The 1090242-nt window shown below is 36.5% G+C and overlaps 142 protein-coding genes, 6 long non-coding RNA genes and 97 other non-coding genes across 311 annotated transcripts in view; 166 read left to right on the top strand and 79 right to left on the bottom strand.

Moving 5' to 3' along the window:
* The window catches only part of LOC143450564 (MORN repeat-containing protein 5-like), a 2146-nt gene extending 1627 nt beyond the window's left edge, over positions 1–519 (top strand). Inside the window, exon 4 of the mRNA XM_076951164.1 lies at positions 74–519. Within this exon, the coding sequence (XP_076807279.1) occupies positions 74–381 (308 nt within the window). The 3' untranslated portion in view covers positions 382–519. The remainder of the gene's footprint in view (positions 1–73) is intronic.
* Positions 520–627: 108 nt separating this feature from the next.
* LOC143450563 (uncharacterized) lies at positions 628–5071 on the bottom strand. The gene is made up of 7 exons (XM_076951163.1): positions 2486–5071; positions 2233–2346; positions 1999–2126; positions 1712–1845; positions 1331–1596; positions 977–1105; positions 628–847 (listed from the first exon to the last, which is right to left on the bottom strand). Exons 1-7 carry the CDS (start codon positions 3131–3133, stop codon positions 710–712), a joined length of 1557 nt encoding a protein of 518 aa, XP_076807278.1. The 5' UTR covers positions 3134–5071; the 3' UTR covers positions 628–709.
* A 97-nt stretch (positions 5072–5168) lies between these two features.
* LOC143450565 (protein lifeguard 4-like) lies at positions 5169–9777 on the bottom strand. Of its 2 annotated transcripts, none has more exons than XM_076951165.1 (5): positions 7926–9777; positions 7439–7547; positions 7019–7171; positions 6759–6909; positions 5169–6676 (listed from the first exon to the last, which is right to left on the bottom strand). In XM_076951165.1, exons 1-5 carry the CDS (start codon positions 8029–8031, stop codon positions 6455–6457), a joined length of 741 nt encoding a protein of 246 aa, XP_076807280.1. In that variant the 5' UTR covers positions 8032–9777; the 3' UTR covers positions 5169–6454. The 2 variants fall into 2 exon arrangements, with proteins under 2 accessions (XP_076807280.1, XP_076807281.1); XM_076951166.1 differs by having other exon boundaries at positions 5169–6661.
* On the bottom strand, positions 8080–15889 carry LOC143450562 (glycogen debranching enzyme-like). Its single transcript, XM_076951161.1, has 2 exons — positions 14855–15889; positions 8080–14738 (listed from the first exon to the last, which is right to left on the bottom strand). The coding sequence occupies exon 2, from the start codon at positions 14358–14360 to the stop codon at positions 9807–9809; it is 4554 nt and encodes a 1517-aa protein (XP_076807276.1). The 5' UTR covers positions 14361–14738; positions 14855–15889; the 3' UTR covers positions 8080–9806.
* Positions 15890–21019: 5130 nt separating this feature from the next.
* On the top strand, positions 21020–21109 carry Trnai-uau (transfer RNA isoleucine (anticodon UAU)). Its single transcript is given in 2 exon segments — positions 21020–21057; positions 21074–21109. It is a non-coding gene; the product is annotated as a tRNA-Ile (tRNA).
* Positions 21110–21245: 136 nt separating this feature from the next.
* Positions 21246–21335, top strand: Trnai-uau (transfer RNA isoleucine (anticodon UAU)). Its single transcript is given in 2 exon segments — positions 21246–21283; positions 21300–21335. It is a non-coding gene; the product is annotated as a tRNA-Ile (tRNA).
* Positions 21336–21470: 135 nt separating this feature from the next.
* On the top strand, positions 21471–21560 carry Trnai-uau (transfer RNA isoleucine (anticodon UAU)). Its single transcript is given in 2 exon segments — positions 21471–21508; positions 21525–21560. It is a non-coding gene; the product is annotated as a tRNA-Ile (tRNA).
* A 135-nt stretch (positions 21561–21695) lies between these two features.
* On the top strand, positions 21696–21785 carry Trnai-uau (transfer RNA isoleucine (anticodon UAU)). The gene is given in 2 exon segments: positions 21696–21733; positions 21750–21785. It is a non-coding gene; the product is annotated as a tRNA-Ile (tRNA).
* Positions 21786–21919: 134 nt separating this feature from the next.
* On the top strand, positions 21920–22009 carry Trnai-uau (transfer RNA isoleucine (anticodon UAU)). The gene is given in 2 exon segments: positions 21920–21957; positions 21974–22009. It is a non-coding gene; the product is annotated as a tRNA-Ile (tRNA).
* A 135-nt stretch (positions 22010–22144) lies between these two features.
* On the top strand, positions 22145–22234 carry Trnai-uau (transfer RNA isoleucine (anticodon UAU)). The gene is given in 2 exon segments: positions 22145–22182; positions 22199–22234. It is a non-coding gene; the product is annotated as a tRNA-Ile (tRNA).
* Positions 22235–22368: 134 nt separating this feature from the next.
* On the top strand, positions 22369–22458 carry Trnai-uau (transfer RNA isoleucine (anticodon UAU)). Its single transcript is given in 2 exon segments — positions 22369–22406; positions 22423–22458. It is a non-coding gene; the product is annotated as a tRNA-Ile (tRNA).
* A 134-nt stretch (positions 22459–22592) lies between these two features.
* Positions 22593–22682, top strand: Trnai-uau (transfer RNA isoleucine (anticodon UAU)). The gene is given in 2 exon segments: positions 22593–22630; positions 22647–22682. It is a non-coding gene; the product is annotated as a tRNA-Ile (tRNA).
* Positions 22683–23043: 361 nt separating this feature from the next.
* On the top strand, positions 23044–23133 carry Trnai-uau (transfer RNA isoleucine (anticodon UAU)). Its single transcript is given in 2 exon segments — positions 23044–23081; positions 23098–23133. It is a non-coding gene; the product is annotated as a tRNA-Ile (tRNA).
* Positions 23134–23268: 135 nt separating this feature from the next.
* Positions 23269–23358, top strand: Trnai-uau (transfer RNA isoleucine (anticodon UAU)). The gene is given in 2 exon segments: positions 23269–23306; positions 23323–23358. It is a non-coding gene; the product is annotated as a tRNA-Ile (tRNA).
* Positions 23359–23493: 135 nt separating this feature from the next.
* Positions 23494–23583, top strand: Trnai-uau (transfer RNA isoleucine (anticodon UAU)). Its single transcript is given in 2 exon segments — positions 23494–23531; positions 23548–23583. It is a non-coding gene; the product is annotated as a tRNA-Ile (tRNA).
* Positions 23584–23718: 135 nt separating this feature from the next.
* On the top strand, positions 23719–23808 carry Trnai-uau (transfer RNA isoleucine (anticodon UAU)). The gene is given in 2 exon segments: positions 23719–23756; positions 23773–23808. It is a non-coding gene; the product is annotated as a tRNA-Ile (tRNA).
* Positions 23809–24169: 361 nt separating this feature from the next.
* Positions 24170–24259, top strand: Trnai-uau (transfer RNA isoleucine (anticodon UAU)). The gene is given in 2 exon segments: positions 24170–24207; positions 24224–24259. It is a non-coding gene; the product is annotated as a tRNA-Ile (tRNA).
* A 135-nt stretch (positions 24260–24394) lies between these two features.
* On the top strand, positions 24395–24484 carry Trnai-uau (transfer RNA isoleucine (anticodon UAU)). Its single transcript is given in 2 exon segments — positions 24395–24432; positions 24449–24484. It is a non-coding gene; the product is annotated as a tRNA-Ile (tRNA).
* Positions 24485–24619: 135 nt separating this feature from the next.
* Trnai-uau (transfer RNA isoleucine (anticodon UAU)) lies at positions 24620–24709 on the top strand. Its single transcript is given in 2 exon segments — positions 24620–24657; positions 24674–24709. It is a non-coding gene; the product is annotated as a tRNA-Ile (tRNA).
* Positions 24710–24843: 134 nt separating this feature from the next.
* Trnai-uau (transfer RNA isoleucine (anticodon UAU)) lies at positions 24844–24933 on the top strand. Its single transcript is given in 2 exon segments — positions 24844–24881; positions 24898–24933. It is a non-coding gene; the product is annotated as a tRNA-Ile (tRNA).
* A 134-nt stretch (positions 24934–25067) lies between these two features.
* Positions 25068–25157, top strand: Trnai-uau (transfer RNA isoleucine (anticodon UAU)). Its single transcript is given in 2 exon segments — positions 25068–25105; positions 25122–25157. It is a non-coding gene; the product is annotated as a tRNA-Ile (tRNA).
* A 361-nt stretch (positions 25158–25518) lies between these two features.
* Trnai-uau (transfer RNA isoleucine (anticodon UAU)) lies at positions 25519–25608 on the top strand. The gene is given in 2 exon segments: positions 25519–25556; positions 25573–25608. It is a non-coding gene; the product is annotated as a tRNA-Ile (tRNA).
* A 135-nt stretch (positions 25609–25743) lies between these two features.
* On the top strand, positions 25744–25833 carry Trnai-uau (transfer RNA isoleucine (anticodon UAU)). The gene is given in 2 exon segments: positions 25744–25781; positions 25798–25833. It is a non-coding gene; the product is annotated as a tRNA-Ile (tRNA).
* Positions 25834–25968: 135 nt separating this feature from the next.
* Trnai-uau (transfer RNA isoleucine (anticodon UAU)) lies at positions 25969–26058 on the top strand. The gene is given in 2 exon segments: positions 25969–26006; positions 26023–26058. It is a non-coding gene; the product is annotated as a tRNA-Ile (tRNA).
* Positions 26059–26193: 135 nt separating this feature from the next.
* Positions 26194–26283, top strand: Trnai-uau (transfer RNA isoleucine (anticodon UAU)). Its single transcript is given in 2 exon segments — positions 26194–26231; positions 26248–26283. It is a non-coding gene; the product is annotated as a tRNA-Ile (tRNA).
* A 136-nt stretch (positions 26284–26419) lies between these two features.
* On the top strand, positions 26420–26509 carry Trnai-uau (transfer RNA isoleucine (anticodon UAU)). The gene is given in 2 exon segments: positions 26420–26457; positions 26474–26509. It is a non-coding gene; the product is annotated as a tRNA-Ile (tRNA).
* Positions 26510–26644: 135 nt separating this feature from the next.
* On the top strand, positions 26645–26734 carry Trnai-uau (transfer RNA isoleucine (anticodon UAU)). Its single transcript is given in 2 exon segments — positions 26645–26682; positions 26699–26734. It is a non-coding gene; the product is annotated as a tRNA-Ile (tRNA).
* Positions 26735–26869: 135 nt separating this feature from the next.
* On the top strand, positions 26870–26959 carry Trnai-uau (transfer RNA isoleucine (anticodon UAU)). The gene is given in 2 exon segments: positions 26870–26907; positions 26924–26959. It is a non-coding gene; the product is annotated as a tRNA-Ile (tRNA).
* A 135-nt stretch (positions 26960–27094) lies between these two features.
* Positions 27095–27184, top strand: Trnai-uau (transfer RNA isoleucine (anticodon UAU)). The gene is given in 2 exon segments: positions 27095–27132; positions 27149–27184. It is a non-coding gene; the product is annotated as a tRNA-Ile (tRNA).
* Positions 27185–27318: 134 nt separating this feature from the next.
* Positions 27319–27408, top strand: Trnai-uau (transfer RNA isoleucine (anticodon UAU)). The gene is given in 2 exon segments: positions 27319–27356; positions 27373–27408. It is a non-coding gene; the product is annotated as a tRNA-Ile (tRNA).
* Positions 27409–27535: 127 nt separating this feature from the next.
* Positions 27536–27625, top strand: Trnai-uau (transfer RNA isoleucine (anticodon UAU)). Its single transcript is given in 2 exon segments — positions 27536–27573; positions 27590–27625. It is a non-coding gene; the product is annotated as a tRNA-Ile (tRNA).
* Positions 27626–27761: 136 nt separating this feature from the next.
* On the top strand, positions 27762–27851 carry Trnai-uau (transfer RNA isoleucine (anticodon UAU)). The gene is given in 2 exon segments: positions 27762–27799; positions 27816–27851. It is a non-coding gene; the product is annotated as a tRNA-Ile (tRNA).
* A 127-nt stretch (positions 27852–27978) lies between these two features.
* Trnai-uau (transfer RNA isoleucine (anticodon UAU)) lies at positions 27979–28068 on the top strand. The gene is given in 2 exon segments: positions 27979–28016; positions 28033–28068. It is a non-coding gene; the product is annotated as a tRNA-Ile (tRNA).
* Positions 28069–28203: 135 nt separating this feature from the next.
* Trnai-uau (transfer RNA isoleucine (anticodon UAU)) lies at positions 28204–28293 on the top strand. The gene is given in 2 exon segments: positions 28204–28241; positions 28258–28293. It is a non-coding gene; the product is annotated as a tRNA-Ile (tRNA).
* Positions 28294–28428: 135 nt separating this feature from the next.
* On the top strand, positions 28429–28518 carry Trnai-uau (transfer RNA isoleucine (anticodon UAU)). The gene is given in 2 exon segments: positions 28429–28466; positions 28483–28518. It is a non-coding gene; the product is annotated as a tRNA-Ile (tRNA).
* Positions 28519–28653: 135 nt separating this feature from the next.
* Trnai-uau (transfer RNA isoleucine (anticodon UAU)) lies at positions 28654–28743 on the top strand. The gene is given in 2 exon segments: positions 28654–28691; positions 28708–28743. It is a non-coding gene; the product is annotated as a tRNA-Ile (tRNA).
* A 135-nt stretch (positions 28744–28878) lies between these two features.
* On the top strand, positions 28879–28968 carry Trnai-uau (transfer RNA isoleucine (anticodon UAU)). Its single transcript is given in 2 exon segments — positions 28879–28916; positions 28933–28968. It is a non-coding gene; the product is annotated as a tRNA-Ile (tRNA).
* Positions 28969–29329: 361 nt separating this feature from the next.
* Positions 29330–29419, top strand: Trnai-uau (transfer RNA isoleucine (anticodon UAU)). The gene is given in 2 exon segments: positions 29330–29367; positions 29384–29419. It is a non-coding gene; the product is annotated as a tRNA-Ile (tRNA).
* A 135-nt stretch (positions 29420–29554) lies between these two features.
* Positions 29555–29644, top strand: Trnai-uau (transfer RNA isoleucine (anticodon UAU)). The gene is given in 2 exon segments: positions 29555–29592; positions 29609–29644. It is a non-coding gene; the product is annotated as a tRNA-Ile (tRNA).
* A 127-nt stretch (positions 29645–29771) lies between these two features.
* Positions 29772–29861, top strand: Trnai-uau (transfer RNA isoleucine (anticodon UAU)). Its single transcript is given in 2 exon segments — positions 29772–29809; positions 29826–29861. It is a non-coding gene; the product is annotated as a tRNA-Ile (tRNA).
* A 135-nt stretch (positions 29862–29996) lies between these two features.
* On the top strand, positions 29997–30086 carry Trnai-uau (transfer RNA isoleucine (anticodon UAU)). Its single transcript is given in 2 exon segments — positions 29997–30034; positions 30051–30086. It is a non-coding gene; the product is annotated as a tRNA-Ile (tRNA).
* Positions 30087–30222: 136 nt separating this feature from the next.
* Positions 30223–30312, top strand: Trnai-uau (transfer RNA isoleucine (anticodon UAU)). The gene is given in 2 exon segments: positions 30223–30260; positions 30277–30312. It is a non-coding gene; the product is annotated as a tRNA-Ile (tRNA).
* Positions 30313–30448: 136 nt separating this feature from the next.
* Positions 30449–30538, top strand: Trnai-uau (transfer RNA isoleucine (anticodon UAU)). The gene is given in 2 exon segments: positions 30449–30486; positions 30503–30538. It is a non-coding gene; the product is annotated as a tRNA-Ile (tRNA).
* Positions 30539–30665: 127 nt separating this feature from the next.
* On the top strand, positions 30666–30755 carry Trnai-uau (transfer RNA isoleucine (anticodon UAU)). Its single transcript is given in 2 exon segments — positions 30666–30703; positions 30720–30755. It is a non-coding gene; the product is annotated as a tRNA-Ile (tRNA).
* Positions 30756–30890: 135 nt separating this feature from the next.
* Positions 30891–30980, top strand: Trnai-uau (transfer RNA isoleucine (anticodon UAU)). Its single transcript is given in 2 exon segments — positions 30891–30928; positions 30945–30980. It is a non-coding gene; the product is annotated as a tRNA-Ile (tRNA).
* Positions 30981–31115: 135 nt separating this feature from the next.
* Positions 31116–31205, top strand: Trnai-uau (transfer RNA isoleucine (anticodon UAU)). The gene is given in 2 exon segments: positions 31116–31153; positions 31170–31205. It is a non-coding gene; the product is annotated as a tRNA-Ile (tRNA).
* A 135-nt stretch (positions 31206–31340) lies between these two features.
* Positions 31341–31430, top strand: Trnai-uau (transfer RNA isoleucine (anticodon UAU)). Its single transcript is given in 2 exon segments — positions 31341–31378; positions 31395–31430. It is a non-coding gene; the product is annotated as a tRNA-Ile (tRNA).
* Positions 31431–31566: 136 nt separating this feature from the next.
* On the top strand, positions 31567–31656 carry Trnai-uau (transfer RNA isoleucine (anticodon UAU)). Its single transcript is given in 2 exon segments — positions 31567–31604; positions 31621–31656. It is a non-coding gene; the product is annotated as a tRNA-Ile (tRNA).
* Positions 31657–31791: 135 nt separating this feature from the next.
* On the top strand, positions 31792–31881 carry Trnai-uau (transfer RNA isoleucine (anticodon UAU)). Its single transcript is given in 2 exon segments — positions 31792–31829; positions 31846–31881. It is a non-coding gene; the product is annotated as a tRNA-Ile (tRNA).
* A 136-nt stretch (positions 31882–32017) lies between these two features.
* Trnai-uau (transfer RNA isoleucine (anticodon UAU)) lies at positions 32018–32107 on the top strand. Its single transcript is given in 2 exon segments — positions 32018–32055; positions 32072–32107. It is a non-coding gene; the product is annotated as a tRNA-Ile (tRNA).
* Positions 32108–32243: 136 nt separating this feature from the next.
* Positions 32244–32333, top strand: Trnai-uau (transfer RNA isoleucine (anticodon UAU)). The gene is given in 2 exon segments: positions 32244–32281; positions 32298–32333. It is a non-coding gene; the product is annotated as a tRNA-Ile (tRNA).
* A 135-nt stretch (positions 32334–32468) lies between these two features.
* On the top strand, positions 32469–32558 carry Trnai-uau (transfer RNA isoleucine (anticodon UAU)). Its single transcript is given in 2 exon segments — positions 32469–32506; positions 32523–32558. It is a non-coding gene; the product is annotated as a tRNA-Ile (tRNA).
* A 135-nt stretch (positions 32559–32693) lies between these two features.
* Trnai-uau (transfer RNA isoleucine (anticodon UAU)) lies at positions 32694–32783 on the top strand. Its single transcript is given in 2 exon segments — positions 32694–32731; positions 32748–32783. It is a non-coding gene; the product is annotated as a tRNA-Ile (tRNA).
* A 135-nt stretch (positions 32784–32918) lies between these two features.
* Positions 32919–33008, top strand: Trnai-uau (transfer RNA isoleucine (anticodon UAU)). Its single transcript is given in 2 exon segments — positions 32919–32956; positions 32973–33008. It is a non-coding gene; the product is annotated as a tRNA-Ile (tRNA).
* Positions 33009–33370: 362 nt separating this feature from the next.
* Trnai-uau (transfer RNA isoleucine (anticodon UAU)) lies at positions 33371–33460 on the top strand. The gene is given in 2 exon segments: positions 33371–33408; positions 33425–33460. It is a non-coding gene; the product is annotated as a tRNA-Ile (tRNA).
* A 135-nt stretch (positions 33461–33595) lies between these two features.
* Trnai-uau (transfer RNA isoleucine (anticodon UAU)) lies at positions 33596–33685 on the top strand. Its single transcript is given in 2 exon segments — positions 33596–33633; positions 33650–33685. It is a non-coding gene; the product is annotated as a tRNA-Ile (tRNA).
* Positions 33686–33821: 136 nt separating this feature from the next.
* Trnai-uau (transfer RNA isoleucine (anticodon UAU)) lies at positions 33822–33911 on the top strand. The gene is given in 2 exon segments: positions 33822–33859; positions 33876–33911. It is a non-coding gene; the product is annotated as a tRNA-Ile (tRNA).
* Positions 33912–34047: 136 nt separating this feature from the next.
* Trnai-uau (transfer RNA isoleucine (anticodon UAU)) lies at positions 34048–34137 on the top strand. Its single transcript is given in 2 exon segments — positions 34048–34085; positions 34102–34137. It is a non-coding gene; the product is annotated as a tRNA-Ile (tRNA).
* Positions 34138–34272: 135 nt separating this feature from the next.
* Positions 34273–34362, top strand: Trnai-uau (transfer RNA isoleucine (anticodon UAU)). The gene is given in 2 exon segments: positions 34273–34310; positions 34327–34362. It is a non-coding gene; the product is annotated as a tRNA-Ile (tRNA).
* Positions 34363–34497: 135 nt separating this feature from the next.
* On the top strand, positions 34498–34587 carry Trnai-uau (transfer RNA isoleucine (anticodon UAU)). The gene is given in 2 exon segments: positions 34498–34535; positions 34552–34587. It is a non-coding gene; the product is annotated as a tRNA-Ile (tRNA).
* A 135-nt stretch (positions 34588–34722) lies between these two features.
* Trnai-uau (transfer RNA isoleucine (anticodon UAU)) lies at positions 34723–34812 on the top strand. The gene is given in 2 exon segments: positions 34723–34760; positions 34777–34812. It is a non-coding gene; the product is annotated as a tRNA-Ile (tRNA).
* Positions 34813–34946: 134 nt separating this feature from the next.
* Trnai-uau (transfer RNA isoleucine (anticodon UAU)) lies at positions 34947–35036 on the top strand. Its single transcript is given in 2 exon segments — positions 34947–34984; positions 35001–35036. It is a non-coding gene; the product is annotated as a tRNA-Ile (tRNA).
* Positions 35037–35171: 135 nt separating this feature from the next.
* Trnai-uau (transfer RNA isoleucine (anticodon UAU)) lies at positions 35172–35261 on the top strand. The gene is given in 2 exon segments: positions 35172–35209; positions 35226–35261. It is a non-coding gene; the product is annotated as a tRNA-Ile (tRNA).
* A 135-nt stretch (positions 35262–35396) lies between these two features.
* Trnai-uau (transfer RNA isoleucine (anticodon UAU)) lies at positions 35397–35486 on the top strand. The gene is given in 2 exon segments: positions 35397–35434; positions 35451–35486. It is a non-coding gene; the product is annotated as a tRNA-Ile (tRNA).
* A 127-nt stretch (positions 35487–35613) lies between these two features.
* On the top strand, positions 35614–35703 carry Trnai-uau (transfer RNA isoleucine (anticodon UAU)). The gene is given in 2 exon segments: positions 35614–35651; positions 35668–35703. It is a non-coding gene; the product is annotated as a tRNA-Ile (tRNA).
* Positions 35704–35838: 135 nt separating this feature from the next.
* On the top strand, positions 35839–35928 carry Trnai-uau (transfer RNA isoleucine (anticodon UAU)). Its single transcript is given in 2 exon segments — positions 35839–35876; positions 35893–35928. It is a non-coding gene; the product is annotated as a tRNA-Ile (tRNA).
* Positions 35929–36064: 136 nt separating this feature from the next.
* Trnai-uau (transfer RNA isoleucine (anticodon UAU)) lies at positions 36065–36154 on the top strand. The gene is given in 2 exon segments: positions 36065–36102; positions 36119–36154. It is a non-coding gene; the product is annotated as a tRNA-Ile (tRNA).
* Positions 36155–36290: 136 nt separating this feature from the next.
* Trnai-uau (transfer RNA isoleucine (anticodon UAU)) lies at positions 36291–36380 on the top strand. The gene is given in 2 exon segments: positions 36291–36328; positions 36345–36380. It is a non-coding gene; the product is annotated as a tRNA-Ile (tRNA).
* A 135-nt stretch (positions 36381–36515) lies between these two features.
* Positions 36516–36605, top strand: Trnai-uau (transfer RNA isoleucine (anticodon UAU)). Its single transcript is given in 2 exon segments — positions 36516–36553; positions 36570–36605. It is a non-coding gene; the product is annotated as a tRNA-Ile (tRNA).
* Positions 36606–36741: 136 nt separating this feature from the next.
* Trnai-uau (transfer RNA isoleucine (anticodon UAU)) lies at positions 36742–36831 on the top strand. Its single transcript is given in 2 exon segments — positions 36742–36779; positions 36796–36831. It is a non-coding gene; the product is annotated as a tRNA-Ile (tRNA).
* A 136-nt stretch (positions 36832–36967) lies between these two features.
* Positions 36968–37057, top strand: Trnai-uau (transfer RNA isoleucine (anticodon UAU)). The gene is given in 2 exon segments: positions 36968–37005; positions 37022–37057. It is a non-coding gene; the product is annotated as a tRNA-Ile (tRNA).
* A 135-nt stretch (positions 37058–37192) lies between these two features.
* On the top strand, positions 37193–37282 carry Trnai-uau (transfer RNA isoleucine (anticodon UAU)). The gene is given in 2 exon segments: positions 37193–37230; positions 37247–37282. It is a non-coding gene; the product is annotated as a tRNA-Ile (tRNA).
* A 135-nt stretch (positions 37283–37417) lies between these two features.
* On the top strand, positions 37418–37507 carry Trnai-uau (transfer RNA isoleucine (anticodon UAU)). Its single transcript is given in 2 exon segments — positions 37418–37455; positions 37472–37507. It is a non-coding gene; the product is annotated as a tRNA-Ile (tRNA).
* A 135-nt stretch (positions 37508–37642) lies between these two features.
* On the top strand, positions 37643–37732 carry Trnai-uau (transfer RNA isoleucine (anticodon UAU)). The gene is given in 2 exon segments: positions 37643–37680; positions 37697–37732. It is a non-coding gene; the product is annotated as a tRNA-Ile (tRNA).
* A 362-nt stretch (positions 37733–38094) lies between these two features.
* On the top strand, positions 38095–38184 carry Trnai-uau (transfer RNA isoleucine (anticodon UAU)). Its single transcript is given in 2 exon segments — positions 38095–38132; positions 38149–38184. It is a non-coding gene; the product is annotated as a tRNA-Ile (tRNA).
* A 135-nt stretch (positions 38185–38319) lies between these two features.
* On the top strand, positions 38320–38409 carry Trnai-uau (transfer RNA isoleucine (anticodon UAU)). The gene is given in 2 exon segments: positions 38320–38357; positions 38374–38409. It is a non-coding gene; the product is annotated as a tRNA-Ile (tRNA).
* Positions 38410–38545: 136 nt separating this feature from the next.
* Positions 38546–38635, top strand: Trnai-uau (transfer RNA isoleucine (anticodon UAU)). Its single transcript is given in 2 exon segments — positions 38546–38583; positions 38600–38635. It is a non-coding gene; the product is annotated as a tRNA-Ile (tRNA).
* A 136-nt stretch (positions 38636–38771) lies between these two features.
* Trnai-uau (transfer RNA isoleucine (anticodon UAU)) lies at positions 38772–38861 on the top strand. Its single transcript is given in 2 exon segments — positions 38772–38809; positions 38826–38861. It is a non-coding gene; the product is annotated as a tRNA-Ile (tRNA).
* A 135-nt stretch (positions 38862–38996) lies between these two features.
* Positions 38997–39086, top strand: Trnai-uau (transfer RNA isoleucine (anticodon UAU)). Its single transcript is given in 2 exon segments — positions 38997–39034; positions 39051–39086. It is a non-coding gene; the product is annotated as a tRNA-Ile (tRNA).
* A 135-nt stretch (positions 39087–39221) lies between these two features.
* On the top strand, positions 39222–39311 carry Trnai-uau (transfer RNA isoleucine (anticodon UAU)). The gene is given in 2 exon segments: positions 39222–39259; positions 39276–39311. It is a non-coding gene; the product is annotated as a tRNA-Ile (tRNA).
* Positions 39312–39446: 135 nt separating this feature from the next.
* Positions 39447–39536, top strand: Trnai-uau (transfer RNA isoleucine (anticodon UAU)). The gene is given in 2 exon segments: positions 39447–39484; positions 39501–39536. It is a non-coding gene; the product is annotated as a tRNA-Ile (tRNA).
* Positions 39537–39670: 134 nt separating this feature from the next.
* On the top strand, positions 39671–39760 carry Trnai-uau (transfer RNA isoleucine (anticodon UAU)). The gene is given in 2 exon segments: positions 39671–39708; positions 39725–39760. It is a non-coding gene; the product is annotated as a tRNA-Ile (tRNA).
* A 135-nt stretch (positions 39761–39895) lies between these two features.
* Trnai-uau (transfer RNA isoleucine (anticodon UAU)) lies at positions 39896–39985 on the top strand. The gene is given in 2 exon segments: positions 39896–39933; positions 39950–39985. It is a non-coding gene; the product is annotated as a tRNA-Ile (tRNA).
* Positions 39986–40120: 135 nt separating this feature from the next.
* Trnai-uau (transfer RNA isoleucine (anticodon UAU)) lies at positions 40121–40210 on the top strand. Its single transcript is given in 2 exon segments — positions 40121–40158; positions 40175–40210. It is a non-coding gene; the product is annotated as a tRNA-Ile (tRNA).
* Positions 40211–40337: 127 nt separating this feature from the next.
* On the top strand, positions 40338–40427 carry Trnai-uau (transfer RNA isoleucine (anticodon UAU)). The gene is given in 2 exon segments: positions 40338–40375; positions 40392–40427. It is a non-coding gene; the product is annotated as a tRNA-Ile (tRNA).
* Positions 40428–40562: 135 nt separating this feature from the next.
* Trnai-uau (transfer RNA isoleucine (anticodon UAU)) lies at positions 40563–40652 on the top strand. Its single transcript is given in 2 exon segments — positions 40563–40600; positions 40617–40652. It is a non-coding gene; the product is annotated as a tRNA-Ile (tRNA).
* A 136-nt stretch (positions 40653–40788) lies between these two features.
* On the top strand, positions 40789–40878 carry Trnai-uau (transfer RNA isoleucine (anticodon UAU)). Its single transcript is given in 2 exon segments — positions 40789–40826; positions 40843–40878. It is a non-coding gene; the product is annotated as a tRNA-Ile (tRNA).
* Positions 40879–41013: 135 nt separating this feature from the next.
* Trnai-uau (transfer RNA isoleucine (anticodon UAU)) lies at positions 41014–41103 on the top strand. Its single transcript is given in 2 exon segments — positions 41014–41051; positions 41068–41103. It is a non-coding gene; the product is annotated as a tRNA-Ile (tRNA).
* A 134-nt stretch (positions 41104–41237) lies between these two features.
* Trnai-uau (transfer RNA isoleucine (anticodon UAU)) lies at positions 41238–41327 on the top strand. Its single transcript is given in 2 exon segments — positions 41238–41275; positions 41292–41327. It is a non-coding gene; the product is annotated as a tRNA-Ile (tRNA).
* A 5497-nt stretch (positions 41328–46824) lies between these two features.
* Trnai-uau (transfer RNA isoleucine (anticodon UAU)) lies at positions 46825–46914 on the top strand. Its single transcript is given in 2 exon segments — positions 46825–46862; positions 46879–46914. It is a non-coding gene; the product is annotated as a tRNA-Ile (tRNA).
* Positions 46915–47049: 135 nt separating this feature from the next.
* On the top strand, positions 47050–47139 carry Trnai-uau (transfer RNA isoleucine (anticodon UAU)). Its single transcript is given in 2 exon segments — positions 47050–47087; positions 47104–47139. It is a non-coding gene; the product is annotated as a tRNA-Ile (tRNA).
* Positions 47140–47495: 356 nt separating this feature from the next.
* Trnai-uau (transfer RNA isoleucine (anticodon UAU)) lies at positions 47496–47585 on the top strand. Its single transcript is given in 2 exon segments — positions 47496–47533; positions 47550–47585. It is a non-coding gene; the product is annotated as a tRNA-Ile (tRNA).
* A 135-nt stretch (positions 47586–47720) lies between these two features.
* Positions 47721–47810, top strand: Trnai-uau (transfer RNA isoleucine (anticodon UAU)). Its single transcript is given in 2 exon segments — positions 47721–47758; positions 47775–47810. It is a non-coding gene; the product is annotated as a tRNA-Ile (tRNA).
* A 360-nt stretch (positions 47811–48170) lies between these two features.
* Positions 48171–48260, top strand: Trnai-uau (transfer RNA isoleucine (anticodon UAU)). The gene is given in 2 exon segments: positions 48171–48208; positions 48225–48260. It is a non-coding gene; the product is annotated as a tRNA-Ile (tRNA).
* Positions 48261–51309: 3049 nt separating this feature from the next.
* On the bottom strand, positions 51310–53675 carry LOC143450639 (uncharacterized). Its single transcript, XM_076951270.1, has 5 exons — positions 53446–53675; positions 52610–52691; positions 52133–52254; positions 51796–51873; positions 51310–51706 (listed from the first exon to the last, which is right to left on the bottom strand). The coding sequence occupies exons 1-5, from the start codon at positions 53506–53508 to the stop codon at positions 51602–51604; spliced, it is 450 nt and encodes a 149-aa protein (XP_076807385.1). The 5' UTR covers positions 53509–53675; the 3' UTR covers positions 51310–51601.
* Positions 53676–54258: 583 nt separating this feature from the next.
* LOC143448846 (lipid droplet-regulating VLDL assembly factor AUP1-like) lies at positions 54259–57962 on the top strand. 2 transcript variants are annotated; one of them, XM_076948761.1, is made up of 10 exons: positions 54259–54896; positions 55534–55692; positions 55890–56037; positions 56229–56392; positions 56504–56579; positions 56685–56825; positions 57120–57240; positions 57321–57413; positions 57489–57601; positions 57711–57962. In XM_076948761.1, the coding sequence occupies exons 1-10, from the start codon at positions 54859–54861 to the stop codon at positions 57840–57842; spliced, it is 1185 nt and encodes a 394-aa protein (XP_076804876.1). In that variant the 5' UTR covers positions 54259–54858; the 3' UTR covers positions 57843–57962. The 2 variants fall into 2 exon arrangements, with proteins under 2 accessions (XP_076804876.1, XP_076804877.1); XM_076948762.1 differs by having other exon boundaries at positions 54269–54896; positions 57714–57962.
* Positions 57963–58157: 195 nt separating this feature from the next.
* Positions 58158–73220, bottom strand: LOC143448845 (VPS10 domain-containing receptor SorCS1-like). Its single transcript, XM_076948760.1, has 27 exons — positions 72847–73220; positions 72147–72294; positions 71697–71767; positions 71136–71238; positions 70787–70948; positions 68580–68644; positions 68101–68192; positions 67614–67741; positions 67284–67370; positions 66363–66545; positions 64386–64520; positions 64100–64208; positions 63685–63862; positions 63218–63325; positions 62763–62889; positions 62491–62630; positions 62198–62356; positions 61692–61869; positions 61293–61494; positions 61027–61178; positions 60826–60955; positions 60554–60669; positions 60285–60434; positions 59978–60077; positions 59643–59760; positions 58957–59111; positions 58158–58749 (listed from the first exon to the last, which is right to left on the bottom strand). The coding sequence occupies exons 1-27, from the start codon at positions 73008–73010 to the stop codon at positions 58712–58714; spliced, it is 3498 nt and encodes a 1165-aa protein (XP_076804875.1). The 5' UTR covers positions 73011–73220; the 3' UTR covers positions 58158–58711.
* A 2347-nt stretch (positions 73221–75567) lies between these two features.
* LOC143449305 (regulator of G-protein signaling 12-like) lies at positions 75568–95727 on the bottom strand. The gene is made up of 26 exons (XM_076949449.1): positions 95560–95727; positions 93958–94093; positions 93774–93866; positions 93188–93531; positions 92912–93040; positions 92696–92799; positions 90563–90762; positions 90191–90347; positions 89752–89840; positions 89509–89573; positions 89035–89239; positions 87723–87769; positions 86404–86496; positions 82948–82969; positions 82507–82736; positions 82173–82297; positions 81169–81286; positions 80685–80894; positions 80535–80580; positions 79633–79703; positions 78593–78905; positions 78223–78389; positions 77951–78047; positions 77675–77776; positions 76717–77375; positions 75568–76631 (listed from the first exon to the last, which is right to left on the bottom strand). Exons 1-26 carry the CDS (start codon positions 95665–95667, stop codon positions 76617–76619), a joined length of 3945 nt encoding a protein of 1314 aa, XP_076805564.1. The 5' UTR covers positions 95668–95727; the 3' UTR covers positions 75568–76616.
* A 1159-nt stretch (positions 95728–96886) lies between these two features.
* On the bottom strand, positions 96887–100906 carry LOC143450197 (DCN1-like protein 1). The gene is made up of 7 exons (XM_076950645.1): positions 99516–100906; positions 99218–99422; positions 98874–99042; positions 98660–98790; positions 98328–98410; positions 98098–98194; positions 96887–97767 (listed from the first exon to the last, which is right to left on the bottom strand). Exons 1-7 carry the CDS (start codon positions 99516–99518, stop codon positions 97691–97693), a joined length of 765 nt encoding a protein of 254 aa, XP_076806760.1. The 5' UTR covers positions 99519–100906; the 3' UTR covers positions 96887–97690.
* Positions 100907–102720: 1814 nt separating this feature from the next.
* Positions 102721–113810, bottom strand: LOC143449454 (arf-GAP with coiled-coil, ANK repeat and PH domain-containing protein 2-like). 3 transcript variants are annotated; one of them, XM_076949664.1, is made up of 27 exons: positions 113628–113810; positions 113392–113449; positions 113174–113232; positions 113015–113075; positions 112758–112811; positions 112340–112398; positions 111898–112081; positions 111750–111794; positions 111500–111595; positions 111299–111373; positions 110823–110923; positions 109898–109946; positions 109503–109664; positions 109370–109420; positions 108953–109184; positions 108685–108818; positions 108350–108438; positions 107947–108133; positions 107770–107824; positions 106360–106440; positions 105728–105787; positions 105105–105177; positions 104847–104964; positions 104622–104730; positions 104387–104498; positions 104201–104259; positions 102721–104003 (listed from the first exon to the last, which is right to left on the bottom strand). In XM_076949664.1, the coding sequence occupies exons 1-27, from the start codon at positions 113678–113680 to the stop codon at positions 103708–103710; spliced, it is 2712 nt and encodes a 903-aa protein (XP_076805779.1). In that variant the 5' UTR covers positions 113681–113810; the 3' UTR covers positions 102721–103707. The 3 variants fall into 3 exon arrangements, with proteins under 3 accessions (XP_076805779.1, XP_076805780.1, XP_076805781.1); XM_076949665.1 differs by lacking the exon at positions 106360–106440; XM_076949666.1 differs by lacking the exons at positions 105728–105787; positions 106360–106440.
* A 3151-nt stretch (positions 113811–116961) lies between these two features.
* LOC143449599 (sphingosine 1-phosphate receptor 2-like) lies at positions 116962–120669 on the bottom strand. Of its 2 annotated transcripts, XM_076949863.1 has the most exons (7): positions 120322–120669; positions 119840–120130; positions 119541–119665; positions 118208–118367; positions 118019–118121; positions 117761–117929; positions 116962–117548 (listed from the first exon to the last, which is right to left on the bottom strand). In XM_076949863.1, the coding sequence occupies exons 1-6, from the start codon at positions 120632–120634 to the stop codon at positions 117764–117766; spliced, it is 1158 nt and encodes a 385-aa protein (XP_076805978.1). In that variant the 5' UTR covers positions 120635–120669; the 3' UTR covers positions 116962–117548; positions 117761–117763. The 2 variants fall into 2 exon arrangements, with proteins under 2 accessions (XP_076805978.1, XP_076805976.1); XM_076949861.1 differs by having other exon boundaries at positions 116962–117929.
* A 1924-nt stretch (positions 120670–122593) lies between these two features.
* LOC143449306 (attractin-like protein 1) lies at positions 122594–138071 on the bottom strand. Of its 2 annotated transcripts, none has more exons than XM_076949451.1 (29): positions 137937–138071; positions 136101–136162; positions 135920–136009; positions 135550–135663; positions 135005–135121; positions 134858–134889; positions 134622–134739; positions 134206–134329; positions 133864–134113; positions 133469–133637; positions 132310–132464; positions 132014–132089; positions 131697–131761; positions 130673–130765; positions 130382–130503; positions 130076–130196; positions 129776–129970; positions 128057–128239; positions 127594–127737; positions 127356–127446; positions 127220–127269; positions 126974–127068; positions 126815–126884; positions 126484–126665; positions 126128–126183; positions 124418–124496; positions 124179–124274; positions 123962–124047; positions 122594–123346 (listed from the first exon to the last, which is right to left on the bottom strand). In XM_076949451.1, the coding sequence occupies exons 1-29, from the start codon at positions 137982–137984 to the stop codon at positions 123127–123129; spliced, it is 3303 nt and encodes a 1100-aa protein (XP_076805566.1). In that variant the 5' UTR covers positions 137985–138071; the 3' UTR covers positions 122594–123126. The 2 variants fall into 2 exon arrangements, with proteins under 2 accessions (XP_076805566.1, XP_076805567.1); XM_076949452.1 differs by having other exon boundaries at positions 130673–130756.
* A 1936-nt stretch (positions 138072–140007) lies between these two features.
* On the top strand, positions 140008–141991 carry LOC143449308 (actin-binding Rho-activating protein-like). 2 transcript variants are annotated; one of them, XM_076949454.1, is made up of 3 exons: positions 140008–140406; positions 140497–140689; positions 141568–141991. In XM_076949454.1, the coding sequence occupies exons 1-3, from the start codon at positions 140259–140261 to the stop codon at positions 141773–141775; spliced, it is 549 nt and encodes a 182-aa protein (XP_076805569.1). In that variant the 5' UTR covers positions 140008–140258; the 3' UTR covers positions 141776–141991. The 2 variants fall into 2 exon arrangements, with proteins under 2 accessions (XP_076805569.1, XP_076805570.1); XM_076949455.1 differs by having other exon boundaries at positions 140028–140406; positions 141594–141991.
* Positions 141989–147367, bottom strand: LOC143449307 (growth hormone-regulated TBC protein 1-like). Its single transcript, XM_076949453.1, has 9 exons — positions 147178–147367; positions 145537–145697; positions 145340–145386; positions 145144–145231; positions 144854–145026; positions 144253–144413; positions 143891–143999; positions 143603–143788; positions 141989–143315 (listed from the first exon to the last, which is right to left on the bottom strand). Exons 1-9 carry the CDS (start codon positions 147261–147263, stop codon positions 143184–143186), a joined length of 1143 nt encoding a protein of 380 aa, XP_076805568.1. The 5' UTR covers positions 147264–147367; the 3' UTR covers positions 141989–143183.
* A 4524-nt stretch (positions 147368–151891) lies between these two features.
* On the bottom strand, positions 151892–156347 carry LOC143449012 (negative elongation factor A-like). Of its 2 annotated transcripts, none has more exons than XM_076949030.1 (12): positions 156138–156347; positions 155824–155992; positions 155560–155721; positions 155162–155379; positions 154953–155093; positions 154367–154550; positions 154138–154252; positions 153851–153945; positions 153390–153646; positions 152901–153119; positions 152569–152703; positions 151892–152402 (listed from the first exon to the last, which is right to left on the bottom strand). In XM_076949030.1, the coding sequence occupies exons 1-12, from the start codon at positions 156345–156347 to the stop codon at positions 152241–152243; spliced, it is 2067 nt and encodes a 688-aa protein (XP_076805145.1). In that variant the 3' UTR covers positions 151892–152240. The 2 variants fall into 2 exon arrangements, with proteins under 2 accessions (XP_076805145.1, XP_076805146.1); XM_076949031.1 differs by having other exon boundaries at positions 153851–153942.
* Positions 156348–156382: 35 nt separating this feature from the next.
* Positions 156383–158462, bottom strand: LOC143449013 (T-complex protein 1 subunit eta-like). Its single transcript, XM_076949032.1, has one exon. It carries the CDS (start codon positions 158383–158385, stop codon positions 156760–156762), a length of 1626 nt encoding a protein of 541 aa, XP_076805147.1. The 5' UTR covers positions 158386–158462; the 3' UTR covers positions 156383–156759.
* A 3000-nt stretch (positions 158463–161462) lies between these two features.
* Positions 161463–175904, bottom strand: LOC143448693 (uncharacterized). Of its 3 annotated transcripts, none has more exons than XM_076948538.1 (12): positions 170888–175904; positions 169887–170633; positions 169530–169660; positions 169251–169377; positions 168159–168234; positions 167807–168007; positions 167664–167717; positions 165099–165166; positions 164832–165032; positions 164567–164691; positions 162552–164280; positions 161463–162392 (listed from the first exon to the last, which is right to left on the bottom strand). In XM_076948538.1, exons 1-12 carry the CDS (start codon positions 171074–171076, stop codon positions 161973–161975), a joined length of 4068 nt encoding a protein of 1355 aa, XP_076804653.1. In that variant the 5' UTR covers positions 171077–175904; the 3' UTR covers positions 161463–161972. The 3 variants fall into 3 exon arrangements, with proteins under 3 accessions (XP_076804653.1, XP_076804654.1, XP_076804655.1); XM_076948539.1 differs by having other exon boundaries at positions 169530–169654; XM_076948540.1 differs by having other exon boundaries at positions 169530–169651; positions 170888–175903.
* A 2639-nt stretch (positions 175905–178543) lies between these two features.
* LOC143450338 (signal recognition particle 14 kDa protein-like) lies at positions 178544–179422 on the top strand. The gene has a single exon (XM_076950846.1). The coding sequence runs from the start codon at positions 178588–178590 to the stop codon at positions 178933–178935; it is 348 nt and encodes a 115-aa protein (XP_076806961.1). The 5' UTR covers positions 178544–178587; the 3' UTR covers positions 178936–179422.
* LOC143450337 (protein TEX261-like) lies at positions 179366–181899 on the top strand. The gene is made up of 6 exons (XM_076950845.1): positions 179366–179506; positions 179642–179721; positions 180200–180353; positions 180510–180577; positions 180737–180854; positions 181061–181899. Exons 1-6 carry the CDS (start codon positions 179437–179439, stop codon positions 181174–181176), a joined length of 606 nt encoding a protein of 201 aa, XP_076806960.1. The 5' UTR covers positions 179366–179436; the 3' UTR covers positions 181177–181899.
* A 5102-nt stretch (positions 181900–187001) lies between these two features.
* Positions 187002–188576, top strand: LOC143450339 (lysozyme g-like). Its single transcript, XM_076950847.1, has 4 exons — positions 187002–187472; positions 187713–187826; positions 187919–188004; positions 188117–188576. Exons 1-4 carry the CDS (start codon positions 187397–187399, stop codon positions 188387–188389), a joined length of 549 nt encoding a protein of 182 aa, XP_076806962.1. The 5' UTR covers positions 187002–187396; the 3' UTR covers positions 188390–188576.
* A 1131-nt stretch (positions 188577–189707) lies between these two features.
* On the bottom strand, positions 189708–203333 carry LOC143449861 (NACHT, LRR and PYD domains-containing protein 12-like). The gene is made up of 15 exons (XM_076950188.1): positions 203222–203333; positions 202686–202737; positions 202403–202459; positions 202011–202220; positions 197203–199004; positions 196780–196941; positions 196376–196537; positions 195785–195946; positions 193569–193727; positions 193209–193370; positions 192966–193127; positions 192621–192782; positions 192048–192209; positions 191723–191884; positions 189708–190775 (listed from the first exon to the last, which is right to left on the bottom strand). Exons 1-15 carry the CDS (start codon positions 203225–203227, stop codon positions 190740–190742), a joined length of 3618 nt encoding a protein of 1205 aa, XP_076806303.1. The 5' UTR covers positions 203228–203333; the 3' UTR covers positions 189708–190739.
* A 3645-nt stretch (positions 203334–206978) lies between these two features.
* On the bottom strand, positions 206979–216288 carry LOC143450040 (angiopoietin-related protein 2-like). The gene is made up of 7 exons (XM_076950437.1): positions 215949–216288; positions 208892–209264; positions 208662–208825; positions 208011–208107; positions 207846–207942; positions 207567–207701; positions 206979–207360 (listed from the first exon to the last, which is right to left on the bottom strand). Exons 2-7 carry the CDS (start codon positions 209172–209174, stop codon positions 207171–207173), a joined length of 966 nt encoding a protein of 321 aa, XP_076806552.1. The 5' UTR covers positions 209175–209264; positions 215949–216288; the 3' UTR covers positions 206979–207170.
* LOC143450041 (C-type lectin lectoxin-Phi1-like) lies at positions 214656–215891 on the top strand. Its single transcript, XM_076950438.1, has 2 exons — positions 214656–214937; positions 215160–215891. The coding sequence occupies exons 1-2, from the start codon at positions 214714–214716 to the stop codon at positions 215401–215403; spliced, it is 468 nt and encodes a 155-aa protein (XP_076806553.1). The 5' UTR covers positions 214656–214713; the 3' UTR covers positions 215404–215891.
* Positions 216289–217633: 1345 nt separating the features above from the next.
* Positions 217634–217723, bottom strand: Trnai-uau (transfer RNA isoleucine (anticodon UAU)). Its single transcript is given in 2 exon segments — positions 217634–217669; positions 217686–217723. It is a non-coding gene; the product is annotated as a tRNA-Ile (tRNA).
* A 1144-nt stretch (positions 217724–218867) lies between these two features.
* On the top strand, positions 218868–221062 carry LOC143450501 (uncharacterized). The gene is made up of 3 exons (XM_076951070.1): positions 218868–219286; positions 219541–220027; positions 220509–221062. Exons 2-3 carry the CDS (start codon positions 219588–219590, stop codon positions 220858–220860), a joined length of 792 nt encoding a protein of 263 aa, XP_076807185.1. The 5' UTR covers positions 218868–219286; positions 219541–219587; the 3' UTR covers positions 220861–221062.
* A 1401-nt stretch (positions 221063–222463) lies between these two features.
* Trnam-cau (transfer RNA methionine (anticodon CAU)) lies at positions 222464–222535 on the top strand. Its single transcript has one exon. It is a non-coding gene; the product is annotated as a tRNA-Met (tRNA).
* An 8-nt stretch (positions 222536–222543) lies between these two features.
* Trnah-gug (transfer RNA histidin (anticodon GUG)) lies at positions 222544–222615 on the top strand. The gene has a single exon. It is a non-coding gene; the product is annotated as a tRNA-His (tRNA).
* A 373-nt stretch (positions 222616–222988) lies between these two features.
* Positions 222989–228174, bottom strand: LOC143448312 (uncharacterized). Its single transcript, XM_076947991.1, has 11 exons — positions 227905–228174; positions 226901–227120; positions 226144–226730; positions 225812–225929; positions 225548–225701; positions 225217–225359; positions 224341–224979; positions 224042–224229; positions 223884–223959; positions 223703–223768; positions 222989–223586 (listed from the first exon to the last, which is right to left on the bottom strand). The coding sequence occupies exons 1-11, from the start codon at positions 228074–228076 to the stop codon at positions 223163–223165; spliced, it is 2787 nt and encodes a 928-aa protein (XP_076804106.1). The 5' UTR covers positions 228077–228174; the 3' UTR covers positions 222989–223162.
* Positions 228175–228241: 67 nt separating this feature from the next.
* LOC143448313 (stabilizer of axonemal microtubules 4-like) lies at positions 228242–232327 on the top strand. The gene is made up of 9 exons (XM_076947992.1): positions 228242–228463; positions 229050–229196; positions 229361–229483; positions 229970–230081; positions 230555–230655; positions 230864–230967; positions 231211–231367; positions 231690–231874; positions 231999–232327. The coding sequence occupies exons 1-9, from the start codon at positions 228294–228296 to the stop codon at positions 232205–232207; spliced, it is 1308 nt and encodes a 435-aa protein (XP_076804107.1). The 5' UTR covers positions 228242–228293; the 3' UTR covers positions 232208–232327.
* A 123-nt stretch (positions 232328–232450) lies between these two features.
* On the bottom strand, positions 232451–236805 carry LOC143448315 (uncharacterized). 4 transcript variants are annotated; one of them, XM_076947995.1, is made up of 8 exons: positions 236633–236800; positions 235391–235578; positions 235160–235273; positions 234536–234670; positions 234048–234143; positions 233560–233663; positions 233279–233444; positions 232451–233197 (listed from the first exon to the last, which is right to left on the bottom strand). In XM_076947995.1, exons 1-8 carry the CDS (start codon positions 236700–236702, stop codon positions 233150–233152), a joined length of 921 nt encoding a protein of 306 aa, XP_076804110.1. In that variant the 5' UTR covers positions 236703–236800; the 3' UTR covers positions 232451–233149. The 4 variants fall into 4 exon arrangements, with proteins under 4 accessions (XP_076804110.1, XP_076804109.1, XP_076804112.1 ...); XM_076947994.1 differs by having other exon boundaries at positions 233560–233666; positions 236633–236797; XM_076947997.1 differs by lacking the exon at positions 234536–234670 and having other exon boundaries at positions 236633–236805.
* Positions 236806–237504: 699 nt separating this feature from the next.
* On the bottom strand, positions 237505–242053 carry LOC143448314 (uncharacterized). The gene is made up of 10 exons (XM_076947993.1): positions 241371–242053; positions 240593–240694; positions 239924–240006; positions 239684–239745; positions 239459–239566; positions 239246–239356; positions 239082–239171; positions 238819–238995; positions 238573–238694; positions 237505–238502 (listed from the first exon to the last, which is right to left on the bottom strand). Exons 1-10 carry the CDS (start codon positions 241479–241481, stop codon positions 238215–238217), a joined length of 1254 nt encoding a protein of 417 aa, XP_076804108.1. The 5' UTR covers positions 241482–242053; the 3' UTR covers positions 237505–238214.
* Positions 242054–242184: 131 nt separating this feature from the next.
* LOC143448311 (uncharacterized) lies at positions 242185–250350 on the bottom strand. The gene is made up of 21 exons (XM_076947990.1): positions 250180–250350; positions 249761–249854; positions 249346–249506; positions 248940–249124; positions 248778–248871; positions 248019–248196; positions 247661–247781; positions 247439–247533; positions 247179–247352; positions 246786–246950; positions 246561–246668; positions 246220–246317; positions 245870–245972; positions 245588–245691; positions 244954–245131; positions 244550–244737; positions 244251–244365; positions 243998–244142; positions 243496–243637; positions 243154–243398; positions 242185–242835 (listed from the first exon to the last, which is right to left on the bottom strand). The coding sequence occupies exons 1-21, from the start codon at positions 250244–250246 to the stop codon at positions 242593–242595; spliced, it is 3003 nt and encodes a 1000-aa protein (XP_076804105.1). The 5' UTR covers positions 250247–250350; the 3' UTR covers positions 242185–242592.
* Positions 250351–251589: 1239 nt separating this feature from the next.
* Positions 251590–251671, bottom strand: Trnas-uga (transfer RNA serine (anticodon UGA)). Its single transcript has one exon. It is a non-coding gene; the product is annotated as a tRNA-Ser (tRNA).
* A 1429-nt stretch (positions 251672–253100) lies between these two features.
* Trnas-uga (transfer RNA serine (anticodon UGA)) lies at positions 253101–253182 on the bottom strand. Its single transcript has one exon. It is a non-coding gene; the product is annotated as a tRNA-Ser (tRNA).
* Positions 253183–253865: 683 nt separating this feature from the next.
* Positions 253866–259945, bottom strand: LOC143450480 (uncharacterized). Its single transcript, XM_076951046.1, has 4 exons — positions 259804–259945; positions 256518–256577; positions 256010–256140; positions 253866–255480 (listed from the first exon to the last, which is right to left on the bottom strand). Exons 1-4 carry the CDS (start codon positions 259883–259885, stop codon positions 254173–254175), a joined length of 1581 nt encoding a protein of 526 aa, XP_076807161.1. The 5' UTR covers positions 259886–259945; the 3' UTR covers positions 253866–254172.
* On the top strand, positions 258838–258911 carry Trnar-ucu (transfer RNA arginine (anticodon UCU)). The gene has a single exon. It is a non-coding gene; the product is annotated as a tRNA-Arg (tRNA).
* Positions 259946–269757: 9812 nt separating the features above from the next.
* On the top strand, positions 269758–281050 carry LOC143449262 (phosphatidylinositol 4,5-bisphosphate 3-kinase catalytic subunit beta isoform-like). Of its 2 annotated transcripts, none has more exons than XM_076949378.1 (26): positions 269758–270357; positions 270548–270726; positions 271788–271919; positions 272011–272116; positions 272320–272423; positions 272781–272888; positions 273143–273322; positions 273551–273688; positions 273928–274056; positions 274207–274294; positions 274432–274562; positions 274657–274752; positions 274850–275014; positions 275185–275330; positions 275620–275713; positions 275904–276025; positions 276299–276442; positions 276763–276898; positions 277099–277244; positions 277365–277474; positions 277587–277717; positions 279067–279188; positions 279350–279467; positions 279596–279751; positions 279898–279999; positions 280119–281050. In XM_076949378.1, the coding sequence occupies exons 2-26, from the start codon at positions 270580–270582 to the stop codon at positions 280266–280268; spliced, it is 3201 nt and encodes a 1066-aa protein (XP_076805493.1). In that variant the 5' UTR covers positions 269758–270357; positions 270548–270579; the 3' UTR covers positions 280269–281050. The 2 variants fall into 2 exon arrangements, with proteins under 2 accessions (XP_076805493.1, XP_076805492.1); XM_076949377.1 differs by having other exon boundaries at positions 269761–270357; positions 273925–274056.
* Positions 281051–281855: 805 nt separating this feature from the next.
* On the bottom strand, positions 281856–285577 carry LOC143450875 (ADP-dependent glucokinase-like). The gene is made up of 3 exons (XM_076951618.1): positions 284184–285577; positions 283389–284002; positions 281856–283178 (listed from the first exon to the last, which is right to left on the bottom strand). Exons 1-3 carry the CDS (start codon positions 284328–284330, stop codon positions 282500–282502), a joined length of 1440 nt encoding a protein of 479 aa, XP_076807733.1. The 5' UTR covers positions 284331–285577; the 3' UTR covers positions 281856–282499.
* Positions 285578–286531: 954 nt separating this feature from the next.
* Positions 286532–292247, top strand: LOC143450873 (adenylosuccinate lyase-like). Its single transcript, XM_076951617.1, has one exon. It carries the CDS (start codon positions 290349–290351, stop codon positions 291792–291794), a length of 1446 nt encoding a protein of 481 aa, XP_076807732.1. The 5' UTR covers positions 286532–290348; the 3' UTR covers positions 291795–292247.
* LOC143450876 (RNA polymerase II subunit A C-terminal domain phosphatase SSU72-like) lies at positions 292220–297890 on the top strand. The gene is made up of 5 exons (XM_076951619.1): positions 292220–292404; positions 292526–292669; positions 296732–296871; positions 296944–297062; positions 297163–297890. The coding sequence occupies exons 1-5, from the start codon at positions 292331–292333 to the stop codon at positions 297262–297264; spliced, it is 579 nt and encodes a 192-aa protein (XP_076807734.1). The 5' UTR covers positions 292220–292330; the 3' UTR covers positions 297265–297890.
* Positions 292663–294921, top strand: LOC143450877 (uncharacterized). Its single transcript, XR_013114787.1, has 3 exons — positions 292663–292988; positions 293414–293586; positions 294667–294921. It is a non-coding gene; the product is annotated as an uncharacterized LOC143450877 (long non-coding RNA).
* Positions 297891–301323: 3433 nt separating the features above from the next.
* Positions 301324–302987, top strand: LOC143449249 (glutamate-rich WD repeat-containing protein 1-like). The gene has a single exon (XM_076949364.1). It carries the CDS (start codon positions 301384–301386, stop codon positions 302743–302745), a length of 1362 nt encoding a protein of 453 aa, XP_076805479.1. The 5' UTR covers positions 301324–301383; the 3' UTR covers positions 302746–302987.
* Positions 302950–306641, top strand: LOC143449250 (EF-hand domain-containing protein D2-like). The gene is made up of 5 exons (XM_076949365.1): positions 302950–303220; positions 303403–303528; positions 304321–304468; positions 304787–304912; positions 305082–306641. Exons 1-5 carry the CDS (start codon positions 303057–303059, stop codon positions 305211–305213), a joined length of 696 nt encoding a protein of 231 aa, XP_076805480.1. The 5' UTR covers positions 302950–303056; the 3' UTR covers positions 305214–306641.
* A 3615-nt stretch (positions 306642–310256) lies between these two features.
* On the bottom strand, positions 310257–311891 carry LOC143449628 (uncharacterized). Its single transcript, XM_076949895.1, has 2 exons — positions 311618–311891; positions 310257–311416 (listed from the first exon to the last, which is right to left on the bottom strand). The coding sequence occupies exons 1-2, from the start codon at positions 311689–311691 to the stop codon at positions 310645–310647; spliced, it is 846 nt and encodes a 281-aa protein (XP_076806010.1). The 5' UTR covers positions 311692–311891; the 3' UTR covers positions 310257–310644.
* A 4327-nt stretch (positions 311892–316218) lies between these two features.
* LOC143449445 (uncharacterized) lies at positions 316219–317656 on the bottom strand. The gene is made up of 2 exons (XM_076949656.1): positions 317416–317656; positions 316219–317215 (listed from the first exon to the last, which is right to left on the bottom strand). The coding sequence occupies exons 1-2, from the start codon at positions 317487–317489 to the stop codon at positions 316933–316935; spliced, it is 357 nt and encodes a 118-aa protein (XP_076805771.1). The 5' UTR covers positions 317490–317656; the 3' UTR covers positions 316219–316932.
* Positions 317657–332992: 15336 nt separating this feature from the next.
* LOC143450708 (ubiquinone biosynthesis O-methyltransferase-like) lies at positions 332993–335035 on the bottom strand. Its single transcript, XM_076951362.1, has one exon. It carries the CDS (start codon positions 334805–334807, stop codon positions 333917–333919), a length of 891 nt encoding a protein of 296 aa, XP_076807477.1. The 5' UTR covers positions 334808–335035; the 3' UTR covers positions 332993–333916.
* A 10038-nt stretch (positions 335036–345073) lies between these two features.
* LOC143449783 (uncharacterized) lies at positions 345074–346071 on the bottom strand. Its single transcript, XM_076950109.1, has one exon. It carries the CDS (start codon positions 346055–346057, stop codon positions 345167–345169), a length of 891 nt encoding a protein of 296 aa, XP_076806224.1. The 5' UTR covers positions 346058–346071; the 3' UTR covers positions 345074–345166.
* A 1878-nt stretch (positions 346072–347949) lies between these two features.
* LOC143450002 (uncharacterized) lies at positions 347950–349318 on the top strand. Its single transcript, XM_076950379.1, has one exon. It carries the CDS (start codon positions 347956–347958, stop codon positions 348841–348843), a length of 888 nt encoding a protein of 295 aa, XP_076806494.1. The 5' UTR covers positions 347950–347955; the 3' UTR covers positions 348844–349318.
* A 1336-nt stretch (positions 349319–350654) lies between these two features.
* Positions 350655–351858, top strand: LOC143449673 (putative methyltransferase DDB_G0268948). The gene has a single exon (XM_076949967.1). The coding sequence runs from the start codon at positions 350720–350722 to the stop codon at positions 351605–351607; it is 888 nt and encodes a 295-aa protein (XP_076806082.1). The 5' UTR covers positions 350655–350719; the 3' UTR covers positions 351608–351858.
* Positions 351859–355233: 3375 nt separating this feature from the next.
* Positions 355234–358713, top strand: LOC143449502 (toll-like receptor 7). The gene is made up of 2 exons (XM_076949732.1): positions 355234–358407; positions 358485–358713. The coding sequence occupies exons 1-2, from the start codon at positions 355424–355426 to the stop codon at positions 358711–358713; spliced, it is 3213 nt and encodes a 1070-aa protein (XP_076805847.1). The 5' UTR covers positions 355234–355423.
* A 104-nt stretch (positions 358714–358817) lies between these two features.
* LOC143449500 (ATP-dependent translocase ABCB1-like) lies at positions 358818–371045 on the bottom strand. Its single transcript, XM_076949730.1, has 25 exons — positions 369502–371045; positions 368970–369169; positions 368573–368716; positions 368393–368497; positions 368112–368283; positions 367626–367750; positions 366721–366934; positions 366358–366540; positions 366132–366248; positions 365607–365819; positions 365243–365423; positions 364751–364933; positions 364336–364551; positions 363850–364028; positions 363417–363627; positions 363012–363161; positions 362632–362737; positions 362254–362394; positions 361918–362074; positions 361609–361806; positions 361240–361352; positions 361028–361121; positions 360720–360866; positions 360409–360578; positions 358818–360184 (listed from the first exon to the last, which is right to left on the bottom strand). Exons 1-25 carry the CDS (start codon positions 369589–369591, stop codon positions 360133–360135), a joined length of 3861 nt encoding a protein of 1286 aa, XP_076805845.1. The 5' UTR covers positions 369592–371045; the 3' UTR covers positions 358818–360132.
* A 147-nt stretch (positions 371046–371192) lies between these two features.
* On the bottom strand, positions 371193–372781 carry LOC143449503 (uncharacterized). The gene is made up of 3 exons (XM_076949733.1): positions 372232–372781; positions 371907–372056; positions 371193–371493 (listed from the first exon to the last, which is right to left on the bottom strand). The coding sequence occupies exons 1-3, from the start codon at positions 372648–372650 to the stop codon at positions 371343–371345; spliced, it is 720 nt and encodes a 239-aa protein (XP_076805848.1). The 5' UTR covers positions 372651–372781; the 3' UTR covers positions 371193–371342.
* A 1105-nt stretch (positions 372782–373886) lies between these two features.
* On the bottom strand, positions 373887–375472 carry LOC143450216 (uncharacterized). Its single transcript, XR_013114664.1, has 3 exons — positions 375261–375472; positions 374886–375069; positions 373887–374490 (listed from the first exon to the last, which is right to left on the bottom strand). It is a non-coding gene; the product is annotated as an uncharacterized LOC143450216 (long non-coding RNA).
* Positions 375473–378403: 2931 nt separating this feature from the next.
* On the top strand, positions 378404–380012 carry LOC143450735 (uncharacterized). The gene is made up of 3 exons (XR_013114767.1): positions 378404–378591; positions 379108–379194; positions 379902–380012. It is a non-coding gene; the product is annotated as an uncharacterized LOC143450735 (long non-coding RNA).
* A 1207-nt stretch (positions 380013–381219) lies between these two features.
* Positions 381220–381301, bottom strand: Trnas-uga (transfer RNA serine (anticodon UGA)). The gene has a single exon. It is a non-coding gene; the product is annotated as a tRNA-Ser (tRNA).
* Positions 381302–389021: 7720 nt separating this feature from the next.
* On the top strand, positions 389022–393396 carry LOC143450080 (lysosomal amino acid transporter 1 homolog). The gene is made up of 8 exons (XM_076950488.1): positions 389022–389304; positions 389385–389478; positions 389761–389887; positions 390078–390274; positions 390854–390940; positions 391259–391339; positions 391562–391666; positions 391850–393396. Exons 1-8 carry the CDS (start codon positions 389090–389092, stop codon positions 391964–391966), a joined length of 1023 nt encoding a protein of 340 aa, XP_076806603.1. The 5' UTR covers positions 389022–389089; the 3' UTR covers positions 391967–393396.
* A 2558-nt stretch (positions 393397–395954) lies between these two features.
* LOC143450278 (cGMP-specific 3',5'-cyclic phosphodiesterase-like) lies at positions 395955–413863 on the top strand. 2 transcript variants are annotated; one of them, XM_076950757.1, is made up of 19 exons: positions 395955–396216; positions 400888–401032; positions 402324–402491; positions 402693–402851; positions 403061–403150; positions 403344–403603; positions 403715–403778; positions 403895–403942; positions 404222–404356; positions 404671–404814; positions 404970–405116; positions 405225–405353; positions 405598–405707; positions 406363–406551; positions 407473–407617; positions 407794–407952; positions 411328–411409; positions 411607–411749; positions 412666–413863. In XM_076950757.1, exons 1-19 carry the CDS (start codon positions 396197–396199, stop codon positions 412861–412863), a joined length of 2535 nt encoding a protein of 844 aa, XP_076806872.1. In that variant the 5' UTR covers positions 395955–396196; the 3' UTR covers positions 412864–413863. The 2 variants fall into 2 exon arrangements, with proteins under 2 accessions (XP_076806872.1, XP_076806871.1); XM_076950756.1 differs by lacking the exon at positions 395955–396216 and adding an exon at positions 400161–400740.
* A 1226-nt stretch (positions 413864–415089) lies between these two features.
* On the top strand, positions 415090–423189 carry LOC143449563 (uncharacterized). Its single transcript, XM_076949815.1, has 9 exons — positions 415090–416874; positions 417237–417475; positions 417670–418615; positions 419241–419450; positions 419550–419698; positions 419842–420025; positions 420210–420423; positions 420584–420768; positions 422793–423189. The coding sequence occupies exons 1-9, from the start codon at positions 416785–416787 to the stop codon at positions 422922–422924; spliced, it is 2349 nt and encodes a 782-aa protein (XP_076805930.1). The 5' UTR covers positions 415090–416784; the 3' UTR covers positions 422925–423189.
* A 139-nt stretch (positions 423190–423328) lies between these two features.
* On the top strand, positions 423329–424782 carry LOC143449564 (uncharacterized). The gene is made up of 2 exons (XM_076949816.1): positions 423329–423693; positions 423786–424782. Exon 2 carries the CDS (start codon positions 423788–423790, stop codon positions 424754–424756), a length of 969 nt encoding a protein of 322 aa, XP_076805931.1. The 5' UTR covers positions 423329–423693; positions 423786–423787; the 3' UTR covers positions 424757–424782.
* A 6689-nt stretch (positions 424783–431471) lies between these two features.
* LOC143450757 (general transcription factor IIF subunit 2-like) lies at positions 431472–433638 on the top strand. The gene is made up of 5 exons (XM_076951427.1): positions 431472–431743; positions 431865–432019; positions 432131–432318; positions 432424–432567; positions 432813–433638. Exons 1-5 carry the CDS (start codon positions 431586–431588, stop codon positions 432942–432944), a joined length of 777 nt encoding a protein of 258 aa, XP_076807542.1. The 5' UTR covers positions 431472–431585; the 3' UTR covers positions 432945–433638.
* Positions 433639–433696: 58 nt separating this feature from the next.
* Positions 433697–436197, top strand: LOC143450754 (uncharacterized). Its single transcript, XM_076951421.1, has one exon. It carries the CDS (start codon positions 433698–433700, stop codon positions 435792–435794), a length of 2097 nt encoding a protein of 698 aa, XP_076807536.1. The 5' UTR covers position 433697; the 3' UTR covers positions 435795–436197.
* On the top strand, positions 436148–438015 carry LOC143450756 (protein farnesyltransferase/geranylgeranyltransferase type-1 subunit alpha-like). Its single transcript, XM_076951426.1, has 9 exons — positions 436148–436279; positions 436348–436433; positions 436521–436644; positions 436712–436802; positions 436887–437018; positions 437113–437258; positions 437357–437419; positions 437489–437663; positions 437731–438015. Exons 1-9 carry the CDS (start codon positions 436236–436238, stop codon positions 437827–437829), a joined length of 960 nt encoding a protein of 319 aa, XP_076807541.1. The 5' UTR covers positions 436148–436235; the 3' UTR covers positions 437830–438015.
* LOC143450755 (uncharacterized) lies at positions 437938–447222 on the bottom strand. Of its 4 annotated transcripts, none has more exons than XM_076951422.1 (10): positions 447085–447219; positions 443817–443911; positions 442825–442986; positions 441969–442168; positions 441653–441772; positions 441358–441487; positions 440550–440592; positions 440238–440434; positions 439455–439732; positions 437938–438572 (listed from the first exon to the last, which is right to left on the bottom strand). In XM_076951422.1, exons 3-10 carry the CDS (start codon positions 442976–442978, stop codon positions 438375–438377), a joined length of 1320 nt encoding a protein of 439 aa, XP_076807537.1. In that variant the 5' UTR covers positions 442979–442986; positions 443817–443911; positions 447085–447219; the 3' UTR covers positions 437938–438374. The 4 variants fall into 4 exon arrangements, with proteins under 4 accessions (XP_076807537.1, XP_076807538.1, XP_076807539.1 ...); XM_076951423.1 differs by lacking the exon at positions 447085–447219 and adding an exon at positions 444143–447023; XM_076951424.1 differs by lacking the exon at positions 443817–443911 and having other exon boundaries at positions 447085–447222.
* Positions 447223–447445: 223 nt separating this feature from the next.
* On the top strand, positions 447446–448569 carry LOC143449515 (protein CWC15 homolog A-like). The gene has a single exon (XM_076949749.1). The coding sequence runs from the start codon at positions 447532–447534 to the stop codon at positions 448198–448200; it is 669 nt and encodes a 222-aa protein (XP_076805864.1). The 5' UTR covers positions 447446–447531; the 3' UTR covers positions 448201–448569.
* Positions 448570–448632: 63 nt separating this feature from the next.
* Positions 448633–453750, bottom strand: LOC143449514 (ubiquitin-like-conjugating enzyme ATG3). Its single transcript, XM_076949748.1, has 7 exons — positions 453563–453750; positions 451634–451796; positions 451241–451389; positions 450014–450124; positions 449581–449736; positions 449294–449421; positions 448633–449110 (listed from the first exon to the last, which is right to left on the bottom strand). Exons 1-7 carry the CDS (start codon positions 453635–453637, stop codon positions 448960–448962), a joined length of 933 nt encoding a protein of 310 aa, XP_076805863.1. The 5' UTR covers positions 453638–453750; the 3' UTR covers positions 448633–448959.
* Positions 453751–455812: 2062 nt separating this feature from the next.
* LOC143448982 (uncharacterized protein C1orf50 homolog) lies at positions 455813–458380 on the bottom strand. The gene is made up of 5 exons (XM_076948978.1): positions 458220–458380; positions 457482–457603; positions 457296–457373; positions 457050–457190; positions 455813–456670 (listed from the first exon to the last, which is right to left on the bottom strand). The coding sequence occupies exons 1-5, from the start codon at positions 458233–458235 to the stop codon at positions 456491–456493; spliced, it is 537 nt and encodes a 178-aa protein (XP_076805093.1). The 5' UTR covers positions 458236–458380; the 3' UTR covers positions 455813–456490.
* A 487-nt stretch (positions 458381–458867) lies between these two features.
* Positions 458868–463242, bottom strand: LOC143448981 (hydroxyacid-oxoacid transhydrogenase, mitochondrial-like). 2 transcript variants are annotated; one of them, XM_076948977.1, is made up of 13 exons: positions 463223–463242; positions 462364–462483; positions 462253–462293; positions 461753–461781; positions 461488–461592; positions 461257–461360; positions 460964–461160; positions 460687–460870; positions 460512–460613; positions 460263–460412; positions 460086–460164; positions 459836–460015; positions 458868–459727 (listed from the first exon to the last, which is right to left on the bottom strand). In XM_076948977.1, the coding sequence occupies exons 2-13, from the start codon at positions 462414–462416 to the stop codon at positions 459569–459571; spliced, it is 1383 nt and encodes a 460-aa protein (XP_076805092.1). In that variant the 5' UTR covers positions 462417–462483; positions 463223–463242; the 3' UTR covers positions 458868–459568. The 2 variants fall into 2 exon arrangements, with proteins under 2 accessions (XP_076805092.1, XP_076805091.1); XM_076948976.1 differs by lacking the exon at positions 463223–463242 and adding an exon at positions 463042–463191.
* Positions 463243–463465: 223 nt separating this feature from the next.
* LOC143448980 (uncharacterized) lies at positions 463466–471194 on the top strand. 5 transcript variants are annotated; one of them, XM_076948972.1, is made up of 21 exons: positions 463466–463591; positions 463824–463972; positions 464094–464281; positions 464510–464626; positions 465603–465694; positions 465838–465981; positions 466378–466523; positions 467613–467719; positions 467886–468007; positions 468158–468256; positions 468366–468411; positions 468563–468778; positions 468857–469002; positions 469121–469259; positions 469359–469490; positions 469756–469923; positions 470011–470102; positions 470225–470308; positions 470390–470454; positions 470615–470751; positions 470894–471194. In XM_076948972.1, the coding sequence occupies exons 2-21, from the start codon at positions 463842–463844 to the stop codon at positions 471010–471012; spliced, it is 2490 nt and encodes an 829-aa protein (XP_076805087.1). In that variant the 5' UTR covers positions 463466–463591; positions 463824–463841; the 3' UTR covers positions 471013–471194. The 5 variants fall into 5 exon arrangements, with proteins under 5 accessions (XP_076805087.1, XP_076805090.1, XP_076805086.1 ...); XM_076948971.1 differs by having other exon boundaries at positions 463482–463681; XM_076948974.1 differs by having other exon boundaries at positions 463482–463972; positions 465904–465981.
* Positions 471195–472807: 1613 nt separating this feature from the next.
* LOC143450350 (beta-1,3-galactosyltransferase bre-5-like) lies at positions 472808–476990 on the top strand. The gene is made up of 3 exons (XM_076950860.1): positions 472808–474199; positions 474528–474648; positions 474840–476990. Exons 1-3 carry the CDS (start codon positions 474072–474074, stop codon positions 475668–475670), a joined length of 1080 nt encoding a protein of 359 aa, XP_076806975.1. The 5' UTR covers positions 472808–474071; the 3' UTR covers positions 475671–476990.
* Positions 476991–480627: 3637 nt separating this feature from the next.
* On the bottom strand, positions 480628–482487 carry LOC143449666 (myeloid-associated differentiation marker-like protein 2). Its single transcript, XM_076949960.1, has 3 exons — positions 482234–482487; positions 481896–482085; positions 480628–481683 (listed from the first exon to the last, which is right to left on the bottom strand). The coding sequence occupies exons 1-3, from the start codon at positions 482456–482458 to the stop codon at positions 481250–481252; spliced, it is 849 nt and encodes a 282-aa protein (XP_076806075.1). The 5' UTR covers positions 482459–482487; the 3' UTR covers positions 480628–481249.
* A 1108-nt stretch (positions 482488–483595) lies between these two features.
* LOC143449479 (uncharacterized) lies at positions 483596–485427 on the top strand. Its single transcript, XM_076949694.1, has 4 exons — positions 483596–483896; positions 484093–484260; positions 484456–484545; positions 484686–485427. The coding sequence occupies exons 1-4, from the start codon at positions 483762–483764 to the stop codon at positions 484887–484889; spliced, it is 597 nt and encodes a 198-aa protein (XP_076805809.1). The 5' UTR covers positions 483596–483761; the 3' UTR covers positions 484890–485427.
* A 256-nt stretch (positions 485428–485683) lies between these two features.
* Positions 485684–492481, top strand: LOC143449424 (uncharacterized). 4 transcript variants are annotated; one of them, XM_076949629.1, is made up of 11 exons: positions 485684–486087; positions 486253–486385; positions 486513–486656; positions 487594–487718; positions 487829–489580; positions 489937–490083; positions 490337–490474; positions 490573–490691; positions 490774–491931; positions 492003–492170; positions 492347–492481. In XM_076949629.1, the coding sequence occupies exons 5-11, from the start codon at positions 489541–489543 to the stop codon at positions 492464–492466; spliced, it is 1890 nt and encodes a 629-aa protein (XP_076805744.1). In that variant the 5' UTR covers positions 485684–486087; positions 486253–486385; positions 486513–486656; positions 487594–487718; positions 487829–489540; the 3' UTR covers positions 492467–492481. The 4 variants fall into 4 exon arrangements, with proteins under 4 accessions (XP_076805744.1, XP_076805743.1, XP_076805746.1 ...); XM_076949628.1 differs by lacking the exon at positions 485684–486087 and having other exon boundaries at positions 486094–486385; positions 487829–489163; positions 489398–489580; XM_076949631.1 differs by lacking the exon at positions 485684–486087 and having other exon boundaries at positions 486094–486385; positions 487918–489580.
* LOC143449425 (protein LZIC-like) lies at positions 492391–495269 on the bottom strand. Its single transcript, XM_076949632.1, has 4 exons — positions 494475–495269; positions 493442–493574; positions 493055–493249; positions 492391–492930 (listed from the first exon to the last, which is right to left on the bottom strand). The coding sequence occupies exons 1-4, from the start codon at positions 494573–494575 to the stop codon at positions 492784–492786; spliced, it is 576 nt and encodes a 191-aa protein (XP_076805747.1). The 5' UTR covers positions 494576–495269; the 3' UTR covers positions 492391–492783.
* Positions 495270–500252: 4983 nt separating this feature from the next.
* LOC143448881 (cubilin-like) lies at positions 500253–506683 on the bottom strand. The gene is made up of 13 exons (XM_076948802.1): positions 505444–506683; positions 505151–505332; positions 504893–505043; positions 504188–504369; positions 503755–503896; positions 503438–503616; positions 502719–502863; positions 502388–502572; positions 502129–502276; positions 501666–501850; positions 501248–501395; positions 500899–501077; positions 500253–500669 (listed from the first exon to the last, which is right to left on the bottom strand). Exons 1-13 carry the CDS (start codon positions 505511–505513, stop codon positions 500523–500525), a joined length of 2043 nt encoding a protein of 680 aa, XP_076804917.1. The 5' UTR covers positions 505514–506683; the 3' UTR covers positions 500253–500522.
* A 2408-nt stretch (positions 506684–509091) lies between these two features.
* Positions 509092–516287, bottom strand: LOC143448880 (cubilin-like). Its single transcript, XM_076948800.1, has 20 exons — positions 516141–516287; positions 515915–515985; positions 515389–515480; positions 515049–515182; positions 514709–514889; positions 514325–514476; positions 513931–514109; positions 513697–513847; positions 513351–513538; positions 512984–513131; positions 512504–512697; positions 512018–512153; positions 511757–511929; positions 511511–511649; positions 510912–511096; positions 510664–510811; positions 510378–510565; positions 510087–510240; positions 509834–510006; positions 509092–509741 (listed from the first exon to the last, which is right to left on the bottom strand). Exons 1-20 carry the CDS (start codon positions 516187–516189, stop codon positions 509541–509543), a joined length of 3036 nt encoding a protein of 1011 aa, XP_076804915.1. The 5' UTR covers positions 516190–516287; the 3' UTR covers positions 509092–509540.
* Positions 516288–516724: 437 nt separating this feature from the next.
* On the bottom strand, positions 516725–522830 carry LOC143448879 (cubilin-like). Of its 2 annotated transcripts, none has more exons than XM_076948798.1 (20): positions 522627–522830; positions 522360–522460; positions 522105–522196; positions 521731–521864; positions 521457–521628; positions 521214–521365; positions 520719–520894; positions 520413–520563; positions 520091–520293; positions 519884–520031; positions 519507–519706; positions 519105–519240; positions 518831–519006; positions 518505–518655; positions 518262–518437; positions 517926–518073; positions 517658–517848; positions 517422–517569; positions 517174–517343; positions 516725–517101 (listed from the first exon to the last, which is right to left on the bottom strand). In XM_076948798.1, exons 1-20 carry the CDS (start codon positions 522679–522681, stop codon positions 516922–516924), a joined length of 3060 nt encoding a protein of 1019 aa, XP_076804913.1. In that variant the 5' UTR covers positions 522682–522830; the 3' UTR covers positions 516725–516921. The 2 variants fall into 2 exon arrangements, with proteins under 2 accessions (XP_076804913.1, XP_076804914.1); XM_076948799.1 differs by having other exon boundaries at positions 520145–520293.
* A 1012-nt stretch (positions 522831–523842) lies between these two features.
* Positions 523843–531269, top strand: LOC143450264 (cubilin-like). Of its 2 annotated transcripts, XM_076950736.1 has the most exons (20): positions 523843–523913; positions 524230–524330; positions 524954–525045; positions 525234–525376; positions 525614–525785; positions 526136–526284; positions 526478–526656; positions 526883–527033; positions 527270–527466; positions 527547–527694; positions 527810–528012; positions 528094–528229; positions 528381–528556; positions 528789–528939; positions 529027–529235; positions 529495–529639; positions 529742–529929; positions 530048–530189; positions 530273–530436; positions 530823–531269. In XM_076950736.1, the coding sequence occupies exons 1-20, from the start codon at positions 523862–523864 to the stop codon at positions 531042–531044; spliced, it is 3120 nt and encodes a 1039-aa protein (XP_076806851.1). In that variant the 5' UTR covers positions 523843–523861; the 3' UTR covers positions 531045–531269. The 2 variants fall into 2 exon arrangements, with proteins under 2 accessions (XP_076806851.1, XP_076806852.1); XM_076950737.1 differs by lacking the exons at positions 530273–530436; positions 530823–531269 and having other exon boundaries at positions 530039–530160.
* A 1774-nt stretch (positions 531270–533043) lies between these two features.
* On the top strand, positions 533044–534389 carry LOC143449860 (uncharacterized). Its single transcript, XM_076950187.1, has 3 exons — positions 533044–533092; positions 533837–534008; positions 534236–534389. Exons 1-3 carry the CDS (start codon positions 533044–533046, stop codon positions 534387–534389), a joined length of 375 nt encoding a protein of 124 aa, XP_076806302.1.
* Positions 534390–535352: 963 nt separating this feature from the next.
* On the top strand, positions 535353–536654 carry LOC143449859 (uncharacterized). Its single transcript, XM_076950186.1, has 4 exons — positions 535353–535501; positions 535682–535779; positions 535891–535982; positions 536504–536654. Exons 1-4 carry the CDS (start codon positions 535438–535440, stop codon positions 536652–536654), a joined length of 405 nt encoding a protein of 134 aa, XP_076806301.1. The 5' UTR covers positions 535353–535437.
* A 166-nt stretch (positions 536655–536820) lies between these two features.
* Positions 536821–541901, top strand: LOC143450039 (cubilin-like). The gene is made up of 9 exons (XM_076950436.1): positions 536821–536983; positions 537197–537345; positions 537935–538113; positions 538355–538505; positions 538841–539034; positions 539109–539256; positions 539387–539571; positions 539713–539848; positions 541436–541901. Exons 1-9 carry the CDS (start codon positions 536916–536918, stop codon positions 541480–541482), a joined length of 1257 nt encoding a protein of 418 aa, XP_076806551.1. The 5' UTR covers positions 536821–536915; the 3' UTR covers positions 541483–541901.
* Positions 541902–549116: 7215 nt separating this feature from the next.
* On the top strand, positions 549117–550925 carry LOC143450265 (uncharacterized). The gene is made up of 4 exons (XM_076950739.1): positions 549117–549195; positions 549507–549607; positions 550260–550350; positions 550539–550925. The coding sequence occupies exons 1-4, from the start codon at positions 549144–549146 to the stop codon at positions 550637–550639; spliced, it is 345 nt and encodes a 114-aa protein (XP_076806854.1). The 5' UTR covers positions 549117–549143; the 3' UTR covers positions 550640–550925.
* On the top strand, positions 550778–556590 carry LOC143449858 (cubilin-like). Its single transcript, XM_076950185.1, has 17 exons — positions 550778–550805; positions 550924–551095; positions 551446–551594; positions 551780–551958; positions 552198–552348; positions 552584–552780; positions 552861–553008; positions 553124–553326; positions 553408–553543; positions 553695–553870; positions 554103–554253; positions 554341–554549; positions 554809–554953; positions 555055–555242; positions 555361–555502; positions 555586–555749; positions 556153–556590. Exons 1-17 carry the CDS (start codon positions 550778–550780, stop codon positions 556393–556395), a joined length of 2781 nt encoding a protein of 926 aa, XP_076806300.1. The 3' UTR covers positions 556396–556590.
* Positions 556591–559499: 2909 nt separating this feature from the next.
* On the bottom strand, positions 559500–566652 carry LOC143449857 (cubilin-like). The gene is made up of 20 exons (XM_076950183.1): positions 566105–566652; positions 565879–565949; positions 565341–565432; positions 565001–565134; positions 564663–564843; positions 564279–564430; positions 563888–564066; positions 563654–563804; positions 563308–563495; positions 562928–563088; positions 562461–562647; positions 561972–562107; positions 561705–561877; positions 561459–561597; positions 560870–561054; positions 560623–560770; positions 560337–560524; positions 560046–560199; positions 559793–559965; positions 559500–559700 (listed from the first exon to the last, which is right to left on the bottom strand). Exons 4-20 carry the CDS (start codon positions 565050–565052, stop codon positions 559500–559502), a joined length of 2748 nt encoding a protein of 915 aa, XP_076806298.1. The 5' UTR covers positions 565053–565134; positions 565341–565432; positions 565879–565949; positions 566105–566652.
* Positions 566653–566790: 138 nt separating this feature from the next.
* On the bottom strand, positions 566791–568650 carry LOC143449458 (cubilin-like). Its single transcript, XM_076949672.1, has 4 exons — positions 568517–568650; positions 568273–568448; positions 567849–568018; positions 566791–567776 (listed from the first exon to the last, which is right to left on the bottom strand). Exons 1-3 carry the CDS (start codon positions 568590–568592, stop codon positions 567977–567979), a joined length of 294 nt encoding a protein of 97 aa, XP_076805787.1. The 5' UTR covers positions 568593–568650; the 3' UTR covers positions 566791–567776; positions 567849–567976.
* Positions 568651–568795: 145 nt separating this feature from the next.
* Positions 568796–572880, bottom strand: LOC143449457 (tolloid-like protein 1). Its single transcript, XM_076949671.1, has 13 exons — positions 572626–572880; positions 572357–572457; positions 572103–572194; positions 571727–571860; positions 571453–571624; positions 571216–571367; positions 570726–570901; positions 570421–570571; positions 570099–570301; positions 569892–570039; positions 569515–569714; positions 569113–569248; positions 568796–569014 (listed from the first exon to the last, which is right to left on the bottom strand). The coding sequence occupies exons 1-13, from the start codon at positions 572678–572680 to the stop codon at positions 568824–568826; spliced, it is 1911 nt and encodes a 636-aa protein (XP_076805786.1). The 5' UTR covers positions 572681–572880; the 3' UTR covers positions 568796–568823.
* Positions 572881–573529: 649 nt separating this feature from the next.
* LOC143450261 (cubilin-like) lies at positions 573530–581262 on the top strand. Its single transcript, XM_076950731.1, has 20 exons — positions 573530–573909; positions 574221–574321; positions 574956–575047; positions 575236–575378; positions 575616–575787; positions 576139–576287; positions 576481–576659; positions 576886–577036; positions 577273–577469; positions 577550–577697; positions 577813–578015; positions 578097–578232; positions 578384–578559; positions 578792–578942; positions 579030–579238; positions 579498–579642; positions 579744–579931; positions 580050–580191; positions 580273–580436; positions 580822–581262. Exons 1-20 carry the CDS (start codon positions 573858–573860, stop codon positions 581041–581043), a joined length of 3120 nt encoding a protein of 1039 aa, XP_076806846.1. The 5' UTR covers positions 573530–573857; the 3' UTR covers positions 581044–581262.
* A 4849-nt stretch (positions 581263–586111) lies between these two features.
* LOC143450013 (cubilin-like) lies at positions 586112–592475 on the top strand. Its single transcript, XM_076950397.1, has 13 exons — positions 586112–586278; positions 586459–586556; positions 586668–586759; positions 587286–587428; positions 587594–587765; positions 587980–588128; positions 588718–588896; positions 589138–589288; positions 589623–589816; positions 589891–590038; positions 590169–590353; positions 590495–590630; positions 592014–592475. The coding sequence occupies exons 1-13, from the start codon at positions 586215–586217 to the stop codon at positions 592058–592060; spliced, it is 1758 nt and encodes a 585-aa protein (XP_076806512.1). The 5' UTR covers positions 586112–586214; the 3' UTR covers positions 592061–592475.
* A 639-nt stretch (positions 592476–593114) lies between these two features.
* Positions 593115–602257, top strand: LOC143450262 (cubilin-like). 4 transcript variants are annotated; one of them, XM_076950733.1, is made up of 22 exons: positions 593115–593203; positions 593292–593499; positions 594599–594682; positions 594998–595098; positions 595743–595834; positions 596027–596169; positions 596408–596579; positions 596934–597082; positions 597269–597447; positions 597690–597840; positions 598087–598283; positions 598364–598511; positions 598627–598829; positions 598911–599046; positions 599188–599363; positions 599596–599746; positions 599834–600042; positions 600302–600446; positions 600548–600735; positions 600854–600995; positions 601077–601240; positions 601644–602257. In XM_076950733.1, exons 3-22 carry the CDS (start codon positions 594631–594633, stop codon positions 601851–601853), a joined length of 3108 nt encoding a protein of 1035 aa, XP_076806848.1. In that variant the 5' UTR covers positions 593115–593203; positions 593292–593499; positions 594599–594630; the 3' UTR covers positions 601854–602257. The 4 variants fall into 4 exon arrangements, with proteins under 4 accessions (XP_076806848.1, XP_076806849.1, XP_076806850.1 ...); XM_076950734.1 differs by lacking the exon at positions 593115–593203 and having other exon boundaries at positions 593254–593499; XM_076950735.1 differs by lacking the exons at positions 593115–593203; positions 593292–593499 and adding an exon at positions 594224–594501 and having other exon boundaries at positions 599909–600042.
* Positions 602258–605414: 3157 nt separating this feature from the next.
* LOC143449711 (cubilin-like) lies at positions 605415–613097 on the top strand. The gene is made up of 20 exons (XM_076950020.1): positions 605415–605585; positions 605826–605923; positions 606041–606132; positions 606244–606386; positions 606582–606756; positions 607546–607694; positions 607803–607981; positions 608988–609138; positions 609286–609479; positions 609556–609703; positions 609819–610018; positions 610174–610309; positions 610471–610646; positions 610837–610987; positions 611132–611337; positions 611488–611632; positions 611724–611911; positions 612033–612174; positions 612355–612518; positions 612671–613097. The coding sequence occupies exons 1-20, from the start codon at positions 605522–605524 to the stop codon at positions 612848–612850; spliced, it is 3081 nt and encodes a 1026-aa protein (XP_076806135.1). The 5' UTR covers positions 605415–605521; the 3' UTR covers positions 612851–613097.
* Positions 613098–613827: 730 nt separating this feature from the next.
* On the bottom strand, positions 613828–619062 carry LOC143449856 (cubilin-like). The gene is made up of 15 exons (XM_076950182.1): positions 618846–619062; positions 618513–618610; positions 618346–618436; positions 617998–618132; positions 617726–617897; positions 617114–617268; positions 616481–616659; positions 616224–616374; positions 615849–616054; positions 615614–615761; positions 615204–615403; positions 614820–614955; positions 614478–614653; positions 614191–614341; positions 613828–614003 (listed from the first exon to the last, which is right to left on the bottom strand). Exons 1-15 carry the CDS (start codon positions 618907–618909, stop codon positions 613828–613830), a joined length of 2238 nt encoding a protein of 745 aa, XP_076806297.1. The 5' UTR covers positions 618910–619062.
* A 96-nt stretch (positions 619063–619158) lies between these two features.
* On the bottom strand, positions 619159–627312 carry LOC143448751 (cubilin-like). Its single transcript, XM_076948605.1, has 16 exons — positions 626974–627312; positions 626728–626825; positions 626507–626598; positions 626156–626283; positions 625883–626054; positions 625388–625542; positions 624939–625117; positions 624683–624833; positions 624288–624490; positions 624066–624210; positions 623722–623918; positions 622687–622822; positions 622401–622576; positions 622096–622246; positions 620366–620550; positions 619159–620113 (listed from the first exon to the last, which is right to left on the bottom strand). Exons 1-16 carry the CDS (start codon positions 627035–627037, stop codon positions 619961–619963), a joined length of 2385 nt encoding a protein of 794 aa, XP_076804720.1. The 5' UTR covers positions 627038–627312; the 3' UTR covers positions 619159–619960.
* A 1159-nt stretch (positions 627313–628471) lies between these two features.
* LOC143448754 (tolloid-like protein 1) lies at positions 628472–631640 on the bottom strand. 2 transcript variants are annotated; one of them, XM_076948609.1, is made up of 6 exons: positions 630627–630668; positions 630339–630416; positions 629833–629968; positions 629488–629663; positions 629201–629351; positions 628472–629014 (listed from the first exon to the last, which is right to left on the bottom strand). In XM_076948609.1, the coding sequence occupies exons 1-6, from the start codon at positions 630651–630653 to the stop codon at positions 628839–628841; spliced, it is 744 nt and encodes a 247-aa protein (XP_076804724.1). In that variant the 5' UTR covers positions 630654–630668; the 3' UTR covers positions 628472–628838. The 2 variants fall into 2 exon arrangements, with proteins under 2 accessions (XP_076804724.1, XP_076804725.1); XM_076948610.1 differs by lacking the exons at positions 628472–629014; positions 629201–629351; positions 629488–629663 and adding exons at positions 630862–631067; positions 631237–631387; positions 631494–631640 and having other exon boundaries at positions 629867–629968; positions 630627–630774.
* Positions 631535–634062, bottom strand: LOC143448755 (uncharacterized). The gene is made up of 7 exons (XM_076948611.1): positions 633846–634062; positions 633509–633606; positions 633341–633432; positions 632994–633127; positions 632724–632895; positions 632128–632280; positions 631535–631672 (listed from the first exon to the last, which is right to left on the bottom strand). Exons 1-7 carry the CDS (start codon positions 633907–633909, stop codon positions 631663–631665), a joined length of 723 nt encoding a protein of 240 aa, XP_076804726.1. The 5' UTR covers positions 633910–634062; the 3' UTR covers positions 631535–631662.
* Positions 634063–634158: 96 nt separating this feature from the next.
* Positions 634159–641865, bottom strand: LOC143448752 (cubilin-like). The gene is made up of 16 exons (XM_076948607.1): positions 641506–641865; positions 641260–641357; positions 641039–641130; positions 640687–640814; positions 640414–640585; positions 639920–640074; positions 639472–639650; positions 639216–639366; positions 638821–639023; positions 638599–638743; positions 638255–638451; positions 637682–637817; positions 637399–637574; positions 637094–637244; positions 635354–635538; positions 634159–635102 (listed from the first exon to the last, which is right to left on the bottom strand). Exons 1-16 carry the CDS (start codon positions 641567–641569, stop codon positions 634950–634952), a joined length of 2385 nt encoding a protein of 794 aa, XP_076804722.1. The 5' UTR covers positions 641570–641865; the 3' UTR covers positions 634159–634949.
* A 1138-nt stretch (positions 641866–643003) lies between these two features.
* On the bottom strand, positions 643004–648580 carry LOC143448753 (cubilin-like). The gene is made up of 15 exons (XM_076948608.1): positions 648423–648580; positions 648090–648187; positions 647923–648014; positions 647576–647709; positions 647306–647477; positions 646697–646851; positions 646062–646240; positions 645806–645956; positions 645440–645636; positions 645169–645316; positions 644752–644957; positions 644363–644498; positions 644021–644196; positions 643734–643884; positions 643004–643546 (listed from the first exon to the last, which is right to left on the bottom strand). The coding sequence occupies exons 1-15, from the start codon at positions 648484–648486 to the stop codon at positions 643371–643373; spliced, it is 2235 nt and encodes a 744-aa protein (XP_076804723.1). The 5' UTR covers positions 648487–648580; the 3' UTR covers positions 643004–643370.
* A 321-nt stretch (positions 648581–648901) lies between these two features.
* On the bottom strand, positions 648902–657598 carry LOC143450590 (cubilin-like). The gene is made up of 16 exons (XM_076951196.1): positions 657356–657598; positions 657111–657208; positions 656890–656981; positions 656539–656666; positions 656266–656437; positions 655769–655923; positions 655320–655498; positions 655063–655213; positions 654668–654870; positions 654446–654590; positions 654102–654298; positions 653068–653203; positions 652782–652957; positions 652477–652627; positions 650214–650398; positions 648902–649956 (listed from the first exon to the last, which is right to left on the bottom strand). Exons 1-16 carry the CDS (start codon positions 657417–657419, stop codon positions 649804–649806), a joined length of 2385 nt encoding a protein of 794 aa, XP_076807311.1. The 5' UTR covers positions 657420–657598; the 3' UTR covers positions 648902–649803.
* A 1483-nt stretch (positions 657599–659081) lies between these two features.
* On the bottom strand, positions 659082–664889 carry LOC143450715 (cubilin-like). The gene is made up of 15 exons (XM_076951370.1): positions 664705–664889; positions 664425–664522; positions 664258–664349; positions 663911–664044; positions 663641–663812; positions 663032–663186; positions 662389–662567; positions 662133–662283; positions 661767–661963; positions 661496–661643; positions 661079–661284; positions 660690–660825; positions 660345–660520; positions 660057–660207; positions 659082–659869 (listed from the first exon to the last, which is right to left on the bottom strand). Exons 1-15 carry the CDS (start codon positions 664766–664768, stop codon positions 659694–659696), a joined length of 2235 nt encoding a protein of 744 aa, XP_076807485.1. The 5' UTR covers positions 664769–664889; the 3' UTR covers positions 659082–659693.
* A 332-nt stretch (positions 664890–665221) lies between these two features.
* Positions 665222–671522, top strand: LOC143449548 (uncharacterized). The gene is made up of 3 exons (XR_013114585.1): positions 665222–665338; positions 668537–668728; positions 671181–671522. It is a non-coding gene; the product is annotated as an uncharacterized LOC143449548 (long non-coding RNA).
* Positions 671523–671854: 332 nt separating this feature from the next.
* On the top strand, positions 671855–672860 carry LOC143449855 (uncharacterized). Its single transcript, XM_076950181.1, has 3 exons — positions 671855–672097; positions 672228–672378; positions 672736–672860. The coding sequence occupies exons 1-3, from the start codon at positions 671963–671965 to the stop codon at positions 672858–672860; spliced, it is 411 nt and encodes a 136-aa protein (XP_076806296.1). The 5' UTR covers positions 671855–671962.
* Positions 672861–673753: 893 nt separating this feature from the next.
* Positions 673754–676752, top strand: LOC143450152 (PDZ and LIM domain protein 7-like). The gene is made up of 8 exons (XM_076950588.1): positions 673754–673912; positions 674052–674206; positions 674284–674387; positions 674499–674652; positions 675526–675709; positions 675877–675997; positions 676392–676507; positions 676661–676752. The coding sequence occupies exons 1-8, from the start codon at positions 673820–673822 to the stop codon at positions 676733–676735; spliced, it is 1002 nt and encodes a 333-aa protein (XP_076806703.1). The 5' UTR covers positions 673754–673819; the 3' UTR covers positions 676736–676752.
* A 21-nt stretch (positions 676753–676773) lies between these two features.
* On the bottom strand, positions 676774–684787 carry LOC143450150 (uncharacterized). The gene is made up of 12 exons (XM_076950587.1): positions 684518–684787; positions 682559–683046; positions 682004–682144; positions 681182–681846; positions 680724–680964; positions 680369–680460; positions 679957–680059; positions 679716–679875; positions 678822–678932; positions 678565–678675; positions 678256–678450; positions 676774–677911 (listed from the first exon to the last, which is right to left on the bottom strand). Exons 1-12 carry the CDS (start codon positions 684638–684640, stop codon positions 677564–677566), a joined length of 2778 nt encoding a protein of 925 aa, XP_076806702.1. The 5' UTR covers positions 684641–684787; the 3' UTR covers positions 676774–677563.
* Positions 684788–688799: 4012 nt separating this feature from the next.
* Positions 688800–693898, top strand: LOC143448558 (uncharacterized). The gene is made up of 15 exons (XM_076948360.1): positions 688800–688952; positions 689043–689656; positions 689778–690108; positions 690277–690366; positions 690481–690653; positions 690803–690924; positions 691007–691131; positions 691206–691267; positions 691345–691578; positions 691671–691794; positions 691859–691977; positions 692070–692155; positions 692292–693094; positions 693181–693387; positions 693575–693898. The coding sequence occupies exons 2-15, from the start codon at positions 689268–689270 to the stop codon at positions 693758–693760; spliced, it is 3051 nt and encodes a 1016-aa protein (XP_076804475.1). The 5' UTR covers positions 688800–688952; positions 689043–689267; the 3' UTR covers positions 693761–693898.
* Positions 693899–694196: 298 nt separating this feature from the next.
* On the bottom strand, positions 694197–703335 carry LOC143448559 (receptor expression-enhancing protein 1-like). Of its 2 annotated transcripts, XM_076948361.1 has the most exons (10): positions 700602–703335; positions 700322–700359; positions 700089–700161; positions 699939–700015; positions 698693–698813; positions 698412–698619; positions 698047–698217; positions 697666–697764; positions 697302–697387; positions 694197–695750 (listed from the first exon to the last, which is right to left on the bottom strand). In XM_076948361.1, the coding sequence occupies exons 2-10, from the start codon at positions 700351–700353 to the stop codon at positions 695649–695651; spliced, it is 969 nt and encodes a 322-aa protein (XP_076804476.1). In that variant the 5' UTR covers positions 700354–700359; positions 700602–703335; the 3' UTR covers positions 694197–695648. The 2 variants fall into 2 exon arrangements, with proteins under 2 accessions (XP_076804476.1, XP_076804477.1); XM_076948362.1 differs by lacking the exon at positions 697302–697387.
* Positions 703336–706031: 2696 nt separating this feature from the next.
* LOC143449773 (uncharacterized) lies at positions 706032–708864 on the top strand. The gene has a single exon (XM_076950095.1). The coding sequence runs from the start codon at positions 706101–706103 to the stop codon at positions 708567–708569; it is 2469 nt and encodes an 822-aa protein (XP_076806210.1). The 5' UTR covers positions 706032–706100; the 3' UTR covers positions 708570–708864.
* On the bottom strand, positions 708863–720824 carry LOC143449772 (uncharacterized). Of its 2 annotated transcripts, XM_076950093.1 has the most exons (14): positions 720118–720824; positions 718145–718263; positions 715567–715803; positions 715099–715302; positions 714305–714603; positions 713926–714154; positions 713261–713759; positions 711813–711931; positions 711620–711702; positions 711239–711472; positions 710866–711019; positions 710356–710562; positions 710001–710109; positions 708863–709819 (listed from the first exon to the last, which is right to left on the bottom strand). In XM_076950093.1, exons 1-14 carry the CDS (start codon positions 720238–720240, stop codon positions 709673–709675), a joined length of 2763 nt encoding a protein of 920 aa, XP_076806208.1. In that variant the 5' UTR covers positions 720241–720824; the 3' UTR covers positions 708863–709672. The 2 variants fall into 2 exon arrangements, with proteins under 2 accessions (XP_076806208.1, XP_076806209.1); XM_076950094.1 differs by lacking the exons at positions 718145–718263; positions 720118–720824 and adding an exon at positions 716001–717576.
* A 2262-nt stretch (positions 720825–723086) lies between these two features.
* LOC143449778 (rhodanese domain-containing protein CG4456-like) lies at positions 723087–726319 on the top strand. Its single transcript, XM_076950103.1, has 4 exons — positions 723087–723164; positions 724762–724907; positions 725227–725374; positions 725632–726319. The coding sequence occupies exons 1-4, from the start codon at positions 723127–723129 to the stop codon at positions 725711–725713; spliced, it is 414 nt and encodes a 137-aa protein (XP_076806218.1). The 5' UTR covers positions 723087–723126; the 3' UTR covers positions 725714–726319.
* Positions 726320–726417: 98 nt separating this feature from the next.
* LOC143449776 (uncharacterized) lies at positions 726418–731221 on the bottom strand. Of its 2 annotated transcripts, XM_076950099.1 has the most exons (10): positions 730911–731221; positions 730695–730837; positions 730273–730453; positions 729908–730071; positions 729458–729614; positions 728826–728977; positions 728395–728487; positions 727800–728000; positions 727377–727501; positions 727136–727293 (listed from the first exon to the last, which is right to left on the bottom strand). In XM_076950099.1, the coding sequence occupies exons 1-9, from the start codon at positions 731049–731051 to the stop codon at positions 727381–727383; spliced, it is 1353 nt and encodes a 450-aa protein (XP_076806214.1). In that variant the 5' UTR covers positions 731052–731221; the 3' UTR covers positions 727136–727293; positions 727377–727380. The 2 variants fall into 2 exon arrangements, with proteins under 2 accessions (XP_076806213.1, XP_076806214.1); XM_076950098.1 differs by lacking the exon at positions 727377–727501 and having other exon boundaries at positions 726418–727293.
* Positions 731222–731360: 139 nt separating this feature from the next.
* Positions 731361–735953, bottom strand: LOC143449777 (beta-1,3-galactosyltransferase 5-like). Of its 2 annotated transcripts, none has more exons than XM_076950100.1 (7): positions 735656–735953; positions 733522–733635; positions 733194–733349; positions 732948–733087; positions 732778–732868; positions 731771–731912; positions 731361–731701 (listed from the first exon to the last, which is right to left on the bottom strand). In XM_076950100.1, exons 1-7 carry the CDS (start codon positions 735929–735931, stop codon positions 731439–731441), a joined length of 1182 nt encoding a protein of 393 aa, XP_076806215.1. In that variant the 5' UTR covers positions 735932–735953; the 3' UTR covers positions 731361–731438. The 2 variants fall into 2 exon arrangements, with proteins under 2 accessions (XP_076806215.1, XP_076806216.1); XM_076950101.1 differs by having other exon boundaries at positions 731789–731912.
* On the top strand, positions 734650–742239 carry LOC143449774 (rho guanine nucleotide exchange factor 26-like). Of its 2 annotated transcripts, none has more exons than XM_076950097.1 (16): positions 734650–734893; positions 735255–735428; positions 736710–736863; positions 737501–737621; positions 737913–738030; positions 738133–738245; positions 738958–739118; positions 739187–739345; positions 739495–739624; positions 739761–739844; positions 739956–740039; positions 740131–740285; positions 740399–740507; positions 741249–741362; positions 741451–741504; positions 741574–742239. In XM_076950097.1, the coding sequence occupies exons 3-16, from the start codon at positions 736787–736789 to the stop codon at positions 741754–741756; spliced, it is 1662 nt and encodes a 553-aa protein (XP_076806212.1). In that variant the 5' UTR covers positions 734650–734893; positions 735255–735428; positions 736710–736786; the 3' UTR covers positions 741757–742239. The 2 variants fall into 2 exon arrangements, with proteins under 2 accessions (XP_076806212.1, XP_076806211.1); XM_076950096.1 differs by having other exon boundaries at positions 736707–736863.
* A 1116-nt stretch (positions 742240–743355) lies between these two features.
* Positions 743356–750153, bottom strand: LOC143449423 (gamma-aminobutyric acid receptor subunit rho-2-like). Its single transcript, XM_076949627.1, has 14 exons — positions 749933–750153; positions 748622–748710; positions 748400–748522; positions 746678–746745; positions 746353–746476; positions 746041–746143; positions 745883–745965; positions 745635–745802; positions 745395–745547; positions 744720–744781; positions 744431–744586; positions 744292–744371; positions 744045–744174; positions 743356–743641 (listed from the first exon to the last, which is right to left on the bottom strand). Exons 1-14 carry the CDS (start codon positions 749941–749943, stop codon positions 743465–743467), a joined length of 1527 nt encoding a protein of 508 aa, XP_076805742.1. The 5' UTR covers positions 749944–750153; the 3' UTR covers positions 743356–743464.
* Positions 750154–752420: 2267 nt separating this feature from the next.
* On the top strand, positions 752421–763101 carry LOC143450487 (uncharacterized). 3 transcript variants are annotated; one of them, XM_076951055.1, is made up of 22 exons: positions 752421–752928; positions 753115–753266; positions 753489–753684; positions 753769–753878; positions 754008–754084; positions 754321–754438; positions 754623–754727; positions 756536–756649; positions 756893–756991; positions 757172–757261; positions 757417–757790; positions 757948–758218; positions 758289–758406; positions 758587–758839; positions 758959–759235; positions 759407–759535; positions 759616–759720; positions 760096–760272; positions 760655–760821; positions 761271–761357; positions 762172–762294; positions 762415–763101. In XM_076951055.1, the coding sequence occupies exons 1-22, from the start codon at positions 752706–752708 to the stop codon at positions 762443–762445; spliced, it is 3396 nt and encodes a 1131-aa protein (XP_076807170.1). In that variant the 5' UTR covers positions 752421–752705; the 3' UTR covers positions 762446–763101. The 3 variants fall into 3 exon arrangements, with proteins under 3 accessions (XP_076807170.1, XP_076807168.1, XP_076807169.1); XM_076951053.1 differs by having other exon boundaries at positions 752422–752928; positions 753067–753266; XM_076951054.1 differs by having other exon boundaries at positions 752424–752928; positions 753067–753266; positions 756893–756982.
* A 2101-nt stretch (positions 763102–765202) lies between these two features.
* LOC143448842 (transmembrane 9 superfamily member 2-like) lies at positions 765203–772721 on the top strand. 2 transcript variants are annotated; one of them, XM_076948758.1, is made up of 16 exons: positions 765253–765398; positions 766410–766579; positions 766941–767105; positions 767188–767303; positions 767459–767570; positions 767802–767929; positions 767999–768095; positions 768175–768348; positions 768433–768516; positions 768615–768762; positions 769907–769964; positions 770130–770286; positions 770360–770514; positions 770668–770779; positions 771050–771221; positions 771465–772721. In XM_076948758.1, exons 2-16 carry the CDS (start codon positions 766577–766579, stop codon positions 771605–771607), a joined length of 1824 nt encoding a protein of 607 aa, XP_076804873.1. In that variant the 5' UTR covers positions 765253–765398; positions 766410–766576; the 3' UTR covers positions 771608–772721. The 2 variants fall into 2 exon arrangements, with proteins under 2 accessions (XP_076804872.1, XP_076804873.1); XM_076948757.1 differs by lacking the exon at positions 766410–766579 and having other exon boundaries at positions 765203–765398.
* LOC143448843 (transmembrane 9 superfamily member 2-like) lies at positions 772658–779068 on the top strand. The gene is made up of 15 exons (XM_076948759.1): positions 772658–772883; positions 773552–773716; positions 773795–773910; positions 774044–774173; positions 774254–774381; positions 774516–774612; positions 774700–774888; positions 775313–775417; positions 775504–775651; positions 776586–776643; positions 776722–776881; positions 776959–777110; positions 777347–777458; positions 777678–777849; positions 778396–779068. Exons 1-15 carry the CDS (start codon positions 772770–772772, stop codon positions 778461–778463), a joined length of 1914 nt encoding a protein of 637 aa, XP_076804874.1. The 5' UTR covers positions 772658–772769; the 3' UTR covers positions 778464–779068.
* A 250-nt stretch (positions 779069–779318) lies between these two features.
* LOC143448844 (uncharacterized) lies at positions 779319–780442 on the top strand. Its single transcript, XR_013114485.1, has 3 exons — positions 779319–779515; positions 780003–780097; positions 780309–780442. It is a non-coding gene; the product is annotated as an uncharacterized LOC143448844 (long non-coding RNA).
* Positions 780443–780549: 107 nt separating this feature from the next.
* Positions 780550–792901, bottom strand: LOC143448840 (prominin-1-A-like). 9 transcript variants are annotated; one of them, XM_076948753.1, is made up of 23 exons: positions 792742–792901; positions 792339–792450; positions 791982–792061; positions 790020–790228; positions 789223–789407; positions 788870–788959; positions 788452–788657; positions 788058–788199; positions 787734–787893; positions 787246–787398; positions 786963–787089; positions 786011–786102; positions 785580–785726; positions 785362–785449; positions 785137–785223; positions 784737–784874; positions 783850–783999; positions 783431–783520; positions 783222–783343; positions 782818–782865; positions 782647–782685; positions 782208–782252; positions 781040–781570 (listed from the first exon to the last, which is right to left on the bottom strand). In XM_076948753.1, the coding sequence occupies exons 1-22, from the start codon at positions 792829–792831 to the stop codon at positions 782243–782245; spliced, it is 2565 nt and encodes an 854-aa protein (XP_076804868.1). In that variant the 5' UTR covers positions 792832–792901; the 3' UTR covers positions 781040–781570; positions 782208–782242. The 9 variants fall into 9 exon arrangements, with proteins under 9 accessions (XP_076804862.1, XP_076804863.1, XP_076804868.1 ...); XM_076948749.1 differs by lacking the exon at positions 782208–782252 and adding an exon at positions 782106–782123; XM_076948754.1 differs by having other exon boundaries at positions 782647–782682.
* A 2583-nt stretch (positions 792902–795484) lies between these two features.
* On the bottom strand, positions 795485–797044 carry LOC143448839 (claudin-19-like). The gene is made up of 3 exons (XM_076948746.1): positions 796654–797044; positions 796316–796480; positions 795485–796093 (listed from the first exon to the last, which is right to left on the bottom strand). The coding sequence occupies exons 1-3, from the start codon at positions 796865–796867 to the stop codon at positions 795759–795761; spliced, it is 714 nt and encodes a 237-aa protein (XP_076804861.1). The 5' UTR covers positions 796868–797044; the 3' UTR covers positions 795485–795758.
* A 1448-nt stretch (positions 797045–798492) lies between these two features.
* On the bottom strand, positions 798493–811133 carry LOC143448838 (claudin-3-like). Of its 2 annotated transcripts, none has more exons than XM_076948745.1 (3): positions 810846–811133; positions 799932–800096; positions 798493–799491 (listed from the first exon to the last, which is right to left on the bottom strand). In XM_076948745.1, the coding sequence occupies exons 1-3, from the start codon at positions 811063–811065 to the stop codon at positions 799217–799219; spliced, it is 660 nt and encodes a 219-aa protein (XP_076804860.1). In that variant the 5' UTR covers positions 811066–811133; the 3' UTR covers positions 798493–799216. The 2 variants fall into 2 exon arrangements, with proteins under 2 accessions (XP_076804860.1, XP_076804859.1); XM_076948744.1 differs by lacking the exon at positions 810846–811133 and adding an exon at positions 800424–801011.
* Positions 803986–807405, top strand: LOC143448837 (protein inturned-like). The gene has a single exon (XM_076948743.1). The coding sequence runs from the start codon at positions 804425–804427 to the stop codon at positions 807029–807031; it is 2607 nt and encodes an 868-aa protein (XP_076804858.1). The 5' UTR covers positions 803986–804424; the 3' UTR covers positions 807032–807405.
* A 2563-nt stretch (positions 811134–813696) lies between the features above and the next one.
* On the top strand, positions 813697–821412 carry LOC143448211 (uncharacterized). The gene is made up of 3 exons (XM_076947828.1): positions 813697–813846; positions 817359–817433; positions 819876–821412. The coding sequence occupies exons 1-3, from the start codon at positions 813697–813699 to the stop codon at positions 819954–819956; spliced, it is 306 nt and encodes a 101-aa protein (XP_076803943.1). The 3' UTR covers positions 819957–821412.
* Positions 821413–821557: 145 nt separating this feature from the next.
* Positions 821558–822959, top strand: LOC143448210 (ADP-ribosylation factor 4-like). The gene is made up of 2 exons (XM_076947827.1): positions 821558–821877; positions 822072–822959. The coding sequence occupies exons 1-2, from the start codon at positions 821650–821652 to the stop codon at positions 822363–822365; spliced, it is 522 nt and encodes a 173-aa protein (XP_076803942.1). The 5' UTR covers positions 821558–821649; the 3' UTR covers positions 822366–822959.
* A 401-nt stretch (positions 822960–823360) lies between these two features.
* LOC143448209 (vigilin-like) lies at positions 823361–835735 on the bottom strand. 2 transcript variants are annotated; one of them, XM_076947825.1, is made up of 32 exons: positions 835620–835735; positions 835124–835206; positions 833046–833108; positions 832578–832741; positions 832236–832454; positions 831826–832032; positions 831542–831634; positions 831293–831415; positions 831093–831176; positions 830902–831024; positions 830641–830748; positions 830400–830504; positions 830141–830245; positions 829913–830026; positions 829669–829773; positions 829447–829560; positions 829233–829343; positions 828923–829030; positions 828488–828706; positions 828088–828174; positions 827837–827971; positions 827459–827677; positions 827150–827288; positions 826602–826652; positions 826385–826500; positions 826152–826304; positions 825993–826079; positions 825708–825851; positions 825359–825538; positions 825088–825192; positions 824759–824887; positions 823361–824666 (listed from the first exon to the last, which is right to left on the bottom strand). In XM_076947825.1, exons 3-32 carry the CDS (start codon positions 833071–833073, stop codon positions 824568–824570), a joined length of 3774 nt encoding a protein of 1257 aa, XP_076803940.1. In that variant the 5' UTR covers positions 833074–833108; positions 835124–835206; positions 835620–835735; the 3' UTR covers positions 823361–824567. The 2 variants fall into 2 exon arrangements, with proteins under 2 accessions (XP_076803940.1, XP_076803941.1); XM_076947826.1 differs by lacking the exon at positions 826602–826652 and having other exon boundaries at positions 835620–835733.
* A 438-nt stretch (positions 835736–836173) lies between these two features.
* LOC143449533 (PAS domain-containing serine/threonine-protein kinase-like) lies at positions 836174–850819 on the bottom strand. The gene is made up of 22 exons (XM_076949771.1): positions 850593–850819; positions 844267–844413; positions 844038–844161; positions 843699–843822; positions 843239–843415; positions 842984–843124; positions 842705–842839; positions 842131–842227; positions 841805–841944; positions 841569–841690; positions 841429–841494; positions 840848–841239; positions 840341–840733; positions 839828–840006; positions 839475–839666; positions 839161–839264; positions 838893–839055; positions 838590–838692; positions 838094–838190; positions 837832–837965; positions 837399–837536; positions 836174–836990 (listed from the first exon to the last, which is right to left on the bottom strand). The coding sequence occupies exons 1-22, from the start codon at positions 850606–850608 to the stop codon at positions 836773–836775; spliced, it is 3402 nt and encodes a 1133-aa protein (XP_076805886.1). The 5' UTR covers positions 850609–850819; the 3' UTR covers positions 836174–836772.
* A 4390-nt stretch (positions 850820–855209) lies between these two features.
* Positions 855210–860001, top strand: LOC143450641 (L-threonine ammonia-lyase-like). Its single transcript, XM_076951272.1, has 10 exons — positions 855210–855566; positions 855699–855834; positions 855988–856058; positions 857117–857288; positions 857410–857525; positions 857722–857884; positions 858218–858340; positions 858441–858625; positions 858756–858923; positions 859578–860001. Exons 1-10 carry the CDS (start codon positions 855559–855561, stop codon positions 859732–859734), a joined length of 1299 nt encoding a protein of 432 aa, XP_076807387.1. The 5' UTR covers positions 855210–855558; the 3' UTR covers positions 859735–860001.
* A 1141-nt stretch (positions 860002–861142) lies between these two features.
* LOC143448372 (anaphase-promoting complex subunit 4-like) lies at positions 861143–868089 on the top strand. Of its 2 annotated transcripts, XM_076948086.1 has the most exons (18): positions 861143–861970; positions 862159–862431; positions 862707–862859; positions 863260–863377; positions 863555–863645; positions 863842–863952; positions 864435–864572; positions 864767–864864; positions 864955–865114; positions 865187–865299; positions 865401–865500; positions 865982–866096; positions 866256–866446; positions 866525–866615; positions 866770–866878; positions 866966–867116; positions 867274–867429; positions 867755–868089. In XM_076948086.1, the coding sequence occupies exons 2-18, from the start codon at positions 862215–862217 to the stop codon at positions 867845–867847; spliced, it is 2205 nt and encodes a 734-aa protein (XP_076804201.1). In that variant the 5' UTR covers positions 861143–861970; positions 862159–862214; the 3' UTR covers positions 867848–868089. The 2 variants fall into 2 exon arrangements, with proteins under 2 accessions (XP_076804201.1, XP_076804200.1); XM_076948085.1 differs by lacking the exon at positions 861143–861970 and having other exon boundaries at positions 862009–862431.
* A 117-nt stretch (positions 868090–868206) lies between these two features.
* Positions 868207–871757, top strand: LOC143448374 (sialate:O-sulfotransferase 2-like). The gene is made up of 8 exons (XM_076948089.1): positions 868207–868646; positions 868816–869000; positions 869318–869447; positions 869531–869712; positions 869794–869995; positions 870102–870391; positions 870511–870723; positions 870837–871757. Exons 1-8 carry the CDS (start codon positions 868498–868500, stop codon positions 871184–871186), a joined length of 1701 nt encoding a protein of 566 aa, XP_076804204.1. The 5' UTR covers positions 868207–868497; the 3' UTR covers positions 871187–871757.
* A 994-nt stretch (positions 871758–872751) lies between these two features.
* Positions 872752–886327, bottom strand: LOC143448373 (sodium/myo-inositol cotransporter-like). The gene is made up of 17 exons (XM_076948088.1): positions 885926–886327; positions 885367–885438; positions 883903–884067; positions 881795–881899; positions 879413–879518; positions 879204–879284; positions 878882–879036; positions 878563–878646; positions 878137–878272; positions 877827–877934; positions 877441–877591; positions 876929–877097; positions 875196–875411; positions 874967–875055; positions 874703–874758; positions 874381–874619; positions 872752–873293 (listed from the first exon to the last, which is right to left on the bottom strand). Exons 1-16 carry the CDS (start codon positions 886019–886021, stop codon positions 874423–874425), a joined length of 1986 nt encoding a protein of 661 aa, XP_076804203.1. The 5' UTR covers positions 886022–886327; the 3' UTR covers positions 872752–873293; positions 874381–874422.
* A 4534-nt stretch (positions 886328–890861) lies between these two features.
* LOC143450399 (signal recognition particle receptor subunit beta-like) lies at positions 890862–893811 on the bottom strand. The gene is made up of 8 exons (XM_076950924.1): positions 893617–893811; positions 893244–893338; positions 892456–892533; positions 892293–892378; positions 892004–892140; positions 891519–891573; positions 891291–891411; positions 890862–891137 (listed from the first exon to the last, which is right to left on the bottom strand). Exons 1-8 carry the CDS (start codon positions 893753–893755, stop codon positions 891048–891050), a joined length of 801 nt encoding a protein of 266 aa, XP_076807039.1. The 5' UTR covers positions 893756–893811; the 3' UTR covers positions 890862–891047.
* A 1766-nt stretch (positions 893812–895577) lies between these two features.
* LOC143449648 (uncharacterized) lies at positions 895578–898888 on the bottom strand. Its single transcript, XM_076949920.1, has 6 exons — positions 897512–898888; positions 897234–897411; positions 896672–896839; positions 896348–896555; positions 896055–896196; positions 895578–895960 (listed from the first exon to the last, which is right to left on the bottom strand). The coding sequence occupies exons 2-6, from the start codon at positions 897383–897385 to the stop codon at positions 895746–895748; spliced, it is 885 nt and encodes a 294-aa protein (XP_076806035.1). The 5' UTR covers positions 897386–897411; positions 897512–898888; the 3' UTR covers positions 895578–895745.
* A 914-nt stretch (positions 898889–899802) lies between these two features.
* Positions 899803–904905, bottom strand: LOC143449943 (protein C-mannosyl-transferase DPY19L1-like). The gene is made up of 13 exons (XM_076950290.1): positions 904503–904905; positions 904202–904380; positions 903789–903942; positions 903347–903503; positions 903096–903225; positions 902781–902963; positions 902461–902609; positions 902146–902272; positions 901727–901935; positions 901374–901518; positions 901155–901281; positions 900878–901062; positions 899803–900722 (listed from the first exon to the last, which is right to left on the bottom strand). The coding sequence occupies exons 1-13, from the start codon at positions 904822–904824 to the stop codon at positions 900606–900608; spliced, it is 2184 nt and encodes a 727-aa protein (XP_076806405.1). The 5' UTR covers positions 904825–904905; the 3' UTR covers positions 899803–900605.
* Positions 904906–910696: 5791 nt separating this feature from the next.
* Positions 910697–914737, bottom strand: LOC143450497 (gap junction beta-2 protein-like). The gene is made up of 10 exons (XM_076951063.1): positions 914435–914737; positions 913487–913577; positions 913196–913308; positions 912924–913064; positions 912694–912798; positions 912374–912484; positions 911952–912158; positions 911578–911699; positions 911395–911498; positions 910697–911297 (listed from the first exon to the last, which is right to left on the bottom strand). Exons 1-10 carry the CDS (start codon positions 914465–914467, stop codon positions 911254–911256), a joined length of 1071 nt encoding a protein of 356 aa, XP_076807178.1. The 5' UTR covers positions 914468–914737; the 3' UTR covers positions 910697–911253.
* Positions 914738–918198: 3461 nt separating this feature from the next.
* LOC143448552 (uncharacterized) lies at positions 918199–920484 on the top strand. Its single transcript, XM_076948354.1, has 2 exons — positions 918199–919866; positions 920093–920484. The coding sequence occupies exons 1-2, from the start codon at positions 918244–918246 to the stop codon at positions 920438–920440; spliced, it is 1971 nt and encodes a 656-aa protein (XP_076804469.1). The 5' UTR covers positions 918199–918243; the 3' UTR covers positions 920441–920484.
* Positions 920485–920578: 94 nt separating this feature from the next.
* Positions 920579–924224, bottom strand: LOC143448554 (integrin-linked kinase-associated serine/threonine phosphatase 2C-like). Its single transcript, XM_076948356.1, has 11 exons — positions 923408–924224; positions 923232–923254; positions 923045–923099; positions 922862–922939; positions 922565–922685; positions 922386–922492; positions 922206–922299; positions 921797–921884; positions 921583–921704; positions 921135–921336; positions 920579–920954 (listed from the first exon to the last, which is right to left on the bottom strand). Exons 1-11 carry the CDS (start codon positions 923475–923477, stop codon positions 920793–920795), a joined length of 1122 nt encoding a protein of 373 aa, XP_076804471.1. The 5' UTR covers positions 923478–924224; the 3' UTR covers positions 920579–920792.
* LOC143448553 (transcription initiation factor TFIID subunit 6-like) lies at positions 923533–928127 on the bottom strand. Its single transcript, XM_076948355.1, has 12 exons — positions 927930–928127; positions 927650–927721; positions 927397–927565; positions 927102–927274; positions 926793–926924; positions 926393–926572; positions 925845–926027; positions 925589–925663; positions 925373–925498; positions 924956–925138; positions 924570–924728; positions 923533–924300 (listed from the first exon to the last, which is right to left on the bottom strand). The coding sequence occupies exons 1-12, from the start codon at positions 928125–928127 to the stop codon at positions 924277–924279; spliced, it is 1674 nt and encodes a 557-aa protein (XP_076804470.1). The 3' UTR covers positions 923533–924276.
* An 82-nt stretch (positions 928128–928209) lies between these two features.
* Positions 928210–929829, bottom strand: LOC143448555 (cytochrome c oxidase assembly protein ctaG-like). Its single transcript, XM_076948357.1, has one exon. It carries the CDS (start codon positions 929716–929718, stop codon positions 928708–928710), a length of 1011 nt encoding a protein of 336 aa, XP_076804472.1. The 5' UTR covers positions 929719–929829; the 3' UTR covers positions 928210–928707.
* Positions 929830–933520: 3691 nt separating this feature from the next.
* Positions 933521–935943, bottom strand: LOC143449604 (uncharacterized). The gene is made up of 3 exons (XM_076949870.1): positions 935502–935943; positions 934529–934582; positions 933521–934376 (listed from the first exon to the last, which is right to left on the bottom strand). The coding sequence occupies exons 1-3, from the start codon at positions 935897–935899 to the stop codon at positions 934193–934195; spliced, it is 636 nt and encodes a 211-aa protein (XP_076805985.1). The 5' UTR covers positions 935900–935943; the 3' UTR covers positions 933521–934192.
* A 636-nt stretch (positions 935944–936579) lies between these two features.
* LOC143448207 (GREB1-like protein) lies at positions 936580–958245 on the top strand. Of its 2 annotated transcripts, none has more exons than XM_076947823.1 (42): positions 936580–942573; positions 942834–943017; positions 943286–943456; positions 943871–944007; positions 944159–944304; positions 944471–944613; positions 944869–945057; positions 945200–945421; positions 945679–945966; positions 946160–946389; positions 946660–946747; positions 947163–947338; positions 947822–947948; positions 948222–948338; positions 948432–948580; positions 948809–948935; positions 949147–949237; positions 949388–949471; positions 949718–949877; positions 950041–950144; positions 950219–950369; positions 950478–950612; positions 950855–950920; positions 951012–951124; positions 951229–951419; positions 951512–951590; positions 951666–951745; positions 951855–951949; positions 952055–952167; positions 952750–952890; positions 953014–953071; positions 953156–953267; positions 953342–953448; positions 954229–954399; positions 954491–954710; positions 954853–955006; positions 955303–955447; positions 955579–955676; positions 955819–955950; positions 956191–956359; positions 956477–956618; positions 956693–958245. In XM_076947823.1, the coding sequence occupies exons 1-42, from the start codon at positions 942544–942546 to the stop codon at positions 956872–956874; spliced, it is 5817 nt and encodes a 1938-aa protein (XP_076803938.1). In that variant the 5' UTR covers positions 936580–942543; the 3' UTR covers positions 956875–958245. The 2 variants fall into 2 exon arrangements, with proteins under 2 accessions (XP_076803938.1, XP_076803939.1); XM_076947824.1 differs by having other exon boundaries at positions 942802–943017.
* Positions 958246–961340: 3095 nt separating this feature from the next.
* LOC143448206 (transcription elongation factor A protein 1-like) lies at positions 961341–965706 on the top strand. Of its 2 annotated transcripts, none has more exons than XM_076947821.1 (7): positions 961341–963110; positions 963203–963374; positions 963557–963687; positions 963789–963903; positions 964386–964597; positions 965102–965248; positions 965393–965706. In XM_076947821.1, exons 1-7 carry the CDS (start codon positions 963042–963044, stop codon positions 965471–965473), a joined length of 927 nt encoding a protein of 308 aa, XP_076803936.1. In that variant the 5' UTR covers positions 961341–963041; the 3' UTR covers positions 965474–965706. The 2 variants fall into 2 exon arrangements, with proteins under 2 accessions (XP_076803936.1, XP_076803937.1); XM_076947822.1 differs by having other exon boundaries at positions 961345–963110; positions 963557–963666.
* Positions 965707–972312: 6606 nt separating this feature from the next.
* On the top strand, positions 972313–973785 carry LOC143449672 (uncharacterized). Its single transcript, XR_013114604.1, has 3 exons — positions 972313–972473; positions 972863–972955; positions 973163–973785. It is a non-coding gene; the product is annotated as an uncharacterized LOC143449672 (long non-coding RNA).
* A 7860-nt stretch (positions 973786–981645) lies between these two features.
* On the top strand, positions 981646–992589 carry LOC143449006 (uncharacterized). Of its 3 annotated transcripts, XM_076949020.1 has the most exons (11): positions 981646–983105; positions 985528–985551; positions 985692–985784; positions 987524–987717; positions 988698–988838; positions 990387–990490; positions 990652–990808; positions 990950–991070; positions 991257–991405; positions 991589–991745; positions 992115–992589. In XM_076949020.1, exons 1-11 carry the CDS (start codon positions 982100–982102, stop codon positions 992141–992143), a joined length of 2175 nt encoding a protein of 724 aa, XP_076805135.1. In that variant the 5' UTR covers positions 981646–982099; the 3' UTR covers positions 992144–992589. The 3 variants fall into 3 exon arrangements, with proteins under 3 accessions (XP_076805135.1, XP_076805136.1, XP_076805137.1); XM_076949021.1 differs by lacking the exon at positions 985528–985551 and having other exon boundaries at positions 981652–983105; XM_076949022.1 differs by lacking the exon at positions 988698–988838 and having other exon boundaries at positions 981652–983105.
* A 3178-nt stretch (positions 992590–995767) lies between these two features.
* Positions 995768–997571, top strand: LOC143449118 (uncharacterized protein C6orf62 homolog). Its single transcript, XM_076949193.1, has 6 exons — positions 995768–996462; positions 996566–996702; positions 996796–996885; positions 996980–997175; positions 997249–997364; positions 997431–997571. Exons 1-6 carry the CDS (start codon positions 996387–996389, stop codon positions 997497–997499), a joined length of 684 nt encoding a protein of 227 aa, XP_076805308.1. The 5' UTR covers positions 995768–996386; the 3' UTR covers positions 997500–997571.
* Positions 997265–998297, bottom strand: LOC143449853 (nuclear receptor 2C2-associated protein-like). The gene is made up of 3 exons (XM_076950180.1): positions 998292–998297; positions 997956–998111; positions 997265–997859 (listed from the first exon to the last, which is right to left on the bottom strand). The coding sequence occupies exons 1-3, from the start codon at positions 998295–998297 to the stop codon at positions 997527–997529; spliced, it is 495 nt and encodes a 164-aa protein (XP_076806295.1). The 3' UTR covers positions 997265–997526.
* A 1331-nt stretch (positions 998298–999628) lies between these two features.
* On the top strand, positions 999629–1001904 carry LOC143449116 (ribosome-recycling factor-like). The gene has a single exon (XM_076949192.1). The coding sequence runs from the start codon at positions 1000775–1000777 to the stop codon at positions 1001612–1001614; it is 840 nt and encodes a 279-aa protein (XP_076805307.1). The 5' UTR covers positions 999629–1000774; the 3' UTR covers positions 1001615–1001904.
* A 56-nt stretch (positions 1001905–1001960) lies between these two features.
* On the bottom strand, positions 1001961–1003897 carry LOC143449852 (equilibrative nucleobase transporter 1-like). The gene is made up of 3 exons (XM_076950179.1): positions 1003266–1003897; positions 1002537–1002737; positions 1001961–1002343 (listed from the first exon to the last, which is right to left on the bottom strand). The coding sequence occupies exons 1-3, from the start codon at positions 1003807–1003809 to the stop codon at positions 1002159–1002161; spliced, it is 930 nt and encodes a 309-aa protein (XP_076806294.1). The 5' UTR covers positions 1003810–1003897; the 3' UTR covers positions 1001961–1002158.
* Positions 1003898–1005776: 1879 nt separating this feature from the next.
* On the bottom strand, positions 1005777–1011759 carry LOC143450251 (alkaline phosphatase-like). The gene is made up of 11 exons (XM_076950711.1): positions 1011136–1011759; positions 1010180–1010293; positions 1009930–1010051; positions 1009182–1009356; positions 1008785–1008960; positions 1008119–1008326; positions 1007825–1007977; positions 1007475–1007654; positions 1007094–1007246; positions 1006695–1006839; positions 1005777–1006135 (listed from the first exon to the last, which is right to left on the bottom strand). The coding sequence occupies exons 1-11, from the start codon at positions 1011203–1011205 to the stop codon at positions 1005871–1005873; spliced, it is 1761 nt and encodes a 586-aa protein (XP_076806826.1). The 5' UTR covers positions 1011206–1011759; the 3' UTR covers positions 1005777–1005870.
* Positions 1011760–1014900: 3141 nt separating this feature from the next.
* Positions 1014901–1020840, bottom strand: LOC143449969 (alpha-ketoglutarate-dependent dioxygenase alkB homolog 3-like). 3 transcript variants are annotated; one of them, XM_076950328.1, is made up of 6 exons: positions 1020325–1020422; positions 1019983–1020091; positions 1019878–1019912; positions 1019451–1019691; positions 1016808–1017017; positions 1014902–1016248 (listed from the first exon to the last, which is right to left on the bottom strand). In XM_076950328.1, the coding sequence occupies exons 1-6, from the start codon at positions 1020336–1020338 to the stop codon at positions 1016072–1016074; spliced, it is 786 nt and encodes a 261-aa protein (XP_076806443.1). In that variant the 5' UTR covers positions 1020339–1020422; the 3' UTR covers positions 1014902–1016071. The 3 variants fall into 3 exon arrangements, with proteins under 3 accessions (XP_076806445.1, XP_076806443.1, XP_076806442.1); XM_076950327.1 differs by lacking the exon at positions 1020325–1020422 and adding an exon at positions 1020622–1020840 and having other exon boundaries at positions 1014904–1016248; XM_076950330.1 differs by lacking the exons at positions 1019878–1019912; positions 1020325–1020422 and adding an exon at positions 1020622–1020779 and having other exon boundaries at positions 1014901–1016248.
* Positions 1020841–1021393: 553 nt separating this feature from the next.
* LOC143448732 (uncharacterized) lies at positions 1021394–1030896 on the top strand. 6 transcript variants are annotated; one of them, XM_076948581.1, is made up of 19 exons: positions 1021394–1021712; positions 1021993–1022246; positions 1023566–1023615; positions 1023952–1024132; positions 1024620–1024762; positions 1024972–1025144; positions 1025947–1026073; positions 1026209–1026303; positions 1026652–1026774; positions 1027381–1027681; positions 1028106–1028203; positions 1028398–1028586; positions 1028657–1028768; positions 1029057–1029226; positions 1029333–1029403; positions 1029486–1029596; positions 1029809–1029906; positions 1030059–1030236; positions 1030382–1030896. In XM_076948581.1, exons 1-19 carry the CDS (start codon positions 1021475–1021477, stop codon positions 1030505–1030507), a joined length of 2838 nt encoding a protein of 945 aa, XP_076804696.1. In that variant the 5' UTR covers positions 1021394–1021474; the 3' UTR covers positions 1030508–1030896. The 6 variants fall into 6 exon arrangements, with proteins under 6 accessions (XP_076804696.1, XP_076804695.1, XP_076804697.1 ...); XM_076948580.1 differs by having other exon boundaries at positions 1025944–1026073; positions 1027381–1027678; positions 1028103–1028203; XM_076948582.1 differs by having other exon boundaries at positions 1025944–1026073; positions 1029057–1029205.
* On the bottom strand, positions 1030837–1035225 carry LOC143448735 (microfibrillar-associated protein 1-like). Its single transcript, XM_076948588.1, has 10 exons — positions 1035029–1035225; positions 1034419–1034522; positions 1034025–1034188; positions 1033580–1033733; positions 1033287–1033501; positions 1033012–1033120; positions 1032501–1032673; positions 1032166–1032325; positions 1031738–1031827; positions 1030837–1031534 (listed from the first exon to the last, which is right to left on the bottom strand). The coding sequence occupies exons 1-10, from the start codon at positions 1035123–1035125 to the stop codon at positions 1031352–1031354; spliced, it is 1449 nt and encodes a 482-aa protein (XP_076804703.1). The 5' UTR covers positions 1035126–1035225; the 3' UTR covers positions 1030837–1031351.
* A 7531-nt stretch (positions 1035226–1042756) lies between these two features.
* On the top strand, positions 1042757–1046216 carry LOC143450591 (pseudouridylate synthase 1 homolog). Its single transcript, XM_076951197.1, has 10 exons — positions 1042757–1043103; positions 1043235–1043296; positions 1043676–1043861; positions 1043953–1044055; positions 1044150–1044278; positions 1044793–1044968; positions 1045077–1045215; positions 1045307–1045442; positions 1045573–1045675; positions 1045888–1046216. Exons 1-10 carry the CDS (start codon positions 1042923–1042925, stop codon positions 1046116–1046118), a joined length of 1446 nt encoding a protein of 481 aa, XP_076807312.1. The 5' UTR covers positions 1042757–1042922; the 3' UTR covers positions 1046119–1046216.
* Positions 1046217–1047457: 1241 nt separating this feature from the next.
* LOC143448734 (TBCC domain-containing protein 1-like) lies at positions 1047458–1049924 on the top strand. The gene has a single exon (XM_076948587.1). It carries the CDS (start codon positions 1047499–1047501, stop codon positions 1049272–1049274), a length of 1776 nt encoding a protein of 591 aa, XP_076804702.1. The 5' UTR covers positions 1047458–1047498; the 3' UTR covers positions 1049275–1049924.
* A 35-nt stretch (positions 1049925–1049959) lies between these two features.
* LOC143448736 (RUS family member 1-like) lies at positions 1049960–1053965 on the top strand. Its single transcript, XM_076948589.1, has 10 exons — positions 1049960–1050146; positions 1050333–1050392; positions 1050497–1050629; positions 1050727–1050772; positions 1050929–1051059; positions 1051607–1051719; positions 1051998–1052256; positions 1052571–1052699; positions 1052780–1052884; positions 1053100–1053965. Exons 1-10 carry the CDS (start codon positions 1050000–1050002, stop codon positions 1053216–1053218), a joined length of 1242 nt encoding a protein of 413 aa, XP_076804704.1. The 5' UTR covers positions 1049960–1049999; the 3' UTR covers positions 1053219–1053965.
* Positions 1053966–1053989: 24 nt separating this feature from the next.
* LOC143448730 (peroxisomal ATPase PEX1-like) lies at positions 1053990–1059007 on the top strand. The gene is made up of 2 exons (XM_076948578.1): positions 1053990–1054127; positions 1054231–1059007. Exon 2 carries the CDS (start codon positions 1054237–1054239, stop codon positions 1058260–1058262), a length of 4026 nt encoding a protein of 1341 aa, XP_076804693.1. The 5' UTR covers positions 1053990–1054127; positions 1054231–1054236; the 3' UTR covers positions 1058263–1059007.
* LOC143448737 (aspartate beta-hydroxylase domain-containing protein 2-like) lies at positions 1058974–1060534 on the top strand. The gene is made up of 3 exons (XM_076948590.1): positions 1058974–1059522; positions 1059599–1059767; positions 1059861–1060534. Exons 1-3 carry the CDS (start codon positions 1058974–1058976, stop codon positions 1060103–1060105), a joined length of 963 nt encoding a protein of 320 aa, XP_076804705.1. The 3' UTR covers positions 1060106–1060534.
* Positions 1060535–1060659: 125 nt separating this feature from the next.
* Positions 1060660–1069072, top strand: LOC143448733 (uncharacterized). Its single transcript, XM_076948586.1, has 12 exons — positions 1060660–1061059; positions 1062714–1062859; positions 1063866–1064050; positions 1064798–1064986; positions 1065206–1065299; positions 1065389–1065574; positions 1065779–1065904; positions 1066004–1066105; positions 1066317–1066435; positions 1067037–1067157; positions 1067395–1067580; positions 1067788–1069072. Coding segments are annotated over exons 1-12 (1872 nt in total). The 5' UTR covers positions 1060660–1061058; the 3' UTR covers positions 1068205–1069072.
* Positions 1069073–1073014: 3942 nt separating this feature from the next.
* On the bottom strand, positions 1073015–1084229 carry LOC143450030 (uncharacterized). 5 transcript variants are annotated; one of them, XM_076950427.1, is made up of 19 exons: positions 1083857–1084229; positions 1082660–1082844; positions 1081718–1081906; positions 1081405–1081498; positions 1081127–1081312; positions 1080798–1080923; positions 1080597–1080698; positions 1080267–1080385; positions 1079544–1079664; positions 1079076–1079306; positions 1078715–1078934; positions 1078307–1078451; positions 1077885–1077941; positions 1077184–1077370; positions 1076816–1076965; positions 1076203–1076313; positions 1075871–1076010; positions 1074883–1074964; positions 1073015–1073753 (listed from the first exon to the last, which is right to left on the bottom strand). In XM_076950427.1, exons 1-19 carry the CDS (start codon positions 1084001–1084003, stop codon positions 1073601–1073603), a joined length of 2745 nt encoding a protein of 914 aa, XP_076806542.1. In that variant the 5' UTR covers positions 1084004–1084229; the 3' UTR covers positions 1073015–1073600. The 5 variants fall into 5 exon arrangements, with proteins under 5 accessions (XP_076806542.1, XP_076806537.1, XP_076806538.1 ...); XM_076950422.1 differs by having other exon boundaries at positions 1073611–1074964; XM_076950423.1 differs by having other exon boundaries at positions 1073611–1074964; positions 1079082–1079306.
* Positions 1084230–1086248: 2019 nt separating this feature from the next.
* On the top strand, positions 1086249–1088278 carry LOC143450031 (equilibrative nucleobase transporter 1-like). Its single transcript, XM_076950428.1, has one exon. It carries the CDS (start codon positions 1086682–1086684, stop codon positions 1088203–1088205), a length of 1524 nt encoding a protein of 507 aa, XP_076806543.1. The 5' UTR covers positions 1086249–1086681; the 3' UTR covers positions 1088206–1088278.
* The last annotated feature ends 1964 nt before the right edge of the window (positions 1088279–1090242 follow it).

The following is a 1090242-nucleotide window of genomic DNA, read 5'->3' as shown; positions in this document are numbered from 1 at the left end:
AATCGTAACCTTCCCATAAATATTTGCCTACTAGATTCGAAGCATTTATATATTTTTTATGTTCTACATGCAGCCTTGCTACAAGGTGAAAGACTAAATTCGTTTCTACGCAACGTGACAGAAGAGGAACATGACTGGATCATTCAAAAATGCAGAGAGGGTCGTGACGGGTTTGTCGGCTGTCAGCGCAAAGAAGATTATGACGACATAAAGGCGTTAAGTGAATCTATTGGACGACTGGCCGCGAGCAAGAACGGAACATTCTCGAAAAAGTTTCCAGCAATCAAAAAACAACCAAAATCGATTCTGGCCAAAACAAGTCCAGGAACTAGCGGAGAAGTAAAATCTTCCGGCCGCAGGAAAAGTGTGACGTGGAACTAGTTACTTGCTAAATTTCTCTTGGCATAATTTATCTTTTAATCAGTAAACAATTGCTTTAGCCTGGTTTGAAATCGAAGTAAGAATAAACCAATAACAATATGCGATGCTTTTGAAAAGGTGAAGTACCTAAGCTGTAACTGTAACTTTAAGAGGTGCTTTTTATTACCGGAAAAGCAAATACTATATTTTTCCTGTATGCCGCACTGACGACTTATATATACCGATATATATAATGCCCAATCGAATTATACAAAAATTTTATTTTACTGAAATACAATATATAAAAAATACGCAACATTGAAAGCAACACATTTTGTCAAATTCAAATTTATAGCAATGTCCCTGATTGGGAAACTACGTAAAGTCTGAGCAAACCAAGAAATTTCCTCGCAAATGAGCATTTGAGATGTTGGTCGTTGTAAATAGCTTGGTATGCAATTTCTCCCAGTTTTTCTTGAGAAACAGCCTGAAAAGAGAAAAAATATTAAAGTTGTCAAAAATATATACAAATTCCATAAAAGTAGTTTCTCATAAACACAGCAAGTAGCAACAAAACTTGAATTAGGTTCCAATTTTTATTGTTTGAATTACTCACCTGTTTCCTCAAGTATTTAATAACATTTTCCAGATCCATTATCGCATTTCTTTCTGACCTAATATTATACAGGTCATGGAATAATGACGTAACTTGTTCACGCTGGTTGTTGAATTTGTCTTCTAAAATCTGCAACGTCAAATGAAAGTTGTGTTATTGTTTTTAACAAAACAAATTTGAAAGGAAAGTCAATAAAAATTGAATATAAATGAAAACTGATGGCTACAATATCAGTTGAAAGAGCAGGGAATTTAAGTTTAATATAAAACAACAATAAAATATACAATTACAAAATCACGAAAATGGATAAAAACACAGTTTTAAGAATCTTTTTCAGATCCACATAAAACTTACTTTGATATTCTTTAGCGCCTTTTGGTGTTCATTTTCCAATTCGTTAAATTGGGTTTCTTTTACGGATAAGTGTTCATGGCAACGATCTCTTAAAGCGTCATGTTTGGATGACGTGGTCGCTGCGTCATCGGGTGGCGCACTTTTTGTCAAGGTTTGCTTTTTTGTTTCGTTTTCCAATGATTTCAGACGTGGTCTCACTGCAGGCAAAAGTTTCAAGGCGGCCTTTTCCATTTCGTATAAGATTTCCGTTGCTGTACCTGGGTAATCTATAAAACGTTTGTGCAGTGGTTATTTATACTGCATAGATTTTTGTAGTTTTAAAATAATATAATTATTTATAAAAATATCCACGGCATATCTTGTTCAAGGTTTAGCATTTACCTTCTTCGTAATCTGATTGGTCGAGCGAGTTCTCATCTGACAAGCCTACGGGAGATTTGCGGCCTTCTGATTGGTCGAATTCGCTCGTCTCTCCGCATAGAGAGGAACTGGCAGAGAAGGCGTGATTTCGAGACCTGAATGAAAAAGAACAAGAAACGTCATGAGAAGAAATATTTCATCGTACATTATAGGAATTGTGCAAAACGTCTGAAGTTGTGATTGCCACTTATAAAACTTGAAAATATGTTCGCTTATTCGAAGAACATTCGGTAAAACTCGATACATACCTTGCATCGCACAGTTTCCTTCTTAACACAATGACTTCCATTTCAAGATTGGGGAGAAGCATCACTTTTTCTTCCGCCTCTTTTATTTTCCCCAGGCAAATACTCACCAACTCGTTTGCTTGTTTAAGCTGAATCGGAAAGAAAAAAAGAAGCTCATAAACGGCCGGGACTAAATCAGCAGCACATCAAAGCATATAGTTGTAAAATATCTAGCCATGTATTTTGAAAGCTTACCTGTTTTTCATAATGCATCTGTTGTTCTTCAAGTTTACGCTCATAAGTCGTCTGGTAAGCGGACAATTTCCATCGCAAATTATTGATAATTGAGTCTTTGGTATCATCAGAAATCTAAAAGGAAAGTTTACTTTAGTTTAATAAAAGAACGAAATTATATATATATATCGATGTTAAGGCAATGTAGGCGTAATCTCAACACGTTTTAGTTTGTCATAGACTGGATTCAAAAAGTATAGAAAACATCGCGTACCTCATCCGAAAATAAAGTTTTCCTTGGCTGTTTAACATCATCAAAATCATCCAGTTTTGCTCTTTTGTTTAACTCATGAAATCCCTTTCGACTCCGACATTCCTCCCTGTTCTTGGTTGGAGCGAATAGCAGCCGGGATCGAGCCCGCGAAGAAGATAAAGGTGATTTTTGATTAGAAGGAAGGTTCCAGACGGGAGAGGATTTCTCCAAATGCAACCTCGAGCCACAAACGTCATGAAACAATTTGTCCTTCACAGCATTATTTGCTAATGGCGTCGATGTCTTGATCCGGCTTGGCGAAAGTTTCTTTGAAGTGGCGATGTAGTCATGGGAATCTTCGGTTGATGTCATAACCGGTAACACATTTACCCATTTGTTCTCTATGACGTCGGCGCGTTTTCCGAGAGACGGCTCTTTGGAGACTGGTGGCGACTCTTGCAAACTCCGAAACCTCAATTTCCTTGCACTCTCCATCGATCTCTTCCTCGCCCCGTTGCACGTTTCGGCGTCAGCGATGACCGCTCTTGCTTTTGGCGACTTCACACAAGAAGGACTTTGTGACGTCATAATAGGGTATTGCGCTCTGTTTCTCCTCAACAATTTCGTTCCTCTCACAGAAGTTCCAGGTGACCTAATTACGCGAGACATGGTACAGCTAACTGCTCTGCGGTTGTAGCGAAGTTCTGTTTTCGATTTTTACAGCTGAAAAGCCTCAAACTGCTGCTGTAGTATTCCAACACAAATGAACGCTGGAATCCAAGTGTGCTCGACTTTATACGGTTTTCTTGTTTACGAATCAATCCGCTTTCTAACGTCTTTCCAGGGTTGATCAAACTATTATTCCGAAGTCTTTTCGCGCCTGTACTGATAATTCAGTCCGAAAAGTTGTTTACGTATTGGCGCCGTGTCCAGATAAAACGTTCAAATCTAAAGTCAATTATTTTTATCGCGAACGAAATATTTGCTCATTGCAAGGTCGTGTGGTCGCCGTTCAGAGTCGGCGATAGGTTATCTGGCTGTCGGCTTACAGTTCTCTGGTAAAACGTACAGGGCAGGGAGTAACGGCAATCCGTAAACTGCATTGTAAAGTGAGACATCCGTACTATTGATCATACTTAGCTCTAAAAGTGAGGAAACGAAACAACGTTGCTTTAGCATTTTGCCCTTCGACGGACTGCGGGAAATTTTTTTTAACGTAATTTGCAAATACTGAAAAGAAGAATACTGGCCCAGAACACACTCAAGTGTCGTGGATTTTTTTCAAACACTTCCAAGTTTTTTATTATTAGGTTAATTTAAGCAACTATAGATAGAGCAATATTGAAACGAATTACAGCACATCGACATTGACTGTAGTGATAGTGTCGTCACAAACAAATTATTCCATTAAGGCAAGCTTTTTCTAAAATTCCCTCAAGATATAGCTTTGTAGCTGTTATGGTAAACAAATTGACGTATGTTTGTAAACAACATTTGTGTTAATGCCTTAGTAAATAATTGATTTCCACTACTAGACCAATTAAAATTACCTTGCAGGTCTGTTCTGGACGACAATTCTCCTGCGTAAACCAGCACGTTTTTGCCAGTAGGCTACTGTGCTATGTTTAACACAGATTGAAAACCAAAAACTATGAGCCGATAATTAAGTTGTTCTATTTGTAGCAACATATGCTTATATCCTATGCCCAGCACAGATTCGTTTGTAACTATCTATGCAATCATTGCGCCATCTGAAAACAATGTGACATCTATTTTTGGAGCATATACAGGGATAACTTTCTTTCACACGAAGTGATTGGGATTACTGGTTATGCTATATGTAATCACTAATCAGCTTCAAGTTTTATGGTAATCAACTAATCACTATTTGTGAACGGTTTAAAGTCTTTTTGGCTTTGTCCTATTTTCCAGGGTATTAGCGCATGCTGATACAGCAGTTAATATTTTCGACCCCCAACGCCCCAATGATAAAAAATAAAATGATTGATTAGTCTAAAAACTCATTAGCGTACGTATTATTGTCTATCGCGATATTTTCCAAACTCGTCTAGCAGGGGCATAACATGCAGCCTATTGTGACAGCAGTCGCCTGAATGGTATAAGGTAAGTGACGACAAATTGCTAGCCTGCTTGAGTTAAGGTCATTCGCCGGTGTCCTACGACACAAAGTTATACTTATGAAGCCACCAACTTGGAACTTCTCAAGAGAACTTGACCCAGAAGGTCGTTCTTAATGTAGGCGTAGGTTGGCTATAATTTCAACAACACTTGTGCCGGAACATCTTGCGGGTTCAGTTGCCATATCGCGCTGATTAAAGGCTTAACACGTGTGTCATAATACCGAAACGCAACTTCGTGTTAAAGCTGAAGAGGCCGCCATCTCAAAAGACCGATAAAAGAATGTAACCGAACTAGGATCAAAACACGTAGCGCCAAGATAGACTTAAATGTACATCGCTTTGATTCAAATATCAAAGGAATCGGCTGCATTAACCCTCTTTCGTAAGTTTGCTCATTGTAATCTTGATTTTGCGGCGTTTGTCAAGCGATGCAGGTGTGCTTTGTGCACAAAGCTAGAATGCGCGACAAAGAGTAAGTTTCATAAATTTTTACGAACTGTTTTAAATTGCATCTGATGCACAGACAAGCTTGCGCACAAAGGACAAATCACGACATCACCATAACACTTTGTACAGCATTTAATAATTTAGACAAAAGCCATAATTTGGGCAAAAAATAACGACATTTGCTGTCATCACCTTATGATATAAATAAACTTCTACTACCACAATATTACGAGCGGAAAACGTGAGCAAAAGGCTGTCACTTTTTTTCTACAACGAGAATCGAAGGTGAATTGATGGCTTGTTTTAAGCCAAAATGCAAGCAAGAAACTGGTTTAATCTGTGCAGAAAGGGTAATAACCAACCAGTAAAAAGATTTAAGTGCAGAGAACCACCGCTCACAAAACTCATACATCCCCGTCACAAGTAAACACGGGCATAGTTAAAAGATATATATATCACATGGAAGGAACGTAACATCAATGTTTACAAAACTACTACGTGTCACGAAGGCAATATAACAGGTCATAATATAACCTTCATTAGGCTAAATCTCTCACTTTTACGGACAAAAAAAACAAGTTTTACAGGAATGATGACAATTGAACACCTAAAGAACAAAGGCGACATAAAGTAAAGTACGTTCAGCCGAGAAAGACCTTATGCAGAATCTTGTGAAATAATTGATTTAATGACAACTTGGTTCTACATTGAACCATTAAGGAACTAAGCAAGCATGCGTAAGCCATAAACCCAAATAGCCCCCACATAATAAAAGCAGTATCTACATGATTAAGAGGGTTTGCGTTGGAGATGAGCCCATGCGAGACCAAACCTGAACAGATTGACCGCTTGTGTAGAAGATTCGGGCGAATTCCAATACAACGTTTTCTATAACTTTCTGACTTTGATAAAAAATGTCATCTAATTTTTTCGATTAGTTCAAGTCGGGCAACATTCCTTAATAGGCTTTTGTGCCAATCCAATTTAGGTTGTCAATCGTCATAGTTTTTTGAAACAAAGCAAATTGTTTAAACAATATCGCCGAGTTAAAAGTCAAATTAAATAACATGAAATTATACTGTCTGGTGCTGATACGAATCGGTCGTATCAGTTTGCATGGTATTTGTGATTGTACAAAGCCAGACATTTTTCTTCACGGCGCATCCCTAATTTGCATCAATAAGAGGAGCAAGTCACAACAAACCAGGTTTGAAAGAAAGATAAAGCACAAATTTCTTGACCAAAGTTATGTTGGAGTCTTTTGGTGATGTATTCTTACAGGTGTAGCTAAATAAACCGATAACAATGATATAACAAAGCAATTCTATCTTAAAAATGTTACCAAATTTCAAATTATGAGAAATCCATAACTGTCTTCTAAATGGGTATTTAAGGGAAGAATTTAACGCTCATTCATCTTTCCAAGGATGCGGAGAGTCTCAAGGAACAGGTTGATCACATCAAGGTAGAGACTGATGGATGCGATCATGTAATCTTCTGGAGAAAGCTTCCGCATCAGCATGTGCGTGTCAAAGATGATGAAGAAACAGAAGAGGAGGGCACCAGCGCTGGCACACACCAACTCAAAGGTGTCATTTTGAAAGAATATCTGCGAATAACATAACTACCAGATAAAATGTTACTTACCATGTATGTTTAAATGTTTATGTCCACTATTTGCTAAATTAACCATTGCTTTAACTTACTCCCATAAAACCAGCAATTATAAGAATCCAAAGGCCAGAAAACAGGCCTGCTGCCCACGACGAGTAATCCCTTTTGCTTTGCAAAGTGTAAGAAGTCAAGCAGACAAACACAGAGAGTGTCAATATGAAAGCTTGTAGGACGATTTCAACTCTACATAGTTATGAACTCGTCAAATTTTTAAAAAACTTGCTTTAAATTTCATGATCAAATAAAAATGGTTTTACTAATGGGTGCAGTAGTAAGCAACAAAGAAACCTACTTGTAAAACGTTACAACTGTGCCTACAGTGTACGACTCTACTAGTGTAAATGCAGCCAACAAGTACATATTGGTTGGATGTTTGTCTTTTTTCACATGGAGAGCGATTATCAAGCCGAAAGATGCCATGAAGCATAACATCAGCATAAACTGACTGTGAAGCAAAAAATAACTTTACCAAAATGAACTCTTTAGGCACCAAAATAAAACTGATACCTGAGAAATAAAGCTAAGAAATGATGCAACATGCAAATCCATACAAGTCATAGCTATACAAAAGAACACAGATATTTTGGAAATAGCAAACTGATACCCTACATGCATCATATATATCCATGTCAATATACTTTATACCGGGACATTTCCGAGTACATCAGTTTAAAGCATATACCACCCGACTTTGCACAATTTTGTGACTTACTTTCCTTGGGCAAATTCCTTAAGCGGTTTGACTGCAATGAACAAGGCACAAACGAGTGTTGTACAAAGCAACTGTGCAGTTAGAATCGTATAAACTTTTCGGATAAAACCTGCATAATTTAGAGTGCGCTTAATTAGCTGCTTTAAGAAGAATATTGCAATAGTCACAAAAATGTCACGCTACAGAATTTAAGAACTTTCAGGAAAAACGAATTGGTTGAAAATTAATATTTATTCAAGTCATTAGAAATTCTGTCACATTTCTAGTTCTAGTTTGTTCTATATAACACACTCACACACAATACAATGGTTATCTTATGCTGTCAAAGGCAGTCACACAGAGGCAATAAGCAAAGCAAATAAGTGCGAAGAGCTGTCAAAAAGTAATGAGCCCTGCTCAAATAATCTTACTTTTTCACAGGCAACTTTTTACTTTTTGTTTTTGCAAAAATTATAACGGTGTAGATAAGTTTGTAGTTGGTACAAACCAATTCGAACTCCAAGTGTTGCTTGCTTTACATTTGTGCCGTATGCAAAGTCGTCTTCGATAGAATCTGCTGGAAATCCACTCGCACTTGCCATTTCTTCTTTCATAGAAAACCTTGTTAATTATATCAGAGTAATGGCTTACACAAAACTGTCCTAATCCAAACAAAATAATAAGTGAGTACATATAGCCAAGTTAAGTGAAAAAATATATATGATCTAAATATACTTTCTAAGGATATAGCAAGGTAGAATACGACAGCAATAAATATAAACACGCACGGTTGTATAAATAGAAATAACTGCAATGTTATGTAACTACATCTGGTAGCATCATGTGATTTCATTTTGAGACCATAAAACACACGCAGATAAATATAGTATCATATCAGGTTAATCATTTGAAAACGTTCAAGAAGCATCCAACATATAATGGCGCAGAATAATCAGGACATTTCTAAATTGCAACAAAGCAGGAATTTTATACAATTTTTGACATACAAGAATACTTGCAGGGTTAAAGAGCTCCAAAACAGTTGATTCACGGCATACGTGAAAGCAGTACCACAAAAGATTAGAAAATACAATACACTGTAACGTGAATTGCATAATACAAACATACTATAGCTCATATACAAAATTTTGTACTCGTTTTCTACACAAAGCTAGTATGATTAAAAAGGTTGCATATTTTACTAACAATCTAATGTACCTTGCAGTGCATTAATTGGTATAAAATACTTCAATTTGGTAGTGGAGCTACTATTAGAAATATTTCAATATACGAAACATACTTTGAGTAGTTTACACAAAGAAAATTAGGCAGCTCAACAATTACAGAATTCGGACAAACAGATAACCATGAGTTTACATGGAAGTTTGAAGAAAACCACAACTATACATAATGTTGTGTGCTTTACACGTCAAGCAGCCTTTCATAAAGTCAAAACAGTATATAATCTGGCATAGCATTATAAACAATATAAAATTACATTAATCTCAGCCTCCTTAACGCATTGCTCTGTGCTGTAACATTTAACACACTCTAATGGAAGCAACTTGACCTGCACATTTCACGTATCAAAGCATAAACTAACAAATACAGCTATATTTTATATGTGTACTAAAATTATATCAAACACAGTAAATATATAATGAACTTGTAAGTAATTGTTCAATTAATTACGATGACACATGTTTGAGCTATCATTATGAGGTTCTGTTGCTTCTAGCGCTTGGTACAGGGAACACAAAGAATAAATGAAATGGCCCCAGGCTATGTCTATATCCTTGAAAAGTGGTTTCTGCCGATACATCAGCAAACTAAATAAAATAGTAATAAATAGTCAAATGTTTACGAGCATATATATGCACGAAGATGAAGACAACGCATTTCATACATTTCATTTCATATTTCATTACATATCATGTTCTACTTTTACAAAGATCACATCGCGTAAAGTGAATGCCTAAAAAACACAGACAGTCATCAATTTGGTGCAGAATGCTTTCAGTTAATCAAGAGTTGTTGTTATAAATTGGTGAGCTATTACCGGTGCGCATAATTTATTTCTGGATTTAATGTTTATGTAACTTTAAAGATATTTGAAAAATATACTAGTCAACAAACTGACAAATGCAACAATCAGACAAGAACGTTCATAACAAAATTACATAAAGTGAAGTGCATATTATGATGCTATACACAGGAACACATACAAATCTATAAGATACAATGACAAGAAAAACGTCATATAGAATACGATGTAGCATATAATATATGCAAGGCTACAAAGAAAACATGCTTTAATGATGATATATTGGAATACACAAAGTTTCGCGTAGGGTTTGAAGTTAGTTGCTTTGTTGAATCTTGGGTCAACTTACAACTGGGACATGTCACAAAGCAAGTCAAGAAGGGTGGCATGTGACCATGCTTGGATCGGGCATGAATCTCTGCAATAACTTCCATTACTGTTTGTTAACTCTGGAAGTCCACACCAAGGAGAGTTCTCCAAGTATAGTTGATGATTGACTATGAAGCTACGGATAAAATCAACAGTTTCTTTCAGCTTTTCCGGGCCCAGCTTTCGAGCAAAGTGCAGTTTTGCTCGCAGGAAATACCCAACTGGCCACAACCATTCTGGACCCTGGTGGTAGTTGAATCCATGCGCAACGGATCGATCTTCAGAGTCGTTCCCGTTGTCGTAGTCTCCCCTATACTGCATGTCATCTGGGTCAAGCGTTTTCATGCCTAAAGGTCCAAGAAGTTTTGCTTGCGCAATTTCCAGCGCCCTCCAAGCATGGTCAACATCAAACATTTCTGGAGCGTAAACCATTGCAACTGGAAAGTTAGGTCTTAGTTGGTAGTCACACCAGGGATGGCTGGCACCAATTGTATCTTTGTATATGTAACGCTTATGAACTAACTGAGACGAATCATTGTCACCGACGTAAAAATGCTGCTCGAAATTCTCAGCGATAAGACCGTTCCACTGAGACCATGTCAGCTTTGCCTGAACTTTGTCCTTATCCTTCGTGAACACACCATCATACGGATACTGCCCAGAATTGTTGGCTCGTTGCAACCATGAAACTGCTGATTTACACAATCCTATCAATTCTACAGCAGAACCATCACGAGGAGTTGCGGGAATACCTTTCGTTTTCGCTCTCTCACTTTCTCCCATTTTGTCCATCCATGTACCACAGTTGTGTTCATTTCCGCCATAAACAAAACCTGTTTTGAGATCAATTCCCACTTTAACATCAAAGCCTTCATCTGACATGTTAGCATCAATGCCTGTACCAGCATTGCGTTCTCGAAAGCTAATACCATCCACGTGTCTTTGCAAGACTTCCTGAATGACATCATACAAACGCTGGGTCTGCGTGCCAACCGGTTGAGGTTGAGAGTCATCGGTGGGAAAAAATCGTGCAACTGGGAGCTGCAACAACTGATAGCTGTCACACTCACAAAGGTCCTGAATGCACTGGAGCCAAAACCAAACGGCATCACGACAATTGTACCTCGAGATCTTACCCTCTCCAAGCAGATTTGGTATTAAACCATGTCTTATGCACTCTGCGAATGCAAGAATTAAATTTCTTGCATCTCTGTGCTGGCCAGTGACAAGTTGAAGACCATGCATCGCTATAAAAGTGTCGCGTCCCCAACACCTCATGATTCCTGAAGAAAAATGCGGAAGTCCAGCAGCCATGGAAACCGCTTTACAACCATCTTCTTCAGAGTTGAGCAGTCCAGAAACATCAGGATGAAGAGGGGGCAGATTTGCTCCCCTTATGCAACCACACAACGCGACGGTGCCGAGCGCGAGGGATTTTATGAAAGTGCTTCCATCCTTAACAAAGAGAGACATCTGATTCCAACAAGCCCGAAGCAATTTCTCATGGGTCAAAGATATGACCAATTCAAAGTAGGCTGGCACCAAATACCGTGGTATTTTTCCCAATATCTCAAAACACGATGCATACCAATCTCCAAGTGCACTGGTTTCTTTGTGCTTCTGCAAACGCATTGATATATAATCCATTAACCAATTGCCTTCTCTTAAATTTGTACATATTGGATGGCCAACATCATTTCCATCCCTAATCCTCGCTATCGGAAAAGCAATTCCAGCAATGCCACAGTAACGTAAGTCCTCCCAACCAGGAATGCCATAGGCTCCGATTCCTAAACCGTCTGAAAGTTCCTCTTCCTTGCAATGAAACAAAACCCTGTTCAACACATGCAAATCTAAGCCAGAAACGATATCGTCAAAACCAGATTTCTCATCGTGAGAAAGAGCAGAGATAATTTTGCGAATACCATTTATGCCTTTATCAGCACTCTCGAGCATTTTAACACGAAGGACAATGACACTGCCGGGAGGAAAGTCAGTGAAATGTACCACATGCGCAGTGCCACCCTTTGCAAGCTCGATCTCACAACAGGTGCTCATCCCACATGGTAGATCGGTTTCAACGAATAAATTGTAGTTATCAAGACCATTAATCAGTGACTCTTGTTTCGTAAAGGTTTTAACATACTGAGAGGTGACAAGTGATGGTTCCGTAGGTTTAATTTCAAGAGCTATTCCCATAATATGCCCTTCTACGGTTAAAGAAGGAACATCCTTCCAAACTTTCTGAACCGATCCATGACAATCATTAGAATCATGAAATGACGTGTGAGCAATCATGACATAGCTGTAGTGGGATTTTGGGTTGTGTCGCGTCACGGCAACTACATCCTGGGTACGTTGATCAATAAATACCTGATTGAATCCATTTAAAGCCATGGTCTGATGCAGCACATTCAATAGTCGCTTTGCCTTTAACACACCAGATTTATTTCCAGCACATTCAAAAGAGTAGCTGTTTGGGTTTGGTGCCCATTTCTTGTAGAAACGTTGCTCTTTGACAACATGTATGTGGTGTGGTGTCATCTCATCATGGCCTCGATTGCTGCCGCTAGCACAGCAAGCCATGGCAACTAGGGCACCAGTTGGAACAAGGTCGTGAACACTTCTTTTCAAAATCATACTCTCATTATCATGCGTGATGTCACAAAAGAGAGCATGAGCACGAGAAGGCTTCAGTAACTGCTTGGATGGCTGCATGAAGGACGACATTGGCTCCCCACCATACATATAGACAAGGCGACCCAGTTCATGTGCGTCCCAGGCATTCAGAGCTTCACGGATCAGTGAGGTGATGCCAAGTCTGTTGACGAAAATGTTGTCGACGTCTTCACGTCCAGTGAATAATTCTGCAAAAACATACAAATCTGGTCGAATTTTCCTTGCCGAATCAAGCATGTATTCAGCAACGTGAATTGGAGTTGAGTGACAATTGTCAATGCGAATTCCATGGAACACACCGGCCATCTCTTCTGTGTACTGCTTCATTCTTTGCCATAAAGTGGGACAGCTTTCGGAGGAAGATCCGTATCTTAGTTTGACACTATCACCCCAGCAAACCAATTCCCTTCGAAAATAAACCTTTCCTGGGTATTCGGCAAAGTTTTTCAGCACATCATCACCCATAACCCAGCCATTGTGCGCCATAATAAATTTAGCCTTATCATCAACATTAACTATATTTGATTCTTCATCATGAACACTCGTATCAGGAAAAAAATGGTTAAAGTAAGGTGTACAGAGAGGACTTGTTTTGTTGATTTCAATACACTTTGGGCCATTATCAGCCAATCGCTCATAAGTGACTGTGGAAATGATATTATTAACTGCAGCCTTCATATCTTCTTCAACCACTTCCTTATTGAGCTTATTCAGCCAGACAAGAGTGCTCCTGAATGCTTCCAAACTTTCAGTAGCGTTGAATGAGCCGGCACAGAATTGTCTTAACGCAACTTCAAGGTCAATAAAGCAATTCCGACGTTTGAACGTTTTATCTTGTATGATGTTAATCTTGGCAGTCTTATCATGATCTCTAACTTTGTTTGAGGCAGATTTCAATTCATGTTCAAATTTAGAAACCTCTGCATCTACATCAACTTGGTAGAACTCCCACAATTTCAAAGGAGGAATCACTTTCTTCAACAAAATGTCTCTCAAACGTGACAGATCTTTGTCATTGGAAATCTTGCTATCAGGAAATGCTTCTCTGTATTTTCCTTTGGCAACATCCAATGACAAATGCAACACCGCCCTATCGAGTATATATGCAGGACGCAAGTAAGGACAATTGGACAAGTTAAAGGCACATTCTGGATTTTCTTGCAGCCAAGGACTATTTGTGGCAGTGTGATTCCAAACAACGTCTGTCACGCTAAGCATCATCCAATCTTGGCGCAATTCTTCAACTAAGCTTTTTACATCTTCAACGGTTATTGGAGACTTCAATCCGTTGGCAAAACTTGGATTTAATGCCAACTGATCCGCAAGAGAGTAAGAAGAATTAGAACAACCAAGCTTTTGTATTGGTGTAAAATGAATTGCATTGTAGCCAGACTCTTTGCTTACTTTCAATCGGTCTTTCCATTCTGTGAAAGGACCAAGCAATTTTGGTAAAACGGTGTGCATGCAAATAGCATCTAACGGCAATAGGTGATTATCAGGCCCTATCAAAAGAGAAGGATCCACAATGAAATACCCACTGCCTGCCTTCTTGTTGTCATACTGGAAGTAATATTCAAATGACCCAGCGGAGTTTAATTTTACCGGCGCAAAATAATTAAGCTGATCACCAGACGACTTTGATTTTGCATTCCACTTCAACAGTCTGTATTTACACCTTTCATAAGTTTCACCGCTATTTGGAACATTGCAAAAAATACTGACATTATGCGACGCCAATGTTGGACCAAGCATGAAATGAAGAATCCATCCTTTTTGCAAGCGATACAGCACACTATCATTGTGTTCACCATTAACCAGTTTCAAAATGCGAATTTGTGATGACATTTCCATAATGGTTATTTGTCGGTTATTTTGACATCACCTAGTTACACCTGAATAACATTGCATACAGTTTGAATCAAACAACCTACTCACAGTAAACTGGCAACCAAAAACCATTTTTGAACTAAAAAATTTCGCATGCAGACTCAGATTTATATAGGCTATACAGTATAATATATCAGTGCTTAAGGCAGACAAAAAATTAAAACGGCACATGATCAGTTTGGTGATCTTTGCCATGCTGAATGAGATATGTTTAGAAGTTTATCATAAGCCTTTTTGAAGTTTTGTTTGGGGGCGCAAACAAGCAAAACCGACATCAAATTTGTGTGACAATCTCTTTGGTTGCTCTGCCACTTTTTTCATTGATTTTGTTTCGCACATGACCTACATATAAAGCTTGCATTTGCACAGGAAAAGTCACACCGAAAAAGTTAGAGTTTATGTTGTACGCCACGACAGTATTAAAAGTCTAAATATTTTCCTCTGCAATTAATTCTTACTTATAAATGGAGCCGATTCAAAAGCTGTTGGCTTCGCCCTGTTTACCCGTGTCATTACCAGTGTTAGGTTACAATTGCCAAGAGATGAAACTAAAGGGAATTTAACTTCACTTGCAATCTTTGTATGCAAGTTTCTTGTGACGCCACCCCAGAAAGCCCAAAGTTGATATTTACGCCAGTGGCTTAACAGTATTGGCTCGGAGATCTTCGCCATGTCATACAAACTTTCTTAATAGAGCTGTAAAAAACAACCGCTTGATTATAATTGTATAATATTTGATTTGGCACATAAGGTTAATTACAAATCTAGACATATCAAATCATTGCTAATACAAAAAAGTTAAAAAACGGATACACCTAGACCATACGTGTCAAACTCTCGGCCTCCGGGCCACATCCGGCCCGCTTTACAATAAAACTTGGCCCGCAATGTTATTTTATACATTGAACTATTTCCGGCCCGGGAGATTATTGTACAGTATAACTTACTTTTTTCAAGCAAGAAACAAGATTATGACAAATCGCACAATACACTAGCACAGCAGTTGCCCCACCATACGATACTATTTATTCTGACGCTTGGAATCTGGGCTGCTTTTTTTTTTATTGTTTGTTAATCCTTCAATGCTTTTGCAAGGAGATGAATGAAACATAATAACGTAAGAGAAGAATAATCAAAAATAGTCCAGTCAAAAATCATCAAAAACATCAAAAATTTGATGTTGTTTCGCTGCCTGTTTCAATTCATGTACTCGTGTCACGAAACGTTCAATCAAGCTTTATCCGTAAGGCTTGCGGCGTTAAATAAGTTTTGAGTTTTGGCCCCTGGTGCGATTAAGTTTGACACCCCTGATCTGGACCTATATACATATTGAACGCTCCATTTATATTTGGTAAGATTTAAACACAGAAATCCACTTTTCAAAAGTCCATTTTTGACTATTATAACTATAAGTTTGATAGACCCTTTCCGAGTTACAGCCGCTATCTTGTTTTGAGTGGCAAAAATTATGATTGCCTATACTTAGCAATGGGAATTTTCAACCCATTTTAAATTGCAAATGTTCTGGGCATCAGCTTGCAAAGGTTTCGCTCAAGCGAGTAGCATATGAATTTCTTTATACGATAAAGAAAAATATATTGAAAAAAGGTGGCCTAGTTTTTATTTTATACTTGAGCTATATACTTGAGTAAAATCACGAAGCACTATTGATATATCAATTAAACCGATCTCTTAACAAACAAACCTTTCAAAATAGGGCGTCTTTTTTATTAAAAATCAATTAATGATATTGCTTATGTTTGTAGTAGTTAACTCCGACCGTAGTCATCATGTTAATATCAAATGTTCCACTATAAACCCGCCTGCTGTTATCATTACGATTGCAAGTTTGCAACCACAAGGTATTTGAAATCAACTCCAAGTCTTTCTAAGCTAGTTTTCTTTATCTTGTAAAGAAATTCATATGCTACTCACCTGAGCGAAATCGTTGCAATCCAATGCCTAAAACGATTACAATTTAAAAAAGAATCGAAGTGAGTTGACAATTTCAAAAAAAAGTTGTTTGACAATTTCCATTGTTAAGTATAGGCGATTCAAAAATTCTTGCCACCCAGGCAGTAACTCGGAAAGAGTTTATTGCTCATAATAATCCCATAACAACACATACCAAAATATAAAATCATAGATTAGGTTTTAGAATGCTCCTCCTCAAATGTAAAAAAACTTTGGGAGGGAGTTTCAACTTTAAGCAAGAACAGAAAAAACCTTACACTGCAAATTACATATGCATTCATCAGAAAATAAAAAAGACAGCCTCAATAACTGAAGCTTGAGCAGTAAGAACCCTACGACAAAGTTTCTAGGACATCTGATGATGTTATGTAGGCTATGATATTTGCATGTTTATGTGCCAAATTACCAGAACGCATACTTTTTGGCCATTTTAGACAAGATCTTGGGTGCTTAGAAGATCTAAAGGTTGCATTTCAAGTGTGCACTTACAAGTAATCAGATGTGGGTTTTGGTGCTTTAAAAAAGCTCCTGTAACATCTGTCTGCTTTAAACCTAACAATGAAACATGTATTTACATGAGGTATGTAAAGATAAATAATTCATATAAAAATGCATAAAACATGTGTTTACAACTGATTAAATACATATACATACATATAATTTGAGCTAACTTAGAAACACAAAACTGATGTTATGCCACTAAGGCTATTCTTTGCTTATATTCCGTAATTTTTTATTTTCCAGCATAAATTTATATTAGGCCAGTAGCGTTATTTCGTAGTCATTGATTCATCGATTCCGCACTTGGATAAATTGGTTAGGCCTACTTAGGTACAGTACATTTCCGCCATGACAGTTCAGAAGTTGATAAATAAGTAAATTAATGCAGACGGTCGACATTGCTCACTTCTCTTATTCCTTTAAAAACTTATGACTGTCTTCGACTTCAAAACGGCTACTTCTGTACTTACTGTCAATACTGTAGATGTAGATTAGTTAGGCCTATTTAGGTACAGTACATTTCTGCCATGACAGTTCAGCAGTTGATAAATAAGTCATAACACAGTTAGGCTAGGTCACAATTACCACAAAATGTTACAAGTCTGAAACCCAACGCAATGCAATCCCATGAGTCGCTCACGTCTTTGCCCAATGTTGTAAGGACTCGGGACAATGACTTGACTTGACTCGAGTCATGTTTTTTCATTTTTTTGAAAGGTATTGACTCGAGTCACTACTCAAAATGACTTGAGTCAGAAAAAAATGGTCTGGTTACAACCCTGTTGCTTTCCAATGCCAATGCAACTTGATCCAAACTGAACTGAATCCACTGAACAGCTGTACACGCTACCTGCATCCAGACATCGCCTGATCATTATTCATTAAGCGATAAGGCATAGGCCTCTAACTGCTGAGGACATTGGGCTAAGGTCAATGTTTTATGGTTGTGTACTTGTGTGTACATATGTTTGTGTGTGTACGTGCGCGTATGTGCCAGAGTGGAGGCCAGCTTTGTGGCGTCGTGCTAAAACCTTTCCCCTGCCAACCTGAACCTCCTTTGTGACGTCATAAATTTATCTAATTACGGTTTTGACTCAGCAGAAAAGGAGCAGTAGCCTGACTAGCCGCTGGCGCAGTTGACCGAGTTGGTATATTGAAAACTCTGTGCTCCATTTCCACTCACGGTTAATTCGGTAGTTTTCAACAAAAGTTGTGATGGGTAAAATTTTCGATCGACTGCTATATATAGTTGTTGGATTGGTTAAGTTTAATAAATAAGCTTATTGTATTTTTAAAGGCATTGATTCCAACTGTGTCTGCACTCGTTTTCTGCTGAGTCAAAACCATAATTAGAATGAAATCTAAGACGTCACAAAACTGACCAGATTTTGGTTTGAAGACAGGTTTTGGTATCACATTGGTGACACATAGCACGTTTGTGCTTTTCACTACCCACTTTGTGTCGAACACCAAGCGAGGGAGGTGAGGATTCCGTTTGTAAAGTCTTTAGTGAGTTTAGTGTGACCGGACCCGAAAATTGAACCCGAATCTACCGCATCGATGGCGAAGGTCAATGCTTTTATTCAAACAGAAGAATCCTTCTGCTTTTTGGCTTATGGAGAACTGTCAAGTAGAACTGAGTGAGATAAAAAGGATGATTTGCTGGTTAGGCTACGTAGGTTGACGTGCGATGAAAACGTTAATTGTTGTGAAATGAAGTTTATCCCTACGGGTAAATGGTATGCGGGGCCGGCCTTAGGCCAATCCGAGTGATGCGATGCAGTTTTCGGAGCCCCGCACTGCTTAGCACCAAATCAAAAATACCAATTTAGCCATCATTTCGCGCAAATCACGGTGTTGCTAATCAATTTGTTCTCGAAAAAAAATGTTTTGGTAAAAATATATCACAAAGCAGAGCTTTGATGGGAGCAGGTTCGCAAAGAGTAAATACTTGTTTTAGGCCCTATGGCCTATACGTTATCGTTGGCATTACTGCACTGTGTTGTTTATAATCGGTAGAAATCTCCGTCGTAAGTCCTTGCATTGGGTCCCGCGCTTGCTAAGGATGGTACGACAATCTTTATCCTTGGACTGAGTAAAATCTTTGCACGACTTACCCCGGCGATAAATCGTCATGAGCGATGTATCTTCATCGCTCGGGCTCCGGTTGCCGAGCTAGCCTTTGTGCAAGTTCTGATCGCCACACATGTCTTTGATTTTGTTTCGTATCTTATTGCTCGAATTCAGAACTGTTCACCCAAGCAAGCAGTGCCCTTAATGCCTTTCCCAAGGACATTACAACGATAAAGCCACTGGGTATCGAACACGAAACAAATCAACTTATTGCGAGCGCTCGACACGTAGAGAAGCAAGAAGAAGTTTACGAAACAAACTGGTCTCCACCTTCAATCCTCTCCTTCATCATTTATCTTTTCTTAGTGCCAGAAAGACTGTCACTCCAGTATCTGGTTGGTTAGTCACAACAGGTGCTTTTCTCAACATCGATCTGGACAAACCTCTTGAAACACAGATCTATGGTCTCTCGAGGCCGAAGGATGCTTATATGATGATAGCTATGACATACTAGGCCTACACAGTATACTCTACGCGGAGAACATAAATTATTGTAATAACGCAGAATTTTGTCTTTAGTTATTAGCGTCATTTAGTTATTAGTCATTTTACAACAAGATTGATTGATACAAAACAGATCTTATGCGCGGTTTGTAGAGTTTAACATTTTAAGAGAAACGTTAATGACTAACACACTAACGACAAAATAAATTATATAGTAAACAAAGCCTTCCATAGACTTTGTTTCCCTCAATTTAACAATCAGCAAGATATAGCGACAGCTTTGATTTTCATTCCTGATACGCTTTTTCAAATCCGGTAAGGCATATCAAAAACCTACAATTCTGACAAACAATATGGTTTTAAACAATGGCAGAAGAGCAATACTTTATCGATGAACGCCAGGATATTAAACTTTATGTTTGTAAACTTTATTACTTAAGCGGATAGGCCTGCAGCAGTATATCGTCTTTTCACAGTAGTCTATATATATACCTGTAGGCAAAGTAGTAGTAGCTACAGCAGATTAGGTCCATGTCTCGTCAGGTGAGATATGTCTCATATTGACATTAAAACTGTATTTGTTAAATCTTGTAAACAAATACTATTGTCTAGATTTTCTTACGTCTTCGCGGCGCACAAATTTAGTCCACGAAACCTACTCACATATAGTTTTCGCACACCCGGTTTGTGTTGAAAATTAGAGGGATTGTTCTTAACTAAATCGTCTTGATATATAGCCTAGCTTGCTGTATAAGCAAAGATATAACGCAAGTGTTCGTTTGGTGATGCATTTAAACCAGGGGTCGGCAACCTTTTTGAGCCGCGGGCCAATTTGATAAAATAAAATATACTGGCGGGCCGTAACTGCCGGGACAGCTTTTCTGAAACGCGAATATCTTACCCTTAAATCAGGGGTCGGCAACCTTTTGCTAGTCACGGGCCAAATGTCGAGCGTACAACTCTTTGGCGGGCCGGAATTTTCATTAATACTATAATTGCTAAATGCTAACACTACAGTTTGAAACTCAATAAGACACGGCGGGCCGTATTCTTGTGATAACTAATTAATATGTCTCGGGCCGGACGATTTCGCATGGCGGGCCGGATCCGGCCCGCGGGCCGTAGGTTGCCGACCCCTGATTTAAACAGTTCCCGCCTCCTATAAAAACGATTAATTCGTTATAAACAATGTTATAAAAAATTGGATAGCGATAATTTCATGAGCACAAATGATCAGTTTTTTAAAAGATAACTTTATTAAATTAGTGCAAACTTACGTGCAAACAGAGAACTTTTAAAACTGAGGACACTGGAGTTCATTTTTGCTTACGATTTGCTGGCTATGTGTTGTCAACAATCTGCAAGAACACTTCCTATGACTACTTGATTAATTAGCGGTTGGTATCATCGACTTCCTTTCACAACACAAGAACCGTTTAATTCAAGCAAACTTAATTAGTTTAAAAATCTTGGCATTTTAATGGTTTGTAAACTTTTACAAAAAATACTAAAATATGCCACATATGTCAAAATATATTGCTGGTTTCATCGCAAAAATCATCATTTGCCGAGCTCCAGTGGCGCAATAGGTTAGCGCGCCGTACTTATAAGACAGTACCGGAGTAATGCGGAGGTTGTGAGTTCGAGCCTCACCTGGAGCAACGTTTTAACACATTTTAATTAGTTTAAAAGTCTTGGCATTTTTAATGGTTTGTAATTTTTGAAAAAAAATACTAAAATATGCCACATATGTCGAAATAAATGGTTAGTTTGATCGCAAAATTCATCATTTGCCGAGCTCCAGTGGCGCAATCGGTTAGCGCGCCGTACTTATAAGACAGTACTGGAGTAATGCGGAGGTTGTGAGTTCGAGCCTCACCTGGAGCAACTTTTCAGCACATTTTAATTAGTTTAAAAATCTTGGTATTTTAATGGTTTGTAATTTTTGAAAAAAAATGCTAAAATATGCCACATATGTCAAAATATTTTCGTGGTTTGATCGCAAAAAGTATCATTTGCTGAGCTCCAGTGGCGCAATCGGTTAGCGCGCCGTACTTATAAGACAGTACCGGAGTAATGCGGAAGTTGTGAGTTCGAGCCTCACCTGGAGCAAAGTTTTAACACAATTTAATTAGTTTAAAAATCTTGGCATTTTAATGGTTTGTAATTTTTGAAAAGAAATGCTAAAATATGCCACATATGTCAAAATAAAGTCGTGGTTTGATCGCAAACAGTATCATTTGCCGAGCTCCAGTGGCGCAATCGGTTAGCGAGTCGTACTTATAAGACAGTACCGGAGTAATGCGGAGGTTGTGAGTTCGAGCCTCACCTGGAGCAACTTTTTAACACAATTTAATCAGTTTAAAAATCTTGGCATTTTAATGGTTTGTAATTTTAGAAAAAAATGCTAAAATATGCCACATATGTCGAAATAAATGCTTAGTTTGATCGCAAAAATCATCATTTGCCGAGCTCCAGTGGCGCAATCGGTTAGCGCGCCGTACTTATAAGACAGTACCGGAGTAATGCGGAGGTTGTGAGTTCGAGCCTCACCTGGAGCAAAGTTTTAACACAAATTAATTAGTTTGAAAATCTTGGCATTTTAATGGTTTGTAATTTTTGAAAAGAAATGCTAAAATATGCCACATATGTCAAAATATTTTCGTGGTTTGATCGCAAACAGTATCATTTGCCGAGCTCCAGTGGCGCAATCGGTTAGCGCGCCGTACTTATAAGACAGTACCGGAGTAATGCGGAGGTTGTGAGTTCGAGCCTCACCTGGAGCAACTTTTTAACACATTTTAATTAGTTTAAAAGTCTTGGCATTTTAATGGTTTGTAATTTTTGAAAAAAATGCTAAAATATGCCACATATGTCGAAATAAATGGTTAGTTTGATCGTAAAACTCATCATTTGCCGAGCTCCAGTGGCGCAATCGGTTAGCGCGCCGTACTTATAAGACAGTACCGGAGTAATGCGGAGGTTGTGAGTTCGAGCCTCACCTGGAGCAACTTTTTAACACATTTTAATTAGTTTAAAAGTCTTGGCATTTTAATGGTTCGTAATTTTTGTAAAAAATGCTAAAATATGCCACATATGTCGAAATAAATGGTTAGTTTGATCGTAAAACTCATCATTTGCCGAGCTCCAGTGGCGCAATCGGTTAGCGCGCCGTACTTATAAGACAGTACCGGAGTAATGCGGAGGTTGTGAGTTCGAGCCTCACCTGGAGCAACTTTTTAGCACATTTTAATTAGTTTGAAAATCTTGGCATTTTAATGGTTTGTAATTTTTGAAAAAAAATGCTAAAATATGCCAAATATGTCAAAATAATTTCGTGGTTTGATCTAAAACAGTCCCATTTCCCGAGCTACAGTGGCGCAATCGGTTAGCGAGTCGTACTTATAAGACAGTACCGGTGTAATGCGGAGGTTGTGAGTTCGAGCCTCACCTGGAGCAACTTTTTAACACATTTTAATTAGTTTGAAAATCTTGGCATTTTAATGGATTGTAAATTTTTGAAAAAAAATGCTAAAATATGCAAAATATGAAAAAATAATTTCGTGGTTTGATCGCAAAAATCATCATTTGCCGAGCTCCAGTGGCGCAATCGGTTAGCGCGCCGTACTTATAAGACAGTACCGGAGTAATGCGGAGGTTGTGAGTTCGAGCCTCACCTGGAGCAAAGTTTTAACAAAATTTAATTAGTTTGAAAATCTTGGCATTTTAATGGTTTGTAATTTTTGAAAAGAAATGTTAAAATATGCCACATATGTCAAAATAAAGTCGTGGTTTGATCGCAAAAAGTATCATTTGCCGAGCTCCAGTGGCGCAATCGGTTAGCGCGCCGTACTTATAAGACAGTACCGGAGTAATGCGGAGGTTGTGAGTTCGAGTCTCGCCTGGAGCAACTTTTTAACACATTTTAATTAGTTTAAAAATCTTGGCTTTTAAACGGTTTGTAATTTTTGAAAAAAAATGCTAAAATATGCCACATATGTCGAAATAATTTCGTGGTTTGATCTAAATCAGTATCATTTGCCGAGCTCCAGTGGCGCAATCGGTTAGCGCGCCGTACTTATAAGGCAGTACCGGAGTAATGCGGAGGTTGTGAGTTCGAGCCTCACCTGGAGCAACTTTTTAACACATTTTAATTAGTTTAAAAGTCTTGGCATTTTAATGGTTTGTAATTTTTGAAAAAAAATGCTAAAATATGCAACATATATCGAAATAAATGCTTAGTTTGATCGCAAAAAGTATCATTTGCTGAGCTCCAGTGGCGCAATCGGTTAGCGCGCCGTACTTATAAGACAGTACCGGAGTAATGCGGAGGTTGTGAGTTCGAGCCTCACTTGGAGCAACTTTTTAACACATTTTAATTAGTTTAAAAATCTTGGCATTTTAATGGTTTGTAAATTTTTGAAAAAAAATGCTAAAATATGCAAAATATGAAGAAATAATTTCGTGGTTTGATCGCAAAAAGTAACATTTGCCGAGCTCCAGTGGGGCAATCTGTTAGCGCGCTGTACTTATAAAACAGTACCGGAGTAATGCGGAGGTTGTGAGTTCGAGCCTCACCTGGAGCAACTTTTTAGCACATTTTAATTAGTTTAAAAATCTTGGCATTTTAATGGTTTGTAATTTTTGCAAAAAAATGCTAAAATATGCCAAATATGTCAAAATAAATGCTTAGTTTGATCGCAAAAATCATCATTTGCCGAGCTCCAGTGGCGCAATCGGTTAGCGCGCCGTACTTATAAGACAGTACCGGAGTAATGCGGAGGTTGTGAGTTCGAGCCTCACCTGGAGCAAAGTTTTAACAAAATTTAATTAGTTTGAAAATCTTGGCATTTTAATGGTTTGTAATTTTTGAAAAGAAATGTTAAAATATGCAAAATATGAAGAAATAATTTCGTGGTTTGATCGCAAAAAGTAACATTTGCCGAGCTCCAGTGGCGCAATCGGTTAGCGCGCCGTACTTATAAGACAGTACCGGAGTAATGCGGAGGTTGTGAGTTCGAGCCTCACCTGGAGCAAAGTTTTAACACAATTTAATTAGTTTAAAATTCTTGGCATTTTAATGGTTTGTAATTTTTGAAAAGAAATGCTAAAATATGCCACATATGTCAAAATAAAGTCGTGGTTTGATCGCAAACAGTATCATTTGCCGAGCTCCAGTGGCGCAATCGGTTAGCGAGTCGTACTTATAAGACAGTACCGGAGTAATGCGGAGGTTGTGAGTTCGAGCCTCACCTGGAGCAACTTTTTAACACATTTTAATTAGTTTAAAAGTCTTGGCATTTTAATGGTTTGTAATTTTTGAAAAAAATGCTAAAATATGCCACATATGTCGAAATAAATGGTTAGTTTGATCGTAAAACTCATCATTTGCCGAGCTCCAGTGGCGCAATCGGTTAGCGCGCCGTACTTATAAGACAGTACCGGAGTAATGCGGAGGTTGTGAGTTCGAGCCTCACCTGGAGCAACTTTTTAACACATTTTAATTAGTTTAAAAGTCTTGGCATTTTAATGGTTCGTAATTTTTGAAAAAAATGCTAAAATATGCCACATATGTCGAAATAAATGGTTAGTTTGATCGCAAAAATCATCATTTGCCGAGCTCCAGTGGCGCAATCGGTTAGCGCGCCGTACTTATAAGACAGTACCGGAGTAATGCGGAGGTTGTGAGTTCGAGCCTCACCTGGAGCAACTTTTTAGCACATTTTAATTAGTTTGAAAATCTTGGCATTTTAATGGTTTGTAATTTTTGAAAAAAAATGCTAAAATATGCCACGTATGTCAAAATAATTTCGTGGTTTGATCTAAAACAGTCCCATTTCCCGAGCTACAGTGGCGCAATCGGTTAGCGAGTCGTACTTATAAGACAGTACCGGAGTAATGCGGAGGTTGTGAGTTCGAGCCTCACCTGGAGCAACTTTTTAACACATTTTAATTAGTTTGAAAATCTTGGCATTTTAATGGATTGTAAATTTTTGAAAAAAAATGCTAAAATATGCAAAATATGAAAAAATAATTTCGTTGTTTGATCGCAAAAATCATCATTTGCCGAGCTCCAGTGGCGCAATCGGTTAGCGCGCCGTACTTATAAGACAGTACCGGAGTAATGCGGAGGTTGTGAGTTCGAGCCTCACCTGGAGCAAAGTTTTAACAAAATTTAATTAGTTTGAAAATCTTGGCATTTTAATGGTTTGTAATTTTTGAAAAGAAATGTTAAAATATGCCACATATGTCAAAATAAAGTCGTGGTTTGATCGCAAAAAGTATCATTTGCCGAGCTCCAGTGGCGCAATCGGTTAGCGCGCCGTACTTATAAGACAGTACCGGAGTAATGCGGAGGTTGTGAGTTCGAGTCTCGCCTGGAGCAACTTTTTAACACATTTTAATTAGTTTAAAAATCTTGGCATTTAAATGGTTTGTAATTTTTGAAAAAAAATGCTAAAATATGCCACATATGTCGAAATAATTTCGTGGTTTGATCTAAAACAGTATCATTTGCCGAGCTCCAGTGGCGCAATCGGTTAGCGCGCCGTACTTATAAGGCAGTACCGGAGTAATGCGGAGGTTGTGAGTTCGAGCCTCACCTGGAGAAACTTTTTAACACATTTTAATTAGTTTAAAAGTCTTGGCATTTTAATGGTTTGTAATTTTTGAAAAAAAATGCTAAAATATGCAACATATATCGAAATAAATGCTTAGTTTGATCGCAAAATTCATCATTTGCCGAGCTCCAGTGGCGCAATCTGTTAGCGCGCCGTACTTATAAGACAGTACCGGAGTAATGCGGAGGTTGTGAATTCGAGCCTCACCTGGAGCAACTTTTTAACACATTTTAATTAGTTTAAAAATCTTGGCATTTTAATGGTTTGTAAATTTTTGAAAAAAAATGCTAAAATATGCAAAATATGAAGAAATAATTTCGTGGTTTGATCGCAAAAAGTAACATTTGCCGAGCTCCAGTGGGGCAATCGGTTAGCGCGCTGTACTTATAAAACAGTACCGGAGTAATGCGGAGGTTGTGAGTTCGAGCCTCACCTGGAGCAACTTTTTAGCACATTTTAATTAGTTTAAAAATCTTGGCATTTTAATGGTTTGTAATTTTTGCAAAAAAATGCTAAAATATGCCAAATATGTCAAAATAAATTGCTGGTTTCATCGCAAAAATCATCATTTGCCGAGCTCCAGTGGCGCAATCGGTTAGCGCGCCGTACTTATAAGACAGTACCGGAGTAATGCGGAGGTTGTGAGTTCGAGCCTCACCTGGAGCAAAGTTTTAACACAATTTAATTAGTTTAAAAATCTTGGCATTTTAATGGTTTGTAATTTTTGGAAAGAAATACTAAAATATGCCACATATGTCAAAATATTTTCGTGGTTTGATCGCAAAAATCATCATTTGCCGAGCTCCAGTGGCGCAATCGGTTAGCGCGCCGTACTTATAAGACAGTACCGGTGTAATGCGGAGGTTGTGAGTTCGAACCTCACCTGGAGCAACTTTTTAACACATTTTAATTAGTTTGAAAAGTCTTGGCATTTTAATGGTTTGTAATTTTTGAAAAAAATGCTAAAATATGCCACATATGTCAAAATAAAGTCGTGGTTTGATCGCAAACAGTATCATTTGCCGAGCTCCAGTGGCGCAATCGGTTAGCGCGCTGTACTTATAAGACAGTACCGGAGTAATGCGGAGGTTGTGAGTTCGAGCCTCACCTGGAGCAAAGTTTTAACACAATTTAATCAGTTTAAAAATCTTGGTATTTTAATGGTTTGTAATTTTTGAAAAAATTGCTAAAATATGCCACATATGTCAAAATAAATGCTTAGTTTGATCGCAAAAATCATCATTTGCCGAGCTCCAGTGGCGCAATCGGTTAGCGCGCCGTACTTATAAGACAGTACCGGAGTAATGCGGAGGTTGTGAGTTCGAGCCTCACCTGGAGCAAAGTTTTAACACAATTTAATTAGTTTGAAAATCTTGGCATTTTAATGGTTTGTAATTTTTGAAAAGAAATGCTAAAATATGCCACATATGTCAAAATAATTTGATCTAAAACAGTATCATTTGCCGAGCTCCAGTGGCGCAATCGGTTAGCGCATAGTACTTATAAGACAGTACCGGAGTAATGCGGAGGTTGTGAGTTCGAGCCTCACCTGGAGCAACTTTTTAACACATTTTAATTAGTTTGAAAAGTCTTGGCATTTTAATGGTTTGTAATTTTTGAAAAGAAATGCTAAAATATGCCACATATGTCAAAATAAAGTCGTGGTTTGATCGCAAACAGTATCATTTGCAGAGCTCCAGTGGCGCAATCGGTTAGCGCGCCGTACTTATAAGACAGTACCGGAGTAATGCGGAGGTTGTGAGTTCGAGCCTCGCCTGGAGCAACTTTTTAACACATTTTAATTAGTTTAAAAATTTTGGCATTTAAATGGTTTGTAATTTTTGAAAAAAAATACTAAAATATGCCACATATGTCAAAATAATTTGATCTAAAACAGTATCATTTGCCGAGCTCCAGTGGCGCAATAGGTTAGCGCATAGTACTTATAAGACAGTACCGGAGTAATGCGGAGGTTGTGAGTTCGAGCCTCACCTGGAGCAACTTTTTAACACATTTTAATTAGTTTAAAAATCTTGACATTTTAATGGTTCGTAATTTTTGAAAAAAAATGCTAAAATATGCCACATATGTCGAAATAAACGCTTAGTTTGATTGCAAAAATCATCATTTGCCGAGCTCCAGTGGCGCAATCCGTTAGCGCGCCGTACTTATAAGACAGTACCGGAGTAATGCGGAGGTTGTGAGTTCGAGCCTCACCTGGAGCAACTTTTTAACACATTTTAATTAGTTTAAAAGTCTTGGCATTTCAATGGTTTGTAATTTTTGAAAAAAAATGCTAAAATATGCCACATATGTCAAAATAATTTCGTGGTTTGATCTAAAACAGTCCCATTTGCCGAGCTACAGTGGCGCAATCGGTTAGCGCGCCGTACTTATAAGACAGTACCGGAGTAATGCGGAGGTTGTGAGTTCGAGCCTCACCTGGAGCAACTTTTTAACACATTTTAATTAGTTTGAAAATCTTGGCATTTTAATGGTTTGTAATTTTTGAAAAGAAATGCTAAAATATACCACATATGTCAAAATAAATTCGTGGTTTGATCGCAACAAGTATCATTTGCAGAGCTCCAGTGGCGCAATCGGTTAGCGCGCCGTACTTATAAGACAGTACCGGAGTAATGCGGAGGTTGTGAGTTCGAGCCTCACCTGGAGCAAAGTTTTAACACAATTTAATTAGTTTAAAAATCTTGGCATTTTGATGGTTTGTAATTTTTGAAAAGAAATACTAAAATATGCCACATATGTCGAAATAAATGCTTACTTTGATCGCAAAAAGTATCATTTGCTGAGCTCCAGTGGCGCAATCGGTTAGCGCGCCGTACTTATAAGACAGTACCGGAGTAATGCGGAGGTTGTGAGTTCGAGCCTCACCTGGAGCAACTTTTTAACACATTTCAATTAGTTTAAAAGTCTTGGCATTTTTAATGGTTTGTAATTTTTGAAAAAAATGCTAAAATATGCCACATATGTCAAAATAATTTCGTGGTTTGATCTAAAACAGTCCCATTTCCCGAGCTACAGTGGCGCAATCGGTTAGCGAGTCGTACTTATAAGACAGTACCGGAGTAATGCGGAGGTTGTGAGTTCGAGCCTCACCTGGAGCAACTTTTTAACACATTTTAATTAGTTTGAAAATCTTGGCATTTTAATGGATTGTAAATTTTTGAAAAAAAATGCTAAAATATGCAAAATATGAAAAAATAATTTCGTGGTTTGATCGCAAAAATCATCATTTGCCGAGCTCCAGTGGCGCAATCGGTTAGCGCGCCGTACTTATAAGACAGTACCGGAGTAATGCGGAGGTTGTGAGTTCGAGCCTCACCTGGAGCAAAGTTTTAACAGAATTTAATTAGTTTGAAAATCTTGGCATTTTAATGGTTTGTAATTTTTGAAAAGAAATGTTAAAATATGCCACATTTTTTAAAATAAATTCGTGGTTTGATCGCAAAAAGTATCATTTGCCGAGCTCCAGTGGCGCAATCGGTTAGCGCGCCGTACTTATAAGACAGTACCGGAGTAATGCGGAGGTTGTGAGTTCGAATCTCGCCTGGAGCAACTTTTTAACACATTTTAATTAGTTTAAAAATCTTGGCATTTAAATGGTTTGTAATTTTTGAAAAAAAATGCTAAAATATGCCACATATGTCAAAATAATTTGATCTAAAACAGTATCATTTGTCGAGCTCCAGTGGCGCAATCGGTTAGCGCGTAGTACTTATAAGACAGTACCGGAGTAATGCGGAGGTTGTGAGTTCGAGCCTCACCTGGAGCAACTTTTTAACACATTTTAATTAGTTTAAAAGTCTTGGCATTTTAATGGTTTGTAATTTTTGCAAAAAAATGCTAAAATACGCCAAATATGTCAAAATAAATTGCTGGTTTCATCGCAAAAATCATCATTTGCCGAGCTCCAGTGGCGCAATCGGTTAGCGCGCCGTACTTATAAGACAGTACCGGAGTAATGCGGAGGTTGTGAGTTCGAGCCTCACCTGGAGCAATTTTTTAACACATTTTAATTAGTTTGAAAAGTCTTGGCATTTAAATGGTTTGTAATTTTTGAAAAAAAATACTAAAATATGCCACATATGTCGAAATAAATGCTTAGTTTGATCGCAAAAATCATCATTTGCCGAGCTCCAGTGGCGCAATCGGTTAGCGCGCCGTACTTATAAGACAGTACCGGAGTAATGCGGAGGTTGTGAGTTCGAGCCTCACCTGGAGCAACTTTTTAACACATTTTAATTAGTTTGAAAAGTCTTGGCATTTAAATGGTTTGTAATTTTTGAAAAAAAATACTAAAATATGCCACATATGTCGAAATAAATGCTTAGTTTGATCGCAAAAATCATCATTTGCCGAGCTCCAGTGGCGCAATCGGTTAGCGCGCCGTACTTATAAGACAGTACCGGAGTAATGCGGAGGTTGTGAGTTCGAGTCTCGCCTGGAGCAACTTTTTAGCACATTTTAATTAGTTTAAAAATCTTGGCATTTAAATGGTTTGTAATTTTTGAAAAAAAATGCTAAAATATGCCACATATGTCAAAATAATTTGATCTAAAACAGTATCATTTGCCGAGCTCCAGTGGCGCAATCGGTTAGCGCGTAGTACTTATAAGACAGTACCGGAGTAATGCGGAGGTTGTGAGTTCGAGCCTCACCTGGAGCAACTTTTTAACACATTTTAATTAGTTTAAAAGTCTTGGCATTTTAATGGTTTGTAATTTTTGAAAAAAAATGCTAAAATATGCCACATATGTCGAAATAAATGATTAGATTGATTGCAAAAATCATCATTTGCCGAGCTCCAGTGGCGCAATCGGTTAGCGCGCCGTACTTATAAGACAGTACCGGAGTAATGCGGAGGTTGTGAGTTCAAGCCTCACCTGGAGCAAATTTTTAACACATTTTAATTAGTTTAAAAGTCTTGGCATTTAAATGGTTTGTAATTTTTGAAAAAAAATGCTAAAATATGCCACATTTGTCGAAATAATTTCGTGGTTTGATCTAAAACAGTATCATTTGCCGAGCTCCAGTGGCGCAATCGGTTAGCGCGCCGTACTTATAAGGCAGTACCGGAGTAATGCGGAGGTTGTGAGTTCGAGCCTCACCTGGAGCAACTTTTTAACACATTTTAATTAGTTTAAAAGTCTTGGCATTTTAATGGTTTGTAATTTTTGAAAAAAAATGCTAAAATATGCAACATATATCGAAATAAATGCTTAGTTTAATCGCAAAATTCATCATTTGCCGAGCTCCAGTGGCGCAATCTGTTAGCGCGCCGTACTTATAAGACAGTACCGGAGTAATGCGGAGGTTGTGAGTTCGAGCCTCACTTGGAGCAACTTTTTAACACATTTTAATTAGTTTAAAAATCTTGGCATTTTAATGGTTTGTAAATTTTTGAAAAAAAATGCTAAAATATGCAAAATATGAAAAAATAATTTCGTGGTTTGATCGCAAAAAGTAACATTTGCCGAGCTCCAGTGGGGCAATCGGTTAGCGCGCTGTACTTATAAAACAGTACCGGAGTAATGCGGAGGTTGTGAGTTCGAGCCTCACCTGGAGCAACTTTTTAGCACATTTTAATTAGTTTAAAAATCTTGGCATTTTAATGGTTTGTAATTTTTGAAAAAAAATGCTAAAATATGCCAAATATGTCAAAATAAATTGCTGGTTTCATCGCAAAAATCATCATTTGCCGAGCTCCAGTGGCGCAATCGGTTAGCGCGCCGTACTTATAAGACAGTACCGGAGTAATGCGGAGGTTGTGAGTTCGAGCCTCACCTGGAGCAACTTTTTAACACATTTTAATTAGTTTGAAAAGTCTTGGCATTTAAATGGTTTGTAATTTTTGAAAAAAAATGCTAAAATATGCCACATATGTCGAAATAAATGCTTAGTTTGATCGCAAAAATCATCATTTGCCGAGCTCCAGTGGCGCAATCGGTTAGCGCGCCGTACTTATAAGACAGTACCGGAGTAATGCGGAGGTTGTGAGTTCGAGCCTCACCTGGAGCAACTTTTTAACACATTTTAATTAGTTTGAAAAGTCTTGGCATTTAAATGGTTTGTAATTTTTGAAAAAAATTACTAAAATATGCCACATATGTCGAAATAAATGGTTAGTTTGATCGCAAAAATCATCATTTGCCGAGCTCCAGTGGCGCAATCGGTTAGCGCGCCGTACTTATAAGACAGTACCGGAGTAATGCGGAGGTTGTGAGTTCGAGCCTCACCTGGAGCAACTTTTTAACACATTTTAATTAGTTTAAAAATCTTGGCATTTAAATAGTTTGTAAACTTTGAAAAAAAATATTAAAATATGCCACATATGTCAAAATATATTGCTGGTTTCATCGCAAACAGTATCATTTGCCGAGCTACAGTGGCGCAATCGGTTAGCGCGCCGTACTTATAAGACAGTACCGGAGTAATGCGGAGGTTGTGAGTTCGAGCCTCACCTGGAGCAACTTTTCAGCACATTTTAATTAGTTTAAAAATCTTGGCATTTTAATGGTTTGTAATTTTTGAAAAGAAATGCTAAAATATGCCACATATGTCAAAATAAATTCGTGGTTTGATCGCAACAAGTATCATTTGCAGAGCTCCAGTGGCGCAATCGGTTAGCGCGCCGTACTTATAAGACAGTACCGGAGTAATGCGGAGGTTGTGAGTTCGAGCCTCACCTGGAGCAAAGTTTTAACACAATTTAATTAGTTTAAAAATCTTGGCATTTTAATGGTTTATAATTTTTGAAAAGAAATGTTAAAATATGCCACATATGTCAAAATATTTTCGTGGTTTGATCTAAAACAGTATCATTTGCCGAGCTCCAGTGGCGCAATCGGTTAGCGCGCCGTACTTATAAGGCAGTACCGGAGTAATGCGGAGGTTGTGAGTTCGAGCCTCACCTGGAGCAACTTTTCAGATCATTTTAATTAATCTAAAAATCTTGGCATTTTAATGGTTTGTAATTTTTGAAAAAAAAATACTAAAATATGCAACATATATCGAAATAAATGCTTAGTTTAATCGCAAAATTCATCATTTGCCGAGCTCCAGTGGCGCAATCTGTTAGCGCGCCGTACTTATAAGACAGTACCGGAGTAATGCTTAGGTTGTGAGTTCGAGCCTCACTTGGAGCAACTTTTTAACACATTTTAATTAGTTTAAAAATCTTGGCATTTTAATGGTTTGTAAATTTTTGAAAAAAAATGCTAAAATATGCAAAATATGAAAAAATAATTTCGTGGTTTGATCGCAAAAAGTAACATTTGCCGAGCTCCAGTGGGGCAATCGGTTAGCGCGCTGTACTTATAAAACAGTACCGGAGTAATGCGGAGGTTGTGAGTTCGAGCCTCACCTGGAGCAACTTTTTAGCACATTTTAATTAGTTTAAAAATCTTGGCATTTTAATGGTTTGTAATTTTTGAAAAAAAATGCTAAAATATGCCAAATATGTCAAAATAAATTGCTGGTTTCATCGCAAAAATCATCATTTGCCGAGCTCCAGTGGCGCAATCGGTTAGCGCGCCGTACTTATAAGACAGTACCGGAGTAATGCGGAGGTTGTGAGTTCGAGCCTCACCTGGAGCAACTTTTTAACACATTTTAATTAGTTTGAAAAGTCTTGGCATTTAAATGGTTTGTAATTTTTGAAAAAAAATGCTAAAATATGCCACATATGTCGAAATAAATGCTTAGTTTGATCGCAAAAATCATCATTTGCCGAGCTCCAGTGGCGCAATCGGTTAGCGCGCCGTACTTATAAGACAGTACCGGAGTAATGCGGAGGTTGTGAGTTCGAGCCTCACCTGGAGCAACTTTTTAACACATTTTAATTAGTTTGAAAAGTCTTGGCATTTAAATGGTTTGTAATTTTTGAAAAAAAATACTAAAATATGCCACATATGTCGAAATAAATGGTTAGTTTGATCGCAAAAATCATCATTTGCCGAGCTCCAGTGGCGCAATCGGTTAGCGCGCCGTACTTATAAGACAGTACCGGAGTAATGCGGAGGTTGTGAGTTCGAGCCTCACCTGGAGCAACTTTTTAACACATTTTAATTAGTTTAAAAATCTTGGCATTTAAATAGTTTGTAAACTTTGAAAAAAAATATTAAAATATGCCACATATGTCAAAATATATTGCTGGTTTCATCGCAAACAGTATCATTTGCCGAGCTACAGTGGCGCAATCGGTTAGCGCGCCGTACTTATAAGACAGTACCGGAGTAATGCGGAGGTTGTGAGTTCGAGCCTCACCTGGAGCAACTTTTCAGCACATTTTAATTAGTTTAAAAATCTTGGCATTTTAATGGTTTGTAATTTTTGAAAAGAAATGCTAAAATATGCCACATATGTCAAAATAAATTCGTGGTTTGATCGCAACAAGTATCATTTGCAGAGCTCCAGTGGCGCAATCGGTTAGCGCGCCGTACTTATAAGACAGTACCGGAGTAATGCGGAGGTTGTGAGTTCGAGCCTCACCTGGAGCAAAGTTTTAACACAATTTAATTAGTTTAAAAATCTTGGCATTTTAATGGTTTATAATTTTTGAAAAGAAATGTTAAAATATGCCACATATGTCAAAATATTTTCGTGGTTTGATCGCAAAAAGTATCATTTGCTGAGCTCCAGTGGCGCAATCGGTTAGCGCGCCGTACTTATAAGACAGTACCGGAGTAATGCGGAGGTTGTGAGTTCGAGCCTCACCTGGAGCAACTTTTTAACACATTTTAATTAGTTTGAAAATCTTGGCATTTTAATGGTTTGTAATTTTTGAAAAAAATGCTAAAATATGCCACATATGTCAAAATAAATGGTTAGTTTGATCGTAAAACTCATCATTTGCCGAGCTCCAGTGGCGCAATCGGTTAGCGAGTCGTACTTATAAGACAGTACCGGAGTAATGCGGAGGTTGTGAGTTCGAGCCTCACCTGGAGCAACTTTTTAGCACATTTTAATTAGTTTGAAAATCTTGGCATTTTAATGGTTTGTAATTTTTGAAAAGAAATGCTAAAATATGCAAAATATGAAAAAATAATTTCGTGGTTTGATCGCAAAAATCATCATTTGCCGAGCTCCAGTGGCGCAATCGGTTAGCGCGCCGTACTTATAAGACAGTACCGGAGTAATGCGGAGGTTGTGAGTTCGAGCCTCATCTCGAGCAAACTTTTAACAGAATTTAATTAGTTTGAAATTCTTGGCATTTTAATGGTTTGTAATTTTTGAAAAGAAATGTTAAAATATGCCACATATGTCAAAATAAAGTCGTGGTTTGATCGCAAAAAGTATCATTTGCCGAGCTCCAGTGGCGCAATCGGTTAGCGCGCCGTACTTATAAGACAGTACCGGAGTAATGCGGAGGTTGTGAGTTCGAGTCTCGCCTGGAGCAACTTTTTAACACATTTTAATTAGTTTGAAAATCTTGGCATTTAAATGGTTTGTAATTTTTGAAAAAAAATGCTAAAATATGCCACATATGTCAAAATAATTTGATCTAAAACAGTATCATTTGCCGAGCTCCAGTGGCGCAATCGGTTAGCGCGTAGTACTTATAAGACAGTACCGGAGTAATGCGGAGGTTGTGAGTTCGAGCCTCACCTGGAGCAACTTTTTAACACATTTTAATTAGTTTAAAAGTCTTGGCATTTTAATGGTTTGTAATTTTTGAAAAAAAATGCTAAAATATGCAACATATATCGAAATAAATGCTTAGTTTAATCGCAAAATTCATCATTTGCCGAGCTCCAGTGGCGCAATCTGTTAGCGCGCCGTACTTATAAGACAGTACCGGAGTAATGCGGAGGTTGTGAGTTCGAGCCTCACTTGGAGCAACTTTTTAACACATTTTAATTAGTTTAAAAATCTTGGCATTTTAATGGTTTGTAAATTTTTGAAATAAAATGCTAAAATATGCAAAATATGAAAAAATAATTTCGTGGTTTGATCGCAAAAAGTAACATTTGCCGAGCTCCAGTGGCGCAATCGGTTAGCGCGCCGTACTTATAAGACAGTACCGGAGTAATGCGGAGGTTGTGAGTTCGAGCCTCACTTGGAGCAACTTTTTAACACATTTTAATTAGTTTAAAAATCTTGGCATTTTAATGGTTTGTAAATTTTTGAAAAAAAATGCTAAAATATGCAAAATATGAAAAAATAATTTCGTGGTTTGATCGCAAAAAGTAACATTTGCCGAGCTCCAGTGGGGCAATCGGTTAGCGCGCTGTACTTATAAAACAGTACCGGAGTAATGCGGAGGTTGTGAGTTCGAGCCTCACCTGGAGCAACTTTTTAGCACATTTTAATTAGTTTAAAAATCTTGGCATTTTAATGGTTTGTAATTTTTGAAAAAAAATGCTAAAATATGCCAAATTTGTCAAAATAAATTGCTGGTTTCATCGCAAAAATCATCATTTGCCGAGCTCCAGTGGCGCAATCGGTTAGCGCGCCGTACTTATAAGACAGTACCGGAGTAATGCGGAGGTTGTGAGTTCGAGCCTCACCTGGAGCAACTTTTTAACACATTTTAATTAGTTTGAAAAGTCTTGGCATTTAAATGGTTTGTAATTTTTGAAAAAAAATGCTAAAATATGCCACATATGTCGAAATAAATGCTTAGTTTGATCGCAAAAATCATCATTTGCCGAGCTCCAGTGGCGCAATCGGTTAGCGCGCCGTACTTATAAGACAGTACCGGAGTAATGCGGAGGTTGTGAGTTCGAGCCTCACCTGGAGCAACTTTTTAACACATTTTAATTAGTTTGAAAAGTCTTGGCATTTAAATGGTTTGTAATTTTTGAAAAAAAATACTAAAATATGCCACATATGTCGAAATAAATGGTTAGTTTGATCGCAAAAATCATCATTTGCCGAGCTCCAGTGGCGCAATCGGTTAGCGCGCCGTACTTATAAGACAGTACCGGAGTAATGCGGAGGTTGTGAGTTCGAGCCTCACCTGGAGCAACTTTTTAACACATTTTAATTAGTTTAAAAATCTTGGCATTTAAATAGTTTGTAAACTTTGAAAAAAAATATTAAAATATGCCACATATGTCAAAATATATTGCTGGTTTCATCGCAAACAGTATCATTTGCCGAGCTACAGTGGCGCAATCGGTTAGCGCGCCGTACTTATAAGACAGTACCGGAGTAATGCGGAGGTTGTGAGTTCGAGCCTCACCTGGAGCAACTTTTCAGATCATTTTAATTAGTTTTAAAATCTTGGCATTTTAATGGTTTGTAATTTTTGAAAAGAAATGCTAAAATATGCCACATATGTCAAAATAAATTCGTGGTTTGATCGCAACAAGTATCATTTGCAGAGCTCCAGTGGCGCAATCGGTTAGCGCGCCGTACTTATAAGACAGTACCGGAGTAATGCGGAGGTTGTGAGTTCGAGCCTCACCTGGAGCAAAGTTTTAACACAATTTAATTAGTTTAAAAATCTTGGCATTTTAATGGTTTATAATTTTTGAAAAGAAATGTTAAAATATGCCACATATGTCAAAATATTTTCGTGGTTTGATCTAAAACAGTATCATTTGCCGAGCTCCAGTGGCGCAATCGGTTAGCGCGCCGTACTTATAAGGCAGTACCGGAGTAATGCGGAGGTTGTGAGTTCGAGCCTCACCTGGAGCAACTTTTCAGATCATTTTAATTAATCTAAAAATCTTGGCATTTTAATGGTTTGTAATTTTTGAAAAAAAAATACTAAAATATGCAACATATATCGAAATAAATGCTTAGTTTAATCGCAAAATTCATCATTTGCCGAGCTCCAGTGGCGCAATCTGTTAGCGCGCCGTACTTATAAGACAGTACCGGAGTAATGCTTAGGTTGTGAGTTCGAGCCTCACTTGGAGCAACTTTTTAACACATTTTAATTAGTTTAAAAATCTTGGCATTTTAATGGTTTGTAAATTTTTGAAAAAAAATGCTAAAATATGCAAAATATGAAAAAATAATTTCGTGGTTTGATCGCAAAAAGTAACATTTGCCGAGCTCCAGTGGGGCAATCGGTTAGCGCGCTGTACTTATAAAACAGTACCGGAGTAATGCGGAGGTTGTGAGTTCGAGCCTCACCTGGAGCAACTTTTTAGCACATTTTAATTAGTTTAAAAATCTTGGCATTTTAATGGTTTGTAATTTTTGAAAAAAAATGCTAAAATATGCCAAATATGTCAAAATAAATTGCTGGTTTCATCGCAAAAATCATCATTTGCCGAGCTCCAGTGGCGCAATCGGTTAGCGCGCCGTACTTATAAGACAGTACCGGAGTAATGCGGAGGTTGTGAGTTCGAGCCTCACCTGGAGCAACTTTTTAACACATTTTAATTAGTTTGAAAAGTCTTGGCATTTAAATGGTTTGTAATTTTTGAAAAAAAATGCTAAAATATGCCACATATGTCGAAATAAATGCTTAGTTTGATCGCAAAAATCATCATTTGCCGAGCTCCAGTGGCGCAATCGGTTAGCGCGCCGTACTTATAAGACAGTACCGGAGTAATGCGGAGGTTGTGAGTTCGAGCCTCACCTGGAGCAACTTTTTAACACATTTTAATTAGTTTGAAAAGTCTTGGCATTTAAATGGTTTGTAATTTTTGAAAAAAAATACTAAAATATGCCACATATGTCGAAATAAATGGTTAGTTTGATCGCAAAAATCATCATTTGCCGAGCTCCAGTGGCGCAATCGGTTAGCGCGCCGTACTTATAAGACAGTACCGGAGTAATGCGGAGGTTGTGAGTTCGAGCCTCACCTGGAGCAACTTTTTAACACATTTTAATTAGTTTAAAAATCTTGGCATTTAAATAGTTTGTAAACTTTGAAAAAAAATATTAAAATATGCCACATATGTCAAAATATATTGCTGGTTTCATCGCAAACAGTATCATTTGCCGAGCTACAGTGGCGCAATCGGTTAGCGCGCCGTACTTATAAGACAGTACCGGAGTAATGCGGAGGTTGTGAGTTCGAGCCTCACCTGGAGCAACTTTTCAGCACATTTTAATTAGTTTAAAAATCTTGGCATTTTAATGGTTTGTAATTTTTGAAAAGAAATGCTAAAATATGCCACATATGTCAAAATAAATTCGTGGTTTGATCGCAACAAGTATCATTTGCAGAGCTCCAGTGGCGCAATCGGTTAGCGCGCCGTACTTATAAGACAGTACCGGAGTAATGCGGAGGTTGTGAGTTCGAGCCTCACCTGGAGCAAAGTTTTAACACAATTTAATTAGTTTAAAAATCTTGGCATTTTAATGGTTTATAATTTTTGAAAAGAAATGTTAAAATATGCCACATATGTCAAAATATTTTCGTGGTTTGATCGCAAAAAGTATCATTTGCTGAGCTCCAGTGGCGCAATCGGTTAGCGCGCCGTACTTATAAGACAGTACCGGAGTAATGCGGAGGTTGTGAGTTCGAGCCTCACCTGGAGCAACTTTTTAACACATTTTAATTAGTTTGAAAATCTTGGCATTTTAATGGTTTGTAATTTTTGAAAAAAATGCTAAAATATGCCACATATGTCAAAATAAATGGTTAGTTTGATCGTAAAACTCATCATTTGCCGAGCTCCAGTGGCGCAATCGGTTAGCGAGTCGTACTTATAAGACAGTACCGGAGTAATGCGGAGGTTGTGAGTTCGAGCCTCACCTGGAGCAACTTTTTAGCACATTTTAATTAGTTTGAAAATCTTGGCATTTTAATGGTTTGTAATTTTTGAAAAGAAATGCTAAAATATGCAAAATATGAAAAAATAATTTCGTGGTTTGATCGCAAAAATCATCATTTGCCGAGCTCCAGTGGCGCAATCGGTTAGCGCGCCGTACTTATAAGACAGTACCGGAGTAATGCGGAGGTTGTGAGTTCGAGCCTCATCTCGAGCAAACTTTTAACAGAATTTAATTAGTTTGAAATTCTTGGCATTTTAATGGTTTGTAATTTTTGAAAAGAAATGTTAAAATATGCCACATATGTCAAAATAAAGTCGTGGTTTGATCGCAAAAAGTATCATTTGCCGAGCTCCAGTGGCGCAATCGGTTAGCGCGCCGTACTTATAAGACAGTACCGGAGTAATGCGGAGGTTGTGAGTTCGAGTCTCGCCTGGAGCAACTTTTTAACACATTTTAATTAGTTTGAAAATCTTGGCATTTAAATGGTTTGTAATTTTTGAAAAAAAATGCTAAAATATGCCACATATGTCAAAATAATTTGATCTAAAACAGTATCATTTGCCGAGCTCCAGTGGCGCAATCGGTTAGCGCGTAGTACTTATAAGACAGTACCGGAGTAATGCGGAGGTTGTGAGTTCGAGCCTCACCTGGAGCAACTTTTTAACACATTTTAATTAGTTTAAAAGTCTTGGCATTTTAATGGTTTGTAATTTTTGAAAAAAAATGCTAAAATATGCAACATATATCGAAATAAATGCTTAGTTTAATCGCAAAATTCATCATTTGCCGAGCTCCAGTGGCGCAATCTGTTAGCGCGCCGTACTTATAAGACAGTACCGGAGTAATGCGGAGGTTGTGAGTTCGAGCCTCACTTGGAGCAACTTTTTAACACATTTTAATTAGTTTAAAAATCTTGGCATTTTAATGGTTTGTAAATTTTTGAAAAAAAATGCTAAAATATGCAAAATATGAAAAAATAATTTCGTGGTTTGATCGCAAAAAGTAACATTTGCCGAGCTCCAGTGGCGCAATCGGTTAGCGCGCCGTACTTATAAGACAGTACCGGAGTAATGCGGAGGTTGTGAGTTCGAGCCTCACCTGGAGCAACTTTTTAGCACATTTTAATTAGTTTGAAAATCTTGGCATTTTAATGGTTTGTAAATTTTGCAAAAAAATGCTAAAATATGCCAAATATGTCAAAATAAATTGCTGGTTTCATCGCAAAAATCATCATTTGCCGAGCTCCAGTGGCGCAATCGGTTAGCGCGCCGTACTTATAAGACAGTACCGGAGTAATGCGGAGGTTGTGAGTTCGAGCCTCACCTGGAGCAACTTTTCAGCACATTTTAATTAGTTTAAAAATCTTGGCATTTTAATGGTTTGTATTTTTGGAAAAAAATACTAAAATATGCCAAATATGTCAAAATAAATTGCTGGTTTGATCGCAAAAAGTATAATTTGCCGAGCTCCAGTGGTGCAATCGGTTAGCGCGCCGTACTTATAAGACAGTACCGGAGTAATGCGGAGGTTGTGAGTTCGAGCCTCACCTGGAGCAACTTTTTAACACATTTTAATTAGTTTAAAAATCTTGGCATTTTAATGGTTTGTAATTTTTGCAAAAAAATGCTAAAATATGCCGGAGTAGACCCGATCCCGTTCGATCTCGGAAGTTAAAAGCAACCTCGTGGAAATCTGGTTGAATGTTTTGGGTTAGCCACCCATTACGCAGGCTTATATTGTTAAATATTTGCACCTGAGTGCTTTGAATCATCGAAAGTTATGGCAGAAAATAAACCCGTTTCTTATTCGGACAAAGTTAAGAAGAAGTTAAGACCTATGGAGTATGCAAGGCCAAATTGCCTAACGTTTAGAGTATCTTATAGTACCAAAAGGGAAGATCTTTGGAAAATTTTTGAAAAGATTAACTTTTCTTTAAAATTACTCGTTGGCCTAGTGGAGAAGAAAGGTGGCAATATCGATATTACCTGCAAGTCGAGAGAGCATGTTCTGGATTTACATGAAAAACTTCTTAATCTTGAAGAAATTCGGTAGCTAAAGCTGTATGAACCGGATAAGGTATATGTTCATATATCTTGGATTCCTACACCATTTCCTATTGAAGCCTTGAAATCATTCTTAGAAGAAAATCATGGTAAAATCATTAAATGTTTCCCAAAAAAAGATGCAAAGGCTTTGTTCAGTGGTGTTTATATTATGGAAATAGCTAAAGATGAACTGGATCAAACACCAATACCAAGCTATTTAAATATTCTTGGGGAAGAACTACTAGTCAAATACCATGGACAGTTGGCAACATGCCAGTACTGCAACAAACCAGGACACAAACACATCAACTGTCCTGCCAAAAATAACTCTGAATACCCCCCACTGGAAAAGAACAATCAGCCAAACCCCAGAAGAGGTATGGATTATTATAGAAACCCCCTCACTAGACACCAATCACCTGGCCACACTCACAATGAAGAAAACCATAAAAATTCTATAATGAACACAAACAAGGACAATACTGAAGATGGAAAGAACAATGACAGCAATGAACCTGATACAGCAACCACAAAGAAAGGGGAAGAACAACCTAGGGACTGGTTTGACATGACAGAAAACAATCTAACAGAAGTACATATGAATGAAGACAACTCAATAGAAAAGAATACTGAGAGGAGGAGTGACAGGAAAAGATCCTCTCCAGATGAGGCATCTGAGGAGCCCTGCACAAAGGTTAGCCATAATGATAATACATACATAGTCAAATGTCTAACATGTAACAATGAAGAACATATCTTGGATGAGTGCAGGAAATGGCAATGTAGTAAATGCCCTGAAGATTATATAGTAATAAATACCTGTAATGACAGAATTAAACAGATAATTCCAGAAGGAAACATGCATGACTTTCCTTGTGATGTGTGTCAATGTGAATTAAAATACCTATCTTGCTGTAAAGCACACACTCATGTATCAGAGTATGGTAAGAACTTTGTTGAATGTGCAACCTGTAATGCTTCATTGTGTGAGTGTTTATGTAAGAGCTACAACCTAATACCCCCTATTAGAACACAAGGCAAATGTGTGAACACAGAATGCAATTTGTGTGTTATACATTGTGACTGTGAAGAGGTGGTTTGTAAGGCCATAAGCCCCTCTCAATCATACTTTTGTAATTGTGGCTATAAATACACATGTGAGAGTATTGAAGGGATTAAAGATTATATTTAAATAGTAATTATTGTATTCGTTTTTTCCGGATTTAGATACCTTACGTTATCGTTTATTATGTTTCTTCTACGTATTCTCAGTCTTAATTGTAATGGATTGCGAAAGCAAGACAAACGCGCCTTCGTTTATGACTTGCTACGCACCAAAAACGTTGACGTTGCCTTGTTACAAGAAACGCACTCTAGCCCGGGGGACGAAATACAGTGGACAAAAGAATGGGGTAAGCGTGCGCTGTGGAATTCAGGAAACACGCAATCAAGAGGCCTGGCTATACTAATAAATAACAAGCATATAGAGGTTAAAAGCGTAAATTTTGACAATTTTGGGAGAGTATTAGCCACGGATATTAGTGTTTTTGGCGAAAGTATGCATATTGTAAACGTTTACGCACCAGTACGCGGAAGTGGCAACGAATGCAACACGCAAGATCGGTTTTATGACGGCATATATCCTTATGTGCACAGTAAATTACCAACACTGTTGGCGGGGGATTTCAACTGCGTCGACGACCGACAAAAAGATCGCAATAACTTTATGGCGCACCAAGTTAAACGGTATGAGTCGAAGTCCCTGAAGGATTTGTGCGAAACCTACGGATTGAAAGACCTCTATAGAATATCACGACCGAACGGAAAAGATTTTACTTAGCATGGCAACGAAGCGCACTCAAGGCTGGACCGCTTTTACGGTTCAGACGAGCTCACGCACATTAATCATGTCATTGAACCTTGCGCTGTAAGTGATCACGATGCGATTCACGTTGATATCAAATTAAACATTTCCAGAAACTACGGCAATGGCTACTGGAAAAACAATGTCACCGTTTACGAAAATGAAGACCTTACTCAAGAATTAAAAGAAAGCTGGCATGATTATAAAAATCTGCAAGTTCTTTACAAAAATAAACTCGATTGGTGGATTGATACAAAGTACCGAATAAAAGAACTGGTGCAGAAACACTCGAAGCGAATTCACCAAAAAAAGAATCAGCGAGAACACGAATTAAACGCAAGCCTCAATGATTTGCGCCAAGACTTAAATGAAGGCAAAAAAGTCATGACAGAGTTTCGCAAAACAAAAGCCGAACTAATTACTATCCACAAAGAAAAACGAAAGAAAATTAGAATAATTGCTCATGCAAATGAACTTGACTACGGAGATCGCCCGACAAAGTTTTTCTACCGCAAGCTGAAAGAACATCATAGAGCGACCTACATCGAGTCGCTGCGCACAAATCAAAACATTGAAGCAAACACGCCGAAAGAAAAACTAGACGTTGCGACTGATTTTTATAAAACCTTATACTCGAAACAAAAACTTGACAAACGGAGACAAAGCGCGTTCCTACAGGATATTGAACAAAAAATAGATAGAGACACCACAGAGACCTTAGATCTAGAAGTAACTAAGGACGAGATGCTTTTCGCCGTTAAATCCATGAAAACTGGTAAAACACCGGGGCGCGATGGCTTAAGCATAGAATTCTACAAAACGTTTTGGAGCCTTGTAGGCGACACGCTGATTGAAGTAGCGAAAGAGTTTTTTGCTGAATCACAACCACCCGCCGAGTTGACTCGGGGATTGATAACTCTGATATTTAAGAAAGGCGAACGGACTGATATAAAAAATTATCGACCGATAACATTACTGAATGTCGAATATAAAATATTTAGCAAAATGATGACGTTACGATTGAAAAGCTTAGTACCAAAACTTATCAATGACACGCAGTTTGCTGTGTGTGGCAGAGATATAAACGATGGAACAGCGCTGCTTAGAGACTGTATTGAATATATTAAAAACAGAAACACCGATGGATACATTGTATCTCTTGACATCTACAAAGCATTTGACTGCGTCGACCATGAATTCTTGGTTGAAATTCTGAAAAAATTCGGGTTTGGTGAAATTTTTACGAAAATGATTACAACTACGCTGATAAATAATCAAACATGTGTAATGATAAATGGGCACATAGGGGCAGATTTTCGCGTCGAACGCGGTTTACGACAAGGAGATCCATTAAGCTTGTATTTGTTTCTGTTAGCAATGGAGCCGGTTATAATAGCTTTAAACAAGAATACAGCTATACAAGGTTTACATCTACCAGCTTCAGGCGGTAAGGTTGTGAAAACTATTGCATACGCTGATGATACAACCTTGGTGCTCCAAGATGAACAATCGGTGTCACAGGCCTTTGTTGTATTAGGTGAATACCTTACAGCGACGGGAATAAAAGTGAACTTCAGTAAAGTAACGGCTTTGAAACTAGGTGGGAAGCAAAGCAAAAACTCTCAGCTTCTCACGCTTTCCTGGGTCGATTCGATAAATGTTTTAAACGTTCCTTATGGTAAACCTCAGGCAATTACTGATTGGCTCGAAAATAAGGTGCGTAGCATGCGTTTGAAGGTATCGAATTTCTCAAAATTTAGATCGACGTATGATGGAAAATCGCTCATTGTAAAAACACTATTATTGCCCATTTTTGTGTATGGTTCTAGAGTGTATGATCTTGCGCTTCAGCAACGCCGAAATGTACGCAAAATTGTTGAAAATTATGTTTTTAGCACTGGTGCAAGATTAAACATGGAAACGATAAGTAAAACCAGGGAAAACGGTGGATACGACTTTATCGACATTCCATTGTATTTAGATATCTTGAAGTTAAAAGTTGTTAAAAAAACATTACAACGCTCGAAAGCAAAATAACAGCATACACTTACCGCTGTATTTCCTTGAATATTACATTGGCTTTACTTTGTGTAAAATGCTGGCAATGCCTGTAAATAATTCTGTGCTGCATGCTTCACAACCCACGTCATATTATAGCAACGTAGTTGATATCTTGAAACGTTACAGCATTACCATAGATGAAATTGCTGAAAAGACAACCAAACAAATTTACAGGAGAATTGTAAACGAGAGAAATGCACAAGTACTAGTACCTATGTTCCCCATAAATATGCAAAACATGTGGACTGGCATTCACAATAAGGTACTACCAAATTATTTAAAAACTTTTGGTTACAAGATGGTATGGAATGTGCTACCCTTATGTATTAATGAGCGCATAGCACGTATACAAAAAACATCAAGATGCCCATTATGTGACCTTCATGATGAAGATGTATATCATTTGTTTTATGATTGTGTATGTATACAACCCATATGGGATTATGTAAACGTGGTAATATTTAACATCAGTGGTGTTTTGATGCCGAAAGTTTCTCCACAAATGTGTATTGCCTTGGACTTGAGTTCACTAAAACAACTTTGTGTTTGCGAAACCAATTTGAATGCAACAATATTATTGTTAAGCATTTCAAGGTACTGCATATGGCTATCTAGGAACAAAGTGATTTTCGAACAAGAACCGTTTCTCTATCAAGAGGTGATAAACAGAATAAAAGCCATGTCAAAAGCGCGCAATAGCGCAGAGAAAAGTCGCCAGACAAGTGTTCACAACACAGTAACACAAACCCTTTGGAATAATATGTGCTCAAATTAATTTCGATTGTGACAGTATCAAAAGAAGTATTTATGTACAAAAGTGTGTTGCATATCGAATAGTGTTTTCGTGTATTGATCGTGCATTGTCGTGTTAAAACCCATAAAAGGGTTAAAAAAAAAAAAAAAAAGACAGTACCGGAGTAATACGGAAATTGTTAGTTCGAGCCTCACCTGGAGCAACTTTTTAACACATTTTAATTAGTTTAAAAGTCTTGGCATTTTAATGGTTTGTAATTTTTGAAAAAAAATACTAAAATATGTCAAAATAAACTACTCGTTAGATCGCAAAAAACATCATTTTCCGAGCTCCAGTGGCGCAATCGGTTAGCGCGCCGTACTTATAAGACAGTACCGGAGTAATGCGGAGGTTGTGAGTTCGAGCCTCACCTGGAGCAACTTTTTAACACATTTTAATTAGTTTGAAAATCTTGGCATTTTAATGGTTTGTAATTTTTGAAAAGAAATGCTAAAATATGCCACATATGTCAAAATAAATTCGTGGTTTGATCGCAAAAAGTATCATTTGCCGAGCTCCAGTGGCGCAATCGGTTAGCGCGCCGTACTTATAAGACAGTACCGGAGTAATGCGGAGGTTGTGAGTTCGAGCCTCACCTGGAGCAACTTTTTAACACATTTTAATTAGTTTGAAAATTTTGGCATTTTAATGGTTTGTAATTTTTGAAAAAAAATGCTAAAATATGCCAAATATGTCGAAATAAATGGTTAGTTTGATCGCAAAAATCATCATTTGCCGAGCTCCAGTGGCGCAATCGGTTAGCGCGTCGTATATACTTATAAGACAGTACCGGAGTAATGCGGAGGTTGTGAATTCGAGCCTCACCTGGAGCAACTTTTCAGATCATTTTAATTAATCTAAAAATCTTGGCATTTTAATGGTTTGTAATTTTTGAAAAAAAAATACTAAAATATGTCAAAATAAAATCGTGGTTTGATCGCAAAAAGTATCATTTACCGAGCTCCAGTGGCGCAATCGGTTAGCGCGCCGTACTTATAAGACAGTACCGGAGTAATGCGGAGGTTGTGAGTTCGAGCCTCACCTGGAGCAAATTTTCAGCACATTTTAATTAGTTTAAAAGTCTTGGCATTTTAATGGTTTGTAATTTTTGAAAAAAAATACTAAAATATGCCACATATGTCGAAATAAATGCTTAGTTTGATCGCAAAAATCATCATTTGCCGAGCTCCAGTGGCGCAATCGGTTAACGCGCCGTACTTATAAGACAGTACCGGAGTAATGCGGAGGTTGTGAGTTCGAGCCTCACCTGGAGCAACTTTTTAACACAATTTAATTAGTTTGAAAGTCTTGGCATTTAAATGGTTTGTAATTTTTGAAAAAAAATGCTGAAATATGCAAAATATGAAAAAATAATTTCGTGGTTTGATCGCAAAAAGTATCATTTGCCGAGCTCCAGTGGCGCAATCGGTGTTCGCGCTGTACTTATAAGACAGTACCGGAGTAATGCGGAGGTTGTGAGTTCGAGCCTCACCTGGAGTAAATTTTCAGCACATTTTAATTAGTTAAAAAATTTTGGCATTTTAATGGTTTGTAAATTTTTGAAAAAAATACTAAAATATGCCAAATATGTCAAAATAAAATCGTGGTTTGATCGCAAAAAGTATCATTTGTCGAGCTCCAGTGGCGCAATCGGTTAGCGCGCCGTACTTATAAGACAGTACCGGAGTAATGCGGAGGTTGTGAGTTCGAGCCTCACCTGGAGCATTTTTAGCGCGGTTAAAATAGTTTAAGGATGATGGCGTTTCCATGGCTTGCAAATTCTTGCAAAGAGCACGACTAAATGTGGCACACAATAAAACTTCCAATGTCAAAAGTCTTCATAGATCCTTTAGTTTAGGGTGTAGAGGCCAAGGTCCGCTAAAACTTCATTCAGTTTTTGGTAGGCTACTACATTCTGACTCGCACAGATAAAAGTAAGTATAGAGCAATTATAATTGCTCCTCAGCTGGAGTAATTTAAACTCGTTTCAAATATTTAAAAAGGAGGTGTTCTTTTCAAGTAAATTTGAAATTCTTGCAAAAACCATACTTAACTTTGCCGAAAAAAACTTCCAAAGTCAAAAGTCTTGATAGAATCTTGCGCAACGGAATATTTTACGTAACCTAATCGCTTACAATTTCAAACACGCACTGGCGTACAAGACTATTGTTTTGTTCTTACGTGTCATAACAAAAAGAAACTAAAACAAGTGGAGGTGTCCTTCACATATTGCCGATATCATATTTATCCCGGATCGAATTTCGAGACCTTCTTTTCAGAATATCAACGGATTGCACTCTGGACATTTTTGTTGTTTACTCTTCTTCATTCGAGGTTGGAACAAAACGTTTTGTACTTACCGTATGTCCACATCCGCATTTCTGTTTAATATGATCAGACGAGTTTCAAATATACAGTAGCAAACATTAAAACAACTGAAAGCCCAGATACCAGTGAGGAATTTGTTCAGTTTTTAGCACCATAGTTTAACTATAGCATAGAGAAAGGTAAACATAATCCAACAAAAGATAAACATATAGCAGCTGAAATACATTACAATTTATTTTCGATTCTAATGAATACATGAACAGTTAAACTTATAATAAATCTGATTTTTGTCGACAATCTTAACGGAAACATTCATCAAAATGGCAGCGAGGGATCTATAGTTGCTTTCTCTTTATATTTAATTCAACTGGCTTAAATAAATGGAACAAAATGAAAGTCCAAACCTTCACGATCTACCCTCCTACGAACTAGCTGCTACAACTACTTCATTTTCGGAGACGCATCCGAAACCAGCAGGTGATCCAGGAACCTGTGAAGCAACTTCCCCAGTAGAAGTGCAGCAAGTGCTGTTACAGACGGTGGTATCATTTGGGACCACACCTATCCAAGTGACGTGTAACAGCTGTCATAACACTGTTTATACCAACGTAGATACTTTCATGAAAAGTTCCGCCATTCTTCTGACCGTCCTTTTGTGCTGTATTGGAGGTTTGCTGTGTTGTTGGATACCTTTTGTGTTAGACAGTAGCTACACGACTAGGCACACTTGCCCTGTTTGCAAGGCAACGCTTGGATTATACAATCCGTAACTTTTAATGCGGAACGGAAGGATTTATTCAATATGCATGTTTCGACAATTGGACACCACATATACTTGCAATGGCAAAGAGCAATAGATAAAGCACCATATTAACTCTGCCAAGGCTGTCACGTTTTTTCATGATTGTTTGTTTTCTGCACATTTTCTTGTTTGTACATTACCGCCATAAAACTGCCAACTGCCATAAAACTAAGATATTTTCTCCGGGAATAAATAAATAAAAATAGCAAATTGTCAATAATCACTATTATTTAAAATGCAAATATTTGCCTGTCTAGCTTATAAGAAAGCACAAATTATAGTAATCGCTTTGTCATGCTTATGGAAATACTTTACTTACTTCAACGCTTCTGACAAATGTTTCGGTCAGATTCGTATTTCACTTCCTGCAAATGGATAAAGTTGGTATTCTGGTTTTATCATTTTTCTTTGGCGCCTCATTTTTATCGTCGTTGTGAAACATTACTATACATCAACTTAAATTCGACTTCAATTTCACACTGTCTAATATCATGTTTTTCAGTCTACAGAAGATTAGAACGCGAAGCCTTACTAACAAAACCAAAAAAATCTAAATATTATTGATAAATATACAATATAAATCAGCAAGCTTAAGAAAATGAGCCCCAGTTTTTATTTAACATCTTTGCCTGATTTTTTGACTGTGTATTGTTTAACCCTGCGAACTATTTATGATATTTTCGTCTTATCTTTTTGAGTGTCATACCGCTTTATTATCGTTGTGTTTGGACTTCAATTACTGTCCTATCGTACTGGTACTGCGCCACCTTTGGTACAAGCATACCACGATCCTTGTGTAAAACACGTTTTCTAATTAATCACTTACCATTAATATACTGTACGTTGTACATTTAGTAGTCTTATGCTATGAAGAAGGACTATAACGTAAGATCCGAAGTACGTTAGTTTTCAATACAATATTAATATTCCTGCACTTGTTGTCATTATTGATACGAAAACTGACTCAAAAGTGCGTATAAATACCTGGAAAGCTTTTTTATGACAACTCAACACAAACTGTGATTGCATCTTTACAGTTGTCGGAGGTCCGTGCCAACTCTACCATTACTGGACGTCGTGGACGAGTAAAGACACACCAGAAGAAGCTGGTGATTTTGAGCCAAGAGGATACGTGTGTGGGGGAGCAAAACCGATAGCCATACAAGTGCGCCGTATAGTGGACAGAGCTGTATATGATTCGACGAACAACTTGGTAAAAATCTCAGTTGACAGCGGTTTCTTCTGTTTCAATGCGGAACGGCCTGCAGAAAACTGGAGATGTGATGACTTTGAAGTGAGCTACTGTTGCCCTCTTTTTCTCCTACCTCGAGAAGCTTCGTAAAACATCGATGATTGAGAGTAGAGAGATCACTGCCTTTTGTTACGCTTTACTACCGTAACTGTAAAGACAATGTAGACACCTATCACAGCTCAATTTTGGACACTTGGAGTAAACTATTTGTTCCATTACAACTTAAACAATTATTTAATCAACATTTTAAAGTTTCTCTGGCAACTTCCTTTCAAGACTTTATCACAAATTCTCTCTCTGCTTGACTTCTAACAACCCAAGTCCTACTTGTGATACCCTTCAATACGCTTAGAGTGAAAAGCCGTTTTTACATCAAACCAAGAAAAATAAAATGTTTGTATCAAATAAAAATATAATTTTTCAAACAAAAAAACACAGTGAACTAACAAAAATAGAAAAATCTCTCAAGAACAACATTACTGCTCACATTAACCAGTATAAAAAATTTAGCTTAAGTATGCAAAATCTAACGCAATGTACACAAAATACAAGGTGAGAAATTGTGATAAACTTTGGATTAAATGGCAGTGAAAAAGCGCTTATAAAATATATACATTGTATGATGATACTTGTAACATTTCCATATTTCAATTGTATGTTGACAAAATAGTTGGTGAGGATAACTTAGGTTTGTATTTCTTTAAATAAGACTCCGACTGCATTTTTGAAATCATTAATCTCAACTTCAAGAGCACAAACATTCTGGAGTACTTCAGTCAGATATTTTAACTAGAAAAATGATATTTTCATCAGATTAAGAGTAAGCCGACTACTGCCTGTAAACATACTCGGATTAATTTCTCGCTGAAGGTTCTTACCTTTACTTCAACTTTTTTGTTTGTCTCTTGATGCTTGAGCAGAAGCCTTTGTTCAATTTGTTGGCTCATTTCATCAACCTTGAACAATCAGGAATTTGTTAACGTTTACAAAAATAAATAAATAATAAATAAATTAAAATTAAGCAAAAATAAATTTACACTAATCCCAAACAATATATTTATATAAACCAGCGCACGAAAAATGACCATAAACAGAAACGTAATCTTAGAATTATATGTCAAGAAGCATTACACTTTTTAATATTTAATAAGTTATGGTATTTTTAAGCAAAAGAAACCCGCAGGTGACTTCAGATTATAGCACCTAGCAACATACCATTTCCTTCATCCGGTTTCGAAATTCTTCAACCATGTGCTTGTCTGCCTCCCTCTTTTCTTCCAGTTCGTGCATTAAAGTTTCAACTTTCTTCATTACAACATCTTGAGTTCCACCGGATTCTGTATTTACAAAAGTTAGTTTGTTCAAAAACATTACAAACCAGAAGTGAAAATTTCGTTGGATTTGTCAGTTATGGCTTAATGGGTACATTTCACTAATATCTGACTCAAGAAAGATTTATTTGATGCACATATTTTAACGTTTGAAATTAGAAAAGTGAAAAAAGACTGCCCTAAATTCAAATGTATGTCACGAAAGTAATGCAACAAAACATCAATTGAAATCAGGATGATTTGTGTTGATGAAAATCACTACCATATCAACGTATATACACATTTGTTATGCAAAAAATTCAAACAAACTCACTATGATGTAAACAATCTAAAGAAAAGTTTAAATAAAATACATCTTAACCTGCTTCGTGAGTTGAAGAGACCGGTGTGCCTGCACCAGCATCACCACAGCCATCAATCAATTTTTTCTCTTTGCTGATAACCTAAGTCAAAATATAAATCACAGGATTACACTGGCGCAAAAAATTGTTTGATTATAGCTTCTTTTCACATGTATATATACCTTAATTACTTCAACTAACAAGACCTTATTTTGTTATTATACAATACATGCATAACTGTGTTTTTATCTTGAGGAAGAGTACATAACATAAGCATGTTCTGTATCTACGAAAATTGCTTTAACAAAAGGAGTTTGGTATGATTCATTCATAGAGCATGGTTGAAAATCTTTATCTTCAGATTGAAAAAAGTTGTAGGCCAATGTTAAATTAGTGTTTCCTTTTTCTATAGGAAGATCGCTTTTCTCCCAGAGTGCAACACCATTTCGGCCAAAAAATATGGAGTGTGCTCCTGCGATACCATGCAGTCTGGCACACATGATAACCGTAGGATACGTTTCAACTACTTTATATCAGATTACCCAAACTGTAAAAAATTCTCATTTTGGTTTCTGCATCACGCCACATTCTTACATTTCAGACATTACCGGTAGGCCTAGGCCAGCGGTTCTTAAACTTTTTTGAGCGCGACCCAAATCTGAGTTTCATGATCACCTCACGACCCAAACCTATGTCGCGACCCATTTTAATGTCCTATAGACCTATATTATATTATATTAACCTATGTCGCGACCCACCTATGTCACTATGTCGCGACCCATTTTCTGACCCTCCGCGACCCATGTTTGGGTCGCGACCCATACTTTAAGAACCCCTGGCCTAGGCCTATACTTACCGGGACTGGTTTCATTTGTGTATCTTCAGCAGTGTTCTCCTTTTTATCTGTTTCTTTTGACATTTTGAGATTAATCTAGAGTTTGAATTCAAACTTTAAAGAAAAACAGCTGTCTAAACTGTAATATACTGTACCGATATTCCTCACTAAACCCCTAGAAATTAAATCCTTAAATTTAAGACTTTCACCAGTCACACAAACCATTAACAACGGATTTAAGTGATCAGAAATTCCGCCACACATTAGTAGGCTTGTGACGTGAATAAATTTGGCACTTTACATAAATTTTGGAAGGTTGTGGTGCAGCCAATCAACAATTTCTTCAATTAAGCTAAAATAGATACTCTTTTAGTTTAAGTAGAACAGTAGAAAGCAAATGGACGCAATTCACCATATTTGTTTTAAAAAATTTCGTGAAATAAAGAACACAGCTTGGAAACGCATTTTGGGATAAAGACGTATGACGCTGTTTGACTAAACTGCATAACGAAATTTGCACAATGTTATTGATTTGGCAACGCTAATAATTGCTGATACTAACGATTTTTGCGCGCCATGCTTGCCAATGTTATTTGAGGTCAAGTTTTCGCGCTATATACGCCACAAGGATGGCCGCCGACAACTGGCGAAAAAGTGTGTGGCGCCTCGTAGTAAATGTTGTTCAAAGCAAGCAAACAGCTGTGCTGCAGGCCGCAATAGGCCGAGCGTAGGCCAGTTCAATTTGTTGTTCAGTCCAGTTATTAATTTGCTCCGACATACAAGGCTACGTCACTTTATCAGCAAGGTGTTTAGTATCTGCAGCAGTGCAGTGTTGGCGACTGTCAGACTGTATCGTGTCGTGTCCTGTCGTATATTTGTTCGCTATTAACCTAACTGTGTTGATATGTCTGTAATGTTGCGTAGGATAAGCCTATTTCGGGTCTCGTGTAGAAGTGCACAGCCCGATGACGTCATACTTTGAGCAGTTGGGGTGTATAATACAAATGCATTCTCTGTTTGTGCACTTCTGCATTAGACCCCCTATTTCAGTATTTACCACTTATGCAAGCGTGTTGACATTTTTGTATATTCCAGTATTCTAAGAATAGAACTTATGGACCAAGACACTTCGGATCTCTTATTTTTGTACTCTCTTATCTGTGTCGCGTATTGAGGTGTTATTACGTCTTAACATCTCTAGCCTAATACATCAACCTACATTCTCATTCAGGCCTTTACACCACTGCGTTAGTGCCTTGGGAGTGCAGGAGTAAACGAGGCTCAGCACAGAAATGCTTAGGTTGCTATAAGATTTTACGCTAGGTGAATGGTGATTGCTAACATTCCAAAGAGTCCCGATTAATCTACAGCACAAGTCTTAGCCTAGTCTTCCATCAGCCATACAATTGAGAAGTTTTACAAAAGATAATCACAATGACCTTGAATCTGGAAAAGATTGTGAAAACTGACAGGTATGGCATTTTTTGGTTTCAAAGTATAAATTTTTAAACAGGCTGAAATGGCGTTTAAACTGGATTATAATGCTTGTATCCCTCACTGGCAACCTGTATGGAAAGTTTGTATGATACACTGGATATCTCCGGCGTGGTAAACGAGCAAATATTGATACGCCGCTGGTGTAAATATCAGCCTCAATCTTTCTGAGGTGGCGTCATAAAATCATGTCACAAGAAACAGCCATACTACAAAGATTGCAAACGCAGTGAAATTTCTTTAGTTTCATCTCTTGTCAGTGGCACAAATAAGCAGGGCGAAGCCAACGTCCTTAGAATTAGCTTCATTTAATGAAATAGGAATTAGTTTCGGTGGAAAATGATTATTGTTTTAATACTGGAGAGGCATAAAATAGAGGCCTTGATAATTGTTTGTTTATTTATTATACCTTGACCTTCAAACACATTAAAATGCGTTGTTTATTTATGATAAAATGGCGTGAAGATGAAAAAGTACAGCGAGCACTTTGTTGAGTCACGTTTGTACAGGTGCTACACTTTCCATTATGGCTTGTATTCGATACCCACCTATTTCAATAGCCTCTTGGTATATTACAGTGTGAGTAAGTTCATTACCATGTTTTTTTATATAAAGGATTACTACTGGAGCTCAGACGATATCATCGTTTATTCTCTTTCTCTATTTTCCGATTGGAGTTATCTTGGCGGCATTTCGAATTTGTTTAACCATCAACTTCTTGTGTGCGCAAATATTATTTAATTTGCTATGTTTCCGCGACAATATGATTCGAAGGTACGTTTTATGCAGAGCTGTAGACTTAATAAAATACTGAATTATTGCCAAATTAATTAAGCGTACATACAAATTAAGCTGATTAATTATCTTTTATCATGATAAAATGTGGTCCTGAAAAGTTATGAAACCCTTTCAAGAATCAACCGTAAACATACATAAATACCAAAGATATTTTATATAATTTCCTTTTACAGGGCTTTCGAAAGATTATATTTCGCTGTTTTGGGAATTGTGCATGTACAGCCTAACATGAAATTGCACCAAAGACACTGTATGCTGGTTGCAAATAAATTGACTAATATTGATGGTGTTTTCCTTAGCATTTTGTGCAATTGCAGTTATGTAAGTCATATCACGCAAAAGTAGAAAATTACCCTAACATTAACATTTTAACAACTGGTTTGCATTCTGAATCTTTTAAACAGGTGGAGTCCCTTCACACATTATACAGCAGCCTAGCATGTTGAAAAAATGAAGAAGTTTGTACAAAATAAGTGTTTATTATGAGGTTTGAATGGAATTGTTTGTTGTAGGCTTGTAATGAGAAGCACACGAGTGTGTTGAGATGGTTGCTTCGAATAGTAAATCTACATGAGAATCCGGAACAGCGAATGTCACTTCTAGAAACTGGCAATACTTCATTACTTGTGCAACCGGAATCATATCCAACATGTGGCGCCGCATTACTGAAATTCAGGTCTCTGAAGACTTTCATGTTTTGCCTTTGAATTATGTTGTAATGCGTATATATTCGTATTCGCAACATTAACTTAAGCGTCAGTACTTAAATAGCTAGTATATTTTACAGAAGCGGTCTGTTTGATAATGAAAAGCAGATTCAACCAATGACAATTAAGCTGAAAAGACCCTTTCCGATATCAGGGGTTTGTTTGTTATTTCATATTTTGCTTACAGAAACAGGAAAAACTATTCAATTTTATGTCCTTGAAAATGCTTACTCTGTTAAGAAGATTTTTTTGTGATTTCAGGGCACATTGGGCAGTAGTTGGGTGCAAGACTTGCTGTGGACGTATTTCTGTCCTTTATCAGTTTACGAGGTCAAAGTTCATCCAGTTATTTGTAAAGAATCTGAAGAAGCTGCTGATTTGTTTAGAGATCGAGTAAGAAAGGTAAACGAATGGTACAATAATACTATGGTTGTCATCATGTATAATAATCATCAAATATAAGGCACAACTGGGGAATCAGAACTTTATTATCTGCCGACGTTTCATTAACCCGGTTAACCTGAATGGGTTGATGAAACGACAGCAGACAATAAAGTTCTGTTTTCTGTTATGTGGCGTACCTTTGATGAGTACTGGACATAGTTAAGGTTTTGTAAGAGATTTCACACTTGCTATTTTTTGTTGGACATTTTTAGCACCTTGATAGGCGCAACTTACTCAGTTCGTTTTATTTAGAGTATGTCACAAGCTCTTGGTATCCCATGTTCAAATTATGATGCTTCTGATGTTGAAGAGTTAATAAAGCGGAAAAAGTTTGAATCACGTCGCCCGCAGCAACATTTGGAAAGTCGACAAGGTAATCAGTTAGCGTCTGTGCATGAACCATCCATGCGCCATGTTTCAAGCAAACTCACAGTGGTTCTCAATCTTGTGTAGAATCTGCAATAAATCCTAGGACAAAGATGATGGCAAAACAAGTGAAAGATATTCTTCCACACGTGCCACTACCCATCATTCTTAGTGACCTTGGTATGTGAACAGCATTCTATAGTACATAGTCATTTTACCACTTCCTCTTAATCTCTCGTTTGTTTCGCTTAACAGTGAAGACAAAATCGGTAGATGTCACAGTTGCCAACATCCTAGAGGGAGTGGTCAAATTTGTTCCAGAGACCAGCATATCTTCTCCATCAACCAGTCAAGTTGTTACAAAACAGGTAAAGTTCCTGTAGACTTGTGTCTTTGTATTTCATTTTTTCAAAGTTTGTAGCCATGGGTATGATACACGGGACTGATCAGAAAACTAGTATGTCACCCTTTTCTTAGCAGCCGTCTCCTTCCAAGGGGGCTGGTTTCAGTCGGAATGCTGGTGAGCGTCACATGACCTTGCAAGAGAAGAAAGAAGCCTTTCTGAATAAGGCACGCGAAAATTACTTAAAAAAACATGGACTTCAATAAATGCTACTGTGTGTGGTTTTAAAGTTGCAATAATGTGGGGAACCTTTTATATCTGTTTTAGCCGTCATTAAATGTGATGTGGTGTGCAAAGCTGTTGAAGACAACATGTGAGATTGTCAAGGGAAGTTACTTAAGTATATATTAGCTGTCTCAGACATGGAAAACTTCTGCTGATCTGATATCTTCCTGCTGTGGTTAAATCATTAGCGAATACACTTTTTTTTTCAAAAGATACTTTTTTAAGTCAGTCTAGCTGAAAAGGGATTGTCAAAAAAGCATATACACTATTTACAAAGCATAAAAAATAGCACTCGGTATGGGTACATTGTTGCATATCACTATCAGCAAGACGTTAAAAGAAAACTTTTGCTTCATTCTGCACAATCAAATCCAGCATAATAGTATCAGTACCGGGCATATGTCATACCATAAAATTCATTTTGTTATTACGAAAATAGAGCAACCGTAACGTTATTAAATGCAACACTAGCAAAAATAAACATTGTAAAAATGCCCACAAGATATAAATCTAGAATCAAGAAAATCAATTGCTACAAAATGGTAAAAAGAATTTCCCGCAACACAAAAGTTTGTAAGAATTAATGATCACTCGTAAAAAAATGGCATGAGAGATTATAAAACTGGTTACTCAGCGGTCATGACATCAAAATGTCAGCTGATTATACAATTATCACATAAAATCTCAATTTAAAAAGCCTGAGACAAACTCATACAATCTGTAACATTCCTATGGATCAGGTCTTGCAGAAATAAATACAATGCCGCATTAAGAAGCACCAAGTGTCCTCAAATACAAGGCAATGAAGAAATTTGCTTTGAGGTCGCACATACTTCACTGTTGCTTCCCGTCACCCACGAAATTGCAGGGTGCCATCTTGGGGAGAACCTGTTTTCCAAACACAACGCTTTACTGACTTGACAAATGTACACACTTAATTCCTACATAATCATTAGTCACAAAATAATAAGTGCTGCTTGTGCTTCACCAACTGTTATAGGCATAGCACAATCATTTTGGTAGTTTGAATATTTCAATTGATATAACTCTTGAAGAATGTGTTTTCACATATAAGTTTTATAAAACGTCTCGTACTTATTGTCTCCATATTATCGAGGTCATCATCGATAAATTCTTCGTCATCAACGATTGGCGCACAGTCATTTGGTCTCGGTCTGACTATATGTGAAGAACGCAGTGATATGTTTCCTGTGTTGCGCATGGTGAAATATGCCTTCCACCTCGCATTCCTGAAAAGGTATTTATTTGCATTTTAGAGAATGCAATCGACAGAGCTATATACACATTATACAGGTACGAATTTGAGCACTCGAGCACAAGGGCAGGTGACAGGGACCAAGTACTCAGCATCCATTCAGCATAGGCACTCGAATTATTTATTAAAAAATGAAGATTACAGAATAATTTTTTAAATACTTCATTCTTAAACAGAGTAGGCGAAATAATGATCAAAAGGGCAACAGTATTAAAAGAAACTTCAGATAGATGACCGGTTAAAATGTACTGTAGCTTAAGCAAATAGACTGACAAATCTATTTAAGAAAGATTATTATTCGATAACAAAATAACTATAAAAATTGATAAACAAGTACCAATTCAAGTATTTAAAAAAAATCAAGCACATCCGAGTACTGGCAAATTAGTACTCAAGTACCACAGAAATCGAGTAAAGTACTGCAGTGGCGGAGTAAAGTGACAAAGTATAATAACTCATCTCGTTAGAAAACTTATAAAAACAAGAAAACTTTAAAGCTACTTACTTTGCATAATGGCGGACTATGAAAATTCCTCCAACTACAACCAGCAGCACAATGAGTACAATAAGTACGATGATACCAGCACTGACTCCACCACCCACATATAATTCTTTGCCCTCATCTGGAATAATCAGGAAATTTTATGCATGAAATTTCACAATCAATACACTGCTAGCCATGTAAACTACTGCTATCATCTCAAGAAAATTTTTCTGTTATCTTTCGATTAAAATTATTCAGAGCCATTTGACCAGGTTTCATTTTAATTATACGAAACTCAAATCTAAAGATAAAGTTTTAATCTGAACAGGAAAAAATTTGCTACAAATCTTACTCACCGTTCCGAACCACAGGTTCACCAACTGTTATAACTAAATTTCTGTCCACTGTGAAAGTGAAAGGTTTCTCTGCAATTAACTTCTGCAAACTAGTTGCGGCCTGTTTTAAAATTTTAATTTAAGTACAAGGTATGCGATTTATCATCAGTTAGAATATTAATATTATTTCAGCATTCATTTCTGATCCTCCACAAAATGTTGTCTAATAAACAAATAAAAGCCTAAAGTTTAGGCTTTTTATTTTCATTGTTTAGGCCCTAAACAATCCAAACTATTCTGAAATGAATACATTGATAGCCATTTTTACCTCTAATAGTTGACTGCTTGTCGGTATTCCATTCTGTTTCGGAGATAAAATGAGCTTGGCTTTAAGCGGCAATATTGGTTCCACGTAAACATGGAAGTTGTGTTCATGTATTAAAGACCTGGATGTCAGCACTAACGCCATCGCTGGAATCTAGATAATGAAATGATGTGCATTAGATCACATTTTGCTACAAAATTTGATCTGTTGTCCAGTCAGTTTGCCATCCTGTCACTGAGTAACAAGTCTTTAACTTATGAATTGATTCTCACGTCAAAAATTTTTCCGATCAGTAATTCCCGAACGTCTCTTAACCAATCATGTGTTATCATGGAATCTGTTACTGGTCTTGACGGAAGAAGCGGCAAAACTATAATCTCCACATAATCTGTTACAAAGTTGTTGGTTAGTAAGTTGGAAGTTATTACTGGGCTAATCACATAAATAGGCATAAAACAGCATTACAACTTAGCCATGATAACACAAACTGCCCCCCCTCCCAAAAAAAAATCCATTCAATCCAATGATATTTTCTACCAAGTACCTTTTACTGCAACATTTCCACTTCCTTTAACATAACTAATTGCATTTGTCGTTGTTACTGCAATATGGTAATTTCCTGCCTGGGTGTGTTGAAGTGCAATAAAGTTTGTTGATCGAAGCTGAAGAAAGTTCTGTAAAAGAAAGTCTTGTTTATCACCGAAGCCAGAGTTGGTAAGATTACTGATACGTTGATAAACGGTACCTTACTGTCCATTTTCCACACATAATCAATATCGCCAACAAATGACTTTTGTGATCTTAAGCCATACTTCGTTAATACAATCGCTGTAGCATTATATTGCCGTTTAACTTCAACGACAGGAGGATGAATGATTTCAACTTCTTCTAAAGGATCTGTCAAATAACCTTCCAAGTCAAAAAGTGTGTCAGAAGAAACAGAACAATGTACTCAAAGACAAAAGCTCAAACAGCTCGCGACGGATCTTTGACGGGCAAGAGTTAACTTACACCAAAACGAAACAAACATAAAATCGGCAACTGATGAATCGTTGGGGTCAAACGCTAGCACTTGGTAGGTGCCTGGATGAGCTGGTTGAACCAAAATGGTGTTGTTTGGGCCAACAAGCTTCACAAATCTAGATCCAGGACCTGATGTGTTCATTTGGGAGACATGTTTCACTAACCATTGCACTTTGGAAAGGCCAGACAGCTTGGAAAATAAAACAAGCATAATAAGACGTTTATTTAGTTATTCCGCATATTAAAAAAAATTCACAAGGACATCGTTGAACCACAAAAGCTAGAAATGCCAAGAGTATTAACTGCATCAGGTTTAAATATTATTTCAAGACACTATGATACATCAAAATGGGAAACACGGCAGCAACCAAAGTAACATATACTAACCATGGCTGTAAATGCAAGACGTTGACCCATTTTGACAACATTTGTGTTGTTAAGGAGGTGAATTTCAATTTTGGAAGTTGGTGTCGCAGGCGATACAGTTGTTGAACTACACGGCACCAGTTTAAACAACTTGTCAGACAGATCAATAATGCAATTATCACCTGGTATTCGGCGCCATCTATAAATACAAAGTAGCCGTGTGTAGTCAAGCAACTGTGAATGGTCGTTGTAGTTGAGGAAATTTCTTTAATGCTTGAGAAGTTTATTTTCTCCGGACATTTTGGAGTCTAGCATGACACAATTTGCCAATACAACGAATTTCACACCAGTTCTTACCAGGACAAATTAGTTCTGCCTGCAACTAACCTGCTAATTTGACAATTAGCAACTGTGTCCGCTAGGCGACAGCAAATAACAAAGGTCAATTGACTAAAAAAATTCTGCTAAATTCTCAGTGATAGTATGCATGCAGGAATAACAACAAGTTAACGCAGAATCATTCTTACCCAGAGCTGACATTTCTCATTCCATTCACACAGGGGCTGACATCGTCGGCTGTGCCATAAATCAGGTCATCTTCGTCTTCATAAACATCACCTATAGCGTCGATTTTAGGATTTGAGTTCACGCAATCCCCGGTCATTTGTAAAACATATCCATAGTCACTGCATTTAAAGAGCAGTTAAGAGCAAAAGTTGATTGACTTTTATGTATTTCACGAAAACATTTTATCAAAACTAATTTTAAAAAACTCAGCATGTTAAAGGCTTTAAAAACTTGAAAGAATCAACAGCGCTACCATTCGTAGTCCAGTTCAGTGCAATGGCAAGGCTCTTTGGATGTATATCGTTTGTATTCGGGCCCGATCAAACATTTGGGTGTTTTAATTTTCTCAAAGACTTGCACCATGCCAAGATGACATTGACTAACTTGATTACTCTACGTAACAGAAAAAATGGAATCAAAATGAATTAACTGTCCCAAGAAGTACAGTGCTTACGAGTTGGTAAAGAGAAGTATTAATGAATCATGCTGAGTCAGAAAGAAAAACAAGCCCCAGGGGCAACCAACCGAGCTTGGGACTTGCATGGTCCAGTTTGTATAGTCATGTGGGTAGTTGCAATTCCCCTGAACCAAAGGTTTGAAATCTAGTGCGAAAAGTTTCCATGGATCGGTGTAATGTTTGTGTCCAAATAACCTACAGTCATGTAATTTTGCTTTTTATCAACTGATACTGCAAGACAAAGCCCAATAGGCTAGTATTGTTTTAGTAACCTAACAAAAATAAAACATCAACAACTACAATTAAGACTTATAGATAATAATTAATCAGTTGGAAACAGTGATAGCAAATAATACAGTAAACGTTATTATTATCCTATCCTTGCAGTCAAGTTTAAAAACTAAATTTATGACAATATATAATCATTAAAAGTAACTCTAAAACAGTTAAACAAACCTGCCGACCCCAACTATACACAACTATATTCTGCATTTTTTAAAACTGTTTCATCAATTTTACTCACGTGAATTTGTGAGTGTATTCACCAGGTTCTGTGAGCAGCCCGTCAACGTTTATTGGTGTTTTAGAAAATTGATGCTTTGTCCAATTGATGCCCACATCTGAGCTAAAGCTGCATCACAGAAAAACTTGCCATGAATAGAGCAAAACTTTTATTGAGAACAATTTGTGTTCAGCTCACACCTGCTTATATACCGTACTTATATAATATATTACATAATAAATATTTTTTCATATGCTCCTATGACTTACTTCTTGTTGCTTAGTTTTATTCAGTTACTTAAACGTTAACAAAATAAATTTTAAACAAAATACAAGGAAATTATTTTAAATTAATTTCAAATTAAATCAAATCAAAACTAATAGTTATTAAAATTTAAATTAACTTTAAAAAATCATACTTTAACAAATAAACATATTCAGAGATAAAATGATATTTTACGATCATTACTTCATCATTTATTAACTTACTACAAATCCTGAACCGGTCTGAGGAAAACCATCTCCACAGCAACCAGCATCGCTCCATGATCTCCAAAAGCAAAAAGATGTCGCCTTTCCAAAACCTTCTTCCAAGTGACACCAGCATTTTCACTCACATAAACACTGACACGAGTAGGAAGATTGGCCAGGGTTGTCCCGATGCTGCCTGCGATATGACAACAATGTTAAGTTTTTTTGTCATTGAATGTGAAAGAAACCAAATTGACATCGAACAAATTAAAATATCGAATGAAAATTTCAACTTTAAACAGAGTTGGACTAAAATTAATGCTGGTTCTAAAAAAATGACGCATGGAAGAGAATAGATGTGTAATCGTCATCAAAATACAACATTTCAGAACAAGAAGTCAAGGCTATGTTACACAATAATACAATTACCAACCATGTGAAATAATTAAACCAGGAATTGAGTCCTTGCTCAGCATGAGAGGTATGAAATAGCCAGACCTGGTCTTTGTCATAAGACAATGAAGATTGAGATGACAGTTAGCCTGAAAATAGCAACATTTTTATCACTGCACCTTCACTTTTTACATCTCCAATAATTACAGTGATGGCATATATCCAAGCAACTTCATTAAACATGAAAAATAACGGATAAAAATTTTTCTTGTGATTCTGCACTTGTAAAGGTCTTTTTTACTGATACTCCATCAATAAATCCTTACACAATTGCTAGGCTGATCTGAGGCTTCGTATTTCAAGTGTGACCAACTTCTACCATTGTCCCATGTAATCATGGTCACGTTAAACGAGTTTGATGTCATCGTATTCGCGATGAACGTTCCAGATACAGACTTAACCTGTCAAGAAGTAGAACAACTTTTAATCGTAATGTAAAATGGATACAATCATGAAAATCTTTTAAGCTTCTGTTTCATTTTGTGTTACAGTATCATGCTAGGCAGACTGCCAGAAAAAAGAGTCAGATTACATTACAGTCTGTAGTAACCATTATTGCAAAATACACAGCAGTGGTCCTAAACTCAACCGTTAAACTCCCATTACATGTGTTGTCCTCTAAAATTCGGAGGTTATTTGGCATAAGTAACATATTAGCATTAATGAGAAACAAAAAGAGTTATAAAAGTCCGTATATAAAAGAATAAAATGAAGTGTGGTAACATAATGATATACATTTCAAAAAATTGATCACAAAGAAAGCTGTAGCCCTCAAAAAATGCAACAGCTTAAAAAAAGCATTAAATATTAGGAAAGGTTTACCAGCGATGTCAGGTGGCAAATCACGTCTTTCAAAAAAATTCCTACACCACTTCAGCAAATTTTTATGATATAAATTTTCACAAAGCTGTGAGAAAATCAATGTCTGCTCTAGAAATTCTGTCATGTCCAAAGCATATTCCCCGCCAAATGGGCTGGCAGTAATAGACAGGGCATTGCTATAAACAGGATAGGTAATGTCTAGACATTTTAAACCGTGAGAGAAAAGCATTCCAGGATTAAATATTTACCATCCATACATATTGATCAGATAACCACATCAAACAACCTTTTATCCAGCAAAGTTTAACCATCATGGCGTCATTCCCGACACAACAACAGTATTATATATATGTAGGTTTGCAGCATTGTCTTCTAATAGTATAGCGTAGCAAATCAAATGTAGAGAAATCACCAGGCATAGTATATAATTATATAAAAAGCATTTCAAACATTTTTTCTGTTTAGTAAATTGCTTTTTACTAAAAATGGAAAATTATGTATGGCCAAAGGTACTCAAAGCTATGAGTAGCAGTTTTAGCAAATTAGAACAAGTTATTGGAACAATGCTGCATTTAGTAACTATTTATGATCTATTCATGATCATGGAGAAATCATTTAAGAGCAAAAATGACATCAAAAGAAAAAATCAAAACTACTTTGCATTGATGCCAGATGTGACTTACTTTCAGGGGCAAAATGGTCCACATCTTTAATTAACAACAGGTCAGACGAACCATTTTGTCACAAGAGTAACAACAAGAACCCTTGTCACCAACATATTTTGTGCGATGTAAAATAGTAAGGCAACTGTTTAGTGATTCGACTAGATCGTCGTACAATTGGAACAGCAAATGATAAAGGCTAAAAAGCCAATCGAAACCTCGACTCAAAATTAAACGTGCGAGATTTATCGCCATGAAGCAGTTGCATAAGGGGCTTTAAGTAGCATAAATAAGAGCATTCTTTAAGAAGAACTATAGCTACATCGAACACAATGACTCAACACAAAAGTTATTTTCCTGCTTTAAGTGTGAAAATAAAAAGATGACAGATAATTGGAAATAATTTGTGACTATAATATCATGATGGAAGTGAATTGGCTATACTTAAGCACATTATCCACATATTTCAGCATAACCAACCCCAAAATTTTGTTCTATATGGTAATTTTATGGGAGAAAGAAATCGTTGCATACTTTAGCACGTTATGAATATGTATGTCTTTAATAAGAGTAAAAACTCTGCTTTTAAAAGTAAGAAAAGAATTAGTCAACTTGCAGCTGTATTACTAGCGATTTCTTACATATATTAGTACAACAAACCCACAACTGAGAATTTGAGTATATTCACTGCTATGTTCAGTTGTGCACTGTTTGCATACATTGCTGCATAACGTAAATAAAATCTTAAGAAGCTCACACCTCATGAATGTCAACGCTGAACACCATGTCATCACCCGTCTTTCGATCAAAATATCTAACATTTGCAAGAGATAGGGCAAACTTCTTCCCTTCCACATCTGATGTATATAAAGTTGTTTTTGCATTCTTGTGGTTGACACCGGCTATAACAGTACCGCTGTCCGAACTAATGATATGGAATTCCTGTTCAGAGTAGCATATATATTAAGTAGTATGTTACACACACATATTATACACATAAGGCAGTAATGCATAAAGCACAAAAGTTATGAGGTAAATTTAATTACGCCCATAAATGGTAAACACCTAAAACCAAAACAGAGCCAGCCTCATAAGACCACAAACTCATAAATTGCAGTCAAATTTTTATAACTCAATTTGTTTATTAAGTTACAGAAAGTTTATTGGAGAAACTGCTGCATAAACTTATTTCATGTTGCAAATGAAATTATGCAACAACAGTAAGCTTGTATGTTAATAAAAATTCTTAGTAACAGCCTGCTAGAAAATATTTATAAGTGCTGATTCTTGTAAAAACAAAGAAACCATTAAGCAAAGTCCATGATATAATTGAATTAAGGTGCTGAAAGGCGTGTAGCAAGTGAACAATATGGTCCTTTCAAAAGCCATTAAAACGAAAGTCCAGTCAAATAACATTGTGTGTAATTATGGGCAACAAGGGTAATTGTGCGTTCAAACGTTTGCTATTTATGACCTTTTATGGCTTACACCAGTCCATTGTAACACTACACTAGTATGGAATAACTGACTGCCCTTTATTAAACAACTGAGGCACCGCTGGGTTGATTTTATTGGTAATATTATGATAGTAAGCACAAGAGAAAAGCTTCACGAAAAGATTGTTTAGACAAAGAAACAAAGCCTAGTTATATGAAGTTAATACATTCTATTTCAACTTACAGTTTGTTCATGGTGCCCGGGAAATTGAGCTCTGGTAAAGCTTCTTCTCATGTAGGAGACAAACATTTTCTCACGAGCCCCAGGTTTCTGTGGAAAAATAAATATAATTTACGATGAAAATGTGGATATGACTTGATGCCCTATGGGAACATGCTCTAATTGATTACGGTTTTCGCGATTAAAAACCATATGGCAAGGAAAAGTGTACAAAACCAAATGCTAACTCAAGATGACAGAACTACAGCATGTAATGAAAACCGCAACACAAATTGAACAACCAAATATGTCAGGCATGTGGGAGCATTTCTGAGCAAACATCATGAATCTAACCTGCACAAATACGTAGTTATCTTGCACAACCAATGATTCCTTATCAATGGCACCAACATCATCACAATGTTGTTGAAATGGTGTTGGTTCACAGTTGTTAATGTAGCAAGACTTAATGAGATATACCTCTGCATGTAACAAACATCAATAGGTTTGATGGTGATCACGTACTTAGTATAAAATGATGTGGTTCAGATGACAGACTAACATGATCTTGATAAGCAAACAAAGCAAAGACAGCACTCCAGCACACAAATGTAATGCAACTCGTTGCTGTGTTATAAACTTTTTTAGTTACTGAAAACTCTAATCTAGAACTGATCACCCAATGCCAATTGTTTTTCAAAAATCATAAGTAGATGAACTATTGGCGGAATTAGTTACTCAAAATTGGAAGTTAAAGTAATTCCTTGCTTCACAGAAATATTTACTTTGTACATTTGACATTGTTTGCAAAAATTTAATAAACTTAAATGATTAAACTTACTTTCGGGAAAAATTTCTAAGTTTCTGTATTCAAAATGCACAATTTCCTCAGCACGTGGAACAATGTCTACATCTTTTATGTACCAAAAATATCTATATGAAACAAAAAGTTATAGAAAAATTAAGTGGTAACATCAAACAATCTTGAATGACTATTGCAATTAAAATGAAAATCAGTATGATGATAGATGTTTTCCACATTGTGTCAAGTAGTCTAACCTAATAGAATGACAAAGGCGCAGCTTTGTAAAGGCTGAAATATTTACTAGAATGGAAATTAGCAAATACTGGACACGATTCAATATATGACGTAGTTGATAAGAGCAAATGGAGGTTTAGTTAAAAAACTTTCACAAGTAACCATGGTATAGCCTATGTACATGGTAAAATAAATAACTGAAACCAACTGCATTGCTTTAGATAAAAAAGATAGTGCTTCCATGCAATAAAATTTCATTTAACAGCATAAAACTATTTTACCTGTCGCTTGTCACACCTTCATGTAGAAGAGTCCATGTCTCACCCAAATCCTGAGACACATACAGCTGGGAAAAAAAACAGCAGAATGTGAACTACAACCTTCTAAGACTAAGATAACAATCACAGTGATACAAGAAAGGTTAGAGGCTATGGCAAAAGACATACATGAAAAACTTTCACCATGAAATTTTTGATAATAATTATATTTCATGTTATATTGTTATACTCTATGATGTGATTTACAATTTGCATGCAGACATGGTGAAAACTACTGAAAAACCGTAACCAAGTGGTTTGTGAATAGGAATTAAACATAAGACACCAAATGTGCATTTGACCTATCTAATTTATCACAACAGCAATATATTTGGTATATAAAGGCTACTATGTACGTACAGCTCAAAGTCAATGCAAATAGCCTGTTTTAAATGCATCTCATTAAATGAACTTGTCATTTCAACCAAATTACACAATACCCTCTTGATGTCACGTAGTCAGAAGCAGAGGAACATATTGTTTCAATATGAAATGAGGAGTATAAACATATTTCACTAATAACCAACATTAAAAAATTCCATTATATAACTGCATTTTGTTAGTGTTACATTTGGTAATTATCAATAGATGCATTCGATTTATCTTTGTCCATCATCTCACATCTAACTATATTCAAGGTACATATGATACAAATATATTTGTTTTAACTACACAACATTTTCTACTTAGGTTACTCCAGAGTGAAAAAAACTCCAATAATATTTCCATTTGCTCCAAGTAGCATGTGTGGTCAAAAAATTTCCTTTAGTACTTTATATAGACCAAATAATCAATTTCAACAAATGTAGCAAGAACATTAAATTACAACACTGACATCATACCATGGATTAAATCATAGCAAAGCTGTCTTTGAAAATTTATATACAAATAGAATTGAAAATGAATCACAATGAAGCTGCCATGAAAGTGATGTCATAATCATGATTTTCTCCCAACCAGAAACTATTTCACAAATGCACAGACACAGCATATTCTTCAATAAATATTTATCAAGGCTTGAATTGACAAATTTGACAGATTAGTGCTGAAAATATTTACTAAACTAACAAAGACTATTTTGTCTGGCAGGTTATGACACCACTGGCACAAAAGAACAATTTAATAATCTATTCCAAAAAATTGGTTTAAAGTTATAGTTTTAACTTTTTTCCAGATGTATGATATTTCCTTGATAATAAAAAATACTAATAGGTCATAATATAATGCAAATACAAGCATAATGTCTTGAATCACATTAAAATACTGTCAAGTAGTTTAAAATGCTAAATAGGCTTAATATATTACATATATAGCATAAAAGGTTTGATAGATTTTTTCACAAAATCACAAACTTAATAAACATCAGAAATTCAATTTTGGATTTTAATATTAAACTTGTGAATAATTCCATGAGACAGGTAACCATCAAGAAGAGATGAATCACTTCACATGACATATCTCACCCACACTGAATTATAAACGAAGGTAAAGCAATTAATAACTTCCTACATTCCTTTGTAATTTCCTGTATTGCCTAAAGGGTAGAGATCAATGACTCAGGAGTGTCTTTAAGAGTAGTGTAAGTTACAATTGGTGTCTATTGCTACAGGAATTGTTGTCTATTGCTTTTTTGTTATGTATAATATGTATATACTGTTATATAACTTACGTGAAATTATGAAAACTGACCCTGAACTAATTTATATTGTTTTAAGACACATGTGTTTAACATTCAGGAAAAAGTCATAACCAATTTATAGGCACCACTTGCAAACTAGGGCAAACTTGCAAATACAGATAATTCATTCCATTGCATACCATAGGCTAAGCAATACGACAGATTACTTTTAATGCATACTATTGCTTCGCAAAATTATATAATTCCCTTCATCAGGTTATAAAATATGCGACATTGCTTCACCTTAATAATACCCAAGGTAATGAAAATAACACCCATGTTAATTCAGTTTAATTGTGTGCACACCAAAGGTAAAACGTATGATATTAAGTTTATATCAATAAAACAGATATTACGCCATTGTGTGAAACACTTTCTGTGTCATTAGGTGCTGGTTGAGATAAAAAGGTCTTTTGTATCCTTATTATGTATCGCTACATTTCAAGAACATAATACCGAGACATGTTAACAAGAAAAGAATAACAACACAAACCGAAGTGGCTTCTTTGTCATATCCAAGTACCCAGTCTTGCTTTGATGGATGGAATTCAACTTTTTCAAGTGCAAAATTGACCTCGAAGCTCCGATAAGTATCTCCCTCATCCCTTGACACCCACACTCGGTTAACGCTTTTGTGAGACTCGGCAAACATAATCTTTAAAGAAGAAAGCGAAATTACTTAACTGTTGTAATATGTGTGCAAATGTAGAAGATTTTGACAAAATACCAATTCTTTAATATGATATTTTGTAACAGAATATGATGCTCTTGTATGTTTTCAGGTTAATGTGCCATCATTAAAACAAACATCATTAGTTAATGACATTTGTTTAACGATTCACCTTTGATTTGTTAGTTGGGCAGATAAAGTAACTCTTCAAGATAACATCCGTCTTATTGAACTTAGACCTTTCTTCGGAATAATTATTACCATAGTCAACAGATCTGAAAACAAAGTTTTACAGGTTTCCAACACAAGTACAACTTTAACAAAATTTTCATTTGTCGTCCAATTCCAACTAAATCGATTTTTTTCGTTATTGGCATAAATGTCAGCAATTTATTTATTAAATTAGTTTAAGTCATGGAAGGACAGCCAACTTAGGGCAGTGGTGGGATTGAAGCGGTTCACATAGGATTCTTGAAACTTCATAAGCGCAAGGTATCATTTTTTAAAACATTACTTACGCCTACATAAATCACAATCTGTTTTTTATTGAAGATCACTGCTGTTAACAAATGAACTGGTTGTTAAAATGCTTGAATCTTACCATTCATCTCACCACTTGGAGTAAAACAAATTGCCGCTCACAAGTATAAAGTGTAAGACAGCTAAAACAACACAATGAACACCTTTGACAGAAACAACTTAACACAAATACTCCATTACAGAGTTAACAAACCTCCACAATGAGCTGTTGCTTACTCTTCCTCCACGGTCGGAACCCTTTGTTCTCGTAAGAATAAAGATTACCTTTGAAAGAGAATAAAGATTACTTTGTACATCATTCAGATCGGAAAGTTTGCTACTTTTTTGGGGAAAATTCCCCTAAGGAAACTAGTCCTATAGAGTACAGCTGAGCATTGTGAGGGTCTTCCTGCACGGTGGAAAAATTTCTAAACCCGGTTTGGAAAGTTAGTTAGGAATTCGTTATTTTTGGGAGAGATTCTTTAATGTAAAAATACCAAAGAGCAAAACTAAGCTTTCTGTGTGTTTTAACTCGCTTGCACAAATGCTGGCAAATTTCGAGTCTGGTAATTTAAAAAATGTGTCCAATGCAAATTAATTCACAAACTAAATCTAATAAAAAATTGTTACATTTTTTTTTGAAACACAGTATAATAATTCACACCTTGCTATTCTTGCCAGACCAGTGAATCAATGCCTGATTATGGTTGGTGTAATTTCCAAGACTGAAAGGCTTGGATACAAAACTATCCTCAGAAGCTGTATTAATAGGTTGAGATCGCCTTCTTCTTGAATGCAAAAAACGTTGATATCTACAAAACAAAATAGAACATGATTAACACCCACATTGGAAAGTTTGCTTTCAGTGCAACAAATAAACGCAAGAATTAATCTTATCTCAGAACTTGTACCAAACCACTGTAATATTTATATTACGGAATATCTTGCTAATGGACAATTTTGCATCGCATAATTTGTGCATACAAGCCAACTTTTTGCACCAAAGAAATCCAGAACGTTATACAAACTTTTTAGGAGAAACAGAAATTATACAGAAATGTATACTTTATCATCTAGGCTGCAAAGCTTGCAGAGTGAGTGGCTGATATGTGATATCTTTTAAAACAATTGATACCTAGTCTACCAAGATTATAACTATGGAATGTGTTGATGGCGAGCTTCCAACCTAAACTAGAAACATTGTAGCCTACATCGGATGTCTGAGAAAATTGAACGATAGGGTGCAGATAGTGTAATTGTTGTTAAAATATAAAGATAAGATAAAAATGGATGGCAAATTAACCAGCTGGACATTGCAATTTGTCCAGTCCCACATTGGGGGTTAGGCCTAGAAATTAACCCACCTAACTGAAGCTTCATGGTGATCATCATCAGTAGATGATATTAAGGTTGGTTGCTTGCGTTCACGAGATTCAATTTGTGTTGATGAAAACATACGACCTTCAAAACGAGGCGTACAGCTTGCAACACAAATTAAAATAAAAATTGTCCTTGTCAATAGATTCATCTTTAGATCTTCAAAAAATCTCAAAAGTCTGCGGAAGTTCTTTACAACCAGTATAACTCCAAAATCCTAAATTCCGTTAACGATTCGCCCACAGTAAACAGACTGACAGATTGAAACTCAAAATATACCGTAAGATCAAATACTAACACATCTCCCAGTTGGTGCACCGTAGCGTAGCGTTTCACTTAGAAAATTTTAAACAAAACTGTTCAAAATAAAAAAATTTGTTTAACAAACTCTTGTCTTCATAATTTGGGTTACTACCTACCATGCAATAACAAAACAAAACCCTAATTTCTACCAAACTAATGCTAACGTTGTACGTCCAACTGCCAAACCTTTTCTTTCGTTCTCATGAAACAAATCAGTTACAAAAAAACAAAATTGTGGCTAAATTTTATGATGTTTATGTGAAAAGGTTTCAGAACGTATTTTGAAAAAAAGTATCGTATCGTATAAAGTACGGTATCGTGCCAAATAGTGACACCCTGCCAAATATTGACCCTCCTTTGTGACGTAATAAATTTATTCATTCAATACGCAATAAGCGCTATATACAAGTGGCCTACAGAACTTATAGACCAACACTTGTGACTTGTATACGGTATTTTGTTTGCCAATATACATGTATTCGCAAAAGTTACGGTATCATACTATTCAGCCACTGAATAGGCCAATAGGGGCAAGTTTTCTGCTGAGTCAATTCCTTTATGATTTTATTCCGTCACACACGGGTGTCAATATTTGGTAGGGGTCACTATTTGGCACTATAACGGCTACACAGTGTAAATTTTTGCACGATCAGAGCCGGAGTTACGAATAAGTTAAACGGGTTACTAGCCTAAGGCCCAAAGCCGTTGAGTGGAAGGGCACTTAAATTTATTTGCCTTGTAACATGTCAACTTAGACTTTTGTAGAGCAAAGATTGGTAGGCTATGTGGGTATGGTATGATAATGTTCATCCTAGGACTGAGGAAAGTGTTTGCACGACTTAAGCCCCGCGATGGTTCTTCATCGCTTGAGCCCCGGTTAGCCAGCTATCCTTGGTGCTAGTTCCGATTGTCACACATTTTTCATTTGTTTTTTTTTTATCTTTTACATCGTAGTGTTCGAACTTGAAGCAGTTCAACAGGTCCACTGAACAGGAGCAAGCATCGTAAATGCCTGAATTGTCCAAGGGCATTACATCGGTAGTGCCACTGGGTATCGAATACGGAACCCTGGCCGCATTATTGCAAGCCCTACCGGGGCTTATCCAAGCAAGGCTACCGAGCGGACGATTAATGTACAGAAGTCATAGAAGAACGAACAGGGGCCCACGAAGGCCTATAGCAGTGTTGTAATGAAGCGAGTCACGTTTTTTAATGACTGTACTTAAACTCGAGTCGAAGTTCAAAATGACTCAAGTCACGTTATGACAATTATGGCGGCTAGAAAGGCAATTTAAGGTAACAAAAACGGACAGTTTTCAATAAAAATACAACTTTCTGTAAAAAATTTCAACAAGACTAATTTATAGACAGTTAGGACGTTATAGCACCAATTTAGTGTGACCTCAAAATAATTTTTACATTAAAGGCGTTGTCTTGACTCGAGTCTCAACTCAAAATGACTCGACTTGGCATTAGTCAAAAAAAACTTGGCTGCAGCCCTGGGTCAAAAGTCCACGTTTTTGCTAGGGGCCTGGCCTATCCATTTTTTAAATTAAAGGGTGGAAAGATGACTCAAGCATAGACTCTGCAAGCCAGGCTAATGGCAACGTTTTTGTCCTGCAATGATATCCGACGCCGGGCCGGATTAAGCCCTGCAGCACAAAAATTGTGCGAAACCAATTAGCCGTTAAACTGTAGGCCTTATTTGAATACGTTCAATGCAGTGTCAAATGCAACTGTTTATAAAAAAACAAACAATTTTTTTAGTTGTCTTTTGCACATATTGAAAGGCATAAAATTGTATTGTAATAGTTGGTTCTTGTCTGCATGTTTATTTGATCAGATATTGGCAAAATTTTGTTCAGTTATATTAGTGCAAGAAAAGTATATTAATTTTTCTGCTTTCCATTCTGCATACTTTAACCCCACCTTTAAACTGGCCTTACCCAGTTCAACACTTCACTCTATACGTCAGCCAGCAATTTTCCCATCAATCCAATTGTATTTAACGTAAAGATAAACCAATAAAATAAACGGAAAAGTAGCATTAAAACAAATACAAACACACTAGACATAAGTGAGGAAGTCGTAAAACTTTTACAGTTATCAACTACAACACATTCAAGCATCGCAAGGCGAATTAATGCTGTTGATTTTAAGTGATCCGATCATTATCAAAGTTGAAAGAAAAGTTTGCAATTTATAATCATCGGCCGGGGATATTTAATAAAAATTTGAATGTTTTTAAACAAATAACATAAAGGAGAAAGAAACAATCCAAATGTGTTCAAAGCGACTTGGATGAAAATTACCAGCAAGTTCGACAGAGTCTCACAAATAACACCACTTGATACAAATTGAACAACTTATTTCTGAAATGGTATTTTTGACTCTTTTACACAACGTGTAAAAAGTTTAATTTTATTAACACATCTGACAATGCTATTTTTGAAAGCAGCAGGAAAACTTGATTTAAAAATAATTGGCAGACGACCATGCAATTATGCATGACAAGTCGGTTAAGAGTGTTCACACGCTTTGTAGCAATCAACCTGAGCAGAACGTATACGACAAATCGGTCAGGAAAGAGAAGTTACAAACGAAAAAACTTTTAACAAAAAATCACGACACATTCTTCCATCTGTGCTGCTGCTGCTTATAATAAATACGACTTAAATTCGGGAAGGAACATTGAAAAATAGCGACTGGTTCACAAGAATAAACAAACAAGATTCGTGTAAAAGCAATGCCAGGATACATAAAACAGGAAGTACGTCAAATATAGAAGGAAGTGTCGCCTTCAACTAAGAATGACAGGACGCAGCGACACCGGATGGGGGAACTACGTTATATTTCCCCTCCTATTGCGTGCAATATCGGCAGTCGGCTTTTGTGCGCAAACTTGCGTTTACAATACGCAATTTCCGTTTTGCGCCAGTAAGTTTCGAAAAACATACAAAAGTGACCTTTGCGTCACTGGTAATAATGAAATCCGACGTAGCATAAAACTAAGATTATGACGTAACAAACACAACATCCGCAAATCTAAGAAAATGTTGATGACGGTATCACAGTTGCAAAAGAGTATTTTTCAGAAACGCTTTCTTACGCATAAGTCCATGATATTATGACGTATAAGATACTTCGCATCACAAAAGAGACGGCAGTGTTGCTTCGGGAAGATGAAAGAAAATGGGAGTGATAAATAAACGACGTGCAAAAGTAACCAAGCATTGCAATATGTTACGTTTCCTTCATAAAACACTTTGCGGAATGTCAACCAAATCGACAGTTTTTGGCAAAATCGACAAAAATAATTTCTTTCGTGATTTCGGTATTCTGCGCATGCGCATTCGTCGTCTTCTAATAGAACTTGAAGTATTACGCAGGGACGTCTTCGATACCACGTGATTGGATGTAACACTAGGCTACTTCCGTTGTCAAGTGTTGCCAGTTACACCATAATCGTCTACAAAAGAAGAGCAAAGTTTGAGGACAATAATTCAACTACGTGGAGGAAACGGTTTAAATATGCTAATGACGTCATAAGGCACCTTGTCGTTTTGAACAGTTTTCGTTTTTTTCGTCAATGGAGTTGGGGGTGAAAAGTCAGCCATCGGTAATTCCCCCAAATTCCCGTTAGCCCCAGCGTTAAATCGTGCGGGAGGCGGAGTTGGTAAAGGCTTTAAAGTCAAATCTGGGTCAAAGTTGCCAGAGCTCAACAACGATTCCGGTTCTTCCACAATGGTCGTGTCGTTCAAATCGTCACAGGGGTCAGGGGTCAAACGTACCTGATTGGTGACCGAAGGAGGCGAGGGCTTAAACGAACTCAATGACCTGGGCGCTGCATTCAGTTCAACGTAACACTTCTTAGCAGCGAGCGGTTGATTCCCACTGGCGGATGTTCTCCGTAGCGGCGGATGGTCGTTAGAGGCGTCAGAGTCTCTTTTCAAAGACTTAATAACTGACGTCACAGCGTACGGTGAAGGGTCGGAAACTTCTACACTCCGTGACGTCACGCTTCCATTTTGTGAATCAGAAGGCGATGTGACGGAAATGACGTTTTTATTGTTGTTGTTGTTGTTGGAGTTTAAGTTAACCGGGATTGGTTTAATTTTCAAAAAGTCCGGAAGCTCAAGGTCGGACTTGGAAAGAAGTCCCCTCTGATCGTCCATTTTACTGCTTTGTAAAACCGACATCAGATTGATAAGTTCTGTGAATGTAGAGTGAGGTAATTAGTAGGTTTCTTTTGAAAAAAAGTCGCCTCGAAATGTGGTGACATGCCGGCGTATCTTGGATAGAAATAATTCGGAAGGGAAAACAACACCACGTCAAATTGTGTTTTATGAGATCAGACATCTACCAAAATATCATCGCTAATAATACTTCTACACTACTGTCGCACGTAGCAAAGTGGTGATCCCGCTACAAACATAATACGTGATACAATAATTGTACGGTATTTTAGGCGCAACAGCAAAACAAACGCGAGATAGCTTGGATAATTCTTACCTTCAGTCTCACGCCTATCTGGTTGAGAGAGTCTATTGGAAGTTTTGTGGTTAGTTTTTTGCTGGCATGGCTGATCTTTCAAAGGCTTTCTGCCAGGCTCGTCTGCAAACAAAAACTCGTTACAGACAAATGGTCGGAAACACACATGCTGTTGATGGCACGACACAGACACACGACAATGTAATTACATCCAACAACTCCCTACAGACAGCTTACAATAAACAAACTCTTGTGAGTTGGAAATGGCTGATCAAAATTATGTCCAACGGCACAAACCTTTTTTAATTATGTTGTTCTTTTTGTCAACCACTATCCGCAAGGCGTCCAGCGTCGACACGGGTTCATCAAGCTTCAAGGCAATGCCTTCACCGCTCTATGACGTCATAAGAGCGATGGTTAGGACACAAATTACATACTGTCCTTTTTTACGAGAATTAATTGACAAACACGAACATAGACCCTGGGCTTTATAATTGCAAGTGGCGACACGAAACTAAAGCACGAAGCGCAGTTCGCCGACACGTCACAAGTGCTAATTTGCGACTTACAGCCTTAACTTGAACTTCTTCCAAGCGTAGATTGTATTTATGCAGCACGGGCCGCAGAACTTCAGCTATGGATTTGGTTGGTCGTGCCTTGACGCCTACAGACCGTTTCACTGGCAACATGTCGAGACGGAAGAGTGCACGTCGCTCTATAACGATCGATTGTGACGCTACAAAACAACAATTGTGACGTAATAATATTGTCGCAGCCCAGTAATTTGAGCCAATGGTGATTAAAACCTATGGTATGGTCAATATTGTAGTAGTTAATAAATAAGTCATTAATTAATGTACTAGACTAACAATAAGCAAATGAGTTAATAAAAGTTATTTAATCGAGTTAACGCACAAATTAATATCGTTGGATAGTTACCGAGAATTGATACATCGAGATCAAGCGAAAGTGGCCGCCTTTGATGGCCCTCGCCCTGAGCAGCATAATCATCGACTAAATAAACATCAACGGCGGACAAACGGACCCCTCTGTTTTGGCAGAGCGTCTCCAGAGCGTCGGCCACAGACGTGCTGCCTGATCTTTTGGCGTACAGTACGGTACTGGTGTTGTCCCACAGTGTCACCCTGCAAACCCTGCTGGGGTCTGGAAAGTCTGGAATGGACGAAGGCAGGGATGACGTTCGCGTTACCGGGGAATACCCAGATACGCCGGATTCTGAGCCCGATGAATCCTAGAAAGCAGACGTTTATATTAAATTGCGAAATCTTGCATGGGGGCTTAGTGGTTTCGCAATACGCGTCCAGAAAAATTCCAAGCTCGGTTAAATGTCAGGATTGTAAAAAAAGTAAGGCAATGCTCACACCACGTGCTACCGAGTAACCAATTAGAAAGGAATTCGACAAATGCTAAGATTGTGAAAAATATTCATAACTTGTCGCTGTCGCGAAGAACGCGGAAATCATGACGTAATTGCCTTTACGCGAACCTCCCACTGCACGTCTACAGGCAGGAAAGAAAATACAATTTCCATCCGAATAACGGAAACAAGTTATAAATAGTTCTTACACCAAACGTACGCAACATAACAGCGCTGGTCAAGCTTTGTAAATATTAATCGGATGTCGAATATACACAGGATGTGGTTGAATTCCTAAAAAGTTTTGAGTGTCTAAACTCTAAACTAAGCCGTGGTCAAAGTCACAATTACAAGGACGCAGTTGGGAAAATGAGAGTGTGCATAAACGAGAAATGCACATGTCAATATGAACGAGGAAGGGTGTAGTTTATTACGAATAAAGGTAAAACCCACGTAGAATACTTGTTGCGCAATTGGCTTTTCCGGACTAGTAGGAAAGATAAGACCACAAGTAGTTTCAACACACGTTACACATCCATCAAATTGCACATGCTACATCAAACTCACGCGTACATCGTGTGTTGGTACAACTTTATCTTACCCTGTTGGTTTGTCGGTTGAAGGTATCAATGGACGCTTTCAGGTCCCGCTGGTGTGCGCTTTTTGAGCGGTCTATAAAAAGCAGTGGCGATTACTCGATATAGAATCGATCAAAAGCGACCGAATTACACACAGAGGTTTAGTGTTGCAAAATTTTTTCCTGACTCTGCCGACGTGTGGTAACAACAGTGTGTTAGCACATGTCCGAATTGCTTGGGGGATATGTAAGCGACACGGTAGCGCAATGATTTCAGTCATCAACTGATGTTCGTTTATCTATTTCCGTGCTCCCTTTCCGAATAACGTTATGGAAATACCGTTTGACTTGTTATATGAAACACCCTTCAATTTAAACCTCATTTGAGAGAGCTAAACAAATGTAAAACGGAACAGGTTATATTGGGGTGCTAGAATACCTACTGATGCGGCTTGTGTCAAGCAACCGCAGAAAAAAAAACGGCTAGACAATTTACGGATTAAATTAAGAACGAAAGCGTCTGAATACAGACCTCGTGCCCTACCAACGTGTATATTTTTAAAACGGGGAATCTAGTCTAGGTATCAACTTTCGGAATTTTCACGCACATAAACGTAGTTTGTATTCTAACTAATGTTCTATGAAAAATAAGGTGTGTTCTTGCCCGCTTCTGGTAACGGGAATCTAAATATAGCCTTGCCGGCATATTCGTTTCCAAGAAAATGCGAAGCTTACACCAAAAATTAGCTCCGGCTACCTACAAAATTATATTGTACAGTTGTACTACAGCTAGTAATCTTGGACAGTTTGCAATTAAGATGTCAATGGATTTGCTTAGCAAGCAATTTGACATATCTTGAAATACAAGAAAAAATTGTGCAACACCCAGCATAAAAATCAAACAGTTTTGTTTAAAGTGGACTTACTTTTAAACCCAAATATTCCCTTTTTCGAACCTTTGAGCTTCTTACTCTAAAACAAAAAGCGATTTCAATGCATACAAAATCACTCCACACAGGCAAACGACATGGAAGAAAGTTGTAAAAAGCATATTCACTAAGACCGATAAAAAGTACCTTTCTTTGGAAAGTTCCATTGCTAACGTCGGACTGCGTTCTTGACGATTGTGAATAGGACTGGCTGTCCTGGCTGACCTGGTCCGAGCTGCTCCAGTCCGGGTTGTCCAACGGAAGGGGCCGTCCCTCCATCTCGCTCACCATGCACTGGCGGTAGAGGTTGGACTTGAGAAAACGGCTGTAACTATCCAACCTCATGAGTGTGTACACCTTGAAGGATAAAACCAAAACAAGTTTTTTGTAAATAATTTAGCGCTGGGTTAAGTGTCGAGCTACATAATAAACAAGCAGTGATGCTTTGTTATGATAGGGTTTTAGCAGATTATTTTTTGACTCATTTTTAAATACGTGTTTATGGTATAATGACAGTTAACTACATTTTTTACCAAAGTATAAACAGGATGTTATGTAAGTTTTAATAAAACACATCCATGCAATTAGCTTGCAACACAATAGGACATTTTTAGACTTTGTTACTATTAACCTGATGTTGCTGGTTATGAAACACATCCGGATGGGGTGGTAGCGACAACGCTTCCTCCGCTAATTGCTGCCCCCTACTGTCTATATTCACCGGCATCGAGGCATCAGCGGCCATGAATCTAAAGACATCACGTTGTCAATGACACTTCATAAGCAGATGAATGAAAATAGTCAATACGATGTCGATGGACAAAAAAAGTTTTTTAGAAACAGAATACACATAAGTGCATATTATATTATATACTATATATTAGTGTGACTGCATTCGCGACAACTTTCAGTCGAAAATAGCCATTGTTAGCATGGCCATAACCGAAATTTCAGCAGACCACCAAATCAAGCACTACCCATATGGTTCACAAGTCTTTAACTTTTAGCTAATTGCCATAGGAGAAATGAAAAGAAATAAAAAGAATGGCATAGCATGGCCATTTCCTACATACGGGAAACAATTTGCCATTCATCAGTAAGAATGAAAGGTCGGCAATTGCTCTTTTGACGTACTTGGCTGTGGTCTGCGACCTACTTTATTTAATCACATCACTCAGTTCCCACTTTTTATAGTTTAACTTGCTTAAAATAGACATGAAATAAAATAAACGCTCTCTTTAATGTATGATGCGTGCTACTGAGAAAAGTATTACTCACAAGAACATAAATATAGTTTATAAAATAAAGCTTGCAAAGAATAAGTGCCGTGTTCTATGGTGAATTAATGTGCTGACTAATTTATAGCTATATCGATTCATAACCGCTTACAACTAGAGATATCAAAACCAGGTACGGCACAAAGTTGTTACGCGTGGCTGAAACAGCTGCTCTTCAATAACATTTTCAATCAATATTCATCACCGCACTTAAGAGGGTATCAGGCACATAGAGGTTTAAACTACACAAGTAAACCACAAAACAAGAGATCTACACTGCATTCGGCACCAAGCAAAATAACTTTATTTAAGAGCTGGGGAATGTGGTTCTAGGAAGCCAAGATTCCTGGCAGCTCACCTGTTATAAATCGACATTATTTCCTGCTTCAGTTGTTCTCTGTCGTCGAGTGAAAATCGCCGCAGGTTTTCACAAGCCTCCCAGAAGAGAATGTTTTCCTCTGAAAACTCCTTGCGTAAAAACTCCTGAAAATCAATATTACGTTGACCAATCGATTTTAACAACTTTTAGATAAAACATGTGCTGTGGATAAGAAAACATTTAAAGTAAAGCAGCATCATGGAATTTAAAAGAAAAACCAAAAAAAAATCACATGTCCCAAATTTTCATTTTAAAAAACTTCACAGCAAATAAATTTGAAAAGACCTTACAGCAAAATCGGGCAACACCATACCTTGAAATATTTCACACCAAGTGGATCATCAAGAAGCCTTTCAAATGAAACCGCCCAATGAGAAATTCTTCCAGCAGCAACATCATTCACGTCGGTCGCCGTGGTCCCACGTAGAGATGACCGATGGGAGGTGTTGTAATCGAAAGTGCCAGCCACCAGGCCATTGATGCAGCTTGGCAAGCTGGCGTTGCTCGATAAACTTTCAACACTTGATGCGTTGCCGAGAACATCTGCCAACAAATATTTTGGGCTAACAATGAACAATACAATGAACTAAATAACATTATACAACTAAGCACCGGTTAATAAAGAAATTACAACACACTCGGCAAAGCAGGTGACAGATGCAAGAACTGTCATTTTTGGTCTGCATTATAAATTTTTCACGTCATTCCCAGAGTTAGTACAAAAGATTTAGAAAAATCAAAAAATCAAACTCACCATCGTCGGGAACAGCAACATTCTGCAAAGAAGCAAGTGGTGAGGCGCGTCTCATGATAGGTGAAACATAACCACGATTTAAGCTCATGGTATGAGGTTTTAGTGTTGCTGTACTCATTGTTTTTTGATTTTTTGCACAGTATAAATAACACAGTTTACGTTTAAAACTTTGTGTATGTTTACATTCCTTTTGTCCAAAGAAATTATTGCTGTGGAGCGGAGAAAATTTATGATCATTTCAAAGTCAAATTCCTCAAAAAAAAATTTTTGTAACGACTACTTTAAATTATTCCAGTTTGTTGCATAAATCCTGCATTGCGGCTTAACTGTAACCTGAGCGAAGTTGATTTGAAAATTTTGGCTACCTTATATAAAATCTTTGTATTCATAAATCACCTATTCTGGTCTAATGACGACGGTAGCTTCACAGGCACAAGCTTTGTGTATGTGTTCTACTGTGCGGTTCATAGATACTTTGTTCTATTTTAATCACGTACACAATTTTAAATGAAAGATCCAATGACTTCCGTTTTGGCTTCAAATACCCTATAGGGGTAGAGATGTGCTATTAGCATGATACGTAAACTGAATCAAATTTTCTATTAAGTAAAATGAGCCCTCGACAGGTTTAATGATGTCACACAACAGAACAATGCATTAAATGCATACTTCCGTAGAGAGCTGGTCTGTAAAGTACGTAATATGTCGTCATAAACTCAACATCAATTCACAAACTATAAACACAATGATATCATAAACTGCCTCTGCTTCCTAGAAGTTTCACAATAAGACCTCACCAAACAACATGTTTACAACTTCCTGAAATATTGTGTGGTAACTTGATTCACAATTTTTGACGTCAAAATAAAATCGACACACGCAGCTTATTTCAGTGAATGGAGACAAAACAAAACTGAAATAGCTTCAGCTGGTCTTGACAGAAATAATTCACCTCAGCTAATGACCATCTAATATACAATAATGAGGCAGACCAAAATGGTGCAACAATGTGAGTCACAGGATAAAAAAATAGATCATTGCACGAACTGTTGCACATTAAAAACGAGTCAGGTCATACATGTGTGTGATAAAACTCTATCATGAGACAGTTTTGACTGGGCCAACTACCTCAGAAGCTAAACTTTTTAAATGCTACATATCGGAAATAAAAAACTTTGCCTGCCAAAAGTATTTTACATGTCACGTACAACAAAATGTTTCACTAAAGTTTTTATGTAACTTGATAGACAGACATATGAAAAGCTTGCCTGCAACACGCATTATGCGCTCGAAAGTTAACTTAGGAATGGCTCAATAGCGATTAGTGCAGAGGAATTACCCATTAATCACTGGCCAGTAATGGGTTGCACAACACAAAGTAGATACAAACATGACAAAACATGTCTCACATCCGGGATGATCTAACAAAACACCACTTCCTGCTATTGGGCACTATTGTCCACTAGAACAGGAAGACCACTGATTGCAAAAAGTCCCTTTTTAAGCCTTTCTTCTTCTTGAAAACAGGGTAAACAACAACATCCTACCCAGGAAAACTTTCCTTGTTTACTAAAAGTATTTTTATGATGTCTATCATCGTTAAGGACAATATCAAGGACAACATATACTCTTCTATTTGCTTACAACTATGCAAATAAATCTACCAACACGCCAGAACTAGTGTAGTTCTACGTTTGCTATCACTGTACTGTTTGTTCAATTTAAAGGAGAAATGATATTAACACATTGAGTTTAACTTTTATTGCTTTAACCTCAAATAGGGAAGTTACTCATCGTTTGGAATTTGTATGACTGTGAAAACCTTCTGTTTGATCAAAATTTAAAAAGAGCTAGTGTCCATTACCGATAAAGTATAACACTGGTGAGTGCAAACAACACCAAAACAGGACCTAAATCGAAACTCTGTTTTAAAGACAGGAAGCGGCAAGTTATGGTTTATAAACAAAAGCTGAGAAGATTTTTAGCCTTCAGACTTTCCATCACCTTTCGGTTGCTCTCATCACCTATTTAACTAGAACAATAAAGTGGAAACCTCTACAAACAATGACCGACATACTCACTATTGAGAGGATCTACTAAGATAGTTCTTCCTTAATGCTGCATAATAACCCACATTTAAGGTGTACACATGCGTGCAATAGTTCTCAACATCAAACTAAAATGACCACGTGTATATCTTTTAATGAACTGTCAAGTTTTAGAGTAGCTAATCTCACAGTACTATTTTTAGATTTGCCGTTCATCTAGATTCTAGAAAGACATGTCTTTATGCTGAAATCACAACTACCGGTATAAGGTGGTTACCACCTTCATCATTTTACGAAGTTGAACTACGCAGCTAGTAACCGGCAGGCATGCAACCACCAACTATCGAACTGGAAGTCTTATTTTACAAGTCCTGCAGCAAGCTGAGCTTTTTTTACAATCCTTTTTTCTTCCATCTCAACAGTAATGCTGTCAGTTTCCTGTAACCAGCCATTTTATCAAATAACTCTCAGACACTGTAGTGAAGTGAAATGTTTATATGAATGAATGAAATTATTTTTAACTAACTTGTATAATGTATGAAATTGTTAAACTTAATAAACCTACAAAAGGAGTTTGTTAGAGAAACATTCAGCTTTTTAACAAAGTCATCCTTCCACGTAAAGTTGCTGTAATTACAGCAGGGCACCCAATTATTTATCTTTTCCTCCGATAATTTTAAGTAGTGTACCTTGGCCATCACTAATCTGCTTTTTAATTGCCACGACAAACCCATATTAATTTAACGACGTTCTTATCGAACAGGACAATAATTACAAATGTCCGGAATATGAAGTGGATTTTAAGTGCTGCATTGCTTCGGTACTTACACCACTGATAACAGTACTTGTTGGCAAGATTAAATAAATAAACAAAACGTTTCATCAATATTTTATGGTGGTTATTTCGACACAAGAATATTGTTGTGAGCATTAGCCTGGTAAATAAAAAAGACAAGATAGCAACTAATGTTAAAAACGCACATAACTTAAGAGTACGACACATTGCTAGCATAAAAACCAACAACAAACGAAAAAATTAAAACCTGGCACAAGAACTAAAAACTGGACAAACTAAACTAACTCACACACAATCATTGTGTGTCATAACTACCAGATCAACAAAAAAACTGACCTTTTATCTGAGTGATAATCATTAATGACAAAATGAAATTTTGAACATGTTAAACCAACATGCAGGAAATGTGTCATAGTTCTTCCATGGTTACAATTGTGAATTTCTGGCACTGCACTAAAGCTAAGCATGAGGCAGGTTTATTACATTTATTTGTTTGTTTATTTAACACTTTAATTCAACTTTTCAGGTTTAGAATGAACGTGTTTTTGCAAAAGTAATTGAATTTCAAGAATAAGAGCTGCTTGTGGGAAATGTAAACAAAAAAATTCATACCTCAGTTGATCGGCTTATTCCTTTCTCTCGAGCAGCAAATCGATTTGGAAAAAACCTTGCATTTTTCTTCCTGTGGTGAATGAATCTGTCACCCTGCACAATGCAGTAAAAAAATTATTCTATATTAATTTATTAGTTAATTAACTAATTGATCTGTATTCACTAGTTAAGTTGTGATAGATGTTTCATGTAATATCAAATAACGTTTATTACCAATACTATGATTAATCAAAACAACTTTGGATTTCAACACTAAAATTACAGAACCTCACTTCCTATGAAAACATAAGAGAGCACACAGAAGTAATTATTTCCATAGGATGAAAAAACAGTATACAATTGATATATTATTGCAATCAGCACTTATTAATGTTTCCGACCAATTAACTCAAGATAAACAGAAAACCGTAACGGCAATAATGTAGAAATATGAATTGTCTTTTAAAATGGAGTCATATATACATGGCAGGATGAAATGGTGGATATATTGGTAACATGCTGGGGAGTTGACATGCGGGGTTGAAAAAAGAAAAATATGACTAATTTCTGAAACTGAAATTGGAAACAGACACTTACAAAAAAGTATAAATCAACTCATCAAAAATCAACAGTAAAAAATAAAAAAGTTATTTGTTTGGGCAAAATTTAATAACATCGGTTTAGCAACAAACATACTTAAGTTTTTCTTTGAGAAAAAATACAACAAATAAATCCCTTCCAACATAAAGATAATTTGAAAGATTCAACAACATAAATTAAAAAATAAACAATTAATTTTGATTGCTGGTACTTGAAAGGCAATCCTTGAAAATACTGCACAAGCAATGAAAATGAAAAAAAACAAATGGAAACACAATGGCAAGGCTCAATCACTTACCAGACTGGACAAAAGTGAATCTTAAGAAAGGACGATAAAGTTTAGCGAACCAGACATTTGACTGTAACTATGTGACTACTCAACAGCACCATCTGGTGGAAAATCGCAAAATGATTTGACAAAAATGTTATTACAATCTACTGTTGTCCTTAGTTTAATTTATATATTTGTAGAGCGAAATGTTAGACAAGTTAATATGACATGTCACATTTTTTCTGGAGAATTTAAAATAATAAAAAATTGAGCAAGGTTGTTATTACATAGTGGTGTTTTAAATTCTTGTTTTTAAAATTGTACTTGAGTGAATTTATATCTAGCCCACATATGTATCAGCCAAGTAATAAATTTCTCTGTACAATTGTCACAATAATAAAGAGTAGACATTCACAAAAATGCCTTCTCTAAAAACAGAAACAGCAGAAATTGATGTCCGTCAACTAACCTCATTTCGTAAAGGATATCGATCCATATTAAAAGGTGGCTTTAAATCTGAAATTAAACAAATGAAATAATCTTTTAACGCGATTGGAAAAGCAAACAATGGATATTGTTTCATATAATTTTCATGTTTCCTTTGGTTTCCTTGGTATAGCACCCAGGTGAAATTAACAGGTATGATATACAGTGGGACCTCGTTAATCCGGACCCCGATGAACCGGAATCCCCGCTATCCGACACAAAACTGCCGGGAACGGATTTCTTCCTATGCATTTTACCCCTTTAATCCGGAAACCCCGCTGTCCGACTCCGACACAAAAGTTTTGGAACAAATGTGCTAAATCAATAGCAATAAAATCCGATAAACCGGATTATTAACAGTTAAGCGAAAATGATTCACGATTGTCCTAATACAGTATGTTAGTTTGTTGACGAAACAATAGCCGATTATTATCTACGCATAATTACGTTGCGTTGCATAATGACGTTGTAGCAGCGGTGACGGTCCTATTCGTTGTGGCAAGCCACTTTGTCAGTTACAGCTGAGTAAGCCGCACAGCTTTTTAGTCATACTATGAAATACTGTACAGTATTTTAGAAACGAAAAAATAAATTGTTCATCAACACTAACAAACAACGCTTCCGCGGTCGCAAAAAAATACGTACATTACATCGGTTGAGTCCGGCAATCTATTGAAGACAAACTGCTGCGACTCAATCGTGCTATCAGTTTTTGATATCGCATTGCGCAAAGATTGGAAACAGGTCAAAGTAAGTTCAAGACTGCTGGTCCCGCCGGAATGCTTCGCCATGCAAGAGCGGTTGTCAAACCGATTTGCGGCCGCATGTTCGTCACTTCTGGCTTAGAACATTCGTCTTTAATACGGTGGTTCTGGGGTTCGACACTGGGTCGGATCATATAAAAAATATAATTTTATTTTAGTTGCTGTCCAGCCAGAAAGTCGGTACTTAGAATTGGAGTAAGGTGCACACTGCGTTTTGAACACGGTACTGCATTTGCAAGATTGATTGATTTTTTACTTTCCAATAATCCGGATACCCCGCTTAACCGACATTTTTTGACGAAACGAAGTGGTCCGGATTAACGAGGTCTCACTGTATATCATACCTCTATGTATTCACTTCAAACACTCTTAATCTTGAAAATACTTCATAATTATAATTACAATCAGCATAATCATAATCAACTAAAACAGTTAAAAATAGTTGCCACGCAACAAAACAACAATCTAAAAAAGGGGAAATCTTACAAAAACAAAAAATTAAACCAATGATAAAAAAACTTAACGCAACACCTTGTTTTCTGTACTTTCCCATGCTAAGCTTGTTCATCGGTGGGGGTACGCGTGAGCTGCTGTTAATGCTGTGGGGGGCAGCAGGAACTCGAAACTGGTTTTCATGGCGGATTAGATTTTGCTGGTTTAAGGTCACGACATTTTTCTCGGGAGCTTTCCCGCCGCCAGTGCCAGCTGGACCCCCACGCACGCCACGTTGGTTGACCTGAGTAATTGTTTGCAGTAAAAATTTAAAGTCTCATATTAAATGATCAAAATATCCGCAAACACTTTTAATTACAAGCAAAATATATGCCTAGTTTTAAGGTTTAATATTACAAACAAGATTGCATATAGGTTTACAAAACTTAATCGCCCCGGAAAAATATAAAACACGAGTAAATTCCGAAAGGCAGAAATGCAACAGAGGTATGTATGAGTATTGGGTAGTTAAACGTGAAAAATATGTTTTGGAATTAAAATCCTGATAACTACCATTGGTCGCCTTCTTTCCATGGAGTTCGAAGCAGAAGATGGTCTTGAGCCGAATGAGGTACTTCCTGTTTGCAAAAAAATAAAAATAGAGAAATCAGGAAATTAGAAAATAACCTGATGAGATCTCGATAGGAAACTTGCAATTGAAAGACCGGCAATGTTACTTGTTTTAATGTAAGCACTGAAGGAAGGCAAAAAATAAAACGAAGTTTTCCAAATTAATTCATTGAAGAGAAAATCTACCTTGGTTTGACTTTGGTGGAAGTTTTCCCCCAAACTCGGTTGAGAATAAAGATCTGGGATTGAGACGGGACTGATCATCATTCGGTTGTCTTGAGAAAAATGAAGTCAGTTATAACAAAGACGACAGACGCATATTAATTTCATCAAAGGAATAAGATCAACACAAGAAAAAGATCAACAACATCGGAAGAGAATCATTACTTGATGAAGTAAGACCAAGGCCGTTTAGTCAAATATGGAAAGAATATGAGAACTTATTGACTTATGGAACTATCCAAGTCATTTTAAACTTTCACATATGATGGTATTGTTCTATTCTTGATATAGAACAAGTCCCCATGACGTAAATCGATTGTGTTTAAACAATCACTGCATTGTTAAAATTCCAGCAATGCTTTGTGGAGACATTACAAAAGTCAAAAAGCAGCCTCTAACTTACGTTGAATTTTTTTGTTCCTTATTGGGTCTTTTATCATCACTGCTAGTCCACGCGATTCTTGTACAAAGTGGCAAACTGGATTCGCCTCGTGTTAAATTTGAATGTCTGTAATCGACAATGTGAACTGACGTCCTTGAAAAGTCATCAGAGTTGTCAGCTGCAATAGAAATCACATATTAACATATTTTGTACGACCAGCCATCTGTCAAGAATCTTTTCATTTTCATCCAATGTCAACATGTTGTAATTATTGATAAAAAGAAACCTTTGAAGTAGATTCCATTTGAATCTGATGCAAATATTTATTCAAGGTGTAGGTACAAGGGAATTATCTAAATGTAAATAAAGTTTCTATTGCAGGTGCATGTGTACCTATTCCAGAGTCCAAAGTAGAACTACTAACAACACTTAAGTTCTTTGAATCTACAATTGGATTTCCTTTCGGTGAACATTTTTCTGAATTGTCCGCTGGGACCATGTACAGCAGACGTATAACTGATAGCAAGCTTTTAGGATTGTTCGGGAACTCTGAGCAATCTCCACATTCATTTGTTGAGCAAGCAATTCCAAATCTATCATAGATAAAAAAATTTAACATCATACCGTATTTGTTATGTATATGAAGCTTGGAGGTTTAACAAAAGGGTGAAAAATAAACAAAGAAAATTTGACAAAGGCCAAAAAGATCACATCAATGACTGACATGAGAATGACATATTATGTACATTAGGGTTATGACTTAAAAAAAAAATTTTTAATTTTGTGTGTCCTGTAGTTACAAATGATGAACTTTTATGTCCTGATTTGAAAACTCACAAAAGTTAAGACTGTTTAAACAAAAATCTCCCGCACCAAATTTTTCCAGTTTTCAATGTAATATATATATATATATATATCGACTAATTTGAATTTGCCTGACATAATTTTAATTGCGAAGATTTGAAATTTTATTTTGGTAAATTGTGTGAGCAGTTATAAGAGATGGCAACAATGCAAAGCTAAAATTAAAATCAATTATGAAAGAGGAGAATAATTTCTGTTTACACTTTGATGGAAAAAAGATTGGCAAACATGAATATCAGGTAGTATGCTTGAAAAATCCATCAAGAGAAATCAAACTGGGTGTTCTAAAATTCGAAAGTGGAACAGCTCAAGATATTTTCAGCAGCCTAGAAAACCTACTAGATGAATATGATGCATGGAAAAATTTGAAAATGATCATATGTGACACAACATCTGTTAATACTGGACGGCTGAATGGCGTTGTTGTGAAACTGCAAAATGCAATGATCAGCAAGGGTTTTGATAAACCACAGTATATTGGTTGCAAACATCATATTCTTGATAGAGTCTTAAAGCATGTATTATAGTTCTTCAATCTAACGTCTTCAACAAAACCAACTCTCAACTACAAATGTGTAGATGATGTGATGAAACACTACGAAAACTTGCAGCAATCCTACAAGCCAGAAATGGAGATTGAAATGGTTGAAAACCCAGGATGGATGATTTTAAGTTTCTCTTTGAGTTGTGCAGAGCATTCCGCTTCTTCAAAGAAAATGGTAGATTTCCACTAATCAAATGGCATAAATTTCCATCTCTACACAATGCTAGATGGAATTCAAGAGCCATTTATGCTATGATTGCCTACTTCCTCATCCCTAGATGGAGATTAACTCTGGAGATATCATGCTCATTCATTGCAAATGCGTGGCAGGAAGCCTCGTTTTCTAACAAAAGGTTTAAAGATGGAATATACCAAAGATTATTTGATGCTATCTTTGAGCTCGAATGTCCTGCAGCCTTAAAGTGCCTTAAAACCCATTGGAATTTGGATAAGTCCGTTGTAGATGACCCACGACCACGCACTAACATAATTGCAGAAAGGGGAGTCAAATTGACGGAAGAACTTTACCAGAAGTGCAAAAAAGGACAAATATTTGAACATTAAATTTGTAGCAAAAATGAAGTTTTGAATTGTAAATTTTTTTTTACATTTGGACCAATGTCAAAAATTAAAGTCAGTTTGTGCGGGATATTTTTTACGATTTGAACGAAATAATTATAATTTTCTAAATTTATACCAAAATGTTCATTGATTCCTGCTACAGGCAAAAAAAAAATTTCCTAGTCATAATCATAACCCTAATGTACATACTCATACCACATGTATAGACAGGCCCATTAATTAACCACCGCTTTCAAAACTCTTACAAGCATAATTGAAATATGTCTACAAAGTCATAACGCAACCAAATCATGCAAAACCACAGAGCAAAGATAAGCGAGAAAAATTGGGATTTTTATAAACTGGAGTAGTCCGTGTTATCATTTCATAGATATATCATACATTGTTACAGTGCTCAAAAAGTAATCTCCACTTACTTCGGATAATTATAAATGCAATAGCTTTTTATCAAATCATAGGGAAGAGTAGAGATTATATTAAATCACAAGCCATGACAAAAGTTAAGCAAACCAAAAAATTAAAATACCATAACTGACCTCTTTGCCTTATCCTCATGGGCAGAGTGAGAAGTAATTGCAGGGTCGACCATGAAGATGTGACAACATGTCTTCTCTTGAAAATCAGAGGAGCGTTGAATATCCTACCGAGGTAAATATAATCATTATTTTTAATTTCCCTTGCATGTATTGCCCACAAACAAAAACTATTTTGCTCGATAAAACAGTTCTAAAGAGTGTCAAGATCACATTTACCTGGCCTGTTACAATACAGAAAAATCTTCCATCATCCGGACAGAGAGCGCTAAATCTAATTTTTTCCGACTTGTACACGGCAATGGTGTCTCCGTCAGCATTTGACAATCTTACACAAGACTGTGTAACCTGGCACAAAATATTTCAAATCTCAAACAAAGGGTAGAGTTAAATTCAATAAAGTATCACAGAAAACTTGTCTCAATGAGAACAAGTTGGCAAATACAAATCACAGCAGCACTAGCAGTAACAAATCAAATATAAAAGAACACCTACTTTCAGGAGCACTCTTTGATGGATATGTTGTTCCACTCTCAGCTGCTGTACGCAGCCCCTTATTGCATCTAAACTTGCTTGTGGAATTAAGGCAGACTCTGTTAAGGGCATTTCGACTGTGCCCAGGTATGCGACAATAGACTGACGCATCACCATATCTGGAATTGAGGTTGTTGAACTCGAATTGCGAAGCATTGACTTGGAGTTATCTTTGGTAAAATTCTTCATATTTGTTGCACCTGGGGGAGTGATGATGTTTTGAAATATCACGCCAGAATATAAATCTTCCAATACTTTGTCCATGCGACTGAAGTCTGGAGTGGTAACTTCACCTTGTGTGTTCTCTGCAGCATATAGAATAAAAAATTTGTTTTATTCGAGCGTATATGTACATGATTACTCTGCGGTATGATAGTATGCTACTACAAATTGGTCAGGCTGGTATAATATTTTAATTTATTACATCGCACTGCTACAAATTATGATGAAAATTCTACAATTGCAATAGCTACAGTATATATATCCTTCAACACTTGGTATGAATTAGCAACGCTAAAATTGTTAGAAAAAGTTCAGCCAGTTTAACCTTCTTTTGAGCTGGAGAAAATAGAATTTCTTGTTGATGTCAGTACGTCCAATGTTTTTGATACTCCAAGAAACAGGGTCCCTCCAGATATACCTTTCCAAAAACACAACATGTACACTTTAAAATTTTTGTTGCGTTATGAGCTTTGTTCCATAAAGATTAGTAAACTTATCAAAGTTCTCACCTATCAGTCGTACTACTTCTTCGTGAGTTTCAGTTGAAACATCTTTCCCATTTACCGATATCACATAATCACCAACAGACAATCCGATTTTCTCCGCCGGGCTGAATTTTACTATCCAACCAACAAAGCAAGGTGACTATGATAGAAATATTGACATTGTTGAATTTATATAACACATGCCAATACACGTGCAAGATAAGTTAGATTTGAGACTAGAATACTTTTCCACAAAAATGATGAGTACAGTGGCTGTAAGTTTGGCTTGCACAGACGTTAAAGTAAAAAATGTAATATTTTTGAAACACAACAAAATTGGGATCATGTTAAATTTTGCCACACACACACACACATTATAGGCTTTAGGTTCTGTAAATATAGGTTGAAAATTTTTCTAAGATTGTTTTGAGAAAAAATACCCCAGCTTTAAGCATGGAACACTGCATCATCATAAAGACATTTTTTTATTCTCAGAAATGTTTTGAAAATCGAAATCTTTATCCTCGGATTGAGACAAGCCTTTGCATGAATTAAACTTTGCAACATTCCTTAACTGCTGGAGACCCAGCCACCGAACTTGTCTGAATGCAGCTTCATGTGGATGGATTCTTCTCATAGCCTAAATTTAACTTGGACTCTCTATTTTATACTGGAAGAGTGAGCAAAGCTACCAGCTGAGCAATGTTTTCTTCTAAAAATTGTATCTACCAAATTATGTATAGATGGTAGTTCACAGATTTAAAACAGATAAATGGTTTGGACTGTTAAGTTTTAAAGTTGTGAGCATTAATGGACTGCTAAGTTTCATGTTTGAGAGCATAATTTTTATTGTCCTTGTGACAGCTTCGACTGGAAAGCATGGCAGTTTTCGACAAAAAATGGTGCGTGCAAAGAGGCAAATTTTGGCGTGATAGCACTGAAGACTCAATTCTTTGTTCATTTATTATCAATTTGTTTTCAAACAACTTTTTTTGTTTGTTTATTGATTATAAACGGGCGTGAAGATAAATAAGTTTAGTGTGCACGTTGATGAACCTTGTGCATGCAAGTGCCACACTTTCCACTGTGGTCACTACAACAATCTGATAGTCCCAACTAGAAAGTACATCATTTTTTCGACGAGAATTCATGCATGCAAACACGCAAATTTTGGCGTGACGGCATTTACTGAATCCTTAATTGTTTGTTTATTTATTGTAAATTGGCGTTCAAATAACCAGTTTTTCTTTGTTAATTTATTATATATCGGCATGGTGAGTAAAATATTCGGCATAAACTTTGATGAATTTTGTACATGCAGGTGTCACAGTTTCCGCCATGGCTGATAGTATTGATTCCAATACTCTGATAATGCAACTGCGCTACAACCCCAAGAAATTATGGTTTAAATAAAAAAGTGCCAAGTAAAAGGCCCTAGTGTAATCATAGCAACTTTCGCCAATGTCCCTTCAGCCCTTAGAATGGAATCTAAGCTGGTAAACATCGAAAAACTTGCTTTGTTTAATTATTGTTTATATATCAGCAGGCCTAAATACCATTCAATCAGTAGGCTAACATTTTAAAATTTTGTCTATGCTAGGCTAGCCTATGCATTATTATGCTCACTTGTCCAGAAAGTGTAAATCCATAACCATTTCTTCCACGGGTAATTTCAATTATGCGAGTGGACGATTGTGAAGATATTACTTTCTGTGGCTCGTTCCGTGCATACATAACTCACAAACAATATACATTATTTCAATCTTATTGTCGCAAGCTGACGACAAAAACGTGGTATAATTCCGTCAACTATTGGCTTAATAGGCTACCGGTACAGGGCTGTATACTAGTCATTTTATTATTCGCTATATAAATTTTATTATTATTTATTAAATGTAGGAGACAAAAAAATAACAGACAATTATTGAAATTAACCTTTTTTAATACGGATTACTGTACTATCACCAACTGAACTTCGCAACCGTAACGCCATATATCCAACGCCTAAGCTAATTGCTTTTGCACCCTGGGACATCATGCAAGCTACAGACAAAAAACGTTACTACCTGCGCTTAGATTAGGCCAAGCCAACATGATTTAAATGGGATGTGTATGTTACATTAGGATAAATTAAAATTTGATAGGGTCGCTAGGTTTGCAAGCTTAATTTTGTTTGCATAGACATCTCACACCTCAATGTAGTCATCTACTCATGGTGATGGTGTTTATTGTTGGTTGGTGGTGTTGGGCCCAAAGTTAATAAATAATGTTTTTCGATTAACGTTAATCGAACAGGAATTGAACCTTAAGCTAACAAAATCAAAGTACTACTTGGGCAGTGAATTTGAGAAAATAAAAAAATAAAAACAACTTAGCTGGACAAGCCACCAGAACCCGCAGTGAAGCGTATCAGTATTAGCAAGTTTGCTAAACTTAAACCCGGAGCGGGGTAAATACGTGGATCCTATGCAAAATCGAACCAGTAAATTATAATTTTGTGAAACCTGAACCGGAGTTAAATCGTTTTCAACTGCGATTCGACTCCCTGATACAACCTCTTCCTGCACTTTTTGGCGTCAGGGGGAACAATACATCCTTCGGCCTTCTACAACTTCTAATTAGTTACTTGATGACTCAACTTTCACGAAACTGAACCAATCCAGACTCATTATGTATCGAGTACAAGTAGATACGCATTAATCAAAAAACTTTCGTCACAATATTGTGTTCGAAGTGCTACACTTCAATTCTGGGTTCACGTTTTTTTAATAGGCTATACTCTGGAAAACCTGTTACTTACGACTATTAGGGCCAATTCTGAGTGAAATTCTACCAAGGAAATAAATTCTTAGACCTATTATTTCCTTTGCGTTCCAATGTTAACAAGATGTGACCTGTGCGAGGAAATTTTAATGCTTGCCTTATGGAGACAAATCCATGATCCACACAAAAATAGTGAAAAGCGTAACTGTAATTAAACAATTTAATGCGACTTTGGTAAAGGCAATCAATCGATAAATAATCCTAGCTAAATACGGCTTTTTTAAATGTACATCAGGTTTGTATTACAATGTTATGGAGATTAAGAAAACTTCATGCAATTTTAAATCAGACCGTTTTCAACATATCTTCCTATGCAACAGGTAATAACTCAAAATAATAGAGATTTAATTTAAAGACATGCTAAGCCCGAATTAAAGTAATACGTCTGAAACAAAGGTTAAATATTTTAACAAAAGCAGAAACTAATCTGCAAGAACTTTGGGATTAAGCTCTTTGAAACTGTCAGCAAAAGAAAAAGAGATGAAACTACTTGTTCGTGAAATAAACATTCATTTTGCAACAAAAATGTTTTCATGGAAAAGCAAAATTGTACAATGTATACACTATACTTTCGTGGAATATATTTACTTATATTCCATCTTTATGAAAACTGGAAGCAGTGGTATTTGCAGAGTACTGATTAGACATTCTTCTATATCCAGCAATTGTTCCTACGCTTAAGTATTACAAAGAGCTGTGTTGCAGTAAAGCGTGCTAAATAGTCATTCCTGGTGGAAGTTTGTCCAACAATTCACAAATAAAATCACGACTACTGCTTGCCTTTACCACAAACGCACACCTGCATAAGGATGCGTTTCTAAACCAACAGTAAATGTGGCTGTCGCCTCATTGAGCGTCATTTTCAACTTGGCAGGATTGAAAATGCAATAAAGTGCATCCACATAAATTTATCACAGCGTTATTATTTCTGTCTTCAGGACATGCTATTCTCCGCTTGTACTATCGGCTTTGCCCATTCAACAAAATCATCAATAAGAACTGGCCACGCACCTGTTTAAAAACAACAAAACAAGTAACATACCAAAATTATAGATTCTTTTTATCAGCAAAACTTTGAGAAGATTTACCATCAAAGTGCTTATAAGTTACAAGGCACAAAAAACGTATGTCTAGAACAGTTATCTGGCATTTTTTGTGCAAATAATGCTAAGTAAACATGAAAGAGTAAATAGCTTAATTAAATTATTAAACAACGAAGGTTTTCCATCGTTTAGCCTTAGTTCAATTTCCAAAATGTAAAAACAGAACATAAAAAAGTAAACAATAGATAATTCAATTTAATTGGTCAACATGAGAAAAATCAAGTTATTCGTTACCAACCTTCTTCGTCATAGTTGGACATATCATCAGAAATCATCTGTGAAAAGTCAAGTAGAAGATTCCATGTGTCACGTGGTATGGCTCTTTTGTAATGTTCCTTAAAGTATATCGATTACATTGATTTCAATGTTTAATTGTTTACAGAGCTGATATATGGGTTATTAGAATATAAACCCAAAGCTTTAAAATGATAACATAGACAGTTTAAACACATTATTTATTTGTCATACTAATAAATATTTAGTCCAAAGATTGAGGAACTTGAATCGATCACTTAATAAAATGTTCCAGTATGCAACTGCCATGTCCAAGTCTGAAAAATTAATTATAATTTTCAATGCTATTAAGTGGACTGATGGGTGAGTTTATGCTTACATTTATCAGGACTTGGTAACTGATAAAAGGTTGCTTTTTGTTGCTTCAAATGTTTAAAAAAGGAAAAAACACATCAGGATCAGATAAAAAGAATACAACAAACAAATTAAGTTTCAATCATGTTTGACACAGTTGATAAAATATCACTTCAAGATCTAATATCATCACAAGTGCTAACGCCACCTACCCAACCCTTTTTGTCCTGGATTCTTTGCAAAGTTAAACGTGAATTGATAAAAGTCTCGAAACTTTGCTTTATTGGTGATTTCATTTGCAAGAATGGGTAACTTCATTCTTAACTTGGAAAGATCATCGCAGCTAAAGAAACCAATGAGGTATGTGGTATTACTTGATAAAAACATAATATACAAAAAGAAATTTAGACGAGAAGAGACTCATACCCAAGATCTGTCATTCCATCGACAAACTCCTTTCTGGTGAATTCACATTGAGTCGCTGCATGAAATTTCCACGCAATTATGAGCACAATTCGACTGGTGGGCTCAACTTGCAATTCGTCACAAAATCGAGAAATTCCTTCTACGCCTATTTTGTCAACTTCTGCTGGATCTAAACAAAAAGTGAAGAAAAGTTTTTGCATTTATAACCAAAAAAGTTCATTGAAATAAAAATTGTCAAATTGATTGTGTTGCTGTCATGGAAAATACTTCAGAAACGTGCAATAGGAAACAAAACATATTATAACATAATATATTATATACGAACATAAACATTCAATATATACCTCGTAATGAATTATACAGCGATTCCAGTTTATATTTGTCTAGTTTCTCTCTCACGTATAGCTCAGGTTCAGTAAAGAAACTATCCGAAGCAATATCAATCCTCCAATCATGCCTTGCCAAACATGAAATCGCTGCTTTTTCACTCAAGTTGGTTAGTTGCATAAACTGACGAACTTTTTCACGCTGTGACTGCTTCAGTTTGTGCTGATATAAAGCAAAATGTTAAATATTCATGCTGTTGATGCATATTTTAATGAAGTACCGATGTCACGCTTGTTTGCAAGCATGTTATCATACCATTTTAATGCTGTTGTTAATAATGTGCCTTCGTCTCCTAAAACTTGCTAAAGATGTATCAGACCAAAACCAACGAAAAACAAAAAGACTAATCCATTGAAATACTGGTTTGTTCCACAGTGTACAAAGGCTATATGATTAATTTAAGAGTTTTAAACCCAATCTAAGTGAATCTATAACAGACTAAAATTAAATCACAGGCATTCTGTTATTCAAAAGATAGATAACAGATATGCTAATTGTGAACCAATGTATAGGGTACAGTCCAGACTTCAAAGTATGTCAGGTTTTGAAGAAAATTTGTGCATGCAGGGGCTACACTGCCCAACATGATGACATACACTGCACTTCAAATTTTGTTCAGTACAAATTGGCATTCAAACAACAAAATTTGTATGTTTGTTATAAACCACTGTACAGATATAAAAATCCAACATGCAAGTTGATGCTTGTTGTTATGATGCATTATCTATAGCGGGGGTGTTCAAATGGCGGATCTCGATCCGGACCCGGATCTTTTCAACTTTTTGTGTGGATCTTCCAATGTAGTCTTGAAACAATCTTGCAGCTGTAGCACACTTCCCTTTCGACTTTTACAAAGTTATTAATACTTTGTAGGCCCTACAATGTAAGGTAGGCTACATTTACATAAATAAAGCAACATCAAAATTAAAGCATGTCCAATATGTTTACTATTCGTATTTAGTGGATCATCATGTTGTCAGGTTTGACTGTGGTGGATCATGGCAGAAATCATTTGAACACCCCTGATCTATAGCAAACAAAAATATTCATCCTCAGACAGAGAAATTCCTAATTGCAAAGCTCGTACAAGTGCATTCCACTATGAATAAAATTTTTAAGTTTCAAGCAGTCTTGTTTAGAAATTGTTCATACGAGGAACACTAACCAAAGTCAGCCATTGGCCACTATGGCACGTATGCACAACACTCATCAAAGCGCACACAAACTTTTTATGTCTACACAGATTTTATAATTAACATTGAAGGCAAAGTTTGTTTAAATGTCAATTTTTAGCTAATAGCCTTTCAGCCTAATAGTTAAGCTTGCAAATATTTGATAGGTTATTAGATAAGAGTTAAGGTTCATAATTAGGAATTCACACACTTAAGGGGCAACAGTATCGATTTAAAATGGGCAAGAGTTGTGCAAGATGTGGTGGTAATGGACATGAATTTAGAATAACTCATTGTTGTGTGGCGTATGAGATAATAATAACAATAATTAATAAAGTGAAGGTGCGTTTTTTGCCATTGTTAAAATTTAATTCAATCATTTTCTTAAGACGATTTAGTACGACTTGATATTAATACATTGTGTAGAAAACAAAGATTTGATAGTTTCAGTATAATTTAGTCCTGCATTATTGCATCCATAAACTTGATTTGAACTGAACTTGAATTTTCTGTAGCGTGTGGTGTACGCATGATCAATCCATTATTGATATTTTGAAGTAAGACACTAACAACTGGAAAGCTAGGAATTTTCAAATTCATCCGGTTTCAAAATGAAATAATTGATTTAGACCTACTGCACTGTAATTAGTAATTGTGTTTATTCTGCCCTTGCTTTCGTTGTTAATTAGGCTTATCAGCATCATTTAACTAACAAAAAACACGATATAACTTTCTTCACAAAGTAGGGATGTGCAATACAAAGTATGGAAAAAAAAAATATTCCAAAATATTATAAATAAATCTATTCTGAATCCAATTCTAAAATAGGTTGAAAGTTGATTTGATAGCTTGGCGATGTGTGCCGCTTACTGACTTGGTGATCGCCACTACCAACTAATTACTAAATACGTGGTAATGATGTTACTCCGTGTAACCAACAACGATACTTTTAATGTTTTCACAAAAGCGAACATCGATGCACCATTAAATTACAGCAAAAAACAGGCAGCTAACACCTGTGTGAATGATATTTCTTTGACTGAAAGTAGCCTATTGAATTAAACACACTAGGCCTAAATGTGATATTGAATTATGAAATAGCAATCTGTTAGCAAGTATTAAACAATACTCGATCAAGTCCGAGTATTGAAAACATGCCAATACTCGAGTAATTGGACTCAGATTCGACTAAGCCCTTCCCTGGAATGGTACACAGTTTGACTAATTCAATCTCGAAATCCATTAAAAATTGAGTGCACAGCCTTACAGCATTTCTTCCCAAGTCATGTGCACCACTGCAACTCACAGCACACAATATTGAGTGTGCCTGTGCCAAACTTTGCAGTCTGCCCAACTTGAAAGTACAGCAAGTGTTGACTTAAATTTTGGTGTGACAGCGTGGACCGAAGCTTCAATTTATTGTTTACTTATTACAAACTGGCGTTTAACCAACCAGCTTTTCTTTGTTTGTTTATTATAAATGAGCCTGAAGAAAAAAAATGGGTGTGAAAGTTGATGATCTCGTGCAACCGCCACACCTTTCATTAAGTAGGCCTAGTCGGCAGTCTGTGCCGCTGCTGTAACCCACATTATAACCTAATTCAGTAATTAGGCCTACTAAGGTATATAAGCGATCATGTTTTATTTTTATTACACAATGAGCCCATAGGCTACATACATCCACAATTTAACAATACACCAATATGACACCGCACACAGTGACGGTGTTCGTACCATTTCCACCTACAAACTGACAAACGCGAATATTAAAACAGCGGAGCGGGCGGACCTGCGGATAAAGGAAGGACTGTTTTTGTGATGGAGGGCAAATTCCAACACTAGCTAACCTGACATCAAATTAAAACTAACGAAAAACCACCTCAGGTAACAAATTTGTTTTCTGCCGCACCAATTTAGCAATAATTGCTTAATCACACAGCTGTAATAATGACCTCACAGAAATGTCGTTTTGTTAATGGATGAAAACAGCAACCTGGGCAGAAAGCAGGTTAATTTCTTATGTTTTTGTTTATTCACGATTGAAAGGATTTTTTGCACGCGGTTAATTTCTGATTTTGTTGTGCTGCAGTGCGGACCAGATGGGGGACGCTGATAATGACGGACGGGTAATGACAATGGCGGTAATGGACATTGATGGGAAACAGTGTTTCCATAAAAAAATACTAAAGCGTCAGACTGACTTGATAAACCTATCACTGCTAAAAATAACGAAAATTATTTCCGAAGTATCGCAATATCCGCAATGTATTTTTGAGAAGACCTGGAAATATGATAAATGGATTTATTTGCAGTGAAAATATAACAACGACAACGGGAAGCCTTAATCCCAAAATATGAAAGAAAACAAAAGGCTATGGGCAAGAAAACCCTTAGGATACAAAACTTGCTGAAAAGTTGTTCTTTGTGAAAGCAAACTTTAACATGTTTAAACTTGATGTCTGTAAAATTGCAATTTTAAACGCGAAATTAGCAACAAAGCTGACAAGGCTTCAACAACAAATTATATTTTGCGTAAAAAAGCAGCATTAACATTAAACATGGTCTTGGTCAGTGCAAATACTTAGTTCAAGTCGGTTAAATACTGTTATTTCGGCAGCAACAGATTGCGAGCTAATCAAACTATAACGGAAAAAACATAAAACTGAAATGAAATGTTTATTGCACTTCATACGAACTATCACCACTCAAACTCAATCAAGAGAATGTTTAGAAGTGCGTGCAGCTCGATTTGGACAACACATGCTTATAATGCGATGTGTAATAATTACGAGGTCAAACACCTGACCAAATGTAAAACAAAATCGCTCGTGTCAAAGAACATTAAAACTAAGCAATGTCGGTCCAATGCGTGGATGTGGAAAAAGACGACTGTTTTACGTTTCTCTGATACATTGGGCTATAAAAGTTTTCCATCTTAAAAACTTTCAAAATGAAAGGATGGAATCAAAACATGACAAATTGATCGGCCGAGGGTGTCTATGCCAAATACAGCCGTATAGATGCACGTGTACAAAAGGGGGCCAATGCCAGGGAGCTGGTAAAAAAAACAAACAATGCGAGTAGAGGTGGCGCTGAAGATATAGTAAGATTATAGGTTTTTGCAAGAAGTGTAAAAGTTCACAACACAATCTTAGTAACTTTGCATCATATTTTTAAAAAGCTGCAACGGTTGTAGGTAAGTTACGTCATCGCTGACGTCATCACGGCACGTTTCCTAAGTATTCGATTCCTGCGGCCATAGTTCGTACACGCGCTCACACTGAAGACTCAACAGGGTCGAAGTCTGTTCCGTTCGGATTCGAATCGATCAAAATGATTCCGTCCATGTTCGGTTTGCAAGCTGCCGGACCCGCGACCGTTTGGTTATTGTCCTGTTTTGCATCCTGCGCGATTTCATCCGCAGAAGTTTTATTCACAGCCTTGTTTTGCGAAATTAAATTCGCTCCGAGGATGTTGAATGTTTTTGCGGCGTCCTGCACCTCCGGCGAATGAAGAGCGGACGAGGCGCGTTGAGTGAAGTCACGAAATACGTCATGGTAAAGAGCGTCGGCTGTTGAAGGAAGATTATATTTTCACTTTAGAGGGAGCAATTACGAAGGTTGTTTGTTTGGCGAAATAAAGCAATCCACTTTGATTAATCCCTATCTATACTTTAAAACGGAATGAAATTAGCAACAAGCGGCGTGGATTAAATAATTACCATCAAGATAGACTTGCTGATGTTTGCAGAAAGAAATTTTTACTCACTTTGGTAAGTTGATGAATCATCTTCCTTCATTTGATCATTCATTTTCTTCAAACGAATTCTATGAAACAATAAAAAATGACATTCAAATTCGTATGATCCATATTGCAAGCAATAAAAAGCGTTTTGATTCATTATTTTAACAACACAACTACAAGTTAGTATAACTACTACTACAAGCTACTCACAAAGTTACAATGTCTGCTTTGGTCCCATCAACAGCAATATCCAATGCTGTTTTATCAGAGGAATCCTGTACATCCAAATCCATGTTACGTTTCAACAACTGGCAGGCAATTCCTGTAATTTCACAGCATAACGTATTCCATTAACTCTGAGCTAACTGTAATAACTATGGCCCAAAAAATGTTGCCCACGAAATCCAGGTCACCCCAATTCACAATCACAACACGAAGTAGGCACCTGTGTGGTTGTGCAAAGCGGCATAGTGCAGTGCAGTCCTGTGGTTCCAATCTTTTTCGTTGATTTTGGCTCCATTGACAAGCAGATACTCAGAAGTCTGTATTGATCCCTGTGGAAAAATGATTTCAACATCACCAAGCCTTTACAAAGATGTTAAGACACTGTAAATGAAAAAAGCGTGGTAGAAAAGGGTGAGAAATACTGCAAGATTTCCTGAATGCTTACAACACAGGCAGCTTGCATAAGAGGAGTTTTTCCTTCATCTTCGTCATTCTGCCAGTTTAAGTTGGCGCCATTACATTTGGCAAGTAGCATGACAGGGAGGTTTGACGCTTCTGTTGCTCTGCGACAGATGTATTTCAAAGTCAAATAAGTAAGCGATAATAGAATACCTAGAAGTTGTGGTAAAATTACACTACATCCGCACATTTGTAGACTGGTAGGTTAACTATACAAAGTTGTAAACATCAACACGAATCTCACTTGAACAGCAGCAGATCGGGATGAAGTTTGCTGATGTCATAAATGTCACTGTCTTCAAAATCCTTGCTACTCTCTGAAAAAATAATCCTTGATTTAAAAAACAAGAATCTTTAAAAAAGTGCAGTCCTGAAATACACGATAAAAAATAAAGTAGGTTTTCTGATTAACTTTTTCACTACATTGGAGTAACATGACCATAAAGCAGTCAACAATGAGTAAACCAAACAAGTTTTAAGTAGCATTATTACTGATAAAGTGGAGTTAGGTATTTCTTAAGCCATGCATTAAGACTTAGCATTCGAAAGATAAATCATAACGTCAAGAAATTTACACTCGTTTTGCCACAGCCGATCTGAGTCGCATTAATTCATTATCAAGGTGATATGAGACGCCTAAACGATGCATATTGCATATAGATCTACCATTTACAGAATTAAGGTTAGATGACGAAAAAACGGGATTGATTGACATCATTAAAGTGGACATAAAATAGATATATATGCAGAATCAAGATGCCTCAAGATAATAAACAGGTGTTAGGTACTGAATAAGGAAAATAGTCAACATGCTCCTAAGACCTAGTATGATGTGATGAGAAACTAAAAGTTAAAAACAAAATATACCAGTCCGAGTCGATTGTCCAAACACAATGACATCATCAGTTTCTTTACCTTCAAGCTGTCCTGTTGCATAACAATAATGTTGAAAGGGAAAAGTAAAATAAAAAGTGCAAAAAGTCAGCAATATAATAAATGGCACGTTTCACGTTCATGCACATCAGGCAAGCAGAAAAATCATGCAAGACTGACTCATTGTACAATCCGCTGATTCATCTACGACTATGCAGTAACGTCATCACATATCCTTCACAACTTGTTCTTCAGTTTTACAGGAATATATTTTGCATTATATGCCAAAATTTGTTTCGAAATGCGTAATTTTAAGACTAAATGTTCACCGTGAGCTCAAACCAAAAGGCAGAAAACTTTATGCATTGTTGTTATCTTAGCATATTTATAAATACCGAGAACAAAAACATTTTCACCAATGAGTACATGCACCCTACCAGCTTATGTCAGCCTATCTACCGAGTAACACTGAAGTTCACTGACACTGACAGCTGAATAAAACCAATACAACCACTTATGCCAATTGCTATTGCAAGACAAAAAAACTTTCATAATACAACAGCCAAGATTCGTTGTGTGGGGCAGCAAGCTTTTCAAGCAAGCTAATAAGCCAACCACCAACTTACGGTTTTCAAAGTACGAGAAAAGTGAGTTTAGTTCGTCGTCAAGAAAGAGGGACTTTCGACCATTTTTGTTTCTAGTTTCCGCTGAATACACAACAAACATTTCACAAACACTTGAACTGGTTTTCTCTCCGTCAATATTAAATGCTTTGAATTAAGTACAACACAGTACAGTATAGAGTTAATAAATATGATACTGATAAAAGCCAATGCCCTGATAAACGTATTGGCTCATTATTACCCTGCCATTAAAGCGTTTATCGAAGCTTATCTTGCAGCGAAGTTGTTATTTGTGCTACTTCTCGCATCCAGTTGCAAACACAACTTCAAAATTGTCAGGTTAAAGTGAAATGCGTTGAAACATTTGCAGAAAGAGCATAAATAAAAGCAAGCAGCAAATAAGAGCGTGCTTTACACCATGCCCAAGGTGCTACCATGCAGAATGTTGATCTTTAAATTCTTTATAAATTACCACCAGTAAATGATATCAACATTTAGTCATAAATATATCAAAATCCAGTCCACAACCAATACATTAAAGTGAGGGGCAAGTGCAAAAACAAGTTAATCTTAAATCTAGTAGAGCTGTTCATAAGCATAGTTCCAAATAAAAACTGTTTTAAAAATATTTAGTGCTCAAGCAATTATACTACCGTAAAAGTTTGTTGCAAATTTATTAGCAATGACATTGGTGGTGGCAATTATGACATCACAAAGTAAAATTTAAGTACGTGACGCTGGTGTTTGGATCAAGTACAAGTAGAAGGTTTCATATAGGCAACAAAAATAGGTAATATAATTAATATGTATTTAACTGAATGACTGGAATATGTTGCGTTAGTTAGGCCTAACCATGTATATATTACCTGGTACATGCCAGGCTACAGCTCACTGAGGTCAGTCATGGTCATAGTTAGCTTAGTCAGTCGTGGTCATAGTCATAGTCATAGCTAGCCTAGTTCGGTATCGGTTATTTCTCGTTAAGACAAAAAAGCTTCAGCAGTACATGTAACGCCATCAATAAACTTTCTATGCCGAAAATAAATGCCAACTGCAACAAACTGCGCAGCTGTGAGGGCATATACAATGCAAACATATCAGATACAGTTTTCAACTATATTCGGCTTTGATTCAAACATAGGCCATCACTTGTGTTCATTTCACATTATGATGTCAAAATCGCTGCCAAACCCATCATAATTAGAAACAAATCTTTCACATCACCATTCGGGCAATGATTGTTAAACTGCTAAATTTCTTTGAAAAGTTCTTAGCCCGGTATGGTATGCTTATCGACAATTCTTTTTTGGCCTAAGCTTAACCTGTCTTAGCACTTGCCTCCCACTTCACAGCCACTGCGCATAGAATATCATAATCACTTATATTCTAGGAAGTGAAACTAATGCATCATACCTGATCTTCTGCCAGGGGAATCTGATGTAATTGCTGTAAAATCTCTTCTTTGACCCTAACATTTAATCCTTCTTTAAAAAGCGTTGCTGTGACATATGTACTATGTACATTATATAGCACCATGGGCACTCGCTGAACGACGTATCGAAATCTAAGTTAGCTCAGCACAGAACTAACCATGGGTGACTGAGTGGATTCAGACGATTTCACATTTGGTGATTTTTTTATTCTTCTCCGTCGACTGACTGTCCATCGTGTCAACTTCTGTCCACTTGGTCCATGCTGTAGGTCAAGAGCAGAAGGCAACGTCATCGCAAACTTGCACTCGGCGTATTTTGCTCTGATGAAGACATTTCTGTCTTTGCTGCAAAACATGAGCAACAATCACATCCCTGTGGGTTTGCATTTACACAGTTACCAATCAAGTAAATTGTCTGCAATATGGTTTGTAGAAGCATGCATTGTGCAATGTACATGTTACATGCATCATACTCGTAATGCAAACATGAAAACCTTTTAAAAGAGTTACAAATATATTATAGCTTAAAATTTTAGGGCAATTTTGTTTTCTTGAACTCACTTTGAACAGTTAGGCTTGATTGCGTCGGCAGATGAAAGATTCGCTGTGTAGATCTCGTTAACTCGTTCATTTCCCAAACTGAGCATAATCTAGGTACCAAATGGCATATAGTAAAACGTGCTACTATTGTAAACTGTATAATCCTAATTAATCTTGACAATAATGCTATTTTTCTCCTACCGTGATACAACAGTAGTTAACTTCAAACAACAGCATGCCACGATAATGGCTTTGCTACCAGCGAAAATCTCAAGTTTATAAGTTTAAATTCAACAGCAGATAATAATCTTTTGCCATTAAAATTTCCCAGCCGTCGATTTTCAAAAGCTCATTACCTTTAAAACTTCTGGTTCCCAATCGTCCAGGGTCAACGATCGAACTTTTGAAATATGAACTCCGAGACTGCGATGCACTCCACTGCAGTCAATGCAAAGTGTAATTCCAAGGCTGATGCTGGCCCAGCGTGGGTCTGAAGAATGGTTACCACGTGAAGCAAAAGTTACACAAGTTAGCTCACGTAATGATTGTTACTTGTACGTAAGAAGTACTAATCACAAGGCTAGAACAACTTCATTTTGGCAAAGAAACAATTTATGTAGCCACCTGCTTTGCCGCAGTCGGCACAGACTTTATTCCCTGTCACTTGGTACAATTTAGCAATAACGCTTCCATCTCCGTCCTCGAGGAAAGATGTTGGATTAGGAATGTCGGATCTTGCTTCAGTTTTCTTCGACCCGATTTCACTCAAACTGTTTGTCGATGAATTTGAAGGAGTACGAGACAGAGGTGTGTTCACATTGACGAGGGCTTTATTAATTGGAAGAGAGCTCGGTGGCTAAAACGTTAATCATTTAGAAGTGAATACGTTTTACTGTATTAAATCTAGAAAATTTTCTTGCTCTTGAAATTTTAGTTTAATAACAGAACAATGACTATTGAAAGGATTGGTTGATACAATTACATCTAAATTGGTTAACTTAGTAGGCCTCTTGTTGAGTACAGTCATTAAAATAATCTTACCACCGGACATGCATCTTGGACCGTGTCTTTAAAAGCCGCACCAATACTGGTCTATAATAATGAAAAAGTTCACGTTAAGTGTTACTTAAGCAAGATTTAACGCAAGACTTTTCCTGAATTTGAGTTAACGTACTTGTATTGCGTTGATCCAAGCAGTTTTTGCACCCTCTGATTCAGCTTGAAGCAAAAAGCTTTTGCCCGGTAAGATGATTTCAAAGCAGAAGCGGCGTTCGATTTCATCAAAGGAACGAACCGTGCAGAGGCGAATGTCATCCACAACCACTGTCAGGTCATCCTAAATTGGTAAAAACATAATATCTGTCTTACATGAAAACAAGCGGCGTAAAAAGAATCTCCTTTGATTAAACGTTTCCTACTGACTTTGATTGTTCTTATCAAATCAATAAAAGTGTTAAATAAATTGCTGGTTTCATGCTAGAGCAAGGATTTGAGTTATGAGCTATGCATAATGTATATATAATGCAAACAATATTATGTAGATCATTAGACCGACAACATAAGACTGACCTTTTTCTTTTGATAGAAGAGTTTGTTATCTCTAATGGTAAACCAGCGCCTGTGGGTATAAAATTTTTGCATGAATAATAACATGAAATATCAAGCAGCTGCCGCAACTAGTAACTTAAAATGACTACCGGCAACAAGAAACGAGACCAAACTAATGTTTGCAAAAAATAGATCATGATGTGTGCAATGCTTGGGGAAAGGACCGACAGAGATGAGACCATATAACATTTCAATGGAGCTGAGTAAGAGCTTTCAGTAATTACTCGTGTGAGTGAGAACAGAATAATTCACGGTAAGTAGTCTTAAATCTTGTATGCCAAATACACTATAAACACGGTGGCCATAAAGCATGCTCAATAAGTAGTTTTCAGTTTTCATAGTTTGTCTGGTCTGTCAAAATGAACTACTGCACTTTTTGAGCGAAACACCTTTAACCTTTTGTGTGGACTACAAGCATAGAAACATAGCAAAGTACTGCACTAAACAATAAAGCTTGGTAAATACTAAACAGCCTAAGAAGTTGTTGTTTGTTTTACAAGGAAGCATGAACAATGGCTACCTAAATAAAGCTGTTAACTTTCAGAGAAAAGAGATTCTCTCTGAAAGCTTCGCATTGGAAAAGTTTCTGCCTCATGGAAAGGAGAATAAACTTCTTCTTTATGAGAAAATGAATTAAGTAGGCTTTCCTACTTTAATTTCCTATTTGAACCGAAGCACCACCATGATACCTTTCAAACTTAATCGATTCCTGGTCGTTACTGGCCTGTGTTATACCGTGCCACCACATAAAACGCCTCACAGAAGCAAAGTAACCGTTTTCATAATTTCTATATATACATACCAAAGAAATGTATGCTTAATGAGTAGCACGTTAGTGGCGCTTACAGTTGAAATAACGAATTTAAACTTCTATAATATTTCTTACCGGTTCCAAGTTTTCAAAGCATTGCTTGCTCTTTTAAACAAATGCCCCTCGATGACCAGAGTATCATCCACACATCTCATGTATATTCCACTATCACCAGTCTGATGGAAAAATTTGAACATTTGACAGGAAAAATACTCAAAATTACAAAGAAGAATTACTACTTTTGTGACTAAGCTTTCCTGCTTACAAACAATAAATAAATAAATAAGAAAATCTATTTCAAAACGGGCAAATAAACATTGCAACTACTGTATATATTAATATCGAAAATCAAAACCTAAACGAAACTGTATTTGCAACTATAGAGAGTACTTATGGCTCTTGACCAGAATACTACAGACCACTTTAAACTCCTATTCAAACAGGGCTCGGCAGTGAAAACATCAAGTTATCCAGACAATGAAAATCAAACAATAAAAAGATCACCATTAAAACGATGCCTTACAACCGGATTAAATTTCAAGTGAACATACCATGGATTGGTGGCGCTCTTGCTCAACCAGCATCGATTTCTGATCTGCGTACGTCTGACGGTTTAATTCTTCTAGCTGGAGGTCATGCAAGAATCAAAATTTATAAATTTCACAGTGATTAACTTCAACTCACATGACATACAGTAGTGGCTGGCTCACGTATAAGCGACATAAGTTGTAGACTCTAACTTGACAGTATACCTGTTCAGAAATGCTCTTCATGAACGGTTCAAGCTCTTTCATCAAATCATACCCTTGATGGAAGAACGTGTTGAGTGCATGCATGTAAGAAAGCATCTGTAACATGAAAATTGACATTTACACTCATTAAGTCTACTTAACCTGTTTACTTATCAAACCTGGAAGTCGCGTTCTATCAAGGTCATATAATCAGGATATCCATTGAATAAAAAAATGACAAATATTGACTTTCTACACGATGTACACCAACCTTATCAACAGCTTGGAATTTGCTATTCTTCTGTAGCATGTTGATCTGAATAAATAAATAAATGCATTGCTTTATGACTGAGTTATCGTTTACTCAATGTATAGAAAGCATATTTAAAGTATGTCTATCCTGTGCTGTCAATACACACCTGAAATACATAATCGGAGGCAACACTTCGAAAACAACTTCTGGTTGCTGCCAAGTGAGTTGATGCGTGATCAATTTCATGAGGTTTGAGTCGATTGACAGCTGCATGTTTCGACAGTGAGTTGGAATAATCTTCTGACACTTTATCGAATGCTTTTTTTAACTCTCGAACATTTTTCACCTCTCTACAGCACAAATGAAAGATCGATTAGGCAATGTTTGTAAAGCATAAGTTTTGTATATATATATATATCTTTTCAATAACATTATGCATATATGCATGCATACAAATTAATACTATTAAAAATAATTTAACTATCATTACATAGTTCATCCAAACACTTAATTATGGTTTGGTATAGCCTCAACTCCAAACAAATTTTAATTGCACAAAAATAAAATGAGCTTTTCTGAATTTATGAAACTCTTTTCCTACTACTTACCCTTTTAAGAAGGTGGTTAATTGCGTTTTGATTGATCTCTGAGCTTGATCGAACAATATCTGAAGCAATTAGAAATGGTATTTAATAGAAGTAAATGTCACATTTTTTTCTGTCTTTTACAAGATGGATAAAAGTTGTGAGTAAATAAACAAGTAACGTTGATCTGTAGTCAGAAATATTATATCACACGAAAAAGTTTGTTTCAATAAGTAGTTAATTTCTAAAAAGCGACTCGCAACACCTGCCCACATGATTACATCATGAATTGATTCTTTCAGGAAACTACTGCATCAGCGTGTCGGTACAGGACAATACTTCACATTGTGTCCATGTATGACAAAAACTTTACATTCATCAGTGCAAAGCACATGAGGAAATAGGCACAAAATTTTTGAGAAAGCGAAAGATATGGACTTACCGTATGGTAATCTGCCAATTCCACCATAACATTTGCAAACCGGCTAAGTGCACCCTTTAAAAATATGTTTATAACATGATTATTTGCGAAAAATAATAATTATTCCTATTTTAAGGATTTCAATGTACCAAAACCATATCTTATGCAAACTGGACACTGGTACATTACATAACTAAGCCAATACCAATGTATCAAACGTCATGTTTTAAAGTTATAATGGCAATAACTTTTGACTAGTTTAACTTTATTAAGCATACCTGAACAAATGGGTCGTGTTGTGACTGAGCTGCAACATCTTTCAAACTTGACACAAATACACTGCCAGAAAAAAGGACAGACATGAATTCACAATATGTCAACATAAAGCACTAAATACATACATGCATGAAAATGGATTTAACTAGTCATGTTCTTACCGACTGACATTGTTGTAAGTTTTTCCTGAATCCACCATAGTCGAACATGTTTTCGTTATCTATATATAATTGAGAATTAGATCGGAAACTTGTATGATGTGATGCAAAACTAGGAAGTGTTACAATAATTAATCACGCCCATGACTTATATCCACTGTGGTGAAATAATTGCATAACAATATATGGTATATATACCAACGCAATGATACTTTTGCTACCTTTTCAAGATGGCTTTCTAATTGTGTTATTTCAACTTCTGACTGATGAACTGTATCTCTGGATAACAAAAAGAATACTAGAATTCAATAATTGGTTACGAAAAATTTGTTGAGCAAACAATAATGCAATAAAAAATACTTACAATTACAAATACAATTAAATAACAAGTTTGAAAATAAAAAGTAACCGATGCATATGAACATAATGCTTTACATATATTGGAGACATAAATTACCGAAAGAACGGAGAATCTTTGATGCATTCTTCAAAATCAAGAAGAACATTCATTTTAACTACTGTGGTTGAAGTTATTTTACAAAGTCTAATACGTTTACCACATGCAGTCCTTGGTTCTTCCAGTTGACAATCTAACACTATACCTTAAACTACTTTATGTATTACGATTATACATATTTACAAAGCTACAGAATTAAGGGAGTATTAAGAAATAAAAAAGCAATCAAAATCACAGAATCGTAGCAAACTAAATATGTAATGAATTGCTCATTAAAAAGCTATCTTACAGATATATGATATACTGTATACTTCATGATTATATGTAGTTTAGCATAAATTTAAATGTGCAAATACTTTCAGAAAAATTATTCGAGCTGGATTATTTTAGTCAATCCTGATATGATCACAAGTTTTTACAAATGTTAGCTAAAAGTTGTTATTTGTATAAAATCTACCGAAAAAAAAATATTATCATCAGTGCGATGTTATAAACACAATATGAGCACTGAGGGTTATGAGGTGAGTTATGTGAGTGTTGAAATTTGTTTTTTCCTGACGGAACATGGTGCAAAGTTGTTACAAACTAACAACATGGTTAGTACCAAGAAGTTTTTTATAATTGCACAAAAACACTCAATATTCTAGACCAGCGTGGTCCAACTTCTTTTCATCGCGGGCCAAAATCAGAATTTTTTTTTATCTTGCGGGCCAATGTTTTTAAATTAGAACTGAAGAACAATGTGACACTGATATTAGAACTGAAAAAATTGTTACGCATTACAAAGGATCATTCACAAAGTTTTTTGTCAATTACAATAACACAGAAACAAAAATTGAAGTTATGTTGCCAGATTGAATCAAAGCTGACTATCAGTTCGCGGGCCAAAAAATCGGTGCTCGCGGGCCAACTTTGGCCCGCGGGCCTGCAGTTGGACCACGCTGTTCTAGACTGTACAGTATTATGCCACATGCACAGAAGATATTTCATCAAAAACTGTCTTACTTTGCAGTCCTGCCAGTATACAAATTAACATGAACATTGAAAATGTGTATATATTTAATATTCCATACGCCAATACTGTTATAAGTTTGTGTGTAATGTTTGTCACTGCACGTTATATGTTGTATTATATGCAACTGTTAAATATATACGAACTTACTGTAGCAGCCTGGCATAAGCTACACCAGACTGGTAAGCTATGATCATTTAATGAGTTAATTGCTTTAGTCTGGTGGGTTTAAAGATTGTCTCATTTTGCAGTTGAGCGTTATCGTTACGACTGTTGGGGTTAAAAATAAATTAAATAAGCAAATGACAAGTCAACATTTCCAGGATGTGGTGAAGTGAAGTGGTAAGAGCGCCTGATCAGTTGTCAAGACTGGTGAAGTATCAAATTTTGGTAAAAAGATAAAATAGATAATAAAAACAAAAAAGTACACGTGTGACGATGTCTGTTGGGATGTGAAAAATCATCGCCGATGCCGAGTCTTAGTCATATGTGAAGACTTTCCTCAGTTCGAGAATAAAGATTCAGACACTATGTCACGCAACAACCTGAAGGGCTTAGGCTCTGTGCGTAGTGTAAATTCTAGAGAAAGATAGACAGATAAGAGAGTTTCGATTGCACAACAACTTCCAAAACGAACACCAAAAAAATATCACAGCATTTAAGCGTGGCTCATTGAAAGACCTTACTACTATCGTCCCGACTGGCATTAGAAAACACGATAGTTTTTCGATGAAAAAATCGAGTATGAAAACATACCAATTTTGGGGTGATCATGATGGCATGCACTGAAGCATCAATTTTTGTTTGTTTATAATAAATTTGCATCTAATAATTTTTCTTTGTTTATTTATTCAAAAATTGGTGTGATGAGTAAAATATTCGGGGTAGATGTTGATGAATCTCGTGCATGCAAGCTACTTTTTTCACTAAGGGCTATCATAGTCACTTTTAGCTTAGTCTACCGTATCTACAAATCAGCAGAATGGGAGGAAATGACAAAAACTGCACTAAACACGATCGCTTAGCAATACTGCTAGAGGCAGACTTGTTCAAAGATTTTATGTAATTCCAAGCTATAACATTCTCACAGTACACCGTACCCTTCATAGGCTATAGGCTACTACACCAACAACTTTTACACTGAAACCGGCAGACCGCCCTCAATGAAGTAAATGAACGAGTAACTATTCGCATGCCTATTCTCCTAACTAACCTTTCCGCGTATCTTTTGCACGCGCGACCCCACTAGGGCCACCTTCATCATAACTTGCGTAGAACTCAGTCAAGCAGAACTTTGCGGACACTTTACGCACCATATCTCTTACGACGAATGTGGTTGGGATAGGTCGATGTTCGAGATACCAAGGTTTAGTAAGATTACAATACCAAAGCATCGTAATCTTTGCTGTAAGTAAGTAACCACTGCTTGTTTGAACAAGTGCTTTTCCTGGTGGACAATTGTTCCTTTGTTTTATTTCACAAACGCAAAAACGTAATGTAGGACGCTTGACGACCCACGCTTTCGAAGACGTTATCTTGCTCTGCAAAAATAGACTGCAACAGTATACTTACGAAGACAATCCACATACTTTAACACCTGTGGCGCGTGAGTTTTGGGCGTATTGCGCGTGACGTCATAAAATAATAATGCGTATATCAAGTGAAAATTATTTGCTTTGTATGAAGGTATTTTTTGCAATGCTACAATAATGTATGACTTACTTTTCGCCATCAACTCTGGGAGTTAAATTGTATAACTTCTAGCCATAACTTTGTGGCAGCAAAATGAAACGGAAATATACTCACATGATGACGTTAAGGAAAAATTTTTCACAGTTTCAAATTAAGTTGTGAGCGGGCCCATTAGTTATAAAAAGATTATGTAGAGTCGATGCTTAGGCCAACAGAGAGATATGGGTCATATATTCTTACTGAGTCTCTTTCCGTTTGCCAGAGTCAAGAGCAGTTTTCCGAAAAGTGCTTTAGTACTAGCAGTAGGGTCATTTTTTCGTTTTCACCAGACCAAGTGCGGTATAGTTTTAGCATGTTTTAGGCTAGAGTTAATGATGTCAAAAAACGGAAATATAATGCTATTAATGCTTGCGTTGTGATACTGAATGGCGTGACAGATATAAATAACGTATATTTATCTACAACATCTTACACGACTTTAAAACGTGTATTTCCGTAAAAGCATCTGCATGAAAAGCATATTTTATCCAAAGTGGTTTCATAACTGTTATTCTTTTTCAGACGCTGCAAATAACATTGTTGTCCTGCATCAAAATGTGAAGCTGAATTCGCAACGCCCTCAGGTGACAGCAACCAGTTCAACTTTATTAATTTTTTTACCAACGATACAAGCACATCTTGAAATATCTTACACCACAACTTTAAACTTTAAATAAAAATGAAACCTTTAAAGAGACTTTTTCGAAAATGTGCGAGTAATGCTTTAGTCTAAACTCTAAAGGATAGATGACTGTACAGCATACACTTTTAAAACATTGAGCAACTTTATAAAGAACGATTCAAAAAAATTATTGGTCTAAAATTAACGGGTTTGGAAATCCCCTTTATGCTCTTCCATCGCCTTTTGTCTTCATCTCAATCTTGATAGTGCTCATCATCTACCTTTGTTGCAAGAACCAAATCGAGAGAAAACGAGGTAATTAATTCAACGATTGTTTAATTTACATTTGCCGTTGACGCGTTCGATTAAAAACATGTTTGTTTCTTTTTCAGAAGTTCGACAAAATGAAGAAATGAGAAAACGCGAGAAACGTACAGTTACAGCTAAATTAGATGTCAAATATGCTAACACAAGTTTAAATATTTTTCGATTCTTTGATGCCGTTAATGTTGACATTGATGCCGTTGTAGCTTACACTTCATGTTATGTTATGTACCTACAACAACATTGAATAAAGCAAAATTTGTTTCAAAAAAGATAATTTAAATTTAAAAATTAAGAACGATAGCGCTGGATATATTCGCCGTTAATACAATGCATCAACATATGCTTGACAAGTGTTCTAAAACTTGACCGTTTAACTACAGATTTAGACAGTGTACTAGCAAGCATGAGACAACACGAAAACAATTGAAACTTCGCTTTTACTTTCTAAGCGGTAGCAGTTTCAAGTGGATTTCCTTTTGGTTGTCGTTCTCGTAGTTGTCCGCGTAAAGCCTGTGCTTTCTTTCTGCGTAGATACCCAGGAGAGATTAAGTCAATGATTTCTTCCCGAAAAGTTTTATCTCGTGCGCTGTAGATGAGGACGTTGTATAGACTGTAAAAAATATAGAAAATTTAAAAACAAATTTAATGTTAGAAAGGAATTGATTCACTGATATCTATAAACTAGGTACAGTTGTACACCTGTTGGTCCCGGTGATATAAAAAGCGAAGCTATAAGCCCGGCCTTCGATTTCGCATGAAAGATCGCTGAAATAAGTCACCAGCATAACAACAAAAGAAGGAGCTGCCATTGAACAAGAAAGTATAGGCTTGAAGGCAGCTGAACAATAACCATCCATTATATCATTTACCTGTGGCAGGGACATTCACCTGTGCATGCAATGAATACAGCCTGCATCAAGATGACTGTTTTTAAAATTGATATTGTTTGCCTTCTCATGATCTCTGACATTCTGGAATTATCAGCATCGTCTTCTCCAATTCTGCGTCGATTTCGCACAAAGGCAATGGATACACCGCACAAAGCTAACTGTCAAATGGATGAGAAAAAATTCTTGAGAAAGAGATTTTACAGAAACGACGACACGGGTTAAACGAGCAGGAGCTAACAACTGAATATGAACACAGCAAGGTAACCAGAGGTGGGCAGTCGGTACTTCGAAAGTACCGTCGGTAACGGTACCGGTACTTGGCAAAAAATGTTCCAACAGTTCCGGTATTCGGTAGTATTTTAAACAAGTAGTTCGGTACTCGGTACCGGTACTATTTGTGTTAAAGATGCTGCTGATGCTGCAAATGCAATGTTTGCCGCTATTATGCCCCGGTGAAGGTTACTCCAGGTCAAAACATATGTGACGTTAATCGCTTGCAATTTTATTTGACATTTCTAGATTAAAAAAGATCAACAGATGCTAAAATTAGTATTAAGGATTAATTAGCATGTATTTTTGAAAACATACTTGTTAAAATTTTTAAATTATCACGTGAAAAGTACCGAGTACCGGGACCAACTGAAAGTTCTTGAAAAAAGTAATTCGGTACAGAGATTCGGTACTTTTTTTCAAGAGTACCGACAGTACCGATATCGGTACTGAAAAAGTACCGCAGTACCGCCCACCTATGAAGGTAATGCATCCAATCCAGGGAAAACATTGTATTAATATAAGCATTGAAGATCACAATTTAGATCACGGATAGCCTATCTTAAAATGGATGTAATGCAAATGAAAAAATAAATTAAGAATGCTTGGATTATTAACAAATTTGTATCTGAAAAAATCCGCAAAGTCACTAACCTCAACCTCCACTAACTTTTTTGCAGTAACGTTTTTAAAAATCGCCATTATTATTACGTCAAACATAAATAGCTTAGCCTACAGTCGATGCGTATATTAACGGGTGCATAAGCTGTTATAAGTCAAAAATGAAGCCATTAATTAGGGTTTTACTAGGATAGATCGGTCTTCGTGAACTAGTTTCACAATTTGAATACAAAACATTTGGATAAGCCTATATAACCGCATCTGACTTCAGGTTAAAATCAGCCCACATGTGACGTCACACTTTGCTACTTTATTAGTAATATAAAGCTAAACAAAGAAGCAGCTTAAGCAAAAAGTTGGCAGTAAAGTTCAAAAAAATATGAATTTATAAATCATATAGACAAATACATTTCCTTTTATAGTCACTTTATAAGAATTACCATCGAAAGGGTCGGAATCGCGTATATAGTGGTCCCACCAAGAACACCAGATTTTTCCAGTAGGCCAGCAGGAATGAAGAGAAATGCCGACGCAAAATAAATGCAAAGAAAGTCAGGAATCCCAGCTAAGGAAAACACTTATGGCTGAAGCAATGGTCTTTATAGGACCGACTTAGGGCAAATTATTTTTAGTTTAAGTGCACACTTTTAACCCAAATTAAGGTGCATTTTAAGAGTCTCTCAACGAAGTCAGACGTTTGTAGCAAAGACGTTTATAAGTTCTGTTCAATATTATTTACCTATCCCGGCTGATGCAAAAATAGAAAGTATCCAAAGAAGAAGAAGAGATGTGTACAAAGACTTTCTACTCAGGCGTCTGTATTGCAATGGCTTAATGAGAGCGTAAGCCATTTCCGTTCCCATGCAAAGCAAATGAAAGACCGAAGAAATAGCACCAAACAGAAGGAATAATCCTCCAATAAATGCCTCCGGTGATTGCTTCAACTCAAACCATCTTGCACCGAGTTTGATTGGAGTAAGATTCATGGACCAGATGACGTTGTAGGGCATCAAAAATAACGCCTGAAACCCTAACATAATAATTAATTATCATCAAAAATAAGTTTTAAGTTTATCAAAATCATAAAAGCTTGGAAATTGTGCCACTACAAGCTAAATAATAACTTAATCAAGTATTTATGATGTATATCTTAACGTCACTGCGAGCGTTAGGCTGATACGTTTATATAAACAATATTGTAAAAATATTTCGATATTTTACCTGCCATTGCATCAGCAACAGCCAGCGATGTTTTGTAAAAGTCCAACCGCGAAGCCTTTTCTTGTTTCCAACGTTTGAAACCAACTAATATGACAAGAGAATTTCCAACAAGTATCAAAAATCCAAAGACAATCATGAAGAAAAGCAAGACAACCGTTCTTCCTACTCCACAATGGTGACAATGGAAAAGTGTTTGATTGAAACAGTCAAAGAAAATCTCACGTAATGAGCCCACGCAAAATGCCGGAATAGGACACGCTATGGTAAAATTATGATATTGGGCGTCAAACGAGATTTGACTTTCATTGTTCATAATTAATTGCTAAAAGACTAAGATATTTTAATTAGTTTTCTCCTTTAGTTTCGTCTTTTTTTAAGGTTATGAGAAAATATCCCTTCACATAAGCTCTTGCCATTTTGTTAACATATAGCCCCTACTATAGGAAATGTGTATATATAGGCCTGCCAAAAAAATCAAAAAAATAAAAGTAGGCCAACTTAAATTAAGGTAGTATCAGCACAAGGTAACATGAAAATATATCACTATCAAATACGACAAAAATCAGGCATCACTCGAGATGAATGCGTTATTGATATATTTCATTAACTCGATGAATTGCTTTAGGCTAATTTTCTTTTTGTTATAAATGAGTTTTTCGAAGCATGATCCCTTTTTTATTCGAACTGAACAAACACAAAATCCGTTTTGAAGAGCATTCAATTCATTGCTAGAAAATTTCTGTCTCACTATAACTTAAAGGCTTGTAAATTTTTACTATACCCTCTCAACTAGCTTTTCATTTATTTCCCAAATGTCAATTCTCAATGTTATAATTTTTTGCAATTATAAAAATATTTTATATTTTGTACAATTTTCCAATATTACAAACACAAGCACTTTTGAAATATTATCATTTTTCGGGGGAAATGTCATAACCTACGTTAGGTTATCTAGCACAGTAATCAAGGATAATTATACTTAAACATCTATAAGACATAATTTTAATTATGCAATTTATTTCTACTAACATATTTTACGAAAGCACTTCGTCGCTACAATAGACCTTAGTAGCCTAATCTTTCAAATGCAATCTTTCAAAAGAAACTTGTCTAAACGTATCTGCTTTCCAGGACGCCAATCCGTACCTTCTAGTACTGCGATTTCCACCAACTATATAGGAACTGGTATACAGCTTTATGTAAATCAAATGCAAATTTTCTCATTCTTATTTGGACTTGTCAACTGTTGTTGTTTTATAGCGTAGTCAACACGATGTAGCCTACTGTTGCTGCTAGTTTCGGGAAGTGTGCCGCCATGTTGCATCTTCAACAGAAAAGTATTTAAATCGAGAAAGACCGTTGAATAAAGTTTGAATAAATTTGCCTAGTCTTCCTGTTAAAGTCTTCGTTCTGCAAAATATTTGCAAGGCAAGGTCAAATGAGGGTTGTGTGTTGCCGCCGGTAAAAATCATCAATATACCCTAAAATCATACGAGCTTTGTGTGTTTTTTTCCATTGTCTGTGAGCATGTTTCTTGCTATGTTTGCTAAGAGGCGAGGTTAGGGTTTTTCGCGCCCGAGGACAGAAACAGTTTTTGCGCCTCCACTTTGTCAAGATTATTGGGAAAAACAAACACCGAGGATGTGCGTTATCATGGAGTTTTCTGAACTCTCGTGCTTGGTTCACAAAATTTCACGTCTCAGAAATTGCTTTAAACAAAATGTATTCTAAAATGCATACGTACAATAGCTGGCAATTTACGGTGTACAAATTTGTAACGCAGTATACAACGAGTTTGGAACGTCGTATAACTCACCTATTAGATGTTTTACTACAGTAGGTCATAGTAATCGTACGCAAGAAAATGCGATGAACACAAAGGCATAAAGATTGCTTCCAAAGTTGTGTTCGTGAAGGGGCATGGGGCTGTGTTTAACCGTCTTTAATCATGACTGCGACAGATGTGAACCGAAATGACAAAAACGAATCATATGTGACGTCATAATCAATGTCAAATTTTACTTTTAATATTCTAGTGTGGGCACCTAGAAACTTTTTATGTAGTTTACTAGAGAATCATGCTTCATTTCCACCAACACATTTGCCATTTTGTACAAGTGTTATAAAAAATTCTGACCTCATTTGGCGCCCCAAAATGGCTGCGGCCGGGGACAGATGTCTTCACTTGCCGCCTTGTCTTAGCCATAACAAGGCTAACACCGTTCTTTCGATCTTCACAGTCAATGGCGAAAAATAAAAGATAAGACCATACTACAGCAATTTTTGTATCACTGTATTTGCATGAACGTTTGATCCGATAAAATACAACATTTCAAATTACAAAAATAATAAAAAGGACAGGCACAAACACCCCTTAAGCACCACTGCGTTTATATCACACGTGGATACAGGGGTCATTTACACGAAAAAATTGCATATTCTTTGCTTAGACATTGTAAACTTGCCTTTAAACGCAAACTGTACCGCACTGAAATATAAGCACGCGTGAAGAAGCATGAAAATGAAGCAAGGTCAACAATGACAGGCGTTTAAAACTGAGCAAAACAACAGAAAGGATTAAATGTGAAAAAACGTAGAAAGGGAAAGAAAATTATTCGGGAATTCTTCAACCCAAGGATAATAAATATAAAGTGCATTATATACGATAGTATAAAATCGATTAATTTCAAAGCAATTAGACTATTTGCATCGATTAGTTATATGAAGAACCAAAGCATACAGTGGCTGAAAACGTTCTATTCAATGGTCCACACAAGAATTGTAGTAGAAAAACGTTTGCAAAATCTACGCCTCATTTTGCATGTTCATTGCGGGATTGTCAAAACCATCTATAGAACGATTAGGCCTCATTCTGTGAGTAACACGCGACACGGCGCTCTGAAACACGCCGCTTAAGTTGGAACTGCTTCCGGGCGATGCTGCTTCATCTGGTCCTGGAACCTGAATATTGCGAGGCTTCTTGATCAAAGCGCTTCCGAGTACCAATTCTCGAAGCATTTCAGAGCTGATAAACCAAAAAGATTACGTTTGATACTGAACTGAGTGTGTTTGTGTTTAATGCATGGTCAATTTATAGGTGGATCTGGATCGATTCAACCCACAGACGATAAAACCCAGGGTCGGGCTCAGCAGGGCAATGCGACTGCGTTGGGCTACGCGCGCTGCTTCGGAATAAAAGAAAAATAGCTATTTAGCTTTTATATTGCACAAATCACGGTGTTATTTTCTATTTTTTTCTCGAGAGAGAAAGTTTTGGTGAAAGTAAATTACGAAGCAAAGCTGTGATCGAAGCTGATTTGCAAAGAGTTGATACTTGGTTTACGATATTATTAAGTTGTTTCATTAACTTATTTAAAATCAGCTATGGGCCCCGCCATTAATTCTCGCATTGGGTCTCGCGCTTGCTTAGGCTAACCCCGACTGAACTCAGGATGATCCAACCAACGTTCATCAGTTGAATCGTTTTGAGGTTGAATTGACCAACCACTGTATAAATATCCAATGTTACAACTACATTGGTGCAGATGAGCCAGTGATAATGTACAGTAGGTAGCATGTTTTCAAAGTAGTTTGCGCAACCGATGTAAGTCATAGATAAACATGCACGAAGATAACTTACTCTCCACAGGACGGTAAACACAGCACTGCAGAACAGATCATCGCTTCTCCATTGCCGCAAAACTCTGCCGATAACGTACTTGCTTCCTACAACGATAAATTACATCGAATTACTTCATAAAACTAATGAAGAATGTGAGTAAATCACATTCCTGCCTCACTATAGTTATCATGCAATGGCTGAAGTAGAGAGTTCGTTTGTATCAGAGTGTAAATACCTTGTCGTCCTCCTTCACAGCTTGATCGTTCATGTAATCAAAGTTCACCACCGCCATGGGTCGGGCCGCTAACCTTTCCATTTCGACGCGGACGTTCTGCAAACAAATGTATGTTTGACGCAAAGAAAGAGCAAAAAGTCACGCAAATGTATCGCGTTGCATTGAGGGTTTGATTCACGCATCCAACTTATCCTGAACAAAAAGATATGCATTATGCACACGATATACATGATCCGTACCCTTCTTCGCCTCATATTCATTATGATGTTGTTCCCTTTCCAGACTATCAGGGCAAGTAGTAACAAGGACACAAAACATCTGACCAAAGACAGGTTTCATTAATACAGATATAAGATTAACGCTAAGTAGATGTTTTTTATAAATAGTGTTGTAACTACCATGGGTATTATACATTATGATACATATACAGTGGGACCTCGTTAATCCGTACCCCGAACAACCGGAATCCCCGCTATCCGACACAAAACTGCCGGGAACGGATTTCTTCCTATGCATTTTACCCCTTTAATCCGGAAACCCCGCTGTCCGACTCCGACACAAAAGTTTTGGAACAAATGTGCTAAATCAATAGCAATAAAATTCGATAAACCGGATTATTATTAACACTTAAGCGAAAATGATTCACCATTGTCCTAATACACTTATGTACACTGGGTAGTTAGTTGACGAAACAATAGCCGATTATCTACGCATAATAACGTTGCGGTCTTTATTGATTCAAAAGTACAGTACTGTACAGCATTGCGCTTTGTAAAAAATTTTAGCCGCACAGCTTTTTAGTCATACTATGAATTTTATGAAATACTGTACAGTATTTTAGAAACGAAAAAATAAATTGCTCATCAACAGTAACAAACAACGCTTCCGCGGTCGCAAAAAAATACGTACATTACATCGGTTGAGTACGGCAATCTATTGAAGACATACTACTGCAACTCAATCGTGCTATCAACTTTTGATATCGCATTGCGCAAAGATTGGAAACAGGTCGAAGAAAGTTCAAGACTGCTGGTCCCGCCGGAATGCTTCGCCATGCAAGAGGGGTTGTCAAACCGATTTGCGGCAGAATGTTCGTCACTTGGAGAGCATTCGCCTTTAATACGGTGGTTCTGGGGTTCGACACTGGGTCGGATCATACAAAAATATAATTTTATTTTAGTTGCTGTCCAGCCAGAAAGTCAGTACTTAGAATTGGAGTAAGGTGCACACTGCGTTTTGAACACGGTACTGCATTTGCAAGATTGATTGATTTTTTACTTTCCGATAATCCGGATACCCCGCTAAACCGACATTTTTTGACGAAACGAAGTGGTCCGGACTAACGAGGTCTCACTGTAAATTTACAGTCACTTGCAAGTAAACACTAAATGTGCAGATTCTATAGATTAAATCAAACACATTCGTAGTAGCAATAATAATAATTAAGCATGCTGACTGAAATACGCAAGATTGTGCGAGGTTAAAGATGTATTCCATTGTGCAAATAACCAAGCATGATGGGATATCGAATTATGACAAAGTTATCTTCAAGACAAGTGATTTTGCACAAGCAACGTTAAAGTATTGCAGTCGAACAGTGAAATATTTTTTCAAAAAAATGAAGCATCTGCTACTACGATGTACACTAATGTATTAGTTATTCTATTACCGTAGTTACTTTTGCTTATGTCATATTAAGAATTTAAAGAAGAATAAAGTTAGTTGTTGATGTGCTGCATGATAACGCCCAAGATTAACAAGCTTAATTCCTTTATTTTTTTATGTTGAGAAGTAAGCCAATGATAGCACAGAACTAATTTGTAAATAAGACACAGCATATACACTATTACACTTACAATGATCAGCCATGGTATAACACTTATGTGGCGTGTAAAGACAAATTATGGACACACCACAAGTTTTAATCAACAACCAAAAATATCACTTACACTAGAAAAACTGCCACCAATAAGCCTATGTTGGTCGGATTTTGTACAAGCCAAACCTTTGAAAACAAAGAAATTACAGGAGTCTAAATCGCTATTCCTAACTCAAGGCTGCAGGGGTCCCACACTAAGCAACAGTAACAACGTTAACTTAACATGGTACATTACAGGAATGTAATTCAATCCTAAAAACAAATAAAAGTTACCATAGTTTAGATGTCTATGTTAAAGACTCGACTTATGTATAATAAATTCCATACCGTAACATGCAAAATAAAGACATTACTTCAATAAGGTATAGTAAAAAGTCATGGCAATACAAGCACAAAGGCTAGGACAAGAAAAACCCGCAAACTTACCGTCACTGTGTTTCCGATCATTATATTGGACACGAATATCCTTACACACGGCCGATATGTTCCACCAAAGTTGAAGTCGTTCTGGTACAAAGTCAGGCTAACATCGGTGACATTTGTGTAGTTGCCGAAAATCGTGTCATTTCCGTGGAAGGTAACGTTGCCATAGAAATTGGCGTAATAGGCTTAAAACAGTAGGCAATGGTTTTTAATTTTTTCTATTGAATTCCTAAACACCTCAACATTTGTGATATAATTCTTTTGATTATGTACTTACAAAATACTGCAACACATTTTTTGACAAATCGTAACGACACAACAACAATTCGTTTACCCGTGGCATTTGTTGCAATGATAACGTTAACTGGCACTGAACTTTCAACGTTGACACCGACGCTGGTCTCCTGAGTAATAAGAATGAATCAAAATGATGAGATTTTTAATTTAAAGTATTAAACAAGATTCAGCCAAGCGCGGAAAATTGACCACTCACTATCGGGGGACAGTTGTCAAAATTGACTTGTCTGGGATATGCATTACTGGAGCTTTGAAACGGATAAATATACTTGTTCATGACGGCGATGTGGTCTGAAACGCAAAACAAAAGCACTGTAGCGTTGGTAGAGACAAAAATTAATGATGACCAGTTGATATTGTTATGTAGAATCTTCACGGTGTTTATGAAACGTATTGCGCCAAAATCAAAATTTGAGTCCAAAAATGTTGTTGGTGAACTTACAAAAACAGGTGTCGTTTACTGGGTCGCCACCAAATCCATTGTTGTTACATCTGCAAAACCGAATCGCAAGCACAGTAATATGAGGCATCAATGGCATAAGAATGCGCATTATTGTAGTATAAATATCGAAGCTTACCGGTCACAATTCCGGCCAACAACACCTTCAACTTGGCATAAGCAGCTTCCAAATTCAGAACAACTGTCTGCGTGGTCATTGCATTCGCACTCTGTAAAACAGATGAATTTTTGCTTGGACTTTTACGAGTAAAAGTGTGGAAAGAAATCCTGGTTTCATTCAATCAATTCATTCATCAATTTAATCAATTATTCTTTTCTTAAAAAATGTTCAAAAAAAGATGATGAAAGCAATCTACCTGTGCAGTTCTTTCCATTGGTAGGATCTCCATAGAAGAATGCATCACATTTTTCACAAGTCGTTCCAGTGGTACCACGATTGCACTCGGTGCAATTAGTTGGTGCGCTAGGTTCACAAGTACTGTGACCATTGCACTGGCATTCTGTTCAGTAACATGACAAAAAAGATTTTATGAAAAAAAATTTCACAGCAATTTTTCAAGGTTGTCGTCATTGAGTTCAGCTGACGTAAAGATACCACTACACACTGAACGTATTTTACATAGTATCAAAACAGTATTTTATACTGACAAAAATTATCAGTATTTACTTACAGTATTTATTGTATTTTATACAATGTCTATGCAAGGTCCAGACAAGGCTGACATTGAATAATTAAGAGTTTTAGACCCAACGCTCCTTAGTTAGTCACTGTTTGTGTAACAGTAATGACCGAAAAGTTAACAAAACTTTCTCTTTTACCAGGACATGTTAAGTAGTTCCACTGTTCTGTGGGGCAACTTGACGCATTCATCGGGGCTTGGCTTGACCCCATCAAGCAAGTACCGTACCCAGTATCGCTCCCCAAGTCACACCAACCACATCTTTCATCCTTAAAACAATCATCACAATTCTGATACTGCAAGCATGGATCCATGTCGTCATCTGGATGATAGAAGCAGGTGAAGTTAAAGGCTTTGAAATAACCAGAAGTTTTTCAAACATTAAAGTTCGATTCAGCGCACAACTTTTGCTGATTTTGTCCTTAAATTTAGCACATTTCTGAGAGAGTCCATAAAAAAATCATGATTTATTTGAGTGCTACATCATATTTAGATTTGTAGGCCAGTACTACTACATTAATCATATAGAAAAGTGAGTTTTTGGTAATAAATAGGACAGGACATTTCAACGGTTCCACGACATATGGCCGCGGGAAAATGACCGCGAACAAACTCACCGGGGACAACTGAACGTGACGTAAATTGACCGCGAACAAACTGCCTGTGACGTAAATTGACCGCGAACAAACTAACCGGGAACAGACTGACCGGAATGAAAATTGACCGGGAGGTAAATTGACCGTGCAAGTGCTGAATTATTGTGTTTAAGTTGATGGTAGTATATGATATATAAAGTAAATATTTGTTTGTAACTATTTCCTTTGTTTTTAACAAAATTTTTTTTTTATTTCAATACACATTGAAACATTTATTGAAATAAACAGAAATATTTCTGGAAATACGAGTAACAACATTAAAAGAAGTTCACTGCAAAACACATATGACACTACATATTAAGGGCACTAAAATTTACACAAACTGTTATTTGACAAATCAGTCAACCTTGACTGCAATACACATACTTAATTGGCTGAGATTAAAGCTGATGCGCGACTAGATAGTGAATTAGAATTTTGACCTTTTGACGGCCAATTTGTCGACGGTTAATTTGATCGCTGGCCAATTTATCGACGGTTAATTTCATCGCCGGCCAATTTACGTCACGGTTAATTTGATCGCCGGCCAATTTGTTGCCGGTCAGTTGTCCACTACCAGTTGTCGCCGGTGAGTTTGTTCACGGCCATATGTCGTGATCCCCATTTCAACAGAGCAGCATCAACTGACCACCTTAACTATTACCCTAGAGCAGAGGTCTTTAACCTTTTTTAGTGAAATCACCCCTTTTTCGGAGTTCTGGGTCAAAATCGCCCCTATGATTATTTTTCTACGAATGTATTTGCTTCTTGCGACGCACAATATGCTTTAAAATTATTCCAAAAAAGAAAGAACAATCAGAAACAAAGTAAGTATGACCTTATGCAATAATAGCGTGGTAAATAACAGATACATAATCATAAAATCACAACTTGGAATGGAATGATAACAGCGTCTTTCACCCCCTTCACTTAAAAAATTGTCACAATTGCCCCCGTTGAATAACCCTGCACTAGAGTGTTCAGAAAGAACGTGTAACTTAGACTCAACACCAATACATACAACTCAAACCATGAAAAAGAAAACGTAACTTCCGGGGTTTGACAATTTCTACTATTTAACTAAAAGTTATCAAAGCTTTAACTTTGACCTAAAACGTTGAAATTATTAACAAATTAGGTGTCTTACAATGCTATGTCTACATATGCTCTCACAGGATAACAACAGTGAAACAACCCAGCAGTGAAAAACCTTATTATCTTACCTTCACAACTGTTGTCTGAACCTTCCCCAACAAATGATAGACATGAGCCATAGGGATAATATATACGTTTATAATCAACAGGGAAACATGTGCTGGTGGTTTCACACCAGGAGCAGTAAGAGCGAAACCCACACTCAGAGCAAGATGTGAGATCAATGCATGGCGTGTTGCATCCATTTTGAAGGGTTTCATTTCCTGATAAGAGTGAAGGACACGTTATTTTCCATGGTTTATTCCAAATGCTTAAAGCCATCAATGCAAGTCTTTTGTGTAAAACATTACATTGGATTTTATTTTTACCATTTTCTAAGGGTTGGCATAAACTTGAACTATGATTCCAATCACAGCCAGCATCGTTGCAAGTGGCACAGTTGTCTAAAGTTGGGCAGTACGGTGTCTGTTCAATTGAACTCACTGCAGACTAAAGTTGTAAAGTTAGGGTTAGTTTTAAAAAATGCTATGAACAACAACAATAGATAAAACTACTACGAGCGTGTGTGATGACTTGTTTATTTTCCTAAAACTAAGAGAGTTAACTAAGGAAAGTAAATGTTTACAAACATCTCCCATAAACATCAAGCAATTCCTTGACATAATACAACTCACACAAGAGGCACTGCTCGAATAGAAGCAGACGGAACCGTTATGACAACATGAGCAGGAGGAAGAAAAACAATCATGTCTATCTTTCAAAGAAGTACAGAGTTCTTCACAACTGGTGGACTGATCTAAAAATTAATTGTATCAATAATTAATTATCAAACTCAGTGTCTGTTGCTTTGTTGTTGAAGTATTATTGAACAGCGTTTACAGTATTGTATTTATATTTATTTATTCATTTATTTTATTCTCAGTATTTCAAGTTGCTAATTCAAAGTGGTCCTAATGAACAACTACCTGGACAAAGTAACTTGCATTCCTTATCCCAGAAGCAATGGCTTGAATTAACACAATCATCTTCATGTAAAACTTCACAGAGATCTGAATGATCTGAATGAATGATTACTGATGTATAGCATATAGTACACACGCAAATTTCTTGAAGTGAGAAGTGATTGTTAAAACAGATTAACCTTAAATCTAGCAGTTGTCAGTACGTATATTGAAAAAAAAATTTTCAAACAATACTCTGTGGTATAGCGGTTATTGCCAAAAATGTATCACAATTTTATCAGTAATTACGACAAAGGTGGCGGCAGTTACTATGCCGCAATGTGAAATGAACATGCTGGATGGCTGGGGTTATCAAGAAGAATAGCAGTGATAAGCTAGCTACCACAATATATGGAGCATGGACCCCGCATGTAAGCGGTCAGTTGCAGTTGTTCATTTTCAGCATAGAAATGTCACAGGTGACATCATATGTACTAGTATTCGTGTCCTTATAGTAATTACTGGTGATGGGCAATTACAAGTGCAATAACTGTATAATAATATAATGACTACCCAACACATTCCTGTGATGCACTTAAATACTAATAAATTATGCCTACATCTTGTCTCTTCCAGGAAAAGTTCTTGTCGTACGTGACCAAACAAGAGCGTCGGGCGCAAGGATTTCACAATGGTTGCAATAAATATACAGTAATTGTCTATGTTATAATCGCCTTATAAAACCCAAGTAACATGGACCAACTAATTTGTGTTTTTTCGTGACACGTTTTTGGCAATAAGTGCACAACCGCTAAATATTATTAAGTAATTCTTCGTCCCGTTAACGTACTGTCAGCTTGTTTTTCATTTAAAATCAACTTGTTTGATCACTTGGCTCTAACCTAATGTGCGGATGTTGCGGACACAAAATAAAAATCATGAAATTATCCTAAGCTTACAAGTACAGTGCAAAAAATATCTAAAACCTGAACAATGACCACAAGCAAGCGAAAGGATTATGTTTTACACAAGAAGATTGCACACTTACCAAATTCATAGAAAACAAAATCGCCCAATATCGTTCCGTCATAGCCACCATAAATCAGCATGCTTCTGTAACGATGAAGCATTGCAATGACTGCAGACGCTATTGGTAACGTATTTCTATTTCTATCCATAACTAATTACTTACTAAGTATAAACACGAACATTATAAATGTGCACCCTTGCAGAATTGCTAGTACTATACTTCTTATGTATGTTGTATTTGTTTGGAGTAGACAAGAATAAACAAGATCAACCATTAATGTATTTTATTGCATAGAACACTGTATTAAGTCTCTTTGAATATAAAGCAATACATACTGATTGTTCAGTTTTGCAACTGTATGTCCATATCGGTCACTATCATGTACAGTGATGTTTCTCCAAACTTTGCAACCTGCAAATAACAGTTTGCATATCACCAAAGTAAACAATTTTTCTCACGTTTAGTAAGTCTTGCCGATGAATATCAAACTCAATATTTGTACAATACACAATTTTCACAAAAAAACACTTAATTTCATCAACATCAACTATAGTAGACTTTATTCAACTAAACAGTCAAACACAAACTGCTGACTTATGGCTAAAATATGCTAGCGGCTCACACTACAAACCTATGTCGAATGCTGTGTCTTGTAAGTTGTTGCATACTGGGCCATTGCAACTTTCATCATTTTCATTAATCCTCCCACCATAGACAGTTAGATGCCCATTGAGGAAGGTCATGGAATGAAGATAACGGGGTTCTGTGGATGATGGTAAAACTTTCCTATAATAGAAAAATCTTACCGTTATCTTACGAAGATATGTATTGAATATCTCTATCAACTACAGTAAAAAGATTAAAATAAAACTATACTTACGACTTTTTAGGTGTGTGTAAAATTATGTAATATGGTATAGATGGCAATAGAAATTTGTTAACTTGAAGTTAAAGGGATCCATTAAAATTACTTAGAGCAACCTAAAGTTGAGATAATCGATTTTACCACATAGACATTCTGACCAGACCAGGGTACTTTTGAGTTATTTGAAATGTTGAGTTAAACGAAGTTGAGACCACAAACTTACACTTTATTGCTAAATATAGTAACTATTCTAAGGAAATGATAGTTCCTAATAATTATTCACATAGATCGAATGACGTATTTTATATTCCCATCGATGAATTCCATGTTATGTTTGCCAAATAGAAGCAGTATAAGCACGATAAATGTTATCTAGCAATACGATACTCGTCTAGTTTTATGGTCAATCATTGGTATAGAGTTAATGTTTAACCATTACGTAAGCTCATATTTACGTAAGCTCATATTTACAGAAGCTGCACACAGACGTTAAGCTGGTGATAAACAAATGGTACTGTGACCTCATTATTCCTAAATATGGTGCAAATTTAACCTTATAAATGACTTAAATTCTACAATCCGAAAACATTAGGGTCAATTGTATCAGAATACACCACGCAGATCTTTCAACATACAAAAGGTAAATAAAAAGTTCAATGCTTACATCTTAAATACTGACATTCAATACAATTTAATACAAAATCGTAACATGATGACCATATCTAGACAGTCACACAGGCTAAGATAGGGTCTGATTTGCATTCACAGCAAAATAAGGGCATTTTAGAATGATTCATCAAAATTTAGTTTGCTTATTTTGAATGTGATGTGACTAAGCTTTTAATCAAAATGTATCACACAACCCATAGCGCGATAGTTTACTTAGCATTCTATATTTACAACAGACGTGCATTGTAACACATACCAAGTACTCTTGTTAACGTCGAACGAATAAAGGTTATTTCTGCTTCTTTCGTAGTTGAATCCTCCATGCAAATAAATAACATTTTTGAAATTGTCTAAGGCAGATGCATGTGCATAAGTAGGCACTGGTTTGGCACCATTTGTTCTCACTTCTGACCACACCATTTCATCTGTAGATTAACTGCTGCAGATTAATTGACTTACAAGCTAATAATGGGAGAAAATATGCCTCAGGGGTTTAACTTCCAAAGTGTAATGTGCTCTATGTGACCAACATATGTATATCTGCTTCGTTAATAAAAATATACGCTATTACAATTAAAATGTGTCAATTGTGTTCCTATGTAATTATTCTTCTAAGTCTAATTTGCTCAGGCTTGTTAAATCATTACACACCTAAGTCAAGTTGAAACACAAAAGGACTGATGCCCCATTCAGGATGATAACCGAAGAAAACCAACATAACTTCTTTACTGCCATTTACAGTGGTTACATGGGCAGAGTGACCCATGAGAGGGGGAAGAGCTGTTCCAAATGTCGAACTCACATTCATTGAACTCCACTGTCTTAGACTCAGGTCGTATTTTAATGACTCGTTTGTGATAGTCTGGTCACTAAATGCACCACCGTACATAATCAGGAACCCCTGCATGCAGTTAGTAGTTAGCATTAAAATCGCAAAAGCATAGAGTAACGATCGATATTAGTCGTGGGTTGTTGAGATCGTTGTTAACTCACATTCCAAGCAACCAAGGTATGGTCTCTTCTGGTCGGTGGTATCGTTCCGTTAACTTTAACCGCTTCTACTGCAACTAAGTTTAGTGATGTGACATTACTGGGGTCAGATGTCGTGAGATTGAATCTAAGATTAATAACATAAAAATATCTTAATTTCCTACATGAATATGCTTTTAGCTTTCACTTACAAAAGTAAATACTGTAATTGTGCAAACAGTGCTGATATGTTTTCCACGAGTTTCGTTTTGCGATGTTGACTAAAATACGGGTATACTAACCTAAGTAATTCAGCGAAACAGGGCATTATGGCCATTAAAGGAAGCAACGTTAAATACATATGAAGTTAAAGACAAAGTTATATGAGTAAAATATTATTTACTAATGCTGAACTTTCTAATGTAATTAACTCAAAGTACCTTATAAAAGTCTGCCATGTTTCAGTTTGGTGAAAAGTAAATCCACCAAAAATATAAATAAATCCATCAGCTATTGCATTAGCTGCTGATGCCCGCCCTTGACTTCTCCATTGGTCATCTGCAAAGATATCTTTCTTTATAAATCGGCTGAAAGTCACTGCACACACACTAACAAAACCTACAATGATTTGTAATGATATAAAAATCATACGCACAAGTTGAAAAAACTACAGTACCTGTGTCACACGGTATGGTACAATTATCCACCCTTTCAAAAAATAACTTCGATTAGTCTATTTAGTGTTTATAAACTTGCATGGTGTTGCAAAATATTTCTTGTCATCTCATAGATAAATAAAATATAACTAAGTGGTTAATCTTACTCATAAGAAATGCTATATTCCCGTGAAGAAAAATCCCTGCCATCGTTTAAGAACTGCAAAGTAACTGAACCACTGTTGGATATAACTTCAGGTGTATTAGTTGGCATAACATTACCACTGCAACATATAAAAGCATTTTTATAATATTTGCGTTTAAAACTAAGTAGAATTTTTTGTATGATGTTTCTTCTTGATAATAATTTGTCTATTTCTCATATTTTCTTCAATAAAATAATGTATTATAGATCAAAAATCACAAACATTGGTCCACAAACCCAAAAACCAAGAAATATTTTCAAGGTATGTGCCTTTGAACAGAAACGGCCGAGTATACAAACAACAAAAGAATGAAAGCGGTCACGTGGAAAGTTCTCATTCAACTTAAATTCTATTTTTGATTCGATCCTTTCATGATTTAACAAGCAAGACTACCTATAGGATTTGAAGACTACTAACAAAACAGAATTTAAGAGCAATGGAACAGTACACATTCAGGTAAATATAGTAGATATAATGTATAGTTGTATAGAGTATACTGTACTTACTGAAAAGTAGCCAGCAATGGTCCATTGACACCATCTCCATCAAAAACATTCAAAAATTCACAGTCGCATGGACCTGAGATTTGATCAAAGCGAACACGTAGAGTTGATGAATTGCTGCACACATTCAAATTATTTCATGTAAATAAATATAGTCAGGATAAAAGAGACATTTGTAGAAGCATAAAGAGGTGGAAATTAATTAGATTGTATTGAAGGCGAGAAAGATGATCTTACAAAAACATTTGCCGCATGGTTGCACATTAATGTTAATATTTTATTATTTTCAATTTAATTACAATTAATTTAATTCAATTTAATTACACATTAATATTTTCAATATGTGTTGTACTGGTGGTCTGTATAAACCTACCTCATCTCAGTTGGCTTTATAATGCCCAGGCAATCCAGGGCAAAATGCAGGTCAGAACCGTCCACAACAGTTCCTGAAGTTTCATTTGATCTATAATTAATTATAGATCAATTATAATTGATATTGGAATTTAAAGTTCTGCAGTAACGTTACGTAATGAATAACTTCACTATCAACTTACATGAATCTTCCTTCACAATGCTGGCATTTATTGCCCACATACCCTTCACTGCATTCTTTTGCCTGTTGGAATAATTTGTACATAGTTAATATTACTTACACAAGAACATATTACATAACATAATAACTGTGTGCATTATTAGCTTAAAATAAAACAAATACATTTAGTTTTCACCATGGAGTGACAACTTTTTGGTAGAATAGTTTTAAAGAGTTCTAGATAAACTTAAAACATAACGATGCATAAAATATTTGTTTTGATTATATGTTTGTTTATGAAATGATACAGTTAACTTTTGGAGTTTTAGTAACCATGCTAACATCTGTGTAGTGATGTCACAATGCACTTACTGTCCATCACTTCCGCATGGGAAATATCAAGTAATAGGAAATAAAATCCTGTACTAGTATTAACAATACAGGCTATAAACAAGCTTTGTATGCTGTGTACTATACAATAACACTGTAGAATAAACAATGAGTATGGCTATTTCAAACTACTCTCTTTACTGGGTACATGAAAATCCATCCATTCAGTACCCCAACAATGCATTATTAATATTTTAATATAGATCTATTTTAAAAATTTATGTTATTTAAGCATTTATGGAACACACCACAGGAGCAATGAATTCTTAAATTAGTTATTATTAGGGCAACCAGTTTTTTGACCTAAAAATTTTAAATTTTGACCTTAAAATTTGTAAATTTTGACCTCATTTTGACCTAAAAAGTTTAAATATTGACCTTATTTTGACCTAAAAAGTTTAAATTTTGACCTTATTTTGACCTAAAACGTTTAAATTTTGACCTCATTTTGAAAAACGCTATACTGATAGTCTCTACACTGTCTACAGCAACTTTCTAATCTAAAGCTGCATTTAAAAATGACAAAATGCTTTTCTAGTGTTGACTTTTTTTTCGTTTCTGCGTATTAAGATTGACAACTTGCAGTTTCAAATGCAATGCCGTCACATCGTGACGTCACCAAACGCGCTGAAAAGCCTTCCCTCTCTTTGTGGCTTTGGTTCTAAGTAAAATTTGCGGGACTGGAATTGTTTGCGGTACAAGAAAAGAGAAAAACGGAAGAATAATATTACAAAATGGTTACAAAATTACAAGTTTAATAGATTTTGACCTAAAAAAAAGACCTAACGAAACAATTTGACCGTATTTTGACCTAACGTAACATTTTGACTTTATCTGACCTAATAACTTCTATACCACACGTCGTACAAAGCTGAAACTTGTTTTGTGCTTGTTTCATAGCATTCTGAGCAGGTAAAAAAAAATTGACCATATTGACTTTTGGTTGCCCTAGTTATTATGATTAGCACACAGTTCAACGACGCATGCATGAATATTTGATGTACATACATTTACCATGCTGGTGAAAAAGGAATTAACGTGATTGCATGATATGTATGGGTTCATTTATGAAAATACTCTCAAGGAATTTGGTACAGGTGCAAGTTTGTATGTATATACAGGATACTATTTAATGCCGAAATTGTCCCTAAACATTTGGAAACTTGACCTAAACTCTTCACAATCTTTACTGTTGTACAGGTTATTTGGAAATAAAACGTCAAAATAACACCTCATTATCTACGATAATTTTACAAAGAGTTCTAGAAAACAAATATAAACAAAACACATCCATGAATGCTTCACTTATTTACAGGCATTTTGAGCCACCTATAGATATTTCAGGAATCGAGACATCAAGAATTTGGAAACTTGTGATGGTTAGCATGAATTGTATCTGACAGGTTCATAAACCTTCATCATATACATAAAATATACTCAAATTACAAACGAAAATTTCATAACTGACCTGTAATGATCCCACTGCAACAAACAGAACAAAAATTATCCTCCACATATTAACAGACTGTAGGATTTCTTCCTGTTAACATCACATATATATTGCACAAAGATATATCACTAACCTGCAAGGAAATCAAGAAACACTGTGATTCAATACACGTCTATAATAATATCTCCCTTTAGTTATTACTAGGGCGATTATTGTTTGACCTAAAAAACGAAAGTTTTTGTCCTAAAAATTGAAAATTTTGACAACTTTTGTCGTATGAAGAACTCATGTAGTTAAATTACGCATTTGTACAAAAAGTTTTTTTGTAGTAAAGAAGGGCAAAAATCTGAACACAGACCTAGCCTATTCTGAAAAGGGAAATGAGCTAATTACAAATCACAGCCAAAAAACTGCAGCTAAGACACAACAAAAACGGTTCAATACATTTTTCTCAACCAAAGATACATGAAGTATCTAAAGCAAAACCGAAGCAAGAGCTGCACCTAACCTACAGCTGCCTAAAAATGACTTAGGACCTACCAAAAATTTTACACGTTTTGAGATGTGTTGAGCATCACAGCATATTAACCTAATTATTTTACTTAATGGTTCATGATTCACAATAAGTAGACAATGGACCATTTATAACAGTATAAAGTAGGCTACAAGGTGTAAAATGTAAAATGACAAGTTCACTGACAGTGCAACCTCTACGACACCACGACAATACAGTTTGTAAACAATTTTGACTTTGTAAACAATTTTGACAATTTTTGACCTAACGCTATAAATTTGACCAATTTTTGACTTTTTTTGACAAGTCAAAAAATAATCGCCCTAGTTATTACACAATAACAGTTATATTCTTATAAATATATATGATAGCCATCCGACAGGCTATCATACTTATTTTCAATAAAAGTATCCAAGACACAACATAAGTTTCAGTGGTCAGTCATAAAGTCATGTTGCCAGCTGATGTGGGCAAAGCAGCAAGAGGTCAATTTGTCAAACTCAGGTAGGGAGGAGTTTATAAACACCAGACTGATCACGTATTTCCATAAATTCATGTCGTCATGAACTTAGTCTGGTAACTAAAACACTGAGGTAAAGCTGTATACACACACACACACACACATATATATATAGCCTATACATGTCATTTTGTGTCGCACACAACCACAACATGTGCCGACATTTCTAAACATTATCAGGAAGATCGAATTTCATTTGAAACAAAAGATGGAGAACAAGTCTATACAAGAAATCAGTAGAATAATAGGCCATGAAAAAATAGTAGTAATGAGAAAACGGATTAGGTATTTGGATTCAGAAAATACAGAATATAGCCAGCAATCTTATATCACATCACTGCAGAGCTGCATATAGCTCCGGGACAATAGCATGATTAGGTATAGCTTGCTTTACTACAAGCACAACGGCAATCTGACAAAATCAAATTTTACGGTAATATGTAGACTGCTAAAATATTGGCTTAACTTGGAGCTGCAGGTAAAGGCAACCTGTTGTCACCAGTACTGACCTGAAAGGTTGAAAGAGAAAAATCTGAGTTAAATGTTTTAGCCTTCCATAACCTAACCCATAAGACAAAACATAATACCATAATTACTCGACAATTTACCCATATTGAATTATGGCATTCTGCCTTTATTTTAGACGATTATCCGAAATGCGAAAATTTGTTTTTTCACTTCAGATTATTGTTATACATACTGCATTACTACGACATAACTGTCCTATACCCTACAAATACGCATTTAGGTATATGGTATGGGTATAACTGCATCACAGCACATCACCGATGGCTCTTGGGGGTTTTCTCTCCTTTCAGCTTTGATAAATAGATTTAAAACATAATTTCCTATTAACAATCAAACCAAAACGAGCCTCAAAAACATTCACCTATCCCGTAACTAACATGTAAAACTACCTATACAATTAGAAGGACGTATGGCATTTTAAGAGTGATCGATCTCAAGTGGCTGCATATAGCCATATACTGTACTTCCTTTCTTTCTACTACGGACCTGAAACCTCAACTTGGTTGTAATTTCTTGCTCTGCGCTTCTCTCATTCCAGGTTCTTCAAGCATCCAGCTGTTTACGTTGACGTCATAGGTTGAGACCAATCACAAATGCAGCTGGTTTACGCTGTTCCATTTCGGGAAAGGCATGCATGTCGCGTACGTGTTTATAGTCAAGTAGAGTATCGGTTGTATTGCATTTCTGAATATGCCTTACAGTCGAAGGTTATCAAACAGCTTAACAACATACTTTAAAGAGATGTACGAGAACAGTGCAAATTAACCAATAGTTCCGAATGAGTAAAGAAACTTCGGATCGAGAAAAGTTTGTGAAAACAGGTTCAAATGACTTTGGTGTGTCGTTTCTTGCCGAAAGATGGAATACAAAAGCGGAAAATTTTATTCAGAAACAAAAAACAAATCCTTTTTCTGGTCGTTATGACGGTAAGTTGCAATTTAATATCTTTCGTATTTCAATATCTGTTAATAACCAGTTTTTACCAATCTTTACCAAGGCCATCACTTTATTTAAAGGCAATGAAAGAGTTCGTTGGATCAAAGGTGCCAAGGAGTACGCCCAACCGGTAGGCCTGACTGCTGAAAGAGGAGCAAAAGCTAAACGTTATATATCCAAGGATATAGAAGTTTTATGTCATATCATAGAGATAATGGGAAAACCGGATGACAACGGAAATATTTGTACCACCTTTGGAGAATTGTTTGAACGGTGAGCAATACATCCCAGTTCTTGCCAGAACACAATTAAACTGGAAAATTGCTTGAAATTGTAGAAGCATACCTTAAACTTTGCGAAAGTATGGTTGTTTTTCTGTAGTCTCAGTTAACTTGACAGTGTTGCAGTAGTTGCCTCATCGAACTAGCAATCAAGTGATCAAAGTCCGAACTTGGCCGTTCGCACAATCGTTACAATGTAATAGCCTTGGGCGGAATGTTAACGACCTTTGCTATCGTGTGGTTCGGATCACTCAAATGTGGAGATTGGCCGAATTTTATGACGGATATAATTAAGTCGGTTATGAATTTGATTATGCATAATTAAGGTTTCTAAAATTTAGAACATGTGCTACAATTATTGTAGTAAGCTAGGGCTAGGCTATTTAGCCTAGTCTCAACAAGGAACGCGTTCTTATATCAATAGAAATTGATGACTTTTATCACAAGCAGAATTTCGAAATGGCTGGAATAAGCTTAATTATTATTCAAAAAAATATGTTCACATATCTTTTGCAATGTCAACTCAATATAGGACTGAATTAAGAGTGCAGCCAAGTTAGGTTTTTCAAAGGCTTGGTTTGGCTTGTGTGTATTTGCGTAAAAACATGACATGACATGTGTTGAAGTGAATACTTTGGTTGACTTGACTCGAGTCATCATCCAAATTAACTCAAATCGTCATAGAATCATTTTCTTATTCATAAAACATTTCACTTAAAAATCACACAACAATTAACACATACGAATGGTAAGGAACATCAGATCGCACGATAAATTTTCTCATTCTTTAGAGCTTAGACCAAGACTCCAATATCATACCATAGAAATGTTTTAGTTCTCTTATTTAAACCAATTATCTTTTACCAAAAGGCGTAGCATTTGCCGCTATGTTCCAGATACACCAATATATCAAATAAAGTGGTTGGCACTCTTCTCCGTGCGAGAAAGTACAACTTGGTGGATTTTTCTGGAGAGATGCTCTGGCAGAGACGGGACGACGATGTTGTTATCACTTTGCTGCAATGAACCCAGCTGCTGTATATCACAAGTTTATTTCCCACGAACATTCTCACTGTGACTTGTCAACATTATCTAATCATATTTATGGAATTGTACTAATGTACAACGTATTCGTATAATGCTTAAAATGCAACGGTGCCATTTCATGATTTTGTAGAAGCTGGCGACATGACCATTCAGTGCCACGCTAGGGGCTGGTGACGCCAGCATGGTTGTGACTCTGTCTGCTACTTGCATTGATCGCAGAGTGCGAAATTAGATTTACAAATGATAACTTATTGGAATAATTTTATTAAGATAATTCACTACAAGCAAGCAATTGTGCGTAGAAACCTGTTGGAATAATCACAATGCATAAGACAAGGGCAGGAAAAGTTCAATTTGCGAAATGATGGTGATTACGGTTCACTAAAATGATTTGAGATATTTTTATTAAATTATACAGCTTGCACAGGAAAGATAAATTAGTTTAAGGCAGCAAGCTAAGATCAGATTGTAAACGCGGTGTCAACGGATTGCCAGCAGAAATAAAGCAATTATATATGATAACTAATATCAGTAATAAAGATGATTTAACATAGAAGCAGAACTTGTACAAAGTTTGTTTGCTGATAGCTGAAACGCAAAAACGAACTACTACGTACATGACCAGTAGTTCATGTTATTGGGTAATTGCACTTACTGCCACAGTGGTACGAAATATCTTAAATGACAATTCTGCCAACACGACTTACATTCAGAGAAGCCATTAAATAATATTAGGTTTGAACGAAAAACAGATCAATAGCTTAATAAATTTCCGTTGGTGAGGAAACGTTTATCGCAAGAAACTAATACACTTTTGCAGAGGTTTTACGAAATGAACTTATGTATTGCCATGGTTAGATACAATGGTTGAGATGTAGCCAAATGCAAGAAGAATTATGTAGAAAAACCAGCAGAACAGTTAGTGATTGAAAATAAAAAAACTTCAGCACACATTTAAACAGATGATTCAAATTAGTGCATACGTGTGCAACTGTATTACAGTATCGAAGACGTTTTGCAATGGATTGATTTATGACTGGTGTTGAAAATGGGGGAGGTGTGTCTGAAAGCTACATCATCAGGCTGAAATAATGACTTTAAAATGCAAATAGGTGACATCAACAAAAATCACAGTACAGTCAAAGTAATTGATTTTATAAAAGTCAAGAATCTTTTAAATGCTTAAAAACTTCTGAGGTCAAGAATAATCTTTCCTTCATTTGCCATAAAGTGGGAATGGATTGCACATAAAAGCCTCACACGGAACATTTCACATTTAGTACGTGTGAAATAAGTAAAACAAATAGTGTATTGCATATGCCAGTTATGCCTATTGCTTAGGTACGATAAGTTCAAGAAATGTTATAGAGAAAAGTTATCTACTGTAGATCGGTCTTCAGTGTAATAATAACCCAGAAGCATAAATTTCTTTATTGCTATTACCGCGAGGGCCGACTTTTTCTTTGTTTTTGAGAATATTTTTCATCTTCTTCCTCAATTAGCTCCCTGTTTTTCTCCCGAAGTTTTTTGAGGTCTGCCCTTGTCAAGGGGTTTGTTTCAATGAAGCATTGCTACAAACAGCAAACGTTTTATCATAAACGTCTGTCATAATTACATTGTTGTATGTAGTAAGTCCCAATAAACCTTACAAGAGTTTAATAACAATAAAACAATTTGAGCAGTATAGAAATTATACAGTACTTTAGCACAATTTACTGATAACTAAGTTTTCTTCCAACGGATTAAATTGTGTGGGAAAATAGAAAACACGGTTTAAATTGTTAAATGTAAACAGCTACACCGGGTTAAAAAAAAGAAAATTCTACAGTTTACTGATGCAAAAATCTAACTTAATCACCTGCATAAAAAGATGACAATCTAAGATAGCGCTGTTTTTGGATACATCCTTGAAAGTCTGCACAACGTCCGGCATTCCTTTGCATGACAGCACAGCAGGCTTTATGTTGTAAATGATACAGAGCGCCGCGCGAATCAAAACTTTGGAACCTTCGAAGAAGAGACAGTCCCAAACTCGAAGCACTGTCTGTGAAAGTGATTTCGGAACATGTGATTAATGTTGGGTTTTAAAATAAATACAAGCCATAATGTCACTGGATTAGGGATTAGAACAGCATACTGCCCATACCTCAGTCGGAACAACATCAACGAAGAGACAGACAAACCACTTTGAAGCAACCAGCGTCCATGGAACTTTGTAGACGTCTATTTTCTGTTGGACTTCTGGAAACTTTTCTCTGAAAACAGAAAAAAAACTTAACTGTCATAAACTTATAAACTTTTATGAACTCCTTTCAACAATTAATAGCCCAACGTATTGTCTTGGTTATCACCTGTGGCTTACTTACAAATAAACTTTACATAAATACAACAAGGTTATCCCAGTATTTTCACTTTATATTATAGTACATCTAATGTTCAAGGCAAAACAGAACAAAATGGCTTTAACAAACATCAAAGTCTGGAAGACAAAAATCAACCGCAGCAAACCTAACAAGGTCATCAATAACATTCATCTCAGCTCTCAACCCGATCATAGATTTGGTGTAATAAGCTGGTAGGATATCATCAATAAGCGCACACAGAAGCCAAAAGCACTGCTCAGGATCCTTTACGACGATCAATAACAAGGCGGCGATGTAATTCATTCCCTAAATGAATGTAGAATTGCCATGTGTTTACACACACCACAGTATAGAAACAATGGACTAAACCTACACTTTGACTTTGGAGAGTGCTAACAGAGAGTCAAAATAAAGTAACTAGAAAATAAAGTGTTTTTTGGCTTGTTATTGCGTAACCATGTCCATATGGGACAAAGGTAAGATTTTACATCAATAATTTTAAAGTTTTCCGATAGTTTTGAAATTTTGAGTTTTTGGACAATTGTACAGCATAAAATAAAATTGAATAAAAAGCCAAAACGTTTAGCCTGGATTCTTATTACTGAGTTTGAAATATTTTGTTGTTAAGATCAAGGCAGGGAATCTGTCCTTTAATGTTGACATTAACAAAAACTTCTTCAAATTATAATAATATACACTAATATTAACCCAAAAGCAAAACCATACGTTGAAAGGCACTTGGTTACCTGGCAATAACCAATGGTAGGCGAATGCCGTCCAAATGCTGTTAGTATATTTAGGAGATCTTTTTGCTTGCTTTTGTTAGAATCGATGCCATTCTTGAAATGTATATTGTCCGGGAATGTGCGGTCCAAGTCGGTTTTAATTGATTCGGTTAATTCTTCCTCAAAGTCTGCATCTGGGAATATTGCCGCACTGACTTACAGTGACACATAGGCTAATGCTGAGTAAAACTTGCCAGCAATCATGGCTTACTATGGGAGCATTATGTTGTTTCTGAATGATTCAAACTTACCTTGATTGGGTTGTTCTAGCAAGGTTTGATAGAAATTTTTCTGGCTTTTCTTCATTTTCTTGCGAGCTCCACTAACGTCCATCCATACCTACAAGTGCAATTAATGCAACTGATAATACTTTTAAAATAAATATACCAAATATCACAACCATTAAGTCAGTCACATAATATATTAATAATTGACACACCCACTTACCCTAGCTCTGTACCTTTCTGGAATGCCTTTTCTGCAAAATCTTTTCACTAAAAAATAGCACATTACGTTTGTATTGTTAGTACTTAGGCAAAAAGTTTGTATGTAGATTTCCATTAAGCAAGTATACATTAATGTTTTCACAAAACTTTCCACCAAGTGCTTAGTCATAAAATTCCTCAACAACAAGCTCTACCCACCCACGCGATCTGGTTTCACTTTACGCTTTGTTCCATTCTTCATCATTTTATCCCATTTTATGGTGCGACGAGCTAACACTGCCAAGTATTCTGATTCAAAGTTTTCAAACGCTTTATAATCGAAGTCATTTCCTCTTTCGAACCCATATGGATCCACTTTGCTAAAATTGTTTAGAAAACGTAAACTCTGAAAAGCTAGCCAGTAAAGAAATCAAAAAGTAAGTCACAAAACGAGTATGCTGCACTAGGGATATAGTTTTAATAAAAATCTACCAAAACAAGGCAAGTTGTAAGCAAAGCTGGGCACGAAAATGTTTTTTTTTCTGGAAACAATCACGCGAGGTGCTGAATGCTCTTTGCGGTTTACAAATCATAGAAGTTTTGACTGCACCTTTATATTAATTGTAATTTTCAGAGGATGGTGATGTAAAAAGCAAACACAATGACCTAGTCGCAAGGGACTATACACTGCAAGTACAGGCTAGATTTATAAAGCATGCTATCAATAGAACATTTGACTTTATCAATGAAATAGTGTCAGCCAAAAACAGAATGAACGTTTTCCAACTGGTCACAAAAAACAGCAACCCAAGATAAAACAGATTTATGCTAGCTTTGGAGTCTCATATTAATACTGTATAGCAGTGGTTCCCAACCTTTTTTGGTGTCGAGGCCGAATTTCAAACTTCATAGTACGTATGGAGCCGCATGAAAAGACTCAAGTAATTATAACGAAAATTTTAAAGCATGAAATCATGTACCAACGAATAGCAACACTAACAAGAAAAATAACACAAATCAATTTAATGTCCAACTTGACATTGGCTTTGAGCTTTAACAACTTTGTCAAATCGAGGCGCAATTGTGGTTTAGGATTCAGGAGGCGGTTTATGATTCACAATAAGTAGACAATGGACCATTCACAGCAGTATAAAGTAGGCTACAAGGTGTAACTGTAAGATGTAAAATGAAAAATTTGTAAACAATTTTGACCTAACGTTATAAATTTTGACCAATTTTTGACTTTTTTTGACAAGTCAAAAAATAATCGCCCTAATTGTTGCCAATAGATTTTTTATTTTTTTGTGGGATTTTCAGGGGTCATTGAGAGCCGCAAGAAAGCTACCTTGGAGCCGCATGCGGCTCTAAGAGCCGCGGTTGGGAACCACTGCTGTATAGGCTATGAAATATAATAAAATTAAATAATTCCAATATGATAAATAAAAAATATAATAGAAATAAAAATGAATTCCAAAAAAAATAATTTCAATAAGACATCGTGGATTTAGAACGATTCACTAACGCGTCAGCTAGCGATCTGCTTGCGCTGCCCCTGGAAATCTCAAACTTTTCATTAAAAACACTCATGATTACAATTGGAAACAAGTTCGGCATTACAACATGCAAATGCCTTGTTTATCGAAAATGCGCAGAAAAGACAAATATAGCTTTTACCGTAATGAGTGCGAGCAAGCCAATTTCTATTTTCATGAGCGTGCTCATTTTTTATTCCAGAATGTGAGTGGAAGCGGCACTCCATTTTTCACCCATGAGCTTCACTCCCTTTAAACGAGCACTGCCCGGTTCTGGTTCCAGCGCTCCCATAAAACAATCTTTTTAAAGACATTTACACACACTCACCTTAGTGTTCCAACAGTATTTTGTTTTACAGCTTGAGTATATTTTGCTTTCAATGAATTCATGTTTGATGTGCTAGCCATTATCATTGACCAGTCCTATTGCAAACCACAGTGGTAATTTGTATAAATTAAAACACCATGATGTTAGCAGGTGATTTACTGTAAAAGATATTAAAAATTAATCTTAGTAAAAAAGACATCAGTAGTAAGCCACAGTACCAAAAAGTCACCCTAGTTAGTCAAAACAGTAAGGATATGCTGCACGTAAAAGTCAGTATGCAAAAGTTTTAATTCTCCCAACTACTTCAACAAAAATTATCAAATTTATGACCCTATGAACTTTCTATCTGCCTTGTCTTTGTATAGAGTCTGTTTTCAAATTTAGATTCTTCGTGGTCTAGGCCTAGATAGCTTCATGGTCCTGGTCATTTGACATCACTAAGTTTAACATTTCTGCAAAACTAGGCTAGCAATGAGATTAATGACACCATTTATTCAAAGCAAGATTGCATGTAAACGTTCTGTACTTTTGTCAATGAAATTGAAGTGGTGGCTGTGTATATAGCAGGGGTGGCCAAACCTGCTTCACGTTCGAGCCATGTTGAATAAAACCAAAATTTTCAAGAGCAGCAACATAATAAATTAGAGTATTTATTCACAAAAGTTGAAGCTTGTAACCATAACCTAAAATAAGCCTTTTTCACTCGGCAGCAATGCAGATTTCTATGGCGAGGTCAAGGAAGATAGTTGGGCTTATAGACTCGCCCTAGTGCATACCCAGAGTGATCTTTGCCAGATCTAATCCAAGGGGACTGTAGGTTGGGAATTGAATGCTCTGTTTTTGTGTCCCAGTGCCCCTCACATTTCATTTGCTGAGTAACTGCTAGTGTCACTATCCTACAGAAGAAAATACTATATTTTAATGTAATCACAGTTTAATAGGGACCTCTCCAAATACCGCTAGAGCACTAAGAGAAACATAGACATCGGAAATACAAAAGAATTGGGCATCAAGTGTTTTTATTTCCGATGTCTATGAAGAGAACTAATAGGACGAAGAGAACTAAGGGAACCTAAGATGTCTATGATATTCTGCTTGCTTCAAGTCTTAAGGTAACTAATAGGACTAAGACTTAGAGAATTAAGAGAACTTAGTTTTTTAATCCTCTTAATTTTCTTAGTCCTGTTAGTTCTCTTAATCGTCTAAGGTCTTTTAGTTGAACGCCACGATGCCCAGAAGAAGTTTAACAGCGGAAATAAATTGGGCACGACACCGGAAACCTTGTCGTCCGATTCCGACACGGTAATTTCGAAGCGGATATGCCAAATCAGTAGAAAATAGCAATCGCAAATCTGGCTTACGACAAATGTTACATATTTACATACACCCATTTTTCATTCTTGTCAAACTTTAATCTTTGTTTTAGTCAACTTTTGTTCAATAGCCTAATGCAAAATATCTTACGTATAAGTTGATTTAACTGTGATATTATTTCGATTATCCGGAAAGCCTACTAAACAGATATTTTTGACCAAACAAAGTGGTCCGAATTAACGAGTTCTGGCTGTACTAAAAAATTGCTCAAACTCTTTTTACTTGTCTCAGTTATGTGACCTCACACGTCACTATCGTGCGACGGTGACGCATAAGTATTTGGCGTGTTATGGCAACTGTGTTTGAATATCTCCTAATCTTTTTTATAATAGCAATTATAATAATAAACTTTTGTATATCGCCCTATAACCGATAAAATGGGCCCAAAGTCGCTGTCAATAATTAACAGGTAAAAATTAAATAAAATTTAAATTTATTAAATAATAATTAATTACCGATAACAGCAGAAAATTTCACATAAAAATAATCATACTTAGCATTGCGCGAATTTCTTTACGACTCACATTCCTGTTACGTCACGCGCCAATGTTAGATGACGTCATGTTCCATATGCTCCACACTCACATTCAAGACTCAATATGGCAAGCTCGTTAACAGGAGTTCGAACGATGTGAAATCATCACGTGCAAGAACTCTCTTCAGTCCGAGGATAAAGATCGTGCTACCGCCATAACTAAGCTCTTGTCTGCTCCGTGGTAAACTGCGGGTTTGAATCAGAACTCCGTCAGACATTTGTCTCTAATAGTTAAACAAGTACTTCTGTGGACTACCGTACGTAGATAGTTCTTCATATCTTCACTTGACTTCACCAGTCGTCTCTCGATGACCAAAGCCAAGCTTTTCAAATATTATAATAAAACTGTAATATGAGTGTATGAATTTGGAAATGTAAAATACGTTAATATTTTATCGTGCTTGCGTATACGAGGAAGTCTTGATTCCTCAGCTGTTATTATCCTTAAACATCTAGCTCCCCGAAGCGACTATCTCGATAATCCTTTTGATGTCTCCCTATAGTAGTCTATGGTCCCACGCACCAACGACCACCAACCAAACGTGTCTGAAACAATCTCATGCGCAACAACTGCATTTAATTAAACCAAGCCTTCATCTTCAACGGCGTGTTTTTCCAAAAGAAAGTGACTTTGAAAAGCACATAACTTTTTCATTTATAATTTAAAATTAAGCAACTTGCTATCGGATTGGTTGGCTGTTTTCCAAATTTATTGCATCATTCCTTATGTCGGCTCAAAATTCGCCATGTCATGCATGTTGGCTTAAATAGCCTACACGAAACGGTTCCACGACAATTAACCGTGGGAAATTGACCGCGAACAAACTCACCGGGGACAACTGACCGGGGGACAACTGACCGTGACGTAAATTTACCTAGAACCAACAGACCTTAAATCATATTATCACTTAAATCATATAATTTGAATAAACAACAATGCTAATTTGCGTAAAAAATAAAAATAAAATGCGTAGCGGTTGATTTGTGTCGCCGGCCAATTTGTTGCCGGTCAGTTGACCCCGACCAATTGTCGCCGGTGAATTTGTTCACGGTCAATTGACGTGATCCCACACGAAACAGACTTCGTATTAGTAATGAACAGTCTTGATAATAAGTTATTGTAGGGTAGTAATTGTTAATTTGTTTGTTTATTTGTTAATTTAGCTAACTTGCTCAAGTGATTTTAAGTTTACCTGTACTAATAAATTACAGCAAACCATGTCGTTCTCATACAATTGCTACAGACCTGCCGCTGCGTCGTCAATAAATGAATAAGTACAAACTGGGCCATACGAAGAAGTTTTACTTAAATAGTCATGCAACTTAAGTAGATTTTTTCAACTTTGGCAACTTACTTGTAAGTAATTTTGACCATAGTCAATGCATACCCATACAGAAAGGTATGTACTTATACTACGTTATTATATTTATTTCTTATATTTATATATAGATATAGAAACTTATATTTCCACCCTACCAGGCATTTTTTGTTATTACACCGGTATAGATCATCAGATTCACCCTTAACTATAGAAAGATCCTGACTTATTATTATTATTGCATTTAATCATGTATATGTACAGTTGTGCATCCAAATACGTACCAATGCGTTACTTGATACCATATCCACCATTTTCATACGTTGATTTTAAAAGTCTACTAGCAAAATTTATTACTTTGTAATAGTTATTCTTGTTTAAAAATGTGATTAATTTATATGAGAAACTATTTTTTTATGCCACGTAAATTACAAGACATGTTGTTTTTGCAGCATCAGTGCTTTTAGTGTCATTCTGGATTTCCATGGTTGAAATGCAATGTAAATATGTTAGTATAGGAAGAACATCATTTGTTGGTATTGCTTTTAGTTGCTGTAAAGGTGTTGGTGCCTCGATTTTGTGCTTTACATAAGAAATGAGTATAATGTAGTGTTGTTACTTCTCCAGTTCAATAAAAACAACTTTTGTTCCTCGGTTTGTAGATGCTGTGTTGTTAATTATCATCTGTATTGGATGATTAGCTTTAGAAACATTTTCTATTTTAACAGTAAATTATGAAAAAAAAACGATACGCTATTGCGTACTTGGCACCACAATTTGACGCACTGCTAGGGCCAGTACCCAAGCAGTGCAAAAGTGCCTAACTGCCAAATTCACTTTTGGATGAACATTGCACCCTTATCATTAAAAAGCTGTTCTCCCAATGAAAACATCTTGACCTTGGCACATGAATCTCATTCAGACAAAGTGAGCAAGAATGTTAAGCATAGCCTAGTTTAATTGCTCTGTGCTAAGTAGGGCTGGGAATTCAGCCGATTTACTTCAGCTGGATGGCATTAGCTGCCATCAGTCGCTAATTGTCATGTCACCTTTGTTAATTGCAGGCAAAACTGCTATTTAATAATAAGAAATGTGATGAAAAGAATTGTATCGGCAATTAATGTCATGCTAGATCACAAAGTGATCAAGCATTAAAATACAACAGAGCAGCAAATTTCTTTGAGTCAATGGATTACCAAAATTGTTGCTCCAAATTCTCTCTTACATGACCGCTTTCGACTAACAAGGTCTTTAGTAGGTAAAAGCTATTAGCTGGCCAATTTTTCCCAGCCCTAGTACTAAGTTACCGCGACACAGTAACGTTTTTCTTTGGATGCTTGGTCAAAAGAGTATTGTGACAGCAAACAATTAATGCAAGTATTAATTATTATTCTTCCTTAACACAGTAAGTTCATATATACTATAGGCATGAAATTTTATGGATGTTGTGTATATTCAAACACCGTCTGATCAACATTAGACACAGTTTTACTGAATGTACCGTGTTTGAGCTTTCATTTTACTACAACAAGCAATAATGAAAAAACACACAGTGATTCCTCACTTACACCTTGCACAAAAACTGCAGAATAATGATGCAAAGACCCAATCGGGAAAGAAATGAAACAATCAAAGAAGCGATGATGCAAAAAGTAAATTGTTGATTGCAATATGTTTAGGTGCTCAAAAACTAATCGAGACTAAAAAATTAAAAGCACATCAACAACGAAGTTAAAACATGCAACCACATGTGGCAGACAGATGATAGAGTGTCAAAAACAATAGTTTAAGATGGAAACCTAAATTTTACTGCGCTTGTCTAGCAGTTGCTTATGCTACGTATTCATGGCAGATGGAGTCAAAGCTGCTCTGAAACGCTGGTGTTTGGCAGACTGGCCAGTTCTATAATTCATTTCAAAAACGGTTTCAACAATGACCGGAAGCAATCCAACACCACTGGGGTTCTGAATACTTTGCACCTCTTCAGATAGGACGACCTGAAAAATATTTGGGTTATAAGTATCACACAGAAGTACTTTAGCCTTACATGCATTATACTTGGTTAAACAGCAGTAATGTGCTTAGTAAATGGACATCACAAAGCCTTGGACACAATATTAAATGACTACCGATAGCTATTGACCAACTCAACATCTTGCTTACCCTCACTACATCACCCTGTTCTGGGTGGGGGTTTTCCCTGGACCCTGCCATGAATCCAAGTATTAAGGCCTTTTCTGGTCGAGACAGACGATTGGCAGTTTGGAACATTTCCTGAGCTTCAAACATTTGTTCTCTCTAAAGAAGTTGAATAAAAAAAATTTGAAAAAGTACACAAAAACTAGCGTCGAGGTCTCATGCATTTTATAATGGAGCTTGCACGACCAGCAAGATTTCTAGTCGCTTCCATGCTTAACATGAAAACATCTTCGATTAATATGAAGTAAAGCAGTCAGATTTAGGTAAGATTCATTTCTTAAACAGAAAACACTCACAGTGAGCGTCAATCCCTTCTTGGGTGGAGGAGGTGCAAGCTGTTGTGGTTGTTTCATAAACACTGTTTGTTGCGCCACTGCTTGTTGCGGCTGTTGCTGAGGTTGGATTTGTTGTTGTTGCTGCTGACGAGTGATTTGCCCACGATAGAAAGTTTGACCAGTTGGCTGAGCAAAGTTCTGTAACTGTGCTTGTTGGCGGGGCTGTTGATGGTGTTGCACCTGAAGCATAGCAAAAACTGACATTGCAATCTTGTTAGTGCCAATTGTTTACAAATGGTAGGGTTAAGTTTAAGTTAGTTATAAAATCACATGAACTTTAACTACCAGTATAAAAACATAGTCAAAATCATGATGCCACACTGCACATTAGATATTACTAAATAGTAATCATATGAGAGATAACAACAACTTCAAGTATCATTGGCCAATGATGCATTTTGAAAATACAGTTTGAAGTGATGATATTTCAGTGACAATAATTTTACTAACCATGACTGTTGGTGCTGTTCTGATCACTGCAGCAGGCTGCTGCTGTTGAGCCATGATGAAAGTGTTAGGCGCATACATTCGAGTACTGCCTGCAGCCTGTTGAGGTAACTGTTTGTAGGTTGCATTTTGAAGGACATTTTGTACACCACCTTGCTGTGGTATCCTATGTTGTACCATGGCATGATGGACGGCTGTAGACGGTTGCGATGGACGAATGGCTGGTAAAGGTTGGACCACCGTTCGTTGTGGTGATACCACTGAAGGAAACAAAGTGAAAAAAGCATTTCTGGGTGAATTCTATTCCAAGTTAAGCCATTAACAGAAATGTAGCCAAACAAACACTTTAATGAACCAATAATCATCTGATACCCTAACATTCTCTAAAACTAGAAGAACTAATGACTAAAGGTTTAGCACAAAATTAAAAAGTACAATAAGTTTAGAACATACTAGTATCTTACCATGGCTGACAGATGGTGGAACTGCAACATCTCTTTCATGGTGTTTCTGTGCTTCTTTAATTGGTGACTGTAATGTTGGTGCAACTGACTGGCTGCTAAATTAATTACAAAGTAATTTAGGATAAACATAAAAAATTAAAAAGATAAGGCCAGCAATGACCAAGCTTTCCTTGTCCATTATTAAGGACCATGACCGATAAAATGAACCCACACAATAAGAGTTGGCAATGCTGGGAGATGAACACATGCCTTCAATAGGATTATGGCTCACTATATACAAAACTTACAATATTGGTGATCTTATGTCTTCTTGGCTTGATGAAGTGGAATGAATAGGGGAGGAAATTTCGCTTTCACTCGACGTTGCTTTACTTGTGTCCAAAAATGAGGCCTGCTGTGGAGCTGTTAAGTAATCATTTTGAGTTAAATCACAGTTGATTACCCTGCAGGAGCAAAAATACCGCCCAAACCGCATGCACCTACTAGTTTTTTGCAAACTAAGGATTTGACAGTCACCTTCAGGTTGTATTTCGTTCGGTGGCATTTCTTCGTCTGTTGATGATTCAGGTTCAGTTGATTCAGCCGTGCTTCGACGAGTATGAGACAAGGGAGCGACTTCTAGACCTTCTGTGACTTCATCCCCTTGTGATGTCACAGAAGCCGCAGGCGGTAGGTCATCTGCATAGTTGGCCGGCTTTTCCTTAGAAACAACAATCTAAAATGTAAGCTACAAGAAACAGCCTACTCCAACGACAGCTAGGAAAAGTGATGTAATACGCGATGGAAGTAACTGAAATGAGCCGCACGCTTCCGAAAATCAAGAAGGAAATAGACGTAGACCTGATAGATCAACGCGACATACTCCGGGAAGTAAAGACTGCTATGTTTTTTACAACTGTATAGGTTTTTAAGTGTTTGGTACTTAATGGGGAAGGGGCTCCTACTACCACCCCATCCGTTGAGACTTGTGCCTGCTTTGGACGACAATGACTGAAACATCAGACATGAACAATTACTGCCAATCGACAGCAAATAACTTTTTTAAACAAGGCGTGAATAAAAACTGGGTACTAAAGCACGAGGTACTTTTTGCAAATCTTACCTCTTCTTCTTCTTCTTGAGATTGTGATGCAACAACGCTCTCCTGTTGGGCAAGCTTCTTTCGCCGCTTGCTATCTCTCACACCTATCCCACTTCCACCAATCGGTTGCTCAGAAATATCAAGGAGCTTTGTACCTCCGGCCTACACAAAGAAGTATCGTTTAGTAAATGTTTTGATAAAGTACGAAGATGAATAGTAACGGCAAAAACCTGTTGTCTTCCGGAGACTCTTGAAATGTTCCTAGCTGAGCTCGGAGTTCCTTGAGTTGCTCTAAAGTTTTCTGTACGACTCAGTGGTGCTTTTGCTTGTGTACGTCTGGACGATACCACATCTGAAGAACGTCTGGCCATGTCACGATGTTTAACTGGAAAAGATTTCGCTCCACCGCTTGTTCCTCCTTTTCGCATTTGGCTGACCGCTTCACTAGCTGTAGTATAATATACAAACACTTAATAAAAGGTTCCACACAACCAAATAGCTGCCATGAGACGTCTGTCTCAGAAATAACAAAAAACTATTTGTAATGGCAGCTATTGGATGTAGTATATATAAATATAATTAGCTTTAATAGAATCACAACAAGCAAGTAACCCGTGTTTGGTCTTACATTTTTGCAACAAATCCGCACGTAGTGACGCAGATTTTGGCTTGCGCTTTAGTGCAAAATGTCTATTTAGCGGAGGCAGGCTACCAACTAAACTTTGCAATGAAGTCTTGTTCACCAGTTGGCACTCCAGTGGCAGGCTGGCAAAGGTATCAGCTTCTTTAACTGCAACGGCAAAGACAGAATATATACATAGGCCTATATAATGATAATGTGCCAGCGTATAGTTTCAGGAAAATTCTAGAGCAAACGTAACCAACGACTCACCTTTCTCTGTGAGCTGTTGAATGACATTCTGTGCAATGTGGCTTGATCGGAGGTCCAGGTTTAAATTAAATTCCATTGGATAAGTTTTGACAATATTTGCAATAAGCTTCACCCACACATCGGAATCAATCAAGGCTATTTCGACTATTCCCTCAATGGTATGCTTCATCTACATAAACATGAACGTAAATTCAGGCAAGAAATGACAAGAACACTCTTTTCAAGAAACGAACTTCAAAAGGACGCTGACCAAATTACAATTTATCAGTGACTTAAAACAGTAACACAGTGAATTAAGAGTTAAAATAAATGACCTCCTCCAAGTTTCTTCTAGGCAGATGAAGAATGCCCATCAGCAATTTTAATTTCACTGTAGTTGTTAGAACAGGAAAGCATCGATAAATGTTGTCAATTGTAGTGGATTTTACTATTCCACTTATACTTGATGGAATCCATAATTCTTCAGCAGATCCAAGCTTATTGTGCAGCCAGAGAGCTGTATCGCTGTCACGTACATGTGCCATGCTCTATTTGTACCAATCCTTAAGATATATTATACCTAAAGCAAACAGATGACATTACAATATGCACACTGCAGAAGATTATAATGGTAACTTTTGTTTAAGTAATACCAAGAAAGACAGGAGTTGCAAACCATGTTTCGTAATTGTTAACAAATAATTCCGTGCATAAGAAACATAGGAATATAAGCACATGTAGACTAAAATAACCTGCCTATCTTAACAATTTTTTAAAACAATATTACATCAATGTTCAAGGTGGTGCGTTACGCATAATGCAAGAAATTGTTCTAGTCTATATTGAACTGTAAATGTCAATTTATAAAAAAATTCAGTGTCTCTTCTTATTGCTCACTATAAGTTGGGATACGCTTCACAACATGCAATTCAGGTAACCCAATATGAAATTTGAGCTTTAACGAGGGCGTCCACGGCCTCTGCCTGGGGCTGGCTGGTCACTCTGCCCGGAGCGAGGATTTTTAACGGTTTCGTCGACAGACAGAATTAAACAAGCTGCTTCAGATGCCGCTGTTAAAGCATTGATTTTCACTATTGAAGGTTCCCACACACAGGCTTCAAAATTATCAGCAATATCTTCATTGTTGATGTCAACTCCGAACCACTTTCCATTATCTTTAGCATGAACCTGTCGTAACTTGTTGAGAATATTTGTAGAATCAAAGCCTGCATTCTCACATAACTGTCGGGCCGTAACCTCCAAGGCCTTTCCATAAGCAGAAATGATGAGCTGTTGCTTTCCTTTGACAGTGCGAGCATAGTTGCGAAGGTACTTGCTGATTTCCATTTCAATTGCTCCTCCTCCTGCAACAACGGCATCGTTCTTGATGGCCCGGCGCACAATCATGATTGCATCATGAAGAGACCTTTCTGTTTCCTCCATGAACTGCTCGGCTCCGCCACGGAGAAGAATTGTGCATGTCTTTGCCTGTGGACATCCTCTGAAGAAGTTAAACCTTTCTCCACCTACTTGCTCTTCCTCAAATTCTTCACATGTCCCGAGAACATCGAGTGTAAGCTGTTGGACACTGGTCTGGATACTGCCGCCACAAGCCTTCATGGTTCGCTTCAGATCTTCTTGTGTAACTCGTCCAGCACAAAACATGTCACGATCAGCAAAATATTGAGTAGCAACATCACCGATGGGCAACTTGCTGAGGACTACATTAGCACCACTTTCACATATTAGTTTCATTTTATCGTAAAGAATTTGCCATTCTGCATCAACAATTTCCTGGTAATCTTCGACATTGTTGACTCTGATTTCTGCATTTTCCTTTTCTGATTTCAATTCAAGTTCAACGTTGAGTAACGCGATCTTGGGGTTTTTGTATTTTTTACGCTGCATCTCAAACCCAGCATAAGAAAAGGTTTTCTTGAAAGCCACACCAGCAACTAAATTGGAATCTTCCAACGCACCACCAGATATCTTTTTAATGCCAATCATGTTTAGAGGAAGAAGATCATCAAGCATCATCACTGCGTCCACAACCATTGGGGCAAATAGATCCTTGTATGAAGCAATCAATTTGGAGCTCAATGCTGTTGCTGCACATTTCTCCAAAAGTTCTCTTTGCTCTTTTGGATCATCTTTTTTAATTTCAACTTGAATCTCTCTGATCTTTTCTATCGCCAGTTGAGTTGCTCTCCTGTATGCCCGAATAATAATTTGGGGATGCACACCATCTTCAACATAAGACTTTGACTGCTTCAAGAATTCAGCAGCAAGCAAAGTAACGGTGGTGGTGCCATCCCCAACCTCCGCATCCTGAGATTTTGAAATATCAACTAAAGTTTTTGCAGCTGGATGAACTACGTCGAGCAGGTTTAATATCGTTGCACCATCGTTAGATATTGTGGCCTTTCCGTTGTTTTGGACAATGAGTTTGTCCATTCCCCGCGGTCCAAGAGTGGTGCGAATTGCTTCGGCAATTACCTGGCATGCATTGATGTTGCTCACAAGCTGAGGGATGCCTTGCGAACTGTCAGTACCTTCTTTTAAAAGAATAATTGGAGCCTGCATTTTCAGATTTAATTTGAAATTTAATACAAATTGTCACTTGAAAAAATTACTGCCTAAAAGATTGAGCCAAGTTATAAGTATACATGTATTAATCAACAAAAGAAAGTGAAGATACTCACTTTTGAGTTTAAGGAAAGTCAAACAAAAAACACATTCATAATAAACTTCACCCATCGTCCGTATCGTGAGAATGTTATAAAATACTTATTGGGAGTATATTTGCACATATTAATTTTTCTTGGCCTTAGCAACTGACATTGTTTTTTCACTAAGTCAGTATAGGTGCACAAATTTTCCAAAAAGCTTGCATATACAGTATTCCATGTGTATATACTTCACAAAGTTAAGAATCCCGTATATAAGTTAAGATGTCTACCTTGCATCCAAGCTCTCTCGAAACTGGGCTTAGTGACTATTTCACCGGCGTTCATTTACCGAAGTTAAAAAATCACAATATATGATATAGGCTATAGGAATTGGCAGATTTCCACCTGTAAGTTCATCATTTTCAAGTGAAGGAAGAAGATAATTCTGTAGTGTAGTGGTTGGCATCGAGGCTAGTATATTGGTGGTTTAGTGTTTGAATTCTGCCAGGATTTGGCTTCTTTCTTTAAATTTAGTTTAGAAGTAATTCAGTCATAAGAGTTGAGATTTTGGGCCTGAGGGAATTAATCTTAGATTCATTTATAAAGTTTGGAAAAACAAAATGTTATTTTAAGTTGGTTGCCAGAGTTGACCCAAAGCTTCGGGTTCGTCTTAATATTCTATATTAAAAGTACAGTGGGACCTCGTTAATCCGTACCCCGATGAACCGGAATCCCCGCTATCCGACACAAAACTGCCGGGAACGGATTTCTTCCTATGCATTTTACCCCTTTAATCCGGAAACCCCGCTGTCCGACTCCGACACAAAAGTTTTGGAACAAATGTGCTAAATCAATAGCAATAAAATCCGATAAACCGGATTATTATTAACAGTTAAGCGAAAATGATTCACGATTGTCCTAATACACTATGTACACTGGGTAGTTAGTTGACGAAACAATAGCCGATTATTATCTACGCATAATTGCGTTGCGTTGCATAATGACGTTGTAGCAGCGGTGACGGTCCTATTCGTTGTGGCAAGCCACTTTGTCAGTTACAGCTGAGTAAGCCGCACAGCTTTTTAGTCATACTATGAAATACTGTACAGTATTTTAGAAACGAAAAAATAAATTGTTCATCAACACTAACAAACAACGCTTCCGCGGTCGCAAAAAAATACGTACATTACGTAGGTTGAGTGCGGCAATCTATTGAAGACATACTGCTGCGACTCAATCGTGCTATTAGCTTTTGATATCGCATTGCGCAAAAATTGGAAACAGTCCTAAGAAAGTTCTAGACTGCTGGTCTCGCCGGAATGCTTCACCATGCAAGAGCGGTATTTCAAATCGATTTGCGGCCGCATGATCGTCACTTCTGGCTTAGAGCATTCGTGTTTAATACGGTGGTTCTGGGGTTCGACACTGGGTCGGATCATACAAAAAATATAATTTTATTTTAGTTGCTGTCCAGCCTGAAACTCGGTACTTAGAATTGGAGTAAGGTGCATACTGCATTTTGAACACGGTGCTGCATTTGCAAGATTGATTGATTTTTTACTTTCCAATAATCCGGAAACCCCGCTAAACCGACATTTTCTGACGAAACGAAGTGGTCCGGATTAACGAGGTCTCACTGTAATACATACCGTACTTTGGTGTGGCGCAAACTTTAGCATTGTATTTATTAGGGTATTTATAGGGCACACTGAACGTAAATTTTCCAACAGAGCGTTTACCAAATAACCGAATTGTCCTAGGCCTACTTTGAAAACTAGGTCGCCGGGCGGTAAAATTAAGATCCAATTCGCTGGACGTCATTGACCCAAGGGAAAGTGTATAGGCTTTGCATCACAGACATGAACGAAAATCATCAATATGCTCACCTAACTTTTAGAACTAATGCAGAAGCGCACAAACGCGTTTTGCGTTTGTATACTAGACCCAAAAATTCTTGGGTTTGCAACTGCCTGCCAAGCCAAACTCTGCAATGTAGTTTGGCCGCTATACCTGCGGTACAGGCAACCGTATTGGACTGGTCACCGTCAGACAATTTCTGCAACTTATTAATTTCCCATTAAGGAAATACAACAAAGCAAACACGTGGTTGCCAATTTTCAATACAAAGTAAGCTAATTTTCTTTAAGCATGACATATTATGCCCTCATACAACAAAAACAAACCCTTCTCAAACGCATGGCAACCAATTCTTGTAGAGAAGTTTCCCGATTCAATCCAAAAGAACACGTTATTTTATGTTTCATAGTGTTATTGTTAACGCGTGTACATGTTAAATTTCAGGTGGTTTCAAAGCTTAAACTATAACATCGGCAGTAAATAAACAGTAAATAATTGTTTAAATTAAGTTTTTTTGTTTTGTAAAAAACTTTTAACTTTTTTTACTTTTATTCGTTTTTGAAATTTAAACCTTAAAACAAAACAACACCATGAATTATAAACTACTAGATAAAATCTCCATAAACACCTTTTTCACCACTAGATACATGTGAACATGTCATCATTTGTTTAAATTTTGATCAGTGCTTTTACGAAAGTCATTTGGAACAATGATCGAAATTTATTTGAACAAGTTGCAATATTAGTTAGAAAACCATTTCTAACGCGAATTTAGCTAGGACACTGACTGCTTTGCTTCCACAATTTTAACTTTGTTTTACAAGTTTGAAGATTTTTACAACATATGCTTACCAGTAAACAATAGATGAATAGAACAACACACAGTTACTATCAACCATTCTACCCGATGTGCAAAACTTGCTATTTAGTGTATACAGCACGTATATTTCATTTTCACATCCACAAACCTGAGAAATATGAGTTTAATGGCCGTGCCAGATTTTACCAGTAATTATTTTTGAGCACGTTTTAAGCCTTTTCTGCTTTGTCAGTTTTCCACGTTGATTAACGCATGCTAACAACAACTGGCTTGACTTTTTCAACCCCACCGCGCTTTTGACGAAAAGAAAATGATTGCTTGATCGATTTTTTTATTGAAAACTTTTATTGCAATCCAAGAATAGGTAAAATGGGAAGAGTTGCATGAAAAAGAATCTATCAATTATAATTAATTTGTAAGGTGAAAACATATTATGAGTAGTTTATAAGACGCAAATGGACCAGGACCATCAAGCCTTCGGAAAACTTGTAAACGGTGTAAAAGTAATCAGTTGAGTTGACAAAACAATATTCTTCGAAAAGCAACAGAAAACTGAAACCAGTGTGAAGAACGCTGGTGTATTAACTAAGTGCAAAACGCAAGTCAAACAGTAAACATGGCATAATTATGTTCTGTAAGTTCATAAAAACACGATTTAATTTAAAAAAGCACAGCAATCGCAGTATCCAAAGAAAACTTCATAGTTCCATTAACTGCAAACAGTGCTAAAATATCTTAACACTTAATGATATAGAAGTAACCACATAAATACAATGGGCCCTACACACTTAGGTCTCAATAAAACTGTTTTCAGTTATAGTTAATTAACAGTAGTTGTCAAAGTAAGGAGGAAATCTCCTGGGCCCGCGATAAGTTTGGTGTAGAGGCATAAAAACCGGTCTTGGAGGAGGAAAAAATGGCCGTTCATGATAAATGGCCTCTGGCAACAAATGAGAAGGTGGCATCCGAAACTTTGCCTGGCATGTTCGTGGTAGTGGGTTTACATGCCCATGTCTTGGACAGGGCTGCCAGTCCATGTAAGGCATATTATTTCTCTGGTCTTGTGGGATTTGAAAATTTTTCCTCTTCCCTCTTGTAGATTTCCTTATAGTTTTCTTCTGTGGCTGCCTAGGGGAATTGTAGTGGATCATTGGTGGCCGTGGAAAATGTGCTCTGTGTTGTGGAAAACCTGCAGATTCTAAATCTTCTGCTTTAACCAGATAATCATTCTCGTAACGGCATCCCTTAAAATACAAGTTAACTTAATACTTTATAAAATATAAAAGTCTGCATTCCTACCAAGTACGAACAATTATGCAATCAATTTCTGTACTCTACGACACCAAAGACATATTCACAGCTTAATTACTGACATGTCACAGAAACAGCTGCATGTTACTCACATGTTGAAGATCACTTGTAAACGTCTCCGTGATGTCTTCTGAAAGAAATATGTTTTTACTATTGCCTGGATTGGCTTCAGAAAAATCGCTGGCTCCAAAAAAATGTGTGTCATGCTCCACGTACTGATGAGGTTTGTATAAAACAGATGGATCAACAAACGGTCTTTCCATTTCATATCCACTCATTGCACTACGTACTTTGGACGGACTGACAAATGGTCTGATTTGACGTCCATCTTCAATACAGTATCTTTGTCTTTGAGTTGGTCTATGGTGTTTGGGAGTTGGTGGGGATAAAAGTGGAGTATTATGCTGGTAGTTGCATTCAACGCGTCTGATTCTTGGTGGAGTTTCTTTGGTTTTTTGCATATGCTTGATTGGAGACCTGTAGAATTCCAAATATGATGGCTGTTTATGGTTGCCAAAACATGTGTCGGTAACCTCAAAATATTGTTTTCTGCTGTTTTGATCATAGACTGAAGCAGCAGCCTTGCTTGATTGGGCTATCACTGAAGATTTTTCTACAGTCCTATTTTTATCATTTGAAGTTGATGTGACTGCATTTCGGGTGTTATTCACTTTTGTATCTGTATATTGGCTGCTGCTGTTGGGCAATTCCTTAATGCCGCTTATTCCTTCAACTTCTGAGTTGAAACCTGAGGACCTGCTTTTCTCCTGTTCAATTTCCGTATCCTCATTTACAACAGAATCGTCTTCATTTTGAAAAGTACGACAATCTTTGTCAGGTGAACCAGTAGCAAGAACATCCTCATCAGACAGACAGGCTTTGAACGTTGGTGGTGTTTTTACATCATCATCGCAATCCATGTTGTTTGGCGATTCAACGTAAGTGGTGCTGAGAACGGATATCGTTTTGTCAACTGAAGAATCAATCAAACGTTCGTTTAACACAGGTGGTGAGTGTATGGCAGATTCAGATTTCTTGTCTGTACTACCCTTGGAAACATTTCGAACTGCTTCCGCATTGTCATCAGTTGTGCGGGGTGGACTGTTTAAGCAACTGATGACATCATAATCAACACTGTTGCCTGCACTGTCTATATTATATGCTGGTGGCGTTTTTATACCATCACTGTTGTCAGTTTCTTCTCTTGGCCGAACAGTTGAAGGCAAAGTCGGCAAATTTTCCAGAAAATTTGATTTTTCTCTACTTGCCGATATCTGCTGTTCAACAGTTGTCTGAATGAGGATATTGTGCTCTACAGGGGTTGCAGTGACTGGTAAACCCTTGTTAAAAGTCGTGGCACACACGTCAGTGAATGGAATGGTGTTTGCAGTTAAGTCCTGGACGAATTCTGGTTGATCAGTTATGGATGTAACAAGTGCTAGAGGAGTGTCGTCTGTAAATGAAAGTGGCAGTTCTGTCTCAGGAAATAAAGGGGTAGTAGACATAATTGGAAATCTGTTGACTCTGGTGCTGGAAACTTGCGAGCAGTAGTCTAGATTTGGTTTTCTGATAGGCGTGCTGCTGTACAAAACAGGAGTAGAAGTCCTTGGCTCATCAAAGTCAAGTAAAGGTGGCGGAAGAAAATCAGAATGTCTTTGAGCGGGGGTCAAGTTATTACAAACAGGAGCTAGCGGTGATTTTTCAAACGTAACATATCTTTGCGCCATCGTAGGAGGTTCATCGCGTCTTATTTTGAACTGACACCTCCGCTGAATGCAGCTTTGTTTCTTACGGCCTGAGCCGCCAAATTGTTTCATGTCTCTGCAGTTTAAATTTTGAGTATTAAAAGATTTCGAATTTTCTTTCCATCTATAACAGTTGTAACTTTTACATTTTACATATTTACATATTCATATTCACACTTACATTATTATTCATACAATATTCATATTTGCACTTTTACATATTCTTTCACTTGCAGTTAAATTTTTAGATTTATTTCTTTAGTGCAGTGTGTGGCGGCTGCCGTTTATTGCAATTGATTAGAAATGGAAAATAATAATAGAATAGGGTCAAGCGCCTGCAACGTGTGTAAATTATTAATTACCTGCAGTGTATGCATTTTCCACAGTTTGGAGCCCGACACGCATCACATTTTTTGCATCTCGTTGATCGATAACGCGTGTTTGGATTCCAAGCCAAGAATGGTCTAGTGTTAGTTTTCATTGCAAACTAAAACAGAACAAACATGTTTTGTTCATTATTCCTAATCTAGGGCACTACCAACATGTTGTGCATGAATGTATCTGTCATTTATCCTATGGTTGCTGATAAAATAGAAATAAGGAGTCTGTCTGACTAATTTTATTTACCGATATCGGTCGATAAGGCTTCTGTCTCGATAGTCTTCTTCTCATCATTGTATTTGCTTTCAGTGATTTAGTAGCAGTTGAACACAGAGTTTGATTCGCATACCATTGCTTTTTCTCATCCGCAAGAAATTCCCATGCAGTCATCAGGATTTTGTCAGACGTTTCTTCATCCAAAAGAAGATCGGAGCACGTTGATTTAACCTGGATGACATATTAATTTACTGAATCTGACAGATACGCTGAGTGACTTTGGAGCAAAAATCTTACTTCTTCTTTGAAAGTATTAAATCCATTGCTAGTTGATGTAGCCGGCGTTTCTCCCAATTGCTGAGTTCCTGAAAAAAAATCTTCCACTTAAAACCTTCGGCTCCATTGAAATGGGCATGAATGACACAATCAACACTACAAGGAAGACGTCTCTTAATAATTCCATGTGCATTACAAGTTTCTTTAATTTTCTTGGTATGACTTGGAGGAATATTGTTTTTAAACTGTTAAACTTTAACCTGCAAACTTTTGTAACAGATTTGTCAACTCTTTGCGGATGTGAAAAACCTGGCACTTCACCAAGTCGGTTAAAGAATCAAAAGAAAAATGCGATATATGAAGAACACAATGGACTTATATGGTGTGCAATGACTGACGATTGCACAAAACATACAGCTTCCTACGAGTCAAAAGGACCATGATTTACCAACACTATGATTTTAATAATCAAATTCAAATCAGAGATGATTTTTATGTTGATAGATTGAAAGCATTTCACATTGGATGTACCATTAACAATAAAGAGATGTGTGTACCACCTACTTTGCATCTAATTACATGAAAATGGGCATGTTTTACAAAATATGTATCAACTTTAATTGCAATGCTTCGTCATCCATGGAATATGAAACTAAGGGTAAGCCTGATTTCCAACAACCGTGTTCATTTGCATAATTATCCTTGCTGCTACCAATGAAACGTTGACATTCCTCAATAAGTAACCAAATTAGAATTTATTCCTTCGGCAACCTGTTATTCTAATAACAATGTCGAATGGTAACTACGTAGTGTATCTATAAACTTTTTTTGAACAATTTTTTATATCCTTAAGATGAATATCATACACAGTATCCATTAGGGCTGTGAACGTTTGGATATTTATATAGCGGCTAAGAGCTCAAAGCTGCAAAAGATTTTGTTAATCACAAACCAAAAACGTACAAGGTGGAGAGAATTTGGAGCAAAATTTTTGATAATTCATTGACTCATGAAAATTTGCTGCTGTTAATCATTTTTATGCTTAAATACTTTGTTTTCCTGATAAACTTTGTGGTCTAGCATGACATAAGTTGCTAATACAATCTTTTTCATTACATTTGTTTATAATTAACCAAAGTTTTGCCTGTATTCAACAATGTGGCATGACAATTAGTGACTATGGCAGATAACGCATAATGCCATCCGGCTAAAGAAAATTGGCTAAATTCCCAGCCATAGTAATCATGTTATATATACTTTAAATTTTTGGAAAATTTTTTGTCATCTGCGAGCTCTTTCCCTTTTAATTTAATGCCATATGAATACCGTGTATGTAATGGCAGATTGGGAATGATGCAGTGCCAGAAAAAATGCGAATGCGCGATAAACTTAATGGTACATTAACACAATAACTGAAGAATAACACGTAGCCTACGCATTTTACAGGTTTATTGAACTAAATGTTGCAATTCCTGGTTGAAAGCATTGTTTCATCACAGAAGACTGTGTGTCAACAATGGTATAGGCAGTACCATTCATTTAGGCAAACTTTAACGCATGCAAAAGATAGGAATTATGCCGGAACCAAACAAAAAGTGAATTGGCAACAATTTTATAGGTGAATTGTGTTATAAATGAACTCATTACAGACGAATTTATAAATCTTAATAGACTGGCACAGTAGGCAACGTCAATTTATAACATAATATCTATAACTATCAGTTAACTTCTACAATTGCTTAACTATAAGTTTAATTTTTGCACAAAGATTTCAATGTTTGTAAGGAAACTAAACAAACAGGAGCAAAGTTGGCAGAACTTAATAAAGTTTGACATGTATGGATAGCTTTGACAGCTGGTCTTATTAAATTATATGATCGATTTATCCGATTAAAAATAAACTCTTGTTTCAGACCGAACGCAAGAGTTTGCAAGCAGTTTCGGTCACTAACTCATAAACTCAAAATTTCGAATAACCCAAAACAACCCATCCAGTTCTGGCAAAATGCCAAACAAAATATATATATGTCAACTACTTCCCTTCAAAACTCTTCGAAAGTGAATCGCATCACAGACAATTTAAGCATTTTTGTTGGTTCAAAGCCATTAACTGTGCTTCTTATCTCAAAATCACTTCAAAATCCCTAGCTGTGTTATAACAAAGAGTCCACATGGGCCCATTTCATGTTTACATGGAGACAATGTTATTAAAATAATGTCAACCAAAGCTTAGACTCTATTTCGCCAGTTTAACAATGTTTTAATAGCTTGAAGTAATTCAATGCATCCTTTTATCTTTGAGTTTTATGCAAAAGACATCATTGCGAAAACATGGCACTGACGTTTTTACAATCATTATCCAAACTTGCAAATGCCAACTATTGTAACAAAATACTTATTTAAATGTGAAAATAGCCATTAATACCCTGTTCATGAAGCCATCAAACATCTTTCACAGGCCTAATATATTCGGATGGGCTTTATTACAGCCATAGTGTGACAGCCAAGCAGGTTCAGCAGCATTTGAAATATGACATAGCAAAACACATTGATAATTTCAAGACATAGAATGGATAAATATCGTACCTGTTGAACTTGTCGATATATCTTTGTTTTCAAAGTTTTGTTCTTCATCTTTATCTGAACATACGTGTACAAGGAAATTACTTTTAAACATTTCACAGTGATTTTATGCATAATTCACTAAATATTTTCAAAGACCATCCCACCATTAGCTCTTTCTTCTGTGGAAGAAGTCGTTTCCTGTGCATAGGAGCATGAAGATCTGCTGAAGTCATTCATTTTTCTACATTTTGCATACTTTGCCGTTAATACTTTCATAATATTTTTCTTCTTTCTTTTCTTCCGTTTCCTCTCCCTGGCTGGTTGACTTGGTACCAATGCTTGCGGAAAATTCTCTGCACTGGATTCTAAATGGACAATATTATTACTTTTTTAACTAACGCTGTGAATTTAGTAGAACTTTTCTTGCAATTGCAAACTTTGAACTAGTGCAATTAAATCTATACTTCCCCGACAATTACAAAGAAGACATTAATCTCATTAATTTAGTTGAATTACCATTTTCTGTTTTCATTCCTACCAGCGGCAGCTTAGCTTCAAGGCTCCAATCTAATTGGTCAGTTAAAAGTGCATCCTAAACATTAACAACAATCAATAACCACAACTGATAAAGACATGCTTGGTACCACACAAATAAAATTGTTAAAATTTAAGCAAACTCTTTGTCAAAACAGACAAAAAATATAACAAATTTGTTTCAGCTGAATAGGAAGCAGTATAAATCAATGCTGTTACAGAGCAACCAGCAGTGGTCGGCTTTCCAAGTCCATATCATACGTCTGTTCAACCTTATCACGAGTTGACCTTTTAGGGTAGTCACAAAAGATAACATTTTGATAAACATCAGGCCCATTGTATGCATGGTTGGATACATGTTTTCCCTAAGTTACGTGTGAAATCATGAAATACGTATATGCTATACATACATTTGAAAAATATCTTAAAGGTTTGGAAACATAAAAAAAAACTATTTTTACGAAAAGTAGATTTTCAAACTCTGAAAACTTTATGGACATAAATGAGAAGGAAAATTTCCATAAAACACTTTTTTTTACTCCTTGTTCCAGCCTACAAGATGAGTATGTAATTGAACAGCTGTATATGAATTGTTGTATATGAACATCATATGCATACAAATAAATAAGAAAATCACAATGAAAACTTGTTTTAACAAATTATTGCACGATTTATTGAACTGGTTTCAAGAGCACAGAGATACATGTACATGGTTCCTGGTTTACCATGCTAAAGTACTCCACATAAGTCCAACTTGGTGGTTACCAAAACGATTAATAGGCAACATTTATATACTGAAGTGAAAGACAGCAAGCAGTAGTGGAATTTTACAACAAACTTATATAAAGACAGCTTTTTGCTTAAAGGCATAGTTTGTAAATCGACACTAACAACAAATTCCTTAAAAACTTTCGTCTCTTTTCAACCTAAAAACCTGAATGAGTCATAACAAAATGGCCATTTGTTATGAGAATAACAAACAATGATAACAAACAATAACAATAACAATGATGATTATGATTATGTTATGATTAACGAAATCGGCAAATAATATAATCAACTGCAACCACTTACTTTTTTCGGTATCACTTCTCCAGCTTTGCGAAAGCGGCCAGCATTGTAGTCAAAGCTTCGGAGAGATGTTTTATCCCCAATAAAATTTTGAAGTTTCAGCTTCGATCGCAACCTGACATTAGTGGGGCTGAAATATTTTAAGTAAATGTACAGTAAAAAAGTTAATTCTTCAAAAGCAATTAATTTTAAGTGATATATTATCAAAATAAAAATGGTCAAATGCATTTACGCACTTCCATATAGCAATGGTATCTTATTTGTCAAGATATTTACGCAAACCTGTAATAATAAACATCAAACTGTCCAGCTGATTTGCCTTGCTGTCGAACGATTTGTTCAAAAAACCAGCCATCTCCTAGATCTGGGCACGGCAGTTTTCCAGTTCCATAATATTGGGCATTCTTCTGAAACTGAATGAGATTAATTGTCTGCATTCAAATGGCCTGATTTCCATAATCAACCACACAAAAACACAAACTTAACACAAATCAAGCACAAAAACACAAATTTAATCTTCAGTATAATTGAATCTTGTTTAAAACACAAATGAGTAGCATTTATGCGTTGAATATACAACCAGTACTCGATAAAATTATGAATTTTTATGCGTTTATGATATTTAGTAGTCAGCCTCACTCTGTGGTTTGACGAAGACGTTGCCCAATGCATGGAAGTCGAATTTCCATCAACTTTTGCAAGGTTCAAGGCAGACAAACCAAGCAGTCTCATGAAACACATTTTGGTATTGACCAATTTCACTCTTTTTTTGCTCTTGACTGGCTTTTTGTCTTGTTTTTCCAAACGTAATTGCAAAGAGAATGGAAGAGAAGAGTAGTTGCTCTCTTGTACAATTGGCTTGCTGTCAATAAAGAGACAATTATATGGCCTCCTTGCTTCGGTGGCTTCATCTGGCTTGGTTTGCTTATCGTCTTCTGATAGCACAACGTTTTCCTTTCTGTTTTCCATTTCAATAAATGTGGAGTTTACGTTAACTTTGTTCGCAGCAAGAAAAGCGTTATTGTCCTTGTTTACTGTTGCCACATCGCAACTATTGCTGGTAAAGACATTGCTGAATTCACTGTCTTCGCCATGGACGGCAGTGTCACAATTATGGTCTTTCATGGTTTTTCTTTCGCATTTTGGTTTTCTTTTTCTGGCATCATTGCTTCCTTTATAAACGTCTAATGAATCACTTCCATGGATTACGTTATCTGAACTGTAGTCAGTTATATCATCACTGGAACCACTTCTTACAGTGTAACATCCATTGCTGTCAGTAATTTTGCAGAAAGTAAGACTAAGTTTTCTTTTCGGTGACTCGTTTGGTTTAGTTTTTGTCTCTTCTGAAGCATCGTCTGATAAAAATGTACGTTGGTTTTCATCCTGCAAACAAATTTTTACACAAAAAATGAGCATAAAAATGATGAAAAAGTTTGTAAAAGTATACAGAATTTCCAGAATACTGTGATCAAAAACCTACAGTTGATATACGTAGCACTGATCATAGAAACACAATTAAAATAACAATAAAGAGAACAAAAATATTTAAAACAATGGCTTTTACACTACAATAGCACTAATTAATACATTCAAATATATGTAAGACAAATCATCTTATAAGTTATAATTATTAGTACCTCAGCTTCAACACTGTCCTGGCAACTGTTTTTCACCGACGAAGCAACCTTTGATTTAATCTTTGGAGCATTTCTGTTTTTTTTTGACAACTTCTGTATCCTCTCTTTTGATCGAAGAATATTTTTAATTGAATTTTTTGGACTTCTTCCATTATATTTGACTTTTAGTCCTTTTTTACATTTCGCCATGTTAAAAAGTCATTACTAATTTTATACAATACACCTAAATTTAATGACTTATTACAATTAGTTTACCGCATCACAAAATAAGAGAGCACTCAGAGCACTTATGGGAAAACCACAGCTCCATGCGGGCATTCTCTTCCTTAATATGGTGCTCAATTACACCTCTTGGGAAAGCGATAGATCGTTAGAATAATACAAGAAGTATATACTGTACATATTGTGTCTGGTTCTGGTTTAGCATTCCATCTTTTATTAGCAACACCATTTTCATGTGTTCACTTATGGTATGAATATAAAATATATTTATATATATCAGAAAACTAATGAAAAACACAGCTTCCGTGTCTGTCACTATTGTCATGAACTGATTAAAGATTCCAAGTTAAGAAGTTTAATCACACATTCTATCAAACTGTTATGTACTGACGTAAATAACTATCGAACACTTTTCGTGAAAGCTACAAAGTGAAAGGTTAGCGATAACAACTATACACAGCATCAAATCACAATAAATTTAAAAGAGGAAGAAGTGTGGGCATGTATCCTGTTCCTGCACTAACCATTACCAGATTGATCGATCATTTTAAAACAACCATTTCTAATAATAGAAGTTGTTTAAATGGGTGCTTCCGCAGCACAGACAGCGCATACAATAATGCAACAATCTGTTGGATAATTATTATTGACGCAATTTAGCCTGCAGCAACAAATGTAGGTATTTGCGGAGCCAAAAGAAAATTACTCATATAATGATTTAAGCACTTGTACCGTACAAGACACAAGTTATATTTTTGAAACATACAAGAGTGCAAGGAGTCGAAAACAAATACTTGTTTATGGCTGGATATGCTGTTATAGGCTCCACAAAAATACACACGGGGTAACTCTTTTGTCTCAAGAGTTCCACATTGAATAAACTGTCGCCTATCAGCGGTTAATACGGCTGGAAACAGTAAATATTTGTAATGCTTTACAATTTCCTATAATGAAAGCAGTTTAATTACCACTTGGTTACGTACATTATCGTAAAGTTAACATTCAAACGAGTAACTGGTATGATGTGACAACTTTGGGGGTTCAGCACAGACACTGCTGCTATATACTAAGAGGTTTCCTTTGACATTGAATTAGCATCAAAGACTTTTTAAAAACTACAAAAAGCTTCATACAGAAGCGTCTTCTTAAAATTGTCCAACAGTACCGCAATTTACATTTTGTCAACAGGAAGTCAGTTAACTACATTTAACAAAAGGCATAGACCTAAGCTAAGTTGCACACCACAACATTTTCAGTCTTTAACAACAATTAACAACCACTGATGACTGTCGTAACCCGCAACTTCCTTGTCACGTTACCAGAGTCATACCGCAATGAACACAAAGGGGTGGAAACAAGAATGCTGCTGAGTAAAGTGTTTTCGACGGCAAGGTGTCAAAGTTCACGGCTAAACAAGCTTATCTATTTAATGTTGAAAAGTAGCTTATACAGTCAAATTTTCCAAAATCAATGCCACTAGGAGATTATAAAAAAGTTACCAATTGAGGCAAACTGGTGAATTAGGCAAATAGGTAAAAACGTTGATATGGGCTTAACTAAAAAGCAGTGTGTGTTTTTTTATCTTTTTCGCAAATACGCACACTAATACAATTCAAATTCGTTCATTAATTGAGTTCTTTTAGACCATACGTGTCAAACTCCTGGCCCGCGGGCCACATCCGGCCCGCTTTACAATAAAACTTGGCCCGCAATGTTATTTTATACATTGAACTATTTCCGGCCCGCGAGATCATTGTACAGTATAACTTACTTTTTTTAAGCAAGAAACAAGATTATAACAAATCGCACAAGACAGCAGCACAGCAGTTGCCCCATCATACGATGGAGTAAATCGATTTATTCTAACGCTTGTAATCTGGGCTGCTTTTTTCTTTGTTAATTCTTTAATGCTTTTGCAAGGAGATGAATGAAACATATCGATGAAAGAGAAGAATAATCAAAACTAACCCAGTCAAAAATCGTCAAAAACATCAAAGATTTGGTGTTGTTCTGTAGCGGCCATGGGGTGTTTGTTTTGTCGCTGGTTGTCGCCCTCACAATGCTCCCAGCACGTGTTGATTTCGGCACTGCTCGTTCGTTTTACCGACACATTCCGTTTTGCACCGCTTGTGCACAGGACGCATGAGTTTGAGTAAAGGTTAAACTCAGAACCTCGTGTTCATTTATTTTAATATATGAGCGAAGGAGACAGAGAACAGAATTAGCGACCTTCTGAGACAAGGAGTCAACAACGCAACAACTCAGCAACGCAACAACAGCACGACCTTCGCCATAGTTCCGCCGCATGTTCCAATTCATGTACTTGTTCCACGAAATGTTCAATCAAGTTTTATCCTTACGGCCCGCGGCGTTAAATAAGTTTTGACTTTTGGCCCTTGTTGCAATAGAGTTTGACACCCCCGTTTTAGACCATAAGTTAATTACGCTCACATGTACGCATGGATCATGACAAAATGCTTAATTAGACAAACAAAATGCCTGTCGAGGAACCAGCGCGAATGTTTGTAGCCTGGTTGCGTATTCATTGTTGATAAACTTTATCTATCATTAATTAACAAGTAAGTAACTATGTAGTAGATAATGATCAACTTGACATTAAATACAGATTAACAAAACTGATCAAAAATTGTACATAGAGCAACCAACTTCACGTTTTGAATAAGTATATAGTTAGGGAGCCGGTAAGCAACTTCAACCAGGCTGTCAAAAGCAACAAAATATTTACAAAGTATATAATTGAGTTGACAAACTATGCAAAAACAAAGTAAATAAACTAATAAACTAGAATGTACATGATTGTGCCGAGATTTTGTAGCGACCTACAAAATGTGATGAATCGATGGTTTGAGATGATGCTTCAGAAGAGACTAAAACTAAACCAAATGAGTCGCCGAAAAGAAAACTTAGTCTTACTTTCTGCAAAATTACTGAAAGCAAATTATTATTGTTTCTGTCTCACCAGCCTTTCTGTAAATGAAACAAAATCACGTGCACACAATCAACTTAGGTAGCTGCTGCAAAGTCATAACCAAGTCATCAAGCTCGAGTCGCAAGTCAAGTCATATGGAAAATAACACTCAAGTCAAGTCATTTGGCAAATAACATTCAAATTAACTCAAGTGATTTTGAAAATAAGACTCAAGTCGAATCAAGTGATATCTGAATCCAAGCCATACAGAAAGCAAAAACACCATTTGTTAAGAAGCGTTTAAAACGTTTCAAGATTTGCTTCATTTCGCTGCACTGAATGCATTCGTATAAAAAAACTTCACTTCATTTCAAGTTACACCTTAATGGTATGGACGAAAGTAAGAAAAAAATATTGTTTTTATATAAAAAAATCTAATCAACATGGACTGACTCGAGTCAAGTTAAGTCTTTTGAAATATTGACTTGAGTCAAGTCTCTTTTAAGCTATTTCATAGAAAGGGACTCAAATCGAGTGAAATCTTTGCAAAAGGTGTCTACAGTCGAGTCATTATGACTCTGGGAATCGGACTATTCAATTTGAACAGCACATCCCTAATAACCAAGTCAGTTTTGCCTGACTCAAGCCAACCTAAGTCATGACTCAAGTCACGTCAAAGCTGTTAACTTTATGCCGTTCGCTGTCAATAACACCACATAGTAGGTGACCAATACCCATAGCTGTAGCGATTCTAGTCCAGTTGATACTTTCTCTTGAAAAAATCTTATGTTATTCCATTATCATTGCGTAATCATCTTCAATGCCGTCACATCTACCGACCACCATGATGTTAGGCAAATATGCGAGTCATCTCAGAGACTCAGACAGCTGAGTCCAGTGAAGTTGAATTACTTAAACGCAACTCAGTCAATGATGACATAATCAGGTCAAGTTTCAGACTTGACCCCATCCATTGTCTAAAACGAATGAATTTGAGTTACATCAGACAGTTGAAGTACACACGACAGCAAAGAATACAGCTTTACGAAACAAAAAGGAATACTTTCATAATGTATTACACTTCTCTAAAAGAAAGTACCAAGAGCCTTTATTTGGAAAAGCTTCGCAAATATTTTACCAGTATACAGTATTTACATGAACACACCGCATAGTTAAGTTTTAGAAACTAACCAGGTACTGACTTGATTCGAGTCAGAAAAAATGACTTGGTTACAACTCTGTCTAGTATTATACAAGTGCAAACCATCTGAAGCACTTGTTTATTAGATATCTTCTACCAAATTGTGACTACCATCACTGAATACCAATCGTTAAAATTCGACCAACTAACCAAAATAATTCCCACATAATAGTCAAAAACAGATATTTACTGTACATGGCTATGTTATTAACTTCATGCAGTCAAGTAAATTTTTAAAACACATGCCGGAAATAATAGTTCTGCCGCGTTATATAGTAGGCCTATATACACATATGAAAAGTTTCAAAAATAAACGCTATTTATATTTTTAAACTTAATAAGACTACTGCCGTTGTTGTCAACTTGTCATCATATAACTAAGAAAATTTTGCTGCAACATTGGGTTCATGCTCTTTTGGATGCGTTTATCATCACAGAATTTACTTCCACACGCGCAATCGATCTCCCATGGTATCACAACTTGTATTTTCACGAGTCAAGAGAGAACGCATGTCGTATAACAACTAACAACAAGTAACGCGCGCACATACACAACAAAAGAGAAACAATAAAAGAAAACGAACAGCAGAGAGCAATTCACCAGAGAGCTATTCTGCTGCGATGCAAAATGGAGATACGCGTTGTTTCGATTTAATTTCTGCATTGTTTTTGTTCAATTTTATTCTACGATAAAGCAAGGTGCTAATGATCACGTAATCCTTACGATTGTAGAAAATTGCGATAATAATCTGATAATTGCGACAATAACAATCCGAAGTTCAAGCGATGAGGAACCTTCGACGGGCTTAAGTCGTGCAATAAGTCCTATGATTAATGTGTTGTTTTTTGTATTGTTTATTTTTCGCCATTACCTGTGCAGAGCGAAACGATGTGGTAAAAAACACAATAAACCATACGCTCACGAACAGATAAGGAGCAGGAAAAGATTAAAATTAAGATAATCATACCAACTTACCTTATAGGCTACTTAGTATTTATGTGACTCCACAACTTTAGACACCAAACAAGACCTGCTTGTTTTACTTTTAGTTTTAACCAAGTAGGCTATTTGCGGATAATATGACATACAAATGTGTGTTTGTTACTTTATTTCGTTTTGATTGCATGAATGCATAAATTGCCGTCCAAGTTTCGAAGGCCAGAGATGAAAAGACTTGTGATAATAAAGGGATAATATAGTATACAAATCGAATAGAATAAGGAATTCTTATTTTCAGACGTCTGCTTTACGAAACATGACGTCAATGATAGATAACATTGCGTACCGATAACTTTCTGTTTTCCGTTTTAAGTCCTGACATAAATATCGCGCCTGCCTATCTTGCGTGAGTTACGCACAGCTGTTCAATGCATTCATTTTCTACTGAGATCAACCCTATAACATAGACTTCTTTATGCTGTAGCTGTGCCAATGTTTTGTCTAAATGTAATTGTTCAAAGAAACTTCAATATAATCAGTATATACAGTTGTCATTCCTATGTAACCACTGTTGAATTCAATTTGAATAAGCTTTATTAGAATAATAGACAACTTTATTGTCATCTTCACAAGGTAACAAAGACTTCGGTCCTATAATATAGCAGTGGAAAACAAGTCATTATAATATTTATCACTGCTAACTGAAGCTAGTAATCAGACAATAAGCCGTCAAGGTGAACAATTAAATCTGTGGGTGAAAAAAGTTGACAACGACCTCATGAGATTCATATATCATTAACCGCAATAAACATTTCGACAAGTACTTATTGTAGTGAAGTGGGTCAACTTCTTAAGTTCAGGTGTCATACATCCATTTTCCATTACAGACTCAACGTCAAGTTTTTACAAAGACGTCACCTGCATTTTGTTGTTTAAAATACTTAACTTGTGCTTAACGTGAAACTAATACTTAACGTGAAATTTTGGGTTGATTTGCTAACGTGGAAAATTTGACTTTTTATACAAGTATCCAAACTAATTTAAGTTTCAAAAAGAAAATTCCATGATAATTTACTGAATATGTGCAAAAAATTCGTAAGAAGATGGTATTAATTTTTATGCGAACAACATCAAGACGAATATTTATAAGCTTGATAATGCCACTCACTCTGATACCGGTGACATTTTGAGAAAACGTAAACCACTGTGGCATATGCCTTGCCTTCAAACTGTATCTCCACGTCAAAAGTTCCCCCAGTGAGATTTCCAGATAGCATGTTAAGTGGTGGTGAAACTTTACTAATGCAACGCATACAGAAAGGCTGTTCTTTGGAGAAATGGTTAATGCAACAAGTTTTTTGCCGATTTGTTAAGCGCATATATCATGTGGGCTTTTCACGCAGTATTGCAGTATTAGACCTAGTTGAGCTGTAGCCGTGACAGTGCAGTTCGTATGAGTCACACTCAGAGGTAGGCAGTCGTTACTTTGAAAGTACCGTTGGTAACGGTACCAGTACTTGGCAAAAAATGTACCGACTGTTCCGATATTGGGTACTATATCAAAAATGTAGTTCGGTACTTTGTCGGTATCGGTACTTTTTGTGTAAAAGATGTTGCTACAAATGCAATGTTTGCCGCTATTATGCCCCCGGTAAAGGTTACTCAAGATAAAAACATAAGTGACCTTAATTGCTTGCAATTTTACTTAAGATTTCAGTAATTCGGTTGTATAGTACCGCGGTTCTGCCCACCTATGGTCACACTCTTGCAATCACACATGCCTTCATGAAGCCCAACAATGGCAATCAATATCATTATAAGCATGTTTGGCTTTGATAAAAAACAAAAATATTTATATGTGCTACATTTATAGACTCAAAATGGTCTGTGTTTGAGCGGAGGTTCTGTGACAGACCAGAATCGAAAGTGTTACGGTTGCACGCACGAGATTTATAAACGTGCACACCGAAATTTGTCAATTTCACACTTTATTATAATAAATAAACAAATTGTGTATATTTATTTATTAGTCATAATACACAAAACCATGAGTGCAAAGACGCATATTAGGTATGAAGGCATGCACTGAAGCTTTCAATTCTTTGTTTATTTATTATAAATCGGCGCAAGGAAAAAAAATTTAAGCATCCTCGCTGATGAGTCTCGTGTGTTTAGTTGCCAGACTTTCCACTATGGTCTACATAAAAACGTGTGTGTATTGGAACTTTCGCCAAGTTTCAGTCAAACAAAGACTTTCCTCAAACCAATGAGAAAGATTTGATACGATACCTTACCATATTTTAGTCTGTACACAACCATACTATAGCTCTGTAGCTAATGAACTAATATATTCTTCTAATAGTGGTAAGGCTGAGTTATTTGCTTATTTGAAGCTAAAATAAGGAAATATGGTGTTGCTAGAAAATGATGCATTTTTAACTGAATTAACCACTTTGTATCAAAAATGTCGCAATTCTGGAACAGTGTATGTAACTATGAAAAAGTATGATGGAAGAACAAAACCAAAACCAAGGAAAAACAAAATCAACGTAAAAGTGAAGGTGCAACCTTCAGCTACGGGTGAAGGATTATGTCTGATCCGAGCCACAAATGGTAAAAAGAAGCTGAGCACAGTTGTAAATGCAAAAGACATTAATCGCTTTCAAATGGCATACACAAGTGTTCTGAGAGCAAATTTGGACGGGCTTAAAAAGCATGGAAAGAAGAAAGCAAAGACAAAAGTTGCTGAACAGTGATTTGCATGCATTGTGTGGTGACCATCAATTCAGTGATTTTTAGTTGAAAGAGAAAAACGAACCCGCTAGCGACATCTTTATTGTTTTGTTATGCAATGTTACATATTAAACACTTGGCGTTTCTACTGTATTAGGCAGTAAAATAAATTGTGTTGCATTATTTCATGTGAATAATACGCTTTTATCAACCAACTGCCAAATGCTGCTGATTTTTTCATTTCAGCCACATATAAATTAATTTCTTAACCAGCAGAGAAAAAGGTTGCAAGACTTTTGTGTTATTATCAAGATTTAGTTGAAACATGAAATTTGTTGGAAACACAAAATGTGTTTTAATGTATGAGAAAGGGCATTCCTGTATGTTTATTTTATTTATCGGTATGAATTTGATTTGTCTAATAGTCTGGTATGTGCTAAAGAAAGTATTTGAGAATTGAAAGGTTGGTGTTTTGGTTAATGGTAATTGATTGATTATTTGTATTAGAGACTGTATTCTAAAAAATGTGGTTTTTGTATCTTCTATCATGGGTGTCCATGGCAATGCAAATTTTATTTGTCACCTTGGCTATAGGTAAGGATTTATTTATATAGCGTAGGTTTTACATAAGTATGATTAATGAGGGGTGATAGAATCAGAAAAATTACTGGAAATACTTAAGATGCTTTATCATGTACTTTGCGTAACTGAGTTTTCTATGTTTTGCAGCTGCTGCTCTGTATTATCTTGCAGAGATTATAGAAGAGTACACTGTAATGACAAGAAAAATAGTCAGAGTAATGCTTATTGTAAGTACTTTGTAATTTGAAAGCACCACCCACTATGGTGGTGTTGTTGACTCAGTTGGGTGCGTTTGAGTGTTTTTTTTATTAAGTGTATGGTGCTGTACAAATGCATATCATTATTTTATGTGATTGGGGACGGCTTGAAAAAACTTAATCTTCTTAAATCTCAGTATATGTTATGTTTGCCAACAAACATGGTAACAATAATAAAAATCACCTTTGTGGTGAAACAGAAAATTTCTAACCTTTTGTTTTGTTTGTTTGTTAGTTTATTCAGTTTAATGACATGAGCGCGATGCAGTTTTTATTAATGTGTTTGGTTTAAGTTAACTCCATAGGTGTGCTATCATTCCAGGTTTATTGCAGTTGCACTTTTTACAATGACTGCTGTCAGCAGCAAATTATTCTTAGAATTTTTTTGGAATAGAAGTTTTAGAGTAATTTAGCTTCTAGGTGTTTGTGATGCTTTTTTACGTTTCAGTCATCAGTGGTTGTTTACTTCGGACTGTGGATTTTTGAAGGATTTCCATTTACACTGGTTGGAATTGGTCTGTTCACCAATGTTGTAGAGTTCGGTCTTTTACGAACATTTCCATTTATTGAACTAACTTCCCCAAACTTTATTCTTACTGTAGGTAGGTGGAAAACAATTGTGCCATTTGTTTCTTAGACGGTCCAAGCTAGACCTTTAATATAAAGCATTGCTGGAAGTATTTGAAATGTATTTTTGCATTAAGTCATTCTTAACTGGTCACTGTCTTGAGGAATAATTTGTTTTAATTATTTTCCAGTTCTTGTATTTGTCAACCACTACTTCGCGTTTCAGTATTTCAGCGATGTTTATCACTCGTTTACTGAGGTAAGTTTTTTTAATATATTTGGACTTCTGGGGTTTATCCACAGTCCAGTTACGATTGCATAGTAATTAGAGGTAACTAGTATCCAGGAGGCTTGGCTAAGATTTCTGCACTTTTTGGATGCTGCATAAGACTACGGTACATTTGATTTTGATTTGCAGGTGCTATCGTATTTTACCTTGTGCTTATGGCTCATTCCATTCACTTTTTTCATCTCACTGTCAGCGAGTGATAACGTTCTTCCGTCAACAATGCAACCCTTGCTGTCAAAAAGTGATGGTGAGTTTTTTTGTTTGCAGTCTGTGTTGGGCAATATACCAATACCAGTACCCTAGATACATTTTTTACCCAAATACTGGCACAGTTACCAACGTAATAACTGCTCATCCCTGTTTGCAGTAAAGCATTACAAGTTGATAGAATAAAACTGCTATGCCAGTTGGCTATATTGCTTTGATAAAGTTTGATATTTTTGGAAATTTTAGATCACGATGTCTTGTCACATTACATGATCAAAGGAAAGAAAAAGCGCTCTGTTTTGCTGACAGTATTCGAAGGTTGCAAAGACTTGGTAGTTCCTTCAAGGTCAAAAAGGTTTTAGAAAGTTTTAAGAAAACTCTCAGCAAGCATAAAAGTTTGCCGCACTTGCACAAACATTCTTCATACAAATCGTTCGAGCAATTTGACTAAATTTACGATGAAAAATTATTGAAATGAACTTTACAAAAATGGCAATTTATGAATTATTATTAGTCCATTGATGCAGTATGTAAGTGAGGACAAACCTTAAAAAGGTATTTGCGCAAGGTACTATGTCATTACAACTGGTGGTATGAGAACTGGTGGAATTTGTGCAAATAAACATGTTTTGGCCAGACAATATCTGAAAGCACCCAATGGTGTGCTTGTTAACACTGGCTATGTAATTGTTGGTGTTGTTTGCTTTATATCAATTAATCACTACACAGAGGGCTTGGATTTTTAGAAGTTTTTATTTAATAATTTTTATTTATAAATAATCTCTCAACCTGGCTTAAAACACCATGCATTGCATTTGACAAAATATAACCTATGTGTGTTATTTATATCTAACAATGCAAAGTACAAATAAAAGTTTATGAGTTTGAAGTATAATATATCTTAAAACTTACGGATTTGTTAGTGTTGCTGTTTGTTTTTTTAATTTTCATTGAGTGAATGTTAAATTATATGAACGTGTACCTCCTACTTCTGAACCTATACCTTGGTTAAATGCTCAAAGACAGTATGTGACGTGCGATATGATCAACTAACCAAACCTAAGCAGCCTGAAGTTTTTGTTAATACGTTACCAAGCTGTGTGAGTGTTAACTTCGTCATCGAACTTGTAGTTCATCCAAACGCTTATATGGACATGGATAAATGTTGAAGAAATACTTCGTGATATGTTCTAATTAATTAGCTATCCACACTTGGACGACTTGAAGTATTTGTTGAAGTTTGATACATTGTAAAAACCCCTACCTATAATATAGTGATGAAAGGTCTTATCCATCAGGTGACCAACACCTGCTTCGCTCAAGTCTGCATTATGTCTTAGGAAAACGTCATGTGCCCTATTTAATCGATTGCAAGCCGCGACTTAAAAGTTTTTCTTAACATTTTTTGCGGCTTACATTTTTTCGTAACCGAATTTTTATCCGTTTGTGATATTGTCGTAGAGAGGATTTTGCAAAGACTTGCAGTAGCTTATGTTCCAGTGAGATTTAGTGACTTACTGTACCTTTACCTGCCGCTTACGAACACGCGGCGTAAATTAACTTTTAGCACCGTCACACGTGGCATACAATCAAGTAAATACGGTTTTGCCGTTTTTTTTTTGTTCCATACAATAGCTTGGCCTGCTAAACTCTCATGGAATATTTACATTAAAAAAATAAGCAACCAATATGACCCCTTCTAATTTTAGCCTACATTTAGGTGATCCTTTTAACAAAAAGGCTAGCACTATACTTTTGACTCCACACAGTCCATGGCATAAAACAAACGATACAAAAAAATCCATCTCTTCTCGTGCATTCAAAGCAAAACATCTTCATAAGCGAACGTAATGGAGTGATATCACTTTTCAATTACGTCGGATACAACAACAAAGATAAGTGTCATTCGCGTAAGCAACTACAGATCCCGATACCATCACATTCAGATCCTCGTTCCAACGCTCTTCCACGCGCATGGGTTACCGCCGACTGTGGGATAAAAAATAAACTCACAATAGCAAAGATTGCTATACTGCTGCTGGAACAACAACACCCGACGAACTGGACATAATGCACTTCTTTAACCCTATTCTAACTAGGCTTGGCTTCTCCCGCACACTGTCATAGCAAAACGTGGCGTACAGTTGCATTGTTTGCTGTAGAAACTTGAAATTTGGTGACTTTTCCTAAAAAATGTTCAGCTATCTGTCCATGTTTGTTTGATAAAGTTGGATTTTGTAATTTTTAAGATATTGCGATATTTTCATAATTTTTCTCTGCTTTGCTCTGCTCTCCGCATTGAAGCGTATTACTCATTAACGCACCAATAACTCGACTAACTATTCTCTTTCGTTCTCTTCTCGCGGTCAGCTGGTTTTCCGCACAGCGGGGACGCGACGTAACAAGAAGAATTTCTAGAAATGTGTCACTTTTAGAAATACTTAATTTACACTAAATTCACTTTCTTTAGTTTTACAATTAGGATGTATACAGGAAGCCAGATGATTTTTCTACTAACCTGTCAAAATCCGATCAGTTTACGACGTATAGTTTTCTAGTAATTAACGATTGAAAATATGTGTGCGGGGTCGGCCACACCTAGTTTTTTAGTAAACTCGCGAGCCTGGTTAGGATAGGGTTAAAGGGTAATCCATAAACATTGGCGAACCAAACCCTTACATTAAAATACGTTCGGTTCTTCGATCATTACAAAAAAGTGCTGAACATAATGATTAGCATGAAGAACTCTTTGACTGATGAGGGCTAACTTAATTTACCTGTTGAATTATTTATCTGACTCTATTGTTGCGTGCGGTTAAAATACTCTAACCTCTTGTCAACCGAAAGATTTTAATATTACAACAGAAATAGCTCACAAGAAAAGGTTTTGTTATAGGTGCTGTGCACTTTCTCAATATTACGAATAACCAACAACATAAATAATACAACTGCCCATAAGAAGTCTGTTGCATGAGTTGCACCACTCAGGCCGCTAGAAGCACATAGGTCAAGAAAGTTACCACGTATTGATAAGGGTGCTGCAACGCAGTGTTCGATTTCGTACTGTAATCGTTCACTTGATCGCGATAGGTGGAGCCCTTGCTCCATAGAAAACACTACCCAATGTATTTTAATTCACTGTCATCTATTAAATAATTAACTAAACATTTTAGAGAAAAATTTGTTGTAACAAAAAATGCAACCAGGGCCACGTGGATGCGATTAGGAAGATTTCCGCGCAATCTTCAAACAATTAGACATTTTGCAGTAGCCTACACCTGAAGAAGCAAGCTTATGCTTGCGAAAGCTCTTGTGGTAAAATATAAATAAAGTTAACCTTCAAACTGCCAAACTATATCCAAGAAATAGAAGCATCGAAGTTCGTTAAGACTTTCCAACTGGGACTCATCATGACACCGTCACTTGATCGCCGTCTTCGCGGTTGTCTTCGAAGGCAAAGTATGATGCAAAAAAGATTTAAGTGTTAATTATGAATTTAAATTTGTGGCTATTTCACCGTATGTAGTCACGCAACCCGTTGTTAAAGATAGGGGGTTATGCTAGGAAAAAGGCCATGCAAAAAGCTGATTTTAGCTGTGTGATGTTCTATTGCAGTTAGAATTAGATCAAAAGGTAGATTTAGGTTACTAAGATATAAAATTTAAGTTAGATTTACGAGAAACTGTGAAAAATAGCTTCGAACGCACGATTTTTCCGGTAAAATAGTGACAACATTTAAATTTAGGCTAAAAATTTGTCAAGCTACTATACAATTTTCAATACAAAACACCACATGAACTAGACATTAGCTAACAGTAAGTTTTTAATGCAATATGAAAATTTCTGCTTTAGCCATTTTTGCAACAATTTGCTGCAGTAGCTAATATCTGTAAAATACCAACTTATTATGACAATGCTGTTACCGTTCGTCATGAAGGTTGTTAACCACAGAGCCTTCTAAAAAGGAACCGAAAAGTTGCGTAATGTTTCGCAATAAGGAAAGTTAAACTGTAGGGTTGCATGGACCAATTAAACTGTAGCGGTGTAGCCAACAATTGCTGACTGTAGAGCGTTGAAAGACCAAACCCATTAAACTTTGGAGTCAGTTGCCATTACTCATCGGTTTCTTTTCCTGTTTATCACACACCGGTTCCTGTTAGCTGCATTACACAAAAGGTCAAAATTATGTAAAGCGCCTAATTCAAAAAAATTAGCGGACCAAAATTTTCAAAGTTTGGATTACGAAGTTGAGCCTTTTGTTGAAAATATAATAAAATTTGTATAATATAATATAATAATAGAAAATATAATGTATTTGTATTGGATAGTTCCCTTGAACTCGTCAAATATTTGCCCCCCCCCAATTTTCTTTCTGGCTACGCCACTGCTATCAAGCCACTTTTCAAGTTGTGTTCGACACGGTGGGGCGGTGAGCTGTTTTATTTGGGGTAGGCGGCTACACGCGCCGGCTGGTTGAAAACATGGACGGACAAACCTTAAGTTTTATAGTAGGCTGGCAAGTGACTAAATACATGGGAAATGCAGGGCTGTGAATTATTTGTTTTTGGTGTTTTGAGTTTGTAATGGAAAGTAGGTATATGGCACCTGAACTTGGGAGTTTGATCCACTTCACTACAATAAGCACTTGTTGAAATGTTTATTGCGGTTAATGATATGTGAATCTCATAAGGTCGTTGTCAACTTTTTTCACCCACAGATTTAATTGTTCACCTTGACGGCTTATTGTCTGATTACTAGCTTCAGTTAGCAGTGATCAATATTATAATGACTTGTTTTCTACTGCTATAATATATCACCAAAGTCCTTGTGACCTTGTGAAGATGACAATAAAGTTGTCTATCTTGACACAGAACTTATCCAAATAGAATTGAACAACGGTTGCATACGAATGACAACTGTATATACTGATTATATTGAAGTTTCTTTGAACAAGTACATTTAGACAAAACATTGGCACAGCAACAGCATAAAGACGTCCATGTTATAGGGTTGATTGTAGTAGAATGAATGCATTGAACAGCTGTGCATAACTCACGCAAGATAGGCAGGCGCGATATTTATGTCACGACTTAACATGGAAAACAGAAAGTTATCGGTACGCAATGTTATCTATCATTGACGTCATGTTTCGTAAAGCAGACGTCTGAAAAAAAGAATTCTATATTCTGTTTGATTTGTATACTATAATATCCCTTTATTATCACAAGTTTTTTTGAAGTCGAACTAATCAAACCAAAGAAATTATTACGAATGAAGAATTGCATACCAGGTCTTCAACAGAAAAAAATTCATGTTAGTCAATCCAGATTGGCAATATCAGATTTCCCTTCCAATATTACATCTAAAACGAAATATCGATTGCCAACTGGTGTTCTTCATATTGCGGTACTCTTATTTCAAAAGTTTCGGTTTGCACCAACGCCAACGCGCTGTTTCGGTTCTTCTATGTGTTGGCCTTAATTAATCGACTTGTTTGGTCTCAGAACACACCGCTGGGTCTTACGTGGATTAATCGCGTTCGTTTGCAATAAGCAAACATTTGATAAAGCGGCCTGTTCATTCCTTGCACCTGCTCCAACCCAACTACCACTGCAGAAACTATACGTGCTCGTAGGAAAATTTGGAATGGTGGGCAAGATTGTGTCATTTTCTGTTTCCACTAAACGAAGTTGAGTCGCGAGAACGCACCGCCAAGGCTGGTGAATGCTTTCTAATTTAACATACTGCAGGCACTTCATGGCAGAAACTGCTCAACATTACCAACCATTTGTGTCATTTCCAATTACCACAATACCATCGAAATAATACAATTCAGCATTTACCGAAAGTTTGCCAATGTCGATCTGATGTTTTGTATCGTAATGTAGGCCTATGTGTGACATATTGATTTATCTAATCCTAAAAGCTGGCTACTGTTACTGGCAGACGTCTGGTTCGTGAGCAATGGATTTCGATGTTTCGGTTCTTCAAAACATTAATGATTGGTTTCGTAATATAGACTAGTTCCATACAGCCCACGCAATAAACTCGATTGCACTAGATGTCAAGTGTTCCAGGGAGGAACAGAAACTAATAAAAGCGGAACCGGTACTTGCACTTAAAAGTATATTATAGAGTTAAACTGCTTATAAAGTGTCAGCAAAGCGAAAGGTTGTCACAGAAGGTGTGGCTTTGAATTCGATTTGGGTGGAAGAACCTAAGCTAAAGTATAAATCAGCCACTGTTTAATTTAGTATATATCTGAAGGTGATGCGTCTTAGCTAAAGCATTAAGCCCTATTTTCGTTAAATTTGGTGGCAAAAACTAACAATAAAACAAATTCTTTTTATTAGGTACAGTATTTATCTTTCAAAAGCACATCGTTAGCGCTCGACTAATAGACTAAATCTGCAATGAGCAGGCCCAGTACCAAACAGCAACAACTATTTCTACTTAGGAACTTAAAAGAACTGTGTTTCTTGTAATGAAAATGTTTTTGTGCAGCTATTAAAAAGCTACTTTTACTCAATACATTTAACAAGAGGTTTTATACTTTACTTTTCTTTGAGTACCACAACAGCTATGGGTGACATTGGACGTCTAAATCCGACAGGTGCCTCACAAACAAGTGCAAGAGGAGATAACCTTCCCTACAGCGGTTAGTGTACTTGACAATGACATGTGGGCGTACTGATATAATTTAAATTGCTTACTGCCAAACCACCACTCATACAAAAGCTTATATATAGAAATAGGTTGTGGAAATATTGCCGTAAATAGTTGTAACGATTTCATTCTTTACTAACCGTTAACTCTTCATTAACCAACGAAGATCAGACAAAGACCTATACTTTACGGCTACCGACCCTAACGGTTCTCAAACCTTTATTTAACAAAGGTGTGCAGGCATCTCACAAAATGGCTGAAACAGACCTTCCAAGGATGAACCAGTACAAGCCCATTATAACAACAGCAGCTCGCCAATTCAATCAAGACCCGGCTGTCGTAGCTGGTAAGTGCACAGCATTAACAACCTATTAGAATGTAAGCATTGGCGCATTAGATTTTAGGTCTGGTTGCGCTACCAAAGTTGTTGATTTGCAGGTATTATCAGCCGAGAAAGTCGGGCAGGTGCTGGACTCTCATCAGCTGGAACGGGAGATTATGGACACGCGTTCGGTCTTATGCAGGTAAGAGCAATATCTTTGTCAGTCATCGAAGATCGTGACGTAATTTTTTACTGGAATACAGGTTTATCAGATTAGCCGATAGTTAATGCTTTATCTCCTATACTCTGTACAGATTGATAACCAATGGCACACGCCTAGGGGAGGACCTTACTCTCTTGATCATCTTATGCAAGCCACAGAAATCTTAAGCGACATGCATAGTTTGATCAGAGGCAAGTTTCCCAACTGGAATGCTGATCAAGTTTTGCAAGGAGCTCTAGCTGCCTACAACATCGGTCAGCAACGAGTCGACTCCTGGCATAACATCGACGCCCACACCACACACGGCGATTACTCAAATGACGTGATCGCCAGAGCACAGTTCTACCGGCAAAGAGGTTACTAATTTCAGAAGTCTACTTCGGAAACTTTAACGAATTAGATTATGACAGTTGACAAATAACTATAATTCTGAATGTTTGAAGCTAAATTCTGTTAAGTATACAAAGCAATAGATTTGGTTTGAGATATAAAAATCGATACAATCATTGAATGTTATAAGTGTAATCTTTAATAAATGAACAAGAAATTCACTTGAGTTTGATTTTCGACATTATATTTCGTTCTCACTTTTTCCTGTGCACGAACAGGAATTTTCCAGGTTTAATTAGGAAAGTATACTAACTAAAAACTAAGTACACAAACATACTAACTGATAGGGAACTACATTTGTCACGTATTACGCTACCCGTTATTTTACGAAAATCGCTTCAATGCAATTGAAGTAAACACAAGTTATCGTTACGCAATATATAAGTTAAGAAGATACCACCGCAGTCAGTATATAAAGACACTGCAATTGTTGAAAATAGTACCCGACGATATGGATATCGCTTAAGGCTATGACTTGTATTCTTCAAGACGGAAATGCAGGATTGCGACACATTTGATATCATTAACAGTCAACTTTTATAACAATTTGAATGAACACCGGAGTAGTCTGCAATGCTAACGATATTGAAGCAGAATTTCAGAGCTGTTGTTAGTTTGTTCTTTTAAATCAGTAAATTTCAAATATGTTGTTAATTCTTTTAAGATTACTATCGAAATATTGAACAAGAAATTAATAAGAAAACATTAACATCTGCGTGTACGAAATCGGAGCAAAAATTTTGACAAGCATTTAGCTTACATCTATAAACCTATGCATTTTCTTTATATTTATTTAAACTTGTTCAAATAGTCTTAGAATGAAACTAGACACAGTATACAGAAGTCCATGACAACTGACCAACAAACTTATTATGTCGGGACGATATATTCGACGACTGCCCGCTTTAGTTTTTCAAAATAATAATAGTTGGTTTTAGCTGCGTCATGCAATGAATACGATTGCACAAGGCATCAAGTGCACCAAAAAGGTACCGGAGTCACATCGGCGCACATAATTTCCGTGTAAAATTTGAGTGTAAATTGCAGGATGCAGTGGCAGATCTAGAGAGGTACAGAGCAAAGGGAGAAGTGATCATACCCCTACAATCTGGAAGTGTTTCATGGAAGTTATAATGCAAAAAGTTAGTTTCGCTGACTGGCTTTGCAATTTTCCGTCGGTCGCACGTTTTTATAACTGACTGTAGGTGGACAGTACCGGATTACTGTACCACGGTACTTTTTCAGTACCGATACCGGTATCGTCAGTACTTTTAAAAGAAAGTAACGAATCTCTGTACCGAATTAATTTTTTCAAAAATTCCAATTGGTCCCGGTACTCGATACTTTTCACGTGATAATTTCAAAAGTTTAACAAGTATGTTATGCTGGTAGAAAAGCAAGATTATTTTGATGCTTGATGCACTTGAACGAAACAGTCTATATTTGTCGAACTCGTCAAAACTGCTGCTTATCTTGCCATTTTTAATCTTACGCTTTATTGGTTTTTATGGTTACGCATCACATTAATTGCGTGGTCTACACGTATACACAATACAAGCTTTTGCAATTTCAAAATAACTCCCGTTCTATCCATTGTTTGTAGCGGGGCACGCTGAAAACGACTGTAATGACAATGGCGGAAACGGAGAATAGCCATTGACGGTAACAGTGCAACATCAGTGAAATGCTGGGACATAAATATTTTTATTTAATCAGCTACAATTAGCCCCAAACTATATATGCAAATGGACATGATAATGTGGGGATAATTAAAATGCCAGTTATATAGATTATTACAATTTACTATCACGACCGCCACAGTAATAACAAAACCGCACAATAAAATTTCTGATAAACTAATTTTTGATAAATAACTCTATATGACAACAACGCATATGATTTTCTGTAAATTTACATAATTACACCATAAGCAATCTATATAAATAGGCTATAAAAGTTGCCGAAGAAAAACATACAGGCATTCACTATATTCAAAACTGGAGCACATTATTTTGACAAATATCTTGATTATATTCGCTTCGATATTCACCATAGATTCCTTTATGCATATAACAAGTATCAATTATAGTTTATATCCAAACCATAAAGTATGTTTGGTGAAAAGTAAATTTTAAAGAAGAAAAGTATTAAAATCATGATCATATGCAAAATCCGATGTAATTACTGTAAAAAAGTGAAAATAAATAAACCACCTGATTTTAGATATTCATTTCAAGATAAGAAACTAAAATGCTTAGTTAAAAAAACTTTTCCTTGTTTGATAATGATGAGATGTGGAACTTAGCTATGTTCAAAAGAGCAAATCATTGAGAATCATAGTTAGAAACATCCGGTCTTTCCTGAAAAATTGGAAACAATAATTTAGAAGTATGTCAAAATAAGTAAGTATATTAGTAAGTAAATAAAGTAGTAGCAGTAAAGTAAATAAGTAAGTTCACAGTCAAAATAAGTACAAAATAAAATAAGCCACTTCTTATCTCCACAACAAAACATGGTATAACATAGAAACTGTACCAATACTTAGCTAATGCTAAAACTTAATCAGAGTTGATTGATCCATAGTCCATACGCAAACGACTCTGGTCAACCGTATAGTGGTTGATTCAACCTCGTAATGAGGTTTATGTGAGCACAAAAGCCTTAAGTCTTTTAAATAAACTACAGTAGATTCCGATCAGAAATTGGGAGACTTATTTTACTAAATATTGCACTAACACTTTAAAGCTTTATTTTGTCACCATGGAAGGCATGTTTACGAAATTAGTATCAATATATGATGTTATTTCAGTTATTGAGTAGGTAGATAGATACATAACAGCTGTAATTCAATTAGCAGAGTGACGCTCATTATTAAGTAATGTATATTCAAAGCATAACTCCTTTTAAGTAGAATTACAAACTGTTTTAGCGTGGGACAAAACATTCAAACATAACAAATGTCAGAGTATAGGCTTTAATGCAAACCTTGTTATTTAATTATAACAACAGTTTTGTATTTATAGACCTCTTTTAAATATGTTATGGCATGTTACCATTTTCTTTTAACTCGATTTGAAAAGAAATGATTTAAAAGCTTTTCTTCTGGTGGAACAGAAAAGTTTTTACTAAAAATCCATTATGTAAATATTCGAACAACTGTAGTTCATGCACATAACAAGTATTGTTCACATTGAGCTTAAATTAATGTCAGCTGCCAACATTAGCCTTGCCTAAGGTAACAAAAAAGCAACTGCTACAAACCAGAAGTAAACACACTTAACATAAGCTATAACCTACAACTTCTTACAGGTCTTGGCAGACGTTTGATTGCTGTGGAGATAGCTGCTATTCCATCTTTCTTGATCTTGGAGTAACTCAATCTAACTTTTTTTATTTTATGAAGACATTCCACCAAAGCAAAAGCGCCTTGATCCCCCAAGGGGTTTTGCGACACGGTCAAAAATTCCATCTATAAACATATATTCCATCTATAACTTCTTTAATGTATAGGCCAACAGCTTCAAAGAAAACGTATTGGCATGAAGTTTGTCAGTAACAATTTCTATGACAAATTTACATGCGTAATGGTTTAAATGAATAAAAAATAAGCAATTTTAGCAAAATTTTCTTACTGGTGTTGAAAGGCGCCCTATAGCTTCGAATAACGGACTGATATCATTGGATGTGAGGTGGCAACTCATGACATGTAACCTTCTTATTTTGTGAAGACATTGGGACAATGAAGCAATACCTTCTGCACCAAACTCATTGAAGTTTACCCAAAGTTCTTCCAGCTATCAAAATATTAAAATATTTCATGACAATATGACGCTATATGATAGCACATGTCATATAATAATCACTAGAAAATACCAACTTTACAAAACTCCTTAAGAAAGGGTAACCAACAAAACATTCAAAGTATGGTTCAATTTTACAAATGAGTGAGTGGGTGGTGTGTGATGTTTCCTATTCAAGAGAATAATAATGCCAAATATATTGTCAAATCAGAAATACATCAACAGATTGATTCGAATATACATTAATTACTTCAAAAATATTGATTAATCTTTCTAGATGGCCAGTATTTCTCGGAATGATAAAGAGCCTTATTTATTATTCTTGAACTCATGAAAAATCAATTAACATGCAGTTGTATTTCACATAAGTGTGCAGTACATAGAAAGAGATAGATATGATCGTACCGGATGAGGCAAGCTCATAATAGCGCTTGAAAGAGCTTTGATTCCAACTTTGCTTATGCCGCAATTTGCAACATTCAGAGTTTTAATGTTATGCAAACATGTTGACAATGACAAAGCACCGGCATCACCAAGCTTGTTAAAGCCAAGATCAATCTTATCAAGCTGAAAATAGTTAACAGCGCATAAATAAAAACTTTTGCAGTGAAACTTTTATAATTGTGATAAGCGTAAAATAACTTGTCTACAAAAGCAAATTATATATGCAGCACTTTCTGGGTAGTATTATGTTTATTGTTTATGAATTGGTGGAGTGTTTACTAGGTAATGATGCTTTCGTTTACTTACCGGATGTAAGGCCTTACAAATAGAGAGTGACAAAGCTTTAATGCCAATACTTGTGATTCCACATTCTGAAAGATTTGATCCCTTAATGTTGTGAATGCATTTCGACAAATTAACTGCTCCTTCGTCACCAAAGTTGTTTCGGGACAAATTAAGATATTCCACCTTAACCATTTCAGATCAAATAATGTTCCAACTTTATTTAGGAGTGGTCACAAGCAAGAAAAAATTCATAACTTAAATCACCGGTTGTTTTAAAGCAGCAATGGCGTTTGAAATATGTAAGATTGCTTCTTCTTTCAAACCACACTCATTCACATACAGCTTCTTAATGTTATGAATGCATCTTGACAATGATATACCCCCTTCATTACCAAGTTTATTGTCGTAGATGAATACTGTCTCCAACTGCGTGAAAAGAGATATTACCACACTTTGTATTTTGAATTTTAAGTAACTCACAAATGTGTAATGAAACAAAATAGGCCACAACAGAACATGCATTATGCACATTAAAAAACGATTCCAACTACTAAAAAATTATGATATGTGTAAAAATATTGTTGGTCATAAACAAAAGTTTACCACAACTGAATGTGTTCTTACCGGTTTAATAAGATTTTTAATTGCTTCAGATAAAAATGCTGTTCCATTTGCTGTGGTACAACATTCACTGACATTAAGATTCCTGATGTTGCAGATGGATGATGATAAAGCATACGCTCTTTCATCTCCTAACTGATCACGCATTGCTAGCATGTCTAACTAAAAACACAAATGCACCTTACATAGTAAGTTTAAACTGAGGGTCATTTAGTGGTTAAGAAATACTTGTCAAAATACATCCTTAAGACATTTTCAAGCAAACAAAACAAACTTGTCACTATTTATGACATAAGTGACGGCACATGTCGAATGTGAACAATGTCAAAACCATGTGCAAGATGGGGTGTTTGAATCAAGTTTGAATTGCACGTTTCAAGTAAGCAACAAAAATAGGTAAAGTTTGTACATACTCACTTAACCTCCCTTGCAGGTGGTGTATTATACCGGTGTTGCAAACATACCATTTTTTCTGATTTGAGTAAAACCGAATCAATTTGAGTTGTAACTTGAGTCAAGTCGAGTCAATTTTAGTTGAGATTCGAGTCAAATTAAAACTGTGATTATAATTACTGCTATTATACTATGCTTTGCGTTAACTTGGTTGTCAAAATATCGTGGCTGTTTCCGAATTAGCGTGGTGAATATTTTTTCGAAAATTGTAATTTCTTAGAATAATATTTGACTTTGTACCTAAAGCTGCATTTTTTGCCATATGACAGTCACAAGGTAACTTGAGTTAATTTGAGTCAAGAGAAAATATGTCACTATGTGACATATATATGGGTTGCTACTCTTGTGAAGGTAACATCGGTGATAAAGCTGTAAAGTCTAGCAGGGCTTTCCTGCCGCTTCACATTACATATATGATCCACCCAACGAGTCGAACTGTTGTCTAAATTTTCAACTTGCTCTAATGGTTGCAGTGTAGCTGGATGGGTTTCGTGATTATAGTCATCGAGCCTGATTCGTTACCCTGGGGAAAAGTTTTCGATGGAGCTGATAGAAGCCTTGTTCATCTACAAGCGGGAGAAAGAATGGCTTTATCATCGAAAAGACCAGTAGGTTAAATGCCCGCAAGGATGGGAAGATTGTCCAGCAGTGTGGACATCCAATCACAAAACGCCATTTATGAAAGTGTCAATTTGGTGGTTGTGTTTACTGTGATAACAGACAAGTGCGAAGCACTCGGTGGTGGAGTAGACATGAGCAAGAGCTGCTGTAGGCGGTAAGCTCTCGAGTCTCCTTTGGTTTTCTGAGACTTTAAGCATGGTCCACAGCAGCTAGAATTGTTACACCAAGTTTGCGTATGAATGGGACATCTTAATTATGATATCAACCAACGTGAATTAATAATTTATAAGTCAAGTTAATCAACAGCAAAAGAACTGTGTGGTGTACAGTCAGACCCCTTTAGTTCGAACTCTAAACAACCGGAATCTCCACTATCTGACACAAAACTGCAGGGAGTGAATTTCTTCTCATGCATTTTACCCTTTTAATCCGGAAACTCTGCCGTACGGCTCCAACACAGTAGTTTCGGAACAGATGTAATAGACAGTACATCAATATAAAAAAATCCGATAAACAGATGGTGAGGTGTGCAGTGAAAAAGATTGGTTGTGAATGCAAGTTTTTGTGCGTTTGTAGATGACGAAAACAATAGCCAATTATCTACACACAATGAAAGCAGCAATCTCACTCATAGGACTTGTCTAATAGGCTTGAATTTCAAGTACCTTGAGCCTGCAGTCACAGTTCAATAGTATGGTCCGACATGAAAAATTTCGCCCTGCTATAGTTTTGATTGTGATTATCCGGATACCTTGCTAAACCGACATTTTGTGACGAAACATAGTAGTCCCAATTAACGAGGTCTGACTGTTTTATAATTACTAATTTCGTAAACATGATGTCCAATGAACTTGGGTATTGTTGTTTCCTAATGGCTATTTTCAACTTAAAGTTGAAACCGGTAAAAGGCGGAAAAGATTGCCACCATCATAATTTCGACATTAGACAACAATGACCTAACCATGCTCAGCAATTTGTACAAAAATAAGAACAACTTATGTGAAATGAATCGGCTAAGCCTATCTTTGGTTTATGGGTACAGCTTGAATCTTACGTGAAATTTCCAATGCGATTCCAGCTGCGATTTGAGTATGATATTGCGGTTAAATATCACAGATTACCGAACCTTTAACCAATTCACATACCTGTTTGGACAAACTCTTGATTCCCTGAGATAATATTTCATATCCACGTGTTGACATTTCCGATTTACCCATGAAAAATACTTTTACATTTCCAAGGCATTTAGTTAGGCACTGAACTTCATTATCATAAAACTTTCTGCCGTTGATGCTAAAATGATCCATCTAAAAATCATAAGACATCAAATTTATATGCAAAACTGGATATTTGATATGTGGTAAATGTTAATGATCACTCAAACATATGCACCACCCATATGATTTCGAAGTTAAAAGAACTTGAAGACAGTTTTCATGAAAAATCTCTGTAGTAAAAAGCAAACTCTCTTATTAACAAAATTCTTCATCAAACTGATAGCATATATAGAAAAGTATCTCCACGGAAATAGTAAACTAAACAGATAATATACTGTATCTTCATTTCTCACAAAAATTGGGTTAATAACATGGCTATCGCTAATCATCATGACATGAATAAAACTTATTAACTTTCCACAAGTAGTTATCAACATTACTAACTTTCCAATTCATTATTGACTTATTAGTTATTACTAACATATAAAAAGATCAAATCTATAGCTGAAAAACTCCTACTGGTTCTGTCAGTAGTTCAATTGCATTTGACAAAAACTCAATTCCAGCAAAGGAAATGCCAACGTCATCCAAACTCAGTGTTTTTATATTGTGAATACATGTTGACAAATCTCTTGCTTTACTGTCTTCCAAACGGATATCACTCAGACGTAACTCATCCATCTACAGTAAAAAAAATTGCGCATCATTTTAATTAATAATTCTTATGGCATCTATGGTAGAGTTTATAGTTTTAAAAACTTTAAATTATTTTATCATAACTGAGTATCATTTTCAAAAGCGTTCACCATAAACGATTATGTGTTACCTGCTTTCTCATGCTCATCTTAACATATTTTTCAGCATAAAAACCATGTATGATGCTAACAAATATTTAACTTAATTTATCTCACAAATGTGCTTACTGGGGCTTCCAGACGCCCAATGCTTTGTCCCAGTTTAGACATTTGCTGCTGAGTAATGACACACTTAGATATCGAAATAGTTCTTATTATAGGCAAACATCTGCACATCGCTTCCATATCCATATCTGAAATATTGCTTTCAGGAATGTCTACTCTTTCAATCTGAAAATGTAACAAAAACAAAAATTTCATCAAAGCATGTAAACTAACTAACAAAAATTTCACTAAACATGTAAGCTAACGATCCAATACATAAAAATATTAGTTCAAACATGAAAAATCCAATACGTAAAAATATTATGCAAACAGCTCTGTTATAAATTAATATTTAAATCATATGTTGTAAGTTAATATGAAATCAAAATGTGCATATACATATTAGCACCGATATGCCAGGTAACATGTGACTTACATGAATCTTACCTTAATGTTTGTGTTTTGTTGCATTGTTGTAGCCATCTCATGAAAAATACGATGACAGCTACCCTCTAAATACGTAGCATTTAGCGACACAGTCAACACCCAGTAGTCATTGTTTGAGCGAAGATGGTAATGAAAATTTGAAATATCACTCGGCAGAACGGCATTGAAAAGTGAAAGTTGTTTGGGCAAAACAAAAGACACAGCATTATTGAAATCATGTAAATTTGCTTCTTTCAGCCATCCACAAATGCTTAAATAGTCGGAAGAATTTCTACCACTGTGAAAGCAAATGGGTGTAAATTGAAGCAAAAACTCTTTCAACATGTCTTTTTTTTGAAAGAAACTACCACCATCATTGAGAGAGAAAATTCTTCTTAAACGTTCTGATGTTTCTTCAGCACAAAAGCCATAAACAAATTTTGCAACAACTTCAAATCTATTTTCACCCAGTTTGGTTACCCAAAGTTGAAATTCTCTGGTTGTCATGAAAAAAATCATCTTTACTGCAACAAAGAACTCCATCCAGATCAGGTGCGCAAAATAGCTCCTCTTGTCACCATCTAGAATCTTCACCCCAACTCGCAATTTGCTATGAAAGTTTACAGAAGTATTTAGGAAGGAATGCAAGGTGTTAGTGCTGATTTTCACTTCTGCTAAATCGTCTTCACTGAAGACAATCTTTTGTTTCTGGAAACCATTCCAGGCTAAATCTGCAAGCTTAGAGACTTCACTTTCATGACCACGCATGTGTTCGGACCTCACAAATCCATCCAGAGCAAATGCCATGATGCTAGTCATCGATTTCAAGCTGGCTTCTTCACCCTCAATGATGCATGAGTGGATGCAATGCATGGTTAAAATGCAATTTACTGGCACATAACAATACGCTGAGATATCAGGATTGTCATCCAAATACTGGATAACTTGGCCACTTCTTTCACCACAAATTTTCTGGCATAGTTCTTTCTGGGAGGCTTCACTTAATCCTAAGACAGTGACAAGAAAACGTGGAATGTAATTATGATGCAGCTCATAAAACTGCCTTGGCCTTGAAGTGAAAAGTTTCTTGGCTCGTGGTAGCAGCCTACCACACATAATATTCTTGATGAAGGTTTCAGCAGTTGCTTGCCCTGTTAGATAAATATTTGATGCCCAATGTTTCGGTTTTGTGATAATGGCTTCGTCAAAGCCGTCAAAAATCAGAACAACGTCATCACACTGGTTCAGACGTTTCAGTAATTTTTTATCTGATGCATCATGGTGCTCCCAATCACATAAACTGCTTGTCATAAGAAACTGAAAAAAATTGCATTTTGTTGTGAAATCGACATCACGAAAGGCAATGTGGAAAATATATTTTGCCTGAACATCCATGTCTCCTTCAAGAATGGCTTTTACCAGAAGCTTTGTTAAAGTAGATTTGCCAATACCAGCTTGTCCAATGACTCCAACAATGTTGCCATAAGTTTGAATATATTTCTCATGATCATGACCCATTACTGAACCAAACTTTTGGGTGGCTTCTTGCGATGCAGAAAACTTTGCAGCTACAAAGAGTTGGTTTGGATTAAGGCTGTTACTGGACACATGACTGGAGTGAGGATTGTTCACAAAAAATCTCGATAAGAAATCTATTCTTCGATGGAAGTGACCTAAATCCTGTAAAGCGACAACATGGAGAGGTAGTCGCGATATCTCAAGGGAAACTGCTTCAATATTTTGATTGAGGTCAACTGGCATTTCCAAGGGACCATAAGCAAGAATTTTGGCCCTGTCTTTTAGAGTTTCTTCCAATTTATGATCTGTTGAATCAAAGAACAAAAATTCAATGGTGAAAATGAAGTATACAAACTGTTTACAGAAACACTTCAAATAATGAAAAACAACAAACAAACCAAAGTATGTGTTTGTGTTTGATCATCCCATCAACTTCCTTACACAATAATCACAAATAAACTCGCTATCTCTCACTCCTTTGAGATATTTTGAATTCACATAAACCGCATTTCATTTGTACAAATTTGAACAACAACGTCCAGCCCCGGTCCGCTGGCAGTTAAGTCGTACCCAGGCCAAACTGGATAGTAAAAGTTTGATGAAATGAGAGTTGGCGTCGGTGGTTAATTGGCGAAGTTGGGCTTTGCTGTCACCCCACACACCATTTATGGTCCGCCCAATTAGCTGCAAAGAAGTTTGAGCCCTTGATTTGTTCTAGCAACTTAAATGGGGCTGGTAAATATTAGTGTCTTGATTTTAGTCGTTGGGCTTGCATATTTGCAGAAGCTGACAGCTTTGACTGGAGCAGGTGGGATGGCTCCATTGCCGGACAAGCGAAAGAATGAGTGACGTTGACAGCAAAAGGTCCGAAATGACAGAAAGACACAGGCAAACCGTTGAAGCAAACTTTAAGGTCATGTTTTGCTTCTTTGTTTTTAAGGTGAAAAGCTATTGATATTGTTTTGGTTTTGCTGAGTTTCAATCACCATTTATGGAGGTAAGACGACAAGGTAGTCATGTCCTGGAAAAAGGTCCCTTCTACTGTTTCCTTACCGAGTACACAAGTTTGACAGATTATGGGTAATTGGGTATAGATGTTAAAAATAAAGGGTACAATCCTTTTGGGATGCCGTTCTTGTTCTAGCCTGTTTCGCTGACCATGACTGGTGGTGAAGGTAAAGCCCTGGTTGTAAACAAGCTCCATAATCATATGGACCATGTGCCTGTTGGGAGCAGACAGAGCAGCTTGCAGGGAAAGCCGCGATGCCCTAATGTGATGTAGATAGCTGTAAGGTCTAGAACAGTGCTTCTCAAACCGGGCCACTTGGCTCACTAAAGGGGGAATTTTTAATTCCAGGGAGGAAATTTTCTCTAGAGGAATTGGGGAGGAAAAACTGTATATGAAAAAAACTTTAATTTTATTTGTAACAGAAAAATCTTCTCGAAGAGGTTGTTTAGATGTCTACAATAGTGCGCGAGGACAAGCTACTTAATTGCAGTGACTGACGTTATAAACGTGTCTGTTTGGTTCATAATGGCTATTGTTTTCTCTTTATTGTTAGTAAGGTACTTATAGAACTAACTAGTAAGCTAGTGATGAAAAAAAGAGGAACACACGATATTTGCGGAGACCTTCGAGCAAAACTCACACGCTTTTCTCCTCGATTTTCTTTATTAACTTCCCAACATGAGGCTAACGATTCTCACTAACAATGAGCAACGATTTGTTTGTAAATTTGTTTGGTTATTTTGTAAGAGCGTTCTTTTGCAATTTTGAATTTTATTCTTGAGATAAATCTTCAAAAGACATCATCCAGGGACAATATTCAGGTAGTGTAAAATTTTGGAAATTATTTTTTTGTGATTGTTTGGGGGAGGGGGGGGATTGACGGTGTTTTGGTTGGTAAGGGAGGAATCGGAAAAAAACTTTGAGAACCACTGGTCTAGAAGTACAGCACCAACCTGTTCTTTAGTCTCGAAGATTTTGTTGCGCTCATTGCCAACATACTAACGGCTAATTGTTACGCAAAATAAGGAATAGAACTGAGATCTATCCATTGACAGTATACTAATTATGTAGATTACCTTTCTCTGCATTTAATACGACAATGAGTGACAAAAAACAATATAAATAAACTAAGACCATCTCAACCCATCCGTAAATTCAGACAATACCCAAAGTTGAAGTTGACTAAAATTTCACAATACAACAGTAGAAAGTTCTCTGAGGTTGTTCGTTATGTTAGTTGATTCCATGCCAAGCCGCAATGTGTACATAAAATGATAGTTTCATGTCACCATGTTTATAAGTTACTAGCCATGTGAAATACAGCTTATCTGTATTCTATTTCATATGTACAATTTAGTCCAATTTCACTTTCAGATTTATCACAAGCTTGGATATCAACTAATTTTGCCGGTGCATGTGATATTTTAGCCTTAACTTTAAAAATCCAACTAAATTGGCTTGCTCAAATATACTATGATTGTTAACTTAATTCGACCGATTTAAGACTTCATCAGTTCTCGTCACAACAAATTATATTTCTTTCAATGTTTGCTATGTAGTCTTGAAAATCATGAAATTTAGACCAGTTTAATGCAGTTTACCTCCCCTAGCTGAAATTACAGAGTTAAACTGAAAGCTGAAATCTTAATGAAATTTTTCTCACAATTCATCTTGTCTGTTTAATAGCGTAACTCTAAACACACATAATTTTGCAGGTCCAGTTTTGGGCTGCAATATTTTGGTAGTGTGAAGGTATCAAATTATGTAAATCGACCGTCAGGTGGTGATCATTAGAATAATGCAGATAACATTGTTGAAAAATAGGTAATTTAAAAATTCTCAAAATAAGTCAAAAATAATATGCAACTTTGTAACCTAAAGAGCTTCATAACAAAAGTAAACAATATTGGATTCAGCTTATCATTACAAGTCTTTAACTAATCTCCTTAGACCAGACCGAAACAATTCATAATTATTTTTAAGGACAAGTGCACACTATTACAAGCAAAAAGAATCTTTATATACTATAAATAATAAATCAACTTTTTCTGTAGCAATAGCATACATACAACTAAAAGTTTATAACACATGTTATGGCTGATAGCAGATAATTAACGTGCTAGTTCGTAAAAAGTAAATAATCTATGAGGTATTGTCAAAACTTATCTAGTAACAGCAAGACTATTTGATGCAAATGTGGTTTGCATTATGACTAAGTACAATGTACTAGCATTCATCTATCTATCAAACTATAGTATGATATCATAAACTGCAAACTATCGCAAGCATTTTATGGACTCACATAGTTCTTCATCATTCACAGAGCTCGGCAATTGACTTGGTTCATTGGGCTGAACACTTGTAGTTTGTTCCATGTGATAATGAGTGGTACGATTGTCATGGTAATGCACAGTGCGCTGATCCTCGGTATGAAGCGGGCCTTGAATGTGTTGATCAATACGAACACTGCGATGGTCTTGCAAATGGTATTCAGTTCTTTGTTGCCTCTGATCTTTATTGTTATGAAAAATAGAAATACTAAAAATGGAATTTGTCTAATCATCCCAGCCCTGTATAAAATGTTGGTCCAGCACTTCAAATAAAACATTAGTTAACCAGCGTATTGGTTAAATTTGTTTTTTTTTTCCAGTGAATTTATACAATCTTTGAAGTTAAGTAGATATGTCTGCTTACCTGTATGATGATACGTATCTCCAATGTGGACAGAACTTTGCTGTATGTTTATGGAATCTGTCAAGAAGACAAATAGGCTTATTTACTCAATATTTTAGATTTAGTAACTTAACAGTAGTAGGATAATAATGATGCCTTTGCATGATTTTATTGCAATTATAATATTTGTATTTCAATGGTATAATTAATACATTAATACTATAATTGTAAACATTGCCGCCACAAAGCAGTGTATTATTTCCAGTCTATTACAAATTCACTGAAGAAGCTGATCACTACTTACTTTGACTATCATCATTGCTGTTGTTGGCAGATGTACTTGGGATATTATTTGCCTGGAAAAATATATAAAGTGTGATCATTAATCATTGGGTCCAAGTGCAATATGGCTCTTTTCATAAAGTACACTGCGTAGCATCAAATAAATATTTTGTTATATTTAGTAAAACTGATATGCTGCAAAATAAACTAATTTTTCTGAAACATTAACCCTGCAGTTGCTAACAGTTAAACTCCATTTTTATGCATTTATGTTTCATCTTTTTGATGAAAATTACCACTAATAGCAACTACCAACAGATGGCTTAGTAGTTAGGGATTTTGAAAATTATTACACTGTAACAAGTATATATATTAGTAAGAGTTGTTGTAATAGGTAATAAAGAAATTTTCTTGATGTATATGAAATAAAAATATACACAGAAAAAGACTTCATTTTAAACTGACATTGATATAATATCGATACAACCGAGCAGCAGAAATAAATCCAGCTAATCACAAGCATGGTGTCAAGGCTCAAAACAACTCAACTCTTCTCACCTCCATTTCCAAGCTGTGATAGGCTCACTTAAAAAGTCCACTTGTGCTATCTATGAGTTTTACCTTTCAAATTTTAATCATATTTCGCGCATAAAAGCCATTGTTAACACCTGCACCAATAAAAGAAAAACAAGCGTTGAAAGTTGTAAAGCGACACGAATATCTATTACAAACGTTTTTTGTGTTGAAGCAATGATGTTTTACTCCATGAAATTGCACATGAGCTCCACTGATGCCCAATGATTAATTATGTTCTATGAAAGCTTTTTGATATTATTGTTTACCATTGGGTACATCTTTTGCGAAACAGTAAGGCAGGAAAAAAGGCACTAGCAAAAAAGCGACGTTAGACGGCAATGAGACTGCGCACGAGAATAACGATACCCTACTTGAAATAACTGGCTTAAACTCATCTTTGATTTCCATTTAAATCTTTGTATCTTACTCCAAACTTCCAATGCAGATATAGTTGCCAATTGAATTTACCAGCCCTGTGTTAAAAAGATGGTATAAGATATCCTTAATGCACATTTCTATGCTGTGATCGATCTCGCTTTAATAACAGTCATTTAACATCAAGAAACAACAAATTCGCCAATTAAAACTACATTGTCAATGCAGCTTTTTCATCAACGTTAATTACAAGTAGTCTCTCTTACACACTGGCTAAACAAAACATAGCCCATTTCTGATAAGAGAGTATAAAGCCAAGAAGAAATTTAAAAAGAAGTACGCAGAAAGTGAGTGGTTTGGGCTGCGCTTTACGTAGTTAATGATTAACTAAGTTAATGATTAACTAAGTTAATGAAAAATAACTAGTGAAGTTGTTGGTTGTATGATAGAATGATGATCAAAAGTATTTAGCTAATGGAGGCTTGTTTTAATTAATCAATTAATAGCAAAAGACAATTTTGAAACTACCAATAGTTTGGTTGCATGCCGAATAAACATGCTTAGCTAATAAAAAACCTTTTACAAGTATCTCAGTAAAATTCATGACTACATGAAAAACTTTTACACAGTTCTGGTGCATACATAATTAAGAAATAATGTACTGGTATCGAGGTGTATTTACCATAACAAATATGCGATTCAAACATTTAATCTTAATGCAAAGATCAATCATCAGTAATCACGAAAGGTAAATCTTGATTGGACAAAAAAATTTTTACTGGAAACTAATGACATAACATTCGTAATGCTAGGGGCTTGTTATGCCGATCAATGATTAACTGGTTTCAGCCGGAATCTGAAGCATAAAAGAAAATCAACTGCCTACAATTTTGTAATTAAAAGTTACATTCAAAGCTGAAAGCAATCCAATATCAAAACATCATCTAACAAGTTCAAAAATTGATGTTACACGACAATGTAGCAACTGTTTTACTTAACTAAGTGCATTAAATCTAAAATCACAATACAATTGTAATTAAATTTTACACTACCGCACTTACCAGACTTGCATAGTATTTAAATAGATATTTACACTTGTTAACAATATTTTCAATGTAACATTAAAATGTAATACTGCGCTGCCAACATACAAATTGATGTGTTTGTGACAATATTTTGTAGTTTTTTGGAAAATTTTAGTGTTTCATGTTTTAGGTCATGTTTTTGCTTGTTAGTACACATTTTAAAGCACCTCATTTTGCACCTACTCTTCCCAGGCATGAAACACTGCATCTTTAAAATACCTATAGGAAAATGGCAATTGTAAGAAGTTTTAGTTTGGGTATTGTGCCTGACTGAAAAGTTCGTTGTGAGCTGTTCAAGTTTTTGTTAACAAATTAGGTTTGGCAAGTGTTTGGCTGATGTGACTGGCCATTAGCAGTATAAGACATGGGAGAGTTTCCATGTTACACAGTTAAAATAAAAAACTTGATGAAATGATAAGAGCAGGGAAATTGGCAATATGTTATTCGTATGACATTTATGAAATACACATTTTTATGCCATGAGTTGTGAGTTAAGAGCTCCAGGGGAAGCATTTACATTTTAGTGCCATCCCAATGATCCTTAAAACCACGCATTGTTGCGTAGATTGCCACACGTGCTTTTATTAATTAACTCGTACTTGCTGCATTCTTTCATTGATTACTACTATTTCTACGTGTGGTTTCTGTTCTGATAAACCATAGTGGAAAGTGGTGCACCTGCATGCATGCATGCACGAGGATTATAATAAATAAAAAAAAAACTGGTTGCTTGAATGCCAACTTATGATGAATAAACAAAGAAGTAAGGTTTCTGCGCACTCCATCACGCTGAAATTTGTGTGTTTGCAAGTTACAATTTCTTATCGAAAACTGTCGTACTTTTAAGACAAAGAAAAAACGTAACTTTACTTTGTGGAGTCAACTAAGCAGCCACATATGGCCAAAATTGTAAGTTGTTCAAAATGTAGAAACTTTAAGAAGCTGAACTTAAGCAAGTTTTCTTATTAATCAATCATTCAATCATATTATTTTTTGTCAAAAGCGAAAGCGGTATTAGCTGTAATGTTCATCATGCCTATACTGGTATGTTTTGACACCCCAAAAAAAAACCGTAAAATAATGAATTTTCTCTATAAAAACGTCTTTTGTATTACATCATTTTCGCAGAGGCGTCTTTAATAAAATCATAAAACTTCTTACAAAATTCATTTTTCCAAAAATCACCACAAAATTACTGAGAATTTAATGCAGTTGTTTTTATTTTAGATCACGCATGCTAAAATACCCATCTGACAGAGCACGGCTCACAAGTGTAAAGTTTAAAAGATAACTTGAAAAGAAAAAAAAACTTTCCTCATTCAAAATCTGTTAAAGAAATTCACATTGTAACTAAGACTTAGGCGACCTACCGGTGTTTCATTAAAAAAACATACGTTTGAGCTATCTTTCACAGCTTCTTGTGAATTTAACTCAACTGCTACAGCCTATACCAGGGATGTCCAACCTGCGGCCCACCTGAGATTTTTGTGCAGCCCGCTAGTCATTTTCACTCCAAGTAGTATTTTGAACTTTGAATCTTAGCCTAATTAAAATGTACCAGTCAGCTCTTTATGTATCCATTTTTCTTGAAATTTAATAGGTTTTGCGGCCCATTGAATTATTTCAAGTGACAATGCGGCCCACTATAATGAAAGGTTGGACATCCCTGGCCTATACCATGCAGACTTAGGCTAGTAAATAGCCTATAGACCTATGCTAGCAAATTTAAGTGCTAGCCTAAACGTAATCTGAGTCTACTTTCTAAATTTCATCTAACTTCAATCGTGACCTACTCACGAAGAAATAGTCACTATCAAAACTACATTACTTAAAGATTAAATAAAGGAATATAAACCTTGGAAAACAGCAGCAAGAAATTTTGTAAAAACCCTGATAAAAAAGGATCAAACTTGACTTAAATCCGTGGTAACGAAGTTGGGCAATCCCCATATAAGAAACTTTTTCTGTTAATTGTCAGTCAGTTAATTTGTGAAATCTACCTTGTAAATCGCAAGAAATCCTCTTGAGCCAAAATATTGATGACATCAAAGAATTATTCTCGCAAGATTTAAAATTGACACAAACATTTGGTACAATTTCGATCCACTGTATTTACATGTACATATTGTATCATAATTTTCTTAACAATCCTTAACACTTAAATGTGCAGATACACCATACAGTTCATCAGTCACCAAACCTCATCAGCTATATGCTATATCATCCGAAATCTGCTGCGCGCTTTCTCATGATCTAACAAGATATTTCGTACGGCTTCGTCACTACTTGACATCTCAGTTTATTGACAAGCGCTTTGGAAAAGCGTGGCGATAACCAATACGCTACACAAGCAATTCAATAAAGACACATCATATTATGAACCAATAAAAATGCATTACAGTTTCGGGCATTTCGTTTTCATGTACAGTTCAAAGTTTGCGGGGTTGGTTAAAACCTATCTGTGACTTAATTCAATTGCAACGAAATTTCATTTTCGTTTTTTTGAGAGGTGTATGGTACCCCTTCCACGCATGCCAAATAATTCCTTGAGCGAAACCAGTTGACTCACGCCTCCAGACTCCATTGAGCGCCGAATAGAAGCAGCCGCCGAACCACCAACCTCCACTTCCACCATAGTGAGTTGCGCAGTTTAGGTCATCCCTAGTATAAGTTGTAAAAAAATCCAACCAATAAATATTTTTACCGCTCGTATAACTGGTTACTGGTCAATTAGGCCTACTGGTTACTTGCTTTTCCAACTAATTTGTTACCGAATACAAGACATGTTTGAGAAGGTTAATGTGTTTTACGCTTATGAAATTAGGTGTCAGTAGCATATTTGTTTGTGAAAGTTAGATGATGTATACCGGGAATCGTTATCTCTGTCAGCCGTCGAAAATGGCGATCCATTATGAAATGTCTCTAAACTGTTTCCTGCATTTCCGTGGTATCGAGAAACATGAAGCGGATAAAAATCTTGAGCGGATCCGACCGAAAACGAACTGAAAAAACAATAATTTACTTTAGAAAGTCGCGAATAACTAACGAAAAGTTTCGCTTCGCATTCATAAAGTTTTATTATAAATATAGAGAAAGTGAATTTTTAGTTTTTAAAGATTATAAAGTCGCAAGTATTCTTTTTTTACCTATAATGAGCGTAACGCTTGTATCCTTTGAAATCTCTCAGTGCGATCTTGAGTCTGCATCCCCCTCCACGCGTCATCTCGTGGATGTTGTCAAGTCCTGTTAGTAACAAGACAATAATCTGCAATAATACACTTCAATTACGCATTACTCCTACTTCATCTTACCAAGCCAAAATTCTCCATTAAGTTGACCAAAACCGTTCACGTAGTCGTTCCATCCTCGTTGGAAATTAACACTTCCGTCAACTCTTCTTTGAATTAACTGTGCAACATTTATACATACGTTTCAGCGAAAAGCTATTGCATAATGAGTATTATTACACTTTATTACGCCATAGAGTAAGTGAAAAATAATATCAGAATGTCGATTTACGTCATACCAAAGACAACTTGACAAATCGCAGTTCATATTCACTTAAGTTTCAGGTGAACGATTTAGCAAATTTTCTAATTATAGGTGGTTGGAAACAGCAAGGGATTTGTATGAGAAAGGTCAGTGCCACTGCGTTAGTTACTAACTCGTCCGATTTAGTTTACACAGCGCCCTCACTGATTGCGACTGCCACAAGTTAACGCAAAAGAAGCTGAACAAACGTGCGAATTATTTTTTACCCGTTGAAAACGCTGTGCAACGTGCGTTCTTTAAATGAAAAATGCTTGAAGTGGTGTGTGTTTGTTGCCGAAATGATCGCCACTTGCGTTTCTGATTTTGCCAAAAGCCTTACAACCAACTTTGTCTTCTGTCGGTTTTCTATGACCAGTTTAACTCTCTCCGTGCTTCGACCTCCTTAAGTTTACGGAAACATGTTCACTCACCGTCCATCCATTTTCGCAGTACACTTCAACACCATTGGTCAAACTTTGCGGACCGTTGCGTTGTGACGTAACACATGACGTAATACCAGCTACTGTTGTCGTAGTAACAGTAGTTCTTATCGCAGTCGTAGTATCGAGATGTAAAAGAATTAGCTCCTCGATTTCTGAAAACAAATGTTTTAGTTAAAAATGGCGACTATTAACTTGATCTTTATTCCACGTCAACCCACTTGCCAGCCTGGTCATTATCTCGGCACCCAACGGTTCCAGAAGACACGAGTCTTTTTTCATCTCCTCTTCGACTCCTCCGGATTCTAATATGGTTTCTTGATCTTGGTTAACTCCGATACTTGCCGATTTTCTTGATCCTTCGACATCATTTTTGTCTCCAGTCTCCATCGTGGAGTTATTAATGTCATTATCACAAACAGTAGTTAGCACTTGACGACATTGTTGCGAGTAAACCATTATGACGTAACAAGCCAATGATAACAGAAGAGTCAATCCTCTCATGACTAACAATGAAGATCCACTCTTGAAGCTGACGATCTAAACCCCACCAAATTGCTGCTCTGTACACGGTCGCGTCCAATGTCATGTGGTCTGAAAAAAGATCTTAAACTTAAAATTTTTGTCACCAAGATGCCCTTTTTCTTACAGAAAAGCGGTTTTTCAAAAAAGCAAATAGAGCAAAGAAAAACATGAAAAAAGAAATTATATTGACCTAAAACCGTTTGAAACCGATATTGTCTTATTTCTTTTTCTGGACAGTAATAGCAACGGGGCAGTTTGCGTCACAAACTTGATTGTTTCCGGGAAAAAGTCAAACAAACTTTTTCCACAAAAATTGTATTAAGGTGAAAGTCTGCTTAATGCATCTGGCCTCTTGCACCTTGTATTTATTTTGATAAAATATGGTTCGACGAAATCTAACGCAAAACGATGTTATGTTAGCTCCTTATAAGAAGGATCTATTGAAATTATCGTATCGTGTTGTGTTTAATCTTGGCAATAAGACATTTGTTATCGTTTTCTTAAGCTTCCTGCTTCGTTTTCAAGTTTAAGTATTAAAGAAGTTTTAAGTTATATACACATATCTTCCTTGGACTGCGCAACAGACGCCTTTTTAGTATTAACTGCAAACTTACACAAGTTCAGTTATATATAAAATTGGTCTTTTACAAAAGTTATGCAGATTGTCAAGTATGGAGTTCATAAAAGACTTAGAATCGCACTGACCCATGCATAAGAATGGTTTCATAATTCCCTCTGCTGCCAGCTATGTAAAAGACAATGAGCAAAATTGCCTATATGATAGTTTTATTAAACTCGTTGGTGATCTCCATTTGCGGATAGCAGACAAATATTAAAGAGGTCCGACTATATTCGTAAACTTTGAAACTGGTCGTAAAGTATAACTCCAGGAGGAAGAAAATTGTTAAATAATTGTTTGTGATCTTGTTTGCTTATAGTAAAAAGAACTTAATTATTTCTATACGTTTTAGGCGTCCGCTATTCTTGGACTATATGTCAAAACCACATTACAGTATTTGTACGTCCTTTTCTGCTTGCCTGCTGGATAGGCTAGCCTCGTGTATGCGTTGGTAGTATGCACGTCACAAATCGCACTGGCGCATTTAAGGAAAGATAAATCACAAAGACTAACTCACCGTCGCAATCTTTCTGCCTCAAAACGATTCTTTATTAATCATCGGGAATTACAAGACACGTTTTAATTTGTCTACATCTTTTGCCTCACTATGTACACTGCAATCTTCAATAAAATTCACAAGTTTACCTTCTTTCTTGGAGTTTGTCTTCACCCAAAACAAACTTCAAGAAACCAAGCCCAGTGCCGTTTTTTCCACTCGCTTTGCATGACACTGACCACACACAACAGCAAACTACAGTATTGTACATTGATAAAAGGTCAGAATCCAGCGTTTATGTCATAAGTTTGCTGGAAGATCCTAAGCATGCATGCAGGACCGAATTGATTTGCGAAAAATTGTTTAGTCATTGTACAAGCTGTTCGTATGAAGTTCGTACTTCAATCAAACAAACTTTTATTTTTGATTATTATCTACGGATCAAAGAAGTTTGCTTTGCTTGAAAAACAATCGACCAAGTTTGGTGTCAACTTGAGAATCTGTGACAGTATCGTGTCCGTGCTCACATGTTGTTGTTTTTCTTCGATTAAGCAGCGAGTTATGAAAAAATGTATTACTCCTGTTCAAATATTACACTTACACGTTCACATTTTAGATCTTCGACATAAAGTCAGAAGAAATTTTGAAAGAAATATTCTTGGACGCTGCATTATATACAGGTACAATTATTGCATTATTGGATTTGGTAAATTCTTTTCAAAAATAAACGCCGTTCGCTATGTGTAGTCCTATACTGCGATTTCAAAATTCCTTTTCATTTTATGTATACACTTCATATGACATCAATTTTAAACCTAATTCGAGAACACATACAGTAGGTAATTCCCAGCGGAATTAATTCAATATTCCTATTGGGTTTGAATGTGCACATTATTGCTCTATTTCCTTGATCAGTTCGCTATTATGAGAACTGATTTTTGCGACAAGATTGCAACAATTGTTTCCTGTACTGCTGGATTAGTTTGAAACGGGATGAATCGCTTCCGCCATCGCTGAACAACTTTTGGACTGAAAATTTTATTGGCTTTCTGCAGGTTGCCTTTACAAGCCGCATGCATATCCTACATCGTGAAGCTGCATGAATATAAAGTTCTACAAATATAGCATCCAAACACCATAACAAAATATTTACTCTGCCAAACGTTTTTATATGGAAATATATTCTACCGTTGTGTATTTCATATTGATATATTTTCCACCGGTATTCCAATTACTCAGACATATCTCCATAAAATCTCCAAACGTTTGAGCGCTTCATTAATTAACCTGATTTCTATAGACTTGACTTGCACTTGGAACACATTTCAAGGCTTAAAAGCAATGCATTGCAAGCCAGCATGCGCAATCAAGTTAACATGATAGTTAACATGTGTTAACACGATATCAAGACAGACATTGCAAAACCTTTTTGTTGGATTGCGTTGAAATGATGTACATGGGTTCAGCATTTTGCAAAACTTTACAGTCACGGTCGTGGAAATATTTTTCCAGCAACCTATTACGTCAATGCACGATGCTATTTGTCGATATAAAAAACATTATAAGTGGTATTTTCTTGCAGTTCGACACTCCCGATAACATCTAAATTTTGTAATTTTTTGCAAACTTTTTCGAATTGTTTTCGTGCTTTTCAAAAAAAGGAAAGATTTTCATTGCAATAGGGTCGCATGATCTCAGATATTTTAAATATATCAGCTTATCAGCCCAAAATCAATCTTGCCTTGAAGAAATCGAAAAAGAATGATTTCACCACCAGGCATTTTACAACATTCTTTTCCCGAGATATTACATAACCCAGACAATAAAATAAAATAAAAAATAAAAAATGGCAATCTTTGTAAGTGTTCGTTTCAAACGTGTATGAAACTCAAGGTTTCGCTCTGGAAACACGTTCAGATTCTTGGTAAACGTCATTGTTTCTACAAATATAATTAGCACAGTGATAAATAGTCTGTTAAATGTAAGTGATACAATAGTTAGTTAAGTTTAGGTTTGTAATTAAAGGTTGGACACAAATTTCTTATGAGGGATTACAGACTGGCGGCAAAGCAATCATTTGCAGAATAAAGAAGCAGTCTTAAACGTCTGCTCGAATAAAAGCAGAATTTTCCAAACAAAATTAAAACATTGCGACACCGTAAACCTTTTCGTGTATAAGCGGTCAGCATAGGGTGCTAAAATCATGAAAAGAATATGTTACAGATAACTTGTCACATTTTCAGCATCTCACTCTTTCACATTCGCCTTATAGCGATAAAATAAATGTCAGAAAAATTTATGGCAAAGTTTTCGACGATAGAAGTATGAGCGATGTTGCTTTGACGGTATGCACACTCAGCTTATCTCAGAATCATCAGCAGAAAAAACACGCATAGCCTCGAGGTAAAACCACTGCACTATAGGCCTATGGCGTGTTTATTATCTCCTTCAGATAACGACGTATGTTAGCCTATACGTTTGCTTTCACCAATAAAACATGACGTATATGCACTATATACTTAACTATATTGTACAAACACTGGATAAAGAAAAGATTTTGCTTTCAATTAACAAGCCAATAATCGAGCTTAACTGTATCATTTAAGTCTTTACCACCAAGTTTATCGAAACATTTTTTGCAGCAACCTGCTACGTCAATGCATGATAGTGACGTTTATCGATTAGTATGAAAGACATGCACGCGGCGTTTTGTTGCTTTTAACTGTTTTAGATAAATCAAAATTTTTCTTGAAGCTTCTTTGTGAAGGAATAGCATCACACCCGCACGGCTCCAATGACTTGTTTTGCGATAACTTTTGGGTCTTCATTACGTCATCGAATTAGCGATTGCTTTGAGCTCGGCTATATATAGAGAGGTCCAGTACTTGGTGGGATTTTACATCATCAGCTTCGAGGGACGATCTTGACTGTCAAGCATGAGGGGAGTAGTTGACAGTCATGAAAGCTTTGAGTCGTAATTTCACTTTCTTCACGGGAATGTCCATGCTCGCAGAGTGCAAAAAACTTCCCTCAGAGCCAAAAGCACAACTTGGAAAAGGTCGCTGGTCAAAAAATGGCATCAAAAGAGCAATATGGTTCATTCAGTAAAATTAACTTTTGGGTCTAATTCGGTCTTCAAATAAAATATCGAGTTCGGGTTAACAATATAAGGCCCGTTTACAAATCTGATTACGCTTGCTGGTTGCTTTTGGTTTGATGCCAATCGTAGTTGAATTTGTGTAAGTTCGAATTGTGAGGGCTGATCAATAGACGTTAAAAACCAGGGATGTCCAACCTTTTATTATAGTGGGCCGCATTGTCACTTGAAATAATTCAATGGGCCGCAGAACCTATTAAATTTCAAGAAAAATGGGTACATGAAGTACATACTTTTGGAGTGAAAATGACTAGCGGGCCGCACAAAAATCTCAGGCGGGCCGCAGGTTGGACATCCCTGTTATAAACTGTCCGGTGTCGGGTTCTCTACGTCTCTCTATCGAAAATTTGACGTGTAAAAACTCGTCAATTGGAATTATTTGTGGCAATGGCGAAGTGTCACCAACTGGTTACAGGAATTTAAAGAAAATCCAAACCATTAAAGCTTTCAAAAACGACAAGGTGCTCAAGACAAGGTATCAAAAACAAGAAAGATAACTCTCGTTAATAAGATGCCAGTTACGACATTACTGTTGCTAAGTCGAAAGAGAAATTTGTTACTGTATGACTGCATGGTCTATATATGCTATATGTAGCTTTATTACTTGCTTTGATCTGGATTATTGTTAAAATAAAAGCCAAGCTTTTCCCTACAAAGCACGACAAAGAAAACTATATATAGGACAATAGTTTACTGTTTAACCCTTTTCGGTTGTGTCACTATTTTCCGTTCATTCGCGCATGCTAATAACAACTGCTGCCTTGATTTTATCATCTCTAGCGCGCTTTTGACGAAAAATATTATGATTGATAATTAATTAATTGACTGTTATAAACACAGTGGCTAAAGTTACGAAGTACACTTGTTTACTGCGGTTTTCCATCTACGCTTGATAATGAACGCCCACGATGTTTCGCGCGATAATCTGCCATAAATATTTCCATTGCCGGAGGATATTGCGTTTTCTGAAGCAGATTTTTTAGGTTTTGGCACGATATAATATCCCTGCCGATTTCAACCATCAAAATAAGAACAGTACCTAGCTGTACACAAGACGCAATGGGGGCTGATCTATTTGCAAGACATTTTGACTTTGGTGGTTTTATATAATCTATACAGTTCTGAGTGTTTATAGTGAAACAAATTGAGAACTCAGAAATGCTAAAGGCAGGTAAAAATAGAGGTATCTAATGAAACCTTAACTTCGTTTCAGGAGGATATTGTAGTTAATTACTTCAGCAAAACTATGTTGTTTAAAATTACGCTTTTGAGCCTGGTTACGCTGAATTGTGTTCGAGCAAATGCAGTTTGCCCGCCACTCTACATCATCGAAAAATGTAACAACGAGGCAATAAAATATCGCTATGAGCTGACTCCCAGCCTGCAAAGTTGGTCGGCCAGTCGGAGTGTCTGTCAAAACTTGGGTGGCGACCTTATAGTGGTAGGAGCGAAAGACTTTGCCGCCAGAAAGTAAGCTATACGAATATCTAAAGGCGGCCTGTTTGCGCGTTTATACATGAAATACATGGTAACTGATTGTCACTACTAAAAACATTGTCACTACTAAAAACCTTCCATTGTCACTACTAAAAACAAGTAAATCTGTCGTTATTTTTATGAAATTAGCAAAATTTTTATGGTTGTCAAGAATCAATGCCTTAACTTAAAGTAAAAACGTCTTCTTCTTTTTAGAAAAATTTTCAGCGAATTGCCTGATGTTTGGATTTGGATTGGGCTTCACGACCCCGAGAGAGACGGAAGTTGGGAATGGTTGGATGGAAGCCAAGATAACATTCATTGGGCTCCAAACGAACCCAACAACTTTAAAAGTTACAGTGAATACTGCGGAGAGGTGGACCTCACCCGTCTCTACAAGACCAATGACTACTCCTGCTATGCCAACCTCCGTGGACTCTGTGAGATTCCGATGAATTAGTCATGTCCATATAAAGCCTGCCACTCTGACGCCTACAGCCCAATACGTTACGTCCTTTAGCGATTCTATATTAATCATTACGTCACACTTAAGTTTTTGCTCGTGGTTTCTTCGCTGCTTGTGTTATGCCCATTTGCCCAGCAGGCATTGAAAACTTTCTAGACTTAATCTTTTATATTTATATCACAATACGACAAACAACACCGACCGTGTTAATCTTCTATATATAGCTTAGTTATACACCGGAATTGCAATTAATAATGGTCGTCGTATGCTTATATTATAGTGGGCTATATATATATCCATTCATATTCTGAAGCGTTCTTCTCCCCTCAGTATACAAGTAGCTTCAGTCTTCTAATAACAGACCCTTACGGTTGAGAATTATACATTTGTCTGCAATATTTTGCACTGTTGCCCACTTGTATACTTGGAAACTGTAATTGTTGTGCGGTGGAAAAGTAATAAACCAACCAATAAACACGTCATTACCGGTAGAACCGAATACCTGTAAGAATTTGTATGACATCTTAACACGGACTTACCAGCTTCCAATCTGGAACAATCAGTTCATCTCAGCACAGCTCATCCATTCCGCTTTGTACAAATAAAGACGGCCAAGCATTGGGCGATTAGTTGAGGGACGATTCATATAGAAATGTAGCCAATGTAGCTAACGTAGTTAATGTAGCTAATATATATAATGTAGCCAATATAGATTTAGTAGCCAATATAGATAATGTAGCTAATATAGGCCTAGATATTGTAACCATTATATATAAAGTAGCTATTAAATAGCAAAATGTAGTTAGTGTAATTTGTTAGCTCCTTTAGTTACATTAGCTACATTTTGGTATATACCGTAGAATGGTCCCTAGTCAAGCATTCGACAACAACCCCTAAAACATTTATTCATTACAAGTCTTTTCAGTGATGGTACTTTGTTTATAAGTAGACTATGCAGCATTTTCCCTCTTGTGGACATACGCGAATACAAACAAATAAACCTCGCATTTTTCAACGAATCCAAATGTCAAGCATTTTGTTGAAAATAAAATGCTTTCAAGAGAATACTTTACCACACACATAGCTAAGAGGAATATTTTATTTGGCAGTCTTATGCACAAGAGAATGCGTAATCTAATTATAATCATTGTCAATCAACTATAACTTGGACAACAACCATTTTGCTTTATTTGCTTCTTTTGAATTAGAGGACTCTAACGAAATTTTAAGACAATATAGGCCACAAGAAAGCTTATTAATCTGCCTGTACGGCATGTCACTGCAACTGAGAGTATGGTAGCCTATTCCAGCGCAGCCTTACAACAGAGATTAATTACTACAGAAATTACAATAGTGATCAAATAGATTTTTTTAGGAACATAAACTTATTTGTATAAGTTATATAACTTATACAGAGTGACTATTTCACCGTAAGCAGGCCACGTAACCTACAATTGAAGATAGCGGTTAGGTTAGGACAACGGGTATTCAAGAAGTCAATATAAGTTGTTTAGGGCTTAATTGAAGTTAGACTTAGATTAAAAGCTAGATTTATGCTGGGTTTAGGTTACTGTGTTATAACATTTAACTTATGGTTAACAAGAAGCTGTGAAAAATAGCTTTGAACACACGATTGTTTCAGGTAAAATAGTGGCAGCCTAACTTATTTGCGGTCACCATTTTGATGAAAAAGAACAGAAACCATCCAGAAACACAGGCTATAGGCCTATGCATGACGTATTATGCAGGATTTTTTTAACGTAAGATGGGCACAGCAACATTAGAAAATATTCCCGACAACAGATATTGAAATGATCATTATTGTTTGTTTTTAGGTCCAAAAAAGCAAACGTTCAAGCAAAACCGAGAGTAAAGTTCCGGTTCGTGAGAACACTTAAAAAAGGTGACGCCCGTGCCGGACGTTCGGGTTCTGCACATCTCTAGATTACAATGCACATAAATGATTGTACATAAATTTTCGACTTAAAACAAATTAGAGATACTAACAAAACGTCAGAACTTGGTTTGTTTGTAAGTGGAGAAATGTCTGTATATAGTTTAAAATCAACGTTTTGACTTTGAGCTTGTGAAATTGCTTAATAACGACACTAATACAATTTATTATAAAATTATCATGATAGATGAAAAGTGGTTAAAATTTCATTGTTGTGATGTTAAACAAACTGGTATGTTATGGTGTTATTAGTATTTCCTAAAAACTGTATGCTCCAGGTGAGGCTCGAACTCACAACCTCCGCATCTCTCCTGTACTGTCTTATAAGTACGGCGCGCTAACCGATTGCGCCACTGGAGCTACGTACGACACGTAATATGATTTTGAGAATCGAAATAAATTTACAAATTTTTATTGACTTGAATTAACTAATTATCAGTTGCGAGTTTACTTGACAAGCTAATTTTGGTACTGCACTTTGGGTATTAAACACTTCGTACTTTATTTGTTCTTAGGGCGACGTTCTAGACCAGGGGTGGGCAAACTTGTTCAATGAAAGAGTCACTTGCGGAAAAATATAAACACCAGCGAGCCGCAAAATCAGTAATGATTGTCAATTTGGTTATTATATTATTAGTAGTCATTTTGGGATATTACTTTTTAGCTAGAAGACCCATAAAAAACATGTCGGCGAGGCGCACTTTAAACAACCTTTGCCATTGACTATAGAGTATAGAATCTATACCTGAAAACAATGTCGGATTCTATGTCTAGTGTTACGTCATAAACGAAATGCTGGCCTAAATAAAGAAAAAATAGACAGAAACGTTCATAAACGGTACTCTTGGTAGCCTTTACAATTTTTTTGGAATTTTACGATTCGACTAGAAGAGCCACAAAAAACATGCCGGCGAGCCGCGGTTTGCCCACCCCTGTTCTAGACAGTCCTTTCCAACAACATGAAGGTTGTGATGGGCATAAATTACGGTTGACTGTTGAGTAAGGTATATTTGCTTGTTTATTATTTATGGTTTCATTGTCTGCTTGTTCATTTATTTGTTTATTTGTTTGATTGCTTAGCGTAGACTTAACAACCGTTATCGTAGTTATTGTGAAGACATAATTCAAACTTTTGAATTTGGTCCAATAAGCCAGTGTTTTATTCCATGATGTAATCCAACTGCGATAGTACTAGTATTTTGCTGAGTAAAAACCATATTCAGATTAAATGTATGACGAAAGAATGATGAAACAGGTTTTGGCACCACACCGGTTTATGTTAACTAACTGAGTAATGTACTGTAATTGTCCCCGACCGAAATAAAAAATCTCATGAATGAGTTACTTGCGGTCACATGGCGCGACTTTACTTGGACTTTGATCTGATTAGTTTACGTGCCTGAGAATAGGGAAGTACAGTACAGTAGCCAGACGCAAGCGTTTTGTCTAGTAACGCAGTCGAAGTTTACAATTTACTAATGTAAGTTTAAACGTTTTGAGATGTGAAATGCGCTTCAACCAGTTTTAGTTGCAGAAACTTTGTCAAAAGGGTATTTATTATGCTAATAAAATGACACCACTGACTTTGTTGCTTTTGCTAGGCCTAATACTGTGTTATAGATCTAATGAAGTCACTTTGAGCACTTTATTTCAGATAAATACGTTTTGGAAAGTTAGCTATTTACTTGCAGTAGCCTTTACATTAAACATTTTTTGCTTAGTGCTGCACGAATTAGGGTAAAAATTGTCAACGAAATTTAGGTTACCAGTCAGTTACTTTATTGTACCAAATGACTTAAAATTCTTGTGTACAGCAAGGCTGCTGGTACAGAAGCTTGCGCGCTTGTTTAAGGGCGAGACAATCAGGAATGACGTAATCAACTTTATCGTTCGACAGTGCTGAAGTCCGACCAGATGACGCAGGTACAGGAAAGTGCATGTAAATTGTAGATTGTCTTTTAACAGTCAGGATAAAGCTCTTCTGCTGTTTGCGCTTCGTTACTCTTGGCTAAGGTTTTAAAGCATTGTCGTACTGCCGCGTAAATGTTAAATAGCTCGGTCGGCAGGCATTTATTTGTTTATCTGAATACCAAACGGCAGCAGTATGTTGTATTTGTGTTTCGTACAAGCCTTTCAAGACAGGTCCAATTTGAAGGATTTTTGTTTTTAATTTACAGAGTTACAGCAATTCAATAATTTATTGTGCACGAGGCTAACTCTCGTAATGAAGTTAAGAATACCGTACGAGTTACGGTTTTTAGCTCCATTTTGCTTGTTGACTGTCCTGGTTGTATGGAATGGAATTTTCGACGACTCGTACAATCTAAAGGAAGCTGAGGCGCAAGCAAAAAAGTTGCCAGAAAGCGCTGGGACTTACTGGAACGTTGTTCTCTTGTTCTTTGCTGGAACTTGTTTTTACAGGTTCATTGATGCCTGGCAGTTGGCACGTGACAGAAAAATCACTCAAGTTGACTTATATTTTGTGACAGTGCTAAGTGGCTTTGCATTGCTCCAGTATGCCTCGAGCTACAGTCTTTTCAATGCTTTCGTTAATCCGGAAGGAAATGCTATTTTGATTAGTCGAATGACTGCTCTTAAAGACTGGAGCGTATTGCCGGTGTTTGGATGGGTCGTTGCTTGGAGCCGCCATGTCAGAAGAGGCTGGTAAGATTAATTATTTTTCAGATGTTGTTCTCTAACAACTTCATGGTTTCCGTGGCGCATACTATATTTGCTTAAGTTCATCTGCTGCAGGTTTTCATTGTAGAACATAAGGCAATAGCGTTGCGTACAATCGTGTTCTTGTTTCATTAATTGAATAACAAACGGAAAAGAAAATTTGGGTCTTGTACAGCTCGCTTCTCGTTTCAATTATATTACTACGTTGGTGCATACCGCGCTTCGTTGCATACTCATCGTTTGTAAACGTCGTTTGCGGTTTGTACACGCTCGCAGTTTGCTGACGCTGTCAGTAAGACTGTTACGTAAATCAGCGGAGACTGCCAACTCGAAATCGACTACGAAGTCATAAATCAAGTCCTGGCTGTAAAAACGCTGTGGTCGCTGAATGATCTTGTATTTGCTAGGGGTGTTAATACAAATCACATTTATTCCATTAACAATTAAATATCTCGTATATTTACAGGATGCCCGGCCTAAACTGGACGGTGTGCATTGTGGCTTCACTGAGCTTCTTTGTCTGCGTCATACACCGATTTTCGTTTTATTTTCTACTCGGAGTTGGGTTAACTCTCAGTTGCATAGCACTCTACGAGACTTACAAAGTACACTTCTACCGCTCGCAGGTCGGCGTGCTTTTTTACGTATTATTGTTTTTGCATGTTTTCTTTTTCGTCACTCGTCTATTGGATTTTGTCACCGACGACTTCGGTTGGCTTTGGACATACATGTTTATGACGTCATTTGCATTAATTGTAGCGCTTGCTAACAAGCTCTACGTCAGGATTTTAATAGAAGTCAACGAACATAAGTATTAATTTCTGCCGTCCTATCGCTTGTGAACGTATTAGTGTTTTTTTAGCCAACGTATCGGTTTATCCCAAAACTTGCAGTCGTGTTTGTTTTTTGACATAAAAGTAGATGATTTGAAAACATTTGCAATGTATGGTATTTCTAATTTCAATTTTTTTTCGACCTATTTATCGCTGTGTCGTCTGAACAAAAAAGGTGCATTGTGGATTTACACGTGTGTTTTCTGTTAACGTTTTAAGCTTACGCCATTGCCGAAAGTCATAGAATGCTGCCTCGTACAATTGTAAGAGAAATTTATTAGAAAATTATGGCAAAATTAAACGTAGACAGTGCGGTCGATAGTTTACAAAGAACAATTCCACCTTCATCTATATAAGAAAGCAACTGCTAAGCACAATATAAGAACCGAGTTCATTAATTTTCTTAAACCGAGGCCAATTCAAAAATCGTCTTCATTCTGGTCGCTCAGGGGTAAGCCCCATTGTACGACTTAACCTGGAACTGTTCATTTCGCCTATGTAAGGTACAGAGGCGAGGCTTAAAACTGTTGATTTCACTATCACGAAGTCTTGTTTACTTTCTGTGATTAACTCATGATAAGATTTATTTAAATAATTGTCTTCTGTATTTTTTTACTTGAATGCAACAATAGGTTAGAATTATTACCATCAGGGTTAAACCAATAACGACTGAAGTAACAAAAGCAGCCAGAGCGAGTTTCTGAGTACCTTTTATGCAAGCCAATTTATGTTGTTGGTACAATCAAGCAACAGGAAGAAGTGATCAGAGCATGACGTCATGTACAATCGTTGGACAAACTGCCGTCGACGAAGCCAATAAAGTTTAACAATATAGAAAATAGCCAAGTTTTTACAAAATCATGATTTCTAATTCAACGACCAACATAATTCACTGTCATGCTATGAGAATTGCTTTGTTACGCTGTTTTTCTGTTGAAGTACGTAGGAACACATCCATTTGGACAGCAGCAAAAAATATACCGCCATTAATAGATGTGGACTGCCAGAGTGAAAGTTTACCGGTTGATTCGAATCAAAGAAATATAAGACAATAGTAAACAAATTCTGTTATTGCCACCGGCAAAAAATATGACACTAGGGCTTATTTTAGGAGATCCTTAATATACTTTATACCCCTATTTTAGGGGATTTAGGCGTGATCTTCACGTAGCTTCAGGTCCTTGCACTTTCTCGCTTTCGGCTAGGTCTTATTTTAAAAGTAAGGCTTATATTAAAATCATTCTCGAAATTCAGGCTAGGTCTTATTTTTTGGAGAAACATGGTAGGTTTGTGACAAGTTGTTGATTTGAATACCTCACAATCGTCGCTTACGTCACAATTGTAAATATATGTGTACACTTGCACAGAATAAAAAGTTAGGTTTTTAAACAATATTGCAATAACCAAGTCCATAAAAACAACAGTCTAATAGCACTTACAGCAATGTCGAGGGAATTGTTTCCTTGTGACTAACAAACAGACAAAGCATTAGTCATTCAGTGAGTACTAAAATGAAACTAGACCCGTCGTCTGGAAAAAAGCGTGAAGTAACAGAGGTTTTAAATGGAAATAAGCCTGTTGGGCGGTCAGCAGAGTGGCGCAGCGGAAGCGTGCTGGGCCCATAACCCAGAGGTCGATGGATCGAAACCATCCTCTGCTACATACCATGCTGTGATCGTATAGTGGTTAGTACTCCACGTTGTGGCCGTGGCAACCCTGGTTCGAATCCAGGTCACAGCAGCTCTTTGTTTTTTAGCTGATTTGCGTGTATGATTAATAAACTGGAGAAATCGGGAGGAAACGCAAAATTCATCGTCAAACGATTATCCTAGAAAATCAATCAATTATAAATGCAATTCGATATAAATGTCTGATAACTGCACGACCGCACTACATAGTGGTTTGTGTACTACACGATACATTATTGGGCATCGTGACTTTTTGTCATTACAGCGGGAATACTTTACCTTCTAAGAAGAAATGTGCGTAACATTTCTATGTTTCTTGTGTTTATGATGTGTCCATTTTAACTTAAAGTATGTCACAGCTGCAGAAAAAGCGATAAAATACTGCCTAGAAATAATAAAAGAAATTTTATTGCGAAAATACGGCGAAGTCAAATACGCGAAAAAAAAACGCACGAAAAATGTTGGTGTAGTGTTGCGCTCTGGCGTGCATCTGTTGACATCAGCCCATCTGTGTATCACAGTATGTTCATTTTAAGTGAAACTTGGCAGTGATGCGTTTAAGCAACGACCAAGTCCAAATGTATTCTCATGTGATGACGCTATTTCTTAGGTGGGTTCCAGAAATCGTCATCGTAGTCGTCATCACACGAAGGGATGTCATTGTCCGATGCCATAAAAGCGTCCACTACAGATTGCAGCATTGGAGAAGCTTTGGAATGAGTTCTCACGTCGTTTACTCGTGACGTATTACCGTCAACTCTTCTTGTTGATGACGTTGCTTGTTTTGATTGGTTCGTATTAGTTCGGGCTCCCAGCGGTGCTATTTTGTAATATGTATTTTCGTCGCTTGAAGTGCCATATTTATCCGATGACGTCGATTTGCTGTTGACGTCATCAACTTGTGGCAAGCGAGCGTTGTCAGTCAAGAAGTTTTGGGTTTCATTTTTGCTTGTGAAATGTTGTCTCAATTTAGGGGCTGACCCCAACTTGATCGATGACGTCGTACTTGTATTTGAAGGCCGCCTTAAAAATAACAACACCTCAGTCCAACTTTACCCTCCATGTTTGTGAATACATTTACAACGCCCCCTTACTATAACTAAATTTTTACAGAAATTCTGTACTATTAAAATAATTACGTATGCCAGGTAGGTGCCGCTTCTTTCTTAAGAGCGTTTTCTTGAACCGGAAGACTACGATTCGTTCTAAACAAGTAAAATTCAGAATGAAAATTACAAGACTTACATAAAATTATGCTAAATTAAAGACATGTCTATGTGATAGGAAAACTATTAAAGTCATTAACAATCTCTTACAAACCTTCTTCGGCCTACAATTACTCTTCCAGGGCTAAAGATTTCTGAATTCTTATTTTCTACCTTTAAGTACCGGCCAGCTACAAATAACAACGGAATAAGTCAATTGACAGATATTTTGAAAGCAGATTATCCTAAGTTTCTGCAAAGTCAATTCTTCACCTCTTTTTCTGCGATCGTCGTCCTTGCTTAGTCTACGTCCGGCACGCTTCCTGCTTCTTGACAAGGTTTCATTTATTACGACGCAAGAAGCCGTCCGTTTTTCCCATCGTTTCAATAGCGCCTCCATGCGTTGATTTTCTCTGCGAAAACTTTCCTTAGTTCGACGGATGACGCCCGGAAGGGGTCGACTGAAACAAAGGATGTTTTCATAACATGTAAATCACCAAGGATACAATGATCAGAAAGTTACGACACAGTTACTTTGTTAACTTTTGTTCACGAAAATAACGTAATTATACCTTCCTGAGCTGCAAGGGGCGTCCCCGAAGCTGAGATCCCTGGCACACTCTGCAGGAGGAAAGTCGGACTCTATTGACGTCATAGAAGTCGTTGATGTCGTGGGCTCACCAGACGTGACTGATGACGTTTCTGAAGTAGTGGGTGTGTTGTGGGCGTCGTTTCTTCCGCGGGGATTTTCCGATTGCAGGCAGTGAAGTCCACAATTCCCATGTGGCGTGTGGAGTGCTGCTGTGATTACTTTTGTGGCCGACGGTAAAGGATTGACATTTTGATCACCATGGCGTGGTGTCGACGCGACGTAATCATCACGCTGGTCTAAAGTCAGCCCTTCATTCTTCTGGGATTTTACCAGAAATCTTCCACTGATGTCAGTCTTTGGCGTGAAGTCAGATTTTGGAACAACCCCAGTAGAAGGTGCAACAACATTTGAACCAAAGCCTCGTCCGTGGTCCAATCCGCCCTCTTCAGCCAGGAGAGGTTCATAGCCGTCGCCGGCTGCCGCCCTTCCTGGGCAGCAGCGCTTGATAAAAGCCAAGATGCATCCAAGTATTCCCTTTCCTGCTTTCTTTGCATATTCTCGGGTCTTGTCGGTAAAACCGACGCTTCTGCGTCTCGCAGTGACAAACACGCGATTAGCGCTGCAAAATATAAATTAAAATCGTCAAGGACAGTGTTTGTTAAAATATATCAACAAGCAAAAACAGGTGGTTGTCCTACAAATAGTAACAGCAGATGACGGGGCAATTTTGTTGAAACTTGCAACCAAACAAATGTTTTGTTAGGCGCGTATAAAGCTATTTATATGAACCGTTAACGTCACATTTTCCATTAATCCAATAAAAATCAGTTTTTCAAAAAACCATGCAAATTATTACCTTTTCGACAAGGCCTCCGCTTTCAGTTTTGCAAAATCTAAAGCACTGTTGACACTTTCAGGTGGCTTACTTGGCTCATCAGGTGACATGCCGACTTCCTCGTCGGAAAAGCCGTCCCTGTTGGAAACTTTGCTCTTCTTCCTCTGTTGATGTAGAATAAAACTTGTCATATACCTGTAAAACTTGTGACAACTTGTAGACAAATTGAAAAACTTGGAACTACTTTCAAGCAATTTAAATAAAATGTTAGGAAGATGTTATGTTGGTCAATAAAAACTCTGGCCCATACCAAGTATTGTGACGTCAATTAATATACAGATGACATTTTTACCTTTTTCTTTTTAAAAGGGCCACTGCTGGGCACTAGTATATAAGGACCGGGGTTTTTAGTTTTCAAAAATCGAAACCAAATTGCAATCCTACGCCATATCGATCTTTCAGGGGCAGTCTTCACCGTACGACTTCTTCCGAACTGTTCCTTTTGTCTTCATAAAGCAAAAGGGTGCGGTTAAGAACGATTTTTTTAACTACTACAAAGCCTTGCAGATATTTTTGGTTCTGCGAGAATAAATATATTTAAGCTTTTGCTATTCACCTCTTGTAGTTTCTTTTCTTTATTTGAATGCAACAGCAGGTTAGAATTAACACCATCAGAATTATACCAACAACGATCAAAGTAACAACGGTACCCTTACCGAGCTTCTCAGCGCTTTCTGTGAAAAAGAAATAAAGCGAATGTACATCGGCAAAGCAAAATTTCTATCTACCGCTATCACTTATAGTTGTGGAAATGATTATGAACTAGCACCTTTTAAAGTGCATATAAATTTGGATTTAACAACGTAATGTCTGTTTAAAGTCTATATCAATGAAGTCAGATAGCGTCCAATTTTACAGTCGTTCGTAATTACCCATACCCTAACTTACTGTCAAAAAGGCCTGTTATATGATCCAGTAGCGTAGCATTTCCGTTTTCATAATCTTTATCGCTTATTCCATACCAACTCCAGTCGTCAAAATCACGATAAAAGTCTTCATCTTTGAGGAAATCGGAGCTTCCAGGATCGATTAAACTCAAGTCGGGTTGGCGAGCGTAGTCGTCGCCATCTTGCGAGCCGTCCGGCCATTCCGGCTCGTCATCATCCCAACCAGTCGGTTCATCGGTGTCAGGTTCCAAAATAACGTTGTCGACATCGTCTTGAGGAGTTTCACTTTGCAAATCTATACCTTTCTGACTACCAGAGGCCCCTATTACGTCCATCTGGTCTTTACTTAAACCAGCTTTTTCTAAAGCATCGATGATTGACAGCTGTTTCGGCAGATCACTTGCATTGTCGTCTAAAGGGGGCAGTTCCTTCCGGATAACAATTTCCACTTTGGAAGAGGCCTGGTGGCCTTCGAAACGAACTTCGACAGCGAAGTGCTTGACGATGAACTTGTGGGGGGTCGTGGACTGGTCATCATACACAACATCGTCAACATCGTGGACAGACACCAGACATTCGAGATTATTCCTGTTGGCAAGTTAAAGCAAAGTTTGCGCAAATACATGAACGCAGCGTATTTTTTAATTTGTTTATGTTCAAGCCATTACACATGCACGGTAATTTGAGTTCAAAGTGGAACTTATGCCTTTTTATATTTAAGGTAATACTTCAATTTCAAAATTTTCAAAGCTGTTTACCTGCAGGAAGAGAGAGGTACTCGTACGCTGGTCTCCAGCAAACGATACCAGTTGATAACCACATTCCAAGTAGTCTGAGACTGGGCTGCAAACCACTTTTGTATACGAGCATCGTTCTGCCGACGGTGGACCGAAACTTCCAGAGTGTATTCGTGGATGTCGCTTTTAACCTCTCCCGCTCCACCTAACGGACGCAAAACCCTGATGCAAGGAGCCGATGCTGTAAAAACAATCAGAATTTCAAAAATGGCATCAAAACCGAAACAATGACGGTCGTAGGTGTGACTTATAAAAATATGGTATTTAAGAATTTCATATGCGCGAAACCTAGGTTATACCCTTATTTTGTATAAAAAATAATCTTTTAGAAAATGATGATGCCTCTTTCACAAAAGCTAAAAGGAAACTTGAGTATCACCACCGGGTCAACTAAAACATATTATTGAACAAACCATTGCTTTCAATGCCAGTTTAAACAAGATTTGTATAAAAGTGGTTGCTTTTGTTCAAAAGTTTGCGTATAACTTCATGTTGGTTATTTTTTTAGTTTAAACGGCTAATTCAGCCACTGCATGGTGGTTTTCTAGTGCTCGGTATTTTTTTTATTGAGCTCCAGATCTTATTTTCATTAATTAAGAAATTCTGGACTGATATGTTAATGCACCGTTAAATTTTATTGCAACTTTTGTCCGAAGAAGCTCACCGTCAAATCACTAACAGCACCAACGCAAAGTGTCTTAGAAAACGTGATGATAGTAGGTCTGTTGTAATATTAATACAACAACACCCGGCACAATATTAGCTTTCAAAAAGCATATTCAGCAGATACATGCTCTTACACCTGTAACCTTTCGGTCATGAACGCCTATTAAAAGCACGTACGTAACAACAAAGACTAGATATAATTTTATACTATTTATTAAACAAGTTTTCTTTGATATGAGTAAGGCAAATTACAAAAGACATCACGTTTAGTACACATAAAGCCCGCAATCTGATCTTACCTTCGCAAATCCAATCCCTTTGGATTGATGCTGCGACGGCTGTTTCAACAAGCAGAACCAAGCAAAATGTTGGCAAAACAAGTAGAATGTTTGTTATGGATTTCAACTCTTTCATTTTATGAACTTTGCAGCAATACCGAGAGATAGTACAAACAAGCGTATCTATCGACATGTATCTAGCATTTCCTCCAAACAAAACAACTCAATATATCGTGCCAACAAAGACAATGGATAGCTTTATCATATCACAGAATCAATAGTGTCATAATCAAAGTGTTATTATTTATTAACAATGGGGGAAATGTTTTTACTGTTATTGGCTTGAGCATTGTGATTTTATGCGTAATTCAGTACAGCAAGACAAATTGACGTATAACCAGTTATAAAACATGGGTAAGCTACGAACTGGGCCATGCACTTACCTAATAAAATGTAGTAATGGTGCCGACAATAATCAACTGAACTTCTACTCAACGTCCTATTCGTCTTTCTACGGAAAAGAAGATTTCCAGCCTACATCGCCAAAGCCAAAGGGAACCGGCTACTTGGCTAACTCTAGGTAAGATCATTCTAAAACCTAAGATTTTCATAAGCAAGTACCTGTTACACCAGATTATGAATATCCTTAAATACTGCCAAGTATGGGTATACAGAAATAATTTTAACTTATGTTCTTGCGTTCATTGCTGTTCCATTCAGCAACGATTGTTAAAGCTTTCTGCAGCAGTCAGATCAATATTACCGGTATGCTTGGTAGTACCTTGACTTCAAGAAAGATACGATAACTTCAGCTATGCAGCTAATGTTGTTAACACCAGCTGCTGGTAAAGTTGGTTACGTCTGACCCGATTACTTAGTCATTATTATATCGGTCAGTAACTTCATCTTCGCCTAAATACTGTCAATAAATGAATGGATAATTAAGTAGCATGTGATTAACTCCATCTACAATTAAGTAACAGAATAAAAACAAACACAACGGGAGCCATCTTCTCGTTTTAAGTAAGTAACTCCCTGTAATTACCTTCACTTCTGTTTGGTATCGCCTGACCCACGTATAGGTACTACAAAAACACATGGAGCTGTGCAAGTGGCGCATGTTGTTCTCATGCATGTTATGTAATTACAGTATTACTATTTTGTAGGCCCGGTTTATACTATTCAAGGACGATCGATAACTTTGACGCGGAAAAAGTGGGCGCTTTGCTTCAAGATAACTATGAGACTTCCTACTACAGACAGTATAAACCCTATTCCGTTGGTTCGAACGGAAATGATCAGCTGCCAATGCGGTAATTTCGCTCGGTTATCATTATAAGTCAGCAAAGTTCTTTTAATACTGATCTTTTTGGGTATGCTGGAACACAATGAATATATAGCCTACCTATGCAAGCTGCTGATTGCTTTTTGAAAGCAATTTGAACCGTTTGCTAGCATGTATAAAACTGTTATGCAGAATCATACGAAATGAATCGGGTTTTACCCAAAAGAACCCTATTACCACGGCTCATTCGAAGCTAGTTGAAAAAACCAGAGAGGAGACGATGGACGACAGAAAATACAAGCCGTTATTGCACAAGTATGCCTATCTTGTAATTCTGTATTGGCCATTTGCCGCCAGTTTCTGTATTAATATTGTTGATATAACTGCCGGTATCTTTTTTTGGCTCTTTCAGACTTTGATTTTGTAGTCTTACAGTGGCTTTATGGACACCTTCCGGACTACTTTTATAGATACTCTACTAAAATGTAATGTAACTAATGACTAATGCATTAACTAAATATCAAAACGTAGTCATCATAACTAACGTAGCCAATGCAATTAAAAAAGCGACCACAATTAGTTACATAAGCTACTTTATACTGTAGCTTTGGTATGTGCTAACTGCTATGCACTGTAGTAACTGTAGGTCCTTCTTCATAGTTCCTAAGTACTGTAACACAATGATGTGTGCCGTAAGAGTGCTCGGTGTTTGTGTCAAGGTAGTGTAGATTTTTGCTGAAATTTCCGTTTGCAAATTTTTCTTGCATGTAAAAAGCTCTGCATGCTAACCACATGTGTTAGGTTGCAGGGCAAAAGGATCCCACATCTCGACGCTGGCTCTATGGACCTGACAACCGAAGCCAGGGTTTGTTACAAAGGCGAACAAATCAGAAGAATGAATACACATTTGAAGGTAAATAAAATATTAGGCGCTCCTACAGCTCCTGCCCACCCTCGCGACCTTTTTGAGAAGAAAAAATGGGTTTCGAAAAAGTGAAAGAGATAAAATATAGGTCTGTGTTTATGGCGTTGATTTTTTTCTGACATTTCATGCATTTTAATGTTTTTCGCCAAATCGAGAATAATGCTACCAATGTTCCCTCTAATTTTTCACGAGTCTGAGCAAACACACTAACTCCCTGAGCGGTCCCTTGGACAGCTGTGAGCAACATCAGACGTGCCACGTGCGCACTGTGGCCATTATTATGCGTTTATTTTATTTTCAATTCAGGTTGGATTTTTTTCTTGTGCGCAGCACAGATTTTTTGTGCGCGGAGACCGTGTTAGCAGTGCGCATTTGCGCACGCGCGCAGCTTAGAGGGAACATTGAATGCTACCTTCTGCCCAAGCGCGTTTGGTTAAAACCAATTGTTGTTATTTTTCCAGGACGTAGGAACCATGCAACCATCTGGATTTACTCATCACCACCATGTTGATCCGGTACAATATTTGCCCAAAGCGGCATACGGCGGTGAAAAGAATAACAGGTTTTACAATCTGCATGTTGCTGTTCTATTTGCTGTAAAGCGAGTTGTATTTTTACCACATATGTAGCGTTGGACTACACAGCGCTGCAACCCTTTAACAATAGCGTGTTTGCACAACTATTTGCTTGTTGTAGGGTAATAAAAAATTTTGAACTTGATGGCAGCTAGAATAAGCTCCATTACCTAAGCGCAATGTTTTGTTTTTCAGGCCAACGGACATAAGTCAACATCAAGAAAAATTTCTCAATTGGCCAACGCTAAAGGGATCTGAAAGGAACCAAGGAATCTGCAAGAGAGCACAGCGAGATAATGGTAGAATAAATTCATGTGATTTTGCAAACATTTTTGCAACAAAAAGATGTAAGCGAGTTAGCATCGCGGCCTTAAGAGAGCTATTCATTCCACAAAGCAAACTTTAGGCTGCTTTTGTCAGAACACTGGCTTACTTAAACAATAGGGTTTGCTCTTTAAGGGGGCTGGCACGATAGTTTGCATTACCTTAACGTGACCGTACTTTTTGTCATAGTTGATCAAAAACATTTTACAAATGTTTAGGTTACAACTATGAAACAGCGAGACCACGCTTCGTCGAACGAGTTCCAGAAAGTTCCTTCACTACAGTGCATCAAGTGCCCCCTCCAGTGGCGCGTAGGATACAGAAGCAAGATCCGTGCGAGTATGTCAATATGACAAACGGGCTAAACCATGAGACGTAAGCTTAAATTATTGCCTGTATCAAATGTATCGTGACATTTTTAGCCTTACGCATTTTACGTAGTGTACAGTTCAGTTCTGTATACAGTTTACAAAGATAACAACGTAAAGCACATGTTTATCAAACAATAATAAAGACTTCTCTAAGTTACCTTATACCTTAAAACATTATCCCAAATAATGATATCCCAATTATCTTTCTACCTCCAGCCGCAAGGATTATTTGGGTTTGCATATTGATTTTTGAGAAAAAGCTTCATTCTTGAGTTTTACTCGTTTTTGAAAACAAGGCTGATAAAGTTCACCTAACTATTACATAGGCTTTCCAAAATTTGGTTTAAAGCCGAACGTCAACCGCGAGATGGCGCCCATGAGCGTAGGATTGTTGGGAGAAAAGAAACGTCCGGATACTGCACGAACAATGGTCGTTATGTCGAAATGAAGGACGATAAAAACCGTTTCGCTACTCATTACGGCATGAAGTTCGGCAAAATCCCACAGAAAGGTGAGAGAATTATATTTATTAATTATTTTTAGGTTGTCTGTCAAACAACCTGTAATATACCATCAACAAATATGCATCCGGCAGTTTTCCTTTTATGTTCCAACGATTTTCCGAAAATTTTTAGTTCAGTACCAAGGCTCTGCAGACCCGAGGGATTGCAAGAAACCAACAAATGGGTTTACAAAAAGTACGGTCGTGCAGTCGTTCGGTGACGGTAAAGTATTTCGAGAACATAACTTTGAAGCCTTCCATCCGTTGGTGTCAAAGGTCATTAAGAAAGAGAACCCTTGTTACGTTGACAATACGAAAAACTTGAAGCTGCGAGTGAAATAAAACAATTGCAGCCGTTTGAATTACGTAACAAAGAAATATCCAGCGAGATAGGGAAGGGCGTGTTACAGCTGTCGTTCTTGTGACGTAGTCTAATTGATGATAAGCAGGCAAACTGGGGTGACACGTAATGGATGAGCTTTACTTACATCAACTGCTGCTAACTCTTATCTTGTCGAGTGTCGGCCCTATTGGCACTGGCGCACAGACCGCTGGGCTAAAACTGCTAAGTAAAGACATCAAACGTGTTTCAAACGATTTTTTGTATTCTATTAGCCAGGGAACAAAACCGAACAGTTTAACTTACAGTGAACTTAAAATAAACGCTCGAAAAGAAAGCAGCAACAATTCTCCAGTTGCCAGTCAACCTCACGATCTTTGACAGGTTCCCTGGCATTTTGACGTCACACTACGATTAGACTGACGTTGTAACAAACAAAAACCAACGAAGGTGTGATGAAATAACATGAGTAACCTAACAAACATCCTCAAAACAGGTGCTACGATGCTACCGCTGCTTCGAAAATACACCCAATACCAATAGGAAACTCTTACATACTAATGATGCTGTTCACAACATGGTTATTTTTAACGTGGTTATTGCTTCAGGAATTTAAGTGGAAGAGCTTGGTAAATCAAACACAAGCATTTTGAAGCGACAGACTGCATAAATATTTGGTTACAGCGCGCTTGTTAAATTATTAAGCCCAAACAAAACGAGATGTTAACCAAACTTAGCCGATGGAATCAAACTATACAGAGATCTTAACCAAAATTGCTAACGTTTAACAAAGGGGAGGGTATTAAGTTGTTATGCGGGCAAACACTAGACACATCTACATGCGGCTACAAAGCAAAGAGGCATACTCAAAATTACTGATTGAAAACACTACAACAATGTGATGGAATCAACGCCCCTTCACCCAGCCAGAGTAAGCTACAATATTACTGTTTCTCATTCTCATTCTCAGCAGTACCGTTGACTTTGACCATCTGCAAAGTAACAAGACAAGTTGGGCGAGGTTGCCATTGTGGGTCGTGCCATAGCCCAGAGAAAAGAGTTGAAATGCTTACCTGCCCCTCTATATCCTGCTCTCCTTCGTTCCTAGCGGGACGTGGGCCTCTTGGCCTGTTTGGACGGGGCCGACGACGTCGTGGGGGTTTGTCCCCTTCCTCAGTTCGGTTCTCAACAGCACCTGTAGCACCATCGCTTTCAGCGTTCTGCTTATCTCGAGGCGGCCTGTTTAAAGGTAAAACATAAATCCTAGCTGAAATTTAATTTACAGCTATTAAGCAGAAACCGCTGCCGAGTGACACACGACATTTTCACTCAGCAGGTTGAAGTTTCTACTCACCCACGACGCCTGTATCTTGGCCTGCGTCGACGAGGAGGTCGATCGGAGGCTTCATCACCTTGCTCTTCCCGATCTATTCCGTTCTCTTGACCTTCCTCTCCTTCCTTCTGCATAGTTTACACTTTAACACGACTGAGCATTGGAAAAATCATTATGCCAGTTTTGGGTCTTGTGCTACTGCTGAAAGTTGGTGTGTTTGGAACGACAAGCACATACCCAACAAAGTACAGCAAAATACTGCCAAAAACAGTCATGAAGCTGCCAATAACTAACCAGCATACTATATCTGCTTAAAAATAAACTTAATATACACAATATGATCAAATAAATCTGGCTGCTGACAATATATACGGCACACGCTAATTTTAAAAACTTTGAGATCAAAGCTATTGGCAGGAGGGCAAAATTGGTCATTCAGACATTACACTTTCGGTTACCTTAATTGAAAATCTTTTTAGCTGTGAATACAAACCATGCAGGAAACTTACCGGCTGTCTACGAGGCCGACGAGGTCTTAAGCGACGTGGTCGACTCGCTTTCTCACCACCATCGTGTTCATCTCCTTCAGTCTCTCCCTCCTCATTCTTTTGACACAAAAAATGAAAATGCTCGGAACATAGATTAAAGATATGCGCTTCACACCAGCATTCATACATAATTGATGGCCAACAAACGGAAGGTTGCAAATACATTCATGCAAAATTCATGCTATATTGATCACACATGTACTGGCTAGATACATATATCTATGAGCAATACATAAATACAACAACCTACATTTGCAAATATACCATCAACAATTTTCTACAACCACAAACCATATTACTTTATATACTATTTTGTTTCTTACTCTATCATTATGCTATTGCCGAATGACAACCATCTACTATTTTTTGGGTGAACATTTTGATTAAATATCATTTGCAATAAATGATAAAATTTCCAAAACGTTAAACGGTTACAAACTAGAAACTACCTGTGGTGGCCTTCGAGGGCCTTGGCGAAACCATGGTGGGGGTCGCCTGTAATAACGACGGGGGCGTGTTTGACGCACTGGCCTCTCAGTTTCCTCACCTTCCTGTTCGTCGTCTTCATTTGCCTCAGGAATTCGCTGAGTTATTTACCGAAACTATCAACCTTTAAGCTAACACCATGTCTACTATGCTACAGAATCTAAATGAAGCCTTTGCTTACATAAAACTATTTATTGTTCAGTGAAATGTGACCATATTTATTTGCACCTTTGGTTTTATACAGAAGCTTTTATTCGTTATTATTGATTAATAAAATTCAACCTATTGTTGCAAGCGCATAGAATGCATCCAGTAATTGATATTACATGGAACCGCTGGCATGCAAAACTGCCACAAGTCAAATAATGAAGCATGCTACGTAATAGAATGAATTGTGTTTTCATAATATGGCATATCAATTCACCGAACAACTCCATACGGCATGCCTTGGTAAAGCAACTAAGGTATACTGAACCTACTGCATGAACACCACATTTTAAACCTCTAAATTTTTGCACTTTTAGCTCAGCCCTAAAATCCTACCACTTACTCTTTAATAATTAATTAATGGCAGCAAAATAACTTACATCTTTGGGGCGTGGCCTGAATCGAGGTCGGAACCTGCGGCGATCAGCAGCATATTTGCTTCCCTTGACTGGTTCACCATCTGGACCAGTTACATTAGCTGCCTCTGGCAGTCCCTGTTCAAATGTAGCTTTACAATCAAGTTCGTTACAAAAAGTCTATAATCCGTAACTTTCATATAAATATTAGAAAATTCATGCTTTACATTGATTAATTATCAAGCTAAAAATTACCTTTTCGCCTTCAACTACATCAAATTCAACCTTTTCGCCATCTCCAACACTGCGAAGATACTTGCGAGGGTTATTTTTGATGATAGCTGTTTGGTGAATGAAGACATCCTCTTTGTTGTCGTCGCGGTTTATGAAGCCATAACCATTTCGAACATTGAACCACTTCACCACACCAGTGCAGTGATTAGCTGGAAACAAATAAATTGTTTATTATCTGGTAGTGGTAGAAACAAAAATGATTTTGACTTGATTGTTATATAGTAATAACGAAAAAGTGTTTTGATTATCGCTTATAAGTCACAAGAAAGGTATCACAAGTAGTACACAAGATCATATAAACACTAGACTGATAAATACAGGTCCTTATCATCAAAAGGATAAATACATATCCTATTGATGATAAATTGTGCGTGCAGAAACACGAAAGCGTGGCAGCCTGCATTAGCACTCTTCTTTGTTAAATATGCTCTTGTTAAATAGCTGAAGTTATCTCATGATTCACACCCAACTTCTACACGTTTATGCCGATTTATAATCACCAGACCAGGTGAAGTTGTTCTTTTGAATGCCAATTTATAATAAAGATTAGAGGCTTCAGACCACAACATTATGTTAAAATTTTTCGTTCTCGAAAATTACCATACTTCCCAGTCGGAAACTTATCTTACTTACTTCTAATTAGCTTAGCAAAGGTAGGGTAAAGGTGTTGGTGGTTACATACGCCATGTGTGTGCATAGACCACACTTTCTACCGTTAAAGACATAACAAACATTAAAGGCTACAATTTCAGGTCTTCCAATTCCATAAACATCCAGAATAATACAGTAGCACTTGTAAGTTATTGACATCAGCATGAGCCAGACTGGAAAGTTTGCTAAATGCGCGGGGGAGATAAAAATTAATTGCATGTGTAATGGCTATTCTTTGGTCTTGTTGTGCGGGGGTTGTCTTACCCAAAAACAGCAAACTTTCCAATCTAGGGTATGGCTGGAATAGGCTAGGTCTATTAACCAGTGTAAGTATAGGCATTGTTATTTAACTTATTGGTACAGATATTAAGATTTCCCGTACGACAAAACATTTAGCCGTACCAAAGAGACTAGTCTAACTTCAGTGGGTTAATTAACTTAGTTTTCACATGACCTCTTTCAGTTTTCAGGTCATTTCCAGTATGTCAGTCTTTCGTGATTGCTAGTCAAAAAATACGTTTAATTATAAAACTGGATTAAAACACAACATACCGAGAACTTTCTTCTCGGCGAGAACCACGGTATCAGAGGCTTGGCCGGGCTGTTCGGACTGCTCCGACATGATGGTATAAATTCGATCTTAAAATGATGTAAATCTTTACTTGATGTTAACTCTTCTCCCGTATTTGATGGAATGGCGGCACCCGTTTGTCACGTCACAAATGTGCTTCACAAAATCAATGGCACGTGACAATGTGGTATCCGTAATTTAAAGTTAAAATATTTGTCCAAATACTGAAATGTTTTATTAAATAGCAAACATTGAAACTGATTTAAATATGCTTCAAGTTTTGATTTCCTTGCTACTAGCTCTATATTTTCTTATAAAAGCTTTAAATGTACAAACTCGGGCAACTGGAAAAATACTTATTTTGCAAAAACTTTTATCCCTGTTGATTTGTTAAAAATTAAAATTACGTCATTTCGGAGACAGGCATGCAAATTTCAAAATAATACACGTTTTCCGTGAAGCGTTGATTGCGGGAATGATAATCAGGAATGCGAAATGCGACTTGCGAAACTATTGCTGTGGCGAAATCGTTTCAACGGATAGAGCGTGAAAATGTGCTAAGTAGTCTATTAACTTGCTTCACTAGTAATTTTCGTAAACACGCTCTTATCCATAAAAATCAGGTTAGTTCAGGTAGGCCTACCAAGTAACAATATTGTAGTGTATAGGCCTACATAGTAATATCAAACTCCTCTCATTTAAATAGTTGATAGGATACGATCTTCAGTCAAACTTACTTGGACCTGCTAAATCTCGTAGGCAAAAATAACTGCTATTCCATATTTAGTAACTTCTTTAGCTGCCGAATAATGGTAATTAAGTTCTATATTTCATTAAGATTCAGTAAGGCAACTTCTTCAAAAGCATTTATTCTTGCTAAAAACACTGTAAAACGACGCAAGTCCTATCTTGTCAAAATACAGACGGCTGTAAAAAAATACATTGTGTCTTTGCAACAAGAATAACTAAAGCGAAAACAGCTGTGGATGTGTTAATTTGTGCAAAGGCATAAACGAATGTGATTGGTGCAAAACATGTCAGATATAATTAAAATCGTCAACAAAAAAGGATGAACACAGCAAAGAAAATACCAACGCATAAATACGTGGCAGGAAATTGTGCAAGAATGATACGTTTTCGGGCTAGTTGTAAATTTAATGCCGACACCAGCAGCTAATTCTGAAGAGCGATTTGAAATACTCATGATTAAGCTCACACTAATCAGTGTAGTGAAACTTATTTGTTTCATAATTCAAGACAAGTGAAGTACATAATTTAAAATAAGTGAATCACAAAACAAAAATTATATCAAGTAATGTTCTTTATATAAGTAATTTCACACAAAAATTTATCTATATTTCGCGCATGTACGGCGCAGACTGAGTGGCGCGAATCACCAATACGAAAGCAACAAATGAAAACGTGTGAGATAACAAACCTTGTAACATGTGAGACACAATGCTTAATAGAACGAAATAGAACTTTTGAAAGACACGACATAAAATTTCGCAAATTATAATTGACTTAAGAATTCAGTAAGTAGGCCTGGCCTCGACGTTCATGTCAACACCACGGGCGCCACATCTGTTCAACTGGACGGTTGGCGACTACCATTGTAGGGCGCTGCTGCTGCATGGTGGTAATAGGACTGGAAGCGGCTCTCGGAGCTCCTATTGGGTACATTCCCGGAAGTTTGTTTCTCACGCTTGTCCTGTTACTATGACTTTCACCAGCCCCATACGTGGACTCTTGTTGTGGTGTTGACGTTAGAGGGCGATGACGAAAAAACGCACCATCACGTGATTTGACACAACTCTGTCTTTCGACTTCAAAACGATGGGATGAAGTTGTCTTTGTTACAAAAGAAAGTTAGAGCAACAACCAAAGCTATCTTGAGGTTTATGACGTAAAAATTTATTACCCCGTTGCGTCTGTTTCTTATGCTATCCATCGGTGCTTTCATCACTTCCGTTTCGTAAAGTTTCTTTCGCTTTTCAGCTACCAGCCCTTCTTCTATGTAGCGGAGAAACGCACAGAAAGAATCTGTATGAAAGCAAATATAGTCACTGTGTGACTATTCTGCCTATAATAGCCTATAGGCTCTGTAAACCCACTTCCTTGCTAGGTACAAGGTAACCGCATGAAGTACAGTTAACTTATAGCCTACCTTCAGCTACATAACTCTTCTGTGAATAGCCCTCGCTTGGTTTGGAATAGTAATCTGACGTCACAGGACCTTTTGATAATGGAGAGTGTGTAGCTGGGCTTGACCTTTTGCCATGGGGCGTTGATGTTAAAGTTGGCATAAATCCCGGATTATAACGGCAACTGGGTTTGGTCCCGTCTAGAAGAACCCAATGAGGAATTATAGCCTGCAAGTGCCATAAAATATACACCGATATATCACAAAGACTTTCAGATCATTCGTACCCAAACTAGGCTTCCTGACGACTTGTTTTTCTAGCTGACGAAGGAAGGAGTTGTACACCACCAAAGCATTGGGCTGGTTTTGCGATAGATCTGTTAAATAAAAAAACGTAAAATCTTGGTGTGCACCTGCTGAACGCACTGAAGAGTGGGAAGAAATAAAAGACCTATGCCAAAAGATTTTTTGTTGGTATTAGCTTCGTTGTTGGTCAATTTGTCCTTGTAGATTTTCTTTTTTGATATTCGTGAAACTTGCTTTCTAAGCATACTTCTTCTGTCTGAATGGTCATGAAATAAAATCATAGTTAACGGGTCAGACCGGTATAACGCTGCAAGCTGTAAGTGCAATATCTGCACAACAAAAATAAATCTCAAATTACCTTTAGGGACAGGTCGATCAGCCACCTGCTTGGATGCAAATCCGTAAGGTGGGGTTGAAAAGGTCGACGAAGAGGTACCGAAACAAAGATCTTTTGGGCAGCAGTTCACTGAAAGAGCAATATTTATCTTTTAACAGTGGTTCTTAGCTGCAGAACACCAGCAGTAAAGACGTCGGCTATTTAGCAAGTTGTTTTAGATAAATTTAGCGACTATAGACAACTTACGGGTTATTCTTGACGAATTCGCAGGAACCATGGTGAGTCCTTTGCCAGATCCAATTGTGGCACTGCAGAAAATAAAAAAAAGTTATTACTTTAGAGCCGCCTTGCAAAGTATTGCTCGTGAAACCTACAATACGCCTTAAAAAGCACATAACAAGTTTGAAGCACAAATTTGAAAAAAAGTGCAGGTTTAAAAAGGTTTCATTACATGAATAAACAAGCATTGTCAACGTTATGCAGTACCTTGGTGGAACACAATTTGAAGACATGCAGGAATTCTCGTTTCTGGTTGTGGTCTGTTGTGATGATATATCGTATGGTGTGGTCTGAAAAATATTTAAACCTACTTTTTCTTCGGTATATGATAAGCAACTTGGGTTATGCCGGATACAGTTAATAACCAGTTCATGCATCTTGCATCAGATGGATCTTTTAAGACTCCAAGGCCATTTAATAATTATTTTACATTACTGTAACGACGACAGCAAATTATCAATAATGATTTGTGATAATATTGTGATAATAACCAAAGGTAATATACAGATTGTGTAAGACTTACAATTCTCATACTTATGTGTCGTTTTGTTGTTTTGTTTTGTTTTGTAACAAGCTTGTTACTTCTTACTGGCATACGCTAACAAACTTATTTTTGGCAAACTGAACGCATGCGAGAAAGGCACAAATATTACGTCACAACAATGGTACAGGAAATGATTGTGGCTCGTGTTACGCTTTGCTAAAACGACACATAAGTATGAGAATTGTAAGTCTTACACAATCTGTATATTACCTTTGGTTATTATCACAATATTATCACAGATTAATCATTTTACATGAAGTCAAATTTTAATAAGTTAACCTTATCATTGCAACAATATTAAACAACATATCAAGTTAATGTTCATTACTCACTGATCTAGATCTCTTCGGTATAGCTACGGCATTTTGACCTGGCGGACAAGACGCGATGCGCTTTACGGGAATATGGGCTCTCCCAAGGTGATTAGATACATCCTACAGCAAAAAACATACTCTGTGGATCAGCAAAACTAGTTAGGCCGGTAGTACACAGAAACAGCAATGAGGAGATCATTTCAATTTTAACTGGTGAAGCAGTTTTTAACCTTTTTAATCTGTTTTCCCATTTACGCCAACTACCAATCCCAAATTTCCCTCCTTTGGTTTTTAACAGTATTTTGGCTGGAGTTTAAGTAAACCTTACTTCTAAACATAATTGAATGTAACCATCCAAACACTTCAATTTAACGAATTTCTTATAAGCAAATCATTACATTTCTGACATGTACCACAACCGCAAAATCTACGCAGCTTAGCAATACATAATACTCGAATTTTCTTAACATCAATTCAAATGTAAGTTGGCCACACCTCTTTGGGTGTATGAGGTGATTGGGCAGTGGCTACAGTGCAAAATATATATTAACGTATATAAAAATATTAAAAATTACAAAATATTTAAAAAATATTAAAAATATTAACAAATTAATATATACATATATATATTAAAATATATGTTAACAGTAAACTGTAATTTTTAATTTCCCACCGATTAAGGACAGCTGGAATAGGCTATATTGTGTAATTTTTATTCACTCCCAGACTGCGTTTGACATTTTTCCATTACAAAAGTTTAAAGTTACCAGAAAAATTTCTAGATATAGATACTTACCTTCTGTGAAATAAGCGCGAGGGACTTGGCCGCTGAAAATGAATTCCTTTCGTTAAAAATCTGGTGTAAGCTGGCACGTTTCTCTATGCCTGCAACTGTACTCACAACCATCGTCTTTCTATATTTTTACAATTATGGTCTTCGTCTGTTATAGCGTTGTATAATTTTATAGCTACTCCAACCTGCAATATATATATTGCGGTCACGAAACTTCAATAAAACTATCTTTTAATTGTAGCGATATATCTGGAAAACTTTATGAAGTTAACCACCAACTGGGTACATCAAGGTAGCTAGAATGTAAAAGGCGCGTATCCGAAGTAAGGTCTTCGTGACGTAATAAAAAAAATTCTGAGTCTTTTCTGCGGCCTGTTCGTAGTGCCCCAAGAAAGATGCGCTAATTTCAGAAGTTCCAAGGTGGAGACGTGTCAATAAATGTATCAAACGGACATCAAAGCCAAACTGTGGTACTTTAGGATGGTGGGCAGTTAATTGTTTATGTATTATCTTCAGTATAATGAGTGTACTTCAAAGTTACACAATAGTCTACTGGGCAAACTTAAATTACAGTATATCTGTTTAAAATTATCGACCTAATCAGCAGTGCTGCCAACGAACACTGCATTGCTTGTTTGAACACGTAAAGGCAAATTTCTGTATAGGAGGTAAACTTAATGTTGTAGCACACATTCTTATTTAGCTTTCCTCTCTGTTTACACTATTAATTGTGCGTTTTAGATCAAACTTCCAAAGTGTAGCCTAATTGATGACTGACGTTGTACTCTGTAGTCACTGTAGTGTACATGCTAGGATGTGTGTTAAATATAGACCTATTTATTATAAGCAACAGCCAAGTGTAGGCTTCAAAATAAGTAAAAAGCGTGGCGAAATGCGCAAAACCTGGACGTGTTTTTATATTAAGAACAAAATAAAATCATCACTGGGATAAGTTCAAAATGACCTGAATATTTCTGTCAAAGCAATTTTGATTTATGGTATTGGTCTTGTTCAATTCTTTGATAAATTTCATTCCAATCTTTTAGGTATTGTTTGAATGTTGATCTTATTCCTTTGATAAAATAAATTTGGCCCCGGATAATCATATTCACGTATATAGCAATAAAATACCTAGTGTTAGGCATTAGATAAGTTACGAAACTAGGCATTAAGTTTTAAAAAAATAAAATTAACGTGTAAAGTCAAGTGCAGTAGCAATAGTTTGTTACGCGTTAATCATGAAATACAAGTAAACAGACAAAAAAGCGAAGAAAACAGTTGGGCATAGTGTTACACTAGCAGCCGAATTCCCCAATTGTTTGTTAATTTTCAAATGCTGGATCCCTGCCAGCGCTGACTGGAAACCAGCGTTTGCGTCCAAAGACACTCTGTTTTGGTTCTCATTTGTACGTAAGTCTTGATATTCGTCACCAAAATCTGGTCCACCGACCAAAGCTCCAAACAATACCTGCAAAATTAAAGACAGAACCAATGCAACCAGCAAATATCATGTATTCAGCTGTAATTGTTCTAGAATCTAGAATCTAGGTCACTTACATATAGTTACGATGTAGCCCACACGGTTATAACTCTAATCTAGTCTTCCCTGTGTTTAACCTTCGTTTACGTTATAGCTATAATCGCCACAAGCGAAATTTAACTTCTAGTTTAACCGTTCTACATAATCTAGCTTTTTGTTTTGGGCAGCGTAAAACTTCTGTGAAGTAACCATTTTTTACATTTTAATTAGAAGAGTACGTCATTATACTTATTAAATTTCACTTACATGCGGGTTTGGAACGTTTAGTGTTTTATAACCCAGGCCGCAGGTTTCGTTCATCGAAGGACAAGAGCTTGCCTTGTGGTAGGGTTGAGTGGGTGATTTCGCTCCAAATCCAATCATAAAACTCTGGTCATTTATGTTTCCAAGCAAATACTCGATCTGTTGAACTCCGAGATCGCGCCAGCGTCGGGCGTTGCGATGTTTTGGAAATTTTTTGAACGCCATTATGAGTATGAAGGCTGCATTTGCTGTGATCATAAACCGCGAAGTTGGAGGATTTATACTAGTGTTAGTGAGTTACAGAGTATCATATGTAGATTGTATTATAGAGTTCGGTCCATTTACCTGCATATTTTGCCGGGTATTTATCGTTGAGGAAAAGTAGGCCACCTTCTGTTCTTCGAGCTGATGTTAGCAACCAGTCGCAGAATTTTGCGATGTCTTTAGATCCTGTGTGAGCCGCGCCAAGTAACAGTTGCACTCCGACCTGTGCAAAGAGGAATTATGCAAATTTATAGACTGCGAAATTTCATGCTAATCAAAAAAGGCTTTTTGACTCACCATTTCTAAACAAGAAAACTAAGTAGAGACGAACTATATAAATAACGGAATAGACAGAACATAATGACATAAAAGGTCCATCAAGGATTAAGGTCAGGTATATTTTTGCAATCCTGACTCTAAATTGTCCCTGTCATGGTCTTATTAAAAATCGTGGCGCTTATAATATTGACTCCCATAATGATGTAAGTTCACATAAAATTACGTTTTGGAAAATTTAGCCAAGGTACAAGATACCCAGTTTAATAATGTCGGCGATAACTGCAGTGCATTAAAGTTTTCATACTGTTTTATTGTCCCATGAAAAGTCTTTGGGGTCGGTGGGCAGCTGATCGTAATACCCTGTTGCTTCCTTGAAGTAAAACGGACTCCTGGTATGTTGATACAGCCACGTTGCAGCCCAGGCCAGCTCGTCAATGTACCCGGAGGATCTGCGTATAAATGACGGGTCTGAAGTATGGTCAATTGTCTTTTCTGTTCCATGTGCAACGTTGCATTTAGAAAGAAAGGCTTAAAGTAAAAAGGAAATGTTTCTTTACGGGTATTCTCGTTGTGCGTCGGTGATGGTATCGCTGTAAACACCCAGATTTTTCTTGACGACGAAGTTGTACAAATAGTGCGACTGATTGAAATACCTCTCAGACACGAGTCTATCTGCAACATAACATCATTTTTCAAACTCCATAAATCGAATTACAGTCAAAGAACAACGTTACAAACTACAGTTGCGTAGCCTATATATAGCCATGCGTTAGACTAGTTAAGTCTTACTTCAAACACGACGTTTTCAACCAATAGAGACTGCTGCTGGTTTATTTAATAAAAATCTCTCTGATACCTTGCCCTTTAAAAGCCATGGACGCAGCTGCAAACGCCGCCGCCATTTCTGCAGCCACCTCGGTTCCTGCCTCGTCATTTCTTATGGAATACACTGGTCTTTCCACGTCCATGTTTTCTGGACTGCCCCAGTACGTGTCTTCAATATATGAGTCTCCTACCTGTGCCACCAGGGTGGTGTTAGGTTGGCTGTGTAGGAAAATAATTATTTTTGAAAAAGTATCTGTAATTTTTTTTTACAACGCAAACAGTGAAATATGTCAATTCTTCCTTGAATTCAGATAACGTTGGACAATAAGAAATCAAGAAAATCCAAGTCACTTATCCTGTTCAGTGTACTAATTACTACAAATAGGTTAAAATAAGTATAGTAAATGCGTCGATTCAAAAAGAGAAAAAACGTACTTGTTATCTCGTCTGTAAATATGGGCTTTAGTGATGTAATTCATTCCCCATTGAAGAGTGTTTAACGCGTCTTTGTAAGTTCTTGTGTTTTTGTAGGCATCCTGGAATTCTATAAGGCCCCAGGAAAGCATAGTCATCGTGTAACATAGGGGAAACGTGTACTTTATATATCCAGGGCCTGCAATGCAATGAACGGCTGTTAAGGTGGGCCCGACACAAAGCTTTGTGCGTTCCTGGAGTATAACCATGTTTGAACGTTTCGTTGCTTAGACTTGCGGTGTACCGCTGCACCTCATAATGCTGTAACCGACAGTACATTTGATGATAATAAGGAGATATTAGTTCTTAGCAGAGTTGAAACTAAGTCATCAAACTCGAGTCTCAAGTCAAGTCATTCGCCGTTTAAGGCTCAAGTCGTTCGGGGAAAAAGTCATTGGAGTCAAGTATTTGGCAAGTAAGACTCGAGTTAAGACAAGTCAATTATGATATCTAAAGCTAAGCCAAACAGAAAGTAAGAACACTCCAGCATAACTCTAAAGTGAAGGTAAGTCTTGGCAAAGAGTGACTCGAGTCATTACGACTCTGGTTGTTAGGTTATATTTTCGAAATATGTGACGGCATAATATGAACTTACCATCATAGTAACCACCATCCAATTCCACACCCACGTTCTTGCCATCGTGAACCGCAGAATCTCCTCGCCAAGGTATTCGGTTGGGATAAGGTAATACACCTGACCTGGTAGAAACAAATTCACAAGTTTACTGGTAGGAAAAACTGACCGAATTTAATATTATTATTAATTATCAATATCTCCCCATTGCTGTTAATTGTCTTACTTAAGAACCAGACCTCGCATATCCGTTGTTGTTAGGCTGCTCATGATACGTTCAATTTTAATTTCTAAAATTCTAACCTCTGGGCTTCATAAAATAATATTGATTTCTTAATTGCGTCGCGGTAGTCGATTCCAACGACCGGTGCGAGCGTAGGAGGAATTGTAGGAGGTGGAAGCGTCACTACAAGTGTAAACTTGGTGGTAAATTTATTTTAACACATAAAAGAAAAAGGCAAGTATAAGGAGATGTATTAAAAGAAGGAATTTCTTGACTTAAAGCATCAATGTGTAGTTTTACGCTTTCTAAATGCGATTACCGCTATATGACACAAAGGCTGTAAGCAGGAGTTGTTATCTTTGATTTGTTGTGAAGAGAAAAATCGAAAATCTAGATATATGTGACTCTCGAAACCGGTTAAGGTACTTGCCTTCGTCCAGAGTAATTTGACCTGGTTTATCAATATGTGGCCGATGTATCGGTCCAAAAATATCTAGATCAAGTAAACCGGCCAATGCCGACTGGAATCTGGTAACACAGGCAAAATAGGTTATAGGCTTGGTTCACACTAGTCAAAATGTTGCCCGTATAGATTGTTATGAGCCCAAATACACTAAATGACGCTAGGCATATTAAATACTTATGATGGTTGTACTAAATGACACTTCTCAAAAAGTATTTTAGTCACAGTTTGCGCAGTTTAAATCTTCAGTTATCTGTTGTCCAAAAATCTCTCGTTTCCCGGCCCTAACATATGTCATGTCTTCTTACCCCGCATTGTAGTCAATCGCGACGCTGCTCTGTTGCTGATTCCCGCGCTGGTCTTGAAACAGATCTTGGGAGTTCGGCCCGCCAACCAACGCTCCGTATAGAATGTGTCTGTTGAAGTAAAATTTGTTAAGAATGGAAATTATGACTTAAGTTTCTTGTAACCGTTTTACATAAACAGTTACCAAGTTTTGAGGAGTTTCATCCAAAGGAAAAAAATTGTCTTACGCGTTTGGTGTACCCTCGTTGAATGCATCGCCGCATTCCGCCGGCGGAGAAGGGCAGTAACTTGATTCGTGAAATATCTTAGTCGGTGGATTCTCGCCGAACCCGACTACGAAGCTTCTACCCGTCCTTCCGAGAATGTAACCAATTTGTTGGCGTGCGAACACCCTGTTATTGTAAAGTTTAAGTGAATGTTGTTTAAAACGCGCAACCCAACGATCATCACTACAACATACCGTATACCTGTATACCGTGACTATAGTTATGGATGTTATGAATTTTCTCGAAATACAGAAGTCAATAATACTGTTTGAAGATGACAACAATACAACTGCTGAAACGATCTAAATACCCAAGCTAAGAATGATAAGTGTGGAACAGAAAATTCAGTTTTACCTGTAATTGCCTTTTTCTTTTAGCCCAAGGTCAGCCGCCATGAGGCAGATCATAGCTGTGTTTGCCGAATAACGGAGCGAACCCCACTCTTGGACATATAGGAGACCTCTCGGTGTGTGTTTCGACTGGCTGTTGAAGTTGTTTATCTTCTCTTTTTGTGCGTAGTCACAAAACCTGTCAGTAAGCGATGTTATGAAACGAATAGTTCGTTAAATTTCGCCGCGATTTTTCACGCTAGCTGTGGCCTTGTGCCTAATTACCATTTGGCAGATGTTCTGTACGTCGGTTTCTTAGTCAGTTCTGCCAAAAGAATTTGTACTCCGGCTCGTTTGTCTCTCCAGGAAAACTCTGTAGCCTGAACGTAGTTAAGACAACTTTAGAAGGTGTACAGAGCACACGCAACTTTTTGCTTTGATTAAGACGAAACCGCCGCAGCATGTGTAACCTTTATTCTTGAAAATTAAAAGCCGAAGATAACTCACCAAGTTTTTTAGTTTGCCTCGCCCATAATATATTTCCGCTTCCGTCAGGTAGCTTTTGTCGCCAGTTGTTTTGTATAGCCACGCTCCAGCCCAGGCGAGGTCGTCAACGTATTTGTCTGATCTGCCAAAGTTGTAAGAAAGCATCAGCACAAGGAAAGCTTCTGTGGTTCCTATTACTTTCAGATGTCATATTAAAACGCTGTTTAACATTTAGACTATAATTTTAAGTTAAGGCTGTAAGTTCTCGATGTTTTAGTTTTGCAGATTTAACATTTTCAAAAACACCTAACATATCTTCATATTGATAGGCGTGTGAATTATACACTAATGTTATACAAATTATACATTATTGCCTTACTGGTAGGCTTCTCTGGCAGCTGTAATAGATGTACTGTATATGCCCTTGTCCGTTATTGCAAATTCGTACAGTTCCTTTGCGTGTGCTAGCAATTTCTCGGCATACGCTGGACTGGTAGGTTCGAAAACAATGGCAGCTGCTGCCATTGCGGCTGCTGTCTCTCCCGCCAAGTCGCTACCTTCAAAAATTGTTTTGAAATGTTTTAATATTTTTGTGGTCTGATTTTCAGCTTGGTCAAAAGCTTTTGTGTTTGGCACAAGTAGTCATTGACAATAACGATCTTTTGATCTCGTTGTGGATAAAAATTGATCTATGTGTTAATAATATTAATTGTTTGCTATCTTTGTCTGCAACGCTTAATCGTTTTCCATTTTTAAGTGCAATTACTTCGATATATGGGGTACCAATATTTACTTCGTTATTTTCACCATAGTTTGAATTTATACTTATCCTTTTTGGAAGGACAAAGGTTAACGCCCAAAACCTGTTAGTTTAACTATAGTAATAAATGTGATCCCTATATGCTGATGTTGACTTGGCTCAGCTTGGTATACTGTATTTTGAATCGACTTTCACACTTGGTATGTACTTTAATCTTGCTTGCTAACGGCAGCTATATATTACTCCATTAACTAAAACTTCGCTAAAGTTCGCCATATTTGGGTTCAAGGTTTTCTAGTAAGATTTGCCAAGCTGGCTTGTGTCCATTATGATATTCTTGTACATTTAAAAGGGCCGATGTAAAATCTGCCGCTATACCTGGTCTATCTTTGGTGATGCTGTAAGCTCTTCGTTTATAATTCATTGTTTCCGGTCGCCCAAAGTAAGCGTTGTCTGTGCTCTTGTCTCCAACCTGTATGCAAACAGGCCTATTTACATCTGAGAGGAACTTTCTGTACACCACGGTTATACCGGACTTACTTGACCATAAAAGACGTCTTCTTTCGGATGACATTTTATAAAATAATCAGTGGCCCATTTTATGGCGGCCAATACGTAATCCAATTGACCAAGAATCTCATAAGCCCGCCTGTACCGTATGACTCCCCATGATAGCACTGTTGCCGTGTACGCCATCGTGTAGCCATACTTGACGTACCCTCCACCTAACACGCAACGAACAGAATGAATCATTGAATTAATGCAATAACTCGGGAATGTATCGCTGCTGGTTTTTACGCAGGCATCGTGAAAGCTTTATAGTTCTATAGGTGTATGCATGTGATGAATCCCTAACTTGTAATTTATTAAAAGTGCTGTCCTAGATATATGGTTAAGTGTTTAAGTTATCCTATAGTTGAAGTCCAGCTGAAACTTCTTATCGTACCGTCGTAGTATCCTCCACTTAAATCGATTCCAACATCATCTAGCCCATCGTCTAGCGCGGAATCTCCTCTCCATTTGACGCGTTGATTATCCGGTAACCTTCCTGATCTTTGCGCCTCGTAGAATAATAAACTCTTGGCAAGCGCCTCTGCGTAGTCGAACCTTCAAAGTGGCAACAATTAGTATTAGCATACACAGTGGCCCTAAGTTTTTAAATATCACCACACCACCAGGGTATTTATGACACTGCATCGGTTCTAGCTTCGATGAATAATCTTATGCAAATAACTGCAGAAAATGTAGCTTATATGCTGTATGTGTATTTTGTAGCCTACTTGCCACTGTTTTAGGTGACCTGTTGTAAATGTGGCCTACATGCCATAAAACCACGATAATGGAGTTATAGGTTCACTTACGGTGGAGGATTCAAATATACGGTGTCGTTCGGTAGATTTAGAATACTCATTACGTCATCTTGGTTTTCCTTAAACTGCTCCACGACGGTTCCATCTGTGAAAAGCAGCAGGATAAATTTTCACTTTGCCAGTGTACGAAGAAAGAGTCAACACTATAAACTATACCATAATAGGATTATATACAGTATAGCATAAAGCCAGGGTTGAAAAAATATGTATCACTATAATATAAATATAAATCTCTCTTATAATATAAATCACTACAAGTTACAACACAGGCATAAGCTATATACCGATGATTGCGTCACAAACATTGTCTAACGCTAACGTACAGCAATATAGCATTCGTTTCTATTAGTTACTATTATTGATTTATCAAATTTGAAATGCTCTGTAAATAGGTATTAAGAAAGTCTTACCAGAATTTTGGGCTAGCGCATTGCATATGACCAACGGTATAAGCACAATTACTGCGGTATACTTCATCTTTCTTGCATGAAACTGATCAGGACTTATGTCTTAGTCTAATATACTGTAATAATATCGCAGTACACTTTAGGCTTTGTTTGTGAGTACTGTAGTTTTATCTTGCTATTTGTGAAACTGAAATGGTTATATAAATAGCGTCTATTTCACTGGCACAGATTGTCATCAAACATCAAAAACCTTGTTTCTATTGGTCAAACGAATCATTTGATTTGAACGTTTTAACATGTTAACATATAGGCTATACGTTAGTGTTTATATTCTATAGAATCTCTACCTCTCTTTTATAAACTGAACAAAAATCCTTCCTCTAATCTGGGCTACCTCGAACAAGGCAATCTGCTGATAAAGTATGGATCAATATTTCATTTTAATAGTATGACTATAAACAGTTGAACACGTTATTGCTGATTGCCTTTACAAATATGTGTCCGTTGGTAGGTAAACTTTTGGTTGGACCAACATATTTCTTGAGTTTTGTTTTCGCCCTTCTGCTCCCCGCTTGACTCAACTTCTGCTTTTACCAGTAAAAAGGACTACGGCTCATAGCTCGTATAGAGCGTTTGAACTAATATCAACATCTTCCTTTCTGTTGATTTTTCTTATACTCATACTTCGTACTGTCGTAATGATAATTAATAAATACGTCATACGTATAAAACAACATGTCAATTAGCTAATATTCTTTCGAAACAATCGTGACGCGGTGAAAATATCTATTTGATTTTAATGCTCCGAATTATGTCGCGCAGAAAACGTATTTTCTAGCCTCGGGCGGTAACTTGCTCGACCACTTTTGTAACTATATGAAGTGATCATGATTTTTGCGAATCTACAATCAAGGCGATTATTTATATACTGACGGTTCGGGAGCCATGTTCGAAATAATACAATTTTGTTTGGAAAACATTTTTCTGGACACGGTGGATTCAAACTTGCGATTGCGATCCTATTGGTCGTGAAGTTTTGCGCCTTACAGTTCTTAAATATTTTTATTTCCAAGGTACCTCTGCAAATATCATATTCTTTCTTTGACTGTAATGTAGCCTCTATAGTTTCTATGAACTTGAACCGGTTAGGATCAACGTGGTCCGTGAATGAGTATTTGCTATGTAAAAACACATCTTCAAATACTGTACAAATGTTATAAATATTGTGCAAGCATGTCTATGGGCTAGGTTGTCCTTCTAAGAAACCCAGAGTGAAATGTTGCTTCCAAAATGTATTAGGAACTTTGCTACAATCGTCTTTTAACTCTTAGAAAGACTTTCAGTAACACATATGCTACTTCAAGAAGGCCTGCTGTTCCTTTCGTTTTCTACGGTTTACGAAGAATTAAAAAGCGCTGCGAGCAGGGTTCGAACCTGCGCGGGAAGATCCCATTGGATTTCAAGTCCAACGCCTTAACCACTCGGCCATCACAGCTCGTTCTTACGTGGTTGTGATGTTTTTGTAAATACCGCGTTATCGCGCGCAATTTCGGTTTTCAACAACGTTTTTAATAAATTTCTCCACTTATGCGCAGTGTAAGATATCAATGTATTATAGGCTTGTTAATAAAGTGATGGGTATTGAAAAAACATCGCTTGCTATTGTATGAATTATTGAGAAAAACTACCGGCTACTACATTCTGAAACTTTTTCTTTCAGTGTAGGCCTGTTGAACGTCAAGGATTCCCATTTTGGTATATATGGTAGGGTTACCATATTTGAAAAAGCAAAATTCCGGACAATGCATGACTATTTTCATGAGACCATATATATGCGCTACCTCTTACTGCTTTGCGATGTTTTTCCGATTCCAGATGTGTGTTTAAATCACCATTACCTTTGTGCACGACAGATATATAGGTTCCTGACGTGCAAACCAAGCATTCTGCCTCATAATCATTCCCGCCTTTTCTAAAACATGGATGTTTTTTTTGCATTTCGTTAGTGAATGCGCACTTTCGTTTAGAATTAGCCATTTGAAATAATATCTTTTTTTATTAACAATAAATACAACCCAACTAAAAATGCATAATCTAAAAAACAAAGTAATTAGCCACCAGAATAACTGAACCAAATGGTTCCTGACATTTTAAGTAAATCACTAGGCTTCCTCCTCTATGACATTTTAAGTAAATCTCTGATTATATGTGCGAAATCGCCTGCTTTTATAGACTGTTGGAATGTTCTAGTAATTTTCGCAGCATGTGATCTATATCTAACCAATTCCGATTCAGCACAACGGTCAATAAGTTCAAGAAAGTTCCAAAGCTCCAGAAAGTTCTAAGTGGTAAACATCATTGATAAGGAAAACTCTCTGTTACATCATAATTCCGTACAACCTCGTAGTAAAAAAAATGCACACGGTACGAAATAACAATGTTCTGGATTGGCAGTGTGCACAGTACGATTGCTGATGCAGTAAAATGATACCAGCAAAGATAACGTCCAAGGCATTAATATCAAAGTAGTAAGTGAGATAATAGCCCATGGAACACCAAAAGACATGTACAATGTTTAAAGTTAAACATAATTTACAGCAGGTGTGTCCAACTCAGACACTTCGCGTGCCACGTGTTGGACACCCCTGATTTACAGGATTATTCCCGCAATTCTAATTCCTCCAAAACGCCCATCATAAAATTCCGGACATTTGAGCATTTTTTTAAATTCCTCCCGGACGCAAAATTTAACCCTACATTCCGGACATGTGCGGAATTTTCCGGACGGTATGGCAACCCTAGGTGTACCAGGTCACAAAAGTCGCTGCAAGCAGGACTTACTCAAGGAGTTAGTTTGTGATGGCCAATAGAAATTTTAAAACTTTAATACCATTGCCGCCGTATTTGTAAAGAATTAAAAAAAGCGCTGCGAGCAGGGTTCGAACCTGCGCGGGAAGATCCCATTGGATTTCAAGTCCAACGCCTTAACCACTCGGCCATCACAGCTCGTTCTTTCGCGATTGTGATGATTTTTAAATACCTTTGAAAACGTTTTATATTTAACCCTACGACTTTGTTTCGCTTCATTAAATACCCGCTAACCGCATTGCTACAAACCATCGGCAACAAATTCTATTAATTGGCTTATTCATAAAGTGGGTGTTGTACAAAAACAGTGCTAACTATGACATACTAAAAGTTTTTTTTTTAAATGCAAGAAAGCTGTGGCCCTTAGCATTTTGAAACCTTTCTTCAGCATGTACTATACAGTAGTTATAAATTTTATCTTTTTAATATATGGTATATTTGTATAAGATAATTTGTGATAGCAAATAATTTTGAAACTTTACCCTGTAAATATGCAGTACCTTATATATATAGTATGCTATAAATTATATCGTTTAAAACAATCCCATAATTTATTGCTGGGTAATGACTCGGTTTGTGAAAAAATCGCCACTATATGATTGTAGTGTCTTCATTTTTAGTTCACGTTCGTCTCATCACAACCTTATGATGATGCTACTTGTATGTAAGACGTGTCTGGTTGTTAGTCAGTGATTTTTATTATCGTGAAATATTCAACCTCGTCATTCTTGTACGTTATTGCACAATCTACGATCGGCTTTCAGTTAAATGTTGCAAAAATAAACCTGGAAAAATCTAATACGAGTAGCTCAGCAATAATGTATAGTGTAGGTTAATAATTTATTTTCTGAAAAAAATTTCGTCTTGAAAGGGAATCAGTTGCTAAAATGCAACAAAAGGTACTTCGACGGTGGCGTAAGGGTCATACAATATTAGCACTGTTTTGTCAATTTTGCGCTGCAGGAAAAGTGTAGCATTTTCCTAAAATCTCGTGGAGTTATTTTCTGAGTTATTTTCCATTTTGTAAGTGCAAGAAAAACAGCTTCTTTATCGCTTCTCTCATTTTACATGATCGCTCGAACTACAGCGCTCATTTTTCTTTCGTCACATTCCGGCCTTCGGTTTTCTTCAATCTTCGTGGAATGTCACCCTTTTCCCAGTCCCTTCTTTCAGTAGTGGGGTGTCAGAATCCGTTCGTGAAATGTTCACCAACGTAGAATTTCTGAGTTGGTAGCACGTCACGTTGCTGGTACTTTGTTCTAACATTTCATCTTGGTCGCTATGTTCCATTGTATAGATATTGTTGTTATTGAGACCAGCGAGTGAAGAGAGTTCGGTTGGATTTGCGTCTGGAATTTCCGGATGCTGCTTGCTTGGCGGGTTTCTATCAGGGCCCGGATCATCTTCCCTTCTTCTGCGGGAGTGCCTCATGATCGATTTCGGCGGAACTTCAACAACGCATACGCAATGAGCGTCGGCGGTCGAACTTTCAGAGAGCGACAAGCAATTACCGTTTGTAGCATTCACGCGGTTGAGCCTGACTTCTGAAGGTCCTCTACGACGGCCTTGAATCAACATTATCACCACGCCTAATATCACTCCGAGCGGCAAGTAGATTACCACGGGGGCGTAGTTTAGGTACCAAGGTGGAGGGGGCGCCTTTTTCATTTCTGGAACCTTTCGGACGGCGATGAAGGCGGCGTTGAAAGAAGGGATGCCAAAACTCCCGCTAAGGTTAGAAAAAATGTTCAAGGAAAACTTCAACTCTGCCCTGCTGCCGTTAAAACCCATCCATGCAATCTGCGAATGCTGGCAAATGTCGATTCTGTGTACGTGGGTTCTGTTGTTTCCCTGAACGAATGTCTCGTTATTAATATCAGTCAATTGATAAATGCCACCCATTGTAGTATTGTCGATCCGAGTGACGTTTTTCGTCGAAGGCGGCGTTGTGGTGACAATTGTGTTGTTTTCATCATTCGTGGCGTTTTCTCCCACCAAAAGCGCTCCTCCGTATGCGGTCAGTGACAGGACGCCACATTTCCGTACGTTCAGATTATGCATGTGCAGAAATCCGTACCTTGCGTTTTTCGGTTTTACCAAATTCCATGTACACTGCATGTGTGAACTTAATATGTCGTTGGCGTACGAAGGACTAAACATGGGACTGCTAATTTTCATGTCATTGGCGACCGTACCACCGCATAGAAAATACAAAAGCTTTGCGTTCAGTGTGGGTTCGGCATGAAAAGCAGTAATATTCACAAAAACTGAATCGGCGCTCGACTGGAAAGGCAAGAGCAGTTGGAAATCGTGAAACCCATGCCAGTACAACGTTCTAATGTGTTCGGCGTTGGGCCCGTCGTGGATATCGATCAGGTAATCATTGCTTTCGAAACCTCTGTACATGATGTCAATGTCAACAAACGCGATACCAATCTGAAAAAAGTACAGTAATTATATTTTGGTTCTTCTGTTTCAGTAATAGCTTACTGTAAGAGGCGTCAGATGACGAAATTGGCATATACAATAAATAACTTAAATATGTTTAACTGTACAGGACAGCATTACCTCTAAGCACCGTTACGCCAGAAGTACGATATACGGTTAAATCAGCTAACTTACAATTCTACAAGCATAGCCAGACCCATGGGGTACGCTATATAGGCTACGCCTGAAATGGCTAGGGACAGTAGCTTATAGGTCATTTCTCACAAGTACATTTCACGCTATTTTAACTTGGCCAGCTCAACACCCGCCAATAAGTCACGCCAACGTTAATAAACGCAAAGCCCACTCGTGAGAACACTCCGTGTGTACCCAGCGTCACGGCTTACATTTATAATGAAATAATAAACTCTTTTATTAGATAGAAGCTAACGTTATGTCTGCCTTGTTGAGTTAATACGCGAGGTTAAGCTTAAATATATTTCGCTCCAAAACGTAAAGTGCAAGGACATTTACTTACAGTTAGGAAAGGGTGCGGAGCTCGGATCTTCCATTCACAAAATACCTGACGCCAAGTTTCATTCGCGCGTGGAAAAGGAATGCTCTTTGCTTCAAACGACGCTATTAGGTCTCCTCCGCACGGTGGCGGTGCTGAGAAAAAAAAATGTAAAAGGTGAAAGATTGAAAATGGCTCCACTATTTCTATTACGACATTCCAAATCTAACTGGAAATTTAAAATGACAACACATAAATTCATCATCAGTAAACCACTAATTCTAGAATAACGATCAATACCAGGTCTACATCATACAGTCTACTAAGAGATTGCATATAGCCTTTGAAATTAGTTCAAATGCTTTTTATTGCGTAAAAACACAAAACAGGAAATTTACCCATGGCAGTGTAAATCTTGTGCATAATGTTTCACTATAAGTCTATATGTAGGTTCACGAGAAAAATCGTTACATATAAAACAGATCGCGCAGCACGTAAACCTGTTCATTACAACTACAGAAAGCGAACATACTTTTCGAGGCTGCACCAGAGCCGTCGAAAGATGGAAGAACATCAAATGGTGACGTCATTGCTGTAAAAGATGAAATAAGTATATTATATTAAAATAAGCTCAGTAAAAGTACACAATTGTAATATATATAGTAGCCAGAGCAAGTTAAAGTGGATAATTTACGTCGGCTAATTTACATTGAAAATAGTTATGCGCATATCTGCACGGCAATGGGCCGGAGAAAAGCTTTTAGCAAAAGTGGCTATTCGACGGCTTGTGATAACACCGGGGCAACACGCATACGACAAACGTACCCGACCGCTAAATTGGTCAATTGCTTATCTAATCAATCATATAGCAAGAAAACCTGTATAGCTTTTCGATTCCGTCTAGTCTGAGCCGTTCAGTATGCTACGGCTGGTTTAGGGTTGCAAATATTTACAGTCGAGCCATTGCCTTTAATTCTACACAATTATGGTCTATGATTTCACGGGTTGCTTTTCCTCTATGAGGCCAGCCGCGTCAAAACAAATCTTCAAAAATAGACCAAGACGTAAGAAGCATCCGATATCTCTATGAATACCAGACAACGGAACGCAAGCTATTTGTTAATCTATAAGCAAGATATTTTGGTAACTTCCTACCATATTTTCGTTTACGGCGATTGGTTATAATAAGCCCAACGATAAATCGCTAAATAGAGCTGTCTTCGCTAAAAAGTAGCCAATCATCCCGCGTTCAGGGTTGACAATGGATTGCGGCAAACTATTTGGCTAAACCCAAGCCGTTTCCACAAGTTTAAGTTCTTAACTTATCGTAAGTTTGTATTTAGGCTCTGATGCTACGTGCCCTTGTTCACAGCAGAACGAATGGATGCTAAATGGATAAGATATAAACCATCCTTTGTAACATTGGCTTAAATACTTCGGCAATTTAAGCACCGGTATAACAAGGCATTATGTGAGATTTACGTAAACTCTTGCCCCACACGGGTTCTGATCGAACAGAACAAAGCATATTGTTACAAACGAATTACCGAAAGTCGGCGTTCACAAACTTAACAAAACCAATTTACCTTAACAAAATGCAAACATCAAACCAGCAAACATCACGAGAAGTTACAATTGTATGACGTTTAAAACAGTTTGATATAGATAAAAAATCCTCTTTTCAAAATCTATATGCAAGCATGACTTAATGTTTTACTCACGAAACTGCAAATGTGTTTTTCTATGCAAATGATGTTTTGGAACATTTAATGTAACTCAAGCGTAATAAGGACGTTAAGAGAAGTATTAAGTTGCAGAAAACGATGCACACGTGCAATTTGTACATGTTAGCGCCTACTATAATCGTCTCAGTTTTGTTTACAATCCATCACCGAGACACGCAAAAAATGCGATTTTTCCTCTTACTTTTTTGATATTATGCGGTTTACTTAAAATAATCAGCCGGAGGGCTATTTAGGTTAAAAATATTGCGGCCGTGAAGTAAACCTGCGAAGCGGCCTAATTAAACACCTGCAAAATGAAACATTCCGAGTTAACTTTCTTGATACTGAGATTTATACGCGAGCATTCACCAAGAAATAAGATTTTGTAAAGTTCAACGCATGGTGCGCGTGCATGAAACAGATGCAGGACTAATGCCGTTGTTTAAACTACTTTGACTTTGGCGTCAGAAGTGTTATGAAATACATTCATTTTTCATGAAAAATTTTGCGTTGGAGCTTCTGGCAATTTTGCCATCAGTTTCATAAGTTTTTTGGCACAATATTTACGGTAAAAGTTTCTTATTAGGAGTTCGTTAATTATCCATGTACTTATTCTAAGCCCAAGTTTACTGAGCAACGACTAAATTAATCGTTTCAAGTTTTGTAAACAACAAAATTCGAATTTACTGCGAAATTTTGAATAATGCTATTTCATACGTGCATGTCGCATTTAAAACCAAAACAACCAACTTATTAATAAGCAAGAAAAGTTTTCCTTACTTTAAGTTTGGTCCTTTGCTGAAATACAGTTGCTTACAAGAAAAAAAAGTTTACAATATCGTATTTATAATTAAAACGAACAGTTTTATTTAACGTAATATTTGCGTGATTAGGAACCATAAAGCGAATAGGAAAACAAGAAACACTTTATAACGATTGAAACAAGTTTGCATAATAGGCCTAAACGTTGCAAGCCAGGCAAGTCTTCTTTCGAAGAATTTAATTCTTTACTGCCCGGTTTAATTAAGACGCAGTAAAAGCCTCCTTGGCAACCAACTCTGAAACTATTCTTAATCTCGTGGAACGAGGAGGTTTAAAATACGCAAATAGAGAGGCATGTTCGCGGTTGTCTCTGTGGCGCAATGGATTAGCGCGCTGGACTTCTAATCCAGAGGTTCCGGGTTCGAGTCCCGGCAGGGATGCCTTCTTTTTGAATTTCCCATATTTCCAGCTACACCCATTTTATTATATTCAATGAAATTTTGCTACAGAATTACCTTGCAGTAGGTAGGTTAATTTGCTGTTTACTCAAGGTACACAAAAAATAAAATTTTTGTAACAGGCCTATTGGTATTACCTATGCATTCATAATTCTTCGGTGAAATGTTAAAGATTTTCAGCTGGAACCACGTTGCTCACCATGGGAAGTATTTAGATTTTTGGATAATTTTGGCCATGGGAGAAAATATGAAAGAACTAAAAAAAGCTGGGAGCGTGTTGAAATCTCTTGTTTCTCTGCATGTACTACGACAGTAGCTCACTCATAAATGCTACACATAAAAACGACAGTTACAGTATTTAATCAATCTGTGATTAGCCTACAGCCCTACATGAACTTCGTTCCGGTTTTCAGTGGGTTTTTATCCTCTTATTTTTGACCCAAGTGTATTCCAGTTTTCATTATGACATCACAATATATTTAATATTGTGTGCAAGTCTAAATCTACATAATAAAGTGTGATGACACTATAAAAAAGCCTCAATTATGTAAAGTAGTAAACGGCCGGTAAATGCATACCGGTATCAACAAGTGAATTTTTCCAAACATGTAATAAGTGCGCTGTAAAGTTTTGTTTCAAAAGCTTGAGTTTAATATTCAGAACTCGATAGCTAGAAGACGTGCGATTTTTATACAGGATTAATGACAGTTTGTTTTGAATTTTTTCTCGCAAAGTGCTGAGAAAATTAAGACATCTGCTATTACCCGAAAAAATTACGTTGGGGGTGATTTAAAAACCTTTGGGACCAACAAGTAAAAAAAAACGTTGAAAACTACTGACGTAGCCTATAAACTCATGGATTCTGTGATCTTACCTTTTCCAATTGACATGGCTGAAATAATAAAAATTGCTCTGATCACTTTACAAAAGGCGATCCTCTTCCAGTAAAACTCCATTTTGACTTCATAATGTCGGTATTACATTACACCTTTAACCACATTACCAGTATGATACAATACACCTGTTGAGCAAAATATTCGTAAGAGATGTAAAAGAACTGCAAACAAGCAAAAAAGAACAACTTCCAGCAAAGTAAACCACGTAAAATCAATTGCGAAATGCAAAACCGCTGCTTTAAGGAAAAGCTTTTTTCTCCAAAACGATCTTAAAGTCGCAGCTTCAAGACTTTTCAATCCTATCTGCTGCGGTATTAATTGTTTACATGAACATTCCAGAAAAGTTACATAAAGGACAGGTCTGAAACAGTGTTTTAACAGGAATCAGGTCTTACTGTAGGTAGGTTTTAGCACTGTATACAGTAGTTTGTAAATGATGTTTTATTAAACGCAGGTAGTCTTGAAATTAACGAAACGTAACATACACGTAATCACAAAGAAATCCCACGTCAAGGCTACGTGAATCTGTCTCAACAACGCAGCGCGATGTAATTAATTCTGTCCAATTACTTCCTTGTGAAAGTGAACAAGATAAGATGGCATTTGTAGGCTACAAATTTTTACCAATCTCAAAAGACACTGCGTACGTGGGAACATAGATCATGGAAGCTTCATCAGCAACGCATTAAAATAAAGCAACCTTATCGATACCGATATGTATTATAGGCCTATAAGGTTAAGTACACGCTGCTATTTGCCTAAATCTATTTTCGTTGTTCTTGATGCCGACTTGCTAAAGTTAGCGTTGACAGGCCCGGCTTTCAGGCTGATTTTGCACTGGTCGTTAGACTATTAATTTTTTATGATGTTGGTTATTGTTACGCAAGTGCAAGTGTAACAGAATACATTTCCGAACACGCAGTCTTTTCAAACAGAGCAGAAGAGAAGCTGGGCTACATGGCATTTCGCAAGATTTCAATACATAAAATTATCATCAATTTCCTTACATATCTTAGCTCAAGATTAGATTAGATCAGGGGTCGGCAACCTTTTGCGCTTAAAGAGCCATTTTAACCGACATTCCACAAAATAAAAATCACTGGGAGCCGCAAAACTATTTTCACAATAAAACGAAAACGACACTCTGTAACAAAACTGTCATGTGTCGCATTTATAAAAGCAGTTAATTCAGTAAGAAAGCAAATGAATTTGTCCACGAATCGTTGAACGTTCTGTTTTCTTCAGACACTTTTCTTTTCTTAGATTTACTCATAGTTGGTTGGCTGTTACAGCCTGCGCACTCTCTAACTAGTCTAACTGCTGCTAGCAAACTGCTAAAAACAACCTTTATGTTAATCGACTAATTATGACGTCACAACCAGAATAATTATGCTTTCATTTACTATAATGTGCTCAGTGAGATAAAGACGCGAGTGTTCTTCTGTTTGTTTCTACTGTAGCAATAAATTAATAAGAGCCTAATCAGAAGGATGAAAGAGCCGCATGCGGCTCCGGAGCCGCAGGTTGCCGACCCCTGGATTAGATCATGCGGGCAGAAGCAGGCTATGACATGGCATATAATGGTGTAGTTAGAGTCTACACCATTATGTTTATTGTCTACACTGTGGACAGTAAACACAGAAAAATATGGTTATCAATAACCTACCGGCTCTATCGGGCTTTTATTAACACCCTACATATTTTTGACCTACTGTTGATTGCCTGCTACAGCGCGGCGGGGATGGACTCGCCGGAATAATCGGGCATAGCTCATGTCATAACTCGGTAAACTTGCAAAAGGGCGAAAAAAATTCGATGCTTTCAGCGCTAGACTTTTAAAAGCTGTGACGCGTGTACAATAACAAACATCAACTCTATGAGGTAATATTGCACGACAGATATTCTGCAGCAGTAAGGCATTACAACGTAGGGTACTACGGCCATACTGTTTTGATATGACCTACGCCGGATATAGTTTCATCAAACGCGTAAATATTTGGCAACACCTGTAATGTAATAAGGGGTAGGCGACCTTTTGAACAAGATACGCAAAGCCTTGAGGAGATCATTTCCATTTAAATAAACAAACATTGAATGAACCCAGTGCGTAAACTAAGTTACAACTTACACCACCGCAAATGTTTCACTTGATATGATGAAGTTGACTTTTTCACAACAAAGAAACTCTTGTGTTCTGCACAAAATGTTAGTTAAAGTGCTGTATATACCAAAAGACATGAAGGTGCCATAGGAATTATCATCCTCAAAGGGCGAGTTTATTAACTAATAACCACGTTCGTTCAAAAAAAATCAAACACACGTAGAAAAAGTGTTAGTTTCAAATACAAAATAATGTTGATATTTCCCAGAAGTCCAAAACATTTTGTCAAAACTGGGTATTACCCTGACGAACTCCAGACTGATAGTGACCTTCAGATAACGCAGTTTAAGACGGCATAATGCCAACATGTGACCTTGTGGGCTAAAATAGCTTAGCTAGCCAGTTATCGTACAGTATAGTTTGCGTTAAAATGCAAGGTTAGTAATTTGGGAACATGAAAAAAATGCGCTGGTATTCGAAACACATATTACGAGTATGAGACCACTATTACAATTCTTTTCATCACATGTTCCGCACTCTAAACTCCTCGTATTAAATAAGGTTTTAAAAATGGCAAGATTAGCAAAAAATCCGATCGATCGGACCTTGAGAATTGGGTGGCTCACCTCACTGACGAACAATTGCGTTGGTAAAGCGCCAATTTGCCCAGTTTTGCTGGACTTGAAGCGGTAATTTAAAACGCGGTCTTGAAAAACTCTCGAATAGAAGCTTGACATATTGCAAAACCATCGTATTAAAGGTTTAAAAGTTTTTTGGACATTTTTTATAAACTTTACACTTTATGGCTGTAATACCACAAAAGTTTTATTAAGTAAAGTTTCAGGCAGGTGCGAAGGTGTAGAAAAATCGCAAATTTGATATATAATCTTAACTTATCGATACGTCTGGATTAGAAGGAGATAATTCGGGATAAAATGAAAACACTTACATGGGTTTACGCTTGTACACTTGCATGCAATTTCGGCTTTAAAAGAGCAGCTTAATTGTGCTTAACCAAAGTTCCGGATTTACGCCTGATTGCCTTGCAATTACCGATAGTCCTAGGCCATTTAAAACCTTTGCTGAGCCAGTAGGAAGGAACGCTTGCATTAACAAAGCTGAACTTGAAAAGTTTTACCACATCAGATAAAAAAACTACGGAATAGCTTTACCTTTTAACACAGTCAAAAGCGAACAATTAACCACAAGATCTTGCCCGTGACCAAACGTATTAGTTTATTTGTTTTGTACACAAAACGTCAGCGCCATTATGACGGTACACTACCTGTCTGTGACGTTGTCAAACAAAAGTGGTCGCAATCAACGCTTCGTGGGCAGGTGTCGAAACTCGCGAGCAAGTAAAGCTCGGATTTTGTAGACAATTTCGCTTGAAAATAATCGGCTTAAAAAACAAATAATAGTGAAAACTAATGTGTTACACATTATAATAATAATCCTGTCCAATACATTAAAGACAACTTGTAGCTAATCTACGTCTGAGTGTTACGATTGAATGGTAACACGAAGGACGAACTTTCCTTCAATAAGAAAGGTGGTTTATAGAGCAGATAAAGCTGCATTAATTATTCAAACGATAATTTTATCTTACACAAAATCGGGTAGTTCGTGGTTTAGTAATCGAAAGATTTCAACAAAACTGATCAGAAAAAGGCTGGATTTGTTTTCTAAATTAATCCTCTTTTCTGAATCACTGATGACATTTAGGTCCATTGGGAAGCTTGCTGCAGCGGCATTAAAGATTACTTCACGTAAATTTTTACCTGATATCAATCAAAGTTAAGCTTGCGCAAACATTCGATATAAAGCTGCAACAAACTTGATGTCAAATTAAAACGCAATTAAATTTAAAAATCTTAAGCAAGATGAAGGCCAATGAGTTCAGAGTTCAGCTTAAATTTCCCTAGGCGTTTTTACTGACCGATCTGATTTGGTCACAAGCATTTTAGACATTGCCAAACCATACAGACGTCGGTATATCACTTGATTTGCAGATTAATATGGTTTCTCTAAAATTTGAAATTTGACAATATACAAGTAGGCTTTCACTTCGGTCGAACAAAACTACATGTATTGTTTTTTCTAATCCCATTTAATCTATCCAGCACACACCACGAATAAACTAACTCAAAAACTGTAAAATACAGCTGGCTTGGGCTAGGCCAAGCTGTTCCTTGTCGACTCAAAAAGCAGACAAAGGTTTCCAGTCATTGGTTAGCGTTTCTTGAGCCTGAACAAAGTGACATATTTAATTATTAAACAATTTCACGCCATACTTAGTATCAATTCCAGCGTTTGACAACACGTTACACGGCATACAATAAGTAAACACACACTGTTTAATTAGAATAGCCTTCCCATTGTTAGTGACTTGCTTTACTCACGTATCTTTGCTATACAAAACCTGAATAAAAATACAAGCTGCGGTAACCTGTAAAGTTTGATGGTGCATTCGCCATATATGCTGGTTAATTGAAAGTGATTGCACAAACCAAATGTTTGTCTGCAATTTTACTTGTGACGTCATACAGTTTGCGCAACGCCAGATGTTTAGAATTGCTTACGATGTCGATAAAGTTCCTTGTTAATTGGTTTTAAGTCCGACATGAGATAAACATCTTATACACCACTCAAGGACATTACAAGGCCACTTTTGGATCTCAATGGGTTTAAGAAAACATCACATTGAGGATAACCGAAAAATAAAGTTTCTTATCAACAACGTGGACATGCCATCACTCAACGCGATTTCTCATAAAATTTCTGTGTCACTGCATACGTAAAAACGTTCGTTGTATTTGGTTGCGATGGCAGAGTAGAAAAGAATTATTTACCTACTTTACCACCCAGATTTCGGTTGAGTAGTCAATCTTTTAACAGTTTCTATGTTCAAATACTGTAGCTAACTTTCCAACTCCAAAATGAAGTTACAAACGGAAATCGTTCGACAAGCAACTTCTCTATTCTATCTTCAGCAAGCCCTTCTCATCAGGACGTTTACGTCAGATGAAACTGCAGGCGGTGTTCTCACATTCTTAACTGCTGTTTGTCATACTCATAACATTTAAAAAATTCTTGAATACTCTCAACCTCACCCTGTGACCTATGCAACGAAATTACTGAATACTTCTAAAATCAACTGCGAAAAAATCAACCAAACGGCCATCACGTACACTGGTACAGTGACATTGGCATAATTAGACTCACAAACATTGAAACAAATGATTCTATTTACCCAAAATGGTTTTGCTCAGCAATGCTACAGTATTTAGCCTACACAAATAGATAATTGGCGTTACTCTAAGCATCAAACACTTTAAAAGTGTTTCAGAGCAAGTTAAAGTTCCTAACTTCTCAAAAGTTTCCGGGATTTTTCTGAATGTTGGTAACCTGCTTTGTTATAGTAATACAGCTTAAAAATCACTTTCAATTATCGTAATCACAACAGAAACCTTTTACAGGGGGGAGAAAATGGTTTTGTTTACATTTAGCTCACAGACAATAAACATCATATTACTGTAGCTTACATAGGCTACGTAGCCAAAAGTGTCTTGAAGGCCGGATATAAGGTAGCTACCATTCGTGATTTAAGTCTTATTATATCATGATTATTTTAAGGAGGTATCGTGGCATCTTAACAAAGCCTTACTTAGTGCTCTGAATCACCGTGTCTTTTGTTAGAAAGCACAATGCCCTTTCCTATGAATCATAGATGCCCTTTCCAAACAGTTGGGGACTTTGAGCAGTAAAAATTTGCTGCACGAACATAAACTTCCTTGCAAATTACGAAGCAAGGTGCAGCGTCTTTTTACCACATAATCGATTTCAACGATTCGCTTGATTGGGTTTCTTTGACGTTTCCCACACATTAGGGCCTAACAATTGTACCTTAATTGACGCGACAATCACTTGACGTAACCAACCTATTGTAGTATTGTTTATCTCATAAAGGGAGCCCAGTGGGGCATTAAATTCTTCTGAATATGAGCGCTGTTTCATATACTCTTTTCTATTTAATTCATAAATTAGAAATAAAACTCATTCGATGCTAAGAGACCAACGCACCGAGGGACCTCAAAGAGATGAAGACAAAATGGAATGGTAATTTCCCCGCTAAAGAATGCGCTAAGTGCAACATGCTTACACAAGGCAAGACCTTTGTAGCTGAGGTCAAAAGGAAATCATAGCGATTTATTGATAAGCCGGCCTATCAGCACCAATACTTTGTCAACTTTTTTCCGTAGGCCACCTAGCAATGCGCCACACGCGGATTTAAAACGTTTGTGTTGGTTTGTCCGTCTATTTACAGCATATTGTGTCACACTAATAGTGCAGCAGAATTTTTAAACGTGAACATGCATGATATTACATTATCGGAAGATCGCTACAGCCGGAGTATCAATGCTACAGTGCGACGTGGAAATAACACTTCCTCATTTCATTCAATAGTATTTACACGACAGCACATTTAAAAACGCTTCGATACACTTGGCGTTTATACGAAGTACTATACAATTATCAGCATGCAGTTTATTGAATTAACAGGGGCATATGTTTCGTACTCACTTCACCTGTAACAAGTTATAATATTCACAGTTACACCCTTTTCTAAAATTGCAAAACGCTACAGAAGGAAGACATTTCAGCTCTAAAATTCGAATTTGCCTGTTTGAAAACAACCACTTGTCCGCCTAATAACAGACTAACTTAGTATGTGAGTTGATTCAGAAAATATCTACAAAGGATTAGCCATTTTGCAACGTTTAGCCCAAAATCTGAACTTCTGATCATGAAGGACAGAACAGAGCTAACATTGTGCTACATCCTGTTTGACAACAGCTAACTGTATGAACTTCTCGTAGTCGAAGCCTTCTGTTCAAGTACCTGTTAGTTTCGGGATAAGGGTTCACCACGGTCTAATGGTTACGCGTGATCAGCTCCAGAAAAAGTCTTGTCACAAAATGCTCTAACGCGTCATCTTGCGGTCGTTAATCAGTCAACAACAGTCGTGTAGGTGAGAAGAATAGAAGCCGGTTAGAACCGCTAGTTTTGCTTCCTAAGTTTATCGTTTACCTTTAAAGTGCAGTCTAAGTAGTGCCTAATACTTGCGACCTGAAATGACCGATGCTTTAAATATATCTCAATCAATTCCAATAAAACTATCGCTTTGATACAGACTTATTAAGTCAAATCGGCTTACTATCTATTCACATACGCACTTTTGATATTTAAAACCCATTAAAACCTAATACAACGCATATTACTTTGGTACAGTAGGGTGGCATTAAATTTCATAACTATAATTGCTTATAATTAGCTAAGCCATTATGAAAGCCCCGTGTAAAAGCCCGCCAGTGTGTGCTACTTTGTATTTGAAGCTATAACAGCATATACTACTTAAAAGCATGCTGAGCTCGTAACACGCTTCAACTGCACTTCAATTTTTTGTAGCTGGCAAGCAATTTTTGTAGCAGGTTTGTTACCTAACTAGGAGTGACCGAAGTAAAATAAAAATGCAAGTTTTCTGGAAAAATGAATGCCTTCATCGATAAGAACCGCGGCCGATTAAACGATATCGACACTGATAAGCGGGAAGTGTAGCGCTATCGGTTAAACCAGGGGTGGGCAAACTACGGCCCGCGGGTCCATTTTCTGCGGCCCGCCGGCACTTGCAGAAACTCCTACTCATCACTTATTGTTTTAATTAAACATGTTACATGACAAAATATTATTCCCTTTACGAGTGTGTTTTTCTCTTCACTTTCAGTGCGTAAACACACACACGTCAGTCGCGCATGTATTGCAACATACACTTCTCACGCATTGCTTGATTCAATTGTTTGATCATAAAATACAATTACGGTAGCGGCTACCGTAGGCCTACCGTAATACCGTAAGGCGTCAGTCGCGCATGTATTGCAACATACACTTCTCACGCATTGCTTGATTCAATTGTTTGATCATAAAATACAATTACGGTAGCGGCTACCGTAACCGTAAAACTGTGAACAGTTGCACAAGTCTCATTAAATTTTGTGATGATGATTGCATAGATTTAAACGTAACTGAGTGTGGAATACAAAAATTGTGTTTAATATGAATATGCGTTTATTTACACACCGGGTAAATTTTCCTACTTTGTATTGAGAATGTGCGGCCCGCCGGCTGCAACATTTTTTCAAATGTGGCCCTCAGTACAAAAAGTTTGCCCACCCCTGGGTTAAACCGTTAAAGGGAAGTGAGGTCAAATATAAATCCCACCGATGTGGTAAATGGCATCGTAGGTATTGATAATACTGATGTGTGCATATACATAGGTTGGCAGTACCGCGGTGCTACAGTACTGAATTACTGTACCACGGTACTTTTTTAGTACTGATACCAAGTTTCTGGAAACATTGCATTTGCAGCAACATTTAGAACACAAATAGTACCTACCAGTACCTAGTACCGACAAAATCGCGAACTACTTTTTTTTAAATAGTACCGAATACCGGAACCGTCAGTACTAAGCATACCATATTTTTGTGATTGAAAACCGGGACGCTTCAGAACAACGAGCCTTATCAGATAAATGTGATTCACGTATTACTATTTTCCTACTAGTCTACTATTACTGAACTAACGAATGCGCTGACAATCAACCCACTACTGGACCAACTACCGCTAGAATGACGTAGGCCTAACAATAACTTTCACATTTAACACAATGTAACAAGAACATCCATCAGGCAACATCTTCAGCAAGTTGGCTAATCAGACCAACTGAAGCATGCTAATATTCGTGTAGTGTAGGGCAATGTTGGCTGACTATATGCCAATGCGGGACTTTTTGGTTGACTGACCGGGATGCCGAGACAAATCCTTAAAAATCGGGACTGTCCCAGCTAAAACGGGACGTATGGTTACTCAATACTCAGTACAGATTTTTCTAATTACCGGTACCATTACCAACGGTACATTCAAAGTACCGACTGCCTACCTCTGTGCACATATAAAAAGAGGTTAATTAGACACGAATGCAAAATCGATGTGAAAAAGAGTGTGGAAAAGCGTCAATAATTTTATTGACTATTAATTTTTGTCTGGATGAAAAGAAGTAGGCTACAGTAGTGCGTTAAGTTTCGATAAACAACGATTACAAAAACCAAATGCCACAAAACAAATCTGAGGACTTACAATTCGTTCGATTACTAGTTTTTGTAAACAAGCCCTCCTTAAACACAGTAGTTCAGTTTTTGCATTTTGATAATATATTTATAAGCATCTCCCACCCAAAACATTCCTAATCTTTCGTAATATGACAGTAACTAAGCAAATTAGGTAAAGCGTTTTGTAACGCCTTGATAATAACAGAGGCAGTTTCGCATGATGATACTTATTAATGCAGCCCACTTCAAAGATATTTATATTCGGCGCCCACGTCATCTTATATGGTACCCAACTGTAACCTTGTTTCCTGTGTATGCTGACCATTGATGGCTAAGTTGAGGAAAGTGTGGTACCGTATAGGCCTAATTCAACCGGACTTAAAGTTTTCAGATTTATATAAACATGAAGTATTTGTATTGTTCGGGTACACTTCGGGAAAAATTAACTATTATCTCGCCAAATTGCAAGAAATAAATTCTTTTTCATTCACATATTTTATGTTTTGTGTGCGTCGCAGTTTTATTTGTTATTTCTGGCTATTGATGCGTGACGACCAGGAAGTAAGATGATGGTAAACAACTGCCAGCCAAGTAGCCGACTGCACTACTGCAGCGGGTTACTCTTCTGCTGTATACTCATACTGTCTTGCTGTGGCTTATTTAAACGGGTAATATTAGAAAATACAAAAGTGAATAAGCTATTTCACAGGCAGATTATATTGATTACTGATAAATCTGTAGAAGTTAGTTTGAGGTTATCAGGATTTTGTGATAATTTTGGACTTTAACCTAAGATCAACAAAACAAGACAAACCATCGAGTAAAGGTGCTCTAAATGTAGGCTAGGGGTTTTCTGTCTCTGAAATCAACGCTATTTCCAGATTGTGCAATGACTTTTTCACTCGATCCTGATAAATGTTCCTTTAGTTTACAATCTTTGTACTTTTGTTACACTATTGACCTTTTAATCACATAAGTATACACAAAATTTTCTTTCTTACATTATGTTAAGCAATGGCTAGGTGGTATCCAGTTTGAAAGGTCAGCACTTAAGGCTATATTGCATTGATGCTGTGTTGCGTTTTATTCTAAAGAAACGTGACTCGAACTCTTGCAGGCTTCCCGTGCAGCAATTTGTTGTGACACTTTCTGACTTAACTGCTGCTTTTAAAGACTGACCTTCATGTTATTACCTGTAACTGTCCCAGTTGAGATGTTTAAGTTTTCAACATTTACATGAGAAGTCTTTATTTCAAGTACCGGTAAGTCACGACTCAAGTAGCCCAAGTTAAAACTGCAACATGCTGACACTTAAAGTTTTTTCTGAAATTTATAGTGCACCAAGTTAGTCTGTGTAGGTTGTGAAAATTTTAACAACCATTTCATTAACTGAATATGTAAATATATATATAATTTCGTACGGCAATATTTTCATGATGCATAAATTTGCAGTCTTGCAGATAGCTTAAAACCAAGGTGCAACTATGTATGGCTATGACGAAGAAGAATCAATCTATGATGAATGGGGCTATCATAGCTCACTCAATGTGTCAGTCGATTTTCTTCTTCCAACAGGAATTTATATTCCAATGGACATACCCAGAAATTCAACTATGCATGATGTTAAACAGGTGTCTCGTACATTTTCTTTTTGCTCGCTATAAAATCATTACTTTTACTGCAAGTTTATTTGTATGAGTGCTCAGTCTATATATTGTCTACTATATTGTATTGTTTATTTTTTGCCATTAACTGCGGAGCGTATATATATATATGTAAATGAACAAAGAATAGCGACGGCCGTATATTTTCCAGTGACTTTTTCACCAAAAGCCGGAATATTTTCTAGTCTGGGACAGTAGTATAGTACGGGTTAAGAACTTGTACTGTATATACATCTATAGTTCATTATGGCTGCAGTAGTTTATTACATGTAAGCATGTTTTGTATTATGTATTTCTGAAATCATGTCTATAAATATTAATTCAGCTAAACATTGATTGAATAAATGGTCTAGTCCAGGTTTTCTCAAACTGGGTGTTGCCATCACTTTGTGGGTACCTTGAAAGCGTTTGGGCGTTGCATAGACTTCAACGGTTCAACCAGTTCAAATAAAAATTCTTTCTGGCAGTGCACTTCTCTGTGTCTCTTTACCAATATACTCTATATCCCATAGCCAGAAAACTTTAATCTCGTAAGATGCATCCTAATTAAACAGTTTTTGCAATTTATTCAATTTTATGTAAATTTGTTACCCATACTTTCAAAATGATCCAAAAATATGGGAATTACTGACAAATTTAAATTTTTGAATTGTTATTGCATGTGTAATTGAGATTATCTCAGTATTTTTGCCTTCCAACTTCGATACTAGAGCGAGTACGAATGGTTAAATTGAGAGTCTGCACAAATACCGTGATTAATGGCTTCCAACATTACCACAGTAAATGTTCTTGTCAACACTTGCAAATTTTTACAACTATGACGGTCCACAGAAATTTTTACCTCACGAAAATGGGTTGTGAGTGAATGAAGTTTGAGAATCCCCGTTCTAGTCTATCTAGAATCTAGTCTATGTAAGGTGCTATTGATTTAAGCAAAACATAGTGAACATAAGGTTTTATATTTAGTATAAATTCAACCATCGTAGATTAAAAATCCATGAACTTCATGTTACTTCTCTGTATCTTAGCTTCTATGGAAGGAGGCTATTCTTTATCCACTCTTCAGTAAGCTAGTAAGTCCAGAAAGTTACACATTTGTTTACATCACAAACTATGGACTCCAGGAGGAGATAGTGGATGAAACAAAACACTTGAGTGAGGTTTGTAAATCCATTTTTCGCCGAGTGAAGTTCAGGTAAATGTATTTAATTAAAGTTTATTTTTTTAAATCACGTTCTTTATTGAGTTTAGTTTGATCTCATGCATGAGTTGCCTGTACTAAGACTTATACAAACCCAAGGAAATATTGAAGAAAAACGAATAGTACAAGAAATTCATCAATTAGCTGGGATAAAAAGTGCGGTATAGTTAGTATTTATTTGTAAAATAATAGCTTTATGTTCATTTGTTAGTTTGTTTTTGTGGTATGCCATGATTTCATCATGTTATGTATAAGCCACAGACTACAGTATGAATCTTCCGCTTTCGAAAATTTTTCTTCAATTAAGGCTTGTTTTGATTTTTCATTTTGCTTATCACTTCCATTTTTTTGTTGTTTAGATGATAATGACTTAAATATCGACAGTGAATGCATTAACTTCCGAAAGGAAATGCGAGAACTGGCTGTGGATGTATCAAAAGAAAGAGACAATTTACATTGGAAGGTTTGATACATGTGTTTGTTCTATGTTTTATCAGCTACTTTCGCTTTCAATTAAAAGGATAAAATAGAGTTTTCGCCTTTGTACAAGTTTTTTCAATCTGGTTAATCATTAACTACAATTTTGGTTGCCAAAGTAGTTATCACCAGTTTCTTTCGATTTAGTATTATAAATAACATTAAATTTATCTTTATTCATATAAAGGATATTCATATGATAATACACATATCTAAAATTGTATGTTGTTTGCACATTTATTAATACTTGGTGTGTTTACACATTTAAAATCATTTTGCTCATTTAAATATCGGCGAAGCTTCCGGATTAAGCGCATGTAACAATGGGTAATTGTTTTTGTAGGATCTACTCGAACGTGAGTATCCTCCCACAATTGTTCCGCACTTAAATGAAAATACGCATTATCTTCGGGAGTTTGGTTTAATTCAACTAAGATATGAAAATGTAGAGGTACGTGTTGTTTCTTACTTATCATTAGTTGTTACTGTTTGCATGCAAGGTAATTGCAACGCTGTTGTTTGTATTTGCTCATGATGCTGTATTTGATGTTTATCAAGACAACAAAACTTAGTTTTATTTCTTAGTGTGAAATTTATTGATATTTGCCTGGCGTTTCATTTTCAACTCAATAGTTCCAATTGGTAAACTACTGGCCAGTATGGCACATTTCGTTTTTAATGCTTTGTCCACAATTTGAAAAACAGACATCGTTCACTATAAAAGTCAACCCAAAGTGGATTGCGACAATGCTGACAAAGGAAGCACTTTACACTTGGCTGTCAAAAACAAAGATACGGCTTCCATCCAACAATCCTGATGATTATGTGCTCGAAGGGCAAGCCAAAGAATACATCGTCGGAGATTACCCGATTTTTAATTTTAATGTATGTAATAAAGTGTCTGATTTAGTTTCTCTAATCTAAAGTGACTGCATTTATTGTCTTATCAGTACCATTTAAATATCTAAGTGTTTTGCACTTTCTTCCTTTTCAGTGCTTATGTAGTGCATTAATATTAATTCTTCCAATATATATCTGTGCGTGTCTTCAAGTGCTGTGTACAATGCATACATCTTTAAGTTGCAACTAAGAATCATCATACTAACATTACAGTGCTTGAGAGATGCCCTAGTGAGCAAGCGTGAAGCGTTATCGGTCGCTGCAAAAGCCCCTCCATCTCTCACACTCATACACGTGGCAACTATTCGAAAGATACTTCCTGAGTCATCAATGGGCATCTTACAAATGCAGGTGGCTTGTTTGCTTATGAATGCGTCTACATGAATCAATGCTGCAAGTGTATTAAGTTTATTCAACTCAACTTTCCCATTACGTCACAGATAAATGAATATGTAAATCACTGTGTCGTGACAATTTATTTTATACTGCTGCTCTATGATTTGTTGAACTGTTGATTTAACTAAACAGGAATTTTGGAATATAGTAAAATTACACTTATGAGGTTGTCTGAATCTTACAACTTACAGCAGGCCAGCATAGCACCACCCGTACCTGGGAAAAGGCGTGGCCAGACATGGTCTTTATGGCAAATAGACACTCATTTCTGTGTCAAAGTTCTAAGAGCTGGGAATGTGACTGGAGTGCAGGGAGATAAGAAGGTAGGTTTAAGTCTTGCCGAACTCCTACGTAAATGATTAAATTGAGTGATTTCAATGGTGAACAAGATAGATTTGTCACTGAAATATTTATATCTATTTTTCCACGCATGTGCTTTCAATTTTTTTAACAATGATGTTTTCCATTTTTAGCTGATTGTGCACATTGGAGTATTCCACGGTCTTGAAACCCTGTGTGCAACTGCATATACAAAAGAACCCACAAAAGAAGGAGCTGTTGGTATGTGTTCTTTGCTCGGTGCAACCTTGGGTTTGGTTTTTACCTAATAACATTGACAAGGGCAAAGTTTGAAACAACTTACCCAAAACACAGAATGCCATTTGAATAAAACCCGTCATCGATAAATACTGTATTAGGCAATGAGTACATCTGGAATGAAGATTGCTACTTTGACATCAATACCTGCAACCTCCCACCTAGTGCCAAACTGTGCATGGCGATATGCGCTATTAAAGGCAGGACTGGCGGAACAAAGAAAGATAAGAAGGTTTGTCTCAAACTGGTGGCATGCAACTTCACCGCCATTGCAACCTTACTACGATTTGGAATCGTTTATTTTGATTATGGTGAATTTTTTGCAGGACAATAACATCAAAGCCCTTCTTGCAACAGCGACCCCATTAGCATGGATCAACATGCCTCTGTTTGATTATCGCCAATGTCTCAAGAGCGGCATAGTGAGTTGTTTAAATAATACTACGGTTTCCAATTGGATCTAGACCCACAGAAATTGAAGTTTAGGACTAAAAATCCCCACACATACTATTTCTTCAGCTTCGTTTGAATTGTTGGAAGTGGAATCAAGGTGAGACTCTCGACTCAAACAATTTGAAGCCAAGAGGAGTTGTGACAATGAATCCGGATTCAGATGAAGCTCCATTCCTTGAGATTCAGATGGTGGATTATAATGCAAGTGTGGTGTATCCTCCTCACGAGAAGGTACATTTAGTGCAATGGTTTTTAACAGCATATGATGATGTTATGAGAAAGTATTGATAAGCAACGGCCATTTTATGTCAAATTACCAATTCATGTGTGTTAGCCGTTTTGCGCAGTGTTCTATTAAAAAGAAATATGAGCAAGCTGACATTAATGTTTTCTCTTTAAAGGTGTTGGAAGAAGCCGCCCACCAAGCAAGTGCCCAAGCCAACGATGTCTTTCCGCATCCCGCAAAGTCTCATCTGCTCCAACTCAGTGAAATTATGAAAAAAGACAGATTTGATGATCTCTTCGATAACGAGAAACATTTATTATGGTAAACTTTTGCTGATTTAACCTAAAAAAACCTAAAATATCAATTTAAAGTGGATAAAAAGCTTTTGTTAAACCAATGTCACTAACTAATTATTAACTAGTATAAACTAATACGTAACTTAATTAACATAGAATACGTATAATAGCAGGGTTAACGTGTATTTATTTAGTTTACTGGCAAAAACTTGGTGTGATTGGATATCCAACACTCTGGCTTTATTATACAATTCGACAAGCTACTGTTGCTTTAAGTTTAAAAGTGTCCTTATACCTTATTCTTCTTATATTAGGCATTTGAGGCTGGATTGTCGTGAATTGTACCCAGAAGCATTATCTAAAGTGTTGCTTGCCGCTAAGTGGAACTCATACAAGACTGTAGCTTTGGTAAGTAAATTGTAATGTAAACACTCAGTGCTAGAAAGGCTATGACCTTATTTACTTTATCTTATGTCTGTAGGGCATTGCAAAAGTAGGCCTGGGTCACAAGCACAGTATATTCTTTGCAGTTGTCTCAGCTTATTCTATTCAATTAGTATAAAGAATCCGGTAACATTGTGCTTCATCTTTATGTCAGATCCAGGCAATGTTACAAAGTTGGCCACCATTACCCTCTGAACGTGCAATGGAATTACTTGATTTTCAGTTTGCCGATCAACGAGTCCGTGACTTTGCTGTGCAATCTTTTGAAAGCTTGAGGTGAAAACTTAAACTAGGAAGTCACGAAAAATCAATTTTTGGCCAATACCAAGACAATAATTAATTACCATATTTAAAGTTCTTGTTGCTGATGATGATGTTGCTCTGATATCAGTATAATTTGTGGCTTTACTGAAGCTATACTAAAGGCCATCATTAATATAAGTTCTGTGTGTACTTGGTTTAGGCACTTGCAGTTTTCGCTTAAACTTGCTGTAAGGGTTAAAATACAGTAAGATCAAAGCTAAGTAACAACGCCAATGCATCTTGCAGGAACGATGAGCTTCAGCAGTACCTAATGCAGCTTGTCCAAGTTTTGAAATTCGATACATTCTTGAACAGTAGCCTGGTGCAATTTATCCTCCAAAGGGCCTGGCAAAACAGGAGAATTGGTCACTTCCTTTTCTGGCATTTGAAGTATGATGATAAGATATTATTACCTTTAAGTTCTTTAGTGATGTATGTAATTAACGAAAACATGAATGTTTCTTTGTATCAAATTAGCATCACATGACAATTGCATCCCTTAAACCGCTAATTGCCAATATTAATGAAGCTTTCGTCATGGCGATATCTATTTTTATTTTAAACAATTGGTGGTCGGTATGCTGTAATATGCAAAAAAAAATAGGGTCAAAGTTACTGAAAAATTTACTAAGTACGTACTACACTTACACCGGCTGTAATTTCAAGTTCTCTTTGTTGATCAAAACATGATTCATTTTGTGTATTGTAAGGGCTGAAATTAACACGGAGCCTAACGTTCGTTTATCGTTGATTCTCGAGGCTTATCTCTATGGCAACATCCACCATATGAAGGAGCTTCACAAGCAACATGAAGCATTGAATAAAATGAAGACGCTCAATGAACGGGTATAGAATGATTAATCAATTGTGTCAGGACTGTCCAGTGCGTCATTGTAAAGAACATCGCAAAGAAGACGCACCGGTCAACAAGTGTGTCATTTCAATGTGACACCATTTGCGATTAGTTTTTTATATTTAGAACCTTGTTATGCGTAGTGACACCTTTGATTAATTATGCTCTATTCACTTTATATCAACCCTGTTAGGTTAAGGATTCTAAGTTCAGCCAAAAAGATCTGAAAACCCGAGCAAAGAAAGCTCTGACTGACACCGCAAGCCAGGACTCATTCGCTGAAGCTTTAACCAATGTCGAATGTCCCCTTCACCCCCATCTTTATCTTGAAAAATTAGAGTAAATATTTGAACTGTTTCATTTCGACTTTTTTTCCAGTTTTAAGAATGTTATTGCTGAATGTTCATTTTCAATTAATAAACTTCCAAACCATGCTCTACATAGATAATTTATTTTCAGTGTGGAAAGGTGCAAAATTATGAACAGCAAAATGCGCCCTCTATGGCTTGAATTTCAGAATAGCAATGTGCCTGGCAAAAAGATCAGCGTGATTTATAAGAATGGTGACGGTAAGTTGTCTTCGTTTTGTTAAGAAAATACGTAACAAAACTCATCTTAGTCTGTAATATATTGCAATAGGTATAGATAATGCTTATTCTACTGTAAATGCTGTTCCAACAGATCTTCGACAGGATATGCTCACACTCCAGATCATCAAGATCATGGACTCTTTGTGGAAATCTGAGGGTTTGGACCTCAAAATGATTCCATACGGTTGCCTAGCAACTGGAGCCGCATCGGGAATGATTGAGGTGAAGTTCTGCTGTTTTTCATGTTTTTTTGCTCAAGATATTTATCCACAAAACATAATCCTGAACGATGATGTTTGAACTGCTTTAGAAACTTTCAACTATCTGCATTCCATATGCATATATAATATATATATATAATCATCCCAATGCGATCCCATCCCATTATTCTGGGATCTTTGGAGGTAAGGCAAAGGGGGCGTGTTGTCTCAGTCATTTGTATCTTACTTTCACTGACTGTTCCCACGTTATATTTGCTTTGCTGTCATTTTTCTTCACCATGTTCGTTCTGAGATTGGGCAGACAGAGAAAAGTAAACAGTGAACAGTCATTGTTAATTTAAAATAAATTTTGTACTCAATAAATACTTTGGTTACTGTTAAAGGTTGAATTATGCCTAGGTAAGAAATGTCTCAAGTCTGACATCAAGTTTAATATCAGTTTTATTGTTTAATATTTCGGGAGATTAACTGAAAATTTAGCAACCGATAGCATGCTTCTACCAACCACAATTTGCTGTTTTACTGAAATGGTTACATTGGGGGCGAGTTGTCACAATTTTGAAAATCCACCCCTGATTTTTTGACACAAGTATAATTTATTCGTAAAAATGTAGAAATCGAGTGTATGTATAATCTCAAAACAGAAAGAAGCGTCCTATATACTCTCGCAACAGTAAATGCTGCTGGGAGGAAAACATTTCCTGCTAATTTTGAATAACATAGAGCAAAATATACTAAAAAGGCTTCCCAAATATTTTAAGGCATTAAATATGTATTATGACAGCTGGTATATCGATTTGTAGTTACAAAGGATGTGCAAGTGCCCCATAATTATGGATTTTTACTTGTTTGTTTATGTTTTGCCGTTAAAAATAATGCGATTTTCTTTACATAGCCTATTACAATGCAGGTAATATTATGTGACAACAAGCCTCGACATGTGGCGAGTTGTCATAGAATTTTAAGTTTTTACAAGCTTGATTTCTTAAAATCTATTTCGAGTTTCGAGAAATTTTTTTTGGTGTCAACACACAAGGTACATGGGCAGCGTTGAAGTGATAACTAGATCACTGCTGTTGCATTCATTAAAAGCACAACTGAAAAAATTCTAAAGTTGTCACCACACGACCCTCTTTGCATTATATAATTGTTGGGATTTTGTCAATGATGGAAATTTATTTTCGAGAAAGCATTAGTGACCGCACATCCCCAAGCTAAACATAGTTAAGCACCGGTGAGATAGTGTAAGCATGCTGATGATATCTGGTCTTTTTGACTAGACAGCAAACATTGCATGGAAATAATTACTTTCATTTCAACAGCCATGTGTCTGCGTCATGTTTTATTCAGGTGGTAACCCACTCGAACACGATCGCCAACATACAGAAGAGCAAAGGTGCAAAAATGTCATCTGCGTTTCGCCATCAAACTCTTTTTGAATGGATCGGAGAGAAAAACCAAAATAAGTCAGAGTATGTTTGCTCATCTAATACATAAACATATATAATGTATTGCATTAGCTTAAGAGTAATAATTAAAATATGTTGTAGCAATTGATAAAATTAAGATTATAGTTTTCATCACGGTAACGATTTAATCTCAGGTGGTTTTAATATAAATGTTCAATTTTAAGCTTGGAGCAAGCAATTGAAAATTTTACTTACTCGTGTGCTGGGTATTGTGTGGCCACTTATGTGCTCGGTGTGGGGGACAGGCATTCAGACAATATCATGGTCACGGAGAAAGGACAGGTAGGAATGGTATTTTATGGTCTCTTTAAATGTAATTTAATAACAAATGTATGTAATGTAAATGACTCGGAGTTCAACAGTTTTGGTGTTCATTTGGTATGAATATGTTTTTTTTATTGTTCTTACAGCTATTCCATATCGATTTTGGTCACATTCTGGGTAACTTCAAGTCCAAATATGGCATCAAACGGGAGCGGGTCCCATTTGTGCTCGCTCATGACTTTGTTCATGTGATAAATAAAGGAAAGACGAATGAGAAAAAAGAATTTGCAGTTTTCAGACAAGTAAGCATGTTAATAAAATCAACCCGCTTACATTGTATTTATAGGCTTATTAAATTGACTCTGTTTTAAGCATCGTAGTTTCCATGCAGTTCTTTCTTAAGATAACAAACGGAAAGGTAAGGTAACCATTTGTTTATGATTTGCAGCTTTGTGAGCGAGCATTTATCATTATTCGTAAAAAAGGATACCTCTTTATCACTTTATTTGCGTTGATGCTTCATTCTGGTTTGCCCGAATTAACATCATTGGTAAGTTTTCAATAGTCAATGTACTGTACAGGATCAGAATAAAATCATTTATTTTTCCTTCGCTTTTATATTAAAAAGCCTGTCGTAGTATTAATGCTATTGTTTGCAATTTCTTCCAGGAACATCTGGAATATTTGAGAGAAACACTTGCGCTTCATCTCACCGAGGAAAAAGCACTTCAACAATTCCGAAACCAGTTCAAGAAAGCATTGACCGTTGCTTGGTCCACCTCTGTCAATTGGTTCTTCCATAATGTCCATAGGGACTAAGCCAGTGTTACAAACCGTTACTAACATAGCAGTAATTAGAGAGTTGTTATTAGCATCACTAGAAATAGTTTGTAAATGGTATTGGCATTTGAAAAGTACTGTTACTGCCTTTATTTATCACGTCCATTAGTTTATTTCATGTCAACTTCAGTTGTGTGTGTAGTAGAATGCATTATTTTGTAATGTGCAATCATTTGTATACAACGTGATAGAAAGAACGCCTATGTAGAAATGTCAGCTGACTTCAAGTTATTTGTAACGGTGTTAGGTGCATTGTGATGAAAGTTTTTTTGTCAGTGATTATTACTTGACCTATCGCATTTATTGTGTTTTTGTAAACAGAACTTATTATCACTCTATGTAGGCAATATCATAAGGCTTTTATTGCTACTTGGAGGCATGTTTATCAACTCGTACACACCAATGCACTTCCAACTATACTACAGCCAAACTTTGTTTCGTAAAATAGTAATTCCTTCGTACTCTGCTTGCTTCTAGTTTAATATAAAGTAAAAGTTGCCTGTTATCTGTTGTATAAGCAACAAACCACTCATCCTCTTTTGTAGCTTACAATGATTGATTTACTGGTCTGACTCACTTGAAATATTAATCGAATTGTTCATTTATATATGCATTATGAAGTGTGGTTATTGATGTAATGAAAATGCTAGTATTTCATTTTTAGGCTTAGATATTATGTTTTATGGTTCGATTTACTGCAGCAACCTTTGAAACGAAAAATGCTTCATAGTTAATGGTAAATAAAGTTATTATTGAAGTTATCAGAGTGTGGAACACCCTTCCCGATAGACCAGTGGTTCCCAAACTGGGGTCCGTAATGCAGTTTCAGAGGGTCCGCAATCAGAATTAGTCTTTAAAGCAGTTTTAGAGGGTACACGACATGAGAGTTGCGCTATCCAAAACCAAACCAAACATCGATGAGTTAATTGCAGCAAAACAAGTGCACCCATCCCATTAAACGCTCACCGTATTTGATAAGTTTGCTTTTTCTTTCATTGGTGTGGGTTTTGTATTTTTTCTATAGCATTCTTGGATTTTTATAGGGCCCCGAAATATCAAAATAATTGCAAGGGCAAACTTTTATTAAAAGTTTGGGAACCGCTGCGATAGACGTTAATGGAGTGTAAATTGTTTTTTGATTATTTATTGAGATTACTATAATGGCAATTATGGCACTCCAATATTCCTGCATGGGGCTCCTGAACTTATGTATATGGATGGATTTAGTGAACTGAAGACAAGAAGTTTTGGTCCAAAATCAAATTTCAACAATTTTCAAGCACTTGTTCACCTGGCTTAAGCATTGACCTGGAAATTGTCAATTAGACATCTGCTAGGGTAATTCCCAAGCTAAAAAGCAGCCCCAGCCATGGATTGTTTTTCAAAGTGTGACGTTTAGTCCATTAATTTCATAGAAATCATAACACTCAAGGTTTTATGAATCCTGCAAAGTTTAAATGACTGCTAATGTAATCGTTTAGATAAATTTAAATGGCAGTAATGTTGTAAACGTCCTTTCATGCCGAAACTTGAATTGAAATTTGAATGCAAACATAACCGCAATAATACATCATCAATTGTACTATTTTATTTACTATATTTACCTGAAACTGTGCATAAATCTTGGTCCACCGTCAAGTACGGAACAAAAAAAGGATGCATAATTTCATAATTCTATCACCCTACTACATGACGAAATGTTGTAACAAGAATGTATAACACACAGTAAAGGCAATAATATTTGCTCCACCCTATGCAGCTACGAACATGCAACTAGAAACCTGAAACTTTCAGGAAAAGAAATCTATTTTTCACACCACCCTTCTCCGTTGTGACAGCAACAATTTGTTATGCATGTTATAAAATGCTGTTGCCAATAAAAACAATAATACTGATTAGTGTTTACCAGTTCAATAAAAAAACAACTGATTCGACATACACAAAATGTTAAAAAGATTAAGATAAATACAGAAATTATTGCATGGTTTACGTGAAAAAAACCAATGGACATTTATAATTCAGACTGCATAGAATATTAGAAGTTGAATTATTTGTTTTCTGCTGACAACAAAGTTGATACATTAAGTAAAGTTTTGTAAATATAACGTTTTTCCAGAATACCCTGCTTTGTTAGTTTTTAGCAAAAGAACATAATATATCAGAGACAATTTAATAAAGACGTGTTGCAACTTGCAAGCAATCTGAAAAACTTATATCTGGTATGCAAGTCCAGCTGATGAAATGTTGTCACCGCCACCAGCAGTCTGATAAACGTCGGTACATACAAGGTTAGGGGAAATGCAAATGAGAACCATTTCCCCGTCACCATAATCCTCCTCCCAACATGACACGGGTCGCTTTGGATCAAATGGGACCCTACTTGCCGCTTTTGCATCCGATGTCGTTGAAAATGATTCATCAAGCAAGACTTTGGACTTTGCAATATCAACAAACTTTGTACCACAAATATGCCGATTCGCTGTCAGTGAAGCGTGAGCCGCCGCTGACATTGTATTTTTCCATGCAGATGATTGTTTTGTCATGATAGCTTGAAATGCTAGTGTGTGAATGTGCAAGCGTGACACCTTGTTATGGGCTTTGTGAAGCAACTGATAAACCTGACGCATTTGGTCTAGCACAGTCGCAACACGGGGGTACGTCTCAGATATCATTGTTATGTTGTTGAATTTTAGAAAGCTTAATAAATTAGGAAGTTCCTGTTCGTTCATTCCAACTGAGTCCGAATATGGCAGCACATACTCCATCAAATCAGAAACAAGCGATTCCTCAACAAATGAAGCAAACTCGAAATGAACCAAAGTTTTTCGGGATGCTGCGTCAATCAGCAAGTTTTGCAACACGTCAAATCTTGCCTGCCTCTCACCCGATCTGAAACAATAATTCTTTAAATTACAAAAGTGTAAATAACACTAGTTCTGAACAAACAATGAAACACCAAGAATAGGAAGGTTGACAAAACCGCAAAAATGAAATCTAAAGATGGTTTTTTACAAATAACAAAGAACTAAAATCTATGGAAACAACTTCAGTATATACAGTATAGTGTAAAGATGGAAGTTGATTATCTTTGTAAGTTACCGAAATGGGAAATTGTCCAGCATTTGCAATCCTCCTACAACTAAAAGAGAAGGTTTGAAATCTTTATAAGCTTCCATAAATGGCTCAAGTGTTTGAATAGTTGGGTTAAAATGGTCAGAGTGTACAATGTAGCGATTGGCTCGAGGTGAAGTGTGTTGCTCCCATTTTTCCCCAGTCTTGTATTCCATAATTAAATGAATATCACTGTGATCAACATCCGAGCCCACCATTTTAACACCTGGCTTAAGCAGTTTCTTGAAGTGAGGTCCAGACTGAACCGCAAGCAAAACGTCTGCCCCTTCCATGGCAAATCGATTTGCCATTACAGGTGCATTGCCTCCCATGGCTGTTCTAAAACCTTTTAAAGACCTCGCTGTATCAACCATATTATCAAACAGGGTGGTATTACCAATGAACCTCTCGGCGGCTGCTCCATACTGAAAAAAGTATAAGAAGCCTTTGGCCAATTCTTTCTCATTTTGTATAGTATTATAATGTTCGGGTTCACAAGGAGGCTTAATTGACATTGCATCTAGCAAATCAATGGCATCCACAAATACATCCATGCAGCCACCAAATCCTACAGCAACTCGAGTTGAAGCATCGACTTCAACCTGTTAAAACAACAAACAACACCAAATAAGAGATTATTAATTATATTGTATGAAACATGCAATGCATTGCACAAAATATTTATATTTCGAAAAACCTCATTTGACTAGAAGAATTTTTAAGCATTTTTCTGAACAAATTGTTTTATTTCTAGTACAGTACATGCAAAATGTTAAATCCTACTTTTTTTTCGGCCTTCTGCAAAGACTGCAAAATGTTAGGAATTTCATGATTTAGATCTTGGTGTCCACCCTTTCGTTGCATAAGAATTGCAATGAACACGGCAAGTACAGAGACAATTCCTCCTACTTTTGCAAAGGAATTGGCCATATTGTCTGCCTAATCAATACAGCAAAGGCCACCCTACGTCAAAACAGCTGCATATAACAGATTTATATTAAGTTGAACAACAATTGTATAAACATTTAAATTTTCGAACGGTATGTCATATAATATGGTGATCAGTAGGCTATATACATATACAAGCTATGTCAGAAAAGTTCCAGGAGTGGTGTCACAAAAGAACTATTTAAAACCCAAACTACAAGCTATCTCCTTCAAAGTAATCTCCTGGAGTCTAGTGCACTATCCCATTCATCTCTGTCACGTTTGCATGCACTCCTGGAAGAATTCTTCCGGGATTCTCCATTGTTCTGTCGTCACAGCCTTTTTAATGCCGTAAACATCTTTAAAGCATGTTCCCTTAATGATCCCCTTGGGCTTGGGGAAGAGGAAAAAATCACATGGAGCCAGGTTGCGTGGGTAGGGAGGTTGCTCCGGCACAGTGATGTTTTTCTGTGCAAGGAACTCTCAGATACTAAGGGCAGGTGCGTTGTCATGGAGAAGCACGTCCATGAGTTGTCTTGCCACAACTCTCGCTCTTCTCGCGCACTGAACGATTCAAACACTGCAGTGTCTCTTTCCAGACATGCTGGTTGACCATCTCGCCTTGTTCAAGAACTTGCAGTGGACGATGCCTCTCACATCGAAGAATGTGATTAACAAGAGCGGTGCTATAGGACAACTAGACCTTGGGGTCTAGTGAAGAAGTAGCGTAGTTATTTTCGGTAGGCAAACACCTGTGGTTGCCGGTGAAGAGTTGTAAATCGAACTCTTCCTGGGTCGAATATAACATCAACCAGATTACCTGAGTTGTCATATAACTTTTTAAGAACTTCCTCAACGCTGAATTATCACTTGGCCATTACAGTGTAGTGGCTTGGGAGCCACATCCAATACCATTATATGAATTGTGGAAACATATGCGTCATTTAGTTACTGAAACATTGTTCATGATAAAACTGCAACTAGCATTTCTGCAAGCTGCAATCTGGCTGCAGTTGCAACTTGATAAACCTGCAATCGTGATGTAATATTTGGAAACTTGCCCTAAATAACTTTATGTGAAAACGCCGTTTAGTACGTTACCAGGTGATTTCATAACATCCTAGTTTTAACTGAATGTAATTCCCATTGCCAACGCTTTGCTTTTATCGTTCACACATTCTGAAATGTTCGTGTATATTGTGTTGAATATTTCCGTTCACATCGCTCCGCTTTATAAACTCGAACTGATACGCGAGTAAAACCGCAGACAGAGAGATACTGAATCGTACGAACGTATTACGTTAGTCGTGTTAAAATGTAATTCGTTAGACTTGTTTTAATTGGTGAATGCTAAGTTTGTGATTGTGTAATATTAATCGGAACCTGTACAGTTCCTACAATAAAGGATTGTTTCTGATAAACTGTATCTGATTAATCGTAAGAGCTTTCGGCTAGTAACCGTAGTAACACGTTAAGGTTAGAGAATTCTAACCGCACGCAACCACGGAGTCAGATCATTAATTCGGCAGGTAAATTAAGTCCGAATAACATAAGTTAAGACAAGCAGCAGTGCCTCCGCAACAGCATTATAATTTTATTTTATGTAGGCTAGACAAAACCCATGAACAAATCTTTTGATATCCATACGCACTATGGTGTTGTAAAGAAACAAACAATGATCTCAACCAGTCAATGCCGCACTAAAGCTCAAAAATACGAGTGGGTCGCCACTAACGCACAATAACAGACAATCAGTAGCATGTGACAACTTGACAAATACAATTTCTACAATATGCCAAAAGCACGTACTGTAGGAAAACGTGTATTATGATGTTTACCTCAAACAGATACTTTCGTAAATTGAACTTTCAGATTTAATATTTCAGCAGTTTACTTTACTGCGCAATGGTTGGGGCATCGGTTGTAAAAGTTTCTTAGAAACAAAACTTCGGATAAAACGTAATGAATAAAAAACAGTTTATTTCTGCATAAAACTGCCACAATTTTTTTTAAATTTTTCTACATTTGATGTAAAATAGAGTAGTAAAACTTCATATTGTTTTTGGTATAGTGATATTCTTTATCCTCGGACTGAGGAAAGCCTTTGCACGACGCATTGGTTTTCCGTCCTGTATGATCCGCCAATTTCGGTTCCTTGAAAACAAAAGTTGTGGGCAAATTGGTCATAACTACTCATTAGCTGCCTGCTGAGTGTGCTGTTGTTTTTTAAGTGTGTCAATATGGATTGCCTATGCCTACGTTTTTCAATCTTTAGTTCTTTGTGTATTTCACCGGCAGCCGGTTACCGAACTTGGAAAAAGCTACTTGGGTAAACGGCTAGCCGGTTACGCAATTGGTATCTATTTTCTTCGGTAAACGGCGGCCGGTGGAGTAGACACATCTACTGACGCCGTTTATCGAAGTAGGAAAACAGGAATACGTTGAACGGCAATTACGCTAGTCAGTGAATTGAAATGTATGCTAGTTTCAACATAGAACCACATACTAATTTTTCCGAACTGTAAGTTAACCTAAAGCTAATCACCTCTGAGCCAAACCCTTACTTCTCTTAATTAAATTACTAAGCTAGCCTGCGAATTCAAATATACACTATTTTTCAACTAAAAATCAAATTTTTTGCAAATCTAAATTATTTTAAAACTAATCCCCTCCGACCCAAACTTTTACTTCTCATGACTAATTTAAATCAAATTTGAATAAAAAAATAACATAAAATAACAGCAAAAGTCAAACCTGAGACCTATAGCATACAAGCCCCAATGTTTATCACTACGCCACCGCAATGCCTTATTCTTACCATATAAAACGAGAGTCATAAACCCATCAGCAAACTTCTGCCAGTCACCTTATTGTGATTCGGCAACTTTGGTGAACGGACGCCGGTGAAATAGTCACTTTGTTTGAAATCGGGTAAATCACGTGTCTGTTTTTATCCAACTGAGGGGAAGGGCTCCGATATGACCTCAACCAGACTGCAATGTATAACATGAGCACAACTGAAATTTTTTTCTAAAACGACATTGCACACCAGGGAAAACTGGTGTCTCCAAAAAAACAGGGAAACACTGATTTTTTCCCTGATTTCTATAGTGTAGGTTTGCATCTTGCCTGCACAAACGACAAATGTTTTCTGATAAATTAAATATGTGTTATTGTATTGTGTACTAAGGCTCTAATCGTACTCAAATCATAATCATTATAATCGTAGTTTTGTATGGTAACATATTTCCTCTCAATAACTGTCTTGGAAAATATGAATAACTTAAGTTTTCTTTTACAACTCATGAAATAATCAACAGCTACAATTCGAGATTAACTAGTAGTTTGAAAAAGGCCATCGGAATTTTTCTCACCATGTTCGATAACTGAACAATTCTACCCTTCCCGTTTTCCTTGTACAATATTTATGTGTTCATTGCTGGTGTGAATTTTATTTCGTCACTTCCCTTTAAAAGGTGCCCCGAGTGTGTCACCTTGGCAACTGATGACGTGTACCTAATTGCTCAGTTTTTGTTCGCAGTGGTGCTGAGGCCAGTTGATTAATGTTACGGCTGGAGAAGCTTTTATTCAAAAACCGTTCTTTTTTGTTCGTCTGTGGTTTTGGCCGTCTTTTGAGATGCCTTTTGTGTGTAAGAAATAGATCAACCCCTTTTTTACAGATCGGTTTGTTATAGCAAAAAAAAACAGTCAAATTTAGGAATGCCTGAGAAATAGTGATGATATAGACTTAGGTGCTTTACGGTCCGCCTAGCCGGTCTAACCTACGACCGGCAGATTTTATAAAACTCAGAAGACAAGTAATCTGGTCACTGGTGCATTTGATCAGTTCATTATGCTCGTCTGTTGCTTTCACAGCATCTACATTTGCAATGGTTATAGCCAGTAAGGATTCACAAACAAAAAACTGTGATTTCTGAAAAGAGTTGAAGACACAAAATCGTTTATGGCCCAAAAAAAATTAGCTACTGATCATGCACACAGTGTTCATGTCTTAATCTTTGGCAAAGATACAAGGAATAATTTATTGTATTATGGGGCGATAAATGATTGGGTGCCATAGGCTGAACCCATCCCTGGCTTCTTTATCCTTTTTTTATTCCTTCCAAAAAAATGGGAAAACATCAGCAGACGTTTGACAACAACATCAAATTTTGTTTGAATTTTTTTGAGTGTATTGTAGTAGGATAAATGTTGTATAATTGTTGTGTAGTCTAGGACAAATTTGATTAGTTGCATCAAAAGATTTTTTCACTGAACAACTTTCAGGGTTCAGGCTCTTTCTCACAATGGGCACAGTTTCTTTACTAATCCAACAGAGGGCTTTCTACTGTTTCCTGTATCCTTAAAACAAAAGTTTTTAGTCTAATTTTCACTGAACACTTGTTTTTCATCAGCTGATCTTAATAAGAATTACAACCAAAGAGATGCTACAACTAAAAAGATGCTCAGTTGCATACATTTCTAGAGATGCTAATTTCATAAGTAGGATTGCCGTAAATATTTCTGTACTTATCATCGCTATCATAACAGATGGGGTGATACAGCAAGTTTTTAATCACAATATATAGATGTGCTTGACATATTTTCGATCCCCTCCCTTTCCTAATATTGGAATAAAGCATTTGAGGTCTTAAGTTTGTCTTATAATTATCTACTAAAGATAAGTTTACAAATTAAGTGGCAGATCACTCCATAACATCGAGTTACTGCCTTTACTCCCACATGATTTCATTGAAAATCCGCCACAGTTTCCGGTCAAAAATGTTTCTAGTTTCTAATAATCTAGCTTCAATTTTTCTAGCAAAAATATCCACTCAAATCAATTTTTCTTGCCTTAACTGTAACTTAAAAGTAAAAAGCATCATTTTCTGAAACAGCTAAATAGTATACAATTTATCATCCTTGTACAGTAGGAAAAGCTGAGCACTTCACCTCAATGCACTAAATTTATTTTGCTAAATGCAATCAGCCAAATGATAACAAAGTTACTTTCTGCATTTCATTGCAATTATTGTGCTACTGGTTTGGCATATATGTTATTATGTTTTCATCTGTTTATAAAAGTGGTTGAATGGATGATATTAGCAGATGAAAATTTTGATTTCATATCAAAGAATTGAAGCAATTTTGTAATTACAGCCAGATCTCTCGATAACGGGAATCCCCAGTATCTGACACAAAACTGCAGAAAACAAATTTCTTCCCATGCATTTTACCCCTTTAATTCGGAAACTTCCCTGTCTGACACCAACACGGAAGTTTTGAAACAGATGTGCAAATCAGTAGAAAAAAAAAGATAAACCGGATTGCGAAGTGCGGATCGAAAAAGATTGGTTGTAACTTGTAAATGCAAGTTTTTTGTGCGTTTGTCAGAGATGATGAAAACAATAGCAAATTATCTGCTGGTATGCACAATGAAAGCTGCAGTCTCACTCTTAAGACTTCTTCATTATGCTTGAGTGTCGTTTCCATTGTTTGTTTACATTCCTGACATTCCTTATGAAAAATTTTGCCCTAATATTGTTTGAACTCTGATTATCCGGATATCTCACTAAACTGACATTTTTTGATGAAACAAAATGGTTCGGATTAACGAGGTCTGACTGTGTTACCTACCTATACCTGTAGGCTTTTTAGGTTTTTAATAATATTTTTTTTTCAGGTCGGTTATTACATATATATGCTCATTGCTCAGCTTAATGGCCAAGTGGTTAAAACGTTCACCTGTCATTCGTTACATCCATGTTCAAAATGCATGCTGTAGAGATTTTGATTGCACATTGCATATCTATTTAATAGCAAATAAACAATAACTCTATTATGACACATAATAGTATGTATCTATATACATGTGTGTTGGTGAGTTATTCTTTGGAATGTGTATCTGTGATAAATATATTGACTTTGACTAAATAGATCAAATTATTTTAATAGCAAATAAAGGTTTGGTACTAGTACTAGTGTTGGTATAGTTGGTATAATTTAGAAATTAATATTAAAATGGACTTGGAATTTAAAAAGTATCGCTCACCACTTGTGTCTCGTTATGCTTCCAAAGAAATGTCTTTCAACTTTAGTGACTTTAAAAAGTGTTCAACATGGAGAAAATTATGGACGATTCTAGCAAAGGCAGAGCAACAACTAGGCTTGGAAATAAGCAGCAAACAGATTGAAGATATGGAGCAGCACATTGAATTGAACGAGGATGACTTCAGAGTCGCTTCGGAGGAAGAAAAGATTCGTCGACATGATGTGATGGCGCATGTGCATGCCTTTGGAGTGAGATGCCCCAGTGCTGCACCTATCATACATTTAGGTGCCACTTCCTGCTATGTTGGAGATAATACTGATCTGATTGTAATGCGAGACGCCATGGATATCATATTGCCGAAATTTGCCCGCTGTATTCATAGGCTAAGCAATTTTGCCGAGCAGTATCAAAGCTTGCCCACTCTTGGATTTACCCACTTTCAACCGGCTCAGATTACAACAGTTGGTAAAAGGGCCTGTTTATGGATTCAGGATCTTTTGACAGATTTCCAAAATGCTGTAAGAATTCGAAATAATCTTCGTTTTCGTGGCACACAAGGTGCAACAGGTACCCAAGCTAGCTTTTTAGCTTTATTTGATGGAAATGCTGGCAAAGTGAAAGAACTTAACAAACTTGTGACAGAAATGGCTGGTTTTTCAAAATGTTACATTATCACTGGGCAGACATATCCACGAAAAGTGGATTCTGACATTTTATCTGTATTGTCAAGCTTAGGTAGTTCTATACACAAAATCTGCACTGATATTAGGTTACTTGCTAATATGAAAGAGATAGAAGAACCATTTGAAAAGAGTCAAATAGGCTCCAGTGCAATGGCATACAAACGGAATCCAATGAGAAGTGAGAGGTGTTGCTCATTGGCTCGCCATTTGATTACGCTTTCTTTTAATCCGTTACAGACTGCTGCAGTGCAGTGGTTTGAAAGAACGTTAGACGACAGTGCCAACCGACGAATTTGTATTCCTGAGGCGTTTTTAACAGCTGATATTATCCTAAACACATTGCAGAACATTTCTGAAGGTTTGGTTGTTTACCCAAAGGTGATTGAACGTCACATTAAGCAAGAACTGCCTTTCATGGCCACAGAAAATGTTATAATGGCAATGGTAAAATCTGGAGGGGATAGGCAAGAAGTTCATGAACACATTCGAGTGCTTTCTCAAGAAGCAGCGGCAGTGGTCAAACAAGAAGGGGGTGAAAATGACCTTGTTGACAGGATAATGGGAGACTCATATTTCACACCCATCCACGGTCAAATGCAATGTTTAATGGACCCTAGTTCTTTTATTGGTCGGGCATCACAGCAAGTGACAGAGTTTCTTGAAGAAGAAATAAAACCAGTGCTTTTAAAGTATGAAGACTTCCTTCAAGAAGTAGCGGCTCTTAATGTGTAGCTAACTAGCTTTCAGTGTTAACAAAGTCAGGAACTTGCCTGTTGTAATTCTGTCCATAAAGCCAGGAAACTGATTGAATGATGGATTAGTTTACTGTGCTAAAATTACTGAAAGCTTAATATTATGCTGAACTGTAGATGTGTAACTGAGATGTTTTGGCTTAAAGTCTGCGGAACAGACAGAGTATCTGACAAGAACATACCAGTTATACCATACATAATGTTGATTACTGGAAGTCCATATGAATTATGTGATGTCTCTTGCCACATTGTTTTGTTTTTTTGATGGGCTAAATCAGTGCAAATGAAAAAGTATGTTTTGAGACAATGTTGACAATGTTCTTTGTTTCCTATGTCTGTGTTTGATCACTGCCTTCCTATGTAATACTTAGCACAACGCTTTATGCCAGAAAAGTGCATGCTTCATTCATTTCTGACAAATTACCTTTTGCAGGTGTTTGTTTGTAAATAAATTTGTGAAATAATTGTGCAAGCAACCTTTGAAAGTGCAAAGACTTTTTGTCTGATAAAGCAAACATGCCAAAACTGAGATTTGCTGTTGTCTGTTCCAGCAACATGAACAGAAGCATGGAAGCCCACCGGTTTTTAAGGTTAGTGAAGTCACAGCACTGTATTTTTTTTGTATATCACCTTTGAAAAATTTACAGTAGGTGTAATCCTTTTTGTTTTGTATGGAAAGCAGTGAAAAACTGATCGTTACAAATTTTACAGCAAGAAAAACTTTAACGTTCAATCATTTGGAACTGGAAACCAAGTAAAGCTTCCTGGACCTGCTGCCGACAAACCCAATGTTTTCAGTTTCGACTGGAAATATTCCGACATTCTTGAACAACTGAAAAAGAAAGACATAAACCTGTATCCTTTCTTCTTTAATTTCATTTTTTCTTGCAGGATATGAGCATAGGATGGACATTGGCATTAGGAAAATATCAATGTTTTTCAGCTACTGTTTGGTTGGGGTTTAGTTTAACATTGGTTGTGATTTAGCTGTCCTTTTCAAGCAGTCCTGTTTGTGAGTTGTTGCAGATTATGAAATGGAAATTGTCCTATAGCTATTTACTGCCACCTGGATAAAGGTTCACTAAGCACTGCACTACAAATTTTTACGCAATTATGCAGATGGATATTTTGACAAATGCAGATGTTGGATGACAACTGCTTTCTGACCCAGAATGTATGTTATTTAATGGGTGTCTATCAACAGTGTTGTAATAACTCAAGTCATTATTTTCTGTGACTTGACTTGACTCGAGGCAGTTGTTTAAAGGGACTCAATTTGACTCAAGTCACGTTGGTAAATATTGGAGCCTTAGGTAACAAAAACAAGTATTTTTATAAAAATTTGTACTTCAGTTTTCTGGAAAAAGTAAAAACAAACTAAATTTGATACAATCTTGATGAATGGTGACCTACTTAGCTGCACACGCAGTGTGACGTCAGCTAACGTTTGAAGTTTGCGTCATTGACTGTAGTCAAGTAAAGCATTTTGGTTACAACACTGGTTACCTTCTTGGTGTAAATGACCGTAGCTGTAGTGTTATTGCATTTCGATTTATGTGAAGGAGTATTCAGTTTTGAGTTAAATTATCTCGTTGCTAGATTTCTCTTCAAGGAAGTGGCAAGATGAACTGTCAAACAACGTCACTATTCATACCATATCCCACTCTATCAGTAATGTTTGGCGTTATTATCATGTTATGGCAAGCAGAAGCATATGCGCGTTGCCGCACGGTGTTTGTTGGACCTGCCTATAAACAAAGTGTCCTGCCTAGGTAAAATTACACGCACGCGTTTGTCGTGCTGGGGTGCGAAACAATACGCTTTATTTCTGTCGTTTGTCAGAAGCCAACGTCGGAAATCTTGCAACATAAAAAAACATTTATTATTGCTTTAAAAATTTTTTATTTAAAACTATTTATTTATTCTTTGCAATATTTATTACATTTTTTCTTGAGAATTGTCCACAATTAACTGCGTAAGGCAGTAAATGTGACACAGCTTTGTCTCGAGTCATATGATGACAGTTGTGACATCAAAGAATACTAAACAGCGATGTTTTGGCTACTGGGAGTGTTCCAGTGTAGCGTGTAATGGTAGGCTTAGTTGGAATACGTCCCGGTAATGTTTGATTTGGCCGAAAACGTTCCAATTTTTATACAGGGCATTAGCAATAGCAGAGAGAATCAAAACTACTAACTCCAGCTTTAGGCGGCTACTGCTCAGTAAAAGATAATGGTTTAGTGATAACTAACAACCAATGAGTGCCCATGTAACGTTATTGCTTTGTCTTCGTCTATGGTTAAGCATGTATGTTGCGGCTTAAAAATATGGTAAACTTATGTGCTGGTCACTTGGAAGTTTGCAACTCTTTGATCCAGGCTGTTTTATCCATACTTAGCAGTGGAATGCCTTTCAGGTTTAACCTTTTCCTAGTCAATTGAGAGGTGAAAAGCGCCAAACTATTTTTTATGTAGGCTGCCGTAATTTTCCAGAAAAAAACATGCGTCTGAAGCTACTTTACACAGCTACTTTTTTGATGTAAACGTTACAACATAGCAACTTTAGTGAAATCTTAAATAGCTAAAGCCGATTTTTTGCATAGCCATTCTAGCCTAACCGCCTACATGATATCCTCACCGGGAAATAGTGATTTTTTTTAAAATGTAAGATGTCACCTCACAAAGCTTTACCTGTGAAAATACGCGCCATTGCCTAAGTTCATCAAATTTACAGTTTAAAAAAATTTATAAAAACAGGGCGGTGCAATGTAGTAAAATGCAGAAACTTGATTCTTATTTGTATTGTAATTAGTTTACCATGTTTAGATTTTAACACACTTTATTTTTTTGTAGGAGGCAGCATTGAAACTTTTCGTCTCCAACCAACAGTGATCATCGTAGTTCAACGCCAGTACATATTGCTGCATTCAGAGCTATAAATAATACCAGCCTTGGCATGGTAGGATCATTTCCAAACCTGTTTTTGGTTTGGTAGTACAAGCTAGCTGGGTTGAAAAGCAAAATGCTTCTTTATCGTTGTTGGCTTAGTTTGTTTTAACAAATGCCAATATGTGTAGCAATGACAGGGTATTTTCGCAAAGTTTCGAATAGCTTTGTACGCATAAATCATTACAAAAAATATGGTCTACATCAAGAAAAATCGTCACCAGTCATTGGTAATTGTTACCCCCATTAACTTTTGGAACAGTTTGGAGGTTACACTAGGTTGTATTGAACGAGAGTCAACATATAGCCTTGTGACGTCACACCAGACGCCACACACTAGGTTGTTGGCACTATAACTCGTAGCAAGAGAGAAGAAAAGAATGGTTTGCTCTCGTCGTCAACAACCAACTCCTGTTTACAGTTTTAGGGTGTGACTTTAATTGCACAACCGTAAGCTGCATTTTCAGCCTGTTGCAGCTTGCCGGTATTCAATTATATCAGCAAAACTTTGGGCTAGGACGCTACCATGTGGACAGTGATTGATAGATTGTTTCACGATGATTGCCAGTGTTCTTGCTGGAATGTCTGTGGAAGACGGCTTGTCAAGGCATGTATTTATAACAAGATTTCACAAAATATTTTAGACGTTGCAGGTGACGGTGTACGTCGCTCGATGTCTTCTAATTCAGATGTTGACAGTTCTGTCACGTGACAGACTGGCTAGTCTAGCACCAATGGAAGACAACACAAAGGATACTTGTCGTCAAAATGGTACATGGTTTTATTTTAGAAGCTTGTAGTTAAGCTCAATAAAGTCACAAGAAATGGCAATTTGAGGTTTGAAAAGGTGCAACGTCGTAGCTTGGTATTCTAAAATCCCATCCTTCACTTTGTTTTAGAAGTAAAAATTTACCTTTTCAAAAAATTGGCGGTAGGGCTACATTATTTGCGTGAAAAGAGCGACATCTAGCGGTGATAATTTTCTAGAATAAGTACCGCTAGGTAGTTTCACAGACCCAGGCTTAATAAGATTTACATAAATAACCTTTTTTCGAAAATTAACAATGCGATGCTTATGATTGAAACTTAACGAGTCGGGCTTTCGCCATCGGGTCCAAAAATGGAACCGGATGCTGTAATTTGGAAAGACTGTGTAAGACGTAGGCTCCCAACCTTTTTGCTTTGTCGTATTTCGTTAGCGCATTTTTCGTACCCCTGTACTTCGCAAATAAAATCAATAAGTCAAAAAAGTAAACTTTGTAGCCCCCATTCGGGAGCCTGTAGTTTAAGTTAAGCACTTAATTGTCATGGAAGCATCATCTAGATTTACTTAGCAATCTTTTGCCTCACACAATCCAAGTAATCATGGCCTATTTTTCAGGGTCGAAGCATTGCTGCAATGTTCCTGGACAAGCTGTTCCATGTCTGTTGAACTTTATTTTGTAGCGATTGAATTTTTGAATGCAGAGGAAGTCTTCAAAAGTTGCATTGTTTCGTGCCATTTCTTCCCGTCGATTGTTGTAAATAGTACGTTTCGTCAATAGCTATATTTCGTAGAATGCCATTGCGTTCACCGTCGTTAACGAATTCAGCAGCAGGTACGAATAAATACTTCGAAGGCAAAATATATGCTTTATCATTCACTTGAATGTAAACAACCAATTTTTTTTAAAAATGGCAAAGTTGTGAAAGTTTTGCAGGATGGGTCACGTACAGCCTTTCTGGTGGTTTTGTAGGCATTTGGTTAGCCGCTAGGTGGGGCTACTCACCGAGCGCTTTACTTCCACCTGTTATTTCTGAAATACTAGACTAACTAGAGGCTTAGGAAATTTTTCTGATTTCCCGATTTTTTCAGGACAAAGAGTTTTGTAAAAAATATTTAACTATACAACATCAAGAGTAGCCCAAGACTGCTTGTGGGTTGTGTGTGTTTTAATATTTGCAAAACAATTTCCTTAACTAAGCATTGTAGCTATACTCAAAACGGCGTTCTTAATATGCTGGATCGAAACCGACGCATCAAGGATCGGCCGCAAAGATTCCAGGACTCAGATCAGAGATTCGATATTGTCATCTCTCTTGAAGAACGTGTATACGACCAGATAATGGAAGGTAAGAAGATGACGACGTCTTCGTTTAAAGCCGGTACGGTTTCTCGTATCAATTGTTTTCTGTTTGTTTTAGACTTCAACACCAAAGAAGCGGAACTCATGGAACCGGTTCACGTTATTAATTTTGATATTCCCGATAATCACGAAGAAGCAACGATTGGTGCTTTTGTCATTTGCGAGCTGGCCAAATTGGTGATTTGCTTTGACAGACTACGTTGTTTTGATATAAGTTACTGTAGCTTCGATGATACGTTTTTTCGGTTTCGTTGATCGCTTCCATCTTAATCCCCAGGTTGAAGAGTCGGATGATTTGGACAATGAAATAGACGAACTTTTGCAAGAGTTTGAGGACAAAACAAAAAGGCGAATCATACATTCTGTTCAGTTTTATTGAGCCATTGTCTTCTGTGGTTCGACATATTGCAAACCGGCTGACCGATATGGTCATAATAACATTTCTTGCGGAGCAGCATCTGAAACTTTTGTATCTTATTCTTCTTTTTGTAGCAGTAAGTTAAAATTGCGTATGTGGATTTTACAATGGGACTTCCGACAAATCTACATACAAGCATGGATCCTTAACCTTTCCCAATATCCTAATAGGGTTATCATTTTGAAATATTTATCATCTATTTTAATTTGCAGTGGTTTGGTCCAACGTGGATCTTTTGTCAAAGTAGTCGAAAATTCGGTCCTAGATTTTAGGCCTGCATAATATAAAATAAAACGGTTATTTGTGCTTTCCACACGTCCAGATTTCGCTAATTTTATATGTTTAGCAAATTAAGTTTCAACATACTGTTTTGTTGTGAGTTTGAAACACTTTATGTTGAATCTAATTTTGGGCGTCAGTTTTTGGAATAGGTTGTTTGTACTGTATTTCTGTCTTGGGCAGTTTCGTTGTATAATCGTGAAAATGACTGCACCACACATTTATTTGCAGTTATAATTTTGTCTTGAATTTTAGTTGTTTTATGCGTTTCTTTTTAATACTGCTCATAAAAAATGGTATACGTGTAACTTGTTCACGTACTTTCGTTTTGTTCTGTGGTTAGAAGGTTGATCGTGATTTAAAATGATCATTTTTCGAGACCAATAACGTGAAAATTTACGATACTTATAGGAAAGAAAACAGCTGGCTATGGTATCTTCATCTAGAAAAAAACTTAAAGTGCTACACTTTTTCGCTTAACACAGAAAGATTAGAAGTCGACTTTAAATACCACAAAGTTGCAAACAAAACAACTAGCGCAGGGAACATAATTTATTAACAATGTACGAGAACTAACATATATGTACAACATAACAACAACATATTGAGCCTATATACTTCATGAACATACATTTCCTTGATTAGAGTAGAAAACAGACGTAAATTTTAAAATCAAAGTTGTGCAAATATTTATAACGGCTCGTACAGAAGTAGATGCAAGGAAAAAGGACACGAAATTAAGACCTTATACAGACAAGACAAGCAAACAATAATAGGTGCAAAGGCATTGTTCAAGATAGCAGGTTGTGGAGATCGTAGACGTTGCGAAAAGAAAGGTGCAAAAAATAGCAATGACTGATTGGATAACAGTGGAAACAGTAAAAAATAAGTAATAACGGGCGTGGAATAGGTAGATTGACTATACACAACTTTTAACAAAAACGATAAACCGTTTTCGCAAGCTTTTTTATTATGGGTTGGATTCAATTGCTTAATGAAAAGTGCTTAGGCGATTGAAAACCTGGCTAAGAAATAGCCTACTATGACGCAAGTTCGTCTGAACTACGATGGCGTTTGTCATGTGAATGCAGACCATCTGGAAAAAACAGATATCAAACAGATGGCTATAGAATTTGCATCTCGAACTGAAATACGTCGAAATTTGTTTGGAAACTTTGACTGATTACAATTTGCTTTTTCTCATGTAGTATTTGTATGCTTTCGTCAGTAACTTAGTAGAGCGTAATTTGCTTTTTTCAATAAAATTAACTGTTTAGAATTTACAATCATGCATTAAATTGTTTTTAAAGCATAGGCCTATGTATGGTGAAAAGGTCATTGCACAAGGCATTATAACCTATTTCTTATCTTTTTCTCAGAGTTCATGGTTTTATGTGCTGTTAATTGAATACTTAATTTTGGTCATAGTTCATTGCCTACTGTATACCTTACTAATGTGTGACGACTGTGTCAGCTATGTGCAACCGAAATGCCTTACTGAACAACAGTTTTATATCGATTTTAAACGATACTTTGTCGTAATTAACCTGTTACACATGGCCAAGGTTAACATAGTTTTTATGAAAAAAAATCAATCAACTGAATCCATGTGAGTGCTTGCTGCAGTTTGGGTTCGCCAGTAGAAAAAGCAGATCAGCATGTAGTTTAACGATAATTTTTCTCTATTTTAGCCAGCACCGGCTATAGTTTTCTGGACGAATAGTTTCTGTTTGTGGAAATTAAAACGTGGTTTTATTTTAGGGTATTTTTACTACTTTGCATACTTACCAAGGAAACCTTTTTACTAGGCGCGAAACCCTTAGTCATTCCGCGTATGACTCACAGGCCGCACAAACCCTTAGCTGTTTCGCGTATGGCTCACAGGCCGCAATTGGATATAGTGGATCTATATTGCCAAATGCTTCATTGCGCCTGCGAATGCAAACAACTTATTCCCACGGGCCATGGGTACTCGGGCCATGGGTATAAGTGGGTATAATTTGTTTTTTAAAATCGTAGAAGATTTGCCTGTGTAAAGTATTTTGAGAATAGGTCTCCGTGTTTCATTTGTAGTCTGGTTCGTTTCGTTTTTTTTTTGGCTCTGGCGTAGGTTGTTGATGGGTGTTCACCTCGAACGGTGTTGAAACTTTCTTATTTTTCTGACGTTTTTTATCTGCTCCAGACGATTAAACTAAATCCCAAACTGTATGTTAAAGCGATAAATCTATAGATATCTTACACAACACACTACAAAGCTACAAGACTTCCGTCATCTCGACAGTCACTCAGTCAGACAGTTTGCCTACCGGTGCGGTATGACGAAGGTCGTGGGCAGAATAGGCTTAGTACCACGAGTAGGCTGGTTTAATGTGTTGATAGTGCGACGCCGTGATTAATAGGATTTCTCAGGAGCGCAGAAGTAAAGGAAGTCCCGAAAACAATGTGCTATAGGCTAACCTTGTTATAGCAAAACATAACAAGACATAGGCCCATGCGCTACAGGCCTGTATGCAGATATGTCTGTATGTTCTATAGTGCAGTAGTGGGAAGTGTGGCACCTGCACGCTGAAATTCTTTATATTCACGTCGATATTATAATAGATGATAAAACTGATTACTTTGAGTCCCAGTTTGTAATAAATAAACAAAGAATTGAGGTTTCAGAGCACGCCATTTCACCAAAATTTACGTCTTTGCACGCACAAGTTTTAGTCAAAAACTGCCTTACTTTTCAGTCGGCCTGTGTTCACAAACTAGGTTATCAACGAAAGAAAAAAGCAGAAAAGTCTGGAAGCTTAAAACGTACGAAGTGTTAACTAAGCTAACACAATGGAAGGTTAGCATGGCCAGTCGGCCATCTTACCTAATTTAGCATAAAAGTTCACAGATGCTTAACAACATACCAATAAAAACAAAGACATGATGGTTATGTTAAAAACAAGCATGAGATGTTAATGTAGCCATAGTGGAAAATATGGCACCTGCACACAGGAGATTCATAACGTGTGTACACTTGACTTATTTATCTTACAGACTGCAGAATATGGCAGGAGCACACCCGAGATTTTTTGGCCGAAACAGTAGAAAACATACTGGGAGAATCTCTCTAAAAAAAGGAGAAATTAATTTTTTCTCCATTTTCTATTGTAAAAGGCTTTACCGTGCCTACCACAACCACCGGCCTGGCTTGGGCCACAAGTTGCAGTGGACACCAGAATTTTACTTCTCCACCCACGAGATCTTGGCAAAAAATGCCATACTCTGCAGTCCAGCTTATCTTCACACCAATTTATAGGCTAATAAACAAAGAATTGAGACTTTAGGGCACACCATTGCATGAAAGTTTGCAGTTCGTGTCTTTGGACGCTTGTTTTTTTTTTCGAAAATTGTCATGCTTTTCAGTTAAGAGTATGGTAAAAAGAACAACCTGAGTGATACAATAGTGCCTTTTAAATATGATTATAATTGGTGACTGTGACTGCAAGTTGAAGCATAAAATTAAAAACGTCAATGGCCACAAAAAATAAATAATACGTATACTATACAACAAGGAGCTCCCGGTTTATCAAATGTACAAACATATTAGTAATTTTTAGAGACTACAAAAAAACAATCAGGTATTTACTTATCTGACGCGCTTAAAGAAAACTTTCGAATAAGGTTATATATACGTTGCTGTTATGATACCAAATTCGTTTGTTTTTCATGGTAATTTTTCTCATAATTGTATATTGTAGACGAGTATATATTAAAGTAATGTAAAAGAGTGTTTATAAACTGGTGAATTGTGTAAATACAAAAATGGATGACTCTGGAGTTGTTTGCAATGATAATCAACAGTTTGTTGATGCAGAAGATGTTGAGATGGAAGAAGACAGTGACAGTGAAAGCAGTATGTCTGGAGAAGAAGAAGAAGATAAGAAGAAGAAGAGTTCAAAGGTTTACCTGCCCAATCAGCCACTGGAGAAGGGAGAGCATTTGGTCCACGATGAGTCATCTTATGTTTTATACCATCAAGCACAAACTGGCTCGCCTTGCCTGAGCTTTGACATAATTCCCGATGATCTCAAAGAAAATAGACAAGACTTTCCGCTCACAGCGTACATAGCAGCTGGAACTCAAGCTGAACAAGGTCGACCGAATCACCTTATTGTGATGAAGATGTCTAACTTACATGGGACCAAAAAGCAAACGGACAGCAGTGACTTGGAAAGCGAGGATAGCGATGATGAGGATGAAAAATCAAAACCGGAATTACTCACAGCAATGGTTATTCATCATGGTGGGGTGAATCGAATCCGATGCACAAAAATGGGTGATACACATTTAGCAGCCACATTTTCAGACAGACGTTCTGTGCATATATGGGATTTGAGTAAGCAGTTGTCAGCTGTTGAAAACACAGGCCTTTTGGCAGACTTTGTTGCTGATCGTAAAAAGAAAGCTGTTCTCCCACTTTTCACTTTTGCAGGTCACATGGATGAGGGTTTTGCTTTGGATTGGTCTGGCACCGTACCAGGCCAACTTTTGAGTGGTGACTGCAAAAACAACATCCATTTATGGAAAGCAAAAGAAGGAGGGACTTGGCATGTCGATCAGCGACCATTTCAAGGTCATACAGGCTCGGTGGAAGATATCCAGTGGTCACCAAATGAACGTAGTGTTTTTGCTTCTTGCTCAGTAGACCAAACAGTTCGAATTTGGGATGTGCGAGCGAGCCCAGCCAGAGCCTGCATGCTTACAACTAAAGCGCATGATGCGGACGTCAACGTAATGAACTGGAACAGGAATGATCCTTTCATTGTAACTGGAGGTGACGATGGTCTTATAAAGGTGTGGGATCTTCGTCAGTTCGACAAAGGCATTTCAATCGCCAAATTCAAGCATCACACTGCCCCGATAACATCTGTAGAGTGGCATAAAACCGACAGAAGTGTTTTTGCAGCATCAGGTGCTGACGATCAGCTTACACAGTGGGACCTCGCTGTAGAGACTGATGATAACGGCTCCACTCAGTCACTATCGTCAATTCCACCCCAGCTTTTGTTCATACACCAAGGACAGAAAGATATCAAAGAACTTCATTGGCATTCTCAAATACCAGGCCTTATAATTAGTACAGCCTTAGATGGGTTTAATGTATTTCGTACAATCAGTGTGTGAATTGCTCTAAAAGTAAGGTTTTATTTGAATTTCCTTTTATTAAACCTTAAACCCTTGTGCCATGTCAGTTGGATTATATTGGCTATCTGTTTAATTGATCCATTTTTGTTGCAACAAAAAACTCATTTGCTTCACACAATTTTTATTGCGATTTAATCATACAACGCCTTTACTTACCTTAAACTTTCCAGTTGCTATGTTAAAAAGGTTGTCAAGATGGTGCTTTTTAAATATTTTGCAGACGATAGACTTACCATAGGTACTGGTAGTGAACTAGTTGCTGTATATAGTGTAGTTGTTTTTGTTGTAAAATGGCTGATGAATTATCTGCACGCTTGGCTCGAAGACAGAATATAATAGAAGGAGACGAACCGGCTCCTGCCGAGAATTTGGAACCCAAGTGCAATGAGAGGAAGGAAGATGATAAAAGCACAACTGACGCGGCTGGTGGTGAATTAGCTGATAAACTAATGAGGTTTGTTGAGCGTTAACTAATTCAGTAAAATGTGGTCTTTAAGCTTGTATTTGTATATTGTGATTTATGAAGGACTTGGCAGCATTTGGTCACCTAAAATATGGTCGTAAATCAGCAAAAATCATTAAATGAAAATAGAATTTTTGTGATATTTCAACTTTAAAGCTTGTTTACTGTTCCAGGCAAGGCAATATAAATGAAGGAAAGGAGGCTACAGCAAATCCATCTGCTCAACATTTCAATCCTTACACAGAATTTAAGGAGTTTTCAAGAAAACAAATCAAAGATCTGGAAAAAAAATTTAAAGGGTGGGTTTTTAAGTTCTATTGAAAACGAATTGGTCCAATTGAAATCTTGAAAGGGCTATTGGCTATTGTTTTTTTCGAGAAATTTCAGGTTAAGAAGATATGCTGTGTGCATGTTTACATGATGTGTGGTGTACAGGTGAAGTTAATTTTGAAGTTATGATTCAGATTAAAGTTTGATTTACACATTCCAAACACACTCCTAAACGCATATTTAAGTTATTGCACACCCTTGATGAACCATTCTGTATAGCTTAGGCTTATGTATAGAAAAAGCATACATGACTTATGCTTATGCATGTTAGTTTGCTGAAAGTTGAAAACCCAATTTATGTCAAAACAAACAAAGTAGGCCTGATGTGACTCTAACGCAAAAATTTTCTGTGTATTATTTTGGATGTAGCCACCTAATAGAATCAATACATAAAAGCTTAGAGCAATAACCTCATAGCTGTAGCGTATTACATAGCTGTAGCGTATTACATAGCTGTAGCAGCTAGTCAAACAAGGAAATACTTGAAGAGCAAACAGTGATGTCGACAACTCAGTCACAGCACTTCCTGTTTCAATTACTTGTTGCGTATTCCCTGATTTGATTTCATATACGTACAAATTGCTTGATTCACATTTCTCATTACCTCATAAGTCTAATAAAACAGTGAAAATTCAACCATGGCAGTTGTGCACAGCTGTAAGCATTTAGATTTTGCAATACGACCGGTTAGCCCTGACGCCGTGAAATTAATGTCAAAGCTACAATATTAATACAACCACCAATCATTATTTCTCACTTAGCTTCGATGAAGACAGGGATCATTTTATAAATTTATTGGAGCTGAAACGAGCGATGGAAAAACTTGGTGAACCTCAAACACATCTCGGACTCAAGGCCATGATCAAGGAGGTTGATGAAGATTTGGATAACCAAATAAGTTTTCGTGAGGTAGTGAACTTTTGTGTTCAACTTAGCACCATTTATTTGGAGATAAAAATATCAATTTTTTAAAATGTGAAGAGAAACTTTTTAAAACCTTCCTGTTAAAGAATTAGTGTTAAGTCAAGTCACAAACAATTTAATGCCCTATTTAAAGCACATTGTCTTGCTAACCTTGACTATCAACCGCTGCGATTATGCACATAAGTGATCAACACTGGGTAAAGCAATTGATAAGTGCTTGGGAGCAGTTATATAAATATCGTTTTCTTCAGATTGTGTTGTTTTGAGTTACACGAGCTCTAACGCTTGAAATGATTTCTGTAGTTTTTGCTGATTTTCCGCAAAGCAGCAGCTGGAGAACTTCAGATCGAAGGATTAAAGAAATTGGCTTCCGATATTAATGTGTCTGAAGAAGGTGTATCGGGAGCGAAAAACTTCTTTGAGGCAAAGGTATGTCATTGTAATAGTTCAAGATAATCGAAAAACTTGTTTATATTAAGTTTAATATAAAGACAAACAATGTGGTTATATTATAAAGTATGGCATTAACTCTAAGTTGGTTTCAATATTAACAATTTGTAACAATCCTGACAAATTCATTCTGTTGTTGATGATGCAGGTGAACCAACTCAGTGACTCGAATCGCTTCGAGCAGGAGATTAAGAAGGAGCAGGAGGATAGAAAGAAGCAGAATGAGGAGAAGAAACAACGTCAGGCTGCTTTCAAGGAAAAAGCAATGATGTTTCAGTAAAATGGTAAACTTACAACATCCAAGTATTTTTGGTGGCTGGTACTTTTAGAAAACTTTTCACCCTCATCTCGGAACTTTGAAATTATTCAGTCTTCCATTTTGAAACTTAGATATCTTTTACAGAAACTTGACCAGTTGTAAAATGTACATTTTTTATGTAACATACATTTGTAAATATTTTTCGCTACTAGGTTTATAACAGTGCACTGTATGCATTTTATTAATAACTAATTTCTCTTATATACGTAGCATTGTGTACTCCTATTTTTTTATTAGACAAGTTATTTAGTGTTTTTTATACAAGATATCCTATTAAAGGATATGGCACTGCAGTTTTTACAGTTTTGTATTATTCAAACTTACTCGTCAAAATTTTTACAAAAACTTACCCTACTTTTTTTAACATAATATTTAGTTTTCAAACCTTGACTGATGTGAGATTTTGACTTTGTGTAAACTTGGCCGCAATCATTTAAAAATGCTCTTTGAAACAAACTATGTTATTTTATCTTGCCGAAGCAAAAGACGAATAGAATTGAACAGTGAAATACGGAAATGTGGTATCATTGGCAAGACAACGTCATCAAGCTGGTTTCATTGACCGCTTCCGTCTGTTAATAACTGAATTATTTCGATGTCGTGTGTTAGCAGAACGTCAAAGTTAATGGCAACTGTACCAGGTTTATTTCAATTCATGAATGTGGCGATATTTTCTTTTAAGTATACACATTAAGTAGCTTACCAGCTTCATATCTGTTTGCATACATTAAAAATCGCTCATCTGTTTATCAGTAGACTTTCAACAAGTGTTTTTAGTCGCGTTTGTTGTTACTCGCATTTGTATTATAAAGCAGTAGTCGTTCGGTTCCACAGGTAGCCAGTCGCACACATTTTCTGTAATTTATGTAGAATTTTGGCACTTAACAATTTTTGGTTTATTTTCATTTTGTTTTTGCTGAAGCTTCTAAACTCCATATTTTGCATTTGTATGATTTTTTCATTTCATAGGTGTTTTCCTAACATCTGTAAATATTTGACCCTTACTTTTAATTTGTTGTCATGGGTCATTTTAGTCTATTCAAAACACTGCACATGACAATCACTGAGTTGCAGTATTCTCATCGACAACACTGTTTTCATCCCTTTCCTATTTAGAGCTACGTATCTAGAATATTTACATATTATCATAAAGAAGTTTTTATTCATAAACTGTACATTTCGAACAAAGGTAGCATGGCCTGGTGTTGTTTTTTGTGTGTCCCTGAAATTGCTGCCAGTTATATTTGGCCTGAATCTTTCATTAATCAGCCGCCACTTAGCTACCTGTCATAATTGCATGTGAAAAGCCATTATGTTTATATTTACTTCCGATGTTAGTGGAATTAAAGGTCACTTTGAACGACGAAAATACATAATTCTTCTACTATATTTCTTTCTGGCTTATTGCGGTTATTCTTTCTGTGCAAGCATGGAAAGCTTTCGTCGAAGACTAAAATCTTCCCTGCTTACGTACAAGCTAGTCAATTAGCAACTAGTTTAAACGGAGATAACGACTAAAGACCTCAAAGTTCCTAGTAGCGCGCCCGATGAGCAAGATAGAAAGAGGAACAATATCCCAATGAAATGTGGCATTGGGTGGTTTAGTTAACGGTTTACTGTGGGACATATTTAGTTCTGTTTAACTATAGCTTCTAGAAAAAACTTTTACCTGAAACTATGATAAACCAGTAAGTTTTGTGAAAACCCTGTCTACGAAATATAACCGCACTTTTTGGATCGTCACAGATGATACTGCCAGCGGCTTATAGCTAGATATAATTTCTACCAACTTATGAAGTTAGCCGTTAGTCTATTTACTTATGTAGTTTTTCGTCGTAGAACGGCTGGTAGCGAAATCGCTGCGTTCAGGCCAATACGTTGCTAGCGTGACTTCAGCCGTTATTTTATTTACCTATAGCCTACCAACTGTAAGTAATTTCCTCGGGGCTCTTATTTGGGGAATTACCTTCGTTTATGTGCGCAATTGAGCCAACACGCAAAACTTCACTTTCGCCCGTAGAAGCGAAATCGAAACTTGAAAGTACCGGTACTTCAGTCTTTCAGCAGCGGTGTCATTGCCAAACAAAAGCGATCACTGCACAATTGGTAGTTGGGCTACGATTGGGACCTTGTGCAGCAGCTGAATATTTACGACGGTGGTCGGACGATTCAACCCACGGACGATTCAACCCACGGACGATTTAACACAGGACCATTCAACCCAGGACGATTCAACCCACGGACGGTTCAACTCGCGGACGATTCAACCCGCGGACCATTCAACCCGCGGACGATTCAACCCACGGACGATTCAACCCGCGGACCATTCAACCCGCGGACGATTCAACCCGCGGACGATTCAACCCACGGACGATTCAACCCCGGACGATTCAACCCCGGACGATTCAACCCGCGGACGATTCAACCCACGGACGATTCAACCCCGGACGATTCAACCCCGGACGATTCAACCCACGGACGATTCAACCCCGGACGATTCAACCCACGGGCGATTTAACCCATTTACAAAAACGTCTACGCAGTTCGTTATCAGGTACGGATGCCGCTTTTACCACTATACCAATACCAACCACGAAGGAAATACACGCACCTGGCTCACAGACTTTCGGCAAAGGTTTGCACTTATGCAAATGAGCCAGATAAATTGATGTATCTGCGTACAATCGCTCATATGTGCTAATTAATTACCGTTTGTAGTACCCTTTTCAGCTTTGTGTTTTATACGTGCTGTGTTTGTGTTCAGGTTCATGTTCTTAAGCTTGCCTGTAAATAAAACAACTTTCTTTCTAATTAATCGATGTATAAACAGGTGTCTATAAAAATATCTGTAATTTGTGTACATGAAAAAAAATAAATACACACATTTACGTACGTGGGTCGAAAGCATTTTGTCTTTTCAAAAACTTCAAAAATGTTAACTTAATGCTAAAAGGAGAACATTTTATATAATAACCGATCTACACGGGTAAATACAAAAAATAATAGCAGGCGTAGACAGAAATGTACGCAAAGTAGGCCTACTGTATAGGGCAAAATAACAATATTCAAGGTTTTACTGGAAAGCAGAAAACAATAAGTGTTTTGATGTACAACCAATGCTAACAAGAAGTGGTAAAAGAAAAAAAGGAAACACAAAAAGCTTTATATTAGCTTAGGCCTATATATTAGCTTTATTTAGCTTACATAATATTGGCTGCAAAGTAACTTGGTGATAACCTAAGCCAATAGTACGTGAAAGGTCCGCGGGTTGAATCGTCCTGGGTTGAATCGTCCTGGGTTGAATCATCCGTGGGTTGAATCGTCCTGGGTTGAATCGTCCGTGGGTTGAATCGTCCGGGGTTGAATCGTCCGGGGTTGAATCGTCCGTGGGTTGAATCGACCTGGAACCATTTACGACGATTACCGTTATATTGCGTAAGACATTTGATATGTAATAATAAGGCGATAATGTATCAATGACATTATGTTTATGAAAATTTGTCGTCACCGGTTTCATATTTTTACAAAATTGACTTTATGGCCTAAGCATCCGATTTTCTATTAACGATCGTGTTAAAATGTTGAGAGGTGTTTAAGTCTTTTATGAATAATACTTTACTAATTATTTTTAATTTTACTGCTCTTCGGTATAAGTTACATGTAGTACAGGGAAGGACTTATCATGCTTTGACTTATGCAAGCAAGTTGCTGTAGCCTATATCAGGTATGTCCAAACTATGGCCCGCGGGGCAAATGCGGCCCAGCACCTGTTTATTATTATTAGCCCGCGTCCATCATCGTATTCACACGTAACTTCATACCAAAGATAAAGAAATACGACACAAACTTTGGAAGTTTAAGTCTAACAAACTTTATTTCAATATGGTTTACATAAAACTGTTCAACTTCACACTATTCAAGTGCAAATAATTTTTCGAAACATTTAGTGGTGATTATTAACTTGCATTCGTTAATTGTAAGATGACCTAAGTTACGGTACGTTATTGAGCAGATATTGCGTAGAAATTAAAAAATGATATATAACAAGAGCTTCACAATGCTGTAATTTTATCTGGTTCCACCTGTAACGAGACCCTGTAGTGCCTGTACACTGCAGTTAAGTGCTGTTATGTGCTACATCAAATATGGCAGAACCAAAGGAACTTTTCGAATGCACGTACATAAAGCAAAAATCTTCATTGTTATATAATTCAAAATCAGAATATAATCAAAATATACTGAAAACCAGAATGACTGACAAGCATTTATGTAACTTCTTCGCATCGCGTCACTGCTCCCGCGAAGAACGTTGAAATATTTCCATCCTTTATCCGACCATTTTGCATTTCATTAGATTAATTCTTCTATGGCTTTTTATTTTATATAGCGCTGGGCGGCGTAAACTTTGCGTTCGTGGTACCTGTTAGAGTTGTAGGGGCAAGCGAGTCGCTACATTTGTGCGATTTTTTATTGCTTTGGATGATATTTTTCTCGGTCTATTATTTAACACTTTCAATTAGAAAATGAATATTGTCGCCAATACCTTTGCTGATGTTCTTTACGATAGTTAGTGCGTTGTAGGAAAGCAGCGATCTTCACACATAGTGAGTGGCCCGGACACTGCTTAGCTTTTTAGCACATGGCCCTCAGTGAAAAAAGTTTGGACAAGCCTGGCCTATAAGACGTATATGCCACCTATCTCAGTCGCAACGCGGGACGTTGGAACGCCGCCTTGTCGACCACTTGTGGCTAAAAATCAGCCTTTAAAGTTTCCCCTCAACAGTTTTGTTCGAAGAGCGGAACAACACAAAAGTAGCTGTAAGTAGTCTAGTCTAATCTAAGTGTTTGCTGCTTACAGAAGGCAAATTGCCATTAAAGTATTACGTTTAGTTTGCTACAACTTAGCTGGTTATTGCGTTTGAAATATTATATGAATACGGCCGTTGTCTGTGATCTGTCTATCTGCAAGTACCGCATAGTTGTATCTATACCCTGACACCAGGTTTCTGCAATTACTTTAAACAAAGAACTTAATGCCATGAAATTGTTGATTTGCAGAATATTCTTGGGTGGTTATTTATAGAGCAACGGAGCAATACTTCTGCTCTTACCATTTTCTGAACAAAGTATCTGTTTATACGATGTTGTAGACAAATACTCTCCCATGTAGAAAAAGCAACACACTGAATGGGGTAAAACATCAGGATTGTATGAATGCCTCCAGGTTACAAAACGTATACATTTTATTTCAGCCAAACCAAAAAGCAGTATTATTCTTATCAACCTTGTATTTACAAAATAATGCTGTCGTTATCGTTACGGTTTTATAAAAAATATCATTGTAAAATAACACTGTGTTCGATGAGGCGTTTCAAATATTTCATCCGAGCAATCATAACCGAAACCTGTTAACCGATAAAATAACAACGCCAAGTACCATCGCCTCCTTACAAAATGCAAAGCTGACCACGTAAACCAGAGTCACAAGAGCAAACCCAATCAGCCAAAATACTAGTTGCAGGAAAAATAGAAGAATACAAGCTGTTATTCCAAGTACTACGCTAACAATAAGTACGAACAACCAGCTGTCTAAGTCAGCCAATATCATGCACAAATTTGCTACCGACTGTAAGAGAGACGGCACCAAGTAAAAGAAAACAGCGCCCAAAAGTATCCAGCTTATCAATGGCTGAGTTGGCCTGGCGAGTTTTGAATGAAGACGTTGGGCAATTGTTATCGAAACCAATTTTTGTACGAAGACAACGACTTCGTATGGTATACGCATGACAGACGCTTTTACGGTAGATTTACCGGTTGATAGTAGGGGATAAACTAAATTGTAAAGTGAGGTGAAGCAACCATAAGGCAACCGTTGAAGTTGGTAAATTTTATTCAAGATTTGGTCAACATACGACCCTGAATTTTGTTCTCGATCCACGTCAACGTGTTTCGGTTCCTCTTTTGTGTCTTCTGGTAAATCTTCATCATTATTATTCGGGTTACCAACCACACCGTTTTCTCCGATGCCAGGATCACAGCGTACGTCAGTACTTTTGTCGGAAGAAAGAATGCTTTCATGTTGATTTCTTAAGCTTGGAAGATCCTTCTCCATTATTCCTTCATCTTCACTTGTAGCATTTTTGCTTGACGAAAATTCCACGATTCTGCATTCATGACATACAGGAATATGGTTACCAACTGAGAATACTATTGCTCAGTTTTACATTATTTGCCCTAAACACACGTCAAGTTGGTTGTTTGTTGTGGTGCTAGCTATTCAAAATTGAAACTGTTAATTTTGTCTGCTACCAGCTTGTTCACATTTACAGTAATAGGATCTTTTACACAATTGTACTTTTACCCACCTGTTTGTAGAAATTTCCTTTGTTGAGCCTAAGCAAAGTAAACTGAGAACCAAAATCAAAACAGAATTCTTCATTTTTCTTGTTTTTATTCTGAAACTGTCTGAAGCCAGGGCAGAACAAATTAGAGAGATGAGTAATATATATATATAATATATATCATATGGGTCATTTTAGTCTATTCAAAACACTGCACATGACAATCAATGAGTTGCAGTATTCTCATCGACAACACTGTTTTCATCCCTTTCCTATGTAGAGCTACTTATCTAGAATATTTACATATTATCATAAAGAAGTTTTTATTCATAAACTGTACATTTCGAACAAAGGTAGCATGGCCTGGTGTTTTTTGTGTGTCCCTGAAATTGCTGCCAGTTATATTTGGCCTGAAGCTTTCATTAATCAGCCGCCACTTAGCTACCCGTCATAATTGCATGTGAAAATCCATTATGTTTATATTTACTTCCGATGTTAGTGGAATTAAAGGTCACTTTGAACGACGAAAATACATAATTCTTCTACTATATTTCTTTCTGGCTTATTGCGGTTATTCTTTCTGTTCAAGCATGGAAAGCTTTCGTCGAAGACTAAAATCTTCCCTGCTTACGTACAAGCTAGTCAATTAGCAACTAGTTTAAACGGAGATAACGACTAAAGACCTCAAAGTTCCTAGTAGCGCGCCCGATGAGCAAGATAGAAAGAGGAACAATATCCCAATGAAATGTGGCATTGGGTGGTTTAGTTAGCGGTTTACTGTGGGACATATTTAGTGCTGTTTAACTATAGCTTCTAGAAAAAGCTTTTACCTGAAACTATGATAAACCAGTAAGTTTTGTGAAAACCCTGTCTACGAAATATAACCGCACTTCTTGGATCGTCACAGATGATACTGCCAGCGGCTTATAGCTAGAATGCTAGATATAATTTCTACCAACTTACGAAGTTAGCCGTTAGTCTATTTACTTATATAGTTTTTCGTCGTAGAACGGCTGGTAGCGAAATCGCTGCGTTCAGGCCAATACGTTGCTAGCGTGACTTCAGCCGTTATTTTATTTACCTATAGTCCTATACCAACTGTAAGTAATTTCCTCGGGGCTCTTATTTGGGGAATTACCTTCGTTTATGTGCGCAATTGAGCCAACACACAAAACTTCACTTTTGCCCATAGAAGCGAAATCGAGACTTGAAAGTACCGGTACTTCAGCCTTTCAGCAGCGGTGTCATTGCCAAACAAAAGCGATCACTGCACAATTGGTAGTTGGGCTACGATTGGGACCTTGCGCAGCAGCTGAATATTTACGAAGATTACCGTTATATTGCGTAAGACATTTGATATGTAATAATAAGGCGATAATGTATCAATGACATTATGTTTATGAAAATTTGTCGTCACCGGTTTCATATTTTTACAAAATTGACTTTTATGGCCTAAGCATCCGATTTTCTATTAACGATTGTGTTAAAATGTTATGAGATATTTATCAGGGTTGTCCAAACTATGGCCCGCGGGCCAACTGCGGCCCGGTACCTGTTTATTATTGGCCTGCGGCCATCATCGAATTCACATGTAACTTCGTACCAAAGATAAAGAAATACGAAACTAACTTTGGAAGTTTAAGTCTAACAAACTTAATTATTTCAATATGGTTTACATAAAACTGTTCAACTTCAAACTATTCAGGTGCAAATTATTTTTCGAAGCATTTAGTGGTGATTATTAACTTGCATAAATTCGTTAATTGTAAGGTGACTTAAGTTACGGTATGTTATTGAGCAGATATTGCGTAGAAATTAAAAAATTATGTATCACAAGAGCTTCACAATGCTGTTATTTTTTCTGATTCCACCTGTAACGAGACCCTGCAGTGCCTGTACACTGCAGTTAAGTGCTGTTATGTGCTACATCATATATGGCAGAACCGGGATCACCTCAATTGACCGTGAACAAATTCACCGGCGACAACTGGTAGTGGTCAACTGACCGGCAACAAATTGGCCGGCGATGAAATTAACCGTGACGTAAATTGGCCGGCGATGAAATTAACCGTCGATAAATTGGCCGGCGATCAAATTAACCGGCGACAAATTGGCCGTCAAAAGGTCAAAATTCTAATTCACTATCTAGTCGCGCATCAGCTTTAATCCCAGCCAATTTAGTATGTGTATTGCAGTCAAGGTTGCCACTCGTAGGGTTTTTTGGCCCCTTGTAGGGTGTAGGGCAGGGGTGGGCAAATTTGATCAATGAAAGAGTCACTTGTGGAAAAATATAAACACCAGCGAGCCGCAAAATCAGTAATGATTGTCAATTTGGTTATTATACTATTAGTAGTCATTTTGGGATATTACTTTTTAACTAAAAGACCCATAAAAACATGTTGGTGAGGTGCATTTTGACAACCTTTGCAATAGAGTATAGAATCTATACCTGAAAACAATGTCGGAATCGATGTCTAGTGTTACATCATAAACGAAATGCTGGCCTAAATAAAGAAAAACTACACAGAAACTTTCATAAACGGTTCTCTTGGTAGCCTTTACATTTTTTGAAATTTTACGATTCGACTAGAAGAGCCACAAAAAACATGCCGGAGAGCCGCATGCGGCTCGCGAGCCGCAGTTTGCCCACGTCTGGTGTAGGGTGACCCTACGGGTTTTTCACCTTTATTCATAGATTTCCTATTGTTACATGCATTTTCCCGGTCTAGACGAGTTGTTTGATCAGATTATGAAACAATGCGTTCTATCTCATGTAGTAACAATGGACTCATTGTAATAACAATGGACACTTTAGTTAAGTAAATTCTCAGATTGAAGCTGTACGTCAGGACTTCTGGAACGTCCATGTTCGGGTGTTAAATGGCGACGCCAGAACCAATAACAAAGTTGAAGGTCACCACAATCTAATAAACAAGATGTTATCAATGCAACACCCAACCATTTGGAAATTTATAGAAGCTTTGAGGAAATTGCAGAACATAAACAAAAACAAGATTGAGGCGCTCTGTGCCCAAGGGCCTCCTGCCAAAAGGATAAAATACAAGGATCTGGATGCGCGACTTCAAACCATCGTTGAAGATTTTGCAAACCGTGACATATTAGATTTTCTCAGAGGCATCGCCCACAACCTACAATTTGCGCAATAAACTTCCTTATTTGTCAAATAACAGTTTGTGTCAATTTTAGTGCCCTTATTATGTAGTGTCATATGTGTTTTGCAGTGAACTTCTTTTAATGTTGTTACTCGTATTTCCGGAAATATTTCTGTTTATTTCAATAAATGTTTCAATGTGTATTGAAATAAAAAAAAAATTTTGTTAAAAACAAAGGAAATAGTTACAAACAAATATTTACTTTACATATCATATACTACCATCAACTTAAACACAATAATTCAGCACTTGCACGGTCAATTTAACTCCCGGTCAATTTTCATTCCGGTCAGTTTGTTCCCGGTTAGTTTGTTCGCGGTCAATCTACATCACGGTCAGTTTGTTCGCGGTCAATTTACGTCACGTTCAGTTGTCCCCGGTGAGTTTGTTCGCGGTCAATTTCCCGCGGTCAATTGTCATGGAACCGGCAGAACCAAAGGAACTTTTCGAATGCACGTACATAAAGCAAATATCTTCATTGTCATATAATTCAAAATCAGAATATAATCAAAATATACTGGGAACCAGAATGACTGACAAGCATTTATGTAACTTCTTCGCATCGCGTCACTGCTCCCGCGAAGAACGTTGAAATATTTCCATCCTTTATCCGACCATTTTGCATTTCATTAGATTAATTCTTCTATGGCTTTTTATTTTATATAGCGCTGGGCGGCGTAAACTTTGCGTTCGTGGTACCTGTTAGAGTTGTAGGGGCAAGCGAGTCGCTACATTTGTGCGATTTTTTATTGCTTTGGATGATATTTTTCTCGGTCTATTATTTAACACTTTCAATTAGAAAATGAATATTGTCGCCAATACCTTTGCTGATGTTCTTTACGATAGTTAGTGCGTTGTAGGAAAGCAGCGATCTTCACACATAGTGAGTGGCCCGGACACTGCTTAGCTTTTTAGCACATGGCCCTCAGTGAAAAAAGTTTGGACAAGCCTGGCCTATAAGACGTATATGCCACGTATCTTAGTCGCAACACGGGACGTTGGAACGCCGCCTTGTCGACCACTTGTGGCTAAAAATCAGCCTTTAAAGTTTCCCCTCAACAGTTTTGTTCGAAGAGCGGAACAACACAAAAGTAGCTGTAAGTAGTCTAGTCTAATCTAAGTGTTTGCTGCTTACAGAAGGCAAATTGCCCTTAAAGTATTACGTTTAGTTTGCTACAACTTAGCTGGTTATTGCGTTTGAAATATTATTTGAATACGGCCGTTGTCTGTGATCTGTCTATCTGCAAGTACCGCATAGTTGTATCTATACCCTGACACCAGGTTTCTGCAATTACTTTAAACAAAGAACTTAATGCCATGAAATTGTTGATTTGCAGAATATTCTTGGGTGGTTATTGATAGAGCAACGTAACAATACTTCTGCTCTTACCATTTTCTGAACAAAATATATGTTTATACGACGTTGTAGACAAATACTCTCCCATGTAGAAAAAGCAACACACTGAATGGGGTAAAACATCAGGATTGTATGAATGTCTCCAGGTTACAAAATGTATACATTTTATTTCAGCCAAACCAAAAAGCAGTATTATTCTTATCATTATCAACCTTGTATTTACAAAATAATGCTGTCGTTATCGTTACGGTTTTACAAAAAATATCATTGTAAAATAACACTGTGTTCGATGAGGCGTTTCAAATATTTCATCCGAGCAATCATAACCGAAACCTGTTAACTGATAAAATAACAACGCCAAGTACCATCGCCTCCTTACAAAATGCAAAGCTGACCACGTAAACCAGAGTCACAAGAGCAAACCCAATCAGCCAAAATACTAGTTGCAGGAAAAATAGAAGAATACAAGCTGTTATTCCAAGTACTACGCTAACAATAAGTACGAACAACCAGCTGTCTAAGTCAGCCAATATCATGCACAAATTTGCTACCGACTGTAAGAGAGACGGCACCAAGTAAAAGAAAACAGCGCCCAAAAGTATCCAGCTTATCAATGGATGAGTTGGCCTGGCGAGTTTTGAATGAAGACGTTGGGCAATTGTTATCGAAACCAATGTTTGTACGAAGACAACGACTTCGTATGGTATACGCATGACAGACGCTTTTACGGTAGATTTACCGGTTGATAGTAGGGGATGAACCAAATTGTAAAGTGAGGTAAAGCAAACATAAGGCAACCGTTGAAGTTGTTAAATTTTGTTCAAGATTTGGTCAACATACGACCCTGAATTTTGTTCTCGATCCTCATCAACGTGTTTCGGTTCCTGTTTTGCGTCTTCTGGTAAGTCCACATCATTATTATTCGGGTTACCAACCACACCGTTTTCACCGATGCCAGGATCACAGCCTACGTCAGTACTTTTGTCGGAAGAAAGAATGCTTTGATGTTGATTTCTTAAGCTTGGAAGATCCTTCTCCATTATTCCTTCATCTTCACTTGTAGCATTTTTGCTTGACGAAAACTCCACGATTCTGCATTCATGACATACAGGAATATGGTTACCAACCGAGAATACTATTGCTCAGTTTTACATTACTTGCCCTAAACACACGTCAAGTTGGTTGTTTGTTGTGGTGCTAGTTATTCAAAATTGAAACTGTTAATTTGTCTGCTACCGGTTTGTTCACATTTACAGTAATAGGATCTTTTACACAATTGTACTTTTACCCACCTGTTTGTAGAAACTTCTTTTGTTGAGCCTAAGCAAAGTAAACTGAGAACCAAAATCAAAACAGATTTCTTCATTTTTCTTGTTGTTATTCTGAAACTGTCTGAAGCCAGGGCAGAACAAATTAGAGAGATGAGTAAATAAAACTAAAACTAAAACTTGGCAGCTAAACCTGAGTTTCAGAATAGACGAACGTAAACTATTCTAGAACAATATGGGAATGTCGAGATCTTGAAATGGATTGATTTTATATCTGCTTCAGAAAAACGACCTGGTGGTGTTGGTGCAATGTAACCAACATACTTCTTCCCTCGGGGAATCACCGTAACGTATTTTGTACAATGTACACTGTACCACAATGGCAACGGGTACATTTACAGACAAAGTTTACCAAATGTGAAATATGACTATTACATCAAGTTACCTTAAGAAGTTATATGTAAACAAAGACATAATGTATTCACATTGCGCAACTAGACCTCGTGGTCACCGACGTAGGCTACTACTTCCAGCAGCACTTACCCATCGGTTGCGTAATACGTCATTCCCAAAATATGAAGTAACCCAATTTAACAGGCCATTGTAATGACAATTTACCATTGCTTATACATAATAGTCAATACCAACTTCTATAAGATATAGTCATAACAGCCGATCCTGATTTGTTTCACTCAACATTATCAACTTATTGAATCTTTTCAACTATTAAAATCTCTCGCCATATGGAGTTGTTTGGTAAAGCTTGCCTACACCTGCCACTCGTCTTCTTGGTTAATTCATTCAAATGTTGAAACATAGCAAATAAATAGCAAAATTAATATTTTAGGGTACACTGTAGATTAATTACTTAAAGCTATATTGAGTATTTTCTAAACTAATTACTTGGCTAACTTATTTAGAAATTTTACATATTTAGTAATCCTTCTGATATAAATTAAGCGGATGAAGTACACTTATTTTTTATGAACTGCGCGTCATACAAAAACCATACAGTGCTTCCTGCAAAATTAATTTTAAGTGGAAGAAAATGCTAAGACAAGTCAACCAAAAGCCAAATAAAAGCTTCAAGAAAAGAGCAAAGAATTTTTCAATGATGTTTATAGCGGTTAGAGCAATTACCCACAAAATTTACATACGTGATAACCTACATACTTAACTATCTTGGGCAAAGTCGAGAAAAAAATATACCTCAGCATTCTCATATTGCAATGGATGCAAAATAACAACCAACCAACCAAGAATGCTCAATCCATAATTAAGACGTTTGCTTCACAAATTAATTACGTAATTACACAACAATCAGCACAAAGCGTGAAGACGTGAGGGCAAAAAACGTCGCGATAACGCTTCACAGGTTGTGTAAAGTTTAGGAAAAACTGTTCGAACCCAAGTTAAAATGCTCTACGAAATCAATTCACTGAATAAGGTGAAACGTAAAGCGGACCTTATCAGGATGATTGCATGGTTATCACAAACACTATACAAGAAAGCAGTCTATAGAAATTATAAATATTACATAATGGAAACAATAAAGTGATGTGGTCGGAAAATCAATTTTCGTTGCTAACGTTGGTTGCGCGTAAGGGTGTTCCCCACCAAATATTGGCTTTCTATCGAGTCAAGTCGAGTCGCTTGGAAAATAAGACTCGATTCAAATCAAGCCAACTGATATTCGAAACCAAGCTAAACACGAAGCAAAAACACCATTTATGTCAACCATAAACGTTTAGGATTATTATTTATTCCATTTGGTTGCACCTTACGCGCTCGTAGATAAATAAATTTATTGTGGTTAGAGTTACGATGAAAGTTCGAGTCGTTTCAAATATTAACTTGAGTCAAGTCAAGTAATTTATGTACTTTTTTAAAAAAATTCCCCTTAAAGTTCCCGCTATGTTCCCTTAAAGAATTGTTATGTCTAGCTGTAACCGACATTTTATCGGATTTTATTCTTACTTAAAGTAATGGTCTATGAATAAGCAATAATAAATTGTACGTAGAACAAATAAAAAGCGAAAATAATATGAAAACTTTTATTAGTCAATTGTTTAGATCGATACTATTCAACAATTTTCAATGTACTAGACTTGAAGAATCAATAATACTTGGAAGTTTATAGCTATACTGTATAATACGAGTGAAAAAAACAGCTCTTTTGCTCGTTCTTTGTTTTATTTTGTGCAACTTCCAACATTTTTTTTCTAATAATAAATTGAAAATAATGCTTCTCGTGGACAACATGCTCATTTATAGGGATGGCAATCCGGCCAAAGAACCGGTCAAAATCTCACATGCGTTTAAAGGCTCGGCCAGCGTGAGTAACACTAAACAAAGCTTTGAATCATGTTTGAGATCAATGGTAGATCCGGATAACTCTATAGAAGCGTTGACGGCAATTCCATAAATCCCCTCTTAAAACATTTAACTACTTGGAATTGATATTTCAAATAAGCGAAAAGTCAAAAGGGGATTTTACTGTATTTAGAGTTGACAAAATGTGACGTGTGTGATTTTGTGTATACCTACGTTATTTCCCATTTAAGTAGGACTACATTGTGCAAAAGTCAATCCAACAGCATAGGCATAACTTACTGTTGCTAGAAACAATAAATAGTAAACTTGAACACGCGTTTATCACTTAAAAAAACATATTTGGCCAAAAAGCAAGCGTATTCAACCAAAGATTACTAAGTAAGGGTTAGAAACGAAATGACGTCATCATCAAAAATTTGTCGATAACTTCATATCCAATACATCAAAGGAACATAAACTCGGTACACATTTGTTATTTAAATATTTGTATTTTTAGTTATTTTTACTGACAAAAAACAATCTAAATAAATTTTGTTTAGCCCCTGGAAAGAGGTCACTTGTAAAGACTTGTCACGTTTGGATGGCTTGTAGTACAAATGCTGTTTCACTTTAATTTGAGCGTTATTATGTTGGGTTTACACAGCAGTTGAGTCGTTGGGTTTGGCAATATGCACTTTAGCAAAATACAAAAAATATTGTAGAAGTTAAGTTTAAGTAAAACACAGTAGTTCATTATTTAAGGTAGCAACTGTGTTAGTGTAAACCCGACGGTTATCAGCCAAACAATTTTAAACACCATTCACATTCTTTAGGCTACCGGTAGCATTTCTGCATTTGTTTTCTAGTTTCAAAGTTTTTAGAATTGATTCAAAACATATAAGTTACCTACTATTATGGTTGCAACTGATGCTGACAAAGCAAGATGTGTCAGCAGCCGTTCAACAGTGACGAGTCTTCAAGATTTTATCAGTTTCCAATCCTTACTTAGTAATCTTTGATTCAACCCCTTCTACTTCTAAAGGGGTAAAAAGGACTTGGAATTTTTGTTGAAATTTGTTAAATACTTGCTTTGCAATTACATCGCTTGCATACAAATAATGTTGTTACCGGCCTTTTTCCTATTGCTGGTTCGAACTTGTAACTAATTATATCAGATTGTATTGCAAATGGTAAAAACAAGGCAAGACAACACAGCAGTGCTGGTATCGATAGAAAGATCACTCGCAGTACAACGGGCGAGGCGTAACCAAATTAATAAGTGCTTCTGGCTGAAGGCAGACAAGTCTGAGGCACGACAAACCAAGCGTATCAGAAAACAACGTTACACTGTTACATAATGTATTAGTTAAAGTGGCAAAGCATAACAGTGAGCTAACCGAGCGTATTGTTGGGGTTGTGAACAGTTGTTAATTATTGTTTGATCGATTGTTCACTAATCTGACTCCAATGATATCGCATTCATTAACCCCTGATAGCCAGTTAAGCATCACAGTACCAGAAAGAAACTGTCAACGTCTTGAACAATTAAATTATTTATTATTGGTTCTCAACGAAACGGTTACTGTTTCCAGAACACAGAATAAAGCTGCATTTGGCAGACTGTAAATTCTAGACTGGCTTAGCAGAGCTGAGCTGATGCGCTGTAGTACGAATGACGAAATTGGGAAGTAATCAAAACGCATAATCCAGACACGGCCAAAATATAGTAAAGCGCTTATTGTAAAACACACGAAATAAAACATTGATAACATTATAATATCATCAGATATGCACTTGAATTCCGTAAGGAGAAGGGCTAATTATGACAATTAGCACAACAGCTGTATCTAATCGGCCTGAGGCAAACATTTTCAAAACAAGCAAAACAATAATGCTTCCAAATGCATGTAGTACTATATGCAGCAAGTCTACCAAGCAACAAATATACGGTGTTATCACAGAAACAAGTTATACGTTACGGGACATGGAAGCAAATATGGTAAAATATTTCCACTCAATGCAAAACTCTTTTTCTTCGTTTAGATTCCAGACTTTTTTCACTTTGCTCTCAATCGCCTTCAACAAATCAAATTCACCCTGATCGTTGGGAACGACATTGCCAAAGATTTCATCCAACTCTTTTTTTCTCATTTTGAGATTTTGTTGCCTTAAAGCGGAGTGTAAATACCCACAAGCTTTTTCGAAAGACATTTGTTGTCGAAATGAAATTGTTTCTTTACGTTGCTTGGATGGAAATGGAATTTGTTTAACCCTATCCTAACCAGGCTCGCGAGTTTACTAAAAAACTAGGTGTGGCCGACCCCGCACACACATTTTCAATCGTTAATTACTAGAAAACTATACGTCGTAAACTTATCGGATTTTTACAGGTTAGTAGAAAAATCATCTGGCTTCCTGTATACATCATAATTGTAAAACTAAAGAAAGTGAATTTAGTGTAAATTAAGTATTTCTAAAAGTGACACATTTCTAGAAATTCTTCTTGTTACGCCGCGTCCCCGCTGTGCGGAAAACCAGCTGACCGCGAGAAGAGAACGAAAGAGAATAGTTAGTCGAGTTATTGGTGCGTAAATGAGTAATACGCTTCAATGCGGAGAGCAGAGCAAAGCAGAGGAAAATTATGAAAATATCGCAATATCTTAAAAATTACAAAATCCAACTTTACCAAACAAACATGGACAGATAGCTGAACATTTTTTAGGAAAAGTCACCAAATTTCAAGTTTCTACAGCAAACAATGCAACTGTACGCCACGTTTTGCTATGACAGTGTGCGGGAGAAGCCAAGCCTAGTTAGAATAGGGTTAAAGATATCTTCGTAGCCATTCCAACATTCTTTCAGGATCCATTTTCCTCGCGGATTATTCCGAAGTTCAAGATCATATAGAAGCCAGTTTAATCCAACTGTAGCTTTGGATGACTCGCAGTCATCGACACCAAGGGGATACATTTCCTGATCAATGTAACAAAACAGTGCAAGGCATCCGTTCGGTTTTAATATGCGAGATACTTCACCAAAAAATGCCTCTAAATCGAACCAATGCACTGACGTCCCACAAGTTACCAAATCTACGCTGTTGTCATCAAACGGTAAATTCTCTGCTTTCCCAACCAAGTATTTGATGTGACTGAATTTGTTTTGTTTTCGTGCAAACTCTATTTGGTCCTCGCTGGCATCCACTCCGACAATATTCTTGAAATAAGGAGCAAACATGTTGGTAGATTGAGCACTCCCGCATCCAACGTCAACCATTAAGTCAAAGGTCGAAAATAAATCACTGTCCGGTCTATGATTTCGTAAGTATTTTATGATGTTTTCTATCATTTTGTCTGGATATGTTGGTCTATATTTCTGATAGAGATCAGCTATATCTCTGCCTGTATAAAGTTCATCCATTGCGAATCCTTATTCCAAATACAGACAGAAAAAATCAACTTTAATCGAACTCAAAATTTATAAACCTTGTTCTGCGTAACACGAATAATTAACACTGCTCAATTCCATTCGTGCGCATGAATAACCAGGTGTGAAATGTTGTCTAACGCTTTTAAGTTATGGTCAAACATAAGCACATTTGCTTTGCACCTTTTATTTAGCCTGCAGCACCATTTTATGAAACATCAGACACGCGTCGGATCAACCCAATCAAAAAGATGTCTAACTGGTCTTACAGATTAAGCCACATTAAAAATTCAGTTTTTTTCACGATTTTAATACTTGAATGTCACAAGCGTTTTGCACTATTTTGTTGCATTTGCTTCCTTGAAAGCTTAATAATAACTTTGCAAAGATGTTTTCATTATATCGTTTGCTGATTTATTATTAACTATCCGCCATTTTATTTTGTACCCTTTTGTCATAATATTTTGATTATGATAGAAAAAATGATTAAATTTTAAGGTTCATAAACCCACTACTATAGCGGAAACAGTCCCAAGTCATGCTTTCTGCTTACCCCTCTCTGCACGGAAAACATTGGGACCCTACCTTTGGAAGAAATAGTCCTGTACATTATAGACGATTTACCATACTGTTATTAACTACATACTTGAATCGATAACAGTAAGGTGAACCCTAAAATCTATCTAACAAAAACAAAATGTAACTAAACATTTGCGATTTTGTGGAAAGCGTGAAAATGTCATCAGCGTACGTTTTCTGTTTATATTTTTGTATGCATGCCTACTAATTAACTGTGGCTTAATATTCAGACAAAACTATTTACTTTGGTATTAGGTCCACTTCGTTAACATGTAAATAAGGTCGTCAAATTCTAAATCAAATTTTGCAAAATTAAAATTTTGTGTTCTTAGTTAGTCTGTGCACAGATCATGTAGGAATTTAAACATTTTTTTGAGACACGTTTTTATAGCTACAAACTAGTTGTAGTAGTTTTAATAGTTTTAGTTTAGTTTTAGTTGTTTAACAGGTAGTTTTAAGTCCGATTTTACGCTTCGTTACAAATTTGTACCTTTCACTGTTTGTATAAAAAGGCGCTGCAAACTGAAGTGGCGAGTGAAGCAAATGCGCTTTTCTTTGCATACGATACGTTTGATTAATTATTATTATATGTCACGAAGTGACCATTTCACCGTAAGTAGGTCACGCAGCTCGTTGTTAAAGATAAGCGGTTAGGTAAGGAGGATGGATATAAGCAAAAATTTAATTTCAGCTATTTAAGGTTTTATTGGAGTTAGGTTTAACTTAGACGGTGGATCCAGGTTAGGCTTAAGTTACTATGTAATAACATTTAACTTAGGTTAACAAGAAGCTGTGAAAATTAGCTTCGAATGCACCATTTTTCAAGTGAAAGAGTGGAAGTTTTGATTATTTTGCAAGACTTAGACATCATGAATAAAATTGTTATGGATAAACGCAATGGATAAACTTTGTACTGATATCAGAATAATATGCAGGCTAAAGAAAGGTGCAAAGCAAATATGCTTGTGTTTTCCCATAACTTAAAAGCGTTAGACAACATCTCACACCTGATCATGCATGGGCACGAATGGAATTGAGCAGTGTTAATTAATAGTGTTCCGCAGAACAAAGTTTATAAATTTTAAATTTGATTAAGGTTGTTTTTTGTGTGTGTATTTGGAATAAGGATTCGCAATGGATAAACTTTATAAAGGCAGAGATATAGCCGATCTCTATCAGAAATATAGACCAACATATCCAGACAAAGTGATGGAAAACGTCATAAAGTACTTACGAAATCATAGACCGGACAGTGATTTATCTTCGACCTTTGACTTAATAGTTGATGTTGGATGCGGGAGTGCTCAATCTACCAACATGTTTGCTCCTTATTTCAAGAATATTGTCGGAGTGGATGCCAGCGAGGACCAAATAGAGTTTGCACGAAAACAAAACAAATTCAGTCACATCAAATATTTGGTTGGGAAAGCAGAGAATTTACCGTTTGATGACAACAGTGTGGACTTGGTGACTTGTGGGGCGTCAGTGCATTGGTTCGATTTGAAAGAATTTTTTGGTGAAGTATCTCGCATATTGAAACCGAATGGATGTCTATCCCTTTTCACTTATAACTGTACAAAAATTTATCCACTAAATGCCTATAATGAGGAATCATCCAAAGCTACAACTGATATAACCTGGCTTCTATGTGAACTTGAACTTCGGGATAACCCACTAGGAAAATGTATCCTGAAAGAATGTTGGAATGGTTACGAAGACATCTTTAAACAAACTCCACTTCCATCCAAGCAACGTGAAGGAACAATTTCATTTCGACATTTAATGTCTTTTGAAGAGATTTGCGGTTTAATTCACTCTGCCATTGGGCATCGAAATCTTATAAAAAGAAGAAAAAAGTTGGAGGAAATCTTCGGCAATGGCGTTCCCAACGATCAAGGTGAATTTGATTTGTTGAAGGCGATTGAGAGCAAAGTGAAGAACGTCTGGAATCAAGACAAACAAACAAAATTTTGTATGGAGCTGGAAATCTTCACCATTTTGGCGTCCATGTCCAGTCTTTAGTCTTGTTTGGGTCGTAAACGATAACATGGTTATGATACAATTTTTATTAGACCTACAAGTCATTGATTGCATTTGCAAGAATAACGATACACTTTCTGTTCGTTAAATTTTACTGCATTTACTTTATCACTTTGTTGTATGTGATTGGTAACGAAACATAATTGGTAATATAGTGGTGACATTTTTTGTTCCCCACCAATCAATCTATTGTTTCGTTAAACAGTAGGTGGAAATTTGCAACTGCACGAATATCAGATGTTAAGAAGAGTAAACCCCAAGCTTGAATTAGTCCAGGAAGCAACATATTGACTCATACGCGTAGACAGCGGCATAAGTACATTATGCTCTATTGAGTCATGCTTGTGCTTTTTCACTTACATTCTACAAACGTGAAAAGACTGAGCTATACCTTCCAATTTAATTAGGTGATAGTGATTTTCTTGCAACAAAAATTGATGTCAGAGGTAGATGAATATTAAAATAAAACTCCATTCCACAAAAATTATCAATTTGAATAGTTCAAATTTAGAAATCACTTACAGAAGATATTTATCGCTTAGAGTTTTAAACACAGCAAGTAGTTTGTAGAACAAAGAGTGCAGTTAGTTTGAAGATGTCGCTGAGTTATGTTCGGCGTAGAAGTTTTATATTTAATAGGCCGCAAAACAAGTTTAATTAGACCTAAAGATGATAAGCAGAGTCAATTTTCAACGTTTTCCGATTAGCTGTTTCGCCTAAGTAGGTCTAAGGACATGTTTGTAGTTTAATTCCTTAACTAAGTCTATACTTTGGTTGAACGACTTTTGTCAGTTTAACGAATTTGGCTTGATCTCAGTTGGCCAAAACTTCGTTAAATTTACCGTTTATGTAAACTTTGCCAAACTGTGTTCAGGTCACGCAAGAATTCATGCGTTTCAGCAACCAACAGAGAAAAGGGTAAAATCTCAAAAAACACTGTGTATTCATCCTTGTTCTAACGGAGTTATTTGGTCTGAAGTTCTGATATTTGTAGAAGAATATGGCTGTATTGAAGGGTATAGTGCGAAAAAAGAAATGTGGGAACGCACATTTTTAAAAATAATAGCCAAGTGTGAGAATCCCCCAAAAATAGCCATTTTCAGCAGTACTTACCAGAAGAAAAAATGTAAAAAGGCCGTTCTCAAGCTTTTCCGTCCCACTACACTTCTGTCTCTAAGTTAGTATTTACGGATATAAGGTTGAATAAAGTCTAAATTAACAATTAAAATTTAAATCACTTACACAAACCCACTATAACAAAATAATAGTTTTAGAATCAACAATACTGGGAGGTTTATAGCTATACTGTATAATATGAGTGAAAAAATCCGCTCTTGAATTCGTTCTTTGTTTTATTTTGTGCAACTTCCAACACTTTTTTTCTAATAATAAATTGAAAATAGTGCTTTTCGTGGACAACATGCTCATTTATACAGATGGCAATCCGGTCAAAGAACCGGTCAAACTGTCACATGCGTTAAAAGTCTCGGCCAGTGTGAGTAACACTTAGCAAAGCTTTGGATCGTGTTTGGGATAAATGGCAGGTCCAGATAACTCTATAGAAGCGTTGACGGCAATTCCATAAATCCCCTCTTAAAACATTTAACTGTTTGGAATTGATATTTCAAATAGGCGAAAAGTCAAAAGAGGATATTTCTATCTTTACAGTTGATAAAATAGCACAGGACTATAAAACGCGAAGTGCGTGATTTTGTGCGTACGTTATTTCCCATTTAAGTAGGCCTACATAGTGCAAAATCTAAACCAACAGCATAGGCATAACTTACTGTTGCTAGAAACAAACAATAGTAAACTTGAATAAGCGTTTATCACTTAAAAAAACATATTTGGCCAAAAAAGCGTATTCAACACCTTCTACTTTTAAAGCGGCATAAAGGAGCTCATGAAAGTGTTTAAACTCAGCAGCAACTAGGAATTTTTTCGACAATTGTCGATAGTTTTGTTGAAATTTGTTAAATACCTGCTTTACAATTACATCGCTTATATACAAATATTGTTACATGCTGTATTATTCGAAGTGGTATATTACAACAGCTAAAAGTAAGTTATAGGCAAAGGGGTAAATTATAACAGCTGTGTTAAACAGATGAAATAAAACACAGATAACATTATAATATCATCAGATATGCACTTGAATTCCGCAGGGAGAAGGGCTAATTATGACAATTAGCACAACAACTGTATCTTACCGGCCTGAGGCAAACATTTTCAGAACAAACAAAATAATAATGCTTCCAAATGCATTTAGTATTATATGCAGCAAGTCTACCAAGCAACAAACATCACGGAGTTATCACAGAAACAAGTTAAACGTTACGGGACATGGAAGCCAATATGGTAAAATATTTCCACTCAATGCAAAACTCTTTTTCTTCGTTTAGATTCCAGATCATTTTCAGTTTGCTCTCAATCGCCTTCAACAAATCAAATTCACCCTGATCACTGGGGAAGACATTGCCAAAGAATTCCTCCAACTCTTTTCTTCTCATTTTGAGATTTTGTTGCCTAGCAGCGGAGTATAAATACCCACAAGCATTTTCGAAAGACATTTGATGTCGAAATGAAATTGTTTCTTCACGTTGCTTGGATGGAAGTGGAATCTGTTTAAAGATATTTTCGTAATCATTCAAACATTCTTTTAGGATCCATTTTCCTCGCAGATTATCTTCAATTTCAAGATCACATAAAAGCCAGATTATTCTAGCTGTAGCTTTGGATGACTCGCAGTCATCGACACCAAGGGGATACATTTCCTGATTAACATAAGAAAACAGTGCAAGGCATCCATTCGGTTTTAATATGCGAGATACTTCACCAAAAAATGCTTCTAAATCGAACCAATGCACTGATGCCCCACAAGTCACCAAGTCCACGCTGTTGTCATCAAACGGTAAACTCTCTGCTTTCCCAACCAAGTATTTGATGTGACTGAATTTGTTTTGTTTTCGTGCAAACTCTATTTGGTCCACGCTGGCATCCACTCCGACAATATTCTTGAAATAAGGAGCAAACATGTTGGTAGATTGAGCACTCCCGCATCCAACGTCAACCATTAAGTCAAAGGTCGAAAATAAATCACTGTCCGGTCTATGATTTCGTAAGTAGTTTATGATGTTTTCTATCATTTTGTCTGGATATGTTGGTCTATATTTCTGATAGAGATCAGCTATATCTCTGCCTGTATAAAGTTCATCTATTGCGAATCCTTATTCCAAATACAGACAGAAAAAATCAACTTTAATCGAACTCAAAATTTATAAACCTTGTTCTGCGTAACACGAATAATTAACACTGCTCAATTCCATTCGTGCGCATGAATAACCAGGTGTGAAATGTTGTCTAACGCTTTTAAGTTATGGGCAAACATAAGCACATTTGCTTTGCACCTTTTATTTAGCCTGCAGCACCATTTTATGAAACATCAGACACGCGTCGGATCAACCCAATCAAAAAGATGTCTAACTGGTCTTACAGATTAAGCCACATTAAAAATTCAGTCTTTTTCACGATTTTAATACTTGAATGTCACAAGCGTTTTGCACTATTTTGTTGCATTTGCTTCCTTGAAAGCTTAAAAATAACTTTGCAAAGATGTTTTCATTATATCGTTTGCTGATTTATTATTAACTATCCGCCATTTTATTTTGTACCCTTTTGTTACAATATTTTGATTATGATAGAAAAAATGATTAAATTTTAAGGTTCATAAACCCACTACTATAGCGGAAACAGTCCCAAGTCATGCTTTCTGCTTACCCCTCTCTGCACGGAAAACATTGGGACCCTACCTTTGGAAGAAATAGTCCTGTACATTATAGACGATTTACCATACTGTTATTAACTACATACTTGAATCGATAACAGTAAGGTGAACCCTAAAATCTATCTAACAAAAACAAAATGTAACTAAACATTTGCGATTTTGTGGAAAGCGTGAAAATGTCATCAGCGTACGTTTTCTGTTTATATTTTTGTATGCATGCCTACTAATTAACTGTGGCTTAATATTCAGACAAAACTATTTACTTTGGTATTAGGTCCACTTCGTTAACATGTAAATAAGGTCGTCAAATTCTAAATCAAATTTTGCAAAATTAAAATTTTGTGTTCTTAGTTAGTCTGTGCACAGATCATGTAGGAATTTAAACATTTTTTTGAGACACGTTTTTATAGCTACAAACTAGTTGTAGTAGTTTTAATAGTTTTAGTTTAGTTTTAGTTGTTTAACAGGTAGTTTTAAGTCCGATTTTACGCTTCGTTACAAATTTGTACCTTTCACTGTTTGTATAAAAAGGCGCTGCAAACTGAAGTGGCGAGTGAAGCAAATGCGCTTTTCTTTGCATACGATACGTTTGATTAATTATTATTATATGTCACGAAGTGACCATTTCACCGTAAGTAGGTCACGCAGCTCGTTGTTAAAGATAAGCGGTTAGGTAAGGAGGATGGATATAAGCAAAAATTTAATTTCAGCTATTTAAGGTTTTATTGGAGTTAGGTTTAACTTAGACGGTGGATCCAGGTTAGGCTTAAGTTACTATGTAATAACATTTAACTTAGGTTAACAAGAAGCTGTGAAAATTAGCTTCGAATGCACCATTTTTCAAGTGAAAGAGTGGAAGTTTTGATTATTTTGCAAGACTTAGACATCATGAATAAAATTGTTATGGATAAACGCAATGGATAAACTTTGTACTGATATCAGAATAATATGCAGGCTAAAGAAAGGTGCAAAGCAAATATGCTTGTGTTTTCCCATAACTTAAAAGCGTTAGACAACATCTCACACCTGATCATGCATGGGCACGAATGGAATTGAGCAGTGTTAATTAATAGTGTTCCGCAGAACAAAGTTTATAAATTTTAAATTTGATTAAGGTTGTTTTTTGTGTGTGTATTTGGAATAAGGATTCGCAATGGATAAACTTTATAAAGGCAGAGATATAGCCGATCTCTATCAGAAATATAGACCAACATATCCAGACAAAGTGATGGAAAACGTCATAAAGTACTTACGAAATCATAGACCGGACAGTGATTTATCTTCGACCTTTGACTTAATAGTTGATGTTGGATGCGGGAGTGCTCAATCTACCAACATGTTTGCTCCTTATTTCAAGAATATTGTCGGAGTGGATGCCAGCGAGGACCAAATAGAGTTTGCACGAAAACAAAACAAATTCAGTCACATCAAATATTTGGTTGGGAAAGCAGAGAATTTACCGTTTGATGACAACAGTGTGGACTTGGTGACTTGTGGGGCGTCAGTGGATTGGTTCGATTTGAAAGAATTTTTTGGTGAAGTATCTCGCATATTGAAACCGAATGGATGTCTATCCCTTTTCACTTATAACTGTACAAAAATTTATCCACTAAATGCCTATAATGAGGAATCATCCAAAGCTACAACTGATATAACCTGGCTTCTATGTGAACTTGAACTTCGGGATAACCCACTAGGAAAATGTATCCTGAAAGAATGTTGGAATGGTTACGAAGACATCTTTAAACAAACTCCACTTCCATCCAAGCAACGTGAAGGAACAATTTCATTTCGACATTTAATGTCTTTTGAAGAGATTTGCGGTTTAATTCACTCTGCCATTGGGCATCGAAATCTTATAAAAAGAAGAAAAAAGTTGGAGAAAATCTTCGGCAATGGCGTTCCCAACGATCAAGGTGAATTTGATTTGTTGAAGGCGATTGAGAGCAAAGTGAAGAACGTCTGGAATCAAGACAAAGAAACAGAATTTTGTATGGAGCTGGAAATCTTCACTATTTTGGCGTCCATGTCCAGTCTTTAGTCTTGTTTGGGTCGTAAACGATAACATGGTTATGATACAATTTTTATTAGACCTACAAGTCATTGATTGCATTTGCAAGAATAACGATAAACTTTCTGTTCGTTAAATTTTACTGCATTTACTTTATCACTTTGTTGTATGTGATTGGTAACGAAACATAATTGGTAATATAGTGGTGACATTTTTTGTTCCCCACCAATCAATCTATTGTTTCGTTAAACAGTAGGTGGAAATTTGCAACTGCACGAATATCAGATGTTAAGAAGAGTAAACCCCAAGCTTGAATTAGTCCAGGAAGCAACATATTGACTCATACGCGTAGACAGCGGCATAAGTACATTATGCTCTATTGAGTCATGCTTGTGCTTTTTCACTTACATTCTACAAACGTGAAAAGACTGAGCTATACCTTCCAATTTAATTAGGTGATAGTGATTTTCTTGCAACAAAAATTGATGTCAGAGGTAGATGAATATTAAAATAAAACTCCATTCCACAAAAATTATCAATTTGAATAGTTCAAATTTAGAAATCACTTACAGAAGATATTTATCGCTTAGAGTTTTAAACACAGCAAGTAGTTTGTAGAACAAAGAGTGCAGTTAGTTTGAAGATGTCGCTGAGTTATGTTCGGCGTAGAAGTTTTATATTTAATTGGCCGCAAAACAAGTCTGATTTGACCTAAAGATGATAAGCAGAGTCAATTTTTGATGTTTTCCGATTAGCTGTTTCGCCTAAGTAGGTCTAAGGACATGTTTGTAGTTTAATTCCTTAACTAAGTCTATACTTTGGTTTAACGACTTTTGTTAGCTGAACGAATTTGGCTTGATCTCAGTTGGTCCAAACTTTGTTAAATTTTCTGTTTATGTAAACTTTGCCAAACTGTGTTCAGGTCACGCAAGAATTCATGCGTTTCAGTAACCAACAGAGAAAAGGGTAAAATCTCAAAAAACACTGTGTATTCATCCTTGTTCTAACAGAGTTATTTGGTCTGAAGTTCTGATATTTGTAGAAGAATATGGCTGTATTGAAGGGTATAGTGCGAAAAAAGAAGTGTGGGAACGCACATTTTTAAAAATAATAGCCAAGTGTGAGAATCCCCCAAAAATAGCCATTTTCAGCAGTACTTACCAGAAGAAAAAATGTAAAAAGGCCGTTCTTAAGCTTTTCCGTCCCACTACACTTCTGTCTCTAAGTTAGTATTTACGGATATAAGGTTGAATAAAGTCTAAATTAACAATTAAAATTTAAATCACTTACACAAACCCACTATAACAAAATAATAGTTTTAGAATCAACAATACTGGGAGGTTTATAGCTATACTGTATAATATGAGTGAAAAAATCCGCTCTTGAATTCGTTCTTTGTTTTATTTTGTGCAACTTCCAACACTTTCTTTCTAATAATAAATTGAAAATAATGCTTTTCGTGGACAACATGCTCATTTATGCAGATGGCAATCCGGTCAAAGAACCGGTCAAACTGTCACATGCGTTAAAAGTCTCGGCCAGTGTGAGTAACACTTAGCAAAGCTTTGGATCGTGTTTGGGATAAATGGCAGGTCCAGATAACTCTATAGAAGCGTTGACGGCAATTCCATAAATCCCCTCTTAAAACATTTAACTGTTTGGAATTGATATTTCAAATAGGCGAAAAGTCAAAAGAGGATATTTCTATCTTTACAGTTGATAAAATAGCACAGGACTATAAAACGCGAAGTGCGTGATTTTGTGCGTACGTTATTTCCCATTTAAGTAGGCCTACATAGTGCAAAATCTAAACCAACAGCATAGGCATAACTTACTGTTGCTAGAAACAAACAATAGTAAACTTGAATAAGCGTTTATCACTTAAAAAAACATATTTGGCCAAAAAAGCGTATTCAACACCTTCTACTTTTAAAGCGGCATAAAGGAGCTCATGAAAGTGTTTAAACTCAGCAGCAACTAGGAATTTTTTCGACAATTGTCGATAGTTTTGTTGAAATTTGTTAAGTACCTGCTTTACAATTACATCGCTTATATACAAATATTGTTACATGCTGTATTATTCGAAGTGGTATATTACAACAGCTAAAAGTAAGTTATAGGCAAAGGGGTAAATTATAACAGCTGTGTTAAACAGATGAAATAAAACACAGATAACATTATAATATCATCAGATATGCACTTGAATTCCGCAGGGAGAAGGGCTAATTATGACAATTAGCACAACAACTGTATCTTACCGGCCTGAGGCAAACATTTTCAGAACAAACAAAATAATAATGCTTCCAAATGCATTTAGTATTATATGCAGCAAGTCTACCAAGCAACAAACAGCACGGAGTTATCACAGAAACAAGTTAAACGTTACGGGACATGGAAGCCAATATGGTAAAATATTTCCACTCAATGCAAAACTCTTTTTCTTCGTTTAGATTCCAGATCATTTTCAGTTTGCTCTCAATCGCCTTCAACAAATCAAATTCACCTTGATCACTGGGGAAGACATTGCCAAAGAATTCCTCCAACTCTTTTCTTCTCATTTTGAGATTTTGTTGCCTAGCAGCGGAGTATAAATACCCACAAGCTTTTTCGAAAGACATTTGATGTCGAAATGAAATTGTTTCTTCACGTTGCTTGGATGGAAGTGGAATCTGTTTAAAGATATTTTCGTAATCATTCCAACATTCTTTTAGGATCCATTTTCCTCGCAGATTATCTTCAATTTCAAGATCACATAAAAGCCAAATTATTCTAGCTGTAGCTTTGGATGACTCGCAGTCATCGACACCAAGGGGATACATTTCCTGATTAACATAAGAAAACAGTGCAAGGCATCCGTTCGGTTTTAATATGCGAGATACTTCACCAAAAAATGCCTCTAAATCGAACCAATGCACTGATGCCCCACAAGTCACCAAGTCCACGCTGTTGTCATCAAACGGTAAACTCTCTGCTTTCCCAACCAAGTATTTGATGTGACTGAATTTGTTTTGTTTTCGTGCAAACTCTATTTGGTCCTCGCTGGCATCCACTCCGACAATATTCTTGAAATAAGGAGCAAACATGTTGGTAGATTGAGCACTTCCGCATCCAACGTCAACCATTAAGTCAAAGGTCGAAGATAAATCACTGTCCGGTCTATGACTTCGTAAGTACTTTATGATGTTTTCCATCATTTTGTCTGGATATGTTGGTCTATATTTCTGATAGAGATCAGCTATATCTCTGCCTGTATAAAGTTTATCCATTGCGAATCCTTATTCCAAATACAGACACAAAAACAACCTTAATCGAATTCAAAATTTATAAACCTTGTTCTGCGTAACATTAATAATTAACACTGCTCAATTCCATTCGTCCGCATGAATAATCAGGTGTTAATTGTTTTCTAACGCTTTTAAGTTAGTGGCAAACATAAGCACATTTGCTTTGCACCTTTTATTTAGCCTGCAGCACGATTTTATAAAAACATCAGACACGCTTTGGATCAACCCAAACAAAAAAACGTCTAACTGGTCTAACTGGTCTGTTTCCGTTTTGCGTTTTCGAAGCGTTTTCCGTTTTGAAGTGTTTCCGCTTGTAAGCTATTCTGTCACATTTTTTCCTTGAAAGCTTAATAATAACTTTGCTAAAATCTTTTCATTATATCGTTTGCTGATTTATTATTAATAATACTCAAATTTATGTCATCTGATATTGTACCCTTAAATTGTTACAATTATTTGATAATGAAACAAAATATGATTAAATTTTAAGGTTAATAAATCCAATCCACCACTATGGCAGAAACCGTTCCAAGTCATGTTGTCTGCTTATGTTACCGGCCTTTTTCTAGTGCTGGTTCGAAGAGACCTGCAGTTAAGTATAAGATCGTATTTCAGAAATGGCAAACACTAGGCACGTCTACACAGCAGTACAGGCAACGTTAGAATGTCATCATCACTGATCGGCAAGCGCTTCCGCTTGAAGGCAGACAAGACTGCGAAATGACAAATTAAGCGTAAAACGTAACACTTACCTCTCTCTACAATCTACATGAATAACATTGGGACCCTACCTTTAGAAGAAATCATCCTGTACATTATAGACGATTTAGCATTACTGTTATTAACTAAATACTTGAATTGATAACAGTAAGGTGAACACTATAAACACTATAAAATCTATCTAATAAAAACAAAACGTAACTAAACATTTGCGATTTTGTGGAAAGCGTTAAATTGTTATCAGCGTACGTTTTCTGTTCATATAGTTGTATGCATGCCTACTAATTAACTGTGGCTTAATATTCAGACAAAACTATTTACTTTGGTATTAGGTCCACTTCCTTAACGTGTTAATAAGACCGTCAAATTCTAATTCAAGTTTTGCAAAGTTAAATTGTTGTCATTTTGGTTTTTTTGTGCACAGGTTATGTAAGAATTCAAACATTTTTTGAGACATATATTTTATAACTAAAACTAAAATGTAATAAAGTTGCCAACTGTTTTTTTACACTTTAAAACAGTTCGATTTCTACACTGACTGCTTGCAAAATAAAGATTGTTATTGGGGATCTCAGTCGAAGCATTGATGCAACAACATTATTGAGTAAATTATCATTATATTCAAACATTATTATGCAAACACCGCATACAAATAAAATTGATTTAGATATTTCTTGTATCTGTAATTAATATGGCGTTTTGCGATAAATAAATAGCTGATTTTTATATTAAATACAAACGTACATATCTTCGTCCAAAGCTGCAGACGATATAGATTTCCCACTCATTGATCTTGAACTTCTGGATAACCCACAAGGAAAATTGATACTCAAAGATTATAAAATGGTTATGAAGGTATCTTTAAACAAATCCGTTTATCATCCAAGCAAAGAGAAGAAACAATTTCATTTCGACGTCCAATGTTTTTTGAAGAAATTTGTGGTTTAATTCACTCTGCTATTGGGCATCGAAATCTTATAAAAAGAAAAAAAGAGTTGGATGAAATTTTTGGGAAAGTCTATCCTAACGGTCAAGGTGAATTTGATTTGTTGAGGGCGACTTAGAGAAAATTGAAGATAGTCCGGATTCTGAAATTTTAAAGAAGAAAAATAATTTTGTTTCGAGGCGAAATTTTTCTACCTTATTGGCATCGAGGGCCACAGTTTAACTGCACTTTGTTAAAGAAAAAAAATCATTATATCTTTTTACTCAGTCTGCTTACAAGTAACCTACTTGAATGCATTTGCAAACACAGCGATTTTGTTAGTTTTGGTAGTTTTAAGTCCGATTTTAATCTTCGTTACAAATTTGTACCTTTCACTGTTTGTATAAAAACGCGCTGCAGACTGAAGTGGCGAGTGAAGCAAATGCGCTTTTCTTTGCATACGATGTAGAAACGTTTGATTATGTGACGAAGTGACTATCACACCGTAAGTAGGTCACGCACCACGTTGTTAAAAATAGGCGGTTAGGTTAGGAGGGTGGGTATGCAAAAAGTTGATTTTAGTTATTTAACCTTTCATTGGAGTTAGATATTAGCTTAGAAGGTATGTCCAGATTAGGCTTAGGTTACTGTGTAATAACATTTAACTTAGGTTAACAAGAAGCTGTGAAAATTAGCTTCGTAAACACGATTTTTCCGTTAAAATAACGGAAGCCTTGATTATATTGCAAGACTTGGACATAATTAAAAATTTGAAGCACTTACACAAACCCACTGTAAGAAAATAGTAACGTTATGTAGAGTAGTGTAAATATAAATGTTAAAATTGATTAAGTATGTTTTTGCACTTGAATTTATGTTTAAGGATTCGCAATGGATAAACTCTATACTGATATCGATAGAACGATCACTCGTTGTACAACGGTCGAGGCGTAACCAAATTAACAAGTGCTTCTGGCTGAAGACAGAAAATACTGGGGCACGACAAACCAAGCGTATCAGAAAACAACGTTACACTGTTACATAACGTATTAGTTAAAGTGATAAACCATAACAACTGTATGTTATCGGTATGAAGCAAACATTTTCAAAACAAACAAAATAATAATAATGCTTCCAAATGCATTTATTATTATATGCAGCAAGTCTACCAAGCAACAAACATCACGGCGTTATTACAGAAACAAGTTAAACGTTACGGGACATGGAAGCCAATATGGTAAAATATTTCCACTCAATGCAAAACTCTTTTTCTTCGTTTAGATTCCAGATCTTTTTCACTTTGCTCTCAATCGCCTTCAACAAATCAAATTCACCTTGATCGTTGGGAACGACATTGCCAAAGAATTCCTCCAACTCTTTTCTTCTTTTTATAAGATTTCGATGCCCAATGGCAGAGTGAATTAAACCACAAATTTCTTCGAAAGACATTTGTTGACGAAATGAAATTGTTTCTTCACGTTGCTTGGATGGAAGTGGAATTTGTTTAAAGATGTCTTCGTAGCCATTCCAACATTCTTTTAGGATCCATTTTCCTCGCAGATTATCTTCAATTTCAAGATCACATAAAAGCCAGTTTATTCCAACTGTAGCTTTGGATGACCCGCAGTCATCGACACCAAGGGGATACATTTCCTGATCAATGTAACAAAACAGTGCAAGGCATCCGTTCGGTTTTAATATGCGAGATACTTCACCAAAAAATGCGTCTAAATCGAACCAATGCACTGACGTCCCACAAGTTACCAAATCTACGCTGTTGTCATCAAAAGATAAATTTTCTGCTTTCCCAACCAAGTATTTGATGTGACTGAACTTGTTTTGTTTTCGTGCAAATTCTATTTGGTCCTCGCTGGCATCCACTCCGACAATATTCTTGAAATAAGGAGCAAACATGTTGGTAGATTGAGCACTCCCGCATCCAACGTCAACCATTAAGTCAAAGGTCGAAGATAAATCACTGTCCGGTCTATGATTTCGTAAGTACTTTATGATGTTTTCTTTCATTTTGTCTGGATATGTTGGTCTATATTTCTGATAGAGATCAGCTATATCTCGGCCTTTATAAAGTTCATCCATTGCGAATCCTTATTCCAAATACAGACACAAAAAACAACTTTAAGCGAATTCAAAATTTATAAACCTTTTTCTGCGTAACATTAATAATTAACACTGCTCAATTCCATTCGTCCGCATGAATAATCATATGTTAATTGTTTTCTAACGCTTTTAAGTTAGTGGCAAACATAAGCACATTTGCTTTTATTTAGCCTGCAACACGAGTTTATAAAAATATCAGACACGCTTTGGATCAACCCAAACAAAAAAACGTCTAACTGGTCTAACTGGTCTGTTTCCGTTTTGCGTTTTCGAAGCGTTTTCCGTTTTGAAGTGTTTCCGCTTGTAAGCTATTCTGTCACATTTTTTCCTTGAAAGCTTAATAATAACTTTTCTAAAATCTTTTCATTATATCGTTTGCTGATTTATTATTAATAATACTCAAATTTATGTCATCTGATATTGTACCCTTTTGTTACAATTATTTGATAATGAAACAAAATATGATTAAATTTTAAGGTTAATAAATCCAACACTATGGCAGAAACCGTTCCAAGTCATGTTGTCTGCTTATGTTACCGGCCTTTTTCTAGTGCTGGTTCGAAGAGACCTGCAGTTAAGTATAAGATCGTATTTCAGAAATGGCAAACACTAGGCACGTCTACACAGCAGTACAGGCAACGTTAGAATGTCATCATCACTGATCGGCAAGCGCTTCCGCTTGAAGGCAGACAAGACTGCGAAATGACAAATTAAGCGTAAAACGTAACACTTACCTCTCTCTACAATCTACATGAATAACATTGGGACCCTACCTTTAGAAGAAATCATCCTGTACATTATAGACGATTTAGCATTACTGTTATTAACTAAATACTTGAATTGATAACAGTAAGGTGAACACTATAAACACTATAAAATCTATCTAATAAAAACAAAACGTAACTAAACATTTGCGATTTTGTGGAAAGCGTTAAATTGTTATCAGCGTACGTTTTCTGTTCATATAGTTGTATGCATGCCTACTAATTAACTGTGGCTTAATATTCAGACAAAACTATTTACTTTGGTATTAGGTCCACTTCCTTAACGTGTTAATAAGACCGTCAAATTCTAATTCAAGTTTTGCAAAGTTAAATTGTTGTCATTTTGGTTTTTTTGTGCACAGGTTATGTAAGAATTCAAACATTTTTTGAGACATATATTTTATAACTAAAACTAAAATGTAATAAAGTTGCCAACTGTTTTTTTACACTTTAAAACAGTTCGATTTCTACACTGACTGCTTGCAAAATAAAGATTGTTATTGGGGATCTCAGTCGAAGCATTGATGCAACAACATTATTGAGTAAATTATCATTATATTCAAACATTATTATGCAAACACCGCATACAAATAAAATTGATTTAGATATTTCTTGTATCTGTAATTAATATGGCGTTTTGCGATAAATAAATAGCTGATTTTTATATTAAATACAAACGTACATATCTTCGTCCAAAGCTGCAGACGATATAGATTTCCCACTCATTGATCTTGAACTTCTGGATAACCCACAAGGAAAATTGATACTCAAAGATTATAAAATGGTTATGAAGGTATCTTTAAACAAATCCGTTTATCATCCAAGCAAAGAGAAGAAACAATTTCATTTCGACGTCCAATGTTTTTTGAAGAAATTTGTGGTTTAATTCACTCTGCTATTGGGCATCGAAATCTTATAAAAAGAAAAAAAGAGTTGGATGAAATTTTTGGGAAAGTCTATCCTAACGGTCAAGGTGAATTTGATTTGTTGAGGGCGACTTAGAGAAAATTGAAGATAGTCCGGATTCTGAAATTTTAAAGAAGAAAAATAATTTTGTTTCGAGGCGAAATTTTTCTACCTTATTGGCATCGAGGGCCACAGTTTAACTGCACTTTGTTAAAGAAAAAAAATCATTATATCTTTTTACTCAGTCTGCTTACAAGTAACCTACTTGAATGCATTTGCAAACACAGCGATTTTGTTAGTTTTGGTAGTTTTAAGTCCGATTTTAATCTTCGTTACAAATTTGTACCTTTCACTGTTTGTATAAAAACGCGCTGCAGACTGAAGTGGCGAGTGAAGCAAATGCGCTTTTCTTTGCATACGATGTAGAAACGTTTGATTATGTGACGAAGTGACTATCACACCGTAAGTAGGTCACGCACCACGTTGTTAAAAATAGGCGGTTAGGTTAGGAGGGTGGGTATGCAAAAAGTTGATTTTAGTTATTTAACCTTTCATTGGAGTTAGATATTAGCTTAGAAGGTATGTCCAGATTAGGCTTAGGTTACTGTGTAATAACATTTAACTTAGGTTAACAAGAAGCTGTGAAAATTAGCTTCGTAAACACGATTTTTCCGTTAAAATAACGGAAGCCTTGATTATATTGCAAGACTTGGACATAATTAAAAATTTGAAGCACTTACACAAACCCACTGTAAGAAAATAGTAACGTTATGTAGAGTAGTGTAAATATAAATGTTAAAATTGATTAAGTATGTTTTTGCACTTGAATTTATGTTTAAGGATTCGCAATGGATAAACTCTATACTGATATCGATAGAACGATCACTCGTTGTACAACGGTCGAGGCGTAACCAAATTAACAAGTGCTTCTGGCTGAAGACAGAAAATACTGGGGCACGACAAACCAAGCGTATCAGAAAACAACGTTACACTGTTACATAACGTATTAGTTAAAGTGATAAACCATAACAACTGTATGTTATCGGTATGAAGCAAACATTTTCAAAACAAACAAAATAATAATAATGCTTCCAAATGCATTTATTATTATATGCAGCAAGTCTACCAAGCAACAAACATCACGGCGTTATTACAGAAACAAGTTAAACGTTACGGGACATGGAAGCCAATATGGTAAAATATTTCCACTCAATGCAAAACTCTTTTTCTTCGTTTAGATTCCAGATCTTTTTCACTTTGCTCTCAATCGCCTTCAACAAATCAAATTCACCTTGATCGTTGGGAACGACATTGCCAAAGAATTCCTCCAACTCTTTTCTTCTTTTTATAAGATTTCGATGCCCAATGGCAGAATGAATTAAACCACAAATTTCTTCGAAAGACATTTGTTGACGAAATGAAATTGTTTCTTCACGTTGCTTGGATGGAAGTGGAATTTGTTTAAAGATGTCTTCGTAGCCATTCCAACATTCTTTTAGGATCCATTTTCCTCGCAGATTATCTTCAATTTCAAGATCACATAAAAGCCAGTTTATTCCAACTGTAGCTTTGGATGACCCGCAGTCATCGACACCAAGAGGATACATTTCCTGATTAACATAACAAAACAGTGCAAGGCATCCGTTCGGTTTTAATATGCGAGATACTTCACCAAAAAATGCGTCTAAATCGAACCAATGCACTGACGTCCCACAAGTTACCAAATCTACGCTGTTGTCATCAAAAGATAAATTTTCTGCTTTCCCAACCAAGTATTTGATGTGACTGAACTTGTTTTGTTTTCGTGCAAATTCTATTTGGTCCTCGCTGGCATCCACTCCGACAATATTCTTGAAATAAGGAGCAAACATGTTGGTAGATTGAGCACTCCCGCATCCAACGTCAACCATTAAGTCAAAGGTCGAAGATAAATCACTGTCCGGTCTATGATTTCGTAAGTACTTTATGATGTTTTCTTTCATTTTGTCTGGATATGTTGGTCTATATTTCTGATAGAGATCAGCTATATCTCGGCCTTTATAAAGTTCATCCATTGCGAATCCTTATTCCAAATACAGACACAAAAAACAACTTTAAGCGAATTCAAAATTTATAAACCTTTTTCTGCGTAACATTAATAATTAACACTGCTCAATTCCATTCGTCCGCATGAATAATCATATGTTAATTGTTTTCTAACGCTTTTAAGTTAGTGGCAAACATAAGCACATTTGCTTTTATTTAGCCTGCAACACGAGTTTATAAAAATATCAGACACGCTTTGGATCAACCCAAACAAAAAAACGTCTAACTGGTCTAACTGGTCTGTTTCCGTTTTGCGTTTTCGAAGCGTTTTCCGTTTTGAAGTGTTTCCGCTTGTAAGCTATTCTGTCACATTTTTTCCTTGAAAGCTTAATAATAACTTTTCTAAAATCTTTTCATTATATCGTTTGCTGATTTATTATTAATAATACTCAAATTTATGTCATCTGATATTGTACCCTTTTGTTACAATTATTTGATAATGAAACAAAATATGATTAAATTTTAAGGTTAATAAATCCAACACTATGGCAGAAACCGTTCCAAGTCATGTTGTCTGCTTATGTTACCGGCCTTTTTCTAGTGCTGGTTCGAAGAGACCTGCAGTTAAGTATAAGATCGTATTTCAGAAATGGCAAACACTAGGCACGTCTACACAGCAGTACAAGCAACGTTAGAATGTCATCATCACTGATCGGCAAGCGCTTCCGCTTGAAGGCAGACAAGACTGCGAAATGACAAATTAAGCGTAAAACGTAACACTTACCTCTCTCTACAATCTACATGAATAACATTGGGACCCTACCTTTAGAAGAAATCATCCTGTACATTATAGACGATTTAGCATTACTGTTATTAACTAAATACTTGAATTGATAACAGTAAGGTGAACACTATAAACACTATAAAATCTATCTAATAAAAACAAAACGTAACTAAACATTTGCGATTTTGTGGAAAGCGTTAAATTGTTATCAGCGTACGTTTTCTGTTCATATAGTTGTATGCATGCCTACTAATTAACTGTGGCTTAATATTCAGACAAAACTATTTACTTTGGTATTAGGTCCACTTCCTTAACGTGTTAATAAGACCGTCAAATTCTAATTCAAGTTTTGCAAAGTTAAATTGTTGTCATTTTGGTTTTTTTGTGCACAGGTTATGTAAGAATTCAAACATTTTTTGAGACATATATTTTATAACTAAAACTAAAATGTAATAAAGTTGCCAACTGTTTTTTTACACTTTAAAACAGTTCGATTTCTACACTGACTGCTTGCAAAATAAAGATTGTTATTGGGGATCTCAGTCGAAGCATTGATGCAACAACATTATTGAGTAAATTATCATTATATTCAAACATTATTATGCAAACACCGCATACAAATAAAATTGATTTAGATATTTCTTGTATCTGTAATTAATATGGCGTTTTGCGATAAATAAATAGCTGATTTTTATATTAAATACAAACGTACATATCTTCGTCCAAAGCTGCAGACGATATAGATTTCCCACTCATTGATCTTGAACTTCTGGATAACCCACAAGGAAAATTGATACTCAAAGATTATAAAATGGTTATGAAGGTATCTTTAAACAAATCCGTTTATCATCCAAGCAAAGAGAAGAAACAATTTCATTTCGACGTCCAATGTTTTTTGAAGAAATTTGTGGTTTAATTCACTCTGCTATTGGGCATCGAAATCTTATAAAAAGAAAAAAAGAGTTGGATGAAATTTTTGGGAAAGTCTATCCTAACGGTCAAGGTGAATTTGATTTGTTGAGGGCGACTTAGAGAAAATTGAAGATAGTCCGGATTCTGAAATTTTAAAGAAGAAAAATAATTTTGTTTCGAGGCGAAATTTTTCTACCTTATTGGCATCGAGGGCCACAGTTTAACTGCACTTTGTTAAAGAAAAAAAATCATTATATCTTTTTACTCAGTCTGCTTACAAGTAACCTACTTGAATGCATTTGCAAACACAGCGATTTTGTTAGTTTTGGTAGTTTTAAGTCCGATTTTAATCTTCGTTACAAATTTGTACCTTTCACTGTTTGTATAAAAACGCGCTGCAGACTGAAGTGGCGAGTGAAGCAAATGCGCTTTTCTTTGCATACGATGTAGAAACGTTTGATTATGTGACGAAGTGACTATCACACCGTAAGTAGGTCACGCACCACGTTGTTAAAAATAGGCGGTTAGGTTAGGAGGGTGGGTATGCAAAAAGTTGATTTTAGTTATTTAACCTTTCATTGGAGTTAGATATTAGCTTAGAAGGTATGTCCAGATTAGGCTTAGGTTACTGTGTAATAACATTTAACTTAGGTTAACAAGAAGCTGTGAAAATTAGCTTCGTAAACACGATTTTTCCGTTAAAATAACGGAAGCCTTGATTATATTGCAAGACTTGGACATAATTAAAAATTTGAAGCACTTACACAAACCCACTGTAAGAAAATAGTAACGTTATGTAGAGTAGTGTAAATATAAATGTTAAAATTGATTAAGTATGTTTTTGCACTTGAATTTATGTTTAAGGATTCGCAATGGATAAACTCTATACTGATATCGATAGAACGATCACTCGTTGTACAACGGTCGAGGCGTAACCAAATTAACAAGTGCTTCTGGCTGAAGACAGAAAATACTGGGGCACGACAAACCAAGCGTATCAGAAAACAACGTTACACTGTTACATAACGTATTAGTTAAAGTGATAAACCATAACAACTGTATGTTATCGGTATGAAGCAAACATTTTCAAAACAAACAAAATAATAATAATGCTTCCAAATGCATTTATTATTATATGCAGCAAGTCTACCAAGCAACAAACATCACGGCGTTATTACAGAAACAAGTTAAACGTTACGGGACATGGAAGCCAATATGGTAAAATATTTCCACTCAATGCAAAACTCTTTTTCTTCGTTTAGATTCCAGATCTTTTTCACTTTGCTCTCAATCGCCTTCAACAAATCAAATTCACCTTGATCGTTGGGAACGACATTGCCAAAGAATTCCTCCAACTCTTTTCTTCTTTTTATAAGATTTCGATGCCCAATGGCAGAGTGAATTAAACCACAAATTTCTTCGAAAGACATTTGTTGACGAAATGAAATTGTTTCTTCACGTTGCTTGGATGGAAGTGGAATTTGTTTAAAGATGTCTTCGTAGCCATTCCAACATTCTTTTAGGATCCATTTTCCTCGCAGATTATCTTCAATTTCAAGATCACATAAAAGCCAGTTTATTCCAACTGTAGCTTTGGATGACCCGCAGTCATCGACACCAAGAGGATACATTTCCTGATTAACATAACAAAACAGTGCAAGGCATCCGTTCGGTTTTAATATGCGAGATACTTCACCAAAAAATGCGTCTAAATCGAACCAATGCACTGACGTCCCACAAGTTACCAAATCTACGCTGTTGTCATCAAAAGATAAATTTTCTGCTTTCCCAACCAAGTATTTGATGTGACTGAACTTGTTTTGTTTTCGTGCAAATTCTATTTGGTCCTCGCTGGCATCCACTCCGACAATATTCTTGAAATAAGGAGCAAACATGTTGGTAGATTGAGCACTCCCGCATCCAACGTCAACCATTAAGTCAAAGGTCGAAGATAAATCACTGTCCGGTCTATGATTTCGTAAGTACTTTATGATGTTTTCTTTCATTTTGTCTGGATATGTTGGTCTATATTTCTGATAGAGATCAGCTATATCTCGGCCTTTATAAAGTTCATCCATTGCGAATCCTTATTCCAAATACAGACACAAAAAACGACTTTAAGCGAATTCAAAATTTATAAACCTTTTTCTGCGTAACATTAATAATTAACACTGCTCAATTCCATTCGTCCGCATGAATAATCATATGTTAATTGTTTTCTAACGCTTTTAAGTTAGTGGCAAACATAAGCACATTTGCTTTTATTTAGCCTGCAACACGAGTTTATAAAAATATCAGACACGCTTTGGATCAACCCAAACAAAAAAACGTCTAACTGGTCTAACTGGTCTGTTTCCGTTTTGCGTTTTCGAAGCGTTTTCCGTTTTGAAGTGTTTCCGCTTGTAAGCTATTCTGTCACATTTTTTCCTTGAAAGCTTAATAATAACTTTTCTAAAATCTTTTCATTATATCGTTTTCTGATTTATTATTAATAATACTCAAATTTATGTCATCTGATATTGTACCCTTTTGTTACAATTATTTGATAATGAAACAAAATATGATTAAATTTTAAGGTTAATAAATCCAACACTATGGCAGAAACCGTTCCAAGTCATGCTGTCTGCTTATGTTACCAGCCTTTTTCTAGTGCTGGTTCGAAGAGACCTGCAGTTAAGTATAAGATCGTATTTCAGAAATGGCAAACACTAAGCACGTCTACACAGTAGTACAGGCAACGTTAGAATGTCATCATCACTGATCGGCAAGCGCTTCCGCTTGAAGGCAGACAAGACTGCGAAATGACAAATTAAGCGTAAAACGTAACACTTACCTCTCTCTACAATCTACATGAATAACATTGGGACCCTACCTTTAGAAGAAATCATCCTGTACATTATAGACTATTTAGCGTACTGTTGTTAACTACATACTTGAATTGATAACAGTAAGGTGAACCCTAAAATCTATCTAATAAAAACAAAACGTAACTAAACATTTGCGATTTTGAGGAAAGCGTGAAAATGTCATCAGCGTACGTTTTCTGTTCATATAGTTATATGCATGCCTACTAATTAACTGTGGCTTAATATTCAGACAAAACTATTTACTTTGGTGTTAGGTCCACTTCGTTAACATGTAAATAAAGTCGTCAAATTCTAAATCAAATTTTGCAAAATTAAATGTTTGTCGTCTGAGTTAGTCTGTGCACCGATCATGTAGGAATTTAAACATTTTTTGAGACACCTTTTTCATAGCTACAAATTATTTGTAGTAGTTTTAATAGTTTTAGTTTTTTAATAGGTAGTTTTAAGTCCGATTTTACGCTTCGTTACAAGTTTGTACCTTCCACTGTTTGTATAAAAACGGGCTGAAGTGGCGAGTGAAACAAATGCGCTTTGCTTTGCATACGATACGTTTGATTAATTCAATATGTGACGAAGTGACCATTTCAACTGAAGTAAGTCACGCAGCTCGTTGTTAAAGATGGCGGTTAGATTAGGAAGATGGGTTTGCAAAAAGTTAATCTTATTTATTAAAGGTTTTATTGGAGTTAGATATTACATGAGACAGTAAATCCAGGTTAGGCTTAAGTTACTATGTAATAATATTTAACTTAGGTTAACAAGAAGCTGTGAAAATTAGTTTCGAATGCACCATTTTCCGGTTAAATAGGGGAAGTCTTGATTGTATTGCAAGACTTGGATATCATGGATAAAATTTATATGGATAAACGCAATGGATAAACTTTGTACTGATATTAGAATGATATGCAGGCTAAAGAAAGGTGCAAAGCAAATATGCTTATGTTTGCGTAATGCTTGAAAGCGTTAGACAACATCTCACACCTGATCAATGCATGCGGACGAATGGAATTGAGCAGTGTTAATTAATAGTGTTCCGCAGAACAAAGTTTATAAATTTTAAATTTGATTAAGGTTGTTTTTTGTGTCTGTATTTGGTATAAAGATTCGCAATGGATAAACTTTATAAAGGCAGAGATATAGCCGATCTCTATCAGAAATATAGACCAACATATCCAGACAAAATGATAGAAAACATAATAAAATACTTACGAAGTCATAGACCGGACAGTGATTTATCTTCGACCTTTGACTTAATGGTTGACGTTGGGTGCGGGAGTGCTCAATCTACCAACATGTTTGCTCCTTATTTCAAGAATATTGTCGGAGTGGATGCCAGCGAGGACCAAATAGAGTTTGCACAAAAACAAAACAAATTCAGTCACATCAAATACTTGGTTGGGAAAGCAGAGAATTTACCGTTTGATGACAACAGTGTGGACTTGGTGACTTGTGGGACGGCAGTGCATTGGTTCGATTTGAAAGAATTTCTTGGTGAAGTATCACGCATATTAAAACCGAATGGATGTCTATCCCTTTTCACTTATAACTGTACAAAACTTTATCCACTGTATGCCTATGATGAGGCCTCATCCAAAGCTACAACTGATATAACCTGGCTTCTATGTGATCTTGAACTTCGGGATAACCCACGAGGAGAATGGATCCTGAAAGAATGTTGGAATGGTTACGAAAATATCTTTAAAGAAATTCCATTTCCATCCAAGCAACGTGAAGGATCAATTTCATTTCGACATTTAATGTCTTTTGAAGAGATTTGTGGTTTAATTCACTCTGCTATTGGGAATCGAAATCTTATAAAAAGAAGAAAAGAGTTGGAGGAAATCTTCGGCAATGTCGTTCCCAACGATCAAGATGAATTTGATTTGCTGAAGGCGATTGAGAGTAAATTGAAGAAAATCTGGAATCAAGACAAAGAAACAGAATTTTGTATGGAGCTGGAAATCTTCACTATTTTGGCGTCCATGTCCAGTCTTTAGTCTTGTTTGGGTCGTAAACGATAACTTGGTTATGAAGTATTTTTCATTCGACATACAAGTCATTGATTGTATTTGCAAGAATAACGATACACTTTCTGTTCGCTAAATTTTACGGCATTTATTTTTATCACTTTGTTTTATGTGATTGGTAACGAAGCATAATTGGTTGTAGTGGTGACATTTTTTGTTCCCCACCAAACATTCTGTTGTTTCGTTAAACAGTAGGTGGAATTTTGCAACTGCACGATTATCAGATGTTAAGAAGAGTAAACCCCAAGCTTAAATTAGTCCACGAAGCAACATATTGACTCATACGCGTAGACAGCGTCATAAGTACATTATGCTTCATTGCATCATGCTTGTGCTTTTTCACTTACATACTACAAACGTGAAAAGACTGAGCTATACCATGCGATTTAATTATGTGATAGAGATTTTCTTGCAACAAAAATTGATGTCAGAGGTAGATGAATTTTAAAATAAAACTCCATTCCACAAAAATTATAAATTTGAATAGTTTCAAATTCGGAAATCACTTACAGAAGAAAATTATCACTTGGAACTTAAAACACAGCAAATAGTTTGTAGAACAAAGAGGGTAGTTAGTTTGAAGATGTCGCTGAGTTATGTTCGGCGTAGAAGTTTTATATTCAATTGGCCGCAAGACAAGTTTAATTTGACCTAAAGATGATAAGCAGAGTCAAATTTTTAACGTTTTCCGATTAGCTGTTTCGCCTAAGTAGGTCTAAGGACATGTTTGTAGTTTAATTCCTTAACTAAGACTATACTTTGGTTGAACCACTTTTGTCAGCTTAACGAATTTGGCTTGATATCAGTTGGCCCAAACTTTGTTAAATTTATTGTTTCTGTAAACTTTGCCAAACTGTGTTCAGGTCACGCAAGAATTCATGCGTTTCAGCAACCAACAAAGAAAAGGGTAAAATCTCAAAAACACTGTGTATACGTCCTTGTTGCAACGGATTTATTTGGTCTGAAGTTCTGATATTTGTATAAGAATATGGCCGTATTTTGAAAATAAGTTTGAAAATGATAACCGAGTGTGAGAATACCCAAAAATAGCCATTTGCAGAACATCAGAGACTCGCGGAATCCACACAAACAAAAATACGTCTAACGGGTCTTACAGATTAAGCCACATTAAAATTTTTATCTTTTTCACTGTTTAATACGTGAAATGTCAATACTGTGAAATTTAATACTATTTTACACTGTTTCCGCCAACGCTATACGCATCGACAGCCACAGTTTAATTACATTTTGTTAAAGAAAAGAAAATCATTATATCTTTTTACTCAGTCGACTGACAAGTATTTGAATGGATTTGGTTTTGTTTGTTTTGGTAGTTTTAAGTCCGATTTTACTCTTCGTTACGTGTTTGTATAAAAACGCGCTGAAGAGGTGTCTGCTGAACCGAATGCGCTTTTGGTTGAGAGGATGGATATAAGCAAACGTTCCTTTATACGAAGTGACTATTTCACCGTAAGTAGGTCACACAGCTCGTTGTTAAAAATAAGTGGTTAGGTAAGGAGGATGGATATAAGCAAAAATTTAATTTTAGCTATTTAAGGTTTTATTGAAGTTAGGTTTAAATTAGACGGTGGATCCAGGTTAGGCTTCGGTTACTATGTTATAACATTTAACTTAGGTTAACAAGAAGCTGTGAAAGTTAGCTTCGAACGAACGATTTTAGTGAAAGCCTTGATTATAATGCAAGACTTGGACATCATTAAAAATTTTAAACATTTACGCAAAACCATTGTAACAAAATAATTATGTTCTGTAGCGTAGTGTTAATATAATATTTTAATTTGATTAAGGTTATTTTTGAACTTGAATTTATTTGTAAGGAGTCGCAATGGATGAACTTTATAAAGGCAGAGATATAGCCGATCTCTATCAGAAATATAGACCAACATATCCAGACAAAGTGATGGAAAACATCATAAAGTACTTACGAAGTCATAGACCGGACAGTGATTTGTCTTCGACCTTTGACTTAATGGTTGACGTTGGATGCGGGAGTGCTCAATCTACCAACATGTTTGCTCCTTATTTCAAGAATATTGTCGGAGTGGATGCCAGCGAGGACCAAATAGAGTTTGCACGAAAACAAAACAAATTCAATCACATCAAATACTTGGTTGGGAAAGCAGAGAGTTTACCGTTTGATGACAACAGCGTGGACTTGGTGACTTGTGGGGCGTCAGTGCATTGGTTCGATTTGAAAGAATTTTTTGATGAAGTATCTCGCATATTAAAACCGAATGGATGTCTAACCCTTTTCACTTATAACTGTACAAAACTTTATCCACTGTATGCCTATGATGAGGCCTCATCCAAAGCTACAACTGATATAACCTGGCTTCTATGTGAACTTGAACTTCGGGGTAACCCACGAGGAGAATGGATCCTGAAAGAATGTTGGAATGGTTACAAAGACATCTTTAAACAAATTCCATTTCCATCCAAGCAACGTGAAGAAACAGTTTCAGTTCTGCATTCAATGTCTTTTGAAGAGATTTGTGGTTTAATTCACTCTGCTATTGGACATCGAAATCTTATAAAAAGAAGAAAAGAGTTGGAGAAAATCTTCGGCAATGGCGTTCCCAACGACCAAGGTGAATTTGATTTGTTGAAGGCGATTGAGAGGAAAGTGAAAAATATCTGGAATCAAGACAAACAAACAAAATTTTGTATGGAGCTGGAAATCTTCCTTATTATGGCATCCATGTCCAGTCTTTAGTCATGTTTAGGTCGTAAATGATAACATGGTTATGATACAATTTTTAATCGACTTACAAGTCATTGATTGCATTTGCAAGAATAACGATGTACATTTTGTTCGCTAAATTTTACGGCATTTATTTTATCACTTTGTTGTATGTGATTGGTAACGAAGCATAATTGCTTGTAGTGGTGACATTTTTTGTTCCCCACCAACCAATCTGTTGTTTCGTTAAACAGTAGGTGGAAATTTGCAACTGCACGAATATCAGATGTTAAAAAGAGTAAACCCCAAGCTTAAATTAGTTCAGGAAGCAACATATTGACTCATACGCGTAGACAGCGGCATAAGTACATTATGCTTGTAGAACAAAGAGTGCAGTTAGTTAGTAGATGTCGCTGAGTTATGCTTGGTGTAGAAGTTTTGTATTTAATAGGCCGCAAGACAAGTTTAATTTGACCTAAAGATGATAAGCAGAGTCAGTTTTTGATGTTTTCCGATCAGCTGTTTCGCCTAAGTAGGTCTAAAGACATGTTTGTAGTTTAATTCCTTAACTAAGTCTATTCTTTGGTTGAACGACTTATGTCAGCTAAACGAATTTGGCTTGATCTCAGTTGGCCAAAACTTTGTTAAATTTATTGTTTCTGTAAACTTTGCCAAACTGTGTTCAGGTCACGCAAGAATTCATGCGTTTCACCAACCAACAGAGAAAAGGGCAAAATCTCAAAAAACACTGTGTATAGTGTATACGTCCTTGTTGTATTGGAGTTATTTGGTCTGAAGTTCTGATATTTGTATAAGTATATGGCTGTATTTTGAAAATAAGTTTGAAAATGATAGCCGAGTGTGCGAATCCCCAAAAATAGCCATTTTCAGAACATCAGAGACTCGCGGAATCCACACAAACAAAAATACGTATAATGGGTCTTACAGATTAAGCCACATTAAAATTTTTATCTTTTTCACTGTTTAATACGTGAAATGTCAATACTGTGAAATTTAATACTATTTTACACTGTTTCCGCCAACGCTATTCGCATCGACAGCCACAGTTTAATTACATTTTGTTAAAGAAAATAAAATCATTATATCTTTTTACTCAGTCGACTTACAATTATTTGAATGGATTTGGTTTTGTTTGTTTTGGTAGTTTTAAGTCCGATTTTACTCTTCGTTACGAGTTTGTATCTTTCACTGTTTGTATAAAAACGCGCTGAAGAGGTGTCTGCTGAACCGAATGCGCTTTTGGTTGAGAGGATGGATATAGGCAAACGTTCCATTATACGAAGTGACTATTTCATTGTAAGTAGGTCACGCACCTCGTTGTTAAAGATGGCGGTTAGGTAAGAAGGATGGATATAAGCAAAAATTTAATTTTAGCTATTTAACCTTTTATTGGAGTTAGGTTTAGATTAGACGGTTGATCCAGGTTAGGCTTCGGTTACTATGTTATAACCTTTATCTTAGGTTAACAAGAAGCTGTGAAAGTTAGCTTCGATTGCACCATTTTAGTGAAAGCCTTGATTACAATGCAAGACTTGGACATCATTAAAAGTTTGAAGCATTTACGCAAACCCATTGTAACAAAATAATTATGTTATGTAGCGTAATGTTAATATAATATTTTAATTTGATTAAGGTTATTTTTGAACTTGAATTTATTTGTAAGGAGTCGCAATGGATGAACTTTATAAAGGCAGAGATATAGCTGATCTCTATAGGAAATATAGACCAACATATCCAGACAAAGTGATGGAAAACATCATAAAGTACTTACGAAGTCATAAACCGGACAGTGATTTATCTTCGACCTTTGACTTAATGGTTGACGTTGGATGCGGGAGTGCTCAATCTACCAACATGTTTGCTCCTTATTTCAAGAATATTGTTGGAGTGGATGCCAGCGAGGACCAAATAGAGTTTGCACGAAAACAAAACAAATTCAGTCACATCAAATACTTGGTTGGGAAAGCAGAGAATTTACCGTTTGATGACAACAGCGTGGATTTGGTAACTTGTGGGACGTCAGTGCATTGGTTCGATTTAGAGGCATTTTTTGGTGAAGTATCTCGCATATTAAAACCGCATGGATGCCTTGCACTGTTTTTGTATTCTTGTCAGAAAATCTATCCTCTTAATGCTCATGACCAGTTATTATCCCGCGAAACAGCCAAAATATTTTTGCAATTGTACGACCTTGAACTTCAAGGGATTTTGCAACGAGATTGGATCTTCGGAGAATGTCTTGGCGGTTATGAAGATATCTTTAATAGAATTCCTTTTGCGTTGAAGCAGCATGATGGAAGGTTTCCCATAAGACACCAGGTATCTTTGAAAGAAGTTTGCGGATTCTTGCATTCTGCACTTGCCTATAAAAATCTACAAAAAAGAGAAAAGGAATTGGTAAAGATATTTGGCGATTTCAATCAAGAACCAAGTGAAGATGAGCTGTTGAGCGCAATAGAGCGGAAAGTGAAAACGATTTGGAACTTGAAGAGCGAGACAGAGTTTGTCGTGGAATTAGAGATGTTCATTATCCTTGCATCTGTTGGAGGAAAAAATTAGCGAAATGATCAAATTTCGGTCAGTTTGTTCCCATAGCGACCAACAAACATACCCTTCTCACTTTTTCATACCGTAAACTTACTCGCCGTCAGCTACATTTAGCAATTTTCCGGTTTAAAGAATCACGTAGCCACTGTGTAAAACGTGCATTAGTTTGATTTGGTATATAAAGCCGCATAAGAATGACATGTTTGGTACGAATTAACCTTTTAGCTGTTATAAGCTAGTTGGAAACCCATTAATTCTCACTTAAATTGAATTATGTGCAAAGTCGATTAAATACAAAGTTTCAAAAAAACTTGTTGTGTTTATTATTGTGTTTTACCTTTTTTTTATTATATTGTTTATAAACTCTGTGGCGTCACGAGTCGTTGTTGTAGTGATATCGAACCTGGTGTTACCCTAATTTTATCGTAACAAATACATTGACCGAATGCACCACAGCCATCTGCTCAGGCATTACGAAGTGATTTAGATTCTGTTGAGCACTTAAAATAACTTACTACATTGTACTTACAAACTGTGTAGAAACACGTTCCGGCAGCGGAAAACTGCAGCTTTTACGCTGTTAATTGATTTTGTTAAAACTTTATACGCTCGTGGAGTTTCGTCTACTGTTGTATAGTCTCGTAAATTTTCTATCGACACTTATCCGGTCCCTGTATAACGCGCATATGTGGTATTGCGCAACATATGGCCGACAGGAATGGTTGTAAAAAATTATCGGTCAATTAGCAACATGTCAAAAGTAATGAGCCTGAATAAGCGAGCTCATGTATCAGGAATTGTATAACTAAGGCTATATATGTCCATTACGTAAGCAAGACAAATCAATTAGCTTACACTGTATTCTTTTCGGTGCATGTCGCATTTGTGTTGCTCATTTTCCAAATATAGTCCGAGGAAGAATAAACAAGACGAAGTCGATACTATTGCGTCATTAATCGCCGCTTAATTTACAGTCAGGATTATTTTTTCTCACGTCTCACGACATTGCCAAAAAGTTAAGAAAAGCTGTAAAGTCTAACTCTAACACTTTACGTGAGAATACATTGCTCGTACGGCAGAAAAGATGAAATATGAGAAATAGATTTTTGCCGACAAAAGTTTCCAACTTTGCGTTTAATAGATAAAATGCCCCAGCGAAGCACGCGGAGACATAAATAATTCGTCGACGTATTTATAGTTGTAGACAACTGAAAACTATAGGTGTAGTATAATGTAACTGCATAATAGCAAAATTATCATAGACTACAGGACAGCAAAGCAATGCGCTGCTTAATCGCGTTTGTGTTTACCGGCGTCTTTATCACTTGCTGCTCGACAAAGAATCAGTTTGATCCTTGCGAGACTGGTCCACGAATTCGCGGAGGAAGTGTGTCCGACCTGGTTTCTTCGTTTTCAAATTACCTGGAGACTTTCAGCGGAAGGAGCTTGCTCGATCGGGATTATTTTGTTGTAAATTGCTTCGAGAAAGGGTTAACATCGGTCCCTCAAATGCTGGCAAGAGATGTTGAGGTGCTCGATCTATCCTATAACCTGCTAAGATGGATTTCAGCCAAAGACTTTCTTCGTTACTCAAAATTGACTTTTCTGAATCTGGCAGGGAATTGCGACGCACTTGGCTCATCTTCGTCACATCCGTTTTGCGTCGGTGACTTTTACATCGAGCCAGGAGCACTACGTCACCTCACGAACTTGACAGTGTTGAATGTTGCCGGAAATTATTTACGCGAGTTTCCACAGCAACTGCCGCCATCCATACTCGCCATGGACATTAGTTGGACCGATCTTAATGACGTGTCGTTACAGCTTCAGCACATGCACAAACTGGAGACCTTGCGTGCCGTTGGAAATTGCCTGATTTTGGTCAACGCACACAGGTGCGTTAGGAACTTCACGATAACGCAACGACCATCTGCCGCATTAAAGAACTTGCTGTTAGAGATGAACAGCTGGAACGAAATACCCAGGGCACTGCTTAGCCACGAACTCAAGGATTTTTCCTTTGGGTTTAACCCTGTATCCCGATTACGAAAAGACGATTTTGCAAACGCAACGAAACTGCAAAAGATTGAGGCGCCTTATATGGGGTCTATGGCAAGCACAAGACGCCTTGTTGTAGAGGACGGCGTGTTTGATCCGCTTACTTATTTGCAGAGTTTAAATCTCTCTGGCAACTTGATCTTGTTTCTTCCAAAAAACGTTTTTAGCCATAACCACAACCTTGAAATTTTGGACATTTCTTACAATAGTCTAACGAAAGCAATAATTGAACCAAAGTTTCTGACCAATTTGATAAATCTTCGAAGCCTGGATTTATCGTTTAACGTTGCTAACATTCCTTCCATAATATCAGTCGACCTGCTACGCTTAGGAGAGGTATTTTCTACTTTACTTTCACTGGAAGAGCTCTTCCTTGGGACTGCAAACATTCCTGTGACTGGTCACAGCGCGTTCTCTTTACAATTTCATAAAATTGACAGTCAATCCTTCGCAAGTTTATCAAATTTATCTCAACTGTCAACGATCGACATTTCCTACTGCAATGTTCATCATATATCATTCGATGCGTGGTCTGGATTACGTCATCTTAGCTCCTTTCGAGCTTCCCATAATACCTTGACTTTCGATAGAAACACAGTTAACGGTATTAGAAGCGCAAAGCAAGGACGTGTCTTTGGCTACCAGTTGCTGCATTCACCAAACTCTATGAAAATTCAACAGTACAGGACAAAGCAGATTAATTCAGCTAAGAATGCATTTGGCTTACGGAGCGGCGATAGCAATGTTCTAGATTTGTCAAATAACCGAATTGTGACCTTTTTCGCGGAGCCAGAGCCGTTGTTAGCAAGAACTAAAATGCTGGATTTGTCTTATAATCGTATAAGAGTAATAAGGGAAAGCGACCTGAGACACCTCAAACATTTGTCCGCAATCGACTTGTCTAATAATCCTCTTGTACGGGTGGATTCTTTCACTTTTAGCACTTTTTCCAACTTAAAGGAAATACGCTTAGTAGGAGAGTTTGTTCAGTTGGCCAATTTATCGTTTTTATGTCATTTCAACGTTTCCAGCAAGGTTGCTTTAAGATGGAAAATTCCGGTTCTTCAATCAGAACTAGCAAACTGGCTTGATGATGAGAAATGTTTCGTGAGATCTGTGACTAGCCTTAGCATTGCCCAAAATCCTCTGCGGTACCGAGTCCACGTTGGACAAGAGGCATATTTAAGCATTTTCCCGGACGTTAAAAGACTTGATCTCAGCTACTGCAAGTTGTGCTCACCGATCCCCAACATATGGTTTTCCGGCTTACATCATCTTGACAGTTTAGACCTGAGTTTCAATAACCTGGTCCAATTTCCATCCACCGCTTTGCATAGCTTGATGAACTTGAGTGCATTAAACTTAAATTTTAATAACATCATTGAATTGAAAGGGAACATTTCGTTTCTCTCTCATTTGAGGGTTTTCGCGATTTCAAACAATAAAATCAACTTCATTCAAACTGGATTCTTTTCTCGTCTGCGACTAACGAAGCTTGATCTCAGTTTCAATTACATATCGCGACTTGATCCAAGTATTCTCAACGAAAGCATGTTGAAGTCACTTTCGTATTTGGACATAAGGTGGAATGAACTCGACTGTTCCTGTTACATATGGGACAAATTTTACCTCTGGTATATTTCTGATGAAAGTAACAGCACTGAACTTCCTGGATTTCTTCCCGAATGCACAACGGACATTGATGAATATTTTGGCGGTTGTGTGGCTTGCCATTCGCCGTTGAATTTGCGTGGACGTCCGGTGTCTCGCTATGGTTTTAATACGTCGTGTGATTTGGAAAAGCATTTCGCCCAAATGCTTGCATTTACCATATTCTTTGTGATGTTCTTATTTTGCGGTACTATTGGTTATAGCAAATGGTTCAAGAGATTAATATTTCGAAAAGTTAATGAATATTTCAGAGTTCAATCATTGAAACCAGACGATGCTTTTTCAAGAAAGCAAACCCGTAATTACCAGAGAGCTTTCGTGTTCTTTGACCACAACAATAATGAACTGGGTGATTGGGTGGATAATAAACTGGTACCTGGGATGATAAACGGAAATCCTTCCGTTGAACTTCTCTTAGCCGGTCGTGACATCGGCGTCGGTTCTTCTTCTACTGAAAATCTTCTTCAACTTGTAACAAGCAGCCGCAAAACCATAATGATATTTTCTGGCAACTTTTGCAAAACTCCAGTTTGCCGGTAACTATTATTAAGACTTCTTGCAATATCTAGAAAAACTTGATATTAGCCTTGATAACTTGTCGATATTTTGGCAGATTTATATTGACGGCGCTTCAAGAACTTCAATATTCAGCGGGAAAAAATCAACTGATATTAGTGGAGTGGCATGGTGAAGAAGCAGCTCGCGTTCCAGAATTAATTCAAAGAACTTTCAACAGAAAATATTACAATTTCCTGAGATTTAATCAAACAAACGATGACGAAGCGATGTTCTTTGAAACTCTTAGAACTGCTTTTGCGAGCAGCACAATATTGGATGATTAACGCGTAGCGTTTATGTTTACTTTTACGTGTTAGTTTTTCTACATTTTTTGTTTTCAGTGATTATATAATGTACCTAAGACTCAGCTAGACGTCATGCAAACAGACGCATTAAAATGTTATGTATTTTTACATATTTTTTTATAGAAGTATTTTTGCATGCACTGTACAGTGATCAAAATATCAATTACGTACCGCAACAAAAGTTAAAAATACATAACTGGAAAATCATTGGAAGCAATTCAACCGTGAAAGAAAGTAAACGACAAAGCTATAAATAAAAACATGTTTAACACTCAGTCGCTGATTGCAAAAATTCAGTGACGAAACAGCCACAAGCATACCATTGTTGAAACTGACATAATTGCTAACAATAACATATGCACCTGTGCTTATGCTCAAACTGTATCTAAGCTACGGAAGTTTGAAACCGCATTTCTGACATTTCGCGTAAAATAAAAACACGCAGAAAAAATATGAAAATTCATGATGATGAATTTTATTTTTGTATTTGAAGTTACACCATTAATGCCCTTGAAGTTGGGATCGTTCTTGTTTTTCTTCATACGACCACTGATCAGCATGCTTTGTTATTAAGCAACCCGCCAGTACCGCTGTGGAAACTGTTATTAAGAAGTAAACGAGTATACGCCTGGTCTTTTGATGCCTTATTTTAGCACATTACGTCAATTTTATAACATATTTTTATCGTGTTTCATCCCAAAACTCCATAATAAGCCTATTTGGACGTTATTAGTGGGGTTAGGTTGTGAATACCAGCCTATACCGGGAAGGAGATTGATCGGTTGTTCGCAAGTTGTGGAATAATTTTCATGCCTATCTCACTTGCATGGAAGGTTACCCTTGTTTTAGGAATTTTTTGCTTACCCTGTTCTGTTCAGGAAACCAACTTCTGGTCGTGTTTCAATGAAGTTTTTAATAGTTTTGGAATTCTTTCATTGAACGCTTATCTGGTCCGTGTATACTGTAAGAGTGCAAAGAGTCACAAGCTATATCTTTTCTATGTTCACTACAACAAGTGATAAAATAAAAATATCTAATAATAACCTGCATTCATTCGTTTATCAATGATTGTTGTTTAACACTGATGTATTAATCTTATTTTTTGCTTTGTCGGACCTGACAGTTTTGAACGAAAATATATAGAGGTATAGCCCTACCAGTACGTATCACACCCAAATATTATGGTGCTTAATATTGTTTTATGATAATTAACCCGTTATAACCGATAACAAAAAGACCATTAAACATGCAAAATTACACTGCATAGCCGTGACATCTCTAGCACTTTGGATTGGCAGAGGCAAGCTGAAACTTGACACAAACCCAATGGTTCTCATGATGCTGAAGACAGAGGAAATCTTGAAACGATATGAAAATGCTCAGGAAAAATCAACATTTCTATGAATGCGTCGTCGTTTTGCCATCGACGAAAAATTGAGAGCTTACGAGGCTGGGGAAAAACAAAGACAAGAGAAGTATTCGCTTGTTTAGCTTTTAACATATCTTGTTGAAGAATTTTCTTGCTAGATTCGAATTAGTTACGGTCAAAATGTTAAACTACACAATTTGCTTATTTATGGATAAGTATATAGCTTATACAGAATTACCAATTTTATCATTATAAAAACACAATGTAATCAATCGCAAAGCATGAAACAACGTAGATGTAGTAACCTGTAATATTGCCCCTTATTTTCAATCAGCTCCTTATGAGTACCGGCTTCCACAATCGATCCGGAATCGATCACCACGATCTGATCGGCGTTTTTCAACGTGGCCAATCTACGAGCAATGACGATGCTTGTTCTTCCTGATCTAGCTGCATCCAGCGCTTCTTGGACTGCCTAAAAATTTGTGAGGAATCAAATCCACCTTTAATTTAATACGAAATGTAGCGTATAGTATGACTGAAGTGAGATGAATAAAACAAAAGGACGACGAATGAAAAGAAATTCTTGTGAAAAAAAAAGTATTTGCCACCAAACCTTTTCGTTTTCGCTGTCGACGGCGGATGCCGCTTCATCCAGGAGAAGAATTTTCGAATTTCGTATAAGAGCGCGTGCAATTGCAATTCTCTGTTTCTGTCCTTCAGAAAATTTTTCTCCTTTTTGACCAAAATTTGTTTGCAAATTCTGAAATGTGACAATCGAATAAATGCACTAAACCGTTGCGTCCTATAGTTTCAATTAGAATTACTGCACAATGCACATGACAATCATAATATAATCCACATGCCTTTAATTCTTAAATATATATTGACTAGCAATCGAGAGTGCCATGCAGCTCAACCTACTTCTGGTAAAGCAGAAACAAATTGATTAACATTTGACTTTCTCGATACTTCTTCTAATTGTCCATCTGTTGCCTGCGCTTCCGACTCCCCAAAGCTATCCAGAAACAAGCGTTAGCTTAAACATCGTTTTAAATACCTTTAAAGCTTAGTATCATGAAGAAATTTCTGAAATGCTTAATACAAAAAAGGTAAATTTCAATTGTTTTAGTTACAGAATATTTTCTCTTATGCTCCTATCAAAGAACTCAGGCTCCTGTGACACGAAGCTCAGTTGCATCCGAAGCCATGACACGTTGAGTTGCTTGATGTCAATCCCGTCAAGAAGCTGGGACCAATATAGAGAGAATTAAACTAACCTTTTAATGGGTTGTTTTTTTTTAAATTCTGTTGTTATTCCGATTACCGGTGTTTTGTATAACCTATACCTTGTGAATTTGTCCCTATGACATACCTTGTATGATTATCATGTACCTATAAGGCTTGAAACTGTTTCTACTGAAACTCGTTGGATAAAGCTTTATTAAGTTGAGGAACATTTTGAATATTGGATAGATATATTGTTTAAGTTGATGTGTATTTACCACTTGGCCCTTTTCGGGATCGTAAAACCTTTCAATCAGGTCAGCTATGGCGGTCTTTTCACATCCCGATTCCCCAACCAGCGCCAAAGTCTGTCCAGGTTTCACACAGATGTTAATTTCTCTTAGCACAATCGCGCTGGGTTGGCATGGATACCGAAAGGAAACCGACTTGAAAATAATTTCGCCTCTACAGTGTTCCTGGGTCGAAAGGAAGAAATCTCAGCATAAAACAAAAACATGCTTAGCTCGTGACCACCATTAGGCTAACGGTACTGCGACAGGTTTTAAATTCAACTCACATAGACTCACCGGCGATTTTCCTTCTGGGCTGTATGCATCAATCGATGGAACACGATCAAGCAAAGCCAAGAGCCTGGTTGCTGACAATCTTGCTTCCGCATAATCAGGAATGAAAGAAGGAATTTGTCCAATCAACGTGTATCCGAATATGAGAGAGAACATTACTCTGTGACATCACAATGCGATGATAAATGTTTCTTTATTTTGCTTTTTTTGGGATTAATTTTCAAATAATGGATTAATCGTTTTCAAAGCAGTAAACTTCCACTTGTAAGAAAGTCATTCAGACAGAATAGCTTTGAGATTTTGTATTTTTTTACACAAAATAACTTACACTTCACTTACAAGAAAACCTTATTAAATTCTAATTGTCCATTTTTAAGGAGTAAAATCGCCAACGCAAATACGGCCGCAAACACGAACAGGCCAGCAGCCTGGCTGAAGCCATAGCTGGCACCAATAACGATTGATTTCTTCAAACTGTTCCTGTTCAAAGTAATAAGTTTAGCTTGCACTTTGTTTCAATTCAAAATACAGAATATATTTCAAGACTTGAACTGTTCTACTTAAAAACGCAAACTATAAATGTCTCTGATGTTAAATACAAAAACGCCGCAAAACGGTAACCGTTTAATTACTGATGGTGGCTGAACCGTGTTATTCCGGTATGCAGCAAAATAACAACAAAGTTTAATTGTTATCAGCGTATATTTGATCACTTACCTTCCAGCCTCATTGAGTTTTGTTTGATATAACTCCACAACATTTTCTTCGTTTGACAATGCCGCCACTGTGCGGATGTTAGATATTGCTTCAGATGCCAAGTGCCCTGAATTTGTATCAATGAAAAACAAATGTTACTTGTATACAATTTATATTCAAACGAGTCCACTTCGTACATCCAACACCGTTGAAACGTTTTTGTCAATATTTTCACGTATGGAAGTTATTGCAAAGAAATAAATACAAACTAAATGTAAAAAACATAACTAATCAACGGAATATATTAAGCAAACAATTGTTAAAAGATTTTAGTGATAAAGTAATTACTGCTTAAATATATTTAAAGTTCCATTGGGTAATGATTCAAGATTTTTCTGCACCTGCTTTGTCAAACTCAATGGTTTCTAAAATAGAAGCTCTGGTGATAACTTTTGTCGAAAAATACTCCGCTAAGACGAGGATAGGGAAGAGTCCGGTTGTAAGAAGTGAAAGTTGCCATCCGTATGCGAAGGAAATCACAATCCAAGACACTTAAAAATACAACAATGCTGAAATCAAAAACGAAAACCTGTCAAACAGGCTCAAACTCAGTGGTGAAACCGACGTTATTTAACCGAATAATCCATGGCAACACAGTTCATAAAAATAATGAAGGACATATTTTTTCGCCAACTTCATGGTGGCTTTTAACTTGCCTGAAGCGACCACAGTGGTTATACTGGGACTCCAATGAAGATATTTAAAACGTTTCGCTGAGAGCAGATTGCAGGTCAACATAGACTCACATAAGGTTGCTAAATTACTCAGAATGAATCCCAGCCTTGCTCCAGTACAACCATGCACACGCGCCCCATCTACTTCCAAACGTCTGCACAATGTTTCTGTGCTGTGGGCGTCTTTGTCGAAAAAATTCATCTCCTGCCGCAAGATGGCGCGAAATGTAAGTACGCGCATGCGCGCTACCAGTTCCATTCCAGATTTTCCAAAGCAGGCACCCTGCAAAATTTTTCGTCCTAATTTTTTTTTGTCGTGGACACACTTTCAATACTAGCTTTTATCCCACTGAAACCAAGTCTATTAGTAGTCTTCTGTAAAAAGTTTCGTTTGAGTTTTATAAAACAACGATAGTACGCTCAACTAAGTCAAAAGTTATAACGCTATAGTGTTCATGAAAAACAAACTTCAGGTTTGTGTGATCATGTTTACGTTGTACTGTACCTCTGCAAGCAAAGCAAGAAAGCAGACAAGACCAAAAATAAAATAAGAGAGTCCGATAAAGGAGGCATCCAATTCCTGTTCGTTTATTTTTGCTATCGCTGTAAGTTGAAAGATAAAAGACCACAACACTGTCTGCAGAGGATCTATGGCACCAGCAATGAATGCAAAGATACATCCACCTTATAAATAAATAAAAAAATAAACCAATTTATATTTTGGAAATCATAAAGATATGAAAACATGGGCAAAATACCGATTTCTTTTTTTGACAAGAATAATTTCTGTGATTTGCGAACAGCTGACTGACAATATACGCACAAGACTTGCTATTAAACCTTTGGTTTTTCCTGAAAATGCCAAAATTGTGCGCTTAACTAAACTTGACGCCATGTATCAAATTCTTGCTTCCTTGTTTGCTTGTTCATGTTAATTACACTACTTCCAAGCTATAGCCAATACAGCAAGCACCAGTACCGGTAAGTTTACCTAATAAGTATGGCCATTCTTGTTTGTTCATTCGAAGAAAACGCCGGAAGCTGAACGTTGGAAGTTCATCTTTGTCACCGTCAGGTTCTTCTCTTTTGTCTTGCAGCTCATCTCGTACTGTTGTGCCCTTGCTGCTTTGTCTGTAATGCTCAGTTAATGTCTGCTGCTCATCATCAGGCGAGTACGTGTCATGCAAGTCCAACTGGAATCTTTCGGCTTTGTAAGTAATAGGGAGAGTTATTATTACCAATTAGTTAAATGTTATAAAATAGTTTGCGGTTTCGTTACTGACCCTGACATGTCACATTTTTGAGAAACACGCTTCCTAAATCTGTACGTTTACACGTTGTCATATTCGTAACTATGCAGTATGTCACATGTCGACCTCCAGTGTTTTAAAGTAAATCTTCGTTACCTTTACTCCGGTCAGCTTGGTGTCCTGCCTGCACTTGGACAAGTTTCTTATAGAAGCCGTCTGGAATTTGCAGAAGATCTTCGTGTGTTCCTTGCTCTTTTACCCTTCCGCCTGCGATGACGACGATCTTGTCTGCATCACGTATCGTGGAGAGACGATGCGTAGCCACTATAGTGGTACGGCCTGATGTTTTTGCATAAACAACTTAATTATTGAATAATTTTAGGCTACTGACTATACAGTAGAACAATGATTTTGTTTATCGAAATTGCATAGGGACTTCGTTTTGCGCACAAGAGATAAAAACTGCATCTTAAACTTAAGCCGGTATTTGTGCTAATTGTTTCAAATGTTTGTATTCTGTTTGATTTAAGTTTTCATGTACAAACATAATCTTTTTTCTATCATAAATATCGTAGAGACTTTTGTAAACGGCTTTGTGGCAGTAGGAGGAAAAATTAAACACAATTGTACATTTTAATGTTTTCTTACCAACAGAGGCTTTATCTAGGGCTTTCTGTATTTCTGCTTCGTTGTAAATGTTCAAAGAGGAAGTCGCCTCATCGACAAGTAAAATCTTCGGATTTCGAACAATTGCTCGCGCGATGGCGATTCTTTGTTTCTGTCCAGCACTCAGTTGATCTCCATTTTCTTCTAGTAAGGTGTCAAATTTCTAAAACAAGAGTTAAAATGTAAAAATTCTCTGATTTGTGTGTGTGTATGTGTAGAAATGAAAGTGAAAAGAAGATTACAGTAAGTACAACAAAAATATGAGTTTGTTAAAACATTTTGCTTGATGGCTTTTTTGAATATTGTGATTATGCGAGCGGTATGTTTGTAAAGGAGTTGTATGTACCTCAGGCAACTTCATGATAAAGTTAAAGGTATTCGCTTGTTTGGCTGCTTCGTATATTTCGTCATCAGTGATGTCATCTCGACCCCAGCGGATGTTGTCAGCAATTGTTGTGGCGAAAAATACCGGTTCTTGGGGCACGAATCCGATCATTCGTCGCAACTGCTTTAAGCGAAGCGACTTGACGTTTTTGCCGCCTATCTTGACATCTCCATGCTTTTTAAAATTTTGTGGTTTAACTATAAGTTTATGCAGTGTAGGCCTATATATAGGCAGCTGTATACAATGGGAAATCGACTTTTTCTCGCAAACAAATGAACTTTTTCATCCTCTTTATACTTTTGAAATCGACTACCAATAAAAATGATATATCAGCTTTTATAACTACTCTCCATTCTGAAACTAAACCATATGTTGTTGTTAACATAGATCTAGCAATATTTGCAACATAACTGTGTGATGAAATTTGAACGGAAAGTTTTTTAAAACTTAGACATACAGGTAATCACAAACAAAAGCTGTTTTTACCTCAACATCGTAAAACCTTTGTATGAGCTGAACAACCGTGCTTTTACCACATCCTATTTGGCCGACCAGCGCCAGCTTTTTGCGGCTGCCAACAGTAAATTTTAATCCCTTTAACACCTATCAGAAAGAAATCATGCAAAACTTTAATATAAAATGAAGAATTTTTAATGCCTCTTATTTCAAAGTGAATTCAAGTTGTTTAATATTATTTTGTCTTTTTCCTTACTTTAACATCTGGACGAGAAGGAAAGCTAAATGTGACATTGTCAAATTTGATTTCTATGTTTTGGTAATCAGGTATTTCCCCTGTTTCAGAAAACACGTCGATGACTGGAATTCGGTCAATGATTGCATATAATCGGTCAACTGCTGAATGAGCTTCGACAATGTATTCCAAGTCAGTGAACGCCTGCAAATATTTGACAATAATAGGGCATTGCAAATCCTTAAAATGCAAGAGCTATATAGATATATAGACGAAATTCCATCTGTCAGCTAATTCAATTTCCTGGGTTTGCACCGTGCAGTCTTTATTGTTAGCCTACAATATATGTGTGCATATAAGAAACTATACCTTACTCAGACTTACTAAACGGGCTCCGTATACTGCTGTAATCACGTTGAATACGCTGATAATGATATCACCGACGGCAAACTGGCCCTCAAATACTAAAGTCATGCCAAACCAAATGGACAACCCAAACATAGAGAACATGGACAAGCTAGAAAGGCCGAGTACTGCGCCTACGGTTAAACTGCGATAGATTCCAATTTTTTTGACGTCCTGGAAGTTTCCCGCGTATCTACCATAAGAGTTTCAACACAAAATCTAATCATGAGGATTTGTTTTTATAATAGCGTATAGCCTACTGTATAAAAACGGTAATGCCTTTTACTCACCATTCAGAATATGACAGAGAAAATGATTATGCTCGAGTGATTTTAAACCTATAGGACGACAAGCTTCCACAATTTGAAAGAAGATACCTTCTCTTTCATATTCTGAATGGCGAGTAAAAATCACTACCAATAAAACACAGTGGAGTGTAGTCTAAAACATTATATATCTTATATATGTCTTCCAACTGTAACATTTTTGGTTTTTAAAGGTGGAGAGGCCATTAGAAATATGGGGGGCGGGGCTATGTCCACCCGGACCTACTCTTCAGCCATCGTGCTTTTGTTTTCAGCCACCTGCTAATTCTGAGTTAAACAAGTCCTTCTATGAAGTAAAGCTAGTGTCAGAGTCAAGAGGTATTTAGATCTATTACGGCAGCATACTATATAAAAACATTGTACAGAAGACCAGGGCTGTAAATGAAACTATTTTTATGACCCATTCCAGCATCTCATCCCTCGAGAACTCCAAACGCAAAAATATAACAACCAAAGAAAAAAGAATTTCCAGATGATACAGTATATATGTACGGAAATAATCTATCAGTGGTGAACCTTCTTTAAAAGCCCATCACGTTTCATCAATCCAATGCTCACCTTTCGACTTCCCTGTCTTGGCACCCGAAAGCTGCTACGGTTTTTATTGAGGAAATTGCTTCTTCGGCAACTGCGCCGGCTTTTGCGTACGCTTCCAATTCTTTCTTTTTTAAACCGTCCATAACCTAAACACACGACAGAAATATTGCTTACAAAGCTTTAAAAAAAACCTTTTACCCAGTACGCTACGAATTATACTGGTAAAGAAAATAACAAAATGAAAATACCCCAAAAGGAGCTCACAAAGCCTTTGAAATTCTAGGACATTTGTCAGCACTCATATAAGTTATATTTAAAAAAATAAATGACCAGCCTACAAGTTGCAGTTGAGTGTCATGCAAGAGTTTGGTAAATTTCCTTTCCCATTTTTACAAATACCATTTTGTTACTTTCCTCTGGAAAATTACGTTATGGTTTCGTTTCTGGTATTTTCATTGATTACTGATATTTCCAGTTTCAATAGAACTAAAACGGCATCTCTCTTACTTTAAATAAGACCATAAAGGCAAGAAACATAACCGGAGTAAATGCCAATGCCAACAGCGCGAGTTGCCATGAGTAGTAAAAACCTATAACTAAGCCAGCGATTGTCATGAAAGCATGTTGCAAGAACCTGGATGTTCTTGTAGCAATGGTGGTTTCTACAACAGTGATGTCTCTGGAAAGAATTATCAAAGCTGAATAGAGATGTAAGATGCACTTCCAGAGCCTATATTTAGAGTAATGAGCACATCACTTAAAACAGTGATTCGTAAATTGAAACTAACCTTCCGAGGGTAGAGATTAACTCTGAAGAGGAAGTGATGTCATGAAACTTAATCTCTTGCCGTAGAATAGAACGGAAGTACTTCACGCGAATCATTTTTGTTTGTCTGCATTGTCACAAATCAAGGAGGTTTTTTGCCAAATAACAAAAACAGTTTTCAAGTTTTAGAATTTTTCCTCACCTGACTGCGAGTAAGCTCCAGGCCAACATTTGCACAAAACCAGCTACAAACATCGCTGCTGCTATAACGAGGAAGGCGTAAACCATTTGAAAACCGGACGCTTCAAACGACAGTAGCTGTGGGCCCAACGTTTTGTTCCATTGACTACAATGCAAATCAGTAATCATGACAAAGTTTGGCCGGTAAATAACGCATCTACATGTGGACCTTTAATCCTTTATTTATATAAAAATAAAACTTAAAAAAACTCGTTTTGGATAGGAAAAGATAGAAAGCATTAACAACGGAGAATTTTCTTTTTTGCTCGTTTGAGTCATTTTGTGTTGTCGTTGCCATCTTGGAATACATCAGCTCGTTTTCGCGAACAGATTTTAGACAAAAATTCAATTGCACAAACCTTTCATTCAGTCTTGTCAAGTTGTCTTTGAAACAAATGGAATACTGAAATCCGCAAGATTGGTATCGTTCGTGAGTCGAAAGCAAAGTTGAGATCTTTCCCAGAACGAGGAAAAGTAAAGGCTGACCCAATCCGGCCACAGCGCTTCCCACGGTACCAGTAGCAAACAAAATCCAGTCGAAATGATCAGCGAACCGGAACTGCAATGACGCACATCATCAATACTTTTGCGTGTGTAAAAAGTAATGACAAGTTGTAGTTTTGCAATACCGGCGTGAAGCTGGTTGCCAATTTCCTGGTTCCTTATTTATTTACTTGTTTGCAGATAAAGTTGGTTACATGTTACATATAGTTACTTATTCATCTTATTATTCTTAAGTAAAGGTATTTATCGATATTGTACAAGTAACTGAATAAGCATAACTGGAAAACCAGTATCCAGTTTCAGACCAGTATTGCAATAACAGTACCGTAATTTAAAAAAATTCACAACAAAGTAAAGGTTTAATATTTGATATTCATAAGATCTTACCACATTCCAATATGAAATATTTTGTTGTCGTTTTTCTTTCTGTGACTTATCAATCAACGGTGTGGTTGCATCATCATTAACTTCAGTCATTGCCAAATTTTTATCTATATAATACTACTCACTTAGGACAGGTAGTCTGATTTTTTATTGTGGCGCACATAAAAAGACTTTTCTAAGCCTCAACTATAAACGCAGTTTAAAAATTCATATTTTAGCTGCTGCAATATCAACTGTTGAAGAAATGCATGTGATTTCGAAAGCTGTTTTGTCCCGGTAATAAGCTTTTAAACGCACATAGTACGACGTTTCTTTTTTATAATAAAGGTTTTGATGGTATTGCAGGTCAGGGATTTGGAGTAATTTCGGCACGTTTGGAGTAGCTCGAGCCAAGTATAGTTCTATCCCGTGATCGCTCGCACTGGAGCTAACACGAATTACAACTCTTAATCAAGAATTCTGTCTCTTGTTCATTGCTGTCTGCTGTTACACTGTCATTCACGCTATAACGCAACACTTAAATAACGCTTTTCCTGTATATATTCAACAAATCGTTTCAGTGCGCAGAGGTAAAAAGTACACTTATTAAAGTACCAAAACTATAACTTAACCATAAGTGTTTGTTCAGCTTATGAACAGTAACTTCCGACATTTTGCCCTTACAAAGCAATTTTTCAATATTAGTTTAACGTTTATATCACTGCGTTGTAAATTTATTGCCTATACATCCCTTTCTTCTCCATTATGTTTTGACGCTTTGTACAGTATTGGTTTTCTCTTCAGCAAAATGTGACTGATTTGGAAAGGGTCGTATGGTAACTGATTTGTCGTATTGCAAACACTATGAACCTTTTACACTGGATTTTGATTTATCAGTTTGGTAGTTCTATCTGAGTAATGACTTATACCTAATGTAAAGTGAAATACACTAAGAAACATTTAGCAGCAGCACATTGCTCAAGATTTATTTAAGCCTTAATAGACTTTAGGTCAGTTTCCACTCAGTCGCTTAATTATCTGCTTCCTCAGTTGAAAGAATTTGCAAGCAAAAAGCTTTCTGATTAATCAACTGTCTAAGCATGCGGACTTGGTTCGGCTGTGACGGTTACGTCACGACTCACGAATCATGAGTTGTTTTGGAAATGCTGAAATTTTATTTTGGGATATTGCAATTCAGTTGTTGACCAAACTTAAATTCTCCTTAATGACGTTCAGATAAATTACCTCGCTTGAATTGGTGTGCCATATATATACTGCTGTAATGTTTACAATCTTTCCTTTACCCTTTACTCTTTTACTCTTTCACTTGTTACGACTGCGCAATGTAACGTTCAGTAAGCTTAGGTGAAAGTCTTTGTGTCTGATAATAAATAAAATGGGAACTTTATCATTTAGTAATATGAATAGACAGAATTCAAGCAACTAAACAGCATAGTCACGCCGTTTGAGAAATGAGAACTCATATCATCGAAGCAAAAGCAAAAGAAGTTATCAACCACCAATCGTCCTCGCTCATATTGTAACAATAGGCGCCAGTGTACGGTGTACGGTTATGGTGAATATATTTGTTGTGTAATACTTCACACAAGTAATACAGCAACGAATAATTATTTGTCATACGACTATGGGCTTGCTATGTAGGCTACACACGACAAGTGATACCAAGGACCAAAACGTATAATGCTCTGGTTAAATCCGATTATGAGAACCGTTTATTATTATTGATCAAATGAGTTTTGTAAATGATCTGATTTGAGAAAGCAAAGGTAATAAAACAAACAAAAAACCGAATGCGGAAATTAATGCAAGCTTGTGTTTTCCGAGGAACAAATGATGTTTGAGATTTAGAATAGATACCATCCGAGAAGCGCAAAAAACAATGCAATTAAAATCAAAGGGTTAAGGAGATCAAGAGAGTTGCTGAAGTTTTCCAAATCCCAAACATCACTTCTTAAAGGTTGATATTCGGTTTGTGCAGCAACATCTACAGTGCTTCTGTGAAACCAAAGATTGCATAGTGAATGTCGGTGTCATAAGCAGTAAGCAGGCTATATAGCAAATCTTCATTCTAGTTTACAACTTCTTATACTAACTTCTAGCAAAAAGCTATATAGCTAGCCCGTAACGTCTAGGAATTATTTTTACTTAGTTGGTTCAAATCAATTTTAACCGCAATAAATTAGTGTTAGGAATAAGAAGCATGCCGCAGAAGCGACAAGGCAACAGTTGCTTAAATATACCCCAGCCTATAAGAGGATTGCGACCCATAGAGAAGGGTACCCTCGAGTTATTACTTTTTGCTGAAAGCTTAAAATTTTTCAAAATATAGTAGTGTATACAATCCAAGATGTCATAGACCTACTACAATAGTAATTGTTTTCTGTCGGCGGCCATATGCTAAGACTCACGTCTCAAGAGCAGAAATCTCTTTCTTCAGCTCTTCTTGGACTTTCATGACTTGTTCGTCCTCGCCTTCATTTTCGTTCTCTTCATGACCGTCTTCAATTATTTCTTCTTCTTCTTTCTCGCTGGAATCTGATTTACTTCCGTTTATTGGTCTGTGCATGAAACGTTACAGAAAGAGAAGCAACAAATCAGAGTTAGTCAATTACAGTCACAATAAGACCAAAATTAAAAAAACAACTTTGGAACTTATACACAGCAATGTCATACGTTCTAAATAAAACATTGAAATGGTTATAATAACTTGGGTTAAAGTACATATTGACGTACCCGTGAGACAAAGTTTGACCTTCCCGAAATTCTACCACAATGCCATCGTTGATCGAAGTAAAATCTTTGCAGCCCTTGCTGATTGGATGAACCCACTGAACCGGAACAAAGTTCAAGAAACCCTCACGTTCCAGGAGGCGGTTTAGGTACAGCCTTTGATTGTACCAGGTGTACCAGTTTCCATTTAACTTAAACACTTTTAGTGTACCAAATTTTTCTGGCTCAAACTCTTTATTCAAAATGCCATCGACCGCGTCCTGGATGAGAATTCCGCTCCTCAGTTCCGGGGCAACGAACTGTCTTGTGAAGCGGATGTCGCTGGGACGGAGAAAGATGTATTCGTGGTTTATTAGTGTTGATTCGGGTTGATCCTGAACTAACATTTCTAGATCTTCCACACTCATGGGACTCAGCTCCATGCTTCAGCTAAAAAAAGAAACTTTTCTTCTATTCCAAGCGTTTGAAAGAGCAGGACTCGCAAAGGCTCCTGCCTGATGCCGATCAAAAGAACACCTCCCGCAGCAAAAGCAACAAAAATATGTCGACTGTTACAGGAGGGTTTTGACAATATAAGGCTTCAGTTTAAGTCATTTTGACAGGAACTTGCAAAAACTGACGCTAGACTACCAAAATATCGTAATATCGACGTATGATGAGAAATAAAAGTGCTTATACATAAACGTAGGCTACATATACAGCTTTGGTATAAAGGGTTTGGTGATTCGAACTGAGTAGTGAAGGAATTTCAGCATACCAATCAATATGGTGAAACATTGCAAACACTTTGAAGATGTGTAAACTTGATGATTTCACAGTTTAATCGGTTTTTTAAATAACTTAAAATTGAAATTCAACCGAAGATTTTTGCTTCTTTGTGTGACATTTGGTTTTACGTCAATTGTGACAGAAAAAGAATAATGACATAATCGGAGACGTAAAATTTTGTGATGCGGTTCCGATACTGTTTTTACGTTTTGATGCATCATCCTTTCGTAGTGTTACAACCTATTGTGCGTATTATCAATTTCCGCTTAAAAACATTCACCCCTGCATAAATCTACGTCATAATCAATTGACAATGACAACAGGCTACTGGCTGCAGTCAGCTGGTGTTCGTTTTTTAAGGCAAGCACTATCATCAACCGACTAAGACAGTTCTAAACCGAACGCTGTCGAATTGATCTTGAAAGTTACACACTTAAATTTATACTAGAATCGTGGTTTAAATTTCCATTAACTTCAGTTATCGAAAGTGGGAGTTACCCCATTATGACGCTTTTAGCCTCGATTACATACAAGAAAAAAGTTGAGCGCACTTTTTCTTTGTTTCATTGTATTATAATTGGCTGAGTTTATCGTGGTAGTAGCTGTTATGATGTGGCGCGCTTGCAAGCCTTCATAACAGCAAGCCTTGTCCTTCTAGTACCAGTACTTTGTAGCCTACCTACCTACCAAGTACAGTACCAATGAATAGAGAAAACGTGTTCGAATATGTAGTAGGAAACGTTGTAATTTAATCTTAATATAAAATTTAACAAGCTATAGCACCGTTCCAGTCTATTCGTGTAGTCACGGTCTCTCAGGCTATTTTCACCGAATAGTCATAAAGAAGGTTTTATTTGCACATCGAAATCACCGTAGAATAATAAGCAGGCCTACTTTGTTCAAGTAACGGATAAAAAATCTCACAAAACATAAAAATTTAAATAAATAACATTTTCCAATCAACAGTATATGTACGTCATGGTTTGGCTTAAAAAACCTGAAAATACCAAATAAAATTGTTTGTGCTATAAAAAGAACAAAGAATTCAAGTTTGTAGCCAGTTTGTATTATTTATTCCTACGAAAATTTAAACGTAAAGATTTGAAACAAATTTTTCTTGCAGTTCATCTTTCTTCTTCTATAACCCACATGGTTTATTAAAAATTTTATTGTTATCTAAAAAAATATTCGAAAATGACGTGATGTGTTTACGGTCCACCTTGAACTTATACATTACATAGCTTAAAACTTCAAAATCGCACAGGCAATATATTACGTCAAATAGATTATAAAAGCATACAGCGAGTCAAAGCGTAAAATAAAAATCTGAAAATTTGGAAAAGCCTTTGTGTATGTTACAAATGTAGGTGAAATATACTGTGGTCTTCGTTGTCACGTGTTCTCTTCACTTTACTGCTGATTCTTATATATTTTAATTTTCCGTTGTAACTTGGAAACGGTTGAAGCAGATTTCATAGCGGTGAATGGTTTTATCTGAAAAGAAAATAGGTTAATTGAAATTTATATTAGAAGATAGCTTATAAATGTGGGCTACAATGCTTAGATTTAAGTCATTAATAATCTGAAGTAAGTTTAGTAATGACTTGATAGAAACACGCCACCTTTCAATACATTCTTAGACGTAGCCGTAAAGCATAGAATACAGTATAAATTCACAAACGTGGGTTGATATTATCCCATATTTGCAACTTTGTTTCTTGTGTATGAGGTGCGTGTGCGTATTAGACTATTCAATTTAAATTTATTGACATGGCTTGATATTATTTTATTTGAAACTCTACCTTATTATCCGAAGCTCAATTTTTGCAAAATAAACTGTTGGATAATATCGGACGCACATTTTACAAGTCAGTTATATTTGAACTTACTTTGTGTGTACATCAGTAATTCGTCATCGATCCAGGGGTGCCGGTGACCGTATTTACTTGTGGCACGGTACAAACAGTAGGCTGAGGTCTATTTGATAAAGAATTACACTTTCTTTTGTAACAATAGACCACCAACATTACGATTAGACATATTAAAGCGATTACTCCAGAAACTATTCCTCCTCTGAAAAGAAATTTAAACAGTAGGTTATTAAAATTTTCTCTTTGTAACATCATAAATAGTTGTATAATCTACCTCTGACTTGGATTTACGTTAACTTAGCCCTATGGGTAACTTAAACTCCAATTGATAAAATTCATCCCTAAGGATAGACTATAGACTATTTTTTTAAGTAATATTTTTCATAAACTTACATTATTTGTGCTTCTGTCGTGTTGTAAGAATTATAGTCGATTTTTCTGTTTGTTGTGTAGCTTTCCGCCGGCACCAACAGCAACAAAACCAAACTACCGATGCAAAGTGTCGCTTCAATGTGCCTTTGTTTGAATAGGCCTACAGCCATTTTTGCTAAGAAAAATAATGAGTAAAATGCAAAGAAATAATTTAAATTCAGTGACAAGCAATAGAGAGCTGAAGGTTACTTGTGAATGCGGTCTCCTGCTTTGGCGCTGTTTATAAAGGGTCAGAATGTTTCCGAAAACAAATCATTCTTTTACCAGCACGTGAGCCGTATTTTCTATTTATAGACTTCATCTACTCATGAGGTGGTATGCGTAGCCTATTTCTGATCGTTAAATCAAGCATCAATATAGACTACGCTAGAAAAGTAAATATCATGCATAAAATAGCCATGCGTTGTCATTTTTACAACTGGTCGTCCAGTAGCACGATATGATTCAGAGTTATATTTATACGTTTTAGAGGATAATTTAATTGAATTGCAATCTTGGTGAATAGTGGAAAGTTTTTAGAGAGCTTAAGTAACAGTAGGCTACATCTATGCTTGTTTTAAACTTAAATGCAGAGATACTAAAGTTTCAAAATACCCGTGCTTGAGTTTAAAAAATCAGGCTTTGAAGACGCCCTTAATATCATAACTACATGTATTTTCACGCCATATTTACTGATACAAGAACTGTAGGCTATAAGATGTTAATAGATAATACAAGTGGTCCAAGTGGTTGCGCTTTATTTTACAAGTGGCTTTGCTAGGCGTTGTTCTTATAAAGATTAGGCCAGAAGTGTTTTCAAAAACAAATCAACTTTACATGCACGTCGAACGTCATTTCTTTTTAGAAGCTTTATTTTTTCATGAGACAGATAAGCCGTAGCTTAATCGTGATCGTTAAATCTAATTTATATAGACTACTGTAGAAAGGTAAATATCACGCAAAAATAACTACCGTATGCGTTGTTTATCAAACATTTTTACAACCGGTATTTCAATAATTCAAAATGATTCAGTGTCAATGTTTACACATTTGAGGATTACTGTGTAGGCCTATCATTCAATGTGTTGTAAGCTTGTTATGTTGCAAAACTATGTTTATTTTATATTTATTATGTTGGTAGACATGCTGTTATAATGTAGTGAGTAATTTTCCTTTATTTTTCATTGTGACGTTATTTACCAGAAAAGCTTCTACAAGTAGTAGGCTACTAGAAAGCTAAATTGCTTCACAAATTTTAATCTGATGACGTCTATTCATTATTACATTTCATGTATCTGTTTTCAGTGAAAAACTTTTATAGAAACTTGAAGAAAAGTTACATCTAACCTCTTATTTTAACAACATCTTTATGAAGACATGACGCCTAACTCAATAATACACGGTTATGAACAAAATTTTCTTTGAATAAAGTACAAACCTAATGATTTTTTTTGAACACGGTAGGCTATTTAGGCTGTTACTGTTGCCTTCTAATATTTTTTAAGTTGAGACTTAAGCCTGTTTGAATTGTAGTTATTTTATTAAATTTCTGAAATAAAGCCTGTGTTTATAGTTTGTTTTCGAAACGCTACGCTGAAATGTGAAAATTCCATTATCAGTCCCGTTTATATGGTTTATTTTAATTTTTAGCCTTTCCTTGCTAGCTGCAAACGTTCAACTGGTGTCAAGATAATCGACATTTTCTAAATAGGTAGGTCGCAACTCGCAAGCTCCCATCAAGATTGCAGACAAAACAAACTGGAAAGTAATATGTGTGGTAGTTTTTGAGGAGATATCGCGTGCTAAATCAATTTTGGTGTTAAATGGCGTAGCCTAGGCTATGGCCTATCACACCACCTGCAAACTTCTGCGAATCAGTTATAAAATATTTTATATAGGCTACCGTAAACATCGGGGTCTAGTATACTAGTGGTCCACAGGTTGCTTTTGTATACTGGACCTCATGCAGCTACTGAAATTGTGACGTAATCTGGTCTTGCACTTGTATACTAGATGAAAACATTGTATCTCTTATTTTTTGTCATTGATTGTGAGGAGCGAAAAGAATGATGCAAAGTCGTCTTTCCAATCTTCCGTAAAGTGTAAACTGTAGCCTACCTTTTTAAAGGTTTTGCTGTTTTAACTTTACACTATTTGAATTATTCATGAGTGTGTCTGTATGCCATAGCCTAGTGCAGTGGTTCCCAACCTTTTTCTTGCCATCGACCCCTTAGACCAGTGGTTTTCAACCTTTTTCATACCACTACCCATTTTAACAACCCAATGTAACTAACAACCCCCTTCCAAAAATTTTGATACGTGATTTGCTTTTGATTTGCTCGTTGAAAACCGGTAAACTTGGCTCGGTAAACTTGATTCTGTATATGAAATAAGCTATTAAAATGTTCTTATTTTTTGTGAAATAGCAATAAAAAAATCAAGTTTTATTTTTTTATGTCTAGCAAATGTTACCTTGCTCTTAACAGTCGCTTTTAAAATTTCCTCAGGCTAGGCTAGCTACTGTAAGCTACCTATGATTGATACCGGGAACTCAATAGTAAGCCTACACTGGTTTGCCTAGGCTATCATCTGCTGCAAAAGTAATAGTCTATCTCGCAACTTGCTTCCTGGCTGCTCACTGTTTGAACATTCCACTTTTATTCAACTGTTTGAACATTCACTGTCAACAACATTCACTAATATCATTACAGTTAATTTTTTATGGTAATTAATTGGCATTCTCGTAATAGTGATTGGTATTGGGACTGGGTAAAACCTGGACACGACGCAATCCGCGGATCGTCCATCGACGGTTGAAAATGGACGCTTTTACGCAAAACCGACGTTTTCCCTTAATCGTCCATGGACGGTTGTTGAAATGGGCTTGCACGCACGATTGCAAAGATGCAATTTTTGGCTTGATGGTGCGCACAAAAGCCTCAGTTCTTTGTTTAACTATTTTAAATTGGCGCTCAAATAACCGGTTTTCTTTTATTTATTATAAATAAATAAATAGGAAGATAAAAAAGTTCAGCGTGCACTTTGATGAACCTTGTGCGTGCAGGTATCCTACTTTCCACTATAGATGTTTTGCATATCAAGGCCAAATAGTTTCATTTTCATTCCATCTTAACATAAAGGATCTAAGATTAAAATTTCAACTGTTGACAGATTTTTTATTAAATTGAAACAAAAAATGACATGGATTGAAGTATTGCCTGTTACTGCTGCAATCATGGGTTGTGGCATGGTCATGATGGGTTCCATTATCTGCCTGCAGCGTTCTCAATATCGAGGTTTTATGGATAGAAGGGTAAGACTAAAGTGCTTCAAGTTGTTTCAAATGCTATACTACTTATGTAGCTAAATATAAAATTGCAAAGACTGAAGTACTGCCATATTGATTCATTTCCAGCGCCAAAAGGAATCTCACCAGATATAATAAGACTTTTTGCAACTGAGCTTGCATTAAAACAGTAATATGGTTGGATAATTGTTTTCCTCGGACTGTGAAAAGTTTTTTGCACGCCCTAAACCCCATGAGAATGCCTCATCGCTCAAGCCCTGATTACACCAAGTTAGCCTTTGTGCAAGTTCCAATAGACCCACATATTTTTTACCTGATTTTTTATAACGTATTGCCCAAAGTTAGAATTGTTCACTAGGTCCATTGAAGAACAGGAACAAGCATCGTTGATGCCCTGCCAAAGGACGTTACAGTGGTAGCATCACTGGGTTGCATTATTGCAAGACCCGCACTTCAACCACTCGGCTACTGAGACGAAATGACTTATCGTTGTTAATAAAAGTATTTGTTTGATATTTTCAGGTACCTTATGGAGCTCATGTATCCCGATATACTTGCCATGGCCGTTTAAACGAAAGAGATGAACGCTTGGCAATTCACCCTACAGAGGTAAAAAGGTTTATTTCGCATATTTATTCACACTTTTTGACAAATTGAGTGCTTTGATATTATCAAACATTCAGTTTTCATACAGTTTACAGGTTTACACTGCATATATTTTTACTTGTGTGGCGTGTAATGTTGTCTATTGTGCTCTAAGTCTAGCCTGCTCAATTCAGCATCAGTTCATTAATTTTCTGTTTTTCAAGACCTGTTAATTCAACCTCAAGCGGTTTAGACAGTGACTATTTCATCATATGTTGGTCACACAGCCTGTTGTTAAAGATAGTCAGTTATATTAGGAGAAGGGGTTGGCAATAAGTTGATTTTATTTATTTAAGGGTTAATTGAAGTTGAATGTAGCTTAGGAGGTGATTTTGGGTTATGTTTTGATTACTGGGTTATAACATTTAAGTTAGATTAACAAAAATCTGTGAAAAATAGATTCGAATGTGCAATTCTTTCTGGTGGAATAGTGGCAGCCATCTGTTTAATGTTTGTAAGCGTAACCTACTTAAATCCCTAGCTAAATAGGCTTAGGATATGATGAAGTAATTGAGTAGAAAATAGTTCAATGGTTGGGAGACTATGGAAACATTCTGCAATATAGTCTTAACTGAACCATTACATACAACAGATGTCTTACCAACATATATATACACACATAGTAGATTCATAAGCAAATGGTCAATTACAAATATTTTGTAATGTTTCAGGTCAATTGGATTCATCCTTTGTGGAGGCCAAGCAATTATAAATGAAATCTTGGCGTTACCTTCTTTATTTTTGTTATTTGCATGAGAAAATAAACACTATATTATCCATGGCACTGAACTGTTTTCTTGTTAAAAAAGTGCAGTAAAGTTATGCAGCATGTATACGACGTACGTTGAAATTGGTGAGAACATAAAAACATATATATAGGTTAGTTACTTTTTGGCGCAATTGTTTGTGGCCCACAATTTGCAAAAATAAAGTGACATGGTGTCAGCGATCACGCAAGTAAATTAATCGACTATTTATTTACAAACGATGGTTACGCCATGATGCGGTGCAGTGTTCTTTAACCGAGTGAATGAAGAAACTGGAACCCTTACATTCTGAGATGTCTAAAATAAGGAGCCCGTGAGGCATTACGCTATCTTTTCAGGTTTTCATGATGTTTTCGACTTTATAATGCAGCTAAAGTTATAAGCATCGGTGCAATTTTTTAATACCGTTAACGGCTGTTCTGTATAATTCAACATATTTGGACCAATATATAATGTAAAGAACCGCTTAGACAAGTTTTTACGCTTACAAACGTAAATGGATTGAAAAACTTCTAAAAAAATTGAATAAACTTAAAAAGATTGGGAACCACTTCTCTAGTATAACTCCCGGCTTTTAGAAAATGGTTAATGGTATACAGCAGGGCTTCCCAAACTTTTTTGCTCGCGACCCCTTTCAAACTTCGGAAGTTTTCCGCGACCCTTCACGTTTAAATTGATTAGCAGTGCGAAATATACATTAGTCATTAGTGACATTTATTGAGATGCAAAGACTGAATTCAAGCAACCAGTACTCAAAGCCTACTTACTACTTTACACATATGTAGGCTACTGGAAACAAAAAAGCACACACATTTATTGAGTGTGATTGGTGCGACTGCTTTCTGCTACAAAGCAAGTCCAGCCGTGGCTCAATATATGTTAATGCTGGTCTCAAGGCGGTTTCAATGTTGATTAGGCTGGAACGATATTTTGTTTTGATTGTATTTTGTACTTCGTGTAAAATTGGTATACGCTCTGCGACCCCTTGCGGGGTCGCGACCCCCAGTTTGGGAAGCCCTAGTATACAGTAACTATAGTTTCGCAATAGCGTGAAAAAACCGTTTGTTGCTATTGCAGTGAAGGTACTCAGTGATATTTTAAAATTGAGGTAGAAGCGAAGGTGTGGTACCAACTTTGCCGATTTACATGAAACGCTGCACAAAGCAATCTTCAAATTATAATTAAAAACTTAAAACAAATTCTAAAACACTGAAAGAAAAAGCGCTGCGAGCAGGGTTCGAACCTGCGCGGGAAGATCCCATTGGATTTCAAGTCCAACGCCTTAACCACTCGGCCATCACAGCTGTGAGAACGAAAAGCGCAAATATCGTTTTTATACTTAGTACGTGAGTATAGTTTTTTTCGTTCTAAACATATTCTTTCTTTTAAGTATCTATGAAGAAAAGATTGATCTAAGTTTTTATTACTTTCTTTATATTAGCAAAGGCATCAGCGAGCGATTTTAAATTGTTAGTGTGATCTACTCAAATTACACTCATTTTATATTAGAAATTGTAAAGGCTTTCTGCAGAAACTCAAACTCCTACGTCAGGCCAGATCAAAGTTAAGAAACTTGGATCGTTTGTTTTCGAACAACCCATTGTTTGTTGCGCTGGTTTTAAATCGACTTGTAAAAAATATGGTGATATGAAACGTTGCAAAAATGCTTTATGAAAGCATACCAACAACTTACGAACACCAACTTTTGTAGTTTAGATACCTCGGTAAAGCCTGCAAATCAATTCTTCTATCTTCAAAGCCTTCAATTCCACCTTGTTCTACGTCATAGTTTGTGTCATGGCAGAAAGTGGTGAATACTGCTCAGGGTTCCACGACATATGACCGCGGGAAAATGACCGCGAACAAACTCACCGGGGACAACTGAACGTGACGTAAATTGACCGCGAACAAACTGACTGTGATGTAAATTGACCGCGAACAAACTAACCGGGAACAGACTTACCGGAATGAAAATTGACCGGGAGGTAAATTGACCGTGCAAGTGCTGAATTATTGTGTTTAAGTTGATGGTAGTATATGATATGTAATGATACGTATGATACGTACAGCTTCAATCTGACAATTTACTTAACTAAAGTGTCCATTGTTATTGCAATGAGTCCATTGTTACAACATGAGATAGGCTACAACGCATTGTTTCATAATCTCATCAAACAACTCGTCTAGACCGGGAAAATGCATGTAACAATAGGAAATCTATGAATAAAGGTGAAAAACCCGTAGGGTCACCCTACACCCTACAAGGGGCCAAAAAACTCTAAGAGTGGCAACCTTGACTGCAATACACATACTAAATTGGATAGTGACTAGATAGCGACTAGATAGTGAATTAGAATTTTGACCTTTTGACGGCCAATTTGTCGCCGGTTAATTTGATCGCCGGCCAATTTATCGACGGTTAATTTCATCGCCGGCCAATTTACGTCACGGTTAATTTGATCGCCGGCCAATTTGTTGCCGGTCAGTTGTCCACTACCAGTTGTCGCCGGTGAGTTTGTTCACGGTCACTTCTCGTGATCCCACTGCTCAGCGCTGAAAGCTATTTGTTTAGGTTTTTAATTTGGCGAAAAAAATGTATGGAAATAATTTAACCTACTTGCTGAACATATAGGCCGAAATATTGCTTTGTGTCCTTTTAATTTAAAAGAAAATCCGTTAACTTTGGTAATACATACGCATTATGGGGTGATTGGGATGGGATCACGAGAAGTGACCGTGAAAAAACTCACCGGCGACAACTGGTAGTGGACAACTGACCGGCAACAAATTGGCCGGCGATCAAATTAACCTTGACGTAAATTGGCCGGCGATGAAATTAACCGTCGATAAATTGGCCGGCGATCAAATTAACCGGCGACAAATTGGCCGTCAAAAGGTCAAAATTCTAATTCACTATCTAGTCGCTATCTAGTCACTATCCAATTTAGTATGTGTATTGCAGTCAAGGTTGCCACTCGTAGAGTTTTTTGGCCCCTTGTAGGGTGTAGGGCAGTGTTTCTCAAACTTTTTGCGATCGCGTACCACTCGTTCGTTTTTTTTGCTACACTGCGTACCACCTGGCTCCTGAATGACTTATTTTACTCAAATGTACCGGTATTTATTAGTTATTACCGTTATTACTATACCATAACACCAATGAATAGCAAGAAAACACAATTTAATTTGATAGAAGCAACTGTTTCTTCTGCACAAGCTTGTCTATCCGGGGCAACACATTACTCACAGCACATCGAAAATCATGTTCAGCGGTACGCGGTACCACTTAAAAAGCTCTCGCGTACCACTAGTGGTACGCGTACCACAGTTTGAGAACCACTGGTGTAGGGTGACCCTACGGGTTTTTCACCTTTATTCATAGATTTCCTATTGTTACATGCATTTTCCCGGTCTAGACGAGTTGTTTGATGAGATTGTGAAACAATGCGTTGTAGCCTATCTCATGTTGTAACAATGGACTCATTGCAATAACAATGGACACTTTAGTTAAGTAAATTGTCAGATTGAAGCTGTACGTCAGGACTCCCCTTCAGCACTTTTAATTCAACTTCACCCTTCATAATTCAGCACTTGCACGGTCAATTTACCTCCCGGTCAATTTTCATTCCGGTAAGTCTGTTCCCGGTTAGTTTGTTCGCGGTCAATTTACATCACAGTCAGTTTGTTCGCGGTCAATTTACGTCACGTTCAGTTGTCCCCGGTGAGTTTGTTCGCGGTCATTTTCCCGCGGTCATATGTCGTGGAACCGATTGGGATGGAGGAGGCATACTTTCCACCCCACAATCTCGATCAATTGTTTAACCAAATGACTATTTCTCCGTATGAAGATCACGCTGCCTGTTGTTAAAGATAGACGGTTAAGTTAGAGAATGGGTATGCAAAAAGTTGATTTTAGCTATTTAAGATTTTATTGGAGTTAGATTTAGATTAGAATGTAAATTTAGGTTAGCTTTAGGTTAATATGTTATACGATTTAATTTAGGTTAACAAGTAACTCAGAAAAGTAGCTTCAAACGCACGATTTTTTTCCGCTAGCAGCCATTTTTCAAAAGCAAAAAGGCGTTTTAGGTCTTCGGTTCTTTTTGTTTACGGTATTTTGTTTTATTTCTTACATTTATATGAAAAAAAGAAATACAGAAATATTTAAAATTGAGTTTAAAAATGAAAAGCTATTACTGTGTAGCAAATAGGCTACTATAAAAGTTAAAGAATCTCGCTAAACAACCGCAAAGGCAACGCGACAATCCCAGTATCACGATTACGATTTTGACACGGTCCAGAATATCTCTGTATTGCACATTTATTTGCAAAAAAAAAGAAATACAGAAATATTTAAATTGTGTTTAAAAATGAAGAACTTTTACCGTTTAGGAAATAGGTTGGAACACGGTCCAGAATATCTCTCTATTGCACTGTATATCATTCTATTTCACTACACGTAATGACCAACTCGACCATTCCGGTATCCAGATGACAACCGCCATATGCCTAGCACGAAACAAGTAATTGAACCCCACCCAACACGACAGTTAAGTCTATTATCAGCTGGCCTGCAGTAAGCCTGAACTGGCGCAATAGATATCGCAATGTTCTTGACACGAACACGACTGGGAGAAATGACATACAACTTTATGAGTTGACCAGCTTGCAACCTGAAAATCATGCTTTGAAAATGTTTGTACATAAACAACTGGCGCAATTATAGGCTTGCACTTGTTCATACCTGCGACTTTTTGCAACTGAATTTCGTTACTCTACTCTGTTAAATGCTGTACTAAATGTATACTGTATTAAACGTATTACTCTGAAAATCTTGATTTTCTTGTTAGTTTTATTTTGTTTTAACTTGGATGCGTATCATACACAAAAACTATTTTAGAAAACAAACAACACATTCAGACAATGCATAAATTATATTGCGGGAAAATTTGGTGCGAAACTCCTTCATAGAGGGCGATTTTTCAGAAAAGATTGAAGACTACTGGTCTGAAGTCTAAATATATTAACCTCTATAAGTCTATATGATGATTTACACAACTGCTAGAGCTTCCGGGGTTTAAAAGTATTAGCAACCTATAAGGTCAATTATTAGGTAATAAACTACTGTAAGTTTTAGAGCAGAAGCAATTACACAGAACAGTTTATAACAGGCAGCAAAAAATATTTATTGCTTAATTTAAGTGTTTTTCTACCGAAAACAAAAATACCAACCTTTCTAAAACGACAATGCGTACATTACCGTAACTATAGGTCATGCAGCCCATTGCTATAAGGCAGTTAGGTAGGTAGGTAGGTAGGCAGTTAGGTTAGATGTTAGAAGAATAGGTATGCTAAAAATTGATTTTACTTATTTACGGTTTAATTGAAGTTAGACTTAGAATAGAGGAAACATTTCAGTTAGGTTAACAAGAAACTGTAAAAAAACTTCAAACATTGTTTTCCGGTTAAATAATGACAACCATAAGATAAAGGCTGGGATTGATGTTATAGATTTAAATAATATAAAAATCAGTTAGGTTAGGTTTTGGATGCTGCAGTAAAACATTTCAGTTGAATTATGAAAAATTTTTCAAAAAGCTTAAAAAGTACGTTTTTTCGTTGAAATAAAATAATAAAATAATGAAGATAATTAAATAAAAATTTTACAGTTTGTCGCGACAGCTCGTAATTTTGAACGTGACAAAAATTTCTATTTGCTGCTGACCTGACCTCATTTACGTCATAAATTACCGAGGAGATCGCTTGCATAGGCTGGATGTATGGATTTGTTGCATCATTACGTTACGTTTTGTTCTTGTAGATTGTTTATTTGCGCAGATTCTGATATACACATTCTTAATATTAACGACTTCAACTTTTTGACTTTTTAAGTTAAAATTGTCAATAATTATTATTTAACAGCAATTTCCAGCAGTCACTTCGTTTGTTGTTGTTTAACATATATCCTAATCTCATTTTTTTGTAAGAAATTGTAAAGGTAATTTTTAGAACGTCAAGAAACTTTTGCATTGAGTCAACGCAAAGTTTTGAAAATTGTCTCGTTTGTTACGTACACTACCGGTTCTTTGTTGAGCTGGTTTTAAACGCGACATGTACAAAATTGTATGGCCTCATTCAAAACTTAGCCATACATAACAATTTCCATTCCTGTTGTTTTTAACTTAAAACGGTTAGTTCGACCTTTGTACGGTAAACCTCAGTTTAAAACAAGTTCTTGTCTTGATGTTTTAAAAAAATTATACAATTAAACTTGTGCACAAAGAAAGATACTTTTTAAGTTCGTAGGCCTATAAAAAAATCTTCTATAGAAGATTTCTATAGAAATACATCAAATATCATCTGATCACATCTTCCATGTTGGTTGATTAAGCTCAGTGTTTTATGTTTGCTAGACATCATATAAGACGGGGCTTTTTCGTGAATCCGATTTTACATTCATTCAAACAGGTCAAACCTGTAAAATAATTGTTTTGCATTTTGAAATATTAGGCCTATGTCGGTTACGAGGTCAGCAATATTACCACGTTGCTTCACCTAGATAATGGTTGTAATCTGTTTAAAATTATACTAATTAGTGACGCTAGTACCACGTTACACGGTCACAAACATAAAAAGCTATTAACGTACTAGTTATATAAATACAAAATTCCTCTTAAAAGATATCGCCAGGCAGGGTTGCATTTAAGCCGATTATATATTTTTAAACTTGTTAAAATTGGGCCCCGAGCACATGCTAAATCAGAGCCGTTGATTTTTCCACTAGCACGTTTCGGAGTACAGTGACACATTTAACCAGGTAGTGCAGGACAGTCAAACCAGTTTCGTTTGTTCAACTAAATAATCTTAGTCTCGATCTTTTTGTTTATTTCTCTGGTCATTTCCTGTTCAGTTTCAATGACTTTAAGCCGGGCATTGTCATGAAATATAATTAACGAACAAGGGCGATGTTTGTCGTCTGGCGTGGCAGGTTTGTTTTAGTTGTTGTCGAGCAAGCGTTAGATTGTGGAAGTGAAATGCTCGATAGCCAAGTTAAGTTCATGATTTTGGGTGAAACTTGTTACAGAAATACCAAAAGAACCAAAATTATAGAAACAATCCATGCTAGCACAAATACTGCGGCAGTTTTTATCTATGCATTGAAAATGCTTGTAAATAGTAGGACTAGGCCTATCAACCGAAACATGTGCTTGTAAATATTATATATCTGTTAGCTGTATTCAGCTGTTTTATCAATAGGCTATCGTTATCTTCCACAACATAATTTTTGCTGCCATCTTTTTCCGCGTATCCGGTTAGTACAAGGGTGTAAAATTGAAATGAAAGAATCGTGTATGTACAAGTCAGTTGTGTTTCGCTATTACCAAACAATCAATACTAGCCTGTGGCGGTCCCTGCCGATCGACCCAAATGACTCCCGTAAAAACTTGTAGTCTAACTTCTCTGGGAAGTAGCGTGTCGTTCTCGTCAGCACTTCCACAGAAACAGATCGGTCCACTCGTAGAAGTAAAAAACTGTAGGCCTATTTGATCACTCGCCAACTGAAAAAATAAAATAAACGAATCGGTCTTATGCCAAAAGTCGAACGGAAAATTATACAACGCAAAGTATAATAAACTATAATTAATGAAGAAAAGTAAAGAATTCTGTAAATCAAAGAAATTAAAGTCAATTGCTCATGGTATGAGGGTATGATGGTGCTAACCGCCACAAGCCCATGCGTAAATCAATTATATAAGCGGCCTTTAGATATAGGCCTATTTAGCCTATTTGATTTGGAAAGTGCTTACATATGCAAGCATAAGTTAATTGAAATCATTTTTTTGTTTTTGCCACGCTTAATGTCATAGTTTAGCATGGTTTTAGGGCGGAGGAGATTTTTGGCGCTAAAGGGTTAAATAATTATTATGCTGGTTGTCACTATTTTACTAGAAAAATTATACGCTCTAAACTATTTTCCCCAGTGTCTCGTTAACCTAACACAATGTTATAATATAGTAGCATTTTAATCGAAATTTAACCCCAACTAAACCCTAAATTACTAAAATCTTTTGCATACCCATTCTCCTCTCACTAACCCAACAGCCTATCTTAAAACGGGCAGCGTGACGCCATGACCTACTTTGCGGTGTCAGTTCCTTTATTGTTTACATTTAAAGGCTTTGCCATTTGATTTTTCGATGTACCGGCCCGTTGCTAAGATATGACCTACTTTTTCCTTTTGATTAATGGTCAATGTAATACATAAAAGAAGCTGCCCACAGGCCACATCCTATCTCATAATGTGGCGTCGAGCTTAATGTACTTTGAGCTGTCATCACGTGATTGAATTGTTTTGTTTACTTATATTTCCAGCTGTTTTGTAACAAAGAGCTCGTGATCGACGACCACTTTGTAACAGGAAGCCTAACGTTCGATGTGTCTTGCGCTTTACCTACTTTAAGCAGCTTCATCTGTAATTAGGTCGGAGAAAAACAAGAAAGCGTGAGTGCCAAGAAAAAAGGGTCTTTTGATCGAGTTATTGTGTTTATAAGCACACTGGAACCGTCTTGCCTTGATAAACTGATACTGTACCGGCACAAAGGATTTGTACAGGAAAGGAAAGGATTTGTACAGAAGTGCATACTGCTCAGCCATGTAGGTGTTTGTGATGTCAGAATTTGGTAGCATTGGTTTAGTACGCATGTACGAATAATGTGTACTTGAGACTAAACAGTAAACTTGAATAAACGATCATAGTTCTGTAGTGTACTACAGTACTAGCTTATCATTTCAAAGGTAAAGCTGATTATATTAATAGGCATATATAGGCCTAAACAATATGAACGACTTAAACTGCTGATTATAAACTTTAGACTCTCTTGATATTTAAGCACCACAGCTTGTGTATATGATTATTAGGGTCTAGTGCAAAAGTGCACAACCAAATGACATCACAATTTAAGTAGCAAGAGTCCAATCTACAAATTATTGCATCGCGTTGTTGTGCACTAGACTCATATTTTCTATTTCTGTATTTGTAGATACAACTTATAATTTGTATATAAAATTTCTGTATATAGAATACATTTAAAATTATGTATCCAATAAAACCACTGAGTGCTGTATTTGAGGCAAATTATATTGCAACATTTGGCAATGAAAGTGGTAACAACAACTTATCCTGTTTAAAAGAAAATCCTATTCCATGGGTGTATGATATATTTGACGAGTGCATCTATAATACGAAAGAAGAAGTTGGATTTATTTTAGGACTGATTTCAATACTTTGTTGGATTTGTGCCTCAATACCGTAAGCTGAAATTGATGACTAGGGCATATTGTTATATTGGTCTACTGACTATGTACTCGGCGCATGTATGTTATTTGCAGGCAACTTTATGAGAATTACAAAAATGGCAAGTGTGAAGAAGCGCTCTCCATTTGGTTTTTGTTGTTGTGGCTATTTGGCGACAGCAGTAACTTGGTATCTTGCTTTTTATATACTTCATATTTTTAATTTTGCGAAATTTGTTATTTTATCATGTTTAAGTCTAATATCCTAAAAAGTATACTATTGCATTACCTGTATGAATCATGTCAAACAACTTTAACAAGTAAAACCTATGACTGATTAGTTGCATATATTAAGTACCTACAGTCTAATAAATTTTCCAGTAACATGGAATACACAATTTTCCAGCTACATATGAATATTTTACACAAAGATAGTAAATGCTTTAGAGTTAAACATTTTGTTTCATTTCAGGTGGGTTGCATTTTGACAAATCAATTCCCGATCCAACTTTACACTGCTGTGTATTATGTTTCTATGGATCTCATAATGATTGTGCAGTTTTCTTACTATGCTTGGAAACATCGCCGAATAGCAGAAGGTGTGTTGGTACTGTTACATTTTAAAGCACGTTATGATAAGTCACTAAAATTTTTGGATTGTATTTTATATCACTGGTAAGTTTATTTCATTTATATACTTTGTTTAAATTTAACGCAATAGTGGCATGTTTATTGCAAATTTTCAAAATCGTTTGGGATTTCTTTCTCTTAAACATATACTTTTTGTAGATCGACATGGTATTATTAATGATGCCATGACTTCAGCACAAGGAAGCCAAAGAATTCTCTGTTGTGTGTGTTTGATGGTATTCTTGCCGCTGACCATGATGCATTTTGAACGTAATTCAGTCGACTCTTATTCCAGCAGCAATAGGATTGGTAGAACTTTGCTTTCTGTGGGCAAGGATCCTCCATTTATAGAATGGGTAACTCATATATGACAAAATGATTAAACTCATTGCTTATCATACATTAGTATTAGCATGAATAGTATCGGAATGTCGCTCAAGTTTGTGCAATTTGCATTCACCAATTTTATAATAATAATTTAGTATTTTATAAATCACTATTTGTTTTGGATTTTGACTTAGCTTCTGTGTGTTGAAGTTAAAGTTTTAATTACAGTTCCCCATGCCAGATTCTTAACCTACTTTAAGCATTTGTAATATCTGTACCATGGCACAGAAAGTATGCTTGATGTTTGTCTTCAGTGAATTTAAGTTGTTGCGTTAAGTTTTGTTGTTGCAATCACACCATACTTTGAAAGAGTTGTACTTGCAAAACCTTACATAAGTTAAATTCAGTAAATATTTTCTGCTGAAAATATTACAGCATACGCTGTTACAGCAAATTAGGTTGTGCACCTGAGGCACAATTGCAGGTCAAAGCTGTTGTAGTTTAGCTAACTAGGCTAAAATAGTGCAAACTCTGCACTTTTGTGGAAAAGTTAACGTTACCACAGTGAGATGAGATTATGTAAACTAATTATGTAATCTTTAATACAGACCACAAAGACAATCATTGGATATGCTATTGGCTGCATTTCTTCTTTGTTTTATCTTGGATCGAGATTACCTCAGATTTTGAAAAATGTAAGTGTCAGTAGGTGCATTTTTCCTATTTAATTTGAGCTTCCATTCACTGTGCTAATACGTTCACAGCTTATATGACAATTCTAACCCTCTAGCCCTGTACCCAAAAATTGTAGGTTATATTGGTTGGGTTTGAACTGTCGCGATGCTGGTTCTCAGCAAGGATACACGATGAATTAATTATTTATTTGTAATATGGGCGTTAAAACTGAATTTTGCTAAACAGGAAATGATTTGCACATTTTATTACATTATACTCAATGATCACATCGCATTCCGATCGGGGCCAGCTGTTAATTAAATTACAAAATTTTGCAGTATCGTCGCGGAGAAACTGAAGGAGTATCATTTATGATGTTCTTCCTCGCTGTTGCCGGCAACACACTTTATGGAACATCTGTAAGTATTGTTTAACATACAGTTCTCCGTTGCTGATATTGCCAGTGACCGGCAAAATGTATCAGGACATTATTACATGGATTACATCACGACATTTGGGAAGAAAGAAGCAAAATTTTTTGAATTTGCTAAAAATCTGCTTGTTCTAGTTAGAAAATGCATTAACTTAAATTGTTTGTCTTGAATTGTTTTAAATACAATTTCTCTAATCTTGTGTTCCAGATTCTATTACAGGACCCAGACCCAGGACACACATGGGGTGAATTCATAGTTTTTCATCTTCCCTGGTTGATTGGATCTATTGGAACCCTCTCATTGGACTTTGCTGTATGTTTAATTGTTAATGGTTGCTTATGCTGTTGGTTAGAAATATTGTATATGTAGTATTTTCGTCAGTCGCGGTGGATCGCTTTAATTTTTACAACTACCCATCAGTCAGATTACTTTTGTTCTTTTTCAAACTACTGTAACTTAACATAATTTTTTATTAAATTTTTTGAATTTTCTTAGATTTTGAGCCAGATATTCTATTATAACAAACGATGCGGCCGAAAACGAATGGTTAATGTTGGATTACTTGATGAATCATCAAGTTTTGAGGAAGAAAACCAGCCAACGTTTGCATGAGGTGCCCGCTTAACAGTACGGTGGTACATGCGTCTTCCATTGTGTTCATTGTCCTCCATTCCAGCCATCTCTCATTCGCAAATCAGTTTCCCAAACACTACCACTTAAAACAACCAACCATCAAAGGTTTTCGTTGTCATTCTTCTTAACTTTACTGTCATCTATACATCAAGATATCATGAAGTGATTTTGCACACGCAAAATACACAAAGCTCTTTTATATAACTCCAACTTATATCGCTGTTTCTGTCTTAGTTTCTGCCAATTTCATGAACCTATCTTTCACGGTAAGGTCAGCTTTTAACTTTTTATTGACTACTTTTAATAATTATTTATTTATGTACTGCTGCTTTGAAGAAGAGGCGTTTGTATTTATTCCCACACAAACTTACATTTTTTCAACCACAGCAATCCTCAGCCTAAAGGCTATAACAAAGTTAAGTGTCAAAGTGTAAATTTGACTGTACCTACACGAACAAACATCATTTACAAACCAAGAAAAAGGTTTCGTTTACAGCGTGTCATTTTGTATATGTTTTAATTACTAATTTGGATTTTTTGTGTTTGCTGCGTTTTATGCAACTTGAGGTGGTTTTATCATTTCAAGTTAACGAAAAAATGACAGAAATAACAAAATATTCTGTAAATACTGGTGTCTCAATCTGGTGTCAATGTTTTAACAATATTTTTACTCGTTGCCACTTTACTACTTCAAATTCGATTCTCTGAGCTGTGATAAGATTGAGGATATACAGCATCAATAAACTAGTCCCATTCTTTCATTGCATATTCTTTATCAATCAATCTATGCGAAATCATACTAAACTTAGTAATTCAAGTTTTGTAACTGAAGTATTGTTACAAGTTTTTTGTCGCACTCTGTTATAAAATGTTTAGTTGCCTTACCTTTGACACCTCATTCTGCATTTTCATGACGTGCGCCTTCAATTGGTTGCATAAAGCTGTAAAATTTCTGCAACGTAAAAACATCAACGCGAGAATACAATAAAATCTCGTATGTTCCGCTGTGCAAGGGGTATAAGGCATCGCAAAATTTGACGACAGTTTCGAATTTTTAGTGAAATTTCTGAGTTAGTTTTGGGAATAGTATTTCCATAAATTTCCCAAAATGCGTGATTCGGATTTTTTATTGCATGCTTAAGATTATTCTGGTATAAGCTTTAAGGTATTGACTTTGTTTTAAAACTTCTTGTGACGATGAATTAGGCGTTTGATGCTTTCTAGTTTTCCCACAAGTGCCACTTCGAGTGCATGGTTTCAAACAATTGTGCAGATAAATACCAGATTTGAATATTAGATAAAACCTGTCGTTATTGCATCTTTATAACGTATGCATTTTCATCTGCTGAAATCCAGTTCTCATTAATAAACGACCAAGCTTAGTTTGAGAGACTAGTAGCTTGAAATTCTTCTGGATGTTGTTGTTTGTATCGAAAGTCTACAGTGCAGTCTAACGTACATGTGATGTTACGCGTATTATTTTATGGGCAATCTCCTTTCCGGTCGATATGAAATCACCAGTGTTTGTCGCTTTCCCGTTGTTGAGATCGTTCCGTGGATTCCATTAAGGTGATAAAAAAGCGGGAACAACGGAAACGATAAACAATATATGTATCAATTATATAGCAGAAGCTTGTCAAAGCAACCAAAACCTTAAAAAAGCAACAACGCGCTAGCAGTGAGTCAGTGACTGTGACGAACGCATCTTCATATTGCTTAGATAATGACGTTGTAGATTTTCTGAGTTTTATAAACTGCATGCATTGCAGCCTACACGGGTAAATATTTCAGAAGCAATTTCGCTTGAGCAAGCGAATGTCGTCACGTCTATTGTTATGATGTGTCAGAATCAGCCAGGCGTGAAAAAACGAACATGAACCTGTAAAATCTGATTCCAATGGATCGGCCAAAGTGCGCCGGATTGTACAGGTGTGCGACTTAAAAGGACAGGAATTCAATCACATTAGTCGACCGTTGTCTGATGAAAATACGCGTCTCTAGTTCAATGTATCTTGCTATTGATTTTATTGTCCTTGGGAGTTTTAGGGCCATCGGTTAAGACGACTTCATTCTCTGTTGCAGACATCTCGTATCATATTTTTTTGATGTCACCCAGCAGCCTAATAAAGTGGTTATGGAAAAGTATTTATCTAGCTGAAAGTTTTGGTTAGGAGAATGGGTATGTAAAAAGTTGATCTTAGCTATTTAAGATTTTATTGGAGTTAGATTTTGATTAGAATGTGGATTTAACTTAGGTTTAGGTTACTATGTTAACCACTAAAATAAAGACGAAGCTGGTGTTAAGAGGAAATATTAAGGAACGAATTATAATTTTATTAATTTAATCATCTATAAAATCGCTTTCTAAAGCTTGTTGTGGTGTAGTCTATTTAAGCAGACCCAAGATGCAAAAATAAATATTGTAATACCAATTGCATTGTAGCTAACTTGGGGTTAGTGAAGGCGTAAACTGCACAACGTGTGGTATTAAATGGGACCTAGTTCAAGGTATTTTGAAGGGATTCAGCAAAACGCAAGTACTGTATTAAGTAGGCCATTACATTGCTTTAGACGTACAGTGCCTTCATGTTTCCTACATTTTATGGAAGAAGCTATACAGACCAGGTAGAGACAGACATACAACGGAGACAGATTAAATTATTTTTAACGGCCTACTATAATTAACCCACGAAATGTAAAGCTTCGTAGCTTTTTAAGCCTTGGCTATAAAGTTATGATTAGCCTTTGTATATTGATTACAGTTTCGCTGAGTGTCGCTCTCCAGTCTCCAGAGATAACCAATGACGACTGCCAGAAGACTTTGTTGCAAACAAACAGAGGACGCAAGTGAGGTCCTAAAATATTTTTCGCCGAAGATCACAAATGCTGATTGACTTGCTTTGATGTAGACCTACCTGAATAAGTTGAACTCAACTCGGGGTTTTCAATCCTAAGCTTGGTTACCGTTGTACGTACAACTGATGTAACGCGTGTGCGACTGACGTAGATCAGTGAAGGAGCTTGTCACTTGGAACGGTGGCTTTGCTGCCAGCAAAGGTCAGACTTCCGCCAAATCCACGTATTGCGTGGGAAAGGGCTTAGACTGGTGGTTCAAGCTTTGGCTGTTTAACAGAACCTAACAGTCGCGGTTAAGCAATCCTGGTTAAATATTGCGAAGACGTCACTTTGCTGTCAATGCCTTCATGAACGGATCTTTAAATACGTTTAAAACCAATGTTTGCAAAAAAGAGTTTCACAGGGCAAATGGTTTGCTTGTTTGAGTTTGAAAGTCGTAGTCAATTAAATTTGAACGTAGGTTATAATTGACATCAGCCAAGCAAGCAGAAATTGAAAGCGTTGATAATGGCCACAAGTAGGCTATAAACAAACTGAATGCAGACCGTCCTTTAATTGTTTAAGTTGAGCACTTGATCCTCAAATGCACTTAGTTTAATGGCTGGACACTCATTCCATGAAATTAATGTATGAAAAGAACTGTCCAATGCCCATTTTGTCAGTATTTGAATGGGGCGACCTGCGCTGTGTCAAAGTTTGAGAGTCTTTGACATATTTCTGGACAGATAACGGTCCATTTGGTTTAAGTGGAAGCAACGAAGGTATTTTGGGATTAGTTTGGAATATTTTAGCAAATATTTGTCTTAACTCAGCACTACGCTTCTTATAACAAACTGTCTACGGGCGTGCGCTATCAATCTAAGTATGGTAAGCCATATCTAAGAGGACAAAAGTCCAGAAAAGATAGTCTGCTGGATCAATGAAAAGATTTTCTTAAGAAATCCATGTAAGCAGTAGACTAAGGTTATTGGCTTGCTGTCATCCAATAACAACTATTACGAAAAACTGCAGCTAAATGTGGGCTGAAGTTAAGCTTTTCGGGTATTGATTTGGTTTTATTTAACTATCGTTACAACGCTTGAAAAATTAACTTGTTTACTTTTCCAGATTTTTGGCATTTATTGAAAATATTTTAGTAGTTGCTGAAAAATTTGTTCATACTAGGATGGGCAAAGAGTGTGTGAGTTAGTTTTCTTGGATGAAGCGCGCGAGAAGCCAAAACGCGATCATTGTAACATTGCCTGCTTTGTACAGCTTCCAGACAACAAGGTTCACACGCAGTGAAGGCCGAAGCCATAAATATTTAAACAAATCTTTCACAGCTGGTAACTGCTTCCAAGTTGCTTCAAGGCGATGGAAAACAACAATAAGAGGTAACGCATTCTCTCTATTTCGCTTCTCTGTTTTGGAAGTAAGGCCTAACTGTTCGGCTTGATTTATTAGGCGTTAGACGTGTGACAAGTATAGGCTGTATCCAGGGTAAGCAATATGCATACAACATTACCACTGAAGTGTTACCGCTTCGCCTTTCCTTTTTTAATCAAAGTGGTCCACTGCAGTGAATTATTTATAAGTTGGACGCAAAATGCATTTAGAGTTGTTGTCTGCAATCTTATGCACCAGGCCCTGTGCACCTGCCAAAGAATATAGATATGTATTTAATTATTTACACACGTTTGGGCACACGAAAACAATTAACGGTAAAGCTTGGGCGTATGAGGCAAATTCAGTTATTCTAGCTATTCTTCCGTGATTGCAAGAAATGGTCCGAAGACCTCAGATTTTGTTTGCCTCGGAAATTGATGCGTCGTTCGTTCAATTGAATCGCAGCTATGTGACCGGTAGCCTACTGCACAATGCACATCTTTTATTGTACAGCCTGCTATCGTCATTTTCTGTGATGGTGAAGAAACGTCGTTGTGCACAGATTAATTCTTCTGATATAGTCGAAGAGTCTGCGGTCAGTTATTTTCACCGTTCACCGTTCAACTTTAGAATTTAATTTTTATCGAAATCATGTCAAGTTCCAAAGTCCAGAAGACAGCACACACACTGGCTATTTAATACTTTATTTGTTATCTGCATGGCTGGCATATTTCCAGCGGGAGTCAAAGCTGATATTACATCGATCGACGAATTGAAGCTGACATTTCTAATACACATACCCATGCCATTATTAATGCCTTAAAGTTATATTGCCTTGTGGCAATAATATATGTTTTATGAACCTAGTAAACACGAAATTTTATAATTCACCAGCTCGTAAATGTCAACGGTATAGTCAAGCCCGAAAACATAACCTATTCAAAAACCGATTTGACGGAAATTTGCCCAGGTTAATGTCGTCAGATATTTGGTTTTTTTATTTTTTATTTTAATGAACTGGGGATGACCTAAAATAAAAAGTTATAATTCTGTTCCAAATCGAATGTTTTTGCTTTAGTATAAATTTTCGCTTCCATCTTATCACTTAGTATAATAGCCTAATAATCCGATTTTACAACAGTAATAGAACCACCATATTGTACACTTGGATTATGGCTTGACAGCCACACATGTTATGATCGATAGTTTTAGCGAGTAGATTGTAATGGTTGCTTTGCAATTGTTTCGTCACCATTTTCGCTGTTCAATGCTGAGCACTATTGCGTTGTGAGTCTATCTATCAATCTATGAATATAGCTCAGCAAATAGGGTGGTTATTTTAGTCAAGATATTTACTTAGACTGTTATTACAAGCTTGTATTATTAGATTATCTAGTGCGGCGTTTTCAAGCGTCAATTTTGCGTTGTTCTCCGTTGGAAATGACGCAGTGGTCGCTAAGGTTACCCTAAATATGCTTTGATAAGGACACGCTCTTGCAGTCTGCTGTTTGCAAATCTCCGTGCTAATTACAAGCATCTGCAATGAATAAGAGCAATGTTAAATTAGGATTTGCTTTGGCAAAAACTTAAATGTTATAACTTAATTTCCTCTGAAGGATTTTTCGCAAATCACAAGTGAATGGAAAAGAAGTGAATATGTCCGTGTGGTCGATAAACTTGACTAAATTGTCATTGCCAAGGCTTAGGTGAAATTACAAACGATTTGTCATATTCGAGCCAAGGTCAGAACTTTTACTTCACTTCAGTTGAACCAACACTACACGTCGCCGAATAACCGGATTTCCTTAAGTTTACAGCAAAATTATTTGACTTCGTGTTCAGTGACAGCATAGATTCGATTTAACGTATACTAAAATAATGCTAAAATATACAAGTTGCGAAGTGTTGATCCTTTTTATTTTCAATTGTCACTTCTCCGCTGGCATGCTGATGACCCCAGAATGACAAAAATGAGCGGGTTACCAATTTAGATGGAAACAGGGGGGATAACTGCATAGACGTGATGTTAAAATATCGAAAAATATGAGACCAAGTCTCAATGAAGTAAATATGGATCGATAACGGGTGATTCCACCTCGCTAGAAACCCACTATATTCAACGTTATGCTCCGTTGAGAAATGTTTTTATCATTATTGTTTGTCGAAGCTATAAGCACCTGGCATATTTAGTGTTTAAAAGATAATTTCCTTCCCGCAAAGCCTAATTTATCGATTTGCAAATGTCTTTTGGGTGTAGTTATTGCAAAAGAAAACTGCAAGGGGAAAAGTTGATATACATTATGTGGCTCCTAATTATAACGCGTTCTTGTTAATTTGACTTGTACCTAGTATGCTGAACTTAGGGAGTTGCCTTGGGAACTTATTATGAGGTTTTGTGTTGAAGACTCCTGATTAAGCTCACGTGCTCTGACTCGAGATAAATCTTAGTAGATTTGATAATTAACGTCACTGGCAGGCTTAATTGTAGAAATGGAAAATCAAAGTCAGCTTATATGGAATCATTTTTAACGATTTAAAATCACATGATTTTCGAAATTATTTAGCACCATTGTACAACAACATGAAGCATGTGACATATGACAAATGTATGAAATAAAAGTTGTTATAGTTTTTTCAAGCGAAAAACGGTCAAAAAGTATTGTAATTTAACTCTTCAATATTTAAAAGCAATATTTATTGCTCTTCAATATTTATTCACAGCTCTTCTTTCGAAGACCGGTAATTTTGATACAGGTTTTGGTATGTCGATGTATATAATAGCAAAGAGTATATTGATTTTTTTCCAGATACATCGCGTGGATAAGTGAAAGTTTGTTGCGTCACAAACACCACAACAAATGCTACACATGGCGCCTATATTACGGAAATATCTCTGTGGTTGGACTTAAATGTTTTTGTATGTTTGTGAAGAAAAAAAAAATGGTTTCTTCTGGGATTACTTAAAAATATTTCTGTAAAAACTAACTGTAACCGCATTTTGATTTAACATTCCATCAAGCATAAGGAATTTTTCCAAGATGCGCGATATGCTATAATGTTACTTGGGTACTGTGTAATTAGAAAGACAATTCGACTTTGTCGAAAAGGCCATTACATGGTTTTGCGTAAATTGTATTAAATCATTTATGACATTGACGTATTTTTGAATTGACGCCGAAACCCCTTCGGCACAGCCTTCGCAGAGTCAGAGTTGTATAAACGTCAGGCAGCAAATTGATCGCCATATTCTTGCTCGTAAACTTTATTGCCTTTCCTTGTGCCGCTCTCACCACATCTCGTGCTTATATTTGCTCTCGTTTTTGATTTATGGGAGTCCTATGACGTCCTTCGCAAGTCCGTTAGCCCTCGCACTGTTGTAGTCGGTTAAAGAGAAAAACACCGCTTGTGGGGATGTTTCAGCTTTGTTTGATTTTGGGGTTTGTTGCTAAACTCAAGTTAAGTTGGTTTTGTTTTTCAAACGTATGTTTTGTTTTCAGTTGGAAAAACAGTGCACTCCGTTTATCTCCATACGCGTACAAAACATGTAACACATATCATGTGCTACCTCATAAGTGACGACGCAATACGCTAACCAACGACATTTATATATATTTGAATGTGATTTTCACCACGTGGTGTTTTTTATTATGTCAATATTAATCACATATCTTCCACGTAACTTTTTTTAGTTTTAGTACTTGCAATATACTTTCTACAGAAAGCACCCAGCGTCAGATACCATTCATCCAGCCTCACCTTCTACTGATAAACTTGCTGATAAATAGAAATTATAGGGACTTGTTTCTATTTTCTATACTTTAAAACTATAGATAATTTGAGCTTTTAGTTTTGCGAAATTTTCAAGTCGTTGCATCTTTAGTGTGTAACGCTTGGGGAAAGATGTCGTCACTTGGACTTTGAATGTAATTATCTTCTGCTTGTATAATTTCTCATACCAAGGGTCTGAGAGCTGTGTAATCGTAGCTTATATCTTGCCTTGCATGATGATCAATAACACAACACTGTGTCAAGCATAGCCTAACCCCTATAGGCTACTTTAACTGTTTCTGGAGTAAGACAAGTAAACCAAATTCCGCCATGGCCAAGATGAATGAAGTGGAAGGATTTTTGGAAGATCATCCAGAGTTTCTGGCCCAGTACTTGCAACGGAAGATGCAAAAAGCAGTTACTAATTACTTGGAATATAACCCTAAATTTCTTAGTGAATATTTACGAAATCGTCCTACCAGAGACTTGAATGGTTTATCAGCTAAATCTAATAAACTTGTGAAACCATGTCGACTTGAAGACACCGTTAAGCAATCCAATGAACTGTCTAAAGTTCCTCGAAAGCTAATTGTCAAAAATGTTGTCAGCACTCCAGCTTCACAAAATCGTTCCTCGTCTTCCAGCAAGTTGAAATGGAACGACTTGAGGTCAAAGGCGAGTCGAAACGCGTTTGTTCTGCACGGTCAGACAGAAAAATCTTGTTCCAAGCCCACAAAAAAACGCTCTCATAAACGTGGTCTTCGGTAAGACGTCACTTCCCTTTCATTTTCAATGAATTTTGCTGCAAAAAATCCTTCATCATTTTTAACCTCTTACAAGACCATTCTAGCATTCATCCATTTTTTTAATTTCTTCTGTGTAACACTGATTAAGGAACATTTTTGTTTCAGTGAAGACGCTCGATTGATCGATTTAGCACGAGAACTCGCCACAACTGAAGATCCTGATAAGTTTTGCTTCAGCGCTCTACGTCACGTCGCCGAGCTCCTAAACGCGGAAAGATGCAGTTTGTTTTGGATGCGAGATAACGCAAAGGTATGTTTTGACATTTCCGAGGGTTATCCTTTTATCACTAAATATAGGCATCATTAACCAAACTCGAAAAGAGCACTACAGCATTTTCGTGCAAACCAGAGCGAAGTTGATAACCTGTCAATAACTTGTTAGACTTTACCTATTCATGGATAAAGTTATTTATGAATTTTTTTTCTTACATATTTCAAGCGCGAAGTTGTTTAGCAGTTAACAGCTTACGTATAATACGTATTATTTGCAAAAAAAGCTGCTTTTTTACGTAGCCCATCGATTACGACCACCAATGCAATTTGAAAGCATTTAACTTGATATTTAGATATAATTATGACGTCATTTTGAAAAGCGCGATGAAGTTGTTTACGAAGTTGATGTAAAATTTTAGAAATAAAAGTTAAGTTTGACTGTTTGGATTTGTATCAATTGGAATTTATAAAAACTTCTTCAAATTTAACAACAGTGTAAGCAAATAACCAAATTTATTTGCAAATAAGTAACCACAGGCAAAAACCGATAATCAAGTTCATCTGTTGATAGGCAAACGATTAAGCTATCAGGTAAAGGGGAAACCAACCAACTTCACATTCTGTATAACTATAAAAAATATGTAAAGTAGAACCAAGTAACCAAACTAGCTTGTGTCCGTACAAAAAAATAGGTTGTTAGTGAGGGGAAGCACCTAACATGAAAGCATGGGGAATCACGGAAGACGAAAACGCAACAATCGCTTTTCATGACTTAATTTATTTGAAGGTTTGACAAGCTTGGCGATTTTCAAACGGTGGCCCGCAACCGTAATGTTGACGTTAATCACCAGGATTGTACGGATTGACTGCGAATGTGTTTTGTTTAGTTAAAACTGTTATTGAGATGGTTATAGATATATTACGAATTTAGTAAGCAATATTATTGCCAAACTTCTTTTTTCAAACGAATTTGGGCCAAGAAAAAATAGTCTGTGGGCTATGGCTAAAAACGTTCTCTAAACCGGTGACATTTATTTGATGGGAAACAAGTTAAAACAGCTCTAAAAGAACCAAGACGTAAAATTAACATTCGCCTATCAGGCAAACACCCTTTTCTGTTATATTTTGCATTCAATTGGTCAATAAGTTGAAAGTAAAATAAAAATATAATAGATAATGACACCTACACAATACACATTGTTTACTGCACATTAATAATGATTCAACATGTGTTTACTATGGCTAAATGCCAAAGTACTACAGCTGATCGAGTAGTAGTTGAGACATTGCAAATGCACCATAATATGTTACTTCGAACCTGTGCTTAGGGTGATGGCAAGGAACTTGCTTCACGCCTGTGGAATATAACTTCCAAGTCTACCTTTAAAGATGTGGTTTGTGATGCTAAAAATGAACTGGTTGTACCAATAACTGTCGGAATTGCTGGGCTAGTAGCGAGTACCAAGACTCCCATAAATGTTGCTAATGCCTATGAGGTAATGTTTTATGTAAGGTAATGTTTTACGTTCTGTGCTGTATTACTTGTTTAGGCTAAATTCGGATAAAAATATCTTAAAATAAAGCTTATCTTACTATTTATTATAGACAGTATGTTACATACTATTGCTTATGAAGTCATGTGCATTAGCGTAAAGAGAATTGCATTGTTAACAGCTTTGTTGCATAATGTTTTGTAGCACCAGAATTTTAACAAAACAATCGACAACAAGACTGGATTTGAAACCAGAGACATCTTATGTCATCCCCTGATATTAGAAAAAGAAGATAGGGTTGTGGGTGTAGCAGAAGTTGTAAATAAGAAATCGGAGGAGCCTTTTACAGAAAAAGATGAAGAGGTTAAAGCTGTTTTTGATTTCTTTTCCTCGTTGTTGTCTAATTCTGGTAACAGGATAACCACATTTTGTATCAAAGGTTTTCCAATAAAATAGAAAAGAGTGCGTAAGATTATAATTTTCTTTTCACATGTGTAGCACTTGCAGTATGATGTGTTGATATTTTTTGTATCTAGGTTTATGTACATGTATTTAGTATTTCAATTTTTTAGGTTCTGGATCATTTTGTTGTTCTCTGTGTACTTGCAATACAAAACAGTCGACATTCAAGTCAAATAAAACGGCTACAACAAGCAGCAACGGTAAACATTGACTGCGATGTTTTTTGATGTATTGAAATACTGGGTTTTGTGTAGACACAGATAAACATGAGTGTTAAATTTGAATAAAGGTTTTAAATTTGTGAGTCCATTTTCAAGGCTTCACTTTTGAATTGTGCTTAATGTTTGTCTAATCGTAACATAATCACTGAAATTGATCTTGTTCTTTATGCAGCTACAAGAGACACTTTCGGGAAGAATCGCGAAGTTGTGGCCGAGTCGATCGTATGACGATGTCAATAAGGAGGTCATTCATCAAATATCGGAACTAATCACCTGCGAGCGATACACGTTAGCAATTGCACTGGTTGACAACTGTAATATCGAAGGTTGTTTGCAATTTGCAAGATCCTACGACATGCTTATACAAAAATCAAAGGGAGGTCTCTTTGATGACGACGAAGAAGAAGTGAGCAACAAGGTTGATGTTATCAAGTGAGAACTTAGATACACATATTTCGTTTCCTGACAAAGAGTTTGTTTTAAGCTTTGCAAACATGACATTTTGTGTTTATTTTGCGGTTTTGTGCGATTTTTTACTTTCAGGTTAAAAAAGAATGACTGGATATTTAGTCACAAAGTTATTCAAAAAGTTGTCGAAACCAAAAAGGTAAAAAACAAAAATTCCTCTTGACTGATTCTGGTATACGTAGTTGAATGTTTCAACACGTTTTTTTAACTTGAATTGTAGAAAACTTTATCTTAATAATTCTGTTTATTCTATAGATGTTAAACATGGGAAAAATTACACCTTTCTCAGAGTTTAAGTTGGAGGTATGTTATGTTCAGTTATGTTATGTTACTCAATGATATTCAAGGTCTGATAATATTATGACAATTTGGTAAGCCTCAAAGTTGCATGTTAAATATTAAAAATACATCTCAAAGATGTAACTTGTGATGAAATGTTGTGATATTAAATCCATTTGAAAATGGAAAAGCAAAAATTTTTTATGATTTTATAGAAATTGTAAATGAAAAGAAAACTGTTGAAAACCAAGCTAAAGTATAGCCTATAATTATTATCAAAGATGGTTTACAATTTGCTTTCAGGATGCCAAGAAAGAATTTAGCCTTAAATCAGTTCTTTGTGTTCCTTATTATGACGAGGCAGATAGATTGCTTGGGGTTCTGCATCTCGCAAATAAAAAGAAGGGATTTGATGAAAATGATGAAGCAATAATTGAGGTCTAAACTTGAATTTAACCAAAAAGTAGAAATTCTTCATTCGCTCGTTATTTCCTTACTTTTTTTCTCAGTAATTACAATTACAATTACAATCAAGTACATTTAATATTGTGTTAGTGCTATAGAAAAAATTGAATTGGTCCCATGCACATTTTATATCATGTGAAAAGATTCTCATTGCCATGCTGTATATTTTCGTTTAGGCTATAAACGTTGCAGTAAATGTAATATTTTGCATTCAATAGTGGAAGTCTAGGTCAAAGCATAATTTGACGTCATAAGATAAAACGTAATCTGTTATATGCTTTTTGTAGTCAGTGCGCCCGTACATCATGAATGGACTCTTGTTTGCCAACGGATTTAACTCCATCGTAATAAACAAAGCCAAGACTGATGTTGCCGACGATATTGTACGATTTCACACCAGAGCTTTCGCGGAGGAAGTGGACCGAGTGATTGTAAGTGCAGAACCTATTTGAATGAAATTTCTTTTAACATTTGTACTGTATATTAAAGTGTTAAGTATGTTAACTTTGTACGCTAGATAATGACGCTTACCCTATTGCCAATGTGGTTATCAGACTACTGCACAAATGCAAAGTATTTTTAACAGAACGAACCCGTCCCAGAGGGGGAGAAATACAACCTTTATCAATTCTCCTTCTCTGATCTTCCGATGACGAATGATGAGACGGTGCTTGGAGCGATGAGGATGTTTGAAGATCTGGACGCATTCAATTTATTCAAAATTCCGAAAGAGGTAAAAGCATAAGCTGGAAGATAAGTGAGTTTATGCGAAAAGGAAGGTTTTGGAGGCATATTTTTACTAAATTCAAACCAAGTCCACGCGTGTCTTCTTCTGTCGCAGAAAATGATGCGCTGGGTGATCTCCGTTAGAAGATGTTATCGTCCCGTATCCTACCACAACTGGCGACATGGCTTCAACGTTGCACATACTATGTTCCTGATGCTTGATCGACTTAAAACGGCCACAATGGTGAATGAAATAATGATTTAAGCTATTTTAAGGCCATGCATAGCTCCTATGTGGTCAATTATTTTCAACGAATTTGCTAAGTTATTAATTGTTCAAAAGCCCGTGTTTTTTATGTGCACTCATACTTCTATACTTGATACCTTTCATTCATCACAATCCACTTTGCTGCGTGCGCTCTTTAGCGCCCTCTTACGGTTTGTCTTTTTATCTTCTGCTTAAAAGTGGTGTCACGCGCTATTCACAGACTCCAGGTATTTCTGAAATTTTCACCCCAATGGAAAGATTCACTTTGGTCGTCGCTGGTTTCTGTCACGACATCGATCATCGAGGAACGAACAACGCTTTTCTGATAAGGTTAGCCTCACAAAATTAGTGCGCTTTCGTCAAAATTGTTTGAGTTCTGCAAACTTTGCCGCAGTAGTATGTTGTACGGTGAATGCCCATAAGAATTGCATTGATTTTTCCGGGAGTCTGCTTAGATCAGGGGCGGGCAACTTCTTCGGTCGGCGGGCCTGATATGAGAAAATGAAGTACTTGGCGGGCCGGATTCCTGAATAGATTGGAACGCAGCTTTGTCTTATTAATGTTCATGGTCGAAAATGTTTGCTCATAAATGTATGTAGACCCGAACAGAACAAGTAGATTTATGGCCATCTTTCTCAGGTTGGCAAACTTGGACTTATTCAGTGACGCAATACAGGGATTGCGGTAGAATGTGGCCGCAGGCCACATTATCATGTAAGACCGGAAACTGTCTGCGGGCCGCTCAAAATCCCGTCGCGGGCCGGATCCGGCCCGCGGGCCGTATGTTGCCCACCCCTGGCTTAGATCATGGCAAGATGTGAAAGTAACAATGATGCGCATTCACTCAGGCTAATCACCCTGGTTCATGTGTACACTGTATACTTTTGTGTGTTAGGCTATAAGGTTATTATTACTTTAGCGTTATTTTTCTAAAAAACACATTGAATGCAAGCTGACCAGAGTTTGGTTTCAATTTTTACCGCAGAGCCGGAGCGCCACTTGCGGTGCTGTACAACACGTCAACGCTGGAGAATCATCACTACGATACGTGCTTGAGAATTTCGAGCATGGAGGGAAATAATATTTTCGAACATTTTACCGAGGACGAATTCAAAGCGTCTTGTGAACTGATGAAACACGCAATTCTGGCTACAGACCTTGCCCTGTATTTCCAGTGAGTTGGTTTGGCAGCTTTGAGATCTGAAAATTTGTCTACGACCGAATTTGAATCATTTTACTCTAGTATAGTTACTGGTTATATGTTACGATAGGCGAAAAAATTGTGCCATGCTTTTACAGTAAAGTAAAACGTGTAAACTGATGACAAAATCAATTTAATTCAGACAATCCCATTTGACGGTTATATATGGCTCCGTATGTACAAGAGCGGTTAAAATTATTATAAATTGAGTTTTAAGTGTCACTTGACGTCATGTTTGCAGAGCGAATGACGCCCTCGTCTTTGCGTCAATAGAATAATTTTCATCAAAACTTTTTGGCAAACAACAGAAGTCATGGTAACCTCATTGTTACGATGTGATTAATTCCAAAGCGAATACAAACGTGAAAAGCCCCATCAAATGGCAAAAATCATGTTAAGGAGAACAATGTAATTACGTTAGTGTGCCGAAGTCATAAATCTTTGTGTCATATTCTGTCAATCCCATTGTTGCTAACAGTATATGGATTATCGCGACCCTCTGAGAGACACTCTTTGTTTTAATTTTTCGCTCGGTTTTAGTTAGGCCGCCACTATTTCACCGAAAAAATCGTAGGTATAAAGTAACAATTTTTTCCAGTTTCTTGTTAGCCTAACTTAAATTTTTAACATGTAATTTAAATCTAACCCTCAATTTAACTTTCAATTCAAGTCAAACTTTGGTCAACCCGCGTGACCACCAATGAATTATCACGACCATTTAACGATGGACCAAAGTATGATTGACTTATCAGGGTTCTTTTCTGAAGTCATTTTTGTCGTCTTATCTTCAGCCTACGCATATCTGGTACCGTTATCACCGAATTCTTCATCGACTCAAGAAACGTTACGGTCTTACATGATGAGACAAATCACGTATTATTTTGTAATTGACAGGCGAAGAAATACGTTTAAGGCTATTCTGGAAAAGCAGGCGGCGGAACGAGATTTTTCCGGTGACAACCGGATGCTACTGATGTCCATGATGATGACAGCTTGCGATCTTTCGTCCATCACTAAGCCATGGGAAGTGCAACAGAAGGTAAGCTTGGACTATTTTGAAATCGTCTTTGGCGAGTTTCGAGCCTGATACTATCACTGCTAAGTTAACGTCGGCAAACTTTCTGTTTTGTTTATCTATTTGCACGGACCATGTTGATGTTAAAGGCCAAGAAATGATTAATCATCGCTGATTAAATTATTATCAATTGACTTTAGATGGCGAAATTAGTGACCAGCGAGTTCTACGACCAGGGCGACCAGGAACGGAAATTGTTTGGCACCGAACCTATGCCCATGATGGATCGTAGCAAGTCCGACGATCTACCCAATATGCAAATCGGTTTCATTGACGGAGTTTGCTCTATGGCGTATGAGGTGCGTCACAATGGAATGGCAGCGTACGCATAACATTGTTTACAGCGTTTGGTCGATAACACAAATATATGCTGGTGATTATGTTCTGTGGGCCAACGTAGAGATGTGTGCTTTACGTAAACGTGTGGACGATTTCTTAGAAAACTGTTTAAATTTTAAAAGGCAGGTTGTCAAATCCTTTTTGCCAAACGCTGTTGTGTGTAACGATCCTTAAACGAAGTCTGGATTGTCAGTTACAATGCGGAGGTGATAAGCAAGTAACACTATATAGCATTGTTTCCACTGATTACAAAGGTATCACACTTTGTACTTAGCGAGACAGACCAAAGCATAAAACTCGTCTCTGGCTTGCTTTGCTAATCTTTATTTACGAGCGGAAATGCGCATTAATTTGGAACACAATTCAAGGGAACAAGAGATGATAAGGCAGAAAAGCTTGTGGTGTATATTTTTTCAACAAGACTGCCAATTGATAGTGTTTTCTTGAACTTGGAGCAAGGTGCGGACCTTCCATTTCTGCTGGGTTGCGATAGCTATTTGTACCCAAAATGGCACTAATGTTTACTGAATCGTCTGCTCGAAAATAAATGATTTATAGGATATCCGTTGCAACTGGGTATAGGCCACTGATACTTTTATTCTAAAAATATTACAAATTTGCCAAAACTACTATGTATTTCAACACAACTAAGACAAACAGTAATTTTTCGAACCTCGTATAAAACATACTTCCTTGCTGCTGGCTATAGACAGAATTGAGGGACATGCCAGTCGAATTCCCCCGGCGGATATCGTCTTATTGATTTTCTTGTTCAATAAGACACGCCAACGTTACCAGATCGATAAGCGAAGCCTGTTTATGGCTGTTTGCTCACCCACATTCAAACGAGACGTTGTATTCATTATTCGAGATTATCAAATCGATCGTTATGGGAGTTTTACGTGACTTTTAATGGTAAATTAAGTTTCAGGTACTCTTTGATTTGATAAGTTAGGCGCAAGAACCGACCAGCGGCCGAAAAACTCGCAGTGTTTATATTAAGTTAAAAATTGGCTAGTCCCAAGGCTCCTGGGTGTGGTGTGTGTGTGTGACAGAGAGAGGGAGTAGTCGTTCGTTTCTAGCAACGACCCGTTCAATTTAGCCTTAGAGATTAAGTGTGTGGAAGTTTTGTGGACTTTTTTCAGCATTCCTGGGTTAGATTAGTCAACGAGAAATCTACATTACTTTGTTACTGCACTGTGATGGTCTTGTATTTGTTTGATGATTTTATGTTCAAGTGATACAAAACAGAGGATTTTCGATGCAAGTATTTTAAACCAGTTTATTTTCAGCAATTTCTATTGCATTTTAACAGGGTTAGGGTTTTAATATTCAGGAAGACAAATAGACTACGATTTGGTATCTAAATAATTTGGATTGACTTGTTTTCTTCATTCAGAAATGAAGATAATTTTCAGGTAAAGTAGGCTATAGCATCAATTTTGGATCATCTCGGTACTTACAGCAATGTGAAACGTTTTGTAATGCGATATAACAAACAAATAGGCTATAGTGTGCGGGAAAATTCACGAGATTTAGTCACGCGATCCTGTACTTTGCTTAGAAAAGATTTCTATTTAAAGGCAGAAGCGCTATATAAGCTCGATCGTTGTTTATCAATACACATGCCTGCGCAGATCAAGTATGACTGGCCAGACCCCGCCTGTTTGCTTAAAATAAATCAACGTGACTACACTGCCGTTGGGCTCATTCCAGTCCGCATCTAGGTTGAGCGAATTGTCGTGAAATATTCATTTCTTATAACCCGGTTAACAGCGGGTTGAGCGAAGTGAGCTAAACTTGTTCTTTAATGAATTAAATTTAACCTTGGAGGTTCTATCTATCCTGCTTTTGCTTTTATTAATCATACTATTCAGGTTAGCACGGTTCTTCCACCGTCAAACTTGTTCTTGAAATCCCTACACGAGCTTTCAAACAGTTTTATAGCGCTTTTGAAACCATGAAATTTATTATGTGGTCGTATTACTGCGAACCGTAAATGTTAACGAATTTTCTAAACTTGTTCTTCCATACTCGTAAAATTTATTTTTGCCGTAACACCTTGTTTGACTTTTATATTTTCGGCTCTTGCCATTTCGTTTGTAAAATGCGGCTGCGCATGTGTCGGAGTTTTTGTTGATACAGGATATTGCCAGAAGTCAGATGGAAATTATTTCACTAGGATATTAGGACGAGGGGCGTTGGGTCATGGCGCCCTCCCGAACCCATTTTGGGGGTCGGAGGCGTTGTTATGTTTTCGTTTCTTTTCGTTCATCACATGTTTTTTGTTTGCGACTATAACTACATAGCATAGGCTATTTATTGGGTTATAGCTTATAAGAAGACATATATAATAGGGGCTTGGCGAGTTATACGTTCATTCAAAACCATACATACAACTCCCTCCCTCAACACAATCCTAAATACGTCACCGAACGCTTTATGTTTATTTTTATTTTCTTTAGTTATTGTTTGCATGGTTTTTATTACAACGAATAAGCGTCGTCTTTACTGATTCAATTTTGAATTAACGCTGTGGAGAGCGCCAGGCAAAAATGCTGCCAAATAAATTATGAAGAGACTGTGTGTTAGTGTTATTGTCGAAGCTGCCAATCTTCACAATAATACGGCGTTGTTTTCATATGGCGTCATTAATTATTATTTGTGCTCTTGACGTTTGTTCTGGCCACGTATAAAAATCTTAGCCCAGCTTTCCTTGTTGTCAAAAAATTAACCCCTTGGAAAGCTTTCACATACAATCATAATGTTTGACCTAGGCTCGTCCTCTCGTCCATATCACAAAGCAGCTTAGCAAATACTTGTCATGTAACTTAGTTTTCTACGAAGTCCTTGTTTTGTTTGCGTCTGATTTGCGATTTAAGTATAGTTCATGTGCCCAACCAATAGCATTTGAGGTTTTTTACTTTATAAACCTTTTACCAGAATTGACTGTGGTATGTATCACTACGTCATTGTTTGCGTTGTCACGTGCGTGGTGGTTAACGATATTAATTTATTGCTGTAAAGTTATGGTAAAAGCAAGCTCATTTGTACTTTATTGTTGTTTGGGACGTTGTTTTTACCAATTACGCCTTCAGTAACGTAAGAAGGTTCTACAGGTCGAGTAAGGACTGATTGTAGGCACAAATTAGTTCTATATTCCTTTGGTGTCGCGTTGGCGACGATTTTTCAAACCATCCTGCAAAAATAGGGAAAATTCCCATTGTCAATACATGCTTCAAAATATGGCATGCCTGTTATGGAAAGGTCAATGCCAAAACAGCAGTCGTTAAGTTTCAGTTTATTTTCCTTTCAAGCTTTCTTTTTCTTTGCAGATGATGGCCGATTTCTGTCCAGAGTTCTCACCACTGAGAGACGGAATGAAAGACAACAGACAGCGTTGGCGCGAGAGAGCCAGTGAGTTGCATTTATTCTTATAGAATATATTTACTTGGATGACCGCCACATCTAATGTTGACTATCTAGTTGCACCTACTTGTATTTAACAAACGCCTTTGAACCTTGGGTTTGCTTTTGGAGTTTCAAAATATTGATTTTGAAACAAATGCTCTGTTTGAATCAATCACGTTCAATCGCTTCTGTTTTTCCTTTAGTTGAACAAGGGAAGCCGGATCCAGACGCACCCAAGGAAAGGAAGGAAGACAAGAAAGAATATGGGGACCTGTGGGTGAAATACTGGAACATGGACCCAGAAAATTATATCTGGGGTATCGACCCCAATGAAAAACCGCCAGAGGTAAGATTTTAATTAAGAAGATGTAACAGAAAAGGTCAAAAATTTATAAAAGCAATTAAAGGGCATTAAAGAATGCCGGAATAAGACGAAACATCTCCCCGAGACTCCTTTTTAAACATCACTTGTGCGCGGGCTAACTGAAGACATTGGTCTATAAGTTATTATTCACGTGGCGCTGTAGGTATATTCTAAGTCATTTCGGTTAAACTGCGATTTCCTTTGATATAATTCTATGTATTTTTATCGATTAATTATCAAATGTTTTGAGTATATTAGGGTTGCCATACGTCAGGATGTTTCCTGACATGTCAGGGAATTTAGTGTTCAAATCTGCGTCAGGGAGAAATGCTAAAATATGCTTAAAAGTCCGGAATTTTTTAAAATTGTATTTTAGTCCAAGTTTTTCTAGGTTGCCACCTCTTTTCCAACTCTTTCTAACTTTTTTCTGTATTGCAATGCAACATTTCTTTGCTGTTTTTGTATTATTTCCTGTTTATCCTTCTTTCACAAAAAGCAATGGCGACAATGTAGGCCTACTTTGGTAATATTCTAAAGTTGGTCAATGTAACTGAGGTAAATTTGTCAGGGATTGCGCATTATCAAATATGGTAACCCTATAGACTATAGAGTATATGGACTTTGGTAATTTCATTGTTGTTGCCAACAAATGGAAACGACCATATTTGTTAAGATTTTTTTCATAATACTGTGCTATATTAGGTAACCAATGCAGTTGAATTGCTTATTAATTTTATGCAGTCAGTTAGCGTTTTGATACCTTGTATTTCAAAGCATTACATATTATTATAGACTATGGTTTAGGAAGTTTAGGACTTACATGCGCCTCTTAGGTCTCAGACTAGTTGTCGTAAACATATAACTTCAAATCTTTCAAAAGAAATTATGTTTTTCAAAGGTTGTGATTGAGCGTGTTGTGTTTTCCCCGAAGAAAAAGGCAAAGTCGTCGTCTGCAGTCAACTCCCAGATTGACAATGATAATTCCGAGAATAAAACCAAAAAACGGCGGAAGAACAGAGTGGCGTCCGAGAACGCGTCACAGTCTCCGAAGCCACAGGAGGCGGAGGGGAAAAGCAAAACGTGCCGAATCATGTGAAAATTATTTGTTTTTGCAATCAAACTTTTTTCTTCCCGAAAGTCGCAACTGCATCCCAAAAAAAGGAAGCGAATGCCAACCCGCTCGGTTGTACGGTATAGATACGGGATTGTGCTTTTGTCGTATTTATAAGCAGTATAGTGGAATTCATTTAGGCAAAAATTCAGTCGACTGTCCACTCAATGCCATCGAGCTTCAACTGAAGCGCAACTTTGGTTTTCAGTTATTTATAAAACTGCCTCTGAGATATAGAAAATTGGTCGTCTGAAAGATTTTTGAAAAAGTGTACCGTTTTATTTTGCATTTGCACCTTATTTCCGTCAATCTTCAAAGAGCATTCGACATGATAGATCAGGCGTAGTTCGATCGCGTTTGAAGACGCTATAATGCCCAGACTTTATTTTCTATGTTTTTAAACAGAATTGGTGCTTATTGGAACTTAGTTTTTGTTTATCGTGGTGTTTTTATCAGTGTTTTGTCAGTCATGTCGTTTTTTAAACTTAAAGCACCTCGTATATATGGAGCATGTTTGCGTATACTATTTATAGTACCACGTAGGTTATCATTACAATATAAAATAGCTTTAAAATTTTATTGTATTTTAAACTGAGAGCTATGATTACTAAATTATGCTACAATGAGTTTAACAAGTTGTTAAGACACCAACAATATGTAGGTTGGTATTCAACACAAAATATTGTATGTTGATTTTCTGAACGCGTTTGCATCGCTTATAGCGTATTAGGACCACGGCACCATATATTCTTTATCCTTTCATTTTTTGTCTTGTTTCTTTTCATTATTATTCGCTCGTTGGTGACTACTGTAGTTCCCTATCTTAAAAACTTGTTTGAGTAAATATTTAGCCCATATTTGTTTTCTGTTTTTGTCCTATGTATTTTTCTTCATCGTGCTGAATTTATTTCCTTGTATCTTCTTAACCAACTGTGTTTAGTTAAATTCTTTTACATATTACAGCTCTTCGATAGTTGTCTTCAAACAGCATATTTTTTTGTAGGTTTTGGAACAGGAGGGCCTATAGCCTAGGCCCTAGGTGATATAATTTAATTTCCAGCTTTTATAAAGCTTACAAGACCGTTGTTGATTTGTTGTAACTTAGAATTGAACCAGTTAGTACAGTTCTCCAAGTTTCACTCATCTTTATTTGAGTTGATTGATGTATTTTAATAGATTGATATTGTCCGAACAAAATTCAGAATTGGTAAGTATTTCTGGACTGCAAACGGAAGATAAACGGCTTGAAAGCTCCAGGCTAGGTTTGCAGTAGTTTTGCCAATGGTTCACATTGGCCTGATTGGTCTCAATCTGTAAAAGTGACATATTTTAACGACAGTGATGTTTTAACTGTGATAAACGCTGTTTTTCGTATAATTTAAATGGTAAAAAGTTTGAAATATGGTAGTTTTTTCAAGGTACATCGCCATACTAATAGCTATTACAGGCTAGCTATTTTTCTCCATGGAACATATCATACGATGTGAAACAGTCCACATCGCTTTGCCCACAAAAAACTTGTAGCCTACTTTATGAACATATTCGATTGAACCGTACAAAAATTTGTTTCTTCAAAAAATTTCAAAGAAACCTCACAAAGTCAACCCATTAATACAAACAAAACTAATGAAAAGAATAAGTCGCTACTAAATACTTAGTAATCACGTTACTACATAGTTTGACTAAACTGTATTAATTACAATATCATTGTAATTATAAGTTTATGTAATTGTAAGTATCATGTCTGGAACACACGTAAAATTTCATCGTTTTATATGTACAACTACTTTAAATTTGCTTTTAAATAAATTGCTCAAAATTGCTTTTAAGTCTGCTGTGTCAGCCAGTTCACAAACTTGAAGACTGAGCTTGTTGCAAACAGATTACTAACAAAAAGCGTTAAAAAGGTTATCGTCAGAAAACTAGATCGTTCAATCTCAAAATCCATATGGTTTGCAACTTTCAAAGAAAACACTGATTGCCACCATTTTCCAGTACTGTCATTTTCTTTGCCGTCACTTTCCAGTACCGCCAATTTCCGCCTCTCCTAAGGTCTTATGACGGGCCTTTCAGCTATAAGATATCTATGTCATTATCCAACTTAAATGTTGTGTTGTGAAAATATAACAGACATTGCGGGAATTTTAAAGCACAGAAATCAGCGAGTGAGTAGCGGCTACTCATTCGCTGATTTCTGTAGTGCCAGTAGCCTAACCCCTGGCGCCAATAGCCACTGAGGAGAGAGATTAGGCTAGGTGACCGTGGATATGCCGACATGTTGATCTGAAAAGATCAGCTCCAAAAACAGTATGGAATGTAAGTTATTTATGCGCCTAACAACGTAATTTTCAAACACTGCTGTGCACCAGTAGGCAACAAAAGGGTGAAAAGTGTCTACCGGTATATGCGCAAGTGTACACCAAATACCGCTGTTTTGGAATTACGTAGCTTACAAAGAAGATTTCTTGACCTATTTTGTGCACCAGACATGTCCTGTGCACAACACTTTCTTTCTATACGGGCTGGCAAAGCATGATAGCTTATGTTATGGCAGTGATGTATGATATCAGTTACTAGGTTAGTTAGTCTGTCATGCTGATTAAGTTGAGCAATTTATATCGAATATCGGTAGCTCATAGGCCTAGCCTGAATTAGAGGTTGAGGTGCAGTTTGTAATTGCAATAAAAAGGCCTGTTGACTGCTGTCCTGTCCATAGTGCAAAGTGTGGCGGCTACACGCATGAGATTCATCACATACACGCTTAATAGCGTACGCCTGACAGTACTTGTCAGTATCACGCCGATTTATAATAAGCAAACAAAGAAAACCTGGTTGTTTGAATTCCAATTATGTAAAATAAACAAAGAATTACGGCTTTAGAGCACCCAAAAAATTTGAAAACTGTCGTGCTTTTTACTTGGGACAGCAATGTGAGCCCCATTCCCGGACTGTAGAGTAGCCTATGTTATGACCTCGAAACTCAAACACTAAATTCAAGTAACTTAGGTTTCATTAAAAACAGAACAGAACAGTCCTAAAACAAATAGAATCAGTTAGGCAAAACGTGAAAGCTATATAACACTTATATATGAACTCATACTATTGAACAGCCGACCCACCGACACTGCGCTTACTACTGAAGTGACGTTCTATCGATGAGACCAACACATTTAAGGCGGAGAAGCAATTAAGGCGATCAATCAAGGAGGCGTGATCAAGCGCAAAGCAAACTAGTGTAAACAAAGGAATTTCACCGGCGGAATGTCACCACAGCCTATAGCAGTTTTTGCCAAAACCTCGGGTCTGCAGGTGCGCACTTTGCTGGTGTGCATTGGGACTCGTGGCCCAAGGCTGTCTGGTGTTTTTTTAGAGACATGTCTCAGAGATTTTTAGAGATGTCTCAGACATCGCTTTTCTACACTAATTTTGCAGTTCAACTTGGAGCAAAAATATGTCTCCTTTTTTGAAGACACCGGCTTTTCCCAGTGTGCAATACTGTTTTGTCTCATGTGTGCTCTTGCTATATTCTTCTGTCTGGCCCATTCTCAGCGCGACAGGCTAACCCTCCAACTGTGCGATCTAACCTGCTGATTATTATGCTGCAATCGGAAAAAGAATTTGACTGGATCAGTCTAAAAAAATCAAAAATTGTTGGCGATAAACAGGACCTATCCTGGCAGTTAAATAACATGACTGATAGTGTTAATTGTAAGCAACTTAAAAACTGCTTCTAATTAATCAAATGTTTGCGGCAAACACTATGAGAAACCCCATACTATGGTGTATAATAATGCAGTGTTCAGCTGTTAGCTAAATAAAAGGTTAAGAATAAGCTTGACAATCTAATAGTTAGCAGTATTCTGGTGGACTAAATAAATGTGTCAATGTAGCTGAAAACATTTCATCATGAAGAATTTCCACAAACGGCAAAGAAAATCTTCCGGTCTGAATACCAGTGTTTCTACATACGGCAAAAATAACATACGAATTTTAGAGGTATCTTTGGATTCTATAGGCCTATACACTTAAAATGGGATTGTTTCCCTGTGTCATTTTATTTTTTAAGTGAAGTTATGGCAAAAGCTACATCTTAATTTAGATCTATATAATATGTTTACTGTTCACGTGTTTTATTATATATATACATACTATGCCATTATATTAAATGTTTGATCGGCTGTGTTATGGTGTGAAGGCCATGGTTACTTGTAATGAGCACGGACACTGTTTTACATAATAGATAAAATATATTTACTGGAATATTGTATTGTAGGTAGCTTACATGTAGGCTATGTGTGTGTATACATGCACTGCTGCACATTCACCCACTTAAGGTCTAAATTCTTCTTCTTTGTCAGACCAACACAAACTGGTTGAACATTCGAGGAGACTTGGGATTTAAAAAGAATATATTCTCTGACTCTGATGACAGTGTTTGTCAATCAAAGGATGAATTTAAGTCAGTTGGAAAACTGTTTCCTGGCAAGAAACATGGTTTGTTTTCTGATTCTGATAAAAGTTGCATCATTACTACTAGTCCAGTTCAACCCACCAAACAAAAACGTGTGTTTGCCAAAAGAGGGCGTGAAAAGAAAAGGTAACACATGAACATATCTATAAAAGTCAGTACTGCTCTGACAAAACTTATTTATTATTATTATATATATTTATATGTATTATATTATTCTAAAGTATTATTTGTATTTGGTCTAGTTAATAAGCTCACATCTGTAAACTGAATCTGATTCTTCTTCCTGCACCTTAATTTTATCATGTTTTGCAATTTTTTAGAACCAGAGAGCAGAAGAATCAAAGAAAACCTCGGAAGCAAAGTAAAATTAAAGAAGAGATTGACAACAAATTAACAAGTTCAACTCAGAAAGAAAATGTTATCACCAAGCTGCTTCGTAACAGTGTTTCTATGTCACCATGCTACGTTGATTTGTCCAAAGACAAACACATCATTGATAAGTTAACAAAGGGGATTAATGGCCTTGAAAAGTCAAAAATATTAGTTAGCTGTGTTAAAGAAAAAGCTGAGCTAGAACAACTTCAGGCTAAACCATCTTCACCAACTGTGAAAAAATCTGACAAACAGAGTTTCCCTCAAAGTTCTTCAGATTTGTCCAGCGCTAAAGATGAAGCACTCGATCAGATTTTTAAAAGCTCCAACAGCTTTTCTGATAACTTTAAAGGCTTCTCAGTACAAGTTGATTGTGATGATGCTATTAATGGTTTATCTTGTTCTATGGAACAAACTCCAACATCCAATAAAAGTTCATCCCATCATTGGCCATTGCTGAATGAAAACTTCGCAAAGCATGTCACGAAGTTTCGTGGACGCAGAAGAAAAAACATCAGTTTTAAAATAACAGACGGATTTTCAACTTATATCTTATCTGATGCACCAGCCGAAGCCAATGATTGGATTGCTTCTTTCCATCAGTCAACTGTAAATGCTCGCAATGAAACTACGTTTATGTCTACCTCAGTTATAAATTTTTTTGACAAACCTTCCGAAATCAGTGCTTTTAAAAAAAACAATATCATTCAATCAACGCCAATCGTACCAAGGGCTTCGAATTCAAACAACACTCCAGCTGCGCTTCATCTGAGCCAAAGCGTTATTCATCACCCAAGCACACCATCCTTTCTTCCCCGCCAAAAGTTAAAGAGTCTTGTGCAGGAATTTGCCAGTCCTTTGCTTACATGCAGCAAAAGTTGCCGTATCTTTGAGGTATTATGTTACTGGTTGTAGTCATTTTTCTTCCCTTGAAATTGCTACCATGTAAAACTTACATATGTATACTCACTTGACAAACCTTTAACTAGGTAACAAATCATAATATTTAGTCTTCTAAGGTATTACTTACAACAGGATCAACAATTTGTGAGGTCATTGAAAAGAGTTACCTTGACCTTGACCAGTGACCAAATATTTTGCTCATGGGTACAATATCGTGGTTCCAGTTAATTTAAATTACTATTAGTGATTATTTTAATGATTTTTTTGAACTTACTTTAGTTTTGCAAATATGTATTTATGTTTTTAAATTTCTGTTGTGACATCATAATAACTCTTTGTAAAGTTTTTTTTATCCTTTTTGCCTAATTTGATAGTTTTAGCAAACAGCATGGATTGCAAAAGCAAAAGAAATTCTCATTGCTTTTACAGTACTCAATTTCAGTGTGGTGATTATGTTCTGGTCAGTTATGAATGATAAGAAATATCACTAACGATGAATTTAAAACTGACCAGCACATAAACAAAGTTTTCTGGGAAATGCATGTGACAAATTTATTGTTATTTCTACTTCAGGTAAAGGCTAAGCATACCGATTGAAACTTGTTTCTTGGTTTAGGAAACAGATGTCATTCCTGGAAAACCTTTGGTTGAGAAAAGTATTTGCAATAGTAGGGACCAAGTGCTCTTGGAATGCAATCAGACAGAACCGGTTTCTTTTCAAACTCTGTATCCGTCTGCCTCTTCCTGCACTAAACTAGGCGAAGGGGTCTATGGTGAAGTTTTTCGATGTTTATCAAGTTCAGTTAGCCGCCACATTGCTGTGAAGGTAACATTAATGAAGTAATTACATGAAAATACTGTACATATAATTTATGGTTAATGTTCGAGTCAACCGATAACTTTTTAGAATGTTTGTACACTTTAGGTAATACCGGTGGAAGGGAGCAAGGAGATCAACGGCGAAAAACAGAAAACGTTTGCACAAGTTTTACCCGAGATTATCAATTCTTGTGAACTCTCTGGTCTCTCAAAGGGCGTCACCAACAGAACAGATGCATTCATTTCATTGTTCAAGTATTGTAGATTGGGCTTGGTTTCAAACTTTCAGTAGACTGCTTCGGGTTGTGTAAACATGATTTTGCTATCGTAAAAAATGCAGAAAGAATAGATTGAAATTGCGCTTGTCAATTGTCATGAAAGTATTTATTTTGCAACAGGGTTCACTGTGTCATTGGTCAATACCCACCTCACTTCCTTGAAGCTTGGGATGATTATGATGCAAAGAGGACCTCTGAAAACGATCGACCCGATGTATTTGATGAAGATCAGCTCTACATTGTGTTCGAGTTTGCTGATGGTGGCATAGATATCGAGCATTTTCAATTCCGTAACGCCACGCAGGTTAAAAATGTTTACTTTTTGGAGAGGCATTTTTTCCAACCTAGCACATTTGAAATGCATGTAATGCATTGTTTGCAATTAAAGCAAGCTTATGTTAATTACACTGAAGATTATGAAGTTTGATGTTGCACTCAGTATCATTTGCTATTGGTTAAAAAATTTAAATACTGAGTTTTCAAAACAGGCAGTCACACTCGTTCAGCAAACGGTAGCAGGACTCGCTGTTGCTGAAGAAGCATATCAGTTTGAGCACAGAGATCTCCACTGGGGAAATATCCTTATCAGATCGGATGGTAGCAATGAAACTGAGTACACGTGTTGTGGGAAAACCAATCAGATATCCACCTGCGGACTAAGGGTTCACATCATCGACTTCACTCTGTCAAGAATATCTAAAGGTAGTATGTAGCTTTATGTTGTGTTTATCGACGCTCGCTTAAACAAACTATTATATTCCTATTTTGTTTCATTTCAGTTCGTAATCCATGAATTCTATTTCAGTTCGTAATCCAAGGCCATTTTCTTGGTACAACTGTTTTACAAATGTTGTGTTTGTAGGAGGATTGTGTCTCTATCAGGATCTGTCGTGTGATCCGGACATTTTTAAGGGAGATGCAAGCCAAGATTATCAGTTTGAAATTTATCGGATGATGAGAAGCGAAGTTGACGAGGACTGGTCTGTCTTCAAACCTAAAACAAATGTATTTTGGATTTATTATCTCCTTGATAAGTGTTTGAATAAGGTGAGTAGGACAATTAACATTTGGATGTTTTTAGAATATTTCCTTGACAGTGTGTTTGGTGAAAATAGATAACATTTGGATGTTTCCATCCGTCTCTTCGTAGTAATTATAATCCATTCAAATCCTTGTTACAGTTTTCTGGTACCCTATCGTAAACCAAGAATATTCTTACCATTAACATGTGTTAGAGCAGGGGGCTTGATTCACCGTGATACATATACGGTTGTGCTAATTCAACTTCTGTGTTAAATCAGGATATGTGGGAAAAAATGTCCACTCATGCGTTTAGCTGACAAACGCATTACCATTAGGTTGCAATATAAGTCCAACTTGTGTTGGGGTGGCTCTAAAATACACAGGTTCGCTTGGACGACTTCGATGTTTTGATCGTTTGTGGACAACTTGAAACCGTTACTAAAGCTATAGAATATGTTTTTTACTGTTACAGCTATAATTTCAACGCTCAAGCAGCTGTAATAAACACTTGCCAATAATTTTGCCAGCTCCTATATGACGTACTTGGACTCTGTCAGTTTTTTTTAATGGTTCGACTTTGGCGACCGGTAAGAAGTTTTAAGAGACCGCTACTTTCAAACACTGACTGCTAATTTTCTGCTGTAATTGCACCAATATAAATTTTGAGAGACTGTTGAAGAAAGTTAAGAGACTGTTTTGGCCCTCAAAATCGCTTTAAAAACACTGGAATCCATTGTTAAAATAAACAAACGGAATTAATTTTATATATAGAAGATAGAAAGTTCGGTCTGCTTAGGTTTGGTATAAAATATTTCGGCTATTTTCAGTTTAATAAATTTTATAATATATTTCTTACTAAAGTTTTCAAACGCACCTTCATGACAACTTACGTGTAGCTTTTCAAAAATTTAATTAATTAATTTACCCACATGAGAGTTTTAACAGCAAATATACCCTCCACATAATAGACACGAAATACCACGTGCTGGTAAACGTTAAGACCCGGTTAAGAAGTACGTACTGTTCTAAATTAACCGTCCATGCTAATTTGTATGTATTGGAGTCACCCCTTGTGTGCGGTACTAGTCTTATTAAAAGCGACAGCCCGTAACCGAAACGTTACAAACTCGTTTCTTATGCGAGAAAAACAACAGAGATGCTAATACTGTGCGTGGAGGTATTTCAACGCCTGTTGTTTTCGTCGATTTTATGTTCTCGTGTAATTAAACCCGTTTTAGGGACTACGATACACGATGCGTTACTGGTTAAATTTTTCCTTTGATGAGGTTTTACGATAACTGGTACTACAAATTTACATGAAATTATTCTCTATCCTATAGCTATTGCGCTATTCAGACAGAACGTGGAGAGACAAAAACCGCAAACATCCCACGCTTCGCTACGGATTCGATTGAATTTACCATGAGAGTGACTATTTCACTATAAGTGGGTCACGCAGCCCGGTGGTAAAGTTAGGAGAATGGTGTACAAAGAGTTGATTTTAGTTAAGTAAGATTTGGTTGAAGTTAAGATTTAGATTAGGAGGTTGATTTAGGTTAGGTTTAGCTTACAATGTCATAACATTTGAGTTATGTTAACAACAAAAAAACGACGAAAAATAGCTTCGAACGTACGATTTTTTCCCTGTGAAATAGTGTCAGCTTTAATTATACCAGACTCGTTCAATGTCGTTGCAAATATTTACGTTGATTGAAACATTGAACATGGTGTAAATGGCCGACTATTTGATCTATGGCCTTTGAACGCATTGGTATAACGTTTGTCTTTTGTAACTTCCATTACTCAACTATTTCGTTGCCACCTTCCATGATTATTGGTCGGCATATCGTTTGATCGGCTGCCCGTATCATTTTTGACAACTGACGCATAATGTTTTCGAAACCAAGCGTTCAGAATTCTATTTTGGTCATCCCTAATTTATAGTGATTAAGTTCTTGTTTTTTTTTACTTTACCAAAAATCATTGTTGTGACTTCGTCGCCGCAGTGGAAATAAGGGGAAAGCTGAAATAACCTATTTGCTGTTTAGATCAAATACAAGAACAAGAGAAGCAAAATACACACTCAGGCTTTAAGTCGTTTAAAGAATCTTCACGCAAATGTTTTACAATACAAATCCTGTCTACATTTGCTAAGAGAAAACTTTTTTTTCAAAGCCTAGCACTTGTGGGTTTCGCACTGTTTTATCTAAGTTGTTTGTGTGAGTCTATATTTTCAGTATTCTTGGATTAAACGTTCGATGTGTATTTCACAAATAAAGTCAAAATTTTATTCTGCTTTTTTCGCTTATTTTACAACAGTTTTTTGAACTGCTTATTTGTTCCGTTTTAAAGAAGCCATTCAATAATTTATGGTGAATTGGTGATAAAATTTTGCACTTACGTAAAAGCTCATCCTTATTTAAAATACACGACAAAGATTTTCGCCTTGTGTTTGTTACATGTGCTGTCGAGGGAAAAACTCCCAACACTCTAAGAAAACCTTATCAGTGGTGTTCTAACGTTCCAGCGCGGCCGGTATTCTGAGAGGTATTCCCGTTTCCATAAATAGTTTTTATGGGAACAGACAGAGCCGGAGTAGCCTACATGAATTGCAGGAAGGAGCGGCTTTCAATTGTCTAAAAATATCACTTTATATGGCTGTAGTTATATGTTTATTTATGGAAGGAAGGGAGACATATTCAACGCCTAACGCTAAAACCTCCGCTGTAAACAACTGTGCTCATTGAGACATTTCCTCATTTTTTCGCGTGTACGGTTTATTTCTTGTGCTTCAACACCGACATACAGTAGAGTTGAAACCAGACGAACGTTTGGTTTCGCTTGTACTTAGCGAGGTATCAGCCTACACTGTTTGTCATGTCTGAATTGTGCAGCAGAGGCGCTGATACACGCTATCAATAAGCAATCGAATTGAATTGCTTGCTACAGGTCAGCCAAACCAAACAGCTACAAGACTGTGTTAAGGCGTAACTAGAGTAAGCTTTCATTTTGTTTTTGTCAATCAACTTTCTGCTGTTCAGAAATGGTAAATGTTACCGCCATAGAAGATCTCTTGGAACAGAAGTCAACAGACATTCAAGGCAGCGGCTTGCAGGCCGAATTAACAGGAAACGTACTTACAGGAATATTGACCGCTATATCATTCTACCTCCTGCTTTCTCTGCTCGCGTACGAGTGTAAGACAGGTCCAGCTACTAAAACCACAATAAGATTCTTCTGTATCACGTCGTCAACTTCGTCTTTTCTCGCTTGCCTATCCGAGCAACTGGAGCTTCAAGGCGGAAAAATTTCAGACAATTGGTGCAGCGCGTACACAGCATTGGTCGCTACCTTCTACTGCGTAGGGACCTTGAGCACGTATACGGTCCTCTGGTTACGACAGCGATCGTTTTACACGGATAAACTGCTGAAGAAATACTCTGGCAAAGTGTTACGCCGCGTAAGTGCGATTATTATTGTTGGCATTTACGTTACCCTGATCGCCACTGTGCTCACGCTAACGCTTAGCTATCGACTAAAAAGCACTTCTGCAGGTGGCTGTATTTTAACTATGGAAGTCGAGGTTTCATCGCTGGCAGTAACTTCTTTGATAGGCGTTGCAATTAGCTATGTAATTTTCCAGATTTGCTTGCTTTTTTTACTAGTTTACCCTTTAGCAAAAAATTCGAAGCGACAGGTGTCATTTTCCAGCATATTTGAAAGCGTCAATAATGACATATTCAAAGTTATTAAAAGGTTAGTCGCATGCTCCGCTGTTTGCATTTTATCCGCCATTTTAGCGGGAACTTTCACTGGTGTTTGTATTTTATACGCTCCCGATTCTTATTGGTCATTATTTGTGCAAACAGATCTTATCGTTAATACCGCAGCGTTGTTTTTTTCATTTTGTAACTGGCGCAGTCGAATGTTTCCTTTCAAACGTTTCAAGGAGACAAAGCGTCCATCTTTTTTGATTGAGTGTTCCGTTGAGCATACCAAAACTTCATTTTGACGATTTTTACTGCAATAAAAAGTGCAACTGTATACTATATGGCCCAAGTCATAACAAAGAAAAAGCAGAAACTGTTTGACCTTATGGTGACTTTACAATCCCTTATTTAAGTTCCCATCCGCCTACCCGCACTGTAAGCTTGAAGTGTTAGAAATTCGCCTGATTTCTAAGGCTGAAGTATTAAGAAAAACATAAACTTCATTTAACGTCTACCTACCTCTTTACCACTATGACTAGTTATCTAATATTGCTAGGGATATGCCGAACCCGAGCCCGAACGTCTGGCACGAACATCACCTTTAGTAACTGTTCTCACGAGCCCGAAGTTTGTTTTTTGGTTTTACCCGAACGTTTGATTGTTTGACCAAAAAGAGAAAAAAGTGGCAATTTTTCCAATATTTGCTACCGGGAATGATTCTAATCTTGCTGTACCCATCTTAAGTCAAGAAAATTAGCGCATAATACGTCACACGTGCATACACAGTTACACTAAGCAGTGTTACTAGAATGCTTCTGTTCCTATTATTTCATCTGTAAGAAGTACGGAGACAGAAGATTTTTAGGCTTTGAATATCGACAAAGACCTTTATGCTTTCACAAATCAGCATCTCGGCTGGTTTTATTATAATTTCATAGATTCAGGCTCGCACAAGCTTGTTCAAAAGCTCGAACTCACACTCGCTTTTTTCGTTTTTTCCACAACCCTGAATATTGCGGTTAGTTTGTAAGCAACACCCTATTGCAAAAGGCTTATGCAATTCAAAGACAAAAACAAGTTTTTTCCGAAAAAAAAGAATTTTTTGTTCATATACAGTACTTTCGAAAGTAAGCCAAACAATGTAGCAGGTGGCTGCTTTTGGTATGAAGACGTCAATACAAAACAACGTCTCCGTCCTGGCCTTCTGCTATCCGAGGTGTCTACTTTTCTCTGCAGGCAGAGTTATGATTTCGAGCTCTACGTATTGGTAACAGCCTACTAACTATAATAGTCTACGTATAGCCTATATTTCATGCTGCGTAATATTTTGGGCAGCAATATGAATACAAGCCACAACTAAAAAAGCAATATATACTACATAAGTTCGGAAGTTCTTTGCAGTCAAGAAAACTTTGCTGGCAAGCAAAATTCTGCTTGAAATTAGGTCGCTTATAACTCACGGATAGTTTGTTGTAGTAAATATCCCGTTTGTTATGTTGTCACGATACTTAGATATGTTCTTATTCTACACAGGTATACAAGAAGTTAACAAAATCATTATTTTACCATTCACTATTACAGTGGTTGTGGTCGGTAACCACAAACGCATCCTTCATTGAACGTCGTTTATGAAAAATGACATATTCAAAATTTAATGACGATTGAGCTTTGCTTGGGTCCTAGGAAAGTGTTTGTACAAACACTGGTTTCTTTAATGTTTTATTCTCAGCAGCTCTATTTATGAACAAAAATTATAGATTACGCAATCATATAGCCTATAGACATAAAATAAATTACAAATATAGGCATTAAATAAGTCTAAACTAATTTAATGTTGATGTCATTGTACACTGTACAATATTTTTAGTGGTAAATGTAGAATTGTGGATGCTAACTTATAGGCCTAGTAGCATACCATGCAGTCTTGGCTGCTGCCTCTAACCTGTAGTCCAGCAAAGGTAACTGTGGTAAAAACAGGAATGCTTCACCAGTTCGTGTGCTGTCTTCTGCGACATTCCTATGCTGAAAATCAACATCACCTGCTACTAATCACCTACCTATGGAGACGTATTCCATCTAAATTCTAAACCGTTTTAGCTAGCCTACCACTACTAACATACCTAACTTATTACATATCACAGTCATCAAGTAAATTGTTTTATATTGTGACACCATAGCGTCAACGGTCTCCGTCATTATAAGAGGCCAATTTGTGATACAATTTTGGCAAAAACTACTTAACTAGGCCTACTACATATTATTAAAAAACCTTTCAGCGGTATTTTTATTGACAACTATTTTTTGATTTAAGGCCAACCTGATTTTGGACTTGCCCTCACTTTACATTCCAATTTTTATGGAAAAGCTTTGTATGGTATCTATTCAAAATATAAACATACTTTGAAAATTTAAACTACACTCTCCCAAAATTGTAAAAGCTAACAAAAGAAATCTGCATTGTAAAAAATAAGAGAAATAGCCAAATGTCATCAAAAAGTATCACGTGGCTTAAATCTTAATTCAAGCGTTTTAGTATGCAAAAGGTCTGCAATAACGCTCAATTCATTTTATCTCAAGCCTTTGGCTAATGTTTCTAAAAAGGTTGGTTTACTCAGAAATCGCTGCTTGCTGAAAATTTTATTTCACAAGAATTTAAACATATTTCTAGACTAATTAAAACCAACCACACCATGTAAGCTTGTACAGAGAATCAGAGACTTAAAAAAAAATTTTGAATATTTATTCAAGGAAAGCATAATTAATGTTTGCAATTTTTGTTGCCTAGTGCTGTGAAACATTTATTTCGAAGATGCTATGATAGAATGAATTGCTATAGCTACTCAGCCTCCTGTAGTAGCTCTCAATAGCATTAGTGGCATTAAATACTGTTTCTCATTGTAATGCTAATAAATTGGTTCTCCACGAAAATTAACAGTCAATTTCACTACTCTTCTACCCGACATAAGAATGGTTTTCGACAGATTTTATTGTTTTTCTTTCCTAGTTTGGCTATTTTCTAAAGTGTAATTAAAGTTTTGTACGAGCGATTAAGACCCAGTTGCAATTTCCAATTTAATAAATATTTCAGTTCATTTTTTTCATTCATCTTTTTGTTTTTGTCTTTAATGTGGGGAACGAAAAAATTGTTCTGACACAGGTGGTCGCAAACATATTAGCAGACAATAATTTCCACAAATTGGATGGACAAATGTGACAAGGCCTCGAAGGCAAACACGTGCATTACAGACTAATATGAGAATGTGAAAAAGTTATCAGCGCCAGCACGGCCACCAAGCCAAATTACAAACACATTATTTAAACATAATTTAACATAAAACACATAATTTAAACACATTTAATATAAAACAAAAGTTACGCTGATAGTTTGGCAGGTCATAAGCGTTGTGTCACCGTCAAGATGGAACCGGCCTGTGTGTCTGGATGGAAGAAGAAAAACCCCACTAAAATGTAAAAGGTTTTACTAGACAAAGTGCAGATATTAGCAACCACGACCCAATATTTTAACTCAGTTCTCTAGTTTGTCGGGCAAATGCACTGCATTGACTCTTAATTTTGAGATGTCTATGAAAAATATTGCTGGTAAACATGCAACATCATGGAAGAATTAAATTAAGGCCAATATAGACGGCCGTAATTTTGCGTACCTTGCATTCCTGGAGAAAATTCCGCTCGTGGTATCACCTCATACCTCGAGGTGCTGAGGTGAACTTAATAACCGTTTCCGACTACAAAACGTTACGTCACACACCTACAATTAAGAAAACCTCTATTGCACTTACGGGCTATGGAAACCACAAAATTCCTGTCCTCGGTACGTGTACGGTACAAACGAAGGTTGGCCCCAAATCAAAAAACGTAGAGTTTGTTATTGTTAACTGCAAAGACTCACAATCAATCATAGGACTGAAGTCTTCGAAGCTGCTTGGCCTGATACAACGGGTGTCCACCGTCTACAAGACAAATGCTTATTCCACTCTCCTGCACGAATTCAAAGATCTTTTTAATGGTCTTGGTTGTCTTCCAGGTGAGCATGTCATAAGAGTTGACGCAGAAGCTGTTCCGGTAGTCCACCCTTCAAGAAAGGTTCCATTTGCCATGAGAGAAAAACTGAGAAACGAGTTAATACGCCTCGAAGAGCTCAATGTAATTGTAAAAGTAAATGAACCTACTTCTTGGGTTAACTCGTTAGTAGTGGTAAATAAAAAGAACGGCAACTTACGCCTGTGTCTTGATCCGCGCAACTTAAACAGGGCAATCTTAAGAGAACATTTCAACCTGCCAACGAGAGAGGAATTGACGTCCCAGTTTGCCAATGCGAAATACTTCTCTAAGTTAGATGCTTTGTCAGGATTTTGGCAAATGAAGCTAGATGAAGGCAGTTCGAAGCTGTGTACGTTTAACACGCCGTTTGGGCGATATCGCTTTTTAAGACTGCCATTTGGCATTTCCTCAGCTCCTGAGGTGTTTCACAAAGCCGTCCATCTAATATATGCGCATCTGCCTGGCGTCGACACATCAATGGACGACATTATTGTATGGGGCACTACCAAAGAAGAACATGACAAGCGACTTCGAAACGTACTGCAAGCAACACGTGATGCCAATCTTAAACTAAACAAAGACAAATGCATACTAGGGGTTCAACAATTGACATTCATGGGTGATGTGTTAAGTAAGGAAGGTCTGAAACCTGATCCACTAAAGGTTGATGCTGTCAACAACATGCAAAGGCCTTCTAACAAAAAGGATGTACAACGCTTCCTGGGTATGATAAATTATCTCGGCAGGTTCTTACCATCACTCTCAATCAAAACCGCATCTTTGCGCGCATTGACCCACTACAAAAGTGAGTGGAACTGGGACTCCACACATGAAAGTGCGTGGAATGAGCTCAAACGATTAGTCTCGGAAGTACCAGTTTTGAAATTCTTTGATCCCAAGGTAGCAATAAAAATATCTGCAGATGCGTCCAAGGAAGGCATCGGGGCAGTACTCCTGCAGTGGCATGATTCGGATTGGCATCCAGTAGCGTATGCTGCAAGAGCAATGGTACCTGCAGAAACAAGATACGCACAAATTGAAAAAGAACTCTTGGCAACTGTATATGCCTGCGAGCGCTTTCATCAGTATATCTATGGACAGTCCATTGAAGTCGAAAGTGACCACAAGCCATTAATGCACTTGTTCAAAAAGCAACTCAACAACTGCCCCTTAAGAGTGCAACGACTCATGATTAGACTACAAATTTATGATATTACACTAGTCTATAAACCTGGTAAATTCATGCACACAGCTGATACGCTATCAAGAAGTGCTACCAAGCCACAGACATCTTCGACAGTTTCGTTGGTTGAATCGCATGAAGACATGATAATAAGTACTCTACCAGTAACCAACAAATTCCTAAGTCAACTGAGAGAAGAAACAGCCAAGGATGAACAGCTGACAAACCTCATCCAATACGTACAGCAAGGTTGGCCATCTAGCAAGGCAGGCTGTAAAACATTAATCTCAGAGTATTGGAATTACCGAGATGAGCTTGCAGTAAAAGATGGCATCATTCTGAAGGGAGACCGCCTCGTAATACCAAAATCACTAAGGAAATCCATTCTTGAGATAATACATGAAGGACACCTGGGCGAGGAGAAATGCAAGAGGCGAGCAAGAGAAGCGGTGTTTTGGCCAAGGATCAACAAGGACATAGTCAACAAGGTCTCCGGCTGTGCAACCTGCGCTGCATACAGAAATCAGCACCAGAAGGAGCCTCTTTTACCACATGAACCAACAATGCTACCGTTTGAAAAAGTAGGTATTGACCTCTTTCAATGGTGTAACACTACTTACCTGGTTGTTGGAGACTACTATTCAAATTACCCTGAAGTATGTGCATTACCGTCAACTTGTTCAAAACAAGTCATAATGAGGTTAAAACAAATCTTCTCCCGCCACGGAATCCCTCAAGTCGTCTTCAGCGATAATGGCCCCCCTTTTAATTCCCATGAATTCAAAGTGTTTGCAGAAACCTGGCGTTTCCATCACAAGACATCAAGCCCTCACTATCCGAAGTCAAATGGCCTAGCCGAGAAAACTGTACACACAGTAAAAGACCTACTGAGAAAAAGCCACGCCTCAGGAAAAGACTTCAATCTAGCGCTACTGGTGTATAGGAGTACCCCTTTGAAATGCGGATACTCTCCAGCGCAACTCTTGATGGGCCGCCGCATTAGAAACAATCTATCGCTCTGTAACAACTTGTACAATCCTGAACCAGGTGTTGAACGGCCAGTCTGGGCAGAAAAGCTGGAACAAAAACACTATTATGACAAAGGAGTAAAAAGTCTTTGTGAGCTGCACGTAAATGATGTCGTATTCACATATGACCACAAGACCAAACGCTGGGGAGAAAAAGGAAAAATACTGCGAAAGGTCGGGTTGAGGTCATACCTCGTTCAGTTGGACAATGGGGCAATACTGCGTCGAAACAGATCTCACCTGCATAAAAGTAAGAATGAAATGGGTACCTGCAAGGAAGCTTCTTCAACGGAGGAACAATCACCACCAGTGGTCAGCAGTGAACTGAATACCATAGTTCCTTTTACCTCAAATAATTTTGTGGATGGACCGCCTCCTACTAACGTGGTGTTGCCACGACGGTCTCGGCGAACTCCAAAACATTCTCGTCGACTCATTGAAGAAATATAGTTTTAGTTGTGTAGTGTGTTGTGTTGTGCTTTTCTATTCCCTGTATAAGGGGAGATGTGATAATGTTTGAGTCAAATTGTTATTGTAATCATGCAATTGTTCATTAAGGAAACTATGAGTTAATTCTTGTTATTTTATGTGATTTCCATGTTTAACTTTAATCATTTAATGCTATCATTTAATTTAAGTACTATTCCCTTTAAGTTCGTGTGAAGCTAAGTTTTGTCATTGGGATTGGCCAAAGAGGTCATTCGTATCTAGTAGAGAACGTGTTGTGTGTACGCTCTGTGTGAGCCGATATTACAATCATCAACTTATTACAGTTAAATAGGAGAAAAATACTGTATTAGTACTTTTTTACTCTGTAACATGTCTGAAGCATTGGGCAATTTTTAATCTGAACACAGAATGAGTGAAACTCATGATGGTGGAGATACTGGAGATTCATGTTTAGAATTGTCTGGAGCAAAACACGATGTCTGGTTGGTCAAAGTGCCCAAATACCTTGCAAATAAATGGTTGAATGCCCCGGACGGCTGTCCAGTGGGAAAACTGCGAATTACAAAGTAAGCTAAAGCTTAATATTAAATCTCCATCAACTGGTATTTAACATGCGTGCCTGACAAACTACTAACCTAACTAACTAACTAGTAACCGTTTTGTAATTAAATGTAACCTTGTTATCAGAAATGCTGGGCGCACAGAAGTAAATTACTCAATGGACAAAAGATTAGAGCTTGTTGGAGAAGCTTCAACAAAAAATCTTGCTACCGATCATAAATTTGTTCTACAGGGAGCTGAGAGACAGAGCTTGGCCGTTTTTTCTACAACTAATGCCAAAGGTATGTTATATCCATTATGTGTACCTGTAGTATTTCAGGCCTATATATTACTCGTTTTTCTGAGTATCTCCTATCGCATTGGCTATGCTTGTAATAAATTATGGCATTTAGCTGGTGAAAAAAGGTCAATGGAAGGGCGCGTCGTCCAGAAAGTGGATTGTCGACCTGTTGTAAGCCACAATTATATGAAGTTGAAGAGAACTCAAATGATTGAAGCATGCAAACCTAAAAGGATTACAAAGCAGCTTGAATCTGCAGTCACGACTGTGTATAAGCCAGTGAATGTTGTTAAAGAAGAGGTAAGAATAGTATGGTTTTTATTTACTAATATTTTCAACTTTTGATAAAATGTTTGTGCACTTTGTTTCCCTGCTTTGGTTTACAACTTATTGATCTCTTTGTAGTTGGCATATAAAGAGCAGAAGAAAAGTGAAGGCAAGAAGATTCGAGTGGCCAAAGAAGAACTTGAAGGGATGCTGTTTCAAGCATTTGAGAAGCATCAATATTATAATATTAAAGACTTAAAGGACATCACTCAACAGCCGGTGGTATGTGTGCTTTAACGGCTATAAATGTTTCATGTGAAATTTATAGGCATCAGACGTCTGTAATTTGTACCTTCTGGCACCATTTAATGTTTTCGTTAAAATGTTAATTGAAGTTAAATGTTAATTTGATGTTTTCGAACAGAATAAAACTACCTGCTTACTAATGTCATTATAACATATTGTGCCAGAAGCTTACCGATTGTATATACACAGTTTCTCAAGTGTTTGTTTTTTCACTTTGGCAGGCATTTTTGAAGGATGTGTTGAAAGAGATTGGCTTGTACAATAAACATCCTGGACATCGTCACATGTGGGAGCTGAAGCCGGAGTACAGACATCACAAAGTGGAGACAAAGGACTCTGATGACTCATCATGAAAAAGCGTTGTAACTGTGGACTTGTTTAGTAGCACTGGAGCGCGAGATATGTCTAATCAGAAAAAGCATTTTCTTTTGGATTAATATTAGTCAATATATGATGCGTGATGTGTCAATAGTGCACATGTTTAAAACAGGTTTATTTCAGATTCTTGACATTAAGAAATGTAGAATTTTTAGTGGCTGAAATCAAACGTTGAAACGCTGAAATCAAACCTATTTGTAAATCAAACGTTATTTTATTCTGTTTGTTGGCATTGTTATTGTCAAGCTGTTATTTACTGCCATAGACTTGGTTAACTCTGACGAACTAGATGGAGGGCACATGACAATAGAACTATTATTGCAAAGTATAGTGCGTGTAATATATCATTATACTGAGCACTTGTTGCAAGATTGAAAAAATTGTTAATTTATATCCTGAAAATAATAGTTGAATTTGTTCTAGTTTGGTCTGTTATGTATAAATACATGTTATCTACAAGTTGCCATGTTTTATTGTGATTGTGATTTCAAGGCTTCTAAAATAATCAAATCTTTTCTAGAATAATCAATTAAAAGGATGCGACTTTTATATGTTTGCAATGATGTTTCGTCACCATTTGTTTAAGACCATTCTCATTTTTCGATGTTTTTTTCAACTTATGCGAACTGGTTTCCTGCTTTCAATAATCTTATAATACGTTACTTTTAGGTAACTGTTAGGAGTAACATTTACAGTTAAAAAGACATTTTCATAACTGCTGTCATAACATGTCAGACCGACAAGTGGATGAATTGAACAAGTTGTTACAAAGTGAACAGAAACTCGAAAGAGACAAAGGAATCGTTCACTTAAAATCTTTTTTGAAAAGTTCAGAAAAAGATAAAATTGCCCAAGCGCTCCTGGCAAAATTTCAAGAGAATGCATCCTCATCCAATGACTCAACTCCGTGGGAAGCCTTACATGGATGTTTGCTAGGAGTAAGATGCATCATTGACAACTCCATTCGTCAAGATGATGGTGGGTCTGTTGTGGATGAAGCCATAACAGATTTCTTTCATGGTTTCGCTCTTAAGTGCCTCGCCAACCCGGAAGTAAGAGTAAGGACCGAAGCTGGAGAATTACTTGGTGCTCTTTGCAAATTGAAAGGGAGTGAAGTCTATAGCAAGAGCAGTGATGTTGTGCTGAATCTTCTACATAAAGACCTAAAGCGAGAAATTGAGGGTGATCTTCATGAGGAAGGTGATGGTCGTGGCAGTCCTACAACATCCAACGCTGCTAACATATTTCATGAATCAGCCGGATGGAGGTATCTTGAAACCAGCATGAAGTGTCTTCAGTGCATGATTGAGGGATGTGGAAAGACCTTTAATCCTTACATTACTCAAGAGCTTCTCAACTTACTTTTTTCTGCTCTCAACCACACGAATCGGTTTGTAAGGGAAACTGGATACAATGTTTGTGCCGCCATTGTTCGTTGTGGCCAAACTGACGGAGTCGCAACTAGTGACTCTGTACTGAAATATGGTGATCAGTTTTCAAAATACCTTGGCAAAGGCTTAGCAGATAACTGGTCTCAAGTAAGACTAGCTTCTTCAGTTGCAGTGAGAAATTTCTTGTTGTCTTTTCCTGGTACCCAGGAACAGGAGAAATTCTTTCCAGACCTGATACCACGGATGTGCCTCAATCGTTACTACATAGCAGAAGGAGTTCGCATTTATTCGCAAGAAACTTGGAGACAAATATCTCATGGTCACGGCAAGGACATTGTGGAAAAATACATCTCGTTTGTTGTTGATTACTACATAGAAGCAACTCAGGCAGACAATCATGCCGTACGAGAGGCCGCCTGTGCTTGTATTTCTGAACTCGCTACCAAAATAAAACCAGAAGCTGTGCGAGATCATGTGAACCGATTGCTGGACGCGTTGTTGGAGTGTTTCCAAGATGACAGCTGGCCCGTGCGTGATGCTGCTTGCATCGCTTGCGGTAATTTTATCCTTAGTTTTGCATCTGAAGCAAAAGTGAAGCGAGATTTACTTTACAGTCTCTTCTTGGAAAATTTGAAAGATCCAATTCCATCTGTGAGAGAAGGTGCAGGAGCTGCCGTAGCAAAATATACAAAGGTTTATGGTGATGAGCTCTTGCCAATCATCATCAAAGAGATCCAGGATGGATTAGAAGAAGTTTCAAATCAGCCTGAAAACAGTGGCAGATTTACCGGTTTAGATAAGCGTCCTGCTCAATTTGGTGTTGTCAAAAATCTTCACGAAACTTCAGATCCACGACACACTGATCAGCAAATGTACTCTTGTGGCTCGCTTGCACCGAAAATGGGCAGAGGTGGGCGAGGAGGATGCAGTGATTGTAAATTTCGGCGCCCGTCAGAACCCTGGGAGCGTTCGGATGGTTGCCTTTACCTGATTGCGGAACTGGCAACATATTATCCACAGAAAGTCACCACACTTCTACCATTTATTACAAAAGCTTTAAGTTCCAAGCAATTCTCCCAGCATGTTGTGTTTTTGGAGACCACATGCAAATTGCTACCCACACTAGCTTCCAGGATCGGCAAGCGAGCTTTTAAAATGCACATCGAAACCTTTTTCGATGCCATTTTTTATGCCTTGTCAAGTGACGTCCAGCTTACTGTTGCAGCAGCACAAGATTGCCTGATTGGGCTCGCCAAATTTCTTGGGGCAAGTATTTTACGTGGTCGCATTGAAAATTATAATCCGCATCTCATCGAACAATATGATCAGATTGTGATGCAGCGTACCCAGTCTCCGACATTTATGACAGGGAAACATTCCCCAACTGTGATGTCTGGTCATCTGCCTCCATCGTTCTCGTTTGCTCGGACATAAACTTTACAAAATTCATCATTTCATGTTTCTTGTGAATATGCCAAACGCTTATGTCTTACGCAAAAGAGTTTTTCACCGTATGCTATATTTAGCTTCGCACTGCACTGTTATGTGTTTGATTTTTAACTCATCACTGATTGTTCTGTTACAATATTTGAGAAAAAATTGTACCAAAGTTAGAACTTTGCCTTGTTTTAATTATCTTTCTACTATAATAAGGAAATTTTATCCATAGATTTTAAATCTTCTGTATAATATGATTATAATTTAAAGTGATTTCAAATCAGACTGTAAACTGAAATCATTTCACAGCTATAGCACAGTATGTAATGTGATATTAATTATTGTTTTACATTTACATTACAAAGTATACGACTTAATTTGTTCCTTTCCAACATGCAGATATGTTGAAATAATTCCTAAATTAGGGTTAATGCAAAAATGTCTTCAAGTTCAGATGAGGATGATGACTACAAATTTTACAGGTGAGTTGTTGCCAAAATTGTAAATCTTGTATTTAACTGTAGAATTTAAGTTTTCCAATTGTGTACAGGGACAGGCCAGAATGGAGTGATGTAAAACCAATTCCACAAAATGATGGCGTTGCGCCTGTTGTGCAGATAGCTTACAGTGAAAAGTGTAAGTATACCGTTATGTGTATGTTGCTAAGTTTGTGTGCATGGCTGTAGAGAATTGGGCAAAATTGTAACTAAAAATTCATTACAGTCAAAGATGTGTTTGATTACTTCCGAGCTGTTCTGGCTGCAGACGAAAAGAGTGAGCGTGCTTTAGAATTAACACAAACGGCCATTGATCTAAATGCTGCAAACTACACTGTATGGCATTACAGGTGAGGGGCAACAATAACACTTTTGTTTATTTGTATAAGGTCTGTTTACAATAATTTTCTTGTTTAGACGTGTTATTTTGAAAGCTTTAGACAAGGATGTGAAAAAGGAAATGGACTTTCTATCCGATATCATAGTCGAACAGCAAAAGAACTACCAGGTAATGAGAATAGAATGCGAGTTTAATTGCCAAATTTTGCCAGACATTTGGAGACACCACCAGACAAATTTCAGTCCTTTTTAGGTTTGGCACCATCGAAGGGCATTGGTGGAATGGAGTCGAGAGCATTCTGAGGAGCTTGAGTTTACTTCAAAAATAATTAACATGGACCAAAAAAATTACCATGCTTGGCAACACAGACAATGGGTGATTAAAGTAAGTTGAAGGCTTCGATCAATATTTATTTAAAGTCAATAAATCATATTTTACAACTAACAAATATTAAGTAATGCTTATCTATTTGCAAAAGGAATTTGACTTATGGGAAGGTGAACTGGACTTTGTAGACACGTTAATAAACAACGATATGAGAAATAATTCTGCTTGGAATGAACGTTATTTCATTATTCAACACACAACAGGATTTACAGATGAAGTTGTTAAGCAAGAGATAGAGTAAGAAAGTGATATCAGATGATACAAAACCTTCACAGCACACCTAACTCACATTAACTACAGAAAATAGGATTGTTGTTAAATTCAGTCGTGTTTAGGTACACCACTAAAAAGATCGATGTCATTACAAAGAATGAAAGCGCATGGAGCTATTTACGGGGGTAAGTTAAGTGACTCCTCTCAATGGCGTAATTTTTGCTCAGGTGGCTTAACTGTAGAATGTTGTGTAGGATATTGCAAGATCGCGGCTTAACCTGGAGCTCCGACCTTAGAACCCGCGCAACTTCCTGGAGGGCAGAGGGCTTGAAATCTCCACACTTAGCTGCATTTTTAATAGACATGTACGAAGAGGATCTTGAAAATAAAACTTGCAACAAAGAAAAAACCCTGGATGTTGTCAAGGAGGTATCCTGCACTTTTTTTTTATATAAAATGTAACATTAAGTTCCTTAAATATATCTTTTTTTCCTAGCTATGCCGAGAATTGGCAGAAGAGACAGATGTTGTGCGTAGGAAATATTGGAACTTTGTTTTTCAACGTATGTTAAGAGAGTATCAAGCAGTCAGCTGAAGAAACTCAAAAAGATTTGCCCCTGTAGCAACTGTCTCTTGATTACTAAGCTGTTTAGATATCATGCTGTACTGTATCTGCTAATGATCGAATTGGTGGAAGCGAAAGTACGATTGTTGTCTTGGTTTATTTGGCACAGTGAATATAAATAACCCAATAGCAATAATTAATAAAAATATCACAGTGTTTTGTTAAGAAAATTTCCACAGGAAATATCGGATTCTTAGCTAGGTAACATACAAAAGAAGTATCAGATTGAATGAAAATATGTTGTGCGGGCAAGCAAGGCAAACAAATTGTCGATGCAATAAAGAATGTTATGTGACGTTAATCAATATAGACTTTTAAGACAATCATAGCATTAATCTTGACTTGGCAACTCCAAATACTTTCAACTTCACCAGTCCATTGGCAGTGACTGTTTTAGCGTTTCCTAAACTATACAAACACAGCTATGTTACGTAACTTGGGCAAGATCTAAACGGGATTATTATTAAAACTCCTATGAGTACAGAGAGATACACAAAATTGCAAAATAGCTCAAGCTACTCTGTGCTTGGGATTACTGCTTCGATGTTGCGCTTTGCCTGGTTAGGGATAGGCGACGACCTTTCAAGTCCAGTGAATGTCACAACTGGTTGACCTTTAACATTGAACTTGGCTTTAGGTGGAGGTGTCTTTAAACTTGACTTCCGTCTGCCACTGCTAGGTGATGTGGTACGAGCATTTTTATCTTGATTTGCCTGAACAAAATGAATAGGAATCATGCCCTGCTTTAAATTGTGAATCCATATTTATAATAATTTAATGAATATCCCCTCAACCATAAAGAGAGACGAAGTGTAAAAACATTCAACTTAAATTCACAAACGAGTTGTCAGCAAGTATACCAAACAAAGAATTGTTTAATAATATTTAGCCGTTAAGCAATTATTGGTAAAAGCAGAAGGTGCCAAGGTACATCTCAATCTTGGCTAGACTAGTCCAATATTGGTAATAGCTAAAAGGACATAAACGCTAGTATATCTACTGTCACCTGTGACATTTCTATGCTGTAAATAAACATCAAATGCAACTAGTTGTTTATCTGTGGAGGACACATTTATTTTTTCAGTTGTTAGCCGCACCTTTTTTATCATGTTTTGCACTACAGGGCTTCATTTTTTTAAATCTGGTAAAATAAATTATTTCAACTCTCACGACACGAAGTTATAAAATAGAGAGTATATTGTAGAGGCTTACTGTGCTGTAGCAAGTGGCTTAAATTCAATTTTCGGCACTATCATATGAGGCTTACAGTCAAGTAAATATGGTAGCCACGCTACCAGACTTGTTCAAACGCCAACTATTAAGCATGTTGACTTTACATTGTGATGTCATAATCACCACCACGCATGTAATATATAGCTCCATAGCAGTTGTTTCTTCCAATTCAGTAAACTTTAGCCGGTATGCTTGCTGTCAACTATTGTCTGGTTTAAGGTTGAATTATTTTTGGACTTGCCTCTGGACCTCTTGCAGCGTTTCATAAGCACAAAGTGTCCGGATCTACGACTTGTAGCAATTTAACAAATCAATTATTTTGTCAATGGCGTAAGCTACATTAACATACGATTGTAACTCACCTTCTTCACATTGTCATCTGATGGTGTTTTCCGTTGAGAAGTTCTACCTTGGTTTAGTATTGTTTGGCTGATGGTGCTTGCAACAGACGGAGGCTTATACTTTAGTGGTTTTGCTTCTTGACCATCTCCGCTCAACCAAGCTTCCTTCACAACTTTCCGGATGTGAGTGCCAGGGAAGGATGCTGGATTTCGTGTTTGAGTTTGAATATTCTGGGATCGAGGCGGATTTTGCATCTTGCCGCTACTTCCACCTCGAACACTTGTATATCCGACGAAGTCTAGATTTAAGTATAGTCGCATTTTATTATACAAAGATAAGATGCGAATTCCACAATCAACAGTTCTTACTTAGTGTATACTATCAAAACAATTGCTGTTTTACACAATATCATAGATTTTCTGGCTCATGTTTCCTCATATAGTGGGTTTGGGTTGCGAACTAAGTTTGGTTAGCGAGATCTCTTGCTTTTGGTCATGCAAGTTATACATTAATTACAAGTTCTTAATCTGCTACCAGTACATTACAGTTGTTTGCTGTTGTTTGTCATTTGACAGTGACTATTTAATGAAAAAATTATGCTTACGAAACTTATGAGTTGCAAGCAAGACAATGGAATTATTTTTCATGTGTAATTCCAAAAATTACTTTGCTGACTCTTTTACTTACTACAATGAAAACCTTGTACTTTCTCATGAATAAAAGTCAGCTATAATTTTAATACTAACAAACTTTGAATTAGGTAATAAATTGATTCCAGTAGATAGATAGATGCAAGTATCTACCTGAATCACTTCCTGGGTCAGTAAAAGCATCCCCTCCCTTGTAAGTCTTCAAGAAAGTCCTTATTGGATCCTTTCGTGGAACATACAGACCCAAACGAGCAAACGATCGAGAATCCATAAAATGGGTGCAATTGTATCGAGCCCCAATGATAAATGAATGGGGGGTTTCACCCATGTGACAAGGAATGGGTAGCAAGCTGTAGAAATGCGTGAATGAGTGAATCGAATTAAACAGCAAAAACACCACTCACCACTGCTTAGAATAATGTTTCATATGAACAAGAATCATTAAAATCCAGATTTCAAACCCACTCTTTGTTAAGATGAAGTGGTCTGGGCTTTGCTTCTTTCATTCCTAAAAATATTGTTTAGGTTCAATAATTATAATCAATGAGATATTTGGAGAATCTTTGAACCTACAAAATTAGGCAGAAAACAAGCATACTCGTCTTGTTTTTGTTTCAAACAAACACAATTGTGATGTGACAAAGGGCTCAGGCTCAGATCAATGTAAGTGGTTGAACAGTTTGAATCATGAATAGTATCATGTTGCTTTCAAAATAACTGATTACGACAGAAGTTTCCTTGACAAAGTCGCAAAACAAATGATTGTCGTGTCATGAAGGGGTAGTCCATGAAATACATTAAACAATAATGGAAAATATGACATTTTCAAAGCAGTTAAAACGTATGTAATATGCACAATGTCACAGAAATGTCATTTAATGGTATGTCATTGAGCTAAACTGTTTGATTTACAATCACCAGACATAATAGGGATTAACAATGTTTTCTTTGTACGACTTAATCTGGCCATTACGACAAAGTTTTAACAACTGAATAATCCATTTGCTGTTTATTCAGAGCTGTTGTAGGACAACAAAAACGACTGTTAACAATTGACTTCAGTAAATCGAGTGGTGTCTACAGTATTACTCGGTTCACATACAACCAAAAGGAGTTCACAATGCTAACGGTTTAGTACTTGTTACGAGAAACAATACACAAATTCACATGAAGAAAGTCTAAATATAAAAATATTGTCACACAAAAACTAAAAATGCTACACCCAAATAATTGTGATTACCGATTAAATCAATCTACTATCATTTAAGCTTACTTTTCAGCTGTAGTTTGGTGTTTGCATCGGTAGATGGTATGGCGGACATGGACTGTGTTCTATGCTTGTTGCGTAACTTACTTGCTCTTGTCAAGCGTTCTTCTTTAGCTGACGCTGGCCTGTTACATGCCTGTGATAGTATCATTTTTGGATCAATCTGTTTGTTTTTATTTCATCCATTTGTTAAGCCAGTGTTTAAAACAGAATCACTTCACGTGATTTAAAACTAACGTGTATATACTTGATATGTGATCGAAAAAAAATGACATAATGCCAGCAAGCGCCATTCACATACCTGCAGGTAAATGTGTTTTTTGTTGGGTCTGTAATACATTTCACCATTGATCACAACTGGTGCACTTTTGGTAGATATCCCCGACAAAGGTCTTGAGGGAGCAATTTTGCTTTGCTCTGACTACAAACAGAATCACATCATGATACTTTTGATAGAACGGTTTAATTACTCAAGGAAGCTGGCTTATATAACTGCAAATATTGCATGCTCAACAATATTGAACTTAAGTTGGTTTGTTATCGGTACATAATACGTAGCCAATACACATAAAAACAGGTTTTGTATGTACATTATATTAGTATAGTTTCTTTCATACTTTGTGGCTTGGAAGGAAATTCTCAGTAAACACCGGAGCTTCACCATTGTGATTGCAAATCTTTTCGTTAATTTCATGGACCCAGTCTGGCGTTTTAGTGGTGTTTTTTTGACCAAGTTGAGACGACAGAGCTCTATGAATGGTACTTTCAAAATCTGGCCGATCAAACGTATATGGAGATGGTGGGTGACCTTTTCGCCCTGAACAGTTAACGGAAATTTCAAATGCAGCCTTCCACTAATCTACAGTATGTAAGTATTCTTTATACTTAACACTTAAATTAGGATATATATGTTTATCAACTATTATTTAATTAATTATCAATAGTATTTTCAGGTGTGTTTTTACGTTAATACTCAAAAGTCGTCATTTACAAAACTGTTGAACTTAGGATTTTCATAATAATGATTACCATTAACTGGACTCAAGACATAGATGGGTGGTAAAATTACTGCCATGTCTGAAGACAATGATCAACTCAAACACACTGATTACCATAATTAATATAAAAGTAACTGAACATGACTTATAACGATTAAAACCTTTGCACTTTTTCTGTATGTTCAAGTTTATTCCTTGGCGTTCTGTTAAGATGTCTGTGAAGCTACAACAGATGATAATTGGAGGTAAAAGTTTTTAGTGTTTTCTTAAATACCATGACCCTTTTTAATGGTTTCATGAAGCACATGCTTTACCATGGCATCCATTTGTTGCCAAAATACAGACAGACAATTGAAAAGCCTGTTAAGCTGATTTAGCCAAAACACTGAGACACAGACCCTGTTAAAAATGTAAAGAAACACAAAAAGAGTGACACTTAATGATAAAACAATCAAACCGCCATCAATCATCTTACCATGCCTGGCGTGTTCTGCCAAATTCTTTTTTGTCCCAGTTAAAGTTAAATCCAGATATCTTTTCAAAGCTTGAGCTGTTTTTGCGTTTTGAATATTACCAGGAGATTGCTTGGTCCATTTCACCTTTGTTTGTGGCGGCATTGTGAGTGTCATAGCTATGGCTGAAAAAAACACATTAGCTAGATTTATTGTGTAATAGCTGTTATTGACAAACAGATATTTTTAAGTTAGTAGAACATTTCAGTAACCTAATTGTCAGATTTCAAAATCTAAGATCTGCCGAAGACTGAATAACTTTTACATGTAAAATTTCATTTCAAAGAATAACAATTTGACAATTCTATACACAACAAAATTATAAAAAAGATGTAGTATGTATACAAATACAACCAAACGTTATGTTAACTTATAATGATAATTATATGAAACAGGACTTCAACATTTACGTCCGCAACCCCGTTTTCAGGGACAAAATCTCTTATATAACTTGGACCTCTTATTCTGTATAAACTTCTAAGCCACACCAGTACTTTTTGAACCAGATCCGTTAACCGAAATAATCACCAGCAAATAGTTTAATGAAAGAAAAACATGATAATTTTTTATTGATAATTGCCTATCTAATAATTTTAGAAGGTCTTTTGGTTAGCATTATACAAAAGGTAAAGGTTAACAATCTTTTTTATATAAAATGCAAATGGTAATGTATAGGCCTATGTGTATATCTGTCCCAGGTCAATATGGCATGCTGCTAGTGAGAGAACTGGATGTTAAAATATTTGAATCTCACCAATGCTTACAACCCCTAAACAAATTTGGATTTGCAACCCATGGTTATAGAAGCCCTGAATTAAAAAACATGATTATCATATGCAATAACAATCAAAATAATAAATCAATTTACACATGTGTACAATACAAAGTATATGCCTTACATATACACACAAAAACAATCCATCCAAATAAAAATCATAAACCACAAACAGCAGACCTTGAAATCCACACAAGTGCTTTATGAGAGGGTCATAGGTTCACAATCATACAACAGTCTAAGTTGTCTTTGCTTTGTTTTCGTGCTTTAAAATCCTACAAATTTGAGAAAAACTTAGTAAAGTGGTTATTTTAATATCAAGCATGGTTAGCTAAAGCACTGCACTGCACTGGCTTAATGTGACAAGAGCTCTATATTCATTGGTGCTACTAAACAAGGCATGAATGATGTTTCTTTCTGGTCAGTGGTCCTGGTGAATAGTTCAAAATTGAAAAAAAAACAATATAAAAATCACAGAAAATGTATGTATGCCTCTCAGAACTTACACAAAGACAAGCTTGGCTACAAATGGGGCTCAAATGATGAGAAACCATTACAAAATCCAGGACTTTACTCAGTTCAAAGCTTCTGATACCATTTTTAAAAACTTCAACAATTCTATCGTCTTAACAAGGACAAGGCATTAACCATACACTCCTATGTTCAGTGGCCATAATGAACGATTTTAAATTTGGTCACAAACAAAAAAATAAAACAGGAAAAACGCATTTATCAAAAACTCCACAGACAAGCTTAAACAACAAGGAATCATGCCTAGTTCTAAGTCAGACAGAGACTTTCCTCAGTTGGAGAATAGATAATTTGTGGGCTGTGGCACAGTGGTTTGCGTCAGACTAGTATGCTAAATGTTTGGGGTTTAAATCCAGCTAATGTTTGACTATTTTTCAGATTTAGTATCGAGGTAACTCAGTCCTGACTTAAGAGAGATTGGGTCTGAGGAGGTTAGCTTTGGATTACTTTAGACTTTTGAAAAACTAATATGTCATTTTAAGTAGAAAATTAGCTAAATTCTACTTTATGGGCCGCAAGTTATCAAAGTAAGAAAATACTACTTGCTTAATTAACTAGCCATTTACTGAAGTTGTTTTTCTCCAAATTCATAAACTGTGGCAGCCTGACCATACTGAAAAGTGTGGCACCTGTATGCACGAGATAGATCAACATGTACACAGAAATTTTTTTCTTCACGTTGATTGATAACACTGCCCAACAAAAAAAAATTTTTTTTGAGATGCCAGCGATGTTTCAACGGATTTAGGGTAATTTGAGGTCGCTGATTCCGAATTTGGCATTGGTTTTGCTGAATTGGTTCTAGTTTTCGAGATATAGTCATTTTCTTTATTTCAGCATTTTTCACTATTTCTGGCATTAGTGACAGTGTTTTAGCTATCACGTCATTGTTTGTGTTTGGGTTGAAACCTCAGAATAGACTCAATTGTGATTCTTATTAAATAAACCTGCCTTATTTGTTGATGTACTGATAAAAATGCGCTAATTTCTCCTGATTTCTTGAAATTTTTAATGCACTGAAGGCAAGAATCGCTGACCTTGAACAAGTTTGCTTCTTTCGAGTTGCAGGTGTATAAAGCGTTACTCTTCTTAAAACTAGTTAGTAAGGCGACCGGTTGAGCACTGCAAAAGCATTCCCGTACCTGCGTTTACATCAGTACCAGATTTTCAAGAAACAGATATTGAGGAAAAGCATGAAAGGAAACATAGTGAAGCAAATGGTGACAGTTTTATTGATTACAAAGAAAGTTCTTCCACTCTCGAACAGTTCACACAAAAGGAATTTATCAGAGACCTTAACTTATCAAAAGAAGCATCTGAGGTTTCAGCTTCCAGACTGAAGGAGAAGAACTGTCTAAAGGCGGATGCAAAGATAACAGCTTACCGGACTAGAGAAGAGGAACTCCTTCCTTCTTCAGTCAAGATGCAGACCTTGTATATTGAAATGATATAACTGGACTTCTCATCAAAATGAAAATTCCTAGACTACAAACAAGAAGACTGGCGATTGTTTATAGACAGCTCTACCAGAAGTTTGAAATGCATTCTGTTGCATAATGGCAACTGCTATGCATCTCTACAAAACTGAAAGAAGAGTATGAAAACGTTCAATTAGTTGTACGGAAGATCTGCTATGCTGAGCACCAGTGGTCGATTTGTGTTGACTTAAAGATGGTGAAATTTTTTGCTTGGGCAGCAAAGTGGATAAAATAATTATCCCTGCTTTATGTGCTTGTGGGACAGCAGGGCAAAAATCCAGCACTGGGTAAAAAAGGCATGGTTCACAAGAGAAGACCTGAAAGTAGGTAAAGCAAATGTGATTAAAGAACCTTTGTTTCAAAGAAAGAAGATCATTTTACCACCTCTCCATGTCAGGCAAATGTGATTGTTGTAAAAGTTTTTGTAGACGTTTTCCAAAACTGACAATCGAAAAATTGAAAGCAGGCATTTTTGATGGGCCTCAAATTCGCAAATTAATCAATCATTCAAATTTGGAACAAGCATGAACAATGTGGAATTCAAAGCTTGGTCTTGTTTTGTGTCTGTGGCGAAGAACTTTTTGGAAACCACAAAGCAGAAAACTATCCAGAGCTGGTGGAAAATATGCTCGAGGCCTACCAACAGGTAGGGGCAAATATGAGCATTTAAGTGCACTATCTCCACAGCCATTTGGATAAATTTCCTGACAATTTGGGAGATTTTTCTGAAGAACAAGGGGAGAGATTTCATCAGGACATAAAGGTGATGGAAGAAAGATACCAGGGCAGATGGGAGAAAAACATGATGGCAGACTATTGTTGGTGTTTTCAGCATTATTGTACTGACGTCCGCCATAAAAAAAGTCATACAAAAAGTGATTCACCAGCAACTATATATAAAAATAGACTTATTACGCACTGATTGATTTAGTATTGTGATATTTATGCATTTGACTATATTACTGGCTATTGTCCAAGTGTATTACAGTTGGCTGAGACCTGAAACCTAGTATTGCGTTATATGTGGTATGAGTGGAATTTCCGAAAGTGAAAAATCTAAATATCTCAAAAACTAGAGCCAATTGAGAAAAATGATTGCCATTTTTGAAATCAGCGACCCCAAATTAGCCTAAAATCGTTGTCAAATCTTTGGCATAAAAAATCGTGTTGACCAGTGTAATGAAAACAAAAAAAGCTGGTTCTTTGAACGCCAATTTATGATAAATAAACAAAGAATTAAGGCTTTGGTGCACGCCATCACGACAAAATTTGCGTCTTTGCTGGCACGATTCTTCGTCGAAAACTGCCGTACCATAATTTTCAGAACTTATGAGCTGGTGAAGCCCGGTCAGGGCAGATGACACAAAACAGACAGCGACATAAGATCTCACCATGTATTTCTATAACTTCTAACTTGCAAATTTAAACAAAAAACTCACCTCCAAGAAGGACCAACACAACATCACCAACATACAATCACCTTTTGATTAACAATAACAACAGACTCCACTCCACAATTCACAATTCTTGTCTTCTGGTGGAATTTTTTAGCTAGTAAAAGAAATCTTAAAAGCCATTACAATTTAACACAAAAAAGGGTTTATATTTTTTAAAAGACAATATAAATTTACAAGAAAAATATGTAACTATGATCACTTAAAAATATAAAAATAAAAAGTATGTTACTTCAAAATTTCAAAGCAATATAGAGTGCCTTACCAAAAGTATTTTAGGGGTTTGCACTTAGCAAAAAATTATTGGGCTTTACTGTGAAAAAAATTCCCCAACTCATACCTGCATTTCTTTTTAGTGGCATTAGCGTTGTTTGAAGTTTGTTCCTGGGAAATTCTACTGGAGTTTTTTGAAGTAAAAAACGATTAAAAGTTATGACTACGGCACACAGGGCAACTTTTGCTCCTGCAAAAGGTGGGTCATCTCGCGGTGAAGGTGATTTGGGCAAATTATCTAAACAATATTCAAGTCGCGATTTGCCCAGCCATACGAAACTGAAGTACAGACAAACAGGTCAAAATGCTCCTGACGATATTCGTAGCCGAGATCTTCGTTACGACTTAGAAGAGAGGGAGCGTGTTTCACGTTCAGACAAACGTTCAAGTGATTCAAGCAGCAGCAGATCTTCACGAGATAACCAAAAACGCCAAAGAATTGATCATGTCTCTGCATCAAACTTGGATGCTGATGATCCTGTGGACAGTGATAGCGGAAGTGATTCTGATGATTCTGAAGATGATACTGCCGAGTTGATGGCGGAACTTAATCGGATTAAAAAAGAGAGAGCGGAGGAAGCTTCCAAGCGGGAGCAGGAACAAAAGGAAGAGGAGGAGAGAATCAGAACAGAAAACATTTTAAGCGGTAATCCACTTCTGTCTGGAGGAGGAAAGACTTCTTCTTTTGCTGTGAAACGGAGGTGGGATGATGACGTGGTATTCAAAAATTGTGCAAGAGGAGAATCGGATAAAATCAAACAGCATTTTATAAACGACACACTTCGATCTGAATTTCATAAGAAGTTTATGGAAAAATATGTCAAGTAGATCTTGTTGGTTTACATTTCTTTTTGGATCTAATAATTTAGAGACTTCTCGGTCTTGATCAACTGTTCATTTCTTGTTCGATTTCACATCATTAAGTTATAGCACAGTGGTGGATTCTCCTTATTACAATAATGTATGTTGATTGGCTATGTTGATTTAAAATAATGCTTTAATCCAAGATACCAGCTAAATAAAGTATTGATCATCCTCTTCAATTCCTACACATTACAAAGTTATTGCCAAAATGGCATTTTCCTTGCATCTAACTCCAAACCTTGTTCATGTGGTCATGTGTTATAACTGCCATGTACATAACTATTGTATGTTGTTACATATTGAGTGAACATAAAACATGTCTTATTTTCAAAATTGGTGTGATTTACTGAGTATTACCATATGTTTGTATGACTCTCAAAGAAACATTCTCCCATAAACATTTTCATGTACATAAAGCATTTATTTGATGATGCCAGATAAATAGACGATAACAGAAATAAATCATGTTTTTAATTCGGTGCTTCACAAAGTGTTAAGTATTATACAGATAACGAGCGAACACAAGACAAAACAACACATAAGCAGAGTCACGCAAAGCAGCAATGAACAAGTTTGAACCTCAGTCTCAATGTGTTCAGGAAAAACTTGAATGCAAAAATGCACCGCGAATACGTACATACTGAGAGCAAATAATAAGTTACAATGCAGATTCACAGGTTGCTAAAGTAGACAATATTGCGTCAAATGATCCGAGTGAAAACCTTACAAGGAAAAATGCCGGGTATAGTCGTACTCAATTGTTGGAATGACTGCCTGAACAAACTTTAAGAAGACCAATAGGTACATGTCCACATGCAGTTCTCCACCGCCATCCTCTACAGTTTGCATTATTTTTTTCATTACATCAGCATGGCTGCGAAAAATAAGAACTGTTCGATGCCGCATCAGTCTCTGCTATTCATTAGTCATTATCATCACAAACTTTCTCCTAGTTTTGTTTTATATAAACCATTTCCATTTTGAAATCTTGTTTAAAGGCAAGTCAAGATTACATCTTAACTATTACAAAGTGAGACAGCTTTCTCACCAAACTTACCGGCAAGGATGCACAGAACACATGTTTGGTGGGGGTAGGTGGGGATGGGGTTCAATCGTTACAGTTTTATTGACATGATCCTGACTGATATCTTCATACATTTCAGTCATTGAAAGCGGCTTTCTATCCTACAAAAGTCATAAAAAATATACTGGTAGTGACACAGTTTACTTAATTAAAAAGCAATACTGGAAAGGCAAAGTTGTAACTGCACTATATAAATTTCAAAATTAAAGGATCTACATAAGGCAAGTACAGCATTACTGCAAGTAAAACTTGGAAAAAACCTCATTATATCCAGACAGCCATAAGCGTGGGGTCTGATAATATTTGTCGTAAGTAATATGGAGATCATATGTCCGTGTTTGAAGAATATTTCCTTCATCATCTTTTGGCAATGATGCAGCATTCACTTTTTTTACAGTGAGAAGATCTAGGGTAGCCTAATAACAGATGCATAAACTGAAGTGAATCACAAAAAACTGACGCAATGATCATTTTGCAAAAACAGCTAATATTGTCCATCACTAAAATGTACTTGTACTCTGTTTCCTTGCTAACTCATACACATACGGTTAGCTTCAAGTAGTTACCTAACTGGTATAGATTAATTGTTCATCGTTGGTGAAATTGAGATATTATTTCAACAACAGAAAAACATTTCTGTTACTAAAAGACCGTTAGAACATAGATATAAATGACTTCATTAAGCTAAGTTACATTGTCTTTAGAATCAAGCATCTCTGCAAAGTCATCCATATCTAAAGCTTCTTCATCATCATCATCTTCACCATCTATATCTTCAATATCTTCCTTGGTTTGGAAAGATTGCTAGAAGATTACAGACACAATTTCACTATGTTTGTGTTGTACAACAACAAGTATTACAGGCTAAGTGTTTTAACTAAAAATGCCTTAGAGCTAATAGCCTAAGCCAATGCAATTTTATATTTTTTGTCCTCAACCCTCCTTATATTGTAACAAGCCACGTAAAAGGCTTGCAATCTATCCATGGCTTATAGCTATGTTAATCCAAGTAAAACCAGGAACATGTTTTTTACAGTAACTATATTAAACACTTACTGTGTTTCCTTGGGCATTTGTGCAAAGATGTTACTTTTGGACACAATTATACAGTATTTGGTCTGGTGATTGGCAAATTTATCTTTGCGATGGGTTTTTTATTTTTACTTGTTTGCCTTTTTTTGTTTTCACTTTCACACAGTCACAACCATGTTTCAAACAAAAAGAGAAGTATCTTTTTGTATCAGCAATAGATTCATCCGCAGCATTGAAATGATGATTTGGTCCAACTCGGTGGATTAAATCCAATTATCATTATGCTCAGGAAATATAGATACACCAGCCCTATACTTAAACTTCTATCCTATGCCATGAGAGCTAAGTTACCCAAGTATGTAATATAAACCCACCGAGGTTGACTGTAGTGCGTCGTAAGGACTGCTATTTAAGTTGCTGCTAATACCATATATCAAAAATACATGTAAGTAACCCCATAAGGTGGTTGAAACGCATTAGTTTTTTCCAAACTCTCTTTAGTTGGTTCAGAAATCTGGCACAAAGTCGCAATGTATTGTCCACAGATTGAATTCAATGCAAAATATACCAATTGAAAGGAAGTTGAGAGCAAATCTCTGACTGATTAATGAAATTAAAAGTATTCACATAATTCGGGTTTGGTGACCCAACCGATCTTCGACCTTAGCATTCACTGTGTAACATATATATACAAGTAAATATGCTTTTCACCGTTGCAAGTGATATCATCTTTTAGCACATAAAAGTAGCAGATACAAAGTAGTTCACTCCTGTAAATCATTTAATAGAAGTAGTGCTGCTACCACGATTGTTACTGGTAGTGTAACTGCGCAGCAGCAGTGTGAAGCATATTACTTTAAATAGAGCAAAACGTTTTATTTACAATACCTCAGACTCTTTACTGAGTGTCATGTCTTTTATTTCACCCTGCATCTTCTCAAAGTCAACATTATGATGAGTATCAACCCATTCTCCGTCAATGATAGCTTCCTGTTCATCATTATACTCCATTTGCTTGCAACGTCTGTGACAGGGAACTGAAGACAACAGAATAGTTGACTGATTTAACTTTTCTACAATTTATGACGAATAATGTAAAAATCATTGTAGTTTGCAAAAGGTGTAACTGGTCAATCAACCTTCTAGCACATAATTTCTCTGCTAATTACTATACTATGTTATAGATTTACTACAAATTAACACATAAACTATGTTTAATCTCAAGGAAATCATACAATATTCACAGAATGGTTCAAAAGTGAAAGATACTGGTAATCTTACCATGCCTTGTAAGAAGATATTGTTTATCAGTAGGAAGATAGTCTTTAGTTTTAGAAGGATCCCCTGGAAGCCATTGCCATGTTGGACAATGATGCACAAGAAAATCTCCAGCAATAACAAATTCCTCAGGAGTTAAAACACCAGTTTCCTTAAATTTGGACTCCTTTGCAGAAGGTAATCAGATAATGTCATTATTGTTGTAATATCAACATGAAAGCCATAGTAAAAACTGTGGCACCTGTGTGAACGGGACCCATCAACGTACCAACATAAACCCGAATATATTCGGCAAATATTAACAAATTAGCAATATTCGTACAAATAAAGGGCACTATTAAACTTCAGTGGAATTTTTCACAACAAACTTAAATCATGTTAATTTGTTCATCGCTTTTTTGCTTTCATTAAATCAGAGAAAACTAAAAATGTTTATTACACACTTTTATTGTTGCAGTTACCGGCAGTTAAGCAAAAATGGATCATGAGTTTAAAAATTTTTTGTCGCTGCATGAGCGCTTCACTTGACCACATTTAGTTGACACACAATACTGTTAAAACAGAAGATTTTATTTTGGTACAATAAAAAAAGTTATAGCTGTGATGAGAAAGTAGCAGTTGGTGTTTGGGTTGCAGTAAAAGATATTTATATCACAACATTGCGAGTACGCCATACTACAAATCGCTTCCGATCAAAACGGTTACACAAGAAACATCGGTCTCCACACTTAATCATCAATTTGAACAATGTATACAAAATTAAGCGCCCACTGAAAATTAACAGTTTAACTTTAATGAAATACAGTGGAACCACGGTTAACGACCACCATGATAATGTGACAACTACAAATCACGACCACTTCAAAGCAGCATAAAATATCGTGCTATTGCTATGTATAACATTCCATTTCACAACGCGACCACTTCGGTAACCAGACCACGACCACAACGAAGTTTGCAGAAAACAACTGATTGAACGCCACCAAACACAACCATTAATTCATTATAACAGAAAAATTCACAAACTTTTTAACTCGCAATTGCTAAACCAAAATATTATAATCAATTGCAGCTGCATCGTAAGAATCTAAGACTGTATTTTAGTGATTGCTTGCGTGTGTGCACACACACAGGTTAGTGCAAGGTATACGCATACGAATTTTGGTGTGAAGCCAGAATCCGATTAGAAGGTACGGCAGCTTGACAAAAAATCATGCGTCGAAAGACGCAAATTTTGGGTCTAGTGCAAAAGTGCACAACCAAACGATGTCTTAATTTGGGAAGTGGTGTTCTTATATAATAGAACATGATGTGGTTGTGTACTTCTGCATTAGACCACAAATTTTGGCGTGATCGCCCAGTTTGCAACAAAAACTGTGCACCTGTATGCGCGAGTGTGCAGTAAATATCCCTTTTTGAGAATTACTTAGCTTACAAAAAAGCTTTATTGAACCATTTTGTGTACCAGACATGTCAGGTGCACAACGCTTTCAATCACTCATTCAATCATGCTTTAAATACTTTCTTTGCATAGGAAGTGATTCCATGCACTGAAACCTTAATTCTTTGTTTATTTATTGTAAATTAGGATTTAAACAACCAGCTTCACTTTGTTTATTATAAATCGGCATGAAGATAAAAAATTCGTCTTGCACGTTGATGAATCGCCTGCATGCTGCTCCCACACTTTCCACTACGGGGGCCTAAAATCTTTGTTTATTTATAATAAATTAGTGCAAAACAACCAGATTTTGTGTTTATTTCTTATAAACCGGCGTGAAGATAAAGAAGTTCGGCGTGTACGCTGACAAATACCGTGCGTTCAAGTGGCACACTTTCCACTAAGGATCATATCAAAATCAGGTTTCTATAAAGTGAGATAGCCTATACATTTAAGTTATTAATACTAGCTACCAGCTACCAATAACAAACCTTTAACACAGCGGTGAATTTTTCAGCAACGTTTAATGCACTGCTCTTAACCGAATTGAAAACATTTTGCATCATCGTGCTTCGCAGACAGCAAAATTCCAGTCTCCAGAAAAAGCTGTGTACTTAGCTAATAGCTGAACTCATTAAATGTCGTAAGCCTACCAACCTGTAAAGGCAATTCAAGCAACCAATTAACCTGTGTATACACTATTTTTACATCATCTACATCAAAGACATCTGGTCACTTAAAGTATATTCAATAACCCAAACACAATATTATTGTTATTTCATGTTCTGAGGTTTGTAACCGATAGGAACAGAAAAAAGCGGATATTCTGTGTTTCGTTCCTTAAACACGGATTTTAATCGGCTTCAAAGTCGGCGTTTATTGCTTGGGGCCCACGTCATTTATTTAGTTAAGGTATCCCAAATTGCAATCTGTCAAACAGCGACATTAAATACTCGATCCAAATAAGTCAAAGAAGATGAAAGTGTCCGCAGATATTTCCCGCTGTGATTAGAAAGCAAAATTAACAGTGGATTGCTGGATTCGCTGCAGAGATAACATTATTATTGCTTGAAGTGCTCTATGGTTGCTGGCTGACTGTATCATTTACTTACCTGGTTAAGTGATACTTTTGTTCGAATGATAAAATAGCCGATTGGTTCCAGAACTGTCCTCGCTATAAATGCTCGTATTCCTTGTTCGATACCCAGTGGCGTTATAACATAGTAATGTTCTTCGGCAAGGTATAACGACACTTGTTCTTGTTCAGTGGATTTTGTGGACAGTTCTAAATTCAAGCAATACGTACAGTACTGTATAAACAAACACGTTATAAATGATGTGTGACAATTCTAACTTGCTCAAACAATTGCTCAGTAACCGAGGTTTGAGCGTAAAGGAATCGTCGCCAGGTTTAAGTTGTGTAAAAACAAAGACCTTCCTCAGTCCAAGGCTAAAGGTTATAAACTAACAAGCCAACTAAACTACAGCAAACAAAATATCTTTATTTCTGCAGAATTGCTATCGCTGCTTCGTGAAAGCCCCACCAACAGACAATCAATCATTTTATTTTTCGTCAAAAGCGCGGTGGGGACGAAAAATCAAGCCAGTTGTAACTAACACGCGCCAATGAACGGAAAAAAGTGAAAAGCCGTAGAGACTTCAACGTGCTCATAAAAAATTAAGGTAATAAATGCTGGTAACAACTACCACGGCTACTAAATCCGTAACCAGAGGTGGGCAGTAGTTACTTTGAAAGTACCGTCGGTAACGGTATCAGTACTTGGCAAAAAATGTACCGACGTTTCCGGTATTACAATATTTTTAAATAGTAGTTCGGTACTTTTTGTGTAAAAGATGTTGCTGCAAATGCAATGTTTGCCGCAATTATGCCCCCGATAAAAGTTACTCCAGGTCAAAACATATGTGACGTTAATCGCTTGCAATTTTACTTGACATTTTTTGATTAAAAAATATCAATAGATGCTGAAATTAGTATTAAGGATTAATTAATATGTATTTTTGAAAACATACTTGTTAACATTTTGAAATTATCACGTGAAAAATACCGAGTACCGGGACCGACCGAAGTTTCTTGAAAAAAGTAATTCGGTACAGAGTTTCGGTACTTTTGAAAAAAGTACCGACGGTACCTGTATCGAAAAAGTACCGCGGTACCGTATTTCGGTACTATATTACCGCGGTACTGCCCATAGCTAGTTAAATCAACAAGACATAAGTTGATAAAAACAAAATTACGCAGACGTGCAGGTGATGTGTTCAAACAACAGATGATTGAAATTTGCTGAAAGTGGGGCCTGCGTATACAAAACGTTATAAAATATGAAGAAGGGATAAAATCAAGTGAAGCTTTCGTATTATTGAAATTGAAACAATACATTTAGCTCCTATTGGAACGTCTATGACTTCTATAATTAACACTTTTCTGCGAACGTGATTTTCCAGGTTCGAGGAAACTATCGTATAAGGTAGTCGACTAAAAGTAAGCTTGAATTTCGCTATCGAATTTCATGTTTTATGACATAGTCAGATTGAATAATAATCTTTGTATGCCTATGTGTAATATCAAAACGTAGCAGTCAGATCTGGATTTATTTTACTTTGGTCACTAAGTTTAGTGGCTAAGCATTTTTATAGCAGCATTGTTTAAAATCTTGCACGTCTTTACTTTTAGTTGTTCGATTTTACCAGCGTTTTTAGTCTATCTATAGAATACGTGCATGAATGTTGGCGCTGTACTTCACTTCCAACGGTTTATGGCGTAAACAAATCATTCGATCCAACACAGAACAATTCTAACAGTATCCAGTGCATCAGCATCTCCAGTTTCCAAATGTCACTCTTTTTATGATATACATACAACAAATTTCTAAGTAAAAGAAACCTTTACAAACATGAATACTCATATATAACACACCTTATATATATAAAATTCATGCCAAGTGCAAAATAACGTTCCATGTAAGTCTTGTGTTCCGAAATATCTAATATAATATATCAGGTGAAGTTATTATTTTTTGTGACAGGGTTAAAAAACCCAGCTTTATTGTACAACATAGGCGATTGTCACTTCAAAATTTTTTTAATTACAAACACCCAATCCTAGAAAACATACTTTCAATTAAAAACTGAAGCTGAGCATGTTAAAGGCGTTAAGCAATTTAAAAAATGAACGTATTTCAATAACTGCAATAACATAAGAGCACACAATTCGTGCTCTATTGTAGGTAGCAGAGAGTTTTTTCAATTTAGCAAGTGCATGTGCAAAAGAATAATATATTTCAAACAAATATCATTTTTAAGCACTTAATTATACGATGAGTGAATAAGAACGTGCTGTGAGTTTTATAGTCGATAAAATTATTGCATATAATGACCATTACACGAAGCATAACACAAAGCTAAGACTCTTGTCCGGGTCCATCATAAGTCAAAGCAGTGTGGAATTGATGCTTGATAAGCTTTTCAATCATAGCATTATCTTCCTCTCTTTTAGCAATGTCTTTATATAGAGTCCAGGTCATGTCAAATTCCAGTTTATAACATCCCAGAGACTCGTGTGGGCAGGTGGATCCCCACTCCTGCAAGAAGAGAAATAAACAGTAAAAACATGCAAATTTAAACTGTGAGAACAATGAAGCCAGTGCCCGATTTACAAATAGGCTACGTAGGTGGAAGCCTAGGGCCTCGAAATTCAATTTTGAAGTTTGGGATTGATGCCGATTTAATTGCTTTAGAGAACCTTACGTCGTATTTTTAGGGCAGGGGTTCGTCTTTTGGGAATTTTGACACCTTTGGTATACCATTTTGTACCAAAGACATCCCAAAATTAAGAACATGCAAATAGTGTCTTGCACGCACAGTCGAATCTGACTTCAAAAATAAAATAAGGGGCATCACAAATGGAATAGCCTAGGGCCTCTCATGGTCTAAATTCGGCCCGTAATGAAGCAAACTTACTTCAGGAGAAAGCATGGAAAAGTATGTCTGTCCCGATGATCTTTTGTACAAATAGTATAATTTTCCAGGAATCTTCTTGAAATTACACGCTGCATGATGTAAGTCTGCATCTCTTTTAGTCTCTTCTAATACGTTACGAGCCTACACAGTACATACCGCCACATAAGTTAGACAACCTAATTGTGACAGCAAACCAGCCCCACTAAACAAATTTAACGCTAAGTGTAAGTTTTCTTCCGAATCAACCTGTTCCTGCAGGTGTCTCATTTGCTCAAGGATTGTGCGTAATTTGCTGCTTGCAGCTGCTTGGACAGCAGCATCACACTAAAAAGGAGAGAATATATAAAACTAACACAATTTAAGATACATACATTTTCTTAATTAGATTTCAAATATTCAGCTGATTTCAAATCAATTTATGCTTATGTATACTTGCTGAATTTGTTGAGCAAGTTCAACTAGATCTTCTGGATTTTTTGGCTTTGATCCTTCTACTAAATGTGCTTGACCACGGAACTGTCCACAGTTGACTTGAATCACTGCTAAACGATTATCTAAATCCAAAAATCAAAGTTATAAGCACAGTTTTGATACTTATTACATTATAATTGAATTATGTCGAATAAAATGTGTGGGTCTAGTGCAGAAGTCCAAAGCAAATAACGTCACAATTTGGGTAGCAGGGGTTTAGTACACAAATGCATTGCGTGGTTATGCACTTCTGTGTAAGACCCAGAATTTCTGAGCAGTTAAAATGCAATGTTGAATTTATGTTATCAGCATAAAACATGATGGTCTGTAACTGTAATCAAGACCTCCAATCTACCAGTGTAGATATAAGTATTACAACATACAGCACATCCAGACATCATGGAGTAAAACCAACTCTTCAATAACTACATTCAGGTATTTAGCCTATTATTTTATTTACATCAGTTCAATTTGAATTAAGTTCAAAGACTAAAAGACCAACTACCCAATGCTTCTGTGTACTTGTAGTCTTAGGTTAAGTCAGTTGTACGTCCCCTACACACTGGCGGACTAGTACAGTACAGAAGACAGCAGTAGGCTTAACTGACTGAACTGTCCTATTCTGCAATCCCCAATAAACTTAGCCTGCACCAGTACACGTAAATGTATTAACGTAAGGCTATAAAATCATATGCTTACCTGATGAGCTGGCCATGTCGTTGTTACAGCACAATTTAATGTCAAAATCAGGAAGAACGCTTTATAGCTAGTTAGCCACCAATTAGCGTCACAGATCAACAACATGTACAGTACAGCCAGCACATTCGCATTCCCACGTCGGTGTTTATTTTTGGTTACATAATGTGCAGCATTGCGTAACTAGGGTATTATGACGTCATTTTCACAGATTTTGTCGCGCAGGATTTTTACAACAACAACGTTTTGTTGCAAAGCTCGTACCTAACCACTTAATTAAATTGGTAAGATGCTTACACTCCGCGTTTGGAGGAATAATGTGAATGAGGTTTATTCAAGTTCTTAACACGGTTCGCTTAAATAAAAGCAGAAAGTTATTTGATGATACTTAGATATAACCTGCCGTGATAATTATGTTTTAAGGTATATTTTTCTGTTCTTTGCCGCCAATGTTATCAACTGTTGTCTTATAATATGCCTGAATTAAATGCAACGTAATAATTAATAACATTACTAGAAAACAAAAATAACCACCATTATAGTAGATGGCACCTCGAGAGAGACCTATTTTTGAAAAACATTACTTAATAATGTGCAGATTGGTCACTGCACAAAATGAATTTCCAACATATTACTGTACTCACATCGATATTGGTAAATTATGATAATTTTTATTGCACTACAGGTACATAAAGCAAAGAAATGTACAGTGATTAAACACGTTCCACCATCGATTTTATGAATGCAGGTACATGGAGATTTAATCCAGTTATCAAATTCACAGGTTTGTTTTAAAACACAAGGCAGCCCTATCCTATTGCTGTTTATATTGCATATTAATAATGGTGGTTACCAAACATCAATTTTTTCATAACTGTCAGTGTCAAGATACTTCAAAATTTTAATCAAAGACAAACTTGTTGAGGGTAATGGCTAGTGACATGGTTAAAATATCTTTTGAAAAAGGATAGCTAAAAGTGAAAATTATGTAAGGTACAGTAAATATGAAGGATGCAACAATTACTTCTTTTCACGTTAACATAATGATCTATTATGACAATCTTCTACAAAAAGCTTTTTATAGTCCAGTAAATAGTTTTATCGGAACGTGAACTTGTTAACGTAAAAACTTTGTCATACTTCAGAACTGAAAGCCATACAAATAGTTAAATGCTTACAAAATTTGCATATGAAATACTTTGATAAAATACTTCAAAATGGAACTCAGCACACTATTGTTAGAATTAAAAACGAAAAATTCATAAAGCAATCCTATGGCTCAATTACCTAAGACATATTTAATTATTTATACTGCAATATACACCTTAAAAAAAGACTAAAAACTATGAAAATTAATAAATTTTTAAGGACTCTTGTAACATTTGGGTTAAATCATCTCGAACAAATTTACGAGGCGATATTTTTGTCACTCTTTCCTGTGGCAGAGTTCCATCTACTAAAGCTGATATATCATCTTGCGTAAATCCAAGATCTGATATGCCATTAGGTATCTATGTCCAGGCAACAAATAATAATCATTAAATTCACTATCTACATGAAAACAATTGCTCAAAAATTATATAGACTTGAAATCACATAAAAAAATGAAAAGCTAATACCTTAAGCTTGTCCATATACTTAAGAAGGATGTCTGATAGCACAAGGCCTGCATCTGATCGCTTTGTATTTGATGTATCGGCACCAAGCAAAGAAGCTGCCTCTATATGCCTATCAGGACATGCAGGAGCAGTGAACCGGAACACTGCAGGTGCTGTGATTATTACGGAGAGACCATGTGGCTGCGTGTAAATCGAATATTATAATTAAGTCGTGACTCAAGCAGACTTCATACTGTAACAATGCACTCACAATCAACGGTTGATTTGGGTCATAGTCTGGGGATGTATAACTCTTTACCAAGCCAGAAATTGGATAAGACATTCCATGACTGCAAATAGATAAAAACATACTAATTATTTATGATCTGCTTAGCTGGTAGCTACTTTATACCTTGTGCTTTGCATATTGCGTCATCAGAGGACATACCAAAGATGAACTCCAGCATTGCCAAAGCCAATGCCTGCAAAGGCGCTAGCTAAATGCATCTGCGACCTGGCATTTAAGTCATCTGGATTGTTAACGGCGCTTTCCAGAAATTTACTGGTAATTGACAAAGCATGCTTTGACCAAACATCACTGGGAAAAAAATGAAGAAAATTATTACCAGTCTTATGCTTTAGTAACCTGAAACTTTGCTGTTTGCATAAAGCATACTTTACATCATATTTCGGATACCTGATTGGGTTGCTTCCTTGATAAGCTGGCCTCAGTGCAGGATCTGTAGGACATGGTGTCCTTTCATTGTATGGTATGGCAGTGAAAGACTCCAGTGCATGGCTACATAAATTTTATGCAAAAAGCTCAAAAGCCTGCAATGTTGTTTTGACCATTTTTCACATTATTAACTCACCATAAAACATCGAAACCTGAATAGCAAGTCACACGGTTTGGTAAATGCTCTAAGGTCAATGGGTCGACAATACCCAATGTGGGTTTCAAAGCACGATTTGCTATTCCTGTTTTGGCTTTCAGTGGAAGATAATCGAAAATCGAAGCTCCTGTTGTTTCACTTCCAGTTCCAGCAGTCGTAGTTACTGCACAAAATAATTTGTATCAAATGCTTTTATCCTTAACAAATTTTTATGTGCATATTAATGCTAATATATCATACGGCGTAAAATGTAAACCTGCAATCAGTGGTTTCAATGGAGTAAGGATAGGCTTTGCCTTGCCAATGGGAGCATTCACAAAATCCAATAAATCTGCATCAGGGTGGCAAGCATATAAATTGGCTGCTTTGCACGTGTCAATCACGCTACCACCTCCTACTGCCAGAAACGAATCAAAATTTCCACGTTTTGCAAAATCAATTGCATCAGCAAAGCTGCACATGTAATAACGTAATACATTTATTTAACACTTAACATAATCAGTATACAACTGTTTTGAAAATTATTGCACAAATAAAAACACAGTTTGCCTTTGATCAGTCGGTTCAACCCTCACTCCAGAATATATCTCATAGTTGACCTTATTCAGCTCCAAAGATTCTCGAACAGTTTGTACAGGCGGCAAAGTTTCCAACTTTGAAATATATTTATCCAATTATGACAACAATTTACATCAATACATGACGTGAAAACATCTACAATGATGACTGATTCTTATACCAACAAACAGGATTATTTAACCACACTGTATAAATGCTTACATTTTTGTCGGTGACAACCATGACTTTTTTGGCTTTCATATTTACCAAGTCTTTCCCAACTTCTTTGCTAACACCAAGTCCATATCGAATGTTTGAACAAGCCATCTTAATTTCAAAACAAAAAGTTATTCCAAATACCCAAGTGACTGAGCATGTGCTGTAACGTTGAAGCCTAAGAGATTACGCTTAACAAGTAATAAATATATAAAAACAATTCATCAATTGTTTATCTAGTTTATACAATTTAATAAATACTTTGCATTACCTCCACTGCATATTCTGTTTGAGGGGAGCCTGCAAAATAATCAAATACATTTTTTAGCAATTTATGGGGAAAAGTATAAAAGTAGTCACAAACAAGTACAAAACTTTTTAAAGGGCATGTCAAACCATAATAACAAATAAAGAATTTAAGATGACAAGTGGTACGTATAGCTCAGCTAAAACTTTACCCTGTACAAAAATATCTTGCACTCTTGCATGCTTGATTTTAGTCTTAATAGTATACAGTTCAAACTTAAACTGACGTTTTATGTCTCCAAATGCTTAACCATTTTTAAAGGGATTCCAAATTTGGGAAATATAAATATGCTGCACAGCTAAGTATAGTACATGTTAGACTTTGTACATCTGATATGCTACACATGTGGCATCTCAGTAAATACTGTCTAGAAAATAGAAATCAAGACCTGGTCAATATTGGATTACAAATCTATTCATTACCGTAACAAACAAAGTTACATTAATTTATTTGAATGATATTACCTGCATTTGAGAAAAACGCAGACTGAAGTGAAGTCACAGGTCTGTAAATAAAACAAAAATGTACCTTAAAGTTTAATTATTAATAATACCTTTCATGACAATTGAACTTACCCAAATCTTCTAAAAACCTTTGAAATGGAAATAGGATTCATGGAACGCAACATTCTTTTTTGTTACTTTGCGTGCAACAGTTCAAACCAATTATGATCAAGGAAATTAGCTTGTGGTTGTCTGCAAACAAGAGGCAGAAAATTACTGACAAACACCATATCTTTGAACAGTATCCGAACTGGGCACAACGTTTTAACTCTTACTATAATAAACAGTGATGGGTAAATCTGCCTGATACCATGCTTAATTGCACTATGATGGAAGCTTCTAACGTTTTATAACCCAACGTAGAAAAATTATTGTATTTTTGAATAGTACGTGTCTTTCTATGTGGAAGCCATGTGTTGAAAGTCTAAAAAACTTATTGCGACATGTTAGAACTCTTGTTGCGCAATAAAATTTACAGAATATTTTCAGTGTGTTTAAAAATGTGAAATGTGTCCAGAATTAATCTGACCAATTAAATATTATTATTGGAAGCAATGACCATGCAGCTGACCTGCTGGCCCAAAGTTTCTTCAAAAAAAACTGAATGCTTTACTCATGCAGTGTCAAAATTTTTGACTAAATTTTACTAAATTCATGATGAAGCTTTCCTAGTAACAGCAGCTCTTACTACTTGATAACAGTATTAGTACAAACACAAGCAATCACTCCAACTTTCTCTCGCTATCATACCAGCACACGTGCCTACAGAATTAGGCCATCGCTGCATGCAAAGTTGTTTCTGCAATTCCTTGAACTTTCAACAGTATTGTTTCCGGACGTTACTAATTTGACCAGAATAACCGTGTATCGGTGTAGCAAGCGCTGAAGTGTATGACTGAATGTGTGCTGTAGTTCAAAACACCAAAAGTACCGCACCCTCTTTTTCCATTCTACATGCAGTCTTCGTGACCAGGTTTGCCTATTAAATTTGTTCGTGACGTTGAAAGCAAACAAAACTCAGGCACATCTTTGCACATCGTTTTGCTACTAGTACGAACTTCGTTGGTGACGATTGTCAAAAATAAACAAACGCAGAGAACTCAGTCATGCGTAATCAGAATCCATTCATGCGTATCAATTTAAATAGGCATAGACAGCTTGTACTTTATAGGGTATTGTTTGCACAGTTTGTCAAGAAGTTTCTGTTTTCTTTGCTACCGGTACAGGCCTACGCCCTATCCTATAGTATTGCAAAATTTTTTAATTGTTGAATACGATAAGGCACTTCATAGGTGGCAAGGTATCACTTTGCTAATTATACTATAGGCTATGCTATGATGTTTGAGTAACATGTTATTTGGAACTTTTTCATATTCTCTCCAGTCTACCAGTAAGTTAACTGGAAAACATGCTGGCATGTGCAATTGTGCACGTCGTAGCAATAGTGGTTTTTAAGGTTTTAGAAAAAAAAACTTTTTTTGATTCTTTTGTGTTTATACCACCGTAATTTACCTTTTTAAATTGTAATACAGTAAAGAAACTTTCATGTGATGAACAAAGTCACTGACAATCCGCCTGTCGTCTTGGGGAAAACATTCTATTGTGTTAGATACTATTTTAATACATATTTAAAAGCATTTGATGGAAATGTAGAATGTGCTATGAAGAGCCTGTTGCAAAGGTAAGTAGGCTAATACGCGTATCTATTTTATAGATATTGTATCATACTTCAAATGAAGTGGAAGACTGGTAATATCATTTATGACAGTATGAATCAACTTTTGTTATTTTTAAAATTTCAGAAAAGATATATCATTTGATACTCCATTACCATCATTTAATGAAATGAAAAGGGAAAAAGCTGTGTCATGGTCTGTACATTTTTCTGATGCTAATAGAATGGATCAAGTTTTACTCGAGTTAAATTCCTTGAAGGATCTTCATCGTCTTGTTAGTTTAGCAGCAGTACTTGAAAAGCTGCTATTATGTGGTATGTGGTAAATATGCTTGTACAGAATTACCTCAAGAGATATCTTACTGCAGTGCATGGACTTTTAAGTTGAAATTATTTTAAATCTGTATGTTTTTGCATGTAGTTTTTATTGCCCTAGCTTACATATGCTGATTACACATTGTATAATATATAATATCATAGCTTTTGTTTGCTTAGACTTTGTTTGTGAGAAATAGGTATTAATACATATATAATTCTTCAAAGGAATAACTTTCCACAAGAATGCAATGGTTTACGACACACCCTGCTGCAACTCTATTCTTAGCAGAGCCAATACATTTCGAAAACATTGCAAATTCTGTGACTTAACTGTCAAAATTGGTAAGGTTGAATGTTTATGTTTTCCAACCAATTTCTTACTACTTTGTATGGTAAAATTCAATAGATGCTGTTGTTAACGTTGTTTGTTGAGTTATTAGCCATGAAATGAACACAACAATAGTGGATAAATAATGCTAATTTAGATTTACCTGAATGGACTTTTTTTTGAGTTACAACCACCATCTTTCTTGAGTTGCAAGGGTTTTCAATAGATGATGCTTAGCAATGGAAATCATTTCATACCAATTGAATTTTAAGTTGCAAACCTCCGTGCATCAGACTGTGAAGAATTCACTCTGATGAGCAGCATATGAATTTCTTATCACACTGTAAAGAAAAAGTTATTTCGGAAAATGTTGCCTAATTTTAGGCTGCCTAGGTTTTCATTTTGCAACTGCACTTTTAATTTTAAAAAGTTGACCCCTTGAGTACAAATTTGACTTCTTGGTATCAGCTGTGTTATATAACATTATATTTTCCTGCACTTGCAAAGTTTAAAATACTACAGGCATATACGAACTGAAGCACTATATGCACATGTTCAGCTTGATGTTATGTAAACGTTGCATGCTATGCTAACTATATATTGTGACATCATACCAAACTAATCTGGTGTGAAAGGTTTAAAGTGTGATAAATAAAAACTAGGCAACATTTTTTCAATACCTTTTTGTTTTGTAAAAAAATTCATAAGCTGCTCACTTTCAAACACATTTTTACAATCCGGGAGGCATAATGCTTGTAGTTTAATAGAATCAGATTGCGCTAAAGATTTTGATTGCTAAGGAAGGCTAATTATAAATCTTGCCACTTACACAGGGTGGTGGTAAAAATTTAAAAAGGTTATTTGAATTGAGTGTAATTTAAAGTTTGATTTTTATAGTTAGTAATTTGGATTAAGTAATTCAGTTCTTTGAATTTAGTGACTTTAAAATCTCAGCTATTGTTATGATTTTTTGTTTTATGTATTTTCTAGGAAATGACATCATACAGGCAAACAAGACTATCCTTGCTGCTTCTTCTGATTATTTTGCCCAATGTTTGAATGACACTTCAACATTTTTAGAAGTATGTAAGCATAAAAACATACTGGTAGTCTAATATACTCGGAGCATTTATTTAAACTACAAAACAATTTAATGTATGGCCACATATCAAGGATAGAGGATGGTTTGTCGTGGCACTAGCTGTATACTTTGCCTAAATAACAGATACCAGAAACATCTACCTCAGTATTCGAGATTTTGCTTGACTTCATATATACTTCCCATATAAAGATTACGTCTGAAAATGTTGATACGTTGTTGAAAGCTGCTGTTACTTTTGAGCTACCTAAGCTCCAACACCTTTGCAAGGTCAGAGATCTTTGTACCCAAATTGAATCACATGTATTTATGTTGATGTTGTCTGAACCGTGTTAACTAAATTTTAAAGTAAAGTAAAAACAGGATATAGTTTGGCACTCTGAAGGTTAACTTTATATTTTTCTACACGAGCTTTCACAAACATAAGCTTGCTTCTTCAGGTGAACTGCAAAAATCAGGTTTTTTGTTCAAAATTCATTGTTTTTCGCAGTACATCTGAAGAAGCAAGCTTATGCTTGCGAAAGCTCTTGTAGAAAAATATAAAGTTAACCTTCAGAGCGCCACACTATATCCTGTTTTTTATTTTACATATATTTAGGTACTGTATACACACTTTAAGCAAAACCAATGTTTCCTGTGTTGCATGCTGCATTTGATTGCTCTTAGATTTACATAAACTTTGCCAAAGCATCAAATCAGTTTCCTTTGAAAAATTTTGATCCGACGATAAAGAACAATGTTATGATGCAAGATGATGCTGAAATAATAAATGCTCCTCTTCCTATTGTCCAATTCACAAGACGAGCTGAAAGGTGGGTCTGGCATGACTGTTTATAGCGAAGCATATGACTCAAAACTCAATTACTTAATTTATATTCACATACCACACTGCTGTAAGTAATTATGTAATTTTTGCAACTACCGTGCTACTGATAACACATATCGTTTTATGATACTGCACAGTATTATAGTTGTTTCTTGGCAAAGTCGATTCATATCACAAATAAACACTTATGGATCACTATTATTGCAAAATTTACATCTTTTTGACGACAATCCTAGACTTGCACCAGAAAAACATTGTTTATTCCAAGATAGCAATTTTCCATTTAAACTTTTATCCTTGTTTTGTGTTATAAATGCAAGGTAGAAAGACAGGAAAAGTTGCTTACCAGCACTGTTATAAATTGGGCTTCTTTCCTAACAGGCTTTTCCTCAAACTCAATTACACATCTTTAATGGATGTAATGTGTGACCTAATTTAGTGCAACGTAAACGATATTTGATCTATGGTTGAAAAATTTACTCAGACAACAAAATTAAAACTAGTTATGAGTGTGACTATGCCATTAAATTTCACTCGACGAAGTGACCAAATGCAGCCATAACTCAGTTGACAACCCTGTTCTATTTGATCGAAGCTTGAGCAGTAGTTTTTTCAAGGGATTCATAAAAGCTTTTGTTTGATTTAACAAAGATTTTGTTACATCACACCGCAAAGTGCAAACACTGTTTTCTGGTTCTGCCCAGTTTCAGAAAGTGACAACGTCGACAAAGAGTTGAGTGCAGGTTTCAGCTGCATTTCAATTTTTCAATTTTATTGTTTACGCAGTGAGTGCAGAGAAGTTTAAAACCTAATTGGCAATGTTTTATGTGGATAAAATTTAGGCTATGTAATAACGCAATATATGCCAAACGTTCATACCAGTAGCTGTGTTACGTTATGTCTTTTATGTGCAACCTAGTTGTTTACATTTGATAGTTATATATGATGATAATGAATTTCATTCACCAAATTTTTCATGTTTTTGTTTTTAACTTAGATTGTACATTTTGCCATAAAAATCGTGTCTGTTGCAAAAGGAATATTTTCAATTATTTTTAATGTAATTTAATTTCAGAAAGGCAAAAACAGCAGCATATGCAACCATTGAAGCTTTTGAAAAGCAAAATGAAGATTTTAACGTGATAGGAAATGCAGCAGCTACTAAAAAGCTGACATCCAAAGGTAGTAAGGTGCTTGTAAAGTAACACTGCTAAAGATGAATGTCATGTTCACGCGATGTTTTCCGTGTGAATTTACTGTTTTCATAGATTATATGCATGCTGTTGATGTGATGCACATCATGCAATGCAGTCGCTCTTTGTTCATAATACTGTGATTAACAATATAGATCCCGAATACTCCATTGATGATGAAGATTTTGATGAAAGTGATCCCCACCTCTTGCAGCAAAATGAATTTTCAGATGAGAGTAATTTTGTGTGCCCCACTTGTGGTGCAACATTTTCTCAGGTAATGTTGCCAAAATATGACACAAGCAACTTGGAAAGTAGAGGTGTATTTTGTAGACCCATTGCTTTTTACTATTAATTGTATCAATAATGTATTCATGGACTTGTAATTCTTTGATAAACAAGTGGAATAATTTAACCACAACTTCAGAGACTGACATACAGCTTACATTTGCTTTGCCATGATGATGAACCAGTTTTTCAATGCCTGCATTGTGGCCAAGCTGAAACTAGTGCTGATACGCTAAAGGTGAAGTTGCCTTAAAACTTGTGGCTATTTAATTTGTTACTCTCTTGATCTCAGATAAATCTACTGTATGTATTTTTGCCAAAAGCTTTATCAATGTTTGTTATTGTAGGTTCATATGCAAGAGAACCATGCAAAAACCGAAGATAACTCAACAGGTTCATGCTTTTTATTCAATACACTGTTTATCTAGATTTTTGAAACTTTGACAGCTCTCGGTAGATTTAACTTTTTGCTGCTTTTCAATATTAGTAAGAAGCAAAAAGTTGTCATGGCATGTCTCACATTATGCACTTTGCTTGTTTCCAGAAAGATCATTGGATGATGAAACAAAACCAGCGTGCAATATTTGCCTAAGAACCTTTTCTAACTTGCGTAACCTCTCAGTTCATTTAAAAACTCACCAAAAAGCTGCCACTAATGAAAAGGCAAGCACCAACCGGCCTAAAATTCACCCGTGCACTGTTTGCAAGAAAACGTTTCGAAGCAAAAGTCATTTGGGGCGACACATGATTTCCCATACTGGTTTGTGGTAGAAACATGAAGGTTAAAATTAACGCTTGGCGTTGACTCAACATTTTGTGCAAAACTAATGAATTGCAGGTGAAAGAAAGCACTGCTGCACCACTTGTGGTAAATTGTTTCTGAAAGCTGACCATTTAAAAAGACACGAACGAATCCATACCAGCGAAAGGCCATTTACCTGTGAGAAATGTGGAAAAAACTTTAGAGACAAAGACCATCTGAAGGTTGTCTCAATTAGACTAAAGTTTTATATTTTTACTCGATTTGATTGCTTTAAGTTGTAAAAAAATAATTTGTTCATCGATCAGTTGGTTTCTCATTAAATTAAATGTCCTCTTTCAGCGTCATCATTTGTCTCACTCCAACGATCGACCTTACTTCTGTGAGATCTGTGGAAAACAGTTTAAGGACAAGAGCACACTTGTGTCTCATCAGAAATGTCATTCATCCACTGCCATTGCATGTGAAATTTGCAGAAAATGTATGAAATGTGTTCATCGGATGGGATTGCGAGTGCATAATTGTATCAAACAATTTAGTGTATATATGTCGTTTTCAAGAAACAATAAATGTTTTGCAGTATTTAAGACACAGGAAAGGTTGGAGGTCCACAAAGCAAAACACGCAGAAGCAAAGCCTCATGTTTGCGAAGTTTGTGGAAAGAAATTTCCGTTTCATGGACGCTTAAGGAAACACATGTTGTCGCACACTGGTAAACTTTAATACACAAAGAGTTTCTATTTTGAAATGAGCAAATGCTTTGAAATTATCTAACAACAGTGAAAAAGATTAAATTCCAATACGTGCCAGACGTGAATAGGATTTGGATAGTATTTGTCAGCTACTGCTACACAACATTTCGCCTACCACTCTCACATGCTACAATCTACTGTAACCTTTTTTATTTTAATCAATGCATCAGGGGCAATGCAGTGGGTTAGATGTAAATAAAACTTGTTGTTTTGCTGTTTGGACAGGAGCGAGACCTTTCCACTGTGAAACTTGCGGGAAACAATTTCGAGACTCACATTCACTTCGCTTGCATCAGAAGAAGCACACTGGAATAGGTCTTCATCCTTGCTCAATTTGTGGAAAGGAGTTCACCAATCCTTTTCACCTCAGGAGGCATGAACGTGTCCACACAGGTGCTTAGTTTTTAGTCGGCTTAGAATCTAGCTTAATGTCTTGTAATTTTATCCATTTCTTCCGTCCATTTGTATGTGTCTACTAAGGTGAGAAACCATTCCAGTGTGAAGTTTGCAAGAAAACTTTCACAAGGCTTGATAATCTGGATGCACACAAACGATCATGTGTTGTCAAACAGGTAGATTGTAGATGTACGATCAACAGTACAGTAGAGATTAGTGAAATTTTGGTATAATATCTACCTGATACGTTATACTTATAAATGGAAAAAAACGGTCCAGATCTTTAAATTTATTGCAGAGTTTTTCTCTCGCTGTGTCTAACACATCTTGGAATCTTCCAGACATCTTAGATTCGAAGGATCATACTGAACAAATGACTTCAGTGAGGAGTTTATAGAAGGTGGCATTTCTGTCTTGGTACGGCCTGAAAACTAATCTATCTTTATTCTTTACGTTAATTCAGGATACCGCTTCTGCTTCACTAATTCTTACTCAGCAGTCACAGGCAAACCTTCACTGTATATCCAAGTATGTTAAACTGCGTACAAATTTATTTTCAGATTTACAGGGAACTGTAATTTAATGGTTGCAAATGATTTCTCGTTTTTATATCTAAAGTTAACTGTACCTCCTTTGTGCTAATCTGAATCTCTGATTTCAGTGTATTCTTTTAAACTGTTATTTACAGAATTAACATCACAGAAAATCCAATCCCACAACATCTCACTGATCCTGACCCAGTTGTAAATTCGTCTGTTTTGCCTCAAACATTTTCAGATCCCGCTGTCAATCATCACGCACAACTCGCCACTGTCCAGCGTTTCGGTTGGTATCATTTTCAAGTTGTGAAATATTAGAGCTTTACTTTGCAGAAGTGGAGTGATTAGGGCTGAGTAGTTCCATCAATCGAACACTCGATACTACATAGTTTGCGATATAAAAATGTATAACTTTTTCCCCTATTTAGACCAACTTACACCCGAGGATTCTGGTCATCACAGCGCGAGCTTGCATAATGCCCAGTTGCTTAACTTTGATGTTAACGCTGCAGTCAACTCATTTATTGGCTTTGGTTCTAATATATAACTTCCAGCCGTTTTACCATCAATAGGGCTGCTGTATTGCCGGTATTTCATTGGACGCGTATTCTTTGTGATTTCAACCGTCAATGTGAATTTTTAGAAACGTTTGCTGTTTGCTATCTGACACTTTTTATCTTTTTCTGTTTATTATAATAACAATTGCAATAATTATTGCTAAGCAACTCGTGTTTTGCTTGTTATTGGCGTTTTACTTAACCCGCACTTGATGCTGTTAATTTGAAAGTAATTGTAAATGTAATGTTTATATTTACTTTAACCAGACAGACTGCAAATTTGGTGCCCTCTGACTATGGCATTCGTTATAGATTCAAAATTTTATAGGGAAATATACCTCCGGACCACAGTTCTACGTCAGTGCTTGTCAAACAAAATTTTTCACGACCCAAAGTCAAATTGATTGGTAAAACAGTTCCACACAATGTCTGCTATTAAAAAAAGCAATAACCTATTAATTATTAAAAATACAGATACTAAAATAGAAAAAGCTTTTTCAGACAAAAGATAAGGCCTATTCGTAAGAAACGACCCATTCATCATCAGTATGCTGAAAGCCAAGCCAGTCAAATTTATGGGTTAAAACCCACAGTTTAAGAAAGACTACCCTAAAGTTGCTATTATTACCAAGCCATGCCACATGAAAGTTAAGAGCATATTTTACGTATCCTTCAGCACAAACAATGTAGCCCTAGATCAGCGCTTCCCAGCCGGGGAGCTCTTAAGAGGGACGCGAACCATTTAAAAATATTACTATTTCTGGTAATTAACTAAAACGTTTTTTAAAATTAACTGATAATCTACAGTTTTCTATTAATTAGTCCGTGAAATGGAAACTATGAATCTGCCCATTAATAAATAAATCTATCGTTTTTATTTCAATGTTTTTTTTTGCCGATCTCATGAGAAGTGGGCTGTGGGCTGAAAAAACCTTGCCCTAGTCGTTTTAAGTCAAAAATTTCTCACATAGTTTCAAACCCAATCCGGGTGACGTAAACCTTACACACTGTTCGGTAGGCCGATAGCCCCTGCACACTTTTTGGTAGGTTACGAGTAACAACCTCATGGGAAAATAGCATTTGTTGAAATTATTTGGTCCCAAAAGAATGGTATTATATCATAATCTTAAACTGAAGAAAGTCTTCGCGACTTAATTTGGCAATCATTCCTCATGACAAGTTACAAGTAGCGATGATTCCCCATCGCTTGAGCCCCGTTGCTGAGATAGAATTAAAGAACACCCAGGCAAGTGTAGAGGGGGTCCAGACCTACGACTTTTGATGGGGCCTGTTATTTGCAAATTACATTCATTTTCACGTCTCTCTAAAGGAAGCATGTGAAATAAATAATGTGTAATAACGCACCATAAGTAAAAAAATGTACAACTATCCGTACTTGCACAAAGGCTAGCTCGGTAACCGGACCTCAAGCGATAAGAAATCATTGCCAGGGTTAAGTCGTGCAAAAACTTTGCTCAGTCCAAGAATAAACATTAATTATCATACCATACCATGTATAAATAACACAAAAGTTAAAAAGGATTGCACAAGAAATACGATTTTCTGTGTTTTTATCGATTATATTCCAATAGCGCGATAGCCAGTGGCGGATGAAGGCGGGTGCTGCAGTATCAGACCCACTGGCAAAAATAAATCCTTTGGAATACGTATGCCTGCCATAAAAAATAAGCATGTTCACCACAAAAATCGGTAAGTACAGTGAGTGGTATGTTTGTCAAATCTTTACTAACGTTTATATTATATCTATGGTTGACATGCGGCAATTGCATTCAGTGTGCAGACTTTGTAATTGCATCAACGGTTACTTAAGGCTTTAAGCTCTGCCGGTAACCTAGTAATTCAAAGTTATCAGTTATCACTCCGTTTTTCAGTAAAGATTTAAAAAGTCGTACTAGTGGAGCCGATCGCTGACAATTTCACCGGTGACAGTTTTAAAATTGTTACCGGAAGTGATAAAAATAATACTGAAAAATGTCACTGAATGACAATTTTAAATTGTCAGTGCGTGGTGGAGCAGCCGGTGATAAATTTAAAGGCTGCCACTATTTCACTGGAAAAAATGGTGCGTTCAAAGCTCTTTTTCGCAGTCTCTTGTTAAACTAACTTAAATGTTATAACATAGTTGCCTAAATCTATATTCTAATCTAAGTCTAACTTCAATAAAAAGCTAAGATTAACTTTTTGCATACCCATTCTCCTAACCTAACCGCCTATTTTTAACTATTGGCTGCGTGACATACTTCACGTGAAATAGTTGCTGTTTAATTTAAATTGTCAAATTTAGCGGTAATTAGGTGAAAATTTATCAAAACTTTTTGGTAAATTATGACCAAAATTGTCACTGAAATTAACACTGGGTGAACAAGTTCAAAAATGACGATCAATATCATCAATAATAATTAAATTTATCATTCAGATAACATAGGTTGGGTCTAGTATACAAGTGCACAACGACAGGATGGTTTTGTACACTAACCCTCAGCTTCTTCAATTGTGACGTCATCTGGCTGTGTTGACATAAATTTGGTTTTAACCGCCAAGCCTAGATATTTATATGTGTAAAATCTACTTTTTTGTTTTCTAAGAATATTAGTCACTGAATGTTTTCGTAAATTCAGCTGTTTGTAGCCTATGCATTATTTTAACTATATGCTACAAAGATTGAAATATAAAATTTATTAATTCATCATTTCCTATTTCAGTGTTGCCAATCCATTATGGATAATGAGCCATAATGGAAAGCATGGTACGCACACTCACAAGATTTGTCCATGTGCACACCAAATTTTATTTTTGTGTAAGACAATTTATAATTAATTAATCAGCAACAAAGAAAGTGAGGTCATTTAAATTAGTTGACTGATTACTTATTTGTTAAGTTTTTTATACACTATAAACCATTGACTCAAGCTGTTCAACATTTTTCAAATGTGTCTGCATAGATAATGCTGTGCACATGATATTAGGTGTTTTATTTTCTTGTAATCTGACATTGTGAAGGTGTACAGTTTGTGACAGTGGAGTCCTGATGTCGCAGCACAAGGTTTCAGCTGCTTTCAAATGTAGCTGCTTCGCCAAGAAAAAAAGTCTTTTTCTTATAGTATTAGTTTTTGGATTGCTTGGATATATATTATGGATTTTAAAATGGAACCAACGGTAACAGTCAAATATATATATTGCCATATTGATTACTTTTAAATAGAAGTTTGTCAATGTAACCTTGTCCAGTTTAAAGAATATGTTTTGTAAATGATCTTAGATTCGTTCATGTACCTGCTAGTAAAAACTAGAGAGCCTTTATAATTACGGAATTTTTGACGCCTTCTTATTTCAGTTTTGTATAATGTGTGAGGTCAAAGAAGTATATTGACAAAAAAATGTGAAATCCTTGTTTTTTTGTTCCTGTTATACATTATTTGGTGCCGTTTAAATTTTAAACAGTGAAGTCACGACATTTTAACTGACAAAGATGTATGTTCTTCAGGTTTGATGACAGAGAACAGGTTTCTTTCAGACTTCCATATCGATATCAGAAGAATGTTTTTCCCGAAAGTGAATTCGTTGTCACTTATATCCATCAACCACAACATTTAGTTTCAACCGAGGTATGTACGATTTCTTTAACTGTGTAAGTGAACATCCAAATAGTGTTTGACATATTTAGCAACTTTTAAACACATCCGTAATCTAATTGTGCTAATCTGATATGCTAATCTAATATGCTCATGTAAATGTTGTTTTGCATTGCAGCATTTTCAATAATTGTATGTATACATAAGAATAATTTTTATTGCAGGAGAAGAAGAACTTCGTTACATTTTTTGTTAAATCTGCACCGAGAAACTTTAAAAGACGAAAAATAATTCGACAGACTTGGGGATTATATTCATCCTTGGATAACTTAAATTTCACCGTCATTTTTCTGATTGGATCTGTTCCAAACAAATTTCAAAACAAAATAAACCTGGAAAGTGAATGTTTTGATGATATCCTACAAACTACTTTTGATGATACATTTAGGAATCTAACTATTAAGACGTTGTCTGCATTTAAGTGGATAACACAGAAAATGGCCAAAAAAAGCATGTTTTATGTAATTTCTGATGATGACTGCGTCATTAACCTGATGGAGACCGTAAAATTTTTACAAACAAAAGTTGAAAATGGAAAGCCGATTGACAACCGAATATATTGTGGTTTCCAGTATGAATCCATAAATGGGGTTATTCGGGGTAAGCATCGCTTAAGCACGTCTTGGTCCCAATACCCTGCTCTTCGCTACCCAAGTTTTTGTCGTGGTGTCATGGTTATATTAACATTTCCAATGATTGTTGACATCTATGAAATGTCAAAGGTTACCAATTATACAGGTTTTCCCTTGGAAGATGTAATGGTTTACGGGATTTTAAGGCACAAACTGGGACATAATGGCAATGACATTTCTGCTGTTATTAATGGTGGCCACCCTATTATGTTTTACCCATGGGATAACAATAATAAATCTCTTCTGATAAAGATGAAAAGAATGTGGAAACTTTGGTTGCCAGAAATGCTAAATGTTACTACTGTGATCAAAAGGAACATCACTGACAAAACATGCCCAGATTACTTTTTGCCTGCTGGTTAATACAGATAAAACATTGTTACATATATATCCACTGCAATGGTTTACCAGCAGAAGTTAAACTATGCAGAGCTCACAAAATCCTTGATTTATTTTTACCTGTGATACTGTCTGTAGTAAATGCATAAACTAATGTTATGAAGTTTTACATGTAGCTCCGTCCCCTATCTTCGGTCAATCTTTGTCTAGTACTGATCACATACAATTGTAAATCATGTGTGCATTTTATGCCGAGTTGTGTATGAACTATTTATTGCAAATTTTAGCTCATTTATCCAGAGTGTACTTTTGTATGAAGTTGTGTAACACTGTGATTTTTGCACATATGTACCTCTTATCATGTTTGTAATACAATTTGCATTTTTCCGTTGTATGTGGACTCCAACGGTTTGGTAAATTTTACCTCTGCAATAGTTTGCCATTTTACATACTTATGACTGTAATTTCTCAGTGTTACTTTTTATGTGAAATAAGGGATCATATTTATCTGCAAAAGTTAAACAAGATAACAGAATACCATAATTACCTATCTTCAGAATGGCCATTTCTTCTTTCACTTTATATGGCAACTGTTTGAGTGGTTTTGTGTGATCTTCAATTGTTATCACATCTTTTATTTTGCAGTAAAACCATTTTAATCAAATGACAAAAGATTCTTATTAGCCTGTAAGTTGTTGTTCACAAGTGTGTTTATAGTTCAAAGATGTCTTGCGTTTCTGTTGGTATGCTCTTTGATGCCTTTAGGTTAGGTAAACCCTATGAATAATTCAACATAATCATGTGCCAGCAGAACATTCATTTCACGTTTAGTGCAGTGATGTCACCGAACGTGCAGCTTTTTCAATCATAATTTCCTGCTTATTGTCGTCTTGTCGGTACGTTATATGAAAGTTTTTTTGGCGTGGTTATAAATATACGCCCCCACAAACTTCACTAATGACTTGCAGTTGTTATATTTCATATGTATACAGCACTAGTTTATACCAAAACTACGAGTAATGAAAGAGTGTACGTTGATTTTGTTCGAATTGTGTTATTGTATGTGCTGTCATATCCATAAATGATACAGTGAACTACTGGAAAATACGCTTTTAACTGACATTTAAGCTTTTGTGGTTTCCTGAAAGATTTCTATGGCATGTTATTATACCAATGATATAAAATGTGTAAGTTTTGCTTAGTTTACTTATGCCACGTTATAAAAATAAATAAATAAAACGAAAAGTTTTCTTTGCAGAAATTCTCACAACTATGTGGTAACTGTAACGAACCAAAGCTTAACCTATACGTCTATGCGTAATACATCTAGCCAACGTGTCCCGGGTCGTCGTATTAGTGGATTATTTTGTCGGGAGAGCGCTAGGCTTGCAATAATGCGGCCTGTGTTCGATACGCATTGGCGCTACCATTATAATGCTTGTGGGCAACAGGGTGAGAATCGACGACGCTTGCTCTTGTTGAGCGGTCGTGACCAACAGTTCTAAATTTGGATAATAGAATACAAAAAATGCGCGTAGAATATCTATCGTAACTTCCACAACGGCTAAGGTTCGGTATCCGGAGCTCAGCGATGATGAGTAATCGCCAAGTTTAACTCGTGCGTAGACTTTCCTCAGTTCGAGGATATACATTATGACGTGCACATTACGTATCAGTTATATCACACCGGGATGCTAATTTTTCACCAATTGAATGTTTTGCAAACAACAGAGTTAAATGTCGTTTTGCTTCCTGAGATTATTGCGCTATTTAAATAGTCTGCAATTTTTAGCACTTCTCAGAGAAATGTTGCGTTGATTTGATCCACCCAGTCATACTTCTTATTATGATATTGTTTGTGTGTATGACAATCGGAATTTGCATAGGGCTAGCTTGGTAACCGGCATTTGAACAATGAGGAATCATCGCCGGCTGTAAGTCGTGCAAAGACATTTCTCAGTCTAAGGATAAAGATTATTATACCGTTACATTTGCAACTTTAATATATACACGCTTAATCAGAGTTCAATTGTGAAATTATAAACGTGTTTCTGTAAACTAAAAATTGGACATCAAACAACACCACAAGACAAAGCATTCCAAGTGCATAGTAGCCATAGTTAATAACCTAAACAAGGGGTTCTACCAGACGTCTATAGCTATTGCATGCAGCCGGAACTTGGACAACCGTCACCAGTGAAAGAAACATCACATCAAGAATCGCATTGATGCCGAGCTGTTCTTAATCATCGTTGAATTGTGATAATATGTGTTATAATACATGTGTTTCCTGGTTTGTTTTGATATCGCTTTTGCTCATAAATTATGGCCAACATATAAAAAACTATGTCTTATCTTCTCGTTTTTGGTTGACATTACCTTAACACGATATTGAATGAAATCCAAGACCGATTTTGTTTCTCTTCTGGCCAGAACCCTGAAGTAACAAAAAGATTACCGATCCCTGGTACAGATAGGGATGCAAATTTTATAATAACTAATCCTAAGAGAACCGAATCTCAAAAGATTCGAATCTAATTTTCGTGTAGGCCTACTTCCGAATCTTTGGAACCGGTTTTATTTAATAATTTAAAGTGTTCATTGGAACATGTTGGGTTGTTGTCATTTACTGTTTCACATTCCGACACTATGCGGTGGGTACGTTAATTGTCATGAATTAAACCGAGTGTTATGTCAATTCGACAATTGCTAACTTGCTTGAACCATAATAATTGTCAGCCTATTTCAAAGGCAAAACCAAAGCACTGCGGGTGCTTATGTTTTAACTTTTATGCTGTTCTAGAATAGGATTCGAAATTTTGGATCCGGAATAAACCATTGTAGATTATTTTAGAATAATCCATTATTCTGGATTGTAGTTTACATCCCTAGGTACAAGATAGTGCAGGGGTGTCAAACTCAATCGCACCAGGGGCCAAAACTCAAAACTTATTTAACGCCGCGGGCCGTAAGGATAAAACTTGATTGAACGTTTCGTGACACGAGTATATGAATTGGAACAGTCAGCGAAACAGCACCAAATTTTTGTTTTTTTTTGACGGTTTTGGCTGGGAATAAATCGATTTATTCTATCGCATGATGAGGCAACTGTCGTGCTGCTGTATTGTGCGATTTGTTATAATCTTGTTTCTTGCTTGAAAAAAGTAAGTTATACTGCACAATGATCTCGCGGGCCGGAAATAGTTCAATGTATAAAATAGCATTGCGGGCCAAGTTTTATTGTAAAGCGGGCCGGATGTGGCCCGCGGGCCGGGAGTTTGACACCTATGAGATAGTGGATACAGATAAATGTTTGTTGCGTTTGTAATGGGGACTTCCCTAAATCGATGCTAATCAAAAAATAATGACGCTTGAAACTGGTAAAATCACTGTTGTAGACTGTAGAGCATGCTTGGATGGCAATCGTTTAATTCTAACAAACCTACAAAAAAACAACAAAAAAGCACTGAAATAATATTCAGAAGAACATGGAAGTGATTACCAGGTTAATTTAATAACGGCATTTGTCGCTATCCATAAGATGTAGGCTACTGAAAGCTTTAATAACAATAGTTTAGCTTTGCAGATGGAACTTTGAACAGCAGTCATTGACTGTGAACTTTGCTGTCTTATGTAGACGCATGCATCAAATATATTACGTCAACATACAAGTTCACGTCTGTTCATTTTCAGGAAAAGGTCTCGTCTCTCCACCGTCCTCGGCTAAATCTTCGTATTTCCACTTCCTGAAACACCTGCATTCAACGCCACATTTATTACTGCCACATTTCCTACATGAGTAGAAACAACCTGGGCAATTTTCACGCAAGCAATCACACAAATCCCGGCCATCAGCGGTTAGTTTTCCTGAGGCATCATAAAGCGTTCTTTTTTGCACTTTGAGTGTTGATGCTCGTTGCCTTGGAGTGCGCAAATTCATTTTTGGTTGCGAACTTTGTTCACTCACCTGCTTTCTCGAAGGAGTTCTTGTTGGTAAAGCAGAATTTGAATTTTCCAATCTCTTGTTAATGACTTGTTTCTTTACCGGAACAGACTTTTTCCTTGGTGACATGTCTGATTTTCTGCTGATTCGATCGCAATCTATATCCTATAGTTGCTTATGACTGCGGTTTAGTTGTTCAGTAGCGTTTTGTTTTCAAAAGCTAGACTCTTTCTATGCGTTTGCTGAATACAGTTCACCTGTTCAAAATAAACCCCAATCTGCTGATTGATAGATGAATAGGCTAAATAAAACAAAGGCGGTTTAATCTGTACGCGAAGGCCCTATGCTGCATGGCCCTGAAGCTAACAGACGCCGGCAGAAACGCATGAATCAAAAGATCGTGGGAGTAGTCAAAAGATAAGTAAGCTGTGAGTTTGCCTCCCTCTTCCTAAAAAGCTTAGCAGTGAATTGGCGAATGCATTTCAGTAGGCCTAATACTAAAAATGCGTATCTATAGCTTAAGCAGGAATTTAACTTTTCGGTGTTAAGTTTAGGTTGCAAACATATAAATTGAAAATTATTTTAGGCCTAGGCCTATACATGCTAATTAGTTTACTTCGGTGCGGTACCAAGCTTGTTCCGGGCTTTGTGACGTAAAAATGTCTTATGACTCAGTGCAAGTTTTCTGATCACAAACTCAGTATTCCCAGGTAAGTTTGTACATATTATTTTCTTGTTTGTAAGTTAAGTTGGTAACCTTGTAAGTTTTCCCTGAGACCGAGGGCAATCTCTGAAGTTTTCGATCAGAAAACTTACCCTGATTCGTGTCAAACCTCTACGTCATAATGCTTGGAACAAATTTGGTATGACTCTGGCAATCACACTAAGATTTCTATTAGTTTTGGTTTTATCTTTTGTTTAAGGTACGATTTAGGAAAAATTTATCTCCTCTGCAAGAATAAAAAAGGTACCGGCTATATTTAAATTAATAACGTAAACTACATTAAAATATTTGTACATGGAAAACCGTTACGACAAAATGGTAATCAGTGATGAAAGCAAACTATTAAGCTATTACAAGAAGACCAACCAAGGAAAGTTAATATTTTGAAAATTCTAATTTTTTTCTTTCTTCATTGACCGATTTGTTTTTTGAACATTTGAAAATTAAACATGTCTTTTGAAACAAGATTGCCATTTATGCACGTTGCACATGAACGATAGCTTGTAGGCTATAATCTGAATATGACGCTGCAGTTACGCACGCTAATTGTGACAACGGTTTTCTACTCGTTCCAAGCCTTAGTTTATTATGAAAATATAATATAAGCTACAGCAATTATTTTTAACAAAACTATATCAAGCCTAAGCAATGCTGGCTACGTTTTACTGCTAAATGTCTAAATGTCAGTAGCCTAATTGCCATAGGCAATGACGATTATGTGTAAAATATGTCATCTTTTCACAACACATGTTATTTATCATAAACAAAACTTCTAATCATATGAAAACACCTAAATCAAATAATGAGGAAGCTTTGTCCATCAAACTAGACTCCGTTGACTTGAGGCTGAAAATCCCTACTCTATTGCGGTAGTGGAAATGTTTTTAGGCCACTGCGATGACGCGAAGTATTGGTGTGGATAGGTCACATGTAAGTTTATTTCGTGGCGTTTCCTCCAAGAACATCTCGTTGATAATAAGCTTCAATCGCGTACAAACCGGCGGTGACAAATCCGAAAAATACAGAAGACAAGCGGGTTCCGCAGGGGTGGCTGTCGAAAGCAACGCACTTCAGATAACAGGTCAGTACAACGGCGGCAAGAAGATAATTCAGGAAGGAGAAAGTGGACCATATGAAATCGGTCACATCGGTATGCTGAAACTTTGTAGGGAGAGGTGTTGAGCGGAATATGAGGATAACTACGCTTCCTCCCCAACTTAAGATGTATGAGACTAAAACACAGATTCGTGCGGAATTGCATCCGTCTGGATGGTAACACCGGTAATCGGACGCATCCAGCAACGCGAAGGACAAGCAGCCCGATACACAGACGCCAACTTTTAGCAAGCCCATTTTCCCCCATAGAAAATCTAAAAAATAGCCAAGTTTAATAGGTTGTTGAAGGTTGTTGTAACTTTGCTTGGTTTTAGTAATGCACTTTGTATGACAAAATTAGCCAAAAGGCCTACCTGTTCCAAGAACGCGCGCGTCCAGCGACGTAAATACAACTTCAAATCCTGACTAGTTGCTTATACGTAAAATAAAAAGCAATCAAAAAGAATATACTGCAAAGAAAATATACCTAAACTTTTTGGAGCCTTTCCTTTTAAAAGATAAACTTCGCCAGCATAAACTGCTGTGTAAACAAAGCCAACCAATCCAGCAGCTATACGCTCTTCAAGGTGCTTTCCCCAGTAGCGCGTCATCGCCAGAACTGCGCTGGCGATCAAGCACATGAAGAATAAACCAACCGAAAGACATGCATTCGCGGCCTGCAGCATAAAATTTAAAATGAAATGGATTTAAATTTCAGAATCATCCTTCTAATCAGCTAGACTGCTTCATAGGCCTAATTGGGCTAACTTCATTTCATAGCTTTCGAACTATGTTTTCTGATAAATACACGAAGCAAATGTTTACCTCATACGAAATAGCTTTTGGCAACTTCTCCTCTAGGTTAGTAATGAAGAAAATATAAGATAAGGTAGACAGGACCCAACACAAGATGTAAACGGCCAAAACAACGATCACTCTACTGTAACCGCTCTCAATAACCAGGGCAAACGTGATGCAGCCTAACATAACAGCTGCGGCCTTGACAATGCCTTCTTTGCTGGTTAAGTAAGCTACTCCGGTAGTTGCCATTATGTTGCCAAGTAGCCTATAAAAATAGAGAAACTGCAAACACAAACGCACCAGATTTTAATTTTGGCATAAAATCTAAAACAGTCCAACCCGAAATTGTGCCTTGCGTCCTGCGCATTAGGCCTACATGCAAATATCTTAGTAGCCTACATTTTGTGTTTGATGTAAACTATAACTAAAATATATACTTTTATACAGGGGATTGCGCTTTGAACCTGTCACGTGTTAATTTCTGTCGATTAGCCTAGTTCTATTCTAACAACACCCAATTATTAGGTTTAACTTTGAACCTTCGCAAAACAACGATACTGGGCTTATAACGGGCTACTTCAGTTTCGTTTGGAAACATTAGATAAAGACAATTTAATTCCACTGGGCAAATACTCCCACTTTTGCTGGTGGATTTCTTGAATAAGAGAGCTTGGTGTCAAGTGTTTAGAGTGTTTCTGACGCGCATGTTAAGCTGTTTCACAAGTGGGTTTTGCGAATAGGTTTAATAAAGTTTTTAACCTTTTTTTTATTTCCATCGAAATTTCTGTTAAAACTATGCTTATTTAGATTAATTATATAAATGAACCTTGGTTTTCGAAAAATATTGAAAATAAGATTGATTAAAACGTTGTTAATGAAATATGTTTGAAAGTTGCTTGGATATTTCGTATAAAGTAACGTAACACCAACTATATTTTTTGTCAAACTATGATAACAGTTTAATCTTTTACGTGATTTAGTTTTTTGTACATATTCTTACATACAAACAAAACATATATAGATCTGCGCACATAAACGTTCTATTGTGCGTTCGGTCATTTTTTGTTTGAGATGTCGCAATGACATGAACTTTTGTCATGACGGACATGAAGCTATAAACGTCAGGTTGAAGCATAACGTGATATGATAATTCACAGGATAAAGTAATCATGGACTGCATTTCTTCTTCTTCTCGAGATGACAAACTAAGTGCTTCACTTTCAAGCTAATTTTTAACGCATGAATGACACCGCTCGAAATTTTTAACGCATCCAAGCTTCAAACGCCACAAAGTTATAAAGCACAAACATGATTTGACATATTTTGGTGTGCATTGTTGCGTTCAAAATTTGCTACGCTCATCGTGTCACCAAGCATGGCAAAGCGTCTGAACAAGGTTTGTTGCTATCACAACATACTTGTTGTTAGGGCAAAAAACTGGAAAAGGTTGTTGAGCAGCGTAAGATTTTTGCTTGAAACTGCAACGTTACAGCCTATACTTGCTTTGTCTGTACAGTAGCTACAAAGCCTACAAAGGATAGAAGATTCAAATATGGGTCAATTGCCAATTGATACAGAGACGTGGGGACCTAATACCGTTACTCAACCTTATCATCAAGCTAACGCCATTGACAAGCCAGTTCAGTTGCATTCTCGCTATGTGACTGCACCAAACAAATTTTACAAGGTAGTAAATATTAACTTATTGCAATAACTGGTGGTTGTGCATTTTGCTTGTTATATTTTTTTTCTTGTGGCAAAATTAACTACATACAGCCCAGTATAATGAAATTCTAATCTAAACCATGTATATTACCGTCTTTGTGAATTATTAGTAGCCTATACATTAGATAGAAAGTTCTAATGAAGTTTGTTTGCCACAGACGACTGCTGTTAGATCCCATGGAAGCTTTCGCCGTAGTTGCGTCAGTTTCTTCGTCGGTCTCGTCGTTGCCAGCCTTGTGGCAATCTCTATCTACTTTGGAAAACTGGCCATCCACCAAACAGACGAAGTTCAAAGACTAAAGTCGGAGTGTCTCAAACTGGGCCAGGCACGTAAATGTCTAACGGTCAATATTAGTGAATTGTCTGTGGCTAAATTGGCATGACAGCAGGATAGTTATAGGATCATCATTGTCGTTTATGATAACATCCGTAAAATTGACAACTTGAATTGAAAGTACGCAAAACTTCTGGTTTATTCTGAACGTGGCGCAAAACAAAATGATGTTGGTTTATTTCTTTAGAATCTTGACTTTGTTATTGAGATATCTCTTCAATATGCAACAAGCATAACTGGTCCAAACATCATGGAGGGTGAACTTGAAGAAACAATAGTAAAGATTTTCTTTTTTTTATAAAATATGCCGTCTAGGAGTAGGAAAAATTATAACCGCTTCTAGTGTGTATTAACCTCAATGTAAAATTGACGCCATTTCGCCACTAAGTTTAAATTTCCGACTATTTTGACTTATAGATAACCGAAAATAAATGGCGAAAACTGATTGGACGGTTTGACATGTGCTTTGATGAAGATACAAAGACCAATGACATGTCCCGTTACAACTCCACGAATTCTGAAAATGTCGACCTAAACTGCATGAAACGAAAACTGGCCGACATGATGGCACTGTTGATGTTCCGTGAAAACAAAACCCTACACAGTACAGATTCTTTGTAAAGCTTGATGTATTTTCAACGTGTTAAATATTTTCTTGTAATGTGCTGGGTAGGCTGCCGAACTAATTGTGTAAATTAGATGATGGAATAACTTGGAAAATGCTTTACACTGCAAATAATGTAGTATCTCTGTAACTGACAAAGGTTTTTAATGAATGACGATTGCACGCACCGGCGCCAATTGTCAATTGGCAATATTCTCATTTGCCTAGAGTTAAATGAATATCAATCATCTATAGTTGTGATTACGGAATATAAGTGAGATATTTCAATAGTATTATGAACCCCGTTATAGTCGGCTTTGGTGAACTAAAATCATAGGTTGAAACAATCTTCTACAAATGCACAGTCTTTTACAAGTATTATCTTCTTTCGCTTATACTATTTAGATTGCATTTGTATGAAATATGAATTCTGTTACAGCCATCAGATGACGGTAATACTGCGAAGGCTTAAGACTTACGAACCTGTTCTTGTCATGTGAAATGTTTTTCTTCAACATTTTCCTCGTAAATGTTCAATATATATTAATAACTGTCGCTCATCTCTGGATCAATGCCGTTTAATAACTTGTACAGTATTATAAAAATGCTTTGAGGATACGGAAAAACAAGAGTTTAACATTTAGGCCTACACCGAATAGAACCGCGCAATGCCTGTTTGTAAAACAAACATTACACTTTTGCGGTGGTAAATTGCTGTCAAAATCGTTACGCTTCAGTAACAACGAATCGTATGATCGAACATCGACTACTGTAAAAGTCTTTATAGCAGTGATTAGTCTATGGCTATGGTTCGAGGCAAGACCAGATTGGTATAGTGGTCATTCATGTAGTAGGAATGTCACTATATCAGTCATAAAACTTGTCGCGTTTAGATCATTGTGTAGATGCAAAGCTGTCAGGTAAAAATTCCCTGGTCATTGCGAAGCGCATACACAGCTCAGGTTCGCATTGACATGCACTGTGTGTGTGGCTAATTAGCTTACTATAGCAAAGAAATCTGAAGCTTTTACGCGTAAACTAACCGGAAACTGAAGGCTGCGCTGGCAACAGTAACCACCACCAGTACGTGCTTTGAGCAAAACATTCGCAGTGAAAAGCAATAGTAGAGTAAGCCGATGTTGGGCGAATTACGATAATTGCTGACTCGTTTTTTAACGATAGCGAAGAACTTGAAAGCCGGATATTACAAACTAAGTCAGTTACAGTAGGCTATATTCAGAGTGATAAAACATCTTTAACATGAAACTGTTTGTATTGCTTACTCCGTAACACAATTAATTGCCAGTAGAACGTTTTGCTTACTATGATTAGAGCCTTTTCCTGTACCTTTTTTGCAATGTGCAATGATGTTACATTCAGAAGAGTTGGTGTGCCAGACTTGCCAGCGGTTGGTGAATTTTTACTTCAACACTTTCACCCGGACGAACCCATGTTTAATATGCTGGAAATGTCACTGGATGACATCATTGTCTCTGACCATTTTACGTTAAAGGCAAGCCTTGCAATCCATTTTTCCTTTGCGGTCGAACACGTATGGTTTTATTAATTAGTGTATAACAACCATTATTCATATTCCACGTTGTACTATATGTATTTAAGTAACATCTTCTGCAACCAAGGATGAACTTGGACATGATGCAGCAATAGGCGCATTTTGTGGAGGAGAACTTTGCGGCGTTGTTATCTGCGTAGTTGGTAAACAAGACTACGAGGGAACAGTTTTAAATCCGCACAATCATCCCAAGAGCTTGATTGAAGGAAGAGTAAGCAATTATTTTAAACAGATTAGTCAAACTGTCCTTTTACAAATGTCTCAATGCATTAACGAAGAGCAAGTGCTGCAACAAGTTGACCTGAACCCAGCTATGTCCAACCAGAACGCTTAACAGGACCAAAAAGTGACCTCACTTGTTAATGACGGCTGCGCGTTTATTATTAACTTACGACTTAGTTTAAAACAAAGTGGCCTATCAGCAAAAATCAGTTCTTAGATTGTGCAATAATTGAGCAGGAAGCATATTAGCACAAGGTTGTAGGATAAAATCGATTTGTTTCGGTCAATTTCTGGAGACAAGTGTGTTTTCGACAACTGTTTTCTGCTTATCATGTGATAGAGTATACAACGTAGTGGTGTAGTTGTCTTTACTTTGCGAGTGTGTGTACATAACTGGGCCGTATGTGGTCCGCAGGTTGGATATAACTGCCTAAAAATAGCAAAGAGTTGTCAGTTAGTGTACCGAAGGAAAAATGTTTCGCTGTTAAGTGGTTACCCAACCGACACAAAGCGTCATTTGGACGTTGTAAAGACGTTCGCGAGGTCAAACCATCATCAGTCTAACGGAGCATATACCAGCTGGGTAACCAGCAATTATATTGTATTGTGAAAAATGTGCTGTGAAAAACACAATTCAGTCTAATTGTGACATAGGTAGGCTAAATGCTCCACATCCGTCATATAAATAGTGGCAAATTTTCCATACATTTTGGGCATGAACTGCTTTATCACTAAATGTTATTAAACAGTAGGGTATACTTTCTGACAATTAATACTTTGATAAAATGTTAGCTTGTCTTAGTAGTTCTTTCTTCACTTCTTTGCTTAATGTGGGTCACCATGCACAATATTAGTTTGTTTAATGTGTTCGGTTCAACGTTAGACAATTTTTAACTAAAATGGTCGAATATTTGTGATTTATGCAGTTCTATGAGGAGATGTTGAAAATAGCAGCTGATCATTTAGAATCGGAGGATAACCTTATAATCGAGTATTTGGCGGTACACCCTGATCACAGAAGAAGGGAAATCGCAAAAAAACTAACAAAAAAGTAACAAAAAAATGTTAACCTATGATTTTGATTTTCTGAACTTCATAGATTCAAAGGTTGTGACATAAGCTGTGTAAATAGTAGAGATTATCTTCTTTCTTTTGTGTTAGGTGTGAACTGCTTGCAAAAGAATACAACTGTAAACACGTTGTTTGCATCGCAACATCCGTTTACACTCAAAATATTCTCCGTAATTTAGAATATTCCGTGGCAAGAACCGTGCTTCATTCGGACTACGTGGATCCTAAAACCAAAGAAAAACCATTTAAAGCATTTCTACCGCACTTAGACACCAGAATTATGTACAAATACACAGTTCCTTTACTTCAATAAATCATGCAGCAACGTTTGGAACGTTTTTCGTGTTTGTTGTTACAACACAAGTTGTAAAGATCTTGGTTTATACACTCTTTGAGTAAAACTTTTATATTCTAGTCAATGTTGCTTGATTTTGGCAAATATATTTTGTACTTAACTCAGAAGTTCATATATATTTTAAACTTCTCTGCCAACTATCAGCTCGCTCTGTTCCTTTTTATCGCGAATAAAGTATCAAAGTGTGACGTCGTACGAAGGCTGGTGTTGTTCTTGACCAAGCCTGTCGCCAGTATTTCTTGATAGAGATAGATAGGTAGACCAAAACGGTCTCTCAAATTACTTCAACGGTTTCCCATAAATTATTCTTTTGCAACTACAACAAAAAATTAGCAGTTTGTTTATAAAAGTTTCGATCTTTAAACATTTCTTGGCGGTTGCCAAGAAATGTTGCCTGTAGCTACTGTGTATGTCAACTAATGTTAGTTCAGATCGTGCCACTTCTTAACGAAGGCCCAACGTCCGTGATACAGCTCTAATTTGACATTATTTAACTTTTGAATTACGCAAGTTGTAAGTCTGATGTCTGCTGCTTGTACGAGTTGACTTTATAACCTGCAAGCGAAACTTTTTGCCCTGTTCACATGTGACGTCATGTAAAATTGCCAATGAGAGAAATAAATGAATAAATGAGTGTACGTGTAAACTTGTTACTTTAAGAACGTCTTTAAAAAAAATGTCATGATGAAAAAGGCTGAATTACCCTTTCTGTTGGCGCCGCCGCTATAATGGTACAAAACTGACCGATTTTGATTACAATAGAGTATCTTTTAATTGGAGTTTGCACAATTGAAAAAAAACACTACTTTTTAGCGAGCTCCTGTTTTCACAAACTATTTTTGATGAGAGGATGCAATTAGGTTTTGGTGAAAAAAGAGGAAGAACGAGTAAATCACCACTAAATTTAATCTGATTTAATCTATTCCACCTGCTATCAAGTAAATTTTTGAATTTAGCATTTAGGGAATTTCCCATCTTCAAAAACAGTCCTAAACTGAAAACCGATAGTTCATGCAGTAGTTGCATAGCCTAGTATATATTTTAGTATATTATGACGAAACCTGACAGTAGTACGTATTTCAGTATTTAGTTGTTTAAGCACCAATTTATAACCAATACATAAAGTAATTGTTTGCAAGCCATTGTTCACAAATTTATTGTCGAAAATTGCCACATTTTACAATCTAGACAGTAGTGACTGTCACAAAAACAAAATAATTGCAGAAGTGATGTAACTTTTGTACACAACAACTGTCACGAAAACCTAGACCTAACTATCAACCAAATGATTTTATTATGCTCAGGCTTGATGTGAACATGCTCTGTTTATTGTCGACACCACCAATCTACATAAAGGCCAAGGTCTCATGAATCTAATTAAGCAAGTTTTAGTGGCAAAGTTTTGACCCAACTTAAAGCTTTGTACATAGGCTGCTCAGGCCTCAACATGACACAAGTTTGGAAGACTGAGTGGACAAAAGTTAAAGGTATGGGTTAACTGCTGTGCCTCGCTTACGATAAAAAGAGGTTAATACAATGATTTTAAGGCGTACACTCCATTTTTTGATTCTCTTCTTCAAAATGTAAATAAGAAATAAAAGTTATAAAGTTAATCAGCATTGCTTTTAAAAGTAGATAAATTTTGATTTATACATATGCTTTTATAATTCAATAAACTAGCATGTACAAAAAGCTGATATGCCAAACTACATTTTTGTGGTATGTTGTTTCCTGTGGACGAGGTACCTAAAAAATTAAAAAAAATTACTTGTAATAAACTTTTGACCAATAAGTTGTTTTTGAAGCAAAGTGGCATGAGATAATATATGCATTGTATTTTAAGGACATGCATGGATAAAACATGAGTGCCATGATAATATGAAGATATGTTACAACTGCATCGTTCAGTGTTTTAGCGAAGATGGCCCAGTATTGTCAAATTTTCCCTGGTGTTGGTATAGCAATCAGATTTTTATTTGCTTGAAAGAAGGTATTATATGTGATTGAACAGTTCTATTGGACATGGTATATATAAGTGAGTCACATTAGCCATGTTCATTACGAGATAGCGTCAAAGCAATTAACGTTTCAATCACATGGAAATGGTTTCTGTGCATGTTGCTCTTGTAATTAGAACTACACCAAGTTATCCAGTGTACTTCAGGACTTGTTGGTGGTTCATATATATAAACTGTATTGTTTTCATTCTGTTATACATGCATTTAGTGGGCAAGTTTTTTTAGTACTGCAAGCTTTGGAGGTTTCTTGGAATCAGTGTAAACCGGGTTGTGAAAAATCCATAGATGATGTTTTAGATACGTGTAAACAATTCAAGAGGTCTTTGGAAAACCTGAAACCTAAAAATCAACAAATATGCATTGGTAAATTTTCATTTAAATCTGTTTATAGATGAATGTTTATTCAATTTGCAATGTATACAGTTTTCCCTGTAACAGTTGGATAATTTTTATGCATGCAGATCTAGAAAAACAATGTTTTAGGTTGATTAATCTACTTGTTGTCATATCATTAACAAAGAAAGATGTTGAACTTCATTTGGGCAAGATAACCGAGTTAGTTAATCTATGGAGTGATGTGGTGAGTTTGGCCTACTATGCTTAGCATTATATGACATTATTCATCGTTACACATGTAACCTGCTGTAACAATTCTACCTCAGGGTCACATGCCTTCAGTTCTCATGAAAATATTGATATGCAAGCAGCAAAAAATGACAGATCATTCTTTTCTTGAGAAAGAATGTGTCTCCAATCCTTTTCTGACATATGTGATGGCTTACACCACTTTTAAAGAAGATCAGTTCCAGGAGGCTCTTTTATTGTGTACCAAGTTTTTTGATTCAAACCATGACATACCTAACAACATTAACATTCCACTTTTGTATAATATCATGGCGTGCTGCCATACGGTTTTGAAAAAGCCCTTAAGCGCAATAATGTATTGGAGAAAGGCAGTTCTTTGTAAAGATGGTGCACACTTGCTGCCTATCATCTTCAATCTTTATCAATCATATGTCCAATGTGACATGAAAAAAGCTGCCATTAAAATATTAGCAACTTTATCCTCTGCTGCTAAAATATCAATGAACAAAGAGGCTCCTGCATCTACTTTAATGATTACGCTGAATTCCATGGACAACACTAAACAACCAAGACTGAAACTTATACATTTTAATGGATGTCCGGAAGTGATTGACTTAAATAAAGCAAAATATCTGGTATCAGCTGGTCTGGCTAGTAGTGCATGTTATGGAAATTCGATTATACAATACTCAGAACTTATCGACAACTTAAAGAGAAGACACAACTCTTCTTCTACTTTATTTACCTCAAATTATCACTTAGCAATCCACATACCAAAGATGGTTCAGTTAATTGCTGAACTTTGCTGTTTGTTCTTAACAGAGGGAAAATTTGAAAATGTTTTAGAGGTTGAATGTCCAGACTTACTTTACTGCACAAACTATTTTAAAAGCAAGCAAGCAAATGTTTTACCCAGTGCATTGAAAAATGGGAAGTTTAATTCCTCTGAAGATGACTCTATCAACTTGTACAATGAAGCTGCAATGCAGTTTTATCATTGTTTAAGTATTATGTTGTGTAAAATCTCAGTGCATATCGGCCAAGACTACAGCAAGGCAAAGAATGAGATTAGGAAATGCTTACAAGTTATGGACACAGTTCCACCATGCAGCCAATGTTGCGATGACCAAAAAGATGGCTTGGCTTATTATGCTCTTGCAAGAAAATTATCTGTTATAAAATCAAGATTATACTTCAATGATGCCCTAGTTTTGTCAAAGCTGGCCAATTACAAGGTGATGAGTTGATTATGATTTAAAATTTATACATGATTTTAGTAATATAACTTCAGTGCATATGTTTGCAGGAAAATGAACTGCTGAAATCTTTGCAAGCGGCCCTTCAGTATGATTCACGTGACATAAACATGCGCTGGAATGCGGTGATGCTTTTATGGAAAATTGGACAAAAGCAGGAAAGCATAAAAACCTGGTGCAAGACAAGAAGTATTGATTACAGAAAGCCTATAAACGAGGTATGTTAACTATATAACAGGTTTCAACCGTGGGTTATGCAGATTCTACTAGCGAAGTCCATTCTATAAAATATATATGTAAGTAAGGTATTGGAAATAAACATTTTTCATGTGTAAAACTGCCTTACTACCTAATACTCATCTATAAATCTTTTGAAATGTATTGTTTTTTTCAGCTTCAGTGTATTTACCAAGAGAAACTTTCCATACTGGCCAAATGTACTACAATTGCACGAAAGGATTTATTACAAAAAGATATTTCTATTTTGCAAGAATTGTTTTCAATACTAAATTAAAATTTACATGCATAATGTGTACAATAACACTTACTTAGTTGTATCCTAGCGAGCACATACAGTTAGTTAAAAATAATAAATCAGCAGAGCACGTCTTTAGAGCAGTACAGTTTAACAGAGAAACTGATGGTATTGCATTTTTGCATTATAAAATCAATGTCAGTTGCTTTGCTAATTCACTTAAGTGCTGACAACCACTGTGCATATAGAAATAACTAGTTTACATTCACTTGACACAGAAACCAAAAGCCAGCTAATATTTATCGCAGTTTATAAACTGCTGGGTAAAATAAAATAGTGACAGCAAATTAGATATATCAAAAATTTTTCTGTGACTGTTTCACATTGCTTCCAGCGACAGCCAGCACCTCATCGGCTTTGGGCTGATTACTTAACACTTCACTAAATTCGGACAACGATGATTTTCCATGTTGTGATAAGAATAAATGCTCATCTGATGTAAGCTGGAAAATTGAAAGTGACATGGTGATATCACAGTCGAAAAAATTATAACTTACAAATAATTGTCACTGTTAAGGAATGTTATACGAAACTTATCATAATGTGAAGTGCAGCAAAAAAACATACTTCTTCGCCCAGCTTTTTCACTGCGGTTAGAATTTCCAGCTTTTGTTGTATGTAAGAATCTTTCGGAAGTTTTCCCACTTTGCAATCCCTTTCAATTGATGACAATCTTGTACGCAGCTGGCCAGGCTCTTTCTTTGCAAACAATCGTATCACTTCAGGTGTCTTGAATGCTTCAGATATGGCAGCTTGAATGGCCTACTTGCAAATTTTAAGTATTTTATATCTTATACTGTATACAAATAGCTTTAGGTTAAAGTTTCCTTTCAGAAATGGGAAAAATACGAAAACAGTAAACATGCATAAAAATAAGTGCGCTTTAAGCACTTACTTAACAGTCTAAATATCTGAACCAGTACAAAGTTTTAGTAAACATTACATGTTCTCTACCAGCTGCATTGCATTGACTTCATTAACCAGGGAAATATCTCCCTTGACCATCTTTTCAAGAGCTTCTTGAACTTCTTTTAACTGCTCCATTGTTTCATTTTTCATTTCTTCATACTCATCTTCTAGATCTTCTCTTGAAGTATAAAATTTTACTTTAAGAAAGGGCTTCTCAAACTTATTAGTTCTGCGACCCAATTTTAGAAAAGAAATCTTTATGCAACCCCTTAATGGGCAGCCTACACATCAATAATATTAAAACATAAACGTCTAATTACAAATCTCAAGTGGTATTTTTGTCTCTGGCAAAATCATGCAAACACACACAATACACCAAAGTACAGTAACTGTAGTAGCCTACAGTAATAAAAAAACCACCTAATGAAAAGAGTAAAATGAATAAAAAATTAACAAAAAACAATTCAATTTATAAAAATTAAGTAAGTCACCACCTAGTACTTGGTGTCAGCTGAGATCCTATTGTTTTCTACATTATCAACTTTGGCCAAGTTGTTTTCGTCTATTTGTTTAAAATGCCACCATTTTTACAAGTAGTGAGCCGAATAATTTGCCTAAGTTAGTCAGACATGTAAAAATTTAGCCAGCCAGAATACATAGCTAACTTTAAATCTTCCACGATTACTGTACAGTTGTTTTGCCTCACTATCTACAATCGTTAAGTATGTGCCATAACACCATTGGGCATAACGTGTGATAATGGAAGTGTGATTATGGAAGCATTATTTTGTCATATTACTTTGTGTTTATCAGGGCGATGCAAAACAACAAAAAATCGATTTAGTTCTGGACACTATGGCATCTTGAGAGTTCTTGTTTTTCATTTCTCAAATGCTCAGCTTCCACACTGAAATGGATGAGCTCTCAAGTTTGTGTAGTCTGCATATTATGTGTTGTTTGCTTAAGTCGCCAGTTTGCCACGATTTCTATATTTGTGGAGGTGGCCACTTATGCAATTTCTACTTCATAATACTGTAATGGCACAAAATATTCAAGATATACAATATGAGTTTCTTACTTCGATTCTTCTAGGTCTGCAAGCTGATGGACAAGACGATCAATCTGATCCATAAGATTGTTCTGCAATATTTTTGACTCATTTTTACCACGGGATGCCATTTCCAAGCTCCTAACTTGTTTAAATCATTGGTATTGGCTTACACTAGTTGAACAAGACCATATACAGAAGTAAATTATATATGTTTAGGTTGATACTCTAGTAGCACTGTTGGGCTAATCAGGATCTATATTTTTGGACTGAGTGAATTCTTAGAACGATTTAAATTTGTTTTTGATGGTTAATTGCTTTAGCCCTAGTTACCGAGCTTGACCTTGTGCAAGTTTTGTTTTGTGCCTTTTACATGAATTTGGAACTGCTTACCACCGGGATGCATTTCATGCGATATGTACACCAAACATCAGTTTGGTGTACATGTCGCAACGTTTTTTTGCTCCGTGGGACGCCAGGGCCAAACCGAGTTTACGTCGACTGCGTATAGTAATTCACGAGAAATGCACTCTGGCTTAACCAGAACTATGCCTTTTTAGGGCATTTGGCCTACATTGTCCATAGTGAAAGTATGGAACATGCACGTGGGAGACTCGTCAACGTTCACGCCGATTTATGTAGGCTAAAAACCAAAACAGGCAAAGTTGTTTGCTTGAACGCCAATTTGTAATAAATGAACAAAAAATTAAGAATTTGTTCACGCCATTACACCTAAATTTGTGCCTTTTTACGCACGGTTTCTCGTCTTAACCTGCCATATTTTTCAAGCGGGTACATCGGAAGAAGTTTTAGGTATTGCAATTGAAATGTGTTTGTACATAATTACAAGCCCTGCACTCTACTGCTCTATTGTACTGTACGCCCCTTGTGGTCAAAACGAACTGCCGAAGATTTTCGGCTTAACTCTCATAGAATGCACCCTGACTAGCTTATCGCACAAAGCGGAGCGGAAAGTATATAAGTGTGGTACCTCAACGCCGTAACCAGGGAAAAATTTTTTCCGAAGCAAATATTTCAAGTAAGTCAAGGTACCGGTATGTTGTTAAATGTAGTTTATATCGTTGGTTTAACATTAAAAATGTTTTGTGCTAGAATGCCAGAAAATTTACGAAGGCAATTGCTTCATTTGCCTCAATATAGCTCAACCTAGCGACCTTCATTAATTGCTCCTTAAAAAATTGCAATTTTTAGGTACAGTCATGTGCCGACCATTAGGAACACGAAAAGGAGAATCATGCCTCCTTTGGAATGGGAGGAAAATCTTTGCAGTTTAAAATCACTCAAGCGTAAAATTTTCTCTTTCGCTTTCTGAGTGGTGATTGAAAACGTTCCAAAATTTTGATTTACATTGCTGTGCTCGACATTGTCGTCGTCAACAAATCTAATGTATTCGACGTGGGTATAGAGTTGCCTGATCGCATGGCCAATTGGATTACTTTCTTACCGTGCTGTACGCACTTTTTGTTTTTTGGTGCTTTTCATTCCTGGGCGCTTAATTAGGTTACTTTTACACGCCGCATTCTAGGTTGTTAAAAACAAAATCTGGCCAGATAGCATAGGTCTGTAATGAAATGGTTGCATATGGTAGCTGAGCTTGACAGGTTGACCCACTTCACTACAATGTTTGCTTGTTGAAATGTTTATTGTGGGTGATGATATATGAGTATCATAAGGTCGTTGTCTGCTTTTCTCAGACTTAATTGTTCACCTTAACGGCTTATTGTCTTATGAAGATGACAACAGAGTTGTCTAACTTGATACCGAACTTCTTCAAATTGAATTCAACTATGGTTACACAGGAACAACAACTGTTTAAACCGATTATATTGAACCTTCTTTGAACGGATACATTTAGACAAAACATTGTCACAGCAACAGCATAAAGACGTTCATGGTACAGCATTGATCTTAGTAGACTTTTTGCATTTTTCCGCTATGTATAGTCCTGATAATAATTTTTATAATAAGAATGCACAGGATAGACACGCACGATATATGTATATCACGACTTAAAATGATAAGCAGGAAGTCATCAAACTGCAATGTTACGGTTGACTGAGCCGATGTTCGAAAATTAGAACTCTATATCGTATTTGATCTGTATATTATAATATTATCACAGGTCTAATGGCTTAAATTATCTTACGCGTAACATATACGAAGCAGGTGCTACAAAATTACACTCGAAATAAAAAATTTCTATGCGCACCATACATTTGTAAAGTTAAAAAATCATTGAAAAAATGTGACCAACAGCATCAACATGGTTTGGAGCCTATATATTATGTTGCATTGTTTATATTTCGCCATTAACTGTGCAGAGCGAAAGTTAGGATGGTATCTGTTGTAGTTGTAGCGCAATACAACACATGCTCATAAATAACACAAGGGAACACAATTTTTGTTGACTTCGATCTAACAATTGTTTTTGACTAACTTTTGGGCGCTGATTCCAAAAATGACATCAGTTTTTCTCTATCACGTCAAGTTTTTGAGCTAGCCACCCACCGCTTTGTCTCATAACCCACAAAAAAGTACAACATTTAAGACATTTGCGTTCATTGTATAAATCATTTTAAGAACTACAAGCAACTGAAAGTAACTCAATGGTTTTCAAATAAACATTTGTAAAGCTCTATTCTGTTCCTTAAAACGGATATTGCTTCTGCAGGACAAATAAAGTGCGAGTTTTAGGGCAAAAATTTACGCTTGTAGCTTTTCCTGGCATGTTCAAGCTGTGGGCATTCTCGTTTAATACTCCAGCAATAGTCAGCCAGCATTTGTAAGTCCCATCTTCCCTGATATCTTTCCTCCATCACCTTCAGATCTTGGTGGAATCTTTCTCCTTACTTATCGCTAACCGCAGCAAGGTTTTCCCGGGAATTAGCAAAATGGCTATGCAAAAACTGCATCTTGATGCTCACGTTGCAGCCGAGTTCTCTGTAGCTTTCCAATAGCTTCAGAACAATTTCGATATAATTCTCTGCCCGTGCATTCCCGAGAAATCCCTTGACAAGGTTTTTATATGATAACCACGCATTTTCTTCCAATTCTGACATTGAACCTCTGAAACGTTCATCTTTGTTGAGTTGCCGTTGAGCTTTAATTTTTTGCATTGACAGGCCAAGAAAAGCCCAAACGAGGTAATTAAAACAGTTGCTTTCAGTTGTCAATGCTTTAAAGAATTGCCTCATTAGGCCGAGCTTTATATGCAGATGTGGGAAAATAAATTTCTCTCTGTCAACAAGTGTTTCATGTAGAATATTGGGATCACCAGGTTTAAGGTCAGATCTCGGAGGCCGGTTCCTCTCCACCCAGTGCTGATCTCGAGCTTTGCTGTCTCACATACACAAATAGCAGGGGTACTTTGTGTATCCGTGTTGCTGACCAAGAAGAAAACATAACATTTTAAGGTCAACACATATGATCCAATTGTGCTTGTGATATTGCAACAATTCAATGACTCTTTTTATGTTTCCGTATTCTTCACGAAGACCAACTGAATGTGCAATTGGTACTGCACCGTATAAATCGCTATTATAGAGAAGGACGCACTTTAAGATCCTCTTTGAGCTGTCAATGAACATTCGCCATTCAATTGAGTTGTAGATCGGAATTCCCAACTCCTCCAGTAAACCCTGTACCGGTATATTATGGCAATACACAAAGCTACTGTCACTTCGAAAGTATGGTAAAAACGCACTTTCTCTCGAACGAAAGTACGATACCTTCGCTCCTTTTCCAAAAAACATTCCACGCTTTTATGAAACTACAACTTCAAAACGAGGCAACTCGTGTTTTGAGCGCAGTTGACAAGCTTTTTAAACGTGTGGTGTAACCGAGTCGTCATTTTTTTAAAGGCATTTGACAGTTACTGATGCAAAATTGCACAATAGTGTGAAATGTTATGAACCAGGAACCACCACTCATCACTCTGCAAGGATAGGAACAGATATTATTTTATTGCTTGTCTGTTTTCCTGGAAAGTACGAGTACATACATGGTTGAAAGTGGAAAGCAACTAACTTCAATTTTACCATTCTTATCTAGTTTCGTTGGATGATTGCATCCTCCAACCAAAAATGGGGGAAAAGCATCGACCTAAATCGATGCCTGTGCCTTTTTTGCTTAATAATTCAGTTGATTCTTCTTGTATATAACTTACAATATGATTAGCCTGTGCATTCCTATTACAAATGGAAAAACAATACAGCTAAAGTCGTGAAAAGTTGCATATTTTGGATGTATGCTGTAGAGCAAAAACTTGACGTGATAGAAGAAAACTGGCGTCATTTTTGAATTCAGCACACCGGAATTAGCCTAAATCAAGTGCAAAATCAAAGTCAACAAATTTGTTCAAAATTGTTCCCCAGTGTAATTAATTAGCAGGAAAAAGTGGCAAAGCCCAAGGGCTTAAAACATCCAAGATAGCAGTAAGATAATTGTGCTTTTAGATGGTAGGTTAGCATGGCCACCAAACTCACAAAATAATTTCTAAGTTTAATGAAATTAAGGCCAAAATACAGCAGGCAAGGGAAACCTTTTTGACTACTAGGGCTGCTTTGAGTGTTGAGTTTTTACAGACAGGCCTGGTCATAAGATCTTATAATGTCATAATTAGTTTGAGCTGTTGACTGGTCTCAAAGTTGCATTTCTCAACCTAAAAAACTTTTCATTGGTAGGTATTTCATTGCTGCAAGTATTGCGGCACAGGACATCTTCCTGCCAATCAATTTGAAAACTTCTTTTTTAAGCTTGCACTTATTTGCATATTGGATGTAGACAATGCAGCATTAATATATGAATGTGTTTGGAAAAAGTTTAATTAATGTAAGTAATGTTGACTCTTTGTTCATATGATACATTGCAAATTTATATGGTACCCAATTTTGTCACTGTGGCTTATTGCTAGGAATAGGATTTCTTTGAAATTTTGGGTTGTTCCTGGGTTACTTTCTAACAAAATTGGGTTCCGCATTTTGTTTCAATTTGGCAATCCTACATGATTGAATATGCCAGTTGTAACCTAGGTCTAGTAATACTTAATAGCTTCTGATGATATTCAGCTATATTACCTGAAAAATGTTGCATGAGATTTCTTGAAATATTGCTTTTGAATGTAACAGATCATCTTAAAATGCATTAATCAAACTATGACTTTAACGTATATGAAGTATTATATCAAATTAGAGATAAATATCTTCGTATACTTATTGCTTTTAATCACAGAAATATCTCTTAGAAAAGTTATCAATATTACCTATTTAAATTATGCTTCAAGCATGTATCCAGCTTCTTCATTGACTATTGAATTTTACAAACTTTATACTGTTACTAGGTCTATACATATATGTATATATATATATATATTAATTTTTCAAGTTTTTTAGGCAAGTTTTCCTTTAAACTTTCTGACTTCTATGCTTTATTTGCTTCAGTAAAGTATAGCAACAGCATAAAAATTAGGTTAGATTATGGAGCAGCTGGGTAGATTATATTGCCATTGCTTACTATACATTGACCAGGATTCCTTCATTTTATTATGTATATGTTGGTCTTACAACAGAGCTTTTGTCAAAATAATAAGCTTGTTAAACTTTAGTCAATAGTTTTGTTACATATATTCCAGAATCTACTATATACACAAAACAGTGACTTTAGTTATAGAATGTGAGAGAAAAGATTGCTGTATAAACAGAGCTATAGTTATTAAGTTAAATTTTAACTGGCTGTAGATCATCTACTGTGTCATACGGTTCTAATCATTACAGCACATGGTTCAGTAAGTAAGATTTTAAAACAATTATTATTTAAAGCAATAATTCATCAAAATATTCTAAATAACAAAAATTTGTCGGTTTAAGTCTTTGACGGTAATTAGTTACCTTCAGCATTTTAGCTTGTAAACATCAATTACAAAACAATCTAATGAGTCAACGTATTTACTCTTACATGTTCCGGTTTCATATAAATTACACGCAAAATATGGTTCTCAATTTATATAGCTAACTTTCACAATATGGATTCAACATTTTTAAAACAGTGCTATGTTTTTTATTAGATTTGACGGTACATGAGTTGGAACCCCTTGCTGCCAACACTCGAATCGGTGTAATAATAAAGTCTGATTGTGTTGCTTGTTGACTGGATGGTTGGCGCTGTTGGACTTCCTTTGTAACGTTGAGTTGTGTCATCTTTGTACACCTAAACAAATTGAGATGATACATTATCTTGGTATGATATCAGAATATTTTCTCTTCAGAATGAGGAAAATTTATGCATGACTTAAACAAGGCAACGAATCCTTGTCGCTCAGTTCTCAGCATCCGAGCTTGTCCGAAATTATTTTGTGGTGAAACTATACCTGTCAATGCAGTTGTGGATCAGAAGTTGTTTTTACAAGCTTTTCATTTTGTTGTTTATATTTGATTACCTCCAAATAGTCACAACAGTTTTCAGTGTCAATTTCAGAGAATGCTAGTTCAATTGCTGTTCCAGGCGCGGAAGTGAAATAGTAATTACATCGTGTGTTGTGCGGGGAATGGCCAGGATAGTTGGGACTTGAAAAGCTTGTAGGCATTGTGCTGTTGACGTTGATGTACTTGATGCACACTAAGTCATGAAAAAATATGAGTAATCGAACAAGCAATAAGTTATGCAAAATAAATAAAAAATGTTTAAGTGATGATATACATGCAAAGCCTTTAAACTTGCCAAGGTTATCGCTTTCTTTTGTTTTTATTGCAATTTTGATTGTAAAAAAACTAATGCAGTTTGAATACCTGCAGCATAACTTGCTCGAAAACCATCTCTTGTGCCACTGTCATCGGAATGAAAATAAACCCTTGCAACATTACTGCTACTTGTGAAAGACTGAACGGTATTTATTTGGCCTCGAACATTTCCAAGTGGTTTCAGCCCATCCATAATCTAATAGCAGTGTAAATTAAGTTTTTATTAAATGGTTTTTACGAAGCTGTACTTAGCCTCAGTCTTTTGCAAACCTATTGTGTAAAATGTATTAATGAAATTGTTTGTGAATATTTTGGGAATTATGCAGGTGATTTGCCGTTTCACAGGATACAGTAGCTTTTGAGTTTAGTTTGGCGACCTTTCATTTGTAACCACTTTTAACTTTGTTTGGAAGTAGCCAAAAGTAGTTCCACTTGTGGACATCGTTGCTCAAATTTCTATGTTTACCTGTATGTAGTCACAGCAAGTTTCTGTTTCGCCTTCTGTTATGTTAATCAGAACTTGTAAACCATCTGGTGCTTTGACTGTCCACAAGCAATCCAGATTATCAGCATGATCGACAGGGTAGTTTGGTGTAGATAGGGTGTTTGTACTTCGAATTGTTGCGCTTTTTTCGCTTCCGCAGTTTTCACCTAATGATTTAGTTTGTGGCATAGATTTATTTGGATAGTACTTTTTGACTAATATCACATAGAACTAAATATGGTACTGACAACACTAACATTCATTAGTGCTATACTTATTAATTTACATATGCAATGCTTTACAAAATCAATTTTTCCAATTAAGATTTAAACACCGTTTACCACACTTTCTCATGGTATGATGTACAGTATATATACACTGCAGATACTTTTGAAGTTAAATGTACTTGACAGAATATCATTATGCCTGATTTGCTTCAGATTACCTAGTTTAAATTTTGCTTTAAATCCTTTAGCTTCATTTGCTGAATCAGTGGATAATCGAACTCTTAAATTCCTGCCATTTGAAACCAGGGTTATTGGTGATGAAAGAGTTCCACTTAATTTTCCAATCACTTTCAATCCATCAAAAATCTACAAAACGTGTAAAACTTTGAATAAGCCAACCTAAACAGCTCTTAAATTGTATGACATGTTTACGTGTAACAACTTTGTTATCAAACATAAAAAGGTTCGGTGCCATACCTGGACAAAGTCACAGCATTCTTCTGTTTCAAGTTCAGTGATAGTTAGAACGATCTGCTGGTCTGCGTATGCGCTAAATACCCAGTCACATTTCATGTTGCTTAAATACTGTCTTGGATAACCCGGTGAGTTGAAACTCTGGTAATCGTTTGTTGCCACCTTTGTAAAGCCGCATCCAGGTAAAACTGTTGATACACATTTCATGTTTATGTGTAGGTATTCCTAAATTGGTTATGATTGAGGTTAATGATGTTACAGTTTTATGTTTTGTCTGTTAATGGCTGTTTAGGTAGTGTTTTGTGCAGATGCATTTCAACAACTTTATATTTACATTGCCTGTATCTCGTCCGAAAACCATTGCTCGGAAGTGTGGAGTCTGAAATATAGACTAGTGTTAGAAATTGTCCAGTTGATGCCACGTTTGTGTGGGGAATCTTGCCGGCCAAACGTCCAATCTTTTCTCTGCCGTCGTACACCTAAGAATCATTTGTAATCGCTAATTTATAGCACTTGCCTATTTACCTTTGCTATCCTGCTTGCAATGCATGTATAGTATACTGGTATTATGCATGCAGTGCGTATATAGCCATAGGCCACATACGCAGTTTTTCAGTTATGTAGTGCAACGGTATCACGTCAATTAACTGTGAACAAATTAACCGGCGACAATTGGTCTTGATCAACTGACCGGCGACACAAATCAACCGCTCTGGATTTTAACCGTACAATTGTATGAAATAAGTAGTCCAAATTAGCATTGTTGTTTATTCAAATTATATGATTTCAGTGATAATGATTTATATCATTTGTGAACCGTGACCTACTTGCTAACCATGTTCTTCCAACTAATATACTACCATCAACTTAAACACAATAATTCAGCACTTTCACGGTCAATTTACCTCCCTGTCAATTTTGATTCCGGTCAGTTGGTTCTAGGTCAATTTACGTCACACTCGGTTGTCCCCGGTTAGTTTGTTCGCGGTCAATTTCACACGGTTAATTATCGTAGAACCTAGTGCAACATGTAAGTTACTATTACTAACTAACCTCAATGTAGTCACAACAAGCTTCTGTGTCCACTTCCATAGTAAGTTCAATTCTGAATCCCGGCTGTGCTTTAAAAGTGTATGTGCAGTTGAGGTTATGTTCAGTGTTGTTGGGATAGTTGGGCGAGGTCATTACGTTCGTTGCTTCATCCATAATGTCATATTCTCCACCACATGAAACTGGAAACCGAAAATTGACAGTGTTGTTATATGTTAGCTGTTGCTTTATGTTAAATCACGGTATAAGAATACTATTAGACGAAGTTAACGAAAACGAAAATATTTATATAATTAATCGCGGCCATTCAAGATTCTTACATTCTTTGTAAAACGCCCTAAATCCGTCTCTGGCCGTATTGCTGTTGGAATGGAAGTAGACAAATAACTTATGTTCGGAATATACTTTTGGTGTTGAAAAGGTCCCCTTCAATCTCTCCAGCAACTTTGTTCCCTGGTAGATCTAGTTCAGCAGTTCATAATGGCTTTTTTTCAGTTGAAATAAAAAGGAATTCTTCATGCCATTACAAAGGTAACAAAAAGCTTATACTGTAGTTGCAAATGCATTGCAGCACTTCTGCATATCCAGCGGAATTTTCTATTGTTCGCTGGTTTTAAATTGTTGTTTGCCATAAGTAGCAGGCTACTGTTGTGTAGAATTGCGTCATGTCTATCAAGCCCACGTGGAATGACTTCGTTTAAATTGTACTTAATTTATGTAACGAAATACGTAGCCTATCTTGTAGTGACTTACGTCAAGATAATCACAGCATTCGTCTGTTTTTCCTTCTGCAATCGTCAGATCAACCTTTTTTTTAGGTGATGCTTTCAAAACCCAAAAGCAGTCCATGTTGTGTGGGTGAGGATCGGGGTAAAACGGCGTGGAGAAGTGGCTTACTGTGTCGCTCGCGTTGAGTATTCCCCCGCAGTTTAACGCTAAAAATAAAAACAGTCATAAAATAGCAGTTAAAAATATAAACTTAGTCATAAATAAGTTATATCTTTTTCAATCGAGTATCTTTGAGAACAGTGCATTTGCAAAAATTAATCGTAAAGTTTCTAAAATGCCTGGTTTTGTTGTTTATAACGAAGCAAAAATTGTCCTGTGAACGAAAGGAGAAGTTCACCAATCATTAAATTAAATCAACGACTTTTTCGACTGCGGTTCTGCTAATTCATGAAGTAAAATATAGAGTATGTGCATTTGCAACCTTGGGGCCTCTTGTCGCTAAACATCAAAGTGAAAGCTGCTGACCGCTTATATCTGTTTGGCGATAAATACATGACAACTATACAAACTTAATTCTTGAAAGACAGTTTATAAACAATGAAGTATTTCCACGACCGTCCGAATCGCCATGATAAACAGCGTGACATCGTTAAAGCCGTCTCAATGAATTTATGTAATCATAAACACAGCTTTTTTAACTCGAAATTCTCGGCAATTCTTTGGTACCACCTGTTCGAAAAGTAGCCCGAAAGCCTGTGTAAGCCACGCTGCCGTCGCTTCGAAACTGGACTCGCAACATTCCAGTCGAAGACACCATTGGATATTCACCGGTACGTTCTCCCTTAAATCTGTCTGCAATCAGCGTGTCACCATCGTATATCTATGAAACAGGAGTTTTGTTTCATAACGTCATATAATTTTATAGTTTGGCTTAAGTCGAGTCAGCGGAACGTCTAATTGCATATAATTTACAAACAACTCGTGCACCTCTAAATGGTCGCAGCATTGTTCGGTGTGAAGATCTGTCAAGGTTATCAAAACTTGAGCGGAGGAATTAACTGGCACTTTGATTGTCCAAACGCAATTGAGATTATTTGGATGCCTGTTTGGATAGTTTGGTGACGTAAGCACTTGCTCGTTCAGCGTCGCCGTCAGGTTTTCCTCACATGCTTTGAATAGTAAAAAATAATTGTATCTTGTCTATTTTCTCGTTACTTTCACTGTCCAAAGAAAAATTTCTAAAATTATACAAACTCTATTGCTATTCTTGAATTGCTTACCTTGTCCGTTTATACGCTGAACAATTAGCAGCGAAATAAATACTGCCGAAAACAAAACCGTCACTGCCATGCTCCGAAAGGGTTATAGCAGAATGTTAATAAACCTACTGTAAAATATTAAGTTGCTAAGTATAGGCGGTGAGTTGCCAAATTTTCACCGTTCGTTTGGTACGGCAAGACACGTTTTTTGGCAACTACATAGAATGAAAAGGAAGTATTTTCTGCCTCCGGCAAATACAATATATGCGAAACATTATAATTGTTGTTGAAGAATTGTCTCAAAACTTACCCTTTTTCTTAAAAATAAAAGCGCATAAAATTTACGAGAAACATAATTGTATTAAACTTACGATTTATTTTATACTGTTTCGTAAATTATTTTGTGCTGCTAGAAATGTTAGCTTTTGTTTATTTCAATTAAACGGTGCCAAATTTTACTGCATCTTGCTGTATATTCGGCTTAATTGGTCAAACGAGTTAGTGGTGTGTATATATGAATAGGAAATTAGTAACTGGACACAGAAACCGAAACTAATTTTTCCACGATTATGCGAGTTCTCGGAAAGAACTGCCTAATTTGACTGTAGATTAAAGATTGCCTTTAATTGTCGGTTACGTTTTGAGAATTGGAAATAAGTATTAAATTTTTCTACTCCCCAATGTTTTTGATTCGAAAAGTCTACTAATAAGATGTGCGCTAGGCGACATAATTTCTTCTTCCCCAATAAGTTAGTTGCCTGTTCTTCGTTACTATATGTCGTTGTTACGGAAACTTATTTACCGTATAGCCTGCTTGCGGTAACTTTGTTTCTAACGACATCGATTACGATTACTGCTTGGCCTTAAGGCATTATTATGAATGCTAGTATCACATGACTACACTGCAGGCTAGGTGATTCATTAATTAATGACTTCAAAAAATTTCCCTTGACGTTTTGCACGTCATGCTGCCTACGCGAATGCCGAGCTGCAGGTTATGGCATAAAAATGTTTACATCAAAAGTTTTGAATTCTAGGCTGACATCGGACCTCGTTAACTTTAAGCATGAGCAAATATGACTATCAAGATAAACAAAACAATTAGAAATCTTGCTATAGTTAATGACTACCGGTATTAAAAAGAATGTTATGAAATTCTTTTTTTGCCTCGCTAAATGTCTCGTATGACGTTTGCTTCAGATAGAAAAAAGAACGCGGTTGGATTCATACATTTTATTTTCTAAGTCTTAAAAAAGCTTGACCTAGGACCTACAAAAGTATAATATTATTATCAGAATTTTAAAAGTATCAATGTTATATCTCGCACATTAACTCGTTTTGATACGTCAACATATTGGCTATTAGGCTACTACAGCCACCTCTGGGCTAATACAACTGCATCAGCATTCATATGATAAACATTGATAGCGCCATGACGTTCGGAATTTCTCTTTAATGTTGCGATGAATATAAGCTTGTTTCTCATTGCTTTTTAATCTGTTTTCTAGCCCAAGTATTCTTTTATTGTAATCTGGTCCTCACCTCTTATCATTTGTTTTATATCAAAGGTTTCCACATCTGTAAATACTCAGTATGCTTATAAGCTTATAAAAGCGTAAATACAGTTAATTTTAGAACTAGATCGGGCATCTTACGAAAAGGTAAGAAATTCTAGTGTGGGCCAACTAAAATGAAAACCTTTTCTCGTTTGTAACTTGCGTATTCTGTTGCGCTGATCTAATTGTTACATACATATAACTACATAGTTTTGTTCAATTTCAAAGCTTTGAAGTTGGCCTCCGCTTTGTCGTTCCATGAAAACGGTCATATCGCCTCGCTTTTTGTAACTTGATGGAACTTTAGTGTAAAACAAATTCATGTTTTGATAAATTAAAAAACACTGCAAGGACCTTTTACTCCAAATATTGAGCTCAAATTTAAAAAATGAAGTAAAGAAAAATTATTTTATAGGTAACAATGCGCAACATGTTTTTGACGATAGCTTTTTTTTAGAAATAAAACTGCGATATGCAGTGATGCGTATCGATGACTTGCAGGTTATCCAACACTCATTCTAAAACTTCTGTAAAAGCTATACCAAAGGTTTTGGTGCAAAATGTTGATTGAATTGATGTCAAATATTCTAAGCCTAGATTGAAGATCACCTACAGGCCACATATATATAGGCCAGCTAATCTGTAACTTCTATCTCAAGGATATCTCTGTTTAAAGTTAATTTAAGCATATCCTGTTTTACATTTGTAGCTCCATAGTACGCCTTGTGGCCTATGCAATTGTAAAAACTAGTAGTAAAAAAATGTCGCCGAAATTGCTAACTTAGCAACCATAGTTTTAGAATTGAGGCATTTAAACTTTGCCCTTTATCTTAACAGAGCGTTCCCTTGGCATCTATTTTAGGTAGAAGTTAATTTTTTTATAATATGCTACAGTGCTAAGCTAATGCAGTATTACACAACCCGTGCTCAGTCATTCAATTTCAACGACTTGGATTTTTCTTCAATTTCGTGTTGTACAGTAATGACCACCGAATTGCCTACGGGTTTGCAACGGCTAAATCTTCAAAGTAAACCTTTTTCAAAGCTTATGAGATTCCAGCAGTGGATTTTACATTCTTAAGGAGATCTCGTCTGAAAACAAACAGACGATTGGTGACTATAGATTGACGAACATTGGCATTTATAATGATTAATAGAAATGGGTTGTAATAAATTCTTGCTCCTGCTAAAAAGATTTGTTTCAAGTTGAAGTGAAATTGTGGTTGGATCCATTCACTTTGATTAACTGAATCACGAAAAGGCGTTGATTAATTAGTAGACCAGATATATTATTGCCTAAGTTCTGAATGTGTCAACCTTATCTGTTATCTCGTACGTGAGTTTATGCGTCAGCACAGTTACAAGATATAAAAGTTAACGCCGTGATTTTAAAGAATAAAATACCAAATATTCATAAATATAAAGAAGTTTATCGCTTTTCAAAGTGAAACCGAAATAGGAGAGGTGGCGTTGTTAAAAATTCCAAATTAGTTAAAAATTTACATGAATAAAGATAAACTTGAAAAAAAATTATAAACAGCGTTTATAGAATTTAAGCGCAAAGATCTATCGCTCATCTAAGAAACAGGTGTTGTCATGATATAGGTTTTGTATATTTCACAACATACGATTTCTTGATGCATGAAAACAGGTAGTCCAAGAAAAGCTCTTAGAAGCATCTCGTGTAATATATTCATAGCTTTAGCTATTATTATTTCGATCGCCAAATACCACATGTTTGTCGATAATAATTAACTTATGACTCTCTCTGCCGAGCGAATTTGGAAAATACCACAGAAAATTTATTTTTGGACTTAGGTACTTACCAGTTTTCGAACGACAAGCATCTGTGATTTAAGATTAACATGTTTGCCCTTTTACATAGCGACTGCACTCTTACCAAAAATTCTGCAATTGTGTTTGCATAAAAGTTTCTTTTTGGTCATTTAATCGTTACAGGCGATAAACCATCAAAATACGAAGCGATAACTGCATCTTACAAAAACACTTCTCAGCTCAAAGTAATGTCATAAATTTTATATTTCTACCCGGAGAGACGCGCCATTTTCAAATGTTTGCTTGATTAAAGATTTATATAATTAATAGGTAGTTTTTGGATTTTGCTTTCGTAATCGGTTTTGTATGATTTTAGTATTTTGAAGTTTTTTTATGAATGTTTCTTGCTAGCGCACCCATTTGCAGAGAAAAATGTGGTCCTTTGTGCAGGTTTATAACAATACTAGATCGAATAATGCGAAATAATCAACTCGTTATATATTTTTCGGGTACTACAATAAAAGTCCAAAGCATGTTAGTTTTGTAAATATATTGTGAAGTAGTCTTTGTGTTTTTGCAATTTACTTCATTGTTTTTAGCCTATACTAACAATAGAACTAGCGAAGCATACACTCTAAATCTTTATTTAACTGAAATATTTGATAAGAAATGATAATTTAAATAAGACTGTTATGGAAGATATTATTGCAGTGATCAAATGGTAGGCGGTTGAAACGAATAAAATGTTTAGTTTTGAATGTTGCAAATTCATTTTCCAATGTCAAGTTAATCAACACGTTTAACTAGCTGCATCATGTTCGGCATTCTCGCTTTTTCGTATCTCATCCGAAATCCATTCGAGCTGGATTTTATAGGAGCGTGATAATGCAGAGTCATCTTATTTCGTGGAGATATCAACGTTGCAGTTGTTGGCGAACCACTAGAGGAGCCCGTGTAGTGATAGAGAGTTTGGTTGCCGGCAGTTACCTAAAATGCACGTGGTTGTTTTCATTGCGTTTTCTATAAAAGAACTAGTATTAAGTTTATCGGTATTTGTTACGGCATGAATTAAAACTTACGTTAATGTAACCATCACGTATCGAGATATTATATAAAGTCAACTGTATTTTCGATCCAAAGGCGGTGACGAAATTGTAATGACAATCGGTTGTTTCATTTTTGTCGAACATTTTTGTGAAAATCCCTTTATCACGTCTGCCTGACCCAAAAATGTTGATGTCCTTTTGGCAAACTGCGTCAAATAAACACAGTTTTAATGGAAAAACGTACGAACATCAACATGTACATATAGAACATTAGTTGAAATATAACCTTGCTTAATAGTCGCGACGAAATGTTCTTTTTCAGGTGAACTACAATCATCCGTGTAATAACAAACACGTAGTGTATGTGTAGATGTTAAAAAGTTTCGAGGAACACTGGAGTTTTGATGTAACCATCCTATTCTACTACTGCTATCCTGAATCTAAAAGTAAGCTTATAATATGTGAACTTGTTAGGCCTATAAACATAATGTGTTAGTTTTAACTTGCCGTTTGTTCTTTTGCTCTAGTTATTAGGCATCACTTTTGAAATAGGCTATAGGCTACAACCGGTTACAACCTGTAGGAAGCTGTTTGCGGTTGAAAATCGAACACTTTCGATTGTAAATTTAATCCTGTAATCGCGAGATGTGTAAATGTTCCAAAAGTGATGCTTGTTACTAAGACACATGGAAGTGTTCATAAACATTTTTTCGGTCGAAATCGTTCCACCAAAAGCTTTAACATCATTCCATCCCATATTGATTGCTGCATAAGAAAAGGTATGCTGAACTCAATTGACGTCGTTAAGCATCACGATAAGTGAAACGTCTCATAAAGGTTAGATTTGATTAAAATTTATTCACTTTCTTTGTATGTTGCCTGAAATCCTTTGAATTCTCCATCAGCCTTCTGACGATATTGTATTCTTACTAGGTTAGTTGACGATACAAGGGTAACGTCTAGAAATCGCGGTGTAGCGTACGTCCCCAGAGGTAACAGTTTATCATACACCTGCATGAGTTGGAGAAAGTAACGCGGCAAATTTACAATTATGTAGTAATAATGCACTGCCTTTTTTGTACAGAACTACTCTATAAATGTTTGATCTTACTCGAATGAAACTTGAATCTTGAGTTCCTTGCGAGTCAAAGATGGTTAGAACAATCTGCTTGCCTGGAGACGCTGTTATTATCCATTCACATCCGCATCTTACAATGTGCCTGGAAGGATTTCCCGGTGAAAAAATATCTTGATAATTCGCGTTGGCAATCAGACTGGAGCCACAATTTGGAGTAACTGCAGTTGTTGTTTTTGGTTAAAGATTATTTACAGTAACGGTACAGTATTGTTTGAAATGAAATGCTATTTAAACACTAGCGTATAGCAGGTATTATACAACTTAAGCTTATGTGCACAGTAATAGGCCTATAAGTTAGCTTACGTGTTTGATTAAATGCTTTATAGGCCTAGTTGTATTTTGTGTTAAAGTAAACAGGGAAAGTTCATCGTTAATGGTGGCGTTTGGTTGTTTTCGTTAAAATACGTACGCTAAATTAAGAGGATTCAATTTTTAATTACACAAGTATTGAGTCGAGTTTCTCTTAAAATTGTCCGTCTCATTATATTTTTACATGCGGCGACAAAAGCACATGACAGAATACAGCTCATAGAGAATAGATGTGACATATTCTTGCTAAATGTCAAACTTACATTGGTTAAACTCTGTGAGAAACATGCTCCCTTGGATGACATATCGCAGTTGAATTTCGTTGTCGATAGAAGTCAAGCGATGTATATATGGTGGACCTGTGAGATCAGCGCGTCCAAGACTGATGTTGCCACTAAATACCTAAATAAGTAGACCTATTGCATTTTCGATGTTTTGGCATACAGTACGAATTTGTTAAAACTGCCTAAAGTTTGGACAATACGGTTCATTTCCTGAAATATTGTCACCTCTAAGTAGTTGCTTTTTAGCTCATATGTTTTTAACGTCAAATGAATCTTCCTTTCCGGTGTAGAACGAACGGTGTATGTACAAATGTGACGTCTATTTATCGACGGAAAGTAGGCAAATTGAACAGTTCTTCTGACAGAGTTAGCCAACAATATTGTAACATTACACATCTCTGAGAAGAATAAAACATATAGTTTGTCTCCTGATCATTCGTATTGTATTTTAATGTACCTTTTCAGACTAGTTATTGAAAAATTTACCTTGCTTAAAGGATACGACAAATCCAACCGATCCATTTCTACTGTAATTCTGGTGAATTAACAGTTGATTTCCATTTGAAGCAAAGTAAAAGTTTTTATCGTAAACACTGTAAACCCTGTTTCGGTTTTCAAAAACCTAAATGAAATTGCAAACATATTGTTAAAACAAGAAATTTGCTGTCTTTCAAAGAAAAATAGACAGCTATAAGAAAATGCACGCAAACAAGTTCGGTAATCGGGGCTCGAGCAGTGAGAAATTATTACAAAGATTAAGTCGTGCAACAACTTCCTTCAGTCGAAGGATAAAAGTTTCTGCACTACGCCACACCAAATAAGTTTGTCTATAGTCCAGTATAAAGGAGGTAGGAAAAACAAAAAATGCAAATCATTTCATTTAATAAAAATTTTTTTAGGCCTAGTGCTAATCTTATTGATCTTACAAATTTTCTCCAGTTAAATCGCTGCATTATCAAACTTGTTCTTTACCTCAATTCGTTGGCCATTCCTCGATTTGCCATATTTTCGGATCTTGGAATTCATTTTAAGCAAGATTGCGTAACCAGGTGAAGCGGTGATATTCCACCAGCATGGAAGAATGTTATTGCCGCCAACGTGGAAAGCTTCTCCGACAATTTCCTGCCAGTTGTTGTTAGCAGCGAAACTGCCGCCACAACTGTTAGCTAAAGCATGATAGCGCGATTGATTGATATCTTATTTAATCCACAGTAATAGGCCAAATGTTTCTTTTTTATGCAGTGATGTAGACTACTAAGCAAAAGTCAGTTCATTTGCCAATCACTTCATGCTGTAAGAACTTTTCATTTTTTATAGTCTACAGTTCCTTAGATTGTTAACGCTTATATAGGCTACATAGAATGAGTCTTATACATTAGATTTGTATGTGATACTGATACGAAGTTCAGGTTCAGTATTGTATTGTCCCGAGCCCCAACTGTTTCACATTACCTGTTGCGAAGGAAGCGTGAAAGCCGTTTCCTATTTTCGTTGAATTGCTCTGGTAGTGAATTATCAACATTCCGTTTTGAGATTTAATTGAGTCTTTTCTGGAGTCTGTTTCTTCCAACATCCTTAATCTCACAGGTCCATCAAATACCTATATTTGGAGCAACAGAAAATTGTTACTTCAATCTTTTCTATTAGGAATTTTCAGTTTGTTTCTTAGTGATGTCATTGCTTGCTGAAAAAATATGAAACCGATGGAGTAACTTATGAAAGAATTTGAACATTGCTGATTTTTTCTTGAAGTTATATAATTTATAGGTTATGCATGCTGGTGAGCTCTTACCTTTTCTTGCTGTTAAAGTGTTCTTACCTCCATACGGTCTGCGTTTTCAAGATGAATTTTGTCAAAACGCAAAAAAACTTGTTCGCCTGAAGGCGCTTTGATAGTCCAAATACATTTTATTTCTTCGCCAAATACTGTACCACTGCTGAGTTGTTTGAATGTTGGTGGAAATGTTTTCTGCATTGACGTGGTGCTCTTGAGATTGAACCTACACACTGCACAGGGTATCTTATTGTACGCTCAGTGTGACTGTTTTTTAAGTTTCCTGTTAGGCTGAACATGTTTTCTTGGCAGCTCATAGATGTAACGCATTTAACACGAGTTTTTATAGAAATCAAAAGAGTAACACGATTGTGGTAATGTATTTTTATACCTTTTCTATAGCGAAGTACGAAACCTTTACTGGTAACACTTTCATCTGTATGGAAATTGACATTGACACTGTTTTCATGGCTATCTAGAAGAAACGTTCGTTTTACTTTTCCGGACAACTTTGCCAGGATGGTCGAGTTTGGAAAAAAGATCTATGAGAGAATAAATAATACGTTAAACCAACTTAACCCAGATTTCTCCTTATAACATTTATGGAAGCAATCAAGAATCATACTGTAACAAAATCACAGCATTTTTCGGTGTCAACGATGATTTTCATTTCCAGTTTAAAGAAACGCTTGGGCTTGATTGCATACGTGCAGTCATAATCATTTTCTCCCATTACATTAGGGTAACCGGGTGATCTTATGGAATACCATTTCCATTTTTCTACCAGCCGTTGTTGTTTGCAACCTGTTCAAATTTTGACAACAATCAACAAAGCAAAATGATTTTGCCTATGAACTGAGTATCAAACTCATCTGGCAGATCAAGTAGTTGTCAGACACCAACATGCAAGAGTATGTTTTATAAACCTTAAATAATAATCAAATGAGGCAAGTAAAGCCATCGTTCGAGTTCAAATAGTGAAAAGCAATTGCAAATTGAAAAATAAGTAACTAACTTACCGCCTGAAGGCCGGTTAAAAAGTTCTTCGTTACATCCACTGATCAACATTTTTAACAAGGATGATGGTTTTGTTATGTCCTGTAAAAAACGAGGCCATTTTGAGATCGGGCAGGTTCCTGGTATCTTCGGTGAACAACTCCCTGGAATCGTTCTGCAACGTTGAACTTAGTCTTAGACCAGATACGCATAACGTGTGTATAGACTTATCCTGTACAATGCGAAAGCCAGATGCGCACAAAATCATCAAAATACTTCTTTAATTTACTTTGTAATAGTTCCTTAACTTTTTCAACACATCTTGTTGCAAAGCCTTATGAGCTGTTGTTTTAGGTCTTGCTGTTGCTACGCGGTACTTTGATGTACAAAATGCGTATAAAGCTTACTTGTCACAAACCCAGTGATTTTGAACAAACCACAATATCGGCGGCAACTCCACGACATTTTCGAAACCGGCATTTCTCAATGAACTATTGAAACAGTTTATATACATTTCGTATGCTGTTGCATTTTGTTTTAGACACATTTCATCCTCATTAGGCCATCCGTTAATGGATTGTTCTGAAACTTTTGATCAAGCGAATAAAAATTTAATATTAATATGCGGCAATATGCGTTTTTTTTCCGGAAGTAAGAATGGGTTATTTTCTACGTATTTCTTTGAATTATATCGAACCGGAAAGCAGACTAAGAGTTTGCCTTGTCGACCTAAAAAAATGAGCTTACCGGTAGGTTGGGTTGCTTTAGTCTTGTATCCATCCATACATTGCAACGTTATAGGATAAAGCGACGAATTGGTTCTAAAAATCTCTTTAATATGCGATTTCCAACAACTACGTGTAAAACGATATTTGCTTTCACTGTAAAATTAAAATCAAAAATCTATTTTAAGCAAATAGCTTTCATCTTTTTCAAAAATTTGACACACACTTTAAATTTCAATTGGATTCTGATCAAGTTACACACAAAAATGCTGACTACATAACCTTTCTTTGCCTATTTCTGCAGTTACAAAAACTGTTAATTGACATGAAATTTAATTATTAGAAATAATTACATAACTTACGCGCAAACATTTTCTAAAGTTGTTTGAAACCATTTTGTATCCAGCACGACAAACTTGAAAATGGAACTCCAAGCCTTGACAGGGTATCCTGTCTGAAATTGTTTGGACATATTGTAAGCAATTGTGTGGCCATCTTTGTCTTTCATGAAAACATTATTATGTTAAAGATTTTCACTGTTTCACCGTAATTGCACGTTTGAAGCTATTTTTTCACAGTTTCTTCTTAACTGTAGCTTGCCTGTAGTAGCCTAACTTAGTAACCTAAACCTGATGACGAAAATCTACGATCTAATCTAAATTTAACTTCAATTAAAGTCTAAATAGCTAACACCAAATTTTTGCATTCCCATTCTCCTAACCTAACCGCTTATTTTTAACAACTGGCTAAATAACCTATTACAGTAGCCTACTTACGGTGAAAGAGCCACTTTTGATTTCTGATCCTTTCGTCTTCAATACAAGTTATAAAAAGTCCTGAAACAAAACTTACGTTTAAAGTAGGTATTAGGCAACTATTTAGTCTTACTTTGTTAGATAGGCACTCAGACATGTAATCATGCGCCTTCATCAGCTTGGGCTGCAGTTGATAATGGCAAGCTAAGAGAAACAAAAACATTGTAAGTTCTGACGTTAGCTTATGTATCTAGCCTATATCTCATTTTAACCTACACATTTAAAGCAATTAAAAAAGAGTCTAAACCAATCATTTCCTCAACCACCAAAAGCATTCCCTAAATATCATCACAACTTACCATTCACTGAAGCAAAAACAAAAGGAATTATTAAAGTGACAAACAACATTTTCAATGGATCTTTTTTATTTAGAAATTTTCCAAACAACTGATTTGAAGAGCATTTGCTATAAAGTATACCGTCAAAGCTTCACCACGCACTTTTTGCTTTATTGTTATAGGCAATGCAATTGGTTTTCATTTGCAAACTTTTGTAATAGTAGGGAGTTTCCAAAAATCCGGAAACGTTTTTAAAGTAAGTTGCAACACTTCTTGTTCACCCGCCTATTGCTTCCTAAAATACGCTTACATCATATGTGGTAAGTTGAAACGATCGTTTCAACCTTTAAACTTTCGTGGCAAAATGCAGTTTTGGCTCACGACTAGTTTGCTATAACCTAAAACGCATCAATAGAATTAGCCTGTAATAACAACTTTCATACCAGTGATGGGCAAAATATCAATTAATCTTTTACACAGTGATGTGTAACGTCTCTGCTGTAGGCCTATACTTAAACACAGTCTCTGTATAAAAATGAATACAACTGCTGTATTCAAGTGATGCTAAAGCAAATAATAACAAGGCAAACAAAAACAAGTACACATTGATTTTTAATCACATGTCCAACAAGTCATTGGTCTATATTATTGCAAACTTATGTTGTTTCATCTGCTTGCGCATACATACTCTTCTGCAAGTTCCGAAAAGTTTTCCATTAGTAGGTTATTTCATATCGCTTATAATCTGAAACGTGGTTCTAGTTCGTTGTTGCTCGCCCAACAAAATCACAAGATTCAAATTTTAAACATTTTTGTACTGAGCTACAAAGCCTTCAGAAGGTGAACGGATAAAAGTCAATCGATGCAATGTCAGTTTGTTTCGGGTCGACCGTACTGTTGCGTTGTAGTAGCTTGTTTGGTCAGAGAGACTGTGTTGGTAGTATCCTTCCAGACTATACAACGTCTCATTGCCTTCTAAGATCTACGTAAAATCAACAAAGTGGTGTCAACGGAATTAACTCAAATTAATCGAATTTAAAGTTTAACTTTTTACTTTCACGATGTCGTTCCTTATTTTTGTTTTATCCGTTACTGTCAGTTCAATTCTAGATCCGGTTTCTGTGATAAAATTATACTTGCAGTCGACAATTAACTTATTTGAGTTTATGTCGGGAAAGTAGATTAGCTGCGTGCTTGGTCCGACCGCGTAGTCTTCTACACAAACTAAAAAATAAAGTAAACTTGATGAAAACTAGTAGTGTGTAAAAATCGATCAAAAGTCACGTAAACAATATCACTTACTCGTTTTCACTTCTGCTGTGAAGGTGTTGTTTGGAAAACCAAAAATCGAATGAAAGTACACACGAAGAACGGAAGTGGAAGACTTGATTGTTTGTGGAAAACTATGATTTCCGTTTAATTTTGCCACAATTTTGGTATCATCCATAATCTCGAATCGTCAAAAATATTTACGTTACCAAATTTAGCGAGTCTTAATAAACCTTAGGATGTTACCTTTATTTCCAAACGCATTTTACCTGCAAGAAGCTATCTGAAGTTTGTAAGCTTGCTTGTGTGACAATTAGCTCAACGTGTTTGTAATATTTTCCCGCCTGAAAATTCCAAAAGTTGTCTTGTTCACCGCTACAATGTTTCGATGAGCAGCGCATATAAGACCACCCGCTCATGTTCCCAGGCACTAGGCGAGCGTTCCATCCAGCGTTGGCAACTTATAACAATATCAAAATTTAGTTAACCGTTTCATTGACGTTAGATCGTTTCGGCATGTGCTATAAAATATCCAACCTTCGTTGAACGTTGCGAGAAAACTTCTGTGACCACGTGCAGAACCTTTATTTCTAAATCGTAATCTCAAAACGTCTGCTGATGATACGAGTGTTACGTTACTTCCTGACCCAGTGTATTTTCCCAAACTGAGCATCTGATCAAAAACCTGTAATGTTTTGATGGTGTGTTAGTAACAACTCACAAGTTTAAGGTCCAACGTTACACACTTTACTTCAAATCCTCATAACTAGAATATCTGAATTAGCTGACTGTCTTTTTAATAATCAAACTGAGTTTTTTTAACATTATGTAAGCGTATAAAATGTACAGGCAATTTAAATAAAAATATCATACAAATAAGGCGCTGGTCGTATCCATTTCGAAATCAACAAGATTAAGCATCACATTCATCTTAGTGGCTGCGGTGATTATCCATTCACAGTTGGTGTTTTCCATGTTCGGATAACCAGGAGATAAGAAAACTTGAGAAGAAGAATTGGCAATCAATACTGTCCCACACTTTGGCGTGACTGCAGAATACACGGGGTTCAAAGCGGTCAGCGGCTTAAAAATACTTGTTTTAAGTAAAATTCTTACATTGTCGGTATGTAGCGAAAAATCCTCTTGTTTTTGCAGTCTTTGCCCTGGCTGCAGTGTAATGCAGTTGCAACGTGCTTCCGCTCGAAGTCAAGTGTATGCTTTTCTGGAGACCAGTGACGCGGCCAAAGTTGACGTGACCACTTTTAATCTAACAAAAGAAGCAAAAGTCGGATTGATTGGAGAGAGATCACTGTAAATATATTTCGTATTGCGGGTGTACTAGAAATTATTCTAATAAAGGTATATCTCCATTACTCCAAATATCTGCAACAATTAGTAAAATGCAAGGATTATATCATGAAATTTGTTTATAATTTCTTCACATTCACAAATCCTGTTTTAGTAAACGTTTTCAAAGTCATTCGTATCTTCTTGCCAGGTTGGGCGTGCAAAGTGTAAGTGCATCGTTGGTAAATATTGAAAGGAAAACCTTCGTAGTCAGGCGAGGCAAGCTTCATCGAAGCGGAACCGGTGAGATTGTAAGTGACGTTGCAAGGAACTGAAAAAGATGAAAGTTCATCGACGTTGACGGCAACGTCAGATATTTGGTGACGTATTTATTATATGTTATTGCCGCGTCAATCTGATACCACACACGTTGTCTGTATGAGGCTCTTAATCCAAATGTTCGCCACTCATGGGATAAAAGTTGAATGGCTAGATTGCTTTTGCTGGACACGTACATGTGACTTTCGTTAAAAAAGCTTTGTAGGGCGGATAAACCATCAAAGACCTGGTTAAAATTAGCAATCAGTTTGCAAGAAGTTTACACAAGAACCTCTTTCAGAATTTAACAAATTGATCTAAAGCAAGTCCACCGAAATCGCAAAAATTTATTACATAATTATTTCCATATAAACATAAGAAAAAAGCATAGATTTTGTTTGCAGACAAAGTTAAGTAACATCGTAGCATGAGTAATGCTGGCCTTAAAGTTTTAACACTTAGAAACCGAAAATCTAACGTACGGTAACTACTTATAGATAATCTTAATTTTACCTGCACTTTTTGTCGGTGGACAGATGGTTTTGCCGTGACAATGGACGATATGTTGACTACTACCGCGTAGCCTTCACTTGCAGTTATTTGCCAGAAACACCGTAAAGCTTTGTTACCTTTCTTCGTGAGTTTACACGTCGAAAAATGCTGCCATGCGTCAGATGCATTGCGTGCATTCCCACATGGGGCTCGTCGTGTTGCTAAAAACAGGTGTTTCGAAATAAGTTAATTTTTAAGTCAGTTTGCAGGAAAAACACGAGCGGGTTATGAATGCGAAGTGTATTTTAGATGTACAACAAACAGAAAATTTTTCCGAGCCAATCGATTTATACACAGCTATACTGTTTTGAGTATAGAGAACCAGATCTTGTTCAAACCTGTTCCATAGTTTGCTAGAAACCCGTTTCCGTAAACGGTAGAATTGGTTTGGTACCGCAATGTCAGCATCCCGTGCTGAGACCGTATGGGAACTCCTCTTGCGTTTGTCAATGCAAAACTACCCAGGTCGATGAGTCCGTCGTGTATCTGGAAATGAAATGAAGACATCACACGCATTGTCACGACAAAGCAACATCCATTCTTACTGTTAGCTTGTCGCAGCATGTATTCATGTAAATCTCTTCAAACACAAGAAGCACTTGTTCCCCAGGTGGTGCAGTTACAACCCATGTGCATTCCAGTTCTTTGTCGAACGTTGGCAGTGTGTCTTGAGATGCGTACCCGTAGAAAGGCGGATACAACTTTGGACTGTAATGGCGTGCAGAAGCCACACGTTTATACTCGCAAACTGTTAAACAATATAAAACCGTATATTATGAACATATTATACTATTCTTGCTTTCATTCTTAAACTGACAGCAGCAGTAGTAAAATTTCCTGCACACTGAGTTGAATAAACATCCTCACCATTTCTCCAGCTTGCTCGGAATCCTTTACCTCCGATGTTCTCATCAGTATGATATTCCATGTAGATGAAGCTTTCACCGGGGTAACTCCTGAACGTTCTTTTCACATTGCCCGAAAGTTTTGCAATAAGTTTATCGTTTTCGCTAGTAACCTGTCATAAGCACAGAAGTGCATGTTAAACACCCTTACGCGAAGTTTCAGAAAAGAGTGTGTGTTATGTGTGATTTATGCATGAATGGGCATTTTTTTTTCTGAACAATCCGTGAATATATTTTGAAGGAGCATCAGTAATCTCTAATGCCATACCTCAAGAAAATCACAACATTCTTCGATGTCCACTTCAACAGTGATCTCCAATGTAAAGCCAAGCTGGGCTTGAAATTCGTAGGAGCAATCAACGTCATGAAGTTGCTTAGGATAACCTTGTGATGTCATTACATGAGTTTGTGTTCCATTGGCTTTAAGCACGTGCCAGCACTCCTCTTTAGAACACGTCGAAAAGTTTACGTCAAAATATGTAGAAAAAGAACGGTGTTTTCAAACGAAAACGGCACCCAGAAAACGGCCGATTTAAAGTCGTGATTTGCATAATGAACGATCTGTCGTCATATAAATTAAAAATTTTGAAGCCAATTTCAAAGCAGTTTGAAAGCATACAAACTAATCGAATGATTATTAATTATTATAATATATATTAGTAATTAATATAATTATTTTTATTATTATGACTTATTATCTAAAGCTTTTTTAGTTGCAGCGTGTTCTTATAGTTAAGTTCTAATCTATTCCAATGTCGCTTACCTGCAGACGCGCCCGGGAATACCTTTGCGTTACAATCCATCAAAATACGACGAAGAGGAGTGTTGGGCTCGGTAAAGGTCGTCATTCTTCGAAGCCAGGAAGCGGGGTGACACGTGAAGTTAAACTTTGGAGAACAACTTCCAGGAACCGATCTATAAGGAAGTGAACTTGTTTCGAAAACTTGCAAACATCTGTTTCATTTTGAACAAAATTGAGTTCAATGTGACAAGGTTGTTCACCCACCTGTCACATGCCCAGTGATCTTCCACAAAAGCAACTACAGATTCTACTTCAAACTGCTGCCTGTCTTTCTCTTCTTGCAATGAAAGTGTGAAGCAATCTTCATACTGGCGCCTGAGTGTTGTATTTCTATGAAGACAACTTATTTCAGTGACAGGACCGACGGCATTTCCGCCTGCAAGAGAAAGATGTTTAAGCAAGTTGGTTAAAAGTTGTTTTAACGTTTTGATAAAACGTGCTGGCTATTTTTGAATTAGGTACATTTTATTTAGCTTACCAGTTGGCTGCTGTATGTGTGATGCGTATTCATCAATACATTCGATAGTTAATGGTTTTATCGTTGACTCTGGTCGGAAGATACGCTCAATGTTCATTTTCCAACAACACGCATGGTCATTACCATAAGATGGACTAAATGTGCAAAAGGCAAAATCAAAATTAAAAGAAAGCTTGCATTTCACAAATTGTATGTCCTGTATGTGGCCTTAAAATTCTTCAGCGTATGTTTTTTGTTGGAAATCAAGCTCAGCAACCAGGGCCTTAGCAAGCGCGCTAAGCATCGCGTGGCCCGTGGTCGCATCGCTCGTATTGATCTAAAGCCTGCACTGTTAACAACGATATCTAAATATTCACGAATAACTGAACTTGTACCTGCAAAAATCTGCTTCTGTGGAATGAAACCAGTAGCTATCCAAGACCACAAAATCAACGATTGATTCCCACGACTTGTACATTCTACCCGCCTGTACACGTAGACTTGTTACAATGCATAAATGGTTTTCAAATTGAAACTTATTTAATGCCATGTTATGTCTCTAGATTTATGCTATCTATCAAGCACGTCTCTATAATCATTTTTAGGGTTGTTTATCGCAAAAACATTAAAGCTTGGCCTTTGTTAGTTACCTTCTTTGAAAGACATTTAGCGAAGTAAGGTCTCAGCCACCTCGTTTTCTGTGTTTTCGTTCGTTGTCGTCTCGATTGCAATTCTTCCTGGAATCGGCAACCTAATTAATAAGGTATTAACAGGTTATACGTCATGCTGTCTTTTTTAAATTAATGGCACCGTATTCTTAGAGATTTTTTTTACATTATCTATATGATTAAACACCTTTTCCAGAAAAAGGGTATCTTCTATTAACCTGTCTAAGGTAAAAAAATACTACACACTACCTTCAACTGCGGATAGACAGGCTAAAGCAAGCAAGGTAATGACAAGAACCTTCATCTTCGAAAGCCCTCAACTTAGTGCAAGTGTAAAGTGTTATGAGCTCTATTATTTCGCAGCACATGTACATGCATACACTTTTCTATAATCAATGCACTTCTACCGAATGCCACTGTAAAATAACCAGTAAGACTTCTTCCCTATAGTCTTACTTCAAAACACTCTGTCGTAATGAACAATACACAGCAATCCGATGGATTATGGAACGTTTACTGATCACCTCATTGAATTTGGGTACAACTCTGAGGCAATTTTCGCTAACGTTAATTCCAGATTTCTAACTTATGTTTGATCTGATTGCTTAACGCCTATCCCTGTCACTACACGCTTCGTGGGTTTTGAGATCTGTGCTGTATGATGAGCAAACGAAAGGGAGGGAAGAAGAGAAATTATTATTGAAATCATAATCGACAAATTGTTCATGGTTGACAGTTTTGCAGGGCAATTACGAGAAATTCAGACATGGTTGTACGAATACTTGCTTCAGATATTAAGCCAGCTAAATTAAGACTATAGGGCGCAAAAATTTTTGGATGCAAAAAAAGCTGTCATTTTTAACCAGTTCTTGAGAAAATTATTGTTGTCAATATTGTTACGTTTTACAGTGCAGTACAGTACAGTCTCTAGTAAGTAGGCTATTTCTTATGCAAGCTTTGTAAATGATCTGGTGATGCATAGAATTCCTGCAAATTTGAATAGAGAGTTGTATACAGCGATTGCGGAAATAATTCATTGTGTTGGCAGCAATTCAGTTCTTGCAATAATGATTCGATAAATAAAGTAGGACAATTTATAGCAAATAAATTGATTTCTCACCCTGTTGATACTTCCGTTCGACTGTTTTTGACACTTGGGAAATTTCGGTCATTTTGGCTCGAAGATTACCAATCCAATAGAAATCGCCATCATCAACAGCTTTTTAATTGGTTCCACTTTGCAATGTGGAAAATACCCATATAAGCCACGAAAATTATTTGTTGAAAGCTTGGTTATAATTTAAGTGCGTTTCTTTGAAGCCAATAAAAAGGCCGACGCTGGTAACATGTAAAGGGTAGGTTATACAGAAGCATAAGTGATATTATAATATTGCTAACCATGAATATTACCACTTGTTGGTTGTGTTTGTTTATTACTCAAATTTGTTTCAGAAGTCAAGTCGACTACTGAGGGAAAGTTCAATATGAAGGTTTTTGCTGCAATTGTGCTATTGCTTATTCTTTCAACTTGCCATGGTAAGTCTTTTTATCGGTTTTCTTATCTTGGCAATCTTCTATATGTATGGTTCTAGTTAATGCATATTTACAGTTACACCACAATTTTGAAACAACGCCACAAACATTGTTGTAAAGCTATAATAAACAACATTTTCGATCACCCTTTTCAAAAAATCAGCACAATCGCCGGTTTTGATGAAATAAGTATCTGTTCTGATGTTCAAAATACTTTATAGCAAAAGTTATTAACAGACGCTACAGCGCTTTGCTGATAGGTTGCAGGTTCAATCTACTTATGTTAAACTATATGCTATGGTACAACATTCGTTTGCAGCTTGCCGTTTTCAGCAATATGTGAGCAATAGAAGAAAGGACATATCTTACCGGACTCGCAAGTTAAGGCCAAAATTGGTTAACTGTTTTTCGAGCAGCAAGGTAAACTTTTTCAACCATATTTGAAGAAAATTTGCTAAATTTGTATTATGTAAATTAGCAAAGTATTACGCCTAAAACTAAACTAGGTAAACTAAACGAGTTTGCTTTTAAAAAATAACGGCTTGTTCTAAATCATTGGAAGGCTCGGGCACTGGTTGTACTGTCGAGTCAGTGTAAACTGTTTGCGTGTTATTTTCAGTCATGGACTTCAGCTTTCTACGTTGGCTCGTTCCTTTTGCTATTAATTTAATTGTAGTCAGTTTTATTTGCTACAAAGCGAGATATAGGCTACTGTAGTACATTACAGATGGAAAAGAATAGTCAATTTTCATTCGAATTCTTGGTTTGTAACAATAAAGTCCACTGTACATTACGTTTTTCTCTATCTGGCTATATTTGTTAAATGAAGTCAAAATTTCTTGACTATTTGGCCACCATGTTTGTAGATATGTGGGTTACATTAAAAGATTATGATGTTGTGCTATAACTAAATCAAACCAATTACTGTTTTGAAAAAGTAAGTTAATAGATTTAAACTTGTCTGACTATTACTACACGCTAAAAAGTGAAACTTTATATTTAACACCGTACTAGAAAAAACACTGGAAATATATTGTATTTAGTTGGGAAAGATGTATAAATCTTGGGAATCGATCGTCGATTTTGTGGTCCTTGACACGGAATGGTTTACGAAAACTGAAGACGAAACCTGCGGGTGAGTAAAATTTGAAAATAAATTTTGCATAAGCTATGCACTGTATGTTTAAAAATAAAATTTCTTGACAATAAAAATTTGTATTGTAGAGGAGGTATTAATATGATAAATTATTTTTAGAAATTTGTTGAAACTTTTCTGGGGAGATTCGTTTTGGTTGAAACTTCAGTTTTCATTTTTTCTCTCAGTAAAGCAGCTGGGCGCAACACCCCCACCTGTTGGAAAGAAAGCGTCAAACAATTGCTTCGACCAAACTCAACTCTGTTACAGATTACACTTAAATGCATGAAACAAAGTAGACGGAAAAAAATAAAGCAGCAACAAGAAACAGGTTATTGGTTTTCAAATCATCGACGTTAATTAGCAAAATAAATTATAAATTCGAATAAGTTCATATTTCGATAGCCTAAGGATAAAATTGCAATAATGGATCATTTATTTGTGACGCTTTGCGTAAATTTCAGTTTTCAAGTTTTAAAAAACAAGTAAAAGTTTTATGTTCAACCTAATTTATTTGATTGACTTCTACTCAGCATGTAAATATGTTGAATAATTTGATGTTTAATAGTGAAGGATGGTAAAATGTTTTTTCGGAAGACGTGTTTGCAGCAAAATAAGATTTTAGACAAAAAATACAAGAAATGTATTCAGCGCCAACGTAAAAGAAATGGTGACGACAAAAGAAGCATTGATTTTGATTCGATACTTGCTTTCGTGGAAGATCACTGGATGTGTGACAGGTTCTAAAACGCGCTTAGACTTTCTTTTTACATAAGAATCGTCTGTCATTTACTCAATAGCTATATACCAGGAAGTATGCAACTAAAATTAAATGTAACTTTCAACAAGCACTGTAGTATTTTTAAAATATTTGGGTTACTTCACGGTTTTCGATCATCTTACATCATAATATGTACTCTGCAATAATTTATGCATTTTAACTGTATATTCTGTATAATTATGTAACTTATTAGTATCAACTTGATTATTCTCGAATTTCACGGTTTCTTTTTATTGGACGATATCACTATTATTCATCATATCAGAAAAAAGAAGTTGTCGCCTTAGCATTTGTGTTCATGTTTTCAAGTTCAATTCCGGGAAGCTGTACTCCGAAAGGAAATATTTGCCAGCCTCCCAGTTGGCTTCGACGTTTGCCGACTTTCCTTAACTACATGGGGCCACTAAACCAGCCTTTGTTTTACTGCAATAATGAAATATTTCCCCGTCTTTCAAATGGTGAGAAATGAGATGTAGTGTTGCATGTTATCACTTTATCAGGCTAGATCATCTACAAGAGCACAACTATTTCGAATATAATCCAATCAAAGTTAAAGCGTCGTTAAAAAAGTTTGTTAAGCAAAAAAGCTTTTATGGTAAGCTACATTTCTCATTCGCCTCTTAGCTCACAGAAAATTTATTTTATTTCTAGAATACTGTAAGCATTGGTTGCCAACTTTTGGAACCCGAAAAGCAGTCATAACCTCGCCTGGTTTTCCAAGTCAGATAAATCATGAATTTGACTGTGTATATCATCTCGAAGCTCAATATAAGTTTGGACTGAAAATAAAAGTGGAAGTCGATACCGAAAGTTGTTGTGATTTTGTTACGGTAAGGAAACACAAATTTGTAATTTTGAGGAATCATATTTCAGTAAAAACGTTTAAGTGTAGCTTTAATGCTAAGTGAAAGATGTCTGAGTGAGATAAAATTAGACCTGCAATTAATGGGTGGCGTTTTAATGCTAAATGCAGTGTGATTATAATACTAGCTTTTTATTGCTAAAGCTACCGTGAGTTTATTGTAAATTTTTTTATGTTAATTGGAATCATTTAAGCTTTACCTAAAAAATTCAACCATTCTTGCCGAACTGTCTGGTAATGTAACAAGAACTTTTGAAGTTGATTCCGCCACAAGAGATATTTTTGTCCGATACCACACTGATGAGAGTGGAGCGAGCAAAGGTTTTCGAATTACTCGCAATAATGGTAAGTTTAATGATAAAGTGTATACGTAGTTTTTGTTATGGGACTACAATCAAGATTTTTTAATCGTCCATGGCCCTCTGCACTTTGAATAGAAAGTTGAATTATCAGAAACAACTGCTTGTCAACATAATTATTTAAAAAAAAGAAGTTTACGTCAAAAATTAATTTCGGTAATTGTAATTTTGATTTTTTTCCGTTTTGTCATTGCATTATTGTATTTTATTTCCAACGCGCAGTATGCAAATACCAACACATGGCAAACGATCGTGTATTAATGATACACGCGCCAACATACGCATACCCGCGTGAACCAATCCTTCAAAAGTTTGGTGAAGAAATGGATTGTCAATGGACAATAACAGCCCAAGCAGACCAACAAGTGTCCTTGTATCTTCACAGAATAAAAATGAATGTATCTTACGAACAATTGGAAGTGGGTGTCTGATGATTAATTTTATTCAAAACTATTGTAAATTTGACAATTAAACCTAAAGTTTCTACATTTTTAAACAGATACTTGATGGTTCTGTGAGCCTTGGATACTACACGATAGCAAAAGCAAGCGAGATACCCGTGACGTCCCAGCATGGAAGTCTGACGATAAAATATCACTCAGACTCAACTGTAAGCGGGAACGGGTTTCGAGCAAGTTATCACCCAGGTTGGATTGTCTTCCGTTCTTACAGATCTTTTTGTAACAAATGAGAAATTCTTTTGACCATTATGATAAAATTTTTGGATTGAAATTTTGACAGCATATTATATTCTTACTTTAGCATCTTATTCCTGTGGCGGTAATTACAACGCCTCAGACTCTTGGCAGAACGTTACAGTCAAGCAAAAAAGTCGCGTTGGATACTATCCGATTCTGTGCTTTTCTAAAATCACTTCTTCACCGGGCTACGCCGTTATACTCAATATTTCTTCGACAAACCGTCGCGAACATCAGGACAACTGGTATCATTATGACTGGGTAGAAGTAAGTTGTTTGTGGACAGTGTTATCTTTGACTTCAACTGTCGAAATAAGGTGAATAACTTACAATAATTCTCTTCAATAGATCTACGATGGACCAAAACTACTGCAAAAATTTAACAATGAGACTCACAACTATGTATCGAGTGAAAATCGTTTAGCGATAAGTTACAGTACTCATGACTGGAAAGGATACGGTTATCGGGCTTTTTTCAAGCAAGGTAAGAGATAAGGAAAAATAGAGAAAGATTAGGTTGTTGTACCGTGCATTTTATGTAATGAAAAACTCTCATTTATATATATTTGTTAAGAGTGTTAAAGTTAAATTATAAATTTCTTTTAAGCAGACCATTGAAAGTCTCTCATTTTCAGTTCCATGCAACGTCACTTACAATCTCATCGGTTCCGCTTCGATGAAGCTTGCCTCGCCTGACTACGAAAGCTTTCCTTTCAACATTTACCAACGATGCACTTACACTTTGCTCGCCCAACCTGGCAAGAAGATACGAATGACTTTGAGAACTTTTTCTAACTTCGGATATGTTCAGGTAAAGAAACGTATGAATAAGTCTTACTAAATTTTGGTCGACGTAATTCAATTTTTTTAAATTATGTATAAGTAATTTAAATATTTCTGTCTTTCTTGCTATCTCTATAATGAAGTAGTTGTTTAAATTAACTATATTGCGATTACGCTCTATGAATTAAAACAAAAACACCATCAGCTTAAAATCTTACTCTAACTGAAACATTTTACATTTCCATAGTTTTCTGTTGTAGATATTTAATGGCGACATGTATTTTGGTCGTGCTGATAGAGTTAATAAGACATATCGACTGACATCTACCGGCAGCACAATCCAGCTTCATTACACAGCACCGAAGTCTCACTCTGCTACTAGTCGCGGTTTCGTGACAACTTACAAACAATGTGAGTTCTCATTTGTCAATAACAGCAAAGCGCTTATAATATGATATGATTCTTTTTCATCGAAATGAAGATGTCTTTATGTTTTAGGGAGATCTGAATGTAATTTCGTCTTGGTTGCCAACACTTCTTTTCAACGTTTTTCTTCACCTGGTTACATAGAAGATCTCTCAGCTAGTCATAGTCTTGGACTGTCATCTGAAACATGCGATTGGATAATCACCACTTCTTCCGACAAACAAATCTTACTGAAGATTTTTGACATCAACTTAGATGAGAAAAAACGTGAAGCTTTATATGTAAGTCGATTGTTATTTGATTTTATAACCTATTATCACTATGAGCGATGTAACGTTATTAGTCGATTTGATGTTTCTTCACGCATTTGAGAAGTCAACTGCATTGCGGGTAGATCGCAAAGCTTTTCTGGAATTATTTACTTCTTTCTTTGTATCAGTAAAATGCAAATTAAGAAATTAAAATTAAAACGGCTTTTATGCCGAATTTATGTTAGTACTTCTTACAATACGCCGACTAAAAAACCTATTTTGTTTGTAGGTCTACGACCAGATGATAAGTTTGGGCAAATACAGTGGATCAAGATCAAACCTAACCCTTGTATCAAGTTCAAACGTTGTGAGAATACGACTTAACCGTCGTCAATTGTTTGCTACAAAAGGATTCGTTGCGTCATGCAAAGAAGGTATTAAAAACCTGTTGACCTTTGTAAGCCTTGTTTTGAGCCTATAGGTGCTTTCCAGTTTTCAAAATTAGGTACAAGGTACAATTTTGTTTTGCTATATAGTGGTCAATAGCGGTTGGAATGACCCTGGTGCTTTTGGAGGGATAATTTCATCTCAGACAATGTGCAACTCATCAAGATGTGAAAGTGACCAAGATAGCTTCTGGAATTTGCAGGCCGGATATAATTTCAAACGCATTGAGTTGAACATCATACAACTTCACTTCAATAGTCCAACAAGCTATTTGGAGGTGACTACGCCATGTGTAGACTTCACGGAAATTCATTTTCGTTACAAGTTATATAACTAAATGGATATTTGGAGATGCATTTTCGCAAGATGTCTTTTATTGGCAACAGTTTGATTAGGTAATGGAAAACTCAAAGACAGTTGCTAAGCTGGAAGGTAATTTCAGTCTACCTCAGCGTTTCATATCATCGAAAGATGTTCTTCGAATTTATTTCCATTCAAACGATGGATTGGACCAGTTTGCTGGAAATGTTACAAGAGGTTCTGTATAATTTACATTTGTGATGCAGATCTCCTTCTATTCACTTTACAGTTTTTAATAATTTCCAATTATCATATATTAGTTTGTAGCCGGGAGCTTACTGCAAGATCCAAGAACAAGACGATTTCATTTCTCAATAGAAGGACACCTGAAGAAGTCAATTGTCGGTACAACTTTCTGACTTCACCAGAATCCCGAATTCAAATTTATATTTTTATCCATCTCCACTTTTTTGCTCGTATACAAGTAAGCTTAAGCTCACCAACTTAAAGACCAAGCAAAAACATAGCCAGACTATGATTAAAAAATGTATTGCTTGCATGAGTTTAAATCTAAACTGACTAAATTTAACGAATATTCTCATTCCTATCACATTAGGTTAAATCTTGCCTTGATTTTTTTTTGCAAGCTTAGTTTTCTGATGTTTGTACGATTTAATGGTTATGTTGTTCTACAATTGCACATCATTATAAAATTACAATCATTTTAACATTTTGTTTTTATTTATTCTAATTTTAAAGTTTCTATTTTTAAACATAATCAAATAGTTATAAAAACGGTTGTAATAAAATATTTAAACTTTAATATTTTAGTACACTTTATTGATTACGAAAACATTAAAATACTTTCAGGTCTTAGATGATGACAATTTCCTCTACAATTTCCAAGGATCATATCTTACCGCCTACGAGGAAAAAGCTGTTGTTGTACTGACGTCCACCTCAAACACGCTCACTATTCTTCACAACATGGAGTCACGTTCTTACTCTAGTGGATTTTCAGTCACTTACAAGAAGTTAAAACCTTCTAACAATCCATTGTTACCAATGCAAGTCAAATCGAAAGATACTTGAAATACAATTCTTACACAAGTAGACCAAAATTAATTTGTCAACTCAAAACAATACGCTTGCGTAAATTCATCTGTAAATATTTCAAGTGATTATTTTACTTCATAAGCAAAATTGAATTTAGTTTATCTCAACATAAAGAATACAATCTCACTGTAAATAACAATCTAATCATAAAATTGTATTCTTGCTTGGATCGGGAACATTTGTCTTGAAATATTCCCATTATACAAAATATATACGTATCATAAAAATTTTTTTTGTCAAGAATAGAAATCCCTGTTTCAGTTTTAAAAGGAATCGCAGACGATGTTATTATATTACGCAGACGAAAACTGAAAAAGAGTAGATCTAAGTTATTTGACAATCAACGAGTGGTAAAAACTGCCCATTTCAAGCCCAGAGAGGTTTTTCATCAGCCAAAACGAAAACAATGCCATACACACCAAACAACAAGTGGCCCGCATTTTGCAACTAACTTTAATACTCGGTTGTTGTCGCCACTGAGGTGTTATACACACTTACATAATGTAGACACGAGAAGAGGAGGTGATTTTTTTCTATCGTACTGAGAAATAGCAATTAGAGTCTACACTCAGAAAATCTTCAGTAAACGCAATGAATTGTGATTGGCAAAGGCTATTTTCAGTGATCATGGCAATTCTTACGCAAATAATTTAAGTTAAACAATTTTTATAATATTTGGAATTCCACAATTATTTTTTTCAATTTTTTTAAACATTTAGCTCCAAAATAACCGGAGTGAGAACAGGACATTAACATAACATTCACATATTTTATGAACTAGCCCCATTGAATAGTAATTAGCAAACAGATCGTGAAGCAGTCACGTTATTCAACTTAATGCTTTACAAATACTGTATATATACCGTATGTTGTATAGTGTATATTTAAGAACACATAAACTGTATATTCATCCATGTCCATATGAAATGATGACGTAAACACTGAACCCTGCCTGCTGACCTCTCTTTTCAACTTTGTAACGTCGTTTCCTGTTGTGCTTGGTCTGCGAAGGTGTATAAGATTTTCAAATAACAGCATTCCGTTGCTTGACACGAAAGCTGTTTTAGTTAGAGAAATTTAGCAAAGAGCAGGTGAAACTTAATCTTCTGCAAAACTATAAATATTTATGGATATTTAAGCATGGTTCTGAGAATTGTTACATGTAGCAGAAATATCTCAACACTTTAAGTATTTGGTAAATAAACATGAAGTAGAAACAGTTTTAATGATTTACCATTTGTTGTTATTGTCCAGTTTAGTGATTTATACTTTCATAAATGCGGTAGTGTAACTAGTTGTATGCAAAATACTATGTTGCTTTGAAAACCCGAGTATAACTTATGTTTTAATTATAAGTGCTGTTTCACCAAGTTTGGTTTTAAGCGAAAGTTGTAGTTTCATTGTCGCAATTCAATTTTTGTTGTTGCACTTATATAGTGCAAGCAATATTGCTCTACGTTTTTGTGTGCTGAAAATGTTTGGCCAACACTTTTAAATATAAACCAAGTAGCCAAGTTAAAATTTGCTACAATTGGCAAAATGAAAATCCCCTGAGCAGTTGTAAAATATTCGGAAATATTTAGTTCAGTATCTTTTATGCAAATGAAATTTAACATCAAAAATGTTGTTATTGTATTTAGGTCGCTTGATCTAAATCAACCGTCGGCGTTAAAGAATCGCGCAATAACCAACAACATAAGTTTTTACATAAACCATCAGTTTCCTTTAGTTAAAGATTGAAAATGAATCTTGAAAAATGGATTCTTGTTGCTATTGCTTTGATGTTTTAATGTTACAACTAGTAATAGTAAGTCTACATAAGGCATTGCATCGTTTTACTTAACTTTTTCTTCTTAAGCTTTTGAATTTTTTAAAGTTTTTAACATGTTCTTCCCAGTGCTTTTTTAAAAAAAAATAGCAATGAAAACTTACGTTGGTTGATTGTAGCTTGCAGGTTCCAACAACGTGTGAGAAGATGAGGAAAGGACAAAGCCTTCAGAACTCGGAAACTGAGACCAAACATGGTTAAGTGTTTGTCGAGCAAGGTACTATGATTATTTTAAGTTGATAAGAAATAAAGTTGATGATGTTTTTTAGCAGATACACTTTAGAAATTTTGAAAATAAACAATGTTGTCGCGAAATTTTGTATTTTTTGTAGGCGGGAAAGATATTGTTTCTTGGGAATCAATTGTAAACTTTGCAGTTCTTGATACAAAATGGTTCAAGAAAACTGAAGACGAAAGATGCCGGTGAATGTTTGTGATAGTTTGAAATCGAACGCTCTCAGTAGGAGTGCGCAATAGTTGCTGTAATTAACATTTATTTTATAAAAATGTTTTATTGGTTAAATTTTAACTGTACAAAAGAGAGAATTTACATACCAGCTAAACTTAGAAATAAACGCAAATATTTGTGGAGAAAATTGATGCTCTATACTCCTTATTCCACACAGTAAAAATTCTGGTTGCAACATATGCCATCTGTTGGAAGGAAAGTTTCAAAGAAATAATTCGAGCAAGCTCAACTCTGTTACCGATTGCATTCGAATGCATAAAACAAGGAAAAAGAAAAAAAAATTAAGAAAAACAAAGAGAAAGGTGAAATGAAAGCTTTTAAATGCAGACAAAGGCCAAAAATTTGTAAATTTTCCGTATGTAAATTGATTTGTAAACGTCTAACTTGGAAGTGTGTTCTCGCCAATTTCTCAATTGGCATCTCCAAAATTTCAGAACAAAACTTTATTTTAGTTTTTGTGTTTATATCTAGAAAGAAAGGGCATTTTTGCCTTTAGGAAAACCTGTCTGCAGCAAAATACAAACCTATATGTTGAATACAAGCATTGCGTTAATTCTTTGCATGAAAACCGTTTAACAAACACGAGAGCTATTGACTTTGATCCCATAATTGATTTTGTGGAAAACCACTGGATGTGTTACAGGTAAACAAACAAACTTATGCAAGATGTTGCCTTGTCAAAATTAAAAATAAATGTTGATAAAAAAGGAAAAAGTTTTTGCAGTTAATATATACCCCGGAAAATTTATTTTCACGTGTTCATGCGTGGAAGCTTACTTTCTGTGCTTACATTTGGTCAGATAACGAAATCATAAACTAAGCATGTAATTTGTAGAAGATTTTTAGCTTTGACTTTGCTTTCAACATTAGCTCAATACCTGGAAGCTGTTCTCCGAAAGGCAGTAACTGCCATTCTCCAGACTGGCTTCGACGAACATCTACTTTTGTATCTCGAAGGACGCTAATACGTCGGCAAATGAAACGAAGCAATAATGAAATATTTCCACGTTTTTCATTTGTTTAAGAATATGATGATGCTTTGCTTATTGAAAATGTTCATTTAGTTACAGTATAAAAAATTGGTTTGTTATAATTCTCATATACGTATTAAATTTATACATTATTGATCGAAAATATATTAACAGCTGATTGTATTGTCACGTTGCTGCTGCTTTGAGTTATACCAAGTTGAAATATTTTACTGTATAAATAATCTTTGATGATGTTCATAGTTCATACAATATCAACCATTTCATTTCAATTTAATAAATCAAATTTTATCGTCCAAGTATGTCCAAATCAATTTTTTGGAAGGACTGCATTATTGTTAGGCAATAGCCGGTAAAACAAAGACATTCCCCTATGAAGAATAATTGAATTGCTATACTGTATCTGTTGAAGTAAATCTTCGAAAATTTAGTTGAACTGCAGATTAATTTACACATGATTGCCCATTCCTGCCTTGATAAACAAATAAAACTATATAAGAACTTTGTTTGCAGATGAGTTTTCAATTGGTTTGACTTTTTTATCAAGTTACATATATTTTTTAACACATCAGTTTAGGAGTTTGGAAGGAAACCATTTCATTTTTTATATAGATGATTTTAATTAGCTATAGGCATTATCTTGACATTTACATCTTTAAAGTCTTGTAGAAATAAAACAGCAATGGCGGAAATTGTTATCTATTTTAGAAACCACAAAGTGTGCTATTACCAATCAATAAGATTTAATATCATAGGTTAATCAATTGATAATTAATTAATAGTTATCGCTAGAAATTGTTTTATTTTATAGGTCACTATAGTCGGAAATAATTGACGTCAATTTCAAAAGCTACGAAATTGATTAATACCAATATTTGGCTATAATTTTCCGGTTGGAAATCACCCACGATACCAAAAATACACAAAGCCCTTTAGCGCGACATCCTTTACATGCTAAACAACTGGGTTAAGCTGCAGCCTTACTCATGATTGAAGAAGGCGCTGCATTCAAAGCGGTGATCGCGCAGTGAAAGTTATATTTATCACTTCAAGCTGTTTCGTGACCAAAACTGAAGATCGAAAATGAAGCTTGTTAAATGGATTCTTGTTGCAATTATTTTGACGCATTATCTTGCAACTTGTTACGGTAAGCAATATGTGGTTTATTTGTATCAGCATGCAATATCATGTTTCATCACAATGTATTTTAAACCATATTCTTCAAATTAAAACGTTATAGACTTTTTCAGCAATTAAGTGTATAAGTTTTTAACGTTTCTTGCAAAGTGCAAGAATATGATATAACATTTCGTTAGTTTAATCATAGCCTGTCGTTTTCAACAACTTGTAAGAAGACGACGAAAGGACATTGCTTACCGAACTCGAAAGTTGAGACCAAAAATGGTTGATTGCTTTTCAAGCCAGGTTAGATAATGGAATATTTTTTGTGCAAAAACGCACTGTCTGTTTTGGCAAACATCATTAGCAACTCTTGCAGGGAAACTGGTTTTCAAGAAAGCTCCAATTTAATTATAGGTTGGAGACATGTATAAATCTTGGCAGTCGATCGTAGATTTTGTGGTTCTCGACGCAAAATGGTTTAAGAAAACTGAAGACGAAATATGCGGGTAGATATTGTATTTTTAATACACTATAATGAAATGTACGTCTTATTTTTACCAGCTTTTAAAAATCATTTAAGAAAAGTTTTGTTTGAACTGTTTAACGTATTAATCGTTGTTGTTTAGCCTGGCCTTAACTACTACAGTTAAGTGTTACATAGTTTCTGTACAATTATAGTGTTTAGGATTTTTCTTGGAGCTCTTTGAAACGATTGCTTTAAAGTGTAAGCCAATATTTAAAAAAGGGTGAAACTGGTGCTGTTGGAAAACTAAGATAGAATTAAGCAAAATGCAAAACTTTAGAAAAAAGAAATTTTTGAATTATATTTGAAACAGGGTGTAAGAAACATCTTCAGTGATTCGATAAAAAGAGTTGTAATTTTCCTACAAAATCTCTTGTTTCAAAAATGGGCAAATTTTACGTTCAACATCTATTATATAAAATAACATGTGTCCACACCCGGCTCAGAATTAAAATTATATGCTAAACATCAGAACTTATTAACTATACAGTAGTTATCTTTCAGAAAAGCTGCAGAACGCAACACCGCTACTTGTTGGAAAGAAAGCGTTAAACAATTGCTTCGACCAAATTCAACTTTGTTGCCGATTGCGTTTAAATGCATAGACATAGAGCAAAGAAGACGGAAACAATACAAGTCAAACCAAGGAAATTAGTTACATAGCAATTTTCATATAACACTTTGTTTTAAATAACATGCAATACGGAAAAGGAAATGTTGAAAAACAATAATTCAAAACTTTTAAATTTATATGAGCATAAACATGTAGTAATTTCGATTTTGTAAATAAGGCGTTATTTTTTTCGATGCAGAAAGAAACGGTAGTGCTCTTTTTAAGAAGACCTGTCTGCAACATAATTCAACTCTAGATGAGGAATATAAGACTTGCATTCGTTCAGTACATGACAGGCATTTTATGAATTTGAGATGCATCGATTTTGATTCTATACTTGGTTTCGTTGAAGATCATTGGACGTGTGACAGGTAAACAAATAAACTATGCAGCGTTGGCAGCCTTCTCTCCAGCGCAGTATGTAACTAATCTATAATAAAAAAGCTTGTATTTACGAGAAAAAGTACTCACCTATGAAACAGAACGCATATGCGTTACATATGCCCGCCGTACGTTATTGTTGAAAATCAACCGCAAAACTAAACAGTTAGCTAGCAGCAAATCAAACTTCCCTTGCTTTTCAGCCTAATACCTGTAAGTTGTTCACCGAAAGGTGGTACCTGCTATCCTCAAAAATGGCTCCGACGTATTCCTGACATGGTATCAGCAGGGACGCCACTATTCTGGTCTGTGTATGACTGCAATAATGAGATATTTCCTCGTCCTACAGATGGTGAGAGATCTGAAGAAGTTGTTTCAACTTGATAACTTGACTTTACTTCTTGTAATTTCAGCATTGTGGTGAACAAAAGATTCTTGAGTACTAAATGAATGTTTAAGCTGCTATTGGCTTATGAATGTGTATATGATGGTGATCATATATCATGGTTATTGCATGTGTTTTTGCTTCAGTGAAAGATTTATATGCATGCATACTTTTATTCCCTGTTGCTGAAATGCATGTGTGACGTATCTGAGATTTGATACATGTAGAACCCCGACGTATTTCTACAAGTCCGGATTATCGGACTCATTGAAGGGTGTATTCAGTCCAGCTTCACATCCGGCTTTAAATCAAAAAGCAAAAACGAGAGTAGTAACCTATATGCTGTAATCACGAATGTATTCAACGTAATCTGTCCTTTTCTAAATGCACGACACACACAAAAGAAGCCCATGCCAATTACATCATAATTACTTCACATAGACATTAACATCTTAAAGCAAAACATAAAATAACAGACGGGTGGCGGTGTACGACACACACTTAATGTTTCCCAAATAGTGCTGCTTATCCGATTAAGTCGTTTTCTTCTTTTTAGAAAACTGCCATCATTGGTTACCCACCTATGGAACTGCGGAAACAGTGTCAACTTCGCCTGGTTACCCAGATCAGATAAATCATGAATTTGATTGTTTGTATGATCTCCAAGGTCAGGCAAATTTTGGACTGAAAGTAAAAGTGGAAGTTGATACTGAAAGTTGCTGTGATTTTGTTACGGTAAAAGCTAGTTAGACTGAACCAATTTTTGTTTAACTGAGCCAAACTTTTCCTTTCAGTTTTATATTTTACTTTTGAATTAGCATAAATGATGATGATGATAGTTTATATCGATATGTGTGGTTGATTATTTCAATTTCTTGAAGGCTCAAGATAAGTTTACAAACCTATTTATTTTAACTAAAATTGCTGTATCAAATGCGAAAACAATTTGCATTTTCGCAGTTCACTTGTTTTCTAGCTGTATCGTCAGGACCGAAGCTTGCTCGCCAAACTTTCTGGCAATGTTACAAGAACGTTTGAAGTTGACTACAACATGGGTCATATTTTTGTCCAATACCACACTGATGAGAGTGTGGCAAGCAGAGGTTTTCGAATCACTCGAAATAATGGTGAGCTTTATAATTAGCAGCCCAATAATGTTCGTTTTTTTTAAAATTATGTGTGTATGCATAGTATTATGTAGCATCAAAGAGTGACACAATAGTGATTCTTGGCACGCTTCTAAATTTTCAAACATTTTATTTCACATAAACACATAAGCTTTAACGATTAAAAAAGTACATTGGTTAATTGCGACCAGGCATAGTATGAATAATTAAGGATGGACTTTTGGCAAGAAAACCTAAATGTAGCTAAACGCTTTGATAAACTATACCGGTTATATCTAGGCTATATAAGACAAATAAATAGACATGTACAAAGACTTAAAACTTTTAATGTTTAGTTTGCATGTATCAACATATGTCAAACGATGGAGTTATGATACACGCCCCGACGTATCCCTACCCATTTAAACCAATCCTGGAAACGTTTGGTGAAGAAATGGATTGTCAATGGTTAATAAGAGCTTCACCTGGCGGACAAGTTTATTTGATACTTCATATTATCAAACTAAATATCTGCTGCGAACAACTCGAAGTGAATGAATGCATGTGTAAAAAAGTATTTTAAAATGTAACCTGTTATTTAGAACTTTAACTTTTTTGCACTAGATAATTGATGGTCATGTAAGTCTTGGAAACTACACTATAGCAAGAGCAAGCGAAATTCCATTAATGTCCAGACACGGAAGTTTGACAATAAAATACAAATCAGACTCCACTGTCAGTGGTAACGGATTTCGGGCGAGTTATGGCACTGGTAAATTCTCCATCATGATGAATTTTTTTGTTTTAGTATTTTTTCATTCCTAAGTAAATAGCTCAGAATATTAAACTTTACTAGCTTTAATATTTAGAAAAATATTGACAAGGATTTCTTTATTACCAAGTTTATCACTCCTGTGGTGGTGATTACAACGCTACGGTCCACTGGCAGAATGTCACAGTCGAGCAAGTCCGTGACAACTTGCAATATTTGGAGCGTTGTATTTCTCGCCTTTGGTCTTCTCCTGGCTACGTCATCACACTCAACATTTCTTCAACTAGCAACCACAAACCCTCTGACTGGGTGGAGGTAAAAAAACATATCTCAGTGTAGGATTAAATTTTCAAACAATTAAACTTTGCGTTCAGCTACTTGCAATCAAGTAAAATAAGCGTTAAACAATAGTGAACTCTTTTACGCTTCTAAATAGTTAAACCTTATTCTTGACAGATATACGACGGCCCTACACTGATACAAAAGTTTACTAACGATACATACAAATACATGTCGAGTGGAAATCGTTTGGCAATTAGTTATCGTCCTCGCAGCACGGTATGGTCCGGTTATCAGGCTTCATTCAAGCAGGGTAAGTTACTGAACACTGTAACGACCAAGCGCGTCAAATGCCGCATTCCACTAACTGTGTCTTCGCCCGACAGTGATGTTTTTCGCTGAAACGTTTTGATAAATATTTTTTCCGATAACGCGAAACATGTGTAACTTATGGAAGTTTGACAATTAAAACGCTGGTTCAGTCGTTTGTTCATCTAAAACTACAGACAATGTCGGCTGATGCTGATTTACTTAGTTAAATGCTTTACCTAGGCTTCAGCACAGTATGTTGCATTAATACATAGTATACAGTATAGTAGAAAATTGTACTGTACTGTACTGTACTGTACTGTACTGTACTGTACTGTACTGTACTGTACTGTACTGTACTGTACTGTACTGTACTGTACTGTACTGTACTGTACTGTACTGTACTGTACTGTACTGTACTGTACTGTACTGTACTGTACTGTACTGTACTGTACTGTACTGTACTGTACTGTACTGTACAATACTGTACTGTACTGTACTGTACTGTACTGTACTGTACTGTACTGTAAAAAGTTTAGTATTGTCCACTATACAAAGTGTGTTTACAGAATGCAGAAACACTGCAACGTTGCAAAGTGTTGATCAGCTTTGTTTAAATCGTAAGTTAGCATTGTAAAATCACATCCATTCATGTTTTACATTTAGCACGGCATGTGTACGTTGAGTTTATGGACTTTTGCAAAAGTAGCACACGTTTGCTAGCAGTGTATACATTAGACGACAGTTGGGCAGGAGCTGCTATCATGCTAAACTGTCGTTACACAATGATATTGCCATAAGTAAATGAGCCCTCAGTCCTTATATTAGTGCATGGCGCACAGGCAAGTTTTTCGTGACTTGCATGACCTGGTTTGGGTAAGAAAAAGCAAACTGTTTTTTTTTGTTTTAGAATTTAAAATAATACAACAAAAGTTAAGATTGATGTCATCTTTGATCAGATGACCGGGATACATTGTAGCCTACTATGAAGCAGCTGCGTGCAGAAGATGGCCCTTTCTTGAATTTTATAATGCTCTTGATATAACACTGATCAACTCTTAGATTTCGTTCAGAAATTGTTGCATCATTGGCTAAAATATCATACTGCGTCTGAAATACAACTCGTGTCTGAACTCTGAAGAGCTTTCAAAAGGAGTTATCTTCTGAGTGAAGAGCGCTGGATGACAAAATAATATTTCAGTCGGCCAGTTATATAGAATGAGCAGAAACTTGTGCATTAAAACTCAAAAAGAAAGCATAACTTTGTCCATGCGAGTGCATGTGTCCTATTTAACGCTAATTTACGATCAGTACGATCATTCTGATCAGTATAAAGCATTCTCAGAGTTAACGACGTTTTCGCGAGCTTACTTTTTCAGTGACAGCAATATTCAGAAGTAATAATATAATAATAATGTATTAGTAAGTCTAAACCTTGCCAACGTATAAAAGCATAAAATTATATAAGTTATTTTATTTACTTTTGTTATTTTTTTACACAAAATATTTTTGACACGTCTGCATAACATTAAACTTGGGCTCTAACTTCTAGTCTATAAAGTTACAAATACTTTGCACTTTTTTGGTTTAGTGCTTCGTAATGAAGCTGAGATGTTCTCTTCTCGAGGCCAGTGGTAGGTTCATTGCTATACACAACGAAGACAACCAAAGCTTACCATGTAGCTTTTCAAAATCGTAGTCAAATTTTCTGAAGATTGAATCCAGTAAGCCACGTATTTGTTGTGGCTGCAACGAGCTTGGTTTTATCTATTTTATCAATTTCATTGTTATTCAAAAAGTTATGTAAAACTATACTGAAAAATTATAAACACAACTCTTTCAAGTTTTGAAATAAAATACTTCATATATCGACCTCTCTATTATTTTTTCTGCTATTAACATTTCCTCTTTTTTCATTTCCAATGGATCTCATTTGTGTCGGAAATTTTGATCTTATTGCGCCCAAGGTAGCACTAAATATAGTTGAACATAATTCATCAACAAATTTTAGACAAAATTAAGGTAATTGCACTTTGAATATAAACTTTGACAAGTAAATTGTGATGTGGATATTTTGGGCAGTAAAGCGTTTTGTAACTGTAATTATGTAATTGTATTAAACTATAATGTTTAAATGTAAGAGATGTGTTCAAGAAGGGAGAGCAAAATACAATATGCAGTTTATCAGCGCAGTCTGGAAACATGGTAAGTTGGTGTGTTCTAAAATTTCCAGCTATATCGGAAATAATTAATCTTAGCCTATTGCACAACTGAGTTATACTGAATCGGTGAGGACAATAAGCACAACGTTGTTCAAAGGCTTACCGAATATTAGACTACTTTTTGGATCAGTTTACCTAGCTATATGTCAATTGCAGCCGCATATAAAGAACCTATCGAAACAGACAAACCTCATGCTAAAAGCCTAACAAAGCCTCAAAGTGCGATGCATGCGTTTTACATTTGCTGGCGCTGAGTTTAGTTTGGTGCAGGGGTTGTTCTCTAGCTGTACGCAACAGTGGAAAAATAAGTAAGATTTGTCATATGTTTAAGTTTAAGTTTTTAAATAACATTCTTACATTGTCGGTATGTAGCGATAAATCCTCTTGTTTTTGCAGTCTTTGCCCTGGCTGCAGTGTAATGAAGCTGCAACATGCTTCCGCTTGAAGTCAAGTGTGTGCTTTTCTGGCGACCGGTGACGCGGCCAAGGTTGACGTGGCCACTTTTAATCTAACAAAAGAAGAAAAAGTCGGAGTGATTGGAGAAAGATCACTGTAAATATCTTTCGTATTGCGGGTGTACTGGATGGAAATTATTCTAATAAAGGTAGGGGAGACCAGGGAGTAGTATAGTGGTTCCACCCCAGGACTCTTACCACCACGCCACCACCACGCCACCACCACGCCACCACGCCTCCAACTGTGAAGTAGGTCACTCCAAGATTAGTCCATTCAAGTAATTAGGTCATATGTAAAAAGAGATAAGAAAAGTGACGTCATAATTTTGGTTCCATAGCGCCAGCACACGTAAAGAAAAAAGATGTTAGAAAAGTACAAGTATAAAAGTGACGTCATAGTTTTCTGTTTTTTGGTTTATTAAACGTTTCTTAATACATTGTTAAGGCACGTTTAATAAAAGAGAGAAAAAAAATGATCGTATAAACAGGGGACACAGAAAAAGTAAACACGAGTACTTCGATGTTCGGAATAGACGCAAATTACAGTAAGGCGATGCATTTCGTGAGTTTGAACCAGGATTCGTTCTAGAACTGAAAACACATAGGGGTTTACAATCTTTAGTTTACAGTGACATTAAGGTGTTCGGTATTTGGTTCGTAAGTCATTTCACATCCTTTGCACTGGAACGACTTAAGTCTGTCGTTGATTCGTATTACGGCGAATGAGGTACAGGCACATCGCATAAGGGCTGCCGTACAACCTTTACAGTAGTTTGGTTCTTTAAAATTCGGGATTGTTCTTGATGAGCTCTTGTTTCTCCGGATTCGATTGTGCTGTCCGCATGAGCAGGGGATCATGCGTGTTAGGTTCGGTGGGAGATCGGAAGCATCGTATGGAATTTGTCCGTCCATAAATCCCTGTGCTTCGGGTTCTTCTGGTTGTTCGTCTGATTCTCCACTTCTATTCTTTCTTTTGTTTCCACGGCTATCACTTTGGTCTCGCTCCAAGGGTCGTTCCGAGGATCGCTCATCGGGGTCTAACTGCGGGCTTTCTTCTAGTGGGGTTTCCGCTCCCGCTCGGCTCTTCTCCGTATCCTTGGTGTACTTTCCTCGTAGTAGTTCGATTGTTCCTGCCAAGGCAGAAAATACTTTTTTACTATCGCTGGGGGGTGGTGGTGATCCCTCCTCGTCGGCTTTTACTGTCTGAGCGGTCGTCATCGGGATATCTCGTTCGTTTCGTTCGTCTTCTCGCCTTCTCTTTGGGCATTCCTTGAATTTATGTCCTTGTTCTGTACAGAAGGAGCATGTTTGAATTTGTCCGAAATAGCTTACCGCACATCTGATTTTTCCCAGGTACAGGTACGATGGGAGTTGGTGTCGTTCCAACGTTTTCTTGTTCACTTTGTAGATCCTCCTTCCATCTTTGATGCCGTATTTATCGACGCCCAAGCGTGCTGGGCCTTGAATCTCATATTCTGCAAGGATTGCATCGATGTGTTTTTGTGGGTAGTGGATCGGTACCCATCTGATCGTGAGGTCTATCCTTTCGTCTCCGTGGGCTATGGCATACTTTACTTCCGGCCTCTTTCGAAGTACTTCTGCAAGTCTAATAGCATTGTTTTTTCGGTCTAGCGTAATATTTACCATGTTTCCCGGTCTCTGAATTATTCCTTCGATGTAATCAAAGGATATCTTGGATTCTTTTAGCATCTTGTAGATGTCTTCCCTCTTGCTATCGTTGGTCAATTGGATGGTCACCTCGCAATGGTTGCTGTATTCTTCAGCCACATCATTGTTCCATTGTCTTTTTACTCTGTCTGCGTAGGTGAGGGTTTCGGCCATTCTTCACCTATGCTTCACAGAGATCTAATTCTTCACTTTTTCTTGGCACCTTTCTTCACTTCTTGACGGCTTTCTTATTTCCTTTGCTGGAAACCATGTTGTTGTTGTTGTGCTGCGTCCCCGCTGGTCCATAATCCCCCGCTGGTCCATAATTGATTTTGTGTTTCACGGAGTGACGTATTAATTGCGGAGTACTCTATATGGCGAGTTTATTGTTTGAGGTACGATTCATTCTATATACTTGGCCGGGTGAGGAACAATTGTTTTATCTTTTGACTGAAAAATAAGTACTTTTAGTGAACCCCTGGCTAGTTTTGATTTTGTTTATATTTTACTGCTTTTCAATATATATAAAACATGCGGATAGTTTGTGCGAGTCACGGAATTGCAGTCATAATTTAGTCAACCATTGTCTCTAGAGCCAGGTAATAGCTGACAAACTTATTTGTATCACTTATAAAAAAACTACATTTCATTGTGAATGATTTTAGAAGATATTCATTTTATTTTATTTGAATTAATGATTCTATAAAACTGGAGGATAAATTTATTCAGATACGTCGAAAACTTGCCTTGTAGTATTTTCTGAAATTTTCCAAAGGTTCTTCTCATGTTTTGAGCATGTATTCACATTCACATTCAACATAATTATTTCATGGTTCAATTTGCATTGTAAAACGGCCTATAGATAAACCGGTTTCTGCTTTGTTGAAAATTATCAATGAGTTTTATTGCTTACAGATTAAGAACAGTGTATATCGAGAGAAAAGTTGATAAGAAAGTGATAAAACAGTTCACAACTATCACTTTTGTTAAAGTTTTCTTTATAGGTTATCTGTTTGACTGGTGTGAAGCTGGTTACCGGTACCCTGATTACTTCTGAGGTTAATTATTCACATGGCTTACTCATATAATTACTTTCTATCTGCTTTAAACCCTTAATTTAAAAGAAAATTGTAAAAAATTAAATCCAAATAGATTTATATCAATTTAATTGGAATCGATTTGACAAAATTTTAATACTTTATGGTGTAAACACGATAAACCGTAATACGCTTCATGTTGATTTATGTCTATTCTACACTTTTTTCCTTGGATTTAACGTTTAAATTATTAAACATAGAACACAACGATTATAAAATGTATCATAACCAAATAGTGTTTAGGAAAAATATGTTTATTTTTAATGAGTTTTAACATATTGAAGTGTTTCATTTTTGTACTTTGGTGATAGAATTTGTTAATTTTGACAAAATTTTAACATTTTATGGTGTAAACACGATAAACCGTGACACATTTCATATTAATTTATGTCGGTTCTACACTTTTTCCTTATGGTTTTAACTTTTGAATTGTTACATATATAACACAAAGATTATAAAATGCATCGTACCAAACAGTGTTTAGGAAAAAATATGCTTATTTTAATGCATTTTAACATTTTATGGTGTAAATACGTCAAACCATGACACGTTTCATATTGATTTATGTCTATTTTATACTTTTTCCTTGGATTTAACGTTTAAATTGTTAAGGACAGAGTAAAAAGATTATAAATTGTATCATACCAAACAGTGTTTAGGAAATATATGTTTATTTTTAATGAGTTTTAACGTGTTGAAGTGTTTTCATTTTTCACTTTGGTGTATAGAATTTGTTAATGTGACAAAATTTTAATATTTTATGGTGTAAACACGATAAACCGTGAGACTTTCCATATTCATTTAGGATTTGATTTGATAAAATTTTAACACTTTATGGTGTAAACATGATAAACCATGCCACATTTTATAATGATTTATGCCTTTTCTACACTTGTTTCCTTGGATTTAACGTTTAAATTGTTAAACACAGAACATAAAGATTATAAAATGCATCGTACCAAACAGTGTTTAGGAAAAATATGTTTATTTTAATGAATTTTGTTAAAACGTAACTTATAAGTTAAGTTGGCTTATACGAAGAATCAATCAAAAACAGTTTACACTTGCTTTTAACCGCATATTTATTTTCCAATTTTGTGGTGTTGGAATCATTTCTTTCGGTTTGAACGCGTTCTTTTTTTAAGAAAGTCGAGTATGTATTAATATGATCAGCGGAATAAGTTTAAATGGCTTGAATAATTCAACCAAAGCAAGAAAATTTTATAGTTTTTCTATACCTAACGAAACACGGTCTTAGTTTTATTTCATCCGTCGATCGATGTATTCCAATAGTTTGTATTTTTAGTGATGATCGTATTCCTTTGAAAAGCGAATAGCCTAAAGCTATGTTTTTCGGGGTTATATACTTAAGACTTCTTCGCATTACCCAATTACACGAGCTATAGTTCAGTATAAATTTATATCTCAAACTCTATTCTTAGGTTAAAAGTTGGATAATGGAATAAAACGTTGACAACTTAAAGTTGTTTTAAAATTTTTTTCCTGTATGAAGTGGTTGAACACTGTAAATTGTTTTGTGTAGGCGTTACTGTAGGCTATATTTCATCATATGTATTTGGATGTGATCATAGGCGCTTTTTCACTTTTTTAAACCATTCAGCGATATAAATATTTACATGATTACATCATATTTACTCATACTATCTCGATAAACAATGACATTTAATCGCTATAAACTAAACATAGTTCATTACCATATCTCAATAACTAATACACAACCAAGCCTATGCATATAAAATAATACATTTCATTGCTTTTTTCACAACTAATATACAAACCATTTAACGCATATAAGGGAATAGAGGTTCTTTTAGAATATGAAACAGTAGTTAACATAATTGTTCATCGAATATGTCTCTAAAATCTGACCTACATTCTGGAAACAAACAAATCACAGCTGGGCGCGAATGGATTGGTTGCAACGCATTCGAATGCGTTCACCACAACACCACGACACCACGACACCACCACACCACCACACCACCACATCACAACACCACGATCGCGCAATAATCTCCCCTTTTGACCTGTGCAACACACTTGTTTCAACCAGACAGGTTTGGACTTGCCTTCATAATCGGGTCAAAACAAATCACATCTGGGTGCCAGCTATTATTTATTCTTCTCTTACATCTGGAATCGAATGGATTGGTTGTAATACCTTCCAATGCTTTGTTTCTAAAGTCTGGCTTATTTCAACCCAAGCTGGAATTCATAACCAGGTCATGTTAGCGTGTGCAAATACGATTAACGCGTTCTTACTCTAGGCTTTTCTCCATATGATTCCAGGTGGTAATTCATACGGTTCATCGTTCTGTATACTTTACGCTGAGACTATGATGTAACTGATATCGAATATCCACAAACCCAAGATTTTTTTTTTTTCTCTTTTGTTACACCCTTCCTCTAGAAACCTAAAACATGTTTACCACACGTTGGCGCTATGGAACGAAAACTATGACGTCACTTTTACACTTGTACTTTTCTAACATCTTTTTTCTTTACGTGTGCTGGCGCTATGGAACCAAAATTATGACGTCACTTTTCTTATCTCTTTTTACATATGACCTAATTACTTGAATGGACTAATCTTGGAGTGACCTACTTCACAGTTGGAGGCGTGGTGGCGTGGTGGTGGCGTGGTGGTGGCGTGGTGGTGGCGTGGTGGTGGCGTGGTGGTAAGAGTCCTGGGGTGGCACCACTATACTACTCCGGGGCTAGTTGGAACACGGGGTTAGTTGAAACATCGCTGTTTTTGTACTCCCCAAACATCTTTGTAAATCTTTACTGCCTCTTAGTGATTGACAACGATGTTATCTATTCGCCATGTTAATTTTATTGGTCTCAGAGCAGAAGCATAAGAGTTGTACACGTTTTTCTGTTTTTTACACTTTGAACTAAAATTCGAGCTTGTTGGTAAATATAGTGTAACATAGTGCTCTAGAGAGATAAGTGAAAGTTCATTAGTCTATTTTGACCATAGTTGCCATGGTACCAGAAAAGGCACAGGCAATTAAATTAAACGAAAGGGAGGGAAGAAAAGAAATTATTGAAGTCGCAATCGACAAATTGTTCATAGTTGACAGTTTTGCAGGGCAATTTCTAGAAATTCAGACATGGTTGTACGAATACTTGCTTCAGATATTAAGCAAGCTAAATTAAGACTATAGGGCGGAAAATTTTTGTGGATGCAAAAAAGCTGTCATTTTTAACCAGTTCTTGAAAAAATTATTGTTGTCGAATTTGTTACGTTTTACAGTGCAGTACAGTACAGCACAGTCTGTAGTAGGTAGGCTATTTCTTTTGCAAGCTTTGTAAATGATCTGGTGATGCATAGAATTCTTGCAAATTTGGATAGAGAGTTGTATACAGCGATTGCGGAAATAATTCATTGTGTTGGCAGCAATTCAGTTCTTGCAATAATGATTCGATAAATAAAGTAGGGCAATTTATAGCAAATAAATTGATTCCTTACCCTGTTGATAGTTCCGTTCGACTGTTTTTGACACTGGGAAATTTCGGTCATTTTGGCTCGAAGATTACCAATCCAATAGAAATCGCCATCATCAACAGCCTTTTAATTGGTTCCACTTTGCAATGTGGAAAATACCCATATAAGCCACGAAAATTATTTGTTGGAAGCTTTGTTATAATTTAAGTGCGTTTCTTTGAAACCAATAAAAAGGCCGACGCTGGTAACATGTAAAGTTAGGTTATACAGAAGCCTAAGTGGTATTATAGTATTGCTAACCATGAGTATTATCACTTGTTGGTTGTGTTTGTTTATTACTCAAATTTCTTTCAGAAGTCAAGTCGACTGCTTAGGGAAGTTCAATATGAAGGTTTTTGCTGCAATTGTGCTATTGCTTATTCTTTCAACTTGCTCTGGTAAGTCTTTTTGTCGGTTTTCTTATCTTGGCATTCTTCTATATGTATGGTTCTAGTTGATGCTTATTTACACTTACTCCACAATTTTGAAACAATGCCACAAACATTATTGTAAAGCTATAATAAGCAACATCATCGATCATCCTTTTCCAAAAAATTAACACAATCGCCGGTTTTATGAAACAAGTTTCTGTTCTGATGTCCAAAATATAGCAAAAGTTATTAACAGACGCTACAGAGCTTTGCTGATAGGTTGCAGGTTCCAACAACTTATGCTAAACTATATGCTATGGTACAACATTCGTTTGCAGCTTGCCGTTTTCAGCAATATGTGAGCAATAGAAGAAAGGACATATCTTACCGGACTCGCAAGTTAAGGCCAAAATTGGTTAACTGTTTTTCGAGCAGCAAGGTAAACTTTTTCAACCATATTCGAAGAAAATTTGCTAAATTTGTATTATGTACTATTATGAATTTACCAAAGTATTACGCCTAAAACTAAACTAGGTAAACTAAACGAGTGTGCTTTTAAAAAATAACGGCTTGTTCTAAATTATCGGAAATTATCGGGCACTGATTGTACTGTCGAGTCAGTGTAACCTGTTTGCGTGTTATTTTCAGGCATGGCCTTCAGCTTTCTACATTAATTGGCTCGTTCCTTTGCTATTAATTTTATTGTAGTCATTTTTATTTGCTACAAAGCGAGATATAAGCTACTGTAGTACTCTACAGATGGAAAAGAATAGTCTGTACACAAACTCTATCAATTTTCATTCGAATTCTTGGTTTGTAACAATAAAGTCCACTGTACATTAATTTTTCTCTATTTGGCTATATTTGTTAAAGTAAGTCAAAATTTCTTGACCATTTGACCACCATGCTTGTAGATATGTGGGTTACATTAAAAGATTATGGTGTTTTGTTATAACTAAATCAAACCAATTACTGTTTTGAAAAAGTATGTTAATAGATTTAAACTTGTCTGATTATTACTACACTCTAAAAAGTGAAACTTTATATTTAACACCGTACTAGTAAATCCACCGGAAATATATTATATTTAGTTGGGAATGATGTATAAATCTTGGGAATCGATCGTCGATTTTGTGGTCCTTGACACGGAATGGTTCACGAAAACTGAAGACAAAACTGCGGGTGAGTAAAATTTGAAAATGAATTTTGCATAGGCTATGCACTGTATTTTTAAAAATAAAATTTCTTGACAATAAAAATTTGTATTGTAGAGGAGATATTAATATGATAAATTATTTTTAGAATTTTTTTGAAACTTTTCTGGGGAGATTCGTTTAGCTTGAAACTTCAATTTTCATTTTTTCACTCAGTAAAGCAGCTGGACACAACACTCCCACCTGTTGGAATGAAATCGTTAAACAATTGCTTCGACCAAACTCAACTCTGTTACAGATTACACTTAAATGCATGAAACAAAGTAGACGGAAAAAAGCAAACCAGCAACAAGAAACAGATTATAGGTTTTCAAATCATCGACGCTAATTAGTAATTAGCAAAATAAATTATAATTTCAAATAAGTTCATAATTCGCTATGATAGAAATGCAATAATGAAGCACAATATTTGTGACGTCTTGCGTAAGTTTCAAGTTTTTAAGTTTTAAAAAATTAAGTAAACGTTTTCTGTTGAACTTAATTTATTTGACTAACTTCTACTCAGCATGTAAAGTTTGTTGAATGATTTTATATTAAATAGTGAATGAGAGCGAAACGTTTTTTCGGAAGACATGTTTGCAGCAGAATACGACTTTAGACAAAAAATACAAGAAATGTATTCAGCGCCAACGTAAAAGAAATGGTGACGACAAAAGGAGCATTGATTTTGATTCGATACTTGCTTTCGTGGAAGATCACTGGATGTGTGACAGGTTCGCAAACGCGCTTAGACTTTCTTTTTACATAAGAATCGTCTGTCATTTACTCAACAGTTATATACCAGGAAGTATGCAACTAAAATTAAATGTAATTTACAACAAGCACTTTAGTATTTTTAAAATATTTGGGTTACTTTACGGTTTTCGATCATCTTACATGATTATATATACTCCGCAATAATTTATGCATTTTAACTGTATATTCTGTAGAATTATGTAACTTATTAGTATCAACTTGAATCTTCCCGAAATTCACGGTTTATTTATAATGTACGATAATATTGTTATTCATCATATCAGAAAAAGGAAGTTGTCGTCTTAGGATTTTTGTTCATGTTTTCAAGTTCAATTCCGGGAAGCTGTACTCCGAAAGGAAATATTTGCCATCCTCCCAGTTGGCTTCGACGTTTGCCGACTTTCCTTAACTACATAGGGCCACTAAATCATCCTTTGGCTTATTGCAATAATGAGATATTTCCCCGTCTTTCAACTGGTGAGAAATGAGATGTAGTGTTGCATGTTATCAGGCTAGATTATCTGCAAGAGCACAACTATTTCGAATATAAGCCAATCAAAGTTAAAGCGTCGTTAAAAAAGTTTGTTAAACAAAAAAGCTTTTATGGTAAGTTACATTTCTCATTTGCCTCTTACCTCACAGAAAATTTCTTTTATTTCTAGAATACTGTAAGCATTGGTTGTCAACTTTTGGAACCCAAAAAGCAGTCATAACCTCGCCTGGTTTTCCAAGTCAGATAAATCATGAATTTGACTGTGTATATCATCTCGAAGCTCAATATAAGTTTGGATTGAAAATAAAAGTGGAAGTCGATACCGAAAGTTGTTGTGATTTTGTTACCGTAAGGAAACACAAATTTGTAATTTTGAGCAATCAAATTTCAGTAAAAACGTTTAAGTGTAGCTTTATTGCTAACTAAGGAAGCTAAGTGAAAGATGTCTGAATGAAATAAAATTAGACCTGCATTTAATGGGCGGCGTTTTAATGCTAAATGCAGTGTGATTATAATGCTAGCTTTTTATTGCTAATGCTACTGTGAGTTTATTCTAAAATTTTTTATGTCAATTGGAATCATTTAAGCTTTACCTAAAAAACTCAACCATTCTTGCCAAACTTTCTGGCAATGTAACAAGAACTTTTGTCGTTGATTCCGCCACAAGAGATATTTTTGTCCGATACCACACTGATGAGAGTGGAGCGAGCAAAGGTTTTCGAATTACTCGCAATAATGGTAAGTTTAATAATAAAGTATGTACGTAGTTTTTGTTATTGGGCTACTATCAAGATTTTTTAATAGTCCATGGCCCTCTGCACTTTGAATAGAAAGTTGAATTATGAGAAACAACTGCTTGTCAACATATTTATTTTTAAAAAAGAAGCTTACGTCAAAAATTAATTTCGGTAATTGTAATTTTGATTTTTTTTCCGTTTAGTCATTGCATTATTGTATTTTTTCCAACGCGCAGTATGCAAATACCAACACATGGCGAACGATCGTGTATTAATGATACACGCGCCAACTTACGCCTACCCGCGTGAACCAATCCTTCAAAAGTTTGGTGAAGAAATAGATTGTCAATGGACGATAAGAGCCCAAGCAGACCAACAAGTGTCCTTGTATCTTCACAGAATAAAAATGAATGTCTCTTACGAACAATTGGAAGTGGGTGTCTGATGATTAACTTTATTCCAAACTATTGTAAATTTGACAATTAAACCTAAAGTTTCTACATTTTCAAACAGATACTTGATGGTTCTGTGAGCCTTGGATACTACACGATAGCAAAAGCAAGCGAGATACCCGTGACGTCCCAGCATGGAAGTCTGACGATAAAATATCACTCAGACTCAACTGTAAGCGGGAACGGGTTTCGAGCAAGTTATCACCCAGGTTGGATTGTCTTCCGTTCTTACAGATCTTTTTGTAACAAATGAGAAATTCTTTTGACCATTATGATAAAATTTTTGGATTGAAATTTTGACAGCATATTATATTCTTACTTTAGCATCTTATTCCTGTGGCGGTAATTACAACGCCTCAGACTCTTGGCAGAACGTTACAGTCAAGCAAAAAAGTCGCGTTGGATACTATCCGATTCTGTGCTTTTCTCAAATCACTTCTTCACCGGGCTACGCCGTTATACTCAATATTTCTTCGACAAACCGTCGCGAACATCAGGACAACTGGTATCATTATGACTGGGTAGAAGTAAGTTGTTTGTGGACAGTGTTATCTTTGACTTCAACTGTCGAAATAAGGTGAATAACTTACAATAATTCTCTTCAATAGATCTACGACGGACCAAAACTACTGCAAAAATTTAACAATGAGACTCACAACTATGTATCGAGTGAAAATCGTTTAGCGATAAGTTACAGTACTCATGACTGGAAAGGATACGGTTATCGGGCTTTTTTCAAGCAAGGTAAGAGATAAGGAAAAATAGAGAAAGATTAGGTTGTTGTACCGTGCATTTTATGTAATGAAAAACTCTCATTTATATATATTTGTTAAGAGTGTTAAAGTTAAATTATAAATTTCTTTTAAGCAGACCATTGAAAGTCTCTCATTTTCAGTTCCATGCAACGTCACTTACAATCTCATCGGTTCCGCTTCGATGAAGCTTGCCTCGCCTGACTACGAAAGCTTTCCTTTCAACATTTACCAACGATGCACTTACACTTTGCTCGTCCAACCTGGCAAGAAGATACGAATGACTTTGAGAACTTTTTCTAACTTCGGATATGTTCAGGTAAAGAAACGTATGAATAAGTCTTACTAAATTTTGGTCGACGAAATTCTATTTTTTTAAATTATGTATAAGTAATTTAAATATTTCTGTCTTTCTTGCTATCTCTATAATGAAGTAGTTGTTTAAATTAACAATATTGCGATTACGCTCTATGAATTAAAACAAAAACACCATCAGCTTAAAATCTTACTCTAACTGAAACATTTTACATTTCCATAGTTTTCTGTTGTAGATATTTAATGGCGACGTGTATTTTGGTCGTGCTGATAGAGTTAATAAGACATATCGACTGACATCTACCGGCAGCACAATCCAGCTTCATTACACAGCACCGAAGTCTCACTCTGCTACTAGTCGCGGTTTCGTGACAACTTACAAACAATGTGAGTTCTCATTTGTCAATAACAGCAAAGCGCTTATAATATGATATGATTCTTTTTCATCGAAATGAAGATGTCTTTATGTTTTAGGGAGATCTGAATGTAATTTCGTCTTGGTTGCCAACACTTCTTTTCAACGTTTTTCTTCACCTGGTTACATAGAAGATCTCTCAGCTAGTCATAGTCTTGGACTGTCATCTGAAACATGCGATTGGATAATTACCACTTCTTCCGACAAACAAATCTTACTGAAGATTTTTGACATCAACTTAGATGAGAAAAAACGTGAAGCTTTATATGTAAGTCGATTGTTACTTGATTTTATAACCTATTATCACTATGAGCGATGTAACGTTATTAGTCGATTTGATGTTTCTTCACGCATTTGAGAAGTCAACTGCATTGCGGGTAGATCGCAAAGCTTTTCTGGAATTATTTACTTCTTTCTTTGTTTCAATAAAATGCAAGTTAAGAAATTAAAATTAAAACGGCCTTTTATGCCGAATTTATTTTAATACTTCTTACAATACCCCGAATAAAAACCTATTTTGTTTGTAGGTCTACGACCAGATGATAAGTTTGGGCAAATACAGTGGATCAAGATCAAACTTAACCTTTGTATCAAGTTCAAACGTTGTGAGAATACGACTTAATCGTTGTCAATTGTCTGCTACAAAAGGATTCGTTGCGTCATGCAAAGAAGGTATTAAAAAGCTGTTGACCTTTGTAAGCCTTGTTTTGAGCCTATAGGTGCTTTCCAGTTTTCAAAGTAGGTACAAGGTGCAATGTTGTTTTGCTATATAGTGGTCAATAGCGGTTGGAATGACCCTGGTGCTTTTGGAAGGATGATTTCATCTCAGACAATGTGCAACTCATCGAGATGTGAAAGTGACGAAGATAACTTCTGGAATTTGCAGGCCGGATATAATTTCAAACGCATTGAGTTGAACATCATACAACTTTACTTCAATAGTCCAACAAGCTATTTGGAGGTGACTACGCCATGTGTAGACTTCACGGAAATTCATTTTCGTTACAAGTTATATAACTAAATGGATATTTGGAGATGCATTTTCGCAAGATGTCTTTTATTGGCAACAGTTTGATTAGGTAATGGAAAACTCAAAGACAGTTGCCAAGTTGGAAGGTAATTTCAGTCTTCCTCAGCGTTTCATATCATCGAAAGATGTTCTTCGAGTTTATTTCCATTCAAACGATGGATTGGACCAGTTTGCTGGAAATGTTACACAAGGTTCTGTATAATTTACATCTGTGATGCAGATCTCCTTCTATTCACTTTACAGTTTTTAACAATTTCCAATTATCATAAATTAGTTTGTAGCCGGGAGCTTACGGCAAGATCCAAGTATAAGACGATTTCATTTCTCAATAGAAGGACACCTGAAGAAGTCAATTGTCGGTACAACTTTCTGACTTCACCAGAATCCCGAATTCAAATATACATTTTTATCCATCTCCACTTTTTTGCTCGTATACAAGTAAGCTTAAGCTCACCAACTTAAAGACCAAGCAAAAACATAGCCAGACTATGATTAAAAGATGTATTGCTTGGATGAGTTTAAATCTAAACTGTCTATATATTTAATGAATAGCATTATTTCTACCACATTACGTTAAATCTTGCCTTGATTTTTTTTGTAAGCTTAGTTTTCCGATGTTTGTCCGATTTAATGCCCTGTTGTTCTACCATTACACATTATTATAAAATTACAATCATTTTAACTTTTTGTTTTATTTCGAATTTTGTTTTTACTTATTTTAATTTTAAAGTTTCTAATTTTAAACATAATCAAATAATTATTAAAATGGTTTTAATAAAATAATGAAACTTTAATATTTTAGTACACTTTATTGATAACGAAAACATTAAAACACTTTCAGGTCTTAGATGGTGACAATTTCCTCTACAATTTCCAAGGATCATATCTTACCGCCTACGAGGAAAAAGCAGCTGTTGTACTAACGTCCATCTCAAACACGCTCACTATTCTTCACAACATGGAGTCACGTTCTTACTCGAGTGGATTTTCAGTCACTTACAGGAAGTTCAATCCATTGTTACCAATGCAAGTCAAATCGAAAGAAACTTTAAATACAATTCTTACACAAGTAGACCAAAATTAATTTGTCAACTCAAAACAATACACTTGCGTAAATTCATCTGTAAACATTTCAAGTGATTATTTTACTTCAAAAACAAAATTGAATTTAGTTTATCTCAACTTATAAAATACAAACTTACTGCACATCACAATCTAATCATAAAAGTGTATTCTTGCTTAGATCACGAACATTTGTCTTGAAATATTCCCATTATACGAAATATATACGCATCGTAAAAAATAAAGTTTGTCAAGAATAGAAACCCTTGTTTCAGTTTTAATCAAAAGGAATCGCAGACGACGTCATCATACATCAATTACCTCAACCTGTATTAGAAAACGTGCCAACTGTTAAGCTGTCTTGAGTCCTAAATAAATTCGTAAATAACAGTGTGCAGTTCTCTAAGTTAGCAATGCCCATTGCATATAGAAGAAAGTTTTTCTTAATAAACATTTAATTTATTTGTACAGTATAAGCTTTCAGACATAGATGTAGACTACATATGCAAGGAGACACGTAACTCATAAAAAGTGAATAGGGATAAAAACTTAGCTGACTGGTGTACAAGAAACACAACTAATCTGGAAAAACAAAAAAGAGTGGATGGAAGTTGATTGACAATCAACGAGTGGTAAAAATTGCCAACTTCAAGCCCAGCGAAGATTTTCGTCAGGCAAAACAAAAAAAATGCCATACACACCAAACAACATGTGGACCGCATTTTGCAACTATCTTTAATACTCGGTTGTTATCGCCACTGTTAACGTTAACAGTGACAAGATGGCAAGAGGAAAATGACCAAATCTCACCATGTAACTTTTCAAAATCGAAGACAAATTTTTTGAAGGTTGAATTAAGTTGTTGCAACGACTTTTGTTTTGTCTATTTTATCAACGTCATTGGTGTTTAAAATCATATGTAAAACTATTGAGAAATTATACACAACGTCTTTAACCAGGACGATAAAACACTCATTTAAATGTAGGCTTCTTACAGTCTACTCTGGACATTTGGACATTTGGACATTCCCCTCATTGAAACTTAAAATCACAAGTATCTACATAGAAAGTTATATTTGTAGCCGTAAAGACGATTCATGGTGTATCAGTGATTTTTAAGGTTAAAAATTAGATGTGAGGCATTTTACATTAGACTATAACTCTTTACGCAGACTGTGAAATTTACATACAAATTCGTTTTCAAACATAGTCGTATAATAGAGGAAATCGTAATTTGTTTGGAACATTTCAATGATCGTTATTGCAAAATAATGAATATATAGCAATTGGACAATAATTGCAAACAATTGCAAAATATGATCTAGTAGCCGTAATTATTTCCTGTCAAGTGTAGTTGAAAACTTACAAAATTATTCCACTTTAACCTTTGACCGTTGGCAGAAGAAACATTGACCACGCATTTACCAGAAAGCCATCTTGTTTTTTTACAGGTATTCTTTTAACTTTTAAATTTCTGACAACAGAGTTAAGAAGGTATTCTTATACCTATAGATAAGCTAACAAACAAGCATTAAAAACATTGGTTTTTCAGAACAGAGTTAAGATTTCCACTTTTAAGTAGATTTTATGATCAGAGTTGAAACGTAAGGATGAAGCTTGCTAAATGGATTCTTGTTGCTTCCGTTTTAACATTTTGTTTTAAAACTTGTAACGATCAGCTTAATGTTAGTTGGTTATTTTCATAAACATTTTCGTATTATGTCAAGTTTTCTATAACTTTACATAAATTTCTATTTATTTTAATTTTTGCTTCAAAAGTATATAAAATCTCGGTATTTCATTCGTAACTTGCCGGTTTTAGCAACGTATAAGAAGAGGACGTTAGGAAAGAATTTATCGAACCCGCAAGCTTAGACCAAACCTAAAAGTTGCATAAAAGTTTCTTTTTTGTGTCTTTTTGGTCATTTAATTGTTACAGGCGATAAACGATCAAAATACGAAGCGATTAAATTATTGCATCTTACAAAAAATCTTCTCAGCTCAAAGTAACGTCATAAATTTTATATTTGTACCCGAGGAGACGCGCTATTTTCAAATGTTTACTCGTTTACAGACAGATTTATATGTTTAATAGGTAGTTTTTGGATTTTGCTTTCGTAAACGATTTTGTATGATTTTAGTATTTTGAAGGTTTTTATTGAATGTTTCTTAGCGTATCTATTGCAGAGTAAAATGTGGTCTTTTGAGCAAGTTTGTTCTTTTGTTCGTAACAATGCTAGATCGAATAATGCGAAATAATTTAATCAACTCGTTTTATATTTTTCGGGTACTACCGTAAAAGTCCGAAACATGTCAGTTTTGTAAATATATTATGAAGTAGTCTTTGTGTTTTTGCAATTTACTTCATTATTTGCTTTCACGCTTAGCAAAGATAACGTTCTTAACCTGTATGATGTGTTGTCGTTCACTTTTATTTATACAAAGAAAAAATTTGTCTGTCGAAAAAAGCGTCTTCCAATTTGCCCCGTGTTTCTTCGTGAAATTTTAACTTTACTTTTCAAACAAGATCTCTGCCGAATCCAAGTGGCCTTTTCCGCAGACTGTGCTTCGGAAACTATTCAAATACCTGTGCCTATGGCCGCATTTGCTTAAAAACATAGGTAATATCTACTGTTATTAAACACAAAAACTTTTTTGTGTGACCCCACCTACGTCCATAATTAGATTATGTTTTTGGCATGTTTATTTGCGTTCTGCGGTACATGTAGAAAAGCTGACAGAAAACTTTGTTGGCCATAAGTCTTTTATAACGAACTTTAGGTTGTTCAAGCAATACTTTGTGGCACAAAGTTTTACAAGCGGCACAAAGTCCTTAGCTGTTTCCTATAGTTGCAATAAATAAGTTTATTACGGGCAACTTGCAACCAACATCTTAGCCAGCCGCTTCACCCATGAACGCGAGCTTTCGTTGTCTGTAGCCTATACTAACAATAGAACTAGCGAAACATACACTCTAAATCTTTATTTAAGTGAAGTATTCCACAAGAAATGATACTTTGAATAATACTGTTATGGAGGATATTATTTGCAGTGATCAAATGGTAGGCGGTTGAAACAAATAAAATGTTTAGTTTTGAATGTTGCAAATCACTTTCCGGTGTCAAGTTAATCAACCCGTTTAAGTAGATGCATCATGTTCGGCATTCTCGCTTTTTCGTATCTCAGCCGAAATCCCTTCGAGCTGGATTTTATAGGAACGTGATAGTGCAGAGTCATCTTATTTCGTGAAGATATCAACATTGCAGTTGTTGACGAACCACTAGAGGAGCCCGTGTAGTGATAAAGAGTTTGATTGCCGACAGTTACCTAAAATGCATGTGGTTGTTTTCATGACGTTTTCTATAAAAGAACTAGTGTTAAGTTTGTCGGTATTTGTTACGGCATGAATTAAAACTTACGTTAATGTAACCATCACGTATCGAGATATTATATAAAGTCAACTGTATTTTTGATCCAAAGGCGGTGACGAAATTGTAATGACAATCGGTTGTTTCATTTTTGTCGAACATTTTTGTGAAAATCCCTTTATCACGTCTGCCTGACCCAAAAATGTTGATGTCATTTTGGCAAACTGCGTCAAATAAACACGGTTTTAATGGAAAAACGTACGAACATCAACATGTACATCTAGAACATTAGTTGAAATATAACCTTGCTTAATAGTCGCGACGAAATGTTCTTTTTCGGGTGAACTACAATCATCCGTGTAATAACAAACACGTAGGGTATGTGTAGATGTTAAAAAGTGTCGGGGAACACTGGAGTTTTGATGTAACCATCCTATTCTTCTACTGCTATCCTGAATCTAGAAGTAAGCTTATAATATGTGAACTTGCTAGGCCTAAAAACATAATATGTTATTTTTAACATTCCGTTTATTCTTTTGCTCTAGTTATTAGGTATCACTTTTGAAATAGGCTATAAGCTACATTCGGTTATAACCTGTAGGAAGCTATTTGCGGTTGAAAATCGAATACTTTCGATTGTAAATTTAATCCTGTAATTGCGAGATGTGTAAATGTTCCAGAAGTGATGCTTGTTACTAAGACACATGGAAGTGTTCATAAACATTTTTTCGGTCGAAATCGTTCCACCAAAAGCTTTAACATCATTCCATCCCATATTGATTGCTGCATAAGAAAAGGTATGCTGAACTCAATTGTCGTCGTTAAGCATCACGATAAGTGAAACGTCTCATAAAGGTTAGATTTGATTAAAATTTATTCACTTTCTTTGTATGTTGCCTGAAATCCTTTGAATTCTCCATCAGCCTTCTGACGACATTGTATTCTTACTAGATTAGTTGACGATACAAGGGTTACGTTTAGAAATCGCGGTGTAGTGGAAGTCCCCAGAGGTAACAGTTTATCATACACCTGCATGAGTTGGAGAAAGTTACGCGGCAAATTTACAATATGTAGTAATAATGCACTGCCTTTTTTGCACAGAACTACTCTATAAATGTTTGATCTTACTTGAATGAAACTTGAATCATGATTTCCTTGCGAGTCCAAGATGGTTAGAACAATCTGCTTGCCTGGAGACGCTGTTATTATCCATTCACATCCGCTTTTTACAATGTGCCTGGAAGGATTTCCCGGTGAAAAAATATCTTGATAATTCGCGTTGGCAATCAGACTGGAGCCACAATTTGGAGTAACTGCAGTGGTTGTTTTTGGTTAAAGATTATTTGCAGTAACGGTATAGTATTGCTTGAAATGAAATGCTATTTAAACACTAGCGTATAGCAGGTACTATAAAACTTAAGCTTATGTGCACAGTAATAGGCCTATAAGTTAGCTTACGTGTTTGATTAAATGCTTTATAGTTGTATTTTGTGTTAAAGTAAACTGGGAAAGTTCATCGTTAATGGTGGCGTTTGGTTGTTTTCGTTAAAATACGCTAAATTAAGAGGGTTCAATTTTTAATTAAACAAGTATTGAGTCGAGTTTCTCTTAAAATTGTCCGTCTCATTATATTTTTACATGCGGCGACAAAAGCACATGACAGAATACAGCTCATAGAGAATAGTTGTGACATATTCTTGCTAAATGTCAAACTTACATTGGTTAAACTCTGTCAAAAACATGCTCCCTTGAATGACATATCGCAGTTGAATTTCGTTGTCGATAGAAGTCAAGCGATGTATATATGGTGGACCTATGAGATCAGCGCGTCCAAGACTGGTGTTGCCACTAAATACCTAAATAAGTAGACCTATTGCATTTTAGATGTTTTGGCATACAGTACGATTTTGTTAAAACTGCCTAAAGTTTGGACAATACGGTTTATTTCCTGAAATATTGTCACCTCTAAGGAGTTGCTTTTTAGCTCATATGTTTTTAACGCCAAATGAATCTTCCTTTCCGGTGTAGAACGAACGGTGTATGTACAAATGTGACGTCTGTTTATCGACGGAAAGTAGCCAAATTGAACAGTTCTTCTGACAGAGTTAGCCAACAATATTGTAACATTACACATCTCTGAGAAGAATAAAACATATAGTTTGTCCCCTGATCATTCGTATTGTATTTTAATGTCACTTTTCAGATTAGTCCTTATTGTTGAGAACTTTACCTTGCTTAAAGGATACGACAAATCCAACCGATCCATTTCTACTGTAATTCTGGTGAATTAACAGTTGATTTCCATTTGAAGCAAAGTAAAAGTTTTTATCGTAAACACTGTAAACCCTGTTCCGGTTTTCAAAAATCTAAATGAAATTGCAAACATATTGTTCAAAACAAGAAATTTGCTGTCTTTCAAAGAAAAATAGACAGCTATAAGAAAATGCACGCAAACAAGTTCGGTAATCGGGGCTCGAGCAGTGAGAAATTATTACAAAGATTAAGTCGTGCAATAACTTTCTTCAGTCGAAGGATAAAAGTTTCTGCACTACGCCACACCAAATAAGTTTGTCTATAGTCCAGTATAAAGGAGGTAAGAAAAACAAAAAATGCAAATCATTTTATTTAACAAAAATTTTTTTAGGCCTATAGTGCTAATCTTATTGATCTTACAACTTTTCTCCAGTTAAATCGCTGCATTATCAAATTTGTTCTTTACCTCAATTCGTTGGCCATTCCTCGATTTGCCATATTTTCGGATCTTGGAATTCATTTTAAGCAAGATTGCGTAACCAGGTGAAGCGGTGATATTCCACCAGCATGGAAGAATGTTATTGCCGCCAACATGGAAAGCTTCTCCGACAATTTCCTGCCAGTTGTTGTTAGCAGCGAAACTGCCGCCACAACTGTTAGTTAAAGCATGATAGCGCGATTGATTGATATCTTATTTAATCCACAGTAATAGGCCAAATATTTCTTTTTTATGTAGTGATGTAGACTACTAAGCAAAAGTCAGTTCATTTGCCAATCACTTCATGCTGTAAGAACTTTTCATTTTTTACAGTCTACAGTTCCTTAGATTGTTAACGCTTATATAGGCTACATAGAATGAGTCTTATACATTAGATTTGTATGTGATACTGATACGAAGTTCAGGTTCAGTATTGTATTGTCCCGAGCCCCAACTGTTTCACATTACCTGTTGCGAAGGAAGCGTGAAAGCCGTTTCCTATTTTCGTTGAATTGCTCTGGTAGTGAATTATCAACATTCCGTTTTGAGATTTAATTGAGTATTTTCTGGAGTCTGTTTCTTCCAACATCCTTAATCTCACAGGTCCATCAAATACCTATATTTGGAGCAACAGAAAATTGTTACTTCAATCTTTTCTATTAGGAATTTTCAGTTTGTTTCTTAGTGATGTCATTGCTTGCTGAAAAAATATGAAATCGATGGAGTAACTTATAAAAGAATTTGAACATTGCTGATTTTTTCTTGCAGTTATATAATTTATAGGCTATGCACGCTGGTGAGCTCTCACCTGTTCTTGCTGTTAAAGTGTTCTTACCTCCATACGGTCTGCGTTGTCAAGATGAATTTTATCAAAACGCAAAAAAACTTGTTCGCCTGAAGGCGCTTTGATGGTCCAAATACATTTTATTTCTTCGCCAAATCCTGTACCACTGCTGAGTTGTTTGAATGTTAGTGGAAATGTTTTCTGCATTGACGTGGTGCTCTTGAGGTCGAACCTACAAGCTACATAGGATGTCCTATTGTACGCTCAGTGTGACTGTTTTTTAAGTTTTCTGTTAGGCTGAACACGTTTTCTTGGCAGCTCATAGATGTAACGCATTTAACACGAGTTTTTATAGAAATCAAAAAAGTAACACGATTGTGGTAATGTATTTTTATACCTTTTCTATAGCGAAGTACGAAACCTTTACTGGTAACACTTTCATCTGTATGGAAATTGACATTGACACTGTTTTCATGACTATCTAGAAGAAACGTTCGTTTTACTTTTCCAGACAACTTTGCCAGGATGGTCGAGTTTGGAAAAGAGATCTATGAGAGAATGTATAATACGTTAAACCAACTTAACCCAGATTTCTCCTTATAACATTTATGGAAGCAATCAAGAATCATACTGTAACAAAATCACAGCATTTTTCGGTGTCAACGATGATTTTCATTTCCAGTTTAAAGAAACGCTTGGGCTTGATTGCATACGTGCAGTCATAATCATTTTCTCCCATTGCATTAGGGTAACCGGGTGATCTTATGGAATACCATTTCCATTTTTCTACCAGCCGTTGTTGTTTGCAACCTGTTCAAATTTTGACAACAAACAACAAAGCAAAATGATTTTGCCTATTAACTGAGTATCAAACTCATCTGGCAGATCAAGTAGTTGTCAGACACCAACATGCAAGAGTATGTTTTAGAAACCTTAAATAATCAAATGAGGCAAGTAAAGCCATCGTTCGAGTTCAAATAGGGAAAAGCAATTGCAAATTGAAAAATAAGTAACTAACTTACCGCCTGAAGGCCGGTTAAAAAATTCTTCGTTACATCCACTGATCAACATTTTTAACAAGGATGATGGTTTTGTTATGTCCTGTAAAAAACGCGGCCATTTTGAGATCGGGCAGGTTCCTGGTATCTTCGGTGAACAATTCCCTGGAATCGTTCTGCAACGTTGAGCTTAGTCTTAGACCAGATACGCATAACGTGTGTATAGACTTATCCTGTACAAAGCGAAAGCCAGATGCGCACAAAATCATCAAAATACTTCTTTAATTTACTTTGTAAAAGTTCCTTAACTTTTTCAACACATCTTATTGCAAAGCCTTATGCGCTGTTGTTTTAGGTCTTGCTGTTGCTACGCGGTACTTTGATGTACAAAATGCGTATAAAGCTTACTTGTCACAAACCCAGTGATTTTGAACAAACCACAATATCGGCGGCAACTCCACGACATTTTCGAAACCGGCATTTCTCAATGAACTATTGAAACAGTTTATATACATTTCGTATGCTGTTGCGTTTTGTTTTAGACACATTTCATCCTCATTAGGCCATCCGTTAATGGATTGTTCTGAAACTTTTGATCAAGCAAATAAAAATTTAATATTAATATGCGGCAATATGCGTTTTTTTCCGGAAGTAAGAATGGGTTATTTTCTACGTATTTCTTTGAATTATATCGAACCGGAAAGCAGACTAAGAGTTTGCCTTGTCGACCTAAAAAATGAGCTTACCGGTAGGTTGGGTTGCTTTAGTCTTGTATCCTTCCATACATTGCAACGTCATAGGATAAAGCGACGAATTGGTTCTAAAAATCTCTTTAATATGCGACTTCCAACAACTACGTGTAAAACGATATTTGCTTTCACTGTAAAATTAAAATCAAAAATCTATTTTAAGCAAATAGCTTTCATCTTTTTCAAAAATTTGACACACACTTTAAATTTCAATTGGATTCTGATCAAGTGAAACACAAAAATGCTGACTACATAACCTTTCTTTGCTTATTTCTGCAGTTACAAAAACTGTTAATTGACATGAAATTTAATTATTAGAAATAATTACATAACTTACGCGCAAACATTTTCTAAAGTTGTTTGAAATCATTTTGTATCCACCACGACAAACTTGAAAATGGAACTCCATGCCTTGACAGGGTATCCTGTCTGAAATTGTTTGGACATATTGTAAGCAATTGTGTGGCCATCTTTGTCTTTCATGAAAACATTATTATGTTAAAGATTGTCGCTGTTTCACTGTAATTGCACGTTTGAAGCTATTTTTGCACAGTTTCTTCTTAACTGTAGCTTGCTTGTAGTAACTTAGTAACCTAAACCTGATGACGAAAATCTACGATCTAATCTAAATTTAACTTCAATTAAAGTCTAAATAGCTAACACCAACTTTTTGCATTCCCATTCTCCTAACCTAACCGCCTATTTTTAACAACTGGCTAAATAACCTATTACAGTAGCCTACTTACGGTGAAAGAAATAACCTATTACAGCAGCCACTTTTGATTTCTGATCCTTTCGTCTTCAATACCAGTTACAAAAAGTCCTGAAACAAAACTTACGTCTAAAGTAGGTATTAGGCAACTATTTAGTCTTACTTTGTTAGATAGGCACTCAGACATGTAATCATGCGCCTTCATCAGCTTGGGCTGCAGTTGATAATGGCAAGCTAAGAGAAACAAAAACATTGTAAGTTCTGACGTTAGCTTATGTATCTAGCCTATATCTCATTTTAACCTACACATTTAAGGCAATTAAAAAAGAGTCCAAACCAATCATTTCCTCAACCACCAAAAGCATTCCCTAAATATCATCACAACTTACCATTCACTGAAGCGAAAACAAAAGGAATTATTAAAGTGACAAACAACATTTTCAATGGATCTTTTTAATTTAGAATTTTTCCAAGCAACTGATTTGAAGAGCATTTGCTATAAAGTATACGGTCAAAGCTTCACCACGCACTTTTTGCTTTATTGTTATAGGCAATGCAATTGGTTTACATTTGCAAACTTTTGTAATAGTTGGGAGTTTCCTAAAATCCGGAAACGTTTTTAAAGCAAGTTGCAACACCTCTTGTTCACCCGCCAATTGCTTCCTAAAATACGCTTACATCATATGTGGTAAGTTGAAACGATCGTTTCAACCTTTAAACTTTCGTGGCAAAATGCAGTTTTGGCTCACGATTAGTTTGCGATAACCTAAAACGCATCAATAGAATTAGCCTGTAATAACAACTTTCATACCAATGGCACAGGCTAGAGAAATTATCAATTCAATGTCGAAAATCGACGAAGTTGAACATTTCTGTTGAGTAAATGCAAGAAGCTAAAATTTTTGATTACTTTTTCTCCTTTCTGTTCTATACTGTAGGCTGCGCTAGGCTATACAGATTCCAGTTTTTCGAAGAAACTTGCCAAAACAGCTTTGACATTTAGTAAACATTTTATTTAAACAGTTCACGTATTGACACGTTGTTTGGTGGAGAATTTCCTTTTGCTACCCCGAGGGAGTTATCGAAAACGCAGATATAAAAACATTGATGAAAACAATTTGAAAAGTAGTTACTAGTTTGTCTCCAAATGGCATTTTCTGGCTGCAAAATTCGGTAACTTTGTTTTGTTTTCATATTTTTTATTTTTAATTCACTTTTTATTATCCTGCATAACTTGTAGTCAAAGATAATTTTGCCAAGGGTTAATAATAAAATTTACAGTACAAAATATTTTGTGTCATGTGACCGTGAAAAGATCTTTACCGTTTATTCATGGTATGAAATGAACTTTGTGAGTGAGTTTTGAGTCTCCTGATTTAAAATTTGTATATGAATTTGCACGAATACATTTTTTCATTGAAATTAATTTTGCATTACGAAAACAAGGCCACACGATGCTAGTTAGGTAACGTTCCTGGAAAGGATGTACAGAAATTGTATACTTAAAACTCGATAGGTTTAACAGCAGCAAGTAATGGGCAAAATATCAATTAATCTTTTACACATTGATGTGTAACGACTCTGCTGTACACTTAAACACAGTCTTTGTATAATAATGAATACAACTGCTGTATTCAAGTGATGCTAAAGCAAATAACAAAAAGAAGAACAAAAATACACACACATTGATTTTTAATCACATGTCCAACAAGTCATTGGTCTATATTATTGCAAACTTATGTTGTTTCATCTGCTTGCGCATACATACTCTTCGCAAGTTCCGAAAGGTTTTCAATTAATAGGTTATTTCATATCGCTTATAATCTGAAACATGGTTCTAGTTTCTTGTTACTCACACAACAAAATCACAAGATTTAAATTTTAAACATTTTTGTACTGAGCTACAAAGCCTTCAGAAGGTGACTGGATAAAAGTCACTCGATGCAATGTCAGTTTGTTTCCTGTCGACCGTACTGTTGTGTTGTAATAGCTTGTTTGGTCAGAGAGACTGTGTTGGTAGTATCCTTCCAGACTATACAACGTCTCATTGCCTTCTAAGATCTACGTAAAATCAAATAAGTGGCGTCAACGAAATTAACTCAAATTAATCGAATTTAAAGTTTGACTTTTTACTTCCACGATGTCGTTCCTTATTTTCGTTTTATCCGTTACTGTCAGTTCAATTCTAGATCCGGTTTCTGTGATAAAATTATACTTGCAGTCGACGATTAACTTATTTGAGTTTATGTCGGGAAAGTAGATTAGCTGCTTGCTTGGTCCAACCGCGTAGTCTTCAACACAGACTAAAAAATAAAGTAAACTTGATGAAAACTAGTAGTGTGTAAAAATCGATCAAAATTCACGTAAACCTGTAATGTTTTGATGGTGTGTTAGTAACAACTCACAAGTTTAAGGTCCAACGTTACACACTTTACTTCAAATCCTCATAACTAGAATATCTGAATAGGCTGAATATCTTTTTAATAATCAAACTGAGTTTTTTTAACATTATGTAAGCGTATAAAATGTACAGGCAATTTAAATAAAAAGACCATACAAATAAGGCGCTGGTCGTATCCATTTCGAAATCAACAAGATTAAGCATCACATTCATCTTAGTGGTTGCGGTGATTATCCATTCACAGTTGGTGTTTTCCATATTCGGATAACCAGGAGATAAGAAAACTTGAGAAGAAGAATTGGCAATCAATACTGTCCCACACTTTGGCTTGACTGCAGAATACACGGGGTTCAAAGCGGTCAGCGGCTTAAAAAATACTTGTTTTAAGTAACATTCTTACATTGTCGGTATGTAGCGAAAAATCCTCTTGTTTTTGCAGTCTTTGCCCTGGCTGCAGTGTAATGAAGCTGCAACATGCTTCCGCTCGAAGTCAAGTGTGTGGTTTTCTGGAGACCAGTGACGCGTCCAAGGTTGACGTGGCCACTTTTAATCTAACAAAAGAAGCAAAAGTCGGATTGGAGAGAGATCACTGTAAATATATTTCGTATTGCCGGTGTACTAGAAATTATTCTAATAAAGGTATATCTCTATTGCTCCAAATATCTGCAACAATTAGTAAAATGCAAGGATTATATCATGAAATTTGTTTATAATTTCGTCACATTCACAAATCCTGTTTTAGTAAAGGTTTTCAAAGTCATTCGTATCTTCTTGTCAGGTTGGGCGTGCAAAGTGTAAGTGCATCGTTGGTAAATGTTGAAAGGAAAACCTTCGTAGTCAGGCGAGGCAAGCTTCATCGAAGCGGAACCAGTGAGATTGTAAGTGACGTTGCAAGGAACTGAAAAAGATAAAATTTCATCTACGTTGACGGCAACGTCAGATATTTGGTAACGTATTTATTATATGTTATTGCCGTGTCAATCTGATACCACACACGTTGTCTGTATGAGGCTCTTAATCCAAATGTCCTCCATTCATGGGATAAAAGTTGAATGGCTAGATTGCTTTTGCTGGACACGTACATGTGACTTTCGTTAAAAAAGCTTTGTAGCGCAGATAAACCATCAAAGACCTGGTTAAAATTAGCAATCAGTTTGCAAGAAGTTTACACAAGAACCTCTTTCAGAATTTAACAAATTGATCTAAAGCAAGTTCACCGAAATCGCAAAAATTTATTACATAATTATTTCCATATAAACATAAGAAAAAAGCATAGATTTTGTTTGCAGACAAACTTAGGTAACATCGTAGCATGACTAATGCTGGCCTTAAAGTTTGAACACTTAGAAACCGAAAATCTAAAGTACGGTAACTACTTATAGATAATCTTAATTTCACCTGCACTTTTTGTCGGTGGAAAGATGGTTTTGCCGTGACAATGGACGATATGTTAACTACTACCGCGTAGCCTTCACTTGCAGTTATTTGCCAGAAACACCGTAAAGCTTTGTAACTTTTTTTCGTGAGTTTACCCGTCGAAAAATGCCGCCATGCGTCAGATGCATTGCGTGCATTCCCACATGGGGCTCGTCGTGTTGCTAAAAACAGGTGTTTCGAAATAAGTTAATTTTTAAGTCAGTTTGCAGGAAAAACACGAGCGGGTTATGAATGCGAAGTGTATTTTAGATGTACAACAAACAGAAAATTTTTCCGAGCCAATCGATTTATACACAGCTATACTGTTTTGAGTATAGAGAACCAGATCTTGTTCAAACCTGTTCCATAGTTTGCTAGAAACCCGTTTCCGTAAACGGTAGAATTAGTTTGGTATCGCAATGTCAGCATCCCGTGCTGAGACCGTATGGGAACTCCTCTTGCGTTTGTCAATGCAAAACTACCCAGGTCGATACGTCCGTCGTGTATCTGGAAATGAAATGAAGACATCACACGCATTGTCACGACAAAGCAACATCCATTCTTACTGTTAGCTTGTCGCAGCATGTATTCATATAAATATCTTCAAACACAAGAAGCACTTGTTCCCCGGGTGGTGCAGTTACAACCCATGTGCATTCCAGTTCTTTGTCGAACGTTGGCAGTGTGTCTTGAGATGCGTACCCATAGAAAGGCGGATACAACTTTGGACTGTAATGGCGTGCAGAAGCCACACGTTTATACTCGCAAACTGTTAAACAATATAAAACCGCATATTAACAACATATTATACTATTTTTGCTTTCATTCTTAAACTGACAGCAGCAGTAGTAAAATTTCCTGCACACTCAGTTGAATAAACATCCTCACCATTTCTCCAGCTTGCTCGGAATCCTTTACCTCCGATGCTCTCATCAGTATGATATTCCATGTAGATGAAGCTTTCACCGGGGTAACTCCTGAACGTTCTTTTCACATTGCCCGAAAGTTTTGCAATAAGTTTATCGTTTTCGCTAGTAACCTGTCATAAGCACAGAAGTGTATGTTAAACACCCTTACGCGAAGTTCAGGAAAGAGTGTGTGTTATGTGTGATTTATGCATGAATGGGAATTTTTTTTTCTGAACGATCCGTGAATATATTTTGAAGGAGCATCAGTAATCTCTAGCACCATACCTCAAGAAAATCACAACATTCTTCGATGTCCACTTCAACTGTGATCTCCAATGTAAAGCCAAGCTGGGCTTGAAATTCGTAGGAGCAATCAACGTCATGAAGTTGCTTAGGATAACCTTGTGACGTCATTACATGAGTTTGTGTCCCATTGGCTTTAAGCACGTGCCAGCACTCCTCTTTAGAACACGTCGAAAAGTTTACGTCAAAATATGTAGAAAAAGAACGGTGTTTTCAAACGAAAACGGCACCCAGAAAACGGCCGATTTAAAGTCGTGATTTGCATAATGAACGATCTGTCGTCATATAAATTAAAAATCTTGAAGTCAATTTCAAAGCAGTTTTGAAAGCATACAAACTAATTGAATGATTATTAATTATTATTATTATAATTGTAATTAATATAATTATTTTTATTATTATGACTTATTATCTAAAGCTTTTTTAGTTGCAGCGTGTTCTTATACTTAATTTCTATTCCAATGTCGCTTACCTGCAGACGCCCACGGGAATACCTTTGCATTACAATCCATCAAAATACGACGAAGAGGAGTGTTGGGCTCGGTAAAGGTCGTCATTCTTCGAAGCCAGGAAGCGGGGTGACACGTGAAGTTAAACTTTGGAGAACAACTTCCAGGGACCGATCTATAAGGAAGTGAGCTTGTTTACCGCAAACATCTGTTTCATTTTGAACAAAATTGAGTTCAATGTGACAAGGTTGTTCACCCACCTGTCACATGCCCAGTGATCTTCCACAAAAGCAACTACAGATTCTACTTCAAACTGCTGCCTGTCTTTCTCTTCTTGCAATGAAAGTGTGAAGCAATTTTCATACTGACGCCTGAGCGTTGTATTTCTATGAAGACAACTTATTTCAGTGACAGGACCGACGGTATTTCCGCCTGCAAGAGAAAGATGTTTAAACAAGTTGGTTAAAAGTTGTTTTAACGTTTTAATAAAACGTGCTGGCTACTTTTGAATTAGGTACATTTTATTTAGCTTACCAGTTAGCTGCTGTATGTGTGATGCGTATTCATCAATACATTCGATAGTTAATGGTTTTATCGTTGACTCTGGTCGGAAGATACGCTCAATGTTCATTTTCCAACAACACGCATGGTCATTACCATAAGATGGACTAAATGTGCAAAAGGCAAAATCAAAATTAAAAGAAAGCTTGCATTTCACAAATTGTATGTCCTGTATGTGGCCTTAAAATTCTTCAGCGTATGTTTTTTGTTGGAAATCAAGCTCAGCAACCAGGGCCTTAGCAAGCGCGCTAAGCATCGCGTGGCCCGTGGTCGCATATCGCTCGTATTGATCTAAAGCTGGCACTGTTAACAACGATATCTAAATATTCACGAATAACTGAACTTGTACCTGCAAAAATCTGCTTCAGTGGAATGAAACCAGTAGCTATCCAAGACCACAAAATCAACGATTGATTCCCATGACTTGTACATTCTACCCGCCTGTACACGTAGATTTGTAACAATGCATAAATGGTTTTCAGATTGAAACTCATTTAATGCCATGTTATGTCTCTATACTTATGCTATATATCAAGCGCATCTCATAATCATTTTTAGGGTTGTTTATCGCAAAAACATTAAAGCTTGGCCTTTGTTAGTTACCTTCTTTGAAAGACATTTAGCGAAGTAAGGTCTCAGCCACCGCGTTTTCTGTGTTTTCGTTCGTTGTCGTCCCGATTGCAATTCTTCCTGGAATCGGCAGCCTAATTAATAAGTTATTAACAGGTTGTACGTCATGCTGTCTTTTTGAAATTAATGACACCATATTCTTAGAGATGTATTTTTTCATTTTATGTATGATTAAACACCTTTTTCAGAATAAAGGGTATCTTTTATTAGCCTGTTTAACGTAAAAAAATACTACACACTACCTTCAACTGCGGATAGACAGGCTAAAGCAAGCAAGGTAATGACAAGAACCTTCATCTTCGAAAGCCCTCAACTTAGTGCAAGTGTAAAGTGTTATGGACTCTATTATTTCGCAGCACATGTACATGCATACACTTTTCTATAATCAATGCACTTCTACCGAATGCCACTGTAAAATAACCAGTAAGACTTCTTCCCTACAGTCTTACTTCAAAACACTCTGTCGTAATGAACAATACACAGCAATCCGATGGATTCTGGAACGTTTACTGATCACCTCATTAAATTTGGGTACAACTCTGAGGCAATTTTCGCTAACGTTAATTCCAGATTTCTAACTTATGTTTGATCTGATTGCTTAACACTTATCCCTGTCACTACACCGTTCGTGGGTTTTGAGATCTGTGCTGTATGATGAGCAAACGAAAGGGAGGGAAGAAGAGAAATTATTATTGAAATCGTAATCGACAAATTGTTCATAGTTGACAGTTTTGCAGGGCAATTACGAGAAATTCAGACATGGTTGTACGAATACTTGCTTCAGATATTAAGCCAGCTAAATTAAGACTATAGGGCGCAAAAATTTTTGGATGCAAAAAAGCTGTCATTTTTAATTAGTTCTTGAGAAAATTATTGTTGTCAATTTTGTTACATTTTACAGTGCAGTACAGTACAGTCTGTAGTAAGTAGGCTATTTCTTATGCAAGCTTTGTAAATGATCTGGTGATGCATAGAATTCCTGCAAATTTGGATAGAAAGTTGCATACAGCGATTGTGGAAATAATTCATTGTGTTGGCAGCAATTCAGTTTTGCAATAATGATTCGATAAATAAAGTAGGGCAATTTATAGCAAATAAATTGATTTCTCACCCTGTTGATACTTCCGTTCGACTGTTTTTGACACTGGGAAATTTCGGTCATTTTGGCTCGAAGATTACCAATCCAATAGAAATCGCCATCATCAACAGCTTTTTAATTGGTTCCACTTTGCAATGTGGAAAATACCCATATAAGCCACGAAAATTATTTGTTGAAAGCTTTGTTATAATTTAAGTGCGTTTCTTTGAAACCAATAAAAAAGCCGACGCTGGTAACATGTAAAGGGTAGGTTATACAGAAGCATAAGTGGTATCATAGTATTGCTAACCATGAGTATTATCACTTGTTGGTTGTGTTGGTTTGTTACTCAAATCTGTTTCAGAAGTCAAGTTGTCTGCTTAGGGAAAGCTCAATATGAAGGTTTTTGCTGAAATTGTGCTATTGCTTATTCTTTCAACTTGCTCTGGTAAGTCTTTTTATCGGTTTTCTTATCTTGGCAATCTTCTATATGTATGGTTCTAGTTAAGACATATTTACACTTACACCACAATTTTGAAACAACGCCACAAACATTATTGTAAAGCTATAATAAGCAACATCTTCGATCATCCTTTTCAAAAAATTAACACAATCATCGGATTTGATGAAACAAGTTTCTGTTCTGATATCCAAAATATATCAAAAGTTGTTAACAGACGCTACAGCGCTTTGCTGATAGGTTGCAGGTTCAATCTACTTATGTTAAACTATATGCTATGATACAACATTCGTTTGCAGCTTGCCGTTTTCAGCAATATGTGAGCAATAGAAGAAAGGACATATCTTACCGGACTCGCAAGTTAAGGCCAAAATTGATTAACTGTTTTTCGAGCAGCAAGGTAAACTTTTTCAACCATATTCGAAGAAAATTTGCTAAATTTGTATTATGTACTATTATGAATTTAGCAAAGTATTACGCCTAAAACTAAACTATAGGTAAACTAAACGAGTTTGCTTTTAAAAAATAACGGCTTGTTCTAAATCATTGGAAGGCTCGGGCACTGATTGTACTGTCGAGTCAGTGTAAACTGTTTGCGTGTTATTTTCAGTCATGGACTTCAGCTTTCTACGTTGGCTCGTTCCTTTTGCTATTAATTTAATTGTAGTCAGTTTTATTTGCTACAAAACGAGATATAGGCTACTGTAGTACATTACAGATGGAAAAGAATAGTCAATTTTCATTCGAATTCTTGGTTTGTAACAATAAAGTCCACTGTACATTACGTTTTTCTCTATCTGGCTATATTTGTTAAATGAAGTCAAAATTTCTTGACTATTTGGCCACCATGTTTGTAGATATGTGGGTTACATTAAAAGATTATGATGTTGTGCTATAACTAAATCAAACCAATTACTGTTTTGAAAAAGTAAGTTAATAGGTTTAAACTTGTCTGACTATTACTACACGCTAAAAAGTGAAACTTTATATTTAACACCGTACTAGAAAAAACACTGGAAATATATTGTATTTAGTTGGGAAAGATGTATAAATCTTGGGAATCGATCGTCGATTTTGTGGTCCTTGACACGGAATGGTTTACGAAAACTGAAGACGAAACCTGCGGGTGAGTAAAATTTGAAAATAAATTTTGCATAAGCTATGCACTGTATGTTTAAAAATAAAATTTCTTGACAATAAAAATTTGTATTGTAGAGGAGATATTAATATGATAAATTATTTTTAGAAATTTGTTGAAAATTTTCTGGGGAGATTCGTTTTGGTTGAAACTTCAGTTTTCATTTTTTCTCTCAGTAAAGCAGCTGGGCGCAACACCCCCACCTGTTGGAAAGAAAGCGTCAAACAATTGCTTCGACCAAACTCAACTCTGTTACAGATTACACTTAAATGCATGAAACAAAGTAGACGGAAAAAAATAAAGCAGCAACAAGAAACAGGTTATTGGTTTTCAAATCATCGACGTTAATTAGCAAAATAAATTATAAATTCGAATAAGTTCATATTTCGATAGCCTAAGGATAAAATTGCAATAATGGATCATTTATTTGTGACGCTTTGCGTAAATTTCAGTTTTCAAGTTTTAAAAAACAAGTAAAAGTTTTATGTTCAACCTAATTTATTTGATTGACTTCTACTCAGCATGTAAATATGTTGAATAATTTGATGTTTAATAGTGAAGGATGGTAAAATGTTTTTTCGGAAGACGTGTTTGCAGCAAAATAAGATTTTAGACAAAAAATACAAGAAATGTATTCAGCGCCAACGTAAAAGAAATGGTGACGACAAAAGAAGCATTGATTTTGATTCGATACTTGCTTTCGTGGAAGATCACTGGATGTGTGACAGGTTCTAAAACGCGCTTAGACTTTCTTTTTACATAAGAATCGTCTGTCATTTACTCAATAGCTATATACCAGGAAGTATGCAACTAAAATTAAATGTAACTTTCAACAAGCACTGTAGTATTTTTAAAATATTTGGGTTACTTCACGGTTTTCGATCATCTTACATCATAATATGTACTCTGCAATAATTTATGCATTTTAACTGTATATTCTGTATACAACATGTAACTTATTAGTATCAACTTGATTATTCTCGAATTTCACGGTTTCTTTTTATTGGACGATATCACTATTATTCATCATATCAGAAAAAAGAAGTTGTCGCCTTAGCATTTGTGTTCATGTTTTCAAGTTCAATTCCGGGAAGCTGTACTCCGAAAGGAAATATTTGCCAGCCTCCCAGTTGGCTTCGACGTTTGCCGACTTTCCTTAACTACATGGGGCCACTAAACCAGCCTTTGTTTTACTGCAATAATGAAATATTTCCCCGTCTTTCAAATGGTGAGAAATGAGATGTAGTGTTGCATGTTATCACTTTATCAGGCTAGATCATCTACAAGAGCACAACTATTTCGAATATAATCCAATCAAAGTTAAAGCGTCGTTAAAAAAGTTTGTTAAGCAAAAAAGCTTTTATGGTAAGCTACATTTCTCATTCGCCTCTTAGCTCACAGAAAATTTATTTTATTTCTAGAATACTGTAAGCATTGGTTGCCAACTTTTGGAACCCGAAAAGCAGTCATAACCTCGCCTGGTTTTCCAAGTCAGATAAATCATGAATTTGACTGTGTATATCATCTCGAAGCTCAATATAAGTTTGGACTGAAAATAAAAGTGGAAGTCGATACCGAAAGTTGTTGTGATTTTGTTACGGTAAGGAAACACAAATTTGTAATTTTGAGGAATCATATTTCAGTAAAAACGTTTAAGTGTAGCTTTAATGCTAAGTAAAAGATGTCTGAGTGAGATAAAATTAGACCTGCAATTAATGGTCGGCGTTTTAATGCTAAATGCAGTGTGATTATAATACTAGCTTTTTATTGCTAAAGCTACCGTGAGTTTATTGTAAATTTTTTTATGTTAATTGGAATCATTTAAGCTTTACCTAAAAAATTCAACCATTCTTGCCGAACTGTCTGGTAATGTAACAAGAACTTTTGAAGTTGATTCCGCCACAAGAGATATTTTTGTCCGATACAACACTGATGAGAGTGGAGCGAGCAAAGGTTTTCGAATTACTCGCAATAATGGTAAGTTTAATGATAAAGTGTATACGTAGTTTTTGTTATGGGACTACAATCAAGATTTTTTAATCGTCCATGGCCCTCTGCACTTTGAATAGAAAGTTGAATTATCAGAAACAACTGCTTGTCAACATAATTATTTTAAAAAAAGAAGTTTACGTCAAAAATTAATTTCGGTAATTTCAATTTTGATTTTTTTCCGTTTTGTCATTGCATTATTGTATTTTATTTCCAACGCGCAGTATGCAAATACCAACACATGGCAAACGATCGTGTATTAATGATACACGCGCCAACATACGCATACCCGCGTGAACCAATCCTTCAAAAGTTTGGTGAAGAAATGGATTGTCAATGGACAATAACAGCCCAAGCAGACCAACAAGTGTCCTTGTATCTTCACAGAATAAAAATGAATGTATCTTACGAACAATTGGAAGTGGGTGTCTGATGATTAATTTTATTCAAAACTATTGTAAATTTGACAATTAAACCTAAAGTTTCTACATTTTTAAACAGATACTTGATGGTTCTGTGAGCCTTGGATACTACACGATAGCAAAAGCAAGCGAGATACCCGTGACGTCCCAGCATGGAAGTCTGACGATAAAATATCACTCAGACTCAACTGTAAGCGGGAACGGGTTTCGAGCAAGTTATCACCCAGGTTGGATTGTCTTCCGTTCTTACAGATCTTTTTGTAACAAATGAGAAATTCTTTTGACCATTATGATAAAATTTTTGGATTGAAATTTTGACAGCATATTATATTCTTACTTTAGCATCTTATTCCTGTGGCGGTAATTACAACGCCTCAGACTCTTGGCAGAACGTTACAGTCAAGCAAAAAAGTCGCGTTGGATACTATCCGATTCTGTGCTTTTCTCAAATCACTTCTTCACCGGGCTACGCCGTTATACTCAATATTTCTTCGACAAACCGTCGCGAACATCAGGACAACTGGTATCATTATGACTGGGTAGAAGTAAGTTGTTTGTGGACAGTGTTATCTTTGACTTCAACTGTCGAAATAAGGTGAATAACTTACAATAATTCTCTTCAATAGATCTACGACGGACCAAAACTACTGCAAAAATTTAACAATGAGACTCACAACTATGTATCGAGTGAAAATCGTTTAGCGATAAGTTACAGTACTCATGACTGGAAAGGATACGGTTATCGGGCTTTTTTCAAGCAAGGTAAGAGATAAGGAAAAATAGAGAAAGATTAGGTTGTTGTACCGTGCATTTTATGTAATGAAAAACTCTCATTTATATATATTTGTTAAGAGTGTTAAAGTTAAATTATAAATTTCTTTTAAGCAGACCATTGAAAGTCTCTCATTTTCAGTTCCATGCAACGTCACTTACAATCTCATCGGTTCCGCTTCGATGAAGCTTGCCTCGCCTGACTACGAAAGCTTTCCTTTCAACATTTACCAACGATGCACTTACACTTTGCTCGCCCAACCTGGCAAGAAGATACGAATGACTTTGAGAACTTTTTCTAACTTCGGATATGTTCAGGTAAAGAAACGTATGAATAAGTCTTACTAAATTTTGGTCGACGTAATTCTGTTTTTTTAAATTATGTATAAGTAATTTAAATATTTCTGTCTTTCTTGCTATCTCTATAATGAAGTAGTTGTTTAAATTAACTATATTGCGATTACGCTCTATGAATTAAAACAAAAACACCATCAGCTTAAAATCTTACTCTAACTGAAACATTTTACATTTCCATAGTTTTCTGTTGTAGATATTTAATGGCGACATGTATTTTGGTCGTGCTGATAGAGTTAATAAGACATATCGACTGACATCTACCGGCAGCACAATCCAGCTTCATTACACAGCACCGAAGTCTCACTCTGCTACTAGTCGCGGTTTCGTGACAACTTACAAACAATGTGAGTTCTCATTTGTCAATAACAGCAAAGCGCTTATAATATGATATGATTCTTTTTCATCGAAATGAAGATGTCTTTATGTTTTAGGGAGATCTGAATGTAATTTCGTCTTGGTTGCCAACACTTCTTTTCAACGTTTTTCTTCACCTGGTTACATAGAAGATCTCTCAGCTAGTCATAGTCTTGGACTGTCATCTGAAACATGCGATTGGATAATCACCACTTCTTCCGACAAACAAATCTTACTGAAGATTTTTGACATCAACTTAGATGAGAAAAAACGTGAAGCTTTATATGTAAGTCGATTGTTATTTGATTTTATAACCTATTATCACTATGAGCGATGTAACGTTATTAGTCGATTTGATGTTTCTTCACGCATTTGAGAAGTCAACTGCATTGCGGGTAGATCGCAAAGCTTTTCTGGAATTATTTACTTCTTTCTTTGTATCAGTAAAATGCAAATTAAGAAATTAAAATTAAAACGGCTTTTATGCCGAATTTATGTTAGTACTTCTTACAATACGCCGACTAAAAAACCTATTTTGTTTGTAGGTCTACGACCAGATGATAAGTTTGGGCAAATACAGTGGATCAAGATCAAACTTAACCCTTGTATCAAGTTCAAACGTTGTGAGAATACGACTTAATCGTTGTCAATTGTCTGCTACAAAAGGATTCGTTGCGTCATGCAAAGAAGGTATTAAAAAGCTGTTGACCTTTGTAAGCCTTGTTTTGAGCCTATAGGTGCTTTCCAGTTTTCAAAGTAGGTACAAGGTGCAATGTTGTTTTGCTATATAGTGGTCAATAGCGGTTGGAATGACCCTGGTGCTTTTGGAGGGATAATTTCATCTCAGACAATGTGCAACTCATCAAGATGTGAAAGTGACGAAGATAACTTCTGGAATTTGCAGGCCGGATATAATTTCAAACGCATTGAGTTGAACATCATACAACTTCACTTCAATAGTCCAACAAGCTATTTGGAGGTGACTACGCCATGTGTAGACTTCACGGAAACTCATTTTCGTTACAAGTTATATAACTAAATGGATATTTGGAGATGCATTTTTGCAAGATGTCTTTTATTGGCAACTGTTTGATTAGGTAATGGAAAACTCGAAGACAGTTGCCAAGCTGGAAGGTAATTTCAGTCTACCTCAGCGTTTCATATCATCGAAAGATGTTCTTCGAATTTATTTCCATTCAAACGATGGATTGGACCAGTTTGCTGGAAATGTTACACAAGGTTCTGTGTGATCTACATCTGTGATGCAAATCTCCTTCTATTCACTTAAGTTTTTAACAATGTTCAATTATCATAAATTAGTTTGTAGCCGGGAGCTTACTGCAAGATCCAAGTACAAGACGATTTCATTTCTCAATAGAAGGACACCTGAAGAAGTCAATTGTCGGTACAACTTTCTGACTTCACCAGAATCCCGAATTCAAATATACATTTTTATCCATCTCCACTTTTTTGCTCGTATACAAGTAAGCTTAAGCTCACCAACTTAAAGACCAAGCAAAAACATAGCCAGACTATGATTAAAAAATGTATTGCTTGCATGAGTTTAAATCTAAACTGACTAAATTTAACGATTAGTCTCATTCCTATCACATTAGGTTAATTCTTGCGTTGATTTGTTTTGCAAGCTTAGTTTTCCGATGTTTGTACGATTTAATGGTTATGTTGTTCTACCATTACACATTATTAAAAAATTACAATCATTTTAACATTTTGTTTTTATTTATTCTAATTTTAAAATTTCTAATTTTAAACATAATCAAATAGTTATAAAAACGGTAGTAATAAAATATTGAAACTTTAATATTTTAGTACATTTTATTGATTACGAAAACATTAAAATACTTCCAGGTCTTAGATGGTGACAATTTCCTCTACAATTTCCAAGGATCATATCTTACCGCCTACGAGGAAAAAGCTGTTGTTGTACTGACGTCCACCTCCAACACGCTCACTATTCTTCACAACATGGAGTCACGTTCTTACTCCAGTGGATTTTCAGTCACTTACAGGAAGTTAAAACCTTCTAACAATCCATTGTTACCAATGCAAGTCAAATCGAAAGATACTTGAAATACAATTCTTACACAAGTAGACAAAAATTAATTTGTCAACTCAAAACAATACACTTGCGTAAATCCATCTGTAAACATTTCAAGTGATTATTTTACTTCATAAACAAAATTGAATTTAGTTTATCTCAACGTAAAGGATACAAACTCACTGTACATAACAATCTAATCATAAAATTGTAGCCTATTCTTGCTTGGATCGCGAACATTTGTCTTGAAATATTCCCATTATACAAAATATATACGTATCGTAAAAAAAAAATTTGTCAAGAATAGAAACCCCTGTTTCAGTTTTAAAAGGAATAGCGGACGATATTATTATATTACGCAGACGAAAACCGAAAAAGAGTGGATCTAAGTTAATTGACGATCAACGAGTGGTAAAAACTGCCCATTTCAAGCCCAGAGAGGTTTTTCGTCAGCCAAAACGAAAACAATGCCATACACACCAAACAACAAGTGGCCCGCATTTTGCAACTAACTTTAATACTCGGTTGTTATCGCCACTGAGGTGTTATACACACTTACATAATGTAGACAAGAGAAGAGGAGGTGATTTTTTTCTATCGTACTGAGCAATAGCTATTAGAGTCTACACTCAGAAAATCTTCAGTAAACGCAATGAATTGTGATTGGCAAAGGCTATTTTCAGTGATCATGGCAATTCTTACGCAAATAATTTAAGTTAAACAATTTTTATAATATTTGGAATTCCACAATTATTTTTTTCAATTTTTTTTTAACATTTAGCTCCAAAATAACCGGAGTGAGAACAGGACATTAACATAACATTCACATATTTTATGAACTAGCCCCATTGAATAGTAATTAGCAAATATATCGTGAAGCAGTCACGTTATTCAACTTAATGCTTTACAAATACTGTATATATACCGTATGTTGTATAGTGTATATTTAAGAACACATATACTGTATATTCATCCATGTCCATATGAAATGATGACGTAAAAACTGAACCCTGCCTGCTGACCTCTCTTTTCAACTTTGCAACGTCGTTTCCTGTTGTGCGTGGTCTGCGAAGGTGTATAAGATTTTCAAATAACAGCATTCCGTTGCTTGACACGAAAGCTGTTTTAGTTACAGAAATTTAGCAAAAAGCAGGTGAAACTTAATCTTCTGCAAAACTATAAAGATTTGTGGATATCTAGGCATGGTTCTGAGAATTGTAACATGTAGCAGAAATATCTCAACACTTTAAGTATTTGGTAAATAAACATGAAGTAGAAACAGTTTTAATGATTTACCATTTGTTGTTATTGTCCAGTTTAGTGATTTGTACTTTCATAAATGCGGTAGTGTAACTAGTTGTATGCAAAATACTATGTTGCTTTGAAAGCTCGAGTATAACTTATGTTTTCATTATAAGTGCTGTTTCACCAAGTTTGGTTTTAAGCGAAAGTTGTAGTTTCATTGTCGCAATTCAATTTTTATTGTTGCACTTATATAGTGCAAGCAATATTGCTCTACGCTTTGTGTGCTGAAAATGTTTGGCCAACACTTTTAAATATAAACCAAGTAGCCAAGTTAAAATTTGCTACAATTGGCAAAATGAAAATCACCTGAGCAGTTGTAAAATATTCGGAAATATTTAGTTCAGTATCTTTTATGCAAATGAAATCTAACATCAAAAATTTTGTTATTGTATTTAGGTCGCCTGATCTAAATCAACCGTCGGCGTTAAAGAATCGCGCAATAACCAACAACATAGGTTTTTACATAAACCATCAGTTTCCTTTAGTTAAAGATTGAAAATGAATCTTGAAAAATGGATTCTTGTTGCTATTGCTTTGATGTTTTATGATACAACTAGTAATGGTAAGCCTACATATGGCATTGCATCGTTTTACTTAACTTTTTCTTCTTAAGCTTTTGAATGTTTTAAAGTTTTTAACATGTTCTTCCCAGTGCTTTTTTAAAAAAAAATAGCAATGAAAACTTACGTTGGTTGATTGTAGCTTGCAGGTTCCAACAACGTGTGAGAAGATGACGAAAGTACAAAGCCTTCAGAACTCGGAAACTGAGACCAAACATGGTTAAGTGTTTGTCGAGCAAGGTACTATGATTATTTTAAGTTGATAAGAAATAAAGTTGATGATGTTTTTTAGCAGATACACTTTAGAAATTTTGAAAATAAACAATGTTGTCGCGAAATTTTGTATTTTTTGTAGGCGGGAAAGATATTGTTTCTTGGGAATCAATTGTAAACTTTGCAGTTCTTGATACAAAATGGTTCAAGAAAACTGAAGACGAAAGATGCCGGTGAATGTTTGTGATAGTTTGAAATCGAACGCTCTCAGTAGGAGTGCGCAATAGTTGCTGTAATTAACATTTATTTTATAAAAATGCTTTATTGGTTAAATTTTAACTGTACAAAAGAGAGAATTTACATACCAGCTAAACTTAGATATAAACGCAAATATTTGTGGAGAAAATTGATGCTTTATACCAGGGGTGTTCAAATGATTTCTGCCATGATCCAGCACAACCAAACCTGACAACATGATGATCCACTAAATACGAGTAGTAAATATATTGGACATGCTTTAATTTTTATGATGCTTTATTCATGAAAATGTACCCTACAACATAATAATAACTTTGTAAAAGTCAAAAGTGAAGTGTACTACAGAATGGCAGCCTCAAACTTTATTTTCTGTTCAATATTCAATGCTTTCTTGCCTTTGTGTTTCTAATTGAACAAATATCTGCGTATCGACCAACAAACAATGTCTGCGTATTGACAGCCACGTGTTCACCCCATCCTAACCGGGCTCGCGAGTTTACTATTTTAAGTAGGTTGTGGCCGACCCTGCACATACATTTTCAATCGTTAATTACTTGAAAACTATACGTCGTAAACTGGTCGGATTTTGACAGGTTTGTAGCAAAAACATCTGGCTTCCTGTATATATCATAATTGTAAAACCAAAGAAAGAACATTTAGTGTAAATTAAGTATTTCTAGAAGTTTTTCTTGTTTCGCCGCGGCCAGCCGCTGTGCAGAAAACCAGTTGAACGCGCGAAGAGAAGACAAGAGAATAGTTAGTCGAGTTAGTGGTGCGTAAATGAGTAAACGAAAACGATACGCTTCAATGCTGAGAGGGAGCAAAATTATGCTATTATAAATTCAAAAAATTAATTTCAACACTGACAATTAGTATCCACATGAAAATACTGTAAAAAGCTTTTTTTTCGAGGCTGCATTTGAAGATCCACACAAAAAGTTGAGAAGATCCGGATCCGGATCGCGATCCGCCATTTGAACAACCCCGCTCTATACTCCTTATTCCACGCAGTAAAAATTCTGGTTGCAACATATGTCATCTGTTGGAAGGAAAGTTTCAAAGAAATAATTCGAGCAAGCTCAACTCTGTTACCGATTGCATTCGAATGCACAAAACAAGGAAAAATAAAAAAAAATTAAGAAAAACAAAGAGAAAGGTGAAATGAAAGCTTTTAAATGCAGACAAAGGCCAAAAATTTGTAAATTTTCCGTATGTAAATTGATTTGTAAACGTCTAACTAGGAAGGGTGTTCTCGCCAATTTCTCAATTGGCATCTCAAAAATTTCAGAACAAAACTTTATTTTAGTTTTTGTGTTTATATCTAGAAAGAAAGGGCATTTTTGCCTTTAGGAAAACTTGTCTGCAGCAAAATACAAACCTATATGTTAAATACAAGTATTGCGTTAATTCTTTGCATGAAAACCGTTTAACAAACACGAGAGCTATTGACTTTTATCCCATAATTGATTTTGTGGAAAACCACCGGCAAAATTAAAAATAAATGTTGATAAAAAAGGAAAAAGTTTTTGCAGTTAATATATACCCCGGAAAATTTATTTTCACGTATTCATGCGTGGAAGCTTACTTTCTGTGCTTACATTTGATCAGATAACGAAATCATAAACTAAGCATGTAATTTGTAAAAGATTTTTAGCTTTGACTTTGCTTTCAACATTAGCTCAATACCTGGAAGCTGTTCTCCGAAAGGCAGTAACTGCCATTCTCCAGACTGGCTTCGACGAACATCTACTTTTGTATCTCGAAGGACGCTAATGCGTCGGCAAATGAAACAAAGCAATAACGAGATATTTCCGCGTTTTTCATCTGGTTAAGAATATGATGATGTTTTGCTTATTGAAAATGCTCATTTAGTTACAGTACAAAAAATTGGTTTGTTATAATTCTCATATACGTATTAAATTTATACTTTATTGATCGAAAAGATATTAACAGCTGATTATTGTCACGTTGCTGCTGCTTTGAGTTATACCAAGTTGAAATATTTTACTGTATAAATAATCTTTGATGATGTTCATACAATATCAAACATTTCATTTCACTTTAATAATTCAAATTTTATTGTCCAAGTATGTCCAAATCAATTTGTTGGAGGGACTGCATTATTGTTAGGCAACAGCCGGTAAAACAAAGACATTCCCCTATGAAGAATAATTGAATTGCTATACTGTATCTGTTGAAGTAAATCTTCGAAAATCTAGTTGAACTGCAGATTAATTTACACATGATTGCCCATTCCTGCCTTGATAAACAAATAAAACTATATAAGAACTTTGTTTGCAGATGAGTTTTCAATTGGTTTGACTTTTTTATCAAGTTACATACATTTTTTTAACACATCAGTTTAGGAGTTTGGAAGGAAACGATTTCATTTTTATATAGATGATTTTAATTAGCTATAGGCATTATCTTGACATTTACATCTTTAAAGTCTTGTAAAAATAAAACAGCAATAGCGGAAATTGTAATCTCTTTTAGAAACCACAAAGTGTGCTATTACCAATCAATAAGATTTAATATCATAGGTTAATCAATTGATAATTAATAGTTATCGCTAGAAATTGTTTTATTTTATAGGTCACTATAGTCGGAAATAATTGACATCAATTTCAAAAGCTACGAAATTGATTGATCCCAATATTTGGCTATAATTTTCCGGTTGGAAATCACCCACGATACCAAAAATACACAAAGCCCTTTAGCGCGACATCCTTTACATGTTGAACAACTGGGTTAAGCTGCAGCCTTACTCATGATTGAAGAAGGCGCTGCATTCAAAGCGGTGATCGCGCAGTGAAAGTTATATTTATCACTTCAAGCTGTTTCGTGACCAAAACTGAAGATCGAAAATGAAGCTTGTTAAATGGATTCTTGTTGCAATTATTTTGACGCATTATCTTGCAACTTGTTACGGTAAGCAATATATGGTTTATTTGTATCAGCATGCAATATCATGTTTCATCACAATGTATTTTAAACCATATTCTTCAAGTTAAAACGTTATAGACTTTTTCAGCAATTAAGTGTATAAGTTTTTAACGTTTCTTGCAAAGTGCAAGAATATGACATAACATTTCGTTAGTTTAATCATAGCCTGTCGTTTTCAACAACTTGTAAGAAGACGACGAAAGAACATTGCTTACCGAACTCGAAAGCTGAGACCAAAAATGGTTGATTGCTTTTCAAGCCAGGTTAGATAATGGAATATTTTTTGTGCAAAAACGCACTGTATGTTTTGGCAAACATCATTAGCAACTCTTGCAGCGAAACTGGTTTTCAAGAAAGCTCCAATTTAATTATAGGTTGGAGACATGTATAAATCTTGGCAGTCGATCGTAGATTTTGTGGTTCTCGACGCAAAATGGTTTAAGAAAACTGAAGACGAAATATGCGGGTAGATATTGTACTTTTAATACACTATAATGAAACGTACGTCTTATTTTTACCAGCTTTTAAACATCATTTAAAAAAAGTTTTGTTTGAACTGTTTAACGTATTAATCATTATTGTTTAGCCTGGCCTTAACTATTACAGTTAAGTGTTACATAGTTTCTGTACAATTATAGTGTTTAGGATTTTTCTTGGAGCTCTTTGAAACGATTGCTTTAAAGTGTAAGCCAATATTTAAAAAAGGGTGAAACTGGTGCTGTTGGAAAACTAAGATAGAATTAAGCAAAATGCAAAACTTTAGAAAAAAGAAATTTTTGAATTATATTTGAAACAGGGTGTAAGAAACATCTTCAGTGATTCGATAAAAAGAGTTGTAATTTTCCTACAAAAGCTCTCTTGTTTCAAAAATGGGCAAATTTTACGTTCAACATCTATATATATATAAAATAACATGTGTCCACACCCGGCTCAGAATTAAAATTATATGCTAAACATCAGAACTTATTAACTATACAGTAGTTATCTTTTAGAAAAGCTGCAGAACGCAACACCGCTACTTGTTGGAAAGAAAGCGTTAAACAATTGCTTCGACCAAATTCAACTTTGTTGCCGATTGCGTTTAAATGCATAGACATAGAGCAAAGAAGACGGAAACAATACAAGTCAAACCAAGGAAATTAGTAACATAGCAATTTTCATATAACACTTTCTTTACAATAACATGCAATACGGAAAAAGAAATGTTGAAAAACAATAATTCAAAACTTTAAAATTTATATGAGCATAAACATGTTGCTATTTCGATTTTGTAAATAAGGCGTTATTTTTTTCGATGCAGAAAGAAACGGTAGTGCCCTTTTTAAGAAGACCTGTCTACAACATAATTCAACTCTAGATGAGGAATATAAGACTTGCATTCGTTCAGTACATGACAAGCATTTTATGAATTTGAGATGCATCGATTTTGATTCTATACTTGGTTTTGTTGAAGATCATTGGACGTGTGACAGGTAAACAAATAAACTATGCAATGTTGGCAGCCTTCTCTCCAGCGCAGTATGTAACTAATCTATAATAAAAAAGCTTGTATTCACGAGAAAAAGTACTCACCTATGAAACAGAACGCATATGCGTTACATATGCCCGCCGTACGTTATTGTTGAAAATCAACCGCAAAACTAAAACAGTTAGCTAGCAGCAAATCAACCTTCCCTTGCTTTTCAGCCTAATACCTGTAAGTTGTTCACCGAAAGGTGGTACCTGCTATCCTCAAAAATGGCTCCGACGTATTCCTGATATGGTATCAGCAGGGACGCCACTATTCTGGTCTGTGTATGACTGCAATAATGAGATATTTCCTCGTCCTACAGATGGTGAGAGATTTGAAAAAGTTGTTTCAACTTGATAACTTGACTTTACTTCTTGTAATTTCAGCATTGTAGTGAACAAAAGATTCTTGAGTACTAAATGAATGTTTAAGCTGCTATTGGCTTATGAATGTGTATATGATGGTGATCATATATCATGGTTATTGAATGTGTTTTTGCTTCAGTGAAAGATTTATATGCATGCATACTTTTGTTCCCTGTTGCTGAAATGCATGTGTGACGTATCTGAGATTTGATACATGTAGAACCCCGACGAATTTCTACAAGTCCGGATTATCGGACTCATTGAAGGGTGTGTCCAGTCCAGCTTCACATTCGGCTTTTAATCAAAAAACAAAAACGAGAGTAGTAACCTATATGCTGTAATCACGAATGTATTCAACGTAATCTGTCCTTCTCTAAATGCACGACACACACAAAAGAAGTCCATGCCAATTACATCATAATTACTTCACATAGACATTAACATCTTAAAGCAAAACATAAAATAACAGACGGGTGGCGGTGTACGACACACACTTAATGTTTCCCAAATAGTGCTGCTTATCCGATTAAGTCGTTTTCTTCTTTTTAGAAAACTGCCATCATTGGTTACCCACCTATGGAACTGCGGAAACAGTGTCAACTTCGCCTGGTTACCCAGATCAGATAAATCATGAATTTGATTGTTTGTATGATCTCCAAGGTCAGGCAAATTTTGGACTGAAAGTAAAAGTGGAAGTTGATACTGAAAGTTGCTGTGATTTTGTTACGGTAAAAGCTAGTTAGACTGAACCAATTTTTGTTTAACTGAGCCAAACTTTTCCTTTCAGTTTTATATTTTACTTTTGAATTAGCATAAATGATGATGATGATAGTTTATATCGATATGTGTGGTTGATTATTTCAATTTCTTGAAGGCTCAAGATAAGTTTACAAACCTATTTATTTTAACTAAAATTGCTGTATCAAATGCGAAAACAATTTGCATTTTCGCAGTTCACTTGTTTTCTAGCTGTATCGTCAGGATCGAAGCTTGCTTGCAAAACTTTCTGGCAATGTTACAAGAACGTTTGAAGTTGACTACAACATGGGTCATATTTTTGTCCAATACCACACTGATGAGAGTGTGGCAAGCAGAGGTTTTCGAATCACTCGAAATAATGGTGAGCTTTATAATTAGCAGCCCAATAATGTTCGTTTTTTTAAAATTATGTGTGTATGCATAGTATTATGTAGCATCAAAGAGTGACACAATAGTGATTCTTGGCACGCTTCTAAATTTTCAAACATTTTATTTCACATAACCACATAAGCTTTAACGATTAAAAAAGTACATTGGTTAATTGCGACCAGGCATAGTATGAATAATTAAGGATGGACTTTTGGCAAGAAAACCTAAATGTAGCTAAACGCTTTGATAAACTATACCGGTTATATCTAGGCTATATAAGACAAATAAATAGACATGTACAAAGACTTAAAACTTTTAATGTTTAGTTTGCATGTATCAACATATGTCAAACGATGGAGTTATGATACACGCCCCGACGTATCCCTACCCATTTAAACCAATCCTGGAAACGTTTGGTGAAGAAATGGATTGTCAATGGTTAATAAGAGCTTCACCTGGCGGACAAGTTTATTTGATACTTCATATTATCAAACTAAATATCTGCTGCGAACAACTCGAAGTGAATGAATGCATGTGTAAAAAAGTATTTTAAAATGTAACCTGTTATTTAGAATTTTAAATTTTTTGCACTAGATAATTGATGGTCATGTAAGTCTTGGAAACTACACTATAGCAAGAGCAAGCGAAATTCCATTAATGTCCAGACACGGAAGTTTGACAATAAAATACAAATCAGACTCCACTGTCAGTGGTAACGGATTTCGGGCGAGTTATGGCACTGGTAAATTCTCCATCATGATGAATTTTTTTGCTTTAGCATTTTTTCATTCCTAATTAAATAGCTCAAAATATTAAACTTTACTAGCTTTAATATTTAGAAAAATATTGACAAGGATTTCTTTATTACCAAGTTTATCACTCCTGTGGTGGTGATTACAACGCTACGGTCCACTGGCAGAATGTCACAGTCGAGCAAGTCCGTGACAACTTGCAATATTTGGAGCGTTGTATTTCTCGCCTTTGGTCTTCTCCTGGCTACGTCATCACACTCAACATTTCTTCAACTAGCATCCACAAACCCTCTGACTGGGTGGAGGTAAAAAAACATATTTCAGTGTAGGATTAAATTTTCAAACAATTAAACTTTGCGTTCAGCTACTTGCAATCAAGTAAAATAAGCGTTAAACAACAGTGAACTCTTTTATGCTTCTAAATAGTTAATCCTTATTCTTGACAGATATACGACGGCCCTACACTGATACAAAAGTTTACTAATGATACATACAAATACATGTCGAGTGGAAATCGTTTGGCAATTAGTTATCGTCCTCGCAGCACGGTATGGTCCGGTTATCAGGCTTCATTCAAGCAGGGTAAGTTATTGAACACTGTAACGACCAAGCGCCAGCGCGTCAAATGCCGCATTCCACTAACTGTGTCTTCGCCGGACAGTGATGTTTTTCGCTGAAAAGTTTTGATAAATATTTTTTCCGATAACGCGAAACATGTGTAACTTATGGAAGTTTGACAATTAAAACGCTGGTTCAGTCGTTTGTTCATCTAAAACTACAGACAATGTCGGCTGAAACTGATTTACTTAGTTAAATGCTTTACCTAGGCTTCAGCACAGTATGTTGCATTAAAGCATAGTATACAGTATAGTAGAAAATTGAACTGTACTGTACTGTACTGTAAAAAGTTTAGTATTGTCCACTATACAAAGTGTGTTTACAGAATGCAGAAACACTGCAACGTTGCAAAGTGTTGATCAGCTTTGTTTAAATCGTAAGTTAGCATTGTAAAATCACAACTATTCATGTTTTACATTTAGCACGGCATGTGTACGTTGAGTTTATGGACTTTTGCGAAAGTAGCACACGTTTGCTAGCAGTGTATACATTAGACGACAGTTGGGCAGGAGCTGCTATCATGCTAAATTCTCGATACACAATGATATTGCCATAAGTAAATGAGCCCTCAGTCCTTATATTAGTGCATGGCGCACAAGCAAGTTTTTCGTGACTTGCATGACCTGGTTTGGGTAAGAAAAAGCAAACTGTTTTTTTGTTTTAGAATCTAAAATAATACAACAAAAGTTAAGATTGATGTCATCTTTGATCAGATGACCGGGATACATTGTAGCCTACTATGAAGCAGCTGCGTGCAGAAGGTAGCCCTTTCTTGAATTTTATAATGCTCTTGATATAACACTGATCAACTCTTAGATTTCGTTCAGAAATTGTTGCATCATTGGCTAAAATATCATACTGCGTCTGAAATACAACTCGTGTCTGAAGAGCTTTCAAAAGGAGTGATCTTCTGAGTGAAGAGCGCTGGATGACAAAATAATATTTCAGTCGGCCAGTTATATAGAATGAGCAGAAACTTGTGCATTAAAACTCAAAAAGAAAGCATAACTTTGTCCATGCGAGTGCATGTGTCCTATTTAACGCTAATTTATGATCAGTACGATCAGTATGATCAGTATAAAGCACTCTCAGAGTTAACGACGTTTTCGCGAGCTTACTTTTTCAGTGACAGCAATATTCAGAAGTAATAATATAATAATAGTAATAATAATGTATTAGTAAGTCTAAACCTTGCCAACGTATAAAAGCATAAAATTATATAAGTTATTTTATTTACTTTTGTTATTTTTTTACACTAAATATTTTTGACACGTCTGCATAACATTAAACCTGGGCTCTAACTTCTAGTCTATAAAGTTACAAATACTTTGCACTTTTTTGGTTTAGTGCTTCGTAATGAAGCTGAGATGTTCTCTTCTCGAGGCCAGTGGTAGGTTCATTGCTATACACAACGAAGACAACCAAAGCTTACCATGTAGCTTTTCAAAATCGTAGTCAAATTTTCTGAAGATTGAATCCAGAAAGCCACGTATTTGTTGTGGCTGCAACGAGCTTGGTTTTATCTATTTTATCAATTTCATTGTTATTCAAAAAAGTTATGTAAAACTATACTGAGAAATTATAAACACAACTCTTTCAAGTTGTGAAATAAAATACTTCATATATCGACCTCTCTATTATTTTTTCTGCTATCAACATTTCCTCTTTTTTCATTTCCAATGGATCTCATTTGTGTCGGAAATTTTGATCTTATTGCGCCCAAGGTAGCACTAAATATAGTTGAACATAATAAATCAACAAATTTTAGACAAAATTAAGGTAATTGCACTTTGAATATAAACTTTGACAAGTAGGCTAAATTGTGATGTGGATATTTTGGGCAGTAACGCGTTTTGTAACTGTAATTATGTAGTTGTATTAAACTATAATGTTTAAATGTAAGAGATGTGTTCAAGAAGGGAGAGCAAAATACAATATGCAGTTTATCAGCGTAGTCTGGAAACCTGGTAAGTTGGTGTGTTCTAAAAGTTTCCAGCTATATCGGAAATAATTAATCTTAGCCTATTGCACAACTGAGTTATACTGAATCGGTGAGGACAATAAGTACAACGTTGTTCGAAGGCTTACCGAATATTAGACTACTTTTTGGATCAGTTTACCTAGCTATATGTCAATTGCAGCCGCATATAAAGAACCTATCGAAACAGACAAACCTCATGCTAAAAGCCTAACAAAGCCTCAAAGTGACATGACAGAACAATAAATTCTTGAAACACGTGCCAGGCCAAACCACTGTATATCTAGGAAATGTGTTCTACGATGGCCATTCAATATATAAGATGAATTTTTCCATAAAATTTTTTCGAGTGGAGATAAAAGCATGTTGTATGATACTTCATACGTCCTTTTCGACATCATCCTCCGATGGTTGAGGTAAACACTTGACATTGACCTTGCTTTCAGCTTTCCGACTGAAAGTCGTTGTCCGTGCGATGCATGTGTTTTACATTTGCTGGCGCTGAGTTTAGTTTGGTGCAGGGGTTGTTCTCTAGCTGTACGCAACAGTGGAAAAATAAGTAAGATTTGTCATATGTTTAAGTTTAAGTTTTTAAGTAACATTCTTACATTGTCGGTATGTAGCGAAAAATCCTCTTGTTTTTGCAGTCTTTGCCCTGGCTGCAGTGTAATGAAGCTGCAACATGCTTCCGCTCGAAGTCAAGTGTGTGCTTTTCTGGCGACCAGTGACGCGGCCAAGGTTGACGTGGCCACTTTTAATCTAACAAAAGAAGCAAAAGTCGGAGTGATTGGAGAAAGATCACTGTAATTATCTTTCGTATTGCCGGTGTACTGGATGGAAATTATTCTAATAAAGGTAGGGGAGACCGGGGCTAGTTGGAACACGGGGTTAGTTGAAACATCGCTGTTTTTGTACTCCCCGAACATCTTTGTAAATCTTTACTGCCTCTTAGTGATTGACAACGATGTTATCTATTCGCCATGTTAATTTTATTGGTCTCAGAGCAGAAGCATAAGAGTTGTACACGTTTTTCTGTTTTTTACACTTTGAACTAAAATTCGAGCTTGTTGGTAAATATAGTGTAACATAGAGCTCTAGAGAAATAAGTGGAAGTTCATTAGTCTATATTGACCGTAGGTGCCATGGTACCGGAAAAGGCAGAGGCAATTAAATTAAACGAAAGGGAGGGAAGAAAAGAAATTATTGAAGTCGCAATCGACAAATTGTTCATAGTTGACAGTTTTGCAGGGCAGTTTTGAGAAATTCAGACATGGTTGTACGAAACTTGCTTCAGATATTAAGCCAGCTAAATTAAGACTATAGGGCGCAAGATTTTTGTGGATGCAAAAAAGCTGTCATTTTTAACCAGTTCTTGAGAAAATTATTGTTGTCAATATTGTTACGTTTTACAGTGCAGTACAGTACAGTCTCTAGTAAGTAGGCTATTTCTTATGCAAGCTTTGTAAATGATCTGGTGATGCATAGAATCCCTGCAAACTTGGATAGAAAGTTGTATACAGCGATTGCGGAAATAATTCATTGTGTTGGCAGCAATTCAGTTCTTGCAATAATGATTCGATAAATAAAGTAGGACAATTTATAGCAAATAAATTGATTCCTTACCCTGTTGATACTTCCGTTCGACTGTTTTTGACACTGGGAAATTTCGGTCATTTTGGCTCGAAGATTACCAATCCAATAGAAATCGCCATCATCAACAGCTTTTTAATTGGTTCCACTTTGCAATGTGGAAAATACCCATATAAGCCACGAAAATTATTTGTTGGAAGCTTTATTATAATTTAAGTGCGTTTCTTTGAAGCCAATAAAAAGGCCGACGCTGGTAACATGTAAAGGGTAGGTTATACAGAAGCATAAGTGATATTATAATATTGCTAACCATGAATATTACCACTTGTTGGTTGTGTTTGTTTATTACTCAAATTTGTTTCAGAAGTCAAGTTGACTACTGAGGGAAAGTTCAATATGAAGGTTTTTGCTGCAATTGTGCTATTGCTTATTCTTTCAACTTGCCATGGTAAGTTTTTTATCGGTTTTCTTATCTTGGCAATCTTCTATATGTATGTTTCTAGTTAATGCATATTTACAGTTACACCACAATTTTGAAACAATGCCACAAACATTGTTGTAAAGCTGTAATAAACAACATTTTCGATCACCCTTTTCAAAAAATCAGCACAATCGCCGGTTTTGATGAAATAAGTATCTGTTCTGATGTTCAAAATACTTTATAGCAAAAGTTATTAACAGACGCTACAGAGCTTTGCTGATAGGTTGCAGGTTCCAACAACTTATGCTAAACTATATGCTATGATGCAACATTCGTTTGCAGCTTGCCGTTTTCAGCAATATGTGAGCAATAGAAGAAAGGACATATCTTACCGGACTCGCAAGTTAAGGCCAAAATTGATTAACTGTTTTTCGAGCAGCAAGGTAAACTTTTTCAACCATATTTGAAGAAAGTTTGCTAAATTTGTGTTATGTAATATTATGAAATTAGCAAAGTATTACGCCTAAAACTAACCTAGGTAAACTAAACGAGTGTGCTTTTAAAAAATAACTGTTCTAAATTATCGGTAGGCTCGGGCACTGATTGTACTGTCGAGTCAGTGTAACCTGTTTGCGTGTTATTTTCAATCATGGACTTCAGATTTCTACGTTGGCTCGTCCCTTTACTATTAATTTGATTGCAGTCAGTTTTATTTGCTACAAAGCGAGATATAAGCTACTGTAGTACACTACAGATGGAAAAGAATAGTCTGTACACAAACTCTATCAATTTTCATTCGAATTCTTGGTTTGTAACAATAAAGTCCACTGTACATTAATTTTTCTCAATCTGGCTATATTTGTTAAAGTAAGTCAAAATTTCTTGACCATTTGACCACCATGCTTATAAATATGTGGGTTACATTAAAAGATTATGATGTTTTGTTATAACTAAATCAAACCAATTACTGTTTTGAAAAATTAAGTTAATAGGTTTAAACTTGTCTGACTATTATGCAGGCTGAAAATTTAAACTTTATATTTAACACCGTACTATAGTAGATCCATCGGACATATATTGTATTTAGTTAGGAATGATGTATAAATCTTTCGAATCGATCGTCGATTTTGTGGTCCTTGACACGGAATGGTTTACGAAAACTGAAGACCAAACTTGCGGGTGAGTAAAATTTGAAAATGAATTTTGCATTTTTATGTTTAAAAATGAATATTCTTGACAACAAAACTTCTGTTGGGGTATCTTGTATTGTAGAGGAGATATTGATAAGATAGAGTATTTTTAGAAATTTGTTGAAAATTTTCTGAGGAGATTCGTTTTGGTTAAAATTTCAATTTTCGTTTTTTCACTCAGTAAAGCAGCTGGACGCCACACCCCCACCTGTTGGAAAGAAAGCGTTAAACAATTGCTTCGACCAAACTCAACTCTGTTACGGATTACACTTAAATGCATGAAACAAAGTAGACGGAAAAAAGCAAACAAGCAACAAGAAACAGGTTATTGGTTTTCAAATCATCGACGTTAATTAGCAAAATAAATTATAAATTCGAATAAGTTCATATTTCGATAGCCTAAGGATAAAATTGCAATAATGGAGCATTTATTTGTGACGCTTTGCGTAAATTTTCAGTTTTCAAGTTTTAAAAATCAAGTAAAAGTTTTATGTTCAACCTAATTTATTTGATTGACTTCTACTCAGCATGTAAATATGTTGAATAATTTGATGTTTAATAGTGAAGGATGGTAAAATGTTTTTTCGGAAGACGTGTTTGCAGCAAAATAAGATTTTAGACAAAAAATACAAGAAATGTATTCAGCGCCAACGTAAAAGAAATGGTGACGACAAAAGAAGCATTGATTTCGATTCGATACTTGCTTTCATGGAAGATCACTGGATGTGTGACAGGTTCGAAAACGCGCTTAGACTTTCTTTTTACATAAGAATCGTCTGTCATTTATTCAACAGCTATATATCAGGAAGTATGCAACTGCTGTAAAATTAACGATAACTTTCAACAAGCACTGTAGTATTTTTAAAATATTTGGGTTACTTCACGGTTTTCGATCATCTTACATCATAATATGTACTCTGCAATAATTTATGCATTTTAACTGTATATTCTGTATAATTATGTAATTTATTTGTATCAACTTGAATATTCTCGAACTTCACGGTTTATTTCTTTGTATGATATCACTATTATTCATCATATCAGAAAAAAGAAGTTGTCGCCTTAGCATTTTTGTTCATGTTTTCAAGTTCAATTCCGGGAAGCTGTACTCCGAAAGGAAATATTTGCCATCCTCCCAGTTGGCTCCGACGTTTGCCGACTTTCCTTAACTACATGGCGCCACTAAATCAGCCTTTGGCTTACTGCAATAATGAAATATTTCCCCGGCTTTCAACTGGTTGAAATGAAATGTTGTGTTGCATGTTATCAGGCTAGATTATTATCTGCAAGAGCACAACTATTTCGAATATAAGCTAATCATAGTTAAAGCGTTGTTAAAAAGTTTGTCAAACAAAAAAGCATTTATTGTAAGCTACATTTCTCATTTGCCTCTTAGCTCACAGAAAATTTCTTTTATTTCTAGAATACTGTAAGCATTGGTTGCCAACTTTTGGAACCCAAAAAGCAGTCATAACCTCGCCTGGTTTCCCAAATCAGATAAATCATGAATTTGACTGTGTATATCATCTCCAAGCTCAATATTCATTTGGATTGAAAATAAAAGTGGAAGTCGATACCGAAAGTTGTTGTGATTTTGTTACGGTAAGGAAACACAAATTTGTAACTTTGAGCAATCATATTTCAGTAAAAACGTTTAAGTGTAGCTTTATTGCTAACTAAGGAAGCTAAATGAAAGATGTCTGAATGAAATAAAATTAGATGCATTTACTGTAATGCGCAGCATTTTAATGCTAACTGTAGTGTGATTTTAATGCTAGCTTTTTATTGCTAATGCTACTGTGAGTTTATTCTACAATTTTTTATGTCGATTGAAATCATTTAAGCTTTACCTAAAAAACTCAACCATTCTTGCCAAACTGTCTGGTAATGTAACAAGAACTTTTGAAGTTGGTTCCAATACAAATGAGATTTTTGTCCAATACCACACTGATGAGAGTGGAGCGAGCAAAGGTTTTCGAATTACTCGCAATAATGGTGAGTTTAATAACTAATAGATTAAGTATAGTATACGTTATGGCGCTATTATCAACTTTTTTTAATCGTCTATGGCTCTCTGCCCTCGTAGAAAGTTGAGTTGGCAAAAACAATTGTTTGTCAACATATTTATGTTTAAATTAGAAGCTTACGTCATGCTTAAATCAAGAAAAATTTCGGTAATTGTAATTTTGAATTTTTTTCCGTTTCGTAATTGCTCTATTGCATATTATTTCCAACGCGCAGTATGCAAATTCCAACATATGGCAAACGATCGTGTATTAATGATACACGCGCCAACTTACGCCTATCCGCGTAAACCAATCCTTCAAAAGTTTGGTGAAGAAATGGATTGTCAATGGACGATAACAGCCCAAGCAGACCAACAAGTGTCCTTGTATCTTCACAGAATAAAAATGAATGTATCTTACGAACAATTGGAAGTGGGTGTCTGATGATTAACTTTATTCAAAACTATTGTAAATTTGACAATTAAACCTAAAGTTTCTACATTTTTAAACAGATACTTGATGGTTCTGTGAGCCTTGGATACTACACGATAGCAAAAGCAAGCGAGATACCCGTGACGTCCCAGCATGGAAGTCTGACGATAAAATATCACTCAGACTCAACTGTAAGCGGGAACGGGTTTCGAGCAAGTTATCACCCAGGTGGGATTTTCTTCCGTTCTTACAGATCTTTTTGTAACAAATGAGAAATTCCTTTGACCATTATGATAAAAATTTTGGATTGAAATTTTGACAACATATTATCTTCTTACTTTAGCATCTTATTCCTGTGGTGGTAATTACAACGCCTCAGACTCTTGGCAGAACGTTACAGTCAAGCAACAAAGTCGCGTTGGATACTTTCCGAATCTGTGCTTTTCTCAAATCACTTCGTCACCGGGCTACGCCGTAATACTCAATATTTCTTCCACAAACCGTCGCGAACATCAGGACAACTGGTATCATTATAACTGGGTAGAAGTAAGTTTTTTGTGGACAGTATTATCTTTGACTTCCACTGTCGAAATAAGGTAAATAACTTACAATAATTCTTGTCAATAGATCTACGACGGACCAAAACTACTGCAAAAATTTACCAATGAGACTCACAACTATGTATCGAGTGAAAATCGTTTAGCGATAAGTTACAGTACTCATGACTGGAAAGGATACGGTTATCGTGCTTTTTTCAAGCGAGGTAAGTTAAAAGGAAAAATTTGGTTGTTGTACCTTGCATTTTATGTAATGAAAAACTCTCATTTATGTATATTTGTAAAGAGTGTTAAAGATAAATTATAAATTTCTTTTAAGCAGACCATTGAAAGTCTCTCATTTTCAGTTCCATGCAATGTCACTTACAATCTCATCGGTTCCGCTTCAATGAAGCTAGCCTCGCCTGACTACGAAAGCTTTCCTTTCAACATTTACCAACGATGCACTTACACTTTGCTCGCCCAACCTGGCAAGAAGATACGAATGTCTTTGAGAACTTTTTCTAACTTCGGATATGTTCAGGTAAAGAAACGTATGAATAAGTCTTACTAAATTTTTGTCGACGTAATTCTATTTTTTTAAATTATGTATAAGTAATTTAAATATTTCTGTCTTTCTTGCTATCTCTATAATGAAGTAGTTGTTTAAATTAACAATATTGCGATTACGCTCTATGAATTAAAACAAAAACACCATCAGCTTAAAATCTTACTCTAAATGAAACATTTTACATTTCCATAGTTTTCTGTTTTAGATATTCAATGGCGACATGTATTTTGGTCGTGCTGATAGAGTTAATAAGACATATCGACTGACATCTACCGGCAGCACAATCCAGCTTCATTACACAGCACCGAAGTCTCACTCTGCTACTAGTCGCGGTTTCGTGGCAACTTACAAACAATGTGAGTTCTCATTTGTCAATAACAGCAAAGCGGTTATAATATGATATGATTCTTTTTCATCGAAATGAAGATGTCTTTATGTTTTAGGGGTCCCTGAATGTAATTTCGTCCTGGTTGCCAACACTTCTTTTCAACGTTTTTCTTCACCTGGTTACATAGAAGATCTCTCAACTACTCATCGGCTTGGACTGTCATCCGAAACATGCGATTGGATAATCACCACTTCTTCCGACAAACAAATCTTACTGAAGATTTTTGACATCAACTTAGATGAGAAAAAACGTGAAGCTTTATATGTAAGTCGCTTGTTACTTGATTTTATAACCTATTATCACTATGAGCTATGTAACGTTATTAGTCGATTTGATGTTTCTTCACGCATTTGAGAAGTCAACTGCATTGCGGGTAGATCGCAAAGCTTTTCTGGAATTATTTACTTCTTTCTTTGTTTCAATAAAATGCAAGTTAAGAAATTAAAATTAAAACGGCCTTTTATGCCGAATTTATTTTAATACTGTTTACAATACCCCGAATAAAAACCTATTTTGTTTGTAGGTCTACGACCAGATGATAAGTTTGGGCAAATACAGTGGATCAAGATCAAACTTAACCCTTGTATCAAGTTCAAACGTTGTGAGAATACGACTTAATCGTTGTCAATTGTCTGCTACAAAAGGATTCGTTGCGTCATGCAAAGAAGGTATTAAAAAGCTGTTGACCTTTGTAAGCCTTGTTTTGAGCCTATAGGTGCTTTCCAGTTTTCAAAGTAGGTACAAGGTGCAATGTTGTTTTGCTATATAGTGGTCAATAGCGGTTGGAATGACCCTGGTGCTTTTGGAGGGATAATTTCATCTCAGACAATGTGCAACTCATCAAGATGTGAAAGTGACGAAGATAACTTCTGGAATTTGCAGGCCGGATATAATTTCAAACGCATTGAGTTGAACATCATACAACTTCACTTCAATAGTCCAACAAGCTATTTGGAGGTGACTACGCCATGTGTAGACTTCACGGAAACTCATTTTCGTTACAAGTTATATAACTAAATGGATTTTTGGAGATGCATTTTTGCAAGATGTCTTTTATTGGCAACTGTTTGATTAGGTAATGGAAAACTCGAAGACAGTTGCCAAGCTGGAAGGTAATTTCAGTCTACCTCAGCGTTTCATATCATCGAAAGATGTTCTTCGAATTTATTTCCATTCAAACGATGGATTGGACCAGTTTGCTGGAAATGTTACACAAGGTTCTGTGTGATCTACATCTGTGATGCAAATCTCCTTCTATTCACTTAAGTTTTTAACAATGTTCAATTATCATAAATTAGTTTGTAGCCGGGAGCTTACTGCAAGATCCAAGTACAAGACGATTTCATTTCTCAATAGAAGGACACCTGAAGAAGTCAATTGTCGGTACAACTTTCTGACTTCACCAGAATCCCGAATTCAAATATACATTTTTATCCATCTCCAATTTTTTGCTCGTATACAAGTAAGCTTAAGCTCACCAACTTAAAGACCAAGCAAAAACATAGCCAGACTATGATTAAAGATGTATTGCTTGCATGAGTTTAAATCTAAACTGACTATATATTTAATGAATAGCATTATTTCTATCACATTAGGTTAAATCTTGCCTTGATTTTTTTTGTAAGCTTAGTTTTCCGATGTTTGTCCGATGTAATAGTTATGTTGTTCTACCATTACACATTATTATAAAATTACAATCATTTTAACTTTTTGTTTTATTTCGATTTTTGTTTTTACTTATTTTAGTTTTAAAGTTTCTAATTTTAAACATAATCAAATAATTATTAAAATGGTTGTAATAAAATAATGAAACTTTAATATTTTAGTACACTTTATTGATAACGAAAACATTAAAACACTTCCAGGTCTTAGATGGTGACAATTTTCTCTACAATTTCCAAGGATCATATCTTACCGCCTACGAGGAAAAAGCAGCTGTTGTATTAACGTCCATCTCAAACACGCTCACTATTCTTCACAACATGGAGTCACGTTCTTACTCCAGTGGATTTTCAGTCACTTACAGGAAGTTCAATCCATTGTTACCAATGCAAGTCAAATCGAAAGATACTTGAAATACCATTCTTATATAAGTAGACCAAAATTAATTTGTCAACTCAAAACAACACGCTTGCGTAAATCCATCTGTAAATATTTCAAGTGATTATTTTACTTCAAAAGCAAAATTGAATTTAGTTTATCTCAACTTATAAAATACAAACTTACTGCACATCACAACCTAATCATAAAAGTGTATTCTTGCTTGGATCACGAACATTTGTCTTGAAATATTCCCATTATACGAAATATATACGCATCGTAAAAAATAAAGTTTGTCAAGAATAGAAACCCTTGTTTCAGTTTTAATCAAAAGGAATCGCAGACGACGTCATCATACATCAATTACCTCAACCTGTATTAGAAAACGTGCCAACTGTTAAGTTGTCTTGAGTCCTAAATAAATTCGTAAATAACAGTGTGCAGTTCTCTAAGCAACGCCCATTGCATATAGAAGAAAGTTTTTCTTAGTAAACATTTAATTTATTTGTACAGTAAGTTATAAGCTTTCAGACAAAGATGTAGACTACATATGCAAGGAGACACGTAACTCATAAAAAGTGAATAGAGGTAAAAACTTAGCTGACTGGTGTACAAGAAACACAACTAATCTGGAAAAACAAAAAAGAGTGGATGGAAGTTGATTGACAATCAACGAGTGGTAAAAATTGCCAACTTCAAGCCAAGCGAAGATTTTCGTCAGGCAAAACAAAAAAAATGCCATACACACCAAACAACATGTGGACCGCATTTTGCAACTATCTTTAATACTCGGTTGTTATCGCCACTGTTAACGTTAACAGTGACAAGATGGCAATAGGAAAATGACCAAATCTTACCATGTAACTTTTCAAAATCGAAGACAAATTTTCTGAAAGTTGAATTAAGTTGTTGCAACGACTTTTGTTTTGTCTATTTTATCAACGTCATTGGTGTTTAAAATCATATGTAAAACTATTGAGAAATTATACACAACGTCTTTAACCAGGACGATAAAACACTCATTTAAATGTAGGCTTCTTACAGTCTACTCTGGACATTTGGACATTCCTCTCATTGAAACTTAAAATCACAAGTATCTACATAGAAAGCTATATTTGCAGGCGTAAAGACGATTCATGGTGTATCAGTGATTTTTAAGGTTAAAAATTAGATGTGAGGCATTTTACATTAGACTATAACTCTTTACGCAGACTGTGAAATTTACATACAAATTCGTTTTCAAACATAGTCGTGTAATAGAGGAAATCGTAATTTGTTTGGAACATTTCAATGATCGTTATTGCAAAATAATGAATATATAGCAATTGGACAATTATTGCAAACAATTGCAAAATATGATCTAGTAGCCGTAATTATTTCCTTTCAAATGCAGTTGAAAACTTACAAAATTATTCCACTTTAACCTTCGACCGTTAGCAGAAGAAACATTGACCACGCATTTACCAGAAAGCCATCTTGCTTTTTACAGGTGTTCTAGCAAAAACGTGCTTGATACAAGCGGGTGATAAAAACATACGCAGTCTATATAAAAAAATAGTTTACTTTAATTTACTTATAATTTAATTTAATAATAAAAATAAAAAATTTAATAATGTTCTTTTAACTTTTAAATTTCTGACAATAGGGTTAAGAAGGTATTTTTATAACCATAGATAAGCTAACAAACAAGCATTAAAAATATTGGCTTTCCAGAACAGAGTTAAGTTTTCCACTTTTAAATGGATTTTATGATCAGAGTTAAAACGTAAGAATGAAGCTTGATAAATGGATTCTTGCTATTTTCGTTTTGAAATTTTGTTTTAAAGCTTGTAACGGTAAGCTTAATGTTAGTTGGTTATTTTAATAAGCACTTTGGGCCTGTAAACATTTTTGAAACTATAGCCTACTGTACTGGTCAATTTCAATAACAATTCCACATAATGGTTTCATATAATAGACCAAACCTAGTCAGATGTTTCTCGTTGAAGGCCCGATCCACTTGCACTTAAAAATTTTCGTTAGACGAACATAACGATATTTTTTGTTAGAATAAGATCGACGCATCGAAGTATAGCCATCAAGGTCATCAAACGTCAATCGTCATCTTGTTCAAGAACCAGAACGACAGAAGTCCGCATCAGTCGGTATGTAACAAGTGGATAGTTTATTGCAATAACGCAATACGCATTTTCTCATTTGTCATCAGTGGTGTATCGCGTGAGGATCAAACCTACAACTTTGAGAATATGATACTCACGTGTTTCTGTGTATCAAGTGACAAATATATCAATGTCTGTTATAATTATTAAGACCTGCTATTGTAACTTTTTCGAGTTAATTTTTCTTTGAACTTTCATTTTCATTCAAGGTTAACTCAGGGAGATATGTGACAAACAAGTCACTTGGATTGCGTACATTATATGATGAATATCTCAATGGTTGTATTCAATTTGATATTCAATCGAGTTCAACTGACCAACTCCCAAATTTTCAATGTTTACCTACTTACAACATTTACACTTTGGGCAAGTTGTGTTTGAGCATTCTTGCTATAAACGCTATACGTCATGATGTGCTATTTATATAATTTCTGTCTCAATCACTTTCTTAATCAGTTAACTCAATATGTATATAATAGTCGTATAAACCACGTTTAGGCAATACGTCGGGCTTTTTATAGCTCTGACAGTCGAACCAATAAAACTAATTAAAAGATTATCATTTGTTTATCTGGCAATATGAAGGTTACTTTTATTCGTTAATAGCTAACCATAAATCAGCAATAATTACGCCTTGGGATGAGATTTTTTAGCGTCGAAAAATAGCCGTTAACCTCATCAACCTTCACCGTTCATCTCGCTCAATAACCAGAAAGACAGAAGTCGGTATGTGGCATGTGGGGAGTTTATTTCAATATGCCAGGTAGTGCAACACGCATCACCCCACGTCGATTGCAGTTAAGCGTTGGTCGTGTGAAGTACACGCATTGCAATTGTTAGCATTGAGATTATTCCTTGCAGTAGTTGTTCTAGTTGTACGCAATTCTCGAAAAATAAGAAAAATTTAACATACATATAGAATTCTAAATTAAACAGATTTATTGGAAAGGTAAAAATAACCATGACGTTGTGCAATATACCTGCTGCCTTAACCTGCAGGTACCCAGAGTCATATTTTTAAACGAAAGGATTGGAAAAAGATGCATAACAGTAATGGCTTTAAGCTGAAAAATACGTTAGGGCAATGTGCGTGAGATAAACTACCAACGTAACCTGGGAAAGTTCTCTATTTCGTTGGCAATGATGGTGGAGCAATACCGGGAATCGTATTGCCTTTGAAACAGTTCGACGATTGTTATTGTATTTTAATAAATGTACAGTAATTAAACTAGTATTACAACTAATTGTTCTATATGACCTTTTTGGTGGAATTATTTCCGGTCTACTGTTGTTGATAATTTACAAAGCTATTCAGCCCTAACAATTTGGCTGTTTGCAAAATGGAAATCACCCACGCAGTTACCAAAAATACCTCAAAGAGCCATTTTACAAATATTTTATAATCTTTCACATTCCTGACAGTAGGGATAAGAAAGTGTTCTGACTACAGGTAAGTTATTGCGTACCTAAAAGCGTGCAGAGCGTTGAGGAGTTAGATATATCACTTATGCAAGCGGTTCCGTGGTAAATGTTAGGAACTGAAAATGAAGCTTGATAAATGGATACTTGTAGCAATTGTTTTGATGTTTTATCTTACAGCTTGTCACGGTAAGCTAAATATTGGTTGGTTACTTTTGTCAACAGCATTAACAGCTTTACTCTTACTAGTATTATTTTTGCCAATAAAAATCGTTCAACTCCTACTATATTGGTCAAGTCGAAAATACTGAAAAATAATTTCTCCTAGTTTTAGTAATTTTCTTCATTGATTTTTTTCAAGTTTTCCAACATTATATTTTTTATTTTTGCTTCCCAAAATAATGTTTGATGACGATATTTTATTTGTAGCTTGCCGGTTTCAACAATATATGAGAAGAAATCGGAAGGACATATCTTACCGAACTCGCAAGTTGAGACCAAATTTAGTCAGATGTTTATCGAGGAAGGTCGGAAGCACTTACGCATTTCTGTTAAATAAACACAACGACAGTTATTAATATAGATTAAGATTCCAAAATCTTGAAACTATGCTCTGTTTTGACGAAAGCTTAATGTCTTTCCAGGCTGGAAAGATGTATAAGTCCTGGGAGTCAATCGTAGATTTTGTAGTTCTTGACACAAAATGGTTCAAGAAAACTGAAGACGAAACATGCGGGTAAAGGTCGTTATAAATTTTCCTTTCAGAAACGCGTTTTGATTTTAACTTTTAATCTCTTTAAACATTTTACGTTACTGTATATAGCCACATTAATCTTTTATCATACAGTAAAGGTTATGGTCGCAACACTGCCGCCTGCTGGAAGAAAAGTATCAAACAATTGCTTCGACCAAACTCAACTCTGTTACCAATTGTATTTGAATGCATAAAACGAGGAAAGCAAAAGAAAGTTAAATCAAATCTACAACAAGGTTACATAAAGTTCCTCTTATTACGAAAGAAATACAATACAGAGATTCCATTTCTTATGTTTTTGAAAGTAAAGCTAACAAAACCATATTTAAACAATCATAAAACTTTACAGGATTAATTTGTACTTTTAAAGTTCTTTTTATATCAAACGAAATTTTTTTAACACAACATATTTTATTACGTCTAATATGAAGGAACAAGGAACAATGCGTCGTATGGGAATACTTGTCTACACCAGAATAATACTTTATATAAAATGTATAAGAAATGCCTTCGATTGTTGCATGAAAAATATTTCAAGGACTTAATAAGAACCATGGATTTTGATTCAATACTTGGTTTTGTGGAAGATCATTGGATGTGTGTCAGGTAGACAGTGAAAAATAAAGCCTATATATTACCTCTATTTTACTTGATTATATTTTGAAATTGCTATAACCGTAACTGAGACACAGCCATACTCATTTAGAGTTTATAGCACAAAAAATATCAGCGATACAACTGCCGTTGTTTCAACAATGGCCGTCAAATATCATATGCTACATTGCTAACATGAAACGTTATAAGTAAGTTATTGGTAAACTGCGGTTAATATCATATTTACGTTAAGCCTTACACCCTTTTCCAGATAAACTATTGATCTTACTGTTTTTAAGATTACTGATGAATTTTTTTAAGATTAGTAATTTTAAGATTATTGATGAATTAACGAGGTACTAATGAATTTTTAGGTCACAATGAACTGGCCTTACATAATTTTGCGTTACCCTGTGATGCGTTACCTCAAGCAGCATAAATTGTTAGATACATGCTTCAAATAGTATTAATTACGCAATAACTACTTAATTATTTTACACTATATTTGCTTGATTTTGCAATCAACTTGTAAAGGAAGATATTTCAGGAAAAGTCAAAAACTTTAAAAGCTGTACTGTAGCTTCAGTACTTTTTGCACAAATCCGAATTATGTGATCTGCGGCAGAGTCTCAGCAGCACATAAGTAAAATGGGGTTAACTAGGCCTATATATGACGTTATCACTTCCACACATGTTCATGATGTTTACTGCGTTTCTTTTTGTCGGCAAGTTGTAAACTGGACATGTAATTAGCAACCCATCAATAACCAAAAGTTGTTTTTTATTCTAATTCAACTCTAGCTCAGTACCAGGAAGCTGTTCTCCAAAAAGCAGTACCTGCCATCCTCCAAACTGGCTTCGACTTCTTCCTGACATGGTAACGCGAGGGACGCAACTATTCTGGCCTGTAGACCACTGCAATAATGAGATATTCCCGCGTTCTTCAACTGGTGAGAAATTTGGTGACGTTTCGTTATACTCGATTGAGTTTTAATTTGCCAAAGTTCTCCGTTTAAATTTAAATAGTAGCAATGATATTAAATGTTATTTCATCTTAGAAAATTGCCGCCTATGGCTACCAACTTTTGGAACTCAGGTATCTGAAGTAACTTCACCTGGTTACCCAGATCAGATAAATCATGAGTTTGACTGCTTGTATCATCTCCAATCTCCGAGCACTTTCGGACAGAAAATAAAAGTGGAAGTCGATACTGAAAGCTGTTGTGATTTTGTAACGGTAAGAACTAAAAAGCCTGAATACGTTATAACTTAATGAACAAAAATAAAATTTTCATTTATTCAGTACAATGCAAGATCGGTTATTTACTTGTAATTAAAGGGAACGATCGATTAAATTTTTTCGAGTTACCTAAAGTTGATAAACTCGGCCGCAAAAAAACAAGACACAATAGATTGATGGGAGGTAACAATCGACTAACACAGATTTTGTTGTAGTTCCCTATTGATGACAACTTAGAAATTTGTTCAAAGGAGTACTCTACTGTACGTTGTGGTAATGTATAATTAAACACGGTGCTTGCAACATCTGACTCTTGTAATCTTTTTGGTCTTGCACCACTGAGTCTGCTAGAAAAGCTTACTATAGGTTATCACAGAAAAATGTAACCTTTCTGGGGTCAGCTTACACTTGTCAAACTGTCTTTATATCTTACTCAGTATAGTTGCTGTAAACGTTCTCATTACACTTTTCACCTTATATAAAATTGGGTATATCTGCTTGAAACCTTTATATATCAGATCTTGATAGCCTCCAGTCGAGTTTTACATGCTATGCAATGGAGTCCTCGTGGGTGACATAACGTGAAGTTAAAATGTAGATAGTTATCCTTCGACTTTTTTAGGTTATAACAACCCAATACCCAACGATATCAACATGTGGTTTACGTTACAATGAATCTTTTTAGGACTAGTTTCGAGATAACTACAGCGTTAAGTATGCTCTGCTGGGAACCACTAAAGCATTTTACTGTACCTTAGTCGAAAAGCCGAAAACTACTGTAGAATACTTCAATAAACTGCTAATTATCGTTAAATATTTAGATGCATTTTAATAAAGGATTCACAGAAACCGATGAAATTACTTTGATTTATTCGAAATTTCCAGTTAAATGAAATCGAGTTAACGAGGTTTCACTATATAATGACATTTTAAGCTCACACTACTAAAACGGTTCGAATAACTCGAAGTAGACTATAGTGCACTTATCCTTTTCGGTTTTCAGCTTTATCGTCCGGATTGGACAGTTCTTGCCAAACTCTCTGGCAATGTAACCAGAACTTTTGAAGTTAATTCCACCACAAAAGAGATTTTGGTCCGATACCACACTGATGAGAGTGGAGCGAGCAGAGGTTTCCGAATTACTCGCAATAATGGTGCGTTCATGATTTAGGACGCTAATGGTCAACTAATTCGGTATTTTTAGAAGTAAATGTTTTCTTCAAAACATGTGCAGATACTTTTCTTGCATTTTGTAAACCTTTATATTTTAAATTGTTTTTACGGCAGTTTTTTATGTCTAGTTTGCATGCACCAACATATGTCAGACGAAGGAGTTATGATATACGCGCCGACATATGCGTATCCGCGTGAACCCATCCTGCAGAAATTTGGCCAAGAAATGGATTGTCAGTGGACGATCACAGGGGCACGGGGCGGTCAAGTTGTTTTGAATTTGGAAAGAATAAAAATGAATATCTGCTGCGAACAACTCGAAGTAAAATTCTCATGATTTTAACAAAAATAACTGAGCTTAGATTATATAATTAATCTTCCCTTTTTTCTCTAAACAGGTATTTGATGGTCCAGTAAATCTTGGGAACTACGCGATAGCAAAAGCGAGCGTAATTCCGATCAGGTCCCAGCATGGAAGTTTGACGATAAAATATCATTCAGACTCCACAGTCAGTGGGAACGGTTTTCGGGCAACATTTTATACAGGTAAATTCTCCCACCTGAGTGTAAGCTGTTTTAACTTCAAACTATTTTAATTCATCTTTTAACCTTTTTTAACATTGCTGGTATTTAATTTTAATATGGTAACCGTTTACTTTAGAACATTACGTTTGTGGCGGCGATTATAACGCCACGGACACACGGCAGAATGTCACAGTCAAGCAAGAATATCAAAACGGTTATCGCCTGGATCATTGTATTTCTAGTTTTTGGTCTTCACCGGGCTATGCAGTCGTACTCAACGTTTCTTTCGGTAGCCAAGATCAACAAGAAAGTGAATATCCGTACGACTGGTTGGAGGTAAATTGACATTTCATCTTCGATGAAAAATTTGTAATTTAGCTTCAGACCAAAATAGCTGAACGTCTGTCACATTGAAAATACTGCAATATCGTTTAAAAAAATACTTTTGTATTTTTATTTCTTTTCAATTATGCGTTAACGTTGTTTAACAGATATACGACGGTCCAAAACTTTTACAAGAATTTAGTAACGAAGATCACAACTATGTATCAAGTGAAAATCGTTTGGCAATCAGTTTTCAGCCAGGAAATTTCGACTGGTTTGGATATCGGGCCTCTTTCAAGCAGGGTAACTTTCTTACAAATAAACCGATATATTAATCTTGTGTCCAACAGGTGTAAGACAAATGATTATATAACTTCATAAAGAATACGCTCAAGATAAGATAAAAGTTAAAGCTTGACTTGTACACTTATACCCTGACTACCAAATGTCTGCAAATTCTATAGTTCCTTGCAACGTCACTTACAATCTCACCGGTTCCGCTTCAATGAAACTTGCCTCGCCTGACTACGAAGGTTCTCCTTTAAATATTTACCAACGATGCACTTACACTTTGCACGCCCAACCTGGCAAGAAGATACGAATGACTTTGAAAACTTTTTCTAGAACTGGATACGTTCAAGTAAAATAAAATTTCAAAACGATTTTTATTCAACTCGGTCAAGTTAGTTGTTTACTATGCTTTTTATATTTTACTTATATTGCACTCCCGTAACATGAAATTCGACCCCTAAAAGCTTCAATGAATACAACACGAATCTCTCAACTAAATTAAACTTCATAATAGCAACTAATACTTTACTTCGTTCCAGATATACAGTGACGACGTATATTTTGGTCGTGCTGGGAAAGTTAACAAAACACATAGATTCACATCAACCGGCAGCACAATCCAACTTCATTACATAGCACCGAAGGCTCGCTCTGCTACTAGCCGCGGTTTCGTGGCAACATTTAAACAATGTATAACTTTCATTTTTAAAGTTGTTCAAATTTCAATTTTGTGCTAGAATGCTCGTTTTACTAAAATAAACTTTTCATGTCGTTTGGTTTATATTATTCTAAGAATCAATTTTGTGAATATGTAACGTTGTTTTGCTTTCATAGGGAAGCCCAAATGCAATTTTGTTTTTGCCGCCAACAAAACTCTTCAAGTTTTCTCCTCGCCTGGTTACACAAACGATATCTCAGACAATAACCGGACTAGATTGGAGGTTGAAATTTGTGAGTGGATAATCATCGCTTCCTCTGGCAAACAAATTTTATTGACGATCACGGACATTGATTTGGTTGATGAACGCGAAGCCTTAGGGGTACGGCTTATTTTTTGATTTTAAGTTGATAACTTATCGCTAGTTTTGCCGATGTCAACTGAATTAAACTCTTTTTATGATGTTTTTGAACGTTTTATTCTTTGTTCCACTAACTATAAGCTATGAAACATAAACAGCACAACATTTCAGATCTACAACCGGATGGTAAATTTGGGCAAATACAGTGGATCAAGGTCAAATCAAACACTCATATCAACTTCAAATCTTGTGAGAATTAGACTTCGTCGTTATTTGCCCTTTGGCTCAAGAGGGTTTGTTGCATCGTATAAAGAAAGTGGGTACAGCATGTTAATCATTTTTCGTATTTTGTTTCGCGTGTTGGTGCATTCCAGTTTCTATGAATAGTTGACTGTTCGTCTTTATAGTCGTCAACAATGGTTGGAATAACCCCGGTGCTTTTGGAGGGATAATTTCATCTCAGGCAATTTGCAATTTGTCGATATGTGAGAGTGGTCAGGATAGCTTTTGGAATTTCCAGGCCGGAAACTATTTCAAACGCATAGATTTCAAAATCTTACAAGCAAACTTCATAAGTCCAAATACCTACATGACGGTAGTTATGCTTGATTAGACTTCGTTTTTGTTTCATTAACGTTATTTACCTCTTAACATGTTTTTTCACAGCTGCTTTGGCGTAATTTTAACCCGGTTTTGCTTGATATCGTAAACATCAGATAATAGATGGAACGGAGACAGTTGCCAAGCTGGAAGGTAATTTCAGTCTACCTCAGCGTTTCACATCATCGAAAGATGTTCTTCGAATTTATTTCCATTCAAACGATGGATTGGACAATTTTGCTGGAAATATCAAAGAAGGTGTTACTGGCTATTTTTTGTGCGAATTGCAAAAATGTAACAGTTGTCAACATAACAAAACTTATGTAAAGTTAGAGTTTCTGTTATTCTCTTAAAAAGTATAACATGCCGATTATGCTGTACAATGAGATATATATTACCTAATAGTTATGTTAATGATTTTACACATTTCTAATTCAGTTTGTAGGCAAGAGTACATTGCCACGTCGGATAAAAAGATCATTCATTTTCCCTTCAGAAGAATAAAAGGAAAAATAAATTGTCAATACAACTTCCTAACGTCTCCAGAATCACGTGTCCAACTTGAAATATTTACAAAGGCATACTTTGACGCACCTCTTCAAGTAAGAAATGTTTTTACAAATAAACCAACAAACCTGAAGTTTTGCAAGTTTTTGATGATTTGCATATAAAAGTAAGATTTTGTTAATGTAAACGTGCATAGCTATACCTAATGTTAAATTGTCCTAAATATGAATTAAACTTTATGTTTTAGGTTTTGGAAAGAAATACCTCCCTCTACAATATTATTGGTCCCACTTGGTCAGAAAGAAACGTTAGCGTAACTTCTACCGGAAACACACTTACCATTCTTCATACTGTAGGCGGACGTTTTGCATATAACAACTTCAACGAATTATCGGTCACTTATAAAAAAACTGACAACGTCAATTAATCTTGTCTCTTAACTAGAAAGTAATGTTACAAACATAAGTTATAAACATATTCGATCGTATGTCATGAAGGTTGATGCATATTCCGTCAAATTAATTACTCAACACTTAATAGCTTACATTTATCTCAAAATTGGCTTGTATATTGTGTCATTGCGCAGACGGCTTCTACAGCTCTAACTTTTTAAATATCACGTGTTAATTGCGGCGACAATATGTAAGCAGTCAACGCAAAGTAAACCATGAGCAATAAAAACTTATATTAATATACTTTTGATGAACCTATAACCTATAGGGTACGCACAAGCATAAACGTGCTTGATACAAGCAGGTGATAAAGACATACGCAGTCTATAAGAAAACAATTTACTTAGAAGGAAAGAATGTAATGTAGATCATGAGCTGGCAATACGAATATATTCAGCTTATATCACAAGAAAATGCTCATTTAAGATCTGAAAATGTGTAGTTTTAATACCAGACACAGGCTAAATATATCGCGGTTGTTGTTGTAGCCGTGTTTTAGTATTGAATGTCGGTCGTGCGGTTGTCGGTCTAAATATCTTTTACTGCTTCTACTTTCTTAAACTTCATTGCGTTGAGTGCAACAAATGTATGCAGCATTTTTTATTTGCAATTTCATTTCAGTTTAATTCTTTAGGCAACTCAACAAATCGAAACTTAAGGTGACAAAAGCAACGTATGCAAAGTAAATAAACTTGTGATATGATGAATTAAAAGATCTCAAAATGCTACACACAGAGATTATCCTTTGTTATTACTACACACAGCTCATAAAAAATGGAGTGTATAAATAGATGCTGAGCCAAATACAGATGTTCATTCGCATCGGCTTGTGGCTTGCTCTAGCCATCGATATAATTTCGAAGTATTACGACAAAAATGATGATTGGTTTTTAATGGAGCAGTTATTCAAATCATTGTAGCAACGAAAGATATTATCACGTTCGGTTCGAGATCATTGCTTCCCGTCTAACTCCAGATTCTGTTTGGCCAAAGAGATTTGATTATCAGGAGAGGTGGTGATTACGCGGTCACAAACTACATCGTTTGAAGATTTATTTCGATAACCAAGCGAAGAAAAAGGTTGAACTGTTGCATGGGTCTCCAACAGGGATCCACAAGCTATCCGAACTGCGACAAGCAAAGCTTTTTTAAATTTGGTAGTTCAGACTGAATAGCTCTTTAAGATGTATGCCTGCTATTCAACGGATTTGCACCAAATAGCCTACAAGAGGCTAGGGGTCAAAGTTAATTTTCGCAAATACTCATTAACTTTAGAATATCGACAACAATTCACGAACTGAGAACATGAGGTTACCTTGTCGATATGTGGCGACGAATCCTCGACTTCTTGCAGAAAAAGCTTTGGGTGCTGTGTAGTGAAGCTGAATTGTATTTCGGCTACTTGTCAGTCGAAATGTTTTGTCAACGCCGCTTGCACGACCGAAATTAATATCTCCGCTCAGTACCTAAATACAAAACGTCATTATAGAGCATCAAAACAACCGTTTCACAAAAATATTTTGGCCACTGATCTCTTTATTGAAAATGATTCGGCTTGCTCTAAGTTCAAATTATTTGTGGCCTAATCTATTTTGTTATTACCTCTACAAATCCTTTCCGTGTAAAAGTCTGCAAAGACATTTGTATGTTCTTGCCAGGTTGGGCGTGCAAAGTGTAAGTGCATCGTTGGTAAATGTTGAAAGGAGAACCTTCGTAGTCAGGCGAGGCAAGCTTCATTGAAGCGGAACCGGTGAGATTGTAAGTGACGTTGCATGGAACTAGTGACAAGACAATGTGTCAGTCAGAGTTTCGCGTTTGTTAAAGCATTAAAAAAAACTAAAAACTAAACTAGAAATATCTCGTGGTAACAGTTTGCTTAATGTGATATACAAAAACACAATTACAGTTCATGTAACTTGCTGTTAAACAAAGCTACTAACTTACCTTGCTTGTAAGAAGCTTGCAAATCAAACGACTTGAAGTTGTAGGAATATTGATGAATCGCGAACCTATTTTCGCTAGACACGAAAGCTTTACTGTCGTTTATAAATTTTTTCACAAGCTTTGGTCCATCAAATATCTATTAAAAACAATAAACAACAAATTTAATTGTACGACAGTGTTAAAACGAAAAACGTGGACCAAAGCTTCGTTTTAAGTTCTGCAGATATTAGATAGGATCAACAGCTGTTTTGGTTGAGAGATTTTCAATTGAAACCGTGATACAAAAATCAGCCAACCTCCACAAAGTCATCATAAGTATCGCTCCCTACAAAAGCTTCCAGTCTTAAGCCACTACAAATATCATAAAATAAAAAGCTTCTTTACCTCAATGTATTCGAGCTCGTAGAAGGGTGATGGAGGAATATTGCCGTACGCAGTTATATTGAGAGCCACTGCGTAGCCTGGTGATGACCTGATATACCAGTAGCAAATAACCGGTGTGAAACCTGTGAAAAGTTGACCTTCGAATGAAAAGTTTGTCCAATTATCCGCAGCTCTAAACTCATCGTGGCATGGTTGATATCCTAAAAAAAGAATAAAATGTTGTTATCTTTGAAAAATATTTGGTTAAAATGCAAGACATAGCTTCCAAGAGTCAGAATGTAATCTATAATGCCTTTTTCTGGAATATTGTGAATGTTTTGTGGCATAGGTTAGTGCTTTATAAAGGACAAAAACACATTTTAAAATGATCTTACTGAGACTGGTGTTGCAAATCTGATACATAAACTTACTTCCACCCAAATTCGCACGGAAGCCATTTCTAGGCTTTGTGGAATTGGTATAATATCGTATCGTCAAACTTCCATTCGTAGACACAATTGGAATATTGCTTGATTTTGCAATGGTGTAGTTTCCAAGAAGCATAGCACCATCAAATACCTAACGCGGTTGTATTAATTTCAAATTATTGTAGAAATTTGACGTAATTTGTTTTACAAATTTTACATTACACAAGCTATGCCATACCTCCAACTGTTCGCAGCAAACGCTCATGCGAATTCTTTGTATGTAAAGCAAAACCTGTGACCCAGGCGATGCAGTGATCGTCCACTTGCATTCCATTTCCTGACCAAATGTTTGCAAGTTTATCTTTCTGAGATGATAATAAGTTGGGGGATGTATCATCCATACAGTTCCATGAGGTATGTAGGTGGGTAGGTTGTATTTGCAAACTAGAAAATAATTACAAGTAAATATTTTTGACCGATTTAGACCAGAATACGGATAACTAAACTATTTTTAAGTTGTTTAAACCATCGACATTACGTCACATTTAATGACGTTAATATCTTAAACATCTTTTTATCATGTTTTAAGTTTAAACAACCCAAATCGACTTACCATTTCTTCGAGTAATTCGAAACCCTTTGCTTGGCACATTCTCATCTGTGTGATATTGAACAAATATTTCTCTGACGTTAAAATCAACTTCAAATGTTCTTGTCACGTTACCAGAGAGTTTTGCTAGAACGGTTGAATTTTTCAAGAAAATCTACAAAGGACAGAAAAACTAAGGAAATATTAGGCAGTGTAAGAAGAAATCATTGCACAAAAGTAAGCTTTGTGGTCAATATAATTAAAACAGTCCGTTTTCCCACCGTCACAAAGTCACAGCAACTTTCAGTATCAACTTCCACTTTCAGCTCCAACCCAAGTGAGATTTGAGATTCGAATCGGTACAAGCAGTCAAAATTGTGGTTCTCTCTATCAGGGTAACCGGGTGACGTCATCACTGTACTTTGCATCCCCAACGTTGAATAACCTTCTTCACAGGTCTCTGACAAAGTTCTAACATTCTCATAATTTCATTGGCGAAAACAGTTGTAGCAAAAGCCATATGGCAAGGGGTTCTAAAGTGGCAGACGCTGTTTCGCAAATTTCTTAAAGACACATTTTTTTAAAAGTGATAATCTAAGACGGCCATTAACACGTTACTTAGAAATGAAACGGATAAAAATGTCTGGGTTGAAAAGTTGAAAATGTTTTTTTTACTTTTATTTGTGAAAACAGTTTTATTAGCAGTGATATGTGTTTACGCCAAAAAGCTTTACGTACAGTTTGTATTTTATACCGTAACAAACATTTCACACTAAGTATAGTCCAATAAACAAAGTTGAAATAACATTTATTTCGATTAAGATAAAGCATTTTATACTGAGGTCATATGGTTTGGTTAAAGTTAATCTAAACGTGATGTTCAAAACCTGGCGTTAACATCAAGTTGCTCGAACCTGAAACAGGACGGGGAAAAATCTTTGCGTTACATTTATTTAAAATCGTTTTGATTGGCGAAGTTGGTTTTGTCAACCTCGCCATCCGTCGAAGCCAGCTTTGGGTGTGACATGTAACGTTGCTTTTCGGGAAACAGATTTTCGTCATGGTCGAGCTGCAATAGATTTATCTAATAAATTTAGGTAATGAAATAATAAAATAATACGGAAATGAAAATGGTAATATTTGAAAACATCTTAGACTTAGATGATAATAAAAATTTGCCAAAAGTACGGTTTTGTATTTGGAAGGAGAAAACTGAGTAAACGTTTCATTTCATTTTTATCATTGTGGCTAAACAACATTACGTATGCGCTAAAATAAGCCGTACATTGAATATATGAAATACACATTTTTAAGTCAGTATAAGTTAGATTGACTCTTGGCCAAATTGTCAAATAAGCAAATAAGCAAATCGTCAAATTGGAAATTCTCACATGAGTTAAATATTTGAAACAATTCTTAACAGACTTTAGGTTTCGATTGCAAACTGCTTAGCCCACATGTAAATTCTAGCAATAAAACGCAAAAATCAATGTCTTAAATCTATAAGAAGAAAGAAGCACTTGTACCTTTCACAAATCCAGTGATCCTCCAGAAACTCAAGCACTGATGCGAGATGAAATCTTGTTCTCTTTTTGTCTAAATTTTTCATTGAGTTTTTGAAACAATTCTCATAGTTCCTGGGGATAGTCTTACTAGCACATGATGTCTCATCAACTGAATTTCTTCCGTCATTCTTTTCTATTTTTAATGAACCAAAATTGAAGAAAAAAGTGTGCGTTTTGCTGCAGCGAAACTTTAACAACTTAGCTTTAAACAAAATCTGTCATAAACTACACACTTGTTTTTAAACTTTCTTTGAGTTTGCGATGCTTCATACATTGAAGTAAATGTGGAAGAAGAGCAGAGTTTGGACGAAATATTTTTTTAACAGCTAATTTCCAGCATTTTGTGTTGTTGCGTCCAGCGGCTTTAGTATATGATTAGTGAAATTTATTTAAGTAAATAAAATTCATTAGATTTTAAATTTACTTTTTGTCATTAACAGTTTAAACAAGCTCATATGCGTTTTAGGTAAATTATATAGGCGTTTAATGCAAGGCGAACTTGGTGGCTGCAAGAAGTTTGTTATAAACTCTGTGGTAGTAGTGGCCTTTTCTGAAGCAGGCATCTTGGGAATAAACTCACGCGCAAGTGCCGTCTTCGACCTCCGTGAACCAGTGAGTATCAAGAACCACAAAATCTACGATCGATTTCCAACTTTTGAAAGTTTTTTCTGCCTAAAAATAAAACCTTTGTATGATTCTTTAGCTGGCTGCTTCTGTAAGTAAAAATTCTGTTAACATAAAACCATACCTTGCTGGTAAGACACTGGATGAAATACGGTCTGAGTTTGCGAGTCCTAAATCTTATGCTTTTTCTTCGATATCTCACCAGCTGTTGAAAGCGACATGCTGCAAGAAAAGATCACTTTTTGCATTTTAATTGATAGCGAGTCATGACATTTCTTCAAAAGAATATTAAAGATATCCTAGTTTTCTGCCCACTTTAAATTTTACAAAGTGAAATAATGTTTTTGTTGACGAATATTTTCGCTATGTACTTTTTACATTATCATACGTTCTTTTTTCTGGACTGGTTGTACTTTTATTATCAATTGATAAATATATTTTGAAAATAAAGTCTTACCGTTAATTGCAGAAACAGCAAATAGAAGAACACAAAACGACACAAACCATTTATTAAGCTGCATTCTGAGATTATAAATATCCTTTATAACAATAGCCTTCGTAGCTAGTTCACAACTGCAACAATTTTTCTGATCTTTCCGTTACCTGTCAGGCATTTTCGTGCGAAACGAGAAAAAGTTAATCATGTGGCAACCAAGTTTATAAAGTAATCTACGCGCTGCGAAGTCTGGTGCAACCAACACTTCCTACAATACCAAAAAATAGCTGGTATTGGAAAATACCCCACAAGCAAATACCAAATAATTCCGCAGTTGACTTAATTATGAGCTTTTATTAGTGAACGATAATCACATCCAATGAAACGAAAAAGTGTCATGGTACGATGCACTTTAGTGAAGGCGGAACAGACATGTATTAGAAAACAAAACTAAACAATGTGTGAAATGTGAAAGCGAAAAATATAATGTGAAAGCACAAAACAATCTTTTAGATAATAATGAACAATTTCGCTGTAGTATTTCGTCCGTTTTCAAAAATAAGAACTGTTTAGTTTGGAGAATATGCACGAAAATGCTGATTTTAGCTGTGAAGTTATACATTTGGATGAGAAGGTATATATCTAGTTTAAGTTTATTCTACAGTAATACACTATAACGTAAATCAAGAAGCTGTGAAATATAATTTCGAACTAACGATTTTTTCAGTATCATAGTGACAGAAAGTTTTCATACTTAACCGCAGGTTAAGTCGAGCTTGGTTTAGCGTACAATACCTTCTTATTTAGGTAACATAATGTTACCAATAGATATCAGAAAAATAACTTTCTTGAAACATTTGTGTCGTCTGAAGAGGACCATAAAGCCATAGTTGATAAATGGGACCCTTTACTTTTTCAAAATTGAAAAACAATATATCACAAGTGTATTTTTAAAAGGCCTATAAATTTGACACTTTCTACAGAGACTGATGATAGTTGAATAGACAATAATAATAGTGAAGATACATTTGGTTGAGATAATCGATAGACAAGAAAATGTCTCAAGCAACTTGTGACTTTAAGATGATGAAAGTATGAAAGAAAGTGGATCGCTCTTTTGTATCTTCATGAAGTCTTTAGTTCTTCAACTCTTTGAAAGATCCCAGAAGTCCTCTTTGCGATGCTCCTTGATGTCGAAGTCTTATTCTCATAACGTTTGAAGATGATGAAATGGTTGTGTTGGTTTTCAGTTCCGTGAATCTTCCCATACTTGTCATTTTGTCGTAGACCTTTGTGATTAAACAAAAAACACAACTTATATTTCTTTTAAAGTTTCATAATCATTTCTATTCTATACTGTTTTTATTAAGTAAGTGGTCAATTGCAACCAGAGATTTTGTATTGAAAGGAACAGAATCTCAACAACTCGCCAAGTATGATCGGTGCGGCTTCTATATGCTAATTGCTATACTAAATAAGTAATCAATATTTGATTTGAAGACTACTCACGCCGTCCTATGTAGATTTATTTTATGACGTACCGTTAAAGCTCCCTTTTGGTCCAATGCCAGATTGTGGATACTAAAGGAGATTTTATTATCAGGTGATGCGGTGATTATCCAGTCACAGAAAACATTGTTTGAAGAATTATTATGAGAATAATCGGGCGAAGAAATAAGTTGAGTTTTTGTATTGGCCACCAGCAAGGCACCACAGTTTGACCGAACTGTAATAAATATAATGCTTAAAAATGAGCACAAAGTATCAATATCAACCCTATCTACACCGGGTAAGCAACATTACTATTTTAACTATCTGTGGCCGACAATTCACAGAAATTTTCAATCGTTAATTTCTCGAAAACTATACATCATAAACTGATCGGACTTTTACAGGTTAGTAGCAAAAACATCTGGCTTCCTGTACACAGCATAATTGTAAAAATAAAAAAGAAAGTGCATTTAGTGTAAATTAAGTATTTCTACAAGTGATACATTTCTAGAAGTTTTTCTTTGTTACGCCGCGCTACCACTGTGCTTAATCGCCTGGAAAACCAGCTGAGCGCGAGAAGAGAACACAAGAGAACAGTTAGTCGAGTTAGTTGTGCACAAATGATTAAACGTAAACGATATGCTTCTATGCACACAGGGCAGCAACAGAAAGCAGAATTATGAAAATGTAACGTATCTCAAAAATCAACTTCATAAAACAAAAATAGACAGATAGCTGAGCATTTTGTAGGAAAAGTCACCGAATTTAAAACTTATACAGCAAACAGTGTAACTGTGCGCCACATTTTGCTGTGACTATGTGCAGGGTCGGCCACACATAGTATAGATAAGGAGGACCTAAACATATGGTAGAGCTTTTATATAACCCATTAGAATAAGAAACACAAGATGGTTATGTTGGAATCATTTTGAACTTATAGGCCATTAAGCTTGATGAAACTTTTTTGAACAACTTGAAAAAAGGGACCCACTTTTTCCTATTCTAATGGGTGATAAATAACTCTATAGCCTCTATACCTAAACACATTTCATGCATAGCAAATCCAAAGCACTACACTGATGAATCATTTTAAGAAATACAACTTGCTACAAAACTGAAACAATCATTCTTTTTGGCGTCATTTTTTATTCGTTTTTCTTTAACATTTTGATACATTTTGATAACATCCTTTAACACTTTGTGTGGAGTTAAAACTATATCTGTGATAATTGGATTTTTATGAAGTGTTTAATTTTGTTTAAATGCTTAACGTTTACTGCCTCGTTCTTCTTTAGTAAACATCATCTATTAACCTTTATGTTGGTCACTTGTGTTACACTCTTTTTCTAATTATTTCTTTTTAGCGCTTGTATTTGATTTTACAAAATCTTTGATATTTTAATTTTACAAAACCCGTGTCGTTTTGCTTAAACAAAGAAATTTTATTTTAAGTCACACTTTAACAATGTGTTCGAACAAAACTATAATAAATTTTTATAACTGCTTAAAAGTATTTGACACGTGTCAAGTCGAGTCATTAAAAACAATGACTCGATTCAAGTCAAGTCTTTTAAGTAATTTCCTTGAAAGGAACTTAAATCAAGTTTATGTTTTAGTTTCAAAACAGTAACTCGAGTCAGATTTGTTGTATGAACGGCTACTACAGAAACAGTGAGTTACTTCATAATAAATATACAAAAATGCCATTTGCCAGGGGATTGAAAACTGATCCTACCCTCAACCATCGCATGTTTTGTATTAGTTCTGGTCGCGTACTTACCTTGTCGATATGTGGCAAGAAACCCTCGACTTCTTGCAGAGAAAGCTTTGGGTGCTGTGTAGTGAAGCTGAATTGTATTTCCGCTACTTGTCAGTCGAAATGTTTTGTTAACGCCGCTAGCACGGCCAAAATTAACATCTCCGCTCAGTACCTAAATACGTGTATTTACATTATTGTGAAGTATACAATTTTTTAAATAATAACCATTTTCTGTGAAAGGTGAGGGTGGTAAAGGATAAATTTGTTTCAGGAATGTTTTTATCCAAGTAAAGGTAGTTCCTATTCGTTATGACTCACGGCTTTACCTGAACAAATCCTGTTTTAGTAAAGGTTTTCAAAGTCATTCGTATATTCTTGCCAGGTTGGGCGTACAAAGTGTAAGTGCATCGTTGGTAAATGTTGAAAGGAAAACCTTCGTAGTCAGGCGAGGCAAGCTTCATCGAAGCGGAACCGGTGAGATTGTAAGTGACGTTGCATGGAACTAGTGACAAGATAATGCTCGACATTTTTTTGTTTTTATTTGCTGATGCAATGAGAATCTAGACTTAGTTATTGTTGTGCAAGCATAGTGCTTAAATATTTAGCCAATACCTTGTCTAAAGTAGGAATTAAAAGCAAATGATTTTATTCCGTATGAAAGTTGATTAATCGCAAATCGATTTTCACTGGACACAAAAGCATTACTTTCGTTTATAAACTTCCTGACAAGTTTTGGTCCATCAAATATCTATTAAAAACATAACCGATTTTAAAAATGAATAAATATTCGAACTGCAGTGAAATGAATTCTAATTTACCGACTTGTATATTGTAAACTTGATACCAAGTGTTCAGTGAAGTATAGTGAACTATGTAAAAATAAAAAATTCGTACAACAATCAGCAACATTTTGTTCCTGACGCTGGGGAACAATAATAAATCTCGTGTGGGCATTTGCAAGCATTAGCGCTGTACACATGTCACGGGATTATTTTTATGCACCTGTTTTGTAGACACCACATTATACACCGTCTTTTCTTCTTTCTTCTTATGCATGTTCACGGTCTGCCGTGTTTTACTTGTTTATGTTCTTTTACTTATTCTTGTACACATGTTTTTATCAAATTTCTTGTGACGTCTCACGTAGTTACCCCAAAGGCCTAATTAGTATCGTATTTTACGTTCCACGTTGATTCCTTCATCGCGTGGAATTTGTTTGGTGTAGTACTGTGCTCGGCTGGGCGACGGTTGTCGGCAGTTACGTTTTGGTTTTAGAGTAAGATGGATGTTTTTATGAGAGAAAAAACTATTAAAAGTTAACAAGACAAAACCGGCTAAGACACTAGCCGTTAGAGCGGGAAGATTCCTGGCTAAGGAAAATCTTGGTTACACACACACCTACCCTACCTACCCACTGGATCGACACAGTCATAAATACATTGTGCTTTGCGTACTGCATGTGACCGAATACTTCCCATGTTACTGCGCGTTTTGGATGACTGCATAACCCGCGCTGCAAAATTTCTGCCCCGGCTCGAGAACATTTGCAGAAGTGAACATTCACATGACAATAACAACAACATGAAATACTGTAATGTGCTCATCTTTCTGACAAAGCATCGCAAATCAAAAAACATGCTTCATTACCTCAAGGCATTCATCGGCCATTCGATAAGCTATTGAATTGCTGTACGCACTTATGTTCAACGCAACTGCGTACCCGGGTGATGACGTAATATACCAGTAACAAAAAACTCGATTGGAGCCACCCCCGATTTGACCGTTGAAGGAAAAGTTTGTCCATTCGTCGGTGGCTTTAAACTCATCGTAGCAAAGAGGATTTACTTAGGTAAAACAAAATTCAAAATCAATCTCGAAAATGTAATACTTAAAAATTTTACTTGAGTTATTTAATAGAGTGTCGATACTGTATGATGCTCAATTTTCAATAAAGCTTTATTAAATGAGGCTCCTGGGCTGTTTGTACTTACTCCAACCAAAGCTCGCTCGGAAACCATTTCTAGACTTAGTGAAGTTAGTGTAATATCGTATCGTAAAGCTTCCGTTAGCCATGATCGGAATATTGCTTGCTTTTGCGATTTTGTAATTTCCAAGAAGTCTAGGACCAGAAAATACCTAAAATTTCAAAAGTTTCATTTAATTTCAAATCTGCGAGTTCAGAGGAAATTGGATTTATACAACACTTAACTTACCTCCAATTGATCGCAACAATCACTCATGCGAATTCTTTCCAAGAGAAGCCGAACCGGCCAGCCTTGTGGAAGATGGCGTGTGATCGTCCAAGTGCATTCCATTTCCTGGCCAAATTTTTGCAAGAATATATTTCCGAGATGGAAGAAGGTCGGTGGGTGTATTTTCATAAAATAACCATAATATGGAAGGTCGTATTTGCAAGCTAGAAAGTTTGGAAATAAAAGATTTAAACGTTATTGAACTCTATGATGGAAACACCCAAATATGGCCTTACGACTTTAAGATACAATTTGTCTTATGCTGGTTATTTATTTAATGATTTTAACTTGTATTTATAAACTTGCAAAGTTATCAGTTAAGAGTTTAGGCGAATCGGGCACTAAATGTAACTCACCGTTTCTGTGAGAGATTCGAAATCCTTTGCTCGCCACACTTCCGTCGGTGTGATATCTGACAAAAATTTCTCTGTCATAATGGTCCACCTCAAATGTTTTTGTTACATTGCCGGAGAGTTTTGCGAGAGTGGTTAAATTTTTCAAAAAAACCTGCAAAAGACAAAAAACGAAAAAAGTAAAATAAGTTGTGCACGAAGACAAGAAGACTTAACAGCAAAAGCGAAAAGATGCGCGATTGGTATAACCCGCCCTCACAGTCACGAAATCACAGCAACTTTCAGTATCAACTTCCACTTTTAGCTCCAACCCAAATGAATTCTGGGATTTAAATTGGTACAAGCAGTCAAAATTGTGCTTTTTTCCGTGAGGATAACCGGGTGACGTCATCACATTATATTCCGTTCCAAGTGTTGGATGTAATTTCTTACAGTTCTCTGGTAAATCATAAAAGTCATTTATCATTCGTTTTCTTTTAAGTAATATAGTATAGTGTGGCTATGCCTTTTAGTATCAAAAATAGTTTCCATCTTGTTAGGCAAACTGTAAAAAATGATGAAATTAAAATGGCAGATAGACTGCAGATGTATATAAATTTTGTGATCATCGATTTTGCGTAAAGAATTTTAAAGAACACGGTTTTCCAGAATGAGCTTTTCTACGTTGAAACTCGGTAAATCCATAGACATATATCAAGGTTAGCATACCTCGGACAGAACGGGGAAAAACCTCAGCGTTGCATTTGTTTAAAATCGTTTTGAATGGCGAAGTTGGTTTTGTTAATGTCGCCATACGACGTAACCAGCTTTGGGTGTGACAGGTGGCGTTGCTTTTCGGGAAACAGTTGTCCGTGACTGGTCGGCTATAAGAAAATCAAAAATATTACTTTATTGACAAATCTTATGAATTTTTTACAAACGTTTAGGAGAACAAGTCGGGCGTTCGTCACATCGTTTATTAGAACATTTTATACTGCCACAAAGTTCAAAAGTTTGTTCAAAAGTAACGGCATTATGTTATGCTAATAATGTTAATGGTAAAATTTTGTGTAAATATGGCTGTAGATATGTCTTAACTAAAAATAACAGCAATGGAAGGCGGAATGCAAGACCCCCTATAACATTAAATAAGTTACAAGAAAAATGGTTTTCAAAAGTCAAAACACTTGACAGAATAGTTTCCATAAAAATACTAGAACCTACATCTCACATGCCCAGTGACTCTGCAAAAATCCAAGCACCGATTTAAGGTCAAATGTTTTAAAATTTTTTCCTTCTTCATTTAATGACTTTGTGAAGCAATCTTCATATTTTCCTGAGATTTCGCTTAAACACGTCTGGTCGACCGATTCACCGTCATGTTTTTTGCCATTTTCTAAGTAGTATAGCTACGGTAAAACTAGACAACCAAAAATTGTGTTTGTTTCTATTGACGATTACAATTAATTTCTATAGTTCTCAATAAATATAACGCACCAGTCGTTGAATTAATCTTGCGATGCTTCATACACTCAAGTAAATGTGGAAGAAGAGCAGAGTTTGGACGAAGCATTTTTCTAATAGCTGATCTCCAACATTTTTTATTGTTCAGATTAGCCGCTTTGCTGTGTTATAATATACTATTTCAAAAAGTAATTGTAATAGATATAAACACATCGCCATGACATCGACATTTATAAAAAGCTTTTTGAAACGTTAGGCACTTATCAGACAAGATAAATATACAGTAACTTTCTTCTGCCAATTATTGGCGGTACATTTTGTCCAACAAAAGTAAGCATTTCATGACGTGACACAAGTATCACATGAATTTATGCACCAACTCACGCGCATGTGACGTCTTCAGTTTCAGCAAACCAGCGAGTATCAAGAACAACAAAGTCAACGATCGATTTCCAGCTTCTGTAAGTTTCTCCAGCCTAAAAATCGCATCGTAACATTGAAGAAAACAGAGTCTTTCAGTTATGTTTTAATTTCATTGCACTACAAGGTCGGTCTTAGTCACATTAGACCTTACAGAATCAATCGCCTCACAAACATCACTTTACCTCTTTTGCAAGACACTTGATAAAATACGGTCTCATTTCGCGAGTGCGATACGATACATCTCTTCTGTAAACTTTCACCTTTTGCTGAAAGCGACATGCTGCAAAAAGTCGAGACGCGAATTAGCTTTTTCATTAGATATTGTGTTAAGTTACGAACGACTTTTTCTAGAAAATTGGTTGAATATTCTCCTATGTACAGTAGTAGGCTATAGCTTAAATAAGAAAGATAGGCAAAACATTTTCTACCATTCACTGTAGAGTCAATAAAATGAAGAGCAAAAAGTAACACAATTAATCTTCTAATTCTCATGGCAAGACTTCTAGGACTTGACTCATCAGAAACGCTTTTACTGACACGTCCTCTGAATGCAAGTACTGCAATGATTACAAGATATATATAGACGCAACTGTTAACGTCGTAACGTTAAATCAGCACACAACCTAACGTCGCAAATAACCTGATATTAATCAAACTTTTAATTGCTGGAATTTTTCGCTGGGTGCTTACCAACAGCAAGCAATCGAAGAAACGTTCCATATTTGTCAAAACAAGTTTAGTTTAACAGCTGCAACTGGTGTTGTTAGGACTTAGCATCGGGCAAAGTCTGCTTAAGTCGGTTGTTTGACTTTCGGAGTTTGCATTTGTTTTAATGTTTTGGCCTTTTCCGGTATAGCCGTACACATTGTTCTTTTCTGGATTGTTATCAATCTATATAAAGTCTATAAATCAGTTAATTGCGGAAGTATTTCACCGTTATTCGTAAAGCAATTTTGCACTATTACTCGATTTGCCAAATGCCAAATCTTAGCAACACTCGTTGCTGCAGAACACATTGTGTGTTGAGAGTTTAAGAGTTTACGTTGATTGCTTTTTATTGGAAAGCATCCAGCGAGAAATTCCAGCAATTGAAAGTTTAATTGGTGTTACGCTGTATACAACATTAGAATGTGTGCTGACAAAGTTAACAGTCGTGTGAATATATTGTGTGTTGTGTACATTGTGTGTATATCCTGAACTCATTGCATTACTTGCACTCAGAAGTGTAGTAAATGTGTTAGTAACTTTTTTTTGACGAGAGGAACTTCTCAAAGTCATAGCAAGAATAATTGTGTTACTTTTTGGTCTTCACTTTACTAATTCCACTGCGAATGGTAAGAAAATAATTTACCAATATTTCTTTAATAAGCTATCGCTTACTATACTGTATAGGCGTTATATTCACTAACCTATCGAGAAAAATAGGTCATGGGACAAGACACTACTTATAATGAAAGAGCTGATGTACGAACTTGAAAGTAAGAACATGAATTATGCCCTGTTTTATGAGCTTTATTTTCAGGCTTCACCCGATTTTATCATCTCAAACTTTGCAGCTCGTCGCTTCCAATGGATGGTGAGACGCCACAAAAAACAAATAGCATTTACATGTTTATATGACTTTGAATCACCACCCATGTGTTTGAATACATTTTACTAAAGTCAGTTCACGGGATCGAAAACCAATAATACCATTGCAGTATCTTCAAGCGTTATGAGAATAAGAATTCGACATCAAGGAGCATCGCAAAGAGGATTTTTGGGATCTTTCAAATAGTGGAAAAGCTAATGACTTCATGAAGACACAAAAGAACATTCCATTTATCATTCTTTTATCATCTATCTAAAGATGATCAAAGACAGATTTTACAGATCTTCGAATGTGACCTTTTGTTATGGCAGGTTAATTGCGTTGAGTACAACAAATGTATGCAGCATTTTTTATTTGCAATTTCATTTCAGTTTAATTCTTTAGGCAACTCAACAAATCGAAACTTAAGGTGACAAAAGCAACGTATGCAAAGTAAATAAACTTGTGATATGATGAATTAAAAGATCTCAAAATGCTACACACAGAGATTATCCTTTGTTATTACTACACACAGCTCATAAAAAATGGAGTGTATAAATAGATGCTGAGCCAAATACAGATGTTCATTCGCATCGGCTTGTGGCTTGCTCTAGCCATCGATATAATTTCGAAGTATTACGACAAAAATGATGATTGTTTTTTAATGTAGCAGTTATTCAAATCATTGTAGCAACGAAAGATATTATCACGTTCGGTTCGAGATCATTGCTTCCCGTCTAACTCCAGATTCTGTTTGGCCAAAGAAATTTGATTATCAGGAGAGGTGGTGATTATGCGGTCACAAACGACATTGTTTGAAGATTTATTTCGATAACCAAGCGAAGAAAAAGGTTGAACTGTTGCATGGGTCTCCAACAGGGATCCACAAGCTATCCGAACTGTGGTAAACAAACTTTTTTGAATTTGGTATTTCAGGCTGAATAGCTCTTTAAGATGTATGCCTAGTATTCAACGGATTTGAACCAAACAGCCCACAAGAAGCTAGGGGTCAAAGTTAATTTTCGCAAATACTCATTAACTTTAGAATATCGACAACAATTCACGAACTGAGAACATGAGGTTACCTTGTCGATACGTAGCGACGAATCCTCGACGTTTTGCAGAGAAAGCTTTGGGTGCTGTGTAGTGAAGCTGAATCGTGTTTCGGCTACTTGTCAGTCGAAAAGTTTTGTCAACACCGCTAGCACGACCGAAATTAATATCTCCGCTCAGTACCTGAATATAAAAGGTCATGATAGTGTACCAAAACAACCGTTTCACTAAAGTGTTTCTGCCACTGATCTCTTTATTGAAAATGATTCGGCTTGCTCTAATTTTGAATTATTTGTGGCCTAATCTATTTTGTTATTACCTCTACAAATCCTTTCCGTGTAAAAGTCTGCAAAGACATTTGTATGTTCTTTCCAGGTTGGGCGTGCAAAGTGTAAGTGCATCGTTGGTAAATGTTGAAAGGAGAACCTTCGTAGTCAGGCGAGGCAAGCTTCATTGAAGCGGAACCGGTGAGATTGTAAGTGACGTTGCATGGAACTAGTGACAAGGCAATGTGTCAGTCAGAGGTTCGCGTTTATTAAAGCATTAAAAATAAGAAATAACTACTAAACTAGAAATATGTCGCGGTAACAATTTGCTTAATGTGATATACAAAAACACATTTACAGTTAATATAACTTGCTGTTAAACAAAGTTACTAACTTACCTTGCTTGTAAGAAGCTTGCAAATCAAACGACTTGAAGTTGTAGGAATATTGATGAATCGCGAACCTATTTTCGCTAGACACGAAAGCTTTACTGTCGTTTATAAATTTTTTCACAAGCTTTGGTCCATCAAATATCTGTTGAAAACAATAAACAACAAATTTAATTGTACGACAGTGTTAAAACGAAAAACGTGAACCAAAGCTTTGTTTTAAGTTCTGCAGATGTTAGATAGGATCAACAACTGTTTTGGTTGAGAGATTTTCAATTGAAAACGTGATACAAAAATCAGCCAACCTCCACAAAGTCATCATAAGTATCGCTCCCTACAAAAGCTTCCAGTCTTAAGCCACTACAAATATCATAAAATAAAAAGCTTCTTTTCCTCAATGTATTCGAGCTCGTAGAAGGGTGATGGAGGAATATTGCCGTACGCAGTTATGTTGAGAGCCACTGCGTAGCCTGGTGATGACCTGATATACCAGTAGCAAATAACCGGTGTAAAACCTGTGAAAAGTTGACCTTCGAATGAAAAGTTTGTCCAATTATCCGCAGCTCTAAATTCATCGTGGCATGGTTGATATCCTAAAAAAAGAATAAAATTCTGTTATCTTTGAAAAATGTTTGGTTAAAATGCAAGACATAGCTTCCAAGGATCAGAATGTAGTCTATAATGCCTTTTTCTGGAATATTGTGAATGTTTTGTGGCATAGGTTAGTGCTTTATAAAGGACAAAAACACATTATAAAATGATCTTACTGAGACTGGTGTTGCAAATCTGGTACATAAACTTACTTCCACCCAAATGCGCACGGAAGCCATTTCTAGGCTTTGTGGAATTGGTATAATATCGTATCGTCAAACTTCCATTCGTAGACACAATTGGAATATTGCTTGATTTTGCAATAGTGTAATTCCCAAGAAGCATAGCACCATCAAATACCTAACGCGGTTGTATTAATTTCAAATTATTGTAGAATTTTGACGTAATTTGTTTTACAAATTTTACATTATATAAGCTATGCCATACCTCCAACTGTTCGCAGCAAACGCTCATGCGAATTCTTTGTATGTAAAGCAAAACCTGTGACCCAGGCGATGCAGTGATCGTCCACTTGCATTCCATTTCCTGACCAAATGTTTGCAAGTTTATTTTTCCGAGATGATAATAAGTTGGGGGATGTATCATCCATACAGTTCCATGAGGTATGTAGGTGGGTAGGTTGTATTTGCAAACTAGAAAATAATTACAAATAAATTTTTTTGACCGATTTAGACCAGAATACGGATAACTAAAATATTTTTAAGTTGTTTAGGCCATCGGCATTACGTCACATTTAATGACGTTAATATCTAAAACATCTATTTATCATTTTTTAAGTTTAAACAACACAAATCGACTTACCATTTCTTCGAGTAATTCGAAACCCTTTGCTTGGCACATTCTCATCTGTGTGATATTGAACAAATATTTCTCTGACGTTAAAATCAACCTCAAATTTTCTTGTCACGTTACCAGAGAGTTTTGCTAGGACGGTTGAATTTTTCAAGAAAACCTACAAAGAACAGAAAAAGTAAGAAAATATTTGGCAGTGTAAGAAGAAATCATTGCACAAAAGTAAGGTTTGTGGTCAATATAATTAAGACAGTCCGTTTTCCCACCGTCACAAAGTCACAGCAACTTTCAGTATCAACTTCCACTTTTAGCTCCAATCCAAGTGAGATTTGAGATTCGAATCGGTATAAGCAGTCAAAATTGTGGTTCTCTCTATCAGGGTAACCGGGTGACGTCATCACTGTACTTTGCATCCCCAACGTTGGATAACTTTCTTCACAGGTCTCTGACAAAGTTCAAACATTCTTTTAATTTGATTGGCGAAAACAGTTGTAGCAAAAGCCATATGGCAAGAGGTTCTAAAGTGGCAGACGCTGTTTCGCAAATTTCTTAAAGACACATTTTTTTTAAAAGTGATAATCTAAGACGGCCATTAACACGTTACTTAGAAATGAAACGGATAAAAATGTCTGGGTTGAAAAGTTGAAAATGTTTTTTTTACTTTTATTTGTGAAAACAGTTTTATTAGCAGTGATATGTGTTTACGCCAAAAAGCTTTACGTACAGTTTGTATTTTATACCGTAACAAACATTTCACACTAAGTATAGTCTTATAAACAAAGTTGAAAAAACATTTATTTCGAGTAAGATAAAGCATTTTATACTGAGGTCATATGGTTTGATTATAGTTAATCTAAACGTGATGTTCAAAACCTGGCATTAACATCAAGTTGCTCAAACCTGAAACAGGACGGGGAAAAATTTGCGTTGCATTTATTTAAAATCGTTTTGATTGGCGATGTTGGTTTTGTCAACCTCGCCATTCGTCGAAGCCAGCTTTGGGTGTGACAGGTGACGTTGCTTTTCGGGAAACAGGTTTTCGTCATGGTCGGGCTGTGATAGATTTAACTAATTGATTCAGGCAATGAAATAATAAAATAATACGGAAATAAAACGAAAATATTTGAAAACATCTTAGACTTAGATGATAATAAAATTTGCCAAATATACGGTTTTGTACTTGGAAGAAGAAAACTGAGTAAACGTTTCATTGCATTTTTATCATTGTGGTTAAAGTACATGACGTATGTGTTAAAATAAGTCGTAGAGTGAATACATGAAATACACGTTTTTAGGTCAGTATAAGTTAGATTGACTCTTGGCCTTGTCAAATAAGCAAATCGTCAACTTGCAAATTCTCACGTGAGTTAAATATTTGAAACAACTCTAACAGACTTTAGGTTTCGATTACAAACTGCTTAGTCCACATGTAAATTCCAGCAATAAAACGCAAAAATCAATGTCTTAAATCTATTAGAAGAAAGAAGCACTTGTACCTTTCACAAATCCAGTGATCCTCCAGAAACTCAAGCACTGATGCGAGATGAAATCTTGTTCTCTTTTTGTCTGACTTTTTCATTGAGTTTTTGAAACAATTCTCATATTTCCTGGGGATAGTCTTACTAGCACATGATGTCTCATCAACTGAATTTTTTCCTTCCTTCTTTTCTATTTTTAATGAACCAAAATTGAAGAAAAAAGTGCGTTTTGCTGCAGCGAAACTTTAACAACTTAGCTTTAAACAAAATCTGTCATAAACTACACACTTGTTTTTAAACTTTCTTTGAGTTTGCGATGCTTCATACATGAAAGTAAATGTGGAAGAAGGGCAGAGTTTGGACGAAGCATTTCTTCAACAGTTGATCTCCAACATTTTGTGCTGTTGCGTCCAGCGACTTTACTACATGATTGGTGAAATTTATTTAAGTAAATAAAATCTATTAGATGTTAAATTTACTTTTTGTCATTAACAGTTTAAACAAGTTCTTATGCGTTTCAGGTAAATCATATAGGCATTTAATACAAGGCGAACTTGGTGGCTGCAAGAAGTTTGTTATAAACTCTGTGGTAGTAGTGGCCTTTTCTGAAACAGGCATCTTAGGAATAAACTCACGCGCAAGTGCCGTCTTCGACCTCCGTGAACCAGTGAGTATCAAGAACGACAAAATCTACGATCGATTTCCAACTTTTGAAAGTTTTTTCTGCCTAAAAATAAAACCTTTATATGATTTTTTAGCTGGCTACTTCTGTAAGTAAAAATTCTGTTAACATAAAACGATACCTTGCTGGTAAGACACTGGATGAAATACGGTCTGAGTTTGCGAGTCCTAAATCTTATGCTTTTTCTTCGATATCTCACCAGCTGTTGAAAGCGACATGCTGCAAGAAAAGATAACTTTTTGCATTTTAATTGATAGCGAGTCATGACATTTCTTCAAAAGAATATTAAAGATATATATCCTAGTTTTCTGCCCACTTTAAATTTTACAAAGTAAAATAATGTTTTTGTTGATGAATATTTTCGCTATGTACTTTTTACATTATCATACGTTCTTTGTTCTGGACTGGTTGTACTTTTATTATCAATTGATAAATATATTTTGAAAATAAAGTCTTACCGTTAATTGCAGAAACAGCAAATAGAAGAACACAAAACGACACAAACCATTTATTAAGCTGCATTCTGAGATTATAAATATCCTTTATGACAATAGTCTTCGTAGCTAGTTCACGACTGGAACAATTTTTCTGATCTTTCCGTTACCTGTCAGGCATTTTCGTGCGAAACGAGAAAAAGTTAATCATGTGGCAACCAAGTTTATAAAGTAATCTACGCGCTGCCAAGTCTGGTGCAACCAACACTTCCTACAATACCAAAAAATAGCTGGTATTGGAAAATACCCCACAAGCAAATACCAAATACTTCCGCAATTGACTTAATTATGAGCTTTTATTAGTGAACGATAATCACATCCAATGAAACGAAAAAGTGTCATGGTACGATGCACTTTAGTGAAGGCGGAACAGACATGTATTAGAAAACAAAACTAAACAATGTGTGAAATGTGAAAGCGAAAAATAAAATGTGAAAGCACAAAACAATCTTTTAGATAATAATGAACAATTTCGCTGTAGTATTTCGTCCGTTTTCAAAAATAAGAACTGTTTGGTTTGGAGAATATGCACGAAAATGCTGATTTTAGTTGTGAAGTTATACATTTGGATGAGAAGGTATATATCTAGTTTAAGTTTATTCTACAGTAATACACTATAACGTAAAACAAGAAGCTGTGAAATATAATTTCGAACTAACGATTTTTTCAGTATCATAATGTCAGAAAGTTTTCATACTTAACCACAGGTAAAATCGAGGTCCAATGCCTTCTTATTTAGGTAACATAATGTTACCAATAGATATCAGAAAAATAACTTTCTTGAAACATTTCTGTCGTCTGAAGAGGACCATAAAGCCATAGTTGATAAATGGGACCCTTTACTTTTTCAAAATTGAAAAACAATATATCACAAGTGTATTTTTAAAAGGCCTATAAATTTGACACTTTCTACAGAGACTGATGATAGTTGAATAAACAATAATAATAGTGAAGATACATTTGGTTGAGATAATCGATAGACAAGAAAATGTCTCAAGCAACTTGTGACTTTAAGATGATGAAAGTATGAAAGAAAGTGGATCGCTCTTTTGTATCTTCATGAAGTCTTTAGTTCTTCAACTCTTTGAAAGATCCCAGAAGTCCTCTTTGCGATGCTCCTTGATGTCGAAGTCTTATTCTCATAACGTTTGAAGATGATGAAATGGTTGTGTTGGTTTTCAGTTCCGTGAATCTTCCCATACTTGTCATTTTGTCGTAGACCTTTGTGATTAAACAAAAAGTACAACTTATATTTCTTTTAAAGTTTCATAATCATTTCCATTCCATACTGTCTTTATTAAGTAAGTGGTCACTTGCAACCAGAGATTTTGTATTGAAAGGAACAGAATCTCAACAACTCGCCAAATATGATCGGTGCAGCCTCTATATGTTAATTGCTATACTAAAAAGGAATCAATATTTGATTTGAAGACTACTCACGCCGTCCTATGTAGATTTATTTTATGACGTACCGTTAAAGCTCCCTTTTGGTCCAATGCCAGATTGTGGATACTAAAGGAGATTTTATTATCAGGTGATGCGGTGATTATCCAGTCACAGAAAACATTGTTTGAAGAATTATTATGAGAATAATCGGGCGAAGAAATAAGTTGAGTTTTTGTATTGGCCACCAGCAAGGCACCACAGTTTGACCGAACTGTAATAAATATAATGCTTAAAAATGAGCACAAAGTATCAATATCAACCCTATCTACACCGGGTAAGCAACATTACTATTTTAACTATCTGTGGCCGACAATTCACAGAAATTTTCAATCGTTAATTTCTCGAAAACTATACATCATAAACTGATCGGACTTTTACAGGTTAGTAGCAAAAACATCTGGCTTCCTGTACACAGCATAATTGTAAAAATAAAAAAGAAAGTGCATTTAGTGTAAATTAAGTATTTCTACAAGTGATACATTTCTAGAAGTTTTTCTTTGTTACGCCGCGCTACCGCTGTCCTTAATCGCCTGGAAAACCAGCTGAGCGCGAGAAGAGAACACAAGAGAACAGTTAGTCGAGTTAGTTGTGCACAAATGATTAAACGTAAACGATATGCTTCTATGCACACAGGGCAGCAACAGAAAGCAGAATTATGAAAATGTAACGTATCTCAAAAATCAACTTCATAAAACAAAAATAGACAGATAGCTGAGCATTTTGTAGGAAAAGTCACCGAATTTAAAACTTATACAGCAAACAGTGTAACTGTGCGCCACATTTTGCTGTGACTATGTGCAGGGTCGGCCACACATAGTATAGATAAGGAGGACCTAAACATATGGTAGAGCTTTTATATAACCCATTAGAATAAGAAACACAAGATGGTTATGTTGGAATCATTTTGAACTTATAGGCCATTAAGCTTGATGAAACTTTTTTGAACAACTTGAAAAAAGGGACCCACTTTTTCCTATTCTAATGGGTGATAAATAGCTCTATAGCCTCTATACCTAAACACATTTCATGCATAGCAAATCCAAAGCACTACACTGATGAATCATTTTAAGAAATACAACTTGCTACAAAACTGAAACAATCATTCTTTTTGGCGTCATGTTTTATTCGTTTTTCTTTAACATTTTGATACATTTTGATAACATCCTTTAACACTTTGTGTGGAGTTAAAACTATATCTGTGATAATTGGATTTTTATGAAGTGTTTAATTTTGTTTAAATGCTTAACGTTTACTGCCTCGTTCTTCTTTAGTAAACATCATCTATTAATCTTTATGTTGGTCACTTGTGTTACACTCTTATTCTAATTATTTCTTTTTAGCGCTTGTGTTTGATTTTACAAAATCTTTGATATTTTAATTTTACAAAACCCGTGTCGTTTTGTTTAAACAAAGAAATTTTATTTTAAGTCACACTTTAACAATGTGTTCGAACAAAACTATAATAAATTTTTATAACTGCTTAAATGTATTTAAAATGATTTGACACGTGTCAAGTCGAGTCATTTAAAACAATGACTCGATTCAAGTCAAGTCTTTTAAGTAGTTTCCTTGAAAGGAACTTAAATCAAGTTTATGTTTTAGTTTCAAAACAGTAACTCGAGTCAGATTTGTTGTATGAACGGCTACTACAGAAACAGTGAGTTACTTCATAATAAATGTACAAAAATGCCATTTGCCAGGGGATTGAAAACTGATCCTACCGTCAACCATCGCATGTTTTGTATTAGTTCTGGTCACGTACTTACCTTGTCGATATGTTGCAAAAAATCCTCGACTTCTTGCAGAGAAAGCTTTGGGTGCTGTGTAGTGAAGCTGAATTGTATTTCCGCTACTAGTCAGTCGAAATGTTTTGTTAACGCCGCTAGCACGGCCAAAATTAACATCTCCGCTCAGTACCTGAATACGTGTATTTACATTATTGTGAAGTATACAGTTTTTTTAATAACAAACAGTTTCTGTGAAAGGTGAGGGTGGTAAAGTATAATTTTGTATCAGGAATGTTTTTATCTAAGTAAAAGTATTTCCTATGCGTTATGACGCACGGCTTTACCTCTACAAATCCTGTTTTAGTGAAAGTTTGCAAAGTCATTCGTATATTCTTGCCAGGTTGGGCGTGCAAAGTGTAAGTGCATCGTTGGTAAATGTTGAAAGGAAAACCTTCGTAGTCAGGCGAGGCAAGCTTCATCGAAGCGGAACCGGTGAGATTGTAAGTGACGTTGCATGGAACTGTATAAGGCAATGCTCAACATTTTTTGTTTTAATTTGCTGATGCAAAAAAAATTTAAACTTAGTTATTGCTGTGCAAGCATAGTGCTTAAATATTTAGCCAATACCTTGCCTAAAGTAGGAATTAAAAGCAAATGATTTTGCTCCGTATGAAAGTTGATTAATCGCAAATCGATTTTCACTGGACACAAAAGCATTACGTTCGTTTATAAATTTCCTGACAAGCTTTGGTCCATCAAATATCTGTTAAAAAAATAAATGAATTTAAAAATGAATAAATATACAAACTGCAGTGAAATGAATTCTAATTTACCGACTTGTATATTGTAAACTTGATACCAAGTGTTCAGTGAAGTATAGTGAACTATGTAAAAAATGGAAAATTTGTACAAAAATCAGCAGCGTTTTGTTCCTGACGCTGGGGAACAATAATAAATCTCGTGTGGGCATTTGTAAGCATTAGCGCTGTACACACACCTACCCACTGGATCGACACAGTCATAAATACATTGTGCTTTGCGTACTTCATGTGACTGAATGCTTCCCATTTTACTGCGCGTTTTGGATGACCGCATAACACGAGCTGCGAAATTTCTGCCCCGGCTCGAGAACATTTGCAGAAGTGAACATTCTCACGACAACAACAACAACATTGGAAATCATAAAACATGCTTCATTACCTCAAGGCTCTCATAAGCCAGTCCATAAGCTGTTGAATTGCTGTATGCGCTTATGTTCAAGGCAACTGCGTACCCGGGTGATGACGTAATATACCAGTAACATAAAATTCGACCGGCACCACCCCCGTTTTGACCGTCGAAGGAAAAGTTTGTCCATTCGTCTGTGGCTTTAAACTCATCGTAGCAAAGATGATTTACTTAGGTAAAACAAAATTCAAAATCAATCTCGAAAATGTAATACTTAAAAATTTTACTTGAGTTATTTAATATAGTGTCGATACTGTATGATGCTCAATTTTCAATAAAGCTTTATTAAATGAGGCTCCTGGGCTGTTTGTACTTACTCCAACCAAAGCTCGCTCGGAAACCATTTCTAGACTTAGTGAAGTTAGTGTAATATCGTATCGTAAAGCTTCCGTTAGCCATGATCGGAATATTGCTTGCTTTTGCGATTTTGTAATTTCCAAGAAGTCTAGGACCAGAAAATACCTAAAATTTCAAAAGTTTCATTTAATTTCAAATCTGCGAGTTCAGAGGAAATTGGATTTATACAACACTTAACTTACCTCCAATTGATCGCAACAATCACTCATGCGAATTCTTTCCAAGAGAAGCCGAACCGGCCAGCCTTGTGGAAGATGGCGTGTGATCGTCCAAGTGCATTCCATTTCCTGGCCAAATTTTTGCAAGAATATATTTCCGAGATGGAAGAAGGTCGGTGGGTGTATTTTCATAAAATAACCATAATATGGAAGGTCGTATTTGCAAGCTAGAAAGTTTGGAAATAAAAGATTTAAACGTTATTGAACTCTATGATGGAAACACCCAAATATGGCCTTACGACTTTAAGATACAATTTGTCTTATGCTGGTTATTTATTTAATGATTTTAACTTGTATTTATAAACTTGCAAAGTTATCAGTTAAGAGTTTAGGCGAATCGGGCACTAAATGTAACTCACCGTTTCTGTGAGAGATTCGAAATCCTTTGCTCGCCACACTTCCGTCGGTGTGATATCTGACAAAAATTTCTCTGTCATAATGGTCCACCTCAAATGTTTTTGTTACATTGCCGGAGAGTTTTGCGAGAGTGGTTAAATTTTTCAAAAAAACCTGCAAAAGACAAAAAACGAAAAAAGTAAAATAAGTTGTGCACGAAGACAAGAAGACTTAACAGCAAAAGCGAAAAGATGCGCGATTGGTTTAACCCGCCCTCACAGTCACGAAATCACAGCAACTTTCAGTATCAACTTCCACTTTTAGCTCCAACCCAAATGAATTCTGGGATTTAAATTGGTACAAGCAATCAAAATTGTGCTTTTTTCGGTGAGGATAACCGGGTGACGTCATCACATTATATTCCGTTCCAAGTGTTGGATGTAATTTCTTACAGTTCTCTGGTAAATCATGAAAGTCATTTATCATTCGTTTTCTTTTAAGTAAATAGTACAGTGTGGTTATGTCTTTTAGTATCAAAAATAGTTTCCATCTTGATACGCAAACTGCAAAATATGATGTAATTAAAATGGCAGATGTACTACAGATGTATATGAATTTTGTGATTATCGGTTTTGCGTAAAAAATTTAAAAAAACACAGTTTTCCAGAATGAGTTTTCATACGTTGAAACTCGGTAAATCCATAGACATATATCAAGGTTAACATACCACGGACAGAACGGGGAAAAACCTCAGCGTTGCATTTGTTTAAAATCGTTTTGAATGGCGAAGTTGGTTTTGTTAATGTCGCCATACGACGTAACCAGCTTTGTGTGTGACAGGTGGCGTTGCTTTTCGGGAAACAGTTGTCCGTGACTGGTCGGCTATAACAAAATCAAAAATACTACATTGACAAATCTTAGGACGTTTTTACAAACGTTTAGGAGAACAAGTCGGGCGTTCGTAACATTGTTTATTAGAACATTTTATACTGCCACAAAGTCCAAAAGTTTGTTCAAAAGTAACGGCATTATGTTATGCTAATAATGTTAATGGTAGATTTTTGTGTAAATATGTCTGTAGATATGTGTTAACTGTTAACTAGAAAGAACAGCAGAGGGAGGCTGAATGCAAGACTCCCTGTAACATTAAATACAAGAAAAATGGTTCTCAAAAGTCAAAAGACTTGACAGAATGGTTTCCATAAAAATACTAGAACCTACATCTCACATGCCCAGTGACTCTGCAAAAATCCAAGCACCGATTCAAGGTGAAATGTTTTAAAAATGTTTCCGTTTTCATTTAATGACTTTGTGAAGCAATCTTCATATTTTCCTGAGATTTCGCTTAAACACGTCTGGTCGTGTGATTCATCATCATGTTTTTTGCCTTTTTCTAAGTAGTATAGCTAAAGTAAAACTAGGAAACCAAAAATTATGTTTGTTTCTATTAACGATTACAATTAATTTCTATAGTTCTCAATAAATATAACGTACCAGTCGTTGCATTAAATTTGCGATGCTTCATACAATGAAGTAAATGTGGAATAAGAGCAGAGTTTGGACGAAGCATTTTTCTAACAGCTGATCTCCAACATTTTTTATTGTTCAGATTAGCCGCTTTGCTGTGTTATAATATGCGATGTCAAAAAATAAATTCAATAAATTTAAAGGCCTTGTCATGTCATCGACATTTATAAAAAGCTTTTTCAAACTTTGGGCACATATCAGACAAGCTATAATTATAATAACTTTCTTCTGCCAATTATTGGCGCTACATTTTGTCCAACAAAAGTAAGCATTTCATGATGTGACACAAGTATCACATGAATGTTATGTACCAACTCACGCGCATGTGACGTCTTCAGTTTCAGCAAACCAGCGAGTTTCAAGAACAACAAAGTCAACGATCGATTTCCAGCTTTTGTAAGTGTTTCTAGCCTAAAAATCGTATCGTAACATTGAAGAAAACAGAGTCTTTCAGTTTTGTTTCAATTTCATTGCTCTACAAGGTCGGTCTTAGTCACATTAGACCTTACAGAATCAATCGCCTCACAAACATCTCTTTACCTCTTTTGCAAGACACTTGATAAAATACGGTCTCATTTCGCGAGTGCGATACGATACATCTCTTCTGTAAACTTTCACCTTTTGCTGAAAGCGACATGCTACAAAAAGTCGAGACGCGAATTAGCTTTTTCATTAGATATTGTGTTAAGTTACGAACGACTTTTTCTAGAAAATTGGTTGAATATTCTCCTATGTACAGTAGTAGGCTATAGCTTAAATAAGAAAGATAGGCAAAACATTTTCTACCATTCACTGTAGAGTCAATAAAATGAAGAGCAAAAAGTAACACAATTAATCTTCTAATTCTCATGGCAAGACTTCTAGGACTTGACTCATCAGAAACGCTTTTACTGACACGTCCTCTGAATGCAAGTACTGCAATGATTACAAGATATATATAGACGCAACTGTTAACGTCGTAACGTTAAATCAGCACACAACCTAACGTCGCAAATAACCTGAAATTAATCAAACTTTTAATTGCTGGAATTTTTCGCTGGGTGCTTACCAACAGCAAGCAATCGAAGAAACGTTCTATATTTGTCAAAATAAGTTTAGTTTAACAGCTGCAACTGGTGTTGTTAGGACTTAGCATCGGGCAAAGTCTGCTTAAGTCGGTTGTTTGACTTTCGGAGTTTGCATTTGTTTTAATGTTTTGGCCTTTTCCGGTATAGCCGTACACATTGTTCTTTTCTGGATTGTTATCAATCTATATAAAGTCTATAAATCAGTTAATTGCGGAAGTATTTCACCGTTATTCGTAAAGCAATTTTGCACTATTACTCGATTTGCCAAATGCCAAATCTTAGCAACACTCGTTGCTGCAGAACACGCTGTGTGTTGAGAGTTTAAAAGTTTACATTGATTGCTTTTTATTGGAAAGCATCCAGCGAGAAATTCCAGCAATTGAAAGTTTAATTGGTGTTACGCTGCATACAACATTAGAATGTGTGCTGACAAAGTTAACAGTCGTGTGAATATATTGTGTGTTGTGTACATTGTGTGTATATCCTAAACTCATTGCATTACTTGCACTCAGAAGTGTAGTAAATGTGTTAGTAACTTTTTTTTGACGAGTGGAACTTCTCAAAGTCATAGCAAGAATAATTGTGTTACTTTTTGGTCTTCACTTTACTAATTCCACTGCGAATGGTAAGAAAATAATTTACCAATATTTCTTTAATAAGCTATCGCTTACTATACTGCATAGGCGTTATATTCACTAACCTATCGAGAAAAATAGGTCATGGGACAAGACACTACTTATAATGAAAGAGCTGATGTACGAACTTGAAAGTAAGAACATGAATTATGCCCTGTTTTATGAGCTTTATTTTCAGGCTTCACCCGATTTTATCATCTCAAACTTTGCAGCTCGTCGCTTCCAATGGATGGTGAGACGCCACAAAAAACAAATAGCATTTAGATGTTTATATGACTTTGAATCACCACCCATGTGTTTGAATCCATTTTACTAAAGTCAGTTCACGGGATCGAAAACCAATAATACCATTGCAGTATCTTCAAGCGTTATGAGAATAAGAATTCGACATCAAGGAGCATCGCAAAGAGGATTTTTGGGATCTTTCAAATAGTGGAAAAGCTAATGACTTCATGAAGACACAAAAGAACATTCCATTTATCATTCTTTTATCATCTATCTAAAGATGATCAAAGACAGATTTTACAGATCTTCGAATGTGACCTTTTGTTATGGCAGGTTAATTGCGTTGAGTACAACAAATGTATGCAGAATTTTTTATTTGCAATTTCATTTCAGTTTAATTCTTTAGGCAACTCAACAAATCGAAACTTAAGGTGACAAAAGCAACGTATGCAAAGTAAATAAACTTGTGATATGATGAATTAAAAGATCTCAAAATGCTACACACAGAGATTATCCTTTGTTATTACTACACACAGCTCATAAAAATTGGAGTGTATAAATAGATGCTGAGCCAAATACAGATGTTCATTCGCATCGGCTTGTGGCTTGCTCTAGCCATCGATATAATTTCGAAGTATTACGACAAAAATGATGATTGTTTTTTAATGTAGCAGTTATTCGAATCATTGTAGCAACGAAAGATATTATCACGTTCGGTTCGAGATCATTGCTTCTCGTCTAACTCCAGATTCTGTTTGGCCAAAGAGATTTGATTATCAGGAGAGGTGGTGATTATGCGGTCACAAACGACATTGTTTGAAGATTCGTTTCGATAACCAAGCGAAGAAAAAGGTTGAACTGTTGCTTGGGTCTCCAACAGGGATCCACAAGCTATCCGAACTGCGACAAACAAAGCTTTTTTAAATTTGGTAGTTCAGACTGAATAGCTCTTTAAGATGTATGCCTAGTATTCAACGGATTTGCACCAAATAGCCTACAAGAGGCTAGGGGTCAAAGTTAATTTTCGCAAATACTCATTAACTTTAGAATATCGACAACAATTCACGAATTGAGAACATGAGGTTACCTTGTCGATACGTAGCGACGAATCCTCGACGTTTTGCAGAGAAAGCTTTGGGTGCTGTGTAGCGAAGCTGAATCGTATTTCGGCTACTTGTCAGTCGAAATGTTTTGTCAACACCGCTAGCACGACCGAAATTAATATCTCCGCTCAGTACCTAAATATAAAAGGTCATGATAGTGTACCAAAACAACCGTTTCACTAAAGTGTTTTGGCCACTGATCTCTTTATTGAAAATGATTCGGCTTGCTCTAATTTCGAATTATTTGTGACCTAATCTATTTTGTCATTACCTCTACAAATCCTTTCCGTGTAAAAGTTTGCAAAGACATTTGTATCTTCTTGCCAGGTTGGGCGTGCAAAGTGTAAGTGCATCGTTGGTAAATGTTGAAAGGAGAACCTTCGTAGTCAGGCGAGGCAAGCTTCATTGAAGCGGAACCGGTGAGATTGTAAGTGACGTTGCATGGAACTAGTGACAAGACAATGTGTCAGTCAGAGTTTCGCGTTTATTAAAGCATTAAAAAGAACTAAAAACTAAACTAGAAATATCTCGCGGTAACAGTTTGCTTAATGTGGTATACAAAAACACAATTACAGTTTATATAACTTGCTGTTAAACAAAGCTACTAACTGACTTTGCTTGTAAGAAGCTTGCAAAGCAAACGACTTGAAGATGTAGGAATGTTGACGAATCGCGAACCGATTTTCACTGGACACGAAAGCTTTACTGTCGTTTATGAATTTTTTCACAAGCTTTGGTCCATCAAATATCTGTTGAAAACAATAAACAACAAATTCAATTGTACGACAGGGTTAAAACGAAAAACGTGGACCAAAGCTTTGTTTTAAGTTCTGCAGATGTTAGATAGGATCAACAACTGTTTTGGTTGAGAGATTTTCAATTGAAAACGCGATACAAAAATCAGCAAACTTTCACAAAGTTATCATAAGTATCGCGCCCTACAAAAGCTTCGAATTTTAAGCCACTACAAATAGGCTAGTGTAACGCAGAAAGCTTCTTTACCTCAACGTTGTCGAGCTCGTAGAAGGGTGATGGAGGAATATTGCCGTACGCAGTTATATTGAGAACCACTGCGTAACCTGGTGATGACCTGATATACCAGTAGCAAATAACCGGTTTGTAACCTCGCCAAATAAGTTGACCTTCGGTCAATGAAAAGTTTGTCCAATTATCCGCAGCTCTAAACTCATCGTGGCATGGGGGATACACTAAAAAAAAGAATAAAATGTTGTTGTCTTTGAAAAACGTTTGGTTAAAATGCAAGACATAGCTTCAATGATCAGAATGTAGTCTATAATGCATTTTTCTGGAATATTTGCGGATGTTTTGTGGTATTGGTTAATGTTTTATAAAGAACAAAAACACATTATAAAATGGTCTTACGAAGTCTGGTGTTGCAAATATGGTACATAAACTTACTTCTACCCAAATGGGCACGAAAGCCATTTCTAGGCTTCGTGGAGTTGGTATAATATCGTATCGTCAAACTTCCATTCGTAGACACAATTGGAATATTGCTTGATTTTGCAATAGTGTAATTCCCAAGAAGCATAGCACCATCAAATACCTAACGCAAAACTGCAGCTTAATAATACAATACAATAATACAATTTTGTATTAATTTCAAATTATTCTACAATTGTGATGTAATTTGTTTTATAAATTTTACAAAACCGAAGCTATGCCATACCTCTAACTGTTCGCAGCAAACGCTCATGCGAATTCTTTCTATGTAAAGCACAGCCTGTGTCCCAGGCGATGCAGTGATCGTCCACTTGCATTCCATTTCCTGACCAAATGTTTGCAAGTTTATCTTTCTGAGATGATAATAAGTTGGAGGATGTATCATCCATACAGTTCCAAGAGCGGGTAGGTTGTATTTACAAACTAGAAAATAATTATAAATAAATATTTTTGACCGATTTAGACCAACATACGGAGAACTAAAATATTGTTAAGTTGTTTAAGCCATCAGCATTACGTCACATTTAATGACGTTAATATCTTAAACATCTTTTTATCATGATTTAAGTTTAAACAACACAAATTGACTTACCATTTCTTCGAGTAATTCGAAACCCTTTGCTTGGCACATTCTCATCTGTGTGATATTGAACAAATATTTCTCTGACGTTAAAATCAACTTCAAATGTTCTTGTCACGTTACCAGAGAGTTTTGCTAGGACGGTTGAATTTTTCAAAAAAACCTACAGAGAACAGAAAAAGTAAAGAAATATTTGGCAGTGTTAGAAGAAATCATTGCACAAAAGTAAGATTTGTGATCAATATAATTAAGGCAGTCTTTTTCCCACCGTCACAAAGTCACAGCAACTTTCAGTATCAACTTCCACTTTTAATGCCAACCCAAGTGAGATTTGAGATTCAAATCGGTACAAGCAGTCAAAATTGTGGTTCTCTCTATCAGGGTAACCGGGTGACGTCATCACTGAGCTTTGCATCCCCAACGTTGGATAACTTTCTTCACAGGTCTCTGACAAAGTTCAAACATTCTTATAACTTCATTGGCGAAAACAGTTGCAGCAAAAGCCATATGGCAAGGGGTTCTAAAGTGGCAGACGCTGTTTCGCAAATTTCTTAAAGACACATTTTTTTAAAAGTGATAATCTAAGACGGCCATTAACACGTTACTTAGAAATGAAACGGATAAAAATGTCTGGGTTGAAAAGTTGAAAATGTTTTTTTTACTTTTATTTGTGAAAACAGTTGTATTAGCAGTGACATATCTTTGTGCCAAAAAGCTTTACGTACGGTTTTTATTTTATACCGTAACAAACATTTCACACTATAAGTATAGTCTAATAAACAAAGTTGAAAAAACATTCATTTCGATTAAGATAAAACATTTTATACTGAAGTCAATTGCTTTGGTTAATGTTAACCTAAACATAATGTTCAAAACCTGGCGTTAACATCAAGTTGCTCAAACCTGAAACAGGACGGGGAAAAATCTTTGCGTTGCATTTATTTAAAATCGTTTTGATTGGCGATGTTGGTTTTGTCAACCTCGCCATCCGTCGAAGCCAGCTTTGCGTGTGACAGGTGACGTTGGATTTCGTGAAACAGGTTTTCGTCATAATCGGGCTGTGATAGATTTAACTAATTGATCCAGGCAATCAAATAATAAAATAATACGGAAATGAAAACGAAAAAATTTGAAAACATTTTAGACTTAGATGATAATAAAAATTTGCCAAATACACGGTTTTTTACTTGCAAGGAGAAAACTGAGTTAATGTTTCATTTCGTTTTTATCATTCTGGTTAAAGAAAATTACGTATGTGCTAACATAAGCCGTACATTGAATATATGAAATACACGATTTTAGGTCAGTATAGGCTAAGTTAGAATAAATAACTCTTGGCTTTGTCAAATAAGAAAATCTCCAACTTGGAAATTCTCACATGAGTTAAATATTTGAAACAACTCTAACAGACTTCAGGTTTCGTTGGCAAACTGCTTAGTCCACATGTAAATTCCAGCAATAAAACGAAAAAATCAATGTCTCAAATCTATAAGAAGAAAGAAGCACTTCTACTTTTCACAAATCCAGTGATCCTCCAGAAACTCAAGCACTGATGCGAGATGAAATCTTCTTCTCTTTTTGTCTGACTTTTTCATTGAGTTTTTGAAACAATTCTCATATTTCCTGGGGATAGTCTTACTAGCACATGATGTCTCATCAACTGAATTTCTTCCTTCCTTCTTTTCTATTTTTAATGAAACAAAATTGAAGAAAAATGTGCATTTTGCTGCAGCAAAACTTTAACAACTTAGCTTTGAACAAAATCTGTCATAAACTACACACTTGATGTTGAATTTTCTTTAAGTTTGCGATGCTTCATACATTGAAGTAAATATGGAAGAAGAGCAGAATTTGAACGAAGCATTTCTTTAACAGCTGATCTCCAACATTTTGTGTTGTTGCGTCCAGCGGCTTTACTACATGATTAGTGAAATTTATTTAAGTAAATAAAATCTTTTAGATTTTAAATTTACTTTTTGTCATTAACAGTTTAAACAAGTTCATATGCGTTTTAGGTAAATCATATAGGCGTTTAATGCAAGGCGAACTTGGTGGCTGCAAGAAGTTTGTTATAAACTCTGTGGTAATAATTGCCTTTTCTGAAGCAGGCATCTTGGGCATAAACTTACGCGCAAATGCCGTCTTCGACCTCCGTGAACCAGTGAGTATCAAGAACCACAAAATCTACGATCGAATTCCAACTTTTGTAAGTTTTTTCCGCCTAAAAATAAAACCTTTGTATGATTCTTTAGCTGGTTGCTTCTGTAAGTAGAAGTTCAGTTAATATAAAACATACCTTGCTGGTAAGGCACTGGCTGAAATAAGGTCTGAGTTTGCGAGTCCTAAATCTTATGCTTTTTCTTCGATATCTCACCAGCTGTTGAAACCGACATGCTGCAAGAAAAGATAACTATTTCATTTTAATTGATAGCGAGTCATGAAACTTTTTCAAAAGAATGTGGAAGATATTCTGGTTTTCTGCCCACTTTAAATTTTACAAAGTGAAGTACTGTTTTTGTTGACGAATATTTTTCGCTATGTACTGTTTACATTATCGAACATTCTTTTTTCTGGACTCGTTGTACTTTTACTATTAATTGATAAACATTTTTTGAAAATAAAGTCTTACCGTTAATTGCAGAAACAGCAAATAGAAGAACACAAAACGACACAAACCATCTATTAAGCTGCATTCTAAGCTTATAAATAACCTTTATAACAATAGCCTGTATAGCTTTGCAAAGTAGCTAGCTCACGACTGGAAAAAATTTTCTGATCTTTCCGTTACCTGTCAGGCATTTTCGTGCGAAACGAGAAAAAGTTAATAATGTGGCAAACGAGTTTATAAAGTAACCTACGCGCTGCCAAGTCTGGTGCAACCAACACTTCCTACAATACCAAAAAATAGCTGGTATTGGAAAATACCCCACAAGTAAAAGCCAAATACTTCCGCAATTGACTTAATTATGAGCTTTTATTAGTGAACGATAATCACATCCGATGAAATGAAAAAGTTTCATGGTACAATGCACTTTAGTGAAGGCGGAAAAGACATGTGTTAGAAAACAAAACAAAACATTATGTGAAATGTGAAAGCGAAAAACCAATTGTGAAAGCGCAAAACAATCTTTTAGATAATAATGAACCATTTTGTCGTAAGCAGGTGGCCCAGTTCGTTTTCAAAAATAAGAACTGTTTGGTTTGGAGAATAAGCACGCAGAATATTGACTTTAGCTGTGAAGTTATAGATTTGGATGAGAAGGTATATATCTAGTTTAAGTTTATTATACGGTAATACACAATAACGTACATCAAGAAGTTGTGAAATATAATTTCGAACTAACGATTTTTTCGATATCATAGTGACAGAAAGTATTCATACTTAACCGCAGGTAAAATCGAGCTTGTTTTATCGTACAATACCTTCTTATTTAGGTAACATAATGTTACCGATAGACATCAGCAAAACAACTTTCTTGAAACATTTCTGTCGTCTAAAGAGGACCACAAAGCCATAGTTGATAAATGGGACCCTTTACTTTTTCAATATTGAAAAACATTATATCACAAGTGTATTTTTAAAAGGCCTATAAATTTGACATTTTCTACTGAGATGAATAATATTTGACTAAACAATAATAGTAGTGTAGATACATTTGGTTGAGATAATCGATAGACAACAAAATGTTTCAAGTAACTTGTGAGCAATGTTCCCTCTAATTTTTCACGAGTCTGAGCAAACACACTAACTCCCTGAGCGGTCCCTTGGACCACTGTGAGCAATGTCAGACGAGCCACGTGCGCACTGTGGCCATTATTATGCGTTTATTTTATTTTCAATGCAGGTTGGATTTTTTTCTTGTGCGCAGCACAGATTTTCTGTGCGCGGAGACCGTGTCAGCAGTGCGCATTTGCGCACGCGCGCAGCTTAGAGGGAACATTGCTTGTGAGTTCAAGATCATGAAAAAATCAAAGAAGGTGAATCGCTTTTTTGTATCTTCATGAAGTTTTTAGTTCTTCAACTCTTTGAAAGATCCCAGAAGTCCTCTTTGCGATGCTCCTTGATGTCGAAGTCTTATTCTCATAACGTTTGAAGATGATGAAATGGTTGTATTGGTTTTCAATTCCGTGAATTTTCCCATACTTGTCATTTTGTCGTAGACCTTTGTGATTAAACAAAAAGTACAACTTATATTTCTTTTAAAGTTTCATAATCATTTCCATTCCATACTGTTTTTATTAAGTAAGTGGTCAGATGCAACCAGAGATAAACTTTTGTATTGAAAGGAACAGAATCTCAACAAATCGCCAAATATGATCGGTGCAGTCTCTATAAGTTAATTACTATACTAAATAAGTAATCAATATTTGATTTGAAGACTACTCAGGCCGTCTTATGTAGATGTATTTTATGACGTACCGTTAAAGCTCCCCTTTGGTCCAATGCCAGATTGTGGATACTAAAGGAGATCTTATTATCAGGTGATGTGGTGATTATCCAGTCACAGAAAACATTGTTTGAAGAATTATTATGAGAATAATCGGGCGAAGAAAGAAGTTGGGTTTTTGTATTGGCCACCAGCAAGGCACCACAGTTTGACCGAACTGTAATAAATATAATGCTTAAAATTGAGCACAAAATATCAATATCGACCCTATTTACATCGGGTAAGCAACATTACTATTTTAACTATCTGTGGCCGATAAATCACACAAATTTTCAATTGTTAATTACTCGAAAAGTATACATCATAAACTTTTCGGATTTTTACAGGTTAGTAGCAAAAACATCTGGCTTCCTGTATACAGCATAATTGTAAAACTAAAGAAAGTGCATTTAGTGTAGATTAAGTATTTCTACAAGTGATACATTTCTAGAAGTTTTTCTTTGTTACGCCGCGCTACCACTGTGCTTAATCGCCTGGAAAACCAGCTGAGTGCGAAAAGAGACCACAAGAGAACAGTTAGTCGAGTTAGTTGTGCATAAACGATTAAACGAAAACGATATGCTTCGATGCACTCATGGCGGCAACAGAGAGCAGAATTATGAAAATATGAAATCTCAAAAACTACAAAATCAAACTTCATAAAACAAAAATAGACAGATAGCTGAGCATTTTGTAGGAAAAGTCACCGAATTTTAAGCTTTTACAGCAAACAGTGTAACTGTATGCCACGTTTTGCTGTGACTGTGTGCAGGGTCGGCCACACATAGTATAGATAAGGAGGACCTAAACATATGGTAGAGCTTTTATATAACCCATAGAATAAGAAAAATAGGATGGTCATGCTTGGACTATTTTGAACTTATAGACCAGGGGTGGCCAGACCTGCTTCATGCTCGAGCCGCATATAACAAATTCCAGTTTTAAAAGAGCCACAACACAAACACAATAAAAAACACGAATTTATTCACTCACATCGAAGTGTAGCTATTGATAAACATTAATGCTGCGTGGTGATACTATGAGTCTCCACCTTGGCTATTGGCTTCACCAACTCTTTTTGCAATTATTAGTATAACCTTAACCAAGACTTAAAACTAGGTCAGCCCTGACGTACAGATTCAATCTGACAGTTTACTTAACTACAGTGTATAAGTTAGCACCCTTCTGTACAATAATGTACTTTTTGGAGTGTAATTTGATTATTACTAACAATGAGTCCATTGTTACTACGTGTGACAGAACGTATTGTTTCATAATCGGATCAAACAACTCGTCTAGACCGGGAAAATGCATGTTTAATTCAACAATGCAAATTCATTAAAGAGCCGCAATTAAAGGCTCAAAGAGCCGCATGCGGCTCGAGAGCCGCAGTTTGGCCACCCCTGTTATAGACCATTAAGCTTGATGAAACTTTTTTCAACAACTTGAAAAAAGAGACCTACTTTTTCATATTCTAATGGATGATAATAAGCTCTATACATAAACATATTTTTTGCATAGCAAATCCAAAGTACTACACTGGTGAATCATTTTAAGAAATACAACTTGCTACAAAACTGAAACAATCATTCTTCTTGGTGTCATGTTTTATTCGTTTTTCTTTAACATTTTGATACATTTTGATAACATCCTTTAACACTTTGTGTGCAGTTAAAACTATATTTGTACTATAGTTGGATTTTTATAAAGTGTTTAATTTTGTTTAAATGCTTAACGTTTACTGCCTCGTTCTTGCTTCAGCAAACATCATCTATTAATCTTTATGATGGTCACTTGTGTTACATTCTTTTTCTAATTATTTCTTTTTAGCGCTTGTATTTGATTTTACAAAATCTTTGATATTTTAATTTTACAAAACCCGAGTCGTTTTGCTTAAACAAAGAAATTTTATTTTAAGTCACACTTTATCAATGTGCTCGAACAAAACTATAATAAATTTTTATAACTGCTTAAATGTATTTAAAATGATTTGACACGTGTCAAGTCGAGTCATTTAAAACAATGACTCGATTCAAGTCAAGTCTTTTAAGTAGTTTCCTTGAAAGGAACTTAAATCAAGTTTATGTTTTAGTTTCAAAACAGTAACTCGAGTCAGATTTGTTATATGAACGGCTACTACAGAAATAGTGAGTTACTTCATAATAAATGTACAAAAATGCCATTTGCCAGGGGATTGAAAACTGATCCTACCGTCAACCATCGCATGTTTTGTATTAGTTCTGGTCACGTACTTACCTTGTCGATATGTGGCAAAAAACCCTCGACTTCTTGCGGAGAAAGCTTTGGGTGCTGTGTAGTGAAGCTGAATTGTATTTCCGCTACTAGTCAGTCGAAATGTGTTGTTAACGCCGCTAGCATGGCCAAAATTAACATCTCCGCTCAGTACCTGAATACGTGTATTTACATTATTGTGAAGTATACAGTTTCTTAAATAATAACCATTTTCTGTGAAAGGTGAGGGTGGTAAAGGATAAATTTGTTTCAGGAATGTTTTTATCCAAGTAAAGGTAATTCCTATTCGTTATGACTCACGGCTTTACCTGAACAAATCCTGTTTTAGTGAAAGTTTGCAAAGTCATTCGTATATTCTTGCCAGGTTGGGCGTACAAAGTGTAAGTGCATCGTTGGTAAATGTTGAAAGGAAAACCTTCGTAGTCAGGCGAGGCAAGCTTCATCGAAGCGGAACCGGTGAGATTGTAAGTGACGTTGCATGGAACTAGTGACAAGATAATGCTCGACATTTTTTTGTTTTTATTTGCTGATGCAATGAGAATCTAGACTTAGTTATTGTTGTGCAAGCATAGTGCTTAAATATTTAGCCAATACCTTGTCTAAAGTAGGAATTAAAAGCAAATGATTTTATTCCGTATGAAAGTTGATTAATCGCAAATCGATTTTCACTGGACACAAAAGCATTACTTTCGTTTATAAACTTCCTGACAAGTTTTGGTCCATCAAATATCTATTAAAAACATAACCGATTTTAAAAATGAATAAATATTCGAACTGCAGTGAAATGAATTCTAATTTACCGACTTGTATATTGTAAACTTGATACCAAGTGTTCAGTGAAGTATAGTGAACTATGTAAAAATAAAAAATTCGTACAACAATCAGCAACATTTTGTTCCTGACGCTGGGGAACAATAATAAATCTCGTGTGGGCATTTGCAAGCATTAGCGCTGTACACATGTCACGGGATTATTTTTATGCACCTGTTTTGTAGACACCACATTATACACCGTCTTTCTTCTTTCTTCTTATGCATGTTCACGGTCTGCCGTGTTTTACTTGTTTATGTTCTTTTACTTATTCTTGTACACATGTTTTTATCAAATTTCTTGTGACGTCTCACGTAGTTACCCCAAAGGCCTAATTAGTATCGTATTTTACGTTCCACGTTGATTCCTTCATCGCGTGGAATTTGTTTGGTGTAGTTCTGTGCTCGGCTGGGCGACGGTTGTCGGCAGTTACGTTTTGGTTTTAGAGTAAGATGGATGTTTTTATGAGAGAAAAAGCTATTAAAAGTTAACAAGACAAAACCGGCTAAGACACTAGCCGTTAGAGCGGGAAGATTCCTGGCTAAGGAAAATCTTGGTTACACACACACCTACCCTACCTACCCACTGGATCGACACAGTCATAAATACATTGTGCTTTGCGTACTGCATGTGACCGAATACTTCCCATGTTACTGCGCGTTTTGGATGACTGCATAACCCGCGCTGCAAAATTTCTGCCCCGGCTCGAGAACATTTGCAGAAGTGAACATTCACATGACAATAACAACAACATGAAATACTGTAATGTGCTCATCTTTCTGACAAAGCATCGCAAATCAAAAAACATGCTTCATTACCTCAAGGCATTCATCGGCCATTCGATAAGCTATTGAATTGCTGTACGCACTTATGTTCAACGCAACTGCGTACCCGGGTGATGACGTAATATACCAGTAACAAAAAACTCGATTGGAGCCACCCCCGATTTGACCGTTAAAGGAAAAGTTTGTCCATTCGTCTGTGGCTTTAAACTCATCGTAGCAAAGAGGATTTACTTAGGTAAAACAAAATTCAAAATCAATCTCGAAAATGTAATACTTAAAAATTTTACTTGAGTTATTTAATATAGTGTCGATACTGTATGATGCTCAATTTTCAATAAAGCTTTATTAAATGAGGCTCCTGGGCTGTTTGTACTTACTCCAACCAAAGCTCGCTCGGAAACCATTTCTAGACTTAGTAAAGTTGGTGTAATATCGTATCGTAAAGCTTCCGTTAGCCATGATCGGAATATTGCTTGCTTTTGCGATTTTGTAATTTCCAAGAAGTCTAGGACCAGAAAATACCTAAAATTTCAAAAGTTTCATTTAATTTCAAATCTGCAAGTTCAGAGGAAATTGGATTTATACAACACTTAACTGACCTCCAATTGATCGCAACAATCACTCATGCGAATTCTTTCCAAGAGAAGCCGAACCGGCCAGCCTTGTGGACGATGGCGTGTGATCGTCCAAGTGCATTCCATTTCCTGGCCAAATTTTTGCAAGAATATATTTCCAAGATGGAAGAAGGTCGGTGGGTGTATTTTCATGAAATAACCATAATATGGAAGGTCGTATTTGCAAACTAGAAAGTTTGGAAATAAAAGATTAAAACGTTATTGAACTCTATGATGGAAACACCCAAATATGGCCTTAAGACTTTAAGATACAATTTGTCTTATGCTGGTTATTTATTTAATGATTTTAACTTGTATTTATAAACTTGCAAAGTTATCAGTTAAGCGTTTAGGCGAATCGGGCACTAAATGTAACTCACCTTTTCTGTGAGAGATTCGAAATCCTTTGCTCGCCACACTTCCGTCGGTGTGATATCTGACAAAAATTTCTCTGTCATAATGGTCCACCTCAAATGTTTTTGTTACATTGCCGGAGAGTTTTGCGAGAGTGGTTAAATTTTTCAAAAAAACCTACAAAAGGCAAAAAACGAAAAAAAGTAAAATAAGTTGTGCACGAAGACAAGAAGACTTAACAGCAAAAGCGAAAAGATGCGCGATTGGTATAACCCGCCCTCACAGTCACGAAATCACAGCAACTTTCAGTATCAACTTCCACTTTTAGCTCCAACCCAAATGAATTCTGGGATTTAAATTGGTACAAGCAGTCAAAATTGTGCTTTTTTCCGTGAGGATAACCGGGTGACGTCATCACATTATATTCCGTTCCAAGTGTTGGATGTAATTTCTTACAGTTCTCTGATAAATCATGAAAGTCATTTATCATTCGTTTTCTTTTAAGTAATATAGTATAGTGTGGCTATGCCTTTTAGTATCAAAAATAGTTTCCATCTTGTTAGGCAAACTGTAAAAAATGATGAAATTAAAATGGCAGATAGACTGCAGATGTATATAAATTTTGTGATCATCGATTTTGCGTAAAGAATTTTAAAGAACACGGTTTTCTAGAATGAGCTTTTCTACGTTGAAACTCGGTAAATCCATAGACATATATCAAGGTTAGCATACCTCGGACAGAACGGGGAAAAACCTCAGCGTTGCATTTGTTTAAAATCGTTTTGAATGGCGAAGTTGGTTTTGTTAATGTCGCCATACGACGTAACCAGCTTTGGGTGTGACAGGTGGCGTTGCTTTTCGGGAAACAGTTGTCCGTGACTGGTCGGCTATAAGAAAATCAAAAATATTACCTTATTGACAAATCTTATGAATTTTTTACAAACGTTTAGAAGAACAAGTCGGGCGTTCGTCACATTGTTTATTAGAACATTTTATACTGCCACAAAGTTCAAAAGTTTGTTCAAAAGTAACGGCATTATGTTATGCTAATAATGTTAATGGTAAAATTTTGTGTAAATATGGCTGTAGATATGTCTTAACTAAAAATAACAGCAAAGGAAGGCGGAATGCAAGACCCCCTATAACATTAAATAAGTTACAAGAAAAATGGTTTTCAAAGGTCAAAACACTTGACAGAATAGTTTCCATAAAAATACCATAGAACCTACATCTCACATGCCCAGTGACTCTGCAAAAATCCAAGCACCGATTTAAGGTCAAATGTTTTAAAATTTTTTCCTTCTTCATTTAATGACTTTGTGAAGCAATCTTCATATTTTCCTGAGATTTCGCTTAAACACGTCTGGTCGACCGATTCACCGTCATGTTTTTTGCCATTTTCTAAGTAGTATAGCTACGGTAAAACTAGACAACCAAAAATTGTGTTTGTTTCTATTGACGATTACAATTAATTTCTATAGTTCTCAATAAATATAACGCACCAGTCGTTGAATTAATCTTGCGATGCTTCATACACTCAAGTAAATGTGGAAGAAGAGCAGAGTTTGGACGAAGCATTTTTCTAACAGCTGATCTCCAACATTTTTTATTGTTCAGATTAGCCGCTTTGCTGTGTTATAATACACTATTTCAAAAAGTAATTGTAATAGATATAAACACATCGCCATGACATCGACATTTATAAAAAGCTTTTTGAAACGTTAGGCACTTATCAGACAAGATAAATATACAGTAACTTTCTTCTGCCAATTATTGGCGGTACATTTTGTCCAACAAAAGTAAGCATTTCATGACGTGACACAAGTATCACATGAATTTATGCACCAACTCACGCGCATGTGACGTCTTCAGTTTCAGCAAACCAGCGAGTATCAAGAACAACAAAGTCAACGATGGATTTCCAGCTTCTGTAAGTTTCTCCAGCCTAAAAATCGTATCGTAACATTGAAGAAAACAGAGTCTTTCAATTTTGTTTCAATTTCATTGCACTACAAGGTCGGTCTTAGTCACATTAGATCTTACAGAATCAATCGCCTCACAAACATCACTTTACCTCTTTTGCAAGACACTTGATAAAATACGGTCTCATTTCGCGAGTGCGATACGATACATCTCTTCTGTAAACTTTCACCTTTTGCTGAAAGCGACATGCTGCAAAAAGTCGAGACGAGAATTAGCTTTTTCATTCGATATTGTGTTAAGTTACGAACGATTTTTCTAGAAAATTTGTTGAATATACTCCTATGTACAGTAGTAGGCTATAGCTTAAATAAGAAAGATAGGCAAAACATTTTCTACCATTCACTGTAGAGTCTATAAAATGAAGAACAAAAAGTAACACAACTGTTCTTCTAATTCTCATGGCAAGACTTGTAGGACTTGACTCATCAGAAACGCTTTTACTGATACGTCCTCTGAATGCAAGTACTGTATTGATTACAAGATATATATACACGCAACTGTTAAAGTTGTTAAACCAGCGCACAACCTAACGTCGCAAATAACCTGATATAAATCAAACTTTTAAATGCTGGAATTTTTCGCTGGGTGGTTACCAATAGCAAGCAATCGAAGAAACGTTCCATATTTGTTAAAACAAGTTAAGTTTAATAGCTGCAACTGGTGCAACCTGCAACAGCGGCAACTTAGCATCGGGCAAAGTCTGCTTATGTCAGTTGTTTGACTTTCTGAGTTTGCATTTGTTTTAATGTTTTGGCCTTTTCCGGCATAGCCATATACATTGTTCTTTTCTGGATTGTTATCAATCTATATAAAGTCTATAAATCAGTTAATTGCGGAAGTATTTCACCTTTATTCGTAAAGCAATTTTCCACTATTACTCGATTTGCCAAATGCCAATTCTTAGCAACACTCGTTGCTGCAGAACACATTGTGTGTTGAGAATTTAAGAGTTTACGTTGATTGCTTTTTATTGGAAAGCATCCAGCGAGAAATTCCAGCAATTGAAAGTTTAATTGGTGTTACGCTGTATACAACATTAGAATGTGTGCTGACAAAGTTAACAGTCGTGTGAATATATTGTGTGTTGTTTGTATATCCTAAACTCATTGCATTACTTGCACTCAGAAGTGTAGTAAATGTGTTAGTAACTTTTTTTTGAAGAGTGGAACTTCTCAAAGTCTTAGCATGAATTATTGTGTTACTTTTTGGTCTTCAATTTACTAATTCCACTGCAAATGGTAAGAAAATAATTTACCAATATTTCTTTAATAAGCTACCGCTTACTATACTGTATAGGCGTTATATTCACTAAACCATGGTGGTCCCAACCCAGGCCCGCGGGCCACATGTGGCCCGCAACATCATTATCTGTGGCCCGCGGAACATCAATTAATTCAGTGGTTACTAAACTTTTTCTTTTCAAGTACCAGTACATTAGTAGGCTACTGCTACTCGTCAGTAGGTTGCAGTACTGTATCACAGTGAACAGTTTTGGGTTTTCGTTGAACAACGTGGAGTGTTGCGTCATAAACGCATGAAACCCGAATAAAGCAATTGTGACACAATGCTCTCTGCGTATCCTGAAAGTTCTCGCAAGGTCTATTACTGATAAAACTGTAATTTGTTTTACCATTTCTCGAAGTGGTTTATAAGTTATTCTGTTGAAATGAGTGTTAAACGAAAGTTGACCAATTCAATTCACTGATGTAGCCTACTATGTGTGGCCCGCAAACAACGCTCAAAATAATATTGTGGCCCCAAATGCTGGCAGATTTGGACCACCCTGACTAACCTATCGAGAAAAATAGGTCATGGGACAAGACACTACTTATAATTAAACAGCTGATGTACGAACTTCAAACTAAGAACATGAATTATGCCCTGTTTTATGAACTTTATTTTCAGGCTTCACCCCATTTTGTCATCTCAAACTTTGCAGCTCGTCGCTTCCAATGGATGGTGAGACGCTACAAAACAAGTAGCATTTAGATGTTTATATGACTTTGAATCACCGCCAATGTCATTGAATACATTTTACTAAAGTCAGTTCACGGGATCGAAAACCAATAATACCATTGCAGTATCTTCAAGCGTTATGAGAATAAGACTTCGACATCAAGGAGCATCGCAAAGAGGATTTTTGGGATCTTTCAAATAGTGGAAAAGCTAATGACTTCATGAAGACACAAAAGAACAATCCATTTATCATTCTTTTATCATCTATCTAAAGATGATCAAAGACAGATTTTACAGATCTTCGAATGTGACCTTTTGTTATGGCAGGTTAATTGCGTTGAGTGCAACAAATGTATGCAGCATTTTTTATTTGCAATTTCATTTCAGTTTAATTCTTTAGGCAACTCAACAAATCGAAACTTAAGGTGACAAAAGCAACGTATGCAAAGTAAATAAACTTGTGATATGATGAATTAAAAGATTTCAAAATGCTACACACAGAGATTTTCCTTTGTTATTACTACACACAGCTCATAAAAAATGGAGTGTATAAATAGATGCTGAGCCAAATACAGACGTTCATTCGCATCGGCTTGTGGCTTGCTCAAGCCATCGATATAATTTCGAAGTATTACGACAAAAATGATGATTGTTTTTTAATGTAGCAATTATTCAAATCACTTTAGCAACGAAAGATATTATCACGTTCGGTTCGAGATCATTGCTTCCCGTCTAACTCCAGATTCTGTTTGGCCAAAGAGATTTGATTATCAGGGGAGGTGGTGGTTATGCGGTCACAAACGACATTGTTTGAAGATCTATTTCCATAACCAAGCGAAGAAAATGGTTGAACTGTTGCATGGGTCTCCAACAGGGATCCACAAGCTATACGAACTGCGACCAACAAAGCTTTTTTAAATTTGGTAGTTCAGACTTAATAGCTCTTTAAGATGTATGCCTAGTAATCAACGGATTTGCACCAAATAGCCTACAAGAGGCTAGGTGTCAAAGTTAATTTTCGCAAATACTCATTAACTTTAGAATATCGACAACAATTCACGAACTGAGAACATGAGGTTACCTTGTCGATACGTAGCGACGAATCCTCGACGTTTTGCAGAGAAAGCTTTGGGTGCTGTGTAGTGAAGCTGAATTGTATTTCGGCTACTTGTCAGTCGAAAAGTTTTGTAAACGCCGCTAGCACGACCGAAATTAATATCTCCGCTAAGTACCTAAATACAAAACGTCATGATAGTGTATCAAAACAACAAACTTTCACTAAAGTGTTTGAACGCTGATCTCTTTATAGAAAATGATTCGGCTTGCTCTAATTTCAAACTATTTGTGGCCTAATCTATTTTGTTATAACCTCTACAAATCCTTTCCGTGTAAAAGTTTGCAAAGACAATTGTATATTCTTGCCAGGTTGGGCGTGCAAAGTGTAAGTGCATCGTTGGTAAATGTTGAAAGGAGAACCTTCGTAGTCAGGCGATGAAAGCTTCATTGAAGCGGAACCGGTGAGATTGTAAGTGACGTTGCATGGAACTAGTGACAAAGCAATGTGTCAGTCAGAGTTTCGCGTTTATTAAAGCATTAAAAATAAGAAATAACTACTAAACTAGAAATATCTCGCGGTAACAGTTTGCTTAATGTGATATACAAAAACACAATTACAGTGTATATAACTTGCTGTTAAACAAAGTTACTAACTTACCTTGCTTGTAAGAAGCTTGCAAAGCAAACGACTTGAAGATGTAGGAATGTTGACGAATCGCGAACCGATTTTCACTGGACACGAAAGCTTTACTGTCGTTTATGAATTTTTTCACAAGCTTTGGTCCATCAAATATCTGTTGAAAACAATAAACAACAAATTCAATTGTATGACAGGGTTAAAACGAAAAACGTGGACCAAAGCTTTGTTTTAAGTTCTGCAGATGTTAGATAGGATCAACAACTGTTTTGGTTGAGAGATTTTCAATTGAAAACGCGATACAAAAATCAGCAAACTTTCGCAAAGTTATCATAAGTATCGCGCCCTACAAAAGCTTCCAATTTTAAGCCACTACAAATAGGCTAGTATAACGCAGAAAGCTTCTTTACCTCAACGTTGTCGAGCTCGTAGAAGGGTGATGGAGGAATATTGCCGTACGCAGTTATATTGAGAACCACTGCGTAACCTGGTGATGACCTGATATACCAGTAGCAAATAACCGGTTTGTAACCTCGCCAAATAAGTTGACCTTCGGTCAATGAAAAGTTTGTCCAATTATCCGCAGCTCTAAACTCATCGTGGCATGGGGGATACACTAAAAAAAAGAATAAAATGTTGTTGTCTTTGAAAAACGTTTGGTTAAAATGCAAGACATAGCTTCAATGATCAGAATGTAGTCTATAATGCATTTTTCTGGAATATTTGCGGATGTTTTGTGGTATTGGTTAATGTTTTATAAAGAACAAAAACACATTATAAAATGGTCTTACGAAGTCTGGTGTTGCAAATATGGTACATAAACTTACTTCTACCCAAATGGGCACGAAAGCCATTTCTAGGCTTCGTGGAGTTGGTATAATATCGTATCGTCAAACTTCCATTCGTAGACACAATTGGAATATTGCTTGATTTTGCAATAGTGTAATTCCCAAGAAGCATAGCACCATCAAATACCTAAGGCAAAACTGCAACTTAATAATACAATACAATAATACAATTTTGTATTAATTTCAAATTATTCTACAATTGTGATGTAATTTGTTTTATAAATTTTACAAAACCGAAGCTATGCCATACCTCTAACTGTTCGCAGCAAACGCTCATGCGAATTCTTTCTATGTAAAGCACAGCCTGTGTCCCAGGCGATGCAGTGATCGTCCACTTGCATTCCATTTCCTGACCAAATGTTTGCAAGTTTATCTTTCTGAGATGATAATAAGTTGGGGGATGTATCATCCATACAGATCCAAGAGCGGGTAGGTTGTATTTGCAAACTAGAAAATAATTACAAATAAATATTTTTGACCGATTTAGACCAATGTACGGATAACTAAAATATTGTTAAGTTGTTTAGGCCATCAGCATTACGTCACATTTAATGACGTTAATATCTAAAACATCTTTTTATCATTTTTTAAATTTAAACAACACAAATCGACTTACCATTTCTTCGAATAATTCGAAACCCTTTGCTTGGCACATTCTCATCTGTGTGATATTGAACAAATATTTCTCTGACGTTAAAATCAACTTCAAATGTTCTTGTCACGTTACCAGAGAGTTTTGCTAGGACGGTTGAATTTTTCAAAAAAACCTACAGAGAACAGAAAAAGTAAGGAAATATTTGGCAGTGTTAGAAGAAATCATTGCACAAAAGTAAGATTTGTGATCAATATAATTAAGACAGTCTTTTTCCCACCGTCACAAAGTCACAGCAACTTTCAGTATCAACTTCCACTTTTAATTCCAACCCAAGTGAGATTTGAGATTCAAATCGGTACAAGCAGTCAAAATTGTGGTTCTCTCTATCAGGGTAATCGGGTGACGTCATCACTGAACTTTGCATCCCCAACGTTGGATAACTTTCTTCACAGGTCTCTGACAAAGTTCAAACATTCTTTTAATTTCATTGACGAAAACAGTTGTAGCAAAAGCCATAGTGCGAGAGGTTCAAAGGTGGCAGGCATTGCTTCGCAAGTTTCTTAAAGACACATTTGTATCAAAGGTGATAATCTAAGACGGTCATTAACACATTACTTAGACCTGAAATAGAATGGATAAACATTTCTGCGTTGAAAAGTTGAAAATGTTTATTATTTTTACTTTTATTTGTGAAAACAGTTGTATTAGCAGTGACATATCTTTGTGCCAAAAAGCTTTACGTACGTTTTTTATTTTATACCGTAACAAACATTTCACACTAAATATAGTCTTATAAACAAAGTTGAAAAAACATTCATTTCAATTAAGATAAAACATTTTATACTGAGGTCAATTGCTTTGGTTAAAGTTAACCTAAACATAATGTTCAAAACCTGGCGTTAACATCAAGTTGCTCAAACCTGAAACAGGACGGGGAAAAATCTTTGCGTTGCATTTATTTAAAATCGTTTTGATTGTCGATGTTGGTTTTGTCAACCTCGCCATCCGTCGAAGCCAGCTTTGCGTGTGACAGGTGACGTTGGATTTCGTGAAACAGGTTTTCGTCATAATCGGGCTGTGATAGATTTAACTAATTGATCCAGGCAATCAAATAATAAAATAATACGGAAATGAAAACGAAAAAATTTGAAAACATTTTAGACTTAGATGATAATAAAAATTTGCCAAATACACGGTTTTTTACTTGCAAGGAGAAAACTGAGTTAATGTTTCATTTCGTTTTTATCATTCTGGTTAAAGAAAATTACGTATGTGCTAACATAAGCCGTACATTGAATATATGAAATACACGATTTTAGGTCAGTATAGGCTAAGTTAGAATAAATAACTCTTGGCTTTGTCAAATAAGCAAATCTCCAACTTGGAAATTCTCACATGAGTTAAATATTTGAAACAACTCTAACAGACTTCAGGTTTCGTTGGCAAACTGCTTAGTCCACATGTAAATTCCAGCAATAAAACGCAAGAATCAATGTCTCAAATCTATAAGAAGAAAGAAGCACTTCTACTTTTCACAAATCCAGTGATCCTCCAGAAACTCAAGCACTGATGCGAGATGAAATCTTCTTCTCTTTTTGTCTGACTTTTTCATTGAGTTTTTGAAACAATTCTCATATTTCCTGGGGATAGTCTTACTAGCACATGATGTCTCATCAACTGAATTTCTTCCTTCCTTCTTTTCTATTTTTAATGAAACAAAATTGAAGAAAAATGTGCATTTTGCTGCAGCAAAACTTTAACAACTTAGCTTTGAACAAAATCTGTCATATACTACACACTTGATGTTGAATTTTCTTTAAGTTTGCGATGCTTCATACATTGAAGTAAATATGGAAGAAGAGCAGAATTTGAACGAAGCATTTCTTTAACAGCTGATCTCCAACATTTTGTGTTGTTGCGTCCAGCGGCTTTACTACATGATTAGTGAAATTTATTTAAGTAAATAAAATCTTTTAGATTTTAAATTTACTTTTTGTCATTAACAGTTTAAACAAGTTCATATGCGTTTTAGGTAAATCATATAGGCATTTAATGCAAGGCGAACTTGGTGGCTGCACGAAGTTTGTTATAAACTCTGTGGTAATAATTGCCTTTTCTGAAGCAGGCATCTTGGGCATAAACTCACGCGCAAGTGCCGTCTTCGACCTCCGTGAACCAGTGAGTATCAAGAACCACAAAATCTACGATCGAATTCCAACTTTTGTAAGTTTTTTCCGCCTAAAAATAAAACCTTTGTATGATTCTTTAGCTGGTTGCTTCTGTAAGTAAAAGTTCAGTTAATATAAAACATACCTTGCTGGTAAGGCACTGGCTGAAATAAGGTCTGAGTTTGCGAGTCCTAAATCTTATGCTTTTTCTTCGATATCTCGGCAGCTGTTGAAAGCGACATGCTGCAAGAAAAGATAACTATTTCATTTTAATTGATAGCGAGTCATGAAACTTTTTCAAAAGAATGTGGAAGATATTCTGGTTTTCTGCCCACTTTAAATTTACATTATCGAACATTTTTTTTCTGGACTCGTTGTACTTTTACTATTAATTGATAAACATTTTTTTGAAAATAAAGTCTTACCGTTAATTGCAGAAACAGCAAATAGAAGAACACAAAACGACACAAACCATCTATTAAGCTGCATTCTAAGCTTATAAATAACCTTTATAGCAATAGCCTGTATAGCTTTGCAAAGTAGCTAGCTCACGACTGGAACAAATTTTCTGATCTTTCCGTTACCTGTCAGGCATTTTTCGTGCGAAACGAGAAAAAGTTAATCGTGTGGCAACCAAGTTTATAAAGTAATCTACGCGCTGCCAAGTCTGGTGCACCCAATACTTCCTACAATGCCAAAAAATAGCTGGTATTGAAAAATACCCCACAAGCAAAAGCCAAATACTTCCGCAATTGACTTAATTATGAGCTTTTATTAGTGAACTATAATCACATCCGATGAAATGAAAAAGTTTCATGGTACAATGCACTTTAGTGAAGGCGGAAAAGACATGTGTTAGAAAACAAAACAAAACAATATGTGAAATGTGAAAGCGAAAAACCAATTGTGAAAGCGCAAAACAATCTTTTAGATAATAATAAACCATTTTGTCGTAAGAAGGTGGCCCAGTTCGTTTTCAAAAGTAAGAACTGTTTGGTTTGGAGAATAAGCACGCAGAATATTGACTTTAGCTGTGAAGTTATAGATTTGGATTAGAAGGTATGTATCTAGTTTAAGTTTATTATACGGTAATAGTATTAGTAGACGTGAGTCTAGCCAGCTGGTGGTCTAGACCATAGGTGTCAAACTCCCGGCCCACGGGCCACATCCGGCCCACTTTACAATAAAATTTGGCCCGCAATGTTATTTTATACATTGAACTATTTCCGCCCCGCGAGATTATTTTACAGTATAAGTTACTTTATTCAAGCAAGAAACATGATTTTAACAAATCTCACAATACAGCATCACAGCAGTTGCCCCATCATACGATAGAATAAATCGATTTATTCTAACACTAGTAATCTGGGCTGCTTTTTTCATTATTATTTGTTAATTCTTTAATGCTTTTGCAAGGAGAGGAATGAAACATAATGATGTAAGAGAAGAATAATCAAAAATAGCCCAGTCAAAAATATCAAAAATTTGGTGTTGTTTCGCTGCCTGTTCCAATTCTTGTACTCGTGTCACGAAACGTTTAATCAAGTTTTGTCCTTTCGGCCCGCGGGGTTAAATAAGTTTTCAGTTTTGGCCCTTGGTGCGATTGAGTTTGACACCCCTGGTCTAGACGGTCAAATGGTCATCAAACGGTTGTTGGCTCGTCGCTCTGCGGCTCTCTGGTTTGAACCTGCAGCTTGTCTGTCGACGTTCTCCGGTTTTTCCACTGTGCTATGAGTTACCCCCGCCCACCCTGATTTTTTATTGGTTTTTAAAAAAAATACACCACAACTGTGCTTAAGGTTGAATGCAAATAGATAAACTCGCACTTTTCGCAAATCACTTATGGAAGCGTGATTCCAATTCCGCGTTGTCGCCAGAATTCGAACCTAAGCGGGCAGAGCACAGCAGATTTCTAGTCTGTCGCCTTAACCACTCGGCCACGACAACTGTGCTTAATGCATAGATGAAATAGTTAAAATACCATATTTCCGAATATCCATATGAAATTGCAAAAGTAATATCGGCGTTGTCGGCAGGATTCGAACCTACGCGGGCTGGGCCCAAGAGATTTCGAGCCTGTCGCCTTAACCACTCGTCCACAACAACTGTGCTTAATGCATAGATGAAATAGTTAAAATGGCACATTTACGAATATCCATATGAAATTGCAAAAGTAATATCGGCGTTGTCGGCAGGATTCGAACCTACGCGGGCTGGGCCCAAGAGATTTCGAGCCTGTCGCCTTAACCACTCGTCCACAACAACTGTGCTTAATGCATAGATGAAATAGTTAAAATGGCACATTTACGAATATCCATATGAAATTGCAAAAGTAATATCTGCATTGTCGGCAGGATTCGAACCTACGCGGGCTGGGCCCAAGAGATTTCGAGCCTGTCGCCTTAACCACTCGTCCACAACAACTGTGCTTAATGCATAGATGAAATAGTTAAAATGGCACATTTACGAATATCCATATGAAATTGCAAAAGTAATATCTGCATTGTCGGCAGGATTCGAACCTACGCGGGCAGGGTCCAAGAGATTTCGAGTCTGTCGCCTTAAGCACTCGGCCACGACAACTGTGCTTAATGCATAGATGAAATAGATAAAATCGCACATTTCCGAATATCCATATGAAATTGCAAAAGTAATATCGGCGTTGTCGGCAGGATTCGAACCTACGCGGGCTGCGCCCAAGAGGTTTCGAGCCTGTCGCCTTAACCACTCGTCCACGACAACTGTGCTTAATGCATAGATGAAATAGTTAAAATGCCACATTTACGAATATCCATATGAAATTGCAAAAGTATTATCTGCATTGTCGGCAGGATTCGAACCTACGCGGGCAGGGTCCAAGAGATTTCGAGTCTGTCGCCTTAAGCACTCCGCCACGACAACTGTGCATAATGCATAGATGAAATAGATAAAATACCACATTTCCGAATATCCATATGAAATTGCAAAAGTAATATCGGCGTTGTCGGCGGGATTCGAACCTACGCGGGCAGGGCCCAAGAGATTTCGAGTCTGTCGCCTTAACCACTCGGCCACGACAACTGTGCATAATGCATAGATGAAATAGATAAAATCGCACTTTTCCGAATATCCATATGAAATTGCAAAAGTAATATCGGCGTTGTCGGCGGGATTCGAACCTACGCGGGCAGGGCCCAAGAGATTTCGAGTCTGTCGCCTTAACCACTCGGCCACGACAACTGTGCTTAATGCATAGATGAAATAGATAAAATCGCACTTTTCCGAATATCCATATGAAATTGCAAAAGTAATATCGGCGTTGTCGGCGGGATTCGAACCTACACGGGCAGGGCCTAACAGATTTCGAGTCTGTCGCCTTAACCACTCGGCCACGACAACTGTGCTTAATGTGAAATGCAAATAGATAAAATGGCACTTTTCTCGAATCACTAGATAGATTCCACCATGTCGGTGTTTCCGGAATCTTCTCCTGACTTTCAAATCTGACAAGATGAAAAGGTAGCTAGCGTAGTCTAGATGAAAATCAAGCTAGCGTAGTCTAGATGAAAATCAAGCTGATTTCGAGGCCTAGCTACGCCTACGTCTCTGTAGTGTATTAACTATAAGCTACTTTCAACTAAATTTTAAGTACTAAAGTAAACTTCTGTTATTTGCTTAAGGGGTCAAGTCCAAATTCAAAGAGATAGGCTTTTCAATGCAAAGTAAATTAAATCAAGAAGCTACCAACGCAAAACTACATCATAAACCTACCCTGAATTTTGGCTTGCAACAAGACCTAGGTTATGTCTGTCTACAGTCTTAATTTGGACAAAATCCATGTACTCAGTTTTCTATAACAATTGCCTAAACTTTACAACAAGTTTTTAGCTTAACATTTTATGACAAATACTCCAAAAAAACAAAAATTCAAACCCACACAAAATTTACAACTTAGCCTAGACCTGGAACCAGCTGTCGTCAAAGCAACGACGAACTACTCCACATCGACGTCACATGCGCATTGGACCGGAAAATTTTTACTTTTTTTAATATGACGCATTGAGTGCGACACGGTCACAATCACTGTGTTGCCGGCACAAAATTGTCGTTTTATTGGGAAGTGACCCCTTAAACGTGAAGAAATTCATAAAATTTAGTTTTACTTATGACTATATCTATATATAGATACCTATATATATTATATAAGGTAAGTGATTAGGATTAGGATTAGGTGATTAGTAGGGCAAGTTTTTGCAACTTTTGCAACTTTTTTTACAGCTTCCGGCAGCTTCCTAAATACTCAGGATTTACGTGAGTCTAGCCAGCTGGTGGTCTAGACGTGAGTCTAATGACGTCATTAAGGAAAACTGAAGTCTAGTAAACAACTGAATTACAATATCCCAAATTAAATTCCAAACATCTCAAAAACAACTCGTGAGTCATGACGTAATCGTCACAAGATGATGAAAGGTTTGAGTAATAGCAAAATGGATTTAACCAAATATTGCTAAGTACTAAGTAATCATTGATTTAATCAAAATTAACCATCTGTACAATTGAACTAATGAAGACGAAATTAACTAAAATTGAAATAGCCAAATTGAAATTAATTAAACAAAAAAAGTAAAAAATTTAGGTAGAAGAGCAAGACGATTTTTTCCCTTTCTAACAAAATAAAAATAAACCTAAAAAATCTATGTAAATCCATGAAAATCAATGTCGATCCGAATTTAGCCTTTTCTCAAATTATAGATATAAATGTTTTGAGTTGACTTTGGGTTTTATCTCTTTGTTTTGCGCAATGGCTATGATAGCATACCTAATATGAGATAGGAACAGGTTTGATGGAAAGTGTACCAAGCTATTATTACAGTAGCCTACTAATCATGGTTGTCTGATTAAGTTTTTTTGGAATTAACCAAGTGCAATTCTACCAAATAAGTTATAAATACCAATTCGTTTTTTGTTCAAATTTGTACCCTGTTTAATCTAACCCCAAGAGAGCATTCCGTACAGTCTACGTCATAAAGTCTTGAGGAGGCAGGTGGCATCACACATATTTCTACTGATAGCAAGGTAACAATTCGAAACATCGATTGGGTGCTTTTATTTAAACGATCGCATACGAGAAATTCAGAACTAAAAACATGAAGTCAAAAGCGATTGCTTAACTTCGATATAGTACCTAAAAGCGGAAAGTACATGAAATCTATAGCACTATACAAAAGCTAAAAATGGCAAATTGAGTGGAGAAATGAAAGATCTCTAAAACAGCAAACGAAGCCAATGAATTTAGGCGCAGAGCGTTACCAAAAAAGGTGTAACTTAGTTCACGGTTGCAGTATTTTCTCGTCGAGTTAAATCAAATCCACAATTGGTGTCACTGGAGAGCAATTGACATCTTCTTCCTCACAACCCTTTTGACTACATTCATAAATCCATTAAGTAGGCTAATTCAATTACGCAATAAAAACAAGGTTTCAAAATGTGAAGGAAAATCTTAATCCAATTTTCCATAAATATGCTGTTCGAAAATATAACTCTAGGCAAGCACATAAAAAATCATCCTTAGTAGGAATCATAACACCAATTACAAAACCTCGAAAAAGACTCGGCAAAATACAGAACGGCTCAATGGGATGTAGCAATATCTAATAACCGAAAGCGGTCAAAATCATGTTATATCTATAGTATAAAGGAATCATACAGACGACAAGTCTTTCTAGATTTGAAGTTGCCATAATCTGGAGTGGGGTGAAAAGAAAAGCGGTTCTCAAATTACCGTCACCGTCTTTGTCATCATCGGTTGCTACCATGTACCAAAGGCACAAAACCAAATACATTCTTAACATAAAAAAGAACGGCATGATGTTTAATTGCAAACGTCCCAAATCGCGCTGCTAAAGAACACAGCAATAATTTATATATTCGAACTCAGGAATTTAAAGCATGCGGAGATAATTAGCTTTAGGCTACGCCGGGATAAGAAACGTTTAGGAATAAAGAAAAGCAATTAGCGTGTTTGCGTTTGTGTGAGCGATGCTGCAAACTAATTACGCGAGTGTATAAAGTGATGGCAATGACAAACAGATAAAAGAATTCGTAGGAAAATTAGTATTAGTAATTCCTTAAACGCACTAAGGGCGTCCACAGTGTTGGTACAGCACGTGCGTAGGTCTTTCACATTCCCAAGTACAATTAATTTGAACTTCGACATTGATTTGATAACAAATTATACCGAATCTTTTTACTATCTCAACGAAACATCATCGCCTTAAAATATTTTTCCTTGTGAACCATAAACACCGGAAACAAAAAATTAACAGCAGAAAAATCACAGAAAAGTAACATTTACTAAAATTTGATAGTACAAAGTTGTACAATTACGTAAAAACGGAAAACAAACAAAATTACGCAAATATATATGTGTAATAGTGTTTTTGCAAACTTGTAGGCTTAAATCTAGGTCGTGGCACTCAATTAGCGACATTCCAAGTTACCATTCATCTCATTTATCTTCGGAACAAAAAGCAGGGGGCTTCTGCCTCACTTTATACATAGATATACTTTTTCTGACGGTTATGACAACCATATTATAACAACAGGTTTTTTTGATTCTGGGGTAAATCTGGTAAGAAATTGGTGCTCGAGAAATGTCCCTTTTTACTATAAACATAGGACAACTTGGATTCCGTGCGCATTTGGGTAGAAGTAAGTTTATGTACCAGATTTGCAACATCAGTCTCAGTAAGACCATTTTATAATGTGTTTTTGTCCTTTATAAAGCACTAACCTATGCCACAAAACATTCGCAAATATTCCAGAAAAATCCATTATAGATTACATTCTGACTCTTGAAAGCTATGTCTTGCATTTTAACAAAACATTTTCCAAAGATAACAACATTTTATTCTTTTTTTAGCATATCACCCGTGCCACGATGAGTTTAGAGCTGCGGATAATTGGACTAACTTTTCATTTGAAGGTCAACTTTCGAGAGGTTCAAAACCGGTTATTTGCTACTGGTATATCAGGTCATCACCAGGTTACGCAGTGGTTCTCAATATAACAGCATACGGCAAAATTCCTCAATCACCCTTCTACGAGTTCGAATACATTGAGGAAAAGAATCCTTTTATTTTATGATATTTGTAGTGGCTTACGACTGGAAACTTTTGTAGTGCGCGATACTTATGGTGACTTTGTGGAGGTTAACTGATTTTTGTATCACGTTTTCAATTGAAACATTCTTAACCAAAACAGCTGTTGATCCTATGTAACATCTGCAGAACCTAAAACGAAGCTTTGGTCCACGTTTTTAACACTGTCGTACAATTAAATTTGTTGTTTATTGTTTTTAATAGATATTTGATGGACTGAAGCGTGTGAAAAAATTTATAAACGACAGTAAAACTTTCGTGTCCAGCGAAAATCGGTTCGCGATTCGTCAATATTCCTACAACTTCAAGTCGTTTGCTTTCCAAGCTTCTTACAAGCAAGGTAAGTTAGTAGCTTTGTATAACAGCAAGTTATATAAACTGTAATTGTGTTTTTGTATATCACATAAAGCAAACTGTTACAGCCAAAGATTTTAGTAGTTATTTCTTATTTTTAATGCTTTAATAAACGCGAAACTCTGACTGACACATTGTCTTGTCACTAGTTCCATGCAACGTCACTTACAATCTCACCGGTTCCGCTTCAATGAAGCTTGCCTCGCCTGACTACGAAGGTTTTCCTTTCAACATTAACCAACGATGCACTTACACTTTGCACGCCCAACCTGGCAAGAATATACGAATGACTTTGCAAACTTTTACACAGAAAGGATTTGTAGAGGTGATGCCGAAATACATTAGACTACAAATAATTGTGAATTAGAGCAATCCGAATCATTTTCAATAAAAATGGCTAATTCTTTTCAGTAAAACGGTCGTCCAAATACACCAAAAACGTGTTAATTATTCAGGTACCGAGCGGAGATATTAATTTCGGTCGTGCTAGCGGCGTTGACAAAACATTTCGACTGACAAGTAGCCGAAATACAATTCAGCTTCACTACACAGCACCCAAAGCTTTCTCTGCAAGAAGTCGAGGATTCGTTGCTACATATGGACAAGGTAGCTTTATGTGGTGAAATATTTCCAATGCTAACTGATGGGTTTTTGCGAGTATCAACTTTGACTTCCAACGACTTGTAGGCTACTTGGTGAAAATACCCTGGAGACTATAGGGCATAGGCTCACATCTTAAACAGCTTTTCGGCCTAAAGCAACTAACTCAAAACCGATTTAGTTTGTTTGTTCAGGCTAAAGTGAACTATGAGTGGTTGCGCTTTAGTTAAGAGACATGCCTTTGTTTTTCAAGGATTTTAGACAAAACCATGTTAAATGTTATATTTTTGATTATGTTTATCCACCATATATGTCTTAGATATCGTTACTTCAAACGCATCAATTAAGTTTTGTTTGTCACAGTTGGGATAAACTGTGGTTCCCTGTTGGGAGCAAAAACAACAATGCATCATTTTTCATCGCTTGATTATTCCAACAATTCTTCAAGCAATGTCGTTTGTGACCGCATAATCACAACTTCTGGATAGTCATATTTCGTTGGACAAGCAGAATGTGAAGTTAGATGGGAGGCAACGAGCTTGAACTGAACGTCTTTCATTGTTGCAACGACTTGAATAACTGACAAATTAAAAAACCCAACTTAAATTTAGTCGTAATATTTTGATTTTTTTGCGATGTTAAGCGCGGGCCACAGGCCGATGCGAAAGGTAAAACTGTTGCTTATTCAGCATTTTTACATATCTTTTATGTATGTATTTTTATCCATATGTTTGTCCTCAATACTTTGTTATAACTTATAACCAGTGTGCGATATTAACATAACGGAATGTTTGTGAGCTCTTGCATGTATGGAATAAGATTCTTAAATCATCGTATACAGATTATTGTGTTTAAATAAGTTTTTTGTGACTTACAATCTAAAATTTTTGACCTGTGATAAATTAAAACGCATTTCAAATTGCAAATAAATATCCTTCACGTATTTCTTGCCTCGGTGTAAAGAACTCGAAAGCGCTATGCTGTGTAACTTGATTTGGAGCGCTTATAGAAATCATGTTGGCGGATGACCGGACAGACAGACGATTTAACTACTTTTTAATTTGTATCATTTTTCAAATCATGCAATTTTTACTCAGCTTTCACGATAAATTAAAAAGTATAAGATTAAAAACACGGCCAAATATTTTATCTTTATTTGGAGTTAAAAGCTTATGAAACTTAACGAAAACTTAAATGTCCTCAAAATCGCCATTGTTATGTTGCAATGTTACCATTGTCCATATTGAGGTACGGTCATTTGCAGCGACCCTTCTCTTGTTCGACCCGATGGGCGTGACGTTGTGATAAATCACGTGATTGGCATCTGTTATCGCCTTGCGCTTGTACATGTTCCCATTTCCAGCTGCTACCGCCTGAGCTGAGCAGACATTTGCGCAGTAAGGGTAAGAGCTACAGCGAGGCAGTATTAGCTAGATACCAAACGGTAATGTCAAGGAAGGTCAAGTTAGTTGAGGGTCCGCCGTGGGGTTTTAGGATTACTGGGGGCGCCGATGTCGACCAAAATATTGTTGTTACCCGGGTAAGCAAATACTGATAGGAACTGGACTTATGGGTAAATAACATTTTAGTTGAAATCAAATTGTTTGCGACATGACACAAGAGTCAGGGGAATAAATTTTAGCCGATGTCTAGGCCTATACTCCATTTGTTTCATTTAGGTTACGCCGGGTTCACCAGCAGCCAAAGCGGGTTTGAAAAGCCGGGATATTTTGCTCGCAATAAACGGAGCACTTCTCATAGATTCAACCAGGCAGGAAGCAGAAGCCATGGTTAGAACATCGCAGCATGGGGGACTGGAACTTGTGCTAAAACTGTGAGAGCTATGAGTATATTGTATTTCACATGTTGTAACATTATTTGGTAATGTAAGTTGTTTGTGAACGTTCCAAGGGCGACAGCATGGGATGCGAAACCAGGCCGAATGCAGGCAACAGACCCCACCTGGGCCGAACTCGCAAAACAACTCGAACAACCTCGACCTGTGGGACAAATGCGTGGGTTTACTGTTTTATTGTCTGCAAAGTGGAGATATGCCCACGTATAGCATATGCTTTATATAAAACTACGTGGAATTACGGTTTTATGTTCGTAAATTAACTTAACAGGTGCCGAAGGCGGTCTGGTGACCCAAGGGACGAAGTTTCAATCAGCTGACGCACCTCCCACTGTCGCCCCTCCTGAACACGACGTGCTGGAACCGAGAAAATTCCTTCCAAAATCAGATGACGTCATCTGTAACAACTGCACACAACCAATCGAGTAGGTTTTTAAAAAGCCTTGGGTTTTTTAACGCAGTCACATTTACGTAAGCCCCAACATTGATTATATTATTTTTTGAAAATCTCAATAAAATGTTGTAAACTTCGATATAACAATTTACCTCGCAAAAGTGCTGATTGTCATATAAGTCAATTTTATACTTACTTCATTTTTTAAGCCATTCCATTCAGCCTGTGACAATAAAGGCATATTATAATATAGGCTACGAATCGAATAAAATATAGAATTCTTATTTTCAGACGTCTGCTTTACGAAACATGACGTCAATGATAGATAGCATTGCGTACCGATAACTTTCTGTTTTCCGTTTTAAGTCGTGACATAAATATCGCGCCTGCCTATCTTGCGTGAGTTATGCACAGCTGTTCAATGCATTCATTCTACTAAGATCAACCCTATAACATGGACGTCTTCATGCTGTTGCTGTGCCAAAGTTTTGTCTAAATGTAATTGTTCAAAGAAACTTCAATATAATCAGTATATACAGTTGTCATTCGTATGCAACCACTGTTGAATTCTATTTGGATAAGTTCAGTGTCAAGATAGACAACTTTATTGTCATCTTCACAAGGTAACAAGGACTTCGGTCCTACAATACAGCAGTGGAAAACAATTCATTATAATATTGATCACTGCTAATTGAAGCTAGTCATTAGACAATAAGCCGTCAAGGTGAACAATTAAATCTGTGGCTGAGAAAAGCAGACAACGACCTCATGAGATTCATATATCATTACCCGCAATAAACATTTCAACAAGTACTTATTGTAGTGAAGTGGGTCAAACTCTCAAGTTCAGGTGCCATATACCCACTTTCCATTACAAGCCATTCACTAACCTTTTTCAATGTAGGGGGGAATATTCCAGCGTAGAAGGATTGAATTTTCATAAAAGCTGTTTTACATGCGCTGCCCCCAACTGTCAAGGCAGTTTAGACGTTGGATTCCTGGTTGAAAGCGGGAAGCCTTATTGTATTTCTTGTCACGACAAGTATTTTTCCGCTGTTTGCCTCAAGTGCAAGAAGCCGATCTTTACGGTAAAAATGCAATGTGAGATGTTTTAGCAGGTTAGTTAAAGTTGCAATGTTAATAGTATAATTTTACAAAGATATTATCTGCACTTTAACAACCGGTGAAACTCTCGTTTATTCGTTCGCATTAATTCAATCAACCATTTTATATTGAAATTGAATTGGTTCTTTAGGAAGCGTTCCGAGCCTTGAACTGCCAGTGGCACTTGGAGTGCTTCACCTGCGCTGCTTGCCAGAAGCCGATCTATGACGGAATTTTCCAGATGGAAATGGGGGAAGTCTACTGCGAAGAAGGTTTGTATGGTGTTGGTTTTAGCAAGAAATTTGCATCCCCAGTAAAATTTTTGGTATTAGTAAAACGGTGCAAATTAGATCTATGCAAAAACTACACTCTGCATATGAAGTCAGCTAACATAAAGTGTTCCACCGCTTTGAAGGACAATCGCATGCACAAATGTTAACCAGCTAATCATAAACAAATACCGACGCAAGACACACTTTTCTACGTCATAAAAGGTTGTGGCAATCGTGAATGAATGAGAGCAAACCACAGGTTGACAAGAAGCAAATAATAAAATTAAGTCCCAAAGGAAAGGGCTTGAGCGAACGTGATTGTCTCTGCATCATCAACAACTATAGATATTTTCCGTGACATGACGTATTCATATGACGACGCAATTATTTTTAGATCATAAAAGATTATTTGCGGCAATGTGTTGTGCGTGCGGAAAGCTGATTGGACCAGGAGACAAAGAGCTAAAAGCCATTGACCAGAAATGGCACCATCGTTGCTTCAACTGCCAGGTATAGTCACAAACCATTTCCACAGTTTGCAATCAAATTTTTTGAAGCGGAATTTCTGTTCTGTCGCCAACGAAAATCGAAAAAACTGCAACAACCAATTTCACCCACAGAAAACTAATCCATTTGTTATTTTTTTGAACTTCTTGTTTTTAGAAATGTCACAGAAATCTCGACGGAAAACGTTTCGTCCGACGTAACAACATGCCTTGTTGCCATAACTGCAAATAAACAACTAATCAAGCGTGGTTGTTGTCATGGCAATCCTGAAGTTCGTTTTATTTGGTGGATCAATCGACAAATCATAAAATCGAAATCTTATACTTACCAAGAATAAAACATGCAATTTTATAAATTATAAGTTGATGATGTCACAATGATAGAAACACACCGTTATGAACAACGGATTAAAAAATATATTTATAACAAAATTATGACGCACGATGTAAACAAATGGACTTCTTTTCCGAAAAATACAGGATAAGGCGATAAGGCGCGCTTTAAATAAATTTACCAGATTAAGTTTTTTAGGAAACTGCACAGCACGGCTTTTTAAAGCCCGTTTAAAACTTATTTTTGTAAAAACATATTTGTATTTATTTATATATACAAATAGTTAGCAACCACAGTATCAAGTAATTAGTTAGGAAAGAATTTTGTGACATTATATTGCAGAACAAACTTAGTTACGGCCTTGTTTATGATGCAAACATCTTCAAGCGTTATAGCTTAAACTTGGAGGCGGTCAGAGAAAGATTAATCCGCTTGACGCAGCAGTGAGTCAAAAGAAATTAAAAACTAAAGCAACTTGTATGGCACAGTAAGATAAAAAATTGCACACACAGTAACGAAAAACGATTTGTTTTGAATGAAAAAGAAATCGGATTCCAGCAAAGTTAGCACCAAGCATTATTATGTGATGACTTTGTAATAAAACGACAGCTTTAGCTTGGACTATGTATCGTTCCTCGTACCTAACACTGACTGCATCTTACTACGGTATCACAAAATAATAAAAAATCTAATCTGAATATTTTAACATTGGTCTGACGTCACTGATTACGTAACACTACCAGAAGAGGAAATCTTGATTTCGTTGAGTAAGTTGTTGTCCGTATTCACCGAAGCGTGGACGCTTGACCAATGACTGAACGACGCGTCAGGGTCATGTGCATATCTCCATGACGAGCGGTTTAAGCTTTCTGATGACGTAGGTTCTGACGAAATCAAAGCACGTGACCCAGACAGCGCGGGCATAAAAAAGAGGCTGCTGGTCTTGGTTGAGGTAGTGAGAGGATTTTCAGGGGAAAATCTTGCGTTGGGATGTGGAGCGGATGGTGGCTCAGAGTTCTCTGAAACTTCTGGTTCCAGTGGAAGCGATGTTGGGAGCTTGGTTTTGCTCTTTATCTGGAAAAAGTCAGTGATGATTAGAAGCTGATGCCATTGGCACGATACGATATTTGCAATAAGTTCAGCAAAATAAAACGACATCATCATTCCGTAAAACAACAACAATATATAAATATATATAACAAACAAATAAATGGGAGATATATCCGACAACGTAGCCATAGTATTTGCACAAGCTAACCACACGATGCGTAACAAAACACGTAATAACAGTCTTGATTCAGGAACAGACGTTAGAGTACCAAGAACGTCTGGCCATAACATTCGCAAGCTCAAGCGATGCTTGTTTTAATAGGTGTGGCGGATGACGATTAAACGCAGTGTTTAAAGGGATCAAATACCTGGTTTTGGTTCCACCATTTCTTCTTCAAGGCTTCCAATTGCCCCATTAGTTCGTCATTTTCATCCAGCAACTTTTGCGCACCACTCCTGTACTCGTGCAACAAAACATCCATCCTGGATTGCTGATCAGTGTGCGATTGACTGCATGTCATCATTTGGCGGCAAGCCACTTGAAAATCAGACTTCATTCTTTCCTAGAAAAAACAGCTGGTGTAAATTCCACTAGCCAAACATATCAACGACCAAGATAGGGTTTTGCAGCGGGTTGTAACAGTCTTCTCCAGGCCACTGGCTTCCTGTTAAATTACCAGGTTTGTTTCTGAAATCTCAAGTTGTTTTTTCAGGCTATTGTGATGTGAAAGAAGTTGTTTGTTTTCCCCGGTCAGAGCGGTCAGTTCGTTCTGCAGGTTATCTTCAATCTTCGGTTTAAAAAATAAAAAACTTGGAACTTGAAATTTTTCACGTGCATTGCTGGGTATACCATTTTATACCATTAATTTTAAATACAGTTCAATGACAAAAGCATGAACAGACATGAGAGTATGATAACAATGCTTTTAACCACCTCTTGCAAACACTCAATCCTCTGCCTTAAGCGGTCCAGATCTGCTTCATTTCTGCAGGAATTGTTACTTTGGGCAGCTACGAGCTCGGCAGATAAAATTGAGATTTCTTCCTAAAAAAACAAAAGTACTTTTAGTGATTTTATCTACTCGAGTAATGTGCGTCGTATCATTTCAAGTGCTGTTTCGTCAAATTCGCTCAGGAAGCGATATGCCACAATTTTCTTTTTTCAATAGTGAACAGAACTTTGTACTTTCAATAGTGAACAGAACGTTTAAAATCCAACGAAAGCAAACAGTTCAGTAAATAAAACATGTTTGCATTGGCCCTTTAAAAAGAAGTGTTACAAAGCCGACCTCGGTCTCAATCAAATTTCTAAAATAAGCAAACTGCGCGTACCTAGCGTGGCCGTTTCCATAGTTACAAGCTATATTGGTTTAATCTGCGGGTGTTAAAGTTATTCCACTGGTCGAAGCGCTTGAGTCAACAGAGCGTTCAGAACAGTGAGTAAGTTACCATTCATTGACCAAGCAATTTGTTAAGAAGTATCATTTTACTGTAACATACCTTTGCTTAATGTTATAATGCCTTCCACTAGTTTGTACTAAAACTCTGATATTTCGCTTACGTCTACACTCCTGAAACGTTAAACATGCATGCGAGTTGAACGCCACAAATGTATTCCGTATAGTGTTTATCAACTTACCATTCATTAAACCTAAATCTAATCTATCGATGTCCGTTAATAGCAAAATCTCACAATTCAAATAAGCGTTTTATTACCTAACAAGGGATTTCGGACAAAGTAATCTGAAGGCTAAACATTAATATTACATAGTCGATAACATTTGACGTTTGAAAATTACAAATAAAACATACTATCAGATCATTCTACCTTGTAATGAACTTCCAGCTCCTCCAACCTCTCTCGATGATCCGTTTCCATCTTCTCTAATCGTTCCTCCTGCTCTTGGACTTGAGAATCAAGATGTTCAACTTTCGCCTCCAATTTGTTTTTCTCGGAGCTCTCGTGCTCTTTCTGAGATCTGTAATACCTTGGATGAAAAGAGGACGTTATTGATGTTGCATAAAAAGATCGTTTGGCAAATCGTTGCTCTTCATTTTCCGTTCTCTACCTAATTCCGCTCTTGTACAAGGCGCATGCGGCGTGGTGGATCACGTTCTCCTTAACCTCCACATCCATCGCTTCAGAGAGAGCTTCAATGCTAAAGGAATCATCTGCAAGACAAAATGAAACATTTTTACCATTTCTAATGTTTTGGATACTCTTACTCAATTACTATGGGACATTGCTCCTTATATTGAGCAATCACAATTAATATGGTGTGGTGCATAAATAATCACAGTTAGCGTTACTTTAAGTTACTGGTGCTACGTTTTAGTGAAATTTAACGAATGTTCACTTCTAAAAATATTTAGTAAGTAAGCAAGTAAGAACCACACGCCAATCGGTGCAAACGTGTCTTCTTAGGAGCCACGTAACTCTACCAGCAACAAACATCAACTAAAAGGACTTGTAGTTTTCACCTAAATTAACACCGAGTTCCTTGAGGACTAGATCAGGGTCGTCTATTCCTTCCTCGGACCAGATCGCACGTAAGTTGTCGATTTCAACATACCTATAAAAAGTGATATTGACAACGACAGACGTTAACTATACAATAAACAGACCGTGATTTGTTTCAAAATGCAAAATATTGATCTAGTTAAAAATAGTTATAACTATTAGCAGTTTATGGAATAGACTGTTCACAATCAATGAAGAAAATTGGTGAATAATTATACTGGATAAAGTATGGAGTATGAGTGCTGAGCTATGTATGGCTGACTTGTCAAGAGTAAGTCGAATTCGTCATTAAAAACGTGAGAACTTTGAACAAACCTTCCGTTTTCATCCGTGAGAAAATACAGAAGGCATTCTTCTAATCTTCGTCTGCTGATTGGATGATAATGCGGAAGTGACATGGTCTTGTTGGCACGACGTCGATGCTGACGTGTCGATGCGTGATTGGTTCGTCTTCTCCTCCGGTAAGACGGAACTCCGTGATAATGCTTCATTGCGTCATTCTCCTCATTATCTTCATTCGAGATGCGACTACGATTGGATGACGAGGTTAAAGGATCTGGAAAGAAATCTACATTATTCCACCATAAAGCACATATTACGTATAATTCACTTTACGCACATAACTGTTATAGAATGACAAAACTATTGATACCACCGCAAAGCTCAAACTCAGGATATTTACGTTACCTATCTTGGCTGACTGATGGCGTTGTATCATGAACAGGTGAAACAAAACTTAAATCGATACAAAAAGCAAACAACAGCAAACTTACCTGGGCTTGTAGCAGACGAAAATATTTTTGTTTTTCCGCTTGGTGGGGTGGAAAGAAACACGCTCGTGTTGTTTCTGTCCAATGTTGTCGGACTGGTCGACACAGCGGGTTGGTGACGTTGTGATGACGACAGTATGGGAGTTTGTGATGTTAAATCATCAAGATGAGGCGTGCTTTGAACCGGGGCATTCTTGAAGTCGTTTCCAGTGGGCGTGTGAACAGCGCTGGTGCGATTTGTGAACGGGGTTGTGCTTAATCCTTGGTTAGCCCCGTTTTCATCTTCATTAACTGCGTCACAATCGAATTCGAATACGTGACAAGCGGTCCTTTTATCGTCATCAGTTTTCTTTGTGACGTCACTAGTGCCGGTTAAAAACACGGACATTTGTCGCGCAAAGTCGCCGAAACAGATGAAGCCGTCGCCGTCGTCATCCAAGATGTCGAACAACTGCTTCACGTCTCCTCCGGAGCTTGTAAGAGAGAGAGCGTGGAAGAGCTCTTGGAGTTGATCCACGTCAATCTGCTGGTCGAGGTCACCGATGATCTGGCGCCAAACTGAGCTTAGAGCTTCCTGGGCGTCGGAAGCGGGATCCGTTGTCTCAGCCATCATGGCGGCGTCTTCAACCTCCTCGTCGTCGGGAGAAGGACTCGTTTCAGGGTTGATCCTGGGCGGATAATGAGTTCGAATTGAGGCAGTTTTATAAATTTTGACACGAACGTATTTCTACTTATCAGTCTCATAGGTACAGTAGCGGATAACAGATGCTGTAATACCAGTTTGACTCAGTGTATAGTTTAAAATGGCGATAAAATGAAAATTACCAAATACTGCCGTCGCCTTCGCCAACAAATTCTTCACAGATAACTCGTGAGGATAGCGAAAATTCAGACTGCATTGTAACGTTATCGGTTAATCCCATTGGCAGCGATTTATCATCGATAGAAGGATGATTGTCCATATTACTGGAATCAAAGTAGTTCAGCGTTTTGGTAAAGAGAGAGTTAAAAGTAATACGTTTAAACATATCAAGTTATTTATTATAGTTAAAACTTCGAATATTGGCATTTACCGACGCCGCAAACTGCAGTATACTTAAAGTGCAAAAGATTTTGTTCCGCACCGGCCCGCAAGTATACGCACGAGATAAAAACTACAATTAAATGTGGTATTTATATGATTTAGAATAGCTTATTATTATGAATTCACACTGGCAAAAATACAAAGTAATACATGAAGTAAACCATCTGTATGAAGAAAACAGCAGCTATCAGAAAATAACGTTCCATGTGTCATTGCTTAATTCTTGTTGGTCTAAACTCTAAAGGTTGATTTTACAGATAGATAAAGCCTAAAAAAGCAAACTGCAGCCAACTCACTTCGATGAACGTTTTAACAAGTCGACGTCAGGCTGACTTCGTCTACCGTACTTCCTATTTCTAGACGTTGACAACGACGGCGATTGTTTTCTTCTGTCATATTTTTTATCCTTAGCTTCGTTTATGGAAAAAGGGCTGACGTTGTTGTCCCGAAAATCAATAACAAGCCAGTCCGAGTCGTTCGTCCTTTCGCCGAGATCAGTGCTTGATTTCGATTGGACTCGATCACGCTTAATCTCTTTCGCAAGGTCATTGTCGTTCAAGTCCTCGTTGCCATAGTGACGGCGTTTGTCATTGGAACTGGTGAGTGAGTTGCTTCTGAAATGATTAGACGAATTGCGGTCGTTTGTGGTCGGTTTCAGCTCGTCTTCGCAGCCTTTTTCGGTGAGGGCGCCGGCCAGCAGTAAGAGTAGCGCCTCTCGAAAACTTTCGTAGGTCAGGAAGGAATTGGAAACGAACAAGATATCGTGTAGCAATTTGTACTCATCCTGGGAAGAACAAAAAAGAAGTTAATCCGGCCAACAGAGCATGTGATACAAGTAAAGGCGGTTTAATTCCGTTTAAACGAGTTTCCGCAAGGATTTTGTTAGCTTTTGGGTATAATGCGATTATAACCAAGACTATTATAATACTTTTGTGGAGCCACTGTACTGCCAGCCCATTATAAATAAACTTAATATGGTGATTTTAAAGCGGTTTAAATGCATAGCATGTACTAAGAGCAAAACGCATTTTAAAAACCACACAGCACTTCGCAACAATGCTATATCGGTGAAGGCTAGCAGTTGGCTATGGCGTGCGAAAACGTATATCTGATGTAGTTTACATAATTTCCTAAACAGCTGAAGTGCCCACTATACAAACAAACGATTTCAGAACGCGGCTGTTATGCCAATAACCTGGAATTAATGCATTCTGCACGCGCTCGCCAAGCATCAAACCAAACGGTACATGCATAACACAAACCCACGTGATAAATGGAAAAACTTTGTGTTTGATTTTGATCCCGTGACGCCAGCAAATTATACTGTCACAGTTGAATGGAGCTCAGAAATCACAATATTCTCTTTTCTTTATTGATATATCCAGGGTTGCCATACCGTCCTTATTTCTAAGATTTGTCCTTATTTTGAAGGTCTGTGTCTTGGAAGATATTTTTATCTTTTTTCCTAAGAAACGTTCTTATTTTCACTTGCGTACTTACTTTTGTCTTATTTTTAGGGCAATGGTTCCTATTTTGGCATTTTGACACCTTTAGTACACCATTTTGTACCAAAGAGATACAAAAATTAACAACATGCAAACAGTATCTCGTTTTTCTTTTGTTTTTTTGGAACATTGATTGCCTTATCCTGTTGTCCACTGTTTAAGATAAGATCGTTTCCTAGTCGGCTTTATTTTTGAGTCCAGACTGATGGCAACCCTGGATATATACGTAAGTTTGTTGGGAGTTATGAGATGGACAAGCTAATTGTGAGGCAAATGAACAATGCAAACGGATGTGTTACTTACTTGCTAAACTCACGAACAATTACGGAGTATACACAAGAGTTCAGTTCTACGTGATGTAGGCTATAGTGTAGTGTACAATGTAGACTCGAGTTAAACTATTTGTTTGCGAACGTTAAGCGGTAGTTGACTTTCAAAAAATAATATTTGGAACAACAGTTGGGAAATAACGTGGCTGTCATTTCGTTTCCATAAACTAACCACACAATTAAACGTCAGTAAATAACGGTTGTATTAGCTCGGTAGTGTAATCAGTAATCACTAATCACTGAATCGAATTTAATGCGATTTGCTATCAGATACTTTGGCGTAATATATTGAGTAATTAAAATATATATGAAACTTGCAAGCTATTAACGCTTTGGTGATAAGTGCTAAATCTTTAAGTGAGTGTCTGGCTTCGCAAATTACTAGTAATTTGCAGTACGAGCTATGCGACCGTTTCCTTACCTCCAATGACAGCTGGGCGCACAAATCTTCGAATTCTGTCGGGGACAAGCAGCCAGAATCGTTTCTGTCGCAAGAATCAAAGACTGACCTCAAAAGCTTGTCATATTCTTGGTTGTCGTCCATTTCAAATTAACCTACGTCTAACAGAAAACTGGTATGTACAGTTCACATCGAGACACCAAGCTATCTATCACCAGGCTTTATTAATCTGCAAATTAAGTCAATAACTGTCATCACGTTTGGCGTTAAGGTCTATTTAATAGACACGAAGCTGGTCTTATGACGCCGCGCAATTTTGACCTCAATGTCATTATGACGTCATTACGCAAACAAAATGAACAAATACAATTCTAAAGACGTTGCACGATCCACCTGTGGTATTAGCATTGTTATTACACTTAGTTTTATTGACAGACGATCACAGCCACAGACTATATTGTGTTGTCAATACACTATGACATTTTTAGTCCTTGTTTGGCTTATACAATATACATAGTGTATAACATTAATTTGTTGAGGTCACGCTCACGCAGTAATTCAAAGTGACACAAACCACCGTACGCAAAACGCTTATTCCCGCACAGGCTCACTAGCGACCATTGAGGTTATGATATTATACACAACCAACACCTTACACACCTTAGCAAATACAAACATTCGTTGCCATGGTGAATTAAATTCATTAAAGTTTACGCATGACTAAATGGCTGAAATGACCATATTAAATTCGTTCGTGTACTCAACCCACATACAGCAATTTAATTTCAGTAATTGGGTTACATACCGGTCAGACCAAAGCCCATTTTCTAAATTATAGGCTGCCTACCTACCTCTGAATAGCCTAATAGCCTTCAACACTGGGTTGACGATTTACGATTATACCCTAGCAGTCAACACACTATCTGCTCTTAGCTTAGTATGGACTCTTGACTTCTGGTTAGAAGTAATGCCTCTTGTGAGTTACTGTCTCCCACACGCGTTTTGAAGTGGTTATCACCGCGAGAAACGACTCGAGTTCAAAACAATGCATATTAATACAAGCGATACAAGTAGGCCTAATATACTACTAAGCCCCGTTGTAATTATAAAGGAAGTTAAATCCTTCACAATCGCGATCAAAATTTGTGCTTATTTAATAATAATTATAATCAACATTCCTCTGAACTAGCCCTTATCAACTGTTAGGTCTTCATCGATCGATTGCTTTTCTAAAGTGCCGCGTTCTTCCCTACTGCGCACATAGCGTGGGTAGAGCGCAGAGCTTTGTTTACGTCGGGGCGAATTAATTTGTGTCGTACAGTGCTTACAGACACGGATCTAAATTGGGGTCAAAGTGCCCTGATCTTAGCTATAGCGATGCTCCTCTTGAACCGTCCGCTAAATGGGAAAAGAACTCTTGAAGATAACGACGTTTTTAAATTGTCCCTTTCTCAAGAGCTCGAGTCAAGTTGAATGGCTCGTCTGTTCGAACGCTTAAATAATTGTAATAACCATCGCTTTGTACCAACTTCTTGAATCTTGGTTCCCGTTTAAGAGCTTCACCTGCACAACTGAGAACTGTTACAGCACATTAATAAGTCGACTTAATGTTATTAATAGCGTCTGTTAAAAAGTGTTGCTATTTTTAACTCAAGAACATAAATTTGCTTAGCTGCTTTAGCTCGTTGTTCTCCGAAGACTATGGCTTTTACAGCCCACAATAATCATACACCGCGACCAGCAAATGAATTATGTTGGTGATTAAGTTGATGATTAAATTTTGCGCGTTAACAAGCATGTTCATAATTGACGCAAACATAAGAGTCATCACACACAACGCTGCAAAGGCAGATATTATTGAAAACCTTTGCATTAACATTTAGATGTTTTATTAATTATTAACATTAGCTATACGAAATCAATGTCGTAGCAAAAAATAATTTGCAGTACCAGTAAAGGCCGCCAAATCCTGCTGATTTAATGATACGAGCTTCATTATTCTTAACACCAAGAGATGTAAGTAACTACTACTAAGCATCGGAGTCCGATATATCAGAAAATGAACCGATTTTTAATCGGGCTGAAACAGAACATCATATAGTGCATTAAACCACTTTAAACTTTATGCTAGCTTGGCTGCACAACTCCACTTAAGCTGATTAACGCCAGGCCATAATATAATTAACCAGAGGAAGAAAACTTGTGAATTTCTAGTGCTGGACTAGTTCATCACCATGCGTGATTGACTTGACTGCGTTAACCTGGTAGTAGTTAACCCAGCTTCATAAACCTATACACAGCCTTTTACGTACTATTTAATGAAAACTGTTCCACTAAGAACACTAAATTACTAAAAAATTACGGCTGACTTTAAAACATTTTGCCCGCCATACTGTAAAGTGTAAACCGAACTGATCACACACAGCTGATTTTCGATTTTAGCGCTTTACCAACAACACAACAAAATGATTGCCTGCGGCCAGGGCTACAGAAACATTAAACATGACAAAAGTTTTACATATTCATTGCAGTCAAAGTCAATGACCCTGTTTCGCATGTATTGTTTGAAAACGACACGTTTTCTATCTCTAAGCATTCCTAGCATGTCCTAATACAGTATTTCATTGCTGATCGTGTATAAGCACACGGTAGGCCTACAATATTTTCCAGCGTTGATACAATTCTTACTTGTCAGTGAAGCAGAAAGACGCTGACGACAAGGCTACACGTTTCAAATATTTATTACGTCACACTCGTAAAGCTATATCGGCAACGTATAATCAACGACTACATATACAAACAAGCAATTATGACGAGTCAATAGTGAATAACGGATTACAGTACGTAAGATTACACGTCGCTGCCCACTCAATACACAGGGAATTACAACCTCTGAACATTTTCCCACTTCGAAATACTTTCTTCCTAGACTGCGAAGAATTTCTATTGCTGTGAACGCGCATTCTTGCAAAAGTAGTTGTTAAACTTTGCGCTTCTTGCACCGCGTAATAGTAAACACTAACGAAGTAGTGGAAGTACGGAAATAGCCTATACAGTAACAATACCTACAATTGCAATTTGCAAGGACTACTTTGACGCTTTATCCACTGTACTCTACAGCTGTACTGTTTATACTGAGCTCGCTTTAATTGAAGAATTCATTATTTATGTAAAAAATATTGCACGTACTGTTAGCAATAGAATAAAAAAGAAAATATAATAACATCAACAAAGAGTTATGTGACGTTGTAAAAACCAACACATATTAGAGTAATCGTTACAAAATATAAAAGAAAATGATTATGTTTATATAAGTATGAAGTAAGGTAAAAGTGATTCAGTTAGGAGAATAGGTATACAAAAAGTTGATTTTAGCCATTTAGGGTTTAATTGAAGTTATATTTAAAATAAATGATAGATTTAGCTTAGGTACATTTAAAACATTTAGGTTAAAACTGTTAAAAAATGCCCAAGTATACGATTATTTCCGGTGATATAGTCACAACTTGTCTGTGCAAAAAATGCCATATCTAGCAAACTAAACCTATGCAATAGCTATTACAACTGTTAAAAACAATCGTTCAAGTACCTTGGGTAGCATGGTTGACCACTCCCACCTAGCACGCTGAGTATCGGCATAGCTATAAAACACTACCAACGCCTAAACTTCAATGGAAAATGTGCTTGCAATTGACTTTGCGAATTGCATTTCGAAAACTAGGAAGTTCCTATATAACAGCTAAACTAATATAACTGCAGCACACAACTTGCAGTAGTTCGTTAATAATTTACAAGTTGCAGTCGATGACGTACTGGACAAGAGAAAACAAAAGGCAAGTGCTTGCACCCAGGACTATTTCGAGAAGGACATTGACGTAAGAAGGCTTTTATAACTTAACGTAATTCATACGTCGAACCTAGATCTAACCTCAATTAAACCCTAAATACAGTACCTAAAACTTGCAGAAACCTTGTTTTCTCTGAAAGTTTGTTAGTTTTATTTTTTCGTTTGTCCGTAAGTTCGTAACCTTGTAAGTTTTCCCTAAACCCCATGGCAATCTTTAGGTTTTCTAGCGTAAAACTCACTCTGAGTCATGCCACATATTTACGTCACAATGCCTGGAAAAAATTTGGCAACTGAAAGAAATTTCGCTTGACAACTGCACAACCCATTCTTGAGAAACATTGATTCCATTACGTACTAATAAACGCGATTTTTGCGTCACAATACAAAGAAGCATTCAAATGCGTAGTTAATCAGTGTGCGTTCTTGCATTAAATTTAGCACTTCAGTTTTGTCTGCACAGTCAGAACTCGAAAGAGGACTTCCATAAATCACTTATATATAAATTGTTTATAGCTAGGCCAGCTTTAGCAGCGTTTAGTTCAAAAGTAGACCAGGAACACCTACTGCGAAGTGAGCACGTAGTACGCCTGCAGCATTGTTTGAACGCAGGTAGGGTAGGGAGAGCAGTAACTGCCACGGTGTAAAGCGCACCAAACTTGCCCAGGAAACTAACTGAAGGTACTTTGCCATCTTCTTTAGGCAAGCCTACTGTATTCGTGTGGAGTTCACTGGGAACCTCTACTGCCCAGAAAGGTTACAGTTTGCTCTTCCAGTAATCACTGATCACGTTGTTTGGTATCGGACTTTAGTTATCAGCATTTAAGAGTTAAGACAGCGGTAGTCATTTGGCTATCAAAAACTAATTTGAGTTACTGGGACTGCATTATGGCTGGATGATTTATTGACAATTAAATTCACACATATATGGTAAAAATGACTCAAAACCCAATTAGACCGCTTGTATCTCGCGGTCCAGCTTTGCCTGTCTACACTTCCACAGAGTTTAATTCTGCTATTATAAATCCTGCACCAATCCAAAGACCATCCCATCAAGCTGGGACATTGAATCACAAAACTGTTCTGTCATCAACTCACACTGCATACGCAAACACATACTTCACACCGATTCGTCCGCAACCTGCAGCGCAAACGAGGCAGCCCTGTTATCAGCCTATTTCCCTGATTCCTTGCACGACGCCAAGTACCGGAGAAAACGTTTCCTTCACGCCTGTAATTCGAAGTCCTCATCAACTAACAAACACATTAGTGAAATCTTGCTCATCGCCGACATTACGAACCGTTGTTGTTCCAAGGTAATTTAGCCTGATCAAAAACTGCAAGTGTGAAATATGAATTACTGATCAAATAAAACGTAAAACGTTTGTGGATACAAAAGCACCACACTTACTGATACTAACTGCTATATCACTACAGAATACCATCAACATCACCCAAGCCCGCGCCAACTTTGATCGAAAGTATGCAAGAGACCATCCAAAGACAACGGGTGTTAATCGGGAAACTAATATCAGTGATTGTTAATGAGAAACTGAAAACTCAGGCAACCCCGCCAACCCGCAGTGAAAAGGAGGCGGCCCTTTACGAAGATGTTGAAAAGCTGTTAAAGTTTACCGATAAACAAAATATACCCAATAAAAAAGGAGACCATGAAAACATCACTGATAACCGGCATCTGAATGGCCCAAAACATTCTCCTGTAAGCGAGCGCAAGAAAAGAACAAGGACCATTACAAATGACAAAAAGGTAAAGCAACAATGGATTTTAGGCTTCAATGCTGCATGCTAACCCGTTTTCCTGACGCAGTTAACACAAATAAACTTGAAAAACTAAGCAATTTTGGGAGACGTGAATGCTTTTAGACTACAGTTAACAATGCGTTGGTGATCAACGTAGGCTATTTATTCACGACAGGTAATGCCGAAAAGGTTGAGGCAAAAATCTCCGAAATTTAGGACTGCCGACTGGGCCAGCACTTCTGGTAGTTCGGTTCATGAAAGCTCGGTAAAAAAGACTCATTTTGTACTTACAAGAATCGCTCGTTCATTGCCTGTTTTATTAGAGGCTGTTAAACGATGTGTTTTCTCATTTATATTCGGTTTATTTTTGTTTCATGAGACACGAAAAATATCTCCTTTACCAAAACTTCAACCTAAGGATGCAACAAAACTTGATTCTAGTTTGACAAGTGAAGAAAGTAAGCAAGGAGTGGATTCTGAAAGCGATTTTTCTGAAATCCGCCAGAGGACGCTTGGGCTCATGAGACCAGACGGAGATAGTTGCTTGTTCAGGTAGAAAGTGTTTACCGGACCCGTTTGGACGTAAATTTTGTTTCTTTTGTTAAATAAACTGACTAAAGTAGTATCTGAATCTAAATTAACGTGTTGAAAATCGAGTCGTAGCAGTTGTTGGGAGTTTTTCTTGCATATTTCATTTCAAGCTTACGCTTGGAGTTTTCACATCAGCTGAAATCACTAGAAAAAACTTTTAAGAAAGCTCAACAGGTCAAAAGTCCAGCGGCAATATGTTCTGGGGATGTCCCTGAGCTGCAACCACGAAGAGGTTGGTGAGCACTTTGTGTGTAACGCTGCCTCAAGTGTTCTGTGATGAGATTTTAACGTGCTACTTATATTTTGGATGTAAGACGCTTCCACAGCAAATATTTCCAGTGACGATAGCGACTGGAAACCCGCTACGTCATCCGGTTGTGACACAAGCTCGGAATCACCAGAATGGCGATCGCCGTATCGGATGAAGGAAAACAGAAAAGTCAGTTTCCTAAAAACTTGCGTTGAACGCAAGTTTCATCAAGAGTAAAACGAAAAGTATTTTGTTGCAAATAGAGAAAGAACTTACCCTGGTGGACGGCTGGACTAAAGCGATTTCGAGGTCGACGTCAGTGCCGGTAAATAAAATTTAAAGATAACTGGTGCGCAATGTTATCCAGAAAATTTAAGAAATTTTTGCGGTTCTATTCTATAGATCCCGCCGTCTTGCCGCTCGCCAAGCTTCGTACCTTGCTATGCATAAGATAGATGAAATATACGATCAAGATGCTACTAGCCCAAGCTCGTGTAAAACATCGGGGCTTGGCCGAAAAAAATGCTCGTTTAATCGGCGAGCTTTGCAACTTATCCGCCGGGCAAGACGTTTGTGGACAGAAATGACTCTGAAAACGAGCGCATTTCACTTCTCGGAGAAAATGATTGAATACAGGTTTTTATATTCTAACAATTAGCCGAGAAAATCGTTTTACTAACTTACTCGCATTTAAAATCAACCTAGTCAACATTTCCATGATATAATAGAAACCGTCAAGACATGTGCTGTGATGAAGTTCCGGAATCTCGAATAGGCACTAACGCTAATGAAAGCAAAGAGCACCACTTCGGAAAGATTGATAATGAAAAAGATGATTATCTGAGAAACAAGGTTACTGTGAAAGCAATTGATCTCATTGAAGTTTCCTTAGTTAATTTCAAAATTTCCTTTGTAGATTTCTGTTAACAAATCCGACCCACTGTACATGATTTCGCGTTTTCTTAACGTGGCTCATCATCAACCCGGTAACGATTCAGAGAAGGGCGTTAAGGATCACGCAATAGAGACGGAATGGTAAATAAGTTGACGTTGGAAATAGATTCACTTTGCTTAATTGAGCAAAGCCAAAATTCCTGTTGATGTTACTACCTTCACTTGATATCTAGCGCTAAGGCAGATCAACCAAATGCAGAAACCAAAGCTGAAGAGTGCAATAAATCCTCTAAGTCAACATCAGACATCTTTAAATCTGGTAGATGTATAATTTTGTTTAATTTTTGATGAATTATTGTGGATTTGTGGATTACTAGATCATAATTTTCCAGCTTGCTTATAGTTTGGTTGAAAGGTTACTGGTTAATGATTGTTGCTTTTGTCGTCTCTTTCAGATGATGGATTGAATTGTTGCCGAAACCAAAACCTTTCATTTATTTCAACTCTTCCTGATCTCATCATTTGTGAGCCGGAGGACATCGGGGAGGTTGTCGTCGTTGAAGGAAGCGAAACATCTTCCAACTACTGCAACGATTCTCTGGAAAAGAAATTGGATGAAACAATCTCTTCCGTGGATAAAGCGTCCGATTCAAGTGAAGATCAACACCATTTAGAAGTTGTAAAACATGCCAATCGTAAGGTTATCGTGGAGACGGAAAGCCTGTCCGGAAGTGAAAACGCGGACCGAAAGTCCGGTGAACCCGGAAGGATCGCTTCGATTCTTATAAGCCAAGTTTGCTCGTTGGTGACACCCAAAGGTGACAGTTCTCCAGTGCAAAAATCGGAGCCTTTAAGCAGGAAGAACATAAAACCAGAATCCTCTGGTATTACGTCAGCGACCGATACAGATTCCTGTCATCAAACTACTTCGGACGCTAACCATTTACATCATGACTTCCGTATTGGAAAGAACGTTAAAACTGGCCCAACTTTTGGAAAACTGAATGATAGCCAGGGTAAACTTGGTGAAAGCATGACGTTATCTGACAGCGATTCTGACGCAACGAACGAAGAAAAGTCTGCACGAGACCACGAAAGAGAACAGGAAAGGAAGAGCATCTTGTATTGTGACATCATGGCAACAAACCTAAGCCGGAAAAAAAACCTCATGAGCAAAATCTCCAAGCAAAATATCGAGAATGACACACCGGTCTTGGAGTGGGGTTTGCACCCGAGAAGAGCGATGTGTAGGGCGAAGGTAGGTTCACGTTGAACCAAAGGTATATTTTGAACTGGAATTTAATGTCCAACTTCAATTCAATTTTTCTTTACATTTCGTGGCAGGCAAAAATTCAAGTACAACTCAGCAACCTCACAAGGGCGGATACGGATAAAGATAATGATGAGGACACGCCACCCTTACCGAACAGAAGAGCTTCACTGAGAAATCAAACTCGGCTCAAAATTGACTGCAAAACAAGTCCTCAGAAGGTTTCGCGTCAAAATAAGGAGACCATGATAAGCTCGGCAGAAAAATTACGAAGTCGAAATGTACGTTTTACGCTTTGGTCATTCGTCACTTTCTGCATCACTTGGCCGCTGAAGTTGGGTTGAATATTTTTCTTTCCAAATGCTTTACAACTCTATGTTGCTTGACTATGAAACTGTTTACCGGCGTTAAAGTTCATCTTTTTAATTTGACCGCTTGACTTGATATAAAAATGCTTGTTGCTTTCAGGAACAAAGGCAAAACAAACCCAACGTCACGCTAACGGACGCTGTAGCGCCCACTAGCGTAACCCAAGCTATTTCCCCAAAACCGGACTCGAGCTCCGGAAAGTCCTCCAGTGACGACGACTTACCTCCCGTTCCGTGGTTGAATGAAGGAAAAAAGGAAGATGTGTTTCCAGAAACAGATATTTAATTTTGGAAAGTCGTGCATGAAAAAAAAACAGAAATTTCTTAGTGGACTTGATCCAAAGAGGAGTGCCATTGTTTTGTGTGTCATGTTCTGCGTGCCGACGTCCTGGTATTGCACATATAACACCGTGGACATAGATCACGTAGTAAACATACTGCGCAAGCACGAATTCAATGAACCGCCAAACATTCTGGTGAAGCACGACGACCGATTTCCGGTTTGGAACTTATCTAATTTTAACACTTTTTGATATAATCCTTTAAGAAATGTTCTTGCAAGCACAAGTTTGCTGTGTATTCACGTTATTTATATAATCTATTTATGTTGTTGGATAAGAGAGCAATAAAACAATGTTACATGACTGATTTTGTCCCAATCCTGCGTTGTCGTTTTTTGTGAAAGGCTGCAAAGAAACGTGAAACGAATCAAAAAATTAACATTTGCAACCCCGAAGCAATTTAATAAACTATTCATACAAAGCATTGCGTTATGTGCAAACGTAATAATGACACACAGTGACGTCACAATGATGAGTAGCACATGTCTATAAATTGGACGATCGAAGCATAATTACAGGTTGCATTGTGACGTCAATACATAATATAAAAAGACAAGCAACATGAGAAATAAGGTTTCAAACTGTACTGTATAGGCCAATACAGAAGCGTTACGTAATAAGAGGAATGAATATTGAAAAACAGACATCCAAACCGACAAAAGGATTTTAACAAGAAAGACATACAGGATCTTTGCTTCGGCGATACTGTAAACAGATTGCTCTACAAATTGACGTCACAAAATGTAACACGACTCATTGCCTAGTCTTAGGCATGTTTTGATATATGGACAAAAAAGCGTATGCAGGCGTTACGTGCAATACATCGATAAGCAGAAAATTGCAACAATATTCAACTCATAAAAAAACAATATGACTTCATCTTAACATAAGTGATATTAACACTCGACCAAATTTAGGACAATGGCTGCTGTTAAAAGAAAGAATTAACTTCATGAATATTTCATCAATTTGAAACTGTGCCGGGTTTTGGTAATAAATATATAAAGATGCTTTTATCTATCTTTTGGACTACAGCAATCACCCATAGAAAGAGATCAACTTAAGTCAACCATTTTAACAAAAGCACCTTCAGCAATTCAAACGGATATTCACTTGCTTAACACAAGGCAGTTGCGTCTTTAAAACATCAACACTCCATCAAGACAACAATTTATGAGAGCAAATACCAGTTTAGAAAACTTCTCAGTCTCATCATAACATTTACGGCAGTTTTAAAACCTTCGCAACCATTTAAACTGCCATAAAAAGGTGACAGTGCTGTATGTTGCTACGTAACAAGGGCTCAGATTGAAAAGATTGATAATTAACTAAATGTCATGTTGAGTTGGCAGAAAAAAAATTGAAACGAAAACGGAGCCTCGCTATTCAAGTGAATCCTCAACACTATCACATACAAGCACGAATTATGGTAATAAGAAGCAGATGCAAAGTTTCCACAATTATTACCAGACGGATGCTGAAAACAAATATTTGGCAATTTCTCTCCACGCATCATTTTAAATGGATAAGATTAACAATAAACAAGGTCATAAAAATAAAAATTAAGCAAAAACACCAGAGGGCATGCTATATCTTCTTTAACGCTGATCCACTGGAGTATGTCTGGTAATAAGTGCAGACATAAAGTATCTACTACCACAAGCAATATCCCAAACCAGTAATAAAAGCATTACAAGTCAACATTGTCTATAAAGTGAAACGACAATATGTTGAAAAATACCCTATGTATATATATTAGAAAACAAAATCTGAATGGGAATATAAATGGTTGCAAAAGCTTCTCTGGAGATATTTTGAAAAGCGCACTAAACTCTATTCAGCTAAGTCCTGGTAATTTGAATGGTTGTTAGGTTTTGATTTTCGTTTCGATCTCCGGACGTTTGGGTTCACGTTTTCTTTTGGTAAAGGTGGAAGCTGCAGATAAATTGAGAAAATTTAGCTCACGCGGCAATACAGCAAAATCATAAAGTGATAGACACAAAACAAATAAATGATAAAACAGATCATGCTGTCTATAGTCTAACACCGTGAATGGCATGAAATGAAGCACAAAACAGTGGTTAAAAATGATTTGTTAAAAGCAGGATTAGACCAGCCAGGAGAAGAAAGGGCAAACTTAAGCCCAACATAAGGTTTAGGAACAAATCTCAAAGCTTGGAGGTTAAATGGATATTAAATTACTGTTGCCACATTTTTATTCTCAATTTCTTAACAAAACACATCACTTAACATACTAGTGCAATGTGCTGTATTGGACAAAGTTATTTCTAGCCGAGCACATTTTTGTATCCTGCAAAATATGATTTTGTGCAACAATCAGCTAAGTTCTGGCAGCAAATAACAACATAAAAGATATATATTTATGCCTCACACAATGGTCCTATCATTCCATATTGAGAACAGACTTGTGCACATCTTGCATTGTTAAACAAGTATTATTGCCAATGACAGGATTTTAGAAGCAAGTTTATTATACAGATATATATCAACAGAGCCAAATTTTGTCTATATTTGCCACATGCATAGTAAGGAACACTGACAACTTCCTACATATATGACTTGGTTTGCATCATGTATATAATTTCATGCTTAATGACTGTTGCTGAACTCAATAGCAGTTATGGTTGCAAATTCAGATGTTTCATTTGACAATCATTTTATACAGATCATGTAAATTTCTATATTACAGATGAATATAATATAACTTAATTGAAAGAAATTACTTCAATTGCACGATTTCTTTATATATTTATATTAGGATGTTTCATTTTTTCACCATTTTGGAATTTAAAAAAGCTTGGGGTCTCCCTAGGCGGTATTTTGGGCACAATGAAAGAATCTAAACTTCTTTTTTATTTATGACGTCATTTTGAGGTTGCACCCCCTTGTTGAAGTTTCAGTGGAGGTGCATTGTTCTTATTTGGCGATATCTTGGTAACCGATTGAGCTAGGGCCATTATTAACGTGTCAAAAGATGCAGAATGGCTGGTTTCCTATAACCACTCAATACATTTTAGTTGCATTTTCGCTCTAGAAAAAAAGTTATTTGAGAAAAACCTAAGTTTTGACATATTTTGTATGCAAATCACAATGTAGTTCCCAACATACAAAATATGTCAAAACTTAGGTTTTTCACAAATAACTTTTTTTCTAGAGCGAAAATGCAATTAAAATGTATTGAGTGGTTATAGGAAACCAGCCATTCTGCATCTTTTGACACCTTGATAATGGCCCTAGCTCAATCGGTTACCAAGATATCGCCAAATTAGAACAATGCACCTCCACTGAAACTTCAACAAGGGGGTGCAACCTCAAAATGACGTCATAAATAAAAAAAAAGTTGAGATTCTTTCATTGTGCCCAAAATACCGCCTAGGGAGACCCCAAGCTTTTTTAAATTCCAAAATGGTGAAAAAATGAAACATCCTAATTTATATGCTATTGTTTGCATCTGATTTTCCAAACCTGTTTTGTTTTGGCTTTCTTGCCTTTCTTTGGCTTTGGCATTGTATAAAATCGGGTTGTAAAATCATCTGGTTGCGGAACTGCTTCTGTTGTCCAGTTACAAGCAAATAAAATTTGAATAACAAAAATCAAAAGAAAATTAAAAATTGCGGAAAGCAGAAAGGAAAAAGGTGATAACCAAGCTTCAAATTAACAAGCCCTGTGAAAATTGAACAAACACAGTAGTTCCCACCAGTATGTCTATGATGACTGAACAGACAACTAACAACAGCATAGCGATGATAATTACAAGCGCTGCTCCAATTATTATTTGATTCATTGTAAAGAAGCCACCTTTAAATATCAAGTTACACAGGTCACATACCTTCAGCAAAGTTACTTCGTCTTGTAATCTGCATATCATCGATGGTATAAGTTGGCGGTTCTGTGGAAAAATAATCTTCTCCGCTGCTACTATCGTTACCTTGGATATAAAAGCAAATTCTTGATAAAATATTAATTGTATATAATGTTTCAACTAGATGCATGAATCAGATTTTAAATGCACTTCGATCGTAAAAGTTGTGAGAAAGTTTTGCAAATCAGTAGGAAAACAAAATGGTACATGTTCATGATTACGATGAATATTTCTGAAATCCATTTCTATTATAAGCAGAATATACATACACGATTTCATTATTGTGTGAAAAGTATGTTACACAGATTTGAGCGCTAATAGTCAGTGGATTCCACAATATAATGGTACCTATATCATCTTGAGCGAAGTCCTGGGTTAAGTTCATCATTGAAAATGCTTTATATTGCATAGTTAGATGTGAAGGACCATCTGTTGGTTCTGTTCGGTTATCCAGGCTCACCATTGGATTTGACGACCTGAGGTGGCGTTCTCTTACAACAGCTGGGTTGGCGATAGCAGCTGCAATGCAAAAGCTTTGATTTCAAAACGCAACAACATCGATAAGGCTGCCTACCATAATTAAAACATGTCATATCTGAAGGATCAATCATTTCCTTGGCAGCACAATCTATGCACATGTAGGCTTTGCAAAACATTAGTCAATACAAGCGCCATTAAAAAGTGGAATTATGCTTGTGCTATTTATACGGTACCTGGCCCTTGGCTGTGAATGGCTGTGTTATCGGGTAAATTTGATAAATCCATAACACTGTAACTTTTTAATCTGTCAGTTACAACTGCTTGACCCTTCACAGCAGCGGACACGACGGCATTCGCAGCCAAATTAATTCCACGGGAACCAACAGTGACCATCGTCTGGTAACCTCGTTCTTTTGCATTCTCCAGGAATAAGTCTATTTCCTAAACAAGCAGAAAAACGTTAACAAGATAACACTAAAACATTTTCAAAATGAAATGCTCACAAATAATGTACCTGCTCTCGTTTTGATAAATTCGGGTGAATAAATTTTCTATAAAGATAACTTGATCCTTTAGTATATGGCAGGACCAACCAAAATACTATTATGATCTTTAGTTCATAATAAAACGGCATCCTGTAGAATTAAATTCAAAGTAATTTACAGCTATGCACGCTGAATATAGCACAAACAAAACAATTCATATAAACCATGTATTGTATCATAGTAAAAGTACATGTTTGTGCAGAATGTTAAAAAAGTATTTCGAGCAATCTTAAAAGTTAATAATAATTAATTAGTGCCAGTAATGTAAGGACAATATTTAATTAATATAAACGTTTTGTTTGAACAAAAATATCAGTGATAATCACATAAAAGAGAACGCATAGAGAAAGCAAATAAAAAACTCAGTGTGGTAACTAAGCACAGCAGAAATCTGTCAATGAGAATTTCCAGTATAACAATACTGTTAGAACAATGACTTTGAGGCCAATCTACACCACTTAACAGCTTGGATATGAATATTTCACTACCAAGTACCACTATATATGCAAATAATCAATATTGTATAAAAAAAACCTATTGCTGGGCTTTAGTGTGTTTTCCAATAAGTTTTAAAAAGTCTGCTGAGTGCTTACCAACGTCTAGTCACTATGGTAGGTTTGTTAAATCAGCAATACTCCCTGGAGACTTATATATGTCATTAACCTGTAATTTTATATGCCCACGCCATTAATTACGTATTATATTTTCTATAAAATAAGTATGGTGCTGTACTGTATTAATATTCGCATTGCTCATAAACATAAAATGGGTATCATTGGTCCTTTGATTTCTGAATCATTATTATGTAATGAGTTGTGGCACAGGTACGATAACATGCATTAATGCACAATAACATCCAATGTATATTGATTGATTGATTGATTGATTGATTAAGTACTTTTCTTTGATCGATATACAATACAGTACACCAAACGCGTAAGTAAGGTGACACGAATGGTACTGGTAGCCTGTTTAAAACGCTGTATAGCATACACATTGATTGTATCATTTGTATGTAAACAGTAAGTGATATTTAAACTTTGTATTTGGTGACTTCATGAAAAGTCAGTTTTCTGAGAATATATTTTAAACAAGGACCAGCGCAATAAACTAGCTTCCACACACCAAAGATCAAAGTATGAAGCATTTTAGTTAATGTAGGTGGAAGCTAACAACTACTTGTAACTAAAAATCGCAAACCCAACTCCTACTTACCAAGACAAAAAGACATCGGTAAATGTTTCAACAGCAGTGAATAAAGCAAAGACAACCCAGTACATTATCCAACGAACCTAAGAAATTTGTGTGTTAATTCACCACAAATTGAGATAGCGATAACCTCAAAAGGTGCTTACACATGCTTACATATTGTCTGGCATTTGCTCCTTTGACTGCTTTGTAGGATGAATATGCTGGATACAAAAGGCCACTGGCAACGCTAGAATATTAAAAATATTTTATAAATCTAAATCTTTACTAACCTTCGCTTCGCCTTGGTAATAAAGAGTAACTGTTTTACCAATAGCATATATGATATCTGAAGATATTTCATCAGCAATAAGATATGTCAAAAACATTTGTTCGTGATAGCAACTTACATTGCAAATCTTGATACTACCGCACCTCCCATTTTTGTCTGAAATAAAATAAGTAAATATAGAAAAATAGCACACTGTAGCATATTCTAAGTTGCGTTTAATTGATAAACTAGTATATATGCAGTAAACAAAGTCAGTCTAAATGAAAATGAGTCATTATTGGTCATATCACAGTTTATGATATACCGGTATATAAAATCGGTTGTCTAGTAAACAGTCAGCACACGGTGTGATGGTGCACGTGCATTAATAGCATGCTTAAGGGAAAACAAATTGATACCTGATTTCAATGCTGTCTTTGTTTCTTTGATGCTACTTATTTAGTGTTGTATCAACTAGAAGTTTAGCCCACATTCACTGCCAGTTCCTAATGTCATGGCTTAGTACTTCTCCAAAGTCAAACACATGAACTGTTCTTTGTGTCTACAATGCTGGGCTTTACGGGGTAGTTTAGTTCATCATTGACAACTATTAAGTATCTCCTGATTCCTATTTTAAGAACACATTACAAGTATATGCTTGATTAGCGGTTTAGCAATAGAACGAAACAGTTTTCAAATTCTTTTAAGTTAATATAAACGTAACTTTTTACTAACACACAACAGAATGGCAAGTTTTGCTTGGCCGTATAGAGCATGGAGAAATTTAAGAAAAGAACTAAAATACAAATCAAAACAAACCACAACTTGTGCCATTAAACAATCAGGTTTGTATCAGTTTCAAATATACAACATAACTATGGGTATATAATGGGTAAAATAGCACAAAACTTCTGATTAACATATATATTGTATACGGTACATAATATATCTATCTATATATATATATGTGAGATTTACTCAGTCTATCTATCTGCGTATAAGTCACAAACCGGAAAGTGTTTTTTAACAGCGGGGGTCCAGAGACGCCAAATTTTCACAGAAGGTGCAACCGATAACCGGAAAGATTATAACGCCCTTCGATCGACCCCCGGAGACTGCGCCAGGTGCAAAAAAACAGCACCGGGACCATTCTCTTGAGCCGCTTTGGAGAGTAAACAAGGAAAAAAGGAAAGAGTACGCTTGTGGATGCGGCATGAAAACTGGCTTGAAATTTGTTGAACTTTTAGCTATTACTCCACGTAGATTGGGTCGATTGCGACAATTACAACATCTCTAACACAGCAAGGCATTCCTCTTTCCAACCATGTAATCGCTTTCCATTTAACTGCGGCAACAACTGAGGAAATCAAACATATACTCTGTCCGGCAATGCAAAACCAGCATGCAAGCATGGTTGCAACCTCACAAATCTCAAATCAAATACTTTTGTGATGTCACAATTCCCAGTCTAACTCAATATGCGACGTATGGCTAGGACTAGGTAGTTGTGAATGTGCGATGTGTAGGCAAATTCAATAACAACAACATACCAACAATATAACGTTAATATGCAGGAGGTAACAAAGACGCTTTGAAACACAGCGGATGAACATACAATGCGCCGTATGTGAAGTAACTGGGGCAGACGAAAACAAATAACAGTCCGAATCTTTTCAGCAAAGGAAAAGTGCCATCCAGCGGATGGCGGATAATCTAATATACAAATACATACAATAAATTACGCAGCTATGTTAATAAATAAAAAGCATCCTTAATAAGATCAGATAGGAAAACTTGCGTTCTGTTAGGAAAAACCTCCATTGTGGCAAACATTAATAGCAACTAAGTAGTTTGCAAATTCTAAACTCTTAAAATCCAGTTTGCAAAGTTTCCTGTCTAGATTGTCATCAATGCGGACAACCAAAGCATGGATTATAGCTTATGTTAGGCTACATCAGAAAACTACAGCAATTCCATATTGTATGTAGGCCTAGCATAGATTTTTTGACCAGTATCAATTGTGAGAATTGAAAATGTGGTGCTAATTATTATTAATCGCTAATTATTAAGTTCCCCATAGTGGATTAGTGAAAAGTGTGACAACTGAATGCACCATATTCATCACCGTGCACGCTGATTTTTTATCTTCATACCGATTTATAATAAATAAACAAAGAATTTATAATTGGGTGCACGCCATCACGCCAAAATTTGCGTTTTTGCGCGCCGTCGGTTCAAGTCGGCGCCTAGTGTATGACTGTATTCTATAAAAGTTATAGGCTGTTTTATCACAAATTCCCTACTGACTTAACAAGATTTGTAATGGTAAAGCTGGTTACGGCCGTTCGTCGCAAGTCACGGCTGGCGGCGCTGGCCTACTGTATTTTTGTATCTTTTTGTTTTTTTATTGTTTATTTTTCGCCAGTAACTGTACGGAGCAAATGTTACAATGCTAACCATTGTAGTTATAGCACAAAAAAACACATGCTCACGAACAGTTAAAAAGTAGGAAAAAGCGGCAAATGTGTTTTAAGCCCTTGGGCTTAAAACATGCAAGATAGCAATAATGCAATTGTGCTATAAGATGGTAGGTTAGCATGGCCAGCAAACCCACAAAATAATTCCTAAGTTTAACTAATTTAACAGAAGAAATATAACACAAACAACAAGACAACTACACTGTTGGAAGATGTAGAGGACATGTTCCCTAACATTAAAAACATGCATATTTATAGCCGAAATAAATATATAAAGTGACATGGTTAGATTAAAATGACAATGAATAGGCTAGGCTATCTAAACATTCTAAAGTGCACAAGAAATGGATGTTTAAAGAAAACCGCACAAAAGAAACTCGGACCGGAATCCCGTTTCTGTGGCCAATGGAGGGCAGATTATTGAGGCCCACCAAGTGCACTAAAAGATAGACGGTGCGAATCATATAAAAAATGTAATAATGTCATTAGGAAATTAAATTACATTGCCTCTACATTCCCTTCAACTACAGTATTTGTGATAATAATTAGTGGATACACCGACTACTGTCTACCGATCTGCCCGCTAGCCTAGCCCAGTTACTACGTCGGCTTGTTACGACTAGGGCCTTCACATCTTGGCCTACACATCATGGCCTACACCCTATATGACTAGGCCTAACAAAGAACGACAGCTGTTAGCCACAAGACACCAAAGTTTTAGTCATAATAACTCATAAGAATTCAAATGCGTTATGATCACAAAGCAGTCTGACCTCTGGAGGCAAGTGTTTCAGGCATTTTAAAACGAATAATTTTAAAAGAAATCGGTTTAAAACACCATTTTTAAACTTTTTAATAAATATTTTGATCAATCCTAGCTTTCCGCCGTGATCCGGGCATTTTAATCAAGTTTAAAAATTAATTATAATTTTTTCTAAATTCAATGTTTTATGTATAGTTTTTTTATTCAGTTATTGCTCTGCCACAAAGTTTGTAGCGGATACTTTTTAACATAAAGCTTGCAGTCTAGCAATTTTTAAACACAGTTTTAGAATCATAACAAGTTGATTTATGCGATTAACAGCAAAAAAGAACTCCTTCTTTCGTGTTGTATTAGATGTTCATTGACTTGTTGAGCTTGAATTGAAATCTGTCACAAATGAATGATTCCAACGTTCTCATATTTTTGTTGTTGCCAAGTTCCTAACGCTGTAACGGCAGAACGTTCTTTGGTGATAGTGTAGTTCTTTGGTGGTACCGGTAGTTAGTAAAATCTGGAGGTCCGGACCTTCCGGAGGTGAAATTGGATATAGAGAAAAATACGTTTTAACTGAGTATGAGCAAGTGAACGAAACCAGATTGAAAAGTTTACTAAGTGCGCAGCAGGAGATCAAAATTAATTGCGCATGTGTCTGTGTTTGTGTATAGGCTTGGCTAGCTTAATGGCTATTGGGGTCTGCTGTACAAGTGCACAACCACAGGATGCCTTTTTTATGCTAGACCCCAGCTACTCCAAATTGTGACGTCATCTGGTTGTGCACTTGTATACTAGCACATACCTGACTATTGTTTCATCTTGTTGCACGGGGTACTTCTCACTAAAAATCAGCAAACTGTAAAACCTGGCGGCTCGCTAAGCTATTTTTTTGTACTTGTTGCCTTCAGTAACGGATTCTGAGTGGTATTTGGGTACCTTCATCGCAACGCCGCTCAAATCCATATAGGTTATTGGAGATTTAATAACCAGTTAATTTTACTATGAAATGCTAAATAAAACGATTTTTTATATTATGCCCTTAATCACGGAAATTTTTTATTGCCAAAATCCATCAGTTTAGCCTATTTTCTAACTGAATTTCAGAAGTAAACAAAGCTTGGTTAGGTTCTAGCTAGGCCTAGCCTAGCCTACATCCAGCAGATCCGGACCTCCGTGTTTTACTGTACACCTTGTTTGGTACGGGTTAAACCTGTAATGTTTTCTAAAAAATCATGTCAGAGTTAAATGACAAATGGCTTCATTGAAATTTAGGTGCCGATAAATTCTTTCAACAATCCTGAATTCGTAACATTTTTCTTGCCATTGACTGGACAGGCTCAATTCATCAATACCTGAAGAGTGGTATTAGCATTGGCACAACAGACTGCAGTAGGACATATACACATTACTAACCAAGAGATTTTTTAGTACAAAACAGTTTGCTCTCCGGCACACCAGTTTGTTAAAATTACCATGCAATTTACAACACTTTATGGTTATATATTCATTAAATTTAATGGAGATCTTGTGGGCTGTTATCAAAGGTAAAGTCTTTGACTTGTGTCTGGTGGGTAAAATCATAAATGTTCTATTTTTGAAATGTTTGGCTTTTGACCGGTAGGCAGAGTATTTTAGAAGAAGTGTGTGACAGTTGAACCTTGCACGAAGACAAACTTACCAGCTTTGTAGCCCAAGGTCAAGCGATGAGGAATCATCCTCAAGTTTAGGTCATGCAAAAACTTTTCTCAGTCTGACAGTAAAGAAGATGATACCAAACCTTGCGTAGAATAGACCCCAAATTGTTTAAGCTAACCTACCTAGTGTATTAGTGAAAAAATCTATCTTGGTGTTCAGACTGTTCACCAAGTTTATATCCTTGCTACACACTTTGAACCTGGGGCGATTGCTTTGCACTTCAGAGATCTTGTCGAAACCTACCATATTTTCATTATTCTTCAGATCGGCGATACCCTACTGGAAAGTTTTTTTCAAAAATCAGGCACAGCAAGCCTGTTTATATGGTAATTTAATGGCAGAGAATTTCCATGGTTCTGCATAACCTAACATGTTATAATTATTTTTAAGCATTACCTTGGCGTGGCGCAAATTTTGATGTTAGGTTTACTGCCAACTTATCCGTCGCACTGAACGAACTTTACTATAGGTTGGTGATATGGTACACACTAGCCCGGCTACTCCAAGAGTCTAGCTTGTATATACTGATGTAACATTTATAGGTTGGTTTTATAGGCTACCATTTTACAACCTTGTAAGTTAGAAAAAATATTTTATTTCGCTACCACAATTATTTTTAACACAAGATTAAAATTTTTAAAATTGCGAAGCTTGACACAGAGGAGTAGCCTAAAGTTATCATTGTCTGCTTTACTGGATTCTATGTTAATTTTATTTCCAGTGAAAAGAAACTTAGAATCCGTGAATTACTAGACCTTTATACTGCTTGACTTTTAGACTTTTTCATTTTTTATCACTTTTTTGCTAAACCAGCTATTCCAGCTGGAAAGTATGATAGCAAGAGAACTTAATTTCTTAGATCGTATTGTTACTGGTAGTAGGCATCAATTTTATTTACTAGTACTTTTTGATTTAGCAGGCAAAAGAATTTAGACTAAGTGATCCTTTTTGTATTTCTAACTTTTCACTTTGAATACGATATTTGAGCAATGAATAAATATGATCGCTTCTATGATGAGGCATGCAGTGAAGCTCGGGATGTTATCAATGGATGGATGAATGATAAGTTACGATCTGAACTGACAGGAAATGATGATGATACTCATGATTTCAGCAATGACGGGAGGCAATGGCATCAAGATAGTGATGTTTTCTTGCAAAAATTTTTGTCAAACCAGAACTACACAACAAATTTAACCACTCCGGAACCAGAAATGGATCTCTATGCTGAAGATGAGGATGCCACGGTGAGTCAGTTGATGCATAACATGCATGTGAAACTTGCCACATCCTCTTTGAAAGATTATGAAGCGCAGGAGACAAAGAATAAGCCCGTGGCTGCCAAAAATCCTCAGATTGCTATGGAGGTGAGACAACAACAGGTGAAGGAAGCAAGACAACATCGCATCGAACAGATTAATAAAAGAAAATTGGAACAAATTGAGAGAAAGGAACGTGATGCTCTGGCAAAGAAAATTGTTCAAAAGGAGATTGTTGATAGAGCTTTTCAACAAAAAATAGACGAACAAGCTATTCAACGAGAAATGACCACCATACGCAAAAGAATGCAAGAGTTAAGAATGCAACATCCAAAATCCATGGATGTCCCACTAACAGAAAAACATGTTCAAAGTTGTGAGCAAGATACACCAAACCTGCAAAATAAAGCATCTTCTTTGACTGTCTATTCAATGCAGGAGGTTGATTTGCAAGCTTTTGACAAAAAGAATCATAATAAGTGTAAATTGGACCGAATCAGAAGATTTGAAAAATGTAGAAAACAAAAAATATTAAGAAGTTCTTTCCAGCATTGGATGAAAATGGTCTTGTCACAACGCGCTTTCATGGGCAAAGCAAAAGCTCTAGCTGATTGGCACAACTTGTTAAAAACCTGGTCAGCATGGAGAAGATATTGCTTCGAACAAGCTGCTCTGAGAGATACCGAAATGCATCAGAAAAATGTAAAACAGATGAAGGTTCATGATCATTTGGCAAGAATGAAACAGCGTACATTTATGCTCAGAAAATGTTTCAGAAAATGGAAGGAGTTTGTGAAAATTGAGCAATATTCGAAACAACTCTTAAAGGAACAAGATGAAACGAAGAAAAAGATGCAAGCTTTGCTTGGAGCTGTTGCTAACAAGGCACGGGCGAATGAACTTGTTTTGCACTCAATCGAAGAAGATGATGATGACCAGGAGGCTCACGTCCGAGTTACAGACAGAACCACGCAAGCTTCAAAAACGAAACAATCATTAGTTGTTTTTCCTAAATCCAATATTAGGCAGACACCACCAAAACGAGCTTGGCAAGTGAACAGAGATGATATTAAAAGATTGACTCCGAACCAAATTGAAAACGTTGCAGCGGAGCGCAACTTCGCAAAAGGTGATGCGACAAGAGTGAAACCGATGAAGCAGGGACAGAAGACAAATCTTTACAACCACCGGCACGAAGCATCAAAGGAATTGATAACTCAACAGCGTCAAATGATCTCTGAACAGAAGCAAATTATTGAAGAACAAAAGCGTCTCCTGGATAAGAAGATTGCAACTTCCAGCAACAATTTTCAGGAGGAGGATGAAACAGAAAGTGTTGTCTCAAGCGCAAAAAGTGAAAAAACGAGCCGGGTTTTTGAAGTTCCGAAGAAGCCAAAGTCTTTGCTGGCGATGGAAAAACGAGCTGAAGAAAGACAAAAAAGGAGAATGGAGCTTGAACAAAAAAGAAGAGAAGCAGAAAGAGCAAGGATTGAACAATTAAGGCAAGAAGAAGAGGAGAAAGTAAAGAAAGAGGAAGAGGAAAAAAAGAGAAGAGCCGAGGAACTGAGAAAAATTAAGCTTCTGGAGGCACAAAAAGAAAATGAAAGAAAAGAATTTATCGCGAAAATGAAAGAGCTTGGAAAAATGGCTGATATGCATTACAAAAACCACCTTCTAAGAAGATATGGCCTTCAGCCTTGGAAGAAACTTGTCAAAGATCAAGAAAAACGAATGGAAATTGCGAAATTTCATCATGAAAAAACAGTTTATACAACCGTGATGCAAGCCTGGCATTGTACCACCATTGAAATGAGAAACGAACATGAGCAACTCTCTCAAGGTTTTAACCGTAAACTTCTTTTAAGATGTTATTTGGGAAACTGGCTAAAATATGGAGAGAGTATGTCAATATTGGAGAAGAAAGCAGAAATTTACAACCGACAGCGAATGAGAGCAAATTACTGGAAGCAATGGGAAAGATTTGTTATTTATGAACGACTAGAGTACAAAGAAAATACGGAACGAGCTGCGCAACACAATAAACTTCGGTTGAAGAAACGGGTGTTTAACATAATACGCGCTCACAAGCTGAACATAAAACGCGACGCGCGGCGTAACGAACGACTAGCGGACATGCGCCGCAAGGTGGCTCAGCTATTGCCTGATTTTAAACCCGATAATTCAACTGATCTTTCATGAATTAACATTGGAGATTACCTTTGCGTGTGTCATGTTTTTAGAAGAGTGGAGAAAAATGAAACGTAATCTGTTTTTGTTTATCTTCATTTTCTAAATTTATTGGGGTTGTGTAAGTATTTATATATTTCTATTGATAGACTCTTGCTTATACTGTTCAATTGAAATAGTTTTGATTTTTTAATCAGTAACAGTTTTCAACATCTCTCCACTATCCAACACGGCTATTCAAGATATTTGCATGGTTTGCAAACTAGTAGTGATTCAGCTATGTGAAAAACGGCGAAAGAATGACATAATGTAGAATAAATCTTTATTACGACCAAAGTAACACCATTTGCAATAAACAGCACCTGAAAAGGGCATGGATATTTGATAACATCAGACACGAAAGCGCTTTTGAAATGATCGAGCCAACCGATGCTGCAAGCATCAATTCATTATCCTACTCATGTTTCCAAGTGAATAACTTCATAGCACTTTGACTTGTAAGGTGTAAACGCAAATAGCTCGTCCTGCACGCTATATATCTGGTGGCTAGCACCGGACTATGTAATAATTGAAAAGTGCTAATGCATAAAACTCGTCACAGCTAGACACCTCTTCTAACATAACATAAGGCAAATACGCGGATTAAAAAAGCTAAAAAGTATCGACACAGTAAAAGAAACGAAACGGGGCATAGGATAAGTTGACAACACATTTTAAACAACAAGACTGAAGAAACATTGTGAAAACGTAAAACACAGTAACATGCCACTACATGAAAGCAGCAACAAAAATCTTAGCAAGAAATAAACAACTAAAGCGCTTTGCTCAGCGATGCGTGAGGCAAATAATATCACTAGTGACGATGTTTTGCTTCTTCAGAAAAAGTTTGGCAACTTGGGGTACCAGCGCTGGGGTAGTAGGTAGGTGGATTTCATTGCTTTGGTTGGCGGCATGTACTCCTTGAAGACATGTCAAAGCATTTCACAGGGCGATTTGCAGCACAATGGTACCGTTCCGGCGCGATGAAAACGAAAGCACAAAGGGAAGAATCCGTCACTGGTTTCCAGAATTTACGAGAGAAAATATGATACTCGATTTGCAACCAGAGACGGGCATTACAAGGATCTGTTTTGCGCGTTGTGTTTTTCAATTAAAGCGTCCAACAGTCGCAATTTTGCCTTCAAATCCCGATAGTCGTTATACTCGGTCGACATAACCACGCGATCGGCTTGTATCACGCTCCTTCCATGCTGCTGCTCGATCTGAAACGATAATCATGTTTGTTAGCAACAGCCGGTCGCTGTTTCGTCTGTCGTCAACAAACACAGTTCATTAGGTCGAAATGTAAGTCTCAAGATCAATAACAATTGAGATCAGTACGGTTATGACATCATCGATTTCTAGATGTTTATCCGACATCGAGACGTGCAGGCGTAGACTTACCTCTCTTTCAAAGTCCCTCAGCTTTCTACGAAGTCTCTTGCGTTCGCCTTTGGCCTGCTTCTGTTGCTTACGTAATTCCATAACGCCCAGGCCGGCGGAAATGTGGTCACTGGGAGCGAAATTTAAAGGTTTGAAACAGCTCGTAAGCTGATAGGACCACACTAAGCTCACACTATATCACAGCTGGGATCTCTCTGAGTGCGATTGATCGTCAGCAATTACAAGGTAACCTTGGCGGCGTATTAAGATTATGTTCAAGTTCGTACTTGGTATGGCTAATTGGGGACTTTTACCAATCTCTTAGGCATTCGTTATAGCCACATAGGTATTTCCATATTGCAGGTACAGTACTCACTTCGAGTCGCCATGGCCTTCGAAAATTTCGAATCTTTTGAAGTTACTCGAAGACGGAAGGGATGACGTCATGGTCTGCGTGACAAGGAACTCCTCTTCATTAAAATGTTTATCGGTAACGTCATAATCTTCTTCGACGTCGTTGTGATGTCGTAGTGACGTGTGGATAGGGGGCGAGTAGGTATCCGCCATTAATCTTTTCACCATTCTGCAAAAATAAAATATTATTACGTCATAAACATCATTGTTGCGTGAAACAATTGCAACAAAATAAACGGTTCCCAACAACGGGCACAGCATATGGTTTCCCCAGTTTCGACAAATTAAACATTAACCACAAAATAATGGCGACAGCATGGTAAAAGAGATTCTGACTATTTGTCATTTTTGTAGGCTGTTACTGTTTAACAAGCAGATTGTAAACCGAGATATAGATCATGCGCCAAATAAAATGCAAGTATATCGCTTTAACGCCGCACTACTGTGCATTAAACAAGGTCAACTGCTGTACCTGTATCGGTCGTAAATCCCTCGCATGATTTCCTTTTCTTTCTTGTTGGTTGGACGACCGTGCCGACTCTCATATTTCAACAATTCACGTTGCATCGCCACTTTCTCGATTCGAATCTGATCTCTGGTCATTAGAGTCAGATCTTCAGGACGAGCTACAAAAATAATCAGAGCTATCCAAAAATGTTGACGTGTCGGAGGAATGCTTTAATAGCGACTTGTATAACGCTTTAATATTTAGATGAACGTAGCCACTTGTGCAGTTAAAAAATAACCTTCTATGAATTAACCCTTTCGACGGCTATCATGAATGTCATGGATGCGTTATCAGAGTACACAGGGTCATACAACGAGCAAGGTTATTTTTAACTCACAATGTTCTTTTCTATTGAGGTCAAGCGAGTCCACGATTTCCTGAAGACTGACGTAGATCGCGTCATAGCTTTCGTCATCATTGTTGAGGTTGTTACTTAGTTTCAGCCTGGACATGTGGTTGTTATGGTGATGATGATGATGATGTCTATGGTGGTAGTGGGGGTGATGGTGTCGAGAGTGGTGGGCGTTGGGTGATGATGGAGCAACTTCGATGTTGTCCTCATCGGGGATATCTACAAATATATTCAAGGTTTTCATGCGATTCGAAAAATTATAAAAATTCATAAGAAAAGTGAATTGCTTCTTCGCAATTCTCCAATTCATGCTTTTCGTTGAAAAAAATAAATCTCCATAAAGGCATAAAACTGGCGGCAACTTACATCTCATGTCTCTGTGCATCCCATTAACCATCGTTACGGATGCAGGTTGCGACTCTTCATCCGTGGACCATGCATCCCTCCACCTAAAAATTGTGAAGATCGTTAAATAAAACCCTACAACGGGTAAGGGCAAAGACCGCAAGATGTTTCTGACAGTGGTAGTGCGATAAAAGCAAAAAACGTCATCTGATACCTGGAGGGGCTCCCATTAGGTGATGAATCGATTGTGGAGACATCTTCTTCAACTTTTATATTCACCGTGGGTTCAGGGATAACAATAGGTTCAGAGTGAACCCTTTGATGATCTTTCGTCTGCAAATAATGACAATGCTAAAAGGTTGCCTCTGTTAGTCTTATGTTACAACGAAGTGTGCAATTTGAGGTGAGTGTACCTGAACTAGCAAATGAGTATTACAATGTGACATGACATAGGACATGCCCACAGATTATTTGGTAAACAACAGATGTTCTATGAAAACCAACTACAAGTTGTTTGACTGTAAAGTAAAGCATTATGCTTATACAACATCACGACTGCAATAATATCAAAATAGCCGTGCTGTATTGCGTTAATGAGATTGAAGTAGGCACTGTTTCAACTGCGTAATTGAATCAAGTCCTACTACAGCCATGCTTTTAGTAAAACTGTCTTTTCCTGCGCAACACAATCTAGGCTTTCCTTCAATGCTGTTCAATGTACTGCAATATAACCAACTGTGCGAATAACATGTCTGTGGAAACCAGCACTTGTAACGTGTTGTAACAACAAACACTTCGAACTATGTTCAAAAGCAACTGAACAAGAAACTGGAAACCGCGTCTATTGTCTAACCTAAGTACCCATACGCAAAAACAAAGAAGGCGTGTGACTGTTCCACATAACGAGGGAGTTAATGACTGCCTGACATGGAAAATGTTGTCCGATTGATGCAAGTGGGCTGTGGCACGCATGCTAAATGTGTGCTTTAGTTTGTACATAGGGCTTAAGTCAGAGTACGTGACAGTGGCTAGCAACATTTTCATGTCAAAGAATAACATTTCGCAAAACATGTTTATCGGAAAAATTCAAGGTAAGCTGTTATTAGAATTCTGTTTGCATATGTGTGAAATATGTCTATGAAGTTCTACGTCAAGTGTTTCTAATGATTCATTTCATAAAACTACTAAGCGCAAAGTCAACAAAGAGTTTGCAAATGATTGTACGTCATAACGAAGTACATATCTGACTAACAATCCTAACAAATCGACTTTTATTTACATATGGTAATGGTATTATATAACCCTTATTTAAAACAGGCAATTAATAGGCTTTGTATTATTAATGTTGCTTATATCATGGTTTCTCTTGTACAACTGAATATTGAAACATGGCATGAATTATCTACCGACAGTTTTAAATATTGGTTAAGACAATAGTACATGTTATTTATTCAGTTAAAAAACTTTAACTTTTTTAAATAATTCAGTTTATTTTTTATCGACTTGACGATAACTTGAAGTTATCGTCAAGCTTGTGGCTATGATAGCAAAAACCGTTGAGTAATAATTATGAATATCAGATAATAATACAAGTTACTAAATATTTTAGTTACATAATAAATAGGAAAATAATAAAGTTTAAAAACAGTACATAATACTAACATGGGATGGGCTTGATTTGTGGCCTTTCTTTCTCTTCTTTTTTCCTTTTGTTGGGGTCATCTTTTGCAGTTTTTCTGGGGTCACAATAGGCTGGACGACCTCATCATGCTGAGTGACCTCAGAAAGGTCAAGAGGTGGCACCCTGTCCGTGTCATCTCCGAGATTGTCCTCACTGAGCGCATCTTGTAAGTTAAGTTTCGGAATGAAAATGGGCATCTCCGGTTCGACTTGAGGTATCCTTTGTGGAACTTCCTCTTCAGCTGTTAGACAGCCAGAGTCCGGAGTAGTAACAATGGTTGTGGATGCAGTAACCGTAGAAACAGGGATTGATGTAGAGGTGGATAAACTCGAGTCTATGATTGACGAACTTGCAATCGCAGAACCTGTTGATACAGTGGCGAATGTTGTCGAAACATTGACAGTTTTTCGTGGCATTGGCACTGGACGTGTTGTTTCCTCTTCAAACTCAAGTATGGTATTGAAATCATTTTTACTTGTTCTATACAGAAAAATAAAAAATATATTATTAATTTTCGAAGAAATTCCACACATCATATCCTATTTGGATATGATTTGGAAAACACTTGAAAATTTCATCCAAACTCAAATATTCTACTAAAAAAGCACAACCTTGCTCAACTTTTACAACTACTGCACGTCTGTACCTTCCAAACTTGGTCGGTTTTCTCCTGTTCTGTGGACCTTTAGCTCTGCCAACTGTGAGTGAAGGAAGCAGTGTCATTGCCGAGTCATCATTGCCTTCATCCAAACACGAACTTCCTGATGAGTCAGCATGAAACAAGCGTTTTCTGACAACATGCCGGATCGTCTCATCAATGCTCTGATTGTTTGGCGATAAAGAGCCGTCACTCGAAGACAGGTCATTATAATCATCTAAGAGTTAAAAATGCAACGTTTATTACGCTGCTATCATCTGTGACGCAATACATTGGCAACAGTTGACGCAGTTACACAAATGGCGGTACTACATACAATTGATAGCTAGCGATGCAATATAAACCGAACTTCCAATTCATAAATTACCTGACAGTTGATCATCGGCGTTGCAACTCTCAGTAGTGGATGAGTCATCGTATGAAACCGGAGACTCATAGGAACGTTCTAACGATTTAGAACGCATAGGCACGCTTGGAGGGGCAAGCATAGTTTTAACTTGTATGTCATCAATGGCATGCTTTGGTACAGGGGGAGCAGGTAGGGGACGCGCTTGCCTGGGAACCGGGGGTGCAACTCTTGATGGTTTAGAACTTGGTGACGTCATATTGAGATATCCCTGGTCGTCTTTCAGTTTATCGGATATGATGTCGCTCATTAAAAGCAATCTAAATTCAAAATATTGAACATCAAGTAAGAATTTATATAATGAGTCTATTAAGTCACTAGATAAGTAGTAATTAACAATTAGAAACCGCCATCACAACTTTCTAAGCAAGCGACATATGGCCAACATAGAGAGTAGGTAAATTCATTGTTTCCAGGCTAATGCCAAATATGGTACTACTGCCTACGCCGGTAAGTCACGTTGTCAGCATATTTCTCCCCAGGGCCAGCACGGATAATTATCATCAACTGAATTTACTCAGTTACTGCATCATTGCGTACATACAGTAATCCGATTGGATATACGCAGAGTTAGCTCAGCAACCTCAAGTTTACTGTAAATGTCTATGACTCATGATTTAATATTAACACTATACTCCTATTCATCATTTTGTTGTTATGAAAATACCACCATACATTTTAACTGCTGGTCGTGAATTGTAATGAATATTTTACGAACACGTGTTACTTAAATTATGATAAAAAATAAAATTCACCTTTCAAATGTCTGGTTTGCAACGCTGATATTTTCCAAGGTTTCTGGGATTTCTCCAGATATTTTGAAAACGTTTGGGCCAAAAACAACAGCTAACCCAGTAACAGTCATGCGATTTTCAACATTGCGCATAACTCCTTGCAAAAAGCAAAGCAAATACTGCAATGTTGTACGATGTGCTGCTGGCCATGATTCCATGGCAGTTCTGTAAATAAAACATAATTACCACACATATTGTTATGGAATCATCTTTGCGACATGGTCAACATAACCAATACACACTTATGTCCAACAATTCATATATTCTTTCTTTAAAAAATCTGTTTCAAAATGAGAACGGTACTATACAATTTCTACTATCCAAATTATGTAATTAACATGTTATAAAATAGTTTAGGGCCTACTTAAATATTACATGCCGTATAAGTTGCTTGGTGTAAATCAATTTGATTGTGAATCTATTAATTACCTGATATTTGCTGCAAAATTCTCGTCGGACACACATTTTAATTCTCTTGATAATTGAAGAATTTTATCTGGGATAAGTGGTTCAGGAAGCTGCCGAAAGAAATGCTTCAAAATGTTTGCAGCGGTGTGACCATCAACATCAGCATTAACAGTAACGCTGGCTTTGTCTAAATAAGCTTCTGAATTTCGCTCAAAAGCCTCGAGCAACTTTGTTTTCTGGTGTGCTGGGGGCGATATTCTGCGTAGACAGAAGGAAAAAATCGTTCGAAAATGACGTAACTCATGATTGTTTCAAATTTTTGCTAAGTAAAAACAAGCAAATTTATAGACATAGCAAAAGGAAAAATTCAAGCACCTAAAACCAATACAAAACACAGCACCACCTTAAAATAACATTTCATTGATCACTGATATATTATTCCATAATTCGCTTACTTAAATAAGCCCAGGTTGAAAGGTTGGTAAGTCATCAAAGTCATTACAAAGATTTGATAAGTACCGGTATATACTTTTTTATTTAAGTATAACAAACTAAGCGAATAACGATTTACTAAGTGTTTGACGAAAGACTTCACCAGCAGTTATATACTGTAGTGGAGGTTATTCCTTGAACAAATATGTCGCCACTGCACAAAAAAGGTATTTAAATTAATTAAATGGAAGCAAATAACTTAAATCTTAAGTCACAAAAGAAAGGCGTCAACAATGCGTCATTATGACATCCAGCTGACATTAACCACTCTCAGGAGAATACAGTGGCAGAAGCTACTAGTCTACATAACTATATTTACACCTCTCTGACGTGCTGCATAGAAATTAATACAGTCATTGCAAAAACAACTTCACTGTGTGGATAGATGTCCTAATACTGTATATCCCTCATGATAAGTCCCTTTTAAAGGATTAAACTGAAATCCCATAGGCACTAAGAGTAACTGATAGACAGCAAACAAGAATGATGTGTTTACGTTTTTACATCAACCACACAAACAATTTAAGCACCAGCTTGTTACTTGAAGCCAATGCTACTCACTAACCTACACTGGCTTCTGTTGTCAGAAGGTTTAAAAAAATCAGTTAGCCTTCAAGTACACTTGAGGCATGCCCTATATATATGTGTGAATAAGCGGAACATAAAAAATGCTGAGAAAAAGGCACTGACAAAAAAAACATTTTCAGGAATAAGTGCTGACTTGGGACTCATGCTGACTGAACAAAACAAGACCACAACCGCCCAGCTTTCACTGCGAACCTTTTTCACAAAATTAACTGACACACATGCCTCAGTGCACGTACCACCATGCACCAACAGACAACACGTTTTCTTCACAAGTAGGTTATGTTGCGTCTGCCTTGAACATATATTTATCGTTCTGTGCTATTGACTCAATGATAATATATACCTCGATTCAACTTGGAGCCTGTATAAATAAATTATATCTAACCTAAAAACATTTCGCTGCAAAAACAAAGTAATTGAAGACGGCTTTCAAACAAAGGCAGCTTCTGCCTAACAATAATTTTTGCTCATGCATGTGGCTGCCGTTTGCCAATTTCCAACAATTTAGTGCTATTGACAAAAACACTGATATAAAGCATAACAGGAAACATTAGAAATACCAACCACAAAATCGAACCAACACCAAACAACATCAAAAACAACTTGTGTTGGAATAGTCATTCCGCAGTGAAAAAACATTGACAACATAAAACTTGTTTTTAAAAGCCATCAAAATCAAGTTGTCACCAGCATGTCACGATAACCAACAAAACAGCTAAGAAGAGTTTCACTTTCTAGTAAAGCCAATAGTGATGTAATCTTACCCATTTATGGATTCAAACAACTTCTCGGCTACTTAACAATATGACTCATTTAGAAAAAAAATAATAATCATGTGATGACACTAGAGGGTAAGAGTTCAGGTCATGAAATTACTACCGGATAAGATAGATCAAGCACTGGAGATATAAAAGTCTAACCAAGTAATAGGCCTAATATTTTTACAAACACCAACTAAAAAAGTGTGTATATATATATATATATATATATATATATATATTTACCTAATTTGCTAAATTATCTAAATTTAACAGTTAAATAAAATGTTACAAAAGTAAACTCAATTGGACAAAACTACAACGGCAAGTAATATTTCCGAGTACAAAGAAGATGATAAAATCGTAACTTAAGTGGCTTGTTTGTCAAGACAAGGAGAACAATAGTTATACTAGGATGTCAGGCACAGTGCACTGTTGATTTTTACACAATGCTCAGCAAACTGGACGAGCTTTACACAAACACTAAAGTGCCACGCCAAACATTGTCACCAAGTAATTTTAGTCTGATAACATCAAAATCAATATAGTAATTTTCTGTTGAATATATAAAACTAGCTATATATGCTTAAGACAGAACAGAATATGATAAAAATTTATTTTAAAAATTGACAGCTGAAGGTTTTCAAAACTTAACAACTTCACTTGCCCCGAAAGGTTTACCGATAGACTAGAGAACAGAATCAATAAGAACGAGGTCAAGTTAATATTAGTCATGTGAAGTTCGACTGAAATAAACTCACCGAAAAATTCCCACACAGCTGAGGTATTTGTCTTGAATAAATGTGCAAATATCCTTCACAATAAAAGGCACATTACTTTTCTCTTGCTCACATAAGTCTATGAGTGACACACCAAAAATCTGAAATTAAAGCAGACACAGATGTTTATTGACTTATTCCCATATATATAAGCATATGATAATACCACAATCACCAATTACGCTGAAGCCAGAATCACGTAAACTGGCAAAAATTTGCTGATTTTGTGTTGGAACTCATGCAGCTATATTAAGGCCTTTTATTCTTTCATAACTCATTGAGCAACTAACTAACTTCAACACAATTATTGAACACGCTAAATATCAATTTCTGCCATGAAGTTATGGCTTCTTCATTTGTTTATCTTAAACGTGACAATACAATGCAAACTGTTTTCATAAATGTGTATGCTCTAATCAGTGTCATCACAAACTATACATTATATACAAAATTTAAAATGAAATATTTGTTGCTTATTAACTTTTGAAATGATACAACAAATTAGCCAAACACTGTTGTGCTATTGTAATATATTGAAGTATGTTGATTTTATATGTGGGCAACAATTTAAAACCGAGATAATAGACCCATAAGTATGATATATTATTATCATGAATGTTTAAAATAGAATGTTTGTAATGTACCCTTTGTAGTTGTGTGTATTGAATATTTTATGAATTTAAGCATGTAATGAACTTTGCATATAAATAATAAAAGATAGTATGCTTGTAATTAGGACTGGTACAGGAAAGCGTTTCAAAATTTGAACAATGAATTATTCAAATTGACAGCAAGGAAATGGGTCAAAGTATGTAATTTGCCAACATGGTTTTAAAAATTGATTTTATACAACGGTATGAATAGAATGACGATACCAATGACATACAAGTAGAGATATACGATTATTATATATATATATATGTTCATTTGTAAGTTATGACAAAATTATGTTCTTACCCTTAAAAAACTGCATACGATATTTTAAACAACAGCTGTTAGTAATGCCCAAAAAACTACGCATGAAATGAAGCATATGCACATGTTGAAGCTTAACCATATGTTTTATGAGTATAAGATCTATACGATACCTACACAATCCAGTAAACCTAATAAATAATTTGCGTTTGGTACGTAGTAACCTGATATTATAACCAGTAATAAAAGGTTACTTTACCTCATTAATAACATTCTAGTTCAAGTGTTTTCAACATATATATATGATACAAAAGATCAAACAAACTGCTCAGGTAAATCTTTGTTATTATTTGAGCATGGTTAAATCTGAAATTTTAAGCAACTATAAATCCTTAAGCAAAAGTGCAGAAATCCACAATCACATTTTGCAATTGCATACAAAATCCCTACTGCCCAAACTGTAATGTCATTTGGTTTTGCACTTCTGCACTAGATCTAAGGTGACTATGTTTTATAACATTCAAGTTAGGTTAACATGGAGGGACAAAAATAGTTTTAAAAGGCTATTTTTCTGGTGAAACAGTGACAAGCTCTTAAAAATTAGCGCAATTCATGTACAGAAATGATGTATGAAATTAATTATTAACGCACTTAGCCACTGACAACCAGACTATCAATCGACTGGCTCTACAGCCTGCCATGGCAACATGCAATGCTTGTAAACTATACACACTGCCAAAAAAAACTAAAAACCTCTCAGAATTTAAAATGTTGTTATAATCTAGTTACATAACATACAGTTAAAGCAACAGAAAAAAATGGTAAAGTAGCTTGGTTACTTAGTTGCAGTAGATCTTGAAAGAACTAGGCTAGGCCTAGGCCTATAACTTTTCAAGGCTTTGAAGGCTGCTAAGAGGCCAAATAAACTTACCAGACACCCTAATTGGCCATAACACTCGTTATTATTTCAGCAAATGCGCAATCAGCAAATGACACACTATATTATAACAAAATTACTAAAGTAACAACAACGCACTTACCTTTGAAACTGTTTTGTTTTTGTCAGTATGCGACATCAAAGAGGTCTTCTTCGGTGCAACTGTGAGCATTTTTCTCACGCCGACTTCTAAAGAGTTACGCACATTTTCTATCATGGCGTCCATTGTAACTATGACAAAATCAAGATATCAACACAAGCCATCCTTCACACGGTAACATGATATCTCCCCATCACAGCAAGCGATAACTTAGCCCTTTGATTAGACTGCCTGTTCCATCTTCATTTTTACAACTAACATTCCTCAGGCTAGTCCCAAAGGCAGGCTTCAAAATTCGGTTTCGCCTGACTGGTTTCGGTAATGGAACTGCCAATGCAGTTACGTCAGGCGCTAAAAAATTCTTTAAGCCCATACCAATGCGTTTAAACTTTAAAGGTGCTGCTGTGCATCGACAATACGACTGCCCAAAATATGACAAAATGCCATAGTTCGTAATTAATTTTTATGCTTTATCAAAAGTTGTTTGAGTAACATGAAAACACAAAAGACTTTGTTAAACGACCTTTACGTCACAACATGTGTCAACATACTTAAAAGAATAAAGTTGTAGATTTTCGTTTCCTGAAGTTGTCCTTTGTTGAGATTAAAGGATTAATTTACGTTCCTAGACATACTTCCTCTTTGCTGGTGATTGTTAAGGACAAAAACATAATTTATTTCTATCCCGGTGTACATAATTATGTTGTTGGGGGAGCATCATTAAATTAACTTAGTGTTAGCGGAAAAAGGAAGCCAAAAGCTTTACAAGCCATTACCATTACGCAGTTTGTAGCCGTTCCAGATTTAGTCGAAGCAGGGTTCGACGTAGCAAATGTAAGCAATATGCGGGTTGCAGCGAAAACTGCTTGTTAGCCAGCAATTGAATCAGCTTGAGACACGTGAGATAGGAAAGGTTTATGATGCCAACAAAAGGATTTAAACTTTAAAGTAATTCCGGCAATTAAATGCTAGTTGTTTGTGAAATGTAACGGCGAGTACGGCTGCTTATACGCCCCAGTAACTGGCCAATAGCACCATAGGCTAGATGCGGTTTGGATTTTAACGAAATAGAAAGTCAAATATTTTAAAACAATCGCATTGGTATGAAGAATTGATAATGTACCCGTAAACACACTGGTCTCACGCCCCATGTCTTGTTACAATTTGACCTCACATACGATATCAACATTGTGTAATCATATCCAGGCCTATCAGTGGTGGTCAGCTTTTGGCGCCAGGAATCCATGGAAATCTGAACTACTAAATGGATTCATACAAAAATCACGTGTTCAGTTCCGGGATTTATTTTGTTGTATTGTGGTGTGAGCCTGGGCATGTTATCATTAGTTATTTTAGTGGCCGCGAAAACGTCAGATGGTTTTGCGATTGCTTAGTGCGTCAATTAACTGTAACACTATAAAATATAAAAACTATAAAATCCACCTGACCAAACACAGTGCGAAAATGGAACAATTAACTGCAAACCTAGCCAATTATATGGCTACCGCAAAAACGTGTGCTTACGAATACGCTGACGGTAGTGTGTGCAATTTAAACAGGAATGTCAACCATCTAACCTATCTATATTTATAACCGTATTCCTATGACAAAGTTCTAATCGTATCTGCTGACGACAGACGTAAGCTACTGAATTTTACTGCTGTCAGAAAAAGTCTTCGTCATGGACATCCCATGGCGCTCTCATGTGCGTAACTTATGACGACAAACGACGTTCAAAGCGAATTGACATCGTTGTGGTAGTGCTTGTCCCTGCATGCTATGCAGCGTATTTCGCTCGGCTCGTATTAATAATTCAAAATGTGATAATAAAATTTTGATTACCTTGTCAAAACAAGTTTTTGCTTGCGCACTGTTAGAAGAATATCAATCTGTCTGCATTATTCTAGTGCAGCTTTGTCCAACCGCATACGGCCAACTTAAAAGTTTTCGTTGTCAGGTACGCACAGTAAATAACAATTCGTTTTTTAATTTCATAAACAGCTTACAGTTGTTGAAAAAACATCTGACCAATCGAAAATGACCAAAATTGTTTTGATTTTCCAATAAAATTTGTGTTCAACTTGGTCATGACTATGAGTGATGAATTAATTATTTATTTACCATGCCGCTCATATTAAAATAGTGACGTCATATTTGGCCCTGTCAGGCATAGGTTAGCTGTTCTAGTAGATTCTTATTACGAAGACATCTGCGCACAATATTACGCTAATTTTGATAATTTGGCGTGTGTCGCAAGTTTTTTTCAAAAAGTGTAGCCTATACAGCGATTATGTTGTCTTAATTATTTCTGTAGTTCAAGGAGGAGGAAACAAGAAATCTAGCATAAGCCTACCAGTTGTCGCGCGCTTTACTAGAGAAAAGCATCTTTAGCCATCTCACCAGATAAGAATTTATAACTAGTGTAATTAACTGCCATTAAACCGTTTTTTGTTGATCACCCACGTGTTCATAAAAGCAACACGCAGCATAAGATATGTTCAAATCCAAGTAGCAAGAAAGTTCTCTCAACCCTACCTTTGCTACATTTTAACACCCCGAATAATTTTAAAACGTGTTTTCGACCTTCCATGAATGACCTTTTGCTATTAGTAAACACTTCGCGTACAACTAACTGAAGACTTGAAAACATATTCGAGCGATTCAACATCGATCCAAAACCTAATTTAATCCGAGAAATCAGATTTAAACCACGTCAAGCATCATGTTGTTTGGTTAAAAATTTGTTTACTGTGATGTTTTCTCTTCGAAAAACGTTAACATGGAAATCTGGAAAATAACTTAGTGAGGAGGGAGTGAGCGAGTGTCTCCATCCCGCTAAAGTCGTTACTACCAGTAGTTGTTTATCTGACTCAGATGGCTAGGTCCTGCGTCAAAGCTGTTTTGTTGTTTTTGGCTGCCATTTCTCAGCTGACTTTCAATAAATTACATGTTATATATTTATTTCCAGCCTACCTTAAATGTAAATTGAACAACACTGGCAGCTGGAAAACAATGAACTCTGCAATTGCCAGCAGTCTAGAAGCTCGCGCGTAAGTTAATTAAAATTGCTGCGTTACAATGTCACTCAGTGATTCATTATATCAATACAATAACTATACCGTTGACTGAATCTTTTTCGTACCGTGGCTTAGCTGAAGAGCCACTGTTTACCAAGATACATAATCCCAAAGAGGTACTGAAGCATGACAATGCAGTTGTATTTTTTCAACTGCAATTATCAACGATAGGCTAGCCTGAACTTAAACGTATAACATATTATCATACTCGCATAACAAACTTCTGTAGCTCTTGTTTTATTGGCTGCAGTTGAGTGCAGCGCTAATCCATCAGGCTATATTTTTGCCACCATTTACCACCTGTTACGGCCGATTAGGTTGTCATGTAGGCCGCCAATTACTGAGTTGTGCTTTTTGACACCTTGTACTTCTTTTCAACTCTTTATTGCGCGTTTAAACGTCATAAATACGATATTGTCCTCAAGTACTTGTGTTGTTTCCTCAATGACGTCATAAAGCAAAACACTAGAATCGATTCTCTTCTAACCTTACCTTGCTTTTGTTTCGTGTTTGACGCATGAATAGGTTGTGGTGGGCCAGGATACAATGGAAGAAATAATGTTTGTGGTGACAAAGTATTTGTTGTTCCTGTTTGATTAAACTTTGACGACGATTTTGATCAACATTCGGATAATTGCTTTCACGATTTCCATTAAACAGCATTCATACACGACATTTCAAAATCTATTTGTAAGTTTTAAACTAATAAAACAGGGAAGGATTTCGGATGTATAGTTTTTGCGCCCATATCACATTACTAATAAAATGTTATTTACCAGCTAAGGCTCTTAGTCAAGCTGTGATTACGTCCTCAGATGGGCTAAAGGCTTGTTTTATTTGTTCAGTAAAGAAATTTCTATTTTCGTGAGGGTTTTTGGCGCGTTTTTGTTTTTTGAAGTTTTGCTCCCGTGTAAATTCCGCATTTGATTATGATATCACAATCTATTCAATATTACGTGGTGCACTTGGAGTAAATTTATATAGGTAAGGATTTGAAAACGTTTGGGAATACTAAGGAAGCTGTAACGTGAAAAAAACTACTGTGTTAAAATAATATTTTCAAGATATCATGATATTAATTCGCATTGTTTTCGAACCACTGGAACCAGCAACGATAGCGTGTTGCTGAAAAAAGGCTATTTCATAATCAAAAGTTATCCCATCGATTCCTTGCTGTTAATATCAAAATTTACAGCACTCGGCCGATGCTTTATTAAAGATTGTCGAGATAATTGGCCGCGAATCTTTTCTCCACCATTTTAAACCGATGGCAATATTTTTCCGGCCGTTGTAATGTTGATATTTGTACAGGACTTGGATTGGATTAACGGCAAAGTTACAGATTTTGTAAAATGCCGAATTTGAAAATATAACTTCTACTGGAACGTGTAGTTGCTTATTTGCTCACGCTCTTGAATGCTTATACTCTTACTAAACGTTAGTGAAGTAACAATAGTAAATATCGTAATTTTCCTCTCGACTTAAATTACATACTTCTGACTTAAGTAAATTATGTTTACGTATTGTTTACTGAATTTTTTTTTAATTTGCGTGATATTTTTAAACTCAGAGAATCTTGCAACATTCCACTTGATGAATTCAGTGACATTGTGAACTCCGGTGACCTTCCGATTATTGACGTCAGAGAGCATGACGAGGTCAAGGTCGTTAGGGTGGACGCGAAGAAGTTTGTTAATATACCGGTCAAGCAGTTTGGTGAGAAGAAAATAGCTTGTATTTCGTAACAATGACTAATTAAGTATGCATACATCATTCGTAATTGTATATCATTATCACCTCGACACGCTAAGCAGAAGTGTTTCAGCTGATGTTGCGAAAGATTTAGGTAACTTTCATGTCTAAAGGTGGGTTGTACAATGTGCAAGTATACACTGATTGTTATGAGAAATTTGGATTGGAGGTTCTAGTAACTCAGCTGTTTGTTTCTTAAATTATGGCACGGTTGAGTATATTCCAAGTTTCATAGAAACATGAACTACAGTAGCCTACATTGGTGGAGCGTTATATTTTGCAGAGGTGACGTTAAGAATGGACGAAGAAGCTTTCATGTCAAGATACCACATTCCCAAACCAAAATTTACCGACCAGATGGTATTGATTTGCAGGTCTGGTCGTCGGAGCAAAATTGCCATTGAAATCGCCAGAGCGCACAACTACAGCAAGTAAGTCACACAAACAACAGGGGTTTGTTCCGTTGATATATTCTCTTTACTTTCATTGGAGTAGAATTTAAACACCAATTACAAGCAGGCAATTTTGCGACTGTAATTAAGTCACTGGACATAGACTGTTGTTCAGTAACTTTACCCGATAACTATATCCTTTGACCTTGAGATGTAAGTTGATGAAGTAGGCGCACTTTACCGCCAAAATACTTCCTGCAATTACTCAACCTCTGAATACGTCATTATAATTCCAGTGTCCGCCATTACGACGAAGGCACAAACGGTTGGGTGAAAGTTTATCCGCATCGAACCGTGTCTGTACCTACAGCAGAATGAACAAGAGTCCTCATATGCCGCTGAAAACGACCGTACACATCGATGTTAACTGTACAGTGTACATATACACAGCATAGATCAGGTTTAAATAATTGTAGCTGATGTTATAACTATAGACAAGATATATATATGATAGATGTTGTAACTGTACAGTATACACAGGGACTTCAGAGGGGACGAGGGTACATATCCCCCAACGTTTGAACAATTATAATTATTAAATTGATAAACTATGATAATTATTATAGTTTATCACAATTGCAACTGTATTCTGTAACTACCAATGCATATCACACCAAGATTGTCCCCTCAAAACGTTTCTGGCAAACTAGGTCCCCGAGTGCTTATATAGCATATACACAGCATAGAATCTCAGGTTTAAATATTTGTAGCTTTCAGAATTGTCCATGATTGCAATGCTTAGTGCTTTTTTCATTTTAGGCCTATACCGTTTTTCTGCATTAGCCCTACAAGTAGGCGTTATCCTTCAACACAGCTGAATGTTTGTAAATACAATATCTGCGCGCTCAGTGTAACTGCATGTGATGAAACTATGGACATAGTACTTTCAAAATTTTTTAATCTTTCAAGCAATCGTTGCTTACCAAAACGGCACGTTTTGTTTTTTCTCGTTTTTGATAAATTGTTGAACACTTTTGTTCAATGTTCAATAAGTTGAACAACTTGTTTTAGACAATAGTAAAAATGCTGAAAGCTTTGTATTGTATTATTAAAGTCAATATTGCTTAGCCTATAAATTTTATCCGAAAATCTCAAATCGTGTATTGCAATAATTGCTGAATTTCTTCAACAGTCCTATGTGCAATGATATTTTTGCGAGCAACACGTATTTCGAAATATGAAGATCGTCTTGATGGTCAATTTCAGTGGCAATAAATGTAGCGTTGTTTTGTCATCCTATTTTTTATGTTCAAACAAAACATAATGTTTTCCAAGGTATAGTAGCATCAACGAAATACAAATATTTGCTGAGCAGTAACTTCGAAAAAGCCATCAACTGAGAGTTATATGGCTTAACAGCCCCCAGTCGTAAAAATATGTCCAAACTTCGACACAATCGTGGTTGTTTTGAACCCCCTCCGAGTCACGTGCTTGTCTCCCGTCGCTACCGTCAACGTCACATCCTGTTTTGCACTTGAACAATTGATTACCCCGCAAATCCGGGTGCTTTCATCGGTTAATACCTTCCTTTTATTTCGTGGTCCAGCCATGCCTGCCTCGCGTTTACAGTTGGATGGAACTGGATGGTGCTGTTTTGTCTGCTTAAAAGCCACTGGCTTCGTCCACTTTCACGCATGACGTAAACCTTTCGCTTCGATCTTTTAGGATTTTTCTTCGGAGTGTCGTCGTTGCGGGTCACTTCGGGTCGTTTCATTTTTTCTGGTGACGTCGTCGGTCTAGTCGATTTCTTCAGGAACGTGTTAAATTGTTTTCCGAAGGATGAACCTCCGTTTCCATGGTGACGTTTACCGGAATACGTTTTTTCAAGCTGTTTATGGCGAATGACCTTTTTCAGATGCTCGATTTCGCGAACCTTCGTAACGAATTCGACTTCCATCCTGTAAACGAGATAAAGAGATTAAACAAATAGGAATTTTGCTTCAGTAGTCAGTATAAACACTTGATAACGCGCAGTTGATACCTTTTTAAAATAATTCGTGGTCAGTTATATAGATTTCTTGACCGTTTATGGTAAAATTCTCGTCGGTTACTTGATTCATTACAAGAAATGAAAATGAGGAATCTGACGTTGGGGGCACTTGCTCCCTAAAAATATTTTAATAAAGGACATAAAGGGAGAATGATTTAAAACGTAATCATGGCACCGCATAGTTAACGTGTTACTTCACATCGATTTAATTTGGAAGTCTCTTTTTTGTTGTTAATAGAGGATTTTCGCTCGTACGCCCTGTCAATATTCTTCATAGCTCGCCCCGCGTTGATGCTTCATAACGTTATTTTTCTGTACTTTTATTATTCTGTACTAATATGTTGCGTATAACAGTTATCAAATGAATCTTTCTGCTGATCAGTATATGACATACGCTGACCTAAATCAACTTACTTTAAAAATCTCTCCTGTTCCGTGGCGTCGTAAATTCGCAACCTGCCACTATCCTGCTGTTCGAGCTCCCTCTTCGCTTCTCTGAGGTCGCGCATGCGCTTTGAGAGTTCTTCCAAAAGCGTTTTCATTTTCACTGGCGAGTCTTTCGTTGTTTTTGTAGTGGCAGTCATATAATGGGGAATAACCTCTCCCACATAATCGCTGCAAGGAAATATACATTATTTTCATGTTACTGCATTTCCATGTATACGGCTTTCCATGTATAAAAAACTATGAGAATTGAAATGATAACGTATTTCAAAGCAAATCATACAACTTTTTTCAAGGAATACAAACGTTTAAATTATAATAATGTAACAATATAACACGGTACAGTATATAAGTATGAACGGTGTATAAACTTAAACTTTAATCAAGAGTTCAATCGTATTTCGTAAACAATCCGATTCCGCTTTCTTTTCTATATAAACTGTTTCAACTCTCTAGTGAGGCATAAGACCGCACATACATTGAGGCTGTGGCGTTTATACCTTGGGAATAACATTAATTATATTGGTGAGAGTTCACTGCATTAAGTGAATATGACGTCACTTACTGTTCAAGTTCAGTGCGAATGTACTTGAGCTTATTGGTCGATTCTTCAACAAGCCGTTCAAGATTCTTGCTTTCGCTTTGTTTTTGCCGTAATCTATACGTCATAAAACAAAACATACATTGATTTTCATCACCATCATATGTCATAGAGAAGTCACACCATGAAACACTTTCTACAGAACTTATAATATAAATCGTATATCGTAATAAACGCTATCACATACCAAAGGTATTGTAAATAAAACGTTAGCCGGCATTTCGGTCGATTAACACTTCATATTGCCATGAATATAGCAGTATATAGCTCCAAAAAACGTCTAACCAGTTGTAAATTAAACAAAATCGACTGTGAGATTTGTTTCTAGGCTACCGGTATGTGTTGTCTATGCACAGCGGTGAGGTTAAGCAGAGCTTGTATACAGTGTTTCTCACCTGGTATTCGCAAGTTCAGTCTTCTTCTTCAGATCTTTAAGTTCAGCTGCGTGGGCAATTCCCAAGTTGTGGCGAGCCAGACTGTGCTCTTCCTTTAATTCCTCTATCTTCCTTCTGTGCTCTTCTTCCAACCGGATCCGTTGCTCTTCCAACTGGGATATATCGGAAAAAAGATTTACAACTCACATCACCTGGCAGTGATAAGATCATACTGTCATCATTGTAATCAATTTGTCTTCAACTTTTCATATCGTGTATTTCCATCATGTTAAATTTGTATCATATATAGCAAGTGTCGACTTTGCAGATACTTGATACAACTTTCAGAATACATTTTGGCTTTGCATCAATTTCTACTCATGATTCTCTCTCAACAATGGATAAGATTTCATTCATTTTTGAAGTTAACCATGTCTAAATTCGGCAGTGATATTGCAAGTAAAACTAATCCCTCTATTAACCCTTCTATATTTTGCTGTATAAAGCTGTAAAGTACAGGATGCATGTACAAACATCCAACAAGCATTTATTTCCAAACTAAGATAATAATAATAATAGCGTTTGAATTTATAACCAAGCTTAGTCTAAAGTTCACGTGAGAGCTAGAGCATAGAGAAGTTGAAGAAATTTACTTTTTGTGTATTTTGCAGTTCCATGCCCTCATGCTGCTTGGCGAACTCTTGTGTAAAATGTTTCTGCTCGTCACTTGTAGTCGTTTCCAATTGGTGGCGCATTTGAACAAGTCGGATTGCACAATGTTTTCGAATTTCATCCAAATTAGTCTGATATCTACAAATGGAGAATGTACAACAAACAAATGCTTAAAACATAATCACCAAACAGCAAAACATGGAAACAGAAATTACATGTATAAGTTATCGTTCAATAACCAACAAAGAAACCAATGATAACGCACACAATAACGGCCTATATACATAATACTGCAATAGTAAAACGCAAACCGGAATATCAAATATAGTAATAATATGTAGAGCGAATAACGACGAAGAACATCAGCAACTTCCCTAAAAATTGAACATATATACGCATGCGGTGTACTTTCATTGAAAAGTGATACATACTTCAACCTAAATTCTTCTCTTTCTGCTGCAACTCTTTGTGATTCTGCTTCATTTTCTGCTTTCAGATTTTCAAGTTTTCTTTCCAAATGATCCCTTTGTGATGTTAAATCTGCGATGACGTCATTCATTTCTGCAATTTGTGTTTGCATGCGTTCGTCTCGTTTCTGTGAACCATTATAAAAGAATTAAAGTTTTTGTGAAAGTCATGCTTCATTCGTATCGGTCTGTCATCTGTTTTCCCTGCTTTGGCTTTATGCCCTTATGTCATGTTCGCTTAACCATTTCTTTCGATTTTGTTTGCAGGCTAATGTTTTAAAAATGTAAAATCTTAGTTGTTGTGTGAATTTGTAACATTGTAAAAATACCTTATACAAGTTAATTATCGGTTGCGTTTCATCTTGCAGACGATTCAGTTTTTCTCGCAAATTCCTCGCTTGGATTTCTGGTTCATTTCGAGCCGTTTCCGCCTTGATCGTCAGTTCCTCGACCGTGCGTTTATTTTTCACTCTCTCTTTTTCCAATGTGGTTCTTAGGTTGTTGGTCACTCTAAAGATTATCAGAACGTATTAACTCGGAACTAAACGCTTACCATGTTAAGAGTGATTTTCTTAATTGAATAGGAATGAGTTCAGGCTATAGTGATAACAACATTTTCTAGTAAGTATTCAAACACTATACTACAGAACTACGGTCACGGTTAGTGTTTAAACTTAAGTAAAATCTTGTTTTGGTTGGCGCTTATTTAAGCGAAATATTATTACGCTTTTTGTGTTGGCAAACATTTTACATTTCTTTTTCTTCTTTTAATCTTTCAACGTCATTTCTCAAAGTATCGATGACGTCACGATGACGTTGTGCTGTCGCTAGGACTTTATCGTGTTTTGATCTCCAAGCACGAATCAGGGAAATGAGTTTGGTTCTTTCGTCAACCTGGGAGAAGTAAGCACAACTAAAAAGTTATAGAACGCTAAATGTTATAAACGGGCATTGTGACGTCACTTACATGTAATTGTTGCGCGTCCTTTGTTGATTTTAGCGATAGTGATGACTCAAATAACGACATGATTAATAAAAAAGAGAACTGGATAAAAGCATAAGGCTGGAAAAAACGAAATTTTTTGAACATTACACTTTTTTCCTGCATCAAGCTACCTTCAGCTATAAGCCTTTTTCGCGGCAATTTACCCTTTAGTATCAGTTAATTGTAATACAACTGATTTTCGATCACATACTACTAGATGATATTTTAAGCTAGCCTATACATATACATGATGATATACAAAGCAAATACCAGATGATATTTTCTAGCATTTTTCATAAACATTTTCCTACTGTCCAAGTTAATTTCAGAATAAAGCTCACAAAATCTTTCCTATTTGCTTTTCTCCAAGAACCTAATGTACCTGACCTTATGGTATCTCTACCAACTGACATCATTTATCAGTCAAAGAGATGTCGGTACACCTTTATGAATAATTTATTTATCAAAAATAATAATAAATAAAAGCTGATTTCCGTGGAAACTCTGTCGCTACGTGCCAACGCACTCGTTCCGCATGGCTTCCCAAACCTTTCTGACATGTTTAAAAGTGTCTATGTGTACGTGGACGACCGTATGATTGCATACGATGTCTTTAGCATATGGCAAAGTCCTTAGTGATCTGACGTAAATAAACTTGTTTATGTTCTGCGGGGAGATACCCAGCTTGCGTGACGAAATGGCCATGTATACGTCATCCAACGCAATAATTCCTGAGGTTTTTGAAGATTTCACAATGTCTTGAACAACGTCACCTAGCGGATACAAAATTTGCATTTAATTATCACCGTTTTAAGAAAAATGGTTATTAACAACGTACTAACCTGTTACTAATATCTTACCAGAGATTAAATAGGCTCGGCTGTCGCATTTTGGTGGGAATTGTGGGAAAGGATATTCCTTGACTGACACATAGTATTGACTGTAAGGAACTCGAACAGGCCTGTCAATAGTAACCAATCCACCCTTGGAAATAATCATGTTAAAAACTCAACTTCGCTCATAGCGGTTTGTGACGAAGATGTGCAATTGCTATGTCATCAACACGTAACAATCGTAGGAAAGTGATGCTATTACAATAAACAAAGAGACCTGACACGAAACAATGCAATAGCCTATGTAAGTGAAACCCCGGTTAGTCCCAGTCTACTATACACAGGAACGTTTTCAAATGGTCGTTTTAGAGGAGTGGTCGCGTTAGTGAAATAAAATGCTACACATTGCAATAAAACAGTAGGTTCCGTATCGCGGTTAAGTGGTCGTGATAATGGGTTGGTCGTTAACTGAGGTTCTACTGTAATTATGCGTCATCATTTCTGGTGCGCTGTTACCAGCCCTCTAAAGACAGATAGATGCATTATTGCCATGTTCTGAAAAAAATCATGCACAATATTTCAAAAGAAAGTAAATTTCAAATCACAGCGTCATGCGAGATATTACTATGTACGCATGAGGTATCCCTATCTTAGCCCCAATGTCGGGGTAATCTCAACCAGGTGGATATACATTATCAACATTAATTTTTTATTCTATTTACAATATCAACAGTGTTCTTTGAAACCGCGCATATTTTTTACACGAAGACGCAATCTCGTCGCAACCCGGAAACTAAAAAAAGTATATTCTTAAATGGCATTTTGCCAAGCATAATCATACTATCGTTTGCTATTTATCGCATATTCTATTCTCTAATGCCATGATTTTATCATTTTACGTTTTGATAAGTTAAGAAAGATTCAGCATGGGAACCTGCTGGCCCCTTAGTAAAACGGTCCCTTTGTAAGTAATCCTTTAAGTGATTAATTAGACAGTGATATGCACAAATACGTACAACGAATTTCTCTGACGGCAGTCCAGGTAATGTATTCTCAACCAATTGATGCATGTTGATTATTACGTCATCTTCCGTCCGTAAAACGTATCTGTTGCATGAAACGAACGCGGGTATTAATCTCTAATTTGTAAAGTAGTTATCACACTATATACATCATTTACATATACCTGACGTTCGGACAGTTGCTTTTGATCCATTTCAAACCAGTTAGTAATTTACGAGTCGAATTTCTGATGTCATCCAATAGTGATGTAAGTAATACGTCATGATGGTGTTGCGACTCTTTCAAGGTTTCGTTAGAGAAAGGCTATCGAAGAATAAACGAAGAACCAGCAAGCCGGAAAAAATAAGAATTGGTTTCATATGAGTTACGCAATTGGACTATTTAATTATTTAATTATCTAACTACGTACTTCACCGCGTGGACTTTGACCAACCACGAAAAGACACGTCACTTGGCGATTTTGAGAGTATGTCTTCAGTTTACACCAAGTCTGACGTATTAAATTACGAAGTGACGTCATTGGTTCTTCCGAAAATATCAAAGCCAAGAGAAATATGGAAGGCTTCTGTTGTTTCAAGAATATAACAAAGTTCAATGACAACAAAATTTTCACTAAGTATATCACCAATTAATGTTCAAGATCTTTAGACAGCCCAGGAAATAGTTATAACACAAATATTAGGAGAAAAAAACGTATTAAAATATCATCACATTTCATGACTGTAATGTGCAGGTACCTTGCACACTGATGCAGTGTCAGTCGATACGTCAGTTTCAGGTCCTGCGACACGCTGCTTCGTTGCAAGAACGTTTTTCTGTCGTATTTGTGACGTTGCAATCATCATATTTTTCTGCAGTTTACAAACAAATTTGTTAGTCTTTATTCAGCGGACGAGACAGAGAAAGCGCTCATCATATCCAATCGTCATATCCACCTATCGGGGTGTATTAGATGGTAGTTAAACAACAAAATGCTGGTTTCTTTGCGCAGATTTGACTTTAGTCACCGCAAATTAGTTTAGAAAAGTTCTTCGGAAGTATAGCCTACAACGATTTGATCGCTTATAACAGCGGTTGGATACAAAACTTGTAAGTTGCTCATATTGTTTTATAGTCGTAGACGGAGGACTTATGCGATTCAAGAAAACCTTGTGATCTTTCAAATATCAGTTTGAGCTGATTATATCGAACAATGATCTTGATCTTTTTGTTTCTCTCCATTGCTGGGCCGCAGGGTTTAGAAATAATGCTATGGTCGTGGTGTGCGCCCCTATAACATTTTCACGAAAACTCTAATTTCATAAAATCTTTACACTCGAGCTGTAAATCGATAAAACGAAAAGAACCAGCAGTTTTGGCGATTGTGGAAAATGAGAAATACATTATTATTCGCTCATGCCAACAAAAAGCGCTGTTGTAAACGAATAAAAAGCGATTATTGAATGTACCGTGACAGTTTCAAAATTATATCGACACAATCTATACCCATTCGCAAAACTGCGTATAGTCTCAATATTATGTCAGATAGGTCTAAAGTTAGAATACAATGAGCGTATTGTTACGATTCATATAGCAAATAGCTGGATAGCATGGTAAACATAAATTAACCAAACTTTGGCGAAAAAAAAACAAGCCTAAGTGTGTTTCCATAACCCCGACCTCAAATATTTACAAAATTTGCGAACATTCAGGATTTCAAAGCAGTAACGCTCTTTTAGGTTCTTTGTTTCGCATCAACAGACGAGTATCGAAACCAGCTGTTCCTGGCAAGGTGTTAAAACCACCGTGGCTTGAGGCATGTTGCTTGCCAAAAACTTTTCGACAGAAATCCTGTTATCAGATTTTTGTTTAGGATTAAACTTGCGTAACCGGTAGAAACTTTTCGTGTGCTTTTACTGTATTTGCTGTCAGATTTGTGACTGACTGAAAGGTTTATCACAGGTCTGCAGGCTGTAATTGAATTAATTCGAATTCATGACATTGTTGCTTCGGTGAGTATAATAGAAACGTGGGTGCTGATAAACTCAGTCATTAATAAAAAGGTTTTAAAAAGTCTTAGCCGCTGATATTATCTGTTTGAAGGCACATATCTTCGTCTTTGTGTAAAATGTAAGTAACCATTGCGGTACAGATTACGATATCTTTGACTTTGTATAGCAAATTTGTAAGGTCACTGTAAGTTGCTGTATAAATATAACCGTGTGTATGTGGTTGACGCTACAAGGGATCATGCTATGCCTACAGTAGCAGCAAAAGTTAGCTTAGCCCTAACTAATACAGCTTAATTAAGTATTGTTATTAGTTTTATGTGAACGATTATATATCGTTCTGAAAGGCTGTGTTAAACATGACGAAATAAGTCTGTCTTGTTTTGAATGCGTTTGTCCTCAAATCTAGCTACTAAACTACAAGTAGCCTACTACCACAGAAGCGTTTATCAATTGGCTTCATGTATTGATTATTATTATAGATATTACAACTTTCAACGGGTTAGACGGTTTAACAAATGGCATAAGCAGAAAATACCCATTTCAACGTTATTAAAGAAATAAGATCAACAGCGGAAATCCGGAACAAAATCATAATTCTGGAATAAGATCATCACCGGATAGTACAAGACCAAGACCGTATTCAATTAAGTATGGTAAGAGCCCTCATTGCTCCAACGCAATTATTTCTAGGCCATATTGAATTTATTCTGGTGATGATAACATTCTGATCTTCATATAAAAACGCGTTTCCTGAAATAACGCCTCCGTCTTGAAGGTTTCGTAAATAACTTACAGTAAACAAAAGACGTGTTTAATCTGTCCGCGAAAGCCACCTGGACCACATGCAATGACAAATACAAAAAACGATTCGTCATCTTACCTTGGCATTTCCAGTTTGGGTTTCTGACAAATCCTCAACTATTTCGTCTGGCAGAGCGTTGACCAGTAGAATGTCCTTGTCTTGTATTCTCACGTAAACTTTGACTGGCGTTCGTTTTACGTTTCGAAGCATTCGAGAAGTCATTAGCAGTATCACTGAGGCAAAAGCCACAATAAACAAGAACATTGTATGGCTGTTTCTTGCAAGAACTCTTGCATTTCTACCGCTGGTCTTCACATGTCGTATTTGACGCTTTTTAAGGGATCCTCTCTCCATTGCGACACTTGTACGACTACTGTGCTTTGTAAGGTTGCGAGTCAAAAAGGTTTGTGGTCGTAGAGTTATTATTGCGTTGCTCCAGGGCAAAACGCGTATTGCATTGAAACCAGAAGATAAATAGGATGTTGTCTGAATGACATGACTAAGAAGCTTGTTTAGACGTGAGTAAAGAAGCCGTTCATTACATGCCCGATAACTGTTGGCAAGCAGTGAAGCACATTGCCAGTTCCAGTATCACCTAACCGCATGTAATTGCTTCCAAGTACTAAGCTTTCCATCGTCGCTACGAATAGGCCATGTTTCGAACTATTGTGTTGGCCTATTCGTTTCATATCATACGATTCCAAACACCTTTTTGGGTGGAAAAGTTTTGAACCTACCGGAGTAAAGTAAAATTCTCGTGAAAACTGATATGGGTGGGCTTTTTGCAAAAATACTACGTTTGCTGGTAACTTGTTGCTAGAAGCTTGCTTCAGTTTACGGTGACAACACACGCGTTTATTGGTCAGTCGGTATCGGTTTCTACCGTTTAATGCCTATTTATTGCTTGAAAGTTAAAATTATTAATAGTTGAATTCTGCCGATAGTGTGGTTACTTTGTACGTATGCATTCAGTCATACTCATGACCAATAGGCTGGGACTTCTTCAATGGTAGGTGCGTGTATTTATTTTGCGGGTACAAATGGCGCAACAAACGAAGTTAATGTGCAACCAGCCAACGCTCCAGACCGATAAGCTTTGTTACTTATCAAGAGAAATCATTTTTCTCAGCAGACGACCGAGTTGCCTTGAACTACTAAGTCTGCGCTAATAGCAGTAAGAAACCATTGTTGTGCGATAAATGCTTTGAAATGGCTAATTGTGACGGGATAGGTGATTTGGACGGAGTCGTAGAAGAGGATGCTTTTCACAATGACATCAATGACAAGTAAGTGGTGATGAAATTGTTTTTGATGTAGCTTCGCCTAACATGTATAAGATTACACGAGTAGTGGGCACCGCGAATCTGATCATAGTTTTAACGGTGCCATTATGGTAATGACGTCATGCACGCTAATGGCGCTAATTTGATGAAATCGAAGGAATGTTTCGATTAAATTCAATTCTATAGAGCCCGTCAGGCTACCTGTGTTATAGTTAGCACCTGGCGAATTCGTCATAACAAACTATGCCCAACGATTCGACAAAAACTAGTGGAAGCTGTAGGTTGGACTTGTCATTGCGTAGCTGTAGCTTTTGAGTTAGTCAGCCGACAAACTTGACAGATTATTTCTGAAAGCTTCATGAGCTCGAAATAACCAGCTTGACTGAAGCTGCTCATAAACGTATAGTTCTCACTGGGACCAGCCTCCCATTGCCGTTTGGAGTAAACAGACGATTGTGACGTCAGCTCGAGCTCATTATGTCTCCAAACAAAAAAGCGTGATCTGTGGAGATAAAGCTTGTCTGCGTTACCTTGGATGCGCAGCGTTTAAAAACCTGTTTTTAGAAATATTTAATCGAATATTATAGCTGCTAGTTGGTTAGTGGAATTCCTGTTTTAAAACTCAAAGTTTTGTGTTCAGTAACAACGAAGGGCCTTCGCCATTCAGAAAGATTCGAACAAAATCTTACTACCGGGCAATTTCGACCCCGCCAAAGATACGGATACAGCCGTCGTTACCCAGCGTGGAAGAACCCAGTAAGGTACGTCTATTAAAGCTAGGCTTTGGGTAAACTCTATCTTGTAAGGAGAAATAGTAAATTTGCCTACGCTATGTATCGTTTAGCGTGGAATGGAATGTGCTTTATTGACCTAGTCACTGTCTTGTGATCCTGTCTGTTATCGTAGCCTACTGCTTTCAATGGTTAAGAGCTAGACTATGTGGTAGTTGTACCGTACATTTTTTTGCGTAATATTGTTTTGTTCAATTAAGTGGTGATGCTACATTTGAAACATTTTGCCTAACTAGAATGTACTTTACGGTGTTATTTCAGCATGACGTAATTTTATCGCTGACCGACAAACAGTTACTGTATCAAAAAGTAAAAGAAAAAGGGATTTTAAATGACGTCACTGATGACGAAGACATAGAAGAAGACGAATTATCACCTGGTAAAAGAAAGCGGTTTCATAGCATTATCCTAGTGACTCAGTGCGTTAAAAGTTGTGGAAAAAAACATTTTTGATAACATTTTGATGATAACATTTTCGTAGGCTGCTGTTTGAAAAGAGGAGGCACATTACGTCAGAGTTGGATATTTCAGCCTCACGTGCAGGAAAGTCTGATTGTACAGAACATGAGTTCAAAAGAAAAGAAACGACAGGAGGTGGGAATTATTTTGATTTGCTTTAAACCGGTGTAGGGTCAATTCAACCCCGTTTAACCCAACCCTACTTTAACTTAAGGTCTTAGGTTTAACGAAATCATAACTTGGCAAGTTGACAAGGGGTTGAGTTATGAAACTCTTGGAACCGTCCTTAGACAGACGAAATGCTCGTAAACTTCCGTTAGCTTTTTGAAAGATTTGAATTGCTGTTCAAGTGCTGTTATTAACGGTTCCTTATCCTTGAAGTATTTTATATGAATACTAGCAGTATACGTTGAAGATGCGAAATATTTCATAAAAGATGACTGTTCTATTGTTTGAATGGTGCTGAACATGAGTAGTCAACTTACAAACCGTCTACGCAGAACAACCGAACGACTTTTTAGTTTTGAAATGACCTTAGGCGGATTCTGCGGTTTTGTGTAGCTCCCCCAAGGAATGTTATATCAAATCGTATCATGGCATTTTCGACACAAGTGTTATATTGTTATATATGAAAATGGCATCGCGTTTGACAGTACCTGGCCAAGCTAAATGACGGTTTGTATGTTACACAAAGTTTAGCAATTTTTTTGGAACTGAATACCAGTTAATATGTATCAACTATAAGTTGATCTTACCAACGTAATTGTCCATTTCCCTATGGTCCTAATTACGTCTGCATATAAATAGCACATAAGGCAGCAATCTGACGTTTACCAATCCGTTTCAGGCAATGTTTGAGCTTATTACGTCAGAGTCGTCTTATCTACGTAGTCTGAACGTATTGGTGAATTGCTTCATGTCGTCAGAAGAACTTCGCGCTTGCATCACCAGCACCGAATATCATCATTTATTCAGCAACGTTGAAAATGTCAGGGCGGCAAGCAGACGGTACGTGGTTCAACTCCTCAGCCGAATAGGACACCTTTAACAATGCATTTATTCCGCATTTTCATTAGATTTCATTCTGCACTGATGAAACGACGAAAATCGTCCTCTATCGTCATTGATGACGTGAGCGATATCGTCATTGACCAAGTGCAATCGAACAGATTCGCTCCTTATATTACGTACTGCTCGAACGAAACATATCAACAGCGCGCGCTGCAGCGATTAATGTGAGACGAATTCACCGTATTCTATGCATTGAAATGATCTTAAATTCAGATACTGTAGGTTCTATTCTTCTTAACCGTTTTTATATGACTAATAACGTGAATTTATCTTATGAGTTATGACGTAATTTAAAATAAGCATGACATCACAGGCGAGAGAATGAAACATTCGTCGATATTCTTCGCAAATTGGAAAGCAGTCAACAATGCGCGGGACTTCCCCTACATAGCTTCTTGTTGTTGCCGATGCAGCGAATCACAAGATTACCTTTGTTGATTGACGTACGCGCCGGTAGCTTAGCTTGAAGAGGGTACAAGTTGGTGCCTTGAATATTCACATTCCTTTATCTGTTTCAGAATAAACATAGGCCATTTTACTTGGCAGTGAGATACGTTTTTTGAACCAATTTTTTTACAGACCATTCGACAACGTTGTGATGTCACAATGCCGCAGTACGACGTTGCGTCACGGGCGCTGCGAGAAACAACCAACTTGGTTAAAGTAAGGACAAATGTCGATTTATATTAGGTTGGCTGCAGAATATGACAATGAACAACGAAGAAAAGTCTGAAAATCAGCGTAATTATAAGCATAATCGTTGTAATTTTGTAGATTTGCAATGAACGGGCTAAATCTCTCGAACGCACGGAACATATGATTCAGCTTCAACAACAGCTCGAATTCAAGTCGTCAAGGGTGAGTGAGAATATCACGTGATGACAGCATGATTCCAGCTAAAAAGCGTTTTGAGCTTCAAAAAAACGTTATACCTGGTTTTATTTCTTAGTCTTTTCCTCTCGTCTCTGCCCAGCGATATTTGTTGAAGAGCGGGGCACTGATCAAGTCTTCCGACGAGTCCGTGCTCGGGTTTCGACGAGTGTCGAAGCAGGAACTCAATTTATTTCTATTTAACGACGTTTTAATTATTACAAGAAAGAAAAGGTACGTGTGACGTCACTATTTTACCGCCGACATTTTCGATGAAGCGTTCCGTCAGTTTGTGAGATAGTAATCGCCTTTCGCATTTGACAATCTTGCTCTTTTTTTCTCCAAAGCAAAGACACGTTTTCGGTCACCGACTACTGTTACAAAAACCGACTCAGTGCGCGTGAGATCATTGACGACGTCACCAACTCCTTTGTGCTGATCATGGAGAAGAATCAGGTAATGTTGTATGACGACATTGAACGTGGCAGCACGGCAGCTGATCACAAGTCACAGCGAATGAACTTTTTCTAGCAGAAACTTAGGCCAAATAAGGTTAGCCCCACCTCACCCAGAGCGGTCAGCCTCACTCAATATTCAAACTATTATAGTTTTACTGAACTATTCTTGTTACATCGAAACACAACCTCAAACTGCATAAAATTACAAAATTGCTTTTTTGATGCAAACATACGTCCTGTGCTTTGGTCGATGTCACATAAATGCCAGTTTTGAAACGCCGTATACTCATATTCATATCACAAATTAAATTAACATCTTCCTGTATCCCGACTGACAACGAAATTTGTGTTTCATTTGTTGACGCGTTGACCAACCAGACTGTAGACTGCAGTGTATTGTTGACAATTTTATACTTTTGCCAATGCTCTAATTTATCAGGTTAGGATATTCGGTTAACATTACACGCCTCGTTATTACGCGTTATTATTGGCGTAAAAACAAAAATAATTCAAAGTTATGAGTTTTTTTCGTTTTCATCTTTGAGCATATTGTTTCGAACGAAGTTATGCCTACCGTAGCCTATTACTGTCACCATTTTCTTCGATGAAAAACGTGCCATACGTATATCACTTTATCATAAATTCGCTACCGCCTAGTTTTAAACACAAGGACTGAGAAGTACTACTTCAGGCAAAGGTATGTTGTGATTACCCAGCTTTCAGACTTAATTTTAATCAGGAGGGACAAAGAATTGAAATGCGCCTCGAAGCGGATAAACCGAACATCAAAGCGCGCTGGATGATGGCGCTACAGCCACAAGTTCCTCACAAGATTACACGCGAAACTATGCAAGTAAGTAAATTATCCAAACTTATGTTTTGTTGTTGTGTTGTGAAAGTGTGACTAAGAAATGACATAATGATTAAATTTTGTTACTCAGGTCGAAGTTATTCGGTCATTACTAACTGATGAAACGGATATGACATCATTAAAAGTGAGTGTTGGTGTGAGTGTGAAGTTTTTTTAAATTACAGCGAAACGGTTTTTACAATTTGTTTCATAGGTCTTGGATGTGTATATTGTAATCAAGACGACACCTGACGGGTGGATATTTGGCGAACGGTTATCCGATGGATGTCGCGCTTGGTTACCTTCTACCCACGTTAAGGAGATCCTGAGCGAAAGAATTCGCCAAAGAAACTTACAAAGACGCTCACGTTTATTAGGGGAAGAGACATTAATATGACGAAGAAAAATTTTTTAACTATATTCTCACAAGTTCCTTCGAATACTAAAGATGTAATAGATTTACTCAAATATTTTTTACTTTGAGAATTTACTCGTTTGTGGCTCTCTTCTTCCCAATAATGCTCATTCATACTTCTCACGCTGCCCCTGGGAACAGTAGACTACCCAACACATCGTGTTAAATGCTACGAAGGATGCTTGGATGGACGTACTTCGCTTTTCCGCTTAAAATAGAAATTATTTTGATGTATACCCTGTTTTAAAATTAGTTCAAGCTTCTAATTGCAGACCGTCGAGTGTTATAATACAGTTGCTTTGAAACAGCCCTGCTCCGCTTTTTCACTGAATGTCAGCGCCCTTTTGTGTCGGAGGAGTCTCTTGAACTAGTCGAGCAAGTGCTTTTGTGGCGTTTATATATTTACTGATAAACGTTGCTGTAACCGCGTTTCCCCAACGAAGACTAAACGAAAAGATCTCTTGATTTTAAGTTGTAGAGTTCTTGTGTTCTGCTTGGACGAACTTGTCAGAAATTAAGATTGGTTGTTTGGAGCAATCTTGCCTCTTGAGTCTGTCTGTGCCGATCGTGGGTTTATGTTCGTCTCACATCAAACACAGCGCGACAGACTTGCTCTTTTTGAAGACAGCTTGGTTGTAAGTAAAGCAGAGAATGGGTTTATTTGAGCTTTGTAGATTTCTTACACTTTTCCGCACTCAAAACTTATCAGAGTCTATGCTAGGTTTTTATAATTAACTTAATGGCCGCAGTTCAATTGAATATACCCGGGTAATTTTTCGCTTTTCGAAAGCAGGGAAAACTTTCTCACGCTAAACGCGGTCGTATACTTTCTGCTGTCTGTTCGGTTTGAAAAGGGCAACTATTGTCGTTACGCAATAAACTAAATACAATATAGGCTACTTATATCATCAAAATAAGGCCTTTTCTTGACAGCCCGTTGTAGATTAGATTGCATCATTATGGAGCTATAAGGACGCAAAATTTGAGAATCATAGAAAACAGGAAAAGAACGCAAACCCAGAGATAAATGTCTAAGTTGTCAAGTATAGAATAGTAAAATGCAGAGTTTCCATTTTAATCTGTATATGAAAGTCGAATGATTGGGTTCGGCGTAATTACTTCCAGCTTGTTTCGTGTATATTGATTGTAATAACACCTCACAAAGGTAACTTGACAAAGATCAAGAAAGAAATGTAATACAGAGAAGTTTCTTTCAAGTACAAGCACAATGTAATTGGTTGTCACAACTATTTCTCCCAGGTGGATTCTTATCATAATGGTTTGTAATCAAAATTGACTGTTTCGATTTTCCCAAATGGCTTTGACAGCGCTTTGTTATAGCCTACTTTCAATAGTTAACTGTCTTCTGTACTGTATTTTAAGTTATATAAAAGAACACTGATCATTGTGTATGCGTTATTTTTAAGTTTTTATACTGATCACAACAAAGCTATACAAAAATGAATATAATGATAAAAATGGTTTCATGTTTGCAGCATGTTTCAGGCGCCGTCGCGTGTTTCAATTTCTCAATTACTCTTCTACTATCCCAACCTGCTACAAGAACCGGCTCAAAGCAATGAATATAATTTATTAAAACGATTCTTTCAGACTCTTTATAATCTCAACAGCTTGACATGCTGCGGCGTAAAAACGAAGCAGGCAGTTACGTTTCCTGACCGGTGTGACTTCATTCATCTTTGTCTTCGTGCCTCGTGACCGTGACGTAATAGACCCAGTACACTACATTGAAAGTGAAAAAGGTGCAAAAATAACCGACACGAAAGAAGACGTCCAAATGTGCCACGTCACGTCGTAATGTTGTCACTGTCTTGAATTCGCCTCGTGCCGGAAGAAGAAATTTGATCTGGAAAAAAAGAGCATATAGTTTTTTACTTGTATAGTCTATAAGCCTATTTTTCACAGTGTATTTATCTGCGATTGAATTGCAATTGCTTATTTTTTTGTGCTGCTTTTAGCAAGCTAGTGGTATTCAAAAACCATTTCAATACAATTAAGGCCCAGCTACTTTGGAGCCTGTAAGGAAGGTGTTTCTTAAATGTAAAAACATGCCAAATGGTTTATTAATCCCATATACGAAGCAGCCTATTTTATTGAAAATTGTTGTTTGAGCTTTGCATCGAGAATGGCATGAAACGTCACAAATTGTATCTTGTGTGAAACCCAAAGATTCACATAATTTTTTTGACTAGCACAGTATCCTATATGTGCAAACGTATAAATTTAACACACGATTGAACGAATCTGACCGCTCTGCTTGTTATCTTAGTGTTGTTTTCAATTTCCTCACAATCACGACTGTTTGAGCTCTGGGGCGACATCTGTGACGTGTGTCGAAACACACTGGCAAGATTGTCGTTGATTTTTTGATGTCTAAAACTATATGTGAAGAAGAAAGATTAATTAAAGACCGAAGAACTTCGTTTTATTGTAATATAACTTTTAATTAGTTAAATTAAAAAAATTTTCGCAATACTTTAAAAATTTTACAACAACCTGTTGCCATTCGCTTGCTTTTCTGAAAATATATCAGCAAGAGAAGTTTTCTTTTGCTCTTCCCACTCGCTTTGGCTTCCCTGTGAAACGACATTACAAAAAATACCCTCCCTTGCGTGACCAAAACAACGCAGCTTACCCTTGTCCTTTTCCCAAATTTTGCCCTGAATTCTTCGGTTTGTTTCTTCATGCGCTTTGTCATAATGAAATTCAAAACACAAAATTCCATAACGGTGGAAAATACAAAGAGAAAACAGACCCAAAGATAAATGTCCATTGCTGTTAGATACGACACCTAGTGACCACGAAGCAATAAAACAACTTGTTCAAATAAAACTTTTAAAATAAAAACAAACCAAACAAAAGTGGAAGTGGAACCGACAGCTTTTACCGCCATGAGGTTTATTTTGAACTTCTAAGTTTTCTACCTTTGGAAATGTTGCCTTCAATCCAGTAATTATTGTTGATATCGTTAATACAGACGTGACACCTACGAAATCATCAATAGCGATTATTACAGTACTTTAATAATTAACGCTACTCTATAGATGACGTAAATGTAATGTATTTGCGACTCTCCGTGCAATATTAATAAATATTCGGTTTAAATGTTCAAACTTAATCCCAGTTTCATCGCTTCATAAGCGATGAAAAGTTTGCCCGCTATGACGACCGAGCTTTGGGAATTAAGATTAACGTTTTAACAAGCAGCTGCCCTGCCCCTGCCAACTCTGGGTTTTTGTAAATATCCTGTCGACTGAGACATTGATTCATGCGATGCTGCCAAATTCCCAAATTATACCACCAGTCACACAGTAAGTATAACTTTGGCTTAAGAAATTTCAGCGACCTATTTTTATACGTGATCGTTGTGATGTAATAATAGCGTGACAGAAAAAACACTGCTTGACACCGGCTCCGGGTTCAGGACGATGTCAACCGTTTAATAAAGATCCCGTGTGTCCTTCCAGCAACAGACCAGGATTTAGGGCTTAGGCAGAGATTAGCAAAAGTCCTGTGAGAGTTTGGATTTGGCAGTAACATAGAGAAATAATTGCACCGTCTTTGACTGCACGTACCAAAGGTATTTGCTCATAACATACCCATGGCCACTCTAGCCGGGACAGACTTGGGGTCAATCCACATTCCGAGGCCTGCCAGGAGGACCATGATCATGGCCGGGAAGTAAGATTGGAAGAAGACAGAGATTAGATATCTCTCCAGCTCGAAGCTCACTTGGAGTTGGGATCTCACTCCTGCATATAATCACAAACCAACTCCATGAGTATGAGATCCAGCACCTAGAAGTACCTTAGATCTCCTTGCGGTACCCTAAAGTTTACCTAAAACTCTTGTCGATTCGTCGTCGATGGTCCGATTTTTCGTACTGAACTTGTGATGAACGAGTCGAAACTTAGGCATGCTTTCAACCAGCCTCGCGTCCATAAAGAGGCCAGTCTTGTGATTTCTGATATTCCATTGCAGTGTCATTTCTTCTGTATTGTATCCCACTGCAAGATACGGAAAAAACTGTTGGTATTTAAGCTTAAAATTCAGAATTACTATGTGAAATTTTCATGCGTTTACTTACAACTTTGAAACGTCAGGTAACATTTTTCAGTGTCAAGGGGGAAATTGTAAAGATTCATTTGGCAGGCCACGGTGGTTGTTATCCTGACAAAGATTAAACGGTTTTGAGACCACGCTTTATCTGCTTCTGATTAAGCAAAAACTTTTTGATCAACTTACTTGAAACTGTACCAAATTTCGCCGTTGCTAAATAACCTTAAGACAAGGTTATCAACCGATGTTGAATGGAGAAAAGATTTTTTTGATCCGACCACATAGAGGTCTATGAATGCAGAAATTCAACTATGTTGGTTACGTTTCTCGTCAAACTCATTTGTGAAATTCTTTATCGCGTTCTCATACAGTACTATCAGCATAACCTATTCTACAACATATCATTCCGATGTATAGATAACCGTCCATATATGATCCATATACACTATGGATGCTTTTAGCACCTACTTTAAACGTTACACCATAAAAATAAATCACCTGGCACCCAAATTTTATCCACAAGACGACTGGGCAACACAATGCTCGTGTTGTTACCCTCTGCGGCAAAGGTCAGTCTCGGGTCAACCCAGTTTTCGTGCATACAAAGGGTAAAGGTCAAATCCTGCGTCAAAAAGTTTGACCATCATTTAATTTTTCTGCATCATGCAGATTATTTGTGGATAAGCCAACAAATCTTAATTATGGCGACATGTCTAATCTTATGAAATGCTAACAATGTGTGTCCTAAAAAAGGATCGTTTCACAAGATATTACAAGTGTGTTGGTTACAACTGTCACTACATAAACTTGTAAATATCCCAACCATGTTCTTTTCCGAAATGTCCGTGATGCTCTCAATCATTAGCGCCAGAGTCACTTCCATTGGTTTTCCTACGAAAGACAACGTGATCAAATTATACTTCGGTAATGCTTATTCCCAAAGAATCAAGGCCCTATATGACAATGTAAAGCGATCAATAACCATGCTGATTAATGGAGACAACATTCGCGTAATCCCCTGCTATTGAGTCTGGGGAATCGAATTTTGCCAGAGCTGCCCAAGTTCTTGACGCAATGTCAGTCATGATACAGCTAAGAAAATCGCACGTTATAGGACTACGATGGCAACTGGAAAGCAAGCCAAAATTAAGCAAGATTCTTTCCTGCAGTGTTGGATAGTTCTAAAACAGCGGTTCCCAAACTGGGGTCCGCGGACCAACTGGGGTCCGTAAAGAAGTTTCAGAGGGTCCACAATGAGAATTAGTTTTTAAAGCAGTTTCAGAGGGAGGATATAGTACACGACATGAGACTTGCGCTATCCAAAACCAAACCAAACATTGATTGTAGCAAAACAAGTGCACCCATCCCATTAAACGCTTATCGTATTTGATAGTTTTTGCCTTTTCTTTCATTTGTGTGGTTTTTGTAATTTTCCTATACCATTCTTTGATTTTTATAGGGCCACGAAATATCAAAATAATTGCAAAGAGTCCATTCTTTGATTTTTATAGGGCCACGAAATATAAAAATAATTGCAAGGGGTCCGCCAGGCAAAATTTTTAGAAAAGTTTGGGAACCGCTGTTCTAACAGGTCATTATATGCGTCACAAAGCACATTGTTACGTTTAGAAACGCACTTGAGTTACGCTACTTGTAGGTTGGTTGCCAGCAGAAACTAACGTAAATAAAACCACAGCATGAATACATGTTTCTATGATTCTTTGCCCCTTATAATTGTTAACTGGTTTTAACAAGCACATTGCATCGAACTGAAAACTAAATCTATTTACGTGTCCTTATACGTACGAGGTTCTACAGACTAAAGTTCTAAAAATGTCTCTTAATTATGACAATTATCAGGTGACCGTCATTTTTGTATTTGTTGTGGGCTGGTTCCTTGTTCCATGCAGCCCTTGCAAATATTTATGAGCGACACTTGCATTGTTGTAAGTCTTACGACTAGTAAAAAATCGACCTAATTATTTTAAGAGAAAGAAAGGAGGAAGGAAACAGATGTTTTGGATTTTTCAACGTTTTCCGTGTTTTTCGGCGATATAAGGCAAGGATATTACGCTGTTATGTTGCCACAATTAGCTCTGCCAGGATAATTGATATTGGACATATTGATAATTGGACTCGAAATACTTTAAATGCATTAACGAACTAAATCCACGTTGATTAACGGTAAACGGTCCCGTTAAGTCAATGCTGTCGTGTTTGTTTTTCTTTATTTTCAAGTTGGCTATTTGGTTAAATCGATGAAATTGTGCTGTTTGGATTTAACTGTAATTACATAGATTAATTCAGAAAAATCGATTTGCTTAATATTGTGATCTATTTTTGCTTAATTTCATGACAACTTTTCTTGTATTTCGAGCGTTTTTGCACGGTTGTTACCTTCTGGTTTTTAGTAAAAATAATAAGGTAAATAATTCCTTGAAAAAGAGAACAAAACATTTTCCCAAATATAAAGTGTAGCAAACGAAAGCTTGGTAGTTCAAAGTGAAGTATAGATTTGTGCATCTTGCTTTTTAGGAGTTTTTACCTTCATTATCTGGCCTAATGCTCAGCTCATACGCGTGATCGTTCAATAACTCCTCAATCTGAGCAGTTAACCCGGTCCCGTGTCGGTCAGATCGCGACGCGTAATACGTCTCAATGCTACGATCTTGAAAAAACTTATAAGTCATTATGCGGCGATAAAAACTTACGCAGCTAAAATATTGATCAAAAATATCGATCGGAATTAGAAACTTGTCTTTGTTACCTGTATCTGCTGGATATTCTCTTTCGTTGCTGATTGGAATCGACGTCACCATTTCTTTTAAGAGCACAACGATGACGACATGATTAAGCCTATCAAAATAATTTACGTCATAGAAATTTTGCTAAAGTGAATGTGAATACAAGAAGTGATTTTGTCTTAATTGTTCATTCTTAAGGGTAAATTTCTAAAATAGCCAACAAATTGGAAACTTGTCGGCTATCGCGTGTTCCACATGAAGATTAAGTGCCGGCTGCCACAATAATGGCAGACATTCTCATAAATTATTAAAGAATAATTGTCGCCAATATATTTACTATTTTCAACTAACATTGCAACAAGATTTTGTTCTTGGTTCAATATATAATCACGATCAGAATTTTTTATTTCCAAAGCTCAAACTCTTCAATATTTCCAAACAATGACAAATTTAGTATCGATTTTTCGCATAATTTATTTTCTTATGATGCCAACTTTATGTCGCGTCGTTGGAAATTGATCGAATGCGACTGTTTTAAAAAATCAGTTAAAGTAAATTTGACTTCGGTAAATAATAAGTTATACGATTGATTAATACTTTTATAAGCCTTGAAAAAAAAATCAATTGTTTTTAAACCGTTTTGTATAAAGATGTTTTTAAACTTTATCCAAGGTAAACTGAATTGAGACAAAGTAAACATATGTATGTACATACATGAATAAAACAAACCACGTTGTTAAAAGTATACTGTTAAAACCTATATGTTTTAATTCTTCAAATCTTTTATGAAAAAAATAAAAACAAGGCAAAAAACAACAAAAATAGAAACAGGCTTACAATAGCGTTAATCTGAAAACAAAATGACATAAATAAGCTAAGCCGTTTTCGAATATTTAAAACTAGGCCTAATTAATCGGTCCGCATTCGACGTTGAACTCAACAAAGGTAGACGGGAAAATGACAAAACCATGAACGAGGGAAAAAGCCAAAATTTACGAGTAAGTATGTTTCACTAATTTCCTCTTTACTAAATGATCGACGTGATTTTAAGTTAATGAAGTATTTTAGAAAAAAATGTAATATCTCTAAAAGAAATTTGCAGATCTATAAACGTTGGCAATTAACGGTTTTCTAAATTTCGCAAATATAAATCTGCACACAAAAAGCAGCACAGCGAGGTTCCATCGTTTAACGAGTCAAAATTGTTAACCCGCACAAGAAAATAAAAAATAGATAATTTTAACATGGAAAAAGCTTTAAATCTTTTATAAGCACTTACAAAGAAAATATATTTCAATAAACATCATGTTCTTGAGGACACAAACTGTACTTACACATTTCTCATATTGTCTTCTGGTACAATGGATTGTTGCCTTCACTGACACCAAATCTTCACAGATAATGTCAACTCCAAAAAGACAAATTAAACCGTCCTTAAAACGCCTCCAATCAAAAAACTACAAACCATAGCAAAAACTATAACAAATAGCTTTGCCGACCTTACTGTGAATTTTGGTGTAAGGAAATTGCAACAACAAGTTTCCTAACGACCAGAGTATCCCTAGACACAAGCAGCAAATTCCAACTTCATGGCGACGTTTGTACGTATAACGTATACATTTAATGCTGACATTAAGTGTTTACAATGTTTTGTTTTCATTAATACCCTAAGAAGTTAGTCGACGAAGTAGCTGGGCTGGGCTTTGGGCTTTGTTTATCGATAAAATCTATATCTTGGCGAAATATCTGGCTTGAACCATTCTTTACGTATTGTATTGTGCAGTTAGCAAATCTCAAGGTTCGCCGTAACATTGTTTAGATTGCTGCAGTTTGCCGAAGTAAACAAATTTACCGTCTTGAATGAAGTTCTATTTTTTCAGATGTGTTAAAAACTTGGTGACAAACATAAACACCCTATTCCTCCATCTAAAAGCGATTTCACATAGAAAAAAGGAGAACAAGTTCTGCGCCTAAATGCAGTCCAGCACGACCAAAAGTACTTATACCGGCCTACCTGCCTTCAGCCTTTTTCTTCTTTATAAGCGTGCGTTCTCGCCGCTTAATACGCTGTCTACGAGCCTACGACCGGCGGGGAAGTATATAATTAAATCAGATTCAATTAAAAGACTTCTTCTTTGATAAGTTCAACATTCAACAAGAAGTTCAACATAACGCTGCAGTTTATCAGCTTTCACTGTGTTCAGCCGTTGCATGGTCTGTGGCACCACTGCTTTGCTGCTGCGTGCGTCCGTCTGCACGTGATCTGTACATGCGTCGAAGATGATATATACGTATATATATATGATCATATACGTCACAAATCTTCTTATAAGGCTTTGATTAAAAGTAACTCATGCATTATAATACTTGCCTGAAAAACTCAAAAACGCCAAAACGTGTTAATAACAGAATCGATTCTGTATAGGCATGACATGATGGCTTGACTGACTTTGTCACCTATTTTACTTTTGACCTGTTCCGTCTTACGATGATTGTCTTGGGATGAAAGAAACTCATTCATAAATTACAAAACATAAATCTAAGCAAGTCAAGACATTTTAATGTCAAAACAGATCCCATAAGTTGGTTTTATGACTTTGCCATCTATTTTACTTTTGACTTGTGCAGTGGTAAGATAATTGCTTTGAGAGAAAAGCGTTTCGTGCAATTTGTATCCACAGCAATGTGGCAACATTTGCTCAGAGGTGGTCGGTCGGTACTTTAAAAGGATCGTCCGTAACGGTACCGGAAGTTGGCAAAAATGTACCGACGATGCCGATATTCTGTTTCTAAAAAGTACTGTAGGTAGTTATCATGTACCGGTACTTTTTGCATAATGAATCATGCTGCTGGCGAGATCAAAACACAAACATGACTTGACTCGTCGCAACTTTATATTAGACATTTATAGATCAAAATAGAATAGTGATCGTTGAAGTTGGCATTGGGTTTACTTAAAAATGATCTTTTAAAAAACATTTTACTCAAAACCTTGAAATAGTCATCTCAAAACACAGAAACGAAACCGACAAAACTTATTAAAAAAAGTAATTCGGTACAAGGATTCGGCACCTTTTTCCGAAAGTATTGACGGCACCGTTGACGGTACTGAAACATAGTACACCGTGGTACAGTATTTCGGTAGCATAATACCGCGGTACTGCTCGCCCCTGGATTTGACCTTAATCTTCTATTTGAAGAAAGTATCAAGTACGACACGAAAAAGAGAGTTTCAAAAGGACAAAAAAGAAATTAAAAGAGTGAAGAAATATTTGTAAATACTTTTCACAGCATTTTCGAAAAATGACACTTTGTATTAAGCTATATTTCAACACTAAGGTAACGCTGTGGGGTCCTATCTTTGACAAAAAGGCCTTTGTAATTTCCTGTTTATAGCAGCGATGTGATTTTTCATACATGGCTGCTCAAACAATTTGTAATTATTGTGTGTTTTCAAACATATGCGAAGGGTTGCCATACTGTAGGGTAGGCTACAACAAGAAGTGGTGCGAAACTTCATTTAGACCTCGGCCTTAGAGCAAACACTGCAAGAATATTTGTAGCTCTCTCCAAATTTCAAGAGAAAAACATATATTCCTGCTTCCGTTACAGTAAGAATTGACGAAATACGTTTTATAGATTTCGTAATATCACTGAAATATTTTAGAAAAAAGCACTAATCGTAGTCACATTTGTCGCGATTGTTGGGCCTTTTCATTATGTTGTCGTAAAAGCGGTTGTCATAATACTGTTCTCCGAGGCGCAAAGCGTCCTCAGCTATTATTACGGAATGTTGACAAAGTTAGTTGAACAATGCCGCGCCCAAAGGCGCGCTTTGTGACGTAGGAATTGTAGGATTGAACTGGATTAAATCCAAGCGTTATTGATATCTCTTCTAGTAAGCGAACTGATAAACCTGAAACTGTGTTTTAGCTGCAAGGTTGTCGGTTTCAGCGAAATCGGTCGGGGTGTCTGTAACCTGTTTTACCTGAAAGCTTCAGGCTGTGATGCATGCTAGCTGCAAGCGGAAGTCACAGCTGATTAAACATGGTAGCGTGAACGAAAGAAATACACAAACTGCATAAACAAACCAGGCTAGTTCGACAAATGATGCAACTTATATGGGTTTTCGTGTCCTTATCGGCCACAACTTTGCTCACATTGGTTCATTCAGGCATGACAGTGAAACTGATGACGTCATCAGGACAAAACTCATCGAAGCTTCTTGAAATTTACCCCAAGAGGGTTCCAACTGCACAGCGTCCTATAATGACGTCGAATTTGGGATTCCTGCAATTGTTCAGAAAAGATAGCTATGCTAATTTAAAAGGTAAATCGTCAACTCAGCCAGAAACATTAAAATCGTAATCGAAAGGTCAATAGGCTAATAATCACAATAACTAAAACACAACATTGGCAGCGAAAAGGCATATTGTTTGTGATCGCAACTTCTGACGGTCTTGTATAGATCCAGATTTCGGCTTGGGAGCTAAAACTAATGAGGTCAATGACTTAGAAAATGACTTCATCTCAAGACTTCGTCAAGCGGCATGGAAGGAAAGGTCATTGGAAGACGACGGCTATGTCATTTTCACAGAACGAGAAAAACGGATTCGAAGAAACGTAGTGGTGACCAGCACTTCACTGAACGTGTCAAAATCGCTAACCGTAAGAATTCTTTACTGTACGGTCGACGTTTAAAGACATTATTGTTATGCCTATATAGGCCTTGAGCAAACTAGAAAGCGCTAGAGTTGGCTGAATTAAATATTCTAATGCTATCGTGGCGAATAGAGAATAAATTAATTATAATAACCAAAACATCCTGAATGTCATCCTACCTAGATAGTATTTCTGTCAAGCTAATTAATAAAAACTGCTTTTTGTCAGGTGTATGATACGGAACGAAACCCGGACGCTTTCAGGGTTACCTTGGTCGGACAGGTGCTGGCTGGGGATTTATTTGACGTCACTGTCAACGAGTCGATTCAAGAGCTTGAAATTTTGAACATCGTCGAACCTACAGACCAAACGTTAATATCAACCCAGACGAACCAAATCATTTTCAGGGCTGGCAATTTATCAGGTACAATAGGGTAATTTCCTGAACGCAACATGGAAATGCAGTATTTGCATGATAATTGAGGTGCTTTACAAAATTTATCACCAGCTTCTGGCTCACTGCGATTGGTCTATGAAGCAACCTTGAGCAATTTAGGAAGCGGCGTCACATCATCACACTTGATCACGTCTGCGGTCGAGTACTTCACAAACCCTTCGGTAAAAAGTTATTTCTATGTGTTTTGAAATGTGAAGTTAACTGACATTCCGATAACCTCTGTTCATAATCCGTTGGATACTTTGTCTATACGAAAAATCCAAGCAAACATACAGAGCTAATTTTTGCAGCTTAGCGTCAGTGACAGCCTGTCTGCATCCGTTTGTGTTACCAAGGAAACCTCCTCCACAACTACGTCATGCATTTGGTATGTTGAGCCAAGTACAATATCTCAACAACCATAAACAAATACAGCATATAGTTAACAATTCGCACACAAAGCAATAACCTATTACGTATATTTCTACCAAATAACACCTTAAAACCGACGGTAAAACTAACAAGACCAACCTGACCCAATTAGTGGACCTTTTTTAATTTTCTTTTTTGAGTTGTTGTGCTCAATCATGTTTAATTGTACCTCATATTCGTTGTATATTTCAGGTGCATTGTGTTGTTGGTTCTGGCTTGCTTTATTCTCGGTTTTCTTGTCGCATTTTTCGTCTTAGTTCTTCTGCATTGTTGGTCAAGACCACTCTTGACAATTGAACCCATACGAAAGGTGGGCTGTTCGAAACTTTACTGGTTTTGAAACGTTTAAACGTGATCGATTCTATCCTGTCGATTCACTTTTTTTACAGCTTTTCAAAGTTAGTTTATAGCATTATAGTGTTGTTTATCAGGATTTTTTGTAATCTACAGTAGTTAAAGAAAAGGGCACTTAATTTACGGTGCTTATTTGTTAGAAAAAGAAAGAAACCCAACATCTTATGAAATCGTCAACACGTCACGACAGCGATTATGACGTCACAAACATGGCGGAAGTTTTAAGCAAGGAAAACGAAACAGAAGTAAGAATTTGTACAACTTATAGATGTAACAAAATTTGTGGGTCCATTCTGCCAGGTTCTTGCTAATTAACGGCTTAATTATCGCTACAGCCGGGTATAGTACTCGATACGTTGTTATAAACCAGTGGTTCTTAACCTGGGCGCTACCGCCCCCTAGGGGGCGCTTTTGATTTTTAGAGGGGCGGAAATACTCAGGGGGCGCTATAGGGGGCGTTATATTCAGAAGGTGTGACGATATTTACCTCACTGCAAATTTGCTTTAGTAGTTCTGCTAGATCAAGATCAATGTATACTCTTGCTTTGTATAGGCCAGTGGTTGTCAAACTGCGGTTCACCGGCATGTTTTTTTGTGGCTCTTATAGTCGAATCGTAAAATTCCAAAAAAATTGTAAAGGCTACCAAGAGTACCGTTTATGAACGTTTCTCTCTTTTTCTTTTTTTTTATTTAGGCCAGCATTTCGTTTATGACGTAACACTAGACATAGAATCCGAAGAGTTAGTTAACAGCAAGTCAACGCAATTTCATTGCTAAGACATTAGCTCAATTCAGTCTACAGAGAAGGGATTCGGTTCGGTCTTGCAACTCTTAACTAAGCAGAGAAATAGATTGCAAATAAGTAAGAAGGGTGATCTGGGGCTATTTTTATCAAATATTGAACCAGATATACTTAAGTTGGCAAGTTCTCACCAGGCCCAAGGTAGCCATTAAATACATTTTTCCTGCTTTATTAATGTGTATTTTTCTATATCAACCATTCTCTTATTATTTCTGTTATTATTACTCTTATTAATATATTAAATAATATCGCTTCTCCCAAATACAAGGCAACCGGATTGGTGATTAAGCCGGTCTTTTCACTAAACACTCATCATTTTTAACACAGCCCTTTCATATTATGGTGGGCAGCAGACTATGGAAACCTCTGAAAAGGGGCGCTGGGGGAAAAAAGGTTAAGAACCACTGTTATAAACGAATTGCATTTTAAGACGGTACCAAAATAGTTATAAAAGGGTAAGACAATGTTCTACAAAACAGCTTAGATCAGAATATGACCATCTTTCGCCCCATTGTGCCATCTCTACCCACCGTGATATCTATGGTACCATGTACTGTACTTACAAGGCGCAATCGTACATCAGCAATTATTTATTCATTGATTGTAATCAGCGAAAGTCGGACGCTCGGGCCAAATTAGTGCTTTGCGGGATAGTAAATAACACGTAAGACACGCATACAATTAAAACGTATCACTACTGTAAGACATCGTGATTATTGTGGCTTGTAAATATTGGTACAATTTGTAAGGAAAACTGTAAATCAATTGTAACATCCACGCATGCTAAATTTAACTGTACAAGCTACGTTTAAGGTGAGAAGGTGACCATATATACAAGAAATGCACGAACCAAAGTCACATAAGTGACACAAATAACGGTTTTCAGGAGCTTTCGTTACACCGCTGACACCTATAGGTATTTGTTTTTTTTTATTTCTGCGTTGCCGTTAAAGCGGTTTGGTTCAAACATTTCTGCAAACGTCCCACGACTGTTACGACTTACATGAAACAAGAAGCCAAATTCAATGCAAGGCTGAGGCCAGAGCTAAATTCCTACCATGGTTTAGTTTAGCAAATATGAATTGAATATTGAATCTAGTTTAACACTAAAATGTTATGTGCCAGGATTCCGGAAAACTTACCTACAGTGCGCTTCATTCTCCTCAATGTGGCAACGGTCTAACAATAGGTTAATGAGAGAAAACCGAGAAAAACGAGCTTCTGCTGTTATCCAACTGAATTTTTATGCAGATGCTTAATGACGTGGAAGTTTTAAAGTTTCGTCAGCTGCACACTTTGCAGGGAGAATTTGAACAGAAAAGGAAATACTTAACGAAAGACTTGTCCGTCCGAATTTCCGAAGAGGTTTCTTTTTAACTTTATTTATAGAAATGATTTGTTTTAAAATCAACGTTGCTGTATAATTGTCTATAAGATACAACCAAATAATGCTTTCTAAACTTAGCAAACATGACATTATAGTTTTGGAGAATTCCAACTATATGCCTCCTTTATAAAAACGTTGTTAAACAACAACACAAACCATAAACTTTCATGTTTTTGCCGTTCATGGTCAAAGGCAGTGATGTTATATTTTGCAATTCACAGAACAGGCAAGATTACGACTTTTCAGATCAATACAGTCCGATCTACGAAGAGGAAAAATACAAGAAAAGAACTTTTCTAGAACACAATGGTGTAAGCAAGGTTATTTTTTTCAATTATAAAACATCTTTGAAATGTTTTGGATGGAAATATACCACAATTATCTGCAGCCATAATGCGTGAAATTAAACGTATTTGCTGATAAAGACTTATCCGTATATTTCTAGTTACAAGATCTTTCTTTAAAGGATGCTCGACAAAACGATATTCCTTTTTAAACAGGACCCACGAAAGGAAGCCAGCAATTTCCTTGAGAAGCACAAAGAAGAAATTTTCGAATGGCAAGAAAAACTCGGGGAATTTTCTTTAAAGGTAAATTTTTTTAACCAGTTTTTGAAAGAAATGCAAAAATCTTTATTACTTTAAAAAATGAAACGGTAAGTTTGTCTCGAGCTGTCAAATTGCCACGCAGAAGGTCAGAATTTCAACGACATCAAATAAATATCCTGGTTTTCTTATTTGTACAGTTTCAAGAGGAAATGATATCACTTGTTAAACAACGTCATACTTATGATGTCATTGAAGCGGAACATTTAAAGTCTTTGGAAAGAACTATGACGTCATTAAAAGAAATGTCATTGGATGCTGACAGGTATTCTTTGCAAAAAATAAACAAAGAAATTATGGCAACGGATGACTCCACACAACAAGTGTTAAAAGCGGAAAGCTTTTTATTGGATGAACTCCTGCTCGTTTTTTCTGAGAGCATTTTTAAAGTTCACAAGAGCGCTGCACGTCGCAATGACGTCATAATAAAAATAACAAAAGATCTTGCGAAAGAGAAGAAGGTGTGGAACAAAATGGCTTCTCAGCAAACTGAAGTTCTGAAAATTGCTAAAAGGTACACCTACACTTCATATAGTCAACGTGTAGTTAAATGAACCTACTGTATATATGCAAATCAAATCATATACATAACCAGATCTCTTCTTTTGATCGACAACGATCGATCGATTTGATCGATTAATCTTTACGAAAAACAGCAATTTTTTTTCCAGGCAAGACATGATATCTAATGTGCAACGTCAATCAATGGGGGAAAAGTTTGTTTCAAACTTAAAAGCGCGAAAGGTTAATTTTGAAAAGAAAGTTTCCGATGTTAGACGGGATAATATTAAAAACAACGACTCTAGTCGTTTAAAAATTAATAGAGGCAATAAATCCTTTCGTGACGTCGGAAATGACGTCAGAACAAATGACGTAACGGAATGGATTAAGCTTAAAGTTAGAAAATTCCGTGAAAAGCTTTATGATGACCAAAAGCTTGAGGTAAATTCTCAAAGTTTAATTTTAAGAATGTTATTTTTGTTCAATTTCAATAAATTACGACGTTTTACAGGAAGAGATGGATGACTGCGCTTTTCAAATTTACGATTCTTACCTCACCGTGATGTCACAAACACGTAACGAGGTGGAGAAGGAGGAGATGAAAATAAAAAATGAATTGCTTGCAAAAGGTAAAATCCTGCGCATTCTTTCTCATTAAACACGTCGATTTTCTAGTTTTCAAGCAGTTACTTTTTGAACTTTTGATTTTAAGTTACTACATTTCATGTGACTTGTTGTTTAGAACAAAAAGTATTTAGGTTACTTTTTATTCCGTTAACTTGAAGAACAAACCCATTATACTTTTGTAGGTGTGGATGAGCATTGGTTGGAAGATATTTATTTCCGCCATAAAGAAGAACTCCATAGCTTCACCGAAGAATTGAACCAATCTAGAGAAGTTACGTCATCAGACGAAAGACCTCTTCGTGCTCACTGCACTGTGGATGACGTCAGCGTTGACGTATTGAAGAAGGTGGAGAGCGTACAGGCGAGCATATCAAAGTCTGATGCCTACTTAGGCTTGAAGGGAGAAAACAAGATAAAGAAATTGATTTTACAGAGGTTAGCGTAGTTTCTATTCCAGGTAGTGCCTTAAACTGGTCTAGTACTCCAGTCCAGTAAAATTTTATTGGCGTTTGTTTTCTGGTATTCGGAAAAATTACCCATTTGTTATATTGCAGAACTGTCCACCTAGCATTGGACCAGCGACTAAAAGCTTTACACGCGGTGGCGCAAAAGAAGCGCTTGGCTTTAGAAAGGGTGATCAGCGGAGAAGAAACCGAAGAAGGAATTCGTCGAGAGTTGAAGGAAAAATTGCAAATCGCGTCCGGTGAGATAAAACTGGATACGAAAAAATTTGAACTTCGTGGAAAACGTCATCGAACGATTACGTCACGTCGTAGTGGTGTGATATTCGTTGGGCATGTATTAACGAGTCAGCTGTTGAAAACGACCGAAGTAAGGCTTCGTTCCAATGCAACTTTGAACGTACTTATGTTATAACTACGATGCAATTGTAAATAAGCAAAGTTAACTACCGCTAGTTATGTATCTTGCCATTAGCACACTACTATCATCATTACAACATTATTGAATTATAATGTTGAACGATATTAATAAATGTAACAGATGTCTTCATTGATGAGAGAACGATCCGCAATTGAAGATTTAATGACGACGTTTCTCCAGCTCTTGACGTCAAATGGCAATATGACGTCATCAGAATGCAAATCTATAATGCAGGAACATAGAGTTCAAGTAATGCTAAATCTATTACCACCTAATCAAATATTTTTTCGTTTTCTAAAAGTTTTTCTTTTATTAAACTTTGACTTTAGGTAGAGGAAACAAAACGGACGTTTGCTGTGGAACGGAAACGGAAGGAAGAACTTCTCAAACGGAAATCAGAAAGAAACTTTAGGAAATCTAGCGATCAATATACGGCAAGTAGTGTGATGTCGGGAACGGAATAACATGATCAGTCATCACCGAAATAAGTTCAAAATGGCCCGACCGCATCGTTTGCATCGTATGCAATACGTTTCTGTATCTTTCCCAACTAAATACAGTCTTGGTATTATTCCATCCGGTGATAGATTTGTTTCAGAATTTTCCACTTTGTTCTCGTGTTGATCTTAGTCTGAATGAAATTATTGTGGGCCACCGTGATGTCTAATCAACTTTTGCCTCGTAAACAACTTATCACAGCAGTCTGCATGTGCTGAGTAACGTTCTTTTTGTTATGGTTTGACCATATCTCAAGAGCACGAACGTTCAACCATTTTATATACAACACTAAGTTTTATTTAAAACAATAGACACAAAATAGCTCGGAAAACAATCTAGAAGACAATATGTGGGGACTGCTGGATAGCTCCAATGACGTCATTCACACGTCATCGCATGCTTCAGAAATCGAAAGGAGAATGCACCAAGAATTATTTGAAACGAGGCGGGAAGTTGGCTTGCACCAGGAGAGGGCGCTAATGGAACAAGTAGGCTACAAGTCGTAATTAGTATAGTTGCGTCATTGTGGTTTGATAAAACTGGTTTCTAAGCAAGATCAAGTTCTTCGACTAACTAATTCAACTTTAGGTTACGTATTTTGGATATTACTTGCACCACATAGATGTTTTGTCAGCTTATAAGCCATCTAATACAGATCACACAGAAAAACAAATTTGTGATTTTTCGGTTTCAAGTATATTGTAAAACTTTCTGAAAACTTCATAAAATTTTTATATTACCTAAAACGCGACCTTCTTGTCAAAAAACGTTTTACATGTCGAATTTTCACTCAAACATGCTTTAAAAGGTTGCTACAGCATATTGACGCACTTAAAATCTCACCTTACTGTCGTACTTGTCATTACAAAGGAAATGCGCTTGATCCGAGGATTAGCAAAGGACAGTGGAGCCAATCCGTCAGAGATGAAACAAGCCTTGCAGATGCTTCTGCCTGGCAAGGAGTCTTCGGAGCTCGAACAAATTTGTCGTATTCTCTGCCCAGCTCCACCGGGGAAGAAAAGGGCGAAGAAATTTAAGTAAGATCTTTTCACTATTCCTATTCGGTAATTACACCTTTCCGTCTATGTCTTTGTGAGCTTAAATGCAGCGGTTCATCGTTTAACCTTTAATTTTGCGTAGAGTGTGAAAAGTAGAATGCTGATCTTTCAAATATTTTCGTTTTCGACGTGGCCGCCTGGTTTAACCGGTCGCCCACATATACTGTTGTCGGTCGGGCATTTGGGGTTGAAGTGCTACCGTATATAATGCAAAATTGTTTCAGCGAACTTTCTATGAGATATGATATGCAACATTTTTGAAAATAACAATATCGTGGCTATTTTCGGAATCCGTTGACAACTGTGGCGCTGTACTTTGAAATTTTCAGAACTTGTTCTACCATGATTTTCTGGATTAAATTAGACTTATACTTTATAACTCACTTAAGATGACATTGCTGCAAATTATTATAAAATTATATGTTCAGATCTTTCCTACCTCGGATCCGGCAAATTGTCGCCGAAAGACAAAAACCAGACCCAAGTGTTGAGAGAAGAGATTCAAGACAATACGGGTATGTGAAATATAATTCGATAATATCTTTGTTGAATAATGAGTAAAAAATGCGCGTTTGCATCATTCACCTGTCTATATATTAACACTTGTGTAGGCTATTGTCTGATTTACAGTTATATGTTCTTCTGATCACGTCGAATAGGAGTAAATGCGTTACACGAAATATTTCCTTATCATTTTGAATAAATTCGCAAGACAACAGCAGGAAAACATTGAGATAATTTGCAACATAAGGCTGCGTCATTAAGTCCAATATGCTCGAACTGTAGCGCTACGTCATTTTGGATCTATGTATCTCATAAATTGCCCTGAGCGTCAGAAAAAATGCTCTGGTTGTAATCCAGCAATGCGGGTTTAACTGGTCTAGCTTGAAAAACAGCGTGTGTGTGATATTTTCAAAATCAGCAAGTGTAAAATTGCTGGACTTTTCGAGGCTCCATTTTTTGAACAAATTAGCCTACCAACCGGTGCACTATGCTATATTATCCAAAATACTACATACAAATTCTGGTTGTTAAATAAATGAAAACAAATAACCTACAAAATATATAAAATGAAATTTACATCTGTTGTATTTGACTAAGAATGTCTTAGTCTTCGGCCAACAGATTTCGCTGTCACCGTTATAAAAAAGTTACATCAAATTTAAATTAACAGCAACCATAGCTTAATGAAACACCGTTGTTTCGAAATATAGGCTAACATAGTGGTGTTGTATCGCATTTCCTAAACGCATATGTCTACCGGACTAGGTCTTAATCATTACATATATATAATAGGAACCTATTTTCTAACTAAAATATTTCTTTCAGCGAAAACGATAAAATTTTCCAACACCGGAAGTTGTCTTCGCTTTCTTCTCAAGTCACATCACTTCCTGTTGTGCGACCAGAGCCGGTGGGAAGAACAGCAACGCCGGAGAAAGAACTTGACCGGTTTGATGTCATTTTAAAACTTTTCGTTGTTGTATTTCACGAATATATAAGCCTAGATCTATGTGCGTATCAAAGGCCCACTAATATGATCGTCATTTATTATGAATGTGATTTTTGCAGATATGACCGTTATTACGTCACGGATTACTAAACTATCAAACCCTGTCTCAAACTTCGACAAAAAAAGAAGAAAACTTGTCATATGGTCGCTCGTTTGACGGAAATTTGTCGTTTTCAACATGTTTTTATCGTCTAGGGCAGGGATGTCCAACCTGCGGCCCGCCTGAGATTTTTGTGCGGCCCGCTAGTCATTTTCACTCCAAAAGTATGTACTTTATGTACCTATTTTTCTTGAAATTTAATAGGTTTTGCGGCCCATTTAATTATTTCAAGTGACAATGCGGCCCACTATAATAAAAGGTTGGACATCCCTGGTCTAGGCTATATCTTCTTCGAGTAATTCTGTCCTTTATGCTGACACTTAGAAAAACATTAACCGATATCCGCTCCGATCAGGCCAACAAAATATAACGTGAAACAGTTTATGCCCGAAACTTGATTCTTTTAACCGACTATTTTTTTAAAACAAAGCAGAAGTAGTATAAGTTGAAGTACGTCGTACAACCAGCTTTCTTCAAGTACAACTAGGAGTAAGCTTTGTATAAGCTATGTTTTAAGTCTACTATCGCCCTTAATGACAGCAATAGAAAATGAGGAAACGTCTTTATCTGTAACGAAAATCTTTTTTTTTTCTGTTATTCGAAATTGATTGCACTTATATGCGTTCATTAAAATAAGTTAGGTGAATTTTGCTCTGTTTTATTTTAATCTATTTAATTCTCTTTTGTTTTGTGAAATTCTCCGACATTCCAATGTTATTTACAATACACTGCATTGGAATAATAAGTTTTGTTTAGTCGTCAAATTGCTTTGAAACTTCCCTCGGCCTTTCAATTGTTTACAACTCATGCTGACCCATAGAATATTAGGCTAGTAACTTAATTTAAATATGGCTGAGCGAAAATGATCATTAATACATCGTTCGCGCTGAGAACAATTGTTCGAAAACGCAATATCAGTTAAGAATTTTCTGCCTAATTCATACAGAAATAATTAATATTTCAGAGATTGATAGAGAAATAAATGATTGCTTTTTGGAACGACGTAAGTCCACGTTTTCTTAACTGTCTTGATAGTATTTTAATAAAATCTCTTGTCGTTACAGTAAGCAGGATATGTACTAAATCCTGCAGTGGAAAATTAAACAAAAAGTTTTCTAATTTATAGAAAAGACCTGCTTAATTTATTTTGCACGTGACCTTTCAGTCATCAAAAAAAAGTTTCTCACCGCCTCATCCGTTTTGCTCGCAATCCCCTTTCCGTGTTTTTCTCTCAGCCTATTATTTTTCCTTCAGATCACGTGATCTGACAAATAACTGAAAAAAGAAACGTTGACGTTGCAACAGTTTCGCAATTGTGTGAGCTGTGAGCCTTGTGGGATGGTTTAGAGTGGTCCAACGGACGCTTTTCACAAACGCTTAGTTGCAGGGTAAAATTATATTATATACCATTTCAACGAAACTTTGTGTAAGGTTACATTTATACTGTTACGTGGCTATTTATTTGGCTCCAAAATTGTCAGATTTGAACAGTTGGGTCTACAGTAGTATACAAGTGCACAACCACAGGATGCCTTTGTATACCAGGCCTAGGCCCTAGCTACTGAAATTGTGGCGTCATCTGGTTGTCTACTTGTATACTAGACCCTGCTGTTTTTTTAGGAGAAACCTCTCCCGCGCAACAAAATCAGAAAATAACGATTAGTCTATTCTATACTATAGCCTACACGCGCAAATCGTTCAGAAAAATCACGTCTGCACAACTTCGTTTATTTTGCAAAAGAATTGCGCAGGTAGAATGTTTCCTAGTCAGAAGCATTAGTCAAGTTTATTTTAAAAGTATTGGCTAGTTTATGCACACGATAAATGGCCCACGTTTGGGAACATATTCCCGAGGAATCCGCGCAAAGCAGTCTGTGGATTTCCCCCCCTCCCCAATGTGGTCAAATTGTAGCTTCTACAAAGTCAAGTGTGCAGAAAGTTTACTTGGGATTTATGGGTCCAGTATACGATTGCCCAACCAGATGACATCATAATTTAATTAGCTGGGGTCTAGCATACAAAAACATGTAGTGGCTGTGCACTGGCATTCTAGACTCAAATTTACATCAGGTTGGCAGCTGCCACGAAATACTGACAGGCAGTCGTGTCTACAGGTCTGTATTTCTTGGTAGGATTCGTGGAGATCTCCAGTATGTAGACTTGCTAACTTAAGTGTGTAGACGTGCAATGCCTGTAACCAAATGTTCACCTAAATTCGATCTTCCTCCAGTGCATATTTAATCTAACCACAGATAGGCTATACTTAACACCCAATCAAGAACTTCTTTGGGCCGGATAAATTTTCATCGATGCTTATGGTAATATTAGACCCTTTCCAAGTTATGGTCTGAGTAGCAAGACTTTTTCAATCACCTATACTTAACAGTGGAAATTGTCGACTTACTTATATTCATTTTCATTCATTTTTTACAAGTAAAGAAAGAATATTTAAAAAAGTTTGCCTAAATTTTATGTTATTGTGCTTTGAATTCAACACATTGATTTCGTTCGATATGAGTCCATGTTGCGTTATTAGTGTAGCATTCGGCGTAAATTGTGTAAGATTTTGCATGGTATCTGCGGCACTAAATATAATAATTCCGTTTAGATTTCCTGCTAGTCTATTATTTTAAACTTTGGTTGAAATGCCAGACAGAGTTATTTATGTAACGTGTCACTTTGCATTTATTCTCACAGTCACATTGCAAAGTTAGTAGCCTGGGTAACCTACCAAGCATACCAAGACTGTGAAGTTTTGTTTGTATTTTGTAGGACCAGAAATATCAAATCCAACCAGAGTGATTTAGGGTACATATATACACACAATTGGTCCTGAGCATGATTAAGTATTTAGTGGTGGCTTTATGTATATGTAATGTCCATTCATTTGGCCTTACACCAGTGAGCTACTGTGAGAAAGGCAGTGAAATCGAGAAATGCAATGTGAGTATGTAAGGAAATTGTGCTCTGACTTGTAATGTTTTTTCACCTAATCTTCTATATTGCCTGAATTTGTAAAGAAAGTTGTAAAGTAGTACACTTTATGAATTTAATATTTTTGATACTAAACAATGTTTAAAATACGATGCTTGGAATTTTGTTAATTTGACAATGTTTTGTATTCATTTAATCTAACAATACATTTGCATGAGACATATCGCTCCAGATGTTCAGCAAACTGTTAAATTGGGATTTAGAGTTTCCTTTGGTAGAATATAGAATAATACAATAGATAAATTTATTTCCTGCCAACAGATTTAAATTGTTCTCATAATTGTCTTTGTATGCAGTTGCACCTTGTTTTAAATGAGTATAGCTCCCGTTTAGGTATATGTATATGTACCAGTAATACCATATTAGTATTGTATTTGTATATTTATGCATTAATTAAAAAGCATATATATACTTTTAAACATTGTTAATCCCGATCACTTTGTTTTGTTGTAAAACGTTGGTTTAGCAGAATATCCAAATTAGTCAACAGAATATCGCAGTGAAATCAATTATTGTAAAATTGCTTGTATTTAGGACTACACTACATTAAAATGCAAAAAACTGTATTGAAGATCCAACTGTGTGTAAAATGAACAATTTTAGTAAAAGTAGTGTAAAAAAATTGGTCAATGACTGCACCTAAAACAAATACTGATGTGTGAAAAGTATGAAACATTGATGCATAACAATAAAGCAGTTTTTGTAATCCAGATTAATGGGTGCTTTTCTTTTGAGTTGACCTATATATATTTGGACAGTGAGCTTTCTGGATTAAAGGGGTAAAATGCATGGGAAGAACCCATTCCTAGTATTTTTATGTCAGATATCAGGAATTCCTTTTTCAGAGTTTGGCTAAACAAGGCCCTACTGTATACAATAATACAATTCAACATAAGTAAATCTTGCCAATTAAGCAGTTGTCTTGAAAGGGTCTTGTAATTCTGAAATTGTCTACCGTAGTTTCTTCATTAAAAGCCACCACCCATGAATAGAAGTCGCAACGAATGATGTTGAAGTTTTACTCTGTTACTGACCATCTGTTGATCTGATTAAAGATTAGAAGCTGTCCTCCCTTATTGCAAAATGATCAAAAATGAAAATAGTAGCTGCGGCTTTATTCAAAAACTATGGTAATTCCAAGCAAGAGGATGATTTAACTGTAAATGATATAGTTATACATATATGTATGCCTCTGGCAGTGTAGCTAATCAATCAGTGTAGCTCATCATTACCATTTGCTGTACAACCATAATTAATAGTACTCGGGACTATTACTGTTATATACTGTGTTATGTTTTATGTATGTACAGTATATATACTGTACAGACAGATGCAATCAAGTTGAGTATCTTATAAACAATTATGACACTTTATATACAAATATGCTGGAGTATGATGGTATGCGTGTCTAATTCCAATAATTGTAAGGATCTAGTTTTTTGTTTGGTTTATATATATTTTCTCGTAATGTATGATTTTTAAAATTTTTAGTCCTCTATCCCTGTCTATGTAAACCGCCTTGTGTCATCGGAGTCAATCATCCCGTATGAATACACTGCGTTTGATTTCTGTGAAGCTGCATCTCCTTCAATTGCACTGTATAAAGATCTTGGCCAAGTATTGTTCGGAGAAAGAATTCGCTCGTCATCATATCTTGTAAGTCTCGTGTAATTCTACGTTTTTTGCTTCTCTATATTCTGCATTTATATTTTGTTGTGAAATATCTCGTTTTGCTCAGTTCACCTTCAAAGAGAACGAAACGTGCAAAAAAGTTTGTGAGAAGAAATATGACAATGAAACAAATGCATTGAACTTCCTGAAACAGAGCATTTTGCATGCTTATGAAAATCGATGGTAAGAAAAGTGAACGATGTAGTTACTGTAGTACATAGAGTTTATGGTATTTGAATACTGTCTTAAAGGCTATTATTTTTAGATGCAATGTTATCCAATTTTCTTTTAATGTATTTTGGTTAATAATTAATATGTGTTCCTTTATTGCATTTCAGGATTGTTGATGATATGCCCATGACACGATGTTTCGAAACATCAACTGAAAGCATCTGTAGCTTGGGATTTCCGATTGGCTACTTTGAAGAAAAAAATGTTTTTGAGATAAGTGTGAGTGCAAATATTCTAGTTATAAAATGTGTTTTATGTTATCATAAGTTTTTTTTAATAAATCATAAGGCGTTGTAATGGTAATATTTAACTAGCTTGTATACAGGAGATATGCGACTTGTAACTACTCGTATACTGAGCCTGTGGTTTGGATTTGGTTTTCCAGAATTTGTATTTTACAAAATTGTATTTTTGAAAAATCTTGTGATTATTCTGTTACTCTTTTTTCAGGATGAATATTCAAGTAGAAATAACTATTTCATCTTCAATCACGTCGACATTAAAATATATTATCATCCTGGTTATAATGGAAGCTCGAAGGGTTCACATCTTGTTCGAGCTGTTCTTGAACCAAAAAGGTAGAGTTTTTGGACTAGGAAGTTACGTTTTGTGTAAGTTTATATTTTTGCGTTGCTGTATATTTCTAGCTTTTCCGAAACAAATTGCCAAGGTGCACCACTTGCCATCCCAAATAATTTCAATCAACCCTTTATCATTGACTACACCTACACTGTGCAGTTTATTGTAAGTCGTAAAGCAAATTTTATGTTAATTTCAAACCTTAAAATGATACAAGCCTAAATCCATCATTGAACTTCTTCAGAAAAAGGATGACATCGAATGGGCATCAAGGTGGGATTACATCCTTCATTCCACACATAACACCAACATCCTGTGGTTTTCCATCATGAACTCACTCATTGTCATGTTGTTTATCTCAGTTTTAGTCATTGTCATCACTGTCCGCATTTACAAGAGTAATCAGATGAAATATGATGTGAGCTGAATGTAGAATCGCATAACCTCAACTAAATTAAAGCATACAAATGTATTGTTACAAACTTTACTACCTTGTGTCCAGGATGAGTATGATGATGACGTACATGACTTTCATCTTCCATCCAAACCCATGCTCTTGTCTGTATTTACTGGAGTTGGAACCCAGGTATGCAACACAGGAAATATTATTCACTTTAGGTCGACTGGGTATGTTTATGGACTTTGTTTGAAATAACCATTGCCAAATTATATGCCACTTTGTAGGTTATAGCAACGACCTTCCTTACTCTTCTCTTAGCGAGCCTTGGATTCATCTCTCCTACAAATCGTAGTGAAATAGGAACTTTTGTTCTCTACTGTTTTGTAATGTCTGGTTCACTTGCTGGTTACTGCTCAGCACGTTTGTACAAAAGTAAGTTTGAAATTAGGTAGGTAAGTTAAGTAATTAAGTTTAAGTTAATTAAGTAAATTTGAAAATTCAATAGATAGCTTATTGTAACTAACATGAAACTGCTCAAATTGCCTCAACCAAGTCTACTTTCACTAATATACCAATATTCCATGTAGAGACGTTTCAGAATTTGTTATAAAAATTGACAAATAATTGCTATAGGTGTATGATATTTTACATAAATTTAAATTGTAAACATGACTATTTTTTAAAGGTGTGTTTAATTTCACCTAATTCTAATAATAATTATATTCTATATAATAAATATAATCTAATAATAATTCTCTAGTCTAATTTGATAAATTGTTGCAGGTTTTTCCTCCTAGCCCAGCTTCTCATTTCAATTGATTTTGCTAATTCCACAAATACAATCCTGTGCTACCGATTCCTTAATTTGTTTAGGGAAAATAGTTTAATTTTTTTGTGAGGGGTGAATTAAAACACAATTGAAATATTAACAAAGTTTATTTCTAATACACTGTAAAAGCAACAACAGTTTGATTTTCACATTTAATAATTAAATAGCATATATAAGTGCTATTTCTTGCATCACAAACAAACTTGGTTTATTTAACTTTCATCGTGATTCACTGGAAAATTGAAAGCTATTATAATATATGAATATAACTGTTTGTATAGGAAAATATGTCACTGTTTAATCCACTTTGTAATCTTATAGTCATAGCCTTATGTTTTCTTGATTATTGCCTAAAGCTATTTTCCATTACGAAAGGTTATTATTTTTCACCTCTGTCCAGTAGTTTTTGTTTAAGGTTTACAAGAGTTTAGGTGTTTTAAGGTGCAGATATCACTTACACCTTATTCAATAATTATGACAGTTTTTGGTTAATTTTATTTTAACTGCAGTAAAAATTTAACCTTTCATGAAGAATAGTCTGGTTATACCAGTCACTCACCACAGCTATATGTAGGTAACACGTGTTGCCTTGAGGCATGTTGCCACAAAGTCAAATCTTTTCAATCAAACTCTAACTAACTTGGAAATTCTTTTTAGCAGCAATTTCTCAGAAAGCAAAGATTATGTGAATTCATTAAATTTAAAACTAGTAGCAATTGAGATTTACAAGTTTATAAACTTTTGCAGTGTTTGGTGGCGAAAAATTGAAAAGCAACGCAGCCATGACTTCGTTGTTAATTCCAGGGTAGGTACTGTACTGCTGTAATCATTATCTTACCTGCAGTGACATCTTGGAACCATTATGCTTTTGCGAGTGTTGCATTGCCATTAATGATATCATATTTATCGCATAGCTTCAGTATCATATTTGCGTTTAAGAGTTTTAGAAAGACAAATTTAATTTTTTCAGCATCATATTCCTCATCGTCCTTACCATGGATATCATATGGCGCTTAGAAAGAAGTTCAGCTGCCCTCCCTTGTTCAGCGTATATTGCAATATCAGCACTTTATTGTGGCTTAATGTTCTTCACATGCTTTGGAACTGCGTTTGGTTACAAGACAAAGGTAAATTTTTGGGAAAATAATTCAATAATTTGGAATGTACCTTGATGTCACACTTTCCTCTTTATAAATGCAGCCGATCCAACTTCCAGTGACTACCAATCTGGTTCCAAGAAACATCGTTGGACGATCTACGTGTTGCACCAAACCACTTCCTTGCATCGTCGTGGGAGGAATCCTTCCCTTCAGTTCTATTTTTATCCAGTTATATTTTATCCTCAACTCCATTTGGTAAGCTTGTAATAAGTTCTTGATTTAAATGTAACCTGTGATTTATTTGTCTTGCTCAGTACGTGTTTGTCTTGCTGCATGTTAGCAGGGTAGATTTTGTCAGTGCCTCGCATACATTTCTTATTCATGTTAATATTTACTAATTCCCTCCAGGAATAATCAACTCTACAACAATTTTGGTTTCACTTTCCTGGCAGCTGTTGTCCTTGTCATACTTTGTGGCGGGATTGCAATCATGATGTGCTGCTTCCAGTTGGCCTTAAGGGTAATTGTTGACTAAAAAAATTGTTGTTTGTGAGTTAGCAGCATTTCTTCGCACTGACATTTGATAACAAAAGCACTAGGCCCTAATCGTCGCAATCTAAATCATAACAAGGTAGTGTGCTGCCATTTTTGATACCTGGTTACTGGTATGCAGTGCATGCAAACATAAAAACGTTATCGTATGTATATATATTGCATATTTTTATCAGTTGTATTATATAACCAAATGTAGACTCAGTAAGAAAACTTAAGCCAGCCTGAATCGTTTCAGGATTATCACTGGTGGTGGCGTTCCTTCTTAACACCTGGCTTTACCGCTGTCTATTTTTTCATCTACGCAATCCACTTCTACTTCACTAAGCTTGGAGTTGAAGGATTCGCATCCGGGATGCTCTACTTTGGATACACACTCATCATGACTATTATGATATTCCTCTTCACAGGTGGGTTAAATGAAGTTCTGTTTGTTTTCAACAAAATCTTCTATATTGTATGGCCAGAAAAATTTACTATTATATTTATTTAAATGTACAATTCTAGTTTTTCTTTTCAAATGGTCATTTCTGTGTTTGTTTAATATTGGTTCTGAATTCTTTAAATTATTTCTCGAATCCTAACCTTAGTGTAGCAACAGATGCCAGCACCTATTTGTGAAACTTTGCAAACTGAACTTTGTTTTTTGCCAGGAACTGTCGGTTTCAATGCAAGCTTCTGGTACTTTTCAAGCATTAGCAGCTTCAACAAACAGAAATCTCATATCCTTCAGAGGCAGTCTCACAAACAACCACATGATCAAACTGGGAAACAACTGCTACTAAATGCATTGTAGAATGGCACAAAATGTTCATTCTGTTGTTTTTAAGTGACAGCTGTAGTTATATCGTTGTCGTCACTATAACATCACAAATAGTTTTTCGGTACTTACTACTCACCCATTAATACAAGAAAAATGGGATTGCAATTTGTCACATTGATTTTCCCATGAAAAAGTTTTGTGTTGAAATTCTTTGTTTTTTGTGTTTATGTCAGTATTTTTTACAGATGTTGATTTTTATTGAAAACCTTTTATTAATACCTTGTTTGCAATTTACAACTTTTCACTGTGTCATATAGAATATTGCAAGCGTGCCGCAATGACTTGATTAACTAATCGATCAATTTTTTGTCCCGTTTGGTAGCTGGTCACACAGTTAGGAATAGGGGCCAATGCTTTTAGGATCAGCACACACTAACCAGGTATTCACCCGTTTTGTTGATGTACAAGTGTAGACACTTGTATACCAACAGACATAGGCTTAGTTGTCTTCTGTTTAATGTGTTTAGTATTTGTGGTACAACGTTGTCTGGTCCAACTATATTCTGGAATTATTCATTTAAAATTTTGTTCATGTATCCATTTGTATATGTATACCAACAATCATGTTGCTTTCTCTATGATGTATTTAAGTTGTTTAGTATCTGGGGCCTTTTTATTTAAATACGAGTTACATTTATGGGTATAAACGCAATCTTTTAAGGTCAGTATGTGAAATTTTAGGAATTTGTTTCTTGTTTTTTCTTCTGTTGATTGTCGATGGTTTATTTAAAGATTTTCTTATGTTGCGTTGTCCGCATGTTCATGCACTGGATTGCGGAGAATTAGTTTTTCTCTTGCTCAGATAAAACCCTGCTAGATTTTTGTGTCTGCTATTTCCTACTTCAAATCACTAGACCAGTGTGATGTTTTTCGTAGTTGTAGTATTTTCTAACGCTCCATCACATTTATTGATTTACATTTACATTTTTCCTGTTTTTTTCCTTGTCAATTCAACTCGTATCTGACTTGGCTAGTCAAGTCAACTTGCAAGTGGTGAAATGATCCATCGTTGTTTTAGCTTTCCTGTTACCTAAAACTTGCAAGATACCATGCATTTATCTTCTAATTGTAAAACTTTTTTTCAGAAGCCATACATTGAATAAGAACTAGGTAGGACACGCATTTTGCCATAACCATGATTAAGTACTTTTTGGTGGCCTTATGTATTTGCAATGTCCGTTCATTTTACCTGCCTGGCATTGCTCCAATAAGCTACTGTGAAAAAGATAGCGAAACAGAAAAATGCAAGGTGAGTATGCAAGGAGTGTGTGCTTGTAATGTTTTTCCATTTAATCTGTTACATTTTTTGGCCTGTAAAAATTTAAGTAAGCAAATTTTATGTCATTATTAGAGTTTATTTTAGCCCTGTGTGATTGTGTCCCAATGTTTGTGAAGAGTTTCATCAAGCGCTATTTCATAATGACATTATACAATATAAAACCATCACAGTAATTCGAAAACGTGGCATTCTTTGTCACTCTACAGTATATCAAACAATACATTTGCTTGACATATATTGCATCAAGCTTTTGTATGAATGCTGCACAGGTTGCTGAATAGTAATTCAGAATTTCCTTTTGCTGAACTTAGAATAATACATTTATTTCCTGACAACTGATGTGTTTCCCATAATTGTCTGTGTGCTGTCAACATATCTGCCATTCTAGGCTATATTCACATGTGGTTTGAAATCACCCCACATAATGCTTGAGTGTAAAGTAGTTTTAAATCAAAATATTTAACGTGATGGGATTGTTTTTGTGAGACAAGGAACTAACGGTTGCTTTTACTTACTTTAGTCACTGCCCTAGAACAGTTCGTATTTTGGCTTAACTTAGGAGAGAATTGGTACATCATTATTACATACATAGATAATGTTTTCTGCTGTTTTTAACATGAATATTTTTACCTTTCCAGTCCTCAATTCCTATTTATGTAAACCGCCTTGTGTCATCGGAGTCAATCATCCCTTATGAATACACTGCGTTTGATTTCTGTGAAGCTGCATCTCCTTCCAACGCACCGGCTGAAAACCTTGGCCAAGTATTGTTCGGAGAAAGAATTCGCTCATCACCATACCTGGTAAGTCTCGTGTAATTTTATGTTTTTTTACTTTTATGTGTTGATTATTTTAATTACAAAGTATCTTGTTTTGCTCAGTTCACCTTCAAAGAGAACGAAACGTGCAAAAAAGTTTGTGAGAAGAAATATGAGACTGAAACAGATGCATTGAAGTTCCTCAAGCATGGCATGTTCTATGCTTATGAAAATCGATGGTGAGAGGGTTTAAGACGCGTAGTAGACTAGTCGCCACACCTTTCAATTCTTGATCTTAGTTCTGATAAACTTCATACACGTATAATATATGATATGTACTTGAAATTTAAATAATATCTCAATGCATTTAAGGATCATTGATAACATGCCCATAGCTTGGTGCTACAAAACGCAAACTGAAGACAACTTCTGTAGCCCGGGATTTCCGATTGGCTGCTATATTAATGCAGAAGGCGAAAAAGAAGGAGCCTGTGTGATCAGCGTGAGCACAGAATATTCTTTCTTCTGTGACTGTTATTGAGGGAGAAAGCCATAATTACTGATCTGTTGATTTTTATTCAGGATGAATATTCAGGCAAAGATACTTATTTCATTTTCAATCACGTCGACATCAAAATTTATTATCATCCTGGATATACGGGAAGTTGGGAGGGATCACGTCTTGTCCGCGCTGTTCTTGAACCAAGGAGGTTGGATTTAATAGAACTTACAAAATTAGTGGACAATTATATGCATAAAAATAAAACTGTTTTACAATTAGTTATCATCAATAAATTAATTTCTGCGTAGGGTGAGATATTTACATAAATAATAAATTTTTCAGTTATTCTAAATCTGGCTGTGATGGTCCACCGCTTGGTATGCCAAACAAATTCGACAAGCCCATCGCTATTGACTACACTTATAGCGTGCAATTTATTGTGAGTTTTAAATGCAAATTATGAATGATCAAGAAATCTTAAAATAATGCAAATTTTAAATCTATAATCATTAAACATCTTCTTCAGGAGAAAGATGATATCGAATGGGCTTCAAGATGGGATTACATCCTTGATTCGATGCCCCACACCAGCATCCAGTGGTTCTCCATCATGAATTCTCTCGTTATCGTGCTCTTCCTCTCAGGGATGGTTGCCATGATCACCATCCGCAGTCTGCACAAGGACATTGCAAGATACAATCAAATGGAGTCTGTAGTGAGTTTCTATGAAATGAATCAACAAAACTAATTTTGCTGATTTTTTTCTATTCTGAAGCAACTCATCTTACCACCAACTCCAGAATAATCCAAACTGTGTTATGTAAATCATAAACACACATTTATTTCAATTTCTTGGGTTTTACTAAAACCTTACACATTCGTGACCCAAACTTTCAATATTATCCTAGTTTAATACAGCACTCCAATTAACAACGAATTTTGATTCTTGCGTTGCTATCTTTCATGTAATACTGTAGACTCATTCTGCTGTATGCATGTTAATTTGGACGTGGATCCTTCTTAACCCACTCTTATATGAAACAAAAAATGTCTATTTTAAATGCCAAGAGTCTAAATGGCACGAGTTAGCACTGTAGCAGATGTACGATAAGTAAAACATCACAATTTCAAAACTGCAGGAAGAAGCACAGGAGGAATTTGGCTGGAAGTTGGTTCACGGAGACGTCTTCCGTCCTCCATCTAAAGCCATGCTCTTGTCTGTATTTACCGGAGTTGGAACCCAGGTATGCAAAACAGGAAATTTTATCTTCTTTAGAACTATTCTTTATATTCATGGGCTTCGTTGGAATAATCATTTTCAAATTTACAGGTCATAGCGATGACTTTCATCACTCTTGGATTCGCGTGTCTCGGTTTCCTCTCTCCTGCAAATCGTGGTGCGCTAGGGACTGCTGTTGTTCTACTCTTTGTTGCACTTGGTGTGGTTGCCGGCTACTGCTCAGCACGCTTGTACAAAAGTAAGTTTTACAATAAAGTGTAGAAAACTGTAATTGAATGCTTAATTAACGCAAACTTCTTTTTGCTGCCCAGTTGTTGTTGTTGCAGATTTTCTTATTTAATTCCCACTTGTTAGCAGTTTTTATGTAAACGTCAAATTTTGCGTTTGTGTGTCGGACAAAGAACGATTTTTTTTTATTTGTTACAGTAGTTACGTCTTCATTCATTTAGATAAGAAAATGCAGCATTGTTGCATTTTCTTGCAAAGTTTATACCGCTTTTTTCATGTAGATTATTTGTGGATTACATACTGTAATGTAGACATTAAACTTGAATGTGTGAATGAACTTGAATGGCCAAGTGTGAGGAAGTGTCCTCATTAAACTTGTTTTGATCTCAGTGAAAATGCTGAAAACAAACATAATACTGTATTCCATTTCCAGTTTCCCATGGTTTTTCCTTTCAACCACATTATTATGCAATTTCATGTTAAACACTTTGAATTTAAGGTTTCTGATATCAACAATACCAGTGAAACTGCAAAGTTTATGAATTGCGGCTGCTATTTTTCTGCAGCAAGCTTTATGATATCAAGCTTTGAGCAGTCGATTTTGCTCGCATAGTGCAATAGTTAACCTCGTTGTATAGTTGGATCGCTAATACCTTGACAACACTGTGTTGTGTCGACTGAGATGTCGATTGAGAATTGATGATTGTGACTCAGGTGTTTCTTGGCAACTGGATTTAATAACTATTTTTTTGCGGATCTGCTCGCCTTAGCATGTGGTTATACCAGTCACCGATCGCAGCTCTTTATCGGTAACACTAACACCTTTGCCTTGAGGCATGTGACACAAGCGATTTCTTTCCAATTAAGCTAGCAGTAGGTTGAACTTTTAATTGACGGTGAATTCTACTACTAAACTACTCAATTTTTCTTTGAAATTTTCACAGCGCTCGGCGGCGAGAAATGGAAAACCAACGTCATGACAACTTCATTTTTAGTCTCAGGGTAGGTATTCAGACTGGTATTGATATCAGCATCGTGTTATCAGAAAATTTTGTAAACCTCGTGTCACGATTACTTCAGGTTTGTGTTTCTCATCTTCTTCCTCATGAACCTGATCCTGTGGGTGGAAGGAAGTTCAGCTGCCATCCCCTTCTCAACGCTGGTTGCGATACTTGCTCTTTGGTTTGGCATCTCTGTGCCTCTTACTTTCATCGGAGCATATTTCGGTTACAAAAGACAGGTGGGTTTTTGAAAAAGTGCTCTCAAGACATCTTATAATGCATAGATAGTAAACTGCACTTTCCCTCATCACCTTAGCCGATTCAACATCCCGTAAGGACCAATCAGATTCCAAGACAGATCCCAGATCAGTTGATGTACACGAAGCCGCTTCCTTGCATTGTCATGGGAGGAATTCTTCCCTTCGGTTGCATCTTCATCCAGTTATTCTTCATCCTCAGCTCAATTTGGTAAGCTTGTGACAAGCTTCACAATATATTGGCTTGCACAAGATTGCTGGGAAAATTAATAAATGTTGGTATGGTTGTCAGTGATATTTTTCCGTCTTTTCTTGGTGTCTTATCCTGTTGGTCAAAAGCTTTCTTTAATTTAAAGAACGGACCCGTGATCAGGAATAGTGTTCTGTAGTGTTGAATTGCTGATTGTTGTATTATGTTCATATCATCATTCATTTGATGTTTTTCAGGGCCCATCAACTCTACTACATGTTCGGTTTCATGTTCCTGGTAGCTGTCATTCTTGTCATAACCTGCAGCGAAACCACAATTCTCCTGTGCTACTTCCATTTAGCATCTGAGGTAAAATCTTTAGTGCTATTTCCAGCATATCTTCAATAGCTATGTGGAGTAGCATCTAACAAATGACAACCGTTGTTTGATCATCTTGTGTTGAAAGCAGGAGTTTTTATTTGATGTTGAAACTGGTCTATAAAATATTAATTATTCATATAATTCTAGACATGTTCTATATCTTAGCTCACAGTCTGCTGTTGGTAATTTATGATTTTGTTGTTCCAGGATTATCGCTGGTGGTGGCGCTCGTTCTTAACAGCTGGCTTTACTGCCGTCTATTTTTTCATCTACGCAATCCACTTCTACTTCACTAAGCTTGGAGTTGAAGGATTCGCCTCCGGGATGCTCTACTTTGGATACACACTCATCATGACTATTATGATATTCCTCTTCACAGGTGAGCAAGGAAGACTTTTTTCAAGCACGGCAACGTAATGCTTGTGTTAGCCTCTGCGTGGCGTGAAAGTATTTCAGAGTTTACTGCACAGTGTTGGCATACTTGACACATATACTCACATCAATTTTATTCAGAAACGAAAACGCTTAAGGGTATTGCAGTGTTGTTTTTGCGCCATAACGATCAATTACCACTTGTCATTTTTCGGAATGTTGTCGTAATTCTCTGCAATTCGTTTAGGCGGTTTCGTTTGTGAGTAGAATTCGTGAGATCATACTTAATCTTTCAATATGATGCGGTGGTTCTTAACCTTTCATGGTTCGTGGCCCCCTGTTCATCAATAAAAAATGTAGATTGCTGATTGCAAAACACTTTTTACTTCACTGCTCCATGTCCAGTGGCCTTCGCGCCGCTAATTCTGTACAACGAGCACAAAAACGTGAGAATCTTGCGGCCCCCCGGTTGAGAAACCCTGATGCAATGGGTATCAAATATTTTCGAGTTGGTTGGTATAGAATCTGTAAAAATATTATTATTTATATTCAGGAACTGTTGGCTTCACGGCTTGCTTCTGGTTCGTAACAAAGATCTACAGTGTCGTCAAGGTGGACTGAAGCAAACAATGGAGTAGAATTCAGTAGGAAAAAACATAGAAACGTGTGAAATGCACCGACTTCCCATATTTATGCAACTGTAAATACGTGCCGTGTTGAAGAATATCAATAACCAGATTTATGAGTGCAACAGAAAAACATAATCCTATGTACGTTAGTTATAATATGAGACTTTTCAGGACAGTGATTTGTAAAATGTCTATGGTTTAATTTAAAGATTTTCTTGCTGACACCCCTTATTCTATGCGTTCCTTACCACTTCTAGCACCTTGCTAGGCTCCTCTTAATTGCACAGCGAGATATATTTAATATGTCTATAAGTAAATATTGTATAAGTTATTGCAGTGATTAACATTTGTGATTGGATTTTTAGTTTATAGTGATATGCGTAATGTCAGAAAAAGACCCACATCAATCGAAAAGGAAATATTTAGTTGCGTTTTTAGTAGTTTTTGGTTTGATTTACATTTATTCGTACTTAACAAGCCCGTAGCACTACTCGATGAAAGTGTAGATATTCACATGTTAATGCTTTCTTTATGTAATAGATTGTTGTCTGTATTTACGCTTATGTTGGTGCTTGTAATAAAATCCTGTTAAAATCACGATGTGTCGCGTTTGCCTAAAACTGTCTCTCAATCCTGAGGTGGCTAGAACTGCCTCCGTCTACTATTTTCTGTAAAGACTTCCATAATACACTGGCCATTGGGGCCTGCGCTTGTAACGATAACCTGGGTACTTGGAGGCTCAATGCTACTGGTGGTGTCAAAATAAGTCCGCATTCAACCATGCGGGGTAATTGTTCAAGCCCGTATGACCGAACAAAGGCAAGTGATTCGTTTTGTTCTTTCCTAGCAGGTGGAAACAATACATGAATTGGTGAAAACGTCGATTCGCTAGATGAGTGACTTAACTCTTGTCGGATGTTTACGCCCGTCGTTCCAGAGGTTTCTGCTTCAAGTACCTTCCCGTCTATCTGCTTTTCCACCGAAATATTACACTCCCAAAATGTGGCCTTACTGTCAATCCCAAGGACTGGGCTTTCTCGCAGAGTAACTTACTATATATATAACTTACTTATCATTACAGCGGCATTAGGTGTATGAAAAATCAAAACATACAACCGATACTATGTATTCTTCAACCAATCACGTTGCAATAACCGAATTTTCATGACCGAAATTGATAAAGTTTAGGACTTTTGATTGATACAAAAGCTGTTCGAAATCAACTATTTTGTTACTGAGTGCGTTTCTTGGGATATAAATCCGCTAAGTTGGGTAGTCTTAAGTGTGAAGTCATGTAACACAGTCATGACCTAAAAATTGCGATAAGCGGTGAGGGACAATTACAGCCAGTGTTGGTCCCACCACCGTACATCAAATCTCACGAAATGATTCATTCATTCCTGCGCAAGTAGGCCTACGTTGCAAGCTGACAATAAATCTACCGACATCAATTGATATGACTGCATATTGTTGGTATTGCATCCACGCGTAATTATTTTCGTGTTTATTTTATGACTAATTATTATTTCAGGTCAAATTTTTCCTATGGAGTGCGTCAGTGGTTGCCAGCACCCTGACACTCTACGAAAAGCTGACACTCTGGTTCTGCGAGTAATACAGAAACAGGTATTGTGGTAATCATTAAAAATGACACTAACCTATTATTATCTAGTGTCGTACAAATTGTGTTAGCACTTGCTTACCTATATGTACCTAGTGAACGTCTCAAGTTGTATTACTGAGGACAGTAATTAGTAATTACTAGGTAGTATACCGTAAGTACACTTCATTGGCTGAAAACTTTTTGTATGTTCTGAACTTCTGACTGATTTTGAAGGATTCAGCAGTGGGAAAAGCTTGGAGACCGTTGGAGTAGACGAAAGGCGGGAACATTCCAATGATACGATTGCAACTACTAAAACTAACAACTCAATTAATATATCCAATCTTTACGGCTTCAACTTCCATTAAAAACTCTTTTGTATAACTTTCAACTTTAACGGTTGTGCTGTGTACAAAAACTGCAAAACACTAGATTTCGAAAGAAAGGCACATGTAAAATTTTGTCGCAACATGGATCTTAGTTTAACAACCGTCGACCGGTATTGTGCCCGATTTCCTGTAATTGTTTATTCTCGTATTTCAGCGTGTTAGTTTCTAGCATATAAACTTAAACTTGTCTTGCACTCTTTAGTGATCCTAACTGCTGGTGACGGCTTGCTTTCACTATTCATCCTCACCGTTGCTCACTTCTTCGACTGGGTCTACATCTGCTTTCACACTCGCACGCTTTGGGCTACTCTGACGGCGCTTTTCTGACCTGGGAGATTCGGCCTTGGGCAAAGCCTCACGCAGGCCGTCGAAGTACTTCTCTGCTCTTTTTCGGGATCTGAAAAAAGTTTTCACATTTTAGTAAAATGTCCACCTCTGTTTAGGTCAGAATTTTCTTATGTTGTTTCCTATTATTCAATTTTCTATTTTTCGTTGTTGAAATTATTTTTTTTTAACTTTTCTTTAGCTTTTGGCAAATGACTGCGTTTTGGACTATTTCGCAACTACAAACACAACTTTTGTAAAAATCAGATATTTTTGACCAGTAACAATTGGCTTCACGATGGGATATTTGAGTAATTTGACGACTAATATAGAAGTAAATAAAGCAACGTAAATAAATCATAGCGGAACAAAGCAGCAAGGATATTAAAAATGTACAAACTCGCATATCAGCAACAGTAAATAATACGTGGCATGAAAAAATCGTTGCGCAAGTAGCTAAAAAGCTCAAAGTAAAAAATATAGACTTAACGAGCAGGAAATTACTACATACTGCATATTTTTTTAAATTTTACTCGCCGGTACCCAGCATTTTGTACCGCGCTGCTCGCTAGATGGCGCTTTTCTACATGTTGATGCTCTATTTTCTACACAGTATCATGATTATATCTACGACGTACTTATTACAAAGTTCTGAAAGTATTCCTATCAATTAAGAAGGCAGATGCGCATCGGGCGTACTTTTCGCTTTTCTACAAATTTTGTTTTTGTTTTCGTAAAAAGATATGAAATCAGTAATATTGTCCTGGATGGATCTTTGCCGATCTGAAAGACAAACAAGTTCCAAGGTTATGAAAGTTGCTGCAATTTTTCGGGAATTCATTCTCAAGGCTTAATTCAACAACAGTTTGATTCATTTAACACAAGAACCTTTGTTTGTAAAATTTCAGTAACTAACAGTCATACGAAGCAAATAATTTCTTATCTACAAACTACACCATGCTATCTCCACAGGTCTAGCACTACGTCATCACAAGCATGCGTATAGAAAGTGAATTAGACAACAAGTATTTACCGAAGAACCGTATTTACATTTACCGAAGAAGTTCTTCAACAACTGAGATAAGTAATTGAAAGGCAGTGTAAGATTTGCACTAGGCACCAATTATGAATATCAACGACAATGCAAACGCTAATATAAAATTTCCTATTCGCAATTTAACAGTCAAGATCGGGAAAGCATACAGTGCTTTCGCGGTGATATAAGGGCTTGCGAAAATAAGGAGAGATTGAATTTCATGCTCATATAAAGTCTACGCACGCTTCACGGCACACGTCTGCAAAAGCTATGTACACTTACCGCTCCGGAGCGAAAATGCTGTTAATAAGCGTGTTGAAAAAGGTTAGTACAAGCTGTTAGTTTTTTAGCTTTGTTATGTGTTAGTTTTGAGCGATCATAAACCTGAATCTTCGATCTTTCCAGGGTAAAGATTTTTCCTAGAACTCGCTTAAAACAAATAACAAAATCTTTCATGCATTCTATGGACGACAGGAGGTCATATAAACTGGTTCAAGTCACAAAAGCGGCCAATTATGAAACAATTAAATCCCAAGTAAAACACTAACTATGTTTTCTTGAGTTATTATATCTCTAGGTAACGTTAAAATAATTCAAGAAATTATTTTTGTTTCAATTACTTCCTAATTTGTCAACATATTAATTTCTCTAGGACCCTGCACATAATCGGCATAACAGCTTGGTATTAAAGCTACATTCCCGTTTAACTGCAATTACACCTGACTTGAACCAGTGTGTAAAAAAGCATGCTCTGGAAGTAACTGAAAAAAAAACGTAAATCAAAAATCATGCAAAAATTAGCAAAGATATCAAAAAAACAAACCGGAATTTCGCTGATCCGGATCGACCGTTCTCGTTACTGCTGCAACAACAAATTATCCGTGATAATAAGATGGTTGGGGAAACATTTGGTTTCGAACAAGCAAGTTGCATAGATGACGGGCTTTGTGAAGTTAGTCCAGGCAAATTTTAGTTACCAAATTAATCAACTTACTTGTTGCTGTGGTTGAATGCGGCCATCTCCATGTCATTCCATGGCCCACTGCAATGATAAAAATATGTCAAACATAACATTTTATTGATTGTTCACATGCACACACATAATGAAGATCAGTTAGGGCGGCAGACTTGAATCACCGTAAGATCTTTCGCCGTCCCACGTCAAGCAATTCCTGCTTTCATTTAATTTTAATGTATTTGCTTAATTTGACAAAAATGGCGAATAAATTCTCTCTCTCTCTGTTAGTAGGTTGTTTGAACAGCGTTTATTTTACAAATCGCTTTTAACTTGGTAAAACTTTGTGCTTAGAAATAATATAGTTATTACGTATGGTCTGCATATGTATGAGCAACCCTTGTTTTCGAGATATTTTACTGATTGCGATTCTATTTACTTACTTGACGTAACCGTCTGAATCTTCAATATCCAACTTTCGATAAAATTTGGCCAACTTCATCCCAACAATAGCGCCAGGCAAGAGGAAGAAAACGCACCAGCCCAGACAAAACCACAGCCCGTTCTGCAGCGCAAGTTGGTAGATTAGCCGGTCATATCGCAACTACAAGTGACACGTACCCGTTAAAATATTTAATCAGCACCAACTGACCAGTATGTCCATCAGATAGTCGCAAAGCAGGGATACGACTTGAGTGTAGACCAAGTAGACGGGCTCACACGCTCCAAAATTCTCAGTCACCTATAGAAGCGAAAGTGGACGTCATTGATCATGAAAATGCGTAAGACAGCCGACATATTTCAACGCTGAGTTTCAGTCTAATTGCAAACACAGTTGCACCACTAACGTGTATCATCTTGTGGTTAAGGAGCTGGTATTGAACCAAGTGTGCTTAAGCTAAATAAGCTGATACGCCGCTATTAAAGATCAACATTGTGACGATATAATGGCCGTCTACTTTTACCGTGCTTCAGGTAATTGTTGAATATTAAGTCGACGTGAACTGCGGTTAAGGTATAGACTAGCGTTATTCAATATGTAGTTGAAATAAGCACTTTCTCGCTATTTACCTGTATCCCAAACCAATCCATGAAGCCATTGACGTCACCAATTAAAGCATCAGAAAACTGAGTCGCTTGGTCGGTGACAAGAGCAGATCCGTTCGCTTGTATGTAAGCGTCCAACTCTATCAACGCATCTTCAGTTGCGTCTATGCTGGTCTGTTGGCAAAATAGAATTTTCGATTTAATGCTTAAAACGATTTTTTGCTTCTTGACAATTTCTTGTCTTTGATTTCATTCAAAAATATAGCGCCGCTGCTTTAGCAACGCATGGGCATTTCAAAGGGTTGTGCAACAGGCATATTATGACAAGGCATTGCGTTTTAGAACCAAGCCTTCGTACGTCAGTACATAAAGATTGGAGCCCAAATACAATGTTTTGTTCAAAGGCATGTAATTGTCTTGTCCGGTCTGTTGTGTGAGAGGCCGATATTTCACACAAAGTACAGCAACCTCCCAAGATGAATTTTTGGTTGAAGCTTTTTGTCACGAACTTACGACGAGACTCCACATAGGCTAGAATGGTTAGTTAAAGAAAATGGTCAAGCACATATACGTGATAAAACTTAACTACGTTTCTGTAAAAATTTAATATTGGAGAAAATCATTTATTTCGTTACTTGGTTGATGAAAACCACTTGATTTTCGTCGTTCCCAATCTGTCTACGCTCGCGGGTTCAAGCGCGGAAAACAAACTTACAATCTATCAGAGCGTGCTTTATTTAGTCTAAATGTCTTTTTAAAACCATGATAACTTTCGCCCGGCTCCAAGATGACAAAATACTATTATATTGTTACAAAACAAAGGTCATATTATGATGTCATTCTAATTATAATCGCATAGACATCCAATGTGATATGCGGTAAGCGAAACTGCCAGTATGCCTTCGACTTACGTTGAAGCTTTGGGATAAATCCTGAAGCATCAAAATACTGGTGTTCAACCTGGTCAGGTCAGCAGTGACCGGTGCTAGGTATAGTTCTTCTATTTGCAAGATATTGTAGGAGTGGCCTCGAAGTTGGCTTGCAAATGACTGAATGAGAGAAAAAGGTTAGGACTGGTGACTGAAAGTTGAAACATTTTTTTGTGGAAAAGTACAGTTTTAATGTAAGTTGTATCAATGATTATAACTATTTTGTACGTTAAATCATCGCTGATTGTCCTGGGATTTTCAAGGAAAATCCTTAACTTCAACATATAGGAGTAGCGAATTACTAGCAAAAATAAAGCAAAGATGGCCGACCCTGCCAATGCCTGCGAAGGTAAAGCTAAACATTCCGAAACAAATCACTCACAGGGCTGATTGACGAAACGTTATCAGCAGTGTCGTTCAAGAATTGGGCATAGGTGCTAAGTTGAGCGGCAGAGACGACGTTCGATATCTAAAGACATGTTTTTAGTGAAACAAAAGAAGCACGGATATGAAACATCATGCGCCCAAAACATAAACCATTTTGCAAATTAGAATTCCGACAAAAGTGCACTGTGATTGATAAAGCAACAATAGTCTAAAAACTGACCTCACTCAAATATGACGCAAAGTCGATGGAGGCCAAATCGGCAGCTTTGAGTTCATTCAAAGCACTTTGAATCTCTGGCGAGTAAACCCTGAAATAATTCGAACCGGTGTTAAAACAAAAACCCCACAGCATGCACAAACGCTAAACCATCGGTTCATGACAAACTATAAATGGATATTGGATAGCTACCGGAAACAGCTTCCCAGTCGCTTACTCACTGAATAGAGCTAAGGTCGACGCTAACGTTGCTAAGTTGGTCTTGGAAACCGGAAAGTTGAGCGGTGGAGTTTTGGATAACCTCGGTGATATTGAAGACATATTCTAGCTTAAGTGCGTTGTATATGGACTCATTTTCCTTGCACGAACTAAACCGAGCGGAATAAATAGCAGTTGTTGAAAGGAGAAATATCGGCAATTTCGAGAATAAAACACTCCACAGTTGTTAAAGCTCAACAAACGATTCTAATAACATGCTTTGTGGTGGTCTACACAAGTGACGCTACTAATGAAAGCGCTCTTAGTACTACTTCAAACAATGACAGGTAACAAATAGAATTGAGTTCTTTCTATTTGTAATCTAACATGACGCTTGAGGATGTGTTTAAAGCTGGGTTCAATGACCTTTAGCAATTAGCCAATCGCCACTCACGTAAATATGCCATCTACGGTGAGCCCGGCGTCAGGATTTTGCAAAGTTGCGCTGATGTCAATTCCAGTAGCGTTCAAAATCTTGTCCGTGAACTACAACAACAACGTGATGTCACATAACAACGATTATGATATCATAATACAATTACGGGATGAGTCACAGTACAATAGATGAGTGAATGATGGAATCTAGTCAATGATTTCGTACGTGGCGTGGACCAAAGTGCCGATAATCTAAAGTTCTAAGCAAACTAGTGTTCGCTCTTAGAAACATTAATTACTCAAGTTTGATAAGACGCCGATATATTCTATAGTAAGACACCGATATGGACCACAATGTCAACATGAATAGGATGATAGTAACTTAAAGGTCTCCAACACACCTTAAACATTCAACGCACCACTGAACGACACCAACATTATAGCAGGCTCCTAACACAGTCGTGCACACAGTTAAGCATAATTTTATTCATTACCAGGGTAACAGTACAACACCACGCTTCAATCTTACATTATGACGTCACTAATGCCTAGATCGAAGTGCGACGAACCGTAAATCATTTTACCGACGACGCTGCCGTAAAGTTCCCAAATAACGTCGTCGGCAAACTTTCCATTGTTGAAAAAGAAGAATAAGGTTTAATGAATTGTTAACCAGTATTAAGTCTTCACAGAACTTCGAAGTCGAAACCGCAGCAAGACTTATGGATGCTGACACGGTAGGACAATTTTAGAAAATGTTTTAATTATTAATCCAACTGGGATTTTAATTATTAATCTGTCAACTCAAACTGAATACCAAAAAATCAAACATCGTTGATAACAAAAAGAGAAGAGCAAATAGTAAGAGCACTAACTGCCTTAAACTGGTCCCAACAGGTTCTACTAACGTTATGTGATATATCTTAAAATAAATAGCAAAGCTTTAAGGTTTTGATTTATACGTAAATAACCTTGAGGCCCTCGTAAGGTTCTTCGAGAATCTGGCAGGCATACCGTTCCCCATGACCGCCGACCGTGAAAGTGACGGTGACTAGAATCATGAAGAGCCAGGAAAATATGAACGACAATCCAACAGCCCTGTTATTACAGGAGTAAAGAATATATCAGTGTCAAAATGTTCTTTCAACAAAAAATACATAGTCTCCCATTTTGTAGATCATGAAAATACAACAAAACAAATGCACTCCTTAAAAATCGTGGATAACTTCTAATAACGGATTGAGGCAAGCTTACGTCATAATGAATATGCCGCCGCAGTTTGAGCTGCATGATCGTAAATTGGGTATACGCTCCTCTTTATATGAACACGTTCCCATTAGCATTCCTATCAAGTAAAACGCGCAAATGACGGCAAAGACACTTCCGAGGACAACCCCGGCAATATATCTGTAAAGCAGATGGTAAATTACAATTTAAACTAAGCGCTAGCTCACATGTAATTCGGAGAAAATGCGTTTGGATTGTTGAGTAACAGAAAGTGGAATTTGACCAATGCATCAGTAGTACACACCAAAAAGTAGATAATTCTACCACTTTATACTATACAGTAGATTATCGCGCTACACTTCGAGTGCTTTAAGCCAAATAATATAGTTGTGGCTTTTACAAAGTATTACCAGAATAAATTCATTTGATTTGTGTCTGTAGTAGCCCTTTGTAGAAACAAGTAGCCTGTAGTAGTGCAATACACACATAAAGATGACAAACTATTTGCTCCCCACCTGTAAATATCATAGTTTTCTGCATACGTGGTGGTGGCCTGCACAATGGAATCGTTTACGCTTGAGATTTGGGACTTAAAATCCTGCACACTGGCCAACGGCAGCTCACCGAGGCTCGATGTCAGAGTTGAATTGATCTCGGTCAACGTATCAAGCACGCCTGAAACATTTTATACGAGATTTTATGACGTCAAGTAAAAAAACTCTACACGCAATAACTCTGATATAACGTTTATGAACTGCGTCAAAGTGCAAGCAATGCAAACTTTACTGCTGCTTATGGTGCTTTCCAGAAAGATAAAACGACTAATAGATTTGTTTTACCGTCAACTACGTCCACCGTGTTGTTTGTGACTGTCTGCGGGATGTCGTTGATCTCTTGCAGGACGGTGCTTATCTGGGCGTCGGTGTCTGCTGCATTCAGGGTGCTGTTGATGTTGTCTATTTCGGTTTGCACGTCTCCTAACTTTGAAAGAAAAAAGCTATAACCAAAATGAGTGCAACTTTACCAAATGGTTGAAGTGAAATAGTGACTTATGATATATAGATGATAATAAAAGCTGAAATATCGATACACTGTATTGGGAGAGAGATTAAAAGCAATAGAACATGCATTGTGTCACTCATAAACGGTGATGGGGTCAATTCAACCCAAGGGGGGTTGAATTAACATGGAGCCTTTTTACATTGCTAGGGATAGGGAAGTTATCAAAAGTACCGCTGAAAAGTCTCCACCGGAGTCTAACGCACTGGTTGAAGCTTGCAAAGCAGAGCATCCACCAAACGCCGGTGGACAAGATGTCAATGTTGCATCAAGGTCGGCTTTTTCAGTGGAAAGTTGACTGTTCAGTGCTGCCACGCTGGTATCTAGTGCGGTGGTAGCGCTTTGGACATCGGCAAGCGCACTCAACGCTCCGTCCAAATCTACATGGACATACATAATACGTATGTGCTCGTCTTACTGCATACACATCTGCCAGTGCAATGTCGCTTAATGACGCAGCATTCTGACGCAATCAGGTTGAATAATGTGATCGCGTAAGTGTGGTGATATAACTGCGCTTTAAGATTGCCTCAGAACACAGTACATCATATCAAGGAAATGGTGCAATGGTTCACTGCTTAACACTATTTACCGTTTGACAGCTGCATGAACTGCTCCAGAGAGTCGTTGGACATTTGAAGCACTTCGTCTCTTATAGGAATGCCGAGCGTGTTCCCGATATCTAATAAAAATAAACGAGTACAAGGAGCTGGAGTTCCAGATAACTGAGGTAAACAGACAACCGCGATAAGAAGGGATTTCTTGGTTGACATGATGTTTCACAAAACATCTATCACCGTTTTAGACCATCAAGGTACAAACCAAAATGAAAGGCATGGTTACCATGCGACCAACCAACGATAAACAAAACAACGCGACATTGTGATAGATCATGGTTACTTAATGGGGCAATAGCAAAGGACAACATTAAACACGTTCATTTACCAGAGACATCGGTCCTCAAACTTTGGTCAAGTCTGCCGTATTGATCGGTGATGTGATTCAGTTGGTTTGGGATGGAGTCAATATACTTAATGACATCATCCAATGACGCACTTGTCTTTTCAGGAAAGAGTTTAACGACGTCGTTTATCCATTCATTAGTGAGAAATACAAAAACGCATGGTACGCTGTGAAAATAAATGGCGTGACTCAGTTATATTAAAATAAAAGTGAACCTTTGTGTAACCAGGAACTAGAAATCCAACTGCATTTGTCAATATTATGAATGTACATATGATTCGAAAACCTAGGTTACGGGCTCAGAAATTAAATTCCACAAAAAATGCCGAGAGAAAAAGTGATTCTGTCATCAGTCATTACACATCTGGGCATTTGAATACGAGTGACAAGATGGAAATCTTTAAAATGTAGGTTAATCTTCAAAAAGCGTCGAAAAAGAGATGATAAACAGACGTAAGACATATGTTGTCTTCTCTTTCAAAAGGATTAAGTAAAACCAGCACCATCAAAAAATGATTGCCAATTATGAAATTTTTTAATAGCAACAAAAAATTGTAAATTATGACAAATTGGCACATATGCCTCCAACAAGCAAGTGGGTGTAGGCGACAATGGGGTGGAAAGCTGGTTATTAAAAACGTGATATCATGTTAATAACGGCTGTGGTGTGCTATATAAAACCTATCCATTGTAAAACTGAACAATACCAGTAAAGTAGAAATGATGTGAACATCTTTGTGACAAATATACCGACAATAAAGTGCTCTTTGTTAACTCACGCAATAAATACTGTGATGATGAGGAGAGAGACACAGAAGCAGTGTCTCCACTTGCTCCGTGTCCTTTTCCTTGTCTGTATCATTTCTCCTCCACAGTTGTCGCAACAAGTCCGGCAACAACACATAATAAAGCTGACCAGTGGCACCAGTATGATGAAGAGTAGTCCCGCAGCAAGGCAGGCCAAATATCCCACTTCCAATGCAGCAAGCTGAAAAACATGTGTCTGTTAGTCGCAAGAATGTATGTCCATCAGGCATTAATCATAGGTGGCCAAATATTAAACAGAATTGTAAAACTCGCGAGTTGAATGCACATACGGACAACCTCACATACAATAAGTAACACAATTCATGTAGTTGGCAAATAGCAGATATTGGTATGTGTTTGCCCAAAGCATACATAGAAGCAGAATTGATAGAAAAATGCTGTAGCGTCTCTAACAAATTACATCGAGTTCGTTTATATAAAGAGCAAGAGTGGTTTCTATTTGTTATTTGCTGAATCAATAGTTCCAAGAACTGTCTCTTAAACCATAAGAAAGAAATAAACACTTATAGTAAACATATTCAGTAAATATTCGTTCCTTGCTAATATCGTTGTCATGGAAATGATAACAATCTAGGAAGCTGGATTGTAGCCTACCAATAACACTCAAAACCACATATTACAGTCAGGTATGATCTTTACAAAATCACTAAGTTTTTTGTGTTTGAAAAATGAAACTGGCAATATTTTCACATGAAAGTACACACAACATATAGCATATACAACAATAAATAATATATATAAAATTATGTCACATCAAACTTCAAAGAAAAGAAAAACTTATTTTTAAAAAATGGCTATTACTATATAAAACAAGACACATATTTGTTAAATAACGATAGGTAAATTTTACATGTAAATATATTGTAATACAAAATATTGCTGGTTTAGTTGTCAGACTGGATACACTCGTTTACATATAGTAGTTGTTTAAAAACACTTTGGTGTTTTCCCAATTGTAAAGCCAAAAGCAAAAACAACACTCTGGGTTCCTTAAAACAGCAGAGAGAAAAACACTGATTTTAGCATTCGTCTAATAGAGTTATGACGACATTGCGTAAATATTACTTGAACATAAAAAAATTGCTTTTTAAAATCAGGCTCCAGTGAGTAAAGATGTCAGCTATCATTGTAAAATGTTTGCTAATCTATGTAGATATCGAAGAATTTTGACATATTCTTATACAGAAATATTTTTTGTTTGATCTTCATCTTTGGTTCTTTTGTTAGCAAATCATTTACCCAAGTCCAAAATCATTGATAAGCATATCTACACTAAATCACTGTCATGCTTAAAAATACATAAAACTTAGAAGCTTTCAACCTTGAAAAGGATCACAGGATGTGCATTGAGTATATACAATAGTTGATAAATGAGTTCATTTATATAACTTGAGCAATGAACATTGCATGTAGCAGACAACTAATACAGTACACACAAAAAATGAACCTATCACATATTCGGCACACACAACAACGTGACAAATGGGTAACATATAACACAAAGATTTCTATGTGCAATACCTGATATCCAACATACAAGCGGCCAGCAATTGTCTTTTAGAAAACACATAATTTGCTTAGCATATGCATATGTTGTTTAATCTTCTTAGTTGTGTATTAGTTAGTCTACACATAACAAGCAGGCTACTTTTTGTATTTTGTTCACATCATGTTTTCTCACTAGGTATTTATTTTGTAGGAAATCCAAAATACAAAAATTTAATTGGGAAACATTTGAGATATGTACTTTTACTTTGCAAATATATATCATAGCTAATCAAAGAGAATCTATCAGAACGCTATAATAAAATTTCAATATTCTAAAAAAGGTATCATCATACCACAAAACAGGTATATATATAAAATTATTCTAAATATATTAGAAAGCAAAAAAAGAAAAAATTTAAACTTACAGCTTGCCACTGGTTCAAAAGATCATTGAGAAAATCAGAGCTGCCATTTACTCCACCAGTAACGAGTGAGTATAAAAATGCTAAAAATTGAAAAAAAAATATTGTGGTGTTCATACAATAAACTACAATACGTTCAACAAAAGTAAAAAAACAATTACATATGATACTGATTGTATTCAAGACCAAGATCAACTACATAAATTCGCTCTAGTTTCAAATTCATCACAATATCGGGATTGAATATTCTGAAATTATTATGTCATAGCTTGTTTCCGTTCAGGCCTTCATAAGGGCATGGCAACAGTATAGATCCAACAAAGTATATATATGTACGCTATACAAACATTTGTTACTTACACTCAAGAGAACTAAATGGTAGAAAAACAATATTAACAAAATCCCTTGTCATTACAAAAAGGTGGCTCAATGAAGAAACGCTGATGTCGACTGTAACTTCATTGTAATTCTCCTGTACAAAAAAAAAATATTTTTGTGTAAAAAGTTGTTAAAAGAAATACCTAAAAACACTTCAGATATTGATTTTAGATGTCGATCAATTTACTGGTTATGAATACAGTAAACATTTAAGAATGAGTATATGCATAAGCGTTGAGAAAGAGAGAATTTATTAAACACTTTTTTCAAATGAAACATGTACATTAAGACTAAACAAAATCAGAAACTGCTTAGCGTGGGGCGGCGAAAGATTTTACAGTTATTCAAGTCTGCCGGCCTTGCAACTAATAATAAGCATACTAACCTGTGGAAGATCAGTGTAGTTTAAACTTGTTGACATTGCAAAATTTGCAAAGGCAAGACATACAGCAGTGATTGCAAAAATATACTTCATTATAATGAACTTTTACATAATAAGCTAAAATTTTAACAACAAATTCACTGAAAAATATGATAAAACTAAATAGGCAAATGATACTTATAGTTATAAAGTTCATAAAACACCAAACAACAATCCTTAAATAGCAGGCCAGGAGTTGTGATCAATAACCATACTGTAAAACATATCACAATTTGCTACTGAAACCAAATTCAAAGTTTGAGTAAACAAATTTATAGAGTAGATGGAAAGTGATAGGCCTAAGCTACTGCGCCCTAAACTTATCACTGAACGTTTAAGCTACTTCATGATACCGGTATGTAAAAGTATTCACAGAAGTAAAAAGTGATAGGCTAAAACAATTGAGGCAGCTAACTGAATATTTTGTTTGGGTCGAGTATACAAGTGCACAACCAAACGACGTCAAAATTTGAGTAGCTGGGGTCTAGCATACAGAGACATCCTGTGGTTTTGCACTCGTATACTTAGCTTACTTACTGACTTAAAACAGTAAAACCAATACATTACTACCGAAGCCAATCAGCCCGCCATAGACGGACGTACGTCGGCTAAAACCAGATAAAAATAGCCAAACTGAACGCCAAGCCTTTCAAACTAAGTTACTACTTTACTACGCTATAGTTATCAGTTATCACATGCCTACCAGGCAACAATAGCAATTTGTTAACATGCCTTGTAGACATGTTCACAAATTTTGACACAAAAAGGAGAAAAGAACAATTAAGATTAAGTATGTCCCATGAGACAAAGTATTTACTCCACAAAATCCCCTTTTGTGGCTTGTATGGCATAGCAACGACAACATAACTTCAGGTTAAGGTTATTTTATTACTGAAAATCTACTGTGTGCGGAAGCTGATCTACAACAGTTCTAGTGATTTATTAAACGCCTATGTCGTTAAATTTTTTTATTCCCACATTATGACGGGATAATTTTCTTAATTAATAAATTGGTGTTGTTGTCATCTGTCAGTAGCTAAAGCTATTGAATGGAACAGTAATGTTTATAGAAATGTAAGTTATGATTTCAACACGCCAGTAATCTATTTGTAATCAGCTTTTGCAAGTCAACATTTGTTCTTTTAAATATCACCAGCTTACGACTCATTGCGTCACTATAGCGACGAATTTCAGACCAAATTGGTTGTATCCAAAACGATTTAACACTTTATTAATGCCAAATAAAATTAGGACAATATATAACTTCAGTAGCCTACTATGGATGCTAACTTTCCCCTTCAACCAAGAATGAAGTTTTGCGTAGATGATTTAATATTCTAATCTTTCTCAATACAAATCATGAAGTCTATTATAGAACTTTGCCTGATGTTGTCCTCTACTTTACAAATTTTTAGGCTTCTTCTATCGCTTCCCAAAATTTCCACGCAACCATAGCTATAGTAGTACAACAGGATACGATTCTTATGATTGAATTTGCCAATTTTTTTTCACATTAACATCTTGGTGTACTCGGCTAAGTAATACGTTTGTTTCTTTTCGGTCAAAAGCATATTTGCTCTGCATGTTTGCTGTATACTAGTCGTCCTTTTCAGAGCGTTGACGGCGCGCTCGTGGTCTAAATGTTTACGCAATAAACAGAGATACGTCAAGCGTTAAAGATAAATCACGATGGGTGCTGTCTTTTACTTATTTTTCTTAAACTCATGCGGAACAATACGTATATATTTAGCAATGTTTACTGCTTCTTGCCTTTACTAAGAACTGGATACTCTTTTTCTGAATCCATTCAACTGGAAGTGCCCTTTAAAGACTAGATCAGTTGATTATTTGATAAATTTAGCTACAAAATGATCTCATATCACGTGCTTAGCTATAACGACGTTATAAATGTTGGAGAAATGTTCATTGACATATGATAACAACGTACGCCACCTGACCGTACAGCACGGGTTAAGTACACACAAACATCTAACTTTATGCGGACCTTAATATGGCCAGTTGAATACTGCGAGCTGCCCACATATTACTCTTAATGAAAGCAGGTTGAATATAATTGTAGACGTAAAACCGGAAATTAGCGACTACAGGCGCGGTTTCCTGAAATCTCGCATATAACACTTATGTGAAAAGTAGGCCATTATTGCCCGGCCACATAAAATACACATCGTTGAACATAGTCAGTTGTGTCTTCCCTTGCAGTAAAACGCATTTAAACAGCTGAGACACTGCATCTTCACCTATCAAATAAGAATTAGCAATAATCACCAACAATGATCGATTGACCAGTCGATACTGCCAGATACTGTCGATACTGTTTGCCAGATGTTCACCAACTGTGGTAGAGACAATGTTTTACTGCAACTAACATCCACGAACGAGCGAAAACAGCCTTTAAAATGAATTATTGAGAGTGGATTAAGAGGTTTTGCGGTGTCTTGACACGAGACCCTTTTCCTTGTTGCTTTCATCCCTTTCAAGCCACATGACTACAGTGCTTATAGCCTGAAGTGCCTGTAAGCGGATTTTCCTAACATCCCAGAGTCAAATGAAATCATGTTTACTTCTAATATCAACCAATCCGATTTTGTTTGCTCGTTAGAGACCTCTTGTGGGTGTCTTTTTAATTTTTACAAGCTCACAAGAGATCGATATTAGATAAACCGCATGTAAGGAAAACGCACAAAAGTACAAAAAGTTATTTTTATTTTTGTTATTACAAAAAATACAACAAGGATTTAAATAAATAGAAATAACGTAAGGCCGTGGTCCTCACACAAACTGTGGTACACTAGTGTAATAAACTTATGTAAGTTGTGAAATCGAACTATACATAGCTTGCTTTTAAAGTTGGACGGTTAGCACAGTAAATACACACCAATACAACTCTCCAGGTTACTTTACCGGTCACATCACAGCCTCATAGTAATGCAAATTGTGTCCTTTTACGTATTTCTCTGTCTTTAAACGTACTGTGTTCTCCGGTATGTGTCGGATGGTGTTTCCGACGGCTTTTTCTCCAGCATTGACTTATGAGTGTAACTTATTTGTGAAGGAAATGTCGTTATGTTAAATTTTCCGGGCTGGTATTTGTACGGCGTGGTTGGACCGTCGTCACGTGGTCCAGGCATGCAAACGCAAGCCAGAAAAGCCAGGGCGGAAAAAACACTGCTGACGAAGCCAAGGTAAACTGCAGCGCCCAATTCCCATTTAAACATTCCGGCCTGGTTTTCAAATGAAAAGAATTCGTTGTAAATCTTCCACGTGAACCACGATACCGATATAAACGTGAAGATGCCTGCAAAATAACACATTGGTATTAGACGATTTTAATTGAGATTTAACGGGATTTTTTTTGTTTAGCTTACATTTTGTCATCAATTAATTAACTATATGAACTTTATAAGCTACAGATAAAATTTCACAACTTCTTCATTACCTATAAAAGGAGTAGGCTATCTCCTTTACTAAGTTTATTTTGTAAACTAAATGACAAATGAAAAAACGATACATTACTTACCGGCAATGGCGTAGAATAAGCCGCTGATGAACATAAGTTTTCTTTTCATGGCGGCATTATTCTCGAATATTCTTGTACATTGCATCCCGAGTAATATTAGGAAGCAGCCGGAGACTGAGAGACAGATAGAGGTGATCATCAAACCTCTTATTGCTATCTTGAAACCTTTTTTACGCAAAAGATAAAGGTCAATTCCCTAGCAGATATATGGTCATATAAGTATAGGCTAATAGGCTATAATATGCGACCATAATTAAGTAGCCTTTTGCACATCTTTACTGTTTGTTAAAAAACTTGAAAAACTTTTGTTACGTCAGCAATACAACATAGTGACGAACCTGGCGTTAAAAACATGGAATTCTGTCCTTGGCATTGGTACTGCCCTCCTTGGTATTGAATGCAATCGCCCCACAAACTCCTCCATGCCCAGATTGGCCCCAAAAGACCATCACTGGTCGGACCATTCACTGACCACTGGTTCCAGAAGGTGGTCGTAGCGATGGACGCAGTTGTTAGAAAAGCGATACCGAGAGCGGCAAATTGTTGATACATTTTTATGTTTTTGACTCAGACTTTGCTTAGTGTGGGATGAATATATATATTTTTGCTCTGAAAAAATTCATTTTTTAGAAAGAATTGCGGCAAAATATTCATCACAATTTATAAAAATACTAGTTTAACGTCTCATCTGGTAACTGTAAAGCTATATTGAAGAACACCACTTCTTTATCCAGATCTTTCTTTCAAGTCTTTACTTAAACTTTGCACTGCGCGACTCATAGAGAGGCCTATTTATTGATGCGAAATCGAGTGTATTTTTTTACATTTATCGGTTGTTTTGATTACTCAGGTTTGAAAAAGCAATAGGAAGGAATTAATGAAAAAGCGGTTTCGCGGAAAATGTTTTTCGTTTATGACGGCACAAAAACCTAAGGATTAAACTTGTTTTCGATGCAAACCGCCACGCGATGACAAAAATTGTACAGAACAACCAAAGTCAGAAATACGTGGCCTTGGGCATTACGTGTGTGGCGGCTGGTGGTGTTTTCAGCTGTAAGCACCGGCGTCAGTGTTTTCCGCACACGTTCGGCAGACACCTACCTCTTTAGGAAAAGTTAAATCATGTAGCAAACAGAAAAACTTTTCGAGCAAACTTTGTTTTCCGAAAATTTACAAGATACCTTTAAATTGTCATAATATTGATGGAAAGATACACGAAAGATTCGAGGACTACATGCCAAATACAAATTTTGATATGTACAATAGCAAATTGGGATAAATATTTTGTTACTTATACCTTTGGTGTATATATATTTCCGTAATGTGCCAACCGTGACCTAGTCAATAAGAACTTGTAACGATAGCTTATGATTGATGCCATTCAAAACATGGCTCGGAAAAACATTACAAAACCTGGCATGGAACAAAAACTCCCTCACTGCAAGACTTGTGGCTCCAGCTGCAACAAAAATTTAGTTGCACATATATTTCCGTACGTAACATAGCATTATTACCAAAGACAAAGAGAGTGACGTCACACAACCAATCACGTGTCTAAATTGCTGTTTGTTCCTTCTCGCTGACATATATAGCTGTAGTCACGTGGTAAAACAATGAGCTGCAAGTACCTACGACCGGCTACCACCAGGTGAACGAACTGAAGATAAATATTACGTCAAAGTCATTTAAAACGTTTTTGTGCGATTGTTGAGTAAACATCGATCGTTGGTAGAAAATTTTGTTTACTGTAATTTTTGAAATCTTTCCAGTTTATTTTATGATGTCACTGGCAGAACTCAGCGAAACTTCTGCAATAACCTGTTAGTTTGCAGGCAACCCTTTACTATGCATCACTCAAATACACAACTTGAGCAAAGAAACCCTTTGGCTCCTTAATTTAACCCTAAAAATGAAAGACACCTACATGCAGTCATGCAAGTTATTGGAAAGTTATAGATTTGTTGCTTGGTGGTCGTTCTTATAAGGCTGACACTGAAAAACAATTTCGAAAAGGAACGATCTATTTTACGGTTTGTGAAGAAATAAAACTTAAAAATAGAAAAAAGTTCTAAAGCTGCCGTAAAACCAAATCGTTTCCATAACAACGACGTTTGTGCTACAGTTTGTCACGTGTTGCATAACTCAGAACTAAAATAAGAAATAGATAACCAAGACAGTTACCATAAAAAGCAAATTGTATTCACTAAAAAACAGAAAACACGGAGTCCATGTTTGTGGATTTCAAAGCCATTTAACACCATTTATGTGCGCAGCGCAATGTAAGTAAACAAGTTTAAAGATAGCTTTTATAGACTTGTTTAGCATTTCGATAACTTTTTGGTTTCATCGTGAACTTGGGACTTGCCCGATATTTTGGAAAACAGGAAACAAGACTTCAAAGCAAATTCGTTTTTCGAGGAAATGAAATCCAAGAAAGCCGCAAAAGCACCGCATCATTGTATGACCAGAGTAAGGCAACGCAAAATACTGTCAGATCGGTTAATAGGCATCGATGGTGGAGTTAAGTACAAGTTAACATGAGTCATCACACAATAAATAAATTACTACTGATAGCTTCACCTATATTGAAAAGTATCACCGACTTTCAACCTTTGTCGCGGTTTTAATCTAGCGATTATGTTGACGCTAATCGCTTCCATACACTTCCGAAATAAGACAATTAAAATCCCGATGAAACAGCGTTAATTTGGAAAAACAAGTCACCGACCGGACACACACAAAGACCAAAAACAACACGTTATGACGTCATAATCATTGACAGTTTGACGATGTGGTACAACAAACTATAAAATGGAATCTGTCACAAACGTGTATGCAGTACACAAAAACAAGAAAAATTACGAAAAAGCATAAGATTTCGTGAAATAACGCGCAAACAATCTACACATACTCCATTTTGTCTTTCGTCACGTATCCGTTGGCCGACGGCTTATAGCTGGGTGTATAACGCGGCGCGTAATCTTTGGTTTCGTCTCTTGGACCGGGCATGCAGCCGCAAGCAATGGCGGCGAAAATGGAGAAAAACGAGCTGACGTAGCCTAGGTAAACAGCCGCCCCTATCTCGTAGCGGAATATGTTATCCTGGTTCTCCCACGAGAAATATTCCCGCACCACGAGGCCAGTGTACCATGCCATTGAGCCCAGAGTGAAAACACCTGAAACAGGAAAGCAAACCTAGTCATTATTCAACTCGCAAAAGGTGGTTGAAATGTGCAAAATATTTTCCGACAATCGTGGCGCTTTTTCTATCATGAAATATTTTAACAGCATAAAAGTGATCTATTCAACAATACCTGATGGCAACCTTTCAGAAACCTTTACACAAATGCATTATTTAGCAATAAATAGGCCAGCGATAAGCAATGGTTAAACTTCCAAAAGGCTATAGCGCCTGTTGAATTTTACGGTATTGATATAAATTACTGCTGTAAAACAAAGGTTATGCAGTTTATAGTTGCTAAAAAGGTCGTAATGCAATGAAAGCGTCGTTTTCCAGTAAAGTGTTGGTATATTACTAGTTAATGATTTCTATTCCCAAGCGATGCAGCCGCGCCATTTACAAGACACTGCGTTATTAAATATGGGAGTGGCCCACCTGCGCAAGCATGCAGACAGCAACTGACAAACATCAATTTTCTTTTCTTGTTGGGGGCATCGTCGAGCAGACGCGAACACTGCAGACCGACCAGGGTGAGAAAACAGGCGCCGGTTGAGAAAATAATGGAAATGCACATCAGGGCTCGTATTATGATGAGATATGCTGCGAAACAATAATTGATTGTTTTTGTTTTGAAAAAGACTGATATCATAACTTTGGTTATACCAGAGCTTTTTTTAATACAAGTTACTTTAAAACTGATACTAATAAATTTAATAAAAATTTACTTTTATATTATGAAGTAAAACAATAACTAATAAAAATGTTTGTTTGAAGTCAATGAAATATTTAAAAAACAGTTATTGAAGATATACAACATGTGTAGCAAACAAAAAAAATATTTCGATATGTGATATACGCTGTAAAGAAATAAAAAATTTTAAACTCCATCCAACAATCCATCTCTCTATATTTTTTGTGTAGGCCTACCATCGTCCTCCAGCATGGAGGCCTGCTCTTCACAGTAATACTGCCCACCCTGATACTGCATGCATTCACCCCACAAACTTCGCCACAGCCATATCGGGCCGGCTATGCCGCCAGACTCGGGGCCACTGACCGCCCATTGGTTCCAAAATGTGGCCGTAACACAAGCCGCTGTCGCCATAAGCCCCAGCACGAACGCCGATATTTGACAATACATTTTGGATCCAGAGAGAACAGTGCAACACAGTTTAAAATTTGCAAAAACTAATTTGAAAAATTTTCCCTCTTTACATGCCAAAAAAACGACGACAGTAACATTCAGGTTTTTAAGCAATACTGAGTGGGACGCGCGTTTCTTTACTGGAGATATGATATCCTTAAATCCAATTAACATCCATTCATTTTACTTTTCGAATATTTCATTTATCAAAAGATTTTAAATTTAGACAAATCGGAAAAGAAGAAATACAAGTTGATTAAATTTTGTTTTAGAACAAAATCAACGCGAATCAAAAATCTCACAAAATGAAAAAAAGTCAAAACATAAAAAGCGGACGAACAGAAAACCCTCATGACAAAGCTCTTAGCTTAAAATAAAACGGCAAACTTTGCACGTGGACTTATAAAGCAACGAAGTGCGCAGGCCATTAAATTAAGTGCACCACAGTAGAATAGGCATAACGTTTACTGGTAAACAAAGGAGCTTCAACAGAATGGCAATTTAAAAGCAGAAACATTTTGAAGTCGCTTGGATACAAAGTGGTTTATGGTTAAAAAAATGTTCTATCGGGATTGTACAGCTGCACGGGTTACATATAAAATTGTATAATGACGCAGTAAGTTACTTCGGCATTTCAACAGCCCTTTTAATTTTTTCCTATTTTATTCCTAAATATAGTTTTTGTCTTACCTATATAAAAATTTCACGAGTTTTTCAACGACGTTCAAATTTGACTTGCGGGTTAATATAACCAACACCGATTTTTCTTCGAATTTATTGGAAGCACGTTAACATAACCACAACGAAGCAAGGATATTAACGTGGGTACCTATAAGTTATACCACTATACACAGGAGATTTACTTTTGCCTGCTATAGTTAACTTTTATGTTTTTTGATAACTTTAAAAATCTGTATTAGTTTTGTAATTCTAAGTGCTAAATAAAGTTTATAGAATTATACCACAATTATATCGAGAGATTATTATCCTATCTACAGAAGGTCGAATCGTAATTACATTGCAGAAAATAGCAGCTAAAGGCCTAAGGTAAACGTTGTTAGTAATACTTTATAATATTAAATCCGTCAGGACGCTCTAATGTTATGATTAATATAGATAACCCAACAAGTCAAGGTTTGTCTGCTTAAGCTTGTAAATGGGTTTGGAAAACAATGATCGTTAAAGTTTATTGCCAAGGGACAAAAATAAGTTTAAATGCTGCTCGTTAAAAGGTTGAACAGGGAATAAACGCAAACGTTCAAACGCATTGATGACAGTCATAACACTTTCATTGCGTAGTTGGCAACGCCTTTTCTTCAATGCGGGCCTCTGTCACGCAATAAACCGCCTTTGATTATGCAGCTTTACCGGGCATAAAACTTACGTGTTATCATAGTGTAAAATGTTTGCAAATAAAACCCACAGTTTTTCAACAACATGAGATTGCGGTTGCTGTTTCAATGCTGATAAGGATGTGATTATGGTAATGTGACCACCGCAGGATGACAAATTGCAGCTTATATAAAAATAAAACAGTGTAGGCTAGTTTAGGACTGTTAAACTGAATTTGAAATACAGTATCACGTAGTTGCAATTATAGAGGTTTAAACAGGAAGGCTCATAAGAAACTGCGTATTTGCGACGTGAAAAACTCGTTTGTGATATTTGTCCGTTTGTGATAAACTTGAAATGAAATTAACACAACAAAACATTTGACGACAGTGAAAAAGGAGTAAATCTAATTGGGATAAATAAAACGAAAACGTAATAATTACTGTATTAGTCTGACTATCAAAACTACAAGTCTTTATTAAATATTACGCAATATTTCCTGATAGCTCACTAAACTACCTAATTTGTACCGTGTCACTTGTTTGACATAAATCATTTACGCCCAGTTGTACATGGTTTTGCGGCTGATCGCCTCTCAGTCCAATTAGAATTAGATGATGACGGCTAAGAAAATGTTAGTCTATATACGACCGCTATGTATAGCCTATACCAGGGCTTCTCAAACTTTTTGGTTTTGCGACCCCATTTTAGAAAAGAAATTTCTATGCGACCCTTTGACAGGTAGCGTACGTTCGTTAATGATGTTAAAACAATAAATGTCCAATTACAAATCACAAAGAGTAAATACTATTGCAGATCAACATGCCAAGTGGTAACACAGAAACACACTCAGAGGTGTAGCTAGAAAATATGTTTGCAAACGTTTCTCAATACTCGATCCTGATATGGAAGTGCCTAAATAAAGGAGACAGATTTTAAGTATCTTTTAAAGGTTTACTATTAAGTATATTAGCTTAAGTGTGAAAACACGAAATATTTAACAAAGCCTTTCAAAAATCCTTTCCAATGTCAAACATTTGTGGGGCGAAGGTGCCTCTTGCCATCAATCGTTGAAAAACATTACGTAAATGCACAGTGCAAACTTCGCCAAAAACATTTTGCTGAAATATTTATTTATGAGATTTCGATGATATAACGACTGAAAGGGAGCGCAGTTCGTAGTCAAAGAACCGTTATTGCGTCACAAGGTAAACAACAAGGACAGGGTGCAGAGAAAAGCGGAGTCTGTGGGTAAACTTTATTTTGAAAGCTTCGGCTATAAGCGATTTTGTTTGCATTTGGATGTGGTTGGTAACAGTAGGCTATGTAAACGAAAGGAAGAATAGCTTTTGAATTTTCATTATGTTAGTAGCCTGTGTATCGTAACCTGCAGAGAAAGGCTAGAGCTGTAGGGCCTATAGTAAGGAATAAAAAGCACTGAAGAGTAGCCCAAGATGCAAAAATTGAAGAATCAGTTGTTACCGTACCATCATCTAGTTGCACACAATCTGATAATGATAACCTAGTATTCATACAGTTACAGGCAGACAGGCCAATTTCAAAAATCACTAACTTATCTGGTAACTTCTCGCTAGGCTACTAAGAAATGATTTCTTAGTACACCAGAACAAGCAAGTTAATGTTTGCGAAAGCTAAAGTAGAAGAAACAAAAATAAAGTTAACTTTCAGAGTGCCAACACTGGGTTAACACAATTTAGCCACCATTATGTTATCAACATACCATACCACCATAAATAAACCAAGAATTGAGGCTTCAATGCATGCCAATATTTGGGTTTTTGCATGCATGCTTTCTCATTGAAAACCGCCCTACTTTCTTAGAGCCTGCCCTACTTAGGAGCTTATGTAGACTACTGAGGTAGGGGAGTCGGCATATGATATCCGACAGTCCGCCCCCAAAAATTGCTTTCACTTTAGCACAGTAGCATGAGATTAGTGACCATGCAATACCGGCTGTTGTTACCATTAAAACCATCATTATCACATTATTTTTTATGTACATTTTACACCTTTGAGGCTTGCTCCATGTCAGAAAAAGAAAATGCTTAAAAACAATTTAGGAACTAGAAAAAGTAGGCAAAGTTTCATGGACTTACAGCGCTGAGGTTTAAAACATGTTTTAAGATGGTAAGTGCAATTGCATGTGCTGTAACATCACAGGTTAGCATGGCCACCAAACCCATGCAACTGTTATCTGAAAACAGTCTGTGAACATGTAGGCTATGTAATTGTTTACATAGTTTGCACGCTTTTCCAGTCTAAACATTTCAAAACCATTTTTTTGAAATAGTGTATTACTACAAAACTAAAGTCCCTTTGCAGCAACAATCTACTTTAGAATTTTAAACTTTGCAGAATGTTGCATTGCTGCTAAGCACAAAGTTCTATATATTACCATATAACTCTGGTGCTGCTATTGCTTGCTTGAAGAATGGCAGATGCTTCTGCCCAACAGAATCGAGCATTTTTGTACACTCAAATGCAAAGAAATCGAGGGCTTAAAGCAGCGAGACAGTTTGCTCTTGAAGAATATGAAGGATCGGACAACAGTGATGATTCATACTCGGATTCAGAGTATACGACATCATCCGGAGATAGTAATCCCTGGGAGGGGGAAGATTTAAACGCTGGAGAATTGCTATATGAAGACGAACCAGAAGTAGACAGTGACAAGGAGGTTCCGAAGTTGAACGAACATCGAGAAGACCCAAGCGATGAGAATGTTAAAACTTATAAAAATGCTAGGCCCAAGCCGCTAACTGCAACCGGAACATCATCCTTAAAGGTTGTTGAAGTTAGAGTGAATGCTGCATTGTCTTACAGTGGTCGTCAAATCTCCCTATCACACAACCTCTTGGCAAGTATGCTTGGAATAGTTATGGTGGACACAAGTGGAAAAGGTAAAAAAAATGAGAAAGTTGTTGTTGACTTGCTAATACCTGGTGGTGTGGCCTTGCGTTCTGGACAGATCAACTTGGGAGATGTCCTAATTGCAATAAATGATGTTTGTGTTACCGCTCGTAACATTGAGAAGTTTTTAAAGTCAATTATTAGACCAATGGTTCTCAAGATAACTCTTCAAACATTTTCGGATAAACCAATGCTTCAAAATAAATTACCATTTCAATCCAAACCACCATCGGTTACTGCAAGAGAGTGTGAAGTTAAAGTCCTCAACCCTCATCCAGGGCGATTGAAACAGTTGTACTCCTTGCCTGGACCTCATGGAGTCTTTTTCCTTACACTAAATTTGCGGTCCGAAACTGCATCTGAAGATGATGATCTGTTGTATTCTTACCCACATTCAGGGCTTCTTCATGAGACCCCTTCCAAGTTATCACAGTTGCGTGGCATTTTTGTCACATTAGCTGATGTTATGAAGCAAATGCAATCTTCTGAAGTACTCAGTACAACGTTAATTATTAATGGCCAACTTGTGCATTGCGCTTACCACCAAGTCAAAACTGAAGTTTTTGTAATATGCGTGCCTGATGTGGCTTATTCTTTACCTCAAGTACATAAAACTGTTTCAGCTGCAGTCCGACTTCTTAACATAATGTACGGGTCATTATTATCAGCATTTCAACCCGAAAACAAACATCGACTTGACCAAATCTTTCAGCACTTGCTCTTGGTTAACTCCTCAGCAGTGGAGGTCACCAAAAAGCTGCCCGCAAGCACATCTTACAAGATACCTTCAGTCAGAAAGCTGAAACTACCAACAGACCTGCAAGGCAATGTTGACGCTGCGCTTGCAGAGTTAGAAGCAAGTGATTTTGATGATGGTACAAAAGCAGTCAACTTTACAAGACGTCTTTACACTGTTCGGGGATCATGCATTTTCTATGATGGCTACCTCCTCGCAAATCACCTCCCAGAGGATGATTTATATGATGTATTCTTGTACTGCTACAATAGTGGTCTTCTGGGCATCAGAGAAAAAGAACGTAGCGGCCTCTTGTTGAACTGGAGGGAAGTGTTTTGCTGGAAAAATCGATTTGAGTCAGCAGAGAAAAATATATACAAGGAGCCAAGTGGGAGATACTTCTGGCTGATAATAGGACTGAAGAGGAGTATTTTATGTGTATTGTTGAAACTGAATGGCAATCTTTTTCCCTCATCGCACACTCCAAGACCTGATTCAAACTATGTGAACTATGCCAAAGCTGCACTGATGAACCTTGATTCATGCAATTTTTATGACTATGTGCAACAGAGGCTTTCCACCATATCTACTCCATATCTCGTACCTGCAGGTGATTATTTATCCAAACAATCATCATTTTTTAAAAGCAACAAGCCACCATCTGGACAAGGTTCTACCCCAGGAAAAGGATTTAAACTGAATTTTAATTCACCCTTAAAGCTCAAAAGTGCTACGTCAGACAGTGACGATGGTCGCAGAGCATCACCTAGCCGCCTCTCTCAATCATCTGCGGGCAAATCACCAGTCGCCTCTAGTGCAGTGGAGGCCCAAACGCCAAAGTCTTCTGTGAAGCGTTTGTTCCGTGAGAAATCATTCAGCTCTCAGGGTTCAAGCGAAAGTATGGGATCAGGAAAAACAACAAAGAGAAAAGGAACCAACCTGGGAATGGAAAATGTTCAAAATGCTTTAACCACAGTTGGTGATGAACATTGTTATACACAATTGACAGCGGGCAATGAAAACAGCCTGTTCTGCTATCTGGATCTAGATCCTTTGCGTGGAGTATTTATCACCCCAACAGAATTTGATTTGAGTGCTGTGGATAGTGAGTCCCATCAGGCCATTGTTACCAGCTTCAAAAAGTACGCCTTGATATTGCATCAGAGAATGTCGAGAAAGAATCCAAATGGCGACTACTGCATTGAAGAAGGGATTTTGTTCAAGTTTCAATCCTCAAAGCATCAACAGAAGAAGAACTCTCCATATTTGCAGTACTGGATTGTAGGTAGAGCAATGAGAAGTCCAGTTGAAAAAGAATTCTATGTTTGCTTTCATAATTCAGCGCCACAGACTATGGTAGAGTTGGCATTTAAAAGTGGTTTTGAGTTTTAACATGTAGTTTAAAATGCATCAAGTCTTTCAGATTGTAATGAGTGGGATTTAACAGTTTCTTTTTGCTTGCATGTTTTCACATTATTTTTTTGTTTTGATATTTTATATGAAAGCATTGTTATTTTGTTAATCATATATTTTTGTACTACAGCCTTATGGCCAAAGCTGCCTTTATGTTGCAACACTTGTTCAAATGTAGTTGTTGTCATATGATGGAGAGTATTACTATGCAGTAAAATCTGTTTGTAGCAAATACACATTCCACGTTGTGGCATCGGATCTGTTATAACTGGCATTTGTAATGATCTAACTTTTAGTAAAACTGTATCTAGCATGAAAATAAAATGCTACAGGACTGTGTGGCAAGCTTATAATACTTTGGTACGTTTCATGATAACGGAGCTTTGAATCTCACGCATGGCTGCACTTGCCGTAAAATTCCATCCGTGTATATAACTTATGAACACGTAGCTAAACATTTCGGCCGACTTAACTGTTTTGCAATTGACTCAATTTAATTGAAAAACCTGCTTTGGTTCAAATCAGCTCTTAGTAATAAAATTCCAGCATAACAGTAAAAATAAATAATTAATCATTCCTGGTTTCGTCCGAACACATTTGTTTAGAAGTTACAGTATGTAACCTAAAGAACCTTGAATAGCAATTTAAATTAAAGTAGTTTATCAACAACGCGAATACGGCGCAGTTAAAAGACGCATATTCTGGAAAAACTGCAAACGCATCCTGTTAACAAAAACGGTATTCTTGGTTTCGGATACTTACTGACTCTGCTTTCGGCCTGGCCAAGGAGGTCAAAACAACATGTAGGTAAAAAGGGTAATACTTCATACCAATTATATAAAGCTTTGACGGTTATAAGAGGAAGTTTTTACCAACGGCAACGTGTATCTGAAATTGTTTGCACTTGGGTAAACTAACTTGCCTGTATTTAGTCAAATTTACCTACATTCAGTTTTGAACCCTCTGCCCAGGCTCAAATGTTGGCCAAGCGTACGTAAAGCTGCATACATGTTGGCAATTTTACGTACGTGTTCATATTTTTAATTTTTCCAACGCGTTTATAATTGTGATTAATTTGTTAATCCTATTTGCTAACGACTTTGTACTAAAGTGGCCGAGTTGGCATCTGGCTTGAAAAAAACTACAACCAATTAAGAAGAGTCACTAGCAGATTACACATAGAAAATTTTTGTCATTTAATAAAAGTAAAATCTGGTTAACTGAATGAGCACAACCGGTTGTAGTCGAAGAGCTTTTGTAATAGATGCCAGGCCGTAGACGTTTACGCAGATTTGCAAATTCATTTGATCAGATGTTTTCCAAATCCCCGAACCGGAATTCATTTTGTTAATTTTTTTTTAATCCTCACCTATTTCACCAAAGAGCCAAAACTCAAACCGGAGTGAAACATTTCTTTGTGCAATGCGCTGACCGCTGACCAATAGCTCGGAGCGACCACCTATTCTTATATGAAATTTCTAAACTAAGCAGTGGCCATTAACTATCAGTACAATTCTTTGATCCAAAACAGCACAACTTTGGGAATATAGTTGAAGAAATTGTAACTAACGGTAAAAAGCAAAAAGATGTAATTTAAACCCATAGCAATGTGTAGCCTACAAACTGCATAAACTGCATAAACTGCATAAGCTTCCTAAACTGGTATAGAGTAACATGGATGCATTTAATCTAAAAGAGTGACTATTTCACCGAAAGTTGGTCACGCAGCCTGTTGAATATGAGCGGTTAGGTTAGAAGAATGGCCATGCATAAAGTTTATATTAGCTTTAATTTATGGTTTTATTGGAGTTAGATTACAAGATAGATTTAGGTTAAGTTTAAGTTACTATGATATAAAATTAAAGTCAGGTTAACCAGAAACTGTGAAAATAGCTTTGAACGGACAATTTTCTTCAGTGAAATAGTAGCAGCTCTGATCTAAACGGAAACAGAAGTACAACCCGTAAAAGAAAAACTTGTAAAATGTAAACCGGATATGAACCTTTTAAAATGCAGATCGACACCTTATGGCGACAAACATGGTTACAACATACCAGCAAAGTATGACTGCGTCATTGCCAATTGCTATACGCAAAATTTTAGAAATTTAGAGAACAGAGAAGATGGCTAAGCCTATACACGTTACAGATTCGTAGTTGTGACAATACAAACCACAACAAAACTTCAACATCATGCGGAGCGATGCCTGACTAATGCCCCTCGCTAAGCAGATTTAGGTTGTCAATAGGGATGGGCCGATACGAATCCAAACCCGAAAAGATTCGCCGAATATCGCCTTTATGGAAGATTCGGGTGAACACGAATACCAACAATGGCGAACCCGAACACAATATTACTTATAAATTTACTGACTTTCGTAAAAAATGATGATCTAGTTTCCCTACAATGCTAAACTAGAGTCAGCAGTACTTACAATGAAGGTCGTTTTCCTAACGATTTTGCTTTTTCGATCGTTTTTTAAACACTATTTTTCGAAAGAAAGCGATTTGTTTATCGATTACGTCATTTTAGAAGCAAGACTTGACAACTTTTGGAGGAAATTTTATTGTTCGGTTCTAATACTGTACGAATAGATTCGGGATTCGTTCGTGTCGACCTTCATGATATTCGGGTTCGCACGAACCCGAATAATCTTCCTCGCGGCACATCCCTAGTTGTCAGTATCGTTTGTATAAAAACATGGATAGCATTATCACTGTGTCGGTGTTTTATTTCACATTCGTGATAATGTCATATGCTTTTAAATAAGAATGTGTCAATTTGAATACGGTATTGAAATTTCGCAATAAACAGTTAGATTGATGTAACGCAATAATTTTTCTGATACCGTAATAATTTTTCTGAAAAACAGAACAACGTATTTTGATGCAACGCGTCTGTCTGTCATGCACTAATTGAAACGGGCTAACATACTTATCGACAAAATAAACAGTAAATGTTAACGCTTGTAATATCTATTGTAAAATTTCCTCCTGTATAGTCTGCCCTTTTCACCTAGGTCGATATAAATCATAAGCTTTACAGTCTGTCTGAACTCTGGACAACAATGACATTCATCAACAAACGTTACGCAAAGCAGTAAAAAACACACTACCCTGTCTAATTCTGAGCATAAAAAAACGAATGCAGGCAAAGTGTGCTTTAGGTTTAAGAAATGTTGTGTGGGCGAAGAAATCACAAGACAAATAATGACATTATAGTAACTTTTAAAACATATTTTGTTTTTCCTGCTCGTTGTTCATGTTCATGTTCATTTACCAGCTCGTTTCCTGTTCGTGAGCAAGTGGTTTTGTTGTGCTGTAACTGCAATGGTTGGTATCGTAGCTTTCGCTCCGCAAAGTTGATGGCGAAAAATAAACAATACAATACAAAGTGTAAGCAAGCATCGATGTTACTATTTCTTGGACGCGATTATTTGCACAAGTGCGCAATGTTATGGTTTGTACTATGCTCTTTCGGAAAAACTGGTATCATTTTAGAAACAAGTATTGCTTTGGCCTGGATAACAGCGTAAGGTCACCCAGCCTGTTAAGCAAATATACACAATTACAAATATAGGCCTACTGGCGACACGGAATTAGACTTTTGTTGTATCAAAAGTCAGGTAACAATATGACGTAATCTTGGCAGCTAACTTACATTCCATTCAATGCTTAAGGTACGTGACAACCTGCTTAATTTAATGGCTATTAAACCATTCTGCAACAGTAAAGATTACTTTTATATATAGATGACAAAACAAGCATCTAAAGTTCTAAACTAAGCTACGTACCGGGTTGGTCGAAGAGCGCGGTGAGGTAATTCTCGCATTGATACTGGCCAGTTGTGTACTGCATGCATTCATTCCAGAGACCATTAAAGCCCCAGATGGAATTAAGTAGCGACGAACTGGCAGCTGCACTTGTAACAGCCCACTGGTTCCAAAAGCAAGTCACAACACAAGCGACAGTGGACAGAAAACCAATGCCAAAGGCAGCAATTTGTGTAAGCATTTTATCAATTAAGCTATACTTATTCTAAGGTGATAACTTCAACCACAGTGTACTACAAGACAGAAAAGTGCAAATTAGAGCAGCAGGTTAAATTAAATTATTGATAGTCGCGAGAATTAAAAAACCCGCCAGCTAGTATGAATGCAGGAAGCAACGTTTATGATGTCACTCGGATATATTTTCTAAAACAGAGAAATAAAATTAAATTAAAACAGCAATGAAAAAGATCAAAATACGCTGCTTAAAGCGATATGATGTTAACTTCAATGGTAGTTTTTTTTTTGAGTTGAATTCTTGTCTTGCTCTTTAGCAGCATTTCTCTATTGCTTTAGTTTATCTTGAGAGAGCTACTGACATGTCTAAATAGTTAATACGAAGAAAACTAACCAACGCTCAGTTGTTGACCTTGAAGGTACATAAACCGATACCCTAACCGTATTACCTGAGTGGTTGTATAAGCAAGGTAACATGCAGTCTGTGTTCAAACAGCTTGTTAAGTACCTTAGTCCTTCGTGTCATGTTTGCTGAATCCAATTTTCCCCCAGCTAACTTTAAAACGCCATGTGCATCCCTTTATAAAGAACACACTTATTTACTTAACGCGGTTCCAGATTTACTTTCGGGCGGATATTGCGTCATGTCTGATAAGAAATATTCCGTGGCGAAGCACTATTCAATCGTAGAATAAAATTTTACCAAAGGGGTTACGTTTAATACAACTGTGATTGAATGATAAAATTCAATAATTTCTAAGAATCCCGACTAACTGATTTTTTTAGAATGAAAACAATGAAAACAGCCTGTTCTACTATCTGGATCTAGAGTCTAGATCTAGACCCTATGCGTGGAGTATTTATCACCCCAACAGAATTTGATTTGAGTGCTCTGGGTAGGGAGACCCATCAGGCCATTGTTACCAGCTTCAAAAAGTATGCCTTGATATTGAATCCGAGAATGTCGAGAAAGAATCCAAATGACGACTACTGCATTAAAGAAGGGATCTGGTATAGTTGGCATTTGTAATGATCTAACTTTTAGCAAAACTGTATACAGCATGAAAATAAACAGATGTTTGTTAACAGATCGTCCTAAAATGCTAGGTATTGGGATGGTTTTGGGGTTTTATAATGTTAGATGTTCAGAATTTGAAACAATTTTGATGAATATTATAATAATGGTCTCATACTCGTAATATATTTTACGAACATCTTTGCAATTTTTCATCTTCCCAGTAATCCCAGATTATCTAGCTGTTTTAGCATAATAATGCGAACCGTCCGAAGATCGAGCAAAGCCTGACTAACGTCCTACGTTTAACCAATTTTAGGTTGTCAGTATCGTTTGTATAAAAAACATGGTTAGCGTTATCACTGTTTTAGTGTCACTGTGTTGGTGTTTTATTTCATTTTTGCGACAATGTCTTTGGTTTCAACTAAGAATGTGTCAATTTGAACGCGTCTGTCTGTCTGTCATGCAATAACTGAAAGGGGCTAACATAATTATCGACAAAATAACAGTAACTGTTAACGCTTGTAAAATCTGTTGTAAAATTTCCTCCTGCATAGTCTGCCCTTTTTACCTAGGTCGATATAAATCATAAGCTCTACAGCAGGGGTCGGGAACCTTTTTGGCGAAAGAGCCATGAAAGCCACATATTGTTAATTTTATTTCCGTTAGAGCCATATAATATTTTTCAACACTTAATGCAACTAACATGTGCATTTTTAAGCAAAACCAACAATTTTAGACAACGGTAAATGTCTGAATTTACTCTTTAATAACATGCTACTTACTGTTAATGCGATTTCTGGTGCTGCATGGTACAGAAATTACAAAACTACAAATAACAGAAAAGTTTTATTCGTAACAATTGTGCTAAGAAATGCCACCTTAGATTTATCTGCGAGCCAGATGCCGTCATCAAAAGAGCCATATCTGGCTCGCGAGCCATAGGTTCCCGACCCCTGCTCTACAGTATGTCTGAACTCTAGACAACAATGCGATTCATCAGTACATGTTATGCAAAGTATTGAAAAAAAAACACTACCCTGCCTAATTCTGAGCATAAAAAACTGAATGCAGGCAAAGTGTGCTTTAGGTTTAAGACATGTTGTATGGATGAAAAAATCACAAGACATGTAATGACATTTTAGTAACTTGTTAAACAAGTGTAAGCAAGCATCGATGTTACTATTTCTTGCACGCGATTATTTGCACAAGTGCGCAATGTATGGTTGGTACTATAGCAATAATGCTCTTTCGGAAAAACTGGTATCACTTCAGAAACAACTATTGCTTTGGCCTGGATAACAGCATAAGATCACCCAGCCTGTTAGGCAAATATACACAATTACAAATATAGGCCTACTAGTGACACGAAATTAGAATTTTGTTGTATCAAAAGTCAGGTAACAATATGACGTAATCTTGGCAGCTAACTTACATTCCATTCAATGCTTAAGGTACGTGACAACCGACTTGATTTAATGGCTATTAAACCATTCTGCAACAGTAAAGATTACTTTTATATATAGATGACAAAAATAAGCATATAAACTAAGCTATGTACCGGGTTGGTCAAAGAGCGCGGTGAGATAATTCTCGCATTGATACTGGCCAGTTGTGTACTGCATGTATTTACTCCAGAGACCATTAAAGCCCCAGATGGAATTAAGTAGCGACGAACTGGCAGCTGCACTTGTAACAGCCCACTGGTTCCAAAAGCAAGTCACAACACAAGCCACAGCGGACAGAAAACCAATGCCAAAGGCAGCAATTTGTGTAAGCATTTTGTCCATTAAGCTATACTTATTCTATGATGATAACTTCAACCACAGTGTACTGCAAAACAGAAAAGTGCAAATTAGAGCAGCAGGTCAAATTAAACTATTGAATGTATTGATAGTCGCGAAAATTAAAAAAATCGCCAGCTAATATGAATGCAGGAAGGAACCTTTATGACGTCCCTCGGATATGTTTTCTAAAACAGAGAAATAAAATAAAATTAAAACAGCAATGAAAATGATCAAAATACGCTACTTAAAGGGATATGATGTTAACTTCAATGATAGTTTTTGTTTTGAGTTGAATTCTTGTCTTGATCTGTAGCAGCATTTCTCTATTGCTTTAGTTTATCTTGAGAGAGCTACTGACATGTCTAGATAATTAATACTGTACGAAGAAAAATAAGCAACCATCAGTTGTTGACCTTGAGGATACATAAACCGATACCCTAACCGTATTACCTGAGTGGTTGTCTAAGCAAGGTAACATGCAGTCTGTGTTCAAACAGCTGGTTAAGTACCTTAGTCCTTCGTGTCATGTTTGCTGAATCTAATTTTCCCCACAACTACTTTAAAACGCCATGTGCGACGCTTTGTAAAGTACTTATTTACTTAACGCGGTCCCAGATTTACTTTCGGGCGGATATTGCGTCATGTCTGATAAGAAATATTCCGTGGCGAAGCATAATTCAATCGTAGAATCAAATTTTACCAAAAGAGCTATGTTTAATACAACTGTGATTGACTGATAAAATTCAATAATTTCCGAGATACCCGACTAATTGATGCTTTTGGAAGTATTTAGCAGCATAAACTGAAATACCCTGCTTGGCATAACTGAATTTAGGATTTTAGGAGGATGCGCTTCAGCTTCCAAGGAATAAAACATAACAAATAAAACAACAATGCATTATGACGTTACGATGTACTGTCAACTTATTGGGTGTGAACCTCTGCCCCACATCACTATAACTTACCTGTCTTCGCCCAAAATAGTTGTAGACCCCTGGACTAAACGTTAAAAGTGAGTTATCAAAAGCGCTTGAACGGCAGAATCCGTAGCCCATTTCTGTCTTCCGTTTAAAAGAGCAAAATTAAATAGAAAACCAAGGCTCAGACTCAGAAAGACAATCAAGATATTCGTTCATATACCGCAACTGTTCCCAAAAAGTCCAGCCTGGAATTCATGTACATTATGTCTAGGACGGTAAGTCACGGAAAATAACATATGTTATAGACTTAACAGTAATGTTTCACTGCGTAGCAACGTAACAAATGTTTTCTTTAGTATCTCTTATAGTCTATTTAGCAACACCAAATGTGGAGTATTGACAACTTTTCACCCAGTATAAGAGGTCGCCACCGGCATGCGCGTTTGAGGAAAATTTTTTATCAAGCAGGCCTGTAACACAAAAGTTTTCTCAATGGTTCCAAGCGTTTGTTTATGTGACATATCAACAGCTACGCTCATAAATTTATCGGTCAAGCGTTATTAATTGTCAAAATTTGTCTTGACGCTATTTTGCTTTAGATTAGAGGGTATGGTTTGTGTACTCCAAAAGCTTGCGTCATCGTTTTGAAGTGCCTACGTAATGATATAATCGTCGTCGTGTTTATCAAAGATAACCGGCACCTTGGGCTTTCTGATTTTTGAATTTTCTGCCCGGGGTAACCAAGTCTTTCACCTATACTGTACAGTGTACATATGTAGGACCAAACATGTGTTTGTTAGTGTACAGCACAAAGATTATAAGGCGCCGGAGCAAGGTAAATATGTGGACAGCAGCTGTGTGGATGAATGAGTGGATACACTGTTGTTAATAAAATGATTCCATGGAGTTTTCCCATTTTTACGTATTGATTTATTTCATCAATTTTTATTCCTCTTTAAGTTTCATATGATCCGGAACTGCCCATTTCTCTTTCTAGGAACGCAGTTTGGATTTTTCCCATTTTTTGTAGTTAGGGATTTTCCACCTTTTGTTATTCGTACCAGTTTTTTACTTCAACTAATAAATCAACCATTCCATTACCTAGAAAAGGTTACATGTTTCAAAGGTCAGCTTCTAAACAAAAGCACCTCGTAAATTGTGCTGACGTTTTCAGGTAGGCTACATTCCGTGTTTACCATAAGCAGGTAGTACTTTCCCCAATAAATACATCCCAATATAACTTGGTATATGCCATATTTGCGTCAATATGTTGGTCGTAAAAATTACGGCATTCATAACTTGGTTATGGTAGGAAATCGTAAACGTTCAGTGCATTAAAACAGAAAATAACGCTGACGCCACTCTATTATATTATGATGTCTTATTTGTGATGCAATGTTCCCGTGTTGTTGTTTTTCTGTGATTATTTGTTGCCTTGGTAACCGACGTCACGTGAATTCAAAATTCGTTTGGCGCAAAGGTTTGTAAAAAACTTCTTCGGCTTGTGTAAGGTATCGTTAAACTGTAACTAACATTTTCTCGATACTCGTGGTAGACGGTAAACTATTTTAATCCGGTACCTCTGTTTTGATGGCAATTAAATTTGCGATCCTTCTTTATCACGTGGCATCCATGTGTTTACCGCTAGCTGGCGTCCAAGACTAGGTATTACATCGGTGGCCCACCTCACCAGTCTGAAAAGCGTCAACGATCTGAGACTTTGCCATCAGTCGCATAAACATTATTTCTTCCCCAAACGCTTAAAATGTTCAGAGACAAAGATTAAGGCTATGCTGACATCATTAGCTTTGGATTCCATGCGGTCTGCAGATTTTTTACTTTCAAAACATCGAAAATCTCTATTGCAGCAGCCAATCAGATGAAAGCTATCTAGCATAGAATGGCTGGTTTTGTTTGCTAGCTTCACTGTTTTGGTGGAAAATCATGTTTTAACCATTCCATATAATCATATGCCGTGATCATGCTAAGAAGGTCTGTGAAAAAAGAAAGTGACTATCTTACCTTACGTAAGTCAAGTAGTCTGTTGTTAAAGATAGGTGATTAACTTAAAAGGAAAGGTATGCAAAAAGTTGACATTCGTGATCTAGACTTTAGAGTTAAATTGAAAAATTAGAGTTAGAATATAAAATAGATTTAGATTACTATACGTTCAACTTTTAAGTCAGGTTAACATAAAATGTTGAAAAAATACTTCAAACGTACGATTATTTCGGTGACCTACTTTAATGTTAGTCGTAGCAAGTAAGTGCACAAATGCAAGACGTTGAGATCTGCCCAAAAGCCTTTTGAAAGTGGCTTCGCAAAGGACGTAGGGCCACTAGCTTTTGGTTTCTAAGTATTTTAAGAATCAATCTTAAAATGACTAATCACTAGCTTACAGGAAGCCAGAAGGAAGACTCGGCGAAAATAACATAACTTTAATTGTGACGTTTACCTCTTTTGATGTCATAATTATGAATGCTTCCTGATCAAAGAGGCGGCCATGCGTGTCTGATTCAGTTGTGAACATATGCGCCATACCGGAAACAAGCAGCTTAAACTCGTTTTTATTCACCAGGGACCCTCAGTTTGGAACCAGTGGAAGGAAAATAGCATTACTTGGGCGACAAAGACCGAATCATTGAAAACAGGTGTTAGTAGTTATTACTGTAGGCAGGTACGTTATGTTAATTACCATTTGGGCTTTGACGTTTGACTCTGTTTATGGGGCCATGTTATAAAACTGTTTATCAACTGCGTAAATACAGTAGTTACATGATCTAAGAGACAGCGTGATAGCTACTGATGTACAGTATACAGCAACGGTTGCATTTAGCTCGAGTGTGGCAGAGCTGGTACCAAAACTGGCAATAGCTGGAAAGTTTCAAGGCGTAGCACTTGCCACCCTGCTTAATACCGAACTACCCTAGTCGTAAAAATAAACACAAAATTGTTTTTTTGTGTTCAGGCAGAAATCAAGTATTCATTTGCTTTCAACGTTTCTGCATAAAAATTGACAAAGTTTAGAAAATATTTTGATGTCTTTATGTCGTCACAAACAATAACTTCTATTAGGCTACCATAATGGACGGCTCCGTGCTATTACCAGGTCACGGGGGGTTCACAATAGTAAAAGCGTGCCGTTTAGATTTTACTTTAATATCAGAATAATGGTAAAATTCTCCACATATTGCACGGTTGAAACGAGCAATACCGCAAGCGAATAAACGTTGAATATTTCATTCTTTTGATATTATCTTTATGGGAACCACCAGCAGAAGTAGCCTTTAAGTAGGTAAATGAAAATTCCAAACTCAACAGGTTTAATAAGCCTAAACCATTCCAATGCCGGCGCTTGTATATCACTGTTGGGTGTGTGGTAGCCTAAACTCAGCCCAGTAATGGTATTCAGGGATATGCCAAATCTATTCATAATATATCTTTCCTGAAATTTTGATGGTATGCAAAAGGATTTTTTGAAGTTTGAGAAATTGATAATATGTTGCCGGAATTTGTGTAAATTTTGTATGCGACCGCTATATGTAGACCCAGTTAGAATTGGGTAGAACTACCAGTTGAAATAAAACACTTGACAGCAGTGGTATGAGTAGCTCTACAACTCATGTTGTTAAAAATGCGAATTCCATCACTGATTCAGCCCAAGCTTTTGCGGAAATGATGGGTCGTTTTGAAAACAATGGCGATTAAAGATGCTGTTCGCAGAAATACACTAGTTAAGGAAACCGCGTAGCTTACATATATCCAAACTGGAATAATGTAAAACATTTACATAAAAAATTGCATCGCAGAAATAGAAATTTGTGGAAAATTTCGAGAATTGGGTTTATACTTGAGAATAGTAATAAACAAAAGTTATGTGCTGGGCGCATCTTTCACTCATTTATTGCCTTGTCCAGCTTTGTTCTTATTAAGTTGTAGCGTTATGCATACTCTAAATCTTTTTGTTTTTGGCTGTGGCGACGAACAGCAGGATAGTCCCAATCGTGTAAGCTCTTTGTTTTTTATAAATAGCGTGTCAGTATATCTGCACTTGTTGTGTTCATTGCAAACATTGTAGGAAAACTAAAATAAAAGAAAATACGAAAACTGTGTAGACCTACAGTAATTAGACTTTTTATTACCAGTACGTGGCAATTCCGGTGTTGGTATTAAAGTGGATGCCCTGTTTAAGTTTATTACAGCAACAGGCACGACGCAAACCGCGTTATACCACATGACGAACTTTGGTCACCTTAAACGGCATGTAAATTAGTGAGCAGTGGCCCTTTAGAAGGTTTGCTACAGACCTTGTAGGCCTAAACCACAAAGGTGAACTGTGTTTGAAAAGCATGGATTATAAATCAGCAGACAGCATAGGGAAAGCATAAAGGCTGATTGCAAGCGAGGTTGGACGACTGCAGATTGCGCCATAGTCAGCACTTGGCTATTTCCGAACAATACGACACAAATTTCTACAATAGAAAAAGCGACGATTTGGCCTTATAGTCATAGAAGTAGATAGTAGATGGTGAGGCCATAAAGGTAGATGGTGATGCTAAATTATACCTTATAAAGACACAAATTGTTGCTGAAACTTTATACTTTCTTTAAAACGAAATTAATCCGTTGAAAACAGATTTTCGTTTCGTTACTAAAGTTTTTATTATAACATGAGCTAACGCACGTTTATTGACGCAATGGCACTACTCCCACTTCTTTCCGCGTGGCTCCGCTATGTCACGCAGAAAAAACGTCACAGGCTCGCATAGCATATAGTCAATGCTGTGAAATTCAGGAAGTAAAGATTATATTGGCGTTCACATCAATCGTGAAATGTTGCAATAATCTGCCAGCATCATATAAGGAAATAAAAAGTGCTTGCCCAGCATATAAGTTTTTAGTATAGTCCGTTGGCACGGCGGAAACAAACGAACAGGCAAGAAATTTAGCAGTTGGCAACTGTCATTCTGTGCCACTGATAATTTCAGTTGCCTGATCAAAAAATTTAAAGAAAGGCTTTTTTCCAGTCGTTTATCATTCTAAGACAAATTTTCGTTATTTGGTCAATGTTATTGCGTAAACGCAATTGCTATAGTTGTTAGGATATCTGGAAAGTGGTACCAAAGACCGGTATAAATGTAGCCCGGTCTGGATGGCCTCATCAGCCGCAGAATGAAGTTCTAAAGAAAAAAAGTTTTCACAAAAAAGGGAAATTTTTAACTGTGCGGGGTTAGGTTTCTTTTAACGTAAGTATGATAAGTTGGCTTCAAGTTAATGTGCGGCGTAAAGTTGGCTGCGTGTAACTTTTTCATTTTTTATTTTCTTATTGGCGAAAGAAATCGGTTACCTGTTACTAGTACACTTACATCCGCGAAAGAAGTTGGTTACCCAACCATAAGTTGTTAGTGTCTCACTTGACCATTAGTTGAAAAAGTAAACAAGCAACAGGTAATCAAATTTATGGCGGTTAGCAGTTACTTGCAGATGATGAGCCTTTAGAACGTTGCATTATGTGCATTGTTGGCTATATACGTTGTATAACTTTCTAATTGGTTTTCCTTAACTTCGATCATTTTGTGACTTTGCAGGTAACCAATAGTCACAGCGCGACCTTTTGAAGTAAAGGAAGTTCCCATGAGTTGTTGCTGTTGCATAGTTTACCAATTGAATGCCATTTGATGTAATACACACGGCAAGCTTATAGAATAGAGCGGGAAAGTTATAGCAGCCTACTTGGTGATCTAAGACAGTGACTTAGAATCTAACTCACTGTTTTGGTACCCTGTCGTGCGTTATTTTGGCAGTTAACTGAGTTAGTGTACGAACAAACAGGCAGAAAGCTTTACTCATGACAGTACTTGTGAACCATAAACACGTGCGAATCACACTTCTGGCATTTGGCCATGTGAGCTTCCAGCAAGATTAGCACGTCATAAACATGAATAATTGTCAGTCGTGCGCATACAAGTGTGTTTGCCGAAAAAGAACGCAGCAGGAAAAGTACCATGACAGAAAATGACTTCATGTGCGCAAACTAAACGTGATTCCAAGTTAACAAGGCGATCTGTCATGACTCAAGAACATAATTTTGTCGCGTCTGCTCAGCTGATATGTCTATTATGATGCTATTACGCACGTTTCGTGTGCAACGATATTTGATGAATTGGCAAAGCGTGTCAGAGTGTGTACAGATTTAAAATCTCTTTGATTTGGATATTCAGAGATAGTTGATAAACAAAGAATGGACCAGTTATGATGACTTGGCAATTCAAGAAACAAGGAATTTAGTTTGTCTGATAGTAATACAAGGGAATCATATCTGTCGCATAACAACTTATCACGTGATAGTTGAGGTGTGGTTAACATGCGGATTACGTCAGTGTTGCGGATGACGCAACTCAAGACGACTCTGACGACTCTCAAGTTAAGTTTTATTACATGTGCAAAGTTGGCTAGTTATGCGATAGACATTGTTCTCTATATACCATTCAAGTATACCAAATCGAGTTTAGCCTCTGGTTTTATAAGTTATACTGCACTTCTAGCGGTTCGAAAACATGTAAAACGAATATACTTGAATGGACTAAAAGAATACTGCAGATTGTCGAATGCGTGGCCCTTACAGTTACGGCCCGCGTATAGCTTTTATCAGCGTTCTGTTATTTTGATTAGGAATGTATACTGCATAGGCTCTACAGTTAATGAACGTCTGTCGTAGGTATAAGAAACATTTGGAGTCGTACGTCACTGTAAAATCAAGCACAATTGCTTAAAACCCGAAATGTCTTTTCTCTATTTCAGATACAACTGTATCGGAAAAGAGTGTATATTTATAGGTTATACATCCGTAGTTATTTAATAAATCAATCATGGGAAATTGTGGTGGTAAACGGGAGATTAGGCTCGTGATTATCGGTTTGGATTTAGCAGGAAAAACGTCTGTTCTGAACAAGATGCGGTTTAACGAAGCCGGCTCCACGACACCAACAGTCGGTTTTAATTTTGAAACGGTCCGATACAAGAACATCGACGTAAACATTTGGGACACTGGCGGCCAAGACAAGATTAGGGATTTGTGGAAGCACTACTATGAAGAGGTGAGGCTGGCAACCTGCTTTACGCCATTATCCAATTTATTTAGCTCGTGTTTACTACATAGGAAAACGATTTCATATACGTGACGTAGGGCAAGTACACAATTTCTCCTGCATGTCGAAGACGGGTCGACCGAGGAAGACGTGTAATTGTTCCACGCGCATCCGCAACCAGTCATTTATGTCATATGTTTTAGGTTGACGGCGTGCTTTATGTGGTCGACTCGACAGATGACCAAAGAATAGACGAAGCAAAAGAAGCCTTGCACCGGGCACTACGCGACATCAACCTACAGAACGCTTTCCTATGCGTGCTGGCAAACAAACGTGACTTGGCGGACAAATGCATGTCGGTTGATGACATCAAGAACAGATTGCAACTTAGCACGTTCCCCGAAAATCGAAAGTGGGCCCTAAAAGAAGTAAGCGCCCTGGAGGGTACTGGACTTGACAGCGTTTTGCAGTGGGTGGCTGCGCAAAAAAAGAAATAACAAATGAAGTTGGGAATTAAGAATGATTTTGAGGAGCTTTTACTTTCAAACATTAGCATGTCTTACGTGCCTTTATTTTTCTCAAAGCGGCATGTGCCTCAAACCTGATCGTACCGGACTTGAACTGAACGTGGGCAAATTAAATTTGACGAAATGCTTTTTTTGTTGATTTCTCAGCAAACACTTTTTAGTTTTCATTCCGAAATCTTTGACCAAACATTGCAGAAAGAACCGTTAACTGTGTGAGATTCACATTTCGTAACCTTCACTGTTTTTGCTTTTTAATGGCAAGTATAGAGACTTAAATACTTTATTTAGCCCAGCATTACATTCTTGCATGTTCTTTGTATACTCCTGTATTGCGTAACTTCACTTTACTGCGTATTTTAGGCGATTACTTCATATTTATTTTTGCTCTGCAACATCATGTTTCTCTTATTGTTGTTACGTAACATAGGAATGAACACGTGACTGGCGCCTTGCTAAGAATGTGCATATTGTATATTAACTTTGTATCACGCCAATCTTGCCTTTATTGATTAGCTTTTCCATTCCTTTTACTTTTTTAATAGAATCCCCTTTCGCGTGATCAAAGTCGTATTTCATGATAATCGAGGAGTGAGTTAGTGAAGTTACCGCGACCTTCGAGCTTGTGTCGCTATTGCTGTAGGGAAATCGCCAAATGTTAAATTTCCTTTCACGAACCCAAAAGGAAACAATCTATCTTGTATGTACAGTCAAACTGACGTCAATATATTTGCTGTAAACATATTTCTCCGCTTCGTAAACTTTTCCATTCCTATGAGACCTGCTGGAAATTTTGATTTCGCATTCACAATTACTGTACACGAAAGCTCTTGGTAACGTAAACCAACAAGCGCAGTCCAAACCGCCTCATCTGAAACTGTTGCGATCTTACATAAGCCATGCAGTATGAACCTATATGGTCATGTACAAGTAGTACTGTCGATGGCAGATTTAAAACCACACACAGGTGCAATGCATGTCGTTGTACATTCGTATTTGACGCACAGTCGGTGTAAAGCCAGAAGAAGGTCGTTAGATACGTCATACGGGAAAAAACAAACGACATATTACTGCGCGACAATTAGTTTTAAAGATAATGACGTTTGAAGGCGACCGCCACCAAAGCACGCACCACCAAACACTAGGAGAGAGCGGTGAGCTGAGAAAAAAGACTAACTCACGGAAGTGTGACGGAAGAAAAAAATGCCAAGTTATGAGAGACCTTCAAAAATTGATTTGACACAGACCAACCGGGTCAAAAATGCAAAGCAGTCTGCAGAAATAATGTTTATGAAGCGATTTAAATTTGTACACGAATGTATTCGTTGAGAAAAATAGTGGACAAATTCATTTCGTTTCCACTGCGAATAAATTAACCGCTATCTTATCAAGAAAGTAGCCCGGAATATGTACACATAGAAAAAGCAAGGTATATGCGTCGGTAGCCTACTCACCGGCTACGCTTACTAGTACATCTACTATTGCACAGAATTGTGGAGAAAATATCGGGCCGAAAGCACGGTTTGTATGGCACGCAGAAAGGGATTGGTATAATGCTTTCAGCAATTCATCATGCTTGTAAAGTCGAAAGCAAGATTTAAGGTGATTATTTTTCATGGCGCTTCTTGCAATAACAACAATATATCTTCAGCTACGGACGTAAACATTGATACTCTCTTACACCATGAATAATTCTTTGCTTTGTAAAAAGCGGGAGAAGTGATTTCATATTGTTCGAAAAACAAGGGGAAATTGCATTTTAAAAGCAACTTTTTGCCATTACACTTTGTAACGAGTATTTGAAAAAGACATATAGTCATATACTATGTACTAGCTTGTTTCAATAGCACCTTAAAAACTACAAGAGCAACACAGTATTTTAAACACATTTTAAACGTCTATACAGGGACTTTAAGGCGCTCTTAAAACATCCTCTTAGCAACGTTCTATTCACGTGCTAGTGACAGAACACTTGGTTCAAGATTGGCAAAATAAAAAGACATCTCGTCGCTTGCAATTAACAAGCCGATTAAAACATGGTGGCAGCTCAAAAAAATGAGGGAATTCGCACTCCAGTGCCGACGTGATTTGCAAAAAAAATAAAGATTTGGTCCATTTGTTTCCAGAGGGGATTTTCTTGTAGAGATTAAGGCACGCATTTTCGATCTAGGAAGTCTACATGCGGCGATTCCATGCGGGCGCAGTGGTAGATCTGCTCGCGCCGCTAGATGGAGCGCTTAGGCTAGGAAAGTCATCCATGCTGTTTGTGTCGACCTGTCAATGGAAGAAGTTAAGCACTTTGCACGCAATGGGGTTCCTAAGACATACAAAATTTTGCAGAAGATGATTTGAAACGGGATACTTACAGACTGATGCCATGGTGCATCCCGAACCACAAATGGGTGAGACTGCTGACCATGCGAGCGTGACCGATCATCTGGGCGTGACGAATGATTATACTTTCTATTTTCTTCTTGTTCTACGATGTCTTGCATCTTAAGACACGAAGTGTAACGTAAAGAAATCAAGCATAACAACACACATACAGTGTGCATGGTTCAGTATATTTTGTTAAATTTAAAAATAAAGCGAAACATAACGGCAATAAATTCAAAATACGCAACAGCTTGTACCGAATTATTTATTCGTGACATTTTTTGACATTAAACGGAATTTTGAGCCTAAGTCAACTTACATATTCCTCCTCAAGATTGAGAACATGTTCAACACATTCCTCCACCCTATCTTGAGGTCCAGTGACAGTGACAATATCCTTGTCTTTAGGAAATCGTATATCAACCTGTGAGTAATTCAAAAACAATGTTAACTTGCTGTTAACTAATGGTAAGTGCAGGCAGCAGATGACCAAAAGCACTTTCCCTTGTAGAACGAAAACGCTCGCTATTTATTCTTTGCATGGTGAGGCTTTACGATACCTGGGTGATGAAACAAAGGGTAATACTTACGCCATAATCTTCCATAATTTTGCGAATTGCTTTTCCCTTCGTCCCGATAAGTCTCGGATGAACTCTTCTATCGATGTGCATGTCTTGGCTGATGTGCGATGCGAGCTCGTTGACGATGGCCATGATCTCTTGCTTGGCTGCTTCCGTGTTCCTCTCGTAACCGACGATTTTAATTTGGTCCTGGAAGTAAAGAACATTGTTGTTGTTCGTTGCTGAAAACGGCACGAGCGAGCACTTTTAAACATCATGAAACAAGTCAAGCTTATTGCGTTGTTACTGTGCATTGTATTTCAGGGTTAGGAATTAGCTGATTGTTTTATTAACAGAGCTACTTTCATAGACATCCTACCCTGTTCGGATCTTCTCGATCAGGAAACTGGATGTTGACTTCATTCTTTATTCTGATCTTCGTGATAGTGGCACCACGACGACCGATAATTTGCGGATGATAAAGATTGGGAACTTCGATTGTCAGTGCAAAGTTCCTCAAAACCTGAAGTTTATTTAACAAGTAAGTTAATCACTAAAAATACTAAACTGATTTATTCAATAAAAATACATGCGTCATAAAACTATTGATTCTTGAAATCAGGTGTCAAAATATATTGCAGGCCGATAAAGATGCTCCACTCACTCTATCTTCCTCGTCCTTTTCAATTTCACCCACGCGCTCCATCAAACCTTCCTTGGCCCGAGTGAGCTTATCAGCTGTTCCAGTGATCTGAATGACAAGACATAGTAATTCTACTAAACTCTTCAGCAAAATGAAAACTAGTGCAAAGCTTAAACTTACAGTGATTATGTCGCTGTTTTTATCAGCGGGCGGAATTCCGATGTTGACGTCAAACTCCTCCATGAGTTTGCGAACTCCTGACCCTTTCTGCCCGATGATGTAGCGATGAAACTTGTACGGTACCGAAACTTCTTCTACCTGCGGCACTAATGCCTGGAAGAGGCAAAAAAACAAAAATACTCGTTAAAAAATTCTTAAAAAATTCATGTGTTGATGCCGGCAAATGAAATCACCTCCAAAGCCTCTTTGGCCTCCTGGCATCGATCTTTGTGTCCGGTGATGAGGATAATATTCTTGGCATCCTCATCCTCTACACCATTCTGCATGGGTTCATTGCCATTTTGTGGGGCTGAAAAATTAAATAAAATTGTTTTCCCGGCACTATTTAAACCTACAGTAGTAAACGATCTCGAAAGAAGATAAAATTAAAAAATGGAAATCCCTTTTTACCACTTTTCGAGTTCTTGCGCCTTATAAAGTTGTTCTTTGATGGATCTCTTTCTGACAAAATATTTGAAGTCTTTAAACTATGTTTACAGACATTTCATCTACTGACTAATTCCAGGCTATTCATTAGAGCATAACTTGGTTAAATCTGATGACGTTCTAGAGCAGAAAGTTCTTACACTGCACTTGCATTAGTAGTAGAAGCTAACTGAAGCAACCAGCAATAATGCGTTGATTTTGCTGGAGCTACCTACTTCTTAAAAAAATCTGGAACGTCTACCTTTGCAAGCTACATTAGTAGCATCAATGCAAGCTTATTTCAATCAATGCTACATAGTACATAGCGACAAAACTGGTGAGAAAATCTAGTGTTTGTTTAGTAAGAGAACTACAATTGTTACTACGTACTGTTTAGTGTAAATCTACAATTTAATGATGTCACTGTCAATAAATAATCTTCATTGGCAATCAAGAATTTCTATAACAAAACTACAACGGGCTATTTAATGGCTAATTATTGACTAGTTAAACTAGGTTAACAGTTAACTTACCATTTTGGTTTCCTCTATCCGGAAACTTGACCTGGATATTTAACTCGCCTGTAACAAGCTGGATATTTTTGCCCTTCATACCGATCACTGTGCGATGGTATTTCTCGTCGATGACACACTTAATGGTGACCTGGTTATTCTGAAAAGAAAATGTCACCGAGATGTTTATAAGATATTTGTTTTTCTATGAAAATTTTTAAAGCAGTTTTAAAAGTAAACGTCAAAATAACATCAAACAAATTTGATCAATTAAACGTGCTCAGAACCTTACAATGTTAATGGAGAATTATGAGTTTGTGAAAATCTCACCAAGTCATCAACGATCTCAGCAAGACGAGTCTTTGCTCCCTGGACACATTCCGAAGGTCCTTTTATTCTCACCACGGCAGATTGTTCTCCAACTCTCGGGAAGGACACTGCAACTCCACCAAACTCATCTGCGATGTCGCGTAGGACGGCTGCACGTCTTGCGACAAAGTGTTTGTGCCACTTTGGATCAATTTCCATTTCAATCTCTGTTACATTTTCCTGTCAAAAAATCTTCTGTAAGACGGAAAATCCAGTAAAATTTCTTATTATCGTACCTGGTTTGTTATCATATCAATCAGCGCGTAACACAAAACGCACAATCAAACTTAAAATAACATTTCCTTTCGTCATGAAAAATCAATAATCTCAGCAATTCACCATTTTCTTTATCCTCTCTGTTAGGATCTTCTGAGCTTGTTCGACTTCCTCCTTCCTTCCGATGAGGACAATCGCCTCCTTATCGTTATCATTGGCTGCTGGGAAGATGATGCGAGCTCCTGTCTCATCACGCACCTAACAAACAGGATACAAATGGATGAAATTGTTGGAAGAGAAATCCAAGCTTTTATACGGAGACTGATAACACAAAAGCAACCTGATTTAGAGAATGATTTTCCGAAGACACCAACCTTTTTAATGGTTGCTCCTCCTCTTCCAATTAGGAAGCGATGAAGCTCTGGCTTGCACTTCACCTCCTGTGTGTAGCTGGCAAGCTCCTGCAGAAGGGGGAATAATTAACTTAACAATATTCTTTCCTGACACAATACATAACCGAGAAAACCTTGATTTCAAAAGTTCAAAAAGATAAATGCTATCTCAAAGATCTAAGAAGGAATATTACCATGTAACATTTATTCCTGAAATAGATTCAAACCCATACTGATTTGACAGAAATAATCAACACATTTGGTGTTACAACTACAACACTATACCTTAGTCTTATGGTATTTGGGATAATTTCTACAATGACATTACCCAAGTCTAAATTCCAATGTTTGACCAATGAGACATGAATTATGAGATTTTTACCTTCTGCTTTGCAATTTGCAGAAGTTGAGTTTTTGCCTTCTTTACATCATCCGGAGGCCCTCTAATGGTAACGGTATTACTTCCGGAAGAATCAGTCGGGAAGTGGATCTGCACGCCGCCGCATTCATCCATGACAGATCGGATCAAACGACCCTTCGCTCCGATCAACGAGTTGTGGAGTTTGGATTCAATCGAAAGAGATTCTTCAACAATGTTGGCCTTGAATAAAATGAAACTTTGAGAAGCTTGAACAGCAACAAACTGACACTTACATTTTAGACTTGATTGTCCGGCTAATGTTTGAAGTATACAATCACCTTTTTAATGCCATATGATAGAGCGAGTTATATGAATCAGTCAGAAAATACTTCAATTTAGAAAAAGATGTTTCTTATTCAACCAGAATCTTATTCTGTGCCATGTCAAGATACAGACCTGCTCTCTCTCTATTTCACGGATGAGTTTTCTCGCCTTTTCACAATCCGCTTTCTTCCCAATGATGGTGATCACCTCACTATCGGAATTCTCGGTGGGAAGCTCAATCTAAAAACAAGGACAACAAAATAAAAATACGCTCCAATAACTTTAAATAAAATTATATTTGTGTGGTAAATAAATTAAAACTAATTCAATAAACCTTAAATTAACTGCTTTGACATACATACAATAATGTATAGCGGGTTTCATCATCTATAAGAGCATGACAATTGACAACATACTTCAATCTGATTAAAGCTAGGCGAACCTGAGTGTTGGTTTCCTCCCTGATCTTGCGGATGTTGCTGCCTCCTTTGCCAATCACATTCTTGTGATACTGTTTGAAAATTGGAACTTCAATTCTGTAATTCTTTTCAATCTGTTAAAGACGTAACAAAAAATAAAATAATTTGAAAATGTTTGGCAAGAAAGCTTGTATCAGGATATGCAGCAAATAATAAATGAGGGTTATTGTCACGTACCAAGTCATCGTTCATGTGTTTGAGGTATTTGTAACATTTATCTACTTCGTTCTTTGGTCCACGGAGATTGACAACATCACTTTTCAAACTGGCATCAGGGAAGCTTATGTTAACCTGAAACAAGTTACAATATTCGATGCAGGAGTTACGTATATGTGTTTGGCTTAATGTCATTCTTACTATGGTAGGGAGTGTCGGTGATGCTAAAAAAAAATTGTTTACCTCAGGAAAACGTTCACGAATTACACGAATATTTTCTCCTTTTTGTCCAATGATGTTTTTATGGAATCGATGTTCGATCAACACATCTTTTGACCTTTCATTTTCCTTTAAAAATAAAACATTACTACCGTATTACAAACATCTAGTATCTGGATTAGCTATGGTTGCAGCGTAAACAAAAATTTAAAAAATAAGATTTAAAAAATCAGATTTGTCTATTGAAATTTTGTCACAGTTGACTCACCATTCTCTTTATCATTTGACCAAGTTGCTTCTTGACCTCCTGGACACCTTCTGGGTCACCTTCGATGCGAATCAAAGAGCTGTTGTCGGTGTCGGAAGGAATTCGAATGTTGACCTATGTAGGAATGTATCCTTGATACTACTACAACAGTGCCAAACTGTACTAAATTGTTTGTAAATGGAGGAATTTCATAAGAGATTTCATCGCGTGTTTGATGATAAAACTAACCTTGTATTGGTCCCGCAGTTTGTTGATGCTTTGTCCACCTTTCCCAATAATGTTGCGATGATATTTGGGATCGACGTTCAATTCAGTATAATCCATTCGAGATTTCTGTTAAAAACAGCGATTGGATTTTACAGAGCTGTTTCATATGATGACACAAGCGTTTGCGATGACAACGTTTGGTGCTGTGTTTTAAATGTTACTAAAACCTTTAAAAAATAATCAAATGTCCTTTGAATTTTGACAGAAGTTGCAATCTTACCAGTTCTTTTACTTCCTTTTCAAGAAGTTGCTGAGCCTGGTCCACTTCCGATGGTGGGCCTTCTATCACAATCTTGCTCTCCTCATCTCGAAATTCAACGTTCACCTGAAGGCAAGAATAATTGATAGTTATGTTAATTATATTGGTTGGTAAGCAGCGTTGGTATTGAAAATACGTAACTATAAGCCTTTTGAGAAAATTTTGCTTTTTATTAAGTAAATTCAAGTGAGTTTTAGCTTACATTAGGTAAGTTTGCCGTGATATTTCTGATATTTGCCCCCTTCTTGCCAATAATAAAGCGATGCAGCCACACGTCAGCCATAACTTCACGATTGACAACACTGTTCGCCTGGATTTAAAGAAAATGGTTACAAATTATGTACTACAGCACCACTAAGGAAATACCACAAATATTCAATCCTGTTACAATGCCGCTGACCTGGATACATATAACAGCACTGTTAAAGAAAATTTATGCACCAAATCAATCAAGTCTGTATACCTTAGCATAAACTGTCGTGAGGGCCTGTCCCAGTTTTTCCGGTTCGCCTCTCAATGTCACCGTCTCAGACAACGAATCACTCGGCGGTAGTTCAACTGAGACTTCTGTTTCGGCGAGGATGTCCTGTTGCGAAGAAATGTTAGCAAATCGTTGCAGGTGGTTTGTATGTTTACTGCGCATCAGCTGCTTACCTGCAGGGTCTGTCCACGTGGTCCAATGATGTACTTATGTTGGGATTTCATGATCTCGACCGCAATTGTCTTGCAATTACGACTCTGCCACAAAAAAAAAACACATTAAAACATGAGATAAACTAGAAATGACTTAAGCAGTTGCATTAATAATTCATTGACAAGTGTTCTAAGAACATTCAACAAAGCATGAAATTCACCTTCCTGTTGTAAATGGCCATGATCTTTGCCACTGCAGCATTGACACCGTCCTTCTCACCGGCGACCACAATCTCGTTCTTTGGCACACTTGGAGGTGGAATATGAATACGAACTCCATGCTCCTGAATATATTGACGGCATTATATCATGACAATCATAATTTATTAATCATACAAATTTCACAATTTTCTACTAAATGGTACTGTAGTTTATGACACATGTTTTAGATCGATAGTATTTTCACTGACCTTTGCAATCTGGTTAGAAGTTTCACTACGTGGCCCACTTACAAACGGATGATACATTTTCTCAATTTGAAGACGTTCCATGGCTAACTTTGCCTATAAAGATACGTTTATCTCTGACCAAATTCTTTCAGATAATTTCATATTAGTCATTATAGTGTTGTGGGATGATATTAAAAAACTACAAGAAATTACATAAACCTATAAATCATTTCGTTAACAAGTCAATAACCACTCAATACTGTTAAATATAACGTGAAATGACAGTACTGTACCACTTTATCTACCTGTTCATCCGATATCAGTTGGATCTCATGCTTTGCCTTGTGAATTCCTTCCTGGGTTCCAACGATGTTAATGGCAGTATTCTGGTCCTCCGATCTCGGAATGTTTATCTTGGTCGCTGTTTCAAGCTCAAGCTTTTGGAGCCGGCTACCAGATTTACCTAAGATGACACGGTGGTGATCTTTCGGGATGTTGATTGTTATGCGAGCCTAAAGTATGAGACATGGAAAAAATCCGAGTTATGCCCACTAGCTGCATGTACAGATCATCACACAATAAAATATAAAAATATCAACATTTATATCTTGTAAGGAAATACTTTATTTACATTTGTCAAATATACTAAACACAATTAAAGTACCAAAATGTTAATAACGCTGAAAAAACATAAGTGCCAACAAGAAATGTGTACCTGTGTCTGAAGTCGATTAAAAATCTCTCTTCGTGCCTTCAAAACGTTGTCTGCTCTTCCAGAAACCAAGAGTGCAAGAGAACCATCCCGGCACGTCGAGATTTCGATCTGGGTGTCGGTCATTTTCATGATGTCCATGCACGCCTTGCTTTGATCTTTCTGAGCTTGTCCGAAGTCTGTTTGTTTGTAGGCTCGCTCCTCCATGGGGATGTGAAAAATCTACAATGATTGGTAAAAAAACGTAATAAATTCATACTTGACACAAAATCTTAACATAGGTTAACACCAAAAATATTTTTAGCTTTCGAAACTCCAAAAGATTTTAGTTGGGTACAGTCCTACCTGGGTAACCACAGATGATTTGATCCGTTGTATCTTGGGGTTGAGCCATTCATTCTCAGCAGAAGTTGTGGCGATGCCAGCGGCATTACCACCATCAGAAAGTGGGGGAAACGCTTCAGAGTAGGTTGGGGCAGCACCAGAGTCGCTAGAGCCCACGTCGTTCACTGAAATGGAAAGAACTCTGTTTATAAAGTGATGACTACCCACATACGATACATAGTATCTCAATAAAAGGTGGTTTGTGATGGATGGTTGTTTAACAATGGTTTAATTACTTGCTTTGAAGAAAATGCAAGACAATGTGATGCTTAACATCAAATGGATATATCTGTATGGTGCCAATACTCAGCACAGCCCGGATATATCATTTTGCAATTTATGTATCAGTTTATGGACTAAATAAAGTGAGAGGATTAATTTCTAAAAAAACACACAATTTAGGTTCAAATGTAAATGCAAGTTACTAACTAGTGTTATGCGCAGTGGCAGAATTCATTGTCAGTATCCGTTCCGTTTTGGCACAGCTGTACTCTAAAAAAGAGGCACAATGACATTTTGTTGTTTTACTAGAAAATTTATACATACTACAAACATTTTTGAAGATGAGCATATATTATTAACATGGTATCAATCCTGAAAACTAAATTCATTCCACACAGACATCGTGAACATTGAACATCAAGCTATTATCTGTCGTACCTAATGTGCACACACACGCACAAGTATGGTTGCAAAATAGGTTGAGTTGAAGTAAATATTATGTAACTTCATCAATCTTCATTTTAACTGACAACTTAGATACTAGGTATGTAAGCTACTGATATCGCACAAACAAATTTACAGTCTTAAACTACCTCGGTTAAAAAAGTTACAGAAACAGATTTATTTAAAGAAATGGCATCTAAGGTAGACTGCTAAATCCCTGAAAAGGCTAACAACTACGCTAATAAAAAAAGCACAAGTTAAGTGCAAAAAAAGTTAATGTGTTGAGCACAGCATTACAGCATTAACACAGCAATGAGACAGACAATCTTTAAATTTAAAAAATCAAACATCTGTCTTTTCACGATCTTTTTATCTCAATGAGCAGAGTGAAAGACAATTTTTTTTTGTGACCAGACAAAATCCCTGGTTAAGGATTTGGAGTGTAACACTTGAAATCAATCAATACACGCAGCGCATCATTACAATGCCATAACTACCATACTACCCACACATGTCACACTCAAGCTGTTTTAAGTGCCGGGCTATAATCAAAACTCCATACTTCTTATTTTAAAATGTTTAAGCACTCCAGTCAATGCCATAGCAATGTTAAAAGCGAGATAGCGTTGTAAGTGTTGGTTTTGTGTCTATTTAAACTTTTAATCTTCCTTGTTGTAAAAACTTGCATTAACTGATCAATGGAAAATATGTGAATCACTCCCATATAACTGAAAGGACATTTTGCAAGACAAAACTTCCAAACACTAAAACACCATTCAGGAATTCACGTCATATTAAGCAAGGAAATTAAATCAACCAATCACTTTGGGCTCTTTAATCATGTGACAGAATGAGCTATCTTAAAGAACAGGGTGGTCACACGATTTAGATGTTATCAACTAGTATGGCAGGGTACATAAAATGGGCCTGGAGCAGAAGCACACAACCAAATGACATCACAATTTGGGCAACAGGGCTCAAGTATACAAATGCATCACGTGGTTATGCAATTCCACACAAGACCCCATAAAACTATGCTCAATGACGGTATTGCAACAATTTTCTCACTGCTACATCTACAGAAACTTAAAACATTTTATGATCCTTGCTGTGTCACATAGAGGTTGAAAAGCACTACATAAGTTACCAAATGATTAGTGCTACAGCATTATACTATATTTGAGATATTCATAATAGTAAAACTTAACAAAGAAAAATCTAAAGTGAATATGGTTAATAAATGTAGGCCAAAGGCTGTAAATAGTTCACATAATTACACAACTACCTCATATTGATCCAACATAATGAAACATATAGGTATATTCAAAACAATGATAATGTAAAACATGAAAATTATCAACAGCTACAAAAAATAACAAAGCTTGGCCTAATTAAGTAGGCTGACAGAAGTTCTATCATGTTTAATAAATAAGCTTACAAGTAACACACAACTGATACTAAATTTGGAATGAAAACCACATGTAGGTCACGCAGCCTGCTGTTAAAGATAGGCGGTTAGGTTAGGAAAATAAATGTGATTTTAGCCATTTAAGGTTTTATTGGAGTTAGATTTAGATTAGAAAGTAGATTTAGATTACTATGTTATAACATCTAAGGGGTCTAGTATACAAGTGCAGAACCAGATGACGTCACAAGTTGAGTAGCTTGGGTCTAGTACGCAAAGGCATTCTGCAATTGTGCATTTGTATACTAGACCCTATTTAAGTTAGGTTAACAAGAAACTGTGAAAATAGCTTGAACGCACCATTTTTTCCGGTGAAATAGTGGTAGCCAATTAATTTTGTCAAATCCAATATATCTATAAGAAAATATATACTTACCAAAGTAACAACAGTGCTATCCAAAAGTCTGTCCGGATTATAGGCTTTTCTTGATAGAATGCAGCTTGATTTTTGAGATAAACCTGCAATTACATACAATAGGTTATCAAAATCTAAAGTTACATAATCACATGAGCATTCCAATTTCCTACGATTCAGCATCAAACAGGTTTTAATGCTGGCTAAGCAACGCTGAATCACTGATCGTGTTATTTAAGTATACGAAATTAGTCGGTTAAGCTTCATTCAACACAATTTACAAGCTGGCAAATAGGTTGCTTGGTGCATTTTTGACTAGTGCTATTCTAAAACAGATTGCGAAACACAGCTTAAACCTTGAGATCAACAAATTTGCCACGTAACACGCAGTCGAAACGTAGTTAAGAAGCTAAGGATTGCCAGTTGTTTTTTAATTTATATATACGCTACTCCTTGTTACCGAAACAAAGTTATTAAAATGCAGCCACGAATAAGTCTAATTTTATTCCAAACTCACCTCAAAAACGAAATAAAGGCAGTAAATTTATGAAGCACGCTAACTTCAAGCTTCTACACGAGTGTGTGTGGAGCTAATGAATGAGTGTCGTGACGTAGTTGCTTCGATACGCTCGAATGATCTTAATACTTCGATTTCCAAATCTGTCGTTTGTGCATCACTTAACTATGAACTTTAAATACCGACTTTTCGCTTAAAATGATTAGTATCCTGGACATGATTTATGCTTTTGTTTGGAAAAATAGGCAATCAGACATGATATGTAGATAGATTTTGAGCTTTGTCGTAAAAGTGGGGCAGTCGCGGATGAATACTAACCATATTTCTGAGAGAGGCTGCAACGTGTTTGCGGAAATGACATCACCATGCGAGAGAAGTCGACTAACTTTGTCGATCAGCTGGCCGATTTATGGTCGGTTGTTATTATATTATAAACAATAAAGGCTAAAACAGTGCTAACCTGGCAAACAACTTCAAAACTGTTGATGAATCTTCGATAATCTGCGTGTTTTCTAATCAAAGAAATTTCCCGAAAACTTTTTCAGGCGATTTCTTTAAAAGTCAAACCGTCTTTGACAATGTTTCGTGTGCGTGTAAATTTCGTGGTATAACCAACAATTACAATACGTTAGTACTTTGACTAAAGCGTATTTGAAGATACAGAAACACAAAAGTTGGCAGGCATTTCTTTATCAAATTGTGATTGCCATGTAAAATGTTGACACGTTACGGTATCTACGGCAGTGTAAAAGCATACAAACACATTTGACAAAACATCACAGTATAACAGGGCACCGCTACCAACGGAAAACTATTCTTAAACATATACAACACTTAACGCCAAACTATGCAAAAAGCGGCTGTTGGTGTCAGGCTTTGACACGCCATTTTCTTGATTGAGGAAATCTGCTAACGCTGATGTGTGACGACATATAATAATCATATTATATCCCGGTAACGTTTCTCAGAATCACTAATGGTCTGTGGTATGTTTTCAAACACTGCGTAATGTAATGTCATGCACCAAAGGTAACCTTCACTAAAGTAAGCATTTACTTTACTATACTTAAGGTAAATAGTCAAGGTGAGTGGTTCATTTTAGCAACTCGAATTACGAAATCAGAAAATTCGACTTCGAAATATGACTCGCGATTTATATGGAATGGTTAAGGTTGATGTTTTCAAGTCTCTTGGTCAAAGGAAAGATGTTTCTGCTGGATTGGTCGATTGGAGACTTTGATTCTCTAGACAACGGAAGATTTTCCTGATCTTTTAACCAGTTCTTCATCTGGTGGCTGAGGTTCTCAACATCTTCCGATCCTTCTTGGGATTCTTCAACGGAAGCACAGGATGCCAATTGCCGGCGTGATGCTGGAATAAAGAGTACCGGTGCATCATATTTCGAATATGTCGGATAGGTGGGATATGTTTTACGTTCGATACCAATTAGGCCAAATCGGGCGCAATTACGATAGACAAGTACGTTTGTTATCATTCACTATCAAAACATAGAACATGGCTTATTATGCGGATTGCAGGCGTTTTATGCTGGGACATTAACAAAGGCTTTCGTACTGAACTACCATTTCCCTCCCAAACTTGGTCGGGGTGTAATGAAACAAGGTTGAACTATACAATTCCAAGTCAGGTAAAAACTATAAGCACATAGGAAGACCTGAACGTTATGACGTGATAATTAATCCGTCATTAATCGGTCCTGATATGGCTTTACAATTCTTCAATTGACCTTAAACTGCCAGGTCGCCCTACACTGCTTACCCGATGGAAACACTTGATCCCAGGAATATTCGCGAATGTCGACGGGCAGATTAATCCAAAAATCGTCGGCAAGATCTTTCATGGTGCATCGATGCTCTGGTACCGGCTGCAGCATCGCCTGCATGAGCGACATCAACTCTGGAAAAAAAAATTTTCTCTTGAACGTAAAACGATGGGACTACGCTTTGTCAGCCTTTGATGGGTGCGTTTAGTGATTGAAGCGAACAGCAGTACATACATTGCATAGTCTCCGTCGTGAATCGTGATACATTCATTTTAACTCAGTTTTATTATATTTCGGCCAAAGCGCAAGCGTACTTCGTATGAACTTTTTGAAAGAAAACAACTTTAGAAGCAGAACAACTCTGGCGCTATCACATTCAAATGTAGAGATAAAGGCTGTTCGTTGTCTGACGATGGAGCCACTGTTTACCTTCTGACAAAATACTCGGAGGTCTTAATATCGCTTCGATGGTTTCTTCGATATCGTGGAACGGGTTTTCCCCATAAACCAACGTGTACAGAGTGATACCTAGAGCCCAGACTTCTAGTTCCGGTCCTTCGTACCTGTTGGGAGCAAGATGAAAAGAGACAAATGGTGACTATTCGCACTCAACTAGCCCAGGAAACAGACAATTGTAAAGCGGTGGTAATTTCAAAATTATGCTGTAACTGAAAATGTCATCCTAGCTAACCTTTGACCAAGGAGGACTTCGGGCGAGCAGTATTCAATAGTTCCACAGAACGTTGCAAAGGTTTTGTCCGGCTTAAAGAAAGCCGCACTTCCGAAATCTGCATAACAAAACCGCAATATGAATATGAATGACGGCAGAAGCGTTTGAACAACGTATAGTTCAAAAATAGTTAAACCAGTTGTTGACATATGGACGTGATGTTGTTCACAACCACACGTTCGCCCAATACAGAATGCTGTTTTGGAGATCTAGCTTACATGGCCTCTGGTCATGATAGTCAGCGTTGGTTTTTTGAAATATTAAGGTAAACAAATATTATTGTATCGCCAAATGCGCATAATTATGATTAACTGATGCCTTATTAAAATGAATTTGGACAAAAAATTGCTTAACAACCAATATACCACAGTAGATCCCCATCTCATCCCAAATCCCCATCACCCAACCAAACCCAAACAGAAAAGCACGCGACACGACTAACGGATAGTTAATTTACCGATCAGTTTGCAGCAAAAGCTTTCGTCTATGATGACGTTTTCATCCTTGATATCACGATGCACCACTCCTTCCATGTGGAGAAAATAAACGGCTGATACAATCTGCGACGAAACACCTTGGTTTAAATTTGTTATAGCTACTTTCGCTGTGGACTAGCTTACTTTCTTGTATAGGCCTGAGTGCTGCATAAGCTTAGTACATGCTCACTATAAGTCACGTTGTGTAAAGTTTAATATGTTAACAGCGTTTTTAAAATTTGAATTAAATGGCCGCAATTAAAAAATGGAAGAATTGCGGTCACCTGTCTGAATATGTAACTGGCCAGAGCTTCGTCGAGTCTCGGTTCGCGATCAATGAATTCAAATAAATCGATCACCGACACTCCGTGCTTGGGCATTACCATACTGAAGAAGCGAGTGTTCTCGAAAAATTCGAGAACTTGGACGATGTTCGGATGTTCCAATCTGTATTCAACAAAATATGATCGCATTTGAATTGAGAGCTTGGAAGAAAAAATGTCTCAAAGTGGCTGGATAAAAAAATGATACTAAATAATAAAATTTGCATACTTGGTGAGCAGGGCGATTTCCAACGGAATCTGTGAATCAGTTTCATAATCGTCCACCCAACATTCGTCCAAAACTTTTTCTTTGCGAATAAACTTGACTACAAACTGTGCGGGAAATCAGTTTTAAAGTAAAAAAAAGTTTAACAAGACTTATAAATTAGTCTGTAAATGACGATTATAATTTGTAAGTTACAATGAAAATGACTGTAAATCACAGTCTGTAAATGACGCTATGACACATTTAAAAAGGAGTGTATCACAATACAAGAAAAACATCAAAAAAATTGTTTTTTGTAATTTTTAAAAAGAATTTACCTCTTTCCTATTTTTTTTCTTTCGCGCAATTCTCACAAACCCGTAAGCTCCATTACCGACCGCTTTAATGACGTCATAATTGTCACCGAATTGACCCTGTACAGCGTGCCAGTCTTCGTCGTCGAAACCGGCTAAGGTCGCACAGCTGTCATCCAGTCGTTGAGCCGCTTGCTTGATTACTGCACCCAGCGACTGTATCATACGATAATTAGCTGAGTAATTTCGAAAGATGTTTGTTATATTTAAGCCATAGGTTTTGTGTTGATTTAGTCGCCGAGTTTATAAAATTTTATCACAAAATACTACGCCTTCTAGCATTAACTTCAGTTGAATGGATATTGAGCACACCATACCATGTCTAACATGCCACTGACTGCAGATGCGTTTAACGAAGGGAGGGTAGAGTTAAGGCTGCTGTTTAAAGTCTGACTACCACATCGAGTTAAACTAGCAAAGTTATCATCGACATCTAAGCCAATCCAAATGCAGTAAATATTGCATTCCTCAATGTGACGAATTTCGTACTGAACCGCTATATAACAAAAGAAGATATGGAAATATGTTACAACCAAATTTTTTCGCAACTCAAAATTGATCGAAAAACAAGTCAAAACAATGACCTTTGAACTAAAAAATAATAACCATACGGTATACTATATAATGGATGATAACTACGTTTACTTATGAGAAAACATCTCAGAGGCCCATTAGTGAAATCCTGGTGATCGTGGCTTAATAAACGCTAGAACGTGGCATTAAAACTTTTAATCAATGATTAACAGTTTATTGCAAATAACTTATAAATTGCAATTCACTTACTAGTAGTAATAATAGTAAATACCATGTGTAATAACTAGTAAACTTACCTATTAATGATCCGTCTTTGTGTTTTGCGTTACCAGGTTGTTGGCCTTCTTGGAAGTTGAACTTTGTCCTAGATTTGCTCCTCGATGACAGCTCGAGAGGAGTTGAAGTTATGTTGCCGGAACTTTGGAAACGAGACGTCGAAGCATCCAGATGAGTATTTTTCAGGGACACAGTGCTGTTGATCTTGGAGACAGGCTGGATTTTTGGAGGAGCATTTGTGTCTTCAGCAGTGCCAACGGAACCATCTCCAGACTGGTAATCAGAGTAAGGTGATCTTTCAAGCGATTTGCGATGTTCGTTTGAGGTCTGGGATCTACATCCGTGAACGTCACAGGATACTGCAGAATCAGTACTTGTGTTCAACTCATTGTCCACTGGTAACTGGTCTGCACCTGATGTAGTAAATTGCAATAAATAAGACTACGTTATATACCTACAGGAACCAACAGCTGGGAGGACAAAAACAACATTCCATTGAACTTATTGTGAATTTGAATTTTTCTTACCATTAAGGACCTCCGCATGAGCTAAACTTCCATTTAGAAGAAGATTTATTTTCTTCAAGCTGTCTGTCATTTCAGATTTAGCACAGACGTTAACAGAGGAAGATTTGTTCTTGTCTACTCTGTCGTCATTCATTGTGAGTTCAACCCAGGATAAACCGCTTCCTTCAGCACACTTTGAAGTACAACTAGATGTCGGCGATGCTGTCTTCTCTGTGGGAGTCGCAGTGGGAACACACTCTCCGAGCAGTAGGGAGTTTATGTGGTCAATGGTGTGATTTGTGGGTGCAGAAGGAGGGGTTGTGAGTTCTTGAGGTTGGTGGGATATATGGACGTAGCTGCTCATGCTGTTATCACAACCATGTGTTGTTGATAATATTTCAAATGTATCACAGCTGTTAAAAATAATACAAGAGAAAATTACAGAAGTTTAAAATATAGCCATGGGGATCTTTTCGGAAAATTTGAAGGCAATAAATTTATGTTTGGGCAATCGATTTTATAATTAATACAAACAGTCAAAAAAATTTAATAGTTGCAATAAAACATATAAACAATTGCTAAACACCTAAATATTAAGTCACCTCTGTTGTGCATTGGCGGTTTCATTCTCTGAAAGTCTTTCTCCCAATGTCACAGATATTTCATCCCTATTAAAATGAAGGTTGTATTACACCAAACAACAAAAAGAGCCGCAAAATTTCAAAAATAAACCTTGACTTACTTATCATCAGTTGCTTGTGTCTGTGGGGTGTTGAGACCCTCGTTTCCTGATAACAACCTCACTGCGAGTGAATCAATGTGAGAATTACCGCTACCTATGTTTGGCAATAAGTCGGAAATATTCTGCAAAAAAACAATAAAGCAGTGTGAAATAAAGAGATAAGATGCAATTATTGGTAAACCTGCGTCTCTGATGTTTGCAACAGTGCACAACGATAATCACTCGATGGCCTTCACCTTGGTTTTCAATTCTGAAGCTTCATAACCGAGTAATGCGAGTGAGAAGTTGCTGTTCACGGAGAGAATGTCCCCGTATTCGGAAAATGTCAACAAACCACTGATGTTCGTGAAGAACCAAACAGTTGCATTGTAGTGAACTGCATTTTGCAAAATTAGCGAACATGAGAGTAACTAAAAATTAATTTTCGTAGCTGATGTTTTCGCCAGGATTTAAGAGGCACATATTTACTTTTCGATATTATTTTTAACATACCTTCGTATAACATAGCATTGTAAGTTACAATAGTTATTAGTATCATAGGAATAAAAAAGTAAACAGTCACCTTCGTTAGTATTTTTCTCCTGTGAATTGATGTAAACAGACAATGGTATCTGAGTTCCATCGGCCATAGAACTTGTAACCCTTTGTTTTCGCACTGCCTTTTATGTAAAACGTTACAATAGCAATGAATTAGATTGCATGCGTAAATGTGAAGTTTGCTATAAATGCATTATTACGTCTGGTTGCAGAAAGCACTATTAGTGCAGATAAACACATTTTTATTCACATTAAACATATCGCAGCTAAACACATATTATCCTTCTGAACTTATGTTCAAATAAGTGATTACAATTAAACAATCAATAATAATAAATATTCAATATATGTGCATTGTGACTGTAATGTAATTACTTCTTTACAAAGTTAAGACTCTATATATCTTAACAATTTAACTGTAACCAGTTTTTATAAAGACTAATGCTTTGGAAAAGGATATAAAGTTTATCTAAAACATGCCAGCTTTAATGTGAATAAATATGTGTTTACCTTCGCTAGTTGGTGCTCAAAGATTTAAACAATTCCCGTTTTGAACTTAGTAATTATATAACAATATGTAATCATGCAACAATGCTTACTTTAGTTACTTTTCGTCCAGATTGTGGTAAAACATATGAAGGCATCAGTCTATCAATATGCATTCCATCGAAGGCTAATGAGCTAAGGTAGCCATGGATGCGTGCAAATTCATCATCACAAGTAATTAAGTGACCCTGTTACCAATTAATCAGTTACCATTGCATGAACACAAAATATTATGACCTTGTGGTTGTTATTGTGGCGATAATATTGTAATTGTAATATACAAAAATATAATGTCTAAGAAACCTATTCCATCAACAAAAATGATTACATACTTTGTCATTAAACGTAAAGGTGCCAGTGATTCTTACAACAGGTTCTAACACCAAAATGCAACAAGATCGTTCGGTTTGTTCAAACTTTTTCATCCACATAGAAACTGCAAACTCATGTCCTTTTGCATGAATCGCCTCCATCTGAAAAATGCTAGTGTCCTTTATCTTGTAAATATTCATAAATACTCAAAGATAGCATGATTAGCATCTCAGTCACTGCAGTATTAAAAGTAAATGAAAAATACTTTCGTTTACCACTTTTCCTGACAGGGAAACAATATTTCCATGGTTGTTATCTACGTCGTGCATAAATGCTTCCTTTTGCGATTCTCCAACCATTGGTTTTTTAAATAACTTTGTAGCTTTCATATCCATCAAGTTAGTAGATGTGTAGCCAAATAGCTGACATGCATGTTTATTGGCTGTCAAAATCTAAAAAAAAAACATTCATATGTGAATTCAATGTGTTGGTAAACATGATATTACTGCAGTAGAATCCGACCTTACAATGATATATCAAAAGAAAAAGTGTTTTTGAAAGATTTCATATGCACAGTACATTTTACGTAACACTAAATAACAAAATAAATTTTAGTAATTTCTAAGACTTAGTGTATGAGATAAAACAGACCATATTTATGTAAATACAAACAACAACAAAATTATAACTACATAATAAATATTTATATAGTTGTTGTTGTTAGAGTGAACTTACCGCTGATGATTCAGCATCAATAGTTAAAACAGCCTTGTTTAAATGCTTCTCGTTACCAAGTGTATGTGATTTATCAGTCACATCAAATAGATTGCTAAATGTCCATGAAGCACCAAGCGGCAACCTTGTTTGTAAAATGCCAAATATGTACAATTTAAAATAGACATTACATAAGATAGCCAAGAACAAGAAAATTATGAAAGTGTTATCAACAACAAAAGTCTTTCAATACCAGCTTATGAACATCCAATGGGAGACATGAAAGTTAAATCATAAGTTTAGCTAACTTTCACAAATGCAAAATGAACAACGATTGCAATTGCGAGCATTGTGATGTACCGTGAATTTTCAAGGGATTTAATGGATTCAGAGACTGATGAAAAGGACTTTTCGAGGTCAATGTTAGAAGCATCATGAAATTTTCTGAACTTTTTTGAGTAACTGCAAGAACCTAACTCATCACCTATAAACAAAATAATTTAAAGCATGAGTGTCATGTTTGCTCCATAAGCCAAACATGGTAATAATTGCAAACAAAATCTAGTAAGAGCAGAAAATTATAAAGGACCTGAAAATTTAGCAAAATGGCTGACAGCAGGCGAAAACTTGTCTACTTTTTTCTTCTTTCTATCAAGCAGTGGAAATGATTGGTTGAATTCAAACGAATCTTGAAGTGTTGTTTGTAATCCAGGTCTAACAACCCTTTGTTGCTTATCTGCATAAAATCGTCAGCTAAATATTTTATACCACAAACAATAAACAATGAACAATAATGCGTACAAAATATCTACAGGTTACACAACTTAACAAGGTTCCCATACATGGTTGCTGATACCTGTGGTCTGTGGTGATATGAAGATAATATAAGGTAAACATACATATATACATAAAACAAATCAAAAGTTGTCTAGTAAAATTTTTTCATTGAGTTTTGTTGATGCGAGGAGGATGATGGTGAGGGAGCATCAATATCAATTGTATAGCTAGGTTTGAGACGGTCGAGTGAGACGCGATCCGGTTTGCCATGACGGGATATTACAAAATATTTTTCGTATCTTTCCAATACTGGAAAAGGACCAACATAAGGGCGTTCTAACGCACGTTTGACATGATCGCATCTAACATAAACGCGGTCACAATGTTTCAAATCCGGATGCACGTAGGACTGCATGAATTTTGTATGAGCGGTCGTTGGAGTAAACTGAAGGTCGTTGATGAAGTCTCGGTAGGCACCGAGGTAGCTGGATGTAGGAACTGCAGAGGTAAGCTTGGAATCAGAAAAGAAACCACCTGGGAGCCGTAAGGTGTGTCCAAAAGCTAACTCAGCAGGTGTACATTTCAAATCCTGGAGATAGCGATTACGCAGGGCCAAGACAATAAAACCTAATTTGTGAAACCAACGTTCAGGTTCGTCTGAACACTTGATGGCGCGCTTGATCTCTGCATTTGCGCGTTCTGTAATTCCGTTGGAAGTGGGGTGGTAAGCTGTAGTCAGATTGTGTTGAATACCAAGCGAGCGCATAATTTCTGCCCAAGCGGAACTTATGAAACATGGTCCACGATCACTTGTGAGGATGATTGGAACACCGACCAAGGAACACCAGAGATTTACAAAGTAAGCGGCGACGGTTTCCGTGGTGGCATCAGGGATTGGTATGGCTTGAACGAAACGCGTATAACGGTCAATACATGTAAGGATGTATTTGTAACCATGGGAGGTTGGTAGTGGTCCAATCAAGTCAATTGCAACATCAGAAAATCGTCCGTAGGGAATTTTAAATTTCCCCGGTGCGGTTTTAGTGTGGCGGAAAATTTTTCCTTCCTGGCAGTTTGGGCATTGTTGAACCCAGGTAGCGATTTGTTTACACATCCCTATCCATATAAATCTTTCCTTGATGAGCTTAATTGTGGCTTTTTTTCCAGGATGCGATAAATTATGTAAGTGCAGGAATACTTGACGTTGGAAGGAGGAAGGAACTAGAACACGCTCTGTGTCAGTGGACACGTCACAAAGGATGGTAAGGTCCTTATTGGGCAGCTTGCAGTCCTGGAGTTTGAGTGATGTTGTAGCGGTGCGTAGTCTTTGAATAGCAGGATCATTGGCTTGAGCTTGTGCTATTTTCTCATACTCTAAAGGAGGCGGAACGTCCGAAAGAGTATTAATGTTGGGTGCCGAAGGTTGAGACCTTGACAAGAGGTCCGCCACAGCATTGGCAGAGCCTTTGATGTGCTCAATGGTTGTTGTATATTCTGAAACAAACAACAATTGCCGGAACTGTCTTGGAGAGTAATGTTCGGAGAGCTTACTGAGACTTGAAACCAGAGGGAGATGGTCTGTACGCAAAGTGAATTGTCGGCCTGTCAAGAAGTAGCGGAAATGACGTATTGACTTGTAAGCGGCCAACAGCTCTCGGTCAAAGCAACTGTATTTACGTTGAGTAGCGTTCAGCTGTCTTGAAAAGAAGGCCAAAGGAACAAGTTGATTTCCTTGCAATTGCTCTAATGTCGCTCCAATACCGGTCAACGAAGCGTCAACTGTTAGATAAGTTGGAGCATGGAGTTTCGGAAACGCTAAAGTGCTAGCATTTGCAATAGCTTGTTTGCTGCTGGCGAAGGCGCATTCGGCTTCGACATTCCATGTTAAAGGGGCCGCGCGTTTGCTGCGACTGTTCGGAACTAGCTTGTAAAGCGGTTGTAAGGTTGTGGAACAATGCTTCAGAAAGCGAAAATAATAGCAATAAATTCCCAAGTAACGTTTCAGCTGTTTGCAGGTTTGTGGCTGTGGGTAATCAAGAATGGCCTGCACTTTTTCTTGAGTTGGTCGTATACCCTCAGAATTTATGTGATGGCCAAGGTAGTCAAGAGACTCGCGGTTGAATTCACTTTTGTCTAAATTGAGCGTTAAGCCAAATTCCTCAAGTCGTTGAAAAAGCAACTTAAGGTGTTCAAGATGTTCTGATAGGTTACTACTTCCAATGATGATATCATCGAGGTAAGCAAAGATTCCAAGGTGCTGAAGGGGACGTACTACTTCCCCTATTAGTCTGGAAAAGGTCCGTGGGGCGCCCGATAAACCGAATGGGAGTCTTGTGTATTCAAATTGTCCTAGGGGGCAAACAAACGCCGTTTTATGGACATCTTCTGGAGCCACTTTTATTTGATGAAAGGCGTTTTGGAGATCGCATTTAGAGAAGACAGTTTTACCATACAAAACCTCGGAAAAACTATGTAAGAACGGAAGAGGGTAACAGCTGTCGATTGTTTGTTTGTTGACTAATTTATAATCAACGACAAGACGATATTTATTGCCAGAAGAGCCTTTAGGAACGAGCAAGGCCGGACTTCCATAAGGAGAATCACTGTATCGGATAATTTCTCGCTCCAGCAAGCTGTCAATTTCTTTCTTCAAGATCTGCATTGTTTCTGGGCTATATCGACGTGGACGTGCACGTACAGGAGAACCTGTGGTATGGATGTGGTGAACGATGGAATGCTTCACTGGTTTAACAGCTGACATGGGTTTTTGCAAGTCTGGAAATTGATGTAAAAGGTCTGCAACAGGATCTATCTGGCTGAGAATGGATATGCGAACAGGATCACTTTCAACAGGCTCTAACGTATATTGCTGTTGGTTCGGTACATCTATCAGATGCTTGGCTTTAAGATCCAAAACAAAGTTGTATTCAGTGAGGAAATCCAGCCCCAATATGCAAAAAGGTGTGTCCGCAAGCACAAATTCAAAGGGATAAGAAAAACGAGGATGAAGGGAAACATTAAGTTGTGTAGTGCCATACGTAGTAATTGGCGTGCTGTTAGCAGCGAAAAGCGGTGTTTGCGGTTTGCGGTTTGATACGTCAGCTAAACTAGCGGACAAAAGAGAAGTTGCTGCCGCGCTATCTACATAAAAGTGAATACTATTGGCGTGATCATATACAGTTAACAAGGGGCAGCCTCTTTTTATTGTTGATGCGATCGACGGGACTGACGGGGTTAATGTTGCGTCGATCGCCACGCGTTTTTTGTTGGGCGGGATTGGTTCTCCCACATGCTACAACTTGGGTGACAGCGGCGCGCATCCCTACCGAAGCGGGCGTGGTAATAACATAAGCCATTAGAAGCATCAGACGCGCAAGGGTAATTGCTACGTTGGTAGTCTGGTTTCTGAAATGTGGGGGATGAATGTAAAAAATTATATTTGCGTTGGTTTGCAAAAGAAGAACCATTTTGTCGGCGATTATCTCGATTAAACCCGTTGTTGCTGTATGATTTGTGAAACTGTCCATTGTTTGTGCGTGGTGATCGTTGTTGCCATGCTGAGTTAAATGAATTGCGTTGGTTTGGCGTATTTTGATTTGTGAAATTCGTATTTCTTTGCCCGGAACTCTTAGATTCGTTGTTAGCGTTAGATCGTGTATAGCGCGGTGGTTTAGACAATTGAATTTGCTGTATTTGCGGTTGCATTGGGTAGTCAATGTCATCCGTATCAGTGATGGCAAGGGAAAGGTTGTGCGAAGAAGTTTTTGGTTGTTTAAGCAGCAAGGTTTCGTGGGCTCTGCTTGCAAGGTTCTGGAGATCGTGATGTTCCACGCTGGCTAACGCAATTGCGACGTCTGGTGGTAACGCTTTAAGGAATTTAGCACGAATTAGTTTGACGACTGGCGGAGTAAGATTCTCTTGACCTACTGCGCTCATTAATTCGCGCATTAAATGTTTCGGGGACTGATCGTGCAGCGTCAGGTCCGCCAACAAAAAATCTAAATGGTCCTCACGTTTATCAAAGTTTCTCAAGATTTCATTGATCAATATGTCGTAGCAGTTCTGTGCTGACGCCGAAGGTAACCGAAGGAGCGCGAGGTCTTTCGCAGGAATTGCCTCTACCGCCAACAAGTAACGATTAGTTTGAGAAGTGATTTGATAAAGAGAAAATTTATGTTCAAGGTGAGAAATCCACGCTTCGGGATTAAATTTCCAAAAGGTAGGAAGTTTAACGTGTGAAAACAAATCGTTTCGTAAAGTATTGTTCTGTGGTTGCGCGTTTGTTGGTAATTGGTTACTAGTACCCAGACCAGACGGACCAGCAATGCCATTATCGGGAGTATTTGCAGATCCCTCCCCGTTTTCGTTCGACATAGTTGTATTATTAATTGACTCGTTGGAACGGTCGGTTGATCGTGTGCTCATGTGGTATTCTGTCTTAGCTTTGCCAGGCACCGAAGTAACTTTTCGTTGTGTCGGCACAGGTTGTGACATTTATCAAAACCGATAGAAAATGTTTTAGGCGGCGCACCGCAAAAATTGTTCACAATTGAACCAAAAAATACTTTACAACAAGAAACTTTTATTTCAAACTGCAGCACAATGCAGCACAATAAGAATAGCTTAAGCTAATTTAATAAGGTACAAGCCGATGAGCATGCATTTACAAGCTATGGTTGCAAGTAGTTGTATAAAAAGTGAAAAATCCACTTACCAGTGAAGAACGGTTGTGCGAATTGCGAGAGTGTGAGAATTGAAACGCGTCGTTTTTGACACAAGATCGTCAGTGATCACTAGAACGTCGGTGGTTTATTAGAACGTCGAAGCGTCGGGTTGTCAGTAGAACGTCGGGTTGTCACCAGAAATGTCGGTGGTCACTAGAACGTCGGGGTCATCAGAAATGTAGAGGTTGGGGTCGTTTTAGGATGTAGAGGTTGATGCCGACAGATGTAGATACAGATGCAGAGTTTATCGGTCTTAGCTTACGTTACGTTATTGACTTAGTTAACCTACTACATTAGTATCTGACTCTATTGTTGCGTGCGGTTAGAATTCTCTAACCTTTCTGATAGCCGAACGTTCGTGTTATATTATAACAAATACCGTTTGCCAGAAAAGGCTTTTATTGTAGGTGCTGTACACTTTCTCAATATTACAAATAACCGAGAACACAAGTCATGTGACTGTTTACACGATGTCTACTGATTCAATCACCACAACTACAGTAGTACGGTATTACATATGTCTATAACTTCGCGTCTGTGACTGAGGTTCTGAGGCTCAGAGGGAGTCTCACACAAAAGTTCAAGCTTATAAAACGTGCTGCGATGTGGCGGAAATATATGACAAAAAAGGCATGAACATTTCAAAGCGTGTGAACGTGAAAATCGGTGTGTTTGCAATGCAAATTAAATTTGGTTAAGTTGGAAACAGTTACTTGGAAGCGACCTGGTAACGTACTAAATAAGGAGCTTTCACACGAAGTTATTCGTAGCAAGTTTTCAAATATACCAACGGTAGTTTGCAGTGTTCTGAAAAGGCAAGTTTTAAACTCCATTTACTAGCTGGAAAACTCTTTCATAAGAATGATGTGGCGGGACTGAAAGTTTAAAAACTCCAATTGTTCTGGAAAACACATTTCTACGAAAGACGTAAGGATTTTACAAAAGCGAGCCAAGCCGCCACAGAACCAGTAGTGTAGTACATACAGTTAAGGTATTACAATCATGATTATCTGCATGCACGATATCCTGTCAAAACTGTTTACCTTCCATCCAGGCGGAAAAGTATTGCAATTTTTGACAGGATTTTGTGCATGCGTGCGTACAGTACCAAAAATTGACAAACGCAAAAAGTTGAAATGGTTGTGTGCAGAAAGCTGGATTAGGTGTGCAATGAGCAAAAACTAAGTATGCAGCATGCACAAAATACAACTTAAAACCGCAATGTTTGTACTCCATATATAGCTTTAATATTCTATCGTGATTGAGTCTGTGTGAGACAACAATTAGGCCTAGGCAGATTGTGTGTGCAAAGGAACTTTCTAGGTCTGCAAAGTGCAAATTAATTGCGTTTGCACATTATGCACTTTTCACTATAGCCTTCTATTGGAGCGATCATGAGCCCAAAAAAACTCACCCAAAAAGCTTTGCATGTTTTAGAAGTATACTTCCCACTGTCCTAGAAAGCTTCACAGAAACAGAGAAAATGGTTCCAGTGAAGATGTCAATCGTATTTATGTCTTTTTTTCTGTCATTCAGCAGTTCAATAAATGATACCAAATTCTGGAATTAGAGTAGTCTGCCACTTGCATCATTAATTCATCATGCTATTGTTAAAACCTAATCAGATGTTATAACTTAAGCCAACCTGTATGAAATTAATGTTAAAACATTATAGAAATAATAGATTTATGATCTTAATGTGAATCTAACCATAACCCACCACCTGAAGCAATTGAAAATTTATTATCTCCACGCAATTTTTACTTTGATTTCTAAAAGATGCCATTACTGAGAGACAACTATAACAGAAATGTGCATGCCGAGCAGTTTTTACGCTTATGCACATTTGCAATAAACAGGCAAGTCAAATCTTGTTCTCTGAACACCAATTTATTGCAAATATACTAAGAACTGAGGCTTCAGTACCCAATGTCATGGCAAAATCATATGGTTTATTATTCTTTTTAGCATATTACTCAGTAAACTGGAGCTTACCTGATTTCCCCTTTAAAGTATGTTCCAATAATGTACATAATTATACAGTTAAATTTCAGAATGGAACAATACAACTAAAATATATGTTTTTGCTTAACTGGAATATGTCTTGTGAGTTGTAATTAACACTGGAATGTGATGCATAATACAAAAAGGCCTAGCGAACCTACATGTTGTGCCTAGGCCAGGGTTTACTTGTTGTACTGTATATAATGGATTTCGCATGTTAAGTATCAATATCGCCAAGCCCAACCTTGTCATTATAAGCAGGGTCTACTGTATATCTGAATGCACTTGAGTGGTTAATGGTAATTTTTTTTAATTCAACTAACTCGAAATTGTATTTTCTCATTGTAATTGTATGTTGCTGGTGGGTTAAAGACTGTACCGGAATTTTCCCAGAACCATGGTTGTAAAATCATTTTCTTAACTATATTTTGCGTTTTGTGATATAAAACAAAAGAATGGCAGTTTCTGGCAACAGGAGTAGCTTACATTTTATCTGAATACACTAACAGCATATAGGCAAAATGCGGCCTTTTATACTAGAAAACTTGGATCTAGTATGCAAGTGCACAACCACAGGGTACCTTTGCATAGTAGACCCCAGCTACTCAAATTGTGACGTCATCTTGACGTGTACTTGTATATTAGGGATGGCCTAGACCCAAAAACTTTGTACTGTTTCGGCTGAAAAATCTCAAGTGTGCTCCCGCCATACTCTGCAGTCTGGGGCTACGCCGATACGGTAAGTTACGGTACAGTAGGCTACGGTACCTAGACCTGCTGACCTATGCCACTGTTTAAATTAACATACTTGAGGCCGTCAATGGGGTGGTCTGGCCGCCGCATAGCGTACTAAACAACCAGAAAACCTGAATAAAACAAACTTATAACAGTTAAAACGAACAACAACAGTTCTGCGTGGATAATATGTACAATTTATATTAATAAAACTTATATCCTCAAAAAGAAAATAATCCAGACAAGCAACACCAGCCATACAAAGTTTGAATTTTTGTTTTTGTAAAAGAATATATAAATCACAGAATTTTAAAAAACGTAGGAAGAAAATCATAATATTACAAGCAACGTTGTATATTTGTTAGGGCTCTAAAAAATTCCGGTACCAATTTGAACAAATTCGAATTTTTGAGAAAAAAAATCAAAAAATTGGAAACAAGTACATGAAAACAAATTGCAAATAAACAAACTGCATTAATTTGTACAGAAATGTGTTAAACCGGATAATTCTAAACAAGAAAATAAAAAATTGGAATTTGCTAAAGCAGAAATTAATGTATATGAATATTCTGAATAGCAAACCACCAAATTTTGTAAATACATGCAAAAAAATCATGACACTCAATGATATCAATACGTTCAATACCAGTACAATGTGTACAACCTGTAGCACGGAGTTTTCAAGGCTCTATTTTAAGCCCAATACTTTTTCTAATCTACATAAATGATTTTGCAAGGTGTTTAAAAAATGCGAAAGCTATCAAGTTTGCCGACGACGCTTCTATTTTTATTCAAGGGAATTGCATAGCTAAGTTTTATAAGAAAGCAAACATGCATAGTTCATATCATAGTTTAATAGAATCTCACTTACGCTACTGTTGTGACGATTACGTCACGAGTCATGAGATGTTTGGAATTTAATTTGGGATTTTGTAATTCAGTTGTTTACCAGACTTGAGTTTTCCTTAATGACGTCAGATAAATTTCCTCGATTGAACTAGTTTGCCACATATATATACTGTTGTAATGTTTACGATCTTCCCTTTCCCTTTTACCGTTTCACGTGTTACTGAGCGCGATGTAACATTCAGCAAGATTTGCCCGAAGGCAAAAGCCTTTGTGTTATAATAAATAAAATGGGAACTTTATAATTTAGTAATTTGTATAGACAGAATTAAGCAACTAACAGCATAGTCACGCCGTCTGAGAAATGAGAACTCAAACATCGAAGCAGAAGTAAAACAAGTTATCAACCATCAATCGTCCTCGCTCATATTCAAACAATAACCGCCAACATATGCGGTCTTTATGACAGATGAGTTTATTGTGTAATACTTCACACAAGTAGTGCACAAACGAATTTCTTTGTCATACTGTATCTCTTTTTGGTGTCATGGACAAAATACCTTGATAAAGCGAATGCAAAAAGTATGTGATAAGTGTAATTATATCGAGTTTGTCTTCTAATATCAAACAATCAGGCACGGGTAATGATATTTGATCAGTAAATGACTTGTTATCTCTGGAAACTAACATCTTTATGCACAGATACATGAATTGCTTTTTTCTGTCATTGTATGTTGTAATATGTTATAGTAGCATAGCTATCGTAATAACTAGTGTGTATGCGCCATAGTTGGCGTATCCACTATTCATCACAAATACCGTAGTTGAAGGGAATGTAGAGGCATGATTTCCTAATGACATTATTATACTTTTTATTTGATTCGTACTGTCTATCTTTCAGTGTGCTTGTGGGTCTCAATATTGTCCCCACTCTTGGCCACAGAAACGAAATTCCGGTTCTTAGGATGGAGTTTTTTTTGTGCGGTTTTCTTTAACCATCCATTTGTTGGGCACTTAAGATATTTATTTTCATTTTAATCAAACCATGTCACTTTATATATTTATTTCGGCTATAAATATAGGCTACGTGTTTTTAATGTTAATGGGAACATGTGGTCTTTTTTTGACAGTAACAACAGTTTTTTTTTCTCTTCGGCTTGGCTTCAAAGATCAAGTGACTTGACCTAATTTGTCAAATGGCTTGACTTGACTTAAAAAAATTCCCCATAAATCTCGACTTCACCTGCATCTCAGATTTGATGACTTGGTTATTCGAGCCCGTTGCTTTTATTTTCTTTCTATGGCCTGTCACTATTTTCACATTTTTGAAATTTCAAAATTAGGTTATTTTAAACCAAAATTAACAGAAATACAATTATGACATGTGTTTTTAAAATTTGAAGATTATGATGTAAACCTGGTAAATAGTTTCAATGAATATAAGAGTTAATTCGTTTATTTATTGCTTTTTAAATTGTTTTTCTAATTTTTTTAAACTTTTGGAAGTAGATGTTAGGAAGTAGACACAAGTCGAACTAGCCTAACATAGTGTGTGTAAATTTTTAAAGCTATAGCTTTAAAATAACAATGATTAGGCCTACTTACTACTTCATGAAATTCTTGGTGGCTCACCTTAACCCAGTATAATCAGTATAAGTTATAGTAAAATAAAAAAGCAAATTAATTTAAAATAGATAGTGTGGTGTAGATAATGTCATTAAAAAATAGTGTAAAAAATTTAAAATAGTAGTTAACCCAAGAGTGTCATCCTATATCCTGATATGTGATTTTACTATATATTTAAAAAAGTGACAGTTTGTGACTATGCTGTAAAAGGTGACGTTTTGTAACATATTATACTGTATTTTCAATGGGTTAAAAGCAAAGAAAAATATATTAAATTTACATTTTATTTTCAGGTAACCGCATTACTAAAAACATATGTACACATGTCACATTCATTCTTGGTCTTTGTTGATTCAGAATTTTAACATATTACAACCGGGCATTTTTTACATAACTGTAAAATATATAGTATACACAAGTATCATCATTATCAATATCACGCCACCTAATTGCTCGTTGACAACTTTTCCGACGTCTCAGGCATTCTTATGACGTCACAGAAGGCATCGTTTTGCACCGGCACCATCGGTGTTTGCCCTTTGACGATCTTCTCTAAGGGCCCTCTTTCCACCATGCCCAACATAGGGGGTCTTAAAATCTCGTTGACAATATCCATATTATTGTGGGGAAGAGTAATATTTTTAAACCATAACTGCGTATTTTTCACGTTAAAAATAGCTTCGGGCCTATAAGTGAAGTCACGCACGCAAATAGATGAGGGCAACCAAACGTATAGAGAGGCGTGATGGAGGCGTAGTCAGATTAATCATCCAATCAGAAGTCGTGAATCATAAGGCGTCTTCCTTTGTTATCGTGATCAAGCTGTTATTGGAAGAAAAATTGTTCCATAATAGGTCAGAAAAAACATGTAAGATTATATAGGAGTACTGAGCAGTCTGTCTGACTTTTTTTAAATACCCTGCATTCGTGTCAAACTAACACATGCTTGTTAGTGATTTTATCTCAGTTGAAGCAGTCAGAATTGCGTCATAGCAGTCATATGCAAAAGCTTTGTGAAATATTGTCACGCCACACTCAACCAATTTGATATTAGATCGTGCGACAAACGTCAGTTGAGCCCGCGCTTTATTTTGAAAGTGTACTGGGAAGACGGACGATAAGAATCAAGAAAACTATTTAAAGTTTTGCTAAGACTTCACTGGTCGTCGATGGACAGGTATATATACTTTTATTGAACTATATTTAGGATATGTTGTTGTACTGATATGGAAAGTGGAGTTATAACACTGGAACTGTACACACTTATCAATCAATTTATCCCAATAACGGGGAAATAAAAATATTCTAGTTTCCCGCACGGCGATGACATCGAGGAGATATTGGATCCATTCTGCGATCCGGATCGTCCAGTTGTGGTAAAATTTGAGAGAATAGCCGACGCGTACCAGAAAATAAACAAAGACGTGGTTCGAACCCCTTGCACGGTAAGTCTACTAAAATTTTCTGTCTGTTTAGACTTATCATACTGGAGATTTCCTATTGGTGTACTCTACATTAAGTATAGTTTTATTGTCATTTATATATAATCGCATGTATTACTGATTGCATTCGTACGTGAACAAATATCGTTTATTTAGCGAAGCAAACTGTCCGAGCCATTGGGTGTGGATCTCTATTTTAAAAAAGAGTTCATGCAGTTCACAGGAAGGTAAGCTGCTATATTACATACACTCTAAAAAAAACTTGAGTCAGTTTTTCCACATTTTAGAGTGTATTGCCAAATTAATATTAATGACTCAATGGTTATGAAGCATACATTAACTGATTTACTACCGAACTACTGCATCGCAATTGCGTCACAATTACGTCAGCACGTATCACAACACAAGCGCTTGTTCAATAGAATTTATGGTTTACCTCAATTGTTACAACGCGATCACAGCGGGTCCTTGTTACACCTTAATCTCAATGACGAAATAATCCAGACTCCGCAATTAGGATTCCAATTAAAATGTTTGCAAATTTCTTTAGCTTTATTCATTACTGAAACCGCAACTAACCAATACTCTTAAAATTATAGAAAAATATCTGAATTATTACCAAATTTGAATTTTTTATTTTTTATGTCATGAAATTAATTCGTTGAGGAGATATTTTTGTATCCCTATTGAACGCGGGGAACACCAGCTCAGAAGCTGGAGTAATAACGAAAAAGTAACGTCGTTATTTAGAGGCGAAGATAAAACAATAGATTGTGTCTCATTCGGCAAAAATAAGACACCCGATTATTGTATGTCATTGCTTTGTCATTTTTGCAACTCGGCTACTTGTATAGTTGCTGTTCCTCTCTATGAAGAAACAGAAAAAATAATTATAAAGTAACGGCTTAAAAAACATGCTCACGTATGAAAATAAGATGTCTATTGTGAATATAAGGGTTTACATTAATTGCTTCCTCTACATTGCTACTACATAGCTATATATATATATATATAGCAACAAGTACATGAACAATACCGCAAGAACTTCTAGTGTTGTTGGAGTTGTTTGCAAAGTGAAAGCTTTAACACTTTATCAAAAATATATGAGTCTTCATCGGACTAAATATGTGACACTTAGTTATACCGTTAATTAAATACAAATAAAAATGTGCAAAACATTGTGTTGTTTGTTTGAAGAATAAACTAACCCTGAACACCAAGTTTATTTGCGGTTATCTGAAATGTTTTTTGTGAAACTTATTTATCACGTTCAAATACGTTACAGCTTCAAAGACCGTGGCGCGCTTTACTCTCTTCTAAATCTCACAAATGAGCAACAAGCGAAGGGCGTAGTGACGACGTCAGCAGGCAACCATGCTCAAGCCTTGTCCCACCAGGGCAGGCGTCTTGGGGTGCCAGTAACTGTGGTGATGCCAAAGCAGGCGCCACTTATTAAGGTAGATTTTGCAAAACTGTTTACGCTCCTCGTCTTTGGAAAAGTTTTTTTATCGAATAAGAATCAACTTTACGCTGCTTTGCTGGATTAGTTGATTGTTATAATTATAACCATTACAATAGGTTACCAATTGCCGAGATTTGAAGGCAAATGTCATACTGCACGGAAATCGTTTTGACGAAGCAAAACTGTTCGGAATGGCCTACGGCAAACACCAAGACTTGCTCTACATAAATGGGTAAGATATATGTTGAATATTTGAGCAAGACTTTCTAGGTAGGTTTGCACGAAGTTTATCTGGGTAATACATCAGACAATTAACACTTATATGTGCCTTCCAATAAACAAAGATTTGTCATTTGGTATAAACCGTACAGAAAGATCACTTGTAACAATTTCACCAAACGATTATACTGTACAAAGAATGCATTTAGGTACGATCACCCCGATATCATTGCCGGGCAAGGAACGGCGGGGATTGAAATCCTCGAAGACGTCCCCGATGTTGATTACGTCATAGTTCCAATAGGAGGGGGCGGGTTGATAGCCGGGATTAGCGCGGCAGTGAAGCACCTCAAGCCAAGCGTAACGATAATAGTGAGTCTTCTACAACTTATCAACTGTTGGCAAATCATTAGATTGATTACGTCATGGAAATGAGTCATCCAAATAAGTTGTGTTTTGATAAAATTGTGCGTTGCAATGCGTGATTTCTAATGTGATGTTGCGAATAATAAAACGCGAAAGACGCTAAGGTTGCGTCAGAGGTCAGATTTCTTTGCTTTTCCGCTTATTTTAATATCCTATAATCGTCATCAGCATGATACGACATAGAGAATATACTGCTCGATATGCATGACACAAGTTTGCCCTAAATGACCTTTAAATGACCTCACACTGGCAGCAAATTTCAGTTGTCATTCTATTTAGGGCGTAGAATCCGACAAATGCCCGTCTTGGACAACAGCTATGAAGTACGGGCGCCCTTTACCTTGCGAAGTCTCGCGTGCCGGTGCTGCAGATACAATCGCAGATGGATTGGCAGTCATGGAGGTATATCATATTGTCCGTATACGGCTAACATACATATAACTGGGTAAAGGTGTAGAAGCAGCGTTCAGCCAATAACTGTGGTGCTTGTAATGACTATTAGGTTGGATGCAATGCTTTCGCCACAGCCAACCCTCTAATTGACAAAGTGGTTAGGGTTAGTGAGGACTACATCGGGGTCGCCATATTGAAAATGCTTGAAACGGAAAAGGCCGTCGTAGAAGGGGCCGGGGCGGCCGGTCTTGCCGCCATTATCTCCGGTCAATTGCCCGAACTCCAAGGAAAAAGGTGAACTAAAAACTTGCTTTGCCCTCAACACTTCCTAATTTTTGAATATAAGCTATATACCAGAAGATTCCCCAAAAAATCATGATATTGGCCTATACAGTATAACAAAACCCTTTCATTTACTTTATAGAGTCGCGTGTCTTCTTTGTGGGGGCAACATTGACCCAAATGTGCTGGTTCGGGTCGTGGACCGCGCAATGATGATGGACGGGCGCTTAAATCGCTTCAGCTGCGTTATAAGCGACCGGTCAGGTGGACTGGTCAAATTGCTGGCAATTTTGGCAACGTCTGGAGCAAGGTATATATATATAGATATATAGTCAGAGTATAGAGTCTATAGACTATAAACATTTTTAATGGTGCAAATAAGTTAAATGAATGACGTTGAAATTTCCTTTGTATTTGTTAGTGCAAAGGCAGAGCCTTTTTATCACTGGTCAAAATAAGAGAGAGAAAGATATAGAGAAAGTTTCTTCTTCTAAATTGTGGGAAAAAAGTTCTATCAAGCTTGCCAGCCTATAGATTCGAAAGCACTCGAGCATAACCATCTTCTCTCTTATTCTAACCGGTGATAAAAAGGCTCTAACCAATCGAAAACGCAAAAACCAACCGCTTTTGGTTCCAGGAAATCTTTTTCGTTTTATCAAAGCTCAGTTTAATGAAACCATCCTTGTTATTTATAAACGAGGACGCTTTTTTAAGTCACAAAAGAATATTGATCATCACTGGAATAAATTCAAAATGGCCGGAATAAATCCATCAAAGCATTATAAGTCCTTGTTTCTTTTCGATGCTTAACTAAACACGGTCGTGATCTTGTTCCAATATATTCTTGATATTATTTCCGGGTATGATCTTATTCATTTGACGAAATTAATATCGGCGTCCTACTCAAACTTATAAATCGACTCTATGAGATAAACTCATTCTTATTTTTCATTTTCTGTTATAGCGTGAGAGATATAAGCCATGATCGCATGTCTTTGCCGGCTGCGGTGTTTAAGACTTGTGTGACATGCAAAGTGGAAACCAGGGATGGTAAACATGCTGATGAACTTCGTGAAAAGCTGTTTCAAATCTATGGGGAAGATTTGTTTTGGGAAACCTAAAGATTTTTATGTTATTTTTTCACTTCTGTGTTTTTTGTCTGATAATTATTGCTAATGAAATTATTATATGTAAATTTGTAAATTGTAAATTTGAATGTAAATTTGTAAATTTGTAAATTCTACTAACGCAAAAATAAAGCAATATTTGGTGTTTCTGAGAGTTACTGAAAAGTCGTAAAGCCTAACTTGCTTATAAAGGTTGATGTTGCAAATGCAATGATGAGTGAAGGCTAGACAATAAGACAATAAATGAAATATTTCAGCCTTTTTATGGCCCAGGTTATATGAGTTTCATAGAAAAGTAGGCTGGCTTATATTATGTATCGTACATATATGAAACTGATATGATATCGTAGGCTAACCTTCAACCTTCGTAACTGGGACCCGACCGTTCTTCGTCGCTCGGGTCCCAGTTACGGAGGTAGTTTTTGTGGAAGTACTGACAGGCGATAAACACACACATATTTTTATTTGTAAGCAAAGTGTTGAAAGTTAGCTAAGGCGTAGAAAAAATAGGCTACAAGGGTAACTTCAGCCAAGAACTCGAGACAGTAGAAAATATTTTGTTAATCAGTCGTTTCTGTCTATAATAGAACAATTTTCAATGTATTAGATAACCTAGTACACGCCAAGGTTTATATAACTACTGCAGTATTTGAGCATAAATCGACTGATGAACATAGCAATCATCGACAATTTCGTGCTGAAGACCATTACAACGGAAGCCCAAATGGGTTTCGAACACGGGCCGCATTATTGCGAACAAGACGCCCTAACCAAACCATTAAAACCAACACGGAGCCGAATTTTATTTCTTTTGCGTTATAATATACAAGATCGCGTTATATATCGCTATGCAAACACAACACTTTATTTAAAAAAAAGAATAGTACGTGTACAACATTGCAATACAATATGCAAGATGGTGTATTTAACAAATTAAATACGTACTTATGCCTACATGCAATTCAGACAATTAGTGTTTGCATGCAACCATTGTTTCCCTGAAAATTTAATAAAAAACATAAAATATAAATAATTAATCAAGACTTTAGCTTTTCATTGCTAACATTTCATACTTTCTAAATGTTCTGAATGTACGTACTCCACCATCAACATTTACCTTTCTTAGACTTGTTATACCGTAGTCTGTAATGCATGTTTTTGCTCTCGAAGTCTTGCAACATTTTTCTGCCTTAGTTGTGATATATTATCGTTTTTACTAATACATTTACAACCATCTTAGTCAGCACAATTTTCTTCTCCCACAATAATGACGAAAATAGGAAGGAATGAATAAAAATATAAGATGTTTTTCAATTTAGCGCCATTAACATGGGGAATCCCCTAAGCAAGTTGCAATGGGTCAATTTAACAAAAATTAAAGTTGTAGTTAGTAAAAGTCCGAGGTGACGACATCACGGGTGTGAGGTTAGATAGTAGATAAGCTATAGACAAAAACGCGTTTAAACTGAGCATGCCCAGATTTTGCCCAAATAAAAACAGGACAAAAGATCAGTGAGAATAGAAAACTGAAAAATCGAAACTTAAATGTTCGTTATGCTATTATTCGTGTTTGTTGCTCTCAGACTCAGTTATGCAGGTTCCTGGGTACGGGTAGTTTACCTTTGTCCATTGCCGCCCGGATCCGGAACTTGGAGATTCAATAATTTGTGAATTTTACCGCGAACTGGCAAAAAAACATTTATTTTTTGCCCGTGATTCAGAGAATTTTTATTGCCAACATTTGTCAGTCCATTGCCTGGCTAAATCCCCAAAAAAGAAGCTAGGCTAGTTTTTAAGTACTTCCGGCAGATCAGGATCTCCGGGTTTTACTATGCACCAATTAAAGTTGTTTCAGGAAAACGTAAAAACAAATATACTGACCATATATAGTCACTGTGGGACTGTACTATGGTTCTAGCCCCAGGATGGAAAGTTTGCCAAGTGCGCTTAAATGGGATTTAGTGGCCGTGCTAGTTGTTATCAGTAATTATTACCTTAATTAGTTTTGAGCACGTTTTAAGCCTTTTCGGCTTTGTCACTTTTTCCCGTTTATTTGTGCATGCTAGTAGCAACTGGGTTGATCTTTCATACCGACCACGCTTTTGACGAAAAATAACATGACTGATTGATTGATAATGGTTATTGGTTCATCTTGATTGCGCAGAGGATCTCTCACCCAAAAAATAGCAAGCTTTCCAATCTGGTCAAGCGCTGTTTAACTTCAAAGTTGGTAAATATTAATCATTATAAATTTTAAAGTTGCTATGGTAATTTCTGCAAAACCTGCCTGTTTTCATAAGTCAAAAAATTTGCCTTCATAGAGTCCACATTGTGACATTTCGTTATGATACAGGACCATTGTTTTGTTGACATTGTGACACAGGACCAAACTACCTAACTGCCTTCTGTTTTAAAAAGCAAAAAGAAAAACATCACTCAAAAGCTTTCATTAGAATAGAACCAGGTAATCAAATATGCAAGAAAATGCTTTCCTTTCGGTGGAAGAGAAGCAAGTGAAATGCAGGATCAAGCATATGTGTTGGTCACCCAAAAGAGACTTGATCGCCATGGCAGCAGACACTGGTGAACTTCTTCTTTACAGATTATCTTCGCTTGAAAGAGTCTGGTCATTTCCACCGCCTGATAAACAAAATCGAATCAGTGCAATTTGCTGGAGGCCAGATGGCAGTGGTGAGTGACTTAATCCTTTTGTGTAGGACTAGTTGAAAGCATTTATTTCGATGTGGCGAGCAGCAGTGTGAAAAGGCCTGTTAATAGTAACTATGCATGGAGTTTGGGCACAGTTTTTACATATTGTTATAGTATTATGACCCCCATATATCTTATATATTATATTTTATTAATTATATATATCTATACTTAATATCATTTATCAATTATTTTATTTTGTTCAGAATTTGAAATGAGATGGGATGTAAGAAAAAGTTGTCTATTTTTTATTTCAGTGATTGCTGTTGCTTACAATTGCAAAGAAAATGGAATTGCTTTTGTCTATATGGAGAAAGCGCAGGTGTTGTGGACATTAACAGAAGAAAATTCTTTGTTAGAAAACGCCGTCACTTCTATTAAATGGGTGGAATATAATGGGAAAAATGATGGTAATGCCCTTGCACATATTGTTATTGTACATTAGAGCAAGGCTTCACAAACTGTGGGTCGCGACCCCGTTTGGAGTCGCATTCGTGAAACAAATTTAATTTTTATAAATTGTGGATTGGTAGATTGTGTGCATTTGTATGATTTTGCCAGAGACAAAAACACCACTTGAGATTTGTAATTGGACGTTTATTGTTTTAACATCATTAACGTGTAGGCTACCCATCAATGGGTCGCATAAAAATTTCTTTTCTAAAATGGGGTCGCAGTTCCAAAAAGTTTGAAAAGCCCTGCATTAGAGAACCAGGTGTTACTATGCATGCATGCATACTAAAGAAATGCTGTTCAGATATATTTAGAGCTTTAAACATACTTATGAAATAGCTTTTGAAACATTTGCAGATTATAAAGGCAATCAGTTTTCTTCCCTGTCATTTAAAGATTATTTGCCAGAACTTCCTAAGTTACAATTTAAAGATCTCAAAACAACAGAGGTGAAAAGCATACTTGGGGATTTAAGGTACTTTAATCAATTCTGCTTCTTTTGAACTATGGGAATGCTATTTTAGTTGTTCAACTTCATTTCACAACACCATGTGACTATATTTCTAACATTGATGTTATAAATGTGTTGTAAATGAGTTCCACTGACAATTTTAATAAATTTTATTCATTATTTCTGGTTGCTTAAATCCAGATTTCACATTCTTGTGACTTGCGACAAACTACAAACAATCACACTGTATGCATATGGAGTGTTCCCTTTAATGAAAATTCCTTCCAGTGATGTAAGTAGTTTGGCAGATTTAGTATTACAGCCATAAATGTAATGTATGTATTGTTACGAAATATTCTCTCCAGAGGGGCAAATGTCTAACATCATGACAAATGAAACCGTTAGTTCAATAACAATAGCTGTTTTCAAACTGTTTTTCAATGTTACTTTATGGCGGTACGACCGCTTATTGTGAACTACTGATTTAGATCACTCGGGAAGAAATAGTGGTGAATATGACTTTGAGTCCAGATTTATCATCTATTACTTGCTTAGTTGCATCCACCAGAAAAGAACAAAAATACTGTGATCTACTAGTGGTATGTCTACTTAATTGATTTATTTTAATGTGCTATTAAGATCTAGAACAGTGGTTCTCAAACTGGGGTCCGCGGTCCTTTTGGGGACCGTGAGACATTTTCCGGGACCGCGAACGGTACTACTTGCCACCAAGCCTAAAGCTCGAAACCGGTTGAATGTGATTCACAATATTAGGGTTGCGTTGTCCAGAACGAAACCAAACATAGCCGAACTGGTTGCAAAGAAGCAGGTACACCCGCTACATTGATATCATAAAAACCAACGTGTCGTTTTGTGCTTATTTGTGTTGATTTTTTAAGGGACCGTGAGGCATTTAAAAATTGCTAGGAGACCGTTGCGTACTTTCTTTTAAAAAAGTTTGAGAACCACTGATCTAGAAACTTCTTATGTTGACACAAATGTCATTCTAATTTACTCGTTGATTACTTACTTATACTTTGTTTTGTTAAATCTAATACTTTAGCTTTTATTTTCATTACAGTATGACATTTCAGAAGCGACAAGTGATTTAACTCTATGCGACCAAGTTGCGAAAAAAGCTTGCCATCTAAATATGATTCTTCTTTACATCCAAAGCGTTATTGATCTGATGAACGAATCGTGTGAGAGTGTGGTCCAGGTGAGAGTGATAATGAGACTTGGCGAAGTCACGTTTTCCTTAATGCTGCTCTGAGTGTTTAACTACCAGAAAACTTTGCTATATATAAACAATAGTAGCATGAAAATCCGTGCTGAACAAAACAGAGTGTGATTGTATATAAACTGTAACCCGTTGGTAATCCAAATTCAACTGAGTCAGATTTTTACATGCAGGAAATGGAATCTAAACTGACGAATTATTTATTAAACAAAAACATATCTGGAACAATCGGGGATGAGTTTATGCATATGTTGATGTGGGGAAAACCCAGGTACGTGCACACAAGGCTTGCAACGACTACAATTTAAGCAAATTTGCTGTAACTGTTTATTATGACCACAAACTTCTATTAAACGCACAGTGACGTTTTGGAGGATTTACTTACAAACTGCATGTCCAAGAAAGGCGTAATGAAATTAGGGACCTTGGTCGAAGCGTCATACACTTCCATCCAACAATTACTGCTGGTCAACTTTCAACTTGCTGCTGATGCCATTTATTACCATCTCCATGAAATAAAGGTTTTTGTAACATGCCAACATGGGAAGTAATTTTGCTCAAGTTTTTTTTGTGATATTAGAACTTATATGCAGGGAATGAGTAACATGGACGTACTGGGGTACATCAAGTTGTTCGATTCAGAGACGGTTGACGACATTATAAAATGTGCCGGGTCGTTTATATTGAAAGCGAGCGAAATGCAGCAGTGAGTTATGCAGTGCGAAGAGGGTTCTGATTTCAGATAAATATTTCATTTCTATTCTTATCACTGCACTTTCGTGCTGAAGATGCAATTTTTCAATTTAGGGTCATTGGAAGAAGTTTAAAGAATTTTAAGGCTTTTTTCCGCTGGCTTTATGCAACGTTTTCGAAAATTCAACGAGAGGCCGTAGACAACGATTCTCTGGTACATTTAGCTTATTTATTTTTTAAATATAAATGTTTTTCTGGTTTAAAGTTATCCACGATAGGTTTCAGTGTTGTACAAAAGCAGAAATTAACAGATCCGGAATCCAATCCGAAGGGTTTTATTAATATCCAGATTCACAAAGTTTTAGAATAGTGAACTGCAAAGTGAACTGTTCTGTAATATAGATACTCTAATTTATGCGCAAGTGCAATAGCTCAAATGAAGACGTGTGAAAAAACGCTTAGTACAAATCAGACAAAATTTTACAATTTCTTTTGACATGTCACTGAAAAAAAATTGTTTTGGATTATAAGTCATAACCAAGTTTGAAAAGTTCACGTCCAATTTCATCCGAATACGAAAACGTTTTACCAACCTGCGGGATTATACTTCGGAATCTGTACAACACTGTTATTTGTCGCTTACTGAGAAATGGAGTTCGATTTCTCACTGCTTACATGCTACGTACTGTTATAAGATGTCTATGAAAGAACTTGAGTTTGTGGCTGATTTCATCGTGGAATCTTTTATACACGAGCACGAACAACTGAAAGTGTCCGGCAAAGAGAGACACTTTAACCTGGACAAAGTCTGTAAGTTTGCTGGTTATATAACTATAATTAATTTGAATTTCGAATCGATATCATTGATCAGTCATTACTTTTAGCCAGTTTGACACGACTGTTGTACAAAGGGTGGAATTCACAAGTCATGTGTTTCCATAAGTTTGAAATGAATTTCTTTTCCTTCAGATCAGTACCTCCAGGATGCGCCATTGACTGCGCCCCAGAATCTGGATAAGAACGAATGGTTCAGTTTTGTGGATTCAGTCCCGAGTTTAGCTCAAAACCCTCTAATCTTAAAACGACGGCCTGATGCCTCGTTATGCCAACTATACAAGGAACTGCGTTCAAAGATCAGAGTTCTTTTAAACCGCTCTTTTGTAAGTTTTTTTAAAATTTGTGCTAGATTTGAAATGCTTATTACGTCATAACAAGGCGATGACGTTTTTCGTTTTTAGTTAACTAAACGGCAGCGTTTGCACCGTTCCCGCTGGGTGACGTCATGTCTTTCCTCCCCGCCACATAGTTGTCAGTGGTTTGATGAAACAGGTAAATATATTAAATTTCTTTGTTGCAATCTTGTGGAAATGTTTGAAGAAGAGAGCGAAATATTTTCGTGTGCTTATGCATGCGTAATGCGTGCACGAGTATAAGTTATTGCACTTGTACTGTTTCAGATTTAAATATTTCTTTCTGTTTGTAGATCAATCGTTCTATACATTGATTTGCACGTCTGCTTTGCCGTGCAAAGAACTCAGCCTTGTCAAGTTGGGAAATAAACTCGAAAAAACAAAAGAAACCCCAAATCACTGGTTAACATCTTCTCCTAAAGTTTACAGATACAGCTTTGGAGTTTTATGACGTTGCTTGTATCCATGACTGGCCTTTTTTTCGGACAGGGCTTCCGAAAGAGTCAGCATCAGATTTGACAATATCACGACGTCTTGTGGCGGGAAAACATGCCAATACCTTGTGCAAGGGATCGACTATTATAAGGAAGATACAGCGACACTTCTGTTGAAGTCACAATCTTCAACATTACTAGTGCAGGTTCGAACACGAACTTCCGAACGACTGACGTAATGTCATGACCGCTATGAGTGGTATCTATTAGCTTATATCGATGCATAACCTAAGTTTTGATGTCAGTAGTAATTCAGTTTTTTGAAGTAAGTTATACTCCGTGAGTTTGATTTGATTCGTTCAGCTGTCCGTACGCCCAATCTTCGAAAACCAACATTTGATCAAAAAAGACGAAGACGGGGTCCTTGACGTCAGTGAATACGTCACCCACGGTTGTGTTATGGACCCCATGGTGCCGGTCAAGATTGCGTCATCGGGTACAAGAAAAGTCTGCTGCGTGGTGAGTGTATGTTTGCGGAACTTAGTAGTTAACATGTTTCCTTCACCACGAATCATCCGCTCCCAAAATGTCACTTCTCAACTTGTATTGATTTGACCATGTCGTGTGGGGTCTGTAACGCTTACCCGAAAACAATAAACTCCTGAATTTATGTAATCATTATCGTTGAGAGCATGAATGCAATCGGAATCATGTTATTGAAGTATTTTTATGGGGAATAGTATATATTTCAGGAAAGGGAGTCTCGTTTTGTTAACGTTATTTGAGCCAATCTCCAACTTGGTTTGGTTTGTTTTGTGTCTAACTTCCATGCTGCTGTTTCCAGCTCGGCACCGACCTTCGTCATATAAAAGCTTACGTAATGGACCAAGACGAAGAAGATGATTACGTTGATGAAAATCTTGACGTATCGGCTTAATCGATTATGACGTGAAAAGAAATCCTTTCGTCATAATGCTGCTTTTCTGGGGTTGCCGGAGTAAGTCGCAGTCTCACTTAGAAAAGTGATGGAACAAACGATTTCTGATCGTATGCTGAAGTGCGCGATTGCTGCTGCGTTCCATTACTTTGTTTATCTTTAACTTCGCTTCCAGATTATGTTTCCATTTAGAAATGTCTTAGTTGTTCTGTTATGAGAAACTCACAATAAAATGAATGAAAACAATCGCTTGTTTAGATAGTGGCTGCTCAGGCAATGGAACGCTGTACAGGCCTATACTATTTTTGATGTTGAAATGCGTTGCATATATACACCTAACATAAACAAAAGCTTGTGTTACCGTAGTGTTGATGTATTGAAACTATATCGTCAAATAGGAAATGCTAATACGGTTAAAGGCATCCGGATGACGACAGTTTAGGTTTGGTGTCCGGATTGAAATACATCGATTTTCAGGTGATTGTCGGCCATTAAACACGAGAGGTACCGTGTTCGAGCGCCATGATTGCGTAGCTGATGTGTTTGGTGGCCTTATCTTTGATCTGCCGGCAAAGATACAATACTTATTTAATCATTTCTAAAAGTTCGGTCAATAATACAACATATTCTCGTTAGTTGAGGTCGCCAAAATGTGTTTGTGTACTCGGCATCTTTCAAAATTGATTTATCATCTGATACTGAGAGGGCAGCTCATTTTAATACTTGCGCTGAGTCTTCTGCTGGTGTACAATTCTCTTCAGGGAGCTTTGCAGATGAAAGATGCAGAATTGTTAGAAAGGTAAACTTTTTGAATGATTACAACAGTGTATAGTTGTATACCGTCCCAAGTCAACAGCCAGTATTCTGCACGTATAGGAATAGGAATCACTATAAGTTAATTACCTTTTTGAGTTCTTGCAATTTTAATTCTTGGCCTGTTCCCCAACAACATTTTTTATCGATCTTAGAGTTCGAGTAACTCGCGCTGTTCCGGCAAGAAGTGCTCTTCCGAGAAAATACAAACTTAAAAAGGAGAAACAAAGGGAAGAAATACGAAACGAAGAGAAATGGTCAAACTCTGGTAAGGGAAGCTTGCAAATGATGTTGCTCCACGAGAACCCAAGATTTATGGAAGACGGGATGCGCTGTAAAGGTGACTGGAACATCGCCGACAGCTTCTAAGTGGAATTTAGATTTCAAATCTTCAACCTACTAAGAGTCTGACGTCTACCACTTGACGTTATTCAAAAGTTGGAAACTTCGTAAAGCAAATATTACCGTATGCCTGTCCTAGACTAACGCGTAGTTAGTTCAACGTGGCTTTAATTTAATGAGCCGTAGTTATCTTGGCAGTACAATGATTCATTTTTGCTGTTACTTATTTTGTTAAATTCTGCCATTATTTAGGCCTATCGTCTAACGCCAACTACAAGTTAAATTACACTTTTGAAGCTAATTTCAATGTTTTAGTGGAATACTTGGGATGCGTTGAAACCCCAAAGACAAAGGCAGGTTCGGCGAAGTCAATGTTCGATAAATCAACTTTGATGGTTCGGCCGGAAATGACGTTAAACAAGTGCTTCGAAAACTGCTCCAGCCAGTAAGCATTGTTGTAAGCATTTGAAGCGCCATCAAAATATCATAACCCATTTCTCGCCATAATCTACTCTTCACTTTGTGCAGAGGTTACGAACTGGCAGCAATACAAATGACTCATTGCATCTGCATTGGCACCTTTGCAAAAGGTGAACAACTCAATGTTTTAGAAGATGGCTGCCAGCATCGTTGTCCTGGCAACCCGGAGCAAACGTGCGGAAGTCTGAATGGGATAAAAATTTACCGATTTTACGAGCCTTGTCAAAAGGGTGAGTGTTTAACCTCAATTTGCTGTAAGATAAAATTTACGTTGAAATAAAGAAGATTCAAAATTCTTATAATCTATGTAGGACCGTTTACCCCTTATCACGCTCAACAAGCAACGGTAGGGTGCTTCCCCCAAGCAAAAGCCTTCGAGAAACTGACGGGTGCAAGATTATATTCGGCTCAGCTGACGCCAATCAAGTGCATATTGGCTTGTGAGGAGGAAGGTTACCATCTCGCAATTATACCCGACAACATCACGTGTTACTGTACAAATTTCCACGCAAAGTAAGAACTTTCTCTGATTTTTCTACATTTACAGCAAACAAACAAACCAACAAGGAGTTATACAAACGGGTTAACTACATTAAAACACTGCAACATCTTTGTATAGCTTTAGCTTGTCTTCTTCTGTGCCCAATCAAGCGTGCACTCATCCTTGTCCTGGACTTGAACAAAACGTTGCAGGGTTGGCATGCGGAGGGCGACACCGGGTGTCAGTGTTCCGTACAAACGTCGACGATAGCTGTGGACCTAAACAATATTTAATGCCAGGTACTTTGCCACTTGTGGCGTTGGCAAGTGCACCAGGTTCCGGTAATTCGTGGCTCCGGTATTTGCTCGAAGTTGCCACAGGCATTTACACGGGAAGCGTTTACTCAGATCAACCTCTGACGGCTAAAGGTGAAGCTATTTTTGTGAAATAAAGACAATGTTTTATTTACACAGCACCTTGACAAAAATTCTATTCGTGGTTTAACTTTTCAATTACTAAGCCTAAACACTTATTTGGCCTATTATAGGTTTTTTTGGCGAAATGGACCCATGGAACTCTGGTCGAACGCTCGTAATAAAAGATCACATATTTCACCAACAATACACACATTTTCCGGCGGGTTATGACAAGGTGATTTTGATAATTCGCGATCCATACGAAACTTTACTTGCCGAGTTCAATCGTCGCGGTACGAAGAATCACACTGGAGTCGTTGCCGAAGAGAAATTTCTTGGCAAAGGTAAAAATCGTTGGCACCTGTAATGTCTTAGCTATAGCAACGACGTGCTTGTTCAAATAAGTGAAGATGGTATGTAGATTAGGTCTGCGTGTAGGTTCAAAGTTTGTTTTTAGGCTGGAAAAAGTTTATCGTGGCTGGATCGAACGCTTGGTCAACTGTTAATGCAAAAGTTCTCTCGGCTGCCGGGATGCCTGTCTTACTTGTAAAATACGAAGACCTGAAATCGGATAGAATTAAAGAAATCGGTCGAGTGTTACGTTTCATTGGTTACGAACCGACCAGCTTGGAGGACAGGCTGGCCTGCCTACGTCGTAACGCCGATGGTTACTTCAAACGAAAGAAAGACAACCAGAGAAACCGATTCGATGCTCAACAGAAAGCCTTCGTCAACCAGATCATACAACACACTATCTCCCATATCCCAAAGCATATAACTGATACCCTGCCAGACTGGCGAAGATAATAAAGCAATCAGGAAACTCATGTTACCGCGGTCATTTAAGTCCATCGTCATCCTTAAACGCATTTCTGATTAAACGATGTATAACAAAGGGCCGCAGTGCTGCCGGTTTAAAGCTATGATTGACATTTGGCCTTAGCCTACATGCCCATAATAGCAAAGGACCATTATCTGGAAATTGCCGGTGAATTTCACACTACTAAGCCCAGGCCCAGAGCATTAAAGACAAATACATTAAACTAACATTAACTCCAGGTTTCGCTCAAAGGCGGAGCGATTAGAGCACTGGGCTTACAAAAACGCGTTCCGTGTTCGTCAGCCGGTGACGCTGCCGTCGTGATGCGGACGCAAGGCATTAACCACGCTTGCTACAGTTCATTGGACCTGGTGAACAGCTCTAAATTTGGGCAATACGAAACATAAAAATATTAAAAATCAAATAAAAATGTGTGTGTCTGTCGGAACTCGCAATAAAAACAAGCTCGAGCGATGCGGAATCACCGTGTAAGTCGTGCAGAGACCTCCCTCAGGCCGAGGACAAATTTTCTGATAGCAGAAGGCATACGATACCATTTATCTTTTTGGTTTAATTGAACATATTAGTACAACTCTCCATAACAAGTAAAAGTTCTTACCGTGAGTATTGAAGAAGAGATAGTTTACAATAAAGCAAATGCATGACGGTAAATGGCAAAATAAGAATTAAAAACAACAATGGAACTGAATATTTTTGGATAGTTCTGTGCTTGATAAATAGAGCTTCAAACGTTGAATAAATAACTTCAAAAGTGCAAGTCAATGAATAAAATAATACACTTCTTTCCGATAAATATACAGCGCTATTAATGCACACAAGGAACAGGTGCCATAGATATCTCTGCATATGTGAAGATTCAAGCATCATTATTTGCTACACTTATTAGAACAAGTATCAAGTCAATATCATATACCAAAGAGTAAGTAAAATTGCATCAAAACGAAAACAAGCCTGATTTTCATACATTTTTCATCATCGTTTAACAAGAAGGGTGAAATGAAAATGTACTAAAAATTAAGGGCAAAAATTACAAGTAATAGAAAGCGGAAAACGAGAAAGCCTCAACCGTTGAAAACGCTTGAGACGGTACCAAGGAAGTCAGTTACAAAAATAGTTTGGTACCCTCCAATGATATAATTAATGCATAATTTATGATTGAGTAAAAGCCAAAAGTAGGGCAAAAAGAAAAAAGGCTAAAGGTAAAATGTCAGCAAGGAAGTTGCTGTAAAACTTAGAAATACTTGGTTTGGGTTTTATCATTCATTCCATGATTACAACAGCTGTATTTTTTAGCTGAAAATTTTCACTACGTTGTTCATTATTTTGATCAATATTCCCTTCTAAATTTCATACTACTTGTAAAGCAACAGACAACACTTGATACTTTTTAATATTGTGACATTCCAGTACAAACAAAAATTAACATTATCCACCCTCCCAAACTGTATTAGCAGTTGTAAAAGTCCAGTTAACAATAAGGTGCCTGCTACAAGACCACCAATGTAATAAAAAAGATAACTTGTGCAGCAAATACAAAGCACTAAAAAAAGTGAGCTTCCAGAAATTTCAGCTGAAGTGCCAGGGTTAGTGTGTTACTATAGTTATTTCTAGGGTGATAAAACAGTAATTCAAGCAGTGCTTAAACTACTATTTTCACACATTTATTTTTTGTATACAGATAAGTAGAATACGTAGATACAGAAGAAGTAGTCATTCTTCACCGTTAGATTAGACAAACAGCAGATTTCAAGCAAAAAAGCCGAATGCAAAGCATGAATACCCTAGCAAATTACCAGCAATAAGATCATCATTTTATGACACAAAAATTTTACAACATAACAAATTTACAAAAAAATTTATACAAAACCACATCTCGAGAAGCAAGTTTGCCCAATTTGTGATTTCTTTAAAGTGCCAAATTCTTTGTCAAACTGCTTGATGTCCATTGACACTACTGTATATCTGTATTTGTATGTGTAACTTTAAAACAAAAACTGCAAAATTGGCCTCGATTCCTGTCAAAATTTGTCATTCTTTTGTAAATGCAAGTTTTCAGCAGTATCAACAGCGCTCCTAAAATTGAAAAAATGTAACAACAACATCTACTTTTCAAATTCGATGTTTTGCAACGTACATAAATAGTTATTTTATCACAAATAGACATTAAGGACATGATTCAATTTTACACAAAATTACACGATAATCAAGGCTTTTTTGCCATTTAAATAATTTAAAAAACTCACAGGTAAAGCAAGGAATCAAAAAGGCAAAAGATACTGCAAACAAAAAGAAAAACAAAAAAACATGACTGCTTATAGACTAAGTTTTTTAGTTTTTTTGCAAAATGCAAATGTGGAAATAAATATTAAATCGATTACATAATTTTTCTGAAATGGTGCACTTGTAAATCATCCCCGAGCAACAATGCAAATTCATTTCAAAACAAACCAAGCTTATTTTATCACAATCCAAAGAAAAAACTAAAGAATATTGCAAACAACTGCAGCAAAAAGTTTGTGTTAGCAATTTGACATTACGAATTGAAATAAGGCCCCCAAAAAATATTTACTTATAAGGGCACTAAAACGGTATGATCTTTGTGGGAGATGTCTTTTATTACAAATATCAAGTTTACTCATTTACAATCAACTTTCCAAAGTTGATATTTTAAAACAGTTTTATTTGCTAATTGCCCCGAATTTTTGTTTTCCCACATATCAAATATCTGCAAATATTAATTAGGAATATTTAACAAATATCAAAACTGACCATGTGTAATGTTGATTTAACAACAACCTCTGTGCACAATGAAAAACGTTGGATCCAAAGTCAAAGAAAATGAAAAACAAGTACAAGCAAAACCTATCAAACCTACAGGCACAAGAGCAATAAGTCTCATATTTCTACTCATTATTCCTTCAATGAACCTGTGAATGAAAGAGCTTTCTAGCCCATCAAACACTAATAACTATAACAGTAACCATCAATAATATAATATAACGCTTCACACAGTGTTTCAAAATGCACTGATCCCAGAAACAACATACGTAGAAGGGTATGGTACAATTACTTCACAAAATAACAAATAGAGCACTACGAAATAATTTGGTTGACAGTAACAGCATTATAATTAATCAATTCATTATTCCTGGCTTGTTACCTTTTGATCCAAAAAGACGGAAACAAATTTTAAGTCTCAGTTTTAGACTGACCAAAAGATATAGAGGAAAGTGCCACAGGATAATATTGCAACAAGGCCGGTTGTGAGAATAATTTTAGTTTTCCGACTTTGTTCGAGAGATGGAAAAATCACTTCAGGTTCCCTGTGGTCATCTGGATGCTCTTGGATGCCGCAAATAAACCTCACCCCTCGGCACCAAACGCTGTTCTTCCTGCATCCTGATCATAGACATCACACAAAAATGTTATCAAGAAATCCAGTAAAAAAATTATCATCTTGCTTTTAATAACGTCAAACCAACCTGTTTTTTGAGCAAGTTCCCCATCAGAAGACTCCACTGAGTTCTTTCCTTTCCATCTGTTGAAGTGGATATAAACATTAAAGTGTACATTGATACATCACAAAATACCGCAGTTTGGAAAATGATGTTTGCATAAAGTTCAATAAAAAATTTTTTACTGGCAGAAAATAATTTTGTAGGTCGCATTTTGCCTTAATCATATAAAAATGTTGCTTATCTATTACAAAAAAAGTACAAAAATGTTCAGTTAGCACAAATTTATACCCATTTTGCATTGTCGCCATTTCAACTATTTCCGCTTTTTCAACAACTGGAGCCAGATCGTTTTTGGTCCAAAATGTAAGACGTGTGACCTTTGGAAAGATTAAATATCAGGCAACCAACACCAATGTCATGGTTAAAAACAATACCTACCGGTAATTAAAACCAACTATTATGAAACTACTACTCGTACTCAAGTGATAGCCATTACATTGTAACCATCACAACTCACATTTTCATGAGCAGGTTGTGCAGTGAAAAGACTGACAGCAACTGCAACAAACAAGGTGACAAAGAAGAGAAGTGCAGAGTAGTACATGTAGTGGAAATTCACTAGAAAACTTGGTCTCGTTTCAGGCTCCCCACAGTTTGGTGCTTTGTATAGGAAGATGATTATCAGCCGAATTAATCCAAGGGTACTGCCGCACAGACCTCCCCAAAACGCCCCCTAATGAGAAGACAATATCCAATGTAACACTTATGAGTATCTTCTGCACAAGAAAATAAAACCTCATCTAGAAAACCAGGGTGCCAAGTAAAATCTATTTTAAAATCTGTAACAATATTTCCAAAATTAAAAGGCCTCGCCCCAGAAGCTTTAAAGAAAAGAACACATGAAGGTAACTGCCAATGAAGTGAAAGCTTTAGACTTTAGAGTCATTACCAATCTTACATTGTATGTTGACATTGACAACCCTACAACCAGTCCTTAGTTAGTTGTCATGTTTATACTTTTAATAGAAGAATTAAACAGCTCAAAGGAAAATAGCAGAGCAAATTGTGGCATGTATTGCACAACGTTTCCTTCACAGACAATGCAAACTGTTGAAACACAGAGTAATTCTTCTTCCTGCTTTATGCTTGTGTAGATACCTTAAAGCAGGGGTTCTTAACCTGTGGGTAATTACCCACTAGTGGGGAATTTGAGGATTTCAAGTGGGTAACGAAACACAATGTTAAATCTGGAATCAGATTTGCGTTGTGCAATCTCAAAAATAGAGCCTGACATTGACTCGATTGTCGCTGAAAAGCAAGAACAAAAATCGCATTGACGTTGTTTGAAACTACGTAAACGTTCTTTAATGTTATTCTTCTCATTGAAATTGTTCTTTTTGTTAAATACCATTGTGCTTTGGGATATGTCACACAGGTCACTAGGATTCATTTTGATTTTTCAGTCAGTTTTAAAAGTATGTGGGGAATATAGGTTTATTAAGTAGCGGAAGTGGGTAATGAAAAGAAAAAGGTTAAGAACCCCTGCCTTAAAGTAAACTAAATTGATCTTATTCTATGTATATAAAGGCTGTGGTGTCATCGTGACAATTCATAAGTGTGTACTACCCTCAGTATTTCAATTCTTGGGTGAGATAAACTCACTGTGGCATCCACTGCAGTTGTTTAATAACAAAACCGTGCTGTAGTCCACAATGGAGGACCCTTAATAATATTTCACTGAAAAAAAATTCAGGTGATCTGACTAAAAGGTCAGACTGTCCTCCAACTTTCTAGGGTCTACAAGATTTCAACATGGTAATACAAACAAGATACGGCTTTAAAACGTCACTAGCAAAGCCCTTGGAAGCTCTGAACAACTTTGTACACCAATAACTCAAGCCCGAAAAGTGATTTCTGGGATTAAATGTAAAACATAATTAACAAGCAAGAGAATAGGATCATACTGAGAAATAAAGCAACAAGAAAAGCTGCAATCTGCTTCGAAATCAACTTAACAAACATGAGACAATAAAACCAGAGCAAGAACTGAGTGTTGTTGGCTCCAAAGCCTGCAGTAAGATGGGAAAGTTGAAGAACTGGTCATGATTTTCGTAAAAACTTATGTTGCACTTTTTAACAGATGAATAATTACATCCGCTCACCAGCAAATAAATCCCTGCAATTTCTGGTAGAAAGTTTCGAAAAGCTATTTTGATGAATCAAACTGCAGTAGTGAACAACTTATGTTACCTTTTCAGTGCACCGAGGCCATAACATTCCAATGGTGAAGATGGCAGCGATAGGAGGGGATATGTAGTTTGTTACTTCTTGGATGTAGAAGAAGAGTTGTCCTCCTTGGAACTGAAGGATGATTGGCACCCATGCTATGCTAATCCCGACAAGAACGATGATGAAAACACTGAAAAGAAAACAACATAATGGAGAAAAGGTACCCAAAGACATAGGGATCATCTTACACGGGGCTCAAAAGTGTCTGAAGTCATTGCAAAGGTAAAAGTATAGATTCAAAGTATAATGAATAACATTAATGTTGTGCAATATCATAAAACCATGAGCGATAAATAAACAACTTCTTTGAAAACAAGTTATACTGAATACTTGCTTAGAACCTGCATTGAAATTTATTACAGGCCGCAGTATGATACTTTATTTCAAAGTAGTATTTTTACATATAATGAAAAGAGTCTAAAATGAATTATACAGCACATGACAGGCATGACATGAAAAAAGTTCAGTCTTACCGGCCTACAATCATAAGTTCAGTGTTTGAAACAGATTTTCTCATCCTTTTCCACAAATCAAGTGTAAAGATGGTGCTTGCGCTGTTGAAGATTGAATCTAAATCGCTCATCAGGGCAGCGATCATCACAGCCAACATAAGTCCACGTGCACCTGTCGACAACAAGTCAAAAATAAAAGTTGTTTTTTTCCTACCGATTATATCGAATACAAGATTCATTTTTAAATGTAATACTTAACGTCTTAACACATGACGAGGTCTTGTACGTTATATTATTATAGACATCTTAAAAACAATTAAACATGTAATGATTTGCGATGTATTCTGTGTAGTTCGTCGCATCCCAATCTCAGTTTCATCAAAATGGTAAAAACATGGCATTCTTACCAGATGGCATTATCCCAAGCACCAGTCTCGGGTAAGCAAGGTTAGTGCATCCGGCAGCACTATGACAAACTTCCATGCAATGATCTCCGGGCACACAGAGCAGGTCATCTTTCATAAACCACAAGCAAATATAATACAGTCAGATTCGAATTTACTTTTTGTTTCATTAACAGACTTGTATTTCCCAACATCGAGTGACAGGTGAACTCAATTGCAGAAAATTGTAATAACTCATTTTGTTCAATCGATCTATGCAAAATAGCAGCTGAGTTTCATTAAAATGTTGTTTTTTTTCAAATTAAAATCTTACCGGTGAAAAGTATGCGCGATATCATTCCGGGCATGACCATGATAAAAAGCGGGAGAATCTTTATTAAACCGGCAAGCAAGGTGCCGCCTTGGGCGTGGGAGAGTGAACGCGCAGCCAGCGCACGCTGCACGATAACCTTCAAACCAAAAATAAATATTGGATAAAAATTCATACTTTTCAGTAGAATAAAGAGTATGAGTCAAAATTATAGAAATAGACATGATTACTGTGATAAACTTCACAACCATTCCGTGACTCTTGCGTTTCTGTTGGAGTTGTAAGTTAACTAATCATGCAACCATAATACAGCAATAAAAGTCATTGTGTAAAACAAGGCAAAACATATGCCCATCATGCTATCGCCTCATTGAGGCACTAAGGTATTGGCTTATGACTAGGTGCAATGTAAGTGCAGAATTTATTTACCTGGTCTGTGCACCAATACCACAACGAAGATGGTGTTTGGCCCAATAAAAACCCGAGCCAAGGCATTTCATCATCAGTTACACCCTGTAAGGAAATTTTCATTTTATGAGACAGGATTGTACGTCCGTGAATATGCATAACAGTTATACAAAATGCTAATAACTTATACAACAATACCTATTCAATTAATTCAATTCAATACCTTTCTGAAATCTTATGAAAGTTAATAACTAATAAAACTTTTATGATGGTTCATATTTAGCAGAGTGAAAGAAAGAAGACTGATACCACTAAAAAAAGTTTCTCTGTCAACTACGACCTTTAGCATGGTAAACGAGTCAGGCCTTGGGTTTGGAATGCATTCATTAGTCTCATTTATGGTGATGTTATAACGAAGTTTAGCTACAGTGAGATTGAGCTTAGTGTCCATATATCTATCCTTCATCTCATAATATCCACCAATTCGCAAAAAGCCTTGAAATAAACAAATAAAGACATTTTTGACAAGTTCTCCGTAACAAAACGTCATTATTAATATTACAAGTAATAAACCATTAATAAATAATTAATAATTACATTCACAAGCAAATGGTTGAGGGCACCAACAGCAATGCAAGTATTAACCAACAGTGCTAGCAAACCTTGAACGGTGAGATAAAAAGCTCCGGTAACCATCAGAATTGCTTGCAGAGAATCAGTATACATCACCACGGTAAGGCCACCTGAAAGTTTTCACGGTAAGCGTGAGTCAAAACTTAGTATTAAGACGTGAACATTATTTGCGACTTTTCTTTCTTGCTAAAACCGCTAAAGAGTCAACACAAAATCGAATCAGAATTCTAACAAGCACCTGTCACAGTGAGGACTCCGGTAAGTACAACAAGCAAAGTGACCGAGGAGTAGAGAGGCCAGCCCATGGATTGTTGTATGAACAAGGCACCAGAGTACAAGTTGACCTTAACATAATTCCAGCTGAAGTTAGACGTATTACTGTAACTAAAAATAAAATTTGAACGAAAGGCAACGTCGTTTTTTCATCGGTTTAAAAGTACGTCGAGAATATTATATCGAGAGTATTAACTGGAATAATATCTGAAAAAGTACACATCACCAAAAAACCGAAAGCAGAGAAGAGAACCAAAGAAACTGGTCACGGTCGATTAATCAATTTCCAACTTCACCGCTGTTTAATGAAATTTCCCTAATCACGCGGCATGGAAATGGCATGGCCGCCCGCGTCCTGGAAACTGACGCTAGCTTGAGGGTACTGAGGAAAGTTAGGCATTTACGCACCGTGTTGCAAAACAAACCACTATAATTTTACGTATCAGTAAAGGAACGCAAACGCAGAACGCCCGCCTTCCCAACGGTAAACACGATCGTCAAACAATCTAGGAATCATGGAAAGCGCCAAAGCACTTATCCCAGACAACTACAAACACTCGGGACTAGAGATGTCCAACTGTGGGCGAAATATATTTCCGTTTTAAACATACTACAAGCTCATACTGGTTACGTTTTACTTTAGCGAACCCAAGACTGCCAACTCTGCTTGCATTTTACAGGTGGATGTGAAGTAGATCCAGTGTTCGTTTAAGTTAAGAGGTTATCTATCATAGAGAACAATGTAAAATGCTACTTGCATTATAAAAGACAAACACCGTAAAATCAAAGTAACAATAAAAGCAGCATAAGAATTGGGGCGAAATCGCAAAAATAAACACGAAACGGTAATAAATTAAATTTCTGCTGGTATTGAAAGTTAGAGGCTACGGGAGATTAATAAACTAATATTTCATATTTTGTAGGACTTGCTTTTAATTCGATCGAAGTCCAGTTCATGTCAAAACCCTACTTTGGTTATTTTCCTTTCCCAGTACATTTACAACGGCGCCCTTACAAACATAAGAAAACGGTCGATTAACAACATAAAACCTTTGAGGACCATTGCTACTGACTTTGCCGATGTTGATGAAAAAAACGCCCGCGATTGGCAGGATGTGCAAATGTGCATGATATTATAATCATTCATTACACGGAGACCTGTTCGTGATTACTCAAATTTGGCAACGGAAATTTTGTCAGACCAACGACTTATTCGATTCGAAAACGTACATGGCGGTACGTGACGTGTGACGTTGCAGCGTTTTCGTCGTACTACTCCTGGAAAAGTAGACAGCTTTAAAACCTATCTAACCGTCAAACATGGACGGTTGTGAGAACTTTGCTGTTCAAATATTTCGCATAAACAACAGTAAATTAGAAAGTTGTTTCTTGGTTTAAAATTTGAAGTCTTTTGTTGTCCAGTGACAATGATTTAAAATCGCACCATTTCAATCTAACCAAACGTTTACGGTTTAAGTGCTACAATGTGATTTCCGGAAATTATTGTCGAAGTAATTATTTTAAGTTGCTAAGATCATCCGCTCTATTGATGACCACTGTTCGAAACCTACCGTGTTTACTTGAATTGATGGCGCGACCTATACTCAAAGTATTTTGAAAGCGATTTTTACTTTTTCTTGCCATAAAACCATAAATTCATTTGACCAGTACCGTGTGCACCACAGCTACTTACTGTGCTGCTAATCCTGTTAATCAGTACTCTGTAGCTATGTACGTAAGGTAATTAAGTTTATTTTACTGGTCTCCTTTTTGGTGAGATAACACACTTCCAACGGACGCTTTAACTGCGGTAATCTTTACCTCATTCCACACGTCTTTTTATTACGTAAACGAGGTACTTATTTTCGTATTCGTGAAAAGTCTACTTACTGTCCATTCAGCAAAAAGGATTTGATGCGGCCGCCATTCCATGAGAAATGTTGGGTGAAAAATATATTTTATAGTTTTTAAGTTTCAGTTAAGTTACAAACAATCAGCATCGAACCCACAATTCTCTTCGTTGAAATAGCGACAACCGATACAAAATTCGTGCACGGGACAATGCAGGAAGACGTGTCCTGAGAAGTCATCGCCGAGTGTAAGTCGTGCAAAGACTTAAATCAGTCAACACAAGGATAAAAATAGTCCGATATCACGCCACACCACGCCCACAAATTCAACAAGTCAAGATTAATGTCATTATAGTTGCTGCACAACTAACTCGTCCAGGACACGAAAAATTAACGAATAAATAGGTTTATGGTTCGAATTACAGGATCGATCACGACGAAACCGACCGTAAAAACCGCGTGAAGTTGCGAGACCTCAAAAGCAAGCAAAGTCTTACCGATATCTTGGTGAGGCAGTATAGGAGCAAGGTGAGAGTAGCCAGGTAAATCCTCAATCTCTTTCCACCGTATCTACGTCCCAAGTATTCGGGCATGGTGCAGATCTTTAAAATAAAAAAAGACATTTTCAGAACGTTAAGCATGAGCTAAGTTAAGCATAAGTGCTGGCACACGATGCCACCAACAAACGACCGCGATACGCTGAAATGAATGTTGTTGGAAAAATTTTGACCAGTCACAGAGGCTTTGCAAATAACGTCCACGACTACAAACCAATCAAGCGTCCTAAGGCGTGGCCGAATAGAACATTTCTTAATAAAAAATACCGAATAATTCTTAACTATACGAAAAACGGTGAGTAAAATAGACAGTACTGGATTAGCTTGTATATTTTTTTTCAACTTTTTCAAGGTGATAATAAATTTCGGTGACGCGGCATGGTTTTGTGATAGTGGTTGTTTACTATGTTCAAAAATAAGGCGCGCGCAATTTTCATATCAGTCACAAAATTATAGCATGAGTAAGTTCAAAAGGATCTGAATAATGGAACCAAATGAGTAATTTTGCGTATTTTTGCATGACTGAATCAACACAGTGAGCTTTGGTCTGATTTCATTCGATTAAGGTGTTATCCCGGTGTTAATGATCTCACTCCTTCGATAGAATTTATATGGGCACCGGTTGAAAACAACACGATCGAACGTAGTAACATTATTCTCTGTTGAAAATAATAAGATAGCGGCTTTTATGACGTTAATGAATGAAAACGGAACTATAAGCCGATTTGCGTCTTGAAGGGCATTTTTCGAAAATTACAGACGTCGTGCGTATTTCAATGCTGCTCATCTGAACAACGTCATTCTGGCCTAACATTGCCAGTCGAATAGTAGGCTTTATGCCATTTTCTATTGAAATAACAACGTAGGCAAACGGAAATTTAAGAGGTGAAAATTGATGCCGACCATCTTTCTAAACGTCTAGCGCAGGGGTTCTTAAAGTATGGGTCGCGACCCAAACATGGGTCGCGGAGGGTCAGAAAATGGGTCGCGACATAGTGACATAGGTGGGTCGCGACATAGGTTAATATAATATAATATAGGTCTATAGGACATTAAAATGGGTCGCGACATAGGTTTGGGTCGTGAGGTGATCATGAAACTCAGATTTGGGTCGCGCTCAAAAAAGTTTAAGAACCGCTGGTCTAGCGGAAATTACCATTCGTTTTCCCTACCGCGCTGTTCATGCAATTGACTTAATGAACATGATATCTGTGATCTGTCACACTCAAATAGGCTTTTTCTCTACATTGACAATTTCGTTTGACAGTTGTTTCTTGATTTTGAAAAATAATGTTCAATTTTTAGCAACTCTAACTGAAATCAAGTTATACTATTTTCTCTATTCAAGTGTTTGGCATGAAACATACAAATAAGGATATAACGTGTAACGAGCGCTTATTTAAAGTGAAACTAAAATTTAACAACAACAGTTACACATTTGAAAAATAAATGACTAAAACATTGGGTTCTGAGTAGGGTTTCTTTTACATTGTCAGTTATCACATCTCCTTACAATAAAAATGCACTCGTCAAACAAACGTATGCCATCCGGCTTACAAGTATTATTTTGAGAATACTGTGAACCTTTACATTAAGCTACTGTGTTAAAGATTCCATAGTGATTAACTATATGTAACTTAACTAAGGTGTTTATTATAATCAAACAGAGCCATGTAAGCGTAGTATTTGTTCATAAACAATTAATCACTTATTAATGATTTTCTTACAAGTACTTTGAAAGCAACAACTTTATACGCATACACGCAATAGGCTGGGCTGTGATCAAAAAACAAGAACAAAGTCTGATATTTAGAGTTTAAGGCGAGCAAGGACTTTCCTCAGACCAAGCATGAAGATTGTGACAACAATATACCATTTGTCCTTTCTACTATTTGCGTCAGGAGCGTAAAAATTTACAAATTTGCCGCCAGTGCAACGTTTAAGCAAGGCATAGCAGATGAAGCAGTAATATATTCAATGATAAAATGTAACAATGCTGCTACCTGTAAGTGTGACATATTAAATATGAAAAAAGAAAAGCATATTACCCCAGAGGCAATGTACACCGGTACAAAAACCCAGCCTAACAGTTGAAGCAGCATGAGAGCATTCAGCTCCCAAGCTCCGACACCAATCCCTCCAGAAGCTCCGGAACCGGCAAGACCAACAAAATGCTCACTCCCAATATTGGACACAAATAACGAAGCTCCAATCTAAACACAATGCAGATGAAAGACGCGAGTCAATTGAAAATAATGACACTATATGGTTGTGTATTTGATAAAAATAACTTGATTAATCAGGCCACTGCTTTCGAGTCAAGTTACATGTCTACTTGTAATTCCAACAATACACTTTAATGGTCTTTTTGTTTAGAGTTTGTAAACACATATTGCCGAAGTGATGGCTGTTACTTGCAAACAATTTTCTTTCTCGGCCTGATAGGCATGAAAGACGGCATGTTCATGAAGCTTTCTTGCAAGGAAATAGAAAACAGAGAAACGCCCTATCTCCGTTGATAAAAACCATATGGTAGACAGACAACACAAATAGCCACGTGGTGATTTGACGAGATAAAATCTTGCAGAAAGAGTAGCAAATGTTTTACTACAATTAAGACCAATACAATGTGAACTAAAATACCACCTGTGGTTTATTTCAAAGAACATTTCTTTATTCAATTTTATTTTCCCTTCTCTTTTCCTATGTGGAATTAAATGACTTTATTTGAAAACTGTTTGGGTTGTATGACTGGTATTTTAGCTCTCCAATCTCAAACTGCGAGATGGAAATAAAGACATTTTAGAATTTGGTGCATACTTCCACAGTTAAAGTTTTCTTCTGTGTAAATGTTTATCACTGTTGCTACTATGCTTCCATTTGACTCTGCAGAATAGATCACATTTTAAACAAACGTGTTCTTTTAGGCTTCATTACGTAAAGTTTTTAAAATATAAAACAAAAGTGAAGATTATGGTAATAAAGGTAACATATTTACTGCTTGTGTTCTGAACACCGTGCTATATTTTTGTCATGTTCCCATGTTATCTCGCATTTTGATGTAAATTGTCTCGAAGTTCAAGCTGTATAATTATATTTTAGTGCTTTCTCGTGCCTAACCAACGAGAATTCACACACAGTCACAGTCAACCAGTCAGTCACTTGCAATTGAGTAAACGTGTCCGAGATAGAACTGACCAAATTGGATTTCAATTTTAGATTTTTTTGCTGCAAATTTTTTTCTTTTTCTTTATTGATTTCATGTGGGATATTTTCTTAAAATAAAGTTTCATAAATGCTTATAATTATCATATCTAACTAAGGTCATTCAGGCAATGCGTTAACATAACTAGTATTTGCGGTAAAGTACGGAATAAAAGAATATTCATATGCAATAGCAGCTAAATAGAGAACAAGGCAAAAAATTGAAACTTTCTGAATTTCCATAAAAATCAATACAAGTTTAATTGGTGGTCGAAATATCTAATTAGTTTAAATCAAAAGAATTTTACCATAAACCAGTTCATATTTCTTCCTGCTAAGAAGTAACCATGTACGGTGTCGCGCTTTGATGTGCAACTTGCCTAAAGAAATAGAAGTAATACCGATTCAAAACACCAGTATAGATATACTTTGCAGTACAATGACAAGAACTGACCAGTAAAATGACAAAGTTAACGAAGAAAAATTTCTTTACAAGCTTACAGTGCATATACAAATATAAATGTTGGCAATTTGATTTTATTACAAAAAAATCATCACAAGCATATACTTCATTCATTCTTTAAATATGCGGTAATGCAACAACTACAACAATTGCTGCCAGTGCAGTGCCTAAACCTGCCCCCGTCCAAAACTTAGCACCCCATTATAACGTCATAAATTTCATTCCGATTATGGGTTTGAATCAGCAGAAAACAAGTGCTAGCACAGTTAGAATACTGAATTTTAAATACTGGCATATTAAATATTGAGCTCATATTCTGCTGAATTAAAACCGTAATTGGATTTCAATTTATGATATCACAATAGGGGGACAGGTTTCGGCACTACACCAGTCTTATTACTTACAAATATTCCAACAGCTACAATAAGCACGAAGTATGACAGGACCACACAGAGATCAGCGAGGTCAAGTGCTTGGGTTCCAAAAATTACTTCAGCCATTTCTACTTCTTGCAGTGGTTTAAATAACGTTAACTTTTCAAACTATAACTAATAGCACGAAAAGTCACAGTTCTCTGAAAGCAATTTATTGACTGTTATTCCATAAAGAAAGAGACCTGTAATACTTGAAGAACTCCAGCCTTAACATTATGAAATCTTTAAATTAAGAACTTTTGTATCTGAGCTAATACTTAACTAACACTATCAAAAAACTTTGTTCAAATATACCTGTGACAAACTAGACAGTGTACTCCCCCCCTATCTATATGAAATTGACAATACCATACATCTGGGGACATTTGATATACATATAGAGCAAATTATAGGTTGAAACCTATGGTCTATACTGTGCAAGTGCAACAGATAGCTGATAACAAATGTGCATTTTTCATCTTTGGAAATTTTAAAGAAAATATTTTTGTTGTTTGAGTCGACAAAAATATCTCATTTTCTAAGACAGACTGCATATTCCAATGATCACATCACATGATCATTAGAACTTTCATTACTGTAGAGATGCCTCAGAATATCTGGCACCAGCTTACCAGAAATTTTGTGGCTTGGAAACTCACTTGCCACAAAGTTGGTAAGAGTTCACTCTACTTTGTTTGAATCAATTTGTTAATTATCACAGTACAACATCTTTTACTTAAATGTGGAAGAAACATCATAAATCAATAAAACTGGATGTTGTTTGTATAATTACGTCACAAGTACAACAAAAGGTAGATGATAAACAGTGCCTTTAAGGGTTTAAAATTTGGGCTTGATGAACATGACTAACTTAATGATGTAATAAAATGAATTTGACTTGGACTTGCGCTGTTAGTGACTAGATTTGCGTGTCATAACTATCAAGATTTGTTTCCATTGAATCCAATAATGCAGTAATGAGTTTCGCTTTTGCTAGAGCTAATTTAAAACTTTAAGTTTTTGCCAGCAAAAAATAAAATCCAGGCACTATTGCAAACTCCAGTAAAGCCTGCTCTTGAAAGCGGCTTCTTTCATCTTTACATGGCTATCCCCGTATCTCTGTTCATGGGCACAAGACTAAATATTTTGTCACAAATTCTATACTGTCTATTGACTTGACTCTGTATACTAAATATACTAATATTTGTAGACTTGAGACGGTAAACAAAAAATTCACTTATAAATTCCAAACTGAACATAGAACTTGCTCTAACCTATACCGGCATTGCACAGCATCTGTCATGAAGGTAACAGTTTTCATTACGTTTACAGAACCAGTAGGAAATAACTCAAATAAGTGACAAAACAGACCTGAAAAAATCTTTAAAAAACTAGACAGTGTTCTTCGTAACGTTGATTGTTATTAATTATTTTATTATTGCTTGATCGACTGCTCGTTAGTCTGACTCCATTGATAAGCGCGTTCATTACAACTACTGATAGCCTAGTTGAGCATCACAGTACCAAAACCAAACTGTCAATGTTTTGAATATCGATATTGAAATTGGAGAACTCCCACGTTGTGCGCTGTAGTACGAATGACATAAATCGGAAATAATTAAAACCGGGTCGCGTATGCTAAACATGACCAAAATATAACACGGCACTTATTGTAAAACACTACTAACATTATAATATCATCAGACCTGCACAAGAATTCCGTAGGAATAAGGGCTAATTATGTCAATTAGCACAATCTAAATACACCGCCGCCAAAAACTCGCATTTTTCTGATGAACCACGAACGGCTGATAGTGTGAGTCCGCTTTATTTCGTTATTGTTTTCGTTGCTTTTCGTCACGACCTCGCGGAACAAAATTGCGACACAAACTGCATGTACTCAAAACGATTTTGATGAACACCAAGATGTAAATACTTTAGCAATAGACCAATTCAGTAAAATGGTTTAGATAAGAAAGTGTTCCGAAAGGTTCATGCCTCCGTTATTTACTACCAGTATACTGTATACTGAATTTTATTAAAGATAGGCATTTACAGGTAATTAATCATTCTTGCGATGACGTGTACGTATCAAACCGCTTGTGCGTAATGAAGCCACTGTAGGTAAATTCCCTTCACCGAAAGTGCTACTTACAGGAACCCATGCTTACATTATAAACATCGTAAGCTCCATGATTCATTGACTTTTTTGTTTATTTTAATTTTCGCTATCTACTGAAGGGAGCGAATACAATGGTGCTAACCTTGTTATAGCAAAACAACACAAAAATATGCTCAAAAACAATTAAAGAACGGGAAAAGAGTTACAAAGTCCAGAAGCTGTGCAAGGTGTTAATTGTGCAGTGGTGCTATAAAGATGAAAGGTTAGCACGACCACGAAATCCAATTAATGCTTACATTGACAGAAATCATTATTAACCAAAACAAAAAACACACAGCATAACAAAATTATAGAATATCAATAATTAAAACGAAACAAACAAGGGAAACGAAGAGGACATTCTCACAGAAGTTGCTGATGTGCATGTGGCGGCCTGCGCTACGTTTCGAACATTTTCTTTTTCCTCCTTAATGTACATTTTTGCTTTGATAACTTTTATTCATATACCCTTGCGTTTCCAACTTTCTTGACTACCGAGTACCTTACTTTACATTACGTTTGTCAGTTCGTAAATAAAGTTTTATCAGTTTTGTTTTATTTGTTGGCTGTCAGACGACCACATGCACATGGATGGTAAAAATAAAATCCCACCCAAAGAAACACCATCTTAGGAATCAGAATCCTGTTTCTCTGGCTAGGGTGAGAGTATGGTATCAGCCCTCAGGTGCACAAAAAGGGTGAGAATAGATATGATATTCTAAGATAGCATACCTCAACGTCCCTAAGAACACAACTCCATATACAAATAACAAAGACTCATTGATTTCAAAACAAAATAGGCTATATCAGGCTATTTTACAATGGCATAGAAATAATATATAATTAAAGCCAGACATTATATTGCTTTTCTTGCTATACACAAGGAACATAATGTGAAGCGAAGGTTTACATTATTGCTCATTGATTAAAAAGATTTAGATGGCAGAGATTGAGAAATAGATGGGTAAAGATCGTAAATACAATTTGAGCTGATGTAGCCAAGTCAGCGGTGGTAGTCACCGTCTTTCTTCCTTTGAAAAATTTTAACTGCGGAGAACTGTCGATGTACCTGAGAACGATGTACCTGCAACGAGCAGTACAAGTATTGTCATCACATCTTCCAAAAACTATCATTGGTGTGCATTCTTGCTGTACAAACTCGGGCTAATCAACAACGGCCTTCCTTAGTGCTAAGGTAACCAGAAATCGGGCTCTTGACCGGGATGGGGTTTCTTTTACGGTGGGTTTCTTTTCCCATGCACTGATGTTCAACATTGAAACAATTTTCATTCATCAGTTGCTTGAACACACCACCTGCTCGTCTGCTTAATTTTCGCTTTTTCAACTTATATTTTATAGATTTTACTAATTATTGGTTTAATAGCCGTTGTAGTTGTTACCAGCAAACATCAACGTTATTTCTCTTAAGCACGTTTTAAGTTTTTTCGGCTTAGTCATTTTTTCCTGTTCATTGGCGCGTGTTAGTAACAACTGGCTAATTTTTCGTCCCCACCGCGCTTTTGATGAAAAAATATCCATACAAAGGGAAACATTCTGATATGTCTATGGAATGACGTTTCTAAGATTTATTTTTTAGATGAGTTTTTAGAAGACGAGTAAATTTTACATGACATTCGATCTTCTTCGACGAAATGAGCAGAATATTTCAAGATTTAACAACGAAGACCTGACCTGTATAGACTACTGAGTAGTTCTTTGTTTACAATATGATTAGAAAAGATTATCACATCCTCTAGTGCCTATTGAGTGTACGTTTTCACTAATATTAAACATAAGTTTATTTTAATGAATGGGGGGCAGGAGATTTTTGAAGTAGCCTATTTATACATAAATATCTTAGTCTCCAATGAGTGTAAGTCATTAATTGACTATATGTAAAAATTGCTGAAGGTTCTGTTATTCTGTGATGATATGGGCTCACCCAGAACGATCCTGTGGATTTTGGCGAAAACGTGTGGACGCGGATGACAATAAACGTGTCACTGTATTTGAATTACGGATCTTTTTCATTGGATATTTTGTGCTTGACCTTACTTAACTGAGTAGTATGAACAATTCATATTAATAATTTTGAGGTATGCTATTTTAATTTAAAGTACATATCACATCCTTACCCTGGCCATAAAAACGGGATTCCCATCCCAAGAATGTTGTTTCTTTGGCGGGGTTTTAATTTTCCCATCCATGAGCAGATCAGCAACTCTTCGCAGGAATAACATCTACGTTTCTCCGTATTTGTTTCAATTTCAAGATTGGTGGTCCTATTTGTTTTTTGCGATTTTATTATTTATTTTTTACTTCTGTCAATGTAAACGCTTTCTGGGAATGTTGGCTGAGTTAAAAACGTACATTGTATCATTCACTGTATAGTCAAGCGCAGTTGTGTTAAAGAAGCGTATTCTTCATTGCAAGGACGAGAATACACGCATACTTTCCAGGACTGAGATTAAGTGAGCTCTGCAAACGTGAAAGTACAAATACTGAGGTTGGGGAAAAGTTGAAAACTCAATGAATGAATTTACAAAGTGACTCCAGAAGAGTTACACAGCTTAAATGGGAAACCTGCACTTCAGCCTCCTCAGAATACAAAGTGTTTGTTTCAAGGATTAACCAGGAGACGTTTAGAATACGTGTTTTCAATTTTTAAGAAGACAAAGAAGATATATTTAAGTTCGATAGATGGAGAATTTTTTAAATACTAAAGATTGCCGATGTTAGATTTTTTCCAATAAAATCAGCCAATGCTTAGAAGAAATGACATTTATAATATCCTTCACCACATTCTAACTTCATCCGCTAACATCCAACTGCAAATTTCTAAAGAAAACATGCAAAAAATCTCAGCATTCCATTGCAAAGTTGCCTCTTCTGCAAAATTTTTGCCAAGAACTATTGCCACAGCCCATCACAAATTCTTTCAACGAAAGGAGTCTACACCACAGATGCAATCCATGACTTCACTTCATCAATATTACTTTTTGCTCCATCATCTGATTTTGCATTGCATTCCAAAAATTCAACCTGCGTTTGGAAAATGATACATAGATGTCATCTAGATTATATATACTATATATCATAGTCAATTCTGTGGATGGGCATTTCTGTTTATGGGTGAATTTCAAAGTTAGGTATAAAAGATAAAAAACTGTAAATTAGGTGTTTAAATATTTTCACCTTGAATTTCTTGACATGACTGAACTGGAATTCTTCTCCTTTCATTCCAAGATAAACATTGTCATCGCCACTACCAGATGTGCTGCTAAGAGCTGCAGATTGGGTTTTTCTTACGGTATTCCTGCAAGAAACCACTATGATTAACAATTTTACAGCAGCAGTAGCACATATAATACACCAAACAAAAATCTCACAATGCTTGCAAACAAATTTAAGCACCATACTTACAATTCTTTCTCTAATTGCGACTGAATTACTTTCTTGGATTTTGCCATTAACTTATCTGAAATTAGAAAAAGAAAAGATTCTTATTAGCTGTAGCGTGTTTGCAGAGGTGTCCCTTTAGAATTCAGTCAATTGTAGAACAACGACTTCATTGTACATGCAAATTCTGCTCTGCCCAAACGGCAGTGCTTTGCATGCGAAAATCAGATAAAGCGAAAAACTTAAAAATACACTTGATAACCATATTGTTAGTCAATGACACTATGCTATGCAGTCCGCTTATCACAAATGCTTGACAAAACAGCAGAAAGCAACATTGACATCAAAAATTCGGTCAATAATACAATATAAATTTTAATAGCAACAAAAGCTGAATATGCTAAAAAATGTATTTTTCAGCTGACTCATCTGCTGCTTGCTAATGTAAACCCCTTGGACTTTGACAGAAAGCACTGATACGTCATAATTTGTTGATGCACAAAACTTACCTTGTTTGTTACACGCGATGCACACTTTAGGTGACATTTTGTTGATGGACTTATCCGTTAAAATTTGAAATAAAAATTCTGCAACATCTTTAATATTTTTCTGAAATGTCTCACTATCAACAATATACACAATACCTCTGCAAAATAAACATGCAGCACTAATGTAACAATCACGGATGTCAAAACATAGTCGAATGGTAAAAATGCCAGATTGTTAAAAAAATATCAATACCATGATGATAAAACATACCAATTACACAATCTTGTAACAATACAATTATACAACCACCTTGCCTTATCTTTAAACTTTTCCACAAATTGCTGCCTTATCGCTTCGTGTCCAGGCAAATCCAAAAGCGTCAAAGATTCCGAGCGCTTGCATTGCATAAAACATTATGTTAACATATTAACAAAAACATCATATTAATTATCAGAAAGTAGCATCGCTGTACCTTCGCTCCTTCCACAGCATATGAAGCCTCATTTTCCTTAAGAGAGGTTTGTGTACTTCTGCCAGTTCCTGATACAAGCTGGAAAAAATTAGAACAACAATGCCACAATTACTAATGTATTATTATGCGCTTAATTGAATAACTCATACATATAACAGTTCACTATATGGCAAAACGACAGAAAACTGGCAACAAGCCATTGACTGCTAAACAAAAAAATCAAAATCATTTAACACGTAAGCCTAACTGAGCCTACCTACATGCCTGTATGTATACTATTAAAAAAAGATATTGCTTACACATTTTAATTGTTTATTTTATTTTTTGTTTTGCATTATTTGCTTTCTATTATTGTCTGTAGGGAAACAAAAAATAAAATGCAAGCCTAGTATACAAGTGCATAACCAGATGACGTCACAATTTGAGTCGCTGGGGTGTAATATACAAAAGCATCCTGTGGTTGTGCTAACTTGTATAAAAGACCGTAAAATGCTAACCAATATAGCGTAATGAAATAACAACCCCACCAGCAAACAATAAGGGAAAAAGTAGCTAAGCTTCAAACGTGGCAAGAATAAATGTAACCAAAAGATAAAAATGAATAATGGTTAGCATGGACAAGATGTTAAATACTAAACTAAAATAAATATTAAAAAAATAAATAAATAAATACTAAACCCAAGGCGTTAAATACTAATTAAAACTGCAAATTAAGTATAAGCAGCAAACTAATAATTTTTCGGTTAACCGTATTCAGCTTTACTTTTATTAAATATGACTCAACTTACTTGGCTAAAAAGATTTGTTTTGCCTGCATCAGACAGCCCAATCAGTAGAACTCCATCTCTTTTGCTTGAACTACCAGTGATAAATCTCCATAAAACTAAGCAAGTAATGATAAAGTTTATGTTGGCATCAGAAAATATTCAAGTACACTTGAATACAAACCGTGCAGACTAGATGAGTCGTAGAGCCTGGCAGCCTAGGCTCTGTTAGGTTAGTACCGTACAGCAGCACGTAAAGCAAACTATAATCAGAGCGGTATTAATGGAATTAGGCAACCAAACCATGTAATTTAGCAATCGCAATGTGAGCAGATAGCATTAATTACATCACCGTCACATATAAGCTAAGCTACTTTATCGTTTCATTATTCCTTACCTGCCGTACAAAATACGATAAAAAGGCCAATAAGTACTGCAAATACACCACCATCTACGCCTGCGTCCTTCATTAATTGGTTGTAATATTCAATTGACGAAGACATTTCTAATCGCACTTCACAACAAGATCTTTCCATATGAAATATCTAAATGGTTCAGGTGGCAGCAATTGTTTGACACGCAGCTTTGGCATCAAGGCCAGGTCATATCTGACTTCGCTTCTTAAGTCGATCTTGTTGGAACTAGAAATGCTGGTTGGATTTAAGTTAATTGCTCAAAGCAGGGTTGTAAGTTATAACCAAGTCATTTTTCTAACTCGAGTCAAGTCGAGACATTTTGAACAATGACTCGAGTCAAGTCAATGTCTTTAACTTAAAAACTATTCTGAGGTCATATTATGTGTTGCATTAAATTGGTTACTATAACATCATAACTGTCTATAAATTAGTAAGGTTAAAACGTTTTATAGAAAGTTGCATTTTTTTCGAAAACTGTCCGTTTATGTTACCTTAAGTTAATTTTCTTGCCATCACAATCGTCATAACGTGACTCGAGTTATTTTGGACTTCGACTCAATTCAAGTTTAGCCATCAAAAAACGTGACTCCCGTCATTACAACACTGGTTCAAAGGCAGGTTTTCGATTTTTTCCTTCACAACCGATAAGACAGCGGTACAGAAAAGTAATATTGGTCTTACGATAATTCCTAAATTCCGAGTAAGGTCGTAATATATCGTTTAGTTGTCGCCATGAGCAGTATGGAAAATTAAAATGCTAAACCCCTAACCGTTGTTACAGCACAATAAAGAACAACCTCACAAACATTTAATAAATGGAAAAATCCCAAGGGCTTATAACAAGTAGCCTAATTAAGATAGCAATAATTTATTGTGCTACAAATCAAAGGTAGGTTATGACAAATTTAAAGTTCGTTGTGATATTACTTGTGTGAAGTATTACACAACAAACACATCTGTCATAATGACCGCGTGTGCTGGCGGCTATTGTTACAATAGGAGCGAGGACGATTGATGGTTGCTAACTCGTTTTGCTTCTGCTTTGATGGTATGAGTTCTCATTCCTCAAACGGCGTTATTATACTGTTAGTTGCTTAATCTGTCTATACAAATTAGTAAGTTATAAAGTTCCCATTTTATTTATTATCAGATACAAAGGCTTTCACCTTCGGGCACAGCTTACTTAATGTTACATTGCGCAGTAGTAACCAGTGAAATCGATCTCATAAAAAGGGGGTGATTGCAAACAATACAAGAGTATATATAGGGCACACCACTTCAAGCGAGGTATTTATCTGACGTCATTGCGCAGTCTTAACAAGTGTGTGAGAAAAGTAAAAACTCATGACTCGTGACGTAACCGTCACAAGGTTAACATGGTCACCAAACCCAGGATTTTGGTTTGGTTTGAAACCAGTGGTTTTCTTGCCATACGTTTCATGGTTGTAGTCTACAGTTTAATAGCCTACTAGTTATAAAAGTTTTGAAAAATGTCAGAACTTTCGTTCCTTTTGTTTTCCAAATACAAATACACAATAGGCCTAAATACAGCACAAGTTGTTTTACTCGAGATGCAGTTTTACTTGTTTTAGCCTACCTTTATGTAGCCTATACTTTATTTCTATAAGATCTAGCCTGCTTTTATTAGCGCTCGGACATGCTTATCTCATCTGTTATCTCATCAATTCCTATTCATTTTACTGTACAATTAGCGCTTGTTAAAGTACTTCGCGTGTTGTTGTTGTTGGTTAAGTCACGTGCATCACGCAATTGACCAACGTTCATCTTTACAAAGTTAGAGCTTGCGTTGTTCTGGCTATTGCGCTTAAGTCTCATCTCGGCTGTGAAATCTTCCGCAGTGGAAGTCTTGATATTACTGTAGTGATATGATGTTGGTGCAGTTACAGTCGATTCTCAAGATTTGTCCATGTAAATATTCATTTTATTGACATGGCATTTCATCGCAATTCCTCTTAGAGCTAGACCAAAACACATCACGAGATACAAGCTTTAGTACGAACTGTCCAAGGCTATGATTTATATCGTTATAATTATAAATATGTTTAACTCTTTGGTATAGGCCACGGCTCTGAAAAATGACGGTTGATGTTTATTGCGGTAAAGTGGAAGATCGCGAATAAGGTGTTCCAAAGCCAGTCCAGGTTCTGACGAATGCGCGACCACCGCCTAATGATGGATGAATGTTAGCTCGACGAAGAAGCTGCACCCTGTTTCCTTCCCTTTTCTTTCCGTATTTTAAAACAACCAACAGGACAATCATGAAGATTAAAACTGAGGCCACAGCTGCAGGAATCGATACGATGTCTGTAAATTTAACGTTTTTTACATTATAACGCAGGGGTCACTATTATTTGTTAGTTTTGTTTTATTTTTTTAGAAACGTTTTACAACCACTCACACATTATATTCACACCATCATCGTCGCCCGATGAAGCATGAGAAATGATAGCAGAACTAAGGTTCATCCTCAATAAAGAAGCTGTGGACCCCGGAACTGATACCGTGGCTTTCTTAGCAGTGCTGGCTTCTTTCAAATGAACCTGTGAAGCAGCAATCAAACACAAGTAGCCTATAAGCCTACTTTGATTTTGGCTATAGGCTAGGGTTCCATTAAAACAACGACCAGTGTTTGTGAAACAGGGTTGTTGTAATTTGCAAGGGAAAATACGCTAGCAAAACTACAAAAATTACCTCACAAATGAAAGGAAATGTATCTTCGCAGTATTGATCTGCCCAACCAGGCTCATAAGACCAATGCCAGGCTACGCAGTCGTGTGTCACGTTGGCTTTCAAAAAATTTCTTCCGTTATCAGGCTCATTCGGTAACCACTTTACGTAACTTGCTTTGCTAAGAACGCCATCTTGACATCTCGTCCATTGGAAAATGCCTTCCTCTCGCCTATAATAATAGAAAAGCATGTACTAATTAGCACTAAATACTAAAAGTAGGCTACTAAATGAGACGTTTTGGGTATGACTTGTGTATACGATTTAGGTCTATAACTTGTAGACTACCGGTCGGTTAAACCTATCCAGAAATAAAGGTCTCGGCTATCTCTGGACAATTTGTATTGTATCAGAAGCATTTCAGAGAGTTTGTTGTTTTCATCTGAACTTAAGATAGAGGCCAGCGATCCACCAGACACACTACAGATATCGTTTGCCTCTCTGTAGTTGTAGGATCTAAATGCAAAGAAATAAACTTGACGTCGTAAAGTAAAGTAGTTTACTTTGCTTCGTAAAGTTTACGGAGTGACAGTGAAGCAGTTAATTAAAGGTTAAAAGAAAAGACAAGTAAGCAATTAAACTTCGGTAGCCTATAGGTTGAATTTTGAGTTACTTTTATAGTGGATGAAAATTGGGTTAAGTTGAATATAAGCTACCGTATAATTAAGCGAAAAGGCGTTCTGCAGCTAAGTTTTTTTTCGTTAAAATGGACGCAGACAAAGTATTTTTGTTTTAAAACATCCGAAAATTTGAATCTACTGTATACAAAACTCTGATTAGGCTTATTGTTATCTTGTGCCGTGCACATTAACAACTCGTTCAGTCTTTTTGGTACAGGTAGTATACTTACTCGAAAAAAGCTTTGTAGCAAACCATGTTATAGTTGTGGTAGCCTGGTGGACATTCATACAAAGTCGATTCAGCTTCATAATCACATTGTTCCATGGAACGTTTGAAAAATGTAATGAACAAAACGACAGGGTAGAGTATATTAGCTTTCATCCTCTACGTCTGAATGACGGAAAACGCTGAAATAGAAATGGTTGACATTTAGCCTTCGAATGTTGTACATCACTTTATAAAGATAACTCATAACTTAGGACTCCATCAGGATGCTGGAATTCTTACCAGTCTTTTACTAAGGCCATTTCTTTGTCAACATAGCATTTTCACCCAATCAAAAACATCCATATGTATCCTAATACTGGATGTGGATTAAGGCTTTGGTAGGTTATCATGGCCTTTGTGGGATGGTTGTATTGGCGAAGACTGAAGATTGTAAGTATTTTCATATGGAATGATAATCTTTTTCCTGGGATTGAGAAAAGCTTTTGCACGACTAAATCCTATTTAAACTATGTGTGGCCCGACCCTGCACACAGTCACAGCAAAACGAGGCGTACAGTTGCACTGTTTGCTGCAGAAACTTGAAATTTGGTGACTTTTCCTACAAAATGTTCAACTATCTGTCCATGTTTGTTTTTATAAAGTTTGAGTTTGTAATTTTTGAGATATTGTCATGGATGTGTTCTCTTCTCGCGATTAGTTGGTTTTCCAGGCAATTAGGCACAGCGGGAGCGCGGCATGACAAAGAAAAACTTCTAGAAATGTATCACTTGTAGAAATACTTAATTTACACTAAATGCACTTTCTTTAGTTTTACAATTATGCTGTATACAGGGAGCCAGATGTTTTTGCTACTAACCTGTAAAAATCCGATCCGTTTACGACGTATAGTTTTCGATTGATTAACGATTGAAAATTTGTGTGCAGTGTCGGCCACAAAAAAACAAAATAATAATGTCGCTCACCCGGTTTGAAAACTGAGCGTGTTTTTGGGGTTGTGAACAGTTGTTAATTATTGTTTAATCAATTGTTCGCTAATCTGACTCCATTGATAGCGCATTCATTAACCTCTGATAGCCAGTTAAGCATCACAGTACCAAAACCAAACTGTTAATGTCTTGAATGATCATTTATTATTGGTTCTCAACGAAACAGTTAATGTTTTCAAAGCACAGAATAAAACTGCGTTCAGTAGACTGTAAATTAACCGACTGTCAATATCAGACTAACGCATTGAAGGCTGTAGTACGAATGACGTTAATCGGAAGTAATCAAAACGGGGTCGCGCACACTAAACACGGCCAAATATAGTACAGCGCTTATTTTTAAACACACGAAATAAAGCACAAATAGCATTACTATATCATCAGATCTGCACGAGAATTCCATAGGAATAAGGGCTAATTATGACAATTAGCACAGGGTTAAACCCGGCGATGATTCCTCATCACTCAAGCCCCAGTTACCGAGCTATAGCCTTTGTGTAGCCTAAGTTCCAATTGCTACACATTTTTTGTTCTGATTTTCTATAAGTTATAGCTTATTAGCATTGTCCGGATTTATAACTGGGCATGACGTCAAGCGAACAGCTGCAAGTGTCGTTGATGTTTTGCCCAAGAGCATTACAATTGAGCAGAGCAGAATCCTTGACTATGTCTTGTTATAATTACTACAGAACAGACTGTCTGATTACAACTTCTCTTATTGATCTTCGCTGCATTGGCCTGTAACGCAGGAACTTGTTATTCAGCCTTGTGCGTAAGCTCCACTAGTTTATCACAAACTTTTCACAGCATAGAAAGAAATTTGATATAAATTCATTTATAGTATTGAAGGCAATGATAAGACATTAATTTTTTATGCGAATGAAAATTGGATTCCGATCACATCCCGCAGGCCACGCTTTGTGTGTATAAATTTTGTGGGCTGGGTGTTACATGGTAGAAATTGCTGAAAATGCATCGTGTGACAGCTCATTTTTACATTCAATGGAAAATTTAAACGAAAAACTTCTGAGTATCCACAGCAAATCATGGTTTTAAGAGTGAGTCACCGTCAGTTTTACCAGCGCTTATTACTTAGCAACAACTTAATAAGGTGCGCATTAATTGTTAAGCCTCGAAGCGCTTTTTCAAGCCATAGTTTAACATTTTTGTAACGCGCTGTGTTAGGCTGTATCCATACAGATTTTATGTTTGTTCATCCTCACCACGCGAACGAGCTGGCCAAGCAAAATGAACGTAAAATCTACTCCATAGCTATCTCTATCAGGACCCATCCTGTGAGACAACGAAAGCGATTAACAAGCATAAGGTGCTATTCATTCAAGGCAATATGGTCGACTTGTCGAACTGTGCACATTAAAACGTATTGAAAAGTTTGACCGATTGTTTTTTTGTTGTTGAAGATTCCATCAATTTTCGCAAATTCAATGGGCGTCATGAATTATGCAGAATTGCTGGCACCCTGTAACTTGACCTCATAAAGTCGGTAATATGTCAGCGGTTGTCTTTAGTAAGCTTAGCTTACTAGCTGTCACCAGCTTATTCTACAGACAGGCACACTTACACAAATCATAAGCAGCTACAGTAAAAGAACTAATTTTTTTTCTTTAATTAACACCAACTATAAAAAACGAACGCTAGGACGTATTTACAAGCTATGAACGAGAACGCGTGAAAATTGTTTGAAAAATTCAAACAGTTAAGGCCACCAAATAAATAACGACTAAATATATGAACACCAACACACCGGATTAAACATGAAACACTAACATAAACACCACCTTTGCAAAGCTTATAGACAGCATTAAGAAAAGATACAAGGAAATGTGGTGGTAACTTGTAATACAATATTGCTATTCAATTTAGGTCAGCTGTAAATTCATGTCAACGAAGTCACACAATGGCAATGGGCAGCATAAAAAGGGCAAAGCAGGAATCAACAACTGAGCAAAAAAATTTGTTCTCACGAAACAGTTAAAAAAGCAAGTCATAATTTCGGTCATGGCGGGTGCAAAAGGTTAAAAAGGTACTGCATAATACATGGCAAACTTAACACACAGTCACGGCTTGCTGTAGATGTAACGCGACTGCAACTAGTGGAGAAATGCATGACTTCAGGACTAAATGGTAAACAGTGGTAGAAAAAGTACTGCGTTTTTCAAAACTTGTGTAATTAGGTATTAGCTGAAACACTGCAATATGCTTGAATACCATTCATTAGAATTCATGTAAATGCATTCAGTGACTTTCTTTACAGTCATTAGAGTGGATCCAATTAACCCTGTCTCAATTTGTTACTCTAGTTTGTACTTCAGTTGAGACCTTGGTTTTAACAGCAATTAGTCTTGATGACTTCACGTCATGTACTAGTGCTAGGCTTTTGGATTCTTTTTTACGACTTGTAGCAAAGTATAGACATTGTTCTTAAAGACTTCTTTGAAGTAGGGCTCTGGGTTACCTCTTGCATAAGAGCAGGCAGGTGTTTTTCCCTAAGTAAAACAACAATCGTAGTAACTAAGTACTTCTGTGGGATTTGGATAGAATTAATAAAGTCAACTTTAACTTAATCTTACTAGTTCTAAGATGCTTCATGCTATGCTCGAAAAGTGTTATAGTTGTCCAAAAAAAAAAACAATAGACTTACAGCATTCTCTGGCTCCTCGATGTCCCATATCTGGGGCATTTGACACCCTTCCCTGGTCTTTCTGGTGCACCACGAATCCTCAAGGATATAAAAGTCGACTCCCATCGCTTCTACGGTGTCCCGGACTTGCTCCAAGCTCCTTCTGCTGTACATGGAGTAGACTCTCATGGTCCGTTCCCTCAGACCTTTAGAAAATATTTAGCTGGATATAATGAAGAATAACCAGCAGAGTGCTCAAACACTGACGTGTTTCGGGGGTCAAGGTTTTAGCACAAACCTGCATCCTCATAGTGTGGGTGGTTCACTATGGGCCTAAGGCAAGACAATTTGATGCTCGCCATGGTTGGCATGGCTCCTGCAAACACTGCATTTGGTGGAAGGTTCTCGTTGATGAAATTTAGGAGCTGTAAAAGAATAAAAGCAAGAATAGCGATTACTATATGAAATACAATTGAAACGCATTCAGGATTGTTCAATAAATTTTTATTGATTTTACCTCCTCGTGGGGCCAGTTCTCAAACTCCCCAATAATATTCCACTGACTTGTCAAGTTCCCAATTCCTGCTACCGATGCAACAGCAAGTATTGCAACCAAAAATGAAACCTGGCGATAACGAGGTCCCAAAAATGCGAATAATTGCCTAAAGAAAACATCAATTAGTAGGTTATAATCTGCATAGACACTTAAAATATTCAAAATGTTTTAATTTTTGACAATTTTTTCTGAAACTTTAACAAACCAGCATTTTTTAGATACAAATGAAGATTCAAAATTTGCTGAAACAATTTCCAAAAGTTTTGTAGTTTTTTAGTTATATTATATCAAAACTAATATCGTAATAGAATCACCTATGAGCAAACAAAGACGCTGTAATTGCCATCATCGGGGTCATGAAGAGCTTCAACCTCATTATCAGGATAGCCATGCATGAAAATGCAATCATTTGCAACACATTATAGAGCACGTCAGCGTTGGGTTTACATCGATGCGCTGCCACCTTGGCATCATATTCAGGGACTTCTGGTTTTTGTCCATCTTCGTCAACTGTGTTGCTCTCCTGGAAATATAAAACGTTGAATTCTAACATCGCTGCACTGATGTTAACAATCTATTTGTCGGTAAGCGCTACTACTGTTTAACTTTAAGATTTTAAGTTACTGAAAATGATAAGTTAAAGGGCTTTTTTATAGCATTTACACTAAAATATAAAGCACTATGGTGCCTTTTGCCTTTAAAGGAGATAATTTACTAGACATTGCAAACTTACCACGTAAGACAGGTATTCGTATCTCAAGCATTTTATAGCAAGAACAAATGTAATGAAAATCATGCTTGGAATGAGCAGTGTCTTTGATAATTTCACAACTGTTTCAACTTCTAAAAAGTCAAATTCTCTAAAAAAAAAAAACAAAATTGCTGCCTAGTTCAATTTCTCAACAAATACTTAAAAAAGTCTTGTTCCAAAGAAAGAAACTTAGTTTTGGAAATGGTGGAACAAGTAACTAACTACCTCAAACAGAAAACCAAAATATGTGTAAAAGATGAGCAAGATTAAATTATCAAAAGTAAAATTGGATCATACTTTGCACATGTGTAAAGCATGGTGTGAAAATTATTGAAGTCAGAGAACTTTGACTTGAAAATTTCCCATATATGGGCGTCATCTGCTGTTCTAAGGGCAGTTGCAATAACCTTCTTCAAGCCAAAAGTTCCAACTAACCAAACGATCCCCTGAATATCAAAAATAAATCAATGAAATATTTGGACTGTTTTAATATTTTTGACAATCTTTGAACTTTAGTTCACATTTAGATATAGCATATGACTATTCATGCATGCATTTAACATTAGAATCACTATCTAGGCCTGGTAACAACAGACACTTTACAAGTATATCTATACCTTTACAAGACATTTTGCGATAAGATTTCGAATGGAGCCTTCAATCTTGCTTTCTAGTTTAACAATAAGCATGATGCTAAGCAAGCTGGATGCGTAAAATGATGTAAGCAACATCTCATTTCCAAACTGAAAGACGAAGTTGGCCAGGAGGGCAATCAGTTGGGCATGTATTACGATGTTAAGCTGAGAAAAACAAAACATACACATAACGCTTTAAAGTGGAAGCTATATTACTCGCCCCACGAATACTGGCATTTAAGTTAATTATTTCAATTAACAGTGGTATTAGTAAAGTATTATGTTTGCGACTCTTACCTTCCACGATCCAATGTACTCAAGCATATAAAGGGCAAGTACACAAGCGCTCTGTGTAAGGAGAGCAAACTGTGCAAATTGCCAAGGCAGCATGAAGAAAAAAGCAGCTAGGCAAATAGCTGTCATATGTCTGCCACAAATGAAATTAATTTTATAAAAACGTTCCAATAATATTTGTGAGGATAAGATTAAAACTACTACCGGTACATTGCACTGGTTAATGAAGGCTACAACACATTGAAAACACTCACTTAAAATAATTAGGATTTTGGGTTTTTATCATGTGAGTCACCAAGAGCAATTCCAGGATAAGAAATGGGAATGAATAACTTTCTCTTAATGGCGGTGTCCACATCACACGGGTAGCTTCTCCATGATTGAAGAAATAAAATGCCACACAGATGACAGCTTTAACAATAACATAAACGAGTTCAAACAAGAAAATTTCAAATGAAAATGAGTGAAACAGATCATGCCGTATCATATATGAACATAGCAAGCTCAGACTAGAATGGCAATGCAGTATCGACACTTGGGTATGTGTGCACACTGCACAGTAAAGCCCAATATGGACGTAATAGACTCGTGCAAAGACTACTAAAAATGTTAAGTTTCATTAACAATGTGTTGATGCGTCCAAAGCGTGACAGCAATTGCACAAACAAGTATGGGAAACAGAAATACTACACTTACCGCCCCAAAGACTATTTCCTGACAGATACCATCCATATAAAAAGACGAGCGACATCATAATGCTATTTAGCGTGTAGATGCATGTGACATAGAAATAATGCGGAACGCCGATTCCTTCACAACTGTTGATGGGTGGAAGCTCTCCTCGGTTAATCTTCACAGAATCAATATCAGTTTTATGAATTGTGTATGCACTGATTTATAATAACTACAAAGTACACTTGACTATTTTAAGAGATTAAAGCTTGAATACATTGTTACATTAATTTTCATGATTTTTCAGCTATGATCAAACACTGTAACTCACTAAAACCTCTATCTGAATTTAAAGGTGCCATTTCAAGAAACCATCATAATTTGGTAACTGCACACAAATCAGGACAACATACAATTTCGTAAATTCAGCACAATACCTTCCAGCAAGTTTGAGTTTTAATCTTAGCTGCTTCAGTAAAAGATCTAAAGGCTCTGTAAATGGCGCCAATGATAAGTTCAGGATAAAGATTAAACCTCTTCAAAACATTAATTGTGCTTGGGTATTCTGTGATGTTGTCACGAACAATCTGACCAATTCCATTAAGAGTAGATGGTGCTAGAAAACAGTGAAGATATATATAGTCAGTTATGTTAGCATAATATATAATTTATGGTTCGGAACATTTATTACGAAGTACCATAAAACTGAAATGCATGATACATCATATACATACATACCTTCTACCATGGTTTTGAAATAAGAATAATAGAGTCCCATTTCAGTTCGAAAAGTGAGGTCTCTTTCGAGTGATGATAAATGTGAAAAATGTCTGTCATTTTCAAACATGGTCCATATGTGAACTCCATGCATCCAGCCAGCAACACCCGCAAGCAAAAATGCAACGATAACCCAGTTGTTGAAATATGAAGACTTGCCTCCAGCAGATGGAGCTATTGTGGGAGCGTCTTTTTTTCCTCGTCTGTTTCCAGTGGATGACTTCTTCATTTTTGACAAGTCTCCGTTACCATTACTGCCTTTAAAAGGTTGCTTTCTTACCATTTCAAACACAGCAGGCTCACTGCTTTATTTTTTACAATGATTCCAGTCCAAAGGAAAATGATCTGTGGTCATAAATAAAAAGGTGAAACCACTTATAACTTTGCATTTCTATATCAGGATCGAATATCGAAGAATTATCATGCCATAGGTTTTTCTTTATAATCGCACAACCTCTTTCATTCAGGTTTCTTTGTGGGAGTGCAATATTTTTATCAAGAAAATTTGGATCTCTTTTACTTTTGAGCTCCCAAACCTTGTTCGAGTATCGAGGTATAATCACGTCATAAATTTTCTAATATATCAAAATTCTTTCCCATTCAAGACATCACGTGAAAGTGCAAAAACAAAAGAGACTCAAAAAATTTTGGGTTAAGTACGTGGGCAAACAAAAAGGAAGCTAAATTTGTATATTCATGATATTGGTATAAATAAGCCATAGGCCTCAAAAACCGTTTGAGGCTTAATAACTAGGAACTTGTCTACATATATCTTTGCATAAAATCTAGGGCCTAGTATACAAGTGGACAACCAGATGACGTCAAATTTGAGTAGCTGGGGTCTAGTATACAAAGGCATCCTGTGGTTGTGCACTTGTACGCAAGACCCCAAAAGTCAGGGGTGCTCTTTTTTTCACACATTTAAGCTACTGTAGTTTTTATGACAATAGTTTGCTAGGTATCATTCTATGGCATATTTATATTACCTTATATAATATACTGTATGATATATATATATTAAAATCTGATCTATACTGTTTCATTCTGATTCTACCATAATCAATAGGCAAGATAGGTTCAGTGATTTAAAGACACTGAACTGTAAAAAAGTCAATATCTGCAAATATATTGCTCCCAGCATTAACGTTCTGCAGCTCGTAAAACATGTAATGTAAATTGTGCTGATGCGGTAACTTCATACTTCTTGCAGGAAATTATGACAAATCTCACTTCAAAATTCTGTAAACAAATGCTACCTTGTCGATATTAACTGCCTTAGTGAACTTAATCCTCATTTCTTCAGACCGTACGTTTATTCAGACTTATCCATGCTCCTTTGGCCCCGGAAATTATTAATCTGACAAAGCAACAAAATAGCGTAGAGAAAATGCGACGTGTCCTTCCTTGAAGAAAATGGAAATACTTCAATAAATTTCAGACATAGCATCATCAACTTTGAGAAAAAAATCTTCACGTGGCAAATTACATATTTAGCCCGCAGGCAAAATTTCCGCACCAGCGAAGCATTTACCGGTCAAATTCCTATTCTTCTATCGTAGAAGTTTTTTTTCATTCATTGTAGTCTGCGCCCAGAGGGAATATGAAGTATTTAGCGTTCTAAACCATTCATCAATATATGCATTACAGTATGGTAGATCAATTGGTGAGCATACTTTTGTCAATAACGTCGAGCATTTCTGTTAATAAAAATCGCCTGAGGTCTTCGGTATTGTGTCAAGCCCGGGCAGCCGGCAATTTGTGGTTTGTTCTTTGGTACGATGACTACAGCCGTGTTGTACTGTATCAGAATCTTGCATGACAGGTGTAGATCAAGCATATCATATTATTTGGAGTCAATTTGGGTTCCAAGTAAGCACTGTTTCGATAGTTTAACTTACTACGATCGAAGAGTTAAACAAAAATTTTACAAATAGTATTCGAACATGCTCCGTTTTGGTGAGGCGCAAAAGAAATTTAGTAAATTGTGTCCCGCAAAAATTTTTTCGTTTACTTAACAGTTGACACTTACAGAGACACGCAAATCTATGCAGGGGAAATCCGTTAGTTTTGATCATTCAAACTCACAGTAAATAGAAAACTACCTATCCAAAAGTATGGCCAATTGCTTAGTTTAGTCACTATCACTACACACACTTGTCCTACGTATGTAGCGTCGCCAGGCGCTTACAGCATAATTCCCTGAAAAAATGTGAAATTCTATGCTAGTGAAATAAAAGTGTTACAATTACAACGAAATTTTAAGACTTTGCTAACAGCGATGTTGTGTTTTCACCGAAGATGGTTCTTGTTTTTATGGTCTGTTTGTTGAATGTATACCTTTCACCGATTCATCCTTCACAAATGCATTTATTTGTAACGCATTGTGAATGTGTACTGCGCTACTGGACGTATTTTTTTATTTTAGTTAAATTTATTTCAATCAACTTTTGCAAGCTTGATCTTGCTTCTTCGGGTGTAACTATATGAAATATGTAACACTGTGAAATTTTCGCATTTCTTAATCATTTTTTTTGTTATACGAGATGCTTGTTTCTTTTTTAAGAATATTTATTGACATTATGGGACATAGCCAACATAAGGTTTTCCAGTTGATTTTCTATTCCTGGGAATACAACTAAGTTAGTACAACAAGATTTTTTTTAAATGAATCTTGCAATAAAATTCTAAGCGGTGTCTTGATATATCTGTAGCGACTTTGCAAAAACCTTTTCCCAAGCAAAAATGGGTAAATAGCTACTGAATTTTTGTATTTCTCATATCCTGTCGCTTATCTTGACTTGCCTCACTTGTTTTATTATACACCTAGGCCTGCACCGTTTACGACAGTTTACTTGACGTTTGCTTGCGAGTAAGGCAAACACAATTTTAGCTATAGACATAAATTTTGTAACCAAAATGAAGATCACAGTACTTAAAAATAATTTTTAAACTTTACAGTTGTAAAGTTTGTACTTGTGTTGGAATGTCTGTGATTTATCTATTTCTGCCTGCCTATTTTTGTCATTCTTGGACTAAAAACAGTTTTTGCATGACATCTTGGCATTAGGCCTATAATTCACTGATCGCTACGCAGCGAACCATCTTACGTTATCGAGTCCTTGCTATACAGAGCATGTGTTTCCTGATCGATTTGGTATTTCCGTTTCCACTTTGTGGTATCCCTTGAATTTGTCATGAAAGATGGTACAAGAAGATACTTTTGAATTGTAATTGCTCCACCAATGCTGCTTGCTGTCGTGCCTGCCAAAGATAGACCCAAATCTACGTATGGCAGGTGCATTCTTTCATCAAATTCACTTATAACTGTCATGTCAAGTGTAGCCTATACTGAATTTGACTTGAATTTTTGGCTTGTTTTTTTTTTGCAAAACTAATTTCATTTAGATTTTAATTCTTTGATATCACTTATTTTCTGTTACACCAAACTTGACTCGTGACTTTCATCTGTAGTAAGGCTACCATGTGTCCTCTTGTAGCAGGATTTGTCCTCTTTTCTAAAGAAAAATGAATTGTCTTCCAAAGACACTGAAAAATGCCCAAAAGTCCTCCTTTTTGCATTTTGCGTTTTCTTGCTTATCTTTTCAACAAAATTATATTTTTATGTGAATTTTCGGCTTGAGGCCTAAGTCAAGTTAAACGACTTCTCGGCTACAGAATGAAGTCTCATCATTTTTCTTATCATTGTTTTAATTTAGACAGCCATAAAATCTAAATAAAGCCAAGCAATAATGCCAAAGAGGAATACTGTGTTTTTTGATGAATTGCGGCAGAAGTATCCTTGTTTCAAAAAAGGACGTAATGATTTTGAAGCTGAATGCAATACTTGTGCATATGCGTATAATTATCCAAAAAGATGTGATAAATTCTTTGAACGTAAAACTCTGTTTGCATTGTATTTGTTGGCGAATTTGTCCTCTTTTTAGGCGATGAAAATATGGTAGGCCTAATCTATAGAGCGCGATGGAGCTAGGCTACGTTGCATCATGTTGAATTAAAAGAACAGGTAATACAAGAAGTACAGACCGCTGAGCAACATACCAGAAATTTAGCAAGCAAACAGCTTGGCAAATTCCTAAACCAATAATAACCGTATACCCTATGCCCTATAGCTACATTGTGTTAATTAAATACTTAATTGAGTTAATTAAATATTTAAAAATAAGGAATTATTATCACACGTTTAGGGGAATACTGTTCGTCAATATTCTGTTTGCATTTTATTTTGTATTAAATAGTAGACACAAAACTCCGTATAGGATAGGCCTCTTGGTACATTTTAACCCAGGCCAATCACGGTCTTACTATACGGATTGTCAGCATTAACTGGACGAATACGAATTGCTATTTAGAAGTAAATTTTTCTTTGTGTATGACAAACATAGTCTTGTGACAACCAAACCACAACCACGTGATTCTATGTTACGACAGAAGCCTACGTGTGGAAAACATCTACATCGGAAACGATCATGCGAAAACCTCGTGATCAGAAATGGAGAAAAGACCTTACCTCAATTGAACTGGTATAAAAATTTGGAAAACACACACGTGGGAATTGAGAGGCCAAAATTAGCTAAGATGGTGCAACTGTTCGAAGTCAACAACGAAATGAACAGAAGAAAGATTTATGAATTATAAAGAAATTACACAACCATATAAATAAGAGAGGCATTCCATTTTGGGAGACGAGACGAGAAGAGAGGAGAAAACCAAAAATTAATTTTCACAGTGAATTAAGTGCATTCAAGGCAAAACGTGCTTACCTCGATTATATTATCGGGCGACTGGAAGCTGTAAATAAAAGTGTATTCTGTTTGCTGCTGTTGTGTTCATTTCCTTGCAGGCAATTACAGTCGACTCCGCTTAATTCGGACACTTTGGTTCCGCTCACTTTTGGCCGAATTAAGCGGAGAAACGGCTTTGTCCGAATTAAGCGGAACATCAATTGTTCGTTTCATGGTCATGCATAAAGGCAAAAAACGCATTTAAAATACTGTAGTGTTGCGTAATAAATGAATTGCAGCTGCGCTATACTGCAGTAACTGGCACTGATCGCATAAAACGTCTTCGTTTACTTTAGTGAGCAATTTCAATTTTCGTGCTAAACTTTTCTGTACAATTTTGTCCAACAAGATGGACGCAATTGTACCCAAGTAAAAGCGACTATGAAGCTGGCACGGCGTTATATGAGTTCATTGTCGATTGTTACTGCATGGATCGTCATTGTTTCACCATAATCAAATCACTCATAATGCAATTGCATCTTGTCTTAAAACGAACGAAGTACTGTTTATTGTGTCATAACCTAACGATGGAATTGCGAACCTGTGTCCGAATTAAGCGGAGAATTGTCCGAATTAACAGGATTTTTTTACGTTCAATTTTTACTTTTGTTCCGTTCCTGAACATTTGGGCCGAATAAAGCGGTTGTCCGGGTTATCCGGTGTCCGAATTAAGCGGATTCGACTGTAAATCAATAAGTAAGTGTGCGTTAAATTACATTTACCTATTGATGCAAACGAAATAATCGACTTTCGTGGTTAAAAGATAGAGACTCATCAGCCGATAAAGAAGATAGCCAAATCAAAGACAGCTATCAATTGTGACGATTGGTGGACATTGCTTAAGTCGTAATAAATCATAGTGACATCATAATCACGTCTAATACGACTAGGCAACCATCCTAAACGTCATAGTCTTAGCAGCAAGTGGGGTGTTACAGATTCGTCTATCTTTGATCAAGCATAAATTTTGATCACTTTTTGTTGTTGCTAAATAAGTCGTAAATTGTAACACAATCTGCTGTAAAATTGAGCCTTTCTGCGAATTTTCTGGCCTTTATTCCAGAAAAGCTTTCACCATTCTACTTTTTATATATGTTGCGTTTTAATGAACAAAAGAGTTTTAAACCTCACTTTTCAACCTTTTTCTCACCCAAAATAATATATATGTTACGATTTCACATCCCAACGAAAAACATTAAGAATAGATAGAAATATTTGTTCTTGATCTTTGCATTGCAATGCATTGCATTACATTGCTTTGCATTATAAGTAGGCCTACCTCGTATAGGCCTACAGTAAAGCAAGTTTTCGATACGCTTATTGAAAATTGTCTCTTCAGGCCTAATCGGCTAATCGGCTATTCAGCTTATTTTATTCCAATGAAATGAAACAAATCATACATTATTCGATACTGCATGAAGATTTTAAAACTTGATGTATTTGTAACAATAGGCAAATAAAAATGGATCAAAAGCGAATACGTTAACAAGTATTGCAATAAAAAATCATTTACTCCATTGCTAAGTTATTCTTGCAAGGCATTTTCAGCTCTCATCATAGGTATGTCACTTTTATACAAAATTTTGTAGGAACGCAATGGGAAATAGGTACTATGAAATACACATGGTGTTTTTGATGAGTACCGATAAGCCTATGGTGTTTGACATTGTATGAACGGTTAATGCAAATCTTTATTATTTTGTCCTTCAATGTGAAAAAGAAAAAAGATGCGATGAGGAACCATTTATTCAACATTTGGCTCTTAGTTGATTTGAAAATTGAGTTATGACGAAAACTTGAAAAATTCAGCGGTGTAGATGGAACAATGATATTCACAATTATCCTGACAAAACTTTAATATACAGTAGCCTAAATTTCATTTGCTCAATCAAAAATATACATCATTGTCTCTAAGTTTTATGCTCTTCGTATTGGACTATGTTCGGATTGTGTTCTGAAAAAAAAAATAAATTATTTAATTCTTGTATTATATAGAACACAACACACTTTGGCATGGTATTTAGCTTGGAGGAAGAAAATTTTTAGATTACCTCTGTTGGGATTCGCATACGTAATTGCATTGCCGTTAGATGGCGGTAAATCGTCATTTGGGTAGTCGTGCCTATAACGACGGTCGCGCCATGCATTTCGGTAACTGAAATAGATGTGCAACATTTTTAATTGTAGAGCAATGTGGGTATAGTCTCCGTTTATAAGGCTCATAGTTCATTTACCTTCTGTGTCGGGCTCCGGCAGATAGGAAAGCTTTCACTGGTAAATATACAATTTCAAGACAGCATAGTATGAAACATGCTGCACTCAAAACGTTCATGTATCGAAGAAACAGAGTTTTCTCCTGAAAAACGTAGGTAAATCGTTTTTGGTTGAAAATGGCAGTTTTGGGTACTGTGCATGTGGTATTACCAATGTCTAAGGTATAGGCTATGTAAATTTAGAAACTCCGATGACCCATAAAAAGGCTATAAAATTACCCATTGGAAAAGTTAAGCCGGCGAAATAAATGGCAAAACTATGTAACGAGTAAAAACAACAACATCTACGCATATTAGCTTTATCAGCATCAAAATAATAACGACAAACAATGTACCCAAGGTCGTGATATCCAACAAGTGACGAAACCTTTTTGCTCTCGATCGCCGAACCCAGTACCTATATGTTGTCTGCAAGCCTCACCCACAAGCGTGTTTGGTTCATCATGGCAAATGTAAACTGGTGGAACAAAACCCCAAACAAAAGAAACACCTTCATTGGAATAACATTCCGTATTTGGGTCGTTTGGATTGCAAAAAGGATCCTGAAAAAATTGCAGTAAAATTACTTATGGACAGCTCTTTTGACTATAGATCACATACTGACGGTAGCCTACAGACTACTACAATTGTTTATCTTATAGTCTTATACCATAATTGCAACCCATTTTGACATCTTTAACGCAATACATACAGCCAGTCAAAGAACAAACAATGATGAATCTATATAGCTTAAAACTGTTTAAAAGAAGTTACTAACCTCAAAGTCACCATATAAGATGGAACCTAAGTACAAAAAGACCGCTTCTATCACCAATCGAAGTATAGTTGTAACAAAATATGCGATTGAAATGCTTAGTGTCACCGGTATCTGAAAGGCACAACAGGCTCAAAATCAAAGTTTCTTGCACAAGTTTCAAAAACACTTTGCACCTTCGTCATAGTACAAAAACTGAACCTACAAGAAGCTTATGTGCAAGCAAACAATCTAAAATCGTTTGAAAAGAAGAGATAATGCAAGTGGATCTTCGTTTGTGTTATAGTGACAAATTTAATCGTAACGTTGTGTTATTTTTATACCTTTTTCATTCCACCTCCAGAATAAACCTCTTTGTGCTTGTATTTTCCAACTATCTTCTTCCGTTGACGCGTTTTTTTGTCCTCCCAAACTTGTTTTTTCTCCGCCTAAAAACATCACCAGCACTCACATTATTGTGCAACAACAAACAAATACATATTTTTTTAAGTAGTTTTTTCATAAAAATTCAAAACTGGTTTCAAAAGTTTCTTTCTCGCAAATTCTTTCCTACCCGAGCAGTTCTAACTTCATCCACATTTCCATTTTCCAGCTCTTTAGGCGATTCCTGTTTCGACTCGATCTTTGCAACTTGACTGGAGATGTAAAGCGAGAAGAAGTGGAACAACACAGCCGGGAATGTGATAGCTATCAACTGAAAAAAAAATTAAGATAAAAAATTTGAAACTGAATTATTTGATCGTCGAAACAACAGCATGCATGCGGATTTTGGAGAAAATTGAAAAAAATTGAAAGAAAAATAAAAGGAAAAATAGAAGAATTTACCTGAAAACTCCAAAATCTCAGATGTGATATCCTTGTAAATTTGTCAAAACAAGCATTTTTGCAACCAGGACTTTTTGTGTTACAATCAAGTGCAGATTGTTCGTCGCCATACACTGCCAAGTTATAGAGAAGTAATTGTATAATAAATTTATATGTGTAATTTTTGTGATATCAGCAAGAGTATTGCATAAAATCACTCTCTCAAATATACGTCATAATTTTCAAAAACTGGCACCTTGTGTAGAGTAAAAGTTAACATTTTGTCAAAATAATGTAGCAACCTAAAAATACCTGCTCCACCAACGGTAACAACAACAATCAGTCTGAAAAGAAAAACCAGAATATACCAGAATTGGCCGAAAAATGTGCTATATTTGACAATCTGTGAAATAAAATAAAAATATAAATTTTATAACCCTTTACAGTTCAAAGGTGAAACTAAAAGTTCTACATAAACAAAGATTGTGCGTGGGACTATTTACGATTAACACAAAAACTATCATTTTAACTTCACTTAAAAACATATTTTTTAATAAAGAGCAGCTTTAATGACAGCGCAAAAAATATACGTGATCAAGCGACATTTTATCTCTGTCATGAGATGGCTATAAGAACAAGTTTTTACCGGATGTGACGTCGTACATTATGTGATGTCATTTTTGCAATCCCACATTAGATATAGTGTGCTCTTTCTTTATCACTTATTAGGTAGGCACAGTTTTACCACTGAAATTCATTTGAAGCATTCCTAGCTTGCATAAAAGTATATTTAGAGTTGACTTGAAATGCTTGGAGCTTGCTTGGAGTGGGCATAAGGAAGGACACTTACACTTACAAGGAAGCGCATGTGTTATCTCTTTGGCTTTTGACAATCGCTCAACAGCTTTCTATTTCTTATGCAATTACTTTTTAAGCCTTGCCCAAATTCCAAATTTAGTATCTGCTTTAGCTTCAATAACTATACATTTATTTTACATTTATGCGTTGAACGTGGTGTGGGATGCATTTTTATACCAACAACAGAATAATATCATCTATATAGGAATAAGTTTTAAATAAGTTTGAAACATTGTTGGTCTTTTCCCGTTTGGTGATGATTTTTTCCTTTCACCAAAGGTCCCCTTTTTATTAAAAACGCATCAACATGCAGACGTATATACTATACTACTTGGGGAGACGCTTTTGGCAATCACATAGAAATTAAAATGGCGTATTTTACAAGCTTATATTAAAACTCACCTGGTCTGTAATCTTTTCTAAAGTCCCCCACATGGCGTATGACGCTTCTCATCAAATTTGTATTTAACCAGCTAATTGTTCTGTCTTTGCAAGATTAATCGTCTCAGCTGTTGTTTTTCGAAATGCTACAATAAATTGAAGCAATCTGTTACAGTATGCTAATTAATATTGACATGAAAATTTTACGTCCTGCTTGAGCATCATTTCTAACAAACCGATTGTAATTAAATTAAGCAACTCTCTCAAAAAATCCTCAAACCGCGTCTGGCTGTGGCAGAAGAAAATAATTAACTGTCATTTTCGTACTGGGACAATGCAATCTGACGCAACTTGTCCGGGTTTTGGCAACAAGTCATAAATTTGTCAAGCACCAGTCACGTTTTTTGTGTTGCGTGAAATCTGAAGATAAAAGAACAAACAACTCGCCAGCATTTTATATCTTTACTCCAGAACTGACAGCGTTTCAGCATTTGCATTCAAGTCACGAAAACGAGCCTTCGTCTGTGAGACTAAATCGGACGGATCACGTGCGTTCTTGCTTTGCTGTAATGACATCCTCATTTGTCGCTAACACCTACGTTATATCATCCTGACGTTTCAATCAATGACCATTTTAAGGAATACGGTCAAGGTCTATAACCTATATTTCGCTGCCTTGACGAAAAAACTTTAAAAAGTGTTTAAAGTCCATGAAAGTTGATGACGCAAGTTATAAGCATGACAAAAAGGGCAAGAACGTTTTCTCTTTTACAGTCTATAACTCTATAAACGGTTTAAGCCAGTTAGAGGCGGTGATCAATGGCTCTCACGTGCTTCCGGGTGGAAGGGTATGGTTTGTGACACTAAGGTGGTGGAAGGGTATGGGTATTTATAGACACTAACCTTTGGCAAGGTTGTTTAGTTGTGCAAGAATTGTGCAATTTGCTGCCAATGCTGCTGTGCACGGAAATATAACAGCTTAATATTCATTAAATCAAATTTACATACATAAATTTTACTGACTATTTTTTATTAAAAATTGAGTTACAAATACAAATAATTGTATTAGGCCAACCGGAAGTATCGCGATTGTCGAACACATTTGCAGTTAATAGTATGTAAATATTTCCTGCAAACTGAAATAATTTACTCTACAAACAACAAACGATGCAATATTTCCTACTATCTAAAAAGCTTTCCTACTGGTAAATTCCTATAAACCTAATTAAAAAAAAAACTCAAAGAGAATAGTGATGTAAAAATGCAGTTAAAACTGAACAACCTAGGAATTTTTCATACGCATTAACATTAAAATCATAACACGATTTAGAACGCCGTATGAATGCTGCTGTTAATCAAAATCGTGTTTAAGTTCTTAAACGATTTTTAAAAAAACTTTCCTTCTCTTTCAAAATCCGTATGCTGACTCAAGTGGCGTATTTTATAGGCTATAGCCTAGTGTTGTTACATCAGTTAATCCGTTAAGCGTAGACATAATCCCAAGAAAAAAGTTTGACTAGGAAATGCAGCAAATAACCTAAACTCCAATGTACCAAGCGCAAAAATGAACAAATAAAGAACACGAAATTGAAACACGTTTTATGACGAGTTTGCGACAATTTTTGATCATCATCAATCACAACAAGGTTGGTACACTCCATGACCGATTATGTCACTAAAATATTGAAGAAATATTACCACCTGCCCGACGCTTTTACGATGTAACTTGAAGTTTTTTACACCAAACCACGCACGAAATCGTTTTTTGAACCTTCTGCATCTGAGTTGTTATATAAGCCTAAATGTTGACATAGGCCTGCACATAAACCTCTGAATATTACTTAGGTCACCTTCTGAGCTACCCATTGATCATGAAGTTCATTCCGATAATCCCGATGTAGAACTGGTTGATCTGTAAAGCGTCACTGAATTTCCGTTCAAAAAGCATTTACAGTGACTTTATTGAGCATCGAGCATAGCCATGAATCAAAACGGACCCAATGAACTTATTAAAAGCGATGTGAACTTCCGTAGTGCATAGAGCACGATACATTGGAGAAATACACAATATAGCAAAAACTGTAGTTCAATCGCGACCATGATTCAGGCAAATTTCAATACATCTAACAAAACTCCAAAATGTTTTCCTTTTTTTGCCGGTCCGTCGAAGGGTAAATACCCTAAAACAACACCACCATCAGGTAGAATAACACGTGTAATAGCCTTTAGCTTAGCATGAATCACTTCAGAGTTCATTTGAACATTGACAGTTTCTGATTTTGGCTAGTCAGCTAGTGGTTAGCTTCATCCGAACTAGTTTTATGAAAATTTAGTTATCTACTGCACAATAGCTGTGGGAGCTACCTAAAAAATTCGCTGTTTTAACTGAGTTGGAATTGGTAATAAATATAAAATTGTAGAATTGTGTTTCCTACTTGAAAGTTTGCTTTTGGTGTGCCAGATAGCTGGATAAATGCGCCAATAAATGAAATGCCCAAATTTGTGTCAGGCCAATGTAATACTTATAATATGGAATATCGGGCAAAACGGTAATTCAATGCAAGAAAAATGGCACAGAAACCAACTTCTTCAGCACATCATACAAACTTTCCAATTGAGATTTGGGATTTGAAGTGGATTCCAGCCTGTCTATAATTTTACTAACTAATAGTTTTTGATTTTTTTGTTTAACGTCATAAAGAAATGTGGCAAAGCATACTACGAAATTTGTAAAAACAGCAAATTCTATTTTGAAGCCAGCCCGGACTGCAGAGTATGGCAGTTTTTGCCGAGATCTTGGGTGCGCAGAGGTAGAATTCCGGTGTACAGTTTTGCAAGGAAGCAGCTGGTGTGCACTGCGACTCGTGGCCACCCAAGACTGCCCAACGTTTGTACAGGCAAGAATGCGGCCTTTTTCATTAGAAATTAGGGAAAAAATTAGTGTCTCCTTTTTTTCGGAGACACCAGCTACTTGTCCTGGTGTGCAATGCCGTTTTGGAAAAATTTCAGGTGTTTTCATGACATATTCTGCAGTCTGGAAACCGGCAATTGAAAATGAGATTCTGGATGTGATGATCTGAAGTAATTGTGTTTGGCATCTAAATTTGATTATCTCTCTGAACTTGGACAATAAACTACGATTGGACTTTCAACCTAAATTGAGTGATTTGGCAGTAGTCATAGCGGCTATTCGCTTATCAGCACAGCCACAAAGACCCAATTAGGTAAAATACAGATAGCTCTTAACCGAGAGCTAACCAAGTGCTTTATAACAATCATAATCCAATGAGAAAACAACATTATAATGCCCTTGGGCAAGGTATTAATGACATATATATTTGCTTTTGTTTAGTGGTTCTGGCGAACAGTTCCAAAATTGAGCAATGCGATACAAAAAATTCACACAATTAGAACTTACCTAATGATTGCATGTTTTTCTTTTTGTAAGCGTAAAGTTTATAAACATACCCAGTCTGATTTCTCATGGAAATATACACTAAGTATAATAACCAGTCACGATTATCCAAATTAGTAGGAATCTCCATTTATGTAAACACACATAAATGTCTGCCATTTTTTTCACATCCTTTTTGAGAGTGCATTCTGATAACTAAACCTTACCATCGTGGTTGGGACCTCTCAATTCGAAGATGTAAAGACTCAACAATTAGAAATTTTAATGCTACGCACTTGTACAATATTGTGGTGTAAATCAATGTCGGCATGCCTCATTTCTGTACACTAGCATAGCCTATACACTAATTATATTTTATTTTTATTATTTATACATTTCGGCCACTGTTTTAATTCTGTGTCTGGTTGCAGTTAAAATGGAAACACTTCCAGTGAACACAAATAAAGACGGCTGCAAGAAGTCAAATAAGAGAAAAATATTGTTCTCCACTGCAGAAATTATTCAAGAATCCCCTGAAAAGAAAACAAATAATGACGAAGCAAAGAAGTTAAAAAACAAACAAAAAAAAGCAAAAGTTGACCCTGCAATTAGTGCAGATAAAATGACCGCTGAAGTTGAGGAAACAAACGAAAGGAATCCTGAAAACCATACAAAGATCAGAAAGAAAAAAATCAAGGTCAAGGCAATTGAAGATGAGCAAAATCTAACGTGCGCCACTACAGTTTGTGAAAATCCAGATGATATTAAAAAACAAACATCGCTGAAAACAAAGAGTAAGAAATCAAATCACCAAGATGCAAGCAAAGAAGGTGAAACACAAATCACTGATCAAACACCAATGGCTGTAAAATCTATGCAGAAACAAAAAAGTGTGTGTGGGAAAATGTCGCCAGAATATGACTTAAACAATGCCAAAGTTATTGAAGGTGTTACTAATGAAATTCATGGGAACATTTCAAAAAAGAAAGCTAAGAAGAGAAAGCAAAGCAACAGTGATGTTGCTAACATTCCAGAGCTTTCTCAAGCTGATGATACAAGTGAGACAAAATTAAAAAAGAAAAGCAAAAAGAAAAAATCGAAAAAGGAAGAAAGTGATGTGACATCTTCTGATCTTATAAACCAAGGAAGTAGCATTTCTGAAACTGGTGAATTGGCAAAACATAAACAACCTAAGAAAAAAAGAAGACAGGAGCCAAAGGGTAACATTGACGCCACTGCAGTCACGGGTAAAAAGCTACAAATGACCAATGATAGTTGTGACAAACAATCATCAGTGGATAAGACAATAAAAAAGGCCAAAAAACTGAAGAAGAATGGACCAAAAATATCTCAAAATGAAAATAACCTGGAGACGCATAAACTTTTCTCAAGAAAAGGTGATGGGATGGAAAATGTTCAAATAAACAAACATGAACCATTAACAAAATCTAATAAAACAGAAGAGTTGAACTCAACTGATCTTGAGGAAAATAAAAAATCTGAATCACCTAGTGCATGCAATCAACTTGATTTGGGAAAGGCTGAAAAAGGTGCAAAAAAGAAGAAACGTAAACGAAAATCTCATGATGAGCCAAAAGTTGTGAAAAACACGAAAAATGGTAACCTACAGGAATCTCCTGAAGAGGTATCTAAGGTGTATAAAGATGCAAAAAAGAAGAGTAAGAAACAAGTCGGATGCTATAACAAAAGTCCAAGCAAGTGTGACCATAAACACTCACTAAGCGAAGCTAAAGCACAGGATGATGATAATGAGAGACAGAAAAAGAGTAAGAAAACGAAAAGAAAGCAAATCAGCAATGACGCTGAAAATTCCAAAAGGAAAAAGTCAGATGACAATGTTTTAACAGGATTGACAGAGAAGAAGAAAAAGAAAAGAGCTAAAAAAAATGCCCCAGATCCAAGTGAAGCTGACACTTTGACTACTTTACCAACAGATAATTTTGATAAAAGTGAAGGAAATATGAAGGGAAAAGCTGAAGAAAAACTGAAAAGTTCAAATAAAAAAACAAATGAAAATCAACAGAAACATTCTTCAGAGGTAATGAAAATGAATAGTATTATTTACTTGAAGAAACGGAGTGTTTTTGAAACACAAGTACTCAGTTTGGTTTGGATTAGTTGATACAAGTTTGGAATTTAGCTATGTTCATTATTATGATATAAGTTGTTATTATTTCACCTTTTAAGTATTGAATGACTTTACATTTGAAGATATCTATTTCAACAACTCTGTTTTATTTTATATCGGATTTTTATATTTCCAGGCTACGTCTCTCGGCCAGTGGTCAACTGCTCAACTTGCGGATCAATCAAAACAGGAAAAATTCTTAAGGCTGTTGGGTGGTAGAAAGGCTCAGAAGAATCCCAATGCCAACAAGCTCTGGTCTGGTGCAGTACCAAAAACTGTTTCTAAGATGGCGTTGAACCAATCAGACTCCCGGAAACTTGCTACTGGGTTAGAAGAACAATATACAAAAGCGCTTGAATTTAAGTTGCAGAAACGCAACGAACAGAACATGACCAAAGGTCTAGGATTCCAGGAGGATCCCAGCAAAGGCAAGAAATTTTACATTGATGTCAGCAAATCAAATTCCATCAAGTTTAATGATTAAAACAATAAATCATAACTGTTGGCTTCTTTATATCAACAATTCTGCATTTTCTTTATTCGTGTCTACACATTGGTCGGCTGATATTAACTGCAGAAACTGTCAATACATTGCAAGTAAGATTCTTTCAACAGGCAAAAATCAAGAGTGTTTTTGTATTGATAAAACTTCCACTCGAATACATTTGGTATCGACAGGTTGAAATAAGAAGGCAAAAATGGCATGATAGCATTAACGTTGTCACAAATAAAATATACATGTTTAAAAGATGTTTGCAAGAATTGTGTAAAAGCTAATGATGCCTTTTGAGAAAAATAATAACCACCTGCTCTATGCAAAAACCATCGACTATAATTCACTGTTTTTTATCCAGCTTTTGCACTGAAACTATAACCACAGTCACGTTATCTGCGCTTCCCTTTCTTACGGCTTCACTCGCCAGTTTATTACAAGCTGTTTCAAAGCGAAATGCTTCAAGTGATCTGGTGCAACCTTCAGGTGGCAGTATAGAATTATCCTGAAACAATACATGGTCCCCATTAGAGCAATTATTTATCAATGCATATTTTTCGCTAATAACTATTTCAACGGTGTTGCATATCTCCTATAGTAAACAAAGTAAATTGCGGTAGACTTTCAGTTACATTAGGGTATAATTCAACGAGCTAAAATACACTATAGTGATACCATGTAGTACCTGCAAAACATCAAGCACAAATTGGATTGCTGCATCTGGGCTAAAAACCTTCCACAAACCATCGCAGGCTATTAAAATAAATCGATCGTTCGAATTCAGCTGACAGCGTTTGACGTCTGGCACGTTTATGACGCCACATCTTTTATACTGACCGTCTCCTATGGAACGTGACACTTCAAGCATACCAAGGACTCGGCCTTCCCTGTCGGTGAATGGTTTTATAAGTTTAAGTAAACTTGTTAATTATCCACTTTTATCGCCACAATTTTGCAGCCTCTATGGAAAAAATGGTTTCTTGATCATTGCACCTACTTAGGATATTCCTTTACATACATTTTTCAAAAACTTTATTTTCAAAAGTAAAAATAAACTGGTTTAAAAAGTAATAATTAAAATTAAGCTAAAGTGGAAAAAGCTAACATAAAAAAACATTTGCAAAATTTGAGACCTGACTGAACCGCCAGCCTTTTGAATCCTCATTCTTTCTTCGTAGTTGCTAGGATTATGATCTTTGCTGAGTAATAAAGGAACATGCTTCTTAGAGTCACTTTGGTATCGACATAAAATCGCCTGAACCATAAAACGACAGATTAGCCATGTGAGAGGAATGGACACCGTATGAGCTCTGCAAAAAGTCCTGTAAGCTGAAGACACATTTCAACCTTACTATCGCCGAGGTTAGCAATATAAAGAGTGTCGTCGAGGATAAGTACACAGCATGCCGTGCTGCCGTCTTTCCACACTGGCTTTCTGAAAGCAATTTATTAATAATTTATCAAAAACTGGAGTAACAATGTTTGTGAAAAACAAGGCGATTTTTACTGCAGGAAGCACTGGGTAACAGGCAGGGGTTACCCAAATGTTGGTGAAAAATATATTTCATTTTTACATTTATGAAGCATGTTTATTTTATCTACAGTATGAAATATGCCACATGACAAATATGCCATGTAATTTTATTTAAAATTACATCACATTTCCTGACAATTTTCAAAAATTAAGCAATATTTATGAGATGTCCACAGCATTCAAGAATTCAACTGCATTGTAAACAGAAAAATTGCAATATACTTTTGAGATGCTTCTTTCAAAAATTCTTCATCCAGTTTTTTAAACGAGTCAATTATCTGCATTTTGAGTTCCTTATCAAAATTCGACACATCACCTGCAAAAACGACATAAAAAATAAAACAAACATTCAATCGACAACTACCCTGTGAAATGATTTTAACGGTACAAAGCCATTGTTACCTTTTGGAAGCTTCTGTGACAAGTAAACATGCAAACGCTTCGCTGCATGTTGTGAGGCATGCGCACCACCGTGGCCATCAAACACGGCAAAATATGCCACCCTGCTCCTGTGACACGGAACGTTTTAAGGCATTTAAGACAAAGGCAACTGTTTACAATTAACATATCACTAAACCAACACTTTCGATGCCAGTTGTGGGTAGTCTTCGGTGCAGTCGTCAAGCATGACATGAGCGTCCTGCATTTCGTCGCGTTCCCCTTTCCTCTCAGCAAAGAAACTTTTCAACCTCGCTAAGAAACCTGAGAATTTCAATGAATGGGATAGAAACTGAGTTTTAATATGAATGTTTATGAACAATACTTGAGCAGTCTGCGCCAGTGAGGTAAACAACAATTTTTCTGTTACTGTGTTAGCCGTTATTTTAGAAGATGTTTCATGACAAAATGAAGCAGAAAAGCAATGCAATGTAACTTACAATTCCCAAGTCTTTGCTGCTTAGGCAAAGGACTACTTAAGCTGGTTGCATCAGTCAGAGGTCGTTTTTGAGAGATAGCTGCATAAATAAGGTGAGTTTAGTTCATTTTTAACTGCCGATGTGTCATTCTATAATATGGTCTACGCTATGAGTGTCAATGAAATTTTAAGTAATCACAGTTACCATCAGGGCATTGCTCTTTAGCTTGTTTGTCAACCTTTGCTTGTTCTGGTTTCCCCTGCAATGGATTTCAAACGAATGCTCACTCATTTAACTATGTTATACTCTGTATTCACCACAATACATTTTCTTTATCATTCAAGCAAGTTATTTTCAAAATAACACTATGTTTTAACAACTTTATACTTACTCCTGTAGATCGAATCACTGTCACTAAAAAGTAAATGAAAAAATTGCTATAAATTGACAAAAAAGAAAAACAGTAAACTAAATTTAGCAATAAAACCCATTTACCAACCAATAGTAAAGTGAAACATTTTGTGAAAAAGGAATTTGCAAATCACCATAAAAACAATTATTTCTCACCTGTTTTTTTTGTGCCATTTGCTGGCACGTCGTTCAATGATGGAGGTGGAAGGTCATTAAACAAAGACATTTTAGCCTTGACTATGTCAGCAACATTTAAATGGGATATATATGTCAAAAACAACCTGGGAAAAAGTTGTTGAAATGAGGTTAAAAACAACAACCTAGCAAAACAAATTCTTTTTTCAGAAATATTGACATAATTAATAGTATTTCATAAAAAGCAGGAACGAGCGATAAAAGATTCAGTATTTATGAGCAGACCCAAATAATGAGGTTTGAACGAGAAAAAAATCAAAACAACTGTGGTATACACGCAGCACATAGAAAGGACCCAAAATAATTCGAAGAAAATTTAATGGAAAATGTTTTCTGTCACTTATGTCCTTATGTCACTTAATAGTTTTGTGCGTGATTTATTACCCCCAACAATTTGTTGCTACGTTTCGGTCTAAAACATGAAAAGTTTCACTGTACACCAACTGTTAGCTGATAGCAACACCACATCCAACATGACCACTGTAATATAGTACTGTTAAGATTCAATATCTATATGACAATAACCAATTGACTACTTGTATCGATTTCAATAAAATTCCAACGTATTGAAACAACTCAATAAAACCAACAAGCTATACCGTGAACTGCAACAAAACGACTTCGTTAATAAAGCACTGTGATGTCATACTATGTTTGCATGATCATATGAGTAAATCACTTTTGTTATAACAAAATGTCTATCCATCCATCAAGTATCATCTTTATTTATCGAAATATGAAGAATTCGAAGCTAACGGCAGTTCTTGTGCTTCCTCAGCTAGTAGCATTGAATTTCGCTTTATTCTTTTTTAGCTCTTTAGTTGTTAACTTCACGATCCATCAAACATTGAGGTCTGTTCAAGAAATTTGAATGAAAATGAATGAATCAAAAATATGAAATATTAATTTAGACATTTTTTGCTCAAAATCGATTCACATTAAAATTTTCCATTTTAATTAAAGTTGTTGTTTATTTTTCACTAAGAAGTTGTATGTTTTTACCTAAATGATTAAATCTGGTTGTAGGGAGATAATAAATATACAACAACATAACAAGATAACAATAGCAAATAACAAAATGAAAAAGTCTGTTAAGATAAAACCAAGACATGCACAATCAAACCTTGCTATTTGAGCCATAGAATGTCATTCTGGAAGAGGCCCCAACGCTGGAAGGGTTGGAATTAAGGGAGAACTGATGATCAAGGTTTGGTGATGATGAAAGCGAACTGTTCTGTTGACTTGAGGAGCTGCCGGTACTCATTAATGATGGTCGACTGCCCTATATGAGCAATTACATATGAAGATAGTTTTAACTTCAGTGAAGTGTTTCAATAGAAAGTTTTCAATGTCCTCATTGTAGAAGTGATCATCATATTACCATCGTATCGACATTTTGTTTGGCATAGTCCCAATGCAACACCAGCCAAAAGCAAAATGTATCAACTTTAAAAAAACACTACTTACTATACCAAACTTAAATAAACAAGTGATATATGAAATGCTTACAATGCCCATTGCTGGCCGGTTTAAGCCGGCACTTGCAAGGAGCCTTGACTTGTGAGCCTCCTGTTCTCGCAACTTCGTAATGTGTTGACATATTAATGGACCGAGGTAACCATATTCATTTGAATAATCCTCGGATAAATCTGGTGGCTGACGAAGGCCTTTAATCACGTGACCACAGTGTTTCTGCAAAATGGGTGAATTATTGTTATAGCTTGGTTCATATATGGTTAAGTTTGAAAAGTCTACAATAAGAAACATATCCTGACAGAATTTAGAAATATTCCATGAACTTGGACAAAAATCAAATGCATGTATATCACACGCATGTTCAAATGACATCAAATACGTATAATTATGTCACAGGTCACATGACAAAAATCAGTTCATTGAGGTAGAAAATTTCCAGACTCAACTAACCACTAATAGTCCTCTTAAATGCTCAGCAGCTGTTCGATCAATTGCGTTTAGCAGCGGACTTTCAAGGATATTTTTTATTCTATCACCTTCCACTCTCAACCTTGGGAGAGCAAGGCTCTGGATGACCTGCAGAGAAAGACATACGAGGAGTAACAACAAGACTTGACCGAAAATGTATTTAATCTCTTTAGGAAATGAGTGAATCTGATTACTCACGTTAGGCCCTAGCTCCGCTAATCCTGCCACACTCCCATATCTTGCAGCCAGGGAGGATTTATCATCATGAAGACACTGAAAGAAAATGAGGATAATAATTATGTTCAGGTTCTATTTAATTCAAACGAATTAGCTATCAGTGACTGTTAGTTTTACCTATAAAGCTATATTTCAGTATTAGTTTACTTTTACAACTGAGTTAAGTGGTTTTACTTCAGAGATAATGCAGCCAAACATAATCATGGCAATGATTTACCTTACAGAACGTTCCAGTAATCCTTGACTGTATGAGGTTGGTTGAGGTACTAAAACTCCTGCAGATTTGAGCCATCAGACGAGCAGCGTAATCACGCAGTGCCCAGTGATTGTCCACATCTGGGCGAGTACAAAGCTGACGACTGACGACGCAAGTCATCACGGCAGGAATCATTTCGTGAAGCTGAATTTTTTGAATTTTATATGACTGACACCAAAAATTTAAAAGCTTTCTAAATAAAGATTGAATGTTTTACAATATTTTGCGAACTACTGTAACAGTGTATTTAAATTGCTGTTGCAAAAATAAACAAACTGACCTTTAACTATACTATCATCCAATTATTGCAATTTGCAAATATAATCAATGAAATATGTTTACAATTCTCTGCATGGTATCTAATTGATCAGTAGTTTGATTAAATGACAAAAACTTTATTTATTTTTTATTAGAGCTGCAAATAATTAACTATCAGTATTAGTATTAGTAAGTTTGTTGACAACAAACATAAACTATAATCATATCCTTACTACATGTGATAAACTTACATATTTCTCCAAGTTGAGAGTTGGATTGTCCATTAATGCTTTCACCATTCTCATTAGGTAAATCAGCAAAGCAAGATTATTTTGAACAACATTGACACGGACTCCTTCCGATACAAAAGTGCTAAAGCGAGGCAACATCTGGGCAAGGCCTGGATCTGTGGCTAGACTTTGCAAGGCTTCCTAGAACACAAATATATTGTAAGTGCACAGCAGTATTTTTTCATCAAAATGAAATTTTCCGCAAAACATACCATTGTACCATTATGTTATTGAACAACGATGTACAAAATCATGTACAATCATACACCAGCAATGCATTTTTAAACAACCACACGTTGCTGAGCATAAAATGAAACAATTTGTATTTTTTGAATCAGTATAACTCCTTCAAAAGACTTACAGCTCTTCTTGCTTCACTGGACCCTACAGCTGCTTCAGTTATCTCTTTATAATACAACTGCTGTTCCACTGACAACTCGTGAGTGAATTGTGGTTTCAGTGACACAAGGCTGGTTGAAGATGAATCAGGTTTCTAAATATTTGCCCAATTCTGGTTAAATTTGATTATTTTGGCATAAAGTAAAAAAAGTTGTTATTTAAAGTAACTTTCAATGCTAGCCAACATTTGTAGCTAATAAACTGTCACAACATGTTTAATAGCAATGATGTGAACCGCTCGAATATACAAATTATCTAAATCGGCCACAACCTTAGCTGAAATTAGAGGGTTGTTGTTTTGCACATGGCAACTCTTCAGTGCTTTGATACCAGTTTTGGGTTCCTTACTCTCGCCTTTCTTCAAGATATCAATGGAAAATTGTTTTTCTGGGGCAGGATTTTCTGGAATACTTGGCTGAACTCCTTCAATTGCTAGCCAATGAGCTAGAATTTGAAAAAGTTAAGAGATTAGTTACATACCTCCAATCAACAAATAGTTTTGTATCGTACAGAAAATAAAACAGTCAAAATAAAGGCTCCTACGTTCCATAAAACCTTTCAGGTACCTTTAATAGCAACATCGTATGTTATTTTTGGCAGCGGTGCATTTATAATGTCGTTAAGATCAAGTTCTTTCTCCTCTACAAAGTGAAGCTCTCTACCACCACCGCTGGAGAAACGAAAGGGAATAAAATCTTTTGAAACAAATCCATACAATGGTTCGATGTTTTTTGACTGAAAAGTATTAAAAAGTATTGTACTGCCAATAGCTGCATGATATACTAAATAAATATAAAATTTAAAAACAATACTTCTTACCTTTAATGCATTGTCAATGTCCTGACAAGATAGTTTTCTACTTTTCCGATGATTGCAAAACTTAAGTGAATCCTAAAATACAGTAATCAAGAACGTTGCCCAATTAATCCGACAGACAACAGTTACTGATAATTTAATTAATATGCACATTACACATTATAGTTGTAATAAGAATCACGTATATACTAAGATATGCAAATTATATATATAATAATTTACACAGGCAATAGCAGTTGCTAGTAATAACAATAATTCAAAGGCCTAAGGCATATATAGGTACTTGAAAGATCTCTTTAATTCTGAATGTTGTTTCATTAGCCAAGCGCACGGAGACCTGGTCGGGCAATTGGGATATACCAATTGATTCTGCAGCAGCTTTGATTGAATCAGTAGATACTGCAGCCAAGCCAGATTTTTCACAATTTTTCGTCCAAAACCCAGGTGTCTTTGATTCCGCCATCAGGGCCAGATTGCACATAAACTACCAATGCAGCTTTGCTACTGCTAGTACAGTGCATGTATAAGAAAAAAAACTTACAAAGAGTTTAAAAACAGTAAACCTTGTATTGAAAACAATCATAAACAACGTAAACGCAGTGGTTCATTATGACATGCCAAGTTTCCAAAGAAAAGAGTTCTATTTATCTCGTATAGATAAATGTTGCGTGATCAAAAGTGACAAAATTTGGGAAAATTGCTTTATGATCGTCACCAAATAAAACACAGAACCCCATTCATATTCAATAAGTGCAAATGCAAAAATAGTAGGCCTCATAAATCAAGTTAAAAAGCTAGTTTACTAAACTTATTTTTATTATTTGAGATATTCTGCGGAGAGAAAAGCGGACTAAGCAACTGGTTAAGTCGGTTATACAAAACCATTGAATTTCTGGTGCAGAAGACTCAGTCCCTAAAAATGTTAAATATTGAAAATAATTTGGAAACAATTAATAAAAAAAATCTACAACAAATAATGCAGTATCTAATACATAAAGTGTCATAATTTTCTTTTATCCTTGATCTTCTTAATAACGAAAATCCGAGTCTTTTTTAAATAACTAGATCTTGTTTTCTTTCCCAAGATTAGATTCAGTGTGTTGCTGACTATCTGATGGTTTGCTGTCAGCGGTGTCAATATCATGTGAACTGACAACAGATTTAAGTTTCATAAATCCTGGAAGAGGGAGCGTCTGTCCTTCCTCGGCCTTGAAAAATGTATAACTTAAAATGATGTCATCAGTGTTTGCCAACAAAGGGTCATCATCGAAATCAGGATCTATGTAAAAAAACACTGGCATATCCACTTCCTCGTTTGGATTTAACCATTGCTCTTCAAAGCAAAAGCATTGGATTTTGTTGAAATATAAACCGGCTTGGAATGGCACAACATTGTAAGTTGCAATCCCAATGATCGGTTTGTCAGTGGGATTTTTAGCGGTGTAAAATGCTAAAGCGGTTTCCCCAGGAACGACAGTTATTTCACTTTGGCTAGGCTTGAAATTCCATTCCATCGCTGCATGGTGATCAGCGTTGAAAAAGACATTAACTTTTCGCTCTCGAACTGGTTCCATTGTCGCAACATTATCTGTCTTGTGGCCGATTGATGGATCCCCACCTAATCCTGTTGCTTGGCAAAATAGTCTGTACATTGGCACGGCTGCATAAGAAAGGCCAATCATGAAAACCAAAACGGAACAGAAATACATAACGGCTGATATTTTGCTCTTCTTGCTCTGGGAATAATGCTGTTGATAATGTAAGAGCTTAGCAGAAAGAAATATGTTACTATTGTTTACGACCGTCAAGCCAGATCTTAAACCAACATAGTTCAGTTTATAAGCTTGAGGGTAAAAGCCATCCAAAAGTGTATGGGGTTTACAATTGCTTGCTACAGCATAAGTGAAAACTGTTCGTTGACATTTGGAATTTTGGTTGAAGGAGTGATGATTAAACAATGAAGAAACACTCGATGAAGTAAACCTCTTATAAATGCAAAGAAAATACTGTGGTAGAAGCACACTGCTACTCGTTGTTGATGACGTCATCTTTAAACAACCCAGACATTTCATTTTGTATTTCAGACTTTTAAAATTAAATCTTACAAAACTGTGAAAACTGCATATATACAAAATAAAAACTATGTTGGTTATTGGTGTCGAAATCGAAGATCTAGGATCATAATCAATATAATTGAGGATCTTGATTCTATGTGAGAAAACCAGGTCTGTGCTGTTTTTCTGTTTGCAAACACAAACTACAATATTTCATGAAAATTTAAACCAAATGGTACAACACAGTTCATTAGAGCTATTACAATGTGCACGTTAATGTCATAAGCCGCGCGAAGAACACTAATTTGCACTTCAATATCAGAAATATAAGGATCGAGTATTAAGGAATTATTATGTCATAACTTTTTCTGTGTTATCTCATAACTCTTTCCTATTCAGGCCTCTATGTGGGAGTTCAAAAACACAAGAAGTGACATGGCTCAGTAGAGGAGTATAAAGGTGTCAAGGCAACTGCAATGAGAAAAGTGTATGACTTTATGACGGTCTGCTGAATATGTCATTTTTTGACAAGATCCCCGGCATACAGAGGCGGTCACACCAGTGAGCCAGTGTGCAAAATGATATGATGTACCACCAAATGGCACAAAGTACCGTATTTTGCGTCGCGATTTTAAGCCAATTAGTGTGCAAGATGTTTTGCACTAAAAGAAACTCCGGTGTGCATTTGATATACTCTCCAGTCTGGATTCTATGAGGTCAGGAGGTAGTCTACGTAACAGGATAGAAAAATTATGATGTAATAATTACCCAATACTTGACCATTTAGCAATTATCAGTAAGTGCCATTCTGTTTTCACAAAGGTAGTTTAACTGATATTGAAGTACAGAACAGCATAAGTAAAGAAGATTAGATACTATAGCAGTAGAAAGCCGTAGTGGAAAGCGTGGCATCTCCACGCAGGAGATTCATCAACGTTCACGCCTAACTTTCTTATCTTCACGGAAATTTATATTAAATTAACAAATATAAACTGGTTGTTGGAACGCCAATTTATAATAAATTATAAACAAAAAATTGAGGCTTCAGTGCAGGCCATAACGCCGAAATTTGCGCATGTGCACATACGATTTCTCGTCTGTGTACTGCTGTATACTCCCCTGCCGGGGTAGGCTTAGCCAGACCTAGACTTACAATTTTTATTGAAAAAAAAATCAAACAAAAAATGTATATTAATTTATTTCAGCTCACATAATAGTCTTGCCTATAGTAGCCTAGTGCTATACTTGCTGGCCTACCCCTACAGCCTTATTTCTTCATTCACGAATTTCTCTCTCTTGTCTACAGTCTACAAGGCTATCAAAAATGGTTTTGTAAGACACGGGTGGTGATTGAATCATAATAATGAAAAACTCGAAAGTTGATTTAGGAATTAGGAAACAATTTAGGAATTATATCGACATGTGACGAAGGAGTAAACTTTTCTTTATCAATTTAGCGGCGTGCAATGACGATTAGCAAAATTAAACAAGCTATGTCTTTTAATGAATAGAAAGTATTGTACCTGTCTCTTTGAAAAAAATTTTCCTTAACATTCAAAGAAATAGTTTTATTTGATTATCCAAGTCGAAGCGTTATGGATGGCTCGTATATGCTTTTGGCACTTGTTTATCATTTTATTGAGTTTATACTTTCGGATACTAGTTATAAGATCGTGCAAACTTCTACAGTATTTCAACCACATTACCACAGCCTGCGCAGTGATGATGAGCAATTTACATTTTATCAGTTTTCTTAATGATTGCTGTATGTTTATTTTGCATCCATAACAGGAGATGCACCAGTCACTGCATTGGATCGATCATTTTTTGTCATTGCATGTGGGCAAAACACATCATTAACGGGCTTGTAAATAGGAGGAGCGCTATCTGATGCATACATCATAATTTCTTTAGGTCTTTAAGTCATAATTTTAATAAGAAATGGCACGAAATAGAACTTATACCGCGGGTTCATAACCAATATTTGTAAACGTTACCGAAATGGGTTATTTTAGTGTATCGCTTAATCGCCTGGGGCACTAATTAATAGATCGGTAGGTATTGTAGGCCTATAGGCTATTTGCGTAGACGAGGTTGCCATCGGTCTCAACTCAAAAATAAGGACGACTAGGAAACGAAAGACGAATATCACCTTAAACAATGCACAACAGGTTCTCTTTTCTAAACACCAAATTTCCTAAAAAAAACAATACTCTATCTGCGTGTTCTTAATTTTGGTATCTCTTTGGTACAAAATACTAAAGGTGTCAAAATGCCCAAAATACGAACCTCTGCCCTAAAAATAAGGACGCAAGTCAAATTAAGGACAAATCTTAGAAATAAGGACGGTATGGCAACCCTGTGCGAAGAGTTAGCCACGTTATAATGTACTTTTATATTCCTTATAAATCGTTGATCGTATTTTTTGATATAAACTTTTGTTGTATCACAAGTTACACGTTTGTGGCGTCAACATAATCTTTTATTGAACAAAATGGGAATGGATTATTGAGTCGATGGATCAGCTGATCGATTGTAGCCTACTTTAATCCAATGGATTAATAAGTCGAGTTGTTGACTTGATTAGTATTCAGTCATATGTCCACCTCAGTCCTCAGCTATAGGCTTGGGTTTAAAACGTGTCGGACAAAAACGTTTGCAGGCTGCTTTTTAAATAAATTTTGTTCACTTTGCCGGCCATAAAATTTTATTTGTCGCTGTCAGAATTGTTTCTGAACAGTCAATTAATAAAGTAAAGTGTTTATGCATGAAAACCAATTTTGTATATATTTTATACTGATGTGATATTTCAGCCTCTCCAGAATATTTTACCCCCCTTGATAACCTAACCTAGTTACGGGTCTGATCATTAAATGTTAACCATTGTATCAAAATAAAATTAGCTACTCCGCGAGTACGCCTACAGTCAGATAAAGTGTCAAACTTTCTGTATTAGGTCTATAGGCGTATATAAGGTTAGTACGGCCGCTAAAAATTGAGAAAACGATTGTTGCTGTAACACAATTAGGGCATAAATAAACCTCCGGGCAATATGGTATCACAAAAGAAGTTTGAAATACCTGTAACTTGTAAACTTAATAGTACTGCTATAGCAAGTGCAGTTTGTTATCTATAAAAGTCGGATAGACTAATACTAACAAGCTGCATTGTTTCGGTGTGGGTCTGAAGTTAGATCGTGTTTTGTAGATACAGAATTATGATTTTTGTAACTTAGTCTCAAAAGATGGCCGTTTAAAAAAGCTGCTGTCACCGATGTAGGCCTACGTTATTTTCATGACACTTTGATATGCCTGTGTAGCAACCAAAGATGAAAGGAGATTTGGGTTTTTGGGGTCGGGTTTAGATTTACGTTTGTGAAAATTTTCGGACCATCACACATATCCTTTTACCCTATCGGTATTAAATTTAGTGTATTTTTCTTCCAACTAAGCAATTAATTGAGCGATTCTTCAAAAGAGAATCGACTGTTTGTGAATAAATTGATTTAGAAGAGTTTATTTTGTTATTTTACTAACCTATAACTTACTTCACATCTTTGACTCATTTGGTGAATTTAGCTTTCTTTCTTTCTTTCTTTTTCAGGCCTAAAATTGGCTTCAAAACCAAATGTCAAGTTCGAGCCTAAACTGGCAACTGTGGAAACCTACAGTTGCTTTATTAAAAAACGTCAATGACGGTAGGATATCTTATTATAAAATCATTTCCTTAATAATCAATCCACTTAGTAAGACTTTGATGGTCCAGTATAAGAATCTAATAATATCACATATTTAGATTTATTATTTAGCGAAGTGCACAAACTACTATTAGCCTATACATCCACATTTATTTTTTGAAAGTTGGATCCAACACAATAACAATAATTAGGCTATACTAAAATTAAAAATGTTGCAAATGCCTTATGGATATAATAACATGCCTAAAATATTAATTGTGAGAAAAAAACAACCAGGAGGAAACCCACAGTTGTAACACGTTGTTTTAAACGTTATTCCAAACAAATAATAATAAATAATAAAAAAAAAAAAAATAAATAAATAGATAAATGATAAATCAAATAATCTCGAAATTTTAAGTTTTAAATTGAATAACTTACACTTATTAATAGCTCTGTGGTTAGTTATATTTATTGTTATCGAAAATGACGTTGGCATAAACGTAGAACGCAGTTGTCTACATGCTATTCGGTAAGTAGGCTATAACGCGTCAAACGGTTGCTGTATTTTACGCAAAATCTTCACAGCATGCTAACTATATAACCATTTATTATACAATATCAATTTGCGTGCTAATACGGTATTATTAAAAGCAGAATTTTTTAAAGATACCTAACGATAAAAAACTCTTTAACATGAAAAAGAAATAAGATGTCATATGAAATTGGAATTCAGAAACTGTCAACTGATACAACAGGTATAACTTTTAAAAAGCTTATATAGGCCTATGCGGTATAACAAACAATCAGACCATTTCATGCAGATGTGTAAGCGCTCTGTTCACAATATTTTATTGCAAACCACACACTCCAGTGAAGAAGGATGCCCAATCCCAAGGCTTCGTGCCTGTCTTCTCTTTGCCAGAAATCGATACATTTTTCACATAAACTTTTTTTGGTCGACGACAAAGTATTCTTACCGGCTATATTTTGGGAAGGTCTGTAGAATGAAACTCGATTGTTAAGGGAAATGCAAGCCGCAATGATGTAATATGCTGGATTTTACATATCGGAAATAAACAAAACAATCCTTTCTACAACTGTTAAAAGAAGGGCTTGGTAATTCTATACGTCAGACCTATGTCAACTTACGTAATCAGTGGTATTGTTTCGTCATCCTCATCGCAAGATTCTACGTTAATTGGCCTGCATAGAAAATTGTAGAAGGTTGGTTTAAGTATTAGGTATGATCTTATGTTTTATATGCGGCTTAATATCACCACAAAACAATTATTCTGCAGCGCATAAAGGCCAATGATATTACTTTATTAATGGTGATTCAGTATTAGGCAAAGGTCATATGCCCTACTTGTAGATTTTTTCAAAACGGTGCACCTTTCGAGCTAAAGGCTGTTAACTAACGGAAAATGCTTGCTACTTTTTACCACATTTTGCTACTTTTGGTTAGCTACTTTTTTTCTCGGCAATAAACGCGTGGTGAAAAAAATAGGCGTTATCCTTTTCAAACAAACGTGTGTGCATCATGTCTATATGAACGATGCACACTGGAGATAATTTCCTTGCATGAGATATGACGCAGAGACGTATAGCTAGGGTCTTTAGCGCCCGAGGACAGATGTAGTATTTTCGCCTCCACTTTTCAAAATAAATGAAAATTGCACACACTAAAGATGCGAGCTATAGTGGAGCTTGCAATCCGAGGCTTGTTTTCTGGGTTTGCTGACTCAGTAACTACAATATACCAGACGACCGCACATCATCATCAACGCCATTAAAAGTTTGTAAGCTTTGTGACAAACTCTGACCTTACTTGGCGCCCCCGTATGGTTGCCCCCGGGGACTGATGCCCCACCCCCCTAGCTACGCCTCTGATGTGACGAAGAAAATCCACGGCCGCACAGTTCTCTTTGCCATGTCAATTCAATCCAATCTAACCTAGACCTAGGTATCATAACTTCAGTGATTCATAGGTAACATGGTCGTATACCGTGACCTAACCTATGAGATTGCTTCTGTGACCCACCTTATTGGTCATGACTCATGACCCATCAGGAACAACTGATGTAGCCCTATATTTATACGTTAATCGTCCAGTTATACTTACCCGTGCCACTGCGGCGAACCTTCCCTAAAGTTAGTTCGAAGTCCGTTGCATTCACTGGTAAAAGGACTTAGTCCGATGCTGAAGTGGGAAACAATTAAACATTCGACAGCTTTTATGACACCCCGGCATTCTAATAACCGTAATAGATAAAGCTTTTGGTTGAACCAAGTGTAAAAATGACCATCCATTTGAAAGACCAAAAGCGGTAAATAAATGTCGAGTGATCGCTTTCCAGATATGACGTCATTGGCAACTTCTTCAATAAGTTCGTTGTCATCACGAAAACAAGGCGCGATGTATTTATGAGTAAACCGAATTCGTGAAGGCCGAAGAATAGCAGGTTCGCCTTCAATTTCCTCTTCTACAAATTCTTGGCGCTCAGAAATATTTTGCTCCATTTTTTATTTACTGCTGCAGCTACAAAAAATATCAGTACTTCAAATCCCGGGTATGTGTTTTTGTATTGCAAATTTAGCCGATACGAGCATATATGACTGGGTCATTTTCGTTGTAGGCTATTACGTTTTAACGCAACGACGTGATTCATGACATCAGGGTAAATAACGTCAAAATGCAAACAAGTCAGGATGGTGTAATTTCCTTGTAATTTGTCATTTTACCCCACACATTTGACGCGGCTGATACAATATTACCACGTTTAAAAATATTTTGAAACCATTGTTAGTTATACTTCTTTAGTGTCATCTAGTGGTCGCTAATTTAGAGGAATAACTTCGGCTGGCGACGCTGGATCTCATTTCCTAGACCGAGCTGTGACGTCTTCGAAACACAGTAAACGTTAAATACCATTCGTTTTGTTAGTGTCTGTAGGATTTCCGAAAAGGCCAGTTACGGCACCTTACAGTTTTCACCAGCTTGCTCAGTGCGCAAATTTTGTCACTAGTAAGACCAAAAATCCGTTAAAGTATAGTGTGTTAGAATTTTAACTGAAATCTTGCACGTGTTTGCCGGTTAAATCCAGGCTCTAGTAGACTACTTACTAAACTGCTACACTAGGCTATACGATAAGGATTAGCTTTGTAATCATAATTTTTCATACAGTTATATTTCAATATGTGGATTTACAGGATATATGGGTTGATTTAAAATGATTAAATAGATTACATTGATCCACAACGCAGTCAAAGCGTAAAGCATCGTGAAGAAAGTACTGAAGTAGCCTTTAACGACAAGAGACATCTTGGATTTGATATTTAATTATTTGTTTTTTGTCATCACCACATTGTTGGTGTTGGCAGCATGTTATGTCATGGTCAAAATTTGGAGCACGATGTTTGGAAGGCAGTCTTCCATAACCCAGCATGTTATTGGGTTGGCCAGTTCTTGTAATTGGCAACCGGTGACCTATATCTGGCATCCTGTTTTTCAATGTGTTGTAAACAGTAAGCCAGAGCAACTGTCAGCTTTGGAGCTGTAAGTAGGGCTGTTATAATTTACAGAATAACCTGATTGTGTAGAAAAACTGTAGCTTGGAATTAATATAGAACAATATAAGTTGTACTAATCCAAATTAGATTTTGTATTTTTATATTGGACTTTTTGTCATGTCATGTATTTCCTGGAATATCATGGTATCAGTTTAACATGAATATGAATAACCTTGTTTTTCTGCTGCAAAACCATTTGTTTTCGTATTGATTAATTAATTATTAATTCATAATATATAAACATGATAGATTTGTGTTTGACAAAGGCATACTATACGCATATATTGATAAAAATACAATTACATTTATGTGTATGGTTTATTTTCAATTATGTAGTCTATATATATGACAGAGGTGTTTACTGCTACCGTAAATTTGTTGATACTCTATGTATAGCTTATTATCTAACTATATATATATGGCTTATGTTGTCAACATTTATGCTACAAGGTTTAGCTGCTATAGTTTCTTTAATTTGGATATTGAGGTTTACATAACATGACATCAGAACCTTTCTATGCTATGAAACTGAAAAAAATTTCTTGTGCAATTTAAATTCAGCAATAATTCCTCAGTGCTTGGGTCCTTTTTATTTTTTCATCTGAGGGCATTTTGTTATTTTTGTTTTGTGATAAGTGAAAGTACCATGTCATAGTGTTGATAGTATGTTGCCACAAAGTCAACGACATGAGATAAAAAATATTATTTGTGGTGTAGCCTTTGTTGGTAAACCTTACGGGCAAGATAAACAACGACAACATTTTTCTCATTCACCTTAGTGATACGTAAAGATTTTAATTGTTTTTTTTCAGTTAAAATTGCAATATTTTAATCATTATAAAATATACACTGCAGTAACATATAGTTTTCCCTGTCGTTAGCATATTTTTATATTGGTTGGTTATTGATAGGAGAGCACCTTGGTTATGTATTATATTATGGGCACTAAAGGTTTGAATAGAAAAAGTTTTGTTATTTTTTGTAGCAAATGTAGCAATATTTTCAATCAGTAGCATTCCACGAAACATGCTTGGTAGTTTAATCATTTGGAAAAAAGTATTGTATTAAATTGCATAGAGTAAAAATTACAGACTTTAACGTAGTAAGTTTGAAAAAATTCTGCTACCTTTCTTACTTACACTTGGAGAAGCAAGCTTGAAGTTGTCTTAGCTTGTGTAAATAAAATTATTCTGTAACGTGCCTCTATATCTTGTAATTTAAAATCTTTTTTATACTTGTGGTTAACATCTTAGTCCTACCACCATCAAGCACAATGTTGTCGTTTGTTGCTATAAATTGAATTGTTGGTGTGCAATGTGCTATAGCTATAGGCTAACTTGTATAAGCACAACATAGTTAACTACAGGACATTTGTTAGCACTTGTACTTTTACTTCATGTGAACAAGCTTTACATATTTTATCTATGTTTATCTACTATAAACATTTTACTGACAATGTGTCTTTATGATCTGCGTATCAAAACCATTAGAAGAAATATGTCTACTTTTTGTTTTTGATAAAGATTAATGTATTTATATTACTTATTTCCAGAAAATTGTTTTACAGACAAGATCAAATATAACAATATGCTATCCACACTATTGTTGACCAAGTTTTGTGGTTATGCACGCAAGCGTTGACATTTCTTTAACCATGCATACGCATACGTACGAAAATTCCCTTGATTATAACGTTTTTAATCCGTGGTAGAAAAATAAAACATATCCTAAATCTAAAAATTACATTTAGGTTAAATCTCTGGGTCTGTGCACTACAATATGGGTAAATATTTCCGCCTTCCGCCTTGTGCCAACAGCCTACCTTACCAAATGGTGATATTTTCCTACGACTCAGGTGGAACATGACGCGTGACCTACATGTTTTAGTGAAACGAATTAGCCGCATTGTTTGCTATTGGTTTTGCTTGGCTTATTTGTGCCTCGCGCTTTCATTGTGTTAACGTAGTACACTGCCGGCTGAACCGGGCTGAACCCACTTAAGCAAGTCGCAAATGTAGGGCACGTAATCAAATTCTTCGCCGTGTTCTTTGCCTGGTAATACTGTTGGTCGTAGACGGCGTATTTTCAAAGGGTTTGTGTAATTGGCGTAAAAATCGCCGAAATGGCAAACGGGTTCGACCTGGCTTTAAGAGTTGTCCGGAGACCTGATTCTTCTACTTGCAGACGAACCACATGGGATACGGGAGCTGTTTAAAGCGTCGAAGCTGTTGCAAATAATTTTTGTCGATTCGTCAGCCGAACCAAAGCATTTAAAATTTGTTTGAACAGGTCGAAACTGGTGTAATGCATTACATTGATTCTACTGTTAACATTTAAGTATGGCGCGCGAACAAAGAATCAAACCGGCCTGCTTACGTCAGCGAAAGCTAATAGTGCAATGTGCATTGAGTGATAGCATTCAGCCAAAGTGATCAAGGCAAATGGAAAAATTAGTTTGTGACACAATATTAGCATTCGTAATAAAGGTTTTTCATTACCCTTAGCAAACCGCCATTTGTACCGTAACGTTATCAGGCTGTTAGCAGCATCTTGGCTGTCGTTTGCGTTGCCAGCTCCGCACGCAGTTATTGCCGGAAGGATGTAGCGTGGGCTGTTGTAGGCGTTCGGGTTGTACGATTGTCCCTGCCCTAATTCGGTCTTCCGGTTGTGCTTTTTCTTGTTCAAGCAACGTGTGGCATAACAGAAATTTTAGAACGGACATCTGACAAAGACGTAAACACTGTTGCCCGCATATCGCATACTTTCGTCACAGTATTTAAAGCTTACAAGCCAACGGTAATACTTTGTGTGCAGGTGCATCTTGTAGTTATTGCTACGGAAGAAACTTCTCTGCTGCAATAAGTTGCGCTAAGGTCGTCAGTTAGACAAGGGGTAGGAAGGACTAGTAACGTCTCGACTTCCACGATTCGGTGAGTTCGAAGAAGCTCCGCGATGCCCACTAATGCCGGTATCTTAGTTTTTACCCGCCATGCGGCAATGAAATCCGCCATGTATTGGAATACAATAGAACTGTCATAGTTATGTCAGAGGCCATTTTAAGCCATCAGTTGGTACCGGAAAGAGCGTAGCAATGCAGAAAAGGTCTCCGACGTTTCGTTGAATGATCTGGTTAAAGGCGATTGTGTTAGAGCCGCCTGGAAAGGGCCGTGCAGCAGTATGGCAGAGTAACTGCGAAGCAAATCTTGAATCTTAATTTTGAAATAGTTGGCAGCGATATTTAGAGATATTACGGTCCCAATAGTAAGTATGTGTCGTAACGATTTTTTAAAATTCAATACCTCAAAAAATGGTGCTTTTATGATTAGTAACTTCTGATTAACCAGGAGAACCAAATGAAAAGGTACCTTTCTTTACGCTGTTGTGTTACGCCTGCCGCTTCTGCCATTCATCGAACGTAAATACCTTTTGCCGGAAGGTAACGTCACGATTCGCGATAGAGATACGGCGGCACGGGTGCAAGACAATGTACTGTGAAAATTGTATTCGTTTTGCATCCACGAGACCAAATGAAGTTGAAGTATTAAAACTACTGACAAGTATCACGTTGGAGGTTTTGTACAGCGCAGCCACTTGCTTAGACCAGTCCAGCTTTAGCGTGAATACGGTGTCTATGAACGAAAATGCAAACGTCGTTTTTCAGGCGAAAGTAGCGCTACCGCCCACGTAAGTTTCAATATACCATTTCGTAGTCGTTTATCACTTGCAAAAAAGTGGCCACGCTTATTTTTAACGGAAATGCCGGGTCCATCCCGCCTGTGGTGGTGTCACCATCTGTACCAGAGGCTTATGTGTGGAACATTTTTACAAAATTGTGTTCTAACTCGGGTTTTCACGTTATTTCTAAGCAATAACTACAACGATAGTCCACGTTGTCGCGACAGCTTTGAACAATCCGCTTTATTGGGCAAATGGTTAGTTATTAATAAATTTTGAAAAGTCCTTTGTTGGCCATCGCATGGTTCACGGCTCAGCGATGTGGCCGTTGACCATTTACCAAAGTCAGTTAATGATTAAGCTTGTTTACGATAGGGTGGGTTACCCTTCACGATGACCAGAGTGTAGTTACTCGGTTATTTCCTTGCTATGCGGGCTATTGTTTTCGCGTTTGTTTTCGAGCTATTGTATCACCGGTGATCGTGTAAGGTGCTTATGTGTTGCTTTCAAGCCGCTAGCGTTAAGTGGTCATGTCAGGTATCTGCTTTGATTTAACCGTGTGGGCAAACATGGCCGTATAACTGCCAAACTTACGAGAATTGCTTAATATTTTGAATCGATAGTAACTAAAAGATCGGCAAATGAAGCTTAGCAAACTTCACGTTTCAAGGTCCGGTATATAAATTTAAACTCAGACTGAAAGGTTAATCTGTTAATATTAGCAAGCTGCATACCGCAGGTTAGGACAAGGGCTTAGCCTGCCGTTGGTGCATGTTGGGAACATCGTAAATTTGTTGTAATTTGCGCAGAGGAATCTTAAAGCTGACGGAGATGTTTTCAAACTGTAGAATGCATCCTACGTTAAGAAATGACGCGCGGTACGATTACGTGCGAATACATTGTTGTAGTGTTCCCAGTATTTCCTGTTCTAAAAATTAGGTTTATGTTTGGTATACATTACGCGTCAGCTGGTCAGCATAAAGTGCATGCGCGGCCAGAGCGTGTTTGGTTAAGGAACCTTTGAAGATTAATGACCCCCTTTTGCTTTAAAACCACCGCAACGTGTTACTACTCATGTGCACGTATTACCAATTTCCTTTGTAACGTATTTTCTTCTATGCTATGTGCAAAAAAGCTAAGCAAATATAAAATACATTATACTATAAGAATGCAAATAGACTATTGCACTAGTTGATGGAGTACTGATAGCAAATGCAACACATAGTTTATGAATGTTCCAATGGAAATGTTGGTATTGTAGTGACAAACGCTTGCGCCATGATACATGCAGCACACTTGAGGTCTGCTACAGCAACAACTTGTTAAGGGTCACGTAAATATCTCCGCCATGACATGATAGAGATTAACAAATGATCCAAATCCTTTTAACTAGTTTCATTCATAACTTGATTAATTAAAACTGTTTGTTTAACTTCCTCAATGGTTGGTTTCAGCAGTTCATGAATTTTGATTTCGTCCCAACCTATCAAACCAGAGCTTTGTGAGTGTCTGTTGTCAAAGACGATGCTTTGATGAATAAAAGTACTTTTCACTGAATGTACTTCTGTGGTATGAAAGCCGTTAAATGAGATCTGCTACAAAGACCAAGTTTCTGCGGCTGTTGTCCGTTAGGAAATATGAGAAGCATCAAATACAGATTTTTTACTTGGTGAACTGTTGTTTTATTTTCTTATCAACTTCCCTGTGTATTCTTGATTAACGACAGAGTGAAACATCATTCAACTAGGCTTAGCTTCAGTGTATGCTTGGTTAGTAAAGGAATGTTTTAATTGAGTGATTTCTTTTTAGATCTGTTTACTATTCTTTTTAAATCGTGAAATTTGAATTCAAAAATTATTTATAATTTTTTTGTTGCGCTTATTGGATGAGGTGATGTATGATATATTATTGCAAATTCAATGCGTTCCAAAAATCTGCTGCCAGTACAGGTAATACATCAAACTTCAGAAACGCTTTCATTACAATTCACCAAGTTTTGATATTGCTACATTGCAGTTAACATGTTAGACAATTTTTGTCATGTTTACTTTCTGAGTTTTGCAGTTTGTATATTTTCTAAACAAGTAGAGTATGTGTTTTAACAAGAAAAATAGACATTTAAGTATGTTCCAAAAAACATAACCTAGATTTAATACATACAATTGTATATATTCTAGATGCATTTTGTGACAGGCTGGTTATGATTTAGGTTGTAATGCCTGCCAGCTTTATGGGTAGTAATCACTCACTGCAGAAGGCTGCATTTGAGGAAGCATTACATCAGAGTATCGAGACATCACTCAGATCATCTGCTGTGACTCCGAGCAGAATCTTCTCATCTTTCCTGCTCAACCTACGACCATCTTCCTCCATCTCTTCTAACTCAGAACAAGGTCGGTTTTGTGTCGCATGATCAATTTATCAACTTTTTCGATAAATTATTTTGTTGAATGAGCTGGAAGTAAATTTTAGTAGGTTTTGTAGCATGCCATCACCAAAACAATTTTCAATAGTTGATGATTATTCTAATGAATACATGTAATTCACCAATAGTTTAATCTTGTGAAATACATAAACTTATGATTGAATTACTACTGGTGTTTTCTGGTTACCATACAAACACACACAGTACTGTCGGTCATTGTCGGTAATTGTTTGTAGATGTAAAACCCAATATTCAAGAATTAGACGGGGAACTTAATCGACAAAATTGCAATCAGTTGGATGACTTACAAAAGCAACAAAATGCTCAAAGCAGTGCAAATCTTCTATCATCATATCACATGTCCCCTACGATTTCATCGTCAAAACTTTATTCAACAGTGAAAGGAGGTTGGTTGGTTGCTTGACCTGAACTAGGGACAATCAAAGACACGATGCAAAATTTCTCGTAAATGGCACTATACATATTATGTTTAGGAAAATGCCTATTTTTTTCTAAAGCAAAACACTGAAGATAACTGTAAGGTGCTTTGTTTACGAACAACTGGTGCCTTGTTTTGCAAAATAACATTATTACATTTTGCTGAGGTCCAACTTGGTTTGGTGACTGGCACTGAGTCTCCCATATGTTGATTATTATTGATTTGCACAGAATCATTTGAATGTCAAGCATAAATTTCTGATTCGATAATTTGTATTTGAAATTAATTATTTTAGAATATTTGTTAATACCAAATTATTCGCATAATAATTGTAATCAAATAGCTGCCTTTTTTCTGAACAGAAAATCTGTGTTAAATACAGGTCCACCAGCATTATTGTCTGCTGCATCGTTGACGCCCACAGGTGCTTTTGTAAACAAGCAGAAAAGCAATGTAGATGGTAAACACACAGGTGCAACAACAGCCTTACCGTTGATGGCACAACAACAGCATTTAGAGGTTGGTCAATTGCATAAAAAATCACGCGCTTTGACCCATATTTGGTGAGGTTTATTTAAGGCCTTGCAAATAGCTCAATGAAGCTTTTATGAAGTTACACTTTGTTGTAGTTTGTAAAAAGAGAATTTAAATCAAGATACGTGTCTCACAGACAAGGGTCGAGCACCTCAAGCATTTGCAAAGGATGCAGGTCTGGCAGCAGATGCAGCAGGATCGGTCTAAAATTCATCCTCTTTCAAGACTTCCATCAAGATCTGATATGTCTTCCACCAATCAGCAACCCGCTCCTGATATAAGGTTTAAAACAATACTATTGTGCATGGTATTGTACAGTTAAGTATAGTATAACATATTGTACAGTATATTATATAGTTCTAATGCAGAAATGTGGAAAATTAAAAATTGTTGCATGAATCTATTGTAAGTAGCCTTACAAATAATAAGACTTTGTGTGTCTTTCAAGATCCCCGACCTCTCACGCCATTTCAGTTGGAGCTTTACCACAAAATGGATTAACTTCAAATGGAGCATCTCAGCATCCAACTAGGTCAAGTATTGATATGCCCGATCGCCCTCAAATGATGCGAACAACAAAATTACCCAAAGGTGTGTAGTGTTTAAATATTTGGTCATAGTATTTTTTGTGCCTCGACTCAAACTTGCTCAACTGTTATCATACAATTAACAAAAAATTTTCATGTTGGATTTGTGCAATTTGACTGATTATTAGTTTTGTCTATCGCTATGTATATACCGTCTAATAAATAAGTGTCTCTTAAGCAGACTACTGTATTTTATTAAATTATATTTTGAGCTGATTATTTGCAAAGCTAGATAATTTACAAAAGCCATTTACCGCAGGTTACTGTAAAGCGGGAAAAGACATACGTTTGGCAAATATTGAACAAGATGCGAGCCTGATCGTCCCCTACCCCAATGAATATGTTCTACTTGCACTGCAAACCACGTTAAATGCAAATGATATGCACGGCATTGTTGTCATTTCTCTCAATCTCCGATCTTTACCTCCACCAAACAGCTCTTCCCAAGGTAAAGAGATTGCAGTTGTTGTTCAAATTTCAAGTGTGTATAAGAGTGGAGTGATTTAGCCTATATTTATTTTTGTTCTTTGATGAGTAAACAATCTACTCAAGTTCTTTTTTTACTCTTCACTTCATATATTGCACTTTAGCAATATCAGTGCAATGTGTTGGTTGTGGGGAAAAGTCACTTCGTACATTCCTTCAACTGATCGATCACATCGGTCTTGAACCGTCGGCTGACCCGGCTAACACCTGTCTCAATTCGAGTCAGCTCATCGGACCACATGCCCGCTTCTACCTCATTCGTGATCCTTCTCATCCGAGAAAGTTGATTCGAGGCCCCCCTGTTTTATGGAATAAAACAGCAGAAGGTAACTTTCGTTTGTAGACTTCATTAAACTTTCTTTTAGAATTGATTTTGGATGTGTGTAGCAACTACTAAGCTTTCTGTTATTGTCTTTTACTGTGTTTGTGATTTAAGTGTTTACGTTGGATTTTTGATCAGTTTCTTCTGCAATTTCTGACTGCATCGTTTGTACCATCATTTGCACTGTATATAGTAATACTGGAAACACGATTTCCTCAGCAAACTCTTCAACTTCCTTTATATTCGTAACTTTCATCACAGAGAGGATGCAAGGCAATATGTCAATGCCTCGTTTGCCGGTGATGTCAAATACAAGTTCCGCTGCCACCATGTTCCGTGGTAATGCCCCAAACTCATTGTTAAGCAAAGCTATGCACCCAGCCGCTTCTCGACAGCCTGAACCAGCACAGGTCTCAACACTGCTGCCTTCGCCGACGAGGTTTGGTGTCAGAGGTCAAATGCACCCACACCTTACACGGACCATTTCAGGACCAGCCCAAGAAAAAATGCATGAGACACCTAAGAGACAGATTTCCGGTGTTTCGGAAGGTGAGAGTTAATTTCAAAATGCCCACCAATTGTTGTTTCCATTGTTTAACATATTGAAAATCGAAGAAACAACATTAATTATGATGTTGCAAATTTTTTACCTTTTTTCTTGCACTGTGTAATATACAAAAGCAGTAACATGCCATTTCAGTCGTTACACTGTCCTAAGCATAACATTTGTTTGCAATTATAGGTGAAGTAATGGAAATAACCGATGACCCTCCACCCAAGCGATACATGCTCAGTGTGGCAGATAACATTGAAAACATTGAAATACCGCAAAATTTGACATCAGATTTAGAAAGGAAACCGGTAATCCTTCTTATGTACCCTTTGACTGCTTTGCCAAGATTTATTGGGGATGTTGCCAATGTAATTGTGACATCACATTTGGCCCATTGTTTTAGAGAGCCATCTCTTGAAGTAAGTGTAATTATGATACAGAAATATATAGATAAATTTTGGTTTATAAACTGTAGTCCAAGATTTTGGTATTAGTACACATGTGTAAACATGTTAGGTAATATTGTTGAAGGCAATTTTTGTTTGAATTGTTATTGTGTTTTAAAATTAAAGCCTTCGTGTATGAGCTGGTAAAGTTTTATGGGAATCTATAAAAAGATTTTAATTTTCCTGCATTTATGTGATGAAAAATCTTTAAAAACTTAAAACGTCTTTTTGTTGCATTACCAGGCAAAGAAAAAGCTGGAAATTTTTGAAAATTACACACTCTTTAACAAATTCATGCTCATGGCAACCATTCAATACTTGATTGCAATAGGTAGGTAAATTAGCATTGTTTGAAACATATTTTACATGTAGTCGACGTGTAACATAATAAGCTTTAGAACAAGGATGTCCAACCTGCGGCCCGCGAGCCACAGTGCGCCTGAGATTTTTGTGCGGCCCGCTGGTCATTTTCACTCCAAAAGTAGTACTTTGAACTTTGAATCTTAGCCTAATTAAAATGTACCAGTCAGCTTTTAGGGGCGCAGTAATAGTATAGTATACCCATTTTTCTTGAAATTGGACAGGTTCTGCGGCCTATTGAATTATTTCAAGTGACAATGCGGCCCACTATGATAAAAGGCTGAACATCCCTGATTTAAAAGATATTAAAACTATTTTTAATTCTTGCTAACCATGCAAGTTGCTGCTGCACAGAGCTTAAAGTTGACAGATTTTGTCTTAACTAGGCCCACATGGATGTCCATCAGAAGAAGATTTTTCATTTGCAGTTCTTCGCGCTAAGCAGAATTTAGCGAGTGAAAATCCATCAACTCTGAAGCGCTTAGACTCAACAGAAATTATGGCGTTTGCCAAAATGGCGGCGGCCACTTCCAACGGTTTGGTAGAAGTCCATATTTGCAAGGTAATGTCACATGAGTTAATGGATCTGTTTTTTCTCGAATGATTTTAGCATAGGACAAATGACAAATGATTCGGTTGCAATATGATGAATCTATTTTTTCCAATGATTTTGGCACAGGACAAATGCTTTGCCTGCAATTTGATGGATCTATCTTTTATGAAGCGATTTTAGCATAAGACAAATTACTTGATTACAATCCATCTATGCCATTCAGTACTTGTGACTAATATTTATATGGGATAAGGGGAAAATCTGTGACATTTCTGCTTTGTAATGACATGTTTCAATGCCTTAATGGCTATTCACCATAGTGACAATTCGAAGACAATTTGACATGTGCTAGTACACGTTTTGAGATATCTTTGTATTGATTTGCAGAAGGGAAATATTGAGCGTTTTTGATTTTTTATTAAATTTTATAACGTGCTTGGAAAATAATACTCACTCTATATTACTGCTAAAGATTTCCTTTTTCTTGCAAAGGGTTCATTTGCCAGTGGTATCGCCATGTGCTTACGGAAGTTATCACAGGCAACAAGCGCTTACCAAGTTGTGGTGCATGCCACCAACAACTTAAAAGAAGAAATAAATTTTCATATTATTGTCACTGGTGAGTTAGTTCTTTGTTGTGTTGGCTTAGACATTTGCAGTATGTTTGTATCTTTTGAAACCACATTCTGAAACAAAATACTTTCAAAAGTTGAATACCGCTAACTGAATCATAGTTCGCCAACTGTGTATTCTAGCATATGGTATTCTGTAACAATGTTTGCTATGACACAATTGGTAAAATTACATTTCGAGAACATACAAAGATGTCCAAACTGACCATTTCATAGATACTGTGTATGTAATTTTAAACTACTCCATGTTTTTGTTTTAGACAAGTTGAAATGCCGGAGCATTGAAGAGGGTCGCCTCTCTTATTCAGACCGGCGGTTACTCATCAGCCAAGATTTATTGTCTATGAGACTTACAGAGTTAAGGGCAGCTTTAAGTGGTAAGCAAATTTCTGGATGTAGCTACCAATGACAACCATTTTTGAGACCATTGCTAACAGTTATTGGAGCAATTCTGATATCTCAACATTCAGTTCCAGGTTTAGATGTGTCAAATTTTTCTGTTACTACCTCAAATTGTTCCTCATCATTTGTACAAGAGCAGAATGGCTCCATCTTCAGTCATTGTTGCTCAAACTTACAGAAATTTGGTGCCAGCATTGCATCACGTCTATCATCCAAAGTGAGTAGTCGCATTTAATTATCTGTAAAGCCTGAATACGACCGCCATATTGACTGTTAACGGTTAACTGTTGCAAATAAAATAATACAGATATGTTTGTCGACGTAGTTGTTGTTGTTGTTTTCCAATAATCTCGTTTCTGGGTAATTTCATGCTAACTGGTTCCAAGTATAATAAAGTATCTTATGTCACATATCACCATTTTCTGACTAAAAGATATTTTTTCAGGTCCAAGAAATATTTCTGAAGGACAACAACATCGATCTTGTGTGTTTCACCTCACTTCGATTCATCTTTCTGCTTCCGACCAGCTCAGCATTGTTATCACAAACTACTCAGGACATTTCAAACTCAGGTGCTTGTCGTATGTTAAGTAGCCTCAACACTCTCGTTAAGTAAGTTGGTTTAGAAGCGAAGAGTTGTGAATTTCGACTCGAATAAACGAGTCATAATCGTAAAAAACAGATTCATTTTAGATATGATTTTTGAAAATATCTGTTGTGTTGACACTTGTTTGTCCTCCTCCCCTTTAAAAACTTTGCAACAAATTTGTTTTTATTGTCCAGGTATTCTTTCCAAACTTTACAAAACCTCATTGCCAGTGTCAGCCCTGTCTTCCCAAGTTGTAGTAACAATGGAGACTTCTTCCACACAAAGGTTACAATTTCTTTAACCTCTGTCCTTCGCAGCGCCACCTAATCCATATGATTGGGATTGAATTTTTAAGCAGTATGAAGAGCATTGCTCTGCTGTTAGCTTTTCGTCATAAGCTTTAGAAGACAAATTTTTTTATCCGCAAATCTGCAGATTGATGTCAATTTGCAAGCAATGGGAAGGTTCGTCAACCCTACTAGTTCTCATTCAGTTGGACGCCCACTCATCTAGCAATAGGTGGGCGGCAATTTCTTTTCGACATAATACATTTTCACTTGACTTGCTATATAAGGATTTCATTTTCTGTAGTAAATTAGACAAAAAAACGATTAAATGACGTTTACTCAAATAATTGGTCTTTCACTGTTGTATCGAAATGTACGCACAATACATGAAAGTTATGTTGCAAAAAATTAGTAATTGTAGTAATTATTGAAAAGTTAGCGATTGTTAGTAACCATTAGCGACGACAACTATTTTCAGCCAAGAAGCCATGAACTTCCTGAACAGCAGTGTGATTAGAGATTCGAAAAATATCGTTGTCATACAATGCTCCAGTACGCCTTATTCCCTCCTCACGGATTTTACTCGTGTTCCGCTGAGAAATATTGTCTATGGAAGTGCACACGAGAACTGTGATAATGTAATGTTGCGATTATTTTTAAGTTTGTCGTCGAATGTGTTTGGTGAAATCACTCGCCGTTTAAAGTTTTTCGTATTTTATCAGTAAATTATTTGAATTTGTTCCACGAAATGCGAAAATTTATATAAAAACGACAAAAGCAAATGCTCTTTATTTTTTCCAGGCAACTACCTCTTTCTACTTTGGTACTACTACCACATGCAGCGCCTCTTTTACCACTGTCTATGACCCGACATACGAGTTGGACTCTAAAGAGTTCTATTTGAGGTAAAGTTGGCTCAAGTGTTTGCTATCGGAAGGTTTTAGAATTTTATTTACTTGGATTTTGTTTCTATTTTCAGCTTTCACGATTTACATTCATCTGTGATTGGTTGCGAAGTTCTAATCCACCAATATAGTATGTCGTTGCTGATGTGCGCGGCCGAAAACGACTCAGTAATCCCGGCAAACCTCAGGAAGCACACGTCAGCTTTAGTGCTTCAAGTAGTGCGGGTACTTAACGATTATCAAGTATTTCAAGGCTAGTTTAATTGTAGTTAGTCCTTACAATTCTTTATTTGTTTTTTGATGATCAAATTTCATGGGTTTTATTAATTCCAGGACTTGCTAGCTTCTTGCAGGACGCGGCTCGGCTCAGTCGTTATAGTCCGAGTAGCTTCGTCCATTCTTGCCGCTAGATTTTATGACATGATAAAGGAAATGAGAGACAGACTCAATTTGGACAACTCATTTGAAGTGAGACATGCGTTGTTTTATCAGATGTAATAACCGTCGTGCTAATGTACCGCTGACTGACATGTTTCGCCTTGTTTGTCGTCTTGTTTTACCGATGTATATGTTTGTCTGTTTCTATGAAATGTGCTGTTGTAAACAAGATCTCCATTTATTTTGGAAAATTTCTGAGAGCTTAGGATCGCTCTTGCACCAAATTTTGAAATGATTAAAGTTTTAATCACATTTTTTTGATTTTTTCCTAGATCCTTCTACACAACGACACCGATAGACCAATCGCGTTGTCAACCCACTTTCTCCAAACACTACAGGTACGCAGCAGATTTCATGAGGCGCATTTATTTCAACAATAAATAACCAGCACCGAACATAATTACTCAAGGCTTAAATTTAATCACGCAGGAACGGCGAAACGAGAGCACAGATTGGTGTCCTTCGTCCTTGCGCGACCTTGCCGGTATACCTTGCATCGTTGTGTACGAAGGAAATGTTGTTTTCTCTCAACCGATGCCCAAGTGCGTAGCCTCAGAATTTTATTAAGTGTAAAAAAAGCACATTCTTAATCGGTCGCAGTTGCGCTTACTAGATTGTTTAAGGTTCCTCTCGTGTTTTGCATCAGGACATTGCAGTATATTGACATGCGATTGGCTTTTGGTGAAAGCGGCCCTCTTTACCGTGAAAAGATAGAGCAGGAAATGTCCCTTGCTGCTACGCTGTGTTGTTCTGACGTTTCCATGAAGCCAGTTTCGCGCGCTCGCACCACCCAGCCATCTGATGACTATGACGCCTTGCGTGTAGTAGAATCTGAAGGTGACACGGCGCCTTTAATGCCGCTCATGATTAAGTGTGGAATCGGTATGTTAAGTCGTGGTCATTTTTATATATTTGTTTATGTGACGCAGATGAATCAAACTCGCTTGGAAATATCGGACAGGAACCGTGGCCACGTTTAGGGAAACAGTCACATTATTCAAGTCCAAAGTAGGTTATTTTTGCCGTTTTCGTTGTTCGATTTTATTCTAAAACAAACTGAACCCTGCATCACATTCTTCTTAGGTCGAGCAAGGATCAGAATGCATCCTTTGACTTTATCAGTCTTGCGATGAGGGAGGCGGATTTAGCACCTTCTGAAAAAGGTTCACTTTTAATCAGATCGTTTGTCTCAAGATTGTCAATGTTTGTTGTTGGTCCTGGTTTATTTTTCATTTGGTCTCAATGTTTATTAAATGATTACGTCACTGGCAGGAAAATCTTGTGAATCTGACGACAAAGCTGATCATTACGCTCCGGTTGCTATTTTGCCAAAAGAAGTTTATGACATTATCAACAGCACTACACCGGTTTGTGGCAAATTTTTTCTCAAGTTATTCTCCATTTCCACATCATACAAGTCTCTAATTTCAACGCTCGTTTACTTCGTAATGCTACGACTATCTTTCGAACAGGGTAAGACTAACTTCCACAACCTTCCACCGTCTAGCGCTTGCACATGGAAAGAGCCCCTTTTTCCACCCTTGGCCGAACAAGCATCTTGTGACACATTAGCAAACTATTACAGGTACAAATACTATTAAAACTTCTACTGTAGGTGCACGAAATTTAGAGACGAAATGTGCAACTATATGGTGCAGAGCATGAACTTGAAACCACATGTTCCTGATGAAAATGTTTACTTTTTACTATCAATCTATGGTGGCGTATAGGCTAATATCTGACTCCGTTTTATTTACCTGCCGCATTAATAAACGGCCGTGGCGCCTTGCCAGTGCCCAAGCCAACACGCGGTAATAACGCTCAGAAGTTCTTTGTTTAGGACAAGTCGTAGACAACTGGCCAGTTTGATATTATAGAACTCAGCACGGCACTAAATTAACGTATTAACATATGCTTCGAATATGAAAATAAAAGGGAGTACGATAGTATTATGAAATTCCTTTTTAGCGTTCACACACTCCCAAAATCTTTGGTGCCAATTTCCTGAGCCATTTTCTGAGAATTCAGCGTTTCGGGTTATCGTTCTAGTTCTATCCATTTGCGAAATACCCGAGTTCGATTGCCGAATTCATAATGACGAATTAGCGAGATGCGTACCGCTGCAACTTGAAATAAAAAACGACCTTGGTTTTTTACATGTTCCAAGAACTTGGACAATTCCTAAAGAAACTCATCCCGATTACAACAATCAGCAAAAAACAACTCATTCTAACAGAATTCTTCTTGTTACCCCTCCACCGGCTCGCCCGGGGCAGATATGTTGCCTTTTTCTACAGGATCTTTACAGGTGGGATATGCATGGAAATGTACACTTTTTCATAGGTAACAACATGCGACACCTGAGGCATATCTCAGCGTTTATGTTTGCATTCCATACCGGGGTTTGATTTGTTTTTTGTTTGGTTTCCAGCACACTTATGAAGATGATTGAAGTAGAAGTTTTTGACGATCTGGACGACAATGTGTTGGTGGGTTTTAAGATGCGAATGCAGGAAGTCCGGTCATAAATACTTCCCAAATTTATTCCTGAATAACACGGAGTTGTTTTTCAGGTCAAAGACGAATCCTTTCATATCTTTATTGCAAACTCTTTAAGCAGAGGTCTCAGTCAAATTTGCAATTCCATGCCTGCCCACAACCTTAAAGAGTATATTTGTCGTACAGGTAGGACCAGTGATAAGTATGATACCTCAGCTAAAAGCAGCTCGGTAATCATCTTCTTATTTTATCTTGCATAGATTCGCAAAGGCCGCAGCGCAAATCCACCACGAAATTATGTTCCACTGCTCACGTGCTAAAGATCCAGCCGGTAAAAGCCAGCGCAAACTATGGGGAAGTGGTAGAGGTATAAAGTTGCATTTATTTTAGTAAAAGTAGTTATTAACTTATTGTATGTTTATTGTTTAGCGCAATGGTTCTCAAACTGTGCGTCGCGACGCCCTGGTGCGTCGTTTTAATTTTCCAAGAATAATTCTGTTTCGTAGCTAACCTTATATCAGCTCATAACAATACATAATTTCGTCGCACAATAATTTACTATCTCCTGGCACATGAATTCGAATTCTCCCAAGATTCGATAAACTTTGCGAAAGCAAACAAGCAAGCCCAAACATCACATTAAATGGCATTCTTTTTTATTCATATTTCTTTTTTTTTGTATCAATAAATACAACTTTGATAATACGCGACTTTATTAGATTCTTACCGCTGGTGAGTCGCAAGTCCAGCAAACTTTTCCAAAGGGGTCGCAACGAAAAAAGTTTGAGAATCACTGAGCTAGCGGATTTTAGATAGTGTCAGACGAGTTATGGTTGCATTGTTGACTGCTAGGCACTGAACGTAGAAACAGAACATGTATGCTCACAAAAATTCTGTATTGTTCGTATTTCTTTTATTTACCATGTATTCATACTGACGGTTTGAAGGCTGCAAATTTTTATGATGATTTACCGCTTTTTATTCAGCGAAGAAATATCATCCAATTTGTAATATAAGCGGTTGAACGTCAATAGGATCAGTAATTTGCAGAGTTCGCAAGTTTCGAGATCTACTTTAGTTAATACAATACACCCACTAAATTTTTTCTTCATGTGTTTTGATTCCTTTCTTGGTTCCCACCGCGCAGGTATCTCCCGCCCATTTTGAATACACGATGAAGTTCACACCGGACAGTGTCGAATTTAAAAAGGAGATAAATCTTCGAATCGTTGTACCGAGAAGGAGTTTAAACCACTGTGTGCTGTCAAGAAACGGAGATGGTAGCACGGTCTTAAATTCTTTTCTCATGAAATCGAAGGTATTAGGTGTAAAAAATCTGGCTCTGGCTGTATGCTTTGGTTGAATCAAAGATTTTACATTTCTTACGCAAGTGGTGTTTATGAATGCAGAAACACAACGGAATAAAGACACCCATCATTAGCTTTGTGGTACACGGGATAGAGGAAGGCTTGTTCAACATCAGTCGCACCATGAGCAACTCATCAGGAGAAGAGGAAGAGCATCTTCATTTGATCATCGTCAAAGCTTGTGATGCCAAGCAATACACCCCCGTGCTTGCCAAACAGATACTCGTGGTACTACCGGCTGAATTTGATCACTTAGGAATGGGTAAATCTTCCATTCATTTCGTCTTGTAGACAGCTCAACAGACCACAATCCACAGCAGTGAAACCAGCAACTCTTCTAGGCTAGTCTGTGCCTGATATGGTTTCGTGTCATCTTTTCATGTCGGTTCGTTTTCCGTGTTTAGGTGCTATGAAATTTACCGCTCAGGCCCTCATGCAACATATGTATGAGTTGGGATCCAAAAACTCAGCTGGAGATGATGCTGTTTGGCCGTTTGTCTTATTCATGGACGATGACGTAGTTTCGTGGTCAAGCCGTCAAGTTGACTGTGCGAATGGGTAAGTGGTGCTCGATAGATTTGTAACCGTAAAAAAACGATAGGTGTTGCATTGTGTTTAGCTTACTGGGCCGCTGTGTTATTATTGTGTTTTAAGGAACGAAAGGATTCTTCGCCAACGGTCTCTCAAAATTTATACATCTGTTACAACAACAGAAAATTAGCAAATTAGTCTTGAAAATTCGCGGTTTCTTAAAATTTCCTAGCGGTTGCCAAAACCCAACCTTAAAAAGCGCTGTGGTCCTTTTCCGTTTGTTTTCCTGATTTGTATTTTCAAAGCATTTCGCTTCAACACAGATTGCCTACCAACCTGGGCGAATGGGAGGAGTCGTCGTTGCACCAGGTCATGCATGCTTTTGAAACCACTGTCAATGGTGACATTGCAGCGCTTGGATTCCGTCCGTGGGGCACCAATATGACGACCAACTTCGTGGACAATCAGGTTAGTTGCGAGTTCGTGAGACAACCGTGCTGATAGACATGACTCTTAGACACCTGTATAACATAACAGATTAATACAACCTTGGAAGAATGGTAAGATAGCGTAGGTTTATGCTTTTTTTGTTACTGCAGTCACTATACCGAGGCAGCCATGTGTCAGATGCCTGTCTGGAATCTTGCATTTTCATCAACATTGAACTGACAAAAGGAATCTATTACAATCACAGCAGGTAAGATTGCAATGCAATAACTTATGCAATGCCGTAAATTTTCTGCAGCAGTTTTTCTAACGAGTCAGTAATTTATGTTTAAGGTAGAAAATGTTAAGGTCAGCAATTGATGGCAATTGATGTTTATTTTCTAATCTTTCAGATTTAACAACGAGGACATTGACTGGTCCATTCGAGTTGCTGCCGCATCTTTGAACGTTCGCCAGTTTGAAAATATCGCCATATCGACAAAGGTCATGCCACAGAAAATGTTTGACTTCGACAAAGAAAACCAGTAAGTTACTGGTAATTTTGCAGTTTCCAACCGCATATTCAATCAATTTACCGTCCCGTATGTAAAATGAGTGATGCAACAAGTTAGAAACTAGCATAACTCTCATTTTGTGTCCATCTTTGATACGACCATCTATGTCTGATAGGACGTATTTTGCTTTATCTGTCAATTCTATGTGTATCTTGTGGAAACTTAACATAACGATATTCTGCCATTTCACTGCTGTTAATCTCATGTCAGAAGTCTGGTTGTTGCGGCCGACTCGGATTTCGAGCCGTTGCCTTGCCATCCCTGTCTTCTGTTGGAAAAGCATTTTTCCAGTAGTGCAGGTGCAGTGTTCCCCCAGGCAAAAATGGACACGTCACATCCAGTGCTTTGCGTAAACTGTTACATATCATTAGGGACAGAGGTAATTTGTCAATGGAAACTGGATGATGTATAAACACAAATGCGGTTGTGTATATGTGTGCGTAGGATTAGCAACAATTCCCAATTCAGAAGATCACAAACTCTGACCTTTGTATAGGTGGTGGTGGAATTCACCAGTTGTTCGGATCACGGCCCAAGTTGGACACAGAACGTTGACAAAGAATACGGAGGTCTTTTGCTTTATTGCGTCGACCCTCAAATCATTTCCAAATTCTTAGAAAAATTTCGCTTTGTTGAAGGTAATAAACGGACAATTTTTGTTTCATGAAATATTTGGAGCTGTTGTGTCTAAACTTAACTTAAACACTCGCAGGTGCGACCGTGTGTGTTGTGGGCAGCGACCGCAGTTCCATCAGACAGACTGTGGTCAATTTGAGCTTGGAAACCCTTTGGCACTTTAGGCTCACCGACGAATTTCAAAGCGCCAATTGCGCGTCTTTGGACGGTACCAAAATTCGACCGTTTTTCTTTTTAACCGGGGTCAAAAAAGCGTAGCATGATTTTGTCACTCGCCCCGTTAATCGAACCCACTTACATGGCCTTACTTGGGTTTTACTTTTTACGAGTTTTGTAATTTGTAGACATTTCGTTTTGGCCATGCGCCATCTTTTACTCTTGTGTTAGTATTTGGAAGTCAAAGTTGTTATACAGACAATATATTTTCTCTACCTCATTGGAAACTCGATTTTCTGCGCTCAATTTTATTATTCGTTGTCAACCGCTATGACACTTGATTGCGTAACCTAACACCTAAGTTTTCATTCTAACCTAATTGTACTGAACTCAGCCTTTAACGTACTAACGCCAGCTTTACTGACGGTCAGGTGAGCTGTTGGGTGTCTGCACGAGTATTGCAGCTAATGTTTGATGTTTATATTCTTGCGTTTCTTCAATTTTTTGCTTCTTCAAATTTCATTGTAATGGTCATTGTGAATACCTGGCCCTTCAATCTGTTCCAAAAAGTGCCCCCCCCCCCATCTTCAATCCCTTTCCAGGGAGATTTCTTCATTTTATTGGATTTGTCTAGTTTGTTATGATTTATTTTTAACAGCGTTTAGGAATTCCGCGAGTTTACTGCGGGAAGACTTTGTAAGAAATGAATGTGCCTTTTGGTTCCGTCAAACCTTCAAAAAACTCTATATTCTTCGTTTGTTTAATTTTGTAGCGAAATTATTCTAAAAGAGCAATTACTCGAAAAATTTCGCATGGGGCTCCCTGCTCTAACGTAATGAAATTCTGACAAAATTACAAAACTGAGGACTTGAATTTTGAGTCAAAAATTACATTTCACCAATTTTCAAGCATATTTTCACTTAACTTTTGCATGGGACCTGGAGGCTTTTAACGCGACTCCTGCTGGGGCAATTCCCAGACTAGAACACAGCCCAGGCCATATTGGCCTCTGATTTGTCTCGAAGGTTTTTTGAAAAGTGTCGTTGAAGTCCAATTTTGTTTTACAGAAATATCAATTTTGTAATTTTGACGGGACGTTTATTATTAAAGGCGTGTATTTTGTTATGATCTTGTAAAGGGCTTGGGTACCTTGTAGAAATACCTGCAGATTTAGCAACATACATGTACAAGCTCAATAACTTGCCACCGTCAATTGTAGCAAACGGTGCGACCTCATTTTGAACGAATTTTACCAAACATCTACATTTCCAAGTAATCCATCCTCGTCAAGCAGCATTTACCGTAGGCAACATAGTTTCGACTTAATCGCTTTCTGACAGGTATATCCAATCACTTGATCTACCTCGGTAATTCAGTTTTGTACATTATTTTGGTGTCGCTTTTTGCTCAGGGTTGTATGTCGTGACGTATCGTGCTCATGTCAGTAACCCGAAATAGAAATCTTTTAACTGGTATCCGCATTGTTGTTTTCAGAAACAGTTCAGAGTAGTAAGTAATACCGAAGATAATAACAATACGTAGTCCTAATTCGAAGTATAGCAGTGCTAGACTTCAGCCAAGTCCAACTGAAATGTCTTAGGCTTATAACTTTGCCTTACTGGGCCAAAAAAGCGTCACTTACTGAAGAGGATTGCCATATTTCTTCCAATACAAGACGTGGCTTGCAAACAAGGGCGAATAAATTATTTTTAACGTCTTACAATGTAGCCCAAACCTTATAAAACAATCTGACCTAATTTCTGTGAAATACGTTTCTGTTAAAGAAAAATAATTCGTCATACGACTGTTAGTCAAAGGAATAAGGTACGATTTGCAAAACATCAGATTAATTTAATCGCGGATCAAATCATAACTAAGTCACTTGTCGTTATATTTAGAAGATGAGCTGAAAAGGTATCTGGAGTTTTTAAGGGTGGTGGTGACATCCCCATACCAACCGGTATGGTGTCATACTCTTTATCCTCGAATCGAGGGACGTTTTTCCATGACATAAACCCAGCAACGGTTTCTCACCTCTCGATTACCGAACTTGTTTTTGTGCCAGTTCCGATAGAATGGGGCGGGCAACTTCTTCCGTCGGCGGGCCTGATATGAGAAAATGAAGTACTTGGCGGGCCGGATTCCTGAATAGATTGGAACGCAGCTTTGTCTTATTAATGTTCATGGTCGAAAATGTTTGCTCATAAATGTATGTAGACCCGAACAGAACAAGTAGATTTATGGCCATCTTTCTCAGGTTGGCAAACTTGGACTCATTCAGTGACGCAATACAGGGATTGCGGCAGAATGTAAGACCGGAAACTGTCTGCGGGCCGCTCAAAATCCCGTCGCCGGCCGGATCCGGCCCGCGGGCCGTATGTTGCCCACCCCTGCGATAGATGGACATACTTTGTTTCATTTTTATATCGCATCACCCGAATTTGGAGCTGCTCTACAAGACTAATGAACAGAAGCAAGCTTCCCTAGTGTATTGCATAGAGACACTGGTCACCGCGAGTATCGAACCCAGCCCGCATTATTGCGCCCAGCGCTCTAACCACTGCTACTATGGCCGGCCTTGGCAAGCGCTAGGCCCAATGCAAGAATTGGTGGTGGAGCCCCTTGGCGATTTTACATAACTTTTTGTAATAATAATAATAAGAGGAAGAAAGTAAACCATATCTACTATGTGCAAATCAGATCTCATCCAAGCTTCGCTTTATGATATATTTTCATTAATCTCTTTCGAGAACTGATTGAGAAATAACACTGTGATTTGCATTAAATAAAAGCTAAGTTGTCATTTTTGTTTTGGTGCTAAGCAACGCGGGACCCCAAAAAGTGCGGGGCCAAACGCAGTTGCATGGTTCGCATGGCCTATAAAAGGCCACCTTGGCTGCTACCTAACCGATTAATGTTTAAATCATTGGAGTTTATTTTAGCTTAATTTCCAGTCTATTTTGAAATATAGTAGTTGCATGTAACTGTTAAGTATCCAGAGAGCAGGGTGTCGAAACGAAACTGAACCTTTAAACCGGCTTGAGCGGATGTAATTTGAAAACCGAATCGGAAACAGAGCCCAATAAAATCAATTTGTCTGAACCGAAACCGAACCTGAACCATTGAAGACTAAGAGAAAAAACTCGAACCGGAGTCGAACTTTTCTCAAATGTAGCCTAACCTCGTTTTCAGTACAATAATTTCATTCAAGAGTTATAGAAAACGTGTTTTCTTTGCTTATTTCAAAACGTAGAAACCCTAAACTAAGAAATACCCACTCATGATGAAATTCCTTGAGCTAACAAATTGCTACTTGGGCAGTGTAGTTAAAGAAATTTAAAAAATGGTTAGCTAGATATTGTCATTCAAACCCGGAGCGAACCGTATACTGTATTAACAAGCTTGCTAAACCTTAACCCGGAACGGAATAAATATGTGCGGCCGATGCGAACTTGAACCGGAGTAGGACCGGTAAAATAAAATTTTGAACCGAAATTGAACCGTTTTCCACTACGGTTCAACTGCCTAAGGGTGCTCTCGAACCTTTTCAAAAAAATGTCGTGAGTCATGACGTAATTTATGAAACTAGAAAAAGCGGTATATTTCGGTAACTTGGAACTGTTCGTGAGAGCAACTGGACATGATTAATTGTAGTTCAAACCTTGCTCAAGAGTATTACTTCAACAATACGTTTCATCTGACACCTTTCGGTTTGTGCAGTTATTGCCCCAATTACAAAAATTGCTTAAAGATCTTTTTGCATTGCCAAAGGCATTGAGTAAACCATTTATAATAAATCTATCGACATCTACTTATTCTCTTTGATTTCTATGTTCTGTCTTGAACCCTGTCCATGATTTTGATTCATATTTTACAAATCTCCTGAATTCATGACTTGAAAGCTGGGCTACTGTTACTAGCCTATTAGTAGGCCTATAGCTTTAGCTTGTATTTGCTATGTTAGCAGTTTCGAGTTGAAGTGAAATTTAGCTGTCGCGCAATAGGCCTAGTCGCTTTGACAAGTGTACGGATATCAGGCTCACAACAGAAGTGCTTGTACTAGGCTATGGTGAGCTGCCTATGGCTATGCTAGTACCAGTTAGTACTTCATTGCTATCATACCTTTGGCAGTTTGGTAGGCTATAAGCTTCTTTTCAATTATCCAATCACAGACCTTGTCAGTATTCTTGCTTAGCAGTTTAAAAAATCCAAAATTAGCTAAAATGTTAAGATTGGTGCACACCAAGATTTCGGCCGGATTCGGATTCGACCAAAGTTTGTGTTTCTGCCATTGCACAATGCAACTCCTCGTTTATGTAATATTTTTCAATCTGATTTATCGGATGCTGTGAAAATCTCAAAACCCAGCTCATCAGCCTAGCAGCTGCTTACCATCAGACCAGTATTGACAGATCAAGTCACATGAGCCATGCTGGGCTGTTTGACTTTAGTAATGAAGTACGGTAGTTTTTCCTGAAAATTCCTGTGTCCAAAGGCTATGATTTTGACATGACAACATGCTCTGATGCCTTGGTTCTTTGTTGATTTATTATGAATTAGTGATGAAACCGACAAACTTGCCTTATTTGTTTTTATTAATCGGTGTGTGCATGATAAAGTTTGTAATGTATGTTTGCGAGTCTAGTGCATTCTTTCTCACACTAATTCTATGATAGCAAATGTGTCTGGGTATAGTCCAGTGGTGGGCAAACTGCGGCTCCCTGGCATGTTTTTTGTGGCTCTTCTAGTCGAATTGTAAAATTCCAAAAAATTGTAAAGGCTACCAAGAGTACCGTTTATGAACGTTTCTCACTTTTTCTTTTCTTTATTTTGGCCAGCATTTCGTTTATGACGTAACAGTAGACATAGAATCCGAAGAGTTAGTTAACAGTAAGTCAACGCAATTTCATTGCTAAGACAGTAAGCTTTAGCTCAGTTTAGTCTACTTAAATACACTGCAAAACGAAAACGATGACATCTAATGCTAGCAAGTATAGTCTTTAACAAAGATGGGCAAACTGCGGCTCACCGACATGTTTTTAGTGGCTGCTCTAGCTGAATAGTAATATCCAATATTGTTCATTATCGATGCATTGTTTACTATATTTGTATTGACACTACTGATTTTGCGGCTCGTTAGTGTTTGTAGTTATCCGCAAGTGACTCTTTCGTTGAACAAGTTTGCCCACGCCAGTTGTTATAGTCAGTTGTTTTATCTAATTTTCTGATGTATTCAGCACATTAACACGTACATTTTAAGTAAAATTATTTTCTTTATTTAATTGTAGAGTTTAAATAAGAAATCTAGTATTTTCTGCATACTGTAGCTTTGTTAGTCTCCTTATAGTTTTTTTTGTAAGCATTCAGTGTAAAAAAGTGCCTTTGGCATGATTCAATTCTGTAAAAAGCTAGCGATTATGGTCGTACGTATAGGCTAAAAATTAAACAGTGATGGTAGACTTTTGATGTGCATTGTTAACTTTGTGTTGTGAACTGTGATCTGTGTGAACTGTGAACTGTGATCCGTGAATTGTGAGCAGCATATATTAGATTGTTCTGCTTATTTTGTGCACAATGCTGTTTTGTAAGTTTGTTTGATGAAACACAATTTATATCCATGAGCCATAAGAATAAACAATGCCAATGATACGCTATGAAACATGATATTACTTAATTAATAGTTGTTTAATGGTTGTGCTAGTTGTCACCAGCAAGATAATTCAATGATTATTTTTTGGCATGTTTTAAGCTTTCTCTGGTATAAACTTCTAGTGCGATATTTATTCAAACAAAAAGGAAAATATCACGCAACTGGCAAGTAATTTTAGAAATAACAGATTTCTTGCTCCTTGTCTTTGGGGCTTTTGAGGAAAGCATAAACTGGGTCCAATTTGAAGATTTTTGTGCAGTTTTATTTTTTTCACATCTTGCATGGGACAAGCAGTAGAAACAGTAAATTTTTAGAATTTTCAAAAATATGAACACCTTTAAAATACAGTGCATGCAATTGTTACGTCAAAGTGGGCACCAGGTAGCAATTGGCTGTTCCACACGGCTAGCTCCACTTACTCTGTGTACGAGTACCTGGCTTGACCAGGCACCACAACTGCTTAATTTCTGGACAAATCAGAGCATATTTATCCACTCACAGATTGCCAGACGGTTTAAGTGTTAATTGGAAATTAATAAGTCTCCAAACTAATTTGAACTGATTATATGTTTATTTTGTGCTTTCACAGCTTGAATAACTGCACATTAGATAGAATAAAATGAGCAATGAAGAAGAGGTCCTGCGAATTGCCAGAAAGCTGGATAAAATGGCTGCAAAGAAAGCAACAGTAATTCACAACTTAATTATATATTTAAATTTTAGTTTGATTTAAAATTTTTATTTATGTTTGGTTTCAGTAAATCATGTCGTATTTCTCAGGACAATGCCTTGGATATACTAAAAGCTTTAAAACAAATTCCAATCAGCCTTGAAACATTGCAAAAAACACGCATTGGGATGTCAGTTAACAATGTAAGGAAACAAACAAAGAGTGAGGAAGTTGCAAGTGCTGCTAAACAGCTCATAAAAGGATGGAAGAAACTTGTATCAGGTTTCATGGTTAATTACATAATATTATTTCTCATAATGCCTCGTTTTTAACTTAGCTTTACTCTGACATTGCCCCTTGGCAGAATGTAACTGGCATTATCATCATGTACCTACTGGTATGTCTTTTTACTGCATAAATTCCACCGAATGCTTTAGCATTGAAAGTTACTTTCGTCCTGATAGAGCCTTCAACCACTGCCAAAAAATCTGAAGAAAGAAAAAATAGCGACTCATGTGAAGCTAACGTCTCATCAACTATCAACAGATCATTGTCTACAACCAGTGTGTCAAGTGTGAGTTCAAGAATTTCAACAGTTGAGAGAATTGTAAAGTTTACTGACAAGGCATCTTCTGGCAAAAGTATTTTTACAATTTTGTATTTTTAAATCATTGAACGTTTTATTTTGATTGACAGACTGATGCACCTGTACAGTCATTCAGCATTGAAACCTGCAGTACTTTGAAAACAACAAATAATCCCGTACGTGACAAATGCCGTGAAATGTTGGTTCGAGGACTTCAAGCCGATGGTATATAACATATTTCACTTCATGGCATCCATTGTGTGCAAAATATTCCTTCACAGTTGATTTGAAATCTTTAAAGTGCAATGCTAAAACAATTGCTTGGAAATTACGTATATAATATATTCACATTTGTTTCGCCCTACAACTCATTCAGATACAAGAGCTGGAATATATAAACTTTTGACCTCTTTTAATTTCTTGGTTTGGTGATTGTAAAGTAACTGAAAAGCTACTGATGTAATTGTAAATTCAACATTTGCTTGGCTTAATTTTGAAACGGCCAGATGTATGAAAATCAGAATTTAGAAAATTAATTATAGTAACCACACAAGCTTTAGGGTGAAACATGAATGGGGTTCGTTAGCTAAACAAAAGATGCATGATGAGTTTGAAGGTAAACTTGTTTTAGCATTGCAGTTTCAGATTTGTTTTGCTTTCTACATCGAGTACAGTAAATTTCACCAATTATTGGTTTATGTGTCTAGGTTCATCCACCCACAGTGAATCCAGATGCACATTTCTTGCCGCAGCTATTGAAGAAGCCATTTTTAAAGAATTCAAAGATACCGGTGTCAAGTATAAAAACAGAATACGAAGTCGATTCAGCAACCTCAAAGATGCTAAAAATGTTGGGCTTAGACAAAATGTCTTGAATGGTGTTGTGAAACCTGAACAGATTGCGAAAATGACTGCTGAGGTACGCGGCAAGCTGTTTATATTCTTATGACACTAAAATATTAAAGTACGGTCACTCTGCAAAACTGGAAAAGGGCAATTGATGCAAATTTGTATTCATCATTAACTAACTTATTTCCAAGCACCGCCAGAGGTGGGCAGTACTGTGCTACATTTTTGTACCGTATGTTTTGATCACGTATGTTGACACGAAAGTTGAGGTGAGGTCAAGTATGTTTTGATCAAGAGTAACCTCTAGCTGGGCTATATATAATAAGGGCGAAAATTGCAATTGCAGCAGGATCTGTTGTACTAAAAGTATCGGTACAGAGTAAGTACCGAACCACTGTTTTAAACCGTGCCCGTACCGTTATCGTTTACAGTTTTACCATGTACCAGTAATGTTACCGATGAATGACGACGGTACCGTCAAAGTACGGACTGCCCACCTCTGAGCACAGCAAGGGTTTTAACAAAGACTTTTAAGTACAGTCTTTTCATTTGAAATTGCCATGGAACGTTTCAGGAAATGGCAAGTGATGAAATGAAGAAGAAACGGGAAGAATACGAGCAACAGAACATTAAAGATCATCAAATGTCAACAAATGAAGGGACAAAAACTGACATGTTTACTTGCGGAAAATGCAAAGGACGTGCCTGCACCTACACTCAGGTCAGTATACCAAATACTAATGAATAAAATAACAGTTGCATCTTAGTAACTATGATTATTGTTATCTTTTATTAATGTTCCTGTTTACATCTTCATGCGCCGATAACTTGAATTGTTAACAGAAAAACACCTTTTTATCAACAGCTTCAAACAAGGAGTTCTGATGAGCCAATGACAACATTCGTCTTCTGCACCGAGTGCGGAAACCGCTGGAAGTTTTGTTGATTTTTATTCAACTTGATTGTATTTATGTTGTTTATGAAGATGACTAAGGTCGTGCATGCTCACTTGGTAAAGTCATGATGGCGCATGGTCATAAGTGGAATGTCTTAGTTGATTCGAAGATTGTCAAATGTTCAGCTAGATATCTAACGGTAGTTGTAATATGCTGTCCAATGTCCAAATTGGTGAAGCTCTTATGCATTTTTTTGTATGGCAGATTAAATTTTTACCGCTCATTTCTCGTGTAATCAAAACTACTCATGGCAGCTTGTGATTGACATTTTTAAAGTCTCCAGAGGGCGCTACGTGCACACCTCCCAAAACTGTGGCGTGTTTACGATATAATAATGAGGCCTTAGAAAGTAACACATTTCTTTGTGAATTGGACTTTCATCGTACTCTACCGTTAAATTGTACACGTAACCGGTTTGTCTGGGCGCTCTAGGTTAAGTCCTGATTAGTGACGTATGACTCAAGAAGATGTCTTAAAGGCGCCTTCTTGGACGTGATCTCGCCCATGTCAGTTACAGTATGCGTGACCCATTTGACCGTTGTAAACCATGACGTATGTCTGGGTTTTCTGCCCAGATTGGGCGGAACTCTGTTTGGTCATGAAGTTACCGGTACGTGATCTGAGCAACAAACAACGTAAAAACATATTTTGTAAAAACAAGCAATTTGAAGGCGAAGAAGCACTTTCTCTTATAACCAAACATGGGCGTAAATAAATAACCGAGATTAAGGTGGTTTACTTCATAGGCTATATGCTGTTAATCGCATAACGACAAGACTGTTATTGCCAACGATTTTATCCCGCTTGCTGCCAAATGGAGCGTATATGCAGCAATAACAGTCAGTTTTTTAAACACTTTAAAATAGAAAACGGGACTTCACGTACTTCACCAGTGGGTTAACCCGGTTCTTGCCGCAGACTTATCTGCTCGCATTTTGTGTCGAGCAAACCGTTTTATTGAATTCGTGTGGTTAGTGATGTGGCGGCTGACAAAATAATGTCATAGGCCTTCCGTTGACTGAAACAAAACAAGAGAAGTTATAATCTTGACCTTTCCATGAATAAAATACGCAAAAACCAAATAGGCTTTGCATCAGTTCAGTCTTCGCCTCGTGAAGCCATTTAATTGAATAAGCCAATAAGGTGTCAGGTCACTCATGAAGCAGCTTTTGCAAGAAATCAAAGCTTCGATCGCAGAGTTCAAGCGCGTCCCATCTTACTCAGTGATGGTGAGGAACGTTTACGCGCACTGTTTTGCATTTAATCCGGTTAAGCTTATTAATTCATCCAGGCGATATTTAAACATACGCCTACGCCAGATAACAAGCGCTTACTTCAACTTCTTGTTTTCCGTGTTACAAACAGAAGGCTAGAATTAAGTGGTGAATAATTTCAAAGACCTAAACTTTTAGTAACAGCTAACAAATACAAACCTTTGATAATTAATTTCATGTTTATTACAAAAACAATGCTTCTTATGTTACTGACCCAAATTTAAATCACCTCGAAGTTATTCATATATGTCCGATAAGGATAAAAAATTATTGTTAATATTGTCACAACAGAAGGTTTTTAAGAAGTAAAATGTCCCGCAAGATTAAACTACCAGTTTTAAAAAATTCGATTGCTCATGTTTTCTTTTTTGTTCGCGTCATTTGCGTGGAAAATATTTTTAAGTTTATACGTCAGCATTACGGCATACCTTACGTCACTCGTGTCATCGCATAATTGATATTTTTGGCTCCCTTTTGTCAATGAATTTCCAGCTTCGTCCGAATCACAATTGATCTAAAACCTATGTTACTGTATATCTTTTATTCTAACTTTCACGTCTGGCCATGAATTCTAAATCAAGTATCTCCGCGAGTCTTTTGTAGGAATATTTGTGCAAAATAGGCTTAAGATTGCAAAAATCAAATCCATACATAAAACTGCATTACTACATAAAACTGTGAATTACAATCGTTTAAAAAGATCATTGCGTTTATGATATTGATGCAAAGTATTGATGTGTTTAAAATTAACATTGTGCGTTATATATTAGTTATTCATAATGCATCAGAAAGCGAATGTAACTACAATTTAAAAGGTTAATTAATAATTTTGGTTAATTAATAATAATGGTTAATAATTAATATATGGTTAATTTAAGTCGATAAAAGACAGGACTATAAAGTCCTATGTCTTGGATTTCTGGCGACACCATTTAACATTTTACGAACAGTTTAAGAAAGTTCATTCATGCCAAACTTTTTCAGTAGCCTATATTATGCATTAATGCATGTCTGCCGCAGGATTATTCTGCTTGTTTCAACAAGAAACATCGCTAAAATCTCCACACGATTGGAGGATTCGAGTCGACGTTTTTTGCGACAGATTTCGCTGAAATTTTGCAAAAGCTATTTTTTATCAGGGCAACCATGGAACTTCCAACGTCAAACATTCTATTCGAAATTTCAAACTAATAAATAGCAACACCAAATATTAAAAGGAAGGCTTTATTGCCAGGTTTTTTACGCAGCTGGTTGTATGCGTTGCGGTATTTCTTTTTGATTATTTCCATTCTGGTAAATTTCATTTCAAAACCTTTCGTTGTGATATTTTGCTTGAATTTCTCAAAGATCCTTTTCAAGTCGGATCATGCGAGATTGGTATAAAGTATATGCACTATACCTATACTATACCACATACCACGTAGACGCTCTTGAAGGCAACAAGTGCTAGATGAGTAAAGGAATGCGACAATCAGGAAAGTTTGAACAGATGAACATGTATTAACATTGTTATAATATTATAATTTGATAAATTGCCATTTGTTCATCACAGTTGCGCAATACACGCTTCGCGATCGTCATAACTTGAAATCATTTGCCTCTGGCTACTCTTCAAACTTTCAAGGAAAAGCATGAAAAGCAAACTTATACACTCACGATCGATCAGCATTATACTATAGTCTTAAAATATACATTAGTTTTTATTGAAATTATACCCACAAATATATCAAGTTGAAACGTTTAGGAGGTCTGCAAATGCATACATCAAGTATGCATGTGTTTTTTAGCAGGTTCAGTGATAATACAACACTCTGAAGGATTAAAATAAATTAGTAGCTCGTAAAAGCGGGTTACAAAATTCGTCGGTCAGCAAAACAAGAATTCCAACGTTTAAATGACATGTTTTAAAATGCAGTTTCTTGAAGAAGTTTCGTAAAATCACGCTGCAACGGCGTGCAGAAGTTTCGCAAGACAACGCCTTGGTTTCAAGGCTCACTTGGCTGACAATAATCGCAGTTTTCCCACCGCCTAATTGCTACATTCGAACATTTATGACGTGATACGTTTGTCGTAGGCGGCGCGGACACAAATGATTTTCATTTGCAGCGGATTAACCGCTTGCTTGTACTTTATTTTGTATCGGTACTAAAATGAAGTAGGGCCGAGTGGGGTTGGTCGAATCACTTGTCACTTTTTTCCTTGTCACGTCCACAAATTCTTGTGTAAGAAAATAACACTAGGGCAACACTTCGACTTGAGGCCGCGGTGACCTGACCAAAAAATGGGGTGTCACCATCCACGTGCCTTCAACATGGAAATTGTATTCTCAATATATCCATGACAAACAAAGATTATTGCACTGCCCCGTCTTGGGTTATTTCTTGTCAAAAATTGGGTAGTGCAAAAACCTTTCATGAAATCGATCTCAAACAGGCTAATTTTTTTCACACAAGCTGTGCAATTAAAGAACCATCACTTTATAGCAATCTGAGTTTTATTGTCGAAGAATACTGAGTCAATATTGAGCAAAGCTTGCTGAAAAGTTCATGGCAATGCCAATGAGACAAACTCTTTTATAAAAATTTCAAACAACTTTAATTTGCGAGTTCGCTAAAAAGCTGGTAAAGAGCCGCCGACATGAACGAAATGACAAGAAAAATATTTACGACTATTTCTACGAATTAAATCGATACCCGGCCAAGGCAATTTTATAATTAAGCCGTGAATATAAAATCACTGATTAATTTAAGGTGACTTGCCTGGATAAAACTGCGTTCATTATATCAATGACGTAAAAGGAGCGGCTATTTCGCTGTAAGTCCTTTAATATCTAGGTTTTTATGACTAAACTTGCGGGAAAAAATGATTATGGTTGACTCTATAGCTTCGCCTGTTCCATACATTGCGAAATGTGGGTTTGCGCATATTTCGCAATTAAAGCTATGCGACAATCGCGACTGGTACACCTGCGGAAAAAACTTTATCTCCCTTTTTTATATGAAGTATGTATACTCTATATAAACTGCAGCTAATCATTTAAACAGGCGCAACGGGAAAAAAGCTGCCGAGAGTGGCTCTACCGCACTTGAGTTTATAAGTTGCTTGTTCGAACAAAACGACACATCAAAGTGATAGAAGGAAGAATTGGCGACAATTTTCCGAGAAATTTAAATTTTTTGCCGATAAGCTACCGGCAGAATTAGAAAATTTAAAGTCATAGACGAGGCCGCGCAAAACCATGCAGTTTTCAGATTTAGATCAATAAAACACATAATTCATTTGCTGCAATATTTAGAAAAATGCTTGATAGATAATAAAACTTATGAAGGTTTACGAAATAAACACCTCCAATGCAAGTTTGTTTATCATTAAAATAATATTGTGGGGAGTTTTGAAACAACTGAAATATTTGAAAGCCTTAGAAAGAAGCTTTAGATGTGACAAAAAATGAAAAAGATTTTTTCGAAAAGTTTTAATTTCTGTATTGAATTTATGACAGGTTTTTTAAATGCATAATGTTTTCAAAATTCGGTAATGTGATGATTAATTATTTTCTTAAGTTTGGTTTAATCCTGACCTTTTTGACGACTTGATTTATTAAAATATATAACTGTACATATCTATGCATTTAAAATACCAGTAATATAAGCAATCGCAGAGAATGCATTCAATTTTGATTTTAACACTTTTACTTGATCAGCTTTTTTTTATAAAACTTTTTTCCATATTTCGAACTGCATGTGGCAAAAAAACGTCTTTTCTACACGAGAAACATTAAAACCACGTAAAACGAGAATCCTAAATACGCAATTAAGGAATGTAGTCTGTTCACTTTCAATCATTATTGTTCCAAACGTGGCGCACAAATTAATGCCAAATTGTCGAAATTATTCACTTCAAATTTTTTTCATGTGGTATCTTGTGCAGTAGGATTATTGCAGCAGGGGCACGAACCGGCAAGTTTGCTGTTTAACCCGATTAAGTGTGTATATGTTATATATGTGGTTTTATATCTGTAATAGAAAAACATGATTCTCATAACATTTTTAGTAATAATTCATGCACAGAACTCATAGCAGTTACTGCATTGAAACCTGAAGTAAGAGTTAACGCGCTAATTCAATATGATAAACAAATAAGTCCTACTTATGCTGTTTTTAAAACTTGTCCCGCGTCTTTAAAATCTTAATAAGGATGCGGTAACAAGCTTAATATCAATCTTGGCTGCCATCAAATGCAAGACAAAGGTGGAAAATTGTTTTTTTTCTTTACGTTATTTTGACTGCTCGACCAGCATTTCAGACATTGCTCTTCCGTGTTGCAACTTCCGAGCGGTATATGTGCCGTCGAGGCAACAACACATTTTGACTAATTTCAGAAAATTCTGACCGGGTAAACAACGGCAGACACTAGCTCGGTTCATCAGGATTACAAGCTTTCAGTGGAAAGCAATAACATGTCCTGTCTAATCATGTTTTGACCAAAGTTCCGTTTTCAACAGTGCAAAGTCTCCTCTGCAGACGGTAATATTTACAGTACTTTGACCAATGTCAAATCACTATACTTATAAATGTCACCGGCACTGAAAACATAACGTGGGAATAGTTTCAGCATCCTATATAGTTAATACATTTGAAAGTATTTTAAAGTTCGGTATTTCAGCGTGTAAAGAAATCTAAAAACATGATTGTTTTTGCTTGAAGTTGTCTTAATTATTTTCTGGTCTAAAAACTAACATTCTTTTCTCAATATGCTAAATTACACGCTGCCACCGCTAAAAATTTTTGTTTTGCTATCTTGAGTGAAAACGCCGATTTAGTGCTGTCTCTGCACGTCAGGACACATTGCTGGATGATTCATCGGTTTATTGTCTACCAATTGTTCATGAAAAGCAGTTACTCCATATCCCCTGCGGGTTCCTGGGAGGAAAATCCGTTTTTCGTCAAGACTTAAAAATGGAATTTGTAAATTAATCGAATGTTAATCAGCTTGACTTCCTAAATTTGATCTTTTCCTTTATGTTTATCAAAGGAATATTATTAAAGGAAGATATACAGAAAAGATAATCAATTAATTGACAAAGGTCGCATCATCACTGTCCAATCCACATTTATTTTATTTTCTGCTGTAATTTCTCAATGTGACTTATGCAATAGAGTTGCGTTGCATGTCATGTTTTTTTTTCATTCCAGAGCAATTGTTATATAAAATGATTTAACGCCAAGCTTTTGAGGTCGATGACCAGATGTTGATATTTATTAAACATCTTATTCTCTTGTTACTTTTAAATGCTGTAATTTATGTTTAATGTTGACGTCCAAGGTAAACTTACATGTGTAAATTGCATTAAATGTCATTTCGCTTACAAAGTACGGATACGGGGAGTGATATTGTAAGTTTGTTTATGTTGTATCATAATTATGTTTCTCGACATAAATTGATGTCGATTTCTGCATAAAAAATACATAGGGTTAATATATAATCATATTTAACCAATTTTCTTTGATACCAGAAGCTTTTAACTTAAATAAATATTTAATTAATAACGAAGCTTCCTTTTTCTTGTATATAGGACCTGTGATATAATATTTAAAATAAAACTTTTTCATGGAGTTACTACCATCAACGAAGTGTTTCGTGGTAACCATTTTTTGTATATTTTTATTGTTTTCGTTCGTGGACGGCTCACAACACACGAAAATGTCAAAATTGCTTGGTAAGCATCTTTAGCGCATATATATGTTATATGTTTTTTCTATTACGTCAGCATTTCTTATTACCGCTTTATGTAGTCACCATCAGTCATATCAGAAACAAAGCAGCCTAAACATTCGTTTTAAAGTATAGGCCTATCAGGCTATATATAAGCGAAACGTTTTCAATGTTATAGTAATCCGATTACAATATATTAGCATTTTTCAATATGATTTAAACATAAAGACTATTATAATACAAAACATTATACAATGTTTTCAGTGAAAAAGAAACTTCTGCAGTTATTTACATTTTGTGATTATTCTATTTCTGCTACGACTTAATTACTATACAGTAGCTGTTCTGAACACAGCGCTCCAGGATTAGCAATAATACACTTTTGTATTTCAGCAAAACTGCGACAAATACCCGAAGACCTTTTGTGCAGAAAGTATCTGATTAAGCTGTTGAGTTATAGCATTTGGGAAAAAACCTGCATAAAACGTAAGTAAAAAGTGTATTATTATTTTTCAGTGTATCACACAGATTCAAGCATATTCTCAAAATATGCACTTGCTTTAACAACACTTTTTAATCGAATTTTGAGTAAACGTGTCGGTGAGCTAAAAAAAAACGTGAAACAAAAATTGGTTACGCAATTGATCACAACAACGTTACAAAGTCTTTAGTGTTACGTTTCCATACCATTAGATCGGCGATCTAGACGAAATTTCTACAGAATACACCTGACATCAGACACTGCGAGGGAAAGAACAGGCTTGACAGGGTTTCTGCGACAACTTCTCCATCAAAGACGATCAAGTTAACGAGAAACGTAAAATAAACGCGTTTTCTTGTGGAATCATTGTTGTAAAATCGTAAAGTTTCATTTGCACTTTAACTTATGTCTTTCTTGTCTACTGTAACCTTCAAACGAGCTGAAAAACACATGTAATTGTCCAGCTTATGCTTCGTTTTGCGTCGTAAGAAAATGGCGTTTTCATTGCCATAATTTCACATGCGCGACATCAAGTGGAAACATTGGATAAAAGACTTACTGTCAACAAAGAGAATTGATCCACCCATTAAGTCAGTAAAACGTTGAACAAAGTATCAACGAGAACTGTTTTGTATTGTCTGCGTACTAATACATCAGATTTTGTCCTGTTTGTACTGATATTGTGCAGCAAGATAAAGATATTTAGTTATATCGTCTGCTACTTCTGTGTTGTGTGTCGAACCGTTGCATGTTTCTCGTTTATTATTATTATGTTGCAAGAATGTTTTTAACTACGCCATGATTATTTTTATGAAATACAACCTTGCTACCTGTTCATTCCGTTGACCATCAAATGATTAACTATGCTGTAGGCTGCAGTCAAGTCCCTGCTCTCTGACTCACGGTTCAACGATACTGTAGACATATTCGCATTTAACTTTAAGGTTTTACCAAAACCGGGCTTTAAACAGCTGGTCTGAACTTTTAACTTATCCGCACCATAGATCTGTTTGTAAACGAAAGCAGATGAACTTACAGTCGATAAACAGGTCAGCATTATCATACCTACTTGGACGTCATTAGATCACAAGCAACGCGTCATGTAAGCGTCACTTAATCTGCCAAGTTCCGTATTTCTTATTTGTGAAAGTTGTGTTATTTCAACGTTCTAAAAAGTCTATGACCAACTTTTGTCACGTAGACTAATTGGATGATTTCATCATTGGTGATATATTGCACACTTGTGGTCATAATACAAAAAGCCTCCATTCAGTGCAGCACTCGGAGAAACCGATTAAGCGCGGTATGGCGTATTTAAAATTTTGTGAAGTAAAATTGCGTTTTGGTTCTGTGCAAATTTTCTTTTGGCTGCAATGCTTCTGATTGATTTTTTTCACTAGAATAGCATCAAAGCAAGAAGACGCCGATTTGTAACATATATTTATATATACATTGCTTTTGAAAATTATACCCGGCAATGCGAAAACTTTTTCTGAATCTCAGAAACTGGTTCATTGAACACCTGGATTCCGATTGAATCCAACTTCACGACACACAAGAACCAATAGTTAGTTTGCTCGTAACTTAACTCATTAACTTAGCCAAAAAAAATTGGACAAAAAATGATTTTTATTGGTTTTTGTTGGATTACTAGGTTAGCTCAATCGAACCAAGGGTTTACCGCGCTATATGCTGTTGTTTCGTCAAAGTAACCGTAGTGTTTACAGACTTGCATTGCATCTTATGAATATGTCGTTTAATTGATATCTAAAGCCCCATGCAATATTTCAATGCAGTATTCCTACAGGTTTGCAATTTGTAGAGTTATGTGTTTCGCATCAGGTTGTATTTAAAACTATAGGATTTAAAATCTTGCAACATAAGCTTACAAAATTCGTCATGGATGGTACGATTATAATAAGCACTTTTTTTCAAACAAAAGTGAATGCTTTAAAAATATTTATTCTGTGTTGTGAACGATTTTAAGTCTGACTGAACATGTGAGATTATTGGATTCGCCGCCAAACCTACTTCTTACGGTAATGGCGAAATCTAGCGACTGCGGAGAAAAACTAGAAATTCTAAGAAGCCAGTCGTATGGCATATGCCGTTTTTGAGACATTTTGACTGTTTTGACATTTTGACATTTTGATTCATGCTTGGAGGCTCACATACTTGCAAGCTCACATGAGTAACCAAAAGGTTAACAAATACGGCATATGCCATACTAATTACCTGTATAAGCATTTTATACTACTGTATAAGTATAAGCATTTAATACTTAAGCATAAAAATGATGAAAGCATTTTCTATAACGAAGAGGTTTATGCTTAGCTGTTTTATCCAATACCATAAAATCGTATGGTTTTTCAGTTGCTTCGTGATAAATTGATTCTAATTCTTTTCTTGTAATATCTTTAGCATGGTCACCTGAAACCTTGATTTGAATGGTCATTGTATTAAAAATTCAGCTAACCCTGAGGCTCAAATTAATGATGTACAAAGCATTTTTGGATAATATGCAATGAGTAATGTTATACGCGTTGAAGATAGTACCGAAGGCACTACGGATAAAAATTTAACAATCACAGGTGTTGATAATGAGAATAATCGAATCATATCAACTACTCCTTTTCAAGTTAGAGGATATGCGATATACGGTACAGGTTCTCTCATTCGTTTACTATAAAACACAACTTTTAGAATATATTCCAACCAAGACAATGGTCCATCAATTGAACTATGAGATTCATTAATTTTAAGAGAAGTTCCTAAAAGCCAGTAAACTTTCAGATGCTGCTAATAAACAATATGTTGACAACAAAACTAACAACTTATTACCAAATAATGATAATATTGATTTACAAGAAATTCATAAAATTATAAATTTACCAAATCCAACAAATAATGGAGATGCTGTAAATAAACAATACGTTGAGATGCAAAGCGTCATTGGTAATAGTGATTAAAGTATATGAATGATAATCGAATTACTGGATTAGGATATCCTATTGCACATAATGATGCTGTGTCAAAAATATTCATTGATTCTATATACACACAACCAGCTCATGATTATTACAGAACTTTGTTTTCTATTTTTGAAAGAGCTGTAAGGTTAGAACTGCTAGGTGGTAAAAATGATATATGTACAATTGAGAATAATGCAATTAGATTTACAGATATTATAAATCAAGGTCGTGGTAATAAGAGAATACGATTACCCATTAGCGGTTATGCTAAAAATACAACATCAAATTTAATGGCTGTTAAATTTGTTCGAAATCATAGAGAAGGTGTTGAAAAAGAAGTATTAAAAAAATTTAACATAAACAGTTCTGGTGTCATAAGAAAATGTTAAAAAAAAAAAAAATTGAATTATCTTTAAAAACAGCATTATTTTTGCTTACTACAACTGGAATAATTGTTAGTTCCATAACATTAAATATAATTATGTTACGTAGTATTAGTGATGTTGGTGTTTTTATACAAATAATAACCACTATAAAAATTTTACTAAAAAAATTGAAGCTTGTAGACATATTTTTCAATTATATCAGAAAATAATAAATAAATTGCATTACATTTTGAGATATGGAGAGTTTGATAGCTTTTTAGAAAAAGAACTTGTTATGGCTGATGACTAAGTTGCTGATGTTTGTCCATCAATTTCTGATTGTTATAAGAAATAATATTTGAAGAAATTTCATCCCAAATAACCACTTAAAAGTATTTGTTTAATTTCTTCCCAAACAGGATTACATTATTCATAATATTTTTTAAACTACTCTTCATATTATATGAAATTTGATTATCAATTCCAATAATATCTAATGTTTTATTAAAAAACAAAGTTTAATTTAAGAAATCTTTTACGTTAAACACCTTCGGTATATGCACAGCGCCTTTGGTATTACTTTTTGTTTTTATCATCCGTAAATAATCTTCAACGTGATTCCAAACCTCAATAAATATTTCCATTTCATTTGGAGTAAGTATAAAGAGCAGTTTTTTTCTAACATGTTTAGTTCGATCATAAACTGTTTTTTTTTTGCTTTTTTATCTCCTTTATCATTATTTGTTAAATAGCTATACATTTTTTACCTAAGTCCTACGAATTCTACAATTGGAATACAACCAGTTTCATCTTTCAGTTTTCCAATTACTTTCTTATTTTTGGAATCATAGAATTCTGAGTTTGAATTGTAATTAATAAAATCAAACTTTTCTTTGTCAACCCAGAAATCTTTGTATACATCTTCTGTTTCAATATCATATGTTAATGAATCTGTGTCTGTGAATAAGAGTTTTGTTACCATATTTCTCTTTGATGTAGTTTTAATGAAAATTATACATCAACGATTTTGAAAGTTGTAGAATACTTATTCCTACATAAGCTGGTCCATTGAGAATTAATTTTTCTTTCAACTTATGAACAGCGACAAGGTTATCGTTAAATATTTTACAGCTAACAAAAGTTGATTTTGAAACATGTTTTAATAATTTTTCTGGGTCACTGATTAAATTAACATTAACTCTTTTACGAAGATTTTCCATTGTTTTACCAAAAACTGCTTTATTCATAAGTTAAAAGAAATATCTCTCAAAATTTTATTTTGCATGTTTTATCTTTTGTATATTGAAATCAATATATTACTTTAACAATGGTGATTGAGTAAATTTTAATACGCGATGTATTTTTGTAGTTTTCATACCTAATAAGAGGTATAATTCCAAGTTTTTCTAGTGAAGAAAATAATTTTTCTCATGTTTTAAGTTAGGTACTAATTTTTTAAATCTACCAACTTTCAGTTCAAATCTTGATTTTATTTCTTTGCAATAATCTGAAGGCATATCGTTTTCAACTTCCTGTTTTTCTAGAGCTAATTGATAAATAATTAATAATCATTATGTTCTTCATGTAATTCCTCAGGATATTCTAAATCAACATCTAATATTAACCCTTTTCTGTTTAATTTCGCTAAATCTATTTTATTACCCGTAGGGCGCAATGCGTGAATTTTTTTTTCTGCCAACCATTTAAAACCACCTGTAGGTAAATTTTGACTAATTGCTCAACCATATAAATTGTTTGCATCAAGTATGTATGTATGTTTTGCCCTTTTGACAATATAGAATATAGATAGACAGATAGATACTGTGATAACAAGATCTTCACATGATTGTTTCTAACGCGGATGTTTTTCAAACGCAGGCTTATGACGTATCAGAGTCACGTGGTTATGGTTCGGTTGTCACAAAACCACCATCCCCGTCGTGGTGGCCTTTAAATCCAGCCTGTGTATTTTGTTTCGTTCGTTGGCCATACATGTCACAAACGGTGATCAGACGATTCAACCCACAGACCTTTCACGTACTTATGGCTTAGGTTATCACCAAGTTACTTTGTAGCCAATTGTAAGCTTAATATTGGACAGTCTAGACCAGGGTTACTGAAATGGCGAACCGCGGTCCGAATGCGGACCTTATCTGTCTCAGTATTTACGCCAATGAAATCGTTCATCATTAGTTTTGTTATTCCTGCTTATTCAATTAATTAGCGAATGTATAAGTGGTAGCTCAAACTAGTCTTCTAGCCGTTTTTGTTAATAGGTCGTTTGTCAATCGGGGCTGCCGGCGTTTTGCGCCATCTTTTGTTGACAAAACAATGTTTGTACAAGTTTAATACAAAACCACTAAGGAGATGTAACATTCGACAGCGCTGGTTCTGGGTAAAGCCCATCATCAGCAAGGCGCTAATTGGACGCCACAAAGAAACTTTATGAAGTCACAATGATATTTGTGACTTCATAAAGGACACCAGTTTTTTAGCAAAACAAATCCATTATCGTTGATTTACAAAAACATAAAAAGCAAACAATAGCACAATTTTGAAAAACATACAACAGATGAAACAAGCCTTGTTGATGTCACAATGCACAGCTGCAACTCAGCGTTTTCAAACATGAATTTCACATCTGTATGACCAATGAAAACCTTCGCCACTGCCTTCGACTCGTTCTCGCTACTTCAGAACCAAGATTTAAAGAACTAGCAAAAAATAAGAAATACCAATTCTCCCACTAGCTGTGAGTAACAGAACAATACATAAATTTCGCTAATTGCTTTTGCTAATACCGTTTTACCGGATATTTTATATACCGTATTTCATGGGTTGTGTTAAATAAATCCAGAGAATTTAATATTTTAAAATCCAGAGATTTTAAAATTAAATTAATACCCATCCAGAGAATTATATTATTTTATATACCGTATTTTAATACATTTGTAGGACTGTAAATTATTTCATGAGAGCTATACCGGACCTGAGCAAACTTTAAACTTTTGTAACTGGACCGTAGCCAAAAACAGTTGGGTAGCCTTGGTCTAGAGCAGGGATGTCCAACCTGCGGCCCGCGGGCCACAGTGCGGCCCACCTGAGATTTTTGTGCGGCCCGCTAGTCATTTTCACTCCAAGTAGTACTTTAACCTTTGAATCTTAGCCTAATTAAAATTTACCAGTCAGCTCTTTATGTAACCATTTTTCTTGAAATTGGACAGGTTCTGCGGCCCAATGAATTATTTCAAGTGACAATGCGGCCCACTATAATAAAAGGTTGGACATCCCTGGTCTAGAGTCTAGACTCTAGAGTTAGGCCATCCTGAATAGGCCTGTACGTCGTGGTCAACGGTTATGGTACCATTGCAATCGTACCGTATTTTGTTCAGATACCATAAAAATTTAAAAGTGCACAATGATAGATCTTGTGCATCATGCAAGTACCACACTTCCCACTATGGTGCACCAGGTCTTCTGAACTGGAGCACAAAGGCATTACAGCAGTAGAACATTACTCGATATCGAATACTGGCTTCATTATTTTGGGTCTAGGGCTCAATTGAATCGTCCGCGGGTTGAATCGTCCGCTGGTTGATTCTTCCGCTGGTTGAACCATCCGCGGGTTGAACCGTCCGGGTGTTGAATCGTCCTGTGTTGAATCGTCCTGTGTTGAATCGTCCTAGAACTGTCACCAACATTCCTGCCGTGGAAGGAATTCAATAGTCTGTTTTGTGTATTCTGTAGTTTTTTGCTGGGTTGACTCTAGTTAGGCAACCAAACTCTACAGTGAAAACTACAAATACGATTTATTCGGTATACCCAGCATAATCTTCTACAAACACCAGAAATAGTAGTAAATCAAACACCTTACAACTTTGGGCAATGGACATAACACACACTGAGCAGAAATTACCTGTAAAACTTAAAACAAGGGAACGTTAATATACACTAAGTGTCGCTATTGTTTCACGATTGTTGCAACATTTTCCATCCTCAGGTGCCACATATCACTCAGCGAATAACATAGGCGCAGTGAATGAATTTAATCGTAAATATCCCAATTACAGGGCTCAGACAAGCAAAGAAGTGCCGTTGGGCAAATGTGCGATAATAATCAAGGCGTACGTTCCGTTTACAGCTGAGAAAATCCACTTAAATCAATTTCTGAAAAGGTTATCTTCAACCTGGTATTTATAATCGTTTGGCTCTAAGTTTGTGCAATCGTATTGGAAGCTGTTGAGGTATAGCTAGGTGCTATAACGTAGATAAAATTTAAGCTTTAACGCGTGTGTATGTGTAAACTATACAGATGTCAAGAGGGGAAGTGAATAATGGTAATTAGACCGGGCTAAATACTGCGTCACATTACATAGCAGGAAATAAATATAATTAGTCACTAGAATTGCGCATATGAAGCGTTTATGATGTACTAGTTCAACATCAGCATTATAAATTATACAGTATAAAAGTTGGTTTATTAATTCTTGAGACAACACTGTAATACGCAAAATTTTTTAGAAAAACAGTGACTTTAAAGACTGAAACTCGAAATTCTGAAACAATACGATTTTCGTTTACATCGGCAAGTAACCTATATTTCATCATACCGAAGCTGAATATCTGCTCAAATGCCTTAAAGCCCACCATTTAAAGAAAGATGAAGATCCTGATAAATGGAAGTTAGCTATGTTTGGTAAGACGAAGACGTAAAAATACGCCTGAGAGTGTCAATTAAAAGTTAATTTAAGCACAGCAACCTTTAAGTAAAGCCCCGTTTAGCACGTTATTGTGAAGGAACGAAGGGTTTTTAAAGCCTGACTTGCGCTGTATTGTGCGTCATTTCCGGAACGATGACGTCGATCAGAACCTAAGAAATGTGAGAGGTCGCCCAATTAAAGGAAGCAGAAGATATTGACAAGTTGTTTAAAAGAATACAGTAGGTATTACTGTGAATAATTTACTGTTTCATAGTTTGAATACTTTTAGGTTGATTGATGGTTGTTATTTTGGTCTGTGGTTGTGTGACATTTAATTTATGTGCCAAGGCTTTAGACAATGACCAAGCAAAAATCAACGCGTCTTTATGACGTATAAACCATGCAATCAGCTGAAGATGCATTGCGTTGGTCTGTCGTAACTTTTAAGCTTGCAGTTAGTTTCATATTTAATCAAGCACAGCTGGTCGGGATAGATTGAAAGTCCAAGAACTTGTTTGAACCAAATAGCTTAAGGTGGCGGTCAAATTACCAGCTTGAGAAAAGAAATCAACGCACATTTTTTGATAGAGTACATAGTACATAGCACAACAAGGACAGCTGCGACAGTTTCCGGGTGTACAGGGTATTTTTTCGACACAAAAGACGTTTATTGCAGGTACTGAAATAGTTCAGCTAAAATCATAAAACGAGCTACGTACTTTCGCCTGGTAAAGCTTGTTCACGATGAACAACTGTAGCCTAGGCTATGTGTCGGCTTGTTTTGTATGGAATTGCTTAGCCACATATTTCAAATGAGGTTCAAGCAGTGATTAACTTCAGCAACGACACTGTGTGGTGTACGCTCCAGCACCGCCGTATGTCTACCGCCTGGGGTAATTAATGAGCCTGAAGCTGGGAAGAACTTTCAGCGTGCTGACTTGGTTAAACTGCATTTCGTGAAGTCACGAACACGTTTGAATAACGTGCTTTGCTTCTTGTGCAGGATACTTTGTGCCGGTTGACAATTAAAGGTTGATTTATGTAACTGAGTTATGCTAACCTAGGCTAAAACCATCAAACTTTTTGTGCGGTTTGACACGGAAATTAAAAGGATGTATTTTGACGATCATTGCTGCGAAAACGGGGAGGCCTTTGGGATAAGACAAACCTCACTTCTTCAACATTCATTTCTGAGCGAGCAAACAAAATATAAAGACATAATGCTCACAAGGCTCCCGGAGGAAGAAGAACACGTTAATCAGGATCAAGAAATTACACCGGCCAATCTTCACAGCATTTTAAATAATCTGGAGCAAAAACAAACTGCACTTAGAGACCACGCCGTTGCTATCTCCGCCGATAAGAAAAATTCGCGTGAAACGCCAACACCTGGTACAGATGCGACAGCCCCGGCTGTCACCGCGTTAGATGAAATTGATAATTTAAAGACAGTTGAACCGATGCAATCGGCGGTTGAAATAAGTCATTACCCAATCCGGAGAATGCCGTCCTATCCTCTATATGCCTCTGCTGTCAATTCGGTTTCAGAGATAACTTCACAAAATCAAGGATGTTGCTGTAGGTGCCACTGCCAATATCGTCCTACCGAACTCGGAACGAAAGAATTTTATAGAAGTCACCGTCTCGAAACAGCTCACAGCTTACCGTCATATACCAATAGGTCGTACATTGATAACGCAATTAATGGGCGGCGGCCTTGGTTAATGCAATCTTATTCGATGCCGGCCATGTCACCACCACAACGTGAAGTACCTCATAACAGGAACAATCACAACACCAACAATAACAAAGAAATAACACCAACAACCGCACGAATGAACGGACTAAAAAACATGCCGACCGAATCGGACCCTGACGTTGAACAAGGAAGAGAGCCCAACGGTACAGTAGCAAGCGTTTCTGCTGATGGCGAAAGCGAAGGACACTTATACGAAAACATGACGGAAAACAACGTTGAAAGCAATCCACAGATTTCCGAAAATAAGGAAGTGGAAAAGCATTTGCTTGCATGCTGTATGGTGAACAAAGGCCTGGTTGCGCTTGTCATCATACTCGTGATTATAACTCTCTCCACGCTGACGTCTCTCGTTTATTTCGGTAAGTTGCTCTGTTTGCTTTCTGAATCTGGTTATGTTTACAAAGCCATTGTTTATTGATGGAATCCCATGTAATATTCAATATATATATAAATGCACGTGCAGTCGTAGACCGAAAAAAACCGTTTTTTTAAAAAGAGTAGGGCGTGTAGGAAAAAGAGTAAGAACGCTCTAATACTTGAAATTCATTTTGTGTAATCTTGGGAAATGTGCACAGTTAATGGGCGAAAAATAAACAATACAATACAAAAAGTGCAAAGGTCAGGTAAGAAAAAAATATATGGTTAAGTATAATGATACGAAACTTTTAAGCGCGGAAGGGAATTTCCTTCAACGTAATGCGTAGTTCATGAATCTAAAACGTTGTTTTCTCGCACGATTTTACAGCAACAACGTACGTCATTGCTTTTGCTCACACGCCATCCTGCAACAGACTAACGCAGTAACATACAGTCATAAGCGTGTGTATAGCTGCTGTAATAGATTCAATTTTTTATCTACTTATGATCCAAACACGGTATCAATGGTTTTAGAGTTATTCATACAAATTTCATCTTATTCCTGGCGTATTTGAAATACTACTACTTCTGTGCTATGTTGAATTTTTGCGATTTTAGTTTCCCGGTGGTCGACCTCATTTTAATAGCGTTGAAAGTAAAAATATTTAAGAGAGATTTACAGCAAAAGTGGAAAATACTTTAAAACTCTGAATTGCAGTTTTGCATTTGAGCGACATTAATATCAACAAATTGAGTTTTACATCTTAACCGGTGTAAGTTTATCAAGTGAAAAGTGTCTACCAAGTTTACCAAGTGGTAAAATCTTAGTAGTTTCCAATCTCGTAACACGGCGTTACAGGTGGGCTACAGAGAGAGAGCACTGGTGAATGCAACGCTTTATTTTATCTGCAGCAAGCAAGCAGGCAATGTAGATATAATAAACAAGTGAAGATACGCCCACTCGCCTACGCCTTCTCTTCATGCGGACCGGGCCTTTATAGCCCGGTGGTTATACTTCGTGATGTTGGTTGCAACATTCTCCTTTAGCAATTAATTCATACCTTTCAAGAAAAACTGCTACTTAAGCAACAATTAATGATGTCGAAGAAAGTGTTAAAAGTAGAAAATTGAAGCCTGAGTGAGCACAGGATTGAATTTTCCACATCGTATAATTACCAAGCGGCCAGGATCCTATCAGCATACATGCCACATAGTTTCCTTTATAGCTATAATTTAAGAGTACAGCCGCCGACGGCTGACAGAACTGAATTTAATTTTAGACCTGTTCCCGCAATCGTATATAATTATATAAAGTCTTAACAGCTTTGCCGTCTGCGAAATTTTCATCACAATGGTTTTATTTAAAATCCGTTTTTCCAATTCTTAATTTTAAGCTTTCAAGACTTCACCTATATTTTTTGGTGCTAATCTATCATAGATATCATAGCTTACACGTGTATATCTATCCTTTCAGTCAATGTCGATGCTGTTTTTCATATTCGAGCTCGGACTAAATTTGCAGATGCTGTACGTGTTCTTTATAACCAATATGACGCTACGAATCGATAGTATTTCATGGAGCTTTCGTCAAATATAAATGAATTTTTTAACAAAAAAGTTTGTAAAAAATAGGATTTATTTCAAAATCAAATTTTACCTTATTGTGCATTGATATCAAGCAGCGAATATTAGGAATCATCTTACACTAATTGGTCGGCTGAGACAACCATCTGCAAGCCACAGTATATTGCTTTAGCCCAAGGCAATTTATGCAAAAAATTAAGGATCCAAAAATATTTACGACTCTATAAACAAACTTCGTTGATGCACAACAATAAAATACCATACACCACCCAGCTGAATAGGCGACGAAATAAGCGAATCATTTCAAAGTTCCAGATATTTGCCGGTTAAAAACTGCAAATCTGTGTTAATTGTAAATTTTATTCACAACCAACACTTGTTTGCGAAAAAAATATTTTTGAATTGTTATCTTCGTAATAATCAAATCTGTCAATAACGTTGTTGTTGCTAAATCAGCTCAAAAGCGCGTTTGCAAACCATCATGCACCATAATTGAACTTGTAGAAAAACAGGTTTGTGTAAAACTGGATTTGTATGTAGTTCGAATTATTAACTTACTATGCTACATCACAACAATACTAAGAAGAGTAGCCTACAAGGCATAAAAGTTGCTATATATATAGATTATAGAATGAGATTAATTGCTACACATAGACAGACGGCATGAGATATATAAGAATGTAGCGTGGGATTTCTATTTTCAAACAGAATTTTCTCAGTAAATTTACTTCAAAACTGCATGTCGTTATTTGCATATTTCATAATCATTTTTTATTTTTTTCTGCATGAACACGCATGCTTTTAACAACTTACTTTCAGCAGTTTTTTTATTTCTTTTAGTTGTTTTTGGAAATAAAAATGATGGTAAGAATGTTTTTTTTTGTTTTAACTTAATTAACGAAATATATTATTTCTCTCGTATCGTCAATTTTGACCATTTATTGAACATATCAAGGCGCACATGACACCAAAATTTACAAAATTATTTTTACAACGCTCTGCAGGAGTCCAGACAACCAGCACCACGGCTCTCCATTTACCAAACGGCGGAACAATTACGGGAACAGCGCCTCCAGCCAGCCACCAACTGAATCAAAGTAAACAGCGGTTTGTTTTCTTGGCAGAACATTTGTGCTAGGCGTATTGTTTGTCAATACAACGTACGATTTCATCGAAATTACGGTTAGGATCAGTCACTGCGATAGTGCAGCTATTGGAGTAGTGGGGTACAGACTGGTTATACTTTGCGGTATATGGATGACTATTTTAACTTGTTGTATTTCATGTGGGATTACTATTCCGCATCAGTGCTATGTCACTCTTAACTGCGGACGAAAACATGAGCTTATGTATAAATAAAATTGCATGAATATGGACAAAAGTTGTAACAAAAGCAGCAGCCTTCAATCCGATTTGGTGGATTACCCCTTTTCTGGCCAGAGTGTTAATATCCACGCAGATGACGACGGATGTGTACCGGCCTACCAAAGCGGTAGATCAAATTCAATGAATTACCAAACGAAAACTACCCACCACTAAATAATAAGACTTCTTTCTTTCAATCATTTAGCTTTTTGCTTACAGTATAAGTTCATACGCGGAAGGCATAATTGCATAAGTCTGATATTGTATTGTAAAACATGTGACCGAGTTTATAGCAAAGCAAACGTATACTACGATAGCCGGTAACTTTCCTTAACCATAGTTTGGAAAGCCGGCACATTACGAAATGCCGTTTTCAACCATAATTTCTTGAATCGATCTTCGTACGGCCTAGATAAGATTAAACAATAAACATGGAACGCGTAAAAGCGACTCCAATAAAGATGAAGTGTAGATCCGAACAAAGGTCTGAGACTGGGCGTTGCTGTGAGAAGCCCAGGAAAAATCCTGCCATTTGCAAAAATGTAACAGCGTGTTCAGAATTTTCGAATAATTATTGATTCGGCTTATTAAAATTTAATCATGTGTGACTGTATAGTCTTATCGAAAGACAAAACTTTCACAAAAGCTCTAAGCACATAAGCTTTAAGTTGGCTAAAGATATTGCTGATGAAATGCATATTTTGATTTCTGCGTAATCAACTGTCAGTCGATTATAAACCCGCCGTAATTAAACGTTTGCCACGATGTTGTTTGACAGTCTGGTCGTGAGTCAGACTTAAAGAAAAGCGACTGAGGCAGTGTGATATCCAGCTTAAGCGATTACTTGGTAATATCTTACTACGTTTAAGTAAAGGGTTATCAAAATCGCATTACATGATTTCGTTGTTTTGCATTGAAACATGTGGCGCCCTAATCTATATCCGGTATCTATACAATAAACTCTACTTTTTTAAGAAAGGAGTAACCGCATATACCCAGTGCCATATAGCCGCAATTTTTGAAAGTAATTAAGTGATCATGAAATGATTTTGTCGGTGCCGTGATTGATTGATTGCATTTAAATGATGGGATATTTCTATCGTGATCTTTCAATATATCACCCAAACCGATCAAACCTTCAGCAATAGCGTACGGTGACTATAACAGCTTTTGCAACAGTTTTTCTTTGCTTTAATTTCACAAAAAGTTCCGCCGAATCTTTTTTCGTTAATGTTGTTTTGACACAACACACAATTAAGCAATTTCCTTACGTAAACAGTTAAGCAGTAACTCACCGGAACGAATTAGTTGCCTACAAAAGGTAGTGATAAAATCTTCAGATGTATCTTAGCAGCACCATCTTTTATAATGAAATGTCGCTGCTCAAAAATTAAATATTTGAACCGATCAATGTTTCGGAAGTGAACAACACCATAAACGCAATATTTTGAAACAAGTTTTATTTTTTCAGCTTCTATGTGCGGATATTTTCCACGAAAATACATTCAAACAAGGGGCGCATCTCGCTCTTTCTCGGAAGGTAGTAACTATTTTTTTGATCCTCCACCCCCAATCAACGAGTCAGCATGGCAACAAAGCCTCAACGATTCGGGGCATCGCGTTGTTGGCGGCGTTCCAACAAACATTGTACAAAACCCCTGGCAGGTATGTCATCTCTGAACAATACGTTGTTTTATTTGGCCTTATTACATCACAAGGGTGCATGCTGTTGTAAAGATGGTTTTTATATTTTTTATTTTATGTTTTTTTTTCATTTAAAATCATCTACCATGTATGGTAGACAACAAGCTCCTTTACTGATCACACTAGAAAGTATATAACTTAAATTTTAATTAGATGATTAAATAGTTCTTGGTGAAATCGTGTTGAGTGGACTATTGATCAATTAATATAGAAGCTTAATAAAAACGTTTTAAATGAAACACAAAGAAGCGTAGTGGTAGCAGCATTTTGGAGCATCACAATTCTATGAAGTCAGTTTTAATAAAGCAATGAAGAATTTTACTTGATGACGTAAGATTTATTGGGAAAACTTTCAACAAGGATCAGCCCATGTAGTGAAACACTGCAAAGTTCTGTGGGGAAGCCCGACACTGAACGTGTTATATGTGTGAGCAGTATTAAAAATCAGATAAAGACGTAAATATTGTTCACATTAAATTGCGGAAGCGGACGTGGGTTTTACGTCATTATTTTGATTGATGTCGCGTGACGGTTATAGCCTGCTTCCCAAAATCAATTAGGATTAAATTACCACAAGCACTTTTGGAAATTTCGTTATCTAGTTGGCAGTATAAGCCTAGTATAGCTTGCTGGAGTTCACAAAACCGAAACACAAAATATTTTATGATAGTTCTAAATTAATTAAGTTAATTTCGCTTTACCATAATACATGTGTTATAATTGACGGAAAATGGCAATATAGCTTAACAAATAAATCCACCGCCTAACACAGTGGGAAATAACATCTTTGATTCGTGGTCCTTAAATTTTTACCACAACAACATTTTACCCAATAACGCTTTTGAAGCTATGTTAGGGCCTACTGGTCTTTAAAGTGTGTATTTGACTGGAGTAGGATAAGGTTTTCAGAACCGGGCAGAATATCTTGTTACTCGTCGCAGGTTGAATTAAGTACGAGCAATACACCAACAGAAACGAGTACATATAGCAATATAGAAACAACAACCGAAAGCCGCCATTTTTTTCAAATCAGTCGGGTAGTGGGTGGCATTGAAGCCCCGGCTGGAAGCTTTCCATGGCAGGTAGGGTGCCCGATAGGGCCTCCCTTCGTTCGACTTCGGACACCAAGCTAATTTGATGAGGTCGTTTGAAGTTAATACGACACAAATATGTGCTGAAAACATTTTATTTGAAAAGTTATTGGTAGAACAAATTTTGCAAGAAAAACGGCTTCATCACGTTTGTATGGTTTGTGTAAGTCGCAACGACATAATTGGTGGTTCAGTGTATTCTCTCTGCTGCTGCTAAGACGCGGGTTGATACCCTTTTCCTGCGAATGCCTGACCTGTCAAACATTTAACCTGTGTAGTAAACCTACTAGCGTTTGCGCTTTAACATTAACCTGATGTGACAAGTTGGCTGGAAGCACTACAACTTCTTGAAAGATAATTACCTTCTCCTACCTGCTATTTTGCCGTTGGAATGCTTTCGTAATTGTTACGTGTCACGACTCTGCATGAACTAACAGATTAAATTAACACTTGTACCATTCAAGTCCAAGTCCAAAACCGGACACTTAATAAGTTAATTTGGCGAGTATGCTGATATATGGGATCTTCCATTTAATTAAGTTATTGAATACACAGGCGGTAAGTTTGGTGGTACACTATAGGAAAGTGTATATGTAAAATCAGTATTCCTTCAAGACAACAGCTAAATATGTCATCAAAACTATCAAATGTAAATGCTTGATGCCTTCTTATCGAAGACTTGGCATGTTAACTTGGTCAATGATTGATGAATTTGAATTGGCCCTGAAGTAGAATTGATGTTCATAACGTTAATCATACATCTCTGTGACCTTTTCCAGGCCCACAAATCAGCATTAGGTGTAGAAAGAGTGGTCATATTAAGAAAACAATTTGTACGACCAGGCAAGGATTTTCGTGAGTAATTGCTTAAGGTTTTGCATAAAGCAAATAAAAAGACTATATGTTCATATTATTCACATACAAAAATATTACCGCACCGGTTAGTCATAGTTTTAATTGCTACTTATCACGCGAAACATGGTAATAATCGCATTTGTTAACACGAAGGCAACGTACTCTTTGACCAAGATGAAGGCGCTTGCCTGACATACCTTACAAACTTATTATAGGCTTCAAATCCAATTCTATGCCACGCCCATGCGATCACATCAACCACAAAATAGTCACTAAATCTCTCTAACCGTTTCGCAGCGTTACAAATTTTGTTCTACACATTCGCGAGTGGATATAACAGCCATGAAACTCATAAATGAAAACAGCTAAATCAATTTTATTATATAAATATTAGCATGGTGTTTGCGCACAGTACTTCAATCGTGCATGGATATGCTGGTGAGTCACTACTTTCGGTGTTTGTTGAAATATTCTTTAAGTTTCTTATGTGACAGTTAAGCATTCCAATATTTGCATGAACATGTGTACTCTCATTTTGTTTTTCTCAAAGTTGTTTGTAAGAGCCCAAATTATTCTACTTCACATAATGTATTTTACTACCCGCTATCAGCTGCCCACTTGCCCAGTTTATGTCTCAAATTGTCTCTGAGACAACCATGAAATCAACAGGTATGTTTTTGGCAGGTTAGCTTGTGGTTGTCGCCACCTGGCAAGAGGCCGGCCATGAAGTGCGGGGCGTCGATCGTTATGGCGGACTGGGTCATCACTGCGGCTCACTGCACATTTGGGTGGGTGGAAATTGAAAGCATGGGTGTGATGTATAATGCTTTTACTTTAGCAGAAAAATGGACACATATGTGTGTTTTGCATTTATTTCATGAAAAAATGCGGTTGTCAGTTTTAAGGTTTATATAAAAAATAAGCTTGTTGTTTATACATTTCTTTGCAGTCGATTAAACCCGTCTGACTGGGTTGTTTACATGGGAACGTCAGCTTTGTCTTTAAAAGACAGACCTCCTGCGCAGAAGAGAGGAGTTACTTTCATCAAACAGCACGAAGAATACGAAAACGACCAATCCTTTGATTATGACATAAGCCTCATGAAGGTATTTGAAAGTTAGTTCATTTACCAGATCGAAACGGAATACAGTACTACAACATGCAATGAACTAAGCTTGCTAGTTTGGTTTTCGGCGCATAAATTCCTTTATAATAGCCCCCATTAAACTATTTCACTTTTGCGTTAGCTCGACCGAAGCCTAGAGTTCTCTAGCTTCATACAACCGATATGCATTCCCCCTCAAGGCTTCGTTTTCCCCGATGGAATGGCTTGCTACGTGACCGGTTGGGGTACAAGCGAAGATTCAAGTACGTTGTGCAAACTCTACTTAAATTAATGGATTTGAAATTTTCAATTAGAAACAAAATATGAGTGCAATCGCTGCCACCTTTTATTACATAAAAATTAAATGTCCGTGTGTTAAAGAGAATAAAGGAAATGTTTGCACCATTTTACGTCTTTAAATGCGAAATATTTTTCTAAAATTTTGACAGCAACCGCAACACACCCGGACATTCTTCAACAAGCTCAGGTCGACATAATAGGGAACAAAACTTGTAAACAGGAGGACTGGCTTGCTGATTTTGTTACTGACCGCATGATATGTGCTGGCAAACCGGAAGGACAGCGCGACGCATGCCAAGTAAACTTTTCTTATCGATTCACGTTACCGTGCGCTTAAACGTCTCCAGATTTTCCTCGATTAAAAATTGACACCATTTTAAGCTCTTGTAAATGTTTTTACTACCACCACTTGAAATAACCAGGTATACTTATTAACAAGAAACTATTGGTTGTGCTGTTATCAAAACTTACATTTTTGCAGGGAGATTCCGGTGGACCACTTTCATGCTATTTAAATGATACAGGCGCGTATGTCTTAGCTGGAATTGTGAGCTGGGGGTTTGGCTGTGGCTTAGCAAAACTACCTGGAGTTTATACAGAGGTCAGCTTTTTTACTGACTGGATATGGGAAAACATAGGTAAGACTTCGAAGCACCTTTTTCATACACAGCTATATTATAACTGAAACCAAAGTTCATTTCACTTTAAAAAATGTTTAATGTCGAGTAACTTTTGGAAACTTGCACTTTTTAGCAAAGAGTTAGGTTACTGGTTATAGTTAAAAATTGAGCGTATAAACAAGGAATTATTTGCAACTAGCGCTTACTATTTCAATAAGTAGCAACAACATTATAAAGAATCTCTGTTTAGGAAAAGATAGACCGAAATATAGCAAGTCTCAGTGTATCATTATTACATATAGTGTTTACAATTTTGGATTAAAGACAACGATAACAAATAACAAGCTAAACAGTCAAATCATTGTTATCATTATCGTTTTATTCCAGGAAAACAGGATGGATACATTCAACAATAAACAATCGTGTTCACAAAACCAGCAATGACATGTTCTTATTGTTTCTTGATTTGTTCCATAAAAAAGATATACTGTTATTATCCTCTGACACTGTGTTTATCAGCTGCTATTTTTTTTGTCACAAAAAATGTACCATAATTTACACGATATGCATGAGCATGAGGAATGGTAGACGATGAAAATCTAGAATATTTGATGTTCTGTGATGCACATGATGTTGCGCATCAAATTCATTAGACTGTTGAGATACTGAGCGATGCCACAGATAGGCCTAGTTGCTTTTGGTTGATTCAAGATCAATCAATCAATTTGTCAAGGAAATGTTTGATGTCAATAGAGAATTGAAAAGAACAATAACCATTCACGTTAAGCTTAGCCTATTTCTCTTCACTTTAATTTTTGTTATCGTTCTAACACGCTTCCATGAAATAAATGTTAACTACTGAGGTCTGTGTCATTCTTTTCCTCATGAACATTAACGACTACATGGTAGACCAAAAAGTTGTCAGGGCTTAGACAACAACTTAAAAGTAGCAGTGTAACCATTGGTACAATAAAAATCAAGCAACAACGTAGTTGATCTCAACTAAATTAAAAAAATTCTTACAACAAAATCTTATTTTCTATTGAAATAAGGTTGTAACAAAAACGTCGAAGTTTGGTTGAGTTTTCACAAGGTTTACGTTAATGGTTTGTATCGAATGTTTACTATACAACAATAAATTCAATAGTTGGTATAATCTGCTGATTGTTATATGAGTTAGATGTCATTACATCTAAAAAAAACTTGAACTAACTCTCATTAGTTTGAATTTGTCAAAACCATAGCCTTTTAGCTCTTTGATGCAAGGCATGAGAATAAGCATGCAAGGGCAAGGCATTATTTTTCTTCAAAATATTTGAGTATTGTGTTCGATGCTGAAAGCACAATTGTGTATGTAGGCTATATATTATGGGGTTATAACTTACTATACTTGGTAGATGGTATAAATAAAGTAGAAGACTGGTAAAAGGAGGAGAAAAGGTCAACTGTAATGGTAAAAACTTCTATTGTCGAATGACAAATAGACCAATGTTAAACGAGATTTGCAAAAAGTATGACGGGTATGATACAAAGCTCAAACAATATAACGATTTATGCAATGAAATGTGTTTGGTATAGTATCACCTCTAGGTAGGTTACATGTACAATATGTAGCCCAGGCTACATTAACCAATAGACATATTACACCAGTACGTTTAGTGGGAGAACGTCACGGCACAAGGCACATGACAGGTTGCCAGTGCTGTTAGAGGTTGCGCCAAACAAATCTTTTTTGTGCGTCAGAGAGGTGCAGAGGTGGCGTTAGAACAAGAATGCTACAGTGCCGACGAATTGAAACTTCACAAGTGGATAGACCGATAGAATATAGCTGTTTTATCACCGATTAGATTAAGAGAGAAAATGCTCGAGTTATGCTCGAGTTATGCTCAAGTGATTTCGAACCTACTGGCAGCTGGCTTGATGAAGCTTTTTCCCACAATTTAGATTAAGAGACTCCTTCTTTCTCTTACTCTAAGCCAGGGGTGACGAACCTGCGGCCCGCCAAACAATTTTGTGCGGCCCACCAAACGATTTGACAAACGCCCATACATGCAAGACATATAGGACTTATAGGAAATTCCTATAAGTCATAGCCATACCGTCCGGAAAATTCCGGACATGTCCGGAATTTAGGGTTAAATTTTGCGTCCGGGAGACCAGCAGTCTTGAACGAAGCGTCCGGTGAGACCAGCAGTCTTGAACTTTCTTTCACCTGTTTCTAATCTTTGCGCAATGCGATATCAAAAGCTGATAGCACAATTGAGTCGCAGCAGTATGTCTTCAATAGATTGCCGCACTCAATCGATGTATTTTTTGCGGCCGCGGGAGCAGCTAAAAATCTGCCAAATGAAGCGGTTGTGCTTGAATGCTAATTATTATGCAAAATGTTAAAAAAATTGTGCGGCCCGCTTGCTCAGCCGTAACTGACAAAGTGGCCCGCGTCATCGAATAGGTTCGTCACCCCTGCTCTAAGCGGTGATAAAAAGGCTCCATCTAGCAAACGCTGAAGGCTACATGACAGCCACTTTTTACTTGAAGAGCTAATCTACTTGTGCTGCCACATTTGCACGCACTAGCATAAATCTATTCCGCCGCTTTTTATTCATAAATTATTGACAGATGCTCCTAGGCCTTTTAGTCACAAAAATGATGTGCTGTAAGTGCCGACGAATCGTAAAGATAACTTGTCGATGGAGCATAATTAAAAAAATTGGTTAACAGCTGCCCCGCAGAAAGGGTATAGGGCTGTAGGAGTGTAGGTTTAAGTTCAGGTTCACGATAATTGACTGCATAATTGATAATTGACTGCAGATAAAGAAAAGAATGGTGCAAACATTGTAAATGTAAAATATAACAAAAAATATGCACACATACAAACGATGAACCGGAAAAAACGACAAAATCCTAGCTTTAAAATATGCAAGGTGTTAACGATGGCCTATACAGTGATGCTGTACCCACGGAAGGTTAGCACGGCCACCAAACCTAAACAGTTGCACCAACGTTGACAATGCCAATTTATAATAAACAAACAATTAAAGCTTCGAATCAATGCACACGCCACCAAGCCAAAATTTACGTCTTTGTATGCATGATTTCTCAGCAGTAGCAGAAACTGTTGTGCTTTCCAGTCGAGTGCAAACATGCAAATTTTGGCGTCCACTAAAGCCTCAAATCTTTGTTTATTTAGCATATTATAAATTGCCGTTCAAACAACCAGTTTATCTATATTTATTATGAATCAGTGTGATGAGTAAACTATTAGACATGTATGTTGATAAATCTTGTGCTTACAGCTGCCACACTTTCCACTATAGCAGGAACCTAGACTTATAAAGAGTTACCTTACTAAATTAGGTTAAGAGCTTATATCATATGTCTGTATAGACGTGTATATAAAGAATACAGTGCTTAATTATCCACACCTCGTTTAACCGACATTCGATACTATGGTTGACTGATGAACGAGCTTTATGATGTAACAATACAATAAAACAAATGGACTGTGAAACCTTCTGCAGCTTTAAATGTACAGTGTGTTTGATGTGGCCTATTCTTATTAATGTTGTTGTACTTGCATGTTATTGTATCTTTAAAACTTAACTGTAATCTTATAACTTTTTAACTCTTATAACTAGTTTGAGATGGCTTCATATTCAAAAGGCAACATGAAATGTAAAATGATTGTCTCATCTCTTGAATATAACTACAGTATAAGAATTCAATTATCCATTCAGATTTCTAAAAAAATGTCCCAATTAGACCGGATAATAATAATCAAGGAAGCACCATACATTAGTTGCATTTTGACCCCCTATTGAGGTCCCAAGGTGGATGAATTAACGGAAATCTACCGTAAGATGTCTAGCTCGATATAAATTATATCATGAAAACTAAGTACCGAACTGCGTTGTCACACATGCGATTTTATCTGTAAGCCTCGGTAATTTTTTATGTTTAGGAATAAGAAGTTAGATTTTCACATTTACTCCGTTATTGAAGCTTGATAATAATAATGATTTTGAAAAACTTAAACCAAGTGGCATCACTGTTTTCACAGAGCAAAGAAGCTTATGGTGTAATTATTAAGTCACTACATTGCAATTTTAAGAAAAATGTCAACATTTGTAAAACTTCTGAAGAATGTCACCGAACCGTCAGTGGATTTGTTGTTACTTCCATATTCTACTTGCTAATGAAGAATTGATGTTCAAATCTGTCCGCCTTTACTGAAGTTGTTAAACGTCCAGGAATTGGATTTCATCATCACACACAAGCTGTCAAATTCAAAGCAGCAAGTCAAATTGCTTTTCGTTTTGTTTTGATTCTGGTCATCATGGGCTATCAAGAAGAAAGAGCATCCTAAGACCAAAGAATTTGACTATTTCTACACAAATTTTTCTGCTCAATTTTAAGTCTTTGAAGTTTAATCTATTGATCCCGATTACAACTTGTTAAAGATCAACCTCCTTACTGCCAATAACAACATGTTGCAGCTGGTTCATTCCAGTCCAAAGCTCAAAAATTAACAATAAATAGTATACCACATCAAAACAAAGAAAAAGATCTTTGTCAGACTGTACATTGCCAAAAGGAAATTTTTTCACATATGCAAGTCATTTGGAAAGAATGTAAATAATCATTCTGAATTCGTTAACCATGAGCTGCAAAACTAGGAAAAGTATTGTAATGCAAAGGTTAAGAAGACGCCTGACATTGAAGTCTGAACCTCTTGGTAAAACTGTTTTGCCTTATGTTATTTGCTTCATGTTAATTATTCAAACATAGTGTTACTTTGAAGTGTACCTATTATGTGCTTAAATGAAATTTTTTCTCAGCTGACCAATTTGAATTTCGTGTATATGTGGCATTTGTCTTCAAAGACTCAAAGAAGTTGCCCATTTTGTACAGAGCCACCGATATTGTTCCTGTAATGACAAGCAACTACGAGTCAACTATTATGAAAGCGGCAGAGGTGCTATGTTCATGCAAATATAATGTTTTAAATTACTATCTTTGTTTATGATCTGCGATTTCACTGAGATTCAAGTTTGTTTTTAAATCACAGGAATCAATGTTTTCCATTGATAATGGAAAAAATTTACTTGACAAGGATACAGTACAGTTGCATGCCTCTACATATCATCACTTACATGAGGTACAAATTAATAGGTTAAAAACCCAGCTAAGCAGCTTCTGACCGCTGATCAACCTAATGCTATGGCACATGTTAAAAACGTGTTCTTATGCAGGGTGTCTCCACTTCTGTGCCATCCATGAATTTCTTATTATGGCCCAGGAAAGATATCGACCACATAACTTGTGCCGTATTCTCTCGCTGGAAAGATGATCCGGGCGCAACATTTCAGCATATACAGCAAGAGTTTAGGATTTATGCTCAGGATTATGAATGGCAAATAATGCAAACAAGCCATCAACAATCAAGTGGTCGGTAGTTATTGTCAAATGCACGTTTTGAAGTGTATTTTTTGTGGTAATTTCCTGTTACTTTTTCCATTAGAAATGATGGTGTACAATGCTGATAATTCAGTATTTTTATTGGTTCAAAATAACCACGCATCTGAAAAGAGGCCTCACCATTGCACTTTATCAAGCTTGTGTCTGTTTCTGCCACAGGTAATACAAAGATACACAAATTAGTCTTTTGCATATTTCTCTAAATTCATGTTTTATTGTTTTTAGTCAAAGTTGTTGCTGTGGGACACAACAACAGAAGATGACATTGTGAGGTCGTTTGCCAAATACACCTAGATTAGGTGTATTTTTGCTTTTAGTTTTTCACTTGTCAGATTGTATTATATCAATGTAATAAATTGTTACTCTTCCGAAAAAGTCTGTTGTGTGTTGGAAATTTATCTCTAACAACTTCATTTCCACAGCTTCTTGGTTAGCAGCAGAGGATTCTAGCATAAATTTTAATTTGAAAACTTGCTTTGAGTTTACATCCTCTGGATAGCACTTTGTAGCAGCAATTATTTTGCTCTTCTCATCTAATGCATTAATTACACACTCGCGACAACTGAAGCCTCCTTGAAACTGGAGAATGAGCTCATAGTTTGTAGTTACATCGTACGATTTTCCCAGACGAATTTTCAACCACTGTATATCACCCTGAAAGTATTAAAATAATATTTTGACAGGTAGCTATTTTTCTCGGTTATAATGATACAGCTGGAACATTAATTTGTTAAATGTTAGACACATTACTTGATCTGAATTCCAACATGTATCCTCATTTTGGTCAAACATCATTTGCTTCCCATATTGCTTGGTATCTCGATTTAGTACAGAGCTCACTCTGACTTTCATGTCATTGCACAAAATTGACATGTTAACAACAAGTTCAACACTATTGCTTTCCAACTATGCTCAAACAAATGCCAGTGATTATTAATGCAGTTCCAAGTAGTTGTCCTGTTATGACCAACAAACACATTTTTTAAATTTATTAGCCTACAGTATATTGCGTAAAAATAGATATATCATTGTATCATACATATTATTGTTAATATATATTTGATAACCTATACGCTTGATAATTACTTGCATAGACTGTTTCCCCGAGAAAACTTCCAGTTATGATTGTTACTACCAATGTAAGTGAATTTGCAACAGGAACAGCAACTGAAATATCTGGATTGTCATGCAGAGTAAATATATTGCATTAAACCCTTCACCATCAAGCCATTTTACAATATTATTGTATTCCAACAAACCATACAAGGAAAAGTTAATATATTGGTAAGCCCATTAACACTAAATTTTTACCTGCTTTATGTAAAGCCAAATAATACACGAATGACCCACACTGGTTGAGAAACAAAGGTGCCACACACTTCCAGTTAAAAAACACAAACTTTAACTTTGCTTTTAATTCTGCAAACTTACTGCTACTATGGATATTCTCTATACCACTTCCACCACGCTTTAAAAAAGGATTTGTACTACCCCAAAGTACAGAAGCAAACACTAATAAACAAAAGTGGACAAACATGTTTAACACAAAAACATTCTTCTACTTGTCAAAGACACTTTTTTCTCAAAATTCTATAAAAATCAAAATGTACAATTTAAAAAAAAGCAGTAGCATAAAAACTGCAAAAAAATAAACATTTCCAAGTGACTATTTTACCATATGTAGGTCACGCAGCCTGTTGTTAAAGATAGGCGGTTAGGTTAGGAAAATAAATGTGGATTCTAGCCATTTAAGGTTTTATTGAAGTTAGATTTAGATCAGAAGGTAGGTTTAGGTTAAGAAGAAACTGTGAAAAGTAGCTTTGAATACACGACGTTTTATGGTGAAACAGTGGCAGCCTTAAAATTTACTTCTAACTGGACACACTGGTTAGGCTATGTGATGTGGCACAAACTATCAAAAACAACAGGCCTAATTATGATAATGGATAGCAAATCCATTTCTATTGAAAGCATTAGTTACAACAACGATCACTATGTTCACAGGGAAAATTACCGACACAACATTAAAACGGCGGAAATGCTGCACGGAACCTAAAAAATGTTGAACACCTTTACCAAATCACGAAAAATGTAGACTGAGTAAATTGAATTTCTTACAGGGAATTCCCCACTTTGTCTTAAGTAAAGATTTAAAAAATTGTAATTGGCATTGTCATAATATTAACAGTAAACAGGTTAAAACATGACTAAAATATTGTATGAAATAGCTTCGATGTTTTGTTTTGTAGTTAAGTAAAGTATTGAGCAAAGTATTACTACATTAAAACAATCAGAACAAGAAGTATCCGTGAGGGGGCGATCCAGTGCACTGCACAAGTTGCAATTAGCATTTACCGCTACGTGCGTGTGGCTATGGCACTATTTTTGCCAGTTGCGCATAGATGTTTCTAATTTATATAATATTGAACAGGGCTTTCAGAAATATACTATAGATATTAAATCAACCTTAAAGCTATGTACTAATCCAAACGTGGCTGGCGTAAGTTTCGGTATTTTCCTATTTGACATATCTCTACAGCTTACTTCGTGTTAACCTATAGTCCTACTTCTATATCTGTATGTGAGACCCAGCGTGCATTTAGTGCGATGCTTACGGCGAAGGGTAGTTTGGCACAGTGTTGTAATGACTCGAATCAAAGTCGAACATGACTGGGATCACGTTATGACAACTGTATCGGCAAGAAAGACAAGTTTAGGCAACAAAAACGGTTAACTTTCTAAAAAATTATAACTTCCTTTATAAAGTATCAACCAGACTAATTTTTAGACATCTATGATATTGACATTATAGTAACTGATTTAAAGTGACGCATGTAGTATGACTTCAGAAGTTCAAGACATCGACTAATATGACTTGGTTCAAATCACATTTGAAACTGACTTGAATTTTCTCGAGAAACAGCTTAACTTGCATTGAGTCACAACTCAAAATGTATTTGTTACAACCCTAGTTTAGCGTACAATACCAATATGCTAATGATGTTGTGCCAACCAAAAAAAAATGAGACACTGTGTTCTTTTTCACCTAAACAAGAGAAAAATGCAAGAGCAAAGTAAATTTGCTGTCGCCATAGCCCATGGTTTCAACACGGTTGTACTAAAACGTAATTTTATCAGTGCCATGCCGAGTTTATTTCGCTTGACTTTAGGTCACACTAATGATCTTTGGCGTAACTAATGTGAAACGTGGCAAAATTTTTGTCTTTGCACACACGATTTCTTGCCGAAAACTGCCATATGCCTTCTCTTAACCTTACCACCTGTTTTTAACATTGGGCCACATAAGTTACTTCAGTGAAATGGTCACTTTATACCTATATAATATTTTAGTACTTATCTAACAAATTAATTTTTAAATAAACGTATAGCTCAATTGATTACATCTGAAACAGTTGATTTATTTTTTATTAATTTCTATCATATGTAACTGCTACCTTTAAAATTATTGGTAATCACACCATTTTAATTCTTTTTGTGTTTCCGTGTTTGTGAACCAGACTTAGTGTGTCATCTCAGGTTTTATTGATGTTTGCTCTGATGAACCAACAATGGCTCGTTTTATGTGCTCTAAAATTAGTCAACCAATCAAGAGCTTGTACAATGGAACACAAATAATTCCAAACTTGATATCTACCACGTGTATTTTTACAAGAATTAGACCTTTGTTTATGGTGGGGGATATGAAACTGATTGTAATACCAAATTTACTGAAAAATCTAAACAAAGCAGGTGTCTACCAAATACAGATATGCTCCATAAGCACTGGTATCATTTTACGGAAAAAGAAGTCTCAACATTCCACTAAAATCCAAGAAATTGTTCGACCAACTGATGTGGAAGATGTGGTAGATTTAATTGCAATACAAAATAATATGAAAGAATGTCTTCACCAGCTTCAGGAGGATTTTTCTAAAGACTTTAGGGTTGGTGCAGACTTGAAGAAGTTTGAAAACTTACAAATAAGTGTTGAAGGTGAAGAATATGCTTTAAGCGAACTAGCCCAGATCACAAAACAGCCACCTCACACAATAACAGTAGACCTATCAAGCTTTCCGGAGTATATAAAAACTGTAGATCATGCTCTTCGTGGAGATAAACTAAGTTACAATCCTAGTATTACTGGTACATTAATTAAAATTCCAATACCCCGAGCAACAGGAGAACATAAAACTGCTGTGGCTAAGAATGCCAAGCAAAGATGTGGACAATGTAAACTTGAAATTCACAAAATTGTGAAAGAAGTTGAGCATGCGCTTGTTCAAGAAAAGCACACAAGTAAAGACACATCGGATGTGATTAAACAGCAGATTAAAATCTATTCAGATCATTACTGTTTACTTGCGGATTCACTATACAAGGGCAAGGAAAAAGAAATTTTGACACGTTGAAGGTTTGTTTCTCTTGATGTTAAATATGTTTTCTTTGACCATTTAACTCTGTTTTGTGCACCTAGATTTGTTTGTTTAAATCATGCTTTTTATATGAATGCAGTTTTGATTAAGACAATGTAGCAAAAACGTGCTTTTGCATTCTGCGTTTTCATTGTTTTGAACCATATTGTCATAACTGTTTGCTAGACTGGCAATTTTTTATAAAATTTCGCTGGAGTTATTTTCCCATTGAGGTCAGCTATCAGTTCTTACTACGTTTACTCCATTCAAAGTCGCCCTGGAATATAAAAGACAATAATCTTCTGCAGTAGTCTCTGCAATAATAGAGAGATGAAAGAAAAATGTTGGACGCCCTTGTACGGAAACGGTGGCATACATACAGTCGAATAAGAATAGTGCCGAGCCAGGTTAGCCAAACCATTTTTAAAATTTGTGCACTAAACTTTAAGCTTAAATCAACCTCGAATAACAACTTTCTTTGAGCATGTTGTTAAGTCTTTACTGGCTGCTTTGTACAGAGTCAAAAGTATTTTATTGATAATTATTTTGCATCTTCATATTCAGCATGAAATCTGTTTACTCCAGTTCCTTTTCGAAATATTGCGTAAGGATGAATTAATGTAGCAAGCGCCAAAATTGCCAGCGAAATATTTGCGACAGTAAAATCACCTTGCATTGTGGATAGTGACAAATTCAGAAGAGGATACTGTAAAAGCTGTACTAAACCTGTAGAGGTTGGGGTCGTTTTAGGATGTAGAGGTTGATGCCGACAGATGCAGATACAGAGTTTATCGGTCTTAGCTTACGTTACGTTATTGACTTAGTTAACCTACTACATTAGTATCTGACTCTATTGTTGCGTGCGGTTAGAATTCTCTAACCTTTCTGACAGCCGAACGTTCGTATTATATTATAAAACATTCCACAAAACATTCCAGCCCAAACAGTTTTCCATAATATTCAGCTGGAAAAGCAGTTGCAATAAAACCCCAATTGCCACTATACAAAAATGATCGAAATACAATATATGCAGATAAGGTGAAGTATTGTAAAGGCAAGATTGGGATTGTTTTCGTAACCAAAGAGCTTTTACTGATGCAATTTTTTGGCTTAAGTTGTGCTTTTCAAAGTGGTTTCGTAACGCGTCAGTCATGAGGCCTGGTATAGCAGTGATTAAACCACCTGTCACAAGCAAAATTGAAAACACATGCATGAATTCTAACTCTTTTGCAACTACAAAGTTTTCCAGCCAAGCTTGTAACGTTCCAAGAAAAATGGCATCAATTAGAGCCAAAGCACTAAACTGCATTGTATTTGTCCAAAATAATACTGATTTCATGCAAGATCTGAAAGATTTGGATTGTTGTGTATGTTGATTAGAATTATGTGATATAATATTTAAATTGCTTTCATCAAGATTCAGGACCTCGTTAACGTCGGTCATGCTGCACCCGACAAAACATGCATGTCCTAAGATGCGATTACCCATGTCAGCTTCTGTACTTTCTTTGATAGGGGACAACTTTTTTCGGGGCATCAAAAAAAATGTGCGAATATGAATTATACAAGTAGAGAAGCATAAGCTTTTTAAAATAAGCTGTGGGCTAACCCCCTTATTGTACAAGTATTTTATTAAAGCAAAAACAACAGTTGAACAGTCCATTTATGATGGCGATGATAAAAAATCTGTACTTCACAGACAAATAAGCAAGCTGAATATTGGAGATGAGTAATAAATTCCCAGCTATGGCTATACAAATTGAAGCAGGATAGATCAGGATTGCCAATACTGAGGAGGAGATAGCAAGCAAAAGTACACCAGCAAGAATGCGAATCACCCAAGTTCCAAACTTGTCAAAAATGTATCCAGAGAAATACACAGTCACGTAAAACACCGACAGTGCAAGGGTAAAAGCCAAGTTCAGCTTTTTTTCTTGGTCCTCGCAAAACGAGTGAAGAACGTTTGCAAGTGCCATTTCGTTTGAATGCAATGTAGTAAACATACCAGCAACTGATGTAATATTGGTCGGAGAGGTATTAGCTGTTGCTAAACTCGTAATGATGCAGTTTTCTCCAAAATACCCTTCTTCTTTCAAAACGTGTACATAAGCTGGCCAGCCGTAGATAATTCCGGAAAACAGTACTACTTCGATGCAGCCTGTTATAAGACTAACTACTTCTATTGTTCGCATTTTATAAACGCTATTTCTATTATACAAATTGTATGCTTGTCTGTAGTGGACTGCCTTTGCCAAACCATATTTCTACCTTACCGGTACGTCAAAAGTCAAAACGTAGCTAAGGAAATATCAGATTAATTATCTACAGAATGTCAACATTAAGGTCTAGAATAAATTTTCTTCACTCTGTGTCACTGTAGGAGAGCGTTAATTTGTAGGATAAGAAATATGAAGTTAACGAAATGGTAACCCACACACATCGTAAGTTGTATCGCGTATTTATTTATTTAAGCATTTTCAAATAGAGAAAATATATAAGAAAACTAATTTATCTGATACCAAAAAGCACTATATTGCCCAAATAAATGCTGTGGTTTTATCTTTGGACTAAAAAAGCTTTTACATACTCAATTCTGCAACAATGCAAGGAACGGTACGTAGCCTTTACGTTTTCGGGTTCTTGCTACAGAACCAGCGTATTTTTTGATCGATTTGGTGTTTTCGTTTTGGGCTTTTCGTGAAATTAGTATTAAAATGGTATAGGCCTACATGGAATAACTATGTTGGTGTTATTGCTTTGCCTAATTCTGTTTGCTAACATAGGATGGTAGGTTCCTTCTTATTTTACGTTTAAAACTCACGCATAGCGATAAACATAACATAAACTCATGACTTGCATTTTGAGAAAATATCGAGTTTAGACTGCATTTATCAAACGGCATGTTTGTTCAGCAAAATTAACTCTTCTCTTGGTCCGAGGCTTACGTTTTGTAGCCAGAATAAAATTACATTGCAACAAACTCAAGCAAACGGATGGCTAATACAAGAATGAAACGGTAGAAGGAACTTGTACGTAGATGAAGTGTTGGTTAGCATACCAGGAGTTAAGCAAATAGACACTTTGATTTACGTTGATTCTCATTAACAAAGAAACAGATAACATTCTAGCTTATTCTTGAACCGCTAGTGCGTGTCACGTTCTGAAATTCTTTTTAAATATCAATTGATAGGCTAATCTAATACTCAGGTCGCCACTTACAAGAATTACAAGTATCATATACACAACTTGCAGTCACATTAAACTGCCAATGATAACTTTAGCGGTCAACGATCACCACATGGCGGCGCTAACTCACTCGCCAATAAAGTCTGCGACGACAAAGCACCATAGCCTATTGCTCACTAACTCAGATATCCTATCTCGGCCAAAGTGAGAGCTTCATATACAACCAGATTTGACGAAAGAAGACAACAGTAACACGTGACTGCTATCTAACTAGTACATGAAAGAAGTACGTCATCACCCTTATAGATTAAATGCGAAGTGGGTTGTTAAAAACTGATTACGCTATTGCATCAGCGCAAGAGGTGTTTTTATCCTGGTTACAAGATAATGCAAACACAAAAAGCCATTAAATGCAAAAATTCTATACAAAAGCGATTATTGTCACGAAATCGAATATCAATGAACAATGTTGCAAATCTTGGAGTTTGTCAAAACGAGGAAAAGGCAGTTCGTCAAATAAACATGTATAGGTATACGAACACGAGTTGTTACAAGCGTTTTGCAAGGATTCATAATTAAGATAGAAGATGAGAAAACTGGAGCGAACCCATACCTTATTTGGGAAAAGGAAATGAGTTTTTGCAATAAGGTTATTTACCGTGAAGTAAGATTACTCAATAAACTGTAAAACTGTGCAATGATTCAAGTGAGTCGGTTGCATCACATAACCAGAAGATTTTATGATGTTAGTCATAGTTGCGACCAAAGCAAACCACAACGTCGGGTAATCGTTATTATTGCTGTTTTTCTGGTCAAGGATCCCTTGAAAGCATTATCTAAATCTGCAGACGAATTATACACACAGTTTCGGAACTTTTGCCCTATAAGTTACGTACAAGCAAGAAGCAACGGTAATTTCATTGTGACAAGAAATGCGAGAAACAGAATTAAGTGATTGAACGGAAATCGAACGTATGCTTTTATTCGGTTGGATGTTGCGTCTCCGATCGGTGCAACAGGTAGCTAGCAGAAATATTTAGTTTACTTAAAACGCCGAAAATAGGCTGCTAGAGCTGGCGGCCATCTTCACACTGCTGCTGTGCAACGTAACCACGTCTGCTGTTCTTCTTGTGCAAGAGAATGCCCATGATGATGACACAAGTAAAAAGAATGATGAGTAACGCGAATTGAACGTTTAAGGCGGTCGATGTTTGCGCTCGATCCAAATCCATGCCCAGGAAGTTGTTTGTCTGATACATCGGGATACGTTTGTCTGATTTATCGGGATTTTCTTCACAGTGGCCGCGGTCAGATCCAATGCAAGCGGCATATCTGAAAACGAACATAAACTCTTTCAATCGTACCGCAGTTATATGAGACCAGGTATGTTTAACCAAAATAATTTACTGCGCCAACAGTGACGTCTTTCTTTAATGATGGCAGCTCGTTCAACAGCTTGTAACACATGATTAAGTCCGTAAGATTATAAAGTAAAAATAACTTTAGATTATGCAATACTTAAGCACAAAGCAGATCATGACAAAACGTTTTAGGATAACATCGATTTGTTTTGGTCAATTTCCACAGGCAAGAGTGTTTTGGACAACTGTTAGCTACTTATTATGTTATAGAGAATAGTTGTCATTACTGGGCATACGTCACAACTAAAAGCCCTAATTGGGCCGCAATTAAGCTAACGGTAATACCGTGTTGTCATCTGGAATCCAACTGTTTAGAAATGTCTTCTGTATATGGATCTATACCGTGTACCACTGAGTGTTAGTTTGGATTATGCAACATACTAACTATTTACACCTTTCCACTCGATGCTGTTTAGACATATATCAAATCGCAGTTTGCGTACAACCAAAGAGACTATGGGAACGTTCACCTCATTGCATATGCAATGTAGCTCTGTTGATGGACACCATGAAAGAGATGAGACATCGGACCACGGGCTAGAATTATCACGTCATCACCACCGTGCGATTCTGATTTCAGGGGAACTGACGTCTGATGACGGTAGTTAAGGTCACCTATGATTCAACAATCAATAGAAGTTAAACTACTGAACCGAGGAAAGTAGAAAAGGAATCGAGAATTGTTTCCTGCAAAAACGCAAAACTTTGTCGTACAAAGTTATAAACTTCAACCAATGAAGTGCTTTTTTTATCAAACTAAGAGAGAGTAAGGTTATAGTTGGCTTGCAAACCCAATGTCGAACAAGTTTGCTTGCTATTTTGACTTATACAAACTCGCACAAGAAATGCGTATAATTGGTTTACATTACCGGTGGCAACTCCGGTAAGGTTCTCTCTGTGATGAGGACCCATCTCGTCATACGTTCTCGTTCCTTGGTAACCTTCTCCGTTGCCGTAACTGACAGAGGTGTAGGGTTTGCCATCGTGGGCTAATTGAACTTCGCCATTCCACTGAACGAGACCTGAAAAGAAAATCCGCTTTTCACTTTGAGTAAGAATAAAATAGCAAAACTATTAGAAAACAATGGTAGCAAACGCTTCGTTTCTATATTTTGAAAGATTATTATCAATGCTAAATTAGATCATGCAAACAGTTCGTATATATCCCTTTCTTTCACCGTTTCCCTTATAATGAAAGTATCAATCCAAATTTACGTTGAACAAAATACACTCCATCTGAATAATCCTACCCCAGATCGGAGTTCCACGATCGGTGTATCCCCCAAGGTTGAAAGTGTGACTGTGGTCCGCCGTCACTATGATCAGTGTATCGTCGTCTGACGTCATTTGAACGGCTTTTTCGATTGCGTCATCAAACGCGACTGTATCACGCAATGCTTTGTAAACGTGGTTTCCGTGGTGACCATGATCTATTTAAAATTTAAATGAACCAAATTTTTGGTTTGAGCTCAAAATTAATATTAACTTAAATTTGAATAGAATTAGAACTTGAAGTTAGAATTAAAGTTGTGATTTTTGTTTTAGTTTGTTTATCTTTAGTTGTTTTGCATTGACTGCTGATACATTATAGCCTACTTACCAATTCTGCCACCTTCCACAAGTAAAAAATATCCATTTGAATTCTTGCGTAAGATTTCGATCGATTTTTGAGTCATTTCAGCAAGAGAGGGTTCGCCGGCCTCGTCCGATTCTCTTTCCGCTTCATATTGCATGTCGGATGGTTGGAACAAACCTAGTAATTATACGCAAAAAATATGGCAAGTTTGAGCAATATCCAAAAGCGTACAACAAGTAATTTAGCTGCAGGAAGATAAACATACTGTATCCGCTGCAAAATTTTAGGATTTGGATAAATAAATGGGTTTGCATTTACCCAGAAGACGGTCCGTTTTTTCCGGATTAACTAAATCGAATTGTTCCTTGTTCCAAATGTATTTCGCGTTTTGACCGTTTTCCACCTGTTTCTGTTCCCATTTGCTAATCAAATCCTGCCCGTCCAAACGCGTATTGGCCTCTGTCGAATACTCGGGGTCAAAGGTTGTATTGGGTTGAAAATACTTTCTCCCTCCCCCCATAGCAACCTAAAAATAGAAATAAATAGGCCTACATTATTTTCCACAATTTTTGAACTGTTGAAGGATGTTTGTGCAATCAACTTACTTTAAGGAACGGTTGAAATTCGCTATAACAACGATTGATAGTAAAACTTCACATTAGAAAAAAAAAATTGATCGTTTACATAAGCTATTTTTGTTGAATGATAAATTCTGTAATTAGAATTTATAGAAACATCGATATATGTTTTTAAGCTATTCATATTTTGTTTGTGCAATGTACCGACAATAAAGTTAAAGCGGTTCAGTTGGTCGGTTCCTTTGAAATTAAACAGATCGAAAAGAAAAACAAAAGGCGCAGTCATCCGAAGGGCGATTACTACATGCGTCATCAAGGCCCCACACATGGCGTTTACGTATCACTCAGGGAACACCACGCGCATGACGTAACAAGAGGTATGTTACAACAACAGGCTAGATCATACCGTAATCATGTGCGAACTGTCAAAAAACTGTTGAGCGATGTCTCTGCAACCGTTTTTACGAGCATCCTCAGAGAGCTGAGCATCCCCATACCACTTCCGACTTGCTGTATGTGCGTAGGCACCTGCTGGGGTTGCGTGGTTGATTCTGGTTGTGGTCACGATTCCCGTCGCTTTTCCTGTGAAAGCGATGTAAAGACTTTAAATTTGTTACTTTTCAATTTCGTTCTAACTCAATCGCTTCAACGTTATCAATGTAAAAGTCAACGACGTTACACGTAATGTCGGTGGCTCAAAGAAACAAGTGTCAGCTTACATTACAAGCCAATATACTGTAAAGACCAAAAGTTGTAGAGAAAACTAAACGTTTAGAGTTTAGACACAGAGAAAAAAGACTCACCATCCTCGTAGGCGTCTACAAGCACCGACTTTACTTGGTTCCCTTTTTCACTCCCACAAACGTCCTTCCTAGCTTGACCAGACAGTCCGAGCGTGTAAAACATCGCCTTAACTCCACATAGGTAAGCAGTAGCGGTGCTCGCTGAGTCCGCTACTTGTCTGTCCACTGAGTAGGTCTGTGAAATGGCCATGTCATAGGGCAACCGAATTTCAACAAGTTTTTGTTTTGCGTCATCGTATAAATGCATCGAAATGTAATGGCTTTTTACAAAAAGTAGAAGGTCTATAATTTGGTGGCCAGATTTTATTATTTTTATTTTATGTGTCTTTGGCTGATGGATAACTTTATTTAAATATGAAACAGGTCTTTGCACATAGAATTAACACAGCCTTGTGGTATATAGGCTGCTCGGTGAGCTCATATTAATTATAAATTACAGTTGTTTTCATTTCGTTCGCCATTTTCGTTGAGCTTAATGTAAAACAAACAAGCTTATCATTTGGACCACCTACTGCTGTTTACCGCGAAGATGATCCCATTAATTTTGTTCTGTAGGAAGGTATACTCACAAGCGGTTAATGTACATTTAACAGCCGGTAAAATGGCGTAGCGTAATTAAGAACTGAGAAATATTGAAACAAGAAAGAAGACGAATCAATCGAACTGAGCAAGACGTAAAACAGCCACAAGCCTTTTGTTATCTTCAGGGTTAGGTCGCCCAAAACTTTTGAAGTGCTAACTAACTGACCTTTGATAGACCGGCGTGATGAAATTTATCCATCGCGAGAACTGTTTCCTCGCCACTCTTGTCCTGTAGCTGACCTTTCATTATTCTTCCCGCTGTTATGGTCGCTACACTCATCCCGTCGCCTTCGGAGAAATTTAAAAAATGTTTCTTCATTAACGGAATAAAATCGGGAAGTATTTGAATATTGTGTGAATTACAGGCTAATGAGATTTTCTTGAATAACATCTATCGGAAAATATAAGGAAGTTACCTAAAAAGAGAATGACGTTTTTTGCTTTTTTCTTGTTCGGTTCTTCAACTTTCATGGCCGCCAGTAGCTCTTCCTTTGCAAGATTTTGCCAGTATTCCGGAGTTTCTTCTTCATCTTAGCAAAAAACTTATTTTTATTGTGTGGAAAAATTACCTTTCATAAGATTTATCACAATTTGTAAAGTGCAATGCATAGTGTGACTTGTGATGTCAGTTGATAACTTCCTATATTGCTATTAATCTGTTTGCGAGATTTCAAAAACAAAGTTAGGACTTCCCCATTACTCGCTTTGAAAAATAGATGTCAACATTTCTCCGGTTTGTGGCGTATAGGCTCCAATGTAACCGCCTATCAAACCTTTATAGTTGTATAAATTGCCTGTGTTTTCCTTCCGGAAACCATGATGAATCCCGTGTGACAAATTTAGGTTACCTTCTGTTCCACCGCGTTAGATTAATACATTGCTTTTGTTCAACGCCTATAGCGGAAAGCAACTAAATGGTGAGTTGCAAAAGTTTAGGGATTATGCCTATGACTATGATTATGGATTATTATGTTTAGGGATTATGATTTTCCATTATTCAAAATATGCACATAATATAGGCCTATTCACTATATTACATAACAGCTTATGTTATTATGGTGGCGACCAAACGAACCTATCATGGTGATATTTTAACAATATCCCTACCACGCTTGACCGCTTCCAGCGTTCGAAAATATACCTTGGGCATCCGTGTATTGGTGAATATATGCAAAATTTTAGTTGTTTCATTGTTGTTTTGAATACAATTAGCGCGAGCGCTGTATACAATTAGTTATCCACAAAAGTTATGTGGAGTTAAGTTAAGCTACAGGCAAATGTTTGCAAAGTGTGTACGTAGGAATACTCCATCGTTGTACCCTTGGATATCATATTTACATCACGCATACACATACCCTACAGCTGTACCAACCTGTCCACGCTTTTCCTTCACACGTGATGAATAAAGTCAAGATACTGCAAATCCACAAAATTTTGTCCATTACAGCTGTAAACCGTTTAAATTCTTTTCAAAAGTAATTTAAAAAGTCCCATCAAAAACAAACTGATTTGCTTAAAAACCTATAAGGCTAATTCTGAAGACAATTATGTTGGTCAATATTCTATAGGGCAGACGTGGGCAAACTGCGGCTCGCGAGCCGCATGCGGCTCTCCGGCATGTTTTTTGTGGCTCTTCTAGTCGAATCGTAAAATTCCAAAAAATGTAAAGGCTACCAAGAGTACCGTTTATGAAAGTTTCTGTGTAGTTTTTCTTTATTTAGGCCAGCATTTCGTTTATGACGTAACACTAGACATCGATTCCGACATTGTTTTCAGGTATAGATTCTATACTCTATGGCAAAGGTTGTCAAAATGCACCTCACCAACATGTTTTTATGGGTCTTTTAGTTAAAAAGTAATATCCCAAAATGACTACTAATAGTATAATAACCAAATTGACAATCATTACTGATTTTGCGGCTCGCTGGTGTTTATATTTTTCCGCAAGTGACTCTTTCATTGAACAAATTTGCCCACCCCTGCTATAGGGTATTTTAGTCTGAGGTCAAGCAATGTTTCCTGAGGTCGATTTATTGTTACAGGTCTATACCAAAATTGAAAGGCTGCCACTTTTTCACCAGAAAAAATGGTGCGTTGAAAGCTGTTTTTCATAATTTCTTGTCAGTCTATTAAGTAAAATGTTATAAAATAGTAACCTAAACCTTCCTTCTAATCCAATTTAACTCCAATAAAATCTTAAATTATAGCTAAGATCAACTTTTTGCATACCAGTCCTCCTAACCTCATGCACCGCCTATCTTTAACAACACGTTGCGTGAACTATTTACAGTGAAATATACACTCTCAATTTTATAAACTGCAATACAACAATTAACCATAACTTTAAACGTAGGCCTACTTGTAAACCTAAATTTAACTACAGTATTTGTTTGCACTTTGGCCGTAAGTTATTTCACCTCTGCCTTCAAACGCAACTTGAAAGGGAAATGGCAGTTTCGAAAAATGTTTGTTATAAGGCAAGCGCAACTGCACACACGCCTATATAATTGTTAAGGTAAATTGTTTGTCGCACAAATCCGCCACGACCATTGGACCGATAAGATTTCAGACAAACGCGAAAATCTCACACTTGAATGCACACAGAAAAGGCCAGCAAACATGGGAGTGGAATCCTCAAACAAACCAACGTTTTGCCACTTCCTCAAGCTATGCTTCAGTAAAACGATAAAGCTTGGAGTCCTGACACGTGCAACGTCCTGTCTTTCTTTTCAACCGCAAAGGTGGCATTTTGAACTGACACTGCTGCAGGTAAAGCACTTTACTCACCAACCATACAAAATGTGAAAGAAACTTTGGTTCAAACCGTGGAAAAAGAGTCCATCAATCTTGCCTGCCTATTGGTTCAAAATCACTAATGAGGATAACCATTGCTTCTTTTATTTTCTGAAAAGCGAGTAAAAGGCTCCATTCCCGGAGCCCTAGCGTATTTTTAGTGTTTAGCGTCCCTTCGATTGGCAATACAGCGATCTGTACGGACTTGAGTCTTCATAAAGTCACACTAAATTAGAAGCGTCACGGAAATCGCTGTTTGAATATGAAAATTGCTATTGAAGCAGTGTTGTGGAAAAAGAACGGACAATAAATCGTAAGCTTAATCCTTGTATTGGAGGAAGTCTAATTTGCATGACTTAAACTTAGCGATGATTCCTCATCGTTCAAGCACTGGTTGCTTCTGTGATTCACTTTATGGGTCATGATGCATAGATTTTTCGTTTCATATAGGTTATCCTGTTTCCGCAACCGATACGACTATTACAGCGATATTACTGTATTTTTATATTCCTTAATTGTGGGTAAACCGATAATAAACAACAAGGGTCGGTATAGCGGCTAATATGCACCGTTAAAAATGGCGAAAGTTCGCTTTGGACCCAGAATTTCAGGGGCAAATTTCAAAAGCTTTTCAATTTCACACAAGTTACCATGTAAAATCAGCAGACTTCTCGAATTCATTAAAACGTCGCTTTATTTCGAAATTTGTATTTCACTGTGAAAAAAATCGTCTAGGTTGGTTATTCGTAGTTTTCGCTAGTAGCATGAACTTGGACACAGTCGAGCTGGTAGTAAAATGAAATCGTATTCAAAAAAAATCTGCAATAATCTAAGCTAAAAGATTTACCCCTTCCAACTCCTGAAACTAAACAGTATGCGAGAAAGGGCGTCAAAAATCGTCACTTTTTACACTTTCAACCAAAAATGGAAACAGTTTACGGCACAAACGATTACGTACCTGGCTGGACTTGGAGTGAGGGCGAAAAGTAAATCGGGAAATGGAAACCAAGATCTCTAGGATTTATAGTATCACGATTTGCAATGGTGTATAATCTCTTGTAATGAGGTGTGCATGGTTCTTTAAAATATTAAATTTCTTTCTTTTTGTTTTTAATGAATGTTTTAGTAGGCCTAAGTGGCCTGTCTTTTCCATATGCCAAAATTTAAGCAGCTAGAAAGGTGGGGCCCGGGGAACATGCCCCACTAGCCCCTATGGTAATCCGTACTAGCTATTTTTTTAAATGTTGTTGATTCATTTTAAATAATTAGGTTTCCACAATAAATTGATCTAAAAATAATGAGTAATGACGTTGCGCTATAAAAACATTTGCTGGCCCGGGATGGAGCCGATAATGTTTCCACAAAGGATTGTTGCACGTTAAAAGTTTAATGGCAAGGTCTTGGCTCGGCTGTGGTAGCCTATATGCTTACAGTAATTTGGGGGTCCAAGGGAAAATGAAAACAAGATTATGGTGACCGCTGACATGAACTTAGCATATTTATCGAAATCGGCATTACTGGGATCATGCGAAAGTTATGGTATTGCGTCGTATGACATCATATCACTGCATTTTCTTTGACATGTTGCTCCCTTTATTAAACCTGTAGCGTCCCGCTTACCAGCTCCAGCTCTGACCGGTACACCGCAAAAAATATTTTACTTCTTCAACGCACGGTTCCTTACAGCTTTTGAGGTGTCGTGTCGATCATATCTCTTTGCTTGTAACTAACCAGCGGCAGGCGATGATTACCTCCGCTACAAACCAAAGTGGTTTTCACATGATTAGTTCTTGGTCCGCTGTTTCGAGCAAGAACTTTCCAGGCGCCGACGTCAATTCTCGTCGTGAAGAGGCACAATTTTTTTATTTTTCCACTGCCTTCAGCAATGCTACCAGTGATCTCTGGCTCAGTATAATACTACGGTTTGACATCTTTCCAAGGCAAAGAGTATAATTATCTTCAATCAACAGTTAGATCCTTTGCAATCTCAAAGCTATTATGTAACAGTTCAGGTCCAACCTTTTCTGGATGGCTATCACATGAAAGTGACCGTTTTGCACGTTCCCATTTCCAGTCCCACACAAAAAATACGATTTGCAACCTATAGATTAATCTAACTCGTAAACGACATCTAGCGTTAACATAAGCAAGTTTCGGATTCAACTTGACCGCGCCTTAACTATCCCGTGAAAAAATTTTGCAACATATTTCCCATTTCTATAAATTCGTAAATTCTCTCCTGTGTCGTTCTACTTTCTCAATACTGGAAATGAATTAATACGTTGTTGGGTTTTTCAGAAATTGTGTTAAACAAACACTAACAAAGTGCTTATTCTAATTATTTATTTATCTATGGTACTTGTTGCAGCCAAGTTAAACATAATTCTGTACTTAACGACGTTGCTGGAGAAGTCATAACCGTAAATCAGTAAATCAAGTTCAATCTAAACAGGCAAAAAGCAAGAGCAAAAGCCAACTAAGGGTGGTTGGACACAAGAACACATTTCTAATCTGTCTCGGAATGACACCTTACTATAAGCTTATTAGAGAAACTAAACTCAGAGAAAAGAACTTTATCTGAAAACAATGAAATGCAACAAAAGCGGACCACGCCAGGTTTGGTTTGAAAGATTTTGCAGCGTGTTTTTATTCGTTTTATACTTATTTTGAGTTCACGTGAGAATTCAGGTTCCGGACATTCCTACAACCTAGACTTCAAAAACGGGGTTAACGGCAAATTAGCGACACGATGGAAAAATACAAATCGACTAACAGAGGTCGTTGAAAACGCTCTGACGTAACAGGACCGGAAATTTCGAAATCGGTGAAAGTTTGAACTTTGAACAGAGACTTTTCCAACAACGTGCATAATCGTTGGTTGATGAACTTTTGATACAACCGAAAAACTTCATTGCAAACTGACGATGGCTATTAGCACAAGATAAGACAATGACCGGCAAAATACCCACAAAGAATCACACCAGGGTTTAACAGTGTAAATTATTATGCGCTTATGCTATAGAATGCGGAACTTGAAACTCGACTTGCATTTCGCAAGAAAAACTGCCTTTTCCAGCAGATTTATTGACATGAGGGCCATGATAATGAAACGGCTGAAGAGGTTACATTGATAGAAACCAATAAAAGTCAATGCACAATGTGTTCGTATTCACCATGCAAAATACATCGTAACAGAAGCCAAATATGAACTATATAAAATTTAAAGGCTCTGGGTTTAACGACTTTAGAACCAAGAGTTTAAGCTGCCTCACCTTCAAAAGGAGTGTAATATACGTTGTTACCATTACACCACGCTTGGTTTGAGTTACAGTGACTATCGAGGAAGACTGTTTGTATACAGTAATTTTAAGCAGAATACGGCGTTTAGATTTCAGCAATCCAGGGCATGACGTAAACAAAGTATGCCACGGACTGTAGTACGTTTAACCGTTTAATATACCGTGGTTTGACACCGAACCATCGCATGAACCCGACAACCTTTGTTTAGACACAGCTTAACGTGACGGATGCATGGTACGAAAAGTTAAGTTTATTCGTGGCTTCCTGTCGTGGTACTCCTTCGGCACCCGATGCTGCCAGTCGTGCTGTGTGGCGCCGAGCATGAGAAGAAGGGTGCCGTGACTCAAGGGAATTCGAAATTGTTGACTATACGTGAAATCTCCGTTCGCCACCTGCAAATACTTGATGTTATTACTTCTTATTCGTGAGTGCTTGTGTAAATCAATAGTGGGGCGATGTAGCAGTGTGTGGTCATTTCCGTGCGGGATAGTCGCACTGACGTATATACAAACCACAGCAATAAACATCGCAAAGAAATCCACAACCGGTACAAATCATTAAATTGCTGATATTAGTATAGCCGGGAAATCAGTACAGGGTGATATTGAAGAAAGAGCTCGATTGAGCTTATTAACCCACGAAGAAAATTTTGTATAACGAGGAAGTAGCCGGTATACAGTCTACACTCTACAGACTACAACAAAGTATTGTGGGCGCTTTTTATGCCTCAAAGCTTGGCCAGTAAGCGGAAGCCTGGGCTTTTAAAAAAAACAAATCACAATAAACTTAGACTAGCTTGAACACAACTTGATGCCTGATGCGGAAACAGACGCAAATTTAATATGTAGCGAGTATAAAACAAGAGCGCAACGAACATGAAAGTTTACGACCCAATTACTGACCTGTGAAAAAAATCGAATTTTAAATGTCATGGTCGGGCGGTCAGCTTACCGTTGCCGGAATTTCCCGAAGATCAAAGTTTCTTGTGTCGCCAAAAGATAACGAAGCAATGGGAGGACAATTTCCAAGGGCTGGTTCGCTGTCAGTGTGCCAGTCGACGCTGTCGTGGCCATCTCTGTAAAAATTGGCTAAAACCGCGTTGAAGTGAAGTCGATATTCCTGGTTAATTCGGTCGCACAAAGCGGTGAGCAGTGGGTGCCACTACACATAAGATGCAGAAAATAAATAACGATAAATTACATCGTGACAAAAGGAGATAGCGCCCGTGAAATGGCACGGGAAGAGCGACGGGTCTTTTTCATAGAATCGCCCTGCGTTAAAGCGCCAAAGCGATCTCGGTAAATATCCTACGCATAATAAGCAGTAAACAGAACAAACGCGGTGCACTGTTTGCGGTCTGGGAGTCACACGTGACCAGGCTGTGTTATAAGGCAGGAAAACCGTGCATTTCCGGAGCTGTCACGATACAATTAACCCGAGAGCAGAAGCTGTATCTACAGGTCTCGTTGAACGAGAAAAACAGTGCGAGAGAAAGAGTTTACAAGCTACCGTTGCATTTTAGGAAAGCTTTTAAGTGTTCCTGACTGGTAAACAGTGCTATAATGCTGGCGATTAAAATGAAAAGGTAATGTCAGTACAAGAGGCCCTAATCGACAAATGGGATTTACATGCTCTCTTGCAGCATTTCGAGCTTGTGGAATGGGAGCTTACTAACATGAACAATCTCAAGTTGGAAACGCTGGACTTAGATGGCTGTGATTTGGACCATGTACCGGCAGCTATCGCTGAAATAGAATACTATGCTTTTCGGGACATACAAGCGGTCAGTTTTAATGACAACCCGAAAATAGAAAACGCAGATGCGCTCGGAAAACTCACGGATTTACAAGCGATTAATATGTGGCGATGCGGACTGAAAACGATTCCGGCCGAATGGGGGAGCCTGCAAAAACTACGAGTTTTAGGGCTCGGTTGCACCCCCGGTTTGGGCGACTTTAGCCCCTTGAAGAAACTGAATAATATTACTTGGCTTGACCTTGGCGGGTGCGGGTTGTCGGCAATACCAGACGAAATAACACACTTAACTAAATTAATCGTCCTGGCGCTGGGCGACAATAAAGGCATAACCATTGACGACAGTTTGTGTTGTTTTTGGAGTCTGCAAAAGCTTGCATTAAATGGGTGTGCGTTGGAGACAGTACCGAGCGCAATTTATTCGCTTATTAACCTAACCCATCTACACCTGGACAACAATTTATTGGAGACCATTGGCCAGGATATTGTGCAGTTGAAGGAACTTGAAGAGCTGTCAGTGACGGGAAATAAAGACATATGTTTTCCTAAATTACTCAGCAGGTGCGACAATGTGAAACGGATAGTGATAGACGAATCGCTGAATCTTGCCAATATCTCGCATTCGCTACGTCACAAACTCAGATTTGCGCAAGACGACTCGTCAGAATCTCTTAATTCACTTCAAGAGGTGGACGAAGAAGACTACCAGGAATTATAATTGCATACCACTTAGCTATGCAAGCGCGCCATACTGTACTCGGAAACGCAACTATGTTGAAAGTAACCTTGCTTAATGCACGCATTCAGCGTTTCAATTAAGAGAAAAATAACCGTAGCCTTTCAGTTGGAGCAAGTTGTGATGGGTTAAGCAATTTGTAAAAGCTTTGCCAGGCAATTTTTCAGATGATAATGTGACCTTTTCTACTTCATGTCATGCTTTGGTTTAAAATTAATGATAGCCCTATCCCACTAATGAAAAAATTAAATGACACTTCCTCTACGGGTAACAAATGGCTGTTATTAACTTCACTAAGCTAAAAAGTCAGATAATAACAACAACGCCATCCTTGTTTACAATTTTCATTGCATGTACTGTGCAACTGTTACGAATAGGAAGTGGTTTTGTGCTATGCCCGCTTGATCATCAGTCATCATTGTACCTGCTTTTATCAACAGCATGTTCATTTTGTTCTAAATAAGATAAGTTTCATGCCAACGTTTTTCCATGTTTGATAACTTGATAAAGTGTATCTTTAAGCATTTTACAGTGTTGATTTTATCAATTGCCGCAATCATGTGTCTTAGTGAAACCTTATTATAAATACAAGTGCTATTTATAACATGGCGACGTGGGCTGCCCAGTAGATACGTGCACATTCATCACTGGGGTGCTATAAATCATTGCAAGTGGAATTGCTCATACTAATCAAGCTCGCAAGGTAAATAAGACATGTATGTTAATAAGCAAAAGAGCTATATGGCTTATCTCATACGATATGGTTGTGAATGAGATTATACACGCCTAAATCGAAATAAGTAATTCGATACTTCTGACACAGTGAATTGGGCAGCTGAAGTTTAGAAAATTACTTCATTAATGTAGAAAAGCATTGCTGATCTACAAGAAATACTACCAGCACCAGATAAACATTGAGAGCAATCAATACATGATTCGAGAAATACAATTATAACCATTAAAAGAACATCATATTATAAACATTTCATTACATTATATTGTATTGTACTTCAAAATGGTAGAAATATGATAAGTATAATGAGGTGAATTATTGATTCAATAAATCTATCACAAAAATTTTTTGTACAAATACGATCACTTACATGAGGATTAAAAGCTTGTTCAACCCCAGAATAATGATATGGGTGATTACTAAACCATTCTGTAAGGCGAGGCTCCTTATAATCTGGACCGTACTTCAAGTTTTTCTGTTGCTTCCACTGGATTTCATTTAATAACGTCTCAAACATCCAGTCTGCATCATTAGATGCAATAAAATTTGCGTTAAGTATGACCTTTGAACAACCACGGTCCGTCGATCCAAGAATGTGCTCCCCATTTTCCCTAAATATGTAAATTTGAAAAACGAATTTTGTTTGAATGAGATTTAGAAGTTTTGCGTAATGTTTATTCAAAACATGTTATGCAAAGTTGTCGTCTCAATTTGGTTGTGTGTTTTATTTTCGAATTTATAACCTAATCACGTTTTAATCTATTTATGTTGAAATGCATTCATTTAGAGAAAATTACCTCAAGTATTTAAGCTTTGGGGGCTCTTTAAGATCCTGCAAACATGCAATTTAAAAACAAAATGAAGACAAAAAAATCACAAGAACATGCAAATTAATTACATACTTGGGGAGGTACATTTTGAAATGACAAAGATTTGTTGACAACAGTATCAGTTTGCTTTCCAGCCCAACTAATAGATGCTGATTTATGTGTTGATGGTACATCAGTTGGTCTAATATGAATAACATTTGATTAATTAATTATTATTAATCACACTGTAAATTCATACTGAGTTTTCTCTCTAACCTTATGACCTTTCTAATGAAATAAGTTCAGTAAAGAATTGTAACACTGAACCATAACACCAATATATATATATACTTATATAATATATATAGCTATAATATATATGTTATTTATTAAGCTAGCCACAGTAAAACTATTTATTAAGTACCGGTAGCCTACCGATATATAAACATATCCTATCTTGCAGAAAACAACCAAAACTTAGAGCATGCTATAATTTAAGAATACCACTAAATCACATGAAGTTGTTCAGATCTAATGTACAAAGGTAAAATTATTAAGGTAGGCTGCTTATAATTGAAGAGCAAAGTGCAATAACCACCATGGTGCTGTGTACTAGAAGCAGAAAATTGCACACAAAAAAAAAGCAATCACTTTATGCGAGCTTAGGCTTGAGCACAACCATGGTCCAAACAACTACAAAAAGTCATTGGGAAAAATTTATGAAATCATTACCTTTGTGATTCATGTTTTGGTAAAGTTGATCGTCTGGGCGGCGCTGCCCACGATCCTTGAACTCTAAGCGACTTTTTTCTGTTGCTGTTGCTCATGTTTAACAAAAGATAATTATTCGATTCGGTTATCTAGACTAGACACAAGTGAAATATTATTAACGGAGGAGCGAAATAAAAGGGTCACGGCAACCATTTAACAAATACTGCAACAATGGCAGCAAGCGGCATTAGTTGTTATACATTTCAGCTTCACAATCATACTACAGAAATGGCTATCAATTTAGGGACTTCACCGTGATAAAATTTTACACTAAAAAAAATTGTCGACACAGTGCATAAAATTCCTATTTTTTGATAAGGAGCCTGTATGTTTCAGTATAGCTAGCATTAGGTAACATAATGACACAAAACTTAAAGATGCTTCAGATATTTATACAATTTGTTTAATTCAGAATTTTGATATGATGCTACATGTAAACATTTGGCACTTGGTAGACTTCAAAAATTTGTGATCCGCTTCTAATTAAAAAAACAACTGCTAACACGATCTGAAGAATATTAATCAGCATATTATAATTAAAAAAGTCTTGTACATAGCAGATATGAATGAAGTTGGCTTAACTACCTTTAAAAATATAATATTTAGCTTTTCATACACAATATGAACATAATTATGAAAAGGCTCTTATCAAAACTTCAACCTATGTGAAAATAAGGCAAGTATTATTCTCCAAGGGAAAAAGCGGCACCGCGGTCGTTCGTGAGTTAATTCTTTAAGAGCACATTGTAGTTGCAGTGAGTAAAAACCCTAATCTAGAATACGTTTAGCCCGCCAGGCAGTGGAAGAATTCATAATGGAGAGAACAGAACATACAAAACTTCCATTCATTGACTACCAGAGGCATTTCAATGGCGATTACACCGAATCAAGTGGCATATCTGTGTCTGGTGAAACGGATAACACGATCTCTATGGGGGTATCAGCGAGAGACAGGCTACGTTATATTGCACAGCAACATGATGGTTTCGACGCAGAAGAAGAATTTACTCCCTTTTTACCGAGAATAGAGACAAAGCCCGCTGCCGAAAAAGGTTAGTTCACAGATTAGGGCCATATGCAGAGTACTGGGATATGACGATTGTTTCTTGGGCGTATGTGCGAAAGAACGTATGTGTAGTTTGCTGTAATATGCGGAACTTACCGTAAGTCTATATAATTACGAAGAATTAAAAATCATGCTTTCACAATAAAATCATATAGGGTAGACTAATCTAATGGACAGTGCATAGAATTATAAGAGATGGTACGAGGGTTTGCGAGAGCTCTTATGTCTACTTGATATGATCAATTCCACTTCATAAATAATACTAGATCCGAAAATGAAATGCGATTACCGGGTTTCATTGCTATCCAAATTACAACAAAATCTTCCGGAACTTGCGGTTCCGAAGACCGTCGGAAAGTACCGTCATCGGGTAAAGGTGGTACCTATAGTCAGTTTGCCTGCACCGTCTTCTCCACAACCGGCTATGCATCCGTCTGTGGCTCACGTCGTCTTAAGAGAGCAGTACTTTCGTGAAAGAAACCAGCCAAGCCCTGACTTTAAGGAGACCGAATTAGCCCGGGTAGGTACACTTTCGTAACTTAGTTGTGTACGTTGTAGTAACGAATATAAGTTTTCGTAAAGGCGTTCCTTGCATAAATATACCGCCCTATTGTGTGTTTAGGGTAATTATGGAGACTTTAAATAGAATGAAATGTTGCGACAATCGCCTATAGTCTGAATAGTGCGACTAGGTATTATAAACCGACATTTTGTAACAAAATAGATATGAAGGTCAAAGACGTGCACGATGCTTACATAACGAAAAGAAATTGTTAGCTATGTCAAATGTCAGTCTTCAGTAGGTACATCCATAATTAACCACACTGTTGACTCATCCCATGGATATTCATAACCAAATGTTGGCGAAAGACTTAACCATGTCAAACCTCGAGAGTTGTCAAAGGAAAGCTGTCAGGGACGCGCACCCGCACGATAGATTTTGTTACATGTATTTTGTGTTGTGTAAATACAGAAGTTACCGTGCTGTCTATTATACACGAAGTACCTATGCCGCCGGTTGGGCTGTAATTTTCACTGTCATAAATTAATATTTTCATGTTGAGGTGTTTACGATTCAAACACGTTTCAAGGATATGGAAAACCCACATTTCTCTGTGTGATGATCTTAATGCTATAATGAGTTTTGTGTTTTAGTGAACCTTTAAAGGATTTGTCAGATAATAATTCTACCGCTCGGTTTTGACGATTTCCTAAAACTTTCCTTGCTTTAACAAAATGTAAAGCAACTATATATGATTAGTGTGTATTACTGCTTTATTAGCTTATGTTCAACTTATTTATGTTACGATTACAGCATGACAAGGTTCGCAAAAAGTAGATCTTTGTAAAATGTCGTGTGAGTGCTTGTCTGATACCGATATCGTAGTACATGTGTTTGTAAACATGAAACAGAACTGCTTGTCTGTCAACACAAAACCTCATAAACTCATCACCATAGTAACGCACATCATTATTATTTACCGCCGCCTTTGTGCACTGGCAAGTAAAATGCCACCCAGGTTCAAGTCTACTTAATTTAATGGATTCACAGCAGGACTGGTAAGTGAAAGGAAGTTAAAGGAAAGTTAAATCTTCGTAACGGTCTATTGTTGACTCCCCGTTGGTCCAAATTAAATTTCTTTATCAAAGCAATCATTGAAATTCCGCTCGAGAAATTTTCTAGAGTTCTAGCGATCGTGCGTGCAATTGCCGCAAAATAAATTCTAGAGTATTCGATGTTATGCTTACCTCGTTAATATATTGCCCTTTATTTTGCTTAAATAACCGGTATATATAGATAAACTGCGATTTCCTATTCAATTTATTTTCTAAATTCAGATTTTCGATCGATATCCCATTTCAAGATTTTTGTCTTCACGAGATGGGAGGTGAGTAAAGTCGTGGGCTGTTGTTTTTGGATTTTAACGAGCGTAGTATAATGTGAAAGAATGTAATTCCTTAAGTAGCTGAAGATAATTAAAATAGTTTTAGACTCTTTCGTGAATTCGTTTATTACCAGGCACTAAGCCAGGGATGTCCAACCTTTTATTATAGTGGACAGCATTGTCACTTGAAATAATTGAATGGGCCGCAAAACCTATTAAATTTCAAGAAAAATGGGTACATGAAGTACATACTTTTGGAGTGGAAATGACTAGCGGGCCGCACAAAAATCTCAGGCGGGCCGCAGGTTGGAAATCCCTGCACTAAGCCTTTCCTTTTAGGCGATCCCGGTCGAACATTATACATCGTTCTCCGACGAGAAGCACTGGGTTTTGTGGTAAAAAGTCCCTGCCCTCCATAAAGGACCTGGGACATATCAAAGCGTGGCAAAATGTTCCGCAGGAATCCGCAAAGCTCACTTGGGTGCAACGACTGGGGACCTGGGTGCAGAGCGACCCTCAGGTTTGTCAAAAAATTCTTTATGGTTGTTTTTAAATCTTTGCGAAATCGATTAAATATCGATTAGGGCGCGACGCCCTACAAAAAACAACATGTCCCGACATAACAGTATAATGGCCCGACTTGTGTAAGCGGGAAGAAGCAGTATTTGCTAAATCGGGATAAACAAGCTGCGTCCGATCTTAGTACGCCCTTAGATTGATTTTAATACGTTTCTGTTGTCAGCGCCTACACAGCTTATTCTGGACATATTGTCATGCCATTGACCAGCGTGTTACCGACACAACGTATTTATCCCTGCACCACCGTTCCCTTTAAAATGAAAAGAATTGTGTCAATAAAAGGCGTATCGCGACCCTTTTGTTTCTCGGAGTTTATTTGAACAGATTTACCAATTTTCCAAAGGCACCAAGGCCCTTTCTTATAATTCAAAGGTACAGAGGCTTTGAACTTTTGTACAAAACTAACTTCACACCGGTTTTGTTGGTAGAACCAACCTTTGCAATATCTTAAATTAAATTCGGAAGCTAAACTGACGGTCAAGGCGTTGCCTTTCTGCTCGCATCATCACGACTTTTACCACAAAAACCTGCATTGGGATTTACGTGAACACGTGCCCTACATTTGTCCAAGGTAAACTAAATAAAATTTTGTTACTGTTTATGTTAGTTTGAATTGAAAAACATTATTAAAACTGTTCCGTTTTATGTATCACTTATGAACATTCCTCCGATGTATAAAGTGTTCTCATGCGTATAACTGGATATTTTGTTTTATACTTCAACAGTTATTAGCGTTTTTAATTCAAAATTAACCGCTCAGAACTAATAAAACTTTCCTAGGTTTTCCGATCATCACTATCAAAAACATCATCACGGAAGGAAGCTTCCTCCAAAGAAGTCAAAGATTGATCCATCAAAGCGGAAGATACTGACTGTACCACGAGATCCTTTCACATCAAAAGAGCAGAGAACGATAAAACGACCCTGGTTGAAACCACCGACGCAGACGAAAGGTGAAGAATTAGCTTATTTCGTGCGACTATATTCTATTGCCCTATCATACTCATAAGGAACAGTTAGTCCAAAGTTACATTTCGTATATGCGTTTTAGCTCGCGTTCTGAAGCAAACGTTTACTATTCCATCTGCTGGGAGTATTTATTTAGACTGGACTTATTCTTTTTAAAAAGAAAGCTATCTTGAGGGAATTCTTTGTTCAACATTTGTAACCGTAGAGTGTGTATGCATTTGGGGGATTTTAATTGCTCGGTTGGTATAAACGTGACGTCACGCATAGGTTATGGAGCGTTATATTCACGTTAAAACTTTATAGTGTTATATAAAAGTTTGGCTAAAAGATTTAGATGTAATTATAAAATACAAACGTCGAATCGGTCTCCATCAAACGTCTTTAAATTCCCAATGAATGTGTGACGTCAGCACGAAGTCCGTCACACCAACTGTTTGTGAGATGACGTAAACACTGGTTGTCAATAACGAACAAACAGGTGACACGTGATCATAATTCACAACGCCTTGTTTTGATTTTCTTCTTGTTGTTCATTGCGATAACGGGAATGTGCTTGAATAAAACCGGCATTGGGTCGTGGCTAGGTCAATGATTTTCTACATACAGTATAGCACCATTCCGTGCATATAGGCAATTACACCGGAGACACGCACAAAGTATATAGTTATTACGGAGCTAATGATATCCTTGGATATGGGTAATTCGAAGCGTGGGAAACTGGGCCGTCTTGAAGAGCTTGTTACTTTACAGCGATTGCGTAACCTTTAGCAAAAATAATTTCAGCAGAAACGCCAGAGCCAAAAATACACCTCGTTTTGCCAAGTGAAAAGGATGATAACCCTTACCATTGGATGGTTGACAATGCGACCATGACTGATGATTCACTCTCTGATGTTTACAGCTTGCCTGCCAAGTATTCACTGAGAACGTTTACTTTTTACAGATTATTTGAACGACAAAAATTTGTTTGACATATCAGCAAGATAACAACACACCGTCCTCATATGTTTTCGTCTTGAATGCAGCAATGCTTGTTTTGATTTTTCAGTAATGCCGCGCATTCTATTAGCCCTGTACCAAGCGACGTTACAACCCGCAATCTAGTTCAGATCAAAAAGAAGAGGGTTGAAATGGTTGATCAAGGTAAGTCGCCACTGTACAGTATACCAGGGAGAAATGCCCTTGTTTGTAAGTGATATTTGTTTATCTCAACCACCATCAAGGTGATTCCTAAACATGGATATGCTCTTTCATCAAATGCTCTATCTTAATGTTTCGTGATGTTAGATGGATTATAGTTTTGTTGACCACCTGCCGACCCGTCTTCGACGCCTGTTTAAACCCCAGACACTTTCCCTTTGTTTGTTCAGGCCATAAAACTAAACTTATCCCTTGCTCAATCAAAAAAGTCAATAAAAGTCGTCTAAGTGACTTGGGCGTCTATGCTTGCTACGACCTCCTGTAAGCTCCCTGACGCTAAGTTTATTTCAGCTTGTGACGTCATGATCCTTTCATCGATCGTTAGCTCTCCCACCCCAAGCTTGTATACCGAGGATAATGACGTTACGGATTCCATGTTTGGGGATGCCCCTACTCCCAAGGACGTTAAAGAAGGTAAGTTTAGAGCTGTCTTATGTTGTTCTCCTGCGGACAAAGATATGCGGTTCGTCATTACTAGCTTGTCTCAAAATTCTGTTCATGATAACTGCTTCATCACTTTGCATGGGTTTTAACGAGCATCGTCCTTTTCACATCAATTAAAAAAGTACATATTCCGTTTCAGGATTCTTAATATTTGGTCCAACGCCGTAATAAAAACCTTAGTTGCATATGTTGTGTGATTAGTTCAATTTTATTTAATACAATAGCGCCCCAACTAACCTAAACTTTTAATAATTTATTGTGAAATTGCATATATTTTAATCGACGCATTGATATTTCTTCAATCGTGGGACTATTTCGATGTAAGTAGCTTATATTTACACGTCCACTTTAAGATAATTAAGATAATTGTTTACAAATATCTTATATTTCAAAATATTGTTATTTTTAAACAAATATATCTTTCAAATGAATTTTAAGAAAGATATTTAATGTTATGTTACTGAGCTACATTGTGATCAAATCAAGACCAAAATTTGTTGTCTTTTTCTTCACATTGCACGTGATAAAAAGCGTCTGGCATGTTGCATGTGTGCTTGATGGAACGTTTATCAACAGAAATTAACAACACCATATCCGGGGCGAAAAATAATGTTGCCATGGTAACTCCGGACGAGTATAAGCTTCCATCGGAAGTTCCTCAACTTTCGAAAGATCAAGATGAAGATTTGAATGATAGCGCTGTTGATATGGGATCAGGCGAATCGGATCTCCCAGATGAAAATTTGGAGGCTTCCGTTCCTTCAGAAGAGGATGACTTTTCGGAAGAACCGTTAGATGACGAAGATTTATCAGAGAAAGAAACACAACAAGTGGACGAAAATGACGATGATGGGATCATCAGTAACTTAGCAGGAAAGTTGCAGTCTAACAAGGGCATTTCATTGTCATTAAACAGCAAATTTTAACTTACAAGCTGTGTATTTAACTTGTATTTTCAAGTTACATCATATGCATGTTCCTTACAATTTGGAATGACCTTATGCTAAGGCATGGTGTTTACTATACTCATAACTATAATTCAGCTTCAATTTTTGCATGAGTTACGTCTTACGTGTTATACCAAAGTAATCTGTATGTCTATCTTACGCTGTGGGCCTGCTGGCCTACATAATGTTTATACAAAGTAGCGCTTTATCTTATGGCAATTTTCTCCATATATACATAGGCTATACTTACTATAATACAACACCAGTGAATTTTTTGCTAGTTACGAACCCTACTGCCAATTACCATCATAAATGCGAGTTTTCATGTTTCTGAGAAATTTTCTGCGCAGGTAGCACAGTGGACTCTTACGTTGCCAACGTAGCGAGTGAATCGGATGGTAGTACGAGAAATTCATCTAGCAGGACACCCTCGCCTGTTATGCAGATCAAAGGTGTCCAAAAAATCCATTTATAATATCAGCTGTAAACTTTGCGATTTGTAGCAAACGAGGCCGATATAAAAATATAAATTTGTGACACTGTCTTTGCTATAAATTCTATGTAGTTCTATATGTTCTTTCAATGATGTTGTTCTATAAAATGGGTACAGATATCAATTTTATCGACTGCTATACTGTATCTTCAGCAAAACCTCCAAAGAAATCGCCTATTATTCGGCGTCGAGCGCTACCGCCCTTACCCCCGCCGCCCACTTTTATCGACAGCGGGACGTCTACGTGCCACAGTGATGACGAAAAGAGTGACGTCACGGTTACATCAGCAATGTCTTCTCAAAGCAAGCAGCCCATAGTTGTGCCATTGCCAAAATTCCTAGGTAACAAACTGAAGAAATCTCCGAAGTCTTTCTCATGGATTGTCTTTAGTAATAGGAAGAGTGTGTTCAGAGCATCCTGGAAGCTCCAGATCGACAAGATCGAGTCGCTCTCGGATCAGCATCCACACTCCCTCCACCACAGCTTCCAAGAAGAGCGCGAAAAGAAGAGGAAAAGTTATCAGGTATACAGTAACGGCCAACGACTCATCTCTTAATCTAAGCCGTGGTATTATTTACAGTATTGTATATAATGGCGTCTCTAAGCTAGAGAACAAAAGTTGCACAAAGGAAGGAAAATTAATCAGTCGCACTTCACTCTTCCTTCAACAATAATATTTTCTATTTTATTACGTTTTCCACGTGTAAATATGATATCCATGTGCCATCGTTCTATACTGTAACAAGCCAAGCTTGAAAGGTCAAGTATGGTGCTCGAGCACATCTCCTGTCAATTATTCATTGATTGAAAGGGATATGGCGCTCGCCGATGAAATGCGACGTATGAAGGAAGCTGAAGAACGCAGAAGAAAGGCTCACGAAAAGTTTCAAAAAATGAAAGAAGCGAGATTGATTCCAACTCCAGCCACTCCATTCAGTGAGGTACAAGCCTCAGAAGAAGGTGGGTTCGATTCCCAAGGAGGTTAGAGCAATGCGAAGTCATTTTAGCAAGCAATTGGATTGCCTAATTTAATGAATGTGTTGTTGCACAGTATAGCAAATGCTTACTTGACCATTTTTTTTTCAAGATGGTTTTCTGGACAAATATTGCATCGTAAATCCAAGCAAAGTCGATTATTACAGAAGAATTTTTGACTCAGTAAGCCCAGTCACGTATAACAACCAAACTTCCCGTTAACATAATCGACAGTTTCTTACAAAATTTATGGGTAATAATTTAGATAGACGATGACGGCGACGGGCATCTTGACAGCAGGGAAATGATGGAAGCGGTTTTAAAAATTCTTCCCAACGAAGGCCTGACGGAGTCAGACTTGCATTACATATACAGGGTTGGTGTAAAGTCCGTATTTGAAATTTAAACTGTATACGTTACGTTCCATGTCAATTCAACCACGGACAATTTGGTCAATTAATATTCGACAAGAGAATTAGAGAAGTGATTTGACCGATATATTATATCTGTTGGTAGTCCATATGACTATCATACTTAATTCCAATCACCTTTGATGCAGGTGATAGGGTCACAATTTATGTTTTGCAGTTACTTGAACTCGCTGATTACGACATGTATGCCGGAAGATCGGACTTTAGACTGTTTGCTATTGTTGTGTCGTTGGCACAGCGAGTCGCCAGCCTGGAGTAAGTAGCTACAAATAGAAATATGCTTGTGATTTAATGCAGGGTTTAGCGTATGAGTAAAGCCAACAAAAGTAATACTAAATACGATAGCTAAGTTAATCCTTAAGCTTTGTTGTTCTTCGAAGACAACAGTAAAAAGCGTTGTGTTTCAGCGATTTCATGAGGGGTATCATCGATCGCTTTGACTTTCAATCTGTCGACATGAAGCTATGGCGAGCTCGTCAACTTTTCAAGCGATTGGTCGACAATCAGGAAAGGGAGACCATGTCACAAGAAAGTTTGTGTCTGGAACTGAAAGCATGCGGTATCCCGCCCAAACAAGAACTACTGGTACATTTTGATTTTTGGCGTATGTTTTTAACCTTCGCTTTACAGTTGTTGGTGTAGACGCCGAGCTCGCCCAACTGGGCGGAGATTTAGCTATTTATGCATTCATTTTCTCTGATTTTTTTTTATGACGAAACTGTTTTTTTAGGTTCGCAAGTCCCTTAAACACCTAAAGCAATTAGACGTCATGGACTTTTTGACTTACCTTCCTCTTTTTGCAATGGTTCATTCGAACGTCATAAAAAATCCACTCCGTGAGGAATGTACGGCCTGAAAAAACATTTGCCTTCTTTCAGGCTATCGCCATATGAGTAGTCATCACGAAGCCAATGTGATTCAGTTTGTAGGCAGCTTCTCGTTCCTGCTGAATGATGCTATTCTGACTAGACCTTTCTCTCGATAACCGTAAGCTTCTGCCTATATTAGCTAAGCATATATTTTTGCGAGTTTTACATAACCAGTGTTTTGTTCATTACGTTTTCAAGTCTTTGCTTAATTTGCTGTCTACTGCATTTATACAGTGTCGTATTTATGTTGCACATGTTTTGTCCATTGATGATTTTGGTTATTTACCGAGTATAATCTGTACGCAAGATGAGCAAAAACCGGTCATGTCCAGATTTATTTTAAAATCAGACAATAAATGTAAAAACTGCTGCTTCACATAGCATATTCACCACGACAAAACGACCTTAAATTAAGCACTGTATTGTTTTAGAACACAGTTTCAGTCAGACCGGTTTTATATTTTCACAAATGAAAAAATATCCTGCTAACTAAAAGTTTTCAAAACAAGCAAACATTATTGCGAAAATTTTAGGATTTACCATGGGAAAAGCAAAGTCGTAAGATGTGACCATGAAAAGTCGCGACTGTGAAGGACTAGGTTCAAGGTAGCAGTTGCAGCAGTCGTTCGCAAACGTCCACGTTACAAAAAAACACCAATAAAAGAGTCAAGTGCTGACCATTTGAGACGGTATAAAACCATCTAGCTGTTCTGCGCGCAACAGTTCCAACGGTCTGATCACAGCTGCAAAGTTTGTTGCATTGCTTGAACATGCCTGCAGGCCACGCCAGTCTAGCGGCATTGAGTCACGCCATTAGATATCATCAGCGAGTCACTTGGTCGATTGTTTCTTTCCAGCAGGCCGATCAAAATTCTGTTTCATGCCGCCACCTCTGTTTGCCATAAAACGGTTGGATGCCGCTGATTCTTGAGCCCACGCTGAGTCCGAAGTACTGGTGTCTTGGTCGACCAAGTGAGTGTATTTAGTACGTCCTGATCGTCCAAAGTTTTTAACCTTGTACCAAAAAAGACTTTTAAGACAAAATCGTACTTGACCATATTTGATCAAACTTTACACTTTCAAACGTGAAATTGATACAAACAAGTCGGACAGTAGATGTCAGGACATCATTCTAAAGTAGTGCTTTGTGTGCCAATTTTAAAATTTTGCACTTTCATATCTCAAAATAGAGCATAAAAATGTGACAGGTTTGTTACCTGCATAACTTTCGGCAGAACAGTTTTGTCAAAATGGTCCTCCAAAGTAGGGGAAGTGAAGTCTTGCATGTACTTGTCCTCGTCTTTGTCCTGCAAGTGCAAAAAAGATCTCTTATCTTGGTGCGGCAGCAATACAACCACCAGCGGAGAAGAAAGATTGATTAATGCAATATTGAGTTAAAATAAAACAAGACTACTAACATGCACACTAGCAACAAATAAATCATATTAGTTAAAAGCACAACACAACAATAGGTTTAATCGAGCTGGCTGGGACCACAGTAACCTTTATGGTGAGTCATACTGAATTAATATCACAAAAATATATCTCTTTGAATCCATAAAACAACAATCTGATTGACCAACCAAGATTTAAGAAGAAAAAAAACATTAAATGTGGTTTCAAAAGAAAAACTGAATGCACGAACCATGAAGAAAGCACCACGATGGTAGTACTTCTGCAAGAATCTGTATTTTCCTTTCTGAGACTGGTTTGTGATCTTCTTTGGGTTGGTGCGAGCTTCAGCTCTTCTCTCTTCCTCCGTCATGTTCCTTAGTCGCTCCACCTCTTCCTTCTCTTTCTGGATGCTGTGAAGAAGAAATACGAATTGATCTCTATATTGCTATTGTCACTTTTTTAACACTAACACCAAAGTACACTGAAAACAAGCCAAAATAAAATCAATGCTGACTTATTTCAATTTGCTTAGTAATAGCAAAATTTAGTTTCAATGCATTAACACACAATGCACTGATGACTTACGCTTCTCTTTCCTCGCGATCTCGCTTGACTCGTTTCAATTCACGAACTTTCCATAGTTCATATTCCGCTTCGTCATTTCCATCATCAGAATCGACAGATTCGAGAGCCGCTGTAAGACTTCCAGTGGCAGCTGATTCTGCTTCCAGCTCAGCTCGCGCCTCTTTTTCTATAACCTGCCGTATGTAAAACATGTCACGAGTTGATGAGCTATGTAGTGAGTAGTCGCTATGTGCATGTGGACAAAACAGCGGACACACTGAGTGAATAGCATCAAAGTTTAACATCATGTTCTTCATAGCATAGGACTGTTAAATTGTGCATGAACAGGGATCTTAAAGGTGTATTGAGGGCCGAAACAGTCTCTTAAAGTTCTCCAACGACCTCTCATAATTAATACTTTTTCAACTACAGCAGAAAATTATTGACCATACTTTTACTAATCAGTCTCTTAAAATTACTTAGCGGGAAGTCAAACCTTAAAAAATCTATGCATGAGTAAAAGTTAACAAACCTTGATTGTATACTTCTTACGCTCAAGAGCAGCTCGTTTTGCTTCTTCCTCCAACAGTCGTTGCTTTTCTTCTTCCTTTTCACGTTCTTGTATTGTCAAACGATCTTTTCTACAAAGCAAAAGAACTTTGATACACCTTGAAAAAAATCCGTAATGACATTACGACACACGCCTAATTGAATTCACACAAAAATCTAAAACAATTTCAAATGTCTGTGTAGAATTTCCCGATACTATTTCAAACCAAGTTATGACCTATCAGCATCAGAGTTTACTTTCTGACAAACACAGGTTTCAATCGTGGTCCATCGTCATCTTCTGAATCTGAGTACTCTGACTCCTCCTCACTTGTGTATTCTTCATCCTCCATCTTGTCATCATCATCATCTACTGCTGCTTTGTTTTCGTTTGGAAGAGCCAGAAGTTCCTCATCTTCATCTCGTTTCGCTCTGGCCCTCTCCCTTAAACAAGCGCGACGATTTTCTATTTCCTGAAAATTGGATGCGGTTAAACGAAGATGTTTCACAAATATCATATTCTAATATTGTAATGAGAAGAGGAAGCTCACATCTTCATCCAGCTCTCCTTCATCACTGCTTTCCTCCTCGTTCATGGTGATGGTGATAGCAGATCTAGATGGACGTTCAACTTCCTTCACCGATTCTTCAGAGTCAGATGCTTCTGCGATAACTTCTGGTTCATAAACTCTTCGACGCCGAAGTCTGCAAAAATAAAAATATATGAAAAACAACATAAACTTTATCTTGTGCGAGACAAAAATCAAATAACAAAGAAAGTAAAACAGGTCACACAGCCTGTTGTTAAAGATAGGCGGTTAGGAAAATGGGTATACAGAAAGTGGATTTCATTTATTTAGGTTTAGGTTATTATGTTATAACATTTAACTTTAGTCAACAAGAAAATCTGAAAAATAGTTTGAATGTACGATGTTTTATCCAGTGAAATAGTGGTAACTAATAAAAAATTATTTAATGCCAAAGCCAGTTATTAACCTTTCTTCCACGTCAACTTGTTCATGCTGCATAAGCCTGCGCAGACGCTGGTCATCTACTTTATTCATGTCGATTCCAATATCATTTTTAGCTCTGAACTGTTGCTGATGAAAATTGTCTGAGATTTCCTCTTCTTTATCCGACTGAGCATCAGTCCTCCCAAACTGAATATATTCGGTTATTTGGTTATAACCAAAGTTTGTAAAAACTACACTGGCACTATATTGAGAACACTGACAAATAGGCAGTGACTTTGAAATCCACTCTGTACACCTTCAGTTTCGTTTTAACACATGATACATGTACACAGGTATGATTGTAAATGTAGTCCAATTTAAATTGTTATTTTTGGAAGATAAATATAAAATTTGCATCCACATGTCAAGGTACTTACTCCTCGCTCCTCATCTTCTGAATCTTCCTCTTCTTCATTTGCCCATTCTGGTCGTTTTCCAGCAACATAACGCCGCACATGGACCTTTTCCATAGAAATTTCACCTACACACAATACCAAAATAATATTATAAAAGAATACCATAAAAAACACTACAGACAAAAACGAAGCCTTTATGTTCGCATAAACCAATTACTACTGGTTCTCAACCTTTTTCTGATCAAGTACCATCTCGCATATTTTTAACTTTGCTACATACCACCTGGTTCCAAAAAAAACTTAACTTGCCCAAATATAATTATGATTGCTAAAACAATGAAATACTTATATTCCCATAACCACGTCAGTATTATAAATCAATTAAGAAAAACCACAGTTTAATGCAAGTGCTGCAGCTATTCCTATTCCATTAGCTGGTTTACGCATAAAAACCTCGAAAATGATGCTTCGGCAGAGAAAAGTAATTATGGTTCTTGGACAACAACAATACGCGATATTACCTTCATAGATTTATTTGACACTAAACTTTACTTCACATATGACCTGGAAGCAGCTTGCTTGCCAGCATGGAAAGCCACTGAGTATAAGCAAAGCCAAAAATTTAACTTACCTTTTCTGTTCTTGATAGGTACAGCTCCTGCGGTGAACATGATTGGTTGAGGCTTGGAAGCCTCTTCCATTATATGTTCTTGTCCCAGGGTAAACATGATTGATTTTCTTAATTTCAGTGACGCACAGATATATTATCAAATCAAAGCACTAGCACAGACAACAGAGGCTGCAAGAATTGCAGTGTTTCTTAATCGTTGCTTAACACTAGAACGGCCGAGGTGTCGAAATCGACACTTTTTGAATTTTGATGTATATTTTTTTTTAGTAAAACCAGTTGCAACGAAATAAAATTTTCAGTAGCTTCCTAACTTTCTTGAAAGAGTTTGGATAAGTAACATTTACCGAAATTTTGTTTTCGATTTATTTTTTATAACCTGTTATACCTTCAACGGCCGAGGTGTCGAAATCGACACCAAGATGATTTTAGAGGTTCAGTAGACTACAACATCTTTTTATTTCGCACGATTGCACTTGCAACTATCATATACTTCAGATTAGCCCAGTGTTTATCTTTTCACGTGATTGTTTATCTCCTTTAGATACAGATTTTACGGAGAGTTTATGACATCCTAAACGTACTTTGTCCATGTACATTTGTACAATAAAAACTCGCTTTGCTTTGCAGCGAAGGCGAACTGTAAAATGCACACGACAGTTTTTGTACAACGTATGGATTGTATGCCATACGCTATTAGCAGAGCCAGGCTATAAACTGTACAGTAGGCCAAAACAAAACAAGGTAGGCGTGGACGTTTTCGACCAAATGTCGAGAAAATACACAACTCATGCAGCAAGTAAACGATGACTTTTGGCCGTTTGGACAAAACTTCTGGACATAGTAGAGCTAAATTCCTAGATTCTGCACAGAAAATGTTTCGGTAGCAAAATCGGCCGACGAAGCTTCAATATCCAGCTTATGGAGGGGTTGAGGGATGCTTACGCGGTGAAGAGAAGTGAACCCATTTGGTCCAAAGAGAAGTGAACCCAGCGCAGAGAAGACCATCTGGAAAGCGAAGGAAATGTGCGGAAGAAAGTCGTAAAACTATATAGTTACAGTTTGAAGTCACTGCAGCAGGCCAACTTGCGGAGTGTGTTGTAACGGCGACTGAAAACTTACAGAATGCAAAAACTGTACAACGTAAATAGATCAACATGGGACCTGCTGTAACTCTAAAGACTTATCAGTTATCATATTGTGTGTAGGACACATATGAGCATTTTCTGAAATAGTTAACGTTTTGCTAAGATACCTACCATCAGAATAATGATTGTTTATGTTTCAACTCATAAAAAAATTTTTTTTTTTCGTTTCTTACAAATGTGTGCAACAACATCAAAGGTCGTATTGCTGTAGTTATGCTAGCTTTTTTTTCTACTGAACAAGCAAAATACATCCTAAATTCATTACGGAAGTATTTAGTTTTGAGTTTTTCGTTAAATTAATTCAAAAAGTACATTTTTAAGGATGGTGTCGTTTTCGACACCACCGGCCGTTAGAGGTAAACTTGTTTTTCGGCCGTTCTAGTGTTAATTTAATAGTCAATTTAAACAACAATTTTTAACAAATTTTGACCGTTCTGCCGGCCATTGTAAGTATGACATGATCATATTAGTATGGCCATTGACATTACCAACACCCATATACTGGTAACACTTTGCGGGAAGAAAATATAGCGGCATCAAAGAAAAATTTACAAACAAGTATATACAGGGTAAAATTTTTAGAAGCTAGAAAGTGGCAAGATAAGCGCTTCAAAATTACGTGGTATTTGTGGCAGACTAAATGAGTTTATTTCAAATAAGCAACTTGTGTTTAATATGGTTGCGTTGTTGTAGTTAAAAAGAAAAAGTCAAAAAAGAAAAATGAACACTCAGCCCAATGGTTGTGGTGTTATGTAGGTTATATGGTAAAAGTATTTTAAATTACATTCTAAAATCTTGTTTGAGGTCTTAGCTTTCAGTATTTCATAAACTCAGGTAGCTTCTTTTCGACAAGAAATCCGTCCAAAGATGCAAAGTTTGGCTTAATGGCGTGCACTGAAGACTCAACTCTTTGATTAATTATTTATTATAAATTGAAATAACCAGCTTTTCTTTGTTAATTATAAATCAATGTAAAGAACAGATGGGAAAGTTTGATATTTTTGGGTGGCAAATGCCCTGCACAACAAGATGAAACAATATATAACCATTAGCCAATATGCGTAATTAATTTTAACCCCTTGCACACTTAGCAAACTTTCCAATCTGGAGTGAAGACAAAGAAATTTGGGGTCTAGTGCAAAATGACATCACAATTTGAGTAGTTGGGGTCTAGCCTAGTATACAAATGCATCCGCTGGTTGTGCACTTCTGCACTAGACCCAAAACTTGGCATACACATTGATGAATCTCCTGCGTGCAGGTCTGTAGCAGCTGCACACAAGAGATAAATTTCAAGCAAACTCTTGGCACACTTAACTTCATTAAGCTTTAAAGTCGGAGCCAAGCCGCTTAATAGTCTAAATTTACCCCTCATGAGAGATTCATTCAAGTGTCACAGGCCTATAACTTTAAGCCACTATTTCTCCGAAAAAAATTGTGCGTTCAAAGCTATTTTTCACAGTTTCTTGTTAACCTAACTTATTGTTTTTAACATAATAGCCTAAACCTCACCAAAATCTATCTTCTATATTCTACATCTAATCCCAATAAAACTTTAAATGTGCTTTCCACAAAACACAAATTAAAGATGTAATCATAGCAGAGTAAAAGTGGCTTTGAAACACTTCGAAAGATGTTTAGAATCATCCAAGTATGTGGAATGGGCAAGAGTGGCTTCATCCATTTAGCCAAATAATTGGCTATAAATTATAATTATAATGATTGGCCAAATTTTCATAGTAGCAGTAGCATAGTAGCAGTTTTAATTGAACACATGGTAAATGGTCAGTAATGGACAAGCTGCTGTTCATGACGTAATCAAAAGCGGACTGTGATTGCAGGAATAGTACCCTGCTGTTGGTTGGATCTGTAATTACCGGCTTCTGTTGGTGACGTAATGAACAGCAGGTTGTGATTGCTTGAATGAAACTGAAAACTGGACAGCTCACTGTTTGTTTATACCAAGCGTGTTTAAAACATAAATTAAGCTAGGCCTACCCTTATCTACACAACAAATCTCTAAATTTTTTTTTTTCTAAAAACCAATGTGAGCTACGGACCTCTCTAAATACCAGTAGGCGGTAGAGGGCTAAGAGAATTAAGCAAGCAGTATATCATAGACATCTTAGGTACCCTTAAATCTTTTAGCCCACTTACCAGTACCTTTTTTAGTCTTCTTACGGCAGGGGTGTCAAACTCAATCGCAGCAAGGGTCAAAACTCATAACTTATTTAACCCCGCGGGCCGTAAGGATAACACTTGATTGAACGTTTTTTGACAAGAGTATATGAATTGGAAAAGGCAGCGAAACAACACCAAATTTTTGGATGTTTTTGACTGGGCTATTTTTGATTATTCTTCTCTAACATCATTATGTTTGATTCATCTCATTAAATAATTAACAAGCAATAAAGAAAAAGTCAGACTGGCTTACAAGCGTCAGAATTAATCTATTTATTCTATCGTACGGTGGGGCAACTGCTGTGCTGCTCTATTGTGCAATTTGTTATGATTTTGTTTCTTGCTTGAAAAAAGTAAGTTATATTGTACAATGATCTCGCGGGCCGGAAATAGTTCAATGTATAAAATAGCATCGCGGGCCAAATTTTATTGTAAAGTGGGCCAGGAGTTTGACACGTATGTCTTAGGGTTAGGGTAGTTTGTTAATTAGTTCTGTTAATTCTCTTAGTCCTCTGGTGATATTTAGAGATTTCCAGTTATAGTTTCTGAGTGGCGCATCTGATATGTGCATATGGTCCATCTTGCCAAGGGCCAAAATCTGAGGTAATTATTTCTCAACTAATGGATGATAGTGATCAATGGACCTGGGCTTATCGGTTAAGCAAGCAGTTTAATGAATAAACATGTGAATTAGTGTTCAGACACTTCCCTTGTAAAGTAGCTTATACTTAATTCATTGTTTCATGTAATTATGTTTCAAAATTAAGTCATGTAGCTTGTTGTTAAAGACAGGCGGTGAGCTTAGAAAAATTGGAATGAAAAAACTTCATTTTAGTTATTTAGGATTTAATTGGAATTAGATTTAAAATAGAAGGTACTTTGGGGCTTTACATATATCTATAAAGACTACAGAGTTAAAATTCTGTACAACCTGCAGTGCAAAGTGAACCGCGTTAAGATGCGTTAACAAGGCGAGTAACTTTACCCAACCCAAATCTATCAGCTTAGCTATAGGCCAATTCGTTTTCAATCCCGAATCCGACTATTCTTAATGGAATTCAGCTGGAAGTTTGTAGGCATGTCCTCCTGACCTAAACTATAAACCATGCAAGCTGTACGAGAAAAGGCAACTTCATCATCAAACCATCGTTGTATTTTAGCAAGATTACCGCAGGTAGACATCGTTACTCTCTGCATGCAACGAAACAGTTACATAACAGAATAACAATGCAAGTATCTTTTTTAATTTAAGCTGCTACAGCATACGGAAAGGCCATATAATGAATTATCTAAACTCATCATCATCTAAACGGTTTTACGGCATCATCTAACATCACTAATGGACCTCCGTCGGCCCGACAAAGAGCTTTAGACGGCGTGAAAACACCGTGTCTAGCTTGCTACTCGTTAGCGGCAGAGGAGCTACAATCACTATAGCGAGAATAGCTCGTTGTATCTGTCGGGCCGACAACTACGTGCTATCTGGGTTTTAGGTTGGGTATGGGTTACTATCTTAAAACATCTGTAGCGGCCTGGGTGGTATTTTTGATACCATTACATCATTTCTTGAAAAAGTGTTTTCTAGCTACTGATTGAAGTTTATGAATTCAATTTTCACCCAATTCGTCTGCTTTCCGCCCATTAAAATGGGTGAAAATGCGGTAATATTTTCCCATTCGAATAGCAGGAAGTATGCCTTTCTTACCCTAGAGTAAGATATATGCATTTGGAATGGGGAGATGTTTACTTCGGCAGAAATATGGTTTGTAGGAAACCCCATTGCTGAAAGCAGGTCCATTTTAATGGGCGGAAAAATAGACGAATGGGGTTCACAAACATACTTGTGCCGAAGTAAAATTGTTCCCATTCCAAAGGCATATATCTTACTCTAGGGTAAGAAAGGCATAATTTCAACCATTGGAATGGGAAAAAATTCCTGTACTCTAGACCATTTTAATGGGCGGAAAGTAGACGAATGGGGTGATGTCAGGCACTGCGTTAATAACAACAGTTCACTCCAACTCGGTCGAACTAATTACCTAACCTAAGCATAGGTTGTGCAGCTGAGAGAAACTATTGAAAAAATATGAATATAATTATTTTAACTTAGACCAAAAATTAACGTTTAACTAACATTTATTGGCAAAATTTGGACACTGATTACTCCAGTTCTGAACGTACTGAAAATATGATATACAGATAAACCAGCCTTATCCGCCTAGTTCAACAATATTTTCAGTAGGTTGTTGAAGAAAAAACTATACATTACAGTCGTTACGTTATGTACAAAGCAAACAAAAGGCACCGTTATAACCAATTTTTAATTAGAACAGTCTGAATTTTCAACAAGCATTTTCATTTTTGCAATTGTGTTTCTCTGTCCTGAACTATTTATGAATTTTGAACCCTAACCGGGGATTAACCTCATCCTGTCCTTGTTTGCTGATGCTGCATGCTTTATGTCTAATTAAAAAGGGAATGTTTCACTCCGTTAAGTAGGCCACGCTGCCCGTTATTGAAGATAGGCGGTTAGGTAGGCCTAGTAGTTAGTAGGGATGTGCCGTGAGGAAGATTATTCGGGTTCGTGCGAACCCGAATATCATGAAGGTCGACACGAACGAATCCCGAATCTATTCGTATTAGAACCAAACAAAATAATTTTATCCAAAAGTTGTCAAGTCTTGCTTGTAACATGATGAAATCGAAAAACAAATCTCAAAATAGTGTTTAAAAAACGATTAAAAAAGCAAATTCGTTAGGAAAACGACCTTCATTGTAAGTACTGCTGATTCTAGTTTAGCTTTGTCGGAAAATTAGATCATCATTTTTAACATAAGTCAGTAAATTTATAAGTAATATTGTATTCCGGTTTGCCATTGTTGGTATTCGTGTTCGCCCGAATCTTCCATAAAGGCGATATTCGGCGAATCTATTCGGGTTTGGGTTCATATCGGCCCATCCCTAGTAGTTAGATTAGAAAATTGATATGCGAGAAATTGATTGTAGCTACTCGGGGTTTAGATGTAAATTAGAAAGAAGTTATAGGTTGCTATCCCAGGCTAGCCCTACATGTTACAAAATGTAAGTTAGAAACGAGAAACTGTGCTGAAAACTATCTTCGAACGTTGGGCCTACGATTTTTTCTGGTGAAATACAAACCCTTTTTGAATTATCGCCGTCATTTTTTTTGCGTGGCAAGATTTCTTTGATCCCCTATATCTGTACTTAACAATGGGAATTGTGCAGTGTGGACCCACTTTCATTGTTTGGGTCTAGTGAAGAAGTGCACAACCAAATGACATCATAACTTGGGAAGTAGGTTTCTAGTATAATAATGCATAACGTAGTTGTACCCTGGACCTGCCGCTTTTTAAATTACAAGCGTTCTGAGCAAGAGATGGTAAAAATTTCGCTCATGCAGGTGTGTAGCAGGTATGAATCCATGTACATACATACATACATACACGATTAAAAATAACATTGAAAATATGTTGCCAAGTTTTTATTTTACAGCGATTTGAATCCTACGTACTGGATTTGTTTTGTTTGATATGACGTTTGGATATGTGGTCAGCAGAGCATGCACCGTAAAATACGTACGAGTTTGCCATAATGGAAAGTGTGGCACCTGACGCACGAGGTTCATCATTGATCATGCAGATTTATAATAAATTAACAAAGAATAGAGGATTTAGTGCATCCCATCACTCCGTATGTAAAGAGAACGTTGTGTACTGGACAAATATGCACACACTGGTGCACAAAATGGGTCAAAAAAGCTACTTTGTAAGATAACTAATTCCCAAACAGGGATATCTGGTGCACATCTTTTGTTGCCTACTGGTGCACACCAGTCTTACATTCCATATTGGGCCATCACGTTAAAATTTGGGTGTTTGCACGCACAATTTCTTGTCGAAAACTGCCATACTTTGCAGTCAGGCAGGTTTGTTATCTGTGGCACGTTACATAGGTTACTCTTGCTTTGTGTGTCAAGCAACGTTAACGATAATTTAATCAACCAGAAGTAAATATAAATTGGATTACTACATTCACACGCACTGCAGATACCACGCACCACTTTTACACATTTACGTCCCATGTTTTGCTGACCAGCACGTATCTAGATATCATACTAAACAATCCCGTTGCGTAGGTTACAAACCGCTGTAAAATAGGAAATAATCAACATGTTTACAATATTTCTTATTTATCATGTAAAGGAATTCATATGCTACTCACCCGAGCAAAATCCTTAAAATCCGACACCCAAAACGCTTAAATTTAAAAAAAAAATCTATGCTGGTTAACAATTTTCATTGTTAAGTATAGGCGTTCGAAAAAATTTTGCCACCCAAAAAAATGGCGGCCATAACTCTGAAAAGGTCTGTTGACACTGACAGCCTTTATAGTGTCATTTTCACGGAATTCTAGCTGGGAAATATTTTTTTTGCATGCATTGTAGATTGTTTGCAGATATAGGCCTATATGGCAATGTGCTAAACGGTATAGAATAAACAGCAAGTTGAATTGCTGTTAATGTGTTAGTTTCATGAGCGTACCAGCATATGCAGCTTGTTAAAATTCTTTCTGTATTATTATCGAAGCCTAAATTATCATTAAGAAAGAGGGGCTTCTCTATAAACAAATACCTTTGCTTACATCGGTGCATTTTTGCTGAAGCTAATTTTTCAACTAGTGGTTTTAGTCATCAAAAAATGGATAACATACCTCTGCAAAATGAAACAGGTATATATGAACTATAAACGTGTATATTGTGGAATGTTTTAATTTGAAACACCAATCACGTACAATTCTGATTCTACTGTATTGGTATATAATAATATCGTAAACACAAGATTGTTTTTTGAAATTATCAGAAAAAGATGAACAAGACAAGTCTGAATCTAAGCATGGTTTATTGCCTGGACCAAAACGAAAGGTAAGTCTACGTGTAATTTATATACATCGCCTATAGCGGAAAGTGTGGCGTATGAATCCTTGACAGTTATCAACATGTATGCTATGTTTTGCAAACATGCGTTTATTATTAATGAGTAAACAAGACAAGCTTGTTCGTTTACGCTTTGGCTTAAAGGGCAAAAAATAAACAGAGAATGGTAGAGAAATGAAGGCAGAGCACACCATCGCTCCAAAGCCTTGTAAATACGTGTATGATTTTTTATCAAAAAGTGCCATACTTTCCAGTTTGCTATCAATTACTATTGCAAATTTTGTATTATAAATGATATTTCTATATCGGAAGCATTACACTTTACATCAAATACCATGCCTAAATTTTTTTTATGTTTTTGCTTTAGGTAGCCCTTTTGTTGGCATATTGTGGTGAAAATTATTTTGGAATGGCAATGAACAGAGGAGACAGAGAAAGAAAAACTATTGAAGGATCACTGATACGTGCGTTGGTTGATGCTAAACTTGTTCCTGAAAATTGTTGGGATCACCCAAATAAAATGTCTTATAAAGTTGCTTCTCGAACAGATAAGGTTAGTTTCTGCCAGCTTATACAAACCTGTCATTGGAATGTATTTTTTCTTAAGTGCAACGTTTTTTGTTGTTGCATGTCTTGTTTTCTAGGGAGTATCTACATGTGGACAGGTTGTATCACTGAAAATGGTCTTCCATGAAAATGCCGCTGAATTAATCAACGAAAAACTACCACATGATATAAGAGTTCTTGGTAGGATTAATCTACAAGAAATATTTAAAACATTTTGCTTTAGCACTTAGTTTGAAATTTTTCATAGTTATAAGTATTAATCTTTTTTATTTAGGGGTAAAAAGAACAACACAAGGATTTAGCGCACAATATTGGGCTGGTGCTCGAACATATTCTTATACACTGCCAACTTATGCCTTTGCCAGCTCAGATGAAGAAAAACCTCAATACAGAATATCACCAGGTATAAGATGTACAATTGTACATATTTTGTTATATGTAAAGTATTACATTCGTTCAGAATCATTAGTTGTATTATACTGCTACTGGTCAGTAGCAACACTGTAGGGATGTGCTGTGGGAATATTTATTTAGATTTGTGTGAACACAATTATGTAGTCTAGATAAACTCAAACAAATTCTTAATATGTGTACGTCAACAAAAGATTGAAGTTTCATAGAAAAGAAAAATATAACAAATGAAAATACATTGTCCAATTTGGCTTATATAGCATGACACCATCGCTAAACAATTCGCTTTGTTTTTCAAAAAATAATTAAATGGCAGTTAAAAACCTTCAAATCTTCAAATTTCATTAGTCACTGATAATTACTGCAGAGAATGTTGTCTCTACATTTTGCTAAGCCAGCAAACTACATAATCGTGATTGCATAGTTTTCAGGTTTTGCTCGTAACATAATTGTTTGTTATGAATAAATAATTGCTTATTGGGCGTTAATCCATATCTGTCTACCAGAAAAGTTAAAGAGCATTCAGTCATTCCTGTATCGTTACAAAGGAACTCATTCTTATCATAATTTTACTTCTGGAAAGAGGATGGGTGATATGAGTGCCCACCGGTATATCATGGAATTTGAACATGAGACCCCATTTTTGCAGCATGACATTGAGTTTATGACTTTGAAATTGAAGGTGTTGTTTGTGTAAAATTAAATGAAAAGTTTGTTATCCTACCGATAAAATATTTAGCATTATCCTACATTTGCAACTTCCATTCAAATATCTGTTGTATTTATTTAGGGACAAAGTTTTATGATCCACCAAATAAGGAAAATGGTTGGACTTATGATAGCAATAGTGGGCGATCATGCTGAAGAACATTACTTTAACATGGCGTTTTCTGAACCCCTTGTTGACATTCCCAAAGCTCCTGGAACTGGTAAATTAATTACCAACTGAAGTTAGTCATTTCTTGATATGATACATCTTGTGCAACAGGTTTACAATTGGAAAAATATGTTTTCTCTTAGGGTTAGTGTTGGAAAGAGTCCATTACGATACTTACAACAAGAAATTCAGCCATCTGCATGGTGGCATTGATTTTTCAGAAGTGGAAAGTGAAGTAGAACAATTCAGACAAACAAGGATATTGCCCTATATATATTTGTATGTAAGCATGGATTCTTACCAGTATTGTTAAATTGCTATAAAATTCTGACCATTTTATGAACAGATTGATTGCTTTTCTGTAATACCTTTTGTGTTCAAGTCATGTGATGTGTTTTTTATCATGCAGAAGTGAGGTTGAGGAAGAAGGCATGATGGAGTGGCTTCCTACTCTCTCCTGTCATGACTTCACTGGGGAGCGGGCGCGTGAAGACTGGAAGAAAATGAACGAGGTGAGGTTACTTTGTTAATAACAAAGGAAGTTGTATGATAGGAAAATCCAAAGCAAACTTTTGACCACATAATGTAATTAATTATGACGTACAGAAGAATGAAACGTTCTTCACAGGCACATGCTTGTACACTGTATATATAGTTTCCAATCCTGCAATGGCAATGTGGTGTTAGCCTAAAATAGTTGTTGTTGATGGTGTTTATATTTTAGAAAAAGAATGCATTGGAAAGCAACGGTGATGTAGATGCAAGCGCTCAGGAGAAATTGGATAATCAGGACTTTGATGCAAATGATGACTTTTCGAATACTAATTTGAAACAGACCCACACAGACTTGAAAAGAAAAAATGATCAAAAAGAAGACACAAGCTTTTCAAAAATTGTTGAACCCGCTGAGAAAAAAGCAAGAAACGATATTATTGATGTTAATGAAGAGAGCTAGCAGTTTTGAATTTTGCAGTTGTCTTTTTATTTGCTATTAAACAGTGGTCAAATTTCAAGTAAATATTTGTACTTTAAAATCGTTGCTTTCCAAAAAACTTCAGTTACTCTATATTTGATTACTTGTTCTTCATTTTATAGACTTAAAATCATTAGTGTAATGACCTGAGTCACATTTTCTGATGACTTGACTTGAATTGAGTCAAACGTCCAAAATGACTTATATTGATTTCATTCGGAGTCCAACATTTCTCGAGTCACGTTATGACAGTTGCGACGGAAACAAATGGAGCTTTAGGATAAATCGAATATTTTTCAAGAAAATTTCACTTTTCAGAAAAACCATATATAACAACCAGATTAATTCGGAGACAGCCATGACGCCTCACGGCAAAGCAGTCGCAAAACAAAATCGCAAGTAACTCACGCGATGGTCAGCCAGTCTCGCTGCATGCATTCCCAATTGTCTGCACAATGAATATGTCGAGAAGCGAGATCGCAGGTGGCATCAACTATATGCTAAAGATGTCCGACCTACAAAGCTTATAATACAATCGAAAATATGAGGCCCAAGAGCCTTTGTACTGTAAGTTAACCAGTTTTCAAACTTTTCACTTTGGTGACTATAGTTTATACCCTCGTTGTCACAGGCAAGCACTCTTTTTATTTCATCGTATACTCGTTGGCTTCATAACCTAAGTTCAAATCCTTTAGTTTTTTCATGTATTAAGTAAAAGGTTACAACTTTCCAAACCCATATTTCAAATTGATTCCTTTCATCCGGTACAGTTCTCCGTTATATTCCGAAATGCCGTCCAAGCGAGACCAACGACCCTGTTTGAATACACGCCAGGTGCATAACTAGTCACAAGACAACCTATGTGGCGATGAAAATAAACAAACATGTACTGTATCTGATGTATGTCCCTGTGCGATTGCCTGCTCACCATAGTGGAAAGTGTGGAACGCCAATTTATAATAAACAAACAAAAAATTGAGGCTTTGGTGCCCGCTATCACGTCAAAATTAACGTTTTTGCACGCACGAGTTTTCGTCGAAAACTGCCAAACTTTTCAATCTGGCCCGCTCATTCGCTGACCTGCGGCCATCGTTTTCAGTATAGCCTACAGACAAAACTGGTAACGCAAGCTGTTGCCTGTCTAAGAAATGACGATCCAGTGTGCAGACGCCAGACAGTGTGTGAAGCAATGGCGTATAAGTTTATGGTTGCAGTATGGTTAGGTATGGCAATCCTTAAGTCAGCCAAATCTGCTTAATGATATAAACATATATATATATATAATTATATGGTGATCTTTTATTCAACATTATTAGAGAAATGTTAAGATTTTCAAAAGTATTCTGATAATAACAGTGAAAAATGTCAGAAGTGGAGCTATGGCTACATCCGGACATTTTTTATTATGGAATTGTGTATGCTCATCCAAAGCTAACGTTGCCATATCTGAAGAAGGTAGTGGCATATGCGAAAAACAAAGGTAAAGATGGCGGTTATCCTTCTTTGAGTTGGACTGTTTGGAAACATATGGCTGTTAACAAAATGTTGATGAAAGAAGATTTAGCCTGGACCTATTTCCAGATGTTTTACACGCTGCATGATTTTACTGCAAATGAACGCCTTGAACACGCTGAGCTTCAGCATCAAATGCTTGAATCTGGGGATGCCAAGTCATACAGAAGTTGTATGCAGGTACCCACTCTTGAGTTTGTTTTTTTTCTGTACTTGCAGCAAGCTAATAAAGTGTCACTGAGAAGATCGTTAGTCGGGGAAGAGTGGCCTGGAGCAAGCCCAAGGTCGTGCATTGAATCTCCGAGTCATCAGAATAAATCTGAAGCCACAGCAAACATGCTTGATGAACATAAACACATTCAGTTTGTTGTCTCTCATATCTACCAAATATTTGAATTATTATCTGATGATTTTAAATCACAAGAGATGTCTAACCAGGATTCAAATTTGTCTGTTGATGTGGTAAAGGCTCTAGGATATGTCATTAAAGGGAGGATCATGAAACAAACCAATGTTCTTTCTGTGTATGATATAGCCACTAGGCATAGACTACAAGGAAAAGCAGGATACAGTCGTTCAGCTGGGACTTTTACAGCTCAGACGCTTGAGCGTTGGATTCAAGCTAATTTAACGGATAATCCATTTGGGCTAACATCTTGTATAACATCCGGGACAAGATTAAAGTGGAATTCCCCAGCATCGAGTAGTGAAACTGCTCGTAGAAAGGCTAGAATCATTGCCAATTCATCCTCTGCGCCAACTGGTCACAAGCTTGTGTTTTTTACGCAATGTTCCAATCAAACTATTGCTAGACAGTCTGCATTTCTTTCTGGTAGCTATGTAAAGCTTCATCGATGTCAAAGGTCTTGTTTTTATCTGCTGTCTCCACTTAAATGTGCTACCATTGAAAAGTGTAATCGAATGACAATTGTACTGGGACCAGTATCGACCTGCATAAAGCTTGTAAATTGCCAAGACATTCTTCTGATTGCTCCATGTCAGTCAATAACTGTTGCTAATTGTACTGGTATTACCCTACATATTGCCACTCCAACTCAGCCGATTATTTTAAGCGATGGCATGTCTACTGATGATGTAGAAGCTTCGATAGTGTTAGCACCATACAATACCTTCTATTCCAATTTAGAGATACACCTTGCCCAGGTTGGCCTGCCAATTTCTCCACAAATAGACCAATGGAAAAATCCAATTTGTATCAGTAATGTGCATAATCTTTCTCACAATCATTCAAGACTAAGCGATGTTGTGCAACCACGTTCTCCAAGATATTCTGCTGTCGGAGATGCACCTTTAGCTGCTGAAAAAGGAAAGTTTTATCGCATCATGACCCCAGCAGAATTTTACATGTTTTCTATTCCATTCCAAATAAGTGAAACCATGATCAATGGCGTTACCACGTCTGAAATACCTGGAGGTTTGCCTGAAGAATATTCACAAGCGGTAAAAGCAAAGCAAAGAGCAACTGAACGTTGGAAAAAAGCTGTCAAAGAGTCACAAATGACTAAAGAAGAACGTAATTCCTTCCAACAACTTGTGGAGGAAAAGTTTAAACAGTGGCTGACAGAGTCGGGTAACCAAAGACAGATAGACGATTTACGGAAGTAAGGTTTTAAATACTGGCGGTCATATGATGCTTTAGTGTACATTTTTTAGGTAGCAGTAATGGCGAGATATTATAAGTTTAAACTAATTTTTCAGTAGTGATTGAAATGTGTGCGGGGGAGGGGGTTAATATATCATTCTTGCGTGAGGTTTGCTAACATCTGCTCAACTTAGAGGGATCATTGCATTTAAATAATTCCACATATCTTACTTCGTTAACATTTCAAACCTATGCTTTTTATGTATATGTTTACCATGAAGTTTTCATAAAGTATACTAAATTCCAGACACTTCTCAAGCAGTGAAGCTGTTGGCTTTTCATTACCTATGTTGCTTATTATTTATATACTTTTGTTATTGTAATATCTTTAAATTTAAATTTTCGTATTTTGTTGTACAATGGATGTCTTACTACTGCTATGAGATATAAACATCATTGATTCATTATTATATATATGCTAGTTGTTTTTGCCTCAAGTTAGAAATTAAAGAAACGTTGTTGCTTGGTAACAGTTGCTGTTGATATCAAAAATTATTTTCTATCTGGTAACTGCTTTTGTACATGATGGCTGAGGTGCACTGTAGAAGAACACAGGCTAAGCTAAATCTTGTACAATTGATGCTGCTTTGTTTGTTAGTTTAGCTGCTTTTTAATACTTTACAAATGTAAACATATTTATTCGTATTTTTTTAGGAACTTTATGTAGCATCTGATATATAACAAAGAAATGCATTCTGCTATTCGTGAATATTACGGGTCACCTCTAAGTAGTGAGGGTCATTCATATCGAAGAAATGAAGCCGATTTTATTGTGCAAAGACAACAGCCTGAAATTAACACTTTTCACCCTCGCAATATTAAACACTTTCTCAAGGTATAGCCATACTGAATTTAATTTTCTTAACTACGTTTGGCATAGATGTAAAAGATAATTACTGTATAGTGCACTCTTAGCAATGTTTTAGGCATATGACCAAGAAAAAGATGAATTTTTCTTGCCTTCCAATTCAAAATGTGTATAAAGGAAAATTTTCAACCCTACATTGTCAAACTTTTATAGGCTGTGTTTCTTCCAAAAGGTTATCCTGATAGTGTGAGTGAAGATTATCTTCAGTACCAGGTAGTTACCTATGTCTAATTTAATTAGATACTTATAGTACATCCATGCACCTAAGCTCCTAGCATAATTCATTTTCTGTGTTGCAATGTTTGAATTAATTGCAGGTGTGGGATACATTACAAGCTTTCTGCAGCAGTATCACCCGAACTTTAGCCGCCCATGCAGTTTTGAAGGGTAGTGGAGTTGGTGATAGCACCGCCACTGTTGCAGGTGCCACCATCACATGGCTGTTAAAAGGTACAGTTTGATAACTTACCAATGCCTATACTTCCTGCTGTATATTATTAATAGGCTAGCAGCAAATAAACAAAAACCGAAAATTGTCATTTTGTAGATGGAACTGGAATGGTTGGAAGAATTGCTTTTGCCTATGCAAAAGGGTAGGTAAAGTTAACGTATTTTTCTTTAAATTTGCAAAATGATTGCTTCCCGCTTTTTGTTTCGTGTGCTTTATTAGTTGTACTAGACTTTGATCAAGTACTTGTTATTCCAACACGTATGAAGTATTGTTAATAATTAACTCCTGTGTATCTTAGTTCAAGCCTAGACTGCAATGCAAAGCAATGGAGAATGTTTGCTGATGTTCTAAATGATGGAGCAACATTCGTTGAACTGCTAGCTCCAGTTCTTCCAAAAGCTTACTTCACCCCTATCATGTGCGCAGCAGGTGGCATTTGAAAGTCCTGCATGCCTTGTTAGTTTTCTTATTAACATACCTAATTGATCTTAATTCAACTTGTCTTTCATAGTGCTCTTCAGGTGGCGTCAAACACCAAAAAATGCCATAAAATCTTTGTTTGTTTTATTATACAGTGAATTTACTAAAAGACAGATTACTCGAAAAATCCTCCATGGGGCTCTCTGAAATTTTGCATGTTAATTTAGTATGCTTTGGACTACCATTCCAGAAAATGCCATCAAAAAACCATGATTCAAACTTTTTTTACAGAGGCGCAAAATAAACACTTGAATTTTTGTTCTAAAAAACCCAATTTTAGCTACTTTCATGCTAATTTTTAGCCTAATTCTGCATGCGACCTGGGACATTGACGCACGCCAACTGCTAGGGTAATTCCCAGGCTAGAAAACAACACCAACCCTGCTGCATTCTGATTGGTCTAAACATGTTTTTTAAAGCCCTATGTAGGACGTCCAACAAATTCATAAAGATCTTAGTTTTAGGTGTTTGACTTAATGTGTTCCTTCTTTTTCAGGACTTGCTTATTCCCTAGTAGGTGTGGCAGGAGGTTGTACCAGGGCAGCACTTACCGTTCATCAAGCGAGACGAAACAATATGGCAGATGTTTCTTCAAAGGACGGTTCCCAGGTTAGTTTGTTGATGATGTTACTTGTGCTGTGCTTTTTGTCCCTATTTATTGCTTCTTCCCCGTATATATTTGTTTAAGGTTTTCGTTTAGTATAATCAAAACTATAAATACATTGTACAAAAAGTAGTTATATGTATATGTGTGTGTATATTTTTGAATAATGATTTTTGCATCTCTGCACTTTTGCATTTTTGTGTTTATATTTGTAATTTGATGGAAACTTTGCCAATATTTTAAAATACATTATTTGTGTTATGTTTTACATTATCATTTCTAGGAAACGCTTGTGAACCTGGCTGCGTTGGTGGCTAGTCTGATCATAACCCCAATTGTCGCAGACCATTTTGCATTGACTTGGACCCTATTTATACTCTTTACCATGCTTCATATTTATGCAAACTATAAAGCTGTGTCCAGTGTTGTAATGGATATTTTTAACAAAACTCGATTTTTCAATGTTGCTGCATCCTTTGTATTAAATCGAAGGCGAGTATTGACGCCGTCACAGGCTAATAAACTTGAACCGGTGTTTCATGGTGAGTTTGTTTCTTTATTATAAAATGCCCGGGTATTTCAGTTTAGAAACTACGTTACGTGATAACTTAAATGTTGGATGTTTGCTATTTATGACTGTTTCAAATTGACATGCCTAAGGATATTTATAAAAATAGCAACTCCAGGCCTACATACCATGTAATTTATGAAAGTTAATACCTAAGGCACATGCTAGGTAGTTGATGTATTAATAACAAAAAAAATCTGATAATAAAGATATAATGTCACGTATGGTCCTTTTGCTTTATGTTTCTTTTACACAATTGTCTAAAATGTGCTTATTTATTCATTTTAGTGCCTAATTTTTCGTGGCTTAAACTTGGTTGTCGGATAGAAGATCTGAAAATTACTTCAGTGGAGTTCGACTACCAAGTTTCGTCAAAAAAGCCTTTGAAGTTTTTAATCAAGGCCGACAGGCAAACAGGTTGGATTCAGCACAAACGTTGAGATATCAAGTTAGTTATACTTGTACCCAATACTTGACATTAAGTGCTGTATACACAGGAAGAGTTTACGTTGCGTTAGCACAAGATGCGACTTCACATGATATTCTTAGAGCTTGCTATCACAGCTATCTGCTTCATATGAATATGACCTCATATCAAGCAAGTAAGTATTGTAAAGAGGTGAATTGAAAATACAGTCAGATTTATTTGACAGTGTATCTTTTCTACAAACATTTATAATATTAAAAAATACAGATTCTAAGACTACAGTCTCTACTCTACAGGGTTAACTTTATTTTTAATTTTTCTACACGAACTTTCACAAGCATAAGCTTGCTTTATCAGGTGTACTAAGGTGCATTTATAATATTGTTTTAGATGAAGATGAATTTGTGGATGCTGTTAAAAGTGTTGGTTGGGACTTAACTAAGCAACATTTATGTCCTGAAGAATGGAGATGGTCTCTAGAAGAAAATTCACACACAATGTACTACTAGCAAGTGCTGTAGAAAGAGATTTTTGAAGCAGAAATTATGGCTCATTTTTACTAAACTTGAGTTCAAGAACTGAAGCTGTGCTTAGAGTTGTTGATGTCTACAAGTACTTTTAAAGAAGTGTGCAATATCAGTTTCAAGTGGTTGGTTTAAGTACCCAGTTTTGAAATGTTCATTGACATGTGGTAATATACGCTTGCTTGTGATTTGTTGCTATTGTCTTATGTTAACCGACTGTATCGTTTAAATTATCCATGAAAAATCGTGTTAGTTTGTGCCTTTGCATGATGATTATATGAAGCTTTTTATGGTACTTAAAAGCAACCTTGGTGTAAGACAGGCATGCACAACATACGGCCCGCGGGCCGCATGCGGCCCACGAGATATTCCGTGATTTCGCTCATTCAGGCATTTTCTCCACGGTTACAGTTACATAATCAACGAATCCGATGCTTTACCGCCGCTAAGCGTTAAAAACAACTAGATACTGTAGTGCGAGAGGCAACCGTCTCTTGACAGTAACCATCTTCTCAACGATATCTCTTATTCAACGGTTAATCGGTCACATTATATAAAGTAGGCTACACGTTAGTTACAACAACGTTAGCACGCGGCCCGCGAAAAATATTTTTTCGCTAAAACGGCCCGTGTACTTTTTTGAGTTGTGCATGCCTGGTGTAAGACATGTGGATGATGTGGTGCATTTGGTTACAGGTTCTAACCATTGTTAAAGCATTGTTCTTTACAATACACTCTCCAATGTACAATGCCTTTTTAGGAAAGTAGAACATATTATAGTTTGCAATGGTGGTTGTTGTGTGCTAATAATGTTTCACACAAAATTCAGTTTGATGGATATGGTCAAATGCAATAAGTGAACAATCTGTTAAATGAAGATTGTTAATAGAAAAGGTGAGAAACCGGTTGTGTTGAATTAATTAAAGTAAGCTATATGTAATTGTACATAGGACACGTATAACCAGTGCCTCAAGCCGTAAAAAATATTTCATTTCAGGTAAAAATGAAATTACAAGCATCAGTTTCCTATACATCTCAAAAGAATTGCCTGTGTTTCACCTCTCCAGGCTTTTTGCGAAGCCTAAAAAGCAATCAAGATGGAGAGGTTGTGATAGCAAGGATCAGCAGTGCCTGTCACACTCCTAGCTATATGAGCTTGATGCCATTGGCGGCAGGAAAATCAGATACAGCCTGTATTAGTTTGAATGGACTCTATGCATCAAAGCTTGGCTACAAAGACTCAGAGGATGTTTTGGTGGAAGCCCTGGATAAAGTTCCTCCATCCACCAGTGTTTGGATTGAACCCGTAAGCGTGGATGACTGGGAAATTTTAGAACTGCACGCTGATCAGGTGGAAGCTCAATTACTGGACCAACTAAGGGTAGTTTGGCCGGGGCAAATTTTTCCTTTATGGGTGGATGGAGCTGTTTGTATATTTCTGAAAACAGTAAAGTTAGAACCATCATCTGAATGTGGGATACTTATACCGCTAACAGAACTTGTTGTTGAACCGAAAGTTGACAGATATGAAAGTAGTTTAAAGAATATAAAAAATAGACCCAAAGATTTTGTTGAAAATAACAACAACAAAGAAGTAGTTGCAGAAACAAATGTGACTGTTGATAAAATGGACATTTTAAACAAGAGTTCAAAACATTCTCTTCTCTATTCAATTCTCTATTTAAAATGGGTGAAGCGAATTGTAAGCACATTAAAATTTTTAGTTTTATTTTTTTGGAGACAGATACCCAATATTTTTTCACGTATGTTGCACCTTGTATACCCTACAGTTGATAAAGCATTGTCGACCCCCGCTGCCTCCAAACATGAGACGGAAAGCTCTGTCTGCAGATTCAATATTCTTCCCGACGATTTTGATCTCGTGTTGAGGGTAGAACCAGTAGGAAATAGTTCATCATCAGAATTCATGGAGCAGCCGAGCACTGTCTATCTCCACTCATCCAATGACTGTGGTTTTCATAAGTATGATGCTGAGGTGTATTTGGTGACCCTAACCAAACTCTTGTCGCCTTCCGAAAAAAATGAATCAAACTCCAATGCTAGAAAACCTGCAGTCAAAAACGAGTCCAGCGATTCTTTTACCAAAAGCAGAGATTTTTCCCAGACTTTAAGTAGCAGAAATGGAAACGATGTTAATGGTGCAGGCCAGTCATATGTGATCCGTATGTATGTTCATCCCCTGAGCAAATTTACAATGATTTGTAATTGGAATCTTCTCTGCTGTACTCATCAGCTAAAGGTCCCAGCATGTCTTAGGAGGCAAATGAATTTCTCTGTGACATCTAAGGTTCGAATAAGGAAAGTTGTGCACTGGCCCAAAAACAGCCATGACATAAAAGCAATTAACTTGGAAATTGTTGCTATGGAATCACCCCCCTCCCACTCTGTTGATTATGATTACATTCTTAGTGCATTTAAAACCTGGTTTACTGGAGTAAGTGGAGACAACAATCCTTTGCCAATCACAAAAGGAACTCTGCTCGTGTTTCCATTATTGCTTTCTCACCAAAGTGATGTTAGTCTAGGAAATGGGACTTCACACTTTGTCGAAGCTGTTGTTAGCGACATTGTGCTGAAAAATGCCGAGCCAAAAGAAATCAATGAAGAAAGCTGTGAGACCTACTTGCTATCAAGTGACGATCTGTATCATATGAAGATAAACTTTACCAAGTTGAACCAACCTACTCACATTCCCAATATTTCTGATACTGAAATTCAACTTCCAATGGAAAGCTTAGTTGTATATGGAACTGGGTTTGAAAAGGAAGTAAATGTTATTGTTGAGTTTGCAGAATTGGCTTTATCTGCTCGTCCGTTATCAAATGCACTTGGGAAATCAGGCACAGGAGTTCGTACCACTAGTATGTTGATTTGTGGTGCTAAAGGAGTAGGAAAGACCACACTGTGTCGGGCTATTCTTCATAAATTTGGTTCTGACCGGTGTTTACACACTTACGTCCAGTCAGTTTCTTGTGGACAACTGAGAGGCAAAAAGCCAGAGAATATCAAGCGCTATTTTGAAAATCTTTACTATGAGCTTGTATGGAGACAGCCTTCTTTGTTATTACTGGATGATTTGGATCAGCTTATTCCAGCATCCACTCTCATAGATGATGACAAAGCGCCAGATAACCTTTACAACTCTCAAGTAATGTCTGTGGTGAAGGAAGTTTTGCTTAGTTTATCTGGCAGAAGTGAACAAGGTTGGCAACCTGCAAACCGAGTAGGAGTTTTAATAACTTGCAAATCTAAAGGCTCACTTCATCCTTGTGTAGCTGGTGCTGGTACACATATATATTCTAGGTGCCTTGTCATGGATCTTCCTAATGCAGACAAAAGAAAAATTCTGCTTGGTTCCATTATTCAAAATTTCACTGACTATCCTTCCCCAGAAAATATGGATGACATCATTACACGAACTGATGGCTATGCTGTCAGTGATCTGTTGGCATTGGTTCAAAAATCTAGTCATATTATTCAGCTTAGAAAGCTCACGTCAAGTGGTGAAAAGATATGTTATGGCAACACTATCGGAAGTGCTCTTAATAAATCCCTCACCGGTTTTGTACCAGCATCCCTTCAGAATGCCAAGCTACACAAGCCTAGTCCGTTAACTTGGAAGCAAATTGGAGGGCTAGCTGAGGTGAAGCAGAAATTGATGGAGCAGCTTGTTTGGCCGATTAAATACAGAGAGCTTTTCCACAACAGTGGGATCCAGGCACAGTCTGGCGTACTTCTGTTCGGTCCACCGGGCTGTGGGAAAACGTTAATCGCCGGAGTTGTCGCAAATGAATGCGGACTGAATTTTATCTCCATAAAAGGTCCCGAGGTACTAAGCAAGTACATTGGTGCAAGTGAAGCTGCTGTTCGTGACTTATTCTCTCGTGCTAAAGCAGCAGCACCATGTGTCTTGTTTTTTGATGAATTTGACTCTCTTGCTCCCCCACGTGGTCATGATAGTACAGGTGTCACGGATCGTGTTGTAAATCAGCTGCTGACGCATCTTGATGGTGTGGAGCCTCTTGTTGGGGTCACTGTTATGGCAGCATCAAGTCGACCTGATCTTCTAGATCCAGCTCTTCTCAGGCCAGGACGATTGGACAACCTCATGTACTGCCCTCTTCCTACTGATGAAGAAAGGCAAGAGATCTTGGTATCATTGAGCGAAAACCTGCCCTTACACAGTGATGTTGATTTAGCAGAGCTAGCGGTTGAGACCAAAGACTTCAGTGGTGCTGATTTAAAAGCACTATTGTATAATGCTCAACTTGAAGCTGCTCATGATAAGTTTGATGCGGTGTCAAAGGCAACAAGGATTCCTGAATCACAATTATACAAGTCTTTGGACGATCTATCTGAGTCATTGTCATCAAGTTCCTCTACATCAACTTTGTCATCCAAGTTAGAAATGGAAGTGGAAGATTTATATACTGATGGTCTCTCCTACGTTGATGAAGTGACTGGTCAAACTCCTGAACATACCTTATCTGCAGGCTTTATAGGTGAACTTAAACATACAGCAGCCGAACTTATACAAACTGTGCAGAGTATGCAAATGAATGGGGAGGAAAATCATTCAGCAGACTACAAGATATGTTTCGACAAACCATTTCCCTCCACTGATCGAGACGTTTTGTTGAAACCACATAAACCTATTAAGAAACACGGCTTACACCAACATTCTAAGGTTCTTTATTTTCCTTCATTGCACCATGGTCGTTCCGATGATATTCCAGAAGATATTTGCAATTCAGCAAATGTATTACGTGATTCAATTTTGCATCAGGACAGAACATTAGAGACTGAAGAGACATCATTAAAACCTTTACCATTTTTGATCACATCAGGCAACATTCAAAAAGCATTGGCCACCACAAAACCTTCACTTTCTCAAAAGGAGCGCAATCAGTTTGAGCTGCTTTATTCAGGCTTTGTGCGGTCAAAAGACAGAGGGAATACATCAAATAAAAATTACTATGAAGGAAAACCAAAGGCAACGTTGTCTTGAAAACGGTGATTTTATGATTGATTAACTCTTGTGATAAGCTTGTTTGTGCAATTTGTTGGTCAATGACAGTGGTCTTCATATGGTGCAATTATTGTAATTTTCTGTGATTCTTTTTATAGTAATCGTGATTGATTACGTGGAACATTGCACACGTATTGCCAATATTGTATTACTACATTGCGATTAACTTTAAAATTAAAGGAGTGTTCTGAGTATATTAACTATATGAACCAGAATGAATTATTTTGACATATTCAATGCTGCATGATTTAGACATATTTTTTTTGTATGGTAGTATCCAGGAATGTTTTCATTGGCTAAATAGAAATTGTATTTTTATAGAATACAAGTTTTCAGTTCTTTTGTGCAGTAAATCAAACCCATTGTCACTTGTTTTTTGATAAAATTTAAACTACATTATTTGCATAGATTTGGAAATGTACAGAAATAGTTTTACCAGTAAATTAAAACGTTGCATTAAATTTCTGATATGTGCTGAGATTAAGGTGAGTCTCAGATTATAGTATCATACATCAACTTAAAGCGTTTTTCAATTTTGTGCTGATTAAAATGTAATACTTGAAACGAAACAATGGTATGCTCCTTATGATTTCATCTTTTGCATTAAGCGTACTGCTGAAATACTGCTTGTCAAATTTTTGCAGAAGTGTGTTTGTACTTCTGCCACAAATTTTAATTTCTCTTTGAAAGATGATTTTTTTTCAAATTTTTTACAAACAGCAAGGTATGGTAGGGTTGTTCAGCGATAGTTGGCCAACAGAACTTCTTATAAGATGCATTGGCATTGCAATACTTTTCCTTATTTACAAGTTAGTTAACCACAATGCACATGTTCGTGAAAGCCCTCACACTAACGCTTTCGATGGATGTTCAAGTGTCAATTGTATCAGATGCAATGGGAGGATACAAGATGACAATATTAAAGTTATTGTTGATGAACTGAATAAAGAGAATCATTCTGGCCTTGAGAGGGTTAACAGGTGGTATAAAGGGCTTGGCAGTAAGGGAGATCACAAGAGACAGCCAACCGTTATGTTTTTTCCTGACATTGTTTCAAATCCTGGTATAAAACATGATCAATTCTTTGGTGATATACAAAAACTCCAGTGTAACAGTGACACAATCTTAGCTGAATACAAGAAAGTATGTGATAGCATGACAGAGTCTAATGGTTGGAAATCCAATTCTACACCACAAGGAACATGGAATGTATTCTACTTAATAAACCAAGGTTTTGAAGTAAGATCTTTAGAAAATACATTTTCTACAGTGTTTTTAGGAACGTTTTATAAATCAATGTTTGCTCTGTTTTTAGATAAAAATGAACTCAAAACAGTGCCCAAAGACAATGGCTATTTTACAACAGCTTGATAATTTAATGGATGATTGTTGTTTTGGCAATGCATGCTTTTCTGTTGTATATCCAAATACAACTATATCCGAACATTATGGACCATGCAATATCAGAGCTCGTTGCCATTTAGGTGCGTTGAAATTGCACGTTTTGGCTTTAATTGATTAGTCTTTATTTAATTTAGTTCATTATATATAATTATATACATTAACTTAAATATTAGGCCTGGTAATTCCCTCTGGGTTTATTCTTAACGTTGATGACATACAACTGAGGTGGAGAGAAGGGAAATGCCTCATCTTTGATGATTCCTACCTCCACCGTGTTGTACATAATGTGGAAGATGGAGAATCTGACCATAACTTGAAACGAGTGGTGTTTATGGTGGATCTCTGGCACAATGATTTATCAGAAATAGAAATAAATGCCTTGACAAAGCTTTTTCCTGCAAGCCATTGCGATTTATGATTTTAAGAAAGTAATGATAAATAAATAATTGATAGTCATGCAATCGTGTTATCTGTTAAGGTACCTTTCGTTACTTAGCGGTTTTTCTATGCCACTGAGTTCAAATTGGTTAATATTTTCTTTTTAGAAATTAAAATATCATTACATGCAATTACTGTACGTGATAAAATACCGAAACAAACGTCTTTTTATTGTTGGCATACGTCGTGCGTAGTGCACTTATTTCTGCATAACTTTCTTGCATCTGGATTTTGTTACCTTAATAAAATATATAATTTATCTGTACGTTAGTAACTTGCTTCTGCAACAGGCTTTTACCATGGAATTTACATGCAGAATGTATGCTAAAGAAAGTTCTGTTTGACACAAATTGTCCTTGCTGATTTGGGAAATATATATTTCTATGAAAATAAATTGCATTGCACAGTTTTCTTGTATTTTTATTTTTCGCCATTATCTGTACGGAGCGAAAGTTAAGATGCTAACCGTTGTAGTTATAGCACAATAAAACACATGCTCACGAATAACTAACGAGCAGGAAAAAGTGGCAAAGTTCAAGGGCTAGAAACATGCAATTAGCTTCATTGTTAATTTTACGGGTGGATCGACTTTGCGAGAACAGGTATGCTAACTTACCCATCCAGAAACGCCTTGGAGTAAGAAAAATATAGCGCTCCCATAGGATTGAAATTTAATAACCCAGCTCCTTAGATACCCGACGCGACCGCAGCAATATCAACCCAAACTGGCAGACTTGATGTGTGCTGAGTTGTTTTGGTTAAGTCAGACTAACTCAGTGAGCAATGTAGGCTAATCTGTGCCGAGTTTGTTTGATGAAAATACTTATAATTAGTACATAAATCGGACTATCGATTAGCTTATTTTCAAAAAGTGTCGGTTAGGGTTACTTTGGTCTTAGCCACCTTGTACCCTATCACATCTGAACGTGCATTACACTGGACAACAATTTACAACTTATTTTTTATTCCTCGCTCATTTCAAGTTTACCTAGACTAATTTTGCAATGCTGAATCCAAATCTGGTCTTAGATTTTTTCTAACACGTCACGTTTTTGAGATATGATATATGCTCACGACAACCCATAACTGTGATTTTGGCTAATTTTGGCTGAGCGGAACAAAACATTACATGTAATCAACCCAGTAGTTTCTATTGAAAATAACAGCATTATCATACTGCACAATTTAACACAACCCAGGATAATTAAATCAGACAAAAATAACATTATATTCCCTCAAAAGTGCTTTATACACTTGCTCTTTCGAGTATGTTCAGTGTCAGTTTCACGCTGAAGAAACCAGCAGTAGTCCCCCATCATGTTTGGGTTAAATCGACCTCTATACCGCGATTCTATCACAGAGATGTCTTGGTGAAATCTTTCCCCATGCTCGTCGCTCACATCACCCAGGTTTGGCGGGAAAAATTCCAAGTGTGAATGAAGAAAATGCAGTTTAACCGACATTCTGCAGCCCATTTCGCGGTATGATTCCAGCAAATTGTCCACTAGTTCCGAGTAATTTTCTGCCCTGTACTTCCCAAGAAACATTTTGTACAATCTGTACAAATGCATTCCAGGCTTTTAATTCAATTGAATTAAGCTTGAATGGAAATACTGGGTCACGGATCAAATCACGTATTTGGGGGCCAACAAATATTCCAGCTCTCAGTTTAGCATCACTTAGTATTGCACCAAATTTTTCTTTTATATGCAGGAATCCATCTCCATTGAAATCCATTGCCTTCACAAATTGTTTGATCAGGCCCAGTTTAATGTGAAGTGGTGGCAAGTACACTTTGCTCGGATCAATTAGGGGTTGGCACTTAACATTATATCTTCCAACAATGTAGTCCGTTCTCATTGGCCATTCAGTTGTGTCATAGTGGTTTGCATCGTCTCGACTGTCCCACAAACAGAGAAAGCACATATGCTTGGTGTAACCCAACTGCAATCCGAGCAAAAGTGACACAACTTTAAGGTCTCCACATATGTTCCAGTTATAAGCCCGGTAGTTAATGACCCGTAGGATGGTTTCCATAGACTCGTACGTCTCCTTCAAATCGACAGCATGAGCAATAGGGACAGAAGGCTTTTCATTCCCATTGTGCAGTAGGACAGCTTTCAAACTAGCTTTGCTAGAATCAATGAACAGTCTCCACTCAGTGCTAATGTGTTGGTGGCCAAGCTCATACATGAGTGAATCAACATCAGTGCAAAAACACACAGAGTCTTCGATTTTACCCCCCCCCCCCCTCTATAGTCATGGCCAAGAACATTCAAGAATGCATTAATTGTGAAAAGATAGAACATTGCATTTACAAAATAATGTCAATATTAATCTTACATAACATGCATTGTGACATAATATGACCAACAATTCGCTGGGAAAGAAAATTGCACAATACCTTGTACTGTAGAACCTCATAATATAGTGCCAATCAATGCAAAATCCGAATTTCGTGAATTTTCATATCTTGAAAACCTGACGTGATAGACCAATTCTGATTTCAGATTTGGAATCAGCGTCCCAAAGTTAGTCTAGGCAGTTTATTTTTATTTGAGGAATAATTTTGCTGTTGTCCAGTGTTATGGCAACGAAAAAAACTAACTGCATGGGCTGCCATGGAGATAGCACCTTGATATCAGGGAGAATTGAAGAGAAAGCTGAGTTACAAAACCTTAACCAAAGATTTTCAATTTATATCAATGCTATGAGACGACAGAGAGAAAAAAAGGTTTGCAGATTTGCATTTGGTGCCGGAGTTTTGTGACATTGTATCCGTATCACTAACAAATTTTACAATGTCAGCGAAGCGAAATGAGCCACCGTTCAAGTTTAAATCCATTTGGGGCAAAATTCGCAAACTTTAACCAAAATTACTCTAGGCTATCCGCACAGTCGAAACTTACCAGGACAAGGCTGCACTTATTCTGGATAATTTCTTAACTAATTTGCAAAATTTGGTTGTATCTGCACATTTGAAAGCTCCTATTTACATGTTTTCTTAATAAAAATCCACATTAGCTGCTCATTTTGCAAACGTAGTGTCAGAGGTGGGCAGTAGGTACTGTACTTTGAAAGTATCGTTGGTAATGGTCCCATTACTTGGCAGAAAATGTATCAATGGTTCCGGTTATCGGTACTATTTCAAAAAAGTAGTTCAGCACTTTGTCAATACCAATAATTTTTGTATAAAAGATGCTGCTGTAAGTGATTTGTCGCTACTATGCCCCTGACAAAGGTTACTCCAGGTCAAAACATATTCGACCTTACTTTCTTGTGACTTTTCTTCACATCTGTAGACTAAAAAAGAACAACAAGCACTAAAACTCGTTTTAAGGTTTAATTAACATGAACCTTTGAAAACATACTTGTCAAAATTTGAAATAATCACGTTAAAAGTACAGAGTACCGGGACCGACTAAAATTTCTTAAAAAACATAATTCGGCACAGGGATTTGATACTTTTTAAAAAGTGCTGACAGTATCGGTACTGAAACACCATCGCAGTACAGTAATTCGGTTCTGATTATCTCTGCATAATGTAGTGTTAAGCCAATGCTTTCAATATGTTGGATTTAAAACGTTTCTGCTGTTACGGCTTTTCATGTACTTTTAAACCAATTTGCATCTGGACATGACGTGTTTGCAGTGACTGAACTATTGTTGTATGTAATCCATTAACCAATTTTCTCATCAATTTGCATTGCAATGATTATGATACATCAATGTTTTGGCAGTTCAATAAAGTCACCAATACTGTTTATGAACAAAAATGGAGGAACGAAATTGAAAATTTACGATTGAGATATGAACAACAACTGTCTGAATTGAGAACCCAACTTGAAATTCTGCAATGTGAAAAAAATGAACTGGAAGCAACTCGTTCAAAATATGATTCAATGTCTTCTGAGTTTGAGGGCAGGTGAGATATAATCAGGTTTTAGTTGTTAACTTAACATTGGTAGGGTTGGAATTTATATACCAATTGGTTGCGACGATCACCATAAAAACAAGTATAAAAATTTTATTTTTGAAAAATGACACATTTCCAACAATGTGTGTTGCTTTATTACAACAAGAATAAATTGAAGCAATTGATTTTTATTGTTTTGCCTAGATATGTACAATGTGTTACCATTTAACCAAAGGAAAAAATAAAATAAAAATATCATATTGTTGATGTGCAACGAGCAATCAATTGTTTTCGAAACACATGTTGTCCAAAACATAGCTTTTTAGTTTTAAGTAAACTGTTTATACATGCTTCAGTTGCAACCTTTGCAACCACTTGGAATAATCAGACTTGTAAACATTATTGTTTTGTTTGTGTAAAATGGTTTGGTCATGAAACATTTATTCCAGTCTTTGCATTATTTAATTCAGCGATGATATCTATATATATAAAACATTTTCTACTTGCTTGTGGTCTTGCACAAATTAGAAATTGTTGCCTTATCCAAGAACATTGCAGCAACAGTGTGGCACTGGCAAGTATTGAACCTTAATCGCATTTTTGCAAGTTCAACAGCCTAACTGCTACACTACCAAGCCATATAAATGAAATATTTACTTTAATTGAATTTCATTTTGTCGTGTTCCTTCCTGTTCACCTAAAAACATTGAATATTTACAACAATTCTAAGACTTCATCAAATAACTTTGTTTTTAGGTTTCTGTCCCTAAACGAAACGGTTTTAAAGCAAACTGATCAAATCACCAAGTTGCAGGTGGCACTGACAAACAAAGAGTTAGAAGTCCAACAAGCCCAGGCTCAGCTAACCGCTCCACGTACAGAGTTAGAGTTTTACAAGTTGGAAAGAGATGACCTAAAAAAGAGGCTTGCAGAAGCTGAACGGAGGTATGTGTACTTTTTATCTAGCTGTGTTGTTTATATGATTGTTACTTGCTGTTTGTTTTGTTTTTGTTTAACAGAAATGATAAAAATATGTTATTGCTTGTTATACATAGTTGCAACTGATATCGAAAAGCAACAAAAGTAAAATGATAATTAATGCTATGGCAACTTGCAATTCTTCTATTGTTACACATGCCAGAGCTTAAATGTTTTGTGTCAAAGGTTTCAAACAGGACAGAAGGAAAAATTTGATGTCCAGCATCAATTGAATGATTATCATACAAGATACAGCCATGAAATGCTCATTAGTCAACAGGTAGGATTTTAAAATGGTCGTAGAGATACTATTTTACCAGAATTGAACAGACTACAGGAATGATGACATGAATTTGTTGTAATTGTTAGGAAATCAGTGAACTTCATGATCGATTAGAGAACTCTCGTCAATTAATTCTTGAACTGGAGGAGACTGCTCAGAAGTCCGGCCAGCAAAACGGTCATGTTTCCGAGATGATGCGTGAAGCTCGAAAAGCAAGCGAAATTGAATTGAGGAGGTACATGGAGGAAGCTGAAGCAAAACACCAGTTGAATGTGAGTCTTGACAGAAAGATTATCAGATTTTTACCCTCTGTATTAAAGAGTTTTCATCATATTGAACGGTTATAAATAAAGACAAATATTTTTTCTGATAAATTCATTATTGTGTTGGCATTTGTAAAAACAAAATTAGTTGAAACCAACACCAACTAATCATCGGAGTTGTGTTTCACTAATTCATATTTAATACTTGTATAGATTTCTGAAATCCGGTTACAAATGGAAGCCGATGCTAACAATTTAACATCATTAATGGAGGCAAATGGAAAATTACAAGCTGACCTCAACTATGCAATGACTGAACAAAACCTGCTTCAATCTAAGGTTGGTTGGTAAATTGTCTGTAAACTGCGCATTTATGTGGTTAAAGCTTTTTATGTTTAACGTTGGTTTAAGGAAAAGTGAAATGTGTTTCAATTGTAGCTTTCATCAACTGAATCTGCATACAAAGTAACTCAGACAAGCTTAGATTCTGAAAGGAAAAGCTTTGAAAGTCAGCTTCGAAAGTTGAACAGAAAACTGCAAGTACGTTGAGGACAAATTAAAACTGTTCTTCGCAAAAATTTAAAAATTGTTACCACAGAAAATCTCAGGGTTATTGCCGTTTCCACAACAAAACTTAGCATTAACATTGGCCCAAATTTTTTCCACTGTTTTCTGAAAAAGAATCAAATTAGTTTTTGTGAGTGAAAATAAAACTGAATTTATCTTTTATGACTTTGTCTCTTTGTGGCAGGAAACCCAGGATTTGCTCCTGATAAAGGTGAGGGAGCTAGATTGTGCAAGAGATGCCAATATCCCTTTGCAAACTGAGATCAACATGTTGAAGACTTTAATAGAGGAAGAAGAAAAAAGGTTTGCAACATAAAGTAAAAAGTTTCAGATGTTTTTGGTTGTGGTACTGGATAGGGAATTTTTCTAACTGGCTTGAGGAGTTTGTAAATTTTAATTTTGCCTGGCAAGCTGAGGCTTGTGCAGAAAATTAATTTTTTCTGTAATTTAGTGGAGCCTTGATGCCTTATCCAAACTTTTACATGCTGAGTAAAAGATAGTTGTGAGAGATAGTTAACATTTTTAGGTCTGTGGTTTTGGATTACTTCATGGTTTGCCATTGTGATAACCCTGAAACTGGATATGCTTTGGTGTATACAAAGATTGTGTTTAGTGATAAAACACAATTACATACACGCCTTACCCTGCCTTTAACCACTTTCTTTAACCTTTTGTGTCCAATTAATAGGGAGTATGACCTAGCTACTCCAAAATATTGTATTGTTATACCAACCTTTGTTTGTTGGTTTGTTATCATTTTATTTTGCCAAGGTGACTGATTCATCGATTCCCTAAAACTAATGTTTACCCTTGGAAGAACAATGTGCTATTTTAAACTCTGTTTGTTGTCTTTTCCTTCTTGAGTGTTTGCTCAATAGATGATTGACCTTGTGTTACTGATAAGGTTGGGTTTGGAAGGCACTAACTATCTCGCTCTAAAGAACGCGTTTACTACCCGCGGAGAAATGGGAAGTTCTTTTCAGACTAAGCTCTTGAATGGCCACCTCGAGAAAACTGAAAAAGATGTAAGTGTAATCTTGTTAATTTTATTACAAAACCTAACACATATACCTAAAGAATTAATATACACCCGATTAAAACCTTCCTCCGGCAACTGTATGGACAAATATTGATAACGTATTATGCTCACTGACCGCAGTGTGCTGGGTTACTTGCCGTGTCGCCTGAAATTAATTTCGTCACTTGGTAGTTATAATTCAAGCTTGTTAAATTGATTTCTTAATAAAATTTGATGAATAAAGGTAACTTTTCAAACGTCGTCCGCGAGTCAACAGATGGACTTCAAGACGGGAAGTCGGTTGAACATGAGCTCCATATATCAAAGTGCCCTGCCTCGCCGCATCTCGACCGTGCCCACAGCAACACGAGGCTTCAGGCCGGGACCGCAAGGTACCAAGGTTAATGATGAAGACAGGAAAGAGAGAGAAGTACGAGTAATAACGTGTGTAGTGTGTGGACTTGTTTACTGCAGAATGGCGCAGTATTTTCAATTTGCTTATTTTTTGGCGCGCTTGTGCTACAAATCGTATCCGTTATCATTCCATTGATCTCTTAGTTTAATCACTTGGAAAATTTTAGCCAAGGACATTTCCCGTAATGAGTCCGCTGCAAGTTCCCTCATTTACTTTGAATAGGAACTCATTGAAGGAGGTCGCGATCTTAGCAAGAAGTCCGACGAAAGGAGCCTTGGTTTGTCAAGACTTCCTCCACTTCCCAGCAATCCCACTCTTCCAAGTCAACCTTCACCCAAAGTCGCACAATCCACAGCCCCCGCTTTCAGCCGGTCCTCTAAGGACCTAAAAGAGAAATTTAGCGCTGGCGTTATTTCGACGCCACATTTAAATGCGTGGCGTGGTTCCAGCGCAACTTGCGTCAAACCGTCCCTGTCCGGGAACTTTCTTTCCCCGGGGGACCAACATCGTCTGGGTATGCAACGCCTACAATCCCATCATAATCTCGAATTTCTGCCACCCATGCCCCGGGCCTTTCCCCCTGTTAACCCCACTTGCACACTGAAAGGAGAGAAGAGCAACGTAATTCTTTCTCACTAAGTAGATATTCATTCTTCCCGAAATAATTTGCATGTTAGTTTAGAATATACTATCAACCAGAGCAAGATAACAGTAAACTTTTTATTTGTAAAATTTGCATGGCAAAATTTTAGTTGTCTTTACCCATAAATATTTAATGTACTTTCTGGCACTTTTACCTGATATGCTGAATAAAACAAAAACGTAATAGCCGGTCGCAAATTTGATTTTAAATCAACTTTTTCCCGTGTACGAATACGATTAGTTGCACAGAACGCGAGCACTAGATGTGAACCCACGTGCCGTCGTCAACGATGGCTTTGGCCTAATTAACATTTGACTGAATTATGCCAAAATTTTAACTTAACACTCTACCTGTACCGTGTCGTATGATAAAAATTATGATACCGTAGTGTGCGGCCTCAATTCCTGAGCGATCTTTATCTAGCTGCGGCTTTTTGGCCTAATTTACATAAAGTGTTCATATAGCGCGTTGTATTTTCCTAATAATTTACTTCTGCCCGACTCATCTAAGCTTAGTGTTCTGTGAACGTTATACCACGACTATGAATGCATTTTAATACTTTAAAAAGCTAATTCTTATGCTGTACTGTGTTTTAGTTCATTGTTATTGTAGCTTTGTTGTCACGTTTATGTAATTGGCTTGTTTTATTAATTTTGATTGATCTTTGTGAGGCTGTATTCGAGGATGGGAAAAGTTTGTGGAGACAAAGTAAATAAGCTCTATTAACGGGATATATGTTTGTGACATCTTATGTAGCTTCGTAGTTATATATATCAAGGTTTTCAGAACTATAGTGACTTACCATAGTGTTACTTGTAGCGTATAAATAATGATATGAAATAAAGCATTCGCGCTGTTGGTATATCCGGTAGTTTCGTCAGCGATAATTAAGCAATTTAAGCAATAATATATAATAATAAACAATAAGTGTTATGGGCTTATGGCACCTAGTTAACATCAGACTTATCGAGGTCCGACCAATATTTATTTCCTTTACTGCAATCCAGTTTGACACAAACGTGTTGTGTATATAGCTACAGCCAGCCGCAGCAAAAGCAAACAGCATTTGCAAGCTCAGATGCGTGGTTATTCATAAGTTTGTCGATCGTATGCTTAAGTGGGATCTGCCAGATTTAAATTGTGGGTTGGTTTCTTGTTTGCTGGCTTGGACACCAGTAATCGCTTTTTCGCCTGTGCATGGTGAGGCCGCTTCGTCCATTTGCAATGTGAAGGTTTCAAAAAGAGAGAAAGCACTTGAACTCTATCCATAAGACCTATACCAGGGGTGTCCACTGTCCAGCCTGTGGCCCGCGGGAAGGTTCTGAGTAGCCCGCGCGGTATTTGTCGAAATGACTGATCAACTGAATCGCCTACGTAATTTATGGCGAACTTACATTCCGAGAAATTGGCATTTATTGTTAGTTTACTAATTTCTGACAGCCATATGGAAAACTCGCTTCGCATTGCTACATCGTCCATCTCACCGAATATTGCCAAACTTGTTAGAGAAAAACAGTGCCAAACTTCACATTGAAATGTTGAGACGTTGAATTTACTATATCTTCGTATGTTTGTTGTTCTTATACAGTCGACTCCACTTAATTCGGACACTTTGGTTCCGCTCACTTTTGGCCGAATTAAGCGGAGAATCAGTTGTTCGTTTCATGGTCATGTGTAATGGCAGACAACGCATTTAAAATACTGTATAGTTGCGTAATAAATGAATTGCAGCTGCGCTATACTGCAGTAACTGGCACTGATCGCATAAAACATTTCGTTTACTTTAGTGAGCAATTTCACTTTCTCTGCTAAACTTTTCTGTACCAATCTGTTCTACAAGATGGACGCAATTGTACCGAAGTAAAAGCGACTGTGAAGCTGGCACGGCCTTATATGAGTTCATTGTCGATTGTTACTGCATCGATCGTCATTGTTTCACCATAATCACTCATAATGCAATTGCATCTTGTGTAAAAACGAACGAAGTACTGTTTGTTTTGTCATAACTAGGGCAACCAGTTTTTTGACCTAAAAAGTTTAAATTTTGACCTTAAAATTTGCAAATTTTGACCTAAAAAGTTTAAATTTTAACCTTATTTTGACCTAAAAAGTTTAAATTTTGACCTTATTTTGAAAAACGCTATACTGATAGTCTCTACACTGTCTACAGCAACTTTCTAATCTAAAGCTGCAATTAAAATTGACAAAACGCTTTTCTAGTGTTGACTTTTTTTCGTTTCTGCGTATTAAAATTGGCAACTTGCAGTTTCAAATGCAATGCCTTCACATCGTGACGTCACCAGACGCGCTGAAAGGCCTTCCCTCTCTTTGTGGCTTTGGTTCTAACTTCTAAGTATAATTTGGGGCACTGGAATTGTTTGCGGTACAAGAAAAGAGAAAAACGGAAGAATAATATTACAAAATGGTTACAAAATTACAAGTTTAATAGATTTTGACCTAAAAAGAAGACCTAAAGAAACAATTTGACCGTATTTTGACCTAACGTAACATTTTGACTTTATTTGACCTAATAACTTCTATACCACACGTCGTACAAAGCTGAAATTTGTTTTGTGCTTGTTTGATAGCATTCTGAGCAGGTTAAAAAAAAATGACTATATTGACTTTTGGTTGCCCTAGTCATAACCTAACGATAAGAATTGCGAACCTGTGTCCGAATTAAGCGGAGAATTGTCCGAATTAACGGGAGATTTTTACGTTCAATTTTTACTTTTGTTCCGTTCCCGAGCATTTTGGCCGAATAAAGCGGTTGTCCAGGTTATCCGGTGTCCGAATTAAGGGGATTCGACTGTAATTGTAAAAGAGGATAATACGTATTTCTCAGATTAGAATTTTGGGGTGAGGGTTTTAATTAGAAATTAGCAGTAAACACTCAAGTGGCCCGCGCAATCATTCGTAAATCGCATGTGGCCCTTTGGCCAAAAAGGTTGGACAGTTTTGGACACCCCTGACCTATACCTAGACAAAAGGAAAGTACTTAATCCATTATGACGTAAAGAGGCACATACTTCTGTTTTTGCCAACACTTCCCAGCAATATCACGAGAACTCTCAGTAACTTGTATTCGATTTCCTGTCGAGTAATATCGAGTTCTCTGCATCGCTCTCGTGCTGTTTTCATTATGACATTATTTTGTGTAAACTCTTTTTCAGCGGACGCATCTGCTTGTGCGCTAACGCCTAGATAATGAAATGGAATAGAAAAGGTTATTGTTATAACATCGAAATGCAATGCAGAGTGCGCAAACGTTTGGTGCGTTTTTTACATAAATTTATGCGTGATGGCGTGTGTGTAAGACATATCTGTGTGGAAGTGTGTGCGGAAGCAGGGGGCAATCTGCGATGACACACAGCGCGTTTTTGCATTTTATTATTTTTTGTGCCCAACGCCAAGAGAAGAAGCGGAGAATTTCATTTTTGAGTCTTTGGTATAACCCGAATCGGGAATTGAACCCGAATATACAACGTGACACAATTAGACTGTGACTTCTGGCGACAAAACATCTTTGTTTAATGCTAACTTAAAATGAAGTATGCCAGATGTACTTAATTTATCCATATATTTAATTAATAATTTATGTTTGGCTTCAAAACTTACCCAGTTGGTGGAAAAACAGCAAAGTTTTCATTCACCCGACAAACATTTTAATTTCATTGCCCGCCAGATACTGCACGCTTCGCAGGCGCGAGTTTTTTTTCACAATGTAAAGTGCCCGGCTGGCTATGACATCGAAATGATGAATCAGTGAAGTGATCCTTGGTTTTTGCCAATGGCCTATTACGTGTATTTTCAAGTCAAAAACGCGTGGATGTATATCAACCAATAACAATACATACATAGCCTACTGTATTACATTTTTCATTTTAAGACAAACACGTTTTAGCGTTGCATTTCAAAGCTATGTGAAGATGGTCGCATACAAGCTAGGCTATATCATAGATAGAAGACCAACAGGAAGAAGTAACATAACTTACAGTACATATACAAGGTAGTGAAGGTACATGTTGAATCAAACAGGAGAAAGAGAGGTTGAAAGTTTAGGTGAAATTATTTATTTTGCTTTTCTTTCTAATAGCGCCTTGCAAGATGGCCGTAGACTTTTCGAAAAGATCTTTTAATGTCTTTTTTCTTGGATGTAGCTTCTTCCCTTTGTAATCGGTTGATCATTCGATTTATGAGTGCAGTACCAACAAAATAGTCGATTTATTTGTTCTGGATTTACAATTAATTTAAACTTTGGTCGATTGCCTCTGGTACCTATAAGTGATTGAGTTTTAACCAAGATAAAATTTAATACAGGCGACTATTGTTACAATATGAGCGAGGACGATTGATGGTTTATATCACAAGTATGTAGGCTACCTCTTTACGTCATAATGGATTAAGTACTTTCCTTTTGTTTAGGTATAGGTCGTATGGATAGAGTTCAAGTGCTTTACCGTGTATGAAACCTTCCCATGGACAGACCTTGCAAATGGAAGAAGCGGCCTCGCCATGCACTGGCGAAAAAGCGATTACTGGTGTCCAAACCTGCACACAAGAAACCAACCCAGGATTCAAATCTGGCAGTCGCTGCTAAGCATACGATCGACAAACTTATGAATAACCACACATCTGAGCTTGCAAATGCTGTTTGCCTTTGCTGCGGCTGGCTGTAGCTATATACACAACACGTTTGTGTCAAAGTAAAGGAAAAAAATATTGGTCGGACCTCAATAAGTCTGATGTTAACTAGGTGTCATAACACACTACATTGCTTATCGCTGACGAAACCACTGGAAAAACCAACAGCGCGAATGCTTTATTTCATATCATTATTTATACGCTACAAGTAACACTATGGTAAGTCACTATAGTTCTGAAAACCTTGATATATATAACTACGCAGCAACATAAGATGCCACAAACATATATCCCGTAATTAGAACTTAGTTACTTTGTCTCCACAAACTTTTCCCATCCTCGAATACAGCCTCACAAAGATCAATGAAAATTAATAAAATAAGCCAATTACCTAAACGTGACAACAAAGCTACAAAAACAATGAACTAAAACACAGTACAGCATAAGAATTAGCTTTTTTATGTATTAAAATGCATTCATAGTCGTGGTATAACGTTCACAGAACACTAAGCTTAGATGAGTCGGACAGAAGTAAATTATTAGGAAAATACAACGCGCCATATGAACACTTTATGTAAATTAGGCCAAAAAGCCGCAGCTAGATAAAGATCGCTCAGGAATTGAGGCCGCACACTATGGTATCATAATTTTTATCATACGAAACGGTACAGTGTTCAGTTAAAATTTTGGCATAATTCAGTCAAATATTCCATGTTACTTAAGCCGAAGCAGGCACGTGGGTCCAGATCTAGCGCTCGCGTACTGTGCCGTCATAATTGACTACCTTCGGAGGGTGCGTCATAAAATCGAATCCATATTTTGAACGAACAGATTTCTGAGTGGTCAGTTCAATCAAGTCCGCGTTGCCATTGGTCGCCAACTTCTGCTGGTAAATTGGGGTCTACATTTGGGTTGTAGTATGGGTGAAAATTGGGGCAGAAGTAGGGTGGATTGAAGAGGTGTTAGTAAGATGACAGGTAGTTAGTTGGTGAAAAAGTGACAAGAATTACTTGAAGTGTGATAGACTACACATGTCGTTACAGCTAAATTTCCAAGCATTAAATACGGACTAAAGCTAGAAGTTAAAACATGAAAACCGATGTAAATTCTTTGCAAATTTCACACTTCAAATTCATTTAATTTGACCATTTAATAATTCCTGTGTAAACTGAGTACACTGCAACTTGGTGGTATTGATTTGCGTCGGTTCTTATGTTATCAAACTTTTGTTAGCAAAACAAAAGATATAGATGTATAAGAGCATTGTGTCTTCCCTACAAGTTACAGCAGAAATCAACACATGCAACATGCGATAAATCGTACCAGTAAAGATAACATGGTTAAGCTAAAAGTACTGTATGGCATTAAGCAAAAATAACTTACACCTTGTAGAGCCTTTTCTAAAAGAAACGCTTTCTGTGTAACAAATCGTATTCGTACATGGAAAAAAGTTGATTTAAAATCAAATTTGCGACCAGCTATCACGTTTTTGTTTTATTCAGCATATCAGGTAAAAGTGCCAGAAAGTACATTATTTATGGGTAAAGACAACTAAAACTTCGCCATGCAAATTTTACAAATAAAAATTTTACTGTTATCTTGCTTTGGTTGATAGTATATTCTAAACTAACATGCAAATTATTTCGGGAAGAATGAATATCTACTTAGTGAGAAAGAACTACGTTACTCTTTTCTCCTTTCAGTGTGTAAATGGGGTTAACAGGGGGAAAGGCCCGGGGCATGGGTGGCAGAAATTCGAGATTATGATGGGATTGTAGGCGTTGCATACCCAGACGATGTTGGTCCCCCGGGGAAAGAAAAGTCCCGGGCAGGGACAGTTTGACGCTGCCCTTGGGTGAAGTTGCGCTAGAACCACGCCACGCACTTAAATGTGGCGTCGAAGTAACGCCAGCGCTAAATTTCTCTTTTAGGTCCTTAGAGGACCGGCTGAAAGCGGGGGCTGAGAATGGAGCGACTTTGGGTGAAGGTTGACCGCAAGGGTCAGCAGAAGATTTCTTTTCTGAACTCACTTGCTGTTGAGAGGGCGGAGCAACGTATTTCCGAAGTGGAGCGCTACCTGTTCTAGTTGGAAGGATCCTCGACGATTTTTCCCTATTAATACGTCATAAACAAACATTATTACGGTACAAACAATTTATCAAAAGACAGTCAGTATGACTCCTCAACTTACGAACGAATTACGTTCCGAACGGCCGTCCGTAATCGTATGTTGAATTGTTCGTAAGTTGGTACTGCACTGTTACTTGGTGTACAGTGCTATATATGTCGCATCACTAGCCCTACGCTTTTTACTATCCGTCATTTGTGCACTGCAGGATAAGTTAAAAGAATCGAGTCCAATCAACAGACAACTCTCAACCAACGTTCCAAAATTCTAGCCAAGTGCATGTGATAATGTTCGCATGCACGTTACTTGTAGCGTAGACAATGGATTTGTGACGTAAAAATATGAAGTGCTTCAAAAATCAAAACGTTTTGTGAAAGCAGTCAATGGTGAAAGCATGATTGGTTATCGTGAGTTATTTCAAAAATAAAGAACTATTCGCCCATTAGATATGACTGAATATGTGTGCGTTGTAACAATTTTGATGTGCTTCGATGTTTTTAAGCCTGAATGTCGTTTACTAGATTTGCTTGAACTACTGATAAAAATTACTTATTCCTTAAACAATAAAATTTTGTTACTTGTACCCAGCACTAGTAGGGTCATGCCAGGACGGGAATATCTTTCATGCACCAACAAGCATTATTATGAATGAGCTTCATCTCAATGATTAGACGTTTAATGCTGTATGCAGTGCCCGCGGTTAATATCGTAATGAGTAGGCCTAAATACGAAACTGAATGTTCGTAAATCGGATGTTCGTAAGTTGAGGAATTTATTGTACACTTTCGGTTTATGGCAACGCACAGCAGCATAGAAGCCAGCTTAAAAACACTATATATATAATCTATAGCGGTATCAAACCACGACCCCATAAAGTTCGAGCTAGGCACCTTTTGATAACCGGATTAGGTGAAGGAGCGTAGGCTGTCTCTGAATACAAAGTTGGCCCGGCGCTATACGACGAAGGGTAAGGCAGAGAGACTCTTCCATAGTCGGCGTCAATGCCATTGTAATCAGCGTCGTCACTTGTCTGATCAAAATAACAGTCATATGCGAAAAAATGTGTACGTGAATATCAAGTGTAGCAATTAAACATTTTAAATTCAGTAAACTGTTATTGAATATACTACAGTATTACCTAAACGTAATCAGTTTACTGTATATATGCGACATAATATTAGCGATGCATATTAAGTCACGCGCATGTAAAGACAGGCTATACCGGATGATTGGGACGATTTTGAAGTCCATTCGCCAGCCGTTCAACTTCCCTCGTTTGATTCTTCACATCTGGTTGATGTTGCTCATAAGAACGTGATACACGTGATATGCGCTGCATATGAAAGACGATTTTTACAGAAGACAACACGCCAAAATGGAACACGGCGACCCATTGCACTGCACTAGCTTTTATAACCCAATGACTGCGTGAAGCGTTTAGTATCGAATATAATAAACTGCAGCTTTATAGGTCTTAAATTTCAAGAATTTTCAGCCTAAGATATGATAAGATTCACTCGAATTTGCACCAAGGCAAAATTTACCTCCATACTCAATAGCAAAACTTTTTGGTTACAGATAATATAATCTGTTTTAATCAATTAGATTTTAGATAATTAAACTACAACTAAACTAGCAGTTGAAAACGTTTACCACAAAACCGATTATGCGCGTGGGTATAGAATCTATACTATAGATTATGACGTTCAGTACAATCTAAACTAAGTTATATAACTCAAAAAAAATTTGTACTTTCGCTAACTTTTGTGACTTAGCGTAATAGGGTAGACCAAGTCGGGCGCAATATAACAATTTACTTAATTGCTACAACATACCGGAGCCGAGGTCATCCAGGCAACCGCTTGTCCATTAGCCTTACACAGAATGGTTGTACATTCGGGCCCGGTGCCCCACTTGTCCAGCTGTTTCCATATATAATGGGTAGGAGGATCGTGGATACCTTCGTTACAAGTCGCGCTCCAAACCTAAAAGAAAAGAGTCAACCGCCTAAGGTATTTGAAATTGCCGTTGAGGTGTAGTAGCGTACAGCACTAGGCAGTATCTGTAGCCTCAGATATACTTAGCTCGCATCTTTTACAACAACCAGAACCTTGAAAAAATTTTTATTTGATTTTCAAAGACGGCCGAAAATTGTCAGTTGGTCAGTAAGTAACGCAATCAACCATTGTTGATAATTACTTACCGTCGCCGTGTGCCCAGGTTGGAGTTTCGTTCTTGGCGGAAACCGGAAGACAGCGACCGGATGTCCAGCGACGTTCTGTTGCAACAAACAACCGCCAATGTCTTCCGTTCGAGTGGGGGAAGCGTTATGGACGCGAACAAATCTGCCGATCTCGTCGATCTCAACCAATTTCATGTTTCCCGTGGCACTACAAGATAATGATAAAACTCTTAAGCATAGGGTACAGTAACCAAACTAAACACCACAGAAGCACGAAACCCCAGGATTTAGATGAAGTTGTGGTAAAGCTTGCATAAAAAGTATAGAAGTTGACAAGGAAACGTATAGTCAAACAAAACTGTACGCATGCAAAAATTGAACAAGATTACCTAAAAAAAGTGGAAGGAAACAACCAGAAATTATTAGTCTCTTGTAATAACGATGTAAGGGTTAAACCGTATTGAAAATGTACATAAAAGATTACTAAGACAAAACTAAAAAAACTAGAGACACTTAGAAAAGAAAATTCTACCTACAGCAATCCCAAATGATTGATTCTACTAGCAGAATAAACGATTTTCAATGGTTGAAAAAATGTAACTCGTACAATAAACAGTTGTTTCAAAGCGTATTGCAGCGTTGAAAAGCAAACAGCGTGAGAAGGTTATCTCAAGAGAAAATAAATCACAGGATGGAAAACCACAGCACCCAGTATAGCAAACCTTGCGGTTGATCCGGAATACCAAAGCAGCCCGTTCTTGCTTGGCCTTATGGCGTGACTGCGAATTATTTGAAATAAAACTACTGTTATCAGCCAAAGTCAGAGTTATGATACCAGTTGATAGCGCAAGGCTTCTTTGTAGCAAGCGAAAGAGCTGATAATCTTAATGGTAGGCTTAATGATTGGACTAAATAAATACTCTATTATTTCCCGAATTGTTTTTAGGTAAAATTCTATTAATTCACATGGGCCACACATGACGACAACTTGTACTTCTGCTTATATACAATGCAAACAAAATTTTTAGGCACTCGGAAAAACTTGTCGTTTTCATTCAACCAATGAAAAAGCGGCCCTAACACCAAACGAAAACTGATCAGCGAAGGAGAGAAAACAGGTCGGTTTTAAATTATCTTCACTAACCTGGATGTGGAGTTTATGAGATCCTGATGCAAAGACGACGTCACTCTTGCCGTATCGGTACCGACTCGGTTCTCGGTGACTTTAGTGTACATTGTGTCCTTACGCAGGTCATTGAACATGGCGTCGAAATAATCTCTTCCTTGACCTGAAGCCAAACAACGATGTTTCAGTCAAAAGTTTGTAAATCCCATGGAACCACGATTTAATTGCATCTGGAACTAGTTTAGAATTGAACACCACTAGTTTGTACTACTTGGTATCAGTAAATATGATGAACCATTCCCAAAAACAACCAATCAATTCTGTTTGCCATATGCTTTAGCAATAGGATCGATACTAAACGTTTTTTGACCATATTTCTTAATCCAGCTACGGACAGATCCTGAATGACGTTGAAACAAAGAATACCTGCATCTAGGTGAACATATCTCGACCCAACAGCACTCGCTGGACGTCTGGGTAGCATCCTTGGAGGAGTGGGATTGCTGGGACGTGGAGGAAGTCTTGACAAACCAGGGCTTCTTTCGTCGGACCTCCTGCTAAGATCGCGACCTCCTTCATCCAGTTCCTCTTCAAAATAGATGAGGGAACTTGCAGCGGACTCATTACGGGAAATATCCTTGGAAAACTGTTTCCAAGTGATTAAACCAAAGCATCAGTGGAATGACAACGGATACGATTTGTAGCACAAGCGCGCCAAAAAATAAGCAAATTGAAAATACTGCGCCATTCTGCAGTAAACAAGTCCACACAATACACACATTCTTACTCGTACTTCTCTCTCTTTCCCGTCTTCATCATTAAATTTCGATCCAGCCAAAGGCGCTCTGAAGACCTCGGCCCCCTCGGTACCTTGCGGTCCCCGCGTGAAACCTCGCGTTGCTATGGGCACGGACGAGGGGCGGCGAGGTAGGGCACTTTCATACATGGAGCTCATGTTCAACCGACTTCCCGTCTTGAAGTCCATCTGTTGACTCGCGGACGACGTTTGAAAAGTTACCTTTATTCATCAAATTTTATTAAGAAATCAATTTAACAAGCTTGAATTATAACTACCAAGTGACGAAATTAATTTCAGGCGACACGGCAAGTAACCCAGCACACTGCGGTCAGTGAGCGTAATACGATATCAATATTTGTCCATACAGTTGCCGGAGGAAGGTTTTAATCGGGTGCATATTAATTCTTTCGGTATATGTGTTACGTTTTGTAATAAAATTAAAAAGATTACACTTACATCTTTTTCAGTTTTCTCGAGATGGCCATTCAAGAGCTTAGTCTGAAAAGAACTTCCCGTTTCTCCGCAAGTAGTAACCGCGTTCTTTAGAGCGAGATAGTTAGTGCCTTCCAAACCCAACCTTATCAGTAACACAAAGTCAATCATCTAATGAGCAAACACTCAAGAAGGAAAAGACAACAAACAGAGTTTAAAATAGCACATTGTTCTTCCAAGGGTAAACATTAGTTTTAGGGAATCAATGAATCAGTTACCTTGGCAAAGAGAAATGATTTTACCGAAAAGATGGTATAACATGGTATAATGTGTGATACTTTGGATTAGCTAGGTCAAACTCCCTATTAATTGGACACAAAAGGTTAAAGAAAGTGGTTAAAGGCAGGGTAAGGCGTGTAGGTAATTGTGTTTTATCACTAAACACAATCTTTGTATACACCAAAGCATATCCAGTTTCAAGGTAATCACAATGGCAAACCAAGAAGTAATCCAAAACCACAGACGCAAAAATGTTAACTATCTCTCACAACTATCTTTTACTCAGCATGTAAAAGTTTGGATAAGGCATTAATGCTCCACTAAATTACAGACAAATTTAATTTTCTGCACAAGCCTCAGCTTGCCAGGCAAAATTAAAATTTACAAACTCCTCAAGCCAGTTAGAAAAATTCCCTATCCAGTACCACAACCAAAAACATCTGAAACTTTTTAGTTTATGTTGCAAACCTTTTTTCTTCTTCCTCTATTAAAGTTTTCAACATGTTGATCTCAGTTTGCAAAGGGATATTGGCATCTCTTGCACAGTCTAGCTCCCTCACCTTTATCAGGAGCAAATCCTGGGTTTCCTGCCACAAAGAGACAAAGTCATAAAAGATAAATTCAGTTTTATTTTCACTCACAAAAACTAATTTGATTCTTTATCAGAAAACAGTGGAAAAAACTTGGGCCAATGTTAATGCTCAGTTTTGTTGTGGAAACGGCAATAACCCTGAGATTTTCTGTTGTAACAATTTTTTAATTTTTGCGAAGAACAGTTTTAATTTGTCCTCAACTCACTTGTAGTTTTCTGTCCAACTTTCGTCGCTGACTTTCAAAGCTTTTCCTTTCAGAATCTAAGCTTGTCTGAGTTACTTTGTATGCAGATTCAGTTGATGAAAGCTACAATTGAAACACATTTCACTTTTCCTTAAACCAACGTTAAACATAAAAAGCTTTAACAACATAAATGCGCAGTTTACAGGCAATCAACCAACCAACCTTAGATTGAAGCAGGTTTTGTTCAGTCATTGCATTGTTGAGGTCAGCTTGTAATTTTCCATTTGCCTCCATTAATGATGTTAAATTGTTAGCATCGGCTTCCATTTGTAACCGGATTTCAGAAATCTATACAAGTATTAAATATGAATTAGTGAAACACAACTCCGATGATTAGTTGGTGTTGGTTTCAACTAATTTTGTTTTTACAAATGCCAACACAATAATGAATTTATCAGAAAAATGTTTTTCTTTAATTATAACCTTTAACTATGATGAAAATTCTTCAATACAGAGGGTAAAAATCTGATAATCTTTCTGTCAAGACTCACATTCAACTGGTGCTTCGCTTCAGCTTCCTCCATATACCTCCTCAATTCAATTTCGCTTGATTCTCGAGCTTTTCGCATCATCTCGGAAACATGACCGTTTTGCTGGCCGGACTTCGGAGATGTCTCCTCCAGTTCAAGAATTAATTGACGAGAGTTCTCTAATCGATTATGAAGATCGCTGATTTCCTAACAAGTACAACAAAAATTTAATGTCTCCATTCCTGTAGTCTGTTCAGTTCTGGTGATATAGTATCTCTACGACCATTTTAAAATCCTACCTGTTGACTAATGACCATTTCATGGCTGCATCTTGTATGATAATCATTCAATTGATGCTGGACATCAAATATTTCCTTCTGTCCTGTTTGAAACCTTTGACACAAAACATTTAATCTCTGGCATGTGTAACAATAGAAGAATTGCAAGTTGCCATAGCATTAATTATCATTTTACTTTTGTTGCTTTTCGATATCAATTGCAACTATGTATAACAAGCAATAACATATTTTTATCATTTTAGTTAAACAAAAACAAAACAAACAGCAAGTAACGATCATTTAAACAACACAGTTAGATAAAAAGTACACATACCTCCGTTCAGCTTCTGCAAGTCTCTTTTTTAGATCATCTCTTTCCAACTTGCAAGACTCTAACTCTGTACGTGGAGCGGTTAGCTGAGCCTGGGCTTGTTGGACTTCTAACTCTTTGTTTGTCAGTGCCACCTGCAACTTGGTGATTTGATCAGTTTGCTTTAAAACCGTTTCGTTTAGGGACAGAAACCTAAAAACAAAGTTATTTGATGAAGTCTTAGAATTGTTGTAAATATTCAATGTTTTTAGGTGAGTAGGAAGGAACACGACAAAATTAAATTCAATTAAAGTAAATATTTCATTTATATGGCTTGGTAGTGTAGCAGTTAGGCTGTTGAACTTGCAAAAATGCGATTAAGGTTCAATACTTGCCAGTGCCACACTGTTGCTGCAATGTTCTTGGATAAGGCAACAATTTCTAATTTGTGAAAGACAACAAGCAAGTAGAAAATGTTTTATATATATTGATATCATCACTGAATTAAATAATGCAAAGACTGGAATAAATGTTTCATGACCAAACCATTTTACACAAACAAAACAATAATGTTTACAAGTCTGATTATTCGAAGTGGTTGCAAAGGTCGCAACTGAAGCATGTATAAACAGTTTACTTAAAACTAAAAAGGTAACATGTTTTGAACAACACGTTTTTTGAAAACAATTGATTGCTCGTTGCACATCAACAATATTTTTATTTTTTTAATTTCTTTTTCCTCCAGTTAAATGGTAACATATTACGCATATTTAAGCAAAACGCTTAAAATCAATTGTTTTAATTTATTCTTGTTGCAATAAAACAACACACATTGTTGGAAATGTGTCAACTTTTTATCAATAAAATTTTTATACTTGCTCTTATGGTGATCGTCGCAACCAATTGGTATATAAATTCCAACCCTACCAATGTTAAGTTACCAACTAAAACCTGATTATATCTCACCTGCCCTCAAACTCAGAAGACATTGAATCATATTTTGAACGAGTTGCTTCCAGCTCATTTTTTTCACATTGCAGAATTTCAAGTTGGGTTCTCATTTCAGATAGTTGTTGTTCATATCTCAATCGTAAATTTTCAATTTCATTCCTCCATTTTTGTTCATCAACAGTATTGGTGACTTTATTGAACTGCCAAAATATTGATGTAATCATTGAAATGCAATTTGATGGGAACATTGGTTAATGGGTTACATACAACAAAAGTTCAGTCACTGCAAACACGTCATGTCCAGATGCAAATTGGTTTAAAAGTACATGAAAAGCCATAATGGCAGAAAACGTTTTAAATCCAACATATTGAAAGCATTGGCTTAACACTACATTATGCAGAGATAATCAGAACCGAATTACTGTACTGCGATGGTGTTTCAGTACCGATACTGTCAGCACTTTTTAAAAAGTATCAAATCCCTGTACCGAATTACGTTTTTTAAGAAATTTTGGTCGGTCCCGGTACTCTGTACTTTTTACGTGATTATTTCAAAATTTCAACAAATATGTTTTCAAAGGTTCATGTTAATTAAACCTTAATACGAGTTTTAGTGCTTGTTGTTTTTTTAGTCTACAGATGTGAAGAAAAGTCACAAGAAAGTAAGGTCGAATATGTTTTGACCTGGAGTAACCTTTGTCAGGGGCATGATAGCGGCAAATATTGCACTTGCAGCAGCATCTTTTATTCAAAAGTATCGGTACTGACAAAGTGCTGAACTACTTTTTTGAAATAGTACTAATTACCAGAACCATTTAGGCCTATATATTTTCTGCCAAGTAAACGTACCGTTACAAACGATACTTTCAAAGTACAGTACCTACTGCCCACCTCTGACACTACGTTTGCAAAATGAGCAGCTAATGTGGATTTTTATTAAGAAAACATGTAGCTTAAATAGGAGCTTTCAAATGTGCAGATACAACCAAAATTTGCAAAGTAGCCAAGAAATTCAGCGTAAGTGCAGCCTTGTCCTGGTAAGATTTGGCTTTGCAGATAGCTTGGATCAATTTTTGTTAAAGTTTGCAAATTTTCCTTTGAAAGGAGGTTACATTGAACGGTGGCTCATTTCGCTTCGTTAACATTGTAAAATTTGTCAGTGATACGGATACAATGTCACAATACTCCGGCACCAAATGCAAATCTGCATACCTGTTTTTCTCTCTGTCGTCTCACAACATTGATATAATTTGAAAATCTTTGGTTAAGGTTTTGTAACTCAGCTTTCTCTTCAATTCTCCCTGATATCAAGGTGTTATCTGCATCGCCGCCCATGCAGTCAGTTTGTTTCGTTGCCATAATGCACGTTCAGACGTGATAGGGTACAAGGTGGGCGAGACCAAAGTAAGTGTGACCAACACTTTTTGAAAATAGGCTAATCGATAGTCTGACTTGCGTCTTATTTTTTATATAGTATTTTCATCAAACAAACTCAGCACAGATTAGCCTACATTGCTCAGTGAGTCTGACTTAATCAAAACAACTCAGCACACATCAAATCTGCCAGTTTGGGTTGTTATTGCTGCGGTCGCGTCGCGTATCTAAGGAGCTGGGTTATTAAAATTCCAATCCTATGGTGGCGCTATATTTTACTTACTCTATACATTCCAAGTTTCTGGATGGGTAAGTTAGCATACCTGTTCTCGCAAAGCCGATCCAGCCATGTAAATCGTAAAATTAAAATCGTAGCTAAATGCATGTTTCTAGCCCTTGGACTTTTCCACATTTTCCTGCTCGTTAATTCTTCGTGAGCATGTGTTTTATTGTGCTATAACTACAACGGTTAGCATCTTAACTTTCGATTTGTACAGATAATGGCGAAAAATAAAAATACAAAAAAACTGTGCAATGCAATTTATTTTCGTTGAAAAATATATTTCACAAATCAGCAAGGACAATTTGTATCAAACAGAACTTTCTTTAGCATACATTCTGCATGTAAATTCCATGGTAAAAGCCTGTTGCAGAAGCAAGTTACTAACGTACAGGTAAAATTATATTTCTTATTAAGCTAACAAAAACCAGATTCAAGAAAGTTATGCAGAAATAAGTGCACTACGCAAAACGTATGCCAACAACAAAAGAAGTTTGTTTCGGTATTTTGTCACGTACAGTAATTGCATGCAATGATGTTTTCATTTTCAAAAAGAAAATATTAACCAATTTGAACTCAGTGACATAGAAAAACCGCTAAGTAGCGAAAGGTACGGTAGCAGTATAACAAATAATATTTTCGTTTGTGTATTACTTGTGTGAAGTATTACACAAAAAACATATGATACCGTAGTGTGCGGCCTCAATTCCTGAGCGATCTTTATCTAGCTGCGGATTTTTGGCCTAATTTACATAAAGTGTTCATGTGGCGCGTTGTATTTTCCTAATAATTTACTTCTGCCCGACTCATCAAAGCTTAGTGTTCTGTGAACGTTATACCATGACTGTGAATGCATTTTAATACATAAAAAGGCTAATTCTTATGCTGTACTGTGTTTTAGTTCATTGTCTTTGTAGCTTTGTTGCCATGTTTTGGTAATTTGCTTATTTTATTAATTTTCATTGATCTTCGTGAGGCTGTATTCGAGGATGTGAAAAGTTTGTGGAGACAAAGTAAATAAGCTCTATTAACGGGATATATGTTTGTGGCATCTTATGTTGCTGCGTAGTCATATATATCAAGGTTTTCAGTACTATAGTGACTTACCATAGTGTTACTTGTAGCGTATAAATAATGATATGATATAAAGCATTCACGCTGTTGGTGTATCCGGTAGTTTCGTCAGCGATAAGCAGTTTAGTGTGTTATGACACCTAGTTAACGTCAGAATTATCAAGGTCCGACCAATATTTATTTCCTTTACTGCAATCCAGTTTGACACAAACGTGTTGTGTATATAGCTACAGCCAGCCGCAGCAAAGGCAAACAGCATTTGCAAGCTCAGATGTGTGGTTATTCATAAGTTTGTCGATCGTATGCTTAGGAGCGACTGCCAGATTTGAGTTCTGGGTTGGTTTCTTGTGTGCATGTTTGGACACCAGTAATCGCTTTTTCGCCTGTGTATGGTGAGGCCGCTTCTTCCATTTGCAAGGTCTGTCCATGGGAAGGTTTCATACACAGTAAAGCACTTGAACTCTATCCATAAGACCTATACCTAGACGAAAGGAAAGTACTTAATTCATTATGACGTAAAGAGGCACATACTTCTGTTTTTGCCAACACTTCCCAGCAGTATCACGAGAACTCTCAGTAACTTCTATTCGATTTCCTGTCGAGTAATATCGAGTTCTCTGCATCGCTCTCGTGCTGTTTTCATTATGACATTATTTTGTAAAAACTCAAACGTTTGTTGCGTTTCTTACATAAATTTATGCATCTGCTTGTGCGCTAACGCCTAGATAATGAAATGGAATAGAAAAGGTTATTGTGAAAACAACGCCACGGCAATGCAGAGTGCGCAAACGTTTGGTGCGTTTTTTACATAAATTTATGCGTGGCGGCGTGTGTGTAAGACATATCTGTGTGGAAGTGTGTGCGGAAGCAGGGGCAATCTGCGATGACACACAGCGCGTTTTTGCATTTCATTATTTTTTGTGCCCAGCGCCAAGAGAGGAAGCGGAGAATTTCATTTTTGAGTCTTTGGCATGACCCGAATCGGGAATTGAACCCGAATATACAACGTGACACAATTAGACTGACTCCTGGCGACAAAACAGCTTTGTTTAATGCTAACTTAAAGCCACAGGTCTTATAAACGAAAGCTATGTCGTGAAAGTGCCCAATACACCAGGTTAAACCACAAACCCTATATAAATATATCTGTTGTAGCCTATAGGTGCATGAGTGTATAGCGTATATGAATATTAACTCGCAATGGTTTAGGTTATCTACAACTTTCAGTAAAATTTATAATAATGCTATGTTTTTGCTACTTTCGAGTAGTAGACGTTTGTCCAACTAGATACCGGGTTAAATCGGTAAAATGAGAAAAATTGAAGTCCTGAGCGTCTTGTCTGGATTTGTTGAAGTTTTTCTGTATTCAGGAATTATATTTGGTTGGACGTCTTTTCGGTACATTTTGGTTGAAGAAGGATATTTTAGCCGAGGCTGTGAAATAGATGTACTCAACAATTCAGTTTTAAGCAAACTTTCTCCAGCAAACAGAAGCGTTATGCGAAACGTGCAAACAAAAAACAAGTCAATAACAAGCACTTTGTGCCCATACCAAGAGGCGAAATTGAATCTCGTTTTTACACTGAGTGGGTCGTCTTTGTATTTATGTAACTTTTTCTTCGGCTGTATCTTTGATGTTTTCGGTAGCTGGGTGGTACGAACACTTGCAAGTTTACTGCTACTGGCTGGCATGCTGCTGATGGCTTTCTCTAATCCAGACCATTCCATTTTACTTTATCCTTCATGTATTTTTATTGCCATAGGTGGCCACGTTTTGATGACTACAAATGTCCAACTTGCTCATTTATCTAATTCATGCAAGTTCTTATTATTTGCCATTTTTAACGGCTTATACGACGCATCGAGCGTGGTATTTTTTCTCATGAGGTTAATGTATCAGGAGGGAGTAGCCATAGCAACAATGGCACAAGGTATGTGTTGGTGTACGTTGCTGATCCATGTCCGAACTCTTTTCTTTATGCCCAGAAAAAAGCTGCTTGCAGATGGCAACGAAAGATTTGGAAGGTTAAGTAAAATAACAGGATGTATTATTAAAATTCCAGCTAGAAAACACGAAATTAGCGAAGAAATTGTTCGCATGAATTTGGATGGGTGTAGAGGCAGTAGTAAAAATACCCATTCGGTTGATGTGCCGCCTTTTAAAACTTCACTTCGATCTGCGGCATTCTGGACGACCACAACACACTACTGCACATTATCTTTTGTAGATCTGTTTTTTATAGGAACTTTGCAACCGTGGCTTGAAAGCATTCATGAAGGAAGTGAAATAGAAAATACCTTTGTTCCAGTGTTTTCCACTATCCTTTGTTCTGGAAGTATTATGACTGTTGTGCCAGGCTTTATGACTGACCAAATCAAGGCTTTTTATCAAAAAAAGAGACTGACATCCCGGGCAGCATCGTTGAAAGCGCTTTACATTTCCTTGGCGTGTTTGAGTACGCTAGGTGCTGCTGTTTCTCTACTAAAATTAATTCCTATTTTAAAGTTGCAGTACATTACTTTTAGCTTATTTGTTGTGTTTAGATCGTTTCTTTACTATTTCAATTGTAGTTTTATTGCAACCGCTTTTCCATACCAACATTTTGGACGATTGTTTGGCATTGAACTAACCATTACTGGGCTTGTTCATCTACTACAGTACCCATTTGTTTACATATCGTTGAATTCCTTTCATGGAAGTTTTACTATCATAAATTCTTTGCTTTTCAGTCTATCTGCTTTAAGTTGTGTTCATAGTTATTACACTCTATTTCATTTTAAGCCGGCTTTAAGCATGTCTAACAACGAAAATACAATAAATTTGAGACCATAAAATGCAACTTTGTACAGTATACTATGTTGCAAATTCAGGTTATTTGTAGTGTTGCTGTGAAATAAAAATGATAAACTAACAAAAAATTTCTGATGGACCTCCGGATGTCTACAAGAGATTTATCAAAAGCATGTCGGACATAGTAAGCTTATACTTGTCGTCGGGGTTATTGGGCGGTTACAGACTTGCCATGTAACCGAATAAGCAATCGAGAAACACAAATTTTAAGCAACTTCATTTAACTTTTGTTTTGACTAGTCGTACAAATAATTATTTTAAATCTTTATGTATTATTCCATTAAGGTTTTCTTTGGTTTTCCCTCAATCAATTCGAATATATCATGCTCTTCGGAAATAAATTGGACGAAAAATCCGACCAATTCCACAAACATTTCAAACATTCTTTAGGAAACTTTGTATTGTGACAAAATTTACGAAATAAGCTATTTGTTGCTTATATGATCTTACAAGTTAGTTGGTAACTTAGTTCGAATTCTAATAAAGCAAGTTTCTCGCCAATCAAACATGCAATGACGTGACGTTTGTGTGTTTTCGTACAAAAAGGGTTGCAATGTTTGCTAAACTATGCAAAGTAGTTAGGCTGTATTAAATTTTATCTTGGTTAAAACTCAATCACTTATAGGTACCAGAGGCAATCGACCAAAGTTTGAATTAATTGTAAATCCAGAACAAATAAACCGATTATTTGGTTGGTACTGCACTTATAAATCGAATGATCAACCGATTACAAAGGGAAGAAGCTACATCCAAGAAAAAAGACATTAAAAGATCTTTTCGGAAAGTCTATGGCCACCTTGCATGGCGCTATTAGAAAGAAAAGCAAAATAAATAATTTCATCTAAACTTTCAACCTCTCTTTCTCCTGTTTGGTTCAACATGTACCTTCACTACCTTGTATATGTACTGTAAGTTATGTTACTTCTTCCTGTTGGTCTTCTATCTATGATATAGCCTAGCTTGTATGCGACCATCTTCCCATAGCTTTAAAATGCAACGCTGAAACGTGTTTGTCTTAAAATGAAAAATGTAATACAGTAGGCTATGTATGTATGGTTATTGGTTAATATACATCCACGCGTTTTTGACTTGAAAATACACGTAATAGGCCATTGGCAAAAACCAAGGATCACTTCACTGATTCATCATTTCGACGTCATAGCCAGCCAGGCACTTTCCATTGTGAAAAAAAACTCGCGCCTGTGAAGCGTGCAGTAGGCAACCTGGCGGGCAATGAAGTTAAAATGTTTGTTGGGTGAATGAAAGCTTTGCTGTTTTTCCACCAACTGGGTAAGTTTTGAAGCCAAACATAAATTATTAATTAAATATATGGATAAATTAAGTACATCTGGCATACTTCATTGTAAGACGGACTTGTTTTATTGTCGCATTTGCACTTTGAACAGTTTGGAGACAGTGGGCGGATCAATTTGGGAAAACCAGCCCAGCAAGTGTAAATGTTTATATGCTAGCAGTAACCTACATGTGTAGAAGATAACAGTAAAATAATTATTTTAATCTTACTTGCCATGATCAGCAAAGCGTAAGTTAGAAAATTTATTGTCATGTAGCGGGGTTGGTTTCGAACTCTCAAAACAGTTTACCGCTGGGTTTCATCATCGGGGGCCAATGGGGACGTTCTCCGAAGGCCACGAGCAGATGCCTCATTAGTGAGCAAAAGTTTATTAGTAGGGGAAGACGAGGCAAACCGGGACACCGTTTCCTCACATTTTCGTGCTTGCTGTGCAAAATTACCTGCGCCAACACTACTGCACACGCAGTAGCAAAGTAAAAAGGTGTTTTGCAATCAACAATCTTCATTTTTTATTGATGAGCGGGTGACCACGGCTTTTGAGGGTCACTATAAGGGGTCCACGGACCACAAAATGGTTGGAAACCACTGGTCTACCGTCTGGCTGTTGGAGATGCGTTTAAACAATCTTTTTTGATTGCTCTATAGGGCTGGAGCGGGAATCGAACTTAACTTTCCTTGGAAGCCGTAGTTATAATCTGAGCAAC

The sequence above is a fragment of the Clavelina lepadiformis genome, chromosome 3, assembly GCF_947623445.1.
Source record: "Clavelina lepadiformis chromosome 3, kaClaLepa1.1, whole genome shotgun sequence".
Lineage (NCBI taxonomy): Eukaryota > Metazoa > Chordata > Ascidiacea > Aplousobranchia > Clavelinidae > Clavelina > Clavelina lepadiformis.
Note: the sequence above shows the minus strand (reverse complement) of the source record. Positions and strands in the feature narration are given on the sequence as shown.

What these genes read in the sequence shown, in the direction of transcription:
- LOC143449503 (XM_076949733.1), bottom strand. Translation starts at nt 372,650, where the DNA reads ATGGAGCTGAGTCCCATGAGTGTGGAAGATCTAGAAATGTTAGTTCAG. An exon ending in GGTCAAACTTTGTCTCACGG is followed by an intron (nt 372,057 to 372,231) that starts GTACGTCAATAT and finishes TTTCATGCACAG; the next exon opens with ACCAATAAACGGAAGTAAAT. An exon ending in GAGATTTCTGCTCTTGAGAC is followed by an intron (nt 371,494 to 371,906) that starts GTGAGTCTTAGC and finishes TTGGTTTCACAG; the next exon opens with AAGCACTGTAGATGTTGCTG.
- LOC143450262 (XM_076950733.1), top strand. Translation starts at nt 594,631, where the DNA reads ATGAAGGTTTTTGCTGCAATTGTGCTATTGCTTATTCTTTCAACTTGC. An exon ending in TCGTGCTTTTTTCAAGCGAG is followed by an intron (nt 599,047 to 599,187) that starts GTAAGTTAAAAG and finishes TCTCATTTTCAG; the next exon opens with TTCCATGCAATGTCACTTAC. An exon ending in CGTTGCGTCATGCAAAGAAG is followed by an intron (nt 600,447 to 600,547) that starts GTATTAAAAAGC and finishes TTTGCTATATAG; the next exon opens with TGGTCAATAGCGGTTGGAAT.
- LOC143450562 (XM_076951161.1), bottom strand. Translation starts at nt 14,360, where the DNA reads ATGGAAATGTCATCACAAATTCGCATTTTGAAACTGGTTAATGGTGAA.
- LOC143448373 (XM_076948088.1), bottom strand. Translation starts at nt 886,021, where the DNA reads ATGGCTGAAGTAATTTTTGGAACCCAAGCACTTGACCTCGCTGATCTC. An exon ending in CGGTGTACATTGCCTCTGGG is followed by an intron (nt 881,900 to 883,902) that starts GTAATATGCTTT and finishes TTTATTTTAAAG; the next exon opens with ATCTGCACCATGCCCGAATA. An exon ending in ACTCGTTTACCATGCTAAAG is followed by an intron (nt 878,647 to 878,881) that starts GTCGTAGTTGAC and finishes ATTTCCTTACAG; the next exon opens with GGTGTAACTGATGATGAAAT.
- LOC143450876 (XM_076951619.1), top strand. Translation starts at nt 292,331, where the DNA reads ATGCCAAAACTGAGATTTGCTGTTGTCTGTTCCAGCAACATGAACAGA. An exon ending in GAAGCCCACCGGTTTTTAAG is followed by an intron (nt 292,405 to 292,525) that starts GTTAGTGAAGTC and finishes CAAATTTTACAG; the next exon opens with CAAGAAAAACTTTAACGTTC. An exon ending in TTTGCGAGCTGGCCAAATTG is followed by an intron (nt 297,063 to 297,162) that starts GTGATTTGCTTT and finishes CTTAATCCCCAG; the next exon opens with GTTGAAGAGTCGGATGATTT.
- LOC143449006 (XM_076949020.1), top strand. Translation starts at nt 982,100, where the DNA reads ATGTATTTTGACGATCATTGCTGCGAAAACGGGGAGGCCTTTGGGATA. An exon ending in TTTTGGAAATAAAAATGATG is followed by an intron (nt 985,552 to 985,691) that starts GTAAGAATGTTT and finishes AACGCTCTGCAG; the next exon opens with GAGTCCAGACAACCAGCACC. An exon ending in CTGGATATGGGAAAACATAG is followed by an intron (nt 991,746 to 992,114) that starts GTAAGACTTCGA and finishes GTTTTATTCCAG; the next exon opens with GAAAACAGGATGGATACATT.
- LOC143450350 (XM_076950860.1), top strand. Translation starts at nt 474,072, where the DNA reads ATGTCGCAGCACAAGGTTTCAGCTGCTTTCAAATGTAGCTGCTTCGCC. An exon ending in ATTTTAAAATGGAACCAACG is followed by an intron (nt 474,200 to 474,527) that starts GTAACAGTCAAA and finishes TATGTTCTTCAG; the next exon opens with GTTTGATGACAGAGAACAGG. An exon ending in AACATTTAGTTTCAACCGAG is followed by an intron (nt 474,649 to 474,839) that starts GTATGTACGATT and finishes TTTTTATTGCAG; the next exon opens with GAGAAGAAGAACTTCGTTAC.
- LOC143449424 (XM_076949629.1), top strand. Translation starts at nt 489,541, where the DNA reads ATGACACAAGTTTGGAAGACTGAGTGGACAAAAGTTAAAG. An exon ending in TGAGTGGACAAAAGTTAAAG is followed by an intron (nt 489,581 to 489,936) that starts GTATGGGTTAAC and finishes TTGTATTTTAAG; the next exon opens with GACATGCATGGATAAAACAT. An exon ending in TTAATCTATGGAGTGATGTG is followed by an intron (nt 490,692 to 490,773) that starts GTGAGTTTGGCC and finishes ATTCTACCTCAG; the next exon opens with GGTCACATGCCTTCAGTTCT.
- LOC143449599 (XM_076949861.1), bottom strand. Translation starts at nt 120,634, where the DNA reads ATGAACAATGAAAGTCAAATCTCGTTTGACGCCCAATATCATAATTTT. An exon ending in TTTTGCATCAGCCGGGATAG is followed by an intron (nt 119,666 to 119,839) that starts GTAAATAATATT and finishes TGTTTTCCTTAG; the next exon opens with CTGGGATTCCTGACTTTCTT. An exon ending in TATATCACCGGGACCAACAG is followed by an intron (nt 117,930 to 118,018) that starts GTGTACAACTGT and finishes TATTTTTTACAG; the next exon opens with TCTATACAACGTCCTCATCT.
- LOC143450565 (XM_076951165.1), bottom strand. Translation starts at nt 8,031, where the DNA reads ATGAAAGAAGAAATGGCAAGTGCGAGTGGATTTCCAGCAGATTCTATC. An exon ending in AACACTTGGAGTTCGAATTG is followed by an intron (nt 7,548 to 7,925) that starts GTTTGTACCAAC and finishes TAAATTATGCAG; the next exon opens with GTTTTATCCGAAAAGTTTAT. An exon ending in ACAGTTGTAACGTTTTACAA is followed by an intron (nt 6,910 to 7,018) that starts GTAGGTTTCTTT and finishes ATAACTATGTAG; the next exon opens with AGTTGAAATCGTCCTACAAG.
- LOC143449515 (XM_076949749.1), top strand. Translation starts at nt 447,532, where the DNA reads ATGACTACGGCACACAGGGCAACTTTTGCTCCTGCAAAAGGTGGGTCA.
- LOC143449307 (XM_076949453.1), bottom strand. Translation starts at nt 147,263, where the DNA reads ATGATAATGGCTAGCACATCAAACATGAATTCATTGAAAGCAAAATAT. An exon ending in AATACTGTTGGAACACTAAG is followed by an intron (nt 145,698 to 147,177) that starts GTGAGTGTGTGT and finishes AAACAATTTTAG; the next exon opens with CAAAGTGGATCCATATGGGT. An exon ending in TTGATGTTGTTCCGACTGAG is followed by an intron (nt 143,789 to 143,890) that starts GTATGGGCAGTA and finishes TCACTTTCACAG; the next exon opens with ACAGTGCTTCGAGTTTGGGA.
- LOC143449859 (XM_076950186.1), top strand. Translation starts at nt 535,438, where the DNA reads ATGAAGCTTGTTAAATGGATTCTTGTTGCAATTATTTTGACGCATTAT. An exon ending in TTATCTTGCAACTTGTTACG is followed by an intron (nt 535,502 to 535,681) that starts GTAAGCAATATG and finishes GTTTAATCATAG; the next exon opens with CCTGTCGTTTTCAACAACTT. An exon ending in ACTGAAGACGAAATATGCGG is followed by an intron (nt 535,983 to 536,503) that starts GTAGATATTGTA and finishes GTTATCTTTCAG; the next exon opens with AAAAGCTGCAGAACGCAACA.
- LOC143449776 (XM_076950098.1), bottom strand. Translation starts at nt 731,051, where the DNA reads ATGCAGGAAAAAAGTGTAATGTTCAAAAAATTTCGTTTTTTCCAGCCT. An exon ending in AGGACGCGCAACAATTACAT is followed by an intron (nt 730,838 to 730,910) that starts GTAAGTGACGTC and finishes TACTTCTCCCAG; the next exon opens with GTTGACGAAAGAACCAAACT. An exon ending in AACTGCAAAATACACAAAAA is followed by an intron (nt 728,978 to 729,457) that starts GTAAATTTCTTC and finishes GATATATCCCAG; the next exon opens with TTGGAAGAGCAACGGATCCG.
- LOC143448558 (XM_076948360.1), top strand. Translation starts at nt 689,268, where the DNA reads ATGGTAAAAATGACTCAAAACCCAATTAGACCGCTTGTATCTCGCGGT. An exon ending in GTTCGGTTCATGAAAGCTCG is followed by an intron (nt 690,367 to 690,480) that starts GTAAAAAAGACT and finishes TTGTTTCATGAG; the next exon opens with ACACGAAAAATATCTCCTTT. An exon ending in ATGATTATCTGAGAAACAAG is followed by an intron (nt 691,795 to 691,858) that starts GTTACTGTGAAA and finishes TTTCCTTTGTAG; the next exon opens with ATTTCTGTTAACAAATCCGA.
- LOC143450264 (XM_076950736.1), top strand. Translation starts at nt 523,862, where the DNA reads ATGAAGGTTTTTGCTGCAATTGTGCTATTGCTTATTCTTTCAACTTGC. An exon ending in TCGGGCTTTTTTCAAGCAAG is followed by an intron (nt 528,230 to 528,380) that starts GTAAGAGATAAG and finishes TCTCATTTTCAG; the next exon opens with TTCCATGCAACGTCACTTAC. An exon ending in AAAAACGTGAAGCTTTATAT is followed by an intron (nt 529,236 to 529,494) that starts GTAAGTCGATTG and finishes TTTTGTTTGTAG; the next exon opens with GTCTACGACCAGATGATAAG.
- LOC143449118 (XM_076949193.1), top strand. Translation starts at nt 996,387, where the DNA reads ATGAGCTGCAAAACTAGGAAAAGTATTGTAATGCAAAGGTTAAGAAGA. An exon ending in CATATCATCACTTACATGAG is followed by an intron (nt 996,886 to 996,979) that starts GTACAAATTAAT and finishes GTTCTTATGCAG; the next exon opens with GGTGTCTCCACTTCTGTGCC. An exon ending in TGTGTCTGTTTCTGCCACAG is followed by an intron (nt 997,365 to 997,430) that starts GTAATACAAAGA and finishes TATTGTTTTTAG; the next exon opens with TCAAAGTTGTTGCTGTGGGA.
- LOC143450039 (XM_076950436.1), top strand. Translation starts at nt 536,916, where the DNA reads ATGAATTTGAGATGCATCGATTTTGATTCTATACTTGGTTTCGTTGAA. An exon ending in TCGGGCGAGTTATGGCACTG is followed by an intron (nt 539,257 to 539,386) that starts GTAAATTCTCCA and finishes TTTATTACCAAG; the next exon opens with TTTATCACTCCTGTGGTGGT. An exon ending in TCAGGCTTCATTCAAGCAGG is followed by an intron (nt 539,849 to 541,435) that starts GTAAGTTACTGA and finishes TTTTTGGTTTAG; the next exon opens with TGCTTCGTAATGAAGCTGAG.
- LOC143449969 (XM_076950327.1), bottom strand. Translation starts at nt 1,020,716, where the DNA reads ATGAGCAACAGCAACAGAAAAAAGTCGCTTAGAGTTCAAGGATCGTGG. An exon ending in CCAAAACATGAATCACAAAG is followed by an intron (nt 1,020,092 to 1,020,621) that starts GTAATGATTTCA and finishes TATTCATATTAG; the next exon opens with ACCAACTGATGTACCATCAA. An exon ending in CCAAAGCTTAAATACTTGAG is followed by an intron (nt 1,019,692 to 1,019,877) that starts GTAATTTTCTCT and finishes TTACATATTTAG; the next exon opens with GGAAAATGGGGAGCACATTC.
- LOC143448211 (XM_076947828.1), top strand. Translation starts at nt 813,697, where the DNA reads ATGTATTTACTCCAGAGACCATTAAAGCCCCAGATGGAATTAAGTAGC. An exon ending in TGCCAAAGGCAGCAATTTGT is followed by an intron (nt 813,847 to 817,358) that starts GTAAGCATTTTG and finishes TTTATTCACCAG; the next exon opens with GGACCCTCAGTTTGGAACCA. An exon ending in CCGAATCATTGAAAACAGGT is followed by an intron (nt 817,434 to 819,875) that starts GTTAGTAGTTAT and finishes CAATTGCTATAG; the next exon opens with TTGTTAGGATATCTGGAAAG.
- LOC143449855 (XM_076950181.1), top strand. Translation starts at nt 671,963, where the DNA reads ATGAAGCTTGCCTCGCCTGACTACGAAGGTTTTCCTTTCAACATTAAC. An exon ending in CACAGAAAGGATTTGTAGAG is followed by an intron (nt 672,098 to 672,227) that starts GTGATGCCGAAA and finishes TTAATTATTCAG; the next exon opens with GTACCGAGCGGAGATATTAA. An exon ending in CGTTGCTACATATGGACAAG is followed by an intron (nt 672,379 to 672,735) that starts GTAGCTTTATGT and finishes TGTTTGTCACAG; the next exon opens with TTGGGATAAACTGTGGTTCC.
- LOC143448554 (XM_076948356.1), bottom strand. Translation starts at nt 923,477, where the DNA reads ATGTCTTTGTTTAATGACCTTCCACCTCCATCATTGAACGACGTGCCA. An exon ending in TAAAGAGCAATGCCCTGATG is followed by an intron (nt 922,940 to 923,044) that starts GTAACTGTGATT and finishes TTATTTATGCAG; the next exon opens with CTATCTCTCAAAAACGACCT. An exon ending in TTGTGCTTGATGTTTTGCAG is followed by an intron (nt 920,955 to 921,134) that starts GTACTACATGGT and finishes GTATTGTTTCAG; the next exon opens with GATAATTCTATACTGCCACC.
- LOC143448313 (XM_076947992.1), top strand. Translation starts at nt 228,294, where the DNA reads ATGGGTAAGCTACGAACTGGGCCATGCACTTACCTAATAAAATGTAGT. An exon ending in TACAAGCCGTTATTGCACAA is followed by an intron (nt 229,484 to 229,969) that starts GTATGCCTATCT and finishes CACATGTGTTAG; the next exon opens with GTTGCAGGGCAAAAGGATCC. An exon ending in GAGAGCACAGCGAGATAATG is followed by an intron (nt 230,968 to 231,210) that starts GTAGAATAAATT and finishes ACAAATGTTTAG; the next exon opens with GTTACAACTATGAAACAGCG.
- LOC143449856 (XM_076950182.1), bottom strand. Translation starts at nt 618,909, where the DNA reads ATGCAGCTTAATAAATGGTTTGTGTCGTTTTGTGTTCTTCTATTTGCT. An exon ending in CCGTGCGAATTTGGGTGGAA is followed by an intron (nt 615,404 to 615,613) that starts GTAAGTTTATGT and finishes TTCTTTTTTTAG; the next exon opens with GATATCAACCATGCCACGAT. An exon ending in GCAAGCTTCTTACAAGCAAG is followed by an intron (nt 614,654 to 614,819) that starts GTAAGTTAGTAG and finishes TCTTGTCACTAG; the next exon opens with TTCCATGCAACGTCACTTAC.
- LOC143449502 (XM_076949732.1), top strand. Translation starts at nt 355,424, where the DNA reads ATGCGCTGCTTAATCGCGTTTGTGTTTACCGGCGTCTTTATCACTTGC. An exon ending in TGCAAAACTCCAGTTTGCCG is followed by an intron (nt 358,408 to 358,484) that starts GTAACTATTATT and finishes ATATTTTGGCAG; the next exon opens with ATTTATATTGACGGCGCTTC.
- LOC143450339 (XM_076950847.1), top strand. Translation starts at nt 187,397, where the DNA reads ATGGGTGACATTGGACGTCTAAATCCGACAGGTGCCTCACAAACAAGT. An exon ending in AGATAACCTTCCCTACAGCG is followed by an intron (nt 187,473 to 187,712) that starts GTTAGTGTACTT and finishes TATTTAACAAAG; the next exon opens with GTGTGCAGGCATCTCACAAA. An exon ending in AGACCCGGCTGTCGTAGCTG is followed by an intron (nt 187,827 to 187,918) that starts GTAAGTGCACAG and finishes GTTGATTTGCAG; the next exon opens with GTATTATCAGCCGAGAAAGT.
- LOC143448840 (XM_076948747.1), bottom strand. Translation starts at nt 792,831, where the DNA reads ATGAAGTATATTTTTGCAATCACTGCTGTATGTCTTGCCTTTGCAAAT. An exon ending in ATCATCACAGTATTTATTGC is followed by an intron (nt 789,408 to 790,019) that starts GTGAGTTAACAA and finishes TTATTTTCACAG; the next exon opens with CGTACCATGCGTTTTTGTAT. An exon ending in AACCTTACGAGGGCCTCAAG is followed by an intron (nt 786,103 to 786,962) that starts GTTATTTACGTA and finishes TTGTTGTTGTAG; the next exon opens with TTCACGGACAAGATTTTGAA.
- LOC143449772 (XM_076950093.1), bottom strand. Translation starts at nt 720,240, where the DNA reads ATGGACGCCATGATAGAAAATGTGCGTAACTCTTTAGAAGTCGGCGTG. An exon ending in CCTCAATAGAAAAGAACATT is followed by an intron (nt 711,020 to 711,238) that starts GTGAGTTAAAAA and finishes TTATTTTTGTAG; the next exon opens with CTCGTCCTGAAGATCTGACT. An exon ending in TGAGGGACTTTGAAAGAGAG is followed by an intron (nt 709,820 to 710,000) that starts GTAAGTCTACGC and finishes TTATCGTTTCAG; the next exon opens with ATCGAGCAGCAGCATGGAAG.
- LOC143448753 (XM_076948608.1), bottom strand. Translation starts at nt 648,486, where the DNA reads ATGCAGCTTAATAGATGGTTTGTGTCGTTTTGTGTTCTTCTATTTGCT. An exon ending in GCCAGTGCCTTACCAGCAAG is followed by an intron (nt 648,015 to 648,089) that starts GTATGTTTTATA and finishes TTTTATTTTTAG; the next exon opens with GCGGAAAAAACTTACAAAAG. An exon ending in CACGGAAAGGATTTGTAGAG is followed by an intron (nt 643,885 to 644,020) that starts GTAATGACAAAA and finishes TTTTATATTTAG; the next exon opens with GTACTGAGCGGAGATATTAA.
- LOC143450030 (XM_076950422.1), bottom strand. Translation starts at nt 1,084,003, where the DNA reads ATGGCAACGAAACAAACTGACTGCATGGGCGGCGATGCAGATAACACC. An exon ending in CTTGCAGAAGCTGAACGGAG is followed by an intron (nt 1,081,499 to 1,081,717) that starts GTATGTGTACTT and finishes TTTGTGTCAAAG; the next exon opens with GTTTCAAACAGGACAGAAGG. An exon ending in TATTCCGGATCAACCGCAAG is followed by an intron (nt 1,077,371 to 1,077,884) that starts GTTTGCTATACT and finishes ATTATCTTGTAG; the next exon opens with TGCCACGGGAAACATGAAAT.
- LOC143448734 (XM_076948587.1), top strand. Translation starts at nt 1,047,499, where the DNA reads ATGTCAGAAGTGGAGCTATGGCTACATCCGGACATTTTTTATTATGGA.
- LOC143450756 (XM_076951426.1), top strand. Translation starts at nt 436,236, where the DNA reads ATGTCTTCAAGTTCAGATGAGGATGATGACTACAAATTTTACAG. An exon ending in TACACTGTATGGCATTACAG is followed by an intron (nt 436,645 to 436,711) that starts GTGAGGGGCAAC and finishes TTTCTTGTTTAG; the next exon opens with ACGTGTTATTTTGAAAGCTT. An exon ending in GTTGTTAAGCAAGAGATAGA is followed by an intron (nt 437,259 to 437,356) that starts GTAAGAAAGTGA and finishes AGTCGTGTTTAG; the next exon opens with GTACACCACTAAAAAGATCG.
- LOC143449711 (XM_076950020.1), top strand. Translation starts at nt 605,522, where the DNA reads ATGAAGCTTGATAAATGGATACTTGTAGCAATTGTTTTGATGTTTTAT. An exon ending in GATCATTGGATGTGTGTCAG is followed by an intron (nt 606,757 to 607,545) that starts GTAGACAGTGAA and finishes ATTCAACTCTAG; the next exon opens with CTCAGTACCAGGAAGCTGTT. An exon ending in TCGGGCAACATTTTATACAG is followed by an intron (nt 609,704 to 609,818) that starts GTAAATTCTCCC and finishes CGTTTACTTTAG; the next exon opens with AACATTACGTTTGTGGCGGC.
- LOC143448839 (XM_076948746.1), bottom strand. Translation starts at nt 796,867, where the DNA reads ATGTATCAACAATTTGCCGCTCTCGGTATCGCTTTTCTAACAACTGCG. An exon ending in TTCCATGTTTTTAACGCCAG is followed by an intron (nt 796,481 to 796,653) that starts GTTCGTCACTAT and finishes TGCGTAAAAAAG; the next exon opens with GTTTCAAGATAGCAATAAGA. An exon ending in CTTATTCTACGCCATTGCCG is followed by an intron (nt 796,094 to 796,315) that starts GTAAGTAATGTA and finishes GTTATTTTGCAG; the next exon opens with GCATCTTCACGTTTATATCG.
- LOC143448730 (XM_076948578.1), top strand. Translation starts at nt 1,054,237, where the DNA reads ATGAAATTACAAGCATCAGTTTCCTATACATCTCAAAAGAATTGCCTG.
- LOC143449306 (XM_076949451.1), bottom strand. Translation starts at nt 137,984, where the DNA reads ATGTGGAGGATAATTTTTGTTCTGTTTGTTGCAGTGGGATCATTACAG. An exon ending in GAATATAGCATTTCTTATGA is followed by an intron (nt 134,890 to 135,004) that starts GTAAGATTAACC and finishes ATTTTTTGAAAG; the next exon opens with GGTGGATAATTGTACCATAC. An exon ending in ATTCGAGCAGTGCCTCTTGT is followed by an intron (nt 130,197 to 130,381) that starts GTGAGTTGTATT and finishes TTACAACTTTAG; the next exon opens with TCTGCAGTGAGTTCAATTGA.
- LOC143450040 (XM_076950437.1), bottom strand. Translation starts at nt 209,174, where the DNA reads ATGAGAGGATTGACTCTTCTGTTATCATTGGCTTGTTACGTCATAATG. An exon ending in ACTGCGAAAATGGATGGACG is followed by an intron (nt 208,108 to 208,661) that starts GTGAGTGAACAT and finishes AATGTTGCACAG; the next exon opens with TTAATTCAAAGAAGAGTTGA. An exon ending in GACAGAGATAACGATTCCCG is followed by an intron (nt 207,361 to 207,566) that starts GTATACATCATC and finishes AACTTATACTAG; the next exon opens with GGATGACCTAAACTGCGCAA.
- LOC143448210 (XM_076947827.1), top strand. Translation starts at nt 821,650, where the DNA reads ATGGGAAATTGTGGTGGTAAACGGGAGATTAGGCTCGTGATTATCGGT. An exon ending in GGAAGCACTACTATGAAGAG is followed by an intron (nt 821,878 to 822,071) that starts GTGAGGCTGGCA and finishes CATATGTTTTAG; the next exon opens with GTTGACGGCGTGCTTTATGT.
- LOC143450251 (XM_076950711.1), bottom strand. Translation starts at nt 1,011,205, where the DNA reads ATGGACAAAATTTTGTGGATTTGCAGTATCTTGACTTTATTCATCACG. An exon ending in ATCACGCCGGTCTATCAAAG is followed by an intron (nt 1,009,357 to 1,009,929) that starts GTCAGTTAGTTA and finishes GCCATTTCACAG; the next exon opens with ACCTACTCAGTGGACAGACA. An exon ending in ACAGTTCGCACATGATTACG is followed by an intron (nt 1,008,327 to 1,008,784) that starts GTATGATCTAGC and finishes TTCTATTTTTAG; the next exon opens with GTTGCTATGGGGGGAGGGAG.
- LOC143449425 (XM_076949632.1), bottom strand. Translation starts at nt 494,575, where the DNA reads ATGGCATCCCGTGGTAAAAATGAGTCAAAAATATTGCAGAACAATCTT. An exon ending in GCAGACCTAGAAGAATCGAA is followed by an intron (nt 493,575 to 494,474) that starts GTAAGAAACTCA and finishes TTATACTTCAAG; the next exon opens with AGAAGATCTAGAAGATGAGT. An exon ending in TGAAAAAGCTGGGCGAAGAA is followed by an intron (nt 492,931 to 493,054) that starts GTATGTTTTTTT and finishes TCAATTTTCCAG; the next exon opens with CTTACATCAGATGAGCATTT.
- LOC143450278 (XM_076950756.1), top strand. Translation starts at nt 400,307, where the DNA reads ATGGCCAAGATGAATGAAGTGGAAGGATTTTTGGAAGATCATCCAGAG. An exon ending in ATGTTGCTAATGCCTATGAG is followed by an intron (nt 402,492 to 402,692) that starts GTAATGTTTTAT and finishes AATGTTTTGTAG; the next exon opens with CACCAGAATTTTAACAAAAC. An exon ending in GACTTAAAACGGCCACAATG is followed by an intron (nt 405,354 to 405,597) that starts GTGAATGAAATA and finishes CGCTATTCACAG; the next exon opens with ACTCCAGGTATTTCTGAAAT.
- LOC143449262 (XM_076949377.1), top strand. Translation starts at nt 270,580, where the DNA reads ATGTATGGCTATGACGAAGAAGAATCAATCTATGATGAATGGGGCTAT. An exon ending in CTATGCATGATGTTAAACAG is followed by an intron (nt 270,727 to 271,787) that starts GTGTCTCGTACA and finishes TCTGTATCTTAG; the next exon opens with CTTCTATGGAAGGAGGCTAT. An exon ending in CTTTATCTTGAAAAATTAGA is followed by an intron (nt 277,245 to 277,364) that starts GTAAATATTTGA and finishes ATTTATTTTCAG; the next exon opens with TGTGGAAAGGTGCAAAATTA.
- LOC143449943 (XM_076950290.1), bottom strand. Translation starts at nt 904,824, where the DNA reads ATGGTAAGAAAGCAACCTTTTAAAGGCAGTAATGGTAACGGAGACTTG. An exon ending in TCGCAAAATGTCTTGTAAAG is followed by an intron (nt 902,610 to 902,780) that starts GTATAGATATAC and finishes TTTGATATTCAG; the next exon opens with GGGATCGTTTGGTTAGTTGG. An exon ending in AGAACTGGCCCCACGAGGAG is followed by an intron (nt 901,282 to 901,373) that starts GTAAAATCAATA and finishes ATTCTTTTACAG; the next exon opens with CTCCTAAATTTCATCAACGA.
- LOC143448372 (XM_076948086.1), top strand. Translation starts at nt 862,215, where the DNA reads ATGCAAGAAAATGCTTTCCTTTCGGTGGAAGAGAAGCAAGTGAAATGC. An exon ending in AGCATACTTGGGGATTTAAG is followed by an intron (nt 863,378 to 863,554) that starts GTACTTTAATCA and finishes GCTTAAATCCAG; the next exon opens with ATTTCACATTCTTGTGACTT. An exon ending in ACCATCTCCATGAAATAAAG is followed by an intron (nt 865,115 to 865,186) that starts GTTTTTGTAACA and finishes ACTTATATGCAG; the next exon opens with GGAATGAGTAACATGGACGT.
- LOC143448315 (XM_076947994.1), bottom strand. Translation starts at nt 236,702, where the DNA reads ATGTCGGAGCAGTCCGAACAGCCCGGCCAAGCCTCTGATACCGTGGTT. An exon ending in CGCCGAGAAGAAAGTTCTCG is followed by an intron (nt 235,579 to 236,632) that starts GTATGTTGTGTT and finishes ATTTGTTTCCAG; the next exon opens with CTAATCACTGCACTGGTGTG. An exon ending in TCAGGCCACGCCCCAAAGAT is followed by an intron (nt 234,671 to 235,159) that starts GTAAGTTATTTT and finishes TAAATAACTCAG; the next exon opens with CGAATTCCTGAGGCAAATGA.
- LOC143448207 (XM_076947823.1), top strand. Translation starts at nt 942,544, where the DNA reads ATGCGTTCCAAAAATCTGCTGCCAGTACAG. An exon ending in GCGTGTAGTAGAATCTGAAG is followed by an intron (nt 951,420 to 951,511) that starts GTGACACGGCGC and finishes TATGTGACGCAG; the next exon opens with ATGAATCAAACTCGCTTGGA. An exon ending in TTATCAACAGCACTACACCG is followed by an intron (nt 951,950 to 952,054) that starts GTTTGTGGCAAA and finishes TCTTTCGAACAG; the next exon opens with GGTAAGACTAACTTCCACAA.
- LOC143449308 (XM_076949454.1), top strand. Translation starts at nt 140,259, where the DNA reads ATGAGTAAAGAAACTTCGGATCGAGAAAAGTTTGTGAAAACAGGTTCA. An exon ending in TTTTTCTGGTCGTTATGACG is followed by an intron (nt 140,407 to 140,496) that starts GTAAGTTGCAAT and finishes CTTTATTTAAAG; the next exon opens with GCAATGAAAGAGTTCGTTGG. An exon ending in TTTGGAGAATTGTTTGAACG is followed by an intron (nt 140,690 to 141,567) that starts GTGAGCAATACA and finishes TTTTACCAAAAG; the next exon opens with GCGTAGCATTTGCCGCTATG.
- LOC143448736 (XM_076948589.1), top strand. Translation starts at nt 1,050,000, where the DNA reads ATGCATTCTGCTATTCGTGAATATTACGGGTCACCTCTAAGTAGTGAG. An exon ending in CCCTATCATGTGCGCAGCAG is followed by an intron (nt 1,051,060 to 1,051,606) that starts GTGGCATTTGAA and finishes CTTCTTTTTCAG; the next exon opens with GACTTGCTTATTCCCTAGTA. An exon ending in TATGACCTCATATCAAGCAA is followed by an intron (nt 1,052,885 to 1,053,099) that starts GTAAGTATTGTA and finishes ATATTGTTTTAG; the next exon opens with ATGAAGATGAATTTGTGGAT.
- LOC143448552 (XM_076948354.1), top strand. Translation starts at nt 918,244, where the DNA reads ATGGAAACACTTCCAGTGAACACAAATAAAGACGGCTGCAAGAAGTCA. An exon ending in AACAGAAACATTCTTCAGAG is followed by an intron (nt 919,867 to 920,092) that starts GTAATGAAAATG and finishes TTATATTTCCAG; the next exon opens with GCTACGTCTCTCGGCCAGTG.
- LOC143448846 (XM_076948761.1), top strand. Translation starts at nt 54,859, where the DNA reads ATGACCTTGAATCTGGAAAAGATTGTGAAAACTGACAG. An exon ending in CGCGACAATATGATTCGAAG is followed by an intron (nt 55,693 to 55,889) that starts GTACGTTTTATG and finishes TTCCTTTTACAG; the next exon opens with GGCTTTCGAAAGATTATATT. An exon ending in GACCCTTTCCGATATCAGGG is followed by an intron (nt 56,580 to 56,684) that starts GTTTGTTTGTTA and finishes TTGTGATTTCAG; the next exon opens with GGCACATTGGGCAGTAGTTG.
- LOC143450338 (XM_076950846.1), top strand. Translation starts at nt 178,588, where the DNA reads ATGGTGTTGCTAGAAAATGATGCATTTTTAACTGAATTAACCACTTTG.
- LOC143448732 (XM_076948580.1), top strand. Translation starts at nt 1,021,475, where the DNA reads ATGGAGAGAACAGAACATACAAAACTTCCATTCATTGACTACCAGAGG. An exon ending in TTGTCTTCACGAGATGGGAG is followed by an intron (nt 1,023,616 to 1,023,951) that starts GTGAGTAAAGTC and finishes CTTTCCTTTTAG; the next exon opens with GCGATCCCGGTCGAACATTA. An exon ending in GCCTGTTATGCAGATCAAAG is followed by an intron (nt 1,028,204 to 1,028,397) that starts GTGTCCAAAAAA and finishes CTGTATCTTCAG; the next exon opens with CAAAACCTCCAAAGAAATCG.
- LOC143449673 (XM_076949967.1), top strand. Translation starts at nt 350,720, where the DNA reads ATGGATGAACTTTATAAAGGCAGAGATATAGCCGATCTCTATCAGAAA.
- LOC143450150 (XM_076950587.1), bottom strand. Translation starts at nt 684,640, where the DNA reads ATGGACGACAACCAAGAATATGACAAGCTTTTGAGGTCAGTCTTTGAT. An exon ending in TTGTTAAAACGTTCATCGAA is followed by an intron (nt 682,145 to 682,558) that starts GTGAGTTGGCTG and finishes CTTTGATTCCAG; the next exon opens with TAATATGGACAATCATCCTT. An exon ending in GAAGGCGACGGCAGTATTTG is followed by an intron (nt 681,847 to 682,003) that starts GTAATTTTCATT and finishes TTATCCGCCCAG; the next exon opens with GATCAACCCTGAAACGAGTC.
- LOC143448737 (XM_076948590.1), top strand. Translation starts at nt 1,058,974, where the DNA reads ATGATTTTTTTTCAAATTTTTTACAAACAGCAAGGTATGGTAGGGTTG. An exon ending in TAATAAACCAAGGTTTTGAA is followed by an intron (nt 1,059,523 to 1,059,598) that starts GTAAGATCTTTA and finishes CTCTGTTTTTAG; the next exon opens with ATAAAAATGAACTCAAAACA. An exon ending in CAGAGCTCGTTGCCATTTAG is followed by an intron (nt 1,059,768 to 1,059,860) that starts GTGCGTTGAAAT and finishes CTTAAATATTAG; the next exon opens with GCCTGGTAATTCCCTCTGGG.
- LOC143449563 (XM_076949815.1), top strand. Translation starts at nt 416,785, where the DNA reads ATGAAGAATTTCCACAAACGGCAAAGAAAATCTTCCGGTCTGAATACC. An exon ending in GCCGCCACATTGCTGTGAAG is followed by an intron (nt 419,451 to 419,549) that starts GTAACATTAATG and finishes TGTACACTTTAG; the next exon opens with GTAATACCGGTGGAAGGGAG. An exon ending in GCATTCATTTCATTGTTCAA is followed by an intron (nt 419,699 to 419,841) that starts GTATTGTAGATT and finishes ATTTTGCAACAG; the next exon opens with GGTTCACTGTGTCATTGGTC.
- LOC143450152 (XM_076950588.1), top strand. Translation starts at nt 673,820, where the DNA reads ATGTCAAGGAAGGTCAAGTTAGTTGAGGGTCCGCCGTGGGGTTTTAGG. An exon ending in AAAATATTGTTGTTACCCGG is followed by an intron (nt 673,913 to 674,051) that starts GTAAGCAAATAC and finishes TGTTTCATTTAG; the next exon opens with GTTACGCCGGGTTCACCAGC. An exon ending in AACTGCACACAACCAATCGA is followed by an intron (nt 674,653 to 675,525) that starts GTAGGTTTTTAA and finishes TTTTCAATGTAG; the next exon opens with GGGGGAATATTCCAGCGTAG.
- LOC143448311 (XM_076947990.1), bottom strand. Translation starts at nt 250,246, where the DNA reads ATGAAGTATACCGCAGTAATTGTGCTTATACCGTTGGTCATATGCAAT. An exon ending in AAAGAAAAAGGCAATTACAG is followed by an intron (nt 246,951 to 247,178) that starts GTAAAACTGAAT and finishes TTACAATAACAG; the next exon opens with GGTGTTCGCACGCCAACAAA. An exon ending in ATTTACAGACGAGATAACAA is followed by an intron (nt 244,738 to 244,953) that starts GTACGTTTTTTC and finishes TTTCCTACACAG; the next exon opens with CCAACCTAACACCACCCTGG.
- LOC143449628 (XM_076949895.1), bottom strand. Translation starts at nt 311,691, where the DNA reads ATGAAGAATTCTGTTTTGATTTTGGTTCTCAGTTTACTTTGCTTAGGC. An exon ending in AAGGAAATTTCTACAAACAG is followed by an intron (nt 311,417 to 311,617) that starts GTGGGTAAAAGT and finishes TCATGAATGCAG; the next exon opens with AATCGTGGAATTTTCGTCAA.
- LOC143450590 (XM_076951196.1), bottom strand. Translation starts at nt 657,419, where the DNA reads ATGAGAATTAGAAGAACAGTTGTGTTACTTTTTGTTCTTCATTTTATA. An exon ending in TTTTCCCCGTTCTGTCCGAG is followed by an intron (nt 655,499 to 655,768) that starts GTATGCTAACCT and finishes ATGATTTATCAG; the next exon opens with AGAACTGTAAGAAATTACAT. An exon ending in TTTTGCCACATATCGACAAG is followed by an intron (nt 650,399 to 652,476) that starts GTAAGTACGTGA and finishes TATTTATTACAG; the next exon opens with TTCGGTCAAACTGTGGTGCC.
- LOC143450563 (XM_076951163.1), bottom strand. Translation starts at nt 3,133, where the DNA reads ATGTCTCGCGTAATTAGGTCACCTGGAACTTCTGTGAGAGGAACGAAA. An exon ending in AAACTTTATTTTCGGATGAG is followed by an intron (nt 2,347 to 2,485) that starts GTACGCGATGTT and finishes CTTTCCTTTTAG; the next exon opens with ATTTCTGATGATACCAAAGA. An exon ending in AGGAAACTGTGCGATGCAAG is followed by an intron (nt 1,846 to 1,998) that starts GTATGTATCGAG and finishes TTTTTCATTCAG; the next exon opens with GTCTCGAAATCACGCCTTCT.
- LOC143448880 (XM_076948800.1), bottom strand. Translation starts at nt 516,189, where the DNA reads ATGTTGTTTGTCACTTTAATAATTCCTTTTGTTTTTGCTTCAGTGAAT. An exon ending in GGAATGGCCAACGAATTGAG is followed by an intron (nt 512,154 to 512,503) that starts GTAAAGAACAAG and finishes AATTTCATTTAG; the next exon opens with GTTTTTGAAAACCGAAACAG. An exon ending in AAGATTCAAGTTTCATTCGA is followed by an intron (nt 510,812 to 510,911) that starts GTAAGATCAAAC and finishes CAACTCATGCAG; the next exon opens with GTGTATGATAAACTGTTACC.
- LOC143449479 (XM_076949694.1), top strand. Translation starts at nt 483,762, where the DNA reads ATGGGTCAATTGCCAATTGATACAGAGACGTGGGGACCTAATACCGTT. An exon ending in AGTGTCTCAAACTGGGCCAG is followed by an intron (nt 484,261 to 484,455) that starts GCACGTAAATGT and finishes TTATTTCTTTAG; the next exon opens with AATCTTGACTTTGTTATTGA. An exon ending in GTGAACTTGAAGAAACAATA is followed by an intron (nt 484,546 to 484,685) that starts GTAAAGATTTTC and finishes TTTGACTTATAG; the next exon opens with ATAACCGAAAATAAATGGCG.
- LOC143448837 (XM_076948743.1), top strand. Translation starts at nt 804,425, where the DNA reads ATGGCAGATGCTTCTGCCCAACAGAATCGAGCATTTTTGTACACTCAA.
- LOC143450873 (XM_076951617.1), top strand. Translation starts at nt 290,349, where the DNA reads ATGGACTTGGAATTTAAAAAGTATCGCTCACCACTTGTGTCTCGTTAT.
- LOC143450715 (XM_076951370.1), bottom strand. Translation starts at nt 664,768, where the DNA reads ATGCAGCTTAATAGATGGTTTGTGTCGTTTTGTGTTCTTCTATTTGCT. An exon ending in GCCAGTGCCTTACCAGCAAG is followed by an intron (nt 664,350 to 664,424) that starts GTATGTTTTATA and finishes TTTTATTTTTAG; the next exon opens with GCGGAAAAAACTTACAAAAG. An exon ending in GTCGAAGACGGCACTTGCGC is followed by an intron (nt 664,045 to 664,257) that starts GTGAGTTTATGC and finishes CTAATCATGTAG; the next exon opens with TAAAGCCGCTGGACGCAACA.
- LOC143450708 (XM_076951362.1), bottom strand. Translation starts at nt 334,807, where the DNA reads ATGGATAAACTTTATACAGGCAGAGATATAGCTGATCTCTATCAGAAA.
- LOC143448981 (XM_076948977.1), bottom strand. Translation starts at nt 462,416, where the DNA reads ATGTTGCGTTCCATGAATCCTATTTCCATTTCAAAGGTTTTTAGAAGA. An exon ending in CAAGGAAGCAACCCAATCAG is followed by an intron (nt 460,413 to 460,511) that starts GTATCCGAAATA and finishes TTTTTTTCCCAG; the next exon opens with TGATGTTTGGTCAAAGCATG. An exon ending in ACCCAAATCAACCGTTGATT is followed by an intron (nt 460,016 to 460,085) that starts GTGAGTGCATTG and finishes ATTTACACGCAG; the next exon opens with CCACATGGTCTCTCCGTAAT.
- LOC143450041 (XM_076950438.1), top strand. Translation starts at nt 214,714, where the DNA reads ATGTTGTTTAAAATTACGCTTTTGAGCCTGGTTACGCTGAATTGTGTT. An exon ending in AAAGACTTTGCCGCCAGAAA is followed by an intron (nt 214,938 to 215,159) that starts GTAAGCTATACG and finishes TCTTCTTTTTAG; the next exon opens with AAAAATTTTCAGCGAATTGC.
- LOC143450002 (XM_076950379.1), top strand. Translation starts at nt 347,956, where the DNA reads ATGGATAAACTTTATAAAGGCAGAGATATAGCCGATCTCTATCAGAAA.
- LOC143450754 (XM_076951421.1), top strand. Translation starts at nt 433,698, where the DNA reads ATGTCAGACCGACAAGTGGATGAATTGAACAAGTTGTTACAAAGTGAA.
- LOC143448980 (XM_076948972.1), top strand. Translation starts at nt 463,842, where the DNA reads ATGAACAAAGTCACTGACAATCCGCCTGTCGTCTTGGGGAAAACATTC. An exon ending in AGCTCCAACACCTTTGCAAG is followed by an intron (nt 465,982 to 466,377) that starts GTCAGAGATCTT and finishes GATTGCTCTTAG; the next exon opens with ATTTACATAAACTTTGCCAA. An exon ending in ACACATGTTGTCGCACACTG is followed by an intron (nt 469,491 to 469,755) that starts GTAAACTTTAAT and finishes CTGTTTGGACAG; the next exon opens with GAGCGAGACCTTTCCACTGT.
- LOC143449648 (XM_076949920.1), bottom strand. Translation starts at nt 897,385, where the DNA reads ATGAAAGCTAATATACTCTACCCTGTCGTTTTGTTCATTACATTTTTC. An exon ending in TGCTACAAAGCTTTTTTCGA is followed by an intron (nt 896,840 to 897,233) that starts GTAAGTATACTA and finishes CTTTGCATTTAG; the next exon opens with ATCCTACAACTACAGAGAGG. An exon ending in TGATGGTGTGAATATAATGT is followed by an intron (nt 895,961 to 896,054) that starts GTGAGTGGTTGT and finishes TTAAATTTACAG; the next exon opens with ACATCGTATCGATTCCTGCA.
- LOC143450031 (XM_076950428.1), top strand. Translation starts at nt 1,086,682, where the DNA reads ATGAGAAAAATTGAAGTCCTGAGCGTCTTGTCTGGATTTGTTGAAGTT.
- LOC143450337 (XM_076950845.1), top strand. Translation starts at nt 179,437, where the DNA reads ATGTGGTTTTTGTATCTTCTATCATGGGTGTCCATGGCAATGCAAATT. An exon ending in TAGTCAGAGTAATGCTTATT is followed by an intron (nt 179,722 to 180,199) that starts GTAAGTACTTTG and finishes TTTACGTTTCAG; the next exon opens with TCATCAGTGGTTGTTTACTT. An exon ending in TTTATCACTCGTTTACTGAG is followed by an intron (nt 180,578 to 180,736) that starts GTAAGTTTTTTT and finishes TTTGATTTGCAG; the next exon opens with GTGCTATCGTATTTTACCTT.
- LOC143450591 (XM_076951197.1), top strand. Translation starts at nt 1,042,923, where the DNA reads ATGCAGCTTGTTAAAATTCTTTCTGTATTATTATCGAAGCCTAAATTA. An exon ending in TTGCTTCTCGAACAGATAAG is followed by an intron (nt 1,043,862 to 1,043,952) that starts GTTAGTTTCTGC and finishes CTTGTTTTCTAG; the next exon opens with GGAGTATCTACATGTGGACA. An exon ending in ACATGATATAAGAGTTCTTG is followed by an intron (nt 1,044,056 to 1,044,149) that starts GTAGGATTAATC and finishes TTTTTTATTTAG; the next exon opens with GGGTAAAAAGAACAACACAA.
- LOC143450875 (XM_076951618.1), bottom strand. Translation starts at nt 284,330, where the DNA reads ATGGCCAATTCCTTTGCAAAAGTAGGAGGAATTGTCTCTGTACTTGCC. An exon ending in TGCAGAAGGCCGAAAAAAAA is followed by an intron (nt 284,003 to 284,183) that starts GTAGGATTTAAC and finishes TTGTTTTAACAG; the next exon opens with GTTGAAGTCGATGCTTCAAC. An exon ending in CTGGACAATTTCCCATTTCG is followed by an intron (nt 283,179 to 283,388) that starts GTAACTTACAAA and finishes TTATTGTTTCAG; the next exon opens with ATCGGGTGAGAGGCAGGCAA.
- LOC143448751 (XM_076948605.1), bottom strand. Translation starts at nt 627,037, where the DNA reads ATGAGAATTAGAAGATTAATTGTGTTACTTTTTGCTCTTCATTTTATT. An exon ending in TTTTCCCCGTTCTGTCCGAG is followed by an intron (nt 625,118 to 625,387) that starts GTATGCTAACCT and finishes ATGATTTACCAG; the next exon opens with AGAACTGTAAGAAATTACAT. An exon ending in TGGCCGATGAATGCCTTGAG is followed by an intron (nt 622,823 to 623,721) that starts GTAATGAAGCAT and finishes TGTTTTTAATAG; the next exon opens with ATATTTGATGGACCAAAACT.
- LOC143449774 (XM_076950097.1), top strand. Translation starts at nt 736,787, where the DNA reads ATGGCTAATTGTGACGGGATAGGTGATTTGGACGGAGTCGTAGAAGAG. An exon ending in AGAAGACGAATTATCACCTG is followed by an intron (nt 738,031 to 738,132) that starts GTAAAAGAAAGC and finishes ACATTTTCGTAG; the next exon opens with GCTGCTGTTTGAAAAGAGGA. An exon ending in TCGAATTCAAGTCGTCAAGG is followed by an intron (nt 740,040 to 740,130) that starts GTGAGTGAGAAT and finishes TTTATTTCTTAG; the next exon opens with TCTTTTCCTCTCGTCTCTGC.
- LOC143449116 (XM_076949192.1), top strand. Translation starts at nt 1,000,775, where the DNA reads ATGGCTCGTTTTATGTGCTCTAAAATTAGTCAACCAATCAAGAGCTTG.
- LOC143449445 (XM_076949656.1), bottom strand. Translation starts at nt 317,489, where the DNA reads ATGAAGAAATCTGTTTTGATTTTGGTTCTCAGTTTACTTTGCTTAGGC. An exon ending in AAAGAAGTTTCTACAAACAG is followed by an intron (nt 317,216 to 317,415) that starts GTGGGTAAAAGT and finishes TCATGAATGCAG; the next exon opens with AATCGTGGAGTTTTCGTCAA.
- LOC143449305 (XM_076949449.1), bottom strand. Translation starts at nt 95,667, where the DNA reads ATGTATGCACGGAACGAGCCACAGAAAGTAATATCTTCACAATCGTCC. An exon ending in CATGAGGATAAGGCAAAGAG is followed by an intron (nt 90,763 to 92,695) that starts GTCAGTTATGGT and finishes TATCTATGATAG; the next exon opens with ATTTGGAATTGCTTGCTCAA. An exon ending in TACTTTGGACTCTGGAATAG is followed by an intron (nt 90,348 to 90,562) that starts GTACACATGCAC and finishes TTTCTATTGCAG; the next exon opens with CTGACAACTCTGATGACTTT.
- LOC143448312 (XM_076947991.1), bottom strand. Translation starts at nt 228,076, where the DNA reads ATGTCGATAGATACGCTTGTTTGTACTATCTCTCGGTATTGCTGCAAA. An exon ending in GTAATTGTAGGCCGAAGAAG is followed by an intron (nt 223,769 to 223,883) that starts GTTTGTAAGAGA and finishes TTACTTGTTTAG; the next exon opens with AACGAATCGTAGTCTTCCGG. An exon ending in GCGGCACCTACCTGGCATAC is followed by an intron (nt 223,587 to 223,702) that starts GTAATTATTTTA and finishes GTTATTTTTAAG; the next exon opens with GCGGCCTTCAAATACAAGTA.
- LOC143450265 (XM_076950739.1), top strand. Translation starts at nt 549,144, where the DNA reads ATGAAGGTTTTTGCTGCAATTGTGCTATTGCTTATTCTTTCAACTTGC. An exon ending in TATTCTTTCAACTTGCTCTG is followed by an intron (nt 549,196 to 549,506) that starts GTAAGTCTTTTT and finishes ATTCGTTTGCAG; the next exon opens with CTTGCCGTTTTCAGCAATAT. An exon ending in ACTGTTTTTCGAGCAGCAAG is followed by an intron (nt 549,608 to 550,259) that starts GTAAACTTTTTC and finishes TATTATATTTAG; the next exon opens with TTGGGAATGATGTATAAATC.
- LOC143450757 (XM_076951427.1), top strand. Translation starts at nt 431,586, where the DNA reads ATGAGTGAAACTCATGATGGTGGAGATACTGGAGATTCATGTTTAGAA. An exon ending in TTCTACAACTAATGCCAAAG is followed by an intron (nt 432,020 to 432,130) that starts GTATGTTATATC and finishes TATGGCATTTAG; the next exon opens with CTGGTGAAAAAAGGTCAATG. An exon ending in TGAATGTTGTTAAAGAAGAG is followed by an intron (nt 432,319 to 432,423) that starts GTAAGAATAGTA and finishes ATCTCTTTGTAG; the next exon opens with TTGGCATATAAAGAGCAGAA.
- LOC143448845 (XM_076948760.1), bottom strand. Translation starts at nt 73,010, where the DNA reads ATGAATCTATTGACAAGGACAATTTTTATTTTAATTTGTGTTGCAAGC. An exon ending in GAATACACTCACAAATTCAC is followed by an intron (nt 62,890 to 63,217) that starts GTGAGTAAAATT and finishes ACATGACTGTAG; the next exon opens with GTTATTTGGACACAAACATT. An exon ending in TATGTTTGTTTCGTTTTGGT is followed by an intron (nt 61,179 to 61,292) that starts GTAAGTTAACTC and finishes GTTATTTGACAG; the next exon opens with ATCCTTTAGAAGAAGTTGAA.
- LOC143450080 (XM_076950488.1), top strand. Translation starts at nt 389,090, where the DNA reads ATGTATCCAATAAAACCACTGAGTGCTGTATTTGAGGCAAATTATATT. An exon ending in ACATCGCCGAATAGCAGAAG is followed by an intron (nt 389,888 to 390,077) that starts GTGTGTTGGTAC and finishes TACTTTTTGTAG; the next exon opens with ATCGACATGGTATTATTAAT. An exon ending in CCCTCTCATTGGACTTTGCT is followed by an intron (nt 391,667 to 391,849) that starts GTATGTTTAATT and finishes GAATTTTCTTAG; the next exon opens with ATTTTGAGCCAGATATTCTA.
- LOC143448553 (XM_076948355.1), bottom strand. Translation starts at nt 928,127, where the DNA reads ATGTGCAATCTGGCCCTGATGGCGGAATCAAAGACACCTGGGTTTTGG. An exon ending in ACCCTCTAATTTCAGCTAAG is followed by an intron (nt 926,925 to 927,101) that starts GTTGTGGCCGAT and finishes GCAAATATTTAG; the next exon opens with AAACCTGATTCATCTTCAAC. An exon ending in CCAGTGAAGCAAGAAGAGCT is followed by an intron (nt 926,573 to 926,792) that starts GTAAGTCTTTTG and finishes TTTGTGTTCTAG; the next exon opens with GAAGCCTTGCAAAGTCTAGC.
- LOC143450755 (XM_076951424.1), bottom strand. Translation starts at nt 442,978, where the DNA reads ATGACACTCACAATGCCGCCACAAACAAAGGTGAAATGGACCAAGCAA. An exon ending in CACCAAACTACAGCTGAAAA is followed by an intron (nt 440,593 to 441,357) that starts GTAAGCTTAAAT and finishes CAATATTTTTAG; the next exon opens with GAATGAAAGAAGCAAAGCCC. An exon ending in CCACTTCATCTTAACAAAGA is followed by an intron (nt 440,435 to 440,549) that starts GTGGGTTTGAAA and finishes GCATTTCTACAG; the next exon opens with CTTGCTACCCATTCCTTGTC.
- LOC143449773 (XM_076950095.1), top strand. Translation starts at nt 706,101, where the DNA reads ATGAATAAATATGATCGCTTCTATGATGAGGCATGCAGTGAAGCTCGG.
- LOC143448206 (XM_076947821.1), top strand. Translation starts at nt 963,042, where the DNA reads ATGAGCAATGAAGAAGAGGTCCTGCGAATTGCCAGAAAGCTGGATAAA. An exon ending in ATGGAAGAAACTTGTATCAG is followed by an intron (nt 963,375 to 963,556) that starts GTTTCATGGTTA and finishes TCGTCCTGATAG; the next exon opens with AGCCTTCAACCACTGCCAAA. An exon ending in TGAGTTCAAGAATTTCAACA is followed by an intron (nt 963,688 to 963,788) that starts GTTGAGAGAATT and finishes TTTGATTGACAG; the next exon opens with ACTGATGCACCTGTACAGTC.
- LOC143449454 (XM_076949664.1), bottom strand. Translation starts at nt 113,680, where the DNA reads ATGAATGTTCTTCTTGATTTTGAAGAATGCATCAAAGATTCTCCGTTC. An exon ending in TGCCGACTGCGGCAAAGCAG is followed by an intron (nt 108,819 to 108,952) that starts GTGGCTACATAA and finishes ACCATTCTTCAG; the next exon opens with ACCCACGCTGGGCCAGCATC. An exon ending in TTCCCCTGGCAGAAGATCAG is followed by an intron (nt 106,441 to 107,769) that starts GTATGATGCATT and finishes TTGTGTATTCAG; the next exon opens with CGGAAACTAGAAACAAAAAT.
- LOC143449778 (XM_076950103.1), top strand. Translation starts at nt 723,127, where the DNA reads ATGAACTCTGCAATTGCCAGCAGTCTAGAAGCTCGCGC. An exon ending in AGCAGTCTAGAAGCTCGCGC is followed by an intron (nt 723,165 to 724,761) that starts GTAAGTTAATTA and finishes TTTTAAACTCAG; the next exon opens with AGAATCTTGCAACATTCCAC. An exon ending in TATACCGGTCAAGCAGTTTG is followed by an intron (nt 724,908 to 725,226) that starts GTGAGAAGAAAA and finishes TATATTTTGCAG; the next exon opens with AGGTGACGTTAAGAATGGAC.
- LOC143450480 (XM_076951046.1), bottom strand. Translation starts at nt 259,885, where the DNA reads ATGGAGTTTTACTGGAAGAGGATCGCCTTTTGTAAAGTGATCAGAGCA. An exon ending in CTCTGGTGCAGCCTCGAAAA is followed by an intron (nt 256,141 to 256,517) that starts GTATGTTCGCTT and finishes TTTTTTTCTCAG; the next exon opens with CACCGCCACCGTGCGGAGGA. An exon ending in CTCCGCACCCTTTCCTAACT is followed by an intron (nt 255,481 to 256,009) that starts GTAAGTAAATGT and finishes TACTTTTTTCAG; the next exon opens with ATTGGTATCGCGTTTGTTGA.
- LOC143450261 (XM_076950731.1), top strand. Translation starts at nt 573,858, where the DNA reads ATGAAGGTTTTTGCTGAAATTGTGCTATTGCTTATTCTTTCAACTTGC. An exon ending in ACTGAAGACGAAACCTGCGG is followed by an intron (nt 575,048 to 575,235) that starts GTGAGTAAAATT and finishes TTTTTCTCTCAG; the next exon opens with TAAAGCAGCTGGGCGCAACA. An exon ending in TCGAGCAAGTTATCACCCAG is followed by an intron (nt 577,698 to 577,812) that starts GTTGGATTGTCT and finishes TTCTTACTTTAG; the next exon opens with CATCTTATTCCTGTGGCGGT.
- LOC143450013 (XM_076950397.1), top strand. Translation starts at nt 586,215, where the DNA reads ATGAAGCTTGTTAAATGGATTCTTGTTGCAATTATTTTGACGCATTAT. An exon ending in ATTTCCTCGTCCTACAGATG is followed by an intron (nt 588,129 to 588,717) that starts GTGAGAGATTTG and finishes TCTTCTTTTTAG; the next exon opens with AAAACTGCCATCATTGGTTA. An exon ending in AACCCTCTGACTGGGTGGAG is followed by an intron (nt 590,354 to 590,494) that starts GTAAAAAAACAT and finishes TATTCTTGACAG; the next exon opens with ATATACGACGGCCCTACACT.
- LOC143448755 (XM_076948611.1), bottom strand. Translation starts at nt 633,909, where the DNA reads ATGCAGCTTAATAAATGGTTTGTGTCGTTTTGTGTTCTTCTATTTGCT. An exon ending in TGCTGTTTCTGCAATTAACG is followed by an intron (nt 633,607 to 633,845) that starts GTAAGACTTTAT and finishes CTTTTCTTGCAG; the next exon opens with CATGTCGCTTTCAACAGCTG. An exon ending in GATCACTGGATTTGTGAAAG is followed by an intron (nt 632,281 to 632,723) that starts GTACAAGTGCTT and finishes AATCTATCACAG; the next exon opens with CCCGACCATGACGAAAACCT.
- LOC143449500 (XM_076949730.1), bottom strand. Translation starts at nt 369,591, where the DNA reads ATGACTGAAGTTAATGATGATGCAACCACACCGTTGATTGATAAGTCA. An exon ending in TTATCATGAAGTTGCCTGAG is followed by an intron (nt 365,424 to 365,606) that starts GTACATACAACT and finishes CTCTTGTTTTAG; the next exon opens with AAATTTGACACCTTACTAGA. An exon ending in GAGTAATTTAGCAACCTTAT is followed by an intron (nt 363,162 to 363,416) that starts GTGAGTCTATGT and finishes TGTATTTTTAAG; the next exon opens with TGTCTTGGATTGTGATTTCC.
- LOC143449852 (XM_076950179.1), bottom strand. Translation starts at nt 1,003,809, where the DNA reads ATGCGAACAATAGAAGTAGTTAGTCTTATAACAGGCTGCATCGAAGTA. An exon ending in CATAAATGGACTGTTCAACT is followed by an intron (nt 1,002,738 to 1,003,265) that starts GTTGTTTTTGCT and finishes CACTTTGAAAAG; the next exon opens with CACAACTTAAGCCAAAAAAT. An exon ending in GCTGGAATGTTTTGTGGAAT is followed by an intron (nt 1,002,344 to 1,002,536) that starts GTTTTATAATAT and finishes CAACCTCTACAG; the next exon opens with GTTTAGTACAGCTTTTACAG.
- LOC143449423 (XM_076949627.1), bottom strand. An exon ending in CATTAGGCCAGATAATGAAG is followed by an intron (nt 746,746 to 748,399) that starts GTAAAAACTCCT and finishes TGTCTTTCGTAG; the next exon opens with GAAAACCAATGGAAGTGACT. An exon ending in AAGCAAGCGAATGGCAACAG is followed by an intron (nt 744,175 to 744,291) that starts GTTGTTGTAAAA and finishes CTTCACATATAG; the next exon opens with TTTTAGACATCAAAAAATCA.
- LOC143448881 (XM_076948802.1), bottom strand. Translation starts at nt 505,513, where the DNA reads ATGGCAGTGACGGTTTTGTTTTCGGCAGTATTTATTTCGCTGCTAATT. An exon ending in TCGGGCTACTTTTCGAACAG is followed by an intron (nt 504,370 to 504,892) that starts GTGGTACCAAAG and finishes TTTTATTTTTAG; the next exon opens with CGTTAAACTGCGGGGGAATA. An exon ending in TCGGACGAGATACAGGCAAT is followed by an intron (nt 502,573 to 502,718) that starts GTAAATATAAAG and finishes GTGTATCAACAG; the next exon opens with TTTTACCTGGATGCGGCTTT.
- LOC143450639 (XM_076951270.1), bottom strand. Translation starts at nt 53,508, where the DNA reads ATGTCAAAAGAAACAGATAAAAAGGAGAACACTGCTGAAGATACACAA. An exon ending in CACAAATGAAACCAGTCCCG is followed by an intron (nt 52,692 to 53,445) that starts GTAAGTATAGGC and finishes ATTTTGACTTAG; the next exon opens with GTTATCAGCAAAGAGAAAAA. An exon ending in ACAAAAAAGTTGAAGTAAAG is followed by an intron (nt 51,707 to 51,795) that starts GTAAGAACCTTC and finishes TCATTTTTCTAG; the next exon opens with TTAAAATATCTGACTGAAGT.
- LOC143449249 (XM_076949364.1), top strand. Translation starts at nt 301,384, where the DNA reads ATGGATGACTCTGGAGTTGTTTGCAATGATAATCAACAGTTTGTTGAT.
- LOC143448838 (XM_076948744.1), bottom strand. Translation starts at nt 800,814, where the DNA reads ATGTTAATTGGATTTAAGGATATCATATCTCCAGTAAAGAAACGCGCG. An exon ending in CTCCATGCTGGAGGACGATG is followed by an intron (nt 800,097 to 800,423) that starts GTAGGCCTACAC and finishes ATTGTTTCGCAG; the next exon opens with CATATCTCATCATAATACGA. An exon ending in CTGTCTGCATGCTTGCGCAG is followed by an intron (nt 799,492 to 799,931) that starts GTGGGCCACTCC and finishes TTCCTGTTTCAG; the next exon opens with GTGTTTTCACTCTGGGCTCA.
- LOC143449564 (XM_076949816.1), top strand. Translation starts at nt 423,788, where the DNA reads ATGGTAAATGTTACCGCCATAGAAGATCTCTTGGAACAGAAGTCAACA.
- LOC143449783 (XM_076950109.1), bottom strand. Translation starts at nt 346,057, where the DNA reads ATGGATGAACTTTATAAAGGCCGAGATATAGCTGATCTCTATCAGAAA.
- LOC143450641 (XM_076951272.1), top strand. An exon ending in TTCATGCAGTTCACAGGAAG is followed by an intron (nt 856,059 to 857,116) that starts GTAAGCTGCTAT and finishes AATACGTTACAG; the next exon opens with CTTCAAAGACCGTGGCGCGC. An exon ending in CCCGAACTCCAAGGAAAAAG is followed by an intron (nt 858,626 to 858,755) that starts GTGAACTAAAAA and finishes TTTACTTTATAG; the next exon opens with AGTCGCGTGTCTTCTTTGTG.
- LOC143449858 (XM_076950185.1), top strand. Translation starts at nt 550,778, where the DNA reads ATGAAGCACAATATTTGTGACGTCTTGC. An exon ending in TCGAGCAAGTTATCACCCAG is followed by an intron (nt 553,009 to 553,123) that starts GTTGGATTGTCT and finishes TTCTTACTTTAG; the next exon opens with CATCTTATTCCTGTGGCGGT. An exon ending in TGCTGGAAATGTTACACAAG is followed by an intron (nt 555,503 to 555,585) that starts GTTCTGTATAAT and finishes ATCATAAATTAG; the next exon opens with TTTGTAGCCGGGAGCTTACG.
- LOC143450197 (XM_076950645.1), bottom strand. An exon ending in GATGGAATGACAGATCTTGG is followed by an intron (nt 98,791 to 98,873) that starts GTATGAGTCTCT and finishes TGGTTTCTTTAG; the next exon opens with CTGCGATGATCTTTCCAAGT. An exon ending in GTCCAACTATGACGAAGAAG is followed by an intron (nt 97,768 to 98,097) that starts GTTGGTAACGAA and finishes GTTTTTAAACAG; the next exon opens with GTGCGTGGCCAGTTCTTATT.
- LOC143449012 (XM_076949030.1), bottom strand. Translation starts at nt 156,347, where the DNA reads ATGGCACATGTACGTGACAGCGATACAGCTCTCTGGCTGCACAATAAG. An exon ending in CTCAAGAAGAAGAAGAAGAG is followed by an intron (nt 154,551 to 154,952) that starts GTAAGATTTGCA and finishes GTTGTTTCTAAG; the next exon opens with GAAAAGCCGGCCAACTATGC. An exon ending in AACAGGGTGATGTAGTGAGG is followed by an intron (nt 152,403 to 152,568) that starts GTAAGCAAGATG and finishes AATATTTTTCAG; the next exon opens with GTCGTCCTATCTGAAGAGGT.
- LOC143448752 (XM_076948607.1), bottom strand. Translation starts at nt 641,569, where the DNA reads ATGAGAATTAGAAGATTAATTGTGTTACTTTTTGCTCTTCATTTTATT. An exon ending in TCAAGTGTCTTGCAAAAGAG is followed by an intron (nt 641,131 to 641,259) that starts GTAAAGAGATGT and finishes TACGATTTTTAG; the next exon opens with GCTAGAAACACTTACAAAAG. An exon ending in TTTTCCCCGTTCTGTCCGTG is followed by an intron (nt 639,651 to 639,919) that starts GTATGTTAACCT and finishes ATGATTTACCAG; the next exon opens with AGAACTGTAAGAAATTACAT.
- LOC143448733 (XM_076948586.1), top strand. An exon ending in AAATGCTCATTAGTCAACAG is followed by an intron (nt 1,065,300 to 1,065,388) that starts GTAGGATTTTAA and finishes TGTAATTGTTAG; the next exon opens with GAAATCAGTGAACTTCATGA. An exon ending in AAAACCTGCTTCAATCTAAG is followed by an intron (nt 1,065,905 to 1,066,003) that starts GTTGGTTGGTAA and finishes TTTCAATTGTAG; the next exon opens with CTTTCATCAACTGAATCTGC.
- LOC143449666 (XM_076949960.1), bottom strand. Translation starts at nt 482,458, where the DNA reads ATGGCAACTACCGGAGTAGCTTACTTAACCAGCAAAGAAGGCATTGTC. An exon ending in CAAAAGCTATTTCGTATGAG is followed by an intron (nt 482,086 to 482,233) that starts GTAAACATTTGC and finishes TTTATGCTGCAG; the next exon opens with GCCGCGAATGCATGTCTTTC. An exon ending in AAAGGCTCCAAAAAGTTTAG is followed by an intron (nt 481,684 to 481,895) that starts GTATATTTTCTT and finishes GCTATTTTTTAG; the next exon opens with ATTTTCTATGGGGGAAAATG.
- LOC143448209 (XM_076947825.1), bottom strand. Translation starts at nt 833,073, where the DNA reads ATGAATTCTGCCACTGCGCATAACACTA. An exon ending in TTAATCGACTTCAGACACAG is followed by an intron (nt 832,033 to 832,235) that starts GTACACATTTCT and finishes CTCATACTTTAG; the next exon opens with GCTCGCATAACAATCAACAT. An exon ending in TTCGTGAACGTTTTCCTGAG is followed by an intron (nt 829,561 to 829,668) that starts GTAAACAATTTT and finishes AACTTGTTTCAG; the next exon opens with GTTAACATAAGCTTCCCTGA.
- LOC143449013 (XM_076949032.1), bottom strand. Translation starts at nt 158,385, where the DNA reads ATGCAGGCTCCAATTATTCTTTTAAAAGAAGGTACTGACAGTTCGCAA.
- LOC143449861 (XM_076950188.1), bottom strand. An exon ending in TGTGAATGATGAAGAACTAT is followed by an intron (nt 199,005 to 202,010) that starts GTGAGTCCATAA and finishes TTGATTCAACAG; the next exon opens with ATCATAAATTGGAAGAAACT. An exon ending in TTGGGCGTCTGGAAGCCCCA is followed by an intron (nt 196,538 to 196,779) that starts GTAAGCACATTT and finishes TTTTTACTGTAG; the next exon opens with ATGGATGAGTTACGTCTGAG.
- LOC143448693 (XM_076948538.1), bottom strand. Translation starts at nt 171,076, where the DNA reads ATGGCGAAATGTAAAAAAGGACTAAAAGTCAAATATAATGGAAGAAGT. An exon ending in GAGAAGTGATACCGAAAAAA is followed by an intron (nt 168,235 to 169,250) that starts GTAAGTGGTTGC and finishes GTTAATGTTTAG; the next exon opens with GATGCACTTTTAACTGACCA. An exon ending in CACAGAAGAAAGAGCTAATG is followed by an intron (nt 167,718 to 167,806) that starts GTGGGATGGTCT and finishes ACGTATGTTCAG; the next exon opens with ATAAAGATGAAGAACAAAAC.
- LOC143450487 (XM_076951053.1), top strand. Translation starts at nt 752,706, where the DNA reads ATGATGCAACTTATATGGGTTTTCGTGTCCTTATCGGCCACAACTTTG. An exon ending in AGCTGTTGAAAACGACCGAA is followed by an intron (nt 759,236 to 759,406) that starts GTAAGGCTTCGT and finishes TAAATGTAACAG; the next exon opens with ATGTCTTCATTGATGAGAGA. An exon ending in AGAGATTCAAGACAATACGG is followed by an intron (nt 761,358 to 762,171) that starts GTATGTGAAATA and finishes TATTTCTTTCAG; the next exon opens with CGAAAACGATAAAATTTTCC.
- LOC143449457 (XM_076949671.1), bottom strand. Translation starts at nt 572,680, where the DNA reads ATGAAGGTTCTTGTCATTACCTTGCTTGCTTTAGCCTGTCTATCCGCA. An exon ending in CTAAATGTCTTTCAAAGAAG is followed by an intron (nt 572,195 to 572,356) that starts GTAACTAACAAA and finishes CTACGTGTACAG; the next exon opens with GCGGGTAGAATGTACAAGTC. An exon ending in AATGTTGTGATTTTCTTGAG is followed by an intron (nt 570,572 to 570,725) that starts GTATGGTGCTAG and finishes TGCTTATGACAG; the next exon opens with GTTACTAGCGAAAACGATAA.
- LOC143448735 (XM_076948588.1), bottom strand. Translation starts at nt 1,035,125, where the DNA reads ATGTTTACCCTGGGACAAGAACATATAATGGAAGAGGCTTCCAAGCCT. An exon ending in CAAGTTGACGTGGAAGAAAG is followed by an intron (nt 1,033,734 to 1,034,024) that starts GTTAATAACTGG and finishes TTATTTTTGCAG; the next exon opens with ACTTCGGCGTCGAAGAGTTT. An exon ending in AAGGAGAGCTGGATGAAGAT is followed by an intron (nt 1,033,502 to 1,033,579) that starts GTGAGCTTCCTC and finishes TCCAATTTTCAG; the next exon opens with GAAATAGAAAATCGTCGCGC.
- LOC143449857 (XM_076950183.1), bottom strand. Translation starts at nt 565,052, where the DNA reads ATGACGTTGCAATGTATGGAAGGATACAAGACTAAAGCAACCCAACCT. An exon ending in AATCACTGGGTTTGTGACAA is followed by an intron (nt 564,431 to 564,662) that starts GTAAGCTTTATA and finishes TCAACGTTGCAG; the next exon opens with AACGATTCCAGGGAATTGTT. An exon ending in TCAGGCAACATACAAAGAAA is followed by an intron (nt 560,525 to 560,622) that starts GTGAATAAATTT and finishes TTTCTTATGCAG; the next exon opens with CAATCAATATGGGATGGAAT.
- LOC143448374 (XM_076948089.1), top strand. Translation starts at nt 868,498, where the DNA reads ATGTGTTTGTGTACTCGGCATCTTTCAAAATTGATTTATCATCTGATA. An exon ending in GATGCAGAATTGTTAGAAAG is followed by an intron (nt 868,647 to 868,815) that starts GTAAACTTTTTG and finishes TATCGATCTTAG; the next exon opens with AGTTCGAGTAACTCGCGCTG. An exon ending in AGACGGGATGCGCTGTAAAG is followed by an intron (nt 869,001 to 869,317) that starts GTGACTGGAACA and finishes TCAATGTTTTAG; the next exon opens with TGGAATACTTGGGATGCGTT.
- LOC143450399 (XM_076950924.1), bottom strand. Translation starts at nt 893,755, where the DNA reads ATGGAAAGATCTTGTTGTGAAGTGCGATTAGAAATGTCTTCGTCAATT. An exon ending in CATCGCGTGTAACAAACAAG is followed by an intron (nt 891,574 to 892,003) that starts GTAAGTTTTGTG and finishes TTCTAATTTCAG; the next exon opens with ATAAGTTAATGGCAAAATCC. An exon ending in TCGCAATTAGAGAAAGAATT is followed by an intron (nt 891,412 to 891,518) that starts GTAAGTATGGTG and finishes GGTTTCTTGCAG; the next exon opens with GAATACCGTAAGAAAAACCC.
- LOC143448559 (XM_076948361.1), bottom strand. Translation starts at nt 700,353, where the DNA reads ATGGGAGGTGCGGTAGTATCAAGATTTGCAAT. An exon ending in GAGCAAATGCCAGACAATAT is followed by an intron (nt 700,016 to 700,088) that starts GTAAGCATGTGT and finishes CAAATTTCTTAG; the next exon opens with GTTCGTTGGATAATGTACTG. An exon ending in AGAAAGCCAAAACAAAACAG is followed by an intron (nt 695,751 to 697,301) that starts GTTTGGAAAATC and finishes ATTTATCTGCAG; the next exon opens with CTTCCACCTTTACCAAAAGA.
- LOC143449604 (XM_076949870.1), bottom strand. Translation starts at nt 935,899, where the DNA reads ATGGAGCAAAATATTTCTGAGCGCCAAGAATTTGTAGAAGAGGAAATT. An exon ending in GGTTCGCCGCAGTGGCACGG is followed by an intron (nt 934,583 to 935,501) that starts GTAAGTATAACT and finishes TTTTCTATGCAG; the next exon opens with GCCAATTAACGTAGAATCTT. An exon ending in GAAACAATACCACTGATTAC is followed by an intron (nt 934,377 to 934,528) that starts GTAAGTTGACAT and finishes TTCATTCTACAG; the next exon opens with ACCTTCCCAAAATATAGCCG.
- LOC143449853 (XM_076950180.1), bottom strand. An exon ending in CATGTTGGAATTCAGATCAA is followed by an intron (nt 997,860 to 997,955) that starts GTAATGTGTCTA and finishes TAATACTTTCAG; the next exon opens with GGTGATATACAGTGGTTGAA.
- LOC143450497 (XM_076951063.1), bottom strand. Translation starts at nt 914,467, where the DNA reads ATGTGGGGGACTTTAGAAAAGATTACAGACCAG. An exon ending in TAGAAAAGATTACAGACCAG is followed by an intron (nt 913,578 to 914,434) that starts GTGAGTTTTAAT and finishes TTTATTTCACAG; the next exon opens with ATTGTCAAATATAGCACATT. An exon ending in TGAGATTTTGGAGTTTTCAG is followed by an intron (nt 913,065 to 913,195) that starts GTAAATTCTTCT and finishes TTTTTTTTTCAG; the next exon opens with TTGATAGCTATCACATTCCC.
- LOC143448982 (XM_076948978.1), bottom strand. An exon ending in TTGCTCAACAAATTCAGCAA is followed by an intron (nt 457,374 to 457,481) that starts GTATACATAAGC and finishes TCTCCTTTTTAG; the next exon opens with TGTGATGCTGCTGTCCAAGC. An exon ending in TTTCCATGCTTTCTCCTGAA is followed by an intron (nt 456,671 to 457,049) that starts GTAAGTTTGCTT and finishes CTCTTCTTGCAG; the next exon opens with GAGTGGGGATCCACCTGCCC.
- LOC143449860 (XM_076950187.1), top strand. Translation starts at nt 533,044, where the DNA reads ATGAGGAAAGGACAAAGCCTTCAGAACTCGGAAACTGAGACCAAACAT. An exon ending in GGAAACTGAGACCAAACATG is followed by an intron (nt 533,093 to 533,836) that starts GTTAAGTGTTTG and finishes GTTTATATCTAG; the next exon opens with AAAGAAAGGGCATTTTTGCC. An exon ending in AACCACTGGATGTGTTACAG is followed by an intron (nt 534,009 to 534,235) that starts GTAAACAAACAA and finishes TTTCAACATTAG; the next exon opens with CTCAATACCTGGAAGCTGTT.
- LOC143449250 (XM_076949365.1), top strand. Translation starts at nt 303,057, where the DNA reads ATGGCTGATGAATTATCTGCACGCTTGGCTCGAAGACAGAATATAATA. An exon ending in TTAGCTGATAAACTAATGAG is followed by an intron (nt 303,221 to 303,402) that starts GTTTGTTGAGCG and finishes TTACTGTTCCAG; the next exon opens with GCAAGGCAATATAAATGAAG. An exon ending in CTGGAAAAAAAATTTAAAGG is followed by an intron (nt 303,529 to 304,320) that starts GTGGGTTTTTAA and finishes TTTCTCACTTAG; the next exon opens with CTTCGATGAAGACAGGGATC.
- LOC143448843 (XM_076948759.1), top strand. Translation starts at nt 772,770, where the DNA reads ATGATTAAGTACTTTTTGGTGGCCTTATGTATTTGCAATGTCCGTTCA. An exon ending in ACAATCAAATGGAGTCTGTA is followed by an intron (nt 774,889 to 775,312) that starts GTGAGTTTCTAT and finishes TCAAAACTGCAG; the next exon opens with GAAGAAGCACAGGAGGAATT. An exon ending in ACTTCCATTTAGCATCTGAG is followed by an intron (nt 777,459 to 777,677) that starts GTAAAATCTTTA and finishes TTGTTGTTCCAG; the next exon opens with GATTATCGCTGGTGGTGGCG.
- LOC143448314 (XM_076947993.1), bottom strand. Translation starts at nt 241,481, where the DNA reads ATGGTTGTGAGTACAGTTGCAGGCATAGAGAAACGTGCCAGCTTACAC. An exon ending in GAATTCGTCAAGAATAACCC is followed by an intron (nt 239,567 to 239,683) that starts GTAAGTTGTCTA and finishes TTGCTCTTTCAG; the next exon opens with TGAACTGCTGCCCAAAAGAT. An exon ending in CGTCAGGAAGCCTAGTTTGG is followed by an intron (nt 238,996 to 239,081) that starts GTACGAATGATC and finishes GGGTTCTTCTAG; the next exon opens with ACGGGACCAAACCCAGTTGC.
- LOC143448555 (XM_076948357.1), bottom strand. Translation starts at nt 929,718, where the DNA reads ATGAAATGTCTGGGTTGTTTAAAGATGACGTCATCAACAACGAGTAGC.
- LOC143449777 (XM_076950100.1), bottom strand. Translation starts at nt 735,931, where the DNA reads ATGGAGAGAGGATCCCTTAAAAAGCGTCAAATACGACATGTGAAGACC. An exon ending in ACACTGCATCAGTGTGCAAG is followed by an intron (nt 733,350 to 733,521) that starts GTACCTGCACAT and finishes TTGAAACAACAG; the next exon opens with AAGCCTTCCATATTTCTCTT. An exon ending in TGGTAAGATATTAGTAACAG is followed by an intron (nt 731,702 to 731,770) that starts GTTAGTACGTTG and finishes TGTATCCGCTAG; the next exon opens with GTGACGTTGTTCAAGACATT.
- LOC143450501 (XM_076951070.1), top strand. Translation starts at nt 219,588, where the DNA reads ATGAAGTTAAGAATACCGTACGAGTTACGGTTTTTAGCTCCATTTTGC. An exon ending in CGCCATGTCAGAAGAGGCTG is followed by an intron (nt 220,028 to 220,508) that starts GTAAGATTAATT and finishes GTATATTTACAG; the next exon opens with GATGCCCGGCCTAAACTGGA.
- LOC143449458 (XM_076949672.1), bottom strand. Translation starts at nt 568,592, where the DNA reads ATGTTGCAGCTTCATTACACTGCAGCCAGGGCAAAGACTGCAAAAACA. An exon ending in TTTCGCTACATACCGACAAT is followed by an intron (nt 568,449 to 568,516) that starts GTAAGAATGTTA and finishes TGTATTCTGCAG; the next exon opens with TCAAGCCAAAGTGTGGGACA. An exon ending in ATACGACCAGCGCCTTATTT is followed by an intron (nt 568,019 to 568,272) that starts GTATGGTCTTTT and finishes TTTATTTTTTAG; the next exon opens with TCTGTGTTGAAGACTACGCG.
- LOC143448842 (XM_076948757.1), top strand. Translation starts at nt 765,294, where the DNA reads ATGATTAAGTATTTAGTGGTGGCTTTATGTATATGTAATGTCCATTCA. An exon ending in TTCGCTCGTCATCATATCTT is followed by an intron (nt 767,106 to 767,187) that starts GTAAGTCTCGTG and finishes CGTTTTGCTCAG; the next exon opens with TTCACCTTCAAAGAGAACGA. An exon ending in GTAATCAGATGAAATATGAT is followed by an intron (nt 768,349 to 768,432) that starts GTGAGCTGAATG and finishes CCTTGTGTCCAG; the next exon opens with GATGAGTATGATGATGACGT.
- LOC143449514 (XM_076949748.1), bottom strand. Translation starts at nt 453,637, where the DNA reads ATGATGCAAAATGTTTTCAATTCGGTTAAGAGCAGTGCATTAAACGTT. An exon ending in CACTCAGTAAAGAGTCTGAG is followed by an intron (nt 450,125 to 451,240) that starts GTATTGTAAATA and finishes GTAATCTTCTAG; the next exon opens with CAATCTTTCCAAACCAAGGA. An exon ending in GGCTGTCTGGATATAATGAG is followed by an intron (nt 449,422 to 449,580) that starts GTTTTTTCCAAG and finishes TGACTTTTGTAG; the next exon opens with GATAGAAAGCCGCTTTCAAT.
- LOC143448754 (XM_076948609.1), bottom strand. Translation starts at nt 630,653, where the DNA reads ATGGCTTCCGTGCGCATTTGGGTGGAA. An exon ending in GCAAGCTTCTTACAAGCAAG is followed by an intron (nt 629,664 to 629,832) that starts GTAAGTTAGTAA and finishes CCTTGTCACTAG; the next exon opens with TTCCATGCAACGTCACTTAC. An exon ending in CGTCGCTACGTATCGACAAG is followed by an intron (nt 629,015 to 629,200) that starts GTAACCTCATGT and finishes TGTTTACCACAG; the next exon opens with TTCGGATAGCTTGTGGATCC.
- LOC143449533 (XM_076949771.1), bottom strand. An exon ending in CCAGTTACATATTCAGACAG is followed by an intron (nt 838,693 to 838,892) that starts GTGACCGCAATT and finishes GTTTCGTCGCAG; the next exon opens with ATTGTATCAGCCGTTTATTT. An exon ending in TCCGAGTATTTTGTCAGAAG is followed by an intron (nt 837,537 to 837,831) that starts GTAAACAGTGGC and finishes TTTTTTTTCCAG; the next exon opens with AGTTGATGTCGCTCATGCAG.
- LOC143448879 (XM_076948798.1), bottom strand. Translation starts at nt 522,681, where the DNA reads ATGAAGGTTCTTGTCATTACCTTGCTTGCTTTAGCCTGTCTATCCGCA. An exon ending in CTAAAACAGGATTTGTGAAT is followed by an intron (nt 518,656 to 518,830) that starts GTGAAGAAATTA and finishes TTCTTTTGTTAG; the next exon opens with ATTAAAAGTGGTCACGTCAA. An exon ending in TCTCGCAACGTTCAACGAAG is followed by an intron (nt 517,849 to 517,925) that starts GTTGGATATTTT and finishes TATTGTTATAAG; the next exon opens with TTGCCAACGCTGGATGGAAC.